The 972,500-nt window shown below is 41.4% G+C and overlaps 1 protein-coding gene across 4 annotated transcripts; it reads left to right on the top strand.

Moving 5' to 3' along the window:
* The first annotated feature begins 84,462 nt into the window (after nt 1-84,462).
* Nucleotides 84,463-620,833, top strand: GMEB1 (glucocorticoid modulatory element binding protein 1). Of its 4 annotated transcripts, none has more exons than XM_044059984.1 (10): nt 84,463-84,540; nt 153,209-153,413; nt 213,305-213,435; nt 233,025-233,149; nt 292,696-292,799; nt 405,861-406,018; nt 435,966-436,094; nt 485,301-485,438; nt 580,404-580,526; nt 619,012-620,833. In XM_044059984.1, exons 2-10 carry the CDS (start codon nt 153,274-153,276, stop codon nt 619,746-619,748), a joined length of 1,785 nt encoding a protein of 594 aa, XP_043915919.1. In that variant the 5' UTR covers nt 84,463-84,540; nt 153,209-153,273; the 3' UTR covers nt 619,749-620,833. The 4 variants fall into 4 exon arrangements, with proteins under 4 accessions (XP_043915919.1, XP_043915922.1, XP_043915921.1 ...); XM_044059987.1 differs by having other exon boundaries at nt 84,464-84,540; nt 213,359-213,435; XM_044059986.1 differs by having other exon boundaries at nt 84,464-84,540; nt 213,356-213,435.
* The last annotated feature ends 351,667 nt before the right edge of the window (nt 620,834-972,500 follow it).

Here is a 972,500-nt window from a genome sequence, read left to right as displayed (position 1 = left end):
GAAGAAAGCATTGTGACTGTCCTTGGACTTAGAGGCTGTTTTTACCTTGAAATTTGCTTTGATATACTTGATTATACCTCTGAGTTGCTTATTTAGATTGATATGGGAATTTTTATCTTGCTAGGCATTGCACTTCATACTTTTTTCCATGACTTTCTTCCTTTTGTTATAAACCCTACTGATGACATTTTTTTAGTTTATCCTGTGCTTATTCCTTTAGATACAGCTGTCTTTATGCAGCCATTAACATGATTGTACAATGTTTCTGTGAAAAATTCCTCATGCACAGTGGTATTTTCAGAGTTTGAAAGTTTTGCCAGGATGTCAATTAGTAGGAAGACTGCCTTAGGCAAAGTCCCATACCATATTCTTGCATGCTATAGGTCCTCCTCTATCACCCAGGAAACCCATAACACATACTTAGATATACTGAAGACACTTTTCATTCAACCCAATACCATATTCATGACTGACTAACTACACCACTATAAATTGTGAGCCATACATGACCTCAAACATACAGGCCCAAAGATTACTGAAATTTGCAAATACAGAAAACCTGGACCAGCTACTCCATAGACAACTTGGGGCACTAACATCCTAGATCTGGTCATGACAAACACTAGAGGATTTAACAACCCCGGTATAATTTCCTCTCTGGTATGGTCATACCATAAAAGTGTCGCCACTGAAATAAAAATAAAACCCAGGACCCTGGAATTTTTAGGAATTATTCTATGGTAAGTTGGACATGGAGAAGCTTAATGATATAATACTGTTTGGCTTTAAGGTATGTTTGTTTTTATGTAAATCGAGACACCATCAACTTTTGTCCCTTCTTGTGAAGCAGCTGGTCTAAATGTGTGGAAGGCAATGTAGCCCTGCACTGCTGGGGTACTCTCTGCAGCTTTAAAACATCTCTTGATAACTTCACAAACATCGACATTCTCTAAGATGAGGAGCATTTGCAGAGGGTGGAGTTTCTTGTTTAAAGCCCTGGCATTGAGCAGCAGCACCTTCAGATTTTCTTGAGGTGGTCTTGCTATAGTGGAAAGTTTGCCAAATTGACCAGGTTGGTATTGGCTAAAAAAAGGCATTATGGGGGAGTATACTGTTTTAGCCAGTATTCAAAAGCTTACAGGGGACAGATGCAGACTATCCCTGGCACAGCAGTGTGATCTGTTAACCATAGCTTCCCATTCTGACAAATACTGTACCCCCTTCGAATGTCAGCAAAAAATAAACTAGTTGTTAAAGTCAGTCATATTCTGTTCATACTGCGGCATCATCCTTGGAGAAGGAAGAATGTTGCTCAAGGGTAGACTCATATCTTCCACGGACACATAGTCTGAGAGCTCCATCATGTCTGTCACCTTGTAGTCTGGGGGGTATATCTCAGGTCATTTACACCCACATGGACTATGAATGAGTCATACTGGTACTTGTGGGATTAGACAGCTCCTGGCCCTTTATATGCAACTAACTGTGACTCTCTCTCCTTACTCAGCCTGGTGAGTTGGACATCTGTGGGTCTCACAATGGAGTTTCATATGATCAAAATATTGGATTGTGTGGTGGTTTGCCCTATGGGCTTAGAAGTTGAGACACCATGAGATGTGGTGGTACATGTCATGGTGGGTGTTGTTTTCGTAGAGTGCTTTTGAGATTATGAAACATATCTGTTGTTAAGTGCAATGTCTTTTTCTTTCTCCTATAACCCTCTGACCCATCCCAAAAGTGTGCAGGAGCCGAAATATTTATTTATTTATTTATTTTTTATTTTTGCTTGCTCAAAACCTTTTCAATAAGGTATCATGACCAAAGCCTACTTTTACACTGACAACCACTGCCTTTACTGAGTCTCTCCAACACCCAGAACAAGGACCACACTCTTCTATGTTTACCCAGTGTTTAATATAAAAAAGTGGGTCTATATCAGATGAATGAAAAATCCGGTCATTGAATACGTAAAGATTGAAGCTTCACGGAAATCGAAAACAGTATTGTGGGGTCTCAGTACAGTGAGGATTAGGATATTTGCCCTTTCCTCACTGTAGTGCAATCTCAGAGTTAGAATATATATTTAGCGGGTGGTGTGGCGGGCACAGCCCCCCACAATACCGATTTTGATTTCCATGACATTTCGATCATTACGCATTCGATGACCGGATTTTCCATTCATCTGATATAGACCCTAAAAAAGTACCATGACCAAAGCCTACTTTTACCCTGACAACCACTGCCTTTAATGAGTCTCTCCAACACCTAGAACAAGGACCCCGCTCTTCCATGTTTACCCAGTGTTTAAGCTAAAAAAGCATGTTCAACTGTTGATTCTATAGCTGTTATTAATTTTAGCTTTACTGGCTACCTGCACACCACTGGGACACCCCAGACACTCTGTTACCCCCTTCAGTAACCCTGTCCTTTGCTTCTGTCTTTTGTAAGTTTATTTTTATCTTACCTTACTGAAAACTAACCTGTTATTATCGATTTCCCATCTGTTGTAGCTGCCATCTTCACTGAGTTTCTAGTGAATACTCAGCCATAGCTTCGTACCCTTTCCTGCCTGCACCTCCTTTCTTTTCCTGACTTGCTCTACTCACTTCTGCTCTCACTCTGCTGAGCCTCTTACCCACACCTCCTGGCCAAGTGATTCTTTTTTGGTGGCAGCCACCATTAGTGCTCCAGTCCGCTCCATTTACCTTCACCCTCTCTACACTCGGACTCACTCCTCTCCCCTACTCCCATTCCCACCCACCCCCACTTTCATTACATTTATACTTCATACACCCTGTGTTCTCCCCTCCCACATCTCCAAATTATCCGATCCTAGCTTCCCCCACCCTCCACCCCTCCTCTCTCACGTCTGCCTTCTTCTCACCAAATCCTTTCCACCTTCTGCTTTCTGATTGGTTTCACCTTTCTCCCCTTATCTGCAAACTACCCTGTCTTCACTCTTATCTCTAGTCCCTTACCCATTCAATAAAGTAACAACAAATACATACATCCCAACTCTTATCACTTCATATTCTCTACTTTTGTACCACTCTTGCCCCACACATACATTATGCCCTCCCTCTGCATCATTACAACCCAATTACTATACTTCTCTTAACTTACTGCCTATCAAACCCAACTGAACCACTTTCATACATCTCCAACCAGTACTTATCCGCTACCCCCTAAGGAACCCTCCCTCCCCTTCCTTATCTCCCCCTCTCCTTTTAATCCATCCTATACTTATCTTTACAAATGGAAAATATCCACTCTCTCAGCTATATCCCATAAACCTAATTATAAACCCTATAGTCTATACTTCTACTGTACTAAACGAAAACCAATCTCAAGCACCCTACTTCTAGATGGTGACATCCACCCTAATCCTGGCCCTTCCATCCCATCCACCACCAATACCAACCTAACCAGATATCTATTTATGCAATTAACATACAGTTTACCTAACAAAGTTACAGAACTACATTCCTGGATTACCCAATGTACCCCTCACATCCCAGCCCTATCCGAAACTTGGTTAAAAACCACACATCTCAGACTTAGAAATACTACCTCCTCACTACAATATGTACCATGTTGACAGAGCTGCCAAAAAAGGTGGTGAAGTTGCAGTAATGTACTCCAAGCACCTCAACCTTCCCCCCTTCCCTTATCTCTACCTAACTTCCACCCTGCTGAACTACTTCTTCTAAACTGTCACCTCAACCCCCATAAAAAATTCATCATTGCAACAATATATATATATATATATATATATATATATATATATATATATATATATATATATATATATATATATATATGTATATATATATACCACCTGGAAACAATATCCCCATCCTTGAATCTATCCTATCCTGGATCTCACTACATATCCCCTATGAAACCGTAATACTTGGAGACATTAATATTGACTGGGAAAAACTATCTACTGCCTCTTCTACCCAACATATTAACCTCCATGGTTTCTATCAACTTACCTCATCTCCTACTCTCTACAATAGTAGGAATACTAACTGATCCACCTTAGACTGGATACTTACCTCTGATCCTTCCATGTATCATAACCTCATTCCCTAACTGACCACCTCCCTACTCAAGTCGAAAGGTACTCCTCACAATTGCCTAAGTCTCACCATTTTACTGAATGTCGCAACCTCTCTTTCTTTAATGCTGAAACCTTTAATGATAGGCTCAATTCCATTAATTGGACGAAGCACCTTTGCCTCAGTGATGGGGTTCTGCAATTTAATAGCACTTTCCTTGCCATCCTCAACTCTTTAGCCCCTGTAAGAAAAATTAGAGTCAAAACAACCTAATCTCCTTGGCTCTGTAAAGACACCCTCTCTCTCATGAAGGAGAGGGACAAGTATTGGAAACAATGGTTAAAAACAAAATCTGATTCCCCTCTCCAAAAATATAAAGAACTCCGAAACCTTTCAAAAAAGCAAATCAATAAGGATAAGAAAAAATACTATTATCATGATCAATTCACCCACAAGTCAAAACCAAAAAAAGTTCTGGGACTTAATCAATAAACTTCTATACCCTAGTGAACCTGCCACTTCCAATCCCTATCCTGACAGCACTCCCCAAGAAACTGCCTCCTTACTTAATTCCCACTTCACTGAATCAGTTAAAAAACTGATCAAAACAGCCAAAATCAAAAGCTCTCTCACACATCACTCACTACTAGTAACACTATCCCTTTCTCTCTTAACCCTGTCTCCACTGCTTACATAAAATTCCTTCTATTCAAATTAAAACACTGCTTTCCCTCTACCGACAACCCCCCTCTTTCTCAGACTTGCAGCCCATTCTATTACCTACCCTTTCTCTATCCTAGTCAACAGACCCATCCAAGAAGCCTCTGTCTCCGATATCTGGAAATCTTTCTATACCATCCCACTTCTCAAAGGAGGTAACGCCACAGATCATCTAACTATAGACCTATTGCCATTCTCTGTCTACTCTCCAAAATTCTACAAAAATGTATCCAAAACAATGTCATTAAATACCTACTTGAGGAAAATCTTCTAACCTCTTCTCAACGTGGCTTCAGGCCTAATCATAGCACTTCCACTGCCCTCCTGTCTTTTACCTACACTGTTGCTGAAGCCAGGGACACAAATCTTCTTGTATCTTCTCGCTTCCTCAATCTCTTTAAAGCTTTCAATATTGTGTCTCATCCCAAAATTATTGCTAAACTAACTGATGTTAATATCTCTCCATCTACTACCCAGTGGTTTTCAAGCTATCTCTCAAATAGACTCCAGTCTTTAAGATGGCAAGCCTCTTGCTCCCCCTTCCTACCTGTCCAAACTGGCATCTCTCAGGGCTCAATTCTTGGACCACTCCTCTTCAACATTTTCACTAACCAACTCTACTCCTTATGCACCACCTCCTCCCTCATACAATATATCAATGACTCTATTGTCATCTCTATCTCTGATAACATCACCAAACTTCTATCCCTCACCCAAAATACTTTCTCGTCTGTGGAAAAGTGTCTCACTGACCACCAACTCATACTTAATCCCAAAAAGACTAAGCTCCTACTATCCCTTCCCAAATCTCTCTCACCACATATCCACCTTTACCATCTCTTCTCATGACAACACCCTTATCAAAGCTGAACCACACGCCAAACTTCTTGGAACTATATTTGACGACCAGCTTAAATTTGAAATCCATATACAACACTGCATTAAAAAAAAAACAGAAATTGGGTCTTCTCTATAAAAATAACAAAATTCCTAGCTCCCAACTCCAAACACACTCTTGCTCAAGCCTTTCTCCTTCCATGCTTCTCTATGCCTCTCCTATCCTGACCCACCTTCAGTCATCCCTACTTACCAAACTCGAACAAATAGCAACATAATCAGATTCGTGTGTGACCAGCCATACAAATTTCATCACTGCCATGCCCTGAACAAACTTCAGTGGATTGAATTTCCACAGCTCCTGCTTCTATCTTAGCTCCAGCTCACACACTCCCTGCTATATAAACCATCAGCCTGTCCCTCTCTCTCTCATCCACTGTATGCCCTTATACCCCAGCTCATTCACTTTGTAGCTCTGACCAGAACCTTCTAGACATTTATAAACCAAACAAAAGTATTGGCAAACTCCTATACAAAAGCTCAGTGTCCCAAGCCTTTAATAGGCTTCCTCCTGACATCCGCAGCATTCAAAGTGCCAGCCTCTTCAAAACTAAAGTAAAAACTACTTCCTGAACTCAAAATCCTGCTCTTGCATTACTCCCCCTTAATTTCCATCTCCACTCTCACTGTTTGTATGTAATTCACTTACTCTTACTTAAGCTACCTTGTAAACAATATCCTTACTGAATCTGCTCTCTCTCATTGTGCAATTTATCTTTAAAAAAAATAAGCTTGCAACCATTACTTCCATTCTGTCGTACACTGCTGTATAGCACAGGTACTTTGTTTTTCACCCCTGATTATCAAGACCTGTATTTTTTTGTACTTTTTTGTTCCTTTTTTGTTCATGTACATAATCTTTGTATATTACTATCTGTTCATATTTGTTCATATTCATAATCTTGTATGTTATTGCTTAAAGCTTTTATTCTTTGATTCATGTATAACATTTCATTCTTTCTGTATAAAATGCCATTATTTCTGTCAACTGGAGCTTTTCTCCTTGGGTCTCCACTAAAAATGGGCCATACGGCTCAGATGGACCAGCTCGGTTAACAAATGTCAAATAAATACATAAATTAAGAGGCCTCTGGGGTTTAGGAAGATTCCATTTAAGAACCTCAGCATATGTGTCTGGTCAATACTGTGTGTGGTGGGTGAAGTATGTACATTACTGACCGAGAACCTGATCAGTATTATGGGTGCTTATATGTGAAAACTTTGCCTCTAGTGATATTATATAAATACATCTCTCACATACATTATCAGTTTGTTTAAGAATTTAATTGGCTGTCAGTAAATATGAGACAATTGGTAATTGCATCAGGATGCCCATATCCACCAAAGTGGCTGCAGAGATAGGAGAAAAGTGCATATCCATAGATATAGGTCCTTATAACATGATCTACACGGCAGTTGCAGAAGGTTATAGCAGGCTAGCTTGGCTGCTGAAAAGTATTAGACTGCAATAAGGCTAAGACAAAATTTGTGGGGTAGTGCTCCTCAATGTGCAAGCTAATTACTCTTTGTGCAACTAACTACTGGATAAATTTCAGAGGTTGTTCTATAGGGAAAATGCCAATTCCAAGCTGCTGCATCTATACAGGGCACTGCTAAAACCTGCTGCATGCACGCTTTTACCTGTTGTTCATCCAGTGCTTGAAACCTTCAGTAAAGTGTGTGAAAATGAATTCCATGATATTTCACATAAAAACGTGAATTCATAGAATAACAATGTAAGTGTGGACAATAATAGATATGAGTGTAATAGAGAATTAAATGTGAATCAGGATAGAAACACCAAAAAGAAAAAGAATGAAATATTTAGGAATTTGAGCAAGGCTGAAAATAATGCCTTGAAGGAATTATGTAATGATGACACCATTGTGATTAGGCCAGCTGCCAATGGGGGCCTAATAGTAGGGATGGATTGTGAATTTTACTATGATGCTATGAAAGAAATGTTGAGTGATAGTAATGTATATAGGAAAATGGATGTAATGGAAGTTAAAAGGATGATATCTAATATGCATAGTACTTTCTATGATTGCTTAATAGGAAGGGACATCAGTCTAGATCTATATAATTATTTCACAGTGGAACATCCCCTTATTCCAGTTATACAGGGACTACCAAAAGTCCACAAAGATGCCAGATGTCTACCCATGAGACCAACAGTATCTGGTCACAATTGATGTACTGAACCAGTTTCTATATACTTAGAAAAAAACTTAAGACCCATCTTGGATAACAAATCAATATGTACTTAGAGATTCTAAACAATTTCTTATTGATTTATATGACTTCACATCTAACAGTGGGAATTATGATACTGATTTTCTGTTAGTGACTTTGAATGTAAAGTTTATGTTTATGGTAATACTAAATGATAAGGGCATAGAGATGCTCAGGAGGTATCTCAAGAGAAACAGCAACTATCAACATAAGTTTACGAGTTGCTTTGTTTATTAATGGAACTAGTACTCGAGAACAATGTGCTTCTCTTTGAGCATGATATTTACATTCAGAAAGAGGGGGTAGCCATGGAGACATCAACTGCCAACAGCTATGCCAATTTGGTAATGGCTGCATGGGAGGAAGAGACACTGATAGGGTCGCTATTTTGGCACCAGGTGCTATTTTACAGATGCTTTGTAGATGAGCTCTTCCTTCTGTGGGGTGGCACCCATGAGAGACTTTATGATTTTATTCGGTATTTAAATACCAATACGTCATTCTTGAGGTTCACTGTGAATCAGTCTGTACATGAGATAGACTTCCTAGATGTGAAGATTTATATGAAGACTAACACCGAGTTAAGCACGATGATATACAGGAAACCATGTTATAGAAATTCCCTGTTGCATAGAGCAAGCATGCACCCTACACATGTATTTAGAAACTTAGCGAAGGGTCAGGGCATGAGACCATCTAGGTTAAATGCAGAAGAGGCCAGTTTTCATGAGGAGATAGACACTTTAAAGGTGAAGTTTAAACAGAAAGGGTACAATGATGTGTTGGTTAATAAAACTCTTGATGAGATTTCAGGAGTTAGAACCACACTACCAAAACTGTATTTTTCAGCGAAAGAAGCTGATAGTAGAACTAATAGAAGGATTAGGAAAGGGAGGATTAGTATTCCCACATATTACACCAATGACATCAATATGGTGGCTAATGTTTACAAGACATTTTGGCCAATATTAACCAATGATGCGGACATTAAACACATAGTGGGTGAGAGACTGACCTTTAATTTTAAAAACAAGAAGTCTTTAAAATAACTCTTGTGTTATCCTAGAAAGAAGAAGAGGGAAGCAATGGGGAATGGTATACAGGGTACTATACCCTGTGGAAGATGTAATTTCTATGTACATTTAGATTCCACAGGAACTTTTAGACATCTAGAAAGGTAGACTGTTTAGTTTCAGTGTTCATGCAGACTGTAACTCTGAGAATATAGTATATTTAGCCATCTGTTAATATATGTTCCATGTTCTATGTAGGAAAAACAAATCTTAGACTAAGAGACAGGATCAGGGAACATCTATACGACATTAGAACAGGGTGTATTACTAATGCACTATTAAAACATGTGACAGTGTTTGACAATGCATACACATTTAGATTCATGGTGATAGAACAGTTAGAACCGAATGAACGAGGTGGAGATCTAGGCAGTCAAACAAAGGTTGCGAAAACAAAATGGATAATCAGATTTAGAGCTGATGCTGGAAAAAGTTTAAATGGGAAACTTCCATTAAAGCCTGTTTTGAAAAGTAGAACTTTATGTAGATAGTATTTATATATGTTTTTGAAATGTTATGTGCTTTCAAGATATTCTAGTATATTATTTTTTAATGCGAAAAAAATAATTTTTTGTGAACTTGTTTTTAAGGAACAGATGTTTATATTTGACTGCCAGCATTGCACCTTGAATTGTTGTTGTTGTTGGTCTTTCGGCTTTTTCCTGGTAAGGGGTCGCCAGAGTGGAACTCCGGTCCACTAATGATTGGCAGTAGATTTTTTTTTACGAAACGCCGAGGTGCCAGCTCGATGCCCAACCTTTAACGAAGGCATGCCCATTTACACACGCATGTCTTTCGAATGCTACCCAACCGCGGGGAGAACATGCAGACTCCACACAGAAGGCACTCCCAAGCCAAGCCGAGAATCGAACAGGAGAACCTCTTGCTGTGAGGTAACAATGCTACTGCCATTGCACCTTGAATTGTTATGTGTCTTTAAGTTAATTAAGTACAGTTTCAGCTGCTATGGTGATAAAATGCTGTGGACCATGTGATCCTTTGACTATTTATTAAGCTAATATGTAGAAGAATGGTTTTGTCTGATGAAGCAGTGATAACATACTATGAAAGCGCTAACGTTATATTAAAGGTTTTTATTCTTATTTTTGGCCTCCTGTTGCTTTGGTTCACTTTATGTGCTTTTTGGACATTATCTAAAAATGTTTTAATAAGAACATGACAAAAAACAAAAATTACAAACAGGGTTGACAAAATTAACACATTCAGAGAGACTATCAGCGGTAGCACAGCTGGCAAAAACACAATATAGATGGATGGGGTCTATATTAGTACACCACACATTCAAAATTTCAAGTGTTCTAATATCGACCCGTTTTCAGCAAATGCTGAAAATATCGAAGAAACAGAAAACCTATTTTTTTCCTAGGGAAAGAATTTGGTTCTCCGTTTCTGTTGCTTCGGTATTTTCAGCGCTGTGGTGGAAAGTTACTGGTGGGGTTCAAGTAAGTGTGCGATTGTGTGGACGTGAGGGTTAGGGTGGGTTAGGTGAGTTAAGGTTAGGGCGAGGGTCAGGTAAATGTGCGATTGTGTGGACGTGAGGATTAGGGCGGGGTAGGTGAGTTAGGGTTAGGGCACGGGTGAGGTGACTGTGTGATAGTGACAGACCTTAGGGTTAGGGTTTGAGTTAAGGTAAGTGGATAGTTAGTGGTGTATGTATAGTTTAGTGTAGGGTTAGGTGTAAGAGTTTAGGTGTATGTGTGTGGATTGCTGTTTGTTTGGTGTGCTTGTGTTGTATGTATGTGTTTTGGAACAGCAAATTTTTTCCCTAGGAAAAAATTTGCTGTTCTGAATGTTCGATGTTTTAAATTTTTGATTCATAGGGTTTAATATTAGAACACTCAAAATTCTGAATGTTCGGTGTTCTAATATAGACCCGATGGATGAACTGGAGGGATTGTCACCCAGACAATAACAGTAAGGGTCTGATACAAGCTATACAGTATAGAATTATAGGAAATACGGGTACTGATGACAAGGATGTAAATACATGGGTTTTTTTCAAACAATCTTAATGTAAAACAAGACTACATTTGTAACACAAAAGTATATAAATGGCTTCCCACAGAATAGGAAGGACCCTGTTATGTGGGATATGTAATACCATTTATGAGAATAACTGATAAGCTACCCACAGGCAGAATAAGAAATGTGAGGAAAAAGAAAGATAATTTAGACAGTTATCTGTAAAATCCAGGAAGACCTGGAACAGTGACTGGAGTGACTGGTAAAGTGGATTGTTTTCTGGATAGTGGAGAACCATCATCACAGCTTTAACAACATTTGAACAATTATTTTTTTGCTTATGATAACATGCATGTGCATTAAAATCTGTATCGATAAAACTGTTAACCAGATTTCTATTGTAAATAATGTAACCGGTAATTAAAATCGCATACACAATGAGGAAATGCTTTTGTTGTAAAAATTCAAATTTTTGATTTTTAAAATAAAAGGTGGAATTGATAGATATTGTATAAAAGTAAAGTTGTCTTCCCTTATAGTAACAGCATGATATTTTTAGAAATAGTATATGATACAAAGCCTGCAAAGTACGCGGAAAGAAATATGCAGCAAACAAGTGTAATTAGCCTAGCAAAAAAATGTGTTTGCAGGACAACAAGATATGCTGTGGGCTTAAAACATTAGTAACATATGGCTATGATAATAGAGGCTTGCTGAAATAACATGATAAGCTAACCACATACAAAGACACAAATGACAGAATGGATCTAACAAAGGGAAATGGCTAACAGTGCAAAAAGAAAGATCTATCTTGTCATAAGAGTGCACCTTGGTCTTCTCAGAAACTAAGGAAAGAGAAAACTGGTGAGGTCCACAGTATTCTCAGAAATTGATTAAAGGACAGAAACTGGCATTGTCCACAATAAAGCCACAGATATGCCAAGAATATTTCAAGAAGATTTAAACTTAGACTGTATAAAACGTGACTGAAAAGAACTGGTTGGGAGGACAGTTGATCATGAATTGAAGAGTTGTCTGAGGAAGTATCTGTCAGTAATTCATGTTATAAAGAAAATGTTAATATCTTGACAGTAGTCTTTGGTTAGTCACATTAATAAATATTATATTAAGTACGAATAGAGTTATACAGTGTCTTGGTCTGTTGTTTGCTATTTTAAACAAATGGGATTTGAACAATATACAGACTTTTACAAAAAATCAATTCACTGTGGTCACTGTAAATTTCAGAGGAAATAGGAAGGGTTAGGAGTAAAGTTTTATTCAATAATACATATAGATCAAAATGCATTTGATCATCATTCTCCAGTCGTGAGCACTGACCTGGCCACGTGAGAGAAAACGCTCTGTATGTCCGTGTCTGTGTGGCTGTCTTTGTGTGTCACATTTGACAATCATATTGCCAAAGTAGTTAGGGAATCCTTCTATGTGGCTCATCTAATTTCTAAGGGGTTTGCATCTAGAAATAAAGAGGTTATAGTGCCCCTCTACACGTCACTCATCAGACCCATCACAGAATACAATGCCCCATTTGGGATGTACCTTACAAGACACTTCCAACAGCTGGAAAGACCACAAAAGTACCTCACCAAGAGGATTACTGGCCTCAAACATATGTCCTATGCAGCTCGACTGAAAAAACTCCGGCTGTACTCAATAGCATATCGCTTACTCAGAGGTGATTTCTGCCTGACTTACAAAGCCATGTCCAACTCAGAATTGATGGACATGCTCCACCTAAAGAAATCCAAGTCACTGCGAGCCACATGCTCTAGTGAGCTAAACCTCACTACAACAATAAACAGAACATGCTGGAGGGATAGAGTCTTGTCAAAGAGACTCCCCATGCTTTGGAACAAAATTCCAAACTACATTAGGCAGAGCTCCCCACTAACACTCTTCAAGAGAAACCTTGACGAGTGGATGGGTAACAGAAAATACACCCCCTGGGATCACTTCATTGGCTCTGCTTGACAGAGGATCAGTTAATTAATCAATAGGATGTCGAAAGCTGACATACTCTGGCTAGTTTTATAAATTCCCTCTGGCAGATAGCCTAGTACCTACCTATGAACTAGCTCATCTCATAGCTTCAACTGCGCTTAGCTAGAACTTTGCTGAAGTGGTTTTTCTCTCAGTTGATATCCCATTTCTTAGGCCCAGCATGGTAATATCCACCCAACAATGAGGTAGACAATACTGTAAAAAGAGAATATAGAGAATTTAGTTTTTTTTAGCAAAAGAATTTGAATTTTCTTGAGGAAACACATGGCCCTGAAGAAAACTGAGCTCTCACAACAACTCTTCATATTTCTTGTAAGCCTGAGAGGGGGGAAGAACCAAAGCTGACTTTGTTGAAGTTCTAAAATAGTTTTGGCCAGCTCAGCAAAATCAATAACTGAAAATCAGAAGATAGTACCTGAATAAGGGTGGTACACAAGACTCCTTCATGCAGGATATGGAAAGAGATGGCAGGAAAAGCCTTACCTGGAGCAATGCTTATGACAACAGCTGACGGCTCAGAGGTAGTAGAAAGAGACTCTCACAACACAGTAGCACAACATAAACATTTTTTTCTTGAAGGCATGGCCAATTTAGCATGTTTGTCCTTAATGGCTGAATGCTTAATAGTCATGGCTAGCAAAATAAAAAAAAATGGCTTCTTAGACTGAACAGACCTAGAAAGACAAAGCTCTGCTGGAAAACTAGGAAAAGCTCAAGAGGCATGTGACCCTTTCTGCCTAGGCAGAGAAGCCAAAGAACCAAGGGTCAAGAAATGAAGGCCTTGCTGAAATGTCTACTTAACCTGAAACTCAAATAAAATGAAATGAACCCGCTTACTATGCTCCTTAAGACAGCCTTAATAAAATATGTGCAAATATTGCAAGATTCATATTTGTGCTCTGGGCCTAATTAACATAAACAGTTAACAAGGCTGAGAGCATTGGTAATCTGCTTGCCGCTGTCATACTAATTAAAAGTATGAGTCATGTTAGTGACAGAGGCCGAATGCCCACCCCAAGAAGAAGCATGGGGAAATTGGCATAATGGTTTAGGTGTTTACCTTACAGACACATGGTACAGGGTTTGATTCTCTTATTTGGGTGTTGCGGGTTGGCATAATGGAGTGTTTACCTTATAGACAGAAGATGCAAGGTTTGATTCTCAAATAAGATAATTGGATGTGCTTAAAATGGCCCTTAAGGGCAGTTAGCCTAGTACTAACCTAACCGATGAATAGGAAATAAAGAATAGAATCCACCACAGGACCCAGAAAAGGGAAAGGAAGCCACAGAAAGAAACTGAATAGTGGGAACAACTCAAAAGGAGAAGGTGCCTCAATAAATCAATCCATTTTATTATATTGTTGCAAAGGCAACAAGTGATAAAGAAGATCACCAATTTATACTCGTCCTTTGAAGACAAAATATCCAAAAATGCAGCTTGGTGCCATTAGAATCCAACCAAAGGAGATTAGTAGTGGGAAGAAACTAGAAAATGGAAGACAGAAATGCAGGGTGTTGTGAGAAAGGTGAGGTGCAAACATAGGCTAAGGAAGTTATATCCAGCAAGTTGAGCATGTGTTGCATGCTATGTTTTTGAAGGTTAAATTAATGATGACTGAATTCACCTTGGGCAAATCTCGAGTTATCAAGACAAAAAGAGTATATATTCTCTTAATGCAGGGGGTTTGATGGTGACAAATATAACATTATGTGGCCCCTCAATTCATACAAGTGCATAACTAGAGCTAGACAACAGCAACTCAAGCCTGGTTAACGATTTAGAGTGTCAGGTCTTTTAAGGCCAAATTCCAAATTTGGAGACTGCATGACCAAAAATCTGGACTTAGGTATACCAAGTCTGAGACTGACATGTATTGAAATATTCCCCTTTCTCTGAGGTAAGTCAGTCTCAGAATTGGTATGTATAAGTTCAAGGGATGTCATTGCCCCCCCCATAAGAGAGGGGTGCAGGGGAACTTACCACCCAGCAAAAGAAAAATTTAAATGACAAAAGAATTAAATTTAAAATTAGCTCTTCTTCTGAAATTTTGGTCTTTTTTTATGTGTTTCAGGACTCAGCATTGTGGGTCCAGACATTTCAACAGGGAGCCCTCAGGATTATTTGACCAAAATAAGTATTAATGCCATTTAGAATACCTGGAGATAAAGGAAAGTGTGAGAGTTTCAGGGCACACAGCAGGGAGCACTGAGTATGCTGACAAAGCTTGTAGGGTACAGGCCTAAAATAGGACCATGGGATAAAATTTGGGATTCAGCTAAACTGCTTTTATAGAAAGAGGTGACATGGTAACAGGAATGAATCAATGCAAGCAAAATTTTGGGGATGAGGGTGTTTTGACTATGAACCATAACATTTATTCAACATAGATAGCTGTCCATGTGCAACAGTTGTATGAAACTGAATAGCTGGCAATGACTTCAGCTTGAGTATATTTTTCACAGGTATATGGCAGAGGATAGATATGCTCAACTTCATCCCCCTGTATCACCCAGATGAGGTATGGACTTTTTCTAAATGGCCAAATAGACATCATATAGTAAGATCATTACACAAAGCTCTCTTCTTTCATCAATCCTCTCCATTTCAAGGGCCAAAAGTTAAATGGAAAAACAAAAAAAAAACAAGGAGACAGTAGTCTGCAAATGTTTGTGAGGTTCTCTCAGTAAGGCGACTAGACATCTACAACCCTCCTGCCATCGTATTTGTTAAACTAGCTCATCAATGACTATTATACCCAGTAAAAATGCATCAGCAGGGTATGCAGCAAGCTGACCACTGTTGGAGGTATCAGGTGCTGGGAAATTGATATGTAAACTGGACGTGAGCACAGCCTAGCATCTTCAAGTATTTGTATACTGCTCTACTATCTTCATCTGAGCAATCTGAGGCATCTGCTTGCACATGGTGCATCTTCCCTCAGTGGAGGTAACCTCTGGCGGTTATAGACGCAAAAGCTAAAGTAGATTTATTCTCCCTTCGAAGCTGCCCATGCTCCAACTGAGAAGTCCCTTGAATTGTGCTTAGCTGCTCTGAGAGCAGCTCAGCTGGGCTTTCTACAGCATTTGCCATGTTAATTGAAATCTCATAATCCCAAATAGTCTCATACCCCTTGAAAGCCCCAAATAGTATAGACCCAACATTGTCCCCAATTAAACCACATCCTTTCTTATTAAAATAAGCAAATGTATACCTAATGTTATGGATGGCCAGTTCTCCTCTGTTTCTCCTGCCAGCCTGATTGACATGGGCATCCTGAGGCAGTGTAGAAATTGCCTCATGTACACTGACAACCCACTACTCCTAAACCACTCAAGCTCAATTTGTGAGAGATGCATATACACAAAGAATTTAGAATCGTTGCTCTCTTGTACACAGAGCAGTGACACTGAACAGGTTGTCAGCCCACATACTACACCTCTTGCACAAATCACGGTCTCAACACATAAACCATCATATGCGGAGGTACTCACCAGAAATTTATGTAAACACCAGAGACCTCCGAAACACAAACATGCTACACCTAATACAGTACCTACAGCACTCAATACACATAAAACCACAAGCAGAAGTGTCTCACCAAACAAGCCCCTAAGGCAAAGCACATTTAAACCATATTTTTTGGTCATAGGTGACTCTATAGTGAGACACATAGCTGTCCCACTCACCAGGCTGGCAAGGAGAAGGCTATGGTCAACTGTCTGCTGGATGCCAAGATCCACCAGATCACACATGCACTCAAGTCTCTCCACAATAAGCACTCTCTGTCATAGTTCATGTTGGTGCGAATGTCTTGAGACGTACCTCACTGGACTATATGAAGAGAGACATGGCTGAGCTCTCTGAATATGTGTCTCAGGCAGGTATGTTCCTAGCCTTGACCAGCATACTACTTTCACCTAAGATGATAACACAATATAAACAAAAAATGATTGATTTCAACAAATGGCTTAGTTTCTGGTGTCATTCTAAGGGGATCCAGTATCTGTCAGCCTGAGATGACATGGTAGATACGCCATGCTGGTTTGCCAGATATGGTCTTCGTCTGTTACCTCTGGGATTTCGGTTACTGGTTAACGCTCTTGACTTCCTCATAGTGCCTTTTTTAGGCAATGTCACAACAACAAAATTCCTGATGTAAAAATATCTTCAAAAAGCAACCTCAAGGTTATGCTGCTAAATGCTAGGAGTCTAAACCTAAAACTGCACTCACTGGAAGCAGCCCTTACCTTAGAAGATGCTGGCACCTGTGCAGTCACAGAGACTCAGTTTAAAAGCACCTCGGCCATACTGGCTTACAATGTCTTCCACACCTTCAGACCACAAACTGAAAGTGTGAGAACTAAAGTAGGTGGAATATCAATATTCATCAAAGATGAATACACCTACAGATTGGTTAAACAGAACGATTCCCTTGAACTAATCCAGGTCCAACTGACTGTAGGTAAGACCTCTCTCCAAGTTACTACCAGTTATAGGACCCCCTCCATGAACCAGGATACCCACACTGCATACTGGGATTTACTTGAATCTCTCAAGATACAACCAAACACCCTGGTTTTAGGTGACTTTAACTACCCATCAATAGATTGGGTAAATTATACATGTACTAACACACTTCCCAAAAGTTCTTGGACCTCATCAACTCCAGTGCCCTGGACCAATTGGTTGAAACCCCCACAAGGGCACAAGGGGCCCAAACATTCTAGATCTGGTGCTCACTAACATGGGTGATCGTTGCACCACTCCATGTGTGCGGCCCTCTCTAGTGAAGGGTCTCATTAGAAGTAACAATAACATCTGACCCCCCATTAGCAGCAACTGGACTAAAAAACTTCTCCAAAGCCAATTACAACCTAATATATGACAGCATTAATAGCTTCATAGCCCCTCCACTCACTGATGGCTTTGACACCTACACTGGGATTTACACCAATGCCTTGTATAAACATCTGTACAAATGTATTGACTCAGCCATAGCTGATAAGATCAAAAGAAGATCCTCAAGAAAGAACAAGCTTGTCTGGTGGACATCCACCATTAACAGATTATACAATAGAGAAGGAAATTGGTGTCCAAGAACAGGAAGGAACAGTCTCTGAATTGGAAGCATTCTCTTCTCAGCTTAAACAAGCAAATAAGACACCTCGTAAGGCATTCTGAAGCTAAATCCAAATTAGCCTCCTTTGCTAAGGATAACCATAAGACCTTCTTTAACTACATCAGACACTTTAAAGGAAAAAAACAGATCCGCGCAGAACTGGTTGTTAATGGCACCACATATACTGAGCCCACAGAAATAGCCAACCTGCTAGCTGACGGGGTCAATGAAAACTTCTCCCCCCTGTCCCCATCACACATCCCCAAAGCATCCCTACCACCTTACCTCCATATCTCCAAGGAGCAGGTTGTAAATGCTCTCTCCAAAGCCAAAAACACAGCCTCCATGGGACCTGATAATATCCCAGGCTGCATTCTAAATGGATTAAAACAGGAACTAGCTGTACCGCTGGGTACTCTTTTTCATCACAGTCTAAGCACTGCCTTTGTACCTGCTGACTGGAAAACTCCAACCGTCTTCACGTTACGTAAAGGAGGCATCTCCACTGACCCTGGGAACTACAGACCCATAAGCCTGACCAGCCCAATCTGCAAGGCTATGAAAAGAATAATCACGGCCGTTATCAACAAAGATATAGGAGACCTCCAAGCACTCAACCTGAACCAGTTTGGCTTCTTTAAAGGAGATCCTGCCTCTTGAACCTGGTAGACTTTTTTGCAACAGTCACCAAAGCCCTGGATGAAGGCAAATCCATGCATATGGCCTATCTGGACCTTGCCAAGGCCTTTGACACTATTCCTCACTCAGGTATCATTGATAAACTCACCCCAGCTAGAGATGAAAGTTTAATATTGGTAGCCCAACATAGTGGGCTACGTACACATTGGTTTACAAAGTCCATTAAACATGTGGGAGAGACAGACAAATGTAGGTTTTGTAAAACAGAAATGAAAACAGCCACACACCTCATTGCTGGTTGTGACATACTAATGGCAGAAGGACTGCATAGTGAAAGGCATAATAATGTGGTAAGACTGTTGCACTGAGAATTGTGCAAATATTTTGGTACTGAAGTGGATGAAAAACACTGGAAACAGGCACAAAGCATTGTAGAAAATGAAGAAGCCTACATCACATGGGATCACCCATCACCAACAGTTCAAAAGATAGATGCTAGAAAACTGGATATAGCAGTCCATGAAAAGAAGACAAAAGTAGCACTGATCACTAAAATTGCCACACCCAGTGACTACAGTGTCTTGCATGCAGAGAGACATAAAGTCATCAAATAACAAGATTTGCAGGCGGAAATGAGAGCCATGTGGAAGAAAGTTACCCAGACAGTTCTAATTGTAGTAGGAGCAACAGGTCTTATAAAAAAGAATCTACAATCATATTTAGATATGTTACCAATACATGTAACTCCATATGAATTGCAAGAGTCATTACTGGGCACATTGCGGGTGCTGCAAAGTGCATTTCTGACTGACATCAATGATTGAAATAATACTAATTTCATGAACTTTAATTGCACTTTGACATAGGAATGGGGTCCATTCCTGGCATGGTATTAGAAACCCAAAAGATTTAGAGAAATTAAAAAACTAGACCTCATCCTGTATATTGCCAGGTGGGTTGCAAACTGGCTCACCGATAGAATGCACACAGTCAAAATAGGCAATTCTACCTCCACCAGCAGACCCATAACCAGTGGTGTCTCACAGGGATCTGTGCTGGGGCCCCTATTGTTTGGAATCTACTTCTCAGATATACAGGCTAAAACAAAAGACCTATGGCTGACAAAGTTTGCTTATGACTGCAAGCTGGGTGTAGTCATCGAGTCCCCAAACGATGTCAACATCCTATAAGAGGGACTTAGACAAATGATTGGTGCCGTCATAGATTAAAACTCAGTGCGAAAAATGCATTATAATCCCCTTAGGCAAGAGCAATGCCCCTGCAGATTACCAGATTAATAACAACACCCTAAGCATGTAATCAGTGGTGAGAGATTTGGGCGCACAGGTTGATGCAATCTGTCTTTTGACCACCACATCTCCACAATGGTAAGACAGGCTTTCTATATCACCCATTTCATAAATAAGGGCACTGGATCCAGAACAAAAGAGATTACAACCCACTGTACTACTCACTCATCAGGCCAATATTAGAGTATATTGCTACCTTTAATATGTACCTTACCAGCTACCTGCAGCAACTGGAAAGACCTCAAAGATTTCTTACAAAGAAAATTCAGGGTCTTCAGCATATGTCATATGTTGACAGACTGAAATCACTGTCACTATACTCTGTGTCTTACAGACTACTCTGAGGTGACTTCTGCCTTGCATATAAAGCAATCTCAGATCCTGTTCTAATGGAAATGCTATACATTTGTAAATCAAATGATATAAGATGCACTCGCTCTAGGGAGCTCAATCTAGTATGTGACATCAACAGGACTTGTTGGAGAGACAGATATCTCTCACAGAGGTCAGATCTCCTCTGGAACAAACTTCCATTTCAGGTGAAGCAGAGCCCCTTGCTGACTCTATTTAAGCATAATTTGGATGATTGAATGGAAAACCGCAAAATCACCCCGGGAGTTTCATCTGTGTCCCTCTTGGACAGGGGCAGTAGTTGTTGACTTAGTTCTTATTAATACCTTGATATTCTTGGGAACAGGGGGTGTACTTGCCTAAGCTTGTAAGGGCCATAGGGTCATTAGCCTAGTAACCTTCTATGATCCAAAAACTAAGACCTACACTGAAGTAGGCAATAAGACTACCCCCCCCCCCCCAAATAAGACTACCCACCCAGCCTTGGAATACAGGGAGTTTTGGTCATCTGACAGTATTCTAAAGCAGCTTACCATTACTCAAGAGACTCATGTCAAGACTAAGCAAGTGACTGTCCTTAATCTTGCAAAACGTTTAGTTACTGGGAATCCCTATCCCTAGATATCACCTCACATTTGTACAGATTTTAATATATGCTAACTAAAGCAGTCAACCAACTTGATCAGGGACTCTTGGAATGTTTTGGTCTGTCTAGGATTATCTTGCTTAGAGAGGGTATGCTTCTCGGATTTGTTTAGGGAATGTATTAGTTTACTAGTTCTGCTAATTGTTTTATGTGTTCACAAGACTCAATTATCTGATACACTAGAAATGAGGAAATCTGTTGTTACAGTATCACAACATATTTCAAACAGATGATACATTTGCTCTGGAACAGATTCCACAATCACGTAAAACAAAGCTCATCATAGTCCAGATTCAACCACAGCTTGGATCTATGAATGGTAAACAGGAAATTTATCCCAGACCTCCCACTTTTACCACTAAGTGACAGGGGCAGCTCCAAAATGTTTTTAACTCATGCTTGGAGCCTTTCAAAATACTTAAGGTATGACCCCAGTTATCACTAGAGATAATATAAATATAGTATGATAGTATAACACTAACCTAAATACTTAATGTGGTAGGTAATTCCAAGCACCAAACGGGAAATATGGTTAGGCTTAAAATAGCTCACTAGGGCAGTTAGTCTGGTACTAACCTATGAACCTACAATGATACTTTTGTGTGCTCTCTGTCTATTCCTTGTAAATACTGTGACTACTGGAAATGCTTAGTAAACTGTTGTTCAAAAAAAAAAGAGAAGACACTACAGACGAATATGTAAAAATGAAAGAAGGAAAGCTAGAAGGAATACTATATGGCAAAATAATTTATAAAACAAACTGTTTTGTCTGAATAAGGTACAAGACAGCCTAGTATATACCTATGAACCTATAGTGGCAAATTGCCACAAAGGCCATTTTAAGCCTAACTGTGCAACGCAAAAGTGTCCCATGAATTTTTGTATCTAAGACATGTATATACAGGGTGTATGTTAGTTGGAACATAATATGTTGACCGCCTCTGTCCATCAGAGACATGGCCAAAAGACCAGGGTGAATATCTGATTTTCTCTAAAAACATAGACTGCCACAACCAGGAAAAGAGCAGAACGCCAACCAAGGACAAGAGTTTTTTTTAAATTGTTCCCTTAGAAGGCAAGAAGCCGAGGTACCAGAAGGATTGCATTAATAAAAACGCTTGTCCTTGGTTGGCGTTCGGATCTTTTCCTGGTTGTGGCGTTCTGTTTGTAGAGAAGATATTTTTGGATGTGTTTTGACTGAATATCTGATGTCCCATCCACTGGTCTGGGTAATGCCTGAACAGGGTTAGGCAGGAACTCGGTTTCAGATCAATGGGGATCCTATTCCAGAGAATCATTATTCTCTGAGATACAAATCTCTCTCCAAAATGTCCTATTTAAGTCACAAGCAAAATTCTGGTCCTGAGCTCTAGCAGTTCTGATACTGTTCATTTTGCAGAAATGCAAAAGATTTATCAGCATGGGAACCAAGGATGCCTTGTATGCCAGTCATAGGTCAGTTTTTGGTAGTCTGTAGGAAACAGAGTAGGGAGAGAGGGTTTTAAGGCTCATAGGTTCATAGATATGTACTAGGCTAGCTGCCCTTGTGTGTCATTTTAAGCCTAGCTAAATTTCTCAAAGGTGAGAATCAAACCCTGCACCTTGTGCCTGTGAGGTAAACATCTTAAACATTATACAACCCTTCCACCTTGGTATGCATAGGACACTGTGGTTGTACCCTGCATTTTTTTAAGGAACCTTTGAAAATGTTCTAGATGCTGCAGGTGTGTGGTCAGATATATACCGAAGGGGGTATCATATTTAATGATGGTTCTGATGAGGGTCGAATACAGTGGCATGATGACCTCCCTGGACCTAGATGCCATTCCCTTACATATAAGATGAGCAGCATGGAATGATTTCCTCACTACCTTGGACACATGCTGGTCGAAGGTTAGGGTATTGACTACATGAGTACTTAAATCCCTGACTAACAGGCCAATTCTTAGGACTGTTTTGTCAATGATGCAGTTTCCTAGGTTGGCTGACTTCACAAAAGGTGCTATTATACATTTCTTGGTATTGGGTTTTAAGCTGTGGCTTTGGCAGCAATAATTTGTCTGCGTTAGACTCTCTTTTTAAGAGGTTAATGTCTTGGGGAGATTCTATGACTGCTCCTAACTTGGCAATCATCAGCAAACCTAGTCAGTCAGATGGCCTTGACGTTCCCATTGACTTCTGGGAAGTATATGCCAAAGAGGAGAGGGCCTAGTATGGTACCCTGAGGAACTCTGCTGATGACAGGTCTCTTTGTGGAGTGGGGTACACCAATCCTAACTACCTGGGTCCTATCTGTGACACAACTGGCTATCCAGCATGTCATACAGGGGTTTATGCCCAATTCTGTAAGTTTGTTTACAATGCCTGAGTTGGGTGTTGTGTCAAATACCTTAGCCAGGTTGAGGTAGGCAGTATACACTATTCTACCCTCATCCATTGCCTTGGTGACCTTCTCAAACAAGTTCACCAGGTTTAGTAGGCATGACTTTCCCTTGACTAAATCAAACTGGGTTGAGTTCAGTGCATGAAGGTTTCCTATATCTCTGTTGATCATTTCCATGGTAATTTGTTACATGGCTTTACATATGAGACTAGTCAGACTAATGGATCTATAGTTTCCAGGGTCTGTGTATAGTCCACCCTTATGAAGAGGGATGACAGTTGCAGTCCTCTATCCTCATAGCACAAGGCTTTTTCTGAGACTATAGTTAAATAGTGACTCCAGTGGCCCTGACAGATCATATTTTAGGCTATTCATAAGGTATCCCAGGACATTGTTAGGTCCCATTGAGGCTGTGTTCTTAGCCTTAACAAGCACAGCCAGGACCTGTTCCTTATTTATAGGTTCATAGATGGTTACTAGGCTATTGACCCAAAGGTCTTTATAAGCCTAGCCATATGTACCCAATATAATACTAGAGAAACACAATATAAAGGATCTTGCCTAAACTCAAGATCTTAGTTAGCAATGACTGCCCATATCCAGGTGGGTCATAGGTCAAATCCCAGCAGGAATTTACGGTTCCTATCCAGTCATCCAGGCTACGCTTAAACAGGCTCAAACAGGGGATCTGTTTGATGTGAATTGGTGGCCTATTCCAAAGGAGTGGCAACCTCTAAGAGACTTATCTCTCCCTCTCCAGCAGGTCATATTTATGTTACAGGACACGTTAAGGTTCCTGGAGTGGGTGACCCTTGTCCCATTTGACTTGAGGATGTGCAACATTTCCATTAGGTTTAGATCTAAAATTGCTCTGTAGGCCTGGCGCAAGTCTCCTTTAAGTAGTCTGTATGCTACTAACTTCAGTCAGTTAGTGTATGACATGTGCTGGAGTTCCTGAATTTTCTTAGTTAAAAATCTCTGAGGTCTCTCAAGTTGCTGCAGGTCTCCGGTAAGGTACATACCAAAGGGAGCAGTGTACTCAATTATTGGCCTGATGAGGGTGGAGAAAAAAGGAGTTATGACCTCTTTCACTCTTGAGGCAATGCCTTTGATAATGAGATCTGTGACATAGAATGCCTTCCTTACCACAGTAAACAAATGGTGGTCAAAGTTTAGGCTACAGTCAACTTGCATTCCCAAGTCTTTCACTACTGAGTTGTTAATTGAGGTATTATTATTTATATGATAGTCTGCAGGGATATTGTTTTCACCAAAGGGGATGATAATGCATTTTTTAGCAGTGCATTTGAGTCCACAGCTTTGGCATTGATCACTGATTTGAGTAAGTCCCTCTTGAATTATATTGACATCATTTGGGAATTCAGTGACTGCCCCTAATTTGGACTCATCAGCAGATTTAGTGAGTCACAGCCCCTCTGTTTTGGCTTGAACTTCTGAGAAGTATATTCCAAACAATAGGGGGGCCAACACTGATCCCTGTGGAAACCCACCAGTGACAGGTCTGCTGGATGAAGTGACTGAGTGTAATCTGTCGGTGAGCCAGTTATCAACCCACCTGATGACATAAGGGCTGATATTCAACTGGGAGAGTTTATCAATGATGCCCAAATGTGGGATTGTGTCGAAGGCCTTGGCTAAGTCAAGGTAGGCTGTTTGCACAGATTTTCCTTCATTTATGGCTCTGGTGACATTTTCAAAGAAGTCCACCAGGTTAAACAGGCATGACCTGCCTTTGACAAAACCAAACTGTGTTGGTTCAAGGGTTTGAAGATTACCTATATCCTGATTTATAAGGTCCATGATGATTTGTTCCATGGCCTTACAGATAAGGCTGGTTAAATGTATGGGTCTGTAATTCCCAGGGTCTGTTGCTGTACCCCCTTTATGAAGGGGGATGACAGTTGCTGTTTTCCATTCAGCAGGGGAAAAAACGGTGCTCACCTGTGGTTGAAGAGAGTACATAATGGAGTTGCTAACTCATGTTTTAGACCATGTAAAATGCAACCTGGGATGCCATCAGTCTCACAGAGGCTGAGCTTCTGGCCTTGGAGAGAGCATTAAAGGAGAAATGCACCCACATACTCAAAAACATGATTATTTCATCATGGTTTGGTGTTTTCTACATTTTAAATACCACTCTGGGACTATTTACAGGTTTTTAAATATTTTTATATGTAATTTCTGAGTCTAACCACATGGGTTCTGGCAACTTGAGGTAATTCTGATTGTTTAGTCTGCCTCTAGGTATCCCACAAGGCAGTGCTTGTCTGTAAAAAAATTACATCATACAGGCCTCTTTCTTCCTAAAGCTTCTGTCACTACATTGATTTTACATGCATACACTGCTTTCAGTCAGTTTTAAGTAACATTTCATGCCATTCAATGACTACTTAAAACACAAACAGTGCAAATGCCACAGAACAGACTTTCAAAGTGCTTTTTACTGCTGCTTCTTTTTAGAATGGCTAAACTACAGTCTTGTGAAGCTTGAATTGTACTACTTTGACTCATCTCCCATCCCCCTTTACACCTAACTTCCCTAGCTGTCAAAGGGCTAAGGGTAATTTGAGCTGTTACCTGCTGTGATTGACAGCTCACAACAGGAGACTTAACTCATGTACTGTTTCCTTGTTCTAACCTTTACTTTCTGTATGGGTAGTGGAAGGACCAGTGAGCTGTGACATCACAGCATGGGTGAGTTTTTAGGACGGCTGTGGTGATGTCAGTTTGGGGAGGTAACTGGCCAGAAAACTACCTGTATTCAGTGGCCTTGATGGGATCAATGAATCGGAAACTGCAGAAAGCATTTCCAGGGTGGGATAAAAGTTTTTTTTGAAAGTGAAACCACCACAGTACAGTAAGGTATTGTTCTAGTGGAGACAAACAGTCGATTTAAAATATTTTAAATGCTGCATTGTTGTTTCATAGCTGGGACAGTAAATAGGGAGAAAAAGGACAAAGAAGTTGATCATTTAATAATATAATCCCGTTGCTGTCCTTTAATTCATAGATTCAAAAATGACTTGTTCTTTGGAGATAAAAGGTTTGGGTATCTTGGTTCACTGAAGGGAGCCTATAACTAACGATGACTTCAAGAGGGGTCTTACCCACAGTTAGTTGAAATTGGAGTAACTCCATGGAGTTTTCCTATCTAATCAGTCCAGAGGGGCATTTATCTTTGATGAAGATAAATACTCCTTCTCCTTTGGTTCTCACACATTCATTTTGCAGTCTAAAAGTGTGGAAGGCATTATAGCCTTGCAAGGTTAGTGTACTCTCTACATTCCTGAACTAAGTTTCAGTAACTGCACAGACGTCAACATCCTCCAGGGAGTGCAGTGCTTCCAGAGAGTGCAGTTTCTGATTTAAACTCTGAGCGTTCAGCAGCATAACCCTTAATTTATTTGTGAGTGATATTTTCACATCAGAGCTTTTTTCTTGAGACCTTGCCTAAAAAAGGAACTATGGGGGAGGCAATTGCCTTAGCCAGTAACCAAAGGCCTAGAGGTGACAGGTGAAGACCATCACTGGCAAAGCTGCATGGTCTATCAACCATGTCATTCCAGGCTGACAGGGACTCGATCCTCCTAGACTGACAACAGAAACTATGACAATTGTTGAAGTCAATCATTTTTTGTTTATATTGTGATATCATCCTAAGTGAGGGTAGAATGCTGCTCAAGGCTAGGCACATACCTGGAAAGGACACATATTCAGAGAGCTCAATCATGTCTTTCTTCATACAGTCCAGTGAGGTATGTGTCAAGCCATACACACCAACAAGAACTATGATGGAGTCATAATGGTACTTGTTGAAAGACTTGAGTGCATGTGTGATCTGACAGATCATGGCACCCAATAGACAGATAACCGTAAACTTCTTGTCCAGCCTGGTGAGTGGGACATCTGTGTGTCTCACAATGGAGTTACGTATGACTAAAAAAATTGGTTTAGGTGTTCTTTGCCTTAGGGGCTTATTTGGTGAGATACCGGTGCTTGTGTTTTTATGTGTATTGAGTGTTATAGGTGTATTAGGTGTAGCATGTTTGTGTTTCAAAGGTCTCTGGTGTTTAGGAAGGTTTCTGATGAGTAATCCGCATATGATGGTTCATGTGTTGAGTGCATGGTTTGTGTGACAGGTGTAGTATGTGGCCTGACAACCTGTTCAGTATTACTGTTCTGTGTGTGAGAGAGCAAGGATTCCAGATTCTGAGTGTATATGCATCTCTTACAAATTGTACTTGGTTGATTTAGGAGTAGATGGTTGCCAGTGTAACTGAGTCATAATGCTAGGTTAAATCCAGTTTTCACAGTGGGAAGAGGAAATGAAGGGGTATGGTATAACTGGGTGCTCTAAATGGGGTCTATACTAATGGGGGGCTCTATAAAGAGTCTATACTAACAGTGGGAGACTGTGGAGAGGATATCCTGTACAGGATTTTAAACTGGAGAGGTTTGCTTATATGCAAACACAGGGAACCACTTTTGTGCATCATGCAAATGTGAGGCTTTTATACTAGCAGGATGAAATACTTTTCTAAAGTTAAACCCTCAGGTCAGATAAAAACACAAAAAGTTAATTGACCAGTAGTTCCCATCTTGGATGGCTTGAATTTTGCTCCCTGCTCCCAACATAGAGTGCAAAAGCACCCTCCCAATGTAAAACCAGCTGGCTTTGAACTGAGGTTCAGTAACAAATGCTTTAAAACAGAAGTAATAATTCCTGCAAAATCAGGAATTCTTGGAAATAAGTTCCCTAACCCTGAGAAATGTTCACAACATGCAAAATCTTTGCAAAAAACAGATGGAGTGTCTTTAACAAGTGCAGGAAGAAAAACATCGATAAATTCAAGAAAATAAATAAATATATAATTGGTCGAGGTTATGTTTGAAGGTATGTTTTGCTGTGGCTGGGGGGGGGGGGTGAGTGGGGAGTATAACTGGAACGAAATTAGTCAGCCAGCAGATTCACAGTATCACGTGGGTGAATAAATGTGGTGCCATTAACTGTTATGTACTGCCTGTGAGGGTTTTGACATAACAGAAGGCCCACTGGTTGTCTTTTACCTGATAAGCCATTCTGACCTCAAAATTGGCTTTTTTTATCTTGATAAAACCCTCTTAGCTGTCTGTTTAGTTTGATGAGTAAGTTCTTAGCTTTTTGGGAGTTGCACTCCCTGATTCTAGCCAAGACTTTTTCCTTTTGTTGTATAACCTGTTTAAATTAGGATTCCACTGGGGTGGTTTGCTTTTAGAGTTAGTTTTGACTTACTTCTGGTAGGGCAGCAGCCTCTATCAAGCCACTGATATGGTTGTACAGTTTCTGTGAACAATTCAAACCTTTCCCCTTCCCATAATCCATTTTACGTCTGGTTTATATGAGTTATGCTAGACATAAGGAAGTAGTACTGTATTCTCATGCAACTGACACATATAGTAGGATTAGGTTCAGTCACTGTCATCTTATATACCTTCTGTAACAAGGCTGCTTCTTTTATTTCTTGAATGGCCCTCATTTGTGTGTGTTTCAAGGCTTGTTTTACAGCATGCTAAGGAGTTATACAACTGCAGCCAAAACGTAGCTAAATTAGAGGCCTTTGTTCAAAGTATGTTTTGTAGTCCAAGAAGAGCTGACAGTCCCTTCTCCCCACACATTGGTAAATGCATTGATACTTTACAAAAATTACAAGAACATTTTTCTGACTTTTCTCTAAATGTCACAAACATATATGATACTACACTTAAGCCATATCAAAATGCAGAGCAGTATAAACAACAAACATTTAAAGTTTAAAGCTCAGCATTTTAATACTGTGATGCTGCTTATCTAAATTTGTCAAAAGAGGTTACAGCTATCTTTGAACCATTTACTGATCTAATTGCTATAAAGGATGTGGCTACATTGGAAGTAGCTGTAAATCAGTGTAAGTTTTCTTCATCTCTGCAATAAAGACAATGAATAACAGTTTCATACCTCTCTATCTTGTTTACAGTAGCCTGATGTCCTGACATCAGCAGGACTAATTACCCACACAAGTTGTCAGCAATACCTGACTACAAATTTCTCTGTGTCTGAGGTATGTCTTGCAGCTGTAGACAAATTCATCTGCAAATTATGTGAGAAGTTAAGCTTAAAAAGTGGGTGGCATTTCACTTCCTTTGATTACCAGGCAAGGAAAGAAAAGTTTTATAAAGCACAAGCAGGTTTCTTGTACCTACACAATACTGGAACCATACTGTAGGCAGAAAGCAACCTAAGAGTTGAGTTAAACCGTACGAGAAGGTGGAGTGTTCCTTTAAACGTATTTAGCTTTGTCTGGATGGCACTGGATTCAGAATAATGAATTCGGAGCAACAAATCATCAGAATGGACAAACACATTAAAAAAAAAAATATATATATATATATATATATATATATATATACACACACACACACACACACACACACACACACACACACACACACACACAAGGAAAGACAATAAATAATTTGAGATATCAACAGCTGTGTAGAATGGGTGAACTTTCAAAGCTCAATTTTCATTAAGGGTAAGTAAGTTAAAAATCACCAAGTTTAAAAGTCACAACATGGAATTGGAAGGTTGGCAGGAAAACTCACCAGCAAGGTGTCAGACAATACTTGTTTTTGCAGGCCTTGAGTCTTACCAGAGAAGACAAGGTCACAGATATACTCCGTTTTGAGCGATACTTAAATAGAAACCGTCAACAGAAAAACAAATGAAATGTAAAGTTTAGGTAATTTGTCTATTTACCACACAGAACAAAAAACAAAAACTTCAGGCTAAAGAGATTTCTCAAACAGAAAATAAAATTCTACAGGAACAGGCAATACAGAAAGCAGCTCCATCTGTTTAAACAACTACAGACCCAAAAAGAAATGAGATTACTTTCCCCTTTTTCATTTCATATCACTAGCAGAGTCAAACAGTGTCTATTTTTGCAGGCCTTGAATCTTTTCAGAGAAGACTACTAATGCCACTGGAATATGTGCAGGGTTATTAAGTTTTTTTATTCATTTTTCTCTGTTGTTTTATGTACTACAGTTTGTAACCTTTGCATTTTAAATAAAAAGAAAAAGTGTTTATATGCCATCTTGTAAGTACCATGGAATCTGTAACATTCACCTGAGAAAGCAAACCCGGGTAGATGGATCACAGTTTAGTACCTAATCTGAAGGGTGGCATCTTAGGAGAAATAATTCTCCATTTACATTGCACTAGAGTAATAAGTATTGGTACATGAAAAAACGGTTTAATGATGGAAATAAATAAAACAAAAATTAGAACCAGTGCATGCATACCTACAGCAAATTGTACCTGTTGAGTCAATAAAAATTGTGATGCATAGCATACTGATGATCAAATTCTGCATATACCTTTAAATGCTCTTTGAATTCATAGCAATGTGTAGAGCATGGGAATGTTCTCACAGCAATTGGCCAGTCATATGGACAAAATTGCCAAATCCCTCAATGAAAAAGAGAGTAGTAAAGAATGCTAAATTCAGAATGGAAAATGTCCATCTATATCACAGTTGCAGTATCTTAAACAGAAGGGATCTCCCACCCTTGGCAGCTCAATGTTTGGCCAGTATACAAAAGCCTAATGATCTTGTATGCACTGTACATCACATTTATGCTCCCCACACAAAACATAGGGCATAAAAGGGGTGCATGGCTACCACTACCCAGAACTTCTTTACTGTAAGTTCGAATGCACTATTGCTAGTTGGTCTGAATGCCTTGTTGCTGTACTGAATACTTAGCCACCAGATAATTGCTCCATTTTTTTTTTCTTGGTCTTGTATTTTATTTTACTACCTAGAGTTCATGTCATCCAAGAAGGGAAAAATGTCAGTGTGGGAAGAAGATTCCCCATAAGGAAAATCATAAACACTGTCTGTTTTGTTTGGGTGCTTCCCATGGCCATACCTGTTATAGTATCTGCAAGGCATTTGTACCTAAAACCCTAAGAAGCCATTTGTCTTCCCTGGTCATTTATCTTGAAAACCAGTGGCTTAAACAGCTGCCCAGGGTACTGTGGCAAAATCCTTTAACCCCAAGATACTCCTGCTAAGAAGAAGGTCAAGAAGACTTGGCTGTATTCTTTAGCTGTCCAGCCTCCACTCCGTTCAGTGGATAATAGCTCTGTAGGTCATTCAAATTTTCCATTGGATTCCTCGGCTGTGACCCTGTCAGAGGCCAGCATGGATTTGTCTTTTCACATGTCCTCTGAGGCTTTGCAGACATCTGCATCAGAAGGACAATAGAGGTACGACTGCTGAATCCTACACAAATGCACTTTATAAGCACTTACACGAGTGCATGGATCGTGCTATCCCTAACAGGACCAAGATGCTATCCTCCAAAAAAAGGAAGCCAATCTGGTGGTCCGTTGCCATAAACAAACTCTACAAAAGAAGAAAGAAACTGTTCAAAAAAAAGAGTAAAATTCCATGACTGGAGAAATTCCCTGGTCAGCTTCAGTAAGAAGCTGAGATCCCTCATAAAATCCAACAAAGCTAATTACAAAAACAAAACTGCCACTGATTCTAAAGACAACCACAAAGCATTATATAGCTATGTCAAGAATCTCAATAGCAACACTCAGATCTGCTCTGAGTTACAGCACAATGGCACTAAATATACAGAACCAGCTTATATTTCCAGCATCCTGGCAGATTGGTTCAGTGCTAACTTTATCCCCCCTCACCCCCTAAAGGGCCCATCTCTATACTGGAAGAATGCAAAGTTCCTGTAATCAAGGCTGCACAGGTAAAAAAAACACACTCTCCAAAGCCAAGAACACAGCATCCATGGGATCTGACAACATCCCAGGCTGCGTTTTACATGAACTACAGAATGAACTGGCACCCCACCTAAGCACCATGTTCAATCATAGCATCACCTCAGGCTTTGTGCCCACTGAATGGTGCACAGTGACGGTTATCCCACTCCACAAAAGGGAGCCACCACAGTCCCTGGGAACTACCGCCCCATTAGCCTAATGAGCCTGGTCTGCAAGATAATGGAACGTAACATCATGGAACTTATAAACAAAGACATTGGTAATCTCCAAACTCTGGACCCCACCCAGTTCGGGTTTGTAAAAGGCACATGTCTCCTAAACCTGAGAGACTACTTTGAAGCAGTCACCAAAGCCGTAGACGAGGGTAAGGTGGTTCACACAGCCTATCTAGATCTCGCCAAGGCTTTTGACACCATCCCCCACTCTGGAATTATAGATAAACTCACTAAACTAGGTATAAACCCCAATGTCACAAGATGGGTTGCCAACTGGCTCACTGACAGAACCCACACTGTGAAAGTAGCAGACTCCAAATCCGACTTCAGACCAATGACAAGTGGAGTACCACAGGGTTCAGTCCTGGGTCCTCTCCTGTTTGGTATCTACTTTTCTGAAGTACAGGCTAACACAGAAGGTCTTTGGCTAATGAAGTTCGCAGATGACTGCAAACTAGGAGCCATAATCAAAACTCCTAATGATGTGGACATCCTACAAAAGGGCTTCACTGAGACAAATGTCTGGTGTCAAAGCCATGGCCTCAGGCTCAATGCCAAAAAGTGCATTGTCATCTCCTTTGCTAAAAACTCTGTACCCATGAGCTACCACATAGGTGGTAGTCTACTTAATACTGAAAGTGTGATAAGAGACCTTGGGACACAGGTGGACAGTAGTCTCTCCTTTGATAATCACATCGCAACAGTAGTCAGGAAATCCTTCTACATGGCACACCTCATCACAAAAGGTTTCTCATCCAGGAAAAAAGAGGTCATTGTCCCCATCTACTTGTCACTCATTAGACCCATTATAGAGTACAACGCCCCTTTTGGTATGTACCTCACGAGACATCTACAACAACTGGAAAGGCCACAGAAATACCTCACAAAGAGGAGTACCACCCTTAAACAGATGAACTACGCAGACCGTCTCAAAAAACTCCAGCTTTACATATCGCCTACTCAGAGGCGATCTCTGCCTAACATACAAAGCTATGTCAAACCCAGAGCTGTTGGACATGCTCCACTTAAAGAAATCCCAATCCCTCCAAGCTACATGCTCTAGAAACCTAAACCTTGTCACCACAATAAACAGAACAACTGAAGGGATAGATTCCTGTCCCAGAGACTTCCCATACTCTGGAACAAACTACCTATCTATATCAAACAAAGCTTCTAATTAGCACTCTTCAAGAAAAATCTTGATGATTGGATGGGAAATAGGAAATTCACCCCGGGGATCACCTCTGTGGCTCTGCTTGACATGGGCACAGGAAAATAGTTTTCTTGGGTGGCGAAAGCCAGGGTTCCTTTTTGGCTAGGCTTATATAGGCCCTAGGGCCAATAGCCTAGTACCTACCTATGCACCTATGAACCTATAAGTCGAGGGGGAACCACAGTTGATTATCTCACAGGATCTAAGGGGGATTCCACAGATATTGGTCAGGGAGAAGGTTCTGGGTTCCCTTATCAAATCTCGCCCAGTTTCAGAACCTCTGGTATTTGTTAGGTCTGATCCAAGATTCTCTTTGAACAACTCACCCCCCCTTTAGAACAGATTTCTTTGTCCCTTTGGCTTTCCCTTTGTCTTCCAAATTGGAGTCTCATCACTTCAGGCTCTTGGGTTCTTTCTATCATCCATCAGGGTCACTTCATGGTATGGAAGTCTCTCCCTCCTTTTTCAGGGATTTCTCAACATCCTCTAGAGCAACTTCCTCATTTCCTAGAAGTTCTAGGGGTCCCTAGTGAATGAAGAACCATTCAACATGTCCCCCATTCTCAAGAGGTAAAGGGTTTTTATTCCAGGATGTACCTGGTTCCAAAAAAGAAGGGCACTTGGAGATCTATTCTGGATCTCTCCCAGCTCAACATCTTTCTTATGGTCCCTTATTTTTGAATGCATACTCTTCAAACCCTGTTTCCTCTTTTATTACCCCAGGCTTTTCTGGTGTGTTTGTATCTGAAAGATGCTTGCCTTCATATCCCTATTCACCCTCTTTTCAGGAAGTTTGTATGTTCCTCTGTCTCTTATTTTCATTTTCAGTTCTCTGCTTTGCCCTTTGGCCTCTCTACTGCCCCAAGGGTATTCTCAAAATGCCTAGCTCCTCAGATTGCCTTCTGCAGGCTCCAAGGCATTCAGATTTTTTCCTTATCTAGATGACCTATTGCTTCAGAAGCCTTCTCCCAAACGCTTGTTGCAGAATCTGCTGTTCACCATCTCTCTTCTCCAAAGTCTGGGGTTTACTATCAACTTCCAAAAGTCCATCCTGACTCCCTCTCAGGATCATGTGTATCTGGGATGCAAGATCCAGACAGTGCTAATGTTGGCCTCTCTTCTGCCTTCAAAGGTATTGTCGTGAACTGCCTTCTTTCAGTCTCATCTTCCCCTGACTGCCATGTAATGTTTCTGAACTTGCTGTTTACTTAGTGTTTGAAAAACTGAGTTTGGTTTGTAAGTGAAATAAACTTGTGTTTTGTGTATGCCCTGCCTCCAGTCCCCTCAGATCTTACATTGGTGTGGAGCAAGTAGCAAGCAATTCAGATACAATATGCTTGAAGTCCTGAGATATAAACGAAGTGTGAAAACCCTCTTATTGAGAGACTATTGATGAGTCCTGCTTTATGCAGGTGTTTTGTGCTGAAACAGTTTTCCATTTGGAAGAATACAACTTTGTTCCTGCTACTGGGGGTTGGTGTGGCAAGTGAGCTGTTCTGGGACTCAGCATTTAATCAAACTATTTTTGCCCTGAATGTGCAATTATGGTAAGCTGTTATGATGCATTCCATTCTGTTTGAAGTTTTAAGCCATTTATGGATTATAAGACACAACATAAAAGCTGATAATTTAGAGGACTGAAGATGAGTAGACAATAATGCTAGATGTTTTGTTTTTGAACCAGTGAGCTGTACAAGCTTGGATACAAATAAGTAATTTCAAAACTTGTGTTCCACTGATTGGTAGCATGACACCTAGTGAGTTAAACATTCTTCAGTGTACTAAGGAAGGGAGTATAGTTAAGAATGGGACAAGTCAGTATGCTAAAACTGTGCTCAATACTTAGTAGCGAGATGAAAGGTTATACTAACAATGTATCCATTAAACAAAACACAACAAATAGTGCATTTACTACTAAGCCTACACATAGAAAAAATGAATAAAAGCTGCATGACTGTTAGACTCAAGAAAGGAAGTCAATTTTGGAGAAGTAATAACACCGAAAACTGAAAATGGGGTAGTCATGAACCAGTGATCACAGTAACATACAAACTGTTTTTGGAAATGTACTATCTATCACTATTACTTCTGATACAGAATAGGACATCATAATGGGAATGTTTTTTTTTTCATTTCAATCCAGAAAAAAAACTAAGTGTAATTTGACATATAGCCTTCTCTACACTCTCCCTTCAAAAATGGAAAGCACTTAATTTATTTTTTAACAAGCTTATTTAAGACACATTTTTTGGTCCCTTATATCACCCTCATGGCACTGCTACCCAGAGCCACAAATTCACCTAGGTCTACCAACAACTCCATAAACTGTGGATTTACTTTGCTAACTGCTGAGGGCAATTGTTGACCTACAGGCATAATGGGGGCCTCAGTTGTCTACACTCTACTGGGTAGGTTTTCATTTATGCCCTACACAATATTTCTCCATTTTACAGTTGTATAGAGATACTCGAAGGATGGGCATACAATGGGACCTGTGGTATATCACCTCACATTCATGGAAGCACAGCCATGCTGACCACCCAACCCCTCCTGCACTCTGCACCCTTATGCAATGTCCTTATCATCTGCCAGATAGCATAGCTTGGAATGCCCACATAATCACCTACCTTGCCCAGGGATGTGCTCACACATCCCTCTCCTGCTGCTCCATTAGTCACCTAAGCCACTAACTGAGCCCAGGTCAATTGGGGGTGTAATCAGGGCTTTATCCCTCTATGCCACTGGAGCAGATACCTAAAGCCTAGTTCTGAAATGCCTAGCCTTTTTTCAGAGAAGGAAACTAAGTTTAAAGTAACACTGTTGGATCCACCAGAAATGCAATGGCAAATATTCTATGGCAACGAGGGAAAACAGAAACATGATTTAAACCCTCATAATCAAAATGGGCTGAGGATAGAGTCTAATACATTAAAAACACCTACAGTTGGCCTCAGTGCATTAAGTAAAAGAGAGAAACAATCTGGTGCAATGGCAGACACACCCATTAATAGTGAAAGAAATGTAGGGGAACACTGGCTAGATTCTTTGACATAAGCAGTAAGAACTTCTGAATGAACCAAACCTACTTTTGGTTACAATATTTGCACTGTTAGATATACTAGACAAAGCTTAGAAGTAGAGAAGCTATTCTCTGCAAAATTAAAGTATGTCCACACCAAAGTATTATAGCCCATTGAGAAAGAGGGGCATTGCAAAAGCAAAACCTGCAAAAAAGAAAGAACATGCACACTAAGTAGCAGCCTGTTGTAACATAGCACTCAGCAAGAGCTGGTTCTGTAGAAGTAAAAGATTTACATACTAAAATATTATAGCTTGCAAAGATACAGCAGCCTGTAAAAAGCAGAACCTGTAGAAATGAGTGACTTAGACACTAAAATCCTGTGGCCTGTTAGGACAGGGCAACATAAGAGCAAACCAGTTGAATGAAGAAATTTACAAACTAATCCAGTGCAGTTTGAAAAGTGTTAAAAACAGGGAATAAAATTATTATTACAACCAGAGTTACAGGACAGGCAGGAGAAGTATCACAACAGTTAGAAAATATTGCAAGGCATAGAATAGAAGTGATTAGTTGTACTGAAGAGAAAGACTTACTTGCTGTAAGCAAGTATTCTAAAGGAAGGAAGTACTTGAAGTAAAGAAAATGCACCCCCTAGGCAGAATTCTAAATTTTCTACTAAGTTTGAAAAAGAAGCTATGTACCTACCATAACGTTCCATGTGAGTTGTCCATCTCTCCTTCATTCTTACTGATGGGTTCGGAACTGATCCTCAGTTCCGACTCAGCCATTTAATAAAGCTCGAGATCTTCAGCTAGCTTGTGGCTCACTCCCTATCCCATGATGCTGTATGGCATTCCCCAGATCTTATTTGCTGATAGAAAAATACTAGCATGTAATCACATACACCTGCACAGAAAATAAAACCAGGACTTATCGTAAGCTGGTAAGCTAAGAGAAAAAGGTCAAAGACCATGAAGTGCCAATTTGTGACCTCTCATTCCTCCAGAAGCCAAGGAAGGGGGTAGGAAGGTGGGATGTAAAAATGAAGGAGAGATGGACAACTCACATGGAATGTTATGGTAGGTACATAACTTCTTTATGTGAAGTCCTATCTCTCCTTCATTGTTACTGATGGGACAGCGTCCCTAGTACCAGCTTTCTTGGGTGGCTCATGGAAGTATATTTACCAGCACAGTGGACCCAAAGGAGGCCCTGTCCCTAGAGGCCAAATCTACTTTGTAATGAGTGATAAAGGTATGAAGCCTTGCCCAGGTATCTGCTGCACAGATGGTATCCATTGGTAGTTTAGCACTAAATGCAGAGGAGGTAGAAACAGCTCTGGTAGAGTGAGCTTTCCCGTATCTGGTAGCTGTTTATTTACTGACTTATAAGTGAATGAAATGCAGTCCGACAGCCACTTTGATAGAGTAGTTTTTGCTACTGGCAAGCCTTTTTTGCAATCTGAAAAGGATATAAACAGTTGATCAGTTTTCCCAAATTCTTTTGTCCTGTGTAGATAGAAATGCAATTGTCTGTGCACACCAAGTTGGTGAAGCATATATTCTGCCTTATTGCCATACTTGGGAAAGAAAAACAGCAATTCTACAAACTGGTTCAAATTAGAATCTGAACATACTTTTGGTAGAAAAGTTGGGTTTGTTTGGAGTGACAACCTGTCATTGTGGAGCAACAAATATGGTGGTTTTATAGATTAGGCTTGTAACTCTGAAACACTCCTGGCCTATGTAATTGCCACCATAAAAATGGTCTTCCATGTTAAGAACTTTATATCACATGAATCTGATGGCTCAAAGGGAGGAAGGATTAATCTCAATAGTACCAGATTCAGGTTCCATGGTGGAAGTGGAGGCCTGACAGGCAGTCTTAAAAGATTAGTTCCTCTCAGAAAGGCCTTAGATAGCAAATGGGACATAATATTTGGCCCTTCATTCCCGAAATGAAAATTTGAGATTGCTGCTAGTTGTACTTGAATAGTAGCTGCAGCTGCCCCTTCATTAAACAGTTTAGTTAAGAACTCTAGAATGGCAAATATAGGTGCTGAGTAAGAATCAATGTGACTCTGTAGAGCCCAGATTGAAAACCTTTTCCATTTGCTGAGGTATAATCTGGTAGGTGACTTGTGAGAAGAAATCAGGATGTGTTGTGCTGCGGATTAAGGTTTTGTAGCCTGGCTATGTTTGGAATTGTGAGTTTGAGGGTGTGAAGGGATGGATGAAGAGTTCCCAATGAATGGATCAGGAGATCTGGAACTGGGTCCAGAATCCAAGGGTCTTCCTGAAGATGAGGCCATATGAAGAGGAACCAAATTTGACAAGGCCAGTAAGGGGCTATTAGAATTAAGGTCCTTCCCAAAGCACTGGCTTTCTGAAGAACTTTGGGTATCAATGGGAAAAGAGGGATGGTGTAGAGGAGACCCAGGGGCCAATCGTGTACAAGTGCATCCCTTGGAGATTCCCCCGGATGGGGGAATTAGGGCAAAGTAGTTGTTGCATTTTGTGTTCATGGACGTGGCAAAGAGGTCGCAGGAAGGCTGGCCCCATTTCTGAAAAAACATTTCCGCTACTTCTTATTTCAGGGACCACTCGTGAGTTATTAGAATTGCTCTGCTGAGTTTGTCTGCTATCATGTTGGATCTCCCCAGGATGTGCATTGCTATCAGAAAGTGTTGGGAGGATGTTGCCCACTGCCATACTCTCAGGGCCTCTCGACAAAGGGGGTAAGATTTGGTTCCTCCTTGTTTGTTTATATACCAAACCACTGACATGTTGTCTGTCTGGACTGCAATAGTTCCCAGTGGAAGAGAGTGTTGAAATGCCTGCAATGCCAGAAGCACCACTCTCATCTCCAGGACACTGATATGCAAATGGGCCTCATAATCCTGCCAGGTACCTTGGGCTGTCATGATAATGCCCCTCCCACCCTATCTGGGAGGTATCCGTGGTCACTGTGGCTAGGGGGGATGGAAGAATGAAAGGACGACCTAAGGTCATATGATCTGACTGTAGCCACCAACGTATGTCTCTCCTGCAAGATTCTGTTATTATTATCTGGTGCGACATCAGAAGTTGTTGCATGGACCATTGGGTGGATAGGAGCCACTGTAAGATTCTCATGTCCATTCATGCTAGAGGGGATCATAGTGAATGCTGCCACCATAGTACATAGTACCTTGAGAATTGTCCTCGCCTGGACCTTTGTTTTTGACAGGAGGTCTTAAACCTGTGCTCGTAGGGTTTGTATCCTGTCTGGTGGAAGCTTTACCATCATTGAAGCCATGTCCAACTCTGTGCCTATAAAGATGATATGTTGAGATGGCAATAAGGCAGATTTTTCATAGTTTATTGAAATTCCCAACTGAGTACAGGGATTCAAAGTGGTGTCTCTTGCTTATGAAAGTAGATGCTTGGTGGTGGCAGTTAGGAGGCAGTCATCTAGATATGGAAACAACCAGACTCCTGAATGCCTCAGGTGAGCCATAACCACTGCCATGCAGTTGGTGAACACCCTTGGAGCTGTAGCGAGACCAATGGGCAGGGCTAGGAATTGGTAATGATTGGCTCCCAGCCAAAAATGCAGGTAACTTCTGGATGGCATGTCCATTTTTATGTGGTAGTACACATCCTGGAGGTCTTTGGAGCACATGTAATTGTCTTTTCCCAAAAAAGGGAGTACTGACTGCAGTGTGAACATCCGGAACTTTGTCTTTTTTAAAGATTTGTTTAACCTGCTGAGATCCAGTATGGTTCTCCAGTCCCCTGTCTTCTTTGGTACTAAAAAGAACCTTGAGTAAGTTCTGGATCCTTTCTGGTCTGTGGGGGCCAGTTGGATGACTCTTTTTCTAGCAACTTTTGAATTTCTATGGTTGCTTGGTTCCTGCGACTGGGTGGAACGTCCAGAATCTTTTTCATTAGTTGGGGTGGGAAGGAAAAGGGTATAGAGTAACCTCTGGATATGATCCTTTGTACCCACTTGTCTTTTGTTATTTTTAGCCAGGCGTCTGGGTACAAAGATAAGCGACCCCAACTACCTCCAGAGTGGGACAGACAGGCCTCCTTTCAGGAACACTGAAAGGGCTTACTGAAGAAAGATTCTTGGTCTCCCTGATTTTGTGGACCCCCCCCCCCGCCACGTGGTCAGTGTCTTCCATTATTCCCTCCCCCACTGCCCCTGAAGGAGGGTTCACCATGTGTGTCTTGAAAGGTACTCTGGGATTTTTGAAACCACATTTTTCCTCCCGTTTGGCCCTTGGGATAGGGTCTAGAAGGAGTGGAAAATGGACTCTTACAGCAGAGAGAGTCTTTCCTTCCTGTTCACACCTGGTCAGGGTTTCTTTGACTTTAGGCCCGAAAAGTGACAAACCATGGAAGGGGTTGTTAATGAAGGATGACTTGAAGGGTTCTGCGAATGAACACAAGCACATCCAGGAATGTCTCCTAAGGGCAATTCCTGAACCCGCTGACCTACTTTCTCCATCAGCTGCATAGGAAAGAAGCCTCATGGATGAGTTAACTACAGCACTGAGGGTGGAGAGCTGGGAAGTTATTTTATCTGACACTCCCCCAGCTACAGTACCCTGTAGAGTGTCTCCAAGCTCTTTTAGGAGATATCTCTGTAACCTGGCAAAGTGAGTAAGGTAATTCAGGGACAGTAGAGTCGAACAGAACATGCGCTTACCATATCTGTCCATTGTATGCGACTCTTTGTTCGGGGAATGGACAGATGTGGATGTTTCAGATAACTCCTTCTTGGTGGCTGCCATCACCACCAAAGTATCTACAGGAACACTTTCGGTTAAAAAATGTTTGTCTTCTGGGGATGTTATAAATTTGTTTGGTCTCCTAGGGACAGGTTCCACTGTATCCAGAGACTCCCATGCCTTTTTAGAAACTAGTTCCAGCTCATCAAAAGGCGGAGACACCCAAGTGGCAGAAGGTTGAGACCCAAAAGCTTTCAGGTAAATGGACTCCTCGTCCGAAGGTGTAATGGACTTCCAGCCACCTCTCTGTTTAAGGACTTCTAAGATGTCTGCAAAGGAGACATCTTCAGAGGGCGACCATGGGGACCCTTCAGATTCATCAAGATCCGTGTCTGATGTGATTGACTCTTCCAGGGAGTCCAAATGTTTCCTCTTACATAGTCTCTTTCAGGGTGCCTCTTCGGATGGGGCTTCTGGAGAGGTTCTTGAGGAGAGTGGTTCACCCTCTGAGGCTTCCTGAGGCTTCGGGACTCTGCACTGTGGGATGGGTTGTGCAGAAACAGATACCGGTGCCTTAGGGGGAGGAATAGTCAGATCTGACAGAGAGGATGCCTGTGGGGACAGGACTCTCCTCATAGTCACAAAAGCCCCCCTCCTGCTACCCAAGGAAACTTCCGGCTCCGAGGAGCAAGCAAATACCCCCAGAACCACAGGAAAAGGCTCCAAGGCTGAGGTAGGAGCCGAGCTCATCTGAGCTGAGGCCCTGAGAGGCAAGGTCGGAACCGATAAAAATTTGGTCCCACAGTCGCCCCCCCCCCCCCCAATCTGACTGGAGACTGTTGGCTCCAAGACTCCGCAAATGGCATCAAGGTAATCAGAGCAATCAGAGCCAAAGATCCCAATGTAGGTCTCAGCTCCGATGGGTCTTTCTCTATTGGCTCCACGCATTCTGGCTCCAAGATCACAATTTAGGTTGGGGGAAGAAATTAAGTCGAAGGGATTGGTCTGGTTGGCTCTGAGGCCAATTGGCTTGGTTCCGACAAAATTTTAGCCAACGCCGGTGCCCTCAATAGTTTCTGCACCAGATGGTCCATATCATAGTCTGACAGACTCCTGGAAGAATGAGAGGATGGAGCTGGAGATGCCACAGACTGGAGAATTGGTGGCCTAAGCACAGGAGAAACCAGCTCCAAGACTGGTGAGCAGCTCCTGACTTGTAACACTATCGGTTCCAATACAGATGGAGCCGAGGTGGAAGGTCTGGCAAGTTCAGCAGGCTTCAATACTTTTGAGACTTTTTTGGATGGCTCCGAGCCATCAGAAGATGCAGGTGATGGTCTATTTGAGCCTTTGCCTGATTTCTGTGAAAGAGACATTGATCCTTTTGAAGGGTTTTGACCCTGTTCCAGAGCTTCAAAAAAAGAAGACTTAAGAAGGCCCTTAAGAATTAACTTATTCTTTCATTCATGAAGGACTCTGGAACTGAAAGAATGACATGTTGAGCAAGATTCCTGTAGATGCATGGCACCCAAACAATAGACACACCCAGTGTGACTGTTCATAATGGACATCTTCTGTGAGCACTTGGGGCACCTTTTAAACCCTGAAACTCTAGATTCTTTAGGTTGCTTGACATTTTTTTTTTTAATTAGCCAAGTCTAAAAACCAAACACACACACACACACACACACACACACACACACACACACACACACACACACACACACACACACACACACACACACACACACACACACACAAAGAAACTAGTCCTCTAATTTAAATGGGCTAAACAGCTCTTTCAAGAAATCGCAAAGAGCTAAAAGAGGTATAAATCCACAGTAAACAAAGCAATCACTTAGAAATTTACTACACTAATTATTCTAAAGGAAGAACCCTCTCTAACTAAAAATGGGTTTACCACACAAACATAAGCCTAAACTGCAGGCTGATAATGTAGAACTTTAAACTAGTTTATTTTTTTTTTGTTTTTTTTACTAAATTACAAACAACTGGCACACTCTAGTCAATAAGGGATGGGGACTTAAGGCCTGACACTCTTGAGCAAAAGGTAACAACTAACATTATTTTACTACAGAAAATAAGCATTTAAGATGCTTAGAAGAAGGTAACTATTATAACTATTTAAACGATACCAAATATGCGAACAACAACAATTAAATTAAAATTGAAGAAAAAAAATAATTTCACTTAGCTAAAGCTAGAATCGGATGCTCAAACTGTTTCAGTGGCAAACGAGATATGGGCAATGCCCTACAGCATCATGGGATAGGGAGTGAGCCATGAACTAGCTGAAGACCTTGAGCTTTAGTAAATGGCTGAGTTGGAACTGAGGATCAGTTCCGAACCCATCAGTAAGAATGAACGTGAGATAAGACAACTTCACATTATAAACTTTCAGAAGGGGAGAATTCTAAGAATCAGGTCAGCGTTAAGAAAGATGAGTTTACCAGCAAAAATTAAAAACCTAGGAAACAGGTGACTACAAGTAATTAAACAGAAACAAAGGAAGATGAAATGTGTTCTGGAATGCCATTTTCAGGGAGACAGAGAAGAAAGAGTAAGTGAGAGGACAGTGTAGTTTCATTCTGAGGTAGAAGAAAATCAACTTAACAAAGGAAAAAATACTGAATGAGTGGCACTAATTCATGCTGAGATAGAGGGGGAATCACACAACTAGGACAAGGAATAGGAGAAGATAGTGTATATTGAGAGGAATGATAACCTTTGACACAGTCTTAGTGGAATTCCTGTTTAAATAAAACATAGGCATCCTAGGCAGGGGAATTGGAAAATGATTCTACATTCCAGGTTAGTATACGGAAGGAACTAGAAAAATTAAATAAGGCAATGATTGAAACAAAAGAAGCAAGAATCTGGTGGCAGTTAGAAAGTGAAAAGGATCCTCTACTTTATTGGAAGTATGCCATGATAGCAGAGCAGTGGGGAAAAAAGGGGAATGCGTTATAGAAAAATAAGAACTAATAATGAATTCTGAATCCAATAGTATAAAGGATGTCAGTACAGGAACTGAAGATGACCTGATAAGGAATTCTTGTATCCAAATCTACAAGGAATGTCAGAATAGAAACTGGAGATGAGCTAATGAGGAATTCTGAATTTAAAAATGTAAGGGATATCAGTATATGACTGGAAGAAACTACCAGGACAAGACAGAAGTATGCAGATGAACTTACAAGAAGTTTTGGTACAGAAACAGAGCAGAAAGAAATAGAAGAAATGCCCTCGAGTGAGGACCTTCAGAACTAAGTAAAGGGAATGAGATAAACAGGGAAATGCAAAGTTCAGAGCCTGCTCATGCTAGTGTCAAGCAGAAAACACAATTAAAAGTGAACTTGAAGCAGCCAGAATCTGCATATCAGGAATACAGCTAAAAAGATTAAATGGTTTATTCTGGGATATTCCTGGTGTGGAAAATTAATGTAAGAAAGGGAATAGAAGAGAAATGATGCTAGATACTCACTCTAAGGTAGGGAAAGAAGCTACCTCTAGGCAGGTTACTAAAGAAAATAATCTGGGGTTAGTAGACTTGCCATATGCCCAATACCATTTAAAAAGACAGACTACTTGCATAGTAAGAGAAATAGGTTCCCTGGTGCAGCAAAGTCATAGTCATAATGACAAAATGGAGGAAAATAAGACTGGGGAAGTCAAACTGAATAGCAGCCCTGCTTTATGTGGTAGATCAATCTTTAAATAACTGTACAGAGTGGCATCTTTGAGATAAAACATAACAGTGTTAAGGTAAACATTATGATGCCTTAAAATTGGTGGGAGCAACAGGAGAAATGCATATTAAAGTCTTGAAGTGAAATCCAAGACGGCAACTCAATAAACACCATGAAGTTATTTTAAAGGAATGGTGAAAGACAAATCTTTCTTTCTGAACACAGAAATCATGTCAACAATGCAGTGAGGTTATGGACAACAGCAGACTGTGTGAATGAGACAGAAGCTAGGAAGAGTACTTTAGAAAGGATATACAGATTTGCAAATGATATCCAGAAAGTCTGCATAGAGATAAGACATCAGAAAAAGGTTAAAATGCAGAGAATGTGCACAGCATTCCTTAGAAAAGAAAATATTTGTAGAGATAATAAAGAAATGAACAGAGATGCTAGCAATGAAGTTAGCTATTCTTGTGTACCCATGTTTCTAGGGATACTTGGGATGGAAGTAAAAGTCCATTTAAAAATGTCACATATAATTACAAGATGGGTTGAAAGAGGTGACACCCATCGTACAGAAAGCAGTAACTGAAGCTTCTGTTAGGGAACAGGACATGGTTACAAGATGGTGATGCCCAGAGCTCAGAATCCGGTAAAAGAAAATTTTCTGTTAGGGAGCAAAACGTTTGCAGAGATACCTTGCAACACTGATTCAGTTCACTTTGAAGACTGCTTCAGAAGGGAAGGTTATGTCAAGGTCTTACAGGATACCACAACCCAGAAGGGCTATATGAAAAATAGTAGGGAAGTGGCTTAAGGAAGACATGGGAGGGAGCAGTCTTTCTTCCATAAAAAGCATATTGTGAATCCCATAACTACCACTGAGTTGTCAAATAGATTGTCAAAGAATCACATCATGCTGATCCTGTTGAATCTATAAAAATGTGTAAAGTTTTCATAAAGGTTGTGATGCTGTAGCATGTTGATGATAAAAATGGCCTTAGAAAGCTTAGCAATGTGTGAAACATGAGAAAATTATCACACAGATTCTACATCAAATAGCATTACATGGACTGAACTGTTAGATACCACAGTATATATAAAAATAAGAGAGTGTAGCCTGGCAGTTAATTCCTCAGTGAAGGAACAATGCAAAAGACCAGAGTGTGGAATGTGAGATGGTCCAGTCAGGGTTAAACTTGTGGACTGCGCTTGGTAGAATAATATAATTTTGGAGCTCACAGCAGGTCCTTGAAGAGATGCCTACATCCTTAGAAAGAACCGTGGGAGTATCTGAACATGGAGTTAATACTGGGACATAGGACAAAAACTCACAGCTAAGAACTTTCTTGAATGTTGTAGGACAACCTGTATCCTGAAAGGGCTATATGTACTGGATAACTGTTTTGAAGGTCCTGTTTATTATGTGTTTGCAAAGTGAAGTGAGTTAATATTTTAGTTTGAAAGTTAAATAAACGTGAGTGTTTTGTGTATACCCTGCTTCCAGCATTTTCTTAGACACTTACAATATTTGCATACACATATATTTATGCAGATTGCTTCATCAAAGAAGCAACATATTGAACTACAACTTATCGAGCAAAAATGCTCAAAAATCAAACTATCAAAAAACACCTAACACAAACTACTCTATGTTTTCCAGGGGGGAAAGCCCTACTGTGCTCCCCACACCACCTAGTAATTATATATTCCAACTCCAAGTCCACACTATAGTATGGAAATGGCATACTCCCTGAACCCCACTGTACCACAAACTCGCACAGAAATAAAAGCCAGCATGTGGGATGAATTGACTTTTGATAATACATGCAGGCATTTATTTCATTTGAGAAAAGAAACATTTGACAATATATCTACCACACACACACACACACACACACACACACACACATATATATATATATATATATATATATATATATATATATATATATATAAAATGCATATATGGATTTATATCATATTAACAGAATTAAACTATCCAGGATACACCACGAAAACACCTTCTTTTGACAAAAAAAAACTCTTTATTCCAAGGTATAAAATTCGAGATAAGCGCTTTCACTTGCAACTGCAAGCTTCTTCAGATCAAATAATAAGTGTGGTACAATGGTTTTTATATCATTAGTTGTAATCTCTAATCACTTAATTGACAAATTCATTGAATGCATTTCATTAAGCAATCAAAGCCTCACCCAGTAGTGAGCAACATTTTCTTGCGTTTAGTAGCTGCAAGGCTTCTCTATAAGAATATGGATATCATCTATTATTTATGAAGTCCACATTTAGCTTTAATATTATATAGCATTGTGTTGCACACAGTGTCTTAATTAAGTTAGATTCTCAATCAGACGCATAACAGATTTAACATTCTTAACATTTAGTGCAACTCTACATTTATAGTTGGTGTCTAGCTGTGGCGTAATTTTCCAATTCCATTGTTTAAATGCATTACTATTGTTAAAATGCTGGTAGTCTTTCCATATACTTAAATATTCCATCTAAAGAAGACAAATAGATATGAAAATAAAATAAGATAAAATAAAAATAAGATAACATATCGGATATCTCGTCCAAGTCTAAAAACATTCAACCAATGAAGCAGCATATCACTTAGGTTTGTCATATAACATCTTAAAATTCATATATTTATATGCGACAATATGTTCAAATCATTTTTCAGCATATTTCTGTGTTAAAACATAACTGTAGCAGAGAATCACTGAAATCAAACTGTCATTGGGTAAAATGCAAAATTATTGCATGAATATTAGTAATGATACATTTTATCAGATGGATATACAGAGCTTAGAATCATTCATAGTCCCTGTGCAGCGCTTCGCTTGAAATTCATAAATATATGTGCTTCTGTTCTCTCTGAGCATTTACATCTTGTTTATATAGTTAACATATGCATAGTGTATAACGAGATATGGCAATCCCGTAACGTCGCTAAATAAATAGCGAACTGTAGTTTGTGGCTCCCCCATCATTTTGTTGGGGGAGCCACAAACTACAGTTCGCCATTTATTTTAGCCGCTACGGGATTGCCATATCTCGCTATACACTATGCATATGTTAACTATATAAACAAGATGTAAATGCTCAGAGAGAACAGAAGCACATATATTTATGAATTTCAGCCGCTGCACAGGACTATGAATGATACTAAGCTCAGTATATAAATATGATAAAAAGTATAATTACTAATATTCATGCAATAATTTTGCATTTTAGCCAATGACAGTTTGATTTCAGTGATTCTCTGCTACAGTTATGTTTTAACACAGAAATATGCTGAAAATGATTTGAACATATTGTCATATAAATATATGAATTTTAAGATGTTATATGACAAACCTAAGTGATATGCTGCTTCATTGGTTGAATGTTTTTAGACTTGGTCGGGATATCCGATATGTTATCTTATTTTTATTTTATCTTATTTTATTTTCATATCTATTTGTCTTCTTTAGATGGAATATTTAAGTATATGGAAAGACTACCAGCATTTTAACAATAGTAATGCATTTAAACAATGGAATTGGAAAATTACGCCACAGCTAGACACCAACTATAAATGTAGAGTTGCACTAAATGTTAAGAATGTTAAATCTGTTATGCGTCTGATTGAGAATCTAACTTAATTAAGACACTGTGTGCAACACAATGCTATATAATATTAAAGCTAAATGTGGACTTCATAAATAATAGATGATATCCATATTCTTATAGAGAAGCCTTGCAGCTACTAAACGCAAGAAAATGTTGCTCACTACTGGGTGAGGCTTTGATTGCTTAATGAAATGCATTCAATGAATTTGTCAATTAAGTGATTAGAGATTACAACTAATGATATAAAAACCATTGTACCACACTTATTATTTGATCTGAAGAAGCTTGCAGTTGCAAGTGAAAGCGCTTATCTCGAATTTTATACCTTGGAATAAAGAGTTTTTTTGTCAAAAGAAGGTGTTTTCGTGGTGTATCCTGGATAGTTTAATTCTGTTGATTTGGAGATACGTTTTGCTACAGGATACTTTAGGAATCAGAGCGGCAATTGTGCTTTCTTTTTTGGATTTATATCATATTATAAAGTTTTCAGTAACTCGAAGTTCATATGGTCAAGACTCAAATGTAAAAATATATATGTTTATGCAGGGGGCACGCCCCCCTTGCACCCCCACACCCCTGCAAATTATATATATATCAACTCCAAGACTGCACTACAGTGAGGAAACAAGTCAATTCCCAGATCCCGACTGTGCCATGATCTACACAGACATGCTTTAACCTGGAATTTACCCTTCTTCCCACCACAGTGCGATTTCAGAATTGGTGTATATAATTTGAAGGGGGTGTAGGGGTGCAAGGGGGTTGCCTCCCCTACATAAATGTAATTTTTTTTTAACAATCGAGTTTTTGGAAACTAAAACATATGGTCGGAGCCATATGAATTTTGAGTTTCCAAAAACTCAATGATATGACTACAATACATTGAAATGGATTAGATATTGTTTATTAAATAATTGTTTTTGCTTTAATAGTTCTTTTTAGACAAATACAAGAAACAGCCATTCAAACTACATTTGTGCCAAGTCATACTAATATGTTTAAGGGGATGGTGGGGGATATACACAAACATTTCTTAACAAGGACAAGGATTTTTTTTTTTACAAATGTTATATTGATTTTTTTTTATTATTATTATTGTTAAAGGGTCTCAGGAAGAGTCTGATTTTTTTTTCTTTTGATTACAATACCAATAATTCTGGCTTATCTTTATTTTTGATTTTTAATGGGCTAGGATTTCGCTCTTTTTTTTGACAAATACAAGCAGCAATGGGAGCTAGATTTACACCACATTATGCTAATTTGTTTAAGGGGAGGGGAAGATATCTGGATATATAGAGACATTTGTTATCAAGAAAAAGTATTTTTTTTACAAATGTTATATTAATGATTTTTTTTTTATTGCTAAAGGGTCTCAAGAGGAGTTTGAACATTTTTCATACAATTATAATGATTTTGGCTTATCTTTTACTTTTCAAAGGGATAGTCTTTACTATTGGGATACATATGTTTATATGAATGACAGACAAATACAATCCACTCTTTATAGAAAACTTACTTCTGCTGAAACATTTTTGTTTGCATCCAGTGCCCACCCATTTTAGTGAACTCCCTGACTTATGTGTAGTTTTTTATAGCTGGGGGGTCTATGTTCTGAGAAACAAGAGTTTGATCAACTGGCTGTAGAACTTGTTCAGAGATTAAGTAGTAGGGGCTATATAAGTGAAGAGTTCAACCTCCTTTACGAAGGTTGTAAAGGAATTTAGTATAATTATAAGGTTAAAAGTGTTGAGAGTCCTTAGATGTACAATATGTTTGTTTTGTTACATAGTATGCACCATCTGCAGAAAGTTCATCTCACATTCTGAAAAAGTATCAGCATATACTTCTTCGGAAGAAAAGCTACAATTTTTAAAATAGAAGCCAAGGGTATCATTTGATACAAGCTTTGGATTACAGTGATGAAAAAGCTATAATGAAAGCAAGGGTTGTTCAAAATGATGTCATTTAATAACGCACAGGATTTGTTTATAAATGCACATTATACAACGACCCACCATTAATATTCAAAAACGTGCACGCTAATTGGTCAGCGTGCACATTGTAAATCAGAGTTATAGTAATGGAAAAAGATCCGGTCGCCCAGACTTTTTCCATTACTATAACTCTTTTTTTACAGCAAAGGAGAACGCAAGATCTCCATTGCTTCACACTGTCTCGCTATGTTAAACGAGTTTAACATAGCGAGACAGCTTTAAAAAAAGCAACAGAGATTCTCCGTTGCTTTTTTTAAAGCTGTCTTGCTGTGTTAAACTCCTTTAACATAGTGAGACAGTTTGTAAAAAGCAACAGAGATCTTGCTTTCTCCGTTGCTTTTTTTAAAACTGTCTCACTGTTAAATGGGTTTAACATAGCGAGACAGCTTTAAAAAAAGCAAGGAGATTCTCTGTTGCTTTTTTTTAAAGCTGTCTCACTATGTTAAACCCATTTAACATAGCGAAACAGTTTGTAAAAAGCAATGGAGATCTTGCTTTCTCTGTTGCTTTTGCCCACAGCTCTGATGTACTGCATAGGCATATGCATGTGCAGTACATCAGAACTGCTGCAGAATACCAGACAGCTGCAGAAGGGCAGCAAGGAGGCATTATACAATGCCATTATTTAAGAAAAGTAATTATTTTTTTCTTAAATAATGTCATTGTATAATAGCAATAACTCACTTCTGGGTGTGGGTAATGCTGGATTTACCCATGGTTGGCTTTGTTTGGCCACTCGGGCTTCGCCCTCCTGATCAAACCACACCAACCGTGGGTAAATCCATCATTACCCACACCCAGGCGTGGGTTATTGCTATATTATTTAAGCCTGTATAATGAAATTTTTTATGAGAGCAGTGATGTATGGGCTTACAGGCCCTTGTGAAAAGCTCTATATTGGCCAGACTATGCAGAAGGTCAGAAACAGAATTTTGGAACATATTTCTGATACTAAAAATGCATCTGTTACTAGCCCTGTTGCATTACATTTACGGAAAATCTTTCTCAGAATCCAGAACCCTTGAAATTCTTTATTTTTATTTATTTTATTTTTCTACCAGGTTTGTCCAGCTGTATTTAGTGAGAAAGCCCTTTTAAACTGAGGCCTGGGGAGAAAAGCTCAGACATATTACAAGCCTTTCAAAAAAGAGATATTAAGTAATATACTTTAACAATTATATATATATATATATATATATATATATATATATATATATATATATATTTATTTCTTCATATGCCGGAGTACTTGTGATTTTGTTTTTTCTCCATGCACAGCTGACATTGTGCACCGCATTTTCTGGTGTGTGTGTGTGTGTGTGTGTATATATATATATATATATATATATATATATATATATATATATAAAATTAGATTACATCCATATGAAGCAAATGTAACTATTACAGTATAAAATATACGTGTGCATCAACAGATGTTGAACATTGAGCATTTGAAGAGATGTATTAGTGGGTTTGTCAAAAAGATAATGTGACTGATTGGTGCTTACAAATTCAAAGAAATGGAGGTGAGGGAAGGAACTAGGTAGGACAGAAAATGTTAACATTATAAATAAAAAGTAAAGTATAAAGCAAGTTCATAGATATTTATATATGTGGCTATCATAAGGTTTATATTAGAAGTATAGACATGGCCAGTATTTATTAGGTTCTCCTATGAAATGCTGACTTCTTGAAAGCTGATGCTTCAAGTGAATGAAAAACAAATGCCTAAAACCCAAAAGAGTGAAAAACTTCCTTTTTTTTTTTTTTGCAGGAGGGCAAGCCCCCTACAGCCCCTGATGTCCCCTAAATGTATATACATCAACTCTAAGGTTGCACCAATTCAAAAACGTGAGTTCTCTCTCTAAAAAGTGAATCATTGCTGGTGCGATTTCTGTGTACACTGGCAATGATTTCCTGTGGCCTTATGCTACTTCTCTTTTTTCTGCAGGCTACTGCTGCTTGAGGAATTTCTCCTTGCAATTGCATAGGGAAGCCATATTAATTTTCTATGTCTGTTCACATCCAGAATTATTTTTAAATGTTTCAAAAAATTTTATTAAAGAAGAAAGTTTGGTTAATTATTACTTTTGAAAGATTGCATCCTAATGGGTTAAATAATGAATTAGTTATGAAATATCTGTTATAGTACTTTCATTGTTATAGCTATTGTAATTTTTATTGGGATACTTGCATTGATGCTTAAATTGGTAACAAGAAGTATATCTATTATTGTTTTAATACATATGACTTTTTTCTTTAGAACACTGCTTTATGTTAGCTGTATAAAGAGGATAGGATGGAGCGTTTAACTCAGAACCTTAGAAAGCCATTTGGTGAAGGGCTAGTCCTGTTTTTTTTTTTATTTTGTTGTTTTCAATAAAGTTTTACAGCTACAAATATTTAGCCAGTGGTGTGTGGAAAGCAGTAGAATGTGTTTTGTTTTCACATAGCCCATTAAACTGGTAAATATTTTTCTTCCAAACCCTAACCTCCATTGCAAATAACTGTTGCTCCACCTATTACCTTTGCACTGTCATTTCATGTATTTTATTATGAATCTAACTTACTGCTTGACCAGCATAGTAATGACTTGTTGATCTTTCAGGAACTCAACATCAACTCCAGTTCTCTCAAATAACCAGTGAAAGTTCTGTCAAATTTCAGGGGGTCCTGTCAAATCTCTTCCAACTCCCTCATAACTTACTTTTTTCCTATTATATCAAATGAGCTTTTCATATCAACATCCCTTTTGATTTGGGTTGCACATCTTCATATGTATTGGCACTCACCTCTGTCTCAAAACTCACACTTTCCATGTCTTCTGTCATTACTCACTAGATGGCATCTTCAATCCAGGAGGACAATTAACTTTGTGACGACCACAACATAACTTATCATAATGACTCAGTTTTAGAAAAGGTATTAGAAAAAGCTGCACATCAATTCGGATCCCAATACTGTTTGAAGTGCAAAATGTTATAATCTCTTTGAAGTCTGGCAAAACACCTAGCCAAGATGCCCAAGTCTACAAACAGCTGTATGACATCATACCTTCACTTTTCCAGTTTTACAGTAATATTTTTAACAGTGAGTTGTGTCTCCCACAACTATTATCTGTTATTATTAACATTATTCTAAAACTTGGCAAGGATCCCTTACAGAGATAAATATGGAAGCTAAGATTCTAATCAACATCATGGCCCATGTAAGGCAACGGTATGGACACCTTAGTAAAATATATACCTACCAAATCACATGGTATCATGGTACCCTGGGTAATTCTTACACTCACTGTTGAGGCTATTATACATACTGGGCCTTTCTCCATGTCACTCTGGTAAAAACTGATTTTCCTTCTAACCACTCTCAGTGGGAACTAAGGTTGTATCCTTAACTTTTAGTTTTAGTGAATGTCAACCATGCTGTCTCAATGTCTTCACCCCTTAGTACTGTATAAATCAAGGATGATCCCTGCCATTTTCTTTTTTATTTTGCCTTGAAACCCATGATTCAATGCAATAAAGACAGAACCTGCTGTACAATTCATGAGTTGGGAGTGTGGCTTAATGGCTAAGGTGTTTGCCTTACAAACAGAAGGTGCAGTGTTTGAGTCTCACAAGGGATAATTGGCTAGGCTTAAAATGGCTCGCAAGGGCAGTTAGCTTAGTACTAAACTATGAACCTATGATAATTGAAGAAATTCCAGTTAAATTACTAGTCTTTGTGGATAATATCCTTTTATTGCTGTGTTCTCTTCATCACCATCAGTTAAGTCCTCCAAGTCACAGGTAAACATTCAATATTCTCAAGTTTACAACTGTAACAGGAATAAAACTTGAATTTCTCAGTATATCCAAATTTATCCAGTTTTGGTCTGCTCTGATCACCTGGTGGACTTGAGCATGTCAAGGTCCACCTGCATTTAACTACAAAGCCATGAAGTGTTTGGTGAGCCTTTCTCCCTCTTTTGTAGATATAGTTAATATTATCAGGTTTACATCTACACCTCAACTGGCTTACCCTCATCTTATAGTACTAGAAGGACTTGATCAAGCCCAGATTATCCACTGTGTCCCATTTGGCTAAACATGATTGGTGTGAAGGTATGTCCTGGACTGCTTTGAAAACTCTTGGTCACACTGACATTATTCATCTTCTCAACCAAGAAGTGTACTACACAGCTTGGGCAGATGCCACAACTTCTTTCCTAAAGTCATTATATCTTCTCTTTGTGGGCAGCTCTGGGCATCTTTAGTTCAAATTAAATAAGATGCCTTGGTTCATTTTTGTATTAATATCACAGTGCATACTTTCCTATAAGCCATGAATCCCAAAATCAAACCATCCCCTATTCTGTACTTGGGCCCAAGTTTTCATGTCAGAGAATACCACTGGTGTTAAGCCCAGGGAGAAGCAATTTTACCTCTTTCACAAAGTCCAGAAGTTAAATTGCAAGTCTTGATATATAAGCATTCATATACAAGGAGATGAAGTTATTGAGAGCACATCTTTTTTTATGTCTAACATTGTCTGAATTTTCACTGAGCTACTATATTCACACATTTTCTCCCTTTAACAGTGGACAAGAGAACTCTTCACACTATGACTGTACAAAGAGAGCTCAAGTATTACTTATGCTCTAATACAATTTCACTGATCACTTGTTTGTGCTACGTATGGTAAATAAATGTGGTTGCCCACATCCAAAACATATCCTTACCCCAAGTTATCTGGGTAACCGCTTTTGCTTGTTACGATAACAACAAGAATGACAGGATAGGTCGAGGCTCATACCATCAAGGTTGCAATGCTCACTGCAGCCTTCTGCAAAATCTATGTCTATTTCTGGTAATGAATAAACATGGTCACTCTGTGAGTAAACAGTTATGTGCTAGAAACACAGCTGCTCTCAAGGTTATTTGTTGAGTAGACAGAAGTACAGAAGGACTGGATTTCATAACTAACATCTATAAAAAGAAAACGAGAAGGTGGAACTGCAACAATGGTCAGACTTGAAAGCAGACAATATGGCAAATAACAATCAGCTGATGGGGTTGGTGAAAGGTCATTTGGAGAATTTGCAGGTGAGAGCACAAAATGATGCATCTTTAGTTATGCTGATCAAAGCAGTCAAAGGTGAAGTTCAGGAAATAAGTAGGCAGCTTGCAAATTATATAGCAAATGCCAAAATGTAAGAACAAGACTGTGGAAGCCATGAGGTCAAATACAGATGCCAGAGTCAGTGAAAAACAAAAAACAGAAGATGGACTTAAAGGATGAATATGCATCTATGGTTACTAAAAAGGAAGAGTTTAAGCAAAGTCAGATGGATACCCTTTCATATAACCAAAGTACCTGTAATGGTAGAAGTCTAATAAAACAAATGAATGCAGTAATTAAGACTGTCCATAGAGATCCATGCAATAAAACAGAAGTAAACAGAATATATTACTGTGCTGCTAAATTAATAACTGATAAAGTTCTACCACAAGGACACATGGTAGCGAGGGAAAGGAATGGGAGAAATCAAATACCATTATAGAAATATCAAATAGAGAAAACTATAAAGCAATTAAGACAAGAAGTATCATTGTTAGAAGACTATAGAAGAGGGAATAGAGCAACAAAAATACTAAGAACGATAGATGTGATAAAAGCAATGAGCAGTATTAGAAAAGACCAGGATCTATCATGCTCTATCGCAAATAACAAACTAAAAATTTTGGCACAGACAGAAAAACTTAGAAGATGCACAGATGAATATAAAGGAAAAGTACAAAATAAACAATTTATTGATGACCCAAAAAAGTTTTATAGAGAACTGGAAAATAAGGTAAAAGAAATTGAAAGACCGCCAAAAATGTAGGAAATAGATACATTTTGGAGAAGTATCTATGAAGATCCTGTGGACCATAACAAAGATGCTAAACGGACAGAAGCAAAAGAAAGAATAAGAAGTTTAAAGGTGCAGGACATGAAATGAGATGAAGTAACAGCCAGAGAGACTGAAACAAAGTTAAGAAAAGCTTCTAACTGGAAAACCCAGGCCCAGATGCAGTACCTAACTTTTGGTTAAAAGTATTAACATCTTTGCACAAAGATTTAGCCATCAGTAAGAACTATTTATATGCATACCCCAGACAGACGCCAACCTGGATAACAACAGGCAAAACGATGCTACTATTTGAGTGAACCTGCAAGCTATCCTAAAAATTATAGACCAATAACTTGCCTTCCGACGACATATAAACTATACACTAGAATTGATGCAGACAGGGTTTATAGTCATTTATAAGAAAACTCAATAACAGCAGTAGAACAAAAAAAGGGAAATAAAAGAAAGTCAAATGGAACAAAGCATCATTTTTTGTTAAATAAAGTTATACTGGAGAAATGTAAAAGGGGGAAGAATTTAAGTATGGCATGGATTGACTATAAAAAAGCATTTGACAGTATCCACATTCATGGATAAAAGACTGCTTAAAAATGTATAAGATACACCCTACATTGATCAACTACATTACAGTGACCATAAAACAGTGGCAGACCACTTTGCAATTGAGCCATGATAAAGGATAGAATATTATCCCAGGGATAAAAATTCAAAGGGGGATATTCCAAGGTGCGTCTCTGTCACCGTTGCTATTCTACCTTGCCATTAACCCATTAAGCTGTATACTTAACAGCTTAAGCCATGGCTACAATTTGGCTCCTAGAAAACAACAAAGTGTAAAGACTTCTCATCTTCTCTTTGTTGATGATTTAAAACTGTATAGCTCATCAGATGAGGAACTGAAAGCACAGCTGCAGGTTGTCAAAATGTTTTCAGATAATATAAGAATGTCATTTGGTCTAGACAAGTGTGCAAAAGCAACCTTTAAAGCAGGAAAATATCAGTTTGGGACAGGAATGTGATATAAAACAACTTGAGCAAGATGAAGTGTGTAAATATTTGGGAACTGATGAAGGATCAACAATAAAGCATGAACAAATGTGAATAAAACTTAATAAGGAATACTTTAGAAGACTTAAATTAGTTCTGAAAACAGCGTTGACATCTAGGAACAAAATCCAAGCTATAAATCAACTTGCTTTTCCTGTCCTTATAGTTTTGGAGTGATTGACTGACCTGAAAATGTGTTGGATAGATTAGACAGGAAATCAAGAAGGATGCTTCATGCTCACCAAGTGATTTATATAAATCTGTGTATACCAAGATTATATATTTCCCATTCCAAAGGAGGGATGGGCCTCCTTGAAATTGATTACATGTATAAATCTGCAATTGTAGGACTCCACACATATCTGCTGACCTCACAAGACCCAAATGTAGTGAAAGTTTTGAAACATGAGAAGAATAAATCTAAGATGACTTCTCTCCTTAATGTAGCCGAAACATATCGGCATCAAGCAGGAATGGAAATCAAACTAGAAGTAGATGAAAATCAGGCAGCAACTGAAAGTGCCAAAAAAAAGAAAGAATATAAGGGGAAGGACCAGATGAGAAGGCAAGAAATGTGGAAAATGCATAAATATAGCTGCAAGTATAGAAAACTTCTGGAAGAACCTCATGTTGATGCATGAATGGTTAAGGAGAGGTAAATTCAAACCAAGAGATGAAAGATTAATATTATTAGCCCAAGCAGTGGGCTATGTACAGACTGGTTTACAAAGTCTATTGAACATAGGTTCATACTAGGCTATCTGCCCGAGGGCATTTATAAGCCTAGCCCATAGTTTTGTGGCTTACGCCACCCCTTTAGTTTGGAGAAACTATGCCCATTATTTTGCTGTGCCTCTGTCGAGCAGTGACACTGAGGTAACCCCTGGGGTGTATCTGCGATCTCCCATCCATTGGTCAAGATTCCTCTTGAACAAGGCCAGCGAGGTGCTCTGCCTCACATAAACCGGGATTTTGTTCCACAGCATAGGGAGTCTTTGGGTGATGAATCTATCCCTCCAGCACGTCCTATTAATAACCGTGTTGAGGTTTAAGTCTCCCGCCCTTGTGGCTCTGAGGGATCTAGATTTTTTGAGATGAAGCATGTTCATCAAATCTGGGTTTGACATGGCCTTGTATGTCAGGCATAGGTCACCTCTGAGCAAGCGGTAAGCAACTGAATATAACTGGAGTTCTTTCAGTTGGGCAGCATAAGACAGATTTTTGAGACCCTTTATCCTTTTGGTGAGGAACTTTTGTGGCCTCTCCAGCTGCTGCAAGTGTCGGGTCAGATACATTCTGAATGGGGCATTGTACTCCATCATTGGTCTGATGAGTGATGAGTATAGGGAGACTATGACTTCCCTTGATCTAGATGTGAATCCCTTCATGATAAGGTGGGCAATGTAGAAGGTCTTCCTAACTACTTTAGCAATATGAGTGTCGAATGAAAGGCTACTGTCAACCTGGGTTCCCAGGTCCCTAATAACTTCTTCTGTGTTCAGGGGATTGCCACCTATATGGTAGCTAGGGGTAACCTTATTTTTCCCGAAGGGTATGACTATGCATTTCTTGGCAATTAACTTTAGGCCATGGCTCTGGCACCAGTTATCCGTTTCTGTGAGACCCTTCTGAAGGATATCTGTGTCGGATGTGTTTTCAACTACGGCGCCCAGTTTGCAGTCATCTGCAAACTTTATCAGCCATAACCCTCCTGTGTTTGCTTGTACTTCAGAAAAGTAGATGCCAAACAAGAGTGGGCCCAGGACTGAGCCCTGTGGGACACCACTTGTGACAGGCTTTGAGTCTGACATGGCGCCAGCAACTCTGACCCTGTGGGTTCTGTCACTCAGCCAGTTTGCAACCCATCTTGTAATGTATGGGTTTACATTTAAGTTGATGAGTTTTTCAATGATACCCGAGTGAGGTATTGTATCAAAAGCCTTCGCCAGGTCTAGGTAGGCTGTATGGACTGCCTTTCCTCGTCAATGGCCTTGGTGACTGTTTCAAAAAGTCAACCAAGTTTAAAAGGCATGATCTGCCTTTGACAAAGCCAAACTGGGTTGGATCCAAAGTCTGCAAGTTCCCTATGTCTTTATTTATGAGATCCATTATGATCCTCTCCATGGCTTTGCAGATAAGGCTTGTCAAGCTAATGGGACGGTAATTTCCAGGGTCGGTGGAGGCACCGCCTTTGTGGAGTGGGACCACAGTCGCAGCGCCACTCCTGGCAGTGCGTATCCGGAGGTGAGACTAAGATTAAACAGCTGTCCTAACTGTGGGCTTAATTCCTCGTTGAGTTCATGGAGCACACAGCCGGGGACACCATCAGGTCCCATGGATGCTGTGTTCTTTGCCTTGGAGAGAGCAGTTCTCACCTGGGCGTTAGAGATGTTTGGGGCTACAATCATTTGGTATAGATATCTCTCCTTTAGGGGAGAAGTTTGCACTGAACCTGTCAGCCAGTATGTTGGCAATGTCTGTAGGATCAGTAATCTTCACATCATTTTGAACTAATTCTGAGCATATCTGGGAGCTTCCTCCTAGGTTTCTGACATAGCTAAATAATGCCTTATGGTTGTCTTTAGAGTCCTTAGCTATTTTTTTCTCAAAATTAGCTTTGGATGATTTTATGAGAGCTCTTAGCTTTTACTTATAGTGATCAGCGGTGTCTTACCTTTTAAGGATTTTGCTCTATCTTGTAGTAGCTTTCTCCTTTTGTTGTAGAGTTTGTTTATGGCTGGGGTCCACCAGACTGGACGCTTGCCTTTGGTACAAAGAGTCTTTGTTTTGCTTGGGATTGCCTGATCCATGCAGCCCTGCAGGTGTTGGTAGAAGGCATTTGTAAGTGATTCAGCGGTTTGAGTAATGTTAACCGCCGGCTCAGGGGCCTTAAAGGAGACCACACTAGTCTTTAGAAGTGTGAAGTCGGCTTCGAGAAGTTCTTTACTGTGGTCTTTTCATTTCGGGTGGGGCGGGATGAGGACCTCCAGCGAGATTAGTTTGTGATCAGATCTCACCAGTGAGGGGTATACTTCCGGCGTTGAACATTGTGCTCCCATGTTCGTGATGATGAGATCAAGTATGTTTTCTCCTCTTGTGGGGATGGTGACTAGTTGTTCCATGGCATTTGAGTTTATGAATTCCAGGAACTTTTGGGCTAGAGTGTTTGGGCTTGAGTAGTGTTCCCAGTCTATATTAGGGTAGTTGAAGTCACCTAGTATGATGGTGTTCGAGATACATTTATCCCCTCCAGTGTTTTCAGGAAGGCCATATGAGGTTCCTGAGTTTGCGAGGGTGGCCTGTAACATGCTACAAATTGCAGAGCAGTCTTGCCTATGGTTAATTGCACCTGGATGGTTTCCGATGCATCGTGCGATGCCACCAATCTTGAGGTGTGGGTGTCCTTGATGAATATGGATACCCTCCTCCTTTCTTGGTATTGTCCGGGTTTTGGGGCGGAACGCATGATATGAGGTAAAACCTGATAGTGCTGGGGTGCTCTCAGGAGCCTTGAACCAGGTTTCTGTCACAGCACAGACATCGATGTTCTCCATACTGAGAAGGGCCTCGAGTGCGTGCATCTTGAGGTTGAGACTTCTGGCATTGAGCATCATTACCCTTAGTTTTTTTTCTTTGTTTTGTTCTAGGGTGGTAGGTTTAGAATTTGAGCCTTGCCTAAAAAAGGCACTATGGGGGTGGCAAGAGCCTTTGCCAAAATCCGGAATCCCAGGGGTGACAAGTGCAAGCCGTCCCTTGCGAAGCAGCGTGGCTTGTCCAGCATGTCATCCCAGGCAGACAGACATTGGATCCCCTTTGAATGACACCAGAGTTTAAGCCAATTGTTAAAGCTGATCACATGTGGGAGAAACAGACAAATGTAAGTTTTGTAAAACCAAACTGGAAACAGTCACACACCTTGTTGCTGACTGTGACAGGCAGAAGGACTATATACTGAAAGGAATAATAATGTGGCAAGACTGTTGCACTGAAGATTGTGCAAACATTATGGTACTGAAGTGGCTGAAAAACACTGGAAACATGAGCCCCAAAGCATCATAGAAAATGATGAAGTTTATATCACACGGGATCATCCATTACCAACAGTTCTAAAGATAGATGGTAGAAAACTGGATATAGTGGTCCAAGAAAAAAAGGCAAAAGTAGCATTGATCATTGAAATCGATACAGCCAGTGACTACAGTGTCTTACGTACAAAGAGACACAAAAGTCATAAAAATATCAGGATCTGCAGACAGAAACAAGTGCAATGTGGAAGAAAGATGCCCAAACAGTTCCAATAGTAGTAGGAGCAACAGGTCATATAAAAAAGAACCTACAATTGTATTTAGATATGTTACCAATCCATATAACCCCATACAAATTGCAGGAGTAATTACTGGGCACATTGAGGGTGCTGCGAAAAGCACTTATGGCTGACATCAAAGATTAAAACAATACCAATTTCATGAACTTTACTCGTACTTTGACTTAGGAATGGGGCCCATTCCCATCATAGTATTAGAAACCCAAAACATTTGTAGAAATAAAGAAGAAAAACAGCACTGTGTGGTCTCTGTACAGGAAGTGCTGGCACATGGGACTGGATTTCATGCTCTGCAAAAAAAAGAACTGAGAAAGTTCATAAACTTTTTGTACCTGGTGAACTGAGAACGATGAGGCAACAGAAACGCATGCTGATGAAATGTAAAAACATGTGAGGTAAAGGATCTTGTACTGCTTTGGCACTGAGGGTAGGACAGTACAGCTGATCATAATAATGATTACAAAACTGTCACTGAACAATAAAACATAAACTCTGCAGTATCTATGAGAGAAGGAACATGTAAAATGAGAATGGTGGAGCTCTGGATGTTCCCCCTGGCTGGGCTTTGGGTACATGTTGCTAGAGGATTTGAGACTTAAAATATGGAAGCTGAATTGCAGGCTATTTAGGAGCATGATCCAATAAATCAGAGCAGAAGATTTAACTACAGAAGTTAAAAGCAAAGATACTAAAAAGTCAGTGGGAACTGAAGTATATAAACATTTTGTTCTGAGCAAAGTAATATGTTTAGGAGATCTGTCCAGAATGAAGATTTGGGGACTTTTAGAGCATGAGTTATGCAGAGAAGGCCATGCACACTGCAGCAAAGCAAGCCACATAAAATACAGATAAACACTTTATTTTTATTATTAACTGAACAGTAATAAATGTGTCTGGTGTACTGTCCAGTGAAATGTGTTAATTCAGCATTAAGGTGAACGGTTAGGTCGTAACACTAGTACAGAGTGGGGAAGCCTTCCCTCATCAATAGTGGGTCGGTAATATGACTTATGACAAGTCAGAAGAATGACTGTTGTCTAGAAAGGCGGAGAGTACCTGGCTGAGAAATGAAATAATGTTGTGTTATTAGGAATAGTATGAATTCCCTTAAATACTTTTAAACGTGGATGGGATGGGGCAAACAGGGGCAGTTAATAAGACACCTAGCAATTTTAAGTTGCTACCATTTAATAACAAAGTAGGAAAGTTTATATGTTGCGATAGATAGTAAAGGTTTAAAACAGTCACACGCTGAAGAACTTTCACTAAGTTATGACAGTTGACATTAGTTGTAAATAGTTTTGTGAAACATTTGCTGTAGGTGGTGGTGTTATGTAGGATATAGAGGGTTTAGCTGGATTGTTTAGATATGAACAACGAAATGAAGAATCAAAACACTGGACATGAAGTCTATATTAATTGAAAAAAAAGAAAATGGCATCTTCATACATGGGAAGAATCAGAATGAAAATGTATTTTCTCAGATGGTGGATGAATGTTGTAATGTAATGTTACTGCACTAATTCAGTCCAAAATAAGATTTTCACTTACTTAAAAGAATTAAAATCTTGATATGAATACAAAAATTTAAATAACCAGCAGCATGCTGAATTAATAATGTTTGTTTTTGTTTGTTACTGGAAGTGTTACTCTCCCTTACTGGGGCAAGGAACTGCCCCAGTGATTTCAAGAACATATCCCTTGCAAGTGGAGGATACTTTCTGGCTGAAAATTTCTCTTTCTACCCCATATGATTTCTAAAGTTTTCCAGGTGAAATCCCAGATTACTTTTAATGTCAAGAAGGAATATGTCAAAAGACTGTGTTGGATGGTAGTAAATTTTTAAGTATCATAGTACAAAAATATTCTTTTAAAGAAGGTGGACAGTTTAAATGTCTCAGATCTAGAGAAGGTTTTATGTGATTTAACTAAATAAATTATATTTGATTTATTTTAACTTTTTTTCCCTAATCTCCACCCTGCCCATCTATTTCCCCACCTTCTCTACTACTCCAATGACCTCCCTGTTCTCTGGAGATGCCAACCCTATGTTTCACTCACTCCTCCAGAACAAAAGCCAAGCGAGCTGGGAACAGGAGACAGTATCTGCGTGTCCTTCGCCTCTGTGGCTTGCGAGTTGCCCACTCACAAAGGGAGCAAGCATGCCACACATGCCAGCACACTAGTAAGTGGTGCACTACTGTTCAGAGATTTGCTAAGTTCCTTGTTACAGGCAATACACCTGCACTCCTGCAGCTGACACCAATGCAGTGAACCAAGCCACCACCCTCCTCCCAGGACAGGTGAACTAGCATTAGCCTCTAACTGCCATCTTCCTCAACAAGTCCCTCTAATGCCTATGATACTTAGTCAAATACATGCCATCTGCAACACAGTCAGAGCTTCCTCCCTGTGCTTCATTGGACCAGGTATAATATTTGATTTCTATACCATGATATGATGCCAAGTTGAAAAGGTTGCTTAAGATGACTGCAGTGAACTCAAACAAGTTTGACAGGTATACTTTTTGGATGTACTACACACATAAAATGCAACTACTGTATGTGATGAAGCAGGCCATGCTAACAGTATTTACATTATTAAAATACAGGAGATTAAGCCATGCATGATGTTTTTGTTACCTACACAAGTTAGTAAATTTGGTCTTCCACAAAAGATTGGTTGTATAATGGGAAGGGCAGGAAAACTAAACTGATATGTAGGGATCCAACAAGAATAAAGTGATGCTGGATTCCCTGGCCAATAAGTTAAGGACAGGCACAAGTTCCCAATTTTAAAACTAAATTAATATGTAGGGATCCAACAAGAATAAAGTGATGCTAGATTCCTTGGGCAATACGTTAAGGACAGGCACAAGTTCCCAATTTTATTGAGGATACAATTTGAGGAGCTGCTTAGTACAGCAAGCACCATGAGACTGGTGCAGTTTTTAAACAAGTCAACCACTTAAAATAGTTCTGCCACTACCAAAAGCCAGAAATGGTAGTCAAATAATAAAAAAGCTAGTAAGCTGAGTGGTTAAAGCCTTAAAAAGTAGTGAAGTTAGAAGTGGTAGAGAAGATAAGGACAGAAACTAAGGAGAATGAACCAACATGGAAATGGATTTGTACATGACCTAGATATTCTGCAAGGTCAAGGCAGGTTAATATTTGTGCATGAACAGGTCTCCACTTGTGTTTAAACCTCACATAAGTTAACAGGTTCTGGAGTGTAAATACATATTGCTGATGTGAAGAAGAGATTATGCATAAGAAAACATATTTTTGGTTACATACGAGTTTGTCTAATTTCAAGAAAACTTTAAAAGGACTGATATCTTACTGTTTTAAGACCAGGAGTAAAAGTAGCTAGGACGCACATACTTTTAGAATACAAGGAGGCATTATACTGTACTAAAACCCACGTCCTAATAATAATAATAAAAAAAAACTGCAAAATGTCGAAGGTGAGGGCTGTACCTACACTGAGATACAGGAGTATATCAAGGTGGAAAATATGGGAAGCTGCTTGGCAAAAAAATATTCATGAGAAAAACTAGTGAATAGTTACCACAGAAACTGTATAAAAGCTTTACAGAGTTACAAGTACAAAATCAAGATATGATAAAGCCAGTTGACTGGATGAGGATTAATATCTTAAGTTATGTGTACTTTACTAGGTACTATAAAATCACACTCCAGTCATTTATTTATTTTATTTATTTATTTACATTTGACAACTGGGGTAGTGTCTGATTGGGCCAGAAGCCCGTTTTCAGCAGAGACCCGGGGAGAAAAGCTCCAAGGAAGATTATATAATTATATATTTGTACATATGACACTTACAATAAGAGTTCAAATGCAAGTTCCTTCACATTGTATTTAAAAGCATATAACAATAGTATTTCGAGAGAAAAATAGCTAAAGACTCAAAAGACAATCATAAGGCCTTCTTTAGCTATGTTAGAAACCTGGGAGGAAACTCCCAGATATGCTCAGAGCTAGTTCAAAATGATGTGAAGATTACTGATCCTACAGACATTGCCAACATACTGGCTGACAGGTTCAGTGCAAACTTCTCCCTCCCTCCCCCCCAAAAGGAGAGATATCTATACCAAATGATTGCAGCCCCCCAAACATCTCCAGCGCCCAAGTGAGAACTGCTCTCTCCAAAGCAAAAAACACAGCATCCATGGGACCTGATGGTGTCCCCGGCTGTGTGCTCCATGAACTCAATGAGGAAATAAACCCACAGCTAGGACAGCTGTTTAATCAAAGTCTTACCTCTGGATACGCACTCCAGGAGTGGCGCACTGCAACTGTGGTACCACTTCACAAAGGCGGTGCCTCCACCGACCCTGGAAATTACCGCCCATTAGCTTGACAAGCCTTATCTGCAAAGCCATGGAGAGGATCATAATGGACCTCATAAATAAAGACATAGGAATTTGCAGACTTTGGATCCAACCCAGTTTGGCTTTGTCAAAGGCAGATCATGCCTTTTAAACTTGGTTGACTTTTTCAAACAGTCACCAAAGCCATTGATGAGGGAAAGGCAGTCCATACAGCCTACCTCGATCTGGCTAAGGCCTTCGATACAATACCCCACTCGGGTATCATTGAAAAACTCATCAGCTTAAATGTCAACCCATACATCACAAGATGGGTTGCAAACTGGCTGAGTGACAGAACCCACAGGGTCAGAGTTGCTGGCGCCATGTCAGACTCAAAGCCTGTCACAAGTGGTGTCCCACAGGGCTCAGTCCTGGGCCCACTCTTGTTTGGCATCTACTTTTCAAGTACAAGCAAACACAGGAGGGTTATGGCTGACAAAGTTTGCAGATGACTGCAAACTGGGCCATAGTAGAAAACACATCTGACACAGATATCCTTCAGAAGGGTCTCACAGAAACGGATAACTGGTGCCAGAGCCACGGCCTAAAGTTAAATGCCAAAAAATGCATAGTCATACCCTTCGAAAAACAAGGTTACCCCTAGCTACCAAATAGGTGGCAATCCACTGAGCACAGAAGAAGTTATCAGGGACCTGGGGACCCAGGTTGATAGTAGTCTGTCATTTGACACCTATGTAGCTAAAGTAGTTAGGAAGACCTTCTACATTGCCCACCTTATCATGAAGGGATTCTCATCTAGATCAAGGGAGGTCATAGTCTCCCTTTCCTCACCACTCATCAGACCAATGATTGAGTACAATGCCCCATTCGGAATGTATCTGACCTGACACTTGCAGCAGGTGGAGAGGCCACAAAAGTTCCTCACCAAAAGGATAAAGGGTCTCAAAAATCTGTCCTATGCTGCCCGACTGAAAGAACTCCAGCTCTATTCAGTCGCCATCTTTGCTCAGAGGTGGCCCTTGCCTAACATTCAAAGCCATATCAAACCCAGATTTGATGAATATGCTTCACCTCAAAAATCTAGATCCATCAGAGCCACAAGGGCGGAGACTTAAACCTTGACACGGCTATTAATAGGACGTGCTGGAGGGATAGATTCATCACCCAAAGACTCCCTATGCTGTGGAACAAAATCCCGGTACATGTGAGGCAGAGCACCTCGCTGGCCTTGTTCAAGAGAAATCTTGACCAATGGATGGGAGATCGCAGATATACCCCAGGGATTACCTCAGTGTCACTGCTCGACAGAGGCACAGCAAAATAATGGGTATAGTTCCCCATACTAAAGGGGTGGCGTAAGCCACAAAACGATGGGCTAGGCTTGTAAATGCCCTCGGGCAGATAGCCTAGTATGAACCTATGAACCTATTACAATAAGCTTATACTATTCATACAGACAAAACAAAAATGTTGTTGTTTGTCTTTCGGCTTTTTCCCAGTAAAGGGTCGCCACAGCGGAACTCCAGTCCGCTAATGATTGGCAGTAGATTTTTATGAAATGCGGAGGTGCCAGCTTGACGCCCAACCTTCAATGAAGGCACGCCCATTTACGCACGCATGTCTTTCGAACACTACCCAACCGCGGGGAGGACATGCAGACTCCACACAGAAGGCACTCCCAAGCCAAGCCGAGAATCAAATGGGAGAACCTCTTGCTGTAACAACACTACCGCCGTACCACCGCGGCTTTAAACAAAACAAAAATATGTAGTTATTTTTATCCTGAAAAAAAAAAATCACAAACTGAAGCTAATAAGGCTCAACTGCCAAGAAATACTGACAATGGGTGGTGGAGAGAAGGAAGTTAGACAGCAAAGGGTTAAATTAGTTAGCCTCGTGAGAACATGAACAAAGCCTATGTTTGGTGCAATATTCCTTTAGGGACTGTTTAAATGAATGTGTATCACTCATGGACAGAATATGGAGGTAGAAAATTCCAGTGTTTGGCAATGATATGCAAGTACAAGAAGACGCAGTGAGAATTTTGGGTTTTATTAACCTTCAACAATACTTTATCAGCAGACTTACGAGATTTTAGGTTAGTGTACGGTTGGGCAAAGTCAGACAGAGCTGCACAGTTGTCAGGTTTGCATAAGACTGTATGGGCAGTTAGTAGCTGAGTCAGATTAAGCAAGCAAGGGAGGTCTAACCAGTAAAGCTAGAGAAGGGCAGTGCAATGGTGAGATCTTTGACACTGATTAGTGAAAATCATAAGCTTGGTTTTATTGGGGTTAAGTATAAGTTTTTTGGGCGAAGTAGTTTTCAATATTGTGGAGGGCTTCCTGAGTTTTTTCTTGGAGTTCCTTGATAGAAGGGACAGAGCAGATTAGGGCAGTATCATCAGCATATGGTATGATTGAGGCTGGATTTGCTGAGGAGTTTAGGTCACTGATAAAAATTGTGAATAAAAGTGGGCCAAAGATAGATCCTTGTGAGACTCCTGCACATATAGGTAGCTGGGAGAGAGTTTATTGTCCCATAAAGTGGCTTTTTTCCTATCCGACAGGTAGCTATGAAACCAGCTTAAGGCTTCAGAGCTGCAGTTGTAGAAAGCCAATTTATTGAGAAGTATTTGATGAGATACAGTGTCAAATGCTTTTAACATATCTAGGAATGTAGCATAGACTAGTCGTCTTTTGTTTTTGAGTTGAGTTACTGTATTAGTAAAGCTAATTAGAGCTGTACTGGTGCTATGCCTAAGTCGAAAACCATATGTATTAGATAATATATTATTTGACAGAAAGTGGTCCAATATATATTTGTGTATACATTTTTCTAAGATTTTGGCAAGTGGTGACAAAATGGCTATGGGTCTGTAGTTGGATGCATCAGCAGAGGGACCGCCTTTATGTAAGTGTATAACGTGAGATATTTTCCAGAGAAGTGGTACATATTTGTTCAGAGATTGAACGGTTAATGAGAATAGATATAGTGTAAGCAATGGAAGTAGCAGCTAGTTGTAGAAAGTCACCAGGTAGCTGGTCTGCAGCTAGTATGCACCATTTTAGTTTAGAAAGGAGATTTTTAATATAACTTGCTTGAATACGTTTGAGATAGAGAAAGGTAGAATTACTGTTGGAGGTTTGAGGTATGGACAGCGGCGTATTAGGGGTTGTTTAGTAGAGAGATTGAGTTAATAAAATGGGAGTTAAATTGAGTGGCTATGCAATCATTTGGGTTGGTCAGAGTTGGGGCTGGGGTAGTGGGTTTTTCTGGGTTGAGAAGGAGGTTTATTGTTTGCCAGAATCTTTTGGGATTTTTCTGGTATTTTAGCTGACTTGTTTGGAAGTAGTTCTTTTTTGTCTTATTTAATTAGTTTTTTTTGGCTTGGTTTTGAAGTTGTTGGTAGGTAATGAGATTTTTTTTTTACTTCTATTATTCTGAAAGAGATACCAGGCTCTGTCCATTTTAGTATAAGAACTGTGTCTTTTGACAACCAGGGAAGCTGTTTGGATTTGGTACGATTTTTCTAATTGGGGCTAGATCATTAAGTATTTGTAGGAAAGCACCATTGAAGTACTGTTCTGCACAGTCCAATTGAAGAGTTTTTAGAGGTGCCCAGTTATATTGTTGAAGAAGATTATTAAATAAGGTAGGTGAAAAGTGTTTTTTATTGTGAATGTAGTGAAATAAAATGTTACAGGAATTGTGTGCATGTTTTCTAATCAAGTAGGCAGGGAAGTGATCGAGTACAACACAGTCAGAGCTTCCTCCCTGTGCTTCATTGGACCAGGTATAATATTTGATTTCTATACCATGATATGATGCCAAGTTGAAAAGGTTGCTTAAGATGACTGCAGTGAACTCAAACAAGTTTGACAGGTATACTTTTTGGATGTACTACACACATAAAATGCAACTACTGTATGTGATGAAGCAGGCCATGCTAACAGTATTTACATTATTAAAATACAGGAGATTAAGCCATGCATGATGTTTTTGTTACCTACACAAGTTAGTAAATTTGGTCTTCCACAAAAGATTGGTTGTATAATGGGAAGGGCAGGAAAACTAAACTGATATGTAGGGATCCAACAAGAATAAAGTGATGCTGGATTCCCTGGCCAATAAGTTAAGGACAGGCACAAGTTCCCAATTTTAAAACTAAATTAATATGTAGGGATCCAACAAGAATAAAGTGATGCTAGATTCCTTGGGCAATACGTTAAGGACAGGCACAAGTTCCCAATTTTATTGAGGATACAATTTGAGGAGCTGCTTAGTACAGCAAGCACCATGAGACTGGTGCAGTTTTTAAACAAGTCAACCACTTAAAATAGTTCTGCCACTACCAAAAGCCAGAAATGGTAGTCAAATAATAAAAAAGCTAGTAAGCTGAGTGGTTAAAGCCTTAAAAGTAGTGAAGTTAGAAGTGGTAGAGAAGATAAGGACAGAAACTAAGGAGAATGAACCAACATGGAAATGGATTTGTACATGACCTAGATATTCTGCAAGGTCAAGGCAGGTTAATATTTGTGCATGAACAGGTCTCCACTTGTGTTTAAACCTCACATAAGTTAACAGGTTCTGGAGTGTAAATACATATTGCTGATGTGAAGAAGAGATTATGCATAAGAAAACATATTTTTGGTTACATACGAGTTTGTCTAATTTCAAGAAAACTTTAAAAGGACTGATATCTTACTGTTTTAAGACCAGGAGTAAAAGTAGCTAGGACGCACATACTTTTAGAATACAAGGAGGCATTATACTGTACTAAAACCCACGTCCTAATAATAATAATAAAAAAAAACTGCAAAATGTCGAAGGTGAGGGCTGTACCTACACTGAGATACATGAGTATATCAAGGTGGAAAATATGGGAAGCTGCTTGGCAAAAAAATATTCATGAGAAAAACTAGTGAATAGTTACCACAGAAACTGTATAAAAGCTTTACAGAGTTACAAGTACAAAATCAAGATATGATAAAGCCAGTTGACTGGATGAGGATTAATATCTTAAGTTATGTGTACTTTACTAGGTACTATAAAATCACACTCCAGTCATTTATTTATTTTATTTATTTATTTACATTTGACAACTGGGGTAGTGTCTGATTGGGCCAGAAGCCCGTTTTCAGCAGAGACCCGGGGAGAAAAGCTCCAAGGGAGATTATATAATTATATATTTGTACATATGACACTTACAATAAGAGTTCAAATGCAAGTTCCTTCACATTGTATTTAAAAGCATATAACAATAGCATTTCGAGAGAAAAATAGCTAAAGACTCAAAAGACAATCATAAGGCCTTCTTTAGCTATGTTAGAAACCTGGGAGGAAACTCCCAGATATGCTCAGAGCTAGTTCAAAATGATGTGAAGATTACTGATCCTACAGACATTGCCAACATACTGGCTGACAGGTTCAGTGCAAACTCCCCCCCCTCCCCCCCAAAAGGAGAGATATCTATACCAAACGATTGCAGCCCCCCAAACATCTCCAGCGCCCAAGTGAGAACTGCTCTCTCCAAAGCAAAAAACACAGCATCCATGGGACCTGATGGTGTCCCCGGCTGTGTGCTCCATGAAATCAATTTGGAAATAAACCCACAGCTAGGACAGCTGTTTAATCAAAGTCTTACCTCTGGATACGCACTCCAGGAGTGGCGCACTGCAACTGTGGTACCACTTCACAAAGGCGGTGCCTCCACCGACCCAGGAAATTACCGCCCATTAGCTTGACAAGCCTTATCTGCAAAGCCATGGAGAGGATCATAATGGACCTCATAAATAAAGACATAGGGAATTTGCAGACTTTGGATCCAACCCAGTTTGGCTTTGTCAAAGGCAGATCATGCCTTTTAAACTTGGTTGACTTTTTCAAACAGTCACCAAAGCCATTGATGAGGAAAGGCAGTCCATACAGCCTACCTCGATCTGGCTAAGGCCTTGATACAATACCCCACTCAGGTATCATTGAAAACTCATCAGCTTAAATGTCAACCCATACATCACAAGATGGGTTGCAAACTGGCTGAGTGACAGAACACACAGGGTCAGAGTTGCTGGCGCCATGTCAGACTCAAAGCCTGTCACAAGTGGTGTCCCACAGGGCTCAGTCCTGGGCCCACTCTTGTTTGGCATCTACTTTTCCAAGTACAAGCAAACACAGGAGGGTTATGGCTGACAAAGTTTGCAGATGACTGCAAACTGGGCCATAGTAGAAAACACATCTGACACAGATATCCTTCAGAAGGGTCTCACAGAAACGGATAACTGGTGCCAGAGCCACGGCCTAAAGTTAAATGCCAAAAAATGCATAGTCATACCCTTCGGGAAAAACAAGGTTACCCCTAGCTACCAAATAGGTGGCAATCCACTGAGCACAGAAGAAGTTATCAGGGACCTGGGGACCCAGGTTGATAGTAGTCTGTCATTCGACACCCATGTAGCTAAAGTAGTTAGGAAGACCTTCTACATTGCCCACCTTATCATGAAGGGATTCTCATCTAGATCAAGGGAGGTCATAGTCTCCCTTTACTCATCACTCATCAGACCAATGATTGAGTACAATGCCCCATTCGGAATGTATCTGACCCGACACTTGCAGCAGCTGGAGAGGCCACAAAAGTTCCTCACCAAAAGGATAAAGGGTCTCAAAAATCTGTCCTATGCTGCCCGACTGAAAGAACTCCAGCTCTATTCAGTCGCTTACCGCTGCTCAGAGGTGACCTTTGCCTAACATACAAGGCCATATCAAACCCAGATTTGATGAATATGCTTCACCTCATCTAGATCCATCAGAGCCACAAGGGCGGGAGACTTAAACCTTGACACGGCTATTAATAGGACGTGCTGGAGGGATAGATTCATCACCCAAAGACTCCCTATGCTGTGGAACAAAATCCCGGTACATGTGAGGCAGAGCACCTCGCTGGCCTTGTTCAAGAGAAATCTTGACCAATGGATGGGAGATCGCAGATATACCCCAGGGATTACCTCAGTGTCACTGCTCGACAGAGGCACAGCAAAATAATGGGTATAGTTCCCCATACTAAAGGGGTGGCGTAAGCCACAAAACGATGGGCTAGGCTTGTAAATGCCCTCGGGCAGATAGCCTAGTATGAACCTATTACAATAAGCTTATACTATTCATACAGACAAAACAAAAATGTTGTTGTTTGTCTTTCGGCTTTTTCCCAGTAAAGGGTCGCCACAGCGGAACTCCAGTCCGCTAATGATTGGCAGTAGATTTTTATGAAATGCGGAGGTGCCAGCTTGACGCCCAACCTTCAATGAAGGCACGCCCATTTACGCACGCATGTCTTTCGAACACTACCCAACCGCGGGGAGGACATGCAGACTCCACACAGAAGGCACTCCCAAGCCAAGCCGAGAATCAAATGGGAGAACCTCTTGCTGTAACAACACTACCGCCGTACCACCGCGGCTTTAGACAAAACAAAAATATGTAGTTATTTTTATCCTGAAAAAAAAAAATCACAAACTGAAGCTAATAAGGCTCAACTGCCAAGAAATACTGACAATGGGTGGTGGAGAGAAGGAAGTTAGACAGCAAAGGGTTAAATTAGTTAGCCTCGTAGAGAACATGAACAAAGCCTATGTTTGGTGCAATATTCCTTTAGGGACTGTTTAAATGAATGTGTATCACTCATGGACAGAATATGCGGAGGTAGAAAATTCCAGTGTTTGGCAATGATATGCAAGTACAAGAAGACGCAGTGAGAATTTTGGGTTTTATTAACCTTCAACAATACTTTATCAGCAGACTTACGAGATTTTAGGTTAGTGTACGGTTGGGCAAAGTCAGACAGAGCTGCACAGTTGTCAGGTTTGCATAAGACTGTATGGGCAGTTAGTAGCTGAGTCAGATTAAGCAAGCAAGGGAGGTCTAACCAGTAAAGCTGGAGAAGGGCAGTGCAATGGTGAGATCTTTGACACTGATTAGTGAAAATCATAAGCTTGGTTTTATTGGGGTTAAGTATAAGTTTTTTGGGCGAAGTAGTTTTCAATATTGTGGAGGGCTTCCTGAGTTTTTTCTTGGAGTTCCTTGATAGAAGGGACAGAGCAGATTAGGGCAGTATCATCAGCATATGGTATGATTGAGGCTGGATTTGCTGAGGAGTTTAGGTCACTGATAAAAATTGTGAATAAAAGTGGGCCAAAGATAGATCCTTGTGAGACTCCTGCACATATAGGTAGCTGGGAGAGAGTTTATTGTCCCATAAAGTGGCTTTTTTCCTATCCGACAGATAGCTATGAAACCAGCTTAAGGCTTCAGAGCTGCAGTTGTAGAAAGCCAATTTATTGAGAAGTATTTGATGAGATACAGTGTCAAATGCTTTTAACATATCTAGGAATGTAGCATAGACTAGTCGTCTTTTGTTTTTGAGTTGAGTTACTGTATTAGTAAAGCTAATTAGAGCTGTACTGGTGCTATGCCTAAGTCGAAAACCATATGTATTAGATAATATATTATTTGACAGAAAGTGGTCCAATATATATTTGTGTATACATTTTTCTAAGATTTTGGCAAGTGGTGACAAAATGGCTATGGGTCTGTAGTTGGATGCATCAGCAGAGGGACCGCCTTTATGTAAGTGTATAACGTGAGATATTTTCCAGAGAAGTGGTACATATTTGTTCAGAGATTGAACGGTTAATGAGAATAGATATAGTGTAAGCAATGGAAGTAGCAGCTAGTTGTAGAAAGTCACCAGGTAGCTGGTCTGTAGCTAGTATGCACCATTTTAGTTTAGAAAGGAGATTTTTAATATAACTTGCTTGAATACGTTTGAGATAGAGAAAGATAGAATTACTGTTGGAGGTTTGAGGTATGGACAGCGGCGTATTAGGGGTTGTTTAGTAGAGAGATTGAGTTAATAAAATGGGAGTTAAATTGAGTGGCTATGCAATCATTTGGGTTGGTCAGAGTTGGGGCTGGGGTAGTGGGTTTTTCTGGGTTGAGAAGGAGGTTTATTGTTTGCCAGAATCTTTTGGGATTTTTCTGGTATTTTAGCTGACTTGTTTGGAAGTAGTTCTTTTTTGTCTTATTTAATTAGTTTTTTTTGGCTTGGTTTTGAAGTTGTTGGTAGGTAATGAGATTTTTTTTTTACTTCTATTATTCTGAAAGAGATACCAGGCTCTGTCCATTTTAGTATAAGAACTGTGTCTTTTGACAACCAGGGAAGCTGTTTGGATTTGGTACGATTTTTCTAATTGGGGCTAGATCATTAAGTATTTGTAGGAAAGCACCATTGAAGTACTGTTCTGCACAGTCCAATTGAAGAGTTTTTAGAGGTGCCCAGTTATATTGTTGAAGAAGATTATTAAATAAGGTAGGTGAAAAGTGTTTTTTATTGTGAATGTAGTGAAATAAAATGTTACAGGAATTGTGTGCATGTTTTCTAATCAAGTAGGCAGGGAAGTGATCGCTTAGTGTGTCAGGGAGACACCCAGCATCATAGCTAATATTGGATTTGTTTGTTAAAATCCAGTCAAGAATGGATTGCCTGTTGGTGTGTTTGTAGATGCGTGTGGGGTGGTTAATTTTTTGACAGAAACTGTACAGGTTTATAAAGTTAGTAAGGGGTTGGAACAGCAGATAGTCCAGTCAAGGTTGAAATCTCCAAGTATAATATTTTCATGGCTGATGTTGGCAGATGCCCATTCAAGGATGTTTTCAATATTTTGGAGGTTATTAGCAGGGGAAAGGTAGATCGCTATAAATCGACATGATTATTCATGTCTAGGCATGCTACTGAAACTTCTGAATTAGGGATATCAGGTGGAGTAGAGTTAAGTTGTGCCACTTTAAGATTGTCTTTAAACAAAATGGCAGTCCCACCACCACGTCTACTCTTATCAGTTCTGAGGATGTTATAACCATTGGGAAGAAATTCTTCAGATTTAATATGAGGTTTAAGCCATGTTTCAGTAATGACAGCTATATCAGGGGAGTAAAGGGCAATGGCAGCATGAAATTCATGTACTTTGTTTATCAAGCTTCTGAGGTTGACGTTAATGAGAAGGTCAGAGTTACTTTTTTTCAGTGGCAGATAGTTGTGGAGTTAGGGGAGGTGTCAGAATGTGGATTTGTGGGGTAGAGAATGTGGCGAGGGTTGGGCCTAGATTAGGATGGATGTCACATTGCAGTTTAATATGGGTAAGAGAATGGAGAGTAAGACATCTTAGCTTGGAAAAAAGACTGTGATATATATATATATATATATATATATATATATATATATATATATATAAAGTGTAGTAGCAAAGCTGTGGGTTTGAAAATATCTAAGAGAGAATAGTAGAGTAAGGGAGGTGTTAAAAGGTAGGGGAGATGTAATCAGTGGGTTTGTCATGATGCAGGTCCTCAATTACTGGCAAGGTAGGGGAAGGGTTGTTTGTGAGAAGGTATGACTGGAAGGAAGTGGTATAAATGGCTAGGAATTACAGAGCTAGCAGGACAGGGAGAGAAATTATGGGCTTTATTGGAGGCATAGTAAAGAAGGTAGATTATAGTTAAAGTCAGAGGTGACAGACTGTAGATAAATTAAAGAAAATCTTATGCAGAAGAGTCAGAAATTAGACTTGATGAGATAATGGATGAAGTGAAACTGAAAACTGCAGATGGAGTGCTGAATGGGGGATGGGGAAGGGGAATAGCCTGTCTAGGAATAAAGGAAATTGATCTTGGTGTGTCTGGGAATGGGGGTAGGGGAACGGAGTGTGCCCAAGTGCAGCGAGGGAGAACGGAGCAGGTAGCACCTGGAGCTAGCAAAGCGATAGCAAAAATGAGCCTGCAGAGCAAAAACTATCAGTATAAGTGTAGACACTTACCTGGTTAAGTCAGGAATAGAGGAAAAATAGCATAGGATGGCTTTACAATAAAGATGAATTAAAGAAAGTACTTGCACTAGCTTTTAAAAGTTAATTAAGAATTTCATGCACTTGTCTGTGAAAGTCCAAGGGAAAAGCCTGGCAGTAAGATAGAGGGTCGAAGGTATCCTTTTGTTAGGGAATTATAAGCCCTGGGCCCAAATACGTTTCTGAGGAACAGTATCGCCAAACTACAGGAAGTATTGAAGGGAGTCACTGGAGGGAAGTTTGTTAGTCTGAAAGAATGAGGGGGAGGCTATGAGGCCGTATGCAGCTGTTGCCCCTGACTTAGTGAGCGGTAGGATGCTATACTCAGCTATTTTGTCAATACTTGTAAAGTACAGAGTAGCTTATAAGTGTAAAATTTTAAGAGAACATTCATCATGAAAGAGGCACCTACATTCACTTGTAAAGTAAAGTAGCGTGCTGTCAATGTTATAATAAAAGCTGTAGCAGCACAATCCACTGGAAGGCTATCCAGGAGAGCACTTTCGGTTTTGTAGAGGGGGGACCGCCGAATGTATGAGGTCACTGGTTTTATTCACTTGTAAAGTGATTAAGTGACTAATAATGTGTATGCATGTGAATGCATTGAAACTTAGATTATTAGTAAAGCTGGTACCAAATATGATGATTGTTAAGACCAATAAATTAATTTTAGATTTGATGTTTACTAATTAGCAGTAATTGCCAGAGATGCTGTACCGTAGAAGATGAATACTCAACAATGGTAACAATGACTATTAACTGTGACAGTTTTATGTTGAACTTTTAAGAATGGTTCAAAACATGTTAAGCATGTTGATATTGCTTACTGGCTATATTAGGGATGAATCTGTGCAGCCGAAACTTAGGCAGCTGTTCATACATTTTTTAATGCATTACAGATTGATGTCCAATCTACAGCTGAAGTGAGATCTGCACTTCCTACCCTGCAGGGCATGGTACGACTATCTTAACTTGTTATGACAGTTGAAGATAAACTGCTTGGCACTCTCCTGATTGCTACAGAAATGTACAAGTATCCTTACGAGAAATACAATACTGTTGTGCAAGTATACTCACCCTTACAAACGGATGTTTATTTGATCAATGTTGCAAAGCAGGCTTCCTCCTCCTATCAGTTGTGGTTCTGTACCTATGTGGGGGGCTGGTGGTCACTTATACGGTTGGTTCTGTGCAAGATATAAATTTATAATTTTATTTTCAGAGGTGTGAGCCACTTGCCTTTCATGCAGAAGACTGTGGGTTCTATTACCACATCAGGTAGACTGATTACTGACACTGCAGTGCAGCATAAGATGGGTGGCTGCACTCCTGTGTGCGTCATCCTTTGGATGAGATGTTAAACTGAGGCCCCATTTACTCGAGCTGGTGGCAGCTCAGGTGAATTTAATAGATCTCATGGCACCTATCGAAAAGGGTAAGGGAAGTTCCCCAATACCCTAGCCAAATTTCCACTAAGAGTTTAAACACCACCTCAGGTCCCTTGCAAAAAGTTACCACGCAAAGGATAAATAAATTTATGTTTAAGTGTCCTATTATGTGTATTTTTCTTAGAACCACTCTGCTGCAGGAATACGGAATGCTGTCCTCAAACTTGTATATCTTTGTTGCTGTGGTTTAGGCTCCCAAGATCTCCAGATGGTGTGTAAGCAAGACAATCATCAGAGATGCTGGAGTGAAAGACGGAAGAGGGGCTACAGGACATGGCTGACAGATGTGGTAAAAACCAAAAACATTTTTAATAGTTTAAAAGACTCAATTAAGCATACTACAGTATATCTTTTGGCATTACAGCTTTGTTTTTCCATTTCCTGAGAACAAATAAAAGAAAGGAATGGAGCACATAATGTATTATTTTACAACCGGGTTTTTCCCTAAGGCTTTCAAACATTAGGGTGCAAACATGCACACCTACTGATACATAACTGCTGATAAAGGTCAGGGTGGAGCACGGGTGTTCCCTTTACGGCAAAATACAAACCCTACAACATTCTGTAAATAAATGTCTTATTTTTGCACATTTACTGTGAGGGAGACTACAAATGCACTTCCCTCGATTTTTCATTCTCTTTCAAAGCTGCTTGGAAACCTTAACAGTTTGAACACACTGTCATCAAAAACAATGCTGCTCCTTAAACAAAGACTTAAATAATGTTATTAACACAAATGCACATTTTGTTTATTCCAGAATATATTTTCTTCTATCTAAAATGATCACTGCACTGTCACATACAAGAAAACTTGTTTTTATCTTTCTTTGTGTGCATTTCTGTGCAACACAACTTCCAATGCTCAGTTTGCAGAAATCTTCTAGTACTTTTTTTTACATCTTACTACTCTTATATTTAAGGCTTTTGTCTCAAGAAATAAAGCTTACATGGCGAGGTGTCTGTAGCCTGCCTTCCTTAACATCCACTTGAACTGTAAACCTATATTCTTTTGTAGTTTGAATGTTTACTGTGCAGCATACCTCAACTTCAGAGCAAGAAATCTGGACAAGGGCATAAATAAAAGTGAGACAAAAACTACTCAAAAGTAGGTACAATTTTTAAATATTGCTCTTACAAACGTAGAAAGTTGATAGAATACCATGTTTTGCATTAGCATGAATTTTCTGAAGGGTACGAATTCTGAAACTCAAATGTCTGCCATTATTTTCTAACTTCAGTCTTTACAGATTTGCCAGAAAACCACAACTTTATGAAACATGGACCAACCATACGAAAATACGTATACGTACCTCTTAGAGCAAGAAATATGGACAAAGCCATAAATAATTGGGGGACAAAGCCCCCAAAATAGGGACACTTTTAAATATTGCTCTTACAAACTTAGAAAGTTGATGGAATAACAAATTTTGTATTAACATGAATTTTATGAAGGGTATGAAGTCTGAAACTCAAATTACTATCATTTTCTGACTTCAACCCTCGATAATTTGACAAGGATTTACCAGAAGAGCACAAGTTTATGAGAAAACAGATAAAAAATATGAGGCAAAAATCTGGACATTCTGCAAAAAAATGTACAGTTAAGAAGTATGCTGTGCAGAGACACATCAGATCTGTTGTGGCAGTTGGGCGAGCAACTCCAAGAACTTGCCAAATTTGACTGAAAGTGAACAAGTACATAAATATACCTTAGTTAAAAACATTTTTAAAAAGCAATTTGTATACTTACTCTGTACAGGCAAAACAAAATAGTATGTCTATGTAAATCTAAACAAGCCTATATAAAACTGTCTGACAATTTAAAGAATCCTAACTCAAATGTGCTACTAATTAAACACTTTCCACGAATGCTTAAAGCACCAGTTCAAGTACCCTCATTCAAAAGTAAACATAGAGATCAACCTAATGCATAAAAATGGCCAAAAAAGGGTCACAAAGTGGGGACACTGAGCACAGGGGAAAGGAATGTCATCTGACATACAAAACTGTCATTATGGCAGCCACACTCTAGTAATATGGAGCAAAACAAATATGTTTAAAATATATTCATACTGCATAAAAGAGTAATGTAAAGTAAGAGGGTTCCTTCAATTTCTGACCACAGCACACTTGTAATGGAACAAAATATCAAACCCACCACCGTAAATAGCACATGTAACAAAAAACTGAGGGTAATGCTACTCAATGCCAGAAGTCTAAACCTCAAAATGCATGCACTCAAGGCACTCCTCAGTATGGAGAAAATTGATATATGTGCAGTAACAGAAACCTGGTTTAAGGCTCCAGAGAGCACCCCAGCACTACCAGGCTACAACTCATACCATACATTTCAGCCACAGTACCCATACCGAAATACAAAAGGCAGGGACGTATCCATATTCATCAAGGATACCCACACCTCCAGGTTAGTGGCACAGCACGATGCTTCAGAGATCATCCACGTGCAACTAACAATGGGCAAAACTGCAATTCAAATTGTAGCTTGCTACAGATCACCCACCATGTCCCAGGACCCCCATTCTGCATTTCTGGAAACAGTGGGAAACATAAAGGTCCTACCAAACACCCTAATATTGGGTGATTTCAATTACCCAAACATTAACTGGGAGAACTACTCAAGTACTAACTCCCTTGCCCAACTTTTTCTAGAACTGATAAACTCAACGTCCTGGTTCAACTGGTCAACACTCCCACCAGAGGTGACAACATATTGTACCTGGTCACAAACATGGGCAACCGGTGTTCCACACCAGAGGTCAACCCCTCGCTGGTTAGATATGACCCTAAAGAAATCACTTTGGATATCCATATTCCGCCCCCCAGCCCCGGACAAGAAAACCACCATGAAAAACTTTTCAAAAGCAAACTTCATGTTACTTAAGACGGAGGTGGAAAGTTTCAAAGCCCCCATGCTGAAGGATAACACTGTCCAAGCTGAAAAATCATTTACTAATGCATTCTACGGGCAGCTACAAGAATGCATGGATCATGCCATCCCAAGTAAAACCAAGACTCACGCCTACAAGAAAAGGAAATCAGTCAAGCTATACAATAGAAGGAGAAAACTAGTACAGAAAAAAGTAAAATCCCAAGAAGGGAAGACATCCCTGATCAGTATCAGCAAGAAACTACGATCCCTCATAAAATCATCCAAGGCGAGCTTTGAAAGAAAAAATGTCAAGGACTCCAAAGATAACCACAAGGCATTCTTTAGCTATGTCAAGAATCTAAGAGGCAATGCTCAGATCTGCTTGGAGTTAGTGCAGAATGGCACAAAATACACTGAACCGACCGATATCGCCAACATCCTGGCAGACAGGTTCAGCGCAAACTTCACCCCCCTCTCACCCCCAAAAGGGCCCATAACCATACCAGAAGAATGCAGAGTCCCTGAAATCACAGACACTCAAGTTAAAACAGCCCTCTCCAAAGCCAAAAACACAGCATCAATGGGACCGGATGGTGTCCCAGGCTGCGTCCTACACGAGCTCAAAGGTGAATTAACCCCTCACCTAAACACACTGTTCATACTCATCCTCTCCACAGGCTACATACCCATAGAGTGGTGCACAGCAACGGTTATTCCGCTCCACAAAGGTGGAGCCACAACAGACCCCGGGAACTATCGCCCTATCAGCCTGACTAGCTTGGTCTGCAAGGCTATAGAGCACATCATCATGGAACTCATTAACAGAGACACTAGGAACCTCCAAACACGGGACCCTACCCAGTTTGACTTTAATGGCAGATCATGCCTCCTAAACCTGGTGGACTTCTTTGAGGCAGTTACCAAGGCTATAGACGAGGGAAAGGTGGTACACACAGCCTACCTAGACCTCGCTAAGGCCTTCGACACCATTCCCCATTCTGGTATTATAGACAAGCTCACCAGCCTGAACATAAACCTCTACGTCACAAAATGAGTTGCCAACTGGCTCACGGACAGAACCCACATAGTTAGAGCTATGGGAGCTAGGTCCGACTCTAAACCGGTTACAAGTGGCGTTCCCCAGGGCTCAGTCCTAGGACCCCTCTTATTCGGCATATACTTCTCAGAGGTACAGACAAGCACAGGAGGACTATGGCTGACCAAGTTGGCAGACGATTGCAAACTAGGGGCTATAATTGACTCTCTGGCTGACACAGACATCCTCCAAAAGGGTCTCACTGAGACGGATACCTGGTGTCAAAATCATGGCCTCAAGCTAAATGCCAAAAAGTGCATAGTCATCCCCTTTGGAAAAAACAAAGTACCCACAAACTACCACATAGGTGGTAGTCCCTTAAATACAGAAGACGTAATAAGGGATCTGGGGACCCAAGTAGATAGTAGTCTCACCTTTGATAATCACATGCCAAAGTGGTTAGAAAATCCTTCTACGTGGCCCACCTAATCACAAAAGGGTTCTCATCCAGATCAAAAGAGGTCATTGTGCCCCTCTACTCATCACTCATCAGACCCATCATAGAGTACAATGCCCCATTTGGGATGTACCTTACAAGACACCTGCAACAGCAGACCAGAGAAGTACCTCACCAAGAGGATCACTGGCCTCAAACAGATGACCTATGCAGCTCGACTGAAGAAACTCCAGTTGTACTCGGTTGCATACCGCCTACTCAAGAGGTGATCTCTGCCTGACATATAAGGCCATGTCCAACCCAGAAGTGATGGACATGCTCCACCTAAAGAAAACCTCATCCCCTGGAGCCACACGCTCTAGGGATCTAAACCTCACCACAATAATAAACAGGATGTGCTGGAGCGATAGATTCCTGTCCCAGAGACTTCCCATGCTTTGGAACAAGATCCCAGTCTACATTAGGAAGAGCTCCTCGCTACCACTCTTCAAAAGAAACCTTGACGAGTGGATGGGAAACAGAAAGTTTACCTCGGGGATCACTTCAGTGGCTCTGCTGGACAAAGGCACAGGGAATTAATCTAAGGGAGCAGCGAAAGCCAACACATTCTGGCTAGGCTTATAAATGTCTTTGGGCAGATAGCCTAGTACCAACCTATGAATGTATTACGTAGTCCAAATTTTTTAACTATGCTAACAGTAAAAGGACGAGTTAAAATAATGACAAAGCTCTCCTGAAACATAAAACCTGGATGAGAATGGCTTGATCTATAAAGAATGGCAATGCACCACAGCTACATATTAGGAGTCGAAACACAAACTCAATCTAGTAAAACATTTGAAATACTACACTAGACAGATCATACAGTATTAAACCAGCCACCATAATAAAGCAAGTACTACCATAAAGTCTTGAAAAATTACCACTTTCTTCAGTCAAAAAAGTGTTTCCACTAGTAACAATATACAAAAGTAAACATGTGCAAGAACTTAGAAGAAATGGCAAACTATTATTATGTGATTTTAACATTCTTCTCAACATGATTAGCAATATTAACCCCCACCCCCAACACAGTGCATTTCCTTTCTTTTTGTCATCAGGCAAAAAGTTATTTTCTTGGGGGGTCGAAGCAGTTTCTATCCTATAGACACTAAAATTACGGGGCTTTCCAGTACATTCTACAATTTACAAAATACAAAAAAAGACCATCTGCCAATCAGTGATGGTATACTTAGGACTAATACGGCTAAACTAAATAACACCAGCTCATGCATAAAACTTCTCGTACGCAGCATGACTATAGCTTTAAGGATCCGCAAGCCGGAAGTGTACAGCTAAGGTCTGAAGCGCGTGCGCAGTGACTCACAACAGGATGGGCCCGCCGTAAAAGGTAAGGAAAACCGGGGAACGGGAAGGTGCAAACGGATAAAGATAAAGAGTGGGGTTTACTGAGAGTACCATATGGCGAAAGATGCAGACGCATCAGAGACTATGAGCGACCGTGCGTGTGGATGTGGAAGGCGGAGGCTGTTGTCGCACGCCGTGGTTCTCTGTACGTGGCGCCGTACCCGGAGAGGGACGTCAGAGCGGAGCGGGACGGCCGGCCGGCATGGTGCGGGAGCACGCTGGGGGGAGGGGGCTGCGCCATAGCCGCCGCAGGGGTGGGGCAGCTATCGTCACCCTCTAACTCTTTATACTTTGTCTTGTCCGAATATGTTGTGACTGTTTTGAATAAGTTTGTGGTTCTGCGCTTTAAGGGTGCTGGGTCATAGAATTCCCTTGAGGTGTTCTAGCGTAATCACTCAATATGGAGGCGCACAGAACAGTTTTTCATTTATTGAGTAAGGGAAGAGCTAGCCATACAGGGTACTAAAGGTGTAGGACAGATCGCTAAGTTTGGGGGGAATTTGCAAGTTCAACATGACGTGTGAGATCTTTGTTGTATTAAGGACTTAAATAAAGTAGGGGCTACGCCCCAGACGTAGGAGGGATTGAACGTTTGTTCAGAGAAGTAAGCGAAAAATTCATATGGGGATGTTAAGGCAGAGCTCCACTCCCACCTTTTAGATGGTCTTGAGTGGATAATTTTACTCGCTTATCTTGTTTACATTGTATATCTCAGAATAATCCACCTGTTACTGACACGCGTGAAAGTGATGAAGCAAGTCACATTGTGATTGCATCATATTTCACTTACGGATGACATCAAGTTATGTATTTCTTTTCTAATGTACAGGGTCAGTAGTAATTGTGGAAGATAGATAAGTTTGCGTTTAGGGGCAAATAAAAATAATTAGGGAAACGTGTACAAAAATAGAGACTTTTAAATGTTGATAGAATTCATGTAGAAAAGAAAAATGCTTATTAACGTATTTTTCTAAAGTAGAAATAAACACTGCAGCTATAATGATTGTCATCAATGTTTACAGTTTTGGGAATGACAGCGCTAAATTTGGAACTAAAATTAAAGTTTCCTAAAATTAAATGTGATGTAGAGATATGGAGTTTAGGCTTTAGAGTGGCATATTCTTGCAGAGCAGTTGAATTTTGCGTATGCCATAAGCTGGTCCGTGCGGGACATGTTTATCTGCTTACACACAAACAATAAAAAAAAAAAAAACTACAGATATGTTTTGATCCCTGAGTGTTGAGATTGAAGCTAGTGTTTGAAAAGATGTACTAAAATGTTTGTTTATTTGAAGGCAGTGGGTGTTTTGCTTTTGTCAGGGTAGTACTTTCCCATTTCTGCATAGATGTTTACAGATTGTACTGTTTTGAAGTGTGTACTGTTTTGAAGTGTTTCCCTATTATTTTGTTGCATTGTGCCACATCATGCCACTAGCTGACCTACACTTTGCTGGGTTGTATTAAAAACAAGAGTTAAGCCTTTTATTAGCCTCTACTTTTAAAAATAACCTGAAGCAGCACCTAGACTCCTCCTGGCTCTGTTCTTGTTCATACCCTGACTGACTTTTTGTCTTTGTCTCCGTCTGTCTCGGACCTCATCACTATCACAAATATCTAACTTTCCAGCTCTTTTACCTTATTCTGTATATGTAAAAAAATCCTATATGTAACTATATACTGCTTTTCATTGATTCTTAATTAAATTTGTGTGTTTATGTATATAATCTTTTTATTACTGGTAACAGTTCTACAGAAATCAAATTGTATTAACTACTATCTTGATTGTATCACCCATTGGATGATTCTAAAATCCCATTTCTATCATTGAGAAACTGAGTATTTTTCTCTGTAAATTCTTTATAATTTTTTGTAACTCTAATGGAGCTGTTCTTCCCTGTTCTTAGCTGAAAATTGGCCTGAATGCCCACTTGGACCATCCTGGTAAACAAAAGGCAATAAATAAATGAGCTATTTGGCAGAATTTCATGAGAAGCCTGAAAATCAATGTGGATAGAGTCACTTAATAGCTTAATTACAGTATTTCTCATCAGTCACATGCAAAGGAAGAAGATATTTAAACATTTTACTTTTTCTTACATCTGTATAATATGAGAAATAAAGCATTGGACAGATGGTAATTGGGGTAACACAAGTTTCCCTGATCCCACCTCCGTGAATTTACAAGTCCAAGAATATTTTTTTTACATTTTTCAGGTCTTGTTTGTGGTCATAGTTGACCAAGCTTTCATCCTTGCAGTTCTGTGGTGTTGGGTTATGTTTAATAACTATGGGTGTGTGGGCTAAAACACCCTACACAGGGTGACATTGGTAACTTAGTTATTTATCTACACCTGTATCATAAGGAAGAATAAATACAAAATTTAAATGTTGCTGTTCGATCAGGAACAGTACTAGTTTGTTAAGGGGGAGTCTTGGTCCTTAGGTTCATAGGATCGTACTAAGCTTATGGTCAAAGGAGACCTTTGAGAAGCTCAACATGTTAAAAAGTACTGGCACAAGGCTAGCATTGTTCACCTTCGAGTAGACTTTCTCTACATTTCCCATGTGAAAGTTTGTGCTCACCCATCCAGGCTGGTATTAAAGGTTGCCATGAAAAAATACCCTACTTAATAGGCAAGGGCAGCCTATTTCAGGAACTGAGGAAAACTGTGGTAATCAAATCCAGGACTGTTGTAGAGAACATGTTATCAGTGCATAGTATTAAACCTGTGTACCGAACTGACACTCACCTTGAGTCTTGTGGCATTATGATGAGTTAGCAGCAGTTTTTGAAGGATTGTTAGTGCCTACCACTTATTTTGACCTTGTTGAGGCTTTTGATACTATTCTACAGAGGGGAACACTTGACAGGTTAAAAGCACTACACATAGGCCCTTAGGAAATCTAGCAGATAAATCACCAGCTAAGCAACAGGATGCAATACATCAGGGCGGTCTGTTTCCCTCTCTGTCCTGATAGGAGTTATTGTATGGAAGCATCTAATTTTTGGATTGCTCTTTTTGGATATAACAATGGGAAATAAGCTAGAGGTAATGAAACACATTAAAGATTGCAAACTGAATTGCTTATTTGCTTCCATAAGATGCATAAATTCTCCATATTGTACAGAAATTAGTAAGTGTAGCATCTTGAAACTTGACAAAAAAGGGATAAGTTATTATATGATAAAAGTTCAAAGTGTAAGTAGCAAAGATTGAGAGACGGTGATACTTACCAGTTAAACGGCATATCCTCTAGCCTGTGTAATTCTAAAGAGTATGTTAAGCCACTCCAGGAAGATCACAGTACCACTGTGTCCTACTGTTAGATTCAGAAAATGGTTTGAATTGTTGCATTTTGTAGCCCTTGAGCAGGACACCTGAAAGAACTCTAAAGGTATAGTGATTTCTACCTTTGGATTTTTCTAGTAGTGAAAATTCATTCCATTCAGAAAAACATCAGGACATCTCATTATATTTTGTTTATATACCTGGTCTGTAAGACTATGTGTGACCCAATTCTTCATTAGCAGTCTATGCCTAAAACCTTCCAGTGGGGAAGCTAACGCCACATCAAGAAATACAATATTAAAGAAGAAGCAGAAACAGAAAAAAACAGATGTTGCACTGTACGTCCCAATACTAAGGAAAAAAGTGTCCCTTTAGAAGTGGAAGAAGTCAGTCATTGCCTTCTTTCAGAAATAATGGTATGTTATAAAGACCTTATCGAAGCCCCATAAGTTATAAGCTTGACAGTTGAACCTATTAGCTTATTACTGTAAGTAGAATAGTTGTGGCTGAAAATGTTCTGTTGACCAGCCTACCAACCTAGTTAACAAAATTAATAAATAAGGGAATACCTTGGAGGCCTGTTGATAATCGTGCTCCTTATCTCATGCCAACACTTTGGATTCTAGTTCCTTTGGGGACATTTTTGTTTTTAAGTTCCGTGACAGTTTGTCATACAGTGACTTTATTGCATTGTGTAGTATGTTTGAAATAAGTTATGCAAACATGGTGAATTTAATGCCTCTTTTCACTTCGAGTATTTTTACTGTCTTCCGTACAGGTTTCTTGAAGTCAATTGCAAGTGACACTGTTATTTGGGTATTATGTCAGCATCGTCTTTAGATTATCTGAGCAACTCATCTGTGTCTGCAGTGTTCAGTAATACAGTCTTACAACATTTCAGCCAGCTGTCCCATTTGATTACTATTTCCTGCATTCCAGCTAGACGTTGCACAGATAAGAATGCAATTTCTTGTAGGAAGACATTGCTGATGGATAGAAGACTTGACCATTCCAGTCTACCTATATCAATGGCCACTGGATAGCTGTAAGCCCTTGCGAGTTTTGTAGCCTGCCTGTTGTGATCTTATGCTTTATTAAATCCCCTTTCCCATGCATATGATAAACAGCATACATTTGCTCATTCAAAATGGAAGAGGATGTTGCATGATGTTTCTAAGACTCGAGCTAAAAAGTGTACTTTAAAGAGGATACAGTACTGAAGAAGCTTTGTTAGAATATTTGGTCATGTCACAGTAGTTTATTATCAGAAGTAATAGGTTATGATTAAAGTCTAAATGTGAAACAAAATATTTCATTGAAAGAGGTGCTGTTAAAACCAACATTAGTCCGTTTTTTGTAACTGAATTTCTCTTATTTTTGACAGTTGCCATTAGAACTTCAGTTCATTACTCCCTGTAGTTGTTTCGGTTGCAACTGTGTTGTTTAACAAAAGTACTTCGGTTTGTTTACGAGGTATACTTTTTAGGTTCATAGGTAGGTACTAGGCTATTGGCCCAGGGGCCTAAGTAAGCCTACCCAACAAGGTTCCCTGGCTTATGCCACCCAAGTATGTTAATTTCCTGTGCCCCTGTCGAGCAGAGCCACAGAAGTGATCCCCGGGGTGTATTTCCTATTTCACATCCACTCATCAAGATTTTTCTTGAAGAGTGCTAATGATGAACTTTGCTTGACATATATGGGTAGCTTGTTCCAGAGTATAGGAAGTCTCTGGGACAGGAATCTATCCCTCCAGCATGTCCTGTTTATTGTGGTGACAAGGTTTGAGTGTGTAGCTCAGAGGGATTGGGATTTCTTTAGGTGTAGCATGTCCAACATATCTGAGTTTGACATAGCTTTATAAGTTAGGCAGAGATCTCCTCGGAGTAGGCGATATGCTACAGAGTAAAGCTGGAGTTTTTTGAGACGGTCGGTGTAAGGCATCTGTTTGGGGCCAGTAATCCTCTTTGTGAGGTACTTCTATGGCCTTTCCAGCTGCTGCAGATGTCTTGTGAGGTACATTCCAAAAGGGGCATTGTACTCTATAATGGGTCTAATGAGTGCCGAGTAGAGGGGAACAATGGCCTCTTTTTTTCATCGATGAGAACCCTTTTGTGATGGTGTGCCACATAGAAGGATTTCCTGACTACTGTGGCGATGTGATTATCAAAGGAGAGACTAATGTCCACCTGGGTCCCAAGGTCTCCTCACACATTTGGCATTAAGTAGACTGCCGTTTATGTGGTATTTCATGGGTACAGAGTTTTTACCAAAGAGGATGACAGTGCACTTTTTGGCATTGAGCCTGAGGCCATGCCTCTGATACCAGGCATATGTCTCGGTGAGCCCCTTCTGTGGGATGTCCACATCATTTGAGGACTCGACTATTGCTCCTAGTTTTCAGTCATCTGCGAACTTCGTTAGCCAGAGGCCTTCTGTGTTGGCCTATATTTCAGAGAAGTAGATACCAAATAGGAGGTCCCAGGACTGAACCCTGTGGTACTCCACTTGTCACTGGTTTGAAGTCAGATTTGGAGTCTCCAACTTTTACAGTGTGAGTTCTGTCAGTGAGCCAGTTGGCAACCCATCTTGTGATGTAGGGATTTATACCTAGTTTAGCTATAATTCCAGAATGTGGGGGTGGTGTCGAAAGCCTTGGCAAGGTCAAGATAGGCTGTGTGAAGCACCTTACCCTCGTCTACGGCTTTGGTGACTGCCTCAAAGAAGTCGTTCAGGTTCATAAGGCATGATCTGCCTTTCACAAACCCGGATTGGATGGGGTCCAGAGTTTGGAGGTTACCAGTGTCTTTGTTTATGAGTTCCATGGCCTTGAAGACCAGGCTCGTTAGGCTAATAGGACGATAGTTCCCAGGATCAGTGGTGGCTCCCCCTTTGTGGAGTTGGGTAACTGTTGCTGTGCACCATTCAGTGGGCACAAAGCCTGGTGTCAGACTATGATTGAATATGGTGCTTAGGTGGGGAGCCAGTTCGTTCTGAAGTTCATGTAAAATGCAGCCTTGGATGTTGTCCGGTCCCATGGATGCTGTGTTTTTGGTTTTAGAGAGTGCAGCTTTTACCTGCATAGATGCTATTGCAGGAACTCTGCATTCTTCCTGTATAGATATGGGCCCTTTAGGGGTGAGGGGGGGGGGTAAGGTTAGCACTAAACCTATCTGCCAGGATGTTGGCAATATCAGTTGGTTCTGTAATTTTCGTGCCGTTGTGCTGTAACTCAGAGCAGATCTGGGTATTGCCATTGATTTTTTTGACATAGCTATAGAATGCTTTGTGGTTGCCGTTAGAATCAGTGGCGATTTTGTTTTCATAGCTAGCTTTGGAGGATCCTATAAGGTATCTCAGCTTCTTATTGAGGCTCTCCAGTGAGCTCCTCCACTCATGGGATTTTACTCTCTTTTGCAACAGTTTCTTCCTTCTGTTGTAGAGTTTGTTTATGGCAGGGGGCCACCAGATTGGCTTCCATTTTTTGGAGGATAGCGTCTTTGTTCTGTTTGGGATAGCACAATCCATGCACTCTTGTAAGTGCTTATAGAGTGCATTTGTGTAGGATTCAGCAGTCGTAACTATTGTCCATCTGCATGGGTGTCATGAAGTTCCACTTCTGTCTTAAGAATCATGAAGTTGGCTTTGTAGAAAATTTTTACCGTGGTTTCCTTAATGGTGGGTGGGGGCGGGGTGCAGATATCTAGGGTGATTAGCTTATGGTCTGATCTGACCAATGAGAGGTTGATTTCAGGTGTGGAACACTGGTCACTTGTGTTGGTAATGACTAGGTCCCCTGGTGGGGGTGTGGATAAGTTGATCCAGGCATTGGCATTTATGAATTCCAGAAAGCGTTGAGCGAAGGAGTTGGTACATGAGTAGTTTTTCCAGTTAATGGTGGGTGTAGTTGAAATCGCCCATTATTATTATTATTATGTCTGTAGTTGCTTTTTTGAACAGTGTCCTAATATAATCAAAATGTGCATTTAACAAATAAGTTGTGCGTTAATTATCTGGTCTTTATAAAATACAGTGCTTTACACCTAAAATTATTGGATGCAGTGTGCTTGCTTCTTGAGTTCACCCTGCCATCTGGTTTATAAATAGAATCTACCATCCCATCATATTTTCCTACTAACCTGACTACTGCATTGGTGTCAGGAGTTCTGTAGTCAGCTTCTGGAGCATGTTCATTCTTATAGGCATTATGTTAATCCAGAAACCTTAGCTTAATTAATTAGTTAAAACAGCAGTACTGTTAAATGTAAAACACAGTTGGTCTGTATCTTTTCACTGGTACATGTAGTTTATTTTATTTTTGTGTGTACATCATTTAAAGGCATCGTATATTGAAAGTTTTTAGCTTTGTTTTTTTTTTATTTTGTCCTGCAGCTGTTTAGTATCATGTAGCCATTGGCATGAATGGTTCTCTTTCCCACTTTATATAGTTGTAAACTTTTCCCTGAACAACACTTTGGCTTAAAGACAAACCATGAAAATATATGCAGTTTTCAACTGCTGGACAAGAACTCTATTAAGGACATCTGTTATGTACAAGACCTTTGGCAACATCATGCTTTGGGGGGCACTTTTTTGTCTTGCTTTCTTTTGATTCTAAGTGGAGTTTAAGCCTCTGATGTTTGTGATGTGACATTGCTACTCTGAAGTCTTTAAACAGCATTTCCTTTGCGTGTCTTTAATTGTATTAGTGGTGTGTCCAGTGGCTCTGCTGTGAAAGAACACCCCATCCTCCTTGGAGAGGAATGATACTTTGTGAATGTCATCCTTCCTCTTTATAAACAGCCTTAGTTTAAGTACCAATGTCTGAAAGTCGGCCCTTTTCCCTATATTCTCATTAGTTTTTATTGGCTCTTTCTCTATGATATTTTAATGCTTCTAATAATGATTGGCATTTGTTTTTGCAAACTGATTAGAACATAGGAGCTCAGACTCTTACCACATTGTCACAGTGATCCTCCCTCAAATCACAGAAAAGTCTTTAACCCTAGTATAGATAACAAAAAGAGTTTTAAAACAACATAAATAAGTTGATGTGAACACTATATATGCAGGATACTTTGGGGGCTTTTGTGTATGATGTATGGAATTTCTTGTTCTGTAGGTTTAGGGAGTGCATTTTGCAATTAGTGGAACTGAGTTTCCTTATCATGCAGTGTAAGATAATTTATGTATTACACAAACCAGGCCTCAACATTTTCTTTGTATTTTTTTGTAGATGTAGTGTTCTCCACTGACCTGGGCAGCCGCGGTGGTGCAGCGGTTAGTGTTGCCACCCCACAGCAAGAGGTTCTCCAGTTCGTTCCCCAGCTGGGGTGCCTTCTGTGCAGAGTCTGCATGTCCTCCCTGTGGTCGGGTGGGTTTCCTCCCATATTCCAAACACATGCTGTAGGTGGATTGGACACTCTCTAAATTGGCCGTAGGTGTGAGTGCGTGTGTGTGCCTTCTGTGGAAGGTTGGCGCCGGGCTGGCAACTCGACACCGTAAAACACCACTGCCAATCATGAGCGGACAGGTGATCTGCTGTGGCGACCCCCAATTGGGAAAAGCCGAAAGAAGAAGTAGTGTTCTCCACTGACCTCTGTGGACTTCATTAATTACCTGAATTTCTACTGAATAAGGCTTTAGATAGTTTGTGTGTGCTTTTATGAATGGGCAGTGTTTTTTCCTATGGTTTTAATGTTTTTGAACTAGATGCTGATTTTTTGATACACTTGACTAATCTACAAAAATGTAAGTTAATTTTTCATTAGTTTAGATTGGGGGGGTCTCAGACTGAAAAAACACAAGGTCTGTATGAGGACTGACAAACTGAGCTGAGGGCAACCATCTCCAAAGCGAAAAAAAAGAAAGTTAGTCATAGCTGCTAGTATGTAGTACAGTAGTTTCCTTCACCTAGTATTTGCTGGTTTGAGGGATGCTTGAACCAAGACTGCTGTAAGTTTGAGATCCCTGGAGGTAGAATTCAGGCCATTTTTATCAGTAATACTCTTTTCTGATTAGCCAGTAGGGGGTTAGTGTTTTCTTTTGCCTTATTTTTATTGTAGTATTTTTGCTCTGGCAATAGTTAAGCTTGTTTCTAAGAAGTTGATGTAGTTGGACAGTGTTGTTTTTCAGGGTGTTGTTTGTGCACTGTGTGATTACTTTCCTAAGATCCACTGTTACAAACATGTATACACACTACACTTCACCGAACACACATTTTGGAATAAAACAAATGTACGTTTAGCACTCTATTGCTTTAACACCGATAAGCAGTGAGATCACATATTTATTGTTTTTGGTGATCAGGAAAGTCCAAATGGGTGGAACACCCCTTTTTAGCAGTGGTCGTGGGAGAAAAACACAAAAGGATACAGGGAGAAAGTTACATACACATTCACAGACTGCTACTTTTCTTCACTTAACCTGCTCTCACATGAAATCGGTACATTTTTAGACTTTATAAGGCATTGGGCCTCCCTGAAATGAAAACATGACTTCCTTAGTTTTTTACAGATTTTTAGGGTTTTTGATCCCATGCTAGAAATGGACCCCAGTTATAAGTCAGAGCAGGGTTAATTTCATAGTCAGTATTGTTTAAGCCTTTGCAATCCAGACATTGCCTCCTTCCATCATGTTGGTAGCATATTCAGATATGCTTGAAAATTATCCATCTACTTGCACTCATCAGCATAGGAGCTAGCTGAGTGTCTTTGTCCACACTGGCTTAGTTTTTGCTTGCATGTGTTTTAGTTTTTTTAAGTACCCTGGCTGTTTCATTAATTAATGCAAATTTTTCTTTCTTTTTATTTTTTTTTTTTCATAACAGTATCTGGCTTCCGTGCTTCTACTTTTTAAACGGTTATCATCATTTCATCTGCTTACTACTTCATTACTTGCAGTAATTATTTTGCTGTTCATACTACTTTAGTAAATACATTTACACCGTTTTCCGTGCATTACTCTTGTCACGTTATCGTGCCTTTCTGTAAACAGACTGTCAGGCCTTATGGCTTGAGAAGTGCTGGGTTGAAGTGATAGGCAAAGGAATAAAATCTCACACATACTCATAGTAGTCAATTGCTGTTTGTCTGTGCCACATTTGCACTAATTACTTCAGCCTAAGTTTGCAAGTACTGTAATCCACATTTTTTATACTTCCTCCTACTTCTTTCTCTACTGTTGTATGCTTTTATCTAATTAGTTTTAATTCCCTCCTCTAATATCTGTACTTATTCCTGTTGTTTTATCCGTATTTCTGAACCTCATAATTATTATTGTCTTATTCATTCCGTACTGAATTGACACTAACTATTTGTAGTGTGTCACATGTATTGGCAGTAACATGTTTAGAGTATTCCTGTATTTTGGCTCATTTAGGAATATCACTAGGACTCTGAGAGTTTTCTTTTTTTTCTTTTCCCTTAGTGTACATATCGCTCTATCCTAGAGTGACTGAACACCAACCTTTCAATTCCTTTCTCTTTTCAAGGTTGCTGTACCTCTGCAAAGGATTTCTAAGTTTTACCTTTTTTTTGTACTTGGAATTATATTGTGACATTTGTGCATTTATTGCTTTCTAACACTATACCATGATCTATGGTGCATTCATGCACTGTGTTGTATGGTGATTACCCCCTCCTCATTTTTTTTAAGTTACCTAGATGTATAGCTGTAGTCTTATTCACTTGTTGGGTCCCTTCCACTTTCCTGTAGAGTGGTCTGTCAAAAGACTACCTTCTTGTCATTGCTTTCACAAATCTTTAATCAGAGAAAATAATTCCATTATGTTGTTCTGTTTAATCAGTTACTATACCAGCAGGATGAAATATCTTCCCAAACATAGTATTGGACTGAGTATTGGGATGTTTCTTCATATCTCCTTTAATGCAGGCTACTTCAGCAGCTTTGTTAGTAAATATTTTCCCTGCATGCATAAATGTGATCCCAGAGTCTGAATCTAGCAGTCATCGCTTATGACTTTTACCAGTTAAAACATTGCACTTAATTAACAGTAACATAATGCAGTCTTAAACATTCTAGCAGATAGTTTCATATCAGATAGGCATACCATTAATGATAACTTGCTTTTCAGAGGTTGTAATCTTGTGTGATAATCACTGGTGTAACATGTACTTATGTGACCCTTTTTCCAGTTTTAAACAATCTGTTTCTGCAGCTGATGCCATTGTTTTTATTAGAAGTTGGCAAAGGTTTTACCAGAGATCTAGACTGTTCAGTTCTATACATATTTCCATCTCAAAAATGTTTCTACTTGTATAGCAAAACTTCAGAATCATTAGGGTTAATTTGACTCAACTTTCTTTAATAGGTTCATAGGTAGATACTGGGCTATCTGCCCGAAGGCATATATTAGCCCAGCCACGTTGTGCGGTATTCACCACCCCTTTGGTTAGTTCCCTAGGCCCTTGATCTAGCAGCTAGTACCCCTGGCCCCTATCTAGTAGAGCTGTTGGTATGATCCCTGGTGTGAGCTTTGTTACCCATCCACTTGTCAAGGTTCCTCTTGAAGAGTGATAGTGAGGGGCTCTGTCTTATGTAGATCGGGACCTTGTTCCATAGCAAGGGAAGTCTTTGCAAATGGAATCTATCCCTTCAGCACATTCTATTCATTGTTGTACTGAGGTTTATATCCCTAGAGCGTGTAGCTCGAGTGGATTTGGTTTTGCTAAGATGGAGCATGTTCAACAGTTCTGGGTTGGACATGGCTCTGTATGTTAGACAGAGATTGCCTCTGAGAAGGCGGTATGCAACAGAGAAAAGTCTTAGTTTTTTCAGTCGTGCTGCATAGGGCGACTGTTTGAGGCCAGTAATCCTCTTAGTTAGGTACCTCTGTGGTCTCTCCAGCTGCTGGAGATGCCTAGCCAGGTACATTCCAATTGGTGCATTGTAGTCAATAATGGGTCTGATGAGGGAAGAGTAGAGGGGCACCACCACATCCTTAGATCTTGATGTAAACCCTTTCGTGATCTAATCTTGATGGAAACCCTTTCGTGATCTAATGGGTCACATAGAAGGATTTTCCAACCACCTTGGCAACATGGTTATCAAAGGAAAGCTGACTTATCTACTTGGGTCCCTAGGTCCCTTATTACTACTTCAGATTTCAGGGGGGTTACCTCCTATGTGGTAGTTCGTGGGTATTCTGTTTTTTCCAAAGGGGATTATTACGCATTTTTTAGCATTTAGCTTGAGACCATGGCTTTGACACCATGCATCAGTCTCGTTAAGGCCCTTCTGGAGGATATCCATGTCGGCCAGAGACTCTTATAGCACCCAGTTTGCAGTCGTCCGCAAACTTGGTCAGCCACAGCCCATCAGTGCTTGCCTGTATTTCTGAGAAGTATATGCCAAACAGGAGGGGCCCCAGGACAGAGCCCTGAGGCACACCGCTCGTTACTGGTCTGGATTAGGACATAGGTCCCGCTACTCTTACATTGTGGGATCTGTCTGAGAGCCAGTTTGCGATCCATCTTGTGACGTAAGGGTTTATGCCCAGGTTGGTGAATAATACCCGAATGGGGAATGGTGTCAAATGCTTTAGCAAGGTCATGGTAAGCCGTGTGTACCTCCTTTCCCTTGTCTATAGCCTGAGTAACTGTCTCAAAGAAGTCCACCAGGTTCAGGAGACATGATCTGCTCTTGACGAAGCTGAACTGTGTGGGGTCAAGTGTTTGGAGGTTCCCAATCTCTCCATTTATGAGTTCCATAATGATTCGCTCCATTGCCTTACAGATCAGACTGGTCAGGCTTATTGGTCGGTAGTTCCCAGGGTCAGTTGTAGGCCCACCCTTGTGCAGCGGAACCACCGTTGCTGTGCGCCATTCTGTGGGCACATATCCTGTCTAGAGGCTGAGACTGAACAGGGTATTCAGATGCGGGGTTAATTCATTTTGGAGCTGACGTATGACACAGCCCGGGACACCATCCGGTCCCATGGAGGCAGTGTTTTTAGCTTTAGACAGAGCCTTATTAACCAACGTATCAGTAATAATTGGAGTTAAACAATCCCCTGGAATAGTAATAGGCCCTGTAGGTGGGGGGGGGGGGTTTGCACTGAACCTGTCAGCCAAGATGTTGGCAATGTCAGTGGGGTCACTGTATTTTATTCCATTTTGTACTAGCTCAGAACAGACCTGAGCGTTGCCATTTGGGTTTTTGACATAGCCATAGAAGGCCTTATGGTTGTCCTTGGCATCCTTGGCAACTTTCTTTTTGAAATTGGCTTTAGTTGACTTGATGAGGGCCCTCAATTTCTTATTAAAGCTGATCAGGGAAGATTTTTCTACTTAAGATTTGGCCTATTTTTTTGTACAAGTATTCTCTTTTTATTGTATAGTTTGCTTAAGGCCAGGGTCCACCAGACTGGCTCCTTCTTGCTTGAGGAAGGAGTCTTGGTTTTATTTGGGATAGCACAGTCCATGCAATTCTGAAGATGTATATAAAGTGCCTTGGTGTAGGATTCTGCATCCTGGATATCATTATCCTTCTGCTGGGGGATAGTGAAGCTTTCCACTTCTGAAGCAAGTAGTTTGAAGTATGCTTTGGAAAGGTTTTTTACGATGGTTTCTTTGACTGGGGGAGGTGGAGGGGTGAGGATGTTTAGGGTTATCAGTTTGTGGTCTGATCTGACCAAAGAGTGAGTGATAACGGGTGTGGTACAATGGGAGCCCATATTTGTGATGACTAAATCCAATACGTTGTCCCCTCTAGTGGGAGAACATACCAGTTGTTCGAGGGCATTTGAATTTATAAATTCTATGAACCGCTGGGCATAGGAGTTAGAACTTTGGTAATTCGCCCAGTCTATACCAGGGTAGTTGAAATCACCCAAAATTATGGTGTTGGGTAGGACCTTTATATTTTCCAATGCCTCAAGGAATGCTGAGTGAGCATCTTGGGACATGGTGGACGATCTATAACAGGCTATGACTTGAAATGTGGTTTTGCCTGCTGATAGTTGCGCATGGATGATCTCTGGGGCATCATGCTGTGCCACTAACCTGGAGATGTGGGTATCCTTGATGAATATGGATACGCCTCCGCCCTTTGTACTATGATCCGGTAACTGAGGCCAGAAGGTACGATATGAATTGTAACCTGGTAGTGCTGGGGTGCTCTCTGGAGCCTTGAACCAGGTTTCCGTCACTGCACAAACATCGATTTTCTCCATACTGAGGAGTGCCTCAAGTGCGTGCATTTTGAGGTTGAGACTTCTGGCGTTGAGTAGCATTACCCTTAGGTTTTGGTTACCTGTGCTGGTTACGCTGGTTGGTTTGTCCTTTGAGCCTTGCCTGAAAAAGGCACTATGGGGACGGCAAGAGCCTTGGCCAGTATTCGAAAGCCTAGGGGGTGACGGGTGCAAACCATCTCTGGCGAAACAGCGAGGCTTGTCTTTCATGTCATCCCTGGCAGACAGACATTGGATCCCCTTAGAATGACACCAGAAGCTTAGCCAATTGTTGAAATTGATAATTTTGTTTTTGTATTGTGGTATCATTCTAGGTGAAGGTAGTATGCTACTCAAGGTCAGGGTCATACCAGCTTGGGCTACATGATCAGAGAGCTCCTCAATGTCTCTTTTCATGTAGTCCAGGGAGGTACGTCTTGGATCATTCATACCAACATGTACAATGACAGTGTCATACTTGTACTTGTTCTGGAGTGACCTAAGTGCCTGTGTTATGTGGCGGATCCTAGCACCCGACAGGCAGCTGACGGTAACCTTCTTCTTGTTCAGCCTGGTGAGTGGAACATCTGTATGCCTTACTATAGAGCCTCCTATTACTAGCGTGTTGGGTATGGTGCTTTGCCTTTGGGGCTGCTATGAGGCGCACTGCTGAGGTGAATTATGTGTTTTCTGGCTTGTGTTTGGAGGTGCAGGTTGCTTGCTTGTCTGCTTTGGAGGGCACTCGTTCTTTTTCAGATTTGTACCTAGTGCTTCCGAATATGTTTTTATGTATTTATGTGTATGTTTTGCCGGTGCTTGTTTTGTAGATCCATGTTTGACTGGTGGTGTGATGCTAGTGTGTCTCTTCTCCTCTTGACTATCTGTTACAGTCATGGATTGAGAGCACTTAGCCTCCAGTATGGCAGTGTATTTGCATCTCTCACAAGTGTTTGTGTCTAGAGGTAAGAGGAGAGGGTTGTCTGTATACATGAGGCAGTTGTGACATTGCCTCAGGATGCCCAATTCCACCAGCTGAACTGGAGAGTACACCTGAAGCTAACCTCTGGACATGCTTGGAAAAGTAAATTTCACCTGTCTTGCGGACAGTCGAGGGTCTTATGCTGTATTATAATAGTGCTGTCTAGGAAATTTGGAAAATAATAGTGTTGTCTAGGAGATTTGGACAAGTGCTGATTTGGGTTATGCAAGTGCTGCAATAAGAGCAGTTGATCTGAAGCACTTCAGTTGAGGCTTGCCTAGTTGTAAGGGAAAATTTGCAGTGCAGACTTTGTGGAGCCAGGAATAGTATAACCCAGCTAAACGGCGCTGCCCGACATTGCTCTGTGCGCAAGACGGCGCAAAAAGAGAGTTGCACGGTTTTAAGAGAGAGAGATCAAGGAGTTTCGAATTGACCCAAAATAGCCAATAAAACTACAGTTTCTAGGCAGTAGCCACTCCTACAGGGACAGGCAGGCTGCTCAGTGTTAATCACTGCCACTGGTGAACACAGAGATTTCCCTTTAGCCCAAGTAAGCACTGGCCTCCAAGAAACTTACAAACAGTTCAGAACAGCAACTCTGTAACTGAACTTTTTTTAAATTATAGAAAGTGGAAAATAGCAAGATTTTTTTGTTTTTGTGTAAGGATAGCAGAGACACACAAGTAGCAAACTAGTCAGAACAGTGCAATAAATGACCTCAACACGTGTGTGCTAGGCCAGTGGCAGGTAAAATGCAATTTTAAGAAAAAACTATTTTAAATTAAGTGCAACACAAAAAATGCAATAAACAGGTTCTAGGTATGTTCTAAATGCTGTTTCTAACACAGATATATGAGATCTTTACCTACTGCTGCTGCTTTAATTTGTCAGTGAATAACATTCTGTACCATTTTATTTTAACCATAAATTAAATATATTCCTTTTTGTGATATACTTGTGATCTTCTGGTTAATTTTAGTGGTTGAACTGTCCTTGGTATAGACATGAATTTGGCCACTGCCATCATCCCCTTTGGCTGCAGGACCGATTGCTTGCAGTAATTGTTCTCAAGTTGTCATCATGACAGGTAGATCAGCATAATAATAATAATAATGGATAAGCATTCGACCAAGAGGAAAACAATCTTAGCTGACACAGTAGGACTTGGGGGAAACTTTTACTCAAATGGGTGTCGCCCTTCTGTTGGCAATGATTAATATAGCCTTAGGACATCAGCGTACAAAAAATGTGTCAAAAATGCCTGCTGCAGTCTACCATTGTGGAACATTAAAAGCAGCAGAAAAACTAGTCATGAAAAACAACATTGTTTAATAGAAAAAAAGAACTTGGAGAACTGCACCGACAGGCTCAAAAAACATGTTTATTTCATCACGGTTTGGTGTTTCCTACATTTTAACACCACTCTGGGACTATTTGCAGGTTTTTAAATGTTTTTATAAGTAACGTCCGAGTCTGACCACATGGGGTCTGGCATCTTGCAGTAATTCTGATTGATTACTCTGCCTCTAGGTATCCCCCAATGCAGTGCTTGTCTGTAAAAAATGACATCACTCCGGCCTCTTTCTTCCTAAAGCTCCTGTCACTGCATTAATTTTACATGCTTACACTGCTGTCTTTCAGTCAGTCATTTGTAAGTAACATTTCATGCCTTTCAATGACTACTTAAAACACAAACAATGCAAATGCCACAGAACAGACTTTCAAAGTGCTTTTTGCTGCTGCTTCTTTTTAGAATGGCTAAATTGCAGTCTTTTGTGAAGCCTGAATTGTACTAGTTTGACTTATCGTGCTAAGGATAATTTGAACTGTTGCCTGCTATGATTGACAGCTCACAGCAGGAGAGTTGACTCATGTTCTGTTTCCTTGTTCTAGCTTTTACTTTCTGTATGGGTAGGGGAAGAACCAGGTAGCTGTGATGTCTCAGCATGGAAGGGTTTTTAGGATGGTCGTGGTGATGTCAGTTTGGGAAGGGAATTGGCCAGAAAATTACCTGTATTCATTGGCCGTGATGACATCAGTGAATTGGAGACTGCAGCAAGCTTTTTCAGGGAGGGATAAAAGTTTTTTGAAAGTGAAACTACCACAGTACAGTAAAGTACTGTTCTAATGGAGAGAAACAGTTGATTTAAAATATTTTAAATTCTGTATTGTTCTTTATTCATAGCTGGGACAGTAAATAAGGAGAAAAAGGACAGATAAGTTGAGCGTTTAATAGTAGGATCCCATAGTTGTCTTTTAAAACATGCAGGTTGACAACAAATTCCATCTTCCTCCAAGAGACTTGTTTTAGTTCACTCTGCTGTCTTACTTGCTAGTCGGTGCCCTAGACATCATATCACCCTTCACAAAGGGCAAACAAACTCAGCAGTGGTTTTCCTCACCCCTCCTTTTAATACTGCTTTAGTTGTTTCATTAAGTAAACTTGCTCTGGCTAATTCTCTCTCAGATTTTAAAGAAATATATTCCTCTAAAGTAAACAAACATTCCAATTTAAAACAATGTTCATTCATACTACATTCAGTACAAAAGTTCTATACATACTGTATATGTCAGTAATTATGAACAGTTTTCTCATTTGTACTTCATTTGGTCAGATGTGTCAGATCAAAATGCATAACATCGAGACGAGAACATTGAAAAGGTAAAACAGCTAACAGTCACAAACTCGAAATGTACAACATCGAAACACACATTTAATCCATCAGTTTCACATGTATAAGTGAACACTCAACACAGAAACTTGTTTCTTCTCTAAACTACACTGCAATGTATTTGAACGCCTGTGTCATACACGAACAATGTCTCGACCAAAGTAAGTGATATTCCAATTACCTTCACAACCTTATTTTACATTTTTGCAGGAGTGCAAACCCCCCCACACCCCCTGCAATTTATATATACCAACTCCAAGATCACACTACAGTTGGGAAAAGGGTGAATTTCCCTATCTTCACTGTACCGCAATCTCCACTCAAAAGCTAGGTTTAAAACAATTACCTGTAACATCTGCAGCTGTGTTTTCCATGTGTGTTTCAGGTTTGTGACCATTTGCTGTTTTGCCTTTTCAATGTTCTCGTGTCATTGTTATGCATTTCTTTCTTATGTTAATTCGATCTACTGAAGGTTTGTGTGTGTGGATAATTTGAGGGGCTTCGTACATGGGATAATACATTTAGGTGCTGCCTCTGCCTCCATTAGTAGTACAGGGAGCAGTCTTGGGATAAACGTTCTATTACCAACCCATAGATCCAAGTTTTGCTTGAATGTAGACGGGCATGAGTTGTGTTTTATGTGGATGGGGAGTCTGTTCTAGAGCAGTCATATCCTCTGGGAGATATACCAGTCTCCAAACCATTCTGTTGATGGTGCAGAAGAAGTACAGATCCCTGGACCAAGTCTTTCTGATGACATTTGACTTGCTGATGCAATAATTAAAATTTATTCTTGGTACCTTTCTCTCTCTCTGGATTCCCTAGCAGGAATAAATCCAGCTTCTTTTCCAAAATCTTTCTTCACAATACTTTTGTTGTGTATTTTGTATTCTAAATAAACATGCTCCTTCTGATTCAGCCTATTTATCTATCTAATCATAAAGCAATTGGTACACTTAAAAAATGGTGCACTATTTTACAAAAGATTATCTATTTCAGTGTCATAAACACAATTTTATCCTTCTGTTTGATGTGAACCACTGTGCTTTGCTATGATTGACCCCTCCCCCCAGCTTGAAAACATCAGTTTCACATCTAATGTCTTGGCTCTGTGCCCAAGACAATCGTTCTGCATGGTGGTAGGTCAAGTCTGGCCTTTATTGGACTTGGAATTTAAATGGATACCAGGATAGGACCAACCTATAAAGCTTTTAGTTTTCATCCTGTCATTGTATCCATACTGAGAGGTGTTGTAGTGTGTTGCTTTATTGAATTCCCTCTACCAGTACCCATTTGATGGCTATGCATTATGTTTTGATCACAGAATACCTAGCTTCTGCTTTTAGTCTTTTGACTGACAAAAACAGATGGGGTCCTCCTTGCCATTAAAAGTTTGTGAGAGTGCTTCTCATAAGCTTATATTTGATGCACAAATTGTTTATTAAAAGTCAATATATTCACACAAAGGCAGACAGCAAAATAGTTTTAGTATCCTAAAAGCAGTATCTGCTTTTGTCCACTGTATTTTGAGGTGGATCTTCTCATTGGTTAGGTCTGTGAAGGGGACATGCTGTCGTGGCAAAGTAGAGTATGAATGATCTATATCACTTTTTTTTTTAATTTCTCCAAGTTCTTTGGGTTTCTAATACCATGGCAGAAATGGACCCCATTCCTAAGTCAGTGTGTGTGATATGAGGTAGTGCCATCTGTGCCAGGGAGAGTAGGGCAGTGCATGTGTAATATATGCCAGCATAGCTAGCTGGAGTTTTGTAAAGAATTGTCATTTGACTATCACACTGATTTGTACAGATGCTTGTGTTAAAAATGCATCAACAGTGGGTCCTGATGGGCAGATATGTACATGTATGTCAGACAGCATTATGACTGATTAAATGTATATGTTTTAGCAGAGAATTCTGGAAGGGAAGAGGCTAATCTCAGTCCAGCTAATTTTGAAAAAATAAGTTAAAATCTTTCTGGCCTAAACCAACCCATTTAATTTTCATCTTACAGGTCTGATTGCAGCCAGACACAAAAATGTGTGGGAAAACCAGGACTAGGAATCTAACTGTGTTGTCCTTAGGGGTGACCTAATTGCTACCCTGGAAGGGTAGAAGTTAATTTTTTTGTAGCTTTCAGATGCTACAACAGATCTTGGCAAAGCTGTGTGTGTGTAATGTACCAGAGTCAGGTGACCAGATGTGATGTCATTCTATAACTAGCAGTGAATTTGTTTTTTTTTTAGATATTAGTGAGATATTCCGAAACTCTTGCAGCAGTACTTTTTGTTTTTTGGAACCTGACAGGAAAGATCTCTCTCAAATATCGCACACAACTTCACACCTAATCTTGGCTTGCTGTAGTAAGCAACTCAACACATTTCATCTTGCCTTGCGTAAGTAGCCAGGGAATAGTATTTCTTTAGGTCAGTTAGGAAAATGTAGTGAGATTAGTTAAGTACTGTTTTTCTGTATCTGATTCTGTCCATCTGTTATTTATAATATTTCCTGTGATTGAAACTCTGGTGTTTATTGTAACTACATATTCAGTACTCATGTTTTCTATTTTAGTATTTATTAAATATTTTTATACCTTTCATTGTGGCTGGTCTTTTAGAGAATACTTGTAACATCTTAAGAGTACTTATGCTTATAGGTTCATAGGTTAGTACTAGGCTAATTGCCCCTTGTGGGCCATTTTAAGCCTAGCCAATTACCCCACGTGAGAATCAAACCCTGCACCTTGTGTTTGCCAGGTAAACACCTTAACCATTATGCCATCCTCTCACCTTATGCCATCCAGTGACACTGTGGCCACTCCTGAAAGCTTTGCTGCATTGGTCAAACTCTACAGTTTGTATTGGTGTTAATTTTAGTCAGTATAATTGGATACCCTTGTAAGAGCCTTAGAGTAGCTGACTGTTGGCAGTGTAATTACCTTAGTCTGGGCAGAGGGGGCACAGCTGGTAAATTTTCCCAGCCTTTCCCAGGTGTGTGTGTGTGTGTGTCAGTCATCTACTTGGAACATGGACACAGAGCTCCAAAGTGGTCAGTGTGGAGTCTTGTTTGGGGCCCGGAAGAGTCCAGCTTCAGGTCTGGAGTGTGCTTCCTGTTTGCTCTTAAGGCAAATTGTGCGTGGTGTAGAGAGCTGCATCTGAAAATACAGTTTGTGTCAATTTTTTGTCATAGTGGCCGTCTCTCACTAGTGTCAATGGTGAGGATCGAGGTTCTTTGATTACTGGTAAGGGACTGTCACAGTATGATTAAATTTCATGAAATTAGTTTTCAGTCTTTGTTGGCCAGAAATGCTCTTTGCAGCACTCGCAGTGTGCCCAGTAATGACCCCTCCTGCAATTTATATGGAGTTTCATGTATCAGTAACATATCTAAGTACAACTGTAATTTTTTTTTTTAAACCCATTTCTCCTAGGAACTGTCTGGGTATCCTTCTGCATTGCCCTCATTTCTGCCTGCAAATCCTGGTGTTTTATAACTGTAAGCAAGACAATGTGTGTAGCAATTTCATTGATCAGTTCTACTTTTGTCTCATTGATCAGTTCTACTTTTGTCTTTATTTCATGAACTACTGTATCTGGTTTTCTCACATCTGTTTTTTGAACCGTTGGCAATGGATGATCCCATGCGATATAAACGTCATTTTCAATAATTTGTGGTTCATGTTTCCAATGTTCAGCCACTTCAGTATTATGTTTGCACAAACCCAATGGAACAGTCTTGCCACATTATTATGCCTTTCAGTATACAGTCCTGCCAGTAGTGTATCACACCTAGCAACAAGATGTACAGCTGTTTCCAGTTCTGTTTTACAAAACCTACATTTGTCTCCCACATGTTCAATGTAAACCAACATGTACATAGCCCACTGTCTTGGGTCACCAGTATTAACCTACCTTTCTTTTGGTTTAAATTCACACCTCCTTAACCATTCCTGCCTTTGATCTTTATCAACATGAGGTTATTCCAGGAGTTATATATACTTGCAGTTATATTTATGCATTTTCCACATTTCATGCCTTCTCATGTGATCCCTCACCATTTATTCTTTCTTTGATATTTTTTTTTCCTTGGCACATTCAGTTGCTGCCTATTTTCTGTCTACTTCTGGTTTGATTTCCATTTTTGATTGACATCGATATGCTTCTAAACTAGACAGGGAAGTCATCTTAGACTTATCATGTTTTAAAACTTTTAACTGTATTTGGGTCTTGTGAGGTCAGCAGATATGTATGCATTCCTACGATTGCAGATCTGTACATGTCATCAGTTTCGAGGCGGCCCATACCTCCTTCAAAACGGGGAATATGTAGTCTTGGTATTCACTGATACTTATAAATAGTTTGATAATCAAAGCATCCTTGCTTTCCTGTCCAACCAGTCCAACACCTTTTGGAGATGAGTCAGTCACTCCAAAACTGTAATTTAGGACAGGTAGAGCAAATTGGTTTGTTTATAGCTTGGACGACTTGGATGTCAATGCTGTTTTCAGTATTAATTTCTGTCTTCTAAAATACTGCTTACCAAGTTTTATTTGCATTTGCTCATATTTCATTATTGATCCTTCAATTCAAAAGTATTTGTACGTTTCCTCTTGCTCAAGTTTTTGTCACATTCCTGTCCCAGGCTGCTACGCGCTCAAGAGACTTGAACCTCAGCACTGAAATAAATAGGACATGCTGGAGGGACAGATTCATAACCCAGAGGCTCCCTTCACTCTGGAATAAAATCCCAGTCCAGGTTAGGCAGAGTCCCTCATTTCCTCTCTTCAAGAGGAGTCTTGATGAGGGGATGGGAGATCGTAGGTTTACCCCGAGTATCACTTCTGTGCCACTGTTAGACAGAGGCACAGTATACTAACCTCGAAAAAGGGCATAGCAAAATTCATTTAAAATGGGTGGCGAAAGCCAAACACACACTGGCTAGGCTTATAAATGCCCGAGGGCCCTGCAGGACCACGAAGCTGAGTAGTAAACCAAAATGTCTTCAGTATTCAGCTGCTGGGTTGTTGACATCCATTTTTTAGGGGCGCATGGCATACCTCTCAACCTCCAGACATTGAAAATTAGAGCAAAGCTCCTTGAAAAATAAGATCAACCTGCTAAAAAAATTGGGCATCTAATTAGTATACAATTTCCATACGAAGTAGCACATAACTCTTTCCGCTTCCAGTAGGAATGGGGGGTACTACTTAGAAACATATGATGTAAAATATGAGCACGTTATCAAAGAGAAAGAGTATCCATAGACTTCAGTGAAATACATCGCAAAATTCTACTTGACAAAGTCATTTATTTTTGCTTCTGAAAAAGGAAGATGTAAGATGTGCATCCCTTTTCTTTAAATTATTGTTGCCACTGGTATGTTGGTCATGTAGTGTGGTCTTGTGTGTACTAGACAGCTTCAAAACATCACGTGATAAGGGAGAATTAGACAATTGTTAATGAAGGGGTAAATCAAGCCTGAAAATGGGGACATACCTCCAAAAATAGGGACATCCTCTGCAGGGGTAAACTGAACTAAAAATAGGAATGTTTCTCCAAAATAGGGACAGTTGAGAGGTCTGCATGCCTGTTGGCTACATCAGGCTTTCCCACAGGAAAAGAAAAAAAATGAGTGCTGTATCAGTTCTGTTAGCACAGTAACACTTTCTTTGCACAGTGACATCTCTTAACTAGTATATGGTGTAGTTTAATAATCTTTTAGGGTTGAGTCATGTGAGCACATACCATGTTCCAGGTGATATTTTTAACTTGCATGTTTATCAGAGTACTTCCTTTTAGTTACTTGTTGATTATTAATTAGATTGTCTTATAAGAAGTCCATCTTTGGTAGTCTCTGGAACTTTGTAGGTGCTTGGAACACTTAAAACCTTTTTAGGCTGCCTTCTCATCCTCACCCCTCACCATAATATATTACAAAATCATCTCTCCATTTCTCTTTTTCTGTATAGAAAGGTTTGTTGTAAATGAAAATAGCTTCAGCCTACCCTGGATATTTTTCTGAAATTGAAAATTTAGGTAGTGCAATTACCCTTTTTTTCTTGTATTTTTTTTTTCATTTGCCTTTCTTGGTAGGAAAGGCAGTACTTCTCCCTTTCTTTCTCTTTCATCTTGGCCTGGTGCCTGCCAATGTGACATCACCTTTCTTTACCAAATATATCAGCAACAAGACATTTACATCTGCTGGCAGTACATAGTTCCAGAATTGTTTTGGGCTGTAGCATGAGCATGATGAGTAAACACTGGTAGAGGAATATGCTGGATAACTCTCTTTCAAAGAAACTTTTGGCATTTTAGTTTGAAGAGAGACTGTCATTTGTTTCCCAGTTCTACTACTACTACTTAGCTTGGGCCAGAAGACAATAGCTGTTGAAAAAATAGAATTTGTAGTACACAAATCCAGGGGCTCCATGAGTATCCCCAGCCCTGCAGATATATCAAGATGGCAGTCTTTGATAGCAGAAGGTGGTTCTTCTCCAAGCCATTTTCTTAGAATCTATGAGTCATTTGGATGAAATGGTGGTTACTTTTTGTAGTTATAGTAGAATCTCCTGCTGGAGCACCGCAGAAGTTCAACCCCCTTAACATTTTCTGCTGTACCTTTGCTTTCCCATCTCTGTGTAGTGTGTTCCTTAACATTTCTTATCATGGATGACCATGCCAGAAAAGTCATAGTCTAAAGACTTTATGCAAAAACTCAAGGACTACAATCCCTCCATGTGATTTTGGTTTACTTGGAGTCTCTAGCTTTATTCCCAGCTGATACTTCCAGGTCAGATGTAGGCAGCAACAGTTTTGGTTTTTATTACCTATTTCTGGGTGTTTTTTTCTGATTGTCAGTTATCCCTTCACCCAGTGGCATTTTATCTGATGTCAGTGTTTTAAGCATTGACACCTGTGCCAGTGACACTGATTCCCCATTACCTTTTTCAGTACCACTTTTAAAGTTGTCTGTGGTTGCTACACTGACATTTCTGATATCTTTAAGTTCCAATGCCAGTATTTCTGAAGCTGGCAGCTCCATTGTCAGTCTCTTCATTTTCTGTGTATCCTTTTGGACTTTTTCATCGATTGGCAAATTTTATAGTGAGAGCACTATAATATCCACAAATGTTATGCCTCCCCCTACATGAGAGGGTGACGCTGTCAACCACATGTTCTCTTGCCATTCCTCCTGTAGTTCATTGAGGGTTCTCCTTCCCTATCCCCTGTGAGGCTTAGACTCCTCTTGAGTCTGACAATTGTCCTAAGTGGTGAAGTATTTATGTAAAACTCACGAAATGGAGCCACATATAGACATGCAGTGGAAGACATTGAAGATGAAGAAGAGGATAGTTACCAATTGCTGCTGTTTTGACTCCATCTTTAGGGGAATTTTTGCAGGTAGTACATTAGAGAGGGGTTTGAGCCATTGATCCTATCGCCTGTCATCTTCCACCACAGTCCTCATGTTTTTTTTTTTTTTACCTCACACAAGACAAGGGATCTCTCATTCATCCCCACCTGTCCATTCTTCAGTTGACATTGTGGTTGATAGGATTTCCCTTTTTCTGAGGACGGTGCTTAGGGTCCTGCAGGAGGCCAGGACATCCACTACTAGGAAATCCTGCTTATCTAAATGGAAGAGGTTTTCTGTTTGGTGTCTTTCTCATAACCTGGATCCTCTTTTTCTGTGGCTGTTCCTTTGGTTGTCTTACCTGTATGAATTGCTCAATACTGGGTTGGCTAATTCTTCCATTAAGGCCCACTTATCAACTATTTCTGCTTGTCTGCCTTTATTACTTCCTTTAGCTTCTAGATTGGAAACTAAACCGTTCCTTAAAGATGTCCTTATGTTAGGCCTCCCTGGAAGCCTGTCCTCCTCCCTGGGATCTTAATTTTATTTTAAAAAAAACTAACCCAGGCTCCTTTTGAGCCTGCAGCCTCAGCTTCCTTGCAATATTGCTGTTGGAAAACTGTTCTTTTTTTAGCCCTTACTTTTGCCAGAGTTGTCCGAGCTTCAAGGCCTTATGGCTTGTCCTCCCAGGTGTCCCTTCGTACTAATCTTTTTATGCCTAAGGTAGTGAATGAGTTGTCTCTTGGTCTATACTTTTCCCACTTTCCCCCTTCTCTGCAATCTGCCAATGAGAAAGTGAAACAACTTAGATTTTATTTGGATAAGAGTAAGACTTTTCATAAATCTGATCAGCTCTTTGTTTCCTTTCATCTCAAGTCCTTAAAATTGTCTGTGTCTAAGCAAGCTGTTTCTTCTTAGATTTCTAAAGCCATTTATTTTTGTTGTTCCTTTCATGTTAAGAGCCTTCGTTCTTCTGTTGAGACTCATTCTACTAGAGCTGTGGTTTCTTCTGATGCTTTTTTCCAAGGGTTTGGATACTAACTCTATTTTTGAAGCAGTTACCTGGATTTCTGTGCATACCTTTACCGAGCACTACAAGTTGGATGGAATTTCCAGAGCTAGAGTTGGTTTTGCTATGGCCATCCTTCATGGTTGAGCTCTGCTGGTCCTTCCTCCTCCCTCTCTCCTTCTTGAGCTTTGGCGCTTTCCCTATTGTAATGAATACTCCAACAGTGAAATGGAAGGACATAGTACAGTTGTGTAAAATATTACCATAAACGGTAGATGTCTTTCTCTTTACTGTTGCAGGATTCAATCCCTTCCTCCACCCCCTTGATCCATTTCTCTTTGGGATATACTAATTACTTCTCTATTCCTTAGTATGGTGTTCCTACTGGGACTCTCATTTCTGAGGATGGTACGTCCGTATGTCACCTTTATGACCTACTCTGTGAGGATTATTTGTGTGACATACTGCATACCTTAAAGGAACTTAAAGGCTTTGGTATACTGGCTGGATGTCAGGTTGTCCTTGGCAGGGATCCTTATTGTAATGAATACTGCAATAGTGAAGAGAGAGACATCTACCATTATGTTAAGATTTTACAGACTTTCCACAGCCACCCCAATTTTTTGAAGGGTGCTTGGAGCTGGTTGTCACCAATATTACAGCCCAGTAAGGTACTGACTAGAGGCCAGAGTCCCTGGCAATGTTGACTAAGTTGCTGTCAGTCCTGTGGTAGATCACAGTTGTTCTTACTCTGTCTGACCTCCTACAGGTGGCAGTTGGGGGGGTAGACCTTCCCTCTGTATGTGTCGGTGAAGGATCGCTACATATTCATGGATAAGGAAGATTATTGCCAGGGGACACTCAAGCCTCTCTTATTCACCCATCAAGTCCTGTCCTTACTGTTGCCAGACATTTCATTCTATCTGAAGTGTTTAACAAGGAAGGAAGTGCACAAACTCCTCAACAGAGGAATCACCAAGGAGATCCCACCAGGCCAGAGAAGACTGTATATCATTCTAAGTTCTTTTTACTTCCCAAGCAACAAGGGACCTCAGGATTATCTTGGATCTCTATTGCATAAATGCCTTTGTCCCAAATAAGTCTTTTCATATTGTCAGACTACAGTCTATCCTACTGTGTTTCTCCAAAGCAGGTTGGATATTCTGTTTGGACTGCCAAGATACTTGCCTTCAAATCAAGACTGACATAGGAGATTTATTCCTTTTTGGGGAGGAGATGGTTACTAACATTTTCAGACACTGCAGTTTGGGCTTATCTCTGCCCCCCCCCCCCAACATGTTTTCCAAATGTATTTTATAGTAGGAACTCCGCTCAGATTTCAAGGATCCAAGATTTTTCTGTAATTAGATGACTGGTTTCTTGCAGCGCCATCTGAGAAAAGTTTTCATGTAGCTGGGGGCATTTCTTGTACTGTACTTCTTCTCCCTCATGGCTACAGTAAACCCAACAAGTCATGTTTCTCCTTTTGTTGGGTTGTAACATTCATTGACTATTCCTTCAGTACCGGGATTTCTTTGTTTTTTTTTTTTTTTTTTACTCCAGACATGTTTTTTGTAACTAAGTGATTTTTCTTTTATGTGTTTCTAAACTAGGCTGTATGGTTTTTGGGTATGTCAGTATACATGGTCTTTCATGCCACACTCCTAATGAGAGTCCTTCAGTGGCCTGAGTCCAGTGGTCTCAGCAACAGTTCCCTTCTTCATCTGGTGCGAATCTCCAGAGTATGTCATTCTCAACCTGCCCAGTGACTGGACCCTTTCTAGAATGCTGTGAACCTCCAAGAAAGTAATTTTGTCCATCTTCAGACTGTTAAGTTGATTGTGGCTACCACTTCATTTGCCTTAGGGTTGTGGGAACATTACATTGTGCAAGTAGTCCAAGGAACATGTGTGTCTGGAGTCTCACTTTCACATCCACCCCCTGGAGGTAAGAGCAGTTTTGCTGCTCTGCTAGCCTTCAAGAGTATTGTTCCCAAGGGAGTCCTTTCCATTCAGCCCAATGATATGAGGGTTAGTGTGGTATATCAATAGTTTATATGTTCATAGGTGTGTACTAGGCTAATGGCCCTGGAGCCTTTACAAGCCTAGCCCATAGGATTACCCTGACATCGTGCCACCCGACCTTCATTCCCAGTGCCTCTGTCGAGTAGAGCCACTGTAGTGATCCCCGGGGTGAATTTTCTATTTCCCATCCACTCATCAAAATTTCTCTTGAAGGCCAGTGAGGTGCTCTGATTCACATGTATGGGAAGTCTATTCCATAGCATGGGCAGTGACTGGGTTATGAACCTGTCCTGCCAGCATGTTCTGTTGATTGTGGTAATTAGGTTGAGGTCTCTGAAGCATGTGGTGCGAAGGGATTGGGATTTCTTTAGATGTAGCATTTCTAACAGAGCTGGGTCAGACATGGCTTTGTAAGTCAAGCAGAGATCGCCTTTAAGTAGGTGATATGAGACCAAGAATAGTTGGAGTTTTTTTGAGTCTGTCCATATAGGACAAGAGGTTAAGGCCTAGGATCCTCTTTGTGAGGTACTTTTGTGGCCTCTCCAGTTGTTGCAGGTGTCTAATGAGGTACATGACAAATGGGACATTGTACTCGATGATTGGCCTAATGAGGGAAGAGTAGAGTGAGACTGACCTCTTTCTTCCTGGATGCAAAACCCTTAGTAATGAGATGTGCCACATAGAAGGACTTTCTGACTCCAGTGGCAATGTGGTGGAGAGGTTGCTGTCAACCTGTGTTCTCAGATCTTTTATAATGCCTTCTGTGTTCAGTGGACTACCATCGATGTGGCAATTCAAGGGAACCAAGTTTTTCCCAAGGAGGGTGGTGACACATTTTTGGCATTGAGCTAAAGGCCATGGTTCTGACACCAGTCGTTGGTCTCAGTGAGACCTTTCTGTAGGATGTCAGCATCACTTGGGGAGTTAATAATAGCTCCCAACTTTTCAATCGTTTACTAACTGTCAGCCAGGGTCCCTTCATTTAACCTGGACTTCAGAGAAAAGTAGATATCAAACAGTAGAGGACCCAGGACTGAACCTTGTGGAACTCCACTTGTGACTGGTCAGCAGTCTGACTTGGACTCTGCTACTTTCACACTGTGGGTTCTATCTGTGAGCCAGTTTGCAACCCGCCTAGTGATATAGGTGTTGATGCCAAGCTTAGTGAGTTTTTCTATGATTCCTGAGTGGGGAATGGTATCAAATGCCTTGGCCAGATTAATCTAGGCTGTATGAACCACCTTGCATTCATCCACAGCTCTGGTGACTGACTCAAAGAAGTCGACCAAGTTGAGCAGGTATGATCTGCCCTTCACAAAACCAAACTGTGTAGGTTCCAAAGTTTGAAGATTTCCTATATCTTTGTTCATTAGGTCCATGATAGTGTTCCATAGCTTTGCATATCAGACTCGTCAGGCTAATGAGATGATAGTTCTCAGGGTCTGTAGTCGCTCCTCCTTTGTGGAAAGGGATGACTCTAGCAGTGCGCCATTTGGTAGGGACAAAGCCTGAGGTGCGGCTGTGATTGAACAGGGCACACAGGTGAGGTGCCAGTTCACGCTGTAGTTCATGTAAAACACAGCCAGGGATATTGTCAGATCCTGTAGAAGCTGTATTCTTGGCCTTGGACAGTGCTGTTTTAACCTGTGCAGCAGTAATACTGGGTGCCTGGCAATTTACTGGTATTGTGATTGGTCCTTTTGGGGGGAGGAAAGGAGTAAAGTTGGCACTGAATCTGTCGGCTAGTATATTGATAATATCTGTTGGCTCTGTATAGGAGGTACCATTGTGCAGTAGCTCAGAGCAAATCTGTGTATTGTTGTGGAGATTTACATAACTATAGAAGGCTTTATGGTCGTCTTTACTATCTGCTGCAATTCTGTTTTCATAACTAGCTTTAGAGGATTTGATGAGGGGTCTCAACTTTTTTGTTGAGGCTGATAAGGAAGTTTTTCCAGTCTTGGGACTTCACCTTATTCCACATCAGTTTCCTCCTTCTGTTGTAGAGTTTGTTTATGGCAGGAGACCACCAGATTGGCTTCCTTTTTTTTTTTGGAGGAGAGCGTCTGGGTTCTATTGGGTATGGCGAGATCTGTGCATTTCTGAACGTGTTCGTACAGTGCATTGGTGTATAAATTGTCAGTCATGCAACTATTCTCCATTTGCATGGGTGCCGTGAAGTTGGCCACCTCTGTTTTTAGGAGCCCAAAGTTAGCTTTGGAGAAGTTTTTCATGGTGGTTACCTTTGCTGGGTGGGGTGGGGTGGTGGGAGAGATGTGGATTTCCAAGGTGATTAGTTTGTGGTCGGATCTAACCAGAGAGGAGTTGACTATTGGTGTAGAGCAACGGTCCCCCATGTCAGTAATGACCAGGTCAAGGATGTTGCTACCTCTAGTGGGGATAAGAATGAGCTGGTCCAGGGCATTGGAATTAATGAATTTCAGGAAACATTGGGCAAGTGTATTGGCACATGAGTAGTTTTCCCAGTTAATGAAGGGGTCATTGAAGTCGCCCAGTATGACAGTGTTAGGGTGGACCCAAATATTCTTCAGGGTGCTTAGGAACATGGTGTGTGATTCTTGGTACATGGTTGGGGACCTCTAGCAGACTATGACCCGATTTGCTGTCTTACCCAATGTTAGCTGCACCTGAAGTATCTCGGATACGTTATGTTGGGCTACTAGTCTGGAGGTGTGCACATCCTTTATGAATATGGAAACACCACTGCCTTTGGAGCTTCGGTCCAAGTTCTGGGGCCCAAAGGTGTGGAATGAGTCATAGCCTGGTAGTGCAGGAGTGCTTTCTGCTGCCTTGAACCAGGTCTCTGTTACAGTACAAATGTCGACTCCATTTTAAGTAGTGCTTCACGCGAGTGCATCTTGAGATTTAGACTTCTAGCATTGAGTAGTATGACCCTCAGATTACATTTGTTTTGTAGCTGTTACGATGGTAATTTGGTCTTTGGAAAACTGCCTAAAAAGGCACTATAGGGGTGGCAAGAACCTTGGCCTGTATCCGGTAGCCCAGGGGTGACAGATGCAGGCCATCTGTAGCAAAACATCGAGGTCTGTCAGTCATGTCATCCCAGGCAGACAGATATTGGAGCCCCTTAGTATGACACTAGAAACTTAGCCAATTGTTGAAATCAATCATTTTCTGCTTGTACTGTGTTATCATCCTGGGTGATGGTGTGATGCTGCTCAGGGCTAGGGTCTTACCCACCTGGTTATATAATCTGGGAGCTCCTCCATGTCTCTTTCCATGTAGTCCAGGGAGGTACGTCTCAGCTCATTCACACCCACGTGTACAGTGACAGAGTCATATTTGTACCTATTGTTGAGGAACCTAGTGCGTGAGTTATGTGGTGGATCCTGACGCCTGATAGGCAGCTGACTGTTACTTTCTCCTTATTCAACCTAGTGAGTAAATGAGATGAGGCTCTATTATATGCAGTGGGCTGTAAAGCCATATATATGTGGTAGTAGGTGCTTCACTCAGAATGCTTTCTATTAGAAATGCATATTCCTGATATAGCTCTCAAACTCTGAGTAAGAAATCTTGACAAAGGCATAAATAATGGGGGACAAAGGCCAGAAATTGGGACAATTTTTAAATATTGCTTTTACAAATTTAGAAAGTTGATAGAATAACAGGTTTTGCATTAACATGAATTTTCTGATGGATATGAAGTCAGAAACTGAAATGTCTGTCATTTTCTGACTTTGATCCTCCGTGATTTGTCAGTAAACCACATTTGTATGAGAAATAGAGCAAAAATATGAGTGAAGAATCAGGACAGTTGAGAGGTAAGATTCCTAGTCACATTGTATGAATGTTGTGCATCTCAGTAAAACATGTGTCACAAGCTCTTTTCCTTGATACCAGCTCTAGTAGGTCAGATGAGGGATGGTATAGTTAAGCCATGCCCAAAGTTCTTCTCCATACTTTTCTCCATTTCCTGTGATGACATGGCTTAACCAGAAAGACAAGCTTTACAAACTCAGACTCATTCTTATTGCATCCTTCTGGTTGAGACAGACTTTGTTCCCTTTACTTAAGCTATAGATCTTACATATCCTGCTGATAATATGCCCTGCTAAAACATTAATGTCTTGTCCTTCTCAGAAGTCTCACCTGGACCAGAGTGCACTGTGGTTAAATGTGTGAAGGCACTCGTTCCATTAATAAGGTACTCACTTAATTTTTCAGGTAAAAAGTTGTGTGTGTCATTTTTTCCTACCCAGGTAACATCAGTTTGGAAAATGTACTTTGCTGTACTTTCTGTCAGAAACCTTTGATATTAGTCATGGTTATTCATCTGTTAGAGTGCATCTGTTGACATCTGCATATTTAATGCTGATTAAAATTCCACTTTTTCAGCACATTTGAAGATTTGCAAGGCCTTCTTGTGAAGTTCTTTCCAACTCAGGACCGTATTGAAAGCCCCAGGTTTACATTGGTATACTTACTGTAAGTGTGAGAAACTGATCCTCCCAAGCCTTCATACTCAGTTGTTTTGAAATTCTTATCCTGGCTAATCACTCTTTTAGTAGGCATTACCTCAGTCAACAGGAATTCGTGCATTCAGCCTTTTTTGTCAATCCTCCATATCTGGTTTTCCACAAAGAGATGGATGGATGTTTGGACTGACTTGCTCTTGAGCCCAAGGTTGCTGCTGAAGCAGATCTGAAGTAGTCCATCAGTTAATGCTGTTCATGGAATATTCTAACCATGGCAAATACCTCTTTCACTGTATAGATCTGCAAGTCCCAGTTGGGTAAAGTACAGTTGTGTAAAATCTTATGATAACGGTAGATGTCCTTGCCTTCACTGCTGCAGTATTCTTTACTAATGGGATTCCCTGCTGTGAAGCCCTCCATCCAGCCAGTTTACAAAAGATTTCTGTTGCTTTAAGGTACGCTGAACGTCACCTGCTTACTCCTTGCGTAAGGTAGGGCATAAAAGTGATGTTCAGGCATACCATCCTCAGAACAGATTGCCCCAGTTGGAACAGCAGTCCAAGAAAAAAACAAGGAGAATCTGTACACCCAGGAAGGGAAAAAGACCAGGGGGATGGAGGGAGGGAGTGATTACTGCAGCGGTGAAGGCAAGGACATCTACCGTTATGGTAAGATTTTACACAACTGTACTATGTCCTTACATTCACTGCTGCAGTATTCATTACTGATGGTAGAATGCAAAAGCCCAAGAAGAAACCTGGGAGGATAAAGCAACAGAGCCCTCCAAGAAGCCATGAAGAATGGCAGCAGCAAAACCAGCTCTAGCTCTGGCGATACCATCCAACTGGTAATGTTTGGTAAAGGTATGTACAGAAGTCCAGGTAGCAGCTTGATGAATAGAATTAGCATCTAAGCCTTTGAAAAAAGCACCAGAATAAGCTACAGCTCTAGTGGAATGAGCCTTAATAGAAGAAAGAAGGCTTTTGCCGTGAAAAGTGTAAAAAAGGAAATAGCCTTTGAAATCCAAGTGGAAATAGTTTGCTTGTAAACAGCCAAACCTAAAGCATTAGGATGAAAGGAAACAAATAACTGGTCAGACTTTCTGATAGACAGCTCAGATTTTATTTGGATAAAACTAAAGCCATCACATCTAAGGTATGTAGCACCCTCTCGTTGTCAGATTGCGTAAAGGGAAAAGGATAGGCAAATTAATAGACTGATTAAGTGACAATTCATTAACCACCCTGGGCATAAAAGAAGGATTAGTAAGCAAGGACACCCTGTCTTCATGAAATATCAAAAAAGGTGGACCAGCCATAAGGGCTTGCAACTCAGACACCCATCTGACAGAAGTAAGAGCTAACAAAAGAACTGTCTTCCAAGAACAATGTTGCAAGAAGCTGAAACATCAGACTCAAAGGAGCCCGAATCAATTTTTCCAGAACAAAATTAAGATCCCAGGGAGGAGGAACAGGCTTCCTAGGAGGCCTAATATTAAGGACGCTTTTAAGAAACTGCTTAGCCTTAAATTTAGAAGCTAACAGGGGAGTTGAAGGCAGCCAAGCAGAAAGAGCTGTTAAGTAGGCCTGAATAGAAGAATAGGGCAAACCAGTATTGAACAACTCACACAAATAAGAATGAACCAAAGGAACAGCCACAGAAAGTAGGTCCAGGTCATGAGAAAGACACCAAATAGAAAACCTTGTCCATTTTAGATAAGTATGATTTCCTAGTAGTAGGTTTCCACGCCTCCTGCAGCATGTCCTCAGAAAAAAGGTGTCCGTGAGGAATCAAGATTTTGGGAGCATCCCGTTGAATCTTGAATAGGACTCTTGGAATGAGAGGAGGGGGAGGGAATGCATGAAGAATCATACCCTTCCAAGAAAATGAGAGGACATCCACCTTCCAGACCAGAGAAGTTGGGACTCTGGCACAAAACAGAGGAAGTTGTTTGTTCAAAGGGGAGGCAAAGTGATCTACTTGAGGAGTACCCCACTGGCGAACATTCCTGTGAAGCATCCATTCATGGGATTGAGTGAAGGACCTAGAAAGATTGTCGGCCACAACGTTCCGATCTGAAAGAATGTAAACTGCCTGAAGAGTTGCATGATATTGGATAGCCAGATCCCATACCAGAAGTGCCAGCCGGCAAAAACAGTAGGATCTCGTACCCCCCTGTTTGTTGATAATACCACATGACTGTGGTATTGTCTGTGAATACTTCGAGAGGCCCTGCAGAGAAGAGAGGATGAAAGACCTGAAGAGCCAGCAGAACAGCCCTCATCTCTTTGATGTTGATGTGCTCTTTCCGCTGGCGAGGCGACCACATTCCTTGAACCTTCGGGGAGCCAAATGTTGCTCCCCATCACACATCTGAAGCATCTGTGAACAGATCCTGAGAGGGAAGCGGAGGCTGAAATGGGAGCCCTGGATTCAGAGACAACTGCTGAATCCACCACAAAAGTTTGACCTTGAGACATGGGAGAAGAGGAACAGGAAAGTCTAGAAGATGCGCATGCTGTTGCCGACTTCAGAAACCACTGGAACATCCTCATGTGGAGTCTGGCCAGAGGAAGCATCGGAATGGTGGAAGCCATGAACCCCAGAGCTCTCAAACTCCCTGGCTGAAATGGAGGCCAGGAGAAGAAGAGTTTGAAAGAAAGAAATGAGAGTTAATGCCTTTGGAGGAGACAGGGATGCCAGCATTGGCACTGTTTGAAATGTGCAACTCAGAAAGACATGATCTTGAGAAGGAGTCAGGGAAAATTTGTTAGTTTATTGTGAACCCCAGGCTGTGAAGAAGAGAAATGGTAAAATAAAGATTTTGCAAAAGGACCTCTGGAGAAGACGCCTGAATCAGCAGGTCATCCAAATAAGGAAAGATTTGGATTCCTTGAAGCCTGCAAAAGGCAATCACAGGAGTGAGGCATTTGTTGAACACCCTTGGGGCAGTAGAAAGGCCAAAGGGCAAAGCACAGAACTGAAAATGTCAGGAAGCAACAGAGAAATCTCCTGAAAAGAGGGTGGATCGAAATATGAAGATAAGCATCCTTGAGAGCCAGAGACACCAGAAAGGCCTGTGGGAGCAAGGGAAAAAAAAGGGACTGAAGGGACAACATCCAAAAGGAAGGCACATTCAAAACGGTGCTCAGATGGGAGAGGTCTAGAATAGGTATCCAAGTACCTTCTTTTCTGAGCACTAGAAGCATTCTTGAATAAAACCCTTTCCCCGTTTGGGACACAGGCACTTCTTGAATAGTACCCTGAGACGAGGTCCTGAAGAACCTCTAGGGGGAAAAAGGAAGCTGTTCCCGAGGAGGCTGAGGAATGCCCATAAAAGGAAGATGAGAAATCCAGATCATGAAGTACCCTTGACGAATGATTGATAAAACCCAATAATCCTGGGTGATCCGAAGCTAAACAGAAAGAGAAAGGCGAAGAGACAGAGGAATATGGCTGGAAATGATTGGATAGTCAGACAGTACCTGGTTTGTTAGGAAAGGAAGGCTTAAAAATCCATACAGTCTGTGTGGCTTTAGCAGGAGGAGTCTATTTACTACCCTTTTTGCCTTTAGAAGGAGGTCAAGACTGCCTACGAACAATGGCTGGCTTAGGTAGGTAGTTCTGCTGAAATTTAGGCACAGGGAAACAAAGACTTGCTTAAGCTGCTGTAAAGCTTTCCCCTTGTCCTGAAGAGACTTAAATCAGCAGTCGCTTCACCAAACAAAAAAGTATTATCCAGAGGAGCATCCAGCAACTTGGCCTTAATATCATCAGGCAAAGGCCGAAGCCATGAATATCTCTTCAGAATCGAGCCAGAAGCATCAGCCCTTGAAGAGGCACCTGCAGCATCATAACTACATTTGGTAGAATGACTAACTACCTGAGAGGAAGTCTCAAACAAGGAAAGAGCAGAAGATTTACCCTCAGAGTCTGGAAGACCAGAAAGAACCTGACAGGCCTGAGAAAGAAGAGCCAAGACATCTCCAGAAATATGGGTAGAGGAAGTATAAACTTTCTTACCCAGCCTATCCATGGTTCTACTGTCCTTGTCAGAAGGCAGTAACTTGGATGAATGAGCCAGTTGAGATTGGCTTATCAGAGGCTACAGACACCACAGAAGGGTCAGCAGCCGGACATTTAAACAAAAAGAAACAATTCTCAGCCACCCTGTAAAACCTATCGGACTTCCTAGGAGAAGGGGAAAGAGAATCTGGCACTTTAGAGGCAGTGGAAAAAACATCCAGTAAAGCAGGCAAGACTGGAGGAATGGCCACAGGGAGATTCCATTTGCAGTAACTCTTAGTACCTCTTATGGATATCTGAAACCTGGGCACAATCCCACTTAAAGGCCATCATCCCAGAGATCGTGTCCCCAAAGGAAATTTCCTCAGAGGGATTCTCAAGAGTATGAGAATCCTCCTTCTCAGACCCATAGTCTAAAAGAGAAGGAATCTGGGCAGAATAAGCAAGGGTGTCATCATCAGAATCCACATCAGAAGAATGGAATTCTCTGGGCCTTTTAGGGGAAGAGGCAGACCAAGGAGGAGCAGGACCTGAAACCCCTTGAGGAGGCTGCAACAACAGTAAAGCATTAAATAACCTCTGTGGGTCACTTCATTATTCCAGTAAACTATCTGTGTTCTCTTCATCCATGATTGTGTGTTCTCTGTCGTCTCTTCTTGTTTCTCCTTAATATTCCAGGATTGCAGTCTGTCTCACTCTCTGCCCTTAGCTTCTCTGTTAGAGCTAAGGGTAATGTTCTGAGAAAGTCTTGAGTACTTTTGGGATGAAAGCTCTTAACCTATGATGTTAAGTTGTCCATTCTCGCCTTCTTTCTTGCTGGATGGGTTTGGAGCTGATCCTCAGCTCCAACTCGGCCACTTACTTTAGCTTGAGAGCTCTTTACTGGCTCGAGGCTACCCCTTATCCCAGAATGCCCAGCATCAGCTAACCAGGTCTCGTTTGTCACTTTAGCTGCAAGGTTGTGATCAATACTGGCTCAGGCTTAGTATAATTTTTTTCTCTATTAAACTCAAATATTGTGTTTAAAAGTTGATGTGTATATATATATTCTCTCTTGTAGTAGTTTGTAAGTTTATTTTATTGTAAACCCCTTATCTCGTCTCAACAGGGTTCGGCTCCATCTGCTTCAGTTTCAATTCTTCCTCTGACTATGCTTAGTTCAAAGCCAGAGTACATGGACAACTCCGATAGTGGTTCCTTCGGCTCCGATGACATCCTTTTCGGCTCCAATGTTGGCTCTGATTACCTCGGTTCTTCCTCCCATCGAGGTATCTGGGGGCTGAAGCTCTCACATTGGCTCCGAGGGGGGAAGTGGCATCGGACCCTTGTCTGACCCAGCTCTCCCTCTCTGAGCATTGGCTTAGTTGAGCTCGGCTCCCACATCGGCCTCAGAGCTGTCTCCCTTGACACAGGGTGGGATTCCTGTCTCTTTGGAGCTGGAGCCCTCTTTGTGTTGAGACTGCGGCACCTTTGAGGTCATGTGGAGAGTGCTGTCCTCACAGACAGCTCCACTATCGGCTCCGTCCCCCTCGGTGCCTGTGACAACCTCTGCTCCGCCTCCAGCCCCAAAGCAAGGAAACCTATGCCCCAAGACACCCCATTGGGTGAACCCACTTCTTCTGAAACCTCCCCAGAACATTCTGAGCAGGCTGTCTGGAAGAAAAAGTGCAAGAGGAAGCACCAAGACTCCCCTGAGTCTGTCACCTCAGATACAGACCTGGATGAATTGAAGGGGTCCCCAAGGCCCCCCTCTGAAGAGGTTTCCTTTTTGGACATCCTTGAGATTCTCAGGCAGAGGCATAGCTGGACTTCCCTAGCCCCCTCCGAGGATGGGTCTGTATACCTGGACGCATTTGGTTCCTGACCTTCCACCTCCTGGGTGTCTCCACTTTTTGATCCACTCATGTCTTTAGTGTCTTGAAAGGCTTGGTCAGCTCTCAGTTCCATGGAACCTGTCCCGAGGAGACCCAATAAATTCATTACAGCTCCCCAAGACAAACAATTCTTAATTAAATGTGTCCCAGTTGATGCCATGGTGGTAGCAGCAGCCACAAAGAGAGAGTTAGCTGAAACCACCTCATCAGTCCATCCACCGAATAAAGACTTTTGTACGATGGACAGGTATGGGAAGCAAATGTTTTCATCTGCGACTTTCTCCTTTAGGTCCCTGAACTATCTTTCCCATTTTACTAGGCTTCAGGGGGATCTCCTAAAAGAGCTTGTAGACGATCCCACAGCCAAGGGAGCTTCAGCCAAGGTAGCTACCCAGCTGGCGACTCTTAATTCATTAGTCAACTCTGTCAACTCCTCCATGAGGCTTATTTCATACGCAGCCGATGGAGCTGGTAAAGCTGCAGGAACAGGAGTGGCTCTTAGGAGACATTCTTGGCTGTGGCTGTGTCAGTTTGCGGAACCTTTCAGAGCGTCCTTCACCAGTACCCCCTTTGATGGCTCCTCTCTGTTTGGGCCTCAGGTGAAAGACACACTTACCAGGTGCCAGCAGGGAGGCAAGACTCTCTCTGATGTCGGAGTCCGTTTTTTCCACTCCTACCAAACCATACCCAAAGGGTCAGAAAGGTGGAAAGATGTGGTTTCAAAAATCCCAGGGACCCTTGCCTGATGCATGTGGTGACTTTTCCCCCAGGGGCAGATGGGGAAATAATAACAATGGCCGACGCAGCCCTCGTGGCAGAGGGAGTCCGCAAAATCAGGGTGACAGAGATGCGTTCTCATCCAAACCCTATCAACATCCCTGAAGGGATGCCTGAATGCTCAACTCTGGAGGCAGTCGGGGGAAGGCTTTCATTGTACCCAATCTCCTGGCAAAATATTGCAAAAAACAAATTGGTACTAGCCATTATATCCGGAGGTTACAAGGTTCTTTTTCATCAACCCCCTTTTGTTTCAAAAAAATCCATCCCAGATTTTCCACCCAATCTAAGGAATCAGACAGTCGCAGAAGTTTCAAGACTGCTAGAAAAAAGAGCCATCCAGGAAGTCCCCGCAGACCAAGTAGGATCCGGAACTTACTCAAGATTCTTTTTAGTGCCCAAAAAGACAGAGGATTGGAGACCAATTCTGGATCTCAGTAGGTTAAATCTGTACAAAAAGAAAAGTTATGGATGGTAACACTGCAGTCCATTTTCCCCTTTCTGGGTCAGGACAATTGGATGTGCACCATAGATCTTCAGGACGTGTACTATCATATAAAAATGGACAAATGGTCCAGGAGATTTCTGCGCTTCCAGCTAGGGGGCAGTCATTACCAATTCAGAGCTCTGCCCTTTGGTCTCACCACAGCCCCCACGGTGTTCAAATGCATGGCAGTAGTGGCGGCTCACCTGAGACGTCTAGAATTCCAGGTGTTTCCTTATCTGGACAACTGGCTCCTCACTGCTACCACCAGGCAACAACTTATAGAGGCGCGAGATTATACCATCATATCCTGTGCTCAACTAGGCATCACAATAAACTTCGAAAAATCTGCCTTGTTGCCTTGTCAATCTATTACATACATAGGAGCAGAGCTAAACACAAGGAAAATGATTGTAAAATTGCCTCAGGAAAGAGTTTCCATTATTCGAAAACGGGTGTCACGTCTCCTGAGGAGCAAAAGAATTCAAATCAAATATGTTCTTCAAGCTGTAGGGTCCATGGCAGCAGCCATTCTTCTAGTTCCCTTGGCACGCTTTCACATGAGAATCCTTCAGTGGCTTCTTTTCACACAATGGTCCTTCCAGGAATTACCCATGTCTCACATGATGCTGATTACGGAATCTTGCAAAATACACCTTTCCTGGTGGATGGTCTTCCCACTAGTTACTAAGGCCAGACCTTTCATGGAACCCCATCCGGTTGCCACAGTGACCACGGATGCTTCCTTGATAGGGTGGGGGGGCATTATCTAGGGAAGACGGTCCAAGGCACTTGGCAACCTCAAGAGTACCACTTGCACATCAACGTCCTGGAGATGAGAGCAGTGTTCCTAGTGTTGCTAGCTTTTCAAGACACTCTCCCTGCTGTAATTATTGCAATACAGACAGACAATATGTCAGTGGTTTGGTACATCAACAAACAGGGCGGAACCAGGTCTTACCCCTTGTGCCAAGAGGCCCTCAGATTGTGGTAATGGGCAATTTCCTCCCAACGTTTTCTGACAGCAATGCATATCCCTGGGACATTCAACGTAATAATGGATAGGCTCAGCAGGGCGATCCTCATGCCTCACGAATGGTCTCTGAAACAGGAAATTGTGGATCTTGTTTTCTGCAAATGGGGCCAGCCTTGCTGCGATCTCTTTGCCTCTCCCCTCAACAACAGATGCAGCAGCTACTTCTCCCTTGTTCCTCCTCCAGGTCAGACACCCAGGGACGCTCTAGTCCACGATTGGCCTCAGGGACTCCTTTATGCATTTCCCCCCTTTCCCCTAATTCCAAAAGTCATTCAGAAAGCAAAATCGTTAGGTTGCAAAATGATTCTCATTGCCCCCTATTGGCCTCGACAGATTTGGTTTCCGTTCCTTCACCCCCACCTTCTAGCCCAGCCTTGGATTCTGGACCCAGTACCAGACCTCTTGATTCATCACTCAGGCAGGCTACATCAATCCCTCCAATCTCTCAAGCTCACAGCTTGGTTACTCCACTTCCAATCCTAGCCAGGCTCCCCAATATTTCCCCAGCAGTGGGTGATATTGTTTCCTCCCATAAGACAAATACAAGGAAAGTCTATGCTAGCAAATGGAAAAGATTCTCTTACTGGGCAGAATCCAGAAATTTAGATTCTCTTACAGCTCCTATACATGAGATTTTGGATTTCTTAGCAGAACTGTTTCATTCTGGTGCAGCGGCTGCTACCATCAGAGTACAATTAGCTGCCATTTCAAATTTTCATGTCTGAGTTTCTAACTCCAGCATAATGTCTTTCAAACTCTGCAAGGCCTTCATGAGCAGTACATCCCTACTTAGACCCCTAGTAAAAGAGCCCCTTCCACCTTGGGATCTCAATTTGGTTCTGACCTCCTTGATACTGCCACCCTTTGAAGCAGCAGCATCACGTTCCTTGAAAATTCTCTCTTGGAAAACTCTTTTCTTAGTTGCTATTACTTCTGCCAGACTTGTTTCAGAACTTCATGCACTATGTGTTCGCCCTCCATACCTAGTTTTTCACAGACTGTTTCTCTGAGAACCAACCCATCTTTTCTACCTAAAGTTTGTCCAGAACACATTTTGAATTAATCCATTGCCCTTCCTGTCTTTTTTCCCTAATCATTCTAACAAGGCAGAATACAGATTACACCAATTGGATGTGCATAGACAACTGCATTTCTAACTCCATAGAACTAAAAAGATGAGAATCAGATCAGTTGTTCCTTTCATTTGCTAACAATAAACAAGGCCTTCCAGTTTCTAAAGTAATATTGTCAAAATGGTTATCAGACACCATAGCCCATACCTACCATTTGCAACAAAAAGATCTTCGAACAAAACCCAAAGGTCATTCAACCAGGTCAGTAGCTACTTCGGTAGTGTTTCAATCTAGATTGCCCATAGATTCAATTTGTGCAGCAGCTACTTGAGCAGATCCTCATACATTCATTTCTCATTACAAAGTAGATGTGGTCTCTCGGGGCAGGGCTTCCTTTGGTTCCACGGTTCTGAAGAGTCTGTTCCAATGAGCCACCCAGGATTGAGGTGCTAGGGACGCTGTCCCATCCAGCAAGAACGAAGTCGAGATTGGGCAACTTAACATAAAGAAGTTATGTACCTACCATAACTTTCCATGTTAGTTGTCTTTCATCTCGCCTTCCTTCTTGCATCCCTCCCTCCGTCCCCCTTCCTCGAGGATTGAGAGGAGTTTCTCAATGGTTTCACTGGCTAATTTGTTTTGTTATTAGTTGCTTCCCAACCAAACCATGACAATTAACTGTATATCCAGGTCTGTTAATGGATTATTTTCTATAATTATGTCTAGTGTGAGCTATCTCAAATGAGATATGGGTAGGTGACGCTGGGCATTCTGGGATAAGGGGTAGCCTCAAGCCAGTAAAGAGCTCTCGAGCTATAGTAAGTGGCCGAGTTGGAGCCAAGGATCGGCTCTGAACCCATCCAGCAAGAAGGAAGGCGATATGAAGGACAATTAGCATGGAACGTTATGGTAGGTACATAACTTCTTTTTTTAATTATTTTTGGTTTTACTGCAACTGGTACTGCACAATAAATGGAGTTGGATTGCTGCTTCTGACTATCATTTGTCCTCTACAACTGGTTCTAATAGTAATTTTGTGGTTAATTCACTGTTTTCCTGATTCAGTACATATGTTGAGTTTACCGACCCCTGGAAAAGTATCAGAATATTGATTTTCCTCTATCATTTCTTTGCCATGTGTCATGAAGGTCAGCAGGACTAAGACAGAATATATGTGTGTGAATGAGAGGGAGGATAGAGAAATGGTGAGGATGCAGGGAGTAGAGGTGGTGAAGGTGGATGAGTTTAAATACTCGGTGAGTGTGGAGGAGAGGTGAGGAAGAGAGTACAGGCAGGATGGAGTGGGTGGAGAAGAGTGTCAGGAGTGATTTGTGACAGACTAGTACCAGTAAGAGTGAAAGGGAAGGTCTACAAGAGGGTAGTGAGACCAGCTATGTTATATGAGTTTGAGACAGTGGCATAGACAAAAAGGCAGGAGTCATAGCTGGACGTGGCAGAGTTAAAGATGTTAAGATTTGCAGTGGGTGTGACGAGGGTGGACAGGATTAGGAATAAGTATATTAGAGGGTCAGCCCAGGTTGGAAGGTTTGGAGACAAAGCCAGAGAGGCAAGATTACGTTGGTTTGGACATGTGCTGAAGAGGGATGCTGAGTGTATTGGGGAAAAGATGTTAAGGATGAAGCTGCCAGGTAACAGGAAAAGAGGAAGGCCTAAGGTAAGGTTTATGGATGTGGTGAGAGAGGGCATGCAGGTGGTTGGTGTGACAGAGCAATAAGCAGAAGACAGGAAGAAATGGAAACAGATGATCTGCTGTGGCGACCCCTAACAGGAGCAGCCGAAAGAAGAATCTAATATAGTAAATTGCAAGTCCTTAGCCTATTGGCTGGGGGCTTTTTACTTTTCACAGTAACAAAAGTTTTATTAAATATTTTGCCTTTACAGTCCATTTATAATAATAATTGTGTCCAGAATCGGAATGGATTCCCTAGTATAGGACTTGTTTGATTATGTTGTTGGTATTTATTGCAGAAGTAATTATCCCATTTTGACAGTTCAGTACAATATTTACTGTTTGTATAATTATCCAGTTTTGACACGTGTCTGAAGTTTCATGCTTTGATATTGAGCTCAAAGTAGTCCAGTCTTCCTGCTTTGCTGCATATGCAATTATGCCCATAGTGAGTTTATTAGTTGCCTTATTGGCATTGTCATCCTCACCTGCCCAGTGAATACTTTTCATTGTTGATTGCAAGCTTTTGTGAATTATTCTTCATGCAGAATTTCTGACATTACTTCCTGAATGCAGAACTGCCACGGTAGTGGTGCTGCGGTAGCGTTGTCGCATTCGATTCTCAGCTAGAGCATCTTCTGTGTGGAGGCATGCGTGAATGGGCGTGCCTTCGTTGAAGGCTGTGCGTCAGGGCTGGTAACTCAGCACGTAAAAATCCACTACCAAACATTAGCGGACCGGAGTTCTGCTGTGGCGACCCCTAACTGGGATAAGCCGAAAGACAACAATAACTTCCTGAAGGCAGAACTGTACAGTGGCTTCTGCTCTCTGCCATAGCCTGTATATTGTTGCTTTTCTGCTTTACCTCCACATGGCTTCATTGAGTGTAATCTTTTTATTTGAGGGTCATTTTATTGGAGCTGTGTAATCAAGTTTTTCTTGGAAGAGTGTCCCAGTAGTCAAATGTTTAAACTTGGTGATTCCAAGTTTTTCAGGTTCTGCCTACACTGATGGCATAGAGTGACATGGCACTGCTGTCAAAGAGACCTGAGGTGAAGTAGCAGCTCAGACTCTTGGTGGTGTAGGCAGGGATGATGGGCACATGACCTGGGTGAGGGATACACATATGAGCTGATCTACCTGGTGTAGAGTGGCAAAACAACCACATGGTGCCTCCTTTGGATGGGTATGGCAGTCCAGCTGACATCACCCTCCTTTGCAGAAGTGAGGGTTAGAGCAGCACTGATGCCCATTGTACATCCCACCCATGGGCTGTCCCTATGCAAAGATAAGGACGGATAGAGAAAAAAATTAAAAACAAAATCTTGAAACACCAATAATGGCTGGTACAGTATTACTGTTCCCAGCTGAACCTTGCCCCAGTAATTGAAATGAGTGGTCGATTGAGAGAGATGAGCTGATGATAAGCCAGATGACGGGGGAGGGTGGGGGATTGGGGGTGGCAAGAGAAGCAGTAGAAACATTTTGTTTCTCTCTGTTAATTCTCATTTGATATTTTCTGGTATAATGTGGCGAGGGTTAGGGGGAATTTTTCTGTGTGTAGAGGTCAGGCTGTTCCCCTTTCTGAGAGTTTGTGTGTGTATATAAATTAAATAAATGTGTATGTGTTTACGTATGTATATGCTTGTAACAAGGGGGGGGGGACACTCTGTCATGGAAGGTGCCCCTTTAAACGTTATTAATGCTTATTTTGTGAACTTTTGTGCATGTTGATTACATAGTGCAAAAGTCGGTATGTTGGTGTCATTGACAGGTTAACAAGTGCAGTGTGTGCCTGAGGTGGTACCTGTTGATATAATGGCCCAGACCCATTTCTTCTTTGTATACTACTCTTTGTGTCTCTCTGCTTCAAAGGTCTTGCTGATTTTTCAAAATGCAGCCTCCCAGCTTTTTTGTTCTTCATCATTTCAGTTGCAAGTTGACTCCACTAGTATCTTCTAAACAACTCGCATTATGTTCTGTCATTAATCAGTAATTCAGCAAGAACTTCAAAATTATATAACTGACTTTTCTAAGTTGTCCATAAACCCCTTCACAGACTCTGCTCAGTGTGCAGTCTTTTAAATACATATCTTACATGCTCCTTTTTTATAGGCGTGCAGAAAGTTTCATCTGTTTTGATTGTCAGTTTTGTCTTGCTGCTCTTCAGCTTCATGCTGTTGAGAACATTTAGTGTTTATACACCTACTGTAGTCAGAAGTAGAGCAACTTTTCTAGTTATCTGAGTAGGAAGAGTTGCTGTCATGTAGCATGGGAACCTCTGCTAGATGGTTTTCAGTTTCTTTTTGACATTACCTTTTACAGCGAGTATATACTGTAGCTATAGCATCGTGCTGTTTTCCTCCTATTCCTTTTTATTTATGCCCCACTAGTTTTTATATATTCTTTGTAATCACTTTTTTCACCCTGCTGCCAGACATTTTTTAACTTGTGATTTCAAGATGAGTTCGCATAACGATGCATCCATACACTTTAATGGACACATGTCTGCACAAAATGCAGGCCTGTCTAATAAAATCTGTTAAATGTATGGGCACAGCCTGTGTTAAGCGTAACCTGACATCACCTGGGAATTCGATAGATTTTTTGGGGCTATGGTATAATAAAATGTTTGCAAAACTTTTATGCTAGGAGTGGCAGGTGGAAAATGCACTGCAACACTTGTACCATGAAGTGCTACAATGCATATCATATGCATTTCAAAATAATTTTAAAATGGAGGTTTGTGCTACTGTTCCATTTTTATGCTACTTGGGAACTATTTCCTTATTTTGCAGAGTCCATGAATAACTTGTGTTACCGTATTTTATTTTTGTTCTGTTCTGCTGCAAGATTAAGACCATGTTCTCCCTGCCAGGTAGACGAACTCGTACCATACTAGTACTCCTGTGATGTACCCATCACATGCAGACTTGGCACAATTGGAGCTGTAATGAGCAGCACAGAGTGTTTTCTCTTTTACATTTATTATCTGATACTGCCATCATTTAGGCTTTACCAGGTTGTGGAAGTTTCATGGGACCACTGGTCAGCTCATTCCCCCATATACTAGTTGAGACCTGCCATTATCCCACAAAACCTATGGCAGTTCACATCAATCTGTTTTTGCACTTGAAGCAGTGGGTGGTACATCTGGAATTAAGCAGTAAGTGGCAGCTGTTCAAAGGTGCTTATAAACACACCATTAATACTGTGAATAACATGTTTAGGTGGACTAAGCTTTTTTGTGATGTTGCTTTGGTTCCCCGTCTGTTGTTTTGTGTCTTGGAAACTCTCATTGGTCTACTGTGGCTAACATCCTCCCCTGGACTGGAGTCTCTCTAAGCAGGGAATATTGTTGTGTGAGGTTTGAGAAGGAGTGGAAGACTCTGGATGTCTCTGTACGGTATTGTCATGAATACATTGAGAAGCCTTGTTTTGGTTATGCCTTATCTGCTGTCTCTCCTCCCCATCCATCATGTAGTAACATCTCTACTGGGCCTGTCTAACAGTGATTTGCTGTTAAATTGTCAACTTTTCTGCTACTCTGGGGGGTGTAGTCTGGGTAAAAGATCACACTCCATGGGATAGGTGAGCTGGCAAATTACCATTCAGGTTCTAGCTCTCGCTTCCATTTCAAGGCCCAGTTTCACTAGTTAAATGCAGGTTCCGTGCATTGTAGTCAGGGCTCCATTCCTGAGCACCATGGAAGTAGCATGGGTGTTTTTGTGTGTGTGTCTGTGTTCTGCTTGTGTAGTATATGAATTTTAGTGAGCAGCATAATATGGTGGGTTTTTAAGTGATAACACACAAAGGGTTGATAATAAACTTGTGATGATGTGAAAAGAATATATCTGTACAAGCGGACCAGGTGAATGTTTTTGTCACAGTCCTTTCTCTAAGTATGCTGTTAAGATAAATATGATTTACAACCACAGCTTTTTGCCTCTTGAGTGAGGGTTGAGCAGATGTATGCCAGTTAAGTCTTTAGGTATAAATCAATTTCTTAGTGAGGGATGGAAAGCATGTTTTTTATCAACCCACAACACTTAATATGATGCATCTGCAAAAAATACATATTTATTTAGTTGTCTGCATTAAACACGGTTCTTATGTGTTCAGCTAAACAAAGCATTCCTCATTGCTTTTTGCTGAAATGTATATATTTTTTCAGTTACTACCTTTCATATTTATTCCATTTTTATAAATTTTGTGTTAAGGTTTTATAAGAAGTATTTCGGTACATTACTGTGCAGTACACATCATCTAATAAGTGACAGTCTAACCGACATTATTAGCATTCTGGATACAGTATAAAACAGTATGACATATTCATTGTCATCATTTAAGTTTCAGTCACCCTTTTCTCCTTCAGGAGTTGCCATCTGTAGTTGTACCTTCCATTTAGAACTGCAAGAGTTCCAAACTCCATTATTACACTCCTAAGTTATAATTTAGCCTTGCTTTTTTCCACTCACTTAACCTTCTCTTTCCCTCCCCTGTCTTCCTGTGCACACATACCAACTGATTGCACACTTGTGTATTATTTGCTCCTTTTTTTTCCATCTTCCATTTAAGACCACCCTTTTACCCTTTTGTTGTTAAGCTTCTCACCTGTCCACCTAATGTAATAATTGAATTTTCTCTGATTTGTTCTCATCCATGTTCTTTACCCTCCCCTCAGTCTTTAAGAGGAAAAATTGCCATCTTTCTCCACTCTTCCATTCAGGTTCCTCATATTTGTTTAACTTGTCTGTATTCCCAAACGAATGAAAATGTCCTGCTTCTGCAATTCCACATCTCCAGCATTCTCTTTGTCCCTCCTGGTATTCCTGCAAAATCTGTGTCAGTGTCCTTAACCATCTGTGAAATGAATGTAATTGTTTAAAGAAAACATATTTGATCTTTTTGGTCTTAGACTCATACTGGAAAGCCACCTCAGACTTCTTGTTGAAGTGCATAGATGTGCATATACATTGTATGCATATATTTTAAGCAGTAAGTGTAGATTCTTATGGGTGTACTGCAAATATCCTTTGACTTTAACTCCTATATGTTCATTAGTATAGATTTTTACAGGTTCTCTGTAGTTGTATGCCATTTGTCCAGACATGAGCTTTAAGGTAATCCATTTCAGAACAGTCATCTTACTTGGTTTAACAGTAAGATGGATTTAGATATGTTGCATCTGGGACAACAGATTAACAATGCATTTAATTGTGCATTTTATGATTGTAATTTTGTTGAGTACAAATTGTTTCCTATTAAAATGGTAGAGTTGTTAGAGATGTGTTTCATTGTATGTATGTTGTTATATTGATTGTAATTCGTGTATCATATCTCTCAGTTGTCCAGTTTTTGCAGAACATACAGATTTTTGCCTCATAATTTTTGATCTGTTCATCGTAAAAATTGTGGTTTTCTGGCAAGTCATCAAGGACTGAAGTCACTAAATAATGACAGACATTTGAGTTTCAGACTTAATAGCCTTCAGAAAATGCAAGCTAGTACAAAACCCTTTATTCTAACACCCTTCTAAGTTTATAAGGGCAATATTAAAAATCTGTCAATATTTTGGACCTTTGTCCCCCTATTATTTTTGGCTTTGTCCAGATTTCTTACAATAACAGGTTGAGTGGTATGCTGTGTGCTATAAATGTTTACTTTGCAATATTTTGTGTTGGAGGTTTTCTTCTCAAGATCTCAAAAATTGTATACTTTTTATGTTACCAGTTTAACAATAGAGCTTCTGTGTGTATCATGTTCATGTTTGGAACATATGCTGTAGGTCAAATGACCCTGAGAATGCAAGTTTATAGGAAAGCTTTAGTACATGTGTGAAATATGTAGTTGTATCCAAGTTATATTGCCACTATATGACCAGTACATATTGGTTTTTAGTGTGGGTTGACTTAGTTTCTGCACTTTCCGCACTACTTATAAATTCAGTTGTGCCCAGTTTACTTTCCGTGTCGACATATGCAGGCTATTGTGGAAATCCTGTCTCGTCTCCTAATGAGAAAACACTTGAATGTAAATGTAGTATTTTCATAGCTTTGCAGTGTATGCCATTGAAACAATATTTTTCACATCTGTGTTATAGTACATACTGTTCCAGAATTGGCAGTTTGTTTTTAAAGGGTATATTTAGCATGTCATGGTAAGGTTCTAAAACATCCTGTATGAAAACTGACTCACCTGTCCTCAAATTTTTCTTATTGCCTTAATTTGTACCATTACACTGTTTACCCTGGTAGAATGTTAATGTTGCTACATAAGTCAGCCTTGGTTCTGTCAGAGATGAGCAGTCGGAGTGTAACTTAAACTCAATACTTCAGTCTGTTGGACACTGGAAACAAGCTGAAATTAGATCTCTGTGGAAATAAGATAATGCAGCTCAGGTTGTCTTAAGAAGGGACTTTGTACGGTTAAGTAGTAGTAGTTCTGGTGCTTATGGAGGGTTGCATTGTTATGCATCATTGTTCCAAGTGATTTGGTTAAGGACAAGGACTAAAGACAAAAATGTTAGTGTTTTTTTATTCTAAATATCCATTTGTTTTACTGGTTTTTGGGACTGCTTTGCATTAAGAACTCATTACAAAGTCTGGAAGGTAGAAATCAGAACTTTAGGCATAGTATGTTATATACTTAAAGGTCTATAATTCACCATTCTAGCTAATGGCTTTATTTTGTGTTTCTTATGTTTGACTCAGGCATGAAGATATTTTGCTTGTATGTATAACTGGCTTGGCACTACTTCCAAATGTTTAAAGCATTGAGATGCAGGTCGCATCCTTTAGGCCTTGTTTTTTTTTTTTTTTTTTTTTTTTTTTATAAGTGGTACATGGGCATTAGCAATTGTCACAATTCCCCATTTGTTTGCCTTTTGGATGAATTGTACTTAACCAGTACTTCATATTTTCTCATTAGATTTGCCTTGTGCTTGTTTTGCTTTCTATTTATGTATTTTTAATTGTATTTTGTTAACCAGGTTTGGACACTTGGCCAGAGCTATTTTTAGGGGAGACCTAAGGATAAAAGCTCCAGTGTAACTTAAAAAATTAAGATGGAGAACATCGATATCTGTGCAGTGACTGAGACCTGGTTCAAGGCTCCAGAGAGCACCCCTGCATTACCAGGCTATAACTCGTACCGCACTTTTCGGTCACCTAACCTGGACCAGAACACCAAAGGCGGAGGAGTGTCCATATTCATTAAGGATATCCACACCTCCAGGCTAGTTGCTCAGCATAATGCATCCAAGGTTATCCAAGTGCAACTAACTCTGGGCAAAACTGCAATCCATATTGTAGCTTGCTACAGATCCCCCACCATGCCCCAGGATTCCCACTCCTCTTTTCTTGATATACTGGAAAATATTAGGGTTCAACCAAACACCCTAATAATGGGCGATTTCAACTACCCCACCATTAACTGGGAAAACTACTCATGTACCAACTCCTTCGCTCAATGCTTTCTGGAATTCATAAATTCCAGTGCCCTGGATCAACTTATCCACACCCCCACCAAGGAACAACAATATCCTAGACCTAGTCATTACCAACATGAGTGACCAGTGTTCCACACCTGAAGTCAACTCCTCGTTGGTCAGATCCAACCATAAGCTAATCACCGTAGATATCCACATCCTGCCCCCACCCCCATTATGGAAACAATGGTAAAAAATTTCTCCAAAGCCAACTTCATGCTTCTTAAGACAGAAGTGGCGAACTTCATGACACCCATGCAGATGGACAATACAGTTACGACTGCTGAATCCTACACAAATGCACCGTATAAGCAATTACATGAGTGCATGTATCGTGCTATCCCAAACAGAACCAAGTCGCTATCCTCCAAAAAAAGGAAGCCAATCTGGTGGTCTACTGCCATAAACAAATTCTACAACAGAAGGAAGAAACTGTTGCAAAAGAGAGTAAAATCTCATGAATAGAGGAGCTCCCTGGTCAGCCTCAGTAAGAAGGTGAGATACCTTATAAGATCCTCCAAAGCTAGCTACGAAAACAAAAAAGCCACTGATCTCTAGGGACATCCACAAAGCATTCTATAGCTATGTCAAGAATCTCAATGGCAACACCCAGATCTGCTCTGAGTTACAGCACAACGGCATGAAAATTACAGAACCAACTGATATTGCCATCATCCTGGCAGATAGGTTCAGTGCTAACTTTACCCCCTCTCACCCCCTAAAGGGCCCATATCTATACAGGAAGAATGCAGAGTCCCTGTAATCACAACTACGAAGGTAAAAGCTGCACTCTCTAAATCCAGGAAACACAGCATTCATGGGACCGTACATCATCCCAGGCTGTGGTTTACATAAACTTCAGAACGAACTGGCTCCCCACCTAAGAACCATGTTCAGTCATAGCCCCACTTCAGGCTTTGTGCCCACTGAATGACACACAGCAACAAGTTATCCCACTCCACAAAGGGGGAGCCACCACTGATCCCGGGAGCTATCGCCCTATTAGCCTGACGAGCCTGGTCTGTAAGGCCATGGAACGTATCATCATGGAACTCGTAAACAAAGACATTGGGAACCTCAAAAAAACTCTGGACCCCACCCAGTTCGGGTTTGTGAAAGGCAGATCATGCCTCCTGAACCTGATTGACTTCTTTGAGGCAGTCACCAAAGCCGTAGACGAGGGTAAGGTGGTTCACACAGCCTATCTTGACCTCATAAAAGGCTTTCGATACTGTCCCCCATTCTGGAATTATAGCTAACCTCACTAAACTAGATATAAATCCCTATGTCACAAGATGGGTTGCCAACTGGCTCACTGACAGAACTCACACTGTAAAAGTTGCAGACTCCAAATCTAACTTCAAACCAGTGACAAGTGGAGTACCACAAGGTTCAGTCCTGGGACCTCTCCTGTTAGCCTGTACTTCAGAGAAGTAGATACCAAACACAGTAGGCCCTTTGGCTAATGAAGTTCGCAGATGACTGCAAACTAGGAGCCATAGTAGATGATGTGGACATCCTACAAAAGGGCCTCACTGACAGATGCCTGGTGTCAGAGCCATGGCCTCAAGCTCAATGCCAAAAAGTACATCGTTATCCCCTTTGGTAAAAACCTAGTACCCATGAACTACCACGTAGGCGGCAGTCTACTTAACGCCGAATGTGTGATAAGAGACTTTGGGACCCAGATGGACACTAGTCTCTCCTTTGATAATCACATTGCCACAGTAGTCAGGAAATCCTTCTACGTAGCACACCTCATCACAAAATGGTTCTCATCCAGGAAAAAAGAGGTCATTATTCCCCTCTACTCGACACTCATTGGACCCATTATAGAGTACAACGCCCCTTTTGAAATGTGCCTCACAAGACATCTACAGCAGCTGGAAAGGCCACAGAAGTACCTCACAGAGGATTACTGGCCTCAAACAGATGCTCTACACTGACCGTCTCAAAAAACTCCAGCTTTACTCCATAACATATCGCCTACTTTGAGGTGATCTCTGCCTAACGTATAAAACTATGTCAAACTCAGATCTGTTAGACATGCTACACCTAAAGAAATCCCAATCCCTCCGAGCTACACGCTCTAGGGACCTAAACCTTGTCACCATAATAAACAGGACATGCTTGAGGGATAGATTCCTGTCCCAGAGACTTCCCATCGTACTCTGGAACAAACTACCCATCTATGTCAAGCAAAGGTCCTCATTAGCACTCTTCATTTCACTATGGAGCTAATTTCGAAACATTCTTTAATGTTTGAAACTTAAATTCATAACAAGATGGAATGTGACGTTCTGATATCAAGCATGTGAGACACATACATATACACATATAGGTCATGCCTGATTACAGACTTCATAACTCCAGGTATTTCAATAGTAAAGCAATTGTAAATCAGTTTGTAGTATTTGATATGTGTAAAAAAATAAAGTAGTATTTGATGATATACGTATGTGTTTTTAATGTGTGTGTATCTATGTAATGTGTTTGTGTGTATATATGAAACACAAATACCAACTGCAGCACTCGTGAAAATAAAGATCCAGTGGTTTATTGAAGCAAAAGGATTCTGCAGCCCATGGTTTCACTGACGCAACATTTTTTCAATGCTTTATAAACCATTCTGGCTTTATTTCTACAGTGCTGGAATTGGTATTTGTGTGTTTTATAAAATTTGCACCATACACTTTCTTTCCTTCTGACATCCGCGGTGGTGCAGCAATAGCATTGTTGCCTCACAGCAAGTGGTTCTCCCATTCGTTTCTCGGCTGGAGTGCAGGGAGTGCCTTCTGTGTTTAGTCTGCATGTCCTCCCCGCAGTTGGGTGGGCGTTTGAAAGACATGTGTAAATGGGCGTGCCTTCATTGAAGGTTGAATGTCGAGCTGGCACCTCGGCATTCAAGAAAATCTACTGCCAATCATTAGCGGACCGGAGTTCCGCTGTGGCGACCCCTAACCGGGAAAAGCCGAAAAACAACAACAACACTTTCTTTCCTTCTGTGCATCTTTGGTGTGATTGTATGTGTGTGTATGTATAAATATGTACATATGAATGTCTGTGTGTGTATAATTATATATATGTGTGTGTGTGTGTGTATATATATATATATATATATATATATATATATATATATATATATATATATATAATATGTGTGTGTGATGTTTGTGTAGTTGTTTAGGCTTGTATCCTTTTAGTAAGGTATCTCTGCGGGTGTAGTTGCACGTCACGTCTCTGGACAGATGCATGCCAAAAGGTGCATTTATATTTAACAAAGAGAGCATCTGGGAAAAAAAAAAAATATTTAAGCTTGTTTCCTGCCTTTCCTGTTAAGTGGTATAGACTATTTGTAGGCTTTTGAGCCCCCAAGCCCTTCTGTGTTGGAGGGAAGCCTTCTAGCTTAGTTTTTTTTTCCCTATAACTAGCCAGTTTTCTAGTTTCAGCACTCAAATCTTTTTCTTTGATCTCAGCACTTGTTCAGAAAAAAAAATTTTCATCTGCTTTTACTGTACTTGTGTTTCTACCTACTTTTTTTTACTTTTGCATCATCTTAAAAGTACTCAATTGTATTTATTACTGCTTGGTGTAACTCATTCTAAGCCTTCTGGTTTAAACACTTGGGCTTCGGACCAGTTGTTTTGCACTGAGAGGGTTTGTGGTCTGCACTGTAGTGGCAGAACAGGTAGCTTACATCCTTCTAGGTTGGGAACTGCTGATTGAGGGCTCAGTGTCTGTTATTCTAAAAGTGTATTAATTCTGGTTTAAGCACTTAGGCTTTCAGGCCAGTTATTTTACATTAAGAGGGTTCGTGGTCTGCACTCTTGTGGGAGGAGAGGCTGGACTCTGCCCTTCTGAGCTGGGAATTTCTGATTGAAGGCTTATAGTGCATGCATATCTGAACTGCTTCTTACTGAAGTTGGTGCCTTGTTTGCTGTGGCATAGACTGGATTCGGGCCTGCTGGATCTAGCTTTGTTTGTGTAACTTGAGCACTAATCCAGGCATTCTCTAAAGTATTCAATTGTATTTATTACTGCTTGGTAGTAACTTGATTAAAGTTTAGCTGTCATTCTAAGTCTTTTGGATTAAGCACTTGGGCTTCAGACCAGTTGTTTTACATTAGGAAGGTTTGTGGCATGCACTGTGGTGGCAGGACAGGTAGCTTTCATCCTTCTAAGTTGGGAACTGCTGATTGAGAGCCCAGTGTCTGTTATTCTTAAAGTGTATTAGTTCTGGTTTAGGCACTTGGGCTTCAGGCCAGTTATTTTACATTAAGAAGGTTTGTGGTCTGCACTCTTGTGGGAGAAGAGGCTGGACTCTGCCCTTCTGAGCTGGGAATTTCTGGTTAAAGGTTTATAGTGCCTGAATATTTGAACTGTATCTTACGGAAATTGGTACATTTTGTTTCCTGTAGCATAGACTAGATCCAGGCCTGCTGAATATAGCTTTGTTTATATGCTTGTTGTTTGTTTGCTTGTTATTTCCCTGGAACGCTAATTCCACCTAATACGCGGCTTCTCAGCGCTTCTGTGGCTCACTAGTGATATCTGCATTGCTTACTGTACTTATTTCCTTGTTTCACTTGAAAGAAAGTTACTGTTTGTCGTTTTTGCATTTAAGTTACCTGTAACACATTGCACTTAAGTTACCTGGCACTTGCTCACTAAAGCAATTATATAAGTCAGCACTAAAAATTAAAAGCACTACACCCTCACTCCCCACTGGCCCTGGTTTTCAATTATTAAGGAATTCCCAATATTATTCTAGCATGTCCAAAGGTCAGTTGTCAATCTCCTCTCCGGTCCAGCTGGTGAATCTGGGAATTTTGAGGCAATGTTACAACTGCCTCATGTACACAGACAACCCTCTCCTCCTCCCAACAAATTCCAACACATGTGAGAGATGCAACCATATAGCCAAACTGGAGGCTAAGCTCTCTCAACTCAGTACTGGCATAACCAGTCAGGAGGAGAAGGAAACCATACTCACTACAATTCCAGTCTCACATAGACCTACCACGACAGCAAACCAAACACATAATCACACAAAAACATACTCGGAGGCTCTAAATAAAGATCTGCCGAAGCAGCAGAAACCTCCAAAGCAGACACCCAAGCAGCCGCTACCCCAAAACAAAACACGTGCAACACATCTCTCACAAAGCCAGTGTGCCAAACAGTCACAGCCCTTAAGACTAAACAACACACCTGATACACTTGTAATAGGTGACTCTATCGTCAGGCACACTGACGTCCTGCTCACCAGGCTGAACAAGGAGAGGGTCACGGTGAGCAGCCTGTCGGTTGCTAGGATCCGCCACATAACACAAGCACTCAGGTCACTCCCAAGGCAAGTACAAATATGACTAAGTCATTGTCCATGCTGGTGTGAATGACCTGAGACGTACCTCCCTGGACTACATGAAAAGAGACATAAAGGAGCTCTCTGAGCATGTAGCCCAGGCCGGTATGACCCTGACCTTGAGTAGCATCTTACCCTCACCAAGAATGATGTCCCAATATGAAGACAAGATGATCAATTTCAACAATTGGCTTAAGTACTGGTGTCATTCAAAGGGGATCCAAAGCCTGTCAGCTTGGGATGATATGCTCGACAAGCCACGATGCTTCGCTAGGGACGGCTTGCACCTGTCACCCCTGGGCTTTCGGATATTGGCAAAGGCTCTTGCTACCCCCATAGTGCCTTTTTAGGCAAGGCTCAAAAGACAAACCCACCTCCATAGGTATCACAAGGGATAAGAAACTAAGAGTAATGCTGCTCAATGCCAGAAGTCTAAACCTCAAGATGCACGACTAAACTCTCCTTAGCATGGAGAACATCGATATCTGTGCAATAACAGAAACCTGGTTCAGGGCTCCCGAGAGCACCCCAGCACTACCAGGTTATACCTCATAGCATGCTTTTCGCCCCAAAACTTGGACCGAACCACAAAGGAGGGGAGTATCGATATTCATCAAAGATACCCACACCTCCAGGTTGGTGGCAAAGCACGAAGCATCAGAGACTATCCATGTGCAACTAACAGTGGGTAAAACTGCCTTCCAGTTTATAGCCTGCTACAGACCACCCTCCCAAACCCAGGAACCCCACTCGGCCTTCCTGAGAACACTGGAAAATATGAAGGTCTCTCCAAACACCATTATATTGGGCGACTTCAACTACCCAAACATAGACTGGGAGCATTACTCTAGCTCCAACACCCTAGCCCAAAGGTTCCTAGAATTTATAAACTCAAATGCTAAGGAACAACTTGTTACCACTCCCACAAGAGGGGAAAACATACTGGACCTGATCATCACCAACATGGGGACTCTATGCTCCAGACCAGAAGTGTATCCCTCACTGGTAAGATCAGACCATAAACTAATCTCACTGGATATTCACATCCGGACCCCACCCCCTGCTCAGAAAACCACAGTGAAAAACTTCTCTAAAGCAAATTTCACACTCCTCAAAACTGAGGTGGAATCCTTCAAAGCCCCAGACCGCAGAATCCTTTATAAACGCATTCTATGAACACCTTCAGGAATGCATGGATCATGCGATCCCAAATAAAACCAAGACCCAATCCTCCAAAGGCAGACGTCCTGTCTGGTGGACCCCAGCCATAAACAAACTATGCAATAGAAGGAGGAAGCTACTAAATGATAAAGCAAAATCCCAAAAAGGGAAGGCATCACTGATCAGTATTAGCAAAAAACTACGGGCACACATAAAATTGTCTAAGGCCAGCTTCGAGAGAAAAATTGCACAGGACACTAAGGATAATCACAAGGCTTTCTTTTGTTATGTTAGGAACCTGGGTGGTAATTCCCAGATATGCTCAGAATTAGTCCAAATGACATGACAAAAATACACCGAACCCACAGACATTGCCAACATCCTAGCTGACAGGTTCAGCAAACTTCTCCCACCAAAAGGGCAAATATCTATCCCAGCAGAGTGCTGCCCCTGACATCTCAGATGCTCAGGTAAGAGCCGCCTCTCCAAAGCAAAACACAGCATCAATGGGACCAGATGGTGTCCCGGCTGCGCCCTACATGAACTCAAAGAAGAGCTAAACCCAAACATAAAACTACTGTTCAATCTCAGCCTTACTACAGGATATGTGCCCAAAGAGTGGCGTACAGCAACAGTGGTCCCTCTCCATAAAGGTGGTGCCTCAACGGATCCTGGAAACTATCGCCCCATAAGCCTGACTAGCTTGGTCTGCAAAGCTATGGAAAGGATCATCATGGACCTCATAAATAAAGATATTGGGGACCTACAAACACTGGATCCTACCCAGTTTGGCTTTAAGGGCAGATCCTGCCTCTTAAACCTGGTTGATTTCTTTGAAACGGTCACCAAGGCCATTGACGAGGGGAAGGTGGTCCACACAGCCTACCTGGACCTCGCAAAAGCCTTCGATACAATACCCCACTCGGGCATTATAGATAAGCTCACCAGCTTAAATATAAACCACTATGTCACTAGATGGATTGCAAACTGGCTCAAGGACAGAACCCACATGGTTAGAATTGCTGGAGCCATGTCAGACTCCAAACCAGTTACAAGTGGTGTCCCACAAGGCTCAGTCCTGGGACCTCTCTTGTTTGGTATATATTTCTCGGAGGTACAGGCCAACACGGAAGGACTGTGGCTGACCAAGTTCGCAGATGACTGCAAACTGGGTGCCAAAATAGACTCTCCAGCCGACACAAGCATCCTCCAAAAGGGCCTCATAGAAACAGACAACTGGTGCGAGTGCCATGGCCTCAAGCTAAATGCCAAAAAGTGTATAGTCATCCCCTTTGGCAAAAACAAAGTGCCCACAAATTACCACATAGGTGGAAATCCAAGTACAGAAGAAGTAATTAGGGACCTGGGGACCCAAGTTGATAGCAATCTCTCATTTGACAACCACGTGGCCAAAGTGGTTAGAAAAACATTTTATATAGCCCACCTAATCATGAAGGGATTCACATCTAGATCAGGGGAGGTCATCGTGCCTCTTTACTCATCCCTCATCAGGCCCATAATTGAGTACAATGCCCCTTTTGGGATGTACCTTACCAGACACCTGCAGCAATTGGAAAGACCCCAAAAGTACCTCACCAAGAGGATCAAAGGGCTCAAACAGATGCCATATGCTGCTCGGTTAAAGAAACTCCAGCTCTACTCAGTGGCATACCGCCTGTTCAGAGGCGATCTGTGCCTGACCAATAAAGCCATGTCCAACCCGGAATTAATGGATATGCTGCACCTCAGAAAATCCAAATCCCATCGAGCTACGCGCTCGAGAGACTTGAACCTCAGCACTGAAATAAATAGGACATGCTGGAGGGACAGATTCATAACCCAGAGGCTCCCTTCACTCTGGAATAAAATCCCAGTCCAGGTTAGGCAGAGTCCCTCATTGACTCTCTTCAAGAGGAATCTTGATGAGTGGATGGGAGATCGTAGGTTTACCCCGGGTATCACTTCTGTGTCACTGTTAGATAGAGGCACAGTATACTAATCTCGAAAAAGGGCATAGCAAAATAAATTTAAAATGGGTGGCGAAAGCCAAACACATTCTGGCTAGGCTTATAAATGCCCTAGGGCAGATAGCCTAGTATGAACCTATGAACCTATGATCTGCCTAATGAGGGCTGAATAAAGTTGGACAGTGACATTCCTAAATCTAGACACAATCCCTTTGTTTATAACCTGTGCAATACAGAAGGACTTTCTTACAGTAATAAACACATGCTGGTCAAAAGTTAGGTCACTGTCAACATGAGTTCCCAAATCCCGAACAACTGCGTCAAGTCTTAAGGGCTTATTGTCAATGTTGTAGTTCCCTCGGGTAGATGACTTCCCAAAAGATGCAGTAAAGCAATTTTTTGTCAGTTAGTTTCAAACCATGATTTTGACACCAGTTATTTATTTGAGACAAACCTTCCTGCAGGATGGCTAAGTCATTTGGGGATTCAGTGACTGCTCCTAGATTGAAGTCCTCTGCAGACTTAGTTGGTCAGGCTTTTACTTCAGAAAAGTAGATTCTAAACAGTAGATGTCCCAGCACAGAACTCTGGGGGACTCCACTGGTGACTGGTCTTGTTTTGTAGGTGTAACTTCCCATAATTTGATTGTCTGCGTCCTATGTTTGAGCCAGTTGGCAATCTAGTGGGTGATATAGGGGTTGATTCCCAGTTTATTTAGCTTTTCTACTATGTTTGAGTGCGGAACTATTTAAAAGCTTTGGCCAGGTCGAGGTATGCGGTGTATACTATTTTGCCTTTATCCATTACTGTCATATGCACACAAACACACACATGCACACATATATATATATATATATATATACTTACATACACATAAATATTCATTGAGTGCATTTCAGTTTGCTTTTTCATTTTGTGACTGCCAACTATTCATACTGGTGTGTGTGTGTGTGTGTGTGTGTGTGTGTGTGTGTGTGTGTGTGTGTGTGTGTGTGTGTGTGTGTGTGTGTGTGTGTGTGTGTGTGTGTAATGTTGTAATTATGGTCCCTGTTCAGAGCTATTCTACAGTGAGACCTGATTTGACAGTGTCAGCCAACAAATTACAGCAGCAGAACATGAAACTGCTTCATTTCAGCTCTGTTTCTCTCTGCTGTCTACAACCTTATAGCCACTCAAAATGTATTTAGGAACCAACTGCTTTCCCCTACAGAAGGAATATATAAGAATGTCTCCTGCTGTTTGTTTGACATCTCTTTTGGTTCCCCAGCTTTCAAAGCCAGCACAACACTTCTTTTTTGTAACTAGTAGTACATGGAGCAGATACATTTCCATGCAATACAAAGAATTATGATGAGATCTGCAGTCATAACTTTTAATATATGTTCTCGACATGGATGCAAGATTCATTCCTCTCGAGGTGAATTTCTTGGCAGCCACGTCTTGAATGCATAATAAGGTTTCAGTCTTAGACCAATCGTGTTTATATATATATATATATATATATATATATATATATATATATATATATATATATATATATATAAAAAGCATATGTACCCTGACATTTAAAGTCCGAGTGAAGCCATTTTTTTCATTGTTTCAGAGTTCATTACCAGTGTGGTGTACAGTAATTCCTTATTGGGATACAGTGATGGCCTTCTGCGGTTACTTGAAAAGAAATGAACGAAGTGCTAAATAGTAGTCCATTTTGACTTTGAGGAATGATTGGGTGCAAAAGAGAGGAGGTAGGAAGAGTTAGTCATTTTAATTAGCTAGCTGTGTTATGTTATACCAACATTGTGTATCTCGCACACACTGCCATCTCAGGTGGGCTGTGTGTATACATTTTTTAGTGTTGTGTTATGGGGAAAATTCATCATAGTGTCCCAATCCATACTTCCTGCTGTCTTCAGATTATGACTTCGTTTTCTTGCACATCATCTCTGATGCTGCAAAGTACATTGAATGTAATTTCTATCCTGCCCTCTATCTCCTAGGAAACCATAATCAGTCATGTCTTCTAAATGTTTGTGATGCAGAATCTGACCCCATAAGTAACTTGCTTCCCACTGTCTTACTTCCACCTTTTTCGTGTTTTTGGAGATGCTGTCACCAAGACTGCCTACAGTGCTAGACATAGTACTGTTGCTTTCTATTGTTGGTAATTACTGCCAATAATGCCTTCTGTCACTGAGAAGCCCAGTCTCCATCTGTGCTGTCTCCCTGCACTGCATGCATGTTTTTAAATTTCTGTTATGAATAATCATTGTGTCTTATTTTGGTTGTAGCTGTGTTGGCATGATTTCTCTCCCATTTTGTACACAAACCTTGACTTTTGTGCTTCTGTACATACCTGAAAACTGCTGTTGTGATAACTGCTGTGTTTGGTAGATGATGGATATCCAGGATGTTATGTGATCCTATCTCGCCTACATTCTGACTGATGGGTTCGGAGCCGATCCCTTGGCTCCGACTCGGCACGCTTATGTCAAAGAGCGAAGTCTCTTATTGGCTGAGCTTATTATATCCCAGGATGCACTACTACCAGTCCCCCAGATCTCGTTTGCCGCTAACTAGCGAAGACGTGGTCTCGAGCTGGCTGAGCTGAGTAGTATTTAACTTACTTTTTTCTGTCAGAAATTTGCTGTTCCTATCATAAAAAGCTGTTTTAACGGCTACTCTGTGCTTTTGTGTGTGATGGTGAAAAACTTGTAGTGTGATTGGGCGTTGGTTCTGATTCAGGCCTCCTTCTTCTGTAGGGCCTTTCCCGGTCAGTCAACCCCTCTCAAACCTTTGGGGCTTTAAGATCCCCTTGAGTTAATTGTTGTTACCGGATTGTTTACCTAATCGGCAGTTGTAAACTGATTTTTGTAGTGTCAGTTAAGTCAGAAAGTCAAGTTAGGATAGTGTTGTTTTTGCTGTCAGAGAATTATTGTTATAATGTCTCAGAATCCTAGGCCTTCGGGCTTTAAAAAATGCACCAAATGTAATTTTAAAATGTCAATCACAGATGACCACTCTCTCTGTGTTTATTGTTTGGGTGCAAAACATTTACAAGAGTCATGCAGTGTGTGTCACGCTTTTTCCTCGAGGGTCCTCCAGGAGAGGAAAAATAAACTCATTCTTAAAGGCTTAATAAAACCCTCCTTTGAAGAAGCTTTAGCATCCTCTCCTTCTCCAGCTAAAAAGAAAAGGGCGACGGCTCCGACCAGTCCGTCGGATCCGACCGCCAAAAGACATAGGCAGGCTTCTCCTTCGCACCAAGGACTTGGAGCCGAGGGCGGAACGGTCTGCCTCGATGCCACCAGTCTCGACTCCTCTGGCTTCGAGCCGATGGCTGGGGCATCGAGAGGCGGGTCACCTTCGTCGGCTCCACTGGTCTCGGAGCCGACAAAGGTTGCCCGCCAGACACTTCCTCCTCGGCACCGATGGAAACTAGTGTGGGTATTCCTTCGGCGCCGATAGTCATCGAGTCGCCGAGCCGGTCCCCTAGCCCTTTGGGGCCGTTGGAGAGGCCATCTCGAACCCGCTCAGTATCCTCTAGGTCATCGAGGATGTCGGATTCGGATATAGACAGGGTGCTCCAAAGACTGTTCCAGTCCCCAGTCTTTCAAAATTTGTTTCGCTCCGACCCAGTTGGCTTCGGAGCCGATGGCCCATGCCCATGTCATTGCTATTCCTCCTCCGACCGCTTCGCTCCGCCGGAGCAGGTGCTGTTGGAGCCGGTGGAGATCTTAGGGTCGGCTCCGACCCTTACTCCAACCCCGCCTTCGGGTCCGAGTTTGGTACACGGACTTCTTCGGCTGGACCTGGGGTGATGTTTCGGGACCTATGCTATCGGTTCCGAGCCTCCCTCTCGGTGCTTCGCTGCGGGACTTCCGCCTGCTATCATGGCTCGGGACCGGACACTCCCAGGATTCTGGGGTCCGCTTTCAGAGCTATGAGGAGTGCCTTGGCCAAGTCTTCGCCATCTCTCCGGCTTTACCGGCACCTTCCCTGGGCGTGGAGACTGGGTCTTTGGCAGTTCCCCTGTCCGTAGGCAGCGGAGCCCCTGGGCCTGAGGTTACCCCCATTGGGGGTTCCCCTTCTCCTGAGGGTTCTTCGGAGTTGTCTTCAGAGGAACCCCCAAGGAAGAGATCGTGCAAGAGGAAGCACGTGGACTCCCCCGAGTCTATTACATCTGACACTGATCTTGATGATGCGGAGGGGTCCCCGAAGTCGTCCTCGGATGATGTCTCATTTGCGGACATCTTAGAGATCCTCAAACAACGAGGCGGCTGGATATCCAAACCCCCCTCTGCTGATGAGTCAGTGCTCCTCAAGGCCTTTGGGGCTCAGCCCTCCGCCTCCTGGGTGTCTCCGCCCTTCGACGAGCTCCTGGATTTAGTTTGTCGGAGGGCGTGGGAACATCCAGATACCGTAGAACCAGTCCCTTCTCGTCCTAACAAATTTTTGTCTGCCCCACCCGAGAAGGAGTTCCTGACTAAAGGCGTGGCTGTAGATGCCATGGTGGTGGCATCTGCTACACAACAGGACGTGGCAGAGGCTTCAACGTCCGTCCATCCTCCTAATAAGGAGTCTAAGAGCATGGACCGGTACGGGAAGCGCACCCTGACTTCAGCGGCCTTTACTTTAAGGTCCCTGAATTATTTGGCACATTTTACCAGGCTTCAGAGGGATCTGGTCAAGGAGCTGTCAGATTCCCTCTCGGGTAACCTACCTGAGCAGCTAGCCCAGTCGGTTAGCTCTCAGTTGGCTATCCTTACGTCAATTTCTAACTCATCCATGAGGCTCATTTCATATGCGGCTGAAGGGGCGGGTAGAGCGGCAGGCACAGGCGTGGCTCTACGGAGACAAGCCTAGCTCCGTTTGTGTCAGTTTGCGGAGGCCTTCAAGTCTTCCTTCGCCGACGCTCCCTTTGATGGGTCCTCTTTGTTTGGACCTAAGGTTAAAGACACCCTTACCCGCTGTGAGCAAGAGGGAAAAACTTTATCTGCCGTAGGTGCCCGTTATTCCACTCCCTTTCGGCCTTATCCCAAGGCTAAAGGAGGAGGGAAGATGTGGTTCCGTAAATCACGTAAGTTTTTTCCTCAACAGCAGGAAGATTCGCCTTCCAGAGGCAGAGGACGGGAAATTTTTCGGGGAGACGCCGCCCCAGAGGCGGCAGAGGGCCCCGCAATTCTGGAGACCGCGAGTCCTTTCGTGGCTCTTCAGCCTCCCACACCTCATGAGGGATTGCCCGGCTGTGCTGCTCGAGCCAGTCGGGTGCCGCTTGCCAAGCACCTAAAAGCCTGGGAGTCAATCACTCAGGACAGATGGGTGCTTCGATCATTGCCGGAGGTTACACCATCCCATTCACATGCTCACCCCCACCGTCCAAAAAAATCCCGGACCCACCACCCAGTCAAAGGGAAATTGCAGCCGCAGAAGCTTTAAAGCTGCTAGAAAAGGAGTCATCCAACCGTCCCCACAGACCAGATCGGATCCGGAAATTACTCGAGGTTCTTTCTAGTGCCAAAAAAGACAGGGGACCTGAGACCAAAATTGGATCTCAGCAAACTAAACCAATCCGTCACGAAATCCAAATTGGTCACGTTACAATCCATTCTCCCATTGTTGGAGAAGGATGTTTGGATGTGCTCCATAGACCTCAAGGACGCCTATTATCACATACCGATACATCAGGCGCCCAGGAGGTATCTGCGCTTCAGCCTGGGAGTCAGTCATTTCCAATTTTGTGCACTGCCCTTTGGTCTCACCACAGCCCCCAGGGTGTTCACCAAGTGTTTGGCAGTAGTGACTGCTCACCTGAGGAGTCTTGGATTCCAAGTGTTTCCCTATCTGGACGACTGGCTCCTGACTGCCACCACCAGGCATCTACTAATGGACAACCTCAAAGCCACCATCTCCCTGGGTGCTACCCTGGGAATTACATTCAATTGGTCAAAGTCTGTCTTGCTGCCCTCTCAGCGCATAAGGTTCATAGGAGCAGAGATGGACTCAAAATTGATGCGCGTTTTTCTTCCTACCGAAAGGATCCAAACTTTACAAGGCCAAGTTCAAGCCCTGATTTCAAGATCCAAAGCCCCAGCCAGGATGGTCCTACAAGTTTTAGGTTCGATGTCTGCCACGGATCTTCTAGTTCCTCTGGCAAGATTGCACATGAGGATTCTTCAGTGGCTATTGTCAACTCAGTGGTCCTTTCAGGACCTTCCCCTCAATCATCCCATTATGATTACAGAAACATGCAAACGGGACCTTCGCTGGTGGCTTCAGACATCCAATCTAAATCAAGGAAGTCCTTTTGTTATTCCCTCTCCAGTGGTCACCCTGACGACAGATGCCTCCCAGACAGGGTGGGGGGGGGGCATTGTCTGGGCAGGTTAGTTCAGGGCTCCTGGCTTCCAGATCTAAACTCTTCTCCACATCAATGTATTGGAGATGAGGGCGGTACTTCTGTCCCTACAGGCCTTACACAAGTTTCTCCCTCAGGGCATAATCGCCATCCACACAGACAACATGTCGGTGGTCTGGTATCTAAACAAACAAGGAGGGACCAGATCTTACCCCCTTTGCAGAGAGGCCATGAGGGTGTGGGAATGGGCTGTAGCTACCAGCCGTTTCTTGGTAGCGACCCACATTCTGGGGAAATCAAATCTATTGGCAGACAGATTAAGCAGAACAATTCTCTCTCCTCACGAGTGGTCCCTAAACGAAACAGTAGCAGCTCAGGTTTTCAGGAGATGGGGGACGCCGTGCTGCGACCTATTTGCAACACCACTAAACACGGTGCAAAGGTTCTTCTCCTTGACTCCACATCAGGGGAAGCAGCTATGGATGCTCTAGCACAACCTTGGCCAACAGGGCTACTTTATGCCTTTCCTCCGATTCCACTTCTCTCCAAAGTCATTCAAAAAGCTTCTCAATTGGGGTCCACAATGATACTGATTGCTCCATACTGGCCTCGTCAGGTATGGTTTCCCTACCTGAAGAAACATGCGGTGGACGATCCTTGGACTTTAGATCTAACTCCGGATCTGCTAATTCATCAGTCGGGACGACAGCATCAGTCCCTTCACTCCTTGAAGTTGACAGCTTGGCTCCTCCACTTCCGACTTTAGTCAGAAGTCACACATTAGACCCGGAAGTTATTCACATTTTATCTTCAGCCCACAAACCCACCACTAAGAAATTGTACCTCAGTAAGTGGAAGAGGTTTGCTATCTGGGCTCAACTCAGGGGCTTAGACCCTATCACTGCTCCAATCCCAGAGGTTTTGAAATTCTTAACATCCCTGTTTAATCAAGGATCTTCTGTCTCTACTATTAAAGTCCAACTAGCGGCTATCTCTAAATTCCATGAATCCATGGATCCTCCATTGATGAGCAGCAGACTATGCAAAACTTTTATTAAAGGTGCGGGCCTGTTAAGACCCCCAGTTTTTCATCCTGCGCCTCCATGGGATCTTGATTTGGTGCTTCGTGCATTAACATCTTCCCCTTTCGAACCGGCTGCTACATGTGAGTTAAAATATCTGTCTTGGAAAACTGCCTTCTTAGTTGCAATTACTTCTGCAAGAAGAGTTTCAGAGCTTCAAGCCCTGTCTATTAAACCACCGTACTTGATTTTCCACAAGGATAGAGTATCACTTAGGCCTAATCCATCCTTTGTCCCAAAGGTCTGTTCTAATCTCTGTCTCCAACAATCTCTAGAGCTACCAGTTTTCTTCCCAAAATTCTCCAATGAAGCAGAATACACTCTCCATAAATTGGATGTTCACAGGCAATTGCGCTTCTATTTAGACAGGACTCAGCAATTTCGTAAGTCAGACCAGTTGTTTGTGTCCTTCTCAGACAATAAATTGGGTAAAACCATCACAAAAGCTACTATCTCCAAATGGATTAGAGATTGTATAACTCAGGCTTATTCTTCTTCAATAAGCAACTTACAACATCTATCAAAGCTCACTCTACCAGAGCTATGGCGACTTCTATAGCTTTTCATTCCAAGCTCGCTATATCGGAGATTTGTGCTGCGGCTACTTGGTCCAATCCGCACACTTTCATTTCCCACTATAAATTGGATGTGGCATCTAAAGGGCGAGCATCATTTGGTTCCACGGTACTCAGGAGTGTTTTCCAGTGAGCCACCCAGGATTCAGGTGCTAGGACGCTGTCCCATCAGTCAGAATGTAGGCGAGATAGGATCACATAACATCTTTTAGTTATGTACTCACCATAACTTCAGATGTTTGGGATCCATCTCGCCTACATTCCTAATACCCACCCTCCTTCCCCCTGCCTTGGAGATCAGAAGAGATTGAACGGTTTGAGTTCTACTGTTTTTATCTTGTTTCATCTGACGATGTTATATAATCAGTGCATGTGTGCATGTATGCGGACAAACTAGATCTGGGGGACTGGTAGTGGTGCATCCTGGGATATAATAAGCTCAGCCAATAAGAGACTTCGCTCTTTGGCATAAGCGTGCCGAGTCGGAGCCGAGGGATCGGCTCCGAACCCATCAGTCAGAATGTAGGCGAGATGGATCCCAAACATCTGAAGTTATGGTGAGTACATAACTAAAAGTTATAGCATTTTCAAGATTTTAAGCTTATGTTTTGAAATTGTAAAGGTTGCATGCATCCTGGTAGTCTTACTGTCCAGGATTTTTTTAACTGTAAAGTTACACTTGTAGCTAATCATTTGCTTTTTTGTTAATTTATTTTCATTAAGTTACTTTGGAAAGTAAAAACCTGCATCTCCAGATTTCCGTCTTCATGTGACAGAAGAAACCATCAATGGCAGCAACAATGGCGAATGCTGAAGTTGGGGTCCCTATGGGAGATGTTGTGGTTGTAACTACAGAGAGCAGCGAGGGAGACAATCCAGAAGACACCAAAACTCAAGTGATTTTGCAGCTACAGCCAGTACAGCAAGGGTAAGTAATTGTGAGAAAGTAGTTGAAAGTTGCTGTTTTGAAAGCGATTGTACTTAGTGGGCAATCAACATTTGAGGCGAGGTTAAGTATTAATAGACTATTTAAAATAATAGAGGAATATTTTGCTGGATGAAATATTTATTCAGTGTTTTGCTTTAAAGTAAAGTAGATGTTCTGTCTTCATACACAGGTGCATATTTTTGCATTTTTGAGAGCCAGGTTAAAAAAAAGCCTTAAAATGATGTGTAATTAGACAACTCGATTGTATGTCCCTGCGTGGACAGTATTCAGTGGTGGTGTTTATTTTGGTATGCTTCCAAGCTGTATTTGAGTGATGCAGTGAGGGTGAACTATTATAACATGAAAAACAAAAATGTGTTTTTAGCTGTCCGAGATAGACTTCAGAGAGCACTAGAATGTTCACTTTTAGTACATTTCCTTATGTGCAGACACTTGTTTGTTTTTCACTAGTTTAGCTTAGCATATGAAAATAAGAGTATTCTTTTAAGTGATATGCTAATTATATCTTTTTTGGTATACCCTTTTTTCTCTTTGCCATTAGTACAGGTGTGACAATGAAAAATGTGTTTTGTTTTTATTTGTACATGCTGCAAGAAGTCCATGCTAGGGTCTTTTATTGACATGTAATGTACCAATGTTGAATTTACCATCCTTAGTCTGCTATGCTCCAGTCTGCAGTTACTTAGTACACTTCCATGGTAGATGTTAACTGTGGTGTTAAAGACACGTTTATGCAGGGCATGTTTAAAAAAAAAAAACACCTTATGCTCTGTTTTTATTTGCATCAATCTGCTGTGTTGGTGAGAGACTGTACCCCAGACAGGTTGGAGTTATTGCATCAAAGCAGATACCAGAGTTATCAAAGCTGTTACCACAGAAAGGAGCATCTCCATTGTTGGTTACAGGGAGTATGGGGAATGCTGAGGACAAAGCCCTTCACACAATATGTGAAATAATACACTGGGTTTGTTTTTGAATCATTTTGCATTTGAAAGTGCCTTTGGTTGCATGGGTTTTGATGACTGTGTAGGGAACTGAAGAAATGAGAGTACGTCTCAAAGGTAGCTTGTCAAACCAGCTGTTGTGCTGTTCTGGTTTGCCAACTGGCCAGTATATGTAGTTGCAGATGGCAGCAGTGTTATCCCATTAACAGATGAAGAAGTGATAAGTGGATCTGAAGGTCTGAAGAGGAATAAGGCAGGTGGACTAGCTGAACAGCCTTCAGCAGAGTTACGGTCCATCTTATAATATATTTGTTAATATTCCTGTGTCTTGTAACACTTAAGATTTATCATGTAGCACAGAGTCAAAAGTCTTAGCAAGGTCTAAGTGTACATCATCTACCAAGGCTTCCCATACCTTCTCATAGAAATTTATAAGACTGGTCAATCGAGAATGTCTCTTTGTAAAGCCATGTTGATAAAGAGCATATAGAAGTTCTGCAAGAAAATTACAAATAATATGCTGTTTTCCTAGAATACAGGTCAAACGTTTAGGTCGATATTTGTCAAATCACTGTGGTTGAGCCTACTTTAAATATGGGTCCCAACAAAGCTTCTTACCACTGATGTGGAACTTTGGACACATTTCAATTCTGGTAAAATCTAAAGATTCATATGAACTAATTATAGGCTTAATACTTGCAAAATATTCTGCAAACAGTTTGGTCAATAATTATGGTTTAGAAAATAAAACCCCTTGATGTTCTAACTATATTTGACATACCATTCTTCCTATAATGTATTAAGTTGGGGAAAAAAGCTTTTCTGTTTACAACTGTATTGTCTTCCAGTTTAAACTCATAACTATTTTTTGTTTATCTTAATAATTTTCTAAACCATAGTTGAGCTGACTGATACTTAATTTTATTGTGTTCATTTGGTTTTCTTTTATACTTTTTTCCATGTACTCTATTTTCTCAAACTTTCTTTTTCAAATGTACTAGTCCACAGTGGACTCGTTTTATTACAGTGGAAATATTTAGTAACTGGGACAAATCTCTGTATTAACCGATTTATATAATTATGGAGGGCCCCCAGGATTCAGAGGTATTCTTATGTTGCATGATCTCCCCCAGTTCCAGTTTCTTTTATTATTTCACTAATTAGCTGTGAAAATACACTGTAGACATTTTTTGAAGTGTTCTGCTTATTGTGGCTTCTTAACAGTTTCCTTTTGATACTCAAGTGATCTGATTCATTCAGCTCTGGCAGTAAATAACTGTCATCAATAGTCATTCCTTCTTTTGTGAGAATAATATCTAATGTTTTGGTTTTGTAACTGTCTGTTGGTAACATAAGTTTATACTTGTCTGTAGTAATTGAACCATTGTGCCGGTAAATACTGTTTATGTGGACAAATCAACACTGGGGCCATGTAGATCATTATCTCTAATGTTATATTGACTCCTCACAAGCTTGCTTAAAAACAGCAGTAAATGTTTCCTGATCTTCCTTACTTTGATTAGGTGATGTGTAAAAAACACGACTGTACCTTTCTTGTTCGTTTAAACTGATCTTAATGCTATCATTTCATGAACATCATTTTTAAAAGATACAGCTGATAACAGCTGACTGTTAACATATATTGAAACATTGTCCCCCTGTTCTGTAGTTATGTTAACCAGTGCATCAATTAAAAGCAATTGGTTTATTAAATTCAAAGTACCATATTTCTGTAATAGCCACTATGTCATATTTCTTCCCTAAAGCAGCAATTTTGTTTTCACGACTTCTAGCGTTAGCCATAAAACACTTCAGTCCCCCATTACTACTGGTTCTCTTAACATTGTCTTCCTTCTTTCTGAAAGAATTTACCGCTAGTGTTTAAACTACTAAAAATCTGTTTCTTGGATGACTTGAGTGTAGTTTGTGTTTAGAGAAGTATTTATGCTCTGTTAATTTTTCTTTCCCATATCATAATATTGGTCAAGGCAGAGCAAAGAGAATATTATCCAATTATATTTTTTAAATTGTCTGGTTACATGTAACATTTTACCATTTAAATGTGGGACTGGGAACATCACACAGTACGACTTCAAATCCTTTAACTCTACTTTACTCAGTTGTCCTACTCACCTTTACATTAAAATCATAATTCATCCTGTTTACATTGTTTAGACCGCCTGTGATTATACAGTATCATATCTCTTTGCCCTCCTAAATAAATGCTCTAAAGCCAGTCTAATAAATTCCGTCTTAGTTCCACCTAATGAAGTAAGAGTTTCTTGGCAACGTGTTCCTTATTACTTTTGATAATGAGCCACCGATGACTAAAATATGTTTTTCCTTCTGTTCAACTTCAGACCTTATTTATTCTTTGTTGCCCCTACATCATCCAAAACTGCCTTATCAGTAGTGGAGTGCTCAGGATCTACTGCCTGAGTTTAGTACCGCCAAAAGCTCTCTTCATTTTTCTGTTAATTCCAACACTTTCATATTCTTCCTCTTCTGAACCTTTGGGCTGTCTTCTGGCTGTTCTTCTGTAAATTTGCACTGCTTAACTTGTCTCTCATAATTATTTTGTCCTCACCATTATCTTGAGTTAAGTCACTATAGTTGTACTGAGTTATAGGTCCTTTTAATCTCTGATAAAATTACATCAGTTTCTTCATGAATGACAATAGATTCAGCATTCCTTTTGGTGGATAACGTGTTTAGATGAAGTAAGTACTTCCTCATTTAACTCTTCATCTCCGTCTATGTTACCAGAAGTAATATTATCACCAAAAGGATTATAAACGGCTTTTGTACATGCAGCTATCTGGGTGTTACTTTTAAAGCATATTATTTGCCACTTCTGGGTCTTTAGTCTTTAAAAATGTTTTATCCCCTTCAACTTTCTTAAGCTTGTTACAAACTACATTGTTTTATAGCCCATATTTATTTATTCCATACATCGTACCACTTCCACATTGCCTTAGAAATCCTGTTGCAATCAAATTATTAAAACAAAAATTGTCCCATTTCTTCCACTTTAAAAGAACTAAGCTATTTGCATGTCTCTTTTGTATTCTGATGGTGTGTTTCTGTAAGGGAAATATCCTTCAGTTTATAATTTCTTGAGGCATACCATGCCATGCATCTGGGGATTTTCTAAAGAATGCTCTCAACTGAAGTACGAGATAGAAAGCAAGACTAAGTGTGAGCACCTTGATTAGCTGAACTTAATGTTGTGCTTCTAGTGGAAGGATTGACTTTAAAGGGTGGTTAGTAAATTGAAAGTAGCAGTTGAAAGGTTAAGGAGTTATAATAAGTTTAATAGATCTTGGTATGAGTAAATACTTTTCCACAGTGATGGTGGTAGACAGGTGGAGTTCATTGCATGAGTAAGGGGTGGAGGTAAGAACAGCTGAGACTTTCAAAAGAGCCTGTGGTTCCTCAAGGGGCAGGGTGGAAGAGGGAGGGACAGCTGCTTTAAACTAACTGCATCCTCCTGCTGGCTTATTTATGTTGCTTTACTTAGTGTGGCTTTTCATTTGATGTATAAAGTACAGTTCAGTAAGTAATCCTGATTAAGTTGCAAAGAATTTCATTTGTTTCCTCCTTGCAAAATTCTGATGTTTTCAGTCTTTTACTCCAGTTCAGCTAAAATATATATATATTTTTCAGTTTCTGGTATTTTTTGAGAGCTCCTTTTTGATATTTGGGTACCTTAATGCCACAGACACTGCTTTCATCTTGCCCATTTTGACAGCATGCAGCAATTAAATATTTATTTGTTTCCTTTTTTGATCAGGTTTTTCCATTGAGCTTAAGGACATCTTACAAGGTAGAACCAAAATAGTTAACATGCAGTAAAACAGTGGTACAGTTAATTTTACATTCCATAATGTAGCACTTTTGCAGGAGAGAACATAATGCATTGCATAACTACATCAGTAGCCTTCTTTTCTAAAGAAATATACTACAGTTAACAGCTTTATGCGAAAAAAGAAAATGAGTTGCAGTCATATTTGCTGGAGGCATGGCATTTCTGTTAACATGGTGTACATTACCATTATTCTGTTTGAAATGACTTTGGGTACAAAAAGAGGGTATTGTATGAAAATAAGTGGTATACATATAGAAGAAGCGTCCAGGAAACAGTATAGTACCACGTGGCAGCATTGACAGTCTTAACAATAGCCATCATAAAACTGCAGTTAGGTAAAATTTGCATGATGTTGTATAGTTATCTTTGAGTGAGCTTATCAGAAGGTAAAGCTGCGTACACTTGTATCATTTTTAGGAGTCTTATAAGTGGATCCTTCAGGGATTATTAACAGCTAAACCTTATGAACTCTAATACTGCATGTCTGAATAGCTTGTGTTCAGTGGTATGAAATCAGAAAATGTGTTTCACTGACTTACGCTTTTTACAAGTTTATGAAAGGCTATGAATTGAGATCAGATTATGAAAAGGTACTGTGGGTGACTTTGCTTACCTTCTCCCTTATTCTACGTTAACTGTGCTTTCTAAAAGCAAGTGCATGTTAGGAAAATGCAGCCACTAACTTGCATTATCATGTAGATGCATGATTACCAACTCTAACAGTCAAATTGTCGAGTACAAAAAAGATTGATACATATACGTTAGTCTTCCTCTTCAATGAAATGTTTAAACACCAAAAAACATAACATCGAACCATCATAGTTGGCCAACATAGCCTCCCTGGCTCCGCATTGAATACATAAACTAAAATAAGTGATTGCAAACCTACAACGAAAATCCATAATAGTAATTTAATGTAATATGATATAATGTTAATAATATAATATGTTTGTTTTGAAGTTTAGTTGTAGGGTTGTACATTTCATCTTTAACTTTACGTATTCAATGTGGAGCCAGGAGACGGTGTTGTCCAACTATGAATACTCAATGTTATGCTTTTCGGTGTTTATACATTTCAGTGAAGAGGTAGATCGTATATGTGTCTATCTTTTTGCACTTGACAATTTGACTGTTCTAGTTGGTAATATAGACTCTTTATGAACTAGCTGCCATTTGCTAGATATTTACTTATAAACAGATCCAGTACAGAAAACTGTAACCCATCTGTTTGAGAAAAATCTCACATCTTACCTCTACATAAATCGGGACAGCCAGTGACCTCTCCAGCTACTGATCTGTAGCAATTTTAACACCCTCCGTCCAAAATATTAGAAAAATGCATACATTCACAGTTCCTAACCTGTCTGTCCAACAGCAGTCTCCCCTTCCCTACATAGCACTGCTTCCAAATGCACCACAGCACAACAACCACACAGCTTATTTTCATTGAAATTTAAATACCAACAGAAATAATGACAACCTTGTATTCTCCCTCTTTTTGGATATGTCAAAAACATTTGACACAGTATCCCAGCAACATCTAATTAATTAATTTTCTTTCCTATTCCTATCTCTGTCGTCTCATACCTGGTTTCTTAGCTGTCTCTTGTAATAGAATGCAGGCTGTAAAATGTAAACAAGACCTTTCCCCTTTCCTACCTTGTTACTGTTGGTGTGCCTGAGGGATCAGTTCTAGGCACACTACATTTCAACATCTTCACAAACAACCTTCGTAAAACCAGCAAACTTGCCTCCAAAGTTCAGTATGCTAATGATACCACCATCATGCTCTGCCCCAAGCCAGAATGCTCCTTACTCCAAAATCTCTGCCGACACACAATGTATCTTTTGACATTAATTCAGCAAACATTTCTACAATAAAAAATGTATCCAGTACAAAACTGCTAGGAGTCATAATAGACAATAACTTAAACATTGAATTGCTCATTACCCAGTCCATCAAAAAACTCACACAACTAGATTTACTCTACCAAAACAATCCTTACCTCACTGACTCCTCCAGAAAAGCATTGAGTGCCCTACCTTTTCCCCTCTCTTCTTTATGCATCAGTCATACTAAACTACAGTCTGCCTTACAAAATAAACTAGGTGTGTGCTGTAACAAAACCAAATTTGCATCCAAGACACCTTACCACACTCACTGCCATATAGTACTACAGAACCTGAAATGACGAGTTACCTAATCACCTTACTGACCATAAAATAATACACAACCCAAACTCCTGCCCTTCTTTACAAAACATTTTTGCACAAAATGCCTCACAAAGATGCCTTCATACATGTAACAAAAACCTCTTGACTACCTGCAAATCCCACAAAATAGCAGGCAACTCACTGTACCCTTCCTATGTCACCAGGCACTGGAACTCCATGCCCACCTTACCAAACAAAACCTCAGTACCTCAGTTTTAAGCACAACCTATAACAACATCTGACTTCCTCTTGGCTTTGCTCATGCTTCTGTCTTGACTAAATGTTTTTGTTGTTTGTCTTTCGGCTTTTTCCCAGTAAGGGGTCGCCACAGCAGAACTCTGGTCCGCTAATGATTGGCAGTAGATTTTTACGAAACTCCGAGGTGCCAGCTCGACGTCCAACCTTCAACGAAGGCACGCCCATTTACGCACGCATGTCTTTTCGAACGCTACTCAACCGCGGGGAGGACATGCAGACTCCACACAGAAGGCACTCCCAAGCCACGCCGAGAATCGAACGGGAGAACCTCTTGCTGTGAGGTAACAACTTTACTGCCGTACCACCGCGGCATACTTCTGTCTTGATTAAATGTTCCTCATTTTTCACCAGAGTCTTCCTGTTTCTCCACCTGACCTCCTCTTCATATTTTTCTAAGCTCGGGTATCATTTTCTTACCTCATCTCATTTGTCCCGTGTCCCTACTTTTCCTCAAATTGTACTGTTCCACTATTTTTTCTTCCTACCTCTCATTATTGCAAATAATTTTTACCACTAATACACTGAATTTGTATCATCAGCACTCTTACTCATGTGCGGTGGCGCAGCTGTAAACTTACTGCCAATGTTTTAATTATATTGTAAATAATATATTTGTTTTTTCTATCGTATTACTATCTCACAATGTATATCAATGTAGGTCATTCCTCTCTAATGCATTTTTCCATGGTAACTGTCAAGTTTTTTGATTCTGTATCTATGCATTGTAATTATTTTTTAAAGAGGTTTTCTCCCAGTGCCTCCCCTAAAAATGGTTCTGTGTGCCCAGACTGACTTTCCTAGTAAACAAAATGCAGTAAATGAATGAATAAATAATTGCCAGTAAGTCAAGTGATTCTTGCTTCAAAAGCACATTAGAAAAGAGTATATCTGAGGAGGCAGGATGAGTATAGCAGTAACAGAGGTTCAGAAATAGTGTTCTAATTTATATGAAATAACATGCTTATTGATATTTATCCTTGGATCATTGTTGCAGTAGTCTAAGCTACGTGAAACATATCCTGTGTCAAGGATCAGACAATCGATCATCTTTCACACTCCATAACCACTGTAGCATTTGAGGAGAGCAGTGTAAAGATGGTGATTTAAGGCACCACAGACTCAGAACTTTTGCCGCAGCTTCCGGAGATCAGTTGGCTAGAACTTTGCAAAGTTTTGCAGATAAGTTCCCCTTTGTGGATTACCTTTCACTTTTGAGAAAAAAAAAATATTTTTTTTTAGTCAGGAATTGTGGCTAGATGTTAGGGCAAGTGTTCTGTTAGTTGACATATTTTGTTTTTTCAGTTTTCCTCACATCTTGTCTTTTTGGGGAAAAGCATGATACTAAGGCTCTACTACCCATTTATCAGTCTCTCTCTTTTTTTTTTTTTTTTTTTTGTAATTGGAGTGATGGACTTGAGTTTGGATTCCTCGGACATTCAATCTTCAATCTGCAGTTAAAAAAAATAGTTAAGGGGACTTTGATTTTGCCTTTAGCTTTCTTTTTGCCTTGACCATCCATGAATAATTTCACTGTGACCATTTTAGAGTCCTCGTACCACTCATCCATTTCTTTTGATCCCTCAGTGCTGTTCTTTGGAAGCTGTTAAGGACTGTGAAGCAGGCCTGTCCTGCACAGCCATTTAACTGTTTTCTTCATGCAAGGGAGAAACCATCTTGCCAGCATCGGAGAAGATAGTGGATTGTGTTCTTTTACAGAACCGTCCTGAGGAGCTCATTTCTGTAGGAAAAAATCTCAACTCTGGATGCTCTTTTTCATTTCAGATTCCCAGGAAAAGGAAGGATAAAATGAAGCGCTTTTTCTCACCTTTGTCTCCTTCAGCTAAGGCAGACAAACAAAGACGATGTGCTGGGTTTTACCAAAGGCTTATTTAAAGCCTTTCAATCATTACAGTCATGAATCTTCTCCATTTAAAAAGAAAGAGGTCCCCTTCTCTCTTGGATTCTGATTTGCTTGGTTCAACACCTGGCATTTGTGAAAAGGCTTCTAACATGCCTAGGGTACACAATAAACGAAAAGAAATCACAACTGGTACCCTCATTCCTGGCTGCAAGCTTTAATACAACTGCCCAGATGGCTTACCTCATGCCAGACAAGCAAAGGCAACTGACTACTTACTTCAAACTGATGGCAACAAAAACCCATTTATCTGCGAGACAAATTCTGCAGGCTTTGGGCTTCATGGCATCCTACATCCTACTGATTCCATATGCAAGATTGCATATGAGGAAACTTCAGTGGTACCTAAAAAGCTTATGGAGTCAACATTGTCACAGTCTGGAAACAATGATTCCTCTCATTCCCTGCCTACAACAGGAGTTTCTATGGTGGGCAAAGGCATGTCACCAAAACATGGGACGGGCCTTCACTCTTACCCCCTGCCAGCCAAACCTTAACAACAGACTCATCAGATTATGCCTGGGGGGCCCACGTGGCGGGAAGATGCATTCAGGGCATATGGACCCCAAAACAATTGCATCTACATATCAACCAGAAAGAGATGCTAGCTGTTCAAAATGCCCTGACAGCCTTCAAGGACTTACTTCATCTAGGACAACTACTGATAGACAGACAACACCACAGTCATGTGGTATATAAACAAGCAGGGGGGCACGCACTCCTACCCCCTTTGCAGATTAGCTATGGCACTGTGGGACACAGCTTTGACTTACCAAATATATCTTCAAACTCAATTCCTGCCAGGAAAATAAAATACTCTGGCAGACTATTTAAGCAGAAACCTTATGGATCCTCACGAGTGGAAACTCGATCCTCAAGTCTTCAGCATGATAACAAAGAAATGGGGGAGCCCAGGCATAGATCTATTTGCCTCTCCTCAGAATTATCAATTGAAAAGATTCTGCAAAAGGACTTATCACAGACAAGCATGGAAAGTGGACGCCCTATCCTTCAGTTGGAAAAACTTATCAGTTTACGCCTTTCCTTCTCGGTCTCTTCTTCCCAAGGTCCCCCTAAAAGTCCAGACAAGAGAAACCAAAGATGATACTAATTGCCCCGGACTGGCCCCGGCAATACTGGTACCCATTCCTAAGGAACTTGTCTCAATACCCAGCTTGGACCTTACCTCAAAGACCTCAACTACTGTCCCAGCAAAACAATCAGATCCTGCACAATCAACTTCAGACACTGAACCTGCCAGCATGGCTGATCATGTAGTTATACAGACAAAATCTCTCAGTAAAGCTGTAATGGATGTCATTTTGGAAGCCAGAATGCCTAGTACTAGAAAATCTTATGCTGATAAATGGAAGAGATTCTGTGCTTGGAATCGAGCACAAGGAACTGATACAGAAGAACCTAATATTCTTCAGATATTACAATACTTGACTGAGATGCTTGACAAAGGCCTATCTTTCTCATAAATTAAAATCCATGCCTCTGCCATTTTGGCTCATTACAATACAGAGCCACAATCTTTTCTCATCCTTTACTAAAGCAATGTCTTAGAGGAGCCAAAAATGTAAGGCCTCCTAGGAGATCACCAATGCCTGCATGGGACCTCAATTATGTGTTGTAAAAGCTCACCCTGCCTCCATTTGAACCAGCTGCAACTGCTGATATAAAGTTCTTATCATGGAAAACAGCTCTGCTACTAGCAATTACTTCAGCAAGAAGAGTCTTAGAGCTACAGGCCCTCATGGCTGTTGAGCTTTTTGTCATATTTCATCCAGACAGGGTGTCTCTGAGGACCAGTCCTTCATTTATGCCTAAGGTGGTTTCCAGTGTGGCTCTTAACCAAACTATTCATCTGCCAACCTTTTATCCAAATCCACAGAACAAGGGGGAGAGAATTCTGCAATGTTCTTCGTGCTTCACTGTTGCAGTCATTACATTTGGTAATCCAGCTGGCAGGTTACCCTCAGTCGGCCTGAATTCCAGAGTCCTGGGTCCTGCGTCGGCTGCTGTCGCCGCTTCCCTGACGTCAGGTCATCAGGGGTATAAAAGATGCAGCCGACACCATTTTCTTTAGTCTTTCTTGCTGCGCGGTGCCTAAAGCAGAAGCAGTTCGCAAGTGCCTGTCGGCCGACTCCTAAGATTTTCGTGTTCGAGTTTCAGATCCGAAGTCTTCAATAAAGCTAAGTACCCGTTAGAAACTTTTTCTTGCTCCAGACCGATGTCAGAAAAAGTAAATAATTGTATTTCTTGTGGAAAGCAAATACCTCATAAGGACTTTCATTCTTACTGTATTCCTTGCCTAGGCCCTGATCACAACGTTGCTGGTTGTTGGTTTTGTGCTAGATTTAAGCAACGCACTATTAAGTGTCGGTATGATTTTGCTTTAAACTATTTTGGACGCCGGTTTAATTATCCAGAAATGTCGTCGGATAGCCATCCGACTACCGGAGTTCACAAAAAACGCAAAGAAAAGGAGAGAGTTAGACAACCGAGGCTCAAAGCCGATGATGAAGCTTCTCCTAAGCCAGTCGCCGGTTCTCAGTGAGGCGCTTTTGCAGCCCCTGACGCCCGCTACATTAGAGTCACAGGCCGCTACCAACTCCCACGTGGAGTCGGCCATGCCACTGGAAACTCAAGGTATTGGAACCTCGGATACTATTCCTTCAGATGGGTCCGGAGCCACTGAGCAGGCACCAGCTTCTGAGGGTGTATTCAGACCTAAACATCTTTACATTAAACCAACCTCAGCTTCAAAGGCAAAGACTAAAGCACCTTCTAAAGCAAAGAAACAAACTCAAGAGCCACGTGGACAGGCCTCTATGCCCAAAAAAAAAAACAGATGCTCAAAATGGCCGAAGACTTAATTACCTTGATCAGGGGTTCCCGTCCCCCTCCTGATAAGAGGCCTAGGAAAGAGACTGACTATGAATCTTCAGATCAGGTTTCTATTTCTTCTGATTCCTCTTCTGATCAGGAATATTCTCTTCCCCCCTATGAGGATTCTGATGCTGAAGAAATCTATACCTTCAGCTTCTCCTCCAGAGGACTATTCTTTTGGGGAAACCTTGCATACCATGAGGGAGCATTTCCACTGGGAGAGCCAAGATTTTTCAGAATCTAAAAAGAGGCTCAGGGATTTCCTTTTACTACCTCAACACAGGCCACTAGCTATTCCATCTGTGTTAGATATTGTAGATGATGTGTTTTCGGAGTCTAGTCTTACCCCTGACTCCTTACCTCCAGCTGCTGTTAAGCCTGACAGATATTACAGGGTTCCTGACTCTCATAAATTCCTTTTTAAAAACCCTGCTGCAGACCCAGAAACTATTTCACAGGGTCCCAAAGGAGTTAAGGCTTCTGCTGCAAAAAACCCTACCCTCTCTGACAGAGATTCTAGGGCACTGGATAGATGGGGGGATAAAAGGTTTACACATCTGCTACCTTGGCTATAAGGGCCTTAAACTGTCAGTTTCATATGCTCAAATATCAACAACTTGTCATGGCATTGCTTAAACAGGAAATGTTATTAAACTCTGAATGTGCAGAAAACAAGGAGGTGCAGGATTTATTGCATGCAGCTGAACAAGTTGGAAAGCATACTTTGCAATGTGGTTTTGATTCCTTGGAGGCCTCCTGCAGGGCTGCAGTTACGGGTTCTGTAATTAGGAGGCATGCTTGGTTAAAGGAACAAAGTCTGCCTGATCATGCCAAAGTTAAATTATTAGATGCACCTTTACAGCATGATACTTTGTTTGGTGTTAAGGCAGAGGCGGTGTTAAAGAAAATGGAGGACAAAGCTAAATCTGTGAAAACTGTCAAAGATTTTTTGCAAGTACAGCCACCTAGGTTTAGTAGACACTGGTCTACAAAGAATTGGTCCTTTCCTGTGTCAGACAGACCTCAAAGGGGCAGATCCAGACACCCTAGAGGCAGATCCCATGCGCAAGGTTCCTACAGGTCAAAGCAATGGGGTTCTTCTACCTCCAAAGTTGGAGAAGACAAATCACAACCATACAGGAAACAGTCCCAATGACTTCCCCCTGCCTGCTTCAAGCACTTATCTCCTGGCAACACCCTTAGGGGGAAAATGAGCACGTTTTTCTCAAAATTGGCACATTATAACCCAGGACAAGTGGGTTCTAAATATCGTGTCACAGGGGTACAAGTTCCATTTCCATACCCTGCCAAAGGCAGACGGCTGGCCAGATCTGCCAAAAAATCAATGGGCAGAGGCACAAAAACAAGTCTCATCCCTCATGGACATGGGGGTCATTCAACAAGTACAAGAGCAAGAGGAGGGACAAGGATTTTACTTGACTGTTCTTGGTTCCCAGAAAGGACAAGGCCTGGAGACCAATACTGGACCTATCTATTCTGAACACATTCCTGGATGTACCAGAATTCAAGATGTTGACTTTGCAGCAGCTTCTGCCCATGCTGGGCAAGAACGCTTGGCTGGTGAATCTAGACCTAAAAGAGGCATACCTGCATGTCCCAATCAGACAATTATGCTGAAGATACCTCAGATTCAAGGCTGGCTCAATGCATTAACAATTCTCTGCACTGCCCTTTGGCTTATCTACTGTGCCCAGGGTCTTTACAAAGTGTCTGGCACCAGTAATTGCATTCTGCAGACAAAGAGGAATACAAATATATCCTTACTTGGACAACTGTCTAATTCAAGCAGAGAACAAGAACATTCTTCTACAGCATCTGGCGTTTGTGAAAAGGCTTCTAACATGACTGGGGTACACAGTCAGCGAAAAGAAATCAAAACTAGTACCCTCTCAAGAGATAATATTCCTGGGTGCAAGCTTAAATACAACTGCCCAGATGGCTTATCTCACGCCAAACAAACCAAGGCAACTGACTACCTATTTCAAAATGTTGGCAACAAAGGCCCATTTATCTGCAAGAAAAATTCTGCAGGCTTTGGGCTTCATGGCATCCTGCATCCTACTAATTCAGTATGCAAGACTGCATATGAGGAAACTTCAATGGTACCTAAAAAGTGTTTGGACTCAACATTGCCACATCCTGGAAACAATGATTACTCTCCTTCCCTGCCTAAACAGGAGTTTCGATGGTGGGCAAAGTCTTGTCACCAAAACAACGGCCAGCCATTCACATTACCCCCAGCCAGGCAGACATTAACAACGGATGCATCAGATTATGCCTGGGGACCCACATGGCAGGAAGATGCATTCAGGGCACATGGTCCTCAACGCAATTGCATCTACATATCAATCAAAAAGAGATGCTAGCTGTTCAAAATGCCCTGGCAGCCTTCAAAGACCTACTTCATCCGGGACAACTACTGATAGACAGACAACACCACGGTCATGTGGTATATAAACAAGCAGGGGGGCACACATTCTTACCCCCTTTGCAGACTAGCCATGATTTTGTGGGATACAGCATTAACTTACCAAGTACATCTGCAGGCACAATTCCTGCCAGGAAGGAAAAATACTCTGGCAGACGAACTAAGCAGAAACCTCATGGAGTGGCAGCTGGATCCGCAAGTCTTCAGCATGATAACAAGGAAATGGGGATGCCCGGACATAGATCTATTTGCCTCCCCTCACAACTACAAACTAAAAAGATTCTGCACAAGGACTTTTCACAGACAAGCATGGAAAGTGGACGCCCTGTCTTTCAGTTGGAAGAACCTGTCCATATATGCCTTTCCCCCACTGCAGTTCCACCCCAAGGTACTCCTGAAGGTCAGACAGGAGAAGCCAAAAATGATACTGATTGCCCCAGACTGGCCCCGCCAGTACTGATTTCCAATCCTAAAGAACTTGTCTCAATGCCCAGCTTGGACCTTACCTCAAATACCTCATCTACTGTCCCAGCAAAACAATCAGGTTCTGCACAGCCAACTCAGGACTTTAAACCTGGCAGCATGGCGGATAATGTAGTCATACAAAACACACATCTCAGTAAAGCTGTGATGGATGTCATTTTGGAGGCCAGAAGGCCTAGTACTAGAAAATCTTATGCTGGAAAATGGAAGAGATTCTGTGCTTGGAACCAAGCACAAGGAACTGATACAGCTGTGCCAAATATTCCTCAGATTTTGCAATACTTAGATGCTGGACAAAGGCCTATCTTTTTCATCTATTAAAATTCATGCCTCTGCCATTTCGGCTCATTACATTACAGAGCCACCAGTCTTTTCTCATCCCTTATTAAAACAGTACCTCGGAGGAGCCAAAAATTTAAGGCCTCCAAGGAGATCACCAATGCCTGCATGGGACCTCAACTATGTCTTTGAAAAACTCACCCTGCGTCCTTTTGAGCCAGCTGCTACTGCTGATATAAAGTTTTTATCTTGGAAAACGGCTCTGCTCCTAGCAATAACTTCTGCAAGATGAGTTTCAGAGCTACAGGCACTTATGGCTGCGGAACCTTTTATCATTTTTTATCCAGATAGGGTCTCTCTGAGGACAAACCCAACATTTATGCCTAAGGTGGTGTCCAGTGTGGCTCTTAACCAAACTATTCATCTGCCAACTTTTTTATCCAAATCCACAGAACAAGGGGGAAAGAATTCTGCATTCTTTGGACGTACACAGACAGCTTAGATTCTACTTGGACAAAACCAAAGTTTTCAGAAAGACAGAGCAATTACTAGCGGTATATGCTGCAGGATCACAAGGAAAAGCTATCTATTTCAAAGTGGATAGGCCACTGCATTCATTTCTGCTACTTACACCATGGCAAGCCAGTGCCTAAGGGCATTAGGCCACATTCAACCAGAGCTGCAGCCACTTCAGCAGCCTTTCTCAGGGGAATACCAACCAAGGACATTTTAGAGGCTGCTACTTGGAGTTCAGTGCACACCTTTACAAAGCACTATCATCTGCCACTCTACTATAAATCCAGGGCAGGCTTTGCCACTGCAGTTCTGCAGGGCTTCATAGCCGCTCCTAATGCTGTTTAGCTCCAGCCTCCCATCCATAGCTTTGGGACTCTACCCAAATGTAACGACTGCAACAGTGAAACATGAAGAACACAGTACAGTTGTGTACACTTAACCATAAATGTAGATGTTCGGGTGTATTCACTGTTGCAGTCCAGGTTACCCACCTATGTGGTGTATTGCATGCATTTATATATATATATATATATATATATATATATATATATATATATATATATATATATATATATAAATTTTGGCTACCCTTATAGGGGGCACCTGACATCTGGGGCAAGAAAAACTAAAGAAAATGGCGTTGGCCGCATCTTTTATACGCCTGACAACCTGACGTCAGGGAAGGGGCGACAGCAGCCGACCCAAGACCCAGGACTTTGGAATTCAGGCCTACTGAGGGTAACCTGCCAGCAGGATTACCCAAATGTAATGACTGCAACAGTGAATACACTCTAACATCTACATTTATGGTAAGTGTACACGACTGTACTTTCCTTGGATGTACACAGACAACTAAGATTCTACTTGGGCAGGACTAAAGCTCTAAGAAAAACTGAGCAATTACTAGTGACATATGCTTCAGGATCAGAAGGAAAGGCTATTTCAAAGCAGACTACTTCAAAGTGAATAAGCCACTGCATTCATGGTAAACCTGTGCCCAAGGGCATTAGGTCTCATTCCACCAAAGCTGCAGCTACTTCAGCAGCCTTTCTCAGAGGAGTACCAACCAAAGACGTTCTGAGGCTGCTACTTGGAGTTCTGTTCACGCATTTACAAAGCATTATCATTTGCCTCTCTACTCTTGAGTCCAGGGCAGGCTTTGCCACTGCAGTTCTGCAGGGCCTTATAGCCGCACCCAATTCTGTTTAGCTCCAGTCTCCCAACCATAGCTTTGGGATTCTACCCAAATGTAATGACTGCAACAGTGAAACACGAAGAACATAGTACAATTGTGTACACTTACCATAAATGTAGATGTTCAAGTGTGTTCACTGTTGCAGTCCAGGTTACCCGCCCACCATCCCCCTTTCATTCTGGAGTTTATCTTTCCTTCTCTATCTTCTACAACCTATGTGGTGTATTTGCTTGTAGATGAAGGTAAAGTTTATATTGATGCATGTATATATAGTTTTTATACATATATATTTTTGCTACTTTTTTGGGGGCACCTGACATCTGGGGCAAGAAAAACTAAAGAAAATGTCGTCAGCTGCTTGTTTTATACCCCTGACGACCTGACGTCATGGAAGAGGAGACAGCAACCGATGCAGGACCCAAGACTTTGGAATTCAGGCCGACTGAGGGCAACCTGCCAGCAGATTAGCCAAATGTAATGACTGCAACAGTGAATACACTCGAACATCTACATTTATGGTAAGTGTACACAACTGTACTTTCCCACGCTAGTTATTTGCTCCCAATACCTTAGTTCCTTTGCTGATTTTCTCAGTAGGTTCCTGCTCTTTTTGACAATTTTTTATTCCCATGCATGCTGTCATCTCTATTAACAGAATCTCCTTTCTCTGTTCCCTTCTGGGCTTGGTTCTTGGAATAATTTCTGTTGCTTTTTGAATATAATAATCTGTATGGCGGTTGTTAATCTACTTAAGGACCTGCATCCAGAATCATACTCTGTCCTTATTTCTCAAGTCTGTTTCATTATCAGTGCTCTCAAATTTTATTTATAACTTTCTGCTTGTGTTATGTACATGAGCCTTAACTGCTAAAAATGTGTGTTTATTGTGAATTGACCTTAAAGATATTTGTATTAGAGTTGCTTCGAAATTTTAATAATAATGTGATGGCTTGAACCTGGTTTTATACTTCGTTTATTATTTGTTTGTTCCTTTTAATTATTTGTTCATGCTCTAGTTTTTAATTGTTTTATAATGTATATCTGTAAATAGTGCTTGACATTGAATGGGTGTATGTCTTTTAAACAGCTTTAGAAAACAGATGTAGAACTTCATTCCATGCCAGAATCTAGAAGTTAGGTTGTGCTTTCTAAAAATGTTTCTTTACTGTGGAAGTTACCACTGATGTTTTAACCCTGGAAGCTGAATCTATGAGCTCTGAGCTCACCAGTCCCTCCAGCTGTTGAGTGTGAGAATCTGCCTGAAACAACTAGCTCAAGGTAGAAATTCTTAAGCCCAGTCCTCCAATTTCTTTGGTCAGAGGCATTGAGTATATCTATAATTTCTGTCTGAAGCTTCCTTTTTACTTGCACCACTCTTGGTCTTGTCACTTGCACCTGCATTTGATCGTCTTGTGTCAGTCATTAGAATGCTGACATCCATGCCTGCAGCATCAGTACTGATGTGTAATCTAGCTTAATATCTCCTGGTACTGTATTATCAAACATCAGTTTTTTTTATGCCCTTAATGCTGTGTGTACAGTTCCTTTCAGTGCTGGGCTTTTTGCTGTCTATCCCCGTTTTGTCAATTATGGTAAAAGTAAAAACATTTCAAGACTCTAGGAAAATGCCATTTGCTATCTCTCTGGTTATATACCCTAACCTTTCCTTACTGTTCCTTCTATTCAGGCATGACCAAAGGGCAACTTCAGATGCACTCTCCAGTCCAGCTGGTGAATCTGGGTATCCTGAGGCAATGTTACAACTGCCTCATGTACACAGACAACCCTCTCCTCCTACCACAAAACACTAACCTATGCGAAAGATGCAATTATACAGCCAAACTGGAAGCTAAGCTGTCTCCACCCAAGACTAGAACAGACAGTCAAGAGGAGAAGGTTAACACTTGCACCACACCTCCAGCCACACACAGACCTACTAAAACAGCACTGGCAAAAAATACACATAAATATAGAAAATCATACTCTGAGGCTCTAAATAAAAACCTGCAAAAGCATCGGAGACCTCCAAAGCAGACACCCAAGCTCAAAAGTTAAATCCACCTCTGTAAACAGCACATGTAACAAAAAACTGAGGGTTATGCTACTCAACGCCAGGAGTTTAAATATCAAAATGTACTCACTCGAAGCACTCCTCAGTATGAAGAACGTCGACATCTGTGCAGTAACTGAAACCTGGTTCAAGGCTCCAGAGAGCACCCCAGCACTACCAGCCTACAACTCATACCACACGTTTCGGCCACAGAACATGGACCGAAACACAAAAGGAGGGGATGTATCCATATTCATCAAGGATACCTACACCTTCAGGTTAGTGGCGCAGCATGGTACCTCTGAGATCACCCATGTGCAACTAACATCGGACAAATCCGCAATGCAAATTTTGGCCTGCTACAGATCACCCTCCATGACCCAGGACCACCACTCCACCTTTCTGGAGACACTGGAAAACATGAAGGTCCTACCGAACACCCTGATATTGGGCGAGTTCAATTACCTTACCATTCACTGGGAAAACTACTCTAGTACAAATTCCCAGGCCCAGCGCTTCCTGGAATTCATCAACTCAAACACCCTGGATCAGCTGGTAAACTCCCCTACCAGAGGTGAAAACATATTGGACCTGGTCATCACCAACATGGGCGACAGGTGTTCCACACCAGAAATCAACCTGTCACTGGTTAGATCAGACCATAAACTAATCACTCTGGATGTCCACACCCCACCACCACCCCCAACTAAGGAAACCACAGTAAAAAATTTTTCTAAAGCAAACTTCACCTTACTTAAGACAGAGGTGGTAAGTTTCACAGCCCCTACGCTAAAGGATAACGCTGCCCAAGATGCAGAAACCTTTACAAATGCACTCTATGAGCACCTGCAAGTATGCATGGATCATGCCACCCCTACCAAAACCAAGACTCACTTCTCTAAGAGAAGGAAACCAGTTTGGTGGAACCCTGCAATAAACAGGCTATACAATAGAAGGAGAAAACTACTTCAGAAAAAAAACAAATCCCAAGAAGGAAAGTCATCCCTGATCAGTATCAGTGAGAAACTAAGGTCCCTCATGAAATCATCCAAGGCTAACTTCGAAAGAAATATAGCCAAGGATTCAAAAGATAACCACAAAGCCTTCTTTAGCTATGTTAAGAATCTAAGTGGCAACTCGCAGATATGCACTGAACTAGTGCAAAATAGCACAAAATATACTGAACCTACTGATATTGCCAACATCCTGGCAGATAGATTCAATGCAAACTTCACCCCCCTCTCACCTCCAAAAGGGGCCACAACAATACCAGAAAAGTGTAGTGTCCCAAAAATCACAGACGCACAGGTGAAAACAGCCCTTTCAAAAGCCAAAAAAACACAGTCAGTGGGACCAGATGGTGTCTCAGGCTGCGTCTTGCATTAACTACAGAACAAAGTAACCCCCCCCCCACCTAAACACACTGTTCAACCTCAGCCTCTTCACAGGCTACGTGCCCATAGAATGGTGCACAACAACGGTTATTCCTCTCCACAAAGGAGGGGCCACAACTGACCCTGGTGACCATCTCCCCATAAGCCTGACTAGCCTAGTCTGCAAGGCTATGGAGCGCATCATCATGGAACTCATTAATAAAGACATTGGGATCCTCCAAACACTTGACCCGACCCAGTTCGGCTTTAAGGGCAGATCAGCCTACTAAACCTGGTTGACTTCTTTGAGACAGTCACCAAGGCCATAGACGAGGGAAAGGTGGTTCACACAGCCTACCTTGACCTCGTCAAGGCTTTTGACACCATTCCTCACTCTGGTATTACATAAAAACTCACCAGCCTGAACATAAACCCCTACGTCATGAGATGGGTTGCCAACTGGCTTAAAGACAGAACTCATACGGTAAGAATAGCGGGCTCCAGGTCTGACTCTAAATCAGTCACAAGTGGTGTCCCACATGGCTTGGTCCTGGGACCCCTACTGTTCGGCATATACTTCTCAGAAGTACAGGCAAACACAGGAGGACTATGGCTAACCAAGTTCGCCGATGACTGCAAACTGGGAGCCATAATTGACTCTCCGGCTAACACGGACATCCTCCAAAAGAGCCTTACTGAGACGGACACCTGGTGTCAAAGTCATGGCCTCAAGCTAAATGCCAAAAAATGCATAGTCATCCCGTTTGGGAAAAACCAAAACACCCATGAATTACCACATAGGTGGCAGCCCCCTTAATACAGAAGAGATAATGGGGACCCAGGTAGATTTGACAATCGTATTGCCAGAGTAGTTAGAAAATCCTTCTATGTGGCACAACTAATTACTAAAGGGTTCGCATGTAGAAATAAAGAGGTTATAGTGCCCCTCTACTCGTCACTCATTAGACCCATCATAGAGTACAATGCCCCATTTGGGATGTACCTCACAAGACACTGCCAACAGCTGGAAAGACCACAAAAGTACCTCACCAAGAGGATTACTGGCCTCAAACATATGTCCTATGCAGCCCTACTGAAATAACTTGGGCTGTACTCAGTGGCATATCGCTTATTCAGAGGTGATCTCTGCCTGCCTTACAAAGCCATGTCCAACTCAGAATTGATGGACATGCTCCACCTAAAGAAATAGAACATGCTGGAGGGATAGATTCCTGTCACAGAGACTTCCCATGCTTTGGAACAAAATTCCAAATTACATCAGGCAGAGAGCCTCCCACTAACACTAAGAGAAACCTTGACAAGTGGATGGGTAACAGAAAATACACCCCTGGGATCACTTCATTGACTCTGCTTGACAGAGGATCAGTTAATCAATGGGGCGGCGAAAGCCGACACACTCTGGGTAGGCTTATAAATGCCCTTGGGCAGATAGCCTAGTACCTACCTATGAACATACCTTGCTGTGACTACTTTTGATTGTGATTCTTTCAACATGCCATCTCTGGCTTAAAATCTATATATAATGCATGTATATGTTGTGTTTTGTCAGTCACTGTGGATATAATGTCGCATATCTATTCTATTTACCCTGGGCTGAGACTGAAATAGATCCATTGGGGTCACTGCTCTACCACAGTTAACAAATCCAGAGTAAATAAAATAAATGTCAGCTTTGGGTCCTGCACTTGGATATTCTACATCTAATCTCTGGATGCTCTTGTATGTTGTTTTCTCAGCACTGGCTTCATCAGTGTTATCAGCCATGCTTTTATCTTCATGTCCTTTTTTGGTGTTTTCAGGCCAGCTAAGACAGTTATGAGCTCAGGCTTCTTCGTAGTGTCTGCAGTTATCCCCTGCAGGTCCTCTACAAAAGAAAAAGTGCTCAATTCTTCAGATTCTGCCCCCCCCCCCCCAATTAAAAGGCCCAAGTAGGCTGTAAAAGTAAACTTATTGGATCTTGCCTTGCTTCCCAGATGAGGATCTTGATAAGGAGGAAGGTATTAACTCTCCATACTTCCAAAGGCCCCAAGTTAGGAGAGTAGCTGCAGTTAATGCAGCAGAAGAAAGAATCACCCGCAGAACTCATTTCCTCTCCTTAAGAAGACTGCAGAATATTTGCTGATTTACCTTGCAAACCAATTGGGTGGCGTTACCCTTGACGGATGCCTTAAAGGATGACACTGTTTTAGTAGGGGAATGCAAAATTAGTAGTCCCTGTCCTCAAAGTGAACCAGGTTTTGTGCCCCTTTAGGGATTGCTCACTCTGGGCAAACTCCTAAGTCATAAACCTGTTTCTGTGCTTTGCCCTTGCTGTTGCGAAACTCTTTTACACATATGGTATATGGAGTTGGGGGTGGTATAGTGCCTAAGGTGTTTTCTTTACAGACACAAGGTATAGGGTTTGATTCTTATGTTTGGAAGTGAAATAGGATAGGCCTAGATTGGCCCACAAGGCAGTTAGCCTAGTATGAACCTATCTGATTTATAGTTGATGAAACACAACCATGTCCCAGAGGGGTTACAGAATGATTCACTGAAGGAGAAATTGAAGATCCAGGCCACTGCTTTTTCAGACGTGAGTAACTTTATGGCAGTTGATAGGAGATGCTCTTTGAGCAGTGAGGTGTAGTATTACCCTGTTCTGTAATACATTAGTGTGAAGTTTCTTGATTTCTCCCTTTACTGGACTTGTTGAAGCTGCGGTGGTACAGCGGTAACATTGTTGCCTCATAGCAAGAGGTTGTCCTGTTCGATTCACAGCTGGAGTGCCTTCTGTGTGGAGTCTGCATGTCCTCCCTGCGGTTGAGTGGCCTGTGAAAGACGTATGTGAAAGGGCGTGCCTTTGCTGAAGGTTGGGCGTCGGGCTGGCAACTCGGCACCATAAAAAATCTTCTGCCAATCATTAGCAGACCGGAGTTCCGCTGTGGCGACCCCTAACTGGGAAAAGCCGAAAAGACAAACAACAACTGGACTTGTTCTCTTTGACAAGGAAGTTCAGCAGCACTTAGAAAATATGGAAAAGTTGCCCAGTGCTGTGGGTGCCAATGTCTACCTTCCACTCTCTTCTTTTAGCAGAATGAAGAGCAGCTGGTATTGCATGTGGCTGAGGCATGGCACTCAACAGCAACAGTAGATGGCTCAAATGAGACAGACCATTTATTCTAGTTTCCAGCAAGAAGGATCATGCACTCGGAGGTCTAGGCTCAGTCATTTCCAGGAAGCTGTATTCGCAGTCCCAGGATGGATCGCAGTAGTCCTTGCACCTTGCCTAACTGCTCAGTCTAGAAGCAGTCATGGGACTGTTTTTTTTTTTTCCTTCTCTTGAAATATGAAAAAAGCCTAAGTACAGGTGAATTGGCATCCAGAGGATATAATCGCCCCTTTTTCTCTCTCATTCCCTAATTCCATTGTTGCCGTAGATGTGACACCTCATCAAAAGCAAGCAAAAAGAAAAGTTGTGTTTAAACTTCTTAAAGAAAAGATACATCCAGGAGTTCAAGACCAAAAAAGATTAGAAATTCCAGATTCCTTTGGTACCAGTAAAGATGAATGACCTCAGGTTGCAGTAAAGATAAGACTAGCAGAAATGCATTTCAAGATATGATGAACGAGGGAGAATTGCTGTTAATTGTTAGCTGCCCAGACCATGAGACAGATTATTAGTGCAAAGACCATAACACCGACATGACATCTTCAAGAAGAAAAATAAACTAATTTATTTACTTAAACTGGAAGCTTGATAAAAGAAATAGACAAGCTAACTATGTAGACTTTTTATTGAACAGTAAAAAAAAAAAAATAACCACAGGTGTAGAGAATAAATAAGATTCTAGGAAAAGTCAAATAATGACTGTTTATACAAGCAACCTCAGTCCACATATTATATGTAAGTAACTAATAACTTATTTCTGCTATGTGATTATTAAACGTTATAATCCACTAACAGTAACATCATCATCAACAACTGGCTGTTTGATCTAGGGTGAACTTGGTTTAACATTTGCAACATTTTAATGTGGTGCTGGACATTGATTGCAAAAACTGTATATTTTGATTAATGTAAAAGATAAATTTCTTATGATATGTTTATGACTGACAGTATATATGAAGCAAATAATGTTTGGGACTTGCTGTACTAAAGGTAGGAGCTGCACAAATAAATACAATGTAATATGAGTTTATAAACTCATTTTATATTTGTCCACTAGATGGCAGTATTGGTCATTCTAATTTTTATAACTGCGGAGTAATTGCCAATCATTAGCGGACCACTGTGGCGACCCCTAACCGGGAAAAGCCAAAAAGACAAACAACAACAGTAATTATTTACCAAAGATTTTTATAATATGTAAGCTTTTTTTTTTTTTTATTTTTTACTTTGAGTTTTAATGACTTGTCAAAAGAGGATAAACGTACATTTCCATAATGATGATAATAGCAAATAGTATACAACCATAAACAAAATGATAGAAAAATACTTGCCATAATATTGTATGAAAACAGTGTGCTATGTGCTTATGTAACATATTTTTATCAATGAAATATAATTTTAACCTGTATAACATATTTGTTACAACACTGCAGGTAATAATGCAGGTAGTACATTTCTAACTTCTAAAGAGTAAAATAATAAATCTAAGGTAGTCTAAGTGCATAAGGAAGAAGAGAGAGATGACACAATGATAGAGTAGACAGTAAATGAATACCATGTTGGCTCGCATGTGTGTCTCTTAAAAGTCAGTGTTAGTACAAGTATGGTTAGCAGACGGTAGAAAAGGACAAATTTATCCCTGCTGAAATAGTCATAGCCAAAGACATTCTGCATCTGAAGAGTTACTTCTCTGACTAATGTAACAAGACAACTTGGTAAGACAAGGTGCTTCCTTATTTTTCCTCTTGTACCTCTGTTTTAAATCTGTCAGAGAGAATTTGCTTATACATCAGGTAATGGATGTACAGGACTTTGTCATCTCCTTGTAATTGCTTTTTTGGCTACTAAAAGCATTATCTGTAAAATTGTAGAGGGCATCTTAATTTCTGGGAATATACTAATATATATATATATATATATATATATATATGTATGTGTATATATATATATATATATATATATATATATATGTATGTATATAAAATGATCCGCGGTGGTGGTGCTGCGGTAGCGTTGTCTCCTCACAGTAAGACGCTATCCGGTTCGATTCTCAGCTAGAGTGTCTTCTGCGTGAAGACATGCACGAATGGGCGTACCTTCGTTGAAGGTTATGCGTCAGGGCTGGTAACTCGGCCAGTAAAAATCAAGTACCAATTATTAGCGGACCAGAGTTCCTCTGTGGCGACCCCTAATATATATGTATAAAAAACAGATTTCAGCTGTCCTGTTTCTTAACTTTGTTTATGAGGTCTACCATATCCATTTCTAAATGTATGCCCTCAGTTAATAGTTGTATTGCTGCCTTGACATTGCCAGCATCTAGGGACATACTCTGCTATCCCAGTGGATAGAAGATCTGGGGTCAGAAATAACCCATGTGCACGTTTTCAGGCAGTATATGCTATTTTGGAGAGGAAGTTGTTGTAGATTATGATTTCAAAAGCTTAGATGCCCAGACATCTAAAATCTTCCTACCTATTTCATTCTCATAAGATTGCTGATATTTCTGTAGTAAACTATAGTAGGAGGAATTTAACATAGTAGAAAGAACAGATGTAGTTGTTTCATCCTTGTTTGAGTACTCAAATGTATTTTTGAATAATTGTATAACGGTGGAATTGACAATCCATTCTATCTGCTGTGGATTTATAGTAAGTTTAAACATAGAAGAGTGCTGGTGATAATGAATTTTGTGCATCTTGGGGAGGGCATATTCCATTTCAAACTCATGTAATATCTTCACGATGAGGCCCAACTATAGTTGAAAGAAGAACACCAGCACCTGTTCCCATCAAACCAGCCATGGAAACCATTTCCTGGTTAAATTAAGACAGATGGGCCCCTATGTGAAACATCATAAGCCCAAGTGCACCTGTAGGATCAGATCTGGTTAATCTGCAAAGGATTACCTTATAGAATATGTTCAGATTTTGTGACCTGCCAGTGTTGGGTAGTTTGACTTGAAGATTTATGCCTATAGCTCCTAAGCACAAGTATTTGTTATAGTTTGCATCCTTTACATTACTAAATGCAATGGCTATGAATAGGGATGAGAAGCATCCCTCCTCTAATATGAATCTCTCAGGATTCTAAGAATTGCTTCCTGATAAGAAGTCAGTATGCTAGGGAGTCATATACCTTCTCCTGCTGAGGGGGGCATAGTGAACCCCTAATGATCCTCTAATAGAATAGGAGGACCATAAGAATTTGAGTCCAGGATATATTTTATCTTTTTGACATACGCCTGTGCTAGCTAATTCTAGTAACATGTAAAGTGCTTTTCATTCTGACTTTGCATCACTTATCTTGGCCTCAAGTATATTTACAGAAAGCCTCTTTCTTTCTTGGTAAAATACCAGCTAAGAACTCTTTTTGGTGATGTAGTTAGTGTTAATTAAGTATCTTTGCTCCACTGATTTGGAATACATATTTAAGTAGTGGCATGTATGGAACTCCAGAATTACAAGTGTTGCAAAATACAGACTTGTTAATCTTTTTGATGATGTCAGAAAAGTGCTTAACTAGCCAAGCTTTTGTTAATCATCTCTAAGCGCTGTTAAGTTTTAGTATCATGCTAAAGCATGTCAGCAGCCAGTGCTGGCTATCAAAGAACGGCAACAGAAACTAAAATGGCCTTAAAAGCTGTTAGAGACTTTGTTCTGCTGTACTTTGTTTGCAAGTGTGGCAGAGCCAAGTCTCTAGCAGCTTTTAAGATGTCAGTTCCTCAAAGGGCCACTTCACTTCTTGCCACTGTTTTACAGCTCTCATAGCTGTAAAAAATCCTTCATACCCATACATTTTTTGTGTAAGTGGTAGTACGTGGAACAGATAAAGCTCCAAGAGATGCACAGAATTACAGTCAGGCTCTTATAACACTTGTTTGTTCTCAACACAGATGTGAAGATAACCCTCTCAAGCTTCATTTCGCTCTGCCCTTGAGGTGATTTTCTTCACCTTCATGTCTTAAAAAAGCATAATAAGTTGGTTATGATCTGAAACCCAATTATAATCCTCTGTATTTTGCAGTTTGGGGTATTGATGACCTTGTGTATCACAGAACATTATACCTTGAGAGTGAAGCAGCATTAAGTAAACCTGTCTTGTCGTACAAGTACCAAGCATGTCCACAACATTCTAAAAACATGAAGCTTTGGCAACCGCATTTTCTTTCTAATATGAGTGAACGACTGACTTTATTTTATTTATTTATTTTATTTTTATTTTACATTTGTTGACCGGGATAGTCCGACTGGATATACGTCCATTTTCAGCGGGGGCCCGGGGAGAAAAGCTCCAGATAACACAGAACATAACAGATATGAATCAAACATATTTACATAGCCCTCTAGTAGGTACTCACAATATACACAGCGTGTAATAGTATACAAAAACAACAGGTTGCAGCAAGCTATTATGAGCAAGAGATGCGTACAATATTAATTTAAATAAGGCATTGAATAAGTAGTGATTAATCAGGGTTAGTACAGGGACAAAGCCAGTGCTCTTTAAAATACTGTTTGAGACTTTTTTTAAAGAGCGAAGGTTCAAAGGTAAGGTTAGATGGAAGTGAATTCAAAGTTTTACCAATGAAGTTGGCAAACAGGGAGTCGCTGGCTGAGTTAATGGCTTTGTGGGTTTGGACCAACAGTTTATTGGATGATCGTAATTGCCTTGAATTACTATATGGCTTTATGATATTTTTGAGTGCCGGAGTATTTTCAGGGTGGTACAGAATTTTGTGTGCTACTGTAAGCTGATTGAACAGAAGTGGGCTAGGCAGTTCTAGCCACCTTAGAAGACTGAGGTTTTGACAGTGATGTGTCCTATATGTTGGGCCTATGACAAATCTGGCAATATGGTTGTAACAGTAAGAGAACTTACTAAATTCAGTTTTGCTCAAATTGGAGAGTATGGGGGAGGCGTATAGAAGGGTAGAGAGTAGATGTGAGTGGGCAATTGCAGTCCTAGATAATGGAGTTAGAAAAGGTTTGCTTCTATATAATGAGCCAAGCTTCTTATTAATGGTTTTTATAGTTTTATTGATACACAGATCAAATTTGAGATTATTGTCCACTGTTACTCCTAAAAGTTTAGCATGGTCATCTGGATAGATAGAGGTACCATTGTTGGATGTTATGGAGAAGGACAATGGGGTGGATCTACTGGTGGGGGTACAGAGGAGCAGTTTCGTTTGGTTGGGATTTAACAACAGACGGTGATTAGAGAGCCAATTTTCAACTGTATTAAATATGTTTTGTGTTAAGGTTTGCAGGTCTAAAGGGGAGAAGGCCGTACAGATCAGGGTAGAATCGTCTGCATATTGAATGCAGGATGCATCAGGGATGGCAGTATGAAGATTGTTGATGAAGATAGAAAAGAGTAGAGGACCTAGAATAGGGCCCTGAGGGGACACCAAGGGTGAGGACCTAGAATAGAGCCCTGAGGGACACCAAGGGTGAGGACCTAGAATAGAGCCCTGAGGGACACCAAGGGTGAGGACCTAGAATAGAGCCCTGAGGGACACCAAGGGTGAGGACCTAGAATAGAGCCCTGAGGGACACCAAGGGTGAGGACCTAGAATAGAGCCCTGAGGGACACCAAGGGTGAGGACCTAGAATAGAGCCCTGAGGGACACCAAGGGAGAGGACCTAGAATAGAGCCCTGAGGGACACCAAGGGTGAGGACCTAGAATAGAGCCCTGAGGGACACCGAGGGTGAGAGGTAGCAGGGTGGGCAGTTTGCCCTCCCATAATACAGCCTGTTGTCTGCCATACAGATAGGATAGGAACCACTGAATAGCATGGTTATCTAGGGAGATGGATTTTAGGGAATGGATGAGTAATTTGTGGTTGACAATATCAAAGGCCTTCGACAGGTCTAGAAGTAGGGCTGAAGATAGCCTGTTGTTGTTCCTGTTTTGGAATATGGTATTTGTAAAAGAAAGTAGGGCGGAGGTGGTGCTGTGATGTGGCCTAAAGCCATGCTGAGAGTTGGCAAGCAGACTGTTCTGAATGAGATAGTCCATAAGCTGCTTATGAACGAACTTCTCCATTAATTTGGCTAGTGGTGAGAGAATGGCAGTGGGTCTGTAGTTGGGCAGTTCTGTTGAACTTCCACCTTTGTGGAGTGGGATAACATGGGATATTTTCCAGACTGATGGGACAGTTCCATCAGTTGGTGTTCTATTGATTAGGATAGAGATGGGGAATACTGTGGCATTGGCAGCTTTTCGTAGGTACTCTGCAGGAAGGAGGTCAGCAGAAAGGATGGCTGGTTTTAGTTTTTTGATAAGGGATCAGACGAAAGTGGTAGAGGCTGGTTGAAAGTTAAAGGGGGGATGAAAAGTGTGTGTTAGTGGTAGAATTAGAGTGGGTGGGAGTAGGTTGGTTAGCTAAGGACTGAATAGTTTCAGTGTAAAAGTTATTAAAGGCAGTGGCAACAGTTTCTGGGGATTTATGGGTGTAGTTTGATGGGGATGAGGAAGTAAATTGCCCTGGATGAAGAAGTCTGTTTAATACCTGCCCAAATCTTTTGGGGATTGTTTTAGTGTTTAAATTGGAGGTTCTGGTAGTAGTTTTTTTTTTTGTTTAGCAAAATGAGTTTTTTTTGTATAATTTCTAAGTTGATGATATCTCACTTGGCCGAATAAGGCTTTAGTTGTTTGCCATTTGGTCCAGGCTATATTTCTAAGTTTGATTTTTTATCTTAGTTTCTTTTGTGAGCCATGGAGCAGTATTAGATTTAGTCTTTATACTATGTGCAGGAGCATGGGACTCAAGGGTGCTCAGGAATTTATTGTTAAAGAAAGTTACGGCTTCATCTAGTGGTAGATTTTTTAGGATTGACCAGTTGATCGATTAAAGTTAGTTTAGGAAGTTAGTAGGGTTGAAGTTTTTATTATTTCTGATTGTTTTGTACATAGTCTTGTGGTGGGTTTCTGCCTTATGCTTAATATAAGTTCGTGAATGATCACTTAGGTCATCGGGGAGAGTCTTAGCTGTATACAAGCTTGGGTGGCTATTGATAAGTACCCAGTCTAAGATACTTTCCCTGTTAGTGGGTTTACTAATCCTAGTGGGAGAGATTATTGTGTGAACTCAGAGATTTATATGGGTGACAGGTGATTCAGCTGAACAGGTACACCAATTGGTTTAAAGTCACCAAGAACAATGGTTTCTTGGGGGTAGGTAGTGGATAACCATTGGAGGATATCTTGCAGAGTGCTTATTTTATTGCCTGACTTGCTGAAATGTTTAATAAAGCCTGTAGATTTATAAAACAGTATTTGAAGTATTAAAGAACTCTAGCTCCCACATATATGTGTTATATTAAACATATAAAAATCAACATTATTGGTGATAAACATACTGTTTTAGAGGTGATTTGTCATTGGTCATTAATGCCAGTCTGTTCACACACGGACACACACATATACATATATATATATATATATATATATATATATATATATATATATATATATATGTATGGGTCTACCTGAGATGGTTGACAAGCCATTTGATCGACTTTCATTTGGTCGGCAATTCATTTGGTCGACAGGCAGATTTGCCCCCCTCCCCAATGTTGTGCAACCCTGGAGTTGATATATATAGTTAGGGACATAAAACTGCTTGTCGACCAAATGAACTGTCGACCAAATGAAAGTCGATCATATGGCCTGTCGACCATGTGATAGGGATCCATATATATATATATATATATATATATATATTTTTTTTTTGTTTGTTTGTTTGATTCATATTTTTAACACAGTTGCGAAATGCATCTGTAATAGAAACACTAAATTTGCCACTTTGTTTTTGCTCTGAACACATGCGTGGCTCATGCATCTGATTTACATGTTTAAAAGATGAACCTGTATCACTCAATATGCCAGCCTTTTGTAGGCTCTCATTTTGTCTTGCTCCTTTGAGCTCCTCATTTTGCAAGTGCTCTCGTCATGCAAGACTGTTGTACAGCATAATTAAGCATGACTGTGGCCAATGAATTTTCTTCTGTCAGAGCTGAGGTTTGGTGACACTAGCTGTAGTTTGACTGTAACAACCCTCCTGAGTATTTTATGTGCTATTCTTGCTTCTGAATCTCTGTCCAGGAATTCTACATCAGTTTGTCTGCTAACCTTCTGCTTTAGTACTTTAGCTTTAGTACTTTATTACTTGAATTTTTTGGACTGAGTAGTGGATTTTGGTGTCATTTTTACTTTAATATCTGTGTAAGTCATATGTATATGGCTTCTGTCCCAGCTGAAATCATTCAAAATGCAGATGACTCAACACTTATGTGCAGCCCATTCAGTCAGGCAGCTACCAGATGATCATAGGAGATTACTTAGGCTATCAACCCTGAGGTCATTTTAAACCTAGCCATTTCATCATCATCATCATCATCATCATCATGCGGCAGTCAATGGGAGATAAATCTGTCCCTCCAGCATGTCCTACTAGTCCCGTTTGATTTACGGAAATGCAGCAAGTTCTTTAGGTTTGGGCCTTGGCTTGCTCTGTACTCCCGTACTCCCTACTCACCTGTATGCCTCCTAAATTCTGACTAACCTACAGTCCTTTCAGCTGGCCATACTGGAGCAATTGTATAAGACTGCAAATTTTGCATGTAATGGCAGTAACCAGACACATCACTGTCTTGTACTTCAGTCCCTTAACTGTGTTGAGCTACCTAATCTGTTAAGCTACACTCACATTACGACTGCCCACAATATCCTGTACAGCCTAGACAGATGCTGTGCTACAAGACAGTTGTTAAACTGACACTCTTCCCACAAATAACTAAGTTTACTGAACCAACACTTACGGCCTAATGGTAATAATCATAATGGTGGCTACAAATATTCAGCATATATTGCAAAACTGTGGAACTCTCTCCTAACAAACATTTAAAATATCTCATCTTCTATGTAAAAACTGTCTGGAAAACCTGTCAACAAAATGTTTCTGTACTTGTAACATTACTACATCGTATTAGTCTTATCTGCGGTCTATAGTTTAAAACGTGGAGATTTCCTTCTTGGGGCTCCTCAGAAAAGGTACTTTCCTTGTAATCAAAGGCTAATAAATAAAAAAGTAAATTTTGATTTAAGGAAGTTGCTTTGACTTAGATTTGTGCACAGTGTGTAATACATTTAATAAGAACAAACTTTGTACTTTGTCTCATTATGTAGATACAGTTATGTATGGAACATAACAGAAATATTGTTAGTAGTTTTATATTTTAAATGAAAAGAAAGGAGGAGTTAGTTGATTTAAACGGCACTGTAATTGTCTCAAACTGACAAGCACATTGTTATCTTTGATGTGAGTTAGACTAGGAAATAACAGGTAACTCATGGCATTAAGCATGGGAGGAGTTATAATGGCAGTATAGTTTAGCAAACTCCTCTGTTATACTTGTTTTTTTTACTCAGATGATTTTTGTTTTAAATTTGCCATAAACAATAAATGAAAACTTATCACGGTTTACAATCGAGTTAGATAATTAGTAACTATATACAAATTTACGTTTAGCCTGACATTTTAAAACTTGCGTGATAAATTACACAGATATAGTTTAATTAAAGTTAAATAGTACTTGCTTCATGAGGAGGTTAGATCCATTTGCAAAGTATCAATCAAAGTTAGAACTTTTTTCCAAGGGTTTTAGTTAATGGTCTAGGAAACGGTCTTAATTCTTTGGTTTTTATTTCCATTAAGGCTGTCCTCTTCAATAGACCTATGGAATCTTCTTTGCTAGGAGCTGTGGTAGAATTCCATATCTTTGTTAAGCATTTCCTAGCTATAGCTAGTATAGTCCAAAGTAAATGAAGGTCAGTCTTATTTGAAGAATAAGCATTATCAGTAATATTCAGTAATAACAAAGCCTTGGTCATGACAAAATTATCTGTATAAATAGCCTGCAGGAAATTAATACTTTCCCAAAAGGGTTTAATTTTTATACAATCGTAGAAAATGTGAGACCAGTCAGCTTTATTATACTGTTGACATCTCCAGCATAACCCATCATTAGAAGGATTGATTTTTGAAACTTTATCAGGGGTTAAAAAGGATGTATGAAGGAATTTCCAGGTAAATATTCTCCCAATAATGAGAACAAGAAGTTAATTTTACTGAAAGAAGTAAATTAGATTTATTTTCTGATGTTAACTGAATCATATATCCTTTAGTAATATTGCCAATATGCTGGTTTAGGTTGTGTTTTGTAATTTTTTTATTAGATTATATAAATATGAAGTACCATTTTCCAATTTCTTATTATTATATAAAATTTCAAACAGTCTGGATATAAAATTTGGTGCATTTGTAAAAGAAGAATTATTTATTATCCTACATAGATCCTTGGAGCACGTCAATATATTCTGACGCATTAACCATTCATGAGAATTCACTTTGTAAGTTGACATCATATATTGTAAATCCCACACTTGCTGATTTTTTTAGACAGTGTAACCAACAGATTAAGTTTTTCTGTTCCCAAGAGATGAATATATCTCTCTGAATTCTATCTGGAAAGTTTTTAGTAATGCTGAAGGGAATTAATGTTGCAAACCAAAGCTTTTAAGTCCATATTCATGTTTATACATTTCCTAAAATAGTCAAATAAATAATTAATTAAATTTGTCCTAGTTAGATTAGTTATATTGTATTGATAATTTAAGGCCAGTGAGTACCATAATATATTGTCCTTGTCTAGAAAAGTAGAATTTTTAAGTAAATTATTTTCATTTATTATTATAGTTGTATGTAACAATTTCCAGTTAGACATATAATTTGGATTGATCCATTCAACCACAGTTTTAAGTAAAGTTGCTCTTATATAAGATTCAATATCTGGGAAATTTATTCCTCCCTGGTTCCATTGTGTGATATGATGGGTATATGCAATTTTGTTTCTTTTAGGAAACCACAGAAATCTTAGCAATATTGATGTTATTTTCTTATGGTGAGTTTTCTCAGGAATTAAAGTGGCTTGTACAACATACAAAATTTTAGGGAGAAGAATCATTTTAATTAACTAATTAATCTATCTTCAAACACTATAAATAACTTATTATATTTACCTACTAGAGAGTCTATTGTAGCTATGATCCTTCTATAATTAATATTCACTATATCTTGAATATTTTCACACAAGTCTATCCCTAAGTATTTTATTGTTGAGACATATTCTCCTATGATGTGATTCTTATCTATTTGAAAATCCTTTTTTTATTTAATAAGTATTTAGACTTTTGTTTATTAAATTGGAGTACTGAGATCTTATGAAATTTCTTTATCAGATTATCTAATTCAACTGTTTCTTTTGAATTCAATAGTGCAAGAAGTATGTTGTCCGCAAAGAGCATGATCTTGGAGTTATATTGACCAAATATATGTATTCCATTTATCTTTGGATTGTTTCATATTAATATTGCCAATAGTTCTATAGCTAATGCAAATAAAATGGGTGACATAGGGCATCCTTGTTTAGTACCTCTCGTAACTTGTATAGCTTCTGAGGTAAAGGGTCTAATTTAACATAGGTTAAATTGTTTTCATAAACCTTTTTAATAAATGGAATGAAGGAGATGGGAAATTTATAAGCTTCTAAGAGTTTAATTAAATAATCCCAGTTCAAGGAATCGAAAGCTTTCTCAATATCTAGTCCAATTATTCAGGTTTCTATATTTTCTTTGTTTAAATAATCAATTAATGTCAATATTCTTTTAATGTTATCATGTGGATGTCTGTTTTGAATAAACCCAGTTTAGTCATAGTTGATAATTTCATTCATATGATTTTTTATTTTTTTAACCAATATAGACATAAATATTTTATAATCATTATCTAATAATGAAATTGGCCTGTATGAGCTGCATTGATTATCAACCTTGTTTTCTTTTAAAATGTGTATGATTAAGGAGTATCTCCATGAAGGAGGAATTAATGCATGAGTTTGAATTTCAATAAATGTTTTATGTAGTAATGAGGTTATATTTTTGGGGAATAGTTTGTAAATTTATGAGATTAAGCCATCCTTTCCGGGAGATTTACTAGTTTTACTTTCTTTGATTGTATCTATGACTTCTTTGTGCGTAATGGATTTTTTTAATTCATTTTGTAAACTTTCAGGGATTGGTTTAATATTTGAAAACACATTTCCTAAAAGGGGATGTTCTGGCAAATTATTGTTATTTTTAAAACGATTTTTGAAATGACACTTGAAAGCATATAGAATATCTCCTATTTCCGAAACTTTCTTACCTTTTACTTCATGTAGTATATTAGCAGTAGTATTAGCTTTAGATTGCATTTTAACTTTAACAGATAAGTTATGTAAGTGTTTTGGAGAGGTGGCATAAGAATTTATTTTTAACCTCTCCATGGCTAAATTAGTTTTGTGATTTAAGATTTCAATATATCTTTTATTTAAGTCTTCTATTGTCTTCTTCTTCTCTAATAAATTAGGAGATTTTTTAGATTTAAATAATTTGAGCTTCCTTTGTAGTTCCTGAAGTTCTGATTCCCATTCCTTGATTTTATTTTTATACCAAGCAATCGTTTTTCCATAATGAATCCCATACCATTACTATATTCGCTTCAGAGTTGTAGTTTACATCTACAAAGAAACTGAGTTCATTCACGAACCATTGCTTAAATTCTTTAATTTTTGTAATATGTGAAGGAATTCTAGTAAGAGAAGCAAGTGATTTAAAATTTATTTGCACTTTTAGAACTAGAGAATTATGATCTGAGAGGGGGCAAGGAATTATTGTAAAGGAAGTATTTTTTGTTTGAAGATCCTGGGAAATATATATTTTATCAGTTCTGGTTTGGGTACCATATCTATAATCTTGATGGGAGAATACCAAGGAATTACTATCTATAACATTGAAGGTATCTTTTATTTTAAGGATTTGGTCCATTTTTTTAGTAATTTTGCAGTAGCTGTTAGACGTGGAGATTATTTATTAGTAGTTTCAGACGTATCAGTAATACAATTAAAGCCCCCCCTATTATTAAATTACCTTTAAGTATGCTTGTAATTTGATCTAAATGCTTTTTGACTGTCCACATCACCCGGAAACCAATATAGGTTTATTAGTGTCCACAACCTGTTAATAAACTTCAGAATGACTATAGCTATAAGGCCCTCATTGTCTATATATTTATGTATTATTTCATGATTTAATAAATTGTTTCTCCATAGAATTATTACCCCCCCCTCTTCTTTGTTTTAAAATTGGAACATGCTAAGGTCTTGAACTCACTTGGATTCCATGTGAAATTATCATTGCTCTTGAAATGTGTTTCCTGTAAAAAAATTATTTGTGATTTGTTTAAGTTTAGATATCTTAGTAAGTTAGATCTTTTATTTGGACTATTTAGACCATTAATGTTTAACGATAATATAGAAAGGTCCATATCAAATTATTTTGAGGAAATATTTAAAGTTATCATTGACTTTACCTGAAATCATCCCCTCCTTAAAAAAATAAAGCATTATTGATTAGTACATAATTATCTCAGTGAAGCATGTTATCACTAAGGTACTCAATACGTATACGTCAGGCTCGGTAAAAATAATGAACAATTTAAAAACTAAAATAAATACTAAAGTTAAAGTAATTAGCTCATTAATCCATACCCACCCTGGAATGAAATACATTCCTACTCCAACAGATTGAAACATCTGGTGAACTATCCCTTTTCCCATTCCTTTGAGCTCCATATATACTGTAAATAATCAAGAAGTCTAATAAACAACTATTATTGTGATTTAAAAACATTTGGTTGTAAAAGGCATTGTTTAATATGAATTAACTACTATATCATTGCCATCTAAACATAGAAAACAAATGCAGTTGAATTATACTAATTATTAACTTATTCAGCTCATTGTATCAACATAACTTTCCATACTGGATATGAATTCACTTGTTTAAACACACAGACTCTTTAATCCTTAATCACAAGGCTTGCAAGCAATAACATAAATTAAAAAAAGAATATCACATCTTATAATATATAAACATATGCTTTCAAGTACTGTTCGTCAGATTTAAAAGACACTGTAATTACTTTATAATCTGAATATAGGCTTAATCTTATCATATTTCAGCTAATAGTTATAGTAATACTTTAGAAAGGCAGTAAAAAAATGCATATGTTTAAATTATCTAAGTGGTGTAAAGCATAGTAGTTTCTATGAATGTGTTGATCAGGTACTTATATCATTTTAGTTGCTTGGTTTACTTTAATAATGGTTTTGTTAAAATATGGTTCAAACAACAATCAGATTTAATTTTATATTCTCTTGTGCGGGGTATAACTAGATAAGGGAAATCTAGCTTGTTTCTTAAAGTGTATTGTGAACTTGCTTTTGTAGGGTACGAGTATACCAACAACCAATCAAAACCTTATCTACTCGTTGTTATGACAACATTAAACTACTCTGCAATTGTAAAGAGAGGAGAAAACTTTTTCCCTAGCTTGTGCAAACTGCAGTCTAAATAGACTTTTATAAAACTTCACAAGCACTTATTTCCCACTCAAACAACGGCCGTGAAAACGGAAGAGAGAGAGAAAGAAGGGAAAAAAAAAAACGTCTCAAAACACTGACAGTCTCCCTCGCAAGGAGCACACCACCCATGACCCAAAAACACCAGGGTCAGCTCACATCATGTCCATTGTACCTTTAACCCCACTCTCTGCATACTATCTGACCTCATACAACACCAATTCACTCGACCGACAGTGCTTCTCCAATCTGACCCGACACAACTGTACATCAGTTCTACATAATCTGCAAGTACAACCAACAAAAACCGCACCATTCATTATCAATTCAGAAGGCAAAGTAGTACATCACCAGAATTACAACAGTTCCCGGCCTCTATTCCACCGAGAAATCCCACCAGTTATCCCCGACAAGTAGATATCGCCAGATACTTCAACAAACCCTGTCCAGAAAATCACTCCACTGTCAGCCAACTTCCCAAAATAGGGACAATCGTCAAGCCCTTCCAAGTAACAACTATTTCAGTAATGCAGCCATCTAAGAAATCTAAACCCTACTTTCAGTAACAATTTTTTCCTCTAGCTGCAACAATAGTCCCAGTCCTTGCAGCAAGCACACAATAACAGACAGGGCAAGATTTCAAATAAGGCATAACTCTGGTGTACAACCTTTCTTTGTCAGTGCATCTGAAGCAAGAAGCAAAAAAAAATGTTTTTCACCATAATACCAACAGCGATGATTACGGCAATATTCTCCAGAAGCATACACATTGTTTAAGGCCATTGCGAAGACTCCAGCTAATTGTCAATAACTGCAATATATATATTATGCAATAGGCTGTGGGCAGTATAACAAAGGTCAAAATAAATAGGTATGTAATTGTCATTTATGCCAGGGAAGGAAGTTGATGTTTTAATACTGTAATGAATATAAATTAATGTGTAGTCTGTGTGTATTTGCAGTTCATTAGATCACCTCTTCCATACATTACTCTAATGCATCGTCCAAAGGCAGGACATTCATTTTCGCTCAATTCAAATAATTCTATACTGTTCCCAATCACAGTATGTTAGTTACTAATCGATCTAACATTTTAACATGGAATGAAATTTAGGTAGCATATTTAAAATGTAAACACAAAAAATAGAGAAAAAAAAATAACTGTTTTATACGCACCTAAACTGACAACCACACACCAGTTTGGAACAATCAAAGCCAATCAGATAAAGCATATATATATATACTCTACCATTACTAAATGATAAGCAAGGTAAACTCCAGATTTATATTATAGACAATTTACTACATGTAATAACTGCAACTCGAAACAAGTCTCTTTCTTAACATCCTCATTCACATCAACAATGAGAAAATACCTTCTTGTTACTTTAATTTTAACTGGCAGATCTCAATAGCGTTTCTCCATTTAAAAATGGGAACATTTCGTAGCTACGAGGAGCATTTCATTAATATAGTCTAAAAAGGCTATACGTGCTACTGTATGAGACTCGGACTAAAAATAACAATAAGCATTTTAATAAAAGGAAAATTAATTAATTAAATAATAGACATGACACTAGTAGTCTGAAAAACAGTTATAAAACATAATTTAACTTTGATATTACTAGATTAAATAAATAGCTATATTAAGTAGTAGAAATGTTTAACATTTATTTATTAAAACAGAGAAGAAGAGAAACTTAATAGGATGATAAAACATGTATAAATAGTTATAGGAAACATACCTTTTCTTGTGTGTGTGTGTGTGTGTGTGTGTGTGTGTGTGTATATATATGTATATATATATATATATATATATATATATATATATGTTGTGAATAAATGCATGAGATTAAAGGTATTAATACATATTGAGACCATTTAGATTCTTTTAATAGTTAGGTTGCAGTTGACACTTTGAGAGATTTCATAGAAGTTGATACTTTGGATTCAGTTTTCTGTTTCTTTTTTTTGACATCAGTCCAGCCATTTTTGTCAGTGGTTCTCTTCAGGGATGGGGATGCCCATTCGATGTCTTCAGAAATGGTTATAATGTTATTGTTTTGAATGAAATGCATGGCTTCTTCCAGAGTGTTGAATGTTCTCATCTCACTTAGGTGCATTATTTTAATTTTTGCATGAAAGGCTATTTGAACTTTAATATTATTCTGTTTTAGAGTTTTTGTTAGAGGCCATACCTTTTTTTCTCTGTTCCAGCACTTTAGTGGAGTAGTCATTGTCAAATCTTATTGTGTTCTAGTTATATTTTATAGGACTTTTCCTCCAAGCTGTTTTTAACACCAGTTCTTTGTCCATAAAAGATAAGAATTTTACTATAATTGATTGTGGTGGTATGATAGATGTTGATGAAGTTGTTGCTGAAGTTCTGTTCCCCAGAGCACGATGGGCCCTTTCTATTCCAAAGGAAAAACCTTCTTTAAGATTTAGAACCTCTGGTATCCAAGAGTTTAGGAATAGTGTCCCTCCTTCTGTTTTCTCAGGTAAACCAAAAATCCTGATGTTTGACCTTCACTCTCTATTTTCAAGATCATCTAGTTTGTTAGATAACCAAGTATTTTGCTTCAAGAGAAACTCTGTTTGTGTTTCCTCCTCTTTGAGCCTTTGATCAATGTCAAAGAAGTTTCAATGTTTGTTAACTTTGACTGGTGTTGCTGAAGTATTTCTTTGAAGACTTCTGTTTGCTTATGTGAGTTCTCTTCTAGGTTTTGTAGATTAATCTTAAAATCATCCATTTTTGTTGATAATTCTTGTAATGTGGTAGTCACCAGTTGTAGTTCCTTTTTAGTGTCAAGTCAGCATGAGAATTCTTTAGGTTGTTCATCTCTTCAGATGCTGTGTATATACTTCTAAGTAATTTGACAGGAAATTTCTTTTAGAAATCCACCAAATTTTGCATTTAGTTGCTTTAGACTATTAACTAAATATTTGTAGTAGTTTTGTTAGTGATAGTTAATTTAATTTCCTGAATTTAGTACTAATCTATGGAGCTCCAAAAAAAATGCTGCTTTTCAGTTAGCCATTCAGGCTCTGCCCTTATACTTGTGTGTGCAGAACTTCCAACGCCTTGATTTTTTAAAAATTAATGGGAAAACTTGCCATGAGAGTGTAAGAGCACATTGTTAATTGTCATATACAATAATTATGTCCTTGTCTTATAAGTGACACTATTGCTGGCTTAGTAATTAAAACGAGTATAGTGTCGGTTATTAGGAGACTTTACATTTGCAGTCAGGACATTATCTTGGTAAATGTAACTGTAGATGGAGATCACTACTAAAGCAAAAATAATTTTGTTGTAAGAGTTACTTTAAAAGCAAACGTATCTTTTTCTTCTTTCGGCTTTTTCCCGGTTAGGGGTCGATACAGCGGATCACCTGTCTGCTCATGATTGGCAGTGGAGTTTTACGGTGTCGAGTTGCCTGCCCGGCACCCAGCCTTCCACAGAAGGTGTACACACACGCACTCATGCCTAGGGCCAATTTAGAGTGTCCAATCCACCTACAGCATGTCTACTGTACAAAAAGATAACTGATTTTTAACATTGGGTATTGTATGATAATACTGCACTTAAAAGGCTCATTAGAAAAGCCATAATAAGTTTGAGAAAGAGAACATGCAACTTTGTTGCCATGAAGGCTATTCCCTGATTTCCACAAGGGGTGTTCACTCCAAGCAACCCCTCCCTAGGAAGCAAAACAGGTGATTTCCCATGTCTGCCATTGAAATTAGACTGAATCCTTATGCCCCCAAGTGTGTGCATCCCTCTCCCCGGGAGAGGCAAGTGTGCCAAGCTTCTTCACTTATCCCCCTAGTTCTGGCTTCTGTAGTGACAGGACTATTTCTTGAACCCCAGTTGTCGTGGTCATAATAAGTGTTTCATCCCTGTACACCATGGAGCCATGTTACTTTCATCTTGATTTTGCATTTCATCTATATTGTACATTACATTCTGTATGTTCACTAGAATTTATCTGTAATTTTTATTTTTCTAAGTAACTAGTTTGAACTACTTTGTCATTGCCAACATTTCTATATATTTTTTTTTTGTTTGTGAAAATATTTTGCATTTCATCCAGACTGAGCCTGAAATTTGTCAGTGTTGATCAGAGCAGTATCCTGGTAAATGAGTATAAATAATAAAATAAATGAACTCTAAATGAACATAGACACAGGAGAGGAATGTTACAGGAATTGTGTAGGAAATAAACTTCAGGGTGCATCCCTAGATTCAAGTTATCGTTATTGTAACTGTGATCAGAATTATACAGTGTTAATTAGACAGATAATGTTAAAAATTTTGCTGAGAAGAAGTCCCTTCTGATGTGGAGATCACAAACAGAATTCAGCCTACAATCTTGCTATTCCTAGACACTCCTTTGCTAAATTGAAATTTTGGGGATGTCATTACTTTTTGTCCTTTGCATCTTCTGACCATTAAAACCTCTGTGCTACTGACTACTCATGTGATGTTCATCGTGTTTCACTGTTGCAGTCATCACTGTAGGGTTCTTCCTGCCGGCAGGCAGCCCTTGGTCAGCCAGAATCCCAAAGTCTGGGTCCGGCGTCGGCTGTTCAGTCAAGCTCCCTGACGTCAGAGCGCCAGGAGTACAAAGCTGCCAGCCGACGCCATGTTCTCCAGTCTTTCTTGCCGTGCGGTGGAAGCAGTTTGCAAGTGCCGGTCGGCTGACTCCTGATATTTTTCGTGCTTCATTCCGAAGACTTCCTTCTTCTTCTCAAAGCTAAGTACCCCGTTGGGGAAACTTTTTTCTTGCTCCAGTCCGATGTCAGAAAAATTTAATAATTGTATTTCTTGTGGGAAGCAAATACCTCATAAGGATTTCCACTCTTACTGTATTCCTTGTTTAGGCCCTGACCACGACGTAGCTAGTTGTCGGTTTTGTGCTAGATTTAACCAACGTACTATTAAGCGGAGATACGATTTTGCTTTTCACTACTTTGGCAGGAAATTTAATTACAATATGTCGTCGGACACGCTTCCGACTACCGGAGTTCACAAACGACGCAAGGATAAGGACAGGCCTCCGAGGTCCAAATCAGACGACGGTTTACAAGCGGAGCCAGCTCCAGGTTCGGCCATCGTCAGTGAGGTGCTTTCGCAGCCCCTGTCGTCGGCCATTACAGAACCAATTGCCGAAATGGACTCCCACGAGGAGCCAACTAGGCCTTTGAGTACTACAGGTGCAGGACCTTCGGACAGTGCTCCCTCGGATGGGTCCGGAGCCGCTGTGCAGGTACCGGCTTCCGAGGGGGTTTTCAGGCCTACACAGCTTCAGATAAAGGCAAAGACAAAGGCGAAGACTCCTTCTAAATCAAAGACTCCAGCCCAGGCCTCCTCTGATTCGGGACCCAAGTCTCAGAAACAAATGCTTAAAATGGCGGAGGACTTACTAACTATGATTAGGGGTTCACATCCCCCTCCAGACAAAAGGCCAAGGCAAGAATTGGATTATGAATCCTCTGATCAGGCATCTATTTTTTCAGTGTCTTCCTCTGAACAGGAATATACTTTCCCTCCTTATGAGGATTCTGATGCTGAGGAATCCATTCCTTCAGCTTCTCCCTCTGAGGATTTTTCTTTTGGGGAAACTTTACACGACATGAGGGAACATTTTCACTGGGAAGGACAGGAGTACTCTGAATCTAAGAGAAGACTTAAGGATTTCCTTCTTCTTCCCCAACACAGACCCCTGGCTATTCCTCCTATTTTGGATATTGTGGATGATGTTTTTTTCTGAGGCTAACTTAACTCCTGACTCTTTTCCTCCAGCCCCTGCAAAGCCTGACGGATATTACAGGGTCCCTGACTCCCACCAGTTCCTTTATAAAAATCCTGCTGCTGATCCAGAAACCATTTCTCAGGGTCCTAAGGCCGCCTCTGCTAAAACCCCTATTCCGTCAGATAAGGATTCTAGAGCTTTGGAGAGATGGGGCAAAAAAGTGTATACTTCTGCTACCTTGACCATTAGGGCTTTAAATTGTCAATTTCATATGCTAAAATATCAGCAATTTCTGCTGTCTGTTATGAAACAAAAGCTAGGTACCATTTCTGCATGTGCAGATAATAAGGAATTACACGATTTGATGCATGCTACTGAGCAGGTGGGCAAGCATGGCTCACACTGTGGTTTTGATGCCTTGGAGGCTTCATGCAGGGCGGCTGCCACTGGCACAGTCATTAGAAGGCATGCTTGGTTAAAGGAACAAAACTTGCCTAATCAAGTGAAAGCAAAGTTACTTGATGCTCCTGTTCAGCATAATGTTTTGTTTGGGTCTAAGGCTGAAGAGGTGATAAAGAAAATGGAGGATAAGGCAAAATCCATGCAAACAGTTAAGGATTTCTTACAAGTTCAGCCCCCAAGATTTAGCAGAAATTGGCCAACTAAAAATTGGTCCTTTCCCAGCTCGGACAGGCCTCGGAGGGGTAGATATAGGCGCTCCAGAGGGAGGACCCAAGCACAGACCTCTTACAGACCTAGACAGTGGAGTGCTTCCACCCCCAGGGGTGGAGAGGACAGGCCTCAATCTTACAGAAAACAGGCTCAATGACTCCCCCTGCATGGCTCCAGGAACCTCTCTCCTGGAAGTCCCTTTAGGAGGAAAACTCTCTCTTTTTCACCAAAACTGGACTTACATAACCCAAGACAAGTGGGTTCTGGATGTAGTTTCAAGAGGTTACAAATTCCACTTTCATACCTTGCCAAGACCAAGCGGATGACCAGACCTACCAAAACACCAATGGGCAGAGGCATTAAACCAGGTGGGATCCCTCATGGCTATGAGGGCCATAGAACTGGTTCCTCAATCAGAGACAGGGCAAGGCTTTTACTCAAGGCTCTTTCTAGTTCCCAGAAAACAAAATTCCTGGAGACCCATCCTGGATCTGTCAGTCTTAAATACTTTCCTGGAGATACCAAAGTTCAAGATGCTTACTCTGCAGCAGCTCCTGCCAATGTTGAGCAAAAATGCATGGATGGTGACATTGGATTTGAAGGAGGCTTACCTACACATCCCTATTAGACAGGAGTGCAGAAAATACCTCAGGTTCAAGGCCGGCTCGAAACATTATCAATTCTCTGATCTGCCCTTTGGCTTGTCTACTGCGCCCAGGGTCTTCACCAAGTGCCTGGCACCAGTAGTAGCTTACTGCAGACTCAAGGGAATTCAAATTTACCCTTATCTGGACGACTGCCTTATTCAAGCAGACAGCAAGGATGTCTTACTCCAGCACCTGGAATTTGTTCAAAATCTACTCAAGTGCCTGAGATTAACTGTGAACATAAAGTCAAATTTGACACCCACACAACAGATAACTTTTCTGGGTGCTCTCCTAAACACAACAACCCAGATGGCATTCCTGACATCCGAAAAACAACTTCAGCTGGCTTCAACTTTCAAAACCCTGGCGTTAATGTCTCAGCTAACTGCAAGGAAATTCCTGCAGGCTTTGGGTTACATGGCCTCCTGCATCCTTCTCATACCATATGCAAGACTGCATATGAGAAAAATACAATGGTAACTAAAATGTGTATGGTCCCAGCATTGCCACAGTCTAGACACACAGATTGCTGTCTTGCCTTGCCTACAAAAGGAATTCCATTGGTGGACCATGGCATGTCTTCAAAACAAAGGGAAAGCCTTCAGTCTGCCTCCAGCCAACCAAGTGTTAACCACGGACACCTCGGATTACGCATGGGGAGCCCACTTGCAGGGGAAAGGTCTGCAAGGTTTTTGGACAGAGGATCAGAAGCACCTACATATCAATTTAAAAGAGATGTTAGCTGTACAGAATGCCCTCTTGGCTTTCAGGGATCTTCTACAACCAGGACAACTACTGATAGGACAGACAACACCACAGTTATGTGGTACATAAGCAAGGGGGTTCACACTCCTACCCCCTTTGCAGACTAGCCATGACTCTATGGAACACAGCTCTAGCTTGCAAAGTGGATCAGTTCCTGCCAGGGAAACAAAATATTCTGGCAGACAGCCTGAGCAGGAACCTGTCAGACCCACACGAGTGGATGCTAGACACCCAAATATTCAAGATGATTATAAAAGCCTGGGGCTGCCCGGACATAGATCTATTTGCATCCCCCCTCAACTACCAGCTACAGATTTTTTGCACAAGGACATATCACAAACTAGCATGGAAAGTGGATGCTCTCTCATTCAGTTGGAGGAACCTCTCGGGGTATGCTTTTCCTCCTCTACTTCTTCTTCCACGGGTGTTATTAAAGATAAAGCAGGACAATCCCAAGATGATTTTACTGGTCCCAAATTGGCCTCGTCAATTTTGGTACTCAACAGTGATGAATCTATCCCAGGAGCCTCCTTGGATTCTACCTCAGATTCCAAATCTTTTGTCCCAACAACAGGGCCAGGTACTGCACTCTCATATCAAAACTCTCAGCCTGGCAGCCTGGCGCATCCAAGGTCTATGATTTATCCTACCCTTCCCAAACAGGTCATGGATGTCATCTTAGAAGCCAGACAGCATAGCACTAGAAAATCTTATGAAGGTAAATGGAAGAGATTTTGCACCTGGATGCATGCTCAGGATTCGGATCCTCTCATTCCTAATATCCCTTTGATTTTACATTACCTGACAGACATGTTACATAAGGGTTTATCCTTCTCCTCCATAAAAATACATGCCTCGGCTATCTCTGCACATTACAGTACAGATCCTCCAATATTTTCGCATCCACTTCTGAAGCAATATCTCAGAGGAGCAAAGAATTTAAGGCCCCCTAGGACACCACCCATACCTGCCTGGGACCTCAACTATGTTCTGGAAAAACTTATTCTGCCTCCTTTTGAGCCTGCTGCCACATCTGATATTAAGTATTTATCATGGAAGACAGCTATCCTACTGGCTTTGACTTCAGCCAGGAGAGTCTCTGAGTTACAAGCACTCATGGCCATGGAACCTTATATTATTTTTCATCAAGACAGGGTGTCTTTAAGGACTAATCCTACTTTCATGCCTAAAGTGGTTTCTAAAGTGGCTTTAAACCAAACTATTCACCTGCCAACCTTTTTCACTAATCCACAAAATAAGGGGGAAAGGATCTTGCATTCCTTGGACGTGCACAGGCAGCTTTGTTTTTACCTGGACAGGACCAAGGATATCAGGAAAACAGACCAATTGTTTGTTTCTTATGCAGCAAATTCCCAAGGCAAAGCTATTTCAAAACAGACCATTTATAAATGGATTGCTCATGGAATCAGATTTTGTTACTCTCATCATGGAAAGCAAATCCCAGGAAAAATTAGGACTCACTCTACCAGAGCTGCTGCTACTTCAGCTGCCTTTCTCAGGGGAGTACCTACCAAAGACATTTTGGAAGCTGCAACTTGGAGTTCAGTGCATACTTTCTCTAAGCACTATAATCTCCCTCTTTATTCTAAGTCTAGGGCAGGCTTTGCTTCTGCAGTCTTGCAGGGCCTTCTGGCCGCCCCTTCTACTCTATAACCACCACCCTTTTTCTCAGCTTTGGGATTCAACCCTACAATGATGACTGCAACAGTGAAACACGATGAACATAGTACAGTTGTGTACACTTACCATAAATGTAGATGTTCGAGTGTCTTCACTGTTGCAGTCTGGGTTACCCACCATCCTGTCCCCTTATGCTTTTATTAGTGTGGTTTCCTACTTCACCCTTCTTCTGAGGTGTATTTGCTACAGGGTATGGGGTTTGTTGTATGTTACATTTTTGTTTTACTATTAGCCTTCACTTTTGGGCACCTGAAATCTGGGGCAAGAAAAACTGGAGAACATGGCGTCGGCTGGCAGCTTTGTACTCCTGGCGCTCTGATGTCAGGGAGCTTGACTGAACAGCCGACGCCGGACCCAGACTTTGGGATTCTGGCCGACCGAGGGCTACCTGCCGGCAGGAAGAACCCTACAGTGATGACTGCAACAGTGAAGACACTCGAACATCTACATTTATGTAAGTGTACACAACTGTACTTTCCTCTGCTTTGGAGGTAAGACCACATCAAGTGGAGGCCTTCAGCCCAGCAGCCATTAAGGGCTGTCAGTGCTGACACTAACTCACCATCCCACCATCTTGACTTGCTCATTGATGAAGCAGGACTGTAGAAGTAGTAGCACACCTTGAGAAGGGAGAGCTTCTTACTCTTGCCTTTCTTTGACGGCTCCTGTAGTTGATCCTGGTTGGTTTGGTTGTAATTAGGGGGATGTTCTTCGTGTTTCACTGTTGCAGTCATTACATTTGGGGTAATCTGCTGGCAGGTTGCCCTCAGTTGGCCTGATCAACAAAATCTTGGGTCCTGCTTAGGTTGCTGTCCCTTCTTCCATGACGTCAGGGGTATAAAACATGCAGCTGACACCATTACACCAGTCTTTATTGCCGTGCAGTGCCTGAAGCAGAAGCAGTTCGCAAGTGCCGTCGGCCGACTCCTGAAATTTTCATTTTCGAGCTTCAGAACCGAAGTCTTCAACTTAAAGCTAAGTACCCCGTTGGAGAAACTTGTTCTTGCTCCTTACCAATGTCAGTAAAAGTTAATAACTGCATTACTAATGGAAAGCAAATACCTCATAGAGATTTTCATTTGTACTGTATTCCTTGCCTAGGCCCTGACCACGACATACCTTGCTGTCGGTTTTGTGCTTTATTTAATCAGCGCACTATCCGTCATCGGTACATTTTTGCCTCTAAATATTTCGCTTCTCAGTTTAATTATCCAGAAATGACATCGGTTAGCCATCCGACTACCGGGATTTCGAAAAACCGCAAAGATAAAGACAGAGAATGGCCGTCGAGGTCCAAAACTGCCGACGACGCTTCTCCTAAGCCAGTCGACAGTTCGCCGGTACTCAGTGAGGTGCTTTCGCAGCCCCTGATACTCGCTACTTCTGACTCGCAGGCCTCTACTGAGACCCATTCGGAATCCGGTATGTCGCAAGATACTTCACCTATGGAACCCACGGATGTCTCTACCTTGGATGGGTCTGGAGCCGCTGTGCAGGTACCGGCTTCTGAGGGTGTATTCAGGCCTACGGACTTGCATATTAAACTGACTCCACCTTCAATACTAAGGCCTAAATCTCGATCTATGTCTAAAAAAACGACGCCCAGGCCACGTGTTCAGGCCCCTATGCCTAAAAAACAAATGATCAAAATGGCTGAAGATCTAATTACTCTAAGCAGGGGTAGTCAACCCCCCCGCCCCCTTCTAAGAGGCCTAGGGCTGAGCTTGACTATGAATCCTTCTGATCAGGACGCTGTTTCCTCTGATTCTTCTAATGACCTGGATTTGTCCATGTCTACTTATGAGGATTCTGATGCAGAGGATTCCATTCCCTCTGCTTCCCCCCCTGAGGACTTTTCTTTTGGGGAAACTTTACATACCTTAAGGGAGCATTTCCACTGGGAAAGTCAGGAATCTTCTGATTCAAAAAAGAGGCTTAGGGATTTTCTTCTTCTACCTCAGCATATACTTCTGCAACCCTGGCAATCGGGGCTTTAAACTGCCAATTTCATATGTTAAAATTTCAACAGCATATTATTGGACTGCTTAAACAGAAAATGATGTTGATTTCTGACTGTGTGGAAAATAAAGACTTACAGGATTTATTGCATTCTGCTGAACAAGTTGGAAAACATACTTTGCAATGTGGTTTTGATTCTTTAGAGGCATCTTGCAGGGCTGCTGTTGGTCTGTGCTTAGAAGGCATGCTTGGCTTAAGGAGCAATCTCTGCCTGATTATGTTAAAGCAAAATTGTTGGATGCTCCTTTAAATCAGGACCACCTGTTTGGCAATAAGGCTAAAGAAGTTTTAAAAAAGATGGAAGATAAAGCTAAATCTATGCAAACAGTAAAATGTTTCTTACAAATGCAACCTCCAAGATTTAGTAGGCACTGACCTGCTAAGAATTGGTCCTTTCCAGCTCCTTCCAGATTCTCTCAAGCCAAACCCAGACACACCAAAAGCACCAGGTTTCAGTTCCAGTGGACTCTCAGAACTAAGCAATGCGGGGCCTCCACTTCCAAATCTGGAAATAACAAGACACACCCCCTATGGTAAACAGTCTCAATGACTTTCTTTTAAAATTACCAAGCACTTAACCTTTTAGCCGCCCCTTTGGGGGGAAAGATTGCTCTTCATGTAAAAAACTGGGAACTCGTAACCCAGGACAAAGGTGTTTTAAATATAGTGTCACAGGGATACAGATTTCATTTCCACACGTTGCTAACACCAAACTGGTGGCCAGACCTGCCCCCAAATCAGTGAGCAGAGGCTCAAAAACAAGTACTTTCCCTCTTAAACATGGGGGCTATCCAGCTGGTACCAGAACAGGAAAAGGGACAAGGTTTCTTTTCCAGGCTTTTCCTGGTACCCAGAAAAGACAAATCATGGCGTCCAATTCTGGACCTGTCTACTCTAAACACCTTTCTGGACATTCCAAAATTCAAGATGTTGACTCTTCACCAGTTACTTCCTATGCTAGGCAAAGTTGCCTGGTTGGCAACTCTGGATTTAAAAGAAGCATACCTGCACATCCCAATCAGGGAATCTTGCAGAAGATACCTACGCTTCAAAGCAGGCTACTTGCATCATCAGTTCTCTGCACTGCCCTTTGGCTTGTCTACTGTGCCCAGGGTATTCACAAAGTGCCTGGCTCCAGTAATTGCATTTTGCAGGCAAAGAAATATTCAAATATATCCATACCTGGACAATTGTCTAATTCAGGCAGAAAACCCGGGCATTCTTCTAAATCATCTGGCGTTTGTAAAAAAAGGTTCTAACTTGTCTGGGTTACACCATAAACGAAAAGAAATCACAGCTGGTACCCTCTCAACAGATTACATTCCTGGGTGCAAGCTTGAATACAACTGCCCATTTGGCTTTCCTCATGCTAGAGAAGCAAATTCATTTGATAACTTACTTCAAACAAGTGGCCACAAAATCCCTGCTATCTGCAAGACAAATACTGCAAGCCTTGGGGTTCATGGCCTCCTGCATTCTTCTAATTCCATATGCAAGACTGCATATGAGGAAACTACAGTGGTACTTAAAAAGTGTATGGAGTCAACATTGTCACAGCCTGGAAACAATGATGCCTATCATACCTTGCCTACGCCTGGAGTTCCTATGGTGGGCAGAGGCCTGCCACCAAAACAAAGTACTGCCATTCACACTACCCCTTGCTGCCCAAAACCTAAGTACAGATGCATCAGACTATGCATGGGGGGGCTCACCTGGCAGGGAAGTGCATTCAGGGCAAATGGAACCCAAGTCAAATGCACCTACATATCAATCAAAAAAAATGCTAGCTGTACAGAATGCTCTGACAGCCTTCAAGAACTACATTCTTCCAGGACAACTAATGGTAAAGACGGACAACACTACGGATGTTCATCGTGTTACCCTGCTGCAGTCATCACACTTGGGTTATCCTGTCGTCAGGCGGTCCCGCAGTCGGCCTGAATGCCAAAGTTTTGGTCCGGTGTCGGTTGCTGTCGCTTCTTCCCTGACGTCAGTGTGCCAGGGGTATAGAAGAGGCATCCGACGCCATTTTCTTCAGTCTTTCTTGCCGTGCGGTGCCTGAAGCAGAAGCAGTTCGCAAGTGCCGGTCGGCCGACTCCTGAGATTTTCGAATCGAATTTCAGTCCGAAGTCTTCAAAGCTAAGTACCCCATTGGGGAACCTTTTCTTGCCTCAGTCCGATGTAAGAAAAAGTTAACAACTGCATTTCTTGTGGGAAGCAAATACCTCATAAGGACTTTCATTCTTATTGTATACCTTGCCTAGGCCCAGACCACAACGTCACTGGCTGTTGGTTTTGTGCTAGGTTCAATAAGCGAACTATAAAGCGACGCTTTGATTTCGCACGACACTACTTCGGTAGGAAATTTAATTACACTATGCCGTCGGAGCAACGGACTACCGGCGTGCATAAAAAACGCAAAGATAAGGACAGGCAGCCTAGATCCAAGCCAGACTCAGAGGCCTCGGCTGGGCTGGTCTCCGGTTTTCAGTGAGGTGCCTACGCAGCCCCTGGCGGCCGCAGAATTGCAACCCCAGACCGCTTCGGATTCTCAAGCAGAGAGTTCTAGGCCAACGCAGCCATTTTCTTTAGGCCCTACCGACAACATTGCAGAAGGAGAAGCCGGTGTTGTGGAAACACCTTCGGTTTCAGAAGGTGTCTTCAGACCGACTACTCTCACCACAAAATCTTATGCTAAGCTTAAGACTCCTCTAAAACCAAAAAGACTGCACATCATTCTCCAGTTCAAGGCCCCATGCCTAAGCAACAGATGCTTAAAATGACTGAAGATTTGATTTCTTTAATCAGGGGTTCCCAACCCCCCCCCCCAGACAAAAGGCCTAGACAAGAGGAGGATTATGCCTCCTCTGATCAAGTGTCTATTTCTTCAGGCTCCTCTGAGGAACAGGATTACTCCTTTCCCCCTTATGAAGATTCTGATGCTGAAGATTCCATTCCCTCAGCTTCTCCCCCTGAAGACTATTCCTTTGGGGAAACCTTACATACCATGAGGGAACATTTCCACTGGAAAGGTCATGACTACTCCGACTCAAAGAAAAGGCTCCGAGAGAGTTTCTTTTACCCCCCCAGCACAGACCACTTGCTATCCCTCCAGTTTTAGACATTGTGGATGATGTTTACTTAGAATCTAGTCTAAATCCAGATTCTCTGCCTCCTGCTCCAGCCAAACCAGACAGATATTATAGAGTGCCTGACTCACACAAATTCCTTTACAAAAGCCCTGTTGCTGACCCAGAGACAATCTCCCAGGGTCCCAAAGGGGCTAAGGCTTCTATGGCTAAAAATCCTGTACCCTCTGAAAGGGACTCCAGAGCACTAGATAGGTGGGGGAAGAAGGTTTACACCTCAGCTACTCTAGCTATGAGAGCACTAAATTGTCAATTTCACATGCTGAAATACCAGCAATTCCTAATGTCTCAAATAAAACAAAAAATGAGCACGCATCCTCAACAGTCTGAATTCAAGGAAATGCAGGATCTGTTGCATGCAGCTGAACAGCTGGGCAAACATACTTTACAATGTGGATTTGATTCCTTGGAAGCTTCCTGTAGAGCAGCTGTTACTGGGTCAGTCATATGTAGGCATTGGTTAAAGGAACAAACTCTGCCTGATCATGTTAAAGCAAAGTTACTAGATGCACCCTTACAGCAGGATGTTTTATTTGGAGTTAAAGCAGAAGAGGTTTTAAAGAAAATGGAGGATAAGGCAAAATCTTTGCAGACGGTCAAAGATTTCTTACAGGTACAACCCCCACGCTTCAGCAGAAATTGGCCAACAAAAAATTGGTCCCTTCCAGCTTCTGACAGACCACAGAGGGGTAAATACAGACGCCCAAGGGGCAGAGGTCAAGCACAAATCCCTTACAAACCTCGCCAATGGGGCACTGCAACACAGAAGGGAGGAGAAGACAGGTCCCAAACTACTAGAAGACAAACACAATGACTTAAACCTCAAACTGCCAAGCAAAGCTCTCTTGGCAGCTCCCTTGGGAGGAAAATTAGCACTTTTTGCAGATAACTGGCGCATCATCACAAAGGACAAATGGGTCCTAGACATTATCTCACAAGGATACAGATTCCATTTCCACACCTTGCCAAGGATAAAAGGAATGCCAAACCTGTCACAAAATCAATGGGCAGAGGCACAAAAACAAATTACAGCTCTCATGGACATGAGAGCCATTCAACTGGTACCTACACAGGAGCAAGGCCAAGGATTATACTCAAGGCTCTTTCTAGTCCCCAGAAAGGACAATGCTTGGAGACCCATTCTGGACCTTTCGATTCTAAACACCTTCTTGTAAGTACCCAAATTCAAGATGCTAATACTACAGCAGCTTCTTCCCATGTTGGGCAAGAAAGCTTGGCTAGTAACGTTGGACCTCAAGGAGGCATATCTGCATGTCCCTATCGGACAAAATTGCAGAAGATACCTCCGTGTCATGGCAGGTTCAACCCATTACCAATTCTCTGCACTGCCCTTTGGCTTATCTACTGCGCCCAGGGTCTTCACAAAATGCCTGGCACCAGTAATTGCATACTGCAGACAAAGAGAAATTCAAATATACCCATACCTGGGCGACTGCCTCATCCAAGCAGAAAGCAAGGACATTCTCTTACAACATCTGGCTTTTGTAAAACACCTTCTAAGTTGCCTAGGGTACACAGTAAACGAAAAGAAATCAAAACTAGTGCCCTCACAAAATATTACATTCCTGGGTGCCAGCTTGAATACAAAGGCCCAGATGGCTTATCTGACGCCAGACAAACAACTACAACTAACTCAATACTTCAAAATAATGGCAACAAAGGCCTATCTCCCTGCAAGAAAAATTCTGCAGGCCCTGGGCTTCATGGCATCTTGCATACTACTAATACCATTTGCAAAACTGGATATGAGGAAATTACAATGGTACCTGAAAAGCGTATGGACTCACAGCCACAGCTTGGAAACAATGATACCTCTCATTCCCTGCCTTCAACAGGAGTTTCTATGGTGGTCACAGGCATGTCACCTCAACGAGGGTCAGCCTTTCACCTTACCCCCAGCCAGGCAGACTATGACAACAGATGCATCCCGACTATGCCTGGGGAGCACACATGGCAGGACAGTGCATTCAAGGCATATGGACTGCAGATCAAAGAAATCTGCACATCAATCAAAAAGAAACGCTAGCTGTATAGAATGCTCTGACAGCCTTCAAGGACCTCTTGCATCCTGGACAGCTTATAATAAGGACAGACAATACCACAGTAATGTGGTACATAAACAAGCAAGGGGGTATACACTCCCATCCTCTATGCAGGCAAGCAATGACCTTGTGGAACACAGCACTGGCTTACCAAGTTCAATTACAAGCTCAATTCCTGCCAGGAAAAAAGAACACATTGGCAGACGACCTAAGCAGGAACATCATGGATCCCCACGAGTGAAAACTGGATCCACAAGTATTCGCAATGATAACTCAAAAATGGGGGTGTCCAGACATAGATCTGTTTGCCAACCCCCAAAACTATCAACTATCAAAATTTTGCACCAGGACATTTCACCATCAAGCTTGGAAAGTGGACGCACTCTCATTCAGTTGGAAAACGCTGACAGTATATGCCTTTCCTCCATTGCCCCTTCTCACAAAGGCGCTGCTGAAAGTCAGGATGGAGAGACCCCGAATGATACTCATTGCCCCAGACTGGCCACACCAGCACTGGTGCCCACTACTAAGGAACATGGTCCACGGCCCACAATGGATTTTACCATAAATTCCTCATCTGCTCACACAGCAAGACAGTCAGATTCTACACAGCCAGATCAAAACCTTAAATTTGGCTGCATGGCAAATCACCTAAGCAACCAGCCAGCTCCTCTTTCACAAGCTGTTATGGATGTCATTCTGGAGGCCAGGAGGCCCAGCACCAGGAAAGCTTACTCAGACAAATGGAAAAGATTTTGCGCCTGGAACCAAGCTAAAGGCCAAAATACCCTTGAGCCGAACATACCTCAGATTTTACAATATTTAACTGAGATGTTACACAAAGGACTTTCTTTTTCATCTATTAAGCCTCAGCTATTTCAGCTCACTACAACACGGATCCTCCTTTATTTTCACATCCACTTCTAAGGCAGTTTCTCAGAGGGGCCAAAAACATTAGGCCTCCCAGGACAGCACCATTACCAACTTGGGACCTCAGCTTTGTTCTGGAAAAACTTACACTGCCACCTTTTGAGCCAGCTTTCTCAGCTGATTTAAAGTTTATATCATGGAAGACTGGCCTGCTGCTAGCAATTACTTCAGCCAGGAGAGTCTCAGAACTACAGGCACTAATGGCAGTAGAGCCTTTCCTCATTTTTCATCAAGACAGAGTTTCTTTACGAACTAACCCCTCCTTTATGCCAAAGGTGGTATCCAGTGTGGCTCTAAATCAAACTATCCATTTACCCACCTTCTTCCCAAATCCACAGAACAAAGGAGAAAGACTCCTGCACTCCTTGGACATTCACAGGCAACTACGTTACTACTTGGATAAAACTAAGGATTTCAGAAAATCTGACCAACTTTTTGTATCCTATGCTACAGCATCACAAGGAAAGGCTATCTCAAAACAGACCATTTCCAAATGGATAGGACATTGCATACGTTTTTGCTACACCCATCATGGAAAACCAGTTCCTGCTAGCATAAGGCCCCACTCCACCAGGGCAGCAGCTACATCTACAGCCTTCCTCAGGGGGGTGCCGGGGTGCCAACCAAGGATATTCTGGAAGCTGCAACTTGGAGTTCAGTACACACCTTCACCAAACACTATCACTTACCACTTTACTCTAAGTCTAGAGCTGGCTTTGCCACTGCAGTTTTGCAGGGCCTTCTAGCTTCCTCTAACCCTGTTTGACTTCTCCTCCCATCCTTAGCTTTGGGATTCAACCCAAGTGTGATGACTGCAGCAGGGTAACACGATGAACATAGTACAGTTTTGTACCTACCATAAATGTAGATGTTCGAGTGTATACCCTGCCGCAGTCCAGGTTACCCTCCCTCCATCCCCTCTAACCTAACTGAAACCTTTTCAATACCTTAAAATCTGATCCAATTTTGTGGTGTATTTGCTTATAGCTGGAGGGATGTTTTGTTTGTGCTAAATTTTTATTATTGGTGCTGTCTACTGACCACCTTTTGGGGGGGGGTCACCTGACATCTGGGGGCAAGAAAAACTGAAGAAAATGGCGTTGGATGCTTCTTGTATACCCCTGGCGCACTGACGTCAGGGAAGAAGCGACAGCAACCGCCGCCGGACCAAGACTTTGGAATTCAGGCTGACTGCGGGACCGCCTGACGACAGGATAACCCAAGTGTGATGACTGCAGCAGGGTATACACTCGAACATCTACATTTATGGTAGGTACAAAACTGTACTTTATGTGGTACATAAACAAGCAGGGGGGTACACATTCCTACCCCTTCTGCAGACTAGCCATGGCATTGTGGAACACTGCCTTGAGCTACCAAGTGCACCTACAAGCTCAATTCCTGCCAGGGAAATTGAATACACTGGCAAACTGACTAAGCAGAAATCTCATGGACCCACATGAGTGGAAACTGGAACCACGGATTTTCAACATGTTGACAAGCAAATGGGGGAGCCCAGACATAAATCTATTTGCCTCCCCCCAGAACTACCAGTTGGACAAAATTTGCACAAGGACTCTCTACAAAAAAAGCCTGGAAAGTGGATGCTCTGTCCTTCAGCTGGAAAAACCTATCAGTCTACGCCTTTCCCCCTCTGCCTCTACTCTGCAAAGTTTTGTTAAAAGTCAAACAGGACAAACCAAGAATGATTTTGATTTCTCCAGACTGGCCACGCTAACACTGGTACCCGCTCCTGCGCAGTGTGTCACAAATAGCTCCATGGCACCTGCCTCAGACTCTTCCTTTGCTGTCTCAGCAGGAGAACCAAATTCTGCACCATCAACTTCCAACATTGAATCTTGCAGCTTGGCTACTCACTTAAATTCATCCTTAGCATCCCTCAGCAAACCTGTGATGGATGTCATCTTGGAGGCGAGAAGACTTAGTACTAGAAAATCTTATGCTGACAAATTGGAAAAGATTCTGTGCCTGGAACCCATCTTTAGGGATGAGCACAGCAGCGCCCAATTTACCAATACTTAACTGAGATGCTTCACAAGGGCCTGTCTTTTTCCTCTGTTAAAATCTACGCTTCAGCAGTTTCAGCTCACTATAACACAGAACCACCCCTCTTTTCTCATCCCCTCCTCAAGCAGTATCTCAGAGGGGCAAAGAACTTGAGACCACCCAGGAGAGCTCCTACCCCTGCCTGGGACCTTAACTTTGTTTTGGAGAAACTCACTCCACCTTCTTTCAAGCCAGCTGCTACTGCAGACTTTCTTTCTTGGAAAACAGCCTTCCTTTTAGCAATCACTTCAGCTAGAAGGATATCTGAATTACAGGCCCTTATGGCAGTGGATCTTTTCATCATCTTTCATGCGGACAGGGTATCTCTGAGGACCAATCCATCCTTCATGCCCAAGGTGGTTTCCACTGTGGCTCTTAATCAGTCCATTCATTTGCCAACCTTCTTTCCCAATCCACATCACAAAGGGGAACAGATTCTGCATTCCTTGGATGTGCACAGACAACTTAGATTCTACTTGGACAGAACTAAATTTCAAAGAAAATCTGAACAATTGCTAGTAGCATTTGCTGCTGGGGCATAGGGGAAGGCTATTTCAAAACAAACCATTTCTAAATGGATAAGCCATTGCATTCATTTCTGCTATAAGCACCATGGAAAACCTATCCCCCAGGGGATCCGATCTCACTCCATCAGGGCTGCATCTACTTCTGCAGCCTTTCTCAGAGGTGTTCCTACCAGGGATATTCTAGAAGCTGCTACCTGGAGTTCTGTACATACTTTCACCAAACATTATCATTTAACAATTTTTTCTAAATAGAGAGCTGGCTTTGCCACTTCTGTCTTGCAGGGGCTAATGCTGTATAAATTCCTCCTCCCAACCATAGGTTTGGGAATCTACCCAAATGTAATGACTGCAACAGTGAAACACGAAGAACATAGTGCAATTGTGTACACTTTCCATAAATGTAGATGTTCGAGTGTATTCACTGTTGCAGTCGTAGTTACCCTCCCTCCAGCGCCCTGTTTTTCTCTGACTATACCTCTACCTTATTTTACTTTGCTTAAAAGCCTTTTTGGTGTATTTGCTTTTGGTTGGAGGCATATTTTTGTTTTTTTGTTTTTTTTTAAATTTTATTTGCTCCCCATTTGGGGGGCACCTGACATCTGGTGCAAGAAAAACTGATGTAATGGCGTCGGCTGCATGTTTATACTCCTGACGACCTGACATCATGGAAGAAGGGACAGCAACCGACATAGGACCCAAGACTTTGTTAATCAGGCCGACTGAGGGCAACCTGCCAGCAGATGACCCCAAATGTTTTGACTGCAACAGTGAGTACGCTTGAACATCTACATTTATGGTAAGTGTACACAACTGTACTTTTATCCTTCTTTACCTAGAATTGTCAGCTGTTTTTTTTTTTTTTTAGCGAGGAGAGCATATCATGTGTGTGACATTTCAAACAAATTTTGGCATCCCATTAGATATTTTAATGCATTAAAGGATGGCTGATGTGTCAATGTGTTACTGCTGGACCAATGCTGGTAATATTTTCAGTTCTGTGTAATAAAGATGTGGATGTTGGTTAGACATTCATTTGCTCCCTCGGAAAAAAAACATATCGTATGCCCCTGCCTGTAGTCAGTACTGTGATTCTCCTTCTACAAAGACAGAAAACGGGGTGGATAATTTAAGGGTTGAATCTTCAGTATGACCAGAATATTACAAGTTTTCCCAAACCAAAGAAAAATAAAACTGAGCTACTTTTTAGTTAAACATCATTTCTGTTTGCTACACTACAAGACAATGCAAGTTGGACCCAGCTATACATTTTCTTAAGATTGTGGTTCAATAAAGTAAACTGAGTATTTGAAATGTGTGCTTCTGTGTGTTTATATGGTTGAATACACTCTAAATATAAATGCTTAGTTTTCTAAGTATGGTACTAAAATTTGAAATGCACTTTTTTCTCTTTCCTTGTCTGCTATGTAGATTATGCCCAGCTAGTGATTTGATCACTGCTAATTTTATCAGTTTTTCTAGCAGAATATTTGAAGAAGCAGCTGATTCAGGCACCACAGTTGTGACGGTAGAGACACAATGCAAAGTTGAAGAAACAGAAGGTATGTTTCGCTCAGCTTTTATTTGATTTGAACTTTACTACTGCTTTCTAGGAAACCTCTTAAGCAAGACCGTGCTTGTCGGAAGGTTTTGGAAGCGCACTTCAGGGCAGAAGATAACTGCATGTTAAAATGAAAAATCGTCCATTTGAATTTTTAAGTTTAAGAATTATGGGTTTATGTGCTATGTTTTAAGAACTTCTGCAAAACGTTGAATATTATGAAACTGTGCATATGTCGATAGTAAAAGCTGTACTTCAGAATTTGGTGTTTGTTTTGTAATCTTGATGAGCCGCTGCCTTCATGTCCTACACTATTTTTTTCATTATAGTATTATATTATTTCAGTTATCCATAACAGAAAGTGACTTTTAACTCCCCATTTGTGTTAACTGTTTAATGCTAAAACGGGTTTTCACAGCGGAGTGACATTTCATTTTTTTTTCTGTTATTATTTCATTTATCTTGGGAGCTATCAGGATCATGAGTGGCTGTCAACTTGTGTTTGTGGTACTAGTATGTTGCAAAAAGTGTTCACAATGGACAGCTGCAGGTTTTCCGTTTCTTTTGGAAGCTACCATACAATGACAAAGAGTAGATAGGTTGTTGTTCATATGTGCAGCAGTTGATACCTTTTCAAGATGCATGAATTACTTTTCTTCATTACTTCTGTACTTTCACTGCTGGTTTAGCATACTTGGGTTAGACACCTAGTGGGGTTAGGGTACAGTATCAGCATGTGTACATCTGACACAAGCGTTATTGTACTGGGCACCAAAAGAGGGAGCCTGTCTCTACAGGCAGTGGTTACAGGACTAGTGGACATGTAGGAAATAAGCTATAAATAAAAAAAAAGTCCAAGGTGATGCCCTGGTAATATCTGAAATGATCCACAGAAAATGAATGATAAGGCAAAGAAGGAAAAGGATTTGGGATGTCAGTCCTATCTGAAGTGAATCATGCTGTGTTGTGTCAAATGGTAGTAATGAAAGCAAGCTGGTTGGCAAAATGTATAGTATAATGTTTGTGTCTTTCGGCTTTTCCCGGTTAGGGGTCGCCACAGCGGAAACTCCGGTCCGCTAATGATTGGCAGTTGATTTTTACGTACCAGCTTGCCAGGCCTGACGTACAACCTTCAACGAAGGTACGCCCATTCACGCATGTCTCCATGCAGAAGACGCTCTAGCTGAGAATCGAACCAGACAGCGTGTTACTGTGAGGCGACAATGCTACCGCAGCTATTAATTGCAGAGGGTCCCTCCCATTTTACTGGGCATTGGTAGGACTGCGTGTGGAGTACAGTATTGTTGTGTCTAGTGCTCATGGCCAGACAGGAAGGTGGTAGTGGACAATGCAGCAGTAAAACAAAATGTTGAAGGAAGTGGAGGAGAGTGAATATGAGGAGAGGTTTGCTCAGCTCAGCATGCATACAGTAGAATCAAGGGGAAAAAGTTGTCTGCAGAATCAAGTCTTCCGAGGTCCTTTCCTGAGAAGACTTTTCAGCACACTTAAACAATTGCTGAACTGGTGCCCTCTGGAGGCATTCAGGTCAGGGTGGGCACTTATCCTTGCTTCCAGCAACCTGGACTTCCATCACTCAAGACAAATGACTGTAGAGGGTAATATCCAGAGGCTACTGCATTCCCTTTTACTCTTAGGTTCATAGGTAGGTACTGTCTGTAGAGGGTAATATCCAGAGGCTACTGCATTCCCTTTTACTCTTAGGTTCATAGGTAGGTACTAGGCTATCGGCCCAAGGGCCTACGTAAGCTTAGCCAACAAGGTTTTCTGGCTTACGCCTCCCAAGAAAGTTATTTTCCTGTGCCACTGTCGATCAGAGACACAGACGAGATCCCTGGGGTGTATTTCCTATTTCCCATCCAGTCATCAAAATTTTTCTTGGAGTGCTAATGAAGAACTTTGCTTGACATAGATGGGTAGCCTGTTCCAGAGTATGGGAAGTCTCTGGGACAGGAATCTATCCCTCCAGCATGTCCTGTTTATTGTGGTGACAAGGTTTAGGTCCCTAGAGTGTGTAGCTCGGAGCGATTGGGATTTCTTTAGGTGTAGCATGTCCAACAGCTCTGGGTTTGACATAACTTTGTATGTTAGGCAGAGATCACCTCGGAGTAGGCGATATCCTACGGAGTAAAACTGTTTTGAGACGGACAGTGTAGGGCATTTGTTTGAGGCCAGCAATCCTCTTTTTGAGGTACCTCTGTGGCCTTTCCAGCTGCTGCAGATATCTTGTGAGGTACATTCCAAAAGGGACGTTGTACTCTATAATGGGTCTAATGAGTGTCGAGTAGAGGGGAACATTGACTTTTTTTCCCCAGAAGAGACTTCCTGATGTACCACCCTCTCAAAAGGAAGCAGACGCTTCTGAAATAAGGAAGCTTCTAAGTAACTGAGTCATCCAAGAGGCCTTACCTGACCAAAGACGATCCAGAGTTTACTTAAGGTTCTTTTTAGTGCCAGAGAAAAACGGGGACCTAAGTTACTTGAACAAATTTGGAAGAAAAACAAAATTCTGAATGGTTACAGTACACTCAAGTCTGTACTAAAGGAGAATGACTGGATGTGCTCAATAGATTGATGCATACTACCTTTTAAAGCTGGACAGATGCTGTAAGAAGTATCTTCATTTTTGGCTGGGAGTCCGTCATTTTCTATTCAGAACTCTGCCTTTCAGTCTCACCATAGCTCCTTGGGTGTGCATATAGTATATGGCAGTAGTAGCAGCTTGTCTTCGAATGCTGGAGTTCTGGGTGTTCCCTTATTTGGATGACTGGCTCATCACCTCCCCTACCAGAGATCTACTTATCCAGGCTAAGACTACCTTGCTGCATCTTTGTTCAAACCTAGGCATTACCATGAATTTAGCAACTGTCAGCTGCCTGTCGGGTGCCAGGATCCGCCACATAACCCATGCACTCAGGTCACTCCACAACAAGTAAAAATATGACTCCATGATTGTCCATGATGATGTGAATGACCTGAGATGTACCTCCCTGGACTACTTGAAAAGAGGCACAGAAGATCTCTCCGATCTTGTAGCCCAGGCAGGTATGACCCTAGCCCCGAGTAGCATCCTGCCATGCAGAATGATACTGCAGTACAAGGACAAAATGATTGACTTCAACAATTGGCTAAGCTTCTGGTGTCATTCTAAGGGGATCCAGTATCTGTCTGCCTGGGACGACGTGGTCGACAGACCACAATGCTTTGCCAGAGATGGCCTGCACCTGTTACCCCTGGGATTCCGGATAGTGGCAAAGGCTCTTGCTGCCCCTATAGTGCCTTTTTTAGGCAAGGTTCAAATGACAAATTCACCACCATAACAGGAACAGGCAAGCAAAAACTGAGGGTAATGCTACTCAGTGCTACAAGTCTAAATCTCAAAATGCACTCACTCGAGGCATTCCTTAAAATGGAGAACATCAATGTCTGTGCAGTGACTGAGACCTGGTTCAAGGCTCCAGAGAGCACCCCTGCATTACCGGGCTATAACTCATACCACACTTTTCAGCCATCTAACCTGGACCGGAACACCAAAGTCGGAGGTGTGTCCATATTCATTAAGGACATCCACACCTCCAGGCTAGTTGCTCAGCATAATGCAGCCAAGGTTATCCAAGTGCAACAAACCCTGGACAAAACTGCAATCCAAATTGTAGCTTGCTACAGATCCCCCACCATGCCCCAGGATTCCCACTCCTCTTTTCTTGATATACTGGAAAATATTAGGGTTCAACCAAGCACCCTAATATTGGACTATTTCAACTACCCCACCATTAACTGGGAAAACTACTCCTGTACCAACTCCTTCGCTCAGCACTTTCTGGAATTCATAAATTCCAGTGCCCTGGATCAACTTATTCACACCCCCACCAGGGGCAACAGTATCCTAGACCCTAGTCATTACCAACATGAGTGGCCAGTGTTCCACACCTGAAGTCAACTCCTCGTTGGTTAGATCAGACCATAAGCTAATCAACCTTAGATATCCACATCCCGACCCCACCCCCCATTAAGGAAACCACGGTAAAAAATTTCTGTAAAGCCAACTTCATGCTTCTTAAGACAGAAGTGGCGAACTTCATGACACCCATACAGATGGACAATACAGTTATGACTGCTGAATCCTACACAAATACACTCTATAAGCACTTACATGAGTGCATGGATCGTGCTATCCCAAACAGAACCAAGACGCTATCCTCCAAAAAAAGAAAGCCAATCTGGAGGTCCCCTGCCATAAACAAACTCTACAACAGAAGGAAGAAATTGTTGCAAAGGAGAGTAAAATCCCATGAGTGGAGGAGCTCCCCTGGTCAGCCTCAGCAAGAAGCCGAGATCCCTTATAAGATCCTCCAAAGCTAGCTAAGAAAACAAGATTGCCACTGATTCTAAGGACAACCAGAAAGCATTCTATAGCTATGTCATGAATCTCAATGGCAACACCCAGATCAGCTCTGAGTTACAGCACGATGGCACAAAAATTACAGAACCAACTGATATTGCCAACATCCTGGCAGATAGGTTAAGTGCTAACTTTACCCCCCTCTCATCCCCTAAAGGGCCCATATCTATAAAGGAAGAATGTGAAGTCCCTGTAATCACAACTTCACAGGTAAAAGCAGCACTCTCGAAAGCCAAAAACACAGCATCCCTGACACCGGACAACATCCCAGGCTGCGTTTTACACAAACTGGCTCCCCACCTAAGCACCATGTTCAGTCATAGCCTCACATCAGGCTTTGTGCCCACTGAATGGCGCACAGCAACAGTTATCCCACTCCACAAAGGGGGAGCCACCACTGATCTGGGAACTATCACCCTATTAGCCTGACAAGCCTGGTCTGCAAGGCCATGGAACGTATCATCATGGAATTCGTAAACAAAGACATTGGTAACCTTCAAACTCTGAACCCCACCCAGTTTGGTTTTGTGAAAGGCAGATCTTGCCTTCTGAACCTGGTCGACTTCTTTGAGACAGTCACCAAAGCCGTAGATGAGGGTAAGGTGGTTCACACAGCCTATCTTGACCTCACCAAGGCTTTCGACACCATACCCATTCTGGAATTATAGCTAAACTCACTAAACTAGGTGTAAATCCCTATGTCACAAGATGGGTTGCCAACTGGCTCACTGACAGAACCCATACTGTAAAAGTTGCAGACTCCAAATCTGACTTCAAACCAGTGACAAGTGGAGTACCACAGGGTTCAGTCCTGGGACCTCTCCTGTTTGTTATCTACTTCTCTGAAGTACAGGCTAACACAGAAGGCCTCTGGCTAATGACATTCGCAGATGACTGCAAATTAGGAGCTATAGTTGAGTCCCCAAATGATGTGGACATCTTGCAGAAGGGCCTCACTGAGACAGATGCCTGGTGTCAGAGCCATGGCCTCAAGCTCAATGCCAAAAAGTGCATTGTTATTCCCTTTGGTAAAAACTGTACCCATGAACTACCACATAGGCAGCAGTCTTCTTAACACTGAATGTGTGATAAGAAACCTTGGGACCCAGGTGGACAGTAGTCTCTCCTTTGATAATCACATTGCCACAGTAGTCAGGAAATCCTTCTACATGGCACACCTCATCACAAAAGGGTTCTCATCCAGGAAAAAAAGAGATCATTGTTCCCCTCTGCTCGACACTCATTAGACCAATTATAGAGTACAACGCGCCTTTTGGAATGTACCTCACAAGACATCTGCAGCAGCTGGAAAGGCCACAGAAGTACCTCACAAAGAGAATTACTGGCCTCAAACAGATGCCCAACACTGATCATCTCAAAAAACTCCAGCTTTACTCTGTAGCATATCGCCTAGTCCGAGGTGATCCCTGCCTAACATATAAAGCTATGTCAAACCCAGAGCTGTTGGACATGCTACACCTAAAGAAATCCCAATCCCTCCGAGCTACACGCTCTAGGGACCTAAACCTTGCCACCACAATAAACAGGACTTGCTGGAGGGATAGATTCCTGTCACAGAGACTTCCCATACTCTGGAACAAGCTACCCATCCATGTCAAGCAAAGTTCCTCATTAACACTCTTCAAAAAAAGTCTTGCGTTGATGGGAAATGGGAAATACACCCTGGGGATCACTTCTGTGTCTCTCTGCTCGACAGGGGCACAGAAAATTAACTTTTTCTTGGGTTGGCGTAAGCCAGGGAACTTTGTTGGCTAGGCTTACTTAGGCCCTTGGGCCAATAGCCTAGAACCTACCTATGAACCTATGAAGATCTGAACTTCACCTAGTTCAATCTTTAGAGTTCATAGGGGCTCAGTTGGACATAAATCTCCAAATTGCAAAACTTCCCAAAACAAGTATTACATTCATCAACAAACTGGCTTTCTTGTCCAGTCAGAAGCCACCAGCAAAAACAATTCTCTGTCTTCTAGGGTCCATTGCAGCTTAAATCACATTGGATTCCCTGGCCAGGTACTACATACAAGGTCTGCAGTGGACTCTTGCAGTCCACTGGTTGATAAAACATAAACACATGCCTTTTACAGTATCTTAAACAAAGATTTACAAGACACATATCCCATGGCAGTTAGTGTCCATATGTTTCACAAGGATGTACTTTCAATCTTCCCTGTCCCAGGCCACGGTGACCACAGACACTTACCACTTGGGTGGGAAAGGACATTACCTGGGAAAGACGATCCAAAGTATGTGGTCACATCAGAGGCCAGTCTACACATCAGTGTCTTGGAGATGAGAGAGGTTCTCCTAGTGTTTCAGGCCTTTCAGAACTCTGTTCCCTCAGATGTGATGTATATCCAGACAAACAACATGGCAGTCTGGTACATAAACAGGGCGGAACCAGATCTTATCGGTTATGGCGAGAGGCCACAAGACTGTGGCAATGGGTGATATCTTTCCACAGCTTTCTAATAACAATGCATATTCTGGGGAATTCCAATGTGTTAGTGGATAGGTTGAGCAGGTCTGTCATTCTCCCTCACGAGTGGTCTCTACATTCATTAGTCACAGAGCAGGTATTCAGCTGTTGGAGCCATCCTTGCTGTGATCTGTTTGCATCTCCCCACAACATCAAGTGCAGCAAGTATTTCGCTCTGATCCTCCGTAAGAGGGAGTCAGTGAGGGATGCTCTGACCCGCAATTGTCCTCCAGGACTTTCTTATGCCTTCTCTCCCACTCCTTTGATTCCAAAATATTTACAGAAAGCATTGGTGAAGATCATCCACATAGCCCCTACTGACCTTGGACAATTATGGTTTCCCTTCCTCTGAATTCATCTAGTGCACCCTCTGTGGGTGCTGGGCTCCATCCCAGATTTACTTTCTCATCCATTGATGTTGCCTGAATCAGACATTCAATCCCTCAATTTGACTGAATGGTTTCTCCAATTCCAGTGATGGCTGGACAGCCTAGATGTTCATCCTGTGTTGTTAATTTCCTGACTTCTTCTCAGAAACTTTGTACACGTAAGATTTACAAAAGCAAATGGAAAAGGTTCCCCATATGGGCAGTCGAGCACATACTTGATCATTTTTCGGCTTCTCTTCCAGCACTTTTAGAATTTCTTGCCTATCTTTTTCAGAATGGAGCCAGCTGTTCCCCTATCAGTGTACAATTAGTTGTCATATCTTCCTTTCATATTGGTGAGAATTGCATGCCCTTTGCATCTTTAAGACTATCTAAAGCCTTTCTTAGAGGAGCTTGTCTATTGCACCCCCCCTAAGAGACCCAGTTCTTCCCTAGGATGTTGCAGTTTTACTGCTAGCCTCGATTTGAATCTGTTGCTAAAGTTGATTTCAAATTTGTATCATGGAAAACTATTTTCTTCGTTACTGTTGCTTCTGGTAGGAGACCTTCTGAGCTCTATGCCTTATCTGCAAAACCTCTGCAAGTGTTTTTACAAAGGCAGTGTGTGCTTGAAAATGAACTCCTTTCTTACTTCCAAAGATGGCTTCTGAATCTTCCGTCTACCAATTCATAAATCTTTCTATGTATTTTCCCAAGTTTTTCAAAGGCAAATATACATTGCACTTAATGGATGTTCACTGTCCATTATGATTCTGTTTACATCAAACAAAAGCCTTCAGGAAACTGATCATTTGTTTGTCTCCTATTCCCCTGCCAAGGTGGGAAAGAAGTATTCAAAGCCGCTCTCCAACATTTTTGTATGTTTATAAAGAAAGGGGTTTATCACTGCCTACACCCCAAAAACCTATTCTGCTAGATCTGTAGCCTCTTCAGTAGCCTTTATTCCAGAGTACCCTCTTGATGATATCTGTGTAACTGCCACCTGATCCAAGGTTCATACCTTCATTTCACATTATAAATTGGACATAAAGTCCAGATCGAGTCTCTTTAGGATCCAGTTGAGATGCAGAATATCCTTCCATAAGACCACCCAGGTGTTACAGTAGTGGGGGGAAAATTATGTACTCACCATAATGATAGATATTTGTTGTCTGTTTCTGTCTTTCCTCAACTTCCCAACATTCTTTCATGTATTTTATTTAACTGCTAGGAATATGTTGGCTGACCTAGCCTTGGTTCCTAGAAGTCTTTCTTATCAAGACAATAGTTATCAGCTAGTTTCTTTACTTCTAAGTTAGACACTGTGTACTTGCCTTTTTTTTTTCTTGCGAGCAAAATCAATTTGAGGTAGCTGGGTCAACATGGGGAAATTGTGGGTAAAGGAAAGTGCCTGAGCACCGGATCCACATCCTGAAAGTGGCTGAAGTCATATCTTACTCTGATCCGAAGGACCTATACGTTGAGGAAGGATGGAAAAAGACAACACAGATGTGTTCTTATGGTGAGAACATAACTTTTATTTACACCTGGTCCCCTGCTAAGATGTCATTATTTTGGGTGTCAGAATAACTTGGTTTACTCGGGGTCCTCTTTTTTTTTTTTTTTTTTTCTTCTCCCCCTCAAATGAACGTATGATGTGGGGAGACTGAGCAGTATGCAAATATACAGCCACCCATTAGTGTAAACTTTGACTGTAGATGATTGTCACTGTTTGTAACACCCCAATCCCATGTGTAAAAATGGGGAAAAAGGGGTTGTGGATGGATGGACTTGTAACCGAAACTCTGATGTGATTGCAGTTAATTAGGGATTTCTGAACAGCAGGGTCTTTCTGGGAAAAGAAGCTAAATACTTTATTTCTTCACAGTGTAATGTTAGATGTGCATCTAGTCAGGTTATGATAATTTGGAGATTGTGGCTTAGTCTGTGTGTACATGAAAGCAACTGAACACAGGTGTAACTTGATCCCAGGTTAAACCGTTGTGAACCTGGATTGTCAGGAACAGTGTGTGTGTGTGTGTGTGTGTGTGTGTGTGTGTGTGTGTGTGTGTGTAATAAGCTGTATATAGGTTCATAGTTGTTTACTAGGCTAACGATCACAAGGGCCTTTTTAAGCCTAGCCATGCATCCCAAATCTCTGACAAGTTCTGATACCCTAGATAAGTGTAAGCATGGGCCTGGGAGATTAACCGTTTATAGGTTACCTGTATCCATTAGAGACGTAGGTGCCAAACCAGGAATGAATTTCTGGTTTCCCATCCACTTGTCTAAGTTGCACTTTTGGGTTAGGGAGGAACTCTGTTTCACATGGATGGGGAGGCTGTTCCATAGACATGGTAGTCTCTGGGATACATACCTGTCTCTCTAGGAGGTCCTGTTTATATCACAGGCAAGGTTTAAGTCTTTAGAACAGGTAATTCTAGTGCTGTTTGTTTTGTGAATATGCAGGAGGTCTATTAGAGTGGGGTCTGACAATGCCCTGTATGTCAGGCAAAGATCTCCCCTCAAAAGCTTGTAGGAGACAGAATACGGGGATAGGGTCTTAAGAAGGTCTGCACAGGACATTTTACTTATGCCCTGTATTCTTTTAGTGATGAACCTCTGTGGCATTCCAGTTGTTGGATATGCATGGTTAGGTACATACCAAAGTGGGACATTGTACTCAATGATAGGTCTGATGAATGCCGAATACAGTGGAACAATGACTTTCTTGGACTTAGATGCCATACCTTTGTTTATAAGTTGTGCAGCATAGAATGATTTCCTCACTACTACAGACATGTGATGGTCAAAGGCTAGATTGCTATCTATGTGCGTCCCTAAGTACCTAACTACTGAGTTAACTCTAAGGGATGTATTGTCAATATAATAGTTACCAGGGATGGATGACATCCCAAAGGATACTGTTTGCATTTCTTGGCATTTCGTTTTAGTCCATGGCTGACACCAGTTGCTTATGTCAGCCCTTCTTGGAGAACTTTTGTGTCATTGTGAAATTAAATGACAGCTCCTAATTTGCAGTTATCTGCAAATTGAGTCAGCCAGGGACCACTGACATTGGCCTTGACTTCTGAGAAGTAAATGCCTAAAAGGAGCTGTCCAAGGACTGATCCCTGAGGACCTCCACTTGTGATGGGCCTCTTTGTAGAGGTGGACTTCCCAATTCTAACTTCCTGGGTCTTGTCTGTGAGCCAGTTGGCTATCCACTGGGTGACATACGGATCTGTACCTAACCTCACATTGGCCTTGACTTCTGAGAAGTAAATGCCTAAAAGGAGCTGTCCAAGAACTGATCCCTGAGGACCTCCACTTGTGATGGGCCTCTTTGTAGAGGTGGACTTCCCAATTCTAACTTCCTGGGTCTTGTCTGTGAGCTAGTTGGCTATCCACTGGGTGACATACGGATCTGTACCTAACCTCTTGAGTTTGTCAACAATGCCGGAGTGGGGTATTGTGTCAAATGCCTTGGCCAGGTCAAAGTAGGCAGTGTGAATGATTTTGCCCTCATCCATTGCTTTGGTAACCTTCTCAAAGAAGTCTACCAGGTTGAGTAGGCATGATCTGCCCTTGACGAAACCAAACTGGGTTGGGTCCAGTGTCTGGAGGTTTACTATATCTCTATTGATCATCTCCATGATAATTCTTTCCATGGCTTTACATGCAAGACTAGTGAGAGTTATGGGTTTGTAGTTTCCAGGGTCAGTAAATGGCCCACCTTTGTGCAGAGGGATGATTGCTGCCTTTCTCCATTCATGAGGCATGAAGCCTGTTTTCAGGCTACAGTTAAACAGTAATTCCAGAGGCCCTGATAGGTTATATTTCATACTATTTAAAAGGCATCCTGTGATATTGTCTGGGCTCATTGATGCAGTGTTCGTCTTAGAAGAGAGAGCATTAAGAACCTGTTCTCTAGTGATAGAGGGAGTTCTATTTGATGATATTTCCTGAGGGAAGGTTGAAGGGGAGAGAAGGGTAAAGTTGGAGCTGAATTTATCAGCCAGGAGGTTTGCTATATCTTCTGGCTCAGTTTAGGTGGCTCCATTCAGAATGAGCTCTGTACACAATTGTGTATTGCCTTGGAGGTTGCAGACATAGCTAAAGAATACTTTGTCCTTGGCCTGGGAGGCCAAACCTGCCACAAATTTGGCTTTGGTAGACTTTATTTTCCTCTGAGCTGTTTGTTTAGCCTGATGAAAGTGCTTTTATCCTGGTGGGTACTGTGCCTCCTAATTTTCGCCCTGATTTTTTTCCTTCTGTTATACAGACTTTTGATTTTGTGATTCCACCAAGGTGGCTTGTTTTTTGAGTTATTTCTGTACTTCCTGGTGGGTATAGCTGCCTCTATGCAGCTATTAACTTGTTTGTATAGGGTTTGTGTGAACAGTTCTGCCTAGGCAGCAGTGTTCTCTGGGTTTATGGAGGCTTGAAATTTTGCCAGGTTCTCACTTAATAGCAAGAGGTTAGCCTTAGAATAGTTCCAGAATATTCCAGGTTTTATTTTTACTTAAAAGGAGACCATTTTGTGACCTGACTTTACCAGGGAAGGCATTACAATAGGGGGTGTTCATCAGCCTCCCATATTAGTGAAGACCAGATCCAGTATGGTTGCACCCCTGGTTGGTGTATTGAGTATCTGGTCCAGGGAGTTTGTTCATAGGTGTGTGTTAGGCTAATGGCCCTGGAGCCTTTACAAACCTAGCCCAAAAAAATTGCCCAGGCACCGTGCCACCCGATGTTAGTTCACAGTGCCCCTGTGATCCCTGGAGTGAACTTTCTGTTACCCATCCACTTGTTAAGATCTCTCTTGAAGAGGGCCAGCGAGGTGCACTGCTTGTCATGAATGGGAAGTTTATTCCAGAGCATGGGCAGTCTTTGGGAGATTAACCTGTCCCTCCAGCATGTTCTATTAATTGTGGTAATGAGGTTGTGATCTCTGGAGCATGTGGCACGGTGGGACTGAGATTTCTTTAGGTGTAGTATTTCAAGTAGGGCTGGGTCGGACATGGCTTTGTAAGTCAAGCAGAGATCACCTCTAAGTAGTCTATAAGACACTGTGAACAGCTGAAGTTTCTTGAGTCTGTCCATGTAGGACGTGTTTAAGACCTAGGATCCTTTTTGTGAGGTACTTTTGTGGCCTTTCTAGCTGTTGTAGGTGTCTGGTCAGGTACATGCCAAATGGGGCATTATATTCGATGATTGGTCTAATGAGGGATAAGTAGAGAAAGATGATGACCTCTTTCTTCCTGGATGCAAAACCTTTGGTTATAAGATGTGCCACGTAGAAGGATTTTTTGACCACAGTGACAATGTGATGGTCGAAGGTGAAGTGGCTCTCGACCTGGGTGCCCAGATCTCTTATGCCCCCTTCAGTGTTCATTGGGCTCCCATCAAAGTGGTAATTTGTGGGGACTGAGTTTTTTTTCCAGAGGGGATGAATACGCATTTTTGGGCTTTGAGCTTCAGGCCATGGTTCCGACACCCGTCATGGGTCTCAGAGAGGCCCTTTTGTAGGATGTCTGCATCATTTGGGGAGTTGATAATGACTCCTAGCTTGCAGTCATCAGCGAACTTGGTCAGCCAAAGTCCTTCTGTGTTGGCCTGGATGTCTGAGAAGTAGATGCCAAACAGGAGAGGGCCCAGGACCTAGCCCTGTGGGACTCCACTCGTGACTGGTCGACAGTGTGACTTGGAATCTGCAACTTTCACTCTGTGGGTCCTTTCTGTGAGCCAATTTGCAACCCGCTTAGTGATGTAAGGATTGATCCCTAGTTTGGTAAGTTTATCAATGATACCGGAGTGGGGAATGGTATCAAAGGCCTTGGCCAGGTCAGGGTAGGCTGTATGCACTGCCTTACTCTCATCCACAGCCTTGGTGACTGCCTCGAAGAAGTCATTCAGGTTCAGCAGGCAGGATCTCCCCTTGACAAAGCCAAACTGTGTGGGGTCAAGAGTTTGGAGATTGCTTATATCTTTGTTAAGCAGGTCCATGATGATGCGCTCCATAGCTTTGCATACCAGCCTCATGAGGCCAATGGGGCGATAGTTCCTGGGGTCTGTAGTTGCTCCCCCTTTATGGAACGGGATGACTGTAGCAGTGTGCCATTCATGTTTACAAAATCCAGGAATCTCTGTGCATGTACGTTTGGTGTCATGTAGGATTCCCAGTTAATAGTGGGGTAATTAAAGTCAGCCATGAATATGGTATTAGGTTGGATGGTTAGTGTTTCTAATAAGTTTAAATATATGGTATGGGTTTCATGGGTCATAGAGAGGGACCTATAGCTTGCAAGGAAGCTGTACTCTATGGTGATTTGAACTTGGAATAGTTCAAGTGCATTGTCCTGTTTGACCAGCCTTGAAGTATATTTATTTTTGCTGTAAATAGAGACACTTCCACCTTTAGTCCCTGCCTGTGAAGTAGCTGGCCTAAATGTGTGGAAGGCTTTATAACATATGCACTGTTGATATGCGGCTTTAAAGAATGTTTCAGTGACCGCACAGACGTCAGCATTTTATAGGGTAAAGAGAGCTTCTAGGGAATGGAGTTTTTTGTTTAGACTCGTAGCATTGAGCATTAATACCTTTTAGATTTTTTAATATTATTTCTCTTGCTTCAACTCAATTGAACATTGGATGTGTACCTAGTCAAAATGATATTTTCAGGGATAGCAGTCTGTCTGTAAAAGCAATTGAATCACTTGATCAAAGTTAAACAACTTTAGACGTACAGCTTACGGAAAACTACATAAAATACATTATTTATCAGAATTTATTTCCCCTAATCAGTTAAACAGCAGAGGTGTACTATTGTCAGAAGGTATTTAGTCTATGTGTGTGTGTGTGTGTGTGTGTGTGTGTGTGTGTGTGTGTGTGTGTGTGCGCACGTGCACTTGTAGATCCTTATAATACAAAAATAGTCATTTCACAGTTGGTGATGTCTTTACTGTCTAGACGAGTTGTACCCTGTGAGAAGGGGCTAATGCAGTCTTTATGTATAACAAGATGAATCTATTGTTTTGGCTTATTTCATTAAGTAAATGAAGATAAAAACATGTTTTGGCTTTCAAAATTTCTTGTTGCAGTTTTTCAACCATTGCAACCAGTGTACTGAAAGTGCTAATTAGATCTGATTCGCAAAAAAAGTTGTAAAGTTTAATTTTTTTTTCCAAATGAAACCTTTTTCTTTCATTCTTAGTTTTTAAGTGGATACCCAAATAATTTTACCTGAGTATGTCAGACAGTTACTGAGCTGAAATCTTGTGTTGGTAGGATCCCAAGCAGGCCTGAACTGAGATTATAATGTGTATTGTGCCAACCTGCATTATGCTTGGTTTCAGTAGAGAGAGTGTGCGTGTATGTGTATATGTAGATATATGTGTATGTGTGTATATGTATGCATGTATGTATATATATATATATATATATATATATATATATATATATAATGTAATGTGTGTGGATATATTGTATAACATGTATGTATTCATGCATATAGATGTATATCAAACTGGAAATAAGTAAATTGTGTGTGTATGTGGAGATATTTTATATATATATATATATATATATATATATATATATATATATATATATATAAATTTGTGTATGTTTGTATTTGTATACATATCTATGTGTATGTATATGTGTATGTACAGTGGATATAAAAAATGTACACACCCCTGTTAAAATGCCAGGTTTTTGTGTTATAAAAAAATTAGACCACAATAAATCATTTAAAAACTTTTCCCAATTTTAATGTGACCTATAACCTGTACAATTCAATTGAAAAACAAACAAATCTTGTTAGGGGGAAAAATATAACAAAATAAAAAACGTGCAATAAGCTGGTTGCATAAGTGTGCACACCCTTAAACCAATACTTTGTTGCAACACCTTTTGTAAAGCCATGGAAAGAATTATCATGGAGATGATCAATAGAGATAAATTAAACCTCCAGACACTGGACCCAACCCAGTTTAGTTTCGTAAAGGGCAGATCATGCCTACTCAGCCTGGTGAACTTCTTTGAGAAGGTCAGCAAAGCAACGGATGAGGGCAAAATCATTCACACTGCTTACCTTGACCTGGCCAAGGCATTTGACACAATACCCCACTCAGGCGTTGTTGACAAACTCAAGAGGTTAGGTACAAACCCATAGGTCGCCCAGTGAATAGCCAACTGGCTCACAGACAGGACCCAGGAAGTTAGAATTGGGGAGTCCACCTCTGCAAAGATGCCCATCACAAGTGGAGTCCCTCAGGGATCAGTCCTTGGACCACTCCTTTTTGGCATTTAGTTCTCGGAAGTCAAGTCCAATGTCAGTGGTCTCTGGCTGACTAAATTTGCCAATGATTGCAAATTAGGAGCTGTCATAGTCTCACACTGACATAAATGTTCTCCAGGAGGGGCTGACACAGACACACAACTGGTGTCAGATGCATGGACTAAAACTAAATGCCAAGAAATGCATAATAGTATCCTTTGGGAAGTCATCCATCCCTGGTAACTATCATGTTGACAACACACCCCTTAGAGTTGACCCAGTAGTCAGGGACTTAGGGACACACACAGATAGTAATCTAGCCTTTGATTATCATGTGTCTGCAGTGGTGAGGAAATCATTCTATGTTGCACAACTTATAAACAAAGATATGGCATCTTAGTCTAAGGAAGTCATTGTTCCACTGTATCCAGCATTCATCAGACCTGTCATTGAGTACAATGCCCCCTTTGCTATGTACCTATCCAGGCATATCCAACAACTGGAACGTCCACAGTGGTTCCCACTAAAAGAATACCGGGCATAATTAATATGTCCTATGCAGACTGCCTCAAGGTCCTATCCCTGTATTCTGCCTCCTACAGGCTTTTGAGAGGGAGATCTATACCTGGCATACAGGGCATTGTCAAACCCCACTCTGATGGACCTCCTGCATATCCACAAAACAAAGAGTACCAGAATTACCTGTTGTAAAGACTTAAAACCTTGCCTGTGATATAAATAGGATCTGCTGGAGAGATAGGTATGTATCACAGAGATTACCCCATCTCTGGAACAGGCTCCCCATCCATGTGAATCAGAGTTCCTCCCTAATACAGTTAAAGTGCAACTTGGACAATTGGATGAGAAACCATAAATTCACCCCTGGTTTGGCACCTATATCTCTGATGCAAACAAGTAACCTGTAAATGGTTCATCTCCCAGGCCCATGCTTACACTTATCTAGGGTATCAGAACTCAGAGATTTGGCATGCATGGCTAGGCTTAAAAAGGCCCTTGTGGTCATTAGCGGCCATTATCTACTGTCAGGTGGGACACTAAGCCTAGCCTCAGTGGTATCAACAGACCTCTTACCCACTAGCCATTCCTAAGGACAACCTCTTTTCTTGACCATATAAATTTACCTAACACTATGGATGGACAGTATCCCACAGTTTCTGCAGCCAGCTTGGTCAACATGGGCATCCTGAGGCAGTGTAGCAACTGCCTTATGTTCACTGACAACCCCCTACTCCTAGTCCACACAAACTCAACATGTGAGAGATGGAGCTATATTAAGAACCTTGAATCCATGCTCTCTTACACACCAGTCAGTACATATGACAATGAGCGGGTCACACCTCACCTCCTACTCCACCCAAACCCACATCACACATACCTACATATGCAGAGATCCTCACCAGAAACATACCTAAACATCAGAGACCTCACAAACAAAAAGCACACTGCACATAATACTTCCTCTGCAGAACACAATACACTTAATAGCTCATGCACCAGTGTCTCACCTGTCAAGCCCTTGAAGCAAAACACAAAACCAAACCTATTAGTCATAGGTGATTCCATTGTGAGACACACAGATGTCCCTCTCACTAGGCCGGATACGGAAAAAGTCAGTGTCAGCTGTCTGTCAGGTGCCAGGATAAGCCATATCACAAATGCACTCAGGTCTGTCAGCAGCAGGTAGTGTTATGACAATGTCGGTCAATATCGGTGTGAACAACTTGAGACGTACCTCACTGGAGTATATGAAGAGAGAAATGACTGAGCTCTTGGACTTTGTGTCTCAGGCGGATATGTCCCTAGCCTTAAGCAGCATTTTACTTTCACCTAGGATGATGCCTCAATACAAACAGAAAATGACTGACTTCAATAATTGGTTTAGTTTCTGGTGTCATTCTAAGGAGATCCAGAATCTGTCAGCCTGGGATGAGATGATTGACAGACTTTGAAGCTTTTCCAGAGAAGGTCTTCATGTGTCACCCCTGCCTAAGGCTCTTGCCATCTCCATAGTGCCTATTTTAGGCAGTGTCTCAAGGACAAAATTCTCGACATAACTTCATCTTAAAACAACCTCAAGGTTATGCTTCTAAATGCTAGGAGTCTTAACATGAAACTGCACTCACTGGAAGCAGTCCTTGGAAGGCATAGACATTTGCGCAGTCAGAGACCTGGATCAAGGTTGTGGAGAGCACTCCAGCCATACTAGATTACACCTCCTTCAATACGTTCAGACCACAAACTGAAGGCGTGAAAACTAAAGGAGGTGGTGTATCAATATTCATTAAAGATAAATACACCTCCAAATTGGTTAAACAGTAAGATTCCCTGGAGATACTTCAGGTGCTTACCGATATGGGGGGAGGGGCACTGTATCACCCCAACTGTGAGGTCTTACCTGTTGAGATCTGACCACAAATCAATCTCATTCAAAGTAACTGTCGCACCTGAACCCCCCACCCAGCAGCAACTAAACCAAAAAATGTCTCCAAAGCAGTTTATAACCTCTTAAATGTGTAAATAGCTTCACTGCACCATCCCCTCAGATGGAACTGGCAACTATGCTGAGTTCTACACCAATGCTTTTATACATGCACCTGTATAACTACATTGACTTGGTCGTACCTTATAGGACCCAAAACAAGCTCCTCAAGGAAGAGCAAACTTACCTGGTGGACAACTGCCATTAATTTTACAATAAGGGGAAAAATTGCTGTCCGAGTAAAAGGGAGTGAGCTGTAAACTGGAAACACTCCTTCAGCTTAAACAAGCAAATAAGACTTCTTGTGAAGTCCTCCAAAGCAAACTACAAGTCCAAATTAGCTTCCTTAACTAAGGACAGCCATTAGCTGTTCTTTAGTTACATCCATAACCTAAAAGGCCCAATTTGTGCAGAACTGGTAGTTAATGATACTGCATATACTGAGTTTGTGGACATAGCTAACCTGTTGGCTGACAGGTTCTGTGAAAACTTCACTTCCCTGTCCCCACCACCTGTCCTCTACCTTGTATTTCTAAAGGCCAGGTCTCTCCAAGGTCAAAAACACAGCATGTCTGGGACCTGATAACATCCCAGGCTGTGTCCTTCATGGGCTGCAAGAATTAGCAACACCATTGATCACTCTCTTCAATCATAGCCTAAGCACTGTTTTCATCCCAGCTGAATGGAAAATGGCCACCATTATTCCCTTGGACAAAGATGATGCTTCCACTGACCCTGGGAACTATAGACGTACTTATGTACCCTTACAAGCACCTGCAGCAACTGGAAAGACCACAAAGGTTCTTCACAAGGAAAATTCAAAGTCTTTAGCATCTGTCCTTTGTGGATTGTCTGAAATCAATGTCACTTTATTCTGTTTCATACAGAGTACTCGGATGCAATCTCTGCCTTGCATACAAGGCAATCGCTTACTCTGCTTTATTGGAAATGCTGCATATCAGTGAGTCAAATGTTACATGGGTTACCTGCTGTAAAGACCTTAACCTAGTATGTGACATGAATAGAACCTGCTGGAGGGAAAGATTGATCTCCCAGAGGTTACAACACCTTTGAAACAGACACGCACTTTATGTAAAACAGAGCACCTCATTGGCCCTCTTCAAACACAGTCTGGACAATTGGATGAGTAGCTGTAAATTCACCCTGGGGGTTCCAGCTGTGTCCCTCTTGGACAGGGGCAATAGGTGCTGATCGTGGAAATAAGGGTAGAACTTGGCTAAGCTTGTAAGGGACCTAGGGCCCTTAGCCTAGTAACTTCCTGTGAATTGAACAATTAAACTGAATCCTGAATGAACAGCTGACTTTTCCATTCTGCCTATAGTAATGTGTCCCATGCTGTTGTACAATGCAGTTTATTTTTGCAGTGTTGTTTATGAAATTATTTTGCAGTGATGGAGCAGATAACTGAAAGAAACAACACTGTAGGCTACAGAATGTTGTAATAATTATTCCTATGGCCCCAATTCTATTTAGATTCTTACATGTTTTTTGTTTGTACAGATAACAATACGGTTGAAATTAGTGAAGATACTGAAATTGCCTATCCTATTACTTGCGGTGACAGCAGAGCTATTCTCCTGTGGAAGAAGTTTGTCTGCCCTGGCATTAATGTCAGATGTGTCAAGGTAAACTTTTAAATAATACTTTTTATTTGCATTACACTGCAGGAAGAAAAGTGTTGGAAATCACATACTTGTGTGCAGTTCAGTCTTTAACTGTAGTAACAGCAAATGTTTGTGCATAGTACCATTTATGTCTGTGCTCAATCATCAAATAAGAACACAGAAACACTCTATTTTAACTTGATCTAGAGAATACACTTCTTTATTATTAGAGAGCCTTAACTTGCACTCCACCTATCTAACATTGATTACTTGTATTCATTTTCTTCCTTTATTCCAAGAAAATGCAACAGATATCTCCTTTGTCATGGTTACCCTGTTGGTGTACGTTTCTTAAGTCTTTTACCCTTACATTATTTTCCTTCTAAGCAAAGTAATACATGCCCCATACTAATAAAATATACTTCACTGTTTTAGCTGCTGAGGACACGTGGAGTAAACATTTGAAGGCCTATATAGTTTTTTAGTGTTAAACCTTGCTATTCAGCATGAAAGCTCATACCCTAGTATATATGCAGTTTTGTGCCTTTCTTGTTATCCCATGATAACTGTTATTCATCCATTGTTAGGCTTACCAATTAATAAAATGCACTTTTCAGCATGGACCTTTATTAAGCATCTAAACCAGCTCGAGAGACCTCAGCACTTCCTCACTAAAAAGACATTAAGTGTTGGTACCCTTAGCTTTTGTGACATATTAAAATTCTGTCTCTTTACTCACTGTCATGCATACTGCTGGAGGAGGGGGATCTCTGTTTATCTTTTTGTGCTATGCATGACCTAAAACTCTTGGAACTCCTTCATTTAAATAGAACCACTGGTAAAGAAACACATGTTATAAAGACCTAAACCTGTACTACCACATAAGCACTGCAGTTTGGCGTGGACAGATACCTTACACAATGTATACCTCATTTCTAAGGTAGGCTGTCCTGATTTATCAAGCAGAGAGCTTCCCTATGCACCCCTCTACCTCTTATTGCAAGAAATCTGGACAAAGCCTATAATAATGGGAGAACCAAGGCTCAAATATAGGGGCCGATTTTGAATATTGCTCTTGTAAAGTTAGAAAGTTGCAAGAATAAGACGTTTTGTGTTAGCATGCATTTTCTGAAGGCTATCAAATCTGAAACTTAAATGTAAGTTATTATTTAATGCCTTCAGTCCTCAGTGATTTGCAAGAAAACCAAAAGTTTTATGAGGGACAGACCAAAAATATGAGGAAAAAATATGGACATTCTGTGAAAATCTGGATACATGAGACATATGCTTCCCTAGTAGCCTTTAAACCAGACTGGATGACTAGATGAGTTGATTGTACATTTTCACATTGGATATGTGGAGAAGTTCTGCTTAGCAAGAGACTTTGTTAGTCTCCTACAGTAATAAGTGAAGTGGCTGAGCTTCTCAGTAGTCTCCTTTGGCCATAACCTTAGTGAAAACGTATGAACCTTTACTGGGTATGTGTATCATCAACCTGGCACCTCCCTTTCTTGAGGAAAAAAGATCCTGTTATTCAGTATTTGACTTCTGATCTAAGTAACTTAACTTTTTGTGAAATTCAGCAGTGGTCTCTTACTACCATAGAAAATGGTCGCATGAAAAAATTGGTTAAATGACCCCCGATTTGCTCGCTATATTATTCTAGCATCATATGACCCTTAATCCCCAGGCTGAATTGGCATCAATGTAACTAGTATATGAGCCAATTTTTAAATTTCCTTTATAATCCAGGCAGTCTTGGAGAACTCACACCATTAAGAGACATGTGCCAGAGACCTTTCCATATCACCATAAATTGTTGGAAATACATTCTCGTTTAACATAAGTAAGACTACAATACAGGGTTACCTGGATGTTATTCTCCAAGACCATCACAGGACTTTAACATTCCTAAATTGTATTCACTTCCATTCATGGTTGCCATAAATGTAATGTAATCCTTGAATTCTCATATGTTGTGTCTTTCGGCTTTTCCCACTTAGGGGTCGCCACAGTGGAACTCCGGTCCACTAATGATTGGCAGTAGATTTTTACGTGCCAAGTTGCCAGCTCTGACGCACAACCTTCAACGAAGGTACGCCCGTTCACGCATGTCTCCACACAGAAGACGCTTTAGCTGAGAATCGAACAGGACAACGTCTTACTGTGAGGCGACAATGCTACCGCAGCACTACCACCGCCCTTGAATTCTCATATAATAAGCCTAATTATCTTCCTGTAAATGGGGACACTTCAATCTAAGACGTCTTATCTATGTAACACTGCCTATACATGATATTCAATCTGTGCCATTGTAGGGCTCACTGTTAAATTGTTCCTTTTTCCTGCCGTACAAAGGATTGTAGTTAGCTAGTCATGAGCTTCCTGATATTTTATTGTACTATGTTGACTTGTTGCTTGTTTTTGGGACAGTGCTTCATCACGGAGTCTAGGCTATGGATAAGACCATGGCATTTTGTAAATGCTGTAAGAATAACAATAACATGTCTCTCCTAGGCAGACATTACTTTTGTCTAAGTTTATAAGAGCGATATTTAAAATCAGTCTTTGTTCCCCCCATTATTATAGGCTTTGTTCAGATTTCTTGTGCTAAGATGTTGAGAGGTATGTAGGGAAGTCTCTGTCATGCCATTTGTGTCATTTGCTTTGGAGTAGAACATATTTGAGTACAATGTTATATTTATAGAAGGTTGGGGACATGCGCTTTGAAAAGAAAGAAAGAACAAACTTACCCTAAGGCTGTATAACCATAATATGGTAACAAAGGAAGGGGAATGAAAAGAAAAAAGAAGGTTGGAAGAAGGAATACCCCACAGGGATTAAGACACAGGTTCTTTTTCTTATAAAATTATTAGAGCTGATATAACTCTATCTAGGCTCCTATTTCTCTTCTTATATCAGATTCAACCATAGTCAGGGCTGCCCCCAGTTAACCCCCATCATGTGTCAACTGCTGAGGACTCCTAGCTGGAGATCACTGTAATACAAAAGCCTGCACCAAGGCAAAGACTTGAGAGCTTCTCCTCATAATGGGAACTTGTTAATTACTTGGAGTTAAGACCTTCCTTGATCATGTTAGTGAATTCTGCTAGTATTGTGCAGAGCCTTTTAAATTGTATGACTTGGGGGAGGGATGATGAGAGCATTCGTCAAGGCCCAAACTGAGTTATGTATTCTGTCTTCCCTCTATGTTTCTAGGGTGGCTAGAGAAGAACTCCTGTCCTTCGTGTCTTGCACTTGTACTTTGGATCCTGTAGAAACACTAAGAGTATCAGATTGAATGTGGTTTCCGTACCATATAACCCACTCCTAAGAGGAGATGTAGAGGAATAAAGACTGCATCTTAAAGGCTCTGGTCACTCTGGAGTTCACCCTCAACAAACAAAAATCCAACCTGTACCCAATCCATAAAGTACTCTTTCCTGGGACACTCGTGGATGCAACACCAACAGGGCCTACTGTCCTCAAGAGAAAGTGGAGTCCTTGACTTGCCCTCTTCCAGTCCATGGCAAGAAACCCATACTAATGGCCCAACAGTTCTTGACCATTGTAGGACACATGACATCTACTGTTCTGATGGTGTCCTTATCCAAATTACACAGGTGGAAAAATATAATGGTCCTTCAAGAATATGTGGGAGCAGTAGTATCAACCCTGGGAAGTTTCCATCCCATTGTTACCTTGTGTCAGGACAAATTTAATGCAGTAGGTACAGCAGCTGAAAAACTATGAGATAGCATTTTGGTAGCCAGTGCCCAGTCAGACCCTAACCACAAATGCCTTAGACCTGGTCTGGGGATCCCACACTTTGGATCACAAAGTGCAGGCCACCTGGCACATTAGAGAATAAAGACTATGCATAAGCATCAAGGAGATTATGGCAGCCATTTGTGTCCTGAAGGCTTTCAAAGATGTCTGGATGCCCATGACTTTGAACATTGTCACAGATGTACTACAGTGATGCAGTACATAAATGGGGGACAGAGATTCTTATCACCTTTTCAGGCTGACCTTGCAGGCCTCGCATGTAAACATGTCTGTAACAGCCACCTGTAGGCCAGCTCAGGAGAATTTAGTGTTAGATCAGCTAAGCTTGATTTCTGTGGAGCCACACAGATGGATGCTGCACTGGGAGGGGTTCCTTATAGGTTCACAGACTCATAGTCGTGTACTAGGCTAACGACCACAAGGGCCTTTTTAAGCCTAGCCATGTATCCCAAATCTCTGACAAGTCCTGATACCCTTGATAAGTGTAAGCAGGGGTTTGGGAGATGAACCATTTACAGGGCACCTGTATCCATTAGAGACATAGGTGCCAAACCAAAGATGAATTTCCGGTTTCCCATCCCATTGTCCAAGTTGCACTTGAATTGTGAAGCAGAGTTCCTCCCTAACCCATGGATGGGGGAGCCTGCCCCATAGACGGGGTAGTCTCTGGGATACATAACTATCTCTCCAGCAGGTCCTATTTATATCACAGGCAAGGTTTAAGTCTTTAGAAGGGTAATTCTGGTGCTGTTTGTTTTGGGAATATGCAGGAAGTCCATCAGCGTGGGGTCTGACAATGCCCTGTATGCCAGGCATAGATATCCCCTCAAAAGCCTGTAGGGATATAAAGGGATAGGGCCTTGAGGCAGTCTGCAGAGGACATTTTGCTTGCACCCTGTATTCCTTTAATATGCCTGGTTAGGTACATACCACTGGGGGCATTGTACTCAATGATAGGTCTGATGAATGCTGAATACAGTGGAACAATGACTTCCTTGGACTTAGATAACATACCTTTGCTTATAAGTTGTCCAATATAGAATGATTTTGTCACCATTATAGAAAAATAATGGTCAAAGGCTAGATTACTATCTATGTGTGTCCCTAAGTCCCTGACTACTGGGTCAACTCTAAGGGGTGTGCTATCAATATGATAGTTACCAGGGATGGATGACTTCCCAAAAGATACTATCACACATTTCTTGGGGTTTAGTTTTAGTTCCTTGATCTGATAGAGAAGTGTTACAGAGATGAACCTCTGTACTTCTCCATCCCCAGGGTGATATAGAAGAATGAGAAGAGGCCAAAAGCAAGTCCCCTACCCCAGTATTGGAAAATGCAGCAATGATACTCTCACCTTATTCAGGTAGTGAGAGAGAAATGGCCCTGCTGCTTGCCTCAGCATGTGAACCTCCTGACTCAATCCACAAGGTTCCTTGATACAGCCTAGTCTGACCACGTTGAACCTTGCAGCTTTTGGAGGACAATAATTTATTACCATTTACACAAATTTACTGTAGAGATGTTGGAAGTTATGAGGGAGGCTAGGAGGCCTAGAACAAGAAAGTTGTACTTGGCAAAATGGAAGAGATTTTCCTTCTGGTACCAAGGGAAGAAACGGCACACACTACAACTGGTGCTTGCGCTTATGGTTCTTCAGTCTCTCTCTAGTTGTTTGATATAGGCTTATATTTCACTGAAGGTAGATCTGTGCTAAATCTACCTGCTTACAAGTAGACACGTATTCACATGTAGATTGCCAGTGAGATATGATTTCTAAAGAGCTTTCTCTACTTTAAGCCTCCCAGGTACAGTTTATTGTAAGCCTGGGATCTCAACACATGTTTTTGAAATCGGTCTTGCTACCTTTTGAACTGGCAGCATCTGTAAACCTGAAATTCTTGACTTGGAAAACAGAATTCCTCATTTCAGTCACCTGTGCCAGAAGAGTATCAGAGCTTCAGGTCTCAATATGCCAAGAACCTTAACTTCCACAAAGAGTGAATAACTGTGCTCACTTAGTCCTCATTCATGCTTAAATTGGTTACAGCGGTAGCCCTCAACCAGGCTGTACAATTATGTGATATTCTGTGTGCTGTAGAAAAGGGGATATTTTTTTCACTCATTGGATGTTCAGAGACAACTGAGATTTTCTAGACAGAACAAAAGTTATCAGAAAATTTGTATCTTTTGCTGACAGCAAGCTTGGGCTAGTTATCTCTAAACAGGCTACCTCCATATAGTTAGTATACTGCATCATATTTTGTTTTAAGCTGAATGAGAAGTTTATACAGGAATGAATCCAGCCCAGCTCTTCTAGGACCAGCAATTCCTGATGCTTTCCTGCTAGGAGTTAGTGTGCAGGATGTTTTGAAGTGGCAAATGGTCATTATTTCAGACTTTCCTGCAGGTTGAATGTGGCTTCCAGGGTAAAAGCAGGGTTTGCCTTTGTCATTTTGAAGGGCGTTATGTACTCCTCTCTAATGCATTAATCTTCGCCTTACACTTGGCAGTGGGGTAATCAGCTTTGGAACTTTTCCCTACAGTTACTAATACAGTAATCCATTCAAAGATAATAGTACAGTTCTTTAGGCAACTTATTTATAATCATAGAAGGTCAATTTTGGCCAATGTTGCCATCCTGCTTCCCTACCTTCTTCCCCTCTCTTGTGTACTGTAATTTGGGCCACGGTGGGTACAAGCTTCAAATCTTACTCTGTTCACTATTACTTATACTGTCTCTTATCCTTCTCTTCTTCTTGTGCAAGGCCGCCATGGAAGCACAATAGTCGAGTCTCAGACAAAGGCCCTTGTTGTCTCAGTGCTCAAGGCCAATGTTTAGGTTAGCCTTGTTGCAGTAGGATTCAGAAAGAAATGAAGTTGGCCCAGGCAGGTTAGCCTTGTTGCAAGAGGGTTTAGAATGAACTGAAGTTGGCCCAGGCACATACTTCCTATGTACCAGGCATTTGAAATTGTTTGAAGTAAGGTGGCATCAGACTAGCTTTTGTGAAAGTATTCCCAGATGTGACAGTTGAGGAAGGAGTTCAACCTGTAGCAGAGTTTCCTACAGTGATAAATGCAACAATCACCTCACCAAAACACCTACTTCTGCAGTACCTACACAACTGTACTTTCTTGATGTTGACTGTCCAATGGGTTATGCCTTGGCCATCACTGAATACCTGTATGGTGTCACTAGACATATTGGTAAATGCTTTCTGGCACATTTATTATAGGAGGTCTACAAAGGAGATTTCCATCAGTTCATTCAAAATTGGCACCACTTTCTGTACAAATTACTATTGCTTGGAACTTCATCTTAACTCATATTGTTCAGAATGGTGGTAGAAGCCTTGAAAAAGTAGGAGAATGATGTGGTCTGCTGCCTTAATGAGTAGAATCTGGTGATTCCAGACTTCTTATGTTATAACTAAAGTGTATGCTGTTATGTTTGCAATCTGTTTTTAACGACAGACTAGGGAAAAAATTCACCCATTGATCCCATATCAGAGAATTACCTTTAATGACATGGTTTTAACTAGTCTTCAGTGATGTTTTTTCTGCCCATGAAGAAGGCCCAGTAAGTCATGAGCATGTCCTCTGGTTTAGTATGCAGGGAACTGCCCAAACTCTGTTTCTGTTGCACCATTGTTGACATTACTAAAAATGTGTGTGTTCCCATGGACTTTGAGGTACCAGTGATGGCAGACCCACCATATGTCCATTGATCTTTTCTTTGTGTCATATGCTTGCTACTGGGCATTGGCATGGCAGCCAATCCCCACTAACCTTCAGGTAGTTTTCCCCTGCTTACGTCAAAACTTATCAAAAATGTTGATGACTATTGTTCAAATGTAAGATGGATGCCTCACTCTGGCTCTTCTATGTTACAAGAAATGTGGATCCCCTATGAGAGAAGCCCCCAAGTCTGCTAGCTAGAGCTTTGTATGGTCTTCCTGACCCTTAGGACTCTACAGAAAAAGATGCTTCTGGGTCCTTTCTTGAATCTGTCCAACAACCAGCATCTCATCGGGTGCATAAACAAGCCAGAGGACATGCAGTTGTAGCCTCTTTGGAGAAAAGCCATTGTTGTGCCTTATGACATAGTCAGTGGCATCACTATTTCAGCAGTTCGCATCCTATGTGGAGTTAATTTGGTAGCATACTCTCTCAGCCACTCCTTCAGTCCTCTTTTGGAGCTGTGGATTCAGGAGCTTGTGTTTGGAGTCTTTCAGAAGTGGGGCATTGCAGAGATCAGACTGTTCACCACTTTGGAGAATGTGGTTTTCCCTCCTTTTTTCAGTGCACTAGGGCAGATTGGCATTTGCATTACATGTATTCTTCACTCCATAGCATGGGAGATGCCTGTATGCTTTCCCTCCATTCCCATGCTGTCTGTGCCTTTCCCAAATTTCACAGTGGAAACACCAGAACTTAACTCTTGTCAGCCTCTTATGCTTAAGAAGGATATTGGTATATGCTCTTTGGCCTCCTAGCAGTACAGGAAATAACTCTCATTAAAGGCTGTAGAGGTCCACCATGTTTGGGGTAACAGTTGATGCAGGCTGTTGGGTTAGAACCTCAAATCTTGCTAAACCTTCAGGCAAGGATATCAGAAGGCACTAAAGCTACCAAGAAACTTTCTACCAAATGGATATACTCCTGAAATTTGCAAAGATTCTCAATTTGGACTGATTGTTATCCTTTATGGCTGTCTAGCTGGAGTTCATCATATTGATCATTGCTACATGTATTTTAAGGGATGCAGGGCTAGTATGACTTTGTATTCTGATGAAGTCCCTGGTTTATTTGTGACAAAAGCGCTCAATAGATAACTCCTTTAATGAACCAACAGTAAAAAAAAAGTAATTTTTAACCTTTGAGACCCTCTTCTTTCAGTGCGTTTTTTTTTTTTTTGTTTGTTTGTTTGATCACTGCTATAGTAGCCTTAGGTAAACCTTCAGGCAGGGATACCAGAAGGCATTAAAGCTACCGAGAAACCTTCCACCCAATAGATATACTCTGTGAAATTTGCAAAGATTCTCAGTTTGGACTGATTGTTATCCTTTATGGTTGTTTAGTTGGTGTTCATCATATTGATCATTGCAGTAGTAGCCTTAGCTGTATGGATTCTATCCTACCAGATATAACAGCCAGCGAGCTTCTAAAGCTTCAAGACAACATCACGCACCCAAACCATTAGTCCGCTCAAGTTGAGCTGACTAAAAAAAAGTTATGTACTCACCATAATGTTCAGTCTGTGTTGCCCATTTTCATTGCACCTGAACAAGTGAGTTTAGATCAGACTCTGCCACTTTTTCAGCTCATGGATACTGGAAACTCTTGAGCTCCTCCCTTACTCATAATGCTGTACTCCACTACCATACCTCAGGTCTTGTTTGCTAGCCTTATAGTTTCTTAGAAATTTAACAACCGCACTAGGATAAGAAACCAATATCTGGAGCTCAAAGGCAGGAACCTTGGTTCCTGTATTATCTTCTCATTCTTCCAGATGTCGCAAACCATCTGGTAGTGGGTTGGAGGGAGGGGAGCAGAGGAAGAATGAAAGTGGTCAACACAGATGGAACGTTATGGTGAGTGCATTACGTCTTTATCTGATGTTGCCAATTTTCATTCATTCTTTAACAAGTGGGACACAGTCCCCAGCTACCTGAATCCCGGGAGGACTTTAAGTAAGGTTATTCCTGAGCATTGCTGAGCCAAAGGCTGTTCTTCCCATCAAGACGAGATCCAATTTGTAATGAGTAATAAAGGTGTGAGGATTAGCCCAAGTTGCAAATGCACAGATACTGTCCATGAACACCTGGATCAGAATTCTGATGTAGTTGCAATGGACCTAGTTGAATGGGCTCTTAAAGGTTTTGACAAGGACGAAGCCAATCTGTTGTAAATAAATGAAATGTAATTAGTTAACCATTTGGCTAAAGTTACTTTGGTAACCAGTTTGCCCAGTTTTGATTCCGCAAAAGAAACAATCTGTTTTTTCTCAGATTATTTTGTTCTATGCAAATAGTAATTTAACTGTTTGTAAGCATCCAACAAATGTAACATGTATTCTCCCTTGTTCATGAAATTTGGAAAGAAAATTGGAAGATTAATAGATAGATGTTGGATTCTGACACCACCTTTAGAAGGAAGGATGGATTGGTTTGTAACGCTACCCTACCTTTATGGAAAATTAAATAAGAAGGCTTCGAAGATGGGGCTTTGAAGTTTAAAGACTCTTCGAGCAGAAGTTATAGCAACTAAAAAGATAGATGTTATGTAGTCCTATCTCGCCTACATTCTTACCCGTGGGTTCGGAGCCGAATATCGGCTCCGACTCTGCCAATTTTTCTAGCTCGAAGTCTTTCATTGGCTGGGCTAAGCAGGTATCCCATGGTGCACTGCTCCATATCCCCAGATCCCATTTGCCGCTCATGTAGCTCGGACGTGGTCTCGCTTGGCTGTGGCTAAGTACCCTCTTTTTCTTGTCTTAAAGAAAAGTTTTGATTCATATCAAAAGCTATTTTCATAGCTATTTGTCTAAGTTTTGTCTAAGTTTTGTTGAGGTTGTGATCGTGTGATTGTTGTGTGGTATCCCGCTGACTGTTCCCTCGGGCTAGGCCCTTTTCAATTAGAGGGCCTAGTCCTCCTAATATTGCCTTCTGTGTGAGTACGGTCTAGACCGTTTAAGTTAGGCTATTCCCTTTCCTTGTGGGTTTCAATCCCTTGTTGAGAGTTTGTATTTGTTCTTTAGTGTGTGTGTTTGGTCACTGTTTAGCATTGGTCACTGTTTAGCGTTCGTTCCCGCGTTTTGTAGTGTGAGCGCCTGTGAGTTGTTCTCAGACTTGGTTTTTGCCTTTTTGGCATAGTAGTGAAGATGTCTAAAGATCCCAAGGAGCACAAACCTTCGGGTTTCAAAAAGTGCTCTAAATGTGCGTACAAAATGTCCATTACCGACGGGCATTCCATTTGTGTCTATTGCCTGGGAGCCATCCATCTGCAGGAATCCTGCAGTTTTTGTCATGCGTTCAGTCCTAGAGTTCTCCAAGAGAGAAAGAATAAGTTAATCTTAAAGGGACTCTTGAAACCCTCTTTTGAAGAGGCTATGAATTCGTCTTCCAGTGGAAAGTCAAAATCTGGCAAGTCAAAAAAGAGATCTCTGGCTCCGTCAGCTTCATCGGAGCCTCTGGAGAAAATCTCAAAAACTGCATCGACCTCCTCGGCTCCACTGTCCTTGGGGCCGCAGGACGTGTCGGTGTTGACGGAACCGGCGTTGGCTCCAATTTTATTGGAACCTCTTAGGAGCCGATCGCCCAGTCTCAGACCAATTTCTCCTGAGAGGAGATCCCATTCTCCCTCCCTGTCTTCCAAATCCTCCAGGACCCTTTCGGATGTGGATGTTGATAGGGTGGTTCAAAGGCTCCTCCAGTCACCGGTTTTGGCAAAATGTTTTTCGGCTCCGGCCCAGTCGGCTCCGGAGCCTGTCCCGACCTAGTCTTCGATCATTCCTCCTCTGAGCGCATCTCTGTCTTCGGAGCCGGAGTGTTCTGTGCCATGTGATGTTCCTAGGCCAGCTCCGATGCCCCTTTGGCTCCATCGGTACCGGCATCGGCTCCGACCCCGTCGGCTCCGTCCTCTGGGTTCAGGACTCGGGATTCTTCAGTCGGGCCCAAAGGGGGCATCTCGGGGCTTATTGCGGTCCCGAGCCTCCCTCTTGGTGCCTCAGCACGGGGAACTCCGACCCCCGTCATGGCCTCGGAGGCTGGTCGCTCCTCGGATTCGGGGGGGGGCCCGCCTTCGAGGCTATGCGGACCGCGCTGGCCAGATCGTCAACTACATCAGGCGGGTCGGTCACTCTGTCCCCCACCACTCCGGTGAGAGCTTCTGATCACCACCCATCCATGGACAGCAGAGCACCAGGGCCTAGGGATACCTCCGCGAGTGGTCCCCAGATTTCTGAGGGTCCCTCAAGAGTTCATGCCTGAGGAGCCCCCCAGAAAGAAACGTGCAAGAGGAAGCACATAGACTCCCAGGATGAGTCCTTCACCTCTGATACTGACCTCGAGGAATCAGAGGGGTCATCCTCTGATGATGTTTCCTTCTCCGATATCTTGGAGATACTGAAACAAAGAGGTGACTGGCTGTCCAAAGCCCCTTCCGAGGAGGAGTCCGTATTCCTTGAGGCTTTTGGTGCTCAGCCCTCCACCTCCTGGGTGTCTCCACCCTTCGAACTCCTTGATCTGATTTGTCGAAGAGTGTGGAAAAACCCTGATTCTGTGGAGCCCGTGCCCCGGCGTCCCAACAAGTTTCTTTCTGCCCCCCAGGGCAAAGAGTTTCTGTCTAAAGGAGTCCCAGTAGATGCCATGGTGGTGCCGGCAGCCACTCAGAAGGAAGTAGCAGAGTCTTCCTCATCCGCACATCCTCCTAACAAGGAGTCTAGGACCATGGATCGGTACTGGAACTGTACCCTCTCGAAAGCAACCTTTACCTTACGATCGCTGAATTACCTGTCTCACTTCACTCTGCTCCAGAGAGATCTCCTCAAGGAGTTAGGAGATACTCTTGCGGGTAACGTTCCTGAGCCGGTGGCTCAGACGGTTAACGCCCAGGTCTCTACCCTCAACTCCATTGTTATCTCATCCATGCGGCTCATTTCGTATGCAGCCGAGGGAGCGAGTAGGGCAGCAAGCTCAGGGGTCGCCCTTAGAAGGCAAGCCTGGCTGTGCCTGTGTCACTTTGCGGAGGCCTTCAAGTCTTCCTTCACTGACGCCCCCTTTGATGGTTCTTCTTTGTTTGGGACCAAAGTGGAAGACACCCTCACCAGGTGCAAGCAAGAGGGAAAGACCCTGTCTGCCGTAGGGGTCCATTTTTCCCTTCCTTCTAGGCCTTATCCCAAGGCCCAGCGGGGGGGGGGGGTGTGGTTCAAGAAATCACAGAGGTTTTCTCCTGCCGCACAGGGTGAACCCCCCCTCCAGAGGCAGAGGAAGGGGAGGTTATTCAGGGAGACATCGCCCCAGAGGCAGAGGGGGCCCCCACAATTCAGGAGACTGCGATTCCTTTCGTGGCTCTCCCTACTCTCGTTCCTGAGGGAGTGCCCGGCTGTGCTTATCCAGAGCCAGTCGGGGGGTCAAATTTAATTATATCCGGAAGCCTGGGAAAGCATTACCCAGGACCGATGGGTATTACGGATAATTTCCGGAGATTATCTCATTCCATTTACATCAGACCCCCCCCCCCCCGTCAATCAGAAAAATCCCAGACGTTCCACCTAGTCAAAGGGATCAAGCAGCCTCAGAGGTCTCAAAGCTGCTAGAAAAGGGAGCCATCCAGCGTGCCCCCTCAGACCAAATCGGATTAGGGACTTAAGATTCTTTTTGGTGCCGAAAGAACAGGGGACCTGAGACCCATATTAGATCTCAGCCAACTGAACAAGTACGTACACAAGTCCAAGTTCCATATGGTCACACTACAATCGATTCTCCCATTGTTGGGAGAGGAGGTATGGATGTGCTCAATCGACCTCAAGGATGCTTACTACCATGTGAAAATGGACAGGGCATCCAAGAGTCACCTACGCTTCCGGCTGGGAGCCAGTCATTTCCAGTTTTGAGCCCTGCCCTTTGGTCTCACCACAGCCCCCAGGGTGTTCACCAAGTGTATGGCGGTAGTGACGGCTCACTTGAGACATCAGGGATTCCAAGTGTTTCCGTATCTGGACGACTGGCTCCTTGCCGCCCCCACCAGGCATCAACCAGTTCAAACCAGGGATGCTACCATCACTCTGTCACCAGTTGGGTATAACAATAAATTGGGAAAAATCTGCTTTATTGCCCTCACACCTTGTCACCTTTATAGGAGCAGAATTAGACACCATTCGAATGCGAGCATTTTTACCGCAGGAAAGGATCAGAGTCCTACAAAAACAGATGCACATGCTGATGCCCCTGAGGCAAGCGAAGGCAAGATGTGTTCTCCAGCTCCTAGGGACCATGGCAGCAACAATCATGTTGGTCCCTCTAGTAAGATCGCACATGAGAATTCTCCAATGGCTCCTCTTTGTTCAATGGTCTTTCCAAAGACTTCCACTTTCTCACCCCATTTTGCTCACGGACAGATGCAAGCAGGACCTTGGTTGGTGGCTGTGCACCAACAATTTGGACGGGGGAAGGCCCTTCATTCCACCCATCCCGGTTGCCACGGTGACCACGGATGCCTCCCAGATGGGGTGGGGGGGCATTATCTTGGCAGGACAGTCCAAATCACATGGCAAGAGCACGAGATACATCTGCATATAAACTTCCTAGAGATGAGAGCAGTGCTACTTGCGTTGCAGGCACTTCAGAGTGTTCTACCACTAGGGACGATTGTGATACACTCAGACAACATGTCAGTGGTGTGGTATCTAAACAAGCAAGGGGGAACCAGGTCTTACCCTCTGTACAGAGAGGCCATGTGAGTGTGGCATTGGGCAGTAACTTCCCAACGGTTTCTGGTGGCAACGCACATTCCGGGGAAGTTCAACGTGATTGCGGACAGGCTAAGCAGAGCTATTCTGATGCCTTACGAGTAGTCCCTGAATTGCCTGGTTGCAGAGCGAATCTTCAGCAGATGGGGTCAGCCTTGCTGCGACCTTTTTGCCAGCCCCCTCAATGCAAAATGCAGCAACTACTTCACGCTGATCCCCCCACAGGGGGAGTCACCCAGGGACGCTCTGGTTCATGATTGGCCCTCCGGTCTGCTTTATGCTTTTCCTCCGTTTCCTTTCCTGTCAAAGATTGTGATTCAGAAAGTGCAATCCTTGGGAAGCAGAATGATTCTGATTGCCACACTGGCCCCTTTCTTCAGCAATTCATTGTGGACACTCCTTGGACTCTGGACCCTCAACCAGATTTACTGACACACATGGGACAGTTCCACCCGTTCCTGATGACCCTCCGGTTGACAGCCTGGCTACTCCACTTCCATCATTAGTTAGGCTTCATAATTTCTCACCAGAAGTGGTTCATATATTATCGTCCTCTCATAAACCATCCACTAGAAAGATTTATTCTAGTAAATGGAAAAGGTTTTCTATCTGGGCACATACCCGAGGCATTGATCCTTACACAGCTCCAGTCACTTCAGTCTTGGAGTTTTTGTCTATGCTTTTCTATCAGGGTTCCGCATCAGCTTTCATCAAAGTTCAACTGGCAGCGATCTCTAATTTTCATGTAGCGAATGAGCCTAGTCTCATGGCGCATAGACTATGCAAGGCGTTCCTGAAGGGTACTCTGTTGCTCCATCCCCTGGTGTCCAAACCAATCATGCCCTGGGATCTCAATTTTGTTCTACAAGCCCTTACTGTACCACCTTTCGAGCCTGCAGCTACCTACGAATTGAAATTCTTGACCTGGAAAACAGCCTTCTTAACAGCAATCACTTCAGCAAGGCGAGTTTCAGAAATTCAAGCCCTCTCTATCAAACCTCCATACTTAATCTTCCATAAGGACAGGGTCTCTCTTAGACCAAACCCTTCGTTCCTTCCTAAAGTGGCTTCCGTGTCTAATCTAAATCAATCCATTGAGTTGCCTGTGTTCTTTCCTCACTTTTCTAACAACAGAATTTAGATTTCACCAGTTGGATGTACACAGACAATTATGCTTCTATCTGCACCGAACAAAAGATATCCGGAAGTCTGACCAACTTTTTGTTTCCTTTTCGGAAAACCGAATGGGGTCCCCGGTCTCCAGGTTCACCCTGTCTAGATGGATATCTAGTTGTATCTCTTTTCATCTATCAAGCAGGAGGTAAAGATCTGCCATTTACGGTCAAGGCTCACTCTACTCGGGCTGTTTCCACATCTACAGCCTATCAAGCCAGATTGTCAATGGATGATATATGTGCTGCAGCTACTTGGGCTTCTCCTCACACATTTGTTTCTCATTACAAATTGGACGTGGTTTCCAGGGGCAGGTTTTCCTTTGGCTCCACAGTTCTCAGGAGTATTTTCCTATGAGCCACCCAGGATGTAGGTGCTAGGGACGCTGTCCCACGGGTAAGAATGTAGGCGAGATAGGACTACATAACATCAAGAAGTTATGTACTCACCATAACGTTCAATGTATGTAGTCCATCTTACCTCACATTCTTACTTGCCTTCCCCCTTCCTGGAGGATTTGGAGGTTAGGTTGTTTATCTGCAGAGTTCCCTTGCTTAGCTTATTCTTTACCTGGATGTGATGTGTGCATGGGGTACAAATGAGTTTCGCAGCAAACTAGATCTGGGGATATGGAGCAGTGCACCATGGGATACCTGCTTAGCCCAGCCAATGAAAGACTTTGAGCTAGAAAAATCGGCCAAGTCAGAGCTGATATTCGGCTCCGAACCCACAGGTAAGAATGTGAGGCGAGATGGACTACATACATCGAACGTTATAGTGAGTACATAACTTCTTGTTTTCCAGGTTAAAAATTTTAGTTCACACTTTGCTGATGGTTCAAATGGAAATTGAGTAAAGCTTGTAATGCTAAATTCAAATCCCATGGCGGCGCTGGATCTTTAAAAGGGGGTCTAAGAAGAAAGGTTCCCCTTATAAAGGCCTTACAAAGTTTTGAAGAAGCTAAGGAGGAGTTACTTGTTCTTATATAGAAATTAGAAATGGCAGCTAGTTATACTTTAGCAGTCGAGGAACTAGCCCCTTCATTAAAAGTTGCAGCCAAAAACTCAAGAATTTTAGGTACTGGTGCTAAAAAAAGGATCAGTGTCTCTCTGTTGTGTCCAAAAAAGCAGGTCTTTTCCATTCACTCCTGTAAGCTTTTCCTAGTGGAAGCTTTATGGGAAGACAAAAGAATGTGATGTAAAGGGGAAGGAGACCCATGGTTGTCTGGCTATCAGTGGAAGCAGAGAAGCCCATGCGGTCAACTTTAGGCCTGAAATGTCTTGGTGAATCATGCCTGTTGGGTGAGACAGGAGGTCTGGAATTGGATCCAGAATCTGTTGTGGGTGATCTATAGATGAGGCCAAAGAAAGGGGAGCCAAATCTGATGAGGCCAATAAGGTGCAATGAGGATGACTGTGCTCTTCAGTTGAGATGCTTTCTGAAGAAACTTGGGAATTAGAGGAATTGGGGGTAAGCATAAAGGAGACTGGGGGGAGCAAATGTGGAGAAAAGCGTCTTTCAGTGACTTTTCCAGTGGGGGATCAGGACAAAGAACCTGCTACACTTGTTGAGGAGAGATGCAAAGAGGTTGCAGCAAGGATGGCCCTATTGACGGAATATCTCTACCACAGTTTTCGTGTTGAGAGACCACTTGTGAGGAAATAAAGTGGACCTGCTTGACTTGTCTGTCATGTTGGATTTCACCAGAATGTGAGTTGCTATCAGAAATAGATTGGATGAGATCACCCATTGCCACAATCTCAGAGCTTCTCAACACAAGGGGTAAGATCTGCTTCCTCCTTGTTTGTTGATGTACCATACCACTGACATCTTGTCTGTCTGAATTGCAATAGTCCCAGAAGGGAGAGAGACTTGAAAGGCCTGCAGCACTAGAAGTACTGCTGTAATTTCCAGGACATTTGATGTGCATGTTGGCCTCTTCAGTGAACCAGTTGCCTTGAACTGCCTTTCCAAAGAAGTGCCCCCACCCACTCAATTTGGGATGCATCCCTGGTCACTATGGCTTTGGGCTGAGGAAGAATGAAGAGACGGCCTTGTAATATTTGAGTGATCACAAGAGAGAGTTTTTGCATGCCTGAACTATTCTGATCTGGGTTGACATAGGTTGGTGCAGAAAAGACCACTGAGTTTCTAGGGTCCATTAAAAATTCTTATATGGTATCTTGTTATTGGAACCAAAACTATTGCAGCCGACATTGACCCCAGGGCTTGTAGAATCAATCAAGCAGATGGAGATGAATTTTGGATCATCTTTTTGACTTGAAATCAAATTGTTGCTACCCTTGGTAAGGGATGGGGAGGCTCTCACTGATACAGTATTGAACAAGGCTCCTGTGAGCTGAATATCTGAGATGGTTCTAGCTGAGATTGGTTGTGACTGATGGTAATTCCCAGATGAGCCAGTTGTACAAGTACGGAAATGCCTGGAATCCCTGCAGTCTCAAGTGAGCTGCTACTACTGCCATGCATTTGGTGAACACCCTGAGGGCTGTGGTGAGGCCAAAGGGCAGTACTCTGAATTTATAGACTGGCTCCCAGCCAGAAGCGCAAGAACCTTCTGCATCACCTATGCATCTTTATGTGGCAGTACACATCCTGAAGGTCTGTTGAGCACATCCAGTCATCCTGTCCCAAAAAGGGGAGAATGGACAGAACTGTGACCATCTGGAATTTGGTTTGCCGAACTGACTTGTTTAAATTGCAGAGATCCAAAACTGGTCTTCACTCCCCTCTGTTTTTTGGCACTAAAAAGAACCTTGAGTAAATTCCGGATCCTCTCTGGTCTGGCGGGACCTCTTGGGTGACTTTTTTTTTTTTTTTCTAGCAGCTTTTGTATTTCCAGTGCTACCTATTCCCTTTGACTGGGTGGAACAGCTGGGATTTTTTTTTTTCAAATGGATGCAGTTAGGGAAAATGGTATAATATAGCTTCTGGATGTTATCCTCTTCACCCAAGTATCTTGTGTTATCTGTAGTCAGGCTGTCTGGTGCAGAGGCCAATGACCCACGACTGCCTCCAGAAGAAGACAGTCTGGCCTCCTTTGAGGAGCGCTGAAAGGGTTTACCAAGGAAGAAATCCTTGTACCCTTGATTTTGTGGGCCACCTCTGCCACTGGGGTGGAGTTTTCCATTAGTGCCACCCTGCCCCTGGGGGAATTACCACCACATGTGTCCTAGGAAGATCCTTGGGATTTCCTGATCCACATTTCCCCCTATTGCATTGATTCCTAGAAAAGGATTTTTGCGGAGTGGAAAAATGTATGCCCACTGCAGAAAGGGTTTTCCCATCTTTTTCACACCTGGCTAATTTGCATCTAACTTTAGGGCCAAACAAAGACATGCTGTCAAAGACGGCATTGATGAAAGAAGACTTGAAGGGTTCTGCAAAATCACACAAGCATGTCTCCTTATGGCAACGCCTAAACCCACTGCTCTAGTTGTTTCTTTGGCTGTAAGTGAAATGAGCCTCATGGAAGAGCTAGAAATGGATTTTTTTTTTTCAAATGGATGCAGGAAGGGAAAATGGTATAATATAGCTTCTGGATGTTATCCTCTTCACCCAAGTATCTTGTGTTATCTGTAGTCAGGCTGTCTGGTGCAGAGGCCAATGACCCACGACTGCCTCCAGAAGAAGACAGTCTGGCCTCCTTTGAGGAGCGCTGAAAGGGTTTACCAAGGAAGAAATCCTTGTACCCTTGATTTTGTGGGCCACCTCTGCCACTGGGGTGGAGTTTTCCATTAGTGCCACCCTGACCCTGGGGGAATTACCACCACATGTGTCCTAGGAAGATCCTTGGGATTTCCTGATCCACATTTTCCCACTATTGCATTGATTCCTAGAAAAGGATTTTTGCGGAGTGGAAAAATGTATGCCCACTGCAGAAAGGTTTTTCCCATCTTTTTCACACCTGGCTAATGTGCATCTAACTTTAGGGCCAAACAAAGACATGCTGTCAAAGATGGCATTGATGAAAGAAGACTTGAAGGGTTCTGCAAAATCACACAGGCATGTCTCCTTATGGCAATGCCTAAACCCACTGCTCTAGTTGTTTCTTTGGCTGTAAGTGAAATGAGCCTCATGGAAGAGCTAGAAATGGAGGTTAGAGAGACCAACTAACTACCAAACCTGTTCGGAAATGGCTCCTGAGTGGGTATTTGACAGTTCTTTAATCAAATCCCTCTATAGTATGGTAAAGTGTGCCAGGTAATTTAAGGACCATAATGCAAAGGTCGATGATGAGTAAACTCGCTTCCGAAATCCATCCATTGTCCGAGACTCCTTGTTGAGAGGATAGGTAAAGGAGCATTCCCCTGCTGGTTCCTTTTTTGTGGCTACCACCATGACCATGGCATCCACAGGCAAACCCCTTATCCAGAATAACTTATCTTCTGGGGCAGTGATAATTTTATCCGGTGTCCAGGGAATCCACTCAGTAATGTTAGGGGCCTTCCATGCCTGCCAAAAGATAAACTCTGAGCTCATCGGCAGGCACAGTTGCTCAGTAAGTAGATGGGTGGGTACCAAATGCCTACAGGTAGATGGTTCCTCAGACAAAGGATTAATGGGCTTCCAGTCACCTCTCTGCTTAAGGATTTCTAGGATGTCTCCAAAGGAGATTTCATCAGGAGTTGACTTTGGGGGTCCTTCGCCTTCCTCAAAATCTATCTTCTGTGACAGATTCCTCTAGGGAATCCAAGTGCATCCTCTTACATTTTTTTCCTTCTAGAGACCTCCTCAATGGGCTGGTGTGGTAGGGTATTGGAAGAGGGGCCCACCTGCTGAGAAGCTTGAAGCTTTGGTAGTCACTGTCCCACTGGAGGTAGAGGTTGAGATTCTGGGTGAAGATGTGACTAGGTTTGTTCCGTGAGGGAAGGAACCAACTGATTGACTGACTGACAGACAAGGCTCTCACCCTAGCCTGGAAGGTCGAGCCACCCAGGGAAAGAAAGGACCCCAGAGACAAGAGGATGGAACTTGGAACCGTAGCCTCTCCCTGCCCTCAGGAGCTGTCCCAGAGGCAGGAGGAGGAGATGAGCTGATTCATGCAGAAGCTCTGAGGCACAGAGAAGAATCTGAAAAAATGAGCCGACTCGACGCCCCCGGAACCAACAGGACAGATGAGAGGTCTCCGGTTCCGAGTGAGCTAGAGAACTCTGGCCAACCAAGATACAAATAAGTTGGGACCGGACGCAGTCTGTACCAGGCAGCACATAACCAATGTCTCTGAAGCTTCCAACAAAGTTAGAGGAGGAAGCAAATTAGAGGGAGTTGAAGAGTGAAGTCCCTGACCTGAAGGAGTAGGAACTGAGGTGGTCCCCGTCGCACCTTGCACCCAGAGGATTTTTCTCACCAGCCTATCCACATCGTCTTCTGGATGAACGGGTGGCCATGACAGAGGGAGACTTGGGTCTTTTCAAAAAATGGAGAAGGAAGCCTGCTGGAAAGGGGTCTATGGAAGGAGAGGATTTAGTTCTTGTAATGGAAAGAAATTCCTGTGTCAGCACCAAGGAAAAATTATCATGTCTTTTCCATGCCGAAGTTAAGGCCAGATCTGAAGACTGTTGCAGTACTCTGCAGTTCTGATGAACTTGTCAGAACCGATGGTTTGGGCAATTTGGCTACCTGTTCAAAGGGTGCAGATGGAACTGTCACTTTTGACATATTCAGGCTCGAAACCGATGGAGAAGTAGGAGATGAAGAGCTTATCTCCTTCGCCTTCTCTGAAACTTTAGAGGAGGGTGAAGAAGCAGTACTAGAAATGTCCGATTTACTTGTATGTTTTCCTTTAGATGAGGAAGTCATTCCAGACATGGCCTCTCCAGAGTGAAGCGGTCCTTTTAATACTGATGTATTTTTTTCTCTCCACAATCGCCCAATGACTAAAGGAGCAACAACTGAACAGTCCTCCTGAAGATGGAGGGGGTTCACACAATACACACAAAGAGAATACATGTCAGAATAAGGAATTTTGTGATGACATTTCTCACCGAGTTTAAAGCCCATCGGAAGAAAGCGCACACACACACAAAGCATGCTTCTAAACTAAGAGACTACTGAGAAACAGGAAAGAGGGAGATAAGTTGTAATGAGTGTTTTGAAAAAGGAAGAAGACAGAGGAATGTCAACTATGATATTAAAGAATTGTACCAGTTATAAAGAAAACGGAAGATAGGAAGAATGGATACTAGCAACAGTATCTAAGAATACTTTCATACTGGAAAAAGAAACTGGTAAGGGATTATTTTCAAGAAGAAAGGAAAAGAAATTTAGAACTATAAAAGAAAATGAATTGAAAACCGTTATCTGCTCGAGAGGATATGACACCACATCTAACTTGCAAAGCGGCAAACGAGATCTTAGGTAATTGAGATAGCTGCATTGTGGGTAAGGCATGAGCTCAAGATTTTTTTTTTGGTTCCCACGAGCAATAGTAGTGGCCGAGTATGTTCAGAGGATTGGAACCGAACCCACATGTTGAGGAAGAATGAAAATTGACAACATCAGATCATTTTTTTTATTAGTGCTATTTTTGTGGTTTATGGTTCTCATTGCATGCTGTAAAGTATTTTTTTCAGTTATTTTTAAGTTTAATGGGGATTGTAAATAGGTGCTGCTGATCTTTTATTTCCCTTTCTTTCTCCCTTCTCTCTTTCTCCTTCATTTTTAAAATGTTTCAAACAAACCTGGTTAAAAGAGCATGATAAAAGAAAAATTAATGTGTTTTTTCTCATTCTTGCATGGGGGAGTGGCTGGATTAAGGACCTTAGATTGATTTAGTAACAAGTAAATGAAAAATAATGAGGCTTTTTTCTAGCAAATGAATATATGCTTCATAGCAATTCTGTGTCCAGCCTTCATGTCTCCATGGAAACCATCTGATAAAGATAAATTGACCATCTGGTTCTCATGTCTCCACAGAGACGATGTGATAGGGAGATAATGTTCTTGAAAGCATTTAGGGGCTCTCCTAGCTTGGAGAGCTATAAAGATAAGACAAAACCAGTTAGCACTTAGTAGTAGCAGAGACTGCACCGTGCGTCTTAGGACAGATACATTTTCTTTTAGGTTAACTCAAGTCTGTAAGTCTATCTGTCAGTTTAGGACATTTGTTCCTGTTAGGTGGGTAAAACTTCAGTAATGAAGATGTACATAGTTCTATGTGTTAGTATTAAATTAATAGGTTTTAGGGGGTATTGGGGGGTTGGTTGTTTTTTTTTTTGTTTGAGGGCTTTCAGTAAAACAAAAGTTTTGTAAAGATGTGACATAGGCTCAAATGGATATGACAAGAAACAACTATATAAAAGTTCAACCTACCAGTGTATACATGTAACAAAAAAGGTGTTATACATAAAAGGTGTATGTATAATCATTTTTTAATACGATAATGCTATCTGTAATGTCTTTAAATGTCAATGGGCTCACAGATAAATGCAAAAAAGAAAGAATAGTGAACTGTATTAAAAACTGTAGAGTGCAAATAGCTATGTTACAGGAGACACAAGTGCAAAGAACTGAACATGTGAATTTGATAAAGAAGGATTTTTATGATGGTTATTCAGAGGAATATCTGGGACAAAAGAAAAGAGGAGCACTTCTGTTAATTTGCAAGAAGGGCTCCAATAGTGATAGAAGAGGATACAAAAGATGATAATGGGAGATTTGTAGTGCTAAGGGGCTACTGGCAAGGGCAGAGGATTACACTGGCATGTATTTATATTCTACCTAAAACTGCTGTTTTAGTTTTCAGCAAGGAATTTAGGTGGGTATGGGAATTTGATTTGCAGTAGATGTGTCTGGGGGGCCCAGAAGGGAGTGTATAACAAAGAAGGGTAGATTTTTTTTAAGAAATTTATGAAAATATTTGGCATGGATGTTGTGAATTCAGTAGTAGGAGTTCAGAGTGAATTTACATATTATTCCCCAAGATATAAAAACTGGGCAAGGCTAGACAGAATTTACATTTCACAGGAACGTGTGCATTTAATTGAAGGTCTTGATATACATCCAATAACTATTTCAGGTCATGCGCCAATAATGACTAAAATAAAAACGCACAGTAATTAAATAAAAATGAGACACTGGCACTTGCACCTATCTGTTGAAAAGAGAGGAATTTAAGGAATGGGTAGTGGAGATTATTCAGCAGCTATTCGGGAGGATAGCAATTACTTCTGAAAATCCAGCTATAGGATAAAATTAAGGTGGAGTTTAAAAATGGGGTGGAAATGAAAGGGAGCTACGGTTAAGAAGCAACAAAAATTATTTAGATGGACTGACAAATTTTGAAGTATTGCAGAATAGGGGGAATCTCACAGAACAAGAAGAGGATCAACTGCATAATGCTAAGCAGAAAATAAGGGATTACCTCAACAGTATAGACACGTTTAGAAAAATTATTAAACAACTGTTTGTTGATGACGCTAGAGCGAAAAACTTTTAGCACAACGACTCGGGCTACAGAAAGTAGAAAGGGCTGTCGCCAAGCTTATGAAACCTGTAACAAGGAAGGTAACAAGATCCTGTAGAGGTATTAGAAATATTTTGAAAATTCTATGAAAGTCTGTATAAAGCAGAGAAATATGGAAATCAAAAAAAGATACAAATGGAAATGTTTATGGGAAAATTAAATATGCCAAGGTTAGAGGTAGGTGACTCTCCATTATTAATGGTTAGGATAGGAGGAGATGAGAGAAAAATTGTGATGTATAACCAATCTACAAGAAAGTCCCCAGGAATAGATGATATTCCTGTGGAAGTTTGGAAGCTAGGAGGGAAACAACTGATAAATATCTGGAATGTTTTGTTTAACAGTATTGTAAGAGTAGGAGAGGTATGAACATCGTGGAAGAAAGCAGCAGTGTATGTAATACCTAAAGAGGGTAAAGATCCATTGGAGCCAACTTCATACAGGCCCATTTCAATACTAAACCATGATTATAAAGTGTTCATGTCTATAATGGCAAAATAATGCCAAAATTAATACGTGTGGATCAGTGTGGTTTTGTGGAGGGTAGGCAAACATTTGACAACATTAACAGAACAGTGATGATCCAGAGGGAAACATAATGTAAGAAAATACCATTGTTTTTGGTGGATCCTGATGCAGAGAAAGCATCTGACAGAGTAAGTTGGGACTTTATGAGCAGGGCAATGGAAGCATTTAAATTTCCTGAAAAAAAATATAAGGTTGATTAAGATGATATGTGAGGGATCGGAGGTGAAAATTAAAGTGGGTGGGGTTCTCTCTGATAATTTTTGCTTGAGCAGAGAATCCAGGCAGGGGTGTCCTCTTTCCCCTTTGTTATTTATATTACATTTAGAACCATTGGCAAAGAAAATAAGGGACTGCAAACTTCAGGGGTATAATTGGTATAGTAGTAAAAGCTGGCTCTATCTGCAGATTTTATTTATTTATTTATTTAACATTTGTTTTCTGGGAAAGTCCGACTTGGAATAAAGCCATTTTTCAGCAAAGGCCCGGGGAGAAATGCTGCAGACGCATGTCTTTGTGATGTGGGAGGAAACCGGAGCACCTGAAGGAAACCCACACAAACGCAGGGAGGGCATGCGGACTTCACACAGAAGGCATCCCAGCCAAGAATCGAACCTGAGAACCTCTTGCTGTGAGGCGACAGTGCTACCGCTGCACCACTGCACCGTCCAATGATATTTTATACATGAAAACAAAAAACAGAAAGACATTACAGTTTACAATGTTGTGGAATATTTTGAGACCGTTTCAAATCGTTTTGGGATACAAAATTAATGAAGTTAAAACCAAGGCAATAGCGGTAAATTATGTACCCCCATATGAATTGGTTAAGCATTCTCCATATTTACGTGGACATAAGTATTTAGGAGTATATGGATAAAAATGCTTCTGGTGTCGCAACTAAGGGTATGTGGGAAGTCATTAAACAAGATAATACAAAAACTAAGAAAATGGAAGCTTTGTTGTATGGATAGTAAAATACGAGCAGTTAAAATATTTTTAGTCCCATTAATCTTTTACACAGGTCCGGCATGTTTTTATCAACTAGAGGAGAAGTTGTGGATATCAATTAATAAAGAACTGAAGGACTTGGGAGGGAAAGACAGCAAGAGTCAAGTGGAATAAGATGATTCTTCCAGTAGAACAAGGCGGATTGGGATTACCTGATTTGAAGGGTATTTCAGAGCTGCACAGTTAAGGCTCCAGTACATAGCACAAGCAGAAAACATGTAAGTCAAAGTGGAAAGGGATGATAATGGAATTGCGGGGAAGCTCAAAAAACAAGGAGAGAATGGGATTTTGGATGTAAGCCTTTAATGAGAATAATCATACAGAATACTATGTCTGTAAAGTAGCAGAAAGTATCCTAAGAACCAAGCCAACACGGGAATGGAGGAAGGAGGTTCTGCTGATAGGGAAGACTGCAGTTAGGGGTACAGACAATAGGCAAGAGGTGGTTAGAATTTATTGGAGACAACTGGCAAAGGAACCAAGGTATTGGGAGCAAATAGCTAGAGAGGGAAAGATGATAGAATGGGAAGATACCAAGACTTTATTTGGACTGCAGGTTAGAGATGGTTTTCCCTATCATGGATAGGTATCGAGGCATAAGCAAAGAGAAATTGGGGGGGGGGGGTTAAACGAAAGACCAGCACTGGTGAAATTTTTAGTAGAGTCTAGAACAGAAGCTGCCATTAAAAAGGAATAATTAGTAGAATATATAAAATAAAAGACATGCTGTAGGTGGATTGGAGACACTAAATTGGCTCTAGGCATGAGTGCGTGCTTGCGAGTGCCTTCTATGGAAGGTTGGGCGCCTGGCTGGTAACTCAACACTGTAAAACTCCAATGCCAATCATGAGTGGGCAGGTGATCTGCTGTGGCGACCCCTAACTGGGAAAAGCCAAAAGAAGAAGAAGATAAAATATTGAATGTTAACTGTAAGAATCAATCAGAGGAGGTTAGAAAGGACTGGGAAGAAAGATTCGATAAGAAATTCACAAAGAAACAATAGAAGATTTAGGATTTTTGCTTGGAAATATTTATATAGATATTTTATACCCCAAATAGACTCCAGAGCATTTTTCCTCGGGTAGACAGCAAATGTTGGAGGTTTGACTGGGAAGAAAGAGGTAATTGGGAACATATTTTCTGAGAGTGCAGTGAGTTGGCAGACTTTAAGGATTCCCTGCAGTATGCACTGTCGGAGGTGCTGGGTGGGCAGATTGGTATGACGGGGAAGATGATTTTTCTGAGCTTTGATACAGAATCAGAATTGACTAGACATGGTAAGGCTTTGCTGTGTCTAATTATGGTGGCTGCCAAAAAAAGCAATTACTAGAAAATGAAAATCAAAATCTACACCAGCTATACTAGAAATAGTGAATATAGTAACAGAGGTAAAACAACTGTAAGAGCAAACTACATAGGAAAAAAAATGGGAATTGTGGAAACAATACATACAGTGGAGGAATGAGGTTTAAAAGAAGGCTGGACTTAAATGAGCTATGTAATGTTTGACTGAAAAAGATTGGGTAGATTCTAAGTGATGTATAATGTTTGTAAATGGGAATGTGTCAGTATGGTTTGTGATATAAAATGCTTGCAACTAGGACTGCATCTGTGTGGTTTGTTTCCAGTTATTTAAATGTATAATTGCCTATGTCATAAGTGATGGTTTAAAGATGTTTCTTGTTAAACTATATTGCTTAGGATATATAGTAATAAATGTGAAGTATTGTTGTTATTTGTCTTTCGGCTTTTCCCGGTTAGGGGTTGCCACAGCGGAACTCTGGTCCGTTAATGATTGACAGTAGACTTTCACAAACGCAGAGGTGCCAGCTCGACTTTCAACCTTCAACGAAGGCACGCCCATTTACGCATGTCTTTCGAATGCCCACCCAACCGCGGGGAGGACATGCAGACTCCACACCGAAGGCACTCCCCGCACTCCAGCCGAGAATCGAACGGGAGAACCTCTTGCTGTAAGGCAACAATGCTACCGCTGCACCACCGCGGAATAATAAATGTGAAGTATAATATTTGTAAACTTAAGCTTGTTAATACAGTTTGATTACTTTTATATAAATGTAAATGTGGTGTTCCCACAAGTGATAATTCATTAAACGTGTTTAAAAAAAACAGTAGTTTGTTTTGGAACAAGAGGCTTTTCATTGTTTGTTTACCTTTTCTGCTGTTGTGTCTGTGTGAGTTTTAAAGGGGAGATTGAGGTCAAGAGTGAGTCGTTAGTATTTATATTGTGAGAATTGTGTTATTTGTTAATTACCGGGAGTAAATGGTTGACAGAGTTTTATATGTAGAAAGCTTTTGGCTAAAACCAAGTTGCAAGGTAGATACTTTAAGAGCATGGTATTTAGTAAAAAGGTTTGTAATATCATTTGTAGATAATAAAACAATGGAATTAGTGCAAGGAAAAAAATATGAGGAACCTGTGAAGTAAAGAACCCTCATCAGTCAGTGAAGTACCAGCCTGGACCTTTACAGTCTTGTGAGTTAAATAGTTATTGAACCAAGTAAGGGCATTTGAGTAAAACACTGGGTTTCAAGTTTCTTTATTAAGATCTATAAATGCAGACCCAGTGAGGCAACTTTTCTGCATGGCCAAGAATTTGTTATTCACTCTGAGAGCAACAGTAAGAGGATCGTTATCAGTAATAAAACTGTGTTTGGGAATCCTTGAATGTACCATATGTATTAATGTGGTCGTGATGTTGATCATAAATTAAGTTTTCTAACAGAGTAATGGTAATAGGTCAAATCTTGGGGAAATTTTATGTGGGGATAATTAAGGAGTATGCAAATTTAGAGCAGACTATGCCTTTAGTCAGAGGTTGAATGTATGTGCTAGAGGTTTAGCTAGAGGACAAGCAGCCATAAAAAGGATGGATGAGTGAATGCTGACCTAAGTAGGGTTGGTTTCCTTTCTACTTTTTCAAGGATTTTTGACAATTTTAGAAGAACTTGCCTAAAAACAGAAAGGGGATCAGTGCTTAAGAGGGGGAAGTAGGCTGAGGTTGGGATTAATTTGTGGTTGTTGGGAGGGGGTGTTATTTATGTTTGATAAACTAGATGAGGTGACAGGGAGCTAGTAAGTGTTCTGAATTACTAACGGTAATCTTAAGACATCCCTTAAGAGTAAAAACTTAGTAGAGCTTTTATTTTTCAAAGTAAGTAATATCTTTGATCACTTTTCAGAATTACTTATGTTGTGATGCCATCAAAATTAGTTTTGTTCTGAAGTATAAGGAGTTCTCTGTTTTGATGTTTAACTTGCGCATTTTTCAGAGACAAAAAACATTCCTTGAGAAAGCTAAGGCTATTAGTTTCCTTCTACTTTTTCCAAGCTGTGTTTCTTGTTTTTATAAGAGTATTTATACAGCGGCGCAGTGGTCCAGCGGTAGAGTTGTTGCCTCACAGCAAGTGGTTCTCCGGTTGGATTCTTAGCTGGAGTGCCTTCTGTGTGGAGTCTGCATGTCCTTCCTGTGTTTGTGTGGGTTTCCTCCAGGTGCTCTGTTTTCTTCCCATGTTATAAAGACATACCTCTGGAGCATTTCTCCCCTGGCCTCCGGTGAACATTGGCTCTGTTCCAAGTCAGATTTTCCCGGTTAACAAATGTTAAATAAATGTTTAATGAAATAAATAAATACGTTTATAGTGATTAATCCAGGGACATTGTTGATCTCTTGACCACTTAATGCAAAGGAGAAAATGCTTGTCCATTGTAAGTTGGATGAAGGAATTAGAGATCATTGAGACTTGTGTGGGCTTGCTGCAGTTGAACAGCAGGGCGTAATTCATCTAGGTTAGGTCTTCCCTAAAATATCTTCTTTACAGCCAGGGAAAGAAGGTGTGGTTATTACCGTTGGAGGTTATTTGGGGTTTTTAAAACAAAATGTAGTTTGGATGAGAAAATGATTATATTAATCAATGTTGGTGGTGGTAGTTTTTACTAAGTCTAGGAGGCTGCCATTGTTAATATTAGGGCTTAGACAGGTGAGTGAGTTTATCAGTAACCATTTAAATGTCAGGCCCCACTAGAATGAGTCCGGAAATATGGACACTAAATGGCTAAAATTTTGGACTTGTGTATATACCAAGTCCGAGATGCCATTTCTCGGAATATTCTCATTTTTCCAAGGTGTGTCGATCTCAGAGTTGGTATATATTAGTTTGGGGTGTGCAAGGGGGCTTGTCCCCCCCCCCCCGCAAAAGGATGTTTAAAGGAAAAGAGGGATTTTTTAGATTTACTCTTCTCCTGTGTTTTCAAGAACCGCAGTGGTGGTGCTGCGGTAGCGTTGTCGCCTCACAATAAGACGTCCTGTTCGAGTCTCAGCTAAAGCATCTTCTGTGTGGAGACATGCATGAATGGGCGTACCTTCATTGAAGGTTGTATGTCAGGGCTGGCAACTCGGTACGTAAAAATCTACTGCCAATCATTAGCGAACCGGAGTTCCGCTGTGGCGACCCCTAACTGGGAAAAGCCGAAAAGCCAAAAGATACAACAACTCTTCTCCTATGTTTTCGGTCTTTTTTAAGCTTGTTGGCACTGGGCATTTTGAGTGCTAACATTTCAGTAAGGAACCAAGTTAGCCATATGGGTGAGGTTGTTTTGAGAAAGTATATTAAATACATTTTTTTTTTAATCTTAAGAAATCCATGTTAAAGTCCCCTAGTACTTGCTGTATGATTTGAATTCCATTATTGGTTCTGTATTATCTATCTGTTGAACCTGATGGGATTATGTAAACTACATGCACATGTTTCTTAGTTTGATTGCTTTCTGATATGGAGTGTAGTGCCCAGTTTGATGAGTATTGATTGTGGGACTGACATAGCAGTGACTTGTTTTTGTTTGTTTTTTAACTTTATTAGGATCATGGCACTACCACCTATCTTTAAATTAGGCCTATTCAGAAAAAAAAAGTGAAAACATTCAATATGTGACTGAAGGACAGATGGAGCCAAGTTTTAGTTGTACGTGATATGTCTGGCTAGTTTTACTGGCTTAGTCTTTATTTTTGTAACCTTTGCTGTTTGATATGAGATGTGGGTTTGACATTTAAAATGCTGCAATAGTAAATATCCAGTGGTTAGAAGTGTTGGGCACCTGTTGGATTTTTGAGCAGTAATTGGTAAAGATACAGTGGATATAAAAAGTGTACACTTCCCTGTTAAAATGCCAGGTTTTTGTGGTATAAAAAAATGAGACCACAATAAATCATTTCAAAACTTTTCCCACCTTTAATGTGACCTATAACCTGTACAATTCAATTGAAAAACAAGCAAATCTGTTAGGGGAAAATATAAAATATAAAAACCGTAGAATAAGCTGGTTGCATAAGTGTGCACACCCTTAAACTAATACTTTGTTGAAATTCCTTTTGATTTAATTACAGCATTCAGTCTTCTTGGGTACACACCTGCCATTAATTAGAGAGACTGATTAACTCCATATAAAGTTCAGCTGTCCCTAGTAGGATTTTCCTGACATTTACTCAGTTGCCTGCTACAGCAAAAGCCATGGTTCACAGAGAGCTTACAAAGCATCAAAGGGATCTCATTGTTAAAAGGTATCATTCAGGGGAAGAGTACAAAAAAATTTCCACAGCATTGGATATACCATGGAACACAGTGAAGACAGTCTTCAAAAAGGGGAGAGAATATGGGAACAACAGTGACATTGCAAAGAACCATACGTCTCTTTAAAATTGATGAAAAGACAAGATGATAACTGGTCAGGGAAGCTGCCAAGAGGCCTACAGCAACACTGAAGGAGCTGCAGGAATTTCTGGCAAGTACTGGTTGTGTACTACATGTGACAACAGTCTCCCGTATTCTCCATATGTCTGGACTATGGTGTAGGGCTGCAAGATGGAAGCCTTTTCTTACACAGAAAAACATCCAGGCCTGGCTAAAATTTGCAAAGCAATACATCAAGTCCCCCAAAAGCATGTGGGAAAATTTGTTATGGTTTAATGAGACCAGGTTTGAACTTTTTGGCCACAATTCCAAAAGGTACGTTCGGTGCAAAAACAACACTTTGCATCACTAAAAGAACACCACCCCCATGGTGAAGCATGGTGGTGGCAGTATCATGTTTTGGGGTTGCTTTTCTTTATCTGGAACTGAGGCTTTAGTCAAGGTGGAGGGAATTATGAACAGTTCCAAATGCTAGTGACTTTTGGCCCAAAACCTTCAGGCGTCTGCTAGAAAGATGAAGATGAATTTCACCTTTCAACACGACAATGCCCCAAGCAGACATCCAAATCAACAAAAGAATGGCTTTGCCAGAAAAAAAATAAAGTTTTGGAATAGCCTAGCCAGAGCCCAGACCTAAAGCCAATGGAAAATCAGTGTGGGTGACCTGAAGAGGGCTGTGCACAACAGATACCCTCGCATTTGACTGATTTTGAGCATTTTTGCAAGGAAAAGTGGGCAAATATTCACAAGTCAAGATGTGCCATGCTGATAGACTCCTACCCAAGAAGACTGAATGGTGTAGTTAAATTAAAATTTGCTTCAACAAAGTATTAGTTTTAGGGTGTGCACACTTATGCAACCTGCTTATTGTATGTTTTTTTTCCCCCCCTTAACAGCTTTATTTTTCTATTGAATTGTACAGGTTATAGGTCACATTAAAGGTGGGAAAAGTTTTGAAATTATTTATTTTGGTCTCACTTTTTTATATCACAAAAACCTGGCATTTTAACAGGGGTGTGTACACTTTTTATATCCACTGTATGTCTAGAAGTGCTTTTATTGAAAGGTGAAAGAAGACATTCTTGAATAGATGATGGGCCAGAATTAGGTTTATTATTGCCAGATGTATATAGTTTTAATTAAACAAGGTAGAGAAGATAGGAATTTTTTCTTGATTTAGTTGAGGGCTGAATTTTGATTTTGGTAGTAGCTAGAGTTAATTGAAAAAATGTTGCTTAGTAACTGGTGATTCAGAGTTTGTTATGTAGGATACTAGCTTATTAGGGAGAAAGACTTTTTACAGTGGAATGTTGATCCTGCATTCAGTAAGCTGGATTTAAGGAAGGTTAATGCCACAGAAGTGTACTGCAAAGTACTAAAATATTAAGAAAGAGTGATTAGGAAAAGTAATGAGCTGACAAGGTGTGTCAAGGGATGAATACTTGTAGTCCTTGTTTTAATAAAACAAAAAATAAGATGTATAATTAAGAAATTCTTTAACATTATACTGTTATTGGAGGCTATGTTTTGAAGTTGCATTTAGAAGGGAATATATAACAAAGCTAGATTAAGCAATGTTTTAACACTCCAATGTTTTTTCAGGGTTTATGTAAAACTCATAACCTTCTGCCAGACTATTATGACAGGGTTCCTCCAAGATGTTCAATATAGCATCATGGTTTTGTGGTAGATAAATAAGCCTGGAGGGAAGAACCCTTTCCAGTAGTCAAGATGGCATTGGCTATACGGCAACAAGCTGTTGTCCATTCCCAGGGGGGCCTACAAAAGGGAAAAATGGGAAGTGAAAAAAAAATTTTTTTCATGCTAATAGCTCCATAATCCTGAGGCACACTTGGTTTCCCAGTTCTTAGTAGGATACTGTGTCGCTGAGTCAACAAAGAGGCAATGTTCTACTTCTCACCCTTCGCAATCTGGTTGGGTAGCACAGTTACTGAAGTTGTGATTAACCGTATTGAACATGTTTTTGAAAGTTCTGATAAAAAATATGTAGGAGGCTGGAAAACCTAGAGAAAAATCATATCTAACTGCTGCCAGTAGACAGGGTTGTACGTAGATCAGCTGGATTTACCATTGATACTGAGACTTTTGACAGAGCTACTGAATCAGATGCTATCTTTTTTTTTTTTTTTTATCAAGCCACACTGTTCACCTTTGTCAGTGTGCTACACTTTGGGAGCCTTCTTTAATTCATCTTACAGTTATGCTGTTCTTGTAGAATGATTTACACTTTAAAGTCCTCTTCAACATGAAGAATCAGTTTAAATTATTTTGCCTTTCAAACTTATCTTTTAGTGATTTACACGCAATGTGGGATGTTCATCGTGTTACCCTGCTGCAGTCATCACACTTGGGTTATCCTGTCGTCAGGCGGTCCCGCAGTCGGCCTGAATTCCAAAGTCTTGGTCTGGTGTCGGTTGCTGTCGCTTCTTCCCTGACGTCAGTGCACCATGGGTATATAAGAGGCATCCGACGCCATTTTCTTCAGTCTTTCTTGCCGCGCGGTGCCAGAAGCAGAAGCAGTTCGCAAGTGCCGGTCGGCCGACTCCTGAGATTTTCGAATCGAATTTCAGTCCAAAGTCTTCAAAGCTAAGTACCCCGTTGAGGAACCTTTTCTTGCCTCAGTCCGATGTCAGAAAAAGTTAACAATTGCATTTCTTGTGGGAAGCAAATACCTCATAAGGACTTTCATTCTTATTGTATACCTTGCCTAGGCCCAGACCATGATGTCACTAGTTGTCGGTTTTGTGCTAGGTTCAATAAGCGAACTATAAAGCGACGCTTGGATTTCGCACGACACTACGGTAGGAAATTTAATTACACTATGCCGTCGGAGCAACCGACTACCGGCGTGCATAAAAAACGCAAAGATAAGGACAGGCAGCCTAGATCCAAACCAGACTCCGAGGCCTCGGCTGGGCTGGTCTCCGGTTCTCCGGTTTTCAGTGAGGTGCCTACGCAGCCCCTGGCGACCGCAGAATTGAAACCCCAGACCGCTTTGGATTCTCAAGCAGAGAGTTCTAGGCCGACGCAGCCATTTTCTTTAGGCCCTACCGACGACATTGCAAAAGGAGAAGCTGGTGCTGTGGAAACGCCTTCGGTTTCAGAAGGTGTCTTCAGACCGACTACTCTCACCATAAAATCTTATGCTAAGTTTAAGACTCCTCTACAGCCAAAAAAGACTGCACATCAGTCTCCAGTTCAAGGCCCCATGCCTAAGAAACAGATGCTTAAAATGGCTAAAGATTTGATTTCTTTAATCAGGGGTTCCCAACCCCCCCCCCAGACGAAAGGCCTAGACAAGAGGAGGATTATGCCTCCTCTGATCAAGTGTCTATTTTTTCAGGCTCCTCTGAGGAACAGGATTACTCCTTTCCCCCTTATGAAGATTCTGATGCTGAAGATTCCATTCCCTCAGCTTCTCCCCCTGAAGACTATTCCTTTGGGGAAACCTTACATACCATGAGGGAACATTTCCACTGGGAAGGTCAGGACTACTCCGACTCAAAGAAAAGGCTCCGAGAGTTTCTTTTACTCCCCCAGCACAGACCACTTGCTGTCCCTCCAGTTTTAGACATTGTGGATGATGTTTACTTAGAATCTAATTTAAGTCCAGATTCTCTGCCTCCTGCTCCAGCCAAACCAGACAGATATTATAGAGTGCCTGACTCACACAAATTCCTTTACAAAAGCCCTGTTGCTGACCCAGAGACTATCTCCCAGGGTTCCAAAGGGGCTAAGGCTTCTATGGCTAAAAATCCTGTACCCTCTGAAAGGGACTCCAGAGCACTAGATAGGTGGGGGAAGAAGGTTTACACCTCAGCTACTCTAGCTATGAGAGCACTAAATTGTCAATTTCACATGCTGAAATACCAGCAATTCCTAATGTCTCAAATAAAACAAAAAATGAGCACGCATCCTCAACAGTCTGAATTCATGGAAATGCAGGATCTGTTGCATGCAGCTGAACAGGTGGGCAAACATACTTTACAATGTGGATTTCATTCCTTGGAAGCTTCCTGTAGAGCAGCTGTTACTGGGTCGGTCATACGTAGGCATGCTTGGTTAAAGGAACAAACTCTGCCTGATCATGTTAAAGCAAAGTTACTAGATGCACCATTACAGCAGGATGTTTTATTTGGAGTTAAAGCAGAAGAGGTTGTAAAGAAAATGGAGGATAAGGCAAAATCTATGCAGATGGTCAAAGATTTCTTACAGATACAACCCCCACGCTTCAGCAGAAATTGGCCAACAAAAAATTGGTTGTTTCCAGCTTCTGACAGACCACAGAGGGGTAAATACAGACGCCCAAGGGGCAGAGGTCAAGCACAAATCCCTTACAAACCTCGCCAATGGGGCACTGCAACACAGAAGGGAGGAGAAGACAGGTCCCAAACTACTAGAAGACAAACACAATGACTTTTAAACTTCAAACTGCCAAGCAAAGCTCTCTTGGCAGCTCCCTTGGGAGGAAAATTAGCACTTTTTGCAGACAACTGGCACATCATCACAAAGGACAAATGGGTCCTAGACATTATCTCACAAGGATACAGATTCCATTTCCACACCTTGCCAAGGATAAAAGGAATGCCAAACCTGCCACAAAATCAATGGGCAGAGGCACAAAAACAAATTACAGCTCTCATGGACATGAGAGCCATTCAACTGGTTACCTACACAGGAGCAAGGCCAAGGATCTTTCTAGTCCCCAGAAAGGACAATGCTTGGAGACCCATTCTGGACCTTTCGATTCTAAACACCTTCTTGTAAGTACCCAAATTCAAGATGCTAACACTACAGCAGCTTCTTCCCATGTTGGGCAAGAAAGCTTGGCTAGTAACGTTGGACCTCAAGGAGGCATACCTGCATGTCCCTATCAGACAAAATTGCAGAAGATACCTCCGTTTCATGGCAGGTTCAACCCATTACCAATTCTCTGCACTGCCCTTTGGCTTATCTACTGTGCCCAGGGTCTTCACAAAATGCCTGGCACCAGTAATTGCATACTGCAGACAAAGAGGAATTCAAATATACCCATACCTGGATGACTGCCTCATCCAAGCAGAAAGCAAGGACATTCTCTTACAACATCTGGCTTTTGTAAAACACCTTCTAAGTTGCCTAGGGTACACAGTAAACGAAAAGAAAACAAAACTAGTACCTTCACAAAATATAACATTCCTGGGTGCCAGCTTGAATACAACGGCCCAGATGGCTTATCTGACGCCAGACAAACAACTACAACTAACTCAATACTTCAAAATAATGGCAACAAAGGCCCAACTCCCTGCAAGGAAAATTCTGCAGGCCTTGGGCTTCATGGCATCTTGCATGCTACTAATACCATTTGCAAAAACTGCATATGAGGAAATTACAATGGTACCTGAAAAGCTTATGGACTCAACACAGCCACAGCTTGGAAACGATGATACCTCTCATTCCCTGCCTTCATCAGGAGTTTCTGTGGTGGTCACAGGCATGTCACCTCAACAAGGGTCAGCCTTTCACCTTACCCCCAACCAGGCAGACTATGACAACAGATGCATCCGACTATGCCTGGGGGGCACACATGGCAGGACAGTGCATTCAAGGCATATGGACGGCAGATCAAAGAAATCTGCACATCAATCAAAAAGAAATGCTAGCTGTACAGAATGCTCTGACAGCCTACAAGGACCTCTTGCATCCTGGATAGCTTATAATAAGGACAGACAGCACCACAGTAATGTGGTACATAAACAAACAAGGGGGTACACACTCCTATCCTCTATGCAGGCAAGCAATGACCTTGTGGAACACAGCACTGGCTTACCAAGTTCAATTACAAGCTCAATTCCTGCCAAGAAAAAAGAACAGATTGGCAGACGACCAAAGCAGGAACATCATGGATCCCCACGAGTGGAAACTGGATCCACAAGTATTCGCAATGATAACTCAAAAATGGGGGCGCCCAGACATAGATCTGTTTGCCAACCCCAAAACTATCAACTATCAAAATTTTGCACCAGGACATTTCACCATCAAGCTTGGAAAGTGGACGCACTCTCACTCAGTTGGAAAACGCTGACCGTATATGCCTTTCCTCCATTGTCCCTTCTCACAAAGATGCTGCTGAAAGTCAGGATGGAGAGACCCCGAATGATACTCATTGCCCCAGACTGGCCAAGCTAGCACTGGTACCCACTACTAAGGAACATGGTCCACGGCCCACCATGGATTTTACCACAAATTCCTCATCTGCTCACACAGCAAGACAGTCAGATTCTACACAGCCAGCTCAAAACCTTAAATTTGGCTGCATGGCAAATCACCTAAGCAACCAGCCAGCTCCTCTTTCACAAGCTGTTATGGATGTCATTCTGGAGGCCAGGAGGCCCAGCACTAGGAAAGCCTACTCAGACAAATGGAAAAGATTTTGCACCTGGAACCAAGCTAAAGGCCAAAGTACCCTTGAGCCGAACATACCTCAGATTCTACAATATTTAACTGAGATATTACACAAAGGACTTTCTTTTTCATCTATTAAAATCTACGCCTCCGCCATTTCAGCTCACTACAACACGGATCCGCCTTTATTTTCACATCCACTTTTAAGGCAGTACCTCAGAGGGGCCAAAAACATTAGGCCTCCCAGGACAGCACCAACACCAACTTGGGACCTCAACTTTGTTCTGGAAAAACTTACGCTGCCACCTTTTGAGCCAGCTTTCTCAGCTGATTTAAAGTTTATATCATGGAAGACTGCCCTGCTGCTAGCAATTACTTCAGCCAGAAGAGTCTCAGAGCTACAGGCACTAATGGCAGTAGAGCCTTTCCTCATTTTTCATCAAGACAGAGTTTCTCTACTAACTAACCCCTCCTTTATGCCAAAGGTGGTATCCAATGTGGCTCTAAATCAAACTATCCATTTACACACCTTCTTCCCAAATCCACAGAACAAAGGAGAAAGACTCCTGCACTCCTTGGACATTCACAGGCAACTACGTTACTACTTGGATAAAACTAAGGTTTTCAGAAAATCTGACCAACTTTTTGTATCCTATGCTACAGCATCACAAGGAAAGGCTATCTCAAAACAGACCATTTCCAAATGGATAGGACATTGCATACGTTTTTGCTACACCCATCATGGAAAACCAGTTCCTGCTAGCATAAGGCCCCACTCCACCAGGGCAGCAGCTACATCTACAGCCTTCCTCAGGGGGGTGCCAACCAAGGATATTCTGGAAGCTGCAACTTGGAGTTCAGTACACATCTTCACCAAACACTATCACTTACCACTTTACTCTAAGTCTAGAGCTGGCTTTGCCACTGCAGTTTTGCAGGGCCTTCTAGCTTCCTCTAACCCTGTTTGATTCCACCTCCCATCCTTAGTTTTGGGATTCAACCCAAGTGTGATGACTGCAGCAGGGTAACACAATGAACATAGTACAGTTTTGTACCTACCATAAATGTAGATGTTCGAGTGTATATCCTGCTGCAGTCCAGGTTACCCTCCCTCCATCCCCTCTAACCTAACTGAAACCTTTTTCAATACCTTAAAATCTGATACAACCTTTGTGGTGTATTTGCTTATAGCTGGAGGGATGTTTTGTTTGTGCTAAATTTTTATTATTGGTGCTATCTACTGACCACCTTTTGGGGGGGCACCTGACATCTGGGGCAAGAAAAACTGAAGAAAATGGCGTCGGATGCCTCTTATATACCCCTGGCGCACTGACGTCCGGGAGGAAGCGACAGCAACCGACGCCAGACCAAGACTTTGGAATTCAGGCCGACTGCGGGACCGCCTGACGACAGGATAACCCAAGTGTGATGACTGCAGCAGGGTATACACTCGAATATCTACATTTATGGTAGGTACAAAACTGTACTTTTTTGTAGCTCAGTCAGTGATATAGTTCCCTTTTTGTATGTTATGAAAACTACAAGAAAAACCTAGCCAAGCTAGAGTTTTCACTGTGTGATACCTTAAACCTCCTGTAATAGAGGCCCATGAGATATATGCAAATGACCTCTTAAGGACATGCAGTGTGACTTCTGAATGTCCATGACTTTTAACTTTTTTTCGTTTTTAAATCTTTACGGACATATTCAGTCTAACAAAGCCAAAAGCAACTAGCTGTGGACATGTACGTTTTGGCCTTATTATGACCTCTTCAGTGCAGCATAAGTGGATTGTCTGGTTATACTCTAGAAACATAGGTTCTTTAAACCCAGCTGATGACCATAACCATTAAGGTGTTTGCAAAATATCCCAACTATCAACTTAACTAAAAAGTACCAAGAAAAACATAGCCAAGCTAGAGTTTTCATTTTGCTATACCTTAGCCTGTAATAGAGGCCCATAGGATATATGCAAATGACCCCTTAAGGACATCAGTTGTTTCAGCAATATGGATTCTGAATATCAATGACTTGCAGGACGTTTAAGGTATCACACAGTGAAAACTCTAGCTTGCCTAGGGTTTTCTTGTATTTTCCACTAATTGGTTTGTCTGTGTGACCTTTTTTACTTTTTGGTTTAGTCTTCTTGTATCATAATGATAGTGCAGCTCACACCGTATTCTGTCATTCATGCTGAATGTAGTGTCAAAGGTTGCCTTGAATTACAAGAGAATTTCAGAGCAGCAGCTGCAGTAAATGTATCCTAGAAGACAGCTTGAAATTTATATGGAAAAATTAAAACGTTCCATAAGGAAGTCAATTAGTTAGCTTTTGTAAATGGGATCTATATCATATCATCACAAAGTGAAAATGTTGAAATGTTTGAGATGATTGGGATATTTTCCCTTTCCTCACTGTAGTGCGATCTCGGAGTTGGAATATATATTTAGTGGGTGTGGGGGTGGGGGATGCAGCCCCCCACAATACAGAGTTAGAATTTTGGCATTTTCCGCTCTTGTGTTTGATATTTTCAGTTTGCGATGTTATGATATAGATGATTGTAAATGTGCTTAGTTGACTAAGCAATATTAACAATAAAGTAAAGTAGATTGATATAATTAAATAACAGTAAATGCATTCAAATATAATTAAAAACATGGAATTGATTAATTAAAAAAAAAGTCAAGGCCAGAAATGGAAGAGATGCATCTAGATACACCCAAAGTTTCCACAGTGGTACAATCCTGAAGTTGTCAGAGTAGTGGAACCCTCAGATCTGGAGTCTGATACAAAAGTGAGCAAAACCCTGAGGTTTTCAGCTGTTCTTCGTGTTTCACTGTTGCAGTCATTACATTTGGGTAATCCTGCTGGCAGGTTGCCCTCAGCCGGCCTGAATTCCAAAGTCTTGGGTCCTGCTTCTGCTGCATGTTGCACTAGTTATTAGAAATGCCTTTAAACATCTACTAGATGTAGAGAATGTTAAATGCAGGACAAGTTGCCAGGTCTTTGAGTCTATCAATCTGAAATAGAATTTGAAGTATAACATTAATTTAATGTTATGTAAATTAATAGTTTAAATTTGTGTTATTGCTGTTTTGATATGTTATTTTATGCCATGTGACTTCTTGTTAATTTGTATTTAAGAGAATGATTTGCACTGACTTGCAAGTCCAGTGAAGTTCCATTTTAGAGGGGTGGAGTGAAAGTCTTGCTTGATCCAATTATAGTGAGGAATAGATAGATGTACTGTGTTCTTTTAGAAGTGGTACCAGAGTTTCTCATTTCTTTCTAGCTGTCAGCTGTTGTAGCTGAAGCCCTCTGGTGGGGGGTGGCCATTTGTCCTGCCTCTTATTCTTTTTAAGAAATCACCCCGTGGAAGAAATCCCTTTTTCATTCGTTGCAGTATTATAGGGTTTCAACGCCTTATGACCAGGGACTTATTGACTCCTGCATTGTTTGGCTCTTTTGGAAAAGGAGCTTCTGCTCCCTTTGCCCATTGCTTTGTAGGGGATTGGTAGGCCTGGCCTTGACAACCTAGGTATGAGCATAGTTTGATCCTAATTTCAGGCCTTTCTGCTGCTTCTGATTCCACTTTACCACTGCAGTAATATTCCTTATCCATGGGATTTGCTTATGATAGATGTCTGACATTCCAAGCAAACTCCCAGAGCTTTCTTGGATGTTCCTCCCAGGCATAGCTTCTGCTTGTTTGACATCAGACCTAAGTTTTTTTAAGCAGTGTAAATACTTATGTTTTACATACTGTGCGTGTAACTTGTTCCTTTGGTACTGATTCCTGTTGCAATTATTTTATAACTGTGTGTGTGTGTGTGTGTGTGTGTGTGTGTGTGTGTGTGTGTGTGTGTGTGTGTATATATATATATATATATATATATATATATATATATATATATATTTATTTATGCAATTATTTATTTATTTTATTTTACATTTGTTAACTGAGAAAGTCCGACTGGACACATGTCATTTTTCAGCGGAGGCCCGGGGAGAAAAGCACCATGTACACAGTAAAATATTATATTAGACAGTTGATATACAGTTAGATTACATGCAATCATATATAGTAGCCGTACACATTTTCCATTAATAATGCTGTTGAAAAATAATACCTTAAAAAGAGAGTTTAGACATCAAATACTTCAGAGTATTTGGGATATATTTAAATCATAAAATAGCTGGTAGAATGAAGTATGTATAAGTGATAGATTGGATAGGAAGGGTTCTGAGTAGAGGGGAGAGATGATAGGTATAGATAGAGGAATAATGAGTTGAAAGTGGGGGGGCTGATAGAGAGTAGTAAGTGGTAAGGTCTAAAGTTAGGGTAAGCAGGAAGGTTGCAGACATATAGAGGAATAATTCAAAGGGTGTAAATAGTATTGGTAGGTGTGCTGTACATAAAGTCAGTTGGATATAGGAAAGGAAGATGACAGAGGGAGAGGCAGAGAGCTGTAACAGGAGAAATGATGCTGGAAGTAGAGCAAGGAAGGAGAAGTAGTGGGGTGAGAAACTGAGAGAGAGATGTATTGGTAGTTATAGTTGTGATAATGGGGTGGGGGGTGGGGCTGTTCCACTGCTTAGCAACAGAGTTGCTGTAGAGGGAAGTGCCGGCGGAGATATTGGTTTTTGTTACCTCTACCTCTAGTAGAAGTTTCTGATTTGATCGTAGAATTCTAGAGTTGGTGCTTGGGTGAAGTAGGTTTTGTAGAGCAGGGATTTTGTCAGAGCAGTGAAGAAGTTTGTGGGTTGTTATAAGTTGGGTTATAAAGAATGAGGTTGGGAAGTTCCAGCCAATCAAGAACTTTTACAGGAGTGCAGTGATGTGTTCGATGGGGCATATTTGTTGCAAATTTGGCACTTTTATTATATCAGCTGTGAAGAATGACAAGGTCTGATTTTCTGAGATTGGTGAATATTGGTGATGCATATAAGAGTGTGGAAATAAGGCGGGTACGTGCAATGGTAGCTCGGGTGGAGTTGGTTAGGAACTGTTTGTTCCTGTACAGCATGGCAAGTTTTTTATGCAGTTTTTTTGTGGTGGTGGATATATGTATGTCAAACTTCAATTGGCTGTCTATGATAACCCCAAGTAGTTTTGTGTGTGTGACTGGTGATATAATAGTGTTGTTACTGGAGGTAATATTAAAGTTAATAGTATGGGAGGAGTGTTGTGTGAGTGGGAAAATAATAAGCTGAGTCTTGGTGAGGTTTAGTATTAGATGTGAATCTGAGAGCCAATGCTCAACAGAAAGAAAAGAGGATTGTGTTTGGTGGAAGAGGGTCTCGGGGAAGGGAGAGGCGCAGATGAAACTGGAATCGTCTGCGTATTGTATGACGGAGGCATGGAGTGTGGCCGTGTGTAGTTTGTTGGTAAAGATAGAAAACAGTAGTAGCCCAAGGATTGAACTTTGTGGGACCCCTAGTGAGACTGGTTGAAGTGAGGAGAGTTCCTGTTGCCATCTTACTGCCCGTTGTCTGCCTGTTAGATAATTTTTGAACCAGAAAGTGCTAGATGGGCTAATATTTAAATCTGCAAGTGTCAATGAGTTTGTCATGGTTTATCATATCAAAGGCCTTGGAGAGGTCTAAGAATATGGCTGAGACATAGCTACCATTGTTTCTGTGTTTGTTGAGTGTGTGTGTGCATAAAGGACATAAGAGCTGTAGTGGTGCTGTGCGAAGGCCTGAAGCCATGTTATCTTTTAGCTAGTAGATTATGAGAGTTTAGGAAAGTTAGGATTTGTGTGTGTACACATCTTTCAAGGATTTTGGAAAATGGAGAAAGTATGGCGATTGGTCGATAGTTGATTAGTTCTTTGGAGTTACCTCCTTTGTGAAGTGGGGTGATATAGGCAATTTTCCAGAGGTGAGGAACTAAGCTTTCGGTTATAGAGCACCTAACGAGGATTGTTATGGGATATGCAATAGCATTAGCAGCAATCTTTAGGAATTCAGCTGGTAGATTGTCTACAAAGAGGGCTGTAGGTTTAAGTTTGTAAGCATCTTTTTAATAGTGGAGACTGGAACAGGTTGCAGTGAGAAGCCCAGGTCAGTGGTATTGAGGTTGGGTGGTTTGATGGTAGTTGGAGGTGTGTATGATTTAGCTAGGGTTAGAATGGAGTCTGATGTTCTTCGTTCCACATTGCTGCAGTCCTTACTATTGGGTAGTCCGCTGTCCAGTCGGCCCGAATACCAGAGTATATGGCTGACGTCGGTCAGGACGCATTAGACTGACGTCAGTATGTCAGGGTACTAATGCGCATGACCGACGTCATATCCTCAGTCTTTTTTGCCGCATGGTCCGATGCAGAAGCAGTTTTGCGAGTGCAGGTTGGCGTTCTGAAATATTTCCGAAACCGGAGTTTCAGACCGAATCAGAGTTGGCTAAGTACCCGTTGGGAACATTTTGGTTTTTCTTGCCTCAGTATTTAACCGGATGTCAGAAAAAGTGAATAACTGTATTTCTTGTGGGAAACAGATACCTCATAGGGATTACCATACCTTGTGTATACCTTGTTTAGGGCCTGAGCACGGCGTTGTTGGATGCCGCTCTTGTGCTAGGTTTAACAAACGCACTATTAAGAGGAGGTTAGACTGTGCCAGGTTAGTGTTTGGGAAGCGTTGCAATTATAAAATGCCGTCGGATGCTCCGGCGCTTCGTCAAGAAGCGCAAGGACAAAACAGCGAAGCCTAGGGTTGATGAACCGGCAGTCCCGGACGTCGGTTCTTTAGAAGGCTCAGTGGAGCCAGAGGTTTTGCCAGGAGTTTCTTTGGAGTCTCAGGCAGAGACTTTACTGTTACAGGATGTGCCTTCTCAGGAGGTAGGCCAGGCTGAGGGGGCTTCTCAGGTAACTGTTCTTCCCTCTCTTCCCAAGGTAGTTAGAGCCTCTCCTTCTGTTGCCAAATCTTCTTTGAGAGGTAGGCCAAGTTCAGCTTCAGTGGGGGCTTCTCCTAGCATTTCAGGTTCTGTGCCTAAGAAACATATGCTTAAAATGGCAGAAGATTTGATTACTATGATTAGAGGTTCTATGCCCCTCCTGATAAGAGGCCTAGGGTGGAACCGAGTTTGATAGTTTTGAACAGTGTTCAGAGGCTTCTGAGTCTTCTGCGGAAGATTTGCAGGAGTATCCTCCTTATTCTGATTCTGATGTGGATGATTCCACTCCTACAGCTTCTCCTCCTGAGGATTTCTCATTTTCAGAGACTCTGCATTCCATGAGGGAGCACTTTAAATGGGAAGGCCAGGATTACTCTGATTCAGGAAAAGGCTTAGGGAATTCTTGTTTTGCCCCAGCATAGGCCCTTAGCTATACCTCCTGTGTTGAATGTGGTGGAAGATGTTTTGCAGAGGCTTCCCTGAACCCTGATTCTTTGCCTCCTGCTCCTGTTAAACCTGATAGGTACTATAGGGTGCCTGAAGCTCATAAGTATCTTTTAAGAGTCCTAGGGCAGACCCGAAACTGTTTCTCAGGGACCTAAAGGTGTTAAGGCCTCTGTGGTTAAAAACCCTGTTCCCACTGATAAAGAGGCAAGGGCTTTGGATAGATGGGGAAAGAAAGTGTATACTTCTTCCACTTTAGCCATGAGGCGTTGAATTGTCAGTTTCACATGCTTAAATATCAAAATTATCTCCTTTCGCAACTGAAATCTAAGGTGGATGCTTTGGCGGAAGGTATTGAGTGTAAAGAGTTGCTGGATTTAGTTCATGTGTCTGAACAAGTGGGTAAACATTCTTTGCAATGTGGTTTTGATGCTGTACAGGCCTCCTCGAGGGTGGCTGCCACTAGTTCTGTTCTTCGCAGGCATGCCTGGTTGAGGGATCAGAATTTAGCTGAGCATGTTAAGACAAGGATTTTGGATGCTCCTTTACAGTCTGATGTGTTGTTTGGTTCGCCTGTGGAAGCAGTATTAAAGAAAATGGAGGACAAAGCTAAGTCTATGCAAACTGTTAAAGATTTTTGCAGGTGCAGCCATCGAAGTTTAGTAGAAATTGGCCTACTAAGGGATGGACATATGCTGCTTATGATTCCCAGTCTAGGGGTAGGGCTAGACGTGGTAGGGGCAGAGCTCAAGGTTCTTTTAGGCCTAGAACAGGGAGTTCACCTGCTCAGACTTCTGGTGAGGGCAGGGGTCAGTCCTTTCGTAAACAGACCCAATGACCTGCCTTTTCAGCTGCCAGTAGATTCTCGTCTGGCAGCTCCTTTGGGAGGAAGACTGTCTCTTTTCAAAGGAAATTGGGATTTAATTACTCAAGACAGATGGGTGTTGGATATCATTCACCACGGTTACAGGTTTTATTTCCATACATTGCCCCCTTTCAAAGGCATGCCAGATGTTCCTCCTCCACAAAGGAAAGAGGCTCACAAGCAAATTTCTCTGTTACTCCAAATAGGGGCCATTCAGCCAGTCCCTGTATCAGAAAGGGGCCTAGGATTTTATTCTCGCCTGTTCCTAGTACCAAAGAAGGGGAACACGTGGAGACCAATTTTGGATTTATCTATCCTCAACACTTATCTGGACATTCCCAAGTTCAAAATGTTGACGCTACAACAGCTTTTACCTCTGCTGGGCAAAGATCACTGGATGGTAACTTTAGATCTCAAGGAAGCTTACCTTCATGTGCCTATAAGACTAAGTTGCAGGAAGTATCTGCGTTTTCGAGCTGGAAATTCTCATTATCAGTTCTCTGCATTGCCCTTTGGCTTATCTACTGCCCAGAGTATTCACAAAGGTTCTGGCTCCAGTGATAGCTTACTTCAGGCTAAAAGGAATTCAAATCTATCCTTACTTGGACGACTGCCTGATTCTGGCTCAAGAAAAGGAAGACCTTCTACAGCATCTGGAATATGTTATAGCAGTGCTAAGATGCCTAGGGTATTCTGTGAACGAAATAAAGTCCAGTCTAGTACCCTCTCAAGACATGTGCTTTCTGGGTGTGAGACTGAATACAGCAGCCCAGATGGCCTTTTAACCCCGGACAAACAAAAGAGTCTATCACTTTACTTCCATCAACTATCTCATCAGTCCGTGCTGACTGCAAGGACAGTCCTTCAAGCATTAGGGTTCATGGCATCTTGTATTCTGGTGCTTCCCAATGCCAAACTGCATATGAGGAAGCTACAATGGTATCTCAAAATGTCTGGACACAGCACTGCCAGGATTTGGACACTGTCATTCAAATAATACCTTGCCTTCAAAAGAATTTTTGTGGTGGGCTCAGGAATGTCACCTAAACAAGGGACTCTCTGTGACCCGGCCAGAGGCGAGTCAGATTTTAACGACAGATGCCTCGGACATTGCTTGGGGAGCTCATCTAAATGGAAAGTGGATACAAGACAAGTGGCCTGCCAGACTACAGCATCTACATATCAACATGAAGGAGATGTTAGCAGTCCAGTTTGCATTAATGGCTTTCAAGGAGTTACTTCTTCCAGGGCAGGTGTTGATTCTAACAGACAACACAACTGTCATGTGGTACATCAACAAGCAAGGGGGAACACATTCTTATCCTCTATGCAGGCAAGCAATGATTTTATGGGAGACTGCGCTAAGCTTGCAACTAACTCTTCAGGCAAGGTTTCTGCCAGGAGCACAGAACTCCTTAGCAGATGTGTTAAGCAGACAAATCATGGATCCCCACAGTGGAAACTGGATCTTCATGTATTTCAGAAATTGACAGTGTCATGGGGAACTCCAGACATAGATCTGTTCGCTTCTCCACTAAACCACCAGCTGCCAAAGTTTTGCACAAGGGGTTTCATCACACAGCTTGGAAAGTGGATGCTCTGTCTTTCAGTTGGAAAAACCTTCATGTGTATGCCTTTCCACCTCTGCCTCTTCTTCCGAAGGTGCTATTAAAAGTCAGACAAGACAAGCCAAGGATGATTTTGATAGCTCCAGATTGGCCTCGGCAACACTGGTACCCACTACTAAGGAGTCTGGTAAGGAAGCCTCCATGGCCTTTACCTTTGATTCCTCATCTGTTATCTCAGAAGGATTGTCATCTGCTCAATGTCAAGCTTCACTCTCTTCATCTAACAGCCTGGCATATTCTGTGTTGAAACACAGCAGGTCTCAACTTCCTCAACAAGTTTTAAATGTGATTATGGAAGCTAGAAGACCTAGTACAAGGAAAGTGTACGCAGAAAAATGGAAGAGATTTTTACTTTGGAGTACAGCAAAGAATTTGGAGATTTCTGAGCCTAATTTGAGTGTGGCTCTTCAATATCTTACTGAGTTATTGGACAAAGGTTTGTCCTTCTCTTCCATTAAGATTCATGCTGCAGCTATTTCAGCTCACTATGATTGTGACCCACCATTGTTTTCGCATCCTTTGTTCAAGCAGTTTCTTAGAGGGGCAAAGAATATAAGACCCCCACGTAGAGCTCCTACTCCTGCTTGGGATCTCAATTTTGTGTTGGAAAAACTTACTCTACAACCTTTTGAGCCTCGGCTACTGCTGAATTGAAATACTTGTCATGGAAGACTGCTTTTCTGTTGGCTATTACTTCTGCAAGAAGGGTGTCTGAGTTGCAGGCCCTTATGGCAGTAGAGCCCTTTTGATTATCCATAAGGATAGGGTATCATTACGAACTAATACTTCCTTTATGCCTAAGGTGGTTTCTAGTGTGGCTTTAAACCAAACTATTCATTTGCCTACTTTTATGCAGACCCCCAAAATAAAGGGGAAAAGATTTTGCACACTTTAGATGTACACAGGCAATTGCGTTATTATTTAAGCAGGACTAAGGATTTTAGGCAGTCTCAGCAGTTGTTTGTTTCTTTTGCTTTGAGTTCAGGGCAAGCCTGTGTCAAAACAAACTATTTCTAGGTGGATTGGGTTTTGCATTGCATTTTGTTATTCCCATCATGGCAAGGAGATTCCAGCTGGGATTAGGCCTCATTCCACTAGGGCTACTGCCACTTCAACAGCATTTCTAAGGGGTGGCAACTAAGGATATTTTGGAGGCAGCTACTTGGAGTTCAGTGCATACTTTCTCTAAGCATTATCACCTTCCTATCTACTCTAAGTCTAGGGCTGGTTTTGCCACAGCTGTTTTGCAAGGCATGTTGTCAGCTCCTACTTCTTTATGATTTGCCAGCCTCCCTTACCTCTGCTTTGGGATTCTACCCAATAGTAAGGACTGCAGCAATGTGGAGCGAAGAACATAGTACAGTTTTGTACCTACCATAAATGTAGATGTTCGAGGATCCACATTGCTGCAGTCCAATTACCCTCCCTCCTTCCCTCTGTGTTTAGGGGTGGTTGTGTAGGTGAGGTTATATGTTGATATTTTTGTATATATTGTACATGTTTTGGTGCAGGTATTTTGGGCCTTGTCTTTTTAGGGTCTTCTGACATCTGGGGCAAGAAAAGACTGAGGATATGACGTCGGTCATGCGCATTAGTACCCTGACGTACTGACGTCAGTCTAATGCGCCCTGACCGACGTCAGCCATATACTCTGGTATTCGGGCCGACTGGACAGCGGACTACCCAATAGTAAGGACTGCAGCAATGTGGATCCTCGAACATCTACATTTATGGTAGGTACAAAACTGTACTTTTTGAGTGTTTGTTGAGTTGTCTGAGTTAACAGGAGCAGGTGTGCTAGCTTTACCTGGATGGAGTAGATTGTTTATGGCTGTCCAAACTTTTTTAGGATTGTTCTGATATCTGTTTTAAGGGGTCTATATCACTTTGTCAAAACAGCAGAAGTTCGAACACCATATGTTTGAACTTCTAACCTCGAAGTGCAAAACCATCGAAGGCTTAGAACAGCGATTTTTTTTTTTTTTTTTTTTTTTTTTTCCTAGGGAAAAAAAATCGCAGTTCCAGGAAACACACACAACACCAGCACACCAAAAAACAGCAATCCACACACTTAAAATCCTACATCTAACCTTACACTAAACTGTACATACACTACTATCTACCAACTTACCTTAACCCAAACCCTAACCCTAAGGTCCGTCACTATCGCACACTCACCTGACCCGCGCCTTAACCGTAACTCACCTATCCCGCCCTAACCCTAAAGTCTGTCACTATCGCACACCCACCTTACTCGCGCCCTAACATCCACACAATCGCACACTTACCTGAACCCGACCCGTAACTTTCCACCACAGTGCTGAAAATCGCAAAGACACAGAAACAGCCCACCGATTTCTTTCCCAGGGAAAGAATTTAGTGTTCCGCGGCTTCGTGATAATCAGTTTTCGAACTTCACAGTTCGGACATTTGGTGTTTGAACTGTTGAAGTTTCGATGAACTGATAGGAACCCTGTTTTGAGTGCTGAGGTAATGGTTTGTTTTATCAGTCTTGATTAGTTTCTTAGCTTTATTACTGAGCTCGAGATATTTTTGTTTGTCAGTATTGGTACCTGTCTTTTTCCATTTTTCCCAAGCTTTGTCCCTGTTGTATAGTAGTGCTCTAGTCTCTTTGGATAACCAGGGGGCATAGTTAGATTTGATTTGAATGGTTCTGGGGGGTGCGTGGTGGTCTAGTATTGAGAGGAAAGTTGAGTTAAAGTATGATACAGCATTATCCAAGTTGTGTTCTTAATGGGTGCCAGTTACAACTTGATAGAGCAATAGTAAAGCTATTGGGGTTGAAGTACTTTTTACTTCTTATTTGTTGGCAGATGGTAGATTTTACTATATGGGTTTAACTTCTGATTAGATAGGTTGGAAGGTGGTCACCAAGGATGTCATGGAGTCAGCCAGTTTTACTTATGTTGTTTGGCCTGTTTGACAGGATCCATTCAAGTATTGATTCCCTTTTAGTGGTTTTATCGATTCTGGTTGGGTGGTGGATAAGCTGAGAGAACCCGCAGAGGTTTAAGAAGTTAGTAGGTTTAGAGGAGTTGCAAGTTTGCCAGTCGATATTAAAATCTCCTAGTAATATGGTCTGTTGTGGTAGTGACATAGATGCCCAGCTGAACAGATTTTCTACTATGTCAACATTATTACCTGGTGGAAGGTAGCGGCCAATTAGCGTAATAGTTTTTTTTGTTGTTTAGGTATAGTTTAGTGAATAATATTTCGGCTGTTTTTAAAGTGGGTAATATTTATGTTACATCACAGAAACATGGTTCAAGGCTGCAGAGAGCCCCCTGGCCATGCAAGGCTACAATGCTTTCCACATGCCCAGACATTAAAACAAATGTGAAAGAACCAAAGGCGGAGGTTTATACATCCCCATCAAAGACATACACCGCAGGACCAGTCAAAGAGTACGACTCCGTGGCGCTACTCCAACCAACTGTATGTAAAACCTCCTTTCATATTATTATCAGCCACAGGTCCTGAACCATGAGTACCACCCCGCCCACCCGGACCCACTGGACTAGCTCACCACACAAGCAAACACCCCGGCCATGTGTGACTTCAACCATCCTTCCACAAATTTGGAGTCTTGCACATGTGCAAACACGGTCACCCTAAGGCTTCTGGACCCTCAATACACATACTGTGTAACAGGTAGCCTGCACCCTGACAAGGGGATTGAATGTCCTAGACCTAGCACTCACCAGCATAGTGGTTCTCTGCACCAACCCCTGTTTGCTGCTCCCCCCTGTCAGTTCGGATCACAATTCAGTCTCATTCACAATCATACCTGACACACCCTCAAGAGCAGAAAGATGAAATATTTATCCAAAGCAAACTATAGACTCCTAACTGATGCCACAAATAGTTGCAAACCCCCTGCTACCACTGTCAACAACAACAACTGCCATACAGAGGTACATACAAATGGCCAGCACAAACACCTGTAAAATGTATAGAGTCGACTGAACATGAACAGATCAAAACGAGGTCCTCACAGGAAAAAGACACCCTAGTGGGCATCAAGCATACCTAGGCCATACAACAAGTGGAAGAAAGTAACGCCCAAGAACAAGAGGGAACTGACCCAGCAGAGGAAGGACACCCTCCATAGCCTGAACAAGCAAACCAGCTAGCCCACGAAGTCCTCCAAAGCCACGTACGAACCCAAAGCAGCATCCCTAGCTAAGACAATAGGGAGGCACTCCCTATCTATGTCAGAAATCCAAAAATGAAGGGTCAACTCTGTGTCACACTCGTAGTGGAGTGTTTTTTATTTATGTTTTTATTGTTTTATGCAGTCGCTGTGTTTACCTTGTTTGATAGTTTCTTCTATTGTAATTTATGCAATTATAATAACCTAGCTTCATGTCAGACAATCATTGCTTGCCTTCAGTAACCAGTAACTTGCTATTGTTAAAGGGACAATCCTAGTCTAAAATTCTGACTGAAAGGAACTTGTCCTGTTACCTCCTAGTTGTCACCCCCCACTTACCACATCATTATCAGCCCTGCGCCTTGTTTCAGTTTACTTTATACAGTCTGTTTTCATTCCCTCTGTTGAACATAATTGACAGTATTCAGTTCCTGTCCAAGATTTCAGTCCCGGATCACTGGGAAGCAATAAAGTTATTACATTTTTGTGTGTGTTTGTGGTGGGGGTGGTTAGGCAAGACTCTGTGTTTACTTTTTATGAACTCGGCAAAAAACTTATTTTCATTGTGCAGATCTTTATTTCCTTTATTTATTTTGCATAGCGTAACTGCAAGCAGTGGAGTCAAGAGTACAGTTTTGTGAATTCATACTAAATCTTAGCAGGCTATTGATGTATTCTCCTTACTCCGTATTAAAGCAGTCTCAGAGTTAGTATGTATAACTGTCACATGTTGTCATACATTAAAGCCCCCACTGTAACAGTAAGTTTTGGGCTTCATTGTTTAAAATTAATCTATTTCTTGCATTGCACATATTTACACTTGGCTAGTATTAAGAGATCAAAAAGCAAAACAAGAAAAAAACATGCTTCTACTACTGTTCAAAACTTGCATCATTCTGATGCTTTCTGCAGAGCAAGTGGCAGTCATATGTAACATCATAGCACTTAGCTAGCTAGCATTCAAAAATGTGCACAAAATAAAATATAAAATGAAATGAACAGAAAACTCTATTTACTAAAATTTTAGCTTTGCATTGTTCGTATGCTTTTCCTGCAAAAAAGTAGAAAGTGAGGTCATAAAATTCCTGAAAGGCTACTTTTCTCTGAGGATAAAAAGCACAGGTGAAAATAATGAATGAGTTAGGGAGCGCTGTTGTGAGTGCAACTGCAGTTTGATATGGAATTTGACTAATATCATTGAAACTCCCTGTAAGCTCCCCTCCCTAACCCCCTGCAGAGAAAGCTGGAACATGCTCAGAAAGCCATTCTGAAAATGTAAACAAAGACCAAAATCAAAACAAAAAATCTGTGGGACTGTCCCTTTAAGCATGCAAATCCAATATCACTATCAATTATTCTGTTTATTAATAATTCCATGTTAGATTTAATATTGCTTCTTAATCAAAAATAGCTAAACACACTAACTGTTTACAACATAATTTGCAGTCAGGGATTAACTGGTGACCATACTGTTTTGTTTTTATTACAATTCATATTCTGTCAATTGGACTAGTGATTTCACACCTTACGTTGATGTCTGCTTTATTAAACAAATGTACATCTTAAGTACTTTGCTCTGTATCATTGTCCTCTTCAAGCTCAGTTTCTATTACAGTATCCCATGCAATCCATTTTTTTTATGGTGATGTTCTGTTTCTGATTGCTAATGTTTTTCTCAGTTACATGTGTTTAATATCTGCAATCTTTTTTGCATCTCTTATTGTTTTTTTTAAGTTTGTAGTTATAGCTTTCTTTGCAACTATCAGCACCCCAGGCAGTAATACTTTTTGTTAAGTGCATGCTATTTTATACCAACTCAACAAAACCATCTCAATACAGAGGTTAAATTGCCTTTCAAGTATAAGACTTAACATATTGTTTAATTCAGTAAACTCTCAGTTAACCGGAACTCAAGCAATCGGCACTCTCAAGCAACCAACAAAAAAAATCGAGAGATCTTTCAATATTCTGACACACATAAATAATAACTTAAATCTGCCATTTTCGTTTTGTTGAAAAAATGAGTTATTACCAAACTGAACTGATTAGGTTGACTGTTTTGTCCATTTTAAAAAAAAAAGGTCTTTCATGCATTAAACAGAAGTAGCTCCAGTTTGTGATTTTTGATTGGCTTGTGTGCTGGTATACAAGCCAATCAAAAATTGCAAAGCAGAGCCTCTTCTTTTCAATGCGGAACAGCCCGAGATTGGTAACTTTCAAGCAACCGGAAACTACACTTATCCAGCATCTACCAGTCCCCATGGGTGCCAGTTAACTGAGAGTTTACTTTTCATTCTTTCAGTGAAGCTTCATAAATTCCCAAAATATGTGCTCGCAAGAATGCTAGTCTGCACCCTCACCTTTCTAACATGTACATACTGTTTGTGTTAAAATGTTTTAAACCCTTACAGGGGCTTAGAAATATTTCCGCAAACATTAACATACAAAAATTCTAAATTTTATTGATGTAGCTGCATATCTTGGGTTAAGACATATTTCCCCTCCACTGATCAACTGTAATATTTTTATTTAAGCATTCAGTCCATGCTATTATTACCTATTATATTATGTTGTCTTTTCAAATTTTATATTATTTTTACACAATCTACTTATTACTCTTTTCTTGGATTGCCATTTCATTTCTGGACTGAGTTATAAAATCTATTATTTGCAGTCTAACAAAATTACTACCCAATCTCTGCATACAGTATCTTCCTTGAACTCAATGTGAAAGTTGATCTGGGTTCCGTAACCCAAAAGTTTGTCAAGTTTCATTCCATTTTATTAACTCACCTCTCTGTATTATCTGCACTCAAAAATTTGTTTCTGTGTTCTTTCTTTCCCAAAAATGTATCATATTTCTTCTTTGGTCTTTTTTATTACTACATAACCTATTGGTGGTGGTGTTTTTTTCCAAGTTATAACCTCCTTTAGCATTAAGACCTGCTTAATATTTTTATGTATGGCTGTGGATAATGCTGTTTATATTCCTTTCCTAGGACTTTGTGAGATTATTGATTTTCAGAAACTTGAAATTCATGCGGTTGAGACCATATGTTCAAGTTTCCAAAACTTGAATGTTAAAAAACAAAAAAAAAGAAAGACAGAAAATCTATATTTTTGGAGGGGGTTAAGCCCTGCAAATTATATATACAATCTCCAAGATTGCAGTACAATAAAGAAAAGAACAAATTCCCCATTAAAGCATCTCCATGTAGATCACGGTGCAGTGGGTATCTCAGCCATATGAATTTCGATTTTCTGAAACTCGATAATACATAAATCCTTTCCTGGATGTGCCTGTTGATGCTGTTAATATTGATCACTTCCTCAGTAGCCTAAGCTGATGGGTTATATCCTGTATAGGATATAACAGCTAGCTAGCTTCTAAAGGTTCAGGGCACCATCTACGTGTCCAAACAGTTGGGTGCTAAGCCCTTGAGAGCTTTCCTGTGCTGGAGAGTATGCTCTTCTGAGGCTTTTGAGGATCAACGTTCAGCTTGTGCTTTTCCTTTGCTGGGCGGTAAGCTCCCTTAAGGGAGAAAACCTTCCATTACAAAAAATTGTTATTTAACACTTTCCTGTTTAGAAAAGTTATTTTAAAACGAGGAGTTTGTGTTTTAATGGACTGTCACAGCACTGTATTGCATTAAACTTGAAATATCCTGTATGTTTAAAAGTTATTTAAAGTATTTGAAAACCATTTTTATGTGGAGAAGTTATGCTTAATTTACTTTTAGGGGCTAGATAAGTATTTTAATTTGCTTTTTACTGTGTTTTTGTGTGAATAAAGTGATTTTTTTTTAAAGACTTGAAATCTTTACCAGCTTTTGCTGCTTGCTTTCCCTGGTAAGTAGTCACCATTTTCAGCTTGCTCATGGAACAAACTGTTGGTCCCAAGGACAGTCCTTCTTCCAACCACAAAAATGCTGTGTTAAACAAACTGCCTTTGCCACAACAGCAGACTAGCAGTTTGCCTCAGTTGCAGGTGACTGACTCTGTTGTGGCCATTTATTATTTCTATTACTCTCAGACTACTCAGCTTTTACCCTAGATCCCCCTGGTGTAACACCTACAACCATTGTGAACCAGAGGTTTGCCATGTCCTCTGTGGCTGTTGGGGTCCCCTCAGTGGACAAGAGAGAGCCACTCTTGTCTGTCCTGGGAGAAGGAACAAGGAAGGATTCCCTGTTTTGTCAGAATGCTTTGCCCATCCATGTTGAAGCTGCTTCTGCCATTTGTAACACCGTTGGTCCCATTTCTTCTATCAAAAAGAAACAAAAAGCTAAACATTCATCTGCTCCTCCTCAGATTTCTTTAGAGGAGTAGTTTTTTTGCATCTGGCTAAGGGTTTTATTCAGACTGTTGATCCTTCTTAAGTGCTTTCTGGTAGAAGAAAGAATAATACCCTTTTTCCTGAAGATATTCAAGATTCTGAATCTGGACAGGAAGATGGAAGGGACAAATATAGGGTTTTCTCATCAGTTTTCTGATTAGGACTCCAAGGAGAGTTCAGTTTCTGATTCTCCCTTTGGGGGTTTCTGTCTTTGAGACTATTTCCCAAACGTGCTGTTCTCAGTGGAAATGCACTGAAGTTTTTCAGTCCCTCAAAAAGTTCTGTAAGCTATTACAGACGGAATTTCTTGAACCTTCATCAGTTCCTCAAGTTTATCAGCCTTGGAGGATGAGTGTATTTCTGCTTGTAATTTTCCTGATAGCCAAGCTGCTTGCCCTTTAAAAAGGCAGATAGAAGACTTAGGAACATTATACAATCTAAGTTTTTATGTACTCTTCCCAAACCTGACCCAGCAGCTATAGCTTTAGTTAGTTATACTTCTGCTAAACAGTTAGTTAACTTGTGTCCTACTGTTTCTGATAAAGATGGAAAGATTATTGATGGGTACGGGAAAGTTGTGTATGCTTCTGCAAGTTTGATTTTCAGAATTTTTAATTGTCAGGCTCGCATATTAATGTTTATTCTGACTGAGAAAGAATGAGGAATGTTTGGTCTGCAGTTTCTTCTTGGGAGGAAAAATCTACTTTAAATTATTTAGTTTCTTCTGTTAGTCACTGCTTCCTGTTTTCATTTTGTGTATAATTCAGTTGATACTTTTTCCAGGGCTATGGCCTCTAGTATTGTTTTGAGGAGGTTTACCTGCCTGCATTTGAAGAACCTTCGAAGAGGATGTTAATAATGAGACTTTAAATTCTCCTTTGGATAGAAATTAATTTTTTCCCCTTTGTTGCAGAGCTGATCAAAAAGTATGATGAAACGGGCAAATTAATTCAGGGAATTTCTAAGATTTTTCTGCCCTCCTTTTTGAAAACTTATAAGGGATTCTTTAACCCCTCATCCATTTTTGGCAAAATGGCAAGGGTGTTTCACAAATAATTTAGGAACTCTCCAAAAAACAAGGACAATCTAACAAGTCAGTTTGACTGTTTAAGGGATCTTGTTCCATCCTCCTACTTTGGCAGTCCCCTTTTCCTTCCAGAAAGTCTGAATCTCCAGTTTTCTCTTTGGCAACAAATATACTTGGTGTAACAGAATTAAAGTGGATCAGACAAGGACATTTCCTATCAGATGAGCACTGGGTTTGCTACAGTGGCCATGAAACAGAGAAAGAGTGGAGTTGCGATCACTGTGAACAAGAGACCCACAAAGACAGTGCTGTAATATAATGCCATCACTGCCAGACTGATCGCAGTTCACTTTCAAGGACATGCAGGTCTACACCCCAAGAGATGCCGAAGACAATGAAATTGAAGCTTTCTATGATCATTTGCAAAATGAGACAGACTAGACATCTAAACAAGATTTACTAATAATTATTGGAGACCTGAACGTAAAGGTAGGAAAAGGAAACTGAGATTCAGTGGTTGAAGGGTACAGTGTTGGAGACAGAAACAAGGCAGGCAGCAGATTCGTAGAATTTTGCACGACCAACAGTCTGGTAATCATGAATACATTTTTCCAACATCATAAGCTTCAACTTTACACATGGACATCACCAAATGGGTTTTACCAAAATCAGATTGTGTGTGTCAACCAAAGATGGAAGTCAGCACTCATGACAACTAGAACAAGACTGGGATCAGACTGCGGCACCAATCCATGAACTTCTGGTTTGTAAAATCAAAGTGAAGTTACAAAAGAAAAGAGTTAATCAGACAGCCAGGGCAGATTATGATTTAAATAACATACCTGTGGAATACTGGAGAAGACAACCGATTTGAAGTACTAAATGTGGAAGATAGTCTCCGAAGAGCTCTATTTTGACATAAGGACAACAATAACAGAAGAAGCTAAAAGAACACTTTCTAAGCAAGTCAAAAAGAAGAAGCAACCCTGGACATCTGAAGAAGCTAAAAAGATAGCAGAAGAAAGAAAAGTCAAAATATCCGGCGATGGAAAAAAGATGTGTTTGAACTGGCTATTTCAATGAGAACTCAGAAGGAGCAATGAACAATATTTCAGCACAATCTGCCAGCAGATCAAATCCGAACACATAAGTGGGACAGCCAAACTAGCTTTCCAGTGCATCAGTTTAGTCAGGTATGTTCTGAGAGAATTATACCTCTTAGTTTCTCAAACTTCAATCAACTCCTTTAATGGCAAATCCTTAAACAGTAATAGGCCAAAAGGATCCACTCTGCAAATTTCGGGATCCATAAGTCTGAGCATACCAGGTTTCCTCCCTCCCTCCTATATTAGCACATAGGAGCACGTAGGAGACTGGTCATTGCCGGACCAACTGGACAAGTGTGGAGTGGCCATCAGAACTCTAGACCTGTCTGTCTTCAACTTTCTGTAGCACTCTTGGTATCAAGGATAAGGGACTGACGACATACATAAAGCACACTTAATTACAGTCACACAGACTTCAGGCAGTGAGCAGATGGTATGACATGCTGAGTTCTTCCTGTGGTGGACCTTGTGGTACTTTAAGGCCGGTGCTGTGGCAAGGAAGGATAAAGTCCTTATGACTGCTGAGCGACCTGAGTTCGAGTTGTGTCTTGGGAGTCTGAGGCGCTGGCAGGCAGGATGGAATTGCCTGCTTGGCAGGGGGGTGGGGGGGGGGGCAGCATGTGCACAAGCACACCAGACAATTTCAGCTTCTTGGCAAAAACCGAGCAGCCAACCACTGAGTGCTCTCTGAAGTGTGGGTAGGGCAGTTTGCTGACATCCACTTCATGTTGAGGTGTGGAGTAGATGGGCATGGTCCACCCATGGTACTTTCCCTTCATATTCTTGCATTCATATGCCTGAGCTAGGGAAACTGATTAGGGTTAAAAGGTTAAAAAAAAAAAAAAAAAAAAAAAAAGCAGCAGTATGTTGCAGTGTCCTGGAAAGACTTAAAGTTCCACATTGCCCCCAGCCTGGCTGGAGTAAGCAAGGGGATGATTAAGAAGGGGTTAGCAGACCCACCGATAGACAGATGCACTAGCATGTGCTGATGGTTAGCTGTGTGGGATGAAAAAAAGAAATAAAAAAAAGGTTTTGTTTAGAAAGGTACAGCTTTTGGTAGTTGGAAACAGCCTAGAGAGAGAACTTCTTTTTATTCACTGTTTTATTGCTGGTATTAGATTAAGAGCATCACTGCAGGCTGCTGATCATATAAATTGCCTGACTATGTGTTTGATGTCTGTACATTTCAGTTTACAGTACCTGGAAATGTATTATAAGCTGTAGAATAGGCAGTTCAAAGGCAGGAAAATGTGTGGTTTTAGAGATAACCTGCAGGCCAGTAGACAGCTTCCCTGCCAGGGACCTATGTTGTCTGCTTTGTATCTGTTTCTGTTCTCCAGAAACAGTGGGATGGTAGCTTTGGTGACTGTTGTTGATAGAGATTGGTGGTATTTAGGGAACAGAGACAGCATGCAAATGGGTCATTAAGACCAGTAGAAATGTATCTCATTCCATCAGCTGTATGCATAAAAGTTGAAGACATGCAGCTTGCCTCACATATTTTTCTTTTTCTTTTCCCAGTTTAACGAGCAGTTGATCAGCCCCAAACAGTTTGTGCATCTAGCTGGGAAGGCCACCCTGAAGGATTGGAAGAGAGCAATTCGCTTAGGAGGAGTCATGCTAAGGTATTGTGATTTTATTCACTGCTCAAGTTTTTGATTGGGCATTCTTTGAATGAGAAGTAAACTGAGGTCCATTCTTTCCTTTTGCAATGACTGTCTCAGCAGAAGTTCACTATCATTATTATGCTACTCTTGTTTGTTGAATCTATGCTTTTTGACTGAAGTAACTGACAGACATGCATTTTCCTTCTGTGGATTAGTTACTGTATGCTAAAGCACCACTAGTGGGACTAATTTTTATAACAAGGAGGATGCAACGTTCATCACATTTATGATTTAACTGCAGAACTAAGGTTACTTCATCATAGGCTTTAGATGATATGGAAGGGCAAAAGGTCTGAACCAGTGTTTGCTGTTTATAGGAAAACTGCACCCTCAATGCAGTTATCTTTATCCCAGAATGTTTTTCCCTGTAATGTCACCTAGATATACTTCAATGATCCAAAACCCTTTACTACTTTTAATTTTCTCTATTTTCATTTTTTCCTGATATAGTTTGTGAAGGTCTCGCATCTTTTTCCTGTTGATTTTTTTTACATTGTTAAAGGAATTGTCTTAGTGTGCTTGACATAAATTAGATGTATCACATTCTGTCAATGTTTATTTTGAGTCAATGCTGCAGAATAATTCCTTATCCATGGGAATTAAAAACATTCAGATGTCTGCCTTCCAGTTTCACCTACAGAGCTTTCTGATCTTCCCATCTTGAAGTTAGTCTCCCCTCCTAGCCCAAAATGTCTGATAATGCATGGCTAAAAAGCAAGGTCAGCCCATTTCATAGGTAGGTACTAGGCTATCGGCCCAAGGGCCTATGTAAGCCTAGCCAACAAGGTTCCCTGGCTTACGCCACCCAAGAAAGTTATTTTCCTGTGCCACTGTCGAGCAGAGACACAGAAGTGATCCCCGGGGTGTATTTCCTATTTCCCATTCACTCATCAAGATTTTTCTTGAAGAGTGCTAATGAAGAACTTTGCTTGACATAGATGGGTAGCTTGTTCCAGAGTATGGGAAGTCTCTGGGACAGGAATCTATCCCTCCAGCATGCCCTGTTTATTGTGGTGACAAGGTTTAGGTCCCTAGAGCGTGTAGCCCGGAGGGTTTGGGATTTCTTTAGGTGTAGCATGTCCAACAACTCTGGGTTTGACATAGCTTTATATGTTAGGCAGAGATCACCTCAGATTAGGCGATATGCTACGGAGAAAGCTGGAGTTTTTTGAGATGGTCAGTGTAGGGCATTTGTTTGAGGCCAGTAATTCTCTTTGTGAGGTACTTCTGTGGCCTTTCCAGCTGCTGCAGATGTCTTGTGAGGTACATTCCAAAAGGGGCATTGTGCTCTATAATGGGTCTAATGAGTGTCGAGTAGAGAGGAACTATGACTTCTTTTTTTCCTGGATGAGAACCCTTTTATGATGAGGTGTGCCACGTAGAAGGACTTCCTGACTACTGTGGCGATGTGACTGTCAAGGGAGAGACTACTGTCCACCTGGGTCCCAAGGTCTCTTATCACACATTCAGTGTTAAGTAGATTGCTGACTATGTGGTAGTTCATGGGTACAGAGTTTTTACCAAAGGGGATGACACTGCACTTTTTGGCATTGAGCTTGAGGCCATGGCTCTGACACCAGACATCTGTCTCAGCGAGGCCCTTCTGTAGGATGTCCACATCATTTGTGGACTTCACTATGGCTCCTAGTTTGCAGTCATCTGTGAACTTAGTTAGCCAGAAGCCTTCTGTGTTAGCCTGTACTTCAGAGAACTAGATAGCAAACAGGAGAGGTTCCAGGACGGAACCCTGTGGTACTCCACTTGTCACTGCTTTGAGGTCAGATTTGGAGTCTGCAACTTTTACAGTGTGGGTTCTGTCAGTGAGCCAGTTGGCAACCCATCTTGTGACGTAGGGATTTATACCTAGTTTAGTGAGTTTAGCTATAATTCCAGAATGGGAAATGGTGTCGAAAGCCTTGGCGAGGTCAAGATAGGCTGTGTGAACCACCTTACCCTCATCTATGGCTTTGGTGACTGCCTCAAAGAAGTCGATCAGGTTCAGGAGGCATGATCTGCCTTTCACAAACCCGAACTGGGTGGGATCCAGAGTTTGGAGTTTACCAATGTCTTTGTTAATGAGTTCCATGATGATACATTCCATGGCCTTGCAGACCAGGCTCGTCAGGCTAATAGGTTTATAGTTCCCGGAATTAGTGGTGGCTCCCCCTTTGTGGAGTGGGATAACTGTTGCTGTGCACCATTCAGTGGCCACAAAGCCTGATGCGAGGCTATTATTGAACATGGTGCTTAAGCGGGGAGCCAGTTCATTCTGAAGTTTGTGTAAAACGCAACCTGGGATGTTGTTCGGTCCCATGGATGCTGTGTTTTTGGCTTTAGGGAGTGCAGCTTTTACCGGTGTAGTTGTGATTACAGGGACTGTGCATTCTTCCTGTATAGATATGGGCTTTAGGTGGTAGGGGGGTAAAGTTAGCACTGAACCTATCTGCCAGGATGTTGGCAATATCAGTTGGTTCTGTAATTTTCGTGCCGTTGTGCTGTAACTCAGAGCAGATCTGGGTGTTGTCATTGAGATTCTTGACATAGCTATAGAATGCTTTGTGGTTGTCCTTAGAATTAGTGCCGATTTTGTTTTAGTAGCTAGCTTTGAAGGATCTTATAAGGGAACTCGGCTTCTTACTGAGGCTGACCAGGGAGCTCCTCCACTCATGGGATTTTACTCTCTTTTGCAACAGTTTCTTCCTTCTTTGTTTATGGCTGGGGACCACCAGATTGGCTTCCTTTTTTTGGAGGATAACGTCTTGGTTCTGTTTGGGATAGCACGATCCATGCACTCGTGTAAGTGCTTATAGAGTGCATTTGTGTAGGATTCAGCAGTCGTAACTGTATTGTCCATCTGCATGGGTGTCATGAAGTTCACCACTTCTGTCTTAAGAAGCATGAAGCTGGCTTTTGAGAAATTTCTTACAGTGGTTTCCTTAATGGGGGGTGAGGCCGGGATGTAGCTATCAAGGGTGATTAGCTTATGGTCGGATCGGACCAATGAGCAGTTGACTTCAGGTTTGGAACACCGGTCACTCATGTTGGTAATGACTAGGTCTAGGATATTGTTGCCCCTGGTGGGGGTGTGGATAAGTTGATCCAGGGCATTGGAGTTTATGAATTCCAGAAAACGTTGAGCTAAGGAGTTGGTACACGAGTAGTTTGCCCAGTTAATGGTGGGGTAGTTGAAGTCGCCCATTATTAGGGTGTTTGGTTGAACCCTAATATTTTCCAGTACATCAAGAAAAGAGGAGTGGGAATCCTGGGGCATGGTGGGGGATCTGTAGCAAGCTACAATTTGAATTGCAGTTTTGCCCAGAGTTAGTTGCACTTGGATAACCTCGGATGCATTATGCTGAGCAACTAGCCTGGAGGTGTGGATATCCTTAATGAATATGGGCACACCTCCGCCTTTGGTGTTTCGGTCCAGGTTACATGGCTGAAAAGTGTGGTATGAGTTCTAGCCTGGTAGTGCAGGGGTGCTGTCTGGAGCCTTGAACCAGGTCTCAGTCACTGCATAGATATTGATGTTCTCCATTTTAAGGAGTGCCTCGAGTGAGTGCATTTTGAGATTTAGACTTCTAGCATTGAGTAGCATTAGCCTCAGTTTTTGCTTGCCTGTTCCTGCTACAGTGGTGAATTTGTCATTTGAACCTTGCCTAAAAAGGCACTATAGGGCAGCAAGAGCCTTAGCCTTAGAGACTGGGCATCTTACAGTCAGTTCTTTTCAAGGCAACCTCCAGAACATTACTTATCTTTTAGGAATTTTATTCTTAACTCTGTTAATGATTTTTAACTACCTATTTGTGCATTTTAAATTGGATATTTTTTTCCTTTGGATTTTCTTGTTCCAAGATCCATGATGTCCCTGGAAAAGACTTTAACGTGTATATGGAGTAGACAAATTCAAACAGAAGATTTCAATATACAGTGCCTTTTCTGCTTAAGGAGAACTTTGTGCACAATGTGTGTTTTAATAAGAAAATATACCTTGGTCCTTGCACCCCCCCCCCCCCCCCCCTTGGGTGGAGAATGTCTCTCTAAGATTTCCTAGAGGAAAGCTTTTTTATTAACACCATTAAGTTATCACTTAATACATAGACACATCTGCAGTAACAGAAAAGAAAACAAACAATGCTGACATGTTTTCATTTACATACATTATACCTTACATATATGTTTTTTTCTTCATAGCAACTCTCATTTATTCTACTATTGCATACATTTCTCAGGTCCTGCCTTCCCTTAAACCTCACTACTACTCCTCTTCCTGAACACAATTCTGCATTTATTGTTCCCACAGTTTCCATATATTCTGTGTAATTTGCTCCTTCCCTTTTCTAAAAATGTAGTTTCCATTTTTTTCTTTCATTAACAATATTCACTACTTCAAATACAATTGGTTTAGATTTTAATTTCCATTTTTTTATTATTTTTTTTTTGTGCAGCCAACAGAATTAAACTTAGTGTGGCCTTACTATGTCTAGGCAGTTCAAAGTCTGCATCCCAACTCAAAAGAATAATTTCCATAGTTACATCCATTTCTTCACTCAGTATTTCTGACAGAATATTTTTTAGGGAAATGTTAAAGTCTGCCAGCTCCTTGTACTCCCAAAAGCATGTGCTCAGTTGCCTCTTTCTTCTCCATCAAACCTCTGGCATTTGCTATCTATGATTCTTTGAATCTGCTTGTGGTATGAAAATGCCTATGTAAACACTTCCAAACAAAAATACAGTTTCAGGACTTTGTTGCATACTTCAGAGTCTTATATATGCCCTCCCATTGTTCTCTTGTAAATGGCTATTCCAGTCTCTCTTCCCAATCTTTTCTAACCTTTTCTAATTGATTCCTATAGTCATCAAGCAGTATTTTATATTCCCTAATAATTGTCCCCCTTTTCACAGTAGATTCTGTTCTAGATTGAACTAAAAACTCTAGCAGAGCAGGTCTTTCACTTAAGACTCCCCTATCCCTTTCTGTTTGCCTATACTCTGATATCAGTCCTTGGTAGGGAAGGCAGTCTTTAAAATGCAGGCCAAAATTCTTCTTGCCTCTCTCACTCTGTTACCATTCTCTCTCTCTCTCTCTCTCTCGAGTTATTTGCTCTCAATTACGTGGTCCTTTCGCCAGTTTTTTCCAGTAAATTAGAGCTCTCTGTTTTCTGTGCCCCTACTTGCAGTTATCCCTATTGGCAAAATCTTCTTTCTCCAATCCATATATTGGCTTAGTTCTTACAATGCTTTCTGCAATTTTATGAATGCCGTATTCTTTATAGTTGTTGTTCTCCTCATGGATCTGCATCCAAAATCCCACTATTTCATTATTTTTTGAACTTCTCATGCTCATCATCCCTTTCCACTTTGAATTATAAACTTCAGCTTATGTTATGTATATGAGCCTTAAATGCATAGCTCTAAAATATCCCTTCAAATCAGGTAATCATAAACTGCCTTGTTCTGTTGCGAAGATCAGCTTATCTCACTTAGCTGGTTGCCCTGTTCCCTTACCAGACAAAGTCCCTTAACTATTAATTGTTGTCCATAACTTCTCTGGTTGATAAAAATATGTCTGACTTGCATATAAAACTAAAGTGACTGAAAACATTTTCACTGTTTGTATAGCACTATTCTTATCCATAAGCAAGAGCTGCCATTTTTCAGTTTTTGTATTATCTCTTATTTAGTCTCTTCCCAAGTATACTTGGCCATAACAGAAGTGTTTTAATCCATACTCCTAAATATGTCATCTTATCTTGCCCCCATAAATATGGGGATTGCTGAACAAATTAGCTGTTTACTTTGGTGATTGTGTTCCCGTCCATGGCTCTAGTACTGGTTTGGCTAGAGAACTTTGTTTCAAAGAATGATGGGGAATCTGATGAGGATGATGGTGATTTCCTAGTTGACACTGAATCAATCACTCTTGACTTTTTTGGAAGGTGAACCTGAACTTAAGTCCAAACAAGTGTTCACTTTTCCTCAGATTGTTAGATTTAATGATGTTTTTGCATGGGAGCATTCGGGAGGTACCCCAGAACTAGGCAGGGTATATGACCTTAAAGGACAAGATGCCCCAATTATGTGGCTATCCTCCTCTCTTACTAGCCTTTGAAGATTTTTATAAAGCTGCCTGCAGGACACCAGTATCTATTCCAGCAGTCCTTAAAAGGCTCCAAGAAAATAGTGTCTCCTCAGATATGAGAGGTCTCCTTCTCATTTGACGGCTGGCCCAGCTGCAGTCTTCCCAGCTGCCTGCTCAAGTAAAAGTCTTTGGCTTCTTCTAATCCATTGCCCCCTGATAAAGAAGGAATATGGTTATATCTTCAAGGGAAAATAATGTCTCTTATTAGTAATCCTGATTTTAGAATGTTAAATTATCAAAGCTGTATATGTACAGTTTGGGTGATTTTGCTCCATCCTTACCTGCAGAGTTGAAGTTGTGTGTGAATGAAATTGTTTCTGATTTCACTCAGGTTTCAAAACATTCCTGAGAGGTGTGCTTGAATGTGCAGATGGAGCAACATTTTTTTTTTTTTAGACCGTTTCTGTTTTCAGACAGTATGCTGGGTTATGTAATCACAACTTGTCTGATGATTCAGAAGCTGGAATTATGAATGCATCTTTAAGTTCTGAATTGATGTTTGGTCCCTTTGTTACACAGATTCTCAAACAGTGGGATGATAGAGGCGAATTAATGTATGGGGCATCCAGGATGTTTCACGTACCAAAGATTTCCCCAAACAAGGCGTCTTCCTTCATGGGGCAGAACAAACCAGTATCCCAGCCAAACAAAAGTAAAGAATCCCAAAGGAAATGTCAGGGGAATCATTTTGTGGCTCTGAAGGCCTTGTACATTTCGTCAGAGCAAAGCACAGATGTAGATAGACTAAGTAGATCCAGGATAGACCCTCAAGAGGGGAGGCTCCATGTAGAGGTCTTCCAGGTCTTAATCCAGATGTGTGGAGCACCTCAACTAGATCTTTTTGCCTCCTTTCAAAACAGGCAACTGAAAAAATTCTATTCAAGATTTCTTTCCAGCATACTTTAAAAACAGAGACTATCATTCCCATGGTCAGCAGTGTTTCTGTATGCATTTCCATCCTTTCCAATGATTCCCAAGGTATTTCTAAATATTCAGAAATAATTACCGAAGGTCATTGTGGTAATCCCTTTTTAGCCCAAACCAAGTTGACTGTCCCTTCTAATGGAACTGGCCAAGGTCAATTACCGCGCAGGCTTCCTCACAGACTTGATCTGATCGCACATCAGGGGTGAATGGTATATCCCAGCTTAGAGCAATTTCAGCTGGCAACCTGGAAGATTCTGTTGTGATTCCTTTTAGACATTTGTTCCATGAGGATGTGCAGCAGGTATTTATGGAGGCAAGAAAGCCTGCAACTAGAAAATATTAACTTTTACAAGTGAAAGGGGATGTTCTTCGTGTTTCACTGTTGCAGTCATCACATTTTGGTTATCTGCCTGCAGGTAGCCCTCAGCCGGACTGAATACCAGAATCTTGGGATTTCTGTGTCGGATGCTGTCGTTTCTTCCATGACATCAGGTCGTCAGGGGTATAAAACATGCAGCCGACGCCATTACATCAGTCTTTCTTGCCGTGCGGTGCCCGAAGCAGAAGCAGTTCGCAGGTGCCGGTTGGCAGACTCCTGAAATTTTCGTTTTCGAGTTTCAGACCTGAAGTCTTCTAAAAGATAAGTAGCCATTGTGGATCCTTTTTTCTTGTTCTAACCGATGTCAGAAAAAATTAATAATTGTCTTGCCTGTGGAAAGCAAATACCTCATAGAGATTTTCATTCTTACTGCGTCACCTGTTTAGTCCCAGACCACAACATCCCTCGCTGTTGGTTTTGTGCCTTATTCAACGCCCGAACTATCCGTTGTCTGGCAACTTTTGTAGCTAAATACTTTCGCGCTCGTTCTCCGTACCCTGAAATGGCGTCGGTAAGCCATCAGACTACAGATCTTCCGAATAAACATAAGGATAAAGACAGACCGCATAGGTCCTAAACTGTCGACAATGCTACCGTTAAGCTAGTCGCCAGACCGCCAGTACTCAGTGAGGCACTTTCGCTGACCCTGATACCTGCTTCTACAGATTCGCAGGCCTCTACTGAGACCCATTCGGAGTCCAGTATGCCACGAGATGCTTCTTCGACTATGGAACCTGCGAATGTCTCTACCTTGGATGGGTCTAGAGCCGCTGTGCAGGCACTGGCTTCTGAGGGTGTATTCAGGCCTACCGATTTTCATATTAAACCGACGACTTCGTTTCAAGCCAAAAATTCTGAATTTCTCAGGCCTAAGTTCACACCACACCTAGGAAACCGAAGATTAAAGCGCATTCTCAGGCCCACAGGCCTCAAAAACAAATGATTAGAATGGCTGAAGACCTTATTACTTTAATTAGGGGAAGCCAGCCTTCCCACTCAGAGAGACCTAGAACTGATTTTCCTTGCGATTCTTTTGATATCAGGAATCTGATATCTCTGTTCCTTCTGACTACCAGGACATACCCTTATCTACCTATGAGGATTCTGATGCAGAGGATTCCATTCCCTCTGCTTCCCCTCCAGAAGATTTTTCTTTTGGTGAAACCCTGCATACCCTTAGGGAGCATTTCCACTGGGAAAGCCAGGATTACTCTCAGTCCAAAAAGAGACTCAGGGAATTTTTAAACCTGCCTCAGCACAGGCCTCTAGCTATCCCTCTGGTTCTGGAGATTGTAGATGATGTTTTCCTGGAATCCAGCCTTACCCCAGATACTTTGCCTCCAGCTCCCAGGAAACCTGACAGGTACTATAGAGTACCTGACTCTCACAAATTTTTTTTTAAGAATCCTACTGCGGATTCAGAGACCATTTCCCAAGGACCAAAAGGCATTAAGGCTACTACTGCCAAGAATCCTACCCCTTCTGACAGAAATTCTAGGGCTTTAGACAGATGGGGTAAGAAGGTATACACCTCTGCTACTCTGGCTTTAAGGGCTTTAAATTGCCAGTTTCATATGTTAAAGTATCAGCAGCATATTATGGGGCTAATTAAACAGACAATTATGTTGATTCCTGACTGTGTTGAACACAAAGTTTTACAAGAGTTAATGCATTCTGCTGACCAAGTTAGTAAACATACTTTGCAGTGTGGTTTTGATGCTTTAGAAGCATCTTGTTAGGGCTGCTGTCACTGGGTCTGTTCTTAGAATGCATGCTTGGCTTAAGGAACAAAACTTGCCAGATCATGTCAAAGCAAAATTACTGGTTGCACCCTTAAACCAAGAGCTCCTATTTGGCAGTAAAGCAGAAGAAGTTCTCAAAAGGATGGAGGAGAAAGCTAAATCTATGCAAACTGTTAAAGATTTCTTACAAATACAGCCACCTAGATTCAGTAGGCATTGGCCTTTAAAGAACTGGTCCTTTCCAGTCCCTTCCAGGCTTTCTCAGTCCAAACCCAGGGGCAGCAGACCCCCAGGACTTCAGTCTCAGGTTATGCACAGATCTAAGCAGTGGAGTGCTCCCACATCCAAAACAGGGAATAGTAAGCCACCCCCTATGGTAAACTTTCACAATGACTTACCCTTAACTCCCCCAAGCCTTGCTCAAGTACTTGCACGTTTAGGAGGAAAACTCGCCCTGCATGCAAAAATCTGGGAATACATTACCAAAGACAAATGGGTTTTAAACATTGTTTTCCTAGGATATAGATTCCACTTCCACTCACTCCCAACCCTAAGTGGATGGCCAAACCTCCCCCCAAACCAGTGGGCGGAGGCCCAAAAGCAAGTACTTTCTCTCCCCAGCATCAAGGCTACTCAACCTGTCCCAGCAGAACAAAAGGGACATGGCTTTTATTCAAGACTGTTCCTGGTTCCCAGAAAAGAAAACTCCTGGCATCCTATCTGGGATTTTCTGTTCTCAACACCTTTCTGGTGGTTCTGAAATTCAAAAACGCTAATTCTCCAACAGCTGCTTCCTATGCTAGCCAAGGATGCTTGGCTGGCAACCTTAGACTTAAAAGAAGCTTACCTGCACATCCCCTCTTGCAGGAAATACCTACGCTTCAGGGCAGACTCTGTGCACTATCAGTTCTCTGCACTTCCCTTTGGGTTATCTACTGCGCCCAGGGTATTCACAAAGTGCCTAGCTCCAGCCATTGTTTTTTGCAGGCAGAGAAGTATTCAGATTTACCCATAATTGGATGATTGCCTGATTCAGGCGGAAAGTCAGGACTTGCTACTGCAGCACCTGGCATTTGTAAAGAGACTTCTAACTTCACTGGGGTACACCATCAGTGAAAAGAAATCACAACAAGTACCCTGCCAACAGATTGTATTCCTGGGAGCAAGCTTGAACACAACTTCCCTGATGGCATTCTTTACTCCAGAGAAACAAATTTATTTGACAACTTATTTCAACCTACTGGCTACCAAATCCCAGCTATCTGCAAGGAAAATACTGCAAGCTTTGGGGTTCATGGCCTCTTGCATTCTGTTAATTCCATATGCAAGACTGCATATGAGGAAACTTCAGTGGTAACTAAAAAGTCTATGGTGTCAACATTCTCAGGACCTGGAGACAATAATTCCTATTATTCCGTGTCTAAGGGCAGAGTTCCTTTGGTGGGCAGAGGCCTGCAACCACAACAAGGGATTCTCTTTCACTCTATCCCCTGCTGCCCAAACTCTAACAACAGACGCATCAGACTATGTATGGGGGGCTCACATGGCAGGGCAGTCCATTCAGGCCAAATGAAATCCAAATCGGATGCACCTGCATATCAATCAAAAGAAATTTTAGCTGTACAGAATGCTCTGACAGTCTTCAAAGGCCTTATTCTCTTATGCTTCCAGGACAACTATTGGTAAAGACAGACAACACCACATTTATGTGGTACATAAACAAGCAGGGGGGGCACATTCCTACCCGCTCTGCAGACTAGCCATGGCTCTGTGGAACACAGCCTTGAGCAACCAAGTGCCACCTACAAGCTCAATTCCTGCCAAGCAAACTAAATTCACTGGCAGACTACTTAAGCAGAAATCTCATGGGCCCACACGAATGAAAACTGGAACCCAAAATATTCAAACTTTTGGGGAACAGATGGGGACACCAGAGGTGGACCTGTTTGCTTCCCCTCAGAACTATCAGTTGAACAAATACTGCACCAGAACTCCCCACAGCCAAGCTTGGAAGGTGGATGCCATGTCCTTTCCCTGGAAAAGCCTCTCCGTCTATGCCTTTCCCCCTCTGCCTCTCCTCTCAAAGGTTCTACTAAAGATCAAACAAGACAAGACAAGGACAATCCTGATTACACCAGACTGGCCACACCAGCACTGGTATCCTCTTTTGCACAGTCTGACAGTGCTACAACCATGGCACCTGCCTCAGACCCCTTCCCTGCAGTCCCAGCAGGGGGGCCAAATTCTGCACCCTTAGCTTCAGACCCTGAACCTTGCAGCCTGGCTAATCCCCTGAACTCGCCTCTAGGAACCCTCAGTAAGCAGGTGCTGGATGTCCTTCTTGAGGCAATAAGGCCTAGTACTAGAAAATCCTATTCAGAAAAGTGGAAAAGATACTGTCCCTGGAGCAATTCTCAAGGGATGGCCACAACTGCACCCAGCTTACTGTCCCTGGAGCAATTCTCAAGGGATGGCCACAACTGCACCCAGCTTACCTCATATACTAGATTGCTTAACAGAAATGCTCCACAAGGGCCTATCCTTCTCTTCAATTAAGATTCATGTCTCTGCCATCTCAGCTCAATATATTACTGAGCCACCCCTCTTCTCTCATCCTTTGGTAAAATAGTTCCTTAGAGGGGCCAAAAATTTAAGACCCCCCAAGGAGAGCTCCCACTCCAGCCTGGGACCTTAACTTTGTATTGGAGAAACTTGCACTTCCCCCGTTTGAACTGGCTTCTACAGCAGAGTTGAAATTCCTCTCATGGAAAACAGCTTTACTTTAGCCATCACTTCAGCAAGAAGAGTGTCTGAACTGCAGGCCCTTAAGGCAGTGGAACCCTTCATCATCTTCCATGCGGACAGGATTTCCCTTAGGACTAACCCATCTTTTATGCCCAAGGTGGTGTCTAATGTGGCTTTAAATCAGTCCATTCATTTGCCTACTTTTTTCCCTAATCCTCAAAATAAAGGGGAACGAATACTGCATTCTCTAGATGTGCAGATACAGCTTATATTCTATTTGGACAGGACTAAGCTGCTAGAAAATCTGACTAGCTTCTAGTCAGCCTTGCTGCAGGGGCAGTGGGGAAGGCCATTTCAAAGCAAACCATATCTAAATGGATAGCACACTGCATCCATTTCTGCTACAAGCATCATGAAAAACCTACCCCACAGGGGATAAGAACACATTCCACTAGGGCTACAGCTATCTCTGCTGCATTTCTCGGAGGAGTCCCTACCAGGGACATCCTGGAAGCTGCACCAAGCATTACCACTTGCCTATCATTTCTAAATCCAGGGCTGGATTTGCCACAGCAGTCTTACAGGGCTTGATTGCCAGGCCTAATGCTTCTTACTCTACCTCCACCCTTCCTGAGCTTTGGAAACCCAAATGTGATGACTGCAATAGTGAACACGAAGAACATAGTACAGTTGTGTACACTTACCATAAATGTAGATGTTCGAGTGTATTCACTGTTGCAGTCCTGGTTACCCTCCCTCCAACCCCCTGATTGTCTTTGCTTTCAGCTATCCTTTTTGGTTTGGCATATCTTCTACTATGTGTATTTGCTTTTTGCTAGGGGTGTTTCACACCATATAATTGCTTCATATTTTGGGGGCACCTGACATCTGGGGCAAGAAAAACTGATGTAATGGCGTTGGTTGCATACCCCTGACAACCTGACATCATGGAAGAAGCGACAGCATCTGACGCAGAAATCTGAAGACTCTGGTATTCAGGCTGGCTGAGGGCTACCTGCAGGCAGATAACCAAAATGTGATGACTGCAACAGTGAATACACTCAAACATCTACATTTATGGTAAGTGTACACAACTGTACTTTTTCTAGATGGAGCCTGTCCTATAACAGAGATCCCACAAGGAGTTTTAACCACTCTGGTTTTGAAATATTTTTGTGTGCTACTTAGAAGCATATGACAAACCGTCTCTATCAAAGTGAATTTTGTTACCATCTGCCTATGGATCCCTCTCTTTTGTCTATTTTTGTGGTCAAACAGTTTACGAAAGTAGTGTTGCAGGTGAGACCCCCTCAAAAGCAAACTCCTCCTGTCTGGGATTCCAAGTTTGTTCTTGAAAAATTGAACTTGCCGCCTTTTGAAATTGCTTATCAACCTGATTTATAGTTTAATACTTGAAAGACTGTTTTAGTAATTGCTCTAACATCTGCAGGATGAGTCTTTGAGCTGCAGGCTCTCATGATGGGCAAACTCGGGCTGATTTTTCACAAGGCAAGATTGTATTACACAGTAATCCATCATTCATGCATTAATTTTCTGAATTTAACTTGAATCAAGCCATCAGTCTCCCAGTATTCTGAACTGATCCAAAAAAAGGGAGAAAAGGTTCTACATACATTGGATGCACAAGGGCAGGTGTTACCTTGTCAGAACTAAGCTCTGTAGGAATGCTTAACAGCTGGTTGTCTCCTGTATGGGGATTAAGAACGGTCAGCTTGTCTCTAAGCAAACTATTGCATGATGATTGCCGTCTGCCATTGTTTTCTGTTACTCCCAACATGGTAAATCTCTTTCAGGCAATTTTAAGGCTCACTCAGCTAGGACCTTTTGCTGTTTAAAGGGATATTGGAAAGGGGTGGACTCCAGAAGCATTCTAAAGGCAGCACCTTTGTCCTCTGTTCATACCTTCATGAAGCACAACAAGCTGGATTCCTTTTCAAGACCAGAGCAGGCTTTGCTAGGACAATTCTCCAGGGGCTCCAGGATCCTTGTCCTTCCACCTCTCAGGTAGTGTAAGCTTTGGGAATGTATCTAAAATACCACTGAAGCAATGGGGAATGATGACCGTAGTACAGTAGCATCACGTTCTACTTATCTGTAGCAGTAGATGTTCAAATTCTTCACTGCCTCAGTGGCAGCACCCACCTTCCTCCAGACTGTGCATAGTTGAGGCGAGTTTCAACATCTTTGATACAGTTTTTGGTGGATTTGGGATGTTCTTCGTGTTTTAGTGTTGCAGTCATTACATTTATGTAATCTGCTGGCAGGTTGCCCTCAGTCAGCCTGAATTCCAAAGTCTTGGGTCCTGCATCGGTTGCTGTCTCCTCTTCCATGACGTTAGGGATATAATATTCCTTCAGAAAACATTAACTTTTAACCCGAAGAAAAGGTGCACTGGCTATCTTTACATAAAACTAAATTGTGCACTGTTCTATTAAATGCATTAAAGTAATAAAGCTGCTAGGTTATTCACTTTCCATAATTTCAGACTTGATTTCTTTAATGAACTGCTTGCCCTAGTATCTTTAAATTTTACATTTCTCCAATCAAAGAATGTTCAGAACTCTCAAGATTAATTGCTCCATCTGCTGACAGCTGGCCTCCATGTAAAAGTAGACCACAGTGAGGAAATAAGTGACTAACAACTCTGCAGATGCTTGAAGGAATATTTGTAAATTTCACTTAGAACACAGTATACAAAATTCCCCAGGCCAGCTGCCCTTAGCTGCAGACTTCACATAGGTTCATAGGTTCGTACTAGACTATCTGCCTTAGGGCATTTATAAGCCTAGCCAGAGTGTGTGTGGCTTCCACCGCCCCTTAGGATGAGAATACTACGCCCATTTAGGGTTTAGTTTACTATGCCTCTGTCTAGTAGTGACACAGAGATGACCCCCGGGGTAAACCTACGATCTCCCATCCACTAGTCAAGATTTCTCTTGAATAGAGTTAGTGAGGGGCTCTGCCTAACATGGATTGGGATTCTGTTCCAGAGTGTAGGGAGCCTCTGGGTTATGAATCTGTCCCTCCAGCACGTCCTATTTATTTCTGTGTTGAGGTTTAAGTCTCTTGCTCTCGTGGCTCTGATGGATTTGGATTTTCTGAGGTGGAGCATGTCCATTAATTCCGGATTGGACATGGCCTTGTACGTCAGTCACAGATCACCTCCGAGTAGGCGGTATGCGACTGAATAGAGCTGGAGTTTTTTCAGTCGGGCAGCATATGACATATGTTTAAGACCCTTTATCCTCTTGGTGAGGAACTTTTGGGGTCTTTCCAACTGCTGCAGGTGTCTGGTAAGATGCATCCCAAATGGGGAATTGTACTCAATCATTGGCCTGATAAGAGAAGAGTATAGGGGCACAATGACCTCTCTTGATCTAGATGTGAAACCCTTCATGATAAGCTGGGCAATATAGAAGGTCTTCCTAACCACTTTGGCAATGTGAGTGTCAAATGAGAGGTTACTGTCAACCTGGGTCCCTAGGTCTCTGATTACCTCTTCCATACTTAATGGATTACCAATGGATTACCACCTATGTGGTAATTTGTGGGTACCTTGTTTTTCCCAAAGGGTATGACTATACATTTTTTGGCGTTCAGCTTAAGGCCATGGCTCTGGCACCAATTATCCGTTTCTATGAGGCCTCTCTGAAGGATGTTTGTGTCCATTGGAGTATCAAATATGGTGCCCAGTTTGCAGTCATCTGCGAACTTTGTCAGCCACAATCCTCCTATGTTTGCCTGTACCTCGGAAAAATAAATGGCGAACAAGAGGGGTCCCAGGACTGAGCCCTGTGGGACACCGCTTGTGACCGGCTTAGAGTCTGACATAGCTCCAGCAACTCTGACCCTGTGGGTTCTGTCCTTGAGCCAGTTTGCAACCCATCTTGTGACATATGGGTTTACATTTAGGCTGGTGAGTTTGTCTATGATGCCCGAGTGGGGTATTGTGTCAAAGGCTTTTGCAAGGTCAAGGTAGGCTGTGTGAACTGCCTTACCCTCATCAATGGCCTTGGTGACTGTTTCAAAAAAGTCGACCAAGTTCAAAAGGCAGGATCTGCCCTTGACAAAGCCAAATTGGGTAGGATCCAATGTCTGTAGGTCCCCAATGTCTTTGTTTATGAGTTCCATAATGATCCTCTCCATAGCTTTGCAGACCAGGCTCGTCAAGCTTATGGGGCAGTAATTTCCAGGGTCCGTAGAAGCACCGCCTTTGTGAAGTGGGACCACTGTTGCCGTACGCCTCTCTTTGGGTACGTATCCTGTAGTAAGGCTAAGATTAAACAGCAGCCTTATGTGTGGGTTTAGTTCCTCTTGGAGTTCATGTAGCACACAGCTGGGACACTGTCCGGTCCCATTGATGCTGTGTTTTTAGCTTTAGAGAGGGCGGCTCTCACCTGGGCATTTGAGATGTTTGGGAGGCTGCACTCTGCTGGGATAGTTATTTCTCCTTTTTGGGGGGAGGGGGAGGAGAAATTTGCACTGAACCTGTCTGCCAGAATGTTGGCAATGTCAGTGGGTTCAGTGTATTTTGTGTCATTTTGGACTAACTCTGAGCATATCTGGGAGTTTCCACCCAGGTTTCTAACATAGCTAAAGAAGGCCTTGTGATTGTCTTTTGTATCTTTTGCGATTTTTCTCTCAAAGTTGGCCTTGGATGATTTTATGAGTGATCGTAGTTTTTTGCTAGTACTGATCAGAGATGCCTTCCCTTTTAGAGATTTTGCTCTGTCATGTAGTAGCTTCCTCCTCCTGTTGTAAAGTTTGTTTATGGCTGGGGTCCACCAGACCGGGCGCCTGCCTTTGGGGGAATGGGTCTTGGTTTTATTTGGGATTGCATGATCCATGCATTCTTGAAGGTGCCGTAGAAGGCATTTGTAAAGGATTCAGCAGTGTGGGTTGTGGTTTCCACTGGCCCAGGGGCCTTGAAGGATACCACTTCAGTCTTAAGAAGTGTGAAGTTGGCTTTTGAGAAGTTCTTCACTGTGGTCTTTTGTGCAGGGGGTGGGGGCGGGATGTGGATTTCCAGTGAGATTAATTTATGGTCTGATCTTATCAATGAGGGATATACTTCCGGTGTGGAGCATTTTGTCCCCATGTTTGTGATGATCAGGTCTAGTATATTGTCTCCTCTTGTGGGAATGGTAACTAGTTGTTCCATCGCATTTGAGTTTATGAATTCTAGGAACCTTTGGGCTAGGGTGTTGGGGCTTGAGTAATGTTCCCAGTCTATGTTTGGGTAGTTGAAGTCTCCCAATATGATGGTATTTGGAGAGACATTCATACTCTCCAGTGTCTTCAGGAAGGCTGTGTGGGGTTCCTGAGTTTGAGAGGGTGGTCTGTAGCATGCTACAAACTGTAAGGCAGTTTTGCCTATGGCTAGTTGCACCTGGATGATCTCCGATGCTTCGTGCGTTGCCACTAACCTGGAGGTGTGGGTATCTTTGATGAATATGGATACTCCCCCTCCTTTTGTGGTTCGGTCCAAGTTTTGGGGTCAGAAAGCATGATATGAGGTAAAACCTGATAGTGCTGGGGTGCTCTCGGGATCCTTGAACCAGGTTTCAGTCACTGCACAGACATCGATGTTCTCCATACTGAGGAGGGCTTCAAGGGCGTGCATCTTCAGGTTTAGACTTCTGGCATTGAGCAGCATTACCCTTAGTTTTTTTCCACTTGTGTTTTCTAGGGTGGTAGGTTTGTCATTTGAGCCTTGCCTAAAAAAGGCACTATGGGGGTGGCAAGAGCCTTGGCCAATATCCGGAAGCCCAGGGGTGACAGGTGCAAGCCATCCCTTGCGAAGCAGCGTGGCTTGTCGAGCATGTCATCCCAAGCAGACAGACATTGGATCCCCTTAGAATGACACCAGTAATTAAGCCAATTGTTAAAACTGATCATTTTGTCTTTGTACTGTGGCATCATTCTTGGTGAGGGTAAGATGCTGCTCAGGGTCAGGGTCAAACTGGCCTGGGCTACATAATCAGAGAGCTCCTCTATGTCTCTTTTCATGTAGTCCAGGGAGGTACGTCTCAGGTCATTCACACCGGCATGTACAATGACTGAGTCATATTTGTACTTGCTGTGGAGTGACCTGAGTGCTTGTGTTATGTGACGGATTCTAGCTCCCGACAGGCAGCTTACTGTGACCCTCTCCTTGTTCAGTCTGGTGAGCGGGATGTCAGTGTGTCTGACTATGGAGTCACCCATTACAAGTGTGTCTGACATGTTGTTTGGCCTTAAGGGCTGTGACTGTTTAGCACACTGACTTTGTGAACTATGTTTTGCATGTGCTATGTCTTGAGGTGGCGGTTGCTTGGGTGTCTGCTTTGGAGGCCTCTGTTGTTTTGGTAGATTTTTAATCAGTGCCTCCGAGTATATTTTTGTGCGTTTATGTGTTTGGTTTGCAGTTGTGATAGTTCTATGTGAGACTGGGTTTGTGGTGTGCGTGGTTACCTTCTCCTCCTGACTGGTCTTGCCAGTACTGAGTTGAGAGAGCTCAGCCTCCAGTTTGGCTATATAGTTGCATCTCTCGCATATATTTGTATTTGTTGGGAGGAGGAGGGGGTTGTCTGTGTACATGAGGCAATTGTAACATTGCCTCAAGATTCCCAGATTCACCAGCTGAACAGGAGAGGACGCCAGCAACTGACCCTTCGACATGCTAGAATAGTGAAAAGATTGCTGTGTAACTGAGTCTGAAAGGACCTATAGGGAAATGGGTACTCAAGGGAATTTAGGTGAATGAAGTACTTTCTTTTGTTTAAGAGTGCTTTACCTGTATAAAAATGCTTTAGGAGAAAGTGCTGAGCTTTTCAGATAGAGTATAGGCTGTTTAGATTGCAAGTAGAGCAGTTCTAAGGGAAAAATTGAACAGCAGACTTTACGGAGCCAGAAATAGTTTAAACTTGATTAACGGCTGCCCGATGCTGCTCTATGAGCAACTTCAGCTAATTCAAAAGCACGCTAAAGCGCCAAAAAACGGGCTTTATAGCAAGGGGTTGAAAAGAGCCAGGAATTGACCCAAAATGGCCAATAAACTACAAGTTGCTGGGCTGGAACCACTCCTCTAGGGACAAATAGGTTGCTCAGTGCTCCCCACTCCCACTGGTGAACAAAGAAGCGTCCTCTTATCCAAATAAGGATATGGATAGCACAGGAACTAAGACAAAGCCCAGAGATCAGCAAAATCTGAAGACTGGACTATTCTAGTTCAGAAAAGCGGGAAAACAAGGATATTTTTTTTTGTTTTTTTTTTTTACAGAGACAGAAGAAAAAGATACAGTAGCAAACAGTAAATGCTATAAAACGGCTAGCGCACTTCAGTGTGTTAGCCTAACAGTTAAATTTAAACAAAAATAACTTTTTAAAGTGCTAACAGTTTAGAATCTACACAGGTACAGTAAAAACAATATGCAGAGCTGTTTTTTAGGCGAAATGCAGTCGAGATGCAGTAATTAAAGCTCCCACTACACAACATTTCCGGAAAAAAACAACAAACTAATATACTTGCAGAAGCAAGAAACTTAGTATTTTCCCTGCCTTTCATCATTTTCCAAGCCTATTTGCTTACAAAAGAATTTGTTTATAGTTTAAGCCAAGGAGATTAAGCTAGAATTCTATCCTTGTTAAAATAAGGGAAATTATTATCTTAATCTAGACATTAACTTTTGTTAAAACAAGGGAAATTATTATCTTAATTTTGCATATAATATAATCACTCACTTTTACATCCCACCATCACCCCAGCAGCCCAAGATCACAGCATTGTGTTAACTTCAACTTGCTGCTGTCCAGCATTTTTTTTCTTGGTATACTGTGAAGCCTATATGTCTTGCAAGTAAGAAAAAGCCCTTGTTTACTTTACCATCTTTAACACATACTACCGTCCCTGAAAAGCCCCTTCTCCCGTTTAAATACCATGACTGCAGCCGATACAAAATTGATTTACAATATAACATGCAGTTTATGTATCATGAAATGCTTTATACAAATACTAATAAGAAAAATAATCGTTTTACTTGGTTACTTTTTCCCCCTTTGGTGTCCTCTTAAACATTTATGACAAAAAGCTGAGTGTATGCTTTACGGTCCACCCACAAGTTTGTTAACAAAATTCTAGTCTTTCTCAGACACTTTTTCTTCCAAAGCCATATTGCATAAATGTGATTAATGAATAAATGAGAAACTATAAGGCATCAATTCCAGTGTTGCTGGTCTTTCAGGTCATCTTCATATCCCAGCACCAGACTCTGGTTAAATTCTAAGGTACTTTTGATTCATCTGGTCAACTTCTGTGTTTTTTTTTTTTTTTGTCTCCGGTATTTTCATTTAGAACAATTGAAAAGTTTTTACTTGCAAAGTCTCTCTGAGCTTTATTGTCAGATGACTGAGAATCAGAATCCCCTTCTGCTTGCCAGTTCACTTTTTGTTGGAAAAACTTGTTTCTTCGTTAGCATGTTCTGCATTCAAAAATGTCTTTGATCCTCCCGGAAAAAAGTATCCCGAAGGCAGCTGAATACAGCAGATTGAATCTGTCACCTGCCTCTTCACATTCCCCGATTTCTGGGTAAATGTATTTATGTCCTGCCTGATGTACAGTGAACAATCATTTTCCACACTCATTTTTATATCTGCAGTTTTTAATACTTTTCCTTTCTGCCAGCTTTGAGAAGATCAACTCTTTCTGCTGGTGTGAATACATCTTTACTAATACTGCTTTCTCATGACCAAGTTTGCATCATGCACTCATACCCTTTCAGTTATCACATTTTGCTGTGGAACACCAGTCCAGTTGCTTATTTGTGCTTTCATAAAATTAATTCAGTCTCTCCTTTCCAGTTTCTCGGGTACAACAGAACATATCTGTTTTTTTTCTACAAGCACTGTCTTCTAGCTCTGTTATTTTTTGAAACCACTCTTCTTGAGAAGCTTCATACTCAAGACAGCTTTTTCGTCATTTCAAGCCTCCAGTTTGTGTGGTTTTATCACTTAATTTGAATAACCAGTTAAAGCTTCTTCTGTTTTGTAATTTGAGTTGATATATTCCTTCAATGTTTATTTTATTTTAATTATCTATAAGTACATTTCATTTATTTTTCCTCTAAACTACAGGAAGTCATCTCATAGAAAAGCTGAGGTTTGAATTCCTTTTTTCTAGAAAGCTGCAGAATTCTTCGCAGACATTGTTTTCTATTCAGCTTTTTCTGGCTAATTTTCTTTCATGATGTTCATCGTGTTATACTGCTGCAGTCATCATACTTGGGTTATCCTGCCGTCAGGCGGTCCCACAGTCGGCCGAATCCCAAAGTCTTGGTCCGGTGTCGGTTGTCGTCGCTTCTTCCCGGACGTCAGTGCGACAGGGGTATAAAAGAGGCAGCCGACACCATTTTCTTCAGTCTTTCTTGCCGCATGGTGCCCGAAGCAGAAGCAGTTCGCAAGTGCCGGTCGGCTAGCTCCTGAGATTTTCGAATCGAATTTTAGCCCGAAGTCTTCTCTAAAGCTAAGTACCCCGTTGGGGAAACTTTTGCCTCAGACCGATGTCAGACAAAGTTAATAATTGCATTTCTTCTGGGAAGCAAATACCTCATAAGGATTTTCATTCTTGTATTCCTTGCCTAGGCCCAGACCACGACGTCTCTGGTTTTCGGTTTTGTGCTTGGTTCAACAAACGTACAATCAAGCGTCTGATAGATTTCGCCCGACATTATTTTGGCAGAAAATTTAACTATAGCATGTCGTCGGAGCAACCAACATCAGCAATGACTAAAAAACGCAAGGATAAGGACAGGCAACCAAGGCCAAGACCAGATACCGAGGCCTCAGCAAGGCCTGCCGCCGGTTCTCCGGTTTTCAGCGAGGCGCCTACGCAGCCCCTGACTACCACTGATTTAGAAATTCTGACGGCCTCCCAGACCGAATCAGCTGGGCCTTAGGAGCCAGTTCCATCTTACCCCTTGGATGCCAACCCTGACGGTGATCTGGAGATTTTGGACAGGCCTTCGGTTTCTGAAGGTGTCTTCAAACCGACAGCTATTTCTATTAAGTCTTATGCTAAACTTAAAGCCCCCTTAAAAGTTAGGAAACCGGGTCCACAGACCCCCCCAGAGGCCCCTATGCCTAAAAAAGAGATGCTCAAGATGGCTGAGGATTTAATTACCCTTATCAGGGCCTAGACTGGAGGAAGATTATCCTTCCTCCGACCAAGCATCCATTTCCTCAGCTAACTCTGAGGACCAGGATTATTCCTTTCCTCCTTATGAAGACTCAGATGCTGAAGAGTCCATTCCCTCTGTCCCCCCCCCCCCCCCCCGAAGACTACTCTTTTGGGGAAACTTTACACACCATGAGGGAACACTTCCACTGGGAAAGCCAAGATTACTCTGACTCTAAGAAAAGACTCCGTGAGTTTCTTCTTCTTCCACAGCATAGACCCCTTGCAATTCCTCCAGTTTTAGACATTTTGGATGATGTCTACACCGAATCTATTCTAAACCCAGACTCTTTACCTCCTGCACCAGCTAAACCAGACAGATACTACCGAGTTCCTGATTCTCTTACGTTTCTATATAAAAGCCCTGTTGCAGACCCTGAAACCATTTCCCAGGGTCCCAAAGGAGTTAAGGCCTCTACTGCTAAGAATCCACTACCTTCTGAAAGAGAATCCAGAGCATTAGAAAGATGGGGGAAGAAAGTGTATACGTCTGCCACTTTGGCCATGAGGGCCTTAAACTGCCAATTCCACATGCTAAAATACCAGCAGTACTTGATTACACAATTAAAGCAGAAAATGATCCCTCACACAGATCAACCTGATTTCAAAGAGATGCAGGATTTGCTGCATGCAGCAGAACAGGTGGGAAAGCATACCTTACAGTGTGGTTTTGAGTCATTGGAAGCCTCATGTAGAGCAGCTGTCACAGGATCTGTAATTCGTAGACATGCACGGCTAAAAGAGCAAGCCTTACCAGAACATGTCAAAGCAAAGTTATTGGATGCTCCATTGCAGAAAGATGTGTTATTTGGTGTCAAAGCAGAGGAAGTTTTAAAGAAAATGGAAGAAAAGGCAAAATCTATGCAGACAGTCAAAGATTTTTTTACAGATACAACCTCCTCGTTTCAGCAGAAATTGGCCATCAAAAAAACTGGTCCTTTCCTGCATCAGACAGACCCCAAAGGGGTAGGTACAGACGCCCAAGGGGCAGAGGCCAGCCACAAGGTTCTTTCAGGCCTAGACAATGGCATACAACAACTCAAAGAGGTGGAGACGAAAGATCTCAACCCTTCAGGAAACAAACACAATGACTTCCCTCTTCGCATTCCAAGCAAAATTACCTTGGCAGCACCTTTGGGAGGAAGACTGGCTCTATTTCCACAAAATTGGCGCATCATAACAAAGGACAAATGGGTTCTGGATAGTATTACCCGAGGCTACAGATTTCATTTTCACACTTTACCACGGATGAGAGGCATGCCAAATCTGCCTCCAAACCAATGGGCAGAGGCACAAAAGTAAATTTCAGCTCTCATGGATATGAAAGCAATTCAGAAGGTACCTACAAAGGAGCAAGGTCAAGGTTTTTACTCAAGACTATTTCTAGTACCAAGAAAGGACAAAGCCTGGAGACCCATTTTAGACCTCTCAGTTCTAAACACATACCTGGAGGTACCCAAATTCAAAATGCTCACACTACAGCAGCTTCTTCCCATGCTGGGCAAGGAGTCTTGGCTGGTAACGTTGGACCTCAAAGAGGCATACCTGCATGTCCCTATCAGACAAGATTGCAGAAGATTCCTCAGATTTTTGGCAGGTACAACACATTATCAATTCTCTGCATTGCCCTTTGGCTTATCTACTGTGCCCAGAGTATTTACGAAATGCCTGGCATCAGTAATTGCATACTGCAGACAACGAGGAATACAAATTTTATCCATATCTGGACGACTGCCTGATCCAAGCGGACAGCAAGGACATTCTATTACAGTGTCTGGCATTTGTAACAAAGCTGCTAAGTTGCCTTGGGTACACAGTAAACAAAAAGAAGTCAATGCTAATACCCTCACAAGAGATAATATTCCTGGGTGCCAGCTTAAATACAACAGCCCAGACGGCTTACCTCACGCCAGACAAACAAAAACAACTGACTCAATACTTCAAAAAGATGGCAACTTTTACCCAGCTCACTGCAAGGAAAATCCTGCAGGCATTGGGGCTCATGGCATCCTGCATTCAACTAGTTCCATATGCAAAGCTGCATATGAGGAAATTACAATGGTACCTGAAAAGTGTATGGACTCAACACAGGTACAGCCTCGAAACAAGTATACCTCTCATTCCTTGCCTTCAAAAAGAGTTCCTATGGTGGGCTCAAGCATGTCAAATAAACCAGGGTCTTCCTTTTGTCTTACCTCCAGCAAACCAAACTATGACAACAGATTCTTCAGACTACGCCTGGGGAGCACACATGACAGGACAGTGCATACAGGGCAAATGGTCTGCAAAACAAATGCATCTACACATCAACCAAAAGGAGATGCTAGCTGTGCAAAATGCACTGACAGCCTTCAAGGACCTCTTGCATCCAGGACAACTACTAATAAGGACAGACAACACCACAGTTATGTGGTACATTAACAAACAGGGAGGAACACACTCCTACCCTTTATGCAGACAGGCAATGACCTTGTGGAACACAGCATTGACTTACCAAGTACAACTGCAAACACAATTCCTGCCAGGAAAGGAAAACATATTGGCAGACGAATTAAGCAGAAATATGGCAGATCCGCACAAGTGGAGACTACACCCACAAGTATTTTCAATGATAACTCAAAGATGGGGACGCCCAGGCATAGATCTGTTTGCCTCCCCCAACAATTGCCAACTACAGAAATTTTGCACAAGGACTTATCATTCCCTAGCCTGGAAAGTGCACGCCCTATCATTCAGTTGGACAGCATTGACCGTCTATGCCTTCCCACCACTACCTCTATTGACCAAGGTATTACTGAAAGTCAGATCAGAGAGGACACAAATGATCCTCATTGCTCCGGACTGGCCACGTCAGCACTGGTACCCATTACTAAGGAACTTGACTCACAGCCCTCCATGGATCTTACCTCAGTTCCCACTTCTGTTGACTCAGCAAAATTCTCAGATCCTTCACAGTCAGCTCAGGACTTTAAATTTAGCTGTATGGAGAATACCTTGAATTATCAATCAACACTTCTCTCAAAGGACGTCCTGAATATCATTTTGGAAGCCAGGAGGCCCAGCACCAGAAAAACTTACTCAGACAAATGGAAATGATTTTGTGCATGGCACCAGGCTAAAGGCCAAAATCCTGGGATACCAAACATTCCTCAAATACTGCAATACTTAACTGAGATGCTACACAAAAGCCTTTCTTTCTCATCCATTAAGATCCATGCTTCGGCCATTTCAGCTCAGTATAATACGGATCCTCCCATATTCTCACACCCTTTACTAAGGCAGTTTCTCAGAGGGGCTAAGAATGTAAGACCCCCCCCCCCAGAAAACCTCCAACGCCAGCTTGGGACCTCAACTTCGTTTTAGAAAAATTAACACTGCCTCCTTTCGAACCAGCCTTCTCAGCAGAACTACAATACTTGTCATGGAAAACAGCTCTGTTGCTGGCTATCACCTCAGCACGCAGGGTCTCAGAACTACAGGCACTCATGGCAGTGGAACCTTTCATCATTTTCCATCAGGATAGAGTCTCTTTACGAACTAACCCTACCTTTATGCCAAAGGTAGTATCCAGTATGGCTTTGAATCAGACCATTCATTTACCCTCCTTTTATCCAAACCCCCAGAATAAAGGAGAAAAACTCCTTCACTCTTTGGACATTCACAGACAGCTACGTTACTATTTGGATAAGACAAAGACCTTCAGAAAAACTGACCATCTCTTTGTATCCTATGCTGCAGCTATTTCAAAACAGATCATCTCCAAATGGATAGCACATTGTATCCGCTTTTGCTACTCGCACCATGGGAAAGCAGTGCCTGTTAATATTAGGTCCCATTCTACCAGGGCTACAGCAACCTCAGCAGCCTTTCTCAGGGGGGTTCCAACCAAGGACATTCTGGAGGCAGCTACTTGGAGTTCAGTGCACACCTTTACCAAGCACTACCACCTTCCATTATACTCAAAAACCAGAGCTGGTTTTGCCACTGCAGTTCTGCAGGGCATCCTAGCTTCGCCTAACCCAGTTTAGTACCAGCCACCCATCCATAGCTTTGGGATTCAACCCAAGTGTGATGACTGCAGCAGTATAACACGATGAACATAGTACAGTTTTGTACCTACCATAAATGTAGATGTTCGAGTGTATATACTGCTGCAGTCCAGGTTACCCTCCCACCATCCCCTCTACATACCAGGGTGTTACTTATAACTCCATGTACATCAATCAATCATTTGGATGCATGTCTATATGGTGTATTTGCTAACAGCTAGTACTATTGTTTATCTACTAAGGTATTTTTGCATAGTTATTTGAATTGCCTTCCTAGTTGGGGGCACCTGGCATCTGGGGCAAGAAAAATGAAGAAAATGGCGTTGGCTGCCTCTTTTATACCCCTGTCGCACTGACGTCAGGGAAGAGGCGACGACCACCGACGCCGGACCAAGACTTTGGGATTCGGCCGACTGCGGGACCGCCTGACAGCAGGATAACCCAAGTGTGATGACTGCAGCAGTGTGAACACTCTAACATCTACATTTATGGTAGGTACAAAACTGTACTTTCTCTCTGTTCCTTCTTTGATGGCATCCAAGCAGTGTATTTACTAGTCAGCACTGAATTTTACCCAGAATGACAATTTCACTGAATCCCTTTTCTCAGTTTTTGTTTTCACACTAGGAGAGTTGAAAGTACACTATTGCTAAGTGTGCAGCCATCTTGGAAGTCCCCAGAGAAAAGCTTCTTGATAAAAAGAAAGGTGATATACAAAAAATAGATGAACCTAAAATATTGTTTGGGTCCAGATCCATGACAGAGAGAGAGAGATGAAGCAGTGACACTATAAACCAGCAGACTTGAGTTCAGTTAGTGGCTTGGGCACTGGAGGAGCCAAGCTGGGCTGTAGGAATAAGTAGCTTATGTCAGCTCACCTTTTCTTATGGTCATGACTGCAGTTTCTGCTGGCATCCTATAAATGCCATATCGAAAACTGGGGTGTGTTTAGCTAGTTGCTGGCAGGCTACCATTCCAGTGGTGGCTGGAGAGGAGGGTGCTGAGCAAGCTGGCATCATGGTTGCTGATCCCTGTGATGTCATACCTGCTTCTCCCAGTTAAGAATCCTCTCCCCCCACTTCCAAAAAGACCACTCCAAGACACACATTTGACGCTTGCCTGTTGACTCTTCCCTGTCGTCTTACTTGTATGTGGACTTGAGAGGCAGTTCCTTCCCTTGAGAGAGAGGGCCCATTTCCCTACAGTAGGATTACACCATTTTCCTAGACAGCAGAAAGTAAGAAGAGAAATGAGTCCATTAGTTTTAGGGGAAGTAGATTATGAGGTGATTCATTCCCTGCAGAGGGAAAGAGGGGCAACCTGTAAGATTGCAACATTTGGTCAGACCACTCCCTGAAAAATAAGAGAATGACAGGAACATATGGGCTCACTGGGGACACAGGCAGACATCCTTGGTAAATACAAAAGGTGGATCTGGAGGGGAAAAAAACAGTAGGTCGACATTGAGCAGAAGGCATTAGACAGCCCATCAGCCTTATTGAAAACTGAGGATGCTGGTCCTGAAGATATGTTTATTTGTCTACCCCCATTTACTCTGCTTACAGGTTCTGCATTTCCCCTTTCCTAATCTGTCTGGAGGCAGACAGTGGGATTATAGCTACTGTCAATATCCAGGCTTTGGACAGAAGTGTCAAGATCTTTAGGTTGGATACTGGTTTTCAGGCATCAGCTAATGGCATCTCACCTTTGCACTTCAGACTGGCTAATTGAGTGGGTTCTCCTCACAGGCTATTTCAATCATCCTGCTAGAGGAGACTCTCGAAGCCTTGACTTTGAAGCATTGCACTGTTCCTCTTCGACGACATGATGAACAGCTTTTAGGTATTGTGAGAGGGCTAATGCCCAAGGGCAGGCATATTAGCCTACTGTCATCAGCCTTGGCTTCTGCCACCTTTGACTAGAAAAGGTTTGTTGGGGAGTTATAGGTACGTGTCCACTAGGCATAGAGTCAAACTACAGGCACACCAACCTTCAACCTCAGGAGCAGCTCACCTTCTGAATAGAAGAGATTCTTCCTCCTTTTGATTGTACAAATTCGAAGTAGGATAACGAGATTAAACATACTTGAGCCTAATCTTCTGCGCTTTGGGACATGATACAGACGATGATGAGGCCGTCTTATTGAGTTCCCTGTAGGGATCATCTCATTTGCTGAGATGCTAAGTGGGGCAGCCAAAGAAGTTTCCAGCTACCACAAAAGTTACTCACACTTTTTGGGTCTGGGGAAAAGAAGGCCTGTAGCAGTATCTCCTGTATTCCAGGTATACAGAGATGCCTTTTAAACAGCCTCCATAGAGCCATATTCTCGGTTCTGAGTTCCAAGCTGCCAGAGAGATTCCACAATGATAAGAAATCCTGCATATGTACGTATAGGAACCCCAAGGTGGACACAGAAGTGATGTCTTGGGAAGATGTCAGGGGAGCTAAAGCCACTCCATGGGGTCAGTATACTCCCTAATGACAGAAAGACCATGATCGTGGGTAGATTTGGCAAAAAGATTTGTGCTTTGCAGATCTGACCTTTAAATACCTCAACTGCCAGACCCAAATAATAAAATATCAAAAGCATTCTTAAGCAGATTGAAAACATGGCCTGTGATACACAAGACAAAACCAAGAATGAAATAATTAAAAGACCTGCCGGACAGCTTATATAATAGAAAGACTTGCAGACATATGTTATGATGCCACTAATGTCTGTAGTAGAGGTACAGCTATAGGCACTGTAATTTGGAGATATAAATCGCAACCTTGGACAAGGACATACTTTCTGGACTCCTCAGGAAGTTTTCAAAAAGCAAGAAGAGAAAGGCAAGATCATGATGGCTGTAAAACAATTATTTATATGACCATTTTCAGGTGTAGTAGAAAGTATTCTGTTTTGAACAGTTTCCTAAACAAAGGCCACTGATCACTCGATCAATTTAGGGAAAAAAAGGCCTTTGAGAAGATGCTGGCCTGAATGGTAGAGGTTGCAGCAGAGGCAAAGTTAGGGGGAGGGGAGATAGTCCCCTTCGCCCAAGATTCAGATGGGCACTGCCAACTATTCCTCCCACCTTAACCCTGCCCCCTCTAACCCACTTGTTGAATGAAAAGATTTCCTACTTTAAAGGTACATTTCTGTATTTGCAAAATAAATGTGAGTGACAGGGGAACCATTTCATCAAGCTACAAGGTATAATTCAAAGCCCTCCCTCTCTTCTTTCGAATGTCTCCATTTCCTGACGAGAAGAAATTTGTTTAAGCAATTTTGGTTCATCTTCTTCAAATGGGAGCCTAAGAGGCAGTTCCCTGTAGGAAAAAGAAAGTGCTTTTTCCGTTACACAGAGAGAGAGGCTGTGACCTGAGAACTAAATGATGCGCAGTTGTATAAACATATTCACAAGGAGCATCGGCAGCTCCTATGGTTTAGAGAAGAGTACCAGTACTTCTGGTTAAATTACTTAGTCTTTATGTTGTCTGCAGTACCTAGAGTGGTCACCTCTAAGCCTGGGGTAGCCACATCTACCTGTGTGTGGACAACTGTGTTTTCATGGAATCTTCCAGGCAGGTGATGCAGAGTGACAGTGAATGTAATATCCATTTTCTCTCCCACCTTGGCTTTTTCCTAGGTATACTGAAATTCGTCCTTGAGCCAGGAAGTGTTAATATTTTTCCAGAAACCATTTTTGGAAACAGCGTAGCAACGTTTCCATTCAACTAGGTAAGAGTCTCCAACTGACCCAGTTCCTCTGAGTCCTAGCCAGAGTAAGGAATTGGCAGGTCAAATGTTATTCAAAGCTCCAAGCTGCATGTCAGCATCTATCCTGCTAGTTCCCTTGTTCACTGCACACACAAGAAAAGTCCAGTGTATCTGAAAGATCTCTATTAGCAATACAGGCACCCACTAAAAATGCATTGTTCCAGTCCCTTTCATGAATGTATAAACAATGTGGAGCCTACCTATAGCATCTAGAGGAAATGATGGCCCTAATCCTAGCCCTAGAGATCTTCTGGACAGTCTAGCAGCCAGGAACCCAGTAGATTATTACCATTGGCACCACTGTTATGTGTTATATAAAAAGGAACCCACTCTCACTAGCTCTGCAGACTAGTAGTGACATCCTGGGCATAGCCTCTCACCTGCGCCTTTACCTCCAGGCTACTTTTGTCTCTTCATACCCGAACACATTAGCAGACCGTTTAAATAGGTCAAAAGCCATTAAGCACTCATAAATGAAAACTGAATCTGTCTTCCAAGACCTAAGCAGAAAGTAGGGAAAGACAACGGTAGACTTCTTTAAAACCGCCTACTTGTGAGTTTTTTTTCCCAGATACCAGTGTGACAAAGTGTGGGTTGTAAATTCTTTTTCTATCCACTGGAAAGGGGCCCCCTTCTGTGTTTTCCTTACCCTTCTCCTAATATCCAAGATGCTAGTGAAAACCAGAATGACTGGTTCACAACTCATCTTGATACCCCCTTCTGTGGTGTAGGCAGCCATGGTACTCTGTGCTGACCCAGGTGGTCATAGAGGGACCTTACTGCTTCTTCATACTTGTATTATACTAAGTTGTGAATAAGGGTAACTGTCACACTCTGACTTTGAGTTTGAATTAGCAACCTGGTTGAACTCATCCTTGAAGGGGCCCCTTCAAGGACAATGACATATTACTGAAGAAAATGTTGCACATTTTACAGAATACATGATGACCAATACCAGCGAAATGTGTGGCTAAATAAATGGAAGAGGTTGGCACTATGGTATGACATAGGGACATTTCCTAGCCTGACACATTGATTGTTAAGTACTTTACAGATATCATTAGTCACACCCTCTCAGGTTTCAGTAAAGGTACGTTTATCTGTCATTACAGCTTGCCTTCCTACGATCTATATATTTTTTTTAGATCTGCTTAATTATGGCATCCTGCACCTTGTAACACTCATTGCAACCTTAATTTTTTCCTGGAAAAGTGAACTCCCCACCCCACTTGAAGCCTAATGCCACCAAGACATCTAAAGATTTTGTTGGGAAAACTCTGTATCTGAAGTAGTTTACTTAATTTTTTCTTCAACTTGTGGGTCCTCGGATCCACATTGGATCTGATACGGCCGCATTTTCCAGCTACAGCTCTGAGCTCCATGCTCCTCCCCTTACCCATAATACCACTGTCTCCCTTTTCCCTTCAGATCACGTTTGCCGCCTGAGAGAAAGCAGCGTGGTCTGAGATCCATTGTGATAGTGGTTTCTTAAAAAGTAATATTTTACCTTTTTTTGGCTTTTTCCCTCTTTTCTTTCCTCGTGGTAGGGTGTGTGTGTGTGTGTGTGTGTATACGCACGCGTGCTTCTTTTGGGCTGACTGAGGTATGGCGGATGTCCCGAAGCCTGGTTTCAAAAGATGCACAGAGTCTGGCCATAAGCTTTCCTCGGCAGGTGGCCACACTCTGTGTGTGGTTTGTTTGGGGGGGTGGCTCACCTCCAGTCCCCCTGTCCTATTTGCACTGGATTTAACCCAGACCACTTAAAGACAGGTGGGACAAACTGATTAAGGGCCTGTTGCCCTCCTCTGCTGGGACTGAAGTCCCACCTTCCCCTGCTAAGAAAGCAGCGGCTGCTGCTTCATCTTCCCCTTCCTCTGCCTCTGGGACTCGCCCTCCCACCAAGAGGCCCGGGGAAGGGGATAAGGTCAAGAAGCACACGGCCTCACAAGCGCTCCCCTGACCATTCGTTGGAGGCCACCCCCTCCCCCTGCTGAAGGTTAAGCCTGTTTCCAGGCCAGTTGCACCTTAGCTCAGGTCGCCAAGGTTCTCCCCTGAGCCCGAGGTTCAAGTTAGCCGGTCGCTCCATAGGCACTCTCCCAACTGGCTTTCCCAGCCTACTTCGGTGGTGTCCTCCCACTCTACCCAGAGCCTATCTGTAGCGAAAATGGACAAGATGATGTGGAGGTTTATCCGCACTCAAATCCAGATGGGGGTCTTCCCAGGGGGTCTTGCCAGGGCCTTCTCCCACTGGAGCGGGTGCCTTCCAGCCAGTATTTAGACCTATCACTCCCTGTCCGATCCGACCTGTGGTTTCGGAGTTGTTGGATCTGAGGACAGTTGGAGTCGAGGGGTCAGCGCCGATGGTACCTTGTACCTCGACCCCCAGCCAGTGCCTTGACTAGATTGGATCCGAGCTCTCTGAGCTGTAGCTTCGGAGTCGGATTCGAGGGATTGCTGTCTGCTCCAAGTTTTGTCGGAGAGGAGCATTCCCCTCAGTGTCTCTGCTCCGACTCCCCGGTCAGATCGGGGGGAACTGCTTCTGCTAGTTCAGCCCAGGAGCTCCGTTCCCCCTCAGCATTTGACGTGGTGGAGAGAGTTCTCACAGGGTCGAGTCCTGACTATTTCTTCTTCAGAGTTTGTCCAGACCCCCCCTAGCCTTGAGTGCAGGTCCGACCATCTTGCCCTCTCAGGGGCAGCCCATAGCCATAGTGCCCCAGGATGTTATGGCCTTGAAACAACCCGCGTGTGAGACCTCCCCATATAGTCTTCCTGAGGAGCCACCCCCCACAAGCGTACGTGTAAAAGGAGGCACTTGGACTCTTCCCCCAGAGTCCCTCACGGAAGACACATACCTGGATGAAGGGGAAGGTTTCCCAAGATCACCCCCTGAGGATGTCTCCTTTGGAGACATCATGGAGATCCTCCGCCAAAGACGGGGGGGTGGTCTACCCCAAAACCAACCTCTGATGAGTCCTTGTTTCTGGAAGCATTCGGCTTTGGCCCATCTACATCTTGGGTGTCCCCTCTTGCTGATCCACTTGTGGATTTCATAACATCTAGGGCACGGAAGGAGCCGGACACCGTAGAGCCAATACCCAAGTGCCCGGATAAGGTCTTAAGGCCCAACCGTGGACAAATTACACTGGCACAAGGGGTCCCTTGTAGATGCTATGCTGGTGGCGGTGGTCACCAAGAAGGAACTCACCCAGGAGAGCTCCATGGCCCACCCGCCTGACCGAGAGTCAAGAACGTTGGATCATTTTGGGAAGCAAGTTTTTGCTTCAGAGACCTTCTGCGTGAGGGCGCTGAACTACATGGCACACGTTATTCGACTCTAGAGAGATCTCGTCAAGGAAGTTATGCAGTCGACCCCAGAGTCCATGTCGGCAGGGGACAGGAAGACGTTCAATGCATGAATGGCCACCTTAAAATCTGTAGCCAACGCATCTATGCGTTTGGTCTCCCATGCCACGGAGGAAGCCGCACGGGCGGCGTGGTCAGGCATTGCCATCCAGTGCCATGCCTGGCTCCACTTATGTCAGTTCTCGGAGCTCTTCAAGGCATCTTTTACCAACACCCCTTATGATGATTCTTCACTTTTTGGGAAGATGGTCAGAGAGACTTTGGTCCAGAGCGAGAAGGATGGGAAGACACTGTCTGCCTTCGAGGTCCACTTCTCACCTCCTCAAAGGTCCTTTTCCAGGAACCAGTGAGGCCAGAAGATGTGGTTCTGCAAGTCTCAGGTGTTTTCTTGGGGTGCTCCAGATTCACCTTCCCCCAGAGTCAGAGGGGGATATGATAGATGCCGCCCTAGAGGCAGAGGGGGTCCTAGGAATTTCGGATCCCGAAAACCCTTCTCGGATAAACCTGGACAGCAACCCTGAAGGGTTGTTGGGCTGTCCATCTTGGGAGGCAGTTGGGGGTCGTCTGTCGCTTCACCAACTAGCATGGGAGTCAATCACTACAGATCAGTGGGTGCTGCGAGGCATACTCTGGGAGATAGATTTTCTAGCTAGCATTTTTTATCAGGGTGTTAGTTCCTCAACGGTGACAGTCCAACTAGCCGCCATTTCTAATTTTCATGTTGGGGTAGACTTGTCTTCGTTGGCTTCTTCTAAACTTTGTAAAACATTTAACCAAAAATAAGGCAGTGGAAGGTTCACCAGAATAAAATCCACTGTTTTATTGATCGTACATGATATTAAAAAACGTTACTTTTTTTAATATCGTGCGCGATCAATAAAACGGTGGATTTTATTCTGGTGAACCTTCCAGTGCCTTATTTTTGGTTATCAGATTACTTTTGGCACTTTTTCCACTTTCTTTGTAAAACCTTTCTCAAAGGTGCCTTTCTTCTCAGAACCCTGATTAAGGACCCCATTCCTCCGTGGGACCTCACTTTGTTGTTACAAGCATTGGCATTGGTTTCTCCACCTTTTGCGCCTGCGGCATCTGTGGATCTACAATTTTTGACCTGGAAAACTGCCTTCTTGGTTGCCATTATATCTGCTAGAAGGGTGTTGGAGCTTCAAGCTCTTTCTATCAAAGTCCCTTACATGATCTTTCACAAGGATAGAGTGTCATTACGCACTGACTCCTTCCCAAGGTAGCTTCGGATGCCAATATTAATCAGATTATTAATTTACCAGTATTTTTTCCGAACTGCCAGAACAAAGGGGAATACAAATTACATTTACTGAACATACATAGGCAGTTGCAGTTTTATCTGCACAGGACTAAACCTTTCTGCAAGTCTGATCAGCTGTTTGTGTCCTATGCCATGCCCTTCCTAGGTAAACCTGTCTCAAAAGTGACTATTGCTCACTGGATTTCACAATGCCTTGGCTGGGCTTACTCAGATAGAGGTTTGTCTCTTCCAGGAAGAGGAAGTCTCATTCGACCCAATCTATGGCTACGTCATTGGCCTTTTGGTCTAGGGTCTCTTTAGATGATATTTGTTTAGCTGCTATTTGGGCCTCATCTCACACCTGTATTTCTCATTATAAACTGGATTTGATGTCTTGGAGTAGAGCATCGTTTGGTTCTGCGGTGCTCCAGAATATCCTTCCATGATGGCCTCCCAAGAGTTAGGTAGCTGGGGACCCTGTCCCACAGGTTGAAGAGCAAATGAAGTAAACTACTTCAGATAAAGAAGTTATGTACTCACCATAACATTCCATGAGTAGTTCTGCTTCATTTGTCTTCAACCGTTTCCCCCTCCTTCTCCCTAACCTTATCCTTTGGGATATGACATATCCTTTGTACCGGACAGTTATTGCTGGGATCTTTTTGGTTCTGTCAGGGCTAAAGCACTTTTGTAATGTTTGTGTTGGAGGGTAAGGTGTTATTTGGTCGGGTATCTGATATTGTTAGGCAGCAAACTCAATCTGAAGGGAGACAGGGGCATTATGGGGAAGGGGAGGAGCATGGAACTCAGAGCTATAGCTGGAAAATACTGCCGTGTCGGATCCGATGACCCACAGGTTGAAGACAAATGAAGTAGAACTACTCAGATGGAACGTTATGTTGAGTTCGTAACTTCTTTTTTTGATTACCATTACCTCAGCTAGAAGCCTGTGTGAGCTTCAAGCACTAATGCACAAAAAGCATCACAGATGCAATGTGATCTTTAGAACTGACCCTTTCTTTATGCCAAAGTTGTTAGAACCATTGGACTTTTGCGAAGCAACAGCTTATGGGGGGAGACTTCTCTAAAACATGTTAAAGCATCCTCTGAGAGTAGCAGTGAGAGGTTCCAGGCACCAATTCTACTGCACCCTGTAATCTGCAGTAGAGCACAGCTGGCAACCCCTGCCCAGAGGACTTAGGCATGCAAGGGAGGCTGCATGAACCATAATATAGGGTAGTGGATGAGCTGAAGGAAGCCATGCTGCCACAGAAATGTAAAACTCCAGATTTAATCATTGTGTACCATGTGGTATAAAATAAAACATCTTTATCTTCAGAACAGAGTTGAAAGGATATTGTATCTACTGGATGTTTACAGGCAGCTTATTTAACTGATGGTAAGGACTAGAGAATTCATGCGGTCTGAGAAGTTGTCTCCTTCATGTAAGGTAGATGTTCTTCGTGTTTCACTGTTGCAGTCATCACATTTGAGTTATCCCTGCCAGGGTAGCCCTCAGTCGGTCCGAATACCAGAGGCTTAGTATTTCTGCGTCGGTTGCTGTCACTCCAGGACTGATGTCAGGCCGTCAGTGGTATAAAAACAGGCAGCTGACGCCATTACATCAGTCTTTCTTGCCGAGGAGCCCAAAGCAGAAGCAGTTTGCATGAGTGTCAGTAGGTCCGCTACCAGAGTTTCCGAATTGAACTTGAAGTCTTCTAAAGCTAAGTACCCCATTGGGGATCCTATTTTCTTGTTCTAACCGATGTCAGAAAAAGTTAGAGGGGGCGTGGCTAGCATAGTCATGGTGTAGCAGCAGATTTCACAAGCTCCACTAAGGAAAATATATCTTCACTGGAAATTTGTTTCTTACCAAGAAAAAGTGGATTTATTTTTGCAGAATTTGATAGTATTCAACATTCTCTTCAGGAATATCTACTTATAAATCGAAATTGCTTATAATTTCCAGTCAAAACATTCATCCGAACAAATACTTCACTTCTGGGAGATTTTCATCATGAGTTATACTAAGGCAAACAACCAGGATTCCAGTATAAAAAAAAAACTACAGACTTTGATAACAACTATTCAAGACCTCACAACTAAGATTGATATAATTGACTGTAAAATAGACAACTTTAAAGAAAAAACTACCAAGCAGATGGATATGCTTCATGATGATTTAAAACAGCAAAAAATTTAAATTACTAATATTGAGGAATCGTTAACAGACTTTGATGGAAGATTGCTAGAAAATGAAAACAACATAGTTTTTGCTTAAACAAAATACTTCATTACAATATAAACTGGATGATCTAGAGAGTAGATCACGTCGGAATAATATAAGGATTTCTGGTCTTCAGGAAAATACAGAAGGAAACAATCTGTCAAGTTTCCTTAATTCATGGCTGCCAAAATTTTTAGAGTTACCAGAGGCTTTATCTTTTGGTATAGAGAGAGCACATCAGTCGCTCACATCAGGAAACAGTACCAACAGGAAACAACCTAGATCTGTCATAGTAAAATTCCTATCCTCTTCAGATAAAGACTTAATTCTAAAAACAGCCTGGTTAAAATCACCTTTAAAATACAATGACTCTATCATTCGCTTCGATAATGACTATTCAACAATGGTAATTGCTAAAAGAAAGTTTTTTTTACCTCTAATTAAAGAACTGAAAAGGTACAGATTAAGACTAGCCTCTTGTTTCCAGCAAGGCTGAAGATTTTTCTTCCTGATGGACCTTCATTGTTTGAGGATCTTGATTCTGCTGTGACATATGTTAAAAAACACAAATTACTGGAAAAAAATAGAAGAGATGGAGTGGGCTAACCCCTCTCTTAAAAGAATGGCACCTAAAACTACATGGAAATCTACTGAAAAACAAAAGAGACTAAAGAATAAATGAAAAATACAGACTATTTATAAAACAAACTATTATTGTGGACTATGCTTTTATTAACAAGTCTGTTTTGATATGTTATAAATGCAAGGTAAGATTTACACTGCTTTTCATATGTTGCATATATATAATGTTTCATTCATAACTTAATTTGGTGTAATATACTTAATATACCATCAATATATTTATCATTAACACTTTAAGTATTTATTTTATATAAGTAAGCATACCATATAAAATGCATTACCTCAGTTTCTGCTTCATAGTATAAGATACTACTTGGCTGTATATTACAGTTTAATTTCACACAGCTGTAATATATACAGTTATAAATATTTAATATTCTATATAAGATAAAATGAAGGGATACATTGGAAAATATAAAGTAAGGAGGGATAGAGGGGAGGGTGAGGAAAAGAAGAACATTTTTTTTAATTTATTTTATATATATATATATATATATATATATATATATATATATATATATATATATATATATATATATATATATATATATATATATATATACACACATATAATGTCTTGTATATATAGCATAGTATACATAAGTCTCTCTAAACTCAACGTAATAACAATGCATAACATACTCCAAGCCTCCTTCTCTCTTCTAATTGCACTTTAAGTCACAGAGAATAACATATTCTTATAACAGTTTCCTTCTCACTTGTAATCCTACAGTTACTGGTCAGCATTGAGCATAACCTGTGTTGCACCTTCAGCGTAGAACAAGAATTCACAATGTAATTATTAAATATGTACATGATATACATGTGTTCAGCATAGGTAAATATTGGGAAGGTAGTGTAGTATCTGTGGGTTTAAATACCAATGCATACATTAGCTCTGAAAAGCTGGGAGATGTTATATGTCTTTCTATTACAAGGCTTATTATTTATATATTAATCTAAACTCTAGGGAATATATATAGTTAAAATAAACATAGTGCTTTTAAATGACAAAATAGAGCAGTAGGAAAATTTACATCATTACTTTCATGCTTTGTTTGAAAATTTTTTTTTATGACAGTTTTGCAGTTTCTAGTATGGGTAACAGATATATGCTGATTTACATGTATAAAACATTTTTTTTACTGAAACTCGGCTGTTTCCTGCCGAAAAAATAAGGGAGACAACTTTGAACATTCTCCTTACCTCGTGCAGTTCTGTCACGAGCTAATTATTCATGTGGAAAACTTTCTACAGTTTGTGGAATCATCTCTTCTCTCTCTGAATTCCCTCGACAATGTGAAGCAGCTGGATGACATCATCACCGTGCGACGAACATTTCCAGGAAGTGCAGAACTGTATTTTGACTGTAGCTTGGTTTAACCGTCTTTTTTTGTTTTAAATCAATTGTTATTTACTTAAAATGATCATTTATATGGTCGATGACAAGATTACATATTACAATAACATAATATCTTCATCTTTTGTGACTTGAAGAAAGGATTACAGAACAGATAAAGGAAGAAAATGTAGAAAGAAAAGAGGTGAGAGAGTAGATGGTTATGAGAGAACTGTGTGAGTAGTGAAATGTAAGTATCTATGTGCTTTATTCTTCATAGAAGGCCCTACAAGTGTAAATACTGATGGTAACATTCATTTTTTTGCATATGTGTGTGTGTGTGTGTGTATATGTATGTGTATATATATATATATATATATATATATATATATATATATATATATATATATAATTTGTATGTATGTATGTATAAAATATATATATTTTTTTTCTCCCTCAACTTTTTTTTTTTTTTGAATTATCACTGCATACTATGATTATGGTTACCATACTCAAAGTTAATATCTACACACATTCGTGCAGTCTTTATATTTAAGTGTCATAAGTAAGGTTATGCATATCATTTCAGAATGTTTGTTTGCATAGCAACGAATTGAATAACAAAAGTGGTATACTAAAAAGAACTTTGCAAATAGATATCTTATTCTGCCACTAGTGAAAGCGGTTGTATATACACATGTTTATAGTGAATGCATCCCATTTGGGGTGATACAATGTTTATTTAAATGACATACTGTTTATAATTACATCTACGTCTTCTAAATAGTCATTCTAAATATAACTATTCACACGGGATCCTAACTACATGTTAACCTTGTTTTACTTTTTTTTTTCTCTCTCTCTCTCTCTTCCCTCTCGTGTTCATGTATATAAGTTAAATAAAGGGAAGAGATATAATGAGAGTTACAAACATGTTAATACAAAATAGAATTACATCTAAACAAACCATGGTTTGAACAATAACATTGTGTCCTGGATAACGTATTATATCTGATAACCTAATAGAAATGTTGTTTATACACACAACCTCTGTTATCTATGTTAATAGTAAGGCAGTGGGCTAAATTACTTAGTCCTTTTAAACAATCTGTTAGACATTTGCCTTATTTTGGAATGTAAATCATATCTTGAATCTATTAGATATGGTTTCTATGAATGTAGAAACCTTCGAGATAACACTATATTAGGACAATTAATGATTTCATTAGAATTTGGTTATCTTAATGTTTCTAAAAAGTATATAAAGTATGTTATTAGTGGAGTTTGTACTCTGTTACAGTTTAGGGGTTGATCTCCGTGAAAGATGTCATTGGGATTAGGAGGTTATAACTCCAGGCGGGGAGCATTGGGGTGTTTGTTTTTATCTAGTGTATACAATAATCTTTTTAAAAACGAGTTTTTTGACATCCAGAGTAGCTTATTTACAGAAAATATAGAGAATAAAGCTCAAGGAATACTTTTTTTCCTAAAGACATGAGATTTAATATTTATACTAGGGACAAATTCACTTCTTTGCGGAAATTTTCACATTATACATATGATATTGATATGTTACTAACACATCTTTCAGGTACAATTACATAATATGACTATGTTGAAAGGTATGTCACTTAACATAAATGGTTTCAACAACCCGTATAAAAGAATTAATTTGTTTAAATGTCTAGCTTTTCATAAACCTAATATAGTATTCTTACAAGAAACCCATTTAACAAAAGATACTATTACATTTCTAGATACAAATAAATACACAAATATAGTAAGCTCAGAATGTACAAAAAAAAGAGGTGTAGCAATATTGTGGAACAAAACATTACCATTACCCAGAATAATCAAAACATACCAAGACAGTAAAGGTTTGCTTTGCTTGGCTGTAATTGAGATGGGTAAGAAACTCTATACATTAATAAACAACTATTGTTACCTGGTATTGGTACTAATACTATTAGACACCTATTGAATCAAATAGTTTCACTATCTGAGGGACATATTATGGCAGGTGACTACAACTGTATCTTAGACCCTAAAGATACAACCACTTCAGGAAAAAGAAAAATTACAGCACAAGCTAAACAACTTATACATTTCATAGACTTATACCTACTCAAAGACACACATCATTTTGTGAATCATAACTCATTACAATACATGTTCTATTCTAATAGATACAAAACATATTCTAGAATTGATAGAATATTTCTTTCTACACAGATAATGAATAACCTGACCAATAGCAAAATAATATCCTGCCCAATCTCGGACCATAATACTATCATATTTGAACTTAATATTAATAACACCCATAGTGTCCAAATTAAAAGGATTCCAGCATATCTCACACAACTTAAGGATTTTCAATTATTCATAACAGAAGAGAGACAGAAAACTTCATTAATATAAACTCAGCATCAGACACACATGATATATTTATTTGGGATGCCCTAAAAGCATATTTGTATGGACAAATAAACATATGGTTTCATAATGAGATGAAAATTTGGGATAAAGATATAAGAATAATACAGGATAAACTGGACTCACTATACACAAATAATAAAGACAACTTGTCTTCAAAGAATGTAAGGGATGAGATATACAAACTAATTGAGGAATATAGATCTATCCTACATCATAAAACAAAGATAACACTAGAAAAATATAGGTTTCTTGCTTATTCTGTAAATCCTAAACATCTATCAAACCTTAAGAATAAGACCAAAAGATTAAATAAATATAATTTTATTAAAGAACTACATTCTGCAAAAAAGAAAAGAGAAGTACATAGTATGCAAGATATATTAGAAGAGTTTAGATGTCACTTTGATGAAATTAATCAATCCACACAACAAATTCAAACACAAGATAACATAAGAGATTATATTAACAAGAATATATATAATAAACTAAACAAACAACAAATTTAAGTTATTGATAAACAAATTAATTTATCAGATATACAAAGTCAAATAAGTAGGCTTAAATTAAACAAAGCTCTAGGTAACGATGGAATTATTCCTGAAATATATAAGATAATGCCCAAAATGGCTATTTCCTTACTACACAAAGTATATAATTCGGCCCAAAGTGATAATATTACACCCCCCATCCTGGAAATATACATTTATATCCCCTATTTTAAAATCAAATAAAGACCCAAAATTCTGTTCTTCATACAGACAGACCAATATCTTTACTGAATATCGATTATAAGATGTTTATGAATCTATTCTCAGAAAGATTGAAGAAATTCTTACCGCACTTAATAGACGAAGACCAGACAGGATTTATAACTAACAGAAGTACTTTTGATAATATAAAATGAACCCTAGCTATTATAGACCTCTCACAAAGGAAGAAAAGGAACTTATCATTAATTAGTATTGATATTAATGCGGCCTTTGATTCTATTAACTGGATCTATTTACAAAAAATTGGATTTCAAAACATCCTCCTACATTCTCTGAGTTTACTAATTTATTAAAAGAAGTTAGTCATTTACAGATAAGAACCATAACCTCTAGAACATATAGAAAGACATATGAATATCATTTATGGGTTAACTTACAAAATATGTTGGAAAAAATTATCATTTCGCATAAAGGTAATTGACTTTCCTTGTCATTCATGAGAACAAGTTACAAAAGGAAGGTTATAGTGTATGTTAATGTATAAATACTGGATGTCTATGTACATACTTTAGTTTGTTTGCTTTGTTATTCGTATATTCATATTTAAATGCTTTAAATATATGTTATTAATTTGTAAGTCTATAATGTAAATTATCTTATATATGTCTATGTGATTGTTTTCATTATAATCAAAATCAATAAAACCGTTTTCATTATAATCAAAATCAATAAAACTGTTTAAAAAAAAAAAGAAAAAGTTGACAATGGTCTTGCCTGTGGAAAGCAAATACCACACCGAGACTTTCATTCCTACTGCGTCACTTGTTTAGGCCCACACCATGACGTCCCCTGCTGTCGCTTTTGTGCTTTGTTCAACGCCAGAACTATAAGTTGTCGGGCCCTTATTGTAGCTAGATATTTTCCCTCTCAGTCCTCGACTTCCGATATGGCTTCGGTAAGCCATCCGACAACTGATCTTCCGAAAAAACGTAAGGATAAAGACAGCGACAGACCACACAGGTCCAAAACTGCCGACGACGCTTCTGTTAAGCTAGTCATCAGTTCTCCTGTCCTCAGTGAGGTGCTTTCGCAGCCCCTGATGCCCGCTTCTTTGGATTTGCTGGCTGCTAGAGAGACCCTTTCGGAGTTCGGTATGCCGCGAGACTCTTCTTGACTAAGGATCCTGCGGATGTATCTACCTGGGATGGGTCTGGAGCCGCTGAGCTTCACCGGCTTCCGAGGAAGTACTTTTCACTACCGATACTTGATACAGACCAACGACTTCTTTCACGTCTACAATTCTTTTGAAAACAACCGAGTTTCTAAAGCTCAGGGTACAAACCACACCCAAAAAACCGACGACCCAAGCTCAGGCCCCTGCTTCCTTGCCTCAGTCGCAAATACTTAAAATGACAGAAGACATTATAATGCTCATCAGGGGAAGCCAGGCTTACCCCTTCCAAAAGAAAAAGAGACTTGTCCCCTGCCACCCCCCCTCCTGCTCTCAGTAAACCTGACAGGTACTATAGAGTCCCTGACTCTCACAAATTTCTTTTCAAAAATCCTACTGCTGACTCCAAGGTCATCTCTCAAGGACCTAAAGGAATCAAAGCAACTTCAGCTAGGAATCCCACCCCCCTCAGATAGGGATTCCCGAGCATTAGACAGATTGGGTAAAACAAAAAAGTAATACACCTCTGCTACTCTTGCTATTAGAGCATTAAATTGTCTTCCATATGCTGAAATATCAGCAACATACCATGGAAGTCCTCAAACAAAAAATATCTTCTTTCCCTGCTTCTGCAGAAAATATAGTTACAAGAGTTAATGCATTCTGCAAGTCAAGTAACTAAGCACACCTTGCAATGTGGTTTTGATGCCCTAGAAGCATCTTGCAGGGCAGCAGTCACTGGTTTTGTACTTATAAGACATGCTTGGCTTAAGGAACAGACCTTGCCAGGCTTAAGGAACAGACCTTGCCAGACTATGTCAAATCCAAATTATTGGAAGCACCCTTGCACAAAGACAACTTATTTGGCACCAAGGCAGAAGAGGTCCTAAAAAAGATGGAAGAAAAAGCTAAATCTATGCAGACAGTTAAAGACTTCTTACAGGTTCAGCCACTCAGGTTCAATAGGCATTGCCCCTCCAAGCACTGGTCCTTTCCTGCCCCCCCCCAGGTCAACTCAGCCCAGACCCAAGGGGAAGTGGGTCTCCCAGACAACAGCCCCAGGAAATGCAGAGATCTAAGCAATGGAGTTCCTCTTCAAAACCAGGGAGTGCAAATCCACCCCATTATGGTAGGAGCTCAAAATTACTTTACACTTCCACCTCCACCCTCTGCCCACCTGCACTTGCTCCTAGGAGGAAAACTCTCCTTCCATGCAAGCAACTGGGCCAGCATTACCAACGACAGGTGGGTCCTTAACATAGTGTCCCAGGGATACAAATTTTATTTTCACACTCTGCCAACCCCACAAGGGTTCCCAGATCTTCCCCCAAACCAGTGGGCAGAGGCCAAAAAGCAAGTCCTTTCCCTCCTCTCTATGAGGGCAATTGAGCATGTTCCTGCAGAACAGAGAGGCCAAAGTTTCTACTCCAGACTCTTCCTGGTACCCAGAAAAGAGGGCACATGGTGTCCCATCCTCAACCTATCCATTCTAAACACCTTTCTGGTGATACCAAAATTCAAAATGCTCACCCTCCAGCAGCTTCTTCCTATGCTTTCCAAGGATGCTTGGTTAGCCACCCTAAACCTAAAAGAGGCCTGCCAACACATCCCAATCAGGGAATCATGCAGGAAATACCTAAGTTTCAGAGCAGGATCACTGCACTTTCAGTTTTCTGTGCTTCCCTTTGGCTTATCCCCTGCTCCTAGAGTTTTCACAAAATGTCTGGTTCCTGCTATTGCTTTTTGCAGGCAAAGAAATATTCAAATTTACCCATACTTAGACGACTGTCTGATTCAGGCAAACAGGAAAAGCTACTAAAGCAGCTGACCTTTGTAAAGGACCTACTGACCTCTCTGGGGTATACTAGCAACGAAAAGAAATCAAAACTAGTACCCACACAAAAAATTGTATTCCTGGGAGTAAGCCTGAGCACAGCATCCCAGATGGCATTCCTTACACCAGAAAAACAAACCTACCTGACAACCTACTTCTCTCAACTAGCCACCAGGAAGTTATCCGCAAGGAAAAATCTTGCAAGCTCTAGGGTTCATGGCTTCTTGCATTCTACTCATTTCATATGCCAGACTGCATATGAGGAAACTACAATGGTACCCAAAAAGCCTTTGGTGTCAGCACTCTTAAGACCTGGAAACTCTTATACCAATAATACCTTGTGTAAGGAAAGATTTTCTTTGGTGGGAAGCAGCATGCTACCACAACAAGGGACTTCCCTTCTCACTACCCCACATCGCCCAGACCCTCACCACAGATGCATCAGGCTATGCCTGGGGTGCACACCTGCACGGCAGGTGCATTCAGGGCCAATGGAGCCCAAATCAAAAACATCTGCACGTCAACCAAAGAGAGATGTTAGCTGTTCAGCACACCCTGACAGCTTTCAGGCCCCTTCTCTCCCTGGGGCCTCTACTGATCAAAACAGACAACACCACGGTGATGTGGTACATCAACAAGCAGGGAGGGACTCACTCTTCTCCTCTGTGCAGGCTTGCCATGACCCTTTGGCACACAGCCTCAGCCATGCAACTACACTTGTTAGCACAATTCTTGCCAGGCTCTCAACTCTCTGGCAGACAACCTAAGCAGAAACCTGCTAGACCCACACGAGTGGCAGCTAGACCAAAGAACCTTCACCCTTGTAACCCAGAAATGGGGCACCCCGAAGGTAGACCTCTTTGCCTCCCACTCCAATCATCAACTCAGCAAATTCTGCACCAGGGAACCTCACAGCAAGGCCTGGAAAATGGATGCTCTATCCTTCCAGTGGGTAAACCTCTCAGTCTCTGCATTTCCCCTCTGCCACTCATTTCAAGGGTACTGCTCAAAATAAGGAAGGAAATACCGAGGACAATCCTGATTGCCCCAGAATGGCCATGACAGCACTGGTACTCACTGCTGCACAGCCTGTCACCACTACCACCATGGCACCTACCTCGGATCCCAACACTCCTGACCCGGAGGAATGGAGAATTCATGCATCCCCAATTGCAGACCCTCAGTCTGGCAGCCTGAATTATTCCCTGATCTCTCCTCAAGCTGCCAGTCTAAGCAAACAAGTTGTAGATGTTATATGTGAGGCCAGACGCCCCAGCACTAGAAAGTCTTATGCTGACAAGTGGAAAAGGTTTTGCACCTGGATCCAGGTTAAGGGAGCAGGAACAGCACAGCCCTCCCTACCTCTTATCCTGGATTACCTGGCAGACCTACTACACAGGAGTCTATCCTTGTCTTCTGTTAAAATTCATGCCTCTGCCATCTCTGCTCATTTCAGCACAGAGCCACCTCTTTTCTCGCACCCTCTCATCAAACAGTTCCTAAGAGAGGCTAACAACTTGAGGCCACCCAGAAGAGCTCCTACCCCAGCTTGGGACCTAAACATTGTGTTGGAAAAGCTCACCCTGCCCCCTTTTTAACCTGCAGCTTCAGCAGAGTTAAAATTTCTCTCTTGAAGACAGCCTTGCTTCTGGCCATCACTTCAGCTAGAAGAGTATCAGAGCTACAAGCACTTATGGCTGTAGAGCCATTCATCATTTTCCATGCTGACAGGGTCTCCCTCAAGACTAACCCATCCTTCATGTCAAAAGTGGTGTCCAGTGTGGCTCTCAACCAATCCATTAATTTGCCCACCTTTTTCCCTAACCCATAAAACAAGGGGGAAAGGATTCTGCACTCTCTAGATGTGCACAGACAGCTCAGATTCTACCTAGACAGGACTAAATATTTTAGAAAATCTGATCAATTGCTAGTTAGCTTCACTGCAGGAGCAGAGGGCAAGGCCATATCCAAACAAATACTTTCCAAATGGATAGCACATTGCACCAATTTCTGCTACAAACAGCACGGAAAACCTCCCCCAAGGGGGTCAGGACACATTCCACCAGAGCAACCTCCAGCTCTGCAGCTTTCCTCAGGGGGGTCCCCACCAGGGACATCTTGGAGGCTGGAACATGGACATTTGTTCATACCTTCACCAAGCATTTACTGCCTGCCTATCTTCTCCAAATCCAGGGCAGGCTTTGCCACAGCACTCTTGCAGGGCATCCTAGCCAGCCCCCAGTCTTGTTGACTGCCTCCACACTTTTCTTCAGCTTTGGGAATCAACCCAAATGTGATGACTGCAGCAGTGAAACACGAAGAACATAGCACAGTTGTAACATAAATGTAGATGTTCGAGTGTATTCACTGTTGCATTTCTGGTTTCCATCCCCCTTGTGTGTGTGTGTGTGTGTGTGTGTGTGTCTCTCTCACTCTGTCTCTCTCTCTCTCTCTCCTTACAAGGAATTTTTGGTATCTACTTTCTTCCGCCATAGCCTAGCTCTCTATTGGGGGCTCCTGACATTTAGGGCAAGAAAAACCTGATGTAATGGTGTTGGCTGCCTGTTTTATACCACTAACGACTTGACATCAGTCCTGGAGTGCCAGCAACTGACACAGAAATACTAAGCCTCTGATGTTTGGGTCGACTGGGGGCTACCCTGACAGGGCTAACCGAAATGTGATGACTGCAACAGTGAATGCACTCGAACAGCTACATTTATGGTAAGTGTACACAGCTGTACTGTCTTTCTCCTGGCAGAAGCTATCCAAAATGGAAGGTAAACTGCAACACTTTTATATATGATTTAAGTAGGAAATATCTAGAGAAGTTCAGGCCCTTGAAACTGCAACTACATAATTTTTCTTTAGGATTGTGTCAGGTAAAATGTGTGTGACCTAGCATACTGGAGAAATCTTACCACCTACAGGTATTACAAGCCGAGTCTTCAGTCTTGGAGCAAGGCTGGCTTCATCACTGCTGTCTTGTATAGCTTACTCTTCACTACAATAAACATAGTACAGCAATGTGAATATGCTTAACATAACCTTAGATGTTGACTTGGGTCACTGCTGCATTGTGGATTCCTACCCTACTTTTTAGAGAGCCCTGCATCCTCTGCCAGAAGTCGGCAAAAGGAGAGAGGAAGCAAAGCATGCATCGCACTCTGTCAGTATGCCATGGTGTCTTCTAGGGGACTCCAGTCTATGACTGCCAAATAATATTCAGCCTCTCTGCCTCAGGGAGACTGAGTTAGAGAATTACAGAAGTTTTGGTCAGTCATATAAAGACTGGGAACATCTGAACTTTTGCCATGGCACCCTTGTTCAGGGCCATCTAGCCAAAAAGGAGCTGAAGGTGGGCTCAGATTGATCTTTTTAACAGTGTATCATCTTATCTTGGGCTATAGGAAGAAACAGCTTTTATCTGGGATGTCTAAAAGTTTGGAAGTGAACATCCACTTGTGGCTAATTCCTGTCGACAAAGAATTATACTGCAGAAGTAATTGTACTCGGACATCTGTTGTTGTGATAGTTATACTCTGACAACTGTGATTTTTCACCATTAGCTGCTGCATTAAGTTTTACATCCTGTGACAGTTTCTTGCCAACAGTGTTACATCCTGGCACGGTTTCACACTAAGATCAATGAAGTGCCATTGACCACATACAATGGCTAAAGTGAAACTCTTTTCCAAAGAATTAGTTGTTGGAAAAATCTTTATATGAAGAACAAAATGAGTTATACCGCAGTACCTAAAAATATATGTATTTTCATTTTAGTCACTGAATTGCTGTTTCCAGCCATATAACTGGAGAAAATTAAGGACAGAATGAAATACTGAATACTGTAGTGTTTTTTTTTTCTCCTGCCTAACCAACTTTTTGAGGTAACAGATGTCAATCTCAGATGAATGAGCAGAGCTGCTAGACCTGTCTGGGAATCCTAACACCTAAGCAATACTGTGGGGAAATTACTTGGGAACTACAGCTTTGAATACTTAACAGAAACCAGTAATTTGCCTACTTTTTGTAAAAGATTATGTAAATGGATCTTTACAGGCTTCATAGTAGCGTATAATTAGAAAAGGATTCACTTAAAAACAGGTACTGGCACTTTAAGAGAGTCTATGAATCCATTGACTTGTAACATTGTTATTGTAATTAAATGCAAAACTCCAAAAAAATGACATGCCCAAAGAATAATATTGGGTGGATTTTGGGAAAAACTGGAATTTCAAGAATTGCAGCTTCATTTAAATGCTTCAGTTGATGTGGCTTGAATGATCAGATTTCTGTTGCCAGTGCTTTAAAAATTTCTGCAGAAAATTTATATTTGATTGTGTGTTACTATTTAATGAAATGGAATTGTTCAACAAGTAACAGAAAAGTCACACAACTGGGACTTGATTATATTAATAAGGATGGAACATGGGAGAATGTAGTTCTGAAGAACTGTATTTACCAGACAAAAGTGATTGACGTTAATTAAATGCTGGACTTTCTAACAGGTTGATAGATGTCATGGTATGTTTGTTTAAAGTTAAATGCAAAACTCCTGCTTTATGTGTAATATGATTCATATTATGGGGTACAATACAGACTGTAGGAACAGAATGAATAGACTGAAAGAAATCTCTCAGAATGGTGGTCCCCATCACAGCCACTTTTTAGGAACAACAAAATACACAAATCATTTTGATTAATGTAAAGCAGAATATCATGATGTCATGCAATTTATGCTGGTTTCCATTTCTAAGTTTAGATCTGAAGTTGTTGTTTTCATTTGGTCTTCAACCTGTGGGAACACAGATCTGGGACGGATCCGACTCGGCAGCATTTTCCAGCATTGGATCTGAGCTCCAAGCTCTTCCCCTACCCATAATGCCCCCGTCTCCTTCCTCCCTTCAGATCTCTTTTGGCGCATGTATCGCTCGCATTGTGGTCTGTGCCCTAGGCGTTTTTGGGTAAGTGGATTTGTGCTTTAATTCAAAATTTTCAGTGTTTTCTATCTTCCTTTCCATTCTTTTTCTTTTCCCTACCTCTTGTGCTCAGGCTTCAGTCTCTAGTTGTAAAAAAAACTTATTCCCATTCCCCTCTCTCCCTTATTAGAGTAAGTGTGTGTGTGTGTGTGTGTGTGTGTGTGTGTGTGTGTGTGTGTGTGTGTGTCCGTCTGCCCGTGCGTGCGCTGTCACCTTTTCAATGGTAGAGACACTCAAACCAGTGTTCAGAAAGTGCACAGTGTGTGGCCTCAAGCTTTCCCCACAGATGGCCACACTCTATACGTAGTTTGCTTAGGGGTCCAGCACCTCAATTCCTCCTGTTTGATCTGAACGGGGTTCAGTCCCCATGCATTGATCGATAGGAGGAATAAGCTGATTCTTAAGGGCCTCCTACTACTGCAGAGGCCCAAGCTTCTTCTGCTGCTTTCTCCGCCCAGGCCTCTGGGACTCAACCTCCTGCGAAGAGGACCGGGGACGGAGAGAAATGCAAACACAAGGGCCAGGATAGGCCAAGTTAGCGGTCCCCCGATCGCTGATCCTTGGCTGAGCCACTGCTGAAATCTCACCCGGCTCCTAGCTCAGGCTCTCCCAGGCTCCACTCTCCTTGTTTCTCCTTGGAGCTGGAGGTGTCTCGGGGCTGTTCTGTAGTGTCTGCTTCCCCTCACCACCTGTCTAGGCCTGTGTCGGTCGCCTCTTCCACCAGTCCACCCACAGCCTCTCCAAAGCCGAGGTGGGCAAGATGATGTGGAGATTCATCCGCACTCAATTCAGATGGGAGTCTTGCCTGCCCCCTCCCACTGCAGGGCTAGGGGCATGCAGTCTCTCTTTATCCTGATCACTCCTTCTTCGATCCGACCCCCCCCAGCTTCAGAGTTCTTGGGTCTGAGCCTCCACGGCGCGAGGGTCTGGAGCTGATGGTACCTGGTACCATAATGTTGACCATTGCCTTGAGGGGGTCGGCTCTGACCAGCTCTTGGAGCCATAGCCTCGATGCGGCATCCAAAGGGGTGGTGTCGGCTCCCAGTTTTTTCGGAGCTGGGCTGTCCACTCGGAGTCTTAGTGCCAGGAGGTTCGGCTCCAGCTTCCCCATTGATTCAGAGGATTATGGACCCGGTCATGGTCCCAGATCCCTAGGAGTTCATTCTCCTGCTTCTGATGTGGTGGGAGAGGGTCCTCTCGGTTCCATCAAGACCCTTGACGCTTTTGTCCTCTGAGTCCATCCTGGCTTCCTCTGTGTCTGGTCCAGATTCCACCTTCCTGGCCCCTCTGGGGTAGCCTGCTGCCTCACTGCCCCAGGGAGTTCCCCCACAGGAACAGCTTGATGTTTTTGAGTCCTCCCCAGAGACTCCCTCTGAGGAGGTCCCTCGAAAACGCACGTGTAAAAGGAGACACTTAGACTGACTGCCGGAGTCTCTCATGGAGGACACCGACTTGGAGGAATGGGAGGGTTCCCCTGATTACCCCCAGAGGATGTCTCCTTTGGAGGTATCATGGAGATCCTTCGTCAGTGTGGGGAGGGTGGTCTGCCCAAAAACCCAGCCCTGACGAGTTAGTGTTTCTGGAGGCATTTGACGCAGGACCCTTTACATCCTGGATGTCCCCTCCCACGGATGCCCTAGTGGATCGTATTACATCTGGGGTGGGGAAGGAGCCAGGCACGGTGTACCCCGTCCCCAACGCCCTGACAAGATCCTCAGTATCCCTTCAGATAAACCACACTGGTCTGAGGGATCCTCTGTTGATGCCATGGTGGTGGCTGCAGCCGCCAAGAAGGAGCTAGCACAGGAGAGCTCCACAGTCCATCCACCAGACCGAGAGTCTAGGACCATGGACCATTTTGGAAAGCAGGTTTACGCTTCAACAACATTCTCTGTACGTGCACTGAGCTACATGGCACACATCATCAGGCTCCAACATGACCTGTTTAAGGAGATCACTGGGTCTTCCCCAGGGTCCATGTCTGTGGAGGAAAAGAAGTTTTTTCCTCCCAGATGGCTACTCTCACCTCTATCTCCAGTACCTGTATGCGGCTCCTATCTCATGCTACCGAAGGTGCCGCTCGAGTGGCCGGAGCAGGTGTTGCCATCAGTCGTCATGCCTGGCTCTGACTTTGTACCTTTTCGGACTCCTCTTCAGGGCGTCTTTTACGAACACCCAGTACAATGATTCCACTCTTTTTGGGAAGACTGTACTTGACACTTTGGTCCAGAGTGAGAAGGATGAGAAGACCTTGTCACCATCAGAATCTGCTTCTCAATTCCTCAGCGAACCTTTTCCAGGAATCAGCAAGGAGCGAAGAAGATGAGGTTCCAGAAGTCTCAGGGTTATTCCCAGGATGCTCAGGATTTGCCTTCCCCCCAGAGGCAGAGGGGGATTTGACAGACGTTGCCGTCACGGCAGAGGGGGTCAGAGCAACCACAGGTCTTGGAATTCCTTCCTGGACAGGACAGCGCAGCAGCCCTGAAGGGTTGCCTGGCTGCTCGTCTCTAGAGGAAGTCTGGGATTGACTCTCGCTACACCTAACAGCCTGGGAGTGTATAACAGATGATCATTGGGTGTTGCAAATCATATCCAGAGGATATTCAGTCTCCATCACTGAAACACCTCCCGGACATCCCACCTGCCCATAGGGAGGATGAAGCACTGGAAATTTCCAAGCTGCTCTAATCCAGCCCCCCCCACCCCCCCACCCCCACCCCCCAGACCAGTCCAGATTAAGCATCTATTCCAGATTCTTTTTAGTGCAAAGAAAACTGGGGACTTGAGACAAATTCTGGATCTTTTTACCTTGAACCTGTCAATTGCCATGACGAAATTCCAGATGGTCACATTCCAGTCTATCCTGCCCTTCCTGCAGGAGAACGACTGGATTTTCTCTGTAGACCTTCAAGATGCATATTATCACATAAAAATGGACAGATGCTCTCAGAGGTTTCTTCGCTTCCGGCTGGGCACCAATTATTACTAGTTCAGAATGCTACCCTTTGCTGAACACCCTGGGGGCTATGGTGAGACAAAGTGATGGCGGTGGGGGTAGCAGCTCACCTGTGGCTGCAAGGCTTCCAGGCCTTTCCCTCCATAAGACAATTGGCTACTTTCAGCTGCCTCCAGGCATCGACTCTGCCAAGCCAGGAATTTCCTTATCTAGACCGCCCAGTTGTGCATCACCATAAACCTCAATAAATCCCCATTAGAACCATTTCGAGTTTTGGATTTCATTGGAGCTGGGTTAGACACCATTCAAACCAAGGTTTTCCTGATGCCAGACAGACTACAGTCCCTCAATCTCCCCAGCAGAATCCGTTTTACGGGAGTTAGGGTCCATGGCGGCCACAATCACACTTGTTCCCACAGCTCTGTTGCACATGATGGTGCTCCAGTGGACTCTAGCGGTCCAGTGGTCATTTCTAGATCTACAGTTGTCCCATCCTGTTCGTCTGTCTTGAGCCTGCAGGGATTCTCTTCTCTGGTGGTTTCAATCCCTGGACCTTCTTTGCTGTCTTCTGTTTATTCTTCCCTCCCGGTGACCTTGTATGCCTCCCTACGCGGATGGGGGGGCATTGCTTGGGAAGGACAGTCCAAGGCATGTGGTCTTCCTTGGAGACAGAATTGCACATAAACGTCCTCGAGATGAAGGTGGTGCTATTGGCGTTACATGCCCATCTTCCCCTAGGAACGATTGCCATCCAGGCAGACAACATGTCGGTAGTCTGGTACATTCAACAAACAGGGGGAAACCAGGTCTTATCCCCTTTGTCGCAAAGCCTTGAGACTGTAGACTGATAATGCACATTCCGGGGATATCCAACATTTTAGTGGACAGGCTCAGCAGGTCTAGCTTGAAATCATGTTTACGAATTAGAGCCCTTAGAATTCCATAGTAACAAAGTATACTTTTTAGCTACAAATGGGTTGCAGGGAGTTGGAGCATTTCAGGCAGTCATAGAAGTTACAAAAAAAAAAAAAAAAAAACATGAAACAGATTACACTTTGCAGCTAGAAATGTGCATGGCAGTTTAAAACCTACCTTGCATTCTTGCTATTTACGTGATCCAGCAGTGACAAGTCATTACTCAGAAAAATGCATGAAACTGCTACTGAGAACTCGGTGATTGCTGTCCATAATACAGGAATAGCGCTGTGACCCTGTTCTCCCTTCATTAACTATTAGCTAAAACTAACTGTGCAGTCAAAACATTATGCCTTACATTAATTACTGATCAAACTTTCACTGTGCACTCACTTAATAGGCAGATGCTAGGAAAAACTTTTATTAAGAGAGAAATTTCTGCATTTTACTGCATAATTGGGGTCTGTTAAAATGCTTGTGCAGAGGAAAAAGAAAATGGTGCATCAGTGGTAGCGCCTTGCGTAGTTATTATGCATTTCACACAATACTCCATTTACATACATTATACACATACTATAAATGAAGTGCAACACTCTTTTTACCCTATACTTTTTTGCTGCCAAGTAAAAAGGTTACTATTTTATATACATGCTATATGTGAATATTTGTATTACACATATAGTACAGTAAACTACAGTAGAAACTGTTACAGGTGCAGACTTGCAGCACACCTAGTCTGTGATAATCATGAAGCAATATATGCATAATGTCACTAGCAAAAATGCATGCCATACCAGTCATGACACACTTGCATATTATATCACCGACTTCCTGCTTGTCAATCACGCTGGTCACACCCATCCCTGCGCAAATCGGCCTGTTGGTTAAGACACTTCAACAAAGCCAACAAACCATTTCATGATGGTTCACTGTTTATAAACATTTGTTATTCTTACCATGGAAAAAACTCAGAAATTGAGCTCACTGTACCAGGGCTGTGACTATCTCTGTGGCATTTTGAGAAAGTGGTGAACTCCAGGCCTATCTTAGAGGTGGCTACTTGTTTTTCTGTGCACATCTTTACTAGACTCTATAAAATTAATTCAGCCTCCAGAGCTAGAGCTGGATTTACAAAATCCATTTTTCAAAGAGGTTTTTTTTTTTTTTTTAGTCTAATCCATCGCCATCCATCATTTTTTGTAAGCTATGGCAATCATTCCATATAGTTACAATTACTGCAACAGTGATCTAGTGAAGAACACAATACAGTTGTGTGAGTTAACTCACCGTAATAGCACCCCCCCCTTTTTTCTTATTGCTCTTTTCTTGGCTCGGGTGGGGTAACCTACTTTACCTTTTTCCCTCTTGACATGACAGTCTATGCTAATTTTAACATAACTGTTAGGGAGATTTTGATTTCAGCATTTCCTTTGGGTAAGAAAAGTCTGAATTTCTTCCTGCCTGTACATCCCTCTGATGCCAGCAAATACTCTTGTGCTAAGGACAGAAATATGGTGTGTGAGGAGAGAGCCCAATGCTTTTGTTTTGACTGCCTTGACTTCTGAACTTTGGCAGGACATGTCCCATATAGTTATGGCTATTGCAGCAGTAATCTATTTGATCATTTACTGTTAGTTAACTTACTCAACTGCACTATGTCTTTCTATTCCTATGTTGCAGTATTCTTAGTGTGGGATTCCCCGCCTCAGGCAACCTGAACGTCGGCTCCTGTACAAAAGCTTAACCCTGGCTGCTGTAGGTGTGTGGGACGTCACACGTAGGGCCATAATCCAGTGACCTTAAATGTGACGTGTGCATGTACAGACCTCAGAACTTTTCAGCCACAGTCAATATCACATCGATCGCTTCACTCCTCTACTCAAAGACTTCTAAAGCTAAGTACCCTGTTATGGATTTTTGCCTTTATTTGCTTGAGCTTGTTTTGCTGTAGTTACCGATGTTCTTCGTGTTTCAGTGTTGCAGTCATTACATTTGGGTAATCTGCTGGCAGGTTGTCCTCAGTCGGCCTGAATTACAAAGTCTTGGGTCCTGCGTCGTGTCTTCTCTTCCATGACATCAGGTCGTCAGGGGTATAAAACATGCATCCGACGCCATTTTCTTTAGTCTTTCTTGCCGCGCGATGCCCGAAGCAGAAGCATTTTCACAAGTGCCAGTCGGCCGACTACTGAAAAATTGAATTTGAGTTTCAGAACTGAAGTCTTCACTAAAACTAAGTACCCCATTGGGGAAACGTTTTTCTTGCTTTTTACCGATGTCAGAAAAAGTTAATAATTGTATTACTTGTGGGAAGCAAATACCTCATAAGGATTTCCATTTATACTGTATTCCTTGCCTAGGCCGTGATCACAACGTGCCTGGTTGTCGGTTTTGTGCTAGATTTAACCAACGCACTATTAAGCGTCGGTATATTTTTGCATCAAAGTATTTTGGAAACAGATTTAACTACCCAGAAATGTCGTCGGATAGCAGTCCGACTACCGGAGTACATAAAAAAAGCAAGGAAAAGGACAGAGAAAGGCAGTCAAAATCCAAAACCGACAATAAAGCTTCTCCTAAGCCAGTCGCCATTTCACCGGTACTCAGTGAGGCGCTTTTGCAGCCCCTGATACCCACTACCTTCGAGTCGCAGGCCTCTACCGACAGCCACTGAGCAGGCACCGGCTTCTGAGGGTGTATTCAGACCTCATCATTTATATATCAAACCGACGACAGCTGCAAAATCAAAGACAAAGGCAACTTCTAAAACTAAAAAAACGATGCAAGAGCCACGTGCACAGGACTCTATGCCTAAAAAACAGATGATCAAAATGGCTGAAGACCTTATTACCTTGATCAGGGGTTCCCATCCCCCTCCAGATAAGCAGCCTAGGCAAGACACTGATTATGAATCTTCAGATCAGGTGTCTATTTCTTCTGATTCCTCTTCTGATCAGGAATTGTCTATACCTCCCTATGAGGATTCTGATGCTGAGGAGTCTATTCCTTCTGCATCTCCTCCTGAGACTTATTAATTTGGAGAAACGTTGCATACTTTTGAGGGAGCATTTACACTGGGAGAGTCAAGATTTCTCAGAATCAAAAAAGAGGCTCAGAGATTTCCTCCTTCTCCCTCAGCACAAACCTTTAGCCATCCCCCCTGTTTTAGACATTGTGGATGATGTGTTTTCAGAGTCAAGGTTGACCCCTGACTCCTTACCTCTGGCTCCCGCTAAGCCTGACAGATACTACAGGGTACCTGACTCACATACATTTTTATTTAGAACCACTGCTGCTGATCCTGAAACTATTTCACAGGGTCCAAAGGGAGTTAAGGCCTCAACAGCAAAAAATCCTACACCCTCTGACAGAGATTCAATTGCACTAGAGAGATGGGGAAAAAGGTTTATACATCTGCAACCTTGGCAACCTTAAACTGTCAATTTCATATGATTAAGTACCAACAACATGTTATGGGATTGCTGAAACAGAAAATGATGTTGATTTCAGAATGTGCAGAAAAAAAAGAATTGCAGGAATTATTGCATGCAGCTGAGCAAGTTGGAAAGCATACTTTGCAGTGTGGTTTTGATTCTTTAGAGGCCTCCTGCAGGGCCGCAGTTACTGGATCTGTGATTAGGAGGCATGCCCGGTTAAAGAAACAAAATTTACCTGATCATGTTAAAGCTAAATTGCTAGATGCTCCTTTACAGCATGATTCTCTGTTTGGTATTAAGGCAGAAGAGGTTCTAAAGAAAATGGAAGACAAAGCTAAGTCTATGCAAACTGTTAAAGACTTCTTACAAGTGCAGCCACCAAGATTCAGTAGACACTGGCCTGCGAAAAATTGGTCCTTTCCTGTGTCTTACAGAGCTCAAAGGGGCAAATTCAGGTGCCCTAAGGGTTCCAGATACCAGGCCGCAAGATTCATACAGGTCAAAGCAATGGGGTGCTTCCACCTCCAAATCTGGAGGAGATAAAGCGCAAACCTACAGAAAGCAATCCCAATGACTTCCCTCTGCCTACACCAAGCACTTATCTTTTTGCAGCACCCATAGGGGGAAAATTAGCACTTTTTGCTCAAAATTGGCAGTTAATAACCCAGGACAAGTGGGTACTAAACATCGTATCACAGGGATACAGATTCCATTTCCACACTCTGCCAATGGCAAATGGTTGGCCAGATCTGCCAAAAAATCAATGGGCAGAGGTACAGAAACAGGTTACATCCCTCATGGATATGGGGGCCATTCAGGCAGTACCAGAACAGGAAAAAGGACAAGGTTTTTACTCAAGACTGTTCTTAGTACCCAGAAAGGACAAGGCCTGGCGGCCAATACTGGATTTATCGATTTTGAACACGTACCTGGACATTCCAAAATTCAAAGTGCTGACTTTGCAGCAGCTTCTGCCCATGCTGGGCAAGAATGCTTGGCTGGTGACTTTAGACCTAAAAGAGGCATACCTGCATGTCCCAATAAGACAGTCGTGCAGAGGATACCTCATATTCAAGGCTGGTTTAATGCATTACCAATTCTCTGCACTGCCCTTTGGCTTATCTACTGCGCCCAGGGTCTTTACAGAGTGCCTGGGACCAGTAATTGCATTTTGCAGACAAAGAAGTATACAAATATATCCTTACTTGGACGACTGTCTCATTCAAGCAGAGAACAAAGACACACTTCTTCGACACCTGGCATTTGTGAGAAGGCTTCTAACATACCTAGGGTACACAATAAACGAAAAGAAATCACAACTGGTACCCTCTCAAAGGATAACATTCCTGGATGCAAGCTTAGATACAACTGCGCAGATGGCTTACCTCACGCCAGACAAGCAAAGGCAACTGACTACTTACTTCAAACTGATGGCAACAAAGACCCAGTCTTCTGCAAGACAAATTCTGCAGGCTCTGGGCTTCATGGCATCCTGCATCCTACCAATTCCATATGCAAGACTGCATATGAGGAAACTTCAGTGGTACCTAAAAAGTTTATGGAGTCAACATTCACACAGTTTGGAAACAATGATTCCTCTCATTCCCTGCCTGCAACAAGAGTTTCTATGGTGGACAAAGGCATGTCACCAAAACATGGGAGTTCCCTTCACTCTACCCCCTGTCAGCCAAACTGTAACAACAGACGCATCAGATTATGCCTGGGGGACCCACATGGCAGGAAGATGAATTCAGGGCTTATGGGCACCAGAGCAAATGCATCTGCATATCAACCAGAAAGAGATGCCAGCTGTTCAAAATGCCCTAACAGCCTTCAAGGACTTGCTTCATCCAGGACAACTACTGATAAAGATGGACAACACCACAGTCATGTGGTACATAAGCAAGGGGGCACACACTCATACCCCCCTTTGCAGATTAACCATGGCACTGTGGGGACACAGCTTTGACCTACCAAATACATCTTCAAGCTCAATTCCTGCCAGGAAAACAAAATACTCTGGCAGACGATTTAAGAAGAAACGTTATGGATCCTCACGAGTAGAAACTAAGTCCACAAGTCTTTAGCATGATAACAGAGAAATGGGGGAGCCCAGACACAGACCTATTTGCTTCTCCTCAAAATTATCAATTGAAAAGATTCTGCACAAGGACTTGTCATAGACGAGCATGGAAAGTGGACGCCCTATCCTTCAGTTGGAAAAACCTATTTGTTTACACCTTTCCTCCTCTGCCTCTTCTACCCAAGGTCCTCCTGAAAGTCGGACAAGAGAAGCCAAAGATGATATTAATTGCCCCGGACTGGCCCCGCCAATATTGTTACCCAATCCTAAGGAACTTGTCTCAATACCCAGCTTGGACCTTGACTCAAAGACCACAACTACTGTCCCAGCAAAACAATCAGATCCTGCACAACTAACTACAGACACTGAACCTGGCAGCATGGCTAATCATGTAGTCATACAAACAACACCTCTCAGTAAAGCTGTGATGGGTGTCATTCTGGAAGCCAGAAGGCCTAGTATTAGAAAATCTTATGCTGACAAATGGAAGAGATTCTGTGCTTGGAATCAAGCACAAGGAACTGATACAGCAGAACCAAATATTCCTCAGATATTACAATACTTAACTGAGATGCTTGACAAACGCCTATCTTTCTCATCAATCAAAATCCACGCCTCTGCCATTTTGGCTCATTACAATACAGAGCCATCAATCTTTTCTCATCCTTTACTAAAGCAGTATCTTAGAGGAGCCAAAAATGTAAGGTCTAGAAGATCACCATTACCTGCATAGGACTTCAATTATGTGTTGGAAAAGCTCACCCTGCCTCCATTTGAACCAGCTGCTACCGCTGATCTAAAGTTCTTATCATGGAAAACAGCTCTGCTGCTAGCTATTACTTCAGCAAGAAGAGTTTCAGAGCTACAGGCCCTCATGGCTGTAGAGCGTTTTATCATATTTTACCCAGACAGGGTGTCTCTGAGGACAAATCCTACTTTTATGCCTAAGGTGGTGTCCAGTGTGGCCCATACCTAAACAATTCATCTGCCAACTTTCTATCCAAATCCACAGAACAGGGTGGAGAGAATTCTGCATTCCTTGGACGTACATAGACAGCTAAGATTCTACTTGAGCAGGACTAAGACTGAGCAGTTACTAGTGTCATATGCTGCAGGATCAGACAGAATGGCTATTTCAAAGCAGACAGTTTCAAAGTGGATAAGCCACTGCATCTGTTTCTGCTACTTACTCCATGGTAAGCCTGTGCCCAAGGGCATTGGGTCTCATTCCACCAGAGCTGCAGCTACTTCAGCAGCCTTTTTCAGAGGAGTACCAACCAAAGACATTCTAGGGGCTGCTACTTGGAGTTCTGTTCACACCTTTACAAAGCATTACCATTTGCCTCTCTACTCTAAGTCCAGGGCAGGCTTTGCCACTGCAGTGCTGCAGGGCCTTATAGCCGCACCTAATGCTGTTTAGCTCCAGCCTCCCAACCATAGCTTTGTGATTCTACCCCAATGTAATGACTGCAACAGTGAAACACGAAGAACATAGTACAGTTGTGTACACTTACCATAAATGTAGATGTTCGAGTGTATTCACTGTTGCAGTCCAGGTTACCCTCCCTCCATCCCCCTGTCATTCTGAAATTTATCTTTCCTTCTCTATCCTCTACAACTTATGTGGTGTATTTGCTTGTAGATGAAGGTTAAGTTTATATTGATTCATGTATATATAGATATATATATAATTTTGCTACCTTTTTGGAGGCACCTGACATCGGGGGCAAGAAAAACTAAAGAAAATGGCGTCGGATGCATGTTTTATACCCCTGACGACCTGACGTCATGGAAGAGAAGACAATAACTGACGCAGGACCCAAGACTTTGGAATTCAGGCTGACTGAGGGCAAACTGCCAGCAGATTACCCAAATGTAATGACTGCAACAATGAATACACTCGGAACATCTACATTTATGGTAAGTGTACACAACTGTACTTTAGCCGATGTCAGCTAAGAAGGGTAAATGCCAATGCGGGTGCCAGATACCGCATAAAGAAATGCACGACTTTTCTTTTGTCTAACCTGGGAACACGACCATACCACTTGCTCCATTTGTCAATCTTTTATACCACGACCTTCCGTAGCCATCTGGCCGCCCTTAACTTATACTTGGAAAACCAGAGGCTCAAAAAACTTGTGCTCAGGATGGATCCTGAATTCACTGCTCTGACGGAACTACCATGGAAAAAGGCCAAAGTTTCGAGGCCTACCTCCTTTGCTTCTCCACCATCGGACATCCCGCCAGCTTCCGATATATAGGGATTGAGGGACATCTGACAAAAACATCTACTTTGATGGCTCCCCTCGAGGAAACCGCTTTGGAAATTACACGGAGTCCACGGAGATAGCCCTGATGTCGGTCCCTACCGATGTCGAGGGGGAACCAGATATTGTCAGACGACTAACAGGGATACCACTGCCTGAAACCCCTACTGTTTCCCAGGCCTCCCTCGGGGCCTACACCTGTAAAAAGAAAACAAAAAAGCAAAACACCTGACTCCACCTTCTGAAGGGGTCCCAGACTGGCAGTCATTTACCATCTTCTTGATGCAGGCCTTCATGGCCCTTCAACCCACAGCCACTTCCCCTTCCACTATTCCAGTACTTAGTCCCTGGCCTGCTTTTGCCACTTGTCTTCCTTTTCCTACTGCCCAAGAAGGAGAGGAAGAACAGGAACACTACTACTCATCTTCTGATGAATCAGTCTCCTATTGCTCACAAATTGCCTCCCCTCTTGAATACTATTCCCCAGATGAGGAATCCATAGAAGGTGACTCTCCTCCAGAGGACATCACCTTTGGGGATACTATCACAAAAATGAAAGAATACTTTAAATGGGACACTTCCCAAATGACTGACACCCAAAAGAGGTTCTTTGAACTTTTCCAAGTGGAATCTCCTTCGCCTTCAGCCATCCCACATGTCATCTCTGCTCTCATTTTCAATTTACAGCCTTGGCTTTGGTTTGTCTACTGCACCCAGGGTATTTACAAAAGGCCTAGCCCCAGCCATAGCTTTCTGCAGAACCAAAGGTGTCCACATCTACCCCTACCTAGAAAACATCCTCATTCTAGCAGAAACAGAGGACACCCTCCAAAATCCTCTAAAGTTCACCACTTCCCTACTTAACAGCTTGGGATTCACCCTCAACCTCCTAAAATCATCCTTAATCCCTCAGCAGAACAAGATCTTTCTAGGCTGCAGGATCAGAACAGATCTGATGCGGGCTTTCCTCCCCCAGGACAAAGTCCTGTCACTCTCCACTCACTTCTAAAGCCTATTACAGGTTCATCAGATATCTGCAAGACAATTCCTGCAGATCCTGGGACTCATGGCAGCCACCATCGCGATGCTGCCCCTAGCCAGAATGCACATGTGAAAGCTCCAGTGGTACCTGTAAAATGTGTGGTCACAACACCAACTTACCCTCCTGCCCTGCCTAAACGCAGAACTAAGGTGGTGGATCCATCAAATACTTCTGAACCCAGGCCTTCCACTACAACACCCCCCCCAACCCAGCATATGCATACAGATGCATCAGACCTAGGGTAGTGGGCTACCATTGAAAGGTTTCATGGTACAGGAGGCCTGGATCCTACCCTCCAAAAGAAACATATCAGTGTGAGGGAAATGACTGCAGTTCTTCAAGCTCTGAAAGCCTTCCTTCCTTTCCTTTGTCTGGGCCCCCTTCAGATATACACAGACAACACCACAGTCATGTGGTATCTCAACAAACTGGCAGAGACCAAGGCCTACCTCCTATGCCGGATAACACTACAAATTTGGGACCTCGCCTTCAGGCACAACTTAACCCTGCAGGCAACATACAGCAGAACATCCTGTCTACAGCACAAGTGGATATTGAGCAGGGATACCTTTCTAGACATTGTCCACCGGTGGGGCACACCTCAGGTAGATCTGTTTGCCTCCTCCCTGAACAGACAATTGAAGAAATTCTGCATCAAAGGCCACTCTCTACTTGCCTGGAGGGTAGATGCCTTCAGCATTCCGTGGAAGGGACGGTTTCTGTATGCTTTCCCACCCTTCCCTCTCATTCAAAAAGTCCTCATGAAAATTGGGAAGGACAAACCAAAAATCTTGCTGGTGACTCCCTACCGGCCAAGGCAGCTCTGGTTCCCCCTACTTCCCTTGTTAGCCAAGGGTAATCACCACAAGTTACCCCACAAGTTGGACCTTCTCAGACAACAAAAGGGAACTCTTAATTCATCCTCACCAGCAAATGTTAGGCCTAACACTCTGGATGATAAACTTCTAATCCTTCAGACACCACTACTCCGAGGACATGCTTTTAGTCCTGAGGGAGGCCAGAAAACCAAGTACTGGGAAAGCCTACTTATCAAAATGGGAAATATTCTCCAAATGGTGTCTCCATAAGGACAGGGATCCCTGCCAGGCAGACCCCCCCAGTCCTTACCTGGTCTTTCGTACTCTTCAGTAAAAGTTCACCTATCAGCATTTTCAGCCTGTTTACCACTAAACCTCCCTTTATTATCCAGCTAGATGCCAAACTATTTCTGAAAGGTGTCTTACACATCAGACCACCAAGAAACCCCATCTCACACCCCTGAGACCTAAATTTCATTTTGGAAAATCTAACACTGGCTCCATTTGAACCAGCTAGTACCACTATGTCCCAAATGTGTACATGGAAGACCATACTGCTGGTAGCCCTTACCTCAACTAGAAGAGTGTCAGAGTTGCAAGCTCTTATGACCTGCTCTCTCCCTACAATACCTTCCATAAGGATACGGTGACCCTATGTACTAACCCTTCCTTCATGCCTAAAGTGGTCAATGAACTGTCCCTAAACTAATCCATTCACTTGCCCACCTTTTTTCCCTCTCCAACCAATGACAGTGAGAGGATACTCCATTCCCTGGATGTGCACAGAGAACTAAGATTCTACCTACACAAAACTAAGCCCATCAGAAAATCTACCCAACTGTTTGTATCATTTCACCATAGGGCCCTGGGCAAGGCAGTCACCAAACAAACCATTTCCTGTTGGATCAGGGAAAACTATTTCCTTTTGCTACTCCCACCACGGCAAGCACCTACCCAAAGTGGTAAGAGCACACTCTACCAGGGGCGTGGCAACCTCCAAAGCCTTCCTCAAAGGCCTGGACACAGCCTCCATCCTGGAAGCAACCACCTGGTCCACAATACACACCTTCATCAAACACTACAAATTGGACCACGTCTCCAGAGCCAGGACAAGGTTTGCTAGAGTAATCTTGCAGGGTTTTGTGGAATCGGCTGCATCTACCTCCACCCTTCTCTCTTCCTAAGCTGCGGTACTCTCCCACACTAAGAATACTGCAACATAGGAATAGAAGGACATAGAATAGTTGTGTAAAATCTTACCATAACCTTAGATGTCCTTCTCTTCCATGTTGCAGTATTCCTTCCCACCCACCTATCCCCGTTTTTCACTACTGACTTAACATTAGGGCACTCTGAAGCTCTACTCTAGATCAGGGGCAGACTAGCCAGCATATGATACTTTGCACCTCTGACTGACATCTTATGTTATTCTTTATGGGACTGTCCAACTGGGCATTTATGTTCTGAGGTCTGTGCATGCAGACGTCACATTTAAGGTCCCTGGTTTATGGCCCTATGTGTGACGTCCCACGCACCTACAGCAGCCAGGCTTAAGCTTTTGTATAGGAGGCGAAGTTCGAGTCACCTGAGGCAGGGAATCCCACACTAAGAATACATCTGTGATTTTAAGGTTCTGTGCATTGGGATTGCATTTTCATTTTACTGCTTTATATTTTGGGTTCTCTGCTGCTCCTGGAGTATTCACAGAGTGTATAACCATGTCATAGTATTTTGAAGACTCCAAGGTATCCACATGTATCTTTAGTTGATCAATTTCTGATTTAAGACACTTCTGTACAGAAGGCTGTTAAAGACCTAAAGTTCACTGTCAGTCTCTTCCAGAACTTGGGTTTCACTCTGAAGTGCAGTAAGTTCAATAATCTTCTCTCATATTGTCTTGTGTCCTTTAAACAAGATTCAGTTCTTTGTGGGTTACATTTTGTCCATGACCATCCTTTACTTGACCGAGAGCCGTGGGAAGCATGGCATCCACAAATACAAATGATTCCATTTGCCAGTGGTACCTAAAATCTGTCTGGGCACAGCACTGTCATCCGCTATCATTCTCAAGTCCTCTCTTGACCTTCGTGAAGAAAGAACTATGTTGGTAGATCAGTCAAATAAGGATGAACCAAGGAGCTGCTGTCTTTATTCCTCCTTCTCTGCAAAATATTTCAACAGATGCATTAGGCAAGGTCTAGGGGGATCATTCAAAAGGCTTTAAGGTACAGTGACCTTTGGACAAAAAAGTCAGAAAACAGCACATAAACAAAAGATAAAAATCAGTGATTTTTGCTTTCCAGTCTGTCCATCACTATTCGTCTCCAGGAACACTTCAGTTTCTGATGGACAATACCAGTGTCACGTGGTACATCAGCAAACGAGGGGGGGGGGCACAAAATCTTACCAGCTGTGCAGATTATCAGTGAATGATTGCTTTGGACTTTGTTGCTCATCACAGTCTGTTCCTCCAGGCAGTTCACACTCCATTAGAACAGGACACATTAACAAACTACCTGAGGAGATCCAGGGCAGACCCTCACAAATGGATGTTGAACAGACAGTTTTTCCTGCAGATTGTCTACCAGCTTTGTATCTCAGAGATGGCTCTTTTTCCCTGCACTCTGACCCATCGACCCAGAGTATTTTGAAAGGAGGCTTGGAGAACAGATGCCTTCTTCCCAAGGAAAGATGAATTTCTGTATACTTCTCCCGTCTTTCTTGTAATCCAAAATGGTCTTCTGGTGATTCAGAAAGACTGTCATAGCAGTCTCTTGGTAACCCCCTTTTCACCAGTACGACAGTGGATCTGAAGTAGTTTACTTAATTTGGTCTTCAACCTGTGGGTTTCAGATCCACATCGGATCCGACATGGCCGGATTTTCCAGCTATTGATCCGAGTTCCGAGCTCCTCCCCTTACCCATAATACCCTCTGTCTCCCTTCTCATCTCGTTTGCCGGCAGTGTAGCAACAAACGTGGTCTGAGCTCCAAGTTTATTGGGTGTTGTAAGTGGTGTATTTTTTGCTAACTTTCTTCAGATTTCTTCTATCTCTTCTCTATTTCTTTACCTTTCCACTACTGCGTTGGTAAAAAAAAAAAAAAAAAAAAAAAAGTTTTTCTCTTATTTCTTTCTACCGTGCGTGTTTGTGTGTGTCTGGACCTGGTGTGGGGATCGCAGAAACCCCAAAGCAGGCTTCACAAAATGCACAGAGTGTGGCCATAAGCTCTCTCCAGCAGATGGCCACACTCTGTGCATGGTATGCTTGGGTGCAGACCACCTTAAGTCCCCCTGTCCTATTTGTGCTGGGTTCAACCCCAGAGTGCTTAAGAACAGGTGGGACAAACTTACCCTCAAAGGCCTACTTCCCTCCTTGGGGACGGCAGTCCTTTCTTCCCCCATTGGGGGACCAGCGGCCGCTGCATCTTCTTCCTCTTCCCCGGCCTCTGGGACTCAAACTCCTGCCAAGAGTTCCTGGGAAAGGCATAAGACTAAAAAAGACAGGCCTCACAAGCGGTCCCTTGATTGCTTGTCGCAGGCAGGTCCGCCACCCAGAGTGAGGCCTCAGACTAGGCCTGGGTCTCCTCAGCTTAGTTCTCTGAGGTTCTCTCCCGAGCTCGAGGAACCTTGTAACTGGTCCCCTGCTATGTCCTCTCCCCACCAGCTTTCTCGACCAGTTTTGATGGCATCATCCTGCTCCACCAGGAGCCTTAGCGAGGTGGAGATGGACAAGATGATGTGTAGGTTTATCTGCACACACATCCAGATGGGGGTTCTGCTGGTGCCCTCTCCCTCTGTAGGGGGCTCCTTGCAACCTTTTTTCCATCCAGTAACTCCTTCTCTGATCCGACCGGCGGTTTCGGAATTTTTGGATCCAGGGACCCTCAGGGTCAGGGAGTCGGCGCAGACAATACCATGTACCTTGACGCCGGCCATTGTCTTGAGCTTGTCTGATCCATCTGGGTCAGATCTGAGCTCTTGGAGACATAGCCTCGGGTTCGGCTCTGAGGGGGTGCTCTTTGGTCCGAGTGCTTCTGAGCGGAGCATCCCCTTTGGTGTCTCGGCTTCAACTCCCCTGTCGGGTCAGGGGGAACAGCCCCTGTCGGTAGCTCCCAGGAGGTTCGTTCCCCCCTCAACCTTTAACGTGGTGGAGAGGGTTCTTGTGGTGTCGAGACCTCTGACCATCTCATCCTCTGACTCTGTCCAGACCCCCTCTGCTCTGAGTGTGGTTCCAACCATTTTGACGTCTCAGGGACAGTCCGTGCTCGTGATGCCTCAGGAAGTTCCCCCGAGGGAACAGCAAGAGGTTTGCTAGTCCTCCCCAGAGAGTCTCACTGAGAAGGTGCCTCACAAACGGACGTGTACGAGGAAGCACTTGAACTCTCCACCAGAGTCCCTCACTGAAGACACAGACTTGGAGGAAGGGGAAGGTTCCCCACAGTCACCCCCCGAGGATGTCTCGTTTGGAGATATCATGGAGCTCCTCCACCGGGGGGTGGTGGTCTGCCCCAAAACCGACCTCGGACTAGTCTGTGTTCCTGGAGACATTCGGCTCGGGCCCATCTACCTCTTGGGTGTCCCCTCCTGCAGATTCTTTAGTGCATCTCATAATAGCTAGGGCATGGAAGGAACCAGACACTGTAGAGCCCATCCCTAAGCCCCCCGACAAAGTATTGAGCCACCCATCAGACAGGATGCACTGGAACAAGGGGTTTCCAGTAGATGCGATGGTAGAGGCAGCCGCCACTAAGAAGGAGCTCGCACAGGAGAGCTCCATGGTTCTCCCTCCTGATCAAGAATCGAGGGCGATGGACCATTTTGGGAAGTGGATTTATGCTTCCGCGACCTTTTTGGTGAGGGCATTGAACTACATGGCACACGTCATTCGACTTCAGTGAGACCTCGTGAAGGAAGTCACAGAGTCGACCCCAGAGTCCATGTTGTTGGGGGACAAGAAGACGTTCTTTGCCTGAATGGCCACTCTTAAAGCGGTTGCGAATACGTCCATGCGACTGCTCTCTCATGTCACAGAGGGAGCCACAAGGGTGGTCGAGACGGGCATTGCCATCAGGTGTCATGCCTGGCTCTGGCTGTGTCAGTTCTCAGAGCCCTTTAAGGCGTCTTTCATCAATCCCATGTGTGATGGTTCTTCCCTTTTTGGTAACTTCGTCAAAGAGACACTAGTCCAGAGAGAAAAGGACAGGAAGACACTGTCTGCCATCGGGATCCGCTTCTCATCCTCTCAAAGATCCTTTTCCAGAAATCGGCGAGGGAAGAAGAAGATGTGGTTCCAGAAGTCCGGGGCGTTTTCCCGGACACCCAGGACTCTCCTTCCCCCAGAGGCAAAGGTGGTTATGATAGATGCCGCCCTAGAGGCAGAGGGGGTCCAAGGAATTTCGGGTCCCGAGAACCCTTCTCTGAGAAACCCGGGCAGCAGCCCTGAAGGGTTGCCTGACTGTTCGTCTCTGGAGGCAGTCAGGGGTCATCTTGTCACTGCACCCAACAGCATGGGAGTCCATTATGACAGATTGTTGTGTGTTACGAATCCTATCCAAAGGATATTTTGTTCTGTTCAAGGAACTACCGTATCCGAACAAGCACCTCCCAGATGTTCCACCCGCGCAAAGGGGAATGCATCGCTAGTAATCGGAAAGCTGCTGAAGAAACTAGTCATCCAGCCGGTCCCTGTTGACCAGTCCGGATCCGGCGTTTATTCCAGGTTCTTTTTTGTGCCAAAGAAAACGGGGAACTTCAGACCCATCTTGGATCTGTCTACAATTTACCTGTCAGTAGCCATGGCGAAATTCCAAATGGTAACTCTTCAATCCATCCTGCCCTTTCTGCAGGCAAAAGATTGGATATGCTCGATCGACCTCCAGGATGCGTACTACCACATCAAGATGGACAGGCGCTCCCGGAGGTTTTTCCTCTTCTAGCTGGGAGCCGGTCATTATCAGTTCAGAGCCATTCCCTTTGGTCTCACCATACCCCCCCGAGTGTTCACCAAGGTGATGGTGGTTGTAGTGGTACACCAGAGGCTTCAGGGTATTCAGGTCTTCCCTTACCTGGACGATTGGCTCTTTGCTGCCCCTTCCAAGCATCTACTCTGCCAAGCCAGGATTACTTCTTTCTGCTAGCAAACAAACTGGGCATCACCATCAATGTGAACAAGTCTTCATTGGCCCCGATCCAGATTCTAGACTTTATTGGGGCTCGGTTGGACACTTTTTAAATGAGAGTTTTCCTCACTTCAGACAGGATGTGCAATCTAAGATTACATGTGTTGCACATTCTTCATACCCAAGTCCTGACAGCCGAAGTAGTCCTAAGGGCGTTGGGTTCCATGGCAGCCATGATCAGTCTTCTGCCGATGACTCTTCTTCATATGAGAGTTCTTTAGTGGACACTTGCGGTCCAGTGGTCCCTGTTAGATCTTCCTCTGTCCTTTCCTGTGCGGATTTCAAGTATGTAGGGACTCCCTTTAGTGGTGGATTCAGTCCCTGGACCTCCTCAGTAGAAGCTCCTTTCATCCTGCCTTTCTCAAAACCACAGTGACCACGGATGCCTCCCAGCTAGGGGGGGGGGGGGGGCACTGCTCGGGAAGGACAGTTCAAGGCATGTGGTCCCCTTCCGAGAGCAACTTGCATATCAGCGTACTAAAGATGAGGGCGGTCCTTCTTGCGTTGCAGGCTCTTCATGCTCATCTTCCTCTAGGGACGATTCCAGTTCAGACAGACAATATGTCAGTGGTCTGGTATATCAACAAACAATGGGGAACCAGATCTTATCCCTTCTGTCGAGAAGCAATGAAAGAGTGGGATTGGGTGTTCTCTACCAGCCGCTTTCTGGTGGCAGTGCACATTCCGGGACGGTCCAACATCCTAGCGGGCAGGCTCAGCAGATCTATCCTGATGCCATACGAATGGTCTCTGAATCCTTCAGTAGTGGAACAGATCTTTCATAGGTGGGGTCATCCTTGCTACGATCTCTTCGCATCTCCTTCCAATGCAAAATGCAGCGAGTTTTTCACTCTGCACCCCCACAGGGGGAAGCCCTCAGAGACGCACTGGTACATGCTTAGCCTCCTGGTTTCCTCTATGCTTATCTTCTGCTTCATTTCATGACGAAGTTTCTTCAGAAAGCCTGAAGGCTGGGGAGCACTGTGATCCTCATCGCCCCATTCTGGCCTCGCCAAGTTTGGTTTCCCTTACTGTGGCCTCATCTGGTAGTTCCTCCATGGATGTTGGATCCAGTTCCGGATCCTCTTTCTTATCACTCAGGGATTCCTCACCCAGACCTGGACAGTCTGATGCTCACGGTTTGGCTGCTCCAGTTCACATGATCATTAGGACTCCCAGTTTGTCATCCCCTGTTAAGTCGATTTTGGTAGAGGCTCATAAATCTTCCACTAGAAAGGTGTATCGTAGCAAATGGAAATGTTTCTCCATATGGGCCACTCAGTGGGCCTGGGATCCCTTTACTCTGTACCACTTTCTCCAGTCTTAGATTTCCTGGCAAGTATTTTTCATCAGGGTGCCAGTTCATCTACAGCTAAAGTCCAGCTGGCAGATATTTCTAATTTTCATGTGGGGGTGAACATGTCTTCCTTGGCTTCTTCCAAACTTTGTAAGACTTTCCTTAAGGGTGCCTTCCTTTTTACACCTCCAGGTAAGGACCCTACGCCTCCGTGGGGTCTTACTTTAGTGTTACAGGCATTAGTCTCCGTACCCTTTGAATCTGCAGCTTCAGTTGATTTGCAGTTTGTGATCTGGAAAACTGCCTTCTAGGTTGCCATTACGTAAGCCAGAAGAGTATCAGACCTCCAGGCTCTCTTTATCAAAATGCCTTACATGATTTTTCACAAAGACAGGGTGTCATTGCGCACTAATACATGTTTCCTTCCTAAAGTAGCCTCGTTAGCCAATATTAATCAAACTATCAATTTGCCCGTTTTTTTCCCCTAACTTTCAAAACAAAGGGGAGTACAAGTTGCACCTGCTAGATGTTCATAGACAACTGAGATTCTACTTGCACAGGACAAAACTTTTTTGTAAATCTGATCAACTGTTCGTGTCTTATTCTAAACCCTTCTTAGGTAAGCCAGTTTCTAAGGTAACCATTGCTCGCTGGATCTTCCAATGCATTGTTTGAGCTTATGCTGTTAAAGGAATGTCTCCTCCGGGACAAGTGAAGGCACATTCTACTCGATCTACGACTACTTCAGCTGCCTTCTAGTCTAGGGTGTCTCTGGATGATATCTGTTCGGCAGTCACTTGGTCTTCATCTCATACGTTCATTTCACACTACAAACTGGATATCGTGTCTAGGAACAAAGCATCATTTGGCTCTGCGGTGCTCTGGAATATCCTTCCATGAGGGCCACCCAGGAGTTTTTGGTAGCTGAGGACTCTGTCACTCAGGTTGGAGACCGAATGAAGTAAACTACTTCAGGTAAAGAAGTTATGTCCTCACCGTAATGTTCCATCTGAGTAGTTGTACTTCATTTGTCTTCAATCATCCCCCCTCCTTTCCCCCTGACCTTGTTACTTAGTGCAGGTTGTTATACCTTTGTACACGTTGTGAGGCCCTTGGTCCTGTCTGAGCCTTGGAGTTTTGTGGCTCACACTTGTGATAAGGTTCTGTTGGGTCGGGTGTCTGGTACTATTTAGGCAGCAAACTCGATCTGAAGGGAGATGGGGTATTATGGGTAATGGGAGGAGCTTGGAGCTCAGATCAATAGCTGGAAAATGTGGCCGCGTCAGATCCGATGTGGATCCGAAACCCACAGTTTGAAGACAAATGAAGTACAACTACTCAGATGGAACGTTATGGTGAGTACATAACTTCTTTTTCTCCCTTCTTTTCCACTGTTTTCCTCTTTGCCAAGGGCAATCACCACACATTATCATACAGAATGGAATTCCTGACACAGTAGAAGGGCTGTCTGATTCACTGTCTGTCTCATGGTATGGATGATTATCTTTTAATTCCTTTAAGGCACCATTATTCAGGATGTGCCAGAGGTAATAAAGGAGGCTAGAAAACCTGTAGCTAGAAATTGTTGCATTTCAAAATGGAAAAGATTTTTCCTTTTGGTGTCAGAAAAGATGATTGAATCCCTAACAAGTAGAAATACCTTTTATCCTCAAGTATCTGTGTGAGCTGTTCAAATTGGGCCTGGCATCTACTAATATTAAAGTGCACTTGTCAGACATTTCAACTTGTACTATTGAGCTACCTTTTTCATTCTGCTTTAAAATCAAGCAATTCCTAAAAGGCATCCTTCACATTGGGCCTTACAGAAAATCTGTTTCTCCAAACTGAGACCTTATTGTGTACTTGAGAATTTAACTTTGCCATGTTTTGAACCTGCTTATTGTGCTTCCCTAACATACTGTACATGGAAAATAATTAGGTTTGTAGTCTCAACTTTTGTAAAAAGGGTTTGTGTTACAAGCCCCTAATGTCTATTCCTGTCTTGCTGGTTTTCCACAAGCACAGGATATCCTTCAGAATTAGTCTGTCATTTATGCCTAAGGTAGTTACTAAAATTTCTCTCGTCAGTCCATTCATCTTCCTGCATTTCTACCTAATCCTTAAAACAAGGGGAAAAGAATACTTTATTTTCATGATGTGCATAGATAATTATGTTTTTTATTTTGGGAAAAACTAAACAGATTAGAAAATCTAAATGTTTATTTCTTTTGAAGCAAGTTCTTCTAGTATCCAAACAGACCATTTCCAGATGCATTTCTCTGGTTTCCTTTTGCTATTCTTTCCTTTGAAAAATCCCTCCAAGGAGCATATTAAAGCTCACTGTAGAAGGGCTGTAGCTTCTTTAGGGGCTTTCTTCAAAGGAGTTGACTTCAAATATTTTAGCGACAGCTAGCTGGTTTTCCATTCACATTACAAAATTGATGCCTTTTCTAGAGCCAAAATAAGGTTGTTTGCCATTACCGTACTTCAGGGGTTAATGGACTCTAGTTCTCTCTCTCTCAAAACTTTGGCATACTGTCTGGACATGTGATATTCTTGTCAAAATATGTCCCATTTTTCCATGTTATAAAAACCAAAAACATGACAGCCTCCAAAGCCGTAGAAGAATTTAATATAAAATCACTAAATAATTGCTCAATAAGTGCTTTCGTCTCTCCGGGAGACTTCATCAGTTAAAAAACATCAAGCCCCTGTCCTCTTATTTATTTAAATTCATAACATTAATTTAATTTAATTATGAAATATACTTCTTAAAGCTACACAACACTGTAAATCCATACAAGATGTTTCCCTTTCCATCCTTTGCATAATGTTGTAATATACACACCACCTTGCATTTTAAATCATTTATGAAATTAATTAACTCTACCAATTATTTTCTTATGTTAAAACCTCAGCTCTTTCTTTTAATATTGGTCCTATCGATACAAATGACCATGTATGGATTTACAGTGTTGTGTAGCTTAAAGAAGCAAATTTTGAGTAATTAAATTTAATGAATGTAATTAATGTTTTGAATTTAAATGTATAAAGAGGATTGGGGCTTGACGTTTTTTATCTGATGAAGTCTCCCTGAGAGATGAAAGTGCTTATTGAGTGATTATTTTGTGATTTTCTATTAAAAAATTCATCTTCTATAGCTTTTGCGGTGTTTTTGGTTTTTATAGTTTTTTTTGTGAGCCGCAGTTTGCCATTTTTCCATATTACTATAGCAGTTACCTATTCAAAAATCTGGTGGTGTGGAAGTTTTCTGTACTGTCTCCCCATTGTCTCTGAAGACCAGCATACTGCAGACCATATCTTGCATTAATGGCAGTTAGACCTCTTTTTGTGTAGCATTAGATGTTGCATTTGATTTAAGATGGCATCTCATATTTTCTGCAGTCTGTAGGGATTAACTTTAACTGAAATTAGATAATGTTACCTTATATGCATACTGCAGTAGAGTACTGAGTGCATCAGGAATGGGGAATTACCCAAAACCCAGGCATACTTTGCAGACATATTTGAAGGTCCTTAAGTTAGGAGTTAGCTCACTGCTGTGTTTTAAAATAGGTCATGCAATGGTTCTATTTGCTGCAACAAATCTGTTTTGTATTATATTTTAACATGCAAAGTTCGTCTATATGAACAGTTTAGTCAGTGTGTTCTGTACTCCAGAGCTATGAACTCTGCTAATTATTTGTTTGCATTTGATTGCCAGGGTAATCCAACTGGGCATGAGCTTCTATTTAAAGAGAATCCCAAGGAGAAAGCTTCAATGACAATAAATATAACAATACAGAAAGATGTAATATTAAACTATAACAATGAAGCAGTAATTGTGAGTTATGGTGTACAGAATAGCTATTGCAGTGAACTGTCTTATAACCAGTCAATAAATAGACATGTTATTGTCATGCAGATACTGCATTTATTTACTTGGCCAAAAGTATAAAATATGTGAAAAAACACAGTTCTATTGAAAGTATACACTGCTAATCTACTGAGTGCTGCTAACAGCATATGCGGTTGTACACATCTCCCTCTTTTGATTACTCTCCATTCCCCTCTATAGCAGCACATTACAATGTCCAACAATCTTCTTCATCTAACACTGGTCTTAATTCTTCTTTCCATCTACAGTCCATATACTTGATCCTTCTTCATTTCTGCAAGGTTGACCTGCCATGTATAACCGACTTTACTTGTATGATGTCTCTCATGTCTTCCAACCCAGCTTTGTCCCTGTCTTTTCTTCTTCAGAGTTTAAACTCATAGTGCTTAGAGCATTTCCTAATACTAAAGGCACTCCCTTTCCTTTACAGACTTGGTAACTGTCCAGTGCATACCTTTAACCAGTTTGATGGCCTTCTCCCAGATTGGTTGTATACTGCTAAAAATGGTGTCACAAATTAAGCTTTATTATTGTTCTATGTAACACAAAGCTCAGCGGGTTCACTTTGAAGAGGAAGCCTGTTGCTACTCCAACCCTGCTCCAGCCCCTAAGGGAGGGAAATTACATGAATGCAAAGTCTCTAAAGGGAGTAGCCAGAGAGTCTTGGTTCTTTCCTTTATTTCATTGGATCCCAATGTTCCCAGTCACCCTTGGATGGAAGAGTAGTTAGTTGCCCCAAGAAACTATCCCTGATTGGCTGACTAGACCATTGTCACCACCTGTGCATAAGGACTAGTGGCTATATTATGTTTTATCAAGTCACAGATATGAAGAAGTCCACTGTTAGACAAAAATACTTGTCTTGGCTGAATAAAAAGTTGAACACCAGCTTTTAGTCTGGATTATTTCTGAATCTTAGCATTGTAGGAATGGAAACCTTGTTTTTATGACATTTTTACTAGTGGTAAAGCTCCATATCCACAGGTCAGCAGGGCACAGATGAATTGTAGGACTCTGTCTACTCCCTTTTGAAGCATCCTATTCAACACGGGATGGTGAGTATTCACATGACCCATTATGTTCTTAGCCCTGTAAATATAGCCTCATTCTGCCTGACTTAACTACTGCTGTCTTATGACCTCAAGGAAAAATTCCTTGCCCGTTTTCTGGTTTTGTCTTTCCTTGTAGTAACCCAGACATATGGTAGCTGTAATGCATGTCTAGGGCCGTGTCATATCTTACTCATTAGTCTTCCTGATTAGACACAGCTCTGAGTACCAAACAGAAGTAGAGTGTGGAACTCAGTAGAACACATAGCTACAGGGTACCTGGTTCCTCAAAACCCACTCTAACAAATTTTTTCATGCTGTAGGAATTTCTTTCACTTCAGGATTTTCGACAGTAAATTTCTCCTTCACCCATTCATCTGCATTGTTCAGCTTCCCCTTTTCTGAGAACACTTTCCCTAAATGCAGCTGGATTATACTGTATATCCCCAAATTTCCTGTATTATTATAGTTTTGATTCTGTGGGGATTGTAGTGTGGTAATCAGATTCATTAAAATAAATTTCTGTTTTATGAGTAAATAATTTTGATATGAACATGCATTGTCAACATAAGTGAAGCAGAAGTACAGTTCTTGACCCATCTTATCTGTTGTTGAGCATCAAACAGGAATTAATCAGAGTGCAGTTCCACGGGGAGCATTTACTGCATTATTTGTTGGAGCAATTTCTTCCTGTTTGGTTCTACATACAATTGAGCACATCTGGTAATGATACCAATGATGGATATGTTAATTTTGTGGGAGTGATATAGCCTGTGGAACTGCTGTATGTATGCAGGCTATGTGAAGGGGCTGCCATAAAATACTATCCAGTATGAGGAGGTCCATCATCCATAATATCAGGAATTTTGATGCTAGGCCATAATCAACTCCATGGTTAATGTTTTTCCAGGTAACTAGCCCATCTACTTTTACCTTTAGTGCTTTGTGCAAGAGCCTTCCTCTCCAGATCTTTTGCCACAGAAAGTAAGTAGTCATGGGATATCTTCTGTGAGTTTTTTTCTGTTGTGCTTCTTTAGGTTGCATATTTTTGTCTATTTTTGGATTGTTCTAGCTTCTAACTCCTGTTTCTGGTGTGTGGTCAGATTTTTCTTCAGTTTTCCTGTCAAGAAATGTATCCTAAGCATCCCCTTGCTTTGGTGTTTACATTTTCATTGGCCTTCCCGTCTTGAACACTGTCAGCAGTCTTTCATTCATGTTTTTCCATATCTGGCACTTGCTGCAGTTACTGATTTTCTTTCTGTTGTTACTGTTTATGTCTTTGCTAGTTTTTTGTTTGATACTTTAATTTCCAATTGCTGTACTTTTCTATGTTTTGTTTGTTTATTTATCTGTATATTTATTTATACACAGACACACACATACATAATGCAGAGAGAGGGAAGTGAGACTGACTTTCCCCACTGGTTGTCACATTGTTCCTACTTCTCTTGTTACTGTACATATTTTTTAGTACGTTCTCTTAACTGTTCTCCTTTGGTGTTTTTCTTGATGGTACAGAATGACTTTTGCAGTGGAGAGAACCTTCAAGAAATGTAAAAGCTACAACAAATCCCTAAGGGCAAACATACAGAAAGCCTGGGTTGCCTGAGAAAGGAAAATTAAACTGTCTGCTATAAGATGTGTCTGATGTTTAATTCAAATACTGTTAGAGACATAACACTTAAATTATAGATGTTCTTCATACCACATTGCTGCAGTCCTAACACTTGGGTAGTCCGCTGTCCCAGTCGGCCCGAATACCAAAGTATATGGCTGACGTCGGTCAAGGCGCATTAGTCTGACGTCAGGACGTCAGGGTACAAATGCGCATGACCGACGTCATATCCTCAGTCTTTTTTGCCGCATGGTCCGATGCAGAAGCAGTTTTGCAAGTGCAGGTTGGCGTTCTGAGATTTTCCGAAGTCGGAGTTTCAGACCGAATCCAAGTTGGCTAAGTACCCCGTTGGGGATTATTTTGTTTTTTCTTGCCTCAGTATTTTACCGGATGTCAGAAAAAGTGAATAACTGTATTTCTTGTGGGAAACAGATACCTCATAGGGATTACCATACCTTGTGTATACCTTGCTTAGGGCCTGAGCACGACGTTGTTGGCTGTCGCTCTTGTGCTAGATTTAACAAACGCACTATAAAGAGAAGATTAGATTGTGCCAGGTTAGTTTTGGGAAGCGGTGTAATTATAAAATGCCGCCGGATGCTCCGGCCGCTTCAAAAAAGCGCAAGGACAAAACAGCAAAGCCTAGGTTGAAGAACCGTCCGTCCCGGACGCCGGTTCTTTAGAGGGCTCGGTGGAGCCAGGGTTCAGCCAGAAATTTCTTTGGAATCCCAGGGAGAGACTTTCTTACTGCAAGATGTGACCTCTCAGGAGGTAGGCCAGGCGGAAGGGGCTTCTCAGGTAGCTGTTCTTCCTTCCCTTCCTAAGGTGGTTAGGCCCTCCTGCTGTTTCCAAGGCTTCTCCCAGGGGCAGGCCAGGTTTTGTTTCAGGAGTTACCCCTAGTTCTTCAGGGTCTGTACCTAAGAAGCATATGCTTAAGATGGCAGAAGATTTGATTACAATGATTAGAGGTTCTATGCCCTCCTGATAAGAGGCCTAGGGTGGAACCTGAGCTTGGGAGTTTTGAGCAGTGTTCGGATGCTTCTGAGTCTTCGGCTGAAGACTTGCAGGAGTATTCCCCTTACTCTGATTCTGATGTAGATGATTCTACTCCTTCTGCTTCTCCTCCTGAGGATTTTTCATTTTCAGAGACTCTTCATTCCATGAGGGAGCATTTTAAATGGGAAGGTCAGGATTTCTCTGATTCCAGGAAAAGGCTTAGGGAATTTTTGTTTCTACCCCAGCATATGCCTTTAGCTATACCTCCTGTTCTAGATGTGGTAGAGGATGTTTTTGCAGAGGCTTCTCTGAACCCTGACTCTTTGCCTCCTGCTCCAGTTAAACCGGATAGGTATTATAGGGTGCCTGAAGCTCATAAGTATCTTTTTAAGAGTCCTAGGGCAGACCCAGAAACTGTTTCACAGGGGCCTAAAGGTGTTAAGGCTTCTGTTGTTAAAAATCCTGTTCCTCCAGATAAAGAGGCTAGGGCTTTGGATAGATGGGGAAAGAAAGTGTATACTTCTTCCACTTTGGCCATGAGAGCTTTGAATTGCCAGTTTCACATGTTGAAATACCAAAATTATCTCCTTTCACAATTAAAGTCTAAGGTAGATGCTTTGGCGGAAGGTATTGAGTGTAAAGAGTTGCAGGATTTAGTTCATGTTTCTGAACAGGTGGGTAAGCATTCTTTGCAATGTGGTTTTGATGCTGTGCAGGCCTCTTCGAGGGTGGCTGCCACTGGTTCGGTTCTTCGCAGGCACGCCTGGTTGAGGGATCAGAATTTAGCTGAGCATGTGAAAACAAGGATTTTAGATGCTCCTTTACAATCTGATGTGTTGTTTGGTTCGCCTGTGGAAGCAGTTCTAAAGAAAATGGAAGACAAGGCTAAGTCTATGCAGACTGTTAAAGATTTTTGCAGGTTCAGCCTCCAAGTTTAGTAGAAATTGGCCTACCAAGGGGTGGACATATCCTGCTTATGATTCCCAGTCTAGGGGTAGGTCTAGACGTGGTAGAGGCAGAGCTCAAGGTTCTTTTAGGCCTAGAACAGGAGTTCACCTGCTCAGTCTTCTGGTGAGGGCAGGGGTCAGTCCTTTCGTAAACAGACACAATGACCTGCCTTTTCAGCTGCCAGAATCTTCTCGTCTGGCAGCACCTTTGGGAGGAAGGTTGGCACTTTTCAAAGAAAACTGGAGTTTAATTACCCAAGACAGATGGGTATTGGATATCATTCACCACGGTTACAGGTTTTATTTCCATACCTTGCCTCCTTTCAAAGGCATGCCAGACATTCCTCCTCAACAAAGGAAAGAGGCTCACAAGCAAATTTCTCTGTTGCTCCAAATAGGGGCCATTCAGCCGGTTCCTGTGCCAGAAAGGGGCCTAGGATTTTATTCTCGCCTGTTCCTAGTACCAAAAAAGGGGAACACGTGGAGACCAATTTTGGATCTGTCTATCCTCAACACTTATCTGGACATTCCCAAGTTCAAAATGTTGACGTTACAACAGCTTTTACCTCTGCTGGGCAAAGATCACTGGATGGTAACTTTGGATCTCAAGGAAGCTTACCTTCATGTTCCTATCAGACTAATTTACAGGAAGTATCTGCGTTTCGAGCTGGGAATTCTCATTATCAGTTCTCTACATTGCCCTTTGGCTTATCTACTGCCCAGAGTATTCACAAAGGTTCTGGCTCCAGTGATAGCTTTCTTCAGGCTAAAAGGAATACAAATCTATCCTTATTTGGACGATTGCCTGATTCTGGCTCAAGGAAGGACGTGCTTCTTCAGCATTTAGAATATGTGATAGCAGTGCTAAGATGCCTAGGGTATTCTGTGAACGAAATAAAGTCCAGTCTAGTACCCTCTCAAGACATGTGCTTTCTGGGTGTGAGACTGAATACAGCAACCCAGATGGCCTTTTAACCCCGGACAAACAAAAGAATCTTTCTCTTTACTTCCATCAACTATCTCATCAGTCCGGGCTGACTGCAAGGACAGTCCTTCAAGCCTTAGGGTTCATGGCATCTTGTATTCTGGTACTTCCCAATGCCAAACTGCATATGAGGAAGCTACAATGGTATCTCAAAAATGTATGGACACAGCACTGCCAGGATTTGGACACTGTCATTCAAATAATACCTTGCATTCAAAAGGAATTTTTGTGGTGGGCTCAGGAATGTCACCTAAACAAGGGACTCTCTGTGACCGGCCAGAGGCGAGTCAGATTCTAACGACAGATGCCTCAGACACAGCTTGGGGAGCTCATCTGAATGGAAAGTGGATACAAGACAAGTGGCCTGCCAGACTGCAGCATCTACATATCAACATGAAGGAGATGTTAGCAGTCCAGTTTGCATTACTGGCTTTCAAGGATTTACTTCTTCCAGGGCAGGTGTTGATTCTAACAGACAACACGACTGTCATGTGGTACATCAACAAACAAGGGGAACACATTCTTATCCTCTATGCAGGCAAGCAATGATTTTGTGGGAGACTGCTAAGCCTGCACCTGAATCTTCAAGCAAGGTTTCTGCCAGGAGCACAGAACTCCTTAGCAGATGGGTTAAGCAGGCAAATCATGGATCCCCACGAGTGGAAACTGGATCTTCATGTATTTCAGACATTGACAGTGTCATGGGGAACTCCAGACATAGATCTGTTCGCTTCTCCACTAAACCACCAGCTGCCAAAGTTTTGCACGAAAGGTTTCATCACACGGCCTGGAAAGTGGATGCTCTTTCTTTCAGTTGGAAAAATCTTCATGTGTATGCCTTTCCACCTCTGCCTCTCCTCCCAAGGGTACTTCTAAAGGTCAGACAAGACAAGCCAAGGATGATTTTAATAGCTCCAGATTGGCCTCGGCAGCACTGGTACCCATTGCTGAGGAGTCTGGTAAGGAAGCCTCCATGGCCCTTACCTTTGATTCCACACCTATTGTCTCAGAAGGACGGGCATCTGCTCAATGTCAAGCTTCACTCTCTTCATCTAACAGCTTGGCATATTCTGTTTTGAACCATAGCAGGTCTCAGCTTCCTCAACAAGTTTTGAATGTGATTATGGAAGCCAGAAGACCTAGTACAAGGAAAGTGTACGCAGGAAAATGGAAGAGATTTTTATTTTGGTGTGCAGCAAAGGATTTGGATGTTTCTGAGCCAAATTTGAGTGTGGCTCTTCAATATCTTACTGAGTTATTGGACAAAGGTTTGTCTTTCTCTTCCATTAAGATTCATGCTGCAGCAATTTCAGCTCACTATGATTGTGACCCACCATTGTTTTCTCATCCTTTGTTCAAGCAATTTCTTAGAGGGGCAAAGAATATAAGACCCCCACGTAGAGCTCCTACTCCTGCTTGGGACCTCAATTTTGTGTTGGAGAAACTCACTCTACAACCTTTTGAGCCTGTAGCTACTGCTGAATTGAAATATTTGTCATGGAAGACTGCTTTTTTGTTAGCCATTACATCTGCAAGAAGGGTGTCTGAATTGCAGGCCCTTATGGCGGTTGAGCCTTTCCTGATTTTTCATAAGGATAGGGTATCTTTACGTACTAATCCTTCCTTTATGCCTTAAGTGGTTTCTAGTGTGGCTTTAAACCAATCTATTCATTTGCCTACCTTTTATGCAGTTCCCCAAAATAAGGGGGAAAAGATTTTGCACACTTTAGATGTACACAGGCAGTTGCGTTATTATTTAAGCAGGACTAAGGATTTTAGGCAGTCTCAGCAGTTGTTTGTTTCTTTTGCTTTGAGTTCTCAGGGCAAGCCTGTGTCAAAACAAACTATTTCTAAGTGGATTGGGTTTTGCATTGCATTTTGTTATTCCCATCATGGCAAGGAGATTCCAGCTGGGATTAGGCCTCATTCCACTAGGGCTACTGCCACTTCAACAGCATTTCTAAGGGGGGTGGCAACTAAGGATATTTTGGAGGCAGCTACTTGGAGTTCAGTGCATACTTTCTCTAAGCATTACCACCTTCCTCTCTACTCTAAATCTAGGGCTGGTTTTGCCACGGCTATTTTGCAGGGCATGTTGTCAGCTCCTGCTTCCTTATGATTTGCCAGCCTCCCTTACCTCTGCTTTGGGATTCTACCCAAGTGTTAGGACTGCAGCAATGTGGTATGAAGAACATAGTACAGTTTTGTACCTACCATAAATGTAGATGTTCAAGATCCACATTGCTGCAGTCCAATTTACCCTCCCTCCTTCCCTCTGTGTTTAGGGGTGGTTGTGTGGGTGAGGTTATACTCTTGTAAATTTGTATATATTGTATATATATTTGGTGCAGGAGTGTGTGGTGTTTTTTGGTTTTAGCCTTATCTTTTTAGGGTCTTCTGACATCTGGGGCAAGAAAAGACTGAGGATATGACGTCGGTCATGCGCATTTGTACCCTGACGTCCTGACGTCAGACTAATGCGCCTTGACCGACGTCAGCCATATACTTTGGTATTCGGGCCGACTGGGACAGCGGACTACCCAAGTGTTAGGACTGCAGCAATGTGGATCTTCGAACATCTACATTTATGGTAGGTACAAAACTGTACTTTTTATTTAACAAGAAATATTTGTATATCTGGACTGAAAAAAACTGTGACTTAAAGGTAACTTTGGAGCTGAGGTCCTTGACCTCATTAGCAAAGGCAGGTCCATCCACCTTGAGGGATAAGCTTAACACGTCATCATCCAGACTGGTTTAAAAGGTTACTAGGGAAGTACTACTTTCTGGTATAGGGTGACCTTACCTATCGGAGTATTTCCATAGCAATGTTTGTAACCAGTCTGAATGACTGGATGGATGATGGCAGATTTTCACGAGGAATATATGGAAAAACTCTGCTTAACAGGGGATACTGCTAGTTTATCATCAGTACTGGGTGATGTGGCTGAACTTCTTGATGGTCTTAAGCTTAGAAAGCAAATATGAACACTAACATCATTACCATTCAAGGCGAGTTTGGTAAAGCAAGATAAAAAACACGTAAGCATAGACTGGGGAGACAGTAATCTTCCTCTCCAAGTCCTCAGTGTAAAAGGTGCAAGAGACTAGCAGTGAGTGCAGAGAATGAAGGATATGAGCTCCTTAACAAGCTGCCTACTGTAGTCTGAGGTTTGACTCCCTCAGCCTCCGTTTGTCTACTGTGTGACCCTGTGCAAGTCACTTAACCTAACATTGCTCTGGGGCAGTTAGGAAACTAGGATATGCTCCTCAGTGCTCTCTTGGATCACATGGCTAGTAACTGTTTGCGAAATTATAAAACAAATTCTGTTATTCCATCTCTGGTACTTAGTTGTTTGAGACAGCTATCTTGCTGTATTGATTATCTCCAAGTCTAATACAATTGACTTATTTAAAGGTAAATAACTTTCAAGAATTATAACCTGTAGATCAATCTTAGTAAGTTATTACTCTTTTTGCCCCTATAGATACAGACTATAGAAATCTTGCAAATGCTTTTGCAAAGACTGCAAAATGTGTCAGCTCCCTTACCCACCCCCCCCCCCCCGTTTTAGTTCGATAGAGAGGTTTTCTTGGTAATTCCTTTCTCTCTGCAGACCTCAGTTTCCTTCTCCTGCTTATTTGTTACCAGTGCTGGTCACAATGTCACTGGTGTCTGCCTGTCAGATGCTGATGCCCAGGTACATGTCAACACTGGCTTTGGCTACAGTCTACCGGCAGCAGCCATAGACATTTATGACTTTGATGTCGATAATGCCTGCTACAGTGATTCCTTCAGTGTAAATTTGCCTCCCTTTTTTTATCCTCAGTCCTGGCCTGAAGCAAGTCTGTAGACATTTTGTGTCTGCCTTTGGTGGTCCTTCTTCTCTTTCATCAGGATGAAGCCAAATACATAGTCACTCCACAGCATATGAGCAACCCCCTTCTTCCTAGTTACTGCCATCTTCAAGGACAAGCAGGAGACATACTTGCAAAAGGAAGCATGTGGACTCACTCCAGGTGTTGACTAGGATTATGTCAATTCACCCAGTCTGCCGAACAAGCCTACATTTAGTGAATTATTAAAAATGTTGGGGCAAAGGGAAGATGGCCAAAAGACCTAGCATTCATCCTGCAAAAGACCCTGGGAGCAATAGACTTTCCAGTCCTTAGAAATCTCAGAGTAGTTATTCCTATTACGAAAGTGGTGAATCTGGTTACCTCCTTTGAGTGGGTTAATTTTTGCGTTATAGCTACTATACCAAGGAAAAAAGTCTGAGTCCCCTGGCAAGTTAATGATTAGAATTGTTGGTTGGGTACCCTGAAGTTTTGTTCTGTGGGCTTCTGCACTCCTAAAAGCTAGATTCCTGCTATCCCTTCCTCAGATGAAGAATCAAGTGCTATGGATAGATTTGGGAAGCATATTTGTGTCATCAATATTTGCACAGTGGGCTTATAAAACTGCATGCTGTGCAAGACTAAATTCTAAATAGCGCTTTCTGCCAAAGTGCATCAGACTATGTATCTGTTGCTTGATGTGCATTTAAACTGAAACTGCATGAAAAATTGTCAGCTTTTGTTTCTGTTTTAAACTTGAACATAAGATGGGCATACAACTTGACTGAAAGTTTGTGGAGACCGCAGGCATTGGTATTGCTGTATGCCACCATATCTAGTTGTAGTTAACCATTTTTGTAGAGTATACCAGAAGACATTTGTCATTTTGCCCTTGATAGATCCATTGTTAGAAATTCTGTTTGTACCAACCCAGAGAACACAGAGAAAGAAAGTAAGGCCTTAAGAGTTGTAGGAGACTCAGCAATACACCTTTCAAAGGAAGCAACAGAGTCAGTGCATGACTAATTTCATTATGGCCAATAGTGACAGAATCAAACATCTTTAAGAAAGCAAAGATTTCCTGGGAAGTTCAGAATGGTTGTCTGTCCAGAGAAAGAGATAGTTTGCAGCAACAGGGGTTATGATCCTCATTTAGTGGACAGCAATCTAACCCATGAATCCTTGCCTGGCTGTATTTCCTTAAAGATATTCAGAATCCTTCTGATGTTCTTCATGTTTCACTTTTGCAGTCATCACATTTGGGTTATCTGCATGAAGGAGCCCTCAGTCGGCCTGACTATCAAAGTCTTGGGTCCTGCGTCAGTTGCTGTTTCATCTTCCATGACGTCAGGTAGTCAGGGGTATAAAGCATGCAGCCGACACCATTACATCAGTCTTTCTTGCCGTGCGGTGCCAGAAGCAGAAGCAGTTCGCAAGTGCCGGTCGGCCAACTCCTGAAATTTTCATTTTCGAGTTTCAGAACTGAAGTCTTCAACTAAGCTAAGTACCCCGTTGTGGAAACATTTTCTTGCTCTAAACCGATGTCAGTAAAAGATAATAATTGTATTTCTTGTGGAAAGCAAATACCTCCTAAAAATTTTCATTCATACTGCATTCCTTGCTTAGGCCCTGACCACGACGTACCTCGCTGTCAGTTTTGTGCCTTATTTAAACTAACTATCCGTCGTTGATTTATTTATGCTTCTAAATATTTTGGTAACAGTTCAATTATCCAGATATGGCTTTGGTAAGCCACCCGACTACCGACATTCCTAAAAAACCCAAAGATAAAGACAGAGACAGACCGCATAGGTCCAAAGCTGCTGATGACGCTTCTCCTAAGCTAGTCGCCAGTTCGCCGGTACTCAGTGAGCCGCTTTCGCAGCCCCTGATACCCGCTACTTCAGATTCGCAGGCCTCTACTGAAACCCATTCGGAGTCCGGTATGCCACGAGATTCTTCAACTATGGAACCTGCAGATGTCTCTACCTTGGATGGGTCTGGAGCCACTATGCAGGCACTGGCTTCTGAGGGTGTATTCAGGCCTACTGACTTGCATATTAAACCGATGCCATCTTCTTCTTCAAGGCCTAAAACTTGATCCATGCCTAGAAAGCTGGCGTCCAGACCACATGGTCAGGCCTCTATGCCTAAAAAACAAATGATAAGAATGGCTGAAGACCTTATTACTCTAATCAAGAGAAGCCACCCTTCCCCCTCTAAGAGACCTAGAACTGAGTTTCCTTATGATTCTTCTGTCTATTCCCTCTTCTTTCCTTCCAGAGGATTTCTCTTTTGGTGAAACCTTGCATACTCTTAGGGAGCATTTTCGCTGGGAAAGCCAAGAATACACTAACTCTAAAAAGAGGCTTAGGGATTTCTTACTCCTGCCCCAACACAGGCCTTTAGTTGTCCCACTGTACTGGACATTGTTGATGATGCCTTCTCGGAATCTAGCTAGCCCCTGACTCTGTACCTCCTGCTCCCAGAAAACCTGATAGATATTACAGGGTTCCTGACTCTCACAAGTTCCTCTTTAAAAATCCTACTGCGAATCCTGAGACCATTTCACAGGGACCCAAGGGCATTAAGGCTACTACTGCCAAAAATCCTACCCCCATTGATAGAGATTCCAGGGCGCTGGATAGGTAGGGTAAGAAGGTATACACTTCTGCAACCTTGGCCATTAGGGTCTAAAACTGTCAGTTTCATATGTTAAAGTATCAACAGCATATTACTGGATTGCTTAAACAGAAAATTATGTTGATTCCTGACTGTGCTGAAAATAAAGATTTACAGGATTTAATCCATTCTGCTGAACAAGTTGGGAAACATACTTTGCAATGTGGTTTCGATTCACTAGAATCTTGCAGGGCTGCTGTCACTGGGTCTGTACTTAGAAAGCATGTTTGGCTTAAGAAGCAATCCTTGCCAGGTCATGTTAAAGCTAAATTGCTGGATGCTTCCTTAAACCACGACCGCCTGTTTGGCAACAAAGCAGAAGTAGTACTTAAAAAGATGGAGGAAAAAGCTAAATCTATGCAAACTGTTGAAGATTTCCTGCAAGTACAACCTCCCAGATTTAGTAGGCATTGGCCCTCAAAAAACTGGTCCTTTCCTGCCTCTTCCAGGCCTTGTCAGTCCAAACCCAGAACCAGCAGAACACCCAGGCTTCAGTCCCAAGGTACTCACAGGACTAAGCAGTGGGGGGCTCCCACTTCCAAAGCAGGGAGTGGTAAGACTCCCCCCTATAGTAAACTGTCTCAATGACTTAACTTTAAATCTTCCAAGCCCTGCACAACTGACTGTTCCTTTAGGGGGAAAGATTGCCCTGCAGGCAAAAAAAATGGAAACTCATTACCCAGGACAAATGGGTTTTAAATATAGTTTCCCAGGGATACAGATTCCACTTCCACTCTTTACCAACCCCAAACGGTTGGCCAGATCTACCCCCAAATCAGTGGGCAGAGGCTCAAAAGCAAATTATCTCTCTCTTAAGCATCAGGGCTATTCAACCTGTTCCAGAAGAGGAAAGGGGACAAGGTTTCTACTCAAGACTTTTCCTGGTGCCCAGAAAAGACAACTCCTGGCATCCTGTCCTGGACCTCTCCATCCTATACACATTTTTGGTGATCCCAAAATTCAAGATTCTAACTTTTCACCAGCTGCTTCCTATGCTAGGCAAGGATGCCTGGTTAGCAACACTGGATATAAAGGAAGCCTACCAGCACATCCCAATAAGTGAATCTTGCAGAAGATACCTATGCTTCAAAGCAGGCTACATGCACAATCAGTTCTCTGCACTGCCCTTTGGCTTATCTACTGCGCCCAAGGTATTCACAAAGTGCCTAGCTCCAGTCATTGCATTTTGCAGGCAAATAAATATCCAAATATATCCATAGCTGGGCGATTGTCTAATTCAGGCAGAAAGCCAGGACATACTATTGAATCTTCTGGCGTTTGTACAGAAATTGCTAACTTCTCTGGGGTACACCATAAACTAGAAGAAATCATATCTGGTACTCTGCCAACAAATTGTATTCCTGGGAGCAAGCTTGAACACAACTTCCCAGATGGCATTCCTCATGCCAGAGAAACAAGTTCATTTGACAGCCTTCTTCAAACTACTGGCCACAAAGACCCAGCTATCTGCAAAGAAAATACTGCAAGCCCTGGGGTTCGTGGCCTCTTTCATTCTCCTAATTCCATATGCAAGACTGCATATGAGGAAACTGCAATGGTATCTAAAAAGCCTATGGTGTCAACATTCTCAGGATCTAGAAGCAATGATTCCTATCATACCTTGTCTAAAGATAGAGTTCCTTTGGTGGGCAGAGGCCAGCCATCAAAACAAGTGACTGCCATTCACTCTACCCCCTGCCGCCCAAACCCTAACAACAGACACATCAGACTATGCATGGAGGGCTCACTTGGCAGGGAAGTGCATTCAGGGTAAATGGAACCCAAGTCAAATGCACCTGCATATCAATAAAAAAGAAATGTTAGCTGTACAAAATGCTCTGACAGCCATCAAGGACCACATTCTTCCAGGACAATTAATGGTAAAGACGGACAACACCACTATTATGTGGTACATAAGCAGGGGGGGAACCCACTCTTACCCTCTCTGCAGACTAGCCATGGCTCTGTGGAACACAGCCTTGAGCTACCAAGTGCACCTACAGGCTCAATTCCTGCCAGGAAAGCTAAATACACTGGCAGACGAACTAAGCAGAAATCTCATGGACCCACACGAGTGGAAACTGGAACCAAAGATATTCAACATGTTGAGAAACAAATGGGGGAGGCCAAATATAGACCTGTTTGCTTCCTCCCAGAACTACCAATTGGAAAAATTCTGTACAAGGACTCCCCACAAACAAGCTTGGAAAGTGGATGCCCTGTCCTTCACCTGGAAAAACATATCAGTTTATGCCTTTCCCCCTCTGCCTCTCCTCTCCAAGGTACTACTAAAGATCAAACAGGACAAACCAAGAATGATACTGATTGCACCAGACTGGCCACGCCAACACTGGTACCCCTTTTTGCGCAGTGTGTCACTGCTGGCACCATGGCACCTGCCTCAGACCCCTGCCCTGCTGTCCCAGCAGGAGGGACAGATTCTGCACCCACAGCTTCAAACCCTGAACCTGGCAGCCTGGCTAGTTACCTGATCTCTCCGTTATTATCCTTCAGTAAACAAGTGTTGGATGTCATTCTGGAGGCAAGGAGGCCTAGTACTAGAAAATCCTATGCTTAAAAATGGAAAAAATTCTGTTCCTGGAACCAAACTCAGGGGATGGGCACAGCAGCGCCCAATTTACCTCAGATTCTTCAATACTTAACTGAGATGCTTCACAAGGGCCTTTCCTTTTCCTCCATCAAAATTCATGCCTCAGCCATTTCAGCTCATTACAACACAGAACCACCCCTCTTCTCTTATCCACTGCTGAAGCAGTTCCTCAGAGGGGCCAAAAACTTAAGACCACCCAGAAGAGCCCCTACTCCAGCCTGGGACCTTAAATTTTTATTGGAAAAACTCACTCTACCTCCTTTTGAGTCAGCTGCAAATGCAGAGTTGAAATTTCTTTCTTGGTAAACAGCCTTCCTTTTAGCCATCACTTCAGCAAGAAGGGTGTCTGAATTACAGGCCCTCATGGCAGTGGAGCCTTTCATCATTTTTCATGCGGACAGGGTGTCCCACAGGACCAATCCCTCCTTCATGACAAAGGTGGTATCCAGTTTGGCCCTTAATCAGTCCATTCATTTGCCAACCTTCTTTTCTAATCCACAAAACAAAGGGTAACGAATACTGCACTCCTTAGATGTGCACAGGCAACTTAGATTTTATTTGGACAGGACTAAACCTCTCAGGAAATATGAACAGCTGCTGGTTGCATTTGCTGCAGGGGCAGAGGGGAAGGCCATTTCAAAGCAAACCATTTCTAAATGGATAGGCCTTTGCATTCATTTCAGCTATAAGCACCATGGAAAATCTACCCCACAGGGGATAAGACCACATTCAAACAGGGCTGCATCTGCCTCTGCAGCCTTTCTCAGAGGTGTCCCTACCAGGGACTAGTAGCTGCTACCTGAAGTTCTGTACACACCTTCACCAAGCATTACATTTTGCCAATTTTCTTTAAATTCAGTGCTGGCTTTGCCACTGCAGTCTTGCAGGACCTTATAGCTGGTCTTAATGCTATCTAATTACCTCCTCCTATCCTTAGCTTTGGGAATCTACCCAAATGTGATGACTGCAACAGTGAAACACAAAGAACTTAGTACAGTTGTGTACACTTACCATAAATGTAGATGTTCGAGTGTATTCACTGTTGCAGTCCTTGTTACCCTCCCTCCATCCTCCTGACTTCTATTGGCTATACCTCTATTCTTGCTTACTATGCTTAAAGCTTTTTGGTGTATTTGCTTTTTTGTTGGAGGTGTAACCTTTTATATATAATTGCTTCCCATTATGGGGGCACCTGACATCGGGGACAAGAAAAACTGATGTAATGGCGTTGGCTGCATGCTTTATACCTCTGACTACCTGACGTCATGGAAGATGAGATAGCAACCGACGCAGGACCCAAGACTTTGATAATCATGCCGACTGAGGGCTACTTCAAGCAGATAACCCAAATGTGATGACTGCAACAGTGAATACACTCGAACATCTACATTTATGGTAAGTGTACACAACTGTACTTTCCACCACTTGCCCTTATGGCTGGCCTTTACACAGGACAAGTGGATAAGATCAGTAATTTCCAAGAGATATGCAATCCCATCTCACACCCCTCATTAATATACTATCTTGCCAAAATCCAGCAGGAGGAAGAGAGTCTTTAACTAGAAAAATGAGCCATCCAGGAGATATCACCAGATCAAAAAAGTCTAGATTACTATTCTAGGTTCTTTTCAGTTACCAATAAATCATAGGCTCTCAAGGCAGTTATTGATTTGAGTGGCTTAAATCAGTTTATTCCAAAAGACCACATTCAAGTGGTCAATGTGTATAAGAAAAAGACCAAATGTGCTTTTGGAGTTCCAAAATGCCAGTCTCCACATAAAGATTACATAGGAGTCCAGTAGGTTTCTTCATTTCTGGATAGGAGCCAAAGGAGTCCAGGAGGCATCTTCATTTCTGGATAGGGGCCAGTTATTACCAGTTCAGGACTCTTCCATTAGGTCTTACCATGTCCCTTACATCTGTAGTTGCAGAAAAGCATAGGTTGGAAGGTGTAAAGATATTTCCATTCCTTGATGACCGTCCCCATCCTTCTGCCACCGTGGAGAGATGCATAGATGCATGGGATTCTCTGTTTTGTCTTTTCCAGTCCTTAGTAATCACAGCCAGTGTTGCAAACTGTCATCTGAGCCATTGTAACAGCTCATCTCTGTTCATAACACCCAGGATATAATTCATTGCATAACCAGGTTGACCACAGGCAGAATTCTTCCAGTTCACTGTCTGATACATCAGATAGTGTGCTCCCAGCCTGTCACAGCCTTTGTCTGCCTCTGGGCTGTGGGTCTGATCGTGTCTTCATTCTAGTGGTACCCTTTATACAGTTCCACATGACAAGTTTTCACTAGACCATAATAGTACAGTGGTCTCAAACAGCAGACCCAGAGTCTGTTTACATCAGGATATTCTAACCTTGTCAAGAACATCTGAAGTAGTGGTTTTATATAACAATTCTGAACATAGGAAATGCCTTTCTTATTCCTTCTCCTCTAGTGACTATCACCACAAATGTTTCTACTGTAGAATAGTGAGAGGAGCATCATCAAGGGCAGACTGTCCGAGGTGTATGACCATAATTGAAAGCAAGCCTGCATGTGCATTTCTTGATTTGATAACAGTCCTCTTTACCCTCTAGTCTAGGTCTTTCCTGACTTCTTACCCCAAGACACAGTGTCCAGCCACATACACTAAACCACTGCCACTTTATCAGCAAGCAAAGAACACACTCCTCCCTCTCTCTTGAGAAGCGATAATAACTTAGTCAACAACTACCTTCTGACAGCAAATCAGATCTCTGGGCAGCCCAACTCTAATGGCCAGGCACAGTCATTGCCTTTTGATGCTAAATGAGAGTTAATTCAGTCTGACTATAGCACAGAAGTTTCCCCCTCAGTAAAGAAGCCTTGCTGTGATCTCTGTACATTCCTGACTAACACTATGCATCTTCCACTATTTTCCAAATTTATTCAGATGGAGGTTGCAGTAACTGTATATCCACAGGCAATTCAGATTTTATGTGAACTGAGCAAAATCAGTTGCTTGTTTTCATTTCAAAGAATCCTGATTGCATGTTGTCTAAGGTTACTGTAGCAAAATAGATGACTGATTGCATTAAACTCTACTACAAAAATATAGTAAGGCCTTTTTTTTCTAATCCTAGAGTGCATTCTTCTAGAGCAGTGGTTACCTTTTTTTTTTTCCCCCTTAATGGCCCTTGAATGATATTTGGGCAGCAAATCTGCATGTTTTCACTACGTATCTTTGCAGAGCACTATAAGCTGGATATAACCTCTAGGTACAGGGCTTCCTTTGAGACAACATAAATAAAGGTTCCTTTGTTCCTATGAAGGAGACTACTCAATATGATGAGCTTAGGAATGTTTCTTACTGCTTCCAAAGTTGAATGTCTTCATGCAAAATGCAACAAGCTTTGTACTTACCGTAACAATAGATCTGGATGAGCAGTCTGCCTTCAATAACATACCTGCCCATTTTTCCTCTTCTTGCTGACTTGGTCTAAAGGTCTTTTTCACATTATTCATTTTTTGTGATATATCTGAGAACTGGAGAGAAGGGACCTTATGCAAGGCTTTATGGGTAAAATAGGAAGGGTTAGCAACCTGGGAAGACTTAGATGCTGAGCTAGCAATCACCAAACAACAACAGTCTTTTTAACTAGGATTGACCTGCTTATCTCGATATGTCATTACAGTAAGTAGAAAACTTTGATTTACTGTACGGTCTTTGTTATTTCTTGTTGTAGTGGTTTCTGAGAATTTACAGATGAGTTTTAGATGTCAATGCTGCAGCATTCACATGGTCTGTAGCATGGCTTGCACCCAAGATAGAGTGCAAGTATTGTGGACAGTCACTATTTTTGGAAGTCATAAAAAGTGAAAAACATTTTAGTTGTAGATTTATATTGGCTTTTTTTTTTTACCTTTCCTAATTGTAGCTGTTTGTTGGGGTGGATACTGCAGCACATTAATTACAATGCAGCTCTGTGTTATAAATAGACATATAATATGGACATACAAGATTATCTGAAACAGGGACACTTTAATGGATCCTGCTGTAGGATATTAGTCACCAACAACTTAAGAAGGTGATTGGTTTTATATAATTTAATTACAGACCGTTCATTCCTCTGCAGAGGTACAAATTTTCAGCTATTACAGAATGTTACTTACTCAAGCTTGAGTTGTTCTTTGTTTCCTGTAAAAGAAGGTGATTTACGTTGTGCTATATGTTCTGTTTTTATAACTTCCCATAGCAAATGAATATGATACTTGTTATATGAACACAGGGAGTTGCTAGAAGAAGAAACCCTTTGGTTCATCTTTAATGCTTTTTTCCTGTTTAATTTTGCAAGATACGCACATAGAAGTGTGCCATCTGCTGCTGTAATTTAACATTGCAGAAATAACATTATTTTGTTCCATGCTCAGCCTTTTAGAAAAATTTAAAAAATGATGAATATGTGGAAAATATGACACCAAAGCACCCTAATTTCATTCTCTCGGACAAGAGATACTAAACTAGACAATTACTGGAGGAAACAAGGAGGATGTTTCATAGGTTCATAGATTAGAACTAAGCGAACTGCCCTTGTGAGCCATTTTAAGCCCAGCCAATTATTCCTTGTGGGACTCAAACCCTGCACCTTGTGTTTGTAAGGCAAACAGCTTAACCATTAGGCCACCCTCCCAACCCTGTGGTGGAAAGGAGCAGTGTTTTGTTGACTAGCCCAGTCTGGGAGGGAGGAGTAGGATCACTTTGTAAGATTTAGGACTTCCCAGTGAGCGGGGAGTGCCGTGATCACAAGAAAGATAGCTGCCAGGTTGGAGGGCAAGGTTAGAGCTGACTGACATAACATGTATTGATACTCAACATTACCTGCTTCTTCCCACTTAGGGCATCCCCAATAGACCCCCCCATTTACATTACAAAGTTATATGATTCTCCTAAGGGCCCCACTTTTTCCAAAGTCCTTTCCAAACCCCTGTGGCCAGGGTGGTCCAGGTCAGGGGTTTAATAGCAGGGAAACTAAAGTTAGGAACATGTAGGATCTTGAAGCAAAAATTATTAGCTATAAAGTACCACAGAGAACTAAAAAAATTAAAAATAAAAAGAGAGAGACTGAACCGGAAAGAATGCAGTGTTTGTCTGCATCATCCTTAATGGAATGGGCAGAAGAAATACTCATTTGAAAAAAAAAAAAGAGAAAGTTTGCTGAAGGCATGGATTGCCTTTTAAATTATTAATATTGATAATCTTTGCTTAAAGATATAGCATTAATGTCTTAACTGTATCGACTAATAATGACCACCAACATCAAGAGAGTTAAAGTTTCTACTACACATGCCTACCTGTACAAATGAATGTGGCTTGTATATATATATATATATATATATATATATATATATAGATATAGATATGTAAAAGCTGTTTTTTTGGCTTTGACGCCATCCCCACTGCATCAGCAGCCAACCAGAGGTATGCATCCCATACTGGATCTATACCAAAAGTTTAACCAACCCTAACTATCAGAACAGCTTGTATGCAGCTATTTTGGGTCTGCCACCATCACCATTGCATCAGTGGCCAGCTAGAAATCTGTTCTTCAATTTTCAGACCTTAGGAAAAGCTAATCTTTCCTAGTAAGCCCAATCTACTGACATCTTGGGAATAAAATCTGCTGTAGAAGACAACAAAAATACAGCAGCTGCATTTTAATTTATTAATAAGCATCCATTAAATTGTCTGCACTAACAGATCCATAGTGAGGAGTCACACAATTGAAGTTTCTTGGGGAAGTGCTTCATGAACAGAACATTTTCCCCAGGATTGCCCTCTGTGGTACTAATGGACAGAGGCAGATCCTAAATGCTTTATCCTATGCATGGGTCTCCTCAAATTATCTGTGGTATGATCCCAGTTATTCTTAAAGGAAATATATAATTATCAATCATGGGATGGGTAAGGCAAGTCTATAACCAAATGGGATATGTTCATTCGAGCACAAAAAAAGGGAAAATGGCCCATAAGGACAGCTAGGCTAATACTTGCCTATAAACTGGGGTATTTTGTGCTATAGCTGGTGTGGGAGAAGGGACCGAATGTTTCAAATTGAGATTGCCTTCTGCATATTGGGTGGATAGCTGCAGCAGCTGTACTTCACTCTAATTTTGTATGGATTGAGTAGACAGCCATGGTGATGATGCAGTGCAGCTGGGCAACCAGCCAAGACTGTAGAGCAAAAAAATGAATGAGTGCCATAAACTTTAAGAAAACCTTAATAAAACTTCAGGCCAAGAAATAAACTTGTCAGGTATGTGCATGCATGTGAGGGTTTGCTCTGTATATACATTTACACAACACTTAACTGAAGTGAAAAAAGATTGTAAGTCATTAATGAAAATCAACTAATGAGCTATCAAAAAATACAAAAAAAAAATGTATTTGCAGGGGGCAAGCCCCCTGTGTAACCCATATGGGAGGGATTGTCCCCACGTACCATGCTACCTTTATATGCACCAGTTCCAAGACTGCATAACAGTGCGGGAAAGGGAAAATCTCTCTGACCTGCACTATTCTGCGATTACACATACTGGAAAAAATACAAAAAAATATAAAAACTATCACCCAGTGCTCGCAAAACCGCAACCTCCCAAATAACTACTTTTACTACCTAAATCCAGTCGTAAACACTAACCCCTACTACAGAAACATACACTTAAAACAAATGTAAATGCAAAACCGTAGTTGCTGAAACAGGCATTCCCACTTCAACAAAGTACTGTGAAACTTTGTAGATATATGTATATACACACAGACACACGCACACACGCAGTGCGGTACAAATAAAGGGTAAATACAAAATTAAACTCATAACCAGTGATACTTCCTGCTGACCTCCAAGTTCAGTTGAATGTATTTCCAATACTAAAGCAGCTCTTTTTGCTTCAGAGCTTACATTTATATTTTGATGTTGATCTGTGATTTCAAGTGATTCATTGTTCATTGCAGTAGTAAAACAAATTCAAATTCTCACAGACCTAGGAGTGTTTACTAGTGTGACATAAATCATAATTTTGATCCCAGGCCATCCATCTAGATAGCCCTTAAAGGTAGACATCATTGGTGCTTGTTTTTACAGCACTTTTGTGAATTCCGGATTTTACCAGTCCTGTATTTAAAGCTACTGTTCTTAATTTTAGTTCTAGCAACGGGAAATTATACAAATGATTTATTATTCCTAGTATCCCTTGTATGAGATGTAAATTATATTCCATTGTTGATGATGATAAATCAATTTTAAAACATTTACAAATCAAAAGGACATCCCCCTCAATAACCTGTAAGGATTCCTATATAGGTTTAAGGCTTTTAACCTATCCTTGTATCCCAGGCAATGCATCCTGGATGTCTGTCGTATAAGGATGTTGGATTCTAACATTTTTAATGAGCTGGAATTATAGATAAAAGCAGACCCACAAAAATTACTTTACAGTCTTATCAGTGTGTTATATAGTGGAATCGATGCATTTTCTTTCGTACTCCAGTGGAAAGAATGATGTCTTTCATTAAGTTATAACATCATCTTAAAACAGAAGTGACATGAACATCAGATGACTTCTGTTCATCAGTAGCAATGCTCAGGTTATTTACTTTGTATCATTTCCTGATTTATAACATAAAGCTGCATCTTGTTGGCTAAGTCAAAATGAAGCGGTTTTGTTGGTTTTGAAAATCAGACTCCTCCTACCCTTCCTTTATATTTTCTGTTTTAAGTGCAAACTTCACCCCTCTCTCACCTCCAAAAGGGCCCACAACAATACCGGAAAAGTGTAGTGTCCTAAAAATCACAGACGCACAGGTGAACAGCCCTTTCAAAAGCCAAAAACACAGCGTCAATGGGACCAGATGGTGTCCCAGGCTGCGTCTTGCACGAACTACAGAATGAACTAATCCCCCACCAAAACACGCTGTTCAACCTCAGCCTCTCCACAGGCTATGTGCCCGTAGAATGGCACACAGCAACGGTTATTTCTCTCCACAAAGGAGGGGCCACAACTGACCCTGGTAACTATCGCCCCATAAGCCTGACTAGCCTGGTCTGCAAGGCTGTGGAGCGCATTATCATGGAACTCATTAACAAAGACATTGGGAACCTCCAAACACTTGACCCAACCCATTTCAGCTTTAAGGGCAGATCATACCTACTAAACCTGGTTGACTTCTTCAAGACCGTCACCAAGGCCATAGACGAGGGAAAGGTGGTTCACACAGCCTACCTTGACCTCGCCAAGGCTTTCGACACCATTCCCCACTCTGGTATTACAGAAAAGCTCACCAGCCTGAACATAAACCCCTACGTTACGAGATGGGTTGCCAGCTGGCTTACAGGCAGAACTCACACGGTAAGAATAGCAGGCTCCAGGTCCGACTCTAAACCAGTCACAAGTGGTGTCCCGCAAGGCTCAGTCCTGGGACCCCTACTGTTCGGCATATACTTCTCAGAAGTACAGGCAAACACAGGAGGACTATGGCTAACCAAGTTCGCCGATGACTGCAAACTGGGAGCCATAATTGACTCTCCAGCTGACACGGACATCCTCCAAAAGGGCCTTACTGAGACGGACACCTGGTGTCAAAGCCATGGCCTCAAGCTAAATGCCAAAAAATACATAGTCATCCCGTTTGGGAAAAACAAAACACCCACGAATTACCACATAGGTGACAGCCCCCTTAATACAGAAGAGGTAATAAGAGATTTGGGGACCCAGGTAGATAGTAATCTCTCCTTTGACAATCATATTGCCAAAGTAGTTTGGAAATCCTTCTATGTGGCCCATCTAATTATTAAAGAGTTTGCATCTAGAAATAAAGAGGTTATAATGCCCCTCTGCTCATCACTCATTAGACCCATCATAGAGTACAATGCCCCATTTAGGATGTACCTCGCAAGACACTTCCAACAGCTAGAAAGACCACAAAAGTACCTCACCAAGAGGATTACTGGCCTCAAACATATATCTTATGCAGCCCGACTGAAAAAACTCCGGCTGTATTCAGTGGCATATCGCTTACTCAGAGGTGATCTCTGCCTGACTTACAAAACCATGTCCAACTCAGAATTGATGGACATGCTTCACCTAAAGAAATCCAAGTCACTATGAGAGATGCGCTCTAGTGAGCTAAACCTCGCCACAACAATAAATAGAACATGCTGGAGGTATAGATTCCTGTCACAGAGACTCCCCATGCTTTGGAGCAAAATTCCAGATTACATCAGGCAGAGCCTCTCACTAACACTCTTCAAGAGAAACCTTGACGAGTGGATGGGTAACAGAAAATACACCCCTGGGATCACTTCATTGGCTCTGCTTGACAGAGGATCAGTTAATTAATCAATGGGGTGGCGAAATGCCCTCGGGCAGATAGCCTCTAGTACCTACCTATGACCCTAATGCCTCAGTGCGTGCATTCATTGTCAGGTGTACCAACCCCTCCTTTCATCTCCCGGACTGATGTAGGTTTTTTTTTTTCGGGCTTGAGTGGGACTTAAGGGTGTCCTGAATAATGTTACCTTCTTCTGTGAGGGCGGTGGGAGATTTTTTATATTATGGTGTATCAACATGTTCCTCCTCTACACCCTCTGTGGAATTATCTGAGGGCTTCTCCCCTCTTTTTAAACCATGCCTCCCCTTAGGGAGTACTGAGATGAACATCCCTTCCCACTGGGGTAGGTAAGCCAATCGCTTCCTGACAGTATCTTAAACCCCCAAGCCACTAACTGAACCAGTGTTACCTGGGCTGTACTTAGGGTTTTATCCTTGTACTCCGTGCCTCTGTCATAAATTATTGATATTAGACCAGTCATATGGTACATCAAAAACTTTAGTAAAATCCCTTTGTCATTCATTTGCCAGTGTTATTCTAGCTTTAGTATCATCTGCGTACCATCACTAGAAGGAAAAGAAGACATGAATAAACTAAACAGTAGTGCTCCAGTGACCAACCCCTGAGGGACAAGGGCATTGACAATTCTTTCATCTAATAACCATTTCCTAATTCTGATTTTGCATCTTCTGTTACACAGCCACTGCTCCACCCTTGCATGTTCACTAAAATGTTATGTGGTGTGTCATATCGTGGAACTTTAGCATCTTCTGAAAATGTGGTGTGTCACTATTAATGCTTTTTTTGTACATATTTTGCTCCTCTGCACCTGTTGACCATCAGAACCATTCCTCATGTTTCATTGCAGAATCTTGTTTTCCACAGAATGGCAAGAGCATGACTATAGGGAGGGCTGGAGCAAAAGCATGGCTTTGAGGAGAGCATCATCCTGGTAGCCTTCAGAAGCGGTTTTGTTTAGTCCTGGCATGTTCCCTGTGTATGCGTGTAGTTGTTCAAAATGTGAATGCACAGTGGACCTTTGTGAGGGTGTGTCAACTGTTTCCTTGGGTGACATAATGCATCAGTAGGCGCTACCTCCTTGTTGACAAGCAACTTTGCTTCATCTCTGGTCTGTACCAGGGATCAGTGTGAAATGTACATCCCATAACATGCGTCTCTCCCCCTAAAGAAGGGCAATTAGGCAGCCTCCTCTCTTATGACGTTCCCCAGCCAGCAACTGATGCTTCTTACATAACTAAATCATCTGAAAAAATAACCTCCTTAAATACTACGATACACTGCAGATAGTGATGTTTTCTTGATTGTTTGTTACCTTTTTTAATTACGTGAAATGTTTTCTTGATTGTTTACCTTTTTAAATTATGTGAGATGCAACATTTTATTGTTGTAAATGTCTAGGCTGAGATCAATCAACTTATGCCTATTTATGTGTCCTAAACTAGTGTATCAGTTTCCTTGGCTGGAATGTTGGATGAAGCAAAATCTTAATCGCTATTTTAGAGTATGCCTACTCCAAACAGGGCTTTATCAACATTTGTTTTTCATTACCACAGATGTAACCACCGAGGGCAAGTCATTTACTATGGATGAGATTTTCTGTTGTCAGTCAGGTCTCTGAAAGTGGTTTTCTTTTAAAACAAATTCTACCTGTCATCCCATTTGTGTTGTGTAAAGCCATCTTGACTGATGATATTAATGAACTCAGCTTAGGCAATAACTTCATCCTTATCCAAGCTTTTCATTCTCTGTGGAATGTTTTACACATGTATTTAATCTCTTGTAGTGGTTGTTTTGCCTTTTATATTCTTTAATTGTAAGTGAGGGTGGAGTTCCAAAAGACCTTGTACTATTCTATTTCAGGTTTTGTAGTGGTTGAAGGTGTACACCAGAACTGATAAAGAGATTTGCAACTGTCTCAGGTGTTCTTCGTGTTTCACTGTTGCAGTCATCACATTTGGGTTATCTCCTTGCAGCAGCCCTCAGTTGGCCTCTTGGGTCCTGTGTCTGTTGCTGTCCCTTCTTCCGTGATGTCAGGGGTATAAAACATGCAGCCGACGCCATTACCCCAGTCTTTCTTGCCGTGCGGTGCCTGAAGCAGAAGCAGTTCGCAAGTGCCGGTCGGCCGACTCCTGAAATTTTCGTTTTCAAGTTTTAGAACCGAAGTCTTCAACTAAAAGCTAAGTACCCCGTTGGGGAAACTTTTTCTTGCTCTTAACCAATGTCAGTAAAAGAAAATAATTGCATTACTTGTGGAAAGCAAACACCTCATAAAGATTTTCATTCGTACTGTATTCCTTGCCTAGGCCCTGAACACAACGTAACTCGCTGTCAGTTTTGTGCCTTATTTAAACCACGAACTATCCGTCGTCAGTATATTTTCACTTCAAAATATTTTGGTGCTAGGTTCAATTATCCTGATATGTCTTTGGTAAGCCATCCGACTACCGACATTCCGAAAAAACGCAAAGATAAAAAATTGGCATGTTGTCACAAAGGACAAATGGATCCTGGACATTATAAACAGAGGCTACAAATTCCATTTTCATACCCTTCCAAAAATGAGAGGCATGCCAAACCTGCCACACAATCAAAGGGCAGAGGCACAAAAGCAAATTTCAGATCTTATAAACATGAAAGCTATTCAAGAGGTACCTACACACGAACAAGGTCAAGGTTTTTATTCCAGGCTATTCCTGGTGCCAAGGAAGGGAAAAGATTGGAGACCTGTTTTGGATCATTCCATCCTAAACACATTCCTACTCGTACCAAAATTCAAGATGCTCATTCTACAGCAACTTCTTCCCATGCTGGGCAAGGAGTCTTGGCTGGTAACATTGGACCTCAAGGAGGCATACCTGCATGTCCCAATCAGACAAAATTGCAGAAGATACCTCCGATTTCTTGCAGGTTCAACCCATTATCAATTCTCTGCATTGCCCTTTGGCTTATCTACTGCGCCCAGAGTATTCACGAAATGCCTGGCATCAGTAATTGCCTACTGCAGACTTCAAGGGATACAAATATACCCTTATTTGGACGACTGCCTGATCCAAGCGGACAGCAAGCACATTCTTCTGAAACATCTGGCTTATGTAATAATGTTATTAAACTCTCTGGGATACACAGTCAACAAAGAGAAATCAAGGCTAATACCCTCTCGGAAGATAATTTTCCTGGGTGCCAATTTTAACACAAACACCCAGATGGCCTACCTCATGCCAGAGAAGCAGGGGCAACTAATTCAATATTTCAGAACACTGGCAAATTGCACCAGGCTGACTGCAAGGAAAATCCTGCAGGCTCTGGGATTCATGGCATCTTGCATCTTACTAATCCCATGTGCAAAGCTGCATATGAGAAAACTACAATGGTACCTAAAAAACATATGGTCTCAACACAGCCACAGTTTGGAAACAATAATACCACTAATTCCATGTCTGCAAAAGGAATTTCTGTGGTGGGCTCAAGCATGTCAAACAAACACAGGTCTTCTATTCAGCAAGCCTCAAGCAAATCAAGTCATCACAACAGACGCCTCGGACTACGCCTGGGGGGCGCACATGACAGAACGGTGCATTCAGGGCAAATGGTCCCAAAAAGAAAAGCACCTTCACATCAATCAAAAAGAAATGCTAGCAGTAATAAATGCTATTATAGCTTTCAAGGACCTTCTACAACCAGGTCAACTATTGATAAGAACGGACAACACCACAGTTATGTGGTACATAAACAAGCAGGGAGGAACTCATTCTTATCCCCTATGCAGACTGGCCATGTCACTTTGGAACATGGCCATGGACTTACAAATGGAACTACAAGCACAGTACTTGCCAGGCAAGGAAAACACGCTGGCAGACAACCTAAGCAGGAATATGACAGATCCACACGAATGGAAGTTGCATCCAACAGTTTTTGCAGAAATAACCCAAGAATGGGGAAGGCCAGACATAGATCTCTTTGCCTCCCACAAAAATCATCAACTAACAAAATTCTGCTCAAGGATCTTCCATCCAAAGGCCTGGAGAGTGGACGCTCTCTTTCAGTTGGACATCAATGACAGTTTATGCCTTCCCGCCTCTTCCTCTGCTGCCCAAAGTCCTATTGAAGACCAGAGCAGACAGACCAAAGATGATCCTCATTGCTCCGGACTGGCCAAGGCAACACTGGTACCCACTCCTGAGGAGCCTGACGCATTCCCCACCATGGACCCTGCCTCTAATGCCTCTACTTCTGACTCAGCACAGCTTCAAAACTCTTCACAGTCAGCTAAAATCACTCAATCTAGCCACAAGGAAGATTCCTTAGCATCACAGCAGGCCATACTCTCCAAGGAGGTGTAGGATGTCATTTTGGAGGCCAGAAGGCCATCAACTAGAAAAGCTTACTCCGCAAAATGGAAACGTTTCTGTGTCTGGAATGAGAAAAAGGGCCAGAACCCTGGAAAACTGAATTTAGCTCAAATACTACAATATTTGACTGAACTGCTAAGCAGTGGACTTTCGTTCTCCTCCATCAAAATCCATGCCTCAGCCATTTCTGCAGAATACAACACTGATCCACCTTTATTCTCTCACCCTCTATTAAGACAGTTCCTCAGAGGGGCTAAGAACTTAAGACCTCCAAGGAAACAACCAATACCTGCTTGGGATCTTAATTTCATTCTGGAAAAACTGACTTTGCCTCCTTTTGAGCCAGCTGCCTCATCAGATTTGCAATATTTGTCATGGAAAACAGCTTTCCTTCTGGCTATCACTTCAGCTCGTAGAGTGTCAGAACTTCAGGCTCTCATGGCTGTCCAGCCTTTTATCATCTTCCATCAGGACAGAGTTTCCTTACGAACCAACCCGTCCTTTATGCCTAAAGTGGTATCCAGGGTAGCTTTATCAGGTCATACATTTACCTACTTTTTATCCTAATCCTCAAAACAAAGGGGAGAGATTGCTACATTCCTTGGACGTCCACAGACAACTGCGTTATTATTTGGACAGAACAAAACCTTTCAGAAAATCAGAACAGCTCTTTGTGGCCTATGCGGTAGGAGCTCAAGGAAAGCCAATTTCAAAACAGACAATCTCAAAATGGATAGCCCACTGCATACGCTTTTGCTACTCCTTTCATGGCAAGACTGTACCTACAGGCATTAGAACTCATTCCACCAGGGCCACAGCCACCTCTGCAGCCTTCTTCAGAGGAGTTCCTACCAAGGATATTTTGGAAGCAGCCACTTGGAGTTCTGTGCATACCTTCTCCAAGCACTACAACCTACCATTATACTCCAAATCTAGAGCAGGCTTTGCCACTGCAGTCTTGCAGGGCATTTTGGCTCCTCCTAGTTCCACCTAGTGCCTACCACCCTTTTCTTAGCTTTGGGATTCTACCCATCTGTTATGACTGCAGCTGTATGCACAATGAACATGGTACAGTTTTGTACCTACCATAAATGTAGATGTTCGAGTGCTAATACAGCTGCAGTCCAGGTTTCCCTCCCTCCTTCCCCTCTAGGGGTATTCTTTTATGGTGTATTTGCTTGCAACTACTGTTTTTTGACTATATTGCATTGCATTATTACATAATTTTATATATTGCCTTCCTTCTGGGGGCACCTGACATCTGGGGCAAGAAAAACTGAAGAAAATGGTGTCGGCTGGTTCTTTTATACCCCTGTCACACTGACGTCAGGGAAGAAGCGACGACAACCGACGCCGGACCTAGACTTTGGAATTCGGCCGACCAAGGACCCGCCTGACGGCAGGAGAACCCGTCTGTTATGACTGCAGCTGTATTAGCACTCAAACATCTACATTTATGGTAGGTACAAAACTGTACTTTTTTTATGTTATACAAGACCTATATATATGTCCTGGTCCGGGGATAGAGTGGGTAGGCACTGGTATAGGATGGGATCTCAAGAATGCTTCCAAATTACTTTATATTATGTTTTTCCCTTTAAACCTCTATTATACAAAATAACTCATTAAATGTGGGAAATAGACTCATGTAACATAAAAGGGCGCCAGAACTTAAAGAAAAGAAAGTTATTTTTACATTTATTATTGCAGGCTAGGGCGTCGTTTATACTTCTTCAAGAAATGCATTTAACTAATGATCAATGGGCTTACATTAAGAAAAGGAAATGTATTAGAGAAATTGTAGCCTCAGAAGGTAAAACTAATAGTGCTGGGGTAGCTATACTTATTAAAAATCAATATCAAGAGAAGATTTTAGACTCTAAATCAGATAAAGAAGGAAGATGGTTTTATGTTATTCTTTCTTCTACTCGACTTGATAAACCTATTTTACTTTTAAATGTTTATGCACATTGCAATAATCAACAACTTTTCATAGGATCACTTTATCCGATTTTGTCACAATATGTTAAATATTATATAATTATTGGAGGGGACTGGAACTCTTATCAAAATCCGAAGTTGGATAGATCTTGTCCACAAAGAGCATTTAATAAACAAGCAGTAATAGCAATAAGTGATATAAAGGAAGGTTTCCAATTATATGACCCCTTTAAGTATTTAAATAACCCTGGTAATACAAATAATTATACTTTTTATTCAACATGTCATAAAATGTTGTCCAGATTGGATTTTTTTTTATTTCAGCAACAATGATTAATTTTGAACCTTTAGTCTCTATACATGCACGTTATTTATCAGACCACTCAAAAATCTCATTAAGTTTTGCTAAAGAACCTAGAGATACCATGCGGCAAAGAGGTTATAATTGGTCTCTTAACCCAGATCTGTTAAATAAAGAGGAAATAATACATGAAATTACAGATTACCTCAAAGACCTATTGGCTAGATTAGAGAAACAACAACATACACCTGATATCGAATGGGCGACAGTTAAAGCACAAATAAGAGGGATCTTTTTGCAAAAAGCTTCATATTATAAAAAAATACAGATTAGAGATATTCAGGAATTGGAAGCTAAAATTAAGACACTTGACCAAGAATTGATTCAAAATTATAATACTCAAACAGAAATAGAATTACTTAAATGCCAAAAAGACCTCTTCTTAATTCAAAATAGTAGATTGACATTTCAGGAACATAGAATGTTAGTTTCAGGAACATAGAATGTTAGCGAGGTATGCCAACCATGTTCAAACACCATTAAGGGCATTAGCTAGAATTATTAATCAATCGAGAACAGCAGTACAAATTTCGGAAATACAATTTAAGAATACAATTTACTCTAAAACGGAAGATATTATTAATATTTTCGAACAGATATATACAAATATATATGGTGACCAAAAAGATCTACCCTCACATAGGACCAATGAAGATTTCTTACAAACAATTAATTTTCTGAAAATAAATGACAATATGCAGAAGGATTTGGTTAAACCGATATCTGATGAAGAAATAATATATATATGTAAACATATGAAATCACATAAAGCACCGGGTCCTGATGGTTTGACGGTGGAATTTTATAAAGTTTTTGATGATATTTTTGGTAAAATACTCTCGCGTGTATTTAACTATATAATTAAGAATAAAATAAATGATCCTCATTTTAATGCCTCAAAAACTATTCTTATACCTAAAGTTAATTTTGACCCCCAAAACCCTGACAATTATAGACCAATATCATTAATAAATGTAGATATGAACATTTTGACCTCTATTCTAGCCAGTAGATTAAAAAAACAATGAATAAAATAATATCTAAGGAACAAGCCGGTTTTATGGCAACTAGACAAACTAGTGACAATACACTTACACTTCATACACTGATAGCTTATGCTAAACAGAAAAATCTTAATATTTATGCGCTTAGTATTGATGCACAGAAGGCTTTTGACAGGGTTGACATAAGTTTTTTGTTTGATACTCTACCATATTTTAATATATCCCAAGAATTTGTTTGAGTGTTAAAAATCTTATATAGCAATCCTTATACAACTTTATACATTAGTAAAATGTTCTCAAAAAGAATACAGATTAAAAATGGAACACGTCAGGGTTGTCCGTTGTCCCCATTATTATTTAATATATATCTGGAACCCTTATTCTTGTATATTAAACAGAAGGTATACCATAATGCCCCAATAATTTATGGAACAAAAATATCAATGGCGGCGTTTGCAGATGATCTCAATATATATTGTACAACTCCAATTTCAGACACTAAAAAGTTATTAAAAGCAGTGGATGACTTTGCAGAAATATCTAATTATAAAATTAATCTTAAAAAACAAATATTTTCCCCTTAAGAACTCCCAAACCTTTCTCGCTTTTGCCACTGGTGGGACAGGTAATGTTCAAAGATAATATTAAATACTTGGGTATTGTTTTCTCTACAGATGATAAAGATGTTTATACTATTAACATTAAAACAGTTTGGGATCAAATAATATCTGACTTTGGGAGATGGAATAATTTAAGATTACCAGTATTGGCGGAGGTCTCAATTATTAAAATGAATATATTGCCAAGATTATTATATATTTTTAGATCTGCTCAAGTAGCAATTTCGAAGAAATTTTTTAAAACAAATTCATAAAGAATCGGCTAAATTTATTTGGGAGCCAAGGAAAACAAGGATATCGTATGATAAATGAATGACACCAAAAAATAGAGGGGGATTGGATTTACCAAATTTTGAAATTTGCTATTTAATAATAAACTCTAATAGACTCCTAAGAATTGCTAATCATGATGTATGTAGCACTAAGTGGGCACCAACATGGGTAATCTTGAATTATAAACATATATTAAATTTGAGTATTAATCCTAAAGCATTACCCTTTCTAGGAAAAGATAAGCTGAAATTATATGGGATAATGGACCATATTAAAGTATATATAACATCTATAAAAAATGTATTTCAATCATTAGATCTTGCTCAACATATGATGGTTTTTCAACCCTTTCATAGGAACCCTAATTTGAGATTAAATAATCAATTAATAGATCTTAAAAATTTCCCATTAATAGTTAATTTAACTTTAATTGACATTTACATATATCTCAAATTTTCAGAGATGAGGATTTAACCAAATGCTCAAATTTGTGGCAAGCTCTTCAACAAAATGTTAAATTTATAACCGTATCAAATAAATTAATAAAAGAGTTTAAATTTCAGGATAGGGTTCTTTTATCAAAATGTTGGAAAGAGAAAATCCCACTGATAGAAGAAAGTCAAATAATAAAAGCAATAGATTTGACAACAAAATCTATCTCTCTTCAAAAGTTGATGTATACTCAGCTTATGATATGGAATAATGCGTATTATACACGCCTTAGCTTGCATAAATTCAATTCTAAAAACTAATTGTCCATTCTGTAAAGACCAACCTGCTGATCTTCTTCATATGTTCTGGAGCTGCAAATGCATTTATAAACTTTGGAACTCTAAAAATACAACTTCAAAAGATAAAGCTATATCTATGCAAACTGTTAAAGATTTTTTGCGAGTACAACCTCCAAGCCTTTGACAGTTTGCATAGATATAGCTTTTTCTTCCATCTTTTTAAGAACAACTTCTGCCTTGTTGCCAAAGAGACGGTCCTGGTTTAAGGGAGCATCCAGTAATTTCGCTTTAACATGATCTGGCAAGGATTGCTCCTTAAGCCAAGCATGCCTTCTAAGTAAAGACCCAGTTACTGCGGCTCTGCAAAATGCCTCTAGTGAATCAAAACCACATTGCAAAGTATGTTTTCCAACTTGTTCAGCTGAATGCAGCAAGTCCTGTAAATCCTTATTTTCAGCACAATCAGGAATCAACATCATTTTCTGATAAAACTCCCGCCTATGGTAAACTGTCTCAATGACTTCTTTTTAAAACTTCCAAGCACTTCTCAACTGACTGCCCCTTTGGAAGGAAAGATTGCTCTTCATGCAAAGAACTGGGAACTCATTACCCAGGACAAATAAGTTTTAAGTACAGTGTCCCAGGGATACAAATTTCACTTCCACACATTACCAACACCAAGTGGGTGGCCAGATCTACCCCCAAGTCAGTGGGCAGAGGCCCAAAAGCAAGTACTTTCACTCTTAAGCATGGGGGTCATTCAGTTGGTATCAGAAGGGGAAAAGGGACAAAGTTTCTACTCGAGATTTTTTTCTGGTACCCAGAAAGGACAATTCATGGGGTCCTATCCTGGACCTGTCTACTCTAAACACCTTTTTGGTGATTCCAAAATTCAAGATGCTGACTCTTCACCAGTTGCTCCCTATGCTAGGCAAAGACTCCTGGTTGGCAACAGTAGATTTAAAGGAAGCATACCTGCACATTCCCATCAGGGAATCTTGCAGAAGATACCTACGCTTCAAAGCAGGCTACACAACTATCAGTTCTCTGCACTGCCCTTTGGCGTATCTACTGTGCCCAGGGTATTCACAAAGTGCCTAGCTCCAGTCATTTCATTTTGCAGGCAAAGAAATATTCAAATATACCCATACCTGGACGATTGTCTAATTCAGGCAGAAAGCAAGGACATACTTTTGAATCATCTGGTCTTTGTACAAAGGGTGCTAACTTGTCTGGGGTACACCGTAAATGAAAAGAAATCACCCCTGGTACCCTGTCAACAAATTATATTCCTGGGAGCAAGCTTGAATACAATTTCCCAGATGGCTTTCCCCACACCAGAGAAACAAATTCATTTGACAACTTACTTCAAACGAGTGGCCACAAAAACCCTGCTATCTGCAAGGCAAATACTACAAGCATTAGGGTTCATGGCCTTCCTGCATTCTTCTAATTCGATATGCAAGACTGCATATGAGGAAACTACAGTGGTATCTGAAAAAGCCTATGGTGTCAACATTCACAGGATCTAGAAGCAATGATTCCTATCATACCTTGCCTATGCTTACAGTTCCTTTGGTGGGCAGAGGCAGAGGCCTGCCACCAAAACAAGGGACTACCATTCACTCTACCCCCTGCCTCCCAAACCGTAACAACAGACGCATCAGACTATGCATGGGGGGGGCTCACCTGGCAGGGAGATGCATTCAGGGCAAATGGAACTCAAGTCAAATGTACCTGCATATCAATTAAAAAAAAATGTTAGCTGTACAGAATGCTCTTACAGCCTTCAAGGACACATTCTTCCAGGACAATTAATGGTAAAGACGGACAACACCACTGTTATGCGGAACATAAACAAGCAGGGGGGGTACACATTCTTACCCCCTCTGCAGACTAGCTATGGCTTTGTGGAACACAGCCCTGAGCTACCAAGTGCATCTATGAGTTCAATTCCTGCCAGTAAAACTAAACACACTGGCAGATGAACTAAGCAGAAATGTCATGGACCCACACGAGTGGAAACTGGAACCAAGGATTTTCAGCATGTTGACAAGCAAATGGGGGAGCCCAGATATAGACATGTTTGCCTTCCCCCAGAACTATCAATTGGACAAATTTTGCACAAGGACTTCCCACAAACAAGCTTGGAAAGTGGACGCTCTGTCCTTCAGCTGGAAAAACCTATCAGTTTATGCCTTTCCTCCTCTGCGTCTGCTCTCCAAAGTTCTATTAAAGATCAAACAAGACAAACCAAGGACAGTTTTGATTGCACCAGTCTGGCCACGCCAACACTGGTGTACCCCCTCTTGCACAGTGTGTCACTGTCGGCCCCATGGCACCTGCCTCAGACTCCTACCCTATTGTCTCAGCAGGAGATCTGGGTTCTGCACCCTGAGCTTCACACACTGAACTTAGCAGCCTAGCCAATTACCTAATCTCTCCTTTACCATCCATCAGTAAACCAGTGATGGATGTCATTTTAGAGGCAAGGAGGCCTAGTACTAGAATATCTTATGCTGAAAAATTGAAAAGATTCTGTGCATGGAACCAGTCTCAAGGGATGAGCACAGCAGTGCCCAATTTACCTCAGATTTTACAATACTTAACTGAGATGCTTCACGTCTTTCTCCTCCATCAAAATCCACGCCTCAGCTATTTCAGCTCATTATAACACAGAACCTCCCCTCTTCTCTCATCCACTGTTCAAGCCGTTCCGCAGAGGGGCCAAAAATTTATGACCACCAGGAGAGCTCCAACCCCAGCTTGGGACCTTAACTTTGTATTGGAGAAACTCTGAGCCAGCTGCTACTGCAGACTTAAAATTCCTTTCTTGGAAAACAGCTGTCCTTTTAGCAGTCCCTTCAGCAAGAAGGGTATCTGAATTAAAGGCCCTTATGGCAGTGGAGCTTTTCATCATCTTTCATGCGGACAGGGTGTCCCTCAGGACCAATCCCTTCTTCATGCCCAAGGTGGTATCCAGTGTGGCCCTTAATCAGACCATTCATTTGCCAACCTTCTTTCCTAATCCACAGAATGAAGGGGAATAGATACTGCACTCCTTAGATGTGCACAGACAACTTTAGATTCTACTTGGACAGGACTAAACCTCAAAGGAAATCTGTACAACTGCTGGTGGCTTTTGCTGCAGGGGCAGAGGTGAAGGCTATTTCAAACCAAACCATTTCCAAATGGATAGGCCATTACATTCTTTTCTGCTACAAGCACCATGGAAAACATATCCCCACAGGGGATCAGACCCCACTCAACCAGGGCTGCATCTACCTCTACAGCCTTTCTCAGAGGCGTCCCTACCAGGGACATCCTAGAAGCTGCTACCTGGAGTTCTGTACATACTTTCACCAAGCATTACCATCTGTCAATTTTCTCTAAATCCAGAGCTGGATTTGCCACTGCAGTCTTGCAGGACCTTATAGCTGGTCTTAATGCTATCTAATTACCTCCTCCCATCCTTAGCTTTGGGAATCTACCCAAATGTGATTACTGCAACAGTGAAACACAAAGAACATAGTACAGTTGTGTACACATACCATAAATGTAGATGTTGGAGTGTATTCACTGTTGCAGTCCTGGTTACCCTCCATCCAGCCCCCTTACTTCTTTTGACTTATACCTTTACTCTGCTTTATTATGCTCAAAAGGCTTTTTGGTGTATTTGCTTTTTTGTTGGAGGTATATCCTTGTTTATTTATAGATTTAATTGCTTCCCATTACGGGGGCACCTGACATCTGGGGCAAGAAAAACTGATGTAATGGTGTTGGCTGCATGTTTTATACCCCTGATGACCTGACGTCACGGAAGAAGCGACAGCAACCGGCGCAGGACCCAAGACTTTGTTAATCAAGCCGACTGAGAGCTACTGCAAGCAGATAACCCAAATGTGATGACTGCAACAGTGAATACAATACATTTATGGTAAGTGTGCACAACTGTACTTTCTCTATACACCAGCTAAGTTCTTAGAGCATTGGTACATCAACTGAAAGCTCATCTGGTGCATGGAGAATGGAGCCGTTTGCCGATTCCCTTATCAGATATGGTATACCTCTTTAATTATTCCAAAACCCTTAGTTGTGTAGTGTAAGACCTTTTGGGAGCCCACTAAAAATTATTTGGTTTTACTAGCCGTACTGCACTGAACAGTAATTACAGTAGCTTCTTTTACACTAAAAGTGCCCACTGTGAAATGCCTCAAACGTGGATGTGAATTACTTAGTATTGTTTTCATTTAGGTCCTTACCAAACAGCCTTTTTAATGTATTTTTTCTTCAGAGTATGCTGTAATATGTGGAATCAGTTTGGTTTTAGACTAATAGGTATCTTCATCACTGACTGCTGTTTTGCTTGTTAAGCATATACTTTCGTGTCATTACCATAAAAATATATAGTAGTGTGATGGGTGGTAATATATTTTGACCTGCTAAATTCTTGGTCACTGGTGTTCTTGCTTCAGATTTGTAGTAGGTAAGAAGTTGTGCTGGCATATAGAAGTACAAAAGCAGGCAGCAGAAATGCATTTGCAATGTAATGCATTCTTTTGAGTGGCCAAAATTAAAATTGGGTTTTGTCAGAATTTTCCTTTCAGCAACTTGTAAGAATACTTTGTCATAGTACAGCATAAAATTCAGTCAATGTTTCTTCACTGTAAATTAAAGCCTGAGGCGTTAGAAGCTGTGCTATTTTTATTATCTGTTTCATTCATAAATTATGAGGGAGCAATTTTAATGAATAGTTTTATGAAGCAAAGTTTGACTATTTTCTTTTCTTTTAGGAAAATGATGGATTCAGGACAGCTTGACTTCTATCAGCATGATAAAGTGTGCACCAATACCTGCCGAAGCACCAAATTTGATCTTTTAATTAGCAGTGCTCGAGCACCAGTTCCAGGACAGCCAACAGCTTTGTTACCAGCTCCCTCTTCAACAGATGGTAGGTGCTGTTGTACAGTAATGAGCAAACATTAAAGCCACAATTTGTCTGTCTGTTTGACATACAGGGATAAAGCCCTGACTAAGACCCAATGACCTGAGTTTGAATAGCGACTTGGCCAATGGAAGAGCCAGGCAGGGCAGGAAGGGAGTGAGTAGCCAACACCATCTCTCACATCCTAAGGGGAGGAAATAATGATCCACTTGGTTGATCATCAAGCAAGTGGAAGTTTGCACGGCACTGAAAATAACCAGAACCAGGAACATGGGCCATGTTGGTGATGGCAGCCCTCGTTAGCAAGTGTATTTAAGCATCCACATGCATTTACATAGGGAGGGTATAACAGACCCATGCAGTGACACAGGTGCTTATGTCAGCCACCAAGGACGAAGTTAGGGCTTAATAGAAATACTCTCATTGTCATCATTGGCTGATGTCAGTGAGACCACAGACCACCTCCATAGCTGCCTATATGATGGTCCCCTCTAGTCAGTTCTTTGCTTAATATTGGAGACTCCCCAGTGGCAGGTGAACAAATGGGCTTAAGGCAGATAGGTGAGTTCTGATGGTCAGCAGGCGTGGAGTGAGAAAAAGCACCACCTAGAAAAAAAAGTAAATACAGTATATTTTGTGTGTCCCAGAATTATGCTAAGATTGTTTAACAAACAGCAATGAGTATGTAAGTTAGCAACCAAGCAGTATTCTTCATGTATAGCTTGACTTGAATGTACACTAATGTTGGTGAGCAAGAAGAATTTATCTTTGAAGAGCTTGCTGCAGTGGATTTTCACTCTGGGAATTAATTTTCCTACTCATTTGCTTAACTTTTCATATTTCTCACTCAAGTCTGCTGTTATAGAGTATGCTTCCCTTGGACTTTTGCTAGTATACCCATGCTCAGTTTAAGAGGTGTCATCTCTGTATTGCCCTCTAGTTCTCTGTAGTTATCACATTGTTCCATTCTGCTTCTTGTAGACATCAAAAGTGCCTTAATTTGATGCCTAAATAGTTAGGCTTATGCATTCAGTAGTTTTACTGTCTTGGATCATCTCAACTTCACGGCACTGGTTCTGTACACCTGCTTAATTTTTAATTTGGTATCACTTCAGCAGGGCTAAAAGTTATTTATTCCATGAGGATTTCCCAGTTTTTTCTAGTCTGTCAAGCGATCTTTATTTGCCACTAGAAGGTTCCCACAGTCACTGTCTAAAAAACATAGGCTAACATCGGAGCTCCTTCTTCATGAATAATGTGATAGGGTCCTCCTTCTCCACCAGTTTCAGTGGGATATTTTTTATGGAAGATTTGTGCTGAGGGCATACATGGGCTTGGTGCTGCCACTTGCTGTGTATAATGCCTAATCCCTAAACCCACAGTTCATGGCTTCCACCTGCACACTTCATTTCTTACTTCTAACTTTTTTCAGTAATGGTGAAAGGTTATCTGTTCTCTGCCTAGATATAAATCCAAAAAGTGACCATATGGCGATCATATTACCTGTTAAGGCCCATACTAGCATTGTCTTTACAGTTTTAGAAAGAATCACTAAAATAAATGCTGTAACTCTGCCACTAAATGCCATAGAGAGAATTCATTTCCTATCCTATGATGTAAACCCATTACAAAACAAAAAAATGACTTTCTGGCTGCCACAAATCAGCTCATCATCAAAAAGCAAGAGTGCAGGTCCTTTGCTTTGGCAGTTAACAAGTTGCCGGAAGGAAATGAACCTCCCTGCTTCAGTACTGTGGAATGAGTTCTAGGGTTTAGACACCCCTCAGTTAATCACCCGGAGCTTGAAACTGACCTGTCTGATCTGTGGAAGCAGTCTAGATTCACCTGGCCTTGGTTTGGGGGTACTTGAAGTAGAAGTCTTCCCTGTCATGATTTGCCCCTAGACCTGGCAAGGCCTTTTGGCCTGTATAGATGGGTTGTCCCACACCAGGGTTTATGATCTGAGGTCTACACAGGGGATTAGACATCACCCAGTCCCCCCATTTAATCAGCCAGAGCTTGAGGCTGTCTGTCTGCCTGATCTGTGGTAGCAGTCTAGATTCAGTGGGTCTTGGTTTTGGGGGGTACTTGAGGCAGATGTCTTCCCTCCCTAGATCCGCCCCTAGGGTTGGCAGGATCTTTTGGCACATATTGATGGGATGTTCCACATCAGGGATTACTTATTTGTTTACCAGGATAGTGCACTAATCAATAGAAAACATTTCACAAACAAAAAAATACAAAAATATAAGCAATAACAGAATAGTTTAGACTAATTACATAGGAAAAAAAACTGTGTGTATACATTCCAGTGAGCAAGCACAGTACAATGCACAAGCACTGTGTAATGCGCAATATGCACAGTATCTAAAGTGTGTCAATCTTCAGTGAATCTAAAGAGAGGAGAAGAGACTCAGAAAGGAGATAGGTTAGGTGATATGTCCTGTGTTTAACCACCAGCAGCATTTAGCTTGGATGAAGAAGTGCTTTTTGAGTTGCATTCTGAATTTGGAATAAGTGTTGATTTCCCTAATGCTGAAGAGGAGAGCTTGCCAAAAAGCAGGTGCCTGAGAGGAGAAAGCATGTGCAGTGCTGTGCAGTTTGGTTCTAGGGGTAATGAGAGCTGGTGTGGCTTGTGAGTAATATCTCCGGTTGTATGAGGAATTTTTTTTTTTTCTTGAAGTCTAGCAGTAAGGGGATAAATACGTGGAGCTGGAGTAATTTGGAAAAGTTAGGATCATAAAAGTAGGTTGGATCTTAGTTTAATGGGTAGCCATTTGGCTTTTTTAGGGTGGTACAGTGTTGCTCACAGAGAGAGAGAGAGAGGTTTGTAATTAATTAGCAGATGCTTTTAGGATCCTAAAAGTAGGTTAGATCTTTGTTTAATGGGTAGCCATTTGGCTTTTTTAGGGTGGTACAGTGTTGCTCACAGAGAGAGATGTTTGTAATGAATTAGCAGATGCTTTTAGGATCCTAAAATTAAGTTGGATCTTTGTTTAATGGGTAACCATTTGGCTTTTTTAGGGTAGTACAGTTGCTCACAGAGATATGTTTGTAATGAATTAGCAGATGCTTTTAGCAATAGTCTGGAGTGTGGCAATGTTTTTCTTGAAGGCAGATGCAAAATTCAGGAGGCCATATTCAAGTTGGGAAAGGAGAACTTCTTTGCCAATTAGTGCTCTGGCTGGTTAGGATAGAAAAGGGGAGATTTTTTGGCCACATAATTTGTCATTATGATCTAGGGCCTAGACACCAAACAAGTGGTAGTTGCCTTTTAGGAGCTTGAGTCATGGAAGTGAGACTGTACTCTTTGAGAATATGGTACAATTGCCTGTCTTCCCAGAGTGTCACCTGTGACGGGCGTCAGTTCCCTTTTGGTGACTTGGCAAGTTACCATACCTCTCAATCTAGAAACATCAAAAATCTGGACAAGGCCCATGAAAAATAGGTACAAATCTGCACTCTGATTAACATCTGATTTGTATACATAGTTACGGAACCTCACCCACGCCTGTGGAATTGTGGGATACCAACTTTAAAACACAAACTGAAGAACAGGCAACCAAAATATGTTGCCAGAGTCCCCCAGCAGCCACTCTGATGTCCCATTACCTGGCTATTTCGCCCCATTTACCATAAACACTAATGTGTGCATACTGCTTTACTTCTACAATGATTATTTGGATTTTATTTTTACAGCATAACAATGCACAAACACTAATACATATCTGGTAAAAGCAATACTGTCTCACAATCAAAATAGACTTGGCATTAAAACTTGTCTGCCCTTGAAACTTACATTCGTTGAAACAGCATTGAAACCCACACCACATCCAAAGAAAATGCATCTGGCCAATGTTGGATAAAGATTACCTTTGGGCTGTTTTCAAATCACTGGCCCCTTGCACACAAAACAAGAAACATACATATGTTCTTTTCTTTGATGCACCTTCCTGACTTTATTAAATTATATTCCTTGTATAACACAGCACACTTGTTGACAGAGTGCATTTAAAATTCATTGTTTAAACATTTTTCCAGTAGACTGTACTGTAGGCAATGAAACAAAATGCATGAACCAATAATGCCAAAACTGCCCATTCAGAACATTTTCCATCATAAAAGTCTACTTCCACACCCACACTATAAATAGAATGACAGCAGTGTAAGCCATAAGCATCTTGCACAGCTTCTCACACATTTTGAATTTCCTTTTTTTTTGGGGGGGGGGGAGGGTAAAAAACCAGGGACACATTTTAAACATTGTTTGTATAATTTTGTAAAGTTGCTAGAATAAAATGTGTTACCACCGTGCATTTCACTAGTAAGTCTTGAACCCAGCCCCTATGCACTACAGTCAGAGCAACATACCACTATGATAAATCAGCAGCTTCCTGAAAAATAGGAAGACTTAAACTTACTGGCTATCATTTAGTGAATTCATTTCTCACTTCTCATTACAGCTCTCAACCTCTTAGCACAAAAAACCTGGACAAACAAAGCCAATAATGGGGTAATACAAATTTAGTTCTCACTATAGCTCTCAAGTGTTAGCACAAAAAACCTAGGCAAAGCTCACAAGTGGTGGTGGCTAGGGACTTTAGGCTGTTTTAACCCTGTACTGAAGATACAGGGTTTGAGCCTGAGTACCTCTAGCTATCAGGTATATTGAATGGGGGGCACACACACACACACACACACACACACACACACACACACACACACACACACACACACACACACACACACAGACACACAGACACACACACACACACACACAGACACACACACACCTTACTGCAAATATCTCTCCAGAAATAGATGTGTTCTGCATATCTTACTTCAAATAGAAGGCTCTTCTATTAGCTCTCATTCGCGGCCAAACAAGTTCTGCTGATTCCAGCTTCCCGCCTGCATTCGGAACTGATGTGAACTTCGCATCAGGCTTCTCTTGCAAAGCATATATAATCCAAACTCTTCCTGCTGGCATTCGGAACTGATGTAAACTACTCTTCGGCCCAATTGGTGATTCCATTCTCTCGCATAAACTCTGCTTGCATTTGCGGCCAGCCGGAAATGATGTGAGCTCCCTCAGCTCAATTCCGACTGGCTGGTAGCCCTGACGGTGCTGATGTCATCGTGCATGTGATGACGTCAGCGCCGACAGTGTGGAAAATTGAAATTAAAGGGCAAATAAATCGGAAATGAAGGGGTGCCACTCGGGAATCATGACACCCCTTCATTTGGACCCCAAAACTCAGTAAAAAACGAGTAAATCAGTATGTTTGGGAGGTATGCAAGTTACTGTCACAGTCTCACCCATACATGAATTTATACTTGGAGACAGCTGGTGGTGGATACTTTCATATTCAGGCTTCTCTGAAGACCAGTGTCTCTGAGACAAACAAAGACAGTTAGTCCACTCCAGCATCCAGCCCCTCCTCTCATTTAGAGAGACCTTAACACTTACAAAGTCCTCTCTACACTGATTTTGTGATTCAGTCTTTGTCCAGCAGTAGCTGAACATGAATCTAGGGAAGAGGAGCCATGGTTTACATCTCCCATAGAGCTAGTTATCAGAAAGGTCATTCATCCATACAGCCTGGAGTCACCCAGACTCTGTTCTTGCAGCCCCACAAATGCAGATACTTTCTATAATTTTGTGGGTAAGTGGAGCAAGTTCAGTACCAGATGTCTTTTAGCTGACTGCTGTGTGATCTCATTAGTCCTGCATAGGTCTCAGAGACCAGAACATTTTGCTGTCCTACTGCCTAAGATTCCAGAACAAGGCAAAAAAGTTTCATTATAGTATACCATCTACTCCCAAGTTGCAGTGATCTTGGAGTTAATATTTGTATACGTAACAGGGTTATGTGTATTCAGCCTTTTCCATGTACAGTTGTAGTTTATTGTCCAGTTTTGCAGATAATGCGGTCCACTATCACATTAGAAGTTTTACTCCTTTAGATGTTTATTTGACCTTTTCAGATCCTAGCCATCCATAATGTCAAGTCTTGGAAAAGCTTGCAGACTTCCCTGAGTCTGGATTGAAGCTAAACCTTGTTAGGACTCTGTCTTTAGTTTTGCTATGAGCTGATACAGTAATTAGAGCCTCAGGCTTGGGAATGGCCATTGCAAAGTAGAGTGGCTGAAAATGTTATTAGACACTTCATCTATGGCACTTCAACATGTGTGGATTCAGTACTGACGGAAAATGAAATAATATATAATAAAAGGATTCTGTAGAGGCTTCACCCCCCCCCCCCATTATTACATATTATTAGCTCTATTTCTTTTCACTTTTGGAAAAAGTGCAGATTCCACCACAGCTGAATCTGTTGTCTGAGACAACAGTGGTCAGTGAAGAAGTTTGAGGAAAACACAGTCAAATGGATGGAAAAAAGAAGAAGCTTTCTTGCTGCTTGAGAAAGGTACTCTGCATCACAGGCCATACTCTCTCTAATGTTGACCAAGTCTCCTATATGGGTGAATCTGCCAGCCCAGTGTCAGCAAACCTGATTATTGTCTGAGGCTGCCTGTGGAGAAGATGTTCTCCAGTTTACCCAACTTGGAGATCCCTCGGCTGGAATTAGCAGGTTCCTAAATATGGTCACAGTCCGTTAGACTAGAGCCCTTACAAACACAAACAAAGGGTTCCATTAAGACATAGATATCTCAGAGTTGCTCTTGGGACAGGCCCAAGATTCCACTGCTGGAAAAGATTCTAGATGCAGCTCATTTTTAGAACACTGTAAACATTTTACTTCTGTTTTTTTTTTCCATAATTGGAGGGAGCAGTCAGCTTCCATCCTGTCTTCGTGGTCATCTGCAGCTTGAACCAATCATGTCCACTACATCTGTTTTGAGATGATAACTTTCAAGGAGTGCTACACACAGAGTGCCTTGGTGATGTTATCAGACATGAAATGTTGCCACTGGGGCTTCCTTCTTTACTCACTGCTTTTAAACTAAAGTCTCAGCAAGTGATTTTTGTGTATCATTGTACTTTGATGACTGGTTCCTGGTGGTTCTTTCAAAGAATGTGTTGTAGTATTCCCAAAGTTGCATACCCTAAGGATAAGCATAAATCGGGTGAAGTTCTTTCTTTTCTGTTTGATTGCTTTATAAACACAGAGGAGGATACTCTCCATTGCCAGTTTTTTCTGCCAATGGGAAGGACCCAGGAAGTCATGATCCTTGTGTCCTGGCTAAAGTCACAATGCAAAGTCCAGTCATGACTCCTTTTGGACTTGATTGCTGCCATTGTGTTCACAAAACCATTTGCGCACCTGAGGGAGCAGGTGTATTGAACAGCAAGGTGTTAGTAACTACATAGTTGCCATATGTAGTAGAATTTCTCCTAGTTTCACACCTCTTTTTGCCAGGCTTTGGAGTGATGGGCACTCCCAGTCAGCTTTCTATTCTTCTGCAGCTGAGCTCATCAGATGTCCCAATGAAAGATGATTCACTGGCAAGCTATTACGTTCTCCTCAACCACCACATGGTTTAAGGGTTATGGGTCCTCCTAATACTACCAAGTGAAGAAGGGGTACCAGATAAACCAGCTGGAGTTCCTAACAATTTTCCCTCCATTTGGAGGACTTGGAGATGAAGTTGCTTCTTGGCCCACTTTATATATTCAGTCAGTCATCTGATATCTAAACAAGCAAAGGACACTATCATACCTCTGTGCAGTGAGGTAGTGTGTACTTGATGGTGAGACGTAGACAGGGAGGCATTGCTTTTTTCAGCAGTTTACTTCCCAGTGGATTTGAATGAGGTGATCTGCTCTGGCCAGTTCTTTACTGGTGTTTTCATTGCAAAGGTCATGTATGGCTCAAGTCTTCAAAAGTATGGGAGCTCTAAAGTCCAGTCTGTTTGCCAGGTAAGAGTTTACAATCACTCCTCTTTTGCTTCATGCAGCAGGACAGCGGAAAAGTGGAGAAGGATCCAGTTTTCACCCGGTATTGAAGGAGATTTTTCTGCTGTTCCTTCCATTTCCATTGGACCCACATCTCATTTCAAAGTGTAAAGGAAAAATCTAATTATTTTTGCCTTGTGGTGGTCAAAAAAGGGTGAGGTTCAGGCACTGTTACTTGTCAGTACAGGAAACTCACTATCCTGACGAGGCATTTGCCTGTCAAGGGGAGTGACATCTAGGATAACCTCAGGCCATAGCTGCTGATGTACATTTCTGATTTTACCAGATCTCATGGGTCAGAATATCATGGATAATAGAGGCTGCAAGGAAGCCTTCCACTTGGCAGGCATATACCTCCAAGTGGAAGTGGTTCTCCATTTTGGTAGAACAGTACTACTGCGTACAGGAATTTACAGGTTATCCTTACAATTTTCAGTTTAATTTGGGCCTTATTTAGTCCACTGACTCTGTGTATATGTCAGGTGATGGAGGTGCTTAAGTGTCCTGTGGTTCAATGACGTGTAAAAGTAAGCAACCAAGCAGTATTCTTCTTGTATTTCTTGACAGAATATACATCAGTACTGGTGTGCAAGAAATATTCTGCGGTGGTGCAGCGGTAGTGTTGTTGCCTCACAGCAAGAGGTTCTCCCGTTCGATTCTCAGCTTGGGTTGGAAGTGCTTTCTGTGTGGAGTCTGCATGTCCTCCCCGCGGTCGAGTGGGCATTCGAAAGACATGCGTTGAATGGGCATGCCTTCGTTGAAGGTTGGGTGTCTGGCTGGCAACTTGACACCATTAAAAAAAAAAAACTGCCAATCATTAGCAGACCGGAGTTCCGCTGTGGTGACCCCTAACTGGGAAAAGCCAAAAGACAAACAACAATAACTGGTGTGCAAGAAATAAAAATGTATGACTAGCTGTACCTCTTCCCCAGAGGCTGTTTTTATCATGGCACTAGTGTTCTAGTACTTTCTGAAACTTCATTTAGTAGTGGAGCCATAGATAGCAGTGGCATCACTTTCTCAGCTTACCAGAAGAGTTGAATGACCTGGTCTGTGCTGTGTGTGTGAGAGAGACTTCCAGTCCTTTATCAGAGCTTTGGGCTGCTGGTGGAGTTATCTTTGGCAGATTGGTATAAGAAGGATGGGGCCAGGCAAAGAACAATCCATAAAAATTAACCTCACGGTAATTCCTATAAAAAAGAAAACCTTAGTTGGATTAGAGATGCTGGGACCCACCTGTGGCTCAAGCCCAAGCTTGGAAGCATCATTCACTAGTGTGCAACTGATGGTTTGGTGACCCACCTGCAGAAGAGATCGTCATGTGTGGCTGCAAATGTCAGGGGTATGCAGTCTAAATGGATCCTGTTCAAAACCTCAGTGTTTAAGCTGGCATTAAGAAACTGTGGCTAACGTGGTTGAAGCATGCTGGGTAACCGCAGCCCCCACTCGCCCCCTCCAAAAACAGGGCTTTTATGTAGTGCAAGACAGTGATAGGGGGACAGGTGAGATGTAGGGTTTCCAGACTTCACTGATATGTACTGACAGGCCAGAATGAAAGCAGCTATGATAGTCACTAGAGCAAAGGCTTGGCCATGGCGTAAAATGAGTTTTGGATATTTTTAGTGAGGCTTTGTCAAACAGTCTCTCAGTGTCATGGTTGAGGGGGAACATTGCTCAGGCTATTCTCCTGGGTGGACAGAAGCAAACCTCCTCTGAGGAAATTGTCGAGTTGGAATGAAGATTTTAAGGAACTTGTGAACCCAGTGGAATGTACTGTGTTTTGTGAAGACAGTGTTAGAAACAATTGGTGAGATTTATCCAATTCCAGCAGAGGAGGATGCATGTTAATGTGGCTTTCAAACATTTGAACTGGCAGAGCTTCATGGCTGGATGCAATCTAGTCACAGCTGTAGATGACTGGCAAACTGAGGTGATGATCTATGTTTTCGGAAAGGGGGACAGTTTTTTAGCCTTCTTGAGAAAGCATATGCTGTGATGCTAGAGAAAAGGCATTGTTGAAAAGGATACTGTCCGTGCCAGTGACTTCTTCTCACAAAGAGGATTTAGACAGTCATGGCTCTGACAGAGTGCAAATGCAGAAGATCATCTAAGCTTTCACGCTTCTGCTTCTCTGCTTGATGATTCACTGTGACCTATGTACATATAATAATGCAACTGTTGCTTTGAATTGTGAAGTGTCTCTAGCTGCAGATTCACCACACACACTTACAAATCTTATCTTATGAGATTTATGTAGCCATACTTTGGAGTGCTGGACTTTCTCTTTTGTGAATATGTTCTGATGACATTTGCTTTGGTATCAGAATGGGGTTCTCCATTTTGGTACTTGCACATTTTGTGACACATGGTTCCCCTTGGAGAAGGTGCTGCAGATGAGGCAAGTGGAGCTGTATGCATTCCTTCTACTTGTTAAGGCTGTAAAGAAAAAGCTGCTATTGCCACCTCGCTTCCTCCTTTTTTTTTGTTGGTTTGACAACCAGTCTGTCTTTTGATTCCTGAACAAGCGAAAGTGGTCATACCCTCAGAGAAGAGATGACACTTTGGCAGAAGGGCATAGATAGAGGCATCACTCTTTCAACAGTTCATATTCTTGGTGAAATGAATGTACTGGCAAACTTCCCAGGATGCTCCTGTAGTCCTCTTTTAAAATCTAAGGCTTCAGGAGTTATTGATCAGCTGAAAGTGAGGTACTTCAGATATCAACTTTTTGCCATTTAAGAGAACATATTTCTTCCCCTGTTATGCTCTATTCAGCATGGCAAGGGAGAGTGCATAGTGGATGTGTTCTCCAATCCATGTTAAAAGAGATTACTATGTGATTTTTGATCCCTCAAATTCTGTACCCAGTTGCAGAATTCATAGAAGGAAGACCAAACCTTGACTGTATCATCTGTCTGTGGGGTCAGTATGATGCATTTTCAGTCTTTTATGTTTCTGGAAGTGCAGCAAGCTTTCCCAGGACAAACCGAGATCCCCACAGCTTGACTGCTGTTTTTAAACTGGGTCTGGTCTCTTGCTGTAGAGCCCCTGGACCTGCCAGACCTCCTTGTTAGAGTAATAGTGGTGAACCTGCCAAGAAGCATTCCATCTGAGATGTGTCCGTTGCTAACTGGAAAAAAATATCATTTGAGTGAAGAGGCATCCTTTGCCTCCCCATTTGTTGAGGATACAGTACTCCTGACTTATTTTTTTATGCTTTCAAGATAAATGTTTCAGCTGTCTCTCCCTACATTGACTTTGCAGAGGACATTGTTGTGGTCTAGCATGTATTGGTCAGATGCTCTTTTTAAATAATATCTCGCCTCCTTGGGACATGAATTGCATGATTGCTTTGCGAGTACTGCATTTCAACCTCACTTGTTTTGCAGTTTTGAAGATGTCCTTCTTTAGATTACTGTTGTAGTACTGTAATTTTGTTAGGTTATTTCGCCAATATAACCTGACATCCAGCTGGAGTACCAAAGCCAAAACCCTCCATACAGTCATACATCTGAAGTATGATGTAAGCCTGTGGGCATGAGGATACATAAACAGATGTATGAGCATAAGATCCCCAGACTGTCTCGGCATCAGTCTGAATGCACATCTTGTAACTGTCAGTCTGTACTTGGTATGGTCATTGGTATCATCCTTGCCCTCACTTATTCACATAATTGCCCCATTGGGGGAACCTTCTTTGTTTTCTTTCTATTGGTTTAGTCTGTTAGATGGCAGTTGAGGGGGAAGTGCAAATTTTTTTTTTCGTTTTGTCTTGGGGCCAACTATAAGAACTGTTAGATTTGTCAGTAGTTTGTTCTGAAAATCCTACTTATGCATGTTTTCTCTTTAAAAACATACTTGGAGATCAGCGCTTGAAACACCTCACCCAGTCTAAAATGGTGAAGCCCTCAACTTCCAATGCCGTGCTTATTCCAGAAAGAAATTTAAAAGGCTGAAGCCTGAGCCATTGTCTGCCCAGTCTGACTCAAACTTACCTTTTGAGGTAATACAAAAAGACATGGTATGCCCAGTCACGTCTCAGGCTTCCTTTACCATGACCCTGATGGAGGCCAGTATAGCATCTGATTCTTGCACATCTTATGCGACTGACTTAACTGATATGGTTGAGAAGGGGGAACCTGGGCTCATCATTTCTGAAGGACTGGTGGGCATACCTCAAATCTTGTTTGGAAGGAGGTGCCTGGGTCTTTGATAGAGGTACCCAGGGATCTGATCTACCATGTTTTGCTAAAGCAGACTTCACTCCTGAGAAGAAGAATCAGAAGACAAAAAATGATGTTCATCGTGTGACACTGCTGCAGTCTTTACACTTGGGTTATCCTGCCGTCAGGCGGTTCCCCAGCCGGCCTGAGTTCCAAAGTCTTGGTCCGGTGTCGGTTGCTGTCGCCTCCTCCCTGACGTCAGTGCGACAGGGGTATATAAGATGCAGCCGACGCCATTTTCTTCAGTCTTTCTTGCTGCGCTGTGCCTGAAGCAAAAGCAGTTCGCAAGTGCCGGTCGGCCTACTCCTGAGATTTTCATTCAGAATCCAGAACCGAAATCTTCTACAAAGCTAAGTACCCTGTTGGGGAAACGTTTTCTTGCCTCAGACCGATGTCAGTAAAAGTTAATAACTATTTCTTGTGGGAAGCAAATACCTCATAAGGATTTCCATTCTTATTGTATCCCATGCCTAGCCCCAGACCACGACGTTGCTGGTTGTCGGTTTTGTGCTAGGTTTAATAAGCGCACTATTAAACGTCGGTTTGATTTTGCCCGACATTACTTTGGCAGAAAGTTTAATTATACCATGCCGTCGGAACCTCCGAAGACTGGTATTCATAAAAAGCGCAAAGACAAGGACAGGCATCCAAGGCCCAGAACTGACGACGAAGCCTCTTCTAGGCTAGTCACCAGTTCTCCGGTTTTCAGTGAGGCGCCTTCGCAGCCCCTGATGACAGCTTCTGCAGAACCACAGGCCGCCCCCGACCCCCACGTGGAGATGGCTGGGCCTTTGGATGCACTAGCTTTTCAGCAGACCGATACCGATCCTGCAAAGGGATCCAGAGTACCTGAGCCTACCCGCAGCTTCAGAAGGTGTTTTCAGACTTACTCAGCTAAGCATTAAACCCTCTTCTAAGTCAAAGCCTCCTTCAAAAATTAAGAAACAAGTACAGTATTCTCCAGGACAGGCCTCCATGCCTAAGAAACAAATGCTCAAAATGGCCGAAGACCTAATCACTCTGATCAGGGGTTCCCAACCCCCACCTGATAAAAGGCCTAGACAGGATGCAGATTATGATTCATCCGACCAGGGGTCCATTTCCTCAGATTCATCCTCAGACCTGGGATATTCTTTACCCCCTTATGCGGATTCTGATGCTGAGGAATCTATTCCATCAGCCTCTCCGCCTGAGGACTACTCCTTTGGGGAAACCTTACATACCATGAGGGAGCATTTCCATTGGGAAGGCCAGGATTATTCAGAATCCAAGAAAAGGCTCAGAGACTTCCTATTATTACCTCAACACAGACCCCTGGCTATTCTGCCAGTGCTAGATATTGTGGATGATGTGTACACTGAATCCAGCTTAAATCCTGATTCCTTACCTCCAGCTCCACTTAAACCGGACAGATATTACAGAGTCCCTGACTCTCACAAATTTCTGTATAAAATCCCTGTTGCTGATCCTGAAACTATTTCTCAGGGACCTAAAGGGGTTAAGGCCTCATCAGCAAAGAACCCAGTTCCGTCTGACAGAGATTCCAGAGCACTAGACAGATGGGGAAAGAAAGTATATACGTCTGCAACTTTAGCAAGGAGAGCCTTAAATTGCCAGTTTCACATGCTAAAATATCAGCAATTTTTGATGTCTCAGTTGAAATAAAAAATGCTTCCAGATACAGATCCTCCTAATTTTAAAGAAATGCAGGATTTATTGCATGCCGCTGAACAAGTGGGAAAGCATACTTTGCAATGTGGTTTTGATTCTTTAGAGGCCTCATGCAGAGCAGCAGTTACAGGCTCTGTCATTAGAAGACATGCATGGTTAAAAGAACATATGTTACCAGATCATGTCAAAGATAAATTACTGGATGCACCTTTACAGCAGGATGTTTTATTTGGAGTTAAGGCAGAAGAGGTATTAAAGAAAGTGGAGGATAAGGCAAAATCTATGCAAACAGTGAAGGATTTCTTACAGGTTCAGCCTCCTCGATTTAGTAGAAACTGGCCAACAAAGAATTGGTCCTTTCCAGTTAATGACAGACCTCAAAAGGGCAGATACAGACACCCAAGAGGTAGAGGTCAACCACAAGGTCCTTACAGGCCTCGATAATGGGGTGCATCAGGCCAGAAAGAAGGGGAAGACAGGCACCAACCATATAAAAAAACAGCCCCAATGACTTCCCACTCCAGCTGCCAAACAACTCACTCTTGGCAGCCCCTTTGGGAAGAAAACTGGCACTTTTTTATCACAATTGGCATATGATCATCCAAGACAAATGGGTTCTCAATATTATTTCAAAAGGTTACAGGTTCCACTTTCACACTCTGCCAAGATTAAAATGAATGCCAAATCTGCCACTAAATCGATGGGCAGAGGCCCAAAAACAAATTATGGCACTCATGAACATGGGAGCTATTCAAAAGTTACCACCACAGGAACAAGGGCAAGGATTTTACTCAAGACTCTTTCTGGTTCCCAGAAAAGACAAAGCCTGGAGGCCCATTCTGGATCTTTCTTCACTGAACACTTACCTGGATGTTCCGAAATTCAAAATGTTGACATTACAGCAGCTTCTTCCCATGCTGGGCAAGCAAGCTTGGCTCGTGACTTTAGACCTTCAGGAGGCATACCTGCATGTCCCCATCAGACAAAACTGCAGAAGATACCTCAAGTTCTTAGCTGGTCCAGTACACTATCAATTTTCTGCACTGCCCTTTGGATTATCTACTGCTCCCAGGGTCTTCACAAAGTGCCTGGCACCAGTAATTGCATTTTGCAGACAGAAAGGAATTCAAATTTACCCATACCTGGACGACTGCCTGATTCAAGCAGAGTGCAAGGACATTCTTCTACAGCATCTGGCGTTTGTAAAAAAGTTAAGTTGCCTGGGGTATACAGTAAACAAAAATAAATCAAAACTAGTGCCCTCACAAGAGATAATATTCCTGGGTGCCAGCTTGAACACAACGGCCAAGATGGCTTTTCTCACGCCAGACAAGCAAGGACAACTGACACAATACTTTCAATTGATGGCAACAAAGACCCACCTCCCTGCAAGAAAAATTCTGCAGGCCTTGGGCTTCATGGCATCTTGCATACTACTAATTCCATATGCCAGACTGCATATGAAGAAACTACAATGGTACCTAAAGAATGTATGGTCTCAACACTGTCAAAGTTTGGAAACAGTTATACCACTAATACCTTGCCTACAACAGGAGTTTCGATGGTGGGCTCAAGCTTGTCACCTCAACAAGGGACAGCCTTTCACTCAACCTACAGCCAGGCAAACACTGATAACAGATGCATCGGATTACGCCTGGGGAGCACACATGGCAGGAAAGTGTATTCAGGACAAGTGGCCCGCAGGACAAAGGCATCTGCACATCAATCAAAAAGAGATGCTAACTGTATAAAATGCCCTTATAGCTTTCAGGGGCCTGTTGCATCCAGGACAACTACTACTAAAGACAGACAACACCACAGTTATGTGGTACATAAACAAGCAAGGGGGCACTCGCTCCTACCCCCTCTGCAGACAAGCCATGACCTTGTGGAACACAGCTATAAACTATCAAGTTCATCTACAAGCACAATTCCTGCCAGGAGAGAAAAACACACTGGCAGACGACTTGAGCAGAAATATCATGGATCCCCACAAATGGGAATTGAATCCTCAAATATTCAGAATGATGATAAAGAAATGGTGGAGCCCAGACATAGATCTGTTTGCCTCCCCAATGAATTGCCAGCTAAAGAAATTCTGCACAAGGAGTTACCATCCGCAAGCATGGAAAGTGGATGCCCTCTAATTCAGCTGGACAAACCTACAAGTATATGCTTTTCCACCACTGCCTCTTCTCCCAAAGGTACTCATAAAAGCCAGGCAAGAAGAGCCAAAAATGATCCTGATTGCACCAGACTGGCCACGCCAGCACTGGTACCCAATCTTAAAAAACAGCACAAGGACCACCCTGGATTTTGCCTCAAATACCACATCTGCTGTCTTAGCACAACAATCAGTTACTCCACAGCCAGCTAAAGACACTAAACCAAGCTGCATGGAAGATTCCCTAGCCACGCAAGCAATGCCTCTCTCCAAAGCAGTTATGGATGTCATTCTGGAGGCCAGAAGGCCTAGTACCAGGAAAGCCTACTCAGATAAATGGAAGAGATTCTGTGCCTGGAACCAGGCTCACAGCCTTGATCCTCTTGTGCCAAACATTCCTCAGATACTACAATATTTGACTGAGATGCTGGACAAAGGCCTTTCCTTTTCATCCATCAAGATCCACGCCTCTGCTATCTCTGCACATTACAACACGGATCCACCAATTTTCTCTAATCCTTTGCTAAAACAGTACCTCAGAGGGGCTAAAAACATAAGACCGCCCCGTAGAGCACCTACTCCAACTTGGGACCTCAACTTTGTTTTGGAAAAATTAACTTTACCTCCTTTTGAACCAGCTAGCATGGCAGAATTAAAATACATTTCTTGGAAAACTGCTCTGCTCCTGGCAATAACTTCTGCAAGAAGAGTTTCAGAATTGCAGGCACTAATGGCAGTGGAACCTTTCCTCATTTTCCACCAGGACAGGGTGTCCTTAAGAACTAACCCTACGTTTATGCCTAAGGTGGTTTCAAGTGCGTCTCTAAACCAAACCATTCACTTGCCTACTTTTTATCCAAAACCACAGAATAAAGGGGAAAGACTACTGCATTCATTGGACATTCACAGGCAGTTATGCTTCTGCTTGGACAAAACCAAAGCTTTCAGAAAATCTGAGCAATTATTGGTAGCATATGCTGCAGCAGCACAGGGAAAAGCTATTTCAAAACAGACTATTTCCAAATGGCTAGGACATTGTATACATTTCTGCTATACGCACCATGGAAAACCTGTGCCTAACAGCATTAGATCTCACTCCGCCAGGGCAACAGCCACTTCAACTGCCTACCTCAGAGGAGCACCTACCAAGGATATTTTGGAAGCAGCAACATGGAGTTCTGTGCATACCTTCACCAAGCATTACCATCTGCCTCTATACTCTAAATCCAGAGCTGGCTTCGCCTCTGCAGTGCTGCAGGGCCTTATAGCCACCCCTAATGCGTTATAGAACCAACCACCCGACCTCAGCTTTGGGATTCTACCCAAGTGTAATGACTGCAGCAGTGTCACACAATGAACATAATACATGTTATCGCCTGGATGAATGAATGCCAAATACATTTAAATGCTTTAAAAAATGCTGTTTTTACCCAAATCTCAGCCCAGAAGTAATCCTTCAGCATCACATTAGCAAATAATACTAGAACTGAAATATTTTCCAAAAAAAGCTGCTTAGTTTCAGAATTGATGATGATTTAAATATGATCAACATATCACTGTCATCATCATCACTCACACATCATCAAGAAAATTCGACAAACGTCGGGCTTCCTGTACAGAAACAAACCCTTTCTCATTCCCTCCTCTGTCAACCTTCACCTTTCACTTCTCAGTGTAGCACCCTTTCTGACTAATCTTCACTCCACCCTTTCTGACTAATCTTCACTCCACCTTAAAAAATAAACTATAGAGATTTGCCATGATAAAATAGCCAAGTTTGCATCCAACATACCAAACCATGCACACCACTGTGTAGCACTAGAGTACCTACACTGGCTTGAAGCACCTAAATGTCATGCCAAATACACTCTGGCTAGGCTTATAAATGCACTAGGGCAGATAGCCTAGTATCTAACTATGAACCTATGATCACTGCTGCAATAGCCTTAGCTACTTAATTTCATTACAGTTCATTAAAACACAGACTTTTAGCTTTAAAATAACTTTCCTGAAAGAGGAAAGTATCAGTAATAAACACAATTATTAAATGGATTTTTTCCCCAAAAGGAACTTATCTGCCCAGCAAAGAAACAGCACAAGTCAGCCATCGATCCTCAAAAGCCTCAGGGGAGCATACTGTTTGGCAGTAGAAAAGCTCAGAAGGGCTTGGCACCCAAGCTTGTCTTTTAGTCAGCTCAGGTCAAGCTGTCTAACAGTTTGGGTGCATGGAAGGTGCCCTGAAGGTTTGGAAGCTGGCAGACTGTTATATCCTTGGCAGGATGTAAACCATATAGCTATTGCAACTGCAGCAGTAATCATTTGAACATCTACTGTTATGGTAAGTTTACTTACACAACTGTACTTTACCTTACCAACTCCCAGCTGCTTACTTTCCACAAAGTTATACACAAACCCAACATCTGTTCATCACTACAAAACATCTTCAAACACTTCTACCTCTCTAGGAATCTCTGCTCACACAACAGATATCTGGACCAAGTCTCATAACAGTAGAGGTAACTCCCTTTACTCAACTTATGTTGCTAAGCATTGGAATTCCAGTCTACCCACCCTAAAACAAGAAGGCATTGCCACCTATGTCAAGTACAACCTAAAACAATGCCTAACTTCCTCATGGCTGTTCTAATGCTCCCATATTTTTAAACCCACCCTTCTTTCTGTTTCTCTTCTGCTGTCCTTCTATTCTGCTGTTGCAGTATTCTTTATATGAGGGAGGAGAATGCCTGCCAAGCGACCCCGACATAGGCCAGTCTACAAAAGTCTATAGTACCTCTAATGCATGGTATGTCGCACATATGACATAGGCTATAAAAGTGATGTACGCATGCACCATCCTCTGAACTTCTGTGCCACCAGACAGAACGCGCTTCCCGTGACTACAGTCTGACTGCCAAAGAAACTTCTGCTCAGATAACTGCCCCGTTGGGGAATCCTTTTCTTACTTTTGATATAGTTTTAAATTTAATGTCATCCAAGAAGGGCAAATGTGAATGTGGATGTCAGATTCCACGTAAGGACAGCCATCAACAGTGACTGTGTTTTCTTGGGCCTTTCCACAACCAGAAGGGCTGCTGTATCTGCCATTCGTTTGTCCCAAAAACCCTATGGAGTAGGCTTAACTCACTTTCCATATGTCTGGAAAATCAGTGTCTCAAACTCCTCACCAAAAGGATGGAGGGTCCCTTGACCTCAGAAGCCGAGTCAGTAGCAAAATGGAAAGCCAAGAAACCTAGGCAGGAAGCCTCATTTGCACCTCCAGGACTTCATGTCTCTCCCGAGTCGACTACCAGTTCAGATATTCACTCTCGGCTGTCGTCCGAACCAGAGGACAAACCCCTAACTGAGGTTGCCTTGGAACAGGATAGTAGCACATCCTTTGAGGTACTGTAGGCGTTCGCTCTGGATGTCCAAAGGAAGCCACAACTCGTTATTTCTGAAGGGCCATGAGGGATTCCGACCATTGTTGTTCATGAGGAGGCAGATACAGACATTATAGAATGCAGGCCTACATCTGGGCCCCGCTCCTCTGCAAAGAATGGACAAGCCCAGCAAAAAGAAACCGAAAGCTAAACATGTTTCTCCTACCTCTGACCCACAAAAGGATTGGCAGGCCTTTCCCCAAAGCATCTTCAAGGCCGTGATGTCTCTTAAACCCCCTCCAGGAGTTAATATCCCTACATCTCCATGGCCTGCTCCTTTACAAATAGGGTCAGGGAAGAATCATCATCTGAGGAGGACCTCTCTTCTGATGAGTCCCTAACGTACTCTACACAGGTACCCTCTCAACTAGACTATGCTTTCCCCTGAGGAAGATACTAATGGGACTGACTCCCCTGTGGAAGAGATTTCCTTCAGTGACACTCTGCTTAGAATGCAAGAGCATCACAAGTGGGAAACAACTGAAATGACGGATATTCAAAAACATTATTATGATCTGTTGCAAGTGGACACCTATTGTCCCTCTGCTAACTCCCTTTGCATCCTCTAGCAAGACCCCTGACTCTCAACCACCAACACCTAAAGAAACAGACAGGTTTTATAAGGTGCCTGTAGATTGTAAGTATTTAGTCAGAGCACCAGCAGCAAATCCATCAGTCATCATGCTGTCCTCTGACAAACCCTCTAAGCTTCTTCCCTTCTCTACCCTGATTCCTTCAGACAAGGACAGCAGGCTTTTGGAAAGACTAGGTAAGAAAGTTTACACATCTGCCACTATTGCATTTAGAGGTATAAACTACCAAATACATATGACTAAATATTCATTAGAACTTTTGTCTCAGCTGTCTAAAGTAGTTTCTAAATTACCTGAATCTGAGAACAAAAACACTGTCACAGTTTGGAAACAGTAATACCACTAATTCCCTGCCTACAACAGGAGTTTCGATGGTGGGCACAGGCATGTCACCTCAACAAGGGTCAGCCTTTCACTCTACCCACAGCCAGGCAGACTTTAACAACAGATGCTTCGGATTACGCCTGGGGAGCACACATGGCAGGAAAATGTATTCAGGGCAAGTGGACCACAGACCAAATGCTTCTTCACATCAATCAAAAAGAGATGTTGGCTGTACAAAATGCCCTAACAGCTTTCAAGGACCTTCTGCATCCAGGACAGTTATTATTAAAGACAGACAACACCACAGTAATGTGGTACATAAACAAGCAAGGGGACACTCATTCTTACCCCCTATGCAGACAAGCCATGACCTTGTGGAACACAGCTCTAACTTATCAAGTTCATCTGCAAGCACAATTTCTACCAGGAAAAAAAAATACTCTGGCAGACGACTTAGGCAGAAACATCATGGATGCTCACGAGTGGAAATTAAATCCACATGATAACGCAAAAATGGGGGTGCCCAGGCATAGATCTTTTTGCCTCCCCACTGAACTGCCAACTACAAAAATTCTGCGCAAGGACTTATTACACACAAGCATGGAAAGTGGATGCTCTCTCATTCAGCTGGAAAAGCCTAAAAGTTTATGCCTTCCCACCACTGCCTCTCCTTTCAAAGGTACTCCTAAAAGCCAGACAAGAAAAACCACAGATGATCCTGATTGCTCCAGACTGGCCACGCCAGCACTGGTACCCAATCTTAAAGAACTTAGCTCAAGGCCCACCATGGATTTTACCTCAAATTCCACACTTTCTGACTCAACAAAACAATCAGATCCTGCACAGTCAGCTCAAAACCTTAAACCTGGCTGCATGGCAGATTCATTAGTCAAACAGACAACACCTCTCTCTAAAGCTGTTATGGATGTCATTTTGGAGGCTAGGAGGCCTAGCACCAGGAAATCTTACTCAGAAAAGTGGAAGAGATTCTGTGCCTGGAACCAGGCTCAAAGCCTTGACCCTCTTGTCCCAAACATTCCTCAGATATTACAGTACTTAACAGATGCTGGACAAAGGACTATCCTTTTCATCCATTAAGATCCACGCCTCTGCCATCTCGGCCCATTACAACTCAGATCCTCCTATTTTCTCTCATCCATTGCTAAAGCAGTACCTCAGAGGGGCTAAAAACATAAGACCGCCCCGGAGAGCACCAACACCTACTTGGGACCTCAATTTTGTCTTGGAAAAGCTCACTTTACCTCCTTTTGAGCCAGCCAATTCAGCAGAATCAAAATATGTATCATGGAAAACTGCTCTGCTTCTGGCAATAACCTCAGCACGAAGAGTCTCAAGAGTTACAGGCACTAATGGCAGTGGAGCCTTTCATCATTTTTCACCAAGACACGGTTTCTTTAACAACAAACCCTTCTTTTATGCCTAAGGTGGTATCCAGTGTGGCTCTTAACCAAACTTTTCACTTGCCAACTTTTTATCCAAATCCCCAGAATAAAGGGGGAGAGACTTCTGCATTCCTTGGACATACACAGACAGTTACGTTTCTACTTGGTCAAAACAAAAGCTTTCAGAAAAACTGAGCAATTGTTTGTAGCATATGCTGCAGGATCACAGGGAAAGTCTATTTCAAAGCAGACCATTTCAAAGTGGATAGGACACTGTATCCAGTTCTGCTACACACAACATGGGAAACCTGTACCAAGTAATATTAGACCACATTCCACCAGGGCAACTGCCACTTCTACTGCCTACCTTAGAGGAGTACCTACCAAAGATATCTTGGAAGCTGCAACCTGGAGATCTGTGCACACCTTTACCAAGCATTACCACTTGCCTCTTTATTCTAGATCCAGAGCTGGCTTTGCCACTGCAGTGCTGCAGGGCCTCATAGCCACACCAAATCCTCTATAGAACCAGCCACCTTGACTCAGCTTTGGGATTCAACCCAAGTGTAATGACTGCAGCAGTGAAACACAATGAACATAGTACAGTTTTGCACCTACCATAAATGTAGATGTTCGAGTGTCATCACTGCTGCAGTCCAGGTTACCCACCCGCCATTCCCTCTTTCTTAGCTGGGACTTATCTATACCTTTCTACACTGTACTTACCTATGTGGTGTATTTGCTGGTTACTGAAGGTTTTGTTTTTACCTTATTGTATGTTTTACTAGCAATATGTATTGCCTACCTTTTTTGGGGGCACCTGCCATCTGGGGCAAGAAAAACTGAAGAAAATGGCATTGGCTGCATCTTATATACCCCTGGCGCACTCACGTCAGGGAGGAAGTGACAGCAACTGACGCCGGACCAAGACTTTGGAACTCTGGCCGACTGCGGGACTGCCTGACGGCAGGATAATCCAAGTGTAATGACTGCAGCAGTGAAGACACTCAAACATCTACATTTATAGTAGGTACAAAACTCAATAGCATGTTATGGGCTTACTGAAACAGAAAATGATGTTAATTTCTGATTGTGTGGAAAATAGAGTTACAGGATTTATTGCATTCAGCAGAACAGGTTGGAAAGCATACTTTGCAGTGTGGTTTTGATTCCTTGGAGGCCTCTTGCAGGGCCACCGTAACTGGATCTGTGATAAGAAGGCATGCCTGGCTCAAGGAGCAAAATCTGCCTGATCATGTTAAAGCTAAATTTTTGGATGCCTCTTTACAGCATGTTTGGTAATAAGGCAGAAGAGGTTTTAAAGAAAATGGAAGACAAAGCTAAATTTATGCAAACTGTAAAAGATTTCTTGCAAGTTCAGCCACCCACGTTCAGTAAGCACTGGCCTACTAAGAATTGGTCCTTTCCTGTGTCCAACAGAGCCACTCAGGCCAAACACAGGCGCTCCAAAGGCTCCAGATATCCATCACAAGGATCTTACAGGTCAAAGCAATGGGGTGCCTCCACTTCCAAATCAGGAGGTAACAAAGCACAACCCTACAGTAAACAGTATCACTGACTTTCCTCTGCCACCTCCAAGCACTTATCTTTTGGCAGCCCCCTTGGGGGGAAAAGTAGCACTTCATGCTCAAAATTGGCATTTAATTACCCAGGACAAGTGGGTATTAAACATAGTATCCCAGGGGTACAGATTTAATTTCCACATATTACCAATTCCAAACGGATGGCCAGATCTGCCACCAAACCAGTGGGCAGATGCCCAGAAAACAAGTCATGTCTGTCATGGATATGGGGGCTATTCAACCAGTACCAGAAAAGGAAAAAGGGCAAGGATTTTATTCAAGACTTTTCCTGGTACCCAGAAAAAACTAATCATGGCGTCCAATTCGGGGCTTATCAATCCTAAACACGTTCCTGGACATTCCAAAATTCAAAATGCTGACTTTACAGCTGCTACTGCCTATGCTAGGCAAGAATTCCTGGTTGGTAACTCTAAACTTAAGAGGCATACCTGCATATCCCAATAAGGGAATCTTGCAGAAGATACCTCCACTACAAAGCAGGCTTTTTGCATTACCAATTCTCTGCACTGTCCTTTGGCTTATCTACTACGCCCAGGGTCTTTGCAAAATGCCTGGCACAAGCAATTGCATTTTGCAGACAAAGGAACATTCACATTTATCCTTATCTGAACAATTGTCTCATTCAGGCAGAGAACAAGGACACTCTTCTTCAACATCTGGCATTTGTAAAAATGCTTCTAGCATGCCCTAGAGTACATCATAAACGAAAAGAAATCACAACTGGTACCCTCTCAAATAATTATATTCCTGGGTGCAAGCTTGAATACAACTGCCCAGATGGCTTACCTCATGCCAGACAAACAAATTCAATTGACAACATAATTCAAACAAGTGACAACAAAAACCCAGCTATCTGCAAGACAAATTCTGAAGGCTTTGGGGTTCATGGCATCCTGCATTCTACTAATTCCATATGCGAAACTGCATATGAGGAAACTTCAATGGTATCTAAAAAGCTTATGGAGTCAACATTGTCACAGCCTGGAAACAATGATTCCTCTCATTCCCTGCCTGCAACAGGAGTTTCTTTGGTGGGCAGAGACATGTCACCAAAACAAGGGACTGTCATTCATTCTACCCCCTGCCACCCAAACCCTAACTACAGACGCATCGGACTATGCTTGGGGGGCCCACCTGGCAGGGAGATGCATTCAGGGCAAATGAAGCCCAAAGCAAATGTATCTACATATCAACCAGAAAGAAATGCTACCTGTTCAGAATGCTCTGACAGCCTTCAAGGACTTCCTTCATCCAGGACAACTACTGATAAAGACGGACAACACCACAGTTATGTGGTACATAAACAAGCAGGGGGGTACCCACTCCTACCCCCTTTGCATACTAGCCATGGCCTTGTGGAACACAGCCTTGACTTACCAAATACATCTTCAAGCTCAATTCCTGCCAGGAAAGCAAAATACTCTGGCAGACGACCTAAGCAGAAATCTGATGGACCCGCACAAATGGAAGCTGGATCCACAAATCTTCAGCATGTTAACACAAAAATGGGGGAGTCCAGACATAGATCTATTTGCCTCTCCCCAAAACTATCAGTTGGACAAATTCTGAACAAGAACTCATCACATAAAAGCATGGAAAGTGGATACTCTGTCCTTCAGCTGGAAAAACCTATCAGTCTATGTCTTTCCCCCTCTGCCTGTACTCTCCAAGGTCTTACTAAAAGTCAGACAGGAAAAAACAAAAATGATTTTAATTGCTCCGGACTGGCCTCGCCAAAACTGGTACCCACTTCTAAGGAATATATCACACCTTCCTCCGTGGTACTTGCCTCAAACACCTCACCTATTGTCTCAGCAGAACTATCAAATTCTGCACACTCAGCTCCAAACTCTGAATATTGCAGCATGGCTAACTAATTTCACCAGCCACATCTCTCAGTAAACTTGTGATGGATTTCATTTTGGAGGCTAGAAGGCCTAGTACTAGAAAATCTTATGCTGATAAATGGAAGAGATTCTGTGCTTTGGAACCAAGCACAAGGAATAGACGCAGCAAAGCCCAATATTCCTCAGATTTTGCAATACTTAACTGAGATGCTTCACAAGGGCCTATCTTTTTCTTCAATAAAAATCCATGCCTCTGCCATCTCGGCTCATTACAACACAGTGCCTCCCCTCTTTTCTCATCTCCTGCTAAAACAGTACCTCAGAGGGGCCAAAAATTTGAGGCCTCCCAGGAGAGTGCCAACTCCTGCATGAGACCTCAATTTTGTGCTGGAAAAACTCACCCTACCTCCTTTTGAATCAGCAGCTACTGCAGATATAAAATTTCTTTCTTGGAAGACAGCCTTTCTTTTAGCAGTCACTTCAGCTAGAAGGGTTTCAGAACTACAGGCTCTCATGGCAGTGGAGCCTTTCATTATTTTTTACCTGGACAGGGTGGCCCTCAGAACCAATCCTTCTTTTATGCCTAAGGTGGTATCCAGTGTGGCTCTTAACCAGACCATTCACCTGCCAACTTTCTTCCCAAATCCGCAGAACAAGGGGGAGCGGATTCTGCATTCATTGGATGTACACAGACAACTAAGATTCTACTTAAACAGGACAGCATCTCGAAGAAAGTCTGAGCAACTACTGGTGGCATTTGCTGCAAAATAAGGGGGGAAGGCTATATCAAAGCAGACTATTTCTAAATGGATAAGCCATTGCATTTGTTTCTGCTACTTGCACCATGGTAAACCTGTGCCCAAGGGGATCAGATCCCATTCCACCAGGGCTGCCTCTACTTCAGCAGCTTTCCTCAGAGGGGTCCCTACCAGAGACATTCTAGAATCTGCTACTTGGAGCTCAGTTCATACATTCACAAAGCAGTACCATTTACCTCTCTTTTCTAAATTCAGGGCAGGCTTTGCCACTGCAGTCCTGCAGGGCCTTATAGCTGCTCCTAAAGCTGTTTAGTTCCATCCTCCCATCCATAGCTTTGTGATTCTACCCAAATGTAATGACTGCAACAGTGAAACACGAAGAACATGGTACAGTTGTGTACACTTACCATAAATGTAGATGTTCGAGTGTATTCACTGTTGCAGTCAAGATTACCCACCCGCCAGCCCCCTTTCTATACATTTTCTTTCCTTCACTATACTCAAAAGCCTTTGTGTTGTATTTGCTTTTAGTTGAAGGTAAATTTTATGTGTTCTAAAGTGCATTTATATATTTATAGTTTATATATATATATATATATATATATATATATATATATTTTTTTTTTTTTTTTTTTTTTGCTCCCCATTTGGGGGGCACTTGACATCTGGGGCAAGAAAAATTTATTAAAATGGCATCAGCTGCATGTTTTATACCCCTGACGACCTGACATCATGGAAGAGGAGACAGCAACTGACGCAGGACCCAAGACTTTGTTATTCAGGCCGACTGAGGGCAACTTGCCCACAGATTACCCAAATGTAATGACTGCAACAGTGAATACACTCGAACATCTACATTTATGGTAAGTGTACACAACTGTACTTTCTTTACCCTGATTCTCCCTTTTGGGGAGTCACCACGAGATGCCGTAGTTCATGATTGGCCCTTTGGTCTCCTGTATGCTTTTCCACCCTTACTGCAGTTTGGTTGAGGAGCACATTTATCCTTATTGCACCCTTTTGGCCTCATCAGATTTGGTTTTCGTTCCTCTGGCCTCGTCTTCCAACATCCACTCTGGATTTTGGATCCAACTCCAGACTTACTGTCTCATCATAGAAGTATGACTTATCCGGACATAGTTTCTCCAGTTCCACTGATTGCTAGACAGCCTAGGCCCTCCTTCCCCGGTCCATCATATTTTGCTATCTTCTCATAAGGCTTCTACTAGAAAGACTTACAAGAGTAGACTGAAAAATTTTGTCTTCTGGGCCTTTAGCAAAGATCTAGACCCCTTTTCAGCATCTGTACCAGCAATCCTTGAATTTTTAACTTCAATCTTTAACGAAGGAGCTAGTTTTTCAACTATTAGAGTTCAGTTGGCTGCGATTTCAATTTCCACATGGGCAAAAATAACTCTACATTAGCTTCTTCTAAATTATGCAAGGCTTTTCTCAAGGGAGCTTTTTTTGGTTACATCTCCTTTAAAAGGTCATACTCCCCTTTGGGATTAAAATATAATGCTTCAGGCCTTAACTCAATCTCCCTTTAAACCTTTGGCCAAAGCTGACCTAAAATTTTTATCTTGGAAAAACATTTTTCTGGTGGCTATTATGTCACCCAGAAGAGTATCTGAACTCAAGGTTCTGTCTTAAAAGCCTTCAATATCTATTTTTTTCACAAAGATTTACCAAAGGTCACTTTTGAGTCAAATATTAACCAAGTCCTTAATCTCTCAGTTTTCTTTCCAAAATTTTCAAAGGAGAGTACGTTATATCTGTTGGATGTGCACGGACAACTTCATTTCTACCTTCATAGAACCAAACAATTTAGGAAATCTGACCAGTTATTTGTTTTCGTTTGTCTTATGAGATTAGGCAATCCAGTATCTAAAGTTGCATTGGCCAAATGGTTGACTGACTGTATAACCTTTGTCTGTTGTAAATTGGTCTTATCTTTACCAAAACCTCCTAGTAACCATTCTGCAAGATCTATTGTGGTTTCTTCAGCTTTTTGGTCCACAGCATCATTGGATGATATTTGTGCAGCTGCAACTTGGGCTAATCCTCACACTTTCATTGCTCAATACAAATCGGATTTTATTTTGTGGAACAAAGTGGCTTTTGGCTCAGAATTGTTCTGCAATATCCTTCCTTAGAGGCTTCCACGGGTTACAGTAGCTGGAGACTCTGTCCCATCAGTTGAGGAACAAATGAAAATGACAACATCAGATTAAAAAGTTATGTATTCATCATAACGTTCCATCTGTGTTGTCCATTTTCTTACTTCCCCAACTCCCCGCCCACTTGCCTCCTCTTTTTTGGGGAATTCTGGAGAGATCAAAGTGTTGTATAGGAACCTGTGTTCTTTGTTTGAGCTCCAGCTTCCCTTTTTTGTTCTGCCTCTGCTATTTCTATTTTTTGTTGCCCTTTTATAGTTAGGGGCAGCAAACGCGATCTGAGGTACGATAAGTTGGTGGGGCATTGTGGGTAAAGGGAGGAGCTAGAAAATTCCAGGACCTGAAGATCTGGTAGAAGAGGCTGTTTTGGATCAAAGCTTCAGATCCAAACCCATCAGTTGAGGAAGAATGAAAATGGGCAACACAGATGGAATGTTATGGTGAGTACATAACTTTTTATTTTTGCTTTAGTTCTTTGTAAAATATATATTTTAGAGTATGCTATTCTCCCAGGCCTCCACTGAAAATGGGACTTGTGCCCAGTCAGACCTTCCCAGTAAACAAAAGACAATCAATCAAAAAATAAATAAGTCTGTAAGGAATGATTATTTTAGTCACTCGTGTCATCTAACGAGAAATTCATTTCCTAGAACTCATTCAAAATGGACAGAGGCTACATCTCAGGCCCATCTCAAAAGTACATCCTCAGCTGGTATTTATGCTACAGCTACGTGGGCTTTACTGAATACTCTCACAAGCCAGTATAAGCTAGATATCCCCTCTAGAGTTAGATCTCTCTTAGGGAAGAGGGCTATCAGAGGCATCTTAAATGTTCTGTATTCAGTAAAATCCATTACAAAGTTGTCAGCAATATCCAAATCCTGGAACTGTCACACAGCTGTTACAGTAAGCCAAGAAACAGGTACAGATCCTAGAAAAGTATGTAATATTGTACAAATGTATAGACAGCACAGAGCAGATAAGCTAACTGTAAAGTCTTGCCCTTTAAATTACACTTTTCCTAGGTATTAGTTGAATCAGGCACAGAGGTTAGTATACTACTTCTGGTTACTTGAGCAAGTAAACCTGAGTTTCAACAGATGCTTCGTGGGTTCCCTGTATGTCAGGCTATATATAGAATATCCTTATAAACAATATGGCTGCTGGATCTTCATTTTTTTTCTTGATTTGGATGAAGTATACTCATTCTGTAGTTGGCGAAACTGGCAGTCTGATGATCTTGGTCACTCTCCTTGTTGTTATGTGATGGCACAGCGCACTCTCAAACTGAATGTGAAGAAAATGCCAAACTGGAGCAGAAGAGAGGGTAAACCCAGTCACAGATCCACTGAGGAAATTCACCTCATAGATCAACTGATACTCTTAAAAATATCTGCTGTTTGTGCTACACATTCATTTGTATTTTCTTTTTCTTAACAAGGGCCTGGCTTTTTATCTGAACCTTTCCATGAAGGTTTTTTGAATCAAGAGTGATGCTTTGAATTATGCTGCACTCTTGGAAAGAAAAGAATAATTTTACTCATAGTAGATGCGTTCCAATTTGTATATTGCATACAACATCAGCCTTCCTGAGTTGAAAGCTACATGATTCTGAAGTCTGTGATGTATTTTAGTACAGAGCCTTTGTGAGTTATTGACTTTGCTGTGTTTTTATTTAAGCTGTAAGTACTGAGGTATGTTGTATGTACATTACTTTAGTGTGATTATTTTTATAATGATGCCATACCCCTATTCGGGATAGACCTTTGAGCAGCCCTTTGACTTGCATGATTCTGTTGTTTACTTGCATTCATTATGCTCTTTATAGGTGGAAGTACACAAATTACAGTTTCAGAAGAGAATGCAGAGGATGCTATTGAGTGGAATTCAGCTCTGACAGCAGCAGTCGCAGTTGCCACTGAGGATGGGAGCAAGAAGGAGGTGGAAGAAATGTCAGGTAAGTGTTATTTTGACAAGCTGCAGTAGAAGTCCCCTTGTCATCTGTTATGGATGCTACCACAGTCTAGTCATGTTAATGTTGAGCACACATGTAACTGACCATTTGTAAACTGTAGTGACTGCCAAGCTTCAGAAGAAAACCTTATCTAACTGCAGTGTGTCTCCAGCAGGTGGTATAGATAGTAGGACATTACTTAGTTTATTTCCTGCATAAAATATCAAGCAAACCTTCCATTTCCATCCACTGATGTCAGCTGCTAATTATAAGTGGACAGTACAGTGTTGGCAGTCCTCAAATGGTCATCATGCATTATTAAAGTACCAATACTTATTATTTTGAAATTACCACAGGCAGATGTCCTCAGAGGTATTTAGCCTTTGACATCACTTGACACTTGGCTAAAAGAAGCACCTTGTTCCATTTTTCATTTCTGTTTTTTGTCACAAGAAATGATTATTCAAGTCTGTCAAGCCTTATCCAGGTGACTTCAGGAAACAGTATGCAGTTTGGGAACTTTTGATTTTAAACATTATATCATTGTCGCAGTAGTCTAAGCTGTCTGAGTTATATCCTTACTAGGTTTCAAAGCTTTAGGGTAAAGTGTAGTTTATTGGCCGTTTAGACATTTTTTTTCATCTCCTTCAACATTCTGGTCTAAAAGCCTGCGTTTGCGCTTTTCCCGCCTTTCCTGTAACTAGTCTAGTCCACATACAGATTTGCTGTATCCAGTAAGCTTCTGAGCCCCCCAAGCCTTTCTGTGTTGAGGGAAGCCTTCTAGCTTATCAGCGGGAATGGTAAGCACTAGGTAGCCTATCTACCACAAGAGGAGTGGTTTCTGGCCCAGAAATTGTAGTTTATTGGCCATTTCAGTACTTTTTTTCCATCTCCTTCAACTTTCTGATTTAAAAGCCCACATTTGCGCTTGTTTCCCACCTTTCCTATAACTAGTCTAGTCCAGATACAGATGTGCTGTATCCAAGACTGTTTGTAAGCTTATGAGCCCCCCAAGCCTCTCCGTGTCGGTGCGAAGCCTTCTAGCTTATCAGTGAGAGTGGTAAGCACTAGGTAGCCTATCTACCACAAGAGGAGCGGTTTCTGGCCCAGAAATTGTAGTTTATTGGCTGTTTGGGCAGTTTTTTTCCATCACCTTCAAATTTCTGGTCTAAAATCCTGCGTTTGTAATTTTTCCGCCTTTTCTGTGACTGGTCTAGTCCAGATACAGATTTGCTGTATCCAGGATTGTTTGTAAGCTTTTCAGGGGTGCCAAAGTCTGCTCTTCAATTTTTCCCTTAGATCTGCTAGTTCTCTCCTCTCCTGCACTTTTACTAGCTTATTAGTCTAGCACTTTACCATACCAGACTTCTTGTAGCAATTATTGTAGCACACAAAAGTGCTACCAGCACTAAACGTTCTACAAGGAAACCGCTCCAGTACTTATTATTAATGCCCACACCTCCAGGCATGTCTAAAGGTCAGTTCCCTGTGCTTTCTCCTATTAACCTGGTGAACTTGGGCATCTGAGGCAATGTAACAACTGCCTCATGTACACCGACAGCCCTCTCCTCTTACCTCCCAACACTAACTTCTGAGAGAAGCACTTAATTATTCAAATTGGAAGCCACGCACTCTCCAGCCAAGACCGGAATAGCTGGTCAAGAGGAGAAGGTCAATGCTTGCACCACACCACATGGAACACATAACCTACCAGAACACACACCAGCACTGCCTTCACATAAAAACACAAACCACACACTCACCTTCACAAAGGCTCTCAATAAAAATCTACCCAAACAGCAGAGACCTCCAAGGCAAAAACGCACTCGACCGTCACAACACAACACTAATCACAAGACACATAACTCTCCTAAACAGTGTGCCATTCAATCAAAGCCCCTAAGGCAAAGCATGCCCAGCACACACTAGTCATAGGTGACTCGATAGTGAGGCACACTGATGTCCCACTCACTAGGTTGAATAAGGAGAAGGTAACAGTCAGCTGCCTGTCAGGTGCCAGGATCCACCACATAACACACGCACAAAGGTCTGTCAACAACAGGTACAAATATTGACTCTGTCATTGTACATGTGGGTGTGAATGACCTGAGACGTACCTCCCTGGACTACATGAAAAGAGACATGGAGGAGCTCTCAGATTATGTAGGCCAGGCGGGTACAACCCTAGCCTTGAGCAGCATCCTGCCATCACCCAGAATGATACCACAGTACAAGCAGAAAATGATTGATTTCAGCAATTTGCTAAGTTTCTGGTCTCATTCTAAGGGGATCCAGTATCTGTCTGCCTGGGATGACATGACTGACAGACCTCGATGCTTTGCCAAAGATGGCCTGCATCTGTCACCTCTGGGCTTCCGGATACTGGCCAAGGCTCTTGCCATCCCTATAGTGCCTTTTTTTAGGCGGTGTTCCAAAGACCAAATTACCACTGTAACAGCTACAAACAAATGCAATCTGAGGGTCATGTTGCTCAACGCTAGAAAACTAAATATCAAAATTCACTCACTCGAAGCACTCCTTAAACCGGAGAACATCGACATTTGTACTGTAACAGAGACCTGGTTCAAGGCAGCAGAAAGCACCCCTGCACTACCAGGCTATAACTCATTCCACACCTTTTGGCCCCAGAACTTGGACTGAAGCTCCAAAGGCAGTGGTGTTTCCATATTCATAATGGATGTGCACACCTCCAGACCTGTAGCCCGACATAACACATCAGAGATACTTCAGATGCAGCTAACATTGGGTAAGACAGCAATTCAGGTCGTAGCCTGTTGTAGGTCCCCAGCCATGTCCCAAGACGCTCCCTCCACGTTCCTAAGCACCCTGGAGAATATTAGGGTCCATCTTAACACTCTCATACTGGGTGACTTCAACTACTCCTCCATTAAGTGGGAAAACTAATCATGTACCAGTACACTTGCCCAACGTTTCCTAGAATTCATTAATTCCAATGCCCTTGACCAGCTCATTCTTACCCCCACTAGAGATAGCAATATCCCCGGCCTAGTCATTACTAACATGGGCAACCTTTGCTCTACATCAATAGTCAACTCTTCCCTGGTTAGATCCGACCACAAACTAATCACTGTGGAAATCCACGTCCCTCCCACCCCCACCCCCCTGCAAAAGTAACCACCATGAAAAACTTCTCCAAAGCTAACTTTGGGCTCCTAAGAACAGAGGTGGCTAACTTCACGGCACACATGCAAATGGAGAATAGTTGCATGAGCGCCGAATCATACACCAATGCACTGTATGAGCACGTACACAAATGCATGGATCTCGCCATACCCAATAGAACCAAGATACTCTCCTCCAAAAAAAGGAAGCCAGTCTGGTGGTCCCCTGCCATAAACAAACTCTCCAACAGAAGGAGGAAACTGTTGCGAAATAAGGTGAAGTCCCAAGGCTGGAAAAACTCCCTTATCGGCCTCAACAAAAAGTTAAGATCCCTCATCAAATTCTTTAAAGCTAGCTATGAAAACAGAATTGCCACAGATAGTAAATACAACCACAAGGCCTTTTATAGTTATGTAAAGAACCACCACGGCAATACCCAGATTTGGTCTGAGCTACTGCACAATGGTACCTCCTATACCAAGCCAACAGATATTGCCAATATACTGGCTTGACAGATTCAGTGCTAACTTTACCCCCCCCCCCCCCAAAGGACCAGTCACAATACCAGTAGATTGCCAGGCACCCAGTATTACTGCTGCACAGGTTAAAATAGCACTGTCCAAGGCCAGGAATACAGCTTCTGTGGGACCTGACAATATCCCTGGTTGTGTTCTGCATGAACTACAGAGTGAACTAGCACCTCACCTGTGTGCCCTGTTCAGTCACAGCCTCACCTCAGGCTTTGTCCCTATCGAATGGCGCACTGGATGTAGTCATCCCTCTCCACAAAGGAGGAGCGACTACAGACCCTAGGTACTATTGCCCCATTAGCCTGACAAGTCTGATATAGAAAGCTATGAAACGCATCACGCATCATCATGGACCTAATAAACAGGGATATAAGGAATCTCCAAACTCTGGATCCCACACAGTTTGGTTCTGTGAAGGGTAGATCATGCCTGCTGAACTTGGTCGACTTCTTTGAGTCAGTCACCAGAGCTGTGGATAAAGGCAAGGTGGTTTATACAACCTACCTTGATCTGGCCAAGGCCTTTGATACCATTCCACACTTAAGGAGTCATAGAAAAACTCACTAAGCTAGGCATCAATCCCTGTATCACTAGGTGGGTTGCAAACTGGCTCACAGATAGAACACAGTGTGAATGCAGCTGACTCCAAGTCAGACTGCCGACCAGTCATGAGTGGAGTCCCACAGGTTTCGGTCCTGGGTCCTCTCCTATTTGGTATCTACTTCTCAGAAGTCCAGGCCAACAGGAAGGGACTCTGTCTGACAAAGTTTGCAGGCGATTGCAAGTTGGGAGCTATTATTAACTCCCCAAGTGATGTTGACATGCTACAGAATGGCCTCACTGAGACCAACGACTGGTGTCAGAACCATGGCCTTAAGCTCAATGCCAAAAAAGTCATCCCCTTTGGGAAAAACCCACTTCCCTTGAACCACCACATCGATGGTAGTCCACTGAACACAGAAGGTGTTATAAGAGATATGGGAACACAGGTTGACAACAACCTCTCTTTTGACCACCACATTGCCACTGTGGTCATAAAGTCCTGTGTGGCACATGTCATTACTAAGGGTTTTGCATCCAGGAAGAAAGAAGTCATTGTCTCCATTTACTCTTCCCTCATTAGGCCAGTCATCAAATACACTGCCTCATTTGGCATGTACCTCACTAGACACCTGCAACAACTGGAGAGGCCGCAAAAGTACCTCACAAAGAGGATCCTAGGCCTTAAACACTTGTCCTGTATGGACAGACTCAAAAAACTCCAACTATTCTCTGTCTCACATCGCCTACTTAGAGGCGTTCTCTACTTGACTTACAAAGCCATGTCTGACACAGCTCTGTTAGAAATGCTACATTTAAAGAAATCCCAATTCCTCTGCACAACACGCTCCAGAGACCTCAACCTCATTATCACAATCAACAGAACAAGCTGGAGGGACAGGTTCATAACCCAGAGACTGCCCATGCTATGAAATAGACTTCCCATACATGTCACAGAGCACCTCACTGGCCCTCTTCAAGAGGCGTCTTGATAAGTGGATGGGAAATAGAAAATTCACCCCGGAGATCACTCCAGTGGCTCTACTCGACAGAGGTACTGGAAACTAAGGTCGGGTGGCACGATGCCAGGATAATCCTATGGGCTAGGCTTGTAAAGACTCCAGGGCCTTTAGCCTAGTACACACCTGTGAACCTATATACATACTCAACATGCCAGTGGCTCAAGCAGGGAAATTTAAAAAGGCAGTTTGGCATCAAACACTTCAGAGCTTTCTTGCTACCAAAGTGCTTTGCTTCTGCAGGCCTTGTGGAACTGACATTTGGCTAGCAAGCCTTTCAGGGCTAGGCAGATAAGTATCCTTCTGGAAAAAAGCTTCCATTACATTTGTTTTTTTTTTTTTTTTTGAGGGAAAATGTGTTTTTTTTCTCTGTGGATCTTTTATTCATGCTAGGAAGTGTTTTATTGTTTCACTGTCATTTTGGAGGAAAGAATATTTAATTATAGTGTACTTGTATGAAAGAACTCATAAAATCTGTAATTTATTTACTTTTTTATTTGCTAGAGTAAAATGAGTGTGTGCAGCATGCTGTTGTGAGTTTTGTGATGGTCATGGAAAAATATTACCTCAGAAACCTTCATTTTCTTGTTAAAAGTTTACTGACTCACTCAGGTTCTCTTACCTGCTTGTAAGGTTTCCTTCCTGGCTTGAACATGGAGCACTTGTTGGTCCCCACTGTTCTTGCCTCTGTTGTCAACAAGAAGAAAGTTAATAGGGCATCTTTGTGTGTCAGTCGGACTCCATTACTGCCTCAGCTCCCGATGGATTACTCTGCTGTGATCAAAACTGATTTCTTGGATCTTTTGCTTCTGGTCACTCTGATGTAACTTCTCAGGAATCCACAAAGGACCACGAGATTGTAATTTCTTCTGCAGCTCAATTTCTACTGCAGCTCTAGGGTTGCTCTCACTCAGCAAGGAAAAACCACTGTTGGTCTCAGGAGAAGGCGTGGGTAAACGTACACTGCTTAGCTGAAGTAAGAGGCCCTTTTTAGCCTAGTCAGTTTTCTTTAAAGGTGAGAATGAAACCCTGCACCTTGTGTCTGTGAGGTAAACACCTTAACCAATATGCCACACAAGGGCAGCTAGCCTAGTGCTTATCTATGAATATATTAAAATCGTAATCTGGAGCTGCAGCTGTTCCTCCTGTGCTTTTGCCCTTTGAGGATGTTTACTTAACAGCTTGCAGTATGCCTGACAGTCATTCACCTGCTCCCAAGATGTTTCATGGGGTAAGTAACGTACCACAGACACACAAAGTCTTATAAGCTTTTCTCAAATCAGATCCTTTAATATTTTCTTTATCTAAGCCCTTTACTACTAAACATATGAATGGAAACCCCATTTCCCCTAACAAGGATGAGAGACTTTTTGACAGATTTGGGAAGAATGTGTATTATTCTGCTACAATGACATTCAGAATTTTGAACCGTCAGGTTCACATGTTAACATTTTTACTGGTTTCTTTTGAGAGCATGAGAAAGATAGCAGTCAACCTTCCTCTTTCAAAGGTTAAAACTTCTTTAAATTCCTTAACTGTGTTTGCTTCTCATGTAACCATATGTTCCTTAAAATGGTCTTATGACTTTGCCATTGCTGTATATGAGATTTGCTTTGTTACATTGTCAAAATTTACCAGAAGAAGTTAAAAGTTGAGATTTTAAATTCTCCCCTGGACAAACCTGTATTATTTGGGCCCCATGCTGCTGAGGTGCATAAAGTATTTTATTAAAGAGAAAAATTGATTTAAGGGGTTCCTCAGACTTTTCAGCTTTCCTTTTCAAAGTGTAGTGACAACTTTCCTTCTTTTTCAGGATCCTTTTTCCAGAAAGCAGAATAAGTAAAATCAGCAAAGTTCTAACAAGTAGAATTTCAAAAAACAGTGCGAAGGAGCTCAAAAGAAGATAACAGGAGCCTCTAGGAGCCAAGGACAGTCCTGCAAATCTAAATGACTGCCTATTCAGTCAGCCCTTCCCACCCTGGCAATCCTGCAAACCTCTCCCTTAGTCTGTCTTCCCCTGTAGCAATAGATTATCTCAGACAAGTGGATTATGAAACTTTTCCAGAAGGGGTGCAGATGGCAGTGTGAATCCCTCCCCCCAAACACACTTTTCATGGGATTTCTCTTCACCCTGTTAACCAGACATTCTTGTTTTCTACATTTTTAGAGCGCAAATGTTGAGTCAGGGGTGATAAAATTTGTGTCCTCATCTCGGATGGGCAAATGTTTTTACTCAAGGATTTTTTCTGGTGCCAAAGAAAGAGGGAAGTTGGAGACCAGTCCTAGACTTCTCCTTTCTGAATCTTTGTCAAGATTTCAAAATTCAAAATGTTATCTCTGCAAACCCTGTTACATATCTTCCTGCAGCTTTATGGTAGCATTGGACCTAAAAGATGCTTGTCACATTCCAGTTTGCAAGGAATTCAGGCATTTTTTAAGATTTTCTTTGTGTGGCTCACATTGTTAGTTCACTGTCTTACCCTGTGGTCTTTCCACTGTGCCAAATGTATTTACAAAGTGCCTGCTAACAGTGATTGCCTTTGAGTGTACAGTAAGTATTCACAGGTTTCTGTAGTTGGACAATTGTCTCATATTTGCAGACATTTCTTTCAATTGACAAGATTCCCTGACATGAATGATGGCTTCTGCTCATATGATTTCAGACCAAATTTTCAGAAATCATCCATCATAAGTTCATAGGTAAGTACTAGGCTAGCTGCCCCAGAGTGCCATTTTAAGCCTGTCCAGTTTCCCTTTTTGTACTTGAATTAACCTATCTCATTTGGTTAGTAATTATGTATTACTCCTAATGAGCATAACGGGATTGTACCATAGGTAATTTGAGGGGACCCATGCGTGGGATAAAGCATTTAGGAGCTTCTTTTGTACATAGTACAGGGGATAGTCCTGGGGGTAAGTTTTGTGTTTTTCATCCATAGATCCAGGTTGCACTTGAACATGGGCAGGGGCAAACTTTGTTTTATGTGGATGGGGAGTCTGTTGCAGAGCAGCTGTGTCTTCTTTGAGATACAACTGTCCCTCCATACCATTCTGTTTATATTGCAGAATAGGTTTAGATCCCTTGGTAGAGTATTTCTTATGCCATTTGACTTCCTGATGTGCAGTAAATCCATCAGTGTTGTGTCTGAGGATGTCTTCTATGCCAGACATAGGTCACCCCTTAGCAGTCTATAGAATACCAAGTTTAGTGACAGGGCTTTGCGTCGGTTCATATAGTACATATTGTTTTGGCCTTGTATCCTTTTAGTAAGTTATCTCCGTGGGTATTCTATTTGTTGCATTTAAATGAACAGATGTATACCATAAGAGAAATTATATTCAATGACTTGCATAATGAGGGCTGAGTAAAGGGGGACAATGACATCACTAGATCTATACGCAGTCCCTTTGTTTATAAGGCTTGCAATATGGAAGAACTTACAACAGTGGATGCATGTTGGGCAAAAGTTAAGTTACTGTCCACATAAATTCCTAAATCCCAAATAACTGGGCCAACTGTTAGGGATGTTTTGTCATTGTTTGGTAGTTCCATGGTGTAGTTGAATTCCCAAAGATATAATAATACATTTTTGGCAATTAGTTTCAGTCCTTGACTTTGGCACCAGTTATTTATTTGGAACAAACCTTCCTGCATGATGGCTAAGTCATTTGTGGATTCAGTAGCTTTTCCTAGCTAAATCTGTAAACTTAGTCATCCAGAACCCTTTGGTGTTTGCTGTTACCTCAGAGAAGTCGATGGCAAATAGGATATGTCCCAGCATAGAATCCTGGGGGATTCAACAGGTTTCTTTGTGGATGTAACGTCCCCTATTTTGATTTCTTGTGTCCTATCTGTGAGCCATGTTGCATTCCAGTGGATGACATAGGGATTTATTCAGTTTGTTTAGCTTTTCTACTGAGCTTGAATGAGGAATTGTGTCCATAGCTTTGGCTGGGTCACAGTATATGGTGTGAACTGTTTTGTACATACACTCATCCCTTCCCATATACTTTTTTTTCTGGGATGTTTTCTGAATTGGTTCCTAGGTTTTTCCTCCATTGGACAAAGTAGGACGGTACAAGGAAATCTTCCTGAACTTCTCCAGCCAATTTCAGGTATCTGCTAGGAATGTTTCTCAGGATTCTGGGTGTCATTGCTTCTATGATTATCATGACTTCCTAAGCCAGACTTTACCTGAGAAGAATTCAGTGGTATTTCACATCAGTCTGGATATGGTATCAACACCCCTTATCTTTTTAGCTTCTGATTCTGGAGTTTGTCAGAAGGGAGTTGCTGTGCTGGGTGGACCAGCTGTCTCTCAACCCAGGTCTGCCCTTCTCCCTGTAGCATCCTTCTCAGTCTGACACAACAGATGCTTCAGACTTTGCTTGGAGAGCACTTTCAAAAGGGGTAAAAGTACAAGATGCGTGGAGCTCCCAGGAGAGTCAAAAGCTCATAAATGTCAGTGATGCTGACAGTCATCAATGTTTTAAAGGACTTAAGTTATCCCTCATCTCCAGGACCTGTGTAAGTTATCACAGAGAATACCACAGTGATATAGTACATAAACAAAGGGTGTACCAGATGTTATCATCGTTGCAAACTTGCTTGGATTACGTGACAGGTAGAAATGCAGCTCAGTTTGACTTTTAAAGATGTATACATCCCATCAAAGCAAATCTTTGTAGCAGACAAGCAAAGCAAGGACCTTGATAGGCCCTAACAAATGAAAACTACACTTGGAACTGTTCCAAGAATTGATCCAACCATGGGGGACACCTCAGATTTGTTTGCCTCCTTTCAAAAAAGAAATTCTGCTCTAGGGTTTTGTTCCTGTATGCCTTTTCATTCTTTCCACAGATGTACAGGGTCCTGCTAAAGATTCTGAAGAATACTGTTAAGGTGCTGGTGGTGACTACCTTTTCGCCCAGGCAGCAGTGGTTACCCATTTTTTTGAAACTGGCCAAGGGCAATTACCACAAGCTGCCCCACAGTCAGAATTTACTCGCACAAAGCAAGGGGTGGTTTGATGCATCTCCATCCAAAGACACTGCAATTGACTGCCTGGATGGTACAATTCTGATACCTTTAAGGTGCCTTTTTTCTGAGAACATGAAGCTGGTATTAAAGGATGAAGAAAATCTGCTACTAGAATATCTATCATAATTGTGCAAGTGAAAAAGTTGGTGCCACCTTACGAACTAGGACCCTTTCAAGGCCTAGTTGCCTCTGGTTCTAGATAGTTTGCTTGAGTTATCATCTTCTGCCCTTTCTTACTTTTCTTTCAAGATTCATCTTTTATCCATTTATGCTTTACTGCCCTTAGATCCCCCACTTCTTCCTGTCCTCAAGTCAAGCAGTTGTTGAAAGGGGTTTAAATATCCTTAAACCTAAGAAACAGGTGGCTTCTCCTTGAAGTCTTAATTTTTGTTCTTGAAAAACTAAAGCTTCTTCCATTTGAACAAGGTCATTAGGCTGACTTGAGGTTGTTAACATGGAAAACTGTGTTGTTCATTCCTTTGACTTCTGCATGAATAGTATCTGATTTGCAAGCTCTTACGGTGAATCATCTCTATTCTTGGTTTCCTTATGGAGAGGGTTTCTTTGAGAACTACTCCTTCTTTTATGCCTAAAGTGGTTCCAGAGTTTACCTTGTACCAATCTATTAATCTCCCTGTATTCCTTCCAGAACCTAAAAATAAGGGAGAAAGAATCCTACATAGTTTGGCTGTCCACAGGCAGCTCAGATACTTCTTGGACAGAAGTAAATACTTCAGGAAAGATGATCAGCCATTTTCTCTATAAAGTAACCATTGCCAAAGCAGATCATTTCTAGCTTATTGTCTCTCTCTATTCCTTTTTGCTGTTCTCACTATTACAAGCCACTTCCTGGTATAGAGCGGTCCCACTTTATAAGAAATTTGGCTTCTTCTTTGAGTTTTTGGAAATGGGTGGACTCAAAGTATTTTATAGGCAGCACCTTAGTCCGCCATACATGCTTTCACAAAGCACTGCAAACTGGATTCCTTTTCCAGGTCCAGAACAAGCTTTGCTATGACCAGTTCTCCAGGGACTCCTGGATTCTTGAATTAATTTCTTCTCCCGATGTATTCCTACACTGTGATAATCTACCCATATAGCTTAGGCTACTGCAACAGTCATCTAATGTTGAACATACTACAGTTGTGTAAGTAAAGTTAGCGCAACAGTAGATGTTCTAAACATATTGATTACTGTTGCAGTAGTTGTCCCCTCCCTCCATACCAATTGTTTTGTTTATTGTCCGGGCATGGATGTGTATACCCCAGTATATATAGTAACATTTTGTCTTGTTTAATTGTTCCTTTCCTAACACTTTTTCCTTTCAGGGCTGTAACCTCCCTTCTTCTGTTCAAGAAATCTCTGATTGTTTAGAGCCCAAACTGCGTTTTAATATGGCACTGCTCCAGCCATGTCCACTGTATCTGCTATGGAAGGTGCTCTAAAGCTTGGAAAGCTAGCTGGTGGTCATACTGTAGATGAGGATATTAAACAAGTAGCGTAGAGTACTTCAGCAGTAATCTGTTAGATCATCTACTGATGTTCATCGTGTTTCACTGTTGCAGTCATTACTCTTGGGTTATCCTGCTGGCAGGCTACCCTCAGTCAGCCAGAATTCCAAAGTCTAGGTCCGACGTCGGTTGCTGTTGCCTCTTCCCTGACGTCAGTGCGCCAGGGGTGTAAAAGATGCAGCCGACGCCATTTTCTTCTGTATTTCTTGCTTCGCGGTGCCCGAAGCAAAAGCAGTTCGCAAGTGCCGGTCGGCCGACTCCTTAGATTTTCAAATCCGAATTTCAGAACCGAAGTCTTCATTAAAGCTAAGTACCCCGTTGGGGAAACTTTTTTCTTGCTCCAGACCGATGTCAGAAAAAGTTAACAATTGTATTTCTTGTGGGAAGCAAATACCTCATAAGGATTTTCACTCTTACTGTATTCCTTGCCTAGGCCCTGATCACAACGTTGCTAGCTGTCGGTTTTGTGCTAGATTTAACCAACGCACTATTAAGCGCCGGTTCGATTTTGCATTTCATTACTTTGGCCGAAGATTTAATTATATAATGCTGTCGGAACAGCCGACAACTGGAGTTTACAAAAAAACACAAGGAAAAGGATAGGCATCCAAGGTCCAGAACCGACGACGAAGCCTCTGCCAGGCCAGTCGCCAATTCGCCGGTTCCCATTGAGGCGCTTTCACAGCCCCTGGCACCCACTACCTCAGAGCCACAGGCCGCTTCAGACTCCCACGTGGAGCCGACTGGGCCTCTGGATACTCAAGGTATTGGACACTCGGAAATCATTCCCTCAGACGGGACGGAGCCGCTGAGCAGGCATCGGCTTCTGAGGGTGTCTTCAGACCTACACAACTCTATATTAAGCCATCTTCAGCTTCAAAGACAAAGACTAAAGCAGCTCTAAAGACAAAGAAACAAGTACAGCATTCTCCTACTCAATCTCCCATGCCTAAGAAGCAGATGCTCAAAATGGCCGAAGACCTAATTACTTTGATCAGGGGCTCCCATCCCTGTCCTGATAAGAGGCCTAGGCAAGAGACAGAGTATGATTCTTCTGATCAGGTTTCTATTTCCTCTGATTCCTCTTCTGTACAGGATTACTCCATGCTTCCTTATGAGGATTCTGATGCAGAAGAATCCATTCCTTCAGCCTCTCCTCCTGAGGATTATTCTTTTGGGGAAACCCTGCATACCACGAGGGAGCATTTCCACTGGGAGAGCCAAGATTATTCTGAATCTAAGAAAAGGCTCAGAGACTTTTTACTGCTTCCTCAGCACAGACCCCTTGCTATTCCACCTGTTCTAGACATTGTAGATGTATTTTCAGAGTCCGGCCTGTCCCCTGACTCTCTACCCCGTGCACCTGCTAAGCCAGACAGATACTGCAGGGTCTCATAAATTCCTACATAAAAACCCCGCTGCTGACCCAGAAACTATATCTCAGGGTCCCAAAGGGGTTAAAGCTTCCACTGCAAAAAAAACTGTCCCCTCTGATAGGGATTCTAGGGCTCTAGACAGATGGGGGAAAAAAGTCTACACTTCTGCTGCCTTGGCTGTAAGGGCTTTAAATTGCCAGTTTCATATGCTTAAATATCAGCAATATTTAATGTCACTGCTTAAACAGAAATTGTTGACAAATTCTGAATGTTCGAAGAACAAGGAATTGCAGGATTTATTGCATGCAGCTGAACAAGTGGGAAAGCATACTTTGCAATGTGGTTATGATTCACTGGAGGCCTCTTGCAGGGCTGCTGTTACAGGATGTCCTTCAAGGATGCATCTGCAGTCATAACATATGGGTTGTCCTGCCTCAGGCAGCCCTCCGGTCGGCCGGATTCCAAAGTCTGGGTCTGGCCTCGGCTGATGTCGCACTTTCCCCGACGTCCGAGCTTCTGGGGTATAAAGGCATCAGCCGACGCCATTTTCCTCAGTCTTTCTTGCCGCGCGGTGCCCGAAGCAGAAGCTGTTCACAAGTGCCGGTCGGTCAGATCCAGAGATTTCAGCTACCGAAGACTTCGAAAAAGCTAAGTACCCCATTGGGGACTCTTTCTTGCCTCAGCCGATGTCAGACAAAGTAAATAATTGTTTAACCTGTGGGAAACAAATACCTCATAAGGATTTCCACTCTTACTGCCTTCCTTGCTTAGGCCCAGACTACGACGTATCAGCTTGTTTAGCCTGTGCCTCCTTCAACCGACGGACTCTTAGACGTCGGTCGGAGTTTGCAGAGGAGTTTTTTGGTACCGATTTTGCTTATAAAATGCCGTCGGAGACTCCGACTACACATATGGTCAAAAAACGCAAGGAAAAGGACCGACACTCGCGGCCCGCGGTTTCAGCTGAAACCACGGCTAGGCCTACCGCGAGTGTCTCGGTTTCAGCTGAAACCGAGTCCACGGCTATTCCTACTACCGAAACCATACCGCCGACCACCGAGGCCAGAGAGGCCCTGGCTGAGTCGGCTTCAGAACTCCCTACTGAAGCTAGTGTTCAGGATTTGTCCGACACCATACCTTTGGACATTTCTACTCCTGCACGTGGGGCAGCTAGGCCCCCAGCTTCTATGTCTATTAAGGCCTTCTCCAGGGCTAGAGCTGCCAAACTTTCAAAAGCTATTCCTGCCAAATCTACATCCCAGAGGCCTTCCTCTAGTTCTCAGATCCTCAGTCTTGCTGAGGACCTTATCTCCTTAATTAGGGGTTCCCAACCTCACCCAGACAGGGCCTCCCAACCTTCTCCAGACAAAAGGTCCAGGACTGACCCCTCTGAACCTCACTCCTCAGATTACTCCACGGATGGATCTGATTTGTCAGACCACCAGGAAGGGGCCTACTTGCCTTATGAGGATTCAGATGCAGAAGAATCTATCCCTTCAGCCTCCCCCCCTGAAGAATTTTCCTTTGGGGAGACTTTACACTCCATGAGAGAACACTTTCAATGGCAGGGTCAGGATTTCTCTGATTCTAGAAAAAGATTAAGGACCTTTCTGCATTTGCCCCAGCATAGGCCCTTAGCTATACCTCCGGTTCTAACTGTAATTGATGATGTGTATAATGATGTTAGTGCTGCACCTGATTCACTTCCTCCGGCCCCCGCCAAACCTCACAGATATTACAGGGTCCCGGATTCTCACTTCCACCTGTATAAAGCCCATGCTGCAGACCCAGAAACTATTTCTCAGGGCCCCAAAGGGGTTGCAGCCGCTACTGCCAAAAATCCCCTACCCCCTGAAAGAGAGTCTAGAGCATTAGAGAGATGGGGAAAAAAGGTTTACACATCTGCTACTCTTTCTGCCAGGACATTAAACTATCAATTCCATATGATACAGTATCAAGAATTTTTGTTAGATCAGCTAAATAAGAAACTTTCTTCACCTGACCCCTTAGACCGTAAATCCCTTCAGGATTTGGTACACAACTCACAACAGGTCAGTAATCATTTCTTAAAATGTGGCTATGATGCACTGGAGGCTTCATTTAGATCAGCTATGACTGGGGCAGTAATTCGTAGGCATGCCTGGCTGAAGGAGCAATCTTTGCCAGACCATGTCGAGGCTAAACTCCTCGATGCTCCAATGGAGAAACAGCATTTATTTGGCTCTCCTGCACAGGAGATTCTAAAGAAGGTTGAAGAAAAAGCAAAATCTGTCCAAACAGTTAAAGATTTCCTGCAAGTTCAACCTCCGAGGTTCAGTGGAAACTGTCCTACAAAGAATTGGTCCTTTCCAGATTCCTCCAGAGCACAGAGAGGCAGAAACAGGCGCCCTAGAGGCAAGAGGTCAATCCAAGGGCCCCTACAGAGGCCGTCAGTGGCAGCCTGCCAACCAGAGGAGTAGTGCAACAGCTACAACTACTACCACTACTACAGGACAGACACAATGACTTGACTCTAATTCCGCCTACCAGGGATCAACTGGAAGCACCCTTGGGCGGAAAGCTAGCTTTATTCTCGAAAAACTGGCATTGCATTACAAAGGATACATGGACATTGCAAATAATAGACAAAGGATACAGGTTTCATTTCCATACTTTGCCAAAAAGAGGCAGAATGCCAAACCTTCCACCAAACCAGAAGGCAGAGGCTTTAAGACAAATCAGCAAATTACTTCAGATGAAAGCTATAGAAAGGGTACCATCTACAGAACAAGGCCAAGGATTTTACTCCAGACTATTCCTTGTGCCAAGAAAATAAAACCAATGGAGGCCTATACTCGACCTGTCCGCACTGAACACTTATCCCATTGTGCCAAAATTCAAAATGCTGACCCTACAGCAACTTCTTCCCATGTTGGGCAAGGAGTCTTGGCTGGTGACTCTAGATCTCAAGGAGACATACCTGCACGTCCCTATCCGACCAGATTGCAGAAGGCACCTCAGATTTCTTGCAGGATCAGAGCATTATCAATTCTCAGCATTGCCCTTTGGCTTATCTACTGCGCCCAGAGTATTCACGAAATGCCTGGCATCAGTAATTGCACACTGCAGACTTCAGGGAATTCAAATTTATCCATACCTGGACGACTGCCTAATACAAGTGGACAACAAGAAAAAATTGTTAAAGGACTTGGCCTATGCCATACACCTGCTACAGACCTTGGGATACACAGTCAACATCCAAAAGTCAAGACTAGTACCATCCCAAAGGATAACCTTTTTGGGTGCGGATCTGGACACAATCACCCAGATGGCTTTTCTCACAGAAGAAAAACAAAAGCAACTTCCAGATTTCTTCATGATGCTGACAAGACAAACTCAGCTTACTGCAAGGAAAGTCCTGCAGGCCCTGGGTTACATGGCATCCTGCATAATTTTAATCCCACATGCCAGGTTGCATATGAGGAAATTACAATGGTACCGGAGGAATGTATGGTCTCAACACAGTCACAGTCTAGAAACCATGATACCAATCATTCCATGCCTTCAAAAGGAATTCCTATGGTGGGCTCAGGCCTGCCAGTCCAACAGAGGGTTGCCTTTCAACAAACCAAAAACAAGGCAAACCATCACCACGGACGCCTCAGACCGAGGATGGGGAGCACACATGAAGGACAAACGTATCCAAGGCCTATGGCCTCAAGGGCAGCTAAGCATGCACATAAACCAAAAGGAAATGCTGGCAGTGAGGCATGCAATCGAGGCATTCAGACCCTTCCTCCAACAAGGACATCTGTTAATAAGGACAGACAACACCATGGTCATGTGGTACATAAACAGGGGGGCACACATTCCTACCCTCTATGCCGGATGGCTATGAATCTGTGGAACCTATGCCTGAATCTCAATATCCAGCTGCAGGCCAAATTCGTAGCAGGAAAAGAAAATACACTAGCAGACAGCTTACGCAGAACTACCATGGATGCACACGAATGGATGCTGCACCCAGACATCTTCAAACTTATAACAAAGACATGGGGAATGCCAGAGATAGATCTGTTCGCCTCCCCACTCAACCACCAACTGAAGACATTCTGCTCAAGGACGTACCACCCACGAGCATGGAGGGTGGACTCTCTCTCTTTCAGCTGGAATGCCCTAACAGTCTATGCCTTTCCACCTCTCCCATTGATGCGTTCTACTGAAGATCAGGGAGGAACAGCCAAAAGTGATACTAATAGCTCCGGACTGGCCAAGACAACACTGGTACCCACTATTGAGAAGCATGTCTCAGGCAAACTCATGGCCTATTCCTCAATGGCCTCTTTTTCTAACGCAGAACAATTTCAAAACCCTGCATCCCAACTTGAAAACATTACAGCTAACTGCCTGGAAAATTCCTTAAAACCAAACCAAACTGTTTTATCTCAGAGGGTGAAGGACATTATCCTGGAGGCTCGCAGACCTTCCACAAGGAAGACATACTCAGCTAAATGGAAGAGATATCTTATTTGGAGTACATCAAAGGGCACAGATGTCACAGTGGCAAACCTAGCACACATTCTTGAATACTTAGCAGAATTGTTCCACAATGGCCTGTCTTATTCTTCCATTAAGATTCATGCTTCAGCAATTTCAGCAGAATACAATATGGATCCACCTATCTTCTCACACCCTCTTCTCAGGCAATTTTTGAGAGGGATCAAAAATGTTAAACCTCCAAGAAGACCCCCTCTACCTGCATGGGATCTCAATTTTGTGCTGGAAAAACTGACTCTGCCTCCCTTTGAACCAGCAGCATCAGCAGACCTACAGTTCCTATCTTGGAAAACTGCTTTCCTTCTGGCAATCACTTCAGCAAGAAGAGTATCTGAGTTACAGGCATTAATGGCAGTGCAACCTTTTCTTATTTTTCACCAGGATAGAGTGTCACTAAGAACCAATCCTACTTTCATGCCAAAGGTGGTATCTAGGGTATCCTTGAACCAAGCTATTCACTTGCCACCGTTCTTCCCTAACCCACAGAACAAAGGGGAAAAACTTCTGCACACCTTGGATATACACAGACAACTACGCTACTATTTGGACAGAACAAAAACTAGCAGAAAAACTGACCAACTTTTTGTAGCATATGCAACAGGGGTGCAAGGAACAGCTATTTCCAAACAGACAATTTCAAAATGGATAGGAAATTGCATTCGCTTTTGTTACTCCTTTCATGGAAAGACAGTTCCTGAAAATATCAGGCCTCACTCCACAAGGGCCACAGCCACCACTACAGCTTTCCTACGGGGGTGGCTACCAAGGACATTTTAGAAGCTGCTACTTGGAGCTCCGTGCATACATTTGCCAAGCATTACAGTCTACCTTTATATTCCAGATCCCGAGCAGGGTTTGCAACTGCAGTACTGCAGGGGATCTTAACTACACCATCCTTCTCTTAGTACCCCCTCCCCCAGATTGGCTATGGTATTCTACCCATATGTTATGACTGCAGATGCATCCTTGAAGGACATAGTACAGTTTTGTACCTACCATAAATGTAGATGTCCGATAGGTATGCATCTGCAGTCAGGATTACCCACCCTCCTTCCCCTCTGTGGTATTCCTGGGGTGCTTACCCCTCTTTCAGCTAGCTGGGGGAATCTATTATGGTGTATTTGTTTGTTTATACATGTATATAATTTGCAAATGTTTGGAACTTTTCAGCATTTATCCAAATTTAGCCTTCCTAGAGGGCACCTGGCATCTGGGGCAAGAAAAACTGAGGAAAATGGCGTCGGCTGATGCCTTTATACCCCAGAAGCTCTGACGTCGGGGAAAGTGCGACATCAGCCGAGGCCAGACCCAGACTTTGGAATCCGGCCGACCGAAGGGCTGCCTGAGGCAGGACAACCCATATGTTATGACTGCAGATGCATACCTATCGGACATCTACATTTATGGTAGGTACAAAACTGTACTTTCTGTTATTTGAAGGCATGCTTGGTTAAAGGAACAGAATCTGCCTGATCATGTTAAAGCAAAATTATTAGATGCACCGTTACAGCATGATACTTTGTTTGATACTAAAGCAGAAGAGGTGTTGAAAAAAAAATGGAAGATAAAGCAAAATCCATCCAGACTGTCAAGGATTTCTTACAGGTACAGCCACCCAGGTTTAGCAGGAACTGGCCTTTTAAAAATTGGTCCTTTCCAGTGTCAGACAGATCACAAAGAGGCAGATACAGGCATCCCAGAGGCAGATCTCAGCCCCAAGGCTCTTACAGGCCTAAACAATGGGGTGCTTCTACCTCCAAAAGCGGAGAAGACAAATCACAACCTTACAGGAAACAGTCCCGATGACTTTCCTCTGCCAGATCCAAGCACTTTTCTTTTGGCAGCCCCCTTAGGGGGAAAACCAGCACTTTTTTCATCAAATTGGCAAATGGTTACCCAAGACAAATGCGTCCTGAACATAGTGTCCCAAGCTTCAGGTTCCATTTTCACACTCTATCAAGGTCAAAACGTATGCCAGACCTGCCACACAATCAATGGGCAGAGGCACAAAAACAAATTACAGCCCTCATGGTCATGAGGGCCATTCAGCAAGTACCACAACAAGAGCAGGGGCAAGGATTTTACTCCAGACTTCTCCTAGTACCCAGAAAGGATAAAACCTGGAGACCAATACTGGACCTGTCTATACTAAATACGTTTCTGGAAGTTCCAAAATTCAAGATGTTGACTCTACAGCAGATACTGCCCATGCTGGGCAAGAAGGCTTGGCTCGTAACTTTGGACCTAAAAGAGGCATACCTGCATGTCCCAATCAGACAATCTTGCAGAAGATACCTCAGATTCATAGCTGGCTCAATGCATTACCAATTCTCTGCACTGCCCCTTTCGCTTATCTACTGCGCCCAGGGTCTTCACAAAATGCCTGGCACCAGTAATTGCGTTTTGCAGACAAAGAGGAATTCAAATATATCCCTACTTGGACGACTGCCTAATTCAAGCAGAGAACAAATACATTCTTCTAAAGCATCTGGCGTTTGTAAAAAGATTACTAATTGGCCTGGGGTACACAGTAAATGAAAAGAAATCAAAACTAGTGCCCTCTCAAGAGATAATATTCCTGGGTGCAAGCTTAAATACAACTGCCCAGATGGCTTATCTCACGCCAGACAAACAAAAGCAACTGACTACTTACCTCAAGAAATTGGCAACAAAAACCCACTTATCTGCAAGGAAAATCCTGCAGGCCTTGGGTTTCATGGCATCCTGCATTCTACTAATTCCATATGCCAGACTGCATATGAGAAAACTACAGTGGTATCTAAAAAGTGTTTGGAATCAGCAATGCCACAGCCTGGAGACAGTAATTACCCTCATTCCCTGCCTGCAGCAGGAGTTTCGATGGTGGGCAGAAGCCTGTCACCACAACAAGGGTCTGCCATTCAGTTTACCCACAGCCAGACAGACACTGACAACGGATGCATCAGATTATGCCTCGGGGGCCCATATGGCAGGAAAATGTATTCGGGGCACATGGCCTGCAGACCAGATGCATCTTCACATCAATCAAAAAGAGATGCTAGCTGTTCAAAATGCCTTGACAGCTTTCAAGGACCTGCTTCATCCAGGACAGATACTGATAAAGACAGACAACACTATGGTCATGTGGTACATAAACAAGCAGGGAGGTACACATTCCTACCCCCTCTGCAGACAAGCAATGACCTTATGGGACGCAGCATTGGCTTTTCAAGTTCACCTGCAAGCACAATTCCTGCTAGGAAAAACAAATACTCTGGCAGACGAACTAAGCAGAAACCTCATGGATCCCCACGAATGGAAACTGGATCAGCAAGTCTTCAGCATGATAATAAGGAAATGGGGATGTCCATACATAGATCTATTTGTCTCCCCTCACAGCTGCCAATTGCAGAGATTTTGCACAAGGATTTATCACAAGCAAGCATGGACAGTGGACGCCCTATCCTTCAGCTGGAAAGATCTAACAGTATATGCCTTTCCTCCACTGCCTCTCCTTCCCAGGGTACTCCTAACAGTCAGACAAGAGAAGCCAAAAATGATACTGATTGCACCAGACTGGCCACGCCAGCACTGGTACCCAATCCTAAAGAGCTTGTCTCAAGGTCCAGCATGGATATTGCCTCAAACTTCTCACTTGCTGACCCAACAAAACAATCAGATCCTGCACAGCCAACTCAGGACCTTAAATCTGGCAGCATGGCGGATAATGTAGCCATTCAGAACACTCCTCTTTCAAAAGCTGCTATGGATGTTATCTTGGAGGGCAGGAGGCCCAGTACCAGAAAATCTTATGCAGAAAAATGGAAGAGATTCTGTGCCTGGAACCAGCAACAAGGCATTGACACGTGTGTACCAAATCTCCCTCAGATTTTACAATACCTAACTGAGATGCTGAACCAAAGGCCTTTCTTTCTCATCAATTAAGATTCATGCCTCTGCCATTTCAGCCCATTACAATACGGAACCACCTACCTTTTCTCATCCTTTAATAAGGCAGTACCTCAGAGGGGCCAAAAACATCAGGCCTCCAAGGAGAGCACTGATTCCAGCCTGGGACCTCAATTATGTTTTGGAAAAACTCACACTGCCTCCTTTCGAGCCAGCATCAACAGCAGATATAAAATTCTTATCCTGGAAAATAGCTCTACTCCTAGCAATAACCTCTGCCAGGCGAGTCTCAGAATTACAAGCACTCATGGCTGTGGATTCTTTTACCATTTTCCATCCAGGCAGAGTTTCTCTGAGGACAATCCCTATATTTATGCCTAAGGTGGTGTCCAGTATGGCCCTCAACCAAACCATTCACTTGCCTACCTTTTACCAAATCCACAGAACAAGAGTGAGAAAATCCTGCATTCTTTGGACATACACAGGCAGTTACACTTCTACTTGGACAGAGCTAAAGCTTTCAGAAAGACTGAGCAACCTTTAGTGTCATATGCTGCAGGATCACAAATTAAAGGCTATCTCAAAACAGACTATTTCTAAATGGATAGGTGATTGCATCCGTTTCTGCTATTTTCAACATGGAAAATCAGTGCCTAAGGGCATTAGGTCTCATTCCACCAGAGCAGCAGCCACTTCAGCAGCCTTCCTCAGAGGAGTACCAACCAAAGATATCTTAGAGGCTGCAACTTTGAGTTCAGTGCACACTTTCACAAAGCACTACCACTTACCTCTTTACTCTAAGTTCAGAGCAGGCTTTGCCACTGCAGTTCTGCAGGGCCTCATAGCCTCTCCTAACCCTATTTAGCCCAGCCACGCATCCTCAGCTTTGGGATTCAACTCAAGAGTAATGACTGCAACAGTGAAATACGATGAACATAGTACAGTTGTGTACCTACCATAAATGTAGATGTTCGAGTGTATTCACTGTTGCAGTCCACGTTACCCACCCACCATCCTCCTTTCTTTGCTGGGACTTATCTGCACTTCTCTATCCTATACAACCTTTTTGGTGTATTTGCTTGTAGATGAAGGAAATGTTTTTTGTGCATGCATTTTTATTGGCTTATTTTTCAGCCTACCATTTTGGGGGCACCTGACGTCTGGGGTAAGAAAAACTGAAGAAAATGGCTTCGGCTGCATGTTTTATACCCCTGGCGCACTGACGTCAGGGAAGAGACGACACCAACCGACGCCGGACCTAGACTTTGGAATCCTGACCGACTGAGGATAGCCTGCCAGCAGGATAACCCAAGAGTAATGACTGTAACAGTGAATACACTCGAACATCTACATTTATGGTAGGTACACAACTGTACTTTATTCCAGCTTGCACCTTCCAAAACTCTCGAGCTAAGCTCTACCCCCAATGCTTCTCACCAAATTATCTCAGATCTTGCTTGCCACTTCGTAGTGCCAGACACGTTCAGTCTGGTCTCTCGAGCTTTAGCTTTCTTCGAACTGTAAGTCAGATTTTCTCTATCTTTCTCAAATTTTTTTTCCGTTTATCTCTTTCTTTACTTCCCACTCCTCTAGATTTTCTTTAGTGTGTACGTGAGAGTGTTTTCTTCTATCCTTTACTGTTAGGTATTCTCAAGTACCATTGTTGGTACGTCTTTCCCTTTTTACCTTCAGCTAACTTTCTATACCATCTTTGGTAGTTTCTCCCTTTTTTCCCTTTCTCTGATTATAATAAAGAAAGTCTGTGTGCGTGTGTCTGTCTGTCTGTCTGTGTGTGTGTGTGTGTGTGTGTGTGTGTGTGTGTGTGTGTGTGTGTGTGTGTGTGTGTGAGTGTGAGTGTATCTTTGTATAAGGTACCATTGCTTTGGACATTATGGCCAACAAACCCTGTAAGGGTACATCTGGCTTCAAGAGGTGCCAAAAGTGAGATAGAAAAATGCCTAATTCAGATGGATACACACTGTATGTGTATTCTCTCGGTGCAGTCCATTTGCAGGAAGACTGTGCAATCTGTCATGGGTTTAGTTCCAGAACCCTGATAGAGGGCAAAAATAAGTTAATTTTGAAAGGCCTTCTTCAGTCTGAGTTTGAAGAGGCATTATCTGGTCCCAAAACAGAAGCCAGTTCCTCCTCTTTGTCACCCTCATCATATAGACCAAAAAAGCAGAGTCACTCAGTTCTGACATGTCCCTCAGAACTGCCTTCTAAATTGCTTAGGTCTTCTATGGTGCCAACAGCTTCTTCGACACTGCTGAGCCAAGATTTTCATCCCTGGGTGCCATCGGCATCGACCAATTCAGCTCCAGCTTTGGTGCCAACAACTCTCCCTTTGGCACTAGCAGACCTTTCGGTACCAAAATAACCTCAGGTAATAGTTCTACCTCATAAATCTACTCCCCCTCCATAGATCCATTTGCAGACCGTCCTCCTAGTCCTTTTTTATAGAGCTAGCCACCAAAGTCTCCATCTGCATCCTCTAGTCGGTCCACCAAGAGTCTTTCAGAGTGAGATATTATGAGACTGATGGACCAGCTCTTGACAGCGAGGGGATTACCTCCATCCATTGTTCCTATCCTTGTTAGCTCTGGAACCTTGCCTTCTTCAACCCCCATCCATATTCTTCCTTTGATTCCAGCTGAGATTTCGAAGCCTCTGGTACCGACCTTTCAGGCCTTGACTGTTTTGGTGCCGGCCAGAGCTCATTCTCTGACACCAGTAGTTACTCTGAGTTCTCTCAGTTCCTCGGAACTGGAGACCTCCCGGGGTCGGGGCTTCATTGTCGACTTTCGGGGACAAGGTTCAACTTCAATTCTTTCAAAACCTTCCATGCCTTTCGGTGCATCGGCATATGTAAGCTCGGCCCAGCTTCTGTGTCAGGGGCAGCCTCCTCAGTGTGGCATGGGACCGTGGTTCTGAAGGAGTCTATTTCAGTTCTGGCCTCCTGTCCCTCTGTGACACATGGTACAGCCTGTGCTCCCACTTTACACTATGTGCTGTCTGCTTTTGTCTTATCTTTGTTCCTGTCCCAGATGTAGAAAACAACTTGAATGCTTTTACAAAATATTATCTTTTAGCCATTGAAAGAAAAAAAATATTCTGTTTTATTGCCGCCTTAATCACCTTGTCACCAGAGAAACACGAGGCCAGATACACAGTTGCCTTCAGCTACAAGCTTTGCATGTTGCACTGTGAACATTTATTTACTAAAGAAAATTGTGAATTACATTCAGTATTCTCTTAATTACTTGTTTCTACTTAAAACTTGTTGTTAGATCAAGCCAAGGGCCTTAATCCAGTCATTCTCATATGCAGAAGTAAGAAAAAGTATATAATTTGTACGTATATTGTGAGCTGTATGCTTTTACAACCTAGCCGTCACTTGAGCCAACCCAAGGTTACAGCCTATTATCTTAAACATGCTTTCTCTTGACTTTCTTCTCTTTTTACATCGGAGTGCTTACATTTCTTAAAACTAAACAATAAAAAAGAATGAAAAAAGGGCACCTGTTTACTTTAGTATCACTATAACACAAAATAACTGAAAATACTTTGTTATATAACATGCGTATATGTCATGTTTTATAAAATTACTGTTAAAGAAAAAAATTGTTTTATTTCGTTACTTCTTTTCTTCCTCTCCCCCTCTTCTTAATGTTCTTCCAGACATTAATGACATAAAGTAGGGCATATGCTTTGGAGTCCCCTAAATGATTAACAAAGTCAAAAAAGTCCAGTATTTCCTAATTTTCCTGTTCAAACATATTTCAAAATGAACAGGAAAAAACAACCAACCTGTGCTGTGTAAATGTCGCACCAAACAAATAAAACAGAGTAAAGCAGTCCAAAAAAGTAGAATGATGAGATGACACCAGGCTCTCAGCATAAAACGAACAATCTTTTAATTTAAAATAATACAAGTGCTTTCACAGCTCTTGCTGCTTCTTCAGATGTCAGTATAAAAATGCAGTCTCACACACACACAGCAATTTATACATACTTGCAAGTGCTGCAGATATATTGATACCACTAGTATGTTTATACATCCAGATCAGGGAAAACAGTATGTGTTTGATGTTCAAGCTACTTGCACTTCTTCTCATGTGGTTTATTTAGCGTGCTGCACTGTCTGCACAATGTTTTATGTAGGCAAGACAGATAGACAGTTGAAGGAATGTATAGTAGAACATTTGAGACATATAAATAAGGGTACTGAGTGCAGTGCTCTTTCTAAACATGTGAAGCTCACTTCACACACACATTGTTTTAAGTTTCAAGTTATAGCACAGGTAGCAGCTACTAAGAGGCTGGTTGATGTTATGAATGCCACTGAATGTTTAGAGAGCAAGTGGATAGGTAGGTTAAGGGGCTGATTATGGTTCAGGACTAAATGGTAAAGTTCCCCTTAAACCTTTGTTACAAACACTCTCACTTTTTAGATGCGCTTTATATATGCTTATGTGCATTAGTTGATTTTAAGTTTATCTCTGATTTTTTTTTTAATTTTTATTACATTCATTGTATTCTTTTATTACACAATTGCTTAATTTATTGATTTGCTAGTTGGGTTTCTGTATAAATTGCTGTGTGTGTGACTGCATTTTTATACTGACATCTGAAGAAGCAGCAAGAGCTTTGAAAGTGCTTATGTTGTTTTAAAATAAAAGATTGTTCATTTTATGCTGAGAGCCTGGTGTCATCTCGTATTTTAAAATGAGATTGATGTTTTGTGATCCCACATTTATTCATTAATTTCTGAGTTGCTGGTTTTCTTCTTGTTGATTTCCACCTCCCAACTCTAGTCTCTGGTTCATTACCAATGTACTCCTGGTGGTTCTAGTCAAGTCCTGTGCTGTTCTTGGTTTCTCAAGCATTTGCCTTTGAAACATTGGAAAAGGTTTCACTGGCAAAGTCTCTCTATGAGCTTTATTTTCAGAAGAACAAGAAGCAGAGTCCCCTTCTGTTTGATAGCTCCCTTTTTGCTGGACATACTTTTGTATTTCCTCCTTAGCATGTTCCACATAAAAAATGACTTTGATCCTCTGGGGAAAAAAAGCATGTTCCGCATAAAAAATGACTTTGATCCTCTAGGAAAAAATATTTTGAAAATAGCTTAAATCACAAAGTAGCTTCTCATCACGACATTCTCTGATTGCTGAAATAAATTTACTCCTCTTCTGCCTGGTGTACATTGAATAATCTTTTTCCACAAACACCCTACTGTCTCCACTTTTTAGTACTTTGTCCTTCTGCCGCAGTTATGTCAGAATCCACTCTTTCTGCTGGTAGAATTGCATTTTTACTATCACAGGCCTTGGCTGCTTTCTCATGGCAAGGTTTGAATGTGCTCTTTCAATTAACAGGTCCTGCTATGGAATACTAGTCCAGTTGCTTATTTGTGCTTTTATATAATTAATACAGTTTCTTTGGTACAACAGAAAATCTCAGGGTTTCCCTACATGCTCTGTCCTCTAATTTTACCATTTTTTTGAAACATCTCTTTTTGAGCAGTCTTCTACTCAGCCAGCCTTTTCTTCATTTCAGCGTCTGATTTGTTTGCAGTTTTATCAGCTCATCTGAATATCTGTTTTAAGCTTCTTCCATTTTCCAGCCTTTTGTTATTTGAGTTAATCGTGGTTCGTTTATTTTAATCAGCTCTGACCACATTTTTAACAAGAAACATCTTCATTAAACCATCACTTACAGCATCCATGCAGGCAATCATACATTTATATAAATGGAAACAAACCACACTGACACAGTCCTAGTTGCAAGCATTAGATCACAAGCCATACTGACACACTCCCAGTTGCAAACATTAGACATCACTTATAATCTGTATAATCCAAAAAACGAACCCAGAACCAACACGACACAAAACCAATCCTGTAGACTTCCAGGACAAAACACTGTTGAGGCAAAATTTATTGTGAATGGAATAGTTGATGCTACATAATCATTGTGAGAGACACCGTTGAGTGACTTAAATAAATAGATGCATTCTTTTTAGTAGTACACCTCAACGGTGTTTTGCCCTGGAAGTCTACTGAATCACTTATAATCTACCCAATCATTTTCAGTCAAACATTACTTAGCTCATTTAAGTCCTGCCTTCTTTTAAACCTCATTCCTTCCCACGTATGTATTGTTCCAGAAGTTCCCATTTTTCCCATGTCGTTTGCTCCATCCCTTTTCTAAAGATCTTAATTCCAGTTGGTGTATCTCTATTACTGTTGTCAGTAATTCCAGTTTAGTTGCTTTAGATTTTGAATTACTTTTTCTAGTAATTGCTTTTTGGCAACCACCATACTTAGACACAGCAAGGCCTTACCATGTCTAGGCAATTCTGATTGTGTGTCATAGTTCAGAAAAGTAATCTCTCTTATCACACTAATCTGCTCACCCAGCATCTCCAACAGTGCATCTCACGGAGAATCCTTAAGGTCCGCCAACTCACCGCACTCCCAGAATATAGGTTCTCAATTAGCTCTTTCTTCCCCATCACACCTCCAACATTTGCTGTCTATCTGAGGAAAAATTCTCTGGAGTCTACTTGGGGTATAAAAATATGTAAAAATTTCCAAAAATCCTAAATCTTCTAGATTTTCTTGGATATTTAGGAGACATCCATATATCCTCCTGTTGTTTCTTTGTGAATTACTTATCCAATCTTTTTTCTCAATCCCTTCTGACCTCTTCTGATTGATTCTTATAGTTATCCTGCAATATTTTATATGCTCTACTAATTATTCCTTTTTACCTCTGGATTACCGGAAGTTATGTCTTGTACCAAAGCTGGAGCTTGAATTGCTTTTTGCTGAACAGTCGCAGGATTCTTTCCAGCCAGTGTTTTCTCCTCACCTTTTGTGGTTGATTTTCTTTCAGGTTCTATACATTTCTTCTTTGGTGGCATCCAGGCAATGTACTTACCAGACAGTAAATGAAATTTATCCATAAAGATAGATTCACTGGCTCTCTTTTCTGAGTTTCTGTTTTTACATTGGGAAAGCTGAAATTAAGCTGTTACTTAGTATGCAGCCATCTTGGAAATCTTAATGGCACACCCTTTTGTAGTATCTATTGCTTCAGATAAGCCCTCTAAGCTTCTACACGGTGCTAATGCCCTTCCTACAGACAAAAATAATAAGGTTATGAATAGATGGGAAAAGAAAGTTTACACCTATAATGTCCTTCTTTTAGGGCAATTAACTACCAAACTCAAATGACAAAATACTTGGTCTCTGTCCTGCATTCCTTAAACAAAATTATGCTGGACTCTTCTGCAGCAGAGTCAAGGCAACAAATGCAGATCCTACTGTCCCAGGCCACTAAGATAGACCCAGCATTAAGTGCAGTTACGATGCTGTGGATGCTTCTTCTAGGGCAGCTGCCATTGGATCTGTTCTTCACAGGTATGCATGGCTTCACAGTCCGTCTGTCTCTAAAAATTTCAAATCTAACTTTCCTTGGACAAAGCCTTACTTTTGGTCCTCAGACTGCCAGTATCTTTAAAACTCTCCAGGACCAAAGTTAAAACTATGAAAGACTGCATGCAGATTCCACTCTTCTCAATTCCTAGATACCATAGGAAGTACCCATCTAAATCTACATTCATCATTAGACGGGATCCTAGGACATCTTAGAAACTTAAAGAAAAACCTACAGGAAAAGGTACTGTAACAAACCCCATTGGGAACCTCCAGTGGTGACACCTCCCTTTGGAAGCAAAAATCTGTAACTACCTTTGCAGCACCCCTTCCCTTGCCCTCAGCCCCATTACTCCTCTTCCCCAAAGACTGCTGCTCTACCTGGCCAGGTAGGAAGCTGTTACCGCACACAAGTGAGTCTTCTCCATCATCAAAGACGGTTATACCATGCCCTGGGAAAATAATATTTTTCTGAAGGACATAACACAGCCTCTTCACAACCAAATGTTCCTTCTTGCCCACTGCTATTCAAGACCTCTTGTATAAGGGCACCATCGAGCAAGTCCCAAAGGATTTCATGGGAAAAGGATTTTACTTCAGCATTTTGCTAGTGCCAGGGAAAGAAGGGTAGTGAAGACTTGTCTCTTCTAAATATTTACTTGAGGGTGCCATCTTTCAAAATGCTCATCCCCCACTTCAGCATTTCATCCTCCCCAAAGTTTTCTTAGTATTACTAGATCTGATGGATGCCTACTTGCACATACCCCATTCATCCTTCTTGCAGGAGATTCCTCAGCTTTTTCTCTACCTCCTCACATTTTCAATTTACTACTCTGCCTTTTGGTCTTGCTATGGCTCCAAGAGTGTTCACAAAGTGTCTAGCTTCAGTAGTAGCTTTTGTCGCACTCAGGGAATCCAAAATTTCTCTTCCTTGACAACCTATTGGTCCAGGCTCTGTCTCCAAAAATTCTTCACCATCATCTGCCCTTCACCCTCCAACTCCTGGCAGGTCTGGGTTTTACTATAAAGTACAAAATATCCTACATGGTCCTACACAGGACCTGGTTTCCTGGACTGCAGACTGGACACAAAGAAAATGAATGCCTTTTTCCTCTGAGAGAATGTCCAGAGTATGTCCCAATTTTTTTCCAAAATCTCTCCTCCAAAACCCATTTCTCAGCAAGGGAGATCCTAAGAACTTTAGGGTTCTTGACACCACTATCCCTACGTTCCTCCATGCCAGACTTCACATGAGTAAAAACAAAGATACCAAACATTTGTGTGGGCCCAGCACTGTCACCCCTTAGATGCCCTGATTCTTCTCCTTCCTCATCTCAAAAAGGAGCTGCTATTTTATTTCTATATTCTAGGAATTTTTTCCAAAACAGGGCGATCAAGTATAAGAGATTTATTGATGACCTTTTATTTCTATGCAAGGGGAATCCCAAGAATTTGAAGTATTTATCTCTAGCTCAAAAGAAAATCTATGTGGGTTGGAATTTACTTTTATTATAGGTGGAGATAAAATACAATATTTAGATGTGGAATTCTATGTGGGTGTGGATGGCAGAATACAACATAGACCTTTCCACAAAACCACAGCAGTTAACAATTTTTTACATGCTTTTAGCATGCATAGTTTTCATCTTGTTAATTCATTGCCTTTTGGGGAATTCAAACGTATTGCAGGAAATATTTCAGAGAAGGATAATTTTGTAGTGGAATTTAACAGAGTACAGGAAAAATTGTTTGTGAGAGGATATTCACATGATGTGATAAGTAGAGCCCAAGTTAAAGTAGAAAAAGAACTAGGGGTTAGCACATGATTTTCAGAGGTCTGCAGGTAGTGGAAGAATTCACTATTGTGAAATAAATGGGGAAGATGAGAATAAATTTAAGGAAGAAAATGATGAGACAAATAAGATTTTCTTTCTGAATACATTTTCAGCTTTTTCTCCCATTTTAAGAAGACTGGTAATGGAACTATGGCCTATCATTAGAAATGATGATAGCCTTAAAAATATTATTCCTAAGGATGTGATTTCTTCCTATGGTAGATTTCAAAATTTAAAGGAGCTAGTAAGAAATAAAGGCAGAAGGGAAAAACAGGCCAATGCAGGAGCTTATGCGTGTGGTAGATGTAAGGTTTGTGACAAAATCAGGAATTTGGATGGTGCTAGGATCAATGGCATTTTATATAATGCCATTGATCACTTTGAATGTAATTCATTTGGGGTTATTTATGTTATAGGATGCAACTGTCCTGTTAAAAAATGGTATTTGGGGCAAACTAAACGTAAGGTAAAACTAAGAATATTAGAACATCTAGGAGATCTTAGAAACTCTAGGCTGGATAGTCCTGTGGCTAGTCACTTTTATGCAGAGCATGGGGGTTCGGTGAGAGATTTAATTTTTAGTGTTGTTGCCAGACCACATGGGACGGGGCGGGGGGGGTCTAACCATAGTTTTCAACAGAGATTATTAAATATGGAATCTAGGTATATTATTCATTTTAATACTCTCTTTCCTAATGGGATGAATTTGGAAATATGATTGATATTATAATGTAATATTTGAATTCATAGTAATAAAATGTTTAAAAAATGTTTAAGTATGTATAATTAATGGATTTGTAAAAAGAAGTTTTGTATTGGTAACTTATAGCTTTATATTGGTGGATTTGAAGTTTTGTATTTGTGGCTTTAAATTGTTGAAATATTGTTAATTGCATTTAATTAATCAATTAATGTAATTAAAAGGTGGTTCTTATAGACTTGCTTCTGAACATGTTAACTATTCCATTTAAGGCGAAGGCCGAGGTACCAGAATCAGAAATAAAATATTTTATTCATCAGTCTATGCTGTTATTTCCGTTGCTGTGGAATTTGGTATATTTGGACTTTTTCCACTGTTTTCAACAGTGTTGGTGTGTGTTTTTTGGTTTAAAACGACAACCACCCTTGTCACTATCATATGTTCATTTATCAGTTAACTCTGTTACCTGATTGTTTCCAGCCCCCTCATAAGAGCAACTAACAGGGTCTTTACCCGCTTCGCTCCCCACCCTGCCCCCTATTCTCTCCTGCCCCCAGTGGTCCCACCTTTATTACACTCACAAACCCCTCCCATCTTTCCAATAGCCAACCACAGCGCTAGCCCAACACTACCTCCTCCATCTTCCCACTACTATTACACCTCCTCAACTAACATGTACAAGCATACCTTACCTATGCTCACTGCATGCACTCTGCTTGCATATCTTACATCCTACCAAAGCTCCATCATTCCCCCACTCAACCACTACCACTGTACTACAAGTCACACCACCACTCATGTCTCACCCTCACTCAGCTCCCCTCCCACCAACTCAAGAACCATCCCTATGCACCCCCCCACATATTCTACCAACTATATTACTCAAACATAAAGCATCCCTACAACTTAACATAGCCACTTCTAATTCTATTTAGACCCAGCCGTCCAACCTCAGCTTTGGGATTCAACCCAAGTGTAATGACTAAAACAGTGAAACACGATGAACATAGTACAGTTGTGTACCTACCATAAATGTAGATGTTCGAGAGTATTCACTGTTGCAGTCCAGGTTACCCACCATCCCCCTTTCTTTGCTGGGACTTATCTGTACTTCTCTATTCTATACAACCTATGTGGTGTATTTGCTTGTAGATGAAGGTAATGTTTATTTTCTCCCCGGGCCTCCGCTGAAAATGGACCTACGTCCAGTCGGACACTCCCAGCAACAAATATAAATAAATAAATAAAATAAACAGTAGAAGTCCTACTGTTTACTGTTGCAGTACTCCATGCTACCCTCTTTCCCCTTTTCTCTAACTCTGAGGCTTTCCTATTCTTCTCCTCCTTTGCTTTAACCTCTGCTCTATTACATGGGAACTGGGAGCAGGGGAGTTTTCTTACTTATTCAAGCTACACCCCTCCTAGCTGACCAGTCTCCTCTCTCGATAGTCTTTAGGCTGATGGCTTGGAGATAGTCTGCGGATTCACGCTCATATGTCCATTTGTATACCCCGATGCATACGAGCTGAAGTCATTGGTTGGACATATGACCTGGGGAAAGGAAAGCTTTGATACCCTAGCTGGACATCGGCAGTGACACCCCACATGTCAGGAATACTGCAGTAGTGATCAGTAGGACATCTACTGTTATGTTAAGCTATTACATAACTGTAACACTTGGCTTCTACTGTTATGTAAAGCTCTTACATAACTGTAATACTTGGCTACTATCTCCAATTTGTATCAGAGCTCGAACAGCTTGTCTTGTGCTTCTTTAAAATTGAGCAGGGTCTTTGTAAGGACCACATTTCATATCAGACATCCTCTAAAGGGTCCTATTCTTTTGTGAGACTTGTACCCTTTGAAACCGCTTCTGTGGTAGAAGTGAAAGTTTTTCCTGGAACATTCTCTTTCTCATAGCAATTGCTTCTGCTTAGAGTATCTGAATTGCAAGTTTTATCTGTACATCCTCAGTACCTATGGTACTATGAAACTAATCTCATTCAGTTAGTTCACCTACCTATATACTTTTCAAACTGCTTCGGCAAGGAAGGATATTTGTTGCATTGTGTGCATGTCAATAGACAACTCAGATTTGGTGTACACAAAACCAAATCAATTGGAAAGAATTACAAGTTGTTTGTAGTTTACTCCAAAAAAAAAAAAACTTGTTCTAAATTGAACTTGGTTAAGTGGCTGGCTACATAAAATTTTGTTATGAGAAATATAAGAAGACCTTGCCCTCCCAGCCAGTGGCTACTCAGGGCATGTGGCTACCTGTCAGGCATTGTTTTCACAATGCAGCATTGAATAAAATTTGTGTGGCAGCTAATTGGTCTTCATATACTTTTGTAAAACACTGTAAGCTGGATGTTCTCTAGATGTTCTTCGTGTTTCACTGTTGCAGTCATTACATTTGGGTTATCTGCCTGCAGGTAGCCCTCAGCCGGCCTGAATATCAAAGTCTTGGATTCCTGTGTTGGATGCTGTCTCTTCTTCCTTGACGTCAGGTCATCAGGGGTATAAAACATACAGCCGATGCCATTACATCAGTCTTTCTTGCTGTGCGGTGCCCAAAGCAGCAGCGGTTCGCAAGTGCCGGTCAGCCGACTCCTGAAATTTTCATTTTTAAATTTCAGAACCGAAGGCTTCAAAAAAGCCAAGTACCCCATTGGGGATCCTTTTTCTTGCTCTTAACCGATGTCAGTAAAAGTTAACGATTGTATTACCTGTGGAAAGCAAATACCTCATAAAAATTTTCATTCGTACTGCATTCCTTGCTTAGGCCCAGACCCCGACGTCCCTCGCTGTCTTTTTTTGTGCCTTATTCAACCCCAGGACTATTCATCGTCTGTTTCTTTTTGCAGCAAATTATTTTGGTACTCGGTTTAGCTATCCAGAAATGGCTTTGGTAAGCCATCCGACTACCGACGTTCCAAAAAAAGTAAAGATAAAGACAGAGACAGACTGTATAGGTCGAAAGCTGCCGACGATGCTTCCGTTAAGCTAGTCGCCAGTTCACCGGTACTCAGTGAGGCGCTTTTGCAGCCCCTGATACCCGCTACTTCAGATTCACAGGCCTCTACTGAGACCCATTCAGAGTCCGGTATGCCGCAAGGTGCTTCATCGACTATGGAACCTGCGGATGTCTCTACCTTGGAGAGGTCCGGAGCCGCTGTGCAGGCACTGGCTTCTGAGGGTGTATTCAGGCCTACTGACTTGCATTTCAAACTGACACCATATTCTTCTTCAAGGACTAAAACTTGACCCACGCCTAGAAAACCGACATCCAAACAGCATGGTCAGGCCCATATGCCTAAAAAACAAATGATAAGAATGATTGAAGACCTTATTATTTTAATTGGGGGAAGCCAGCCTTCACCCTCTAAGAGACCTAGAACTGATTTTCCTTCTGATTCTTCTGATTAGGATTCTGAAATTTTTGTTTCTTCTGATTACCAGGATTTGCCCTCATCTACCTATGAGGATTCTGATGCAGAAGATTCCATTCCCTCTGCTTCCCCTCCAGAAGATTTTTCTTTTGGTGAAACCTTGCACACTCTTAGGGAGCATTTCCATTGGGAAAGCCAGGATTACTCTGACTCCAAAAAGAGGCTTAGGGAATTCTTACTCCTTCCTCAACACATTCCTTTAGCTATCCCTACTGTCCTGGACATTGTAGATGATGCCTTCTTGGAAACTAACCTGGCCCCAGACACTTTACCTGCAGCTCCCAGGAAGTCTGACCGGTATTACAGAGTATCTGACTCTAACAAGCTCCTCTTCAAGAATCCTACTGCGGACCCAGATACCATTTCCCGAGGACCTAAAGGCATTAAGGCTACTACCCCCTCTGATAGAGATTCCAGGGCCTTGGATAGATGGGGTAAGAAGGTATACACTTCTGCTACTTTGGCCATTAGGGCATTAAACTGCCAGTTTCATATGTTAAAGTATCAGCAGCATATTATGGGACTACTTAAACAGAAAATGACATTGATTCCTGACTGTGCTGAAAATAAAGAATTACAGGATTTAATGTATTCTACTGAACAAGTTGGTAAACATACCTTGCAATGTGGTTTTGACTCTTTAGAAGCATCTTGCAGGGCTGCTGTCACGGGGTCTGTACTTATCAGGCATGCTTGGCTTAAGGAGCAAAATTTGTCAGATCATGTTAAAGCTAAATTACTGGATGCTCCCCTAAACCAAGACTGCCTGTTTGGCAACAAAGCAGAAGAAGTCCTTAAAAAGATGGAAGAAAAAGGTAAATCTATGCAAACTGTTAAAGATTTTCTTCAAGTACAGCCTCCTAGATTTAGCAGGAATTGGCCTTCTAAGAATTGGTCCTTTCCTGTCTCTTCCAGGCCTTCTCAGTCCAAACCCAGGAACATCAGACCACCTAGGCTACAGTCTCAAGGTACTCACAGGCCTAAGCAGTGGGGGCTCCCACTTCCAAAGCTGGAATTAGTAAGACACCCCCTATGGAAATATGTCACAATGACTTAACCTTAAACCTTCCAAGCCCTGCTCAACTGCCTGCTCCCTTAGGGGGAAAGATCGCCCTGCATGCAAAAAACTGGAAACTCATTACCCAGGACAAATGGGTTTTAAATCTAGTTTTCCAAGGATACAGATTCAACTTCCAAACCTTATCAACCCCAAACGGTTGGCCAGACCTACCCCCAAATCAGTGGGAAGTGGCTCAACAGCAGGTTCTCTCTCTTCTAAGTATCAGGGCTATTCAGCCTGTCCCAGCAGAAGAAAGGGGACAAGGTTTTTACTCAAGACTTTTCCTGGTACCCAGAAAAGACAGCTCCTGGCATCCTATCCTGGACCTCTCTGTTCTAAACACCTTTTTGGTAATCCCAAAATTCAAACTGCTAACACTTCAACAGCTGCTTCCTATGCTAGGCAAAGGTGCCTGGTTTGCAACCTTAGACTTAAAGGAAGCTTACCTGCGCATTCCAATAAGGGAATCTTGCAGGAAATGCCTACGTTTCAGAGCAGGCTCCATGCACTATCAGTTCTCTGCACTTCCCTTTGGCTTGTCTACTGTGCCCAGGGTATTCACAAAGTGTCTTGCTCCAGTCATTGCATTTTGCAAGCAAAGAAATATTCAGATATACCCATACCTGGACGATTGTCTAATTCAGGCAGAAAGCCAGGACATGCTAATAAAACATGTGGCATTTGTAAAGAAACTTCTAACCTCACTGGGGTACACCATAAACAAAAAGAAATCTCATCTAGTACCCAGCCAACAAATTGTATCCCTGGGAGCAAGCTTGAACACAACTTCCCAGATGGCTTACCTCACGCCAGAGAAACAAGTTTATTTGACAGCCTACTTCAAACTACTGGCCACAAAGACCCAGCTATCTGCAAGGAAAATCCTGCAAGCCCTGGGTTCATGGCCTCTTGCATTCTACTAATTAGATATGCAAGACTGCATATGAGGAAACTACGATGGTATCTAAAAAGCATATGGTGTCAACATTCTCAGGACCTGGAATCAATGATTCCTATCATTTGTTGCATAAAGACAGAGTTCCTTTGGTGGACAGAGGCCTGCTACGACAACAAGGGGCTCCCATTCACTCTACCCCCTGCCGCACAAACCCTAACAACAGACGCATCAGACTATGCATGGAGGGCTCACTTGGCAGGGCAGTGCATTCAGGGCAAATGGAGCCCGAGTCAGATGCATCTGCATATCAGTCAAAAAGAAATGCTAGCTGTACAGAATTCCCTGACAGCCTTCAAGGACCACATTCTTCCAGGACAGTTATTGTAAAAACAGACAACACCACTGTTATGTGGTACATAAACAAGCAGGGGGGAACACAGTCGTACTCTCTCTGTAGACTAGCCATGGCTCTGTGGAACACAGTCTTGAGCTACCAAGTGCACCTACAAGCTCAATTACTGCCAGGCAAGCTAAATTCACTGGCAGACAACCTAAGTAGAAATCTAATGGACCCACATGAGTGGAAACTGGAACCAAAGATATTCAACCTTTTGAGAAACAAATGGGGGAATCCAGAGATAAACCTGTTTGCCTCCCCTCAGAACTACCAATTGGACAAATTCTGCACAAGGACTTCCCACAGTCAAGTTTGGAAAGTGGATGCCCTGTCCTTCACCTGGGAAAGCCTCTCAGTTTATGCCTTTCCCCCTCTGCCTGTCCTCTCGAATGTTTTGCTAAAGATCAAACAGGACAAACCAAGGACAATACTGATTGCACCAGACTGGCCACGCCAACACTGGTACCCCCTCTTGCGCAGTATGTCAATGCTGGAATCATGGCACCTGCCTCAGACCCCTGGTTTACTATCATAATTTTGAATCCAACTCCGTCGACCGCACTATGTTTGAACACGGAAAGTTGAACACTGCAAGGTTGAACTTCAAAAGCAAGCCTAGGAATGGGTTTTAACATGGGTCGAGATAGGGGCGAGGTTTGTAGTTCAGCAATAGCAGCGAACACCTATCTCGACCCATGTTAAAACTGTTCCTAGGCTTGCTTTAGAAGTTCAACATTGCAGTGTTCGACTTTTCGTGTTCGAACATAGTGCAGTCGACGGAGTTGGATTTGAGATTATGATAGTAAACCAGCCCCCTTCCCTGCTGTCCCAGCAGGAGAGCCAGATTCTGCACCCTCAACTTCAAACCCTGAACCTTGCAGCCTGGCTAATTCCTTGAGCTCTCCAATAACATCCCTCAGTAAGCAGGTGCTAGATGTCATTCTGGAGGCAAGGAGGCCAAGTACTAGAAAATCCAATGCTGAAAAGTGGAAAATATACTGTTCCTGGAGCCAGACTCGGGGGGGATGGGCACAACGGTGCCCAGCTTACCACATATTCTTCAGTACTTAAAAGAGATGCTCCACAAGGACCTTTCCTTCTCGTCATTTGAAATTCATGCCTCTGCCATTTCAACTCATTATAATGCTGAACCACCCCTCTTCTCTCACCCCCTGCTAAAGCAATTCCTCAGAGGGGCCAAAAATGTAAGACCACCCAGGAGAGCCCCTACTCCAGCCTGGGACCTTAACTTTGTATTGGAAAAGCTCACTCTACCTCCTTTTGAGCCAGCTGCAACTGCAGAGTTGAAATTCCTTTCTTGGAAAACAGCCTTCCTTCTAGCCATCACTTCAACAAGAAAAGTGTCTGAATTACAGGCTCTCATGGCAGTGGAGCCATTCATCATCTGCCGTGCAGACAGGGTGTCGCTCAGGACCAGTCCTTCCTTTATGCCCAAGGTGGTGTCTAGTGTGGCCCTTAATCAGTCCATTCATTTGCCTACTTTCTTCCCAAATCCACAAAACAAAGGAGAACAAATACTGCACTCTTTGGACATGCACAGGCAATGTAGATTTTATTTGGACAGGACTAAGCATCTCAGAAAATCTGAACAGCTGCTATTTGGCTTAGTTGCAGTGGCAGAGGGGAAGGCCATTTCAAAGCAAACCATTTCTAAGTGGATAGCCCATTGCATTCATTTCTGCTATAAGCACCATGGAAAACCTACCACACAGGGGATAAGATCACATTCCAAAAGGGCTGCATCTACCTCTGCAGCCTTTCACAGAGGTATCCCTACCAGGGACATCCTAGAAGCTGCTACCTGGAGCTCTGTACATACCTTCACCAAGCATTACCACATGCCTATTTTTTTCTAAATCCAGAGCTGGATTTGCCACTGCAGTCTTGCAGGGCTTATTAGCTGGCCCTAATGCTCTCTAACTTCCTTCTCCCTCCCTTAGCTTTGGGAATCAACCCAAATGTGATGACTGCAACAGTGAAACCCGAAGAACATAGTACAGTTGTGTACACTTACCATAAATGTAGATGTTGCAGTCCTGGTTACCCTCCCTCCAGCCCCCTGACATCTATTGGCTATACTTTTCTACTTGTTTGGTGTATTTCAGCTTTCTGATGTATTTGCTTTGATTTTTGTTGGAGGTGTATCCTAACATATAATTGCTTTCCATTGTGGGGGCACCGGACATCTGGGGTAAGAAAAACTGATGTAATGACATCGGCTGCATGTTTTATACCCCTGACATCATGGAAGAAGAGACCGCATCTGATACAGGAATCCAAGACTTTGATATTCAGGCTGACTGAGGGCTACCTGCAGGCAGATAACCCAAATGTAATGACTGCAACCGTGAATACACTTGAACATCTACATTTATGGTAAATGTACACAACTGTACTGTCTAGGCCTTCCTTTGAGTTTACAATAATCAGAGAGATGTTCTCATGAGGGAAACCACCCAAGAAAGTGGGCTTGGAACTCTTTCTGACTGTTGGTGAGGACAGATCTCCTCATACCAGGTATGAAAGTTATTTTCTTGTCAGAATGATAGATATGAGCAAGCATGTCCATCCTTTTCAACATACCTGCCCACCTTCCTCTGTTGGTCTAAAGGTTGTTAGTTTTGTTCAAGGCTCCACTTTGCATGGCATTTATGAAGTCTGGAAAAGAAAGTCTTAGATACCATTATGGGTAAAAGAGGAAGGACTAGTAGCCTAGGGAAGTTTCAGATGTTGGGCTGTCTAACACCTGACAGTATTAATCTGATGATGATGCTCCTAAGTATGAACTGTCTCATCCAAAATTTATCGTTATGGTAAGATAACACCTCCGCAGATGTTCATCGTGCTATGCTGCTGCAGTCATCACACGTGGGTTATCCTGCCGTCAGGCGGTCCCGCAGTCGGCCCGAATTCCAAAGCCTTGGTCCGGCGTCGGTTGTCGTCGCTTCTTCCCTGAAGTCAGTGCAGCAGGGGTATAAAAGAGGCAGCCGACGCCATTTTCTCCAGTCTTTCTTGCCGCGCGGTGGCCGAAGCAGAAGCAATTCGCAAGTGCCGGTCGGCCAACTCCTGAGATTTCCAAACAGAATTTCAGCTGAAGTCTTCTATAAAGCTAAGTACCCCATTGGGGAAACTTTTCTTGCCTCAGACCGATGTCAGACAAAGTTAATAATTGTATTTCTTGTGGGAAGCAAATACCTCATAAGGATTTTCATTCTTATTGTATTCCTTGCCTAGGCCCAGACCACAATGTTTCTGGTTGTCGGTTTTGCGCTAGGTTCAATAAACGCACTATTAAGCGTCAGGCTGATACCGCCCAACATTATTTTGGCAGAAAATTCAATTACATCATGTCGTCGGAACCTCCGACAACCGCTATGTTTAAAAAACGCAAGGACAAGGACAGGCAGCCTAGGCCTAGACCAGATACTGGGGTCTCGGTTAGGCCTGCCGCCGGATCTTTGGTAGTCAGTGAGGCGCCTACGCAGCCCCTGACTACCGCAGATTTAGAAAATACTACTACCTCTCAGTCAGAATCTACTGGGCCACTGGAGCCGGTTCCTCCTCAACTCACAGACGCCAGCCCTGGCGGCGATCCGGAGACTATGGACAGGCCTTCGGCTGCAGAAGGCATCTTTAAACCGACGACTCTCTCCATTAAGTCATACGCTAAGCTTCCAAAGGTTAGGAAACCGGGTTCACAGACTCCCGCACAGGCCCCTATGCCTAAAAAACAGATGCTCAAAATGGCGGAGGACCTGATTACCCTTATCAGAGGTTCCCAGCCCCCTCCTGACAAAAGGTCTAGACTGGAGGAAGATTTACCTCCTTCTGACCAGGAATCCATTTCCTCAGCAGATTCTGAAGAACAGGATTACGCCTTCCCTCTCTATGAAGACTCGGATGCTGAGGAGTCTATTCCCTCTGTTTCCCCTCCTGAAGAATTCTCTTTTGGGGAAACCCTGCACACCATGAGAGAGCATTTCCACTGGGAAGGTCAAGATTACTCTGACTCCAAGAAAAGACTCTGTGAGTTTCTTCTTCTACCTCAGCATAGACCCCTAGCCATTCCTCCTGTTTTAGACATTCTGGATGATGTCTACTCTGAATCCAGTCTAAATCCAGATTCCTTACCTCCTGCACCACCTAAACCAGACAGATACTATTGAGTCCCTGACTCTCACAAGTTTTTATATAAAAGCCCTGCTGCAGACCCAGAAACCATCTCCCAGGGTCCCAAAGGGGTAAAGGCCTCTACTGCTAAGAATCCACTACCTGCGGAAAGAGATTCCAGGGCATTGGAAAGATGGGGGAAAAAAGTGTATACCTCTGCCACTTTGGCCATGAGGGCATTAAACTGCCAATTCCACATGATTAAATACCAGCAGTACTTGCTTACTCAGTTAAAACAGAAAATGCTCCCTCAAACAGATCAACTAGATTTCAAAGGAATGCAAGATTTGCTGCATGCAGCAGAACAAGTGGGAAAACATACCTTGCAGTGTGGTTTTGATTCTTTGGAGGCCTCATGTAGAGCAGCGGTCACAGGGTCTGTAATACGTAGACATGCTTGGCTAAAAGAGCAGACCTTACCAGAACATGTTAAAGCAAAATTACTGGATGCTCCACTGCAAAAGGATGCATTATTTGGTGTCAAAGCAGAGGAAGTCTTAAAGAAAATGGAAGAAAAGGCAAAATCAATGCAAACAGTTAAAGATTTTTTACAGGTGCAACCTCCTTGCTTCAGCAGAAACTGGCCATCAAAAAACTGGTCCTTTCCTGCTTCAGACGGACCCTAAAGGTGCAGGTACAGACGCCCTAGGGGCAGAGGCCGGGCACAAGGTACCTTCAGGCCTAGACAATGGCAGACAACAACTCAAAGAGGGGGAGACGACAGATCTCAACCCTTCAGTAAACAAACTCAATGACTTTCCTCTTCGCCTGCCAAGCAAAATTGCCCAGGCAGCACCTGTAGGAGGAAAACTGGCTCTTTTTCCACAAAATTGGCACATCATAACAAAGGACAAATGGGTTCTGGATATCATTACCCGAGGCTACAAATTTCATTTTCACACTTTACCACGGATGACAGGCATGCCATATCTGCCAGCAAACCAATGGGCAGAGGCACAAAAGCAAATTTCAGCACTCATGAACATGAAGGCAATTCAAAAGGTACCTGCAAAAGAGCAAGGTCAAGGATTTTACTCGACTGTTTCTAGTACCAAGAAAGGACGAAGCCTGGAGACCCATCTTAGACCTTTCAATTCTAAACACATACCTGTACATTCCCAAATTCAAAATGCTAACACTACAGCAGCTTCTTCCCTTGCTGGGCAAGGAGTCTTGGCTGGTGACGTTGGACCTCCAAGAGGCATACCTGCATGTCCCTATCAGACAAGATTGCAGAAGATACCTCAGATTTTTGGCAGGCACAACGCATTATCAATTCTCTACATTGCCATTTGGCTTTTCTACTGCACCCATAGTATTCACGAAATGCCTGGCATCAGTAATTGCATATTGCAGACAACGAGGAATACAAATTTATCCATATCTGGACGACTGCCTGATCCAAGCGAACAGCAAAGACATCCTACTACAGCATCTGGCATTTGTAACAAAGCTGCTAAGTTGCCTAGGGTACACAGTAAACAAAAAGAAGTCAAAACTAATACCCTCACAAGAAATAATTTTCCTGGGTACCAACTTGAATACAACGGCCCAGATGGCTTACATCACGCCAGACAGGCAAAAACAACTGGCTCAGTACTTCAAAAAGATGGCAACTTCTACCCAGCTCACTCCAAGGAAATTCCTGCAGGCATTGGGGTACATGGCATCCTGTATTCAACTAATTGCATATGCAAAGCTGCATATGAGAAAACTACAATGGTACCTAAAAAGTGTATGGTCCCAACACAGACACAGCCTCGAAGCAAGTATAACTCTCATTCCCTGCCTTCAGAAAGAGTTTCTATGGTGGGCTCAAGCATGCCAAGCAAACAAGGGCCTTCCCTTTGTCTTACCTCCAGCAAACCAAATCTTGACAACAGATTCATCAGACTACGCCTGGGGTGCACACATGGCAGGACAATGCATACAGGGCAAATGGTCTGCAAACCAAAGGCAACTACACATCAATCAAAAGGAGATGCTAGCTGTAAAAAATGCACTACCAGCCTTCAAGGACCTCTTGCATCCAGGACAACTTCTAATAAGGACGGACAACACCACAGTTATGTGGTACATAAACAAACAGGGAGGAACGCACTCCTATCCACTATGCAGATGGGCAGTGGACTTGTGGAACACAGCATTAACTTACCAAGTACAACTACAAGCACAATTCCTGCCAGGAAAGGAGAACATATTGGCAGACGAATTGAGCAGAAATTTGACAGACCCTCACGAGTGGAGACTGCACCCACAAATATTCTCAATGATAATTCAGAGGTGGGGACCACCAGACATAGATCTGTTTGCCTCAACCAACTCTACTCAAGTGTGATGACTGCAGCAGCATAGCATGATGAACATAGTACAGTTTTGTACCTACCATAAATGTAGATGTCCGAGTGGTATGCTGCTGCAGTCCAGGTTACCCTTCCTCCATCCCCTCTACCTAACAAGGATTTTTCTTATACCTCCTGGTACATCAAACTTTGGGATGCATGTCTGTATGGTGTATTTGCTTACAACTAGTACTATTGTTTTTTCACTAAGGTATGTTTTGCAAGCTTCTTATTTTGGGGCACCTGACATCTGGGGCAAGAAAAACTGAAGAAAATGGTGTCGGCTACCTCTTTTATACCCCTGCCGTACTGACGTCAGGGAAGAAGCGACGACAACCGACGCCTGACCAAGGCTTTGGAATTCGGGCCGACTGCGGGACCGCCTGACGGCAGGATAACCCAAGTGTGATGACTGCAGCAGCATAACCACTCGAACATCTACATTTATGGTAGGTACAAAACTGTACTTTCTCTTCTAGGAGTTTCAGGCCCTTGTAATACAGAAAATCATATCTGATTTTGCAAGATCAAGGAGTTCCCTTCATGTGTACTACATGAACTACAAAATGAACCGGCACCTCACCTAAGTGTCATGTTTAATGATAGCCTCTCCTCAGACTCCGTGCCCACTGAGTGGCACACAGCTACAGTTATCCCACTCCACAAGGGGGGATCCACGTTGGATCCTGGGAACTACCGCCCCATCAGTCTGACGAGCCTGATCTGAAAGGCCATGGAACTTATATACAAAGATATTGGCAACCTACAAACACTGGACCCCACCCAGTTTGGGTTACTGAAGGGCCAATCTTGTCTCCTGAACCTGATTAGATTCTTCAAATCAGTCTCCAGAGCTGTGGACAAGGGTAAGGCAGTCCACACAGCCTATCTGGACCTCACCAAGGCCTTTGACACCATCCCCCACTCTGGAATCATAGATAAACTTACTAAGCTGGGCATTAATCCCTACATCACTCGATGGGTTGCCAACTGGCTTACTGACAGAACCCACATTGTAAAAGTAGCCGACTCCAAATTCAACTCCAGACAAGTGACAAGTGGAGTACCTCAGGGTTCAGTCCTGGGACCGCTCTTGTTTGGCATCTACTTCTCTGAAGTACAGGCCAACACTAAGGGACTCTGGCTAACAAAGTTTGCAGATGACTGCAAACTGGGAGCCATTATTGAATCCCCAAATGATGTGGATATTCTACAAAAGGGCCTTACAAAAATAGATGCTTGGTGCCAGAGCCATGGGCTCAAGCTCAATGCCAAGAAATGTATAGTTATCCTCTTTAGGAAAAATATGTACCCATGAATTACCACATAGGTAGCAGTACAATAAACACCAAAAGTGTGATAAGAGACTTGGGGACACAGGTGGACAGTGGTCTCACCTTCGATAACCACATTGCCACAACAGTCAGGAAATCCTTCTATGTGGCACACCTCATCACTAAGGGCTTTTCATCCAGAAAAAAGGAGGTCATTGTCCCATTGTACTCATCCCTTATTAGACCCATTATAGAATACAATGCCCCATTTGGTATGTGCCTCTCAAGACATCTGCAACAACTGGAAAGGCAGCAGAAATACCTCACTAAAAGAATCATAGGCCTAAAGCAGATGCCCAATGCTGACTGTCTAAAAAAACCTCCAGCTATACTTTGTCATATGTCGTCTACTCAGAGGCAGTCTCTACTTAACATACAAGGTCATGTCAAACCCAGAGCTGTTGGACATGCTACACTTGAAGAAATCACAATCCCTCAGAGCCACACTCTCCAGGGATCTAAACCTTGTCATCACAACGAATAAAACATGCTGGAGGGATAGATTCCTGACCCAGAGACTCCCCAGACTCTGGAATAGACTGCCCATACATGTAAAACAAAAGCGCTTCTTTGGCCCTCTTCAAAAGAAACCATGACGATTAGATGGGAGATAGGAAATTCACCCCGGGGAGCACGTCAGTCGCCCTGCTAGATAGGAGTCCAAGGAAGTAAATATTGTGGGAAGAAATAGGCAGGGAATTGTTATGGCTAGGCTTGTATAGGCCCTAGGGCCGATAGCCTCATACCAACCTATGAACCTATAAGCAGGAGCCTATTCTTTTGCCTGAAAGTCTTTTTTTGGAGGTAGCAATAAACTGTTCATTTAATCTTCTGGATTTCTTTGCTGTGGCAGAAACCAGTTCAAAGGTTCCTTTTCACATGCGCCTTTATTAACCCAGCCTGCACAGTTGGTAGGGCATGAGACTCTAAATGTCAGGGTTGTGGGTTTAAGCTCTACATTGGGTGAGTCCCTTTGTCAGGCCTTAGTAACCTAACTGATAAGGGGTTGGCCTCCTAAGTCAGATATTGTGGGTTTGAGTCCATCTGGGGTGATATAATCTTGGGGTTGGGTGGATGGCATAATGGTTAAGGTGTTTACCTCACAGACACCAAGGTACAAGGTTATTGGCTAGCCTTAAAAGGGCCTTCAGGGACAGGGACAGCTAGCCTAGTACTTGTCTATGAACCTATGTGTACTGCCAGCTCAGGGCTTTATTCAAATTGTTCTTTTTTTTCCAAGGAGTGAAAAGGTTGTATTTAAGTAGACTCCTGTTCAAATTAGTTTTGCCATCAGTCAGCTAGTTAGCCAATGATAAATGCTTGTAGTTAAAGTCCGTTGTTTCACTTTCAGAGTAGTGGCATTTTCCATGACAATATTTCTATTTCTGTTGCAGACACTTTTTTTGTGACAACACCTTAAAGCATTTTTGTCTTGGCTTCAGCTTGGAGTGGTCTGGTTATTTTTAGGAAATTTGGCCTGAAGAATTTTCTCAACTTATCTGAGATGATCCTGTGCATCCCACCACTCTGATAGCAGTGCTTGTGTTTTATTCCAGCCATATTAGTCAGATAATGGTCTTACCATATCAGTTGATCTCTTACAGGTCCCTCTTGATAAGTTATTATTATCCTATGTATGAGTGGTTCTCTGTTAGCAGCAGTTAAGAGGTTTCCTGTCATTGGGCAAGTATGTATTTTATATCAATTGTTTAATGATGTTATATGAAATCTGTGCTCTTATTTTCTTTTACTTTGACTGCAGTTACCCACTAATGGCAAGAGGGCAAACCAACAGGCTGTGAGGGCAAAACACATTTATGTATTCAGTGCGTTACATCATAGTATATATCTGCTGGTATGCAAGCATCCCAAAATGCATGTGGTTTTGCTGAAAAGAAATGTAAATTCTTGTTGGTAGAATAATAGCCCAAGCAAGAGCCCATCAAAGAAGGACTTATAGTAGATCATTGAATATGATAAAAATGCAGCTGCTATTTACAGCAGATGTCGGATACAAAACTGCACTGCCCCACTCCCCTTCCCTTTTTTCTCAAACCATAGACACACACATAAGTACACTGTTCCACGCCAAGACTTTGTTATATTTAGGGCATTGCTTTGTTCGATCCTTGCATGCTAATCATATTTTTGGATGTCGGTGTTTCAGAACTGAACTTGATATTGGATACATTCTGTGTCCCAAACAGGTCGAACTATACAGTGTGCTGATACTATTTGCTGCTAATGAGTTTCATCATGTATTCTTGCATTTTTTTCTGTCATTGTCCAGTTGCGTACTTTGCCTAAGTCACCTAACCTGATCAATGCTCTTCAGTCACCCTGAGAGTGAGCCATATAAGCTAGTGAGTACTTCCCAGCAGGACAACCCATGACTTAAAAGAGTACATGGTTATTACCACCTTTGTATACTGGTTTCAGACAGGTCATTTTATTTACCTGCTTTAATTATTTTCAGAGATTGTGGGGTTGGCAAGCAGTGGCCAAAGGGAACCAGCCCTTGATGGAATGCAAGTCTGTCATGGGGCCTTCATGACTGTACATCCACAATCGCACATACTTAGGAAGAATTCTTATCATAGATGGTCGACCTGCCAGCATTTGTTTGTAATATTAAAGGACACTCGGGGAGAATAAATAATATAAAAGGGTATCCAAATGGTGTGCAATAGCATCACCAGTCACTCTGGATATTACTTTTTCTACTCCGCTTATGAGTTCAACTTGGGAGAAGGTGGTTTGCCGTATAGTGAAGGAAGGCCACCATCCTTCATTCATAGTAAGTAATGTCGAGATGCAGTTCTGTAAAAGTTTATACTGCTTGCATTTTATATGACCTGGTAAACTGAATATCTAGAACATAGATTTTATTACTGTCCTCTGAATTCCCACTTTGTGAAAATAAATGATACAGGTAGTTGTGAACAAGCCAAATACTTTTTCTGTACCTGCTTTATGTATTCACATAAACAAGTTTTAAATAAATAATGTGCTAGTATCAAAATGTGACTGTATCACTTTTTTCTCTTTTGTGTCAAGTACTTTACATGTGATCAGAGGTGTATCAAGGGTGGGCAAAGGTGGGAGCACAGGCACAAGGTGTTAGGGAGCATGATTTGGAGAAGCGGTTGACGTTGTACCAGCATTCTGAATGCTGATACTTCATTTGTGCTCATGGTTGAAGTATATTGTATCTTAACTATAGCAAGCCACTTGTTACATCTGTAGCAAGTGGTTTGCTACAGTTTCATATCAGAAGAGGTTATGTTGTTTTGTTCCTCAACTTAGAGTTGAAGGGTGTGGCAGACTGGGGAACTGCACAGGGCACCAGATAACCTGGCTATGGCCCTGCATGTGATCCTCCATTCTGATTAAAAGAGAGGTAAGACTGTAATTCTGTAGTGTCCATAACTGATATCTAAAGAGGATTAGTAAGCTATCCTTATTTTATTTACCATTATTTTGGTTTTCTTTTATCTTTACAAAGTCAGTATCTCAACAGGTAAGGCATTAGACTTTGATGATTGGAAGACCAAAAGGCCCATGGGTTATTCCCCCACACAAGGTGTTCCAGTATAGCTTGTAGAGGAGAGGGTGTGCTGCACGTCTGAGGCAGGCAAGTCATTAAATCACTGTTCTGCCTGCTTGGTAATAACTGAAGTATGCTGAAGCTCACATGGCAGTTACAAAGGATTAATGACTCTCTTTGGCATCCCGACCAAACTTTCCTTATATGAATAAATTCCATTAATTCAGATGTACCCTGAATATAGGCCATATGCCAGTAAGTAAGGCACATTTGATTTGAATACTTTTATTTACTCATTTAATGGATTACATGCAATACAGGATAATATAAAACTGTAAGTTAGACAAATTGGTTGTCTAACAGTCCAAGCAAATGAATGTGTAACATTGGTTTTACTAAAATGATTTTGTCTTTACTGCTATACAGAGGAGACCTTTATGTTTTGGAAAGGAATAGCTGATGTGGGACTGCTGGGAGAAGTCATCTGTAACATTCAGAAAGAGATACTGGAGTTACTAAGAGGTGTCCAGCAACGGCTTAGCCAGTCTTCATTTCATATTACAGGTAACCTTTAGAAACATTTCTGTATATGATAAAAGCCAAAACATGCCAGTTCTTTTTCTCAGTGCAAGAATTAACATTCACACTTTGAAGTTAATAATTACAAGTCTTGGAGAACAAATTGTAACTGATTAACTGGTAACAAAATGGCACAAACATTCTATGTTGGATGGAGTTACAATGTATGCATTTCATACTGTTCTTTAGAATACCTTCATCTCTGAGTCCCAGTAGTTCTTTGTACTTAAGTGGGTACCCTTATTCCCACTGAGTGCAAAAGCTACAACATGTAGTTTATCACATTATCTGAATAGTGATGTAGGCCATTGTGTTATTTAAATGATTATATCAGAAATGTCGAAAAGGATGTAATGAACGGTTTGTAAGAAGTTTAGCAATAATGTGCTATATGTTGGCAAAAATGTATGAACATTTTTCTGTTAACATGCTTATCTGTTACATATTGGGATCTAAAAATGCCCTATTGAACATACAAGATACCATACATGTGCTACTTTTGCATTTCTTGATGTTTACAATATTCATGTGCTGAAACGAGCATGATATCTTACTTTAATGGGAGGAGTATTGGATTCTTACAGTCATATTTCTATTTTATTTGTACTACATTTCATTACCATCTGTGGTTTGTTCTGTAAAATAAGTGATGTGCTTTGTGTTTTTGAAATTATCTCCTCCTTTTCCCCCATTATGGCCAAATCCACAAAAATTATGTAATGGGTTATCTGTATATTATTTTAAAACATTCTAGGCAAAGAAATGTTAATTCTTCAGAAGTGCAAGTACTTGCGCATGTTTTGTCCAGTATTACAGTATCTCGTATGTTCATTCCAGTTGCAGTATTTCACTAAGTGATGGTCTGTTTTGCAGTGAGTACAGGATTCAGTGGCTGTAATTAGCACAGAAATGTAGTAGCTTTTGTAGTGCTGTATGAAAGGTGGTGAGTGGATGCAGCATATATATATGTATGCAGTTCCTGTTAGTAATCAGCGTAGTGAAGCAGAAAGTGAGAATATGGTGAATATATGTGGCCTTTGTGACTGTCAGTCCCAATGAGGCATAAAGTTGGCAGACCCAGTGAAGTTTCTTTTTTTTCTTTTTCAGCCCCCCCCCCCCCCACACACACACACACACACACACTAACACATCCACCTGCCTTCTTTTCAGTTTCCCAGCTTATGCTAGCACTTCACGAGGTAGGCAGCAGTTAGGGTTCAACTGATGTGAATGAGACTTGTAGACCAGATGCTGATTTTCAGGCAGCTGTGATGGTTTTTTCAACCTTCAAGTTTTTCAGTTGGGTGATCAGAGGACTTGGACCAAAAAGATGACATCTCTGCCCTGCCGATGCAAGAAATTTGAGTGCTCTTTTACCAGTCTCTGTTGCTGGAGTAGAGGCCTTCTAACTAGAGAAAAGAGGCCTTGCTCCGTGTGTCTAAGGCCAGTGCCTCAGGGACAGAAATCCCTCTTCCCACAGGCATCTGCTTCATACTCTGATGAATTTGATTATAAATTCTTTACTGAAGAGCATGTTGCCTTGAGGTACATAGTTAATCCACAGGCCATGCATCCCTCAACCTCCAGAGTGGGTCCCCCATTTAAGATGAGAGAATCCCCACTGCCTAACTCTTCAGGTTATGGTCTAGATAGGAAGGAACTACCTTACTTGATACAGATTTCCTCACTTCTAGGCTGTGATAAAGATGACGAGGATCCCTCATCCTTGGGCTGCTCTCCAGAAAACATCTTCTACTGGAAGTCCTTTAACTTAATCACAGAATCTCATTAAAGGTAATTAAAACTTGCTAGGGATAGATGAGCCTAGGCCCATCTGCTTGTCTTCTCCCCTCATCTGCCTTCATTTTTTCTGGACACACACAAAGCAGCTTCAGTCCCTAAGAAGCTGAGCAGTTTCTTCAGAATGGTAAGCAACCTGAAAATATATCTAGAAAAATCCTGTGTGTAACACAGCAGTGGTGTACCTGGATGCATCTAGATGATCAGAATGAACATCTTATCCAAAACCCTCCTTAATGATAAGGAGTCTGGAATATTTAGAGCACTTTGGAGGAAAAAGGTATAAACCTTGTCCACCTTGACATTATAGGCCGTAATTTGCCAGACTCAAGTAATATGATGTCAGGCTAATGTCCTAATGGAGACAGAAGATATTTCAGAAGATCTGATGGTGGTAGTGTTGTATCCTTCGCCTGTAGGACTAGTACCAGTGTGTACTGTACTTAGCCATCCCAGCTCATAAAACCTTTCCAGGACACCCTAGCCTCTCTCCCATTACACAAAATACACAACACCCGAGGATCTATCTCCAGCTGTCTGAAGCCATGCAGAAGTCAGCAGCTCTAAAAAAAATTATCTCAGGTGTATGTTTAATTTTCTTGTCTTTATTTTTTTAGCCTGATTGTGTCCTCCAAATTTACATTCAAGGTCAGTCTGCTCCTTTTCATTTTTGAAAAGTACTACTATCAGAATAGTTTTCTTAGCCATGATCCCCTCTCCTGCTTCTTTTGGCACCATTTTGAAGTGTGTTTTCCCTGCTTTATCAGTCAGGTTTCTTGTCCCTAACCTTCCATTTCTGTCAGCTCTCCAGATTTTTGTCTCATATTTTTGGTCTTTTCCTCAAAAAATTCATGGTTTTCTGCCAAATCATTGTAGACAAATAGCTAAATAATGACATACATTTGAGTTTCAGACTTTGTATCATTTAGAAAATGCATGTTAATGCAAACTCTGTTATTCAAGCAGCTAAGTTCGTAAAAGCAATGTTTAAAACCTGTCCCTAATTTTGGGTTTTTGTTCCCCTATTCATTGTGGCTTTTTAAAGAATTCTTGTGTTTAGAGGTTGAGAGGTATGCTAACCCCTTACTCCTACAGGTTTTAGTTTGTAGTAAAAGTAACTTTGGAAAGAAAAGTTCACAGGGCCATTATTCTGGATCTCTACTATTTTTCTGTATAGTTTACAGTGTCTTGTCTACTGTAGTTTTTGGACTGCTGCTGTTAAAAATATTTAGGTAACAAACTGCCTGATGTCTATTTTTTCATCAGTAATTTTTTTTGCAGAGGTAAATCTTTTGAGTTATCTTATCCATGGTATGTACTTGGCAGTGTGCCTTATTCTGCAACTAATTTTTATTCTTAGAAGATAGCTGATTAGGCAGTTGCATTTGAAAACCTGATTTTTTTACTAGTCGGTATTCTACAAATAGTAGATGTTCATTGTGGTACCCTGCTGCAGTCATCACACTTGGGTTATCCTGTCGTCAGGCGGTCCCGCAGTCGGACGGAATTCCAAAGTCTTGGTCCGGCGTCGGTTGCTGTCACTTCTTCCCTGACGTCAGTGCGCCAGGGGTATAAATAATGCATCCGACGCCATTTTCTTCAGTCTTTCTTGCCGCGCGGTGCCCGAAGCAGAAGCAATTCGCAAGTGCCGGTCGGCCGACTCCTGAGATTTTCGAAGTCGAATTTCAGATCCAAAGTCTTCAATAAAGCTAAGTACCCCATTGGGGAAACTTTTCTTGCCTCAGACCAATGTCAGAAAAAGTTAACAACTGTATTTCTTGTGGGAAGCAAATACCTCATTAAGGATTTTCATTCTTACTGTATACCTTGCCTAGGCCCAGACCACGACGTCACTGGTTGTCGTTTTTGTGCTAGGTTTAATAAGGGTACTATAAAAAGATGCTTTGATTTTGCACGACACTACTTCGGTAGAAAATTTAACTACACTATGCCGTCGGAGCAACCGACTACCGGCGTGCACAAAAAACGCAAGGACAGGCAGCCTAGACCCAGGCCAGACTCCGAGGCCTCGGTTGGTCCGGTCTCCGGTTCACCGGTCTTCAGTGAGGCTCCGACGCAGCCCCTGAAACCTCTGGAACCCGAGACCGCTTCTGAGCTTTTGGCGGAGGGTACTAGGCTGACGCAGCCATTTTGTTTAGCCCCTACCGACGACATTGCTGATAAAGATGTCGGTGCTGCAGAAACACCTTCGGTTTCTGAAGGCGTCTTCAGACCGACAACGCTCACCATAAAAACGTATCCTAAGACTAAGACTCCTATTAAACCTAAAAAGACTGCACTTCAGTCTCCAGTTCAAGGCCCCATGCCTAAGAAACAGATGCTCAAAATGGCTGAAGATTTGATCTCTTTAATCAGGGGTTCCCAGCCCCCACCCGACAAAAGGCCTAGACAAGAGGAAGATTATGCCTCCTCTGAACAAGTGTCTATTTCCTCAGGCTCCTCTGAGGACCAAGATTACTCCTTCTCCCCTTATGAAGATTCTGATGCTGAGGATTCTATTCCCTCAGCTTCTCCTCCTGAAGACTACTCCTTTGGGGAAACTTTACACACTATGAGGGAACATTTTCACTGGGAAGGTCAGGACTACTCTGACTCAAAGAAAAGGCTCAGAGAGTTTCTTTTACTCCCCCAGCACAGACCTCTTGCCATCCCCCCCAGTTTTAGACATTGTGGATGATGTTTACTTAGAATCCAGTTTGAACCCAGATTCTCTGCCTCCTGCTCCAGCCAAACCTGACAGATACTATAGAGTGCCTGACTCCCACAAATTCCTTTATAAAAGCCCTGTTGCTGATCCAGAGACCATCTCCCAGGGTCCCAAAGGGGCAAAGGCTTCTATGGCAAAAAATCCTGTACCCTCTGAAAGGGACTCCAGAGCACTAGGCAGGTGAGGGGAAAAAGGTTTACACCTCAGCCACTCTAGCTATGAGGGCACTAAATTGCCAATTTCACATGCTAAAATATCAGCAATTTCTTATGTCTCAGTTAAAACAAAAAATGAGCACACTCCCTCAACAGTCTGAATTAAAAAAAATGCAGGATCTATTACATGCAACTGAACAGGTGGGCAACCATACTTTACAATGTGGTTTTGAGTCTTTGGAGGCTTCCTGCAGAGCAGCTGTCACTGGGTCTGTTATATGTAGGCATGCTTGGTTAAAGGAACAAACTCTGCCTGATCATGTTAAAGCAAAGCTTCTAGATGCTCCCTTACAGCAGGATGTTCTTTTTGGAGTTAAAGCAGAAGAAGTCTTGAAGAAAATGGAGGATAAGGCAAAATCTATGCAGACAGTCAAAGATTTTCTACAGGTGCAGCCCCCTCGCTTCAGCAGAAATTGTCCAACAAAAAATTGGTCCTTTCCAGCTACTGACAGACCACAGAGGGGAAAATACAGACGTCCAAGAGGCAGAGGGCAACCACAAGCCCAGTACAAACCTCGACAATGGGGCACTGCAGCACAGAAGGGAGGAGAAGACAGGTCCCAAACTACCAGAAGGCAAACTCGATGACTTGCACCTTATCTGGCCAAGTAACACTCTCTTGGCAGCCCCCTTGGGAGGAAAACTCGCACTTTTTTCAGACAACTGGCACATTGTCACAAAGGACAAATGGGTCCTAGACATAATTTCACGAGGATACAGATTCCATTTTCACACCTTGCCAATGAAAAGAGGAATGCCAAACCTGCCACAAAATCAATGGGCAGAGGCACAAAAACAAATTACAGCTCTCATGGACATGAGAGCCATTCAACTGGTACCTACATGAGAGCAAGGCCAAGGATTTTACTCAAGACTCTTTCTAGTTCCCAGAAAGGACAAAGCCTGGAGACCAATTCTGGACCTTTCAATTCCAAAAACTTACTTACAAGTACCCAAATTCAAGATGCTAACACTATAGCAGCTACTTCCCATGTTGGGCAAGGAAGCATGGCTAGTAACGTTGGACCTCAAGGAGGCATACCTGCATGTCCCTATCAGACAAAGTTGCAGAAGATACCTCCGTTTTATTGCAGGTTCAACCCATTACCAATTCTCTGCACTGCCCTTTGGCTTATCTACTGCACCCAGGGTCTTCACAAAATGCCTGGCACCAGTAAGTGCATACTGCAGACAAAGAGGAATTCAAATATACCCATACCTGGACGACTGCCTCATCCAAGCAGAAAGCAAGGACAAACTCTTACAACATCTGGCTTTTGTAAAACATCTTCTAGGTTGCCTGGGGTACACAGTAAACGAAAAGAAATCAAAACTAGTCCCCTCACAAACCATGACATTCCTGGGTGCCAGCTTGAATACAACTGCCCAGAAGGCTTATCTGATGCCAGACAAACAACTGCAACTGACTATATATTTCAAAACAATGGCAACAAAGACCCAACTACCTGCAAGAAAAATTCTGCAGGCCTTGGGCTTCATGGCATCTTGCATACTACTAATACCATTTGCAAAGCTGCATATGAGGAAATTACAGTGGTACCTAAAAAGCATATGGTCTCAACACAGTCACAGCTTGGACACAATGATATCTCTCATTCCCTGCCTACAACAGGAGTTTCTATGGTGGTCACAGGCATGTCACCTCAACAAGGGTCAGCCTTTCACCTTGCCCCCAGCCAGGCAAACTATGACAACAGATGCATCGGACTACGCCTGGGGGGGGCACACATTGCAGGACAGTGCGTTCAAGGCATATGGACTGCAGATCAAAGGAATCTGCACATCAATCAAAAAGAGATGCTAGCTGTACAGAATGCTCTGACAGCCTTTAAGAATCTATTACATCCAGGACAACTTAAAATAAGGACGGACAACACCACAGTAATGTGGTACATAAACATACAAGGGGGTACACACTCCTACCCTCTATGCCGGCAAGCAATGATCTTGTGGAACACAGCTCTGGCTTACCAAGTTCAGTTACAAGCTCAATTCCTGCCAGGAAAAAAGAACACATTGGCAGACGACCTCAGCAGAAACATCATGGACCCCCACGAGTGGAAACTGGATCCACAAGTATTTGCAATGATAACTCAAAAATGGGGTCTTCCAGACATAGACCTGTTTGCCAGTCCTTTAAACTATCAACTAACAAAATTTTGTACAAGGACACTTCACCATCAAGCTTGGAAAGTGGACGCACTCTCATTCAGTTGGAAAAACCTGAAGTATATGCCTTCCCTCCATTGTCTCTCCTCACAAAGGTGCTTCTGAAAGTCGGAAAGAAGAGACCACGACTGATACTCATAGCCCCAGACTGGCCACGCCAGCACTGGTACCCACTATTGAGGAATATGGCCCAGGGCCCACCTTGGATTTTACCACAAATTGCACATTTGCTCACACAGCAAAACAATCAGATTCTTCACAGCCAGCTCAAAACCTTAAATCTGGCTGCATGGCAAATCACCTAAGCATCCAGCCAGCTCCTTTTTCCCAAACAGTTATGGATGTTATTCTGGAAGCTAGGAGGCCCAGCACCAGGAAGGCCTATTCGGATAAATGGAAAAGGTTTTGCGCCTGGAACCAAGCTAAAGGCCAAAACACACTTCAGCCTCACATGCCTCAGATTCTACAGTACCTAACTGAGATGTTGCACAAAGGACTTTCTTTTTCTTCCATTAAAATCCATGCATCAGCTATTTCAGCTCACTACAACACGGATCCACCCTTATTTTCACATCCACTTCTAAGGCAGTTCCTCAGAGGGGCAAAAAACATTAGGCCCCCCAGGAGAGCACCTACACCAACATGGGACCTCAATTTTGTTCTGGAAAAACTTACGCTACCTCCCTTTGAACCAGCTTTCTCTGCAGATCTACAGTTTCTATCATGGAAGACTGCCCTGCTGCTAGCAATAACTTCAGCTAGAAGAGTCTCAGAGCTGCAGGCACTAATGGCAGTGGAACCTTTCCTCATTTCCATCAAGACAGAGTTTCTCTCTGAATCAATCCTTCCTTCATGCCTAAGGTGGTTTCCAGTGTGGCTTTAAATCAAACCATCCACTTACCCACCTTCTTCCCAAATCCACAGAACAAAGGAGAAAGACTCCTGTATTCCTTGCGCATTCACAGGCAACTTCGTTACTACTTGGATAAAACTAAAGCTTTCAGAAAATCTGACCAGCTCTTTGTATCCTTTGCTACAGCTTCACAAGGGAAGGCCATATCAAAACAAACCATTTCCAAATGGATAGGACATTGCATTCGTTTTTGCTATACCCATCATAGAAAACCAGTTCCTGCTACCATTAGGCCCCACTGTACCAGGGCAACAGCTACATCTACAGCCTTCCTCAGGGGGGTCCCTACCAAGGAGATTTTGGAAGCTGCAACTTGGAATTCAGTACACGCCTTTACCAAACACTATTACTTACCACTTTACTCTAAGACTAGAGCTGGCTTCGCCACTGCAGTTCTTCAGGGCCTTCTAGCCTCCTCTAACCCTCTATAACTTCTCCACCCATCCTTAGCTTTGGGATTCTACCCAAGTGTGATGACTGCAGCAGGGTAACACGATGAACATAGTACAGTTTTGTACCTACCATAAATGTAGATGTTTGAGTGTTCACCCTGCTGCAGTCCAGGTTACCCTCCCTCTGATCTAACTGGCAAAAATGTCTACATTATTTTCCTGATGTATTTGCTTATAGCTGGAGGGATTTTGTGTTTGTGCAGAAATTACTTAATTTGGTACTAATTACTGACCACCTTTTTGGGGGCACCTGACATCTGGGGCAAGAAAAACTGAAGAAAATGGCATCGGATGCATTATTTATACCCTTGGCGCACTGACGTCAGGGAAGAAGCGACAGCAACTGACTCCGGACCAAGACTTTGGAATTCCGGCCGACTGCGGGACCGCCTGACGACAGGATAACCCAAGTGTGATGACTGCAGCAGGGTGAACACTTGAACATCTACATTTATGGTAGGTACAAAACTGTACTTTTTCTTTGTACTGCATTTAGTTTTCATAGATAGGCTTTTGGTATTCATTTCTCATGCAGACCTTTCTCTTTAGTGTTTGCACTGAGTTTTCTATACCAAGTTCACATTTACAGATCCCATATAATCTTCTGTCCAGTTTAATAAATCCAGCATTACATAAATTGTTCAGATCCTACCTTCTCTTAAACCTCTTTCGTCCTCCAAAACATTTTTCTGCATACATTGTTCCCACAATTTCTGTTTTTCATGCAATTTACTTGTACCATTTTGTAAAGACCCACTTTCTGTTCTTTTATCTCTGTTACAAATTTCACTCATTCAGGTATTGTTAGTTTAGAATATAGTTTCCATTTTCTAGTCCTTACTTTTTTGACAGCCACCAGAATTAAACTTGAGAGTCTTACCATGGGTGGGCAATTCAGATCCTGTATTCCAGCTCAAAAAGTAATTCGCTTAGTTACACTTATTTGCTCACCCAGTACTCCTAACAGAGTATTCTGTAAGGAATTTTTAAAGTGTGCCAAATGATTACACTTTGAAAACATGCTCCCAGGGTCCCTTTTTCTTCCCCATTACATCTCTAGCATTTGTCATCTGCCTAAGGAAAAATGTGTTGGAGTCTGCTTGAGGAATAAAAGTACCTATGCAAACACTTCAAGTAAAAATCTTAAGTCTTCTAGACTTTTTGCATATTTGACAGCCATGCATATGTCCTCCTATTGTTTTTTGGTCAATTGCTTATCTAATCTCTCTTCGCAATCATTTCTGATCTCCTCTGCTTGATTCCAATAGTTATCATGCAATATTTTATATGCTCTACTAATTATCCATTTTCTTTTTTTAATAGCAACTTCTCTTCCAGATTCAGCTAAAAACTCACCCAGTAAAGGTCTTTCACAAGATTCCTCTATCCCTTTCTCTTTCTGTATACTCTGATGTTCTTCGTGTTTCACTGTTGCAGTCATTACATTTGGGTAATCCTGCTGGCAGGTTGCCCTCAGCCGGCCTGAATTCCAAAGTCTTGGGTCCTGCATCAGCTGCTGTCGCCCCTTCCCTGACGTCAGGGGTATAAAAGAAGCAGCCAACGCCATTTTCTTCAGTCTTTCTTGCCGCGCGGTGCCCGAAGCAGAAGCAGTTCGCAAGTGCTGGTCGGCCGACTCCTGCGATTTTCGTTTTTGAGTTTCAAATCCGAAGTCTTCAATAAAGCTAATTACTCCGTTGGGGAAACTTTTTTCTTGCTCCAGACCGATGTCAGAAAAAGTTAATAATTGTATTTCTTGTGGAAAGCAAATACCTCATAAGGATTTTCATTCTTACTGTATTCCTTGCCTAGGCCCTGATCACGTTTCTGGTTGTCGGTTTTGTGCTAGATTTAACCAACGCACTATTAAGCGTCGGTATAATTATGCTTTAAACTTCTTTGGACGCCGGATTAATTATCCTGAAATGTCGTCGGATAGTCATCCAACTACCGGAGTTTACAAAAAAACGCAAAGAAAAAGAAAAACAACCGAGGTCCAAAACCGACGACGAAGCTTCTTCTAAACCAGTCACCGGTTCTCAGTGAGGTGCTTTCGCAGCCCCTGACGCCCGCTATTTTAGAGTCGCAGGCTGCTACCGACTCCCACGTGGAGTCGGCCATACCACTGGATACTCAAGGTATTGGAGCCTCTGACACTAATCCCTCAGATGGGTCCGGAGCCGTTGAGCAGGCACTGGCTTCTGAGGGTGTATTCAGACCTAAACATCTTTACATTAAAACGACTTCAGCATCAAAGGCAAAGACTAAAGCACCTTCTAAAGCAAGGAAACAAATTCAAGAGCCATGTGGACAGGCCTCTATGCCCAAAAAACAGATGCTCAAAATGGCCGAAGACTTGATTACCTTGATCAGGGGTTCCCATCCCCCTCCTGATAAGAGGCCTAGGCAAGACACCGACTATGAATCTTCAGATCAGGTTTCTATTTCTTCTGATTCCTCTTCTGATCAGGAATATTCTCTTCCCCCCTATGAGGATTCTGATGCTGAAGAATCTATTCCTTCAGCATCTCCTCCTAGAGGACTATTCCTTTGGGGAAACCTTGCATTCCATGAGGGAGCATTTCCACTGGGAGAGCCAAGATTTTTCAGAATCTAAAAAGAGGCTCAGGGATTTTCTCCTACTATCTCAGCACAGGCCTCTAGCTATTCCACCTGTGTTAGATATTGTAGATGATGTGTTTTCGGAGTCTAGTCTGACCCCTGACTCCTTACCCCCAGCTCCTGTTAAGCCTGACGGATATTACAGGGTTCCTGACTCTCACAAATTTCTTTTTAAAAACCCTGCTGCTGACCCAGAAACTATTTCACAGGGTCCAAAGGGAGTTAAGGCTTCCACTGCAAAAAAAAACCAACCCCCTCTGACAGGGATTCAAGGGCACTGGATAGATTGGGAAAAAAAGTTTATACATCTGCAACTTTGGCTATAAGGGCCTTAAACTGTCAATTTCATATGCTTAAGTATCAGCAACATATCATGGGATTGCTTAAACAGAAAATGTTAAATTCTGAATGTGGAGAAAACAAAGAAATGCAGGATTTATTGTATGCAGCAGAACAGGTTGGAAAGCATACTTTGCAATGTGGTTTTGATTCTTTGGAGGCCTCCTGCAGGGCTGCAGTTACGAGTTCTGTAATTTGGAGGCATGCTTGGTTAAAGGAATAAAATCTGCCTGATCATGAAAGTTAAATTACTAGATGCACCTTTGCAGCATGATACTTTATTTGGTGCTAAGGCAGAAGAGGTGTTAAAGAAAATGGAGGACAAAGCTAAATCTGTGCAAACTGTCAAATAATTTTCACAAGTACAGCCACCCAGGTTTAGTAGACACTGGCCTACAAAAAATAGGTCCTTTCCTGTGTCAGACAGACCTCAAAGGGGCCGAACCAGACGCCCTAGGGGTAGATCCCAAGCACAACGCTCTTATAGGCCCAAGCAATGGGGTGCTTCTATCTCCAAAGATGGAGAAGATAGATCACAAACATACAGAAAACAGTCCCAATGACTTCCCCCTGCCTGCACCAAGCACTTATCTTCTGGCAGCACCCTTAGGGGGAAAATTAGCACTTTTTGCTCAAAATTGGCACATCATAACCCAGGACAAGTGGGTTCTAAACATAGTGTCACAAGGATACAAGTTCCATTTCCATACTCTGCCAAAGGCAAACAGATGGTCAGATCTGTCAAAAAATCAATGGGCAGAGGCGCAAAAACAAGTCTCATCCCTCATGGACATGGGGGCCATTCAACAAGTACCAGAGCAAGAGCAGGGACAAGGATTTTACTCAAGACTGTTCTTGGTACCCAGAAAGGACAATGCCTGAAGGCCGATACTGGACCTATCTATTCTGAACACTTTCCTGGATATTCCAAAATTCAAAATGTTGACTTTGCAACAGCTTCTGCCCATGTTGGGCAAGAATGCTTGGCTTGTGACTTTAGACCTAAAAGAGGCATACCTGCATGTTCCAATCAGACAATCATGCAGACGATACCCAAGATTCAAGGCTGGTTCAATGTATTACCAATTCTCTGCACTGCCCTTTGGCTTCTCTAATGTGCCCAGGGTCTTTACAAAATGCCTGGCACCAGTAATTGCATTCTCCAGACAAAGTGGAATACAAATATATCCTTACTTAGACGACTGTCTCATTCAAGCAGAGAACAAGGACATTCTTCTTCAACATCTGGCGTTTGTGAAAAGACTTCTAACATGCCTAGGGTACACAGTCAACAAAAGAAGTCAAAACTAGTACCCTCACAAGAGATAATATTCCTGTGTGCAAGCTTGAATACAACTGCCCAGATGGCTTATCTCACGCCAGACAAACAAAGGCAACTGACTACCTATTTCAAAATGCTAGCAACAAAGGCCCAGTTGTCTGCAAGAAAAATTCTGCAGCCTTTGGGCTTCATGGCATCCTGCATCCTACTAATTCCATATGCAAGACTGCATATGAGGAAACTTCAGTGGTACCTAAAATGTGTTTGGACTCAACATTGCCACAGCCTGGAAACAGTCATTACTCTCATTCCCTGCCTGCAACAGGAGTTTCGATGGTGGGCAAAGGCTTGTCACCAGAACATGGGACAGCCATTCACATTACCTCCAGCCAGGCAGACACTAATGACGGATGCATCAGATTATGCCTGGGGAGCCCATGTGGCAGGCAGAGGCATTCAGGGCACATGGTCCTCAAACCAAATGCATCTACATATCAATCAAAAAGAGATGCTAGCTGTTCAAAATGCCCTGACAGCCTTCAAGGACCTACTTCATCCGGGACAACAACTGATAAAGACAGACAACACCACGGTCATGTGGTATATATACAAGCAGGGGGGCACACACTCTTACCCCCTTTGCAGACTAGCCATGACCTTGTGGGACACAGCTTTGACTTGCCAAGTACATCTGCAGGCACAATTCCTGCCAGGAAAAGAAAATACTCTGGCAGACGAACTAAGCAGAAACCTCATGGATCCCCACGAGTGGAAGCTGGATCCACAAGTCTTCAGCATGATAACAAGGAAATGGGGATGCCCGGACATAGATCTGTTTGCCTCCCCTCAGTTACTAACTAAAAGGATTCTGCACAAGGACTTATCACAGACAAGCATGGAAAGTGGACACTCTATCTTTCATCTGGAAAAACCTATCAGTATGTGCCTTTCCTCCACTGCCTCTCCTCCCCAAGGTGCTCCTAAAAGGTCAGACAGGAGAAGCCAAAGATGATACTGATTGCCCCAGACTGGCCACGCCAGTACTGGTATCCATTACTAAGGAACTTATCTCTATACCCGGCTTGGACCTTACCTTGAATACTGTCCCAGCAAAACAATCAGATCATGCACAGCCAACTCAGGACATTAAGCTTGGCAGCATGGCGGATAATGTAGACATACAAAAAACACCTCTCAGTAAAGCTGTGATGGATGTCATTCCGGAAGCCAGATGGCCTAGTACTAGAAAGTCGTATGCTGGAAAATGGAAGAGATTCTGTGCCTGGAACCAGGCACAAGGAACTGATACAGCTGTACCAAATATTCCTCAGATTTTGCAATACTTAACTGAGATGCTGGACAAAGGCCTATCTTTTTCATCTATTAAAATTCATGCCTCTGCCATTTCGGCTCATTACAATACAGAGCCACCACTTTTTTCTCACCCTTTATTAAGGTAATACCTCAGAGGAGCCAAAAATTTAAGGCCCCCAAGAAGACTACCAATACCTGCATGGGACCTCAACTATGTCTTGGAAAAGCTCACCCTGCCTCCTTTTGAGCCAGCTGCTACAGCTGATATGAAGTTTTTATCTTGGAAAACAGCTCTGCTCATAGCAATTACTTCTGCAAGACGAGTTTCAGAGCTACAGGCTCTCATGGCTGTGGAACCTTTCATCATTTTTCATCCAGACAGAGTCTCCCTGAGGACAAACCCAACATTTATGCCTAAAGTAGTGTCCAGTGTGGCCCTTAACTAAGCCATCCATCTGCCTACCTTGTACCCAAATCCACAGAACAAGGGGGGAGAGAATTCTGCATTCTTTGGACGTACACAGACAGCTTAGATTCTACTTGGGCAGAACCAAAGCTTTCAGGAAAAACAGAGCAATTACTAGTGGCATATGCTGCAGGATCACAAGGAAAGCCTATCTCAAAGCAGACTATTTCTAAGTGGTTAGGCCACTGCTTTCATTTCTGCTACTTACACCATGGTAAGCCAGTGCCTAAGGGCATTAGGCCTCATTCCACCAGAGCTGCAGCCACTTCAGCAGACTTTCTCAGAGGAGTTCCTACCACAGACATTTTAGAGACGGCTACCTAAAGTTCAGTGCACACCTTTACAAAGCATTATCATTGCCACTCTACTCTAAATCCAGGTCAGGCTTTTCCACTGCAGTTCTGCAGGGCCTCATAGCCTCTCCTACTGCCGTCTAGTTCCAGTCTCCCAATCATAGCTTTGGGACTCTAACCAAATGTAATGACTGCAACAGTGAAACACGAAGAACATAATACAGTTGTGTACACTTACCATAAATGTAGATGTCTGAGTGTATTCACTGTTGCAGTCCAGGTTACCCACCCGCCTTCCCCGTTTTTTCTTTTGGATCTTATCTTTCCTTCTCTGATTTATACTACCTATGTGGTGTATTTGCTTATAGGTGAAGGTAAAATTTATATTGATGTATTTCTGAATATATACATAAAGTTTGGCTACCCTTTTTGGGGGCACCTGACATCTGGGGCAAGAAAAACTGAAATAAAATTGGTGCCAGCTGCTTCTTTTATACCCCTGATGACCTGCTGTCAGGGAAGGGGTGACAGCAGCTGACGCAGGACCCAAGACTTTGGAATTCAGACCGGCTGAGGGCAACCTGCCAGCAGGATTACCCAAATGTAATGACTGCAACAGTGAATACACTCGAACATCTACATTTATGGTAAGTGTACACAACTGTACTTTATCAATCCCTAATAGGGAAGGCAATCACTTGCTTGCAGCCAAATGTTTTCTTGGCCTCTTCCCATTCTGTTACCTGTCCCTCTGCACTGACTTTTTTATGCATTTTTGTGATTCATTCTTTAGTGTTTTTGGTTGATATTGATGCACTCTGTACGTTCATTAGTCTTTGTAGAGATAAATATTTCTCCGCTCTGCTACTCTGGCTTAATACATTGAGAAACAGCAGAGTACAAAACAGATTGTCATTAATTTCTACAATAGAAAACTGTACACAACTATATTACAGCAATATTATGTGCTGTGTTTTGTAGACAGCACAAGTTCATGTTTACAGACAAGATCACAAATCTTTGAAATTGTATAGTATGAGATGAATAAATATTACTACATTCACTAAAGTGATTTAGAATTTTGTTTTTATACTACGAGCTGCAGTTGTGTTATACCTTATATTTTTCTGATACAGCAGCCCTTTCCAAACTGAACCTCTTTTGGTTAATATTTCTTTACTAGTTTGGCTGTGCTTCATAATCTGCTGTGTGTTTGGTACATGGTATTTAGTTCTATACCATTTTTTACTATTCCTTGGTTTGCTGCATTTTCCTTGTCTCTGGCTCATCTGGCAGATATGCCTGGTGTAATCCATTATTTTATTAAAACTTCTACAGTTAGCTCAGTCACTTTCACTAGCCCTGTTCTGTCTTAGTCTCAGAGGTGTCCCCCCATACCTGTTCTTCTCTTCAGTTGTTTTTCTGGTTGCTTTTTTAAAACCTAAGGGCCAATGCTGAGTCCACAATCTTTATGATCTGAAGTAGTTACTTCATTTGTCTGCAACCTGTGGGTATCAGATCCGACCTCTGATCCGAGCCGGCAGCTTCACTAGCTAAAAGATCCGAGCTCCTAGCTCCTCCCTCTACCCATAATCCCCTGCTTCCTACTGTATTACCTCAGATCAAGTTTGCCGCGGCTGAAGCAGCTACTTGTGAAGAGCTCCTTAGGCTTGGCGAGATCGTTACCTTTTTTCTCTCTGAGAAAATATCTTTAAATTTAATTTTTTTAGTTAGCGTGTGTTGTGGTATTAATTCCCCTAGTAGAATTAGAGTATTACAACCCTTTTTCTGTAGTAGTTTTTATTCGTAGTCGTTAGCGTCGTGTGTTGTTCCCCTCCCCCCACTTAGTGTTTGGGTGTGTGTATTTGTAAAAAAGATGGCTGAAGGGCCCAAGGCCGTTTTTTTCTAAGTGCTCTGAGTGTGGCCATAAGCTTTCCCCAGCTGATGGCCACACTTAGTGCGTTTTGTGCGTGGGAGTGGCCCATTTATCAACGGCTTGCCAAATTTGTGCAGCCTTTAATCCCCGGGCAATTAGGGACAGGAAGAACAAGCTGATCCTGGTGGGCTTACTTCCCCAGGACTCTGCTTCTTCTTCCTCCCCCTCAAAGGCTCAGGCTGCTTCCGTAGCCCCGGTGCCTTTAGCTCCCCCCGCTCTGCCTGGGACTCAAACTCTCTCTGCTGTGCAGGGTTCGGGGGACTCTAGTGCTTCTGTCTCTAAAGAAAAGAGACATAAGGAGAAAGACAAGCACAGGTCTCATAAAAGGCGGGCTGAGGCTCACCCCTCAGCCCCCCCCCATCAAAAGTTGTTAGCTCTCCCTCGAGGGTCTCCGGATCCTCCCCCTCTCAGCTCCGTTCGACTCGGTTCTCGCCGGAGAAGGAATACCGGTCTCCTTCGAGGTCGTCGAGGCGGCCCTCCCGACCCGCCTTGACTACTTCCTCTAGATCGACCAGGAGCCTTAGCGACGCGGACATGGATCGGATGATGCGTCGATTCCTGCAGACCCAAATGCAGATGGGGGTGCTCTTGCCTCCCCCCTCAGGGGGGGAGCGCAGTCCCTCTCTTTGCTCCGATCACTCCTTCTCCGACCCGCTTTAGGGTTTTGGAATCATCGGATCCGGGCCCTTTCGGAGCCGGGGTTTCATCTGCGCCGATAGCTCTGGTAACTTCGACGCCGACCGTACCCTCGAGCGTGTCAGATCCTAGCTCTCGGGGCCGAGCATCGGATCCATGGGGATTGGTGTGTCTCCGGCGCAGTGTCGGTCGGAGCACACTTCTCTCTCAGATCCGACCGCTTTGGCTCCGACGTCGATCCCTGCTTTGGAGCCAAGGAGACAACTTTCGGGGCCTGGGTAAGGTAGTTCTCCTTCATCTTTTGAGGTAGTGGAGAGGGTGCTGTCGAGGTCTTCCAGATCCCCGGTCCGGGCCTTGGATCCTCCCGTTCCCCTATGCATGTGGGTCTATCCTCCATCATCCATCCTATGGGACAAGCCTGCTCAAACCCTCCAGTTAGTTCCCTTGGAGGAACAGGACCCAGTGGGTGAGCCCTCCTCCGACAGTCCCACCGAGGAGGTGCCTCGCAAACGGCAGTGTAAAAGGAGGCACCTGGACTCCCCTGAATCCCTCACCACGGACACGGATTTGAATGAAGGGGAAGGTTCCCCAAGGTCACCCCCCCCCCCCCCGAGGATGTCTCCTTTGGAGACATCATGGAAATGTTGCGTATTAGAGGGCGGTGGTCTGCCCAAAAACCTTCTTCAGACGAATCGGTGTTCCTGGAGGCGTTTGAGGCAGGCCCGTCTACCTCCTGGGTGTCTCCCCCGGCTGACCCATTGGTGGACTTAATCACAACCAGGGCGTGGAAAGTGCCCGACACCGTGGAGCCAATCCCCAGACGTCCCGACAAAGTTCTTAGCCCCCCCGCAGATAGGCAGTCCTGGGCTAAGGGGTCCCCTGTTGATGGCGCCCGCCACGAAGAAGGAACTCGCACAGGAGAGTTCCTCGGTCCATCCTCCGGATAAGGAATCTCGGGCGATGGACCGCATTGGGAAGCGGATGTTTGCTTCAGCAACCTTCCCATAAGGGCGCTGAACTATGGCACACATTATCAGGCTGCAGCGAGACTTAAGAAATACGCTGCAGGCCCTCCCAGAGTCCATGACTGTCGCAGATAAAATCACATTTGCGACTCGTATGGCCACTCTAAAGTCCATCTCTAACACGTCCATGCGGCTACTCTCTCATGTTACGGAGGGAGCCACTAGGGCTAGCGGAGCCGGGGTAGTCTTGCGGCGTCACGCCTAGCTCCGCCTTTGCGATTTCGCGGAACCCTTCAAGGCGTCCTTCACGAATGCACCCTTTGACAGATCTTCACTTTTTGGTAAGACCGTACATGAGACGCTGGTCCAAAGCGAGAAGGATGGGAAGACGCTGTCTGCTATCGGGGTCCGCTTCTCGAATCCCCAACAATCCTTTTCAAGAATCAGAGGGGACAAAAGAAGTTGTGGTTCCGCAAGTCTCAGCAGTCCCATCCAGCTTAGGACCCCTCGTCCTCTAGAGGCAGAGGAAGACAAGGTGGACGCCGGCTCAGAGGCAGAAGGGGGCCGCGTAACTTCGAGTCTAGGGAACCTTTCTCGGACAGGCCCACGCAACAGCCCTGAGGGCTTACCCGGCTGTCCCTCTCTGGAGGCATTCAGGGGGCGTTTATCGGAGCATCTGTCAAATTGGGAGTCCATCACGACAGATCGATGGGTGCTCCGAATCATATCCAGAGGTTACACCATTCCCTTCATGAACCTACCCCCCCCCAGAGTGAGGCGCCTCCCCGATGTCCCACCCGATCAAAGGGAGGCAGCAGCTTCAGAGGTGTCAAAGCTGCTAGAAAAAAGAGCCATCCAGCCCGTGCCCCCAGACCAGTCCGGATTGGGCTACTACTCCAATTTCGTTTTGGTGCCAAAGAAGACGGGGGACTTAAGACCGATTCTAGATCTCTCCGCCCTGAACCTGTTCGTCCCCAAGAAGTTCCGGATGGTCACTCTTCAGTCTATTCTCCCCCTTCTTCGGGAGAACTACTGGATGTGCTCCATAGACCTCAAGGATGCGTACTACCACATTCTGATGGACAGGCGATCCAGGAGGTTTCTCCACTTCCGGCTGGGAGACCGTCATTATCAATTCAGGGTTCTCCCGTTCGGCCTCACCTCAGCCCCCAGGGTGTTCACCAAGGTCATGGCAGTGGTTGCAGCCCACCTGAGACTCCAGGGCATTCAGGTGTTCCCATACCTGGACGACTGGCTCCTTGCCGCCCCCAACAGGCATCAACTCTGCATTGCAAGGGATTATGCTCTGACTCTCGCCCAGAGTTTGGGCATATCAGTGAACCTTCAAAAGTCCTTCCTTCAACCAGTGCAGATTTTGGAGTTTATAGGGGCCAAATTGGACACGCGCATCTCTCAGGCCTTCCTAACCCCGGACAGGCTGAACAGCTTATCGCATCAGATCTTAGCCCTTCTTCGAAGCCCAGCTCCTGCGGCGGAGTTAGTACTGAGGGCACTGGGGTCTATGGCAGCGGCCATCGGTCTCTCTCTTTATGCTTGCCTACGGATGAGGATCTTACAGTGGACTCTTCAAGTTCAGTGGTCACTAGTGTTTCACCCGTTGAACACCCCTATTCCACTGAGCAGAATTTGCAGGGACTCCCTCCTTTGGTGGCTTCATTCGCGGGAGCTGCGAGAAGGGAGACCCTTTGTAATTCCCCCACCCCAAGCCACGTTGACCACAGATGCTTCTCGCCTCGGGTGGGGGGGACATTGTTCGGGCAGAATCGTCCAAGGCACGTGGACCCCCATAGAGGCCGCTTTGCATATCAATGTCCTAGAGATGAGGGCAGTGCTTTTGGCGTTGCAAGCTCTCCACAACCTTCTCCCTCTAGGGACTATTGCGATCCAGACAGACAACATGGCGGTAGTCTGGTACATAAACAAACAGGGGTTAACCAGGTCTTATCCCCACTGCCGAGAGGCTATGAGAGTGTGGGAATGGGCGATATCCACCAACCGCTTTCTGGTAGCAATGCACATTCCGGGTCGGTCCAACATATAGGCGGACAAACTGAGTCGGGTGATTCTCACCCCGTACGAGTGGTCTCTCAATCCTTCAGTTGCGAAGCAGATCTTCCGCGCATGGGGTTGGCCTCGCTGTGATCTTTTCGCCTCTCCGTCAAACACAAAGTGCAGTGAGTACTTCTCAATACTTCCCACTTCAGGGGAGACCCCGAGAGACGCTCTGGTGCATGCTTGGCCACCCGGTCTCCTTTATGCTTATCCCCCCTCCCGCTTATGACAAAGTTCATTCAGAAAGCACGTCGGTTGGGGAGCAGAGTTATCCTCATAGCCCCATTCTGGCCTCGTCAGATCTGGTTCCCTTATCTGCGGTCTCACAGTATAGTTCCTCCATGGATCCTGGATCCCATTCCAGATTTGATTTTGCATCCTGCGGGATGCCAAACCCCGAACCTGCTAAACCTCAAGCTGACTGCTTGGTTTTGATCCAGTTTCTCTGATGGCTAGGACTCCCGGTATCTCATCACCAGTGAAGGCCATTCTGGTGGCGGCCCATAAGCCTGCTACCAGAAAAATTTACAATAGTAAATGGAAACGTTTTTCCATGTGGGCCGAAGGCAAGGGCCTGGATCCTTTTACAGTCCCTATTCCAACGATTCTGGATTTTTTTGTCGCTAGTCTTTCAAAAAGGAGCAAGTGCTTCCACAGTTAAGGTACAACTAGCAGCCATTTCCCATTTTCATGTGGGAGATGGACTGGGATCTGTAGCATCTTCAAAGATATGCAAAACCTTCTTGAGGGGCATTTTTCTTTTGAAACCACCAGTGAAATTGGTGGTTCCTCCATGGGACTTAACTTTAGTCTTACAAGCTTTGACAAGTCCACCTTTTGAGCCTGCCACCTTGGTTCCGTTTTCCAAAACATAGCGTTTTTAGTGGCTATTACGTCAGCCAGGAGGGTTTCAGAACTCCAAACCCTGTGCATGAAACCCCCCTACCTCATTTTTCACAAGGATAGAGTGTCTCTCAGGACTAACCTGTCTTTCCTACCAAAGGTGGCTTCAAAGTCAAATATTAACCAATCAATCAGTTTACTGGTATTCTTTCCAAATTTTCAGAACAAAGGGGAGTACACATTGCACAAACTGGATGTATACAGGCAACTACATTTCTACCTGCACAGGACTAAAGATTTTCGCAAGTCTGATCAGTTGTTTGTGTCTTTCGCCAAATCAGCTATGGGAAAGGCAATTTCTAAAGTAACCCTAGCTAATTGGATTTCTCAGTGCATAATCCACGGGTATATGTCCTCAGGTAAACCAGTTCCTATGGGAATCCACGCTCATTCAACCCGATCCATTGCTACACCAGCAGCCTTCTGGTCCAGGGTTCCTCTGGACGACATATGTTCAGCAGCTACTTGGTCCTGTTCTCATACGTTCATTTCCCATTATAAATTGGATATGATTTTGAGGAGTAAGGCTTCCTTTGGCTCCGCGGTGCTTCGGAATATCCTTCCGTAAGGCCACCCAGGGTTATTTTTATAGGTTGCTGGGGACTCTGTCCCACAGGTTGCAGAACAAATGAAGTAACTATATGAAAAAATATGCACGCTATGCTGAAGTCCAAATATACTCAGAACTGAGATAAATCCAAAATAAAATGAAAGCAACAGGACAATGCTGGAGTAAAATGCTGCAAAATTCTTTATTCGTAAAGACAGGTTAGCGCTTTCGGGACAAACCCTTCTTCAGACAATGTTCAAACTGATAAAACATCCTATTTAAAATACTACAAACCAATCATTTTGTTAGAAAAACCCGCCTATTCTGCAAGGTGGGTTTAATTGGTAAAACATCATTAAGACCAGGTTCTCTATGTGCCATTAGATCAACTATCCATTTGGATTCTGCTAATGCTGTCCGATGCCTGATATCACCCCCTCTACTGTTGAGTTTTATATTAACAATGCATCTAAATTTAAAAGTGTGTGTGGGATTCACACTAATATGTCTATATAAAGCGTTACTCAAATCACTGTTTCTGATATTACTCAAATGTTGTAAAACCCTCACTTTCAGCATATTGTTGGTCATACCAACATAAAAGCATGAGCATATACACTCAGCCAAATATACCAGTTTTTTTGTTCTACATGTGGCCCTACCTGGAAATTGAAATAATTTATGTGAAACGGGGTGCCTAAATTCTGTCTCTGTATTAATATATGTACAAGCTTTACATCTACCACATGCATGAGTACCTAAATTCATTACAGGTATGGTGGCTGTGTCATACTGTATTTCTTTACAAAAAAGATCTTTCAGGTTTTTATTCCTCCTATATGTGAACATAGGACGTTCACCAATAATGTTTTTTAAACTCAAATCACTTATTAGTATATTCCAATTGTTGTGCACTATTTTGCAGATGTCATTCATATTGCTGCCATAAATAAATAGCAATCTGGGCTTTTCTCTTAAGTGTTTAGTGTCCCTATTATGATTGTGCACTTTGCTATGTATATCATTCATCCACGGTCTATACCTAGCATGCCTATGTTTTTTATTACTATCCATTACATTATCGATCAAGCTTTTACCATAACCTCTTTCTGCAAAATAATGGTCAAGCTTGTGCATTTCAGTGTCAAATTGTGCATCCTCAGAGCAAATTCTAGAAACTCTACTCACTTGACCCTTAATAATGTTCGGAAAAACATGGCGTGGATGCATGCTGTCAAATGACAGTAATGTATTCTGCCAACAATCGGATTGTTGGCAGAATACATTACTGTCATTTGACAGCATGCATCCACGCCATGTTTTTCCGAACATTATTAAGGGTCAAGTGAGTAGAGTTTCTAGAATTTGCTCTGAGGATGCACAATTTGACACTGAAATGCACAAGCTTGACCATTATTTGCAGAAAGAGGTTATGTAAAAGCTTGATCGATAATGTAATGGATAGTAATAAAAACATAGGCATGCTAGGTATAGACCGTGGATGAATGATATACATAGCAAAGTGCACAATCATAATAGGGACACTAAACACTTAAGAGAAAAGCCCAGATTGCTATTTATGGCAGCAATATGAATGACATCTGCAAAATAGTGCACAACAATTGGAATATACTAATAAGTGATTTGAGTTTAAAAAACATTATTGGTGAACGTCCTATGTTCACATATAGGAGGAATAAAAACCTGAAAGATCTTTTTTGTAAAGAAATACAGTATGACACAGCCACCATACCTGTAATGAATTTAGGTACTCATGCATGTGGTAGATGTAAAGCTTGTACATATATTAATACAGAGACAGAATTTAGGCACCCCGTTTCACATAAATTATTTCAATTTCCAGGTAGGGCCACATGTAGAACAAAAAAACTGGTATATTTGGCTGAGTGTATATGCTGCTCATGCTTTTATGTTGGTATGACCAACAATATGCTGAAAGTGAGGGTTTTACAACATTTGAGTAATATCAGAAACAGTGATTTGAGTAACGCTTTATATAGACATATTAGTGTGAATCCCACACACACTTTTAAATTTAGATGCATTGTTAATATAAAACTCAACAGTAGAGGGAGTGATATCAGGCATCGGACAGCATTAGCAGAATCCAAATGGGATAGTTGATCTAATGGCACATAGAGAACCTGGTCTTAATGATGTTTTACTAATTAAACCCACCTTGCAGAATAGGCGGGTTTTTCTAACAAAATGATTGGTTTGTAGTATTTTAAATAGGATGTTTTATCAGTTTGAACATTGTCTGAAGAAGGGTTTGTCCCGAAAGCGCTAACCTGTCTTTACGAATAAAGAATTTTGCAGCATTTTACTCCAGCATTGTCCTGTTGCTTTCATTTTATTTTAAATGAAGTAACTACTTCAGATAAAGAAGTTATGTACTCACCATAACGTTCCATCTGAGTAGGTACTTCATTTGTCTGCAACCGACCCCCCCCTCCATGCCCCCTAACCATATGATACCTGGTCACCTGAAAAATGTTATTTTTCATGAGGTTAGGCAGTACTTGATCCTCTGTCAAAGGTGTGAATTTTTGGACTGAGCAAACTCGATCTGAGGTAATACAGTAGGCAGCAGGGGATTATGGGTAGGGGGAAGAGCTAGGAGCTCAGATCTTTTAGCTAGTGAAGCTGCCGGCTCGGATCCGAGGTCGGATCCGATACCCACAGGTTGCAGACAAATTAAGTACCTACTCAGATGGAACGTTATGGTGAGTACATAACTTCTTTTTTTTGCTTTTCTACTGGTTGTTTATCTTTGGTCCTCTAACCAGTCCCGTTTCTGATGTTCTTCGTGTTTCACTGTTGCAGTCATCACATTTGGGTTATCTGCTTACAGTAGCCCTCAGTCAGCCTGATTATCAAAGTCTTGGGTCCTGTGTCGGTTGCTGTCTCTTATTCCATGATGTCAGGTCGTCAGGGGTATAAAGTATGCAGCCAATGCCATTACATCAGTCTTTCTTGCTGTGCGATGCCCGAAGCAGAAGCAGTTCGCAAGTGCCGGTCAGCCGACTCCCGAAATTTTCGTTTTCGAGTTTCAGAACCAAAGTCTTCAACTAAAGCTAAGTACCCCGTTGGGGAAACTTTTTCTTGCTCTTTACCGATGTCAGTAAAAGTTAATAATTGCATTTCTTGTGGAAAGCAAATACCTCACAAAGATTTTCATTTGTACTGTATTCCTTGCCTAGGCCCTAACCACAACGTACCTCGCTGTTGGTTTTGTGCCTTATTTAACCAACGAACTATCCGTCGTCGGTATATTTACGCTTCTAAATATTTCAGTTCTCAGTTTCATTATCCAGAAATGATGTTGGTTAGCCAACCGACTACCAGAGTACTGAAAAAATGCAAAGAAAAAGACAGAGACAGGCCGTTGAGGTCCAGAACTGCCGACGATGCTTCTCCTAAGCCAATCGCCAGTACTCAGTGAGCTGCTTTCGCAGCCCCTGATACCTGCTACTTCTGATTTGCAGGCCTCTACTGAGACCCATTCAGAGTCCAGTATGCCACGAGATGCTTCACCTATGGAACCCGCGGATGTCTCTACCTTGGATGGGTCAGGACCCGCTGTGCAGGCACCGGCTTCTGGGGGTGTCTTCAGGCCTATAGACTTGCATATTAAACCGACTCCACCTTCAATACTAAGGCCTAAATCGATCTATGTCTAAAAAAACGACACCCAGGCCACATGTTCAGGCCCCTATGCCTAAAAAACAAATGATCAAAATGGCTGAAGATTTAGTTACTTTAATCAGGGGTAGTCAAACCCCCCCCCCCCCTTCTAAGAGGCCTAGGGCTGAGCTTGACTATGAATCTTCTGAACAGGACCCTGTTTCTTCTGACTCTTCTAATGACCTGGATTTGTCCATACCTACTTATGAGGATTCTGATGCAGGGGATTCCATTCCTTCTGCTTCCCCCCTGAGGACTTATCTTTTGGGGAAACTTTACGTACCTTAAGGGAGCATTTCCACTGGGAAAGTCAGGAATTTTCTAAAGCCAAAAAGAGGCTTAGGGATTTCCTCCTTCTTCCTCAGCATAGGCCTTTGGCTGTACCTCCTGTACTAGACATTGTTGATGATGTGTTTTCAGAATCCAGTATGGCCCCTGATTCCCTTCCTCCGGCCCCTAGTAAACCAGACAGATACTACAGGGTTCCTGAGTCCCACAAATTCCTTTTCAAAAATCCTGTGGCGGACCCTGAAACCATTTCTCAGGGGCCCAAGGGCATTAAGGCCTCTACTGCTAAAAATCCTACCCCTTCTGATAGAGACTCCAGGGCGCTGGATAGATGGGGTAAGAAGGTTTATACTTATGCAACCTTGGCAGTCAGGGCTTTAAACTGTCAGTTTCATATGCTGAAATATCAACAGCATATCATGGGACTGATTAAACAGAAAATGATTTTGATTTCTGACTATGTGGAAAATAAAGATTTACAGGATTTATTGCATTCAGCTGAACAAGTTGGAAGACATACTTTGCAATGTGGTTTTGATTCTTTAGAGGCCTCTTGCAGGGCTGCTGTTACTGGGTCTGTGCTTAGAAGGCATGCTTGGCTTAAGGAGCAATCTCTGCCTGATCATGTTAAAGCAAAATTGTTGGATGCTCATTTGCATCCGGACCGTCTGTTTGGAAATAAGGCTGAAGAAGTTCTAAAAAAGATGGAAGGATAAAGTTAAATCTATGCAAACTGTGACAGATTTCTTACAAGTGCAACCTCCAAGATTTAGTAGGCACTGGCCTACTAAGAACTGGTCCTTTCCAGCTCCTTCCAGATCCACTCAAGCCAAACCCAGACACTCCAAAGGCACCAGGTTTCAGTCCTAAGGGACTCTCAGAACTAAGCAATGAGGTGCTTCCACTTCAAAATCTTGAAATAACAAGACACCACCCTATGGTAAACAGTCTCAGTGACTTTCCTTTAAAATTACCAAGCACTTAACCTCTCAGCTTCCCCTTTGTGGGGGGGGACTGACTCTTCATCCAAAAAACTGGCAACTTTATAACCCAGGACAAATGGATTTTAAATATAATGTCCCAGGGATACAGATTTCATTTCCACACGTTGCCAACTCCAAACGGGTGGCCAGACCTGCCCCCAAATCAGTGGGCAGAGGCTCAGAAACAAGTAATTTCCCTCCTAAACATGGGGGCTATTCAACCAGTACCAGAAGAGGAAAAGGGACATGGGTTCTATTCCAGACTTTTCTTGGTACCCAGAAAAGACAAATCATGGCGTCCAATTCTGGACCTGTCTACTCTAAATAAACACCTTTCTGGACATTCCAAAATTCAAGATGTTAACTCTTCACCAGTTACTTCCCCTGCTAGGCAAGAATGCCTGGTTGGCAACTCTAGATTTAAGAGAGGCTTACCTTTATATCCCAATCAGGGAATCTTACAGAAGATACCTACGCTTCAAAGCAGGCTACTTGCCTTACCAGTTCTCTGCACTGCCCTTTGGCTTGTCTACTGCGCCCAGGGTTTTCACAAAGTGCCTGGCTCCAGTAATTGCATTTTGCAGGCAAAGAAATAGTCAAATATATCCATACCTGGACGGTTGTCTAATTCAGGCAGAAAACCAGGCCATACTTTTAAAACATCTGGCATTTGTAAAAAGGGTTCTAACTTGTCTAGGGTACACCATAAACGAAAAGAACTCACAACTGGTACCCTCTCAAAAATTGCATTCTTGTGTGCAAGGTTGACTACAACTGCCCAGGTGGCTTTCCTCATGCTAGAAAAGCAAATTAATTTGGTGACTTACTTCAAACAGGTGGCCACAAAAACCCTGCTATCTGCAAGACTAATACTGCAAGCCTTGGGGTTCATGGCCTCCTGCATTCTTCTGATTCCATATGCAAGACTGCATATGAGGAAACTTCAGTGGTACTTAAAAAGTTTGTGGAGTCAACATTGTCACAGCCTGGAAACAATGATTCCTATCATACCTTGCCTATGCCTGGAGTTCCTATAGTGGGCAGAGGCCTGCCACCAAAACAAGGGACTACCATTCACACCACCCCCTGACGGCCAAACCCTAACTACAGATGCATCAGACTATGCATGGGGGGCTCATCTGGCAGGGAAGTGCATTCAGGGCAAATAGAGCCCAAATCAATTGCATCTACATATCAATCAAAAATAAATGCTAGCTGTACTGAATGCTCTGACAGCCTTCAAGGACTACCTTCATCCAGGACAACTAATGTTAGACAGACAACACCACGGTGGGGGGGGGGGGTACACATTCCTACCCCCTCAGCAAACTAGTCATGGCATTGTGGAACACGGCCTTGAGCTACCAAGTACAACTACAAGCACAATTCCTGCCAGGAAAGCTGAATATTCTGGCAGACGAACTAAGCAGAAATCTAATGGACCCACATGAATGGAAACTGGAACCACGGATTTTCAATATGTTGACAAGCAAATGGGGGAGCCCAGACATAGATCTTTTTGCCTCACCCCAGAACTACCATTTGAACAAATTTTGCACAAGAACTCCTCACAAAAAAGCCTGGAAGGTGGATGCGCTGTCCTTCAGCTGGAAAAAACATGCCTTTCCCCCTCTGCCTCTGCTCTCCAAAGTTCTACTAAAAGTCAAACTGGACAAACCAAAAATGATTTTGATTGCTCCAGACTGGCCACGCCAACACTGGTACCCACTCCTGCGCAGTGTGCCACAAATTTCTCCATGGCACCTGCCTCAGACACCTACCTTACTGTCTCAGCAGGAGAACCAAATCCTGCACCATCAGCTCCCAACATTGAATCTTGCAGCTTGGCTAATCATTTAAATTCCCCCTTAGCATCCCTCAGCAAACCTGTGATGGATGCCATTTTGGAGGCGAGAAGACCTAGTACTAGAAAATCTTATTCTGACAAATGTAAAAGATTCTGTGCCTGGAATCTGTCTCAAGGGATGAGCACAGCAGCGCCCAATTTACCTCAGATTTTGCAATACTTAACTGGGATGCTTCACAAGGGCCTGTCTTTTTCCTCCATTAAAATCCATGCCTCAGCCATTTCAGCTCATTACAACACAGAACCTCCCCTCTTCTCTCATCCTCTGCTCAAGCAGTACCTCAGAGGGGCCAAAAACGTGAGACCACCCAGGAGAGCTCCAACCCCTGTATGGGACCTTAACTTTGTACTGGAGAAACTCACTCTGCCTCCTTTCGAGTCAGCTGCTACTGCAGACTTAAAATTTCTTTCTTGGAAAACAGCCTTCCTTTTAGCAATCACTTCAGCTAGAAGGATAACTGAATTACAGGCCCTTATAGCAGTGGAGCCTTTCATCATCTTTCATGCGGACAGGGTGTCACTCAGGACCAATCCATCCTTCATGCCCAAGGTGGTATCCAGTGTGGCTTTTAATCAGTCCATTCATTTGCCAACTTTCTTTCCCAATCCACAGAACAAGGGGGAGCGGATTCTGCATTCATTGAATGTACACAGACAACTTAGATTCTACTTGGACAGGACTAAATCTCAAAGAAAATCTGAACAACTGCTGGCAGCATTTGCTGCAGGGGCAGAGGGAAAGGCTATTTCAATACAAACCATTTCTAAATGGATAAGCCATTGCATTCATTTCTGCTATAAGCACCATGGAAAACCTATCCCCCAGGGGATCAGATCTCATTCCACCAGGGTTGCATCTACTTCTACAGCCTTTCTCAGAAGCGTTCCTACCAGGGATATTCTAGAAGCTGCTCCCTGGAGTTCAGTTCTTACTTTCACCAAGCATTATCACTTACCAATTTTCTCTAAATCCAGAGCTGGCTTGACCACTGCTGTTTTGCAGGGCCTTATAGCTGGTCCTAATGCTGTATAAATCCATCCTCCCAACCATAGCTTTGGGAATCTACCCAAATGTAATGACTGCAACAGTGAAACAGGAAGAACATAGTGCAGTTGTGTACACTTACCATAAATGTAGATGTTCAAGTGTATTCACTGTTGCAGTCCTGGTTACCCTCCCTCCAGCCCCCTGTTTTTCTCTTACTATACCTCTACTTTCTTTTACTATGCTTAAAAGCCTTTTTGGTGTATTTTCTTTTGTTTGGAGGTATATTTTTGTGTTTTTAATTGCATATATATTTTTTGCTCCCCATTTGGGGGGCACCTGACATCTAGGGCAAGAAAAACCGATGGCATTGGCTGCATGTTTTATACCCATGATGACCTGACGTCATAGAAGAAGGGACAGCAACCGACGCAGGACCCAAGACTTTGTTAATCAGGCCGACTGAGGGCAACCTGCCAGCAGATTACCCAAATGTAATGACTGCAACAGTGAATACACTTGAACGTCTACATTTATGGTAAGTGTATACAACTGTACTTTCCTTCAGATTCAGCCTTGACTTCAACAGAGTCAACCCCAGTGCTGTCAGCTTCAGTCTCATATTTCCCAACGCTTGGATCGATTGGAGTCTTTGGCATCAATCTTATCCTCCAAGGGGTTTGGCCTTTACTACTCTTGTCCCCAAGATCTCCTTGGAGCTGGAACTTCCTTCGTGTCATTCTTTGCCTCAATTGGGTTATCTTCTCAAATTTATTTTTGGACTTCAGGGCTGACTGCACCTGATCCCCAGCTGATGGATGTTTTTGGAGAAGTTTTAAGTCTTTAACACTGGCTTTGCATCTTGTTCTTCTGACATCTAGCATTGTATGTCAAGGATTCAAGCACCTTCAAATAACTCTCACTTGAGGATCCTGGGTAGGTACAGGTGTTTATTTCTTGCTTGCCCTTGTATTGCTGCCCCTGATATTCATTACACCAATTTTGTTTTCTTTTTACTTTATAGTCCATGCGGATTTATTAATTGACTGAGACCTGGAATTTCTGTTTGAGGTTGACATTCCTGATGTTCTTCGTGTTTCACTGTTGCAGTCATCACATTTGGGTTATCTGCTTGCAGTAGCCCTCAGTCGGCCTGATTATCAAAGTCTTGGGTCCTGCGTCAGTTGCTGTCTCATCTTCTGTGACGTCAGGTAGTCATGGGTATAAAGCATGCAGCTAACGCCATTACATCAGTCTTTATTTGTCGTGCGGTGCCCGAAGCAGAAGCAGTTCGCAAGTGCTGGTCGGCCGACTCCTGAAATTTTTGTTTTCGAGTTTCAGAACTGAAGTCTTGAACTAAAGCTAAGTACCCCGTTGGGGAAACTTTTTCTTGCTCTAATCCGATGTCAGTAAAAGTCAATAATTGCATTTCTTGTGGAAAGCAAATACCTCATAAAGATTTTCATTTGTACTGTATTCCTTGCCTAGGCCCTGACCATGACGTACCTCTCTGTCGGTTTTGTGTCTTATTTAAACCACGAACTTTTTGTCGTCGGTACATTTTCACTTTAAATATTTTGCTAAATATTATTTTTTTAAAATTAAATATTTTGGTACTCGGTTCAGTTATCCAGATATGTTTTCAGTAAGCCACCCGACTACCGACATTCTGAAAAAACACAAAGATAAAGACAGAGACAGGCCGTCTAGGTCCAAAGTTGCACACGACGCTTCTCCTAAGCTAGTCGCCAGTTCGACGATACTCAGCGAGGCGCTTTTGCAACCCCTGATACCCGCTACTTCAGATTTGCAGGCCTCTACTGAGACCCATTCGAAGTCCAGTATGCCGCAAGATGCTTCAACTGTGGAACCTGAGGATGTATCTACCTTGGATGGGTCCAGAGCCGCTGTGCAGGCACCAGCTTTTGAGGGTGTATTCAGGCCTACTGACTGGCATATTAAACTGACGCAATCTTCTTCTTCTAGGCCTAAAACTCGAACCATGCCTAGGAAACCAACGCCCAGACCGCATGGTTAGGCCTCTATGCCTAAAAAACAAATGATAAGAATGGCTGAAGACCTTATTACTCAGGGGAAGCCAACCTTCCCCCTCTAAGAGACCAAGGACTGAATTTGCTTATGATACTTCTGACCAGGATTCTGAAATTTCTGTCTCCTCTGATGATCAGGATTTACCCTTATCTGCTTATGAGGATTCTGATGCAGAGGACTCTATTCCCTCTGCTTCTCCCCCAGAGGATTTTTCTTTTGGTGAAACCTTGCATACTCTTAGGGAGCATTTTCACTGGGAAAGCCAGGATTACCCTGATTCTAAAAAGAGGCTTAGAGATTTCTTACTCCTGCCCCAACACAGGCCTTTAGCTATCCCTCCTGTGCTGGACATTGTTGACGATGCCTTTTTGGAATCTAGCTTGGCCCCTGACTCTTTACCTCCTGCTTCTAGAAAACCTGATAGATATTACAGGGTTCCTGATTCTCACAAGTTCCGTTTTAAAAATCCTACTGCGGATCCTGAGACCATTTCACAGGGACCCAAGGGCATTAAGGCTACTACTGCCAAAAATCCTACCCGCTCTGATAGAGATTCCATGGCCTTGGATAGATTGGGTAAGAAGATATACACCTCTGCAACCTTGGCCATCAGGGCCTTAAATTGCCAGTTTCATATGTTAAAGTATCAGCAGCATATTATTGGATTGCTTAAACAGAAAATTATGTTGATTCCTGATTGTGCTGAAAATAAGGATTTACAGGATTTAATGCATTCTGCTGAACAGGTTGGAAAACATACTTTGCAATGTGGTTTTGATTTACTAGAGGCATCTTGCAGGGCTGCTGTCACCGGGTCTTTACTTAGAAGGCATGCTTGGCTTAAGGAGCAGTCTTTGCCAGATCATGTTAAAACTAAATTGCTGGATGCTCTCTTAAATCAGGACCGCCTGTTTGGTGACAAAGCCGAAGAAGTTCTTAAAAAGATGGAGGAAAAAGCTAAATCTATGCAAACTGTTAAATATTTCTTACAAGTGCAGCCTCCTAGATTTAGTAGGCATTGGCCCTCAAAAAACTGGTCCTTTTCTGCCTCTTCCAGGCCTTCTCACTTCAAACACAGAACCAGCAGAACAACCAGGCTTCAGTCCCAGGGTATGCACAGGACTAAGCTGTGGGGGGCTCCCACTTCCAAATCAGGGAGTAGTAAGACTCCCCCGTATGGTAAGCTGTCTCAATGACTTAATTTAAAACTTTCAAGCACTTCTCAACTGACTGCCCCTTTTGGGGGAAAGATTGCTCTGCAAGCAAAAAACTAGGAACTCATTACCCAGGTAAAATGGGTTTTAAACATAGTTTCCCAAGGATACAGATTTCACTTCCACACGTTACCAACCCCAAACGGTTGGCCAGATCTACCTCCATATCAGTGGGCAGAGGCTCAAAAGCAAGTACTCTCTCTCTCTTAAGATTAAAGGCTATTCAGACTGTACCAGAAGAGGAAAAGGGACAAGGTTTCTACTCAAGACTTTTCCTGGTACCCAGAAAAGACAACTCATGGCGTCCTATCCTGGACCTGTCTATCCTAAACACCTTTTTGGTGATTCCAAAATTCAAGATGCTAACTCTTCACCAGTTGCTTCCCATAATAGGCAAAGATGCCTGGTTGGCAACACTGGATTTAAAGGAAGCCCACCTGCACATCCCAATTAGGGAATCTTGCAGAAAATATCTACGCTTCAAAGCAGGCTGCATGCACTATTAGTTCTCTGCACTGCCCTTTGTGAATATTCTGGGTGCAGTAGATAAGCCAAAGTGCCTAGCTCCAGTCATTGCATTTTGCAGGCAAAGAAATATTCAAATATACCCATACCTGGACAATTGTCTAATTCAGGCAGAAAGTCAGGACATACTTCTGAATCATCTGGCATTTGTATAAAAGGTGTTAACTTGTCTGGGGTACACCATAAATGAAAAGAAATCACATCTGGTACCCTGTCAACAAATTATATTCCTGGGAGAAAGCTTGAACATAACTTCCCAGATGGTTTTCCTCATGCCAGAGAAACAAATTCATTTGAGAACTTACTTCAAACTAGTGGCCACAAAAACCCTGCTATCTGCAAGGCAAATACTGTAAGCCTTGGGGTTCATGGCCTCATGCATTCTACTAATTCCATATGCAAGACTGCATATGAGGAAACTACAGTGGCATCTAAAAAGCCTATGGTGTCAACATTCTCAGGATCAAGAAGCAATGATTCCTATCATACCTTGCCTACGGTTAGAATTCCTTTGGTGGGCAGAGGCCTGTCACCAAAACAAGGGACTACCATTCACTGTAACCCCTGCTGCCCAAACCCTAACAACAGACGCATCAGACTATGCATGGGGGGGCTCACCTGGCAGGGAAGTGCATTCAGGGCAAATGGAACCCAAGTCAAATGCACCTGTATATCAATGAAAAAGAAATGTTAGCTGTACAGAATGCTCTGACAGCCTTCAAGGACCACATTCTTCCAGGGCAGTTAATGGTAAAGACGGACAACACTACTATGTGGTACATAAACAAGCAGGGGGGTACCCATTCTTACCCCCCTCTGCAGACTAGCCATGGCTCTGTGGAACACAGCCTTGAGCTACCAAGTGCATCTAGAGGCTCAATTCCTGCCAGGAAAATTAAATACTCTGGCAAACGAACTAAGCTGAAATGTCATGGACCCACATGAGTAGAAACTGGAACCAAAGATTTTCAACATGTTGATCAACAAATAGGGGATCCCAGATATAGACCTGTTTGCCTCCCCCCAGAACTACCAATTGGACAAATTGTGCACAAGGACTCCCCACAAACAAGCTTGGAAAGTGGATGCTCTGTCCTTCTGCTGGAAAACTCTATCAGTTTATGCCTTTCCTCCTCTGCCTCTCCTCTCCTCTCCAGAGTACTACTAAAGATCAAACCGGACAAACCAAGGAAGATACTGATTGCACCAGACTGGCCATGCCAACACTGGTACCCCCTCTTGCGCAGTGTGTCACAGCTGACCCCATGGCACCTACCTCAGACCCCTACCCTGCTGTCTCAGCAGGAGAGCAAGATTCTGCACCCCCAGCTTCAAACCCTGAACCTGGCAGCCTGGCTAATTACCTAATCTCTCTGTTACCATCCCTCAGTAAACAAGTGTTGGATGTCATTTTGGAGGCAAGGAGGCCTAATACTAGAAAATCTTATGCTGAAAAATGGAAAATATTCTGTGCCTGGAACCAAACTCAAGGGATGGCCACAGCAGCACCCAATTTACATCAGATTCTTCAATACTTAACTGAGATGCTTCACAAGGGCCTTTCCTTTTCCTCCATCAAAATTCACGTCTCAGCCATTTCAGCTCATTACAACACAGAACCACCCCTCTTTTCTCACCCTCTGCTCAAGCAGTTCCTCAGAGGGGCCAAAAATGTAAGACCACCCAGGAGAGTCCCAACTCCAGCCTGGGACCTTAATTTTGTATTGGAAAACTCACTCTTCCTCCGTTTGAGCCAGCTAAAGCTGCAGAGTTAAAATTCCTTTCTTGGAAAACCGCTTTCCTTTTAGAAATCACTTCAGCAAGAAGGGTATCTGAATTACAGGCCCTTATGGCAGTGGAGCCTTTCACCATCTTTCATGCGGACAGGGTGTCCCTCAGGACCAGTCCCTCTTTCCTGGCCAAGGTGATATCCAGTGTGGCTCTTAATCAGTCCATTCATTTGCCAACCTTCTTTTGTAATCCACAGAACAAAGGGGAACGGATACTGCACTCCTTAGTTGTGCACAGACAACTTAGATTTTACTTTGACAGGACTAAACCTCAAAGGAAATCTGAACAACTGCTGGTGGCATTTGCTGCAGGGGCAGAGGGGATGGCTATTTCAAAGCAAACAATTTCTAAATGGATAGGCCATTGCATTCATTTCTGCTATATGCACCATGGAAAACCTATCCCACAAGGGATTAGACCCCATTCATCCAGGGCTTCATCTACCTCTACAGCCTTTCTCAGAGCTGTCCCTACCAGAGACATCCTAGAAGCTGCTACCTGGAGTTCTGTACATACATTCACCAAGCATTACCATTTGCCAATTTTCTCTAAATCCAGAGCTGGCTTTGCCACTGCAGTCTTGTAGGGCCTTATAGCAGGTCGTAATGCTATCTAAATTCCTCCTCGCATCCTTAGCTTTGGGAAGCTGCCCAAATGTGATGACTGCAACAGTGAAACACGAAGAACATAGTACAGTTGTGTACACTTACCATAAATGTAGATGTTCGAGTGTATTCACTGTTGCAGTCCTGGTTAACCCTCCCTTCAGCCCCTGACTTCTTTTGGCTATATCTCTCTTCTCCTCTACTGTACTTAAAAGCTTTTTGGTGTAATTGCTTTTTTGTTGGAGGTATAACCTTGTATATTTATATTTATTTGCTTCCCATTAAGGGGGGGGCACCTGACATCTGGAGCAAGAAAAACTGATGTAATGGAGTTGGCTGCATGCTTTATACCCCTGACTACCTGATGTCACAGAAGATGAGACAACAACCGACGCAGGACCCAAGACTTTGATGATCAGGCCAACTGAGGGCTACTGCAAGCAGAGAACCCAAATGTGATGACTGCAACAGTGAATACACTTGAACATCTAATTTTATGGTGAGTACACACAACTGTACTTTACATCTCTTATGGTTGTCATCTTTCATTTCTTCTCCAGCATAGCATTGTTGCAAGATATCCCCTTGAGTATCTGGTGTACCTTCATGACATATGCACAGTAATGTATTTCTGTTTAGAGTCATTTGAAGATATCTTCTGAGTCTTTGTTTGTCATGCAGAAACACATTTTGTTGTGGAACGGCACATGGTTTCATTTGAGGCTATGTCTTCCTCTTTGCTAAAATGCTGTTAAATGCTATGCTAGCAGTGTTAAGGCAGTTGCTGGTTTGGTCCATAATCTTGTATGTGACTGTATTGCCTTTTTTTCAGACTGCACAGAGTTCACCCTTGCTATGATCTTATTCACAATCTGATGTGGGACTTCAGAGATTATTCGAAGCCTGATGACTGTGGTAGGTCCTGATGACCATGGTAGGTCCTTGTTTAGAGGTCTGATGCAGGGCCTTCTGAGACAGTCAACTTGCTAGGACCTTGGTTTGTGATCTGATGCAGGGTCTTCGTTGGAACCTGTATTTAGGTAGAGGGTCTGCTCCAGGGTCTTCTGAGTTAATCACTTTGTTAGGACCTAGGTTTGAGGTATAATGCAGGATTTTTTGAGCCGATCACTTTGCTCAGTATCTATGTCTAGGGCTCTGGAGTCAGGCCTAGGGGTATGCATTATTCTGACCTTGAGCATAGTCCGTCCACCTCTGAAGTTTGTTTGAGGACCATTCATCACTTAGCAGACCAGCATCACAGTTTCAGACCTTGGCTTTCGATTTTATTCATCCGAAGTATCTGATGAGACTTCATTGATAGTTGTTAGGCATTGCTGTAATTTATGAGCCAATATACTCCACTTATATGTCCACGTGTTTCACTTCTACAGCGCAGCTACTTTCTGTTCTGTATCAGTGCTGCTCAGAGCAGTCTATTTTGTAGTTCGACACACTTTTTTTTAAGAGGAGGTCAAAATAAAAAGTGGGAGGATTTTACATTTTGTGAGGCAAAAATCATCCCTTGCCTAAAAGTCACTTGAATCCTTTCCTATTCCTCGTCATGCTTTGGGGTTGTATAGGTTTTCTTTCAGATGGGAGACTAGATTTTGTACTCTTTTATACTAAAGTGTTTTGTGTGTCCGTCATGGTCTTCATCTGATTTGCTTTCTTTATCTGGAGACTCCCCTCTGCGTATCCCTAGATCTTTTGTGGAGGCATGTATGTATTTATATGCTCCTAGGGGATACTTCTCCTGTCATCTGTCAGGGCATTTCCTTAAAGCTGGTATGTAGAATAATTTCACTAATCCCATTCATGCCCCCCTGGGGAATCATCCAGCCATCTCTTCTCCATAATTTGCTAAGACATATTATAACCTATCTCTGATTTTCTTGTAAGAACTCATCCCAGCCAAGTCAGTGGTTTAGCCTCCTTTTTTGTGACATCCTTTTTGTTATGACTTTTCTTCCATTACCTTGCGCATGACCTTTATGCTCCAATCTGTGTTTTCTGGTTTTTTTTTTTAGGGAGAGATCTTCTGATTTTTGTTTAGTCTCTTGCCAGGTATATTTGCTGACTTACATGTGCACGTATACTTGCTTCAGACATTTACAACAGGATTGTACATGGAAACCCTTTCTCCTAATTAGCATTTATGGCAGCTGTTGTATGTTTTTCTTGGACTGCTCATCTCAACCGTTGAATGCTTTTTGTTCCTGCAGCCTTTGTTCCATGGTACCATAAGGACTTTCTTAGTAACTTCACTTGTTTTCCTAATATGGTACTTTCCTTTGAAAGGTCTCAAATCAGTGGTTTCTTGAGAGGCTAATAATTTCCCTCTGATCTAGGTTCTCTTTCCTCACTGTCTTGAGGTTGTAGCTGGCTGTGGTGTAATCCTCAGCCTGCATAAACTGTTACATCTTTCTTGTATGGTCTGGTCAGCAGTTACTGTTCAGTTCTTTTTGAGATGGTGCCTGGTTGTGGTTGATGTCTTTGTACCACATACATCTCTGTAGCTCTCCTTGTTTATCCATATGACATTTCTTCCTTTGAGACCTCAGAATATTTTGCCCTTTGGAAAGCTATGTCCTTTAACTATCCTGATGGGTGTTAGTTGCTTAAGAATCTCCAAGTCACTTACAAGTGTTATGCCCATGGCATTTAATTCCTAGTGGCGTTTGTCTCCATTGCAGTATCATTTCCTGTTGTCATGTATGATGCCCTCACAACTTTCATGTTCCTTTGAGGATTATAACCTTGGTCTGCTTGTTCTCTAAACTATGTGGTAGTAAGTGTTTTGCAACATCAGCCTCCCATAACTGTGGAACTGTTGCTGAAGGTTGGCAGTCACTTTCTAGATTTATAGGAAGTTCATCGTGTTTCACTGTTGCAGTCATTACTCTTGGGTTATCCTGCTGGCAGGCTACCCTCAGTTGGCCAGAATTCCAAAGTCTAGGTCCGGTGTCGGTTGCTGTCGCCTCTTCCCTGACATCAGTGCGCCAGGGGTATAAAAGATGCAGTCGACTCCATTTTCTTCAGTCTTTCTTGCCGCGCGGTGCCCGAAGCAAAAGCAGTTCGCAAGTGCCGGTCGGCCGACTCCTGAGATTTTCAAATCCGAATTTCAGAACCAAAGTCTTCATTAGAGCTAAGTACCCCGTTGGGGAAACTTTTTTCTTGCTCCAGACCGATGTCAGAAAAAGTTAACAATTGTATTTCTTGTGGGAAGCAAATACCTCATAAGGATTTTCACTCTTACTGTATTCCTTGCCTAAGCCCTGATCACAATGTTACTATCTGTCGGTTTTGTGCTAGATTTAACCAACGCACTATTAAGCGTCAGTTTGATTTTGCATTTCATTACTTTATCCGAAGGTTTAATTATATAATGCCGTCGGAACAGCCGACAACCGGAGTTTACAAAAACTGCAAGGACAAGGAAAAGGATAGGCATCCGAGATCCAAAACCGACGACGAGGCCTCTGCTAGGCCAGTCGCCGATTCAGAGTGTGGCACTTTTGCAGACCCTGGCGCTTGCTACCTCAGAGCCACAGGCAGCTTCCGACTCCCATGTGGAGCCGACTGGGCCTCTGGATACTCAAGGTATTGAACTCTCGGAAATCATTCCCTCAGATGGGTCCGGAGCCGCTGAGCAGGCATCGGCTTCTGAGGGTGTCTTCAGACCTACACAACTATATATTAAGCCATCTTCAGCTTCAAAGACAAAGACTAAAGCAGCTCTAAAGACACAGAAAAAAGTACAGCATTCTCTTACTCAGACTTCCATGCCTAAAAAACAGATGCTCAAAATGGCCGAAGACCTAATTACTTTGATCAGGGGCTCCCATCCCCCTCCTGATAAGAGGTCTAGGCAAGAGACAGAGTATGATTCTTCTGATCAGGTTTCTATTTCCTCTGATTCCTCTTCTGAACATGATTATTCCATGCTTCCCTATGAGGATTCTGATGCTGAAGAATCCATTCCTTCAGCCTCTCCTCCTGAGGATTATTCTTTTGGGAAAACCCTGCATACCATGAGGGAGCATTACCACGGGGAGAGCCAAGGTTATTCTGAATCTAAGAAAAGGCTCAGAGACTTTCTGCTACTTCCTCAGCACAGACCCCTTGCTATTCCACCTGTTCTAGACATTGTAGAAGATGTATTTTCAGAGTCTGACCTGTCCCCTGACTCTTTATCCCCTGCACCTGCTAAGCCAGACAGATACTACAGGGTCCCGGATTCTCATAAATTCCTATATAAAAACCCCACTGCTGACCCAGAAACTATATCTCAGGGTCCCAAAGGGGTTAAAGCTTCCACTGCAAAAAACCCTGTCTCCTCTGATAGGGATTCTAGGGCTCTAGACAAATGGGGGAAAAAAGTCTATACTTCTGCTACCTTGGCTGTAAGGGCTTTAAATTGTCAGTTTCATATGCTTAAATATCAGCAGTATTTAATGTCACTGCTTAAAAAGAAATTGTTGACAAATACTGAATGTTCAGAGAACAAGGAATTTCAGGATTTATTGCATGCAGCTGAACAAGTGGGAAAGCATACTTTGCAATGTGGTTATGATTCACTGGAGGCCTCTTGCAGGGCCGCTGTTACAGGTTCTGTTATTAAAAGGCATGCTTGGTTAAAGGACCAGAATCTGCCTGATCACATTTAAAGCAAAATTATTAGATGCACCATTACAGCATGATACTTTGTTTGGTACTAAAGCAGAAGAGGTGTTGAAATAAATGGAGGATAAAGCAAAATCCATGCAGACAGTCAAGGATTTCTTACAGGTACAGCCACCCAGGTTTAGCAGGAACTGGCCTTCTAAAAATTGGTCCTTTCCAGTGTCAGACAGACCACAAAGAGGCAGATACAGGCGTCCCAGAGGCAGATCTCAGCCCCAAGGCTCATACAGGCCTAAACAATGGGGTGCTCCTACCTCCAAAAGCGGAGAAGACAAATCACAACCTTACAGGAAACAGTCCCAATGACTTTCCTCTACCAGATCCAAGCACTTTTCTTTTGGCAGTCCCCTTGGGGGGGAAACTAGCACTTTTTTCATCAAATTGGCAAATGGTTACCCAAGACAAATGGGTCCTGAACATAGTGTCCCAAGGCTACAGGTTCCATTTTCACACTCTACCAAGGTCAAAAGGTATGCCAGACCTGCCACACAGTCAATGGGCAGAGGCACAAAAACAAATTACAGCCCTCATGGACATGAGGGCCATTCAGCAAGTACCACAACAAGAGCAGGGGGCAAGGATTTTACACCAGACATTTCCTAGTACCCAGAAAGGACAAAACCTGGAGACCAATACTGGACCTGTCTATACTAAATACGTTTCTGGAAGTTCCAAAATTCAAGATGTTGACTCTACAGCAGCTACTGCCCATGCTGGGCAAGAAGGCTTGGCTCGTAACTTTGGACCTAAAAGAGGCATACCTGCATGTCCCAATCAGACAATCTTGCAGAAGATACCTCCGATTCATAGCTGGCTCAATGCATTACCAATTCTCTGCACTGCCCTTTGGCTTATCTACTGCGCCAGGGTCTTCACAAAATGCCTGGCACCAGTAATTGCATTTTGCAGACAAAGAGGTATTCAAATATATCCCTACTTGGACGACTGCCTAATTCAAGCAGAGAACAAAGACATTCTTCTAAAGCATCTGGCATTTGTAAAAAAGATTACTAATTGGCCTAGGGAACACAGTAAACGAAAAGAAATCAAAACTAGTGCCCTCTCAAGAAATAATATTCCTGGGTGCAAGCTTAAATACAACTGCCCAGATGGCTTATCTCACGCCAGACAAACAAAAGCAACTGACTTCTTACTTAAGAAATTGGCAACAAAAACCCACTTATCTGCAAGGAAAATCCTGCAGGCCTTGGGTTTCATGGCATCCTGCATTCTACTAACTCCATATGCCAGACTGCATATGAGGAAACTACAATGGTATCTAAAAAGTGTTTGGACTCAGCATTGCCACAGCCTGGAGACAGAAATTGCACTCATTCCCTGCCTGCAACACGAGTTTCGATGGTGGGCAGAAGCCTGTCACCACAACAAGGGTCTGCCATTCAGTTTACCCACAGCCAGTTAGACAGTGACATCGGATGCATCAGGTTATGCCTGGGGGGCCCATATGGCAGGAAAATGTTTTCAGGGCACATGGCCTGCAAACCAGATGCATCTTCACATCAATCAAAAAGAGATGCTAGCTGTTCAAAATGCCCTGACAGCTTTCAAGGACCTGCTTCATCCAGGACAGCTACTGATAAAGACAGACAATCCTACGGTCATGTGGTACGTAAACAAGCAGGGAGGTACACATTCCTACCCCCTCTGCAGACAAACAGTGGCCTTATGGGACACAGCATTGGCTTTTCAAGTTCACCTGCAAGCACAATTCCTGCCAGGAAAAACAAATACGAACTAAGCAGAAACCTCATGGATCCCCACGAATGGAAACTGGATCCACAAGTCTTCAGCATGATAATAAGGAAATGGGGATGCCCAGGCATAGATCTATTTGCCTCCCCTCACAACTACCAATTGCAGAGATTTTGCACAAGGATTTATCACTAGCAAGCGTGGACAGTGGACGCCCTATCCTTCAGCTGGAAAAATCTAACAGTGTATGCCTTTCCACCACTGCCTCTCCTTCCCAGGGTACTCCTAAAGGTCAGACAAGAGAAGCCAAAAATGATACTGATTGCACCAGGCTGGCCATGCCAGCACTGGTACCCAATCCTAAAAAGCTTGTCTCAAGGTCCAGCATGAATATTGCCTCAAATTTCTCACTTGCTGACCCAACAAAACAATCCGATCCTGCACAGCCAACTCAGGACCTTAAATCTGGCAGCATGGCGGATAATGTAGCCATTCAGAACACTCCTCTTTCAAAAGCTGTTACGGATGTTATCTTGGAGGCCAGGAGGCCCAGTACCAGAAAATCTTATGCAGAAAAATGGAAGAGATTCTGTGCTTGGAACCAGGAACACAGCATTGACACATGTGTACCAAATATCCCTCAGATTTTACAATACCTAACTGTGATGCTGAACAAAGGACTTTCTTTCTCATCAGTTAAGATTCATGCCTCTGCCATTTCAACCCATTACAATACGCAACCACCTATCTTTTCTCATCCTTTAATAAGGCAGTACCTCAGAGGGGCCAAAAACATTAGGCCTCCAAGGAGAGCACCAGTTCCAGCCTGGGACCTCAGTTATGTTTTGGAAAAACTCACACTGCCTCTTTTCGAACCAGCATCAACAGCAGATATAAAATTCTTATCCTGGAAAACAGCTCTGCTCCTAGCAATAACCTCTGCAAGGCGAGTCTCGGAGTTACAAGCACTCATGGCTGTGGAACCTTTTATCATTTTTCATCCAGACAGGGTTTCTCTGAGAACAAACCCTACATTTATGCCTAAGGTGGTGTCCAGTGTGGCCCTCAACCAAACCATTCACTTGCCTACCTTTTATCCAAATCCACAGAACAAGGGTGAGAAAATTCTGCATTCTTTGGACATACACAGACAGTTACGCTTCTACTTGGACAGAACTAAAGCTTTCAGAAAGACTGTGCAACTTTTAGTGTCATATGCTGCAGGATCACAAGGAAAGGCCATCTCAAAACAGACTATTTCTAAATGGATAGGCCATTGCATCCGTTTCTGCTATTTTCAACATGGCAAATCAGTGCCTAAGGGCATTAGACTTCATTCCACCAGAGCAGCAGCCACTTCAGCAGCCTTCCTCAGAGGAGTACCAACCAAAGATATCTTAGAGGCTGCAACTTGGAGTTCAGTGCACACTTTTACAAAGCACTACCACTTACCTCTTTACTCTAAGTCCAGAGCAGGCTTTGCCACTGCAGTTCTGCAGGGCCTCATAGCCTCTCCTAATTCTATTTAGCCCAGCCACCCATCCTCAGCTTTGGGATTCAACCCAAGAGTAATGACTGCAACAGTGAAACACGATGAACATAGTACAGTTGTGTACCTACCATAAATGTAGATGTTCAAGTCTATTCACTGTTGCAGTCCAGGTTACCCGCCCACCATCCCCCTTTTCTTTGCTGGGACTTATCTGCACTTCTCTATCCTATACAACCTATTTGGTGTATTTGCTTGTAGATAAAGGAAATGTTATTTTTGTGCATGCATTTTTATTGGCATATTTTTCAGCCTACCAATTTTGGTGGCACCTGACATCTGGGGCAAGAAAAACTGAAGAAAATGGCATCGGCTGCATCTTTTATACCCCTGACGCACTGACGTCAGGGAAGAGGCGACAGCAACCGACGCTGGACCTAGACTTTGGAATTCTGGCCGACTGAGGGTAGCCTGCCAGCAGGATAACCCAAGAGTAATGACTGCAACAGTGAATACACTCGAACATCTACATTTATGGTAGGTACACAACTGTACTTTCACAGGTGTGTACTAGGCTAACAACCACTGCATTTTTTTAAGCCTCCCCATGCATCCCATATCTCTGACAAATTTTGGTACCCTTGGTAGTATAAGCAGGGGTTTGGAAGATTACATGATGTTGCATTTAGGATAGAACATTGCATAGCCTTAGCTCATATACCTTTTATTGCCGTATGTCAGTATATGCCTTTGACTTTTGTGAAACGTATGGCCATGGTCACTAGTTGGGCATTGTCTGCACATTAGATTATTCCACTTTCAGGTTGTATCTTGTGAGTTTTCTGTCCAGGACTTTGCCCTTTTCAGGGTGAGCATTTAACTTTAGGAGTCTGTCCTCCATGTGAAGGATATGAAACTACCAACATCCGATATTAAAGTTAAGAAACAAATGGATCTGCACTGGTTGTTTCATGCCCTTCACCATTCCCACTATGCTTTCCCCATTCTTTGGGTCTAGGGGAGGCTGTTGCATTATTTTCTTTTGTCTGCTTTCATTTTTCTCCTTTTCTGTTGCTTTATCCTCATAGGTTTCAGAGAACTGGAGATGGATCCTTAGGCACTATATTGTAGATAAAGGGGTGGGACTGTAGTGGCCTTGGAAAGTTTTATGAACTGGGCTGACAGGAGAAGAATATGAAACTGCCAGCACAGAGCTATCATTACAGAAGTACATAAATTTCATATATCCATGATGAGGCACAAAGAGGCAGGATTTGTAAGTTGGCTGTGATGGCCTTCATTTCTGAAAAGCATGCCATTAGTGTTACTACAACAAAATAGATAGTAGTAGCAGCACTGCCACAGGCTCTGTTATACATAGGCATGGTTGTCTTAGGGTCAAGTCACTGCCGGGTGTTATTAAGGAGCAGCTGGTAGACCTCCCTTTGGACAAAAACAGTATTACGCAAAAAAAAAACCAAGTTATTTTACTGTCAGTTTGCCGCATACGTAGGAACTACCTCACAAGCAGTGGTCCTCTTACTTTTACAGAAGACAATCCAAGACTGACCATTTTAACTAAGTGGGCCTTTGAAGAAGTCAGGCTTAGAGAGGCAGAAGAGACAGTTAAAGGCTGCAAGGAAGAGAGTTCCTATCTCAAGGGTTTACAGTGCTGATTATGTATGCACATATTCCATTCCCCCACCCCTATGCATATCCAAAATTGGAGGATCTCCTGTTTTAAAGAAAATTGTCTTATCTTAGAAGTGTATGGAAAATGGGTAAAGACTGCATCTTCAGGCTGCAAAATATAATTCGGATATAAATCTCTTCCTTGGAATGCCTTCTTACCTACCACCTGCTCCAGATCAGATGGAGCTGGCAAAACCCATCTTTACTTAACTGTTGCAGTATGGAGTTTTAGAGGGGTCCCATAAGAGAAACAAAGGAAAAAATTATTCTGGGCTCATCCCAGTACAAACAAGGGCACTCCTTGGAGACCAGTATTAGACCTATCACGGTGCAGCAAATTTCTGAAGGTGACCAAGCCCAGAATGCTGACCCTACATATGCTCATAAGTAGATGTTCATCGTGTTACACTGCTGCAGTCGTTACACTTGGGGTTATCCTGCCATCAGGCGGTCCCTCAGTCGGCCAGAGTTCCAAAGTCTTGGTCCGGCGTCGGTTGCTGTCGCTTCTTCCCTGACATCAGTGCACCAGGGGTATATAAGATGCAGCCGACGCCATTTTCTTCAGTCTTTCTTGCCGCGCAGTGCCCGAAGCAAAATCAGTTCGCAAGTGCCGGTCGGCCGACTCCTGAGATTTTCATTCCGAATCCAGAACCGAAGTCTTCTACAAAGCTAAGTACCCCATTGGGGAAACTTTTTCTTGCCTCAGACCGATGTCAGAAAAGTTAATAATTGTATTTCTTGTGGGAAGCAAATACCTCATAAGGATTTCCATTCTTATTGTATCCCATGCCTAGGCCCAGACCACGATGTCACAGGTTGTCGGTTTTGTGCTAGGTTTAACAAGCGCACTATTAAACGTCGGTTTGATTTTGCCCGACATTATTTTGGCAGAAAATTCAATTACACCATGCCATCGGAACTAACGACGACCGGGATACACAAAAAGCGCAAAGACAAGGACAGGCATCCGAGGCCCAAAACTGATGATGAAGCCTCTTCTAGGCCAGTCGCCACTTCTCCGGTTTTCAGCGAGGTGCCTCCACAGCCCCTGATGACTGCTTCTTTGGAACCACAAGCCGCCTCTGACTCCCACGTGGAGATGGCTGGGCCTTCGGATACACCAGATTTATGGCCTACCGAGACTAACCCTTCAGAGGGATCTGGAGTAGCTGAACAACCCGCAGCTTCAGAGGGTGTTTTCAGACCTACACAGTTAACCATTAAATCTTCTGCTAAATCTAAAACCCCTTTAAAAACAAAGAAACAACTTCAACATTCACCAGGACAGGCCTCCATGCCTAAGAAACAGATGCTCAAAATGGCTGAAGACATAATTACTCTGATCAGGGGGTCCCACCCTCCTCCTGATAAAAGGCCTAGACAGGATGCAGACTATGACTCATCTGACCAGGTGTCCATCTCTTCAGATTCATCCTCAGACCAAGGATACTCTTTACCCCTTTATGAGGATTCTGATGCTGAGGAATCAATTCCTTCAGCCTCTCCACAAGAGGACTACTCTTTTGGGGAAACCTTACATACCATGAGGGAGCATTTCCATTGGGAGGGCCAGGATTATTCAGAATCCAAGAATAGGCTCAGAGATTTTCTTTTATTACCTCAGCACAGACCCCTTGCTATTCCGCCAGTGTTAGATATTGTGGATGAATCCAGTTTAAATCCTGATTCTTTACCTCCTGCTCCAGTTAAGCCAGACAGATACTACAGAGTCCATGACTCTCACAAATTTCTTTATAAAAGCCCTGTTGCCTGACCCTGAAACTATTTCCCAGGGTCCCAAAGGGGTAAAGGCCTCTGCAGCAAAAAAATCCAGTCCCCTCTGACAGAGATTTCCAGAGCATTAAACAGATGGGGGAAGAAAGTATATACATCTGCTACTTTAGCAATGAGGGCCTTAAATTGCCAGTTTCACATGCTTAAATATCAGCAATATTTGATGTCTCAGTTGAAACAAAAAATGCTTCCAAATTCAGATCTTCCTAACTATAAGGAAATGCAGGATTTATTGCATGCAGTTGAACAAGTGGGAAAACATACTTTGCAATGTGGTTTTGATTCATTAGAGGCCTCCTGTAGAGCAGCAGTTACAGGGTCTGTCATTAGAAGACATGCTTGGTTAAAAGAGCAGACTTTACCATATCATGTTAAAGCAAAATTATTGGATGCACCTTTGCAGCAGGATGTTTTATTTGGAGTTAAGGCAGAAGAGGCATTAAAGAAAATGGAGGATAAGGCAAAATCTATGCAAACAGTGAAGGATTGGTCCTTTTCAGTTTCAGACAGACCTCAAAGGGGCATATACAGACATCCAAGAGGCAGAGGTCAACCACAAGGTTCTTACAGGCTTCGACAATGGGGTGCTTCAACTCAGAAAGAAGGAGAAGACAGGCCTCAACCTTATAAAAAACAGTCCCAATGACTTCCCACTACAGCTGCCAAACATTTCTCTCTTGGCAGCCCCCTTGGGGGAAAACTGGCACTTTTCTGTCACAATTGGCATATAATCACCAAAGACAAATGGGTTCTCAATATTGTATCTCAAGGTTACAGGTTCCACTTTCACACTCTGCCAAGGTTAAAAAGGAATGCCAAATCTGCCACCAAATCAATGGGCAGAGGCTCAAAGACAAATTACAGCACTCATGAACATGAGAGCTATTCAAAAGGTACCAACACAGGAGCAAGAAAAACTGAAGAAAATGGCGTCAGCTGCATCTTGTATACCCCTGGCGCACTGACGTCAGGGAAGAAGCGACAGCAGCCGACACCGGACCAAGACTTGGGAACTCTGGCCGACTGAGGGACCGCCTGACGGCAGGATAACCCCAAGTGTAATGACTGCAGCAGTGCATACACTCAAACATCTACATTTATGGTAGGTACAAAACTGTACTTTAGTAGGCATGTAGTCCAGGAAAAAAATTAGAATCCTACCCCAAATTCCATATTCCGTCAAAGCACTCCCTGGTTAAGTGACTTGCCCAAGATCACAGAGTATGCAAATGAAGGCAGATGGATTTAAACCTTGTACCCAGGAAGTAGTTCATTAACAGCTCATAGCCTTAGTCCTCTATGCTAACTAACCAGTCACTTCTCCCTTGTTTTTCTCAGAGGAACTGTTGGTCATCCTGGACCTTAGCAATGCATACTTTCATATTCCTATCAGCAAACAACTCGGGAAATTGCTGAGATTCAGTGCAGGGAAAGAACAATTTCAGTTCACCTCCTTACTTGTTGGCCTTTCCACTAAACACACAGTATTCACCAAATGCTTGGGTTAATTGTTCACCCACCATATGGCCCAAGGATCCCTTATTTTTCCTTACCTGGACAACTGCTCGACTCAGGCAGGCACTGAAATACTATTTACCCTGCTGAATAATCTGACATTTTTGTTCTTATCTGACAACTACCAAATTATCTATGTTCATTTACTTCTCGACATAACTAATCTGTATTTCCTTCACTGTCTTATCTCTTACAATCAGTACCTTAAATTACTAACCTCTCTTGTATCCAAGTGCTTAAATGAACAGATTGCTATTCTTCTTCCTGAATACAATATTGTCATTAAAATACTGTATATGTAATACCAACACCTTACCTAACGGTATAAAATATTATACTTTGTTTATTTCTAATTACTAAAAATTGTAAACATTTTTTTATCACAGTTTTATTATTGTAATAGTATGCCTTTGTAATAATCTTTGTACTGTAACTGGAGCTTTTCTCCCTGGGCCTCCACTGAAAATGGGTTTCTGACCCAGTGGACTTTCCTAGTCAACAAATGTCAATAAATAATAATAATAATTTAATACACTTCAGCTTTCCTGGGATTCTCCAGGAACCCACCAGAATCAAACCTGGTACCAGAAACATCAAAGGTCTTATTGAAGTTCTTCCTGGATACACAACTGTCCAAGCTGTTCTTGCTGCATGAAAAAGCAAGGCACGTGGGGAAATTCTTTGCTGATGCTCCATGTCAGCTTCCATCCTGGTGGTATACCTAGCCAGGTTGCAGTTGAGGAAAATCCAGTGTTACCTAAGGAATCTATGGAAACACCATCACACATTCTGATTATCAGGCAAATGTTCCCATGGTAGTCTTGGAGAACAACCAGAAAAGGCCATTTCTAGCATGCAAGAGGTACTCGGAACCCCATCATGGATTCTTTGGACCTGGAATGGAGGTTCACAGTAACAGCCTCAGATGCCCATGCAAAATAGTGTGGCAGATGTCTTTATCGTCCCATGTACAGGGAGTCTCTTTATGCCTTTCCTTTCTTGCCACTGCTTTCTTGGATCATTTAGAAAAACAAGGAAAAAGGTGACCAATCTGATATTGGTAGCCCCTTATGGGCAAGCCAGCCATGATTTTCGTAATGCCAGTCTGTAGTGGTCCACAGTGCTTCTCCCACAGCCTTATTACCCTCTTGGTTAATACACCACAGTTAAACATCTACAGTTAGATTTTGTATGGAAAAGCAGACTTACCCAGGATAGGTTGGATACCAATATGTGTTTTTATTTTAAGGTTCCCCCCTGATGTTAATCTCTGTCAGATGGAAAGCGGTGTTAAGGTGGAAGCAGCTAATACCCTTGCTTTATAGTAATAGAGGAGAACTGTGTGAAAGAGTTTGTTATTGTGGTTCTGTGTGTCAGCTAAAGAATGTAGTAGGAGCATGTGTCTGCAATGCTGGTTTCCTTCTGTCATGAAATCAAAAGATCTGATGTCAGTTTTCATTCTATTGTAACAACCAATAAAACGATTAGGGAACAAATGAAAGCCGCAAATGCAAACCCAGAGTAAATACTAAACATAAAGCATGAACGACTACCATGGTAGTAAGAATAAAAACTTTAAAGCATCCATAAAACAATAAAAATAAGGAACTTACATTTATGTTGCTGGAGTCTTAGTTCATAAGCAATAACTTTCATATGTGTTTCATTATGTTCAGTATTAATTTTCATTCTATCCTCAACTGTTGGTTCAGATATGATCTTGGGATCCGACTTGGTCGTTACTTTAGTTCGTGGCCACCAAAAAGCTCTTGAGCTCCTCCCTCACCCATAGTGCACCAACTACTAACATACCTCCAGACTCAATTGCCACTTCGCAAATAAGACATTGTCTCCATTTCAGCTGTCAAGTTGTTTAGAGATAAATTTCTTTGAATTTATTTCATAAGTCTTAATATTTTTCAGATATTTCCTCCCTTTTTCTACAAAACTAGTTGTAATTCTTGTTAACATAGTTGGCATTTATATTTTCCTTTTTATATAATTTACATGTTTTGTGTAATCTTAGTACCATTGTTGATATCCCCATGTCTCTTTTATAAGCAAAAAAAACTGCTTCTTTTTTTCTGTGTAATTTCTTACAGTTCATCAGAAGGTCAAAAAAGGTCCTTCAGTGTTCAAAAAAATGTGAAAAATGTGGGCACAAGCTGCTTTTATCAGATATGCATTCCCTATGTGTATCCTGGATAATTTCAGTGCTGGGTTCAACTCCTCCTCCTTCAGTTCAGAGCACCTTGGATCCGAATCCTTTACTTAGGACTAGGTACTCTCCTACTGTAGACTCTGTACTGTCTAGAGTTTCATCTCCATTTCTAGAACTCCGATATTCAAAATCCCCATCTTAGGTATCCTCTCAGTCTTCCAGAAGTCTAACCAAAGTCAATGTGAACAGGATGATGAGATATATCTCACGGCACAGATTCAGATGGGAGTTATCCCAGCTTCTTCTCCTTCAGATCAGGAAATCCATTCTTGTGTCACTTCACCAATAACTCCTCTGATCTGACCCATCGTTTTAGAGGCCTTTGATCCGAGTTTTCCGGGTCTGTCTGGCTCAGATCTGAACTTGGTCTTATCTTCGGATCTGTGGATATCTCTGAATGCACTGGCTCCAAATTCCTCAGAGCCGGATGACTCTTCAAGGTGAAGCGGTCCTGTCAGGTTTGAGGTGTTGGAGTTGACTCCGAAGTTTTCAGAGCTATCTCTACCCCTCAGAGTTTCGGCACTGGACATCTCGACTACAACTTCTGCCTCTGGTAGATTGCTTTTGGGGCAGAGTGAGTCAATGTGCCAGATGCCAGGCTTCTTGGCTCCATTGTCTTCTTTCTCCCCAGATCATTCTGCTTTTCAAGTGGTAAACAGTGTTTTGTCTGCTGTGGCAGAATTAATGTATCCTAACCCCCCCAGATATTCCTTCCAGATTTCATATGTCACTGTGCCTTGGGCCACATCATTGTATGGAACAGGGACAGCCAGCCCAAAGTCTTCAGACCACCCAGCAATGTTTCACTGTCACTTCCGATACTTCACTGGAGCATTCCACCGAGGAAGTCCCTAGGAAGAGGAAGTGCAAAAGGAGGCACTTGGACTGCCTTCAGGAGTCAGTCACCAAGGATACTGATTTTGATGAAAGGTGGGGTCCCCACAATCACCTCCTGAAGGCGTCTCATTTGGAGACATTCTTGAGATTGTTAAACAGAGAGGTGGTTGGTCCTGTGATAATCCTTCCCCAGAGGAGTCACTATTCCTGGAAGCCTTTGGAGCTTGGCCCATCTACCTCTTGGATTACTCCGCCCACTGATGAGCTCATTGACTTGATCTCTAGGTGGGGGTGGAAGGAACCTGACTGAGTTGAGCCAGTCCTCAAGAGACCAGATCGGATTCTGGCTCCACCAGCAGGTAAAGAATTCTGAAGTAAGGGGGTGCCCATAGAAGACATGGTTGTGGCAGCAGCCACCAAGAAGGAACTTGCTGAGCAGAGTTCCTCTGTTCATCCCCCTAACAGGGCATCTAGGGGATTGGACAGTTTTGGGAAGCATATGTAGGCTTCAGTGACCTTTGCCCTTCAGTTGCTGATCTGTTTGGCAGACTTTACGAGACTACAAAGGGACATGATCAAAAAACTTTCAAAATCCCTTGTAGGGACCACTGCTGCTGAGTCTCAATCGTCTGTGACTTCACAGTTGGCTACCCTTCAGTCTATTTCAAATGCATCTATGAGGCTTATCTTTTGCATGCAGCTGAAGGTGCCTCAAGAGTGGGGAGTTCAGGCATTTCCATCAGGAGGCATGCTTGGATGCTCTTGTGTGATTTTGCAGAGCTCTTCACGTCTTCATTTCTCAATGCACCTTTTGATAGCAGTTTGTTGTTTGCCCAAAAGTAAAGGAAACACAATCCAGGTGTGAAAAAGATGGAAAGACCCTTTCTGCAGTGGGCATACATTTTTCAACCCCTCCCCCCAAAAAAAAAGATCCTTTTCTAGGAATCAATGAGGTGGTCGAAATATGTGGTTCAGGAAGTCCTAGGGTCCTTTCCAAGATCCATGTGGAGATAGTTCCCCCAGGAGCAGAGGGAAACTCACATGGAAGACGATGCCCAGGGAAGCCCCCAGAACCAGTGGTCCAGGGATTCTTTCTCTGATGGACTCTGTCAGCACTCCTGAAAGGAGGCCTGATTTTTTCCCCCTCTGAAGGCAATTGGGAGTTGGCTATCCCTGCACCAGAGAGCCTGGCTAGAGATAACAAAAGATACATGGGTACAGAGGATTATTTCCAGAGGTTATATGATTCCCTTTTCCCTACCACCTCCACATGTATGCAAAATTCCTGATGTTCCACCCAGTCAGAAGAAAGCAGCAGCACTAGAAATACAAAAGCTGCTAGAAAAAAAGAGTCATCCAAGAGGTCCCACCAGACCAGACAGAATGCAGAACTTACTCAAAATTCTTTTTAGTGCCAACAAAAACAGGGGAATGGAGACCAGTTTTGGATCTGAGCGACTTGAACAAGTCAGTTCAGCACACAGAGTTTCTGATGGTCATGGTTCAGTCCATTCTGCCCTTTTTGGGCAAGGATGGCTGGATGTGCAGAATAGACCTTCAGGATGCGTTCTACCACAAAAATGAACAAACTCCAGAAGGTATTTATGCTTCTGGCTGGGAGCTAGTCATTATCAGTTCAGAGCACTGCCCTTTGGCCTCACCACAGCCCCCAGGGTGTTAACCAAGTGCATGGCAGTGGTAGCAGCTCACTTGAGACTGCAGGGATTCCGAGTGTTTCCATACTTAGACAACTGGCTCATTACCGCCCTGACCAGGCAACCACTAATAAGAGCAAGAGATTACATACTCCAGACTTGTTCTCATCTGGGGATATCCATAAATTACAACAAATCTCAGTTACAGCTGACTCAAACATTGAAATTTTATAGTTTGATGTTCAACACACATCAGTGACAGCTTCCCTTCTTCTAGCATGAGTGCAAACTGTCAGATTCCAGGTCAGAAAAATAATTCACAATACCAAAATTTTATCCCGGTTGATTCTTCGAGCTTGGGGGTCAGTGCCAGCTGCCATAATTTTAGTTCCCCTAGCAAGATTTCATATGAGCATTCTTCAGTGAATGCTCGCAACACAGTGGTTGACTCTTAATCATCAAATGTCAGCCGAAATAAGAATCACTCAGGCATGCAAGAAATACTTTTGTGGTGAATTCGATCAGATCAGGTTCTACAAGGCCGTCCTTTCATTCTCCCTCAACCCAAGGTCATAGTGACCATGGACGCATCCCTGATTGCGTAGGGGGAGGCACTTCTTGGGGGAAGACAGTCCAAGGCACTTGGTCCCCCAAAGAGGCCAACACACATATCAATGTCCTGGAAATGAGAGCAGGCCTTTCAAGACTCTCTCCCTTTCAGTACAATTACGATTCAAACCGACAATATGTCAGTAGTTTGGTACATCAACAAACAAGGAGGAACTAGGTTTTACCCCTTGTGTAGAGAAGCTCTGAGAGTGTGGCAATGGGGCGATGTCATCCAACCACTTTTTGATACCAAAGCACATTTTTGGAGAAGTCTAACATGATAGACAAATTGAGCAGGTCCATTTTACTACCTTAACTGTGGTCTCTTAACATGAATATGACAGAAATTTTCTGTCGATAGGGTCTTCCTTGCTGCAATCTTTTTGCTGCTGCCCTAAACAACAAGTGTAGTAACTTCTTTGCCCTGATTCTCTCCTCCAGGTGAACCACTGAGGGATACTCTACTCCATGATTGGGCCCCCAGTCTCCTGTATGCTTATCCTCCACCTCCCTTGATCCACAAATTTCTGCAGAAAGCTTTCAGGTTAAAGAGCAGAGTCATACTCCTTGCACCTTACTGGCCTCGACAGATTTGGTTCCCCTTCCTTTGGCCTCACCTATGTTACCCACCTTGGATTCTGGATCCAATTCCAGATCTCCTGTCTCACGTGACACGCATAATTAATGCAGATATCATAAACATCAAGCTAACAGCATGGCTTCTCCAATTCCTTTAATGGCCAGATGACTGATGCTCTCTTCTCCTCTCCGTCACATATTTTATCTTCCTGTAAGGCTTCTACAAGAAAACTTTATAGAAGTAAATGTAAAAGACTTGTTTTTTGAGCACAGCAGAAACACACTGACCTCTTCTCAGTGCATGTACAAAGTGTTCTTAAATTTTTTGCAGCAGTCTTTAATAAGGGAACTAGCTCCTCAACAGTTAGGGTTCAGTTAGCAGCAATCTCTAATGTTCAAATTGGATTTAAGAATTTTTCCTTGGTTTCAGCAACCTTTGTAAAGCCTTTTTGTGAGGCACCCTCCCTGCTGAGATCTCCATATAAAGATCCTACTCCACACTGGGATTTAAATCTGGTGCTGCAGGCCTTAATTAATTCTCCCTTTGAACCAGCAGCTAAATGTGATCTTAAACTCCTGACTTGAAAGACAATCTTTTTAGTGGCCATCATCTCCGCTAGAAGAATTTCAGAACTTCAGGCATTATTCTGTAAACCTCCCTACTTGATTTTTCATAAGGATAGAGTAACATTACAGGTCCTTACATTCACTGCTGCAATATTCTTAACTATATGGGACTCACTGCCGTAGAAGCCGAATCTCTGGCCAGTCTTCCAAGTACTTCTGAATTAAAAAGGTATGTCGAACATCACCATGCATATGGTCTAAAAGTGACGTTTAGGCTTACCAAAAATAGATCTTTTTGCCGCCAGTCTGAACGTATCTTTTACACTGTCAGTCTGTTTACTTGCGTACATTGTCTGCCAGTTAAACACATTTGCATTCTCCAGGGACTTCCGCCTATTTGCGATGTCCTTGTATTCCTATGTTGCAGTATTCTTGTTGTGGGATTTTCCGCCTTAGGCGACACATACGTCGTTCTTGTACAAAAGCTTCAGCTTGGTTGTTGCAGTTGACGTAGGGCCATAAACCAGGGTCCTTTAAATGTGACGTCTGCACACACAGACCTCAGAACTTTTCAGCCTCAGACGACCGACACATCGTGTGCTTCGCTCCTTCAATGCAAATGTCTAAAAACCTAAGTACCCAGTTGGGCTTTTTTCTTCTAATTATCTTGCTAAAGCTTGGTTTGTTGTAGCTAGCCATAGCCTATGTCAGCAAAAAAGGGTAAATGTCAATGCGGCACCAGATTCCCCATAAAGACTCGTACGACCGCTGAGTTTTTTGCTTAGGCTGGGAGCACAACCACAATGCCTGCTCCAATCGCCAATCATTTGTAACTAAGACCCTGCGCAGCCGTCTGGCAGCTCGTAATCTGTACTTGGAGAACCAACGGCTTAAACAATTAGCCCTTAGGATGGATCCCGCCTTGGAGGCCCCGACAGAACCTCCACATAAGAAGGCCAAGATTCCTAGGCCCTCTACCTCTGCCGCTCTGCTACCAGATGCCTCACCATCTTCCGATTTAGGAGTTGAGGGGCGCTCAGAAGACCCATCAACTTCAGCAGCGACTTTTGTAGAAGCCGTTTTGCAGCCGACGACCAGCACTTCCCCGGAGCCAGCCCAAACCCTGACTACCGCCAAGGTTGAGGGGGAACCAGACTTAGCAGGGCTTCCGATCGGGATCCCGCCTCCGGACGCGACTACTGTTGGATCATCATCTGACTCCAGGCCTACGCCTATGTCCAGACCATCCAAAAAGAAACAAAAAAAACAAACATTTGACCATGACCATAGAAGGCCTGCCTGACTGGCAGTCCTTCACTTCCTCCTTGATGCAGGCCTTTATGGCCCTTAGGCTTCAGTCTCATCTTCCTCTACTCTACCACTGCTAAGCCCTAGACCTGCATCTGCTTCTTCTCTCCCTCCTCCAGCCTCTCAGGACAGGGAAGAGGAGCAAGACACCTATTACTCCTCCTCTGAGGAATCCATTTCTTACACCTCCCAAATTGTTTCACCTCAGGAGTACTACTCCCCAGATGAAGAATCTATTGAGGGAGACTCTCCTCCAGAGGATATTACATTTGGAGAAACTATCACCAAAATGAAAGACTATTTCAAATGGGGCACCTCTCAAATGTCTGAAACTCAGAAGAGGTACTTTGAACTTTTACAGGCAGAATCCCCCTCACCTTCTGCTATCCCACCTGTCATTCCTGCATACTTTGATGTTTTTGCCTCTGCATCAAAGACACCAGACTCTCAGCCACCTGCCCCTAAATGCCCAGACCACTTCTACAAGGTGCCTGGTGACCTAAAATTCCTAGTCAACCCCCACCCTCCTGGCAGACTCAGCTGTGATTGCCACATATTCGGATAAACAATCCAGACTCGTTCCGTCTGCCTCACTCTTACCCACTGACAAAGACAGCAAATCTATGGATAGGATTGGTAAGAAGGTCTATACCTCTTCCACACTGGCTTTTAGAGCCATCAACTATCAGACTCATATGACCAAATATGCTTTGGACCTGGTGTCTCAAGCTGGCACCTTGCTGGCCAGTACTCCTGACTACTCCACAAAAGCTGAAGTCTCTTCTAAACTTTCTCTGGCTGCCCAAGTAGCCAGACACTCAATTAGACGCAGCTATGATGCTGCAGAAGCTTCTGCTCGCTCTGCAGCATCTGCCTGTGTTCTCAGGAAGTATTCCTGGCTAAGACTTCAACACTTACCAGAGGACTTTGTCTAAGATCTTGGATGCCCCCCTGGACCCTAATTTCCTCTTTGGAAAACAATCTGCAGATCTGTTCAAAAACCTGCAAGAAAAGAATAAGAAATTACAAGACATCAAACATTTGTTGGTGTCCCCCATCCCCAAATATTACAGGATCTACCCCAGCCAAGGCCACATTTGTCAGACGTAACCCAACCCCTACTGGATCTACTTCTTCCAGACATAGAGGAGGTACCAGAAGACAAACCACTTCCAGGCCAGCTGCCCCTCAGCCTCCCCCTAGGCAGCCCTTTCAAGGCAGAGGAGGCCCCAACAGTGCGTGACTGCCTTGCCCCCCTACCCCTCTCTGCCTGTCTCACTGCCTCCCCTTTTGGAAAACCATCACCACAGACAGATGGGTGTTGGCCATCATCCAAAAAGGATACTTCCTCTCCTGGAAAGAAAGGCCACCCCTAAGAGCCATTCCCTTTCCCCCCAGAAATCAAAGACATCTTGTGCCACAAGTCCTGACAGACCTTCTGAACTTGGGTACCATAGAACCTATCCCCTCAGGGCAGGAGGGAAAAGGCTTCTATTCTCAACTGTTCCTGGTCCCCAAAAACGACAGACCATAGAGACCTTTTCTAGACCTTTCTTTCTTAAATCTGTTCTTAAAGGTGCCCACCTTCAGAATGATGTAACTCCCAAGCCTCCTTCCCCCTCATTCCTACCAAGGCTTTCATGGCCACATTGGACCTACAAGAAGCCTACTTGGACATACCCATACTACCCCCCCGCAGAAAATGTTTACACTTCTCTGGGCTTTCCTCTCATTTCCAATTTACTGCCTTGCCCTTTGGTCTGTCCACTGCCCCCAGAGTGTTCACAAAATGCTTGGCCCCTGCCATTGCCCATTGCAGAACACAGGGAATTCAGATTTATCCCTGCCTAGACGACATCCTGATCCTGGCAGACTGCAAAGAAACCCTTTCAACCCATCTGCTATACACCATGTTCCTTCTACAAAATCTGGGGTTTACCCCCAATCTCCCAAAGTCTTCCCTGACCCCAGAGCAAGAGAAGATATTTCTGGATTGCAGAATCAGGACAGACCTAATGAAAGCCTTTCTACCCCAAGACAAGGTCAGTTCCCAGACCTCCCATTTCAAAGCCCTGCTGCAGACACATGTAATCACTGCAAGGCAATTCCTAAGGACCCTGAGCCTAATGGCAGCCACCATACCTATGCTTCCACTAGCCAGAATGCATATGCGGAAGCTACAGTGGTATCTAAAAAGCATTTGGTCCCAACACCAGCATTCCCTGGAACAAGAACTCACACTCCTGCCCTGCCTAAAGATGGAGGTCTGCTGACGGATTCAACAAGTCAGCTCAGTCCGGGCCTTCCCCTTCAGCCCACTCTTCCATCCCAGGTAATGCATACAGATGCATCAGACTCAGGATGGGGAGCCACCTTGGCATCCTACAGGGTTCAAGCAACATGGCACCCTTCATTAAAGGCCAAACACATCAGTATGAGAGAAATAACAGCAGTCCTCCTGACTCTGAAACCTTCAGTCCCCTGCTTCTACCAGGTGTTCTCCTAATAGTTACAGACAACACCACAGTTATGTGGTACCTCAACAAACAGGAGGAACAAGAGCGTACCTCCTGTGCAGACTAACATTACTGATCTGGGATCTAGCCTCTCGCCACAACTTGTCCCTGCAGGCATCCTACATCCCCTCGCAGGACAACAAACAGGCAGACCTTCTGAGCAGGACATCCTGTCCACAACAGGAATGGATGCTGTAGAGGACAGTCTTCCTAGATATAGTCCACCGGTGGGGCACTCCTCAAATAGACCTATTTGCCTCCCCCCAGAACAGACAACTTTAGACCTTTTGCACCAAGACCTACTCCCCTCTTGCCTGGAGAGTAGATGCTTTCAGCATTTCTTGGAAGGGAAAGTTTCTATATGCCTTTCCCCCCCTTCCCACTGATTCAAAAAGTCGTCCTGAAAATCAGGAGAGACAAACCAAAAATCTTGTTGGTGGCTCCCTACTGGCCAAGGCAGCACTGGTTCCCCCTAATTCACAGTCTAGCCAAGGGCAGTTACCACAACTTACCCCACAAGGTGGACCTTCTGACACAACAAAAGAGAACCCTCATCCACCCACACTTGCAGATGATGTCACTGACACTGTGGGTGATAAACTTTTAATTCCCTTCAGGCACCATTACTCAGAGGGCGTGCTTTCAGTCCTGAGGGAGGCCAGGAAACCTACTACAAGAAAGTCATACCTATCTAAATGGGAAAGATTCTCAAAGTGGTATCTGCAATGCATGGGCCCTTACCCTTGTCCAGACACCATTTTGAGAATCTTTCCCATTTAGATAGGTATGATTTTCTTGTAGTAGGTTTCCTGACCTCCCTCAGGACGTGCTTTCAGTCTTTCAATAAATGGGAAAGATTCTCAAAATGGTGTCTGGACAAGGGTAGGGACCCATGCATTGCCGACCGCCCCCCCCCCCCCAGTTCTAACATACATGTGTCAACTTGTAAAAGGCAGACTGTCATACTCTTCAGTTAAAGTTCACCTTTCCGCTATCTCCGCCTGCCTACCTCTAGAACCCCCCTTGCTAGCCAGGCTCAATGTTAAGCTTTTCTTAAAAGGGGTACTACACATAAGGCCTCCAAGAAAGCCCATTCCACCACCCTGGGACCTGAACTTCATTCTGGAAACGCTAACCCAGCACCCATTTGAACCTGCTGGGACAGCTACTTTTCAGATGTGTACATGGAAAACAATTTTGCTAGTGGCCATAACTTCAGCCAGAAGGGTGTCAGAACTACAGGCCCTAATGGCTTGGCCCCCTTACACTACTTTCCACAAGGACAGTGTAACACTAAGAACTAACCCCTCCTTCATGCCTAAGGTGGTCAACGATTTGTCATTAAACCAGTCTATTCACTTTCCCACTTTCTACCCCTCTCCCACCAATGAAGGGGAAAGGATACTTCACTCCCTGGATGCACACGCACAGTTGAGATTTTACCTGGACAAAACAAAATCCATTAGGAAATCCAGTCAACTCTTTGTTTCATACCACCCAGGGCCATGGGCAAGGCAGTCTCCAAACAAACCGTTGCCTGCTGAATCAGAAAAGCCATTGCCTCTGTTACTCTCACCATGGCAAAAAACTCCCATTAGGAGTAAAAGCTCACTCCACCAGAGTAATAGCAGCCTCCAAAGCTTTCCTCAAAGGCCTGGACACTGCTTCCATTTTGGAAGCAGCCACATGGTCCACCATACACACTTTCAACAAACACTACAAACTAAACAATGTGTCCAGAGCACGAGCAGGATTTACCGGGGCAATCCTACAGGGATTTTTAGAATCTCCCTCTCCTTCCGCCATCCTTCCTTCCAACTAAGCTGTGGTGCTCTCACACAACAAGAATACTGCAACATAGGAATAGAAGGACGTAGTATAGTTGTGTAAAATCTTACCATAACCATAGATGTCTTCTCTTCCATGTTGCAATATTCCTTCCCACCCACCAAACCCCCTTTTTTTTTCTCTTACACACTACAGCATATCCTTAGGCTCCTGGTACCCTTTCTGACTTCCATTACTGCCAGGGAGTTTCTGAAAGTTCTGGGTTTCATGGTATCCACCATTTCGATGCTTCTTCTGGCCAAACTTCATATGAGAAAATGTCAGTGGTTTCTGAATTCAGTCTGGCTTCAACATGCTCATCCTCTACAATTTGTAGTTCCTCTTCTTCCTTGCCTCAGACAGGAACATCTCTTGTAGATTCAGCAGTTGTCTCTGAATCCAGGGTTCGGTTTTCATTCCCCTCTTTCCTCTCAGGAATTGTTCACAGACACTTCAGACATGAGATGAGGGGCGACCTTTGGCTCCCTACAGGTACAGTGGTGCAGTCACCTTGTCAGCAGAAGGAGCGCATCAGAGTCAGAGATATGAGAGCTCTTCTGCTGGCTCTTCAGGCTTTTCATTCTCTCTTCTCCGGGGCCTCTCAAGGTATTCACAGACAATACTACAGTGATGTGGTATATCAACAAACAGAGAGGAACAATATCTTATTTTCTTTGCTAGTCTGCACTTCTAGTATGGGATCTTGCTGTCAAATGTCAAGTGACTCATCAAGCAGTTTGTATCCCTGCCTGTCAGAACATTGTGGCAGACACACTGAGTAGGTCCTTAACTCAGTCCCAAGAATGGATGGTTCATAGGAATATGTTTCTGGACATTATCCATCAGAAGGGTATTCATCAAGTGGATCTTTTTGCCTCCCCTCTGAACAGACAACTTCCTCTGTTTTGTGCCAGGTTCCAGGTCCTCTGGTGTGGAAGGTGGATGCCCTCTCATTCTTTTGGAAGGGGATGTTTCTTTAAGCATTCCTTCCCCTTTCTCTCATTCCGAAAGTCCTGTTCAACAAGATGCACCTAAAATCTTGAGGGTGACTCCGTTTTCGCGGTGACAGCACTCATTCCCTCTTCTGCATCTAGCCAGGGGCAATCATCACAAGCTACGTCACAGGGTGGATCTAATCATACAAGACATTGGATCTCTTATCCATCCCCACCTGTCCACACTTAAACTGACACTGTGGGTGATAGGATTTTGATTCCTCATAGACATCTTTTTTTCTGAGGACGTGCTGCAAGTACTGCAGGAGGCCAGGAAACCTACAAATAGGAAATCCTAGTCATCCAAATGGAAGAGGTTTTCTTTTTGGTGTCTCTTTCATAATCTGGACCCACTTATTGTGGATCCTCCTTTGGTTCTGTCTTATTTATGTGAGTTACTCAATGCTGGTTTGGCCTATTGTTTTGTAAGATGCACCTATCTCTGCTCGTCTGCTTTTTCTCTTCCTTGAACTGCTAGATTTGAGGTGAAACAATTTCTTAAAGGTGTCCTTAATGTTAGACCTCCCAGGAAGCCTGTTCCTCCTCCCTGGGATCTTCATTTTATTTTGGAGAAGTTGACTCAGACTCCCTTGAGCCTGCTGCTTCAGCTTCTTTGCAACATTGTTCCTGAAAGACTGTTCTGTTAGCGCTTACTGCTGCCAGATGGGTGTCTGAGTTGTAGGCCTTTATGGCTTGTCCTCCTTTTTTGATTTTTCATAAGGGCAGTGTGTCCTTGTGCGCTAACCATTGTTTGTATGCCGAAGGTGGTTAATGAGCTATCTCTTAATCTGTCTGTTAATCTGCTTACTTTTTCCCCTCTCCAGAAAATGACAGTAAGAGGGTGCTGCATACATTGGACATGCATACTTAGAGTTTATTTGGGTATGACCAAGGCTATCAGAAAATCAGATCAGTTATTTGTTTCTTTTCATCCTAGATCTTTGGGGATTGCTGTATCCAAGCAAATTATTTCTTCTTGAATTTCTAAGGTTAGTTCCTCTTGTTACAGTTTTCATGGCAAGAGCATTCCTTTTTCAATTAAGGCTCATTCTACTAGAGCTGTGGCTTCTTCTGGTGCTTTTTTCAAAGGTTTAGATACCAGTTCTGTTCTTGAAGCAGCTACCTGGACTTTTGTGCATACATTTACCAAGCACTACAAGTTGGATGGTATCTCTGTTTTGCTAGTTCAGTTCTTCATGTTTTTTAGGGGATTCTTCTGTCCCTTCCTCCTCCCTAGTTTCCTCTTGAACATTGCCACCCTCCCATATAGTTAAGAATACTGCAGCAGTGAATGTAAGGACATAGTACAGTTGTGTAAAGTATTGCCATAACTGTAGATCTCCTTGCCTTCACTGATGCAGTATTCACTCCCACCCTCCATCCCCCTAGTTGTCCTATTCATCTGTTGCAGTATTCCTGACATAAGGGAGTTGCCTGCCAGGGCAACGACCAGATGTCAGCCAGTATAGCAAAGTCTTCTACTACCTAGGGTGTGGGATACGTCTGAAGTAGACCACTAGTACACGTCAGCCATAAAAGAGACATACGTGTGCACCATCCTCAGACCTTCTTTGCCACCAGTCGGATTGCCAGTCCCGGACTTCGTTCTGCTGCCGGAATTGCTTGCTAAACTAAGATTAATTCCCGGTCAACAAATGTAAATAAATAAATAAAAGATAAGTGCCCTGTTGGGGAAATCTTTTTTTGTCTTTTTCTGCTACCTTGTCTTTTGTTGAGGTTAATGTCATCTAGGAAAGGGAAGTGTGACTGTAGAAGACAGATTTGACATAAGGATAGTCATTCCCAGTGCCTCTTTTTTGCGTCAGGCTCCAGCACGACCATAAAAACTGCTCCATTTGTCAGTCTTTTGTACCTAAAACCCTCCGAAGTCGGTTATCCTCCCTCGTGATCTAGTTAGAAAACCAATGACTTAAGCTTTAAGCCAATAGCGAGATGGAATCCTCCTTGGACCCAACAACCAAGCCTGCTAAGAGTAAGGCCAAAACATAGGCCCAAAACTGAAGCTGCACCTGTTAATATGGACATCTCTCCCAAAGCACATGAGTTCAGAGACATGCGCCGTCATGGATCTGGATCCACAGGCCGAGCCCATTTCGCAGGCCGCCTTGGTACCAGATGTGTGGACATCCACCCCGACCCTCAGAAGGAATGGCAAAATTTCACACAAGGCCTGTTTAAGGCCTTTATGGCTCTTAGGTGCCTTACTGTGGTCACCGTGCTTCTCCTCTTGCCAGGCCTGCCTCCCCACAGAAAAGACCTAGGTCTCAGGCCACTTATGAGGAAGATTCTTCATCTGAGGAGGACAGTCATCAACTGGATTATTCATCACAAATCCCCCCACCTTTAGATTGTGCCTCCCCTGAAGAAGATTCAAATGGAACAGAATCTCCTATGAAGGAAATTTCTGTAGAGGAGACTATCTCCAGGATGCATGACTACTTAAAATGGGACAGTACACAAATGTCAGAGGTCCAAAAACATTATGATTTCCTCCAAGTACAGTCCCCTAGCCTTTCAGCCATTTCTGCTGTTATACCAGCCTTTTTTAGATGCTTTTGCATCTACTTCCACTCATCCTGACTCTCAGCCTCCAGTGCCAAAAAAGCCGAACAGGTACTACAAAGTACCTAAAGACTGCAATTTTCTCTTCAAGGCCCCAGTTGCAGACCCTTCTGTGATTTCAGTAGCCTCTGATAAGGCCTCCAGGTCACTTCCTTCTAGCTCTGTGCGAACTTCAGATAAAGATAGCAGACATTTGAAGAGGCTGGGCAAGAAAATCTGTACCTCAGCCACCCTGGCCTTCAGAGTTCTGAATTACCAGACCCCACATGACCAGGTATAATTTGTAACTCTTGTCTCAAATTTCAAAACTTATTTCAGACATGCCAGACTCGGAAAATAAGGCCTTGGCATCCTCCCTCATTGCTACCTCTTCTCAGGTAGCCAGACATTCTGTTAAATGCAGCAACAATGCTGAATAAGCAATCCCAGGAGCTGCAGCTTCCTCTTCTGCCTTAAGAAGATTTGCCTGGCTAAAGCTTCTCCCGGAGGACATTAAAGTAAAACTAATGGATGCCCCCTTGGACAACTCTGCCCTTTTTGGTAAACCTTTTGCAGAACTATTCAAATCTTTGCAAGAGAAAAGTAAGGAACTTAAAAGACCTTAAGCACAGTGTGGTATCTCCTGTGCCTTAATTTCACAGGAATTACCCTGCAAAATAAGTATTTATACGCAGGCAATCCAGAACCCCACAATCACAACTTCAAAAAAGATGTAAAAAACTCATCAGTTTCCTCCTACATCTTCCTTCTCTTCTCAACTTGCTTAAGCAGCCTTTTCCTGATTGGACAGGCTCCTCTTCATTACTTATCAAGAAGTCAGGACACCCCTTCCCTCTCCCAGCAACTAACCCTATTCCTTCCATCCTAGGAACTCGTCACCCAAGACTCTTGGGTGTTAAGTATCATCAAGAGCGGGTACTTCATGGTCTGGCACAAGTTGTCTCCCTTCAGGGGTATACCCCAACCTCCAAAAAAAACAAGAGCCTCTTTTTCCTCCAGTCCTTCAAAACTTGCTCAAACAGGGCACTGCTGATCCTGTGCCCCCAGAACAAGAGAGAAGAGGCTTCTACTCTTACCTGTTCATAGTTCCCAGGAAGGAAGGTCCTTGGAGACCCATTCTAGACCTCTCCTACCTCAGTGACTTTTTCATAGTTCCCTCATTCAAAATGCTTACCTTACAAACTTTATTCCCTCTTATCCTCCCTCAAGCATTCCTAGCCTCCATAGACATCAAGGATGCTTACCTCCATATACCCATTCACCCCAGATACAGGAGATTCCTACGTTTCTGTGTGGGATCCTCACACCATCAGTTCTCGGCTTTGCCTTTTTGACTCTCCACTGTCCCGAGAGTTTTCACAAGATGCCTAGCACCTGTGGTCACCTTCTGCAGACTCCCAAGGTATACAGTGATCTTCCCCTACCTAGACAACCTTTTGATTCAAGCCAATTCCCAAACAGAATTGAATGAAAATCTCCAGTTGACAATTGTCATTCTACAAAACCTGGGATTCATCATAAATTTCACAAAGTCATCCCTGGTCCCATCCCAGGACCATGCCTTTCTGAGGTGCAGATTTCAAACCACGAGTATGGTGGTCTCTCTTCCACCTACCAAGGCACAGGAGATTTCTCTGCTCTTTGCAGAGATTCTCCCGCTTGATCTGCTGTCTGCAAGACATTTCCTGAGAATTTTGTGGTTGATGGCATCCACCATCCCTGTGCTTCCTCTAGCAAGGCTACACATGAGGAAATTCCAGTAGTTCCTAAAGTCAGTGTGGTCTCAACATGCCCACCCTGTGGAGTACCAAATACCTGTTCTACCCTGTCTCAAGAAGGAGCTCCAGTGGTGGATAACACAGCTATCTATAAACTCAGGCGTCACCATTCACCCACTGCCACCAACCCAAGTGCTGTACACGAATGCATCTGACACGGGCTGGGGAGCAGCCCTGTATCACCACACAGTACAAGGACAGTGGGCACCCTCCCAGAGAAGGGTTCACATAAACATCAAAGAAATGAAGGCACTAATCCTTGCCCTTCAAACCTTCCAATCCCTGCTCAGGCTGGGAAGGTCACGTATGCACACACACAATATGACAGTCTTGTGGTATATTAACAAACGGGAGGACAAGATCCTACCTCCTGTGCAAACTAGCCATACAGGCCTGTGATCCAGCACTCCTACTGTATATCCTCCAGGCGATCTACATCCCTTCCAGTCAGAATGCTGTGGCAGACACTCTAAGCAGATCCAGAACATAGGCCCACAAATAGATGCTTCACAGGGATGTGTTCCTGGGCATTGTCTACCAGTGGGGTATTCCACCGATAGACTTGTTTGCCTCCCGAGGAACAAGCAACTTTCAAAGTTTTGTGCCAGAGAACCTCATTCTTAGGCATGGAGAGTGGATGCCCTATCAATCTCCTGGAAGGGGAAATTCCTGCATGCATTTCCCCACCCTTCCACTTATTCTGAAAGTCCTGCTGAAAATTCAACAGGACAAACCAAAAATCTTGCTGGTGACTCCCTGATGGCCAAGACAGCATTGGTTCCCCCTTCTCCTTCATCTAGCCAAGTGCAGTCACCACAAGTTACCCCACAGAGTGGACCTACTAACCCAGAACAAGGGCTCACTCATCCACCCACACTTATCCAACTGACCCTGTAGGTGCTAGAGCCCTGATTCCTTTCAGACACCTTTTTCTGAGGATGTGCTTCAAGTCCTGCAGGAGGCCAAGAAACCTAATACAAGAAAATCTTACCTTTCCAAATGGAAGAAATTCTCACTTTGATGTCTTAACAAAAAGCAGGACCCACTTATAGCGGATTCCGCTATTGTTCTGTCATATTTGTGTGAATTGCTTAATGCAGGATTAGCTTAGTCCCTCGTCAGCCCAGCAAGTTTATCACCTCCTCTCAAGAGAAGATGCTCCTCACTAAGGGAGTCCCCATTGATGTCATGGTGGTGGCGGCGGCCACCAAGAAAGAGATGTCAGAAACCTCTTCTACTGTCCATCCTCCTAATAGGGATTCTAGGACGATGGACAGATATGGGAAACGCATCTTTAGTTCTGCGACATTTGCTATGTGATCGCTTAACTATCTGACTCATTTTACCCATCTTTAAAGAGATCTCCTGAAAGAGCTTGGAGATACTCTGCAGGGTACAGATGGAGCTGTCTCTGACAAAGTGACAGCACAACTTAATACCCTTAACTCCATTGTGAACTCGTCCATGCGTTTCATTTCCTATGCAGCCAATGGTTCTAGTCGGGCAGTGGGTTCAGTGATAGCTCTTAGGAGACCGTCCTGGATGCGCTTATGCTCCTTTGCGGAAGCCTTCAAGTCTTCCTTTGTCAACACACCATTCGATGGCTCTTCTTTGTTTGGGCCCAAAGTCAAGGAGGCTCTTTCACTAGGTGTGAGCATTAGGGAAAGACTCTATCTGCCGTAGGAGTCCGTTTTTCCACCCCTACCAGACCATACCCCAAAGGGCAGAAAGGTGGAAAAATGTGGTTCCGAAAGTCCCAAGGAGCTTTCCAGAACACACGCAGTGAACCCTCCTCCAGGGGCAGAGGAGGGGGCAATAACGGAAGATGCCACCCCGGCAGCAGAGGGGGTCCGCAGAACCAGGGCGACAGAGATCAGTTCTGTGGTAAGCCCTATCAGCGCTCCTGAAAGGAGGCCTGACTGTCCTGCTCTGGAGGCAGTCTGAGGTTGCTTGGCTTTGTATCCAGATGCCTGGCTAGGAATTACAACAGATTCTTGGGTACAAAGCATCGTTACCAGAGGATACATCATCCCATTTCTAGAAACTCCACCTGTTGGCAAAAAAATCCCAGGCGTTCCACCCAGTCTCAGGGATCAAGCAGCCATAGAAATCCAGAGGCTGCAGGAAAAGAAAGTCATCCATCCAGTCCCAGCAGACCAGATAAGATCCAGAACTTACTCCAGATTCTTTTTAGTTCCAAAGAAGACAGGGGACTGAAGGCACATCTTGGATCTCAGCAGACTCAACACATTTGTAAAGGAGAAGTTCCGGATGGTCACACTTCAGTCTATTCTCCCATTCCTCGGAGTGGGCAATTGGATGTGCTCTGTAGATCTCAAGGATGCGTACTACCACATCAAAATGGCCAGGCCATTCAGAGATCATCTGCATTTCCAGCTGGAGGTAGTCACTACCAATTCCGAGCACTGCCCTTTGGACTCACAACAGACCCCAGCGTGTTTACCCAATGCATGGCAGTGGTTACGGCTCACTTGAGGTGTCTAGGATTTCGAGTGTTTCCGTATCTGGACGACTGGCTTCTCACCCGTCTCCAGTCATCAACTAATTCTGTCCAGGGATCACACTCTCAATCTCTGCTCTCAGTTAGGCACCACTATCAATTTAGAAAAGTCTGTGTTGTCGCCATCACAGCGTATCTCCTTTATTGGAGCAGAACTAGACACTACCACCGCCACAGTAAGTTTACCCCTGGACAGAATAGCCACTCTCCAAAATCAGATCTCGGACATTCTGCAGAGAAGAAAGGTACCAGCCCATCAAGTACTGAAACTCCTAGGCACCATGGCAGCTACGCTCATAGCAGTTCCTCTGGGACATATGCACATGAGGATTCTTCATTGGTTACTATTCACCCAGTGGTCATACCAACAACTTCCCATGTCATTGTTAATCATGGTTACGGACTCTTGCAAGAAGGATCCTCACTGGTGGTTGACCAGCCAACAAGTTACAGTGGGTCGACCATTTCTTCTCCCCCCGTCAGCCACGGTGACCACGGACGCTTCTCTGATAGGGGGGGGCTTTTTCAGGGAAGAACAGCCCAAGGCACCTAGTCGGAAACAGAGTCACAGTTGCACATCAATGTTCTGGAGCTGAGAGCGGTGCTTTTGGCGTTGCAGCACTTCCACGACTCTCTGCCTCTAGGGTTGATTGCGATACAGACGGACATGTCAGTAGTCTGGTGCATCAACAAGCAAGGGGGAACCAAGTCTTACCCCTTGTGTCGAGAGGCTTTGAGAATTTGGCAGTGGGCTGTGTCCACCAGGCACTTTCTGATAGCAACGCATATCCCGGGGAAATCCAACGTGATAGTGGACAAATTGAGCAGAGCCATTCTGCTACCGCACGAGTGGTCTCTCAAAAATGAGGTTGTGGAGAAGATTTTCCGCAGTTGGGGCCAGCCTTGCTGCGAACTGTTTGCATCCCCTATGAATGCCAGAAACTACTTTGCCCTAAACCCCCCACCAGGGGAAAGCCCAAGGGACTCGCTCATACATGATTGGCCCCTGGGACTCTTGTATGCCTTTCTACCTATACCCCTGATTCCGAAATTCTTGAAGAAAGCCAAAACCCTGGGAAGGACTGTAATTTTAGTAGCCCCTCTTTGGCCTCGTCAGATTTGGTTCCCCTTCCTTCGACTCTGTCAACTGAAGGAACTTTGGATTCTGGACCCAGTTCCAGACCTACTGACACATTCATCAGGGGCCCTCCATCCCTCCCCTCGTTCCCTCAGACTGACAGCTTGGCTGGTCCGATTTTCTACCTAACCAGGTCACACATATTTTCTTCAGAAGTACAGCACATTCTTGTATCTTTGCATAAAGCTTCTACTATAAAGTTGTATGCTAGTAAATGGAAGCGATTTGCTTTTTGGGCCTGTAAAAATAACATTGATCCTTGTGTTGCCCCGATTGCTAGTATCCTAGAATTCCTATCTAAGATTTTTTCACGAAGGTGCTGCAGCTGCCACTATTAGAGTTCATTTGGCTGCCATCTCGGAGCTGAAGGTTCTAATTTAATGTCTCTCAGATTATGTAGGGCCTTTCTTAAGGGCACCATTCATCTTAGGCCACCTGTTAGACAACCCTTTACTCCCTGGAATGTAAATTTTGTGTTGTCGCGTGTTATTCTTCCCCACTTTGAGCCTGCATCATCCTGTCAGATGAAATTTCTTTCTTGGAAGACTATTTTCTTGGTGGCCATTACCTCATCACGCAGGTTATCTGAGCTTCAAGCCCTTTCTGTAAAACCCCTGTATTAGGTGTTCCATCCAGACAGGGTATCACTGCAGACTAATCCTTCATTCCTGCCAAAAGTGTGTTCTGAGACCAGTCTGAACCAAACTATTGAACTTCCAACCTTTTTCAGTAATCATTCTAATCAGTTGGAGTACATGTTGCATAAACTTGATGCCCACAGACAATTGAGATTCTATTTGGACAGAACAAAGGAATTTAGAAGATCTGACCAACTCTTTGTATCTTATGCTGATGCTAAGAAAGGATTACCAGTTTCTAAAGTTATCCTTTCCAAATGGTTAACCGACTGCATCAAACTTATCTACTCTTCAGTGAACCAAACATTAGAGCATGGTGTGAAGGCACATTCAACTAGAGCCGTCTCCACTTCTTCTGCTTTTACGGCTCATTTACCTTTGGACACTATATGTGCAGCTGCCACTTGGTCTAAGCCTCATACCTGTATCACTCATTACAAAGTGGACAGGGCCTCCAGGGACAGGGCTTCCTTTGGTTCCACTGTCCTCAGGAATATACTCCCTTGAGCCACCCAGGATTAGGGTGCTTGGGACGCTACCTATGTGTAAGAATAAATGGCAAGATTGAACAACTTCACATAAAGAAGTTATGTACTTATCATAACGTTCCATGTTAGTTGTTCATCTCGCCTTTATTCTTACATTCCCACCCACCTTCCCCCTCCAGGGTCTCGAAGAGCAAGTAGACTTGGGGTCTGGTAGTCTTGTTCTGAGACTTTTTACTCCGGCTGGAGTATTTAGTGAGTTATACTTGCTCATGCTGAGTTCAGCAAACTAGATCTGAGGTAGGACAGAGAGCATCATGGGATAGGGGTCTGGCCTCGAGCTACTCTTAGATCTTTAGCTAGTAAAGCGGCCGACTCGGAGCCAATGGTTCGGCTCCGAACTGATGTGTAAGAATAATGGCGAGATGAACAACTCACATGGAACGTTATGGTAAGTACATAACTTCTTTTTTTTCGAGTTTCAAACCTGAAGTCTAAAGCTAAGTACCCCATTGGGGATTCTTTTTTTCTTGCTCTAACCGATGTCAGAAAAAGTTAACAATTGTCTTACCTGTGGAAAGCAAATACCTCACAGAGATTTTCATTCTTACTGCGTCACCTGTTTAGTCCCAGACTACAATGTCCTTTGCTGTCAGTTTTGTGCCTTGTTTAATGCCCAAACTATTCGTCGTCGGGCTATCTTTGTTGCTAAATTATTTCGCTTTCGTTCTCCATATTCTGAAATGGCTTCGGTAAGCCATCCGACTACTGATCTTCCGAAAAAATGTAAGGATAAAGACAGAGACAGACCGCATAGGTCCAAAACTGCCGATGATGCTTCTGTTAAGCTAGTTGCCAGTCTGCTGGTACTCCGTGAGGTGCCTTCACAGCCCCTGATACCTGCTTCTACAGATTCGCAGGCCTCTGCTGAGACCCATTCGGAGTCCGGTATGACGCAAGATACTTCTTCGATTATGGAACCTGCGGATGTCTCTACCTTGGATGGCTCTGGAGCCACTGTGCAGGCACTGGCTTCTGAGGGTGTAGTCCGACCTTCTGATCTTTGTATTAAACCGACTACTTCGTTTCAGACTAAAATGACTGAGTTTCTCAGACCCAGAGTTCGCACTACATCTAGAAAACCGATGACCAAAGCACATGCTCAAGTCCCCATGCCACAGAAACAAATGCTTAGAATGGCTGAAGACCTTATAACTCTAATTAGGGGAAGCCAGCCTTCCTTTTCTAAAAGACAAAGAATTGATTTCCCTTCTGATTCAACAGACCATGAGTCTGATCTCTCTGATTATCAGGACATACCCTTATCTACCTATGAGGATTCAGATGCAGAGGATTCCATTCTCTGTGGCTCCCCTCCAGAGTACTTTTCTTTTGGTGAAACCCTGCATACCCTAAGAGAGCATTTCCGCTGGGAATGCCAGGACTACCCACAGTCCAAAAAGAGACTCAGAGAATTTTTAGACTTGCCTCAGCACAGGCCTCTAGCTATAACCCCTGTCCTGGATATTGTCGATGATGTTTTCATGGAATCCAGTCTTACTCCTGATACTTTACGACGAGCTCCTAGAAAGCCTGACAGGTACTACAGGGTACCTGACTCTCACAAATTTCTCTTTAAGAATCCCACTGTAGATGCAGAGACCATTTCCCAGGAACCTAAAGGTATTAAGGCTACTACAGCCAAAACTCCTACCCCTTCGGACAGGGATTTGAGGGCTTTGGACAGATGGGGCAAGAAGGTATATACCTCTGCAACTCTTGCCATCAGGTCTTTAAATAGCCAGTTTCACATGTTGAAGTACGAGCAGCATATTATGGAACTAATTAAACAAAAAATGTTGTTGCTTCCAGATTTTGCAGAAAATAAAGATTTACAAGAGTTACTGCATTCTGCAAACCAAGTCAGTAAACATACTTTGCAGTGTGGTTTTGATGTCTTAGAAGCATCTTGCAGGGCTGATGTCACGGAGTCTGTATTGAGAAGGCAAATCTTGCCAGACCGTGCCAAAGTAAAATTACTAGATGTTCCATTAAACCAGGAATGTTTGTTTGGCACAAAAGCAGAAGAGGCTCTTAAAAAGATGGAGGCAAAAGCTAAATCTATGCAAACTGTTAAAGATTTCTTACAAGTACAGCCACTTAGATTCAGTAGTCATTGGCCTTTCCAGTCCCTATCAGGTCTTCTCAGCCCAAACCCAGGGGCAACAGACCACCAAGGCTACAGTCTCAGGGTAGGCAGAGATCTAAACAATGGAGTGCCCCCCCCCCCTCCTCAAAAACAGGGACTGGTAAGCCACCCCCTTATGGAAAAAAATTCACAATAACTTGTCTTATCATCCTTCCAAGCCATGCCCAAGTATTTGCACCCCTAGGAGGAAAACTTGCCCTGCATGCAAAAAACTGGATGTCCATTACCCAGGACCGATGGGTCCTAAACATTGTATCCCAGGGATACAGATTCTACTTCCACTCACTGCCAACCCCAAGCGGGTTGCCAGACCTTCCTCCAAACCAGTGGGTAGAGGCTCAAAAGCAAGTACTTTCTCTTCTCAGTATCAGAGCTATTCAGCCTGTTCCAATAGAGCAAATAAGACAGGGTTTCAACTCCAGACTGTTCCTGGTGCCCAGAAAAGAGGGCTCTTGGCGCCCTATCCTGGACATGTCCATTCTCAACACCTTCCTGGTGGTCCCCAAATTCAAAATGCTTACACTACAACAGCTGCTTCCTATGCTAGCCAAGAACTCCTGGCTAGTCACCCTAGACCTAAAAGAAGCTTATCTGCACATCCCCATAAGGGAATCTTGCAGGAAATATCTACGTTTCAGGGCAGGCTCTATGCACTATCAGTTCTCTGCACTTCCCTTTAGTGTATCTACTGTGCCTAGGGTATTCATAAAGTGCCTGGCTCCAGCCATTGCATACTACAGGCAGAGAAATATTCAAATTTATCCATACTTGGATGATTGCCTGATTCAGGTGGACAGTTAGGAATTGCTGCTTCAGCACCTGGCATTTGTAAAGAGACTTCTAACTTCTCTGGGGTACACCATCAACAAAAAGAAATCACATCTAGTGCCCAGCCAAAAGATTGTATTCCTGGGAGCAAGCTTGAACACAACTTCCCAGATGGCATTCCTTACTCCAGAAAAGCAGGTTTATTTGACAAACTACTTCAAACTAATGGCCACCAGAAACCAAATGTCTGCAAAAAAGATACTGCAAGCCCTAGGGTTCATGGCCTCATGCATTCTTCTAATTCCATATGCAAGACTGCATATGAGGAAACGTCAGTGGTACTTAAAAAGTCTCTGGTGCCAACATTCTCAGGACCTGGAAACAATTATTCCTATCACCCCTTGTCTAAGGGCAGAGTTCCTTTGGTGGGCAGAGGCTTGCAACCACAACAAGGGACTCCCTTTCACTCAACCCCTCGCCACCCAAACCCTGACAACAGATGCATCAAACTATGCTTGGGGGGCTCACATGGCTGGCAAATGGAGCCTAGGACAAATTCACCTTCATATCAATCAAAAAGAAATGTTAGCTGTACAGAATGCTCTGACAGCCTTCAAAAACCTTATCCTTCCAGGACAACTCTTGATAACGACAGACAACACCACAGTTATGTGGTACATAACCAAGCAGGGGGGAACTCATTCCTACCCACTCTGCGGGTTAGCCGTGGCCCTGTGGAACACAGCGTTGAGCAACCAAGTGCACCTGCAAGCTCAATTCCTGCCAGGCAAACAAAATGCACTGGCAGACGGCTTGAGCAGAAATCTACTGGACCCACACGAGTGGAAACTGGAACCCAACTCATTCAAACTTTTAACCCGCAGGTGGGGGACACCAGAGGTGGACCTCTTTGCCTCCCCCCGAAACCATCAATTGAGCAAAGTTTGCACCAGGAATCCCCACAGCCAAGCATGGAAAGTGGATGCCCTATCCTTTACATAGGAAAACCTCTCAATTTGTGCCTTTCCCCCTCTGCCCCTACTCTCAAAAGTACTACTCAAGATCAAACAGGACAAACTAAGGACAATCCTTATTGCCCCGGACTGGCCCCGCCAACACTGGTACCCACCCCTACGCAGTCTGGCAGCAGTTCCACCCTGGCACCTACATCAGACCCCTTCTCTGCTATCACAGCAGGATGGACAGAATTTGCATCCTCAGCTGCAAACCCTGAACCTTGCAGCCTGGCTTATTCCCTGAATACTCCACCAGCAACCCTCAGCAAACAGGTGCTGGATGTCATCCTTGATGCCAGACGGCCTAGTACTAGGAAATCCTATTCAGAAAAATGGAATAGATACTGTTCTTGGGGCCAGTCTCAAGGAAAGGATACAGCCGTGCCCACCTTACCTCTGAGCTGCTCCACAAAGGCCTCTCCTTTTCTTTTATTAAGATTCATGCCTTGGCCGTCTCAGCTCATTGTAATACTGAGCCACCTCTCTTTTCTCACCCTCTGGTCAAACAGTTCCTGAGAGGAGCTAACAATTTAAGACCCCTGAGAAGAGCGTCCACCCCTGCCTGGGACCTTAACTTTGTACTAGAGAAGCTCACACTTCCCCCTTTTGAGCCTGCTGCTTCAGCACAGTTAAAATTCCTCTCTTGGAAAACAGCCTTACTTCTAGCTATCACTTCAGCAAGAAGAGTGTCGGAGTTACAGGCACTAATGGCTGTGGAACCCTTCATTATTTTCCATGCTGACAGGGTTTCCCTCAGGGCTAACCCATCTTTTATGCCCAAGGTCTTATCCAGTATGGCTCTAAACCAATCCATCCATTTACCAACCTTTTTCCCTAATCCTCAGAATAAAGGGGAAAGGATCTTGCACTCCTTGGACGTGCACAGACAACTCAGGTTCTACCTTGATAGGACTAAGCCTTTCAGAAAATCTGACCAGCTGCTAGTCAGCTTTGCTACAGGGGCAGAGGGCAAGGCCATTTCAAAGCAAACCATTTCCAAGTGGATAGTACACTGCATCCATTTCTGCTACAAGCACCATGGAAAACCTACCCTACAGGGGATCAGAACTCATTCCACTAGGGCTACCTCAACCTCTACAGCATTTCTTAGGGGAGTCCCTTCCACGGACATCCTGGAAGCTGCAACCTGGAGTTCTGTACACACCTTCACCAAGCATTACCACTTACCTGTCTCTTCACCAAGCATTACCACTTACCTGTCTCTTCTAAATCAAGAGCTGGATTTGCCACAGCCGTCTTACAAGGCCTGCTAGCCATCCCTATTTCTAGACTGCCTCCACCCTTCCTCAGCTTTGGGAATCAACCCAAGTGTGATGACTGCAACAGTGAAACACGAAGAACATAGTGCAGTCGTGTACACTTACCATAAATGTAGATGTTCGAGTGTATTCACTGTTGCAGTCCTGGTTACCCTCCCTCCAGCCCCCCTGACTCTTCTAAGCTTTGTACCTATCCTCCTTTTGGCCATATCTTATGGCTATGGTATTTACTTTTTTACTGGAGGTGTTCCACACCATGTAATTGCTTCCTATTTTTGGGGGCTCCTGACATCTGGGGAAAGAAAAACTGATGTAATGGCGTTGGCTGCATGTTTTATACCCCTGGTGACCTGACGTCATGGAAGAGGCGACAGCATCCGATGCAGAAATCCCAAGACTCTGGTATTCGGGCCAACTGAAGGCTACCTGCAGGCAGGTAACCCAAGTGTGATGACTGCAACAGTGAATACACTTGAACATCTACATTTATGGTAAGTGTACACAACTGTACTTTCTCACACTACCATTGTTTTTGTAGATTTCAGTTACAAGCCCTTGTGTACAAGCCATGTCATTATATGTTTTTTCCTTAATAAAAATGTATCATGAAGAATGGTCCTTCATTTTGTGTAAGGTTATCTCTGCAGACTCTCTCAACCATCCATTCATCTCTGGGCATTTCTATCTAAACCATCAAAAAGAAGGAGAATATTTTCTGTATAATAAAGTATATTCATTGGCAGCTTTCCCTGCACCAAAAATGCACATTCTTTTATGAATACATGTTTACTTTTTGCCTTCCTCAGAAAAGGCAGAGAAGGCGTGTTTATGACCAAACTTTGTTAAAATTGCTAGCCTAGTGTATTACCATCCTCTGTGATAAGTGTATTAAACCACTGGAGAACATTGTTAGAGCACTTATCAGTCTTGGCCAGAATTTCTTTTCATGGAACTACACACAAGACCCAGCAAGGCTGGTTAGACCTTGTTGAGGAAAGGCCGTCAGATGAGCCTGTGTCAGGGTCTATGGCCAGGACCAAGATCTGAAACACCTGTGTCTTGATATGAAAACTCAAACTTAAGGATGCTGGTACTAAGCGTAGTGCAAATCTCTTCCATTCTGTCACAGTCTTTGGTGTCCTCCGCACCTGCCAGGTACTGTCACTTGCTAATATGAACCTGGATGTTTTCCCTTGTCCTAGGTTGTAGGAGAATGCAGGCCTTCCACCCCCATGTGTTCACCTTGGAGGACTACCTCCTCTGATGGCCTTTTGAGGATTCTTTAAAGCTCTGGAGACTGGTCTGTTGTGGCCTACATCCCTCTTAAGAGCTTTTGAACCCTTTATTCATCTCCCTGCTTAGATCCAGCAGTTAATTGTGCTGTCTTGGAAGCCTGGATGCACCCCTTCTCTCTGCTGCTGCAACCTGAAGAAGGGTAGCTGCTACTATAGGGCTGTAGATGATTTATATGCTTACATATGTATTCTAAAACTGACTTCTGTGTAATTTTTGTGGGGGCTAGTAGTCCTCTGGACTGCAGACACTTTTTCCTCCACCACCTGAGAAGGAGTTTAGAGCTATAGACCAGTGCTGCCATATTGGAGCTTAAGCTTCAACTGTGCATGTCAAAATTCCTGTTTGTCCTAGTATAACTGGCAGAGGCAAATCTCAAGTATCTCTTGGAGACGGTGTTAAAGGAGCATCTCTACCAGTTCCTGTCTACAGATGCTCAAGTGAGCGTCAAGAAAGTCTTCTATAATTAGGACCGTGTGGATGCCATGGGTAAGGCTGTCGACTTGGACATGTGCCTGTGCAGAATGTTTTAGTTGAAGACTGCCTCATCTACTGGGACTGTATTTTTTGCCTTTGAGAAGGCATTAAAGACCTGCTCACTGGTGATGAGGGGAGGGAGGCAGGTCCTGGGGATGGCCTGGTTTACTGATGGGGGGAAAGGGGGTGAAGTTTTCACTGAACCTATCTGCCAGCAGGTTGGCTATATCTACGACATTTGTGTATGTGGTGTTCTTGACCACCAGTTCAGAGCAGATTTGAGTGTTACCTTTGAGATTGCAGACTTATGTGAAGAAGATCTTGGGTGGCCTAATGGTTAAGGTGTTTGCCTTACAAACACAAGGTGCAGGGTTTGAGTCTCACAAGGGATAATTGGCTAAGCTTAAAATGGCTCACAAGGGCAGTTAGCTTAGTACTAACCTATGATTGTCCTTAGTAGATGTGGCCAGTTTGAACTTGAAGTTAGCCTTAGAGGATTTCACCAGTGACCGTATTTGCTTGTTCAGACAAAGGAGAGATTGCTTCTAACTTGGCACCTGCTCCGTTGTGGTCATGGACAGCAATTTTTTCCTTTTATTATAGAGTTTGTTTATTGCTGCTGTCCACCAGACAGGTTTACTCTTCTTTGAGGAAGATGATTTGGCCCTGTCAGGTATTGCTGAGTCCATACAGCTATGTAGGTGCTCATATAGTTTTGTGGTGTAGGCTTGGACATTAGTGCTAGTTCCGACTGAAGGGGTGGTGGCTGTAAAGCTGCTTATACCTGCTCTCAGAATTGTAGTCAACTTTGGAAAAGTTATTTTCTTTGACCCTGACAAGGGGAGGGGGCAGGGGAGATGGTGACTTGAAAAAGTGATTGCTTTATGGTCGGATATTACCAAGTACGATGACACTGTGTAGGGGTGCTACAGTGGCTACTCGTGTTGGTTATTACCAGATCCAGGATATTTTCACCACTCATGGGGGTGTCAACCAGCTGACGCATTGGCATTGACAAAGTCAAGGAATCTCTGAGCATTCATGTTTGGGCTAGAATACGTCTTCCACTCTATGGTTGGGAAGTTAAAGTCACCCAGGATCACAGTAGAGGGTTGAATCTTGATGGATTCAAGTAAGTCCAGATAGGTGGAGTGGGCACCCTGAGTCATGGTTGGGGGTCTGTAGCTAGCTATGATTTGAATAGGTGTTTTGTCAACAATTAACTGCACTTGGAGTGTCTCCTGTGTGTAATACCGTTTGACCAGCCTGGAGGTGTGTATGTCTTTGATAAATATTGAAATGCTACCTCCTTTGGCTTTGTAACCCTCCTTTTTGGGTCAGAAAGTATGGTAGGATGAGTAGCCTGGTAAGACTGGGGAGCTCTCCGCAACTTTGAACCAGGTTTCAGTGACTGCACAAATGTTAGCATCCTCTAGGGTGAGGAATGCTTGCAGTGATTGCAGTCTCATGCTAAGATTACTAGCGTTTGGCAGCATGACCTTTAAATTTCGTTTAGAAGAATTTTTCATGTTGGTAATTTTGTGCGCATGGCTTTGCCTAAAAAAGGCACTATGGGGAGAGGTAAGAGCCTTTGCCAAAAGCCTGAAGCCAAGGGGAGACAGATGAAGGCCATCTCTGGCAAAGCACTGTGGTCTGTCAGTCATGTCCTCCTAGGCTGTCAGGTACTGGATCTCCTTACAATGACACCAGAAACTAAGCCATTTGTTAAAGTCAGTCATTTTCCGTTTGTATTGAGGCATCATTCTAGGTGACGGTAGGATGCTGCTTAAGGCTAGGGTCATACCTGCCTGGGACACACATTCAGTGAGCTCAATCATGTCTGCTTCGTATAGTCCAGAGAGGTACGTCTGAAGTCATTCACACCAACATGGACTATGACAGAGTCATAACAGTACCTGTTGTTAAGATGAGTGTGTGCATGATATGGCAGATTCTAGCACCTGACAAGCAACTTACCATGACTTTCTCCTTGTCTAGCCTGGTGAGAGGCACATATGTCTCCTATGATTAGTATGTTGGGTTTGTGGCTGGGCCTTAGAGGCTGTGAGACACAGACATGTGTACTATGTGTGGTGCTTGGTGCTGTGGGTTGTGATGTGTGTGTTTTTGCTTCAGAGGTCTCTTTTGTTTAGGTATGTTTTTGTTGAGAAACTTTGCATATGTAGGGGTGTTTTGTATATGTATGGATGTTCTCCGTGTTTCACTGTTGCAGTCATTACATTTGGGTAATCTGCTGGCAGGTTTCCCTCAGTCGGCCTGAATTCCAAAGTCTTGGGTCCTGTGTCAGTTGCTGTCTTCTCTTCCATGACGTCAGGTCGTCAGGGGTATAAAACATGTAGCTGACGCCATTTTCTTCAGTCTTTCTTGCCGCGCGGTGTCCGAAGCAGAAGCATTTCACAAGTGCCGGTCTGCCGACTACTGAAATATTCACGTTTGACTTTCAGAACCGAAGTCTTCAGTAAAGCTAAGTAACCCATTGGGGAAACTTTTTTCTTGCTTTTTACCGATGTCAGAAAAAGTTAATAATTGTATTACTTGTGGGAAGCAAATACCTCATAAGGATTTCCATTTATACTGTATTCCTTGCCTAGGCCCTGATCACAACGTGCCTGGCTGTCGGTTTAGTGCTAGATTTAACCAATGCACTATTAAGCGTCTGTATATTTTTACATCTAGGTATTTTTGGAAACAAATTTAACTACCCAGAGATGTCGTCGGATAGTAATCCGACTATTGGAGTACATAAAAAAACGCAAAGAAAAGAATAGAGAAAGGCAGTCGAGATCCAAAACCGACGACGAAGCTTCTAAGCCAGTCGCCAGTTCGCCGGTACTCAGTGAGGCGCTTTCGCAGCCCCTGATATCCGCTACCTTCGAGTCTCAGGCCTCTACCGACACCCATGTTGAATCCGGCATGCCGCAAGATACTCAAGGTATTGGACCGATGGATGTATCTCCCTTGGATGGGTCCGGAGTCACTGAGCAGGCACCGGCTTCTGGGGTGTGTTCAGACCTCAACATTTTATATCAAACCGACAAAAACTGCAAAACCAAAGGCAAAGACACCTTCTAAAACTAAAACAATGATGCCTGAGCCACGTGCACAGGCCTCTATGCCTAAAAAACAGATTATCAAAATGGCTGAAGACCTTATTATCAAGGCTACCCATCCCCCTCCAGATAAGAGGCCTAGGCAAGACACTGACTATGAATCTTCAGATCAGGTTTCTATTTCTTCTGATTCCTCTTCTGATCAGGAATTATCTTTACCTCCCCATGAGAATTCTGATGCTGAGGAGTCTATTCCATCTCCTCCTGAGGATTATTCAGTTGGAGCAATCTTGCATACTTTGAGGGAGCATTTTCACTGGGAGAGTCAAAAAAGAGGCTCAGAGATTTCCTCTTTCTCCCTCAGCACAAGCCTTTAGCCATTCCCCATGTTAGACATTGTGGATGATGTTTTCTCGGAGTCAAGCCTGACCTCTGACTCTTTACATCTGGCTCCCAGTAAGCCTGGCGGGTATTACAGGGTCCCTGACTCTCATAAATTTTTATTTAGAAACCCTGCTGCTGATCCTGAAACTATTACACAGGGTCCAAAGGGAGTTAAGGCCTCAACAGCAAAAAACCCTACCCCCTCCGACGAAGGAAGCTCGACAGATGGGGAAAAAAGGTTTATACATCTGCAGCCTTGGCAATCAGGGCCTTAAACTGTCAATTTCATATGCTTAAGTACCAACAACATGTTATGGGATTGCTGAAACAGAAAATGATGTTGATTTCAGAATGTGCAGAAAATAAGGAATTGCAGGAATTATTGCATGCAGCTGAACAATTTGGAAAGCATACTTTGCAATGTGGTTTTGATTCTTTAGTGGCCTCCTGCAGGGCTGGACCTGTGATTGAGGCATGCCTGGTTAAAGGAACAAAATTTGCCTGATCATGTTAAAGCTAAATTGCTAGATGCACCTTTACAGCATGATTCCCTGTTTGGTATTAAGGCAGAAGAGGTTTTAAAGAAAATGGAAGACAAAGCTAAGTCTATGCAAACTGTTAAAGATTTCTTACAAGTGCAGCCACCTAGATTCAGTAGACACTGGCCTACAAAGAACTGGTCCTTTCATGTGTCAGACAGAGCTCAGAGGCAAATCCAGATGCCCTAAGGGTTCCAGGTACCAGGCTCAAGACTCATACAGGTCAAAACAATGGGGTGCATCCACCTCCAAATCTGGAGGAGATAAAGCACAAACGTACAGAAAGCAATCCCAATGACTTCCCTCTGCCTACACCAAGCACTTATCTTTTGGCAGCACCCATAGGGGGAAAATTAGCACTTTTTGCTCAAAATTGGCAGTTAATAACCCAGGACAAGTGGGTACTGAACAATGTATCACAGGAATACAGATTCCATTTCTACACTCTGCCAATGACAAATGGTTGGACAGACCTGCCAAAAAACTATGGGCAGAGGCACAGAAACAGGTTATATCCCTCATGGATATGGGGGCCATTCAGACAGTACCAGAACAGGACAAAGGACAAGGTTTTTATTCAAGACTGTTCTTGGTACACAGGACAAGGCCTGGTGGCCAATACTGGATTTATCGATATTGAACACATACCTGGACATTCCAAAATTCAAAATGCTCACTTTGCAACAGCTTCTGCCCACGCTGGGCAAGAATGCTTGGCTGGTGACTTTAGACTTATAAGAGGCACACCTGCATGTCCCAATAAGACAGTCGTGCAGAAGATACATCAGATTCAAGGCTGGCTTAATGCATTACCAATTCTCTGCACTGCCCTTTGGCTTATCTACTGTGCCCAGGGTCTTTACAAAGTGCCTGGCACCAGTAATTGCATTTTGCAGACAAAGAAGTATTCAAATATATCCTTACTTGTACTACTGTCTCATTAAAGCAGAGAACAAGATCACTCTTCTACGACACCTGGCATTTGTGAAAAGGCTTCTAGCATGCCTAGGATACACAATAAACGAAAAGAAATCACAACTGGTACCCTCTCAAAAGATAACATTCCTGGGTGCAAGCTTGCATACAACTGCCCAGATGGCTTACCTCACGCCAGACAAATAAAGGCCACTGACTACTTACTTCAAAGTGATGGCAACAAAAACCCAGTCTTCTGCAAGACAAATTCTGCAGGCTCTGGGCTTCATGGCATCCTGCATCCTACTAATTCCATATGCAAGACTGCATATGAGGAAACTTCAATGGTACCTAAAAAGTTTATGGAGTCAACATTCACACAGTCTGGAAACAATGATTCCTCTCATCCCCTGCCTGCAACAGGAGTTTCTGTGGTAGGCAAAGGCCTGTCAGCAAAAAATGGGATGGCCCTTAACTCTACCCCCTGCCAGCCAAACCTTAACAACAGACGCATCAGATTATGCCTGGGGGACCCACATGACAGGAAGATGCATTCAGGGCATATGGGCACCAAATCAAATGCATCTACATATCAACCAGAAAGGGATGCTAGCTGTTCAAAATGCCATAACAGCCTTCAAGGACTTACTTCATTCAGGACAACTACTGATAGACGGACAACACCACAGTCATGTGGTATATAAACAAGCAAGGGGGCACACACTCATACCCCCTCTGCAGACTAGCCATGGCATTGTGGGACACAGCTTTGACCTGCCAAATAAATCTCCAAGCTCAATTCCTGCCAGGAAAACAGAACACTCTGGCAGACGATTAAAGCAGAAACCTTATGGATCCTCACGAGTGGAAACTAAATCCACAAGTATTCAGCATAACAGAGAAATGGGGGAGCCCAGACATTTCTATTTGCCTCTCCTCAAAATTATCAGTTGAAAAGATTCTGCATAAGGACTTATCACAGACAAGCATGGAAAGTGGATGCCCTATCCTTCAGTTGGAAAAACCTGTCAGTTTATGCCTTTCCTCCACTGCCTCTTCTACCCAAGGTCCTCCTAAAAGTCAGACAAGAGAAGCCAAAGATGATATTAATTGCCCCGGACTGGCCATGGCAATACTGGTACCCAATCCTAAGGAACTTGTCTCAATACCCAGCTTGGACCTTGCCTCAAAGACCACAACTACTGTCCCAGCAAAACAATCAGATCCTGCACAATCAACTACAGACTCTGAACCTGGCAGCATGGCTAATCATGTAATCATACGAACGACTCCTCTCAGTAAAGCTGTGATAGATGTCATTTTGGAAGCCAGAAGGCCTAGTACTAGAAAATCTTATGGGGACAAATGGAAGAGATTATGTGCTTGGAATCAAGCACAAGGAACTGATACAGCAGAACCGCATATTCCTCAGATATTACAATACTTAACTGAGATGCTTGACAATGGCCTATCTTTCTCATCAATCAAAATCCATGCCGCTGCCATTTTGGCTCATTACAATACAGAGCCACCAATCTTTTCTCATCCTTTACTAAAGCAGTATCTTAGAGGAGCCAAAAACCTAAGGCCTCCTAGAAGATCACCATTACCTGCATGGGACCTCAATTATGTGTTGGAAAAGCTCACCTTGCCTCCATTTGAACCAGCCGCTATCGCTGATATAAAGTTCTTATCATGGAAGACAGCTCTGCTACTAGCAATTACTTCAGCAAGAAGATTTTCAGAGCTACAGGCCCTTATGGCTGTAGAGCCCTTTATCATATTTTACCCAGACAGGGTGTCTCTGAGGACAAATCCTACTTTTATGCCTAAGGTGGTTTCCAGTGTGGTTCTTAACCAAACAATTCATCTGCCAACTTTTTATCCAAATCCGCAGAATAAAGGGGAGAGAATTCTGCATTCCTTGGACTTACACAGACAGCTAAGATTCTACTTGAGTAGGATGGGCAAAAGCTCTAAGAAAAACTAAGCAATTACTAGTGTCATATGCTGTACGACCAGAAGGAAAGGCTATCTCAAAGCAGACAGTTTCAAAGTGGGTAAGCCACTGCATCCGTTTCTGCTACTTACACCATGGTAAACCTGTGCCCAAGGGCATTAGGTCTCATTCCACCAGAGCTGCAGCTACTTCGGCAGCCTTTTTCAGAGGAGTACCAACCAACGACATTCTAGAGGCTGCTACTTGGAGTTCTGTTCACACCTTTACAAAGCATTACCATTTGCCTCTCTACTCTAAGTCCAGGGCAGGCTGTGCCACTGCAGTGCTGCAGGGCCTTATAGCCACACCTAATGCTGTTTAGCTCCAGTCTCCCAACCATAGCTTTGGGATTCTACCCAAATGTAATGACTGCAACAGTGAATCACGAAGAACATAGTACAGGTGTGTACACTTACCATAAATGTAGATGTTCAAGTGTATTCACGGTTGCAGTCCAGGTTACCCTCCCACCATCCCCCTGTCATTCTACAGTTCATCTGTCCTTCTCTATCTTCTACAACCTATGTGGTGTATTTGCTTGTAGATGAAGGTAAAGTTTATATTGATGCATATGTATATATATATATATATATATATATATATGTGAGTGTGTGTGTGTGTATATATATATATATATATCTATATAAAATATTGCTACCTTTTTGTGGGCACCTGACATCGAGGGTAAGAAAAACTAAAGAAAATGGCGTTGGCTGGATGTTTGATACCCCTAATGACCTGATGTCATGGAAGAGAAGACAGCAACCAACGCAGGACCCAAGACTTTGGAATTCAGGCCAACTGAGGGCAACCTGCCAGCAGATTACCCAAATGTAATGACTGCAACAGTGAATACACTCGAACATCTACATTTATGGTAAGTGTACACAACTGTACTGTGGTGGTAGAGGTATGGTGTTTGTCATGTTTGCGCACACAACCTTCTTCGCATCAGAAGTACTGGCTTGTGACTGAGACAGCAAGGAGTCTAGGTTCTTAATGTAATTGCATCTCTTCTCTCATATTGTGTTCCTAGGTGGTAGTAGTAGAGGGTTGTCTGTGTACATAAGGCAGTTGCTACACTGTCTCAGGATGCCCATATCAACCAGACTAGCAGGAGAAACCGTAGGAAATTGTCTGTCCATGGTTGTTAGAATCTGTAGATGAGAGGTCAGGGGCAGTAGAGTGGGTACTATCTGAGGAGACTACCTATAGGTGTGAGAAGGACTGGATAAAATCAATGCAGTAGCTGCAAACAAGGACCTCACTTACACAAGAGTGCTGGCAAGGAAAAAAATGCAGCCGAGATACCTTGCAAAGGGTTAAAACAGGGCAGCGGTGGTGAGCAACATGCAACAAGCACAAACCCATGCAAATGTGGGGTTTACATACCACAAAAATGAAAGTAAAATCGAAACACTGGAATTGACCAATCAACCCTTGTCCCTGAGCTCTTAGCTAAACACCCTATGCCAGACCAGTTCCAACCAGTTCACTTACTCACACTAAGTGGAGGGAGGCCCTGGCCATCACAAGATGGCGTAGCAGGAACACAGGAATCACACAAACAGATCTGGATAAAGCAAAACTTGTAACCAAACTATGCTAAAGATATTTAAACTCTGTGTAGGTCGATATAGCACAGGAGTACAGAAATGCACTTAAATATAACAGTAGCAAACAAGAGCACACTGATTTAAACAAATTAACCAATTAGTCAATAAAAAATCAAAATTGAGCCATGTTCCAGCAACCTTCAATCAGACAAGTTCTAACTGCACACTCCTGCCACTAGAGTGCAGGGAAACCCTCTCCAAAAAAAGATGGCCTGAATTAATGCTGAAGTTATACAAACAGAGCTAGATTCAGCAAGTCTGAATGTAGTCTATGCTACAGCAAACAAGGTGCACCAATTTCAGAAAGGCAGTTTAAATAAGCAGACACAATAAGCCTACAACCAGCAATTCCCAGCTCAGAAGGGCAGAATCTACCCTCTCCTCCCACAAGAGTATTGACCACAAAACTTCTTAATGTAAAATAACTGGCCTGAAGTCCAAGTGCTTAAACCAGAACTAAGTCACTTTTAGAATACAGACACACCAAGCCTTCAATCAGCAATTTCCAACTTAGAAGGATGTAAGCTACCTCTCCTGCCCCAAGAGTGTAGACCACAAACCTTCCTCGTGTAAAACAACTGGCCTGAAGCCCAAGTGTTTAAACCAAAAGGCCTAGACCCCAACAGTTACAATTTAATCTGGCTACTAACAGCCAGTAATAAATGAAGCAGAATAAATGCAACTGAATACTTTTAAGAACAGGCAGCAAAAGCAAAATAAAGTAATAAAATAGGAAGAAATACAAATGCAGTAAAAGCAGATGTGTAAAGTGCATTTATTCTTTCTTTGGGTTAAGTGGGAAGGGAGGAAACATGATAATTCAAGGTTGAGAAACTAAGGGGGTGGGCCTTTCCAAATGATCTCTCTCTTTACCCAGTAGAATGAGCTGATGTGATGGGACTGGGAGGAGTGTCCAAAATGAGATTTACTGTAGGGGCAGGCAACTCAAAAGACACCAAATTTAAGAACACAACAAGAACTGGATGGGTTGGAGAGAGAAAAATGCAGCCACAGATCAGCAATATTCAGTGCAAACAGGAGGCGCACACACACTTCTACTAAATACAGATATTTCTAAATGTAAGACCAATGCTGATGTTCATCGTGCATACAGCTGCAGTAATCACAGATGGGTTTTCTGCCGTCAGGCGGTCCCTCGGTCGGCCGAATTCCAAAGTCTTGGTCCGGCGTCGGTTGTCGTCGCTTTCTCTTCTGACGTCAGTGAGGCCAGAGTATATAAGACACAGCCGACGTCATGTTCTTCAGTCTTTTTTGCCGTGCGGTGCCCGAAGCAGAAGCAGTTCGCAAGTGCCGGTCTGCCAGCTCCTGAATTACGAAAATTTTGGAAACCGAAGTCTTCATTAAAGCTAAGTACCCCGTTGGGGAAACTTTTCTTGCCTCAGACCGATGTCAGAAAAAGTTAATAATTGTATTTCTTGTGGGAAGCAAATACCGCATAAGGATTTCCATTCCCTCTGCATACCTTGTTTAGGCCCAGACCACGACGTCTCGGGCTGTCGCTTTTGCGCTACCTTCAATAAGCGCACTATTAAGCGTCGGGCGGAGTTCGCCCAACACTATTTTGGTAAAGCTTTTGATTATAAAATGTCGTCGGACACTCCGACTACCGTTTTGTCCAAAAAACGCAAGGAAAAGGACTGACACGCGAAGCCCGCGGTCCCCGCCGACACCACGCCAAAACAGGCTACACGTGGTCCGGTTCTCAGCGAGATGCCTTTGCAGTCCCTGACTACCGACGACACTCCTTTGGCGGTGTCCTCTGTACCCGAGACCGCTGGGACCTCGGCCCTTTCCCAGACTACAACCACCGAAGCCTTTGCTAATGTTGAGCCTACTAATGTGGACAGGTCCACCTCCACCCATGGTGTCTTTAGACCCTCATCTTCTTTTTCTATTAAGGCCTTTACTAAATCCAAAGCAGCCAGGCATCCCAAGAGGCCTGTTGCACAGGGCCCATCTCCAGGTCCCATGCCTAAAAAACAGATGCTTAAAATGGCTGAGGATTTAATTACCCTTATCAGAGGTTCTCAACCCCCTCCAGACAAGAGACCCAGAGTGGAGGAAGATTCTCCCTCTTCTGATCAGGGATCCATTTTATCAGAACATTCTGATGCAGAGGAACACTCTTACTCCCCTTTTGAGGATTCGGATGCAGAACAGTCCATCCCTTCTCTATCTCCTCCTGAGGATTTTTCCTTTGGGGAAACCTTGCACACCTTGAGGGAACACTTCCATTGGGAAGGCCAAGACTTTTCAGATTCCAAGAAAAGGCTTAGGGAATTTCTTTTGTTACCTCAACACAGACCTCTGGCGATACCCCCTGTTTTGGATATACTTGATGATGTTTATTCGGAGGCTTGCCTTAACCCGGATTCTCTGCCTCCTGCACCAGTCAAACCTGATGGGTATTACAGAGTACCCAACTCTCACCAATTTCTCTTCAAAAGCCATAATGCTGACCCTGAAACCATTTCACAAGGCCCCAAGGGATTGAAGGCCTCCACTGCCAAGAATCCACTTCCTGCAGAAAGGGAGTCAAGATCTTTAGAAAGGTGGGGTAAAAAGGTATATACCTCGGCCACCCTAGCCATGAGGGCCTTAAATTGTCAGTTTCATATGCTTAAATATCAACAGTTCCTGTTATCACAATTAAGGAATAAAATGTCTCAACCTGAACAACCAGATTTAAAGGAGTTACAGGATATGATGCATAGTGCAGAGCAAGTGGGTAAACACACTTTACAATGTGGTTATGATGCCCTAGAGGCTTCAAGTAGAGCGTCTGCTACAGGATCAGTCATTCGCAGACATGCCTGGCTTAGAGAACAAAACTTGCCTGATCATGTGAAAGCTAAACTTCTAGATGCTCCTTTACAAAAGGATGTGCTGTTTGGTACTAATGCTGAGGAGATACTACGGAAAATGGAAGAAAAAGCCAAATCTATGCAAACTGTCAAAGACTTCTTACAGGTCCAACCACCACGTTTTAGCAGAAATTGGCCTTCAAAAACTGGTCCTTTCCAGCCACTGACAAGCCCCAAAGAGGTAGATACAGGCACAAGGGGCAGAGGGCAATCACAAGGATCATATAGAGGCGACAATGGCAAACTCCAGCACCAAGAGGTGGCGAGGACAGTGCACAACAATACAGGAAGCAAACCCAATGACTCCCTCATTTCCATGCCAAGCACGTCTCAGCTGGCAGCACCTTTGGGAGGAAAGCTAGCATTATTTGCAGCCAATTGGCATATTGTCACAACAGACAAATGGATCCTGGACATTATAAACAGAGGCTACAAATTTCATTTTCACACTCTTCCAAAATGAGAGGCATGCCAAACCTGCCACAAAATCAAAGGGCAGAGGCACAACTACAAATTTCAAAGCTCATAAGCATGAGAGCTATTCAAGAGGTACCTACTCACGAACAAGGTCAAGGTTTTTATTCAAGACTTTTTCTGGTACCAAGGAAAGGAACCGACTGGAGACCCATTTTGGACTTCTCCATCCTAAACACATTTCTACTGCACAAAATTCAAGATGCTCACATTACAACAACTTCTTCCCATGCTGGGCAAGGAGTTTTGGCTGGTAACATTGGACCTCAAGGAGGCATACCTGCATGTCCCAATCAGACAAAGCTGCAGAAGATACCTCAGATTTCTTGCAGGTTCAATCCACTATCAATTCTCTGCATTGCCCTTTGGCTTATCTACTGCGCCCAGAGTATTCACAAAGTGCCTGGCATCAGTGATTGCCTACTGCAGACTTCAAGGGATACAAATTTACCCTTATTTGGACGACTGCCTGATCCAAGCGGACAGCAAACACATACTTCTGGAACATCTGGCATATGTGACACGGTTATTGCATTCTCTGGGATACACAATCAACAAAGAGAAATCAAGGCTAACACCATCTCAGAAAATAACTTTCCTGGGTGCCAACTTGGACACAAACACCCAGATGGCCTATCTTACGCCAGAAAAACAGGGGCAACTATCTCATTACTTCAGAATACTAGCAAAAAGTACCAGGCTTACTGCAAGGAAAATCCTGCAGGCTCTGGGATTCATGGCATCTTGCATTCTTTTAATCCCATGTGCAAAGCTGCATATGAGGAAACTTCAATGGTACCTAAAAAAACCTATGGTCTCAACACAGTCAGAGTTTGGAAACAATAATACCAATAATCCCATGTTTGCAAAAGGAATTTCTATGGTGGGCCCAAGCATGTCAAGCAAACACAGGCCTCCCATTCTGCAAGCCTCAAGCAAAGCAAGTTATCACAACAGACGCCTCAGATTACTCGGGGTGCACATGACGGACAGGTGCATCCAGGGCAAATGGTCCCAAAAAGAAAAGCACCTTCACATCAATCAAAAAGAAATGCTAGCAGTAATAAATACAATTACAGCTTTCAAGGACTTCCTGCATCCAGGGCAATTACTGATAAGAACAGACAACACCACAGTAATGTGGTACATAAACAAACAAGGAGGAACACATTCATACCCCTTGTGCAGACTAGCCATGACTCTTTGGAACTTGGCTCTGGAATGGCAAATCGAACTTCAAGCCCAGTACCTGCCAGGATTGGAAAACACGCTGGCAGACAAATTAAGCAGAAATATGACACGAATGGAAGTTACATCCTCAGGTGTTTACAGAAATAACCCAAGTGTGGGGGAGGCCAGAAATAGATCTTTTTGCCTCCCACAGGAATCATCAATTGGAAAAGTTTTGTTCGAGGACCTTTCATCCAAAGGCCTGGAGAGTGGACGCCCTTTCATTCAGTTGGACAGCATGGACAGTTTACGCATTCCCACCTCTGCCTCTTCTGCCCAAGGTGCTTTTGAAAGCAAGAGCAGACAGACCAAAGATGATACTGATTGCTCCAGATTGGCCACGGCAACACTGGTACCCACTGCTGAGGAGCCTAACACATACTCCTCCCTGGTCCCTGCCTGTAATGCCTCTTCTGCTGACTCAGCACAGCTACAAAACTCTCCACAGTCAGCTGAAAACACTCAATCTCGCTGCATGGAAAATTCCTTAACACCACAACAGACCCTACTCTCCAAGGAGGTGCAGGATGTCATTTTGGAGGCCAGAAGGCCATCTACTAGAAAAGCTTACTCCGCAAAATGGAAGTGGTTTTGTTCTTGGAATGGGAAAAAAGGCCAGGACCATAGAAAACTGAACTTGCCTCAGGTATTACAGTATCTAGCTGAGCTGCTGAACAGTGGACTTTCATTTTCTTCCATAAAAATCCATGCCTCAGCCATTTCTGCAGAATACAACACGGATCCTCCTTTATTTTCTCACCCACTCTTACGACAGTTCCTCAGAGGGGCTAAGAATATTAGACCACCAAGGAAACAACCAATACCAGCCTGGGATCTTAATTACATACTAGAAAAATTAACATTGCCTCCTTTTGAACCAGCTGCCTCAACAGATTTGCAATATTTGTCCTGGAAAACTGCCTTCCTTCTGGCTATCTCTTCAGCTCGTAGAGTTTGAACTACAGGCCCTCATGGCGGTGCAGCCCTTTCTCATTTTCCATCAGGACAGGGTTTCCCTTACCAACCCATCATTTATGCCTAAAGTGGTATCCAGGGTAGCTTTAAATCAAGCCATACACCTTCCTACCTTTTACCCCAATCCTCAAAACAAAGGGGAAAGGCTGCTACATTCTTTAGACATCCATAGGCAGCTACGTTACTATTTGGACAGAACAAAGTCCTTCAGGAAATCAGAACAACTCTTTGTGTCCTATGCTGTAGGGGCTCAAGGGAAGCCAGTTTCCAAGCAGACTATTTCAAAGTGGATAGGCCACTGCATACGGTTTTGTTATTCCTATCATGGGAAATCTGTTCCTACAGGTATCAGATCACACTCCACCAGGGCCACAGCTACCTCTACAGCCTTCCTCAGAGGAGTTCCTACCAAAGATATTCTGGAGGCAGCCACTTGGAGTTCTGTACATACCTTCACAAAACACTACCACCTGCCTTTATATTCCAGAACAAGAGCAGGCTTTGCCACTGCTGTTTTGCAGGGCATTCTGGCTCAACCCAGTTCCTCCTAGTACCTACCACCCTGTGCGTAGCTTTGGGACTCTACCCATCTGTGATTACTGCAGCTGTATGCACGATGAACATAGTACAGTTTTGTACCTACCATAAATGTAGATGTTCGAGTGCTAATACAGCTGCAGTACAGGTTTCCCTCCCTCCTTCCCCACTTGGTAAAGGCATGGGGCCTAACAACCTCTTCATACAACCTGACTGGGTTATCCTTCTATGGTTTATTTGCTTGCAACCACTGATTTTGGATTATATTGCATTGCATGTATACACATATAAGTATAATTTATGTATTGCCTTCCTTCTGGGGGCACCTGACATCTGGGGCAAGAAAGACTGAAGAACATGGCGTCGGCTGTGTCTTATATATTCTGGCCTCACTGACGTCAGAAGAGAAAGCGACGACAACCGACGCCGGACCAAGACTTTGGAATTCGGCCGACCGAGGGACCGCCTGACGGCAGAAAACCCATCTGTGATTACTGCAGCTGTATTAGCACTCGAACATCTACATTTATGGTAGGTACAAAACTGTACTTTTTTCAGCTTCTCCAACTAATTAACTGAAGCTATTCACAGTTTGCAAAGGAATTCTTTGGTAACTTTTTTAACTGACCCTAGCCAAGCAATCTTAAAACTTCAACAGAACAGAAAAACTTAAAACAAATGAATTCTAGAATAAGATACAAAGTAAAAGTGATCAAATCTTAAATGAAGAGCTTCAAATCAAAATAAAATGCAGCCACAAGTCAGCAATATTCAGAGCAAATAGGAGGCATTTATTCTTGTGCCAGGTCCCTTGCACTGTAGTCCTGTAATTCACCAACCTCAAACACATTTCCTTCACTTGCTCAATTCCATGCACATCAGGTGATCACTGTTGCATGCATCCCAGAGCTAAGGTTAAAGAGTGGGTTTCCCTCCCTTCTTTATTTGGAAGGAGATTCAGAGGACATGTAAATTAAAGATTTAGAGGCAGTCTTCTAGGAGTTAAAAAAGGACAACTATTCCTCCACTTTCTTCATTTGCTGAGCTATATTCTTGCTTGTACTGGTGCATTGTCTAGAGCAGCAAGCTTTGGTATGTGCCTTCCAAGATATGACTGAGGCTGCCTTTATATGAGAATTGCTCGGGCAAGCATACTTGGATGCTTTCTACCAGGGAAAGGGTCCTTTTTGGGCATGTCTCCACTAACTCAAGTTGTGGGCTAACAAAAGAGGAAATAAACACCAGCCACTATAAAGGCTTTTGCGTTTTTGCCTTTTCTCCTTTTTTTCCTTACAGGCCTTCTTCGTTCTCTAAGAGGAGGACGTCCCCTCAGTAAATGATGAGGGCTCATGCTAGGTTGAGTATTGCTCTTCGTGTGTACTTAGTAGCATCTCTAGTAAGTCAACTCCAAACCCATAGGCACAATGCCCTTTCATCCCACATTAGTAAGCACCTAGAATGATGGAGTTGCACTTTCCAGATGTCTCCGTGACCAGCTTGGTTGAAATGGGCATCCTGAGATAAAGTAGCAATTTTGTCATGTTTACTAACAACCATCTACTGTTTATACCAGCAGACTCAGTATTTGAGAGATGTAGTTACACTGCCTTCACTAACACAGCGCAACACTAAACAAAGAACGCACAGCTCTGAGGCTCTTAAAAGTAAGCTACCTAAACTGCAAATCCTGCTACATGTAATCTAAGGAACAAGTACCTCAGCATCTTCACAAACACAAATCACAGTCCGCAGCCACCATGAAACATACATTTCCTCCCTGGACTATATGAAGAGAGAGACACGATGGAGTGCTCAGAATACGTGCCTCAGGCTGGTATGAACCTATCCTTGAGCAGCATTCTGCCATCATCAGGTATCATGCCGCAGTATTAGGAAATGGTTATTGATTTCAGCAATTGGCTTAATGTCTGGTGGCATTCAATGGGAGAACAATATACATCATCCAGGGAGGAGAGGGTAGACTGTCCTAATTGCTTTGTCAAGGATAGCTTGCACCTCTCCCCAAAGTCTTTTTGTATACTAGCTAAGTCATTGTCCTTCCTCATACCGTCTTGTTAGGCAATGTCAGTCTTCTAAAGCTTCTAATATAACTAAACAGAATCCATATACTTTAAGGTATTGTTGCTGACTGCTAGGAGTCTTAATAAAAAACTCCACTCCCTAAAAGCACTCATTACCATGGAGGAATTTAGTGAGGTGTCTGTGAGGTGCATCTACACAGAGTGCAGGGTAAGGCCTTCACATAATGCGTTTGCCTTATGACTGTATTTTTTTACTATGGTAAGTAATCTTACATCTGACTTTTGCAATGGAGAACATAAGAGATACCTCATCAGAGATTTGCTGTTATGGTAAATTTTATGCAACAGTGTTATATTTGATGTGTTTAACTGTGGTAATCACTCCATAACTGTCATTTATTTCAGACATTGCTATACTGAATAACGTGGCCCAGTCATTTGGCTTGATGGATGTTGTGAAGAGAGTCTTGGACAACAGGAGGGGTCAGATGGATCCAGGTCATGAGTCATACCACAATACACTCTCAGGTGCTGTTTTCTGTTTTCTCAATAGTTTTAGAATGTTAAAGCCTTAAACAGATGTGTTGCGGTACATTGAAAATGACCCATGGCTCTCTGGTAGCTTATTTGTTTTTTTGTTTTCTTCCCCACCTACTTTTGGTGCTTCTGTACTACCTACCATCTCCTGTGTCATAACAGGAGGTACGATATTCCCTGTGTGGTACTATGGTGCCATGTGGGGGTGGGCTTTTTACATTTCTGCCTACCTTTAACCCCTATCCCTGTGCATTACAGGAGGTAGGATATTCTTTGTCTGGTACTATGGTGTCATGTGGGGTGGGATTTTCACCTTTCTGCCTACCTTTAACCCCTATCCCTGTGCATAACAGGAGGTAGGATGTTCCCTGTGTGGTATTATGGTGTCATGTGGGGGTGGGATTTTTAACTTTTTGCCTACCTTTAATGCCTACCCCTCTGCATAGTATGCATTGACATCTGTACAGTTCATTGCACATGCTACTGTGAGTATACCTTCCCCTGTTAACAAACTGCCAATATTTTCTCCTACTTCTATTCCTGGTGTAGATTCCTACAGCTTCCACTGGGGATGGTAGTCAAGCAGGAAATCCTTCCTACCCCCTGGATGGTCAGGCCATAATTTCTTCTGCTTATTCTCATGCCCCACATACTGTCTCATGTTCGAATATTTGGCAAGGCTGGGACTTGGAAAAATCTTTTCCTTAGCAAAGAACAAGAATGATAACAATGATTGCAAAACAGCAAGGGCACAATTTTATGAGTGAACAGTTGTGACAACATGTTCAAGCAGTAGCTAGTATGTACAAAAAAACAAAAAGTCAATAGTTAATTAATTGTACTTTTTAATGCTTCTTCAGCTTCCCAGTATGGAAGTCTTCAAATTTAGGAGTTAACTTAAAAAGAGCTTTATAAAGCGATTGCAAGCTTTAAGAGAAAGCTAGCTTAGTAACTCGGTCTTTAAACACATTCACAGGTTAAATCCACTTCTAGAACACTTAACATGCTAAAGAACAAGCCAAAAGGCTATAGCAAATAAGAATGGCAGTGTGCTTTTTAAAGAGGTAGGAGTCAGAAAAGTAAAGGTCAGGGAAGAAGTGAAGAACCCTACAATATTGTGAGGAGGTCAGAAAGTAAATAAGAGAAAGATTTCTGATAAAAAAATAAGATAACAATAATATAAAACAAATCAGAAAGGGTAAAAGTGCAGAAGCCCAATATCAGAAAAACCTACAAGAACAAATGGACTTGCAGACCTGCCCCAAACATTTCACACAGGTATTTATTATTTGTTACTGTACACCTTGCAGCTGGTTTCATTGATATTGTTAAAAGTAAATAAAGCCTCTTTAAAGGGAACTTCCCTCAAGGATCCTGTTTCACCACAAGATTTGTATTTTGCTTTGGAGAAACTTGCACTTTCTCTTTTTGAACCTACTTCTGCAGACTTACAGTTTCTATCCTGGAAGACCTATTTCCTAGTTGATTTCACTTCAGCTAGAAGACTTTCAGAGCTGCAGTTTTTCTGTTCCCCAACCTAGTGTTTCACAAAGGTTGTCCATTTGTCTCATTCCTTCTTTCATGCCTAAAGTATCCAAAGAGTCTAACCTAAACCAGTCAGTTAACTTGCTCATTTTCATTCCCAACTATTCAACCAGAGAAGAGTATTTATCTAAGAGAGCTAAGTTTCTATTAAGACAAAACTTAAATTGGTGAGAAAGAACTATCGGTTGTTGTTCCTTTTCAAAAAATAAATTTGGTTGTAAGATGTCAGAAGTAACCATAGATAAGTGGTTAACAGACTGCATCAAATTTTGCTATTAGAAGTATGACAAATACTTTACCTTCTGAACCTAAGGTCCATCGTCCCAGAGCAATGGCTACCTCTCACGTCTCTTTCCACAATGCAGTCTTGAAAGCTATTTGTGCTGCAGCTACGTGGACTTTTCTGAATACATTTTGCAAAATATTATAAACTGGATGTGATCTTTAGATTTTGGTCTCCTTTGGGGCCACACAATAAAGGTAACCACCCACTAAAAGATGAGCTTGGGCATAGACTTGATGTTAACGAGGATGAACCTCTTTGTACCAGATGAAAATGTTGTGTACTGCCTATAATGGTAGATCTGGATCAATCCTGGTTAACATACCTACTCACCTTTCCCCTTCTCTTGCTGACTTGGTCAACAGGTTTGTGATTTCTCTGCTTTGTGTGGCATACCAGAGACCTGGAGGAGGAGTTTGCCACATGCAAGAATCTCAAAGTCATTGCCCTCAGGTGTCAAACAACCCTCAAATTGGCACACTTCTATATGAGGAAAACTGCTACAGTACATTCTTAGCTGCACTGACTGACTTTTTATTCATTTTGGAGACTGTATGTCTTGGGTGAGTATGATAAGTCTTCATACAGCCTTCAAAGCCATTTGAGTTTGAGACCTGACATAGAGCATTTTGGGTAAAGCAGAGACATTTAGTAGCCTGAGTAAATTATAGATGCTAAGCTACCTAATGTGTAGCTGAATTAGTTCTACAGTTACAGAGGCTTATCCTGCTGATTCAGCTCTGTTGTTATTGTAAGTATGTAACTTTTGATTCTCACATTTTACTGGGGGAGCAGTTATCCTACTTAGGAAGCCACCCATTTGCAGGTTTGGCAGTAATGGAGGGCATCTTCTCTTGGACAAATTCCCTTCAGTTGTTTCTTTCCCTCGTGCTTCTTACTGGGGTTCCATGGAAGAGCTGTGGGGAAGAGCCACACCCCATTGCTTGGAGGAGGGTGGGCAAAGCTGTTGCTTTTCTTGGGAGAGATGTTAAGTCCTGTTTAAGGCTGAGTCTCCAAATGATGAAGTACTCTGGAGGCAGATCCAGTATGTTTCTCGTGAAAGGGTGATGGGATCATCTTTTCTAACTGGGCCAGCAGGGCACAAGTGGAAGTCTTTGTGTCAGTTCTTTCCTTTGGAACTTTATATTCCTAACTTTTTAGCGCCTCCTGCACGCTTTGTGTAAGTAGTTTGATGGCTCTTGGCTTAATTGATTTCTCAGTGAGTCTTGGCCTTGGGTGGCTATGACAACTTCTGTCTGGAACTGGTCAGGGTTCCCCCTTCTTTTTTGTCTTTTTACTGTGCCATCTTCTTAAGGCCATTGAGGATCATTGCTATCATCTATTGTGGATCAGGTGGTATTTTACTTATTCTGTGTCTGTCCTCCCTTTGGTGTCATAACACCTCACCCCTGGAGCAGGGCCTTTTTAGTGGTCTGGTGGTGTGTGTGTGCTTCCACACATGTACTAAATTCAGGCTACAAAGCTACAAATTCTACTTGATAGCTTAGAGCACATGTCTCTTGGTCTCCACTGAGAGTCTGTAGTGCAGAGAACTGGGTCATCTGTCAACCCAGAATGGGTGAGCTAGTGATAACCACTTACTTCCACCATTCACATTTGGCTGTTCCAGTGGTTGGACTGCTAATTGATCCCAGGTCATTTGGTTTTTATTCAGAAGTTTTCTTCCTTTTTTTAATTGCCAGATGATTCTGCTCACTTTTGCTGCCTGGCCAGGTCTCTTGTATACTAGCACCATCCAGCTTCTGGCATAGGCCTACAAGATGTTTGGGGAGCTGCTGGGAAGTGAGAAGCCTTAGAATTATACTCAAGTAGGAGTGGCAGTTTAATACCTCCTTGTGCAGGTATCGGGTACCACTCCTACTTGATACCTTCTTGTGTAGTTTGTTTTGAGTGTCCATGATATTCTGAATGTCATTTACTATGTTTTGTCTCCATTCACAGGCTGAGGCAGGTCCTGCCATTTAATTCTGGTGGAGGGCAGCATGGAGATTCAGCTTCAGCAAGCTATGCACTTCACTTATTAAATGCTCCACTTCATCTCTTTCTTTAGATCCCTCCCCTTTGAGGGTCTTGAACTTCTTGCTCAACAGGCCTGTCTCCCTGTTATGGGGACATTTTGCCTTATGGTATGGGAGTTCAATCAACAATAATTCCTCCCTAGTGGCTCCACTTCATCTAGTTATCCTTGTATTACAGGGTCTTCTGATAGGAGGCTATACCATCCCCACCACATTGTGAAGGCCCACTTCCTCTTTTCCACCATCTCTCCAAACTTAGAAGGGTATCCCTGATCATGTTCAAGTCCTTTTCCCATTTGATTTCCTTGTCAGGATGGGGACGGAGGTGGGAGAGGGGGACTTATAGTAGAAGACGACAGAAGGAGACAACCCCATCACTACACAGAGAGAGGAAATCTGGGTAGGAGCCTGGAGAGGCACCTGATTTGGAGTAGGATGAAATTGTTGTTCATCTCCAGATGCCTCTTGGAATGGGAGGGTTTGCAGTTCCTTTTGTCACTTGTAGGATGGAATTCTGTTTTCTGTGTCATTAGATGTCTTGTCAGCTGGCACAGGCTGAGGTTTTATCAGCTGTTTCAGTAACTGCTTCCAGTGCTTACTTGGTCTCCCCAAGTCAGAAGTGATTACACTGGCTTGGACCGTCTGTCTAGATCTCTGCAGTGCTCATTCATGAGTGTTTTTTAGCACCTTTCAGACAGTTTTTTTTATTGTGCTAACTTCATTTTAACCATTGGAACCATCAGGGGAGGTCTTTGGTGGTCAATATAATAGTTGCATTCTTGTAATGTTAGTTGATCCACATGGAGACCCTCTTTCATGGGTCAGATATACCCTCCCTGTGATCCCTTCTGGGTAGTTGTCCCTTTAGCTAGCCTTGGCTGTTGAGTTTCAGACAAGTAGATAAAACTATATATCAGTTGCCAGTAATAGGGATGCAGAATTGTCTTTTTATTTGCATATGAATATTTAATAGTGACAAAGGGGCAAACTGGTGGGTGCAAAATATTAATAAGGATACATAAGCAATATGCGATATCACAGCATGTTTCTTCATGGCTGCATTCCTTCCCTTGTTGTGGCAGCTTCCAGAAAAAGATGTCAAATGATGCTTAGTAGAGAGGATAAACCCAGCCATAGACCCTATCAAGGGGGATGGTACATAGAACATATCTGTTATTTATAGTGCATACCATCACACAGCTGTACTTTCCTTACCATGTACAGTTCTGAATTTTTACTTTATTATATCATTTTAAACATATAATTTCTGTTTCTGGTTCAACCTTCAAAGCTGATCATCCATCCTTTTCTACTGAGCTAACATCATCTTATGTTGGATGTCATGTACCTCGTATACAGGTGGCATTTGCTTACTCCATCTTTAATTCTTTCTTGTTGTATTTGTGGATGATTCAAAAAGTGTATTGCAATCTGTCAGTCCAGGCCTACAAATGAAGAGCAAAGCAGATAAGTGCACATGAAAAACTTTCTGTACTTCCTTTTATCATTAATTTGTATAGTGATTTTTGTTGAACTTTTTCAATGTTCAGTAGTACATCATGGTAGTATATGCCATACATAGTGGTGTAGGGCATGTCCTGCTTAAACAAAATAGATATGCCTGTAGATGCCAAATCCTTCACAAAGACCAGCACAACTAGTGTTTGTAGCACCTAAGAATACAACATAGAATCCTTAATTGTACAATTTGCCAGGGCCTCCATCCTAAGACTATTAAAACAATGCTGGAAGCCCTTCAGATGTACCTGTCAAAATGGAAGATTGCAGACTTGTTTAACAAACCTACCAGTTCTGCAGACTCCCAGCAACAGAGTGGCATAGTCATTTCCCTTGAAAGAAAGAAACTGAAAAAAGGATCCCCAAAGTAAAAATCTAGTTAGACCCTTGAACTGGAAAGTTTGCATTGGAGTTCCAAGATCCAAGGGCATCAGCTCTGCAGAGGAATTCTAGCAGCCCCATCCCTGACACCTGTTATTGCTGAGACTCTGATGCTGCACCTTTAGAACTGCCATGCCATCTGCCCCAAGCATGTCCCACCAGACCTTAAACAGACCACTGCAGTCTGCGGCGCAAGCTGTACCCTGATCAGCACTGTGTAGCTGGAGTATAACCCCCCCCCCCCCAAAAAAAAAAAGAGATAGAGGAGGACTTACCATACAAGTGCCCTCCTGGATATCATTGAAGCTACTTCCTTTGAGCTAAACTCCCAACCACCTAAGCGATTTGACCACTTTTATAGTGTTCAGAACCCTTGTAAATTCTTATACAAAACACCATTGTGAACCCTGATACCGAGTCCCTGGAGTCTACATGTGGAGCTAGATTGTCTCTTGGGTGCAGTATTTTTCCTAGGGATAGGAAAAGCAGATTGCTAGCTAGATTTGGCAAAAAAGTTATGTACTGTTGGAGCTTGAATCGCCATACCTACTTTCTGAAATATACCAATAGTACATCCTTAAATATCTCCAGGATAGCTGTGGGGGAATGCAGAATGAAATTTAAAAAGTAACTCCCTTTTCAAAGAAAAAATACAAATTGGTTTATAGTTAGGCAGGTATGCCAATGAAATGTGGGTGTGATTTGATGACGATGATGCAGTGTCAAGGGCTGCTGCTGTGGAGTCAGTTATCAAGAGGCAATCCTAGCTGATTACTCAGTCTCTGTCTGAGGATGTGAAGGCCAGCTTCTAAATGCCCCACTAGATAAGGAGCTGCTCTTCAAACTCCCTTTTTATAATGTGCTCAAACATTAGAAGATAAGGGAAAGACTATGGAGTCTGTGAAACACATGTTCCACATTCACATTCTCAACAGACAGTACCCCTCCAGACAGCTTTGTTGGGGAGTATGTGAAACACATGTTCCACATTCCCATTCTCAAATACAGCAGAAGTTACCCCTCCAAATAGCTGTTATGATGGTCAGGGCAAATGTAAAAAGGCTAAGAGTAAGAAGCCACTGAAAAGAGAAAATAGTAGCAAAAAGGTAGAGGAAGGTCTGGTGGGCCCACTGGGTTAAACCCTTCAAGGGAGCAGCTCTACCAGCTTTCTATTTCCCTCCCTTCTTTCAAAAATCCTCATCCTCTCTCTTAAACCCCCTAACCTCGTACTCATTCCATTCTCTAAAATTAGAGAGTGGTTTGACCTTGTTACCATCATTGAGTAAACATAACCACTAACCGTCCGATAGACAGGTTAGTGGTTATGTTGTAGGCTTGTCTTAAGTTCCAAAGACCAAAAATGTCTTGTAGGACCCATGTTATTGCAAATGTTATTCTAAGGAAGCAGTAGAGCCTGCCCCTGTGGAGCAAGAGATGAGAGTCTTACTTAGGACTGTTCCTCATACCAAGAAAAGAGGACATCTGGTGAACTATCCTACATAATGTTACAGCTAAAAAAAAGTTTGTAAAACGTACAAAGTGCAAGATGTTAACCCTAATTTATGCCCCTGCTCCTACACTAAACCTCAAGCATGCTTACTTGGATATACCCATTTTCAAGGGACACAGGCAGCACCTGAGTTTTAGTGGGGTGGACATAATTTCCAGTTTACCTCCTTGTCCTGTTGTTTAGCCACTGCACCAAAAATTTTTACAAAATGTCTAGCCCAGCTGTTGCACACTGTTGGATCAAGAGGGCATCCACAGTTACATGTAGATGAATGATTGCCTGTCCTAATCCCAGTGGCAGAGAGCATTGGAGTACAGGCTGGATTGTCTCAACAAACTGATCTTCTCTGTCAGCAAGAAAAAAATCAAATCTGTTGTCTATAGGGAGGGTCATGTTCCTTGGATCCCTGTTTGATTCTCCCCTTGTAGGTCCCCCATCACAGGACAATGTGCAGATGTTCTTCGTGTTTCACTGTTGCAGTCATTACATTTGGGTAATCTGCTGGCAGGTTGCCCTCAGTCGGCCTGAATTCCAAAGTCTTGGGTCCTGTGTCGGTTGCTGTCTCCTCTTCCATGACGTCAGGTCGTCAGGGGTACAAAACAAGCATGCCATTTTCTTCAGTCTTTCTTGCTGCGCGGTGCCCAAAGCAGAAGCAGTTCACAAGTGCCAGTCGGCCGACTCCTGAAATTTTCGAGTTCGAGTTTCAGAACCGAAGTCTTCACTAAAGCTAAATACCCCATTTGGGAAACTTTTTTCTTGCTCCATACCGATGTCAGAAAAAGTTAATAATTGTATTACTTGTTGGAAGCAAGTACCCCATAAGGATTTCCATTTATACTGTATTCCTTGTCTAGCCCCTGATCACAGCGTGCCTGTCAGTTTTGTGTTAGATTTAACCAACGCACTATTAAGCGTTGGTATATTTTTGCCTCAAAATATTTTGGAAACAGATTTAACTACCCTGAAATGTCGTCGGATAGCAATCCGACTACCGGAGTACACAAAAAACGCAAAGAAAAGGACAGAGACAGACCGTTGAAGTCCAAAACCGACGACGAAGCTTCTCCTAAGCCAGTCGCCGGTTCGCAGGTACTCAGTGAGGCGCTTTCGCAGTCCCTGATACCCTCTACTTTCGAGTCACAGGCCCCTACTGAGACTCATGTGGAGTCCGGCATGCCGCGAGATACCCAAAGTATTGTACCCACGGATGTCTCTCCCTCGGATAGGTCCGGAGCCGCTGAGCAGGCACCAGCTTCTGAGGGTGTATTCAGGCCTCAACATTTCTATATAAAACCGACGACAACTGCAAAACCAAAGACAAAAGCAACTTCTAAAGCTAAAAAAACAAAGCATGAGCCATGTGCACAGGCTGCTATGCCTAAAAAACAGATGATCAAAATGGCTAAAGAAAGACCTTATTACCTTGATCAGGGGTTCCCAGCCCCCTCCTGATAAGAGGCCTAGGCAAGACACTGATTATGAATCTTCAGATCAGGTTTCTATTTCTTCTGATTCCTCTTTCTGTTCAGGAATTATCTATACCTCCCTATGAGGATTCTGATGCAGAGGAATTTATCCCATCTGCATCACCTCCTGAGGATTATTCATTTGGAGAAACCTTGCATACTTTGAGGGAGCATTTTCACTGGGAGAGTCAAGATTTCTCAGAATCAGAAAAGAGGCTCAGGGATTTCATTCTTCCCCCTCAGCACAGGCCTTTAGCCATACCCCCAGTTTTAGACATTGTGGATGATGTGTTTTCGGAGTCAAGCTTTACTCCTGACTCCTTACCTCCGGCTCCCAGCAAGCCTGACAGATATTACAGGGTCCCTGACTCACACAAAGTTTTATTTAGAAACCCTGCTGCTGACCCTGAAACTATTTCACAGGGTCCAAAGGGAGTTAAGGCCTCAACAGCAAAAAATCCTACCCCCTCTGACAGAGATTCAAGGGCACTGGATAGATGGGGAAAGAAGGTTTATACATCTGCAACCTGGCAATTAGGGCCTTAAACTGCCAGTTTCATATGCTCAAGTATCAACATGTTATGGGATTGCTGAAACAGAAAATGATGTTGATTTCTGAATGTGCAGAAAATAAAGAATTGCAGGAATTATTAAATGTAGCTGAAGAAGTTGGAAAGCATACTTTGCAATGTGGTTTTGATTCCTTAGAGGCCTCCTGCAGGTCCGCAGTTACTAGATCTGTGATTAGGAGGAATGCCTGGCTAAAAGAGCAAAATTTGCCTGATCATGTTAAAGCTAAATTTCTGGATGCACCTTTACAGCATGATACTCTGTTTGGTATTAAGGCAGAAGAGGTTTTAAAGAAAATTGAAGACAAAGCTAAGTCTGTGCAAACTGTAAAAGACTTCTTACAAGTGCAGCCACCAAGATTCAGTAGACAGTGGCCAACAAAAAAGTAGTCCTTTCCTGTGTTCGACAGAGCTCAAAGGGGCAAATCCAGATGCCCTAAAGGTTCCAGATACCAGGCACAAGATTCTTACAGGTCAAAGCAATGGGGTGCTTCTACCTCCAAATCTGGAGGAGATAAAGCGCAACCCTACAGAAAACAGTCCCAATGACTTCCCTCTGCCTTCACCAAGCACTTACCTTTTGGCAGCACCCTTGGGGGAAAATTAGCACTTTTTGCTCAAAATTGGCATTTAATAACCCAGGACAAGTGGGTGCTAAACATAGTATCACAGGGATACAGATTCCATTTCCATACTCTGCCAATGGCAAACGGTTGGCCAGATCTGCCAAAAAATCAATGGGCAGAGGCACAGAAACAGGTTACGTCCCTCATGGATATGGGGGCTATTCAGCCAGTACCAGAACAGGAAAAAGGGCAAGGGTTTTACTCAAGACTGTTCTTGGTACCCAGAAAGGACAAGGCCTGGCGACCAATACTGGATTTATCAGTTTTGAACATATTCCTGGACATTCCAAAATTCAAAATGCTGACTTTGCAGCAGCTTCTGCCCATGCTGGGGAAGAATGATTGGCTGGTGACATTAGATCTAAAAGAGGCATACCTGCATGTCCCAATAAGGGAATTGTGCAGAAGATACCTCCGTTTCAAGGCTGGCTTAATGCATTACCAATTCTTTGCACTGCCCTTTGGCGTATCTACTGCACCCAGGGTCTTTACAAAGTGCCTGGCACCAGTAATTGCTTTTTGCAGTCAAAGAAGTATACAAATATATCCTTACTTGGACGACTGTTTCATTCATGCAGAGAACAAGAACATTCTTCGTCAGCACCTGGCTTTTGTGAAAAGGCATCTAACATGCCTAGGGTACACAATAAATGAAAATAAATCACAACTGGTACCCTCTCAAAAGATACCTTTCCTGGGTGCAAGCTTGAATACAACTGCCCAGATGGCTTTCCTCACGCCAGACAAACAAAGGCAACTGACTACTTACTTCAAACTGATGGCAACAAAAACCCAGTTATCTGCAAGACAAACTCTGCAGGCTTTGGGCTTCATGGCATCCTGCATCCTACTGATTCCATATGCAAGACTGCATATGAGGAAACTTCAATGGTACCTAAAAAGTTTATGGAGTCAACATTGTCACAGTCTGGAAACAATGATTCCTCTCATTCCCTGTCTACAACAGGAGTTTCTATGGTGGGCAAAGGCATGTCACCAAAACATGGGAAGGGCCTTCAATCTACCCCCTGCCAGCCAAACCTTAACAGACACATCAGATTATGCATGGGGGGCCCACCTTGCGGGAAGATGCATTCAGGGCATATGGACCCCAAAACAAATGCATATGCATATCAACCAAAAAGAGATGTTAGCTGTTCAAAATGCCTTGACAACCTTCAAGGACTTACTTCATCAAGGACAACTACTGATAAAGATGGACAACACCATGGTTATGTGGTATATAAACAAGCAGGGGGGCATGCAATCATACCCACTTTGCAGATTAGCCATGGCACTGTGGGACACAGCTTTGACTTACCAAGTACATCTTCAAGCTCAATTCCTGTCAGGAAAAGAAAATACTCTGGCAGACGATTTAAGCAGAAACCTTATGGACCCTCACGAGTGGAAACTAGATCCACAAGTCTTCAACATGATAACAAAGAAATGGGGGAGCCCGGACATAGATCTATTTGCCTCTCCTCAAAATTGTCAATTGAAAAGATTCTGCACAAGGACTTATCACAGACAAGCATGGAAAGTGGACGCCCTATCCTTCAGTTGGAAAAACTTATCAGATTACGCCTTTCCTCCTCTGCCTCTTCTTCCCAAGGTCCTACTAAAAGTCAGACAAGAGAAACCAAAGATGATACTAATTGCCCCGGACTGGCCCCGCCAATACTGGTACCCAATCCTAAGGAACTTATATCAATACCCAGCTTGGACCTTACCTCAAAGACCTCAATTACTGTCCCAGCAAGACAATCAGATCCTGCACAATCAGCTCCAAACAATGAACCTGGCAGCATGGCTGATCATGTAGTTATGCAAACATCACCTCTAAGTAAAGCTGTGATGGATGTCATTTTGGAAGCCAGAAGACCTAGTACTAGAAAATCTTATGCTGATAAATGGAAGAGATTCTGTGCTTGGAATCAAGCACAAGGAACTGATACAGCAGAACCAAATATTCTTCAGATATTACAATACTTGACTGAGATGCTTGACAAAGGCCTATCTTTCTCATCAATCAAAATCCATGCCTCTGCCATTTCGGCTCATTACAATACAGAACCACCAGTCTTTTCTCATCCTATAATAAAGCAGTATCTTAGAGGAGCCAAAAATTTAAGGCCTCCCAGAAGATCAGCAATACCTGCATGGGACCTCAATTATGTGTTGGAAAAGCTCACCCTGCCTCCATTTGAACCAGCTGCTACTGCAGATATAAAGTTCTTATCATGGAAAACAGCTCTGCTCCTAGCAAGTACTTCAGCAAGAAGAGTCTCAGAGCTTCAGGCCCTCATGACTGTGGAGCCTTTTATCATATTTTACCCAGACAGGGTGTCTGAGGACCAATCCTTCATTTATGCCTAAGGTGGTTTCCAGTGTGGCTTTTAACCAAACTATTCATCTGCCAACCTTTTATCCAAATCTGCAGAACAAGGGAGAGAGAATTCTGCATTCCTTGGACATACACATATAGCTAAGATTCTACTTGAGCAGGACTAAAGCTCTAAGGAAAAACTGAGCAATTACTAGTGACATATGCTGCAGGATCAGAAGGAAAGGCTATTTCAAAGCAGACTATTTCAAAGTGGATAAGCCACTGCATTTGTTTCTGCTACTTACACCATGGCAAACCTGTGCCCAAGGGCATTAGGTCTCATTCCACCAGAGCTGCAGCTACATCAGCAGCCTTTCTCAGAGGAGTACCAGCCAAAGACATTCTAGAGGCTGCTACTTGGAGTTCTGTTCACACCTTTACAAAGCATTATCATTTGCCTCTCTACTCTAAGTCCAGGGCAGGCTTTGCCATTGCAGTTCTGCAGGGCCTTATAGCCGCCCCTAATGCTGTTTAGCACCAGCCTCCCATCCATAGCTTTGGGATTCTACCCAAATGTAATGACTGCAACAGTGAAACACGAAGAACATAGTACAGTTGTGTACACTTACCATAAAAGTAGATGTTCGAGTGTATTCACTGTTGCAGTCCTTGTTACCCACCCACCATCCCCGTTATTCTGGAGTTTTTCTTTCCTTCTCTATCTTCTACCCTGGTGTATTTGCTTGTAGATGAAGGTAAAGTTTGTATTGATGCATGTATATATAGTTTATATATAGATATATTTTGCTACCTTTTTGGGGGCACCTGACATCTGGGGCAAGAAAAACTAAAGAAAATGGCGTTGGCTGCTTGTTTTATACCCCTGACGACCTGACGTCATGGAAGAGGAGACAGCAACTGACGCAGGACCCAAGACTTTGGAATTCAGACCGACTGAGGCCAACCTGCCAGCAGATTACCCAAATGTAATGACTGCAACAGTGAATACACTTGAACATCTACATTTATGGTAAGTGTACACAACTGTACTTTTCTGACTGCTGTTTTGAGGACATAGCACAAAACTATATGGTAACTTTAGGCAGTTACTGAGCATTCTGGGCCAAATGGCATCCACCATTCTGATGGCTCCCCTGGTCAGGTTGCTTATGAGGAAATTATAATAGTTTCAGTGGAACTCATGTATGATCAACAGTCACAATTGCTTGAGTGTACCATCCACTCCTATCATGTGTCAGGAAGGAGCTAAGGAGGTAGACACAGCAACTGCAGGAAAATTGAAGGTATGCCCTTCAGACAATGTGATCACAACCAAACCATGATGCCAGGTGTCTCAGATTTGGCTTCTGACACACATACTTTGGATTTCAAAGTACAGGGCACATGGGGTACCAAGGAAAATAGTTGGGACATAAACATCAAGGGAATGGTGGATGATATCCAGGCCCTCAAAACTTTCAAGACAGTCTAAGTGCTGGGGACTTGGAATGCCATCACATACAACACCACAGTGAAGTGGTACATAGACAGGGGGAATACAATCTATGTCATGTGTGCAAGATAGCCATACAGAGAAAGCAGGCATTGGAGCCTGTGTTCCTGAAGGTCACATATATACCTACACAGTAGAACATTGGGACAGACCAAGTAAGCAGAACATCAACAGAGCCAGATAAGTGGATGCTAAACAGACAAACCTTTAGACGTCTCACTGAGAGATAGAATAAACTGGAAATAGACCTGTTTGCTTCTCTGAGTAAAAAAAAAAAAAAACAGCTGAAAACATTCTGTTTCAGAGCAGCACACAAGCAAGCCTCGACAGTAGGTGGCTTCTTTCTGAACTGTACAAGTCTCTTTCTGTATGATTTCCCCCAACCACCACCACCCTATGTCTTTGCGATTCAGGATCATCCAAAGATGGAGGAACAGCCAAGAATTTTTCCTGATTGACCTTTGTGGCCAAGACAGCACTGGTTTCCTACCATCTTGAAATATCAGAAGAGAAACGTCTCCTGTTGCTACAGCATGTGAATCTTATGATGCAATGCTGGGGATCCCTTGCACATCCCAGTCTCTCCACACTGACCCTAACAGCTTGACGGATCTGATCTTATTCTACTTTGGACACTTTTATTATAAAGATGTGCTAATAAATATGAAGGAGACTTGAAGACCAATACAAGAAAAAATTTCTAGCAAAATGGAAAAGGCTTTCCCTCTGATGCTAATGGAGAAACATGCAGCTAAGCTAGGTGGATATGTATCTGGACCTCAAATATATATATATGTTAACTTTTTGCTTCAAGTTTAGCTTATACCTCGCTTAAAGTTTACATTTTGTCAGTACTTACCTGCTTCTAGTCTCCCCCCTAACTGGCATTCAGACTTCCAGTTAAAGGACATCCTGCATCTTCAGGCCCCACAGAAGATTGCTTACCTGCTTGGGACTTAAAACTTATATTGGAAAAATGAACCTTTAAATTAGCTGCTTCTGTACCCTTAAAATTCCTGACCTGGAAACTGCACTCCTCATTGCAGCCACATCAGCTAGAAAAGTGCCAGAACTTCAGCCGTACGTGATATTCAGAAAAATAGATTAACCCTGCACACTGTCCCTTCATTCATGCGAAAAGTTTTTTCTGAAGTGATACTGAATCAAACAATGCAACTTTATTTCCCCTTAATCTGCAGAACAAAAGAGAGAGGATAATGCACTCCCAAGACACATAAGATAACACCTGGATAGGATAAAGAATACCACAAAAGAGAATGTTTTGTCTCCTTTGCGGAGACCAAACAAGGGCTTCCACTGATAAAACAGACCATTTCCACATGGATAACCCATTGTAGTAAAATGTTAACAAATGTCATGGACTTTGCATTATAAGGTATGATCCCATTCTGTGAAAAGCAGTAGCTATCACAGCATGGGTCAAATGAGTTTGTGCCCAGAACATCGTAAAGGCAGTTAGATTGTCCTCTGACACCTTCGCAAAACATTATAGGTTGGACATCATTTCCGGGTTTAAGGCGTTCACATCTGCTGTATTGAAAACATGTCCTCTTCTAAACTAACCACCCTTATTATCGGACAGTTCTGGGAATCTTCCCTTAGTTTATGACTGTACATAACATAAAGTCAACATAAAGAGCATAGTACAGTTGTGTAAACAGCTGTCCATAACAGGAGATGTTTGTGTGGTCATTGTTGCAGACTTTCCCTCTACCCACTATACTGCTTGAAGTGTTTTGGAACAAAGTATCTTTTCTCTTCTCATCTCCCCGATTTTTTTTTATTTTAATTGTTGGTCCCTTCCTTCTTTTTGCTTGGGCCCCTCAGGGAAGCTTAGATTATTTAGGTCTCAGACTTGGTCCCTGGGAATCTCTAAATGCCATGAACTATTAGTATGGCTCTGCTCTGATCTGAAGAGGTGCAAGAAAGAACTAAATATAGTGTTGGGAATGCTACTTCTGTGGCAGGTTCATTGAAATGTATGTGGTAAGGTGACATCAGCCTGGCTGAAGGGGGAGCAGTACACACACTGAAAGTGGAGCTGGATATCATACTTGGCCTGCCAGACAGGCAAGCAGATATGACTGAAGGGTGAACCTTAAGGGAAATAGAAGCAAAACCTTAATCTAAAAGCTGAGATAGATATTGGAGATCTATAGGCACATCCATGAAGAGATCTCTTAAGTTATGACTGTAGCAGTGATAATACTCAGACATTTACTATTGTGATAAGGTGCATACATAGCTGTACTTGATGATGAGTACCCTCACACAACTGTAGAAGCTTCATATCCATTCTGGTAAGTTGCACATACATTTTTAGCATCCTCAAGTCACTTTGATGTTGCATGGCTTTAATTTTCTCTTTTTTTCACTAAAAAGAATTGATGTCTTTCCATTTCACTGTTGCAGTATTCATTACAATAGGGATCCCCTGCCAAGGGTGGCCCGACATCCAGCCAGTATGCCAAAGCCTTTAGTTTGCTTTTACGGTATACCGTACATCATGTGTATGCTTCTTGTGTAGCATGGGATATAAAGGCGACGTCCATACATACAATCCTTAGAACTTCTTTGCCGCCAATCTGAATGTCATCTCTGGATCACCATTCTGAATGCCCATTCTGTTGCTGGTTCGCCAAGCCGTTGCAGATAAGTGCCCCATTGGGGTTTTTTGTATCTTATCTTTGTTTTTAATTTTTATTGCTTGTGGGGTTTCATGTTATCCAAGAAGGGTAAATGCCAGTGTGAGAGACATATTCCCCATAAAAACCATCACAAGCAGTGCATGTTTTGCCTAGGCCTGTCAGGCCTTTGTTCCCAAGACCATCTGTAGTAGGCATTCTTCTTTGGCTTTGTATCTGGAGAATCAATGTCTTAAGCTCTTCGCTAAAGACGCAATGGAAGGAACTTCCACTCCAAGGGGCAGCCGTCTGTGAAGAAGGCGGCCAAGAAGTCTAGGCCAGATTCTTCTGCTGTACAGCCTCTGCCAGACATCTCTCCTGAGGCAAGTGAAAGCCCTGAGGTTCACCTGGCTCCATCGCTGGATTCTTCGGCCATGACCAGTTTGGAGGCCGGTGGGGATCCGACCTTAGGCATGTCCTTGGAGGCTTTGCAAACATCCACATTAGATGTTCAGGAGGAACTGCAGGTGATTATTTCTGGGGGGGCCTAGGGGTGTTCCTCAAATTTCAGTCAGAGAAGATGTCCCCACTACAATTATTGAATGCCATCTGGGATTGGACCCTTCTACATTTTATAAGGCAGATGTCCCCTTAAAAAAAAAGCAGAAAACTAAACATATTATTCCAGCTGCTAAGGACCCACAGAGTGAATGGCAGAATTTCATTCAGGGGTTGTTTACTGCTTTGATGGCTTTAAAACCTCTTCTGGGATTTTTCTGTTCCAGCTCTTCCTTGGTCCTCTATTCCCATTGAAAACCCAGGGAACAGGATTCCTCTGAGGAGGAGTGGATTCCGATGAGGAATCCCTTGATGTTCATCGTGTTACACTGCTGCAGTCATAACACTTGGGTTATCCTGCAGTCAGGTGGTTCCCCAGTCGGCCTGAGTTCCAAAGACTTGGTCCGGCGTCGGTTGCTGTTGCCTCCTCCCTGACGTCAGTGCGACAGGGGTATATAAGATGCAGCCGACGCCATTTTCTTCAGTCTTTCTTGCCGCGCGGTGCCCGAAGCAGAAGCAGTTCGCAAGTGCCGGTCGGCTGACTCCTGAGATTTTTGAAGTTGAATCTCAGATCCGAAGTCTTCAATAAAGCTAAGTACCCCGTTGGGGAAACTTTTTTTCTTGCCTCAGACCAATGTCAGAAAAAGTTAATAATTGTATTTCTTGTGGGAAGCAAATACCTCTTAAGGACTTCCACTCTTACTGTATTCCATGCCTAGGCCCTGATCACGTCACTAGTTGTCGGTTTTGTGCTAGATTTAACAAACGCACTATAAAAAGACGTTTTGATTTTGCTTTGCACTACTTTGGCCGAAGGTTCAATTATACTATGCCGTCGGATCAACTGACGACCACAACTCCAAAAAAACGCAAAGACAAGGATAAAGACAGGCTTCCGAGGTCCAAAACAGACGACAAAACCTCTTCTAGGCCAGTCGCCGGTTCTCAGTGAGGAGCTTTCGCAGCCCCTGACACCCGCTACCTCAGAGCCACAGGCTGCCTCCGACTTCCACGTGGAGACAACTAGGCCTCTGGAAACTCAAGGTATTGGGCCTACAGAAACTTATCCCTCAGATGGGTCCAGAGCCGCTGAGCAGGCACCGGCTTCTGAGGGTGTTTTCAGACCTTCACAACTTACCATTAAATCAACAGCCAAGACAAAGGTACCATTAAAGACAAAGAAACAAGTACAGCATTCTCCTGGACAGTCATCCATGCCTAAGAAACAGATGCTTAAAATGGCCTAAGACCTCATTACTCTAATTAGGGGTTCCCATCCCCTTCCTGAGAAAAGGCCTAGGCAGGATACAGACTGACTCCTCTGATCAGGTTTCCATTTCTTCTGATTCCTCTTCAGACCAGGGATACTCCTTACCCCCCTATGAGGACTCTGATGCTGAGGAATCTATCCCTTCAGCCTCTCCTCCTGAGGATTACTCTTTTGGGGAAACTTTACATACCATGAGGGAACATTTCCATTGGGAAAGTCAGGAATACTCAGAATCCAAGAAAAGGCTCAGGGATTTCCTCTTATTGCCTCAGCACAGGCCCCTGGCTATTCCGCCTGTACTAGACATTGTGGATGATGTGTTCTGTGAATCCAGCTTATCTCCTGACTCTTTGCCCCCTGCTCCAGCCAAGCCAGATAGGTATTATAGAGTCCCTGACTCTCACAAGTTTCTATACAAAAACCCTTCTGCTGATCCAGAAACTATTTCCCAGGGTCCAAAAGGGGTTAAGGCCTCCATTGCAAAAAATCCAGTACCTTCTGACAGAGATTCCAGACCTTTGGATAGATGGGGGAAGAAAGTATACACATCTGCAACTTTAGCAGTAAGAGCTTTAAATTGCCAGTTTCACATGCTTAAATACCAACAATATTTAATGGCTCAGTTAAAACAGAAAATGCTTGCTAGCTCAGAAGCTCCTGATTGTAAAGAAATGCAGGATTTATTGCATTCAGTTGAACAGGTGGGAAAACATACTCTGCAATGTGGTTTTCATTCTTTAGAGGCCTCTTGTAGAGCCGCAGTTACAGGCTCTGTTATTCGAAGACATGCTTGGTTAAAAGAACAGAGTTTACCTGAACATGTTAAGGCAAAGTTATTGGATGCTCCTTTACAACATGATACCTTGTTTGGTGTTAAGGCAGAAGAGGTGTTAAAGAAAATAGAGGATAAAGCTAAATTTATGCAAACAGTCAAGGATTTCTTACAGGTACAGCCACCTCGGTTTAGCAGAAATTGGCCAACAAAAAATTGGTCCTTTCCAGTGTCAGACAGGCCACAGAGCGGCAGATGTAGATGCCCAAGAGGCAGATCTCAATCCCAAGGCTCAATCAGACAACGACAGTGGGGCATCTCAACCCCAAAAGGAGGTGAGGACAAGTCTCAGCCTTACAGGAAACAGTCACAATGATTTTCCCTTGCGTACGCCAAGCACGTCCCTTCTGGAAGCCCCCTTAGGGGGAAAACTAGCACTTTTTTCTCAAAACTGGCAAACAATCACCCAAGACAAATGGGTCCTGAATATTGTGTCTCAAGGTTACAGATTCCACTTCCATACTTTACCAAAGCTAAAAGGAATGCCAGACCTGCCACAAAACCAATGGGCAGAGGCACAAAAACAAATTTCAGCCCTCATGGATATGAGAGCTATACAAAAAGTACCACAACAGGAACAAGGACAAGGATTTTACTCAAGACTCTTCCTGGTCCCCAAAAAGGACAAAGCCTGGAGGCCTATACTGGACCTTTCAATTCTGAATACTTACCTGGATATTCCGAAATTCAGAATGTTGACATTACAGCAGCTTCTACCCATGCTGGGCAAGAAGGCTTGGCTTGTTACTCTGGACCTCAAAGAGGCATACCTGCATGTCCCTATCAGACAAAATTGCAGAAGATACCTCCGATTCAAATCTGGTACAATGCACTACCAATTCTCTGCACTGCCCTTTGTGAAGATCCTGGGCGCAGTGGATAAGCCAAAGTGCCTGGCACCAGTAATTGCATTTTGCAGACAAAAAGGAATTCAAATATATCCATACCTGGACGACTGCCTCATTCAAGCAGAGACAAAGGACATTCTTCTACAGCATCTGGCATTTGTGAAAAGGTTGCTAATTTCTTTAGGTACACAGTAAACGAAAAGAAGTCAAAACTAGTGCCCTCACAACAGATTACATTCCTGGGTGCCAGCTTAAATACAACGGCCCAGATGGTTTACCTCACGCCAGACAAACAAGTGCAACTAACTCAATATTTTCAACTACTGGCAAAAACGTCCCATCTCCCTGCAAGAAAAATTCTGCAGGCTCTGGGATTCATGGCATCCTGCATACTACTAATACCATATGCCAGACTGCATATGAGGAAATTACAATGGTACCTAAAAAGTGTTTGGACTTGACATTCTCACAGTCTAGAAGCAGTAATTCCAATAATTCCCTGCCTACAACAGGAGTTTTGATGGTGGGCACAGGCATGTTACCTAAACAAGGGTCAGCCTTTTACCCAACCCACAGCCAGGCAAACTCTAACAACAGATGCTTCGGATTACGCCTGGGGAGCACACATGGCAGGAACATGCATTCAGGGCAAGTGGACCACAGACCAGATGCATCTTCACATCAATCAAAAAGAGATGTTGGCTGTTCAAAATGCCCTAACAGCTTTCAAGGACCTTCTACACCCAGGACAACTATTACTAAAGACAGACAACACCACAGTAATGTGGTACATAAACAAACAAGGGAGCACTCACTCTTATCCCCTATGCAGGCAAGCCCTGACCTTGTGGAACACAGCTCTAACGTACCAAGTTCACCTGCAAGCACAATTCCTGCCAGGAAAGAAAAATACTCTGGCAGACAACCTAAGCAGAAATATCATGGACCCTCACGAATGGAAATTGAACCCACAAATCTTCAGCATGATAACACAGAAATGGGGATGCCCAGACATAGATCTTTTTGCCTCCCCTCTGAATTGCCAACTACAAAAATTCTGCACAAGGACTTATCACAAACAAGCATGGAAAGTGGATGCTCTTCTGTTCAGCTGGAAAAAACCTAAAAGTCTATGCCTTCCCACCACTGCCTCTCCTTTCAAAGGTACTCCTAAAAGCCAGACAAGAAAAAACACAGATGATCCTGATCGCTCCAGACTGGCCACGCCAGCACTGGTGTACCCTATCTTAAGGAACTTGGTTCAGGGCCCACCATGGATTTTGCCCCAAATTCCACACCTTCTGACTCAACAAAACAATCCGAGCCTGCACGGTCAGCTCAAAACCCTAAACCTGGCTGCATGGCAGATACTTTAGTCAAACAGGCAACATCTCTCTCTAAAGCTGTTATGGATGTCATTTTGGAGGCCAGGAGGCCTAGCACCAGGAATGCTTACTCAGAAAAATGGAAGAGATTCTGCGCCTGGAACCAGGCTCACAGCCTTGACCCTCTTGTTCCAAACATTCCTCAGATTTTACAATACTTAATTGAGATGCTGGACAGAGGCCTATCCTTTTCATCAATTAAGATTCACGCCTCTGCCATTTCTGCACATTACAACACGGATCCTCCTTTATTCTCTCATCCTTTGCTAAAGCAGTACCTCAGAGGGGCTAAAAGCATAAGACAGCCCCGGAGAGCACCAACACCAACTTGGGACCTCAATTTTGTTTTGGAAAAACTGACCCTACCACCTTTTGAGCCAGCCAATACAGCCGATCTAAAATTTTTATCATGGAAAACAGCTCTGCTCCTGGCAGTAACTTCAGCACGAAGAGTCTCAGAGCTACAGGCATTAATGGCAGTGGAACCTTTTATAATTTTTCATCAGGATAGGGTATCTTTAAGGGCAAACCCTACCTTCATGCCAAAGGTGGTATCTAGTGTGGCTCTTAACCAAACCATCCTTTTGCCTACTTTTTATCCAAACCCCCAAAATAAAGGGGAGAAACTTCTGCATTCTTTGGACATACACAGGCAGCTATGCTTCTACTTGGACAAAACAAAAGCTTTCAGGAAAACTGATCAACTGTTTGTAGCATATGCTGCAGGATCAAAAGGCAAGGCTATCTCAAAGCAGACTATATCCAAATGGATAGGACACTGTATCCAGTACTGCTACACACAGCATGGAAAATCAGTCCCTAATAACATTAGGCCTCATTCCACCAGGGCAACAGCCACTTCAGCAGCCTTTCTCAGAGGAGTACCTACCAAGGAAATTTTGGAGGCTGCAACTTGGAGTTCAGTGCACACCTTCACCAAGCATTACCACCTGCCTCTTTACTCTAAATCCAGAGCAGGATTTGCCACTGCAGTTCTGCAGGGCCTCTTAGCCAATCCTAACTCTTTATAGACCAGCCACCCAAGCTTAGCTTTGGGATTCAACCCAAGTGTGATGACTGCAGCAGTGTAACACGATGAACATAGTACAGTTTTGTACCTACCATAAATGTAGATGTTCGAGTGTTCACACTGCTGTAGTCCAGGTTACCCTCCCTCCTTCCCCTCTTAATTGCTGGTACGTACCTATGTCTTCTGCCCTTTACTACCTATGGGGAGTATTTGCTGGTAACTGAAAGTTGTTGGTTGCTTTTCTTATGTATGTTTTATTAGCAATTTGAATTGCCTACCTATTTGGGGGTACCTGACATCTGGGGCAAGAAAAACTGAAGAAAATGGCATTGGCTGCATCTTATATACCCCTGTCGCACTGACGTCAGGGAGGAGGCGACAGCAACCGACGCTGGACCAAGACTTTGGAACTCAGGCCGACTGGGGAACCGCCTGACAGCAGGATAACCCAAGTGTGATGACTGCAGCAGTGTGAACACTCGAACATCTACATTTATGGTATGTACAAAACTGTACTTTTACTCCTCTCAGATTCCTTCTCCTTTAGATTATAGGTCTGAGGAAGAGGAATCTACTAGTCCTGATACTCATTTTGAAGAAATTTCTTTGGGGACACGTTCTGTAGACTGATGGAGGTTTTTTAAATGGGCTTGGGTTTCTGAAGTACAGAAAAGGTGGTATGAGCTTCTCCCAGACCTTCTGCTGTCCCTCCTGTTTTGGCTGCCTTTTATAATGCTGCTGACTCCCAGCCCCCAAGAAACCTGATAGGTTTTATAGGGTGACTGAGAACTGTAAATTTCTTTACATGTGCCCTTCCACTGACCCCTCTGTGGTGCCCTTGGCTTCTGGCAAGCCATCTCGATTGCTACCTTCTCCTAAGTTACTGCCTTCTGATAAATATATCAAAACCATGCAAAGGTTGGGGAAAAAGGTTTATATCTCTGTTACTTTAGCTTTTAGGGTAGTCTGTTATTAGATCCATATGTACAGGTACATGTTGGCTGTTCTTTCCCAGTCCTCTCAGGTAATTTTTGATCTTCCAGACTCTGAAAGGAAGACTTCTGCTGTTTCCCTTTTACCTTTTATGGACTTCCTCCTAGGTGGCTTATCATTCCATCAAGTGTAGTTATGAAGCAGCAGATACTTCCTCTAGGGCTGCTGCTTTTGGGTCTGTGATGAGGAGATATTCTTGGATTCAGCTTCAACCTTTGCCTGATGATATTAAGGCTAAGTTGATGGATGCTCCTCTTTATAATAAACACTTGTTTGGTGAACCCAGCCGCTTTAAGTATCTTCAGGATAAGGACAAGGCTTTACAGGAACTTAAAACATGTTTTTGTTTCTGCTGTCCCTAAGCTTCAGAGAAGTTACCTCAATAAGTCAGCCTTTGTTCGTAGGCAATCCTGCCCCCTCCCCCCAAGGGCAAAAAAGGTGGGAGCAGGGTTCTCCTGTTAAAGCTACTCAGACTTCTGTATCCAGAAGTCTCTTTATTCCTGATAAACCAGGTGCTGTATGACTATCCTATTCTTTCCAGCTTCATTCATGTTTCTCTTCGCCTTTCTCTCTCTCTCTCCCTGATTGGTTAAAGATTACTCAGGACTCCTGGGTTATGTCCATTATCCACCAAGGGTATTTCATGCTCTAGAAATCTCTTCCCCTTTTATGGGAATTCCTCAGCTCTTCTCAGGAGCAGCTGTCCTTCTTTCCAGGGTTGGTTTGTGATCCCTTGACTCAGGGTCCTATTGGAGAAGTTCCAATTTCTCAAAGGGGGAGGGGTTTTACTCCAGAATGTTCCTAGTACCCAGGAAAGAGGATACTTGGAGATAATTTTAGACCTCTCTCATTTAAATACTTTTCTGAAGGTTCCCTCTTTTCGAATGTTGTCCCTTCAGATTTTGTTCCTTCTTTTGCTTCCTCAGATTTACATGGTGTTTCTGGATCTCAAAGATGTATATCTCTATATCCCAATTCATCCCCTTTCAGGAAGTTTATACATTTCTCTGTTGCTTCCTGGCATTTTTCAGTTCTCTGCTTTGCACTTTTGCCGTTCTACTACCACAAGGGTATTCAATAAAATACCTCACTCCTGTGATTGCTTTTTGCAGGCTAAGTGGGATCCAAGTCTTTCCCAACTTGGACAAACTCCAGTTTCAGGCATCCTCTCAAAAGACTTTGTTGCAAAATCTTCATTTTGAAGTCTCCCTTCTGCAGAGCCTGGGTTTCACTATAAATTTTAAAAAGTCCTTTCTGACTCTTTCTCAGGATCATGTCTTTCTGGGGTGCAAGATCCAGACTTTTCCTATTTTCCATCCCTGCTGTCGCTCTTCTTATGTGTATTAAGAAGACGTTGAGGCTTGGGTATTCGTTTAAGTAGTTTATTGTATACAAATACGTCAGGATGGATGGCAGGAGCATTAAACTTACACAAACTATCTAACTGATTGACTGACTACACAGTCGCTTGCTCACACTCTGGCTGCTCACTCAAAATGGCACTATAGCTTGCACATGCTCAGTACTTATGTGCATGTGCTGACTAACTGGAAAGCTTCTTAAAGGTATGTCAGACACACTGATCTACACATGCTTCCTCCCAAAGCCCTAACTCTCATTTCCTTTTTTTTTTTTTTGAGTCCCTTCTTCCTCTGACCTCAGTGACAGCAAGGGAATTTCTGAGAGCTCTGGGGTTCATGGCTTCCACTATTCCTTTGCTCCATTTTGCCAACCTCCACATGAGAAAACTTCAATGGTTTCTAAAGTCAATTTGGCTTTAGCATTCTCATCCCTTCGATTTTTTAATTCCTTTTCTTCCATGTCTGAAGCAGTAAATTTAGTGATGGATTCAGAAGTTGACTGTCAGTCCAGGGCTCCCTCTTCATCCACAGCTTCCCTCTCAGGAGCTGTTCACAAAATCCTCAGACATGGGATGGGGAGCAGCTTGCAGCTTCCTAAATGGGAAAGATCACATCAACATCAAGGAGATGAGAGATTTTCTGATTGCTCTGAAGGTCTTTCATCCTCTTTTCTCCCCAGGACCTTCCAAGATGTTTACAGACAGTACCAGAGTGATGTAGTATGTCAACAAACAAGGGGGTTGGGGGCAAGGTCTTATCTTCTTTGCTGGTTGGCACCCCTTGTGTGGGAACTAGCTATCCAGTTCCATGTGACACTTCAGACAGTGTACATTCCTTCAGGTTAAAACATTGTGGCAGAGTCTCTGAACAGGTCCATAACTCAATCCCACGAATGGATGCTTCACAGGGATGTGTTTCTGGACATTGTCCACCAGTGGGGTACTCTTCAAATGGAAATTTTCCCCCTCCTTTAAACAGAGAAAATCCCAGGTCCTTTGGTTTGTAAGGTGGATGCCCTCTCTCTTTCCTGGAAGTCGTTTATTTATGCTTTCCCTCTCCATCCCCTCATTCCAAAAGTCATGTTCAAAATACAACAGGATGCTCTCAAAATGTTGTTGGTGACTCCCTTTTGGTCAAGACAGCATTGGTTCTTTCTTCTGCATTTAGCCAAGGACAGTCATCACAAATTACCTCACAGGGTGGACCTGTTCACACAAGACAAGGGATCCATCATCCATCTCCACCTGTCCACTCTTTAGCTGACATTAGGATTTTGATTCCACATAGACATTTTTTTCCTGAGGCCGTACATAGGGTTCTGCAGGAGGTCAGAAAACCCACTACTAGGAAATCCTGCTTATCCAAATGGAAAGATTTTCTGTTTGGTGTATTTCTCGTAACCTGGATCCACTTTCTGTGGATGTTCCTTTGGTTCTCCTTATCTGTATGAATTGCTCAATGCTGGGTTGGCTTATTCTTCTGTTAAGGCCGACTTGTCAGCTATTTTTGCTTGTCTGCCTTTATTACCTTCTTTAGCCTCTAGATTTGAAGCTAAACAATTCCTTAAAGGTGTCCTTCATATTAGGCCTCCCAGAAACCCTTTCCTCCTCCCTGAGATGTTAATTTTGTTTTAGAAAAATTGACCCAGGCTCTTTTTGAGCCTGCAGCCTCAGCTGCCTTGCAACATTGGCTTTTTTTGGTGTTTCATAAGGACAGGGTGTCCCTTCGTACTAATCCTTCTTTTATGCTCAATGTGGTGAATGAGTTTTGTCATAATCAGTCTATTAATTTGCCCACTTTTTTCCGTTCTCTGCAATCTGCCAGTGAGAAGATGCTGCACACGTTGGATGTGCATAGACAATTCAGATTTTATTTGGATACAACTATGACTTTTCGTAAATTTCATCAGCTCTTTGTTTCCTTTCATCCGAGGTCCTTAGGATTGGCTTTGTCCAAGCAAATTGTTTCTTTTTGGATTTCTAAAGCCATTTCTTTTTGCTGTTCCTTTCGTGGTAAGAGCCTTCTTTCTTCTGTTAAGGACTCTATTCTCGAGGCAGCTGTCTGAACTTCTCTGCATCCCTTTACCAAGCACTACAAGTTGGACGGAGTTTCCAGAGCTAGAGCTAGTTTTGCTAGGGCATTCCTTCATAACTTCCTAGAGAGCTCTGCTGGTCCTTCCTCCTCCCTCTCCTCTCCCTGAGCTTTGGCACTCTCCCTATTGTAATGAATACAGCAGCAGTGAAATGGAAGGACATAGAACAGTTTTGTAAAATCTTACTATAACTGTAGATGTCCTTCTCTTCACTGTTGCAGTATACACTCCCTCTCTCTGCCCTCTGGTCCATTTCTGTTCTGGACGTACTGATTGCCTCTCTATTCCTTGGACTGGCATTCCTACTGGGGCTCTCACTTTTGAGGATAGTACTTCCAGACATGACCTTTATGCCCAATGCTATGCAAGGAGCATACATGTGACGTACAGTGTATCATAAAGCAACCTAAAGGCTTTGGTATACAGGCTGGATGTCAGGCTGCACTTTCAATGAAAGAGCATCTATCGAACCCTTACTTAAAAAATGGAGGGTGCAGAAATAAGATAGAGATATTTATATATATATTATGTTAGGCAGCATAGGATGGTGGTTTGTAGGATGATGTTGGTGATCAAGAAGAGGAGGAGGATTGTGAGGGTAGCAACAAGGATCAAATGGTGGAAATTGAAAAAGGGTAATTGTGAGGTGGAGTTCAGGGATGAGTTAAGACGGGCACTGGGTGGCAGTGAAGAGTTACCAAATAGCTGGGTAACTACAGCAGAGCTAGTAAGGGAGACGGCTAGAAAGGTGCTTGGTATGACATCTGGACAGAGGAAGGATGACAAGGAGACATGGTGGTGGAATGAGGAAGTACAGGAGAGTATTACAGAGAAAGAGGTTGGCAAAGAAGAAGTGGGATTGTCAGAGAGATGAAGAAAGTAGACAGGAGTATAAGGAGATGAGGTGCATGGCAAAGAGAGAGGTGGCGAAGGCTAAGGATAAGGCATATGAAGAGTTGTATGAAAGGTTGGGACACTAAGGAGAGAGAAAAGGACCTGTACTGATTGACTAGACAGAGGGACCAAGCTAGGAAATATGTGCAGCAGGTAAAGGTGATAAAGGATAATGAGAGAAACATACAAGCGAGGAGAGTGTGTTGAGGAGATGGAAAGAGTACTTTGAGGGGTTGATGAATGAAGAGAATGAGAGGGAGAGAAGGTTGGATGATGTGGGGATAGTAAATCATGAAGTACAATGGATTAGCAAGGAGGAAGTAAGGATAGCTATGAAGATGATGAAGAGTGGAAAGGCTGTTGGCCCAGATGACATACCTGTGGAAGCATGGAGGTGTTTAGGTGAAATGGAAGTGGAGTTTTTAACCAGATTGTTTAATGAAATCTTGGAAAGTGAGAGGATGCCTGAGGAATGGAGAAAAAGTGTTTTGGTACCGATTTTAAAGAATAAGGGTGATGTGCAGAGCTGTAGTAACTACAGAGGGATTAAATTGATCAGTCACAGCATGAAGTTATGGGAAAGAGTAGTGGAAACTAGGTTAAGAAGGGATGTAATGATTAGTGATCAGCAGTATGGTTTCATGCCGGGAAAGAGCACTACAGATGTGATGTTTGCTCTGAGAGTGTTGATGGAGAAGTACAGAGAATGTCAGAAGGAGTTGCATTGTGTTTTTGTAGACTTAGAGAAAGCATATGACAGGATGCCTAGAGTGGAGTTGTGGTATTGTATGAGGAAGTCGGGAGTGTCAGAGAAGTATGTAAGAGTGGTACAGGATATGTACGAGGGTAGTGTGATAGCGGTGAGGTCTGCGGTGGGAGTGACGGCTGCGTTTAAGTTGGAGGTGGGGTTACATCAAGGATCAGCTCTGAGCCCTTTCTTATTTGCAATGGTGATGGACAGGTTGACAGACGAGATCAGACAGGAGTCCCCGTGGACTATGATGTTTGCAGATGACATTGTGATCTGTAGTGAGAGTAGGGAACAGGTGGAGGAGATGCTGGAGAGATGGAGATATGCTCTAGAGAGAAGAGGAATGAAGGTCAGCAGGACTAAGACAGAATATATGTGTGTGAATGAGAGGGAGGATAGAGGAATGGTGAGGATGCAAGGAGTAGAGGTGGCGAAAGTAGACGAGTTTAAATACTTGGGATCAGTAGTTCAGAGTAACGGTGAGTGTGGAAGAGAGGTGAAGAAGAGAGTACAGGCAGGATGGAATGGGTGGGGAAGAGTTTCAGGAGTGATTTGTGACAGACTAGTACCAGTAAGAGTGAAAGGGAAGGTCTACAAGAGGGTAGTGAGACCAGCTATGTTGTATGAGTTGGAGACAGTGACATTGACAAAAAGGCAGGAGTTTGAGCTGGATGTGGCAAACTTAAAGATGTTAAGGTTTGCACTGGGTGTGACGAGGGTGGACAGGATTAGGAATAAGTATATTAGAGGGTCAGCTCAGGTTGGAAGGTTTGGAGACAAAGCCAGAGAGGCAAGATTACGTTGGTTTGGACATGTGCTGAGGAGGGATGCTGAGTATATTGGGAAAAAGATGCTAAGGATAAAGCTACCAGGTAACAGGAAAAGAGGAAGGCCTGAGATATGGTTTATGGATGTGGTGAGAGAGGACATGCAGATGGTTGATGTGACAGAGCAAGATGCAGAGGACAGGAAGAAATGGAAACAGATGATCCACTGTGGCGATCCCTAACAGGAACAGCCGAAAGAAGATGATGATATATATATTTTTATTTATGTATCTTTTATGTATTAATTATTAAGTAATGATTTATTGTTGTTCAATGATATATGTATTTCCCTCCTTAATGTTAAGTTCTAGGGATTGTGCAAGTTTTTAACATCGCCTTTTTAAGAATTTATATTAATTAATTGGGATACTATTGTGATTGAACAATGATTTTTAAATATTTATATATATAGAGATGTTGTTTTATGAGTTGTTAGATGGTCTGATGAAGCTTACTAGCGAAAGCGCTTACCGTATCTGTTATCGTATTTGTTGCTGTCAATAATAAATTTATGAACAAGGAATACAAGGGACTGCCTGTTTGTTTCGTTGTGAGCATCTGTCTTGGTTTATAATAAACAGAAAGAGTTTTTGTTGCTGTGGATTCATCTGGAGCTAGAAGTCAGCATTTCAATGCAAATGACACTAAAGGTGTGTAATTAGATGTTCATTGTGCATACAGCTGCAGTCATAACAGATGGGTTCTCCTGCCGTCAGGCGGGTCCTCGGTCGGCCGAATTCCAAAGTCTAGGTCTGGCGTCGGTTGTCGTCGCTTCTTCCCTGACGTAAGTGCGACAGGGGTATAAAAGCACCAGCCGACGCCATTTTCTTCAGTCTTTCTTGCCGCGCGGTGCCCGAAGCAGAAGCAGTTCGCAAGTGCCGGTCGGCCAGCTCCTGAAATTACGAAAATTTTGCAACCGAAGTCTTCTTGAAAGCTAAGTACCCGTTGAAACTTTTCTTGCCTCAGACCGATGTCAGACAAAGTTAATAATTTTATTTCATGTGGGAAGCAAATACCGCATAAGGATTTCCATTCCCTCTGTATTCCTTGTTTAGGCCCAGACCACGACGTCTCGGTCTGTTGTTTTTGTGCTACATTCAACAAGCGCACCATTAAGCGTCGGGCGGAGTTCACCCAGCATTATTTTGGCAAAACATTTAACTATATTATGTCGTCGGATACTCCGACTCCAGTTTTGTCTAAAAAGCGCAAAGATAAGGACCGACACACGAGGTCCGCGGCCTCTACCGACACCACACCAAAGCCGACTACATGTGGTCCGGTTCTCAGCAAGGTGCCTACGCAGCCCCTGACTACCGACGACACTTCATTGGCGGTGTCTCCTGTGCCCGAGGTCGCAGGCTCCTCGGCCCACACCCCGACTACAGATACCAAAGCCACTCTTGGAGGTGAATCTCAAACTGTGTGGACAGGTCTACCTCCTCTCAAGGTGTCTTCAGACCTTCCTCTTCTTTTTCCATCAAGGCTTTCACTAAGTCTAAAGCAGCCATGCATTCTAAGAGGCAAGCTACACAGGGCCCATCTCCAGGCCCCATGCCTAAAAAACAGATGCTTAAAATGGCTGAGGATTTAATTACTCTTATCAGGGGTTCTCAACCCCCCCCGGACAAAAGTCCCAGAGTGGAGGAAGAATCCCCCTCCTCTGATCAGGGCTCCATTATATCAGAGCACTCTGATGAACAGGAACATTCTTACTCCCCTTTTGAAGACTCCGATGCAGAGGAGTCCATTCCATCTGTATCCCCCCCAGAGGATTACTCATTTGGGGAAACTTTGCATACCTTAAGGGAACACTTCCACTGGGAAGGCCAAGATTATTCAGATTCCAAGAAAAGGCTTAGGGAATTTCTCTTGCTACCTCAGCACAGGCCTCTGGCTATACCTCCTGTCTTGGACATACTAGATGATGTGTACTCGGAGGCCTGCCTTAACCCGGATTCTCTACCTCAAGCCCCAGTCAAGCCTGACAGGTACTACAGGGTCCCTGACTCGCACCAATTTCTATACAAAAGTCACGCTGCTGACCCAGAAACCATCTCACAGGGTCCCAAGGGAATTAAGGCCTCCACTGCTAAAAACCCATTACCTTCCGAGAGAGATTCCAGATCCTTAGAAAGGTGGGGAAAAAAGGTATATACCTCGGCCACCTTAACCATGAGGGCATTAAACTGCCAGTTCCATATGCTAAAGTACCAACAGTTTTTGTTATCACAATTGAGAAGTAAAATGTCACAACCTGAACAACCAGACTTGAAGGAGTTGCAGGATTTGATGCACAGTGCAGAACAAGTAGGTAAACATACCTTACAATGTGGTTTTGATGCTCTAGAGGCCTCATGTAGAGCTGCTGTTACAGGATCAGTCATACGTAGACATGCCTGGCTCAAGGAGCAAACCTTACCAGATCATGTCAAAGCTAAATTACTAGATGCCCCTCTACAAAAGGATGTATTATTTGGTGCTAATGCTAAGGAGGTATTAAGGAAAATGGAGGAAAAGGCTAAATCAATGCAAACAGTGAAAGATTTTCTACAGGTACAACCCCCACGTTTCAGTAGAAATTGGCCTTCCAAAAATTGGTCCTTTCCAGCCATGGACAGACCCCAAAGAGGTAGATACAGGCCGAGGGGCAGAGGGCAATCCCAAGGATCGTTTAGAGGCAGACAATGGCAAGCTCCTACACAAAGAGGTGGTGAGGATAACTTCGCACCATTCAGAAAGCAAGCCCAATGACTTTCCCCTTTGCATGCCAAGCAAGACTCAAATGGCAGCACCCTTAGGCGGAAAACTGGCATTATTTTCAAAAAAATTGACATATTGTCACAAAAGACAAATGGATCCTGGACATTATAAACAGAGGCTACAGATTCCATTTTCACACCCTTCCAAAATGAGAGGCATGCCAAACCTGCCACACAATCAAAGGGCAGAGGCACAAAGACAAATTTCAGATCTCTTAGACATGAAAGCTATTCAAGAGGTACCTACGCACGAACAAGGTCATGGTTTTTATTCCAGACTATTCCTGGTACCAAGGAAGGGAAAAGATTGGAGACCTATTTTGGACTTATCCATCCTAAACACATTTCTACTCGTACCAAAATTCAAGATGCTCACTCTACAGCAGCTTCTTCCCATGCTGGGCAAGGAGTCTTTGCTGGTAACATTGGACCTCAAGGAGGCATACCTGCATGTCCCAGTCAGACAAAATTGCAGAAGATACCTCAGATTTCTTGCAGGTTCAACCCATTATCAATTCTCTGCATTGCCCTTTGGCTTATCTGCTGTGCCCAGAGTATTCACAAAATGCCTGGCATCAGTAATTGCCTACTGCAGACTTCAAGTGATAAAAATATACCCCTATTTGGACGACTGCCTGATCCAAGCGGACAGCAAGCACATTCTTCTGAAACATCTGGCTTATGTAATAATGTTGAATTCTCTGGGATACACAGTCAACAAAAAGAAATCAAGGCTAATATCCTCTCGGAAAATAATTTTCCTGGGTGCCAACTTGGACACAAACACCCAGATGGCCTACCTCACGCCAGAGAAGCAGGGGCAACTAACTCAATACTTCAGAACACTAGCAAATTGCACCAGGCTGACTGCAAGGAAAATCCTGCAGGCTCTGGGATTCATGGCATCTTGCATCTTACTAATCCCATGTGCAAAGCTGCATATGAGGAAACTTCAATGGTACCTGAAAAACCTATGGTCTCAACACAGCCACAGCTTGGAAACAATAATACCACTAATTCCATGTCCGCAAAAGGAATTTCTGTGGTGGGCTCAAGCATGCCAAACAAACACAGGTCTCCCATTCAACAAGCCTCAAGCAAATCAAGTCATCACAACAGACGCCTCGGACTACGCCTGGGGGGCGCACATGACAGATCGGTGCATTCAGGGCAAATGGTCCCAAAAAGAAAAGCACCTTCACATCAATCAAAAGAAGATGCTAGCAGTAATAAATGCTATTATAGCTTTCAAAGACCTTCTGCAACCAGGTCAACTATTGATAAGAACGGACAACACCACAGTAATGTGGTACATAAACAAGCAGGGAGGAACCCATTCTTACCCCCTATGCAGACTGGCCATGTCACTTTGGAACATGGTCCTGGACTTACAAATCGAACTACAAGCACAGTACTTGCCAGGCAAGGAAAACACGCTGGCAGACAACCTAAGCAGAAATATGACAGATCCACACGAATGGAAGTTGCATCCTCAAGTTTTTACAGAGATAATTCAAGCATGGGGAAGGCCAGACATAGATCTCTTTGCCTCCCACAAAAATCACCAATTGACAAAATTCTGCTCAAGGATTTTTCATCCAAAGGCCTGGAGAGTGGACACTCTCTCTTTCAGTTGGACATCAATGACAGTTTATGCCTTCCCACCTCTTCCTCTGCTTCCCAAAGTTCTATTAAAAACCAGAGCAGACAGACCAAAGATGATTCTCATTGCTCCAGACTGCCCAATACAACACTGGTACCCACTCCTAAGGAGCCTGACGCATTCCCCACCATGGACCCTGCCTCTAATGCCTCTTCTCCTGACTCAGCACAGCTTCAAAACTCTTCACAGTCAGCTAAAAACACTCAATCTAGCCGCATGGAAGATTCCTTAGCATCACAACAGACCCTACTCTCCAAGGAGGTGCAGGATGTCATTTTGGAGGCCAGAAGGCCGTCTACTAGAAAAGCTTACTCCGCAAAATGGAAACGGTTTTGTGTCTGGAATGAGAAAAAGGGCCAGGATCCTGGAAAACTGAACTTACCTCAAATATTACAGTATCTAGCTGAGCTGCTAAGCAGTGGACTTTCATTCTCCTCCATCAAAATCCATGCCTCAGCCATTTCTGCAGAATACAACACTGATCCACCCTTATTCTCTCACCCTCTCTTAAGACAGTTCCTCAGAGGGGCTAAGAATCTAAAACCCCCAAGGAAACAACCAATACCTGCTTGGGATCTCAATTTCATTCTAGAAAAACTGACCTTGTCTCCTTTTGAGCCAGCTGCCTCATCAAATTTGCAATATTGGTCCTGGAAAACAGCTTTCCTTCTGGCTATTACCTCAGTTTGTAGGGTATCGGAACTACAAGCTCTCATGGCTGTGCAGCCTTTTATCATCTTCCATCAGGACAGTTTCCTTATGAACCAACCCGTCCTTTATGCCAAAAGTGGTATCCAGGGTAGCTTTGAATCAGGCTATACACTTACCTACCTTTTATCCTAATCCTCAAAACAAAGGGGAGAGATTACTACATTCCTTGGACATCCACAGGCAACTGCGTTATTATTTGGACAGAACAAAGCCTTTCAGAAAATCAGAACAGCTCTTTGTGTCCTATGCTATAGGAGCTCAAGGAAAGCCAATTTCCAAACAGACAATCTCAAAATGGATAGCCCACTGCATACGCTTTTGCTATTCTTTTCATGGCAAAACTGTACCTACAGGCATCAGATCTCACTCCACAAGGGCCACGGCTACCTCTGCAGCTTTTCTCAGAGGAGTTCCTACCAAAGATATTTTGGAAGCAGCCACTTGGAGTTCTTTGCATACCTTCTCCAAACACTACCACCTTCCACTATACTCCAAATCTAGAGCGGGCTTTGCCACTGCAGTCTTGCAGGGCATTCTGGCTCCTCCTAGTTCCACCTAGTGCCTACCACCCCTTTCTTAGCTTTGGGATTCTACCCATCTGTTATGACTGCAGCTGTATGCACGATGAACATAGTACAGTTTTGTACCTACCATAAATGTAGATGTTCGAGTGCTAATACAGCTGCAGTCCAGGTTTCCCTCCCTCCTTCCCCTCTTGGGACAGGCCTATTGGCTAACATCTCCTCATGCAACCTGATTGGGGTATTCATTCTTGATGTATTTGCTTGCACTACTGTATTTTGATTATATGGCATTGCTTTATTACACAAACTTATGTATTGCCTTCACTCTGGGGGCACCTGACATCTGGGGCAAGAAAAAATGAAGAAAATGGCGTCGGCTGGTTCTTTTATACCCCTGTCACACTGACGTCAGGGAAGAAGCGACGACAACCGACGCCGGACCTAGACTTTGGAATTCGGCCAACCGAGGACCCGCCTGACGGCAGGAGAACCCATCTGTTATGACTGCAGCTGTATTAGCACTCGAACATCTACATTTATGGTAGGTACAAAACTGTACTTTCTCAGCTTTACGAAGTCAGTGTAAGCCTAGTCTCCTGGTGTCTACTGAAGATTCCTTCCTTTTTTTGAAAAAAAAGTTGGTCCATCCTCGTGTCAGCACAGTGGCTCATTGTAAAGATCTCTGCCTCACAGCTCCAGTTTTCAGAGTTCAAGCCTCACCTCTGGTCACTGTCTTTGTGGAGTTGGCATGTTCTTTTGTTTCGTCATGGGTTTTGTGGGTTTATTCAAGTTTATTCCCATCTCCCCAAAACATGCTGGTTGAGTGACTAATCTAAATTGTCCATGTATTTTGCATTTACCCTTGCCCTTTTGGTCTGGTTTAAGACAGACCAGTTCACTTGCCCAGTTAAATGAATAAGTTAAGTTTAAAATTTCTTTCCCCAGCCCTCAAAAAAAACATGGCTGTCCACCTTAGGAACTCCTTCTGTATATTTATTTCACAAAGGTGGAAGACCAATATCTATCTTAATTCACAGACACATCTGTCCTTTGAAAGTTGACCACAACCTAAGGTAGGTTTTGTGGTATTTCACTTCCCAAATTTTGCATTAAACATATTCACTTAGGACTATTATATTTGGCCATTTTAAATGTTTTTTTCTCAACTGTATGATGACTCCTTATGAACTATTACAAAGGTGATCCTTTCTGGAAGGATGTTCCATATTTTCACAAAACCACCTGTCAAGCAAGAATTAAATTTTTTTTCACCACCATTGGCCATGACTTAAGTGCATATTCTTGTGTAAGTTCATGGCAGAAATATTGAAAACCTTCAGAGTCATGGGTATCCATTTAATTTTGGAAACCCTGCCTCATTACTTGTGTTTTGACCTGATGTTGAAAGTAACAGCCATTTCTTCATACCATTTCCAGTGTGTTCTATGTGTCATGGTTTTGAAACCCATTAACAGAGAATTTTGTGTGTATATGTTTGTGTGTTGCAGGAGTATACTAAGTACTTATGGTCTGAAGAATGTATTTTTTTTCTGTAGTAAACACAAGAGAGAGGACTGTCTTAGCTTAGTCTGCTGTTTGTTATAGGTGATTTTTATCTAAGTAGTAGGTTTAAGGTCTACTCCAAATATAATATGAAGATTGATACTGCAAATTGTTTTATATTAGATTTGAACTTTGTTGTTGTTAATGTTCTCATGATGTTTCTGTGGGTATTTGTTTTATTTATAAAGATTCTATCTTGGGTGCTAGGCTGCTTACCTTCTCTTTGTATTAATTTTCCCAGGTTATGTCTGAATTCATGAATTGTAGCAGCTTTAATGAGAATAAAATTTGAGGCTAATCAAACTGTAACTGTCACATTCTTCCTTGTGTAGCACCATGGTATGTCTAAACATAACATTGTTAAGAAGGGAAACAGTCTTTTTATATACCAGCAGTACTTATTCAGACTGCATGCTGTTCAACACTACAGAGTTCAGTAACACAGTGACTGAATATTTGCTTGTTTATAATCAAATGCCTTTTCATTACCCTTAAATCTTTTAAATAGAGTAGTAAAAAGTAAGATGGGAGATGAACAGTTCGGATTCAGATCAGGATGCAGCACGATTGTCGCGATGTTTGCAGTGAGACATATAGTTGAGAAGGAGCTAGAAGTGAGGCAAACTGGGCATTCCTAGAGTTCAAAAAAGCATGTAACAGGGATCCAAGAAACCTGATTTGGGCAGTCCTGCAGTGTCTCGAAGTCCCAGAAATATTGGTTGAATTAGTGCAATCTATATACAAGGACCTAATGTGTCAAGTACAAACAGTATTCGGTCTTACAGTAGGGTTCCTAGTGGGAGTGGGGCTACACCACAGTTCAGCTCTGAGCCCACTGCTGCTCATTCTGGTGATGGACTCAATTAACAAATTGGTCAGAGGGGACAGATCAGCAAAGCTACTGTATGCAGAGTATGTGGCATTACAGGCAGACTCTGAACAAGAATTTTAGCAAAGGATATGTGAATGGAATGCAAAACTGAAGGCACATGGGATTGAGTGCAGATAAGCCAGTTGTAATATGAGCAAATGGTGGAGCTCAGAAGAAGCTGAGAATTGAGATAGAAGGGAAAATAGTGGAACTGGTTAACAGCTTCAGGGTATCGGGGAGGGGTGGTTGAACAGAGGAGTAGTCTCAGTGAGGAAGTCAAAGCTTGAATCGGAAAGGCTGCATCCAGCTGGCACAGTATCAGGTATGGTGTATAACAGAAGAATGCCAAGGAAGCTGAAAATTAAGGTGTATAAAACAGTGGTGCTACCAGTACTACTGTATGGCTCAGAAACCTGAGCAGTTGAGGAAGCTGGAGGATGATGGAGATGAAGTGCCTGAGATGGGTGGTAAGATGCACAGTGTGAGACAGGTAAGGAAATGAGGACATAAGAACAGACAGTAAAGTAGCTGCAATTGCAGAAAAGGTGAAAGACAACAGATTACTGTGGTTTGGGTACATGGCAGTTTTCAATCTACTGAAGAAGATTTGGGACAGACAGGAAGAAGGAAAAAGAAAACAAGGGTGTCCTGCAAGATTATTTATTTATTTAACATTTGTTAACCAGGAAAGTCCGACTTGGAACAAAGCCAATTTTCAGCAGAGGCCCAGGGAGAAACACTGCAGACCCATGTCTTTGTAACGTGGGAGGAAACCGGAGCACCCAGAGGAAACTCACACGAAGGCAAGGAAGACATGCAGACTCCACACAGAAGTCACCCCAGTCAAGAATCGAACCGGAGAACCTCTTGCTGTGAGGAAGATGGATGGATTATGTGAGAGAAGACCTGCGACAATCAGGTATGAGTGTCAAAGTAGGCAGGAGAGTGGCACTGAATAGAGAGAGAGAGATGGTGAAGTTGACACGGCACCCCAACGTCATGTAGAAAATAGGGAAAAGAGGGTTGATGGTGATGGTGAAATATTTTAAACGTTAAATTATTGAGTTTACCAGTGCTAATTATGTATGGTTATTTTTATTCTGTTTTTCTTTCACAGATTTGGAACGTCAGCTGGAAGAACAAAAGAAGCAGATGCGGGATCAGAATTTAAATCTAAAGAGGCAAGCTTTCCAGAATGTGGTGTTGATGCCTTCAAGTGCTCCAAAACCCCCCAAAAGACCAAGACTTCAGAGGCCAGCATCTGCTACTATTTTAACCCCAACGGCCCAGGTGCAACAGCCACAGTACACTGTCATCTCACCTATCACCATCGGGCAAATGGGACAGTCATTTTCATTGAGTAACATTCCAGTGGCAACCATAAGTCAGCAGGGTAATCCCGTAACTGTTCACACTCTTCCCGGTGGCACACAGATTCTGCGGTATGCCACTATGGTATCATCTCCCAAAACCACCTCCTCCGACACCATTACAATTCACCCATCTTCTAGTCTGGCTCTCTTGAGCTCTGCTGCCATTCAGGACAGTGCCACCTTGGCAAACATGGGTGCAATAATGAGCCCTGTTGAGCTTGTGACTGTGGATTCAGCTCTGGCTTCAGTGGTACAGAATGTTGACGAATCTTCTGAGGAAACACAGACAGTCATTCAAATAAACCCTGCATCAGTTTCTGAACTTGAGGCAGAGACTGAGGCTGAAACAGTGACTGAGACAATAACAGAGATCAAGACAGAGGACAAGGTCATTGAGGAGATAGAGGAACACCAGGAACAGCTCCAGAATGTGGAAATTGTTGTACTTGAGGAGCATCATGAAGAAACTGAGGCCAAATGAATGTTCTATCAAGTTTTGTAATATTATTGCTTCCATTACATTTTCTTGTTTTGTTACAGTTATTTAAAAAATAAAAAAATCACTTCATTCTTTCATCAAGAAATCCAGACTTCACAGAATTATATTTAGAAAAAAAAAATATTCTCAAAGATTTTTGTTTCTTTTGGGTGCAGTCACTGAAAATGACTTGCCTAATTCATGCTTTAAGAGAGGTAAACTACATTTTTTCTACACATATCTGAGTGAAAAGAAAAATGACTAACACAATTTAAAATGAAGTATTACATACTTAACCTGCAGTTGAAGCTTTTGGGATGTTTGAGCACAGCTGTATGAAGCTTTTGTTTGCATTTTAAGGCTGGCATCAAGAAAAGGAAAAAGTGTCTGTTGCACAATGAGTAGGACACAAGTAAGTGCCTGACATGAATTAGGCAGTTTGTCTTAAATGTGAGGGGCAGACGTGTAAATTTAGAACTGATAAAACTGTTAGGTTACAAAATTCTGCCCCTTGAATGTCATGATAAACTGCACGATTTGAGTCTATTTTTCGTTCAGGTTTTGCATCAGTGTATGGCACATTACTTTGAAACTTGCTGTTTGTGTAAATATTTAACTGTTTTGCTTTGGTTCGAAATACTGGCTTCAGGGTTGCACAAATGTTTTGTGACATTATCAACATTGTGAGTGTTGCTGTCTCACTCTAAGTATTCTAGTATAATGGTACCATTGGAAACACCACTTATGACAATGCTGACAAATTGTTATACTGCCTTTGTCAGTGTTGTGATGAGCAAATGTAGAACTTGTTATCTTGCCATTTTTATCTCTACTGGTGTTTAAAAGCGAGAATAAATAACATCTGAGTGTTAAAGAACAACTCATTTCTTATGCAGAATAAGTGCTGTCTTGTCAGAGAAAACAGAAACATTTTTGATGTTTCGGTCATGTTACTGTACTTGTGAAGTGTGAAGATTGCTGAGTTTTTCACACTGCAATACTTTATTTTTTATATGACATGATCGCCATATTTTTATCTTTGTCTGATAGGGCCAAAGACCTAATTAAAGGAGTCCGTTCAAAAGGCAGAGTTGTGGCAGTCTTTGTTAGCTGCATTCTGCAGTATTCCCATGTTTCATAATGTTTTCTTTGTTCCAGTACTAAGAACCATTGATTGAAAACAATACACAAGTTCTAATCATGTATCACAAATGTTTGTTATGCTTCTTTGTAAATGCAGTTTTAGCAACACTGTATAGGTGAACCCTCAGTCATTCTCCATAATAAGACACTGGATTTTAAGTTTAAATGTTACCTTGACAGTGTGCAGCTTCAAAGCATCAGAACAACAGTGGTCATTTATAAAATTTCTCACATTAATTTTGAAGTCTAAACTGTGTATGTCTTCTGTTTAAGGATCCTTTTGTAAATCCTTCATAATAATTAGTAAGAATGCCAACATGGTTATACTGTTAGGAAGTGAGACTTGGCACAGAATAAGGATGGATTACGTTGTTCAATTAAGTATGAAAGCTAAAGGCGTCACTTTGAATTCTGCCTTACTTGAACTGAGCATTGTTGTCCACATAAGTACAGACAAAATCTCACCGAGGAAAAAAATATTGCTACTGTATTTCATTTCCTCATTAAATTATGAAAAAATTATCACCAGAGCTTAAGTAAAGACAGAATATGACTACAATGACATGATGTCCTTCAAGAATGCAACTGCAGTCATAACATGTGGGTTGTCCTGCCTCAGGCAGCCCTCGGTCGGCCGGATTCCAAAGTCTGGGTCCGACGTCGGCTGATGTCGCATTTCTCTCCGACGTCAGAGCGGCTGGAGTACATAAGCATCAGCCGACGCCATTTTCTCCAGTCTTTCTTGCCGCGCGGTGCCCGAAGCCGAAGCAGTTCGCAAGTGCCGGTCGGTCAGCTCCTGTATTCTACGATACCGAAGTCATCAAAAAAGCTAAGTACCCCGTTGGGGACCTTTTCTTGCCTCAGCCGATGTCAGAAATTACTGAAAAAGTTAACAATTGTCTTTTTTGTGGTAAACAAATACCTCATAAGGATTTCCACTCTTACTGCCTCCCTTGCCTGGGCCCAGACCACGACGTCTCGGCCTGTGTAGCCTGTGCTCGCTTCAACAAGCGCACTCAGGCGCAGGGCGGAGTTCACTGAAGATTTTTTCGGCGATAAATTCGCTTACACCATGCCGTCGGATCTTCCGACATCGCAAACTCCCAAAAAGCGAAAAGACCGGGACCGGCATCCTTGGCCCGCGTCTACCACTGACTCCACGCCAAAACCTAGCGCAAGTGCTCTGGTTCCCTCTGAGACGGTCTCTCCACCGCTCCGAACCGAAGACACCGCATTACCGACGACTCCGATTCCAGACATTACTACGACGCCAGTTATAGATTTTCCTCCGGATACCGAAACCGAGGAAATGCCCGAGACCATTGCTGTAGACAAGGTCACTCCTGCACGTGGAGCTGCCAGGCCTCCTATGGCCATGTCTATTAAGGCCTACACTAGGGCTAAGGCAGCCAGCAAAACAAAGCATATTACTCCTAAATCCTTACCTCAGCCGACTCCGGAGACACAAATTATGTCCATGGCTGCTGATTTAATTTCCATGATTAGAGGTTCACAGGCCCATCCTGAGAGAGCATCCCAGCCTCCTCCTGATAAAGGCCCCGGGTTGAACCCTCTGACCCTACTCCTTCAGATGAAGACTCTGAGGGCTCTGTCCACTCTGATAGCCAGGAAGAGCTCTTCCAGACCTATGAGGACTCGGATGCAGAGGATTCCATCCCTTCGGCCTCCCCTCCTGAGGATTTTTCTTTTGGGGAAGTTCTGCACACCATGAGGGAACATTTCAAGTGGCAGGGTCAGGAATATTCTGATTCTAGGAAACGCCTTAGGACTTTCCTTAAGCCTCAGCACAGGCCCTTAGCTATTCCTCCTGTACTTGATGTTCTGGATGATTTGTATTCTGACTCTAGTGCTACCCCTGATTCTCTTCCTCCTGCTCCAGCCAAGCCAGACAGGTATTACAGGGTCCCAGAAACTCATTCCCATTTATTCAGGGCCCATTCTGCTGATTTGGAAACTATTTCACAGGGCCCTAAAGGAGTTTCAGCCTCCACCTCTAAAAATCCTTTGCCCTCCAACAGGGAAGCAAGGTCATTAGAGAGATGGGGCAAAAAGGTTTACACATCCACTACCTTATCTATGAGAGCTTTAAATTGCCTTTTTCATATGTTACAATATCAGGATTATCTCTTAGAAGATTTACAAAAAACATTAGCTTCTCCTGATCCTTTAGACAGGAAGACCTTGCAGGAAGCTGTACATAACACTCAGCAAGTAAGCAATCACTTCCTGCAGTGTGGATATGATGCACTGGAAGCTTCATGTAGGGCAGCTATGACAGGGGCAGTGATTCGTAGACATGCTTGGTTAAAAGATCAACCTCTACCAGATCATGTAAAAGCAAAACTTCTGGATGCACCTTTGGAAAAGAACAAGCTTTTTGGTGCAAATGCTAAGGATGTGTTAAATACCATCGAAGAAAAAGCAAAATCAGTTCAGACTGTGAAAGATTTCCTCCAGGTTCAACCCCCCCCCAGATTCAGTAGGAATTGGCCTTCAAAAAACTGGTCCTTTCCTAATCCAAAAAAGTTTCAAAGGGGAAAGAACAGACGTGGCTGAGGAAGAGGCCAATACAGAGGCCCTTACAGGGGACGACAGTGGCAGCCAGGAAATCAAAGAAGTGACGCAGGGGTTTCACCTGCCCAACAACCACAAACTCAATGACTTTCCTCTACTACCACCTACCAGGGAACAACTAGAAGCTCCCTTGGGCGGGAAATTATCTCTGTTTGCAGAAAACTGGCATAGACTGACAAAGGACAAATGGATTTTGGACATTATAGACCGAGGGTACAGGTTTCATTTTCATACCTTACCAAGAAAACAAGGCATGCCAAACCTACCACAAAATCAAAGGGCAGAGGCTATCAAGCAAATCACTCTGCTGACTCGAATGAAAGCAATAGAAAGAGTTCCACAACAAGAACAAGAACAGGGGTTTTACTCAAGACTGTTCCTTGTTCCAAGAAAAGAATCTCAATGGAGACCAATACTGGACTTGTCCGCATTAAACACTTTTCTCATAGTACCAAAGTTCAAAATGCTGACTCTACAGCAACTCCTTCCCATGCTGGGCAAGGAGTCTTGGCTGATTACTCTGGACCTCAAGGAGGCATACCTGCATGTCCCTATCAGACACAGCTGCAGAAGATACCTCAGATTTCTTGCAGGGCCCAGAGCATTATCAATTCTCAGCATTGCCATTTGGCTTATCTACTGCGCCCAGAGTATTTACAAAATGCCTGGCTTCAGTAATTGCTCATTGCAGGCTCCAGGGTATACAAATTTACCCGTACCTGGACGACTGCCTCATACAAGCGGACGACAAATTGATGTTGACAAAAAACCTGGATTATGTCATACGATTACTTCAAGCTCTGGGATACACAGTCAACTTCCAAAAGTCAGGACTGCAGCCATCCCAGCAAATAATCTTCTTAGGAGCCAAACTAGACACAACCTCTCAGATGGCGTACCTGACAGAAGACAAGCAAGAGAAGTTAACTCATTACTTCAAAGGTTTAGCAAAACTCACCCAGATGACTGCAAGGAGATTCCTACAGGCCCTTGGTTACATGGCATCCTGCATTCTACTGGTTCCATTAGCAAAACTACACATGAGAAAGCTTCAAGGGTACCTAAAAAGCATTTGGTCTCAGCACAGCAACAACTTGGAGACAATCATACCACTCATTCCATGCCTACAAAAGGAATTCCTATGGTGGGCCAAGGTGAGCCAGGAAAACACAGGTATGTCATTCAAAAAACCACAGATAACACAGACCATGACTACAGACGCCTCAGACCTTGGATGGGGCGCACATGGAAGGCAGGTGTATACAAGGACAATGGTCTCCAAAGGAAACACATCTGCATATAAACCAAAAGGAAATGCTGGCAGTAATGCATGCCATCGAGGCTTTTCAATACCAACTCCAGCAAGGCCATTTAATGATACGGACAGGCAACACCACTGTGATGTGGTACATAAACAAGCAGGGGGGCACCCACTCTTACCCCCTTTGCAGACTGACAATGCAGCTTTGGGAGAAATCACTGAGCCTAAACATCCAGTTACAATCCCAGTTTGTTCCAGGAAAAGACAGTGTGTTGGCAGACAGCCTAAGCAGGAATTTCACAGATCCACACGAGTGGAGGTTACATCCGAAGGCCTTCAGACAACTCACTTCGACATGGGGCAAGCCAGAAGTGGACCTATTTGCCTCTCACCTCAACTATCTTCTACCAAAATTTTGCACAAGGTCATACCATCCAAAAGCTTGGAAAATAGATGCCCCCTCATTCAACTGGAACTCCCTAGCAATCTATGCATTCCCACCTCTGCCACTGATGACCTCAGTATTACTAAAGATCAAAGCAGAGAAGCCCAAGGGAATCATAATAGCTCCGGATTGGCCAAGACAACACTGGTACCCACTACTACGGAGCATATGTCACACCAGGAGGTGGGCCCTCCCTCAGTGGCCTCTACTTTTGACTCAACACAATTTCAAAACATTGCATCCAAATCTTCAGACACTGCAGCTAACAGCCTGGGAGATCCCATAAATAACTTCAGCTTATCTCTCTCCAAGGAAGTTCAGCGGATACTAACAGAGGCTCGAAGACCATCCACCAGAAAGGTTTATTTAGCAAAGTGGAAAAGATTCAGCAATTGGAATACCAGCAAGGGACACGATGCGTCATTGCCGAACATCCCACTTATCTTGGAATATTTGGCAGATATGTTAAAGAACGGCCTCTCATATTCTTCCATAAAGATACATGCATCTGCTATTTCAGCTAGATACAACACTGATCCTCCTGTTTTCTCTCACCCCTTACTAAAACAATTCCTCAGGGGAATCAAGAACATTAAGCCACCAAGAAAGGCCCCAGTGCCAGCCTGGGACCTCAATTTTGTCTTAGAAAAACTGACTCTACCTCCTTTTGAGCCAGCAGCTTCAGTTGACTTGCAATTTCTCTCATGGAAGACAGCTTTCCTGTTGGCAATTACTTCAGCAAGAAGGGTTTCGGAGCTACAGGCCCTAATGGCAATAACCACCCTTTATTATTTTCCACAGAGACAGGGTTTCATTAAGGACCAACCCTACATTTATGCCAAAGGTGGTATCTAGGGTTTCTCTAAATCAAGCCATTCATCTGCCTGCTTTCTTCCCCAATCCTGAGAATAGGGGGGAAAGACTTTTGCATACCTTGGACATTCACAGACAACTTCGATACTACCTAGACAGAACCAAGGCCAGTAGGAAGTCTGAACAACCTTTTGTAGCTTACGCCCCTGCAGTCCAAGGAAAAGCAATTTCTAAACAGACTATTTCTAAATGGATTGGACATTGCATCAGATTCTGTTATTCCTTTCATGGAAAGACTGTTCCAGCCAATGTCAGACCACATTCCACCAGAGCTACGGCCACCTCTACAGCATTTTTAAGAGGGGTGCCTACCAAGGACATTCTAGAAGCTGCTACATGGAGCTCCGTGCATACATTCTCCAAACACTACAATCTCCCTCTATATTCCAGATCCAGAGCAGGCTTTGCTTCGGCAGTCCTGCAGGGTTTGATTGCCACACCATCTCTTTCCTAGAGCATACCTCCTCCCCCAGCTAAGCTATGGTATTCTACCCACATGTTATGACTGCAGTTGCATTCTTGAAGGACATAGTACAGTTTTGTACCTACCATAAATGTAGATGTCCGATAGACATTGCAACTGCAGTCGGATTTTCCCTCCCTCCATACCCCTCTATGCCTAGGGTCCACTCCTATCCCTGTTACTCTTAGCTGGGGATATCTGTTATGGTGTATTTGTTTTATTGCTCATTTATTTGTTTGGAATCCTGTTTTTGTCTTCCAATTTGATTACAGCCTTCCTTGGAGGGCACCTGGCATCTGGGGCAAGAAACACTGAAGAAAATGGCGTCGGCTGATGCTTATGTACTCCAGCCGCTCTGACGTTGGAGAGAAATGCGACATCAGCCGACGTCGGACCCAGACTTTGGAATCCGGCCGACCGAGGGCTGCCTGAGGCAGGACAACCCACATGTTATGACTGCAGTTGCATGTCTATCGGACATCTACATTTATGGTAGGTACAAAACTGTGCTTTTTTTCACTTGAGTGTAGAGTAAACTAAGGTACAGGGTTGTCATACTTAGTGTAAGAAGAAATGTGCTAGTGTCATTGGTAAGGAAGAACAGTTGATCTGTTTTGAAATTGGGTCCCATTGTAAGGAAACATTCTCTGATGTCTGAGTTGTGGAAGTTTATGGCATATATTTTAATATGCTGCATCGAACTATGGGAGGTGGCCATGTTCTGTATCATAGTTGTAAAGAGGAACTTAGTGAGAATAAACACCAGTAGTTCTGCTTATGAAGAAGGGCAGAGTAAACTGCAGTACTTTATAAGTGGTAATGTATTTAGTATGAGAATCCTGTCAAGGAGCAATCGTTTGCGTCGACCCTTGTAGTGGGGAAATTTTAAAGGTTTGTGTGTTAATACTCCAGTATGTGACTGAAAATTGAGATCAGTGCCTGGCTATTAAAAAAAAGGAAAAGAGAAATGAGAGTTTCTTGCTAACTGGACAAGTACAGAAGAAAACTAGGGGAATGTATGATGTCTGTGCAAGATGTGTAAGATGGATGGAATACTGTTGTATTGGTATTAATGTAAAGAATGGTAAGGTCTAAATGTTATGTTGATACCTAACATTTAGAAAAGAGTGAACTGAAATGATATTTTGGTCCCAAGATACATAAGGTAGAAATGAAAGGGAGAGGCTGCTGGTTTGCATTGTGTAATAGGCACGCTTTATGGAAATTGTTTGGTCTGAGTATGAGGTGGTCCACCTCAAAGGGATAGGCTGGTTCTAGAAAGTGAAGCATAGTGGAAAAAATGATTTTCTGTAGGTTAAATGAGAAACTAATTTTTTTTTGTATTGCTGGGTGCATTTCAGAGCACAAAAATAACTAATACTGACAGCCAAGAGAGAATGCTCATATTGAAGAGACGTGAACTTCTAACAAATGAGTGAAAAGGAGATTTTCTTACCCACGTGAAAGAATGTAGCAGAATGTCTTTACTCACATTTTACCCTTGTATGTGATTGGTTAATAGGACTTGTTTCAAGAGAGATGGCAGTGTTATATGCTGGTTTCTATTGCATGTCCAAATTTGGCAGAAGTGCCATTTCCTGAAAACATTCTCTGTACTGTGCATACTCTGAAGCAACTCCCCTACTGAATGTGTAACCTACCCCAATGTGAATCACACTCAAAATATATTATGTTGAGTTGGGGGTTCATCAGGTGTTCCAACCAATAGGAGGTTATGGGTTACTTGACCTAATCTTAATCCTCACAATTCTGCAAAACGTTTTTGGAGAGAGTTTCACCAAAATTGATTAATCAGTATGCAGAGGATGCATATATCTGTGAGCAGAGTGGTGGGTGCTAAAATGAGAAAGCCACTTGAATTTGTTAAGACCTAAATTTGAGGTGGCTAGTTGAACTGATGTGTTAGAAGCCGATAAAACTGACCAACTTTATATGATAATATTGTAGTGTTTGAGGAGATAATTTTGATCTGGGAGAGCATGACAAGTGAAAAATGCTGCTGCTTGGTTTGATGTCTGAAAAAGAATAAGGGAAAAGTTGTGTGTGGGTATTTAGAGTGACAAAAGAAAGATGCATGATTTAAAATCACATGTAGGATTATCAGGTTAACTCAGCATGCATGTTTGTAGGTTTTATGAGTAAAATGAAGTGTACGTGAGAGTCTTGTGGTGTTTAAAGGATAAGAAAGGTATGTGCAGCAGCCAGCATGATAAAATGCTGAACAAGAGGGGAAATGCTTGTAATGGAGAGGAAAGGAGCAGGGCGGATGACAGTGAAAAAAATATGGGAGGAATATAGCAATGGTAAGGACATGTATGTACAAATTCCTAATGTTCGGAAGAAAAAGAAAATGAGGCATCAATATAAGAACAAGCCCAAAATTGAAAATGAGGCATCAATATAAGAACAAACCCAAAATTATTTAATTTGCTTGTAAACTGGTACAAGTATCTTAGGATGGTTGTCAATGAAAAGGATTATAGATTATCCCTTTGGTGTTTCAGGTTATTCTTTATCTTTAAATAGTCCTTTAAAAAGGTTCTCCTTCACCATGATTTTTTTCTAGCAGTAGACCTATCTCCTCTGAGTGACTGTCATAGTTTCATAGGATATTACTAAGCTTACAGCCAAGGAGACCACGGGAAACCCTTGTCCCATCACTCACCACTGGCAGGGGACAAATAGTGTCTTCCATTAAACAAAGCTAACCCACATATCCCAGGTGAATATTTGCTATCATAGATCCAGTTATCCAGAGTGGTTTTAAAGGTTGCTAGAGAAGTAGTTGATATGTAAGGGCAACCTGTTCTGAAAATGGTTACTCTGTTGGAATAGGTACCTCTCACCCCATCTGGTGGTGTTGATGTGATAGTATAGGTTTATGTCTCTAAAGTGGGTGTTTACTTTACTACTGGTTTTATTTGGGTAAATGAATGTAAGGCGTGCCTAGCATAAAAGGCTAAGCAGAGATCATCACTTAGGAGTCTGTAAGATACTGAGTAAAGGGACAGGGCTTTTAGTGTGTCTGAGTAATTAAGGGCAGACCTGTCACTCTGTTCAGTATCATGCAGACTCCTAAAAGGTGATCTCTGCCTGGTAGAGTGAGAAGAGAACCACTTCAAGTGAAGGTCTAGTGATGGTATATTTTCTCTGTGCTCCCAGTACTTCAAAAATTCTGAAGAAAATTTATATAGCTTTGATTGCCTACCAGTAGAGAAGTGCCGGCTACATTACTTTGTAGTTGCTACTGTTGTAGATCATTATACTGGATGATAGAGCATTAAAGAGAAGCATTTGTTTTGCAACGGTCTTCTGTACTTAGGGCTACCTCCTGTCCCTCTTTATGCAGAGCAGTTCTTTTTTGGACAGTTGGGTCATGTAAAAAAAAAAGAACATGAAAAATAAATGATGTTATGTAGTCCTATCTCGCCGTAATTCTTGCTGGATGGTTCGGAACCGATATTCGGCTCCGACTCTGCCGATACTAAAGCTTGAGAGCTTTTACTGGCTCGAGGCTAGCCCCTATCACATGATGCCTCACGGCAAATCCCCAGATCTTGTTTGCCGCAAAAGCTTCGAGGTTGTGTCTTACTGGCTCGTTGGCTAAGTAAAACTGTTTTTTGCTAAATTTAGTCTTTTCCTAATTTTTCTGTCCTATATATATATATATATATATATCTATATCTATCTACATATATATATCTATATCTATATATATATATATATATATATATATATATATATATGTAGATAGGTAGATGATGTCCTTCATGTATGCATCTGCAGTCATAACAAATGGGTTGTCCTGTCGTCAGGCAGCCCTTCGATCGGCCGGATTCCAAAGTCTGGGTCCGGCTTCGGCTGATGTCGCACTTCACCCGACGTCATCTCTGCTGGTCTTCGGGTATAAAGGCATCAGCCGACGCCATTTTCCTCAGTCGTTCTTGCCGCGTGGCGCCCGAAGCAGAAGCTGTTCGCAAGTGCCGGTCGGTCAGATCCCTAGAGCAGAGCCCCCCGAGCCTGTGTCCTCTGATGATTCTGCGGATGACTCAGACATTACAGACCAGCCAGAGGCTCCTTTTTCCAATTATGAAGATTCAGATGCTGAAGAATCCATTCCAGCTGCCTCTCCACCAGAGGAATTCTCCTTTGGGGAAACCTTACATGCCATGAGAGAACAATTCCAATGGCAGGGACAAGATTTCTCAGATTCAAGAAAAAGGCTTAGGACTTTTCTGCACTTACCACAACATAGGCCCTTAGCTATACCTCCTGTCCTATCTGTTGTGGACGATGCATTTAATGATGTCTGCACTGCACCTGATTCTTTACCTCCAGCCCCTGCCAAACCAGATAGATTTTACAGGGTGCCAGACACTCATCACCACCTATACAAGGCCCCACTTGCAGACCCCAAACTATATCCCAGGGGCCTGAGGCAGTGGCCCCGGCCACAGCAATCAACCCTATTCCCTTTGAAAGGGAATCCAGGTCCTTAGAGAGATGGGGGAAAAAAGTCTACACCTCTCCTACTCTCTCAGCTAGAGCTTTAAACTGTCAGTTTCACATGATCCAATACCAAGAGTTTATGCTTGATCAGTTAATTAAAAAGCTGTCCTCTGATGAATCTTTAGATGAGAAATATGTATTAGAAATGGTGAATAACATCCAACAGGTTAGTAACCATTCTTTAAAATGTGGCTATGATGCACTGGAGGCTTCATTTAGATCAGCCATGACTGGCACAGTGATAAGAAGGCACGCATGGTTGAAAGAACAGGTTTTGCCGGATCATGTTAAAGCTAAGCTATTGGATGCTCCTATGGATAAGGCCAGTCTATTTGGGGAACCTGCCCAGCAGGTAATGAAGAAAATGGAAGAGAAGGCAAAATCTGTACAAACAGTTAAAGATTTCCTACAGGTTCAGCCCCCAAGGTTTAGCAGGAACTGGCCTGCCAAAAATTGGTCCTTTCCTGACTCCACAAGATCACAAAGGGGCAGGAACAGATGCTCTAGGGGCAGAAATCAATCCAGAGGAGGTGCCTACAGAGGACGACAGTGGCAAGGCAATAACCGAGGCACAGACACAACCACTGCCACTGCAACAGGACAATCACAGTGACTTGGCTCTGACTCCGCCTACCAGGGAGCAAATAGCAGCACCATTAGGCGGAAAGTTAGCCTTATTCTCGAAAAATTGGCACTATATTACAAAAGACAAGTGGATTTTGCAAACCATAGACCAAGGCTACCGGTTCCACTTCCACACTTTACCAGTAAAAAGAGGAATGCCAAACCTGCCCCCAAATCAAAAAATAGAAGCCCTGCACCAGATAGCGGAATTAATAAAGATGAGAGCTGTGGAAAGGGTACCAATAACAGAACAGGGCAAAGGATTCTACTCCAGACTCTTCCTAGTACCAAGAAAAGAGAAAAACTGGAGACCTATTCTCGACCTGTCCATCTTAAACACATACATCATTGTCCCAAAATTCAAAATGCTGACCCTACAGCAACTTCTTCCCATGCTGGGCAAGGAGTGTTGGCTGGTAACTCTAGATCTCAAAGAGGCATACCTGCACGTCCCCATTAGACCAAATTGCAGAAGATACCTCAGATTTCTTGCAGGATCAGAGCATTATCAATTCTCAGCATTGCCCTTTGGCTTATCTACTGCGCCCAGAGTATTCACAAAATGCCTGGCATCAGTAATCGCTCACTGCAGAGTACAGGGAATCCAAATTTATCCATACCTGGACGACTGCCTGTTACAAGCGGACAACAAAAGCAAGCTGACAACAGATTTACAAAGGGTCATTTACTTGCTACAAGCCCTGGGATACACAGTCAATTTACAAAAGTCAAGGCTGATACCATCCCAGACAAGAACTTTCTTGGGCGCGGAATTGGACACAGTAAAACAGATGGCATTATTAACTGCAGAAAAACAAAAAGAGCTCCCTCTTTACTTCTTGGCATTAACAAAGCAGAACAAACTAACAGCAAGAAAAGTTCTGCAGGCCTTGGGCTTCATGGCATCACGCATAATCTTGGTCCCACATGCCAGACTGCATATGAGAAAGTTACAGTGGTACCTAAAGAATTTATGGTCTCAACACAGACACAGCTTAGAAACAGAAATACCACTAATCCCATGCTTAAAACAGGAGTTCCTATGGTGGGCTCGGGCATGCCAGTCAAATCCAGGCTTACCCTTCCACAACTTTCGAGCAAACCAAACCATCACTACGGATGCCTCAGACCTAGGATGGGGGGCACACATGCTGGACAAATGCGCAAGGACTGTGGACTCAGGACCAGCTGCACCTGCACATAAACCAAAAGAAATGCTGGCAGTAAAACTGGCAATCCTAAAATTCAGACCATTCCTCAAAGAAGGCCATTTGATGATAAGGACAGACAACACCACAGTCATGTGGTACATCAACAAACAGGGAGGCACTCATTCTTACCCCTATGCAGAATGACTTTGGACCTTTGGAATCTGGCTCTCAGCTACAACATCCAGTTACAGGCAATATTTGTACCGGGAAAAGAGAACACCCTAGCAGACATTTTAAGCAGAACCACCTCGGATGCTCACGAATGGATGCTACACCGACATCTTCAAGGCCATCACAAAGAAATGGGGAATGCCACAAATAGATCTATTCGCTTCCCACAAAATCACCAGCTCAAAAAATTCTGCACAAGGACATTCCACCCACTTGCATGGAAGGTGGACTCTATCCTTCAGCTGGAAAGGCCTGACAGCATATGTATTTCCACCTCTTCCCTTGATGCACAAGGTACTACTGAAAATCAAAGAGGAACGTCCAAGGATAATTCTGATAGCTCGAACTGGCCAAGACAACACTGGTACCCATTGCTGAGGAGCATGTCTCGGGAGAAAATGTGGTCAATACCCCTGATGCCTCTGATGTTAACTCAGAACAACTACAACATCATACATCCAAACCTAAAAACCTTGCAACTGACTGCCTGGAACATCACATAGCAGTAACTAACCCAGACCTTTCACAAAGGGTTAAAGACATTATCCTTGAAGCCCGCAGACCTTCAACAAGAAGGAACTATGCAGGAAAATGGAAAAGGTTCGTCATTTGGAGTACTGAAAGAGGAAAAGATGTGTCGAACATAGATATTGCTAACATCCTGGAGTACTTGGCAGAGCTTCTACATACAGGCCTGTCCTATTCCTCCATCAAGATACATGCATCAGCTATTTCAGCAGAATACAGCTTTGATCCTCCTGTCTTTTCACATCCTCTACTCAGGCAGTTCCTCAGAGGGATCAAGAATGTAAAACCTCCTAGGAAACCACCATTACCAGCATGGGACTTGAATTTTGTACTAGAAACGTTGACACTCCTCCGTTTGAACCAGCAGCAACAGCAGATCTACAACACCATTCATGGAAAACTGCTTTCCTAGTGGCTATTACTTCAGCAAGGAGGGTTTCGGAACTACAGGCCTTAATGGCAGTGCAACCCTTCCTAATCTTCCATCAAGATAGGGTGTCCACGAGAACTAATCCTACATTTATGCCTAAGGTGGTATCCAGAGTGTCTTTAAACCAGGCAATCCACCTACCTACCTTCTTTCCCAATCCACAAAACAGAGGTGAAAGAATAATGCATACCTTGGATGTACATAGACAGTTACTCTACTACCTGGACAGAACCAAAGGTAACAGAAAAACTGACCAGCTCTTTGTAGCCTATGCAACAGGAAGGGAAGGAAAAGCAATTTCCAAACAGACAATCTCCAAATGGATAGGAAATTGCATAAGATTCTGTTACTCCTACCATGGAAAACCAATTCCACAGAACATAAGACCTCATTCTACAAGGGCTACAGCCACTACCACAGCTTTCTTAAGAGGAGTGGCAACCAAGGACATTATTGAGGCGGCTACTTGGACCTCCGTGCATACATTTGCCAAGCATTATAATTTACCTCTATATTCTAGATCCCGAGCAGGGTTTGCCACTGCTGTACTGCAAGGGATCCTGACTACACCATAATTATTATTCCTCCTCCCCTAGTTTGGCTATGGTATTCTACCCATTTGTTATGACTGCAGATGCATCCATGAAGGACATAGTACAGTTTTGTACCTACCATAAATGTAGATGTCCGAACTGGATAGCATCTGCAGTCAGGATTACCCTCCCTCCTTCCCCTCTGCGGTACTCCTAGGGTATTTACCCTCCTAATAGCTAGCTGGGGGGGGGTCTCTTATGGTGTATTTGTTTGTATATATGTACATACATGTTTATTTTTTGTATTTGCCTTCTACTATTTTGGAAACATTGGCATTTATCCAAAATTTAGCTTTCCAAGAGGGTAATTGGCATCTGGGGCAAGAAACACTGAGGAAAATGGTGTCGGCTGATGCCTTTATACCCGAAGACCAGCAGAGATGACGTCGGGTGAAGTGCGACATCAGCTGAAGCCGGACCCAGACTTTGGAATCCGGCCGACCGAAGGGCTGCCTGACGACAGGACAACCCATTTGTTATGACTGCAGATGCTATCCAGTTCGGACATCTACATTTATGGTAGGTACAAAACTGTACTTTCTTCGTGTTTCACTGTTGCAGTCATCACATTTGGGTTATTTGCTTGCAGTAGCCCGCAGTCGGCCTGATTAACAAAGTCTTGGGTTTTGCGTCGGTTGCTGTCTCATCTTCCATGACGAAAGGTAGTCAGGGGTATAAAGCATGCAGTCAATGCCATTACATCAGTCTTTCTTGCCATGTGGTGCTCGAAGCAGAAGCAGTTCGCAAGTACCGGTCAGCCAACTCCTGAAATTTTCATTTTTGAGTTTCAGAATCGAAGTCTAAAACTAAGCTAAGTACCTGGTTGGGGAAACCTTTTCTTGCTCTAAACCGATGTCAGTAAAAGTCAGTAATTGTATTTCTTGTGGAAAGCAAACACCTCATAAAGATTTTCATTCGTACTGCATTCCTTGCCTAGGCCCTGACCACGACGTACCTTGCTGTTGGTTTTGTGCCTTATTTAAACAATGAACTATTCGTCGGTATATTTACGCTTCTAAATATTTTGGTACTCAGTTCAATTATCCAGATATGGCTTCGGTAAGCCACGCGACTACCAACATTCAGAAAAACTGCAAGGATAAAGACAGAGACAGACCACATAGGTCCAAAGCTGCCGACGACACTTCTCCTAAGCTAGTCGCCAGTTCACCAGTACTCAGTGAGGTGCTTTCACAGCCCCTGATACCCGCTACTTGAGATTCGCAGGCCTCTACTGAGACCCAGAGTCCGGTATGCCGCGAGATGCTTCAACTGTGGAGCCTGCGGATGTCTCTACCTTGGATGTGTCCGGAGCCGCTGTGCAGGCACCGGCTTCTGAGGGTGTATTCAGGTCTACTGACTTGCATATTAAACTGACGCCATCTTCTTCTTCAAGGCCTAAAACTCGATCCATGCCTAGAAAACCGATGCCCAGACCGCATGGTCAGGCCTCTATGTCTAAAAAACAAATGATAAGAATGGCTGAAGACCTTATTACTTTAATCAGGGGAAGCCAACCTTCCCCCTCTGAGACCTAGGACTGAGTTTGCTTATGATTCTTCTGATCAGGATTCTGAAATTTCTGTTTCCTCTGATGACCAGGATTTACCCTTATCTACCTATGAGGATTCTGATGTAGAGGACTCTATTCCCTCTGCTTCCCCTCCAGAGGATTTCTCTTTTGGTGAAGCCGTGCATACTCTTAGGGAGCATTTTCTCTGGGAAAGCCAGGATTACCCTGACTCTAAAAAGAGGCTTAGGGATTTCTGACTCCTGCCCCCAACACAGGCCTTTAGCTATCCCCCCCTGTACTGGACATTGTTGATGATGCCTTTTCAGAATCTAGCTTGGCCCCTGACTCCTTACCTCCTCCTCCCAGAAAGCCTGATAGATATTACAGGGTTCCTGACTCTCACAAGTTCCTTTTCAAAAATCCTACTGCGGATCCTGAGACCATTCACAGGGACCCAAGGGCATTCAGGCTACTACTGCCAAAAATCCTACCCCCTCTGATAGAGATTCCAGGGCGCTGGATAGTTGGGGTAAGAAGGTATACACTTCTGCAGCCTTGGCCATTAGGGCCTTAAACTGCCAGTTTCATATGTTAAAGTATCAGCAGCATATTATTGGACTGCTTAAACAGAAAATGATGTTGATTCCTGACTGTGCTGAAAATAAAGATTTAGAGAATTTAATGCATTCTGCTGAACAAGTTGAAAAACATAATTGGCAATGTGGTTTTGATTCACTAGAGGCATCTTGCAGAGCTGCTGTCACTGGGTCTGTACTTAGAAGGCATGCTTGGCTTAAGGAGCAATCTTTGCCAGATCATGTTAAAGCTAAATTGCTGGATGCTTCCTTAAACCAAGACTGCCTGTTTGGCAACAAAGCAGAAGAAGTACTTAAAAAGATGGAGAAAAAAGCTAAATCTATGCAAACTGTTAAAGACTTCCTGCACGTACAGCCTCCCAGATTTAGTAGGCATTGGCCCTCTAAAAATTGGTCCTTTCCTGCCTCTTCAGGCCTTCTCAGTCCAAACCCAGAACCAGCAGATCTCCCAGGCTTCAGTCCCAAGTTACTCACAGGGCTAAGCAGTGGGGGGCTCCCACTTCCAAAGCAGGGAGTAGTAAGACTCCCCCCATGGTAAACTGTCTCAATGACTTAACTTTAAATCTTGCAAGCCCTGCACAACTGACTGTTCCCTTAGGGGGAAAGATTGCCTGGCAGGCAAAAAATTGGGAACTCATTACCCATTACAAATGGGTTTTAAATAGTTACCCAAGGATACAGATTCCACTTTCTCTCCTTACCAATCCCAAACGGTTGGCCAGACCTATTCCCAAATCAGTGGGCAGAGGCTCAAAAGCAAAATCTCGCTCTCTTAAGCATCAGGGCTATTCATACTGTTCCAGAAGAGGAACAGGGACAAGGTTTCTACTCAAGACTTTCCCTGGTGCCCATAAAAGACAACTCCTGGCATCCTATACTGGACCTCTCCATCCTAAACACATTTTAGGTGATTCCAAAATGTAAGATGCTAACTCTTCACCAGCTGCTTCCTATGGTAGGTAAAGATACCTGGTTGGCAATACTGGATTTAAAGGAAGCTTACCTGCACATCCCAGTAAGGGAATCCTGCAGAAGATACCTACACTTCAAAGCAGGGCAGGCTACATGCACTATCAGTTCTCTGCACTGCCGTTTGGCTTATTTACTGCACCCAGGGTATTCACAAAGTGCCTAGCTCCAGTCATTGCATTTTGCAGGCAAAGAAATATCCAAATATATCCATACCTGGACGATTGTCTAACGCAGGGAGAAAACCAGGACATACTATTGAATCATGTGGCATTTGTACAGAAATTGCTAACTTCTCTGGGGTACACTATAAACAAAAATAAATCGCATCTTGTACCCTGCCAACAAATTGTATTCCTGGGAGCAAGCTTGAACACAACTTCCCAGATGGCTTTTCTCATGCCAGAAAAACAAGTTCATTTGACAGCCTACTTCAAACTACTGGCTGCAAAGACCCAGCTATCTGCAAGGAAAATACTGCAAGCCCTGGGGTTCATGGCCTCCTGCATTCTACTAATTCTATGTGCAAGACTGCATATGAGGAAACTACAGTGGTATCTAAAAAGCCTATGGTGTCAACATTCTCAGAATCTAGAAGCAATGATTCCTATCATTCCTTGTCTACAGATAGAGTTCCTTTGATGGGCAGACACTTGTCACCAAAACAAGGGACTGCCATTCACTCTACCCCCTGCCGCCCAAACCCTAACAACAGACGCATCAGACTATGCATGGGGGGCTCACTTGGCAGGGAAGTGCATTCAGGACAAATGGAACCCAAGTCAAATGCACCTGCACATCAATCAGAAAGAAATGTTAGCTGTACAGAATGTTCTGACAGCCTTCAAGGACCACATCCTTCCAGGACAATTAATGGTAAAGACGGACAACACCACTGTTATGTGGTACATAAACAAGCATGGGGGTACCCACTCATACCCTCTCAGCAGACTAGCCATGGCTCTGTGGAACACAGTCTTGAGCTTCCAAGTGCACCTACAGGCTCAATTCCTGCCAGGAAAGCTAAACACACTGGTGCAGATGACCTAAGCAGAAATCTCATGGACCCACACGAGTGGAAGCTGGAACCAAAGATATTCAACATGTTGAGAAACAAATGGGGAGCCCGGATATAGACCTGTTTGCCTCCCCCCAGAACTACCAATTGAAAATATTCTGCACAAGGATTCCCCGCAAACAAGCTTGGAAAGTGGATGCCCTGTCCTTCACCTGGAAAAACCTATCAGTTTATTCCTTTCCACCTCTGCCTCTCCTCTCCAAGGTACTACTAAAGATCAAACAGGACAAACCAAGGACGGTACTGATTGCACCAGACTGGTCACACCAACACTGGTAGTACCCCCTTTTGCACAGTGTGTCACTGCTGGCACCATGGCATCTGCCTCAGACCCCTGTCCTGCTGTCACAGCAGGAGGGCCAGATTCTGCACCCACAGCTTCAAACCCTGAACCTGGCAGCCTGGCTAATTAAATGATCTCTCCGTTACCATCCCTCAGTAAACAAGTGTTGGATGTCATTCTGGAGGCCTAGTACTATAAAATCCTATGCTGAACAATGGAAAAGATGCTTTTCCTGGAACCAAAATCAGGGGATGGGCACAGCAGCGCCCAGTTTACCTCAGATTCTTCAATGCTTAACTGAGATGCTGTACAAGGGCCTTTCTTTTTCCTCCATCAAAATTCATGCCTCACCCATTTCAGCTCTTTACAACACAAAACCACCCTCTTCTCTCATCCACTGTTGAAGCAGTTCCTCAGAGGGGCCAAAAACTTAAGACCACCCAGGAGAACCCCTCCTCCAGCCTGGGACCTTAATTTTGTACTGGAAAAACTCACTCTACCTCCTTTTGAGCCAGCTGCAAATGCAGAGTTGAAATTCCTTTCTTGGAAAACAGCTTTCCTTTCATCCATCACTTCAGCTAGAAGGGTGTCTGAATTACAGGCCCTCATGACAGTGGAGCCTTTCATCATTTTTCACGTGGATAGGGTGTCCCTCAGGACCAATCCCTCCTTCATGCCCAAGGTGGTATCCAGTGTGGCCCTTAAACAGTCCATTCATTTGCCAACCTTCTTTTCTAATCCACAGAACAAAGGGGAGCGAATACTGCAATCCTTAGATGTGCACAGACAACTTAGATTTTATTTGGACAGGACTAAACCTCTGAGGAAATCTGAACAACTGTTGGTTGCATTTGCTGCAGGGGCAGAGAGGAAGGCCATTTCAAAGCAAACCATTTCTAAATGGATAGGTCATTGCATTAATTTCTGCTGTAAGCACCATGGAAACCCTACCCCACAGGGGATTAGACCACATTAAACCAGGACTGCATCTACCTCTACAGCCTTTCTTAGAGGTGTCCAACCAGGGGCATCCTAGAAGCTGCTACCTGGAATTCTGTACATACCTTCACCAAGCATTACCATTTGCCAATTTTCTCTGTATCCAGACCTGGCTTTGCCACTGCAGTTTTGCAGGGTCTTATAGCTGGTCCTAATGCCATAGAATTTCCTCCTCCCATCCTTAGCTTTGGGAATCTACCCAGATGTGATGACTGCAACAGTGAAACACGAAGAACATAGTGCAGTTGTGTACACTTACCATAAATGTAGATGTTAGAGTGTATATCACTGTTGCAGTCCTAGTTACCCTCCCTCCAACCCCCTGACTTCTATTTGGCTATACCTCTATTCTTGCTTACTATGTTTAAAGCTTTTAGGTGTATTTGCTTTTTTGTTGGAGGTGTAACCTTATATACATAATTGCTTCCCATTATGGGGGCACCTGACATCTGGGCAAGAAAAACTGATGTAATGGCGTCAGCTGCATGCTTTTTACCCTTGACTACCTGACGTCATGGAAGATGAGACAGCAACCGACGTAGGACCCAAGACTTTGTTAATCAGGCCAACTGAGGGCTACTGGAAGCAGATAACCCAAATGTGATGACTGCAACAGTGAATACACTCAAACATCTACATTTATGGTAAGTTTACACGACTGTACTTTTCTTGTCTCTTGTGTGACTGTTTTTGAAAGTTCTTTGAACCTTATTCCCTCCTCAGGACTGTACAGCCCATTTAAGTTAGAGGGCCATAGTGCCCGTTTAAGTTAGAGGGCCTTTCCTCCCTGTGTATATGTGACTGTTTAACTTTTTTTTTTTTTTTTAACTTCTCTTTTTCACTTTATTATTGTAGTTAATACCTTTAGTATTGTTATCTACTCGTCTTTCGATTCTTATAATGTCAGAAGATAAGGATAAGGAGCATAGGGATCATCAGCTTTCAGGGTTTAAAAAGTGTGATAGGTGTGCGCAGAAAATGTCTCTTACATACAGCCACACCAGCTGCGTGTATTTCCTTGGTGAAGTCCATTTGCAGGAACCCTGCACGTTTTGTCATGCATTTAGCACTAGAGTTTTAAATGAGAGAAAGAGGAAACTCATTGATAGGGGTCTCATGACCAATTCCTTCCAAGAACAAGTGGAACTTGGTAAGGCAGCTCCAAAATCCTCGAAGAGAAAATCAATGGCCCCGGCTTCAGAGCCGACAAAAAAGACTAAAGCTTCAGAGCCAAGAAGTTCCGGTTCCGACTCAGCTCCATCTATTTCGGTGCCGACGGTTTCATTGGCTCCGAGACAACCTTCGGTACCGAATATTTTAACTGACATCGAGGTTGTATCTCCCACCTTGAGATCTCCTATTTTAGAGAGAAGTAGATCTCCTTCTGTCTCCACCATGTCCTCCAGGACACTATCAAATGAGGACATCAAGAGGGTGGTGAAGAGGTTGCTTTCGGATCCAGCTCTGGCAAGAAAATTGGCCCCCTCCAGACCCAAAGGTCTCAGAGCCGACCCCTTACTGATAACTGTTCCTTCTCCAACTGCTTCGCTCTCGGAGCCTATTACTTCAGTTTCCTCTGGCTTGGACCCTTCGGCTCTGGGGATTTAACCTGTTTCCTCAGAGCCAATTACTCTATCCTCAATGGCTCAGTCTGGAGTCGAGGGTTTTGGGAGCCAATGCTCTCATGTCGACTCTGTTGGGGACAGCCACCCTGGGTTCTCGTCGGAACCGCCCCTCCCTCTTGGAGCCTTGGCTCGTCTCAGCTCGACTCCCACTTCTGCTTCGGAGCTGTTCCCTCTTTCTAGGAGTCGACCATCCGCCCCCATGGAGTGGGGGGAGGCTTTCAAAGCTATAGAGAAGGCTTTATCCTCTGCTAAAGCCATTCCATTGGAACCTGTGTCCCACCAGCAGCAGGCAGCAACCTCTTCCCCCCTGCTACACCCACAGCGTAGGGAACCAGAGGCCCAAGTAGCCCCCGTTGGAGGTGCCCCCTTCTTCTGAGACCTCCCCAGATTATCCCACTAGAGAGCTCCCTCGGAAGAGGCTGCGTAAGAGGAAACATGCCGACTCACCTGAGTCTGTCACGTCAGAGACTGATTTAGAGGAATCAGAAGGGTCCCCTATATCCCCCTCTGAGGATGTCTCTTTTTCTGACATCCTAGAAATCCTTAGACAGAGGGGTGATTGGAAGACCTCTAACCCTACTGAGGATGAATCAGTGTATATTGAGGCCTTTGGTTCCCAACCTTCCACCTCCTGGGTGACGCCGCCTTATGACCAACCTTTGGAGGTTATATCACAGAAAGCATGGACCTCTCCAGATTCAGTGGAGCCTGTCCCGTGGAGGCCAAATAAGTTTATGATGGCACCTGAGGACAAGTCTTTCCTTTGTAAGCGAGTTCCAGTTCATGCTATGGTGGTAACAGTGGCCACCAAGAAGGAGTTATCCGAGACATCTTCTAATATCCATCCTCCTAACAAGGAATCCAGGACAATGGATAGGTACGGGATGCGTACTTTTTCTTCAGTGGCATTTACACTAAGATCGCTGAATTACCAAACTCATTTTACTCGTCTTCAGAGGGATCTCCTGAAAGAGTTAGGGGACACCCTCCAGGGTTCAGTAGCTCCGGGTTCCAAGGATAAGGTTTCTGTGCAGCTCTCCACCCTTACTTCCATAGGTAACTCCTCCACGAGGCTGATCTCATATGCGGCAGATGGAGCGAGTAGGGCAGCCACAGCAGGAATATCCCTCAGGAGACATTTGTGGATGCGTCTTTGTAATTTTATGGAATACTTCAAGTCTTCCTTCACTAGTGTTCCCTTTGATGGTTCATCTCTTTTTGGACCCCAAGTGAAAGAGACTTTGACTAGGTGCGAGCATGAAGGGAAAACCTTATCTGCCATCGGAGTCCGTTTCTCTCTCCCGTCCAGACCCTATCCCAAATGTAATACAGGAGGGAAAATGCATTTCCGTAAATCCCAAAAAGGTTTCCCTCGGACACAAGGTCAACCCTCCCCCAGAGGAAGAAGGGGAGGATATAATGGAAGATGCCGCCATCGCAGCAGAGGAGGTCCGCAGCATCAGGGAGACAGAGAAACTTTCTCTGATCGTCCCTTCCATCACCCCTGAAGGGTTGCCAGATTGTCCGTCTCTGGAGGCAGTCAGGGGTCATCTATCGCTGTACCCAAGCGTCTGGCTTACTATCATTCAAGATCTTTGAGTACACACAATAATATCCAGCGATTACCTGATCCCCTTTGTTTCCAAACCCCCAACAAACCGGTCCCTACCAGATGTACCACCAATCCAACTAGACCATGAAATATCAGAGATCATCTCGTTGCTGCAAAAAAGAGTCATCCAAGAAGTCCCCGCAGAGCAAGTAGGATCCAGAACTTACTCTCATTTCTTTTTGGTTCCAAAAAAGATGGGACTGGAGATCAATTCTTGATCTCGGCAGGCTCAACAAGCATGTAAAGAAATCAAAGTTTCGAACGGTCACTCTGCAGTCGATATTTCCCTTTATCTGGAAAGACAACTGGACATGCTCAATTGATCTCCAGGATGCATACTACCACTTCAAAATGGACAGGCACTCCAGGAGACACTTACGCTTCTGGCTGGGAGCCAGTCATTTTCAGTTCAGAACACTGCCCTTTGGCCTCACTACAGCCCCCAGAGTGTTTACCAAATGCATGGCAGTGGTAACTGCTCACCTGAGACGTCAAGGATTCTAGGTGTTTCCGTACCTAGAAGAGTGGCTCCTCACTGCTACCAACAAGCATCAAATCATCAGGACCAGGGACGAGACTCTATCCTTGTGCTCCAGTCTAGGCATCACTGTCAACCTACAAAAGTCAGCCTTATCTCCCTCGCAGCACATTGGATATTTAGGCTCAGAAATAGACACAACCACCATGTCAGTAAGGCTAATACAGGAAAGAGTGGTGTCTCTATGCAGTCAACTCAGATCCTTGCTAAACAAACAAAAAGTTCAGGCTAGAGTAGTCCTTCAAGTCCTAGGTACTATGGCTTCCACCATCTTATTAGTTCCTCTTGCTCACCTACACATGAGGATACTTCAGTGGCTGCTATTTGGTCGATGCAAGACTTTCCATTGCATCACCAGATATTGATAAACGCATGCAGAAAGGATCTGACATGGTGGTTGCACACAAAATAACTTATCCTAGGTCATCCACTTGTTCCTCCCCAAGAGAAAGCAGTTCTGACCACGGATGCTTCACAGATAGGGTGGGGGGTGGGGGGCATTATCTGGGAATGACAGTCCAAAGTACTTGGCAGAACCACTTGCACATCAATGTTCTGGAGATGACAGTGGTGCTATATGCGTTGCAAGCACTTCACAGCTCCCTTCCCACCGGGACAATTGCGATTCAGTCAGACAACATGCCTGTCGTGTGGTACATAATCAAGCAAAGGGGAACCAAGTCTTACCTGCTTTGCCGAGAGGCCTTAAGAGTTTGGAAATGGGTGATGGATACTCAACGCTTCCTGACAGCAACGCATATCCCGGGGAAATCCAACATCATAGCAGACAAACTCAGCCGAGCAATTCTGATGCCTCACGAGTGGTCCCTGAATCCAATGGTTGCGAAAGAAATCTTTCACAGATGGGGCCAGCCTTGCTTTGACCTATTTGCCACTCACCTGAACACCAAATGCAGCAGCTACTTTGCCCTCATTCCCCATCTGGGGATGTCACCCAGGGATGCCCTAGTTCACGATTGGCCTCCTGGACTTCTTTATGCCTTTCCTCCTTTTCCACTCATCCCCAAAGTACTACAGAAAGCAAGACAGTTGAGGAGATGTTCTTCGTGTTTCATTGTTGCAGTCATCACATTTGGGTTATCTGCTTGCAGTAGCCCTCAGTCGGCCTGATTATTAAAGTGTTGGGTCCTGCGTCGGTTGCGGTCTCATCTTCCGTGATGTCAGGTAGTCAGGGGTATAAAGCATGCAGCCGATGCCATTACATCAGTCCTTCTTGCCGTGCGGTGCCCAAAGCAGAAGCAGTTCTCAAGTGCCAGTTGGCCAACTCCTGAAATTTTTGTTTTAGAGTTTCAGAACCGAAGTCTTCAACTAAAGCTAAGTACCCCATTGGGGAAACTTTTTCTTGCTCCAAACCGATGTCAGTAAAAGTCAATAATTGTTTTTCTTATGGAAAGCAAATACCTCATAAAGATTTTCATTCATACTCTATTCTTTGCCTAGGCCCTGACCACAACGTACCTCGTTATCGGTTTTGTGCCTTATTTAAACCACAAACTATTCTTTGTTGGTACATTTTCCCTTCTAAATATTTTGGTACTCGGTTCAATTAACCAGATATGTCTTCGGTAAGCCACCCGACTACCGACATTCCGAAAAAACGCAAAGATAAAGACAGATACAGGCTGTCTAGGCCCAAAGCTACCGACGACGCTTCTCCTAAGCTAGTCACCAGTTCGCCGGTACTCAGTGAGGTGGATGTTCTTCGTCTCACATTGCTGCAGTCATAACCTGTGGGTAGTCCGCTGTCCTCGGTCGGCCCGAATACCAAAGTGTTAGGCTGGCGTCGGTCACGGTCGCTCAGATCTGACGTTAGTACGCAGTGGTACTAAAGCGCATGACCGACGCCATATCCTCAGTCTTTCTTGCCGCATGGTCCGAAGCAGAAGCAGCGTTTGCAAGTGCCGTTCGGCGTCCTGAAATTTTCGTATTTCGAGTTTCAGACCGAAGACCAGGTTGGGCTAAGTACCTCGTTGGGGAATATTTTTGTCTTTTCTTGCCTCAGTTAATCCGGATGTCAGGAAAAGTTAATAATTGTATTTCTTGTGGGAAACAGATACCTCATAGGGACTACCACTCTCTCTGTATTCCTTGCTTGGGGCCTGAGCACAATGTAGTCGGGTGTCGCTTTTGCGCTAGATTTAACAAGCGCACCATTAAACGCAGATTGGATTGTGCTAGGCTTGTTTTCGGTAAGCGGTGTAACTACAACATGCCGTCGGATCCTCCAACGCCCGCTACCGCTAAGAAGCGAAAAGAGAAATCGTTAAAGTCTAAGCAGGATGAGTCGTCCGTTGCGGACGCCGATTCTATGGAAACTACGGTTGAATCTGTGGATCCAGCCGAGGTTTCAGCTGAATCACAGGGGAAACCTTTAATCTTACAGGAATTGGCTTCTCAGGAGTTAGGTCAGGCCGAGGGGGCCTCTCAAGTTTCTGTAGTTCCATCTTTACATAAGGTTGTTAGGCCTTCTACTTCTGTCACTAAAGGCCCTTCTAAAGCTAGACCTGGTCTTTCTGGCACAGGCATCAGCCCTAGTTCTTCGGGCTCTGTTCCTAAAAAACATATGCTGAAAATGGCAGAGGATTTGATTTCTTTAATCAGAGGCTCTATGCCCCCTCCAGATAAGAGGCCTAGGGTGGAAACAGAGGTGGAGGGATTGGAGCATTCCTCAGATTACTCTGAGTCTTCAGCTGAGGACATTCAGGATTTCCCTCCCTATTCTGATTCGGATGCAGAGGATTCCTGTCCTTCTGCTTCTCCTCCAGAGGATTTTTCCTTTTCTGAAACCCTGCACTCCATGAGGGAGCATTTTAAGTGGGAAGGTCAGGATTTTTCAGATTCTCGTAAGAGGCTTAGGGAATTTTTTTTTTTGCCACAACATAGACCCTTGGCTATTCCCCCTGTTTTGGATGTTGTTCAGGATGTTTTTTCTGAAGCTTCCCTTAATCCTGATTCTTTACCCCCTGCCCCTGTCAAGCCAGACAGGTATTACAGAGTTCCAGAGGCTCATAAATATTTGTATAAGAGTCCTAGAGCTGACCCGGAAACTATTAGTCAGGGACCTAAGGGTGTCAGGGCTTCTGTAGTTAAGAATCCAGTACCTCTGGATAAAGATTCTAGGGTTTTGGATAGATGGGGTAAAAAAGTGTATACCTCCTCCACGCTAGCTATGAGGGCTTTAAATTGCCAGTTTCATATGCTGAAGTATCAGAACTTTCTGTTAAGTCAGTTGAAATCTAAGGTAGATGCTTTAGCTGAGGGTATTGAGTGTAAGGAATTGCAGGACTTAGTTCATGCTTCTGATCAGGTTGGTAAGCATTCCTTGCAGTGTGGTTTTGATGCTCTTCAGGCTTCTTCCAGGGTGGCTGCCACTGGTTCAGTTCTTCATAGGCACGCCTGGCTTAAGGATCAAAATTTGTCAGAGCATGTTAAAGCTCGAATTTTGGATGCTCCTCTTCAATCTGAAGTTCTTTTTGGTTCTCCTGTGGAGTCAGTTTTGAAAAAAATGGAAGACAAAGCTAAGTCCATGCAGACGGTTAAGGAATTTTTACAAGTGCAGCCACCTAAGTTTAGCAGGAATTGGCCTGCAAAAGGATGGGCTTACCCTTCTTCCGATTTTCAGTCTAAGGGCAGGTCTAGGCGTGGTAGGGGCAGAGCTCATGCTCAGGGTTCTTTCAGACCTAGGACGTGGAGTTCTCCTGCACAATCTTCTGGTGAGGGCAGGGGTCAGCCTTTTCGTAAACAGACCCAATGACCTGTATCTCCAGCTGCCAGATTCCTCCTGCCTGGCAGCTCCTCTAGGAGGAAAGTTGGCATTTTTCAAACAAAATTGGCTTTTGGTCACCCAGGACAAATGGGTGTTGGACATCATAAATCAAGGCTACAAGTTTTATTTTCACACCTTGCCTCCTTTCAAAGGCATGCCGGATGTACCTCCTCAGCAAAGGCTGGAGGCTCACAAACAGATTTCTTTACTTTTACAAATGGGGGCTATCCAGGTGGTACCTCCGTCAGAAGTAGGCCTAGGGTTTTATTCTCACCTATTCCTTGTGCCAAAGAAAGGAAACACTTGGAGGCCAATTCTGGACTTGTCCATTCTCAATACATACCTAGACATTCCGAAGTTCAAGATGTTAACTTTGCAGCAACTTCTGCCTCTGCTAGGCAAAGATCACTGGATGGTAACTCTGGATCTCAAAGAGGCTTATCTTCACATTCCTATCAGGCCCAGCTGCAGGAGGTTCCTGCATTTTCGGGCTGGTACTTTTCATTATCAGTTCTCTGCATTGCCCTTTGGCTTATCTACTGCACCCAGGGTGTTCACAAAGGTCCTGGCTCCTGTGATAGCCTTCTTAAGACTAAGAGGAATACAAATTTACCCTTATCTGGACGATTGCCTGATTCTTGCTCAAGACAAAGTCAAGTTACTTCAACATCTACAGTATGTAATGGCAGTTTTAAGGTGCCTAGGGTATTCTGTGAACGAAACAAAGTCCAGTCTAGTACCCACTCAGGACATGTGCTTTCTGGGTGTGAGACTGAATACAGCCTCTCAGATGGCCTTTTTGACCCCAGACAAACAAAGAAATCTTCACCTATACTTCCAGCAATTATCCCTAATGTCCAGGCTGACTGCAAGGACAGTCCTTCAAGCCTTGGGGTTCATGGCATCTTGCATTCTGGTACTTCCCAATGCCAAACTGCATATGAGGAAGCTACAATGGTATCTCAAAAGTGTATGGACTCAACACTGCCACTATGTGGACACTGTCATTCAGATAATACCTTGCATCCAGACGGAATTTTTGTGGTGGGCTCAGGAATGTTGCCTAAACAAGGGACTCTCTGTGACCCGACCAGAGGCGAGTCAGATCTTAATGATGGATGCCTCAGACTTGGCTTGGGGAGCACACTTCAGTGGGAAATGGATTCAAGACACGTGGCCTCCCAGACTACAGCATTTGCATATCAACATGAAGGAGATGTTAGCAGTCCAATTTGCCCTGATGGCTTTCAAGGATCTACTTCAACCGGGACAGGTGTTGGTTCAAACAGACAACACAACAGTCATGTGGTACATCAACAAGCAGGGGGGAACTCATTCGTACCCTCTTTGCAGACAAGCTATGATTTTGTGGGAGACTGCTCTGGGTTTGCAAATCACTCTTCAAGCAAGGTTTCTGCCAGGAGCACAGAACTCCTTAGCAGATGTTTTGAGCAGACAAATTGTGGATCCCCACGAGTGGAAATTGGATCCTCATGTATTCCAACAGTTGACAGTGGCTTGGGGAACTCCAGACATAGATCTGTTCGCTTCTCCACTAAATTTCCAACTGCCGAAATTTTGCACAAAGATGTTTCACCCAAAAGCTTGGAAAGTGGATGCTCTATCTTTCAGTTGGAACAACCTTCACGTCTATGCTTTCCCTCCTCTGCCTCTCCTTCCCAAGGTGCTCCTGAAAGTCAGACAGGACAAGCCTTGCATGATTCTAATAGCACCAGATTGGCCACGTCAGCACTGGTATCCTCTGCTGAGGAGTTTAGTACAGGAGCCTCCTTGGCCTTTGCCACCAATTCCACACCTTTTGTCCCAGGCAAGCAATCATTTTCTCAATGTCAGGGTACAGTCCCTGCATCTTGACAGCCTGGCATATTCTGTTTTAGACCCTGGGGGGTCGCAGCTTCCTCAACAAGTTTTGAATGTCATTTTGGAAGCCAGACGACCTAGTACTAGAAAAGTTTATGCTGGTAAATGGAGGAGATTTTTTCTTTGGAGCACAGCAAAGAGCTTTGATGTTTCAGTGCCTAATTTGAGTTTTACACTACAGTACCTTACTGAATTATTGGACAAGGGTTTGTCTTTCTCCTCCGTGAAAGTTCATGCTGCAGCCATTTCTGCTCACTATGATTGTGACCCTCCTTTATTTTCTCACCCTTTGTTTAAACAATTTCTTAGAGGGGCAAAGAACATAAGACCCCCACGTAGAGCTCCTACTCCTTCCTGGGATCTCAATTTTGTGTTGGAAAAGCTTACTTTACCTCCTTTTGAACCTGCAGCTACATCTGAGTTGAAGTTTTTGTCTTGGAAGACTGCTTTTTTGTTGGCCATTACGTCTGCTAGGAGGGTATCTGAATTACAGGCTCTCATGGCAGTTGAACCCTTCCTGATATTCCATAAGGATAGGGTGTCCTTGCGTACTAACCCTACTTTTATGCCTAAAGTTATTTCTAATGTCGCTTTAAACCAGTCTATTCATTTGCCTACTTTTTATGCTGATCCCCAAAATAAAGGGGAAAAAGTCTTGCATTCTTTGGATATTCACAGGCAGTTACGCTATTATTTGAGCAGAACTAAAGAGTTCAGGCAGACTCAACAGTTATTTATTTCTTTTGCTTTGGGTTCACAAGGGAAAGCTGTTTCAAAGCAAACTATTTCTAAGTGGATTGGCCATTGTATTGCTTTTTGTTATTCTCATCATGGAAAGGATGTTCCAGCTGGGATCAGACCTCATTCCACTAGGGCTACTGCCACATCTACTGCCTTTTTAAGGGGGGTAGCTACTAAGGATATTTTGGAGGCAGCTACTTGGAGTTCAGTGCACACTTTTACTAAACATTACCATCTCCCTCTTTATTCCAAGTCTAGGGCTGGGTTTGCCACTGCAGTTTTACAGGGCATGTTAGCAGCTCCTAATGCTGTTTAGTTTTGCCAGCCTCCCTTTACCTCTGCTTTGGGATTTTACCCACAGGTTATGACTGCAGCAATGTGAGACGAAGAACATAGTACAGTTTTGTACCTACCATAAATGTAGATGTTCGAGGATCCACATTGCTGCAGTCCAATTTTCCCTCCCTCCTTCCCCTCTATAGTTTGGGGTTGCTGTGTTTCTTTTGGGATAATTATTATTTTCTCTTTATTGGTTGTTGGGTATTTTCTATTTTTGGCTATGGCCTTTTCTTTTTAGGCCTTCTGACATCTGGGGCAAGAAAGACTGAGGATATGGCGTCGGTCATGCGCTTTAGTACCACTGCGTACTGACGTCAGATCTGAGCGACCATGACCGACGCCAGCCTAACACTTTGGTATTCGGGCCGACCGAGGACAGCGGACTACCCACAGGTTATGACTGCAGCAATGTGGATCCTCGAACATCTACATTTATGGTAGGTACAAAACTGTACTTTTTGCAGCCCCTGATACCCGCTACTTCAGATTCGCAGGCCTCTACTGAGACCCATTTGGTGTCCGGTATGCCACGAGATGCTTCAACTGTGGAACCTGCGGATGTTTCTACCTTGGATGGGTCCGGAGCCACTGTGCAGACAATCGCTTCTGAGGGTGTATTCAGGCCTACTGACTTGCATATTAAACTGACTCCATCTTCTTCTAGGCCTAAAACTCGAACAATGCCTAAAAAACCAACACCCAGACCGCATGATCAGGCCTCGATGCCTAAAAAACAAATGATAAGAATGGTTGAAGATCTTATTACTTTAATCAGGGGAAGCCAGCCTTCCCCTCTAAGAGACCTAGAACTGAATTTGCTTATGATACTTCTGACCAGGATTCTGAAATTTCTCTCTCCTCTGATGACCAGGATTTACCCTCTGATGACCAGGATTTACCCTTATCTACCTATGAGGATTCTGATGCAAAGGACTCTATTGGTGAAACCTTGCATACTCTTAGGGAACATTTTCACTGTGAAAGCCAGGATTACTCTGATTCTAAAAAGAGGCTTAGAGATTTCTTACTCCTGCCCCAACACAGGCCTTTAGCTATCCCTCATGTGCTGGACATTGTTGACTATGCCTTTTCGGAATCTAGCCTGGCCCCTGACTCTGTACCTCCTGCTCCCAGAAAACCTGATAGATATTACAGGGTTCCTGATTCTCACAAGTTCCTTTTTAAAAATCCTACTGAGGATCCAGAGACCATTTCACAGGGACCCAAGGGCATTAAGGCTACTACTGCCAAAAATCCTACCCCATCTAATAGATTCCAGGGCCCTGGATAGATGGGGTAAGAAGGTATACACCTCTGCAACCTTGGCCATCAGGGCCTTAAATTGCCAGTTTCATATGTTAAAGTATCAGCAGCATATTATTGGATTGCTTAAACAGAAAATGATGTTGATTCCTGATTGTGCTGAAAATAAGGATTTACAGGATTTAATGCATTCTGCTGAACAAGTTGGAAAACATACTTTGCAATGTGGTTTTAATTCACTAGAGGCATCTTGAAGGGCTGCTGTCACCAGGTATGTACTTAGAAGGCATGTTTGGCTTAAGGAGCAATCTTTGCCAGATCATGTTAAAACTAAATTGCTGGATGCTCCTTTAAGTCAGGACCACCTGTTTGGCGACAAAGCAGAAGAAGTTCTTAAAAAGATGGAGGAAAAAGCTAAATCTATGCAAACCGTTAAAGATTTCTTACAAGTGCAGCCTCCTAGATTTAGTAGGCATTGGCCCTCAAAACATTGGTCCTTTCCTGCCTCTTCCAGGCATTCTCAGTTCAAACCCAGAGCCAGCAGAACACCCAGGCTTCAGTCCCAGGGTACACACATGAGTACGCAGTGGGGGGCTCTCACTTCCAAATCAGGGAGTAGTAAGACTCCCCCTATGCTAAGCTGTCTCAATGACTTAACTTTAAAACTTCCAAGCACTTCTCAACTGACTGCTCCTTTAGAGGGAAAGATTGCTCTGCAATCAATAAACTGGAAACTCATTACCCAGGACAAATGGGTTTTAAACATAGTTTCCCAAGGATGCAGGTTCCACTTCCACATGTTACCAACCCCAAACGGTTGGCCAGATATACCCCCAAATCAGTGGGCAGAGGCTCAAAAGCAAGTACTCTCTTAAGATTAAAGGTTATTCAGACTGTACCAGAAGAGGAAAAGGGACAAGGTTTCTACTCAAGACTTTTTCTGGAACCCAGAAAAGACAACTCATGGTGTCCAATCCTGGACCTGTCTATCCTAAACACCTTTTTGGTGATTCCAAAATTCAAGATGCTAACTCTTCACCAATTGCTTCCCATGATAGGCAAAGATGCCTGGTTGGCAACACTGTATTTAAAGGAAGCCTACCTGCACATCCCAATCAGGGAATCTTGCGGAAAATACCTACTCTTCAAAACAGGCTGCATGCATTGTCAGTTCTCTGCACTGCCCTTTGGCTTATTTACTGCGCCCAGGGTATTCACAAAGTGCCTAGCTCCAGTCATTACTTTTTGCAGGCAAAGAAATATTCAAATATGCCCATACCTGGACGATTGTCTAATTCAGGCAGAAAGCCAGGACATACTTCTGAATCATCTGGCATTTGTACAAAGGGTGTTAACTTGTCTGGGATGCACCATAAACAAAAAAAAAATCACATCTGGTACCTTGCCAACAAAATAACACCCAGAAAATGGTACATTTAAGAAAATAAATTATTGACATTGAAAAACAACTGAGAAATACCTCCGCAGAAGAAAACTACCATGTATTTTTTCAGCGTGTTTCGAAAGAAGTGCAACAACATTCTGTTGAAGTAACTAACAGAAAACAACTAAAGTTAAATCGTGACATTACTGTTTATAAAAATAAGAAAGCCTATGATAACTTTGCTTTGAATGTGCGTGATAACAACTATAAAAAGCAAACTTTTTCTTTTGAAAAACGTGTAAACAGTGAAGTAACTTCTGCATTAGTTGTAGATAACAATGCTGGTACATCTTCACGTTTTGAAGGTGAAAAAAATGAAAAAAATGGAAATGTAGAAGGTTTAATGTCTGATATGGCACAAGGGAATGTGTTATTTGATAATGATCAAGTTAATGCAGCACTAGAAAATGAACGAATTAGTACATGTGCTGATGAGGGTGTTGGTTTGTTTGGATTTTAGCTTTTTTCATTTTCTTTCCTCCTGCCATCATTTCATTTATTTGTTTTTGGGCTATTTCATTTGTTTAACCTTGCCAACAAATTATATTCCTGGGAGCAAGCTTGAACACAATTTCCCAGATGGCTTTCCTCACGCCAGAGAAAATAAATCGTTTTAACAGCTTACTTCAAACTAGTGGCCACAAAAACCCTGATATCTGCAAGGCAAATACTGCAAGCCTTAGGATTCATGTCCTCGTGCATTCTACTAATTCCATATGCAAGACTGCATATTAGGAAACTACAATGGTATCAACATTCTCAGGATCTAGAAGCAATGATTCCTATTATACCTTGCCTATGGTTAGAATTCCTTTGGTGGGCAGAGACCTGCCACCAAAACAAGGGACTACCATTCACTCTACCCCCTGCTGCCCAAACTCTAACAACAGACGCATCAGCCTAGCCATTTCTTAGGTTTATAGTAATGTCAACACTGTATTAGCATTGTTGAGGCTTTGTTAGTGGAACACATTAGGTTCTTAAAACCTGATTTTATTTGCATCATTTTTAACTGACGACTGTTTGTTGTACATAATCTGCTTTTTTTCTGCTTGTTCTATCACTGTTTGCCCTTGCAAACTGGATGTTTTTAATAATGCATACGTTAACACCAGTATAGTTATAGTACTTATCCCATAATATTTTTCTCTCTCTCTATCTTACTCAGCTTTTTTCCACCTTGTCAGCTGTGTACTCCCCTGCAATCCTGACCAGCTGGCTACCTACGAACTAGAATAATACAAATAATTAAAGTTAATCTTCACAAACACTTCATCCATGGCACAGGGAAGAGCCTAAACCATCTACTGTGTTGTATTACTTAAGGAAACAAGATACACATTGCAAAGTATGTACTATCTGTTCATTACGTCCTGTAATTTTAACTAGTTTTTACCCTAGATCATGGTATATGATATCTAAGCTTACTCCAGCCAGGACTACCAGCAGCCTTACTCTACTACTTTGCTCCTTATATTTTTAATCTTTAACTAAGGCCCTAGTTTCTCCCACTTTGCCCATTTTTTTTCTCTCTGTCCCACTTGTTTTTCTCATTGAGGTACCTCTGCTGCTATCATAGTGTTCTCCCAATAGATGGCAGCAATCGCCCACTAATCAGCTAGCTGTATTCTCAACTAGCAGCAAAGTGCTTCTACCAACTACTTACCTGTTTCTCCCACACTCTACATATCTCAGTATCACTGTATTGCCATCCTTTCTTTCTCCCCCTCCAGCAACTTATTGTCCCTTACCTTCAGACTACCTACCTGGAATCTCCATTCCACTTTCACTGATTGTCTTCCCAGTCTCTCTTGTCCTTGGTCTGCCCCGCTCTGTTCACCCTGCGGGCTCACTCCGCTCCCCTACTCTACCCCAATTCCCACCCACCCCCAGTATACCTAGACTTATACTTCCAAACCACACCCCTTTCCCTCTCAAAACCAATCATATCCTCCACCTACTTTAATTACCTGACCAAAGCCAATTACTTATCTCTAACTGGATCTATCCTAACTCCTCCCCTTACTAACTACACCTCTAGCTCAAATCACTCAAGATGCAAACACCAGCTTCCCCACCACATATTAAACTACTACTTATTATCACTCTTTTACCTTTCTTAACTGCATCTTACCTACTAACCTTCTATGAACATTCTAATTACTTACAATTCTACTACCCTAACAAGCAAACAAGTATTATACCACCAACAACATCTCAAACACACGTAAATATTACATCTCTACCTACCTACATACTTCCAAAGTATCACAGATTAACCCATATTAAATATGTCCATCTAAAACCTAGAAAACCTTTCAACCAACTTAATGTACTCCACTACCCTTGTCCAAAACCTCAACTACTTATCAGTGGTGACATTCATCCCAACCCCGGCCCAAAACAATCTGATAATATTGAACTCCAACGCCCTAATCACTCATATCTTATCCCACCTAGACTTCCTAATTCACTTTCTATAGCTCACCTTAATATACGTAGCCTAAATAACAAAGCTGCCTACCTCCATGCTCTCCTGGATGTCCACTCTTTTGACATACTATGTTTGTCAGAAACATGGTTAAAACCTTTAACTACTGATAATGAAATCTTTCCACCTGGTTACAACATCCTAAGAGCAGACTGCAAAATCAAAAAGGGAGGGGGAGTTGCTATACTCTTTAAAAAAGGGCTACAAATCTCCACACTAGACTTCCATCTAACTTTTAATAATAATATAGAAATCCTTGCCACCAAACTTCAACTCAATGCTAGTAAATCAATAATCATCATCTGTATCTACCTACCTCCTGCTAATAATACCTGTATCCTTGAAGACACCCTCAATGGATTATCTTCATCTTTCCCTCAAGAGACTATAATTCTAGGAGACTTTAATATTGATTAGAAAACCTGCACACATAACCAGCCAACTTCACATATTAACGTACATGGATTTTCACAAATGATCAACTTTCCAACCAGAATTAACAAACCCAATAATAAAGAGAGTATATTAGAGTGGATACTCATAAACAGTCACCAACAAATGTATAAGGCTGGAACCCTTCCTGCAGATCTAAATGACCTCTCACTCATTTTTATCATTAGGCGCAAGACAACTACTCCTAACCCAACCACACTTAGAACAATTAGAACCAATAAAAACTTTAATCCTGACTATTTCCAAAGTGAACTTAGAGCATGTGATTGGACACCCATAAAACACCTCCCTCTAGACGATGCAGTGAATTACTTTAATTCAAAATTCTTAACAATTCTAGACTATCATGCACCTAAGCGTACTATCAGAACTAAGTCTAAGCCAGCCCCATGGCTCACTAAGGAAACCAGACAGAAAATCCTACTTAGAAACAAATTCTGGGCTCTATGGAGATCTACTAAGCAACCTGCAGACCAACGTAAATTTAAACAAATGAGAAACGATACAAAAAAAAGCCATTCTCTTAGACAAAAAAAAACTTTTACTGTCATCTCCAGCAAACAAACCAAAGGAATCCACAAAAGTTCTGGGCCAGCATCAACAAACTTCTTCACCCTGGTCACTCCACTACACCACCCACTACAGGAGCCAACCCCAAAAATCCTAAACAAACAGCAAACGCCTTTAATATCTTCTTCACAGAGGCCATCCAATCACTGGCCACTCAAATAACTCAGGATTCTAGTCACCCAAATTCTGCAACAAATTCACTCCCTATATTCCACTGGCAACCAGTCCCAACTCACCTTATCTGTAATCTTCTACAAAAACTTAAGCCATCAACCGATAAACTACCAGCAGAATATCTCCAAAAAGCTGCCAAAGCTTTAGCCTATCCAATATCAATCCTGATAAATAGAACCTTAAAAGAAGGAAATATTCCTGCCATCTGGAAAATCTCCCACATCATCCCCCTACACAAAGGTGGCAATTCTAACGAATACTCCAACTACCGCCCAATAACATTACTTTCTCCTTTAGCTAAAATAATGGAAAGATGTATCCATAAACAACTACTAGATCACTTACCGCAAAACAATCTACTTGCAAATTGCCATCATGGCTTTAGACCATTTCATAGTACTACCACTGCTGTCCTATCCTTCTCTGATAGTATCAGTCATAACAAAAATAACAACATCCTCTCCTCAGCACTCTTTATTGACCTTTCCAAAGCTTTTGATATGGTCAACCACCATTTACTTATAAATGTACTAAGATCTCTTTCCCTACATTCACTGGTTATTCAATGGTTCCAATCGTACCTTAACAACAGACAACAAGCTGTGCTTTAGAACAATAACCTACCTTCACATCTTCCTGTTACGCTAGGAGTCCCTCAGGGCTCAATTCTTGGTCCCCTCCTATTCTCAATCTATATAAATGACCTTCACCTAACAATTACTCAAGCTACCTGTATTCAATATGCAGATGATTCAACAATCATCTGCTCAGCTGTATCCACAAGTACATCCGACAATATCTCTGGTGACTCTCTGTTCTCTAATGCTGTTGGAAAATACTGGAACCAACTTCCAGATGAACTGACGTCACTGTCCTCTTTATCACTATTTAAACAAAAATTGAAACTTTACCTGAAAACACACTGGTTATGCCCCTGTACAAACCCAGACTAATCAAAAATGGCATTGCTATCATCACTGCTGACCCAATATTTCTCAACCATTACTTTTACTTTCATGGACTAATCCATATCTGTTCCTTATTCTATCCACAAAAAAAAAACAAAAACATTTCCTTGAGAATAGAGTTTCTAGCAAATTTATCTAATGTTCTGTAATAATTTTTGTATTCAACGATTGAAATGTTATGTAATAATCTGCAAATAATTTCTGTACATGCATTTATATGTTAATCATTTTATGTTAATCTTTTTGTTAATCTTTTTAAGTGGAGCTTATCTCCCTGGGCCTCTGCTGAAAATGGACATGCATCCAGTTAGACTAGCCCGGTCAACAAATGTAAAATAAATAAATAAATCAGACTATGCATGGGGGCTCACCTGGCAGGGAAGTGCATTCAGGGCAAATGGAACCCAAGTCAAATGCACCTGCATATCAATCAAAAAGAAATGTTATCTGTACAGAATGCTCTGACAGCCTTAAAGGACCACATTCTTCCAGGACAATTAATGGTAAAGACGGACACTTCTGTTATGTGGTACATAAACAAGCAGGGGGGGGTACTCATTCTTACCCCTTCTGCAGACTAGCCATGGCTCTGTGGAACACAGCCTTGAGCTACCAAGTGCATCTGCAGGCTCAGTTCCTGCCAGGAAAACTAAATACACTGGCTGACGAACTAAGCAGAAATCTCATGGACCCACACGAGTGGAAACTGGAACCAAAGATTTTCAACATGGTGATCAACAAATGGGGGACCCCAGATATAGACCTGTTTGCCTCCCCCCACAACTACCAATTCAACAAATTCTGCACAAGGACTCCCCACAATCAAGCTTGGAAAGTAGATGTTCTGTCCTTCAGCTGGAAAAATCTATCAGTTTATGCCTTTCTTCCTCTGCCCCTCCTCTCCAAATTACTACTAAGGATCAAACAGGGCAAACCGAGGATGATACTGATTGCACCAGACTGGCCATGCTAGCACTGGTACCCCCTCTTGCGCAGTGTGTCACAGCTGGCCCCATGGCACCTACCTCAGACCCCCTACCCTGCTGTCTCAGCAGGAGAACCAGATTCTGCACCCCAGCTTCAAACCCTGAACCTGGCAGCCTGGCTAATTACCTAATCTCTCTGTTACCATCCCTCAGTAAACAAGTGTTGGATGTCATTTTGGAGGCAAGGAGACCTAGTACTAGAAAATCTTATGCTGAAAAATGGAAAAGATTCTGTGCCTGGAACCAAACTCAAGGGATGGCCACAGCAGTGCCCAATTTACCTCAGATTCTTCAATACTTAACTGAGATGCTTTACGAGGGCCTTTCCTTTTCCTCCATCAAAATTCACGCCTCAGCCATTTCAGCTCATTACAACACAGAACCCAACCCCTCTTTTCTCACCCACTGCTCAAGCAGTTCCTCAGAGGGGCCAAAAACGTAAGGCCACCCAGGAGAGCCCCAACTCCACCCTGGGACCTTAATTTTGTATTGGAAAAACTCAATCTTCTTCCTTTTGAGCCAGCTGTAACTGCAGAGTTAAAATTCCTTTCTTGGAAAACAGCTTTCCTTTTAGCAATCACTTCAACAAGAAGGGTATCTGAATTACAGGCCCTTATGGCAGTGGAGCTTTTCATCATCTTTCATGCAGACAGAGTGTCCCTCAGAACCAATCCCTCTTTCATGCCCAAGGTGGTATCCAGTGTGGCTCTTAATCTGTTCATTCATTTCCAACCTTCTTTTCTAATCCACAGAACAAATGAGAACGGATACTGCACTCATTAGATGTGCACAGACAACTTAGATTTTACTTGGACAGGACTAAACCTCAAAGGAAATCTGAACAACTACTGGTGGCTTTTTGCTGCAGAGAGGAAGGCTATTTCAAAGCAAACCATTTCTAAATGGATAGGCCATTGCATTCATTTCTGCTATAAGCACCATGGAAAACCTATCCCACAGGGGATTCGACCCCATTCAACCAGAGCTGCGTCTACCTCTACAGCCTTTCTCAGAGGTTTCCCTACCAGAGACATCCTAGAAGATGCTACCTAGAGTTCTGTACATGCTTTCACCAAGCATTACCATTTGCCAATTTTCTCTAAATCCAGTGCTGGCTTTGCCACTGCAGTCTTGCAGGGCCTTATAGCTGGTCCTAATGCTATTTAAATTCCTCCTCCCATCCTTAGCTTTGGGAATCTACCCAAATGTGATGACTGCAACAGTGAAACATGAAGAACATAGTACAGTTGTGTACACTTACCCTAAATGTAGATGTTCAAGTGTATTCACTGTTGCAGTCCTGGTTACCCTCCCTCCAGCCCCCTGTCTTCTTTTGTCTATACCTCTATTCTCCTTTACTATACTCAAAAGCTTTTTGATGTATTTGCTTTTTTGTTGGAGGTATAACCTTGTGTGTGTGTATTTATATATATATATATATATATATATATATATATATATATATATATATATTTATGGGTTCATGTCATTACATCGACATGTTAAAATAATGAAAGTCACTACAGCGAAACGAAACCATCGACAGTTGAAAACATCGACAGTACATGTATACGAAAGTACAGTGCTAACATGGGTCCTGCAAGGGGGAAGTAAAGGATATGATATGATACTGTACCCATACAACTACCCCCTTGCAGGACCCATGTTAGCACTGTACTTTTGTATACATGTACTGTCGATGGTTTCGTTTCGCTGTAGTGACTTTCGTTATTTTAACATGTCGATGTAATGACATGAACCCATATTTATATATATATATATATATATATATATATATATATATATATATATATATATATAATTGCTTCCCATTAAGGGTGACACCTGACATCTGTGGCAAGAAAAACTGATGTAATGGAGTCGGCTGCATGCTTTATACCCCTGACTACCTGACATCATGGAGGATGAGAGAGCAACTGACGCAGGACCCAAGACTTTGATAATCAGGCCAACTGAGGGCTACTGCAAGCAGATAACCCAAATGTGATGACTGCAACAGTGAATACACTTGAACATCTACATTTATATTAAGTGTACAGAACTGTACTTTCCTTGATCCTCATTGCTCCTAATGGCCTTGACAAGTTTGGTTTCCCTTCCTGTGGCCCTACCTTTTGGAGGAACCATGGATTCTGGACCCATCTCCAGATCTGATTCATCATTCAGGACAGTTTCATCCCTCCATCCACACCCTCAAATTGACAGCATGGCTGCTCCAGTTCCACGAATAACCAGGTGTATTCCTCTATCCCCTGCGGTCAAATTCATTCTAATTTCATCCCATAAACCTTCTACTCTGAAACTATATTCCAGCAAATGGAAAATGTTTTCCCTTTGGACAATGAATCGGGGCTTAGATCCATATACAGCTCCTATAGAATCTATTTTATCCTTCCTAGCGTCAATTTTTCATGAAGGAGCGGCAACCGCTACAGTTAAGTTAGCTGCCATTTCCAATTTCCACTTTGGCTTCATGGGAAATCCAATCATGCAGCACCCCTTGTGTAAAACTTTCTTAAAAGGGAAGTCTTCTCAGGCCTCCAATCAAACAACCATTAGAAACCTGGGACTTAAACTTAGCCCTCTCATCTTTGATGTCTGCACCCTTTGAGCCATCCTCGTCGTCAGACCTAAAATTGTTGTCATGGAAAACATTATTCTTAGTAACCATAACATCTGCTAGGAGAGCCACCCAGGTTATAGGTGCTAGGGACGCTATCCCATCCAGCAAGAATTACGGCGAGATAGGACTACATAACATAAAGAAGTTATGTACTTACCATAATGTTCCATGTTTGTAGTCCATCTCACCTATATTCTTGCATCCCTTCCTGTTTTCTGGGGGATTTGGTGGGCTATTCTGGTGCTGCCTGACATAGTTCTTTTTTTGTTGTCCACCTGGCATGGATTATATTTCTAAATCCTTTGCTGCATTTATGAAGCTCTTATATTGGTCTTACCTGATAGGTATTTATTGCTTTCTTGCAAACTAGATCTGGGTATTTGCCGTGAGACACCATGGGATAGGGGCTAGCCTCGAGCCAGTAAAAGCTCTCGAGCTTTAGTATCGGCTGAGTCTGAGCCGAATATCTGCTCCGAACCCATCCAGCAAGAATATAGGTAAGATGGACTACAAACATGGAACGTTATGGTAAATACATAACTTCTTTTTGTAAGATTTTAGGTCAAAAATGTTTTTCAAGCTTTCCTTAAATAGTTACATAAAACAATTATTTTGTATCTCCAACATCTTAATAGTATGTGAAGCAACAGAAACAATTTTAATTCTACAAGTGTGAGCTTTTATTTAGGCAAAACCTGAAGTCCAGTCCTTTGCATTAGTTGAGTATGATTTGTCCTGCAAAATCTCACATTTTTGAAACATATGTTCCACTTTGGACATTTGAAAAGGTGGCAACCCCGTCTGTATTTAAAATGAAGGAACAGCATCTGTTAATAAGTGATGATTACCTAAAATTCTATATAACTGTAACAAGGTTGTTGCCTGCAGCACTGGACATCCGGCCAGTATAACAAAGTTTTAGGAGCAGGGGTACGTGTGAGTTTTATGTCAGAGCCATAAACCAATGTTGGCTATAAAAGTGACGTCTGCACATACCCACTTCAGAACTTTTCTGATGCATTGATCTTCTGACCTCAGATCGCCAGCTTTGGGAAACAGTTTGCTCGTTTCACTTTGCCATCCGCTACAGATAAGTACCCTTTGGGTTTTTTGTTATCCATTCCTTAGATTTTCAGATGTACATGTCAACTAGAAGGGGGAAGTATGCTTGTGGAAGACAAATTCCACACAAGAACATGCTTGATAAGTGCTTATTCTGTTTAGGGGAGGCCCACGACCATACGTCTTGTGACATTTGTAAATCTTTTGTGCCTAAAACATTTTACAGCTGTCTGGCTGCATTAAAACTTTATTTCAAGAACCAGCTTCTTCGGCATCTAGCTTTTAGGAATGGAGGGTGGGGTAGGTACTTCCAACAAGCTGCCTCGGAAGAAGGCCAAAAAAGTTGGGCCCGGCACCTATGCTGCACCTCAGGATTCCAGTAAAACTCTTGAGGCAAATGTCAGCCCAGGGTCCCATCAGACGTCTGTTTCTCAGCTAGAACCAGGAGCCATGATGGAAACCGGTTTGGCGGAAATGCTGAGTATGTCCACTGAGGTAGATCATCCATCAACTCCTGATGGCGAGGGGGAACAATGGCTAGCAGCATTGGAGGGGCTTACTCATGCTCTGCCATCCTCCCAGATGTCAGCTTCTAAATTGACCCATCCTCCAACTCCTCTGAAGAGGAAACAGAAATCAAAACATACAGAACAGCAACTTGCACCTGGATGGAAAGTTTTTTTTTCCCAAACTCTTTTCAGGGCATTCCAGGCCCTCCAGTCACAGGCACCTCAATCTGCACCTTCTCCAGTGCAGGCCTTTGAAGAATCAGAGGAAGAATACTCCTTCTCTGAAGATTCCATTACGTACTGCTCTCAAATTGAATCCCCCAAGGACTTCATTACCCCTGAGGAAGAGGACTCAGTCAGTCCTTAATCTCCAGGGAAAGGATTTTCTTTTGGATATACCATCTCTCTCATGAGGGAACAATTCAAACGCCAGGCCTCAGATGTTTCAGAAACAAAAAAGAGGTATTTTGAATTATTGCAAATGGATCAGCCCTCCCCATCTGCAGTCCCTCCATTGCTTCTGTCCTTTCAAGATGCCTTTTTGGCTGCTTCACAGGTCCCTGACTGTCAGCCCCCAGCTACCAAACGTCCAAGCAGGATGTTCTTCATGTTTCACTGTTGCAGCCATTACATTTAGGTAATCTGCTGGCAGGTTGCCCTCAGTCGGCCTGATTAACAAAAGTATTGGGTCCTGCGTCAGTTGCTGTCTTTCTTCCATGACTTCAGGTTGTCAGGGGTATAAAACATGCATCCGACACCATTACATCAGTCTTTCTTGCTTTGCAGTGCCCGAAGCAGAAGCAGTTTGCAAGTGCCGGTCAGCTGACTCCTGAAATTTTCGGTTTCGAGTTTCAGAACCGAAGTCTTCAACTAAAGCTAAGTACCCCATTGGGGAAACTTTTTCTTGCTCCTTACCGATGTCAGTAAAAGTTAATAATTGCATTACTTGCGGAAAGCTGATACCTCTCAAAGATTTTAATTCGTACTGTATTCCTTGCCTAGGCCCTGACCACGACGTACCTTACTGTCGGTTTTGTGCTTTATTTAATCAGCGCACTATCTGTCGTCAGTACATTTTTGCCTCTAAGTATTTCGGTTCACGGTTTAATTATCCAGAAATGTCGTCAGTTAGCCATCCAACTACCGGGATTCCGAAAAAATGCAAAGATAAAGACAGGTCGCCGAGGTCCAAAACTGTCAACGACGCTTCTCCTAAGCCAGTTGCCAGTTCACCTGTACTCAGTGAGGCACTTTTGCAGCCCCTGATACCTGCTAATTCTGATTCGCAGGCCTCTACTGAGACCCATTCGGAGTCTGGTATGCCACGAGATGCTTCACCTATGGAACCTGCGGATGTCTCTACCTTGGATGGGTCTGGAGCCGCTGTGCAGGCACCAGCTTCTGAGGGTGTATTCAGGCCTACAGACTTGCATATTAAACCAACTCCACCTTCATTACTAAGGTCTAAATCTCAATCTATGTCTAAAAAAACCAATGCCCAGGTCACATGTTCAGGCCCCTATGCCTAAAAAACAAATGATCAAAATGGCTGAAGATCTAATTACTCTAATCAGGGGTTGTCACCCCCCCCCCCCTTCCAAGAGGCCTAGGGCTGAACTTGATTATGAAACTTCTGATCAGGTTTCTGTTTCTTCTGACTCTTCTAATGACCTGGATTTGTCCATACCTACTTATGAGGATTCTGAAGCAGAGGATTCCATTCCCTCTGCTTCCCCTCCTGAAGATTTTTCTTTTCGGGAAACTTTGCATACCTTAAGGGGGCATTTCCACTGGGAAAGTCAGGAATTTTCTGATTCAAAAAAGGAGGCTTAGAGATTTCCTTCTACCTCAGCATAGTTTTATTTTATTTATTTTTATTTTACATTTGTTGACCGGGCTAGTCTGGCTGGATACATGTCCATTTTCAGCAGAGGCCCGAGGAGAAAAGCTCCACTAAATACTAAGTACATTACATAAAAAATCATTACTCTTAAGAAATAGCAAAGATTGGAGGCTATACCTCCTGTACTAGACTTTGTTGATTATGTGTTTTTGGAATCAAGTATGGCCCCTGATTCTCTGGCTCCTAGTAAACCTGACAGATACTTCTGGGTTCCTGAGTCCCACAAGTTTCTTTTCAAAAATCCTGTTGCAGATCCAGGAAACATTTCTCAGGGGCCCAAGGGCATTAAGGCCTCTACTGCTAAAAATCCTGCCCCTTCTGATAGAGACTCCAGGGTGTGGATAGATGGGGTAAGAAGGTTTATACTTGGCTTTAACCTGCCAATTTAATATGTTAAAATATCAACAGCATATTATTGGACTGCTTAAGCAGAAAATGATGTTGATTCCTGATTGTGTGGAAAATAATAATTTACAAGATTTATTGCATTCTGCTGAACAAGTTGGAAAACATACTTTGCAATGTGGCTTTGATTCTTTAGAGGCCTCCTGCATGGCTACCGTTACTGGGTCTTTGCTTAGAAGGCATGCTTGGCTTAAGGAGCAATCTTTGCCTGATAATGTTAAAGCAAAATTGTTGGATGCTCCTTTAAATCAAGACCATCTGTTTGGCAATAAGGCTGAAGAAGTTCTAAAAAAGATGGAAGATAAAGCTAAATCTATGCAAACTGTTAAAGATTTCTTACAAGTGCAACCTCCAAGATTTAGTAGGCACTGGCCTACTAAGAATTGGTCTTTTTCAGCCCCTTCCAGATCCTCTCAAGCCAAACCCAGACACACCAAAAGCACCAGGTTTCAGTCCCAGGGGACTCTCAGAACTAAGCAATGGGGGGACCTCCACTTCCAAATCTGGAAATAACAAGACACCCCCCTATGGTAAACAGTCTCAATGACTTCCTTTCAAAATTACCAAGCACTTACCTTTTAGCCGCCCCTTTGGGGGGAAAGATTGCTCTTCATGCAAAGAACTGGGAACTCATAACCCAGGACAAATGGGTTTTAAATATAGTGTTCCAGAGATACAGTTTTCATTTCCACACATTGCCAACACCAAGCGGGTGACCAGACCTGACCCCAAATCAGTGAGCAGAGGCTCAAAAACAAGTACTATCCCTCTTAAATATGGGGGCTATTCAACCAGTACCAGAAGAGGAAAAGGGACAAGGTTTCTATTCTAGGCTTTTTCTGGTACCCAGAAAACACAAATCATGGCATCCAATTCTGGACCTGTCTACTCTAAACACCTTTCTGGACATTCCAAATTTCAAGATGCTGACTCTTCACCAGTTACTTCCTATGCTAGGCAAAGATGCCTGGTTGGCAACTCTAGATTAAAAAGAAGCATACCTGCACATCCCAGTCAGTGAATCTTGCAGAAGGTACCTACGCTTCAAAGCAGACTAATTGCATTATCAGTTCTCTGCACTGCCCTTTGGCTTGTCTACTGTGCCCAGGGTATTCACAAAGTGCTTGGCTCCAGTTATTGCATTTTTCAGGCAAAGAAATATTCAAATATATCCATACCTGGATGATTGTCTAATTCAGGCAGAAAACCAGGGCATACTTCTAAATCATCTGGCGTTTGTTTATAAAAAGGGTTCTAACTTGTCTGGGGTACACCATAAATGAAAAGAAATCACAACTGGTACCCTCTCAACAGATTACATTCCTGGGTGCAAGCTTGAAGACAACTCCCCAGATGGCTTTCCTCACACCAGAGAAGCAAAATCATTTGGTAACTTACTTCAAACAAGTGGCCACAAAAACCCTGCTATCTGCAAGACAAATACTGCAAGCCTTGGGGTTCATGGCCTCCTGCATTCTTCTAATTCCATATGCAAGACTGCATATGAGGAAACTACAGTGGTACTTAAAAAGTCTATGGAGTGAACATTGTCACAGCCTGGAAACAATGATTCCTATCATACCTTGCCTACGCCTGGAATTCCTATGGTGGGCAGAGGCCTGCCACCAAAACAAGGGACTGCCATTCACACTACCCCCTGCCACCCAAACCCTAACTACAGATGCATCAGAATATGCATGGGAGGCTCACCTGGCAGGAAAGTGCATTCAGGGCAAATGGAACCCAAATCAAATGCACCTACTTATCAATCAAAAAGAAATGTTAGCTGTACAGAATGCTCTGGCAGCTTTCAAGGGCTACATTCTTCCAGGATAACTAATGGTAAAGACGGACAACACCACGGTTATGTGGTACATAAGCAGGGGGGTACACATTCTTACCCCCCTCTGCAGACTAGCCATGGCATTGTGGAACACAGCCTTGCACTACCAAGTGCACCTACAAGCTCAACTCCTGCCAGGAAAATTGAATACACTGGCAGACTGACTAAGCAGAAATCTCATGGACCCACACAAGTGGAAACTGGAACCATGGATTTTCAACATCTTGACAAGCAGATGTGGGAGCACAGACATAGATCTATTTGCCTCCCCCCAAACTACCAGTTGATCAAGTTTTGCACAAGTACTCCCCACAAAAAAGCCTGGAAAGTGGATGCTCAGTCCTTCAGCTGGAATAACCTATCAGTCTACGCCTTTCCCCCTCTGCCTCTGCTCTCCAAGGTTCTGCTAAAAGTCAAACAGGACATACCAAGAATGATTTTGAGTGCTCCAAACTGGCCATACCAACACTGGTACCCACTCCTGCACAGTGTGTCACAAATATCTCCATGGCACCTGCCTCAGACCCCTTCCTTGCTGTCTCAGCAGGAGAACCAAATTCTGCACCTTCAGCTTCCAACATTGAACCTTGCAGCCTGGCTAATATGTTAAATTCACCCTTATCGTCCCTCAGCAAACATGTGATGTATGTCATCTTGGAGGCGAGAAGACCTAGTACTAGAAAATCTTATGCTGACAAATGGAAATGATTCTGTGCCTGGAACCAATCTTTAGGGATAAGCACAGCAGCACCTAATTTACCTCAGATTTTGCAATACATAACTGAGATGCTTCACAAGGGCCTGTCTTTTTCCTCTATTAAAATTCACACCAGCTATTTCAGCTCACTATAAGACAGAACCACCTCTCTTCTCTCATCCCCTGCTCAAGCAGTATCTCAGAGGGGCAAAGAACTTGAGACCACCCAGGAGAGCTCCTACCCCTGCCTGGGACCTTAACTTTGTTTTGGAGAAGCTGAAGCTCACTTTACCTCCTTTCAAGCCAGCTGCTACTGCAGACTTAAAATTTTTTTCTTGGAAAATGGCCTTTTATTTAGCAATCACTTCAGCTAGAAGGATATCTGAATTATGCAGCTCTTATATTGGTCTTACCTGATAGGTATTTATTGCTTTCTTGCAAACTTGATATGGGGATTTGCCGTGAGACACCATGGGATAGGGGCTAGCCTCAAGCCAGTAAAAGCTCTCGAGCTTTAGTAACGGCTGAGTCGGAGCTGAATATCTGCTCCGAACCCATCCAGCAAGAATATAGGTGAGATGGACTACAAACATGGAACATTATGGTAAATACATAACTTCTTTTTATAAGATTTTAGGTAAAAAATGTTTTTCAAGCTTTCCTTAAATAGTTACATAAAACAATTATTTTGTATCTCCAACATCTTAATAGTATGTGAAGCAACAGAAACAATTTTAATTCTACAAGTGTGAGCTTTTATTTAGGCAAAACCTGAAGTCCAGTCCTTTGCATTAGTTGAGTATGATTTGTCCTGCAAAATCTCACATTTTTGAAACATATGTTCCACTTTGGACGTTTGAAAAGGTGGCAACCCCGTCTGTTTTTAAAATGAAGGAACATCATCTGTTAATAAGTGATGATTACCTAAAATTCTATATAACTGTAAGGAGGTTGTTGCCTGCAGCACTGGACATCCGGCCAGTATACCAAAGTTTTAGGAGCAGGGGTACGTGTGAGTTTTATGTCAGAGCCATAAACCAATGTTGGCTATAAAAGTGACGTCTGCACATACCCACTTCAGAACTTATCTGATGCATTGATGATCTGACCTCGGATCGCCAGCTTTGGGAAACATTTTGCTCATTTCACTTTGCTGTCTGCTACAGATAAGTACCCTTTGGGTTTTTTGTTATCTATTCCTTAGCTTTTCAGATGTACATGGCAGTGGAGCCTTTCATCATCTTTCATGTAGACAGGGTATCTCTGAGGACCAATCCATCCTTCATGCCCAAGGTGGTTTCCAGTGTGGCTCTTAATCAGTCCATTCATTTGCCAACATTTCCCAATCCACAGAACAAAGGGGAATGGATTCTGCATTCCTTGGATGTGCACAGACAACTTAGATTCTACCTGGACAGGACTAAATCTCGAAGAAAATCTAAATAATTGCTGGTAGCATTTTCTGCAGGGGCAGAGGGGAAGGCTATTTCAAAGCAAGGCATTTCTAAATGGATAAGCCATTGCATTCATTCTACTATAAGCACCATGGAAAACCTATCCCACAGGGGATTAGACTACATTCCACCAGGGCTGCATTTACCTCTACAGCCTTTCTCAGAGGAGTCCCTACCAGGGACATCCAGAAGCTGCTACGTGGAGCTCTGTACATACCTTTACCAAGCATTACCACATGCCTATTTTTTTCTAAATCCAGAGCTTGTTTTGCCACTGCAGTCTTGCAGGGCTTAATAGCTGGCCCTAATGCTCTCTAACTTCCTCCTCCCTTCCTTAGCTTTGCGAATCAACCCAAATGTAATGACTGCAACAGTGAATCACGATGAACATAGTACAGCTGTGTAGACTTACCATAAATGTAGATGTTCAAGTGTATTCACTGTTGCAGTCCTGGTTACCCTCCCTCCAGCCCCCTGACTTCTCTTGGCTCTACCTTTCCTTCTTGTTTGGTGTATTTGAGCTTTCTGGTGTATTTGCTTTTTGTTGGAGGTGTAACATAACATATAATTGCTTCCCATTATGGGGGCACCTGACATCTAGGGCAAGAAAAACTGATGTAATGGCATCGGCTGCATGTTTTATACCCCTGACAACCTGATATCATGGAAGAAGAGATAGCATCCGATGCAGGAATCCAAGACTCTGGTATTCAGGCTGGCTGAGGGCTACCTGCAGACAGATAACCCAAATGTAATGACTGCAACAGTGAATACACTCAAACATCTACATTTATGGTAAGTGTACACAACTGTAATATCTTCCAACAAGTCCTCGTACCAGTTACCCTAAAAGTAGTCACAAACAATATGACTGTCTTGTGGTACATAAACAAGTGGGGGGGATGAGGTCTTACCCTCTTTGCAGCCTGGCCATACAGATTTGGTCCCTAGCATCAACACTGCATATCCACCTGCAAGCAGTGTACATTCCCTCGACAGAGAATGCAATGGCAGATACTCTCAGCAGAACCTCTGCACCCTCTCACGAATGGATGGTTCACAGAGAGGTGTTCCTGGATCTTATACACAAGTGGGGTATTCCTCAGGCAGATCTGTTTCCCTCCTCCCAGAATAGGCAGATGCCTCTGTTTTGTACAAGGTATCCACATCCCCAGGCTTGAAAAGTGCCTTCTCTTTCTCTTGGGCCAGGATGTATCTTTATGCCTTTCCCCCCTTTACACTGATTCAGAAGGCCCTTCTGAAGGACAAACTAAAAATCCTGCTGGCAACTCCCTTTTGCCAAGACAGCATTGGTTTCCCCTTTTTCACCTTTTAGCCAAGGGCAATCACCACAGGTTACCCCACCATTTCAACCTACTCGCACAATACAGGGGGTCACTAAATACACCCTCAGGTGATTAATCTCAGACTCACTTTATGGGTGATATGGTTCTGATCCCCTTCAGACACCTATACTCAGAGGACATACTCAATGTCCTGCAGGAATCCAGGAAACCTAGTACCAGGAGAATTTATGTGGCAAAATGGAAAAGATTGTCCAGGTGGTGTGAAAAGAAAACAGTTAAAAAGCAAAAAAGTGTATCAAAGATAAAGTGGAGCTGGCAAACAAAAGTCCATATACCAACAAAAGCAAGTTCCACAGCATTGTGTAAATCCTTTTTAATAAAACAAAGCTTTCAAATACACTGAAGAAGGATGTATTTTTATGAAAGCTTTGTTTTATTAAAAAGGATTTACACAATGCTGTGGAACTTGCTTTTGTTGGTATTTGGTTTCAAAAGAAAAACGAGGACCCTTTACTCATTCCTGTACCCATGGTCCTTTTTTACTTGTGTGAGCTTCTACATTCAGTACTGACATATACTTCTGTTAGGGTCCACTTGTCTTCCTTTGGTACCTCCTTTGACATCCAGGTTAGAGGTCAAGTTCATTTTGAAAGGGGTCCTTCATATCAGACCCCCTCGTAAGCCAACTCCTCCTACATGGGACTTAAATTTTGTCCTTGAAAACCTACCTTACCTCCATTTGAGCCAGCTCACTCAGCATCACTAAAGCTATGTACCTGGAAAACAGTACTGTTGGTGGCCCTCACATCTGCTAGGTTATCAGAAATTCAAGCCCTGATGAACATCCCTCCTTAACTCATCTTCCATAACGACAGGATCTCCCTCAGGACTAACCCTTTCTTCATCCCTAAGGTGATTAATGAGCTATCCTTGAATCAGACAATTAACCTTCCTGTCTTCTCCCCTCGACATCAAAATTCCTCTGAAATAACTCTATATCCCTTAGATGTCCACAGGCAACTTTTGTTTTACCTGGAAAAAAAACAAACTATTAGAATGTCTGACCAGCTGTTTGTCTCCTTTCACCCAAGGGCCTTAGGGAGGGCAGTCTCAAAACAGACTATATCTTCGTGGATTTCTAAGGCTATCTCTACATGTCACTCCCTTCATGGGAAAGTTCTAATTGAAAATGTGAGGGCTCATTCCACCAGGGCAGCTGCTTCTTCAGCGGCCTTCTTCAGGGGGTAGACTACGCTTCTATCCTAGAAACGGTTACCTGGTCATCAGTCCATACTTTTACCACGCATTGTGAACTAGATTTGGTTTTGTGAGCCAGAACTGAATTTGCTAGATCTATCCTACATGGTCTCATAGACCAGGGACCTCATCCTTCCTCCCAGGCTCATACCTAAAAGCTTTGGTACTGTCCCTACAATTATGAATACTGCAACATGAGAATAAAAGGATGTAGAATAGTTGTGTAAGAACTTACCATAACCTTAGATGTCCTCTTCCATGTAGCAGTATTCAGTCCCACCCTCCTACCCCCTATTTACCTGTTTGTCTACCTGATGGGACATCTCTCTCTCTCTGTCAATAAAACCTCAGCAGCAGGCGCATGCCTCTATGAAGCACCCTCTAGCTTAGTCTCACATGTGGGTCGGAAAACCTTCCCCTTTCTCCACTTCCTTGCTTACCAGGGGTTCTACTGTATGCAGCAGTCCATTCTGAAGTGGGTATGTGCAGATGTTACTTTTATAGCCAATGTCAGTTTATGGCTCTGGCATGAAACATCGCACATACCCCTGCTCCTAAGACATTGGTATACTGGCCAGATGTCCAGTGCTGCAGGCAGCAACCCCCCTACAGGTATGAATACTGCAACATGGAAGAAAAAGAAAGACATCTAAGGTTATGGTAAGTTCTTACACAACTATTCTTTATCAGTAGTCAAAAATTCCTATGTTTTTTTGTTATGTATTTTTTTTTTACCTGGACAAACTTTGAGGGCATTACTTCTAACTTAGGTCATTTGCAAATCCCTGAAATTAGAATTCCTCCAAATAATGTTTAAAATGTTAATATACACAATCAGTATGAACTTTTAAGTGCGTTCTCTGAAAAAAAAATGAACAGTTTTGTTAAAAGTTATTTTGTTCTTGTCTGCCCACAGACCTGAGCCCATCTAAATGTGCAGTTCATAATATTGTAGGTACATGCAAAGTAAATCTGTTTTCCCATTTATTGACATTAAAAAATAATGTGCACACAGTCACTCACATGGGCGCGCACACACACTGCCCAATTGCCTATTTACCTGATGGTGCACATTTTACACGTGAAAGGATACTGGAGAACTATAGTGCATGGGGGCTACCCTTCTTCTGAGCCTGCATGAACAAAAGTAAAAAGATGGGTCACTCCACGGCAAGTACAAATATGACACAGTCATTGTCCATGCTGGTGTGAACGACCTGAGACGTACCTCCCTGGACTACATGAAAAGAGACATAGAGGAGCTCTCTGATTATGTAGCCCAGGCAGGTATGACCCTAACCCTGAGCAGTATCCTTCCTTCACCAAGAATGATGCCACAATATAGAGACAAGATGATCAGCTTTAACAATTGGCTTAATGTCTGGTGTCATTCAAAGGGGATCCAGTGTCTGCCTGGGATGACATGCTTGACAAGCCACGCTGCTTCATGAGGGACGGCTTGCACCTGTCACCCTGGGATTCCGGATATTGGCTAAGGCTCTTGCCACCCCCATAGTGCCTTTTTAGGCAAGGCTCAAATTCTAAACCTACCACCCTAGAAAACAAAAATGGGAAGAAACTGAGGGTAATGCTGCTCAATGCCAGAAGTCTAAATCTCAAAATGCACGCACTCGAGGCCCTTCTCAGTATGGAGAACATCGATGTCTGTGCTGCAACTGAAACCTGGTTCAAGGCTCCTGAGAGCACCCCGGCACTATTAGGTTTTACCTCATATCATGCGTTCCGGCCCCAAAACCCGGACCACACCACAAAAGGAGGGGGGTGTATCCATATTCATAAAGGATACCCACACCTCCAGGTTGGTGGCAACGCATCTAAGCTTCAGAAACCATCCAGGTGCAACTAACCATAGGCAAAACTGCTCTACAAATTGTAGCATGCTACAGGCCACCCTCTCAAACTCAGGAACCCCACACAGCCTTCCTGAAGACACTGGAGGGTATAAATGTATCTCCAAACACCATCATATTGGGTGACTTCAACTACCGAATATAGACTGGGAACATTACTCAAGCCCTAACTTTCTAGCCCAACGGTTCCTGGAGTTCATAAATTCAAATGCCATGGAACAGCTAGTCACTGTTCCCACGAGAGGAGAAAATATACTAGATCTCATTGTCACAAACATGGGGACAAAATGCTCCACACCGGAAGTATATCCCTCATTGGTGAGATCTGATCATAAACTAATCTCACTGGAAATCCACATCCCGCCCCACCCCAAACAAAAAGACCATAGTGAAGAACTTCTCTAAAGCAAACTTCACACTACTCAAGACTGGTGTGGTATCCTTCAAGGCCCCTGAGCCAGAGGAAACCACAACCCAAGCTGCGGAAGCCCTTACAAATGCCTTCTATGAACACCTCCAGGACTGCATGGATCAGGCAATCCCAAATAAAACCAAGACTCTTTCCACAAAGGGCAAACGTCCAGTCTGGTGGACCCCAGCCATTAACAAACTTTACAATAAGAGGAGAAAGCTATTACATGATAGAACAAAATCCATAAAAGGGAAGTCACCCCTGATCATTATTAGTAAAAATTACGAGCACTCATAAAATCAACTAAGGCCAATTTTGAGAGAAAAATTGCCATGGATTCAAAGGACAATCATAAGACCTTTTTCAGCTATGTTAGGAACCTGGGTGGAAACTCCCAGATATGCTCAGAATTAGTCCAAAATGATACAAAATCACTGAACCCACAGACATTGCCAACATACTGGCAGACAGGTTCAGTGTAAACTTCACCCCTCTCCCCCCATAAAGGAGAGATAACTATCCCAGCCGAGTGTAGCCTCCCGGACATCTCAAATGCGCAGGTGAAAGCTGCTCTCTCTAAAGCTAAAAACACAGCATCAATGGGACCGGATGGTGTCCCCGGCTGTGTGCTACACGAGCTAAATGAGGAATTAACCCCGCACATAAGGCAGCTGTTTAATCTCAGCCTTACCACAGGATATGTGCCCAAGGAGTGGCGTACAGCAACTGTGGTCCCACTCCACAAAGGTGGTGCCTCTACGGACCCTGGTAATTACCGCCCCATAAGCTTAACAAGTCTAGTCTGCAAAGCTATGGAGAGGATCATAATGGAGCTCATAAACAAAGATATAGGGGACTTGCAGACATTGGACCCGACCCAGTTTGGCTTTGTCAAGGGAAGATCATGCCTTTTGAACTTAGTCGACTTCTTCGAAACAGTCACCAAGGCCATTGATGAGGGAAAGGCAGTCCATACAGCCTACCTTGACCTTGCAAAGGCTTTCGACACAATACCCCACTCGGGTATTGTAGAAAAACTTACCAGCTTAAATGTAAACCCATATGTCACAAGATGGGTTGCAAACTGGCTTAAGGACAGAACCCACAGGGTTAGAGTTGCTGGCGCTGTGTCAGACTCCAAGCCGGTCACAAGTGGTGTCCCACAGGGCTCGGTCCTTGGCCCCTATTGTTTGGCATCTACTTCTCAGAAGTACAGGCCAGCATGGGAGGACTTTGGCTGACAAAGTTTGCAGATGACTGCAAACTGGGCCATAGTGGAAAGTGCATCGGACACGGATATCCTTCACAAGGGACTCACGGAAACAGATAGCTGGTGCCAGAGCCATGGCCTGAAGTTAAACGCCAAAAAATGTATAGTCATACCCTTCGGGAAAAACAAGGTAACCCCAAGCTACCATATAGGTGGCAATCCACTAAGCACAGAAGAGGTTATCAGGGACCTGGGGACCCAGGTTGACAGTGGCCTTTCTTTTGACACTCACATTGCTAAAGTGGTTAGAAAGACCTTCTACATTGCCCACCTGATCATGAAGGGATTCACATCCAGATCTACTGAGGTCATTGTTCCCCTGTACTCTTCACTTATCAGACCAATGATCGAGTACAATGCCCCATTCGGGATGTATCTCACCCGACATCTGCAGCAATTGGAGAGACCCCAAAAGTTCCTCACCAAAAGGATAAAGGGACTCCAAAATCTGTCATATGCTGCCAGATTGAAGAAACTCCAGCTCTATTCAGTCGCATACCGTCTGCTCAGAGGTGACATGTGCCCGACATACAAGGCCATGTCCAACCCGGAATTAATGGACATGCTCCACCTCAAAAAATCCAAATCCACCAAAACCACTAGAGCAAGCGACTTAAACCTTAGCACGGATATAAATAGGACATGCTGGAGGGATAGATTTATCACTCAGAGACTCCCTATGCTGTGGAATAAAATCCCGGTCCATGTGAGGCAGAGCACCTCGCTGACTCTGTTCAAGAGAAATCTAGACCTGTGGATGGGAGATCGTAGGTTTACCCCGGGAATCATCTCTGTGTCACTGCTGGACAGAGGCACAACAAACTAATGGGCACAGTATTTTTTCATATAAGGGGTGGCGTAAGCCACAAAAATTTGGGCTAGGCTTATAAATGCCTTAGGGCAGATAGCCTAGTATAAACCTATGAACCTATGAACCTATGGTGTTAGCTGACATCCCCTTTATATTGCAAATGTGATAGCCTCCTTGGGCAGGAGGAGTCAGACCAGCTGGTGGGAAGGGTACAAAGCTCTGGATGTTGGGGCAGCCATCAGACCTCACCTGTAGCTGAAGTCTGAAAAGTTATTAAACAGCGATCCTACTTTAACATCTACTGTTATGGTACATTCTTTAAACAATTACACTTCATGTTGCAAAGGTTCAGTGAGCAATGACGCATGGAACAGGTAACTTCAGATGTGCATAAAGGAGGCACACCCTTGCAGCAGTTTAAAAATCCTTTTTGTTTGTACTTATGCACACTTAAAAAAAGACCAGTGAATGAATGAAGGAATAAATAAATATATTTTATTGGGAACTTTAGGTACAGTGGTATTGTCTGGAGGTGCATTTTTAAAGCATACTTGAAAGTTTTGCATTTGATTTTTAATTTTGTGCCGACGGACTCCTTTTCTTGCACTCTTCTAAGGAGAGTGTACAAGGACTCTGATTTATACATCTTGCTTTTAATACTATTTGTTGTATTACCGAACTTTCCTTGGAAGTGTTATTTGATAGCTTACCTTGATGCTGAGGTGGGATCCTAGCATTGCTCTTTCTTTTTTTCTGTTGATGGTGACATTTTGTGCTTTTAACTTTTTGTGCAATAAGGCTTTCTGTACTGATGAACAAATTTACATCTGTTGCAGCTCTCTATCAGTGATTTTTCACAATGGCTGGATACATTGAGGTAGATAAAATTAAAACCTGTTGAAAAGAAAACTAAGATTTCCCCTTGTGCAAGTATGAGAAAAAAGTGAGAGCAAATATATATATATGTAAGCACTGGTTTTAAAGAGAGCATTGAACAAAGTAATTCCATGATAAAACATCTTTTTTTTCTTTTTTGGATTAGTGATTCTTAGGCTCTCTCACTTGGGATTCATTAAATTGTTGAATCCCACCTTCAGTGTTATATCTGTATAAATATATTATGTTATTGCTCATCTTATCCTTCTATATGTGGTGATGTGATTAGAAATCTAGTTTTGCTAAGCCTTATCTGCTGGATGTCATTGTTTAAATTAAGAGGCCTTAAAGTTTGAGCTGGAGATTTTTGGTCCTGGACAAATACCCTTTTATGACTTGGAGAAAAGGGATAAAACAGAAGAGGCTTTATCAAACTGTTTTCACATAATGCATATTATTATTAGTCTTTCGCAGAAATTTTCCATTTTACAAAACAATGTCTTTTGATTTAATTATGTGCTTTGAGGGGCCAGTTGTTCAGACATATAGGAAGATTTGTTCTCACATTTCTAGTAGAGAACATCCTAAGGGACGCATGTTATTTTTGAGGCACTTCTGTATGGGACAAAAAGAATACTACAGATGGTCATTGGGGCTCCCTGCTGTTTTTGCAGCAAGAACCCTTCTTCCCTGTTTCCCAAATTCTGTTCCCTGTACCAAAGGTCCACTCACTGAGAGACAGAATTAAAATGTTTTTCATCATTTGAATAAATACCTCTGCAATTTCTGGTGAAGAGTTGGACTGCAGGAAAATTCTCATCAAAGAGTATGGTGCAGACTGTCAAGAAGTAATCTTGTAAAGCAATAACTATTCTAAAGAAGATGTTGAGGACAAAGACATAAAGGTTCACTTCTTAAAAGGTGTGTGTTGACCAGGAATGGTGCCAGTGGCACAAATCAGCTCTTAGTAAGAAAGTTCAAAGGCCGTGTTATCTTTTTTTGACTGTAATGTCTGTATTGTCACAATGAAAGGTAAAGGATGCTTACTGGCATGTCCCGGTGTTAATTAGCACTGAAGATTCCTTCGGTTTCAGGTGTAAAAATCAAAACTTCCAATTTGTAGTTATTCTGTTCAGTCTGGCAGAAACTCTGAGGTTATTTTCTTTGTATCTTAATCCAATGGTACTGGCCCTCAGGTTTAGGGATTATCCACATTTACCCATAGCCGGATGACTAACTCCTCTCATCACAGTCCAGGGACCAGTGGCCGATTACCTGAAGGTGGTATTTTATATTCCTGGATTTTCTCAGGCTTACAGCACACAAGAAAAGGGCAGATGTCTCACTACCTTAAAAGCAAGTGTTTCTGGAAGCCTAATTTTACACTGTTTAGAAGAGAGAATCTTTTTTTGACATAGCACAGGAATTTCAGGACATGGCATCTCTGTTTTGGTGGGATGCAGTGTAGATCAGCCTGACAACCAGGCTGTTAGGTCACTTTTCAGAAAACATTATAACAGTGTAAGTTGTAGTGCATCCATTTGCATCACCTGTGACCTGAACTCAATGAAATCAGGCTGCTGGTAGAGCTGGCCAGGGTTGAACAAGTTGAAGCAGCCTGTATCCACCTTTTTGTTCTGTGGGAAGGGTTTAGGGAACTTATGGCTTCTGGTGGAGCCCAGGAGTCGCACATGACAGCACTTCAGTGGGATGGTGAAAATATCCTAAGGTCATTGCACTGGCTGCTTACATAAGCTAAAGACCTTGATCAGATGCTCCAGGTCTTATGTCTGCAACGCCCTGTCAGATCTCATCCCGGGGTCTGTACAGTAAGCACAACAACATTGACTTCCCAAGGAGTTGAGAAGGCCATAAGCAAAGTTTTATGCTGGGAAGCGACCAGAAAGGAGTAATTGGGGGTTCAAGGTTGTGCAGATGATAGAAACAGGGATACAGTCAGGGACTAAGTGGGAACTGGGTGAAGAGAGTGTAGAAGTTAAAAATGTAACCACGTAAAATTTCAGATTACCCGTGATGAAATATCAGGATTGTATGAGGAGTATAAGGGATCATTCAGGGACACATGAACAGAACATTCTATTGAGTCCATCCTTTTTTTTTTTAAACATCTTTACTAAATTATCACTTAAGACAAAGACAAACTTTCATTAACAGAAAAGAAAATCATATTAACATTTTCCATGCACATACATTATGCATCACATATCTTTCCTTTGTAATTATAATCCATCCATTACAGAAATTGCTGAATTCCTGCCTTCCCTTAAACATCATTCTTCATCCTCCTGAACATTATTCTGCATGTATTGTTTCCACAATTTCTATTTATTTTTATGTAATTTGCTACTTCCCTTTTCTAAAGATCCCTTTCCAGTTCTTTTATTTCTTATTATATTAAATACTTCAAATACTGTTGGTTCAGACTATGGTTTCCATTTTCTCATACTTGCTTTTTCAGCAGCCAGCATAATTAAACTTAAGGTGTTACTATGTTTAGGGAATTCAGATCCTGTATCCCAGCTCAGAAAAATCATATCCTTTGTTACAGCCATTTGCTCACTCAATATTTCTGATCCAGTACTTTCTCTATAGGGAATTTTTAAAATCTGCCAGCTCATTACACTCCCAAAACACATGCTCCCAGTTCTCTCCTCCTTCACCATCACGCCTCGAACATTGGTTGTCTACCTGAAGGAAAAATCTTTGAAGTCTGCTTGGGGTAAAAAAATTGCATATGCAAACACTTTCAAGGAAGGATTCGAAATCTTCTGGAATTTGTTGCATATTCTGGAACCATACATAGGTCCTGCCATTGTTCTCATCTATATTGTTTTTCCAGTCTCTCTTCCCAATCTTTTCTAACCTACTCTAATTGTTTCTTATATTTTAATTCAAACAGGAAACAGAGTAACTAACCTCACGAACCATAAACCATGTACCAGCAACCAGGTGGAATAACCATCAGTGAACCCAAAAATAATTCAGTCTAAAATTCCTTTAATGCAGGTATGCAAAAGTAAATACAAGTTAAGCGTTTTCATTTCTCGAAAGAGAAACTTCATCAGAACTAGCTACAAAGTGCTTTACCTTACATATATATTCACAATGTGACCAATCAAAAGCCAAACTTAATTAAAACTAATAATAATTTAAAGAAACACTCTAAAACACCTGTAAAAACTTAATGTAACACATTTTTAAAAAGATACATGCAAAACATTAATTGCAGTTAAACTTCAATAAGAAACATTAAAACCTTATTTGAATATGAAATTATACTTCTACGTGTTTTAACTTTAATAAACAATTAACAGAAACAGAGTCATTAATTCCTGGCCAACTTGTGGCATTCAAAGTCAGTTGCCATTTTAACTCACATTAATAGCAGTTTCTCTTATAGATTCAACTGAAAACTCTACCAAACCAGGTTGTCACTTTAGATTCCACCATCCCTTTCTGTTTGCTATACTCTGATATCAATCCCTGATAGGGAAGGCAGTCTCTAACCTACAGTCCAAATACCATCTTGGCCTCATCCCACTCTTTATTACCTTTCCCTCTCTAGTTATTTGCTCCCAATATCTTTGTTCCTTTACCAGTTTTCTCCAGTAAATTCCAGCTCTTTTTGCATATTTTCTGTACCCCTACTTTGTTATCCCTAGTGGCAAAATCTCTTTTCTCCATTGTCATGTTAGTTTGGTTCTTAGAATTCACTCTGCTAGTTTATAAATATAATATTCTCTATGGTTATTGTTCTCCTTAAGGATCTACATCCAGAATCCCACTCTCTCTATTTCATTCAACCCCTCATCCCTTTTCATTCTGAATTATAACCACCTGCTTGTGTTATGTGCATGAGGTTTAACTATATTGCTGTAAAATATATCTTCAAATCAGATAATCCTAAACCACCTTCTTCTATTTGAAGGATCAACTTATCCCACTTAAATCTTGCCTTCTTCCCCTCCCAGAGAAATTCATTCACCTCTTTATTAATTGTCCACAACTTCTCCTCTGGTTGATAAAAATATGCCTGGCCTGTGTATAAAACTAAAGGGATTAAAATCATTTTCACTACTTGTATCTTACTATGCACATCTAAAAACAAAAGCTTCTATTTTCTCGGTTTCTGTATTATATTTTTAGTCTGTTCCCACATATCCTTAGCTGCCATAACAGAATTATTTTTAATTCATACTTCATATCACTGTGTCCCCATAAATATTTATTTATTGACATTTGATTACTGAGAAAGTCCGACTGGGTAGAACCCCATTTTCAGAGGAGGCCCGGGGAGAAAAGCTCCAAATTATTATAAAACATGTTAAGAATGGTAATTTTACAATCTTTAAAAATAAAACAAAAACACCTGTGGTTTAAATAATTATAATAAATTAGACATAATATAAAAGCATTGGTTAAGAATTGATACAAGGTATGACAATCATTTAATATTTAGAGAAATTTAAATAGTTTGTAGAGAAATTAAAGGTAAGTTAGTCTAATACAAGTAGGAATTGCAATATGAAATGAGGGGAAAAAAACAGCTTATGGTATATTTAGAGAGAAAGTCAGGGAAGATAATTGGATAGTAGTAAGGAAGGAAGTAAAGAAGGGAGAGTAAGGAGGTATAAGGGATGAAAAGATACTTGTTCACATTTAGGGATATAGTTTATACTGGTTTTGAGCAAGAACAAAGCCAGCTTTTAGCTAGGAAAACTTTCAGAGTGGTTTTAAAGATGGAAGAGAGGGTATAGACCAGATGGATACATGTAAGGTGTTCCAGGCCTTATCAACCTTGTACAAGCACAGACAATGCCCATCAGATTTGATAGGTTTGTAGACAAAGAATTTTTGGTCACTGGATCACAATGACCCACTGGGAACATAGCTGTAGAATGTTTTTTAGTGCTGGACAGGCAGATGGATGCCGGATAATTTTATAGGTGGTAAGAAGTTGTGTATATGTTAGTTGATGTGGCAGTTCTAACCAAATTAGGCTTATCGTTGCTATACAGTGGTGGGTTTTGAAAGGGTCTATATTACATAGACGGACGCTTAAATGTTCGAATCTCTAAAGGTCGACCTTTAGTGATTGAACATTTAAGTGTTCAAAAATGTAACAAAACAAAAAAAAAGTAAAGTGAAAGGGTTTTAGCAGGGGGGGGCAAGCCTCCCTGCACCCCCCCCCACTTAAATATACCAACTCCAAGATCGCACTTCAGTGCACGGCAGAGCGGAAATGGGAAATTTCCCATTCCCTACACTGTAGCGCAATTTTGGAGTTGGTATATTTAAGTAGCGGGGGGTGCAGCCCCCCACGTGGCGGGTGCAGGGGGGGTTGGCCCCCCTGCTTATACCGTTTAGTTTTTTTTGTTTGTTTTACTTTTATTTATTTATCTTTATTATTTTTAAAGATAATCGAACACTTAACTGTTCGATCTCTAAAGGTCGACCTTTAGAGATTCCAACATTTAAGCATTTGTTTATCTGATATAGACCCTTCTGAAAGGGGTATGTCCTGCAAATTTAACAAATGTGTTATAGTATTGTCCAAGTTTTAATTTTTGTGAAGCTTGGAGTTTAGTAAGGATGGGAGCCCATAAAGAAATGTAGGGAGGAGATAAGTAATGGCAAGTGTAATTTCACATATGTCTGAGAGAGAGGTTTTGGCTCTGTAAAGCATACCCAGAGTTTGATGAGTTATTCTTATGCAATTTTGTACATGCAGGTTGAATGTAAGATTATCATCCACTATCACCCTTAAATAGTTTGCTATGAGAAATTACTTCAATTGTTGTATTATCAAGAGAGAGGACTTTAAATTTTGTTTTTCATGAGACAGAGATTGAGGAAAAAGTATTAGTTTGGTCTTGTGAGTAATTTTTTGGAGATGTACCACATTGTCATATATGCAAATCAGAGTGGAATTATCATTGTATTGTATTAGGGTAGCCTGTTGCGTGGAATATAGAGGGTGTTTGTGAAAATGTTAGAGGAGGGGACCAAGGATAGAGCCTTGTGGTACACCGGTGGTGACTGGGAGGTATATGGATATTGCTGAACCAATTTGTTTGTAGGAAAACAATTTAGGCTATAACCTTTGTTTTATTTTCATTAAATTTATATCCAGAAAAGACTTAAAACTATCTTACAATGTTCCACAACACTAAGATGTCCTTTTTCTGGCTTTATCAGAAACAAAATAATATCATCTTGATTACCATACCAATAATATCCATGCATGTTTGAGTCCCTTATTTTCTTTGCTAATGGCTATAAATGTAAAAATCAAATAACATAGGGAAAATAAGACACCTCTGCCTGGTTCCTCTTTACAAATACAACTTATCAGAGAGGAACCCTCCCACTTTAATTCTTGCCTCTGAGCCTTTATTTATCCTCATAATTAACTTTGTTATTGTATAAGCGAATGCAAATGCTTCCATTGTCCTATTCATAAAATCCCAGCTCACTCTGTCAAATGATTTCTCTGCATCAATAGCCACAGACAACAGCAGTATTTTCTTACATTCTGCTTCTCTCAGGATCATCATTACTCTATTAATATTCTCAAATGCTTGTCTCCCCTCCACAAAACCACACTAATCCATATCTATCAAAATTTGGCAACACCTTTGCCATTCTTTTACTAGTATAGACACAAGCACTTAAATTGAAATGGGTTTATATAAATCTGAGTCAGACAGGTCTTTACCATCTTTAGCTAATACAGCCATCACAGATTTCTTCCAAGGTTTTGGTGCTTTCCTTTCTTTTAAAATGCAGTTAAACAAAATCTTCCAGATCTTTATCACTTTCTTCCCTCCTAACTTCTAAACTTCTAAAAGAATGCCATCTGTTCATGGAGACTTTCCTGAAGATTAATTATACATCACTGCTTTTATCTCATCTCCTCCTATCTTAACTGTTAGTTGGTGCACATCATCTGCCTTTAATTTTGGCATAATTAAGTCTTCCATAAATTCTTCAATTTGTGCTCTTTATTTCCACATTTTCTGCTTTATGCAAATTGTCATTACATTTCCAAAATATCTCTGGTTACTTTTCTTGTTGTAGGATCCCTAAGTCTGGTAACAGTCCTTTCTACTTTCTGTTGCCTAAGTCACTGGGCTAAAAGTTTTTGCTCTTGAGAGGTATCAAAATAGTTTATTAGCAACAATATTTCACTCATGCATATTATTTAGATACTCCATTATTTTCTCATTAATACTCTGCATTTGCTTTGCTTCTTGCTCTGTCAGGTTCCCCTTATTCTGCAGCACTTTAACCTTTGTCAGCCCTTCTAAGTAATTCCTATTACTTCTTAACTATATCACTTTCATTTTATTTCTACCTTATTTTTAAATTCCATTTTATCCCACTCATGAGCTATAACTTCTAAAGATATTTGTATCTTCCATAATCACTCTTGAATAATTCCCACTACCCATTCCTTAAATTCCTCTCTTTTGAACAGGAAGGTGGAAGAGCACCAGTGTCTCATTTTTACTTCATTATCTTACATTTTATGTTGGTTTTTATCTGTGCATGATCTGAAATAGTTATTGGATATGTTTTGAAGCTTTCGGTTAAATGCATATGTTCCTGTGAAATATAATTTCTATCTAGTCTAGCCTAGTTATTGCAGCGTGGGAAATAATAATACATAATATCAATGATAAATTAATGTTAATAATAAATTGAATTCCTCCTACTGAATTCACATCTTCCATACCAAATATTTTCATAAATTGCAAATCAAGTTCCAGACCTCAGCTATAAGTAATATTCCCTGCTGAAAGCTGATTATTTCTCCTTTTTCTTAAGCTCCACAATAGCAGTTTTGGTCAAAGTAAATACATGCCAGCATAATCCTCCTCCCTTGCCAATAGCCCCTTCTACAAATCTACCATTATTATCTTGTTTTCCACTTCTAGCAATATTGGAGTCCCTCTAGAAATTAGAATAATTACTGCCCCTTTCCTTTGTTTCTCATATTCTGCTGAATATAATCAGTGCACTTTAACATCCTGAAATACTTTCTTTGTAAAATTCATATGCTCATTTATTTCCAAATGTGTCTCCTGCAGCATTGCTAATTGTACTCTGCGCTTCTTATAAAATTCAGTACTCTTTCCCTTTTGTCTATACCTGTAAGGCCATTTACATTCTAAGATAATATGGATTACATAGCTATTGTACGGCAGTTTCATTGTATGTGTATTTCCAACATGTTAACACTAATGTTTGACAGGCTGAACATTTATACAGCTGTTTCTTCTCATCTCCATTTGAATCTGTGTCAGATTTTTCAAGATTTTTTTGTTTTAATGAAACCCTCAAACAAAAAACTAAATACATTATCCCATCCCCTATTAACTTGGAACAAACACAGAAAACTGTGTACATCTTCAAAAGATTAAGTTTAACCATCCAGATAGAAACAATTTCCCCAAACTGAGATCTGTACCCACAGACATTACTTAACTTAAAAGTAAGGTTAGCCATGCTAAAGTGCATGCTAAAGCCTGCATTTTCACTTACACTGGTTTCTGTCTGTTGTTTTTTTTTTAATCTCTGTTCCTCTTCCAGATGTGAAAACAGTGCATGCTACAGCCTGCATTTTCACTTACACTGGTTTCTGTCTGTTGTTTTTTTTTATCTCTGTTCCTCTTCCAGATATGAAAACAGTTTGTGTGCTTTCAGAAAACATTAACTTTTAGCCCTAAGGAAAAGTGCACTGGCTATCCTTAAATAAAACTGAATTGCGCACTCTCATTAAATGCATTAAACTGTTAAGACTGTTAGAGAAACTATCTGTTATTCATTGCGCACTCTCATTAAATGCATTAAACTGTTAAGACTGTTAGATAAACTACTGTTATTCACTTCCAATAGTTTCAAACTTTATTTTTCACTGAACTGCTTGCCATTATAATTTTAAATTATGCATTTCCCTTAGCAAAAATTCTCAGAACTCTCAAGTTTAATTACTTGCAACTGCAGACAGCTGCTCTCCATTTAAAAGTAGTCAGCAATGATTTAAATTTCACTCAGAAAAGTGTACAACTGCCTTCAGCTGCAGACATCTTGACTCACACTGAATATTTCCTAATGGAAAAAGCAAGCTAATATATTTGTAAATGTAAGAAACAGCATTTTTCTTGGCTTTCATCTTTTCTTGGTTTTCAAGCCTACTTGCTTACAAAAATAGTTATGCCAAGGGCATTAATCTAGACATTCACCCTTGTAAAATAAAATATCTTAATTCTACATATAGCATAATATAATCAGTGCACCTTTACACCCCACTCCTACACCTGCAGCCCCAGACCACAGCATAGTAATGTTAAACTTGCTTTTCTCCAGCCTTACTTCACTTGTTATATTGTAAAGTCTTTATTTCTTAGAATTGACAAGTACGTGTTTACTTTAATGTCTTTAACACATACAACAGTCTCTGAAAACAGCCCCCCTAACATTTAAAATATCACTGACTACACAAAACTGCTTTACTATATATATACACACACACACACGCACACACACAGTGAATATAAAAAGTTTATACACCCTTGTTAAAATGCCAGGTTTTTGTGATATAGAAAATGAGACCACAATTAATCATTTCCAAACTTTTCATACCTATAAATGTGACCTGTAACCTGTACAATTCAATTGAAAAACAAACAAATCTGTTTGGGGGAAAATATAAAAAATAAAAAACGTACAATAATCTGGTTGCATAAGTGTGCACAGCCTTAACCTACTACTTTGTTGAAGCACCTTTTAATTTAATTACAGCATATAGTCTTCTTGGGTACACACCCACCATCAATTAAAGAGACTCTGATTAACCCCAAATTAAGTTTAGCTGTCCTAATAGGATTTTCCTGACATTTACTCAGTTGCCTGCTACAGCAAATGCCATGCTTCACAGACAGCTTACAAAGCATCAAAGAGATCTCATTGTTGAAAGGTATCAGTCAGGAGAAGGGTACAATAAAATTTCCACAGCATTGCATATACCATGGAACATAGGAAGATGGTCATCAAAAAGTGGAGAAAATATGGGACAACAGTGACATTGCAAAGAACTAGATGTCCCTCCAGAATTGATGAAAAGACAAGATGAAAACTGGTCAGAGAGGCTGCCAAGAGACCTACAGCAACACGGAAGGATCTGCAGGAATTTCTGGCAAGTACTGGTTGTGTACTACGTGTGACATCAATCTCCCTTATTCTCCATATGTCTAGGCTATGGGGTAGGGTTGCAAGATGGAAGCCTTTTCTTGCACAGAAAAACATCCAGGCCCAGATAAAATTTGCAAAACAATGCATCAAGTCTCCCAAAAGCATGTGGGAAAATGTGTCATGGTCTGATGAGATCAAGGTTGAACTTTTGGCCACAATTCCAAAAGGTATGTTTGGCACAAAAACAACACTTTGCATCACCAAAAGAACACCATCCCTACAGTGAAGCATGGTGGTGGCAGTATCATGCTTTGGGGTTGCTTTTCTTCAGCTGGAACTGGGGCTTTAGTCAAGGTGGAGGGAATTATGAACAGTTCCAAATACTAGTCACTTTTGGCCCAAAACCTTCAGGTGTCTGTTAAAAAGATGAAGAGGAATTTCACTTTTCAACATGACAATGACCCCAAGAATACATCCAAATCAACAAAAGAATGGCTTCACCAGAAGAAAATTAAAGTTCTGTGTTAGAAAAATATGTATTAGTAATATGCATGCTTATTGCATTCGAGGTTTAAAAGGGTTAATACATTTATTCTGTTCACACTGCATGAATCTTCACAGCTACTAGAGACATTCCAATCCTGCTTGTCATGAAAATATGCGCAGCTATGATCTGCTTATGCCATGGAAATTAACAAGAAGCATTTAATTTCTGCTAATGTCATGAAAATAATAATACGTGTTTTCTACTAGTATCATGAGACTTAACAAAGAGTTATTGATTTTCTGCTTATGCCATGAGAAAGTACACAGCTGCTGAAGCTATTGATAATGAAAACAAAGGCTGCTTAAAAGTATAAACCATAGTCAGCATTACTTGTACCTAAGCTAGAAATGTACCTTGAATCTAGGTAAAATGTAACACATATATATTAGAACTGCACAATTGAAGAATAGAAAGTTTGTAGTGGGCTAAAAATAAGCCCCATGGCCAGGTTGTTTTTCCTCAAATGTTTTTGTAAATCAACAATAATCCAGTCATGTCAGCAGGAAATCTAAGTAACATTTTCTATGTAACACATAGTGGGCCGGAGTCATGAAACCTCCGTGTAAGACATAATATGTCTTACTCGGAGGCTGAAGTTGAACGGTATGACATCAGCGCGTGCCATGAATATTCATGAGGGCATGCTGACTCATCTGTAACTCTTACACGGACTGAGTAGGCAAGCAGGGGGCATGTCTGACTGCCGAGCAGTCTAAAAGTCCACGCCCCTGCAAGGTTTTAAAAAGCATAATGTCAACAGACAAGAGCGTGTCCGCTCAAATGTACTTGCACCCAACACCACACTCCCTGACACTGTAAACCCCCATCAGAGTTATAAAACGGAAAAAATTATTATTTTTTTTAAATCCACAATATAGATGCCCGTATTTGCGCTTGTTTGCGCGGGTGTGCCCATTGCTTAACCACAGTTAGCAATTGTGATATTGAAGAGCATATAAGAACTACTTATGCAAATTAATCCAAATAGCATAATGGTAGAGCGTATGCACAAAGAGAAGGCGTTCATGGTTCGAGTCCCACCACTCCCCTTCTTATTTATGTTTTAAATCAGTATTTGAAATAATACCAGACAAATATGATTAAAATTTTATTAAAAGCAGTGACATGGCCAATGTATCAGCGAACAAAATATATATTTTTAAAAGACCCAGCTATATAATAGCCAGCTGTTAAGCAACGTTTTACACAGCTAAACACAGGTGCCCATAGTTTAATAGCGCTATACCCATCTAAACAGAGGTGCCCATAGTTTAATAGTGCTTCACCCAGCTAAACAGAGTTGCCCATAGTGTAATAGCACTTTACCCAGCATAATAGAGTTGCCCAATATTTAAAAACGCTTTACCCAGTGCAATGTGTTTGCACAGACGTGCGCGCCGCGCCAACCAGGGCACCGTAGAGCACAGGGGAGCAACGTAGAGCTAAGTTGCTTAAACACAGCCACACCCCCTAGCCTGTCTAGACAGTATTAAAATAAAAGAATGACAAGGTTTGAACCCAGGACCCTTTGCATCATAATCAAAGTACAGAACCACTAAGCCATGACAACATAGGGGAAACAGCCACTATTAACATACATAAACTTAGGAATGGTAGTTTAACCATTACTAAGCAGGTCTGCAGTCAGCTGTGAATTTTACAAAATGGCCAATCACAAAAAAGTGCGGGAAATGCGGCATATTTAAGCCCCACAAGCGGGAATACACGCCATAACTGATTGTAGCTCACATCTGCGGTCAGAATGTCTGGTGTTGGAGAGGGAGTGCGCTTCCGAGTGCAGAGATGGGGCACCGAGGAGTCCAAATACATGGTTTGGCTCCTAGTCCACCGTCACGAGGCAAGACTCCTGCAGGGCCAGTTCCAAGGGGCGGAGTACAAGGCACAGGCTTGGAACCGGTTAGCTCGTGACCTCACCAGTGCCACAGGTGTTCCCCGGACTGGTGAGCAGGTCCGTCACCACCATGCGGACCTGAAGAGACAAAAGGAGGACTGCCTGAACCAGTGGATACAGGAGGCCCGTGGGATGCGGGATGCCCCACAACTGAGTATGTAGCCATGGAATGCAGTATGTAAGGATTTAAAATGGAGTATGTATAACGGATAGGAATGTCTCAATATCCCTTCATTTACTTTACAGCTGCAGGTGACCGTGTTACAAATCAGCAAGCCTATGATGATAGGCTGCTAAGGCTGCGCCACCAGGCAGGTTAGTGATTATTCTGCATGTATTGTTATATAAAATATGGGAGAGAACATGAAAGAAAGTGTTGTAGTCCAATAATACAGCCATAAAATGGACTGAATAAGTTCTCTGCATGTACTGTCAGATAAAAACGTTAGAGAGGCAGAAAAAGAGTGTAGTAACCCATTAAGAAAGGTAACAAATGTCTGGAATAATATCTCTGCAGGCACTGTCATATAAAATAATATGTGAGTGAGCCTGGAAAAAGAGTGTGCTAACCTATTAATAAAGGTATAATATGTCGTGAACATGTCTGCCATATACACCGTTAAAACAAATAAAGGAGTGAGCCTGTGGAAAAGTGTGTAATGTCATTAATAAAGGTCTAAAACCCAGACTGTGTCTGTTTCACTTAGTATGAAATGTTGTTGTACCCTTGCATTATACAAATAGTAATGTGTTAGAAAGTGCTGGCAACCCAGAGTTCTGCAGTCCCATCTAAAGTGGGTGATGGAAGTGCTAGTAGCTATGAAGTAAATATACAGTCCTCAACAGTCAGTTACTGGCTGGCATGCATAAGTAAATCTGGCACACGAGTAGCATGCGAATATGTTCCCCAGAAATGTAAGTGTGCTTCAATAAATGCAGGGTTCTGTACAATTAGAAGTGAAAATGTCATGTGAAAACATCCAGATATGTAGATAAAGAAATATAAATGCAACCATGAAATATGTAGCAGTAACATCTGCATCATGGACAGTTAGTATGTGAGATATAGGTCAAGTATAGATTGAACTAGCCAAACCTATTACACAACCTGCTGCATGGTGGCAAGTGTAATAATACATGTAGGGAATATACACCTGCAGTCACTAGGAATGTAGTGTAGAGTACAAGTGTTTATAAGATGTTAATGGAGGTTTTTTCTACAGCCTACTGTTTGTGCATAAACCAAGCAATTCCGCACCTCAGTTGGTATGTGTAATCTTAAATATTTGTCGGGATATATGTCCTATTGTTCCATAAATATTTGCAGTCATGTTGATGCATGTGCCCTGTTCAAACACCATGTTCATGGTGGCCTGTTGCTACCAATCATCCCTGCATGCGGTTGGAATAACCACTATTGTTCAATATATGCATGTGTTATGCTTGCTGTTCAACTGTTGGAACTGTGGTGTGTTGGGTTAATGGGAATATTACTACATGCTGTTACAACTAATCTGGAATGCTGTTGTTTTTGTTGTAATGAAACACACTGAATCACAGAACGTATGGGAAGGCCGGTCCCAGTGGACCCACCTGTTCCTCCTCAGTTGGCGAGTGCACCTGACACCAGTGGCTCTGGTGCCCAGCCCGGACTCCCCTCCTCCATTGGTCCTGTGCCACCTTCGGGTGGAAGAGCTGCAGGGGATGGGGCAGAGAAGGGCCACCCATCACCCTTCGAAGGGTCTGGGCTGTGGTACATAGGGAGATCCAGCGTTCAGTCGCTGGTCCCCTACACCAGCTTGAGGCGAGAGTGGCATGTCTCATGGGTGAGCCTGCCCGTCCTACTCAGCCCCCAGCACAGCCACCCCTGGGGCTGCGAAGGTGCAGTGGTGACTGCCCATGGGTGGGAATCTCAGTTCCACTGTTACCATCTGTGGGCTCATGGGCTTGTGATTTCCAAACAATCTTCCCCGTCAATTGTGTTTACCCACCTCAAGTGTCAAATTCCGCCCCCTGTATGTGTCTTGTTTGTCTTGTCTGTTTACCTCCCCAACCTACCTCCCCAAATATACCTATTTCCCCTACCTCACTTACCACTCTCACCTGAAAAAAAAAAAAAAGGGCAATCTGTACCCGAAAAAAATTACGCCCCATACATAGCTTCCCATTTTGCACACATGTCCATAGGACATGTACGCCGATAATTCTAATTGGCAGTGCAACAAACTATGTTGTCCTCTCCCCTCTCTCAGGGGTGGAAGGTCTCAAAACTCACTCCAGATTTTCAACATATACACAGCTGTTGCTGTTAAAGAAATGGGCAGCTATGGGCCTTCCCTACACCCTTCCTGCACATCCTGAGCTTGTTTTCCTACTGTCTGTCCCTTTCTGTGCCCCCTTTTTTCACCACTTTCCTATCTCCCCATTTTCTTTTCTTTAAAAGAAATTAGCACGGGGGTTAGCAGGAGTAAGCCCTTTTAAGCAGTAGTTAGCGGGGGTGCACGAGTGTGAGCTTGTGTGCACTTAGCTAAGCATTGCTAAACATCGCGCAAACCCGCGCCAACCCACTTACAACTGCTTAAAAGTGCCTTAGTCACTCTGTATGACAAGACCCTTGTATTGCTCAGCAGCAAAATAAAAATACCCTTGTCAGTCTCGAACCCGGGACCTTGGACTCACCAGTCTACATGAAGTACCACTAAACCACAGCAGATATACAATAACTTAGTGCTGAAAGCAATTTATCATGCATTACCATGAGTGAATGTAAAGGGAAAATAGGAATGGCATAACACAAATCTTGTTCTGTGGGCCTTAACCAGCAGGTGTTGTTGAATTGCATGACATGACTGTGAAAAGAGAATCAGCCATGCTAGTAGGGAATAAGGTTACAGTAGCAGCTTAGAAACCCCACACAGTATCAGAGCAGGATACACACTGGCATATTAGCATAGGTCACAGGCCAGACCTCCCAACAGTGACTGCTCTACAGTGATGACCTTGATTTGTAAACAAAAGTTAGCTGTGCCCCTCTGACTCCCTGTGAAATGTACTAACAGTAGGCAGAAAGGTGTTGAATCTCACTTAATAACAAATGTCAATAAGTGAAAGTAGACACCGCTTGCATGTCAGAAAAGGTGTAGTAATAGAAATGGTCTGAATCACCCAAAGTCTGAACTGAAAAATGTCAGAACTATATCACAGGTGTATCCCAGTTATATGTACCTTTCTTGAGGCTGTTCAAATATATACGTGAGAGTATCTGAGGCCTGGAAGAGTCAGAAACACACAGGCATATCAGCTTGTCTGCTGTTACACACTCTGCAAATAGCTGTAGAATGAATCCCACAAGCATGCCCTTATGTAGAAGTACAACACAGAAATAGCAAAAGATGTAGCCATGTACTGCTAGCAACCACCTGTGACAATGCCATTGTTCAGGTGCTAAAAAGACTGCTGTGGTGCACAGTCAAAGAATACTAGGCTGACCTCTGTCTACCATCTGGATATGTCCACAGGTGGGAGCTACTCAGACAGATTACAAGCCTTCATAGACTTACAGGTACACAGCAACTCTGTATGTTCAGCAAGATAAACATCACACGATAATAAATAATGCACACTGCAGTTCTGCACCCCTACCCAAAGGTGCTATATACCCGTGTAGTCAGGCACAACCAAGGGTGTAGGTAGGCATACACAGTACAGAAATATGTCCAGTCGTCCTGAGCAGACTGTGCTAATGCCAACACAAACCACAAACTGTTCAGACGTGAGTAACGTACTAATGACAGTGTAGCAGTTCACAAACAGTGCATGTGCCTGATATTCATAATTGGTAGTACAACATACTTAGATGTCCTCACCACTCTCTCAGGGGTGGAAGGTTTCAAATATCCCACCTAATGTATTGCATATGCACAGCTGTTGCTGGTAAAGAAATGGGCAGCTATTGACCTTCTCCACACCCATCGTGTACATCCCAAGCTAGTTTCCCTAACTTCCCCTCTTTGAGCACCCTTTATCACCACATTCCTATCTCCCCATTTACTTTTCTGTCAAAGACATGAGCGTGGGGGTTAGCGGGAGTGAGCACTTGTAAACAGTAGTCAGCGGGTTTGCACCAGTGTGCGCATGTGTGCGCCTAGCTTAGCATTGCTAAGATATGATAAGCTCCGCCAAGCTTAGCTTACTATTGCTAACATAAAGTAAGCTAAGCTAAGCTTAGCTTAGTATTGCTAAAATACAATAGGCTAAGCTAAGCGTCACACAAACCCGCACCAACTCGCTTACAACTGCTTAAAAGTGCCTTTGTCACTCTGTATGACAAGGCCCTTGTATTGCTCAGCAGCAAAATAAAATACCCTTGTCAGTCTCAAACCCCACACCTTGGACTCATCAGTCTGCATGATGTACCACTAACCCACAGCAGATATACAGTAACTTGGTGCTGAAAGAAGTATAACATGCATTACAAGGAGTGCATGTAAAGGGAAAATAGGAAAGCCATAGGAATACATTGCAATAAAGAAATATGATATGCATTACAAGGACTGAATCTAAAGGGAAAATAGGAAAGCCATAGGAATACATTGCAATAAAGAAATATAACATGCATTACAAGGACTGAATGTAAAGGGAAAATAGGAAAGCCATAGGAATACATTGCAATAACTACTGTTGTATGCCAGTTAATTCCCTAATTCCAAAAGAAAGTACATACTCCCATGTATCCAGTGTTAGCATTAGGAGGTGTGAGTAAACTTACACACTGAGAAGAGTGTACTGGAAGAAGCAACAGTCAGGTTTCAGTACAACATGCATTTCACTGGCTACAACCCAGCTTCAGATATGAGACATATACCAACCTTCTGACTGACACAACAGTGTCCACAGCAAACAAGCATGGTCCCCACCTTGCAAAACTGAAAGGCCTATGCCTACCTAACCTATCATTTTATAGCAGTGTACTGAAATCACAGTGAGAACTGCAATTATCACACAGTAGGCTGCATGCAATTACTAAATGGTGGGCACCAATTGGTGCAGAGGCCATCACACGCACATGTGCAGATACCTACAAAAGCAGCCTGTACTTGCTGTCCACACATGCAATAATATCATTGCAGCAACTGGAGAGAGAGAGCGAGCGAGAGAGACAGACAGACAGACAAACAAACAAACAAACAGAGGCAGTTGTAGACCAACCCAATAAATAACAACAAACAGAGGCAGTTGGAGAGACCAACCCAAAAAAAAACAGAGGTGGTTGGAGACACCAACCAACCAAAACAAAAAATAAAACAAACAGAGGCAGTGGAAGACACCAACCTAAACAAATAAAAAAAACATCAACAGGTACAACAGACTGAGGTGAGAAATACAAAGGTAAGGTATGTAACACAGATGTATTTGCTGGCATCCGAATGATGTGTCTGAAGGGTACTCTACATTCTGTGAACACTCCTTATGTGGTAGCAGTCCGTATCTATATGTATATGCAGATGTGCATAGGGCAAGGGACATACTGCAACTGTTAGTGAAGGCTGGACATATATATGTATTTGAAGGTTGCTATGTGCACATATCTATGTAGGTTGTAGTGTGTGGCATTGAAAACAGCAAGCAGTGCAGGTATATGTCATGTGGTGGTTAAATGCTGTGGGACTGAGTTACAGCCAGTGAGGTCTGCTATGGCTATACAGCTTGAGGACAGCGAAATGCATTCTGCACAACACTGTGCAATATTATTACATAATTGTATGTCTCACAACTGTTCCATAATTGATATTCCCACCATGAAAGGTGGGCAGTATATGTGCATATATGTGCATGTATATGTACAGCAGTGGCTGTTTACAAGTATGTGTATATATATATATATATATATATATATATATATATATATGTATGTGTATATACACACATATATATATATATATATATATATATATATATATATATATGTATGTATGTATATATACATATATATATAGATATATACATATATATAGAGATATATAGATATATACAGATATATATGGATATCTATGGATATATATATATATATATATATATATATATATATACACACATATATGTATATAGATATGTATATGTAGAGTGATATATAAATATACATATATATATATATATATATATATATATATATATATAGTGAGAGAGGGAGACACAGGGTCAAACGTATTGCAACAGGTGCCTGGTGACCAAGGCATGGACTGAACACCAGTGTTGATACTGCAGTGCCATACCCCATTCCAAAACACTTTACCCACTAACTACCAGATAGGTGGTTGCCTGACTAACACTGAAGGTGTCAGAAGGGAACATGGGACACAGGTGGACAGTAGCCTCCCCTTTGATATTCACAGTGCCACACTAGTCTTGTAATCTGTCTACATGGTACGTGTAATCACAAACAATGTGTCATGTATGGAAATATAGGTCAGTGTTCCCCTGTACTCATCACAATGCCCTGTGTGGTATGTACCTCACATGACAACTACAGCAAGTGGAAAGGCCACAGACATACCTCACAAAGGGTAATACTGCCCTGAAACACATACCCTATGCAGACTGACTCACATAACCACAGCTACAGTGCATTGTATACCGGCCACCCAGAGGTTACCTCTGCCAAACATACAGAGGTATGCCACATCCATAGCAGTCAGACAACAACCATGTCAACACCTCACAATCCCACTGGGCTACACGGCCTAGGTCCCTAGTCCCCACAACCTCACTAAACAGCACATGCTGGAGGGATAGGCTCCTATTGGCAAATATGCCATACTCTGGAGTAAACCACCCAGCATGAACAAACAAGGCTCCTCAGTAGCAGATGTCAGACATACCCCTGATGATTGTCTGGGGGATAGGTAACACGCCCTGGGAATCACCTCTGTGTATCCTGTTGACAGGAGGAAGTGAAATCTAATTACATGTGTGTCACAGGCCAGGGTAGCATATGGCTAGGCTGCTGAAGGCCCCAGGGACAATAGCGTATTACCTACTTATGACACAATGCACACAGATATGTACACAGTGCAATACCTGCTATGTGAGGTGGAATGAGTGTGACAGTGAATGTGTGCAAGGTCTGTGACGGTGTGATAGCTAAGTGTGAGGTTGTTTCTGTCATGGTCGTTTGTGTCCTAAGTGTGAGGCCAGAGAAAGATGTGTCAGTTATTGGATGCAGACATAGTAGGATGGTATATGTTGTGACATAGTTCCTTGTGTACGACTGTGGTGTCCCATCATAGGCTGAAGCAATACATGTATGCTCAGTAAGTGGTACTGTTGGTGAATCCAGCCGACATTTGAACTGTTGTACCCCCTGAAGCTGTAGGCCTAAACAGCACAGTATGGTGTATGTCCACATTCCTTGGTAACACTGTCTTATGTGTTTCCTGTAGTCTGCACAGATTACATTCCTCAGGCATAGGTATCTGTAAGTAGGGGCGCACAGTACTGTAAGGTACAGAGCAAATGCTCATCTGTGTTAGCATACATCTGTGTGTTGTATGAATGTCTGATGTGTGTAATGATTCATGTACCATGTCTGCAATCACATGTGTGATGCAGGGTTTGCTTGTGTACCTAGCAACATGTATACTCTGTTACAGCAGTATGCCAGCTATATTAACAACTGTGCACATATGTTAGGTAGGGGTATGGCATCAACGACTAGGGTGGGTTACTGGTTATACTGTAACTGTACTTCACATTCATTGCAATGGATGACATATTTCTGCATGCATTAGCTTGATATGTACCCCACTGGCAAGGCTGTGCATTGTATTCCAAACAGTGAGCCGAGTACTGATGTATACTGGTGTGTCATATGGAGTGTGGCAGGCACTGTCAGCCAGTTGTGGGCTGAGCACTGATATGTGGTATTGAATGTGTGCATCTTCTGACAGATGAACAGATGCTATATATGGCAGTTAACTGATATCTGTACTGTATAATGTTGTGTGCCACATGACTTGCTCACACATATCGTTTACTTGTCTTCCAGGCTTATGGCTCATCACAGGAACCCCTGCTATACAGCTGCAGAGGAACAGGAAATCCACCACAGCCTGGTTCAGCACTATACCCTGCTGTTTTCAAGGGCCAGCCAGCACCAGCAGGAGCGTACTGCACTGCGGCAAGAACTTGTTTGTTGGGTAAATAACATAGGCATGCATAACCGGACATATAAGCAGGTACGCCATCACTGCAGTGATTGAATTAGACATGTCCGGCAGCGTGCATCTGATATCCACAGACAATAGCTTGCCACGGGTGGTGGGGTGGCCATACACCCCCCCCCTCACCAGAGTGGAGGAACTGCTGCTAAGTGTGGTGGCTCCTGGCCTACAGCAACAACAACATCACACATGTGTTGTCATGGAGGCCGGAGCCACCCAGCATGGTGACATGGAGCATGCAGGTAACATGCCCTAGCTGTAGACTACTGTTACCTGTATAGTTAGATTATGTATGTGTGAGATGTGTACTGTGTTTAGCAGTTGTGCTGCCTATTGTGTGCAATACTGATAATTTGAATAGTATCTGTACACCTATGCCTGTTGTTCTACTGTAGTTTAGCACACTCACAGTAGCAAAGCCACAGTTGTGGCCACTGACAAACTGTGTCATATTCTTGCAGGTCCCTCTGGTGTGACAGCAGGGCAAACGTTACATGCTGGTGAGTGAGTTAACACTTTAAACTTGGTATTGAACTGTGCATGTCATAGGTGAGGTGCAGGCCATGTACACATAACACACCTACGCATAATGCATGCTGTGCATGTTTGCTGTGAGATGTGAAACATCTCAGTAATGTCAGTAGCTGCCTCAATCACATGCAATGCACAGAGCATCAGACACAAATGTGGCAACACTGTACTGCACATTGGATAGGCATAGTTGACACACATGTACACAACATAACACGTTTGTCATACGCAGTACATCTCAACATGCTACACATAGTGTAACCGGACACCCGCTGCCAGGTCACACTTCAGTATCCCACATGTCATCTACACACCACACATACTATACCTGAGAGGTAGGGGCCTAGCATGGGGCTGTGCAACACTCCTCAACACATAACACAGTCATGTTAGGCAATGCTCCCTATTGGACACCTCACACACCCTTGTGCAACATGGCTGTGTAATTGTGAACTTAGCCACAGCACTGCGGTTCAGGTACAGCATGCTAGGCGGTGGTCTAGCACACTTTAGTGGCCTTGAGTGACCACATGATGCATGATGATGATGGCTAATGGTACTACACCCCATACTGTTACAATGGCCATGTCCAGGATTGGTATCCCATCACGTATACATGCACCACTCATCCCGTGTGTGTACATAGCATGCATGTGCTACACCTGTGTCCACAATTATCTGCTACAGACACAGACACTGCAATCAGACATGGAAATCCATGTGACACACAGATAACACTCGCAGCCATGGTATGTCTACCTGTGTGTGATGGTGCACAGGACATTGCAGAGCTTATAATACTTGCACAGAAATGTCGTGTCCTTGTACACATTGTGTTCCAGGGTGTAGGCAATCATTGAACATGTACACACATGCTCCACAGCCATGTACACTGTCATTAACTATGGCTGTCTACACTCACACTGCATGGACTTGATCAACACTTATTCTGCATGCTGACACATGTGCGTGACCATTTGCCTTGTGATACTGTCACCCACCTTCAACCAGTATTGAGTATGATTTGGATTTCTGTTGTGTGTGTGTATCTGCTGTAGTGAGGAGTGTGCATGTGTTCCTGTGTGCATGTGTTCCTGTGTGCATGTGTGCATGTGCACATGTGCAGACCGTAACGTGTGTTTCCTGTCTTCCTCTCACAGGTGCTGAGGTAGGGCTTGGGGAAAGCAGCAGGCAAACTGAAGCCACTGCCACAGATAGTGGTGATGATGACACATGTATTTTGGCACAGGGAGATTTGACAGAGTCTGTCATTAGTCCACCAATCGACAGTACACAGCGCTCAACCCTATCTATGCGCACACTCATACTGCCATTACATCCGTCACCACCAATGGCCATAGGGGAGGGACAGCATACAGTTGGCATTGACCAGGAGAGTGTGGTACCCATGGCACGTGCATCCCCTCACAGCAGCCATAGCTGTAGACCCGGAATGGTACCACATAGGTGGAGGTCCAGGGGTTCTCGGGGGAGCACCACTGGATGTATTGCCCCTGGCAGGCGTGCCCTCACAGGCCTTATGATGACCACTATGTTCCAGGCTGTAATGCAGGCTCAGGCATGTATGGAACGGTACACCAGGCAGGGACTTAGGGCGTGGAGTGCACATAACACCGCTATCAGTGATAGCATCTGTGACCTTGCCAGTGCCATCCGGACATACACCGAAATCATTGATAGACATTGGGGGGAGACAATAGATGCCCTCCACAACATGTCTTCCTCGAGCCTGGACTGTGCGGGACGATTGTGACGTTGACACAGACGCATGCCAAAAACAGCAACAGCTGGCAGTGGTCACGGACAGCCCACAGCTCACAGCTGCTCCCATAGTGGCAGTACCAGCCCCAGCAATGCTGGGGCTGGCCTGTCCATTGTCCATCCCAGTAGACCACGTGCACGTGGCTCTGGCCAGTCCCAGCAGGGACATGGGTCCAGTCATCATACCTCTGCCTCTGATGACAGTACCCAGTCAGGGTTGGTACCCGATACCATCCGTAGCACTCCTGCCAGGCACAGGTACTGTGTCCATGGCCAGAGACAGTGATCTGTTCAGCCAAGCAGGTACAGTCTGTGGCTGTCCCACAAACCACCATATATGGCAGCCACATGGTGGAGCTGTGTGCATGCAGACACACACACATTAAGCAAACAACTAGGGCTCACACATACACACACACATTACATCAGTATTGGCCCATGCTGTACTGTTGTCCCTCACACACACACACACACACACACACACACACACACACACACACACACACACACACACACACACACACACAGACATGTCGATCGGATGGGTCAATGTCAGGCTCTGGCAAACAACAAAACGCCCTGTGCATATGATGATACCTGTGCTGCCTCCTGTCATCTGCATTATCGATGGAGGGACAGGCTAACATGGTGCTGATGCACAGGATGACACTATAGCAGTGTAGCAGTAATAGCGAGTTGTCAACAAGGAAGTCTAACTACATCCTTGTAGGTATATCTGAGCAGACATTATGCATCAAAGCTCTGATTGTCAATGTAGCATTGTTTACACCACTGTTAGGTCTGAGTATGTATTATCCACCCATGTGCCACTTGGCTGATGTGTGATGTGTTGCCAGCATGTGTTAGTGAGTGGACAGTACGTGTGTGATGTGTGCAGTACAGATTAGCAAGTGTACATCTGTGAACATGGTGGGTGCGCACTGTCTGGATGTACGTGCATAGTGGACACATGGGACGTGTGGCATACCCTGTCGTACACATTATTAACATCCCATTGCATCTTTCAATGGCCAGTATGCATTCTACTACAGTTATGTACTAACATGGGTAGATGTGTGTATGACGTGGGTTGACACTATGCTGCGGGTGATACCGTTAATATCAGTCAATGATTTGCAGTCTGGTAGTATACACAACCTCAACAGCATGACTATAAGCAATCATTGGATGATGTCCTGACAAATGACACAGTAGTAGGAAACCCAGTATCAATTGGATCCTTCCGGTGCTACACTATAACACTAACCAGTGGTGATGACCGCCACCCATTACTGTGACCACACCTGTGTGTCATATAGCCCCCTTAGGTACATGCAGACACACTAGGGATGTGTCCATCCAAATCTGGGAATGCATGGAATGGCCTACAATGCATTCCCTGGATGGGACGCATATCCTACACAAGGGTATCATACAGACAGATACCTGTTGTGTGATACATGCTGTATAGCAGTAAGCCGACTATGGCATAGTCATCCTCATGTACTATACATACTATCCCATCAGTACCACACTGGTGGTAGCCCTCAACATGTATGTCTGGTACCATTGTGTACATACAGTCCCTTGTTATGTCATGTGTCCCTTAGTATCCACATATCCATAGGTATTGTGGAGTCCCAAGGTGTATCACAGACATTAGAGGCCTGAATGCATATCCACAAGGCAGTCGTACACCTATAAAGACTGTCCATTCTTGGCAGACTTTGTTGTGTATGACAATGTCTGACATATACCCTCACTCACACTACTCTTAAGTAACTGTCATGGGTGTGTGTGCCACAGATGACCTTGGCCACAGGACAAGACAGTGGACGGCTGTGTCACATACATACATATGTGACCTACGATCTGAGTAGCAGTGGCACAACCTGTCAATGGAAGCAAATGTATTCATGTAGTATGCAGGCTTCACACCTATGTACTGATTGAGGGGACATGTACACATATATATTTGCCACACAGATACCTGATGTCTGCAATGCACTTACTGTTGTCATCATACTATGTCATACCATAGTAAAAGCAAAACCCACACTGTGTTGACCAACATTGACACACACACAGTCAGCATTTGCAGGATTCAAACCCTTACCTAACTATGTTATGATACTAGAGAAAGACGCACTAACATGGCACGCTATTTGCTTTACTGGCTGGTTTCCCTTCTCCTGTAATATTTGTAGGATGGTGACATCATCAGACTTTCCAAAGAGTAATGTACCTCTTTTAGTGTGTTTTCACAGTCTCCAAAAAGGACACTCCTTTCAAAGACAATTGCACACACTGACGTACCACTCACCAGCCCTGACAAGGGAATAGTCACTTTGGGCTGTCTGTTGGGTGCCAGGATCTGCCGCATAACACAGGCAGTCAGGTCACTCCAAAGCAAGTACAAGACTGGCACCATCATTGTCCATGCTGGTGTGTGTAACCTCAGACATTACGCCCTGGACCGTATAACATAATACATGGAGGTACACTCTGATCATGTAGCCCAGGCCAGTATGACCCTGACCTTGTCTAGCATCTTACGCCCACCAATTATGATGTCACAGTATACGGACACACATATCACATTTAACAGTTGGCTAACAAATTTGTTTCATTTATAGGGGATACAGTGTCTGTCAGCATATGGTGACGTGCTCATCATGCCACGTAGCTTCACTATGGACAGCTTGCACGTGTCACACTTGGACTTTGGTATGCTGGCTAAGGCTCTTGCTATCACCAGAGTGCCTTTTTTAAGCAGGGCTCAGAAGACAAACCCACCTCCATAGACATTACAGGTTAAATGAAACTAAGGGTAATACTGCTCAACAACAGTTGTGTTAACCTCATATTGTGGCCACTCAGGACTCTCCTCAGTATGGAAGAGAGCAATATCTGTGCACTGACAGACACCTGGTTCAGGCTTGCTTATGCACACCAGCACTACCAGGTTATGTTTCATACCATGCTGTCTGACAACAAGACTTGGAACAGACAACACAACTAGGGGGAGTATCCATATACATCACAGATACACACACCTCCAGGTTAGTAGCACTGCACAAAGCATCACAGACCATACATATACAACTACTATTGTGCAATACTGCCATTCAGTTTGCTGCCTGCTACAGAACACACTCCCAAACTCAGGAACCACACTCGGCTTTTGTGGGAACTATGGAGAATATGAAGGTCTCCACAGACATCATTATATTGTGTGACTTCATATACACACATATTGACTGGGGATACTACTCAAGCCCCGACAACCACACCCAACAGTCACTACAATTTGTGGACTCATATGCTTTGGCACAACCAGTCAGCACAGCCACAAAGGGGAATACATATTGGACCTGCTCATCACCAACATGGGGACTCTATGTTCCACACCAGTGATATACCCCTCATTGGTAAGATCAGAATATACATGTATCTCACAGGACATACATATACCCTCCACACACCCATCCTGGGTAATCTTGGTGAACTTCTCATGAGCCAACATCTCACTTCACCGAAGTAAGGTGGTATCCTTCAGAGATCCTGAGACAGTGGCATATACGGCTCACACTGCTGCATCCTTTACATACACATTCTATGGACACCTAGTGGACTGCATGAATTGTGCTATCCCAAATAACAACAAGACCCACTACTACAATGGCAGGGGACCTGTCTGGTAGACCCCAGCCATTAATAAGCTGCACAACATCAGGAGGACGCTACTACATGATAGAGTACAATCCCAGACTGGGAAGGCATATGTGATCTGTACTAGCAGACAGCTACAATCACTCATGGACTTTTCTAAGGGCCGCTTCTACCAGACAATTGCACCTGACACGTAGAACTATCACACGGCCTTCTTCAGTTATGTCAGGAACCTGGGTGGACACTCACTTATATGCTGTGAGTTACTGCATACTGATTAAACCTACCCTGAACCCACTGGCATTGCCTACATCCTGGCAAACAGGTTCAGTGCAGATGTCTCCCACCCATCCCCCCTAAGGAGCAACTATCCATCCCAACAGAGTATAACCTCCCTGACGTCACACAGTAACAGGTGAGTGCTGCCCTCCCCACAGTGTACATCACAGTATCAATGTGACCAGATGGTGTCCCAGCCTGCATCATACACGAGCATCATGACAAACGCAACCCTGACATTACATCACTGTTCAATATCGGAGTTACCACAGGATATGTACCCAAGGAATGGCATACTGCGACAGTGGTCCCGCTCCACAGAGTTGTTGCCACAAAGGACCACAGACAATATTGCCCTATAAGCCTACGTAGCCTGTTCTGCAAAGCTATGGAGCATATTGTCATAGGACTCCTACACATAGACATAGGGAACCTACAGACACTGTGTCCTACTCATTTCAGCATTGTTGTGGGCAGATCTTGCCTCTTGAACCTGTAGGTATTCTTTAAATGGCTAACAGGTCCATCGACATAGCGACGGCTGTCCACACAGCCTACCTGAACCTTGCAAAACCATTCAACACAATAACCCACTGGGTCGTTATGCATAGGCTCACCAGCGTCAATTTGGACACATATCTCACACAATGGATTGATACCTAGATCAAGGATAGCACCCACATGGTCAGAATTGCAGGTGCCATGTCTGACTATACACCAGTTACACATGGCATCCCACATAGCTTGGTCCTGGGATCTCTCTTGTTCAGTATATATTTGTCTTACGTACAGGCTATCACAGGGGGAATATTGCTGAACATGTTTGCACTTGACTGCAAACTGGGTGCCATGATCAACTCTCCAGCTGCCACATGCATACTCAGTCAGGGTCTCACAGAGATGGATGACTGGTGCCTGAGCCATGGCCTACAGCTAAATGCCATTAGTTGCATAGTCATCCCCTTTGGGAGTAACAACATGCCCACACATTACCACATAGGTAGTACTCCATTACATACGGTAGGAGTTGTTAGGGGTTTGGGAACATCACTTGTTCGTACTGTCACCTTTAACATTCACGTTGCCAAAGTGGTTGAACACACCTTCTATGTGTGCCACCTTATCCCATATGGTTTCACATCTAGATCGAGTGAGGTCATTGTGCCCCTATACTCATCACATCCATGCTTGGTTATAATGCCACATTTGGGGTGTACATTACCTGACACCTGCAGCAACTGTACTGGCCATGGACGGTCCTCACCAAGCAGATCTAGGGACTCACACAGATGCCCTGCATAGTTCAGATGCAGTAACTCCATCTCTACTCAGTCGCTTACCACCTACTCAGATATGATGTGTGCCTGTTGTTTACAGCTATACCCAAACTAGAATTACTGGACATGCTCCACCTCAGGATATCCAACTCCCTTGGAGTTACACACTGCAGGGATGTATACCTCAGCACAGATGTTAATAGGACATTGTGGAGGGACAGATTCTTATCCCAGAGGCTCCACTCACTACAGAATTTAATCCCAGTTTCACATAGGCAGAGCCACCCACTGACAACCTACTGGAGACATTTTGACAACTGTATGGGTGATTGTATATTTACCCCTGGTATATCTTCTGTGTCCCTGCTAGACAGAGGCACACTAGCATAAACGTACATGGGCTATCTTGTGTGACCTACTATTCACACACACACAGTGTAGTAATCTGACAGGGTTGTGAATGCCAAACACACTCTGGCTAGGCTTGTACATGCCCTAGGGCAGATAGCCTAGTATCGACCTCTGAACCTATGCTAATGTTCAAGATGCACAATGTTTATTGCTGGTACTATTTGCAGGTCTTTATCATCTTTGCTTTATCAGTTTCCATGAAGAACTTCAGTATCTGCAGAACATATTTGATTATGACAGGGTTCCACTATATTATAGATGTATCTGTTGTCATATAACTGTGTACACATGGCGGATTGCTGTATAGTGACAGGTTCCTGGGTTAACACATGCAACTGCCAGATATGCGTAGCCCACTGCTGTACTCAGACATGGCCTAAGTGTGTGAGCATGCCCAGTTCTGACATTCCATGTTTTGTTGCCTGACATTTGTCTTATTTATTCAAGTGTATGAGCATGCCCAGTGTAACCCTTCAGTATGTTGCTATCTGAGGTCCACTACATTTGCTGATGTGTGCGAACATGACCAATATTAACATTTATACTGTGTGTGTTGGAAGTCAGGTTCTGTTCTCACTGCAGGACTCACCTCTGTGTCATAACTCAACAAGGATTATGCTGTGCCTGCAGGGTTTCTATGGAATACTTTGCATAGACTTATCAACATTCTGTCATACAGCTGAACCACTGCAATACTGTCATGGTTCAGTGGTTCAGTACTTTGGCTATAGTGCACAGTATCCTGGGTTCGAGGCCCATCACTGCTTTATATTTTCATACTGAGCAGACCAGACTGCTTAAGGGCCTGTTAAGCAAATATGAGCATGTTGGCTTTTGTTCAGCTATGCCCTACTTAGATCAGGCTTGTCCGACATTGCTCATTATTCACCAAAATTGCTGGACGTTGCCCAATATTACTGAACATTGACCACAGTTGTGCTAGTTGGTGTGTGCGATTTTGTTTGCATATACTACATGGTGGTAATTGCTGTTTAGCACTGCTTTAAATTGCTTAACACATGGCATTCATGCCTTAGGTGGTGTTGCAGGGCTGCCTATGTCGGATGCACATACTACACTCTCTGCACATGTTTGGAAGCAGGTAGTGTCAACTTAGGCATCCCTTTTACTTTATGTGCGAGTCAGAGAGGGGTATCATTTCCAGAGTTCCTACTGAGCCAGTGTATGTGCTATGCATTGCCTCTTTGCCAAGGCCAAAGCATACTGGGCACACCTCCTTCTGCCTACTGAGGCAGGCTCAGGTTGTTCCTCCTCCGAGTCACGCTCTGCCTGTGATAGCCTTGGCAATGGTGGGGGGCTGTTTGGGCCAGGCCTATGCTGGTCCTGCTGCAGCTGTTTTCGCAGGATCATATTATGTAGCATAGCACATACCATGACAATTTGGGTACATGTAGTTGGTGAGTACTGCAAGGCTCCACCAGATGTGTCCAGGCACTGGAATCGTGACTTGAGCAGCCCAAACACACGCTCTATTACATTACATGTTTGTGCATGTGCCTCATTATGGCGTTCCTGTTCAGGTGTGTGTGCGTTTCTGATGGGTGTCATCAGCCATGGCTCCAGTGCATAGCCAGCATCCCCCACTAGGTTACCATGTGGGATGTCCCCATTGGCAAATGTCTGGTACAGCTGCGTCAGATGCCAGATATGGGAATCATGGTAGCTTCCAGGGCAGCCTGCACACACATTCAGTATTATGCCCTGGGCATCACACACAACCTGGCAGTTGATGGAGGGGAAGCCCTTGTGGTTGAAGTAGACCCTACCCCGCTCACTGGCTGGTGCTTTGATGCGTATGTGCGTGCAGTCTATTGCACCCACTACCTCAGGGTATTCCGCTATTTGCTGGAAGAAACGCATATTGCTGGCCAATACCTCACGGGAACTGGTGTAGTACCCTGGATGCTGATGCCTGTGATATCCCCATCATATCACCAGTTGGTCTCTGGAAGGTACCTGTTGCTAATATTCTTAGGCCAAAACATACCTTGGTTTCCACTGGGATGGGTTCCCCTCTGTTGGTTCTGTGTGTGAGGCGTGGCCTGCACAGCTCAACAATTTGCTGCAGGAGGTCTCTGTCCACTCTATAGTGCTCCACTATCTCCAGCTCATGTAGCCCCTGGTAGGTTACCCTGGGCCTGTACACTCTTCCCCGTCTCCTCACTGTGGGTTGTCCAGCAGCATTTCCATTGTCACCACCCTCAGCATGTTGCATATGTCACCTTATAACAGCAATGGCAGCCCCTAACATTTCTTTGTCTCAGTAAAGCTTTTTCAGTTTTCACTTCTATTAGCTTACTGCAGTGTCTGTTGTGAGAAACATAATGGACTGTTGTTGGCAGAGTTTTAAGTGCTAGGCTGGGCTGGGCTAGTGTACTGCCTGTGTAATTGCCTGATTCTGATTGTTTTCACCTGCTAGCTCTGCTAGTACTCCCTGGTAGCTTCCTACTATTTGTTGTGCTTCCTTTTTCCTTTCTATTTCCTCAGGGGGGAGTGCCACGCACACAAGCGCAAACACGCGCACAGCAGCTAACATGCACGCACACATGTTTACAAGGACTAAAACTTGCTTATTCAGGTTAAAACTCGTGCACACCAGCGCAAATGCGCTTACAACTCTGTAAACAGCCTTATACGTGCTTACTCCAGCTTAAATGCGTGCACTCACGCTTACACGCGCGCACTCTGTCTTACTCAGGTTTACAGGTGCACACATGCGCGCATGCACACTCAGCAAGAAACTTTGGTGTTATCCACGGTATACACCTTCCATTTCTTGGCTTTCCCTAGCCTACCTGTTGATACACCTCTTTCAATGATGTCTAAATGACAACGGACACATGCCACTCTGCTCCAGTGAGCTTCACTTCTTTCATATATACCCCCCTCATGATGTCACCTATCTTCTACTCTGTTATTCCCCATATCCTACTCCTACACTCCACTGACTGTGCTCATTTGCTATGTAAACTAGCGATTCACTATCCTAACACTCATTTACATAGGATTGCCTACTAATGCTTGGTTACATGTCTTAGACTGAGCTTCCCCCCTTAGCAACCTGTGCTCGGTGGCCATCTTGTCTTCAGCCTGCCATTCCCTTGCATTGTACATTACCACTTTCAATAAAATCCATATTTGTGGATTTTAATTTGTAGTATTCTGTGTTTTAGAGTGCAGCCCGTTTACGCGGCGCTGCGCTACGCTTAAACATTGGAAATCGGTGAAAAAAAAAACAACTTATTTTTATTTTAATTTTGCATCAGGGAACATTTCCAATGGCCGTATATTTGGCCATTGGCATGCTTCCTGCACTGGATGCAACCTTTATTTGGAGCTGCCACGGCTCCGTTTTGCTATTTGCAGAACGGTACTCAGTTGTCAACTGAGTACATTTCTGCAAATAACACTGCTCTTACTCGGACAGATTCGGGTTTCCTGAATCGCAAATCTACCTCATTTGCATGCCTTTCACCTGCAATTGAGGTGATTTGCATGTCCCAGCCCTGTCCGTGTAAGAGCCGTTTTAGGAGCTTTCTTACACGCCCCTATAGGCTGTTCCTGGATCGCTCGTCGGACATGATGGCTGCATGTAGTCTTACTCTACTCTTAGACTCCATGCAAGCCATCGTGAATCTGGCCCAGTGAGTTTTAAATCTGAACATGTCAGCAGGAAATCTAAGTAACATTTTCTGTAGAGTAATACAAAAAGCTGTGTCTGACTACGTCAACAATAGAAAAGTAACATTTCATAGAATTGTATAAAAGTAGCATACTGCTCATTAGTAATTTAGACAAGTCCTGTATTTGCATGCTTTGTCTCCTTGCTGCAAGTAATAAAGGGTGCCATACTTGAACCTTACGTGAATTGGTCTTTGAAGTTTTTTCCTTTGACAGATTGGTCCTTCGGACCGGAACCCTCTCTTCACCTCGGATCAGACGGGCCAGGTGGTTGAAACCGTATGGGGAAGAAACCAAATCGGTTCTTCTTATATGAAAATCCCTCCGACTGAATTGTTGTACAAAAGAGGCCAGCCACTTTCTGATCTGCGACTGAAGGACGGGTCTCTGAATTGGTGATCAATCACGTGGGCTCAGGTAAGGTGAATCTACTTTTTTCTGCTTTCTGTTTTAGATCAGGGACTAGATTTGTATTGTTTTTGTCAAGACTGTATTTTACAAGTCAGGGACAGAAAAGATTACTGTCTTGTCATAGATCAGGAGAAACAGAATAAGTAGGCAGTCATTCTGAAGAGACTATAAAAAAATCTGTGGTACCACATTAAAAATCAGAGAAGTTACGTAACGATCAAAAGGGTAGAACAAAATGGGTAATAATTGCACAAAAAAAACCCAAAATCCACAGTTAACAGAAGACGCAAAATACATGCAGTCTCAGCGTGCCGACAATATTAAATATTATTCAAAATGGGTTAATAAATATGAATTCGACGGAAAATTAGAAAAATCCTCACTTATCAAACTTGTCAAACAGCTTAAAATCGATTCCAAAGGTCGGGTAAAAAAGCAACGCAAATTAGGAATTCCTCAGGCACACAGGTGGATTGAGGAAGTAAACCGTAGGGAACAAAAGAACAATTCAAAAACAATGTTTTTAGATAAGGACAATAACTTAGCAATAGCATCGGCCCCTCCACCTCCCTTACCACAATATGAAGCAAGTGAACAGGTTAGTCCACCCCCACGATATCCTGTTGTCACTGAAAATAGAGACATTGTAAAAATAAAACCATTTATTAGAGATCTCATCGGGACCAGGTCTCAAACACAGGCAGGTAACTCAAATGAAGGATTGGGTTATATCAAATGGTTAAGAATTCACGATCTATGAGTGAAGAAGAAATATGTCCACTTATAGAAGTACCTAATCCTCAGGCAGGACAAGATAATCAGGACCCAACTATTTTAGTGTATAGACCCTGGACTCCGTAAGATATCCGGAAAGCCACTGAGGGAATTCCCCATCCAAAAGTTAATTTTAGAAAATTCTCAGAAGATTTACAAGGAATGAGGCTGAGTTATAACTTAAATGTAGAAGAGGTAGAAAAAGTAGTTAAACAAATTATGGGGCCAGATTGGCACATGATTAGTGGCAACTGGAATCCCCGTGACGCTGCACACAGACCCCTCCCACATAGCAGCGCAGAACTAGACAACAGAGTAAAAGGTCTTACAGACCGCATCTCTGAAAAATGGAAGCCTAGGGCATACTGGACTTGCATTAATCAATGCATCCAACAAGAATGTGAAACTATTGACCGGTATTATGCCAGATTATTAGAATGTTTTAATAACACTGTGGAATGCAGGTTCCTGAAGATCAAACACAAGATTCCCCATATGAACAGCAGTTAAAGAATGCATTTTTAAAAGGCAGTATTGCACCCATAAGCAGTTTTATTACAAAACACATGGTAGACCATCGTACAAGCAGATTACAGTCATTACTTGAATATGCTAGGCATGCCGAAAGGCATTTTAATAGCAAAAAAAAAAAAAAAAGAAGGCTCAAATATTTTCTCTAGAAGATGGAGCAGAAGTTTATGTAGTACAGTCCGGGAAAAAGGGCAAGAAAAATGCACAGGGAAACAAACAATCTGATCAGCGATCAGAGGACTTTGAAGGGCGAAAGAAAAGGGGTGAATGTTTCAAATGCGGTAAAAAGGGACACTTGGCAAAGTATTGCAGGAAAAATAAGAAGGCAACCATGGAAGAGAAGGAGGGTGAGGACTGACTATATGGTCAGGAATCACTAGAAGGGGATAGCAGAAAAAGGACAAATGAGAATGTGATAGAGGGAGTAGAGGATGTGACAGAAGAGATAGAGGAAGTGCAAGAAGTTAGTGACAATGAAGAAAATGAAATATTAGACCTAGCTTTATTGAGCCTGGAGCTCTATTTAGCAGACACAAAACCAGAAGTTATACTCTTGGTAGAAGGGAGGGAAGTCAAATTCATGTGTGACTCAGGGGCATCACGAACCCTGATACATCCCTCCAAACTGCCAGAAAACACAGAGTCACCTGACTACATACTGGTAAAAGCAGCTAATGGACAGCTGTGTTGGGAGCCCCTCTCCCATAACATTGCAATAACTGATCCTGTTTCAGGATTGACTCAGAAAAGCAAAATTGCTGTTTCTGCAAAATGCCCAGTAAACCTCTTGGGCAGAGACCTTATGCAGCTATTTGTTATAGCAGTAGTCCCAACCATGCAGGGTATGGAAGCACAGTGACAAATTGATACCTTTGCAGTGCAATCGGAGGGTGAAATGTTTTATTGGTACAGCCAGGACTTGGTTACGACTGGTCCAGGGACTGTGACCAAAGAATTAATGAATGTAGCCATCAGCAAGTTCCCCTCCCTTGACATTGATAAGCAACACTTGTTGCACTGTACCCTGTATTATTGTAACACACCAGGACCTGATAAGGAATATGAGCAAAAATTGTTTAAAAATCATGCAAACAGATTGATATTATGTAATCTGTACTGGGACACAAAAGGGAACAGTGTAGCCAGCTGTTCATTGCCCCAGGAGTTCTTTACACTTTATAAATCTAATCGATTACCACACAACTTATCTGCACAGGCAGCAAAATTGATTGCCTTGACATGGGCATGTACCTTAGCAAAGGGTAAATGTGTAAACATTTTTACTGACAGCCAGTACGCTTTTTCTACTGTACATGTTTTTGCGCAACAGTGGAAAAACCAAGGAATGATAACATCTACTGGCAAACCTATCAGTCATGCACAGTTTATTTTAGATCTTTTAGAATCTATTCAGTTACCTCAGAAAATAGCCATTTGTAAATGCACAGCTCACACCAAGCAACAAGATAGGATTTCAAAAGGTAATGTGAGAGCTGTTACAGCTGCAAAACAAGCAGCTTCTGAAGTATTTCTTTTAAATGAGGAACTACAACCCTCTGAGATTTTAGACTTAGAAATGTTAAAAACAATGCAGACACTCACTATGCAAGCTGAAAAACAAAAATGGGTAAAACAAGGAGCAATTCTCGAAAAGGGGCTGTACATCTCTAAAGAAGGGAAACCGATACTACCATCTAATTTGTTTAGATATGCAGCTTTGTTGAGCCACGAGCAGTGCCATATCTCAATAGGAGGGATGGTACAGCTGGTGAACCAGGTGTTCACAACATACGGATTTACAAACTACTCTAAAAATTTTGTTTGATGTGCCAAATTTGTAACAAACATCATGCACAAGGGGCGTTAAAGCCCAAGCAAGGGAGTTTCCCTACACCACCATATCTGTTTCACACTATCTGTATGGATTTCATAGAATTGAACAAATGTGAAAATAAGAAGTATTGTCTTGTCATTGTAGATATGTTTTCCAGATGGGTGAAAGCCTTTCCAACCAAAAATCCAGATGCAGCTATGGTGGCAAAAGTACTTGTCAAAGAAATCATCCCTAGATTCGGCATTCCGGAAAGGATCTACAGTGACAACGGTACACACTTTGTAAACCAAACCATACAGCAGTTAAGTAAGCATTTTGGTATTTCTTTAAAAAATCATTGTGCGTACCATCCGCAATCTGCTGGGCTAGTTGAGAGGCATAATGGAATATTAAAGAATAAATTAAGAAAATAGCTGAGACAGGAAAGAATTGGCTGTATTGTTTGCCCCTGGCACTGTTGAGCATGAGAACTGTTCCGACTGCAAAAGGATTGCCTCCTTTCGAAAAACTGTTTGGAAGGGCTTATTATACACCCCAGTGGAAACTTCTCATGTCCGCAGACCAGGAATCTGACTATACACTAGCTGAATATATGAGAAATTTGTTGAATTCTAAACATCTGTTGCAGTCAAATTCTGTTTCAGATAAAGAACAAACCGAAATATCGGAAGTGGCAGTGATCCCAGGGGACTGGGTGTGGGTGAAAAATATAAAGAAGAAAAACTGCACATCACCAAGGTGGGAAGGTCCATACCAGGTGCTTCTTTCGACACCCACTGCAGTCAAGATAGCAGAGTGAGCCTTGTGGATCCACCTGACGCACTGCAAACTAGTTAAGAACTTTGAACTGGACAAAAATCTTACTTCTCCATCGGGGCCCTCAGCACAAAGCCTGGCTACAAAGGGGGGTCAGATCAATAGGACTGATCCGTCCCAACCCCAGTGAAGAAACCATCGGTGCTGAAGGTCCTATTAGGACAGAGAGTAAGAGCACATGTCAAAAGCAAAAATGATAGAATCCAGAAAAATCCAAATAAAACTACTCAGAAGAGTCGGAGAAAACAGGAATGCAGAACAACCGTTTCCTCAGAAGTATTGCATAATCATCCTGTTAACTGTACTAGTGACAATAATCTTTTTGTTGTGGCCATTCCTTTTCCCAGCTACACAAACTGAACTGAATAAACATGGAGAGTTGCACGTAGAGTGGCACCCAAACTTCAACACTTACCAGGCAATCAAATATGTGTATGCTGAGACCTTCAATGTTTCGAATTGCTGGATTTGCACAGCTTTCACAACAGCATACGGGGGGAGGGGGGGTTATTGTTAACTTTAGTCCCCTTAGTAGCCAGCAAGACCTGGGAAAATTTAGTCTCTGATACATCAGATGTTACATCACAAGATAAAGTAGCATTGTACTTGTCTGTTCGACAGAAGGGGACTGTGTGTTTTTACAAAAAATGATACAGTTCAGGTGGGTTGGAGCAATTGCAATGTGACTGTTACCTATAGATGCTACAATAAAACTGATAACACAGGTTCTTATTGCAACACAAGCTATTATTCATTTTTTGAACTGATGCATAGGACAACTGATGAAGTAAAACATAATGCTGATCTTTATAAACAACTGATTATAGTTGACAAAAAAATGTTTCATCCAGAACCAGGACATAGTAAAGTTACTAACAAAGTAGAAGACTGTTATTTTGTATGTGGTAGGAAAGCATACAAGTGGTTACCTGAGAATTGGTCCGGCAGTTGTTATTTGGGGTACCTGGTTCTGGCCATACGACACACATCAGTTTTGCCTCAGGGGAAAATTTGAAATGTTCGACGAGAAATCAAGAAGCTTGTCAATCCAGTAGGGCAAATCAATGTGGGCTGGAAAAAACATCATGCTGTGGGCTTAGGGAAAAAATGGACTGTCGCATATGGACTTGGGTGATACCATCATCTCGTGGGCAGGTGTATTGCCAGCATATGGAGCAACAAAATCAATCTGGGAACTGAGAAAAATGTCTAAACTTCTTGAAATAATGAGCAATGCAAACTTTTCCGCTCTAGAATTGGTGACTGATGAACTGACTGCCATGAGAACTGTAGTGCTTCAAAACCGCATGGCTCTCGACTTCACCCTAGCGGTGAGAGGAGGTACTTGCGCTTTAATCCAGGAGGAGTGCTGTTCATATATTCCTGACCACAAACACGAGATAGACAATCACCTTGAGGTAATTCAGCAAGTGTCGGCTATGACCAAACCAGGACCAAATCCATTGACAGACTTTTTTCCAGGGATTGTTTGGGGGGTGGGGCAGTATCCTGATGAACATTCTGATTGCCATCTGTGTAGGAATGATTCTACTGGTGGTATGTGTTTGCTGCTGCATCCCCTGCATGAAAAGACTGATTAAAGACTGTATAGACATGTCAGTTTCAGAAACCTTATACCAAGGTGCTGAACTCGAAGAATTGTTGAAAAATTGAAAATGCTTTCATAAGTTTAAACTGAATGACTCTCTTAACTGCAAATCCTGAGTAGGAAGCGGTTAGGGGAAGAAAAAACTGTTTATGCTTATTTTGAAAGTAGAATAAAAGTATTAAAAGGGGGGAAATGTTAGAAAAATATATATTAGTAATATGCATGCTTAGTGCATTTGAGGTTTAAAGGGTTAATACATTTATTCTGTTCACACTGCATGAATCTGCACAGCTACTAGAGACATTCCAATCCTGCTTATGTCATGAAAATATGCGCAGCTATGATCTGCTTATGCCATGGAAATTAACAAGAAGCATTTCATTTCTGCTAATGTCATGAAAATAATAAGAAGTGTTTTCTACTAGTATTATGAGACTTAACAAAGAGTTATTGATTTTCTGCTTATGCCATGAGAAAGTATACAGCTGCTGAAGCTATTGATAATGAAAACAAAAGCTGCTTGAAAGTATAAACCGTAGTCAGCATTACTTGTACGTAAGCTAGAAATGTACCTTGAATCTAGGTAAAATGTAACACATATATATTAGAACTGCACAATTGAAGAATAGAAAGTTTGTAGTGGGCTAAAAATAAGCCCCAAGGCCAGGTTGTTTTTCCTCAAATGTTTATGTAAATCAACAATAATCCAGTCATGTCAGCAGAAAATCTAAGTAACATTTTCTATGTAACTCATAGTGAGTTTTAAATCTGAACATGTCAGCAGGAAATCTAAGTAACATTTTCTGTAGAGTAATACAGAAAGCTGCGTTTAACTACATCAACAATAGAAAAGTAACATTTCATAGAATTGTATAAAAGTAGCATACTGCTCATTAGTAATTTAGACAAATCCTGTATTTGCATGCTTTGTCTCCTTGCTGCAAGTAATAAAGGGGGACATACTTGAACCTTACGTGAATTGGTCTTTGAAGTTTTTTCCTTTGACATTCTGGAATGGCTCAGGCAGAGCCCAGACCTAAATCCAATAGAAAATCTAAGGGGTGACCTGAAGAGGGCTGTGCACAAGAGATGCCTTCGCAATCTGACAGATTTGGAGCACTTTTGCAAGGAAGAGTGGGAAAATATTGCCGAGTCAAGATGTGCCATGCTGATAGACTCCTACCCAAGAAGACTGAATGCTGTAATTAAATCAAAAGATGCTTTAGTAAAGTATTAGTTTAAAGGTGTGCAAACTTATGCAACCAGCTTATTGTACGTTTTTTATATTTTTCCCCTAAAAGATTTGTTTTACAATTGAATTGTACGGGTTATAGGTCACATTAAAGGTGGGAACAGTTTTGAAATGATTTATTGTGGTCTCATTTTTTTATATCACAAAAACCTGGAATTTTAACAGGGGTGTGTAAACTTTTTGTATTCACTGTATATATCATGCAGTTTATATCTTGAAATGTTTTACACCAACACTAATAAAAACACAAATTGTTTTATTTATAATTACTTTTTTCCCTTTCAGTGTCCTTCTGAACATTAGTGATATAAACTGGGGTATATGCTTTACAGCCCACCCACAAGTTTAACAAAGTCAACAAAAGTTCAATAAATAAAAATGTTAGCTACTCGGCTACCTTTTTTTTCTTTTCTTCATAAAGCCATATTTCAACAAATGTGAAGGATGCTTTATAGTCTCACATTATTCACCCGTTTCTTTGTTGCTGGTCTTCTTCCTGTTCATCTCCATCTCCCAACACCAAACTCTAGTTCAAGTCCAAGGTATTCCTGGTTCTTCCACTCAATTCCTGTGTTTTTTTCTGTTTCTCACGCATTTTCTTTTGGGGAACTGGAAAAGATTTCACTGGGAAAATCTGTTTATGAGCTTTATTGTCAGAAGAGTGAGAAGTAAAGTCCCCTTCTGTTTGCTGGCTTAGTTTTGTTGGATAAACTGTTTTTTTCCTCATTAGCCTGATGTGCATCAAAATATGCCTTTGATCCTCCAGGAAATAATATTTTGAAAACAGATGGATACAGCAGCTTTAATCTCGCACATGCCTTTTTAGGATAAAGTTGCTTCTCTTATTTTCCACAAACACTGTGCTGTCTCCAATTCTTAATACTTTTCCTTTCCACCAGAGTTTTGCCTTGATCAATTCTTCCTGTTTATATGATTGCATCTTTACTAACACAAGTCTTGGCTGCTTTCTTATGGCAAGGTTTGGAGCAAACACTCATTGTACCTTTTCAATTAATTAATCCTGTTGTGGAATACCAGTCCAGTTGCTTATTTGGTGCTTTTATGAAATTAATACAGTCTGTTCCTTCCAGTTTCTCTGGCACACTAGAAACTTTCAAGTTTTCTCTGCATACGCTGTCTTCTAAATCTGCCATTTTTTTAAACAGCTTTTCTTGAGAAGACTTATACTCAGCCCTCCTTTTCATCATTTCATACTCAGATTTTGCAGTTTTTTCAGTTCATCTGAATAGCTAGTTAAAGCAACTTCTTTTATTTTCCAGCATGTTGTTATTTGAGCTGATATACTTCTTCAATGTTTCATTTATTTTAATCAACTCTGAGTATATTTGATTTATTTTTTCCTCCAGATTATGTGAAGCCATCTCTTGTAACAAAGCTGAAGCTTGTAACTACAGAATATTTCCAGCCAGTGTGTTTTCTCCTTTTCTGTTTGATTTTCTTTCATGTTATCTAAATTTTTTATCATCTGGCTTTCAGGCAGTATACTTACTAGGCAGTAACTAGAAAAAGCCACGGTGGTGCAGCGGTAGCTTTTTTGCCTCACAGCAAGAGGTTCTCCCATTCGTTTCTCGGCTGAAGCGCCTTCTGTGTGGAATCTGCATGTCCTCCCCACGGTCGAGTGGCATTCGAAAGACATTCGTAGAATGGGCATGCCTTCGTTGAAGGTTGGGTGTCGAGCTGGCACCTCAGCACCCATAAAAAAATCTACTGCCAATCATTAGCGGACCGGAGTTCCACTGTGGCGACCCCTAACCGGGAAAAGACGAAAGGAAAACAACTTACTAGCCAGTAACTGAATTTTATTTAGGCTGACAATATCACTGGCTCTTATTTCTCCAGTTTCTTTTTTCACACTGGGAAAGATGAAATTAGACTGCTGATCAGTGTGCAGCCATCTTGAAAATTCCCCCACAACAGGGCATTTTAAGGCAGTTTCCAAGATACATATTCTGTTTTGAATTACCCTTAGCAAAATTTCTCTGAGCATTTAGTTATGTTTTTCTAAGAGTCTGCTGCTATTTAGGATGTTGGCAGTTTTTATTTTCCTGCATTGTCACTATTATGCCTTCATGAAGACTCATAAACACTTGTTCATAAATTATTATGATACTGTACAATTTCATAGGTTTTATTATAAGTTTATATGTATGTACTATGCTAGTTGCCTTTATTGATTTTCAGCCTAGCCAATTTCTCTTTAGTGATAATCAAAACCTGTACTTCTTAACTGTGAGGTGAACACCTTAACCATTATGCCAACCCCCAACCTCTAACCTTATATATTTAGTTTGGAACTTAAAGGTGAATATTATGGTAACTGTCCTGAATGGTCATGTTAGACCTTAACAACAATTTGAGGATAGCATCAAATCCTGCACCTTGTGTTTATGAAGTGAAGACCTTGACCATTATGCTAAATCCACCCCTGTGGTTACAATGCACCCCATGCTAAAACTGCTAGTTTTGTGAAGATCTCATACATTTAGCTATGACTTAGGAAAGTCCATGGAGATTGTTTCATCTTCTAGCCAACAGCAGTCTCACAACTGACCTAGGTTTAGGCTTGCTGTACTTTGTGCATGTTTTATGACAGAGAATAATTGTGTCTAATAAAACAGATATACATTTGGGATCCATATTGCCTGAGCTTATCAGCAACCTTGGCAGGGGAGAGTAGCAGTATACTTTGCTTTTCTGCTTCAGTCATGTAGAAGTGAGGCAATAAATTCTAACACTGATTCTTTAAACACTATTGAATAAAAATACAGCTGCTGCCTTTGAATGTACAATATCAACATAAACTTCAGAGTTTGTACATTGACATTATATATAACCTGATTAATAAGTTTACTCTTTATATTCTGCTGAAACAATATAACTACTGTCATTGCATTTCAGTTGTTCAAGTATCAGTTTGTGCAGTATTTTGAGTAACAGTGACCTCTGTCACAAATCACAGTCCAGCAGAGACAGCCCCTATACTATTGATCACTGATTGCACAATAGTAAACATATGCATTCTGCAGAGAAAAATCTCTGTAGAAGATACCAGTCTGTACTTTATCTTATGTGCAAATCATTCCTTAATAACCTCTGTAAAGGGCGATCTCTAAAACTAAGCAGATTCTGAAAAAATATTGACCCATAAGTACTAGCTGACCTTCTATTGAATATCTTTTCCCTGATTGCCAAATCTCCCATATTACTTGCTTGTTTTCATGACAAGAAACAACCTGAATTAAAATCACTTGAGGTTTCCCAGACAATCACCCAGTCTCAGTCAATAGCAAGCTATCTGCCTTCTCACTTCCTAAAGTCTTAGTAAAATCAGTCTACAATGTGATCTTGATTTTCATGAACTACAACCAATTAGTAGCTTTCTCATCTTTTAATACTCCTCTAAGTTAAAAAATCCCATTTGCATACTGTATCTTCAAGTGAAACCACTTGTTCAACATACACCATTTTCTTATTATTTTTATCAGTTTTATTTCTTATTACACATCATATCTTTTACAAAGGTGAAATTATGTCATATTGCTCTCTCAAGAACTTCCAATTCTCAGATCCAGTATCCCAGCTCAAAATAATTATTTCCTTAGTTATAATTGTTTGTGAGAACAATGCATGCAGGATAGTGTTCAAAATGAAGAAAATTAAGGATGGGCAGGTTGAGCAATTTATGTAATGTTGGAGTGAAGGGTAGTTGTTAAATAATATGTGTATACTGCAGAAAACGAGTTAAAATGTTTACCGTGGTTTATTTTATTTCCTATAACTGATTGTGTTAACACTTTGTGAATTTATTAAACGTGATAAAAAACAGAACTCCCAACTATCCTCTTTAGAGTTATTCAGTCATCTAGTGTCATCTGGCCAGCACATCAGAAATCTGCCTTAACTCATGCATAGCCACATCTAACGCAGTTCCCACATCTTTTGACCAAAGATACTTGACATTCTTCCCTACGTCATCTCGTTAAGGCCAGGTGTCATCTATGTGAACATTTTCATACTGCACTTTGTGTCTGTAAAAACCTCTTCTTTCACCTGTGCCAACTTTTCTACCAACAACACATTCAGAATGGTTAACTTTAGTAGTAACATTAAATTCACCTCACTTAATTAATACTGACCATAAAATAAACACCAAATAATACAAATATTGTCAGAGTGAAGCAAGAGCTGGCTAATCCCTCAAAGCAGCATGAGAGTTTTTTTTTCCTTGATTGCTGAGGTAGCTAATTATGAGCTATGGTGTACCACATGTTCAGTAAGAATTCAGTCTTTAGAACTTTTTGCTAGATTGTAATAAAAAGCTGACACTCTGGACATGTTTAAAAAAACAGAAATGTCTAGATGACATGAAATATTCAGGCATAACGGCTGGTCTAATTAAAAAGCAAACAAATCTGTCAGAAACTGTTAATACATAAAGGGGCAATGCCAGAGTCTAAAATTCTGACCAGAAGAAAGTTGCCCTGATACCTCCTAGTTGTCACCACCCACTTACCATATTATCATAAACCCTACTCCTGGTTTCAGTTTACTTTATGCAGCCCTGTTTTCTTTCCCTCTGGTGAACAGAATTAACAATATTCAGTTCCTGTGAAAGCTTTCAGTCCCTGATCACTGGGAAACAATAAGGTTATTACATTTGTGTGTGTGTTTGTGGTGGGGGTGTTAGGCAAGACTCTGTTTACCTTTTATGAACTAGTCAGTAAGCTTGTCGTAATTGTGCAGCTCTTTATTTCCTTTATTCTGCGAGCAGTATAACTAAAAGAGTATAGTTTAGTGAATTCATAAGTATGACTTAGCAGTCTATTGACATATTCCCCTTACTCTGTAGTAAAGCAGTCTCAGAATTAGTATGTATAATTATCCCAGGTTGCTGTACTGTATGTACAGCCCCTACTGTGACAGTAAGTTTTGGACTTCATTGTTTAAAATGAATCTATTGCTTGTGTCACATATGTTTTTCACAGCAGGTCAGAAAACCATTACACTTGGCTAGTATTCAGAGATCAAAAAACAAAACATGAAAAAAAGGGAGTCTGCATCTACTAAGGTTTGAAACTTGCATCACTCTGAAGCTTTCTACAGAGCAAACGGTAGTCATGCATAACATCATAGCACTTAGCTAAAATTCAGAAATCCGCACAAAATAAAATATAAGATGAAATGAATAGAAAACTGTTTACTAATATTTTAGCTTTGTATTGCTCATATGCTTTCATGCAAGGAAGTAGCAAGTGAGGTCATACAATTTATGAAAAGCTACTTTTTTCTGAGGATAAAAAGCACAAGTGAAACTAATGAATGACTCAGTGGGAGCTATTGTGAGTGCATCTGCAATTTAAGATGGAATTTGACTAAGACCATTGAAACTTCCTGTAAGCATCCCTCCCCATCCCCAACAGCCAAAGCTAGGACATGCTCAGAAAGCCAGACTGAAAATGTAAACAAAGACCAGAATCAAAACAAAAAATCTCTGGCACCTTATCAGACAAGCACTCCGGACTGTGCAGAATGCTCCACATTTACATAGCCAAAAGTCACTTTTCTGCTGTTCCACATTGAACAGGTGTGTTTTTTGATTGGCTCATATACTGCAATTACAGCCAATCAGCATTGCTGTATATGAGCAAATCTGATAAGTTCTAATGCAAAGCAAGCCAATGAGGACAAACACAGAAGTCATCCAATGGCATGCTGCTACAGCTTCTGTGCCACTCCAATACCTTCAAAAGGGTATCGAGGATGCTCAGCTTTACTAAGTAATTAGGAAAAGTTATTTGACCATATTGGAGACCAATGGGTGGGCCAAACAGACCAGCTGGAACTCTACTCGGGAATTGCTGCCACAACGAACATGTAGGGTATCACACAGACCTGACCTGAAACAAAAGTATTGTAGACTTTGCTCCATATTTCAAAAGGGCTATGATTTGCTTTCTGCAGAGTGCTTTTGTGACAGCTGTAGTACCTCTGCTGGGCTGCTGTTGCTACTGGGAGCAACGGTTTGTTGAATAATCATGGTGGCTTTGTTGTTGCGTTTGGATTTTTTTTTTATTCATGATGCCTACCTTCTCTACAGCACAAGCGATAGTGGAGTTGAAGTGCTGAGTGATGACTGACACCTGTATAACAAGATAACTACAAACTCGTGAATAAGAAAGGTGAGCTATTTAATATTAACACTTGCTGAAAATGCCTGAAATAACTGAATATTTGATTTTCTGATGTTTGTATCACTTTGATAGGGTCTGTCACACAGTTAGTGTTAAGTTAGTTGTAGTTAAGATTTTTTTTACATATCCATGATAAATAATCTTGAATCATATCAATTCATCAAAGTCATAGGTCTCAATTAATCATGGACAAATCTCACCAGAGTCAGGGACAAATCCAGAAATAATCAGTGATAGTTTTGAAATATTAGTACTATAAACATTGACTGAATAAGAATATGTGAATTATTATACATTTTCTGAAGTAAAAGAAGTCTATAACTCTAATTATTGTCATTATTTATTAAGTGTTGGTCAGTACCTTTTCTCCAAAAGTTAACCAGTTTTAGGAGGGATTAAGAGTAACAGACCTAAGATCTGAGGCAAAATCAGGGAAAGTTGAGAGCTATGAAGTGACTTTTTATAACTATAAAGTAACAGATTTTATCCATCCTATGAGTTTCCTGGTTGAAGTTGTTGGTAAGCAGTTAGTAAGTGTTCCACATTTTGGAGATGGAAGGTTAAGAGCTAGAGTTATTTTTTTTCACTTAATTAGGCAGAGGTACATTTTATGGCTTCTACTGCCAAGATAGGAGTAGGGCTCATTTGTTATTGACTTAGTAAAGTCATTTAGTATTTACATATTTGCTTATTATTTTACTTATTTATTGACATTTGATTGCTGGGAACGTCTGGCTGGGTAGGTTGCCTCCAGACCAGTCAACTGTGTAACTGAACACTTAACAGGTTTAGTTGGTAAAGGAGAGTATGTGGAGGAGTTGGAAAAACTGGTAAATGCTTTTTTTGTTTAAATAGTTAATGTCATTTAGTAATTTTCTGCTAAGTGGAAGTATTTCTGTGTTAGAGATTGCAATGTATGAATTGTTTCTGAAGATAGAAAGTTATGTCTTACCATAACTTGGCATCTGAGTTGTCTATCTTCATTCCTCTTCACAATAGGGTCTCAGATCCAACCTCGGATCTGGCTTGGCCACGTTCTCCAGATTTGTATCTGACTTTTGAGCTCCTCCCTCTTACCCATAATGCACTACACTCACCCAAGCACCTCAGATCAAGTTTACTAATTCCATACATCCATAACCCGAACAGCAAAGAAAAATCACAGATGAGGCTCAGACATGGGACCCAAGAGACCCGTCATGTTCCATAATCCTCTAGAAGAAGGAGCCAAGGGGATGGCTGGGTGGGAAAGTGAGGAGGAATGAAGATAGACAACACAGATGCCACATTATGGTAAGACATAACTTTGTAATCTGATGTTGTCTTCATTCCTCCTCACTATAGGGATAGAGCCCCCAGATATGTGATTCCTTGGTGGCCCTCATGGAAGGATATGCCAGAGCACCATCGCGCCAGAGTGCCACAAAGGTGTGATTGTTAGACCATGTTGCTGCTGCAGAAATATCATCAATGGAGGTTCTAGGTGAGAAGGCAGAAAAAGTAGCCATAGCCCTGGTGGAATATACCCTAGGAAGTTGTAGTTCTAGCCCTTTTTTGAGTAAATGAAAGAGATACAACCAGTTATCCATTTTGCTAGAGTGATCTTGGAAACAGCTTGGCCTAATTTGTTAGCTGAGAAAGCTACAAACAGTTGGTCTGATTTCTTGTGTTGCCTAGTTCTGTGCAGATAGAAATGTAACTGTCTATGAACATCGAGAAGATGTGGAACATACTCCTTTTTGTTAGAAAAATTTGGAAAGAACACTGGTAAGTGAATGGACTGACTAATATTGTTTTCTGTGGCTACTTTAGGCATAAAGGTGGGATTGATACATAGAGAAACCATGTCCTTATGAATGATTATGTAAGGAGGTTTGGGAGATCAGGCCTGTAGTTCAGAAATTCTCTTCACTGAAGTAATGGCCACTAAAAAGTTTGTCTTCCATGACAAAAACTGGCAGCTGGTTCAAAGGGTCTCTGAGTCTTTACTAAATTATCACTTAAGACAAAGACAAACTTTCATTAACAGAAAAGAAAATCATATTAACATTTTCCATGCACATAAATTATGCATCACATATCTTTCCTTTGTAATTATAATCCATCCATTACAGAAATTGCTGAATTCCTGCCTTCCCTTAAACCTCATTCTTCATCCTCCTCCTCCTCCTGAACATTATTCTGCATGTATTGTTCCCACAATTTCTATTTATTTTTATGTAATTTGCTACTTCCATTTTCTAAAGATCCCTTTCCAGTTCTTTTATTTCTTATTATATTAAATACTTCAAATACTGTTGGTTCAGACTATGGTTTCCATTTTCTCATACTTGCTTTTTCAGCAGCCAGCATAATTAAACTTAAGGTGTTACTATGTCTAGGGAATTCAGATCCTGTGTCCCAGCTCAGAAAAATCATATCCTTTGTTACAGCCATTTGCTCACTCAATATTTCTGATCCAGTACTTTCTCTATAGGGAATTTTATAAATCTGCCAGCTCATTACACTCCTAAAACACATGCTCCCAGTTCTCTCTTTCTTCACCATCACACCTCGAACATTGGTTGTCTACCTGAAGGAAAAATCTTTGAAGTCTGCTTGGGGTAAAAAAATTGCATATGCAAACACTTTCAAGGAAGGATTAAAAATCTTCTGGACTTGTTGCATATTCTGGAACCATACATATGTCCTGCCATTGATCTCATCTATATCGTTTTTCCAGTCTCTCTTCCCAATCTTTTCTAACCTACTGTAATTGTTTCTTATATTTTAATTCAAACAGGAAACAGAGTAACTAACCTCACGAACCATAAACCATGTACCAGCAACCAGGTGGAATAACCGTCAGTGAACCTAAAAATAATTCAGTCCAAAATTCCTTTAATGCAGATATGCAAAAGTAAATACAAGTTAAGCGTTTTAATTTCTCGAATCAGAAACCTCATCAGAACTAGCTACAAAGTGCATTACCTTACATATATATTCATAATGTGACCAATCAAAAGCCAGACTTAATTAAAACTAATAATAATTTAAAGAAACACTCTAAAACACCTGTAAAAACTTAATGCAACAAATTTTTAAAAAGATACACGCAAAACATTAATTGCAGTTAAACTTCAATAAGAAACATTAAACCTTATTTGAATATGAAATTATACTTCTAAGTGTTTTAACTTTAATAAACAATTTATAGAAACAGAGTCATTAATTCCTGGCCAACGTGTGGCATTCAAAGTCAATTGCCATTTTAACTCACATTAATAGTTTCTCTTATAGATTCAACTGAAAACTCTACCAAACCAGGTCTTCACTTTAGATTCCACTTTCCCTTTCTGTTTGCATATACTCTGATACCAATCCCTGATAGGGAAGGCAGTCTCTAACCTACAGTCCAAATACCATCTTGGCCTCATCCCACTCTTTATTACCTTTCCCTCTCTAGTTATTTGCTCCCAATATCTTGGTTCCTTTACCAGTTTTCTCCAGTAAATTCCAGCTTCTCTTGCATATTTCCTGTACCCCTACTTTGTTATCCCTAGTGGCAAAATCTCTTTTCTCCATTATCATGTTGGTTTGGTTCTTAGAATTTGCTCTGCTAGTTTATGAATATAATATTCTCTATGGATGTTATTGTTCTCCTTAAGGATCTACATCCAGAATCCCACTCTCTCTATTTCATTCAACCCCTCATCCCTTTTCATTTTGAATTATAACCACCTGCTTGTGTTATGTGCATGAGGTTTAACTATGTTGCTGTAAAATATAATTTCAAATCCGATAACCCTAAACCACCTTCTTCTATTTGAAGGATCAACTTAACCCACTTAAATCTTGCCTTCTTCCCTTCCCATTGAAATTCCTTCACCTCTTTATTAATTGTCTACAACTTCTCCTCTGGTTGATAAAAATATGCCTGGCCTGTGTATAAAACTAAAGGGACTAAAAGCATTTTCACTGCTTGTATCTTACTATGCACATCTATAAAAAAAGCTTCTATTTTCTCAGTTTCTGTATTATATTTTTAGTCTCTTCCCAAATATCCTTAGCTGCCATAACAGAATTATTTTGAATTCATACTTCATATCACCGTGTCCCCATAAATATTTATTTATTGACATTTGATTACTGTGAAAGTCCGACTGGGTTAAACCCCATTTTCAGCAGAGGCCCAGGAAGAAAATCTCCAAATTATTATAAAACATGTTAAGAATGGTAGTTTTACAATCTTTAAAAATAAAACAAAAACACCTGTAGTTTAAATAATTATAATAAATTAGACATGATATAAAAACATTGGTTATGAATTGATACAAGGTATGACAATCATTTAATATTTAGAGACATTTAGATAGTTTGTAGAGAATTAAAGGTAAGTTAGTCTAATACAAATATGAATTGCAATATGAAATGAGGGGAAAAAACCAGCTTATGGTATATTTAGAGAGAGAGTCAGGGAAGAGAATTAGATAGCAGTAAGGAAGTAAGTAAAAAAGGGAGAGTAAGGAGGTATAAGGGATGAAAAGATACTTGTTCACATTTAGGGATATAGTTTATACTGGTTTTGAGCAAGAACAAAGACAGCTTTTAGCTAGGAAAACTTTCAGAGTGGTTTTAAAGATGGAAGGGAGGGTATAGACCTGATGGATACATGTAAGGTGTTCCAGGCCTTATCAACCTTGTACAAGCACAGACAATGCCCATCAGATTTGATAGGTTTGTAGACAAAGAGTTTTTGGTCACTGGATCACAATGACCCACTGGGAACATAGCTGTGTAGAATGTTTTTTAGTGCTGGACAGGCAGATGGATGCCGGATAATTTTATAGGTGGTAAGAAGTTGTGTATATGTTAGTTGTTGTGGCATTTCTAACCAAATTAGGCTTTTCATTGCTATACAGTGGTGGGTTCTGAAAGGGTCTATATTACATTGACGAACGCTTAAATGTTCGAATCTCTAAAGGTCGACCTTTAGAGATCGAACATTTAGGTGTTCGAAAATGTAATAAAACAAAGAAAAAAAAAGTAAAGCGAAAGGGTTTTAGTGGAGGGGCAAGCTCCCCTGCACCGCCACACCCCCCTACTTAAATATACCAACTCCGAGATTGCACTTCAGTGCATGGCAGAGCGGAAATGGGAAATTTCCCATTCCCTACACTGTAGCGCGATCTTGGAGTTGGTATATTTAAGTAGCGGGGGTGGGGGGTGCAGCCCCCCACGTAGTGGGTGCAGGGGGGTTGGCCCCCCTGCTTATACCCTTTAGTTTTTTTTTTTATTTTTATTTATTTTTAAAGATAATCGAACACTTAACTGTTCGATCTCTAAAGGTCGACCTTTAGAGATTCGAACATTTAAGCATTCGTTTATCTGATATAGACCCTTCTGAAAGGGGTATGTCCTGCAAATTTAACAAATGTGCTATAGTATTGTCCAAGTTTTAATTTTTGTGAAGCTTGGAATTTAGTAAGGATGGGAGCCCATAAAGAAATGTAGGGAGGAGATAAGTAATGGCAAGTGTAATTTCACATATGTCTGAGAGAGAGTTTTTGGCTCTGTAAAGCATACCTAGAGTTTGATGAGTTTTTCTTATGCAATTTTGTACATGCAGGTTGAATGTAAGATTATCATCCACTATCACCCCTAATAGTTTGCTATGATAAATGACTTCATTTGTTGTATTATCAAGAGAGAGGACTTTAAAATTTTGTTTTTCATGAGACAGGGATTGAGGAAAAAGTATTAGTTTGGTCTTGTGTGTGTCTGTTTAAGCTTCCTGAGTAATTTTTTGGAGGTGTACCACATTGTCATATATGCAAATCAGAGTGGAATCATCTGTGTATTGTATTAGGGTAGCCAGTTGTGTGGAATATAGAGGGTGTTCATGAAAATGTTAGAGGAGGGGACCAAGGATAGAGCCTTGTGGTACACCGGCGGTGACTGGGAGGTATATGGATATTGCTGAACCAATTTGTTTGTAGGAAAATAATTTAGGCTATAACCTTTGTTTTATCTTCATTAAATTTATATCCAGAAAAGACTTAAAGCTGTCTTACAATGTTCCACAACACTAAGATGTCATTTTTCTGGCTTTATCAGAAACAAAATATCATCTTGATTACCATACCAATAATATCCATGCATGTTTGAGTCCCTTATTTTCTTTGCTAATGGCTGTAAATGTAAAAAGCAAATATCATAGGGGAAATACTGCCTGGTTCCTCTTTACAAATGCAACTTATCAGAGTGGAATCCTCCCACTTTAATTCTTGCCACTGAGCCTTTATTTATCCTCACAATTAACTTTGTTATCGTATAAGCGAATGCACATGCTTCCATTGTCCTATTCATAAAATCCCAGCTCACTCTGTCAAATGATTTCTCTGCATCAATAGCCACAGGCAACAGCAGTATTTTCTTACATTCTGCTTCTCTCAGAATCATCATTACTCTATTAATGTTCTCAAATGCTTGTCTCCCCTCGACAAAACCACACTAATCCATATCTATCAAAATTTGGCAACACATTTGGCATTCTTTTACTAGTATAGACATAAGCACTTAAATTGAAATGGGTTTATATAAATCTGGGTCAGACAGGTCTTTACCATCTTTAGCTAATACAGCCATCACAGATTTCTTCCAAGGTTTTGGTGCTTTCCTTCCTTTTAAAATGCAGTTAAACAAAATCTTCCAGATCTTTATCACTTTCTTCCCTCCTAACTTCCAAACTTCCAAAAGAATACCATCTGTTCATGGAGACTTTCCTGAAGATTAATTATACATCACTGTTTTTATCTCATCTCCTCCTATCTTAACTTAGTTGGTGCACATCATCTGCCTTTAATCTTGGCATAATTAAGTCTTCCATAAATTCTTCAATTTGTGTTCTTTATTTCCACATTTTCTGTTTTATGCAAATTGTCATTAAATTTCCAAAATATCTCTAATACCTCTACAGGCTCTCTGGTTACTTTTCTTGTTATAGGATCCATAAGTCTGGTGGGCTAAAAGTTTTTGTGCTTGAGAGGTATTATCAAAATAGTTTATTAGCAACAATCTTTCTAAACTCATGCATATTATTTAGATACTCCATTATCTTTTCATTAATACTCTGCATTTGCTCTGCTTCTTGCTCTTTCAGGTTCCCCTTATTCTGCAGTACTTTAATCTTTGTCAGCCCCTCTAAGTAATTCCTATTACTTCTTAACCATATTGCTTTCATTTTATTTCTACCTTATTTTTAAATTCCATTTTCATTTTATCCCACTCATGAGCTATAACGTCTAAAGATATTTGTATCTTCCATAATCACTCTTGAATAATTCCCACTACCCATTCCTTAAATTCCTTTCTTTTCAAGAGGAAGGTGGAAAAGCACCAGTGTCTCATTTTTCTACATTTTTATGTTGGTTTTTATCTGTGCATGATCTGAAATAGTTATCGGATATGTTTGAAGCTTTCAGTTAAATGCATATGTTCCTGTGAAATATAATTTCTATCTAGTCTAGCCTAGTTATTGCAGCGTGGGAAATAATAATAAATAATATCAATAATAAATTAATGTTAATAATAAATTGAATTCCTCCTACTGAATTACATCTTCCATACCAAATATTTTCATAAATTGCAAATCAAGTTCCAGACCCCAGCTATAAATAATATTCCTTGCTGAAATCTGATTATTTCTCCTTTTTCTTAAGCTCCACAATAGCAGTTTTGGACAAAGTAAATACATGCCAGCATAATCCTCCTCCCTTGCCAATAGCCCCTTCTACAAATCTACCATTATTATCTTGTTTTCCACTTCTATCAATATTGGAGTCCCTCTATAAATTAGAATAATTACTGCCCCTTTCCTTTGTTTCTCATATTCTGCTGAATATAATCAGTGCACTTTAACATCCTGAAATACATTCTTTGTAAAATTCATATGCCCATTTCTTTACAAATATGTCTCCTGCAGCATTGCTAATTGTACTCTGCGTTTCTTATAAAATGCAGTACTCTTTCCCTTTTGTCTATACCTGTAAGGCCATTTACATTCTAAGATAATATGGATTACATAGCCATTATGATAAAAAGCTATTGTACGGCAGTTTCAGTGTATGTGTATTTCCAACATGCTAACACTAATGTTTGACAGTTTGAAGATTTATACAGCTGTTTCTTCTCCTCTCCATTTGAATCTGTGTCAGATTTTTTTAATGAAACCCTCAAACAAAAAGCTAAATACATTATCCATCCCCTATTAACTTGGAACAAACACAGAAAATGTGTACATCTTCAAAAGATTAAGTTTAACCATCCAGATAGGAAAAATTTCCCCAAACTGGGATCTGTACCCACAGACATTATTTAACTTAAAAGTAAGGTTAGCCATGCTAAAGTGCATGCTACAGCCTGCATTTTCACTCACACTGGTTTCTGTCTGTTGTTTTTTTTATCTCTGTTCCTCTTCCAGATGTGAAAACAGCGCATGCTACAGCCTGCATTTTCACTTACACTGGTTTCTGTCTGTTGGGTTTTTTTTTTATCTCTGTACCTCTTCCAGATGTGAAAACAGTTTGTGTGCTTTCAGAAAACATTAACTTTTATCCCTAAGGAAAAGTGCACTGGCTATCTTTAAATAAAACTGAATTGTGCACTCTCTCATTAAATGCATTAAACTGTTAAGACTGTTAGAGAAACTACTATCTCTTATTCATTGCGCACTCTCTCATTAAATGCAGCTATGAAGCTACTATCTGTTATTCACTTACAATAGTTTCAAACTTTATTTTTCACTGAACTGCTTGCCATTATACTTTTAAATTATGCATTTCCCTTAGCAAAGAATTCTCAGAACTCTCAAGTTTAATTGCTTGCAACTGTAGACAGCTGCTCTCCATTTAAAAGTAGTCAGCAATGAATCTTTTTAAATTTCACTCAGAAAAGTGTACAACTGCCTTCAGCTGCAGACATCTTGACTCACACTGAATATTTCCTAATGGAAAAAGCAAGCTAATATATTTGTAAATGTAAGAAACAGCATTTTTCTTGGCTTTCATCATCTTTTCTTGGTTTTCAAGCCTACTTGCTTACAAAAATAGTTATGCCAAGGGCATTAATCTAGACATTCACCCTTGTGAAATAAAATATCTTAATTCTACATATAGCATAATATAATCAGTGCACCTTTACACCCCACTCCTACACCTGCAGCCCCAGACCACAGTGTAGTAATGTTAAACTTGCTTTTCTCCAGCCTTACTTCACTTGTTATATTATCAAGTCTTTATTTCTTAGAATTGACAAGTACGTGTTTACTTTAATGTCTTTAACACATACAACAGTATCTGAAAACAGCCCCCCAACATTTAAAATATCATTGACTACACAAAACTGCTTTACTATATATATATATATATATATATATATATATATATATATATATATACATATACACACACACACACACACACACACACACACACACACACACACACACACACACACACACAGTGAATATAAAAAGTTTATACACCCATGTTAAAATGTCAGGTTTTTGTGATATAGAAAATGAGACCACAATTAATCATTTCCAAACTTTTCATACCTATAATGTGACCTGTAACCTGTACAATTCAATTGAAAAACAAACAAATCTGTTTGGGGGAAAAATATAAAAAATTAAAAACGTACAATAATCTGGTTGCATAAGTGTGCACACCCTTTTAACCTACTACTTTGTTGAAGCACCTTTTAATTTAATTACAGCATATAGTCTTCTTGGGTACACACCCACCATCAATTAAAGAGACTCTGATTAACCCCAAATGAAGTTCAGCTGTCCTAGTAGGGTTTTTCCTGACATTTACTCAGTTGCCTGCTACAGCAAAAGCAATGCTTCACAGAGAGCTTACAAAGCATCAAATAGATCTCATTGTTGAAAGATATCAGTCAGGAGAAGGGTACAATAAAATTTCCACAGCATTGCATATACCATGGAACATAGGAAGACGGTCATCAAAAAGTGGAGAAAATATGGGACAACAGTGACATTGCAAAGAACTAGACTTCCCTCCAAAATTGATGAAAAGACAAGATGAAAATTGGTCAGAGAGGCTGCCAAGAGACCTACAGCAACACTGAAGGAGCTGCAGGAATTTCTGGCCAAGTACTGGTTGTGTACTACATGTGACAACAATCTCCCGTATTCTCCATATGTCTAGGCTATGGGGTAGGGTTGCAAGATGGAAGCCTTTTCTTACACAGAAAAACATCCAGGCCCAGATAAAATTTGCAAAACAATGCATCAAGTCTCCCAAAAGCATGTGGGAAAATGTGTCATGGTCTGATGAGATCAAGATTGAACTTTTTGGCCACAATTCCAAAAGGTATGTTTGGCACAAAAACAACACTTTGCATCACCAAAAGAACACCATTCCCACAGTGAAGCATGGTGGTGGCAGTATCATGCTTTGGGGTTGCTTTTCTTCAGCTGGAACTGGGGCTTTAGTCAAGGTGGTGGCTTCACCAGAAGAAAATTAAAGTTCTGGAATGGCCCAGACCTAAATCCAATAGAAAATCTAAGGGGTGACCTGAAGAGGGCTGTGCACAAGAGATGCCCTCGCAATCTGACCGATTTGGAGCACTTTTGCAAGGAAGAGTGGGAAATTATTGCCGAGTAAAGATGTGCCATGCTGATAGACTCTTACCCAAGAAAACTGAATGCTGTAATTAAATCAAAAGATGCTTCAACAAAGCATTAGTTTAAAGGTGTGCATACTTATACAACCATCTTATTGTACGTTTTTTATATTTTTCCCCTAACAGATTTGTTTTTCAATTGAATTGTACAGGTTATAGGTCACATTAAAGGTGGGAACAGTTTTGAAATGATTTATTGTGGTCTCATTTTTTTTATATCACAAAAACCTGCTATTTTAACAGGGGTGTGTAAACCTTTTATATTCACTGTATATATCATGCAGTTTATATCTTGAAATGTTTTACACAAATACTAATAAGAACACAAATTGTTTTATTTACACTTACTTTTTTTCCTTTCAGTGTCCTTCTGAACATTAGTGATATAAACTGGGGTGTATGCTTTACAGCCCACCCACAAGTTTAACAAAGTCAACAAAAGTTCAATAAATAAATAAAAATGTCAGCTACTCGGCTAACATTTTTTTTTCATAAAGCCATATTTCAAAAAATGTGAAGTGAAGGATGATTTATAGTCTCACATTATTCACCCATTTCATTGTTGCTGGTCTTCTTCCTGTTCATCTCCATCTCCCAACACCAAACTCTAGCTCAAGTCCAAGGTATTCCTGGTTCTTCCAGTCAACTCCTGTGTTTTTTTTTTTTTTTTTTTCTGTTTCTCAATCATTTTCTTTTGGAGAACTGGAAAAGGTTTCACTGGGAAAATCTGTTTATGAGATTTATTGTCAGAAGAATGAGCAGCAGAGTCCCCTTCTGTTTGCTGGCTTAGTTTTGTAGGATAAACTATTTTTTTTCCCTCATTAGCCTGATCTGCATCAAAAAATGCCTTTGATCCCCCAGGAAATAATATTTTGAAAACAGATGGATACCGCAGCTCGAATCTCACACATGCCTTTTTAGGATAAAGTTGCTTCTCTTATTTTCCACAAACACTGTGCTGTCTCCAATTCTTAATACTTTTCCTTTCCACCACAGTTTTGCCTTGATCAATTCTTCCTGTTTATATGATTGCATCTTTACTAACACAAGTCTTGGCTGCTTTCTCATGGCAAGGTTTGGAGCAAACACTTATTGTACCTTTTCAATTAATGAATCCTGTTGTGGAATACCAGTCCAGTTGCTTATTTGGTGCTTTTATGAAATTAATACAGTCTGTTCCTTCCAGTTTCTCTGGCACACTAGAAACTTTAAAGTTTTCTCTGCATAGTCTGTCTTCTAAATCTGCCATTTTTTTTAAACAGCTCTTCTTGAGAAGACTTATACTCAGCCCTCCTTTTCATCATTTCATACTCAGATTTTGCAGTTTTTTCAGTTCATCTGAATAGCTAGTTAAGGCATCTTCTTTTATTTTCCAGCATGTTGTTATTTGAGGTGATATACTCCTTCAATGTTTCATTTATTTTAATTAACTCTGAGTATATTTGATTTATTTTTTCCTACAAATTACAGGAAGCCATCTCTTGTAACAAAGCTGAAGCTTGAAACTACAGGATTTTCCCAGCCAGTGTGTTTTCTCCTTTTCTGTTTGATTTTCTTTCATGTTATCTAAATTTTTTATCATCTGGCTTTCAGGCAGTATACTTACTAGGCAGTAACTAGAAAAAGCCATGGTGGTGCAGCGGTAGCTTTGTTGCCTCACAGCAAGAGGTTCTCCCATTCGTTTCTCGGCTGGAGCACCTTCTGAGTGGAATCTGCATATCCTCCCCGCGGTCTAGTGGCATTCAAAAGACATGCGTAGAATGAGCGTGCCTTCGTTGAAGGTTGGGCGTCGAGCTGGCACCTCAGCACCCATAAAAATCTACTGCCAATCATTAGCGGACAGGAGTTCCGCTGTGGCGACCCCTAACCGGGAAAAGCCGAAAGGAAAACAACTTACTAGCCAGTAACTGAATTTTATTTAGGCTGACAATATCACTGGCTCTTATTTCTCCAGTTTCTTTTTTCACACTGGGAAAGATGAAATTAGACTGCTAATCAGTGTGCAGCCATCTTGAAAATTCCCCCACAACAGGGCATTTTAAGGCAGTTTCCAAGATACATATTCTGTTTTGAATTACCATTAGCAAAATTTCTCTGAGCATTTAGTTATGTCTAAGAGTCTGCTGCTATTTAGGATGTTGGCAACTTTTATTTTCCTGCATTGTCACTATTTTGCCTTCACGAAGACTCATAAACACTTGTTCATAAATTATTATGATACTGTACTATTTCATAGGTTTTATTATAAGTTTATATGTATGTACTATGCTAGCTGCCTTTATTGATTTTAAGCCTAGCCAATTTCTCTTTAGTGATAATCAAAACCTGTACTTCTTAACTGTGAGGTGAACACCTTAACCATTATGCCAACCCCCAACCCTCTAACCTTATATATTTAGTTTGGAACTTAAAGGTGAATATTATGGAAACTGTCCTGAATGGTCATGTTAGACCTTAACAACAATTTGAGGAGAGCATCAAATCCTGGACCTTGTGTTTATGAAGTGAAGACCTTGACCACTATGCTAAATCCACCCCTGTGGTTACAATGCACCCCATGCTAAAGCTGCTAAAAAAAAAAAAAAGAAAAACAGTTTTGTGAAGATCTCATACATTTAGCTATGACTTAGGAAAGTCCATGGGGATAGTTTCATTCATCTTCCAGCCAACAGCAGTCTCACAACTGACCTAGGTTTGGGCTTGCTGTATTTTGTGCATGTTTTATGACAGAGAATAATTGTGTCTAATAAAACAGATGTACATTTGGGATCCATATTGCCTGAGATTATCAGCAACCTTGGCAGGGGGAGAGTAGCAGTATACTTTGCTTTTCTGCTTCAAAGTCATGTAGAAGTGAGCCAATAAATTCTAACACTGATTCTTTAAACACTATTGAATAAAAATACAGCTGTTGCCTTTGAATGTACAATATCAACATAAACTTCAAAGTTTGTACATTGACATCATATATAACCTGATTAACAAGTTTACTCTCTATATTCTGCTGAAACAATATAACTACTGTCATTGCATTTCACTTGTTCAAGTATCATTTTGTGCAGTATTTTGAGTAACAGTGACCTCTGTCACAAATCACAGTCCAGCAGAGACAGCCCCTATACTATTGATCACTGATTGCACAATAGTAAACATATGCATTCTGCAGAGAAAAATCTCTGTAGAAGATACCAGTCTGTACTTTATCTTATGTGCGAATCATTCCTTAATAACCTCTGTAAAGTGCGATCTGTAAAACTAAGCAGATTCTGAAAAAATATTGACCCACAATACTAGCTGACCTTCTACTGAATATCTTTTCCCTGATTGCGAAATCTCCCATATTACTTGCTTGTTTTCATGACAAGAAACAACCTGAATTAAAATCACTTGAGGTTTCCCAGACAATCACCCAGTCTCCGTCAATAGCAAGCTATCTGCCTTCTCACTTCCTAAAGTCTTAGTAAAATCAGTCTACAATGTGATCTTAATTTTCATGAACTACAACCAATTAGTTGCTTTCTCATCTTTTAATACTCCTCTAAGTCATAAAATCCCATTTGCATACTATATCTTCAAGTGAAACCACTTTTTTAACATACACCATTTTCTTATTATTTTTATCAGTTTTATTTATTACACATCACATCTTTGTCAAAGGTGAAATTATGTCATATTGCTCTTTCAAAAACTTCCAGTTCTCAGATCCTGTATCCCAGCTCAAAAGAATTATTTCCTTAGTTATAATTGTTTGTGAGAACAATGCATGCAGGATAGTGTTCAAAATGAAGAAAATTAAGGATGAGCAGGTTGAGCAATTTATGTAATGTTGGAGTGAAGGGTAGTTGTTAAATAATATGTGCATACTGCAGAAAACGAGTTAAAATGTTTACAGTGGTTTATTTTATTTCCTATAACTGATTGTGTTAACACTTTGTGAATTTATTAAACGTGATAAAAAACAGAACTCCCAACTGTCCTCTTTAGAGTTATTCAGTCATCTAGTGTCATCTGGCCAGCACATCAGAAATCTGCCTTAACTCATGCATAGCCACATCTAACGCAGTTCCCACATCTTTTGACCAAAGCTACTTGGCATTCTTCCCTACGTCATCTCGTTAAGGCCAGGCAGGGCCGGCCTTAGCTGAAATGGTGCCCTAGGTGAAGTAGTGCTCCGGCGCCCCCTTACGCCCTACCCACAACATACTCACAAAACAACCTTATTTGAGCCACACCCACAGATAGGTCACTCCCCAAGAAAGCCACTCCAGTAATTTCCTTAAATCATTTAAGTGCATAAGAAGAAAAATATACCTTGTAATGTAGTTAAACTGCAACTACCTTTGTGTACTTATTTCCTACTTTAAATACCAGAACTATATCATAGTCAAATAGGGCCCTAACAGGGTAATAGTTTGCCTTGCCCCCCCCCCCCCGAGTAACCCCTGTTGCAGCAATCTCTACCCTCCAGCAGCAGCCCCCTTCCTAGCTATTCCAGTGTTCCATTACTTGGCTATTTCTCACCAGTTACCATACACACTGTTCAAATCTATCAGTGTGCATACTGTTTTCTTATTTACTTCCACAATGTTTGCAGATATTTGTCTTTCTGCTTTTTCCAGGTAAGGGGTCGCCACAGCGGAATTCTGGTCCACTAATGATTGGCAGTAGATTTTTACGAAACGCCAAGGTGCCAGCTCGACGCCCAACCTTCAACAATGGCATGCCCATTTACGCACGCATGTCTTTGGAATGCTACCCAACCATGGAGAAGACATGCAGACTCCACACAGAAGGCACTCCAAAGCCAAGCCGAGAATCGAATGGGAGAACCTCTTGCTGTGAGGTAACAATGCTACCGCAGTACCACAGCGGCATAACATACAATATTTACAGATATACTGAAATAAAATAACACAAACACAGACAGCCATTTGCTAAACAAACAATGCAGTCTCGCAATGAATACAGATTTAGAATGAGCTGTAAACGTCTCTGTCCTTGAAACTCATACTCATTAAAATAGCATGAAAACCCAGATTCATGGAAAATGCATCTGGCTAGTGGAGGATTAAGTTTACCTTTGAGCTGTTTTCATAACAGACTACTTTCACACATTTTTAGGGCCATGCATACACGTATTTGTTTTTTTTATTCATCTTCCTGACTGTATTAAATTCTATTCCTTGTATAATACAGCACCACTTGTTAGAATGGGTTTTAAATTCTTTTAATAAGCAATGAAACAAAATGTATGAACCAATTAACTACCCATTTCAGAAAATTTCAACCATAAAAGGCCACTCAAATCTTCTGTAATTACAATCCACCAATATCACTTGATACACACAATCTCTGCAGAAATAAAACCATCTGAATAATTCTACATTAAAGAAATCTGTAACTAATGAAGAGGTTGCAATCGACAAACAACTTTACATTTTAATGTTTTACTATAAATTCAGTGCCTGCTGCCCTTTTGCATGTTTGTTTGTCTGCTGTTGCTGCCATCACTATATCCTTTTTCCTACCCACACCACCCTCATGCTACTTACCCTCTCTGTTTTTCTTATAAAAGGGCACCTGTCCCACAAGAAAATTCATCTCCTCCCCTACTGCATATCACTCTCTCCTTCTCATTGTCCTTCTGTCTGTTTCTCTGCTTACTCTTTCCTGCTTTCTACAGTCCTATTCACCCAGCACAGAGTTTGCTGTTTAGACATTGTTTGGGGCCTCAGCTGTCTGGAATGGTATGACAATGTATGTATGGAACTGCATCATTGTGAATGTGCTATTTCTGTACTAGCTTTTATTGGTTTCACAGACATGTAACAAAATATCAGAATAAGATAAGTTGCTTTGGTTGTCCTCTCTAGGATCAGGGGTTGCCCAGCAACTGCTGGGTTAGCTGTTGCCTAAAACCAGCCATGTTGGTCTCCAATTATTTAAACATTCTTTTTTTCCTTCCTTACGAATCAACTTTATCACCCTCTCACAAACCTTACTTTTCTCAAAACCTTACTTTTGCCATTCATTTGTAACCCTTACAGATACAACTTTTTGAAATTTACTCATTTCTTTATAAAATTCATAATCAAGGCCATCTATACCAGATGACAAACTGACATTCACGTACTTAATATCTTCCATCACTTCTACTCTAATATCCCTTATTAAATATTCATTTTCTGTTTCTGTAAATGTTCATGTCCCCATTACTTTTTTACAACTCAGTTATTATTTATATCTTTCTTTAGTATACTTAATCAAGTCTATTGCATTTATTTGAAATTTACATGGTCAAAACCATAAGAGCGACTATTTGAAATGTTCAAAATCAGCTCTGGAAAACAAACAGCATTACACTAAGATCATGGTACAGTGGGACTTGGGGACTGTGCCTTATCTCCAACATAGTCTCCAATGTAGTGCTATCTCAGACTTAGTACATATAATTAGCAGGGAATGTTGGGGGTGCAGGGAGGGCCTGGTCCCCTACAAAAGCATTCTCTGTCCAAATAAGTGATCAAGTCCACCCATTCCCAAAGGCCTATTCATTTTTTTCTTTCTTTCTGCCAGCTAAGAACACAGACAAAGAGAAGTGAGAGCTGAAATTTATGGTTACCATCCAGCAGAGAAAAGGACATTTTCTTCATGTTTTCTAATTTTTCTTGCATGGTAGCTAACAACCCTACGGTACTAATTCAGTGGTATATGTTATATGCTATATGTGTGCATGCTTACATACACACACAGATTCACACGTGTGCCCATATGCGCTCAATTATGTTCTGCTACAGACAGTGCTTGTAATTCCACTTTTCTAAGCATTCATCGGATGTCAGCTGTACAATGGGCCAAACTGCCAGTCTACCACTAGGACGAGTGGGCTGGAATCTGGGTTGCTGATCTTAAGTCAAGGTTTTAACTTTCTCCCCCACTGAAAATGGTTACTTGGTATCAGGTTTCTGTTTGCAGGCTAAGGCCAAGCACTGGAAACCTCACCCAAACAGGTGCCACTTGCTATCTTAAGCTAGAAGAACATTTTTTAAACCAGATAAAGACACCACAACTACTGTTTATAGCACACATTATAACACACATACACTCCCAACAAGTTTCCCAGCTAAAGACACCACAACCACTGTTTACAGCACACACAGTCCAACAAATTTCCACGGTGCTTAAAAAATTAAACTAAACTGCAGAACAATGATGACGGTCTAGTCATCCATTTTGTATACCCAGTTTCATTCTCCTCGTGGTCATGAGGCTGCAAGCCATCTTTGTAAGCAATGACACAAGGCAAGAAGTCATCAAACTGTTGAAGTCAGTCCCCCATCATATGGTACATATGCATACGTATTGACATTCACACACAAACCTAAGGAAAACTTAGTGTCATCACTTAATCTGCCAACATGGCAGTGGATTATGGAAGGAAACCCATACATACAAATATTTCACACACGGGCAATAATGCCCTTCTAGCCTCCCAATATACCAAAACAGTTGTTCCCATTAGTGCTCAGGCTGTTCTTAAAAATATCAAAACTACTGCATGCTTTAATATAGTTTGCTAGTCTATTCCATGCATCAGCTACTCTCTGAGAGAGCCAATTAGTACACCTCGCATTCCTGTAGAATCTTCTACATAGGGTTACTGATGATTCTCTATGCAAGCAATAATGCCCAACAGGGTGTGTGTTATTATATAAATAACACCAGTCCAGGGGTGTTAAGAGGCCCGACACAGCAGGTTGCATCTTGTTCTTAAGGAAATCTCTATCCTGCATACCTTGTGTGCCTAGTGAGCCTGATGTACCTCAGTGTTTGGTGCTGGATAACTTATAGGTTAATGTCAACAAGATTAAGCCATACATAAATATGCTAAACAACAGTTAAAATTATGAAGTCCATCTATGTGAATATCACTTTATAAAGTATTTAGGTCTACAATGTGTTGAAATCATAACTATAAAAATATTATAAAGACAGCTGTTCAATCCTATCAAGCTATTGCAGAACTGTACTTTAACTCTAGGTTTGGAAACATGAGGAATATAGTGCCCTTCCTTTACTTGTATATATTCTTATGAAACCTGTGCACTTAGTTTTTTATGCAGTGAAAACAACCACTGCTCTTTGTTTCCAAGAAACATAAAATTTGCTTGCACAAAGAACACAAATCTATGTGGTACATGCTTTGTTTAGCCTCTCAGTATTAGTGTACAGGGCAGCTCTTCCTTTTTTACAATGATAAAGTCTTCTAACTTTGTCACACAATTAGTCCCATTGACTGTTATTAGGAAATGACAGAATGAAAGTACCTTAAGCAAAACATTGCATACCGACTGGGAAATATAATGGTTTGCCACTGGAAATAAACAAACTACAAAACAAAACTACCCAACAAGATACAAACATGAAGTCTTGAAACAAAAGCGAGAAAATGGCTGCTGCAGCAGCCCTGACTGAAGACCATGAAGACACAAGAGAAGAAATCATGCCAACAGAAGTCAATTTACAGCTCACAATGGAATGTGTCACAAATCTAAATAAAGCAATGCAATCTTCAACTAACATCAAACTATGTCCATGAAAAGCCTTCCAAACAGGGCCGGCCTTAGCCGAAATGGCACCATATATATATATAAACACTATAAACACTCATATATATATATATATATATATATATATATATATATATATATATATATATATATATTTATAATTATCTTAAGTGGCAAATCACAGAACTACAAATTTTATCTGGACAATTGAGAGGTATGTTGCATACACGCAGCTGCTTTTTGTCACATAGCAATAAACACAAACACACCTACTGTCTCACGAAACAACACACATAAATTCTCTTTCACACAAAACCTAAACTGGTTTAAATTCCACACACTTGTACTCTCTCATACAACACACAGACACACACCTTCCATTCCTACACACATCTACTCTCTTACACAGTAACACATGCACTTTCTCTCTCATTCAAACAGAACGACTAATTTAAATTCCATACACATACATACATACTTTCTCTCGCATACAGTAACCCGGTTTAAACTACACAGACACACACACAAATACACTTACTTACCTCCTTTTTAAACGAAATGGCCACATGCATACACACGGAATTAATCCCTATCTTGAAGTGCTAGTTTAATTTCCGCGCGCCACCACAGAACTTGTTTACATCAGTGGTGTTGACGTACATGCGTATGATGCGCATATATTTCCTCCTGAAAGGTGGAGTGAAGCTTTTTTTTTTTTAAATAAAGAAGTTGTTCATTGGCCACACTACAGGTTTGGGAGGGCAATCACCGCTCGCTTATGTTTCCGGCACTCTGTGGTTTATTTATTTATTTTAATTAATGTACTTTTCTTATTATGCGTTCGCATAATAAAACAAGTAAATTAATTAAAATAAATAAATAAATGAAGACAAACTGCGCCCTTTACTAGGCTGGCCTGTACGGCGCCCTAGGCGGTTGCCTAGTTCGCCTATGCCTAAGGCCGGCCGTGAGGCCAGGTGTCATCTATGTGAACATTTTCATACTGCACTTTGTGTCTGTAAAAACCTCTTCTTTCACCTGTGCCAACTTTTCTACCAACAACACATTCAGAATGGTTAACTTTAGTAGTAACATTAAATTCACCTCACTTAATTAATACTGACCATAAAATAAACACCAAATAATACAAATATTGTCAGAGTGAAGCAAGAGCTGGCTAATCCCTCAAAGCAGCATGAGAGTTTGTTTTTTTTTCCTTGATTGCTGAGGTAGCTAATTATGAGCTATGGTGTACCACATGTTCAGTAAGAATTCAGTCTTTAGAACTTTTTGCTAGATTGTAATAAAAAGCTGACACTCTGGACATGTTTAAGAAATACAAATGTCTAGATGACATGAAATATTCAGGCATAAAGGCTGGTCTAATTAAAAAGCAAACAAATCTGTCAGAAACTGTTAATACATAAAGGGGCAATGCCAGAGTCTAAAATTCTGACCAGAAGAAAGTTGCCCTGATACCTCCTAGTTGTCACCACCCACTTACCATATTATCATAAACCCTACTCCTGGTTTCAGTTTACTTTATGCAGCCCTGTTTTCTTTCCCTCTGGTGAACAGAATTAACAATATTCAGTTCCTGTGAAAGCTTTCAGTCCCTGATCACTGGGAAACAATAAGGTTATTACATTTGTGTGTGTGTTTGTGGTGGGGGTGGTTAGGCAAAACTCTCAGTGTTTACTTTTTATGAACTTGTCAAAAAGCTTATCTTAATTGTGCAGCTCTTTATTTCCTTTATTCTGCGAGCAGTATAACTAAAAGAGTATAGTTTAGTGAATTCATAAGTATGACTTAGCAGTCTCTTGACATATTCCCCTTACTCTGTAGTAAAGCAGTCTCAGAATTAGTATGTATAATTATCCCAGGTTGCTGTACTGTATGTACAGCCCCTACTGTGACAGTAAGTTTTGGACTTCATTGTTTAAAATGAATCTATTGCTTGTGTCACATATGTTTTTCACAGCAGGTCAGAAAACCATTACAGTTGGCTAGTATTCAGAGATCAAAAACAAAACATGAAAAAAAGGGAGTCTGCATCTACTATGGTTTGAAACTTGCATCACTCTGAAGCTTTCTACAGAGCAAACGGTAGTCATGCATAACATCATAGCACTTAGCTAAAATTCAGAAATCCGCACAAAATAAAATATAAGATGAAATGAATAGAAAACTGTTTACTAATATTTTAGCTTTGTATTGCTCATATGCTTTCATGCAAGGAGGTAGCAAGTGAGGTCATACAATTTATGAAAAGCTACTTTTTTCTGAGGATAAAAAGCACAAGTGAAACTAATGAATGACTCAGTGGGAGCTATTGTGAGTGCATCTGCAATTTAAGATGGAATTTGACTAAGACCATTGAAACTTCCTGTAAGCATCCCTCCCCATCCCCAACAGCCAAAGCTAGGACATGCTCAGAAAGCCAGACTGAAAATGTAAACAAAGACCAGAATCAAAACAAAAAATCTCTGGCACCTTATCAGACAAGCGCTCCGGACTGTGCAGAATGCTCCACATTTACATAGCCAAAAGTCACTTTTCTGCTGTTCCACATTGAACAGGTGTGTTTTTTGATTGGCTCATATACTGCAATTACAGCCAATCAGCATTGCTGTATATGAGCAAATCTGATAAGTTCTAATGCAAAGCAAGCCAATGAGGACAAACACAGAAGTCATCCAATGGCATGCTGCTACAGCTTCTGTGCCACTCCAATACCTTCAAAAAGGGTATCGCAGGATGCTCAGCTTTACTAAGTAATTAGGAAAAGTTATTTGACCATATTGGAGACCAATGGGTGGGCCAAACAGACCAGCTGGAACTCTACTCGGGAATTGCTGCCACAACGAACATGTAGGGTATCACACAGACCTGACCTGAAACAAAAGTATTGTAGACTTTGCTCCATATTTCAAAAGGGCTATGATTTGCTTTCTGCAGAGTGCTTTTGTGACAGCTGTAGTACTTCTGCTGGGCTGCTGTTGCTACTGGGAGCAACGGTTTGCTGAATAATCATGGTGGCTTTGTTGTTGCGTTTGGATTTTTTTTTTATTCATGATGCCTACCTTCTCTACAGCACAAGCGATAGTGGAGTTGAAGTGCTGAGTGACGACTGACACCTGTATAACAAGATAACTACAAACTCGTGAATAAGAAAGGTGAGCTATTTAATATTAACACTTGCTGAAAATGCCTGAAATAACTGAATATTTGATTTTCTGATGTTTGTATCACTTTGATAGGGTCTGTCACACAGTTAGTGTTAAGTTAGTTGTAGTTAAGATTTTTTTTACATATCCATGATAAATAATCTTGAATCATATCAATTCATCAAAGTCATAGGTCTCAATTAATCATGGACAAATCTCACCAGAGTCAGGGACAAATCCAGAAATAATCAGTGATAGTTTTGAAATATTAGTAATATAAACATTGACTGAATAAGAATATGTGAATTATTATACATTTTCTGAAGTAAAAGAAGTCTATAACTCTAATTATTGTCATTATTTATTAAGTGTTGGTCAGTACCTTTTCTCCAAAAGTTAACCAGTTTTAGGAGGGATTAAGAGTAACAGACCTAAGATCTGAGGCAAAATCAGGGAAAGTTGAGAGCTATGAAGTGACTTTTTATAACTATAAAGTAACAGATTTTATCCATCCTATGAGTTTCCTGGTTGAAGTTGTTGGTAAGCAGTTAGTAAGTGTTCCACATTTTGGAGATGGAAGGTTAAGAGCTAGAGTTATTTTCTTCACTTAATTAGGCAGAGGTACATTTTATGGCTTCTACTGCCAAGATAGGAGTAGGGCTCATTTGTTATTGACTTAGTAAAGTCATTTAGTATTTACATATTTGCTTATTATTTTACTTATTTATTGACATTTGATTGCTGGGAACGTCTGGCTGGGTAGGTTGTCTCCAGACCAGTCAATTGTGTAACTGAACACTTAACAGGTTTAGTTGGTAAAGGGGAGTATGTGGAGGAGTTGGAAAAACTGGTAAATGCTTTTTTTGTTTAAATAGTTAATGTCATTTAGTAATTTTCTGCTAAGTGGAAGTATTTCTGTGTTAGAGATTGCAATGTATGAATTGTTTCTGAAGATAGAAAGTTATGTCTTACCATAACTTGGCATCTGAGTTGTCTATCTTCATTCCTCTTCACAATAGGGTCTCAGATCCAACCTCGGATCTGGCTTGGCCATGTTCTCCAGATTTGTATCTGACTTTTGAGCTCCTCCCTCTTACCCATAATGCACTACACTCACCCAAGCACCTCAGATCATGTTTACTAATTCCATACATCCATAACCCGAACAGCAAAGAAGAATCACAGATGAGGCTCAGACATGGGACCCAAGAGACCCGTCATGTTCCATAATCCTCTAGAAGAAGGAGCCAAGGGGATGGCTGGGTGGGAAAGTGAGGAGGAATGAAGATAGACAACACAGATGCCACATTATGGTAAGACATAACTTTGTAATCTGATGTTGTCTTCATTCCTCCTCACTATAGGGATAGAGCCCCCAGATATGTGATTCCTGTGTGGCCCTCATGGAAGGATATGCCAGAGCACCATCGCTCCAGTGTGCCACAAAGGTGTGATTGTTAGACCATGTTGCTGCTGCAGAAATATCATCAATGGAGGTTCTAGGTGAGAAGGCAGAAAAAGTAGCCATAGCCCTGGTGGAATATACCCTAGGAAGTTGAGGTAGTTCTAGCCCTTTTTTGAGTAAATGAAAGAGATACAACCAGTTATCCATTTTGCTAGAGTGATCTTGGAAACAGCTTGGCCTAATTTGTTAGCTGAGAAAGCTACAAACAGTTGGTCTGATTTCTTGTGTTGCCTAGTTCTGTGCAGATAGAAATGTAACTGTCTATGAGCATCGAGAAGATGTGGAACATACTCCTTTTTGTTAGAAAATTTTGGAAAGAACACTGGTAAGTGAATGGACTGACTAATATTGTTTTCTGTGGCTACTTTAGGCATAAAGGTGGGATTGATACATAGAGAAACCATGTCCTTATGAAAGATTATGTAAGGAGGTTTGGGAGATCAGGCCTGTAGTTCGGAAATTCTCTTCACTGAAGTAATGGCCACTAAAAAGTTTGTCTTCCATGACAAAAACTGGCAGCTGGTTCAAAGGGTCTCTGAGTCAAACCCTGCAGCACAACAGTGAGGTCCCAAGGTGGGGATGTGTCCTTAATGGGAGGCCTCAGCAAGAAAATACCTTTTGTGAAGATTGGAGGAAGATGGGCGAAGGCTGCCAGCCTAGTCAAATAGAATTTGATACATAATTCTATTGATTGTGTAAATAAATGTAAAATACAGGCTTGTGTTTTTAAATGAAAGAAAACACTGTAAAATGTGAACTTCAAGATTGTTGCAACATTTCCATCTGCTGTAAGGAAAACCAAGCCATGCATTTCAAATGTGTCTTTTGAAGTTGAAAAGATCTTATGAATCTCTTTGATGTTTTACCAGTCGGCACCAGTGAGTCTGAATGAAGGTTTCATGCCCATTGTTTTAAGGTTATAGTTAAGGGCCAGAATTTACATGTGGAAGGTGCTTTATTGCTCTGGTTTCTGCTAGAGTGTATATGTGAAATGCCTTTTATTGTTGTAGTCTCCTGAGCAGGTGTTAGCTTGCTAAATAATGCAGTTTGTGGCCTGGGAACTCCAGACCAAGTGTCAACATGATGTAATTTGGGAGGCGCTTAGAGAGCGGTTGGTTAGTGTTTAAAAAATGTTGTTGAGGGAGAGACTAGGAAGCATTTTGATCTTGGATATCTAACCCAGCACTGCTTATGCTTTATGTATGTAAGTAAGATTATAGCACTGTGATTTCTCTTAGGAATAGTTAAACTTAGAAGAAAGTTAGACTAAGTATTTTTCTTTGAAATCAGATCTTTCCTATAATATTGTTTTAAGCTTCTGTGTGATCTCTGAATTTGAGTAGCATTGTACTGTAGTAGTTTTGTCTTGTGTTTTATTTATCATTAAATATTTTAAAACCTTTACCTGTGGCTGGTTTATGTAGAGATAATTTAGCCTCTAAAGTACATTACATATTTACAGATTTTACTGTCTAAGTCATTCCAGATTAAGCCTTGACTGTTTAGTCATACTACCATTGGATTATAATATTGCACAGTAATAATTGGACACCCTTTTAAGGGCCTTTTAGTAGCTGATAATTATTAGCTGGATGGTGGCAGGAATTACTACTGTATGGTCTGGGTAACCTGTGCCAGCCTTTACCCAGGAGGGTCTGTGTGGTTGTATAACCTCTTCTCAAAGTGTGTGTGTGTTGTGTCAGCTACTTGGGTAGGGACACGAAGCACTGGCTGGACAGAGAGGGTACTGGAGGTTTTAGCTTGCCCAGCTAGGCTGAGACCTGGACCCTATAGCTGTGCCAGTAGGGAGTCTTAGTGGGGACCTGGTGAGCAAGGGAGCAACTAGCCCCATACTGACTGCGATATCTGTGTGCACTTAAGGGAAATTGTACTTTACTGTGTATATTAGTTATCCTTTCCTCTTCTAGGAGTCACCCTCTTTGGTGTCAGTGGTGAGGATTGAGGCTCCTTGATTGCTGAGCCAGGGCATGGGTGTCACACCTTTCATAAAAGATTTGCATAATCTAAAGGTGGACAGGGAATGAAATTGGCTAGCAGAGTGAAAATTAGAAATTGCAACTAATTTAAGCTTGATGGTAGAGAAGCTAGCTCCTTCCTTAAACAGGGTACTAAAAAAAGTAACATATCTGAGACTGGTGCAGAGAAAGGATCAATATTTCTATTTGCAGCCCAAACAGTAAGTCTTTTCCACTTGCTGGTGTAAACTTTCTTAGTTGAAACCTTTTGCGAGGCTAGAATTATGTTATGGATTGGAGAAGCAAGCCTGGCCTGTCTTGATAAGGTTGAAAGCGGAGAAACCAAGCAGTCAACTTGAGGGCATGAAGATTCGGGTGCTGCATTAGTGATGGGTGACAGAGGAAGTCCTGTCTTGGTTCCAGTATCCATGGAGGATATTTCAGATGAGACCAGAGGAAGGCAAACCAAACCTGACGAGGCCAGAAATGGGCAATGAGGATGACTGAGCTCTTCAGCCTGCTTGCCTTCTAAAAGTGGGAGAGGGGGATAAGCATACAGGAGACGTGGGGCCAGTCATGGACCAGAGCATCCATTGGGACTCCCCCAGAGGGGGGATCAGAGCAAAGAACTTACTGCATTTGTTATTGAGGGGAGAGGCAGAAAGGTCACAACAAGGTTGACCCCAGCGACTGGCCTGTCTTGATAAGGTTGAAAGCGGAGAAACCAAGCAGTCAACTTGAGGGCATGAAGATTCGGGTGCTGCATTAGTGATGGGTGACAGAGGAAGTCCTATCTTGGTTCCAGTATCCATGGAGGATATTTCAGATGAGACCAGAGGAAGGCAAACCAAACCTGACGAGGCCAGAAATGGGCAATGAGGATGACTGAGCTCTTCAGCCTGCTTGCCTTCTAAAAGTGGGAGAGGGGGATAAGCATACAGGAGACGTGGGGCCAGTCATGGACCAGAGCATCCATTGGGACTCCCCCAGAGGGGGGATCAGAGCAAAGAACTTACTGCATTTGTTATTGAGGGGAGAGGCAGAAAGGTCACAACAAGGTTGACCCCAGCGACTGGCCTGTCTTGATAAGGTTGAAAGCGGAGAAACCAAGCAGTCAACTTGAGGGCATGAAGATTCGGGTGCTGCATTAGTGATGGGTGACAGAGGAAGTCCTATCTTGGTTCCAGTATCCATGGAGGATATTTCAGATGAGACCAGAGGAAGGCAAACCAAACCTGACGAGGCCAGAAATGGGCAATGAGGATGACTGAGCTCTTCAGCCTGCTTGCCTTCTAAAAGTGGGAGAGGGGGATAAGCATACAGGAGACGTGGGGCCAGTCATGGACCAGAGCATCCATTGGGACTCCCCCAGAGGGGGGATCAGAGCAAAGAACTTACTGCATTTGTTATTGAGGGGAGAGGCAGAAAGGTCACAACAAGGTTGACCCCAGCGACTGAAAATCATGTTTACCACTGACTGACTGAGGGAGCACTCATGTGGAATCACGATTGATCTACTGAGTCTGTCCGCCAACTTGTTGGTTTTCCCCAGAATGTGCATTGCATCCAGCAGGGGGTCCAAAGAGATCGCCCATTCCCATGTCCTTATGGCTTCCCTGCACAAGGGGTATGAATGGGTTCCTCCTTGTTGTTGATGTGCCAGACTACAGACATGTTGTCAGTGTGAACTGCAATACCCCCCAAGGGAGAGTGTCCTGAAAGGCTTGTAACATTAAAAGGACTGCATGAAGAACCTTGCTAGTGGAACTGACAAAATTCTTGCTGACATGTATCTTAGGACTTGTAAGGCTAGCCATGCAGGGAGGGAACTGGTGGAATAACAATTCCAAGACTTGAATCCTCATGTTATACGGTGCAAGGGAAGAGAAGCTAAATAGATGCCTCATGTTCAGCTGCGTTCCTATGAATTCTAGATTCTGCACAGGAGTCAGATTGGATTTGTTTAGGTTTATAGTGATACCCAGGGAGTGTGAAAGTTGTATTAAGTAATCTCTGGCTTGGATAAGCTGATGCCTCATGGAGGCAGTAAGGAGCCAATCATCTAAGTATGGAAACACCTGGAATCCTTTGAGTTTCATGTGAGCTGCTATGACTGCCATGCATTTGGTGAGCACCCAGAGGTCTGCGGTGAGCCCAAAGCACAGGTATCTCCTAGAGCTCCTGTCTGTTTTGATGTGATAGTATGCATCCTTGAGATCTCCAAGAAACTCAAACTGGCACCCAGCAAATAAACTTCAAACCAAGACAAAGTCAGGTACCACAGAAAAGGAACTCAATACAGCCTTGCAGTTCAAAAATTGAGCTGGTTTAATAGTAGTTCTTTTTTAGTGGGTGCCACTACCATAATGGCATCAACTACGGGATCCTTACTCCAATGTTTTTTGTCAGCTGGTGGAACAAGGAATCTATCAGGGAGCTTGGGGGTGGGCTCAATGGTGTCTGGTTCCCTCCATGCCCGGCAGGAAACCAAGTCAATAAGGTTGTCTGCTGGGGGGGGGTTCACAAGACACAGATGTGCCCTCCTCAAATGCCTCCAAGAGCACTGACTCCTCGCAAGAAGGAGGTTGGGCAGATCACCCACCTTTCTGCTTCAAGATTCCCAGAATGACCCCGAAGAAAATGTCCTCAGGTAGGAAGCAGGGAGATCTTTCCCTCTCATCGAATCAGTGTCTTCAGTTAATGACTCCATCGGGGAGTCAATGTGCCTTCTTTTGCACATCTTCTTCTGGGGGACTTCCTCAGCGGGGTACTCTGGGGAAGTATCAGAAGAAGGGGATCCCTCCTGGGCAGGGAGGTCCTGGAGGCCACTTGGGATGGGTTGACTCAAGACAGAATGAATGGGTTCAAGGCCCCGACCCAAAGGGGGTGCAGGGATGGATTGCAGGACACATGGTGACAGTTTTCTAATTCTGGAGAAAACCTGCTCCACTACCTGAAAAGCCAATGGACAGGCAGAGGCCTTCTCCATCTCCCCCATAGCCAAAGCCATGAAAGGTAGGCAGCTAGGGCTCACATCAGATCTGTGACCTTCAGAAGGGATTGGGCCTGAACTGTCGAGGGCTGAGGCGACTAAGGGAAGAGATGTCTCCGACAAGGATGGAGTCAGTCTCACTCCCCTGGACCTGGCACTGACACCTCAGCTCTGAGATCCACTCTGCTCTGAGGGGATAGGAGCAAGGCTGATCAAGGGTACCATCAGCATCAAGGAAGGAAGCTTCCCTGGCACCGAACCCAACACACATGGGAGACCCAAAACCTATAACTCCGAAGCTGAGGGTCAAATTGGAGAAGGAGTGCTGATGGTATGGCCCGGGTAGCTCATTGATTCAATAGGGGATGGAGCCAACACTACCCCCATCTGAATCTGGGCCTTAAGGAATCTCCTCATCATCCTGTCCATGTCTGCCTCGGACCAGCTTCTAGAGGATCTGGAAGAAGTCAACAAAGGTGGGTCGGGAGTTCTTTTTCTTAGAATGAGAAGGAGACTTGCTACGAGCTCTAGGACCCAGATCCATGGGATCCACTACTGGAACCAATGAAGAAAGAGGTGATAATGTTATGATTTCCCCTGGATCCATGGATGCTGGAGAATCCAACAGGGTAGGCACTTTCTTTGGTTCCAAGAGGATCGGATCTGAAGTTTTCTTAGTCTTGGACTTCGGTTCCAGAGGATCTCTCAGGGAGGCAGAGAGAGACCTCTTTTTTGCTTCTTTAGGTGAGGAAGAAGAAGAAGAAGCTGAAGCCAGGGGAGGGGTCTGAGCCTCAGCAGCAGAAGATGGAAGAAGACCTCTTAATATTAATTTATTATGCTTATCCTTGAATGCTCGCAGACTGAAAGAAGCACACATCACACAATCAGCTTTTAGGTGATCTACACCTAAACAATACACGCACATCTTGTGGTCATCCTGATTGGGATTTTATGCCCATTGGAAGTGCAACGTTTGAACCCCGGGGGAGGATTTGTCAGACATAACAATGGAACTGGCCCAAACAAAAAAAAAAAAAACACTCTAAGGCAAAGGGAAGCTAAGAGCTTTAACAAACTCTAACTGTAACTATAACTAAAAATATCAGCAACTATAGCTACCTAATTTAAAACTTTTTTTTTGAAAAACAGGAAAAAAGGCTAGAAAAAAAAAAGAATGTAGAGAAACGTACTCGCATACACACATGCACATAAGAAAAAACTAACTAGGAAGACAGAGGATATCACTTACAGACCCAACAAAAAGATAATAGAAAAACTAGCACTGAAAAATGTAATTAAAGCGACCACAGCTAGAGAGCACAGAGATCCGCATCTGGAAACTGAAGCAGCAAACGAGTTCTGAGGTGCTAGGGTGGGGTGTATTGCATTATGGGCAAGAACGGGGAGCTTGAGAGTCAGATCAAAGTCTGGAGAATGTGGCCGAGCCGGATCAGACAGTCGGAGTTGAGACCCTATCGTGAGGAGGAATGAAGAAGAAGACATCAGATTTTATTTTATTTATTGAAATTTGATTAGCGAAAAAGTCAGACAGACTGGGTAGTCCAACTGTGTGTGAACTGGCTGCTTATTGTAGAACAGAAGTGATTTTTTATGCTGATTACTACTTAGCAAATTTAAGCTGATGCAAAACTGTTGTGGACTATGGATTTCATTTTTAGTTAGATGCAGTTTCTTTAATAAGAATAATCAGTAATGCCATTTTAGAGTGCCATACTTATTGTGCAGCAAATATAGGTTGATAAAAATATGTTCTAGTAACTTTTGTAATGAATTACAGTGCAGGCAGTAATTGTACTGCAGTCTCAGTGAGGTTCAAGTAGAGTAGTTTGTGCTTATTCAGGGAGTGCAAATTAATGCAAAACCTGTGAAGTGTTCAATTCTGGCAGAAAGACCATTTCACCCATGCCAGAGAAATGGTACATTTTTGTGCAGTGCGAAAATAGGGTGTTCCACATTTTGACTATTTGTCACACATTGCTAGGGTCTATATTCCACACTGGCCCCTTAAGAGGTTGAGATGTCTGGCACTGTCCCTTTTAGATTATTAGAAGTTCCTCAATTTTTTTTTTTGTGAACACTAGTTTGTCAACAGTGACACCGTGTGGCAGTTTTAAATTCACATTGAAAAAAAATAGAAGAAAATAATAAAAGGGAATTTGAAACCATGAGCGGACAGATGATCCACTGTGGCAACCCCTGACCGGGAAAAAGCCGAAAGACGAAGAACTTTCTGGCAGTTTATTCAAACTGACGTTATCAGTATTTTCCATAGTTTGATTTAACTACATAACAGATGTAGGTAAACCACAGTTATTAAACATGTTTGGCTAAAATGAAGCAAACTGTTCTTACTCCACCTAACGATTCCATATACTTAATAACTCTAGCATTTTAGCTATGCTTTTATGCTGCTCTTGATCTACTTTTGTGCTGTTGTCACATGTTTAAATTGCTTAAATAATATATGAGTTACACAGAAATGTTTGATGCTGTACGTTTCCATAGCAACTAAAAAGTGAAATGTTTGATGCTGTACGGTTCCATAGCAACTAAAAAGTGTGTTCTACTGTTAAATTCACGTTAACTTATTACTGAAGCGAATGGCTTAAACTAGTAAGCACTGTCATTACATGTGATAAGCACCACTCAGCTGTTCAGATTTTTGACTTAATTTTTTGGTCTGCTCCTCATAAAATTTTGTGGTTTGCAGGCAAACTACTGAGGACCGAAGTCACTAAATAATGACATAATTTTTAGTTTCAGACTTCATATCATTCAGTAAATGTATGCTAATGCAAATCATGTTTTTCTAACAACTTTCTATATTTATAAGAACAATATTTAAAATCTGTCCATATTTTGGGCCTTTGTCCACCCTTTACTTTTAGGCTTTTTCCAGATTTCTTGCCTTAAAAGGTTGAGAGGCATGGATAAGGCATTCAGGACTGAGGACATCTTTTTTACAGCTTGATACACAAATCAGCAGGAATTCCTTGCTAGAGTATCTCTGTGCAAGTCACTCACATTAGGTGTGTTATCGTCCTTATGCTGTGATTTAGAGGCAGTTTGATACTGGACAAAAAGACAAAGCCTAAAAGCAAGTGGTCTGGCAGTTAACACAGAATTTTAAGGCCATGTGCTATAGTAGAATCTGATTACTTCAGCCCTTATTTGCATACTGTGTGACCTAAAGTAAGTCACTTAACTAGGCATTGCTCCTGGCTTGCCTATGAAAGAGGACTGTATGTCCAATGTGCCTACCTGGTCAACAAATGAGCATTTATTTAGGGTAATAACTTGCAGCCTAAATTATTTTAAGGGCTCATATTCAGATAAAACATCCGTGGACAGCAGCTAGCTGTTACAATGCTATGGCTGGCTATATGTTTGTTTAGTAAAATGATGACAAAGGAAAAAGAAGCCACTTGTGAATACCAACCTCTCTTCTTGCAATCTCCAAATAAGCGTATCCAATTCTCCATGCATGTGTACTGCAAGAGGAATAGTCTGATAACCTGAACAAAAATGGTGTTAACACCAAGAACAGGAGAATACAAATAGTTGGGATTGTTAGCAGGGGGAAACTTAGATAAAATGGAGCCCTAAGTGAAGGACACCTAGGAGGAATTCCCACATTGCCCACAGCACCATCCAAGGCATCCATGTTCCACACTACCTAGTGTGGCTTCTATTCCTCAGGTCTGTCCCCAGGAGTGCTTTATTAGTCATTTTATGTTAGACCATCCACCTCCCCTCTAGTGTGTGGTTTACAGACTCACATAGTAACTCTTCTGTGTTTGACGTGGAGTTTCAAGGTACAGTATAGCAATATAATATAATTTGTTTAGTTATCTAGCTTCTCTTAGCCCTGTACTATATATGTACTGAAATGTATTTTGGGGTTTTAGTCCTTAACCCATAATTCACCCAAAGCATTGCCAATAAAATGCATCTAAACCATAAACTTAAAAAGTACAGCTCACATATCCTGACTCTTGTAAATCCAGATGTTTCACATACTCAGATAACGATGTTCCTGTTTTGGATTAAAGACAGATCTTCAGATGAAGTGATCTTTTTAGCAGCTAGGTTTGCTTGACTCTTCTGCAGTAGACAATGATAAAAACTAAATGAAAACTCCAGGCAAGCTAGAACTTCCCCTGAGTGACCTCTCGAACCTCTTGTATCAGAGGAACATGGGATATATGCAAATGACCTTTATGAACATCAGGTGTTTCAGCTATATGGCGATTCTGAATGCCCATGGCAAGTCAAGTACTTTTAAGATATTATACAGGCCATCATTTCATATGTCAAAAGTTTTTTTCTTTTTCTTTACTTTTTTTCTGGCACCTGGAAATTTGGTGTAGACATTTAAGACTATGGCTGATATTCTAATATCCTACAGCAGTTTTGGGTTTGATTCTGATAACTTCCATTAGCTTAATGTTTGATACCAAATAATCACTTAATGCAGCAGTGCTTCTGGAGTGAGCCTGCAATGGGACAATGTGGATCAGTGCTCATTCTGGTTACCAAATGCAGTTTTTACTAAGTTAGTAGAGACAAGTATAATAACATTAACATTTACCAAGAAATATTTACAATAGTATGTAAAATCAAGCCAAGTCAGTGTTTCCATAGTGTAACAAGTGGTGATTGATAAATGAGGATTGAAATCAGCAGCAAAATAAAATATGTGTTATCTTAAATAAGCATAACTGTATATGAAGATGCTTCTGGATGAATTATAGATTCATAGTTTCATAATTATATACTAGGCTAACAACCACCAGGGCCCTTATATAAATCTAGCAGTACACTCCAACCCAATTGAGTCCATATGTATCATAGGCATTTATTATGAGGAGGTATGTTGATTAGGAAGTTTCTAGAGATTATGTTGGGGGAGTTTGTTAGTTTGGGCATTACTGTCATCCTCTGTCTATCAAAGACATGGGGACCAGACCCAGGGGTTATGTTTCCGATTTCTCATCCATTGGTTAAAGTTATGTTTAAATAGGGTTAGGGATAGACTCTGCTTCACATGGATGAGGAGCCTATCCAGAGCATGGGCATCCTCTAAGACAGACCTATCTGTCTTACCAATGTCCTATTTATGACACAAGTAAAATTTAAATCCTTGAATCTTGTGGTTCTGGTGTTGTTCATTTTGCAAATGCACAAAAGGTCCATCAGAACTGGATCTGAGAATGCCCTGTATGCCAGGCATAGATCATCTCTCAGTAACCTGAAGGAGACAAAGTATAGGTAGAGGGCTTTAAGGTGATCTGTATAGGACAATGTGTTTATACCCCGGATTCTCCTGATAAGGAACCTTTTTGGGAATTCCAGCTGTTGCATATGTTTGGTCAGGTACATGCCAAAGGGGGCATTATACTCCATGATGTCTAATAAGGGCTGAATAAAGTGGAACTATGACTTCCTTGGACCTGAGTGTCATTGAGGACACTTTTTCTAAGCACTAAGTTTAAAAACTTCTGGAATGGAATGCAGCAAATGTTTACGTATTGATATTTTCAACTTTCACTTTGCCTAATGTTAATCAAAGTACACTAAAATGTTACATTTCATACCTTACAGTGTTATTACTATACAAGTCTGAGTTGTCCAGCTAAGAAAGCAATTCTTTATTTATTGACAACACTGTCTGGCTTACTAGCCTCTCTTTGAGGACAGTACTCAGGTATGTTTTGAGCTATGTGTTGGGAAGCTTCATTCTCCAGATGCTACTGCTACTGGTATAGTTAACCATATCCTTAGCATTACTGCCACTTGCAGGAAGATATCAGTCAATTTTTTAATGTACTTCACTATGTCTAACTCTAGTAAATCTTTTGGAATAATATTACATAATGTTTTCAGATCTTCTCACTCTTGTATTCCATCAGTGTCAAAGTATTCTGCACATATTTACAGTGTTTTAATTAACTCTTCATCGCAAACTGGCATCAGCTCAGACACAGTGTACAGCAAAGCACACATTGCCCTAAGCCCATTATGTAGGATGAATCTGTCATTTACAGATGCTGCAGCATCAACACCTATGTTGAGAAACTCAAACTTACATTTAAGTTCTGGTTTGCATATATAATTATGCTCAACTTCATAAATGAAAAGTTTTACTCTGTTTCTAGGTCTCTCTTCACTTGGTCCAGGAAATGAGTACTTTATGCTTAGTTCATCTGCAATCTCTTTACCATTCACTTGAATTTTCAAACCCTTTGTGACTTTATTAATTTAAAAATCTTTTCCCATCTGAGAGGCATGTTGCCTGATTTATTTACATGAAGAAATTTGTTTTAGTTAGCTATCTCAGCCAGTCTTAAACAAGTATATCATACAAACATCAAGTACTATTAAAAATATACTTTTTATGATATTTTTAATGATGCTAACAACACAAACTATAAGTTTGGGCCATACCTCTCAACATCTTAGTGCAATAAATCTGTACAAAGCTTGACATAATGGGGGGACAAAGGCCCAAAAATAGGGACAATTTTTAAATATTGCTCTTAGAAACTTAGAAAGTTGCTAGAGTAACAGGGTTGTGTTAGCATACATTTTCTGAAGGATTTGAAGTCTGAAACTCAACTGTATGTCATTATTTAGTAACTTCATTCTCAGATCATCCCAATGATTTGTCAGAAAACCACAAATTCTGTGAGGAATACACCAAAAATATGAGGCAAAAATCTGGACATGCTGTGAAAATCTGGACAATTGATGGGTACGGTTTGGGCTTTCTTCATTTGCTTCTGTCACTAATATTAATGTGTCATGCACTGCCCTTGCCTGTTAACTCACTACTTTTATACTTTACAACTCCGCACTGCCATCTAGTGTCACATAATGGTTTTAGAGTTAAACCTGATATATGGGGTCTCTAAATATTTTCCGTGTTATGAAAATATAGATAGAATTTTCTTTTGTTGGATATCAACAAAAAAATAAAAAAAAAAAACTGAGAAACTAGTGGCTGTAAAACTTTGTTGGATGAGTTCAGTCACAATAATTCCCAAAAAATCATTGTGACTGAGCTCATCAATGAAGTTTTACGACTAGTTTCTCTGTTTTATTTATTTTTTCCTGAACACTCATGGTGGTGAGGTTGGAACTACACAGATTCCTATGTGTGTTCATTTTTTATATCAACAAAGAAAGATACTGCATCAAGAAGATTTGGGAGCATCCTTAATGATGATATGAAGATTGCGACAACCACAGGGTATAAAAATGCACGTGGGTTCAAAGATAAGATTCGAGCTTGGACACTAGCGTATTCCCCTTCACATTACAGTGTACTACAAAAATTGCAAAAAAAAAAAAAAAAAACTATAAATAAATAAATTAATTATTGGATATATTAATAAGGGCTTTTTAAAAAGTTTCACTATTGCTTATTTTTAATGAAATATGGAAGTGAATCTGTGATGCTGACAGCTATATAGGAAAATGCATTTTGTTGCTTGAACTGACTGTGAACAATTAACATATGTATTTTGTTATCCATGTGGGTTAGCCAATTGCTTGGCTCATCATATGTTTTATGAAAACATATACAGACTATGTCTTGATTCAGTAAATGCATGGCTTACTCCTGCATCAGATTTAAATTCATGTGATGGTGTCTCTACCCTGGGCCAGTAATCAAGGAGCTTCAATCCTCTCCACTGACACTGGTGCGAGATGGTCACTAAAAACAGGAATGGATTTACACAGTATTTTCAGATGTAGCTCTTTTCGTCAAACACAATTTTTCCCAAGGAAACACAGGAAACACACTCCAGACCCGGGACTGGACTATCATCTCTCCAGATCCCAAAAAAGACTAACTTTGGAGCACTGTGTCCCAGTTCCAAGTAGCTGACACACTCACACCTGCGTATTTGATTTTCACACACACACACACACACACACACACACACACACACACACACACACACACACACACACACTCTCTCTCAAACACACTCCTGGAAAAGGCTGGCGCAGATTTACTAGCTGTAACCACGCTGCCACCAGTCAACCACTCTAAGCCTTTTACAAGGGTATCTAATTTTACTGAGTAAAATCAATACAAATATAAATGGTAGAGTGTAACCAAAGCAGAAATGCTTTTTGGAGTGGCCAAGGCATTACTAAAATAACCACAAGTACTCTCAATATGTTAAATGTATTCTCTAAAAGATCAACCACAATGAAAGGGATAAAAATATTTAATAATAAATAATAAAATAGAAAACATGAGAATACTAAATATGCAAGTACAATAAACACCAGAATTTCAGTCACAGGAGAAATACAAATAACACAGCTGAGCAGATTCAAACAGATGCAGAAAAACAATACTTAACTAATCTCACTGTATTTCCTGACTGTCTAAAGAATAACTGTTCCCTAGCTAACTTAATTAATACAGCAAGGGAAGATTAGATGCTGAGATGCTTATTTCCACAAGGCAAGATGATGAGCTTCTAACTGACTGAACTGAACTAAATGACTGTGATAACTGTCATAGATCTTTATATCAGGTTCCAGAGAAAATAAAACAAAACAAACTGCTGTGAGAGTTCCATCCTCTCAGTACTGGTTATAGAATGACATCACATTTGATCACCTAACTCTGGTACAATACAAACTCAAAGTTTTGTTAAGATCTGTTGCAGTATTTGAAAATTATAGAACAATTTCAAAGACTTTTCTGCTCTTCCCTTACAGAAGTCTTTGTTTAAACATATACATTTAATCAGCTATAATAACACTGCTGATACATTTTAACACAAGCATCTGTACAAGTCAGTGTGATAGTCAAATAACAATTAACAAAACTCCAGCTAACTATGCTGGCATATGTTACACATGCTCTGCCCTATTCTCCCTGGCACAGATGGCAATACCACACATCATCACAATTCTGTATAGTTTATCAACCATAACTTGGAGGGTAAACATTATATACATGAGAAACAAGCTTGCTATAGCTTGTAAAGTACAACTAATGAAATAACCATTGATTCAGGTTCAACAATAGATATGTAGGATACAAATTAACAGCAATCTTTAAGGGTATAGTTACTGGTGTAACAGATGACTCAAACTCTTTTGAAGAATTAATTGTACCTGTATAAATAATGCCATTGTTAGAGAACCTGTAAGGGTACCAACAAACATTAGTATGGATGCCAGTAAATCACCTAAATATTGCCAAAATAATATTCGACAATAGTGAATTTTTCTTTTTTTCTCCACTACTGTGCAACCTCTGACGTTTGGGGATGTGGACAGTGTCCCCATATGCTTGTATGAAGAGACATTTACTTCTGAGGCTCACCAAAAGTTGTTTTAGCAATTTATTTATTTTATCTGTCTGTATTTGGTGTAATAGCTGTTGACAGGGTAACATGATTCCTCTTATTGTCCTTGTCTTCACTATAACTGTAGGAGTTTGAAATAATTGCATCTTCACCATGTTACATAAAGTCTTACTCTCACTTTGTCTGGAATGCCTTTTGAATAAAAAATAACACTGATTCTTGTAGCATCTCATGGCCACTGCCTTCTTAAAGTGCACATACATTACGTGAATGCACAAATCTCATCACCAAGTCACATCAGATTGTCAATTGTAGTTCTCCAGGAGTTTTTCTTTTCCTATTTGCTGTACCAGAAAGCTTCCTTGGTGATAGCTTTATGTCTGGCTGTTGATAAAAAAAAAAACAGTAAGTAATTTGAGATATAGCAATCTTAGTTTACTGGAGTACATCTATCTTAACTTACTTGAGGTACAAAATCTGGAAATGGCAAACCTGCTATATGTTACATTTTACAATTAACAGAACATGTTGCATAACTCTGAATGTACTGTCTTGCCTTTATGATAGATATATAACTCTTAAAATTCAACAGTCCTAACACTATATAGTCCAACAGCCAGAAAACTATACAGTTCAAATACTGTTCATTTAAACTATTCACTTTTAGTCTTCTAATAAGATAATTTCCTGATAAAATGGGCACCTTTAAGAGTTTGACCATTACTTGAATAGCAGAAAAACTTCTGAAAAAAATATATGGGAGTAAAGCAAGCAGGCATGCATAATACAGGGTTACAATACAAGCTTAAATCATTAATATCTGCTGGCAGTCATTAATTAGGCATTACATTCCTTACTGCCAACAGGCAGGACAGCAGCTCACTAGAGATGATAATAAAAGGAAGTAAGTCTATATGTGAGAAGATCTTTTTAACGGAACAAGAAAACCATATTTTTGCATTTATTGTTCATTTAAAGTAATTCTTTCACATTTCAGTGCTGCACTGAATAAAGCAAATTCACTGCTAAGATTAAGTTACAGCAGACCAAAACTGCTATGTGTGGTCTGCTTTTCAAATGCCGCTGGATTAAATGGGACAAGACGACCTCCCACACATGTTGATGCATATCATCATTTAGTGTTACATGCAAGCCACTTAATGCTTCATTTTGTTTCATATACAGTTTATTACATAGTATCACTGTAATTCTATCCATAAATAAGTCATTTTGGTAAGCATTTTTCATGAGAATAGTATTGGCAAATCCTGAACATATTGTTATCTGAAAATGTAGCATGTTCTTTGTGTGCCCACAAATCTCTCTGCTTAACTTGCTTAACTTCTTTTGAAAGTTATTTTAATTACATACAGCCACATCTAGCCACCTTGTTGTGATAAAGTGTCTCATATAGCCATCTACTATACTATCTTACTCAGGAAAAAGGTTTTCATTTGCTCTGCTGCACCACAAAATATTATTTTACCCTTTTCTTGCAAATAATTTATAAGAATTTGTTACCTGATGATGTGGAGTACGCAGAGCAGAATGACTATAACTTGCAAGTCTGCTATTAGCCAATAAAATTTCTGCTCTGAATAAAAATGTTTCTAATAAACCTGTTTTTATAAGATGACATTTAACACATTCTATTTAGCATTGTCAATCATATTATAAATTACCTGGGAGTAGTTATACAATAGGGGCATGTTGGTTTGTATATTATATTTGATGATGTCATTGGCGTGAAAATTCATGTAGTCTGGTACTATTTATTTATTACAGTACAGTGATCTTGAGACATTTTTTTTTTCTCTGAACCTCTAACCCTGACATATTTTCAAGGCTCTGCCAACAACACACAAAAACTTTTTGACCTAAGGCAGAGGGCATTTGTATACAGATGCCCTTGTAGGTTTGTTCTTAGTCTGTGCACATCTGGCTTCTCATCACCTCAGCTCTTACTTGTTCCAGGAACCTGTGGTGGCTTTGATGGGTTGCTGGTATAAAAAAATGTAACTGACTGATGTGTATACTACTTCTGAAAAATGATGCTTCTTAATAGTAAATTGTTCACTTTCACTGAAAGCTGTACATTATGTATGTTAACCACTGTGGGTGCTACTGCAGACAGCAGTTACATATCTATAAGAGTTCTGTTTACATATGCATGCAATGCTCATATATATGCTATTTGCCATTATTTTATATTCCTACATAAATTTTAAGATTTTAAATGGTGTAATATGTCTACCTGTCTTTGTTTTATATGTTTTGTATTACTAATCATGAATGTGTTCTCTGTTATTATTACTTATTATAAATATATAAGTAAAATTAATACTGGATAGTGAAATCTTCCATTTTGTGCATTAGTGCACATAATGCATTGTACAACTGAATAGGCATTTGGAAATAAGGCATAAATTATGTCATTCTTTTCCTGCTGTAATGCTCTGGGTTGCAGTCTGGGTGACTGCTTTAATATAATGTTCTACGTTTTTGTTAAATGTTTTGTGCTACCAAATGCTGGATATTCTGGGCTGGAGAAACCACTCTGGCAAAGGGTTAAGTACTGATACCCACTGAATCAATATTTATTGCACTTATGGTAGCACGCCAGCCTTTTTATTAGGATTCCACAAACATAGATTTTATAAGCCCTCGGCTTAGCCCCAGACTTAAGTTCAGAAGTTGCTTCCTGTTAACCATTTGTCTTCGACAGATTTCCAGTTGAGATGACTGGAATAGAGGAGAGCCACAGAGAGACATTATTCAATAATGATTTATAAACTACCGACTAATCAGATCTAGCTCTGCTCTGGTGGGTACAATTTGCATTTACTAAGATGTACATTCAGTTCAGACTCACTGAATCTGACAGAAAATCTGTGCATGTGTATAGTAAAGTCACTGTATGATGCATTCATGGTGTAACTACGAAATAAAACATTTTCACTGCTGGAGGAGGGGTCTCTGTTAGTCTCTTTTAACAGGGAAATGCCTCAGTTACCCCTCTACCATTGTATGCAGGTGTCTTAGCATCCTAGACAGTTAGCTATTTCACTGCATGTCGTTTTTACAGCTACGTTCCTCCTGAGGCTATGCCTGAAAACACAGAATCTATTACATATGTGCACTCACCCATTTAAGAAAGATAAAACAAAAGCAAAACAAAGTGAATCGAAAATCTGACTCAGCATAGAAAGTAAGGACTAATCTGTATGAACATTCTTAAAGTAACACTCAGATTGCTTAGATACAGGAATCAATGAAAAATATACAAGTTTAGAAATATTTATGAATATGTAAAAAATGAAATCAGGCAGTAGGAGTATAAACCTTAATTTGTTGGCGGATGAATTTGTATACTAGTTTCACTAAAGTAACTTTTTTTTGCATTAGTCTTTGGTGCTATTAAAGGCCCATTAAGTATAAGTGCCTGACGTCATATGTAACGTGGGACGAGTAAGTGTTTTTTAACTTGTACAGAGTCAAGTAATATGCAACTAAAACCAAGAGGCACAAAAGCTAAAACTGAAAGATGCATAACACTAACAATTGAATGTTCTAGCCTCTGAGTTGCTGTACTTGCCCAGACCCAGACCAGACAAATAATTTCATTTATGTCTGCAGTCATCCAGTCTCTGTGCATGAGTGTGTGTGTGTGTGTGTGTGTGTGTGTGTATCTGGTGAGGTTCAGAGATAAATGAGTGGTACAGGAAAGTTGGCAAGCTGGAAAGCTATGATGGACAGTTTACCAGTCAGTAAGATATTAAAACCATTTTCAGGCTCAAACAAATGTGCAGCAAAATGCAAAACAAAACTATTGCTTCCATATAAATTGTCTATATCCAATTAATCAAGGGCAGACAGCTGTTTCACAGGACACCTGTTTCTTAATAGTACCTGCTAACTTGGGAGTTTGGTATGTATTTTAGTTTTCAGCACTTATTCCCATGACCCTTGCATCTTTGTTTTCCTTCTCCCATGCTGAGAATCCATGCCCAGAATACACTGCCATCCACTTTTCACATGACTGCATATAATAGTAATGAGTGAACCTGCGCGATCCTACTGGGCCTGCATACCTGTGCATATCAGATGCATTTAGCCATTTAGAATAAAATGTAGGCTGAAGTGCTGCTCAGCTTAATAGCTATTCCAGACAGAATTTAAAGTCTTTCTTCTGTTAATTAAGTCAGTAGAGCAGAAAAGGTAATTCAGTCAAAGAAAAAAAGATTAAGTAGGTGAAAACTTGGCTGACAAAAAAAAACTCATCAATAGTGAGCTTATTGTTTTTACGTTTCTCCATCTCCGTCAGTTTGTCTCCCTGCATAGCTTATCATTATCTTAAGAAGGATCTGTAACATGGTTTCATAGTTTAGTACTAGGCTATCTGCCCTGGGGCATTTATAAGCCTAGCCATAGTGATGTGGCTTTTGACACCCCATGTAATGGTACAAAGTGTACAGAATAGATTTAGAATACTGTGCCTCTGTCTAGTAGTGACACAGTGAAGACCCCCTTACATAATAGAATTAGTTTACTGTGCCTCTGTCTAGTAGTGACACAGAGATGACCCCCAGGGTAAACCTACAATCTCCCATCTACTCGTCAAGATTTCTCTTGAAGAGAGTCAGTGAGGGGCTCTGCCTAACATGAACTGGGATTCTGTTCCAGAGTATGGGAAGCCTCTGAGTTATGAATTTGTCCCTCCAGCATGTCCTATTCATATTTGTGCTGAGGTTTAAATCTTTAGCTCTCGTGGTTCTGATGGATATGGATTTTTTGAGGTGGAGCATGTCCATCAATTCCTGATTGGACATGGCCTTGTACGTCAGGTACAGATCACCTCTGAGTAGGCGGTATGCTACTGAATAGAGCTGGAGTTTCTTTAGTCTGGCAGCATATGACATATGTTGGAGACCCTTGATCCTCTTGGTGAGGTACTTTTGGGGTTTCTCCAGCTGTTGCAAGTGCCGGGTGAGGTACATACCAAATGGGGCATTGTACTCAATCATGGGCCTGATAAGGGAGGAGTATAGGGGTACAATGACCTCCTTTGATCTGGATGTGAATCCCTTCATGATAAGGTGGGCAAGGTAGAAAGTCTTTCTAACCACTTTGGCAACGTGGGTGTCAAATGAGAGGTCACTATCAACTTGGGTCCCCAGGTCTCTGATTATTTTTTCCGTACTCAGTGGGTTACTGTCTATGTGATAATTTGTGGGTACTTTGTTTTTCCCAAAGGGGATGACTATACATTTTTTGGCATTTAGTTTAAGGCCATGACTCCGGCACCAGTTGTCCATATCAGTGAGGCCTTTCTGTAGGATGTATGTGTCAGCTGGTGTATCGACTATGGCGCCTAGTTTGCAGTCATCTGCGAACTTTGTCAGCCACAACCCTCCCATGTTTGCTTTCACATCTGAGAAATAAATGCCGAACAAGAGGGGTCCCAGGACAGAGCCCTGTGGGACACCACTTGTGACTGGCTTTGAGTCTGACATGGCTCCAGCGATTTTGACTTTATGGGTTCTATCCTTTAGCCAGTTTGCAACCCATCTTGTAACATATGGATTTACATTTAAGCTGTTGAGCTTGTCTATGATGCCTGAGTGGGGTATTGTGTCGAAAGCTTTAGCCAAGTCCAGGTAGGCTGTATGGACTGCTTTGCCCTCGTCAATGGCTCTAGTGACTGTTTTGAAAAAGTCAACCAGGTTCAAAAGGCAGGATCTGCCCTTTACAAAGCCGAACTGGGTGGGATCAAGTGTCTGTAGGTCCCCAATGTCTCTGTTTATGAGTTCCATAAGATTCTTTCCATAGCTTTGCAGACCAGGCTGGTTAAGCTTATGGGGCGGTAGTTACCAGGGTCTGTAGAGGTGCCTCCTTTGTGGAGTGGGACCACTGTTGCTGTACGCCAGTGTTCAGGTACATATCCTGTAGTAAGGCTAAGGTTAAATAGCATTTTTATGTGCGGGTTTAGCTCCTCTTGGAGTTCACGTAGCACGCAACCCGGGATACCGTCAGGTCCCATTGATGCTGTGTTTTTAGCTTTGCTGAGGGCGGTTCTCACCTGGACATCTGAGATGACAGGGAGATTACATTCAGCTGGGATAAGGATTTCTTCTTTTGGGGGTGAGGGAGGGGAGAAATTTGCACTGAACCTGTCTGCCAGAATGTTGGCAATATCTGTGGGTTAAGTGTATTTTTTGTCATTGTGAACTAACTCTGAGCATATCTGAGGGTTTCCACCCAGGTTTCTAACATAGCAGAAGAAGGCCTTGTGGTTATGATTTTTCTCTCAAAGTTGGCCTTGGATGTTTTTATGAGAGAACGTAGCTTTCTACTAGTGCTGATCAGAGATGCCTTATCTTTATGGGATTTTGCTCTGTCGTGCAGTAGCTTCCTTCTTTTGTTATACAATTTGTTTATGGCTGGGGTCCACCAGACAGGACGCCTGCCCTTGGTGGAGAGGATCTTGGTTTTATTTGGGATTGCATGATCCATGCATTTTTGGAGATGTCCGTAGAAAGCATTTGTGAAGGATTCAGCATTGTGGGATGTGGTTTCCACTGGCCCAGTGGGCTTAAAGGATACCATCTCAGTCTTAAGAAGTGTAAAGTCGGCTTTTGAGAAGTTTTTCACTGTAGTCTTTTGTGTTGGGGGTGGAGGTGGGATATGTATATCCAGGGTGATTAGTTTGTGGTCAGATCTCACTAGTGAGGGGTATACTTCCAGTGTGGAGCACTTTGTCCCCATGTTTGTGATGATCAGGTCTAGTATATTATCTCCCCTTGTGGGAGAGGTGACTAGCTGTTCCATTGCATTTGAATTTATGAATTCCAGGAACCTTTGGGCTAGGGTGTTAGGGCTAGAATAATGCACCCAGTCTATGTTAGGGTAGTTGAAGTCTCCCAATATGATGGTGTTTGGTGAGACATTCATATCCTCCAATCTCTTCAGGAAGGCTGAATGGGGTTCCTGAGATTGGGAGGGTGGTCTGTAACATGCTACCAGTTGTATAGTTAGTTGCACCTGGATGGTCTCTGATGCTTCATGTGTTGCCACTAACCTGGAGGTGTGGGTGTCCTTGATGAATATGGACACTCCCCCTCCATTTTTGGTTTGGCCCGAGTTTTGGGGCCGAAAAGCATGATACGAGGTATAGCCTGGTAGCGCTGGGGTGCTCTCAGGAGCCTTTAACCAGGTTTCAGTTACTGCACAGACATCAATGTTCTCCATACTGAGGAGTGCTTTGAGAGCCTGCATCTTGAGATTTAGACTTCTGGCGTTGAGCAGCATTACCCTTAATTTTTTTCCATTTTTGTTTTCTAAGGAGGTGGGTTTGTCTTTTGAGCCTTGCCTAAAAAAGGCACTATGGGGGTGGCAAGAGCCTTAGCCAATATCCGGAAGCCCAGTGGTGACAGATGCAAGCCGTCCCTTGCGAAGCAGCGTGGCTTGTCCAGCATGTCATCCCAAGCAGACAGACATTGGATCCCCCTAGAATGGCACCAGTAATTGAGCCAATTATTAAAGCTGATCATCTTGTCTTTGTATTGTGGCATCATTCTTGGTGAGGGCAAGATGCTGCTCAGGGTCAGGGTCATACCAGCCTGGGCTACATAATCAGAGAGCTCCTCTATGTCTCTTTTCATGTAGTCCAGGGAGGTACGTCTCTGGTCATTCACGCCGGCATGGACAATGACGGTGTCATATTTGTACTTGCTTTGGAGTGACCTGAGTGCGTGTGTCATGTGGCAGATCCTAGCTCCCGATAGGCAGCTCACCGTTACCCTCTCCTTGTTCAGCCTGGTAAGCGGAACGTCAGTGTGTCTGACTATAGAGTCACCTATTACTAGTGTATCAGGCATGGTGTTTGGCCTTAAGGGCTGTGATTGTTTGACACACTGATTTATTGAAGTATGTGTTGCATGTGTTATGTTTTGAGGTGGTGGATTTTTGGGTGTCTGCTTTGGGAGCCTCTGTTGTTTTGGTAAGTTTTTTGTTAGAACCTCCGAGTATGTCTTTGTGTTATTATGTGTTTGGTTTGTAGTTGTGGTTGGTCTATGTGGGACTGGGTTTGCTGTGTGTGTGGTTACCTTCTCCTCCTGTCTGGTCTTGCCAGTCCTGAGTTGAGAGAGTTCAGCCTCCAGTTTGGCTATATAGTTGCATCTCTCACATGTATTTGTGTTTGTTGGGAGGAGGAGAGGGTTGTCTGTGTACATGAGACAATTGTAGCATTGTCTCAAGATTCCCAGATTAACCAGCTGAACCGGAGAGGATGCTAGTAATCTACCACTCGACATGCTAGAATATTATAAGGGAGTGCTGTGCCTTTAAGGGAAGTGGGTACTCACAGGGGTGCAGGGCCCGCCTTAGCTGAAACGGCGCCCTAGGCGAAGCACTGCTCTGGCGCCCCTTAAGCCCCACCCACACTGAACACAAGGAACACCCCTATTTGAGCCACGCCCACAGAAGGTGGTTTCTGTCAAAGTTGATGTTGATTAGAAATCTATAGAACACACATGTGCCACTTATATTCCATGGCTGTCCTTATAGAATGCTGTTATATTCCAAAATTGTCTCACAATAACTTCAGTACTCTTATTTTTCTGTGAGGCTTCACTGCTATAGCATGCTTTGTAGAAGGTAAAATATTTTACTTCCACAGCAAGTTTTGAAGAGTGTAGATCCACATTCTCTTTAATGTCTATTTGTTGATCCTACATCTTGAAAGTCTTCTGCATGCTTGGACTACATATTAGTGGCAATATATAATGCAAATGATTCCCATGCCTCAAGCAACTGTTCTCTGTGTAGGGCAGACAGACTGAGACCTAACATTGTTTAAGATTTCCCAAAACCTGTTTTATCTGGCTAGGGCCTCTGTTTCTGTTCATCTTACCAGTAGTCTGATTATATTAAAAATGTGTGGTCTTCTTAATTTTGTTAATTCTGTTCAACTTTCCAACTTCATTGATCTTGTTAAAATTCCATTGCTTCCTTTAATTGTTTCATATTAGCATTTATTTTTAATGTTCTTAACATTTTCTTGGATTCTGGAACTGTTAATTTTGTTGAGAGTCTTTTTTTTTTTTTGCTATGTCCTCTGGTTAAACAAAAGAAGCAAAGGTTGAAAAATGCAATAATTTCTAATTGTCTGAATTGCTTATGCCAGCATACTGTATCCTGTTTTATCTTATATGCAGGTCACATCTGCATGCAAGTAATTCAGTGAACAGTCTTTATTGATGCTAATATATTTTAACTTGTTCTAAAGCTGTTTATATATATATATATATATATATATATATATATATATATATATTATATATATATATAGAGTCAGTGTAATATATAAGGCAATTTGGTTATTTATGGTGCGTGTTGGTTGACGTATAAGGTGAGCCACTGTATCTCTTTCCCTTTGCTCAGTCAGCTGCAAACTTGAAGTCGTGTGCAGACCTTGTTAAAAGAAACACATGGCAGTGAAGAGGAAAAGGGCAGATCTTGATTTGCTGCTGGTCTTTCAAACTGCACCTCTTCTGAATTAAACCATATATAACACAGGATCTTGAATTCACACAGTGACACCAAAGTTCATAAATACTACTGGCATTTGTGAGAATGGACCTGGTACTGGCTACCATAATGTAGTACATACAGTGTCCTGAATATCAGCATTGATATGAGTGAACATCTGTGTGACTGACTACCATGTGCTACAGAAGCTTGTAGTGTAAAGCAGCCCTGTCAACTGCTATACAGAGCTTTGTTGCAAAGCAGCACTGTGACAAAAATCCAGTCTGCGTTATGTGACCATGGACGTTAATGCACTTCAACCAATACCCAAGGGCCCATCAGGAGGACAGGCACTATGTAGTATTTTGTGGCATGATCTATACTTTTGGGGTGTAATTTAACTCCTGTGAATACAATCTGCAAACTCCTAGCTACACCTTTGTAAAAAGACGTGCATTTAATGTAAATGGGGAAAAGGACGTCACAAAAGGTAAAACAGGAAAGGAATGGAAGATGTCTGGGATCAGGATGGGGTTGAAATAAGGTGATAACAGAAGAGCAGAACTGTGGACGTGGTAGCCATTGTTGCTGTATGTGTTTATTTTTACATCATAATATCTATTAGGAGGCCACAGGCTGTAACTAGCTGGAACTCCAAGAATGCTATCACTGGTTATTCTCCCAGTCAAGAACTTGGCTGATGATTGTTCTTACTTTATTCTAACACTTCACATTAAAAATCAGCCAGAAACCTATCTATATCAAGCACGTTAAGTTATATGTAATCACTTTAGCTCGCTTCATATTGTAGGTGCAAGAGACACATAAAATACAAAAATGAACTTGAACTTTTAATTTTTTTACAATGAAATCAGTTGCCGATGGTATCTTAATTCCATTGAGTATTAATTTTCCTTCCTACTTAGCTGCAGCCAAAACAACTTTCCCTCTGACTGGCTATATATTACACAAAAGACCTTATCCATAGGGTACAGCATCCTCTGTTGCCATCCTCAAGACCAAAGACGCATACAGACACAATCTGATAACTTAACAAGCAGTCTAGGCAACCTGCGGCATTGTTAATAACTGACCATTTTGCAATGCTAGCACATAATTTCATTATTTTTCTCATGTGAATCTCGGGACTTCTTCCTCTGTCATTCCCCACCCACCTTCAACTATTAGCTAGTTCTTAATTTCCCATGAGTTCTGAATGCCCTTGTCACAAGAGTTCATCCTTGCTTTATTTCTGAAACAATGTTCCAGAGATAATAAAATGATAATCAAAAGTCAAAGAAACCTGTTGAGAACTTAAATCATTCCAGATGAACCATAACAATTCTTAAAGCAACTCTTCTATTCCGTTGTTATACTCAAAAGAATAGCTCACTTTCTACAATATAGTACAAACGTGGTTTACTTATTAAGCACCTTTTGAAATGGTATGAAACTGTCACGTTTTGTCAGTGCCTGACTTTGCAGACTGTCACATTTCCCTTGTAATGTAAAAGGCGGTAGACACTTAAAGGTCCTTGAATAATCCCTTAAAGTCATTGATTAAATCATATAGAATAAAACAAGCGAATGGAATCAAAACACATACCCTTATTGCAAAGCTGAAATATGACAACATTAAGAAAGGGCCACACTTAGGTAACTAACATTTCTAAACTTTTTACTGAGAGATAATTTAAAGACCAATGAATCCACTTCGGCTAGTACAAACCACCAGCTTTAGAGTTTCGTTGGACCCGTTCCTGCATTTTGACAGGTAACAAAACCACACCGCAGCAAAATACCATTTAAAAACACCATCTCCATAAATTTTAGACTGCACTCGCCCCCACCTAAATAAATAAATGCACAAATTTTCAAGCACGTTACCTTAGGTTTTAAAAACAGCTCATTTGACTTGGAATAATGAACATTAATCCAGTAAAGCGCCAGGTGGCAGACACACACTAATGCTGTAGCTGTTGTCAAGCTGCAAGGTAGAACTATTCCAAAAGTACAAAAAGGTCTTTTCATGTTAATGCTCAATAAGAGCGGCCTCATCACCTCCAGCATGTACATCATGCAGGGGGAAGGAATGAGTGACAGGACATGGCTTAGGGCGGGGGCTTCAGTGGGGGAGGGTGCAATTGTTGCTAGGCTAGCTAGCTAGCCTCTCGGCGGTGAAAGGAAAAAAAAATTGTCACAGCAGAACTCCGCTCCATAAATTGCGTCCTTTTGAGGCTGGGGAGGGCGCAATTGTAGTCTCTAGGGTGGAGGTGAAATTAAAAAAAAAAAGGTTGTTGTTGTCTGTTCGGCTTCTCCCGGTTAGGGGTCGTCACAACAGAACTCCGGTCCGTGAATTGCACCCTTTTGAGGCCGGCCTGTATGCCGGTCGCCTAGTTCACCTATGCCTAAGGCCGGCCGTGAGCCCAGGTTGGAAGGTTTGGAGACAAAGCCAGAGAGGCACGATTACATTGGTTTGGTCATGTGCTGAGGCGGGATGCTGAGTATATTGGGAAAAAGATGCTAAGGATGAAGCTACCAGGTAACAGGAAAAGAGGAAGGTCTAAGATAAGGTTTATGGATGTGGTGAGAAAGGACATGCAGGTGGTTGGTGTGACAGAGCAAGATGCAGAGGACAGGAAGAAATGGAAACAGGTGATCTGCTGTGGCGACCCCTAACGGGAACAGCCGAAAGAAGATGATGATGACTAAGACGTTATTTTCATAATTTACTAAAATGTTATTTTCATAATTTACTAAATGATATATCCAGTTCTCAGAAAAAACTATTTTGAAGTATTCAATCCGTCAAGTAGTACTGTATCTGCGTATAACTGTATCATTGTTAACATAGCATAACTAAATTTCTGTAATTTTGTACATTGCTCACGCTCTACAACTTTAACATCCGTAAATGCACATTGCATTTCCCATTTTTCTTACAGTACCGTTTATCGCCTGTTAAAATGTCATCATGACTATGATGAAGCTATGACAATGTCAGTACATCAAATCCTACTGTTCTTTATCTATAATATACAGCTGTGTTATATCACTCCATTGTTTACATACCCTAAATTAGCCCACAAGGATAAGTGTTGTACTCCAGTAAACAATTTAATACATAAACTGTACAGCCAGACTAGTCAAAATAAATACAATCACATAAGTGGGAGGCATACTGACAAAAACTGAAAAGTCTCACTTATAATGAAAACCTTTCATGTCTACAAATGCACTCGGTCACAAATGTCTAAAGCAAAGGAAAATTCTCTACTCTAAATCAGATCAACTGACGTAAAACTTAAAATACTCTCACTAAGTCACTATATTCCTACAAAGTAACACAAATACTCTCAAAATTAAGAATACTGATAGGTCTTCTTTAAGTGATAGCCCAACAAGTGACAAAGACAAACGCGTTGTTTGCAAAGCTACTTCTCATCACTCTAACGATCTTCACTTAAAAACAAGACCCTTAACAGTAACTGTTTTCCACACACTTACACCACCTCCCATAAGTCATCTAAGTTATTAAACAACCAAAGCTCCCGTGTCCACTGCAGTCCACGCATCCACAATGCAACTCTTCATCCACGTGCAGGGTAACGCTCCTCGCCATTGGTCATCACTGCACAAACTCCTCCTTCTCCCCACCCATATGTTTGTAGTCCAAATGAACATGTCAAGAGTTGGTTGTGGAATGAATTTCTGATTGATCCGCTCTGTAAATTGCGCCCTTTTGAGGTTGGGGAGGGTGCAAGTGTAGTCTCTAGGGCAGCGGTGAAATAAAAAAAAAAAAAAAAAAGAAATGTTGTTGTTGTCTGTACGGCTTTTCCCGGTTAGGGGTCGTCACAACAGAACTCCGATCCGTGAATTGCGCCCTTTTGAGGCCGGCCTGTACGGCACCCTAGGCGGTCGCCTAGTTCACCTATGCCTAAGGCCGGCCGTGCAGGGGTGGTAGGTGGATGTAGTGCTTACTTTAGTTTGAGAGTGCTTACTTAGAAGAGAGATTTTGAGAACAAGTGCTAGGCTTATAATAAAGCGAGTAGACTGATTATTATAAGAGTAGAGCTTTCTTAAGGGAAAATTTGAAGAGCACACTTGGCGGAGCCAGAAAAAGTTTAACCACAGGGAACTTCAAAAGAGCTAGAAATGGTCCAAAACAACCAATTACTACAAGCTCTTGTGCTGAGGTCACTCCTTCAGGGACAGATAGGCTGCTCAAGGCTCCCCACTCCCACTGGTGAGCAAAGAAACTTCCTTCTATCCAAGTAAGGCAATGGACAACACAGGAACGACACAACAGCCCAGAATACAGCAAAGCCTGTATACTGGTCTAAACTAGTCGAGGAGAGGCGGGAAAACAAGGATATTTTTTTTGTTTTTTTTGTTTTGAGATAGAAAGCACACAGAAATGCAGGAAACAGTAATAAATCAGTTACACAGGCTAGCACACTTTAGTGGGCAGCCTCAACAGTTAAATGTAACAAACAAACAAACAAACTTTCGACCAATTTTCGACCAAATATAACTTTAAGTGCAGATAATATATAATGCAACAAACAGCTAAAAAAAGGTTTAAGCTTGTTCAAAGTAAGCAAGAGAAGGTATTTTAGGTAAAAAACAGCAAAACATACTTAAATCAGGGAAGTAGTCGCTTTTCTCAGTTCTCTGCTGCTAGGACCACTCTGCAGGACCACGAGGAGCTGTTTCTGAGTAGTATAGCCAGAAAAAATGCTCAGAGGTGGATTTTAAACAGGGAACTTCAAAAGAGCTAGAAATGGTCCAAAACAACCAATTACTACAAGCTCTTGTGCTGAGGTCACTCCTTCAGGGACAGATAGGCTGCTCAAGGCTCCCCACTCCCACTGGTGAGCAAAGAAACTTCCTTCTATCCAAGTAAGACAATGGACAACACAGGAACTACACCACAGCCCAGAATACAGCAAAGCCTGTATACTGGTCTAAACTAGTCAATGAGAGGCGGGAAAACAAGGATATTTTTTTTGTTTTGAGATAGAAAGCACACAGAAATGCAGGAAACAGAAATAAATCAGTTACACAGGCTAGCACACTTTAGTGGGCAGCCTCAACAGTTAAATTTAACAAACAAACAAACAAACTTTCGACCAATTTTCGACCAAATGTAACTTTAAGTGCAGATAATATATAATGCAACAAACAGCTAAAAAAACAGTTTAAGCTTGTTCAACATAAGCAAGAGAAGGTATTTTAGGTAAAAAACAGCAAAAAATACTTAAATCAGGAAAGTAGTCACTTTTCTCAGTTCTCTGCTGCTAGGACCACTCTGCAGGACCACGAGGAGCTGTTTCTGAGTAGTATAGCCAGAAAAAAACGCTCAGAGGCGGATTTTAAACTGGGAACTTCAAAAGAGCTAGAAATGGTCCAAAACAACCAATTACTACAAGCTCTTGTGCTGAGGTCACTCCTTCAGGGACAGATAGGCTGCTCAAGGCTCCCCACTCCCACTGGTGAGCAAAGAAACTTCCTTCTATCCAAGTAAGGCAATGGACAACACAGGAACTACACCACAGCCCAGAATACAGCAAAGCCTGTATACTGGTCTAAACTAGTCGAGGAGAGGTGGGAAAACAAGGATATTTTTTTTTTGGTTTGGGATAGAAAGCACACAGAAATGCAGGAAACAGTAATAAATCAGTTACACATGCTAGCACACTTTAGTGGGCAGCCTCAACAGTTAAATTTAACAAACAAACAAACAAACTTTTGACCAATTTTCGACCAAATGTAACTTTAGGTGCAGATAATATATAATGCAACAAACAGCTAAAAAAACAGTTTAAGCTTGTTCAAAGTAAGCAAGAGAATGTATTTTAGGTAAAAAACAGCAAAAAATACTTAAATCAGGAAAGTAGTCGCTTTTCTCAGTTCTCTGCTGCTAGGACCACTCTGCAGGACCACAAGGAGCTGTTTCTGAGTAGTATAGCCCTTTAAGCAGTTGGGGAAATAGGTTTTGGAAGTACTTCTTTGTTGGTGGTCAGATCAGTGTCCTTAAATGTAGACTTCTCCTTGAATGAAAAAAAGAAAAATTTAAACAGACGTTTTGTAAACTACCAGTAATTAATGGAAGGAGCATTGTTAACAGCTAGATACTGCCTTTCAGCAGAAAGAGGAGAAGAAAACCTGGACTAATTAAAAATATCATGTAGACATTTTATTTGATCAACTAGAGCTAATGTTTTTGGAGGAGAACTGCTTAGTGTTGTATTTTGTACATAAAGCAGCACCTTTCTGGGTTGAAGTTATCTAAATATTAGATACTAATGATTTATGGGCAAAGACTGTTCTACAGTATTTAGTCTTGAAAATGACTTTTTAAAACGCAAAGCAGAAAGTAATATACTGCTAAGGCCTCTTCGAGACAGTTCCACATTATTTTTAGAAAAACACTTGCACGTGCATGTGGGCTTGCGTGCTCACACACACACACACACACACACACACACACACACACACACACACGCACGCGCACACGCACGCACACACGCACACACACACACACACACACACACACACACACACACACACACACACACACACACACACACACCCCTACCCAACTTGAAAACTTTATTAAGTGATAGCCTTTGGGCAAACTAGGATACTGGCATTACATAGTACTGTCTACATAACCAGGCACCATAACATACCTATCAGGAGGAAGCTTACTGTCCTCCATGATTTGGTTTTGCTTCCTCATTCCCTCAAGCTTAAAAGGAATGAACTATTTCAAGGACACATTTGTTTGTTTTGTGTGTCCTTTTACTTGTTCTCTTGTAGATTGGATAACTTCAGGTGCAAATAAAAACATGCAAACTGTCCTCTCATAACATCAATAGTCTGCACTCCTCCACACTTAACAAGCCACCAGTGAGAAACTGTGTCCCAATCCCAGTGTCAAATTATGAATCCGGGACGTTGCATAGTAGTAAATCATGAGGTTTCTATGTGAAAAAGGGAATACAAAATGTTCTTTACTGAAGTAAATCACAATTGCAAATTCTTTTTTCTGTTAACTTTCAATCCTTCTGTTTCACGTGCCAACCCCAATGCACAACTTTTTGCACAAATAACACTAGTAGTACATATCCATCAATGTCATCTTCCCAGTTCACAACATTGGCAAGTGCACAGTTCACTAATGTCCACATCTTAAAATAATAAAAAAATCCACCAAAAACAGAAATTGTAAGTATTGATTTCATCTCTCCATTTTTGTTTTTCAACAAACTGCATTTTTGTCATACACGAGTAAATTTCTGACCACACCTGAGGTGCCCCAGGATCCATTCGTAAGATAAGACACTGGAAGAACCATCTGGGAAATTTGGGAGTGAACCACCATTACCAGTTTGCCCATGGGGGGGGTGGGGCAGCTTGGACTGCTTCACACTGATACCTATTCAAGACTGGATGTCTTATTATGTGCAGAGTAAGGATACATTTGTGTTTGTGCTGTGGCTCCCAAGTATGAAACAAAGTCAAGAAGGTTTAGGATTTTTGATGGAAGTGTTTGAGTACGTAACTTTTATACCCCAAGCAGAATTCAAAGAATTTTTCCTCAGGTTGACAGCAAATGTTGGAGGTATGATGGGAAAAAAGAGGTAACTGGGGCTATTTTTAGGAGTATAGCACTGGCAGATTTTAAAAAAAATTCCTTTGGATTTCACTGTCAGAAATACTGGGCGGAGGGCAACTAGCTATAACTAAAGAAATTATTCTTTTGAGCTGGGACTAGGGATCTGAATTGCCTAGACAGTAAATTATTATTAAGTTTAATTATATTGGCTGGCAAAAAGCAGTTACTAGAAAATGCAAATCAAAATCTAAACCAGCTGTATTTGAAGTAATGAATGTTGTAATACAGATAAAACTACTGGAAATGGGATCTCTAAAATGGGTAGAAGCAAATTACATAGAAATAAATGGAATTTGTGGGAAAAACACATGGAAAATAATGCTGAAGACAGGAATTGAGCAAGTTATGAAATGCTGAACTAAGTGAGAGCTGTTATAAAAAAGAAAACATATGTAAAGTATAATGTATGCAAATGAAAAAAATATTAATATGGTCTGTTTTCTTTTCTGTTAATGTATGTGTGCCCATGTCTTAAGTGATAATTTAATAAAGGTGATTCAAAAAATATGTTTGCTCTCAATGATCAACAACAGCTGCAGTCAAGCAACTGAATATATGTAGCAGTTGTTAATTTCTGAATGGGCTAGGGGAACTAAAGCTCCTCCAGTAACATTATCAGCACATTCGATTGTACCACATTTAGTGGTACAGTGAATGCTGATTTTAAGTCTTGATTCTCTTGCAGCATAAAGGACCAGCCATACCAAAAGTAAAAGTTGGAATACTCCCATACTGCTACAAGTAATTCAATGGAAAGCACACGTCTAATGTGCAAGAGATCAAAGGTTTTGTGAAGTAGTGAAAACAGTGTGAGTGAGTTGTGTTGGTGTTAGAGTTCTTTCTTCACATTCCGGATTGTAGTATGCAAGTTATTTTTTTTTATTAATCTTAGCAGGGTCAAACCAGATATTTGGGTAGGCAATGAGTACTGGGACAGCCTGAGGATGAAATAATTAGCACTGCTGTTTGGTGGTGTAATTCTTATTTTGGTGAACTAATGTTAAATTGGGCGAAGCAAACTGAAATACATGCGGTGACTACTGTTTCGGTAAAAGGAAAATACATTAATATAACCATTTTTTTTATCTTGTCAGGGTCAAATCAGATATTTTGAATAGGCAATTGGTATGAGGATTGCCTGTTGATGAAACAAATCCCCTATTGTTTACTGTTGTAATTATAGTTTTGGAGAACTATTGCCTGGGTTGGATGAATCAAGCTGGACTACAAGCTGTGAATACTGTTTCTGTAATACAAAAACACATTAATATAACCATTATTATTATTTTCTTTTATCCTGACACAGTCAAACCAGATACTGTGGGTGGGCAGTGGGCATGGAGGCTGTCTATGGATATAAAGATTGCCTCCACTATTGTTGTTATAATTCTGGCTTTGCAGAACTAATGTGTATATGGGTAAAGCAAGCTGCAATATATAAACTATGGGCTGGATTCAATAAAGCCTACACTAAGTGTACACTGTTCTGAGGAACAGACAACACAAACATAACACACACCTTCTTCCTCCTAATTTTAGTTTTCCTACTGATATTTTTGTTTTTTTAAATATTTACAGGGATTCATAAAGGTTATCACAAAGTGTGGACTACATGTACACTTAGCATAAACTTTCTGAGTGACTAGAAAACACAAAAATGAGATAAGAATTTTACTGAATACATGTCGTGTACACTTAGTGTAGGCTTTATTGAATCCCGGGGTATGTCTACCATTTGTATGTGTGTGACAGAAATATATTAATGTAACCATTATTTTTTGTCACAATCAAACATCTGAAATATGCACAATCAACAAAATAGTTGTAACTGCTTAATGATGGAGGCTGTCCTTTGAAAGTGATGTGCTATCATTTGTTCAGTTTATACAGTTGCTAGTCTGTGTCTTTGTATGATTAATATGTGTACTTATGAGAAGCAATTTGGAAGTTGGATTTTTTTACTGTGGCTACTATTTGAAAATGGTGCTAAGATACATTCAGAGTTCTCAACTGTCTCTGACTTTTCAGACTTTCACTGATTTTTCCTTATATTCATTATGATTCTTGTACAATTTGTGGTTTTGTAGTAAATTGTTGGGGAATACAACCAGTAAATACTGACAAGCATTTGAGTTTCACACTTCTTATCCTTCAACACTGAAGGCAGTAAGTGTCTGTCTTAAGAGGTCTGGGCAGTGTTTATGTGAGAACAACTAATCCCTGGGAAAGTAGTGCAGCAAGTAGTGTTGCCATGTCACAGCTTGGTTGTGGCTCCTTCTGTGTGGAGTCTTCAAGTTCTTCCTGTCCCTGTGTGGGTTTTGTCTAGGTGCTCTGGTTTCTACCAACACCAAAAGACACATCATAGGTGAAATGATGTTCCTCCAATTTGCTTTTAAGTAAGCATGCTTGTGTGTATGCATGTATGTATCTTATGATAGACCTGGCTTATCCAGAGCAGTGTTGGTGTATGTGTATGTGTGTTTGTGTGGGTTGATGACACATACATAACTCTTCTGGATGGAAGTAAAGAATAGTAAAAATAATTATATTTCAAAAATTTGACAGAAAGTGAATCACATGCATCTAGACCTATATATCTTCTGGGGGGGTTTGGCAGCCCCCCAAACCCTAGGTGTATAAGGGGATTTTTATACAGGCTTAGTAGGAAGGCCCTTATCTTCAAACTCTGCCTGTGGTCTCACCTTATCTAAGATTAGCCCTGCTTAGAGGTGTGCTCAGAAGGATGCTATAGCTTATTTGCTGACTGTGAAATTTTTTTTTTATTTCCTCAGAGTCAGACATCAGAGACATGCACAGAAAATCACTAAAGCTCATCTAGGAGCAGTGTACTACAGTTTATCTAGAAGCAGTATACTATATAGATATTTTGGGGATAGGGGTACAGAGTCATGCTGTGTATATATGCCTGGCAACATCAAGGTGAAATATGTCACTGTGGCATTTTGCGTGTTTACTTTTATCCCATTCTAACATCAGATGGGTACATGGGATGTAGCTATCTTTTGGGGGGAAGGGTGCAGATATGTGCTACATACATGTCTCATAGCAACAACTAAAACTATATGATTGTAGTTCTTTCACTTCCATTACAGTCAAACACTAGAGGGTGCATAGAAGGTTACAATATTTTCTTTTTTGGGGGGGCTGGGTGGGTAGAAAGGCAGACTCTATTACTACATATGATTTATGAATCCTTGTAAGATCTGTCTTTTCAATGTATTGGGAAAGATATGTTTTGTTGGCTTTGAACATTAAGCCTTGGGAGAATTTTATTTTTCCTTAGTCAATTTTTTTAAGCCATCATTATATCAAAGGTTGGAAAACATCACTAAAATGCATCTTGCAGAACACTGGCATAATACACTTATTTCAGTGTTGTCTTGGCCAGTGACAGTGTCTTTCAAGATTGAAAGGATGGAAGAAAAAGCTGAAGAGTGAGACAAGGTGTAGAAACACAAGAAAGAAGCCATCTAGATGGTTGGTAGAGCTGAAGGGTGGGGAGGACAAGCAAAAGAAACAAGCATTATCACCTCTGGCTAAACTTAATACCTAATACTATGGATTCCACTTATGCTTTTTCTGTCTGTATGAAATGTACCTGCTTTCTGCAATTCAGTGTTCACAGCTTCACATGTGCATTTCTAAATATACTAAACATGAAAAGAAAATGAGGGGTGAGTGTACCAAGAGGTGGGGTTATCTAGTACTGAATGACTGCTGACATTTGTGTTTGGTCAGCAGTAACTCTCCCATCCATACCTGCTCAGGATCTGCCACTGTATGCACTTGTACTTATCAGGGCTGTTGTGTGGTATGGGGTAGGCCGTAAAAAAAAATAAAATAAAATAAAAATACCAAGATGCCTACCTGGGTGGTGGGGCCTCTTGAGAATTGTACTGGGGTAATGTGATGGTTGACAGCCATTGGGAGAAAAAAAAAATCACAGACACAAAAAAAATGCTTTCCATTCTTCCAGGGCTGCTACTAATCATCTGGTCCTACGTTTCTTCTGGCAATGACACTAGGGGGCACCATGCTTAGTGAATGCTCCTCTAGAATCCAAGTCCTACAACATCCTAAGTTTAGTCCCCCTGCTACAAGTAAGACAAAAGCCAGGATTCAGAAACTGACATCCTTGAGCAGTAAGGCACCATCAAAAAGGATCTACCTGCTATTAAGATACCCATGAGCATGAATAAGGAAAGACCTCATTATATGCAAATGTATAAGTCTCTCAATCCCTCACTGATTATTGAAAGCACTTTCCTGTAGTAATCGCCACCAGCGGCCAATGCATTGCACTGGCACAGGCACCCCCTCATTCATTTCCCTCTCACACATACACACATCCAAACACACACACACACATATGTGTGCGCACACACACACACACACACACACACACACACACACATATTCCTGAACTGACCCTGAACTTACAGAACGTCCCTGATGTTGCCTTTTAGTTTGTCACTGTCCCTCACAAATCATGACTGATTACAGTAAGGCAGTAATGGCAGACATTAGAGTTTCATTATTCTCATTGCCCAGAAAATGCATCAGGATGCAAGGTCTGATGTTATATTAATTTTAAGTGGGCCAGATTAATATTTAAAAGAATTCCTGGTGTTGTCTGTGACCTCCTACCCCTGTCTTTGTCTAGGACTCTGGAGCATGGCCCTAGTATGCTATGGACCTTTATAGCCAGTCCATACTGCTAGACATTAGAGTGTCATGCTTGTTAGTGTTCATAATATGCATCATGCTCCAAACCATGTGCTCTGTTAACTTTGTAAGTGGATTAGGATATTATTTAAGAGTATCTCTACTGTTTCATGTTCCCCACTGATGTCTTTTATGTTGCAAAACCTGTTGATTTATTAACTTTTGAAGTAGCTTTGGGCTACATTTTAAAGTCCTTGGTATCTAGTGTTACCCCCATGTATTGCAGGATTTAGTTATTAGTCAAGGGGAGTTTAGAGGTATGACAGTCACCCACCACACATGTAAAGACACCATACATGAGACACACACAACCCTCACCAACCACATTCACCGGCACACTCACCAACTCACCCATACACATGCACAGAAACCTGCCCTATCTAGCCCGCTGATGCCCCCCCCCCACCACCACCACTATGACCATTCAGGCACATACACACTCTTACCTCTGTATACACTTACAGATGCAGCCACACACATATGCACACTCACACATACTCCAACACCACCTGTCTGCTAAACTCCATGGTCCTTATCTCTAATGTCATCTCACCCGTTTGAAACTAATGGTTGAACTCAAGCTTTTGGCTCAGTTAATTTCTCTTAGCTGGCAGTGATGATTTACATGCCTGAACAGTTCTATGATTTGCTGAGCTACATAAATCACTTACCACAGGCATTTCTGGGGGTCAGCAAATGATTCCTTATCAAATGCCTTTCTCATGGAATGCCTCATTTACATTAGTGGTAAACCAGCGAACAGCAAACCATGGTGCTACATCTCTTTGAGACAAGCTCTGCCGTAGGGCTGTCCCTGAACTGGAAACAGCCACTGACAAGGGTAGGGAAGAATTTACACTCATGATAACATTTCTGAATATCATGTAAAGTTTTTCCATTTCATTCCTTTATGACCAGTCACTTTGTATAAAAGTTCCAGTCCCAGACAATACCAGATGTCTAGTCTGCACATCTCAAGTATTTGAGTATCAATTTGAGTGTTTTTTTTCCCTGCAATGAAGAAAATCAATCTCTTGATCATATCTGTTGTAACCTCATCTGAGCCTTCTGCTTTTCCTGACCTTATTTTCCTTAGTGCTGTTCTCACTACTTCTGGGGAGTGATCTCTTTTTCCTCTTTTATAACAGGCTGTGTATGGGCAGTTCAGCTTCTATAAGGTTTTATTCATTTAGAAGCTGCTGGAAGTTCTCCTTCCATCTGCCTTTGATGTCTTATGTACAAGTGAGTAGGTTATTGCTGGCATCTCTTATGAATGGTGTCTAAAACTATCTTCTTTATCTTTCAGTCTTTGCAAACCTGACAGAGTCATCTGCAGAGTCATTTTACAGAAAATGTTAGAGTGCCGCTGATACCTTCATCTTTGCTGTTGAGACTTAGCTTCTTTGTCAGCCAACTGGTGTATCCAGACATGAACATTCAGGTCTTACATTATCACTACCAACCCATGCTGCCTTGCTTTACGTAGTAGGTATGCTTGCATGCATTGTTTTCCTCACTATCACAATCCTGATGTAGAGTTGTGATTATGAATACTGCCCTGTCTTTACACTGGAGTCTGATTGCCACGGATCTACCACTAATTCTGATGGGCTCCCTCACTGTCTTCAAAAGCAGTAGTGTAGCAAGGGTGAGGTAAAGGGGAAATTGCTCTGGGTGCAAAGTGTTAGGGGGTGTGACTGAGAACTCTGCAGTTTTTTTTTTGTCTGTACCACAATGCTGGTAGAGAAAGGCACCTCAGTGTGCAGTTTCTCATTATTTTTGCCTCTTCATTTGAAGAGCTGGGGGCTGTGAATTGGCTGCCATACTGTACATAGCCAATCACATAATAAGCTGAAGATTTTTTTTTTTGCTCTTATCGGGAGGGGTGTGGATGTGGTGTGGCACGATTAGCTGATTTACTGTAGTAACCCAATAATTTTTTTTTTTTTTTTAGCTGAGGGGGTTGTGGGACCAGCACATGGCTCTAAATAAGCCAGCTACAGCTCTGTTCAGAAGAATCTCTCTCACTGCAGTTCCTCTCCCTGAGTAGTAAACTCTGGCACCCAAGCTAATTGCTATACTGCCTGTCTACCGTGTTTCCTGAATACACTTTTCATGTTGGGATAGACAAATGTTGACATGGCTAGTACTTATGTAAATAAATTCTAAGCTCAATGAAAAACTGCATAAATCTGTCAGTCCCTACCAAAACTAAACATAAAGGGAAGGGTAAGTGCAGACCAGCCTAGGTGTCCAAATGCATGCATGTATGCATAAATAAATAAATAAATAAATACTACAATAAAAGGAAAAGGCTCATTAGACTGCATAAATAAAACTAGAGACTCACAAATCAAGATCAACATCAGAAGGTTATCCAAGGCACTGAAAAATACTATAAGGAAAATATAGGCTTCCTATGAACTTAGGCTGGCATCAGAAGCTAAAGGTAACTACAAATCTTTGTTCAGTGATATCAGGATATCATGAAGTAACAGTTAGCATTACTCAAAACGTACTCATAATGGTCCAATTTACTCCAATCCATTCTCTCAGATCTGGCACCAGGTCCTTGACCCTAAATGTGAGAGCAAAATGAAAAAAATGTCTTCAAGTGTTAAAAAGACTGAAGTAAGCAGCTTGCTACAATGTATACACACAAAGTGCTACATAAGTGCTTCAGTCTTGAACACAAAAACAATCTAACAGTATCGAAATTCACTTCTGGACCAGTCCTGACATTTCAATGCAGGTCTGGAAGTGAATACCAGTAGTGCATTACAAAGTGTTTCATCTGCTAAATGTGTCCCTAACACTTTGTGCTTGAGGCAGCTATCCTCTTCACCCCACCCTAGCTAACTTTTGAGGCTACCCGATGAACAACACTAAGCATGCACTGGGGGACATGCTCCCATGGCTATTTAACCTACGCCTATCCACTAGCTTTGTCCCAGTGGTTTGGCACAGAGCAGTTGTGATGTCACTTCACAAGAACAGACCCACCACAGACCCAGGGAATTGCAGACCATCACCCTGATGAGCCTCATCTGCAAGGCCATGGAATGGATCATGACAGACCTCATAAACCACAACATTAAAAATCTTATAAGACTTGACATCCAGCAGTTTGGCTTTATTAAAGGTAGCTTCTATCTACTGAATCTGGTGAATTCCTTTGAGAGGGTAATGCAAGCCCACAGAGCATACATTGACCTTACCAAGGCACATGCCAACATTATCAATAATCTAACTGTGCTCCATATTGATCATTACATAGTTAGATGAATAGCTAATTGACTGAAGAACAGAATCCATACAATGTGTCCAAACAGAGCATGAAAGTAACTAGTGGGGTACCACAGGGATCTGTGCTGGGACCTCTGCTATTCAGAATTTTACTTCTCTAATTTCCAAATAAAAAATGGACAACTCTGGGTAACACAGATTGCAGATGATTGTAAAGTGGATGTTCTACTTAAATCCCCTTCTGATATCTAGAAACTACAAAGTAAACTTGCACATGTTAATAGCTAGTGCTCTGAAAATGGAATAAAACTAAATGCAAAAAAATACAATACTGTTGCATTTGGCAAATAATACCTCCACTCAGCTTATAGTATATAGAACACCCCATTCCAGAATGAAGATGTTGCGAGAGACCTTGGAACATGGGTAGTTAACTTCTTCTCCTTTGATCATCATGTTGTGGCAGTGGCCAGGCAGTCCTTCTATCTGGCACAGCTGATGACAATAGGTATTTCCTCTAGATCCAAAGAAATTTTTAACCCTCTGTATTCTGCCCTAATCATGCCCTTTGTTGACTATAATGCCCCTTTAGTGATGTACCTCATTAAACATATCGAAATACCCCAAAGGTTCCTGACTAAAAAAGATCACAGGCCTAAATGATGTGAGCTACCAAGAGAGGCTGGAGGCCTTGTCCCTGTATTCAATGTCCTATATACTCCTCAGGAGTTACCTGTGCCTTGTCTCCTGGACCATTAGGGATCCAGCATTTCTAGACCTCTTATTTCTCTACAAATCAAACAGTCCAGCGAACACTAAAACCAGAGATCTGAATCTGGTTCAGCTAATACATCAGAGTGGAAAGACAGATTTGTCACACAAAGACTACCCCTTCTCTGGGACAAGCTTCTTCTCACGATCAAGGAATATGACAGACTATCTTCCTTTAAGAAGGAACTAGAAAATTGACGGGTATTCAAAAACTCTGCCGAGTATAACTATTCTATCGCGCCTTGAAAAAGGAGTTAAGACCTACAAGGGGTACTGGCAAGGCATAAAAGGCCACATTTCCCAGATGCCTTGTACAGTCTATGATTCTATGATTCATTACTAGATAAATATCTTCATCTTAACACCATTGATGGGTTAAGTATCTAAGAAAATGCTTTCTTGTTAGGGTACTTCAATTACCTAAAGATTGACTGGCAAACGTATGTTGAAAAAATGGACATGCTCAGTGTTTCCTAGACTTTGTTAATACCATTGTGCTGGAGCAAATTGTAAAACTATCCACTAGACACTCTAATATCCTAGACCTGGTCATTACCAATCTAGTCCTTGCTTGTACCCCGACCTGCATCTCCTCATCCCTAGCTAAATATGACCACACATCAGTCATCTTCTCTGTCAGGTCTAGTGATTCCACCTTACCACCTGAGATATTGGCTTTAGGGATTTCTCCAGAGCAAACCTACCTCAGGTTGTAGAATACCTAAGTGGAATTCCCAACAATCCTTTACAATCCCCTGCAAATAGACACAAATGAGAGGGCTATTGTTGCCACCTCTGACTTTTATCAGCAGTGAAACAACTGCATAGAAAAGTCAGCACCCATCAACCTTAACAGTAAATTTAGGAACAAACCTCTCTGGTAGAACTCTTATATTAATCAAATGTGTAACAAAAAAGGGAAAATAATGAAAAGTCATAAGAAAACTCAATCTTTCTACCTCAAGACCACATTGAAACATGCCAACAAGGAAAGTAGGTGCACTATTAGAAAATGTAAAGCAGAGTACAAGCTAAAGATTGCTATGGATACCATATACTGCACATCTTTCTTCAATTATATCAGGAAATTAAGGAATAATGTCCAACAACGTAATAAGTTTTTCCAAAATAATATCACACATTCTGATTGCTGACTTTAGCCCATCAGCTCAAATTATTGCCCCTGAAATTAACTTCAAACAAGCCTCAGAGTCACTGTAAAGCTCTAACAATAAGATTTCCATGGGAGCAGACAGCACACTAGGCTGCATTCTCATCAGTGCTAAGTATGTAGTATCTGAGACTCTAAGATTTCCATGGGAGCAGACAGCACACTAGGCTGCATTCTCATCAGTGCTAAGTATGTAGTATCTGAGACTCTAAGATTTCCATGGGAGCAGACAGCACACTAGGCTGCATTCTCATCAGTGCTAAGTATGTAGTATCTGAGACTCTACATGAAATGTTCAATCTCAAATTGTCTACAGGGTTTGTCCCTAATGACTGGAGTAGCCACTGTGACTCCTCTACACAAGGGAACTCCATCTACACTTTGGGGGAATTATAGGTCCACCAATCTTATTTGCAAATCTGTGAATGTCTATGAGCTGTATCAAAGCAGAACTCATTTATGTTGACATAGGTAGCTTAACTGATGTAGGCTTCAATCACTCTAATGTTGTAAAGGACAAGTCCTTCCTGACTTCTTAACCTAGGAAACTTCTTTGAAAATGTTACATTCAGGGCACACTGCTTATCTCAACCTGGCCAAGGCTTGTGACTCTACCTCCCATGTTAGTATCATTGAACAGTTAGGTAAACTTAATATAAAATTCTTACATTGTCCACTGGATTGCAAATTGACTAAGAGATCACAAGTTGTGAAAGTTGCCAGTACCTTCTCTGAACATAAAATTGTAACCAGTGGGTAACACACAGAATAGGGTTGGGCTCTCTCCTGTTTGGCATGTATTTTGCAGTCATCTAAGCCAATATCCCAGAAGTATGGTTGACCAAATTTACTGGTGACTGCAAGCTAGGCATTGCTATCCCCTCATGCATTGAGAGTACATAGTTCCAGCAAGGACTGGAAAATGCGCACACCTTGTTTTGAGTGCTGCTGCCTAGCTTGTATCTACTGGCTGTTGACTGTGTTGTCTGTTTTTCCTTTTCGTGGAGTCTTTCTTTATTCTTAAGGTGTTATGTGGTGTGTTTATTTATTTGTATTGATTTTAACATTTACAGTGCTTAGGTTTAGGCACTTCAACTTGAACATAGTCCCTCCGCTGGCACGGCTGAGAATTATGGGGAAACATTTTATGGAACATAATTACAATGGTACATGAGAGGCACGTGGCCAGCAAAAAAGAAAATAAAATTGAAACTCCTACAGTTATAGTGGGAAGACAATAAATCTACTCTAGTACAACCACATGCTGAACAAGAGTTGGCATATGAATTGCTTAGGTGAGGTGAAATTAAACCAAAATATGAAAGTCTAGCAGTTAGCACACAGAATTAAAGATGTGAGCTATTAACAAGCTGCTTCCTGTAACCAAGGGTACAGTTTGATTTTTTTCACCTCTTTTTACCTTCTGGGAGACATTGAGCAAGTTACTTAACTAGATAGTACACCCAAGTTGCTCCTAGGGATGCTTTTGTCCATTAGTTTTATTCAGTTAACAAATGTTAAAAATAATATAATAATAATAAATAATATTATTATAATAATTATAATAATAATAAATAAATAAATAAAAAGTTAAAGTGTATTGGTCACTTTCTGTGGCAAATGTAAACTACAAACCTTTTTAATTAAGTGTAATGTCTGTACTACATTCAATGCCAAATTATTCAGTTCTGATGCAAAAAAATGTTGTTTTCATGTTTCATTTTATCAGTAAGGATAGCCCTCTGAAATTTTTATTAGAACTGAAAATCACTTCCATGGAATCATGAAAGACTGAACCCACAATGCTTCACTACCCACATTAATGTATAGACTACTATATTTCCATGTTAAATATATCAGTAGGAGTTTCTTATGTCTTAGAAAGGCAAGTTAACAATTAGGTATTGCAGGTAGAACACCTTACCTTGAGAAATAACACATTTGAAGATATAGTATTGACAGCAGAATATAAGTAAGAAACTGTTTTCTAAAGATGCAGGTTAGTGGTGGGTTACCCGTAATGCATTGCAATTTTTGCAAATCACCGTGTAATGTTTACCATTACATCATTTTATGGGTTTTGCTACAGAAAAAAAATGAACAAACAGTGAAACTGAAAAAAAACACTATAATTTTCATTTTTTGATCACTTGCAACATTAAATTGAGGAATATGGCTGGAAATAAAATTAGTTGTAAAACAAAGATGATTCAGAATGAGACCAATCAACATTAATAATGACAGCTCAAGATATGTATGTGATGGTTCACAAAATGTATAGAAAATGTAGGAGATACAAAATGCAGGTTTTGCAACAATAAAATAGAAACATTTACACATCTTTTTGCAGGCTGTAATGCTCTTTTGACTCTGTGTTTGTGTACTGAAAGGCACAACAATGTAGCAAAGGTTTTACTCTGGAGACTATGTAAACATTACAACATACAGGTAGCTGATAGACACTGAAAACATGAACCACAAAGGATTGCTGAAAATGAATGGTTATCAGGTCACATGCAATCATTATGTGAGATCATCCAATAATAACAGTTAGGAAAGTAGAAGCAGGAAAACTAGATATTGTTGTAGAGGACAAAAAGACAAAAACAGCATTAATTATCAAAATTGTTATACCCAGTACTTTAGTGTCCTGTGTATTGAAAGACATGTAGTTATAAAATATCAGGACATTAAAGCAGAAATGAGTGTAATCTGGAATAAGGACACTCATATAGTTCTAGTGGTAGTAGCAGCAATTAATAAATTAGATGTGCATGAGCTGAAATTGAGTCATGGTGACACCATGGGTAGGCCCCATAGGTTTCTCGTGGCATATTACAAAAATAGCTTAACAGGCCTTTCTTCAGCACATATACTGCTGCTGCCCAGTTGTGCCCCAAGCAGATTTTGAACTCATGTCTACCAGTTGGTAATCCTATGCCTTGACCGCTATGCTATCAGTAGGAGCAATTGGGCTTATAAAAATGAATTTTGGTGCACAATTAAATATGCTACTCATATGAGTAACCTCATATGAAACTGTAGAAAGAGGCAATTCTGGGTACATTGCAGGTACTTAGAGGAACACTTTTGGCAAATATCAAATAATGAAAAAAATGGATTTCCTGAACTTTAGTTATGTCCTTACCTAGGATTTAGGTTCATTGCTGTCTTGGTATAAAGAAAGAAAGAAAAAATGAAATACTCGGAGAAATTAAATTAAAAGAAAAAAACAGAAGAAATTATTTGTGCATCAATGCCTTCAGGTCATAATTTAATAACCCACCCCATACCTAACCCACAAGATTATGTCCATAAGATTACAGTTTACTCCTATTACACAGTGTAGTTTCATTATATAAATTACCTGAGTTTAAAGATGGAGTAGAAGTTATAAGATTTGTTCATTTGCAGGCCATTAATATTAGAATCGTGGACCAGTGGGCCTAAATCACAACTGGCTCTTTTCCTGCATTATTTTCACCATCTAGGGAGTTTTGTTCTGGTACTGTGAAGGTCTGGGACACAATGTTCAAAGTACTCCTCATATCCTTCCAGCATCATCATTGAATCTTTGAAGTTATTAATGGCAAACGCTCCTCACTGGCAGAAGAAGTACTGACCCTCTTAGTCATAGCAGAAGGCAGGATGTGAAAATAATTAGTCCTTGCAAGTTACCAAATGTATAAGTATTACTCCATCCTCCCTACCTGAACAGACCTGAAGAGAACTTCCAGAGATACAAGAATGATCGGTCAATTCTAATTTCCTCAACACCAATAAGGTCACTAGGAGGCAAGTGATTCTGTCCCTGATATACTACCCTTCATATCCTTCATCTTTTCAAGTGCCTAGTCACTACGACTCAAGCAAAATCCATCACGCAAAGAAAAAGGATCCATTTCATTTAAGAGAGCAAACCAATGTGTGCTACACATGAAGAATCTGTGATGGAAAAAGACCCGAGAAAGTCAGAAGAGATTCCACCAGCTGCCTCTTGCTTTCTTTCATGTGTAAGTTTATTAAAGTTGTGCCACCAGAGACTGCTGAGCAGACTGTGGAATGGCAGTATCAGGCCACTGCACATGCCTCCAAGTAGAGGAAGCCACACCTCCTTTTCTATAAAAATGCACTAGAAACAAGATGGCAGAGATGTTTTCCTCTTTTGAAAATTTTAAAATTACTGCTTCAAATAGAATGATGAAACAAAGCATAATTTATAGTTCTAGTTTTATTTTCCTACGCCTGCTTTTTTTTTAAACACAGGTCAGGTTTTGTCATATACACTGTATACAATGAAATGTAAACATTTTTACTTGCAGAATTTCAACAGAGCTACATCATAGTATTTATGAACGTGTGTTATTAAAAATGTAAATAATGCTTTGTTTCAACATTCTGTTTTATGTAGCGATTAAAGGTTTCAAACATTCTGTTTTATGTAGCAATTATTAAAGGTTTCAAATTCTCTGTTATTGACCATGTGTGGAATGCTACCAGAAAATTTCATGCAGATGAGTTAGGATAGAATGAGTTCTACTGGCAGGTGAGATTAAATACCTGTAGTACTGTAGAATACGCAAAAGAGAATTTTAAAATTATTTCAATGATAGTCATGTGTACTTTGTCATGTATTTAATTTCTTTCTTGTTAAACTTACAGTGTATGTCTTTTAAGAGGGCAAAAGGTGCTTACTGTGATTTAGTAGAGCAAGTTTATATGTTTTATTATTTTGTCATTTTTTTTTTTCATTTTCTAAGCTATAAATATTCCCTAAATGTAGAAAGTCTTGCTAGTCTGTAAAGGTGGTATGCATAGCAAAAAACTTGCTAATAAATTTAAAGGGAAAAAAGGAGGAGTGCATGCAAAAATTGAAGCAGTAACTTGATTAAAAAGTTTTGGAAAAATGCTATAATCAAAAGTATGGTGCACTAAGGAAATTATTACACTGGCTTACTGAAAAAAAAAGGCAACTCTGTCTGAAACGTGTGCCCTACAAACAATGCCAGATTGTAATGGGGCATTTCAGGCAGTCACCTGGGGTGCATGCCTTCAGGAGACCCATGGCAAACTTTGAAAAAAGAAAAAGTGCAATATGTAGAATATTGTGCTCCTACTATTTATTTTTATTCTTTCCATGACCCACACTGTGAAAGTAGCAGACTCCAAATCTGACTTCAGACCAGTGACAAGTGGAGTACCACAGGGTTCAGTCCTGGGTCCTCTCCTGTTTGGTATCTACTTCTCTGAAGTACAGGCTAACACAGAAGGTCTTTGGCTAATGAAGTTCGCAGATGACTGCAAACTATGAGCCATAATCGAAACTCCTAACGATGTGGACATCCTACAAAAGGGCCTCACTGAGACAGATGCCTAGTGTCAAAGCCATGGCCTCAAGCTCAATGCCAAAAAGTGCATTGTCATCCCCTTTGGTAAAAACTCTGTACCCATGAACTACAACATAGGCAGTAGTATACTTAACACCAAAAGTGTGATAAGAGACCTTGGGACACAGGTGGACAGTAGTCACTCCTTTGATAATCACATCACCACAGTAGTCAGGAAATCCTTCTACGTGGCACACCTCATCACAAAAGGTTTCTCATCCAGAAAAAAAGAGGTCATTGTTCTCCTTACTCATCACTCATTAGACCCATTATAGAGTACAACACCCCTTTTGGTATGTACCTCACAAGACATCTACAACAAGTGGAAATGCCACAGAAATACCTCATAAAGAGGATTACTGGCCTCAAACAGATGCCCTACGCAAAAAACTCCAGCTTTACTCCGTCTCATATCGTCTACTCAGAGGTGATCTCTGCCTAACATACAAAACTATATCAAACCCAGAGCTGTTGGACATGCTCCACTTAAAGAAATCCCAATCCCTACGAGCTCCACGCTCTAGGGACCTAAACCTTGTCACCACAATAAACAGAACATGCCGGAGGGATAGATTCCTGTCCCAGAGACTTCCCATTACTCTGGAATAAACTACCTATCTATATCAAACAAAGCTCCTCATTAGCACTCTTCAAGAAAAATCTTGATGATTGGATGGGAAATAGGAAATTCACCCTGGGGATCACCTCTGTGGCTCTGGTCAACAGTGGCACAGGAAAATAATTTTCTTGGGTGGCAAAAGCCAGGGTTCCTTTTCGGCTGGGCTTGTATAGGCCCCAGGGCCGATAGCCTAGTACCTACCTATGAACCTATGAACTAGATGTATTGCAATGTCCATGTTCATGTACAAGTGTTTGCTGACTGAAAAATGGTGAGATACTCATACATAATCAGAAACATTACAACAATGTTTAAGATGTGTCCATATTACTGGGCCATTCACACACGCTAACACAGATACAGTTATGCCAGCAACGTTCTAAGTTTATAAAAGCAATATGTAAAATCTTTCCCTATTTTTCAGCCTTTGTCCCACCATCGTTTCGCTTGGTCCAGAATCCAGGTTTCATATCCTTCACAAAATGCATGCCAACAGTTCCAATTATTCCAGCAACTGTCCAGGTTTACCATCAATATTAAAAATCTGTCTCTACTTTTTAGCTCGTTATCTAACTATCTCACAATACAAACACCAGATAAGATCAAGCAAGCTCCCCCTCCTCACAACAGTCACTTGGACTTGTGCACAAACTCACCCATTTATCAACACGCATGCTTTCTCACACACACACACACACACACACGCACGCACGCACGCACACACACACACACACACACACACACACACACACACACACACACACATGCGCACACGCACACACACCATGTTAATAGTTGGGGAGTAATGCTAGTAAGTATTTCATAGTGGGGTGGTAGTGGGGCATAGGGGGTAAAGTTTTATCTGAATTTGTCAACCTGCAAATTTGCTATGTCACTCTGCTCAGTGAAGGTGGCATCGCTGGCCACCAGTTTGGCACACTGATGTTTTCAAACATAGCTGTAGAAGGCCTTGTGGCTGTCTTTAACTTGTAAGGCTATATTGACCTCATAATCAGCCTCGTTGGACTTAATTAGTCCTCTTAGATTCCTGTTTATGCCTCACAGCAAGAGGTTCTCCGGTTCGATCCTAGGCTGGGGTGCCTTCTGTGAGGAGTCTGCATGTCCTCCCTGTGGTTGCGTGGGTTTCCTCCGGGTGCTCCGGTTTCCTCCCACATCCCAAAGACATGCTGTAGGTGGATTGGACACTCTAAATTGGCCCTAGGCATGAGTGATTTTGTGTGTGTGCGTGTGTGTGTGTGTGTGTGTGTGTGTGTGTGTGTGTGTGTGTGTGTGTGTGTGTGTTTGTATGTGCCTTCTGTGGAAGGTTGGGCGCCGGGCTGGCAACTCGACACTGTAAATCTCCACTGCCAATCATGAACAGACAGGTGTTTCGCTGTGGCGACCCCTAACCAAGAAAAGCCGAAAGAAGAAGAAGAAGAGGATTCCTGTTTAGTTTAGTTAAACAGCTTCTATCATTATAGGAGTTGCTCCTCCTGATTTTAAGAATACAAATCCCAACCAGCTTCAGGTACACTAAGGTGCCCAAAAATGCAATAATAAAATTAGAATAAGGCACCAAAGTTACACACTGGAGGCTATCCACAGTAACTTTATTACAAAAGAGAACAATAGGTGAGTGCTTTCACAACTCAGTGTTGCTTCATCAGACAGTGTTAATACAAGTCATACTTGATTAAATACTTAGGCAATCAATGTAATCTCAAACACTTAAAGCAATACTATCAAATAAATAAATACTGTTGGCACAAATTCATAACAAACTATATAATTAAGGTAGACCTTAAAACCTATATCCATGTCTCTAAGGAAGACATAAATATCCTTCAATACTATTATAAATGAACTAATAAAGAGTACACCACATATAAAATATATAACATTCTTCATAACTATTATAAATAAATTTTATAAATAATACAGCATAAAATACATGAACCTTAATAAGACATTGAAACAAGACTTATAATTAATGTTTAAGACGTCTTGCCTTAAGGCAAGGAACTAATGAGGTACAGCCATTCAAGCCAGGGTATCTATCTGCAATTAACTTAGCAATCCATTTTTGTTCTAATTCTTCTGTATGGTTTTCTATATCCCCACCTCTATTCGTCCTTAATATTTGTTGTAAAATCAAAAATTTACCTTGAAAACAGCTCTCCCATTCAGAGCTCAAGTCAAAAGCAACCCAATTATGGAGAAGATAACAAGGGAACACCAAATGGACAGAACTGCACACTTTTTGAAGAAAAGGAGGATATAGTAACAAATCTTATTGTGAACATTTCTTCCTTTATTTTGACTAATGAACAGAGCAATTTGCTTAATAAGGGTTTATCCTTTATTCCTGCCAGAAAGGCAGACATAACAGACATGATCACAAATCTGAAATTACTTGGTAGAAATTTATCTTTAAAATGTATATTTCCAAGTAGTAATGATGTCAATATTAATATATATAAGAAACCTAGTACCTATATACCTCCTATTCCCCCAGGTATACAAAGATTTTTAGATATTTGTGAACATGCTTTTAAAGAAGTACATACCACTGATATGAATGGTTGCACTTTTTACAATCTTACTGCAGAAGAATATAGGGCTCTAAATGAATTACAGAGCTTGCATTCCCTGGTTATAAAGCAAGCTGATAAAGGGGGTAAAATTGTTTTAATGGACAAAGATCTGTACGTTAGCCAGATGAATGCTTTGTATTTATTTATTTCATAGTATTGCTTTAAGTGTTTGAGATTACATTGATTTCCTAAGTATTTAATCAAGTATGACTTGTATTAACACTGTCTGATGAAGCAACACTGAGTTGTGAAAGCGCTCACCTATTGTTCTCTTTTGTAATAAAGTTACTGTGGATAGCCTCCAGTGTGTAACTTTGGTGCCTTATTCTAATTTTATTCCTCCTGATTTTAGCCAGGACTTTTTCTATTTGTTATATGCCCTTTTAAGGTTAGGATTCCACTAGTGTGGTTTGTTTTTAACATTTGTTTTGTGCTTACTTCTAGTACATACGGCAGCCCCTATACAACCATTTACATGGACGCACGTGGTCTCTGTGAACAATTTCGCATAGGTCGCTGTGAACTCGGTGTTACGAAGGGCATTGAATTTTGACAAACTATCACTTACTAGGATGTAGTTTGCTTTGAAATAGCTCCTAAATGTTGCATATCGAGTTGATTTTTATTTCATAGGAGAGCTTTGTGGTTTCCTATATTGGTGCATATCAGGTCCAGTATGTTTGACTCTCTGGCACGTGTGCACACTAACTGACTAAAGGTATTTGTATTAATAAACTGCAGGAATCATTATTCCTGTGAGTATGATGCAATGTATGTTTCTTAGTCTATAGAGGGGAAGTTAAAGTTTCCCATGACCAGGGTATTTGGTTTAATGGTGAGTGTCTTTCCAGTAGGTTCAAGTATGAATTATGGCATTCTAGGGGCACAGAGGATGACCTATAGCTTGCTAGTATATGGAATGGGCCCTTGTCTGTGATGATTTGCAAGTGGATAAACTCCAGGGCATCGTCTTGTTATGCTTGTTGCTAATAAAGATCGAGACCCCACCTTTTGTCCCTGTCTATGTGGCTAATTTTCTAAATGTGAGGAAGGCACTGAAGCCTTGCACTGCTGGAGTACTTTCTGTGGATTTAAATCAAGTCTTGGTAATGGCACAGATGTCCTCCAGAGTGAGGCCATGGAGTTTCTTATTTAGGGTCTTAGCATAGATCAGTAACACCTTTAGGATTCTTTAGGTTTTATTTGCTATGTAGGTTAATTTGTCAATTTAGCATTGCCTAAAAAGACTCTAAGTGGGTGGATAAAGTTTTATCCAATATTTGGAAGCCTAGGGGAGGCAGGTGCAGACCACCCTTTGCAAAGCAATGTGGTTTGTTAACCATGTCCTTCCATGCTGACAAATATTCAATCACCCTGGAAAGACACCAGAAATTAAGCCTATTATTGAAGTCAATTATCTTTTGTTCTTACTGTGGCATCATCCTTGGTGAAGATAGAATGTTGCTCAATGCAAGGCACATATCTGCCTGAGAAACATATTCAGAGAAATCAGCTATGACTCTCTTCATATAGTCCAGGTATTTATGTCCACATGGACTATGATAGAATCATACTGGTACCTTGAATGTGTGTATAACTTGGTGGATCCTTGCTCCAGATAAGCAACTAACCATTATCATCTTCTTGTTAAGTCTGGCAAGTGGGGCATCTGTGTGTCATGCAATGGAGTCCCCATGATAAGATTCCTGGTTAATGTATTTGCTTGCCTTATAGGCTTTTTTCTTGGGGCTCCACTGTGTGTAGGCATATGTGTGGTGTTTGGTGCAGCTGTTGGTGAGTGCTTTAGAGATTGTTGAGGTTAGGTGTTGGCATTTATAGGTTAGGAGGTGTTTGAGGTTTGGGTAGATTGTTTTTTAGTGCCTCTGTATAAGTTGGTCTATGTGTGTGGTGGATGTAGTGTGTGTGTTCTTGACAACCTTGTTTGTATGTAAGATTTTTGCCTCCAGTGAAATTGTATATGTGCATCTGTCATATACTGTGTTTATTTCTTTAGGATTAAATGACTGATTGTGAACATGAGACAATTAGGGTTGCCACCAATCTGTTTTTTTCCGGACTATCCAGAAATCAAACTGATTCCCCAGTAGTCTGGAAAATGCTGTACAAATTCCGGTATTCTGTTTCAGAAAAGGAAACAGACTATCGGAGTTTGTTAAATCAGCTGATTTACTATTCCTTTTTACAGAAAAGCATAGTAAATTGGTTAAAAGCAGGCATTAGGAATGGAAAAAAAGAGGGTGTTCCTGTCTCCTGACATCACAGTGATGTCATTAAATGGACTGAATATGGGTGGGGAGGGGCAGGGTTACAGGTGATGCGAGGGAAGTGGCCTTAGAAATCACAACAAAAGGTGGCAGCCCTAGAGACAATTGCTACATTGTCTCAGGATGCCAACATCTACCAAGCTGGCTATGGAGAAATTTGGACATTGCATATCCATGTTAGTGGTGCTGCGGTAGCGTTGTCGCCTCACAGGAAAACGTTGTTGTGTTCGATTCTCAGCTAGAGCATTTTCTGTGTGGAGGCATGCGTGATGAGCATGCCTTCATTGAAGGTTGTGCGTCAGGGCTGGTAACTTGGCATGTAAAAATCCACTACCAAACATTAGCGGACCGGAGTTCCGCTGTGGCAACCCCTAACCGGGATAAGCTGAAAGACACAACAACAACATATCCATGTTGTCTGCACCTGTATTTGGGTGGGTTACTGTAGGTTACTGACTGACCCGCGGTGGTGGTGGTGCTGTGGTAGCGTTATCGCCTCACAGTAAAACGCTGTCCAGTTCGATTCTCAGCTAGATCATCTTCTGCGTGGAGACATGCATGAATGGGTGTACCTTCATTGAAGGTTGTGTGTCAGGCCTGGCAAGCCGGTACGTAAAAATCAACTGCCAACCATTAGCGGACCAGAGTTCCGCTGTGGCGACCCCTAACCGGGAAAAGCCAAAATACACTGTAAGTTATTGACTGGATGTTACAGAGGTCTTCTTGAGTGGTATCTTTTATGTGGCACTAGACAAGGTTACATTGTGCTAAAATTTGATAGTTGCTGTTTAATGTGCAAACTAGCTGCTCTAAGCTTGTCTCTCCACAATGTCTTTGTTTTAGCCACACTAAGTAACAGGTTTCAGTTCTAAGAACAGTTTTATTGAAAAAAATTACTTACTTGGCTTTTGTGTCTGTACAGGGTGCTGCTAACATCTTTTTTGATGTTTTTACATCAAGATGTTAGCAGCACCCTGTCATCAAGAAGATGATGACAGGGTGCTGCTAACATCTTGATGTAAAAACATCAAAAAAGATTGTTTGCGAGTATAATGCTACAAGCAAACAACTTAAACAAACTTCCTTGACAAGGCAATTTCAAGTATTGGGGACCTTTAGAATGATTTAAAGGCAAAATCAACAAATAATTGTAAAAAAAACATCAGTAGCACACTGAACAGTAAATTGATGTGCAAGACAATAAAATACATTTCTTATGTATTTCTTATGTGCCAAAGATGGAGAAGGATTAACTCTGGACCCCCATCCCCCCAGAGCTGCTTTAGGAGGCGGCTTCCTTAATTATGTATCTTACAAGTTAATATTAGGCAGTATAAAAAAGAGCAAGGTATAAGTAATGACACTAACATTGTTACACAGGGGGGCCCTGTGGTGCAGAAGTCTAAAGGCATCACTGCAGTCCAGACAAACCATGTTTGACTAGAAACATGGGCACTGGAGTGCTGGACATGATGGAGAAAAATGGTAGGAATGAGCAGCTGGTATCAGCTCTCCCATCCTTGGGGGAGGGAGGCAGCCTAGGATCATTACAATAAGCAGTATACCAGTCTAGTAAACTGTGAGTCACTTAGCTGAGGGTTAACCATGCGCTGAAGGAAGCATGCATATACTGATGCAGCACTTAAAGATTGAAGTCAGAAAATAATGATAGACATTTGAGTTTCAGCCTTCATACAGAGAGTGTCAGTTTATACTTGTTAAAGCTGCATCTCATGCAGAAAAATGTAAATAAGGCCAGGACAATAAGCAATACTATCAGTTTATAACTGTTAAAGATGCAGGGGGATGCCAGCAGGTTGGAGAGGTTAGCTCACACTTCCCAGCAGCAATATGGTCCTGCACCAGTGTCTTTTATCTCCTCACTAGTTCCAGATGTGGACTGAGTTGGGTTAAGCCTGATAGATACTAAGCCGGGTATGACAGACCTAGTGAATAAGGAGAGAAGCTGGTGGCAGCCAAAGGTCTGGCAGTTAATACAGAGGACTTATGCTTTGACCTGTTAATAAACTGCTTCCACTGCCAAGAGTACAGGATTTGAATTGTTCCAACTTCATTTGCCTGTTATCTCACCTTGAGCAAGTCATTTAACCAGGCAATACTTTGGGCTAGACTCCTCACTGGTCTCTTAGACTAAATGTCTAATAACTTCCTATTATACAATTCTTACTCTAAAACGTGCACGCTGATTGGCCAGCCCAACCAGCGTGCCCGTTGTAAATCCCTCAATATACTAACGGAAAAAGGTCCGGTCGCCCAGGCTTTTTCCGTTAGTATAAAACACTGTCTCGCTATGTTAAAAGAGTTTAACATAGCGACACAGGTTTAAAAAAAGCAACGCAGATCTCCGTTGCTTTTTTTAAAGCTGTCTCGCTATGTTAAACTCCTTTAACAAAGCGACACAGTGTAAAAAGCGGAGATCTTGCGATCTCCGTTGCTTTAAACCTGTCTCGCTATATTAAATGGGTTTAACATAGCGAGACAGCTTTAAAATAAGTAACGGAGATCTCCGTTGCTTATTTTAAAGCTGTCTCATATGTTAAACCATTTATAGCGAAACAGTAAAAAGCAACGGTGATCTTGCGTTCTCCGTTGCTTTTGCCCAACTCTGACGTACTGCGTAGGCATGCGCAGTACATCAGAACTGCCGCGGAATACCAGACAGCTGTGGAAGGGCAGCAAAGAGGCATTATACAATGCCATTATTTAAGAAAAGTAATTATTTCTTTTCTTAAATAATGTCATTGTATAATAGCAATAACCCACTTCTGGGTGTGGGTAATGCAGGATTTAACCACGGTTGTCTTTGTTTGGTCCCTCGGGCTTCGCCCTCGGGACCAAACCACGCCAACCGTGGTTAAATCCCACATTACCCACACCCAGGCGTGGGTTATTGCTATATGAACCTATGTTCTAGGATGTGCTGCACTGTATACTAATCATTGTCACTTGTTATTCATGTTTTCATTTTTACACATATATTCACAACTGAGAGAGCTCCTTGTTATTAAGAAGCATAGTGTGAAATGTGCATACTTCCCAGCTGTACAGATTTTCGCAGAATGTCCAGATTTTTGCCTCATATTTTTGGTCCATTTTTCATAAAACTGTGATTTTTTTTCTGGCAACACAGTGACAAGTCATTAAAGATTGAAGTCAGAAAATAATGATAGACATTTGAGTTTCAGCCTTCATACAGAGAGTGTCAGTTTATACTTGTTAAAGCTGCATCTCATGCAGAAAAATGTAAATAAGGCCAGGACAATAAGCAATACTATCAGTTTATAACTGTTAAAGATGCAAATGTTATTTTAAAGATCTGATACTAGATACAATCAAGAACTTTAATCACCCAGCCTTGCACAAGAAATAAAAAAAGAGGTTTAAAAGGCCTAACTAGACAAGGACACTTCAGCATTAAAGCAGGCTTTCCTTTACCTCATCAGAGACTGAAACAGTGCAAAGTAAAATTTGACAAGAGCTGTGATAAAAAAATTGACCATGTGTTTCAGTTATTTCTTCAGTGTTTGTTTAAATTTAAAATGTATGAGTTAAAGCAAGTATGTTTTCAGACAATGTTCTCATGTTTTCAGACAGTTGTACAATACTATTAATTTCAGTATATCTATGTTCAAACAATAATGGTTTGTTTCTCAGAATATAACATTTACCAGTTTCAGTTATATTTTATCTGTGTTTAGTTAACACTGGCAAAAGATATTCTTTTTGTTTAGTTAGTTTCCAGAATATACACAACTATTTTTAAATGTTCAGTATATGCTAATGTAAATAGTTTCCAGAATATACACAGCTATTTTTAAATGTTCAGTATATGCTAATGTAAATAGTTTCCAGAATATACACAGCTATTTTTAAATGTTCAGTATATGCTAATGTAAATTTCAGTCAAGTTGCAGAATATGACATTCATATTCAGTTATGTGTTCAGTATAGTACATTTCAGTCAAATCTCAAACTACCTCATATTATTCAGTCTTTAGTTTATTTGTAACAGGCTTATTACATTATTCAGTCATTAGTTAAGGGTAAAGTAACAGAATTACTTTTTACAGGCTTATCTAAAGAATAGGTAGTAATAGTTACTTAGTTTACAAAGTACAGTGCACATTTACAAATTACAGTGCACTTTACATAATTATTGTACATTAGTCAGAAATTAAGGACACTTACAGACAATGTAAAGGTACAGACTTAAAATACAGAAAGTATAGGTTTTAGTAAACTATTATAGCTCATAAATATTCATAAGAGTTAAAAAAGGTAAGTAGCATTATAGAGCAAATTTAAATAAAAAATTATAGACACAAGTTAACACAGAATATGGTAATTATGCTTCAAGGCCACTTATAAAGTTATCAGTTTAGTGCAGATTTCATTTAGTCTTCAGAAAATAGCCATCATGCTTGATAGGCTATACAATATGCGGCAGAAAAAAGCTGCCAAGGAAAAAAATTCCTCTATATCCAATGCAGTGGAAAGAGATTAAGGTAAAAAGTACAACAGAGGTGAGCCAAGTGGGCTCAACGGTGAAGGCAAATATGGCAAAATCAAAGACGTGCAGAAAAATGCTAATAAAAGGACACAATGCAAAGTTACCAGTCCAGTCCCGGGAGTAAGGTTGTATGTGTACAAACAGAACAAAGGGCACTTTTGCCCTATGTACCAGAATTATTGGCTAAGCAGCTAATAAAGTACAACCATCAGCTACTAGGTTATGTAGGTTTTCAGAAAATTTGGTCTATCATACAATATAAGTTTTAAAATCCTCAGCTAAAAAAAATCAGGAGGAGTGTATAATCCTCAGTTGCAGAGAGTGCCAGTTTCAGGAAAAGCATGGTACAGTATACAATTACATTTTGCAGGACCTCTTCCTCCAGCAAAAAGGGGTTAAATAATCTACACGTTTTAAATATATCACTCATACATCAAAACACAGACTTAAAGACTCTAAACAATATAAATCTAGGTAATATAAAAATCAAATTGTAAAGCTATGATCCAAACAGGTCATAAATCCTCAAATCACACCTAGTGGTCAAAATTAAAATTGCAGGTTTACCAAATAAATTCTTTTTATTTATTTTCAAATTATAAGTCTGGTAGCATAAAGCTGTATACAGTAGTTAGCAATATAAATATAAAGTAACTACAGAAGTAGGTCCCAATAGATTTTCGTCAGGGAACTCAGGGGCAACTGTTAGATTAGGGACTTCCATTTTAAAGTAGTTATTGGATATTAGACAGGATAAAGGGTAAAATAAATTGTGTTTTATTTATGCATAAAAGACAGTTAAGCAGAAAGGAAAATAACCCTGCTGGTCAAGCATTTGAGACAGTTTGTTAGAAAGAAAAGATAAGCATAAAATGTGCAGGCAGAATGTTCTTTTCTCAAGGGAAAGATACAATTTTGCTAGCTACAGAAAGCCTTAATGGAATGTTGCACATATGAAACAAAGCCTGAGACCAAGGTTAGAAAAAGTAAATAAGGAAAATTACTGGACTGAAGCAATATAATATGTTGTGTTCAGGACAGCAGTGCAGTTAAAGTTAGTAAGTTCATTCGACCTGTTGCTTCAGAGAAGATGTCAAACACTCGAGCCTGAGTACAGAAAACAGGTCATCAAAAGACTAAGTCAGTTTACTTTGTTCAGGACAATCAGAATATGACGTACAGCAACTTACATTGTTTATTAGTACTGTTAATGAAGACAGTATTTGGATATTGTGAACATCTAATAAAGCCTTATTAAATGAACTACGGTGTTTGGAAAATTAATTCTGAAAAGTGCACAAGACTTGGTCCATAAAGTACAGACTGGCACCTGTTCAGCACAAGCTTGGGTAATTAAGACGTTTGTTTCTCAGTCTTATTGCATACAGTGTTTCCAGCTAATTATGGTACAGTATGGAATTTTCAATTCTTACATCATGCTAACACAAAACCTGTTATTCTATCAACATTCTAAGTTTGTAAGAGCAATATTTAAAAATCGTCCCTATTTTTGATCCCTTGTCTCCCCATTATTTGTGGCTTTGTCCTGATTTCTTGCTCTAAGAGGTTGAGAGGTATGGAAATGTGATGTTAGGAAACAGAAAACGTACTGCTATTGATCATGTATAATATACTAGCTTTGGATATATTACTAGAAGCCTACTCACAATTATGAAGATGTGCAATATTTACAAAATCAGGTGACTTACAAGCTAATGCCTGGTATCAGGCGAATCCTTAAATAATGTTGTTGAAGGAAACTATCTTTCATATTTGCACTTAAGTTGTATATCTCGGTGATATTCAATGTTATTCATATTGTTAGTAATAAAAATAAGCATAATTGTCTTATTTCTGTAAATATTTCAGTAAACAAGTACTCAGAAATGAAATGCTTGTTGTCATGTGAAAGTTTAAGTCAGGCTGAACAACACATTATTTTTCTTCATGTCTAGGTTGTAGAGTTTACAAGAAATGAAACATTGAGAAACTTTAGAGAAAATATAATTCTGGATTTCTGCACATTATACTATATTAAAGAACTGATGTAAAGTCTGTATAAGTGCCAATTATCACCACTAATAATATTGCTGTTAGTAACTTTTTAATAGTATTTACTATTCTCAAGATATTTTGCATTTGTTTGACTTATGCTTTTAACTTGATTTTTCAGAAAATGCTCTAGAATTAAGGATGCTTGCAGGCTGCTAGTGGTGTGACATTCCACAGAACAGAGATTTTAATGAGTTAATTAGTGCAATCACTAAAAATTGTCCCTAATATTGGGCCTTTATCCTTAAATTGTTTTTTGGCCTTGTCCCTGATTCCTGAGTGAAGAATTTGAGAGCTAGGCATATATAGTCTAGATCAGTTTTGTTGTCTGTTGCTAACACTATTTTGTATTTTACTTATCTACAAACATTACATTGCATTTTTGTATGAATTTTATACAGTGTTCTCCAATTATTTAGACTTGAGGGCAACATGTTGAGTTTGTCTATGGATGGAAGGGTGAGAGAGCGGTGCTTGTTTGCACAATTCTTGGGTAGATTGTTTGCGTCTACCCTTTTTCTTATTTTATTTTTTTTCTTAGATTGTTTCATATCCATTTTTATGTTAAACAACAGCAGAAGGCTGATGTTGCTGATGCTTTATGCGTGATGGGTTTTATGCCCACTGGTCTGACTGGGTTTAACAGTACAATCAGCACCATATCTTTCAACCTCTTAGATCAAGAAATCTGGACAAAGCTGTCGCTCTCCTACTTTGGACACAATAGAAGAGCCTTTGTGGGTCCTGTTCAACCAGCTTTATTTTATACAAACACATTACTGTAGAGGTTTACTGACTTTAACTTAAGTAACTTATATACAAACTAAAAATTGCGATCATGCATGCTCTCACTGTGTCTGCTCTTACAAAATGTCACTAGGGAGTGCACGTGTCTGGAATTTATATGTGCACGTACAGCCTTCACATGCTTCTTAAAGATACAGCACTCTTCACTTGCAAACTGATCTACAAAATCCATAAATAAAAGTGGGACTAAGGCCCAAAAATAGGGACAATTTTTCAATATTGCTCTTACAAACTTAGAAAGTTGATAGGATAACAGGTTTTGCATTAGATTGAATTTTCTGAAGGGTATGAAGTCTGAAAACACTCAAATGTCAGTCATTACTTTCTAACTTCAATATTTAATGATCTGCCACTAATTTGCCAGAAAACCACAATTTTATGAAAAACGGACCAAAAATATGGGGCAAAAAACTGGACATTCATCGAAAATCTGTACAGTTGAGAGGTATGAAGTACCGTGTTGGTTTCTGACTGTATGCTTTCTAATATGCTGATAGCAGTTGTAAGCCCTTTTGCTATAGATCATCCAGTAGGTAGTTATGTATGATTTGGCGAAATATTCTTGTAGCAACTCAGATAATCAGGTGAACTGCATTGAAGGGGGGGGGGGTTCCTGGGGATTTTGTTTTCAGTGGGTCAGAATTCCAGAAGTTATTTTATGGTAGGTATAGGTTCATAGGATGATACTAGGCTATTGGCCCAGAGGCCCTTATAAGCCTAGCCAAGAATTTCACTCATGTTCCCACAAAGTCAGCACCTGTTTCCCCTGTCCAGCAGGAACACAGGTGTGATCCCAGGGGTGTATTTTCTGTTTCCCATCCAGTTGCCCAGGTTCCTCTTAAATAGAGCTAGAGAGGTACTCTGCTTGACATGGACAGGGAATCTATTCCACAGATGGAGGGGGTCTTTGGGACACAAATCTATCCCGCTAACAAGTTCTATTAATGTCACAGACCAGGTTGAGGCCTTGCATGGGGGTTGCACAAGTGGAGTTTGACTTACAGATATGCAGCAACTCCATTAAGGCTGGGTTTGAGATGGTCTTGTATGTCAGATACAGGTCACTTCTGAGCAGTCTGTATGAGAGAGAGTAGAGGGACAGTGCTTTTAGCATATCTCTATAAAATAGGTGTTTGAGACCCTGGATTTTCCTGGTCAGGAACCTCTGGGGTCACTTCAGCTGCTGCATGTGCTTGGCAAGGTACATGCCGAAGGGGACACTGTACTCGATAATGGGTCTGACAAGGGAGGAGTACAGGAATGTTATGACTTCCTTGTTCCTGGATAAAATACCCTTATTTATGAAGTGAGCCATGTAGAAAGCCTTCTTTTCAACGTAGGCAACGTGATGGTCAAAAGTCAAGTTGCTATCAACCTGGGTGCTTAAGTCCCACCAACTGATTGCATGCTTAGTATGTTGTTATTAATGTGAAAATTAGTGGGGATGCCATTTTCCCCAAAGGGGATAATGATGCATTTCTTGGCATTCAGTTTGAGGCCATGCTTCTGGAAACAGTCATTAGTTTGGGTAAGGCCCTCTTGGAGGATGTTCACATTACTAGGAGAATTTAAGACAGCGACCAGTTTGCAGTCATCTGCAAACTTGGTCAACCACAGATGACTGGTTTTGGCTTGCATCTCAGAAAAATATATCCCAAACAGTAGGGGTTCCAAGACTGATCCTTGGGGTACACCACTTGTTACGGGTCTACTACTAGCAGTGGCTTCCCTTATTTTGACTGAGTGTTTTTTATCAGTGAGCCAGTTAGCTACCCATCTGGTAACATACGGGTTGATGCCTAGCTGTGAGAGTTTATCTATCATGCCTAAGTGGGGAATAGTGTTGAAGGCTTTGGCTAGGTCAAGGTAAGCAGCGTGCACTGTCTTCCCCTTGTCCATGGCTTTGGTGACTGTTTCAAAGGAGTCAGCCAAGTTTTACAGGCACAATCATTGACAAAACCAAACTGTGTAGGGTCAAGGGTTTGGAGGTTGCCAATGTCCTTGTTTTAAGGTCCATGATAATGTGTTCCATGGCCTTGCAGATCAGGCTAGTTAGGCTGATGGGCCTATAACTGCCTGGGTCAGTGGATGATCCACCTTTGTGTAGAGGGATGACAATGGCTGTCCTCCACTCAGCTGGGATGAAGCTGGTGCTCAGGCTTTGGTTGAATAGGGTGCCTAATGGAGCTGAGAGCTCATGCCTGAGTTCATGTAGTATACAGCCAGGGATGTTATCAGATCCCATGGAGATGGTATTTTTTGCCTTTGAGAGGGCATTGGAAACCTGCTCTCTAGTGATGATGGGAGGGAGGCAGGTGCTGGGGATATCCTGGTTTACTGATGGGGGGACAGGGGGGTGAAGTTTTCGCTGAACCTGTCTGCCAGCAGGTTGGATATATCTATGACATTTTTGTATGTGGTATTATTGACCACCAGTTTAGAGCAGATTTGGGTGTTACCTTTAAGATTGCGGATGTATGTGAAGAAGGCCTTGTGATTGTCCTTAGTGGATGTGGCCAATCTGAACTCAAAGTTAGCCTTAGCGGATTTCACCAGTGACCTTATTTGCTTGTTCAGACAAAGGAGAGATTACCTTCAACTTGGCACCTGCTCCTTCTTGGTCGTAGACATTAATTTATTTTTCTTTTATTATAGAGTTTGTTTATTGCTGCTGTCCGCCAGACAGGTTTACTCTTCCTTGAGGAAGATGATTTGGTCTTGTCAGGTATCGCTGAGTCTATACAGCTATGCAGGTGCTCATATAGATTTTTGGTGTAGGCTTGGACATTAGTGCAAGTTCCAACTGAGGGGGCAGTGGCTGTGAAGCTGCTTATACCTGCTCTGAGGAGACTGTAGTCAGCTTTGGAAAAGTTTTTTTGTTTGACCCTGACAAGGGTGTGTCAGGGGAGATGGTGACTTCAAAAGTGATTGCTTTATGGTCGGATCTTATGCTTTACACTTAGGGTTACTTTGACTAGAATGACTGGAGGAATTTCTCATTTACTCAGTGCCTGTTATTTGCAGTGCACTGATTGCTACTTGCACAACTCTAGTGCTAATACAAGCAGATTTGATGTTTGGTGAGAAGACATGAGTTGAAAAATAATTGTACTTACTCAGACTTAAAGCAAATGTACTTAACTAACTTCTGATTTATCAAGGAATACATACAATCTAAAGCAATCAGAAAAGTGAATCTAGAACATGTTTATGTGTGAAACTATATAACAAGCTAGGGGGCCCATTGATTAAAAACAGGTGCATTTAATCTGCTACTGCTTGTGAAGAGATGATTGCACTGCTTGTTTTTAATAACTTTCTAAGCAATACATGTTTCAGAGAATAAGCAATGTGTAAAGTTCTAGTGGATCTAGAAGTTCAGTAGTATGGTATTTCTGAAGCAGTTCAAAAGTGCTAATGCATATAAATAAACCCAGTAATATAATATATATACTAGAATCATGCTACAATAAAATAGCCAAGTTTGCTACTAACTCAACCTATAGAACCCATCACTGTGCTGCACTAAAAGAACTAAAGTGGCTTGAGCTACCACAGCTACTTAACTATCACCAGCTGGGCACAGCCTACAATATTCTTAAATATCCTGAAAAAAACCCCTCATTATCCAACCTACTTACTATCTATACTACAAACCGATACCTAAGATCCAGTGAAAAATCTCTCTCCATCACCAAGGCTAACAATAATGCAGGGAAAGCACTCTACTCCCACACCGTTGCCAGAAATTGGAACTCTCTTCCCCTATCTGTGTCCACTGCCCCCTCCACATCCATATTCAAAAACTCCCTCAAATCGCACCTTCTTAGTACATGGTTATGCCCTTGTATCACATAACCCTACCCATACTACTATTAACTCCCCAAATTCCTCTTTGATCACATGCTGGAGCTCTGATCCCCTGTAGGCTTGGTCATCTGAAAGGGTACTTTTAACTGTAGAATCTTACTTGATATATTTTCTTTTCTTACCAAAGTATGACTGACATTGTCTTTACCCATGTTCTATATCTTTTACCTGGAGTGTTTTTATTAATTCTTGTTATATTACTATGCTCAGCATACATGATGTAACCTGTTTTGTGTATTATGCTGGATGTACTGTATTTGTATAACTTGATGTTGGAGCTTTTCTCCCCGGGCCTCCGCTGAAAATGGACCTGGTCCAGTCGGAATTTCCCGGTTAACAAATGTAAAATAAAATAAATAAAAAATAAATATATATATATATATATATATATATATATTTATATATTATACATATAGACTGTGGTTTTTGTTCCACAATTAGGAGAGAAATTCTACTGGGGGAGTTTGGTGGTGTGTAAACGAACTGTGTTGAGAAGAAAGAACCAAAGATTGAGGGCCTTTTGCAATAAAAAGTGGGCTGTTGGAAAGAAGGGACCCAACTAAATGAGACCTTTGCAGTGAAAGAGAAAAATATTATTGTTGATTTTTGACTGTAAATATATCTTTCTGCTGTGTAGAGTAAAATCTTAAAAAGCAAAGTGTGATGTCTTGCAACAGTATAAATGAACAGTGCTTATATTAGCCTGACATTTTGCTGCATTTGTGAACTGTACTGCATTTAAAGAAAATTAAAACAACCGTCTGCTACAGTTTTATGAAAATGACTGCATTGTTACAATGATTTTTTGGTAGGAACTGCTAAGAACTAGCCCTGTTGTTAAGAAACAGAAAGTAAAGAAGTACGCAGTGTCTGGAAAGCACTGACATAATGCTAAGTCCATTAGAGAGCACTGAATCCTACTACATGCTTCCCATGGAAAGTGAACACAGCAGTGATTTTTAGGTGTCTGTACTAAAGGGTAAAATTCTATACAGCACTGAAATATTCTAGGTGCTGTCTTAGTAAGAAACCTATGTCAAAGTGTAAACACCATTGAGTCTTGCTATGTGCTGTCCACAGCAAAGGGTATGCAGCAATGAATTTATTAGGTGCCGTCTGTGGTAAACAGTGTATTTCAATATGGCACTGAAACATACTAGGTGCTGTTTCAGCAGCAGTAAGAAACCCGTGACAAAGTATTTTCTGCACTGACTTGCATTAGGTGCCATTTAAACAGCAGCAAGAAACCTGTAACAAAGTGTATTGTTATTCCTCTCAACTTCTTGGTTCAAGAATTCTGGACAAAGCCAAAAATAATAGAGAAACAAAAGGCCAAATTCAAGGACATTTTTTAAATATTCCAACTCACTTAAACAGTAAACACAACAATATGTTTTTGCATCAACCTGCATTTTTTGAATAACACGATATATGGAAAAGTAATATATGGCATCATTGACTGACTGTGATCCTCAATGATTTACCAGAAAATCAAAACTTTTATGAGGGATGGGTTAAAATATAGGGGAAATTCATGGGCATTCGGCACAATTCTGAACAGAAGAGGCATGCGTATGAGACTTCTAAGCAGTATGCGGATTTTTCAAGGAGTGGCTTTTTAACACTACAAAGCTCGTACACATACAAGAATATTTGTCTTGTCCCTATATCAAGGCAATAGAAGTGGGTCTTCATGTCAACTAAGTGGCAGCCTGGAAAAGAAAGCTCTGTACCTGTGTTACACTAAAGAGCTGAAACAAGAAAATTATATGTACAACAAAGTGGTTTTACCAAAAAATTGCAGGCATTTTTAAAGCTAAAGTCAGGGTTAAGGTGCCGCTTTAAAAAATTAAGACATTCAGACAGGAAAAGGAGTTTGTTGCTGTATAAAGAGGAAATAAATGTTTCTTTCAAAAAATCAAAACTCTCTGACAGGAAAAGAGAGTTTATTAATGTCTAGACAGTCTGTGAGGAAAAAATACTGCTTTTGAAGTTAAAATCCTCTGACAGGAAAAGGGGTCCATTGCTGTGTAAAGTAAGAAATAGGTACTGATTCTGAATGCATATCATCTGTCAGTGAATGTGGGTTCCTGCTGGTTAAAGTAACATGGAATTAAACTGTGTGCAAACCTGGTGAAACTAGTTGTGAATTGCCTGCAGTGAAAATGAAAGACAAAAGAGACAGTAAACAAAATAAATGTGCTGTTAAGATGGAAGGAGAACAGTTAAAAAGAAACTGGTGGTGGCTGACCAATGTGGTCTCAAACAATGCTGGGTTGCAGCAGAATGAGAATGATTTGTATCTGAATATCTCTTATAGGCAGGAACAAATGGATGTTTCACAGTCCAGTGTTTCAACTATGCCATTGAGACCTTAATCAAAAGGGACAATTCTAGCTTGAATGGAGCAGAAACAGACGATTAAGGGCAGACTTAGATTGACTGTGCTACTACAAAAATATAACGTGTAGAAAAAGCAAGGTTGCAAGAAATATATTTGTGTAACAAAAGGCTAAAAAAGAATACAAAAGGTTAGAGGGAGACCTTGATTGACTCAAGACACCACACCAGAGCCCACATCTGAAGAAGTGTTGGAAACGAAAACGCAAACTGTGGATACGTTTATGTGCTTGTTGTTTTATTTATGTGAGTTTGCAGTGCCTATTGTGTTCATTAAAGTGCCTCACCCACATTTTGATCTGTGGCTTCATTGCTTCATCGTGGGTTGGTACCTATTTTCTATTTACTAGTTTGGTGCCTTTCGCTCTTTTTTGGATTACAAGAATAAAAAAAGAAATAAATCTCTCTCATTTCTATGCAACTCTACAAGACAAAGTCATAGACTTAATTGAGAGCATAGAAATGTTGTAGGTCATAGGTTCATAGGAGGTTACTAGGCTAATGTCCCTAGGGTCTTTACAAGCCTAACAGTGTAAAACTCCAAGTACCCTTATTGTCCATATTTAGATGGTCATTGTTAGCAGAGAGATTCTGTGATCAGCACCTACTGCTGCTGCCCATGAAGGACATAGGTGCCACCCATGGGATGGATTTATGGTCACCCATCCAGCTGTCAAGATTGCACTTGAACAGAGTCATTGAACAGCTCTGCTTCACATGGAGTGGGAGCTTTTTCCAGAGGAGTGATAATCGCTGGGAGATATATCTGTCTCTCCAGCATGTTCTGTTTATGTCACAGGCTAGGTTGAGATCCCTGGAGCGAGTTATTCTTGTACCATTTGGTTGGCAGATGTGCAGCAATTCCATTAGGGCAGGGTCCAAGACTGCTGTGTAGGCCAGGCACAGGTCGCCTTTCAGCAGCCTGTATGATACAGGGTACAGTGACAGGGCTTTCAGTCTTTCCATGTATGTCATGTTTTGGAGGACCTGAATTCTCTTGGTTAGAAGCCTCTGTAGTCTCTCCAGCTGCTGCAGTTGTCCATTGAGGTACATACAGAAGGGAGCATTGTACTCAATCAATGGTCTGATAAGGGTCAAGTACAGTGGAGCTCTAACCTCTTTGGTCTTGGATGCGATAGCCTTATTTATGAGATGCACAATGTAAAATTATTTTCTTACCACTACAGACACATGGTGATCAAAGTTTAGATTGCTATCAATCTGTGTTTCCAAGTCTTGCACCACTAAGTTTGAGCTTAGAAGGGTGATACCAGTATCATAATTAGCAGGGGCTACTTCTTTGCTAAAGGGGAAAATGAGGCTTTTTTTTTTGCATTAAGTTTTAGTCCGTGAGTTTGGCACCAATCATTTGTCTCCGTCAGCCTTTTCTGTAATATGTTGACATGGCTGGGGGACTCTATGATTGCTCCCAATTTACAGTCATCTGCAAACTTGGTAAGCCACAGGTCATCTACCTCTGCCTGGACTTCAGAGAGGTAGATTCCAAACAGTAGAGGGCCCAGCACAGATCCTTGCAGTATCCCACTGGTAACTGGTCTACTGGTGGAGGTGGACTCCCCAACCTTGATAGTATGCATTCTATTGGTGAGCCAACTGGCTACTCATCTAGTAATGTATGGGTTAATCACCAGCTGGGAGAGTTTCTCTATGATACTTGAATGGGGGATTATGCCAAAAGCCTTGGCTAAGTCAAGATAGGTGGTATGTACTGTTTGGGTCTCATCCAGGGCTTTGGTGACATTCTCAAGGAAGTCCACCAGGTTTAATAAGCAAGATCTACCCTTGATGAAGCCAAACTGTGTCAGGTCAAGAGTTTGAAGGTCGATTATGTCCTTGTGGATAAGGTCAATGATGATTCTTTTCATTGCCTTGCAAATAAGGCTAGTTAGGCTTACAGGTTGATAGTTCCCAGGGTCATTTGATGAACTCCTTTGTGCAAGGGGGTTACTGTTGCTGTTCTAAACTCTTCCAGGACAATGCCAGTTCTCAGAATATGGTTAAAGAGAGTGCCAAGTGGTTCTGCTAGGTCTTGTTTTACATTGCTTAGTAAGCAGCCTGGGATGTTATCTGGTCCCATAGAGGCTGTATTTTTGACCTTGTAGAGAGCTTGTATGACCTGCTCTTTGGAGATACTTGATAGAGGACTGCTGTCGGAAATGCTTTGGGGTATGTCAGGTGCAGATGGGGGGGGGGGGGTGAAGTTATTGCCAAATCTGTTGGGTAGCAGGTTGGCAATTTCCTCAGGTTCAGTGTGAGTTGTACTGTCCACTGTACGTTCTGCACACAGCTGGAAATTCCCTCTTAGAGGACTTAACAAGATATCTGATTTGCTTGTTCAAGCTGTGGAGGATATTCTTCCTCTGTTGAGTTATTTCCCTCCTGTTCTTAAATATCAGTTTCTTTCTTTTGTTGTATAAGTTATTTTCACTTACAGTCTACCAGGGTGGCTTGTTTTTTCGTGAAGACCTGGTTTTGTTCCTGTTAGGTACAGCTGAGTCAATGCATTTGTTTAAGTGGCTATGTAGGGCAATTGTGTATTCCTCTGCATAGGAGTCATTGTTGACAGGGACATTGAAACTTTTTATATTAGCGCTTAGTAGGCAATAGTTTGCTTTGGAGAAATGTTTCAGTTTTTTTACTCCTGTGCGGGTGTCAGGTTTGAACTTTACTTTAAACAAGACAGATTTATGGTCTGACCTTACCAGGGAGGGCAACACACAGGGGGTACTGCAATTACCACCCCATGTTGGAGAGCACTAGGTCCAGAACATCTGAGCCCCTTGTGGGGGGTGCAGACCAACTATTCCAGGGCATTTGAATTAACAAAGTCCAGGAACCTCATAGAAATAGTGTTTGTGCTCATGTAATTTGTCCAATTGATGGAAGGATAGTTAAAATCTCCCATGACCAAGGTATTTGACTGTATGCTGAGCGACTCTAGCAAGTCCAGGTAGGCAGTGTGCTTCCCCTGGTTCATGGTGGGGGACCTGTAGCTAGTGATGATGTGGAAGCGTATTTTTCCTACAGTTAATTGGACCTGGAGTAGCTCAAGAGAGTTGTACTGTTTCACCAGTCTCAAGGTGTATTTAGGTTCATAGGCTATCATACTAGGCTATTGGCCCTGGGGCCTATACAAGCCCAGCTAAAAAGGTACCCTGGCTTTTGCCACCCAAGAAAATTATTTTCCTGTGCCACTGTTGAGCAGAGCCACAGATGTGATCCCCGGGGTGAATTTCCTATTTCCCATCCAATCATCAAGATTTTTCTTGAAGAGTGCTAATGAGGTGCTTTGTTTGATATAGATAGGTAGTTTATTCCAGAGTATGGGAAGTCTCTGGGACAGGAATCTATCCCTTCAGCATGTTCTGTTTATTGTGGTGACAAGGTTTAGGTCCCTAGAGCGTGTAGCTCAGAGGGATTGGGATTTCTTTAAGTGGAGCATGTCCAACAGCTCTGGGTTTGACATAGCTTTGTTTGTTAGGCAGAGATCACCTCTGAGTAGGCGATATGCGACGGAGTAAAGCTGGAGTTTTTTGAGACGGTCTGCATAGGGCATCTGTTTGAGGCTGGTAATCCTCTTTGTGAGGTATTTCTGCAGCCTTTCCAGCTGTTGTAGATGTCTTGTGAGGTGCATACCTAAAGGGGCGTTGTACTCTATAATGGGTCTAATGAGTGATGAGTAGAGGGGAACAATGACCTTTTTTTTCTGGATGAGAAACCTTTTGTGATGAGGTGTGCCACGTAGAAGGATTTCCTGACTACTGTGGCGATGTGATTATCAAAGGAGAGACTACTGTCCACCTGTGTCCCAAGGTCTCTTATCACACTTTCGGTGTTAAGTATACTACCGCCTATGTTGTAGTTCATGGGTACAGAGTTTTTACCAAATGGGATGACAATGCACTTTTTGGCATTGAGCTTGAGGCCATGGCTTTGACACCAGGCATCTGTCTCAGTGAGGCCCTTTTGAAGGATGTCCACATCATTAGGAGTTTTGATTATGGCTCCTAGTATGCAGTCATCTGCGAACTTCGTTAGCCAAAGACCTTCTGCGTTAGCCTGTACTTCAGAGAAGTAGATACCAAACAGGAGAGGACCCAGGACTGAACCCTGTGGTACTCCACTTGTCACTGGTCTGAAGTCGGATTTGGAGTCTGCTACTTTCACAGTGTGGGTCCTGTCAGTGAGCTAGTTGGCAGAACCCACACTGTGAAAGTAGCAGAAGGCCATCTCTGGCAAATCAGAGTGGACTGTCAACAGATACTGGATTTAATTAACATGGATACACCTCCATCTTTGGTTCTTTTATGCTTTGTGGTCTGAATGTGTGAAAGGCATTTTAGCCTTGTATGGCTGGGATGTTCTTTGCGGCCTTGAACCAAGTCTGTGTGACTGCACAAACATCAGCATCTTCCAAGGTGAGGAGTGCTTGCAGGGAGTGCAGTTTACTGTTCAAGCTCCTAGCATTAAGCAGTATGACCTTGAGTTTGTCTTTAGTGGATTTATTTACATCAAAAGTTTTGTTGTTTGGAAATTGCCTAAAAAAGGTACTATGGGGGAGGCAAGCATCTTTGCTAGTATTCAAAAGCCTTGAGGAGACAGGTGAAGGCCATCTCTGGCAAATCAGAGTGGACTGTCAACAGATACTGGATCCCCCTGGCATGACACCAGAAGCTAAGCCAATTATTGAAATCAATCATTTTTGTCTGTATTGTGGCGTCATCCTTGGTGAAGATAGAATGCTGCTTAGGGCTAGGGACATACCTGCCTGGGACACATATTCTGAGAGTTTAGTCATGTCTCTCTTCATATAACCCAGACAGGTATGTCTCAAGTCATTCACACCAACATGTACTATGACAGAGTCATAATGGTATGTTGCTAAGCAACTTGAGTGTGTGCATGATTTGATGGATCCTGGTACCTGACAGGCAGCTGACCGTGACCTTCTCCTTGTTCAACCTGATGAGGGGGACAACTGTGTGTCTCACTACTGAGTCGCCTGTAACTAGAATATTTGGTTTTGAGTTGTTTTGCCTTAGGGGCTTAATTGTTGAGACACTGATATGAGTGTTATGTGTGGTTGTGGATTCTGTTTATGTACCAGTTTGTTCATGTACCAGTATGTTGTTTGTGCTTGAGAAGTCTCAGGTCTTTCGGCAGGCTCTTAGTTAGTACCTCCACATATGTGGATTTAAGTGTCTTAACCTTCTCTTGTGTGAGAGGGAAAGTGTACATGCTGAAAACTATGTCTTGGTTGTTGTTATGTGAGAGGACTGATTCTAATTTAGTGGCATAGTTACATCTCTCACATATTGTATTTAGTTGCTTTAGGAGCAAGTGGTTGTCAGTATACATGAGGCAATTGCTACATTGCTTCAGGATGCCTATGTCAATCAGGGTGGCTGGAGAAATGGTGGGAAACTCTCTGTCCATTATGGCAGGTATATCTTGTAGTGACTAGTCAGGATGAGCTAGATGGACCAGGATTTGCTTGTAAGATTAACAAGGGCAGCTATTCTGTGGAGGGGTAAGGGTGGAAGACGGCATCAATGCCTCAGAATGTGCAACTGAGTTGCTCGCTGGGTACAGAGAAGCAGTGGAGCTAAGGAGAGTTTACTAGCAGATATCAAGGGAAAATTGTTGTTTCTAAGCATTTGCATTATACAAGGCAGCGCTAAACCCCATTGCACTGTGTGCAGTTACACACAAATGCAGTGCTTAAATACAAGCAAGGTTAAACAATTTTAACACAAACTAACCAATCAAAGAGTCCAAAACTGAGCCTTATTCCAACTATCCTCAACTCACATAGGTGCTGGGCTACACACTTCTGCCACAAGGGTACAGGAGGGCCTTCTTAATGTAGAATGTCTGGTTTTAGTGCTCACTTTATACCAAACAGTCGAGATTCAGCAGATCTGAATCTAGCCTATGCTATGAAATACAGAAGTACTAGAAATTCAAAGTAGAGAAAAAAGGTCATAGCAGTAAAACAGCAGAAATGAAGCAGCAAGTATGCAAAATACAGTTCAAAAAAGTGCAGTGCAAGCTTAGAATATACTTATTTTTGTTGATCACAGTGGGTGCCTTGGATTTAGTTCAGATTATTTCCAGGTCTCTGGCTAAGTTGCCAAACTCAGAGCAGCTCTGCCAAACTGAGCTTAAAACCATACAAACGAGATGCTTAAGTGCAAGCGAAGTTAAACAGTTTTAACACAAACTAGCCAATGGGAGAGTCCGAAACTGAGCCTTATTGCAACAATTCCCAACTCACATGGGTCTTGGGCTACAAACTTCTGCCACAAGGGTGCAGGAGGGCTGGTTTTAGTGCACAGTTATGGCAGCTAGTGGGTGCTGTTTCTATGTAGAAAATCAAGAGCATTTTGGAGCATGTGATTTCTGAAAATGTAAACAAAATGAATGAAAGATTTACGAGGCTGTTGTATGAACCTGACCAGGAAAAGACAATGCAAAGTAAAACCGACATTTCTGACTTATCCAAAAAATTCTCTGAACTTTCTGTACAATTGGAACACTAAAGCATGAAATTAATTCTGAAAGTGTTAAGTAATATCAGAAAACAAAAGGGAAAAGATGCAACCGACAAGGTATTGCAACTTAAAAGATAAAAAAGTCAGTTTCAGGCCCACGTGTTTACAAAGTGATAAGGAAAACCTGGCTGAAGCTGCAAAAGATTAACAATATCCTGCTTCCCCTAAAGCAAAATGCTAGAATATGCATGCTGAAAATATGTTGCTAAAGGCACAGTTCCAAGAGACTGCAAATAAAACTGCAAACTGTGCATGAATTTATGTTCAAAAAAACACAAAATAAACCTGAAGGTGTACATGAAAGTAAACACGTAGTGCTAAACAGTAAGGAGCTGAAACTAGTTATAGACAAAAAACATATAAAGGTGCAATCACAATGACTTAAGTGAACTTAATGAACACATCCGAGCACTAGAACAAAAATAAAAAAGAAAGAAAATGCACTTATTTATTTATTTATTGACTGGGAAAGTCCCCTGCGTCAGAATAACCCGTTTTCAGTGGAGGCCCGGGGAGGAAAGCTCCAGTATCAAATTAAAAATTACTATAGCAAACAACTAAGCAAAAAATTATTATACAACAGGATAAGATTTACAGTAATAAGAAATCATACAAATATAATAGATTTTCTTAGTGACAGAAATATGCAAGAGTACAATGTCATTATGCAGTGAAAATAAATGACAGTATAACACGCACAGAATATAAATGGATAACTTGTTGAGGACGTTCAATGTAAAGAGTCATGACCCACAGTATATTCTGTACAATATGAAGGAGATTATAGTTTTGCCTTGTGGAAGTTTCTTAAGGATTAAATTTTGATTAGTATACTTTGTTTAAGAGAAAGTCACAGAAATACAGTTGGTTTACTAATATTTCAGATTCTAGTCAGTAAACTCATTGGTGTTGGTTTATGGTGGTATAAAGTTCTGATCACAAGGACAGATGTGATTATTAAGAAAGTGATTTTTAGGGTGAATTGACGGTTTTCATGGATTCAATTTGTGTTATGGAGGGGGGTAGGGTATTCCATAGCTTTGCTATGGAGTAAGAATAAAAGCTTTGTCCAGCTCTCTTATTGGGCTTGCATACGCTAAGAAGCTGTTTAATAGTAGAATGAAGATTTCAAGTTGGGATGTAGGATTGTACAATAGAATGTAGTGAAGGGTAGTTATTTGGATTGTATATTAATTTATGAGCAAGAGTTACTTGAGTGTATTGGTGGTAATGTGGGAATTCCAACCATTTTAATTCTTTAATGGCATGACAGTGGTGAGTGCAGTTTTGCAGCCAGAAGCAAATTTGGCAATTTTATAATAGCATGATTATAGTTTATTGTTAAAGATGCATGAATGTTGGTAAAGATGGGGGAACCATTGAGGAGTGAGGGAAGTAGGAGGGAATGTGCCAATTTTATTCTTGTGGCTTATCCATATACAGTTTATCTCTATATAGTTTACCTAGTTTTGAGTGTGTTTTTTTTGATTCTGTTAAGAATGTGATGTTCAAATGATAGTTTATCATCTATACTAATGCTTAGAAGTTTAGTTGTTTTCACTACTTCACTTTCCATATTATTTAGGGAGTAGATTTTGAACTCTTGTGGGGCTGGGTTGGAAGAGAATATTAGTAGTTTGGATTTTTGGGGGATTAGGTAGTAATTGAGCTTTGTTTAGCTATGTTTCTATGTTTGAGACGGTGTTTTGTATTATTTTGAGGAGATCTGAGAAGTTGCTGGCCAAGGATATAATGGTAGAATTGTCAGCATACTGGATGAGGGAACTATGTAGAGAGACAGTATGGAGATCTTTTATAAATACATTAAAAAGTAACGGTTCAAGAATGGAGCCCTGGGGGATGCATACTTTATTAACCAGATAACCAGATTGATTGTTTTCCCATCTGGCAGATTGTTGTCCGTCTTTCAGGTAGCTAGGTAAACAGGTAATGGTATGTTCAGTATAGCCTAATGTTTCTAATTGTTGGATTAGTTTGATATGCGATACAGCTTTGGATGGTACTAATAAAACTACTTATGTCAGTAGACCAGAGTCCAAAGCTTTGTTCGGGGTATTGGTGAAAGAAAGTAAGGTTGTACTAGTACTATGTGCGGAGTGGAAACCATGTTGGGTTTGGGCTAAGAGATTGTTGTCTGTGAGATATTTTAATAGTTGGGTGTGTATACGCTTTTGTAGTATTTTAGATAATGGTGAGAGAATGGAAATGGGTCAGTAGTTGGTTAAATCATTAGTATTTCCACCTTTATGCAATGGGGTTATGATAGATTTCTTCCAAATTTGAAGGACTGTGGATTCAGAGATGGATCTATTAATTAGAATACTGATGGGATAGGCTAACGCATTTGCACTAAGTTTCAGGTATTCAGTGGGGAGGTTATCGGCAGATAGGGAGCATGGTCTATGTTTAGATAGCTGTTTGAATATTAAAGAGGTAGGTACCAGTTTTAAGGAGAACTTTGGAATTTCTTGAGTATTTCTAGTGTTTTCTTTGTGAAGTGAGGGATGTAAGTTGGAATTCCCATCAACAGAGCTTGAATTACTTGTCACATTGTTATGGGGGATTGCATGTTATTGGTGAGGGTCTGTTGACAAGTTTGAGAATGGTGTCTATAAAGTGGGTATTAAAAATGTGGGCTATTTCTTCTGGATCTTTGTCAGGATATGGTGATGGGTTTTGTTAGTTCCAGGATTAAGAAGTGAGTTGACTGATTTCCAAAATTTTTGGGGGTTGTTTTTCTGATAGGTAGTTGTGAAAAATAATTTTGTTTGCCATTTTTACTAATGCCTTAGCTTTATTGCACAGTTGTTTGAAATAGATTTCATTTGTTTGTTTTTTGTTTTTACACCATTGTTTCCAGGCCCGGTCTCTGGAGAGAAGAATTTGTTTTGCAGGTTTTGTGAACCAAGCAGCATGACTGAGTTTTATTCTTTTGAATCTGATAGGGGCTAGGGTATTTAGTGTGTCAAGGAAGAGCTTAATAAAATAGAATACAGCTTCTTCTAATGGTAACATTTTTAGTGGGGTCCTATTCTGAGCTTTTAGGGAGTTGTTGAAAATGATTTGGTTGACGTTAGATTTCTAGCTCATCTATATCTGTGGGGTTTGGATATTTGGGTATGGGTTCTAAGTGTATAGGCTGATAAATGGTCACTTAGGACATCAGGGAGAGTACTTGTATTAGAGTATTTGTGTTGGTCTGATACAAAGATCCAGTCTAGGATGGCCTCTGGTTGTTTATTTGGGATTAGTGTGGGGCCAGAAACAAGCTGTGTGTACCTGTGGAGATTAATAGTTATCTGGGGATTTTAAGACTAAATTTTGCTAATTAATGTTACTATCACCTAAAATTATAGTTTCACAGATGTATTATGAGTGGTCCAAGATAGAAAGTTTTCAAACATAGGGATGTTTTGGCCTGGTGGAATATATAGCACTGCTATACACAGGTGTTTACTATTGTTAATGTGCAGTGATGCTAGTAAGATTTCTATGTTATCGAAGGTTGGGATGGTTTTGCGGAAAGTTGAAATGGTTAGAAAGTTGCGATAGATTAAAGCTACACCCCCCTTTCTTTAGAAGTCTATCTTTATATAGGATACTATAACCAGTTGGAACTATTTCAGTATCAGATGTATGTGGCTTTAGCCACAATGTCAGGGTTATGTTGTGTGAGACAAGCATGGAATTCAGTAATTTTTTTTTGCAAATATTCCCAGTGTTAATTGTCATTATGGATAGGTTTCGAGTGTTAGGACGTGGTGATGAGGGGGGAGAATGGGTATTAATGATAATATGAGTGTGAGATGGGCCAGGAGTAGGGTTTATGTCACCACTTTGAAATAGTAATAGGAGATGACTTGCAAGATAGGTGAAGAAACTGGTTTTAGAAGAAGACCTAAATAACGTGTAAGGAAACATTTTTAGTATATTGCTGATGGGGAGAACTCTGAATTTTTGGCTGAGTAAATTGCTAATATTAAAAAAGCTTTTTACATTGCATTGTGGTTTAGTAGTTAATGTGGTTGTTCTTGAAAATGGATAGAATTGCATGGTGTGAAGAGAGGTTGCATGGGTTAGTATAGAAAGAGGAATACTTAAGGACATAGTGAAGATAAGTAGATAGGCAATGTTGGTCATTTTGTATATTAACTGAAAAAGGGTGTAGGTAAAACTTATGTAGTGTAAAGTAAAAAGGGTGGGGCTGTGTGAGGTTAGGGTGCAGGGAGAGGGTAACTGGATGAAGCGGGCTGGGTTTTGTATTTGGGTAGAGAGTATAAATTAAAGGAAAGTGGGGAGTGGGGGTGGGTGAAAATGGGGGAAGAGTAGGGGAGAGAGTGAGCCCAAGCGCAGCAAGGGTGAACGGAGCAGGCTTACACCCTGTTCAATTGGAAGTTTTCTCTTAAGAAAAACAATCAGTAAGAGTACACCACAGGTAGAAGTTGTATACTGCTTACTAGTCTACAATGGTGGCTTTTGTTCTTTTTTATACTTGTATTCCCCTCTACTCTTTGTTTGCTGCACATTATGTAGCTAAAGATAAAAGTAGCTTGAGACTTTGCACTTTTGTTTGGTGTTCAGTTAGTGAAGAATAAGTATTAAGGGGTAGGGAAGGGGCTCAATGCCTTAATATAACAAAACAGGTAAGTTAAGCAAAATGTATCACCAGTCAAAAGGATGAACAGGGTCGGGGGCTAAGAGGAAAAAGGGTTGCAGCTGTCACCCCTTGGGTGTGCACTTTAGCTGATTGTAACAGATTTTAACAAGGCAAAACAGTAGTCACAAAAGCAGGCACCTACACTGCCCATAGGTGGCAAAAGCAGAGTTCCCAGAGTTAAAGCTGGGGTTGCAGTCTTTATTATTTTTTTTTCTTAAATTTTTTTTTATTTTTTCAAATACAGTTGAATAAATTCCACATTATTTGTATATAACATCTTAAATAACTATGTACACCATTTATATCAGCCTGACTCTATAACAGAGCTTAATATATACAATTACTTTATTAACAATTCAGTTATCAGAGTGTATCTGTTCAGTTATTGTAAAATGTCAATTAATAATAAGACTTTTTTTCCATGGATTGTCAATAAATGGCTTAGGAATTATCCTTAATTCTTTCATTTTAATTTCCAACAATGCTGTGATCTTCAGTAGGCTGTAGAAGTCTTCCAAAGTCGGTATTCTGTTTGTACTCCATCTTCTTGTTATACACTTCCTTGAGATTGCAAGTATTGTCCAAACTAGATACATATTTGATTCATTCAAATGAGGACCTTCGTACACATTTAATAATACTAGAGCTTTAGATAAGTTAAACGATTCATTAAATAAAGCTTGTAAAAAGTTTTTAATACCATTGCAAAATGGCTTAATTTTAACACAGTCAAAAAAAATGTGATTCCAATCTGCATTGTGTATTTGCTCACACCTCCAACATATTCCCTTTGTGGAAGAATTAATTTTAGTAATTCTGTCTGGAGTTAAGAATTCTCTGTGCAAGCATTTCCAATTAAAAACTTTCCAGTATTGTGTAAAGGATGTATGTTTTACTGATAATAAAATATTTGATTTAATTTCTTCAGTTAGCTGTAATGAGTGTCCTTTTGTTATATAATTCCAATATGAGGATTTGGGTGTTGTTTTATAATTTATCAATATCTTGTAAAATTTCAAAATACTATTTCCCATATCATAATCATTATATATGATTTCACATAGGGATTTCTTAGTTTAGGTATTTCTTTAAATGAAGAATTACTAATTATCCTGCATAAATCTTGCAAATACATCATAATGCTTTGCATAGTTAGCCATTCTTGTTGTGGAATTTTGTATGTTGTTTCTATTGTTTGCATATCCAGAACTTTTAGTTCTTTGATACGTTGAAACCAACAAACAAATCCTTTCTGTTCCCAGGAATTAATTATTTCTCTGTATATTTTATGTGGATAGCTCTTTGTAACTATGATTGTTGTTAAAAGATCAAACCGGAGTTTTAAATCTATATTTGCATTAATAATTTTCCTAAATGAGTCAATGTAATAATTAATAATACAAGTTTTTGTGGGCTTAGTTATGTTATATTGCATACTAATACATATGTGCCATGGCAAATTGTTTTTATCTGTTATTTGAATTTTTTTTGTAAATCAAATTCATTTATTGATATTACAGTTAGTAATTCTTTCCAATTTGCAGAATAATTTGGACTTATCCAATCTGAGATTGTTTTAGATATTGATGCTTTTATATATGTTTCTATATCTGGAAAGTTTAATCCTCCTTGTTTCCATGGTCTGATATGATGTATTAAAGCTATTCTGTTTCTTTTGGGAAACCATAAAAGTTTTATTAGGCATGGGTTTATTTCTTTGAGTATATTCCTTTCTGGTAACAGTTGTATTGCAAAAGCTATATATAGAATCTTGGGTAGTAAAACCATTTTTATTAACTGTAGTCTATCTTCAAATAGCAAATTCCCACCTTATCTCCACCCTACTTTATGCCTCTCCAATATATACCAACCTAAGGCAATGCGATCTAAACAAGCTAGAGACCTGCTACAACAAAATCGCCAAATTCGCCACAGGGGCATCTTACCGTAGTCACCACTGTCTCTCACTTGCTGAACTGGGCTGGCTTGAACTCCCTCACCTCCTTCAGTGGTATCAACTCTCACTCGCCCACAAACTAGTAAACCATCCGCTAAATGTCCCATCCCTCCAGAATCTACTCCAACCCTATCGCATCACTAGACCAATAAGATCCAGCAACAAAAATCACTTGCAGATCACTAAAGCCAATAACTCTGCTGGTGAAGCACTATTCTCTTGCGCCATAGCCAAATTATGGAACTCACTCCCACCCACAATTACCTCCATACCATCATGCACCCACTTCAAAACTTTACCAAAAGCGCACCTAAAAACATGCTGGCTATGCCCTTGCAACTCCCACTCTAATATCATCCACCCCATCCATCCACTACCTTTCTTTCCACTCCACTAACTACCTTGATTATAGCAAGCTCAGATGCTCATAAGCCTAGTACTTATTATACAGCAGGAACTTCTCATTGTAACATTTGTTAATGTCTGTTATGTACTTCACAGATAAAGATTTTAGTTGTCTACTGATGTACTATGTTCTTCATCTGTAAATATGTTGTAAGTAATTGCTATTTTAAATTGTTAATCGCTATGTAATCCAATGTAACTACTGTCTGTTTATTTTAACTGTGGAGCTTTTCTCCCTGGGCCTCCGCTGAAAATGGACCTACGTCCAGTCGGACACTCCCGGTCAACAAATTTAAATAAATAAATAAATGTTAATATTATTTTGTTCCACTTTTCCACATATATTTTAATTGTATTGATGATATTATTGTAGTTTTTTTAGACTAATTCATTATTATCCTTGCATAACTCAATTCCTAGATATTTTAAGGTAGATTCTTGTTTCCCTATAATGTGATTCCCCTACATCTGCAATTCTTTTTTTTTTTTATTTAAAAATAAAAATTTTGATTTATTGAAATGGAGTACTGAAGTCCTGTAAAATGTGTCAATTAAAATATCTAATTCTTCTAATGTCTCTTTTGTATTGGATAATGTTACTAATATGTCATCAGCAAAGAGCATTACTTTATAATTGTATTGTTCATAATCATCTACTCCTTTGATTTTAGTATTGTTACATATTGAATCTGCCAATATTTCAATAGCCAAAGCAAAAAAATTGGTGACATGGGACAACCTTGCTTAGTACCTTTTGTTATATGTATAGATTCAGAGGTGAAAGGACCTAGCTTAACATACGCTAAATTATTTGTATATATATTCTTTGGGTGTTCCTTCACTGAAGGTTGTGCGTTAGGCCCGGCAAGCCAGTACGTAAAAATCTACTGCCAATCATTAGCGGACCGGAGTTCCGCTGTGGCGACCCCTAACCGGGAAAAGCCGAAAGACACAAAAATTCTTTAGTAGATGAACAAAGGAAGGAGGAAATTCAAATAACACCAGAATTTTGAATAAATAGTACCAATTTAGGGAATCAAAGGCTTTCTCTATATCTAAGCCAATTATGAGTGTTTCTTTATTTTCTTTATTAATATAATCTATAAGAGAAATTATCCTTTTAACGCAGTCTTTAAGTTTCCTTTGCTTTTAGCTGGAGTGAGAGGAGTCCTCGCTCACACAAGTAGAGGGGGGGTAGACTCAAGGTGACCAGGTGCTTAGTGGTGCTAAAAGTTGCAAAGAAGACAAAAGGAAGGAATATAAGACTAAAGGCAACAAAATAAGGGCATCAAAATAAGCATAAACATCTAAAATATTGTACAGAAAGCAGAGCGAGTTAACATAGCCCATTAAAAGTCACCAAAAACAAATACATTGTGACTTTACAACCAAACTTATTTAGCAGCAGTCATTGTAACTAGTTAGAATATCCCATTGCCAGACAATATTGAAACAATGTAGCAGTTTCACCAGTTGACCATGTATGTTTAACTTACACAGAGTATCACTTCCTCAGCACTATCATTTTGAGGAGCCCTGGATAGTGAAAAATGGAAGCCAGCTAAACAAAAACTTACACTTCTAATATCCAAATTTAAACTATACCAGTAAAAGAAAAAAATAATTGGAAAGCTGCTTTAGAGAGAAATTATTGTAACATCTATGCAGGGACAATACGTTTACAGTGTGGAACAGAGCATTGAAAAACAGAAGCGAAATAACAATATCACTTGCTAGAGACACTACACTAGGAGGGCTTTCAGCTGCTAAAGTGGAGCAAATATGGCATCCAGGGTTTTTAAAACCTTTGGTGTGTTGTACCTGAGCAATCACTTGGGGGGTGGGAGAGGGAGGAAAACAGTCAATTAGGAGTACAGAGAAGCAGGAGAAATCCTAGGCTCTGGAGCAGCATGTGGCTCTTCTACCCTTTGCAGTAGCTCCCTGTAGCTTTGAAAAATAATGGCTACTCTACCGCACAACACACACACACACACACACACACACACACACACACACACACACACACACACACACACACACACACACACACAAACTGAGAGTGATTGAGAGATCCCCTGGCAGCAGCAGCATCTCCTGAAAGGTTTCAATACCTCTCATATCTCTCAAAGTCTTACCACAAGAAATCTGGACAGAGCCACAGATAATGGGGAACAAAGGAACAAAAATAAGGATGGACTTTAAATATTGCTCTTATAAACTTTGAAACTTGCTAGAATAACATGGTTTCTGTTAACATGCAATTTCAACACACACACACACACACACAACACACACACACACACACACACACACACACACACACACACACACACACACACACACACACACACCGTTACCTCTCAACTGTGCAGATTTTTGCAGAATGTCCTGACTTTTGCCTCATATTTTTGGTCTGTTTCTTATAAAATTGTGGCTTTTTGGCAAATCATTGAAGACTGAAGTCATAAAAAATAGGGACACATTTGAGTTTCAGACTTCATACCCTTCAGAAAATTCATGCTAATGCAAAATCTGTTATTCTATCAACTTTCTAAGTTTGTAAGAGCAATATTTAAAAAGTGTCCCTATTTTTGGGCCTTTGTGCCCCACTATTTATGGCTTTGTCCAGATTTTTTTTTCTAAGAGGTCGAGAAATATGACACACACAGACACACACACACACACACACACACACACACACACACACACACACGCACACTGACAGCGATTGAGCAATCCCAACAAAGGAACAATAATAGGGACAGATTTTAAATATCATTCTTATAAACTTAGTTCTTTTATATTTAGTATAATAATTATATATAAAACTTTATACACTGTGTTATCTTCATTTTAGGGGTCAAATAGGTTTTGTGGCTCACAATGAATTTTATTTGGTGGGAGAGGGCCAAAATGGCTCTTTTGATAATGAAGGTCGCAGACCCCTGTCCTATGCACTGTGCAAACCTAGAAAAGTAACACAGGACTGCAAAGGAAATAAGGTAAACATACAGACACCCTGTTCGATGACTGGAAGGTTTCTCTTAAGAAAAACAATCAGTAAGAGTGAAACCTTTTTAAAATGGTGCCAGAAGTAATGAGAAAGTTGTGATACAAAATGAACAAACATTCTGATTTTATCCTAGAACTAACTACTAATCATAAACATCTGGAGACTGAAAATAATATCTAAAGTAAATCCTTGAAGGAAGCAAACAGTATGCTAAACAGTGTCTGTCAAGCCATGCTTCTAAATACTGAGCTGATGCAAAGTGAAAGTGGTTCATTCAGGCAGAAGAAAACTACTCATACTGCCTTCTGAGAGGTAAGTGATATGGACAGTGACAGAATTATTCAAAGTCTGGAAGCAATAAATATCACTGAACAAAGCTGTACTGAAGGCCAAACTAGCATACCTGGTGAAGAACCCAAAGCCGCAGAAAGAGTAATGTCAATAACAGAAACAGAACCAAATCTAATTTCCTGAATCTGACCTACAAGATGAGCAGGAGATTAGAGCTATATGTGTTGCAATAGGCATAAACTCTAGAAGATGCAAACTATGCAAATATATTTGAGGACCAGCCCAGGTTTAATCTGTCTGACCAACAGTGCTCATCACACAAGCCTGAGTTGTGGGTGACCATGTGATATAGTGTCTGTAGATATCACTGTGGGGACTGCGGAATTGTAATGTCAGGATATGTGTGTAGCTATAATGTCATGGTATATGTGGGGGTATAATGTCAGGATATATGTGGAGCTATAATGTCAGGGTATATATCTCATGTATGATATAGTGTCTGTAGATATCACTGTGGGGGTGTGGAGTTGTAATGTCAGGATATATGTGGAGCTATAATGTCAGGGTATATGGGGAGCTATAATGTTAGGGTATATCACTAATGTGATATAGTGTCTAGATATCACTGTGGGGACTGTGGAGTTGTAATATCAGGATACATGTAGAGCTATAATGTCAGGGTATATGTGGAGTCATAATGTCATGGTATATGTGGAGCTATAATGTCAGGGTATATCACTCACATGTGCTCTAAGTGAAGTAGAAGGCTACACACAAGAGGCCATGGATGTCTTCTGCTCAGCGGGAGAGGCAGTTTGGAGTTGAGACATCTGCTTAATGAGAAAGAGGGATAGACAGACTGACAGGTGGCACAGAGACCAGAATCCAAATAACAGAGAGAGAGAGATGTGGAGGTAACTGGAAAGCCTCGGACCTTTATTTGTTAACTGATAGTGATTTATTATATGCTGAGTAAAAGACTGAAATACAGTACCAGGCAATGATAGTGTGTGCTGTTTGAAAAAAAAAAACAAAACAAACTTAAAATGGTTCATTAGGAAAGGGTGGGAATCCATTCTTAAAAGCTTAACGTAAATCTGAATACTTTATTTTACAAATGCAGCCTCTATGTGTAATATGAGAGCTAATAAAAAGATGTGCTTCTTCATTAAGGGACTGGGCTTGAAAGAATGGAGAAACTGGTAAAATTATGAAAAAAAAAAGGTTAATTGTGTGCTCTCGCTGAGTTAATAACCCAAAATAGTACCAAGTATTTAAAATAATTAGGCACTGTGTAATCCAAAAAAAGTACCTTGTCTGGTAGTTAGTGTAGAGGGTTAAGCCTAGGAGCTGTTGACAAGCTGCTTTCTACAGTTCAGGATTTAATTCCTTCATCCTTCTTTTGCCTGCCTTTTGATCCTGAGCAAGTCACTTAATCAATCAGTGCTCTGGAGCAATTGGGAACCTAGGCTAAGCTCCACAATGGTATCCTGAGCCATAAGCCTAGTAACTATCTATAAACCAATGTAAGTTACACAGTAAATAAAATAAATAATGAAGAAGAATACACATATAAATACCAACAGAGAAAACATACTAGAAATAGTAAAGTGAACTAAAAACATTTTATATAGCCCACCTAATCATGAAGGGATTCACATCTAGATCAGGGGAGGTCATCGTGCCTCTTTACTCATCCCTCATCAGGCCCATAATTGAGTACAATGCCCCTTTTGGGATGTACCTTACCAGACACCTGCAGCAACTGGAAATACCCCAAAAGTACCTCACCAAGAGGATCAAAGGGCTCAAACAGATGCCATATGCTGCCCGGTTAAAGAAACTCCAGCTCTACTCAGTGGCATACCACCTGCTCAGAGGCGATCTGTGCCTGACGTATAAAGCCATGTCCAGCCCGGAATTAATGGACATGCTGCACCTCAGAAAATCCAAATCCCAAGGAGATACGCGCTCGAGAGACTTGAACCTCAGCACTGAAATAAATAGGACATGCTGGAGGGACAGATTCATAACCCAGAGGCTCCCTTCACTCTGGAATAAAATCCCAGTCCAGGTTAGGCAGAGTCCCTCATTGACTCTCTTCAAGAGGAATCTTGATGAGTGGATGGGAGATCATAGGTTTACCCTGGGTATCACTTCTGTGTCACTGTTAGACAGAGACACAGTATACTAACCTCGAAAAAGGGCATAGCAAAATTAATTTAAAATGGGTGGCGAAAGCCAAACACACTCTGGCTAGGCTTATAAATGCCCTAGGGCAGATAGCCTAGTATGAACCTATGAACCTATGAACCTATATGTTAGAAGTAATGCTTTGACAAGTCAAGCGGAGAGAGTTGGGAACCAAAGAAAAAGCATTCAGATCAACACAGATGACAAAAGCTATTTCTACTCCAAGATGACATACAGCGATAAATAAAATAAAGGGACAAAACAGTATAATGTTTGATGTAATTTGACAATTAATAAGCCAGATCATATTTTTTTAACATCTTTATTAACTTTACACATTGAACATGGATACACATACAGTTACAGAAAAGAAAAAAAAAACGATTTTAAACATGTTTCACTAACTTCATGCATTATTTGTGTAAGTTTTCTTGTTTAACAATTATTATTCATATCAATATTACATAAATTGCTCATATTTTGCCTTCCCTTAAATTTCACTCCTCTAATAATCATTATTCTGCATGTACTGTTCCCACAAATTCCACGTATTGCTATGTGATGTGCTCCTTCCTTTTTCTAAAGATCCCATCTCAAATTATTTTTCTTCCTTACAAAGCCAGATTCATATGGATGAAGAAGATGATGAATGGATTTGCAAAACTGTACATGACAAAGGAGGAGTCCCTATATCTGCCAATGTTTACCATAACAGCAGGAAACATTAATATGACTCCCATATGTGAGCAAACAGGACAATAATAACACCATAAAATCACAGCGCTAAAAGGCAAATCTAAGGACTCTTAAACCCAGCCCCCATCTTTATGTGGCACCTCCTACGTCTAGGAGGATAGAATAATATAGGAATGTGGAGAATTTGTGGCTATTCATCTAGTTTTCAAGGTTCATCTTAAAGGGTCAGGCTTTCGTGTTGTTTAGTATGAATAGGTAGTTTATTTTAGAAGTGGGATATGCAATAGGGCTCCGGGAGATGAATATTTCACACCAACATCTCCTATTTGTTTCCAGGCAAAGATTTAAATTCCTGGTATGGGTGTTTGTGGCAGTATTAATTTTGTGAAGGTGTACGAGATCAGGATTCTTCATGCCCCTAAATACTAAACATAAATCACCACAGAAGAGTAAATAAGTCACAAGTGTATAGAGACAGGGATTCAAGTCTGTTGATAGTGAAGAGTCTTCAGGCCTGTTGTTGGCTGACAATAATAAAGAGTGTGAATGATCGTATGTGTGCTCTTACACTGACGTCGTTGGTGTGGAGAGGTCAAGAGAGATCACATGATTATGTGCTTTATAATAAAGGAGGAAGCGAGGGTTGTTCCCCTTTTCCATTTTTAACCAGATTGATTGCCTTCACATGTGTTTATTTTCCTCTGTAATGTATGTCTAACCCGACTTTCTTACCCTTAAGATGATACCGCCAACAGGTTATGGGCCCAGGAGGGAAGTAGGAAGCCGATGGCATAGACTATGTTTCAATGGAGATGAGAAAAATTACGAGTTGTGGGAGACAACATTTCTGGGACACCTGTGCATGCTAGGGCTGAAAGACGCCATTTTGTGAAATGTGCAGCAGGACGCAGAAGATGACAAGAATGAGGAGGAAGGTGACGACGATGCTGAGAAAAATGAGGAGGCATATGCAGAACTAATGCAGTTCTTAAGACGACAAAATTTTGTCCCTCGTCATGAGAGAGGCCGCAGACGACGGTAGAGAAGTGCTTCAGATCCTGAGAGACCATTATGCCGGGAAAGGGAAGCCATGGGTAATTAGCCTATACACCGAATTAACAAGCCTTCAGGAGGCCACCAGTGAAAGTGTCACAGACCATATTATTAGGGCTGAGATGGCTATTACAGCACTTAGAAATGCTGGGGAGAAGCTCAGTGATGGATTACTAATTGCGATGATTCTGAAAGGGTTGCCTGAAACTTTTAAACCATTTGCAGTCCACATCACGCAAGATGATGATAAGCTGAGCTTTGGTGAGTTCAAAACAAGGCTGAGAAGCTATGAACATACTGAGAAATTTAATGTCAACGTAAGTAATGATAATGTGATGAAAGCAAGTGGCCTTGGGGAAAGAGTAAAAGCAGAGATTATATGCTATAACTGTGGCCAAAAGGGACACAAGGCATGAGAATGCTGGAGAGAATATAAAGGCCAGAAGCAGTGGTGTAGTTTGTGTAAAAACTCTAGCCACAGGGACAGTAACTGTAGACGAAAGAAGAAAGACAATGTGAAACAAGCAACTGACGTGGATGATCACACATTTGTCTTCGGAATAAATGAGCATCATATTCGTGAATTAAAACAGAAGGTATTAATGGTGGACACTGGCGCCATGTCACACATAATTAATGACCTGAAAAAGTTTAAATACGTTGATGCAAAGTTCCAACCAGAGGAACACATTGTGGAATTAGCTGATGGAACGAGAACCTGTGGGGCCACACAGAAGAGAGGTAATGCAGAGGTATGGCTGCTAAACACAGAGGGGTGCAAAGTAAAGGTGATGATGACTAGGGCACTGTATATCCTGACGTATCCACAAAGCATTTTTTCTGTTAAGGCAGCAACGTCCAAAAGGGCCTCGATCAACTTTAAACAAGGCCAGTACCAACTCATCTGCAACAATGGCACCAGGTTTGACATAATTGAGTGTGATAGACTCTATTATTTAGACACATACGATGAAGAAAACGATAGTGAGACACATTATGATGCATCTCAGAGCTGTTATGACATTCAAGCGTGGCACAAAATGCTTGGTCACTGCAATTTTGAAGATGTGTCAAAATTAGAAAAGGTGGTAAAAGGAATGAAAATTAAAGGTAAGGTTGAGAGACCTTACCTGGATTGTGAAATTTGTATGCAAGGGAAATTTGTACAGAGCAGAAACAGAGAACCAGATGCAGGAGCAAAAGCTATGTTTGAACTAGTCCATACTGATTTGGCAGGCCCAATTGAGCCAGTAGCAAAAGATGGCTTTAAGTACACTTTAGCATTTACTGATGATTACTCGGGTGTAATATTTGTCTACTTTCTGAAAGCCAAGAGTGATACAGTCAAAGTGACTGAAAAGTTTATTGCAGAATCAGCCCCTTATGGGAAGGTAAAGTGTATCAGATCAGATAATGGCACTGAGTTCATGTCGAAAGACTTTCAGTCACTATTGAGTAAAAATGTTATAAGACACGAAACATCCGCACCTTACTCACCCCATCAGAATGGGACAACAGAGAGAAATTGGAGAACACTGTTCGAAATGGCAAGATGTATGTTGATAGAGAGTGACTTACCTAAAGAGTTGTGGACATATGCAGTAATGACTGCTGCTTTTATTCGCAACAGATGTTATAACAGGCGTGTGGGGCAGACCCCATTCTTCATGCTAACAGGGAAGAAACCTGATCTTTCAAGGATGAGAGAATTTGAATCAGTGTGTTATGCATGCAGACAAGATAAAAAGAAGTTAGACCCAAGATGTGATAATGGGATCTTTGTCGGATATGATAAAAACAGCCCATCATATTTGGTCTATTATCCTGACAGGAAGAGTCCGTAGACACAGGTTAGTCAAGTTCTTTACTAAGAATGTAGCTGAATGCCAGATTCAGACAGACCCAGAAGTGATGAAAGAAGATTTTAATACCAGAATAAGTGTGCATGTTGAGTCAGAATCAAAAGTTGATAGTCAAATCGCAAAAGAAATACAAGTGAATCGCACTGAATCTATAATGAATGAAGGAGACACAAAAATAAGGCAAGAAGAGGAAAGGCAGGATACACACTACTCTAAGAGAGAGAGAAAACCATCTGCATACTTGAAGGACTATGAGTGTATAGCTGAAAACAACAATTATGTGACAGTTAATGTTGACTATTGTTACCGATTAATATGCAACACACCGCAGAGCTTTACAGAAGCCATGACTTCGTCTAACTCGGAAAAGTGGGTCAAAGCTATGAAGGAGGAAAACAACACATTTACACTCACCACACTACTGGAAGATAAAAATGCAGTGGGGGGTAGATGGGTTTTCACTGTAAAAGACAATGCAGATAATACTGAGACTTACAAAGCTAGATATGTAGCTAAAGGCTACAGTCAAGTCACTGGTATAGATTATAATGAAACATTTGCACCAACTGCGAGTATGACATCTGTACGCAGTCTAATGCAGATGGCAGCTCAGTACGATTTAGAATTGCACCAGATGGATGCACAAAATGGCCTAGTTACATGTTCCTATTGACTGTGAGATGTATATGGAGCAAACTGGAGGTTTTGAAAAGAAATCAAATAATGATGAAAAATTGGTTTGTAAACTGAATAAGTCATTATACTAATTGAAACAATCAGGGCGTAACTGGAACAAAATGTTGCACGATTATCTTTGTGAAAATAGTTTTATCCAAAACCCCGCAGACCACTGTGTATACACTAGACAAACTAAAAATGAGAAAACAGTCCTAATTATATGGGTTAACGATCTCATTATAGCAGCTAGTGACAATGAATCACTAAACGATGTAAAGGAAATGCTCAAAGCTAAATTTAAAATGAAAGATCTGGGAAAGCTAAGACATTTTCTAGGCAATGACTTTACCCAAAATAGTGGTGAAGTAAAGATGAATCAAAAGAGGTACATCACGAAAATTCTTGAGAAATTTGGTATGTCTAATTGTAAAGTAAGAAGTACCCCTTCCGAACAGAAACCAAACTTTGAATGTGACAGTGAATCTACCGATCCAAGAAAATATTGTGAGCTTGTGGGTAGTTTGATATATGTTATGATAAGCACGAGACCTGATCTTAGCTGGATTGTAAGTAAACGTTCACAATATTTGTCACAACCGAGTGAATCTCAATTAACGTTAGCCAAACATGTGTTAAGATACTTAAAAGGTACTTTGGACAGAGAGCTGTGTTACAAGAAAAGTGAAGGGAAACTTCAGCCTATAGCATACAGTGATGCAGACTGGGCAACAGATCAATACAATAGATGTAGTACAACAGGTTTTTGCTTTAGCCTCAATAGAGACGGGCCTATTATTTTATGGAAATCAAGGAAGCAACAAACGGTGGGTTTATCTACATGTGAGGCAGAGTACATGACATTGGCAGCAACAACACAGGAGAGTTTGTACCTTGTGCAGCTGTCGAGTGGAACTGATGGAGAGTGCAAGTATGCGCCAGTAACAATATTTGAGGACAATCAAGAATCAATCACTTTGTCGAAGAATCCAGTAAGCCAACAGAGATGTAAACATGTTGACATTAAGTATCATTTTGTCAGGTCAGCACTTAATGATGACAAAATAAGCATTGAATATTGCCCGACAATGGACATGGTTTCAGATGTCTTTACTAAACCTGCTACGAAATCGAAGATTGAAAAGTTCATGTATTACGTATTTGGAATGTGAAGGAAAAGTTATCCAAAAATGTTCTTAAAATGTATTTGTGTACAGCATTAGAGCAAGTGGGGGTGTTGGCTGACAATAATAAAAGGGAGTGAATGATCGTATGTGTGCTCTTAACACTGACATTGTCGGTGTGGAGAGGTCAAGAGAGGTCACATGACTATGTGCTTTATAATAAAGGAGGAAGCGAGGGTTGTTCCCCTCTTCTGTTTTTAACCAGATTGATTGCCTTCATGTGTGTTTATTTTCCTCTGTAAATGTATGTCTAACCCGACTTTCTTACCCATAAGATGATACCGCCAACACCTCTCATCTACTTTATTAGGAAACTCTGGATATTTCAAGTTGTGGGATGTGTTTAGGCAAATAAACACCAAAAGGGTTACTATACTCAATAACAACCTGGTTAAGGATGAACAGAAGGGGACGGTCGCTTCTTTTTCTCTATTGGACATAGTACATACTCTTGTGTATTATTTGTGTCAGACAAAAGGATTTTCTGACTACTGCTGCAACATGATACTCAAAGGACAGGGAATTGCTAATGAAGGTACAAAGATCACTGATAGCTCAAGCAAGCTGGAAACAGAATAAAACCAGTTCCAAGTTAATCAAGAAAATGAAATTAAAAAAGGAAAAAAGAAAAAAATGTACATAAGAAATAAAGCTAAGCATTGTTGCCATTATTATTCACAGAAGAGCTGATGGGGTTCACTGCTGCAGTAGATGCAGAATTCAAGTTTTTTGAGAAAAGTACATTTGTCATAGCAACTTTTACCTCCCCTCTGTATTTAATAGCTTCTATATTGATGTTTTTACATTCTTGTTAAACTATGCTTATTTTCTCCCAATGTCAAGGAAAGAGAATGCTTGTATGTCAGCAGTGTTGTTTCTAAGATGCATTCTTTTACCAAACTATAAATTATAGCACCAAAAGATAGTTTTCCATATTTCTTTGACAGTGCTGCTGTCTTGTATTTGAGCATGAGCCAAAGATTTGCACAGATTGCCTCCTTGGATGCATTAATTTCCTTTCCCCCTCCCGACCCAGCTCCTACTCAGCTTAAATGACGGTTTTGTTTGCTTTACTTCTGATTTCTGTTGCATGACTCTACATTTTAACCCAAACCAGATGGGTTGTTATCTCCTGTGGCTTCACTGCTAAGAGAATACTTAGATGTGCCCTTTTATAAAGCATGTGTAGTTATGACTGCTACTAGTTTCAGCATCATAGTAAACACATTTCTGTAGCTTAGCTCCTTGAGTTGCCATTTCTATTCATCCTCCATTATGATTCAGAATTAGATATGCATGATATCCTGTTTTCCGCTTAATACCTTACTGAATACAACTGTTACATTTATAAACAAGCACACCTTGAAAACTGCATATCAAGCTGTTTATCAAGAGTATAGTTACACATTTTAACTCCCCATTCCAGCACTAGAGTGATATATATGTTACTGATAGGATTTTACAAAACACCGCTGTTAGTGTTCCACAATAGGTGTTGATTACATTCATTTAAGTGCATTACATTTAGTTATCAGACACTGACATATGAATGTAGGAAAATGGCTGTCAGCATTGCATTTGATGAATATTTAACAATAGCTGTAAAGCAGTAGTGTTACTGCCTCACAGCACTTGGTTCGCAGTTTGGTTCTTTACTGGGATGCCTCCTGTGCAGACTCTGCATATTCTCCCAGTGTCCACATGAGTTTTTGTTTAGTCTTCTTGTATTCTCCCACATCCCAAAGATGTGGCATAGGTGAATTGGTATTTCTCTCTTGGTGTGTGTGTGTGTGTGTGTGTGTGTGTGTGTGTGTATATATATATATATACATATATATATATATATATATATATATGTATATATATATATATACATATATATATACACATATATATATATATATATATATATATATATATATACACACACACACTCTCATGAGTATCATGTGATGGGTAGGCATCATGTTCATGATGATTGCATTTACCTTGCGCCCACTGAGTGATGAGATAAGCTCTGGCTATCCACTAACCATGAAATGGAATAAGTGGGTAACTGCAGGAAAAATGAATGAAATAAGTCCCCTTGTTTAAAAGATGAATCAAACAGGAGATGGGGAAGGTTAAGAATTGCAATAAGCAACCACTACCTAACTTGTACAAGGCCTGAGGGTAACCATCAAATGTCTGTCTCTCTCTCTCACTTAGTTGTATGGCCAGTGAAAAGCCTAACCTATTTATTTACTAAGATCTAGTTAAGCAACTGCTTTGTGACTAACCAGAATATTTGTATGTTTAATTATGCGCTTAACTCAAAACCTGCAGGTTTATATCATAGGATCATGTGTGGTTACTAGGCTAATGGCCCTGGCGGACTTACAAGCCAAGCCAAGCCAAGAGTTTATCCCCCCAAAAGAAACCTCAGTCAGCACCTGTCACCCCTGTCAATGAGGCACAAAGTGGAAAACCTGGGACAAATCTATGGTTTCCCATCCACTCATCAAGATTGCATTTGAAGAGGGCCAGTGAGGTACTCTGTTTCACATGTATGGGAAGTCTATTACGGAGATGGGTCAGCCTCTGGGAGACAAACCTGTCTCTCCAGCAGGTTTTGTTGATGTTGCATATTAGATTTAGGCTTATTGAGTAGGTAATGCATGAGGAGTTAGACTTACGGATATGGAGCATCTCTAGTAGGGCAGGGTCCGATATTGCCTTGTAGGCAAAACTCAGATCACCTCTGAGCAATCTGTATGGTACTGAGTAGAGTGACAGTGATTTAAGCCTGTCTGCATAGGAAAGGTGTTGGCTATGGATTCACTTTGTGAGGTATTTCTGTGGCCTTTCCAGTTGATGCAAGTATTTGGAGAGGTACATACCAAACGGGGCATTATACTCAATCATAGGTCTAATAAGCGAGGAGTAAAGAGAGGTAATAACTTCCTTTTTTCTAGATGCAATCCCTTTACTTATAAGATTAACCATGTAAAAGGCTTTCTGACCACTGCTGCCACATGATGGTCAAATGTGAGATTGTTGTCAACCTGAGTACCTAGGTCTCTCACCACAGGTTGTGTGCTTAGGGGGTTGCTGTTGATGTGTAATCAGTAGGGGCCATGTTTTTGCCGAATGGTACGATAATACATTTTTTTGCATTTAACTTAAGGCCATGACTTTGGCACCAGATATTTGTAGCTGTGAGACCCTCTTGCAGTATGTTAACATCAATTGAGGAGTCAATGACAGCACCCAACTTACATTCATCTGCAAACTTGGTCAGCCACATGCCCTTTGTCTTTGCCTGGACCTCTGAGAAGTATATGCCAAACAGTAGGGGTCCCAGGACAGAACCCTGGGGAACACCACTAGTGACAGGTCTGCTGTCAGAGGTGGCGGCAACTATTTTGACCTTGTGGGTCCTGTCAGCCAGTTGGCCACCCATCTGACAAGATAGGGATTAACACCAAGTTGTGTTAGCTTTTCGATGATGCCTGAGTGGGGGATTGTGTCAAAGGCCTTGGGAAGGTCAAGGCTAGCTGTATGTACTGATTTTTCCCTCATCAAGGGCCTTGGTGACAGTCTCAAAGAAGTCAGCTAGGTTCAATAGGCAAGATCTGCCTTGACAAATCCAAATTGGGTGGGGTTGAGTGGTTGGAGATTACCTATGTCCTTGTTTATGAGATACATAATAATACACTCCATGACTTTACAGATCAGACTTGTCAAGCTGATGGAGCAATACTTTCCTGGGACAGTAGTGGCACCACCTTTGTGCAAGGGGGTGATAATGACAGTTCTCTACTCTGCTGGGATGACGCCTGTACTTAGGCTGTGGTTGAATAGGGTGCTCAATGGCGAAGCTAGTTCTTGCTGGAGATGGTGCAGAATACAGCCTGGGATACTAGCAGGTCCTATGGAAACTGTGTTCTTTGCCTTGGATAGGGCCTTTAACACTTGATCTACAGAGATGTGAGGTATGGGACAAGTATCATGGATGATGACTGGGCCTTTGAAGGCAATAAGGGGGTGAAGTTTGCACTGAACCTATTAGCCAGCAGGTTGGCTAAGTCAGCAGGATCAGTAAGTGGTACTGTTAAGTACTAGTTTGGAACAAACTTGGGCTTTGCCATGGAGGTTCCTAACGTAACCAAAGAAGGGCTTGTGGTTTCCCTTTGATTTGGAGATTAGTTTCAACTCATAATTGGCTTTGGAGGTTTTCACTAGTGATCTAATTTGTTTGTTGAGGCAGAGGAGGGATTTTTTCAGATTTGGAATTTGTTCCTTTTTACTCTTGGACAACAGTTTCTTCCTTTTGTTGTAAAGCCTGTTGATAGAGGATGTCTACCAGACAGGTTTGTGTTTCCTTGAGGAGCAGGTTTTAGTTCTGTTGGGTATGGCTGAGTCCATGCAGTTGTACAGGTGCTTGTATACTGCACTGGCATACTGTGTGTTCAGCACAGTTGTCTGCATAATCTGAGGGGGAGCGGTGGTGTGAAGCTGCTGATACCCTCCGTTAGCTTTTGAGAAGTTTTTTTAGCCTGGTTATGGCTGGGGAGGGGTTGGGTGGGATAGAAACTTCAAATGAGACAGACCGTTGATCTGATCTCACCAGGGAAGAACATACTATGGGAGTGGTGCAGAGGTCGCCCATGTTGGTCCAGTATGTTATCTCCCCTTGTGGGGGATAAGACCAGCTTATCTAGTATGTTAGAATTCATGAAGTCAAGGAATCATTGGGTGAGTGCATTAGTGCTGTAATAACTCACCCAGTCTGTGGTGGGGTAGTTGAAGTCACCAAGGATTAAGGTCTTAGGGGGTACCTTGATTGAGCCAAGTAGGTCCAGGTAGGAGGTGTGGGTGTCCTGAGACATGGAGGGGGATCTATAGCTGGCTATAACTTGGATGGGTATCTTGCTGTCACTTGCACCTGGTGTAATTCCAGTGTGTCATGTTGATAAACCAGTCTGGAGGTGTGCCTGTCCTTAATGAAGGTAGAGACTCCACCACCCTTAGTCTTTCTCACCTCATTTTGGGGTCAGAAAGTCTGGAATGAGGTATAGCCTGGTAGGGCAGGGGTGCTCTGCAGCCCTGAACCAAGTTTCCATGACTGCACAGACATCGGAATATTCCAGTGTGAGGAGAGCCTCCAGTGAGTGCATTTTCAGATCAAGGCTCCTAGCATTGAGCAGCATGACCTTCGATTTGCTTTTTGACAGATCTTTTATGTTGGAAGATTTGTCTTTGGGACATGGCCTAAAAAAGGCACAATGGGGGAGGCAAGAGCTTTGGCCAAGATCTGGAACCATAGGGTGACAGGTGGAGGCCATCTCTGGCAAAGCATTGTGGCCTGTCAGCCATATCATCCCAGGCAAACAGATACTGGATCCCCTTAGAAAGACACCAGAAACTAAGCCAATTGTTGAAGTCATACTTTTTCTGTTGGTATTGTGGTATCATTTTTGGTGAAGGTAGGATGCAGCTTAGGGCTAGGGTCATACCTGCCTGGAGAACATACTTTGATAGCTCAATCATGTCTCTCTTCATATAGTCCAGGGAAGTACGTCTTGTTCACACCACCATGGACAATGATTTTTTATTTAGTTTATTTATTTTACATTTGTTGACCGGGATAGTCCGACTGGATGCATGTCCATTTTCAGCGGTGGCCCGGGGAGTAAAGCTCCAAGGGTAAGCAGATATAGCATTACATAATACCAGCATTACATATTACAAACAGACTATTTACAGAAATTACATAAGTAAGCAAGTTAAACAAGTTCCACAGGTTACAGTTAATCCTGAGCACAATTCAGGATTAAATTAAATTACACAGTAAACTGGTTAACAGATTTTTACACATTCTAGAGAGAGTTAGCCAGGCTTGATATATTGACATAGCCAGTTAAGTGACAAATGTTGTCTGAGTCTAGTTTTAAATTGACCTAAGGTGTAAAGTAAGGTAATATCAGCTGGAAGAGAGTTCCAGGATCTACTTACAGAGTTTGCAAAGAGAGAATCACCGGCTGTGTTATTAATTTTGCTAGTCTGAATTAGTAGTTTGTTAGAGGATCGAAGTGGTCTAGGATTGTTATAGGGGTGATAATATTTTTAAGTGCAGGAGTATTGTCCGGATTATAGAAGATTTTATAGGCCATAATCAGTTGGTTATACTGGATTAGGCTGGGTAGTTCAAGCCACCCAAGCTGATTTAGATTGATGCAATGATGTGTCCTAAAAGGCAGCCCAGTGGCAAACCTGGCAATGTGGTTGTAGCAAATTGAGAGTTTGTTAAGGACAGTCTTGTTCAAATTCGAGAGTAGAGGGGATGCATACAGAAGGGTTGAAAGAAGGTGAGAGCGAGCTATGGCAATTTTAGCTGGAGGGTTAGGAAGGCTTTTATTCTGTAAAGTGACCCTAGTTTTTTATTGATGGTTTTGATAGTTTGATTAACATGTAGGTCAAATTTTAGATTATTGTCTATGATGACACCTAATAGTTTTGTAGATGGGTCGGGGAGATTATTGTGCCATCATTTGATTTTATGGTAAAGGTGAAAGCGGTAGACCTATGTGTTGGTCAAAATATCAGCTTTTTTGTTTTTTTAGGTTTTTGGATCAGGCGATGTTCAGAAAGCCAGTTTTCTATTGTATTAAAGGTGGTCTGGGTAGCTGACCATAACTCTACTGGAGATGTGGCTGAGCAAATCAGAGTAGAGTCATCAGCATATTGGATACAGCTGACTTTTGGGATGACAGTATAAAGGTCGTTAATGAAGATGGAGAACAGCAAGGGCCCTAGTATAGAGCCTTGTGGTACTCCAAGGGTGTTAGGTAGAAGGTTAGAGAGTTTGTTCTGCCAGAGGACAGCCTGCTGTCGACCATTCAGGTAGGATTGAAACCATTGGAGGGCTCCAGTATCTAGACAGAATGTTTGCAGGGTGTGGATTATAAGTTGGTTATCAACCATATCAAATGCCTTGGAAAGATCCAAAAAGAGGGCTGAGGATATATAATTATTGTTGCGATTATGGTTTATGGTGTTAGTAAAGGCTAGGAGGGCTGAAGTAGTGCTGTGATGAGGACAGAAGCCATGCTGAGTGTCTGCCATAAGGCGATTTTGGATTAGGTGGTGCATGAGTTGTCTATGGATACATTTTTCCATAATCTTTGCAAGTGGGGAGAGTATAGCTATTGGCCTATAATTGGAGAATTCAGTAGAGCTGCCTCCTTTGTGAAGTGGGATTACATAGGATATTTTCCAGATGGTGGGTATTTTAGCTTCTACTATGGTTCGATTGATTAGTATTGAGATGGGGTAAGCAATAGCATCAGCTGATTTTTGTAGGTACTCAGCAGGGAGTTGATCAGCAGAAGGTGTAGTGGGTTTTAATTTTTTGATCAAGGTACAGATATGTGAAGTGGCAACTGGTTGGAAGCTGAACGCGAGTAGGTTTCTAGGGGTGCTGCTTTCAGGACCAGGGGAGCTAGGAGGTAGTTGGCTAGCTAGGGCTTGAATTGTCTCAGTAAAGAATTGGTTAAAATTATCAGAAACATCTTCAGGGGTTTTATCAATAGTAGCAGCAGAGATTGGGGTTGAAGTTTGTCCAGGATGTAGTAGATTATTTAAACCTGCCCAAAACTTCTGAGGGTTATTTTGATTTACTGTCTGTAAATTAGAGTAGTATTGTTTTTTGTCTTGTAAAATTGATTTTTTGGTTTCGTTCCTGGATTGCCTGTATTTAATGTGATCTTGAGGGTCTTTAGAAGAATGCCATAAAGCCCATGCTTTGTTTCTAAGGGTAATTTTGAGTTTAGACTCTATAGAAAGCCAAGGTGCAGTTTTTGCCTTGGTTCTCTTTGAATGAACAGGTGCATTCAAATCAAGGATCTCAAGGAATTTGTTGTTAAAGTATGCTACTGCTTCCTCTAAGGGGAGGTGTTTTAGAATAGACCAATTACATGAGTTTAGTTCTTGTTGGAATTTGGCAGGGTCAAAGTTTTTATTGTTTCTAACCTTTCTGAGTAAGGGTTGTTGGGAATTAATGGTTTTATGCTTAATTACATATGTGAAAAGGTGATCGCTTAGGCCATTAAGGAGGGTACCAGAGGTGTACAGTTGGGGGTGACTGTTTATGAGTACCCAGTCAAGTATACTTTCTTTTTGGTTGGGTTTACCTATCCTGGTAGGGGTGGATATGATTTGTTTAAATGCATGCAGGTTAATATGGGTGGTTGGGGATTCTGAGGAACAGGTGCCCCAGTCTATGTTAAAGTCTCCAAGTAGTAGGGTTTCTTGGGGTAGTGACATGATAGCCAGTGCAGGATATCTTCAAATGTAGATATATTGTTACCTGGGGAATGTACATACAGATGATATTAATGCATTTATTTTTATTAAGTTGCAATTTGGTGGCAAGAATCTCTGAGTTATTAATCTGAGGAGGTTGTATTACATCTATGGTGACATTCAACTCAGATTTATAGAGTACAGCTACCCCACCCCCCTTCCTCAAAGCACGATCCAGTCTGTGTATGTTGTACCCAGGTGGTAACACTTCATTGTCTTTAGTGTTAGGTTTTAACCAGGTTTTAGATAAACAGAAAATCTCAGAGGAGTGGACATCCAGAAGTGCATGCAATTCATGTACCTTGTTATTAATGCTTCTAATATTGAGATGACAGACTAGGAGAGAGTTAGTTGGCCTATTAATTGTAGGTTTGTAGCTTAGATTGCAAGTAGATGGGGTATGCGTATCTGAAGTGAGTGGGCCAGGGTTGGGGTGAATATCACCACCAAGTATTAGGTTGAGTCTATACTTGGTGATGAACTTCAGGAATTTGTTTATTAGTTTGTGGTAGTGTTTGGATCTAGAGCTAATGTGCCTGGGGTTGAGATGTTGATAGACTGAACAAGATGTTGGATAGGATCTGGTATTGTAAGTGTGGTTGAAGGTGGAAGGATTTACAGCTGGGGTGATAGTATGGCCTTTTGGGACCTGAAATTCCGTGAGAAACTGGTTTTCATACAAGGTAAGGAGGTATGGTGTGAACAAGACGGGTAGTAAAGAGGAATATATCATTATCTGTGATTCAGCTAGTGAGTTGAGGAACTGTTTTACCTGGTGATGCAACACCAGAAGATGGAGTGGTGAGGTAAAGGTACTGGATGGGGGATGGGAGAATGCCAGATGAAAGCTAATTGGTGCTATTAAAATGTAGGTAGTAGAATGGGGGTGGGTGGAATTATCCCAGATGAAAGCAGATAAGATCTAGAAAGTGGGGGAGTGGCTATAGTACTATAAATTTAGAGGTACTGGGGGCGGGAGGGAATTGGGGGCAAGGAGGGGAGCGAAGAGAGCCCAAGCATAGCGGGACTATTGCAGTTTACAAGGTTTCCTAAGGTGTCCTAAAGCTATAAGGTAAGTATTACAGCTCTTAATGTAAGAGTCAATTTACTTCAGTTACAGGGGAAGGAGGCAACCACTCAAGTAGAAACAAAGAGCCCTATGACTGACCAATATGGTGACCTGCTTAATTACAAAGCACTGATAGAGTCATACTTGCACCTGTTGTGGAGAGAAGTGTGTGTGTGTGTGTGTGTGTGTGTGTGTGTGTGTGTGTGTGTGTGTGTGTGTGTGTGTGTGTGTGTGTGTGTGTGTGTGATGTGGCGGATTCTACCACCTGACAAACAGCTGACCTTGACCTTCTCCTTGTTGAGCCTGGTGAGGGGGACATCGTGTGTCTCACTATCGAGTCGTCAATGACTAGTATGTTTGGTTTATTGTTATTCCTTCTGAGCTGCATTGGTTTATTGTTTTGCCTATTGGGCTGTGTTTATTAATCTAAGTTACTTAGCTCACTAGTTACACATGATCTGCATTATTTCACGTTAGGAAGGTCTTGGCTCAAGTTGAGAGTCAGTATTTTTATAGTCCATTTTCCTGCAAATTACATTGTACAGACAACTGACTGCTTAACACTTACATGTGGTCTCATTTGGGAATTTGACATATAGGATAAGGTGTTTACCTTACAAACACAAGGTCCAGGGTTTGATTTTCCCATGGGGTAATTGGCTAGGCTTAAAATGTCCCACAAGGGCATTTAGCCTAGTACTAATCTATGAACCTATCTGTGAACCTATTCCTCTTATCCCGCCAAATATTAGCTATTGTTCTCACTATTCATTCTTAAGTTTGTACAGAAAGGGTCTGTTAGTTTACCTCTGCTATACTAAATGCAATCTCAAATTTTGAGAGAAAAATACTTAGCGAGAGAGAGAGAGCAGTTTTTGTTCCCGATTCTTGTTTTGATAATTCAATGTACCTTGACACATTTGCTGACCCGATCCAGTACTCTCTAAACAATAGCCACTACTTCGCCTAGTTAACACCCATCCAGTTAGTCAGCACCTAACTCCAAACCAAAACTGCCTACCCAGGCCTGTTTTATTTAATTTATTTATACATTTATTGATTGATTGAATCATTCATTCAATTACTTACATAGTTCTACAGCTGTACAGCCTACTGGTATCCTCAGATCTTTTACAATCTCTTCTTGACTCTAGCTACAACCGACAAGTTTGTGGATTGATATGGTTGGTTAATGTGAACATATAGTGTACACTCCTGTGGTCTTCAGGATAACTGTTGTACTTTGGATTATACTTTGTATAGCAGACCCTTACATGGAAATGCAGTTAGTTGCTAACAAGAACTTGCAGAATGGTGCTACTAGTTTCTTCCCATTGATGTCTCCCGAAGTATTGTTTATTACACACACAGTGAAGATATCTTAGCTAAAAGCTCAAGACTATAAGACAAGCATCTATCTATTTATTAAGTATTCCCTGAAGTTCAAATGGTACAAAAAATCATACCTAACCTTACAGTCCTGATACTAATCAGATCAGGAGACCTAAAACTGAATCCTCAATGAAATTCAGCTGGGAGTTAAGCCTTCCTCGATCATCAGCATTCAGTCTGGGGTAAGAAGCATTTCTCACATTAACAATGTTTCAAAAATAGGATGCTGAAACACTGGATCTCCCTAAGTAAAGATGCAAAATATTGCAACCTATACATTATAGATCTCAAGAAAACTGCAGCTCGGAACAATGCAAATCCCAAAATTGCATAAAAGTAAAAATTCAATCTTTTTTTTTTCGCTGGATTCATCCTCATAGCCATCTCAGTGCAGCATGTCCATGCTGTGTATGCTGCCCACTCCAATCTATCCCCCCAGTCAATTACTAAATTTGATGCTAGGCTCAGCGTTAATCTTAAGGGTGTACAGGGGGTGGGGGGAGGGTCAGTGGTGCTTTACCATCAACATTTGTTTCCTACTTTTATACTACCCCATTTCCCCTGATGTGTGAGTTGTGCCTGACCTTTGGGGATATGCAATGGGCAGAGTATGTCACCCCACCTCCACACTTCTGCATTGTGTTATGTTGACAAGATGCTCTGCCCCTTCAGCTGAGCAGATTGCAATTGACTTTTGTCCTGTACCAGGAAGCTCCTATTGATCTGTGTGCCTCACCCACAGCTCATTTCTAGCCCCCCCCCCCACGATGGGCACTCCCATCCTCCCTGCAGATCTGTTAGTTGCCCAAGCTGCTAAACAAATCCAGATCTATTGGGCTGTGCTCTATGTCACTGGAGCAGCTTAAAAATTCATTTTTTTGCAGGAACTCTAATTCTTGCACCCCAGATTGGGGGGGGGGGCTCTGACCCTAGTACCTCCCCCAGTCTCTAAGAATAAAAATAAAAAAACAGAACAGGATAACGAGATCATAGCATAACAGGAATTACAAAGCAAGTAATTAATGAGACCATTTGTACATTGCAGATCCTCACAGTCACGATGTACCTCCTACTTCTAGATGGACAAAGCAAGTCAGACCCAAGATGAATTTGTGGATGTCCATCCAATCATCAAGGTTAGTCTTGAATGATGTGAAGGTGTCACTCTGTTTAACATATTGGGACAGTTTATTCCAGAGATGGGATAAATGCTGGGTAATTCATCTGACTCTCCAGCATGTTTAGTTTATACATTAGCAGAAATTCAAATCCTAAGATCGTGTGTTACTGGAGCTGTTTGTCTTGTGGAGATGTAAGAGATCAATTAAGGTTTGGTCCTTGATACAACCAAATGCAAGGCATAGATCTTCACATAAGAGTCTGTAAGAAACCAAGTATAGAGATAGGCTTTCAAGCCTGTATTGGTAGTTTAGTGATTTAAAGCCACTAATTTTCTTGGTTAGGAACCCCCGGGGCCTTTCTAGTTGTGTGATGAGTCTGGACAGGTTCATACCAATGGGGGCACTGTACTCTATAAATGTTCTAATTACAGCAGACTGTAATGTGACTATAACTTATTCTGACCTGGATAAGATGCCTTTAGATATCAGTTCTGTAAGCAGAAGGATTTCCTAACTACTAATGCTACATGGAGGTCAAATTACAGGGAGTTGTTGACCCACATGCAAGCTATGGTATCTGTTGGAGACATATTTTTATTCATTGTTAACCGGGTTAGTCCCACTAGGTAGTAGCCTCTTTTCACTGGAGTCCCAAGGTGGTCTTTATACTACTATGGGAAATTTGGCTAGGACATCAGGGAACTTCTGCTACTCTTTCTGATAGGTGCCATGGTATCTTCTACATCCACCTGAACTACCACCAACACAGACAGATGGAGCCTCTGTTTAATATTTCATCTGAAGGGCAACATACCTAGGAATTTAGCACCCCCTTATGCTGCACTGCAGGGTTAGCAATTAGTCTACATGGTATGGGAATAGAACAAACAACCTTCTGCAACAAATGCAGGTGTGCTACCTGCTGTGCCACTGACACTACTGAGATGAGTGTTTCACCATATGCAACAATAATATACTTTTTTTGCATTTAATTTTAGCCATTTGTCAGTACACCATTAGTTACTGAGGATTAGTTCCTGCTGTAGTGACACTGTATCAAAGGGTGATCAGAGTGATACCCAACTTATAGTCATCTGCAAACTTTGTTATCCCCAGATCTGGCTTTACTGTCTGGAGGTTAAACAAGTATATGCAAAATAGGAGGGGTTCTAATACTGATACATTACTAGATACCTTCTTGTTTTCTAAGGTGTAACCTGCTACTCTAACTACGTGGGCTGTATCTTTTAGACAGTTCTATCCACCTTACCCTGTACATGTCTACATTTAGGTTTCTTAGTTTATTTACAATACTAGAATGGGAGGTGGTGTCAGATGCCTTTGCCGGATCCAGATAAAATGTGTGGAACGAGTAGTTACTATCCAGAGCCTCTGGGCCCTTACTGAAGAAGATTACTAAACTGAGTATACACGATCCCCTTTTAATGAAACCAAACTGCTAAGGGTCAAAGAGTATGATATTTTTGACATCACAATTTATGAAGTTAGATGTAATGTGTTCCATGGCCTTGCAGATTAGACAAGTTAGTCTGATGAGTTTGTAGTCCTTGAGGTCTGCAATGGGGCCCCCTTTATGATGGGGTATCATGATAGCAGTTCTCCATACTTTAGGGTCATGCCCTGTAGCCAAGCTTAAATTAAGCAATTTTATGACATGATGGTTTGTTTGACTCTATTCATTAGGTATCTAAGTATGATGTTTGGCCTTCTTTAAGTAGTATTTTTGTTTTTTGAGAACACAGTTAAGACATGATCCTTTGAGATCATTGGTGGTATTAGGGATTTAGGGATTTACAAAATGTTGATGACTATTCCCTGTGTAAAGCCTGCACTAAACTTATCTGGAAGGATATTTGCTATATAGTTGAGGTGTGAGTGGTGATGACAGTTTGGATTAGTTCAAAACACTGCTGGGTGTTGTTTCTTAATTTTCTGACAAAAGTAAAGGAGGATTTATAATTGTTATTGGACTCATTTCACATTTTGCTTTGCTCTTCCTGATGGTAGTCTATAGTTCTTTGCTGATATTTTTGACAGAGTTTTTAATGTGGACAGATTTAAATTTATTATTGAACTTGAAAAGTTTTTTTTCCGTTTGTTATACAGATTATCTATACTCTTAGACCAACAGAGTGATTTGTTTTTGAATTTCCCAATATATTTGGTTCTAGTAACGACTGCCAGGTCTAATCACTTTTCTAGGTGTTATAAGAAGTCTGTTATGTAAGTAGCAGCTGAAGCTGCATAAGGACTGATGACATTATAAGTAAATTTTAAGAGCTTGTCATAGATGACAGGTTTGTTCTAATGAACTCCTTTAATTTAGATTTGATTGTGGGAGGGTCTTAGAGACTATAAAGAAGAAGGTCAATAGTTTATGGTCTGATTTAACCAGGGATGGGGATATAAAGTCTAGAATGTTTTGCTCCCTAGTGGGTTGGTTGACTAATTGTTCTGGGGAATTATTTAAATTCAGTAATTTTTGGACATGCCTGACCTTTGAGGTATAGGTGCACCAGTTTATGAATGGAATTGAAATTATATTTAAGAAAGTACATTCAAGAATTCTTTGTGGTCATCTGGGGCATATGGGTCATCCTGTAACAGGCAATAAATTGATAATTTGTTTTCTGTAGGTTAACTTGGAGTTCAGTGAATTTTATTTAAAGGTCTTTGGGAAATCTACCTAGAGGTGACATGATTTCTGAAAAATATAGAAATACCCCTGCAGTTTCCCTGACATGTGAATGCATCTGAGTACATAGCTTTCCTCTGATTTCACAAAGGCACTGCTGTGTAAGCAAAATGGCATCTGACTGGTGTCACAGCTGCAAATGTTCCACTTCACTACCTTCTAACTACTTTGTATACATCACTAACTTACTGGCAAACAGTCGACTCATGAATACCTTCAATTGTCTTTCCAACATCTTTAATTCAGTTTTCAGTAGAACTTTGTTTTCCTCATCAGCCACCTATTCAACTGAACTTGGGATCTCACCATCAACCATGATCTGTCCTACTTCTTCAAAACAAGCTTTAGTTTCTGACTTTTCCAAAATTTTATAAACTGAATACAACCAGGCTCTAGATTTAAACTTTAAATTTTCTTTTATTAAGCTAGACTATAAAAGTTATTTCAAATGCCAAAATCAAGATAAAAGGTGGAACAACTGTAGAATATGACCAGCTCCCTGAAATACTGTATACATATGACTGTTCTTAAACAGCTCCACGTAACAAAGTGGAATAAAGACCTGACTATGACCCAGGTGCCCCATATTTAATTAGCAGCACAGATACCTGCTGGAGCTGCCATGACAATATTGAGTGTGCCTATCCTGGGGGAGAAAGTGAAGTAGGGTTGACCTGTGCCGCAACCCCTTAGAGAGGGGGAAGTAATCTTTGAGGGTGGTCCTGGGGCATGTGTTCAGCCCACCAAGCTGTGAATGCAGTAATTTCCATTAGCAGATGCATGGAAATGTGTGCAAGAAAGTGTAGGAACCTTGCAATAACACTTGCCACATGTTCCATGTCCAAAGGGAAGGGTTAGGGTCTAAAACAAAAGCACCCAGGCAGCCATGCCAAATATTGCTAATGCACCACTGATGGGGAATGAAGAAGTTGTGGTGGCTGGGCCATCACCAGGAAATGGTACCAAAATATATAAAAAAGTTATGCTCTGAAATATGACAATGATGGGGACTTTTGCTCTTTTATTTGCTCTGAGGTCGGCTTGTTGGCTGTTGGTGAAGCACCCACCAAGAGGAGAAAACGCTGAGAGAAGAAAGGAGCCACTTTTGAGATTTTAAGTATTTTTCCTCTGTTTATTTGCTAAGTTTTTCTGCATAGCCGCCTATTTTGAGCATTTTCTGGGTTGTTAAACGTGATTTCTGCATTAGTAACTGTATTTAGAGCACTACCTAGAGCTGTTTACTGAATTTCCTATTTGCACTTATTTTTAAAATCGTTTTTTTCTCAAAACTTGCATTTTATCTGTCTTTGGCCTAGCACTCTTGTGTGGGGTCATTTACTGCACTGTTATAACTTGTTGATACTTGTGAACCTCTGCTATCTCTGAAAAAAACAAAAAAAACAAAAAAAAATCTTGCTTTTTTCCCGCTTTTATGAGATTTAAAAAAGTTCAGTTACAGGCTTGCTGTTCTTGAACTGCTTGTAAGTTTCTGTGAGGCCATTTTTTGCTTGGGCTAAAGGGAAGTCTCTCTGTTGATCAGTGGCAGTGAAAAACATTGAGCAGCCTGCCTGCCCCTGAGGGAGTGGTTACTGACTTGAAACTGTAGTTTTATTGGCCATTTTGGGTCAATTCCAAAACTCCTTCATCTTCCTCTCTTAAAACCTGGTTGCCTTGTGGTTTTGGCATCTTTCAGGCTTGTTGGCTGTTGGTGAAGCACCCACCAAGAGGAGAAAACGCTGAGAGAAGAAAGGAGCCACTTTTGAGATTTTAAGTATTTTTCCTCTGTTTATTTGCTAAGTTTTTCTGCATAGCCGCCTATTTTGAGCATTTTCTGGGTTGTTAAACGTGATTTCTGCATTAGTAACTGTATTTAGAGCACTACCTAGAGCTGTTTACTGAATTTCCTGTTTGCACTTATTTTTAAAATTGTTTTTTTCTCAAAACTTGCATTTTATCTGTCTTTGGCCTAGCACTCTTGTGTGGGGTCATTTACTGCACTGTTATAACTTGTTGATACTTGTGAACCTCTGCTATCTCTGAAAAAAACAAAAAAAAACAAAAAAAAATCTTGCTTTTTTCCCCACTTTTCTGAGATTTAAAAAAGTTCAGTTACAGGCTTGCTGTTCTTGAACTGCTTGTAAGTTTCTGTGAGGCCATTTTTTGCTTGGGCTAAAGGGAAGTCTCTCTGTTGATCAGTGGCAGTGAAAAACATTGAGCAGCCTGCCTGCCCCTGTGGGAGTTGTTACTGACTTGAAACTGTAGTTTTATTGGCCATTTTGGGTCAATTCCAAAACTCCTTCATCTTCCTCTCTTAAAACCCTCTTTTGCGCGGTTTTGTGCGTTTTTGAGCATAGCGCAACAGCGGGCAGTGCCGCCTAATTGGGTTTAATCTATTCCTGGCTCCACAAAGTCTACTCTTCACTTTTTCCCTTAGAACTGCTCTATCTCTCAATTTAAACACCATTTTCTCATTCTAAGGCCCTTCACTGGTCCAATTAAGTAATCCTACAAGTTAGCACTATTAAACCATAAGCACTACTTACTCTTATACTCTCTACGATTACCCTGTCCTCTATTGGTCCGTCTTAAATTCAGTTTCCCTATATTACTCTAGCATGTCCAAAGGTCAGTCAATGGTTTCCTCTCCAGTCCAGCTGGTGAATCTGGGAATTTTGAGGCAATGTTACAACTGTCTCATGTACACGGACAACCTCTCCTCCTCCAAACAGGTTCAAATATATGTGAGAGATGCAACTATTTAGCCAAACTGGAGGCTGAGCTCTCTCATCTCAAAACTGGTGTAACCAGTCAGGAGGAGAAGGTAACCTCACACAACACAATTCCAGTATCACATGGTCCCACCACATCAGCGAACCAAACACATAAATACACAAAAACATACTCGGAGGCTCTAAATAAGAATCTACCTAAGCAACAGAGACCTCCAAAGCAGACATCCAAGCAAACGCTACCTCAAAACATTGAGCAGCCTGCCTGTCCCTGTGGGAGTTGTTACTGACTTGAAACTGTATTTTTATTGGCCATTTTGGGTCAATTCCAAAACTCCTTCATCTTCCTCTCTTAAAACCCTCTTTTGCGCGGTTTTGCGCATTTTTGAGCATAGCGCAACACCGGGCAGTGCCGCCTAATTGGGTTTAATCTATTCCTGGCTCCACAAAGTCTGCTCTTCACTTTTTCCCTTAGAACTGCTCTATCTCTCAATTTAAACACCATTTTCTCATTCTAAGGCCCTTCACTGGTCCAATTAAGTAATCCTACAAGTTAGCACTATTAAACCATAAGCACTACTTACTCTTATACTCTCTACGATTACCCTGTCCTCTATTGGTCCGTCTTAAATTCAGTTTCCCTACATTACTCTAGCATGTCCAAAGGTCAGTCAATGGTTTCCTCTCCAGTCCAGCTGGTGAATCTGGGAATTTTGAGGCAATGTTACAACTGTCTCATGTACACGGACAACCCTCTCCTCCTCCAAACAGGTTCAAATATATGTGAGAGATGCAACTATTTAGCCAAACTGGAGGCTGAGCTCTCTCATCTCAAAACTGGTGTAACCAGTCAGGAGGAGAAGGTAACCTCACACAACACAATTCCAGCATCACATAGTCCCACCACATCAGCGAACCAAACACATAAATACACAAAAACATACTCGGAGGCTCTAAATAAGAATCTACCTAAGCAACAGAGACCTCCAAAGTAGACATCCAAGCAAACTCTACCTCAAAACAAAACACGCACAACACATAACCCACAAAGTCAGTGTGCCAAGCAGCCACAGCCCTTAAGGCTGAATAACACACCTGATACTCTTGTAATAGGTGACTCTATTGTCAGACACACTGACGTCCCGCTCACCAGGCTGAATAAAGAGAAGGTCACGGTGAGCTGCCTGTCGGGTGCTAGGATCCGCCACATAACGCAAGCACTCAGGTCACTCCAAAGCAAATACAAATATGACTCAGTCATTGTACATGCTGGTGTGAATGACCTGAGACGTACCTCCCTGGACTACATGAAAAGAGGCATAGAGGAGCTCTCTGATCATGTAGCCCAGGCTGGTATGACCCTGACCTTGAGCAGCATCTTACCCTCACCTAGAATGATGCCACAGTACAAAGACAAAAGGATCGATTTTAACAACTGGATAAAATTTTGGTGTCATTCAAAGGGGATCCAGTGTCTGTCAGCCTGGGATGACATGCTCGACAAGCCACGTTGCTTCGCTAGGGACGGCTTGCACCTGTCACCACTGGGCTTTGGATATTGGCAAAGGCTCTTGCCACCCCATAGTGCCTTTTTAGGCAAGGCTCAAAAGTCAACCCACCCCCATAGACAGCACAAGGAACAAGAAACTAAGGGTAATGCTGCTAAACGCCAGAAGTCTTAACCTCAAGATGCACGCACTCGAAGCTCTCCTCAGTATGGAGAACATCGATATCTGTGCAGTGACAGAAACCTGGTTCAAGGCTCCAGAGAGCACCCCAGCACTACCAGGCTATACCTCATATCATGCTTTTCGCCCCAAAACCAGGACCGAACCACAAAAGGAGGGGAGTTTCCATATTTATCAAGGATATCCACACCTCCAGGTTAGTGGCATTGCACAGTATCGGAGACCATCCATGTGCAACTAACAGTGGGCAAGACTGCTTTTCAGTTTATAGCATCCTACAGACCACCCTCTCAAAGTCAGGAATCACACTCGGCTTTCCTGAAAACATTGGAGAACATGAAGATCTCTCCGAACACCATTATATTGGGTGACTTCAACTACCCAAACATTGACTGGGAGCACTACTCAAGCCCCAGCACCTTAGCCCAAAGGTTCCTGGAAATTATAAACTCAAATGCTATGGAACAACTAGTCACCACTCCCACAAGAGGGGACAACATACTAGACCTGATCATTACCAACATGGGGACTCTATGCTCCACACCAGAAGTATATCCCTCATTGGTAAGATCAGACCATAAATTAATTTCACTGGATGTCCACATCCCGACCCCACACCCAGCCCAGAAAACCACAGTGAAAAACTTCTCAAAAGTGAACTTCTCACTTCTCAAAACTGAAGTGGAATCCTTCAAGGCCCCAGGGCCAGTGGAAACTACGACCCAAACTGCAGAATCCTATATAAACGCATTCTACGGACATCTCCAGGAATGCATGGATCATGCTATCCCAAACAAAACCAAGACCCAATCATCCAAAGGCAGGCGTCCAGTCTGGTGGACCCCTGCCATAAATAAACTGTACAACAGAAGGAGGAAGCTACTACATGACAGAGCAAAATCCCTAATAGGGAAGGCATCTCTGATCAGTACTAGCAAAAAATTACGATCCCTCATAAAATCCTCCAAGGCCAGCTTCGAGAGAAAAATTGCACAGGTCACCAAAGACAATCATAAGGCTTTTTTCAGTTATGTTAGAAACCTGGGATGCAACTCCCAGACTTGTTCTGAGTTGATTCTAAATGACAAAAAATACACTGAACCCACAGACATCGCCAATATCCTGGCAGACAGGTTCAGTGCAAACTTCTCCACCCCCTCTCCCCCAAAAGAGCAAGTATCTATCCCACAGAGGGCTGCCTCCCAAACATCTCTGATGCTCAGGTGAAGGCTGCCCTCGCCAAAGCAAAAAAACACTGCTTCCATGGGACCAGATGGCGTCCCAGGTTGCGTCCTACATGAACTCCAAGAGGAACTAATCCCTCAAATAAAACAGCTATACAATCTCAGCCTCACTACAGGATATGTGCCCACAGAATGGCGTACAGCAACAGTGGTCCCACTCCACAAAGGTGGAGCCTCTATGGACCCTGGAAACTATCGCCCCATAAGCCTGACTAGCTTAGTCTGCAAGGCTATGGAGAGGATCATCATGGAGCTCATAAACAAAGACATTGGGGACCTACAGACACTAGATCCTACCCAGTTCGGCTTTGTCAAGGGCAGATCCTGCCTTTTGAACCTGGTTGACTTCTTCAAAACAGTCACCAAAGCCATAGATGAAGGGAAGGTAGTCCACACAGCCTATCTGGACCTTGCAAAGGCATTTGACACAATACCCCACTGGCATCATAGATAAGCTATCCAGCTTAAATATAAACCCCTATGTCACAAGATGGGTCACAAACTGGCTCAAAGACAGAACCCACAGAGTGAGAGTTGCTGGAGCCATGTCCGACTCGAAACCGGTCACAAGTGGCGTCCCACAGGGTTCTGTCCTGGGACCACTCTTGTTCGGTATATACTTTTCCGAGGTACAGGCAAACGTGGGAGGACTATGGCTCACCAAGTTCGCAGACGACTGCAAACTGGGCACCATAATCAACTCTCCAGCTGACACAAACATCCTTCAAAAAGGTCTCACAGAGACAGATAACTGGTGCCAGCACCATGGTTTAAAGCTAAATGCCAAAAAATGTATAGTCATACCCTTTGGCAAAACAATGTGCCCCCAAATTACCACATAGGCGGAAACCCATTAAGTACAGAGAAAGTTATTAGGGACCTGGGGACCCAAGTTGATAGCAATCTCTCCTTTGAAAACCACATTGCCAAAGTGGTTAGAAAGACCTTCTACATAGCCCACCTCATCACGAAGGGTTTCACATCTAGATCAAGAGAGGTAATCGTGCCCTTTATTCATCCCTCATCAGGCCCATCATAGAATACAATGCCCCTTTTGGGATGTACCTTACCCGACACCTGCAGCAATTAGAAAGACCCCAAAAGTATCTCACCAAGAGGATCAAGGGTCTCAAACAGATGCCATATGCTGCTCGGTTAAAAACTCCAGCTCTACTCAGTTGCATACCGCCTACTTCGAGGCGATCTATGCCTGACATACAAAGCTATGTCAAATCCAGAATTAATGGACATGCTCCACCTCAGTAAATCTAAATCCCTTAGAGCCACACGCTCGAGGGACTTGAACCTCAGCACAGAAATAAATAGAACTTGCTGGAGGGACAGGTTCATAACCCAGAGGCTCCCTTCGCTCTGGAATAGAATTCCAGTTCATGTGAGGCAGAGCACCTCACTGAATCTCTTCAAGAAGAATCTCGATAGGTGGATGGGGGATCGTAGGTTTGTCCCAGGGATTACTCCCGTGTTACTATGGGACAGAGGCACAGTAAACTAAACCTTAAAAAGGGCACAGTATACTCAAATCAAGGGGTGGCGTAAGCCATACAGAATCGGCTAGGCTTATAATTGCCCAGGGCAGATAGCCTAGTATGAACCTATGAACCTATGAACCTATGTTAGTTCAAAGAAGTACTGTGTTAACAGTGGTCTTTAAATTTAGTCTAGTACTTATTCACATGTCATTAATTGTTTGTATCAATATTACATTTATGAGCGGGTTTGCCATGTTCTGCTTAGTCACTGTAAATAATATTGTGCTGATTTTAAGTCAATTGCTGTACTTAGTATTCTCCTGTTTTTACATTCTGTTCTTTATGCATATGGAAATATAAAAGTGCCACTGGCCAGTTAAGGTAGACAAAATACACAATAAACTTGAAAATAAAAAAATAAAGCTGACCAACACAGCTGTAAAATAAAGGATTTAATGTACAAAGTTAGTGCTTTCACAGCAAACCTGCTGCTTCATCAGACTTGCAATAAAAACAGTCAAGACAACCATTTATATATAAAAATCACATCACATATCTAATTGAAAAATCCAGTAAGGTAATTTTCTCCCTTTTTCTCCCTTTTAAAACAGGTTTAATGGAAACACACCCATTCAAGCCTGGGTGTTTGTCAGCATTTAGACTGACATTCCATCTTAGTTCTCGACATTCTGTCAGATTCACTAAATCAGTCACCAAGCCTCAGACTTTCACATAGCACTTCCAAAACAGCAAACTTAAATTTATGTTCATTCCCATTTTCAGTAACATGCTTGGCCAGTGCATTAGTTTGTTTACCTTTCTTGATATCACCTGCATGTTCCAAAATTCTCTCCCTTAAACTACGGTTAGTTTTGCCAATATAGTAACAGTCACAGGTCATGCAGGTAGCACAATAAACTACATTCTCAGTGTTGCAACTTGCAAAACATTTCACTTCCAACCTCCTATTCATAGATTTTAGGTAGAGAGTAGTTGTATTACTAATAAAAACACAGGCAGAACAATGCTGGAAAGAAAAAGTACCTAATCTCTCAGCCCTGATATGAGATTTAACATGATTATTTTTATAATGCAGTTGACATTTCAGGGAAAGATTGTTTTTAAAGGAAAATTTAGGTACAGGACCAACTATGTCAGCTGCAGCATCATCTATCATGAGTACAGACCAATGTTTTTTTGAAAAAATTACACAACTCACCAACATTATTGGAGTACGTGAGAGTCATCCTAACTGTATATTATTATTAGTTAGTTGTTCAGAACTAACATTTCGAGTAGAAAAATAGAGTCGTGCAAATAAATCTTTAAGGGCATAGACTTCATCCATAGTTTTATATACTTCCGACTCTGTATCACCTCTATCAATGAAGTCACAAGCCATCTGACCTAGCGCAGCCTGGGCTTCATCTTCGTTGTCATGCAAACTCATAGTTCATAGAAAGTGGCCTTTAAGCACATTTCTGGGTTTGTATCATGGGTGCATACTTGATTTATGTAATAAATTATTATGTATGCATGTTTTTTATAAATAGCTGTACTAAAATTCTTAAATTCATCCATTCTAACACACACATCCAAAAAGTTAATACTGGATTCGGAGTACTGGTAAGAAAACCTAAGAAATGTCATAGTTGAGTGCAAATATTCAATAAACTGACTCAGTAATTCAGCTGTCCCCCTCCAAACAACATTCCTCAAACAAATCATTTGTCGTAACATAAATTACTAGCAAAGGGATTGTTATCCACAAATTCATGTTCCCAATAAGCCAATACCATGTTGGCATAATAATTAGCACAATCAGTCCCCATTGCCACTCCCAGTTTCTGCAAAAAGAACTTGTCATGAAAGATAAAAATGTTATTTTCAAGTGTGAGTTCCAATAAAGCACAAATCAAATATACTTTACTGTTAGAAAACCGACCTACCAGGGTTAAAAAAACTCTTATATGTTCTACACCTAGGTCATTCGGTATAACTGTGCTGACAAACACCCAGGCTTGAGTGTAACTATTCTGTGTTTAACTGTAACTTAGTATAATGAAATGTAAGCAAATGGAGCTTTTCTCCCCAGGCCTCAGCTGAAAATGGGTATTACTGAGTCAGACTTTCACTGTAAACAAAGACAAATAAATAAATAAATGAATAAATAAATAATTGTTGCATTAGTAACAAGCAACTTGCTAGGTTCCAGAGGAGAAGGGCTTTTTTTTTCAACTTTGAGAAGACATTTTTTTTTACTTATATTTGAGATGAGGGTAGCACAAATTCATGGATCTAAACAGGAGCACCTGATGAGCTAGATAAGGTTCTGGGTGTATGAATTCAACAAAATGCCCTTTGAGATGAAAAATGCGCCAGCAACTTTGCACATGCTGGTAGATCATTTTCTGGCAGAAGATGGAGACCATGCTTTTGTTTGAAGGTATGATTCTGTTATCTATAAATAGTCATGGCGATAATATATTTAACATTTTAGGGAGGTGCCATACAGACTAAAGTGGCAGGGTTAACTATTAAGGCAAAGAATGTTAGATAGGAATGGCTGAATTATTATCTTATATTATTGACTGAGTGGGTGGTGGTAAAATTCAGTCAGAGCCTGACAAATTAGAAACTATGGAGACATGGCTTACCACTGCTACCAAAAATTAGGTAAGGATATTTCCAAGACCAGCAGGGCACTGAAGAGGTTTGTCCCTCACTATTGTATCCTAATCATTCCTCTTAGGGACCTTACTACAATGAACAGTCTGAATGAGGTTATCTGGACACTAACTGGTAAACAAACTTTGCAGAAGCTTAAGAAGGCCTTGAGTAGATCCCATGTACTGGACAGCCCTGATTATAGCCAAGAATTTGTAAGTCAGATAGATGCTTCAAACCTTAGAGTAGGGCAGTATGTAATCAGGTTTCTTCAAATGAAGAAGAGCATCCCATAATGCATCTTAGTCACTGACTCCAGACAAGAGAAAACTCATATGCAGCTGTGGAAAAGGAATGCTAGGGAATAGTTTGGGCTTTACAAAAAAACATACACCCTACCTATACATTAGAAAATTCACAGTAGTTACACATTATGATCCCCTAAAATGGTTACGCATTGCCAGTGAGCAAAATGGTAAGCTTCTCAGATGGAGTTTGGAATTGCAGTCCTGCAGCCCAGCACCAAAGTGGTGTCCATAATGCAAATAATGTGTCAATATAGGAGACTGGATAAAATAACTTGAAATGTACCACCAACCGCCAATATTTGTTTCTTTGTGGTATCTTAAGAGTACTCATTTAATCCAGGGGGTGAGTGAAGCATGCAAAGTTTGTCAGTGAAACACAAAGGAAATGATGTGGCACTACAGGCAGACTCTAACAAAAATTTCAGCAAAGGATAGGGGAATGGAATGCAAAACTGAAGGTGCATGGTGCATGGGGTAAATGAGTATAGATAAAACATGAGATGGAAGGGAAAATAGTAGAACAGGTTCACGGCTTCAAGTATCTGGGAGGGGTTGTTGAGGAGAAGGGAAGTCTGAATGAGGAGGTCAAAGCCAGAATCAGAGAGGCTGCATCCAGTTGGTACAGAGTGTGAGGTGTAGTCTATGACAGAAGAATGCCAAAGAAGTTGAAAAGTAAGGTGTACCAAAACAAAGGTGCAAGCAGTACTACTGTATGGAACAGAAACCTGGGCAGTAAAAGCAGAGTAGTTGAGGAAGCTACAGGTGATGGAGATGAAGTGCCTTTGAAGAGTGGTAGGATGCACATTGGGGGATAGACAAAGAAATGAGGTCATCAAAGCAGAAGCCAGAGTAGTTCCAATTGCAGAAAAGGTCAAAGAGAACAGATTACGGTGGTGTAGGTACATGTGCTGAAAAGCAGAAGACAGTCTGATGAAGAAGATTTGGAAAAGACAGGAAGAAGGCAAGAGGAAGTTAGGGTGCCCAGCAAAGAGGTGTATGGATTGTGTGGGAGAAGTCTTACGACAGTCTGAAATGAGTGTTGTAGAAGGCAGGAGAGTAGCACTGAATAGTGAGATGGCAACGGTTGAAATGACACCCCAACCCCATGTAGAAAATGGGAAAAAGGGGTTTGATGTTGATGACTGTCGCTCGTCCTTCTCTATCATAGATGACAAGCAGGCAGGGTATTTCATTTAGATGCTTTAATACATAAAAACACATCAGGATGGATAGCAGCATCATAAAATACAAACAAACTGGCTAACAGACAGACCTTACATACATACATGCTTACAGCTTACTACAAAATGGCAGTCAGTCTCGCACATACTCAATATTTATACACTTGTACAAGCCCTTGGATAGCTTCTTAAAGGTACATACACACACAATGATCTCCATCCTCTCTCTTAAAAAGACTGCCCTTTGTAAAAACAATATTAGAGTTAGACATTCGTTGCTATAAACATTAGAAACAAAACACAATGTTCATGTCCAAGTTGTTACCTTGTATCTGTTACATGGTTTAGAGATACGACCATATCTCATAACATAACAATCTGGACTGAATTTTGGTGAACAACTATTGGCTTGTAAACTGAATGACACTGTCAGAAATAATTTTGTGTGGACCACCATGTACTGCAAAATGACGCTTCATCTTAATAATGACAGTACTGGCTGCTAGATTAAAAAGTAGGTCAATCTCAAACCAGTTGGAGTAAGATTCTGCTAACACCAAATAATGTTGACCATTCCACTCGAAAATGTCGGTGGCTACTGTCGACCAATGTAGTTCAGGAATCTGGTTTAGTTGAAGTGGTTCTTTCTGTTGATGTGGCTTAGTAATATTACACATGGAACAAGATAAAAGTGCTCTCTCAATGTCTTTTGACATAGAAGGCCAAAATACTAGTCCTCTCGCCCTTCTTTTGGCAGAGTGGGTTCCTAGGTGACCATGATACAAGATAGTAATGCACTTTTGATGCAATGACTTTGGAACAATTACTTTTGGACCTTTCATAATGATATTGCCAGACAAAATCTCATCTCTGTAAGGAAAATAAAGTTGCACTTCTAGAGGTAAACCAGATTGCTTTGACAGCCATCCTTGATTGATAAAGTGGTTGAGCCTCTATAAAACTGGATCTGTGGCTATGTGATCTCTTAGCTCATCAAGACGTGTGGAAGAAAACATTTTCAGTTTCATGACTTCAAAATCAAGATTCTCATTCTCATGCTGTTCTGTAGTGTTTCTGGGTGATCTGGATAATGTATCAGCAAGATAAAGAAGTTTGCCTTTCTTGTAGATAAAACTGAAATTATTCTATTGCAATCTCAGCATCATATGTTGCAGTCTGGCTGGAACTGAATGCATAGGCTTTCTCAAGATAGTGATTAGAAGTTGGTGGTCTGTTTCGGTCTGGATAGGTCTACCATAAACATAATCATCTATTTACACCAATCTCTCTAAAGGTAACCTGAAAAAACTAACTACATCCTATCATAATATAGCCCGTTTTGCCACAGCATCCCAGTACAGAACTCACCACTGTAATAACTTAAAACAATTACAATGGTTAGAACTACCTAACAAGCTTATCTATCAACAACTCTTAATTACACATAACATTCTTTATCAACCAACAAAAACACCAGCTCTCAGTAACCTCCTTACTCCCTACAAAAACTTGAAACAGTTAAAGATACAAGTCACCACAACTAGAATTGCAAATTCAGCAGGTAACTGTCTATTTTCAAACTCCATAGGAAAATATGGAATAACCTCCCCACACATTACCTCACTAGATTCCTTTCAACTTTTCAAAAACAACTTCTATTACATCTTAACAACTTCTGGCTCTGCTCCTGTACCAATCCAGACTAAATGACTTCTTCGCTCTTCAGCCATACCTCCCTATGTAAAAATCACTATCTTTCCCTGCTATTTCAAATGACTAAATTACTGTACTGTTCTAAAAAAAAAAAAAAAAAAAATATGAATATATAGCTTAGGCTATTTGTTTTTTACCTGTTTTTTTTCGCTGTATTTTCTACTACACTAAAATGTATGCATTGTTGCTTAAATGTTTAACCTTGTTTTAATTGTGGAGCTTTTCTCCCCGGGCCTCCACTGAAAATGGAAGTTATCCAGCTGGACTAGCCCGGTCAACAAATGTAAAATAAAATAAAATAAAATAAATAAAATGGAACTTTGAACATGCAAACATAATTACTGAAAGCTCTTTCTCAACCTGGGCATACTGCATTTCAGTTTGGGTAAGAGTTCTTGATGCATAGGCAATGGGTTGAGCCTCTTGAATGACTGCACCTAGATTTCGAAGCATCACAGGAAAGTGTAACTAGTTTGTGAACATCATAATATCTGAGAGTTGATGGACTAGCAATTCTGTGTCTCAGTGCATCAAATGCTCTTTGGTGCTGTTCTAACCAAGACCATTATACATTTTTATGTGTCAGTTCTCTAAGCAGTGCTGAAAGTTGTCTCAAGTCTGGAATGAACTTGCCTAGATAGTTAATCATGCCAGGAAAACGTTGCAGGGCTGGAACATTGTCTGGCACTGGCATCTCAAGAATAGCTGTTTGCTTAGAAGGGTCTGGTCATAGGCCTGTATTGGTAAATAAATGGCCAACATAAGTAAGTTCTTGTAGCCTGAATTTGTATTTGTGTGGGTTGAACTTAAGATTCACTTGACATGCCCTTTCCAGAACTTTTCTGAGGTTTCTGTCATGCTCTACTTCATCACAATCTCCTACCAGTATGTCATCTACTATGATAGCACAAGAATACCCATAAAAAAATTGCTCCATTGCACACTGAAATACTTAATTTGCAGAATGTATCCCAAATGACATTCTCAAAAATCTGTACCTGCCAAACGGAGTACTGAAAGTAGTGAGCAAAGAGGATTTTTTGTCAAGTTGAATTTGCCAAAATGAACTCTTTCCATCTAAGACAGAAGAACCCGTGGCATTTGGCATCAAGGCCTGTGATTTCTTCGACTGTGCACATTAGATGATGAGGTCTTTTTAGTGCTTTGTTCAAATCTTGTGGGTCAATACATATTCCGATGTTATCTGAGCTTTTCTTATGAGCTACCACCATGAAATATACCCACTCAGTTGGTTCTGCAACTGGACAAATCACACCTTGTCGGACCATTTTATCTAGCTCGGCTTTGACTCAGTCCTGCATGGCTACTGGAACTTTATGTGCTGGCCTTATAAGTGGACTCATCTCTGGATCTAACTTCATGGAGTACACAACTGGAAGTTTGCCTAGTTTTTTTCGAAAAGATCAGCATAGGTAGGAAAATGTACTGGGTGAAATTAGAGTAGTGGTCTTTTAAACTAATATTGGTGGACTTCCTTATTAAATGAAAGCAGTCCCATTTTCAAACTGTCTCTGATCCCTAATAATGATTGAATGTGCCTCTTGACCACATAAAATAATAAGTCGCAGCTTTTTCCAGCAGAGTAACATGAAAGCACTACTGAGCCTTCGGTCTGAATTTCTTCACCTCCATAAGCAACAAGCTTCGCACACCTTGCCAAATCAAGCCTTTCACCTTTACACACTCAAATGTTTCTGCTGACATAAGATTGCACTTGGAACGTGTCAACTTTGAGCCCTGTGGGTTTGCCATTTATCCGAACAGTACAAAATACTTTCATTCTTTGCTCTTAAATCTATTGCATTAACTGCTTCATAAAGCAGTGACACACCCTCAACATAAAGAGTAGGGTCACGGCACTCTAATTGATCAACTCGTTTCTTAAAATGTTCCCTCTTAATAAATGAATGTGGGTCTTTTGATTTACAAAACCTTTTGAAATTATTTCATTTATTGCATTTGTGGCATTGCTGACCAAAAGCTAAGCATTTTTCCTTTCAGATTCATGACTTCCATCACAATTATGACAGTTGGCAATGAAACTGGATTGGGGCCGATGCTTTGAGTTTGCTGACTCACTCGTATGCTTCACTGAGACTGTGCGAACTCTGGAATTTGCTAAAAAGTTATGGGTTTTACAAGTGAGTGCTGCAGGTGCTACAGTTGCTGCCATGTGCTTGGGCCTGTTTCTTTTAACCAAATGTTGCGTACTATCAACATGAGCTTTGTCACTGTACCTTCTAGAGCTATTCTCATTTGTAAGCATATTTGTGTGCTTTTCTGTGAGCTCATATATTTGACAAATTTCAATGGCCTTATTCAAATTTAAATCACTGTCACGAAGCAAAATCTTTCTGACAGCATCATCTTTAATATCACACATAAGTCTGTCCTTTATCAACTCATCCCTTAAATCACCAAGTCTGCATGTTTTAGCCTTGTTCCTCATGTCAGTTATATATGCTGCAAAAGTTTCATTTATCCCTTGTATAAAATAAGTACCTTTCCATTGTAACATTTGTCTGGGGGTTACACATTTCTCTAAATTTACCTTTCAAGCACTCTGGGTCCTCCCTTGACTCAGCCTGTACAACAATATGATGGTTTTCCCCCTCCCCTGTATAGACAGGAGGTGCATACACAAATGAACGTTCCCTTTCAGTGGCTTCTGACTCAACTAAATTAAGCAGAATAAATGCCTTTGTACTGTCATCTTTGTCAGGAAATGCAGCCTGTATGAAAATATCATACTCTTACTCAGTCACTCTCCAGTTCTCAGCAATATTACTGTCAAACACAAGTGCACTGGGTTTTTAAAACCCACCTGCCATGCCCACAAAGTATGTACAAACACACTAAAAATATGACCATTGTAATTATGTACAAACTGTTCTGTGAGCTTGTAACAACATTCAAATGTACAATAAACTCTTTGAAATACTGTACTTTGAGAAATATGCTTTATAATGGCTATATTTTGCCAAATAACTTTACTGTAATACTGCACAAAGATGCAAACACTTTATACACTTCTGGTAACTCGAAAAATAATAGAAATGAAGAAAACAAACTGCAGCCCCCAAAATACACTTTGAGTGTTTATGTCTACAGTATAAGGACTTCTTCAGAATAAAAGCAAAGATCAAAGAAACACTCTCTCTATATATATATATATATATTACAATAAAGTTCACAGCACCTCCCATTAAATTAATATCACCATGGTAACTAATGAACATGAATTGCCCCAATTACATATAAAATATTACATACAAATATAATAATAATAAATAATAAATAAGATACCACACAATCATGAAACATATAACATAAAATTAAATCATTTAAAAACACACTAGCACATAAAATAGGCAGCTTTTAACTTTAAAACACTACTTAATGACATAGCCTCATTCAAACCAGGGGTGACAGTTGCATTAGTTTTCAATTGCCCTTTATGTTCTAAAAATTCCAAACATACATCACTTGGCCCTCTTTTTTGTCCTAAATTTACTTGATCTATAACCGAAAACCTGAACATATGGGAAGGATTACGCTCAATATGCCTATATAGTGCATTTTTATCATTATGTTTCCTAATATCATACAAATGCTGGTATATTCTCTTCCTTAAACTCAACTTGGGTTGGGAGGGTGGCCTAATGGTTAAGGTGTTTGCCTTTACAAACACAAGGTGCAGGGTTTGAGTCTCACAAGGGATAATTGGCTAGGCTTACAATGGCTCGCAAGGGCAGTTAGCTTAGTACTAACCTATGAACCTATAAATGCCTGTATTTATTGTAACAGTGTACACTTCAGGTATAATTTACTTGTGATTGCATGTTTACATATATGTTAGGTTTAATATAAGTGGCACAGGAAAATAATTATTCTTGGGTGGCGAAAGCCAGGGTACCCTTGGCTAGGCTTATATAGGCCCTAGGGCCAATAGCCTAGTACCTACCTATGAACCTATGAACTTAGTCTTCCCAATATAGAAGGCATTACATGATTTACAGAGAGCCAGGTATACTACACCTTTACTGCCACATTGAAATTTGCTGAATAATTTGATCTCCCCAAATCCATCTATGAAAAATACATCCCCTTACTCTATATAAGGACATTGAGAACAATGGCCGCATTTTTTTCATTTTCCCCCTTTGACTTCCCTTTCCAGATCTCTCCAGGAATTTTTTTGAAACAAAAATCCTTCTTATAAACAATAATTGTTTTCTCTCCCACTATTTCTTTGTATTCCTCATCAAGGCAAAATAACCTCCAATTCTTACGTACTATGGAGGCAATGTTGAAAAAATTACTATTAAATGTTAAGACCAAAGCTCTTTCAAATACCTCCAGCTTAGCATCAACACATCCCTTATCTAAACCAACTATGCTACCTCCTCTCAACAGGAGGGTAAAATGGCACATCCTTCTTTTTGCACTCTCTTCTGAAAATATTTCAGTTAAAAATGGTTCAGGATATTCCCCTCACCAAAAACATAACCCTCAAAATATTATTTTCTTTTGAAAATTCAACTTCATTGGTAACCATTCTTGCCAGGAGCACACATTGGCCTTTGACAAGTGTTTTTTTTTCTGATGCAAGGGATGCATACTATTAAAGTGCAAAAATGTATTTGAATAGGATGGTTTTCAATAAATATTGGAGACAGAGAGAGACTGAAGGACTTAATCAGGGAACTTCATCTTTGAGCAGCACACTTCCAGTTCCTGTTTCGAATGTGAATAATGCCATTTGTATTCTTCGTGATGTCCATTATCTACTTAATGCTAGTTTTGGCTGGCATACACAGCCCTTGATTCAAGGGAATCATTTCGGTACTTTGGATAAACAATTTACATCTTTTTCTAGCCTTTTAAAATAAAAATAAAATACAAGAAGTTGCAACTTGAAGTAAGTTACTTAAAGGAATGTCTCCATCTGGGTATTATACTGAAGGGTTTATGTTCATGGAAATACCCCATTGGGCTCATAAAGAACTCTGAACTACATATTGAACTCTTAAAACTATTTGATCAACATGGGAGAAAATTATTAGAGGTATTAGTTAAGGACTATAATAGAAAAATGAATGCTTTGCTTGTTGACATTGAAAAACTGAATGCTAACATGCATAATGACTTGTTATTTGAAAGTAGAGTTGAACAATATAATGTATTGCTTATGAAAATTGAGAAAGATATGGTTTTACTGCATGATAAAAAAAGCTAAAAAAATCAACAGAGATAGGGTAGATTATGAGAAAGGGGTTGCATATCCCTCACCCCCGGTAGTCTAAGTGTGGATGTTAATCATTTGCAGGTGGAAAGTGAGGAGAATGTACAAACTGATTACAATGAAATTGACAACAATGTTGATGCCGGAAAGTTTGAGGAGGGGGCCCCTTTAGTATATGCTCCCCCCTTGTGAAGGTCTCAGAGATTGATGAACTGGAGAGGGGGGAATTATACCAACCAAAATGCTCAGGGGCCTCACTCACAACAGGCCCAGCAAGCATTCCATTGGAACTCTAGAGGGAGGGGCAGATGGACAGCGAGAGGGAGAGGAATGGTGAATTATCAGATGGACAGATCATGAAAATAGTAATGACCAGGGTGATTCCAAAATTTATAATTACAGCTCTTATAATATTGATGTCTCTTGGGCCAATTTGTTCGAGCATGGGATGATCTTTGTCCCGACTAGGAAAGCCAGAATTGAAAATATTTGGTTGCAATTCAAATTGTTTCTAAGGAAACTGAATTGTGCTTTTTCTTTAAGAATACCAGTAGGTATGAAGGTTCTACACATCCCTCTATAAAAATACCTAGTGTTTTCATCCCCCCTGCCCATCCTATGGTCACGTTGTTTGAAAAAAAATTGTAAAGCTGAATTCAGGGATCTTTTGAAATCCCCTGCTGTTATCTCTGATGAGTTTAATTTGAGTTTAGAGGAAATAAATTTACTTAGTCACATTGTGAATAACAAACAGTTTAAAATTATGAAGCCCGACAAAGGAGGGAGCTTAGTGATCATGCAGGACAACGATTACATTAATAGAATGTTATCTACGCTGTTTTCTGACACCTGTGAAGAAGCGTCCCTAAATCAGACGCATATAGCTTATAGAGGGATTGATCTTACTTTGGAAGAAATGGTTTTGGATAACCAGATTATAATATAGGATTTTAATTTTGTTTCAGTTCCTGACCCTAAGACCCCCACTATGTTTGGAATTCCCAAGTTGCACAAGGACATATTAGACTGTCCATTACACCCTATAGTTGATGCCAGGGCCTCTGAGACTTATTGCTTAGCAAAATATGTTGATTACCATACTAAGGATATATTCAAGGGTAGGCAATGTATGCTTAGAGACTTTTGGGATTTTTTAACAAAAATTTCCAGCATTACTTTTAATGAGGAGTTAATTTTTGTTACACTGGATGTTCAGGACCTTTATTCGGTTATCCACACGAAATAGGAATAGAGTGGTTTTATGAGTATCTGTGTTGTTACACAGGCATAGACAAAAGGAAAGCTATGGTTTTGAGGTATTTTACAGCAATGGTCCTTGAAAATAATTTCCTTGTGTTTGAAAATCATTTTTTTAGGCAGAAGACTGAGGTAGCAATGTGGGCTATTTGTGCCCCTAGTTTTGCTAATGCTGTCCTTCCTTACTGGGAATTAAATTTTGTTTTAAACTCAGATTTTGTTGATTGCTGGGCCTTTTATGGGTGTTATTTAGACAATTTGATTTTTTTGTGGAAAGACAGTAAGGAAAGATTGATGGATTTTGTTAATTATTTGAACACGACTACAGAGTTTCTGAAATTTACATTTAATATTCAGGGGAGGTTAACTTCTTGGACGTGACTCTTAGAAAAAATTATGAAAAGAAAAGATTTGAATCCACTATTTATCGAAAACCACCCTATTCAAATACATTTTTTGCACTTTAATAGTATACATCCCTTGCATCAGAAAAAAAAAAAAACACTTGTCAAGGGCCAGCCTGGCAAGATTGGTTACCGGTGAAGATGAATTTTCACAATAAAGTGATATTTGAGGGCTATGTTTTTGGTGAGGGGATATCCTGAATAAGTTTTAATTGAAATATTTTCAGAAGTGAGTGCAAAAATGATTGGCCATTTTATACCCCTGTTGAGAGGAGGTAGCATAGTTAGTCTAGATAAGGGATGTGTTGATGTTAAACCAGAGGTATTTGAAAGAGCTTTGGTCCTAATGTTTAATAGTCATTTTTTTTGACATTACCTCCATAGTACGTAAGAATTGGATGCTATTTTGCCTTTACAAGTATACAAGAAATAGTGGGTGAGAAACCAGTTATTGTTTATAAGAAGGATTTGTGTTTCAAAAATTTACTGGGGAGATCTGGAAAGGGAGGTCAAAGGGGGAAAATGAAAAAATGTGGCCATTGTTCTCAATGTCCTTATATAGAGTAAGGGGATGTATTTTTCATAGAGGGATTTGGAGAGATCAAATTATTTGGCAAATTTCAATGTGGCAATAAAGGTGTAGTATACCTGGCTCTCTGTAAATCATGTAACACCTTCTATATTGGGAAGACTAAGTTGAGTTTAAGGAAGAGAATATACTAACATTTGTATGATATTAGGAAATGTGATGATAAAAATGCACTATATAGGCATATTGAGCATAATCCTATGTTCAGGTTTTCTGTTATAGATCAGGTAAATTTAGGGCAAAGAAGAGGGCCAAGTGATGTATTTTTGGAATTTTTAGAACTTAAATGGCAATTGAACCCTAATGCCACTGTCATCCCTGGTTTGAATGAGGCCATGTCATTAAGCAGTGTTTTAAAGTTAAAAGCTGCATATTTTATGTGCTAGTGTGTTTTTAAATGATTTAATTTTATGTTATATGTTTCATGATTGTGTGGTATCTTATTTATTATATTTGTATGCAATATTTTATATGTAATTGAGTATCAAAGTGGGGTAATTCAGGTTCATTAGTTACCATGGTGATATTTATTTAATGGGAGGTGCTGTGAACTTTATTGTACTATATATAGTGTTTCTTTGAACTTTGCTGTTATTCTGAAGTCCTTATACTGCGGATAAAAGTGCTCAATTAAAGTGTATTTTGGGGACTGTGGTTTGCTTTCTTCATTTCTATTATTGTTTATTGGTTTGTTTCATTTTTGACTTCTGATAACTCGGATATTTTTGACTAATAAGAAAAATACGGATTCACTAAGCATGTATTGAAAAATGTGGTTGTTTCCCTTTATTTTACTTGTTCTATGCAATTCAGACTTTATTTCAAACATTTTCCATAGTAATTTGAATATTTTTATCAATATCCTAAATATCGGTTTATGTGAATATTGTTTTAATGTCTGAAATTAATTCCTGACCTGTTTAGCGAAGTATACGTACAGTAGGGTTGATTCACTGCTCTATATTCCACCAGTTCCAAGTGAGTGCCTTAAGTCATTTTAGCCATCCCACCTCTAACACCATGTTCTTTAGACATCCTGCTTCTGACAACATGTCGTCCTTCCTTATCATAGATGACAAGCAGGCGGGGTATTTAATTTAGATGCTTTAATACATAAAAATGCATCAGGACAGATAGCAGCATCATAAAATATAAATGAACTGGCTAACAGATCTTACATACATACATGCTTACATCTCAACAGCTAACTACAAAATGGCAGTCAGGCTTGCATGTGCTCAGTATTTATACACTTGTGGAAGCCCTTGGATAGCTTCTTAAAGGTACATACACACACATTGATCTACAATCATGTTATTAATTTAAGATTTGGTAATTCTATGGGAAAATCATTAACAAAGAGAGACAAGAGAAGGGGATCTAGCACAGACCATTGTGGTACACCTAGATTGAGTTTTCCAGCAGTGGAGGATGAGACATTCCTATGGATATGAAAGATTTTGTCTTTTAGATAGCTGCACAATCAGCAAATGGTGCCATCTCCAAACCCAGTTCATTTGTTTGCTGAGAAGGATAGAATGGTTGACTGTTTCAGAAGCTCCTGTCACATCAACAGACAGACCTGCAGTAATAGGCCCACATTCAGGCTTCAATAAATGGTATCAGTGGCCATTACCAGGGCTGTAAAGGTAGTGAATACATTCCAAAAGCCATGCTTTGCATCACATAACAGGCAATAGCTGTTAATGTGCTTAAGAAGTTTCAAATATTTTAGAAACGGCAAAGGATAGAAATAGGCCTATAATCCTTCATCCCATTACAATAAGTGACTTTAGGTAGGGGGATTACAGCTTTATGCTTGGATGCTGGTGGGACAGTGCCTGAGGTGAGAGAGAGGTTAAAGATATGAGTAAGGGGTTTAGCAGTTTTTTTCAGCAGCATGACTTAGGAAGGTGGGATGATGTTTGCTGGATTTAGATCCTCAATAACAGAGTTTGAGAAGTAGGGTCATTGCCTGTTTTACTGAAATTTCAATGAAGTAAAAGGTCGCTGCATAAGAGGCTATCGGGTGTAGATCAGGGAATGAAGGTTTTTGTTCTTCATTGGTGTGGGAGTAAATCACTGGAAAGGCTTTAGTTATGTCGGTTATGGTAAACTGCAAAAAGTAATCATAATAATTAGTAGTGGTGGAGTGATTCAATGTTATTGGTTCATTTTTTTGTAGCCGAAGTGTTATTTAATGCTCCTGTTAAGTGTTTTATTTCATTTCAAAACAGATTTGTTCTAGTCCAGTTTGCTTTGTGTTTTTGTCTAAGGTACAGGACTTTCACAGTATTTGTTGCGATTCTTGTTTCTTTCCTTAAACTCAAAAAAGCGTGATGTAGCTTTGTATTGTCAGGTCCCTTTTCCAGTTCTTCAAAGGCTGAATCACTTGCTTTAATTTTGTTTTTTAATATCCATTGAAAGCCATAGGCAACTCTGTGATCTAAGACTTCTTTTTATAGGGGGTTACAGTGTATCCAGAATTGTGGACAGTTTTGTGTAGATAAATTCTAAAGCAGAAGTAGGTTCAAACATGGCATACAGGGGAGTCCAATCTATAGTACTGAGAAGGGTGTTGAGATTTAACAGATTATTGTTATGGAAATATCTTCCTTCCATTATTTGAGGAGTTTTTTTATGTCCTAAATGACCAAAGGAATGTAATGAGCAAGTGGTCACTCAGAACACTGGGGAGTATTTCAATGCAAAGACATGGATTTTGTATGTTAGTTATTATTAGGTCAAGTGTGGAGTTAGAACCAGTTCTTACATTGGTTCATGTAGCAGCCTGTATTATTTAGGCAATGCTAAATCACTGCAACATCTGGTACAAAGGCAAAAAGTCTTTCTGAATATTGTTAATATTGAAATCACCAAGAATACCTGTGTTGCTTTGTACACCTTTAGGAAACATATATCATAGAGCTTTATATAAAATGGAGACAGAACTGCAGCAATCCACATGTGAGCATGCAGACCTAATGTGATGTGTGACACAGTATCCAGCTGGGACTCTTGTTATTTGTGGAATGATAACTAGTGCAATCCACAGTGGTACTTGAGGTATTCCACCTGATTAGAGTTAAAGTACCACCACTAGATCTAGGACCTGTTCTGTTGTCATTTATATATATAGCTGTCTTGTACAAAAGTAGAGGGCAGAAATCATTCTTCTACCAGGTTTATGATATGACAATAAAGGGGAGATTTTCTGTTAACAGCCATGCTTCAAGATTGGTTCATCTATTATTAAGACTGCATGCATTAAGGCAACCAATTTTCAAGTCTGTATTTCTGATATGGTAGGTGCTTGGCGTCTATAACTGAGAACAGGTCTGAGTCGAGGTGATTCTGGGTTTGACTGAATATCTCCTAAACATTTAAATTTCTTATTGTGTTCATTTGCACATGTGCAGTCTGTTGTCATTTTGTTTTTCAGGCGTGAAGAGTCTAAGTAGTTTTGTACTTTTTTACTGTTCTTTGCTTCCATTCTCCCAGTTGAGCATGGTCTGTTTATTCTTCTGAAGGTAAGAGTCCTACCATTCGTTCCTCCTTTAAGGTGAGAGTTGAATAATGGAAGCAATGCCATTATCTGTCTTGGGATCAGAGAATTTTCTTTTTATAGCCCCAGCTGTTCTCACTGCACATTTCCACCATGGTCTAAGCAGTGGCATGCAGTCAATGCAAATAAGGGGTATGTTTCCTATTTTTGAGAGGCATTACTTTCAAAGCAAAATACCTCCAATGATCATTGGTTCCCACAAAAGGATTCTACATTGAGTTCACAATGTAGGCATGCACTTCCCTTATTATCTTCCTATAGAGAGAGGCGATCGTGCTGACTCGTTACTCCCCTCTAGTCCCTGACCAGCTTCTTCAGCACCTAAGCTATAGATCAAAATGAGGTCATCCTGGTTGTAGTCAGGGCATTATCCCTCAATACCAATGGAGGTAGCAGAGAGCTGACTGCAGTCAGGATGACTTGAGTTTGATTTGCAATTCAGGTGCTGAAGAAGCTGTACAGAAATCCCTCAGTTCTATGCAGTACTGCTGGTACTGAATGGTTGAATGTCATGGTCATAAGAGTGACTTTGGGAGAGCCCAGAGTTCTCTAGACAGTACTGTGCTTAAATATGGAGTTGGCATTTTTTGTTTGAATTTTTTGCTACAGAGGTGATTATGGGAATATCTCTCCCCAGAGTCATTTTGGGAGAGGGTAGGGGAAGATTAAAATACTATATACAATGTGTGTATGTATGTATGCATGTATGGGTCTACCTGATAACACAGACACGCGAAAACACTGACAACGAAATCACAGACACCACAAAACTGAAAGTTCAAAAACAAGAAACTTCACATGCCCGACAAACCACAATCCCAACAATCAACAAACAAAACAAATCCCATGTCCAAAAAGCACACACACACACAACACAAGCACACCAAAAACCTTACAAACCTACACTAAACCTTACATGCACAACTATGTATGCACTAACCTTAACCCATACCCTAACCCTAAGGTCCGCCACTATCGCACACTCACCTAACCCGCACCCTAACCCTAACTCACTTAACCCGTCCCTAACCCTACAGTCTGTCACTATCGCACACTCACCTGACCCGTGCCCTAACCCTAACTCACTTAATCCGCCCCTAACCCTAACCCCACACTTACCTTAACATGTCAGTGTTCTCAGCATCGGGATTTTCAACTGTTGATCATCTCCGTTGTCGATCTTCTGGTGTCGGTGTTCTCGTCATTGGCGTTTTGCAGTTTCACCATTATCAGGTAGACCCAAATGTATATATCCTGACATTGTTGTCTCCTGCAAAATGTCCTCTACATAAACAAAAGCGCTTACATCTTATTAAATTGCGGTCCTAAACTAGACTCGGAAGCTTTGCTTCTTTTGACATTTAATATTAAAATCCAATAAAAAAATTTGAAAAAAAATAGCCATCAGGACAAGGGTAAATCAGATATATATGGACAGTTTTTAAAAGCTAGGCAACAAGATCATTTCTGACAATTGAGAGGACCTCAGGGTTGTTGTGTCTTTCGGCTTTTCCCAATTAGGGGTCTCTGTAGAAAATTCACACAGAAGCAATTGGAGGTGAGAGAAAACTTGAGTAACTCAAGAAAATCCACAAAGACACAGAGAGTAAAGAGATGAAAGAGCAAGAATCATATTGTTTATATTACAGCAAACTGTGACATTTTAAGGATGTTTCACTGACCGTGATATATTCAGGTCTTTTGTTATTTATAAACACTATTTTCTCATTGCATTTCTCCTAGCTATAGTGCTCTATAACTACTGCCATTGTAATTGTACAAAATAAATATTTGGCTGTAACGATTCTATATAATAGTGAGTTTGTAAGATTTCGGAGTAATGGTCTTTTTTTCATGGAACTGTGATAGGTTCTGTTCAATAGCAAGTAGCAAAAACTACACAGCTTATTTGAACATAGCATTTACATAGTTCTTCAAAACAGAAGCAATGTGCATAGCAGTACTGTAAGATGCATGTAGTCAGAAGTGTGTCCATACTATTTTATTTATTACAGTGTCATTCCTGAAATTAATTTTGTTTTTTTGTCCACTGACACGTGAATATATCAAACAGATGTATAATTAATACTTTTTGTAACTGTTTTTTTTCACTAAAATGTTTTTTTTTAACTATAATGACCATGTTTTCCCATTAAATGATATATGAACCTATCATGTGCATGCATTATGCAAATATGCCATAACATGATAAGTGTCAGGGGGATGTATCATACACATTTGTAATTTATACATGCCAGTTAAATTTGTCCACATTATTATGCAGCAGTTTGGTGACTTACCATTATTGAAATCACTCATTCTGTGACTCCCTGGCTGGGAAAACTTGCATATCATATGGACTGTATTATTTTTGACTACAGTGACAGCAAAACCTAGCTCTAAAATTTTTAAGAATTTGGAAACATGTTGTGTATCCTTTATTATCACGATACAGTCCTCTATAAAGAAAAGATTCTGATCAATAATTGCTCCTATCTGTCTACATTCTGACTCAGATGGTATTTCAGTACCCACAGTTGAGTATTTTTTCTCGGATTTTTTTTTTAATCAGGATGAACACTGCTAGTTCTAGTAACACTAAAATGTGCATTAGTTTAATTTCGCCATTCATTAACTAAGGACGAAGGATCATGTTGTGGGTATACTAGTCAAGCAACAGATATTTTAACCAGTTTTTGCAAATGCCTACAAATCTGTCTATCCACATATTTTAGTATTTAAGGGGCATTGCCATCACTATAGGCTATATTCCAAGTATTGATCCTTGTGCTACTCCACTAGAAACCTTTTTTATTGATCAATATCTGTATAAGCTTACTACCATTGGCTGATTGCATAATGAACTACTGGTTATACTTTCTGAGAAGCGTACTTATTTACTAGATTTTCATGATGGATGAATTACCTGTCATGATAATGACCTAAGGTAATAATGAATATAAGTTTTTTTTTCTTGTATGCTGATTATATTATATTATATTAAGACTTATCTTTCCAGTATTCAGTGTTTTTATCTTGTTGATGTATATGATGTTACAGATTATTAATCTTATTTGTTAAATCGCATAGATTATGCAGATAACTACATTATACAGACTGAAATTCTTCAACCAATGTATGTGAATGTGTAATGTACATTTATACTATCTGCAACCTGTCCAAGACTCAAGTACTAATATGTCACTCAGATGTCTTTAAGCAAACCACTCTTAAAATAATGTAATTCAGCCTATTAGTCCAGTACAAAAACAGTGACTAGTGAGAACTGCTAACAGATAATGGCTATATGGCACACTGATTTTCCAGACCTCTTGTCTAATAATGCATTAGTACAAACTGCTAGCTCTTCAGTTTTACCAACCACAGATGTGGCAGGGCAGCTGTATTACTGAATTCTGTTATAATTTTCCCTTTCTGAGCACATACCAGCCATTTTGTGAAGCGCTAATTATTCAAATTTACTAGAGTCTGCTACACTATTTAATGTAATAACTCTTTAGCACATAGGATCATATGAGATTACTAGGCTATTGACCAGGAGGTTATTTTAAACCTAGCCATTTCAACCCAATGTAATACCGTAAAAGTATTAGTCAATACCTAAGATTGCATTTAGTGATGACTGCCCATGTCCAGGAGGGTTGTAGGCACTATCCCTTGAATGAATTTATGGTGTCCCATCCACTCGTCCAGGTTTCTCTTGAACAGTGTCACAGAGGTGCTCTGTTTCACTTGAACTGGTAGCCTGTTCCAAAGATGTGTCAGTCACTGTGAGATAAATCTGTCCCTCCTGAATGTCCTATTTTAGTCACAGGCCATAGTTAAGTCCCTGGAATGGGTAGCCCTAGACCCATTTGATTTACGGATACACAGTAAGTTCATGTTTGGTAAATTTCTGCCCTCATTTACTTATTACGTCCTTAAATTTTTTTTTCTGTCTTAATCTCTTTTTCCTTTTCTTTTCAAAATGGATATATATCAGTGCACTTGAGATTTTGTTCCTGGACATTTAAATATCATTTATGCTGCATTTATCATTGGCTTTTTTACATTATAAAAGAAGATCCTTCAAAACTAGACACAGCATTTAAGACGGTGTGTCACCTACAACAACTGGGGGGACAGATATGAGGTGTGCTGTTGGCTCTTTGACTTCATTTCAGAAGAACACTGAAGTCAAACCACATGCTTTCCATATTGGCATTCTAGTAACTGTAAGGCATCAATCCCTTAAAAGACATGCTATATGTTGTATTCCCCTTTTTTTAAAGAAAAGTATGCACTATTTTTGATGTAAACATTGCTATAGTATGTTTGGATATGTGTATCAAATATTTCATTTATATTTTAATATCTTCATACTGAAATGTAAATTGATGGCATAAAACACAAATTTAATACCACTTATCAGGGTGGTCAGTTCATGAACTGTCGCTGAATCCAGCTAGAACTTTCAAAGTTCTTCCAAATATTGAACCCTTTTTAGGTGGGGAGCACAAATGCATCAATGGTACTTGCAGATGAACATGGACCAGGATTTTTATATTGTGATTACTCAGGTCACAGTTCTGGCAGACCTTGTCTCGAATCAGCCCTCTCAGACATGCCTTTGGACTTTGGATGCTTCCCTCAACACCTCTAAATTATCCAAAGTGTCACCTGCAAATTCTCTTTGCACCATAAGGCCACTCATGTTGACCATCTGTATTTTGTTTCTTGTGAGCACTTTGCCATCTGAAGCTTTCCCAGCAAATGAAATGTTTCATCAAAACATTTGCATCCTATTGTTTTTATGACACTATTTAAATGTTACCTTTCCTTTTTCTTCAGATCAAGAGCCCTGGTTATATCATTTATTTATGTAATTTACATTTGTTTACTGGGATAGTCCGACTGGACACATGTCCATTTACAGTGGAGGCCCAGGGAGAAAAGCTCCACATTCAGTACAGAAAAGCAAATAGTTGAACAATATGATCATCTATATATAAGCAAAAAAATTGAAAATAGATAAAAATACAACTTTTGATACCAAAAAATTTGATGCTAGATAAAAAATATAACTTTCGATACAGAAACAGAAATTGACACTAGATAAGCATTATAACTGACTATACAGACAGAGACTACTTAGAAATTAATTAGTGTAAGTTTAGTATGAGCTAGTATAACTATTAGAAACATGAGCAGAAAATAAAATTCCTGATACTGTAGAAAAAATACAATAGGTATAATTGAAAATGAAGCTATCTGGGGTGGTAGAAACAGAGAAGGTTAGGTAATGCATGGACATAGCCAGGAGTTCATTAAGTGTAATTTCAGTATCATAATGGAAACTCTGTCTTGACAGACTCTGCTTGTTTTTATTCCATTCTTATTAAGTTTAAATGGTAATTCTACTTTCATGTCTACACCCCCTTAATAAATGAGGGGGTGACAGATCAACGCCTTGCAGTGAACTATTTCTGTACTCTTCTAAAGGCAGGTGGCTATTATCATTGTTTTGTGGCTTCTGTTTTCATCACGTGAATAACAGTTTGCATTATTTTTTCAACTTGACCATTTAATCTTGCATATTTGAGAAGTGAGGTAATGTGCTGACGTACCAATTTCTCTTAAAAAATCCATCTCTGCATCATCATACTACAGACCATTTCTGACAATATGAGCATTCAGTGCATTGATTACACCTTGACTTGTAGTGTTAGTTAATGTTACAGATTCAGGAGCTAAGCACAGATACAAGCAGTTTCTTTTCTGTCTTTTCAGGTAGTCAGGAAATGCCCTTGAACCGCACACTGCAGCAGTTCAGTTGTTACTGCCATCAATTTCTAATATAATTGGCTTATTATATAGCTGTTGTGATACCTAGATATTTGAGAAATTCAAAACTCTGTATTTGCTTTTCACTCTAGTATAATATCATGTCTTATTCTAATAGTTTCCTCAGTGGTGCACATATTTTAGACATATCTGGGATAAACTTTGAATGTTTTGCAGTTTCTTATTATTATCTGGAGGTTATAACTGAACCACAGCTCTGATGTTTGTAACATGTGGTTTCAGCCTTTTGAAGTTAAACCAGTGGTGCACAACGTCCAGCCCTCCACGCAACTCCATCTGGCCCCCAGAGAGTAACCAAAAAATGGAAAAAATATTATGCCTTTCTCCAGTCATGCAAACTTTCCAGCACGTGCTTACTTACCTAATTGACTGCAGTTGAGCACACCTCTAATTTTAGCCATGGAAGTAACTATTCTTTCTTGTTTATAACTTAGTCTGTAAACAGTAGTAACTTTCTGCAAGAATTTGTAATAAGTCATGGCTGCAAGCCAGAATAAAGTTAAATGCAAACGATGTAGAAAACAGGCATTTTCATGACTGCTGACTTAAGTAAAAATGCCAGTCACCTATTGTTAACTTGTAACGACTTACTATGTTTTGAGGTGGCCCGCAGATGCACTAAGAATTCGTGTATTGGCCCTCCCCACAAAAAAGGTTGTGCACCACTGAGTTAAACCAAGACCCTTATATCACAGCTCTGTAGCTCTGATTTTACCCTTACTCTTGTTCAGCTTGAGGTCATGCTTTCTCAGTCTGCTGATGAACAGTGTTCTTATGCTTATCTCTAGCTGAATTCCAAAATGGTATATAATCAAAAAATGTAAACAAGACAACCAAACCCTTCAATCATCAGTGCAATAGTTCTCAGAAACATTTCAGATTGTGATAAAATAGCAAATGGAAGTATCAAGAACATGTATCCTCATATAATATTAAAGTGCCAAGCTTGCAACTTTCCTTATTTAACATTTCCAACAAATCTTTGATTAGCATGAAATGTAGAAAAATAGTTTACTTGTGACATGCAATTAACCACTTTCTCTATATGAAGTGGATAATGTTTCCTCTTCATAACTGCTTGCAGGTATTATGCACCTATGCATATACAAACCTTGTAGGTTTAACTACAGTAGCCAAAATATTTACCCAGTCAGTGGAATCTGTTATTTAATCAAACCTATGACCTGCATGTTGTGCAATCCATTTCAGTTTTATCGCAACACTGCTGCAACTTTTCTTGGAATAGGTGCAACTGACAATATGACAAGAGCAATTTGCACATTGTGTTCTCCTAGCAAACAGCTCAGATCAATAAATAATGTGTCATAGTTATGAAGCAAATCATCATTCTTTACATGTACATCATGATTTTTTTACCATGCAAAGTTTTTGGCAAGTCAAGTGATCCATATAGAATGTCTGTTTCAGCTATAGGAAACAGATTCTTGCATTTCTTATTGTTATATTTATATGTAAGCCATTTCTGACACAGCGGAGACACCTGATGGCCTGAATAAGAAAGGCAGTTAAACAACTTACACAAGGAAAATTTTACTTTATTTTTCTACCTCACTGTAGACAAAACATTAAAATCTATCCTAATTTCTACCTTAAACATCATGTATTGATTTTTTATCTTGAGTTTCTGTGTTCAATATCTGTCCAATCCTCTTGGTTCAGCAGATTTTCAGTTTTACATAATTACACACTGTCACATCATGCATTCTTTGTATGCTTACTGTGCTCACAATAAATAATTTTATAGATATTTTCTACCACATACACCGTTGTAGTTATAGAGTTATTTTCTCATATATAATTCAGCAAAATGATTCCTTTTGTCATAACCCTGAGCCAGCACAGGACATTTTCATTTAAAACACTTCTCACCAGACATTATATAGAATTTACCAGAAATGTGCTTTACCTAATTATGTCTCTTGTGGCTCAGTTTGCTCTATTTTTGACAAATTTTCTTTGCTTTCATGGGCAGTTTTACATCTGCCTCTCATATTAGTTTTTTTTTTTTACTTGAGTCAAAGTAATTTCACTTGCTCTGCACACTTTGATGTAATGAATGTTAAATATGCTTCCCATGATACTATGACTCCTGTCTGATGATTTCAAATACTATACACAGTTCTGTGACATACTAATGAATCAGGTAGCTCACAAAATTCAGAACTGTTTGCTTAATTCTTCAGTTCAGTAATAACTTTCCATGGCATCCTAATGCTCTCATGAAGAACAAATGGTACATATCTGGCAGATGAAATTGGCTTTATAAAGGCCAAGTCATTCCGGTTAAACCTGATCGAATACTAAACATAATCCTTGCATAAATGTCAACTGTTTATGACTAGTAATTAAGATATGGCTAAAGCTTTCATCAGTCCCAGACAGGTATATCTCCTGCATATACTAAATGTTCTTTGTATTATTTGTTGTCATCTTGGTTAAGTTGAATTCAGTCTTGGGTGTAGAACCTAAGCAGCTAAAGTGCCTTTTGACTTAAGTGTTATGCAATGAGGCCATTCAACAGCTACGTAGGTCTGGGAAAGTGTAATGTAATATTTGTGTCCTAGATTTTACAATGAACTGTGGAACACTACAAGTTTGTTTACCGATGATGCAAAGATAAGACTTAGTTTAAAAATACAGGTAGAGGTTTTTTTATTGAAACTTGAACAATATGCAGGATCAAACAAAGATTTGTGAAGCAGTATTCAGGTTACTTGGATACTTGGAAAGGAATCCAAGTTAAATGGGACACAGATACAAATTACTTGGCACTGAATAGCTGCAAGGCAGCCACCATGTCTTTGAATGGATAGCTGATTTATTGAAAGCAAATGACACCTAACAAAAAATAATGGGAATGATTATTTGCAGGAGACAGAAAGTGTGTGGTTTGAATATACATCAATTATTGTTCCCAAGGGTCTCAATCAGCAATGTTGTTCCAACAGCCAACTCTTCACTGTAAAGGTGTGCTCCAGACAACCTGGGTTCAACTAATGACCCAGAAACTGAAGGAGCCAGCTAGGGAGGAAATGGAGATGGGATGCCAGTGCCCACTCACTCATCCCATGGGAATGTATTTGAGGAATTCTGCTGTAGGAGTACACTCTGGGGAAGTACTCTAAGTGTATCGCCTGTATTTAGGAATCAGGAAGTACAAGTCTTCCAAGAATACTTAGCTGGAAATTTAAGGTTTGTGCAGGAACAGGTGCCAGCATTGGGTTCAGCATAACAAGTGCTGCAGTGTGCTAGCTAACAAGAATGGGTGTCAGGTGAATTACAAAAAACTCATAACCCCACTGATCTCCTTAAACCAAGCTCTTGCTTTGTTCTCCCATTGTCCTTGGATGCTGGGGAACAGGGAAAGAAACTGGCCAATAGACAATAGTAGTTTGATATTGAGGGTTGACAGGGTCAAAACTGATATAAAAAGGAATCATTCACAGTTCTGTAGATACCACCTAAAGAAAGCTAATATGGCTCTGAGAAGGAAACTAACCAGGCTAGCTCACTAAATGATTGGGAAGACATATGAAAGCTGTCTTCAAGAACATCAGCTTTACACTCTGCAACAGAAAAGAGATAGTGGTATAAGCATGAAGTCTAAGGGACTCTACCTGAATGTCACAAGACAGAAATCAAGCTGAGGAAATGCTAGGGGACATTCTGACAAGGTAAGTTGCTTAAGGTTTTGAAACCAGACATTGTGACACACTTCAATGTTTGAATTAATCTTGATGGGAAGACAACCTTGAAAAATTTGAGAGAGTTTCTGCCACTGGTAGGAGTGGTTTGTTCTAGATGATGAGATAACAGGCTGTATTGCCAACTTGTACATTCGTGAAATATCTGAGACTAGGTGGTTTATTCTTCAGTGGCAGGAAAATGCAAAACACAACTTTCATCCTTTGATGAAGCACATTACAAATGCATTTACCCCCTGGGGAAGAAAAAGGTTAATTACTTGCTCAAGACGTTGATTTAGATTTTCATCTGCTTGGTCATTGTAATCTGTTTCCTTGCAGTGGCTTTTATTCTTTGTTTTTCATATCATAATTCATACATTTCAACTAACTTTGAAGCATATTCAATGTTTAAACACATACATTTTCAGCCTTGCTGAATATAACTGTGTAATCTCTAAAAGGCATAGTTTCCATTCTAAATCTTGCAAAACATTTAAAAAATGTTCAAAGGAATATGTTTGGTACAATGGTGTGACTTCCAGCAAGTCAGCATCCTTGCTTTCACTAACCAAATAGTTGTCTCATTCCGTTGACATGCATTATTCTTAAACTTCCTGCATTCCCAGGTCATTTCACTGCCAGCACCTGATTGTTTACATCAGTAATGCAGCATGCTGCTACAGTGTCTTCAGCGGTGTTGAATTATGGGCATCATGGGCCTGGATCTGAAAATTATAAGAGGTCTATTTACTGAGCGTGACAGTAGCACAGGATTTCAGACATAACTGAGAGTAGAGGTTACAGGGCCTATTTCTGACACTTGGGCCTGGAGATGCAGCTCTATTAGATCCTTTGTTAATCCAGGCCTGGCTTTCAGCCTCCTTCTTTGTGGTTTCTGTTCAGAAATACTGAAACATAATGTCTTGGATTCTGCATTCCATGTAATGCCTATCATGGGTACACCGCATGCCATAAATAGCATATGCAGCTCACTTATTCAAGTGATCACATCTCTAGCCTTTAGTCCAGTGATCACATCTCTAGCCTTTATTCCAGTGATCATTTCTCTAAGCCTTTGTCTCTGATCAACATCACTGCCTGCTTCCTGTTATCCTTTAGAAACTGAGCTCATAAAATGCAGGATTTATGCACTGCCCCATCCCCCAAACATTCCATCCCACCACAGATCTGAAAACAGAAGGGCCCTCTACTCAGAGCAAGGAACCTACCAAATAATGAGCCGGATGCTGCCTTGATTATATGCAGATACTGCAAAGTCAAGAATTGTCTTTCAGTCTGCTTCCCCTCCCTCCTAGATGGACATTTTAATATGACCTTGTTCTTCTGCTGACCAAGGCAGAAGCAGTGATTTAGCCATCCTGGCCATTACTAAGCAAGTGAAGTACAAATAATACTATACACCGCTGCTGCTATTTATAAATGCAAGGGGACCTAATCTGCAGTTGTATTACCTCAGCCTTACTGTAACACACTATAAGTGATTCCATCTGTGGTTGGAATGCACAGTGTCACTGATCCGGCTAAGTCTGCTAACCACCAACTGCTTTAGCATGTTGGTTTGGTTACCATAAAGGCAAGCTCACAGTGCTGAGCTCTAAACTAACCACAACCCCTGTTCCCTTCCCCCTGCTTTTAGAAAGCTGCCTGCAATTTTGAGTCAGCATGTTCCCTACTAAAAGCATGATTACATGCTAGTCTGATAAATTCTTTACTCTTGAGATCACTGTCATGCAACGTATCACTTAACTTGCCTTAATTTTTAGTGACATTTCAGTTTTTTGCACTTAGCAAGTATGCAAATGTCTGATTCTGTACTTAGCAATGAAAGTTTCTGTTACTGGATACATGCTAGACACTGGACTTACAGACTTGTAAGTCTTCAAAAAAAATTTATGCTAACAGGAGTCCTCTTATTCTCATAAGTTTTCAAGTGTAATAGCAGTCTTTGACAAATATTTCCAGTGTGGATCCTTTGTCTTGGATAATCTGGGACTTTATCCTGAAGCGATCATTAAAAAGTGAGTCTGAGAGATCTGCCACACTGTCCTTTTTACTGTTCTAGTCTGACTATATCAAGCAATGCATCCTTGCCTCTTTGATACCACAGTGGCTTAGTTCAATAATTCCCTTCTTTATTGTTAGAATCTGTGCCAAATAACAGAAAACTCTACTAAAATAATAACATTTGTTTCGAGCCATCATAAGCTCCCAAGGTTTTCACAGCATGTATCACACCCATAGCATCTGCTACTATTCTTTTTCCATGCACTTTGATGATTATTCAGTTTATTTTCAATCTCCTAATTGCAGATGGCAGCGATACTGGTCTGCCTCCCTTACTCTATAACCACCCCATGCCAGTGCCGTCACACAGCTACCCCCTTCTGACAGAAGGCATGGCCTAAAGTATGGGTACACTGTTGTCAGCAGTACCCGCCTTGAGACTGCACACTTGAACTCCTTCTAATTAACATCTTTGCCAACAATATTCATACAGCAATCAAGCAAGCCTCCTTAATACAATATGTCAATGACTCAACCCTCATATGTACTGCTGACAGCCCCGGTCACTACAACATATAACACAGCAATCTCTCACCTCCATACAATCCTGAATAAACAAATCACAAACCCATCTTAAGCCCCTGTTTACTATCACTGCTACTAATAACACCGAAATTCAAGTTGCCGCACAGACTAAATTGTTAGGTATTACAACTGATGGCAGCCTTAAATTTGAGTTAAATATACAAAAAGCAATTAAAAAAACCTCAAAGACCAGGCACCCTATATAGTGCCAAAAACTACCCCTTCAATGCCTCTAAGAAACTTCTTGCCACTACTTACCTTCTACCAACATTGCTATATGCCTTCCCTGTCTTAACTAACCTGTCAGTTATAACTCAAAATAACCTGCAACAATGGAACAAAGTTGCCAGATTCACCACTGATACACCAAATGGAACTCATCACTGTAAAGCACTAAAACAACACCAGTGGCATTTCCTATTGAATAATGGCTCTGTCTCTCAGTTCTTTACTTTCGTCTCTCAGCATCTTATAATGTTAGATGTCAAGGTGTATGAATGGCTTGATAGAGGATAGAACCGTGATAGTCATGGGGGAAGAGAGGCTAAGTTGTTGTTGTCTTTCGGCTTTTCCCGGTTAGGGATCACCACAGCGGAACTCTGGTCCGCTAATGATTGGCAGTAGATTTTCACAAACATCGAGGTGCCAGCTCGACATCCAACCTTCAATGAAGGCACGCCCATTTATGCATGTCTTTTGAACACCCACCCAACCGCGGGGAGGACATGTAGACTCCACACAGAAGGCACTCCCTGCACTCCAGCCGAGAATCGAACGGGAGAACCTTTTGCTGTGAAGCAACAACACTACTGCTGCACCACCGCGGAAGTGGAAGAGAGGCTAAGTAAGTTAGAAAATAAATAAATCCATTTATGTTTACTGTGCAATAGTGCAGGAGGTTTCCTGGTGTAGCTTAAAATGTGAATATTCTCTCTAAAGTGCAAGATCTGTTAATCTGATGGATGTTGCCTACACCAGAGATTTGTTTGGTCTCGTAGATGCCTTTTTGAGTATTGATTTGAACTGTTACAAAGTGATTGCTCTTATAGTGCAGTCATTGAGAGCATCGTGTTTATCATTATTGCTCTAGTTATCAGCATAATATACTTAACTGTATCCTGTTGAATGGAGTTCATGGGTGAGTGGATATATTTAGCCTTATTGTTCAATTTAAAGAAGTCCTAAAGGAACTGTAATTTATATAGTAATGTATTAAGGACCTGATTTGCTATTTTCTAATGAGATCTGGGTCTACTGTTTCTCTAGTGTGAGACACCATTTGGTACGAGGACCATAAAAATCTACGCACTTTGCAGCTACCTGAATGGATGACTGACTGCTAGCCGCTGGGGCTGTTAAGAGAGGTAGACTTTATTTTAATTGAAAGAAATGTACTTCTTTCATGATATCACTGAATTTGCAGCAAAACTGAGAGATTTCCCAGGCTGTATGTAATTATCTGTTATGTTTGTTCATGCATATGTATGCTGAAGGTGAATGTGAAGCTAAGATGGAGTCGTAGGTGCATGTATGTGGGTACTATGTCCATGGTTATTTTATCTTGGCATTTCATGCACCACTTCTGTGGATTTTTTCCCTTTTTCTGTGTGTCAGATATCTTACAGTATGACTCTGTGATCAGTGTTAAAGTGCTCTGCTCACAGCCATAAAATTATCTGACACGGGTTGCTTTCTAATTTCTTCCTTATTTTTGTTATCTCACCTGGCTGTCACCATGCCAACAGATCATTAGCATACAGTACTGTGTTCATGTTTGATTTTATTTTAGATAGAAAATAAATAAATAAATGGCAACTGTCTAGTATTCTGGATTACAAATTTGTGCCTATTTAGAGATGTTGCCTCAGTTCTATGGAAAATCAACAATGGCATCACAATTCACAAAGGATCTGATAAAAAAATGTCTCTAACTGCATACCCACTTTCCTCTACAATCCATAGGCAAAGTAATGAAATATGGTGTGTGAATATGTATGAATTCTTTCTTTACTCTTATGTAAACTATTGAACCATCGGTGATTCTAGCTTGAAGGAGACTAGAGTAGAGAGGGAAGGGCCAGCAGTAGGTTTGTACTGGATGGAGGGGGTGATTTGTATAGCAATAACCCACGCCTGGGTGTGGGTAATGATAAATTTACCCACGGTTGGCGTGGTTTGGTCCCGAGGCGGCCCGAGGGACCAAACAAAGCCAACCGTGGGTAAATTTAGCATTACCCACACCCAGAAGTGGGTTATTGCTATTATACCATGACATTATTTAAGAAAAGAAACTGTTACTTTTCTTAAATAATGGCATAGTATAATGCCTGTTTACTGCCCTTCCGCAGATGTCTGGCATCCGGCAGTTCTGATGTACTCGCGCCGCGCAGTACATCAGAGTTGTGAGCAAAGCAACGAGAAAGCAAGATCTCCGTTGCTTTTTGTCTCGCTATGTTAAATGAGTTTAACATAGCGAGACAGTTTAAAATAAGCAACGGACATCTCCGTTGCTTATTTTAAAACTGTCTTCGCTATGTTAAACTCATTTAACATAGCGAGACACTAAAAAGCAACGGAGATCTTGCTTTCTCCGTTGCTTTTAAAACATTGTCTCGCTATGTTAAATGGGTTTAACATAGCGAGACAGCTTTAAAATAAGCAACGGAGATCTCCGTTGCTTATTTAGCTGTCTCGCTATGTTAAACCCTTTTAACATAGCGAGACAGTGTTTTAAAAAAACGAGTTATACTAATGGAAAAAAGTCCGGGCGACCGGACCTTTTTCCATTAGTATATCTCGATTTACAACGGGCACGCTTGGCCAATCAGCGTGCATGTTTTGGGGGGGTCATGGTATAATAGTTGTGTTATAACAAGTTGGTGGGGGAATTCTGGCCATTGCAATTGTTTTAATGCAATGCAGTGGTGAGATCTTTAAGGTTGGTTAGCTGCAAATCTGTTGATTTTATTATAGGTTTGCTCTAGTTGTGAGGTTAAGATGGATTGTAGGTTTGTGAGTATGGGAGCAGCATAAAGGAGGCCTGGTAGTAGGGATGCTCTAGTTAGGGATAGTTTAGCTTCGGTAGTAATGTATTTTTTATTTTGATACAGTAATCCTAATTTTTAGTGTCTTTTTGCTACACTGGTGAATATGCTGGTTTTCATTAAGCCAATTTTCGGCAGAGTTAAATGTGTTTTGAGTAAGGGAAAGGAGATGAGATATGTTATTAGAGGAGGTGATGAGGGTGGAGTCATCTGTGTATTGGATACGAGTAGAGTGGTTGCAGGCAGAGTGGAGATTGCAGGTAAAGATATTAAATAGAAGGGAGCCTAGGACAGAACCCTAGAGGACCCCTGTTTTTACTGGCATGAAGGGGGAGCAAGAAGTGAGCCATCGGACAGACTGTAGTCTGTTAGAAATGTATCTGGAGAACCACTGTATGGTGGCAGGAGAGATACTGAGTTCAGTTAGTCTCGTTAGTAGTTTAGAGTGAGACATTGTATTGAAAGCTTTAGATCGGTCTAGGAAGAGACAGGACACAAGTTAGTTATTATCTCTGGCCTCAGCAACTGTATGAGTAAAGGATAAGAGGGCTGTATCAGTGCCGTGGTTAGGCCAGAAACCATGTTGAGTAGGGGTTAGGAGGTTTTCCTGTATTAGGTATTTAAGGAGTTGAGAGTGGATACATTTTTCTAGAATTTTAGAAAGAGGTGATAGGATGGCTATAGGTCAAAAGTTAGAGAGGTCTGTGACGTTACCTCCTTTGTTCAGTGGAATAGTATAGAAGGCTTTCTAGATGTTAGGAACTGTGCTTTCTTGAATAGCTCTATTTATTAGTATAGAGATGGGAGATGCTATGGAATCAGCAGCAAACTTGAGAAAGAGGGGAGGAAGTTTATTAGCAGATGGGGAACAAGGTTTAAGTTTACGAAGAAGAGATTTGATATAGGAGGTGGGCATGGGTTTAAGAGAGAAAAGGTTTTTGTTAATATTTGTAGAAGAGGGGGAAGAGTTGGGGGCACTGGAGTTATGGTCAGAGTGAGTTAGTTTGTGGATGGTGTCTATGAAGTAGTTATTGAGCAGGGTGGTAGACTCTAGTGGTGTGTTATTAGGGAAGGGGTTTGGGGATGAGGGGTTGCCAGGGTGTAGGATATTGTTAATGGTGGACCAGAATTTTTTGAGGTTGGAGAGTTGATTGGATTGTGCTATACTGTAAAAGTTTTTTTTTATCTTGATGAATGTGGTTTTTCATAAGGTTTCTGATTTCCTTATAGCTTTGTAGTAGGGTTGGGGATTTGGTTTTCTGCCAAGTTTTCCAGATACTATCCCTTTTGTGCATGAGGGAGCATGTTTCTTTTGATAGCCAAGGTGTATAAGACGCCTTTATCCTAAATTTTCTTTGGGAAGAAAGTGAGTCTAGGATGTGGAGGAAAATCTGGTTAAATATTTCCACAGCTTCACTAAGGGGAGGGTAGTGGAGGAACGACCAGTTAATGGATGCTAGTTTAGAGTTAAGGGAATCAGTGTCAAATGAGGACAGTTTATGGCAGTCTCTGTATATGTGGGATTTAGGCATTGGAAGAGAGTGTCTTTGGATGTGAATGGGTAGATGATCACTAAGGGAGTCGTGCATGGGTTGTAGTTGAGATTAGGGTCTGCACCCAGTCAAGGATAGATCTGGTACCAGTAGTTTTATTAATACGAGTGGGGGATGCAATGAGTTGTTTAAAGCCATGAAGATTAATACAAATAGTGGAGGAGTCAGACATGAGTTTTGACCAGTCAATGCTAACATCTCCCAGAAAGATAGTTTCATGGGAAATGTCAGTCAGCCATGAAAGTATATTTTCAAGGACAGGAATGTTATTTCCTGGTGGGATGTAAATTGAGGCTATAGCAAACTTTTTGTGGGAGTTCAGGTGACAATTTAGTACAATTAGTTTTGCAGGGTGAAAGCTTGGTAGTGGTGTTTGTAAGGGGGGGATGTATTTAAATGAATTACACTGCTTGAACAAAAATGTTAAAATTCAGAAATTCAAAGACAGCTATATGGCACACGTAGGCTGTATACAAGATCTGCATTAAATCTTAGTTATAAATATACACTATCAAAAAAGAGTACCTTTTGTTGCTGTGTAAGCACAGCCTGTGATCCCCACACCACGTCTCCAAAATATGTTCCCACAAAAAATTGAAGTTAAGCTTGTGCATACAGCTTACCTTGACCTGGCCAAGGTTTTTGATACAATACCTCACTTAGGCATTATAGACAAGCTCATTAAATTTAGGTATAAACCCTTTTATCACCTGCTGATAGGTCCCAGGAGGTCAAAAGAGGTGAGGCCACCTCCACCAAGAGGCCAGTCACTAGTGCAGTCGCCCTGGGCTTGGTATTGGGCCTGCTCCTTTTTTGCATCTATTTCCCTAAAATGGAAGCAAATTTTGAAGTTTTATGTCTGACTAAATTTGCAGATGATTGCAAGCTGGGGGTCATCATTCACTCTCCTGCAGACACTAGTATTCTTCAAGAAGGTCTATCTCTGACTAACAAATGGTGCCAAAGCCATAGCCTTAAATTCAATGCTAAGAAATGCATAATTGTACCCTTTGGGAAATCAATCATCCTGGCTAATTACCATGTTGATAATACACCCCTAAGAGTCAACCCAGTGGTCAGGGATCTGGGTACACACGTAGACAGTAGCCTTACCTTCGACCACCGTGTGGCCACAATGGTGAGGAAATCTTTTTATGTTGCAGAACTTATAAGTAAGGGCATGGCATCTAGGTCCAAAGGGGTCATTATCCCATTGTGATGCTGTGTAACCTTTTAATAATGCAGCCCTCAGAGTGAACCTACACAATAAAACACATGGACACAGGACCTTTATAACTTTGAGCCTTTTAAATAATATAAGCCTAACTTAATTAACTTATTTGTTAAATGGGTTAGTGTTCTGGTCTATTTGACCCATTTTAACCATGACTTGAGCCACAAGAGCAAAAGTAAATGTAATATACATGGACATAATGGACTGTTTAGAACAGCTTACCAAACAGCATGACTTTTGGGAGATGGGAAGAAAGTAGACTGCTGGACAAAACCCACTCAGGCATGCAGAAAACATGCAAACTCCACAAAGACAGAGAGGGACTGGGTGTTAAGATCGTGGACCTTGGAGCTGTGAGGCAGTAATATCATAACCACTGGGCCACCATGCTTTAACCTCATGCAACTGCCATGTGAACATCCCTTCCTCAGTGCTTTCAGCACTATCTATAGCTGTAGGATGCACAATACTACCCTGCAGGGCAGCTGCTTTCCCTGCAATGATCAATATTCATTTGAAATTAAGAATGAACTACTACTCAGTACACTGTTCATTTTACACAGAGGTGGACTGACTGCATACAGACAAATGTGGGATTCTTTACCTAAACTGAGCATTTATCAGTAATACAGATGACGTGCCCTCTGTATTACATATGGTTCATGGCATAGAAAGCATTTATGAATCTTTTTTTTATTGTATTTGTCTCCATTGCCTGCCATTTATCAGCTGTCATACAATCAATTTACCTGTCCATTCATACGTAGGGCATCAGACAATCACAGGCAGTCATCATTTTTTTTTTAAATGTTCATGGCCTAAGTATAATCCCTGCTGGCTTATGTGAGCATTCACAATGACAGAGCACTGCTGTGTCACCTCTCGCCACTACATACATGAACACTTTCATACACGCTCCCACAAGAAGGCTACAGAAACACTGTAGCTTGGCAGAAAATGCATCTCCCTAACCTGTATGCAAGCTGTGTTTCTTTTACCATGACTTGCAACCCTCCCTGCAGCGTGGCTGATCTGGTACTGATAATTCTCTTCAATTCTGCCATGCTGGTTCCTCCAGCACATAGGTCACAAATTAAACTCGGGTTGCAGTCAGGGCTTTATTCCTAGTATCAGTGGTGCAGATAGCACACTCCCTTTGGTGCAGAAAGCTGTAGGTTCTATTCCCACAGCAGGTATATCAAATACTGACACCACAGTGCAGCATAAAGGGGGGTGCTGCACTCCTGACTGTGCCATCCTTTGGATGAGATGTTAAACCACGGCCATATCTGCTTGAGTTGGTGGTAGCTCAGTTGGATATAAAAGATCCCATGGTACCTATTGAAAACAGCAGGGAAAGTTCTTTAATGCCCTGGCCAAATTTATCCTAGTAGTAAAAATACCACCTCAAGTTTCCATGAAAAGAGGCTACTAGCCTACTGGAACTAACCCAGTCAACAAAGGATAAATAAAAATAAATAATTAAAGTACTTTATGCTATGGAGCTTATGTAAGTATTTCAGCTCTGAATCCCTCCTATGTGTCAGCATTACACAGTGGATTTGTCTTGACCCTTCTTTGCACCTCACGATCTCTCCATTACTACCCTTTCATTCAAAAATTGTTTTCTGACTTTTCTTTTCTTTAATCTTCTGTGTTAAAAATGTAAAAGCATTCCCTCCTGTAGCACACCACAAATCATGATTAGACAAAAGTGCCTTTATCAATGTCACTCTCCCATTCTGGATACAATAGAATACTCTTCGTGGGTTCTGTTCAAGCAGCTTTATTTTATACAAACACATAATTACTTAAAGTTACTGACTTTAACTTATATACAAGCTAACAACTGTGTTCATACATGCAATCACAGTGGCTGATCTTACAAAATGGGCCCCATGGAGTGCACGTGTCTGGGATTTTTTTTATGTGCATGTAAAGCACTGACACGCTTCTTAAAGATGTGGCCCACACTACTTGCACTCCGATCTACAATCAATAACTGTAGTTTCTCTTTCTCTCCCATTTGAGAATCCCATCTTTCCCACATCCATTCTCTATCTGTCTAGTGTCAGGATTTAGAACATCTGAGAGACATCTGAAACTCTTGCACCACAAGCTCTGTAGCACAGCATTCTTTGGGTCCTCAGTCTGCTGACCCTTTGAATTTTTTTTTTATATTGTGTATATTGATGTTAACTTGCAGTTAAATCATGCTATGCAATTATTACAAGCTGAAGCACACTATATTTTCATGTTGGACACGTACAAAATGGCTTAATAGTGAGCTACAATTTATAGATTTTTATGATTAAGTTGTGTGTTTAACTTCATCATCCTCAGCTGAGGTAGTTTGTGACTGGCTGTTTTTTCTTAGCAAGAGTATATATCATTCACTGTTCTCTTATGTACTTTTATGTAACCTTAAAGTATAATTTCAAGGTTCTGCTTTGTATTTAAGATTTTTAAAAATAAAACTTGGAATGTTTTATAGCCCCATAACTCATAAATGAACACTTCTGTACTCTGGAGCCATCCTTGAATGTGCATGCCTTTTTTAGGTCATCTGTACTTCATCACCATGCATATCTTGGAAATGTGTGATCATAACTTACTGTTTAATTTGAATTCTGTCTGTCTAAATTCATGTCTTTACAAATACTGTATTTCCCAGTCAGTGAATGAAATGGAGCAATTTGGGATCATCCACCACCCTGCTCAACAAGCTTAATAAATAAACAAAAATTAAGAATACATAGACAATTGTATGCATATACATGGTTACAAAGTATGCTATGCAGCGTCAGTGGCACAGTAGGTAGTACACTCACCTTTAGTGCAGAAGGCTGTGGGTTCTATTCTCACACCATTTAGATGGATTGCTAACACTGCAGTGTAGTATAAAGAAGGTGCACTGCAATGTCAATAATCTATCTAACACCTATCAAAAAGGGCAGCGAAAGTGCACCAATGTCCTGGCCAGATTTCTCCTAGTACTGTAAGTACCACCTTGGGTTTCCAATAAAAAGAGACTACCAGCCTATTGGATCTAACATAGTCAACAAAAGATAAATAAATAAAAATGTAAAGATAAGATTAAAAGTTATTTTCAAATCCTGCCTCAGTAGCACTGTAGTTGCTCTAGTGCTAAAATATGGGCAGGTCTCCTTAGATGGAAGGATAAAGAGTCCTTCAAATGAAGGAGTACAGTGACATCATACATAGAGAGTCTATAATGAGATGCAGATGGTACCTAGAATGCAAAAACACATATTTTAGCTGCACATTATGCTAAAACTTTATGAACTGCTCACCAAAGTCCTGCATACAAGTATTTGTAGCTGTGTATCCCTTATTTCTTACTTTAACAAACACAAACCCTATGTGATGCACACATGCTTGACAGAAAGAAAGAGTGTGTTTGTGTGATTGTAAATGTGACTGTAGTGTAGCTTAAATGCAGAACTGATAGCAAGTGTAATCTGTGTCCTTACCACATTGATACAGTTTAACATACCCATAGTGCATCACAAATGCAATGTACACACAGTCTGCTATAATGTGTATAGCTGCAGCCACTGTTGTTTCTCCTCAATGTTTTAGTTGCCCACTTCCAAATCAACATATTGATTTGTGTGTGTACATGTTGTGTCCCTTGTAGTTTTCTTGCAAAGAATTCACACGTGAAACACACGTTTCATTAATTTAAACTCTCTACACCTTTGATTACATTAATTCTATTACATCTAAGCTTTGATGTCAACCCTCTCTGTCAAGATCAGACGTTTACCACCTGATTAAATTCTCATGATTACTGTAATAATACTTACTTGGAGCACAGGCTGCCATTTTGTGACTTGTTGATCTGTGATAGCAGTATGCTCTGTGAAAAAGCTATGTCATTGGTAGGAATTACAGCATACTGATCATATTCAGAACACTGTGTATTTCTCCAAGTTGCCAGAATTCACACTGCTATGAGTATCATCTTTTACATGGATTGTGCTAGTGAGAATATCACACACCACACTGGATCTGACATGTACCACGTATGCATGGCAAACCTAGTCTGTGAATCCCCCATCCAAACCAAACTTACTGAATGGCAGACATAGTGAATACTGGACTTTCTGAATCCCGCCATAAAGATTAAGCCATGTGACCATACAGGAGCAGTGCCTTCTTCTGCCCTATAAAACTACTTGATTGCTAAGCTATCAAAACTGTATGGTAACACTCCACAGAATACTCTTTGCAATTTGTTTGACTAAGTAGTTAAGGAAAACTAAGTACTATAGATTTACTCTGTGAATATTAGTCTGTGGCTTTAGAAGGATATATCTTTCCATATGGCACACCTAATCCATCAAAGGTAACTGTTTACTTATATAAAATGGGCATAAAGTATGTAAGATGATTGGATATAATAGTGTCTATAAATCAAAATAAAAATTGTACTTGATCAACATTGTTTTCCTGCTATATATATTACTAATGGTGGGCTTTAACATGCCGAGGATGACAATAGCCACAAATAGTGGAAAGGTACACAAAAGTAAAAGGGAAATACATTGAATGGTGAGGTTTTAGCCAGGATAAAATGTACATAAAAGTATTAAAATAAATTATCTCAAGGTAGAAGTACTTGTGAAGTCAGGAGTGAAGAATATGGAGGGGGTTCAGAATATGGATACATTTCTTGAAACTCCTAGGTTAGACGTATCCAGTGTTGTTATGAAGCCAGCAGCTTTTAAGAATGAAATGCAGTGTTGCAAGCATCAGGCTTTCTTTACAGTTCTCAGCTGTGTAGTGTGTACCACTAGTCCACTGTAGTATTTCAGGAGGAAAAGGGGATCTGTATGAGCCACTGTGTGGCCACACACTGAAACGTTTAAATCTTGTCCATTGTAAGCAAGATACTTTTGGACTTAATTTACTCAACTTTTATTTCAAACCGCTTAGTGAAATAAATACCTTGTATACGAGTTCAGGTCTCCCCTTTCATCCCTTGTATTTGTATCTTTAAATGTGGATCTGACTAAAGAACAATTCAGAATCAATAGAAGGCTGCAAGCACAATCACATTTGCAGACATATAGCTGTAATAATTTAGTGGCACAAACTGATTTATGTGAATGAGATTATTTCTTCAGTCAGAGCTTTGAAATATACAGATGTTTAGTAGCTTTCCATCTGTACTGCCCAAACAGGAGCTCTGGGAGGCATCACTGCTTGTAGGCCCTACAGTGACAGTTTTCATGTCCTACATTGAGCTGTTATGCTTTTATAAATAGCATTTAATTTTCTTTGGTCTTGGGGTAACCATATCCTGTCTTGGCTAACTTTCTCTTACAACTTTTAGGTCCCCCAGCAGTGTGCCTTTTTTCATAGCTTGGTTTATTAAACTGATTGCAAACAAGGCACCACCTGACATATTTTAGGTTGCCCACTGTCAATAGATGGCTATCTGCAATCATACGCTACTGAACAAAATGTTATCTGCTCATACTTGATAAATCTTGTTTTTGCATATTTTTCCTTGGCAGTTTAGCTGGCAGTAATGTTCAGGTGTAAAAAAGCAGCCCACATTCACATACACTCATTCACCTTTTTTTTCCTGGGGACCTTTTCTGTACTTTAAGAAGGTGTAAGAGGATTACTCCCTTACAGTCACAGAGTGTGTGTGTGTATGTATGTATATATATATATATATATATATATATATATATATATATATATATATATATGATTCACAGTGTTTGTTTTCATTAATTTAATGACTTGGATAAGACTAACACAACAGTAAATCTTTTTCAGACACAACCTGAAAATAGTAAAAAGTTACAAAAAAACATGACAACAAGCAGAGAATACATTATACAAAAAATTATGACTAAACTTAACCGTCATTTCTAAAGAATGGTATGCGCCTACTGAAAGGCAGTCATTCATTAGGTCATACACTACAATGTGTCTACATATTATCCATATAAACATGTAACTACCACTGCAGTTGCAGAACAGGTAGTTAGTCTAAAGGTAATGAATTAGCGTTATGGAGAAGATGGAAGACGTTTCAGGAGACCTAACGTAATGAAAATGTTATTTCAGAGCTTTTGGCCAGAGATTGTAAAGGTGTTGGTATTGATTTGGGAGTATATGAGTGAGGATTGCTAAGTCTTTTAATGAGAAGAATTAAATACCTCAGTGTCCTTTATCTGCAGTTGTTTTACAATATTTGGCCTGTCCTTTGTCTGCTTCATGGTAAGGTGAGTCACTGAGGTACACTGACTTCAAGGGTTTGAATCTAGCATTTGTTATGTGCAAAGTTTCTCATCACCTTGAGACAAAAATTTCCTAAAGAACAATATGGTGCATTCTTTACATTTAATAAACTCATCTTTCAGAACTAAATCAAATTGATTAAATTAGAGTGAACATTGTGTCTGACTTGTTATTCAGCTCTGTTTAACTAGATGCATTTGCTAGGCTGCAATTTACATACTACAAAAGAGTTGTGGATTACAGTTTTGATTTATGTAGAATGACTTGACAGTAAGCCGAACATTTTCTGTAGGCTGACTGCATTATAAAACACCAAATTTGGAAAAATTCTTTAACCTCTAAATGTATGCTGAAAATATACTGTTAAGAATTTACTCGGTGGCTGTTGAAATATGCAATAAAATCAATATGACTGTCTGGGCAGGAAGGTTTTGCAAGATTTCACCAGTCTTGCTGTACTGAGATCATTTCAGTTTTGTAGACAGCCTAGAGACAAGGTCCACAGAGTTCTACAGTGCTTTATATTAAAAAGGCATGGGGACTCCCCTTTGTGGATTTGATAAAAGATGCAGAGGAAATCTTTGATAGGCTGTTTTTGGGCTATGTTTTCACAATTCTGTGGAAGTTTGAGTTGCGAGACTTAAAGAAATCCGAGAGTAGCTTGGGTGTGGGGGTGTCTAGCAGTGATGTGTGCCAGACTCTTGATGCATTTCCATCTCTCGTGTGGAACTTATCAGGGTTTCCCACTCTCTCCTTTGCTATTTATATTATCTGTAGAGATTCAGGCCCAACATGTAGATAGTGGAAGAGGAAGCAGAGAAGGTTGCAAAAACTGGAGCCGTGTCATCCATAATTTTGTTTGTAGGCGATGCATTGTTTTCCTTGGTAGATCCAGAGAACAAAATTAGAGAACTGATTGCTGCATTCTGTGTTTTTTAAAAGGCATCCAGCTATAAGATAAACTCAAGTGGGTATCAGGTATTATGTGTAGGGTGTGGACTTTTGCAAGAAAGTTAGAATTTGTTCCCCATGAGTGGATTAACAATCATATTAAATATCTGGGAGAAGAGGCAGACATGGCTTAGGCAACAAACTCAGCTGAATCACTGGAAGATTACATTGCTGCCAATGGATCAGAAATTAACCGTGATCAGGGAAACTTTAATGACTACATTTCTGTATCCCTGATGGCAATTATGACACATCCACCATTATGCTGGAATCCATTTAATGTAGAACCCTCTTAGGCCTCAGAGTGAGGACAGTAAGGCTTGAAGTAAGTTGGGAGTGGATTCAGTTCCCCATTGTGGGCACACACCTGCTGGCTGCTGATGAACAGATCTTCTCTTCAAAGGACCCTGTTGAGTATGCTTCAAACTGGAATGAAATCAGATTTCATGCTCTGTAATCATGCTTCACAGTTTGAGAGATGCATTAGCTGATGGAGAGGAAAGAAGGGGGGGGGGTCCTTGGATGTGTTAGAAATTCTATTACTTAGGCTGGGTATACTTAGGCCTTACTTAAAGGATACGTTACTGGTGTGGGGCACCTTATCAGCTTAAGAGGCTTCTAGAGAATCCCAGCACAGAGGAGGGCAAAATAAAATTGTTGCTTTCATTATGAGTAATTAGACTGGAGGAAATTAATTCTGAGACTTGTTTTGAGACAATGCTGGCTAAAGGTTTCTTCTCAGTCTTCCAGATAATGGATGGTAGGGGGTGTTCTTTTTGAAGTAGGCTTAGACAAGATAGGGAAAGATATAAGGAAGTGAGACCTTCAGCTGAGGCCCATTGTATACTAGTAGTGGGTATTTGGATCCAGTAATTACACACACAGGGAACTGGCAGTTGTTCCATTTCTCAGATATGTCACTCTACATAAGATATAGTGCATCCTTTGTTGGATTTTTTTTTTTTTTTGGGGGGGGGTGGCTCTGCATTCTAGGGAGAAGTTCTCTTCTGTCATACAGGACATAATGGTCCTGCATTCCGTACTTCATTTGTGCAACTGAAGTTATTTGACAAGAAAATACTCCCAATTTTTATTTTTCATTTTGGATAAAGTAACTAAATTGCACCCAGGGCCCTCATATATGTGAAAGCATTGCAGAGGCTCTATGCTAGAGTATTAGTGACACATACTTGTGGAATGTTCAGATGCACACAATTATTGGTTAGAGACAGAGAATATTTGTAGAATGATTTAGTGTAAAAGTATGCCTTCACTGGTAATTAGGTTACTGGAACTGTCACTTCTTAGTCAAGTTCCCTTTTCACTGACTGCATTATTACTGGGATTTTTGACTACTGCAAGAAAAGACATCACCCAAAAGTGGAAGAAAGTCATTCCACTAAATATAAAAAAGTGGTACAGTTTACTGATTTACTATTATTTAAAGAAAAACAAGTCCAGGTGTACGGGAAAGGCACAGGACCACAAGGATGAGCTTATGTCTAAAGGTAAAATAGTAGATGGGAGAGATTCCCCAAATAGATATGGCATTAATTTTGTTGAGGTGGTGCTTTTGCTGAGTTCCTTTGTTTGTATTTATGTAATGGAAGAGATGTTCGATTATGTTAATGTTTGGTGCACTTGCTGGACATTGATGTATTTCTGTGAGTGCAAAGACGAATTAAAATTGCTGCCTGATTGGGAATCTTTTCTCCCTTCCATTCTCCAAATTTCACTTTGCTTTCTCTGCTTTGCATAAGTGTTTTTATTCAAATAATACATTTTTAATTAAAAAGGAGAATAACGCAAGGCTTCTGACTCTTTAATTAAATGTAATATTCATCTCAGAGCTGTTCTCACTTGCATGGTTCTCTGACACCCTTATGAAATGAGCTTCCTATTGAGTTTCCCAAATATTCTTCATTTTTTAGTGCTTATGTTAAGCAGTTTGAGAAACTAACTTGCTCTGTAATTATTCAGTTAATTTGAAATATGCTACACATGGTCTTTGACTCCTTTCTATGCCTGTTAGTTAATTATTTGCACAGATCACTATCACCGATTCTAAATCTGAAAACCCTGTTAAGTCAAGTCAAGTCTGAAAGTAGTCATGTGAGACCAGCATGTTATCTGGTCGTCAAAATAAATAATTATATTACAGACAGCCATGTTATGTTAATATGGTGATGATATAAAAATATACCTAAACTGGATCTCCTGAGGTACTGCTTTCAGGGTGGGAAGTTATAAAGTGCATTTAGAGTCAAATCTATCTGGTGATTTTTCTTTGAGATGCTGGTAGCAAGATGCATATATAGACTGTATTCTTACCAACCACAGTCATTCGCTTCCTCTACTTCCAGTGCACGGAGACTAACCATATTCTGCCTACAGCACTAACCACTTCTGGGTTGTCTCTCATCTCTTCAGTCCTTTCCTGACTGTCACCATGAATAGAGCTTGATCTTCTCCAAACATCTTTAACAGTTGGGATTTCCATTTTTTCTGCATCATTCCACCTGGCTTCTCTCACATATAAGTGCAGCTGTCATAAACAAATACTAGTAACAGACTAGGACACTCATTGCCTTCTCTTTTTAGCTCTAGATCTCAAGTCTGGTTCTTGCGTCCATGGTACTGCAGGCACAAGGCCTTTCATTTATATGTACAGTGGATATAAAAAGTTTACACACCCCTGTTTAAACGCCAGGTTTTTATGATATAAAAAAATGAGACCACAATAAATCATTTCAAAACTTTTCCCATCTTTAATGTGACCTATAACCTGTACAATTCAATTGAAAAACAAACAATTTTTTTAGGGGAAAAATATAAAAAAATGAGCTGGTTGCATAAGTGTGCACACCCTTAAACTAATACTTTGTTGAAGCAACTTTTGATTTAATTACAACATTCAGTCTTCTTGGGTACACACCTGCCATCAATTAAAGAGACTCTGATTAACCCCAAATAAAGTTCAGCTGTCCTAGTAGGATTTTCCTGAGATTTACTCAGTTCCCTGCTACAGCAAAAGCCATGGTTCGCAGAGAGCTTACAAAGCATCAAAAGAATCTCATTGTTGAAAGGTATCAGTCAGGGGAAAAGTACAAAAAAATTCCACAGCATTGAATATACCATGGAACACAGTGAGGACAGTCTTCAAAAAGGGGAGAAAATATGGGACAGCAATGATGTTGCAAAGAACCAGACATCCCTCCAAAATTGATGAAAAGACAAGATGAAAACTGGTCAGGGAGTCTGCCAAGAGACCTACAGCAACACTGAAGGAGCTGCAGGAATTTCTGGCAAGTACTGGTTGTGTACTACATGTGACAACAATCTCCCGTATTCTCCATATGTCTGGGCTATGGGGTAGGGTTGCAAGATGGAAGCCTTTTCTTACACAGAAAAACATCCAGGCCCAGCTAAAATTTGCAAAACAATACATGATGTCTCCCAAAAGCATGTGGGAAAATGTGTTATTGTCTGATGAGACCAAGGTTGAACTTTCTGGCCACAATTCCAAAAGGTATGTTTGTCACAAAAACAACACTTTGCATCACCAAAAGAACACCATTCCCATGGTGAAGCATGGTGCTGGCAGTATCATGCTTTGGGGTTTCTTCAGCTGGAACTGGGGCTTTAGTCAAGGTGGAGGGAATTGCGAACAGTTCCAAATACCAGTCACTTTTGGCCCAAAACCTTCAGGCGTCTGCTAGACAGTTGAAGATGAATTTCACCTTTCAACATGACAATGACCCCAGGCATACATCCAAATCAACAAAAGAATAGCTTCACCAGAAGAAAATTAAAGTTTTGGAATAGCCCAGACCTAAATCCAATAGAAAATGTGTGGAGTGACCTGAAAAGGGTTGTACACAAGAGATGCCCTCACAATCTGACAGATTTGGAGCGCTTTTGCAAGGAAGAGTGGGCAAATATTACCAAGTCAAGATGTGCTATGCTGATAGACTCCTACCCAAGAAGACTGAATTCTGTAATTAAATCAAAAGGTGCTCCAACAAAGTATTAGTTTAAGGGTGTGCACACTTATGCAACCAGCTTATTGTACATCTTTTATTTTTTATATTTTTCCCCTAACAGATGTTTGTTTTTCAATTGAATTGTACAGGTTATAGGTCACATTAAAGGTGGGAAAAGTTTTGACATGATTTTTTGTGGTCTAATTTTTTTATATCACAAAAACCTGGCATTTTAACAGGGGTGTGTAAACTTTTTTATCCATTGTATTACATTTAAAGTGTCTACTGGTGGAATAAGAATACAATAATAAAAAGCAATGACACCAAGACAAGCTAAATGATAGGAAAGACAAAGTCTACATTATGAAACCAAGGCCTCCCACAATAATTATGGATTAGTTATTAGAAAAAATACAAGAGGGGGGCCTTGGAATGACTTCATTGAATTAGGAGAATTTAAGTGGCAGATTAGGCTAAATGCCTATAACTACCCTGACCTAAATAAGAATGTATCCATTTCCAGTATTTTGAAATTACACTCATTCTATATAATACAGATGGTTTTTATTATGTGATTATTTGAATATGCATATTAATCTGTTACAGCATGAACTGCTTACACAATTATGTTTGTCCAGCTTTGATTGGTTGTGTTGGTCAAGTGTTCATGTTTGGGAGGGATAAGTGTTTCTGAAGAAGTCTGTGATACAGTCGAATGAAAACACAAACAAACTTTTGAGTCTCCTAGCTACTTCTGTGGTTATCTGTATCCAGTTTGTCCCTTATTTGTTGGTTCCACTGTTTGTGAAGATGTCTTAAGTTTGATAGTGCTTGTACTTATTTGTTCCTTCCTTCATTCAGGGTGGTCATCTGGTCCAAGGATCCTTTTCATCCATGACCCAAGCCAAATGGGAAAGACAAAGGCAACATTACGGAGCTAGGGAACAAATTCTTATAGACAGGCTCAAAACAATGTACTGAAAACTTACAAAAACTTCAGAAATGTGCCATATAGGCTTTATTTATACATATCTGCAAGTTATAGCAACTATACAGTACTTACAAATATTAGCTAGACAGTAATTTTCTAGACAGACATTTGCTGGTTGAATTTTGAGAGGCATGAAACTCTACAATGTGTGGCTTGGTTCTCCAGCTTGTTCCTTTTTGGATTCATGATAAATCAAAGAAGGCAGTACTATCACACCCTGCTATATCAGAACCACATATCTAAATATATACAGTGGTTGATCATAATGGGGGTGGTTTGGGCAGCTGCTAGGCGACCACAGCTCCAGGAGGCCCATGGCCAGACAACAAAATAATTTTATTTTAAAAAGTTTTGTTATGCTCACGACTGCTAGCTCATTTTAATTAGTTTATGTGATGAACATAAAAATTACTAAGAAAATGCATTTTTATTTTTAGCTTTAATAAAAAAAATTTCAACTGACAAATACAACGTGTTTTTGCCTCTATATACTTGCAGTGTGTTCCATTTCTACATACAGGAACCAGTTTGCTCAGCAAACAAGCTCAAATATATGTGAGAGATGCAACTATATAGCCAAACTGGAGGCTGAGCTCTCTCAACCCAGTACTGGTGTAGTCAGTCAGGAGGAGAAGGTAACCACACACACCACAAATTCAGTCTCACATAGACCTATCGCAACAGCAAACCAAACCCAAGCACACAAAAACATACTCAGAGGCTCTAAATAAAAATCTGCCCAAGCAGCAGAGACCTCCAAAGCAGACATCCAAGCAACCACTACCCCACAACAATACCCACGTATCACATAGTTCACAAAGTCAGTGTGCCACACAGTCACAGCCCTTAAGGCTAAACAACACACCTAATACACTTGTAATAGGTGACTCTATTGTCAGACACACTGACGTCCCACTCACCAGGCTGAACAAGGAGAAGGTCACTGTAAGCTGCCTGTCAGGTGCCAGGATCCGCCACATAACACAAGCACTCAGGTCACTCCAAAGCAAGTACAAATATGACTCCGTCATTGTCCATGCTGGTGTGAATGACCTGAGATGTACCTCCCTGGACTACATGAAAAGAGACATAGAGGAGCTCTCTGATCATGTAGCCCTGGCCGGTATGACCCTGACCTTGAGTAGCATCTTACCCTCACCAAGAATGATGCCACAGTATAAAGACAAAATGATCAATTTTAACAACTGGATAAAGTATTGGTGTCATTCAATGGGGATCCAGTGTGTGTCAGCCTGGGATGACATGCTCGACAAGCCACGTTGCTTCGCTAGGGACGGCTTGCACCTGTCACCCCTGGGCTTTCGAATATTGGCTAAGGCTCTTGCCACCCCCATACTGCCTTTTTTAGGCAAGGCTCAAAAGACAAACCCACCTCCATAGACAACACAAGGAAAAAGAAACTAAGGATAATGCTGCTCAACGCCAGAAGTCTAAACCTCAAGATGCACGCACTCGAGGCTCTCCTCAGTATGGAGAATATCGATATCTGTGCAGTAACAGAAACCTGGTTCAAGGCTCCCGAGAGCACCCCAGCACTACCAGGTTATACCTCATACCATGCTTTTAGGCCCCAAAACTCGGACCGAACCACAAAAGGAGGGGGAGTATCCATATTCATCAAAGATACCCACACCTCCAGGTTAGTGGCACTGCACGAAGCATCGGAGACCATCCATGTGCAACTAACAGTGGGCAAAACTGCCTTTCAGTTTGTAGCCTGCTACAGACCACCCTCCCAAACTCAGGAACCCCATTCAGCTTTCCTGAGAACACTGGAGAATATGAAGGTCTCTCCAAACACCATCATATTGGGTGACTTCAACTACCCAAACATAAACTGGGAGCACTACTCAAGCCCCAACACCCTCGCCCAACGGTTCCTAGAATTTATAAACTCAAATGCTATGGAACAACTAGTCACCACTCCCACAAGAGGGGAAAACATATTGGACCTGATCATCACCAACATGGGGACTCTATGTTTCATACCAGAGGTATACCCCTCATTGGTAAGATCTGACCATAAATTAATCTCACTGGACATCCATATCCCGTCCCCACCCCCAGCCAAGGAAACCACGGTGAGGAACTTCTCAAAAGCAAACTTCACACTTCTCAAAACTGAGGCGGAATCCTTTAAAGCCCCCGAGTCAGTGGAAAATACGGCCCAAACCTCAGAATCCTTTACAAACGCATTCTATGGACACCTACAGGAATGCATGGATTGTGCTATCCCAAATAAAACCAAGACTCACTCCTCCAAAGGCAGGAGACCTGTCTGGTGGACCCCAGCCATAAATAACTATACAACAGAAGGAGGAAGCTACTACATGATAGAGCAAAATCCCAAAAAGAGAAGGCATCTCTGATCAGTTCTAGCAAGAAACTATGATCCCTCATAAAATTATATAAAGCCAGCTTCAAAAGAAAAATTGCACAAGACGCTAAAGATAATCACAAGGCCTTCTTTAGTTATGTCAGGAACCTGGGTGGCAACTCCCAGATATGCTCTGAGTTAGTGCAAAATGACAAAAAATACACTGAACCCACAGACATTGCCAACATCCTGACAGACAGGTTCAGTGCAAACTTCTCCCCCCCTCCCCCCCCCCAAAAGAGCAAATGTCTATCCCAACAGAGTGTAACCTCCCTGACATCACAGATGCACAGGTGAGAGCTGCCCTCTCCAAAGCAAAAAACACAGCATCAATGGGACTGGACAGTGTCCCGGGCTGTGTCTTACATGAGCTCCAAGAAGAACTGAACCCTCACATAAAGTCACTGTTCAATCTCAGCCTTACTACAGGCTATGTACCCAAGGAATGGCGTACAGCAACAGTGGTCCCACTCCACAAAGGTGGTGCCACAACGGACCCCAGAAACTATTGCCCTATAAGCCTGACTAGCCTGGTCTGCAAAGCTATGGAGCATATCATCATGGAACTCATAAACAAAGACATTGGGAACCTCCAAACACTGGATCCTACCCAATTCGGCTTTGTTAAGGGCAGATTTTGCCTCTTGAACCTGGTTGACTTCTTTGAAACAGTCACAAAGGCCATAGATGAAGAGAAGATAGTCCACACAGCCTACCTGGACCTCGCAAAAGCCTTCAACACAATACCCCATTCGGGCATCATAAATAAGCTCACCAGCTTAAATATCAACCCCTATGTCACAAGATGGGTTGCAAACTGGCTCAGGGATAGAACCCACATGGTCAGAATTGCAGGTGCCATGTCAGACTCTAAACCAGTTACAAGTGGCGTCCCACAAGGCTCAGTCCTGGGACCTCTCTTGTTCGGTATATATTTCTCTGTGGTACAGGCTAACATGGGAGGACTATGGCTGACCAAGTTCGCAGATGACTGCAAACTGGGTGCCATAATCGACTCGCCAACTGACACAAGCATCCTCCAAAAGGGTCCCACAGAGATGGATAACTGGTGCCAGAGCCATGGCCTAAAGCTAAATGCCAAAAAGTGAATAGTCATCCCCTTTGGGAAAAACAAAGTGCCCACAAATTACCACATAGGTGGTAATCCATTAATCTGGAAGAAGTAATTAGGGATTTGGGGACCCAAGTAGATAGCAATCTCTCCTTTGACAATCACGTTGCCAAAGTGGTTAGAAAGACCTTCTATATAGCCCACCTTATCACAAAAAGGTTCACATCTAGACCAAGAGAGGTCATTGTGCCCCTCTACTCGTCACTCATCAGGCCCATAATTGAATACAATGCCCCATTTGGGATGTACCTTACCAGACACCTGCAGCAACTGGAAAGACCCCAAAAGTACCTCACCAAGAGGATCAAGGGACTCAAACAGATGCCCTACGCAGTTAGGCTAAAGAAACTCCAGCTCTACTCAGTTGCTTACTGCCTATTCACAGGCGATCTGTGCCTGACGTATAAAGCCATGTCCAAACCAGAATTAATGGACACGCTCAACCTCAGGAAATCCAAATTCCTTAGAGCTACATGCTCCAGGGACTTAAACCTCAGCACAGAAATAAATAGGACATGCCAGAGGGACAGATTCATATCCCAGAGGCTCCCCTCACTCTGGAACAAAATCCCAATCCATGTTAGGCAGAGCCCCTCAATGATCCTCTTCAAGAGGAATCTTGACGAGTGGATGGGAGATCATAGGTTTACCCCTGGGTTCTCTTCTGTGTCCCTACTAGACAGAGGCACAGTAAACTAACCTTAAAAGGGCTATTTTCTGTGACCTACTATACAGAGGCAAAGTCAACTAATCTAAAAGGGTGGCGAAAGCCAAACTCACTCTGGCTAGGCTTATAAATGCCCTAGGGCAGATAGCCTAGTATCAACCTATGAACCTATGAGAGGCTTTATTTATTTATTTTATATATTTATTTTTGGACCAGTAATTTTGTTCAGCCAGAGATGCCGAGATGCTTTATTTATTTATTTATATTTATTTTTAAGTAAAGAAATGTTAAATGATGTCCAACAGCTACTCCATCTAAAATGACATAGCTTTCTGTTCATTGCCTTGCTATAATTAACTGAGAAGGCAATCAGCAGAAAGCCCACACATATTAAATGATATAATGGATAGTTGTGGACAGTTGGTTTGAAAGAGCAGCAGTGGGTTATGGAAATATGTGACATATTTTTTTTTTTTTTAATTCTGGCAGGCAACCAGGTATGGGCAGTCAGTGTGGCATTAAGGATTTAAATAATTAAATAAGAGGCGGGCTGGCTGTGGATGAAAGCAGCTCATCCCATTGTTGTTTGCTCAATTTAAATTCTGGCTTTAAGGAGAATGTCCCTGACATTGTCTCCTATTTTGGTATATGCCTCATAAAATTTCTGGTTTTCTAGCAAATCACCGAGTACTACAGTCACTAAAATAAGAGGGGGGTGGCTGTGTATGAAAAGTAATTACCCTCATCATTTTCAAAGCTTAAAGCCTGGCTTTTAAGGACTAGGGTTGCCACCTTTTCAATTGCCCAAAGTCAGACATTTTTTTGTAGAAATGTGAGATTTTGCAGGACAAAAATACCCACGGCCAATGCAAATGACAGAACTTCACCTTTTTTGACAAAATAAAAGCTTATTTTTGTAGCATTTGAGTTGCTTGCACTATTTCATATGACATTTGTGTTCCAGATATAAAGTAACTTTTATGCAACTATTAAATAAAACTTAAGTATATTTTTGTCTTAAAATCTCAGGTCATCTGTTATTTTTTTTTCACAGGACAGGCACAACAGACCAAAGTGGGACTGTCCCTCAGAAAGAGGGGCAGGTGGTAACCCAATTAAGGAGTAGTGTACTCTTGTGTTAAATGTGTTGGGATATTTCCTTTCTGGCTACTGTTTGTGTAAAACAAAGTCAAAACTGCCTCTGGTTTCACAGAATGTATCTGACTTTGCCTCATATTTCGGTCTCCTCTTCATAAAACTTGTGGTTTCCTAGGAAATTATTGAAGATAGCAGTCACTAAACAAAGCAAAAACATTTATGTTTTCAGACCACATATCCTTCATAAAAGTCAAGCTAATGCAAAACTAGTCATTCAAGTATATAAAAGCAAATTTAAAATCTGTCTCTGGCATTGGGTCTATATCTTGCATTATTTTTGACTCTGTCCTTGATTCTTGCATTAACATGATTGAGAAGCATTATTTTTATTACTGTCAGATGATGCTGAGATATAGACAACAAAGTAGCTATAACCGATGTGTGGAGTGGGGAATGTCTGTAGATGAAATTAACCTAACCTCTATTGTTTGCTCAGTTAACTGCTTGCTTCCCAGAATTAATGTGCATTTGATAACCATGTTGCCAAACTGGTTAGAAAATCCTTCTATGTGACCCATCTGATCACGAAAGGGTTTGCATCAAGATCTAAGGATGTAATGGTGCCCCTCTACTCTTCCCTCATCAGACCCATTATTGAGTACAATGCACCAATTGGAATGTACCTGGCTAGACATCTCCAGCAGCTGGAGAGACCACAAAGGTACCTAACCAAGAGGATTACTGGCCTCAAACAGTTGCCCTATGCAGCACGATTGAAGAAGCTAAGACTGTTCTCTGTTGCATACCGCTTTCTCAGAGGCGATCTCTGTCTAACGTACAGAGCCATGTCCAACCCAGAATTGTTGAACATGCTCCATCTTAGCAAAACCAAATCTACTCGAGCTACACGCTCTAGGGATATAGACCTCAACACAACAATGAATAGAACATGCTGGAGGGATAAATTCCCTTCGCAGAGACTTCCCTTACTATGGAACAGGGTCCTGATCTACATAAGACAGAGCCCCTCACTATCACTCTTCAAGAGGAACCTTGATGAGTGGATGGGTAACAGAAAGTTCACACCAGGGATCACACCAACAGCACTACTAGATAGGGGCCAAGGGTACTAGCTGCTAGTACAAGGGTCTAGGGAACTACTAAAGGGGCGGTGAATACCGCACAATGTGGCTGGGCTAATATATGCCTTCGGGCACATAGCCCAGTACCAACCTATGAACCTATTTGCATGAAATACTGGAATACGTGTAGTTACTGTTCATGTAAAACAAAGTTGGAATTACATAGTTCTTGAATATCCCTGATTTTTTCCTCATATTTTTAGTCTCTTCTTCATAACAATTTGTATTTTTCTGGCAAACCATTGAGGACTGCAGTCATTAAATAATGACATACATTTTGGTTTCAGACTTCATATCCTTCAGAAAAATGCATATTAATGCAAACATTGCTATCATAGCACAATCCTAGCAATGTTTTAAATATATAACAGCAATATTTAATTGTTTAATTTGTTCCTGATTCTGGGCCTTTGCCCCTCATTATTTTTTTACTTTGATCTAATCATGTGCTAAGAGGTTGAGCGATATTATTTTTATCACAATCAGATGAAGCATAAGCAGCAAAGTGACTATAACCGGTAAGTGGGAGTTGGAGCTGTCCGTGGATGAAAGAAACATCTTCTTGTCATTTGATCAGTTTACATAGTCTAGCATTGCAGGATGGGTGTGCATTTGTGTGAAATAAGTTGGAATACTTGGACTACTTTGTTTGCATGAAACAATGTTTAAATACATTATTGTGTCCATAATTATAATTTATTTTGTACCACAGTCAGCCATCTAAAATGTGCACAGTCAACAACAGATATATAAGTGCAGGAGATGACCTCTCAGCTGAGAATGGCTGACCCTGTGGTCATGATCAAATTAAACAATTATTAGTCTGGCTTTCCAGGACTATTGTGTATTTGTATAAAGTTAGTTGTAATTCTTTATTGTGACCATATGTTTATCACAATTGGCTGTAATTAATGGATATGAACATTGGTGGATTATAATGATAGTAGTTTAAATACTCTTAAATCAGTATGGTCAACCTAAAAGAGCATGTGCATTTATAAGTGGTCACAACAAAATGTATGGGGGTGGAGGCACATGGTTTGAAAACTGCCTAGGACCCAAGGTACAGTTAATCCGTCACTGAATCTATGCACAAAACTACTCTGATTATAAATGGAAAGAAAAAATATGTTTTACAGAGGAGTCAGCCTTTTATTCCCCTTACTTAAATATACTAACTCCATGGTTGCACAACCTCTGAAAAAAGGCATATAAAACAGTAAAGATATTGTTTCCATTCCACATATTTAGCAGTCTACTGTAGAAAACAATGCCATTAAACTACACTAGCAAGTCAGAAAAACAAAAGATCAACTGAGCTCCCACACTCCCTCACTCCCATTCTCTAGAAATTAATGAAATGATCCATGGGCTATAAAAATCAAACTACCCCCCCCCCCCAATCATACTGCTAACAGTGCTACTCACAAATACTGCAGTTTAATGTTTATGATCAGATAAAAATAGACTCCATGGAGATGACTCTGAAGAAATTGCATGCTTTTAGCCTCCCCTGCTTCCTGCTGCACCTCTTGTGGTACAGCTTTTGCTGATCTATCACATGGTACTAAGATCCGTTCTCACCTAGTACCTTCAGCAAGTGTTTCCATTTGATGAGAGGAAAAAGATGAGAAGACAGCAGGTGACACCCATTTACTTCACTGCAGAATTCAAAACACTCATAGGGCACCAAAACAAACCGCCTATGTGGGACATCTTTTACTCAGCACTTTTCAAGTCATTATGAAGGGTCATTCTCACCATACTTTAGCAGTGTTTGTACTTGCAAAGCAGATAGAGTTTTTCAAAGCTCAAGTACTTTTCATTATTGTTATGACCTTAAGCCAGACAACTATTTCAACTACTGTGCTGAAAATAAATCAAGCCCCCCCCCTCCCCAAACCCCAAGGACATTAAGCTGTAGACCACTGTGGGATGTGGAAGCTCACATTCCACTCTCTCTCTACCCAGCAGGATTATAAACTATGTTACATATATGACCTACTTCTACAGAAACATCTAGAATAAGACCTTTGAGATGTTATGCTAGGTACTAGAGAGTCATCTCAGGGAATACATCAACACAGGGGTACCTGCTGCATTCATTGTAATCTCCCATGTAGTGAGGTTCAGCTATGACTTTGCTGATGTAACCAATAAGTACTAGGCTCAGGGACCACAATATTCCAGCAAGCCTAGTTAATTTAGCTTTGTTTGCTGATGATGTCAAGAGATTTCTCCTGCAAAGTTGCACCACAACAAGAGAACTGAGGTCCACATCTTAGAAACTAATCAGTAAAATAAGTAATTCAATCACTCTATATACTGCTTATCACCCCAAGAATAATACTGAAGCTTAAGCAGTTTTATCAGCCCTAAAATCCTACCTAAACTGTTAAATAAAGTAATTCTAACAGTCCACAACTTTCCTACCCAAATCATTAATTTATGCTTACCTTACTACTTATCTGCATACTCTATGTCCAAAAAACATTAACACTGTAAAGTATACCCTCTAAAAATTTCTGCACCTCTTTCACATAAATATCCTGCCCCTTTATCAACATTTCTGTTATCAGAACAACATTCCTCAGCCGACCTCCTACATATGTTTTGGAGTTGTAAATGTATTTTCAAACTCTGGAATTCCTTGAAACTTCAACTACAAAAAATGGGATATCAACATTCCACACTCTCCTGGGAATTTACGATTTTACATATTCCACCACCCAACTTGGAAAGAACCCAAAGAATTATACTAGTCAATATTTTTTTGTTGATGAAGTTATATATAGCTTCCAATTGGTTGAACCCTTTACAGACATCATGGCAAAATTTCAAGATAGTAGCCACCAAACATATTCTAGCACATAAATTTCTAATTAGTGATCATAAGAAAAATGTAAACAACACAAAAATATGGGAACAAATCTTTAACATTGTATTAGCTTAAAGTTCCATTCCACTATTCGCTGGGAAAAACTGAATAACTGTTGAATTTTATTGAGATAAGTCTTATATGGTTACTAGTTCTTTTTTCTTCATTATTTTTTTTTTTAGAAGTGTATAGGTATGTATAATGATTCTATGTAACTGTTGGAAGCATTCATGTACATATTGTAAGTAGTTGGTAGTACTGTATTAGTTGTTTGGAAAAAATAAAATAAAGAATTATTATTGAAAAAAAAAAAAGAACAACATTCCTCATTGTTATATCACCCACTCCTTATGCAAGCCTTTCTTCTTTCAAGGATCCAATAATAAAATTTGAATATATGTGCTACAAAGCTATAATATTTGAGTAAATCAGATAAATAACAGAATATACTTATTTAGAAAACAATTATATGATCGCCCAAAAGAGTCCTACAAATGCTCCTGTAACTTGGACAAAGGCTAGTCTTTAAGGAGTTTATATTGCATAACAAGCTTAACTTTTTACCCAGTCTTTTTTAGCACATCAGGCATAGCATCAAATACCACAGATCATGTAAATATAACATAACTAACATCAGTGTTTATTTCAATCCATATTTCTTTTTTCTCCCTCTCTCTGCCTGTTTTCATAGTTCTCTTCTCTCTGTGTACTTCTCTGTTCACCTCTTTCTATCCTTGTGTTTTCTGTCCCTTTTGCTACCTGTTTTCATTTTCATTCCTCACAACTTGGATGTATAACACCTTTGTAGACAATGCAATGTTAATTCAGTTTATTATCAAGTTACTCTTCAGTATGTTTAAGTTACCTATTTTGTATTCAAGTAATCTAACTCTAAGACCTGCATTGGTCTCAATGTACTGTAATTGTTTGTATATTATTGACTTGCATTTGTCTAAATGTGTTGTAGTTACTTGCCATTGCTTGTACTACTTACATATGTTGCTTTGTGCCCTGGCATCGGGGTCATGACTAAGAAGGCCAAGACCAGCTCACCTATCTGGTTAACAAACACAGACAGATGTTACTATGTGAGATGTATGTAACCTACAACTCACAGAATATTACTGTCAATGGTATGACATCTTAAGTGCATAGTATATATGCATTATAATACCTCAAATGGAGTTTATCTCATTACAAGACATTCTTCCATCTATTACACTCTCTTCTACAAGTACTTTCTATGTAGCACTAAAGTAGTAGAAAGCCTGATGGGAAACTTATCAGAATTTTCAGAATGATGTTTGCAATACTTCACTCTACTAGTATTTTTCAGTTATACTACAAAGGGTTGTGATATTCAGAAGTTATAACCAGACAAATACAGCCAGTTGTAGTTTCGTCTGTGTAACATTTTTTTACCTTTTTTTCTTCAGTCAGAAAGCTCCAGCCCAATCTCCCTACCATACATACATATACACACACATACAGTTGACAGTCACTAAACAGATGAGAAAAGAAAAAAAGTTTTTAAAAATAGTGAATCACTACAGGTGCTGTAATACAAACAGTGATGACTATAATTTCCTATGACAAACACCAACTGAGACTTTGCCACTGGGCCAGTTGTTATCAGTGAGATGTTATACCACCCACTGCTTAACATTGGTAGAACAACTATTGTTTCCCATTTTTGCTTGTTACTTTTTATGTGCACTATAACCTTACTTCCACATTAGCTGTTATTTTTATATTAATATTATAAACTTGTTTGTTGATCTTTTCTCCCTTGGCTTCCAATGAAAATGGGTTTTGCCTAGTCAGACCTTCCTGGTCAACACATGCAAATAAATAAATAATTAATAATAATCCTTCATGGATTTAGTTTTAGAACTTGTTGCTGTTTGGGCCCACAGTTGAATTCCACATAGAGAAATGAAAAAGGATCAGGACCTTTGGGTGGCCAATATCCTTTTCTGGCTTCTCACCTTTTATGTCACTGAACTCAAACAAACTAGCAAACACATTGTTGTTTCAATCACCAGAAGGATCACCAGTCTCTTGGTGGATTCCTTTGATTGCTGCTGAAAATTGCATGGATGCATCCATTGCTGGACAGCAACATATTTCAAGAATAATTAAGCCCAGGCCTACAGAGTATGCGGGGTGTTCATCAGTATTCTATTGATGACGGCAGTAAAACTGAGCCCGCAGAGGCTCTCATCATTTATCTTTCCATGCTGTCTTTGATCCACAAGCAGAACAATGCAAATTCATACCATTTCTGCAGGCAGCCATATTTCTACTGCAATGGGTGCTGAAAAAAACAGCTTTACACTCTCACTTGTACAAATCTCACTCCTTGGCTGACTGTCTCAAGAAAAATGCATCACCTCACAAGTTCACTTCATGTTAAAACCTAGTCAAGATTTTGAAAGAACTGAATGTTCTTGTGACAAATCTCTTTGAAACTATCAAAGATTTTATGCACCAAACACTTTTTATCATTCCCCTCCCCCTTTAACTCTTTCAAGGATGTATTTCATGCAAAAATCGCACAAAGCTTCTGGTAGCAAAATATTTAAATACTATTAACACTAAAAGCAGCATGTTGAAAACTGGACAGGAGAATTTTAATGGCAGTCTCTCTCTATCATACAAGACTTCATCCGAATAAAAAGTAAGTCTAAAATGCACCTTTAAATAAGTTGTGTATAGTCACATGGTCTAAAACACCATTCCATAAGTGCTATAATTGAAATACCACTCTCCATTGTAAACATATTCAACTTAAAAAGCATAATATAACCAAACAGGTGCTGCCATTAGTGAAATCCCTAAGGTATATAAAATGCTGCTTACACATTTTAACAATTTAAAGGATTAATGAATAGCAGTAAGTGTGTTTGCTTGTTTGTTTACTTCCAAAGTTTTGCCTTTAGCAAGGATTTAATGTTCAAGTGCTCATTTAGACCTAGGGATGCGTCAGCCTGCAACCTCAGTTACATTGGCTTTACCCAGTCTCTAGTGAATTATTTTAGACACCTACTTTCAAATCTGACACCCCTTTGTCCACTATAAAAATGTTACATGCATGGAAACCAGCACATGTAACATTGTGTTTAATTAATTTATTGCTATTGTTCTTATACCTGATGAAATAATATTACTAAATTACTTTTGCCCACATAAAAGGCATCATAATTAAGACATTTAGCTACATATACAGCATTAATGACAGAAGTGTAATGCTGACTAGCTTCAATGTCTTTTTCTAAATGCGGACATTAAGTATTGCTCATTTGTCAACAAACCTACAAGTGCTACATGTACACAAAACGTGTATTTTTGGCATTGTGTGTAGTGGCACTAAAGGAACCAAATGTATCATTCTAACTTTACCTTTAAGATTGACCCCCCCCCCTTAGGGACAGATTTTTGGGGTTGTGTCCACTACCCTTACCAAACTGTCATTGCCCAAGATAAATGAATAATACAACTAGTGAGGAAATTAATACTGGATGTGTCAACCAAGTTAGTTAAACAAAAGCCAAAGAAAACTCATATGAGGATTTGTTTTAGCCATAATACTTCCAACCTTTTTTTAAAATGGGAGAGAGAATTTTTCTTCTACTTGAGTAATAACTCCACAGTAGGAAACCTAGAATTTATGAACAGCAATATTCTGCCAGACATCATATCAGGAACAGTGCATTGTTTAAACACAGTACTACCCATTCTAGTTTCCATACATTTATCTTTTTTTTTTTTTTTTTTTGGTGGACCAGATGGTGCCAACTTTGAGAGAAGGTGACTATAACATTTTACTGTGGATAAATGAACTCATACTCATGTGGCAATTGAGATTACAGGTTAATCCCCCCCATAAACCTTTGAGGTAAAAAATAAATAAATAAAACAGAGCCTTTAACATTCTTCATTAATCCTTGTTATTGTTAAACTGTTTCATATATAAGACTCATTTTATGTGTCTAAGGGAATTCACTCCTGACAATATGTATTTAGTTATACTTTGTTTTAAGGTGAATGTTTTTATCACATATAGTGGCATTTCAACTATAGTATCTCTTTTACATTATTTATGGCACTCACAGATTCTTTTTCTTTTAGCATATGACTATACACCTTGCTTATTTATAAATGTGTCTTAGAGATACTTTTTTTCTGATGATGTCCTGTTTGATAGAGAGATGAAAGTGCTAAAGACTACAAATTAATTTAACATGCTGAAAAATTTTTTTTTTTGGTTTTATGTCTTTTCATGTCCATAAAGAACTGACCTCCTCTAAGGTTTTCTGCATTATCCCCCATCTTCTTGCCATGACCTGATATGAATTAGCCAGTCTAGTTCTTCTGGTACCATTTTCACAATGCATAATGTTTAATCAGCAACCTGTAATGATTATGGGTTATGACTGGGGGTGGGGTTGAGCTAAGGCTTTTCATAACTGACCGTAATTCATAGTTATCAGAACAAGTCTAGTATTTAACCTATTTTTCATAACCAGAGCTTTGCGTCTGCTACTAAGAGACAGTAACTTAAATAGAGAAAGACCGGCACCATCTTAGTACATGGGATTTTTTTCTCTCTGTCTCTGCTATCACAATGCACTTTGTGAAGACTCTTGGTGCTGAAGAAATATCACAGGATGAGGTGCACAACTGGAATGGCCATTGTCTATGCAGAAACAAAGAAACCTTTGGTTTGCCTTCATTTTTTTTATCTGACTAGTTTCTAATTTTACTGGCAAACAGCATCCACTTCTGCCCTGCTATCCATGTTGAACAACATGATGCCTTTCTAGTCAGCAACTTACGACCCATCTCTCCAAGCCATTATTCTGGAGTCTGATTCCTTAAGTTCTTTTGCAAGTCAGAGCTCCAGGCTTTCCAGTGATGTGTTCCAAATTTTAAAGATACTCACAGTTTCAAATCAAAATATTTCAGTGACAAATAGCTTAGTTTTGTTTGATGTTTACTAGCAGACTGTTAATACCTCAACAGTGTTATTCCACTTTGGTTCTTGCTTGTCTTTTTCTCTATTACCAGTGTCCAGTCATTGACCATTTTAACTTCCATGTTAAGAAGATAGTCAATTCCTTGATTCTTGGGGGGGGGTCACAAATTACTTGAAGGAATTTTCAGACTTAAAAGCCACCATGTTCTCCCCTATTCTCCTGTGGGATCTTAACTTTGTTATGGAAAAGCTCCCATCTCCTCCTTTTGGTCTATCTATTTCATGAAGAATTTCTTAGCTTTATACCTTTTCAGCTCATGAATCACATCTGGTGTTCCATAAGGACAGTCACTCCTTAAAAACTCATCCTTTCTTTGTTCCTAAATTAGTCACTGTATGGAACCTAAACCAGTCTGCTCTGTTACCATTCTGCTTTCTGACTAAATCCATCTCTGTGGAGTAACTCCTGCACATTATAAATATCTTCTAGCAACTATACAATTGCAATAATATTATTTTTAAGTAGGACTGATGAACTTTTCATTTCCTTTCTTCAGAGCAGAGAGGGTAATTAGATGTCCAAATAATGTCTCTCCAAGTGGTCAGCTAACTGTATTTCCTTTTGTCATTCCCCAGAGCAATAGTTACATCTGTACAGCTGTAGTATTCCTCTGGAATACATCTGTGGATGAGAAGTGAGCAGCAGCAATGTGTCCTGGTCAGCACATCTTCTCTAAACAAGCAAATTTCAAGATTTAGCATGTTCTTTTCCAGGGCTATTCTCTACAGTATTTATCATGAGCTTCAGCTACGTTTGAGGGGCACTGCTTGAGGCTCTGTCCTGTATGCGAGTTCTTCTTCCAGGGAATGCCACTGTGAAATAATGATGTACTTACCATGACTTTGCACCTTGAGATGATTGTGACTAGTGCAGCATGCTTAGCTTGAATCAGGCATTCTGAACTCAAGGATATTGTACCTCTTCCATCTATGTTTAATATTTCAGCATCATTAAAGAAATGGAAAGACAAGAAAGATTGCCCATGTATGGATGCTGCTAGGTGCAGCAAATGGGCTATCTCAGAAATCTAGAAATGAAAGAGCTATGCCAAGCTGCTGTGCATAACACAAGTCTTGCATATGAATCCTACTGTCTCACATAGTATTTTTTTTTCTCATAGGTGTGTGTGAAAACCATCTTGATTACAATTCCAAGAGAAAGAGTTCTAATTGCTACAGTAAACACCTTAAGGTTTATAAGTTCAGCCCCATATTGATGATGGCTATATCACTGAGGTCAATACTGACAGCAGTCTTCACAATGTGACTGGTTATAATTGGAAGGGTAGTCCTACTGCTGTGCTGTGCTGCTCCCGAAAGCTGCCAAAGTGAATCAGCAGCATCAGACTATAGGCACTCAGGAATCTGACTAGTTGCCCAGCAATGAGAGTTTCCAGTAGATGGTTTTACTAAACAGGCATGGCATGCACATGTCTCCAGTCATCTATCTCCCTGCAATTGTCTTATAGACTTTTATAGATTAAGATGAAGACTGATAGTACTGGTCCAGCTTTAGATGCCAGCACCATAGCATAAAGGAATAAGCCTTAAATACAGCCCAGGTGACCTCAGTTCAATTATCATCTCAGATGCCTGGGGCACTTGCATGCATCTGGATGCATTTTGCTGTGGATCTCCAGCAGAGGCCAGAGATATGCAAGCAGGCATTGTCTTCAGGAAGGCAGGGCATTGCTTATATCATCACAGAGATGGGACGATACTCTGAACACCCCCTGCACAACCATCCCAAGTCACAGTGGATATGAATGATAAGAGGGAACCTATGGCATAATAAAAAAAAAAAAATCCTCCTCAAAAGCAATATGATGTTGCCCCAGGGTGCCATACTCTCATCACTAGCCCCAAACATGGGTTGGAGAAAGATCATGATAAACTTGTCAGGATCAGGGGACCATTGAATAAGGAGGAGCTCACAAGAGTAGCCAATAATCAGCTACAGGAGGCAAAAATTAAAATTAAGATTCATCTTTAGGAGAATTCTTGTATCAAGCTCCTCTATTCCCCTTAACTTTTTCCTCCAAGCATCTTTGAGATGACATTCTATCCTTCCTCATCCTACTCTGTGTGAAGTGGAAACATACCTGATAACACTCTATCCTTCCTCATCCTACTCTGCTAGCATGAGTGCTATCAGGCACGTTTCCACTTCACACAATCAGTGACTGTGTAAGAGTCTGAACATTTAGTCTGCCAGTATAATGATCAGACAGTAAAAAATGATCACAACTGATCGGAGAAGAGAGGTGAGACAGGACAATAGTTTTGGCATTCCATGTATGTCCTTTGAGATGTAACTTTTTGCAGAGCCAAGTATACTCCTGGCAAGATGATTACAATGTTATTGCTTGCTTGATAATGAATTTCCTCCCTTGTGACAGGCTTTTGGAGTGCAGGAAAGAATGTCAAACACAATGTAATAATACAAGGCATAAGGAATAATACTGCAGACACTGCTGAACGGGTCAATTTGTACAAACTTGATATATTTGCCCTTTCTAAAAAATGACTAAAGCCATAAACATCTGATTTTGAGCTCGCTTTAGATGGCTGCACTCTGTTTAGAAAGGATAGGGTGGTAGCCAAGGACAATGACAGACTGCACAAGCCAGACAGAATTGGATCTAGCCATGAAATTGGCTGATTGCCACAGTGGATTCATTCCAATCTCCAGCCTTACACTGCAGGGACATCTTATCTCATTCTAAGGCTTTCTAGAATAATGAATTGTTGTCTGTACTGTCTGCTTGACAGCTGAATGGTTATCAGCTCTATTGACTTTGAAATCCTAGCCATGGCAGTCTTTAATATCAGTTGGAATTATACCATAGAGTGGCAAATACTCTGTATTTCTCTGTGTCTCAGACAATAAGAACTAATCTTTATCACAACACTGCCTAAACATTTAACTGTTTTTTTAATACAAAGTTTCCTTAAAACAAGTGGGCTACTGGTCTGTATTCAACTCTTTTAGCAATTATTCATTGTGTGAAATCTAAACACTATGCAGTTCTTGCTGTTTAACCAAATTATTCAAAAAATTCTGTGAGAAACATTTTCCCTTTTAACTTTGGACTGAATTTGTAAGAGGTTAACTGAACATCTGTGATTTTCCTTCCTACTCTAGATCAATCTGTTGATTGCTTGAGCATCATTATTTCTTTATCATACTTAGTAACGTGGTCTCTATGAGGGAAGGGATAGGAATACGTCTCTCTCGCTTATGGGACTAAGGAGCCCTGGGACTGCATGACAGAAAGGACACACCACTGAGGGGGTTTTGAAGATTTCTTGAACCCACTGCTCTTAACACACATGGAACCTTTACGAATTACTGCATGGCCAGCCTTAAAGAAAGAAAGAAGTAGTAACTTACAGGCTTGCAGGAGTCTAATTATAAAATACTGGGGAATTCTGGGCTAGCATTAAGGCCATAATGGGAAGGACAACCAACAAAATTCAACCACTTTGTGCTAGCCTTTCAAATGTGTCTGTACAGAAGACTTTAGTCAACATTTCTTTGCAGCATTTCAGAATGTGCACTCTCCTACAAGGCATAACTGCTGACTGCAGACAAACACACACATTTTTCTTTTTTATTCTGTTTTAATTTTTTTTTAATATACACTCTTGTTTTAGTTGTCAGCCTGTCAGACAACATCTGCCTTTAAGCTCCTGTCAAAATGCAAAAAGAAAGGCTCACCTTCACTGGATGGTCTTCTACTTAAATGTAAAGTCCATTTCCAAGCTCATTACGTACATTATTATCAACTACACGGTACCACAGCTGTAAAGTGAATATCTACAGACTTTTTTTTCATTTTTTTTAAACAAGAAGCATCTTTATTAAAATATCACTTATGACATAGACAATCATATATTTATATAAATGAAAACAAACCATACTGACATATTTTTAGTTGCATACATTATACATCACTTATAATATTTCCAGTCATTGTCAACATACCTTTCAACTGCCCAGACTTTTGCTCGTTACTTTCGGTTTGTTCTGCATAAAATTTGTGCTTTTCTGGCAGTTCACTGAGGACTGAAGTCAGTAAATAATGACATTTGAGTTTCAGACTTCATATCCTTCAGAAAAATGCATGCCAACATAAATCTTGTTATTCCAGCAACTTTCAAAGTTTATAAGAGCAATATTTAAAACCTTTCTGTTTTCATCCTTTTGTCCCTCTGTTATTTTAGGCTTTGTCCAGACTTTTTGTACTAAGAGGGTGAGAGCTATGATTGTCAGTCAAATATTATACGGCTCATTCAATTCCTGCCTTTAAATATCTATAGACAACGTACTCCCAAAATCCACAGCAACATTTAGGGCCACATCCAGCACTAGGTGACCTAGGCAGCTGCTGGTGCCTGCTGGGGGCCCAGCCTTACAATATTTATTAACAAAAGGAAAAAAAAAAAGGTTTTCCTATAATATTAAAAAAAAATACTACCACTTTCTTATTCTGCTAAAACAATTGCTGCTTGACTTGCAACAGCTCCAGCCTTTTCATTGGCAGATGCTTTCAGCTGTTAAGCCACTGACACTGAAGCTGGTACACATAGCAAATGAAAAGATTTACAGGAAATGGCATGATATTTAATCTTGCAGCAGAACAGGCAAGCACGTCTATTAAATACAAGAATATTTGTGCAGCATCGTTTTTTTTCTTTATTTTTTTTTGTGCAACAATAGGAATGCTTTGCTTCACTTATGGTGCACAATAGGAGATGAACTTTATATTTGGGGAGAGGAACTGACTTGTCTTTTGTGCATTTGCTAACAGTGAGCTAGGAACTGACTTGTCTTTTACTGCTTTCATCTGTTCAGCAGTATTAAAATAATATTTAGAAACTGTCCCTCATTTAAAAAAGTGGAACAATGAGGAGCATAGACCTTTTAAGACTCTAATGATAAATGCTCCTAATAATATGGTATACTTGAGATGTATTTTGAGATCTACTTGAAAAAAAAAACATAAATGAACAAAATAATTAGATGGGAATTTTCCTTTCAAGAACCAGTGGTACAGTGTTATAACCACTATACAGAACTCTGGTCATGGAATTCAAATGTGACATAGCAGCATATTTGTATACCTGCAATGATTTACAATTACCTTGTATGCCTAATTTGAATTCATTTCAAAATTAAGATGCGCAAACCAGTTTTCATGCAGTGTTGTTTTTTTACCAGTTTTCTTTCACTGATATAATAAAAACATATATTTTTCATTGCCATATTCTTAATAAATAAAACTAGTAATATGAAAGAACCTTGCAGAACATGGTAGCTAAGTCAGATTATTCAGTAAAAAACACTGAAAAAAATAGATAAGTACATTTCTAAAGTGCACGGTTACACTTTTTTTTTACATCTGTATGCTGTTTTGATATTTTAGTTTCATGGCTGACTCAGGTTTTATAGCCAAATCAACAAAATGATACTAAGTTAGGTAGTGGGAGTAATGTATATACATACAAAAAGTACTCAACATAAGCAAAAGCACCATACTTCTTTAGAGGAATAACTACTTATTTGCATTATGGTTTCTCTAACAGAGCATCACATGTGACAACATTTCAAGGCTGTATTTTCCACCTGTCAGAAACAGCTGACAAACGGTCTTATTAGGATACAAGACTGAAGTAGTGTGAAAAGCGGTAGCTTATACACTAATGTTGGTAGTGAGGCATTGTGGGTACACACACAAATAAATACATCAAATGGTAAAAAGGTCACATAGAAAAAACATTCAGTAAAAATGGCAAGAAAGGCCCAGCAAAGCTAGAGCCTTGACTGTGCAATACATTAAACCTCCTGTAGTTAAGGCAGATGGGATACATACAAATCACTTTTAAGGACATACGAGTGTTTCAGCCATCACTGGTATTGTGTAAGGTAATTTATTTTTTTCATTTCATGCCCATCCCTGCACTCATTGATCATAAGGCAGAGGAACCTTACCTGAAGGTTTTGAGTGCCCATACCTTTATTTTTGTACCTAGACAAAATAAGTTCATTTGCTGACATTAAATATGAATATGTTAATACTGCACCAAATGTGCCCTTTTGGTAGACTATTCTGGGGATACTTAAAGAATTTCTAGATCTTTTACTAAAGTAATGCTTATACGCAGTTGGCAATTACTAGCATATATGGTTATCTATAGCTTATTTCCCACTTTTATATTCAACACAAATAAAACAAAAAGATCTGGTCCTAGCACAAAACCATGGGGGACATCACTCATAACCTCAGCAGTATAGAAAAGTAACCCCACCTTACCCAGAATTGTTTTATCCTGTTGCTTGGCCAATGTTTTTTTCCATTGTATTATAAAATGATCACGAGTATTTCAATTTTCAATTACTCTTTAGTTATAATAGTGTTAAATCCCTTAGCAAATGCAAGTACCTTCATTCTTAACTTTCAACTTGCTGTGTTTTTAGAGACAAATATATAAGGGGAAAAAAAACATGCACAACTGACTGCCCCTGGACTGTAACCCTAGTAACTACCAATGAACCAGAGTAGTTATGGTGTGAAGAAAGGAAATCGATTGTAGTAAACAACAGCAGCAGCATCATGATATGAGCCATTTTCTTTAAAAGATGACTGTGTTGGGTGTTTAGCTGTGAATAAATTTGACAGTATGGAGTCTACATTTCAGTTAGATGGGTGTGAAATGCACTGTTTTGGCTGCAACAGTTTGCCTAGCACTTAGTGCAGATGAGTAAGGTTGTGAGCTGTAAAAGAGCTGTTTCCTGTTGCATATGGTTTCATTCCCTCAGCCTTAATTTGTCTTCTAAGTGACTGCCAGGTTACTTCACTAGACAGGACTACTGGGCTGCTCCTGAAAAGGGACACATATCCAGTGGGTTTCCCAGGCTGTTAGCAAATGCATTACACATTTAACTTCTGAATTTCTGTACCTTTCACATAGATACTAATTAGTACTTCACTCATACCTCTCAACTGTCCGGATTTTTGCCTCAATTTTTTTTTTGTCTGTTTCTCATACATTTTGTTGTTTTCTGGCAAACCACTGATGATTGAAACCAGTAAATAATGACAAACAGTTGAGTTTCAGACTTCAGAAAATGCATGCTAACACACAATCTGTTATTCTAACAATGTTCTAAGTTTATAAGAGCAATATTTAAAATATGTCCCTATTTTTGGTCCTTTGTCTCCCCCCCATTATTTGTCCAGATTACTTGTGCTAAGAGGTTGAGAGGTATGACTTCACTGTTTGATTATGAATCCCAGCATATTTCTTGTAGTTTTGTGGGTTTCCAGATCCATTCTCACTAAATGTGAATTTCAATTGGGAAGTTAACTATTTCTTACGCTAAATTTGATTTCAATGTGAGAGTGTTTTGTTTAGAAAATGACATTTTCTTTAAAATTTGAAATAAGTTTTAAATGAAATTCAAATATTTGTGATAAGTATAAAAGTAAAGAAGAAAATAGTATGTACACTGACAGGTTTAAACAGTTAAAATATAAACATGTTGCATTTTTAGTTATATATTTTTCAGTACCTTCTTTACAGCTTCCAGCAACTGCAAAGGGTTTGACATTTCTTAGGTCAGTTTCATTGTTTGGTATGATGCAGAACCATGTTCTTGTGATACAGTCTTCTCTATGAGATCAGATTGTAAAGGATTTCAGCATTTATTTAAAACTTTTACTCTGGTAGTTGATGCAGGGGACTAGAGCTCCAACCTGACAAACTACTTCCTGTGGCAAGGATGTAGCGTTTGAATCTTTCTACCTTTGTTTACCTACTGTGGGACATTGAGCAACTCACTTAACAGATGGTGCTTTGGAACAATTGGAAATTGGGGCTATTCTTCTTAAAGGTCTTTAGGGCTGCATGCCTAGTAACTATCAGTATGTTAGCATTCTTTGCCAGCCATTCCCTATTGCATAGCTAATCTAGTTTAGGAAATGTAATTGTAACATCACCAGCATACCAATTTTGTAATGCAACATGGGCAATTTATTTTTCAAGGGCATCAGACACTGCATCTGTAGATGAAGCACTGAAATACATTCATAATAGCCTCTTTAATGTGGAATTATTCAGATAGCATTTACTTTGCAGAGAATGTGCATACTGACGTAACATATGTTATCAGGTGATTAATGTTTGTAATGCTGTCATAAGTACTCTTCTGTTAAACTGTGCTACACATGGCTGGATGTTATGGTGTGATGCTAGTGATCTTTATACGATTTCATGTAGCTCTTCCAAAACTACCAATAACAAACATGACATTTATTTCTTTATAAAATTAAGGAGTGTGCACACATCAAAGTGACTAGCTGCTGGTGGATGTGTTTGTGGGGGTGCTCTCTATGGATGATTATTCCCTTATCATTTGGTCATTTTTAATCTAGCTTTGCAGGACTAGTGTACATGTGTGTGAATTAGGTTGGAATAATTTGGCTACTGTGTGTGAAACAAATTTGAAATATGTGGCTTTGGTCATTATTTAACAGAGAAGTGGTCAGTCAACAATGTAGCTGTAATTGCTGAGTATGGGGATGTCTGTGGATAAAAGTGATTGATCCTGCTGAGCTAATAAAAGTTAAAGTTATTAGACTGTCTTTCAGTACTAGTGTGCATTTGTGTAAAGCAAACTGGAATACTTTACTGAGGTCATTTTTATCACATTCAGACATGTGATGTGTGCACAGTCAAAAAGTGGCTGTAATTGTTGAGCACAGATGCTGGTGGAGCATTCTAATGACAGCAGTATGAGTGGCCTTTTTGTTTGAAAGAAATGTCCTGAAATAGGTACTTTGGTCATTACCAATTCATATACTTTGTTTCACTGCTTACTAGAAAAAAATGTTCAAAATTACAAATTTAAAAGTTTCTAACAAATGTTGCTGTATTAAACAAGAGTATAATTTAAAACAATCAGGAAGGTGAATCAAAGAACACCCGCAATTATGCATGGTCCTAAAAATGGGTGCAGGGGGCCCATGATTTAAAAACAGCCCAGGACCCAGGGTACACAATCTGCTACTGGTTAGATACACTTTAAATGAATGGGGGCTTCAAGGGAAGAGAAGTTTACTTTTGCTCATGCTAAGTTTGTTTTCAATGTGAGAGTGCTTTGCGTAGCAAATGGGGATCAGTGTTGTGCTAAAAAATTGAAATAAAAGTTTTAAATTAAATTCAAATCTCTGTAATCATTGTAAGAGTAAAGAAGAAAACAGTGTGCACACTGACAGGCTGGAACAATTTTTATGGTAAATGGGGAGAGACACAAGTATTGGGACACTCAAATGGCTGGGAGGGCTGGTCTATTACTTTGCCTAGGGCTCCATTTGACCAAGATCCACCTCTGGCAACAGTACTGGAGGGAGAGGGAGAGGGAGAGATGGTCATCTACTTCTAGCACAGTTCCTACCTGGTCATGTATTCTTTTACGTTTGAAATATCACATGGATTCCACAGCTCTGGTTACAATAAGATGTCATGTTGTCACCTCCCTTGACAAAGGTAACTTTGATAGAATCATACTTCCCACTCTTAGAAAGGCTTTTGACACAAATAGAAGCACTGTCTGGCACTGACCACCACAGAGATTTATCAGGTTTCAGAGCTACCTGTCCAGTCACACTCAATTTGTCAGGTAAATTCTGCAACAAGCCCTAAATGTTTACATATGATAGTTTCTCGGACATGATTTCTGGGCCTTTTACCCCTTTCACTGCTTGTGACTCACAATTGTCTTCCCTATGTTAAAGCTATACTCTTTAAATGTGCTGATGACCTAGCATTGGTATGTGTTGTTCTACAGTAGCTAAAGGTCAACCTGATCTGCAGGAGGACCTGAATTCTCTGAAAAGCCAACTATTTGACAGTATATTACTGAAGTCTTCCAAACACAAAGCCATTCTATTGGTCCTAGGTCACTCCTTAATGACATATCTTCATTCCTTTCAGTCAAACAGTAATGTTGCACCTGTTTCCACAGCAGACAGCCTTAAATATCTTCACTAAGAGTAATGTTACATTGCTTATATACCCATTGCTGCAAAGATTTACAGGCAGTACTCTGCAGGGCCAAACAGCAGCTTACCAACAATGCTTTTACTTCATCTTATGTTTAGCAGTATGGTCATGCGCAGCATGGTCCCCAATCAGTCTCATCTCTGCTATATATTAACGGACTTGATAAGGCGTCCTCTCTCTTATATTCTACATATGATACAGAGACTCTAGCACTGTGGACAATGATCTTTTTCACTGGCATCTTCCAGTCAGGATGGCAAGGTATACATATTTGAGATGACAGTACATAGGACTTTGTAGTGCTGGAAGGACAGTGCTTTAGCTCAGAAGTTCCTCAAATATGGAAGTCCTTGCCAGTATATGTTAGTTCATCCTGCTACACAACTTTTAAAAATGAGGGCAACTCTTTTTTAAACAATCATTAAGCTGTGCTGTCTGTGATGTTACATAAAGAATTTTATGACTTGTTTGCACATTGATCTGGACCCCCATCCACAACTGTTTATTTTAATATTTAACTGCTTCTAATGCATTGTTTGCTGATGAAGCTCTTCTCCATGGCTCTGTGCTATAAAAAAGGCTACGGCCAATCAAGCTAACCCAATAATCACCTGTCAAAGGATTGACCGAATTAATAAATGATATAAGAATATCACTTTGTTACTATAGCTTGATTAACCTGACATTTGAGTTACTGAAAGACTAAACAAGAGTGCTGCTGCAGTCCTTTTTACTAATACACAGCAGCTGAACTTTATATATGGATGTAATGTATATATATATATATATATATATATATATATATATATATATATATATATATATATACACACACACACACACACACACACAGTACAAATGTATGGTTTTGCAGATTAGGATTAGAATCATACCCCTCAACCTCTCAGAGCAAGAAATCTAGACAAAGCCATAAACAGAAGTGGGACAAAGGCCCAAAAATAGGACAATTTTTAAATATTGCTCTTTCAAACTTAGAAATATAAACTCCTCACCCAATGCACAAATGTCATGAACTTCACCACAACAAGGTCAAACACTCCAGCAGTACTGTAAAAAAAATCTTCTTTAATGACAAATAAGGTTAAGCACTTTCACCCACTAAACGTAGGCTACAGTACTGCTGGAGTGTTTGACCTCGTTGTGGTGAAGTTTGTGACATCCGTTCATTAAACTTAGAAATATGGTAGAATAACAGCTTTTGCATTAGCATGAATTTTCTGAAGGGTATGAGGTCTGAAACTCAAATATTTGTCATTATTTTCCAGTTTCAGTCTTTAATGATTTGCTACTAATTTGTCAGAAAAATCACAATTTTATGAAAAACAGACAAAAATAAGAGGCAAAAATCTGTACAGTTGAGAAGTACGATTAGAATAAAGCAAGGGAAGGGTAGACCTAGTATGTTGTGTGTGTGGTTTTAAGTGCGAGTGTTTGAGGGTTATGGTTAGAGTAAGGGTGTGTGTGTGTCTGAAAGTCTTGTGTAGTGGTACTTTTAAGGAAAAGAGTTAGTGGCAAGGTTAGGGGTGATGCTCATGAGTGAGCCATAACTTTAAACAAGCCATTGCCCTGAACCTCAACCCTGCACATTTCCTTACCAAAAACCCTTTCCTAACAGTACTAACAATGTTTTTTTTTTGGCTGAATGATTGAAAAAGGAAAGCTTTTTTTATTTTCTTTCTGTATTGTTTTCTCGGTTTCATATTTTTGACCTTTACTGATATAATTGTGTGTGTGTGTAAACAAAATAATTATTTCCCATTCAAGAAATTCCTTTATTACTATTAATTTGTTTGGTTGTGTGGTTGACCAATCTAAATTACTGCGGTGGTGGTGCTGCGGTAGCGTTGTCGCCTCACAGTTAGACGTTGCACGTTCGATTCTCAGTTAGAGCGTCTTCTGTGTGTCGACATGCGTGAATGGGCGTTCCTTCGTTGAAGGTTGTGCATTAGGCCCGGCAAGCCAGCACATGAAAATCTACTGCCAATCATTAGCGGACCGGAGTTCCGCTCTGGCGACCCCTAACCGGGAAAAGCCGAAAGACAATTCACAGAGCAAAAAGAATATTTTCAACTACTAATAAAAATTGAGTCATATTTAGCCACTAGAGGGCAGCAAGTACACAAATACAAAATGCAGCCTTTCCACTTTTCATCAAGCTTCAAATTACATGTGAAGTAGCCAAAAGGTACTTAAATTAATTTAGAGGTAGGTTGAGCAAGCCTCTCAATGATCAAGTATTCACTGAGTACCAGGTAGCGTTGCCACCTTTTCAGATGTAAAAAGTGGGACTTTTAATGGTAACATGATATTTTGCAAGACAAACCATATCCACAATTAGTGCAAAGGACTGGAAATCACTTTTTTGCCAAAATAAAATCTCAGTCTTGTAGAATATAAATTGTTTTTGCTGTTGTACATAATATTAGGGCATTTTAGTTAATACTTTTTAATGCAACTATTAGAGGAAATTTAAGAAATAATTTTTGTCCTGAAATCTCAGGACACTTGCAATTTTTCAAGTTTTTTTTTTTTTTTTTTTTTTTTTTTTTATAATGACCCAGATAGGGAGTGTGCCACTTAAAGAGGGAGAAGATCTAGATAATTTGTTTAAAAGAACAGGTCTGATCCACTTTTCAGCTAATTCTGAAATGGCAAAGAATATATACAAACCTTGAATGCTTCCTAGCTACATAAAAGTATATGAAGGATTCATAATTACAGAGCTGTATTAAAGTGTGTAGTCAGAAACGTCCATTTTGTACTGTTATTGCAACTACCTTTTCAAAAATATAGCAACAGTTTCCTTCCCCAACACAAGGACCTTTACAAAAGTATGCATTTCCAACTTTTATCCCTTATTAACATAAAGATGCTATATACATCTTCTACAGGACTTTGATAGTTTCTTTTTTCTTCCTTATGTGGTATCTGCTCCTAAGGTAAACTGATCATACATAAACTGTTCTCTTTTATTATAATAAACTCAAAAAGATTGAACCATGTCTAATGGCTCTAGCAAATGGAGTCTGGATTGTTGGTCTGGGTGCATTATTAAAACCAGTGTGTCACTGTACATCCCAAAGCCTGTGCTTATAGGGAAAAATATGCAAAACATTAATAATGCTTTGATAAAAGGTTTGCAAATATCTGTGTAAACACGTAACTGTGTTTTGCCAGGTTTGCATCTAAGAGCCTTTTACTCTGCTGTTTTCAAATGGTTTGGCTTCCCTTTAAACAAAATGTATACAGACCTGTATCATAAACAATTAGATATACATACTAACCAGTTACTTAATCTTGATTAGTGCTGCAGACTAGTTACATGACAGTAACTTAAAAAAACATGACATATTCAGTCAGATTAACTATACAGATGAACTGTGAGCATGTCTGGTTATTTAAGTCCCTGGCTATTTTTAGTAGCACATCAGGTGTATGCATAACAGTACCATGAATTATTCCTGGACCATATCTGATGTTTCCTCCAATTAATAATCCAGGGAAAACAACAAATAGGCAAGTAAAGTTACATTATTTTTGGAAGGTAGCCAATTTACCTTCCTCTTTAAGGATATTAGTTTCGTTTTCTCATTTTTTGACTACACACGTGTTTGTTTTCTAGGTTGAGATGGGAGCACAGCTTGGTTAAGTGACTTGCTCAGTCACAGACTTTGCAAATGGAAACAAAAACTCAGAACAGCACAATGAAACTTTTCAGTAGCTCATATACTTTCTGAATTGACTAGCCAATCTTCAGTAGCAGCATACACCTGTCCTGTTCAGATACAAAGGTAAGGAGCATGTGACCTCTCATGTACTAGATGCATGTGTAACACAGAGATAGTGCAGAAAAATCAGAAGGTTAAATCCAAAAAGACAGCAAACTGTCACTACTACTGTTATGAATGTGTGCAGGGAGGAACATCAGAATACAAAAGTATACCCTCCGAGCATCACAGAAGGTACACAAAGCATAAGAGTTACACAAAAGCACAGAGACCGCAGAAAGACAAAACGTTTATGGAGGAACAGTGTAAAGCATCCAGAAGGATCTTCATATCTGCCAATATTAGTAGGTCCAGAGATGGCATCCTTTCTGAAATAAGCTATATAAAAAACACAATGCCAGAAAATACATATACACATTTGCTTCACTCTTAACTTAATTTAAACTACCATAATCAGCAAAAAACTAACTCATTTTACTACAGTAGTGAACCAAAAAGTATCCTTTTATATTGATAGAAAACAGTTTTAGCTCATTTTAACAATTGACCCACTTAAAATTAACAGAAGCAGCAAGAGGCATTATGTAGTTTAATTCTCTGAGCTAATTTCATAATTCAAGTGAGAGAGAGATTACAGATGAAAATAGCATCTCTCAAAGAAGTTTTGAATATCCAGAATGTGAGTACTTAGAAGTTTTGCAAAGGATCAGTAAATTGGGCATTCAAGGAACAACAGCCACAAGACTCAGGAATACTGCAGATATATTCTTATGCTACAAGGGTGGTTTCCGTAATACGTAGTAAAAGTCGGCATCTACCTGGAGAAAGTAGGTAAAGAGTGTAGGTCTAAGTGAAGAAGCAGAGGATGAAGAAATGAGCAAAAAGGGAGTGAGATTACCTCTCCTCCCACCCCCAGCCAATGTAACTGGATCTCCATGGAGCACTCTCCTCTACTTTTCTTTATTCTGTGTGTGACATAGAACATAGATTTATTTATTTGTTTGTTTTACCTGGTAACCTAGTAAGTACACTGAGACATTTTTTAAGTTATGTCTTGGGGTGTTATTTGCAGTGAACAGATGGCCAAGATATTGGGCAAAAACTACCCTTTTCCAGTTTGGGGGAAGGTAGAGGAGCCCTTCTCTCTCTGCACTTAGTATGGGTCTTCACAGCTAAAACTAAAGGCAAATGGTAGTAATGTTTGTGAGACTGAAGCTCTTATCAGTAATGAAGGCATTATTTTGCTGGATGGCAGCAGTTACTATTACTGAAGAGGTGGTGCACCCTATAGGTGCATCAGAAGGCTTGGACCTAAAAGGGAAAATGGCTATTACAGTACCTGAGTACACCCATTTCAACAGTGTCTGAAAGCCTGTCTGTGTTGTTGAGTGTTGCTGTGTTGAAGTGTCTGTGTTGGGAGTTCTGTGATGTGGGAATGGTGCCATACCCCAGATGGCTCAGGGTTTGAAGCATGGTGTAAACGGATTCCAGAGCAGCAGATGGCTGCTCTGAGCTTGGAAGATTGTTCAATGTTTTAGAACTTGCCTTTAGGATTTGGCACCAAGGCTGTAGTTGTAATTCTTTACAACTTGTAGCATGAATATCAATGAAGGACACAAAACAGTGTGGTTTCACTATATTATGGGGGAGCTGTTGTGAGATGTAAAATAATGCCTACTATACCCTGTCTCCTTTATGGCACTTTCTGGTGCTGTGCTGAACAATGAGGATGCAAATAAAAAAATGAAAAAGTGCAAGTTGAACCTGCAGTTTTTGTCTCATCTATTAACTTGTGGTGTCAGCATCAGGGTGTTATAATACTAGATACAGCTGTTCTTGTGGCATAACTGCAAAGAAGCACATCATGATAAAATAGTGAAAAATGTTTGCCTGCATGAATTACAGTAGTTTATCTCGCAAACTTGGTATCTCTGTCATCATGCTGAATGACTATGTAGTGAATGATGATGAAATAGTCTGGCCCTGACGTAAGCAAGGCCATGTCACTTTTTAAACAAATGACAACTGACCTCTGTATCTAGACCATGAGCTCACAGATACAAGTAAGCAAGGAAAATGCCAAAGTGTTTTGTGATGACAGGTTAAGACAACTAAATGCCAGTGGTTTCATGAATGTGGAAAAACATACCTGCAGCCCTGTGAAATATCTTTGACTTCTGCTTAAAATATATTTTAAGTTTAAAACTAAAGTCCTGGTATTCAGAAAAGGTTACAGGATTACAGCAAGTGGTATACCCTACTGTGAGTGACCAGCCTTCACTGTAAGCCTTCCTGGTTCAGAAATTGCCATACTGCAGTGATTTTCTACTAGGAAAATCACCATAGAAGGTGGTCCTGCTAGATGTGCTGCAAGATAATGAGATAAGATAGGAGAGTGGGTAATGCAAACCAGTCATGTGCTCCCCCCAGTTATGCCTGCAGCTACCCATTTATGCAGCCAATCAGAGAATTGCTCAATTGTGTAAATTAACGCAGCCAGCTGTAAAATGATCACAGTAAAAAGCAGGTAAGTGGAGCGAAGTTCAGCAGTGCCATAGTAGTGGTGGGGGTGATGATGTATGTAACATGTGTGGCAGTATGTTTGTGAGTATGTAGGGGCATGAATGGAGATGGAGGACTGTGTGTGTGTGTATGTGTGACGGAGGAGTGGTACCTGCGCAAATGTGAAGGATGGGCCAGTAGGGGAATTTGCCACCAGAAAATACTTGTTAGCATGGGCAGTAAAAAGGAGTAATTAAGAGATGTGCACGTTAGCTGATAAGGTCTTTCTCATTGTGGTTAGAGTTGTCTCTGAATTCAATTTCTGCAGTCATGTACACTTGGTCTAACTTCAGTAGGCTCTTTACATGGCCACAGATGATTTCTCTGAATCCCAGCCAAAGACTTCTCATGATGCAGTACATGTAAAATCCATGTAGAAGCATTGATGGCTGTGTGATTACAGCCTGAACTCTGGCATTGAAATGCCAGTTTACTGATGAAGAGGTTAGTGAGCAGCTAATTGACCTGATCATTGCTAACAAGCCTTGTGATGCATTTAAGAATGATAGTCACAGTAAACCTAAGGGACATATTATTGCAGATGTAATCACTGAAGGCCAAAACCATGAAGCTATGTTTGGTCCCATGGTGTACAGGGATAAAGCCCTTACTGCTTCACAAATTACCAATGATCGATTAGCAGCACCAGTGGTGCAGAGGCTGCAAGGGGTGGATGGGATTGAGTGGCCAGCATTGGCTGACTCATCCTTGGGAAAGGAAGGCAACAGATTCACTGCAATAAGGTAGCATTACTAGTATGGTGGGTTCTGTGCTGCATAAGCAGTGAGCCACTTAATTGGGAGGTTGCACATGTATGAAACCATGCATGCAACTCCCAAGGGCAGTGAATGCAGAGCTTCCAATGCTGCTGCAAGGTCACAGACATTAGAATAGAATCCCCTGAAGCTCTGCACGAGTGTCCTTATATACTCACTGGCCCCAGACATGTGTCAGGTTGAGCCCTGGGGAGGCTAAGGCAGGTTCAGTAGAACCAGTGAACAGGGAGAGGAGCTTGTAACAGATGAAGGTCAGCTATGGGGAAAAGGGAAGAAATATGGAGCTATGTTGGTAGTTACACCTACCTGTCTTATCTCACTGGTGAAAATACCCATGCCGTGACAGCAGGAAGAATATGCCAGGAATGTGGCATAGATCATAGACCATGTTACTGCACTGCATGCAGTGTTTGTATTAATTGTCACTGGGCAAAATGTTGTAAACCAAACCACAAGGCACAGACAGACACTAACCCCAAAATCAGTTAAAAGAAAAGTGACAAGTCCACATACTGATGCTGTGGATAATACTAAACATAAGGAAGAAAGCAATTCTATTACATTGCTGTGAGTGCACACTGCATGCACAGCCCTGACCTGAGAGCAGGCTGAGCTTCATCATTGGACATTAAACCCATCTTACTTACCTAGAAATGGGTACACAGTTAAACTTGTAAGGGGGCATCAAGGAATATGCTTTCACAATGCACGTTCCACCAAATGTATGGATCCTCAGCACATGTCCTAAGGTAAGTGCAGTGACTGATGTCAAAGTAGCAATGTGATTTCATGCCTTGAAGCTATCACTGCCCTATGACACTACTGGAATTCTGGATGGACATACACTGAACAGCCATGATTGGCCGACCCACAAGTAAACCATTAGAGCTTATAAGCACTAATGATGATGTAGTCTTAGATTTACAAAAAAGGGAGGATGTCAGGAAAAGCAGACTGCACTCTACACACTTTGTAGTAAGACATTTCTGATGGAAAGGAAGAATATCCAAACCTGTGTCACACAACCAGTAGCTACTCACCCTGAAGCCAGACACAAAACCATTTATTGATCCGCTACTAAAATGTAGCATACTCATGAAGGACACCCCACAGTTAGAAGTGAATGCATTTGTGGGACTTTGTGTTCTTACATAATGCAGAAGAACATGCAGATGGCTGATTCAGGATTGCTTTTAGCACTGAAAACAATGGTTCCCTTTTCATAGGTCTGGTGCCTCAGAAGCTAAAAGCCAGTTTAAAAAGATAGTGACACAAGATTCCGTAGGTGGAAGAGCTTAACCCAGAGTTTGCAAATGTAAATGTGGTCAGCAAATCAGATGCTAAAGCAGGACAGTTGTCAGTACACCTTGATGAGGAATCACATCTTCTGACAATGTTGCAAACTCCATTTGGATGCTGCTGCTACAGATAGATGTCTGACATTTAGTTTGAATATATCCCAAGACCTATTCCAGCCAAGATGGACCAGATTCTTGAAGCTTTCCATAGTGTAGACAGCACAGCTGATGATGTAGCTGTCTATAGAGAAAAAGAAGAAAACCATGACTGCCATCTGAAAAATCTGACAGAGCTACTAAAACAGGACTAAGGTTAGTAGTGACAAATGCAAAATAATGCAAGTAGGTAGTATGTTCTTCAGAAATATTTACACAATCAATCGGATATATAAACAAAATGCTGACTTTTCAAATAATGTATTGCCTTACATAACCAGCGTTTGCAGAGAATGCACACAGTATCTGAACATGGGACACTGACCACCATTTTTGAATAACTAAAGTTAGTGATTACTAAAGATACTTGTTTAAAGTATTATGATCCAAAATTAACCATCATTCTAGAGGTAGATGTATGAATGAAAGGTATAGGAGTAGCCTTGGTGAAAAAACAGGCCGATTGCTTTTGGGTCTAAAACACTAACTGAGCATCACTCCCAATACTGTAACACTGGACTGGAGGTGTTTACAAGTATCTATAGAATCTCACTATTATCACACTTATCTTTATGGAAAGTAATTTCTTGTGGTAATGGACCACAAACTACTTGTTATGATTTATGTGATATCTCTGCATGCCACACCTGCTAGACTACAAATGCATGCTTCGCAGAATACATAGACATAACGAGAGAGTGATTTTTCAACCTGGATCCTAGATGGTCCTAGATGACACCCCTAGCCACCTGCCTAAGTCAGAAAACTATGGTGATATTGAGCTGCACAAGCATAATGAAGAAAATGAAGTAGAAAGTGAAGATCCAGAAACGCTCACTGGAGCAGTCATCAACCTTTTCCCAAAGAATCATGGCACTCTGTGCAGAGAAACCTCAAATGACCCCAAACATAAAGCCTTGAATGAAGTAATTTACAAGGACAGCCAGAAAAGATAAAAAGAGCTACCAAGGTACTTAAATGCTTACTGGTCTTTCAGAGATGAACTGGCAATTGGAAAAAGGAGCTATATTTAAAGGTGTGTGTCACTTATCTTTCTCTGACATAGATGACAACCAGGTGGGGTATTTCGTTTAGATGCTTTAATATATAGAAACACATCAGGATGGATAGTACAATCATAAAATACAAACAAACTGGTTAACAGACAGACCTTACATACATACATGCTTACATCTCAACAGCTAACTACAAAATGCCAGACAGGCTCGAATGTGCTCCGTATTTATACACTTGTGCAAGCCCTTGGATAGCTTCTTAAAGGTACATACACCCACATTGATCTACATCCTTCCTCTTAAAAATATTGCCCTTTGTAAAAACAACATTAGAGTTAGACATGCATTACTATAAACATTAAAAACAAAACACAGTGTTCATGTCCAAGTTGCCATGTATCTGTTACAGGGTTTAGAGATGTGACTGTATCTCGTAACATAACAATCTGGACAGTCTTCGGTGAACAACTCATATCAGAAACTTCTGGATTCATCACAGGAATGGGGATGTCCTCTGGAACTGGAACACCAGACAACTCACCCGGAGATAAAGAGTCTTTCTCACAGGCTATGTGCTGTGGTATAGGCATGGACAATGGTCTCAGATGTTTGTTTCCACCTAAAGTCTGCTCCCTGTGATTCCACAATGTATGATCTCAGCTCTAGTCAAATACGCTTCACAACACCAATCCGATCATAACTTTTGGATGTCTGCATCCTTACCACTTCTTCTCGTAATGGATTGAGCGATTAGCTGATTTCATCGTAGTAGGACATTTGAGTTAAATGCTTCTTCAACAGATTGGTTTTTGCTGACCTGTTGCTCTTGACACATGGAAGTTCTTGACACATGGAACCAACAATTGACTACTGATTGGTAATGTGGTTCTGGTTTGTCTTGACAGAAGTCGCTGAGCAGATGAACCAAGTTCTTTATCATGAGGAACATTTCTGAGATTCAGGAAAACATCACTTTTATCTCAATTTGACTGCTCTAGTAACTGTTTTGCACTTTGAACTGCACGTTCTGCCAAACCATTTGACTGCAGGTACTCTGGACTACTTGTGACATGAGTAAAGTCCCATTCTTCAGCAAATCTTTTGAACTGTTGACTTGTAAACTGCGTGCCATTGTCAGAAATAATTTTGTGTGAACTACCATGCACTGCAAAATGGCACTTCATCTTATTAATGACAGTACTGGATGCTAGGTTAGGAAGTAGGTCAATCTTAAACCAATTAGAATAAGAGTCTGCTAACACCAAATAATGTTGACCATTCCACTTGAAGATGTCGTTGGCTACGGTCAACCAAGGTAGTTCCAGAATCTGGTTTAGCTGAAGCGGTTCTTTGTTGATGTAGCTTTGTACTATTACACATTGAACAAGAAAAATGTGCTCTCTCAAGGTCTTGTGACATAGAAGGCCAAAATACTCTCTCTCTCACCCTTCTTTTGGTAGAGTTGGTTCCTGGGTGACCACAATGGAAGATAGTAATGTACTCCAGTTACAAAGACTTTGGAACAGTTACTTTCTGACCTTTCATAATGATACCTTTGTCAGACAAAATCTAATCTTTGTATGGAAAATAAGGCTGCATTTCTTAAGGTAAACCAGATTGCTTTGATGGCCATCCTTGATTGATAAAGTGGTTGAGCTTCTGTAAAACTGGATCTGTGGCTGTGTCATCTTTCAACTCATCAAGACATGTGGAAGAAAAAATTCTCACTGCCATGACTTCATAATCAAGGTCCCCATTCTCATGCTGTTCATTAGTGTTTCTAGGCGATGGTATCAGCAAGATAAAGACGTTTGCCTTTCTTATATACAAGGTTGAAATTATACTTTTGCAATCTCAGCATCATGCATTGCAGTCTGGCTGGAGCTAAATGCATAGGTTTTCTCAAGATAGTGACTAGAGGTTGGTGGTCTGTTTCGATCGAGATAGGTCTACCATAAACATAATCATGGAACTTTGAGCATGCAAGCGCAATTGCCAAAAGCTGTTTCTCAATCTGGGCATACTGCATTTCAGTTTGGGCAAGAGTTTTTGATGCATAAGCAACAGGTTGATCCTCTTATAGAATGACTGCACCAAGACCAAATTTCAAAGCATCACAGGAAAGTGCAACTGGTTTGTGAATATAGTATCTGAGAGTTGATGGACTATCAATTCTCTGTTTCAGGGCATCAAATGCTCTTTGGTGTTGCTCTAACCAAAACCAGGATACATCTTTGCGTGTCAGCTCTCTAAGCAGTGCTGAAAGTTGGCTCAAGTCTGGAATGAACCTGCCTAGGTAGTTAACCATGCCAAGAAATAATTGCAGGACTTGAACATTGTCTGGAGCTGGCATCTCAAGAATGGTTGTTTGGTTTGAAGGTTCTGGTCATAGACCTGTACTGGTGAATAAATGATCAACATAAGTAACTTCTTGTAGCCTGAATTTGCATTTCTGTGGACTGAGCTTAAGATTTACTTGATGTGCCCTTTCTAGAACTTTTCTTGTTCAGCTTCACCATGATCTCCAACTAGTATGTTGTCTATTATAATAGCATAAGGATACCCAGAATAAATTTACTTCATTGCACACTGAAAGACTTCACTTGCAGAATTTATCCCAAGTGGCATTCTGAAAAATCTGTAAATGCCAAACAGAGTACTGAATGTAGTGAGTAATTATGTTTTTCTGTCAAGCTGAATTTGCTAAAATGAACTCTTTTTATCTAAGAAAGAAAAACAGTGTCATTTGGCATCAAGGCTGGGACTTCAACTGTGTGCATGGATGACAAGGTTTTTTTAGTGCTTTGTTCAAATCTCATGGATCAATACATATTCTGATGTCATCTGAGCTTTTCTTATGAGCTACCACCATGGAAGATACCCACTCAATTAGTTCTGCAACTGGACAAATCACACCTTGTCGCACCATCTTATCTAGCTCAGCTTTGACTCTATCCTGCATGGCTACTGGAACGTTACGTACTGGGCTGATAACTGGACTGACCTCTGTGTCTAACTTCATGGAGTACACAACTGGAAGCTTCTCTAATTTGTCTTTGAAAAGATCAGCATAGGTAGAAGAAAATACTGGGCAACATTAGAGTAGTGGTCTTTTAAGCTAACTTGGTGGACTTCCTCATTAAATGAAAGCAGTCCCATTTTCAAACCATCTCTGAGCCCTAATAATGACTGGACGTGCCTCTTGACCACATAAAATAATAAATCGGAGCATCTCCTACTCTGCTGGGAGTAACATAAAAACACTACTGAGCCTTCAGTTTGAATTTCCTCACCTCTATAAGCAACAAGCTTCAAACACCTTGTCAGATCAAGCCTTTCACCATGACACACTCTAGCAAATGTTTCTGCTGACATAACATTGCACTTGGAACCTGTATCAACTTTGAGCTCTATGGGTTTGCCGTTTATCCGAACAGTGCAAAATACTTCATTCTTTGCCCTTAAATCTACTGCATTAACTGTTTCATGAAGAACTGACACACCATCAACATAAATAGTAGGGTTGCAGCTTTCTAATTAAGTAATTTCTTAAAATGTTCTCTTTTAATAAAAGAATGTGGGCCTTTTGATTTACAAAATCTTTTGAAATGATTCTACTTATTGCATTTGTGGCATTGCTGACCAAAAGCTAAACATTTTTTCCCTTTTAGATTCATGACTTCCACCACAATTATGACAGTTGGCAATGAAACAAAGTTGGGGGCCATACTTTGAGTTTGCTGACTCACTAGACTGCGCGAACTCTGGAATTTGCTGGAAATTTAAGGGGTTTACAAGTGAGTGCTGCAGGGGCTACAGTTGCTGCTATCTGCTTGGGCCTGTTTCTTTTAACCACGTGCTGCATAGTATCAACATGAGCTTTATCACTGTGCCTTCTAGAGCTATTCTCATTTGTAAGCATATTTGTGTGCTTTTCTGTGAGCTCGTATATCTGACAAATCTCAATGGCCTTATTCAAAGTTAAATCACTGTCACGAAGCAAAAATCTTTCTCACAGCATCATAGTTAATACCACACACTAGCCTGGTCTTTTATCAAGTCACCAAATCTGTACGTTTTAGCCTTATTTCTCAGGTCAGTTATATATGCTGATAAAATTTCACTAGGCTTTTGATCCCTTGTGTAAAATAAGTGCCTTTCCATTGTAACATTTGTCTGAGAGTTACACATTTCTCTAAATTTACGTTTTGAGCACTCAAGGTCCTCCCTTGACTCAGCGGGAACAATATGATGTTTTTTCCCTCTCTTCTTTATAGATAGCAGGTGCATACACAGATGAACGTTTCCTTTCTATGGCTTCTGACCCAGCTAAATTAAATAGAATAAATGCTTTTGTATGGCCATCTTTACCAGAAAATGCTGCATGTATGAAAATGTTGTACTCTTGCTCAAACACTCTCCAGTTCTCAGCAATATTACTGTCAAACACAAATGCACTGGGTTTTTGAAATCCATCTACCATGCCCACAAATTATTTACAAACACACTGAAAATATGGCCCTTGTAATTATGTATGAACAAACACTTATTCAAATGCACAATAAATTCTTTAAAATATTGTACTTTGGAAAATATGCTCTGTAATGGCTGTATTCTGCAAAATATGCCCTGTAATGGCTGTACTTAGCATGTTTGTGCAGCATTACAGTAAAGCTATTTTGCAAACACTTGACACACTTCTGATAACTCCGATATCTTTGATATATATGAAAAATATGGATTCACCAAGCACATATTGAAATATGCAGTTATTTCCCTTTATTTTATTTGTTTTATGCAATTCAGGCTTTATTTCAAACATTTTCCATAGTAATTCAAATATTTTTATCAATATCATACATATCAGTTTATGCAAGTATCGTTTAGAACGTTCTGTATGCCTCGTTTCATATTTTACAAATAAGAAATAGCACTGAGCAAGTTTTAATATCTGAAATTTGTTTGACCTGTTTTGTGAAGTATACGTACAGTTGGGATGGTTCACTCCTTTATATTCCTCCATTTCTAGTCAGTTGCCTCATGGCTGTAACTCTGGGTCCCATTCTGACACCATGTTGGTCGTCCTTCTTGAGCATAGATGACAAGAAGGTGGGGTACTTCATTTAGATGCTTTAATATATAGAAACACATCATGATGGATAGCAGCATCATAAAATATAAACAAACTGGTTAACAGACAGACCTTACATACATGCTTACATCTCAACAGCAAACTACAAAATGGCAGGCAGGCTCGCACGTGCTCAGTATTTATACACTTGAGCAAGCCCTTGGATAGCTTCTTAAAGGTATACACACACACATTGACCTACAGTGTGCAAGTGCTTATCCCTGAGACAATGACTAAGGATAGTTTAAGCAACTTCACAAAGGTCATCAAGGCACTGAAAAAGCAGAATGTATTGCAAGAGAAAGTATTTATTGGGTGAAGATTAATGATACTGCAAGAATGAATAGATTCTGTAGCATATGTACAGAATATTAAGACAGCAACACAAGACAACCTTTAGATCCACACACGGGTCCATCAAACAATGGAACTATATTGCTTCTGATCCTTTTTAAATAAATCGTTATCAGCTTCTGTTCACTGTAGATGCATACTGTAACCACCCAACTGATGATTAAATGACTATACATGTATTAAACCTAGAAGATGCAGAGAAGAATCATGTATTATATGTTGGGAGGACTAGACTACATAATGACTGGCAATGAACCCAAACATACTGGTCATGCAATTCAAATATTCATTGGTGAATGGAGACTAAAACGTGATTAGCTCACCTTATTACCCAAAAAGTAATAGATTTATTGAAAGACGTGTACGATAGTATCAAGTCAGTAATCTAGAGAACTTTAAAATATGATGACAATGTAAAGCAGGCCCTGTTAAAATATCAGCACAACCTCCGGTGATAAATTACCATTACCTGCCAAGCTGACATTTGGTAGGCCTATCAATTCTCATAGTAAACCATGATAGTCCAGGCAAAGAGGAGTATCAACTTCAAGTAGAATCAGGATCTACAGCTATGAAAATGTACCACGACCATAATTGTCAGAGAACTTTCATCACTCTGCCCGGGCGAGCATGAGAGAATCTTCGATTATGAGATGAAAACATGGTCCCAGCAAGTGTTTTACAAAAGTGTGAGGTAACACAAAGTGTTTCTAGCAAAACTGTGAATGGTCACAAAATATGATGAAACAACCCAGCTGTATGAAACAAGTCTCTGCAGCAGCGCACACGCACTCCAAACAGAATTCGCTTTGATGAACTATGTTCACAACAGGCAGTTAAGAATATATTGAGTGACTCTGTCAAAGCATATCCTGCAGTGCAGTGCACACAGAATACTAAGTGATACAAAGAAATGAAGACTTCAAAATCTGTCTCTACACGGCTCTTTAGGGTTGTAAATAAACCAGATTACTTACCAGGACTAAGCATCGCCTGGCATAAGAACATATCCTCCTTTTTCTAACCATTCACTTTGAATAATTGCTATAGTTTCTTGGTTCTATACAAAAGTAAACAAGCAGTGGACAATTAACAAATGGGTTTTACCTTATGTAGTTCTAAACTATGTACTGAAAGAAGCACATGTTAATAACAATCACTCCTTGTAAACAAGGAGAGTGTAGGTGAGATGTAAACATGTCTGCCTTACTGTACTTGTGCCTGCTTTACATTTCCTGGCTTCATACTACAGAAGGAGAATGCAGAAAAAAATCAAAGTATATAAACACTGGTTGAACCTACAATTTATGTCTTCAGTTTTACTTCAGCAGCTGCCCTCAACAAAGCAAATCCTTTGGGAATTATTATTCCATTCTACAATGGGATTTTCTGTGGTAGCTGTGGAATATTTAACACATATAAACAAAGATATGGTGTATGAACTCATTCTGATGTCTGCATAATTAGGAGTCCTACACGGACAAGTACTCAGTGCTTAAAGGCTTTTCAGCACAGGAAGTGCTTTGGCTATTGCAGTTATCCAGGCAACAAAGTGGGTCAGGTGGGGATAGGTAATGTACATGAACTTACATTTTGGTTGCAACATAAAGAGACAAAAGCAGGGATTTTTTTTGGGGGGGGGGTGCATTCAAAGTGACACCCTGACCCCATGTGCAAAAATGGGGAAAAGTTGTTGTGGATGGATGGAAACATGCATGCATTCTTGGAGGGGGGATAGAGGGCCAAAGTCTTACTGCCTTTAGTTGACTTCCAAATTCTGCTTTTATATAATACCTTTAAAGAAGACTAGAGATATTTTTCTTGTGGTACAACCCCAAAACTGAAACAGATGCTGTCCAATGTCTATTTAAACACACATATTATGAACATAAAATGTCTACTTTATGAAAAGATAAAATATTCTTGGGATAAATGTGTTTTTTTATTTATCTAATTTTATGTGGGAAGAAGGCATTTTTTGCGAAGTTATATGGTTTCCTCCCACATCCTAAAGATGTGCCTAGGTAAATATTCCTCAAAATTCCTCATATTTGTGTGTGTGTGTGTGTGTGTGTGTGTGTGTGTGTGTGTGTGTGTGTGTGTGTGTGTGTGTGTGTGTGTGTGTGTGTGTGTCTCTGTCTGTGTCTGTGTCTGTGTCTGTTGCTATAAACTGGTGTTTAGTCCAGGATTAGTGCTTTGTCTTATACCCACTGACTGCTTGGATGGGCTCCGACTCCCCCACAATCCTGAACAAGATAAAGCAGATATCACAGAATAAATAAATGAGTGTGTGAAAAGAAAGGGCATGGTTAATGGACCTGTCCTCAGAAGGTGGTGCAGGATGTCTCAGTGCAGAAAGTAAACAGTCTGAAACAGGGTGGTCACGATAGTATGGAGTTGGACAACAGCTTGATAACTTTTTGTATGAACTGACTGATACAGGTGAGAATGTGGAGAGTAGAGAAGATGTAGCAACAGAGCAAGTAGAAGCTGGTTATGAGAAGGATGCATAGGAGGTCTTGAAACCTAAAGTATCTGAAAGCTGAAGGTGCAGTAACTATAACCTAACCAGCACAGACGTACAGAAAAAGTAATTTCATATGGGGCTCACCAAACGTTAATTAATGGTTCAAGTGGGTATACAAATGTCAGGGATTTTTATATAATTTGTTGACAGCAGGAGCAGGAACATAGGCTGATTGGAGTTGAGGTAAACCTGTGAGGGAAAAAAGGGTCAGATGAAGTATTCATCCAGGGAATGTCTATCTTTGTTTCAAGGGGAGTTACTCACCCTAACAGATAAAAGGAACTTGGAAATGCACTGAAAATGGGCTTCAGCAGGGTTATTAAAATCTGGGTCCTTATTCTTGGCAATCCTTAACTTTCCCAAGGGACAGTAGACAGGGAAGTGTCACTGGGCTTTAGTAGAAAATATATTTACAGGATTAAGGCACATATTGTTATTTCTGGTGTTCTCAGAGTTTTAGTGTAGTAGAATAAAAAAGGGGGGGGGGTGTACATATAGGATTTAGTGTTGCTGTTACATTAGAGTATTTTGTAGGCACTTTAGTGACACTGACCATGAATGTGATACTAAAATTAGTAGGATACTGTAGTCAAATATTTATTTTGTTTTGCAATACAGTGAGCCAGAGAAATGGCTGTGAAGGATATGACTGTGTGCATGCTGTGTGTATGTGGGGGGGAGGGGGGCTCAATGTGGCTATAGTGGAACCAAGTATTTCTACAGTTCCAAAGTTAATGTTCCAAACTAAGGATTTCCATTGGAACTGGAAACTGTTATGGGAACATTTATTGACAAGACTCTTGTGACTCCTAGGTCACATGATAAATGACATTTACAATGCCCCCACACACAGATTTTCTAGTCCTCTCATTCTGGATATGGTCATGGCAGTATCAAGGTCAGAAAATCAGACATAACCTCCATTTCCCCAGCAAAGGTCCCTAGCTCATCTCACATTATTCTGAGGTGTTCCGAATACAGCTGAAAGATACAATCTCTCCAACATGTCCTGGGTCTGACCCTTGGTCTCCCCCATGGGTCACATCTGGTATATCTCCCACAGGAACTGCTCAGGCATCCTCAACAGATACTCAAAGCATACCAGTTGCCTTTCCCAACCTGAAGGAGCAGTAGCTCTACTCGGAGCTCCATCTACATTACCTGGCTCCTCTCACTGTCATGGAGAATAAGCCTAGCAACCTGTGAGGGAACCACATTTCTGCCACTTGAGCCCATGATCTCATCCTTCTGGGTACTACCTAAAGCTTGTGACCATAGAGGAGGATGGAGGCACACACTGACCAGTAAATTGTGAGCTTTGTTCTAGTACATAATTCTCACTTTTCGGATCAATAATTTCTGTACTGCTGTTGCTGTCTCTGCAACCATCTGTTGGTCAATCACCTGATTCTCTTCCATCCTCACATGTTTACAAGACTCCAAAATATTTAAATCCCTTGACTTTATGTATTCTGCCCACTCATCTGAAAAAGCAATCTAATCTTTTCTAGGAGGCAGTCATGATTTATAATTTGAAGCATCTGATTTTCTGTTCACCCCCTACAAACTCAACATCAAACTTCTCCATTATTTGCAGAAAATCACTGTTACTCAATCACTTCAGGATAACACAGTCTATAAAGCAGAAAAAAAAAAGAAAAAAAAAATGCGCACACATCTCCATACTGAAATCGTTGTAAACACCAGCTGTACTTTCATATCATGGCAATGAAAAACATGGACAGGAATGTAAACAAGACACAACCAGGTGTCAATATACCTTAGTTTTTCTACATTACATCTATCCAAATTAACACATGGAATGTGGGCAGAGTTATATGTTCATAGCTGTGTACTAGGCTAATGGCCCTGGAGCCTTTACAAGCCTAGCCCATAGGATTACCCTGGCAACGTGCCACCTGACCGTAGCTCCCAGTGCCTCTGTCGAGTAAAGCCACTGAAGTGATCTCTGGGGTGAATTTTCTATTTCCTATCCACTCATCAAGATTTCACTTGAAGGGGGCCAGTGAGGTGCTCTGCTTAACATGTATGGGAAGTCTATTCCATAGCATGGGCAGTCTTTGGGTTATGAACCTGTCCCTCCAGCATGTTTTGTTGATTGTGGTAATGAGGTTGAAGTCTCTGGAGCGTGTGGTGTGGAGGGATTGGGATTTCTTTAGATGTAGCATTTCTAACAGAGCTGGGTCAGACATTGCTTTGAAACTCAAGCAGAGATCACCTCTAAGTAGGCGACATGAGCCAGAGAATAGTTGAGTATTTTAAGTCGTAACATATAATACAAATGTTTAAGGCCTAGAATCCTCTTTGTGAGGTACTTTTGCGGCCTCTCCAGTTGTTGCAGGTGTCTAGTGAGGTACATGCCAAATGGGGTATTATACTCAATGAATGGCCTAATGAGGGAAGAGTAGAGGGAGACAATGACCTCTTTCTTCCTGGATGCAAAACCCATAGTAAATAGATATGCCACATTGAAGGACTTTCTGACCACAGTGGCAATGTGATGGTCAAAAGAGAGGTTGCTATCAACCAGTGTTCCCAGATCTCTTATAACACCTTCTGTGTTCAGAGGACTATCATCGATGTGGTAATTCATGGGAACCAAGTTTTTCCAAAGGGGATGATGACACATTTTTTGGCATTGATCTTAAGGCCATGGTTCTGACACCAGTCGTTGGTCTCAGTGAGGCCTTTCTGTAGGATGTCAACATCACTTGAGGAGTTGATAATAGCTTCCAACTTGCAATCGTCTGCAAACTTTGTCAGCCTGAGTCCCTTTGCATTAGCCTGGACTTCAGAGAAGTAGATACCAAACAGGAGAGGACCCAGGACCGAACCCTGTGGAACTCCACTCATGACTGGTCGGCAGTGCGACTTGGAGTCAGCTACTTTCACACTGTGGTTCTATTTGTGAGCCAGTTTGCAACATACCTAGTGATATAGGGGTTGATGTCTAGCTTAGCGAGTTTTTCTAGGATTGCTGAGTGAGGAATAGTATCAAAGGCCTTGGCCAGATCAAGGTAGGCTGTATGAACCACCTTGCCTTCATCCACAGCTCTGGTGACTGACTCAAAGAAGTTGACCAAGTTGAGCAGGAATGATCTACCCTTCACAAAACCAAACTGTGTGGGATCCAGAGTTTAGAGATTCCCTATATCCTTGTTTATTAGGTCCATGATGATGCATTCCATAGCTTTGCATATCAGACTCATCAGGCTAATGGGGCAATAGTTCCCAGGGTCTGTATTCGCTCCTACTTTGTGGAGAGGGATGACTGTAGCAGTGCACCATTCGGTAGGGACAAAGCCTGAGGTGAGGCTGTGATTGAACAGGACACACAGGTGAGATGCCAGTTCACTCTGTAGTTCATGTAGAACACAGCCAGGGATATTGTCAGGTCTCATAGAATCTTTATTCTTGGCCTTGGACAGTGCTGTTTTAACCTGTGCAGCAGTAATACTGGGTGCCTGGCAATCTACTAGTATTGCGACTGATCCTTTGGGTGGGGGTGGGGGGGGGGGTAAAGTTGGCACTGAATCTGTCAGCCAGCATATTGGCAATATCTTTTGGCTCGGTATAGGAGGTACCATTATGCAGCAGATTAGAGCAAATCTGGGCATTGCCGTGAAGATTCTTTACATAATTATAGAAGGCCTTGTGGTTGTCTTTACTATCTGCTGCAATTCTGTTTTCATAGCTAGCTTTAGAGGATTTGATGAGGGATCTCAATTTTTTGTGGGGGCAGATGAGGGAGTTTTTCCAGTCTTGGGACTTCACATTATTCCGCATCAGTTTCCTCCTCCTGTTGTAGAGTTTGTTTATGGCAGGGGACCACCAAATTGGCTTCTTTTTTTGGAGGAGAGCATCTTGGTTCTATTGGGTATGGCGAGATCCATGCATTTGTGTACCTGTTCGTACAGTGCATTGGTGTATGATTCGGCGGTCATGCAACTATTCTCCATTTGCATTGGTGCCATAAAGTTAGCTACCTCTGTTTTTAGGAGTCCAAAGATAGCTTTGGAGAAGTTTTTCATGGTGGTTACCTTTGTGGGGGGTGGGAGGGATGTGTATTTCCAAGGTGATTGGTTTGTGGTTGGATCTAACCAGGGAGGAGTTGACTATTGGTGTAGAGCAACGGTCACCCATGTTAGTAATGACCAGGTCAAGGATGTGCTACCTCTAGTGGGGGTAAGAATGAGCTGGTCCAGGGCATTGGAATTAATGAATTCCAGTAAATGTTGGGCAAGTATATTGGTACTTGAGTAGTTTTTCCCAGTTAATGGAGGGGTAGTTGAAGTCGCCCAGTATGAGAGTGTTAGGTTGGACCCTAATATTCTCCAGGGTGTTTAGGAACATGGAGTGCGAGTCTTCAGACATGGTTGGGGACCTATAGCAGGTTACAACCTGAATCACTGTCATACCCAATGTTAGCTGCACCTGAAGTATCTCAGATGCGTTATGTTGGGCTACCAGTCTGGAGCTGTGTGCATCCTTTATGAATATGGAAACACCACCGCCTTTGGAGCTTCGGTCCAAGTTCTAGGGCCGAAAGGTGTGGAATGAGTTATAGCCTGGTAGTGCAGGGGTGGTTTCTGCTGCCTTGAACCAGGTCTCTGTTATGGCACAAATGTCGATGTTCTCCATTTTAAGGAGTGATTCAAGTGAGTGCATTTTGAGATTTAGACTTCTAGCATTTAGCAGCATGACCCTCAGATTGCATTTGTTTGTAGATGTTACGGTGGTAATTTGGTCTTTGGAACACCACCTAAAAAAGGTACTATAGGGGAGGCAAGAGTCTTAGCCAGTATCCAGAAGCCCAGGGGTGACAGATGCAGGCCATCTCTGGCAAAGCATTGAGGTCTGTCAATCATGTCATCCCAGGCAGACAGATACTGGATCGCCTTAGAATGACACTAGAAACTTAGCCAATTGTTGAAATCAATCATTTTCTGTTTGTACTATGGTATCATTCTGGGTGATGGTAGGATGCTGCTTAGGGCTGGGGTCATACTCGCCTGGGCTACATAATCAGAGAGCTCCTCATGTCTCTTTTTTTGTAGTCCAAGGAGGTATGTGACAGTCATATTTGTATCTGTTGTTGAGGGACCTGAGTGCATGCATTATGTGGCAGATCCTGGCACCTGAAAGACAGCTGACTGTTATTTTCTCCTTATTCAACCTAGTGAGTGGGACATCTGTGTGCCTCACTATCGAGTCACCTATGACCAGTGTATTGGGCATGCTGTTTTGCCTTAGGGGCTTTGGTTGAGTGACACACTGTTTAGGAGAGTTATGTGTCTCGTGATTAGTGTTGTGGTGGTCAAGTGCTTTTCTGCCTTGGAGGTGTCTGCTGTTTGGGTAGATTTTTATTGAGAGCCTCTGTGAAGGTGGGTGTGTGGTTTGTGTTTTTATGGGAAGGCAGTGCTGGTGTGTGTTCTGGAAGGCTATGTGTTCCATGTGGTGTGGTGCAAGTATTGACCTTCTCCTCTTGACCAGCTATTCCAGTCTTGGCTGGAGAGTGCGTGGCTTCCAATTGGATATACAAGTGCATCTCTCACAAGTCTGAGTGTTGAGAGGTAAGAGGAGAGGGTTGTCAGTGTACATGAGGCAGTTGCTACATTGCCTCAGGATTCCCAAGTTCACCAGGTTAATAGGAGAAAGCACAGGGAACTGACCTTTAGACATGCCTGGAGGGGTGGGCATTAATAATAAGTACTGTAGCGGTTTCCTTGTAGAACGTTTAGTGCTGGTAGCACTTTTGTGTGCTACAATAATTGCTACAAGAAGTCTGTTAAAGTGCTACACTAATAAGCTAGCAAAAGTGCAGGAGAGGAAAGAACTAGCAGATCTAAGGGAAAAAGTAAAGAGCACACTTTGGCACCACTCAGAAGTTTTCAAATAGTCCTGGATATAGCAAATCTGTATCTGGACTAGACTAGTTACAGGAATGGCGGGGAAGCAAGCGCAAACGTAGGCTTTTGAACCAGAAAGTTGAAAGAGATGGAAAAACTGCCCAAACGGCCAAAACACTACAATTTCTGGGCCAGAAACCACTCCTCTTGTAGTAGAAAGGCTACCTAATACTTACCACTCTCACTGATAAGCTAGAAGTCTTCCCTCCAACACAGAAAGGGGGCTCAGAAGCTTACATACAGTCTTGGATACAACAAATCTGTATCTGGACTAGACTAGTTATAGGAAATGTAGGAAACAAGCTTATAATTTTTTTTTTTTTTTTTTTTTTACAGAAAAGCAGCTAAAACAGCACTAAAAACAATTCGAGTGCGTAGCAGTATTAAAGCAAATATAGTTTAAATAAATGCAATTTATTCAAAATGTATTCTGAACCGAATTCAGTTATTGTTTTATTCAGCTCTGAACAGTTAAAAGTGCCAAAACAGACTTATCAGCTGAGAAGCACACTCGGTCAGAACACAGGGAGATTCTAGCAAAGTTTTTTTTTTTTACCTCCTCAAATACAGGGACCTATCAGCACAGCATGCAGCAGCAGCTCTGGGTCCCTGCACTGTTGTAAGATCTTCCATGATGCTCATTTTCTAGATCCACAGAGCACACATTGACATAACTAGTAAATTTGAATGATTCTTCAGTATGTACAAGGACAATGAGGTAATCCACTATTCTATTGGTAGAATAAAAGCCACACTGAGACTACTAAATCATGCGACTCCCCAACAATATCCAGTGCCTGTAACATTTCTGACTGAATGAGCATTCTAAACCCTTGACATATTGGAAATGTTTAACTCCTTTACTGGGAGTTATGAACATCACAGCACTCACAGATAACGACAGAACTCCAGGTGCTATGATTACTTAGTTTTAACATTGTAGAAAATGCAGTAAAAATAAAACATATCACACCCTCAGAATACTTCAGAGATAATTTAATTAGTGGAACTAATATACTAATAAACTGGCTACCTTAAAGTTTGAATTGAAATTGTATGAAAACAGTAACCTGAAAGTGAGGCATTATGCTACTTCTTAACTTGCCTTCTCACTCCCTTCCATCTCACACAATAACAGACAATGGCTAGCTTGTCAATGGCCTGTTACTATATGAAGTAAGCAATGGCACTGGGTACTTACTGCAGTCTATGTCAGTGCTTATGCTTATCCCATGATCTTTACTCATGTATCTAAAATAGTTAAACTGCAACATATATAATTACGGGCACTGGTTATAGTACACAATGACTACAATTTTATTCCTATAAATGTAAATAAGGATGGTGTTGGAGGGGTTCAAGTAAAAGCAGTCAATGCTGTTGCTGGCAACTAGATCTTTGTGAAGCACCACCTGAAGAGGGATGAACAGTCAGGTCATGATTATTTTTAGAATGGGAGGGGAAATCAAACTTTGTGCAAAAGCAAGGGGCTAATTCCATGGGCATTCTTAACTTGCAGGTTGTAGTAATGTAAATGAATAATAGCATCAGATTAAAATACATTATGAGCATTTTATTTTTCAATTTGAGCGCAGACAGGTGTTCACTTATTTAAAAGACAGAATTTATATGATGGGAAGTAGGAAAGCAGATTGTGAAAGCAAAGGGCATTTTACCTGCTCAATGACAACTGATCATCAATATGACTTATCAGGGAGTTGCTGAACAGGAGTCTGAGAGAAGCAGGTTGAAAATGCATTACTATCGCCAGTATTTCTTTCACAAGGATTGCAATCAAATGTCAGAGGTGGAGACAGACACTACATAACTATCTTTGAATGATGGAAAGGCTGTGTGTAATTACTGCTAAATAATGCTTTATATAGCTAGTCAGAGAAGATCAAGGGATGTGGCATCACAATTAGTTAATCTTTGTTAAATGACATTAGATATGGCTTGGCAGTAAATGATAGGATATGTACATGAAAACAAGTTGAAACACATTACTATGGCAAGTGTTTCTTTAATCTGACCACAGTCACATATCTGATGTGTATATAGAAAAATGACAGTCTTTTTTGGTAGTAGAGAAGAATGTGATGTATGAAAGCAAGAGATATTACATTTTACTTGAGCGGTTAAAGAAAATTGATCTCCAAATTGGCTGTACACTGATCAATAGCTTAAATTCAGCTCTATCAGTGTGAACACAGAAACTGAGAAAAAGGAGTGCCATTTTTTTTTTTTGGAGGAAAACCTCAGATACTGGCTAGTAAATACACTGCCTGGATGCCATCAAAGAAGAAATTTGCAAAGCCTGAAAGAAAATCAACCAGAAATGGTGAAGAGAAAACACGGTCTGGGAAGGATTCTGCAGCTGTTCAGCAAAAAGCAGTTCATGTTTCAGCTTTGGTTTAAGACATCACTTCCAGTAATTTAGAGGAAAAAATAAATCCAATTTACGTAGAGTTTATTAAAATAAATGAAACACTGAAGGGATATATCAACTCACATAAGAAAAGGCTGGAAAAATGGAAGAAGCTTAAACTAGTGATTCAGATGGTCTGATAAAACAGAAGTTGAAGTAGAGAAAGCTGACTGAGTATAAGGCTTTTTAAGAAGAGTTGGTTCAAAAAATAGTAGAATTATTAGCCAGAGCACATAGAGAAAACCCTGAGATTTTCTGCCATACTAGAGAAACTAGAAGAAACAGCCTGTATTAATTTTATGAAAGCATAAACAAGCAACTGGACTGGTGTATCACAGTAGGATTTAATTGAAAGTGCACATTGAGTGTATGCTCCAAACCAGGCCATGAGAAAGCAGCTAAGACCTATATTAGTAAAGCTGCAATCATACCAGCAGAAAGAGTTGATCCTGACAAAACAATGTCAGCAGGGCAAAGTATTGAAATTTGGAGACAGCAGAGTGTTTGTAGAAAACTATTATTCACTGTGCACCAGGCAGAAGATAAGTAAAGCTATCCCAGTAATCAGGAAATGATCACAGGCAAGTGCGAGATTCAAGCTGCTGTATCCAGATGTCTTCAGAGTATTTTTCCTGGGGTATCAAAGACATTTTTGATGCAGAACAGGCTAAGGAGGAAATTAAAAAAAATATCAAAAAAAGTGAGCCAGCAACCAGAAGGGCACTCTGCATCTCATTCTTCTGATAGTGATGTTCATAGGGAGACTTTGCTATTGAAACATTTTCCAATTCCAAAGGAGAATGCTTGAGAAACAGAAAAAAAAAACACAGAAGTTGACTAGAAGAATCAGAAGTACATTGCACTTAAACCAGAGTCTGGTGTTAAGAGATGGAGATGAACAAGAAGAAAACCAGCAACACTGAAATTAGCAAATAAATGGGAGACTGAAAAGCATCAATGACATTTGTGGAATATAGCCTTGTAAGAAACAGTGACGGAACAAGACTGGACTTTTATTTACAATCCACCAAGTTTAACAAAGTTAAATATTCTACTTTACATCATTAATGGTTAGAAAAAAACACTAAAAGGGGAAAAGGAAGTTAAATGCAAGTAAAACAATTTTTGTTGACCTGCATGTTATATACAGTAAAGCAGTTTTGTGCAGTGTGATGTCAGGGGTATTTTAAATGTGTGGGGGGAGTCTACTCAGTGACTGTTGTTCAAGTTTAACAGAAGAAAAGCTGGATAAAAGCAAGTTTAATGTCAATATGTTGCGATCTTTTGTTGCTAGGGTGAGGTGTAAAAGTCCACTGATAATATTAAACATATAATTAAGATATTTCTCTTATTTTACATGATTGAATGTCTAGATTAATGCCCTTAGCTTAAACTATAAAGAAATGTTTTTGTAAGACAGTAGGATTTAAAAATAAGACAAAACGATGAAACCAATGAAAAATGCTAACCTTTTACATTTGTAAAGATTTTGCTTGTTTTTTTCATTACTAAATTTTCAGTGTGAGTCAAGATGTCTGCACCTTAAGGCAGCTGTACATTCTGTTCTGAGTCAAATTTCCAAAGATTCATTGCTGAGTACTTTCCCATCGAAAAGAGCTGCCTGCATGTGCAAGCAATTCATTTTGAGAGTTCTCAGCATTCTTTGTTGAGGAAATGCAAAGTTTAAAGGTACAATGGCAAGCAATAAAGTAAAAAAGAACAAGCAATAAAGTAAAAAAGAACGTTTGAAATTATGGGAAGTGAATAACAGATAGCAACCTCCCTAGCAGCTTTAATATTTTGATGCATTTCATAGAACACTGTGCAACTTAGTTTTATTTAAAAATATCCAGTGCACTTTATGTTAGGGCTAAAAGTAAATTTTTTTGAAAGCATACAAGCTGTTTTTCACATCTGAGAAGGGAAAAGAGATAAAAAAGACAGTAATCAGTGTAAGCGGGAACACAGGCTGTAGCATGCACTTTATCATGGGCAACCTTAATTTTAGGTTAGGTAATGACTGTGGGTGCAGCTGTTGATTTGGGGCAATTGTTCCTATCTGGAGATTTAAACTTCATTTTTTGAAGATGTACATAGTTTTGTGTGTGTTTGTGCTAAGTTAATAAAACAAAAAGTCTTAAAATGTGGCATACGTTCAAATGGAGATGAGAATAAACAACTGAATAAAAGATCTGCCTGTCAAACATTAGTGGGTGCACATGACACAAAAGTTGGAAATACACATTCAAAGAAAAACTGTCATGTACAATAGGTGGGAACAATCGCTTTTTATCTTAATGGTTACGCTATCCATATTATCTTGGAACATAAGTGATCTTACATGTATAGGCAAACAGCAGAGTACTGAATTACATTGAGAAATGTAGATTGTAAATAGCTATGTATTATGAGACATGTGGAAAGAAATGAGCATGTGAATTTGACAAAGAAAGGATTTCAGGATGGATATTCAGTAGAATATTAGGGACAAATGAAAAATGGAAGTAATTATGTCAATTGCTTGAGGGGCTCTAATAGTGTTAAAAAGAGGGAAAAAAAGACAGCTGTGGTAGACTTGTGGTAGTAAGGGGCTATTGGCAAGGGTGGAGGATTATATTGACATGTATTTATGTATTCCATCAAAAACTGCTATTATGGAAAACGACTTTCAGCAGGGAATATTCCCTATAGGTAGGCAATAGAACTTTATTTACAATGGTGAGGATGTATCAGGGGGATCAAAAAGAGAAAATATTACAGAATTGGGTAGATTACTGAAAACTTTATGAAACTATTTGTTTTGGAAGATGTGGATTTAGTAGTAGGAACTTTGACAGACTTTACATATTATTCACCAAGGTACAATAACTGAGCTAGACTAGGCAGAAATTATAATTCACAGGAACATTTGCAATTAATTGAAAGCTTCAACACACATCCAATAACCATTTCATATCATGCACCAATAAAAACTAAGATAAAAATGCAGGGTAACAAAGTAAGAACTGAGAGACCGATGCTTTCCCACCTACCTGTTAAAAAGAAAGGAATTTAAGGCATGGGTAGTAGAAATTATTTGTGTGTTATTAGGGGAAGACAGAAATATATTCAGAAGTTATAGCTAGTGAGTGGGATAAAATGAAAATAGAATTTAAAACAGTGTAGAAATAAAAAGGAAAAATATATGGTTAAGAAGCAATAGGAATTACTTAAAGGAGTTGACAAAGGTTAAATTATTCCAGAATAAATGAAATATCACAGAATAAGAAGAGGCACAACTGCAGAGTACTAAAGAGAAACTAAGGGATATGTATGAGTTTACAAAGATTGCTGTTAAGCAACTATATTTTGGTAAGAACTCCAGAGCACAAAAACGTTTATCACAAGCAGGAAGTAGAAAAGGGCTAATGCTAAGCTTAGGGAGCCTATAAGAAGAAAGATTACCAGAGATCCTGTAGATGTTTTAGAAATATCATGGAAATTTTACAAAAAAATGTAAAAGCAGAGAAATGTAGAAATCAACAAAGAGCACAAATGGAAATTTTTATGGAAGACTGAATAATGCCATGGTTAGAGGTAGATGAGGTTCAACAACCAACTGTTAAGATAGGAGGGGATGAGATAAAAACTGTGATGTATAATCAGTCTTCAGGAAGTCTCCATGAACAGATGGTATTCTTGTAAAAGTTAAATTATTTGGGAAAAATGTGATAAAGATCCGGAAGATTTTGTTTAATAGTATTTTAAACGGAGGGGACGCACCAACATCTTGAAGAATGCTATTGTAGCTGTATTACCTAATAACAGTAAAGACCCATAATACCATCTTCATACAAACCCATTTTAATTTTAAACCAAGATTATAAAAGTGTTTATGTCTATACTAGCTAAAAGAATGGCAAACATTTGGGCAAAGTGATAGATGTGAATCAATGTGGGTTTGTGAAGAGGGCAAATATTTGACATTTATAGAACAATAATGATCCAGGGGGATGCAGAATGCAAGAAAATTTTAAGTATTCCAAGAACTAGGCTAACATGAGAATGTAGAAAGGAGATTTTGCCAATAGTTATGACTGCAAGTAGGGGTTCAGAAAATAGGAAAAATGTAGCTGGAATTAACTGGAGAAAACAGGCAAAGGAATCAAGGTCGTGGGAGAAAATAACCAGAGAGGGAATGATAATAGACTGGGATGAGGCCAAGAAGACATCTGGACCGCAGGTTAGAGACTACCTTCCCTTCTAGAAATTAATGTCACAGTAAAAGCAAAGAGATATGGATAGGGGAATCTTAAATGAAAGACCTGCTGTGGTAGGTTTTAGTTGAATCTAGAAAAGAAACTGCTAAAAAAGGATAATTATTGGGGCATATAAAATATTGCATAACTATAAGAATCAAACAGAGGAGGTTAGAAAAGTTTGGGAAGAGATGGACTGGAAAAGCAATTTACAAGAGAACAATGGCATAACATATGTATGGCTTCTAAGCATACAAAAAGTTCAGAAGGTTGAGGATCTTTGCCTGGAGGTGTATGCATAGGTATTTTTATACCTCCAAGCAGAGAATGTTTCCTCAGGTAGACAGCGAATGTTGGAGGTATGATTGGGATGAAAGAGGTAACTGGAAACGTGTGCTTGGGTGTGTGATGACTGGACAGATTTTGAAAATTTAATATAGAGCACTGTATCAGAAAGACTGCATGATCAAATTGGTGTAGCTAAGGATATGTTTTAAGCTGGGAACCAGGATCTGAATTGCCCTGCTATAGTAAGGCCTTAAGTTTAATTTTGTTGGCTGCTAAAAAAAGCATTTGCTTCTTCTTCTTTCAGCTTTTCCTGGTTAGGGGTCGCCACAGCGGATCACCTTATCTGCTCAAGCATTTACTAGAAAATATAAATCAAAATCTAAACCAACTGTATTTGAAGTATTGTATATTATATAACAAAGAAAAAAGGAACTGGAAGAAGGATCTTTAGAAAAGGAAAGGAACAAATTACTTAGAAATAAAAGGAAAATGTGTGAATACATGCAGAATAATGTTCATGATGAGGATGAGTGAGGTTTAAGGAAAAGCAGGACTTGAGCAAGTTATGTAATATTGGACTGATGATAATTACAAAGAAAGAAAAGATATGTGATATGCAATGTATGTACATGGAAAAATGTTAATATGTTTTTTCTTTTCTGTTAATGTTTGCTTGCTTATGTCTTAAGTGATAGTTTAATAAGGGCATTTAATAAAGAAAGTTCAATAAGCTCAAAAATATTAAAGAATACTGTGTGACATATCAGGGAGGAGCAGGAGATGTGTCTGACATCAAGCTGAAGTATATTACTGTAGTGTTATTTCTTTTGCTTAGACCAGAGACAAACATCAGAGCATAACACAATTGGAAAATGGCTAGTTTTGGGGAAGGGAAAGCAGATATTCAGTGAATGCCAACAGAATTAACATTTATTTGATTGTTGTTAAATGACAATTTATATAGCTTACCAATGAGGAGCAAGGCATGCATCTAACTGGAACAAACAAAAATGCATTACTGTAGTTAGTATTTCTTACCCTGTGATCAAAGTCAAGTGTTAGAGGCATACAGAGTCAGAAATATGTTATCTCTGGGGTGGTGGCAGGCAATAAGTGAAGGCAAGGGACACTAAATTGCCTTGATAACTTAAATTACCTTAGATATGATTTTTTTTTCAAGGGAGGGTAAAGCATGAGTGCAAGAGTAATAAGTTGAAAACATTTCACTGTAGCAATTATTGCTTTCATTCTAATTACAACCTAGCATCAAAAGTCTACAAAGTTAGAAAGTGGCTATTTTTGGGGTCTGTGTACAAATCTGATAGGCCAATTCTGTCACGTGAACGCAGTTAAACATTAACTGACTTATCTTGTTCAGATAATGCACGTCTGTGTGTAAGGGGATTTTCTATGAAAAAAAAAAACATTTTCTTTGGAAAATACTGCAACGTTTTCATAGTCAAAGGAGGAGTACTCCATCAAAAAGGATATATTCTACTTGAGCAGTCTGTGTGTGAAGGGAGTTGAAACTACTGGTTGTGGCATTTTACAGATACAGTGAAGATGCAATCCATACTCCGACTTTCATGATGGCATTTTATTATTATAATTTGATAGCATTCCTATTGCAAATGTCTTTCGATTCATTTCACAGCAAATGTGAACATTTTCTTTTTTCCCATGGAAGAAATACAAGATACATAAAATCATAACTGCTATACTATTATAACATACGAATTAAATGAACTAGTTTTTGTCCCTGAAAATATTTTCTACAGAAATCCTCAATACAAAATACCAGAAATTGAAATTTTGTATTTAGAAATTCACCATGCAACTGTTTTGCTACTTTTGCAACTAAAAGCACAATCAAAGTAACTGTATAACTGAATATTCAGACTTGTCAGTTTTACTAGAAAAATGTTAAACTGTTTCAAATGTATTGTTAGCCATCACTAACACACCCACATGGTTATTAATTTGGCTGGCCACCACTGAGCTAGTTTATATTCAGTTTCTATTAGAGATAAGTAAATGAATCGGCTTCAGGACAGATAATGTAACAGATGCCCAAAATATACCTGTATTAATGTTTCACTGTATCAGAGGTAAATACATACTTCCCAAGAAACTGGCAACTTTTATCACTGTAAATATGACCAAAATTGCCCATACTGAAGGAAAGGGGGGCTATGTTGGGGTCAAATTCAACACTGAACCACACAGACTTATATAAGGGGAGAACAGCAGTATTTTGTGTTTGACTGCTCTATTATTCCATGAAACTTGAACAAAATGTGATTTTGATAAAAAGATACCAAATGTTGGGTTTTACAGGCACTTCACTGTCACAGTCTGGCATGTGGCTTTATACTTGTGTTCCTCTAGAAGTGAGTATATGACTTCTGCTCAGGGTAAGGGATGCAGTATTTGCCCATAATATATCTGTACTGATATATCAGAGTAATAATTGTATTCATTTAAAACCTTAACTATTTTTCTAGAAGAAATGAATGTTTTGTCACTTGAAATATGCCATAACAACAACTCCCTGCACTGGGACAATGTGGGGGAGTCAAATTTAACATTGAGGCACACTGAAATCCATAATGGAAAAATGGCAGCTTTATGTGAATTCTGTGCTTACATGACTTGTTACTGTTCCCCTGAAACATTTAATATGAATTATTAAATATAAACATACATACATATATACAGATATTTCAAGCATGAACATTAATGCCCTTCAAACCTGCCAATATACCAAAACAGTAATAAGTGTCCAGGCTGTTCTTAAAATATCTAAACTAGTGCTTGCTTTAATGTAATTTGGTAGACTGTTCCATCCATCAGCTACCTTCTCGGAGAACTAATTAGTGCACTTCTCATTCCTATAGAATTTGCTACATGGGTTGTCTGATGATTCTCTAGTACTTTTTGATAACCCGAAACATTCCCAGAGGTATTTGTCTCTAAATGCCATATATCCATAAATAAGAGCTCCTAAATATCTGTAAGAGACACTGTACAAGTTCAGATAGTTTAGTCTTTCATAATAAGTTAAATTTTCACATCCATGGATGCCCTTTCTATATTATATTCCTGCTAGACTCTGCAGTTTACTCATGCTCATTTTCTTATAAGGCTTCCATATCATTATACCATACTCAAGTTTGGGTCTAATGTAATTAAACTATGGCTTCATCATTTCCGATTTCCTAGACTTTATAAATCTTTTTATAAAACCTATAGTTCTATAACTATCATTAACCAATTGATTGATATGATTAGAAAAACTAACAGCTGCATTTACCCATATACCCAGGTCCTTAAATTAATCTACTGTTTCAATCACTGTGTACTGTATTAAATATGCTTCTTTAAATTTATGTCTCCCAAATCTAATATGCTTAGTTTTTGATGTATTTATCAGATAATATTATATGGGGACTGAGAAACAGTATTTCATGCATAGATAAAAGATACAATGTTTTATATGCATTTTGCACAAAGTCTGGTCTATTACACTATAGTTTGATTTAATTTGGGGCTGGTATGTGATGCCTCTTCATGAAAGGAAGCAATAATGCCCATAATACATATCAAGTTGTCATTACATAAAAAGTACAAGATAAAAAAATCAGATTTTTCGTGAATAGGAGAGTTTTCTGTTACTGGATTTATATTCACACTTTCTGCACCACAAATCTAGGCTCAACTGCAGTAATGCAGAGCGAGTGGTGATAGTTATACATGTATCTTTATATCAGAAATGAACATATAAGAGGGGCTGGGGGTTGGTGTAATAGTTAAGGTGTTTACCTCACAGGCAAAATGTACAAGGTTTGATTCCCACCTTTGAGGAATAATTGGCTAGGCTTAAAATGGCCCACAAGGGTAGCTAGTCTAGTCCTTACCTATGAAATGCATTCTTTAGAAAACAAGCACATCATATTTTTGAAAACTTGCTAGAACATTTTAAATAGTTTCAGATATATAGTCCTGTACTGCTGTGCACCCCAAGTAGGTATACATTTCCATTTGGCTGTACTGTTATTTTTTTCCCATTAAATTTCCAATAAATATAGACATCCAGCGTTTACAAACTGGCAAACTTGGTATATTATTATTGTGCTCCTATTATATAAGAACTGAAAAATACTCCACAGTGGAAAATTATATATTTTTAATTAAAATGATACAGCAAAATGTGCAATGTTATTTCTTCAAATAGACATGAGACTGTGCTGTCAGCTAGCTAACAGCTTTTGGCACATGCAATGTACTGTGTAAGCATGACCACCCATGTCTTATCCTGAAAATAATATGATACATTGAAGCACTAAAGAGATGTTGCTATTTGTACACAGAGCCAAAAAAGGTCAGAATGACCATCAGAAATTTACAGACAACAGCATTTGCAGGCATTGTATTCTGGGGATACTGAGGCATAGTTTCTGCCTGATCTGTGGGACAATGATGGTACATTTGGAAGACAATGCTTTCATCCTACCACTGGGGAACTGGTACTAGATCAGATAACCTAGTGCTAGGTATTTCATAGGTTCATACTAGGCTATCTGCCCTAGGGCATTTATAAGCCTAGCCAGAATGTGTTTGGCTTTCGCCACCCATTTTAAATTTATTTTGCTATGCCCTTTTTGGAGGTTAGTCTACTGTGCCTCTGTCTAACAGTGACACATAAGTGATACCTGGGGTAAACCTACGATCTCCCATCCACTCATCAAGATTCCTCTTGGAGAGTCAATGAGGGACTCTGCCTAACCTGGACTGGGATTTTATTCCAGAGTGAACGGAGCCTCTGGGTTATGAATCTGTCCCTCCAGCATGTCCTATTTATTTCAGTGCTGAGGTTCAAGTCTCTCGAGCGCGTAGCTCGATGGGATTTGGATTTTCTGAGGTGCAGCATGTCCATTAATTTGGGGTTGGACATGGCTTTATACGTCAGGCACAGATCGCCTCGGAACAGGCGGTATGCCACTGAGTAGAGCTGGAGTTTCTTTAACCGGGCAGCATATGGCATCTGTTTGAGCCCTTTGATCCTCTTGGTGAGGTACTTTTGGGGTCTTTCCAGTTGCTGCAAGTGTCTGGTAAGGTACATCCCAAAGGGGCATTGTACTCAATTATGGGCCTGATGAGGGATGAGTAAAGAGGCCGATGACCTCCCTGATCTAGATGTGAATCCCTTCATAATTAGGTGGGCTATATAAAATGTTTTCTAACCACTTTGGCCGCGTGGTTGTCAAATGAGAGATTGCTATCAACTTGGGTCCCCAGGTCCCTAATTACTTCTTTTGTACTTAATGGATTACCACCTATGTGGTAATTTGTGGGCACTGTTTTTGCCAAAGGGATGACTATACACTTTTGGCGTTTAGCTTGAGGCCATGGCTCTGGCACCAGTTGTCTGTTTCTATGAGGCCCTTTTGGAGGATGCTTGTGTCGGCTGGAGAGTTGATTATGGCACCCAGTTTGCAGTCATCTGCGAACTTAGTCAGCCACAGTCCTTCCGTGTTGGCCTGTACCTCCGAGAAATATATACCAAACAAGAGGTCCCAGGACTGAGCCTTGTGGGACACCACTTGTAACTGGTTTGGAGTCTGACATGGCTCCAGCAATTCTAACCATGTGGGTTCTGTCCTTGAGCCAGTTTGCAATCCATCTAGTGACATAGGGGTTTATATTTAAGCTGGTGAGCTTATCTATAATGCCCGAGTGGGGTATTGTATCGAAGGCTTTTGAGAGGTCCAGGTAGGCTGTGTGGACCACCTTCCCCTCATCAATGGCCTTGGTGACTGTTTCAAAGAAATCAACCAGGTTTAAGAGGCAGGATCTGCCCTTAACAAAGCCGAACTGGGTAGGATCCAGTGTCTGTAGGTCCCCAATATCTTTATTTATGAGGTCCATGATGATCCTTTCCATAGCTTTGCAGACCAAGCTAGTCAGGCTTATGGGGCAATAGTTTCCAGGATCCGTTGAGGCACCACCTTTATGGAGAGGGACCACTGTGTCTGTACGCCACTCTTTGGGCACATATGCTGTAGTAGGGCTGAGATTGAACAGTAGTTTTATGTTTGGGTTTAGCTCTTCTTGCAGTTCATGTAAGACGCAGCCCGGGACACCGTCTGGTCCCATTGATGCTGTGTTTTTTGCTTTGGAGAGGGCGGCTCTTACCTGAGCATCTGAGATGTCAGGGGGGCAGCACTCTGCTGGGATAGATATTTGCCCTTTTGGTGGGTGGGTGGGGGGAGTTTGCGCTGAACCTGTCAGCTAGGATGTTGGAAATGTCTGTGGGTTCAGTGTATTTTTTGTCATTTTGGACTAATTCTGAGCATATCTGGGAATTACCACCCAGGTTCCTAACATAACTAAAGAAAGCCTTGTGATTATTCTTAGTGTCCTGTGCAATTTTTCTCTCGAAGCTGGCCTTAAACAATTTTACGAGTGCCCGTAGATTTTTGCGAATACTGATCAGTGATGCCTTCCCTTTTTGGGATTTTACTCTATCATTTAGTAGCTTCCTCCTTCTATTGTATAGTTTGTTTATGGCTGGGGTCCACCAGACAGGACGTCTGCCTTTGGAGGATTGGGTCTTGGTTTTATTTGGGATTGCATGATCCATGCATTCCTGAAGGTGTTCATAGAATGCGTTTATAAAGGATTCTGCAGTCTGGGCCATATTTTCCACAGGCCCGGGGGCTTTGAAGGATTCCACCTCGGTTTTGAGGAGTGTGAAATTTGCTTTAGAGAAGTTTTTCACTGTGGTTTTCTGGGCAGGGGGTGGGAGATAATAGATACATTGCACAACACCTTCCAAGGCTTGTTTTTATTTATTTCATTTGTTTACTAGGGCAGTGCACAGATCAAGACTTAGCATTTGCAGGCATAGCCCAGATGAGTTAAAGAAATTCTCACAAGTATTACTGTAGCCATTGTAAATCCACAGTAATATAAAATGCAATACATTATTTGACACACCAAGAAGTGGCTTCCCCTTCTCCTCACAAGGAGTCATTTGTAAGCTTCATTCAAAAATTATATGGATATGTATGTTGGAGGAAGTAAAAAAACATATGCCAAGACCCTGGAAGAAAACTCAATGAAGCTTACAGACAGGACAACTTAGTCAATCCTTGTAGTTGTTGATTTAACAGTGTAGTCCACAGAAATCCACAGGATAAAAACGTCAAGGAACAAAGCTTTTCATCTGTTAAAATAGTTTAATCCAAGCATTCGCTTCACAGGAAAAAACACTGAAATCACACTAATGCTCCAAATGCAAGTACGTTTTCGTTTCAAAGACTTTTAAAGTGTTTTTAGAATATTTTTAAAGTATTTGTATTTTCCATTTTGCTATTTTGCACATCATTTATTTATCATGAAGATTTTAAACATATTTGTATTAACATGGATAGCTGCTTATTACTGTATTGCTCTGAATTTTGTAAGCATGATTACAACAGTTACTTCATATAAGTTCTGGGGGTCAGAGAAACTCCTAGGAAGCATACATTCTTTATAATAGAAAATGGTAGTTCAACTTTGTTCCACAAGATGGCACTGTACTAAAAGTTTTTTTAGAAAAGGTTTTAAAAGGTTTTAGAGATTTTAAAGTTTAAATTAAAGTAATAAAAGTGACTGTATCAAAGAGTTTGCAAACTTTTAGACAACTGGTATGATATTTGATTGTTATCATTAGTACAATTAGGTCAATAGTACTTTTTATGCAAGAAATAAGGCATTTAGAATGTGACTTTAAAAGTTTTTATGACATAATTTTCAATTATGCCTCATTTACTATGCAGCATGCGATTGGTGGTTTTAAATGTTAATTGATGTGTATATATGCACTGATGTAGTTACCAGCCCACATCTGAGGAAGTTTTTGAAACGAAAACGTACTTGCATTTGGAGCGTTAGTGTGATTTCAGTGTTTTTTCCTTTGAAGCGAATGCTTGGATTAAACTATTTTAACAGCTGAAAAGCTTTGTTCCTTGACGTTTTTATCCTGTGGATTTCTGTGGACTATACTGTTAAATCAACAACTACAAGGCTTAACTAAGTCATCCTGTCTGTAAGCTTCATTGTGTTTTCTTCCAGGGTCTTGGCATATGTTTTTTTAGTTACTTTTTTGACCTGTTGGCAGTTTTTGGTGATTCATGTTGGAGGAAGAAAATATTAACAGGGGCTACTGCAGTAAAGCTTCTTCAATGTCAGTATTTCATAAACTTGGCAATCATACATATGAACTTATGAACATTTTAACACAAAAGTGCTGCTGTCAGTTTTCTTCAGAATAACAAATGTAAAATCTATCAAAACATATAAGATGTTGGGCTACCTTCAGATGTAAGAAGAATATGCATCACTGTATAAGCAACAGTTTTAGTCTTCTTAAATGTGGAATAAAAATGACAAAAAACAAAATGTTCATTAAAAATCGAGAAGTAGCCATTTTATTGCATTTAAGACCATGAATACCATCTGAATAATTTTACAGGTAATTATCTGAGTACCACTCTGAGAATTTCATGAGAATATATGAATCCATTTTTAGATATATACATTTATATATTTTCTATGAATAAACTGAGTGTTGTTTGACATGTGATAAAACAAATTTATAGCCTTGGGAGGCTGTAACATAAACCAGCAACACTCCTGAGGTTGTAAAATAGTCATTTTTTTATATGGAAGAAAGCCTCCACATCCCTAGACTGTAAATATCTAGCTATCTATATATTAACTTAGAGTTAACACAAACACTGGAAAATAAGAAAAAGTGAGAAAAATATAAAACTTGACTTTTCTTTCTTCTCTTACTCTACATAACATTCAGTGTGTGACCTAACCAGCACTTAAATTCCAGATATCAATCAGTGCAACGCAGTTAACTTAACGTTATGATGTTCTGACCACCGCTTAACTAGAAGTCAACAGTAGGTTTCCCACCATTTAAGTACAAGGAACATGAATAACCAAAACAGTCAGTAGTTTGGGGAACTGTCCTCTTGAAAATAGTAGTCAAGTGATAAATAACCACAATGACCTTATCTACAGAAATGAACCAAATGCCATCACATGACTGTAGTATGGTCTTCTCAATGTAGGGCATGCCCACCATGCTGAGAAGTTATGCAAAGTCCTCATTTTACCTCCCAACGATTTCTCCACTGACCTTAGTGTTTACTTGTCCTTGCTGAGAAAAGCCTACATAATAATAACCCATCTCCTCTTTCCTGAGTTGATAGATGGTTTGTTAGAATTCTATAATGGCAAATAAAACTCATTTACTAGGACTTCACAAAATGTCTCCTACATCTAGAATCTTCTCACTGACTACCTCATTTACCTCCTTTTGATGTATTGATATGGTCAAGTCTAGAGAACAGCCACAAAAGCTGCAGGGAAGGCCCGTTTACTTAACTCATCACAGCCAAGTCACGCCTCTTTGTAGCTTCTACAGTTATATCCTACTGTTGCCTCTAGGTGTCAAATGTTGCTTGTTCCTATTTCAATCATTAATTCCAAAACCATGTTACAAACAAAGTATTAAAATATTTCATCTTAAGGTTTACACAATGGCAAACTCAACTGTATTGATAGTTGGCCTTTATCTAGTGCAGGTGAAGTGATAATTGTTGTTCATATACTACTTCTTCACATTGCCATACATTTCATGTTTTTCTAAATATTTCAACCAAGTAACACAAGCAGAACTGCTTAACCTCATGTGAAAACTCTGCTTGATGAACAAAACGCTTCCAACAATATGTGTGTAACTTGAGTGGTTGCTGAGATATTGTAAGTTGTTTATAAAATATTACCAAGTTGATAGTACAGTGTTTACTATGACATAAAATACAGTTTAAGACATAGAACCTAAAGAATACTACCACTATAAAAATAGTTTATGCTGAACAGTTCGCCATTTATGCTTCTCTGGTGACCCCTATAGTTCAACAGATATGAACATTTAAGAAAAGTACAATATGGGTAATGCAGTGGTGGTGCTGCGGTAGCATTGTCACCTCACAGTAAGACGTCCTGTTCGATTCGCAGCTAGAGCGTCTTTTGTGTGGAGACATGCATGCATGGGCGTGCCTTCGTTGAAGGTTGTGCGTCAGGGCCGGCAACTCGGCACGTAAAAATCTACTGCCAATCATTAGTGGACCGGAGTTCCGCTGTGGCGACCCCTAACCGGGAAAAGCCAAAAGACACAACAGGCGACCCCTAACCAGGAAAAGCCGAAAGACACAACAACTACAAAACGGGTGATGCTGGTAAACTGCACTTCCAAAAAATAATCCAATTTCATAAAAAGTAAAAGAAGCAACAGACCACAGCTGTAGACAATGCAAAATAGTTTAATCCACAACGATCTGTGTGTGTGTGTCTATATATATATGTATATATATATATATATATATATATATATATATATATATATATATATATATATATATATATACACATGTATATGTATATATATATACACATGTATATGTATATATATATATACACATGTATATGTATATATATATATATATATATACACACATATATATATATATATATATATATACACATGTATATATATATATATATATATATATATATATATATATATATATATATATATATGTATATATATATATATATATATATATGTATATGTATATATATATATATATGTATGTATATATATATATATATATATATATATATATATATATATATATATATATATATATATATACATATACATATATATATATATATATATATATATATATATATATATATATATAGATATATATATATATACACACACACGCACACACACACACACACACACACACACACACGTGTGTGTGCGTGTGTGTGCACGCGTGTTTATCTATATCCATA

The sequence above is a fragment of the Protopterus annectens genome, chromosome 1.part2 (assembly GCF_019279795.1).
Source record: "Protopterus annectens isolate FY-2018-M chromosome 1.part2, PAN1.0, whole genome shotgun sequence".
Lineage (NCBI taxonomy): Eukaryota > Metazoa > Chordata > Ceratodontiformes > Protopteridae > Protopterus > Protopterus annectens.
Note: the sequence above shows the minus strand (reverse complement) of the source record. Positions and strands in the feature narration are given on the sequence as shown.

What these genes read in the sequence shown, in the direction of transcription:
- GMEB1 (XM_044059984.1), top strand. Translation starts at nt 153,274, where the DNA reads ATGGCAGCAACAATGGCGAATGCTGAAGTTGGGGTCCCTATGGGAGAT. An exon ending in TTAATGTCAGATGTGTCAAG is followed by an intron (nt 233,150 to 292,695) that starts GTAAACTTTTAA and finishes TTCTTTTCCCAG; the next exon opens with TTTAACGAGCAGTTGATCAG. An exon ending in GTCTTCATTTCATATTACAG is followed by an intron (nt 485,439 to 580,403) that starts GTAACCTTTAGA and finishes CATTTATTTCAG; the next exon opens with ACATTGCTATACTGAATAAC.